We start from the raw sequence: 1153433 nt of genomic DNA, 5'->3' as shown, positions 1-1153433 counted from the left end.
TATCTCGCGAATATGTTATTGCAATCCTTAACGGGAGCGTTTCAATAAACTGATTGAAAATAGTTTTGCATTTACCTTTTTAGTAAAAGGCGAGCTTTTAAGCCTGAGAAATCACCGCGTAAATGCACACGTTTAATTGGACATGTGTTAATATGTATGGTTACACAGTATTAAAAGACAGTGAACAACGTCAGTTACCTTTGTTCCCGCGTTTGATAAAAGGTGAGCTTTTAAGCCTGAGAAATCACCCCGTAAATGCACACGTTTAATTGCACATGTGTTAATATGTATGCTTACACAGTATTAAAAGACAGTCAAAAATTAACGTCATTTACCTTCGTTCCCGCGTGTGACTCGTGCTGTAAATCTCTTCCTTGTTTTTAGTTCACGTGATTACGTAGGAGGCGTGATGACGCGATACGTGACTCCGCCTCCTCCATTACAGTGTATGGACAAAAAATATGTTCCAGTTATGACCATTACGCTTTGAATTTCGAAATGAAACCTGCCTAACTTTTGTAAGTAAGCTGTAAGGAATGAGCCTGCCAAATTTCAGCCTTCCACCTACACGGGAAGTTGGAGAATTAGTGATGAGTCAGTCAGTGAGTGAGTGAGTGAGTCAGTCAGTCAGTGAGGACTTTGCCTTTTATTATTATAGATTAAAAGTAACCAATTGTGTTTGAAAATGTACTGAAGATAAAGGGAAAGTAGACAGTAAGGAGCTGTGCTGGTATTCCGAAGGTTGCCGGTTCGAATCCCCGTCACTGCCAAAAAAGGCCACTGCTCTGCTGGGCCCTTGAGCAAGGCCCTTAACCTGTAATTGCTCCAGGGGCGCTGTACAATGGCTGACCCTGCGCTCTGACCCCAAGGGGTATGCAAAAACTACCAAATTCCTAATACAAGAAATTGTATAAGGCGAAACAAAGAACAAAAAAAAAAAAATATTCTCAAAACATTTACTTTTTTACTACACAACACTGTGTGGCAATGCACATAGAATAGAGAGATCAAAATTGCAACCTGTTGTATTCACCCCTAAATGCTGAGAAATATGAGGGAGTTAACTGAAATATATATATATATATATATATATATATATATATATATATATATATATATATATATATATATATATATATATTGTGAGAGGTCACCCAAATACCATTAGACAGACACCAGCACTTTATAAAACACACATTTAATATCTTCAAAAAGTCCCACACAGCACACAGTGTTCCCGCACCAAACACTCCTACACAGGGGCTCCTTCAATGTCCGTGGGCCACCTCTCTTCCACCAGCCACTGGAGCTTTGTCCGGCTCCAGCTCCCGACTGTAGCTCCTTGACTGTAGGAAGGCGGCCCCTTTTATATTCACCCAGATGTGCTCCAGGTGCTTGCTGATGTTCTTCCAGCGGCACTTCCTGATGTGGCGGAAGTGATGTAGTAGCATCCGGAAGCACTCCGGGCATCCCTGGAAGGTCCTTCCTCAAACTTCCCAGGTGTGGTGGAAGTGCAGATCTTCCCGGGTCCACACTGTTTGGGGCGCCCCCTGGCAGTGGCCATGGGCCCCAATGAGTTTGAGCCTCCTTGCTCCATCCCCGTGGTCCTCTCACTAACCAGGGCAGTTGCCCCCTCGTGGCCCGGGGGATGTATAGACTGCCTCCCGGTCTTTCCAGGTTTCCTGACTGGGTCTGCCCCCCAGCCCCCTGCCACAATATATATATATATACAATATATATATATATATATATATATATATATATATATATATACAAAAAACAATATTAAATTAAAGATTGATAATAATGCAGGTAAAAAACAGACAATATCTTTGTATAATGTTAAAGTTTACCCCCCCGGATGGAATTGAAGAGTCACGTAGTATTGGGGGAGGAACGATCTTCTCAGTCTATCAGTGGAGCAGGACAGTGACAGCAGTCTGTCGCTGAAGCTGCTCTTCTGTCTGGAGATGACACTGTTTAGTGGATGCAGTGGATTTTCCATAATTGATAGGAGCCTACTGAGCGCTCGTCTCTCTGCCACAGATGTCAAACTGTCCAGCTCCATGCCAACAATAGAGCCTGCCTTCCTCACCAGTTTGCCCAGGTGTGAAGCATCTTTCTTCTTAATGCTGCCTCCCCAGCACACCACCACGTAGAAGAGGGCGCTCGCCACAACCGTCTGATAGAACATCTGCAGCATCTTATTGCAGATGTTGAAGGACGCCAGCCTTCTAAGGAAGTATAACCGGCTCTGTCCTTTCTTACACAGAGCATCAGTATTAGCAGTCCAGTCTAATTTATCATCCAGCTGCACTCCCAGGTATTTATAGGTCTGCACCATCTGCATACAGTCACCTCTGATGATCACAGGGTCCATGAGGAGTCTGGGCCTCCTAAAATCCACCACCAGCTCCTTGGTTTTGCTGGTGTTCAGGTGTAGGTGGTTTGAATCGCACCATTTAACAAACTCATTGATTAGGTCCCTATACTCCTCCTCCTGCCCACTGTTGATGCAGCCCACGATAGCAGTGTTATCAGCGAACTTTTGCACGTGGCAGGACTCCGAGTTGTATTGGAAGTCTGATGTATATAGGCTGAACAGGACCGGAGAAAGTACAGTCCCTTGTGGCGTTCCTGTGTTGCTGACCACAATGTCAGACGTGCAGTTCCCAAGACGCACATACTGAGGTCTGTCTTTAAGATAGTCCACGATCCATGCCACTAGGTATGAATCTACTCCCATCTCTGTCAGCTTGTCCCTAAGGAGCAGAGGTTGGATTGTGTTGAAGGCGCTAGAGAAGTCTAGAATCGTAATTCTTACAGCACCACTGCCTCTGTCCAAGTGGGATGAGGATTCGATGTAGCATATAGATGATGGCATCCTCCGCTCCCACCTTCTCCTGATATGCAAACTGCAGAGGGTCGAGGGCATGTTGAACCTGTGGTTTCAGGTGGTGAAGCAGCAGCCTCTCCATGGTCTTCATCACATGTGATGTCAGAGCAACAGGCCGGAAGTCATTCAGGCCACTTCTAGGATCAGGGCAGTCCTCCAATACGTTTGTGTCACTAGTTCCTCCTACTAGTCACTAGAGTCCAATCTGCAGTAAATAATTTCAAAATCTGAGGCTGCTGTACAGTGGTGCTGGCCCATTCAAGCCACTTATTGCCATTTCCTTTTTCAAGGATTAAGGCATGCCTAACATGGAGTGAACCCACTTGTGATACCTCACCATTCAGGTCAGTTTCCAAGCATCACCTTTTCTCTGCCCTGACCACATTTTCCTTTATGGTTATTGAAGACTTTTTCCTCCTATAGCATCCTAAATTTTGATCCTGAATGCTGGTCGGGTCACTTCTGGACTAGTCATATTACAAATAGCTGAACCAGCGACAGACCTATGAGGCAACTTTCAAATAATCTGGTTTATAATTCTTGTCTCTAACCAAAGACACTAGAGCTTACCATTATTTTCTTAACATAAATTAACTAAAATTGGGATTTCAAAATGAGTCCTATATTGAACAGGAAGGCAATGAGAAAAAGTGTAAAACTATATTTTTGTGGGTATTTGCCCAGCTCTCTGTTATCATCCTTGCTGTTGCATTTTGTATTAGGCAGGGTAATGAACAGAAAACAATTTGAACTACCTGAATGTAGAGCACTGCATCAGTTATACCATCAGTTATACAGATGATGTTTTCTATATCCTGAGCAGTGAGATATTGCTTTACAGATGCTAAATATTTCCATTACATTTTGTTCGAAATAGCAGCTGTAATTATGAGTCACTGTCAGTGTGAGCACAGCGGCTGACATCACGGTCTAAACAGCATGGAGCAGCTTCATACAGAAGTCTCTCCACAGAAAGATTGAACTCTCTCATTAATAAGTCTACTGGATAAAAAAAGTCGAAATAAGAGCAAGGTTGATAGAGGGGATTGCTTTGATCAATCGATTGAATCTTTAATCAGTCTTTGCCTATATGTTTCATTTCTTTTCTTTTGCTTTTTTTAAAAGCTTTCTTTAATAACGCTCCTGTGTTGATTGTTTTTACCCCTGAACAGATACTTTTTTGTGTTTGTCTTATAAGAATGAATATATTTAAACAGGGAGGGGTTTCTTGCATTCAGAAGTTGAATATCTGCATTAGGTCTCTGTTTTAATAATAATTTAGGTGGTCTCTGTTTAGGTTGTTATGTCTGGCAACAAGGCCCAGGCACAGGTGGGAAAGTCAGCTCCTGAAGTGCCACAGTGGCTACGTGATTTTGTTTCAACCATTTTTTTTAATTTGAGATCAATCCACATTGTTAATTAAACTTCTTATTTAATTCAAAGGATCTCCCTTAGCTCTTATTCTGCAGTAATAGTGGTGAGTTTCCTTCTCGGTGGAATAAGAACAGAGCTTATTGTTATCACAGCCTTATCATACACAGAAACATTTTTTTTCTTTTTGCTTTATTTAAGTTCATTAAATTCTGAGTTACAGGCTGCTGCTTTTTCTCCTCTGCACCATTTACAATGGCATGTTTATCATAAAGTAGCTTTTGTTAAGTGAAATATTTATTAAAAAATGAGGGAAATTAAACTGAGGATTAAGTTTTCACAAAACAGTTGCTGACTAAAATGTCTGATGATTCAGACTCAAAGCAGGAATAAGCTGCTTAAATAAATACAGTAAAATACTTCATTAGGAGCAAGAACCTATTTCCAATTAAGAAATTGTTCAATTGACCAATGCCACATTCTAGGAATTAATGGTGCCCACACCACAAGAATAGGACTGTAAACCATGAGGCTAACAGTTTGGTCCCCTCCACTAGCTAAAAAATATTATTTATAAAAGTCAATACTTCAGTGAATACTAAGAGTCAACATGTTGTGGCAAGCGGCTGGGGGTGGTACCCAGAAGGGACACCCAGAAGGACCGGAGGAAGGCTTACAACTCCACCAGACAATGAGGGGGCGATCGCCCTGGTGGCTTTGGGGACCATGGGAACAGAGCTTAGAAACTCAACCCTATAGGGGCCCATGGTCACTGCCAGGGGGTGCCCCAATGCCTGTGGAGGCCTGGCCCTCAGCACTTCCGCCACACCCAGAAGTGCTGGGGGGAAGAAGACCAGGGACACCCGGAGTTCTTCCGGGTGCGCAGCCGGTACTTCCGCCACACCATGAATGGGCGGTGGAAGCTCATTGGGAGACACCTGGAGCACGTCAGGGTGTGTATAAAAGGGGCCGCCTCCCTCCATTCAATGGCTGGAGTCAGGAGGAAGAAGGCAAGAAGCTCGGTGGAGAGGAGTGGAGGCGGCGAAGAGAGGCATTGTGTAAAGAGGCCAGGGGGGTATTTTCCGTACGTCGCTTAAATCATCCGAGATCAGATGCCTCATCTTGGATGAGTTAATGCCAGTGAAACTCATCCGGGATAAGTCGATTTTTCAAACGCAGCCGTGTAGTAGATTAGTCTAGCTGGATCTAATCATCCGAAATGAATGCGCGCGCCCGCGCTGATTGAAAAGCCCATATATATTGAGTCTAGAAAACATGATCAGCACGTCTTTGATAGGCTGTATTAAAATGACGAAAGAATGGGCACATTTTTTTCACACAAGCAGAGCAGGACCTTTTATTTGAAGGACATGAAGAATTTCAAGATTTAATATGCACAAGGTGTAACACTGCAAAAGCAGCCCAAATCAGAAAAGACTGCGGGCAAAAAGTGACCGACAAATTAAACGCTAAGTAGTGTGTATTGTACTTACTGAATGCAGTGTTTCATTTCCTATGTGTCAGATTAATTATTATTTAATATGTCATAATTCCAGATCAAATGTGAGCACAAGCAGAACATGGGAACAGGTTTAAGTGAAGTACAAGAATATACTTCAAACTAGTAAATATTGGTATATACTGTAACTATTTAAATAATTGTTGACATAAATAATCATATATAATATAAAAAACATTCATTTTAAAGCTAATAAGAAAGCAGACAAGCAAAAAACAGGTGGAGGTTCACACGGTCCAGACCTAACCCCTGCAGAAGAGTTGGCTATCTAGCAAAATGCCCATCGCCCTGTTTCTGAGGGCATTCCAGGGGGAAGCTCCTCCTCAGAACCAGTGGCAGGATGCAGTGGTCACTTCATTTCAGGTAAAGGATGGTCATTGCATATATTTGCCCTCAATGTGTGCCATAGGTATGTTCCATATAGCCCTCTTTTTTTGTTGGGTCAGTTGCAGGGAATGTCATATCCCTAGAACTTGTGTGTGACCAACAAGATATTGACGAAGGTCAAATATTTGATGAAGACACTGTGACTGATTATTCATCAGGAGGAGATGTACATTTTCCAAATTATGTTTGATCAAACTCCACTCTGATCAGTCCCATGTGCCCCAATCACATTTGGAAATCCTGGTAATGAGAATGTTAGGCTGATTGTGAGATTCTTTATGGAACTGTGGGTGTTTTTGCCTGTGTATTATCTACCTGCAATGAAACGCCTCTTTTATTGTCTGCACACGCAGGTGTCCAGGAAACACTATGAAAACCCGAAGGAAATATTTCAGAGCCAAACAGACTTTACGAATTGCCTGGCAAACTGCACTTTTAGATTTTGATTTTCCGCATCGCCTACAGTATATAAAAAAGTGCCGCTTGCAAAAAACCTCAAAGCAATGCATACTGTCTGTGTGGTTGTGAGAGCACATCTTCGCCGAGTTTGACTTCGAATATAAGGTGCTAATAAATCTTTGAGGTACAATATTCCCTCTCGGATAAAGCGGTATCTTTAGAAAAGAATTTCATCCGGTAGCAATAAAGGATCTTGCCGATCGTGCAAAACCCTCACTATATGAAATTCTCTTCTTATAATTTGCGCACCAATATCAATTGGTCGCTCATTCATGAACGGCGAAGTCATGACTGAATGAATTCCATGCACGGACACTGATTAAGTGTCTGAGCTAATCCTTGTTTACATTGAACAAACCTGCTCTGAGCAGGTTTAAGGATTTGGATGTGCTGCTATGACAACACATCCAGCAAGAGTTTCGAAAAACCGATAGATCCAGGATCAGGTCAAATCGTCAACAATTACATCCGGCTAAACGAGTAATCCACGTACGAAAAATACCCCCCTGAACTTTGGGGTGAAGGGGGTTGTGTGTTTCACCTATGTAAATAGTCATGTAAATAAACGTGTTATGGTGCTTAAAACGATGTCTGCCTGTCTGTGTCCGGGCTGTTCCCCACAATGTTAACATTGTAGGTTCATGCATACCTACTGCATAAAATATGTTTACTTGACTGATTTCTCATTTAAGTAAGCAAGCCTGTGCAGCCTTGGAAACACCTTCATTCAATATTTATTTTTTGCTGAATTAGAAAGGGTCTGTTTACAAAAGGAACACTGAAACTGAAACTTTTTCCAGAGCAGCATCACTGACTCCATTAAATAATTTGCTGTAGGTGAAATCTGAAAGGACTGATGGTTTGCAGGAAGGTTGCTCTAGTACAGCTTCTCTTCTACAAGCTGAGAAACACAACAAAAATCAGTAAATTTATGGCCCCATCTCAGATAAACAATTTGCAGTGCTTGCAAGCTTAAGCAGAATTGTCCAATGATAAAATGCAAATGCTTTTAAGATATATATTACATCCGTATCTGTTCATTTGCTAGCCTCGACATTTACCACAGGCATAGTACATCATAAACAAATGAGTCATACCTACTTGGAAAGAAAGAAAGCTGTAAATTTTTACATTTAACATGGCTACTGTGGTGTAAATCTCAACTACAGTCATGTGTCAAGGTGAGCTGTCTAGCTCTGATTCAGATGCCCATAGCACTATCTTTATCAAGCGTTTTACACATATAAGTGGCCTCATTCATCTTAGGCATCAAGCAAAGGGTATTAGTATTCATATATGAGTAAACTGGGTTTGGAAGATGGTGAATTATCATTCATTGCTCACTGGATGCAGAGTGCTCTAACAAAAGGCACAAAAAATCACAGTAAGTGTTTTGACAAGAGATACCTGCTGATATGAAGATATCCAATTGCTATGTAAAGCAACTTGCTATCTGCATAAAATGCAACATGTTTTTACTATACTGTAACTGAATTTGGAGAAAGCTTGTTTAATTTCAGCTCACATATCCCCCATTTTTAATCAATTAATCACTGAAGAAGTGGAAAATTATGTCTTTTTAAATGAGATTGCACTGGAATTTAAACTGCATGAATTGCAGTTCAGTTATCTGAATCATCACACTCTGGCAAATTAGAGTTATGGATGGGTGGGAGAAAGATTCTTAACCCTTGTGAAGTTTTGGGATGCCAACCAGGTTGCCCCCTTTGTTCTTGTAGCATACAAAGTAAATAGGTTCTCGATGCCCCAGAAATAAACATCGCTTGTATGGTTACAGCAATAAATGCAGTCAAAAAAGTCTAGGGAGCTCCATCCTTCTCAAATGTTCTGGTTCATTTGAGATGCCAACAATCAGGTGTGTCTCCCTTTTAAACTGGTCCTGCCGGAAGAGGCATGGTTAGTTACCCTCAGGGTCTATCTTCTCTAGGTTGAAGAAGAAGAAAGAGTTACTTAAAACTGCCAATAACTTCCAGCAGCCCCAGCATTATTACATCATTGGGCAGATTCAGAGGGCACAGGGGTTGATGGGAAGAAGGATAACTCAGTGGGTTATTCGAAAAGAGGTCAACAAAACGCCTAGAGAATCGTGATCAACTGTCAGTATTTGTTCATACACATCACTAACACGAATGGATTACAACTACAACCACCGTGTATTAGTTTATTCTGGATGTATGTGCTGTTCTGTGCTTGCCTGTATGTGCAATTTCATCTTGGTTGGATACGTCTTCGTCTGGGGAGTACTTCCAGTCATGCCAAATTTTCATGTTACAAATGGAACCTTGTACAACAAAATTTTACATTTCGTTCAGATGGCTGTTCACAGAGTTTTTTTTCATTCTAAACACCATTGTCATCTGTACGTGCTGTGCTGATCTTTAGTATTAGTCTTAATTGTTTCATTCAGTTTCGTGTATGTAATAATCATCGTTGTCTTGAAATTGGGGAGGGCTTTTGCGTACACTTTGTTCAATAATTTTTTTTTCTTCCTTATTTGTTGTATGCTTTATTTTCTGCATTATATGTTTATTCGATTTATTGAGTGCTTATAAGTGTCTCTGCATGTGATTATGTGCATGTTGGATCAAGGCTGGGTGTGTTCCTGGGGTCTCTGTAATAAAATTAACAAATCACCGTCTTTGGGTGGTGTTAATCTTGGCATCTTTGTGACCGATACGAGACGGTTAGTGGTAGGACCCTTTCTTACCTTTGTCTTTGAGGTGTCCCTCAGACGCACATCTGTACCAGAGTAGATTCCTAGCCTCATCACTGTCTGTTTGCATTTAGTACACTCTTCTTGTGTCTGTGTAACTTTTTCTCTGGGTACTCAGATTTTCTTCCCACATCTCAAACATGTATAGGATAAATTAATATGCAACTCTAAATTGGCAATGTGTGAGTGTCTTCTGCAGTAGACTGTCATTTTGTTCATGGTTGGCTCCTGCCTTGTTCCTGTTGCTGCTGTCAAATCTGATTTGTATTAAACAGGTTTAAAGAAAAATGGATGGGCACAATAATGTGCACAGAACACTTGGTGGGCAGTGGCTCAAAAGGGAAAAACTGGCACTTTAAAGAGAAGGATTTAATCCAGGAACCTGCAGTACAATGTAAAATTATATATACTCTATGTATTAACATCTCTTACTAACAAAAACAAAACAACATAATGAACCTTTTTCCTTTGTATGTTATGTCAACTATTGGGTTTTGTAGCAAAATCTTCCTTTTTGATCCTATGTTTTGACTGATTGCAATGACTTAATCTTTGTTAACAGTGATTTCTTTCATTATCTACAGAATCAGAAGGTCAGAGTGTTGTTCTTTTTTGGACTTAATCAAGCTGAGTTTGGTAAACCTTTGTTCCACAGTTGCTGTTAATATAAGCAGTACAGCACAGTTTTCAGGCAAGTGAAAGTGTTGGAGGCACTCACTGTTCTTTGGGCAGATATATGCAGAATGAAACGCTCTCACCTCTGTCCCGAATGAGCTTGAATTCTACTGCGTAAAAATCAGTCCTTCTTTTTCCCTGTCAAAGCAAGCAGACACACATTCAGTAAGAGACATGTGGTTTTATGATGCTTTGCTTGGTTACAATGCATTAGAGTCAATGGACAGAAAATGCTTTGTGTTGTTAAAACAATTATTTTATAAATCTCTGAACATTGTTATGAACTTGAGAGTGACCAAGCATGAAAATCACAAACAAAGACTCAAAATTTCCTCTGGGGGGAACTACTATCAAACCCTGGCTAGTCACACAAAAGGACAGCAAAGAATCTATATAAAAAAAACTTTTACTTTAACAAAAATACACTGATGAACAAAATATTATTTCCGATGCATGCAAAGTAACAGAAGGCAATGCACAAATCCAATATGAAATCCTAGGCAAAGTCAAAAACTAAGCCCAGATATAAAAAAAAGCACAATAATAACTAGAGAGACTCACCACATCACAAGTACATTCACAATGAACCACAAGGGACTGTAGGTTGTTCCTGCCTTTACAGGGCTGAGGACAGTTCTTTCACAGTGATAGGCAGGTGGCCCAATCTCTTGAGGGGCCATCCACAAAATACATGGAACATAATAAAAAAAGCTAAACAATTTAAAAATGAATAATCAACAACATGAACATAAACAATGTACAAAATAGACATTTGAACCCCAGCTAGGAGAGAAAACTGTTGTGGAAAAAACTTTCTTCCATTTTAAAAGGAGTCATTCACGGAGACCAGGGGCCTCCTGTATAAACAGTGCATACGCACAAAAATGTTGCATACACCCGTTTCCACATTCAACTTGCGATGTACAGTATAAAAACTGAACTTGCCGTACTGCTGCATTAAATTATTCCATTCAGGGTCGCATGTATCCTAACAAGCATCTTTCAGGAGGTAGGAAGAATACCTGGATGGAGGAGGCAAGAACAATCCCTGGACAGGACGCAAGCTCATCGCTACTGCTGTGCCACCATGCCCCCACATGTTGAATACATGCTTTAATGCATTTCAATATGAAATTTATATCAAATTGTGACAGATTAGGGCGCTCTCGCTGCCTTGAACCCTCAGACCACACGTCAGACACCAGATAAATGTCCAAAATGACTTTATTAATAATAATAATTGTGCACAAAGCACCTCCACCACCACTCTTCTTCCAATAAACAATTCTTCTTCCACACCTCCCAGCAGCTCAGTCACCCTTCCTCCCAACTCGGGTCACTGCTGGGATTTTCCAGAGTACTTTTAAAGTCTTTGATCCGGAAATGCTTCTGATCCCCCTAGTCCAGTGGTCGGCAAACCGCGGCTCGCGAGCCGCATGCGGCTCTTTAGCCACTTGAGTGCGGCTCTGCCACGAATTGATTTCAATTACGTGCGGGCGAGCGGGGTGTCAGTCGGGTTGGCGTAACGCAAGCGGGCGCGGGGTATGCAGCGCGGAGGAGGCACACGCGACTAACGCACGAGTTGAGCGAGAGTGAGCCAGTCACAGCTTGTCAGTCAGTGTGTACAGTGGTCAGTGCCTGGCATACCGAAAAGTCTCACGCGAGCGACGAGAGTACCTTAAGCGCATTAAGCTACTTGTATCTTTCAACCAGCTGCAGATCTCACAGGTATTTTTGGCATCAATTTAATAAGTTGTTCTAACTTTGTGTTGCTGCTTTTATTGTTATAAAACAAAACATGTTTTTAGGTGTCACCCATTTGACATGGCTACAAAGAAGAAGTAAAGAAAAACGGAAGACGAAAACCGTGATTTTAATGTTGAATGGACAGAATCGTTCGTGTTTATACAAAACTCAAATGGCCTTCCGACCTGCCTTATTTGTCAAGAAAAATTGGCGCATAACAAGAAATCAAATTTGGAGAGACACTTTACAACTAAACACGCGTCATTTGGCAGTAAATATCTCGCCGGTGATGCGAGGAAGAAAGCTGTTAAGGAACTTCAGAAGAGTCAACAAAAATCAAGTTCTGTATTTAATTATTGGGTGCAATCTTCCAACAATGTTAATATTGCAAGCTTTATTGTTAGTCAAGAGATTGCTAAGAGAGGCAAACCATACACAGACGTGAGTACATTAAAAGTTATTTTATAAATGCATCTGAAGAGCTATTCCGGGATTTTAAGAACAAGGCAGAAATTCTTAACAAAATTAAAGAGTTACCACTGTCTGCTAAAACAGTAAAAGATAGGACAGTCAAAATGTCTTCGAATATAACCAATCAGCAAATCGAAGATCTTAAATTGGTTTCAACTTTATCAATAGCTGTTGACGAGTCTTGTGACATAAATGACACAGCACAAGTTTCACTTTTTGTTCGATTTATTTCGTCTACGGGTCCTAAAGAAGAACTTTTAGGACTATTGCCACTGAAAGGTCAAACACGTGGCGAGGATATTGCAAAAGCTGTCATTGAATGCATGGAGAAACATCATATTCCACTCGATAAAATTGTTTCAATTTCAACAGATGGGGCAAAAAGTATGACCGGAGTGAGAAAAGGCATCATTCATCAAGAAGCACTTTGTGCTCAGACATTTCCAGAAGAAATTTGCAATGTTATGGAATTGGTGATCAAGATTGTCAACACAATTGTAGCTAAAGCTCTTTATCATCACCAATTTAAAGAATTTTTAGTTGAAATGGAGAGTGAATACGCAGATCTTCTGCTGCATAATAAGGTACGTTGGCTTTCAAGAGGAAACGTTTTAAAACGTTTTGCTTCCTTATTATTAGAAATTAAGGCATTTCTCCTTGAGAAGGGTGTTGACTATCCTGAACTAACGGACGATCAATGGATCCAAAAATTTTATTTCATGGTAGACGTTACGTCTCATCTAAATAATCTTAATCGTAAACTACAGGAGAAAGGAAACACAATTTTTTCGATGTTGGAAGAAGTCATTTAATTCGAAAACAAATTATCCCTTTTTGCTCAAGATTTTGAAAGAGAAACATTAATTCATTTTCCAAGCCTGCTGAAACATCGCCAAGAAAATAACTCGGTAATTGACATTTACTATTTCAAAACAGCAATTTTAAATATGAGGGAAGCTTTTCTACGGAGGTTTCAGGAATTCAGAAATAGCATGGCTACATTAGCCTTTTGTTAAAAAACCTCTCAGTGCTGATGTAACAGAATTTAATTTTTCTCTTTTTAATATTGACATTGGCGCTTTTGAAATGCAGTTACTGGAGTTAAAAAACAAAGAATTATGGAGCTCGAAATTTGAACGCCTTAATGCTGATCTGGAAAAATTGGAGAAAAATAAATGTGATTTTAGTTCACAGCACAAGTGGTCTGCTTTGAAAGACCTGGAGAAGGAAGACATGATAATTTTCAACACCTGGAATAGTATTCCTGACTCATATGATCAGTTAAAAAAACTAGCATTTGCTGTTCTTTCACTCTTTGGCTCTACATATTCATGTGAATAATCTTTTTCAAGCATGAACCTTATCAAAAGTACATTGAGAAATCGTCTTATTGATGAGAACCTGGAATCCTGCTTGAAATTAAAAACAACGACATACAAGCCTGACTTATCCAAACTTTCCAAGGAAATGCAAGGTCATTGTTCACATTAAATGCGTGTTTTGTCATATTTTTATTTTAATGTAAAAAATATTTTTTTGTCAATAAATAAGATTATTATTATTATGATATCTGGTTTTATTTAATGTTAGTAGCTAGTTTAAACCGACTCCTAAAAACATGATTCTTGAAAAGAAATTTGGCTCTCAAAAGAAATCTTAATCGTTGTACTGCTGATCTTTGGCTCTTTTGACTAATGAGTTTGCCGACCACTGCCCTAGTCCATGTAATTCCTAGCACTTCCGGGTCAGATCAAAACTCTTTTCTTCAGCCCAGAAGTATATAATTTCTTCCGTTTCCGCGATTGTGAATTACTTTTGGGCTATATGGAAAATATAAATCCCTGGGCCTCCCTGCAGCGTCCTCCGGTGGCCCCCATGGCATCCAGCAAGGCTGTGATGAAAGACTCCAAGTTCCATGATGCCCTGCTGGAATTCGGGGCCCTTCCATGTTGCAGGGATGGCTCCATCTGGCAGTTTGGGGGTGTTGGCCGGGATACACAGCCGGCAATCCCTCACAAAATATACAGCTTACTATTCTAAAATGTTCAGAGAGCTGTAATATGAATGTATTGTATTCTGTGTGGAGATCAGTGCCTGTGTGCTTCTGTTTATGAAAGAGAAAGCCTATTTAAGAGCATGTAGTGATTAATGACTAGGTCGGGGAACTCATGCCACTTTAGTTATGCTGGGATTTGAGAAAGTCAAGTAAATTAACCATCGATTTTAAGAAAAAATAAACTACGAGTTAAAGTGAAAATTTTGAGATTCATTGCGTCACCAAATTTTTTTTATTTTCTCTGTGCCCGAATATGCTTCCATATGACACTCTGATATTGGGCTACAACTCACCTTTTCACCTTGACTTTGATATCTGACCACTTCTTTTTTATTTTGGGCACTGTGCATCTTTCTGAACTTGAACTTTCGAGTGTCTCCACCACGCTGTATCACTCCATCACATTCCTTTTGTTACTTAAACACTGTTTAAGCCAACACATAGTATGTTTTTCCTTTCCTCCACTTTGCATTCACTGAAGTTTTTTTTTCTGTGCTTTTGTCTTTTCACAAAACTCTGAACGTAACAGGCTATTTATAGTGATTTGCATATTCAATGTGGTGTATTTTCTGGGAGAAGTTAGGGTGGGGCAGCAGATGCATGCACGTGTGTTATTGTTCACGCTGATCTGGATTTATGGAGCTTAAGTGTGTGAAAATTGGTTCTTGTGCACATTTTTGTGCATCTGAATTTTTTTGTATGTGCACACATTTCCTCCTTTGTCCATATGCCATGTTTTAGTGTGAATTCTACACATGGCGTTATACAAGAGGCCCCTGATGAGAATTCACAACAATTCTTTATTTGCACATAGATGTGTACAAACGTCTCGGTCCATGGAGTGAGCAATCAATAATATAATTCATTTGCTTTTATACTTTTCTGTTACCATTACCTCATTTAATACATCATATCATCTGACTCTTAATACGAATAGCTTTATTATTTCATCCAATCATCTAGTGCCACCAATATTTTCTGACTATTTTCAACTCTCCTATTTTCCCGAATGTTGCTTCACTAATAGGAGTGATTTGAAGATTGTGCTATTGATTTTAGTACTGCTTCATAGGAGGGGTGTTTGGGCTTTCCCATTAATTGATCCTTGCTTTCAAGAGGGGTGTTCGTTACTCATTTACCACATTCTAACCTTGGAAAATCAAGCTGCTGGTTTCTCTAAGGTGAGGCAGACCTTTTATGCTCAAGATTTAAGCCTTTTTTAGTTAACCCTTTAGTTACCTTAAGTCCTTTTCATTATATATTAATAATTCATTGTTAGGGTTGTAAAAAAATATTAAAGATTATATATTACCTAAAAATTCCATAAACCCTGGCTGAAAAATAGCAATAACCAAAATGAATATGTGGGATTTGTGCAGTGAAGTCACAGCTGTTTTCCATGTCATAACATAATACAAACTTGACCATCACACAAATAATTCATGGTATTTTTAAAAAAAAATAACAATAATTACATATTTTATATTATTTATCATACAACATGCAGTGGAACCTCGGGTCACGATCGTAATTTGTTCCAAAACTCTGGTCGTAACCCGATTTGGTCGTGACCCGAAGTAATTTCCCACATAGGATTGTATGTAAATACAATTAATCCGTTCCAGACCATACGAACTGTATGTAAATATATTTTTTTTAAAGATGTTTAAGCACAAATATAGTTAATTATACCATAGAATGCACAACGTAATAGTAAACTAAATGTAAAAACATTGAATAACACTGAGAAAACCTTGAACAACAGAGAACATTGCAAGAGTTTGCTCTATAGCGCTACGAACCACTCGCTAAAACATTTTTTTTAATGAGTTTTAAGCACAGGGAAAAAAATGAACATTTGAAAAATCCGTAATTTAATAAACAACCAAGAAAAGTAACATTGCAACAATGCACACTACAAACCGATCGCTGTAAACAGAAGTGAAGTGGAGGTTAAAATCCAATAGAAAAAAGTCTTCATGAAATACAACGAGGTTAAAACAATGCTCGAATCAGTCTCTTTAAAAACAAGCCCAGTGCATTCTTTAACTGCCTTCTCGGCCTCTCTCTCTTGCACGTGTGTGTGTGTCTCTCTCTCGCGTGCGGTTGTTTCTCTCTCGCACGCATGTGCGTGTGTCTCTCTCGAGCGTGTATGTCTAACTGTCTGTAAGTCTGTCTCTCTCTCTCTCTCTCGCGCGCGCTCTCTCTCTCTCGCGTGCTGTCTCTCTCGCGATCTCTCTCTCTCGCTAGCTGCACAGGGAATGCACAGGGAGAGACTAAACACGTGCGGAAATCATTGGCGCACACAAACCGAAAGGGAAACTAGCTTGTTCTTATACCGAGTGTGTGGTCGTGAACAGATGCAAAAGTTTGGCAAACTTTTTGGTCATAACCTGATTTGTACGTGTTCAGAGACGTTCGTGAACCGAGGTTCCACTGTACTTTATTTCCATATGAGATAGTAAACAATAGGCCACCATGTTTTCTAATGCTACTTTTTCAGTGTTCCTTACAAAAAAAGGATAGGCTCACTTGTGCTTGGAAATAAACAAGGTCCTAACAGGGGAAAGGGAACTTGGGCTAATGGTGACAAATGGGCAGGGGCCTGAGCCACTGTAGCCACCTCTTTGTGCATGTCTCTAGTTGGACAGACAGAACCGTTGTACTTATACAGTGCCTTGAGCTAGCTATTCATTACTTACTACTGCTGTATGAAATAAATGGTATTTATTTTTCTTCTGGATATAAATTTTGTATGTTAATTTAACAAACCAAGATTTTAGCAACAGGAGTACTCCTGTTAACCCCAAGTCTGGTATTGGAATCTTTGAATGACAATACACTGTGACCTCCAGGGGGCACACATCTCCCCAAACACCTGACACAACAGTCACAGCCACAAATGCAGCAACACACACATTTATTTAGATGGGGAAATGTTTCCCAAATAAATCCCCTCAGTAGCACAATATATGATACAGTACTTATCTCTCCTGCCTGCCTGCCTGCCTGCACTCCTCCTTCACCAAGCTTCATCCACCTCCTTCCGACTCTGGCTCTTCTCTGTGAGGCAGCTGGCTCCTATTTAAGCCGCACCTGGGAGCATTCCAGGTGGCTTGTTAGGGAGGTCTGGAATTACTCCCAGGTGTGGCAGAAGCCCAAAGTAGGGCTCTGCAGCTCCCGCAGCTCTCCCTGGCGGCATCCACAAAACCCAACAGAGCTAAGCCGACAAATTGCCACCTCCCCCATCCTTTAAGGAGGCGTCACATAAAGCAAGCCAGGGATTTTTAGTTTTTAGTTTCAAACGTTTCAGCTGTGTGATTTTGTTTAGTAATTTTCAGACATAAGGATAAATAAAATTTGCTATATACAGTGTATATATATATATATATATATATATATATATATGACTTAAGTCATACATGCATCTGTTCACATAATAGGACTGGCACATAGGTGCCATTGTTTACACTGCTGCTTTATACTTTCAGAGTCTTGGGTTCAACTCTCAGCTCATTCACTTTGTAGATTACATAAGTTCTGGCCATATCTGTGGGGGTTTTCCTTTGGGTACTCTAACTTTCCTCCCACATTCCAGAAACTGGATGTTAGGTTAAATCCCCTAACACACTAAATGACTTTTCCAGCGATTTTCGGTTATATACTTCAATCAAGTATTCATAACAGATCGAGGGCACTCACAGAACCAAGCATGTAGTTTGATATCAGACCAGCCAGTGACTTACCTTGACAATTTAAGTCATAGGTACAGGCTTTTGCATGTGAAATGTGATAGACAATGAGTGCTCACTTTGAAGTACAATGCACACAATGCCACTGCAAAAAAAAAGAAGGAAAGTAAATGTTTTTGATTTAATAAAAAATACCAGGACAGCATTTGTACAGCCACTGGTGCTCATGTTTCTGGCAGTCAAAAAGCAACAAGCTCACGGTACTTTAGAAATCTGAAACTGTGCTGAGCAGTTCGGATGGAGTCATGTGATTTGTGATCCCCTGCAATTCCTAGTTATGTAATTTAACAGCATCAAAGTGACATGATCAAGCAGCTACATGTGTTAAGTTCTCTTAACAAAAAAATGTATAATTTGCCACTGGCTTAACTGGCAACTCTAAAAATGAAGCATGAATGAGACTGAATGTTGATGAACAAGTTTAGTGTGATGGGCCAAGTTCTCTTTCAAGGGAATATTCTTGTTTTGCTGCTGAAATGGGCTACAGGGTCCAACGATTCAGATCTGAACTGATGGGTTTGGTGAGGGATAGGGACTTCTTTATTAGGGGCTAAGCATTTCTCTCTATTATAAAAAAAAATCTTGGAAGGCTTGGAAGGAGACGATACGTGATTTTCTCGGAGACACTTTAACGTCCCGCGAGACAAGGCAGTGAGACAAAAGGACAGCTACTGTACAGGCTTTTAAATGATCAACACGCAGCTCAACAGCAGCAGCAGCAAACCAGCAGCTGATCTGACTGCATCTCCTTAGCGTGTGTTTAGCACCCCCCTTCACAACGCGAGCGGCAGAGATGCAATGTGGCTGGTGCATAGTGTGCCCCGGGGGGAGGGGGTGGGCGAGCGAAGCCCCCTAGTAATTACAAAGAAACTAATTTCATAGGCCTTAGTCTATACTTTAATAGGTAAAGAATTAATGGACGCTTAACTAACCCAAGCTGAAGATAAACTCCAAAGGTTATGAATTTAGAGAGAAATTTCTGCAGTTGCCTTCCTAACAATATCCACTATTATTTTTTCTCTGAAAGTAAAAGCTTGATTACAATACTTTTTGTACTATATAAAAATGGATTATTTTGTTCAACAAAGCTTGTCAGCACCTTTCTGCCCTAACTTGCTTGTGTATTCATATTGCATAATTTATTTAGAGCTACTGCTACAATAGATTGACCTCTGTTTGCTACAAAATTACATTATTTTGTTTAATCACCTTGCTGCTTTTGTTTGATACCTACCTTACACGAAAAGTTAATATATATAGCCCACCACATTCTAGCATATTCGTATTGTCAAAGTTGCAATATTTCACGGCTGTGCCTGGGTCTGCTCATTAGAGCACTGTCCTGAAAACATAAACAGTTACTTATACATTCATATTGCATAGAGCATTTTCTGGTCTTACCAGCTTTTATATGAAAGGAATATTGTGATTATGTATAGAAATTTCTGTTATTATATTCTATAACTGAAATAGAATTTATTATAAGAAATTAATACTTGGTATTTTTGCATGTATTTTCACTTTTCTAAAACTATAGTGGATCCTCCGACACTACTTGTATATTTTTTTTTTTTTCAAAATGTCGAATAAATGCTTTCAATTTCAGAAATGCATAACTCATACTTCCTATTTCAAGCAAAGTAGATATGAGTTGGTGTCATGCATTTCAATCATATAACTGTAAATATACAGTTGTTACAAACTGAGCAAACAGCACTAGGTATGCTTGCCTAGTCTAAATGAAAACAAAACAAAATACCTATAATAGAAGGGGAAAAAAGCATGAAAGAATATACATACATAGAAAGAGGCAGATTCTTGGGTGGACTGCAGGCTGCTGGATGATGAAATTAAGATTTGGGAAGTGTAGTAGATTTTCTTTTAAATAATACCTAGGATCAATCTACAGTGTTTTAGATAAACAACTTTTATTCAATTTATCTGAATGAGCATGACATATGAACAGCTCAATTCATAATGGTAAATGCTGACAATTACAGATAGAGCTAAATTTACACAGGAAGATGTTTTGCATTACACATCACACCATATACTATGTAGAGATAATAAAGTTACTAAGACAGTTAAGACCAAATAGAAGTATAAGATATAGACGACACTTTAAAAGTTTTTACTAAGTTTTACATTTACAGTTTTAGTATTACACATAGGAGGTAAAAATGTTAGGTTTGAATACACAAATGTACACCTTATAAGAAGGATTTAGGAGTCGTAGTGGACACGACACTATCAACTGTGTATTCATAAGCAGTGTTCAGTAGCCATTTGTTAGGTTATACTGCATAGCCTGATGTGTAGAGTACAAGTCCAAGGAGGTTCTGTGCAAGCTCTATAACATACTGGTGAGGACTCATCTGGAGTACTATATACAGTTCAGTTTCTGGGCTCCAAAAAGGACAGAGCACCATGACTAGGCTGATTCCAGGACTACAGGGGATGAATTATGAGGAAAGATTAAAACAGCTTAGCCTTTTCAGTTGAAACAAAAGAAGACTAAAAGGAGACATGATTGAAGTGTTTAAAATTATGAAGGGAATTAGTACAGTGGATTGAGACTGTTATTTTGAAATTAGTTCATCAAGAACACGGGGACACAGTTGGAAAATTGTTAAAGGTAAATTTCACACAGACATTATGAAGTTTTTCTTTACACAGAGAACCATAGACACATGGAATAAGCTACCAAGTAGTGTGGTAGACAGTAGGACCTTAGGGACTTTCAAAACTAGACTTGTTTTTAGAAGAATTAATTGGATGGGGAAAGGTAAGTTTATTGAGCTGAATGGCCTGTTCTCATCTAGATTGTTTTAATGTTCCAGTGTTCTGAAAAAACAAGATACACACACACACACACACACACACGCACACGTACACACACACACACGCACACACACACAAACACACAAAACATAAACCCTATTGTTTTCTGGGCCTGTTTTTCAGGTAGGCTGCTGATCTGCTTACCTGCCTACTTTATTTTTCCCTTGTTTCCTACTACTCTTGAAATCAAGCATTATTGCATTTAATGTTCCAAGAATACCATTCAAGTTAAAGAACTGTACTGGGAGAAATCTAAGAAATGTTTATCTGGGGGGTGGGGGGGGGGGGGGTGGTAGAGTTTGTATACATAAGAAAAATCAGATTACATGCCAGAAAATGCCCACATACAGTAACAACTCAATATTACTTTGGTAATAGTTATCACTGATTCTAGAGTGATATGTTGCAGAGGGGTCAGCTAATTCCAAATAATTACCCTGGGCAGGGAACGTGGACCCAAGGTAATGGAGGTATTATTTTGAAAGAAAAAAAAAACTTTCTCTTCTTCCAGAATTTATAACTATGGTTTGATTGCTACTGACTACTGACTGACTTTTGTAAGCTGTGCTCATTACTGGCAGCAGCCAAGCTGACTTTAAAGCAAATACATTTTTCCAGTTCTGTGCATGTAACTGTAAAATGCATTCACACATACAGTGCTCTCTCTATGATTACATCTGTTCAGGCATGATGCAAAATGCAAGCAGTAGTAAAATAGCATATAGAACGTACGGAGCATCTGATTGATATGTGTTATGAGCCAGAAAGTTTACAGGGGCTCAAAAAGCCCACTAGAGTTGGAATAACTGTCAAACCACAGCTAGTCACACAAGGTCAACAAAGAATCTTTATAAATAGAAAGGTTTATTTTTACAAGAAGCTTGGTTAATCAAAAATAAGCACAGAAGAGCACAAGACAAAAGGCACAGAAGGCAATGCCTTCAAAATAGGAAATTTTAAATAGCAAATAAAGTCCCAATATTAAATCCAAGAATGTTCAAAAAACAGCACACAGAGGTGAAAAATCCAGTAATACACAGAATAATCAAAAGACAAACTCACTAATACCATGAGCGGATTCAGGTGGTAGGCAGGTGACCCCGCCTTTTGGAAGACCACCAACAAAACATAGAGAACATAAAATAAAATGCATAGATACATAGAAACTAAATGACCTACAATATTAACATAAACAAGGAAATCAAAAACAAACAGAAAAGACATTAAAATGGCCTTTGATCGCCAGCCAGAAATATAACAATATGGAAGAACATCATGAGAAGACTTACTTACCAACCCAGTAGAACTCTCATGAAAAGGAATAGATTTTTCTGTTTACTTATTGTTGTCTCACAGGCAACATTTGATTTTGGGTCAGTAGCACTCTCTAGAGACCAAAACTGATATACATAGTATCTGATATGGAGGTGCTGAACATGCATACTGTACTTACCTACCTAGTAAACCTGTTTGGTAAAGAAATAGATGACTTGGTGCTTATGGTAATCAATCAGAAAAAAAAACAGTGAGGAAAGCTGACAACCAACCCGCTTCTGATACATAACAATGCCCCGTTCACACTGCCTGAGATAAAGAAGTGTCTTTGTGATACTGGGGACTCCCCTATCAGAAGGGGCAAACTGTGCCAAAGACAATGAAGTCGGCCCACCTGTATGCACAAGCAGGACAGTATGTGGCACAGAAAAACATTATGAATGTTATGATGGTGTTCACAAGGATCATACTGAAAAATGAAACTTTTTGGTATTACTTGTTTTTTTCTTAATGCATCAAGTTTCAAAACATTTTGAACACCCATCATATATTTAGATTTATACACAATACATCCATATACTGTGTAGGAATTTCTTTGGAACTCCCTAGGGGGTTCTTCTGTCACCATCCTGAAATCCTGAACCCTAGATCTTTATCAAAGCACCGGACATGCCCTAAGTTGCCTGTTCCTAATAATAGGTACAAGCGTGTTACATAAATTCAGAGCTTCCCTATTGCTAGTAAACTACACGTTTTCCATTATTGCATCTTGGCTTGTGGAATCAACTTATTTGACAATAGGCACACAATACTCTGGTGTCCTTGAGAAATGTAACACTAGACCTTCCAGGCTGCACTCATTCAGTAACCTTACAAGCATGCTGTTAATAACCTACTAAGAATCTTCCCAAGGCACATTTGATAATAATGGGGCATAACAAAAATGTAAAAGATTAGTTTTACATTTAAAAAATACATTTTTAAGTGATTTGGACTTACTTTGCAGAAGTAATATAATTTGTGAAGCAAATATCAGGATCATTCAGGCACTGTTTTTTCCTGTGACACTGGATGAATATGAAAGAAGGACTTTGATGAAATAGGATAGGAGGAGGATCATTGCCTTTGAACTGTGGTGTTGGCAAAGACTTTTAAGAATACCATGGACAGCCAGGAAAACAAATAAGCAGATGCTCAGTCAAATCAAGCCTGAACTTTCAACTAAGGGGCAGTTATACAGATTGAAGCTATTATACTTTGGACACATCATGAGAAGACTTAATTTCATAAAAAATGTAATAGTTAGAAAATTTGAAGGAAAAAGAGGAAAAGGAAGATCAGAAGCAAGATGGGTTGCTTCAGTAATAACAGCAATGAACAAGCCATTTGAAAATCTAAAGAAGGCAGGACTTTCTGGAGAAAGTCTATCTATATGGTTGCTGGGAGTCGCAAATGACTTGATAGCTCTTAATCATCATCATCGATACAGTTGACAAGGGTTTGCCAAACAAAGGTTTTATCAAGATGGAACATTGCAATCCTTACATACAGAGACAGGCCCACACAGGTATTCAGAGCACAGTGCTGTGTACTTGTGGGTGTGTGTGGACTGTGCACTGTAAGCTCATTATATAGGTGCCCCTAAAGTGAATTCTCTTAGCACACCACAGACAGAAAGTATGCCAGCTAGTAGAACTCCTTGAAGCTAGCATCTTCCATGCTGATGAAACCCAACCAAGTTTCTATCAGTTTGAGGCAACTTCCTTACCTATTGTATGATCTTTCCCGAAGATCATAATAATATCAAAATCAACAAAACTTGTATTCAAGAGATAAGGGAAAGGAAAATTATTAGGAAAATGTCACTCGATTAATTGCAACTATTCTCATATTTATCTAGTCCAGCAGTACTCTGTGAATGTAACTTCTATACAAATTTAGTATAGAATAGTCTTAGTATAGTATAGTCTTGTGTCTTTCATATAAGGCCTTGATACATGAAACAATTATTCCATGTTAAACAAATGTGTGAAAATGTCAGATCTCTCTGCCCTGTTTTCTTCAATTATTTTCAAAGGCTTGCAGTCTAATGCAATCCATTTTGCAGGAAACAGCAGTATTTTATGCTTTAGATTTTATTTCTTTGATGGACATTAGTTGAATTGTGCATTCACGGACTGGCCTGCTGAAGATTTTACTGCCTAACAATTTTGTATAATAGTAGAACTATAATAATAGTAGAATTAATCAAAACAAATCCTTAACTACAGAAGATTATTAACACATACAATATAAAATTATATAACCCTCTAGGCCAGGGGTTTTCACAATTTTTTCTTACTGTAACACCTCCAGGAATTGACATATTTTGAACTACCACCATTTTCTTCCAATCTCAAATTGCTAAGTATCATATTCTTAGGAAAAATAAAAGTGAGATTTCTTAACTCCAACTACAGGGAGTTTTTTGTGTGGTTGTGTTCATTTTTCAGTTTGTGTTATGTACATTTTTAAATTATCATTAAAGTAAGAATGATAGCATGTTTTGATAGGGAATAAAAATTTGACGAACATTTCTATATTTTCAACTTGGAAAATGTATGCAGTTACATATAAACCCAGATTAAAATAAGCAAAAAAATAAATCAAGTTAAATGTAACTCCAGGTCAAAAAGGAGGAAAAAAACTCAGTTATGAAGGTTTAGGGTCTTTTCTTATTTATAGAATGATTATTGTCAATGTTGGGTTCCAGTTTTAATAACTTTAAGACAGTTATGCTTCTAACTTCAGGCTATTCCTGTATGTGTTTTAAAAGTAAGGATAAAGGTTGCCAAACACTAGCAACTCTGTCTGAAAAGCTTTCTGTTGTTGATTAATATTTATAACACTAAAATACAACGCTAGATACATGTATTTTATTATTAATACCTGTTCAGATTCGTCTGTTTTTCTTTGAATATTATTCTGCCTTAGTCTGCCAATATCTAAATGTGTTCTAAAAATGATGATTCAAAAATCGAGTTCACCAAAACTAAAAATCTAGTAACACTGGAGGAACACATGAAAGAAAGAAAGAAAGAAAGAAAGAAAGAAAGAAAGAAAGAAAGAAAGAAAGAACCTTGCTTGGTCCATAGACCCCTGTTTAAAAACTATAGCATGGGGTTTCAGTTAATGTGATTAAGTAAAATTAATCCACATGTGCTAACATGTTAACTTTGACAGCCTTTATATAAGTACTGTATATATATATATATATATATATATATATTTTTTTTTTTTTTTTTTTACAGTTCCTTTAATAAGTATCTACCCCTTAGGAGTTTTCTCATTTTATTATAGTAATCGATGACGTAAGCGTTCAACCCCATTTGAAAAGACTCACCTAACTCATCACTGGTGCAGCCAGTTGGTTTTAGAAGTTCCATACTGTAATTAGGTAAATGAAGATCAGTCGTCTGTAGTTTAAACGTTTAATTTGATTGTAGTATAAATGCATCTTATCTAGAATGCACAGTTTGTAGAGAAAGCAACTGTTGGGGACAAACAAACAAACAACACGCCAACAGCCACCACCACCATTTCAGAATTTTCCTATATGTATTTGTAGACTTCTCTAATGTCTTATCTCTTAATAATATCTTCCTATTTTGCTAATGACTAGCAAAACATGTAAGTTCATAAACCTTTCATTTTGAAAAAATGAATCAAACAATAGATGTTGGTGCCTGGTCTTTTTTGACTGGCATCAGATCATTGTGATACCTTCTGTGTAAAGGCACAATTTGAATAAAATTTTGAATAAAGAAACAAAACAATGGGCAGTCTTCTTTTTAGTGTGGGTGATGACATTCAAGACCCATCACTAAACTGGAAAATTCAGGTTGCCCATGTGAAATATACACCTTTAATGACCTCTTGGGCACAGACATCAGCAGCATGTCTGTTTGTGGAGAGAGTGTTGACCTTGTTGAGAGGTTTACTTACCTTGGCAGTGACATTCATATCTCTGGTGACTCTTCCTATGAAGTCAGTAGATGGATTGGGAGAGCATGGGGGGGTCATGAGGTTGCTGGAAAGGGGTGTGTGGTGCTCCAGATATCTATGCAAAAGGGCGAAGGTCCAAGTCTTTAGAGTCCTGGTGCTTCCTGTCTTGCTTGTGAGGGAGCATCAGTTACGGCACTCTGGCCATGTGGCGCGTTTCCCAGAGGGTGATCCAACTCGTAAGATCCTCATTGTTGGGGACCTGAGTTACTGGACCAGACCAAGAGGTTGCCCACGTAACACCTGGCTGGGGCAGATAGAGGGTCATTTCCGGAGGGTGGGACTTGATCGTGTGTCTGCCTGGGGGGTTGCAAACCGGGATCCCGAGTTGTTTGTTTTGTAGTGTAGAGGGTGCGGCAACGCACTGTACCAGTGCATGCTCCCCAACTTGACTTGACTTGGTATAGAGAACACTGCAGGGTCAATTTGTCCAGCCCCTCAGGTGGAAATGGCACTGTAGTGCCCAGCACAAAGTCATTTTCACATACTACAAAAAACAACATTTTTTAAATAATTACACTAAGCATATGATAAAAACTTGGAAAATATGAAAACAGAGATGAGGGTTGTTTTAAACATTTTAATAGTGAGTTATATTACTTAGGGAAACTTATTACTTATTCTGCCCTACTACCCCTTAAAGCAGAATCACCACTTTTCTACAATACATTTTGACTATGCAAAGGTTATATAACCTACATTTCTAGCAGTTTTCTAGCAAAATATCCATTCAGCTTATTAATTTTATTGGAAGGCTATATTTAACAATTTACAATTGAAATACTGGTAAAAAGCTCCCAGGGATCACCCTAGTGATAACTTTGTCTCATTGAAACCCAGAAACTTCAGGCCAACTTTTCCAGTAAAATAAGTCAGTATAATTTATGATTTTTATTGGAATGCTCCATTTAACAGTTTATAATCTGTATTTTTATTTTGTATTGAGAAAATACCTATGGATGATAGGGGTAAATGATTGTAAATGACTCTAGGAATATCACAATGCCAATCATGTGGCCCATCAAAACATGCAAGGTACCCACTGAATTTGCCGTTAGTCATGCTTGATGATCAAGCTAGCTCTACCAGTAAATCATATCAATATATATTGCAGTCTGTATGCCCAGGGCTGGCTGTAGCTTTTCTGCTCTCCTAGGCAAAATTGAAAATGTCATGCACAAACCAGGGAGTCTTGAGGGTAATTGCTATATATATTCTAGCAGATCCTAAAGCATAGGGTAGTTTATTTAAGCAAGTTGGAAATGGATGTCATATTGAAGTGTGGTTTGATGAAGGGGGAGATGGGTACCATTGGAGATTTCACGTGAGTCAGACATGGATGTCATATCAAAGATGGCCTTCTTTTGTGTTTCTTGTGAGTTACATGAAGAGCATTTTAGCAGGTTGGATGCATTTTTGGGGTGTTTGGTAAAAATCAGGGACTGGGCAAGTGTGAAACAGCATGTTGTAATAGACAAGATGATAAAAACAAGCAAGCCCAAGAACAGACATGGAAATTGAAGGATTAAGGTTTGAGATATGAAGAGAATAAAGAGATTGTAGTTTACAAAGTATATAAAAGAGACGTGGGATCAGTGAGAACACTGTGAATAGAAGGAAAAGGGACAGTAGTGGGTTATTGAAATGGATATGGTCCATTAAAGGGGAGGGAGGGGTGATGGTGAGGTGATGAAGTGCAGGAATCAGTATATAAGAAGTCAAGGGGATTTAAAGATTGAAAAGTAAACTATAAATGGGAGCAGGAAGGCAAAAAAAATGTAGATAGCAAGAGCAAAGACAGTAGAGGATATGAAAGGAAATTTGGAAACAGGAGAAGGAGAAACATATCTGTATAAGATAACGAATATCAGAGAAAAACAAGATCTGGAATGGGTTAATGTATTTAAGAATGGCAATGGAAATATTTTACATAATTAAATAGTAAGACTAGACAGAGTACTTTGAACAGTTGTTTGATATAGAGAATGATAGGAGGTAACATAATATACACTACTAGCATACAGACTTATCTTGCTCAACTGGAAAAATCCCACCCCAGTACTTTCAATTCAGTGGGTAACTAATGTTCAATACTAAATGAATTTAATTAAAATATAGCAGGATCTAATCAACATTTTAGAATAAGCTTCATTTTTAGGGAAAAAGATAACCTTCCTTTCTTTTTCCTTTTATAGAGTAGCATTTTGTTATTGGCTCTCCTCTCTATTTCTTTTGAGTGGGGGGTTGAATTTTGCTTTGCTTTGTTAATTGTGACTTGACTGTATGGAATGTTAAGATGTGTCACTTAAAGGTTTTCCAATGCTGTACCTGTCCTCGTGTCTTTAACCACAGAGAATTTCAGTCTCTGTATTACATTTTGCCTGAAGAAGGAGACTGAGTTGCCTCGAAAGCTTGCATATTGTAATATTTTTAGTTACCCAGTAAAAGGTGTCATTTATATTAAAAAATCAAATGGCAAAAAGTGAACTTGGTGTGCCTAAATAGACAACCCACAGCAAACAAGTTCATATCTCTAATCTAAATAAATCAAAAATCCAAAGACGCAAAAATAAACCCAGAAACCAAAAAATCAATTGTCACAATAACAAATCTGTTTGAACCCCTGAAGGATCCACTCCACCTCACAATGTAGAGGCTAAGAGCAAGACAAGACATAAGAAACACAAGAAAACATAAAAACACAATACTTATGAATTAAATAATTATACAAAACATAATCAAAGAAAAACATGATTTCACAAAAAAGTCTAAACCACAAGCATAAACAACATAAATAGGTAAATAATATTTTAAAAATAACACAACTATTACATAAACAAAAAATAAACTAGAGCCTGGCTAAACCATAACAAAAACCAGACCAGTACAATTAAGAAAGCTCATAATAGTGAATTATGGGAACTCACTAGGATATTGAAATACAGAATATACACGCTTCTTGGTAAATCTACCAGTTATGAATCACAGAGACACATAGGTTATGTTTGTTGCAGTTGCTTGGGATACTATATTAGGTGTCAGGGCTTTAAAATTGTCATTTTTCCGTACTAATTGTTTAATTAGTTAATAACATTGTCTAGTGTATTTCAGATGATGAATTGCCATAACATGGGCACATATGAATATAAACGTACATGGCAAATGCAGCATTGTTTGCTAATGCTTTTAAATGTAATGGCAAGAGGAGATGCTGCTCATATGAAAAACTAAGTACACCCCCTGGAAATTGTTGACTTTTCAGCATGTTTGAACTGACAAACATTAGATCCTAGATTGGTCTTTTCAAGAATTTATTTAACAAAAATAAACAGATGTAAAGGTCTACTGGGGAAAAGCAAGTACACCCTTTGCTTTTGTAGTTGGCTCTGCCCCTTTGGCAGAAATGACTTTGTAGAAGGGTACAACCCGGACACAGACAGGCAGACATGTTGCAGTCCATCACCACACGTTTATTTACAGTATATACAGTTCAATAAAGTGCACAAACCCAGTGCCAAAGCACCAATCTCCCCCAAAGTCCAGGCTCTCACTCTGTCTTTCTGCCTGCTCGTCAGGCCGCCTCCTCTCTCCTGCCTCCAAAACCTTGTCCACTCCTCACCCGACTCCAGTCTTGATTGCAGGGCGGCGGCTCGTTATATAGGCGGCTGATTGAGGGCCGCACCCGGCCACCTGCCACAGTACACCCCCGCTAGCTGAGACCTCCTGGGACCAGCGAACCATTCCGGGAGGATGGGAACCCCTCGGCAGCAAGCCGACACACTGTAGCCTAGGGCCCGATCCTGTCAATACAAAAGAAAAACAAGGGCGGAGGCGTTGCCCTGACGCAGCCCCTCGGCTCGTCCTCAGCTGGGCCAACGCTCTTGGCCCCGATTGGCGCCCCGATGCTCCCTTTCTCGGCTTCCCAGCCCAAGCAGTCTGTGCTCCCCGCCACGGAATCACCAGTGGGATCACGCTCTGTTTCCACCTTTCCAGCTGTGGGATTCTCCTCTGCCTCCGCAGACGACGGCCCTTTGCGGGACACGCGCACCCAGCAGCATGTCCTCGCTTATCGGAGGAACTGGCTTCCCCAAGCCGCTTCCTCCGTTTACTTTGTGACACCACAGCAGTTCGGATCTGCCCATTGTAAGAGGGCAGACCCAGCCTCGCTGGCGTCCGGAGCTTCACGGGGTCGGTCTCCCTTACCTTCCCTGCTGTGCCTCTCCGTCCAGGAGCTCCTGCAGCGCGCCGATCCTCTTCTGCCTGCAGCTCTCGATCCGGTGCCACTGCCATCCCTCCTGAGTCCAGCGTCTCCGCCCAGAGGGCACATCGCTCGGCCGGCGGCGACAGCACAAGGCGCAGCTGTTTTTGCAGCTCCTGCAATATCACCGCCAAAGAGAGAGAAGCAGCCGGCGGTGGGCTTACCTTGAGAGTAGTTCCACTCACCGACTGCTCTCTGTGGGCGCTTCCCTGCGGCCCACTCGGGTTTCTGTGAAGCACGGGATGGACATTCCCTGCTCTCGCCTCTGACCACTCATTGGCGAGAGAACAGGACACGCTGTCGAATCCCGTGCCTGTAACGAGGAGGGACTTCCTGGCGGCCATCTCGCTCTCCTCTCTCTCAGGAGAGCGTCTCTCCGGGCAGCTCCACTGCTGCTGCGGCTTCCCCAGCTGCAGCAGCTCGTTCCCGGCAGCGCCTTTTGTTGCTGCCGCGTCCGTGAGCCGCCCCTGAAATACAAAGTCCAACACTGGACCGCTAACGGTCCACGACACTGTATTCCCCTGCAGGGTTTGGTGCACGCCGCCCCTGCGGCACGTGGGTGAGCTCGCTTGCTGTGCCGGGCCTTCCACAGACAATTTCTTGAATGCAGGTCCGCACCTTGTGCCAGGTGCAGCATCCTGCCGACTACACCACTGTAGAAGGGTACAGCCCGGACACAGACAGGCAGACACGTTGCAGTCCATCACCACACGTTTATTTACAGTATATACAGTTCAATAAAGTGCACAAACCCAGTGCCAAAGCACCAATCTCCCCCAAAGTCCAGGCTCTCACTCTGTCTTTCTGCCTGCTCGTCAGGCCGCCTCCTCTCTCCTGCCTCCAAAACCTTGTCCACTCCTCACCTGACTCCAGTCTTGATTGCAGGGCAGCAGCTCGTTATATAGGCGGCTGATTGAGGGCTGCACCCGGCCACCTGCCACAACTTCTTAGAGGTATTTTGCATAACTGCCCACCAGTCTCTGATATGGACTTTGTGATATTTTTGAAAAGCATGAAAAGCAATTTCCATGGAGTGCATACTCTTTCAGATGACTCTACATTGTTTTTTTCTTAATTGACTTATTTTTGTTTTGCCTAGCTAAACAGATGTACTGTATGTTAATCTTGTCTCTGGCCACCTAGCCTTCCAGCAAAACTTGGTGGCTATGTTTTCCTTAGTTGACTATTCAACAAAAGGTGGAATCCATTTTTGCTCATTCCAACCAGCCAAAATGTATCATTTGTGGCAGCCGAGTTATTTCTGTCCATCTAAGCAACCTATCATCCCAGCTATGGGTACCTGGTTTCTGTCTGATCATCTGACCCACAGTCTAGGCTTCAACTCTCTTTTTTCTGTATAGCTAGTTGAAGATAAGCCTGCTGTTCATTTCTTCAGTCCTACTGGCTGACCCAGTTTTGACAAAAGGTTTCTTACTTTAGTCCACCTACTTTCTTTTTGTTTTCTGTGAGACAATCAACCTTCGTGGGCAGCAAATGTTTGTGCTGTCAGTGGTTCAATTCAAATAATTACACTTAAACCTTTTTGACAATTTGGGGCTGATCTTAGTTTGCTCTGTCCTATGTTCTGAAGTTGATCCTTGTGAAAGTTGAACTCAAATTAAAGTTAATTTCTCACATATCTGCCCACATGTGAATTTTGTCATGGTCTTGCTTTAATAAATCGGAATGTCTGCTAATCCATCTAATTCTGAATTACTTTCAGATGTAAATAGGTTAGCAGTATTTAAATAAATATTTAAATATGTTAGCAAAATGTCTTACTTTCAAACTTCACACTTTCTAATAATTTATAATGCATATATTATGGTTTGCTTTTTATGTCTTCTTGGATATGGGGATTGTAGGTCCAGCTAAATAATAATAATGATTAAAAGTAGCACCTCTAGTACCCTTCCAAGAGCTGATTTCAACTAATTCTAAATATGTTCTGTGTACGAAAACTCTTTATTTCATTTACTGGCCTATGGTTAACAAGATAGTTTTTCATCAGACATTTTAAATAATGGAATGTTTACAAAGCTTCCAGTTTTAAGGGGTTTTCAAATGATGAATTCTGACAAATTTTTGTATACAGGTGCTGGTCATAAAATTAGAATATCATGACAAAGTTTATTTATTTCAGTAATTCCATTCAAAAAGTGAAACTTGTATATTAGATTCATTCATTACACACAGACTGATGTATTTCAAATGTTTATTTCTTTTAATGTTGATGATTATAACTGACAACTAATGAAAGTCCCAAATTCAGTATCTCGGAAAATTAGAATATTGTGAAAAGGTTCAATATTGAAGACACCTGGTGCCACACTCTAATCAGCTAATTAACTCAAAACACCTGCAAAAGCCTTTAAATGGCCTCTCAGTCTAGTTCTGTAGGCTACACAATCATGGGGAAGACTGCTGACTTGACAGTTGTCCAAAAGACGACCATTGACACCTTGCACAAGGAGGGCAAGACACAAAAGGTCATTGCTAAAGAGGCTGGCTGTTCACAGAGCTCTGTGAATAGAGAGGCGAAGGGAAGGACAAGATGTGGTAGAAAAAAGTGTACAAGCAATAGGGATAATATACAAGGAATCTAATATACAAGTTTCACTTTTTGAATGGAATTACTGAAATAAATCAGCTTTGTCATGATATTCTAATTTTATGACCAGCACCTGTATGTTTTGCATATAAACCTATTAGCTTCTTGTGTGCACTCTTGTGTAAAAGTTTTCAAGGGTAACTGATTTATGTGTTTTAGGTCTTTTTACTCCTTAGCACTTTGGTGTCTATAATTTAAAAAAAAATCTTTAATATTACCAATCGGTACTGGCCTATTATTGAAATCCTCACTCCTCAGTAAAATATGAATGGGACTATTTGCTCTTCCCTTTCAATGCAATCAATTTCTAATTCGCTGTGCCTTACGTACTTCATCTTAATAATGAAAGAACCATTAATGTATATCTTTCGCTTTTTGTTTTCTGCAGTTTCCTTTTCATGTTGCTAATTTTCCTTTCATCTGTTTCTGTCACATATTCATAAACTCGTAAGGTTTGGTCTGACCTGGTAGCTTCCTTTTTTCAGTTTCTTTGTTATGTTTTTACTAATTTTCTGAGGAGATCTGTTAAGTTCCCTACGCAATCATAGTTTTATCTATGCATTTGTTACACTCTAGGCACACTCTTAATCTCTAAATTTTTTTATTAAAAAATTGTTAATTTTAATAAATAGCTTGCAAAGAAATCTAGAGTAACATTATTTATGATCATTAAAAATGCTGACATTATAACATACATACAATCAGTATCTAGGTGCTGTACTAATACAGTTCAATTAACATGGTTTCATCACCTGGAACATGTAATTCAGCCTGAATACTTAACAGCTGACTGGTTTCTTCACATTTTTCATAGATTTGACAGAGCAAATGGATTTGTATACTTTTAATGTAAAATGTAAAAAAGACCTTAGTGATTCTGATTAATTAAACTTTATACAGCTGTTCCAGGTATTGAAAAGGAAAACAAAATGGAAGCTGCTGTTGTTCAAAAATACAGTATATGTCATGAAATGTACATATGATGGAGAAAATACATCAAAAGAAAATGTGAAAGGTCGTCTATTAGTATTTTATTGCTTTCAGCTATAGACTTTAGACTTCCATCAGTCCCAAGAGCTTTGGGTTTATGGTAGCAGCTGTCACTTGCAAGTGGCTTTGTAATGAACACAGGAATACATTGATTGACAGGTAGAAAAGGTCTCATATGCAGAATGGAGCGGAAATATATTCCTAAAACTCTAAGAACATTAGTACTCCAGAGGTGGCATGAACTTTTTAAAAGGCAGAATGAAGCCAAAAAAAGGTGGCACAACTATGATTTATTTTAAATCCAAAACAAAAATACACCATATCAGAATTGTTATTTGTTAATGGGTAAATTATAATGGGCTCTAAAATAAATATTAATTGGATACAATTCATTTAGTGATATATTCCCTTCATTTATAGGTAAAATTGCATTTTTCATTAAATCATTAATACTATTTGCCCAATTACCTCACAGATTCCAATGACATTCTCTTAGGTTTGTTGATGATGATAAATATCCCCAGAGGAGAGCTTTGGTGAAAGTGCACAAATATATGTACTTTGTGACAGACTTGGCATTCTGTTCTGTTTAGGTTATAGTCCTACCTTATTATCCTTTCTATCATCATTTTAAAAGTTTCTTTTTTCTTGTAATGGTGTTTTGGCCTATATATATATATATATATATATATAACATTTTTCAAAGTGGCATATACAGTATGAATCATTAGAAGACAGTCCTCTTGGTGTGTGTAAATGAGGATACTTTTCCAGTATTTTGACTTATATAGACTTACATTATAACTAAAATTTAATGGAAGCTTCAGAAAGAGAAAGTCATGAATATGTAAGAAATAAGCAGACTTATGCTTCCACTGCACATTTAAATCTTCTTTAAAGAAATAATCATTTAATTTTAGACACTTGTGAGTTGATTTTATCATATTCTCAGAGACTCTAACCCCAGGTGGTAAAATGAACTTAGAATCAGTGTGTGAATATAAAAGAACAATCTTTTTTATTAAATAACTGCTGGTGTCCTTTTCAGATTTTCCTGCTTTATTGGTTGTGTATTCAAAAATTAAACACTAAATTTCAGAGTGCTTAATATGATGTTTCTGTTATTACCCTAAGCAATCCATTGTTTTAACAATCCTAAGCATCCTTTGATGTCAAGGACATCAGGTGGTTTGGAGTGATGTATAACATTAGAATAACCAATGGAGGACAGCTGAGACTACGTGTTCTTCTTTCTTATCTGATCCCTTCTGTCCTCTGCATCTTGCTCTGTTACACCCATCACCTTCATGTCCTCTCTCACCACATCCAGGACAAGTGAAACATCAATAAATAATGTATTCAAACCATCTTCATCCATTACAAAGTGGTAGAAAATCACAAGCTATTTCATGAGTATCCTGCAAATGGTAGGAGCGAAGCCCAGGTAGGACAACTGTCTTTTTCAGAACAAACTAGAGCTTAAACTGGTCAAGTTAAAAGATTTCAATTAACTTAACATATGCAGTACATTTTTGGCATGCGGAAGGAAAGTGGAGCACCTAGAGAAAACTCAGGTGAGAATGAACGCAATATGAAATCCTGAAAAAGACGTAATATATGAAACCCTGAAAAAGACGTAATACATTTTACAATCTACTGTTTTTTCACATGATACAGAAATACGGATATTCCTACATTATATAATATACATATGCTTACTCCAAAAGATTGTGCTAAACAATATAGTCAGTACCCAGTCAGGAAGGTGGTATGGGAAAGGGAAAGAGACGTGTAGATAATGCAAGGCCTTTACTATCTTGGTTATTTAAGGTAAATTCTCTTTTAATCTCATTGTGGTTTTATATAATTAAATATCCATCCATCCATTATCCAACCTACTATATCCTAACTACAGGGTCACAGGGGTCTGCTGGAGACAATCCCAGCCAACACAGGGCACAAGGCAGGAGACAAACCCCGGGCAGGGCACCAGCCCACCGCAGTAATTAAATATTATTGAGTTAATTGTGAAATTGTCATAAATATGCCATTGCAGGGCTTGCTAAATGCTAAAACTGATACTGTTTCACATGGCAAAAATGACTAATTTTGATATGCTGCAAAACACCTTGCAAAATTAACAAGAAAAAAAAAAACTCTAGCTTGCTTGTTAACATATAAGTTGGGAGAACATAAAGTAATATATCGTATAGTAACTAAATTTCTCATCCATGAGTTTTAGCATTACCATATTTTGCTATGTTTTTAATTAGATCAACATTAATGAACTGAAAATGTGAAAAAAAACTTTAAGAAGCTTTGCAGTTTAAACTGTTTGTTGGACCATGTTATAAATGGAGAGACAGGAAGCAGCAATTTTCCCACAGAGTTGCAACTTAACTTAGAAGAGAGTGACAGTAATATTGCAGTATGCCTAGCATTCCACCTTATGTGAAAGCACTTATTATGTGTTTCTAAAAGCAGGTTTGAATGGCTTTTTATAGGCTAAATGAGAGAAGTCTTTAATAGGGTTCTCTTATTTAGCCTCATCAGAGAAGGCTCTGATGATCTGAATCTAACCCTGCTCAAGTATTGTGTGGCTTAGTTAGTTATTTCTCCTGTTCCTAGCTTAATAAATCTTCTTGTTTTAAAGTCTATGAACATATTGTCCTGTCATCAGTGGCCACAAAGGCTTCTGAATGTCTTAACCCTGATTTAATGAACCAATTGCAGTCTGCATGACATCCAGGCAGGTCCATTGAGTAATGTTCTCAGTCTAATTCTATGTACATTATGCAAAATATAAGTAAACAAAAAATATATTATATGTAAATGAAAAACACAATAGGTGATATGTAGGAATGTAAATAGTCAACAATCATTGTGCTGAAAATAAACATGAATGAATAATTCCAATAAGGATCCCCAAAGAAAAACTGACATAGGTGCACCACCTTAATGCTAACAATGTGAAACAATAACTCAGCTTCAGCTGACAAGCTTCTGTCTGTATCCTCACCCTTACAAAAGTCATTATGTGCACAATGTGTAAAAAATATTTCCTTACTTAAAAATGAGAATGTAATTTACGGTGTGTTGCTAAGCTGCAAGTTTTTACAATTTATCATCAGATGCAGATCTTTCCCCCATGACCCTGAATTAGATTAAGCATGTTTGAAAATGTTATATTATTCCCAATTGGTAGGCATTCTTAGACTCACAGCACCAGGTACATTGTATAATAATATACAGTGGCAGTTTCTGCTCACTACTACAAAAACAGTTTTTTTTTTTTTACTTTATAACTTGACTTTTTAAATAAATAAATAAATTGCAAGTGAATGGAAGTTAATTAATGGGGTGGGCTAAAGAAATGTGTGCATATTTTAAAACAAATGTCAATGTCAAGGATAGATTCTTTGTGGCAGATCTGAGAAACTTGCCTATTATGTGAATTTTTAAGCCCTGCTTCCATTTTGTACTTGTCATTGTGTCTGTTCCATGGATGTGAAAATACTTTTGTGAGCTAACCCCAAAAATACCTACTTTGACCTAAAATAGTTTGTGATATGTGTAATGAGAAGGCTATGAAATAGTCAAAAAGACTTTAAAGAAAAAAGAATGGGAAAGCAGATAGAAAGCACCGATTCATAATGTTGTCATATACTATAAAAAAAGTCACACCATGACTTGCATCTCAGTTCCAAATGAGATAAATAACTTTTACATCTTATTTCTTTTTTATTATATCAAGGCTCTTATTTAACCATTTTTTGTACAATAATTTAATTGCAATAATATGCACTTTCCCTTCCAGACAGGTCAGGTCATGTCAGGTTGGGGATAATGCACTGGTACAGCACGTTCAAGACAGTAAAAAACAAACAAAAAAAGAGCTGACCATAATGGCTTTCATCAAACATTTTCACATTTTTAGAGCAGCTACTGTATCTTCTTCACTGAAAAACACTTTTAATGTGTCTCTGTTATGTTTGCTCCATTTTATAAAAATCTACCATAATGGGCATATTTATGAAAACCAAAGAAACGTACATGAATGACATGAAAGTTCAAATCTAAGGTTCAATTGTGAGTACAGAATTTTAATCAAATATTTTTAATCAATACATGATAATTTTGTGAATTTCCCTTTGGGATTAATAAAGTATCTATCTATCTATCTATCTATCTATCTATCTATCTATCTATCTATCTATCTATCTTTTACAGTTTAATACAAGTATATATTTAGAAATGAAGTTGCAACAATGGATAATTAAAAGCATGAGGAAAATGAAGGTAACTAAAGGGTTAACTAAATGCAGATTAAAGCTCAGGCACGTGAAGATTTTGTCTCATCTAGAGGAGCCACCAAGATAGTTGATAAGGTTAAAATGAAGAAGATGTGTAATGAACAGCCCTTTAACAAGCAAGGACAAACTAGTGAGAAAGCCCAAACACCCCTATTATAAAGCATTGATAAGATCAATGAGAAAACCCGTAGGACCACCCATATTAACAAAGTGATGTGTAGAATAGTGGAAAAATAAAGATGTGTATGAAATTACTGGGGGCGGCACGGTGGCGCAGTTGGTAGCGCTGCTGCCTCGCAGTTGGGAGATCTGGGGACCTGGGTTCGCTTCCCGGGTCCTCCCTGCGTGGAGTTTGCATGTTCTCCCCGTGTCTGCATGGGTTTTCTCTGGGCGCTCCGGATTCCTCCCACAGTCCAAAGACATGCAGGTTAGGTGGATTGGCGATTCTAAATTGGCCCTAGTGTGTGCCGGGTGTGTTTGTTTATGTCCTGCGGTGGGTTGGCACCCTGCCCGGGATTGGTTCCTGCCTTGTGCCCTGTGTTGGCTGGGATTGGCTCCAGCAGACCCCCGTGACCCTGTGTTCGGATTCTGCGGGTTGGAAAATGGATGGATGAAATTACTGGTGGCTGTGGTCGATTGGCTAAGATGATAGGATTCTTCATATTAAGAGTCAGATGACATGATGCATTAGATAAGTTAATGGTAGTAGGACAGTATAAAAGAGAATGAATTGTTTCATTGATTGCTCCATGGATGGAGAATCGTTCTGCATTTTCATCTGGTCTCTAAGAATGATTTATTTCAATAAAGAGCAAAGTTTTTCCCACAACATGAGCTCCATATACCACCTCTGTTTTGCATATCACACTGTTAAGGAAGCAACATCTCTCCAGTAGTAAACATTTTCCCTCAGAGTTTGCTAGTTAAGGCACATATGTTATGCAATTTGTTTACCATAGCTTTGATTGTAAGACACTCTTGGCTACTCTCAGGTTGATCATCTGAACATCTGGTTTTGTTTATCATTCTATAGTTGGATACTCAATTACCTAATGGGCAGACCACAGGCATCAAAAAAGTATGCATGAAGATTTTGAAAATGAGTCTGTCATGATTTTGGCATTCAACACAGAGTGCACTGTCTTTTCCTCCTTGAATATACAATCAGAAACAAACCATGACCAAATTTGTTGATGGAACAGTAATACTTGGATGATCAGTAACAATGACAAGATCACATATCAGAATATTCTAAAATATCTGACAAGGTGGTGTAATGATTAGTGTCTGTTTCTGAAAATCAGCAAAGCAACAAAACTCATTTTGTACTATAGAGACACAAACGTGCAGCCTGGCCACCGTCAATGGCACAGCAATGAAGAATATCAGCAGTTGCAGATAGCCCAACTTACAGATTTCTGATTAATTATGAACAAGTACACCTCCATTTTCTGAGGCAACAGAAGAAATGTGAAATAGCAAGATTCTCTTGCACTCTTATTGCAATCAATAAATTATGTTTATAAATAAATTCAGACCGCCCTAAGCAGGTCAAGAAACAATTCAAAACAACTTAAAGAAAAATTGTGTTTTTCTTCGAGGCAGCAGTTCATATCATTTTGTTCTCACTTTTTGTCAATCAACAGTACAATAATGCCTGTGTAACCCCATATATGCACAAAATATTTTATGTTAAGTAGAACAAGATTTGTTTCCTACATGTAAAACCTCCACTGGAAGAGTAACTAATGCTGTGCACCCTTTAGTCTTCACAAATTCATTAAAATTCTAATCTAGAATTGAGAACTTTACATAAATCAATTCCTGGTTATTTTTAAAACAGCTCCATTATTAACTAAAGCATAATTATCAAATATATGACCATCAGTCAAATTTCAAAAAATGAGAAAGATTTGCCTTTGTCCAAAATATGAAACAAAAACAGAACTACAGTATTCACAAAATGTACCTCTTCATAATTTAATGTGAAGTCCAATTAGCTTTAAAATGATCCAATTAACAACTGTACAGAAAAAAGCCTGGCTGTAAACATTTTTGGTATTCCTGAATTGATAATGCAGCTCCACCCGATTGCTTTTAATGAATACAGCAGGGACTGATAAGACTAGAAATGGAATAACCCGAGTTCATCATTGGCATTCTAAGGACATCACTCTCAAGCGATTTCATAAGTAAACTGACTGTTACACCGATTACAAGGAAAATTTATTTTTAATTTGCTTCCAGAGCTCCTCCAAGACAGTGCAATTCAAGTTCCTTTACCCCAGTTTCCAACAAATATTCTTGTTTGTCCACAGACTGATGGGCTAAACTAATGTATGTTTGGTGCCCAACGTACGGCATTCTCCTCACTCCAGCTACATACTATCCATCCTTCCTAACTCTAATAAAATGTCACCTACCTTCTGACAAAACTGTTTCCTCCCTCTGGAAAAATTCATCCCTTCTTTTTACTTCTACCAAAGTGCCATCCATCTGCTAACAAAACATGCCATCCAATTTCCACCATCTGACAATGCACCATCGTCCCGCCACTAAAATCTCTCTCCTCCTACCTACCTCAGATGCAAAGCATGAAAACAATGCAACTAGGGCATTTCCAAAGTGGGGAAGGCAGCCTTCATTCATTTTAATGATAAAGGAGATATACAGCCCTACCATTCAACCATTAGAACAGAGACATGCATCTACCAATCTTTACTTAATGCTATACGTTCTCTCTATGCATTTATACGGTCAGGAAGACTATCACCTTTGTATCCTGTATGCTCTCTCTTTGGAAGACCCTCATGTTGCAAAAAAAAAATGAATCCTTATGGCATTTTGCTTGCATAACAACATTATTAGTAATTTTCATTTGTATAATCTGCTTTTTGTAAATCAGAAATGATTTATAATGTTAAATGATAACATTTACATCTTTAGCATTTAAAATATTGTTTAGTTTCCTTTATCAGTCAATTAAAATCTGATAGCATATTTTATTATTTTACAACAATCGCACATTTTTTCTAAACATTTTAAAATTGTTACCATAGTTCAACAAAGAAATTGCATTTTGTAAAAGTTTTAAAACATCAATTACCAAGCACACAATGTAAACAGGTATGCTGGAGTCATACGCTTACGGCCATAAGTCCACCAAGTGGTACCACACTGTGTACCATCGCATGCGTAACGTTGCACTTACAAATGGCTATATATTGTCCAAGCAGGCAAACAGTGACAGCACTATGACTGCGGCAGATTTCTGCAAGAAGGTGGTTGACAGCTTGCTGGCAGAGTATGTTGCAGTGTCTTTGGCAAAGCGAGGAAGGCCATCACAAAGAGCAGTGCCAGACAGGCTGACTGAGCGCCACTTTCCTGCAACATACTGTATGAGGACAAAAAATACAAACCTAAATGTGTTGTGTGCAACAACAGACAATTGAAAAGGAGGCACCAGTGCAATACATATTGTAAGCAGTGCAATGTGGCAATGCATGCATTTGGCTGCTTTAAACGATATCATACTTTGCAGGACTTTGCTCTGTAACATGTACAGTATGTGAAATCATATAATATGCAGGCTCATACAACATGCAAGACAGTAACATTTGTCAAAAATAAATATTTTGTGTTGATTTGATATGTTAAACCATTGCTTTGTGTTCTTTTTTAAAAAAAGTTACATTATGGAAAAATATTTCAGCCCTGGGAGAAAAGAAACAAAAAAAAATTAGCCCTAAAAGAGTTAAGGCAGTGTCGTTTACCTTGTGTAACTAACAGGGCTGACACTTATCCCCTATTTCAAGGGCAGTGCAGGCCCCAATTAGACCGTTAAGGCATTGAGTATGAGTCTCTGTGTTATATGCTCTGTTTTACCTCTGAATTCATAATTTAAGGGTAGTTCTGCCTTTTGTAAAATTTTTTGTTCTCTTGAAATCTTCATAATGCTGTTAATATATTGACTTATTTATTATGTGTAGTCATTGTACTTTAATTTCATATTTTGGTGGTATTTTGTAGTTTTTTTTGAGGCCATGCCATCTTGTTTTGTAGTTTTTTGTGCCATTACTAAGCATGTGACACAATGTCTTTCATCATTTGTGCTGAGTATTTAAACCAGCAGCCTGCATTTGACCATTTCTGGATATACAGCATGAAGTCTACAACATTTCAGTGTCATATCTCACTATAGTTGGGGAAAGGAACATTTAGCCACAGTTGGAAACTGTTTGCTTCTGTCTTTTGACTTCTACACTTTGGCTTTGGCTACGCTTTGGTTCTGATCCTGCTAGTTTATAAACTACCCTTTTGTCTTTATCTCTCAGTCCTTGCTCAAATGTGCTTTTTTTTCAATCTTGGTCGGCTTTTTATCAACTTAGGTATTTTAATGCTTATTTAGGAACTAGTTTATATAGGTTGGTGCCTTTGCTTACTGCACAGAGTCATGGTGTAAGCAAGCTTTTGCAAATTCTGTGTAGTTGTACTATTTAGTTTCTTCATTAAGTCAGTAATAATGCGTGTTGGAGTTTACAGAACATGTCCTCATCTTTATTTTGTCAAATTTTTGCTGGTAACATCCAAACAACTCAATTGGATTTTTGAGGGTCGTAAATCTTTTTGTTATTTTCTGTTTATTTTTGTGCCAGCTAAGACCTGACACTTTCTGTTTGGAGACAAGTGCCTTCATTCTGCAGACCAACCCATCATCAGTGTTTTCAGCATTCCGATTTTGCGTAAATCCTACTTGCAGCATGTGGTGTTAGGCATTCTGTCCCCAGTACAAAACAGCTTTGACGTCTTATACATATACTACTTGGAACTGATTAGTTTTTTAGTTAGAACCCTAAAGATCTGGCTCATTAATGAACTGTATATGCCCCTCATAATATTAAAAATACTTTTAAACACTGATACGTTGCCCTTATTGACTATTGACTCAAGTGCCTTGAGCATGGGAAAGGCACTATATAAATAAAATGTATTATTATTATTATTATTATTTGCTTTTTGACATGGCAATAAAATATGAAAGATGGAGCAGAACAGCAATAAGGAAAATCACATATTTCAGTAACTGTTAAAAGCTACATAGACTAAACCTCTCTTGCTCAGTAAAATAGTGAGAATCACCAGTCTATTGCCAAAGTAAATCACACTAAATCAGACCTATTTAGATTACTTACATAGATAATCATAACAAGCGAAGAGTCTGCAAGGTTATGTCTTTTATACATTTTACCTTCTTTTTTTCAACAGTTGTTAATGCATTTTTTAGAAGCCTACTGTGGAGTAATTCATACAGAGATAATGTTTGTGTTAACTATGCTGTGCTTGAACTCCTCGATTGAATGTTGAGACTTTTGAAAGCTGTACCTAGGCTGTCAATATTATTTCCAATTATACTGTATTGTGATCTTCTAATTTATTTCAATGTTTACAACTGATATTATGTTTTTCCTGATATAGTGAGATTTCATTGTAATTTAGTCTGCTTTAAAACACATTGTAATTCATTTGAACTGTTATTGAAGTTAGACTAGTGTTAAAATGAATGTCATTTGTAAATACTACCATAACATGCTGTAACAAGCAAATAAAAATATACTAAAACAAAACAGAAACATAATAACTGTAACATTAAAGACACAATCATGATCTAAAATCAACAGGAAAATAAATTGTTTTCATTTTTTATATAAGTGGACTTATAGTATAAGTTACAAAACTTATTTCGGTGTGACTCAGCTAAGTAAATATATTTTAGAATAATGAATTTATGAAACCCTCAATTTATTTTTTTCTTTACTTGTAGTACCCTAACACACAACATGAAATACATTATTTAGTTTAGCTGAAACCCATAAATAAAAGAAAACAATCTACTTACACTAGCATGAACTTTTTAAAAAAAAATCACCAGAATAAATATTCCTGCTACAGGAGCCCTAAGTCATTTGGCACATGGGCGTAAAGAAATTTACATCAGCTTGCTAGTATTGCAGGATTGTTAATTATACACAGAAAAGGAATGGTATAGTTAACTACTGAATAAATTAAAGAGATGGGCAGGAAAGACATGCACGATGTACAGCTATTTACATATCTTATTTAATGTTACAAACAAGATTTGATAAACTAAAATAATTTTAGGACAAAGGTCATTGAAATAATTGGAGTTATACATATAAAAGTGTTTAAACTCGTTATTTATCTTACTTTGACTCTTCATTGTTTGTCAGACACATGGAATTTATAATACTGAGCACAGATATATGATAAAAATTGTAATTTAAGTGAGAAAAACCTATTTTGTGTGTTGAAGACAGGAACATGAGGGTCCTTATCTTTTAAATTGTATAGATAATGGTATAGAAAATTGACATCATACCATTTCTATCTATAATAGGATGTGCTGCCTAAAATAAATAAAAGAAATTGGTTCTTTGTTAAAGACTGATGGTTGTTGTAATCGTCAGTGTCAGCCATGGGTGCTCTGTATTAGCACAGATACCACTAGAAAATGATAAAATAATGACCAATATTTTTTATTGGCAGGGCTGGAAATACAGTGAGGTTTTGTTCACCTAATATGTAGTATGCATGAGCCTTAGAGAGCTTTAAAAAAACATAATTGATTGACATGAGGCTGTTTTAATGGTTTTTAAGAGTGTGCTGAGACTCCAGGTGTTTTCTTGAATAAGGCTGTATCAAAGCTTTTTTCAAAGTTCTATTTTTTTACTTTTACAGTAAAGTTATATTAATGTAATTGTTCATTTTTCATCTTTTCATTTTTCATTTTTGACTGTCACCAACTCATTTAATGGATGTTTTTTCTGTCTTATCTTTATTTGTAACATTTTGTAGTCTTGTATTACTGAATATTTAAAAAATGTTTTTATTGTTTTGCATTCTCACACCATTGCTTGATGTTTTAATCATACAAGATCTATGTTCTCACTTATGCTTACTTGTGTTTATCCTTGTTGTGCAAAATCACTTCAGTGTTTAAGAATATTTTTATTATAAGTTTCTAATATTTTACTACAAGCAATTCTGTAAATGTGATTGAAAAGGACAAGTCAGGAGATGGAGAGAAGAAAATAACCAAGTCACTGAATATCCCTTGGAGCCCAGTTAAGCTGGAAAGAGTTTGGCACACCTATAAATCTGCCTAAGAGCAGCAGGTCTCCCACATAAACTGAGCGATCATGCAAGAAGCTGACTAGTAAGGAGGGGCTACCAAGGGACCTATGACATTTCTGAAGTAGTTACAAGCTATAGTTGATAAGATTGGAGGGACTGTAAAGGCAGCAGCGGTTGCTCAGGTGCTTCACCAGCTGTAGATTTACAGTGCATCCAGAAAGTATTCACAGCGCATCACTTTTTCCACATTTTGTTATGTTACAGCCTTATTCCAAAATGGATTAAATTCATTTTTTTCCTCAGAATTCTACACACAACCCCCCATAATGACAACGTGAAAAAAGTTTACTTGAGGTTTTTGCAAATTTATTAAAAATAAAAAAACTGAGAAATCACATGTACATAAGTATTCACAGCCTTTGCTCAATACTTTATCGATGCCAACCTGGTGGTTAGTTGGCTTCGATGGTGGGGGAGGATGCCGGTCAGGCCTGGTAGGCCCAAACGTGTTGTGAGGGTCTGCTGGAAACGTCTGGCAGAGTCACCTGTCAGAAGTAGTTTCAACTCCCACCTCCGGCAGAACTTCGACCACATCCCGAGGGAGGTGAGGGACATTGAGTCCGAATGGAGCATGTTCCGTGCCTCTATTGTTGAGGTGGCTGACCGGAGCTGTGGCCGTAAGGTGGTCGGTGCCTGTCGTGGCGGCAATCCCTGAACATATTGGTGGACACCAGCGGTGAGGGATGCTGTCAAGCTGAAGGAGTCCTACAGGACCCTTTTGTCCTGTGGGACTCTGGAGGCAGCTGATAGGTACCGGCAGGCAAAGTGGAATGCGGCTTCGGTGGTTGCTGAGGCAAAAACTTGGGTGTGGGAGGAGTTTGGGGAGCCATGGATAATGACTTTCAGATGGTTTGAGGAGATTCTAATCCACCATCCGGCGTCTCAGGAGGAGGAAGCAGTGCAATGTCAACACTGTATATAGTGGGGATGGTGCGCTGCTGACCTCGACTCGGGACGTTGTGGGTTGGTGGGGGGAGTACTTCGAAGACCTCCTCAATCCCACTAACATGCCTTCCAATGAGGAAGCAGAACCTGGGGACTCGGAGGTGGGCTCCCCAATCTCTGGAACTGAGGTCACCGAGGTGGTCAAAAAACTCCTTGGTGGCAGGGCCCCGGGGTGGATAAGATACGCTCGGAGTTCCTCAAGGCTCTGGACGTTGTAGGACTGTCTTGGTTGACATGCCTCTGCAACATCGCATTGACATCAGGGACAGTGCCTCTGGATTGGCAGACTGGGGTGGTGGTCCCCCTCTTTAAGAAGGGGGACCAGAGGGTGTGTTCCAACTACAGAGGGATCACACTCCTCAGCCTCCCTGGAAAAGTCTATTCGGCGGTCCTGGAGAGGAGGGTCCGTCGGATGGTCGAACCTTGGATTCAGGAGGAGCAGTATGGTTTTCGTCCTGGTTGCAGAACAGTGGACCAGCTCTACACCCTTAGCAGATTCCTGGAGGGTGCATGGGAGTTTGCCCAACCAGTCTACATATGTTTTGTGGAATTGGAAAAGGCATTCACCTGTGTCCCTTGGGGAATCCTGTGGGGGGTACTCTGAGAGTGTGGGGTACCGGACCCCCTGATAAGGGCTGTTCGGTCCCTGTACAACCGGTGTCAGAGCTTGGTCCGCATTGCTGGCAGTAAGTTGAACCCATTTCCAGTGAGAGTTGGACTGCACCAGGGCTGCCCTTTGTTACCGATTCTGTTACTTTATGGACAGAATTTCTAGGTGCAGCCAGGGTGTTAAAGGGGGTCCGGTTTGGTGGACTCAGGATTGGGTCACTGCTTTTTGCAGATGATGTTGTCCTGTTTGCTTCATCAGGCCGTGATCTTCAGCTCTCTCTGGATCGGTTTGCAGCGTGAAGTGTGAAGTGGCTGGGATGGGAATCAGCACTTTCAAATCCAAGACCATGGTCCTCAGCCGGAAAAGGGTGGCGTGCCCTCTCAGGGTTGGGAGCGAGATCCTGCTCCAAGAGGAGGAGTTCAAGTATTTAGGGATCTTGTTCACGAGTGAGGGAAGAATGGGGCGTGAGATCGACAGGCGGATTGGTGCGGCATCCGTAGTGATGCGGGCTCTGTATCAGTCTGTTGTGGTGAAAAAGGAGCTGAGCCGAAAAGCAAAGCTCTCAATTTACCAGTCGATCTATATTCCTACCCTCACCTATGGTCATGAGCTATGGGTAGTGACCGAAAGAACGAGATCGCGAATACAAATGGCTGAAATGAGTTTCCCTTAAAGATAGAGTGAGAAGCTCAGTCATCCGGGAGTGGCTCAGAGTAGAACCGCTGCTCCTCCGCATCGAGAGGAGTTAGATGAGGTGGCTCGGGCATCTGATCAAGATGCCTCCTGGATGCCTCCCTGGTGAGGTGTTTCGGGCACGTCTAACAGGAGGAGGCCCCAGGGAAGACCCAGACACGCTGGAGGGACTATGTCTGTCAGCTGGCCTGGGAATGCCTTGGGATTCCCCTGGAAGAGCTAGAAGAAGTGGCCGGGGAGAGGGAAGTCTGGGTATCTCTGCTGAAGCTGCTGCTCCCGCGACCCAATATCAGATAAGCGGAAGAGGATGGATGGATGGATGGGTGGATGGATGGATGTGTATGAACATTTTCATATGGCTAAATATTCGAAATTTTGGAATTAATAAGGATTATTTATGAACACTTTGAAATCATTTCTTTTTTTTTTTGTTCACCACCTTCTGACTCACCAGTATGAGAAAACCCCCCCATATGACCTACTGTCCAACTCATCTTCATGTCTTGGTATGCATGATGTAAAGATTTTTGAGGTTTCCCCCCAATTTTTGGCACTCCAGACACAGAAAACCTACATTTTTAGACCACATTTTGTGCAGGAAATCACACCCTTATGATAAAGAGTAAATCAATAGGTGTCTTGACAAAAGTGATCAGAAGAACTTAAAGACCCTAGGGGTCTACGCCCTAATGAGACATGACGCATCAAAGTTGCTCCTTTTTACCAAACATTGAAAAAATGGGAATCGGTAATATAGACAATATGGAATGCTGTTTTACATTATTCTAAGGTTGTTGATCATGATTATAATATTTTTGATTTTTTTTTTAGCAGTGGTCCTAGCCCTCTAAGAGAAAAAGTAAAAAAAGACAAATTTCAAACATAAGCATGTGAGATATCGTTTTAGACTATTTCAAGGTTAGTAATTATGAATATGATGTTATTTTTGATTTTAAAAATTTACTAGGAATCTAGAAACTCTATAGACCTTTATCAGTGGGTGAAGAATTTCACATTTTTCCTGCAATTTAGACTTTAAACATTTAAACTGAAGTGCACATTTTAATATTTCAGATATATGAGACAACTATACTTATTTGTTATGTACTTCTACCTCATGAACTGAAGCATTACATTTCTTATGAACACCCCGACATAGGGTGGACTACACTAATTTAGACCTTTTCATTGTTTAAACGCCTGGCAGAGAAGGAACTGTTGTTTGAATTTATGTCACATTGTAATTTTCTCTCTATTATATGTCCAGTGTGGAATATGACCCGGACACAGACAGGCAGACACGTTAAAATTACCCCACACACGTTTATTGTGGTCTTCCATTACAACAATGATGCTCTCACAAACCCCAATACCCCACAGTTCTGGTCAACACAATGCCTTCAGACCGCCTCCTTCTCTCCTCCAGAGACCTCGTCCACTCTTCTCTCCCGACTCAAGTCATCCTCTGAAGGGAGGCAACCCCTTTATATAAGCACCCGGATGTGCTCCAGGTGTGTTCCTGGCAATCTCCCACCGACACGCCCCAGTGTGGCGGAAGTGCTGGCTGTATCCCCGGAAGCACTCCGGGTGTCCCTGCTAGTCTTCCCCCCAGCACTTCCGGGTGTGGCGGAAGTGCTGAGGTCCAGGGTCCTCCAGGTATTGGGGTGCCCCCTGGCGGTGACCACGGGCCCCTACAGGGTCGAGCTTCCCAGCTCTGCACCCGTGGCCCCCAGGGCGGTCGCCCCCTCGTGGTCTGGAGGAGGCACAAGCCCTCCTCCAGTCTTCTTGGGCGTCCCAGCTGGGTACCACCCCCATCCAGGTACCACACCAGATGTTCCCCCACCAATATCCTAATATATGATGTAGTTATGGTTGATCTTACATTTTGTCTGAGTGGCTGAGACAGCATGACATGATACGGTTGTATATACTGTATATACAGATATATATGAACATTTGAAAACACATCAGATCTCAACGGGAAAAAAAATCATACTTGATATCTATACTGATATGGACTGTGTAATGTGTTAGGAACGAAAGGATGCCACATCGTTTGATGGAAATGAAAAATTTTCAACCTACAAAGGGCTGAATTCAAAGACACCACGAACATCAAAGTGAAAAAATTATTTCGGCAGGCTAGTCCATTTTGGCGAAATTTCATTGCAGCAACTCAAAATCGTACTCAGTAGTTTATATGGGCCCCCATGTGCTTGTATGCATGCCTGACAATGTCGGCATGCTCCTGATTAGACAACAGATGGTGTCTGGGGGATCTCCTCCCAGATCTGGACCAGGACATTACTGAGCTCCTGGACAGTCTGAGGTGCAACCTGGCGGCATCGCATAGACTGAAACATAATGTCCCAGAGGTGTTCTTTTGAATTAGGTCAGGTGAGCTTGGCAGCCAGTCAATGGTATCAATTCCTTCATCCTCCAGGAACTGCCTGCATACTCTTGCCACATGAGGCCGGGCATTGTCGTGCACCAGGAGGAACTCAGAACCCACTGCACCAGGATAGGGTCTGACAATAGGTCCAAGGATTTCATCCCGATACCTAATGGCAGTCAAGGTGCCGTTGTCTAGCCTGTAGAGGTCTGTGCATCCCTCCATAGATATGCCTCCCCAGACCTTCAGTGACCCACCACCAAACCGGTCATGGTGAACGATGTTACAGGCAGCATAACGTTCTCCATGGCTTCTCCAAGTCCTTTCACGTTTGTCTCTCATCTGTGAAAAGCACAGGGCACCAGTGGTGGACATGCCAATTCTGGTATTCTATGGCAAATGCCAATCGATCTCCATGGTGCTGGGCAGTGAGCACAGGGCCCACTAGAGGATGTCGGGCCCTCAGGCCACCCAAATGAAGTCTGTTTCTGATTGTTTGTTCAGAGACATTCACACCAGTAGCCTGCTGGAGGTCATTTTGTAGGGCATTTTGTTCCTCCTTCCCCAAAGGAGCAGATACTGGTCCTGCTGATGGGTTAAGGACCTTATATGGCCCTGTCCAGCTTTCCTAGAGTAACTGCCTGTCTCCTGGAATCTCCTCCATGCCCTTGAGACTGTGCTGGGAGACAAAGCAAACCTTCTGGCAATGGCACGTATTGATGTGTCATCCTGGAGAAGCTGGACTACCTGTGCAACCTCTGTAGGGTCCAGGTATTGCCTCATGCTACCATTAGTGACACTAACTGTAGCCAAATGCAAAACTCCTCCCCCCGTCTCAAAATAAACTTTTTGAGTAGTGAGTTGCTCTTATTGTTACTATTATACAATAAAAACATACATTTTATTTGAGTCTGTAACAGCCGGTGTAAATGTATGGTACTTGTAAAGGTTAGCGTTTTTTTTATTCAGTTTTATTCTCTCAGTCGTGTTCATGCTCGCCCTCATCTCACACTGCTGTTTTCAAATAAAGACATGCTATAACAGAGGTGAACTCAGATCGGAGAAAGAGAACAGAAGCACCCCCCACCCCCCACAAGAAACGTCTACTCACATATAAGTACAACGCAGCTGCACCAGGCGTAAAGGCGAAAGACGGCACCGTTTGGATGCACCAAGTAGTTGGGCGTTATCCTGCCAGTAAGTCTGCCCCACACCTGCTCGCCAACATATTGTGCAAAGTCCAGTTTCTGATTATATTTTGTGACGGTCTTTATATAAGAAACATTTATATGTTACTTATATAAAAGCCAGATCGAATGTTATTTACCTTGATTTATTTACTTATCTTCCTATAGCGTAAAGTCACAAGTAGACTGCAGAGCTTCCTCTGTTTGATTGACAAGGGCATGCCTACAAATTACATGTGTAATGCCATGAAAAATGCCTTCTGACACTTTAGTACGCGATCAATGGTATAAGAATGCAGTTAGACTTCTTTTTTGGGCACATACACAGTCCAGATCTAAACACTAGCTTGGAGAGTCTCTCGCATACTGAAGAGTCTATAGCTGCAGGTGGAAGGTGTCGGACTTTTGCAGTCACTGCACTTTGTATATAAAAGTCAGATTGAATGTTATTTACCTTGATTTATTTACTTATCTTCCTTCAGTGTAAAGTCACAAGTAAACTGCAGAGCTTCCTGTGTTTGATCGCCACGGGCATGCTGACACAGTACATGTGTACTGAAGTGACTTCAGCTGCAGGTGGAAGCTCCTGTTGCACTCTACGCAACTGTGTTTGATTTTATTTAGGAAAAGATCCCAGTCGCCCCACATAAGAAAGACTTTCTGAGACTAAGGTCATAAAGCTTATGAAACTGTTTTTGGACAAAGGCAGAATCATAAAGACAGTTGCGTGGAGCATCCACCTTCACCTCTGTTATAGCACATCTTTACTTTGAAAAATAACAGTGTCAGATCGGGGCGAGCGTGAACACGACTGAGAGAATAAAACTGAATTAAAAAAAACACTAACCTTTACAAGTACCATACATTTACACCGGCTGTTACAGACTCAAATCAAATGTATGTTTTTATTGAATAAAAGCACATTTGTTCTGTTATATTTGTACCTTTTCTTAAAGTGCTTATTTGATATTTCGACTTCAGTCTTCACACATTATACACTTCACATCTACATTTTGTCGTTAGTACTAAAACATGGAAAAGTATGTGTTCTTGCATTTCCTGTCATCCTACACTTACATAGATCTTTGTAGACACGGAACACACGTGAAATGCATGTGTTCCAAAAAACAATATATTTTTTTAGCCTATATAGCTCTAGGTACTACTTCACTCCCTGATAAACCAGACTTGAACTGGGAGAGGTTTTTGCACTTTCTGCGGTGGTGGGAGAATGGGACAGTAGGCTGCTTGGGCTTATCGATACATTTACAAGACAAAAGATGCTGACTGAGAGGTACGAGCAGATTTAAGGTTGGCTGGATGTTCAAGTTTTTTCGTATGCGTTGGTAATTCTAGTGTTAACAAACCCCCTTCGCTACTTAACTGACCAGATCAATATCCCAGAAGTTTCATTGACTTGAAGTTGTACTCTGATTAAAAAGTGTTCCTTTAGTTTTTTTTGAGCAGTATATATACATAGTAACTGGTGGTAGTGAGCAATTGTGGGGTGCCCGCCCTGGTAACCCTGTTTAATCATTTGAAACAAAAAAAGCAAAATGGTGCGCGATGGCACAAAGAAAAAGATGGCAATCAAACTCAGCCACAACAGAGTTCTTCATCTGTACAGGTGTTGCTAGGATCCAGATCGAGAGCAAGATGCCATGTTCTGGTACAGTCTCATTTTAAGGCGTCCTCACAGGAAGGGGCGGGGCTTGCTTTCAGCATTACAGTTGGGGCCCTCTGAGATGTGGAAAAAGATGATGATACCATTAGTGACAGCACTCCATCTTGTCCTGGAGTGGTATTGCTTACTTCATTTGAGCCTGAAAGATAATCCCTAACTGCATATGCATGACTTTATATTGCAGCGGTCCGGTGCGGCTAAGGATTCACATTGTCAAGAAGATGGTGATTTATTTATTTTTATGGTGGAGATTCCAGGGACACACCCAGCCTTGGCCCGACCTGCACACACTCACAAACAGACAACAACAAAACAAACTGGTTATCAAACAACAAATAATGAATGTAATGAAAACAAATGAAATAAATGAAAACAACAATATCACCCCTTTTTCCCATACGGCTATATTACATTAAATACACAAAGCACAAACAAAACACACACAGCAAAGTCCTTGAAAAACAGCAAAGGATGAAATGAAATGATGAAGGTAGATAGTCCATAGATCTGCATGTTGAATGGGAATGTAAAGACAATCCTACTGGTAGTTCTTGAAATGGTGAAGACAGGTGGACGGATTCAGGAGTGCTCCTTTTCTTGCAGGATGGCCATGAATCCACTTACAGTCCTCATTTACACAGTAAGACAGCAGACAATCCAAACCCCAAGAACGAAGCAATCCAGGACAAAACGACTAAGTACAGGTACTAAAAGGCAGACAGACAGGAACTTGGAACACAGATTACAAAAAACACCTCTCTCTTGTATGGTCACCGACCCCTTTTTAAAAGCCGCGCTGATCTCCTTTGACCTCAATAGCCCCTGCACCCTTGACAGAAGACCAATCAGAGCCACTGCAGGAACTGCTGGGAGTTGCAGTTTTAACTTCTAGTAGCACTGCTACAATATGTATATATAATCTTAACCCCACGGTATTGAAATCAAATATGAACTCAAGGTAGGAGTCCCCTAGTTGATGCAAACTAGCTCTTATCAGACAAATTATGGTAATGAGCAACATTCCGGGCAAAACAGAGGTTTTGTTTTTGTCATTAGCAGAGGGTTATTCACAGACATTGTTTGATCTTTCAACATAATTACTAAATTCACTTCCTTCTGATTTAAAAAAAATGTATCCATCTCAGGGTTGCCAGAAGCCAGTGCCTATCTCAGCAGTTCTGACGCAGGATCCAGCAATGTACAGTTTCACAGAGGCAGTGCCCAGTACTGGGGACTCTGACCCAGGGCTCCAAAGCTGTGAGGGAGCAGTACTCACTACACCGTACAGTGTGTACAAAAATATATTACAATCCAGAGGCAGAAGAGCAAATGATAGCACACTTACCAATTCCCTTTGGGTTGCTTAAAATTCTTTCAGTGTTTTGTGGCACTCTGCTTGTAGTAAGATTTCACCTGAACTGCCTAGTAGTTACTTCAAGATTAAAAAAAAAAAAATTGTATTGGTTAAGCTTCCGTTCTGCAGAAGAAGGAAGAGGGAAGGCATTAAACTGCAGTGCCAACCCCTGGTTCAGTTGGTTATTACCAACACCTGAGCCCTTAAGCTGTCTGTTGTTGAGGTTTCCCTTTCACTTTTTATTTTTATTTAGCACTAAATTGCATTATAATTGCAAATGATATTACATTTTAAGGTATTTTAGCTTTATTCTTAAAAATATTTATGTTTATATGTTTTGATAAATGTAACACTGTACAGTAGTCCTCTTAAGAAACTGAATGTTTGTTTTGTGTGTTACAGCCATGGTATTGGTGTAAAATCACTGAACTATGAATAGTGCTAGTTAGAATAGTTGTCAGATACAGCTGTAAAGTGGAGTAAAAACACATTAATCTGATCAGTATAATAAATCCTACAATAACGAAATTAAGCTTTCCTGTAATAGTTTTCTTAGCTGTGTATCTGAGTGAGTAGAACTAGATGGGAGTTTTAGTGTTAATCAAAAAAATAACTTTCAGAAATCCTTGTGTGTGATAGCTTAATTTCAGACTTTCTTTCTATTCCTTTGCATACAAACAAACTTCCTCTTATTTGCTTATACACTAACCAGAATACCTGACTAAACTGTGAATTTGTCTCTTTTTTTCCCTTTGACTTCTCTTTCACTCCACAGTACCACCTCAGTTGGTAGGATGTGACCAAGTTTACCATGATGAGAACAGCTAAGGGATTTGCTCTAAATAGAAATGCATAGACCGTTGCAATGACAAAAATCTGTATTCTTTACTTTAAATATAATGCAGATTAAGTGTCTCTTAACAAATTGAATGCTGGAGTCTTGAACAAGATCTAACAATTGAAGTGAAAGAGAAGGAGGGAACAAAAGTAAAGATTCACAGTTTTCAACTTATGATATATTCTTCTTTTTTTTTTAGTTCTTGATCTCTGATATTATTTAACTTCGGATGCATGTGCCATGACTATTCCACTACAAGTGACTGGGAATGCAAGGTCTAGGTTGTCAATTCCAGTTAATGTTTACAGAATAATAAGTAAAAATGTGAAGGTCCCCAAGGTACTGCTTTCAATTACACTTATTCACCATATCTTCAGTTCTCTGAACTAAAGTGTGCAAAAGTAACTCCTAACCAGCTTCCGCCTGTGCGCTCTTATTGATGAACTGATTAGAAATTTAGAGCAGGCACTTACTCTCTTAATAATTTTAATCACTTTTTTGGTATTCTCTTAAAACCCGTTATCTCCCACTGTCCTATTTGTAGGACAGCGACATATATGCCTATATCTGTCGCAACGAAGCAACCACGTGATCCGGGGTACATTCACAGCAGACTTGAGGTTGTGCGTCACAACACTTCCGCGAAAGCGGCCATGTGCCATATAGCGTGTGGGCGACAGGTTGTGCTTTGTGTCTTTGGAGGCAGCTTCTGATGTTCCCTACCTGTGACGGCGAGTCTGGACATTTTGTGCTAGTTTGCTGGGACGGAGAGATTGACGCAATGTAAGTAAACTATCTAACTCTCCGTATTGCTAACTTGTATTCTAATCGCACTTACATAGACGTTATTCTGCGACATTTTCCACTGTCCTGTGAATAGGACATTGGGATGATCGCATGCCTATATCTAAAGCGCACCTTATTTATCTTTTTTTGCGTAGCAAGACATGGCAAAAAGGTGCATCACCCTAGATGAAGTGTCACAGCTTCTGGAAGACTGCGAGGAAAAATACTCGAAAGCTACTGTCTGTGTGCTACCGCCAAATACCAGTCAATTGTCAGACGAAGATGAAGGGGATGAGGACGTTGCCAATGCAGGAAATGTAACTGTTGCTGATGTTCCGGGAGAGCTAGAAGTCGAAATGGTTGGAGAAGACATGGAAGACGACACATTGTTTGAAAATGAGGGGGATGACGCTGAAACGGAAGAGAATCAACCATCAACAAGTTCTGCACCTCCAGCGAAACGGCCAAGGAAGAAGAAATGTCCTGCGCCGTCCTGGACAAAGCAGAAGAAGCCAGTCTTCCCAAAGACATCTGCTCTGAATGGACAGGCCGCCGGTGTTGCAGAAAATAATCTGAGACAAACTTTAGCCCAACATAATCCTGTGCAACTCTTTGAGGAGTTCTTTTCGCCAGAGATATATGACCTAATCTGTAAAGAAACAGTTCGCTATTCAACGGATTTTAGGAATGATCATGAATTTCATACATCAACTGAAGAAGTGAAGGTCTTCCTTGGGATTTTGATTATAACTGGATATCATAAAGTCCCGTCAGAAGCAGACTATTGGAGTGATGCAGAAGATCTTGTCGTACCTATTGTCAAGAATGCTATGTCCCGAAACCGATTTCAGAAATTGAAAAGTTATATTCATTTTGTGGACAATTCTACTGCAGACAGCAACATAGGTGACTGATCATTCAAGGTGAAGCCGTTGTTTGAACTCTTGAATGAGAATTTCTGTAAATTTGGCTATTTTACACCCAATATCAGCATTGATGAGATGATCGTGAAATATTATGGGAGAAACAGCCTGAAACAATTTATAAAGGGAAAGCCGATCAGATTTGGGTATAAATATTGGGCCATTTGCTCCAGCGAAGGATACTGTTACACCTTCACATTGTATTGTGGAAAGGAAACAACTGCAACAGATGTGCCACTTGGTTCTCGCGTTGTCTTGAATGCTGTACAACATATTGCTGATCCAAGCAGCTATGCTCTGTATTTTGATAACTTTTTTACAAACATGGATCTGCTCGGGCGGCACGGTGGCGCAGTGGTAGCGCTGCTGCCTCGCAGTTAGGAGACCCGGGTTCGCGTCCCGGGTCCACCCTGCGTGGAGTTTGCATGTTCTCCCCGTGTCTGCGTGGGTTTCCTCCGGGCGCTCCGGTTTCCTCCCACAGTCCAAAGACATGCAGGTTAGGTGGATTGGCATTTCTAAATTGGCCCTAGTGTGTGCTTGGTGTGTTTGTGTGTGCCCTGTGGTGGGTTGGCACCCTGCCCGGGATTGTTTCCTGCCTTGTGCCCTGTGTTGGCTGGGATTGGCTCCAGCAGACCCCCGTGACCCTGTGTTCGGATTCAGCAGGTTAGAAAATGGATGGATGGATGGATGGATCTGCTCTCTCAACTGGCAGATAGAGGATTTCGAGCAACCGCTACCATTAGAGAAAACAGGATCAATAGAACATATCCAATGAAGTCATCAAAAGAGATGAAAAAATCAGATCGTGGTGCCAGTGAGTACGTCTATGACAGAACATCAGAGGTACTTCTCGTGCGTTGGCACGACAATAACATTGTAACAGTTGCCACTAATCATGACTCTATTGAGCCGCTTCATGATGTCAAGCGACGTGTAAAAGGCCAGAAAGAAAAGAGCACGGTGAAAATGCCTAATTTGATATATAATTACAATGCGTACATGGGCGGTGTTGACCATCATGACTGGCTTGTTTCAAAATACTGTGTTTCTATACGTGGAAAGAAATGGTACTGGCCCCTGTTTACTCGCTGCATTGACATGGCAATAGTGAATGCGTGGATTCTGCACAAAAGTATCCATGGGGGAAATGCCATATCATTGAAGGATTTCAGACGAGCAATTGCCATAGTTTATTTGAAGACCACTGTCCAACGCAAGCATGCAGGAAGACCCAGGGTGCCCAGACTACCAACAGGAGCTGACATGATGTGATACGATGGCGTGGGACATTTTTTGATGCAGAGGGATAAACAGCGTCGCTGTCAGCGTGAAGGATGCAAAGGCAAGCCTAAAACATATTGCAACAAGTGCAATACAACACTTTGCCGTACTTGCTTTCAGCCATTTCATGATAAGTAGTGTTGGCATTTGGACTATGATTCCTCTTATGTTTGGTAACTTTCTTGTAAGGACATAATTGTGAGCAATAAATGTATATGTTCTCATATTGTACATAGAGCTTCTGTTATGTGAAGTCATCCCAGTGTCCTATTTAGAGGACAGGCTGTATCTACATAAGTAAACAAAAAGAAACATGATTACATGGTTTTTCTGTTCCAGGGACTCCAAATGACAATAACTTTACAACGGAAACAAAAAAATTTAAAAAAAATTAATTTGGGAGATAACATTTGCTTTACATAAAAACATTCAGCTCCTTCAGTTTCTCCTGATAGCTCATACCATGCTGTCCTAAATTAAAACAGTTCTCTGGAATTCTTTAGTACTGTTATACCCATCTTGTCTTAAGGGGAGAAAAACTGTGTTCAGCTTTCAAGTGCACTGTATAAACATTTACATAAATTCCCTTAATTTGCATGCCACATATATATAACCTAACATTTTCTTAGCTAATTTAACCACTTCATTACACTGCCTGCTTGGCAGTGAAGTGTTGATTAAAACACTCAAATCCTCTCTCTAAGGTTGAGTCTCATTTCTTGGAGCAAGAACCAAACTGTATTACACTGCATTTATAATTATTTCTCTGAAAAAGCAAGACAAAGTTTTGGTTTAGTTTAATAACTATATCATTTTTTTTTAAATTATAATTAAAGATTGTGTTTTATAAAAGTTACTGATAATGAAAATTCTTTAAGTAAATTTTAACATTACATTATGAATTCTCTAAATTCTTAAAAAGTAACAAAATAATTTTGTAGGTGTGTATGATGATGTATATGATTTGAGGTGCCACCTATAGTTTGGCATCTGCTACTTTAAACTGTGTCTTATTTTTTTAGTTTATAATAAGGTGCCTGATAAAGTACAGTAATGAGCTGCACAGCATGCTTCATATTTAGAGCTCATTGACTAAGGCAATTGCACATTAATTATAAAAATGGGTTTACATGATTAACTTAAAGTCACGCGTTTATTCACCTTTCTGCTAAGTGCCTACTTTGTTCCTGTTGAGTAGCTCGCATGGCATCTTGCCACGAGGGCACTAGATTCAGCACTGTGGTCAAAGATTAAAAAATGACAGTGCAGCCAATTACAATGAATTATTTTTCTAAGCATCAACCATTTTAATGCACTCTTTTCTAAGGATTAAGAGACAGCATTTTATTATGGATGCTGCTTTTTCTGTACTTTAGGTGGTGATTTTATATTTTAATTTTACTTTGTATAGTTTGTAAGTCTCAAAATCTTCTGAAATGTCTGCTATTAGGCTTGTTTTTTTTCTTCTTTTTTATTTGTTCCCTTGTTTGAGTGCCTCATTTCCTTTATCTTGCACTAATGTTGCTTATAATTAGTAATTGATCTGTCTATCCCATTTCATTTGATGCAGTCCCTATTTAATTTATACCGTACATGTATGCCTTGAATTGGTTTTGGTACATGGAGCAGAGAACAGATCAGTTGAAAATGGTGTGATTTGGTACCTCTACTATAACATGTTTTCAGCTCATGAGAAGACACAACCTGACAGTCATCACTGGACAGTAGCCCTTGCAAACAGCGCGTGGTGATAAATATCAAAATGGTTTTATTCTCCTATTTCTTTTTTTTGTTTTTTGACAAATTTCCTGGTAATTAAGTAACAAATCACAATATTAGGCTAACATTCTTGATAACAGTATTCTACACCAATTTCATATTTCTAAATTCAACCAATGATTACTAGATCATCTAGAGTTATGCAGTAATATGCAAAATAAAATTAATCGTATTTCTGTTTTGCTAAAAACAAGCAAATGTTATTCTGCCCTTCTATACTATTTTTCAATATTCTGCATCAATAGTTCACAACATCACAACATTCTTACACTTTTGTTGCAATGTATACAATTATTTTGTACTTATTTCTCATTTTAAGCAGAAACAAATGTCTGGTCTTGAAAAGTAGAGCACAGCAGCTCAGAAGAGACTGAAGCTTTAATCGAATATTTACTTCTACACCTAAAGGCTTACCAGGCATACAGGAGCTGTCATCTTTTCTTGTATTTGATCAGCATTTCAATGGGATCTGTACTCAAGTGCACAAAGACATCAGTTCCAGCTCCTAAAGCCTCATGTGCAGATCAGCTATCTGTACTGTAGAGATTTACTGGACTAAACACAGCTCTGGTCTGCAGATCCAATTCCCCAGTGCTACCGCCCTTTTTCCATTACATCAGGTAACGACTCTACTCTGAAATGTCACAAACATAATAATCAAAGAGTGACCTGCCTTTTAGATGTTACATCAATGCACACAAGAAGAACTACATTAAAAATAAATAAAAATAAATGTAAGTGCATTGATATGAAGTAGGATTTTATATATTTATATATATTTTCTAAATAAAGTTGAAATAAACTGGTTACATTATGCTATATTCTCTTCAATTTCTGTTTCTTTATTTGGCCTTTTAAGTAATGCGATATTATCCATAAAATCATACACATCTTTGTTGAGTATGCTCTGTAAATCTGCTGCTGTTTTTTTATGTTGGATATTATATGCTGTTTTCGCATCACAACAAAACACACAGGTGAGATCAGAAATAGGCTAATTTTCTATAAATACACTGCTCAGGATAGGCAGGTTTGAAAATGGATGGCTGGATGGATGGTTTGGCTAGAAATTCTTATTTTAATCTTCTTGTATCAAACATGCCATGCTTCCATTGGATAGTTTCTTATTCTGACTATTACTCTTAATGCTATACTGCTTTTGGAGAGATGACTAATGATGCAAGCTTCTTCTTCTACTATTCTGTGTGTCTTTTTGATAATGTCGGAATAAGTTAACTTGCTTTTGTGTGATTTTGAAAATACCATATTAATATTTATCTTTTTTTGTGCTTCAGGAAGAATGGCATTCATGACACTAAAACAAATTTTACCATTGTCATAAATGCCCTTTCCAATCTAAACAGTCACGTTGCAGATGTTTATTGTTTCAGCTTTATGCATAGGGAGGGGAAATCTATATTTTTTTGGCTGATTGGTGGTAGAACAGGAATGTCATAGTCTTTTTTTTCTGGGTATTCCAGACTTTCTTCCACATTCCAAACATGTGTATGGCAGCTTAATTGACAACTTTTAAATACCCTTGTATAAGTATGATTGTGCCTTGCAATGAACATTAGAATAATCTAGACGAGAATAGGCCATTTAGCCCAACAAAGCTTGTCAGTCCTATCTACTTAATTCTTCTAAAATACCACGAAGTCTGGGTTTTAAAATCCATCCTAAAGTCCTACTGTTTACCACACTACTTGGTAGCTTATTCCAAGTGTCTATGGTTCTCTGTGTAAGGAAAAACCTCCTAATATTTGTACGAAATGTGCCCTTGACAAGTTGCCAACTGTGTCCCCGTTTTTTGATGAACTAAATTTAAAGTAACAGTCTCGATCCACTGTAGCTCTGGAATCAGTATAGTTGCTTTTCTCTGGACTTTTTTCAGTGCTGCTATGTCACTTTTTGTTACTATAAATGAACTATTAACTGTTCAGGGTTAGCCCTTGTCTTCTGTCCCCCAATAACTGAAATTATCAGGTTCAGAAAATTGCCTAACCTCTGACTGATGTCACTAAGTTCCTGTATCGCTAGATTGGGAATATTCTACACAGGTTTAGGAAAAAAATTTTGTATATGTCTTAAATAGCTTTGAATCTAAATTGTTCATTGGATGTAAAACTACAACACCAGATGGGAAATCATTGCACTATGAAAAATCTGTTGTTATATCCTATATCACATTATTTGCGTAGTGTTGTTTTACTGAAATAGAAGAATCTCAGTCAACCATCTATAACTCAATGGTGAGACAATGTTTTATTTTATGACAAATTGGAAAAATCTCGTTTTATTTACAAAAATCTCTTCAGATTTCTTTTAGAATCTGGCAAGAATTCAGTAATTTTGGGGCCTGTGCTGAACACGTTTCTTTCATTTGTTGTTTTATTCTATATCAAGAACAACTTCAGATAGTGCTTTCTTGTCATATATCTCCATTTGCTGGCTGGGAGTTTAGTGTTGCATTTCATGAATTTGCAGTTTTGCTTTTTTTAACTTAATTGTGTTTTGCTATTGTTTCTATATTCCTTAAAGTAAAAAAATAAAATTGGTAATAGTAGCAGTAGTATTAGTAGTAGTAGTATTGTCGCACGTACAAGTACAGTTAAATTCTTACTTGCATGTCCAAACAACATGCAATATGTTGCCATTCTCCAGCTCCATCTTAATAAAGGATGTATTGAAATACATAACTACATCTTATTAATATAGAGCTTGCCCAATGTACTTCACAACTCATGTTTCTATGATCTCCTATTGTAAAATTGATTTCAAAAACTCCAATATATTTGTACACACACTAATACATAGTTTTGTCATGACTCAGTGTTCTTGCAAACATAAACATATTCCCTATTTAGAGTTTAAATAGTAAGGAGGTATTATTTCAGGTTTTTCTATTTTTTTTTAAACTGGTACAGGATTGATTAGTGTAGTGTAGGGTGTATGATCACTCTGTTAATTAATTTTCAGCTTTAACTTTGTCAGTGCTTGTAATTAATTAAAACAACCATTAAGATGCTCCTGTCAAGGGATGGCAAGTTCAGTGTAGGTTGAGTAAGGAATCTGTGTCTCACTTTCCAGCTAGAGCACCAGAAATATGAAGAGATCTGTATAATTTATGAACAAGGCTCATACATTGCTTACTTTCAGAATTAACCCAGGCACACTTGTTGAAATGACAATAATAAACAAATAAACAAAAGTCTACAATTTTTTATAACATGAGAATAACAGAAGATGGATATATCCAAGTATATCTAAATATATATGTATATAGACATATATGTAGATGAAAGACAATAATAATAATAATGTTTTATTTATGTAACACCTTTCATACACTCAAGGACACTTTACAATTCAATAAACAAATTAACAAGACAGTAGAAATTACATACAAGAAAATTAATAATACTCAATGAAAAGATGTGTTTTTAACAGAAGTTTGAAATTAATAATAGATTTTTCCTTGTGAAGGCTGAGAGGAAGATCATTCCAAATTTTAGGGGCTATCACACTGAAGGCTCTGTCACCCATAGTTACTAACCTGTATTTACATACAGTAAGTAAGTTAGCATCCGATGATCTTACTGTACGAGCAGGAGTGTAAGGAAGCAGCAGCTCAGACAGATAATGAGGGGCTAAACCATGAAGTGCTTTAAAGGTGAGAAGAATAATTTTATATTTCATTCTTGAAGAAAACTGGTAACCAATGCAAATCATAGAGGACAGGAGTGATGTGAGCAGATTTTTTAGTGTTTGTAAGTAAACGAGCAGCAGAATTCTGAACATACTGTAATCTATTCATATCTTTAGTCAGGAGGCTATAAAACAATGCATTGCAATAGTCCAGATGGGTAGTGATGAAAACATGAATGAATGTTTCAGTATCTTTCACACTGAGGAAAGAATGCAGATGAGCAATGTTACACAGATTAAAAAAAGCTGTCTGTACTATTCAGCTAATGTGTGGTTGAAAAGTAAGAAGCTGATCAAAGATGACACCCAAATTATGGACTGATGCTGAGGGTTCAACCAGGATAATAAACTCAACAAAAACATAAACTTATGAAAGCTTAGCTGAACTTTTCACTCCCATAGAAAAAGGCACACAACTTTATAGATTCTACCTCTTGGCTTAAATAGATCTTTTTTCTCTCTTATAGAAAAAGGCACCTACCTTATGTATTCTGATCTTTCATTTCATGTGTTCAAGATGAATAGGTTCTTCAGCTAGTTGCATCTGTGGTTTTCATTTGCTTACAGCTAGTCTCTGTGCTGGCTTACCACCACCATAGCCCACATTGAGTTTCTGTGTATGTACGTATGTGCATGTGGGATGCTGTTCTACACTTTCTTACTGGATTTTGATGAAATCTATAATACTTATGAAACTTATCTTTCACAAGGTTATTACCTTTCAGTTACAGAAACGCAGAGATACCATAATACTGTATAGTAGCTAGCTTTGTCCTATCTATTAAAATTATTTTTTCTTAGAATCAAAGTAGGTGTAGTTATGATTGGGTTGGCCTTCTCCAGAAGCACACTTTCTTTCTTTCTTAAGGATATGTTCTCCTTCTTCACCTTGTTGCACATACTGGTTGCAGGGCCATACTGCAGTTTCTTTTTGAGGGTTTTACATGCACAGTATGTCTTCTTCAGCTTGGAGACTTGCTATCTTAGCAAGGTTTGGACTAATGGCATCCTGGTCCTACTCCTGTTACAGATGATATTCAATTTTCAGTCCAGTACAATTCCCTGGTTACACTTTTGGAGTAGAAGGGATTGCTGTGCTATACAAAGAACAAATTAAAAAGTGTATAAAATACACAGTTAAAAGTAGAAACATAAATACATTACCTGAAACTATGTTTGTGAGCAACTGCCTTCTGTTTCTAGGTATCCAAGATTGACACCATGTCATGATATCATGAAGTGTGGTCATGTGTTGGAGTGGGTTTGTTCATGTGATGGACAGGCAACACCAGCATGATGTTATATGGTCTATGGAGTAATTTTGAGTACACTATATAAACACCTAGAAGTATGCTAAGATTGCCAGGTTTTCTAATCTATTAGAGGAACCATAATCTACTCTTTTAAAATGTAATTACCTCAAAAACAGTTCTTCCATCTGTGTTTTTGCACTTTTTTTGTATTTTCAGCACATTTTGTTGTTCAGCGCTCATTTCATTTTTCTTTATCTGTTTCCTTATTTATTATTTTTTTGTTTAAGGTTGCTGCCCTTTCAGTTATTTTCAGAACTCTGTTGTTTTAAGTCAACACAGAATATTATCAGTATTGAGCTGCCTTTTCTTCAGGGCATATATAACACTTGCTGCCTTAGGAAGGCAAATAATATTATTAAAGACTTTAGCCATCTTGTTATGCCACTTTTCTCACTCCTTTTTTTTGGCAAACAGTACATGGCCATTGGCACTCACACCAACAGATTCAGAGAAAGTTTCTACCCATAAATCATAAGGTTACTGAACAAACAGTCCTTCGAACAAATATTGCAATGTAACAAACAGTGTGTATATATATAATACTTGCAAATACTCTAGATACAGTGTATATTGTGTATGAATGTGTATATACATCCCTACGTTGATGGATTGAAGGCAGTAGTCCAGATGTCCACATGACCATCATATCAAATTCTTTCATGTGAAGCCATAAGGACAGATTTAGATCATTTATGTTAGATAGAATGCCCAGTGGGGGCTGGGTGGTCTCATTGCCTTGCAACCCCTGCAGATATTCTTCTTGTTCCCCCGGCCCATCTAGAGGTTTTCTTTTTATGATTTTTTTTCTGTCCTCCCGGCCATCTGACCTTACTTTATTCTTTGTTACTTAGTATTGTCTAATCTTATTTTTGTTTCATATAAACTTTTCTTTCTTCATCTTGTAAAGCACTTTGAGCTACACCATTTGTATGAAAATGTGCCATATAAATAAATGTTGTTGTTGACTAAAGTAGATAGGTGCTGTGAAGGAAATTATTTTTTATGTATTTTTCTATATTTTCAATATAGAAAAATATATATGGTCTGTCTGGGGAGTTGCCAACCAGGACCCCAAGATGTTTCATCATGTGGTGGGTGCAGCAACGTATTGTAACAGTGTATGTTCCCCAACCTGACCTGACTTGTTGTATCAATGTTATATATATTGTATTGTGTTGTATTAGGAATTTGTCATTTTTTGTCAAATAAATAAATATATATATATATATATATATATATATATATATATATATATATATATATATCTCGAACCCTTTGCAGAGTGACTTCAGAACATTTACTTAAAAGAAATCCATAACAGTGCCATTGCGAACTATGTTAGAATCAGGGGTTGAAGGACGCTCCTGTGAGCTTTACATAATTCTTTCTGTTTTCTGTTTTCAGTGTACTTACATAGCCTTTGTGGGCTTTTTGCACCCCATACTCCTTTCTATATTGTATATTCCTTTTATTTGCAAAAATATATATATATATAAACCTAATGTCTTTTTTTTTATAACTATTTTTTCCTTTTTTATATGATAATGGCACACAGAGAATTTGGAAACATTTTAGAACATTTGATGGAAGTCCTGCCAACAACATATTAATTTAGAATATTCTTCTTTTGGTGGTCATAAATGATCTATATTTCTTATAAATGATCTATATTTCTTATAAATAAAGTTATGATTCTGTGCTGGTTTATTTTTGTATTGCAATCTTCATTTAGCACAGACTCAGATTGCATGCACATGTTTATGAATTGTACTACATTTACATATACTGTATATAGTTACATTTAAATACACACTCAGTAAACAACATTGACAGCATGAACTGAAATATTTCCAGTTGACAATGCACAAAAGGGAAAACAAATTCCAATTAACTCATTCCAGGTGAAAGAAATAAACCTCTAGGTGATCTACTATTAGTTATATTAATTCAAATTCACAGGCAAAAGTCACAGTTCTGATGTCCTTCTTCCTGCCATAAACTGTCTGGGCATTTTACAATACAAAACAGTGCATTCATTCATTTTATTGTTAATCCTAAAACTCCTAGTGTCTCTAATGTCACTTCTCACAGGCAGGAGTAATAGCTTGGCAATATAGCAGTTGCACAACGTGTCACTGCAGGATACTGGGAAAAGAAATAAATTAGAAGAGAGTGAGTAAAAGTTTGCAAAGATTGTCAAGGTTTTATTATTTAGCAAATGACTATTAGAAGATGTGCAGTATGAACAGGCAATCAGCCATTTCAATTTTTTCAATTTTTAGCCTGGATTTAATCATGGAGATCAATGGGGCCTCTCTTATACAAGTAGGCAGATCATTTCAAAGCTTTGGGATCATATAGCTGAAGGTTTGACCTCCCACAGTAGTTTTACTTACTCTTGGAGCCATTCAAATATTAGTACCCCTAAGATTGTAACATATGCACTTGTATGTATGCATTGATAACTTTTGTAAAGCAAATAGGACACCTTTGAAGCTTCATGTGAAATGTGAAAGAATTTGAAATCAACACTAAAATGAATTGGAAGACTTGTGAAGACTTAAGAACAGGAATGATATGATTGCATTTCCTAGTTATAGGAATGATCCTTACAACAGAGAATTGTGTTTTGAATTAACTGAAAGCTACAAAGTACTGTACTAGGAATCTTCTTCTTCTTCTTTCAGCTGCTCCCGTTAGGGGTCGCCACAGCGGATCATCTTCTTCCATATCTTTCTGTCCTCTGCATCTTGTTCTGTTACATCCATCACCTGCATGTCCTTTCTCACCGCATCCCTAAACCTTCTCTTGGGCCTTCCTCTTTTTCTCTTCTCTGGCAGCTCTATCCTTAGCATTCTTCTCCCAATATACTCAGCATCTCTCCTCTGCACATGTTCAAACCAAAGCAATCTTGCCTCTCTCACTTTGTCTCCCAACTGTCCAACTTGAGCTGACCCTCTAATGTACTCATTTCTAATCCTGTCCATCCTTGTCACCCCCAATGCAAATCTTAGCATCTTTAAGGGCGGTTGCAAATGAAATCGGATTTAAATAAGGTCAATAAGCCCCCACCACGGCGCTGCACTCTCGGCGTGTTGATAAAGGAACATCCCGGGGGCAAAACTTCAGTAAGTGGGAGCGTCTCGCCCGGTAACATCCAGGTTTGAATTTGAACAATAAATCAGTGCCAAACCATCATAAAGTAAATCTGGTAGGAGTTGTCTCATTCAGTAACACAAAGATGTTTGGCTTTACTCTGAAAAGTATCTACCAAGCAAAACAAATAATTTTTTCAGTAATTAATTTAGTTAAGAAATCTTTTTTCCCTTAAATATCTAATATTTAAGAGGTCAAAAGCTTCCAGATTTTAGAATGTTGGTAATGTATCATTTAAATTAAAATTCTCATGCTTCGGAGAACACTTGGATTTACAAATCTTCTATATGTGCTGTGTACGCAAAAGCAACATATTTATTATAACCTCACAATGCCCCTCTGATTGAATCTTCACTGAATGTAACTGAGGTTCTGAATAATCCAAGTAATTTTATGAGTGAAAGCACAGGCAAAATAATTCATTTCAAGTAATGCAGTGTTATAATAGAATACCTGTGATACATAGCTGTGCCATTGCAGAATCTTAACACATCAAACAGTTTGTGCACACAACAGACAGTTAATAGACAATCAGCAGTATCGACAATTTCACAATAGTGAAACTCAAAACTCTCAAAAAATAGTTTTTGGGGTTTTCAAAGCTTTGATGGAATGCAAAACAAGGAATATTACTCTTTAATGTCTCTTTGGACTTCTGTGTTGATAACCTATTCAAAAATTACCTGTAGCAAATACATTTAGTATTGTATACGTTTGATTAAACAGAATAATGTCAGCATGCAGTGTCTGATATCACTGAATGTTTGTTAAATTTGAATACGGTATCTGTAAAACGGTGTCTGTGTGAAATCAACAGAAAGTTTGTTAAACACAAAATATTACATTTTGAAGCATAACACCATGTTTATGTGAATAAATGTCAAATCTCATTATGCACATGTTAGATATCAAGCATTCCAAAGAAAAAATTAGTAATCTACTCTGAAGGTGAATCATTTTGCTCCTCTTCCATGCTTACTGTCAGTTGATTTTTTATGTTATTTGCTAGCATGTTTGCTTCAGATTTCAACTCCACCCCTCATTCACTAACACTGGAATAATGTTATTAGAAATACTATTTGAACGTAGCATCTTCCATTAAGGATTCTTGCTCTACTTTTATGTTTCCTTGCTTCTTTGGAGCATTCTGCAATACATAATAAAGCACTTTTTTTTTTTTACTTTTACTTTGTGAACATCTGACATAGTTTGTTTTGCCACGTGATATCTCTAAAATGCAATGGATACTCCTGATTAAAATATTTAATCACTTCTTAGTCTTTTTCCTTGTTTTGTCCATGGTTTATTAATTAAAAAATGTAAAACAGGTAGCACAAATTTCCTTTACCATATAATTATGTTTGTGCTAGACATGCTCAATGTTTGCCGCTAGACTGATAAAGAACATAAAGTACTTACTGACATACTGGCTAGACTATTACAAAAAACTGCTGAAGTAATGATATATTTTCTTCTTCTTCTTCTTCCTTGTTCTCTAATTCTTAAAACTTGCAGCACCAGGCTTATGCGAGACTCATGTCCTCATGTACTTTTCTAATCTATCCTCTGGCATTCTCATTACCTGTCTAAACATTTGAACTGCTGCTCCTCAACAACCCTTACCATTGGTATTTCGACCTCTGCCTGAACCTTTAATTCTACCAGCTGTCTCTCTTTGTCTTCCCAATGACTTTTCTGAGGTACCGAATCTAACTGGCTATCATTCTGCACCTACTACTATGCATCATCATCTAGCTTTCTGCAGCATACAGCAATGGTGGTCTGTAGACCATCTTATATAGCAACATTTTAGCTTTTGTAGAAACCTCCCTCTTTCCTACCACCATCTGATTTGTACAATAGAAAATCTTATGTGCCTTGCTGATCTTACTGGTGATTTTCTACTCTGCCATTCTAATATATGCTGCATTACAGTACCAAGTTATTTGTACACTGCCTTTCCTCCAAATTCCTGTCTCCACACTGTATCCTTATCTCTTCTACTCCCTCCTTTCCATTGGCTACCAGCAAAACCTTACTTTATCTACATTAGCAATTATCTCTCTCCTTTCCAGCTGCTGTTTCCTCATCATTATACACTGCTATAATTTCCTTTAGCTTTATGCCATCACGACTATATCAACTCACATGCCAGACAGAAAATAACCAGGGAGAACTAACATATGAGGCACTTTTGTCTGTTAAATCCAAAATCCATTAAATTGGAGTCTATTAAATCAAGGATTTGCTTTACCTAGACTGATGTCAAAAGAAATACTCTATACTATTAAAATACCGTACATACTACAAAGAGGTATCTTTTACAAAGCTGTATTTTATTTGTCAGTGTTACCTAAATAAAGCAAACCATACTGATTTTTTTTACCTAGTCATCAATCTATTTTCAAACAAGATTATTCTAATTCATATCTGTCCAAAATACACAGCCTTATATAAGTCAAAGGGCTAGAGTGGCTATCTCTGGTGTCTTATAACTCAAGTCATAGGTTCAAATCCTGTCCTTGAGGGTCTTAGTCCTCTGCAATTCTGTATTGCAATAATTTAATGACTATTTAAGATCCATTCCTAAAATCAACTGATGGTTTTCCTGTTTCAAATTAAATTGTAGATTAATTTGTCCATTTTCTCTTTAAGTCTATAACAAAGTAATCAGGTGACTGTGTTATGTCACATAGTACAGACTCACCAAATTTAAATGCCACCTTCGAAAACCATTTTATTCTCATTTATAAGGTGTCATGCTCAGCTAAAAGCTACCTGATTGTAACAGAGTTTTGAAGATGACACGTTTGCACTACATATTATAAATTGTTGCATAGTGTTACATTGTGTTTTCCATATTTTTGTAGTATTAGAACATTAAAACAATTTTGATGAGGACAAGCCACTCAGTTCAACAAAGCCAGACAATTCTATCTACCTAAAAAAAAAATAACAATAACATCGAGTCAAGTTTTGAAAGTCCAATTATCTCCAACACAACTTGATCATTTATACCATGTGTCTGTGGTTCTCTGTGTAATGAAAAATGTTGTTATGTTTGTGCAAAATTTACCTTTAACAAATTTCCGTCTGTGGCCCAATGTTCTTGCTGAAGAACTTGTTATAAAGTAACAGCTGGGATCCAATATACTAATTCCTTTAATAATTCTAAAAACCTCATACATGTTAATCTTTATCTGCTTAAACTGAAAAGATTTAAATCCTCCCTTTCACAAAGTGTGTACCTCACAGTCCTGGAATCAGTCTAGACTTTTTATAGGACTGCTATGTCTATTTTGCACCTATCTATACACTGCACTTTGAATTCATACTTCTTTTACTCTGATGCCTAGCTGCTCATGTTGTTCCTTATTTAAAAACTTTTGGAAATTCAGTATATATTTTTTTGTTGTGCCCTCAAATATTATTGAAATACAATCAACCCATCTGAACTCATGTGACTGTTTACTAATAATTCTACTCCTGCTCAGTGGCTAAGTCTTTTCCTTAATAATTACTTTCATTAATTTACCCATGATGTATGTTAAACTCACAGACTTATAGGTATTTGGATCAGTCTGATAACTGTTTTTATATAATGGGACAGTATTTGCTAACTTCAGTGATTTTCAAAAAATAAATATCAGTTGTTTATATACGCACTCAATAACCTCCTTAAGCACTCTGTTATAGATATTATCTGGTCCTAGTGATTTTTTTAAATCAAGCCATTTTAGTCCAAGCAGCACTTCTGCCTCTACAGTTTTCAAATCACTACTTCCTTGATAGTCTGATACTTTGCACATGTAAACTTATGACAAGTACAAGTTCACAGCATTGAGGGTGATGGAGCAAGGAAGTTGAAGGAACCTTATCAGAAACGGGTGAAGTTAAGAGTGGTGTCCCACAGGGATCAGTGCTAGCGTCAATGCTATTTTTAATATATATGAAGGATTTTGATGGGAAATAAACAACAAGCTGGTTAAGTTTACAGAAAATACCAAACTAATTGCATTTGCAGATAATCTAGAAAAACAGGTTTGGGCAGATTTGTGGTAAATGAAATTTAATGTAAATAAATGTAATGAATTATATTTAGGAAGAAAAAATGTAAGATTTGAATACACAATGGGAGGACTGAAAATCGAAAGTATGCCTTATGAGAAGGATTTAAGAATTCTAGTGGACTCATCACTATCAACTTCAAAGCAGTGTATTCAAGCCATTAAGAAGACTAACAGAATGTTCATTTATATAGCATGATGTGTAGAATACAAGTCCAAGGAGCTTTATAAAACACCAGTGAGGCCTCATCTGGAGTACATTTTTGGTCTCAAGGCACCAAAAAAGACATACAAGTGCTAGAAGAGTCTAGAGAGTGACAAGGCTTATTCCAGGACTGCAGGGGAGGAGTTAAGAAGAAAGATTAGAACAGCTGAGCCTTTCAGTTTAAGTTAAAGGAGATTAAGAGATAACATGATTGAAGAGTTCAAAACTATGAAAGGAACTAGTACAGTGGAGCAAGACTGTTACTTTAAAATGAGTTCAACTGGAGCAAGACTGTTACTTTAAAATGAGTTCAACAAGAACATGGGGACACAGTTGGAAAGTTGTTATGGGTAAATTTCACATAAACGTTATGTCACTTTTTTTCACACGGAGAGCCATAGACACATGGAATAAGTTATCAAGTAGTTTGGTAGACAGTAGGACTTTAGGGACCATCAAAACTCGATTTGATGTTAATTTGGAGAAATTAAGTGGATAGGACCGATGAGCTTTATTGCGCTGAATGGCCTGATCTTGTATAAATCTTTCTAAAGTTCTGATGTTCTAATTCCCTGGTTTAGTCTTTCCATATTTTAATTAAGTGTGTTTGTTGTATAGTGGGTCCGCTGCTCAAAAAGAGTGGCTGTTTTAATAAATAAATAATGACACACTCGTGCTGAGCGGTGGAGTAGGTGTGAGCGATCTGCTGGGAAGATGCCCGGTCTTGGGGTTGGTACGATGCAGTAAGCCATCCATGCATTGTCTTGCCGGCAAGTGAAGGCAGTCTGATTGCCTTATTATCAGCCCAGGGCGGTAATTAGACAATCTCACCTGCAACAGCTCCCCAGCCTATAAAGGGGAGTGCAAGATCAAAAAAAATGACAAATGGAACAAAAGAGAGCGGCGTTTAAAGGACAGAGAGAGAAGCAGGAGCAGCAGCAAGCCGGTGCATAGTGTGAAAGCAAGTGGGCGGGAATGGTGCCCCAAGAGGTAGTGCATGGCCAGCACTCAGGAGAGGGCATGAGGATCACTCCTGCTGAGCAGCCAGGAGCAGAGGTGATCATTATGCTCAGCAGGATCCTCTTGCCAAGTGGAGCCTGTGACTGGCAGGAGTGGGAGGATGGCGTGCTTTCGCCAGGAGGAGCCTGGATTGGCAGTGGTGGGTGCGGGAGCAGTGTCCGGTGGCTCTCCGTGGAACGCCATGGATCGGTCCCATTATGGAAGAGGGAGCAAAGTGGCTAACCCATACCGTCAGTGCTCTTGATATACTTTCACCTTCTACTTGACCATTCTTTAACTTCTAAAACACTGAAAAAATCTCTTTGCGTTGGTTCTTTCTGTCTACCTTCCTTTTAGATTTATTAGCATGCTTTTTAACTACTGTTCTCATATGTACTATGGTTAGCAGTATTGGAAAGACTGTATATTTTGCAACAGAAATCTCAGATTTGTTATTTGCCATTATTACTTTTTACTGACAGAACAAGAATGAAATAGTAAACCCATACTGCAAATGCTATCTACTAAATAAGACAGAATTTACTGATTATATGATACTTCACAATTTAAAATTTAAGGCAAATTTAATACTGCTTTTTATATTATAAGCGAAGTCCATTTTATTTGCACAATTATTACAACAAAGTAATTTTTCATAAAAAAAACAGCAAAACAGTATTTCCTCTTGTCCCAATAATCATGATTCAGGAGTTCTGCTGAATAGCCAGTTAGATTGCTCGTTTATGTCAATTGATTTACTCAATTGTCGTCATACTCTGGTAGCAGAACAGAGCTCAAAAAGCATTACTGCAGACCAGGGGCATTTTGGGTATATCATGGGGCAGAATAGGTGGTCAATCAAATTTAAATTCAGATGTTCTTGCTGAGCTCTGGAGGTTCACCAAAGCTAGACCCTGTTGCTTATTTCTGGGTTTCTCAAGATATGGTTTGATTCTGCTGATCGTATTGATCAGATTGAGGATACATGTTTGTTTGGCTCACCCTTCAGAAAAAGTGCAGACTGCTGAACTTCCCTTGTGTTTACACTGCTCAACAGTTTTCAGCGTGTTTCATAAATCTGCGAATATTTAACACCTGCTCGAGATAATCTTTTTATTTTAAAAAATTTGTTGAATTTGAATGCTACTTTGAATTCTTTGTTGTAAATGTATACATCCAGTGATTTTTATTTACATATGTGACCTTCATTTTCTCAGACTTTTTATAAGGATCTATTTATGTAATACTTTTCTAGGTTTAAAAAAAGGGAGACTCACAGCAGAACAGATAGGAGCCAGAGAGAGCCGGTCAATCCATTATGCAACATCACCTGAGGGACATCATTTATAAAAGTGAAGGGGCGTGCATTATGGTCACTGAGGGGCACCATTTATGTAACTTAAGCGTCGAGTCCCCCGAACCTCGAAGTTTAATAATACTGAGTGCATGCTATAGACACCAAGTCATTCTGTTTATATAATTAAAACAATTAACTTTACAGAAAATGGTGGAATGTCTCGATATCATTGTTGCTAGTAGGCAGAAATTGAAATTGCCATTGAAATCAGCATTCCACAGTCAGCTTTATCAACTATTTGCTGAAAGATGCGCAATGTTCCAGTTTTATTATAATCAAAACCCTTTTATAATGAATTATTTTTTCAGTCCTGAGCACTTCATTCAAAAGAAATTTGAACCATATTTGAATTTAAAATGATTTACAGATAACTTTATTATGGATGCCTTATTCTGTACATTTATTTTATTAATTCACTTAGTCCAATAGACTGAATCCAGCACCCTTCAGGGCACACTTTTACATTGGGCCAGTTTAGAAAAGCTAATAGCCTAATAGGCAGCAACACTAAGCACTGTGCCACCATGCTGCCCTCTTTTCAATTTATAGTACCCTGTATAGTATTATTACTGTATGTAAAATTTAAAAAATAAATTATACAAATAATAAATCTATTTACTGTTTTATCCCACTCAAGTATAATGGAATAGTATTGGCATTTTTTTGACATAGAGAGTCATTTCCAGCTACGTATTGATACTCATATGTAGGGATATTTCAACGTATGTGTCAAATAAATTGATCTTCTGTAAAGTGAGTTTGCACAGTTTACATTGCACTGACAAGAAATATCTATCATCTTGAACAAAAATGATATATTTAATATTGTTTGAGAATAAAAGAACTCTGAGCTGAAAGTGCTATGCTATGTTCAGTAAATATTTTTGACAGTTTATTGTAAAAGAATACAAACCAAGTACTACATACACTGAGTAATTTCAAATATGGTAGGAACCAATTGGCTGGTAGGAATTCAAGAAATGCATTTTTAACTTTAAAAAGTATTGTCTAAAATATGAAAGATAAAAAGTGTTTCTTTTATACAGTATCAACTGTTAGGTCATTTTCATTAACATAAACAGGACAAATAACTGACAACTAGCACAATAAATTGTATCATAGAAAACACACCATTCTATTGTACATATCTTTGATTTTTGCTGAAGACACTTCACAGGCTCATTATGTTTGTGTTTCTTCCACCATCCCACAGATGTGCATGTAAGATGCATTCTCTGTATCCATTTTTCAACAATCTTTTCCAGATGTGGCTCTTCTAGAGCTGATGTCTATCCCTGCACCTTAAGGTTAAAGGCAGGAAGCAACCATAGGCAGGGCAAGTGCACCTTTGTGGGTGTGTGAATGTGCCTGCTATGAACTGCGTAGATTTCCTCCTTTTGCCAAATGATGTTGTATTAATCCCTGGCACTTCCTAACCATAAAGAGCATAGGGAGCCGTAAAGTGGTTGAATGTTGTTACTCCACAGAACATGAAGGATTAAATATCTCTGTAACAGAAAATGAGGCCTAAAACAGTTTCATACACTCGTACAGGACAAATTAATCCACATATACAATGGGGTGAACTAATGCAGGCCTTGACCAGCCTTGGATTCAAACCTACCCCATAAAGCTGCAACAGCAGTTCTGAGCCACCACCTTGTCCACGGTAAAACTTCTGTACTAAATCTTAATCTTAATATACAAGTTTAGTGCTGGTTTGGATTTTGTCACTTGGGTACAAAGCTTTTGTTTAGGGTTCCATATCAAAGCAATTGGTCTTGTAAAATAACTCCAATAATATGCCAACACAAAATTTGATCTACAGAACACATTATTTTAATAGTAAGTCTCATATAAATCCAAGTACTAATTAGTAAACTTAATTCACAATATGGTATTAGGACCACCTGGGTTTGCTATAAATGCGCCTGAGCCTTTTCACTCCACATATTAAGATTTTACCTTTATATATTCAGATGTTAACTTTATATATTCAATACAGTTGCATGTTTTGGAAACCCATTATACATCTCTCTGTTTTTACTGGTCAGGGTAGCAGAAATCTGTGCCTATTCTAATGAAACAATACTAGTGATGATTTGTCCTAAAGTTTTATAGTAAAACAAAATACCAAAGATTGTAAGACAGGCTTGCAAAGAAATTGTAACTTGCAGCACCTATTTTAAAAACTGTGATAAATAATTCAATTGCCATTTATTGTACATAATTCCTAACCTTCAAGCATACGTTCCTATATAGTGCGTACACTTAATATGTGGGGTTGCTTAACAGTCAAAAGCTTTACATGTGCACCTTTTAGTATGTCCACTAGATGTAAGTGTTGGCATTTACAGAAGTCTGCCCACTGGTGGCCTGTTTTGCCATATTTTGTTGGTCTTTGCCTTGTGCCTGATGCAGTTGGGATTGGCCCGAAGGTTCGAGTGCCCATGTAATAAAAAAGCATGCTCAGATAACAGATGTGGCTGTTTGGCTGACATTGTTTCAGACCACCTAATTGCTTATGTATTATGATTGGCTTTAGTTTTTTTTTTTGTATTCATTCTTTTTAAAACTAAAAATAGCTCAGTTTCCAATAGAAATTTTTGGGGTATTTTTATACAGTAGTTCATTTCAGGGAGAGCAAAAATCTGTCTTAATTATGAGCAAAAATGTGACTTAATTCAGTATTCCTAGAAATTCATTCTGGAAGGAACCCAGTTACACTGACTAGTGTAGGAAGTGATGATGATGAAAGTTTGGGTTGTGCATCTTACTAGAGTTTAGAACAATTCTATACATCCATTCATCCATCCATTATCCAACCCGCTGTATCCTAACACAATGATCACATTATTGAAATTATCTCAAATTTTATGTGTTAAACAAAATCTGTTTTAGGAAGCATTCTATGGTAGCTCTTTAATAAAGTCAAACATGATGTGTTTTTGCTATTGTCTTTATTATTTTGTACTGTGTATCTGGTAATCTTATGAGGTGTAACATTGCTTATGCAAAATGTACATTATTATTATTATTATTATTGTATATGATAAAATGAAAAATATTATACATACTGTACATACTATAGCATAAAAATGCTTGTTTATAAAATCAATGCCTGATATTCCTCACAGTACTTCTCATCATACACTGCTGTGTATGAGTTTCTGTAATGAAAGTTGTGTGCTCCTTTTTTGTGTTTTGGTAGGTTCCTTTTTTAAGCATTGGACTATTACACATTACAAATTTCCAAAATACACTTATTTGAGAATAATTAATGGTGTGCTTCACATGGATTGTGTTTCATTTATTCTTGCAGCACTGGCAGGGTAGTTGTTTTGGGGGTATGAGATATACAGTATGGCAAATGCATTGAACTACTTACTGTTGCCTGCATTCTGTAATTCCATTTGGAACAAGTTTGGTCAGATTTTGAAGCTAATTTTTAAAGTAAGGTGACGGAAACCTATTAGAAGTGGATAGTTAAAATGCTTGTATTAAATGGCCTAAGTCAGTTTATTCATTTGAATTCAGAATGAGATTATTCTTGTTTCAGTGTGTTGTTGTTTTGTTTTCCTGGACATAAACATCCTTGAGGTAACATGTTTTGTCTGATGTAAACATACTGCTGCAAGTTGTCCATTGAATCCACTAGAGTGCTATTAAGTTGTTTCAAAGGTAACTAATCTTATGAACGCTGCACATTAAACTCATCAGCCCATTAAGCACAAATTGTAATACTCCAAACATCTGTGTTATTATTTTAGTTCTGGCAAAGTAATGTGAATGCTAAATAAAGCAACCATATGAACATAGCTGTTATTTGGTTACATGTATACATTTGAATCCATGACAGATAAACAAATAAGGAAGCAAATTAACTTCTGTTCACTAAATTAAGCTTTGGCTTAACTGTTAAACAATGTTTGTTCTAATCCTTCCATCCATCCATTTGAGATCCCACTACTGTGGTGTAGTGCATTAGGGTCTATGGTGGTGTGTGATTTTTAAATTAAAACAGTGTGGCTTAGGATTGAAGTGTGTGGGTACGTACCAGTGTAAAGCCGTGCATCCATATATATTTTGAAGACAGAATTTTCTAATTGTGCTTAACTTGGTGAGCGAGAGAAATGGCACTTTAGGGATGAGTTGCTCCTGTTGACCCTTGAGGGAACAGGAGCGCCCATTTGGCTTTAATGTTTGTCATACGGACACAGGTGTATGCTGGTGGGATGACAGAGGTGGCTTTGTGCATCCCAGCGGTGACCAGCTGAGGTGGCTGGGCTGAAAGTCGTTTAGTGGATTACTGTGCTCGATGGTATCTCATCTTACCTGATGGTTGAGATGTGGGGAGACAGGAGAGAGTGAAGCACTGAGGCACACAAGAGAAGAGAAGGAAAGAACCTGATTTTAATTATTTGTTTTTAGTCTTGATTTCTACCTATTTATTTACGGAAAAATATATTTGTTTTTTTCTTCCTCAAATAAGCACTGATTTTATGGACTATTTATTGGATTATTTATTTGCTTGTTTATTTAATGATTGAACTGCACTGCACTTTATTTATTTGGGCACTGCCTGCTTTGATTGGAATACATCTGCTTAAAGCATATTTTGCACCAATTTGTTGTTGTTTGTGTCCTCAATGCACTAGTCCATCCTTGGTTTCAAGATTATCAATGTCCCGGGAACAGGAAGATGCAAGGGTGCAGACCTACTGGGGCATCATAACTGTGATAAAGTGTCAGGATGGCAAGGGGTTGCCTGGGTTAAGGGATCCACCAGGATGGCAATGGGCAGGTTCCTTACAATGAAACTACACAAGACGGCAGCACACTGGCATTGAGTGGGAATGTTTAATTGTCTGTGTGGCAGGACAAGGGCTTGCAGTAGATGCTAAAATCTGGATGGTTGAGGGAATCAGAATAAAAGGGAGAATTTTAATACTTTTGGAGGCAGCCTGTTATACTCAACCTAGGATACAGGATAGCATTTTATTGCTCATGTGTCTGGGTTTTTTGTCAGTTTTTGTCAGGCATGCCACAAGCTCAGTCACCTCTTGGACTGGAACCTATGGTCTTGTGTTTCTGAGCTCTTTTGCAGAACAGAAAAAAAACAAAAAATCTAGTTCTCAGGAGCACTTTTTCATTGTGGCTGTTGAAGTCAATGCATTGGTCGTGTATCTCCCTCCTTAAGTCTACTAAATTACTTCTCTACAGAACAGTGATTTAACAGTATGCTGACATGTTAAAAGGAGGTATCTGTACAGACAAACTGAGTTTTGTTCAGTTTTTCCAATGTAAACCAAAATCCATTGGCATTACAGATTGTGTATAGTCTATCTATCTAGTAGTTTAGGAGTTTTATTCTAATGTATACATTTACTTAAGACTTTTTAGTGGTAGTATGAAGTTATTCTCTTTGGTTATGCATGTCAAAAATGGCACAAAACAAATAGTGCAAATGTTCTTTTGAGACTGAATGCTTTACAAATGTAGATATAATAGAAGGTGCTTTAGCAGAAACAATAAAATAACAGTAATATTTTTACATGTAAACAAAGGAAATTGTCATATCCACAAAATGATTGCATTCAGAGAATGTAAAAGATGCAGCTGTTATTATTAAGTACACCCACAACTTCTGTATGTGTAGAGAAAGGTTTTAATTTGGAATTTCAAAGAGGTTTACTATCTGTGGAGTCTTTATAATAAGCCTAATTAAAATATCTTTAATTATAAACTTAGTTTAAGAAACATTGTCAGTGGTCAAAGAATGTATTTTTGTGGATCAAAAAAAAGAAAAAGACCTGAAACAAGCAGGATTCAAACAGGTAAACAGTTTTATTATTAGATAACTTTAAACCAAAAACATAAACCATACTCCTACCTTCTTATCTTCATGACAGATAATAAACAGTAGATGTATTAGGATGTACTCAAGAATCTTCCAAGTAGCACAGGGGAGCCTATCTGCCTTTGGTGCTTAGGTTCAAATCCCAATCTTTTTATACCATGTATAGACTTTGCATGTTCTCCATGTGCCTTTTTTGTAATTACTCTACTTTCCTCTTACTTTGCAAAGTCATGCTTGCTTCTTTGATAAGCACCTTTAAATTATGAATGAGAGTAATTGTGTGAATGTGCCATGAGATGAACTGGTTGTACCAGATCTTCCACAGCTACATCAACATTCCCAAAGACCCTCCTCACTCCATATTCCCAGAACATTTTACAGACGCTATACATAACACCTACCTTACCTCCCATAGTTAGTTTTTTATTTGGTTGTGAAATTAGCAAAGTATTATAAAACCGAATATTCAGTAGCATGTACTATTCTCAGAACATCCATCCATTATCCACACTGCTATATCCTAACTACAGGGTCACGGGGGTCTGCTGGAGCCAATCCCAGCCAACACAGGGCGCAAGGCAGGAAACAAACCCCGGGCAGGGCACCAGCCCACTGCAGGGCACACGCACACCCACACACCAAGCACACACTACGGACAATTTAGAATTGCCAATGCACCTAACCTGCATGTCTTTGGACTGTGGGAGGAAACCCACGCAGACACGGGGAGAACATGCAAACTCCACGCAGGGAGGACCTGGGAGGCAAACCCAGGTCCCCAGGTCTCCCAACTGCGAGGCAGCAGTGCTACCCACTGCGCCACCGTGCCGCCCATTCTCAGAACAGTAAGAATTAAATCTGCTGAATTTATGCAACTAGCATCACAAAAAGCAGGATCCTAGTATATGTAAATAAAATGAGCTGCATCATTTCCATCCGAGCACAGCAGTCTTGCCTGAAATATGATCTGCAAATGTAAGGGAAAAAATCACTCTAAGCTAGCAGAAACAGACTGGCCTACTTATTCATTACATGCTCATCAGATTGTATTGCCAGAGCTGGAATTGGAAGGCTACAAGGGCAGGAAAGAAAGCACAACCAGGAGATGAGATAGAGAAAAGGGGCCAGTGGTTAAAAACTAGGTTGTCAAAAATATAGATTCATGAAAGCCCAAACACGAATACCAAAAATCAAAGTAAAAAAACACAAAAAAAGTCAGAACTCGCTATTAGTGAAACCTTTAAGTGAAAAATCTAAAAGATTGGAAGCTGTTGATAGCACACCACCACCACCTGAAATATTTTTTGTTTTATGATTTCATATGTTGTTACTTCTGTGTGTCACATGATATTGATATGAGACAAAAGCAATATGTAGCAAAACACATAATGGTGGCCCTAAAACACAAACAAAACCATGATAAAAATATCCACATCAACGTCAAAATCTTAACACCAATATGCCTTATGCAAAGCCAAGACTGAAGACCCCCAGTCAAAGTTCCTGGCTCAGTTGTTTTCAATAGATAGCAGTGTCTGTCCCCTTATTCTCTTTTGTGCCAATCCACAACTTGCAATTCATTCCATATTTTGGTGCATACCTCACCAAATGTACTGTATGTGTATGGGAATTATTGTCCACAATAATCATCTGGCCAGGTTCTTGCTGTTGGCTGCTTTGCTGTCCATGCTTCAAAGCAAATAAGGAAATCTTTTTAACAGAACAACAAAATCTTGAAGTCAGGTGCTGGCGGATATGGACTAAAAAAAATTCTCTCAACCAACATTTAAATCTTTTGAAAAAAACAAAAACACTGCTGATCTGTGCATGTAGTGCAAGGACCTGATGATACTACTTGCATTTTAATAGCCACAACAATGTTGTATGCTGAGTCCAGTCTGATAGATAGTTCAACATATTGCCATCTGTTGACCTGTCAGTGCAATATATGTATACAATTATATACTACAGTCATATGAAAAAGTTTGGGAACCCCTCTCAGCCTGCATAATAATTTAGTCTACTTTCAACAAAAAAGATAACAGTTCTATGTCTTTCATTTCCTAGGAACATCTGAGTACTGGGGTGTTTTCTGAACAAAGATTTTTAGTGAATCAGTATTTAGTTGTATGAAATTAAATCAAATGTGAAAAACTGGCTGTGCAAAAATTTGGGCCCCTTGTAATTTTGCTGATTTGAATGCATGTAACTGCTCAATAGTGATTACTTGCAACACCAAATTGGTTGGATTAGCTCATTAAGTCTTGAACTTCATAGACAGGTGTGTCCAATCATGAGAAAATGTATTTAAGGTGGTCAATTGCAAGTTGTGCTTCCCTTTGACTCTCCTCTGAAGAGTGACAGCATGGGATCCTCAAAGCAACTCTCAAAAGATCTGAAAACAAAGATTGTTCAGTATCATGGTTTAGGGCAGCATTTCTCAACCTTTAAGTATTTCATAACAGTTTTAATCGTGCCCCCCTAACGTTTTTCTGAAAGGAGCCCACTAATACCAATTTGTTCTTTTTAATTAATGATATATAATAGATGTATATTTTATTATAACTATCCATCCATCCATTTTCCAACCCGCTGAATCCGAACACAGGGTCACGGGGGTCTGCCGGAGCCAATCCCAGCCAACACAGGGCACAAGGCAGGGAACCAATCCTGGGCAGGGTGCCAACCCACCGCAGGACACACACAAACACACCCACACACCAAGCATACACTAGGGCCAATTTAGAATCGCCAATCCACCTAACCTGCATGTCTTTGGACTGTGGGAGGAAACCGGAGCGCCCGGAGGAAACCCACGCAGACACGGGGAGAACATGCAAACTCCACGCAGGGCGGACCCGGGAAGCGAACCCGGGTCCCCAGATCTCCCAACTGCGAGGCAGCAGCGCTACCCACTGCGCCACCGTGCCGCCCACTTTATTATAACTACTTAACTTTTAATTTTTTAAGTTAATTTGTTTCACATCTTCGCGCCCCCCTTTTTGTTACTTCGCGCCCCCCTAGGGGGGCCCGCCCTACAGTTTGAGAACCACTGGTTTAGGGGAAGGCTACAAAAAGCTATCCCAGAGGTTTAAACTGTCAGTTTCAACTGTAAGGAATGTAATCAGGAAATGGAAGGCCACAGGCACAGTTGCTGTTAAACCCAGGTCTGGCAGGCCAAGAAAAATACAGGAGCGACATATGCGCATGATTGTGAGAATGGTTACAGACAACCCACAGATCACCTCCAAAGACCTGCAAGAACATCTTGCTGCAGATGGTGTATCTGTACATCGTTCTACAATTCAGCGCAATTTGCACAAAGAACGTCTGTATGGCAGGATGATGAGAAAGAAGCCCTTTCTGCACTCACGCCACAAACAGAGTCACTTGTTGTATGCAAATACTCATTTAGACAAGCCAGATTCATTTTGGAACAAAGTGCTTTGGACTGATGAGACAAAAATTGAGTTATTTGTCATAACAAAAAGCGCTTTGCATGGCGGAAGAAGAACACCGCATTCCAAGAAAAACACCTGCTACCTACTGTCAAATTTGGTGGAGATTCCATCATGCTGTGGGGCTGTGTGGCTAGTTCAAGGACTGGGGCCCTTGTTAAAGTTGAGGATCGGATGAATTCAACCCAATATCAACAAATTCTTAAGGATAATGTTCAAGCATCAGTCACAAAGTTGAAGTTACGCAGGGGTTGGATATTCCAACAAGACAATGACCCAAAACACAGTTTGAAATCTCCAAAGGCATTCATGCAGAGGGAGAAGTACAATGTTCTGGAATGGCCATCACAGCCCCTGACTTGAATATCATCGAAAATCTATAGGATGATTTGAAGCAGGGTGCCCATGCTCGGCAGCCATCAAATTTGACTGAACTGGAGAAATTTTGTATGGAAGAATGGTCAAAAATACCTCCATCCAGAATCCAGACAGTCATCAAAGGCTATAGGAGGCATCTAGAGGCTGTTATATTAGCAAAAGGAGGCCCAACTAAGTATTGATGTAATATCTCTGTTGGGGTGACCAAATTTATGTACCTGTCTAATTTTGTTATGATGCATGTTGCATATTGTCTATTAATCCAATAAACTTAATGTCACTACTGAAACGCTACTGTTTCCATAAGGCATGTTATATATTAAAAGGAATTTGCTACTTTGAAAGCTCAGCCAATGATCAACAAAAATCCAAAGAATTAAGAGGGGTTTGCAAACTTTTTCATATGACTGTATATATAATAGTTATATATAGGAACACATATAGTATTTTATATTTTGACTGGCTGTTCAATATCCTTACCACTTGTTTTAATTTTGTTTTATGTTATTTTATTGTTTTATTATTAAGTATTAATAATTATATGGATTTAATTTTGGTTAAAAATGATCTGCCCACTCCAACAAATCATTTTGAATGGGAAATTCTCCTCAACGGTATCTCTGGGCTTGGTAGTAACAAACTGGATTTTACTTTGTATTGTTTCTGTCTTGGCTAATTATTCTTAAAATAGGTTCTTGCATATGTTTGTTTGTTTAGGGCCATTTTCATTTTCTATTTTTACAGAACTGGGGAGTATTTTCCGTTCATCGCTTAAATCATCCGAGATCAGATGTCTCATCTTGGATGAGTTAATGGCAGTGAAACTCATCCAGATACGTCGGTTTTTCAAACGCAGCCATGTAGTAGATTAGTTTAGCTGGATCTAATCATCTGAGATGAATGCGCCCGCCCGCGCTGATTGAAAAGCCCATATATATTGAGTCTAGACAAAATGATCAGTGAGTCTTTGATAGGCTGTAACAAAATGACGAAAGAATGGACGCATTTTTTTTTCTCACACAAGTGGAGCAAGCCCTTTTATTCGAAGGACATGAAGAATTTCAAGATTTAATATGCACAAGGGGTAACACTGCAAAAGCAGCCCAAACCAGAAAAGACGGCTGGCAAAAAGTGGCCGACAAATTAAACGCTAAGTAGTGTGCATTGTACTTACTGAAAGCAGCGTTTCATTTCCTATGTGTCAGATTAATTATTATTTAATATGTCATAATTCCAGATCAAATATGAGCACAAGGAGAACATGGGAACAGGTTAAAGTGAAGTACAAGAATATACTTCAAACTGGTAAATATTGGTATATAACTATTTAAAGAATTGTTGACATAAATAATCATATATAATATAAAAAACATTAATTTTAAAGCTAATAAGAAAGCAGACAAGCAAAAAACAGGTGGAGGTCCACGCAGTCCAGACCTAACCCCTGCAGAAGAGTTGGCTCTTCATCAAAATGCCCATTGCCCTGTTTCTGAGAGCATTCCAGGGGGAAGCTCCTTCTCAGAACCAGTGGCAGGATGCAGTGGTCACTTCATTTCAGGTAAAGGATGGTCATTGCATATATTTGTCCTCCATGTGTGCCACAGGTATATTCCATAAAGCCCTCTTTTTTTTGTTGGGTCAGTTGCAGAGAATGTCATATCCCTAGAACTTGTGTCTGACCTACGAGATATTGACGAAGGTCAAATACTTGATGAGACACACTGTGTCTGATTATTCATCAGGAGGAGAGGTACATTTTCCAAATAATGTTTGATAAAACTCCACTCTGATCAGTCCCATGTGCCCCAATCACATTTGGAAATCCGGGGTAATGAGAATGTTAGGCTGATTGTGAGCTTCTTCATGGAACTGTGGGTGTTTTTGCCTGTGTATTACCTACCTGCAATGGCATGAAATTCCTCTTTTATTGTCTGCACACGCAGGTGTCCAGGAAACACTATAAAAACCTGAAGGAAATATTTCAGTGCCAAACAGACTTTACAAATTGCCTGGCAAACTGCACTTTTAGATAAATGTTCTGCATCACCTACAGTATATAAAAAAGTGGCGCATGCAAAAAACCTCAAAGCAATGCATACTGTCTGTGTGGTTGTGAGAGCCCGACTTCGCCGAGTTTGACTTCGAATATAAGGTGCTAATAAATCTTTGAGGTACAATATTCCCCCCTGGCTAAAGCGGTATCTTTCGAAAAGAATTTCCTCCGGGAGCAATAAAGGATCTTGCCAATCACGCAAACCCCTCTCTATATGAAATTCTCTTCGTATAATTTGCGCACCAATATCAATTGGTCGCTCATTCATGAACGGCAAAGCCATGACTGAATGAATTCCACGCACCGTCACTGATTACGTGTGTGAGCTAATCCTTGTTTACGTAGAACAAACCTGCTCTGAGCAGGTTTGAGGATTAGGATGTGTTGCTATGACAACACTTCTAGCAAGAGTTTCGAAAAACCGACAGATCCAGGATCAGGCCAAATCGTCAACAATTACATCTGGCTAAGCGAGTAATCCACGTACGAAAAATACCCCCCTGTAGTGCATGTATTGTTTACATTAGACAGTCATGCATGTTTATCTATGCAGGAATCAGAGGATAAAAGAAAACTTTGTGGATGTGACCATAAATTATGAGTAATTTTACTCAATTTCTTTCAGGCTAGTGCAAGGGCCTGTTTATATGCTGTTTGTGTGACAGTCAGTGTTAAAATGACTCAGCAGTATGTTTTATGTTAACTTAGATCCCTAGAGAAAATTTTGAAGAGAAGGAGAAAACTGACATGTACGATTAATGTAGTTCTGTTTCTAATTCTGTAGTTGCTTTTCAGAGGACCTGAGTGTGATGCTGTTTAGGGATGTTACAAGAACCGATACTTTGGTACCAATCTGACACCAAAATTCCCAAAATGTAACAGTGCCAGCTTTTTTTTAACAGTATAGGTAGTTCCAAGTAGGTACTGTACTCATACATGACTACAAGTAACAAATTACATTGGAATGCACAATAATATGTAATAAAAACATGAGTTAAAAACTATACAGTATATAAAATTACTCACAGTGATGATGATACAGCTGGCATCCCATCATGCAAAAGAGCCAGCTGCAGGGGACCCAGAAATACTGTATGCCAGATCTGGAAACGAGCTTCAACTAGTGTCCTAAGGATACTGAGCTGCCTAAAACAGCGTTGTAAAGGAGCTGAAAATCCATTGGCACTCAGCGCTAGTGCTGCAGTTTTAACAGAAGTCAAAAAGAAAACCAGCAAAAGGCATATCTAAAAATGCTTTGTGTTCATTGCATTTCACTATGCAATTATGGCAGTTGTGCATATTATTACAAAAAACACACACGGAAGCATTTGGTATTATCACTTTTACTTTATTATTTTATTAATATATGTATTTATTTCATTTTATTTTACTTTCTTGTAGGTTCTAAGTGTTGTAAGACTCATTTGTCTTACATTCATTCACATTTGCCATTTATCTGTTCATATGCTTATATGTCTCTGTTTTCAAAACACCCTATATGTACTGTAAAAGGTTTTTTAAAAATCGGCAGTTGTATTTGTACCATATACTAAAAACACAATTCCTGTTTTTTACAGGTTAATCATTGCTGTCAACAAAATGTCAGTATATCAATGAAATTAGCATCTTAAAATTGATCAAGTCTTGTAGGTGAAGATATAGCCAATCAAAAGTGTGAGGATATTATTTCTTTAAAGCAACGTCTACTTTGAACTGATTAGCTCTTTATTAAATCAGGTTATAATATAAAAGGATCTTGTTGTAGCAGACAGCCAATTAAATCATACAAGTAAGGTGATCATGAAGTATACTACATTAATTCAGTTTATTCAGTATAATAGGCTTTCAAAAAAGAGTGGAAATTCCTACTGTATGGATTTATGTCTGCTGAAAATTAGTTTTAAACTGAATATTATACAACCAATTGTATTAAGGTGGTTCCACAAGTTCAAGCAATAAAAAAATCTAATCCTTGTCCACACATTCAACTTAATAAAAAATGAATAAATAAATAACTATAGGCCTATGCACATACATATAATGAGTTAATGAACTGACCCAAAATAAGATATATACTGACATACAAGTCACATTTATTATGTAATTGTTTGCCAAATGATTTGCAAATGTTAATTTTTCACTTAACTTGTATCATTTTGGGTTCCCTTGTACAGTATGTCTTAGAGTTAAACTTAGAGTCAATGTTAATTTACTAGCATTCTAGTGGTGATTTAGGGAATGTATTGGACACAAGTGCAAGTTAGTATCTTTGCTAAACATAACTTTTGCAACTTTTAAATCTTCTATTATTATCCAAGGTTTAAACTCTACTCTCTAGTGACAATAAAGTTATAGACAGCATTTACAGATTTCTGGTATTTGGTACAGATTTGACCAACCTATCTCAAATTGCACCTCAAAGGCAACACTGAGAATGGAACTTCTTCATTTGAATCACAGATAATGGGTGGAATTCAGCCATGAGCAACATACACTCATCGTTAATTTGAGAAAAGCATGGGATAATATTTAATCCATATTTCCAAAATATACATGTATATTCAGGGCAAAATTGTAATTGTGAATGATGTCATCATGCAAGTGCCTTGACGGGACATATGATATAGGAATACACACACTGAAGTCAGTCTTTCATTTACAACAAATTCAAAAATCCTCTAATACTATTTTTCAGCACAACATCAAATAGGATAATGCTTTGTCTTTAAAATACAATTTGCAATATGTTATATTACACTATTCCTTTGCTGACTTATCCTACTTAGTTGAAATAACTTATTGGGAGAAGAACATTTTATTCTGTATTTTAAATCAGAAAACTTCAAATTTCTCAGTGAGGACTGGTCCGAAACTATTTCAGAATTTGGAAAGTCAAGCAAAATGACAAATTTTATGGACTAAAAAGATTACAATATGCCAATAGTTAGCCATTAAAAGGTGTCATTTTGCTTGACTTCTTACAACATTCATAATGTCTAACATGGTACAACACCCTAGTACTACAGAATTTGGAAATAATACTGTTCTACAATAAATAAACATTATGCTGTACTTTTTTGGTTGTTTTATCATATAGGAGGGACTACTATATATTGGGCTTTTTGTTCACATAGCTCCCCAGGATATGAGAGAGAGCTAGAAAGGATTAAAATTCAGGTCACACAAAAGATGTACAAAAAAAAGCTGTGTTACCCTAGCCAAGAAAATCAGCAGAACGCGCAGGAGTTCACTGCTCTCTGCAAGCTTGTCCATTATACTGTCAGTGTCAAGTCCATCAAGAATCTCCCTCTCTACTGACATGAGCATAAAGGCCTTAAGGAGGTCCTGTGTATCAGAGGTATGCTTCCTGTTCTTCACAGTCTTCAGTGTGTAGAGGCTTCGTTCACAGTCCACTTGCGTCACAGATAAGGTCAGCAGAAACTTGTAACCTAAGCCAATGACATAGTAGGCATCAGTCAACAGGTTGTAATGTAATGGCAGTATATGGCTCAGATTCTGATTTCTGATCATCATTTCCAGGGTCACATCAGATTCCTGAGAGTTCCTTCACTTTTAATCCTCCAATTCGGTAGGCATTCCCAATTCGTTGTAGATTACAAACTGATCACAGTGAGGTTGGCTTTTTTGTGTTGTTGTGGAGGGAACCTCAATTCTGAGTATAAAATCAAATAACTCACTACTACAATTAATGCTCTTTAATTTAATAATAGCACTATTTGTTGTTGAATTTGTTGATTTTGAAAGACAGCAAATTCCCAAGAGTTTCATGCATGAGCTTACATCTGGATTCTATCGTTATCTTAAATGGCAGGTTGTGCTCTACAGTAAAAGATGTAAACTATGCTATGGCCACCTTTTCTTTCAGAATTTCCTGTTACTGTGTTGTTAAGAAACATTACATTAGAGTCAGCCATTAGAAACATGTTGAAATGTCTGTATAGCCCTCTCATTCATCTGAGAAGTACACCTGCATGTTGCCTACTTGTACAAATTTATTTAGTAACTATTTTATAGGTAGATACATATATATATATATATATATATATATATATATATGTATGTATATAGCGTTACCTGGCAGGTAACCACCCATACAATCAGATTGTGATTCAGACTACGAATGCCATGAATGTAATTACCCTGATCTACATACTGTCAAATAAACGAACCACACGCTGTAGCGCAATGTTAGGGGCTTCGCCTCTGATGCTCTGAATGGTTCGAGGTTCGATTCCCGAGAGGGGATGCAGTGAGTGTGTACGCCTGATGAGCCCAGAATTAGGGCGAAACACGTGTCGCGTACTCTTTGCATTATTTGACAGTAAAACTATTTCAACCATTCTATGATCTGCTTCTTGCAACTGAAAAGAGGGCACCGTGGCGGATGTTAGCCGACTTGCTGACCAACCACAAGCGTTACCTGGCAGGTAACCACCCATACAATCAGATTGTGATTCAGACTACGAATGCCATGAATATATATATATATATATATATATATATATATATATATATATATATATATATATATATATATATATATATATATATACAGTATATATATGTATATACATATGTATATGTATGTATGCTGTATATATAAAGAAAATAATTGAGAGGAAGGGGGATTACTGGGAAAGTGGGAATCACTTGCAGGAGTCTAGGAGAAGATAGTTATTTTAGAGAGATTCCTGGAACTTCCAGGAGATGTCAGATCTGTATTTGACATTGAAATAAATCTGTTGTTTTTCTGTACGTTTCAACATTTAAACTTCTCCTTACCATTTTCTCTCCATCGCCTATCTTGAGTAGGTACCAGTCTTAGGGGCACCAAGGCATATCCAAGCTCCCCTCCCACTTTTTGATCTCAAATATTTTTATGGATGTGCTCTGTTTCTCTGTTATACTTACCTTCCTGAACCCCCTCTCCCCAACTTGGCCAATACATCATGTAAAAGTAATTACACATCACGAGGAGGAAGCAGATAGCAACAACACAGAGTACTGCCAGTGATTTTGTTACAATATATATTTTTTTTTAATTAAAGAGGCAGATTTCGCAGAGGGAATATCATCAGTCAATGTGGTCTAAGGGCACTAATACCCATGAGCTGGCTCTGGCTCTGTGTGAAGAGTAAAGCTCTTTTAATATAGAAAATTTATGAATTAGAAAAAGATAATATACAATTAAAATCCTGCATTTAAGCAGGAAAGAAATAAGGAAAATCTTACTATCAGTGTAGTAAAAGTGATAGAACATTGAAAGGATTAAGAGGTTAATAACAGTGTAGTATTTAAGATTTTAGGTAGCCACAACTTCATGGGGTCATTTAGCTGGGCTAAGTCCCCTAAGTATCATGTTGAGCATGCCTCATGCTGTTGGGTATTCTGTTACGTGTTGCATTTTTTGGACCTAATCACATCATACTCCTCCTTGTATTTCAGATGCACCCCACCTTACTATTTTTGTATGGGGCCAGGGCTTTTTTTAAAGTAAGCAAGGAGGAAAATCATGCATTGAATTACCTAGTGAAGAACAATAAAATAAAGGGAATTAATATATTTCATTTTTTTAAGAACAAATGAAAAGTTTAGTGTATAGTTTTGATGTTATTATTAGTTACATTTTAACATTATGTCTCTTTATTTTTTGTTCTCTATTTATTTAGGTGGTTTGGTTTGAAATGTGAATGGCACGGTGGCACAATGGTAGCTTTGCTGCCTTGCAGTAAGGAGACCAGGGTTTGCGTCCTGGGTCCTCTCTGCATGGAGTCTGCATATTCTCAATGAGTCTGCATGAGATTCCATGGTGCTCCAGTTTCCTCGCTGTCCAGAGACATGCAGGTTAGGTAGACTTCTTTTTTTTTTTTGTATAGCGCTCATCATTGATTCTAGTCACAGACTCCTCTGAACAATTCTCAGTTAAAATATAAGTACAGATTATACTAATTACTAAATACAAAACTGATACACATCTAGATACTGATTTGTTAAAACACATGGAGAACAAGGTAGAAATGGATTAAACAAAAACGGAAACCTAACAATATCTGTCCATTAATTAACTGATGATTTATGGCCAGTGACAATGGTCAGAGCACAAGCTCTATATTACACCTATTGTGAGAGATGTTATATTAGATCTAAAGGACACCTGCAAAGATATCTCCACTAAACTCTGATGGAATACAGAATTAAAGAAACTGGCAATATCTTTCAATGTACACTTTCCCGAACCAGCAGCCAAGTGATTTCTTAATTAGGGACACTGACTCTGTGTCTTTTTACTGAAGATTAATGGTTAAATGTATGTTGACTTGTATTTTTCTATTTCTTATTATGCAATATAAAAATTTCTAAGCATTTTTTGTCTCTTTTTTTGGCACTGAGGTAAATCTACTCGATATGTGTCACAAATTACTTCATTCCAAATATAAATATAAAATATGGTTTTCATATTTTTTATAGCACATAATTGCTTTTTCATGTCTGTAACTGTCTGATGCATGTAAAATTTATTTTGTAACATTTCCCACTGTACGAAGTTCATGAGGTGGTCCAGGTAAGCAATTTTGTTCCATTCTCTGACTCCAAGAAGCACACTACAGCCACATTTAGTCTTAGTCTTGGTCCACTGCTAGGGCACAGCTCTGTGCACACTGCAATAGCAGTAAACATGAAAGTTAATCTTGGTACCGTAAACATGTACTTAGACCAGATCAGCATGGGATCATTCTCAGGCGATAGCACACTGCAGCTGACCCAGACAGACATTACAGGAGCCTTTATGTTGTGATCCTGCAACTGTTCTGCTATTGTTTTGTTTATTGTTTTTACTCCATTTTTTTAAGCAGAAGAGAGTTTACCCATCGCCAACACTTCAAAGAAGAAAAACTATGTAAGTGTGAAAAGGGAGAATTATATAAACAAAGTTATGAAAAGACAGACAATATTACTGTGTAACTATTGTGCTTAATGGAAGTTAAATTACCTTTCAATGTCTGTTGCAATAAATAGTAGTGGTAAAGAATACCATTCTGATGATCATGTATGCCAGTAGTCTGTTATGCTGTAGTGATAGGCACCATTTTATCTAAGTGCTTGACTTGATTTGTTCTGCCTCCTAAAAAGTCTTTTTTGGAGCACAGGTAAGCAAAAGAGCTCTCTTTAAAAGGTAACACAGTATATTTTAGCATAATGGGAAATTATTGTTTTTAAATAACAAAAAAAAAACAACCTTCAATTTCAGCCTATGTTGCTCTTGATGGTATGATCCTCCACTATTACAGTATATGTACATAAAGCACTGGACTTCCCTACCCTATATGACATGAAAACAAATACCCTCGGACTGCAGCACATATTGTCTATGCAAACATCACAAGACAACTTTGTGAGCAAGTCCCTGTTTAGGAAACTGATGAGCAGCACAAAGGCCATCTTCCATAGAATCAGTGCTATTTGATTGATGTTGCTAAGGTAACCAAATGTGCGATGTATGCCATGCAAAGCAGGCAGTTTGCTTTCCAAAGGCATGTCACATACTGAATATACTTTCAGTTCTCCTATAATTCACATTCAGTTGAGGCTCCCCATCAGTTCACCCTGTGTCTTTGTCAAACTGGACAATATAATGTAGTTTTCTTGTCATGAATAGAATTTGATTGTTTTCTTCCTGTTGCTTCTCAAGCCATTATAACATTGCTGGCAGTGGATGAAAGGCAATAAAGTGTAATTTAAATAAAAAAACATAAAATGTAATGAAACATCAGTTGTGCATTTCACTGGGAAAATGGTAAGATATTTGCTGACCAGCTTACCATTCACAGTTCCAATGACATGCACAGGCAAATGGCCCTTGAGAGGTCATGGTTCTTTTATCTAAGGTGACTTTCAGTTTCTAGCAACAACACATTTTATGATCATTTTCAATGAATCAAAGTAGTGCCCTATAGAAATGACATTAAGTATCACATCAGGCTGCCAATAGGCGTGAAAAATGATTCTTGTTTCAGCCTGAATTTTCTGGAAGCCAAAAATATGACACATGCACATGCTGCTTTCAGTATTTATTTATGGATTTTTCTGATTTAGTGAGAGCATGTTAGAAAGAAACAGTTTTTGTACTAATATATACTGTATGTGGGAATGAATTCCACTTTAAATTAGAGCAAACTGTGCCAAAAGTTCCAAACATATTATGTTTTCCTTTAACAAATACTTCCCTAATGAGCAATGTTTAAAATGACAAATCAAATCAAAATAAACACAGAAAGAAAAATGCAGCCTCGCGGTGCAGTTGTTTGTGTACTTGCCACCCTTCCAAAACCCAATGCTGACGCCCTAATCTTAAAAAAAAGAAAAACTGCTTTCACGCTTATTGTCTCAATTCACCCCATGAAAGTAAGCGGTCAACTTGCTGGGGCCAAGTCTATAAACCCTAAATGGATTACCGAAGCTGCACTTGGTATTTCTGCCTTCCAACATGCCAATTCCTACTTTAAGATAGAGAGAGAAAGAATGAGAGAGAGACTTCATTTACATAGGAACATAATTTTGACAAACAAGCAGAGAGCAGTCAGTCTATAAAGCTAGTATAGCTATAAGTTGCCTCATTATCCTGGATTCAGTCCTAAGTGCACTCCTACTTAATTCATATCAGTGTCCCTGAGAATGTAATTCATTGTTTAATCAAAAGAATTCTTCAGGCTCAATTTTATTTATGCTTTTAAATATTTTGAACACCGGGATTAGGTCCTCACACAGCATTCTCTATCCGTTTAGTCCTAAATGCACTTGATTGCTTTAAATTCTGTGAGTCCCATGTAGGATATCCTTCAAAACAGCTGTACAAGTTCTGAAAGGAAGCATAATATTGCATAACACATGGCCTGGACCCCATGTCCCCTTCTAACTCTAGTCCCCAGGGAGGTATTATTTCTAGGCCACCCATTAAGCTAATCTTCTTTCATCAGTTTGATTCCTGATTTAAATTATGGACACTGCCAAACCCATCTCCTGTGCCATGTCAGTCCTATTACTGCTAAGCCTCTGCAAGATCCTTGTCGCCTAGACAGTCAACTTCTATAAATAAAATATAGCTATGAATTTGCTTTCCTGGAAGCTCAGTGCAACACTTTACAAAGCCGAAATGTGTTTAATATTATAATAATTACATATATTTATTATTGTATACCTAACATGAAAACCAAACATTGAAAGGATAGGGGAGGTAGCAGACAGACCAAGGAGTGGAAAGAAAGAATTCATCACAATTCTAAAAGCATCAAAAAATACCACATAGATTATTGGCAGTTACTTTTTTTTAATAAGGAAAAAAAAAATTAACCTTGTTTCTTTGCAATGACATTATTGCCTTATGATATGCAAGGTGTCATGGCACAGTCCACTGAGAGGATTATTTTTTGAAATGAAAGACCTGGACACCAAGCTCACTTTATTATTTTCTATTTTTATCTATAATTCTATATTATATGCTCCTGACCCCAGGAGCCCTTTCATAAGAATTTAATACAAAGTAACCTTGGAACATTGTCAAAAAGCAACTCTCACTCTTCTCCATCTTCTGAAGCAATTAATACCTGTCAAGAACACTACCAGATACTCTTATGTTGCAGTTTGTAACCGCCTTCAGTGGTAAACAGGAAAAAAAAGAAACTCAGTGACTACAATCCTTGAATGTATGACACTGGGTAAGTTAATTTTGCAGCAAGCTATACTCCAAATCCAAGGTAAATCAAAAAAAAATAACAATAAAATTAGTATTGCAAACAACTCTGAGCTGGGGTCGTGCAACTTGAGACCATGAACAGTTCATTGAATACAAAAATGCAGATGAACATTTTTTATCTTATGTTTGTAGTACTAGGGTGTTGTACTGTGTTAGCCATTATGAATGTAGTGAGAACTCAAGCAAAATGACATCTTCTATTGGCTAACTTATTTTTAGTTAGCCAATAAATGGTGTCATTTTGCTTGACTTCTCATTATGATCTTATTTCTTTAACTGTAAGTACAATTTCAAATTACCTTTCCACAATAAATTTGTTTTTAATATGCACATTTGTAAAACAAAGGAACAGAGGATGGTATTTACACATGGAAAAATGAAATGGAGGCCAGTTACCCAACTGTTTGGCTGTTGATCCTATATCCATTCATGATCACCTGATGAATACTTAACAACTGAAAAATATTTTATTTTTAGTATAGAATTAACTTTCTGCTATTTTGTTTTCATTGCTAAAATAAATAACTAATATTGTGTGATAGGAAGATGTGATTAAAAAAAACTTCACAGTATCAGGACAGCAGTTGATGAAAGGCAGAGCAAATTACAGAATGGTTTAAGGATTCAAAGTTGCACTACAGAAAAAAAAAATTACTCCCAACCTGTGAAGATGATTTTTTTTCAGATTTCGATGTAAAACCAATATAAACTGTAAAATACAGCAATCACATTTTCTTTTCTCTTGTACAAGTCAGGTTTTTATTTTAAAAATAACTATTGTTTATGTGTGGAAATGTCAGCTAGTCGAAAAAAAAAGGAACATATTTTGCCTGAATGTGTAAAAAAAGTAAAAGGGCAAAAATACATTTAAGATATCAGCATCTTAACAGGTATATTTTATTTTATTTTTAAGCTGATTTTCAAACTAAACTCTTTATTCTCGGTACATATTTGGAATTTTGCATCTTCATGATTAAATTACTTCTGAATACAACTTAATTGTCATCCTTTTCCTTCAGATGTGTTTCACAGAAATACAAATTGAAGTCCAAATTAAAAATGGCTGAACAGTGAACCATAACCGGTTGAAACTTTCAGTTTTTGATGTCATAGCATATGCAACTGCTACCCATTTAGATGCTGTCAGTCTAGACATGTCCTGTGCTAAACAAAAAAAAAATGTGCAGCATTTAATAAAAAATGTAATGCATTCTACAGTCACTATACACTAATGCACTGGCCTAAAACATCATTGCGTATTTGATAAATGTCAACAGTATTTGAGATTGTGAATTATATTCACATTTATTTTATGCTTGAATGTGAATAATATATGCATAATATGTGTGACATCTGCAACATTATTTTTGTAATACAGATATACAGTACTGTATTTAGATAATGATCTGTATATTTGCTGCTCAAAAAAATTAAGGAAACACTTAATCATCACAGTCTAGCACCAAGTCACTTAAGCTTCAGGGATATCCATGTGTCCATTTAGGAAGCATAAGTGATTATGAATCAACTTCACCAGCTTTGGTGCAAATGAAAGTGACACTGGGTGCTCTGGAGAGGCAACAGCAAGACAACCCCCGAAAAGGGAATGGGTTTGCAGGTGGTAGCTATAGACAATTGCTCTCTCCTTATCCACCCTGACTGATTCTTCTCTAGTTTTGCATTTGCTAGTGTCCTTGTCACTATTGGTAACATGAGGTGGTACCTACAGCAGACTCAGGTTGCATAGGTAGTCCAGCTCCTCCGGGATGGCACATCCATACATGCTCTCGCAAGAAGGTTTGCTGTGTCTCCCAGCACAGTCTCAAGAGTATGGAGGAGATACCAGGAGATGGGCCTTTACACAAGGAGAGATGGACATGGCTGTAGAAGGGCATCAACCCAGCAGCAGGACCGGTATCTGCTCCTTTGTGTGAGGAGGAATAGGAGGGGCACTCCCAGAGCACTATACAATAACCTCCAGGTGACTACTGGTGTGCAGTGTGGGCAGAAACAGACTCCATGAACGTGACATGAGTGCCCAACATCTTCTAGTAGGACCTGTCCTCACAACCCATCACTGTGCAGCTCGATTGGCATTCACCAGAGAATACCACAATTGGTAGCTCTGCTATAGGCGCCCAGTTCTCTTCACAGATGAGAACAAGTTCACACTGAGCACATGTGACAGATATGAAGGAGTCTGGAGATGCCATGGTGAACATTAATGCAGCTTGCAACATCATCCAGCATGACCGGTTTGGTGGTAGGTCAGTGATGGTCTGGGGATGCATATTTTTGGCGGGTTGCACAGACCTCCACATGCTAAGCAATGGTACCTTGACTGCTAATGAAATCCTCAAAGCTATTGCCAGACTTTATCATTTTGCAATGGGCCCTGGGTTCCTCCTGGTGCAGAACAATGCCCAGCCTCATGTGGCTATAGTGTGCATGCATTTCCTGGATGACGAAGGCATTAATGCCACGGACTGGCTCTCACATGCCCCACCTCTCTTTGTGTAATGGTCCATATCCTGGTATCTCCTCCATGCTCTTGAGACTGTGCTGGGAAATGCAGCAAACCTTCTTGCTACTTCACATATGGATCTGCCATCCCAGAGGAGCTGGACTGTCTGTGCAACCTGAATCTGCTCAAGGTACCACCTCATGTTACCAATAGTGGCAAGGATACTAGCAAATGCAAAACTAGAGAAGAATCAGTCAGGAAGGATGAGGAGAGAGCAATTGTCTGTGGCTACCACCTGCAAACTCATTTCTTTTTTGGGGGTTGTCTTGCTGTTGCCTCTCCAGTGTACCTGTTGTCACTTACATTTGCACCAAAGTAGGTGAAGTTGATTCACAATCGCTTATGCTTCCTAACTGGACAGACTGATATTCCTGAAGTTTAATTGACTTGGTGTTAGACTGTGATGATTAAGTATTCCCTTAATTTCTTGAGTAGTCTACTTTTATTTTATAAGACAACATTTCTGAATTTGTTTTAATATGCCCTAACAATGTGACAATGAACAAATCTCTTCACCTGCCTCTGCTCCAATTTAAAAACAAAAGAAGGGTAACCAATTGTATCTCAAATGCTGCAAGTTGCCTTGGAAAAAGACATAAGCCAAACAAATAGATATAAGCAAATGAGACTTAAACACATTATTTTTTCAATTTTTTTTTATTAAATTGATGCTCAGAATAGAGGGAGGCTGAGAAATAGATAAGGCTCCTGTAAAAAGCAAAGTTGGCTATTGAAAATTGAGATTTATTTTTTTAATGGTACCAGTTTGCTAAGTACCCTGAATTATTTCAAAAAGATATATTAATTCTTTAATGACAAAAATAACATAATAGCACATTTTATTTCTATTGCACCTTTTCCATTCTCAAAACACTAATGACTTGACAGCACCCAACTACCTCATCTACTTCGCTACACTCCTTGAATTTCAGCATTTCTTGGATCTTTCTTGGCTGAAAAGGCACAAGCTCAAATTATCCTATGAATTTGTCTATATGTGTACTCATTATGTAATTAGCAATTTGTAAAATTTATATTTGTATTTTACCTGAGTACATGTCACAGCACTCTGTGCCTGCATTCAGTGCAGAGTGCAATGAAAGAATAAACTGAGTTGAATTGAGTTTCCTCTTTGCATCTTTGTACGTTTCTAATTGCCAGCATGTCTATGAAATTTGGCAGAAGTTTGGGCAAAGCTTTGTCTTTGCATTCAAAAAAGACAGTGTGTTTTCAGACCAGTGACTTAATGGTAGTAGTTATTATGAGAAAATATTTGCACTAGAAAACATGTTTTTATATGATTTTAAAATCCTAACATTGGCTGGAATTAAGTGGGGAGTTTAATGGCCATAGTGTTATATACTTCATTTAAAACATAATGGATTTAGTTTTTGTCATTTGTTATTTTTTTGCAAGAATTATTGTTTTACTTCTATAATACTTTGAAGATGTCATTTTGGCACCATTTTCTTTTCCGCGGCTTCTACATGTGACATCACAGGGCAGTTCCTATGTAAGATGGCGTGCTGATCCAAATATCCAAGCTTTGGGACAGAGACTACACATTAGCCAATTTTCTTTGTGATGTATTTATTCTGGACTTAGAATGGCTTTTGTATTTTTGACAGACATTTTTAATTAGGACTTTTTAGATTTTTTGACTGCTGGGTCACAGTTCCACGTGTTCATTTTTTTTACATTTTTTTCCCAAAACACAAAGCATATTACATTTCCTGGTGAAATAAACTTTTAACCAACTGTTTGGACAGCTTATTCTTTCAGCAAGGCACAAAACATACAGCTTGATGGTGAAAAGAGAGAAAAGGAAACAAAATATTAACTGGAAGTGTGTACATGTCTCTTTAAAAGTGTAGAAAGTAATAATTCTGAATAATTTATTTTATGATTTCACCATGCAAATTTGTGGTTTCAAATGGCTCCTGTCTCCTTTTAAACTGTCTGGTCTTTGAGCATTCCTTTATTTAGTATTGCATTATGTATCAGGCTGTGTTTTCATGCATTAGAGTGTGTCTAATAAATTGTTTTTATAATTACTAAGCGGATTAAGGATTAAGTAAATTGATGGATGTAACCACTGTGTCCATTGTTTTTCTATTGAGAGCATACTTAAATCTGATTTTACTTAAATATGAACCTAAAAAGGCTTGTGAGTATGATTTTTATTATCTGACGCTGGTTTATGATGAGCTATTAATTCAATAGTTCTATAAGTGCACTAATCTAAAAGTGATAAAAATTAAAACAAAGAAGGTAAATATTACTATATATGTACATCACACAAGTAATAAAGAATAAACTTATTATTATTGAGATTATTGATACTATGAGCGAGTTAGTTGCACAAAATAAGATCCATTCAAGGAATGATTTACGTTTTAAGCTAAGAAGAGCTCTCCACAAGTGAAAAGTCCTAAAGGGTCTCAATGACCTTTCATGTTCCAAGTGCTCTTATATTCTGTTTCAAGGAATTGCTTATTTAATATTCATTCATTTAGTCCACTTAAAACTGTGGGCACTTTATCATTTTCTTTTGGAAATGATAACATATGAAACATTAGCATCCCCTCCTAATCAATTATCTATTATTGGCAATTAGAATGATACATTTGTGAACAATACCACAATCTTTAAATTTGTATTTTTTCTATTAAATAGCAATAACATGGTGTTTACCTTTGGAAAAAAAAATCTATTTATAGGAGTATTTCTACTATATACATTTTCCATTATCTTTGTAAATGATCTAATGTGTTTTTTTTACTTGAGTGCAGTGAAAACACTGTTTAAAAATCTCTATCGCTGGAAAATAATTATTCAATACCACATGCATGATTTACTTTAATTCCCATGCCAGTTTTTGCTTATATTATTCATTTAGACATTTCTGACTCTTAGTTACCCAATGGAAATTAGCTTGGCAAGGTTTTCTGTCAGCAGCAATGGCCTCATTTGCAAATATGAACATACATTTGATATCAGGGTAATATTTATTAAAGAAAAACATGACATTAAAATTTAAATGTATAAGCAGCCATGGGATAGTAATTCACTATATGCAGAAGAATGTGTTTTTACACCACTTTCCCCCCAGTGTGCTATACTGTACCAGTTGTGAAAGCCTGACCCTTTGAAATAGTCTGATGACAAAAGGAAAGACAGAGAACAACTGCTCAGGTGTAATTAGCAACAGACCAGAACACGTGCGTGTCTTTTGACAATGAAACTAATGGCAAGACAGATTTCTCAACATACTATTATTTACTATTTAAAATCAAAGGGCAAAATCATTATTGCAGTCGGACTTGAAATTCAAGGAGTCTTTACTTGAGTACAATTATTCAACTGGAGCCAGAGAATCCAGTCAAGACCAGAATACTACTAATTGTAAACTCAAATGCCTGAACCTAAATCACTTAACTACACTTATTCACAGGACAAATTAATAATTTTAGAAAATGGGCTACTGGTACTGTGATGGAATTTCTAAATGAGGCTTTGTGATAATGTGAACCATGGTTGCTTTTGGGGGTTGGTTTTTAGCAACCCATTATCTGCCCATGGAGATTCCAAAATGGCAGTGAGATGTACTTAAAAATTAAACTGAAAAAAAATAAAGTCTCTCTCAGCTATGTAAACATGCAAATTTCAGACAGTGTCTGGGCCATTATTTGAACCAGTGATCCTGAAAATTCAAGGCTGTACTATCACAGATGGATGCCAGTTGTTTCTTTAACACGTATACGTTGACAATACCAGAGGCACAGATGGGGGCTGTTTAAAACTGCTTTTTCAACTGACTTTTAAACTAATTCTTTAGAGGAAGGCAGATACAGGGAGAAAAGTTACCTGGCAGTGCAGTTACAATCAGCACCTTAAAAATTTTGAAATCTCAACTCGAGAATATTTTAGAAATATTAAGTAAATAGGAACTGGCAAGCTATGTAACATAAATTATTTGTTCTTATCAAAACTTTTTTATTCTGAAGTATAGCAGTCAATTGATATTTACTGTGTACGGTGTCTTTTATGCTTAATACAGTGACTGTTGTTTACACTTACATGAATATTTTGTTTTCTTGAACTGATTTTCAGTTTTCATTCACATAAAGCAGTAAAATTTAATGTGAGATTATTTGCTTGATTTCTTGGTCATAATGGGCAATTCATGAGTTAGGCATTTTTTAAATTTAATTTTGTTCATTGCTTGAATGGCTGTCTGGAAAAAAGGTGATTTGTATAGTGTATTAAATTAGGATTTGATTAATAAGAAAATTTTAAAGAGCATACTATATATAAAGACAGCAGCACTAATACACTACACTGGTAAAGATAACAAACAAATGAGCTTCCTGCTTAGAATTTTATTCACTGTGATTGTTTGTACTATATATATATCTCATTTTAATTCTCTGTTTCTTTTTTGCAACCACGCCATTTGGGCAGTTTAAAGGCATACCAGACAGAGTTCTAAGTCAGCAGCATTCTCCTGTCCACCCAGCAACATAATTATAGACCCAGGGAGATTTTTAAAGGTTGTAATCCCTCCAGATTATTTATATAAACCTGGAAATGTTATTCATTCATGTAACCAACTCTGTGGTACAGTATATCTAGCTTTTTTATAAGGATATAAGGATCTCAGTCAAATGTTAAGACTTAAATTGCTATGTACTTTACCACTTCCAATTAATGACACAATAACCACAATGATCTAAACAGAAATATTAAGAGTTGATGGAGACATTATATTCCAGTATATGAAGTGAGTTTCTCCTCACAAAAGTTGCAGTATTCATTCAATCAACAAAAACATGTATAACCCACTTGACTTAAATATACATGCACGGTTGGATGCCCAGCAAATCTTAAAAATCTTCTTTATAGTTTTGAACTGCCCTATTGTGAAAATATTTCAGAAACTCAGTCTTTATGGCCTCAGGGACAAAAAACTAATAATGATTGGCCCTTACTTTAGATGAAACACACCAATAAACCACTCCTTGAAATTTCTTGGAAACAGTTTGACCCATTCCTTTGCCAGAGCGCTTCCTCGGGTTGAGACAGAGAGGCTATGCAATTGTGCTTTGGCAGTGTACTGCAAGTCCTACATCAACTAGTTACTATGGCTGTAGTTAATGTTTTAAGTGGCTCTGTTACCCTGGATAATGCATCAGGAACCATGTTTCCACAACTGTTCTGATATTGCACCTCAAAAAAAAAAAACAGCCTTAGCCATAACACATACCTGGTTAACCAACAGGTTGTCTATCGGCAATTAACAGTCCATGTCAGAGCATAGCAGTCAGTGATTACTGATTAAATAGTATTCCCACTAGGCTGTGTTACCACTTTTCCACCATTCATACAACTGCAAAACTTTCCTTTTTTAATGTGCAATAATTCTTTTCAGGATTAACAATGACCTTGAATTATAAGTGATTATGTTTCTTCCCTACCTTTGCACTCGGTTACAATCTACAGTCGTATCTAGTCAGTCACTGTTTATTATAGCTCCTTGCTGTTTCATACCTTGCATTTGAGCTCTTCCTTGTGGTTATTCAGTAATCCAACTGATCAGGACTGCCATAGTTCATTCTGAGAAATACAGCTACATACAGCACAGCTAAAAAAAAAACAAACAGTACTACATATGCACACTTTCACAAGTGATTCAAGTGATTAGTTTAAGAGCTTTTTGAAGAAAAACCATATCAACAACACTTTGTCCCTTTAACATGTCCACTTTGCATGCCTTCACAGAATCCATTGTAAGCTCATTTCTGTTTTTACTATGCTACCCAAGGGCCCATTTGTGTGTTGTCTGTTATATTGTATAGTACAGTAAGAAGCCAGCATTACATGTTAAGAATGAGTTGGTGGGAATGATGAGCACAATAGGAATGTGTTAAGGACCTGAGTTAGGTTTTCAGTAATAGGAACATTAGATCAAGTCAGATTGTTTAATCAGTGCATGGCCAACATTTAACAGCCACAGTGTGATTGAGGTAGAGTCTGATGGTATTCAAAGAAGGCAAAGGCAATATCTTCAGTATGAAGGTCATTAATTTGGATACATGCTCTCAACATGCAGTTAAACATGGACCAATATGGCAGAATATATATTAACTAGGAATAAACAAATTAGCCAACCTGTACATACCATAGAACTAAATGTGATCCTCCACAAGATGTGTCTGTTTTAGTAATTTAATTCAAGGAATACCAATAAATATAATACCAATCTCAGTTTGTTGTACCATTTTTAAATGAAACAGTCATTTATTTGGAAATAAAAAGAATATTTTGTTTAACGACTAAATTGTAACCACAAATTCTGATCTTTGAATTAGTGTACCAAATTGTAAAGTGTGCTAAAGAAACTTTTACAATCATAAGTTAAATCTAATTATTAGTTGTTGCATCGATATGCAAAGCACATTTATCTCTCTTCTAAATGAGAGACTTTCACATCATCATTTAATTAAATTTGTTCTGCTCCTGTCCTTCCCAATAAGTTCATTGATTAAAACTACAACAGTGTGACATCTAGATTAAAACAGAGCAATCATACTTTAGAATTCATTGATGTTGTGAGGAACTCCAGTCTTGTTCTTAAAAGACACTATAGAAGACACTATAATACAAAGGATTTGTAATGGTCCAACTCTTTTTCAGAATCTAGTAAGAATTTATTAATGGTGTTGTAAAACAAATAAGATGCAACCTTGTTTAACCTGTTTTTACATTTCACTCTAAATGAGATTCTACAGCAGAATGTTGATTAATTGAATGTCAATTATCTGAAATTTGAACTATCCAAGCCACTGCACAGTCCCCACTGAAAAACAATATCTACTTTTAGTACACTTTATTTGTTAAGCTGAGGTAATACCATGGCCATTTAATGCATTTGTTTCCGATTATTTTTTCTAAGGTACTTACAATATAGCTAGTGATGAGAAAAACAGCTAGGTTTCATTTCACATACAGTTTAGTAAAGGTGCTCCTAAAAATTGTTTTGCATTCTTTTGGCTACTCTGAAATGTAAAACTCACATGTTTTTTTGCAGGATGTATTATGTTGCTTCAGGTGAAGAACAAAGAACATTGCTCCTTAAGGGTTATTCTGCAGCCTGGCTCTCCAATGCCACCCATATTTTCACATCTCCTTCCATACAGCTCCATGCATTCTCATCTGCCTCACACACTACTTGCCAGCATATTCACACTTCTACTTCTGCCTCACACCAGTCCTTTTGGATCAAAGGTAACACCATCTGCACTCACATTCCACAACTCCATAAGCTAAACTAAAATACAATAGTAATAAACATGCAGGTAACATGTTAGTTTAGGTATTGCAAAGATATGTCTATTACTCATTTACTCTTATGTATAAAGACCTTAACAAAGGCTTCTTTTGGTCTTTATAACAACATAAAGTAGATAGGTTATTCATCTCTGTGCAGTGTGACATATTGACATGATGGTAAAATTACTTGTAAATATGAAGGATTCACAAGTCTTATTACTAAATACAGTATCTTCTTATATAATACGCTACCATTGCTGTCCATTTGTCTGTTCAGGATTTTAAATCACCTGTAGTTCACAAACCGTTTGACCTATTGATCTGAAATTTGGTACACATATACTACGTGACGTCTACTATCCGCTTTCTGGATGATGATTGACTTCCAAGGTTATTCCTCTTTTTATTTTTATTTTATTTTATTGTAGAATCAACTCTCGGCAGCAGCCGGCAGGGCGGCAAATGTGTATGGGCGCCGTTCTCATCCCTACCACCTTCGCCGTCACTTCCCATACCTCTTCATATGTTAAATCATTCTTGAGGCAGATTGAAGACTTAAGTGCCAGCTTAAGTGAAAAATTAAGGAAAACATACTGTGGCAGGTGGCCGGGTGCGTCCCTCAATCAGCCGCCTATATAACGAGCCGCCGCCCTACAATCAAGGCTGGAGTCGGGTGAGGAGATGGACGAGGTCAGAGGAGGCGGCAAGGAGAGGCCCTGAGTGTTTGTGAGAAGAAAGTGGCTGTTGGAAGCCTGGACTTTGGGAGTCGGTGGGGGTTTGTTGTGTGGTGCACTTAAGACTGTTGTATATAGTAGTACTGTGTAAATAAACGTGTGGTGATGGACTGCAACGTGTCTGCCTGTCTGTGTCCGGGAGCACCCTTTCACAGTGGCGTAGTCACGCAGGATGCTCCACCTGGGTCGAGGTGGGGACCTGTATTGTTGGAAAGTTTTGTGAAAGGCCTGGCACAGCAGGCAAACTCACCCATGTGCCGCAGGGGCGGCGTGCACCCAACCCCGCATGTACCAGGAGTGTCGCGGACCATGGGAGGTCCGCTGTTGGACTTTTTTGTGTTTCAGGGGCAGCTCAGGAGCGCGGCGGCAGCTAGGAGAGCTGCCAGGAAGGAGATGCTGCAGCCGCAGAGCTGCCCAGAACCTCACCCTCAAGTGTGCAATGAGGGCGAGGAGGCCGCAGACCGAAGGTCCCTCCTCGTAGCAGGCACGGGATTGGGCAGCGTGTCCTGTCCTCCCGCCAACGATTGGTCAGAGGCGGGAGCTGGGAATGTCCGTCTCGTGCCAAGAAGAAACCCGAGTGGGCTGCAGGGAAGAGCCCACGGAGAGCAGTCGGCGAGTGACGCCGCCCGGAAGGTAAGCACACCGCCGACTGTCTCTTCCTCTTTGGCAGCGATACTGCAGGAGCTGCAGCATGCGATCCAGCGCATGCTATTGCTGCCGGCCAAGCGATGTGCCCTCCGGGCGGAGACGCAGGTGTCAGGAGGGATGGCAGTGGCATGCGAGCGAGAGCCGCAGAGGCAGGAGGATCGACGCACTGCAGGAGCTCCTGGACGGAGAGGCACAGCGGGGAAGGTAAGGGAGACCGACCCCGTTAAGCTCCGGACGCCAGCGAGGCTGGGTCTGCCCTCTTACAATGGGCAGATCCAAACCGCTGTGGTGTCCCAAAATAGGAGGAGGAAGCGGCTTGGGGAAGCCAGTTCCTCCGACAGGGGAGGACACGCTGCTGGGTGCACGTGTTCCTCAAAGGGCCGTCCTCTGCGGAGGCAGAGAAGAATCCCGCAGCTGGAGAGGTGGAAACAGAGCGTGATCCCACTGGTGATTCCATGGCGGGGAGCACGGACTGCTCGGGCTGGGAAGCCGAGAAAGGGAGCATCGGGGCGTCGATCGGGGCCGAGAGCGTTGGCCCAGCTGAGGACGAGCCGAGGGGCTGCGTCAGGGCAACGCCTCCGCCCTTGTTTTTCTTTTCTGTTGACAGGATCGGGCCCTAGGCTACAGTGTGTCGGCTTGCCGCCGAGGGGTTCCCGTCCTCCCGGAATGGTTCGCTGGTCCCAGGAGGTCTCAGCTAGCGGGGGTGTACTGTGGCAGGTGGCCGGGTGCGGCCCTCAATCAGCCGCCTATATAACGAGCCGCCGCCCTACAATCAAGGCTGGAGTCGGGTGAGGAGATGGACGAGGTCAGAGGAGGCGGCAAGGAGAGGCCCTGAGTGTTTGTGAGAAGAAAGTGGCTGTTGGAAGCCTGGACTTTGGGAGTCGGTGGGGGTTTGTTGTGTGGTGCACTTAAGACTGTTGTATATAGTAGTACTGTGTAAATAAACGTGTGGTGATGGACTGCAACGTGTCTGCCTGTCTGTGTCCGGGAGCACCATTTCACAATACTAAGTAATTGCAACACAAATGTTGACTTAATCAGTTTTAACGCAAAAAGATGCAGGCGAAAGAAGAGACGAAGCGGGCCACTAGGGTATAGAAAAGAAGAGATGCTCAGGAAGCAGCAAGCGCATCAACCTCTGAGCAAATGAATGCTAAACATACAGAGAAAGAGGATGAAAACTATGAATGCTCAAGTCAAATGTATTCACTGCACGTTATCCTGCATTGCACCGTTACTGGTGTAATATAAGTAGAAATGTGCCTCAGTTAAGCCACCTCAGACGACTCCAAAGTGAAGTTCTGTTAGTAGGTCACATTGCAGAGATGAATAAAAACTTTACTGATGCTTTGTGTTATGAAGACCTAAAGAAGTGTTGGTTAAGGTCGTGTTACATAAAAGTAATAAGTAATAGATTAGTTTTTGCAGTACCTAAACTAAAGGGTGACCAACTTGCATGCAATAGTAAGTTACAGGCCAGATTACACTTTGTTCTGCATAAACAAGATATTCTCATGCATGTTTGATTATCCAGACTATTTGATTAACCAAACCAACCTTGGTCCCAATTCGTTAGGATAACCAATGTTCTGTATTTCAAACTGTATTCACACTACCCACTGAATTGGAGAGTGGAAGATTTTTGATCTATTATGAAACATACTTTTTAGAATGTAGTATGTATTGTATACTTGGTTGAACTGAGTCTCAATTACTGAAATGAAAAATTAACTGAAAAACAAAATATGACATATGACAATAACTAGTCTCCATGACATATACTGTAGTACTGTCTTCTCCTTTGCTAGCATAAATTATTCCTTAAAAAAAAAATCAAGCAAACTTTTATTATTTGAAACAATCACCAGTTTCAATGGGACAAAATGAGGTTGTCCTTAAGTCTCAAAATCTCAAACAAGTTTTGTGAAAATAAAACCAAATTCCCCTAAAATGAACACAATGACTTCAATAGTAGCAACCAAAAGATGCTCTAATGATATGATTTCCCTTCCTTAATGACTCAATATTATGAGTGCTTACTGGCTCCTATTAAATTAGTTCATAGCTACTGTATTATGCAGCATACACTTACATTTACAAACAAAGCAAGCATATTTTAGCAATGATTAGATGGAAAATAGTTAATTTACTATCCTTATGGTCTATATGAGCTCTTTTCTGGCAGGAACTGGAAGCAAGTGGCTAATCTACATAATGGACTGGCCATTCCATCCTTCTGTGGTGCACTTGCTGCTGCCATTACTGATATTGGTGTTGTTATTACTGATTAATAATGATTACAATATGATGCTATGTGTACGGCACATGTCCTTTAAATAAAAAGGTAACAGTAGATAGATTAGATAGATAGATAGATAGATAGATAGGTAGACACTGTATTAATCCCAAGGGGAAATTAATATACTCCAGCAGCAGCGTACTGATAAAGAACAATATTAAATTAAAGAGTGATAAAAAATGCTAGTAAAAAAGACAATAACTTTGTATAATGTTAATGTTTACCCCCCCGGGTGAAATTGAAGAGTCGCATAAAGTGGGGGAGGAACGATATCCTCAGTCTGTCAGTGGAGCAGGACAGTGACAGCAGTCTGTCGCTGAAGCTGCTCCTCTGTCTGGAGATGATACTGTTCAGTGGATGCAGTGGATTCTCCATGATTGATAGTAGCCTGCTCAGTGCCCGTTGTTCTGCCACGGATGTCAAACTGTCCAGCTCCATGCCTGCAATAGAGCCTGCCTTCCTCACCAGTTTGTTCAGGTGTGAGGTGTCCTTCTTCTTTATGCTGCCTCCCCAGCACACCACTGCGTAGAAGAGGGCACTCGCCACAACCGTCTGATAGAACATCTGCAGCATCTTACTGCAGATGTTGAAGGACGCCAGCCTTCTAAGGAAGTATAGTCGGCTCTGTCCTCTCTTGCACAGAGCATCAGTATTGGCAGTCCAGTCCAATTTATCATCCAGCTGCACTCCCAGGTATTTATAGGTCTGTACCCTCTGAACACAGTCACCTCTGATGATCACGGGATCCAAGAGGGGCCTGGGTCTCCTAAAATCCACCACCAGCTTCTTGGTTTTGCTGGTGTTCAGGTGTAGGTGGTTTGAGTCGCACCATTTAATAAAGTCCTTGATTAGGTCCCTATACTCCTCCTCTTGCCCACTCCTGATGCAGCCCATGATAGCAGTGTCGTCAGCGAACTTTTGCACGTGGCAGGACTCCGAGTTATATTGGAAGTCCGATGTATATAGGCTGAACAGGACCGGAGAAAGTACAGTCCCCTGTGGCACTCCTGTGTTGTTCACCACAATGTCAGACCTGCAGTTCCTGAGACGCACATACTGAGGTCTGTCTGTAAGATAGGTCACGATCCATGCCACCAGGTATGAATCTACTCCCATCTCTGTCGGCTTGTCCCTAAGGAGCAGAGGTTGGATGGTGTTGAAGGCGCTAGAGAAGTCCAAAAACATAATTCTTACTGCACCACTGCCTCTGTCCAAGTGGGAGAGGGATCGGTGTAGCATGTAGATGATGGCATCCTCCGCTCCCACCTTCTCCTGGTATGCGAACTGCAGAGGGTCGAGGGCGTGGCAGACCTGTGGCCTCAGGTGGTGAAGCATCAGCCGCTCCATGGTCTTCATCACATGTGACGTCAGAGTGACAGGCCGTAAGTCATTCAGGTCACTAGGACGTGATACCTTTGGGACTGGGGTGATGCAAGATGTTTTCCAAAGCCTCGGGACTCTCCCCTGTTCCAGGCTCAGGTTGAAGATGTGCTGCAGAGGACTCCCCAGCTCCAACGCACAGGCCTTCAGCAGTCATGGCGATACTCCATCTGGACCCGCTGCTTTGCTGGCATGAAGTCTCCTCAGCTCTCTGCTTACCTGGGCTACTGTAATTATGGGTGGGGGGAAACTCTCTCCTATGCTGGTGTCAGCAGAAGGATGGGTGGAGGGTGCAGTACTCCGAGGTGAGAGTGGGTTAGGGTGGTCAAACCTGTTAAAGAAGTTGTTCATCTGGTTTGCTCTCTCCACGTCTCTCTCGATGGTGGTACCCCGCTTCGAGCTGCAGCCAGTGATGATCTTCATCCCATCCCACACTTCCTTCATGCTGTTATTCTGCAACTTCTGCTCCAGCTTTCTCCTGTACTGCTCCTTCGCCGCTCTGAACTGGACTCGGAGTTCCTTCTGCACGCGCTTGAGCTCATGCTGATCACCTCCTTTAAAAGCCCTTTTCTTCTGGTTCAAAAGGCCCTTAATGTCACTTGTAATCCGTGGCTTGTTGTTAGCATAGCAGCGTACTGTTCTTACTGGAACTACAATGTCAGTAAGTACATAACAAAGGCAAGAAAGAAAAACACCATCAATATCACACTCACAAAACAAATTAAGAACAAAGATGCAGGGGTGACAGCAGAATCATCATGATTGTGACAGTGAATGACAGGGTGATAGAGAAGAAGAAAAGGATAAAGAGAAATAAGTACCATTTTCCATTCTTCTGCCCATTTCTTTTCCATCACAACAGGATGGGTCTGTGCCCAAATTAAAAAAATATATTGTACTGTACACTTACACCAAAACAGGAATAATGCCATGTTGCACGTGAAGCACAACAGTACTGTGCAGAAATGCCACATTGATGCTTAAAACTGTAAGTTAAGGGTATTAAATTAATTAATTAACTGATTCTATGTATTATTAGATAATGTTGGGCACATGAGAGTTGTGTTTAAAGACTGTTTTCCTATATTTAAACTTGAGTGCTTCCTAATATATCAAGTTAAAGCTGATCCAGAAAGTTATTTAAAGTTTTCACAACTGCGTCCAGTAAAGCTTAAATATGTTTCACAGTAGAAAACTCATTGAGTTAGTAAGTAATCTAATCTAATCTGACATAGGACAGTTATAAGCATATGCACTTTTTATGTGGTCAATGTGTAGCATAATTTCTTCCACCTAGCAACTTCACTGTCTCAGTATTCAAAGCACACTTAACTTTTTCTTGTATTTTACACAGTTGCCTCTGCTTCCATTTAAAGTGCAGGCCAAAGCCTTTTACTTACCTCCTTCAGCATTCAATCTACATGTATCATTAACAGTTTTGCTGCTTTCCTGCAGAAATTGGAAATTATGAATATTGTATTTAAGATTTTCTGTGACATAACCAGTCAAATGATATGTTTTCCACACTACAGGTTTTGTGCCCCTGTGTAATATATTTTATTTTGAATTAGTTATGACACTTTTCTTTTTCATGGGCTTGAATTCTCATGCTGATTCTTCAAAATAAGTACTTTACTTTCACCCAAAACACAAACCCAGCCCAATAAATTAATGAAACTCTAAAATATACATACCTCTAGCAGTCTGGGTTTCTGTTATTGCTAGCCTTAGTCATAAATAATAATAGTTTTAAGATGACTAAATCCTTAAGCAATTCACTACAACAAGGCATGATACTTAAAGGTTTTTGTCCTAATTCAGTTACTGTACATACTCGCGTATAATTTGGGTCTTGAAACCTGAAAAATCGATCATAAAATCTAGGGATGCACCGATACCGAAATGGGTATCTGGTATCGGCCTCAATACCACATTTTCTAAAGTACTCGTACTCGTTTAATGTCCTCCGATACCGGGGACCGATACCACGGTCTGAGAAATGTCTATGTTTGAGCGGCGTGTAAGGGGTTAATCACAGGCGCCGAGTGCCCGCCCCCAGGCCCCGGCTGCAGCTCAGAGCGGGGAGAAGGCAAGGTGAGGCGAGACATGTCAGCTGTGTGGAACTATTTCAAAGTGAATGAAGACGACAAAACAAAGGCGGACTGCAAATTGTGCTCAGCGAAATTGTCCAGAGGAGGCTCAAAAGGTAGCGCATTTAACACAAGTAATTTAATCAAGCACCTAAAATCCCAACACGACAACGAGTACAAAGAGTTTACCCACGCTTCTAAACCAACACAACCCACGCTGCAGCAAACTCTTGCAAGACGAGAGAAAATGTCCAGAGACAATCCACGTGCTGTGAAAATAACACAGGCAATTATCGAGTACATTGCATTGAGTGACCAGCCACTCTCGGAGGTAGAAAATGTGGGATTCCTGCGTCTCCTCCATGTTCTGGAGCCCAGATATGATATCCCAAGCCGCCGCTACATGACTGACATGGAGCTGCCTAAACTACACGACTCCGTGAAAAAACATATCCACAGCCTACTGCAAGCCTCCTCTGCGTTTAGTTTCACCACGGATATTTGGACAAGCAGTGTTAGCCCCGTGTCGCTAATTAGCCTAACCTCCCAGTGGATAGACGAGAGTTTCTTGTTTTTTTTGTTAAATTATATGACTAAAGCTGTTACCTGTAAATTTAAATCATGTTTTTATTAAGTACTCGGTATCGGCAAGTACTCAGTATCGGCGAGTACTGAAATGCAAGTACTCGTACTCGTACTCGTTTTCCAAAAAAGTGGTATCGGTGCATCCCTAATAAAATCAGAGCCCAACTTATATGTCCATTCAAAAATACGATTAATTTTTTTTTTTGTTTTACTTCTTCTTGCTTTCTCCAGTCTCGCACCAGTTTGTCAGACACATCGAATTTTGTTGCAGCAGCACAGTCTTTCGCCACTTCAATGACTTTTAATTTAAAACCAGCTTCATATTTTCTTCTGATCGAACACTTCATCATAGATAAGGGATGCTCTTACTATAAAGGTGTATGAGGGTGTGAGATTCAAAAAACACAAAACAGTGCAAACGTCACTTCGGAATCGTTAGGGTCTTACCGTGTGGTCACGTAGGCACAATGCATAGGAAAAAAAAGGCAGTGTGCTCTGTAGTTACTCTCTCAGGTGGGCGTTAACATCTCATAATCTCTTGGACCAATAGCGTGAGGGCGCCAACCCACTGCAGAATACTGGAAATTATACGGTAAAATCAAGCCCAGACTTATCTGTGGGAGAACTTAAACACGAGTATATACAGTAATTTAAAAAAGTGCATTTTCATTTAAATAAATAAAGACCTTAAAGACCTTTGCAAGATCTCCTCTGTCTTGATGGCTCTGAGGCTAGGGATCAGCACTGGCAATTGGAAGGTTGTCGGTTCAAATCCCATAAATGCCAAAAGGGACTCTGCTCTGTTGGGCCCTTGAGCAAAGCCCTTAACCTGCAATTGCTGAGAGCTTTGAGTAGTGAGAAAAGCACTATATAAATGCAAAGAATTATTATTATTATGTCTCCTGACAACGAGTAAGGGATTAGTAATCCTTATAACACAAATTAATGCTCCTTTTGCCCTGGTTAATTTTTAAATGAGCAGGTGTTCTTTTATGGATACTGATTTGTCATAATTCTTTTAACTAATTTCCCTACATGCTTACGTTACGCCATTTCCCTCTACTCATCTTCCTCCTGTTGTATCTCTCAGATTGGTTTTGTGGTTATTTTGAATTCAATTACCAATTACAATTTCCCTATATGCAAGCAAGGAAGAAATGCAATCTGCTCATTACATATTTAATACAAAAATATGCAGACTGTTTCTTTTGGATCTAATAAATATATCTTATCTAGTTAGGAAGAGCACTTTGGTACTGTGCATGTAACAATTTTATGTGGCACTGTTGGAAGATAAATTTTAATTTGCACTACCCATAGCCATAAAAGTTTGCTAGGTGAGGTTTAGGTCTGAAGATATCGTTAACTCTTCTTCCTATTAATTTCATCATGAAATCACAAAACAAGTGTTTAAATGACACAAAAAAAGATATGTAAAAATGACAAAGAGCAGAATGCACAATCAGCCATAATACAACAAAAGCTCCAGCTGCTTTCAGAATCATTTGATGGCTTGATAATTTCATAATAGCAATGCAATCTCAAACATTAATATATCATTAGATTAACATATTATCTGATGAAAATGTCAGTATATGAAATAAGTTTTATAGTGGAAGATGGAATAAGTTATTTTGATAGCACCATTTAAAAACTAATAATCATTTGAAGAATGAAAACATAAATTACCATAATAGATGACAATATTTTGTAACTGATCAAACAAAGTGCTTTGTATTAAAGTATTTTGTAATAGCTGATGTCCCTTTTTGACGTGTTTAAGTATGCACAAAATATATGTTGTTCGATTTCAATTTTTTAATCTGTTGGCTAAAATGAATCAAGCATCTTCACTTAATATAAATAGTAAAAATTAAAGGCTTTTTGTAGTGATGTCTACATAAAAAAAGACAAACATAACAGCTGGGAACACTGGAATTTCAAAAGGGTGATTAAATTATTAATTTGCTTTTTTATCATAACCTTTTCTTTTCCTTTTTCAATCTAATCTGTTTTCAGTCCATACAACATTTCCCAGCTCAGTGGGACTTTGGATGTTTCCATACAACAAGAACACCAAAGGCAAGGTCATCAAAAAAAAAAAGAAAAACTTTTAAAGGTGATTTCACACTGCATCCATAGTTTACACATAAGAATGCATCATACTGGATTAGGTATTATCTATTTGGAAAGAAAATATAATGTATCCAGACAATAATTATGGTAAACAATCTCTACAGCATATGTTGATTCGATTAAAAACTAGATGCTAATGTTCAAGGGGCAACATGAAGCAGAATGCAAGATATGCTCCAGTGAATCTTTTGTACAGATGAGTGAACATCACAGAAGCTTCCACAGACACAAACTGAGGGAGGAATAATAGTTTTAGACAATCCTTCAGAATTCCACTTGCCTAAATTAGATATGGATATCTAATGACACGGGGGATTACAAATCAGAGCCGTTTTAGAACTAAAAAGAATGTGAAATGCCACATGATATGTTTCACGTGTACATATACCTGCCACAGACAGGACAGACACAAATTAGCTTTCATCTAGCCATCGATCACTCAGCTTCTGCATTATTTAAGAATTTCTGACATGAGCAGATGTTATGAGAAGTGAACAGCTCTAATAAAGATGGCTCAGTACCCGCCACTGAGAATATTTTACCTCTTTTTGTCCCTAACCCTTTACATTGATGCTTGTTAGCTACAGTTACAGAGATCTGTGCAAAATTTTACATAATATTTAATATTATTGTCATATCTGCAGTTATTAAAACATTCACTTTGATAAACTAAATTTAAATTTTATCTATCTCATCCTCTGAAACCACCCTTCCTGGGTAAAGGGACTATTGTAATAATATTTTAATTTTTCAATTAATAAATACAATATTAAGGAGCATTGGCAGCTGCAGGCTGTATAACTAGTTACTGTATTTTTTTAAAATTTTTTGAAACAATCCTTCTTTCAGTTGTACAGTATGACTAGTTTCATAGTATTGGAAGCCTTAGAATGTTATATCATGATTCGATAAACATCAATATTACTAAAGGACAGTGGTCTTTCTGGCATTTTTCTATATTTGGCCACAGTTCTCTAATGTAAACATTAACTATCCTAACTAATAGCATCTATCCACCTTTTGTTGTTTACTAGTGAAATGTGCAAGTTTAAGCACCTTTCATATATAAAATAAAATCAATCAAATATAATAGGATTCTGGTTCCTGGTCTTCCTCTATTGCAAAGGTGACATAGATGCAGGATAAATAATTAAATGCTGCAAATGTAGCTGCCTTGGCAGAGAACTTTTTAAATCTTTGTCATGCATAACTGTTGTGATGCAAAATAAGCCATGTAGATGCTGCTCAACTAAATCTATCGCCTATGAACTGCCTAAGCTGGAACATCTGAAGTTTAGAACTGAACACCTTTGATGTGAAAAAAGACACAAAAAAAAGGAAAAAGACACAATAACATGGAAAGAACACCCAGACAGCACCTTCTTAACATATGGGCACAATGGGCACCGGCTGGAGGCCCCAGAAGCATAGAGGCCCATGATGTTTCTGATGCCTATCTTTCTGTTTTGCTATCAAAACAGGAGCTTCAAGTGCACTACTTTGCCTGGCAGCCTAAAGAAGGCCCCGAGATTACACACACTGCACAACTTGAGCTGCAGCCTGTATATCCGGTAGCAACACTAACCACAGTGTGGCCAGGTGTTTGCCGGTCTGCTTGAGGCCAACAAACAATTGGAAAAATTATTTTCTACATATGTACCTGTTCTTTCCTCCCCAAGATTGTGTATCTTTGAAACAGGAGCATCATACTGTTGGCTTCTTTTCCACAAACTGGAAGGAGAACACTAAAGCTGCCTTGGTTGGGGTGTCCTAAGCACTTAGTAAAAATAAAGATTCAGCATAATATCTTAATAACAGAGTATTTCTGATATTGCACTCGTTTCTGTTTTTCACATTACTGTGAGAACCTTTAGGACAGCAAATGTTACTGAACTTCTTTTACCTCTTTGCTAGTGTGTGTTGTATAACCTCAATTGGGAAATGCTTTAACTGGAAGTACAAATACATGAAAAAAGGCAGGTGGTCTTTTTTAACATGAATGATGACCTTCAAGCACCATTGTTAAACTGGAAAGTTATGTTTGCACATGTGCACATGCTGCCAAGTATATAGAGAACACTGTAGGGCAGGGGTGGGCAAAGTCATTCCTGGAGGGCCGCAGTGGCTACGGGTTTTTGTTCCAACCCAGTTGCTTAATTAGAAAACAATCCTTTCCAATAATTACATTTCATGGCTTATTAGTGCTTTAACTCTGCTATGTCAAGTCATTCTCATATCCTAGATTTTTTTTCCATTCTAAGGATATCATCCAGATACTTTGAAGTGTAAAATGGATGGGTAATTCTCAATCCTTCACTTTTTTCTCTTCTCTTTCCTTCCAAGTACAGTATTTAATTAAACCAAATAGTGCATGATAAATACACACAAGTGTAAAGGGTAACAAGCAAAATGGATAACTGCTGGTTTCTTTTGTCATTTGCATCTTATTGCTAATAAGGAGCAATTAAAAACAGAGAATGCAGCTGTTTAAGACTTAAATAAGCAATAAGGGTTCAAAATCTTAATGAGGGAGACAACTAAAATGAAGCAGAAGTGTTTCTAGAGCAATAAGTGCTTCTTATTAAGCAATTGGGTTAGAACAAAAACCTGCAGCCACTGCGGCCCTCCAGGAATGACTTTGCCCACCACTGCTGTAGGGCCAATTGGTCCAACATTATCACCCAGAAAAAGGCTTGAAGTACCCAGCACAATACCACATACCACAAGAAACAATATTTTTCTAGATAAGTACTTACATTGTGCATATGATAGAAATGTTTTAAAATTGCTTACAAAGACAAAGCTGGTAGTTGATATAACCATTTTTAAGAATGCAGTATTACTATAACTATTCTGCATAACATCTGGTGGTGTTGAGCCTCACTGGCTCTTAATTCAGAGAAGCCACTGCAAATGGATACTACTATAAAGCATCACTAGGGTGTTAACACCCTCCTCCAAGTATGGAGATCAGTATGGAAGGTGTTATACTTCAAGAAATGTCACGTTAAGGTGAAAAGTTAGAACAGAAACTGTTGCAGGCAACAATTCATTTTTTCATAGCTGAGTTCCATCACTTTCACTGTGATCCCTGCATATCGTGTTAAACTACATCAGATTCAATGTACTTCAGCTTTAACCTTCTCTAGGTCTAAAGACAATAGTCGTAACATAACATAATACTGACACATCCACTTAATCCATTCAGGGTCATTGGGGGCTGGAGAGTATCCTGGCAGTGCTGGAAGCAAGGTAGGAACCAGCCCTATACCGGGTGCCAGTCAATCATGGAGCTCATTCATATACAATTCCATGTTCACACTCACAAAGTACCATTTTAGACTCGCCAGTCAACCTAACATGAACATCTTTGGAAATGTGAGAGGAAAGTTGGTCGATCAGAATGTATTAAGTTCCTGACAGTCTTTCAGTCCCTTTTTTTGTTTGTTTTTTCTGTCCTCCCTGGCCATCGGACCTTATTTTTATTCTATGTTAATTAGTGTTCCCTAATTTTAACTCTTATTTATTTTGTGCTTTTTCTCTTTCTTCATCATGTAAAGCACTTTGAGCTACATTGTTTGTATGAAAATGTGCTATATAAATAAATGTTGTTGATCCAGTAATATCATAGTTTTCTTATGGACCAAGAAATCTTTCATTATAAAGTTCTAGTGTGAAGGAAAGAAAGTTTACAAAGCTAAAATAGAAAACAATATGAAATATGTCTGGAATGGACTGGGCATAATTGCTGGATTCAGACAATCCAGGACCCAGGTGCTAGAAGGGGATGTGGACAAAGTTAATGCCCCGAAACATTTTTAAAAGATTTTTCCCTACCATCTTCCTCCAATGACCAGTACCCCCATACCATCCCTATTACATCGACAAATCCTACCATGTCAACTGGAATGGACATTGATGAAAACATCAGTATGGGTTATCCATAACTGAAGAGCAAGTGAGGAGACAACTGAGGAAGTTAAACACAGGAAAAGCCACAGGACCAGATGGGATCAATCCTCAAATTCTTATGGCCTGAATGGTGCGCTCATTCAAATACTTGGAGGTCCATATCAATGACAGGTTGGTCAGGTCCCATAACACAGAGGAGCTATATTAGAAATGGCACAGCAGGCTCATTTTCCTTAGGAGACTATTTTCCTTCAATGTGGGTAGTGACATCCTTCACATCTTCTGCAACTTTGTGATGGCCAGTGCGATTTTCTACGCTGTGTTGTGCTAGGCTGGTAACTTCTCTTCAAGAGAAGCCATTGAAACAAAAGGTGATTAGGAAGGCATACTCAGTTATGGGACACACTCTGAAACAAAAAGTAACAAAAGAGAGAATGAAAACAAAACTAAGTATCATTATGAACAATACTGCTCATCCTCTTTCTTACACACTAACACTGAGGATTTTCAATAATGAATTATTCAGAAGTGTGTTAGGAATCACTGCTGGGGCTCCATTATACCAACAGCAATATACCTGAATAATGTGACTGTAAGTACCAATTTTGAAGTTTTCTTTTTTTCCAGACATTCTAGTGTGTGTTCAGATCATAGTGTGGGTGTGTGTTTATTTATTTAATGAGCTTCCAGACAACTGAATACAATCACACTTACAGCCAATATACAGTCTTTTACGTTCTCTTTCCATCTCTCTTTTTTCTCCTTCTCTCCTCCAAAAGCATAACCCACTGCCTTCTGACTCTCACTCAGTCCAAATGAAGCAGCTGGCTTTTTTTTAAAGCCCAACATGGGAATTGCTTTTGGTCTCTTGTCCCAGTCACATGGAGCACTTCCAGATCAGGTGGAAACTAGGGCAGTCCTCCCCTGACAGCTCCCTCTGGCAGACCCCAAAGACCCTAACAGGGTTACGTTTCCAGTCCCCATTTTCCATGCAACCCTGCAGGTATCCAAATTGGGTTTAGCTCTGAGGAACACTGCCACCTACTATGTAGGGGAATGACCTGCTCCTGGTGAGTCCATTTTCCTGGTCCTTCCATTATGTCCTCTTGGCCGGGTATGAAAACTTCTTTTATCCTATCCAGGATGCCTGTCCTTCCCCTGGGGCACCCACAATATACAATGTAACCTTAAAATTAATAAAATCGGCAATGATTACATCAGCTGGTCATTTCTATCTATAATATTTTCCTTATCAAGATTTAACAGCTCACATGTTGTAGACAGAAAACTAATTTTTATGCCATTTATAACAGTATTGGATTTGGGGAACAGATGAATATCATTTGGGACAGAAGAGTGATAAATAAAGTGGTGGCTAAGGATTGTCTTTCAGAGATATAGCAAAATAAATCTAACCACTAGAGAGTTTTGTAAAATTCCCACAACACCTCGGCTGCAATTCTAATTATCTAGGAAAAAGTCTGTTACTAGAATAAAATGTCTAATATACGATGTGGTTTCCCACTATATTTGTGACTGTTGGGGCATATTTCATTTATCTGTGGATCACAGGTGCACAGTAACATCTTTTAGATTTAATATTTATGTTTAGCTTTAACCATTCCATTAGCATTCATACTACTGAATACATATGGCTAAGCTGAGCTAGTGAAATGGTGTTTCCCCACTGCCTTAATAGACTAAAAGAGTGAACATTGACAAACAATGCTATGCACAATAAAAAGAACACAAAAGACTTTATTCTTTGAATGCAGTCTTCAATAGATATACACAGAAGTGTCACATAGTTTTGAAAAGAATAAAAAGCATGTCATTTAGAACTTGTATCGATCAACTGCATTTCTTTTAAAATTCCATTTTATAACAGTTATTATTGTTAAAGGGAAAAATACTGAAATTTATTGTAACATATAAAAAAATAACACATTAATGTAATTTTATTGTATTAGTATACCTGTATATTTTTTAAAGGTTTGTTTGTTTTCAATTGACTCCTACAAGGTGTTAATGTTTTCCTTATAATGTATACTTTTTCTGTTGAATGACAGCTACAATGTGCCTTCCTCCTTGAGGTCCATGTCATGAGATTATTGAAGAGCTGTTGCAGAAAATTGCCTTAAAGCTCTTTAAAAAGAGCAGGGCTGTATCATGATGCACTGTGCGGAAAGATTTGGTGAACTGTGCACAGTAATCTGGTCATGGTCTGCATGGTTTAGGGTCAGCTTCACTCAGTGTAAATTCGGGATTATGTCTGTACCGCAGTCTCAGAGGATCAGTCACTGCTCAGAAATTTGTGACACTTTCCTTTGAAATGCCCTCAAGAATCACTAGTCAAAAGATTAAGGTTATTAAGCCACGGCCCTGCTGTTGTCCCTGAAAGGCTTTTTTTTCCCACAGACAGCAAAACAGAGGTTCCTAATAGTACAGCAGTTTTAGTCCCAATAATATTTATAACTATAAAGTTGTGGTACAACAAGAAACATTTGGACATGTCCTAGGAAGTACAATATTTCTCACACAAACTATTTATTTATTTATCTGTATTACCAGAATACTTTTCTAAGTTTTCCAATTGAATGAAATCTCAACCTAAAAAACACAAGCACCACTCTCTTATTCAAGCTATCACATGGATACATATGCTTCTGTCTGTTTTCTCTTCTTTTAAATCTCCTTTCACATTCTGCATTCCATTTCTTTCTTTACCTACTTTTGCGTCTGTGAACAGTCATTTTGTGATCTCGATTTCACCAATTTCCTTATACATTTTTTTCTACTTTTTTCATTTAATTTAAAGGCTTTATAATGCTTCACAATGCATAAAGATTGCTATCATTTTTTCATCTAAAAAGACTTTACATACACAATAAGGTTACTTGCATGCTGCACCCCTACAGAAACAGAAACATTTATAGCTCTGTTAAAAAGAATTTGGCATTTCTATAAACTGAAGAATTAAGGAAATTTGACCAGAAAGTTAAATATATAACTGAAGGGTGAATTTGTGAGGAGCAGAAATGAGTGGTGAAAATTGCTCATCAAGGTCTACTGTGTTGATTAGGAATTGTTTTTGTTGCCTCAAGTTTATTAAACTTAGAGTAATGCAGACTGTAGACTCACATTCAAGGAGAGAAGCCAGAATTATGAGAACAGAGAAATTAATTTAAATTTTTGAACAAAATTCATACTTTGGCAAATGTTCATATAACACCTTAATTTTCTCATTTTTAGATTAGATTAGATAAGATGAAGAATATTAATTGCATGGGGAAATTCAGATACATACAGCAGCAGAAACATGAAGAAGAAAGATACAGACTCACAGGACAAATAATACAGCCAATCAATCAATCAATAAGTAAACAAACAAATAAATAAATACATTTAATGAGTGCATCGGGTGGAAGCATTGAATTGCCTGATAGTAGTGGACAGAAAACACCCCCAGAGGTGTAACTTAGCTCTCTGTGGCGGAATGACCCTGTGGCTAAATGTGCTTCAAGAGAGTGCCTACTGAAGGGCATAGTGGGGATTTTTCATGATGGCATCCAATTTTGCCATCTTTCTTTTTTCCACAACAGATTCCAGCGTGTCCAGCATTTGCCCTGTGATGGCACATGTTTTCCTGATAAGTTTGTTCAGGCATTGTACTTCTTTTGTGCTGAAGTTGTTTCCCCAGGAGACTGCAGCTCAGAATACCACATTGGCTACTATGGACTGGTAGACCATTTCCAGCAGTTTGCTGCACACATTAAAAGACCTGAGTCTCCTTAGCAAGTGCAGTCTGCTCTTCATATACAGCACCACTGTGTTGTCAGACCAGTCCAGTTTGTTGGTTATGTGAACCCCAAGGTACTTGTAGTTCTGCACCACTTCCACATCCTTCTCTTGGATGCTGACTGGTGTCAGTAGCTACTTGGCATGCCAGAACTCCACCACCAACCAGGCCCGGTCTTAGGTATTATGGGGCCCTAGGCGAAATGGGGGTCCAGGGGCCCCCTGGAAGCTCTGTGAAATGCATGAAAATTAGACCAAGGAGTCGATCCGGGGCCCCCCGGACGCCAGGGCCCTAGGCGGTCGCCTACTTCTCCTATGCCTAAGGCCGGGCCTGATTGGGACAAATAATGCTGTAGTATATTTAAGTATATATGACAATTGCTCACTCTTACAATTTGTTTTGCGGGCCCTAAGCTATAGCTTGTGTAGCTTATACGTAAATCCTGCACTGCCACCAACTGTTTTGTCTTGCTGTGTTTTCCCTGCACCACAACACAAAGTCCTCCACATTCTTCCTGTACTCTGAGCTAGTGCTGAAAATGGATTTTAAAGGAATTAGTAGACAATTTTCCATTGCTTTCTTGGGTGCACACAAGACAGACGTACTGGCTCATCCATTAAGGTTAGCAAATTTGAGTTATGGTCATTTTCCTCAATGATCAGGGTGATAGTTCAAGACCATATTTTTTAAATATATGGATGTGCCATCAAGAGTGTCTTTGGATTGTGATTGATACAGCCTGTAAAAGAAACCACAAAGATGGGAAAGCATGGTTGGGGTCTGTGAAGCCTTTGCCACATACCACACATACCCCTTACCCTGGGGCATCTAGCAGTCATATCAAAGATAAAACAGGGTGAATGAGAAAGACACAGTCAAGATGTTACAAAAACAGACAGGTTGTTATTAAATACAGGTAAAATCTAAAAAAAATCAAATTATCAAAAGTCGAAGAAAGTGAAAACGTCTTTCAAGCAAGTCCATCCAAGTACAGGTGCATGAATGAAGATGATAAAATTGGAAAAAAAAATCCAAATCAGACAAAAACACAATAATCCCAGCCCTTTTAACTTCTACTTTTTCCCACATTGTTCAAGGGAATAATGGCCTTCTTAAAAAAAAACACTCCTCCTAACCTTACTCAGGCGACTCAGGAGTATGTCGGTGCACTCTCTATTAATGCCAGACAAAGACAATCTCTTATGTCTGTCTTCCCATTTAAGTACTCCCCTTCAGTATCCCCTTCCTCCAATCCCGACAGACACCTAAACCAGCTCCCTGCAATTACTTTGTGCGCATTCAGTTAGGTTGTTCTATGTGCTGTAATCTGGAAGGAACTCAATTAATCTGTGCCTACGGCCCCAGACACTCCAACTTTGACTACTCTCCAGTAAGTAATCTCAGTTTATACCTTTTATCTCTCTTGGGCCCAAGAGAGCTCTTAAGGCTTAGATAAATGTGTTGTTTTTTTTCCTATGCAGCTCGGTACCTGGGATGCCTCCTCTTGTCCAGTGAAGGACAACTCGAGTAGCACACCAGTAGACAACCCCCATCCTCCACAAAACTGTCATGGACTCACACACCCGTGGCATTACCCCATCAGTTCCTTCATACAAGCTCTCATCAGCACCACTTTCAAATGCTCAAGTAAAGCACCCCACTCATAACTATTTAAATGAAAGCAAAAGGCTATAAATAATTGCATTAACTCAGGTGTCATAGTCACTATTGCATGACTTACCACTGAAAAGTGGGAGTGAATAATCATACAGTTCTTTTTTCCATTATACTAGATGTGGGAAGTCTTCTACCGCCCCTGGTGGCTGCTGGAGTCCTGTTAAAGAGATTCAAATATGAGAGTAACAATGGTCAGAATGGTTGTGGTACAGTTGAGGGCCACATTTTTCCTCCAGGCCATCCACCAGAACTATAAAGGAAGCAGACTAACTTGTGACCTTTTTTGTCCTTTTCTGAAATACACCCCATTCCTTTTTGGTTAATTTGGTGGGCTTGAGATGATGTTCATGACATTGACATGTGTTATCAGACTGAAGGATGCAGATCCTCCATACCTAGGAGAGTCCCACCCAGTTCCACAAACATAGCCATCAATTAGTTAAATAAAATAATTTTATTTTGGTTGAGATTTGGGAAGTCTGATGTTACATTTCAGTCAAAGGCTGAAACTCTTGTCTGTAACTGTTTAAAAAGTGTAAAAGTGGACTAGGAGCAATATTTGGTTGTATAATAATTTTTAATAATACAAATCTAAAAAGAAAGAACAGGGAAATCTTGGATGATGGTAAAATTAATGTACCAGAGAAGCAGGGGGTCACATCTTTACTGATCTATAGCCATAAACATTTAAGCCCATTAGATTGCACAGGATTTGATTCAATGCTGGATCTTAAATATTATTAAAGCCTTTCTGGAGAAAATGAAGGATGAGTGGACTAAAAGATGACCTTCATTCCACTCCTTAAGGACATATTCAAAATTTCACTCCTTCAAATACTTAATCACATAGATGTTTGAGAACTGGACGAAGTAATAGTGCTGTATACTTTTAAGACCCTCCAAATTAAGTACTGTATAAAGGCATTGGTGCGGTTGATGAGGAATCACAAAGGAAGTAAAAGTAATGGTGTAAATGTATTATGAACAAGTACAGAAACTTAGAGATAATGAAAAAGTGTTAATGGTGTCTGTTTTTAAGATAACTAACAGGAGGATGCCAAGTACTTATCTATATGCATATTCTTATTGTACTGTGGCAGATTATGGCACCCTTACAATGATGATCTGGATGCAGAATCATGACCAGATGTGTCAGAATGTTGTGTTTATTAAATCAAATCCATAGAAAGGGTATACAGAAATGGGAAAACACAAATTGTACAGTAAAAGTGAAGTCAGATAAGATCTTTCTGTCACAATTTGGCTCAGGTTAGGCCCATGGCTCATTCAGAACTTGTGGTGTATTGTCTGTAATCAATGTTTCATCTCTAATTGCTGCACTCTGTTGATATGGATCTATGGATAATAATGTGGATCAATTATAGACAGTTGTAAATGTTTGTATATGCTTTAATTACTTTAACGCAGTTACTGTCATGTCTTCAACTATGCGGACATCCTGTACATTCAATCAAACATTGCTGTATACATTTGGTACTTTCTGATGAAAGATAGGAGAAAGGAATTAGTTTAAAGAGTGTTATTACAAAATAAATACATGTCAAAAGGTTCGAATTGTTTGGGTATACAGTGCCTTTAGAAAGTGTTCAGATCCTTTCATTTTGTTAAATTGCAGCCTTTTGTTACAATTCTCAATACAGTACTAAATACTCTAAAGTGAAGGCGTCTGACTACTAATAAAAGGTGCTGTAGGTATATTTGGATATGTTATCCACAAACCGGTGTTAATTAAAAAAAAATTCTATATATTTGACTAAACTATTAATGACACTCCTATAACACATATTAGGACACATTCATTTTTAAGGCTGATGCTTTCAATATATTCACTGCTCTCAGACCTGGCAAGTGTAAGTACAAAGAAATTTTACCCTGTCATACGTGAGCAAGCTGGGAACATCAGCATGGCACTATGAAGGTAAAGACACAAGGGCTGCTGCCTGGAGAAACTTGATTAATAACAGCCTCTCTACTTTCTCCTACAGTCCAGAAGATGACACCCACTAACGTCACTTCCAGCTTTGTCATGAAAAACCCACTTCTTCCATCTGCTTCTACAACTGTGATGCCTGAATTTGGCATTCACATACGTACAGGAGAAAGAAGAGCACAGAGCTTCAGAAGCCTAAGCTGAGAGGCACTAAAGAACACATACCATTTGCAGTAACTGGATTGATATTTTCATTTTCTTTTCCCCAATCTTTTGTTTTGAATAAACAGGGAACTGGCAAGTCTCCAACATTTTATTCTCTCTCTGCCAGAGGGAGGAAGATCTTTGCCCAGTATTCAGTCTTGGCTGGCCTATGGGTGAAGCACTGCTGGGACTGGAAGTCTGACTTGCAGAGCTCGATGTGATCACAAACATTCAACCTATGGGGAAAACTGGCCCGTTGGCTAAAGCTGGGGGAGGACACAGTCAAGAAAATGATTGAAATCATTTCATAAACTTCTTCTCCCACATACAATACAATTTATTTTTGTATAGCCCAAAACCACACAAGAAGTGCCACAGTGGGCTTTAACAGGCCCTGCCTCTTGACATCCCCCAGAAGGTTCTGACACCTCCACCTTGACCTCTACGGTGTGAGAAAATCAATTGATACATGGACCAGGAGGCTCAACGGAAAGATACATCCTTGCCCCGGCCCTGTTGTTAGGTGTGGAGAACTCAGCTATATTTTACCTAACTGCCCATGGACTCAGTTAAGAAGGTACCATGCAGCAAATGCATTTAACCCTGTCACACTTCTTTTTACAGGAGCAGTAAAAGTCAATCAAACCTGGCTCACCACTATAATAGGCTCCGGCAGCAATGTGTCCATCATTGTCTGTCACTATGTCCTGCCACAGCAATGTGATAGAAAAAAAGACCAGTCTTACCTGTGTCCATGGGGAAACTCAGGTGTTCAGGGCAGAGCTCTGCCTGGTCAACATCCAGAACTAGACACACAGCATGCAGGTGGCTGTTCTTCATTCTGTATGTTATGATCCTGGGGTGTGATGGGTCACAAAGCAAAAGCAAAAAGAAGTCACTACCCCTTGGAAAAACTACGCCTAAAACCCTGGTTGCAGATGATTTGAAGTTGTCTGTGGATGCTCCCATGCCACACATTCCCATGAGGCAGCTGTTCAAGGGGCCCAAGTCTCACCCAGAACCAAAAATACAAGCTAACCATAATCACCTTCTCCATAGGAACAGTCAGACTTCTTTGATTGCCCATGATATTATTACTGACCCCGTGGCTTTTGCTTAAGAATTGTCCTATTACTCCTTGGAAGCGAAGAAAGCTGATGTGGAACTCGGGATAAAATGGCTGCTCATAATGGGTATTATCAAGGAGTGTAATAGTCCCTGGTTCATATCAACAGTATTGGTCCCAAAGTTGGATGGAAGTTAAAGATTTTACAATAACTTATCCTGGCTGAACCAGGTCTCTTGCTTTGATGCCTAATCTGTGCCACAAGTAGAGGATCTGCTAGAGAGGCTGTGTGGTACAGACTGTTTGACCACCCTAGACATGACCAAGAGGAATTGGTAGATTCACTTGAAGGATACAGCTGAAGATAAAACCGTGTTTCTCAACCCTAGTAGACACTGACAGTACTGTGTAACACAGGGCCCCAGAGACCATATGCTTCCAGGATGCTAAGGCCCTATCATGCCTATAGTGCTGCATACCGTGATGACATAGTCATCCTTTCCAAATGCTGGGAAAAGCATGTATGCCAAATACTCACACTGGTGTCCACCCTTCACGAAGTTGGCCTTCATTTTAGCCACAAAAATTGTTATTTCAGTCTTTTGGAGGCCAAATATTTAGGCATCCTGGTTGACCATTGCATTTCAGACCACCATGTTCTATGGTTAGATAGATAGATAGATAGATAGATAGATAGATAGATAGATAGATAGATAGATAGATAGATAGATAGATAGATAGATAGATAGATAGATAGATAGATAGATAGATACTGCCATACAGAACTGACCTCAGCCAAGAACAAAAAGCAGGTCCAAGCCTTCCTAGGAATACTGAGGTATTATCACAGATTTGTGTCCTTTATCTCCAAAAGAGCTATATTTTAATGAAATTAACACAGAAACACCCCTCCCCCCCCACAATGGCAGTATGGACTCCTGAAGCTGATTCCACATTTCATTACATTAAGCAGGTCCTCTGATTCACACCAGTGTTGATCTCCCCTAATTTCTCTCTTCCCTTCATTCTCCCAACCAGACCTGGGTATTGTATGACCCGCGATCTGGTTCTGTCTGGCCTATGGAAGGTGATGCAATATTAAAGGCCACTAAAGAACTCTGGATGCAGGAAAAAGTGACTGAGATTAGCCCAGCCCAAAAACTCATATTTTTATATTGTATTATTTACCAAGAAGTGGTATGTAATCAGTGCTGAAAACTAATCATGACATTTATGTTATAATAAATACTGTAAATTTTGTCAGGACTTGGTCATTAAATCACAAATAGTTTGTTACACTGTTGGAGTAGCATGAGATCGATCACACTGATCTGGGCTACCACACAGCTGTCAGGTGACTAAGCATTTGCTGTTGATGTGACTACACTTATGAATGAAGTGAATACAAAATTGCAAGGCAAAGGTTTTTTTTGCACAGGATATGCACAGCCTAGTCAAGGTCTTCATGAGGAAGTTGCTGTTCTACAATTCGCTCAAAAAGGAGAATTTCCCATACTTGAGAAGACTACCTCAGAGAATGCTTGTCCTCTTTAGCTTAACATACATATGGGAATAGACATTCTCAGTAATGAAATTCAACAAATCCAGGAACAGATCTTCTCTCAGTGATGACCATCTATCTGCTGTGCTGCGAATAGCAACATCAGGAATTACACCTGACTTCAGTGCACTAGCTGAAGCTCAACAAAAACTTGATTCTTCCCACTAAGTTGTCAAAGGTACAACGACAGTAAAATACTCTATCAGTGATTAATGCAGTAAAATGTATTTGTTTTTTTATTTTACACAATCAGGAATTGTAGATTGTGTTAGAAAGCAAATCAAACAAAATCTGTGAATATATGGTCTATACTAATTTTATTATGGTGAAAAAAAGAATTAAAACATGTTTACCGCAATGTAACAGTTGACAAAATGTGTTTGGCCTTCCTCAACATGCTGGCTTTCTCATGTTGCCCCCACATAAAAAACAGTTACCCACCCCTGCTCTAAACTGATGCCTCAGATGCTGGCCTGGGAGTGGTACAAAATCAAGTTGTTGAAGGTAATGAACACCTCATTATGTACCTAAGCTGGAAACTGTTAGGCCAGGAGAGGAGGTACACGGCAAAGGAGAGAGATCCCCTGGCCATCAAGTTGGCCAATACTCAATTGAGGTGTTACCTTTTGGGGCCAGAATAGAACTTATTGATAGATCATGCACTCCTCTAGTGGATAGCCACATATAAGGAGTCTAACCTCTACATCACCTGATGGTATACTGTACTTCCAACCCTACCGCTTATGTGTGGTCCAAAGTAGGGGTGCTCTCCACTTTAATGCCGATGCCCTCTCCTGGATCCACAACATCATGGTTGGTTCCACTCAAACCAATTGGGCTTGAGCTTCTCAGGGGAATCAATGTAGTACTATGGAGGTAAGGACACAGGTGCCAGTGCCAGGGGAAACACATTTGCTAACAGCCAATATTCTGATAAGAACCAGATAAAGAAGACCAATGTGCTATGCAGATGAAGCCTGAGCTGAGCTGTTTTCCATCAGTATATTCCATTTTAAAGTACATCCATTATTTATATTTTACAAATTGTATATTCTGAATTGTTTTTATGTTACACATGCTTAGATGATGATATTTTAAGACACAGTAATTAAAAATTCAACTACAGTTTTGAAGCAATAGGAGTAAGTTATATTCATATAAATCAGAAAACATGTTGACTCTTTAGTGCAATGTTCAGAAATATCGTACCATGAATTATATTGATTTTGCTGGCATTAATATTCTATGTTATGGATTAATGACTTATGTAAATCAAAAATCTCAGTTGACCCTTAATTGCTAGAATATAAAAATGAATTGCAAAAAAGGACATAACCTTTGTCCTTGACTTTGTTTGTAACCCTTTTACATGGTGAGAAATGTATCATTCTTAGTAATCATTTTAAATAATTTTTATTTCCCAAATGTCTGCAAAGGAACTCTAACCTTCACTTAGATGTCTCCTAAAAGTGGAATAAAACTTACATCATTTCTATATTTTTTTTGCTAATTTAGACCCTATCAAGCTGTTGGCAATAGTTGTAAAGAAGGATTGCATTATTTTACACAGTGTTATACTTTGTGTATTGTTTATTTAACCACCTGTGAAAAAGAGAATTAACTAAAAGGTGACATTAATTATTTGCTGTCCGATCAAACTACAGTTCATGTTTTATTTAGTTAACAGCTTAGGAAGTGTAGTAATTTTTCTTTGTAGAAATGACAGTAATATTATCTGTTTGCAACTTAATAACACTACCACTCACTTACTGCACATAAGAAGAAGTATGTAGGCAGGAAGCCAGACACTAATAACCACTAAGGTGTAAAAAACACCCCATTAAGCCAAATATATTGTAATAGAGGAGTCAACTTGTTGCATCAATTGGTGCTCAAACTGTCTTGAACTAAGAAAGAGTAACTACAGCTTCCCAGGCTAAAGCAATGTTTCTTCAGCTCAGCAGGCTAATTTTCTTGAACTTGTGCATCATTTCAAAGCTGATCAGCACAAGGCAAAACAAAGTCTAGGAAAAGCATGACCTTGTGGGGTTAAGACATGAGTCTATAGCAATATTTTATTAAGAGACTTTTTCTAATTTATCGTCTTATAATTTTATATATTATAAGCAGCTGCATCTGCATTGACTTGAATTGATATTGCTAAAATACAGGGTTTCTTTAGTGGCCTTTAATATTGTTTATAATTATTTTATAGTTCAAGTACATAAAACCTATATATTCTTTTTAACTCTATTATTAAAAATATATATATCTATATATGATTCTTATATATGTATATATGAATCTGATTGACTAACTGAATGACAAGAAGTTCTTGGTTATTTGTAGACACCCTATGGAAAAAGCGGTTTTCATGAATAGATTCATCTGATTGCCTTGATTCCCAGAAGAATCCAACCTCACTGAAATGTAAGTTACTTGTGAACAAATTATATTGATGTTTTCAAATTTAATAGCTGGAAATGGCCATCTTACTTTCACTCTATGCTGGATTCAGAAGAGAGCAGATGGTAGCATGTCCATTTACAAGTCAGCACAATCACAAATCGACTATTGCCTGTATCATTTTATTTCTTATTTATGTGTTTCATATACACAACAATAGTCATCCCTCACCTTTCACAGATTAGCCCAAAAAAATTTCTCACCATTTCATGCACTGTGGAAAGCATAGCATGGATGTAAGAAATACATGGAGATTGCTGCAGGACTTGCTACTATAAAACATGGCATAAAACACTTGCGATCGATATTCAATAATGATATAAGGATTATTAAGAATTATTTAAAGTTATGCTGTGAATTACAGATCTCTGCTGGCATTAGAGCCTAAAGAGAGAATTGTCTCCATGTAGTCCCTCATCTCTAACATATTCTCATCAGCTAAATTGCAATAAATTTGCTTTTTTGATAATGGCCCATCCACTGATGGTGTTTTTCATTGTTCCTTAATATTTTTCTTATGGTCTGTCTACACTCCACACCATAGAAAATGTAATGCTGAGTGTTGATTGGTATTAGAGCAGAGTTCTCAAACTCTGGTCCTAAAGGGCCGCAGTGGCTGCAGGTTTTCATTCAAACCCTTTTCCTAGTTAGTGACCTGTTTTTGCTGCTAATTAACTTCTTTTGAAATAATTGTAACTGACCTGCTCTTGAAGACTCAGACCCCTTGTTTCTTTGTCTGTAATTAGCTGCCAAACAATAGTGAGATACAAAATGAGCAAAAACATGACCAGCAAACTGTGTCCATCATACAACATCTGAAAATAAAGAAAGTTGAAGGTTTCAGGAATATTGATCTGCTCCTGTCCACAAAACATTTTAACAGTTCTCTTAGAAAAGAGAAAATCAACAATTTCAGAAATGTATGTTATTCCACAATGAAAGCAGCAATGATACATGGAATTAAAGAATAGGATTAATTAACACCCTGCAGTGGGCTGGTGTCCTGCCCAGGGTTTGTTCCTGCCTTGCGCCCTGTGTTGGCTGGGATTGGCTCCAGCAGACCCCTGTGACCCTGTAGTTAGGATATAGTAGGTTGGATAATGGATGGATGGATTGATTAATTAACAACAAGACTCAGCACCTAATTAAGGAACTGGATGGAGTGAAATTGGTTGGAGTTTGAGTCCTTGACTTAGTTGGTCTTCTGTTGACTCACTTCACATTTCATTTCTGTTTGGGTGCTGTTTAAAGAAAGAAATGAAGCAGTTAATGGAAGAATGAAGAAATTCAGTGAAAAATCTTAAACAAGTCAATTAAAATTAATTCAAAAGAAGTTAATTATCAGCAAAAACAGGTCACTAATTAAGAAAAGCATTAGAATGAAAATCTGTAGCCACTGCAGCCCTCTGGGACCAGAGTTAGAGAACCTGTATTAGAACATGAAATTAATCTTGACATGAACATGCTGGTATTGTGTCAGTAAACACATACAGAAAGCTAGTAGAGTACTGAAACTTTAAAAATTGCAAGACTTTGATTTGACAAAAAATGTAATAGTGTCTAATCAGTTTGTGTCATATTTATGGCCACTTGTACTGAGTACAATGCCATTCATAACAGTATGCTTAACCAAGATGCCTTCACTATTCTGAGGCACAAATCTCACTCTAAAAGGTAATTTATAAAACAATAACATATAGCAACAATAGGGATAAAGTAGCCTGATATTAAGTATGGGGCTCACACATGTGCTCAATTCAAGTGTAAGTGAGCCTGCAAATTAAAAGACCAGGAATGCCATAACTTTGGCAGAGAACATGAAACTTTTGCATGTGATAAAAGCAGGACATACTTTTATACCTGTAGGCTATAAAGATAGCATAATTGAGTCAATGGTTCACTACACTTATAAGAAGGAAAAAGAAATTTGATAAAGTTCTGCTGTTGGTGTACCAAGTGCTTCAAAGGTTGTGTTTCAAGTGCTTGATAAGGCTCTACTGAAAATGGAAACAGCCCTCAACATCCATCCATCCATCCATTTTCCAACCCGCTGAATCCAAACACAGGGTCACGGGGGTCTGCTGGAGCCAATCCCAGCCAACACAGGGCACAAGGCAGGAACCAATCCCGGGCAGGGTGCCAACCCACCGCAGGACACACACAAACACACCCACACACCAAGCACACACCAGGGCCAATTTAGAATCGCCAATCCACCTAACCTGCATGTCTTTGGACTGTGGGAGGAAACCGGAGAGCCCGGAGGAAACCCATGCAGACACGGGGAGAACATGCAAACTCCATGCAGGGAGGACCCGGGAAGTGAACCCAGGTGCCCTCAACATTTGGATTAACAATCTAACAAGAAAATAAATTGGTAGCAAAAATGACATGAATCCCCTAGCCTCTTTTCCAAACCTATTTAATCCTGAAAGCTATGATAAGAAGCAAAGCAATTTGGTACAATGGATGAAAAAATCCTAGATGGGACACCCTGTTCGTGGAAAGCTAATTTCTAACTTACAATTCACTTAATGTACAGTTTTTGTGAAGTGAAAGAAGCTGTAATGTCCAGAGAAAACCCTCACAGATTACAGGTTAGATATCAGGTTGATTTTTAAGGACAGTTAAAAAATGACTTTTTACATAAAATAATTAATAAAATAAAATACTTAATCAGTAATAAAATTAATTGCACTTTTCATTCCAATAGATTTTATATCACAAACATTAACTGTGCTTTTATGAATCCCATACCAAATGGCATTTAACAGAGACATATGCATTGCATGGTGCACTGCAAGTGTTAATATGAGGTCTACATGGATTACTTAGATTTCAACTCATCTTAGATGGATAGCATGTCAGCTAATAAAATATAACTTGATAGCTATACCCTTCACAATTCCATACTTTGTGGTGTTTTTTTATTTATTCACAAGACTATAAGAAACCTACAGGTTGTTTAACTGGTATATTTCCACATGTTAGCCTATTTATATTGATAAGAGGTGGGTTACGAACACCCCACACATTTTACTACCAACATTTTCAACATACCCTTGAATTAAAATGTAGTTTCTTTATTTACCCTATTCAGTGATTACTCAGATCCTAATGATGAGACTGAAGTCTTGAAACGTGTTGGAGGCCATTGGTCATTTTAACCAGTAAGAGCTGACTTTTGTCCTGAACTTCAGCTTTCCTACTCTGAATCATGGCCTTTCATTTGACATTGTGGACTGTGTCCACTTGGGACTCCACATACCTGTTATTTTCAATGTGTTATTTTTTTCAACATTGATATACACCAGGTTTTGTACTCAATATTTTGGTTACTTTTTACGTGTATATTTAAGGAGGTGTTCTCTTTATTTCAGTTTGTGCTATAATTAATTTTGCAGAGTTTACTTACTTTTGTGTTTCATGTTTTTGGTTACTTTTTACTTGTATATTTTCAGTTTTTTCTTTTGTTATTATTTCTTGTTTTATTTGCTATATTTTCTGTAAACAAGTGTCCTCTTTATTTCGATATGTGCTGTGATTATTTACTTCCTATCTTCAATTTACTATTTTTTTTGTTCAATTAGGTTTCTATTTATGATTTGCTATTTGTTCTCTGACATTTTTGTCTATGAGATGAATTTGTTGTTACTTTTTGTATTTGTACTGTTTTTCTTTTTTATAAATTTGTTTTTTTTCCTTTTAATACTCTTGGAAATTTTAGTGATTTTTTTTCAAATTCTTGTACCAGATATGTGTTTATTTGTTCTTCCGTTGATTTTTGCTTTGTGGGTCCTGAGATCAACATTTTGTGGGTTTGTGTAGACAGTGTTTATTATATAGTAGCAGATATTTGGTTAGGTGCAATAACTTTTAGAGTGGTCTGTTGTGCCACACTGATAGTTTGAAAGACATGAGCCCTTCTATGTTCTTTCAGTGTTTTTGCACCCCTTTCACCAGCAGATGGCACATGGGAGGCCAGTAATAGGAATGTGCTTCTTCTTCTTTTGGCTGCTCCCGTTAAGGGTCGCCACAGCGGATCATCTTCTTCCATATCTTTCTGTCCTCTGCATCTTGTTCTGTTACACCCATCACCTGCTTGTCCTGTCTCACCATATCCATAAACCTTCTCTTAGGCCTTCCTGTTTTTCTCTTGCCTGGCAGCTCTATCCTTAGCATCCTTCTCCCAATATACTCAGCATCTCTCCTCTGCACATCTCCAAATCAATGCAATCTCACCTCTCTGTCTCCAACCATCCAACTTGAGCTGACCCTCTAATGTACTCATTTCTAATCCTATCCATCCTCATTACACCCAGTGCAAATCGTAGCATCTTTAACTCTGCTACTTCCAGCTCTGTCTCCTGCTTTCTGGTCAGTGCCTCCATCTCCAACCCATATAACATAGCTGGTCTCACTACCGTCCTGTAGACCTTCCATTTCACTCTTGCTGATACCCATCTGTCACAAATTACTCCTGACACTCTTCTCCACCCATTCCACCCTGCCTGCACTCTCTTTTTCACTTCTCTTCCACAATTCCCATTACTCTGTACTGTTCATCCCAAGCATTTAAACTCATCCACCTTTGCCAACTCTATTCCCTGCATCCTCACCATTCCACTGACCTCCCTCTCATTTACACAAATATATTCTGTCTTGTTCCTACTGACCTTCATTCCTTTCCTCTCTAGAGCATATCTCCACCTCTCCAGGGTCTCCTCAACCTGTTCCTTACTATTGCTACAGATCACAATGTCATCAGCAAACATCATAGTCTACGGGGACTCCTGTCTAATCTCGTCTGTCAACCTGTCCATCACCATTGCAAATAAGAAAGGGTTCAGAGTTGATCCCTGATGTAATCCCACCTCCACCTTGAATGCATCTGTCACTCCTACCACAGACCTCACCACAGTCACACTTTCTTCGTACATATCCTGTACAACTCTCACATACTTCTCTGCCACTCCCGACTTCCTCATAAAATACCACAACTCCCCCACAACTTGGGGCACTCTGTCATATGCTTTCTCCAGGTCCACAAAGACACAATGCAACTCCTTCTGGCCTTCTCTATACTTTTCCATCAACACCCTCAGAGCAAACATCGCATCTGTGGTGCTCTTTCTTGGCATGAAACCATACTGCTGCTCACTAATCATCACCTCACTTCTTAACCTAGCTTCCACTACTCTTTCCCATAACTTCATGCTGTGGCTCATCAATTTTATCCCCCTGTAGTTACTACAGTCCTGCACATCCCCCCTATTCTTAAATATCAGCACCGGTACACTTTCTCCTAAACACCTCCATGCTTTCACAGGTATGTCATCTGGACCAACGGCTTTTCCATTCTTCATCCTCTTCATAGCTGTCCTTACTTCCTCCTTGCTAATCTGTTGCACTTCTTGATTCACTAGTTCCACATCATCCAACTTCTTCTCTCTCTCGTTCTCTTCATTCATCAGCCACTCAAAGTACTCTTTCCATCTGCTCAACACACTCTCCTCACTTGTGAATACGTTTCCATCTTTATCCTTTATCACCCTAACCTGCTGCACATCTTTCCCAGCTCGCTCCCTCTGTCTAGCCAATCGGTACAGGTCCTTTTCTCCCTCCTTAGTGTCCAACTTCTCATACAACTCATCATACACCTTTTCTTTAGCCTTCGCCACCTCTCTCTTCACCTTGCGCCTTATCTCCTTGTATTCTTGTCTATTTTCTGCATCTCTCTGACTATCCCACTTCTTCTTTGCCATCCTCTTACTCTGTATACTCTCCTGTACTTTCCCATTCCACCACCAGGTTTCCTTTTCCTCCTTCCTCTGTGCAGATGTCATGCCAAGCACCCCTCTTGCTGTCACCCTTACTACATCTACTGTAGTTTTCCACAACTGTCTGGTAATTCTTCACTACCACCCAGTGCCTGTCTCACCTTCTCCCTAAACTCAACCTTGCAGTCTTCCTTTTTCAACTTCCACCATTTGATCCTTGGCTCTGCCCTTACTCTCTTCCTCTTCTTGATCTCCGACGTCATTCTACAGACCACCATCCTGTGCTGCTTAACTACACTTTCCACTGCCACAACTTAGCAGTCTTCAATCTCCTTCAGATTGATTCTTCTGCATATGATGTAATCTACCTGTGTACATCTTCCTCCACTCTTGTACATAACCCTATGTTCCTCCCTCTTCTTAAAATACTTATTCACCACAACCATGTCCATCCTTTTGGCAAAATCCACTATCATTTGACCTTCTTCATTCCTCTCCTTGACACCATACCTACCCATCATCTCCTCGTCTCCTCTGTTCCCTTCACCAATATGTCCATTGAAATCCGCTCCAATCACTACTTTCTGTCCCTTGGGTACACTGTTCATCACTTCATCCAACTCACTCCAAAAATCTTCTTTCTCATCCATTGCACACACAACTTGCGGTGCATATGCACTAACAACATTCATCATCACACCTCCAATTTCCAGCTTCACAATCATTACTCTGTCTGACACTCTTTTCACCTCCAAAACACTCTTGACATACTGTTCCTTCAGAATAACCCCTACTCCATTTCTCCTCCTATCCACACCATGATAGAACAATTTGAATCTACCTCTGATCCACCTGGCCTTACTCCCCTTCCATTTAGTCTCTTGCACGCGCAATATATCAACATATCGGCTAACTCTCTCCCCTTACCAGTCATACGGACAACATTCAAAGTTCCTACCTCCTCTCCTCCTGCCTCCGGACACGTCTCCCCCTCTTCTTCTCCTTCGGCCAACAGTAGCCCAATTTCCGCCAGCACCCTGTTGGCTAACAGTACTGGGTGGCGGTCGTTGTTAACCCAGGGCTCAACCGATCCGGTATGGAAATTTGTATTTTTGTCTGCATATTGATTTGGCAAAATTTTACACCGCATGCCCTTCCTGATGTAACACCCCCCCCCCCCCCCCCCCCCATTTATCCGGGCTTGGAACCAGCATGAAGAAACACACTGGTTTGTGCATCCCCGGTGGCTGGGTTTGCATCCCCTGTGGCTGTGTTCATTTATGTCATTTTGGACACATGCGCAAAGAGCTGTAACGTGCACTCCAGATGCACACATGCCAAATCCAATCACTGAAGATGACTTAGTTAGTGCATGGATTATTGTGACCAAATTGAACTGACCAAATACCGACGGAGTTCCATAGAGGGCGAGTTGGTATTTTGACCTGTTTCTGTTCTTTTCTTTCTTTCCCGTTGTGGTGTTTTTAATGCTTTATGCATATTTATATGCACACAATTTACATATTCTAGTATATTAGGAACAATACATGCCCAAAATCTTTTTCATATTGTCTCTGCAATTCAAAATTAAATATCTTTCATAAGAAAGGTATTGTATACAGAGAATAAGCATTTGGTGCTGTAATCCAGTTTACTATGATCTATCGTAACAGTCACAAGAAGTCAATAGATGGTGATATTTGTCACTTTTTGATCTGCTTAAGCCAAAGTCACATTACACAACTTTTTGGTATGTCAGATTTTCAAACTGCAGTCGCTGATTTCATTGCTGCACAAGGTCAAATTACATGACTGAAAGTCACAGCAAATGTCACATTTACCTTCCAGTGCAGTCGTGCTGGCCCCTTTTTCTAACAGCTAACAGTGCGCTGCCTGACAGATCTGGCATTATACTCATGCTGTATGAAGTTGTAGCGAGTTTAGCATCAGTCTTTTTTTCATTTGTTATGATACTGTATGTAAAACGCAACACAGCATGCAGTGGAACTTCTCTTCTGTTTGTGAGGTTTAAAACACATGTGTTCATTATTCCTCATCACTATATTCTATGCATTTTACTTTTGGATGAGTTTTCGTTGGTTTTCAGCTCTACAGCACACAGAGCCTGCCATCTGACTAAAGGAAAATATCTATATATATAATTCACTAAGCCAGAAGACAAGTAGCCACCCATGGAAAGCACGCCGGAAGGGGCGTGGATTCACTAAGCCGCCGACATGACCATTGGATACGATGACAACTCGCAGAGCCACGCCCACCAACTCGGATGCGATGCCTCGGAAAACACGGCGTCATTTGTGTTCGTCTGTCCTACAGTACACATGCACCTCTGAGCCACGTTGACTTTTCGGTTACGACGCACGACCGCGTGCATCATAGCAAACTGTTTTACACGCTACATACAGCAATTCGCACCCGCGACAAACATGCGTCTTCTTAGATGGTGCTGCAGGAACATGGAAGACGTTTCCCCGCCCACCAACACTCCGTTTTTCCCGGCCCGCGTCTACCCTCGCTCTCTAGGCATTCACACTGCCTGTTCATGTGCCCGGATGCAAAAACTCACAGACCACCTAGTTAGTCCCTTTCGTCTGTGCTAGGAGTCCACATGCACCTCTGAGCCACGTTGACTTTTCATTATTCATTTCGGTTACGACACCCGACCACGTCCACCATCGAAAACCATGGGAAACGAACAATGAAGCCCCGCCCAGAAACTCTACCCCTCCGCCAACTCGAACAGCTCATCAAACACATACTCACTTTGGTCTGTGCTGCTGTCCAAATCCAGCTGTGAGCCACGTTGACTGTTCTTTTGCCCTCCATGGCTACGGCTTCAAATGTATTTCATGGAAACAACACTTCTTTCAATGTCATAGAAATTCCTGCATCAGGTAACTGTTTGTTTTTATCAGTCGGGTTTTTTTGGAAAAACGTCATTGACGAAACCGTTGCTCTCAAACTTCGCAACATGGCTGTTGGCTTTGTTTGCCAACATTGGGATAACGTCGGCGAGATGGTCACAAACTGCAACTACTCACCACACAAGGACGCCCTGTCTCTCGAGGCATTCACACTGCTGGAAGACAACCATGGGATACGCAGAAAATAGCCATGTCAGTCAACGCAGATCAGACACCCAGGCAAACAACACTGAATAATCAATAGCTGCAACTACTTTGCCCACCCCCACTCCTCACTTGAGTCGGTTTCTTCTGTGTTCAGCAGTGTTTACCAAACTCGGTCCTGGTGAACCCCTGTGGCTGCAGGGTTTTGTTCCAACCAGATTCCTAATCATTAATGCCAGTGAAACTCATCCGGGATAAGTCGGTTTTTCAAACGCAGCCGTGTAGCAGATTAGTCTAGCAAGATGTAATAATCCGAGATGAATGCGCGCCCTCGCGCTGAGTGAAAAGCCAAAATATATTGAGTCTAGAAAACATGATCAGCAAGTCTTTGATAGGCTGCAACAAAATGATGAAAGAACGGGTGCATTTTTTCACACAAGCTGGGTGGGTGGGTGTTAGTTAGTTAATTAGTTACTCGAAGGATTTCAAGATTTAATATACACAAGCGGTAACACTATAAAAGCGGTCCAAACCAGAAAAGACGGCTGGCAAAAAGTGGCCGACAAATTAAACGCGTGTGCATTGTACTTACTGAAAGCAGCGTTACGGATTTTGCAAATGTTCATTTTTTTCCCTCTGCTTAAAAAACATTAAAAAAGCGGTGTGATTATGCGGCGTATACTATGCCGCGAGTTGGTATGCAGCGTGTAAAACAGTTTGTTTGTCGCTGATAATTTGCCTTTTACTTTAAGACAAAGGCAATTTCCTGTTAGATTTGCCTTTGCGATAACAATAAGGCACAGGGATACGCTCGCACTGATTACGTCCCTGCCCTTTGTACACCCACCCCCCGGTACTACCATGGTTGAGTGACTTGGTGGATTATATATAGAAAAGCAGCCAAAACCGCAAACATCAATGAAAAGTCTACGTGACTCACAAGTGCATGTGGACTGTACAAAGAGCAAAACGACTCAGGTGACGAGTTGGGGGTGGGCACATGAAATGTTACTTTTCTTGGCGATTTATTACATTACCGATTTTTCAAATGTTAATTTTCTCCCTGTGCTTAAAAATCATTAAAAAAGCGGCCTGATTATGCGGCGTATGGTACGCCGCGGGTTGGCTAGTCAAATATATTTGCTTTTGTCGTAGCAAGTCACAGACTAGTTCGAGTGAGTTACAGGGCATGTCATATTACATGTCCAGCTTCATGGGAGTGCACCATCAGCATGCTAAGATTATGTAAATGAATGGCTATGGCTGAAAATCACTGGAAAAGCCGTGTAATGTGATATGGGCTTTAGTTGATAAAACATACGTAAAGAATGAATTTTGAATGGTCCAGTAATATGCATTATTTTATCTTTAAACATGTAAAAGCTAATTGTTTGTGCATTGATTACAGTTTTCTGTTTTAAAAGTTTCATTTTCAGTGGGCATGAAGTGTGGAGAGCTGTACTGCCAGGATGATATATGGGGTATACTAGTGAAGAGCGAAACACAGTTGAAGCCTTTTACATGGACCTGAACAATTCAAATATATTCATACATTAAAAAGAGTCTATTTCAGTGTCACTATAATGAATGTAAAAAGGAATTTATTTCATTTCACATGCTGGTTTCTGGTTCAGATGAAAGGCATACAGCTCTACCAGAACAGAATGCACGGGCTCCAGTGTTGCTTCATATAAATAGAATTTATTTTAAATGATAAATCAATACAAAAAGCAAATCAAAATGCTTGTTATTTTTTCGAGATTTTAATTTTTGTTTTTTAAATAATCTCTGTTTACATCAGTGAAAGGGGCTGATTGATTGGACATTTCACTGAGGTAGATAATCACACATTCATACAGCATCTACTGCTCAGTCTCTCCACAGTGTACCTGTGAAGCAGATACATGCACATTAGCTCACCTTGAAGGACTTTCTGCATACAGTGTACTGGGATATCTCCTACAAAATCTCTTACCCTACAAATGTGCAAGGGGGAATAGTGCAAGATACACACATAAATATGCTTTTTTAAACTGCTTTTTTGCCAGCTATTTGAATTACCAGATCTTTTTTGTAGTTGGAAGGAAGTAGTTGAAAGTATACCTTACAGTGTACCACAACACTATCCAAATGTGAGGCTGGCTATGAATTCTCAAGTGGTTGCTACTGAGAAAATATCTTTATTCCTCTGGCACTTTCTAAAAATAAGTTTGTTTCTGGTCAAGAATACTATGTTCATTTAAGACGAGCTGTCCATTAGACCTTGGTTGAAGGCAGCAATTTGTGATGATTTTCAGCTAACAGATTACAATTCATGATATTCTTGAAACTAAAATTATTTTTATATTTAAAAGTATACATAAGGCACAGTAACTAAAATTAAAACTATCCATCCATCCATTATCCAACCTGCTATATCCTAACTACAAGGTCACGGGGGTCTGCTGGAGCCAATCCCAGCGAACACAGGGCGCAAGGCAGGAAACAAAACCTGGGCAGGGCACCAGCCCACCACAGGTCACGCACACACACACACACTAGGGACAATTTAGAATCACCAATGCACCTAACCTGCATGTCTTTGGACTGTGGGAGGAAACCAGAGCACCCAGAGGAAACCCACACAGACACGGGGAGAACATGCAAACTCCACACAGGGTGGACCCGGGAAGCGAACCCAGGTCTCCTTATTGTGAGGCAGCAGCGCTACCCACTGCGCCACTAAAACTAAAAGCATTTAATATATATGAGAAATTAATTCATAATAATACAAACTGTAATGTTTAATGTATGTCTTCCCTGACATAGTTGTTGTATTAACTATATACCTTGTAACCTAAATGAAGATAATATGGCAAAAGTGCAACACACTAATGGCCATTTCTTTAAATGTCTTAAGGAAATTAAAACTGGAAATGTGGTGTCATGTAATTTAGTGAGCTATTTTTTGTTTAAAAAGTCCTATAATATATATTTTTTTCATTTGGTTTAAGAAAAAAAGAAAGCAAATTAAACACATATACTGCATTCAAAAATTATACATTGATAGATTGAAAACAAGTATATGCAGCCAAGAGGGCATGAATATATTCTTAAACTTGCTTCCTTTTCCTTTATGATATATACTGTAAATAAAAAGACATATTGTAGATGAAGGCTGGTCAGCTTTAAAAATCATCTTAAGCAATTACCTTCTGCAAAGTGATACTTCCCAAAGGATACAGCCTATTATCATGGCCTTAAGGCAATAGGACTGGAATGTGCCTTATTAGATTAAAGCTCTTCTTATTAATTGCTGTAGGCTGTCAAAAACATATATCCAGGCTTATCAGTCAAATTACAATAAGCTTTAAATTACACAGTGACTTCAAAAAATCAAATCAAATCAAATCAAATCAAATGTATTTGCCACATACAAATTATAGGTATAGTATAATATGTAGTGAAATGCTTGCTCATCTCCAATAAGTGCCTTTATATTAAATATAAAATGACAATAACAAAAACACACGACTTTATAAATATCAAAATTCATTAACATAATTATAAATATGTGATACATAATAAATAATAACTAAATAAACAACTTAATAATTTATAAAACTTAATGTTAGAGAGTTTAAAATAGGGCATCATGTAATTCTAGATACTTTCCTTATTTAGGATGCGCAAGGACTGTAAAAAAAAGCACCAGTTCCTCTGAACTGGACTTTAGGCAGCGGTAGCATTAACCAGACGCAGCACAGCAACGAGGCTGTTGGTGGGATAACTGGTGTTATGGATAATTTTCTTTTCCCTGCTCCAACTTTGCTTGGTGTAGATGTCCTGGATATTTGAGGTTGTCTAAATTGCTAACAAGATTTTGGTAGTGTAAATCATACTAAGGTTGTATCTCCTGATGTGCAGGTACCTCTTGAAGATCCAATTCTTCATGGAACGCCTCATGATTACTGAAGATATGTACTGTCTAGGCCTTACTAAATGAATATAGACTCCCCCGTCTTACATTTCAGTTGTATATGCTTTACAGATGCATTTACATCCTATACATCTTACACAGACACTCTTTTACTCTTTTGATGGCAAGCAGCATAAGGATAGTAGCAATCAGTACAAAAATCAAAGGGGTGGCAGCGTTAAGATGTGACGTACACAAAATCAAAGAGTGGCAACATTAAGAAGTGGCATGTGCAAAATATGAAGGGGTGGCAGCATTAAGAAATGACTTATAAAATGCAAAGAATAGGATTCTTAACAATTGATCAGTTTAATATTATTGTTGATGCATTTACTGTCATGCTATGTGAGATTTAAAACCTTACTTTTGTTAGGTGATAGTTAAATTACTTTTTATTGATATTCTTGCAACACCATTTATTTGTTACTTTGATGCCTTTTCATTTTGCGTCAATCCTTCCTTAGCCACAGTCATAATGTTTACTGTTGAAACACTTGTTGGTGGTCATGTGACTGAGGAATCAGGTGACTTGTTATATCACAAGTCACATGTTATGTTTTTCTGTGTGTTTTTTTTTTTACTAAGAATTATCTTTCTTAGTGGCATTTAGGGGTAACTAACCCAAGATAGCAAATGGATCCTTGAGTCTGATTTTTTCACATCTATTGTTGAATCTCTGCAAAATGGGAAAGGTGACTACTTTAAGTGATTTGAGATTGCTTTATGGAGGAGTTATGAATACATTGTGAGTCTCAGATTATGGCAATTTTAAAGATACCAGTTAACGCATAAAACTACAACTGAATTTAAATTAATTTTCATCTAGCAACTGCCATTTTTATATTTTGTAAACTAGTTTTGATGAGGGTGAATACATACTGTAGCAAGCATCATTAATAGTGAGGAATACCACTGTTCAATACAGTCTTTTTCACAATTTTATACACATCTTGTCCATGATTTTTTATCAGGGGATCGACACAATTAGGTTCTGATATTTTCTTTTGTATACTAGAATATGAAGCTCCTCTTTAATATCTCAAATTGCTGAAAAGAAATATTGTTAATGCTATCATGTTGTAATACACTAGAAAATCCATCTTTGGCAAGATAGTCCAATTCTGTCGCGGATATGCTGGTTTCTGCAATGCATTACAGAATTCTAATATTCTGCTTGGTAGGTTTACACAAAATAAACAACTTATTCTTACTGCGAATAACACCCATGCTACCATCTACTGAGTACTTTGATTTTGAGGTATTAACTTTTCTTCTTACACTCTGTTATATAACAGTGGCCAAAATACTGATTTTAGAGAACACAGATGCTAATAGGCCCTTCATTGTCAATTCATGCTGGCCAAATTATTACTTAATTTAATTTATGAAGTTGTTGATGCTAATTAAAAATACAGAGTCAGAATCTAACACAAGTGCTATACAAAAAAATGAAAACTTTTAGACAAAAAAATAATGTAATTAAAATAATAAAATATACGTCTTCTTTCAGCTGTTCCCGTTAGGGGTTGCCACAGCGGATTATATTCTTCCATACCTTTTTGTCATCTTCATCTTGTTCTGTTACACCCATCACCTGCATGTCCTCTCTCACCACATCCATAAACCTTCTCTTAGGCATTCCTCTTTTTCTCTTGCCTGGCAGCTCTATCCTTAGCATCCTTCTCCCAATATACTCAGCATCTCTCCTCTGCACATATCCAAACCAGCGCAATCTCGCCTCTCTGACTTTGTCTCCCAACCGTCCAACTTGAGCTGACCCTCTAATGTACTCATTTCTAATCTTGTCCATCCTTGTCACACCCAGTGCAAATCTTAACATCTTTAACTCTGCCACCTCCACCTCTGTCTCTTGCTTTCTCATTAGTGCCACCATCTCCAAACCATATAACATAGCTGGTCTCACTACCGTCCTGTAGACGTTCCCTTTCACTCTTGCTGATACCTGTCTGTTACAAATCACTCCTGACACTCTTCCCTACCCATTCCACCCTGCCTGCACTCTCTTTTTCACCTCTCTTCCACAATCCCCATTACTCTGTACTGTTGATCCCAAGTATTTAAACTCATCCACCTCCGCCAACTCTACTCCTTGCATCCTCACCATTCCACTGACCTCCCTCTCACTTACACACATGTACTCTGTCTTGTTCCTACTGACATTCATTCCTCTCCTCTCTACAGCATATCTCCACCTCTCCAGATTCTCCTCAACCTGCTCCCTGCTATCGCTACAGATCACAATTTCATCAGCAAACATCATAGTCCATGGGGACTCCTGTCTAATCTTGTCTGTCAACCTGTCCATCACCATTGCAAATAAGAAAGGGCTCAGTGCCGATACCTGATGTAATCCCACCTCCACCTTGAATGCATCCGTCACTCCTACCGCAGACCTCACCACGGTTACACTTCCCTCGTACATATCCTGAACAACTCTTACATACTTCTTTACTACTCCTGACTTCCTCATACAATACCACAACTCCTCTTGAGGCACCCTGTCATATGCTTTCTCCAGGTCCACAAAGATGCAATGCAACTCCTTCTGGCCTTCTCTATACTTCTCCATCAGCACCCTCAGAGCAAACATCACATCTGTGGTGCTCTTTCTTGGCATGAAACCATACTGCTGCTCAATAATCATCACCTCACTTCTTAACCTAGCTTCCACTACTCTTTCCCATAACTTCATGCTGTGGTTCATCAATTTTATCCCCCTGTAGTTACTACAGTACTGCACATCCCCCTTATTCTTAAATATTGGCACCAGTACACTTCTTCTCCACTCCTCAGGCATCCTCTCATTTTCCAAGATTCCATTAAGCAATCTGGTTAAAAACTCCACTGTCATCTCTCCTAAACACCTCCATGCTTCCACAGGTATGCCATCTGGACCAACGGCTTTTCCATCCTTCATCCTCTTCATAGCTGTCCTTACTTCCTCCTTGCTAATCCGTTGCACTTCTTGATTCACTATTTCCACATCATCCAACTTCTTCTCTTTCTCGTTCTCTTCATTTATCAGCCTCTCAAAGTACTCTTTCCATCTGCTCAACATACTCTCCTCGCTTGTGAGTATGTTTCCATCTTTATCCTTTATCACCCTAACCTGCTGAACATCTTTCCCAGCTCGGCCCCTCTGTCTAGCCAATCGGTACAGGTCCTTTTCTCCCTCCTTAGTGTCCAACCTCTCATACAACTCATCATACGCCTTTTCTTTAGCCTTCGCCACCTCTCTCTTCACCTTGCGCCTTATCTCCTTGTACACTTGTCTACTTTTTGCATCTCTCTGACTATCCCACTTCTTCTTTGCCATCCTCTTCCTCTGTATACTCTCCTGTACTTCCCCATTCCACCACCAGGTTTCCTTTTCCTCCTTCCTCTGTCCAGATGTCACGTCAAACACCCATCTTGCTGTCACCCTTACTACATCTGCTGTAGTTTCCCAAATGTCTGGTAACTCTTCACTACCACCCAGTACCTGTCTCACCTTCTCCCTAAACTCAACCTTGCAGTCTTCCTTTTTCAACTTCCACCATTTGATCCTTGGCTCTGCCCTCACTCTCTACCTCTTCTTGATCTCCAACGTCATCCTACAGACCACCATCCTATGCTGCTTAACTACACTTCAATCTCTTTCAGATTGACTCTTCTGCATAGGATGTAATCTACCTGTGTGCAATTTCCTCCACTCTTGTACGTAAATCTATGTTCCTCCTCTTCATCATCGCACCTCCAATTTCCAGCTTCATAATCTTTACTCTGTCTGACACTCTTTTCACCTCCAAAACACTCTTGACATACTGTTCCTTCAGAATAACCCCTACTCCATTTCTCCTCCTATCCACACCATAATAGAACAATTTGAATCCACCTCCGATCCACCTGGCCTTACTCCCCTTCCATTTAGTCTCTTGCACGCACAATATATCAACTTTCCTTCTCTCCATCATATCTGCTAACTCTCTCCCCTTACCAGTCATACTGCCAACATTCAAAGTTCCTACCCTCAGTTCCACTCTCTTTACCTTCCTCCTCTCCTCCTGCCTCCGGACACGTCTCCCCCCTCTTCTTCTCCTTCTTTTTCGGCCAACAGTAGTCCAATTTCCACCAGCATCCTTTTGGCTAACAGTACTGGGTGGCAGTCGCTGTTAACTCGGGGCTCAACCGATCCAGTATGGAAATTTGTATTGTTGTCCACATATTGATTTGGCAAAATTTACAACGCATGCCCTTCCTGACGTAACCCTCCCTATTTATCCGGGCTTGGGACCAGCATGAAGAAACGCACTGGTTTGTGTATCCCCTGTGGCTGGGTTCGAAATATACATAGATTAAATATAGTTTTTCTTTAATAATAATAAAACTACGGAAAAACATTAAAAAGTGTTTCCTGACAGATCCCACTATTCTTGGTCAGCTACACTCTGAAATTGAGCATAATGCAGGCAGATAATGGTGGCTGAAACATAATACCACAAATGTCTAATTGTTCTTTTGCTGGTGACAACACTTCCTATCCAAGATATGTTAAAGACCCCAAGAAGAGGACTTCTGAGTCAATTCAGTTTTCAGTTTGCCACATAAACATCAAGCTTCTAACTAGATTTTCCAATGTGTACATGTTTCTCATTGACTCCGAGCTAACTGAATATATTTGATAAATATAAATTGTCAGCAGAAAATGCTAAGCTTCAAAAATGACGAAACACACAAGATCAGGACTGCTACTGAAACGTTAAGAATAAACAGCGTATATGGGTATATTGAGGTTTAAAGCCACTTTGTACAGACCAGTCATGCTGCATATTTTTTGAAGTTAACATAGTTAGGCCAATAATCTTTTCACTGAGCCCCAGGGATTCAGAAGGTACAGAATATCTTGCTAAATTTGTTCTTGTGAGGCAAGGTTTGCAAGTATGCTTGAGAGAACCATTCAAATTAAATAATACAGTTTAGTTGTTGTCAAAACATTTGTCTGCTACTCTTATTTCTCATTGGTGCCTTCCTTCTAAAATACTGGACTACTTTGTCTAGTGAGTCATTAAACCTTATTAGAAATGCCAGGACTTCATAACTTTAAGATGTATAAATAAAGTACAGAGAGTATAAAATACTGGCATACTGTATGTGTTCTCTAGTAAAATAATAAGCCTCTTAGCTGGTATTCATTAAGAAATTCTAAAAATAAACAAGTTGGAGTATCTGACAGTGCTGCATCTTTGTATAAACCACTGAGACATCATGCTACAGGGCAAGTTTTGAAAGCTTACATAAGTTTTGGAAGCTCTTGGTGAACACTCCTTCAGCTTTGTATTGTCAGATTTATGCAGTTCTATACTTAATACCCTTTTTTCGGAAACACGTATGAGATCCCACATTTTTTGATTTGTGTTCATAAGCTGACATTCTCACACTCTATCTTCGAAGCTGAGATTTATTTTACCTCCTGTGAAATCTTTCCTTGGCCATTTTTTGTAATTACCATTTATTTACCACTGTACCTATATTTGTATTGGCTTTCTTTGAAATATTATTCTTAGCTATTTATCAAAGTATTTTTGATCACACTCCTTTTTATAAGCATGCTGAGGATTAAAGATCACAGATTGATTTTTTTTAACAATTTATTGTAACTATGGCTCTCTAAAATTGTCTTATTTATTTTCTGAATATACATCATGCACAGAAAAGGAATAATGATAAAACCTGCCTGATGTCTAGCCTTTGACAAAAAGAGTAGAGTCACAAATACCGGGTTAATTGTTAATTTATATGCAGTATTATGGGTTTAGATTATAAGAAAAATTTTGCCAAAATAAAGGTTCTGCTCTCTATTTTTTATCACCATGAATGTTACATATGATACTATCATTTACTACTATTTAGTAAGATTTGCTTACTACTTAGTAGTTACTATGTATTTGTTAAATTAATAACTCCTATTAAAAGACAAATACAAACCAAGTTAAAAATACTGTTGATACTTCTAAATTTTTTTCACTTCCTCGAGGTCATAATTTTTTTTATGAATTATCACATACAGCAAGCAGAACTTTCACATTTTGACCACATGTTCTTTTGTTTTTATCATTAAAAAAATGCAACTTGACATCGATTGATTGGTAATATAATTTTGCAAAATAGTGGTGTTTGAATGATGTTCAGCAGATGTTGCTGCTCTTTTTATTGCTACCATCATGGTGGTTATGACTTTGTTTTTTGATCACTTTCCCATAAACACATGGCCATAGGTCACTTTTGCTTTATGTTACTGATGTTTAATGAAGTTCAATGTTACTTGATCAATAACACAATACTTACTCTTGACTGTGAATTCTGAAAATGGATGTATTGTGTTCTCTTGGTCTTCATTACCTAATCACCTTCTGTGATGTGCTTGACACTCAGCACAAATTGTTGCTCCTCCTTACAATTATGGTGATCTATGTCATGTTCATTGATCAGTAAACACAATGCTCACACTTGATTATGAATTCTGAACATGTGTGTACCATGTTCTGGGTTATTATTAATAGATGGCTTGAAGGGACCATGCTTTTATTGAAATGAACCTGCCCAATGAACTGCCCATCTGTAAATTGGCCACCATGTGGCTGCAACCTAAAATGTTTTAATTTCTACAAGAAGTTATATGCTGGATTACTTCTTGCTTTTCTGTGTGAACACTATGGAAAAAAATGAACTACGTATCCAAGCAGTTCCAGGAGTGTTGCTCTATTGGAGAACAGAGGAGGACACAGTGGCTGCTGGGAAGAAGATTAGGCCTGCAAGCCCTTTGAAGAGGGATCCAATTAAACAAGCTGAGGTCTGATGTACAACGTCTAAATTCGTCGTCTTGTCTTTTCGTCACTGTCACAACCATTTGGATTACTGTTTATTGTCGTAAATTACAGTTGCTGTCTGGATGTATGGTCTGTCTTGTGCCTGCCAGTGTGAATATTGACTGGATTGGTCTCATCTTTGTTAGAGGGAGTGCTCCAATCACAGGATTTCTCTCTCTCTCTCTCATCTATCATTATCTGTTGCTGCTATATTTGGACTGTTTTATGGACTTTTTCATTAGTATTTATCATTCCGGTTCATTGTTCTTGAGTTGTGTTATTATTTGTTATCACTGTAGGGGAGAAATGTGGGATAATTGTTTATTTGTTGTTTGTATTTCTATTTCATTTAATATATTGCTTTATTATTGATTTAATCTGCTGTTTCAACTATGCCACTGTGAGTGAAAGTGTGCTAGTCAGGACAAGGATGGTTGCGTTCCTGGGGTCCACACTGGAAAAAAAAAATCACTGTCCCTTCAACAGTATAAATCCTAGCATGAAAGCTAGTGTTATTCTTTTTCAGTCTTCATAACTTATTTGCATTCTGTGATGTTATTGATGCTCAGCAGATGTGGCTTGTCTTCTTTTTTCTTTCTGCCATGTCACTTTCTCAAACACTTTTCCATTAATAAACACATGGTTTTCAGGTCACTTTGCCAAGGTTGCTGCTACCTAAAATTTTTTGAAATTCCAGGAGAGATCAGGCCATAAGCTTTCGGTTAAGACCAAGGTCAAGGTTCTAGCCCTAGAAGTCAGAACTCTTTAGTTTTTGTATTAAAATACAACAGTATCATTACTGTATTGTTCAAAAAATCATTAAATCATAGAGATTATAACATGCAGACTTAACTTCCTCCATATTGGTTTGGTCTGTGCTAAACTGTAGATCTCATGTGAAGATATGCAGTGGATTCAGAAAATATTCTGACCCCTTTGATTTATTTTTATTTTTAAATTTTATTAATTTTATTGTAATCATTCCATACAAATAGATCAATTTTTACTAAAAGATAGGATTGAAAACAAGTCGCCCCCCACCCCTGAGAGAGAGAGCATGGCCAACAGATTAAAATTTAAAACTTGTAAACATACTTAAATTGATGAGTTTAATATGGCATTAGAGATAAATGGAGAAGGAAAAGAAATGTGGAGATAATTGCTGCCTCAGTGCATTACGAGCTTATTCTAAGATATTATTGATTAGATCCTGCCAGGTTTTGAAAACATTCTGTACAGATCCTCTAACTGAATATCTGATTTTTTCCAATTTCAAATAGTATAAAACTTTGGTTTCCCATTGACTTAAAAGAGGAGAGTTAGGATTCTTCCAGTTTAGCAAAATAAGTCTGCGTGCCAATAGTGTAGTGAATGCAATTACAGTTTGTTTGTCCTTCTCCACTTTAAACCCATCTGGAAGAACACCAAACACAGCTGTTAATGGATTAGGAGGGATTGTGACACCAAGGCTGTCTGAAAGGCACTTAAAAATTTTGGTCCAAAATGATGTTAATTTGGTGTAGGCCCAAAACATGTGACCCAGTGAGGTTTGGACTTGATTGCAGCGTTCGCAGGTTGGATCTTGCCCTGGAAACATTTTGGACAGTTTTAGGCAAGACAGATGCGCTCGATATATAATTTTGAGTTGAATAATTGTATGCTTTGCGCATATGGAGCTCGAGTGAAGTCTCTGCATTGCTATTTTCCACTCCTTTTCTGATATATTGATTAAGAGATCTTTTTCCCATTGTCCTCTTGGATCTTTAAAAGGGAGGGACTGCAAGATAATTTTATATAGTACAGAGATGGTGTCTAAGTTCTTGAAATTGAGCAATGGAGGAGGGTGCAAGATGAGGAAAATCGGGCAGGTTCTCTTTAACAAGTTTCTAATTTGAATATAGTGAAAGAATTGTGTGGCTGGAAAGTTAAATTTGGAGTGTAATTGTTCATAGGATGCAAAGATGTTGTCTATATAAAGATCTCTAAGCAATTTAATCCCAAATCTTTTCCAGATATTAAAAACTGCATATGTTTGCGAGGGTTGAAAGAGGTGGTTCTCTTGCAGAGGTGCCACAGATGAAAGATTCTCCATCTTAAAATGCTTTCTACATTGGTTCCATATTCTGAGTGAGTGAAGCACAATTGGGTTATTAGTATATTGCCGATAACTTGCATTTATTGGGGCACAAAGCAGGGAATATAAAGAAGTACTGCAGGATTTTACTTCTATTGCGGACCAAGCCTGTGTATGTCATCTATTTGTGTCCAGGTTTGTATAGCTTGAATGTTTGCTGCAAAGTAATAAAACTGAAAGTTGGGTAGAGCCATGCCACCTTCTGCACACTTTATTGTGTTGTAGATTTAATCTTGAATGGATCCATTTGCCATTTTTTCCTATCATTCTACACTCAATAACCCACAAAGGCGAAGTGAAGCATATTTTCATAAATGTTTGTAAACCTATTAAAAATTAAAAAACAAAATCTCTCACTTCTATTAGTATTCAGACTTTTTTATGGCTCTCTATATTGTGATCAGGTGCATCCTGGTTGCTTTAATTATTCTTGAAATGTTTCTACAAATTGATTGAGTCCACCCATAGGAAGTTATAATGATTGGATTGAATTGATTGGTTTAGAAAGGCACCCACCTTTGCATATAAGGTCCTACAATTAATACTGTATGTCATGACAAAAATTAAGCCATGAATTTCTAGGAAAGCTCTGTAGGCTCCCACAATCAAATTTTAGTGAGACAAAGATCAGGGCAAGGTTAAAACTATTTATAAAGCTTTGAGTGTTCCCGGGTGTACAATGGCCTCAATAATTCCAAAATGGAATAAGTTTACATCCACATGAGTGACCAGGTAAGAAGGAATTTGGTCAGTGAGGTCTGCAAGAACCCAATAGTAACCATAAAAGAGCTTCAGAAGTCCTCTGCTGTAATGAGAATGATGACCACATCAGCAGCACTCCATCACTCAGGCATTTATGACAAGGTTTATAGAAGGAAGACAATCTTGAGTAACAGCCATTTGATGGCATTTAAACAACTCTCATAGCATAAGAAATAAAGATTATTTTGTCTGGTGAGACACAAACTGAAGTCTTTGGGCAGATCTCCAAGTACTATGTCTGGCGAAGACCAGGCACTCTTTATCACCTTCCTTAACAATCCCTATGGTGGTGTGCTTCTCAGTGGCAGAGACAGGGAGACTGATCAGAATTGGCCAGAAAAATGAAAACAGACAAATACAGAGAATTCCTTGAAGGAAACCTGCTCCAGAGTGTACACATCCTCAGACTGGCATGACACCTTTCAGCACTCTGACTGCCCTTGAGTTGCCCGGCCAACACTTAAACCTCACAGAACTTCTGTGGAGTGACCTGAAAATGGCAGTTTACAGATGCTGTCCCACATAATCTAATAGAGCTTGAGAGGATTTGCCATGAAGAATGGGATATGTGGCACTCCTTAAGAAGACTTGAAGCAGTAATTGCTGCCAAAGAGGCTTCTTCAAAGTACTGAGTTAAGGGTCTGAATACTTAAATCATGAGATTTCAGTTTTTGACTTTTAATTAATTTTCAAACCTTTCTGGAAATATGTTTTCACTTTGTCATTATGGGTCATTGAGTGTAGATTGATTGGTACAAATGGCAAATTTATTCATTTAAATTAAATCCACAACATTGTGGAATACTGGGTCTGTGGGGAAGCAGTGAGTGGTCCATTTTTATCTATATATATAAAAATGGAATGGGTGGGTCGTCGGGTGGGCCTTTTTTTCATTCCGTCGTTTTTTCGACGTTTTGAAAATGTAGAATGATTATTTGATTTTTTTGTTTTTATTTGATCGTGTCTATGTAGCCGCCGTCGTAATAAAGTATCGCTAAAATCGTCATTTATCGTAATTTATTTTTGACGTATAACGTCGCTGTCGTCGAGGTCAGTGATACCACTGCAAAAAATCTGCTTACGGTTGAAAGACACGCCCTACTCACTGGACAGTTAAAAACACCAATCAAATTAACGATGACATCAAGTATTACCCAATCAAAAGTAGGAAAGGAGGCATCTTCATAAAATGCGTGTGGGATGATTTGCATGAGACGCTGCTTTAAAAAAAAAATTATAAAAAAAATACGGGATAAATCCCGTCCAGTATTGATTCAAAACGGGACGCGCAATTTCATTCTCAAACGCGGCACGATTCCGTATTTTAAAGGACGGGTGGCAACCCTACAGTGCCAGGTAACCACCCATACAATCACATTGTGATTCAGACTAGGAATGCAATGAATGTAATTACCCCGATCTACATACAAGGCGAAAGTCTTGCAACATTCAAAGATGATGGTTTGGGATAAGTACACCATACAACATAAAAGAGCTTATGAAGCCTTGAACCGAAAAAAGCAACATCTCAGAGATCGTAAAAAAAAATAGGAGCTAATGTCGTTTTACTCGCTGTAGATTTTAGTCAAACATTACCAGTTATTTCACGAGGGAGACCAGCACATCAACTCAACGCGTGTTTAAAATCCATGCTTCTCCCACGCTCGGTTATATGTCGCGTGTTCTCGGGTAGGTGCACCAAAAAATGTATACATTTAAGCATGTAATGGGCAAACAAAAAATGAGGTATACCCGAAGGCACAGCAGTAGTACTTAATGTAACTTTACTTCTTAAATGTTAATGTTTTACTGTTTAATAATTTATACGCTTCTTATATGTTGTTCAAATTCTTTTATCAAAATACCACTGACAGCGCAATGCACGATAACATCGAGTGAATACACCATACGCATCCGCCCACGGCTGCCCTGCTGTGCGCAGATAGGACTTGATTGTACAATAAAATAAAATAAAGATAAAAAGACTAAAACAATCATCACCCATAAAGCGGATAGTAGACGTGACGTACTATATGTGTACCACATTTCAAGTGTATAGGTGCAACGGTTTGCGAGCTACAGGTCATTTAAAATCCTGGACAGACACACAAATTGCCACGGTAGCAAATTACAGAAGAAGATTTTACTGTTTAATAATTTATATTTATATGAAATGTGCTTCTTATATATTACTTCATATTCTCATATGATAATGATGTTAATGTTTATATTGATTTCTGTGTTATTAAAACTGCATGTATTTGTGTATATGTATATATATATATATATACGAGCTGTATATACCCGGCGCTGCCCGGGGCAGAAGTAACCTAATCGGTCAAACACTTACATATATACCAAAGTAAACCTAATCGGTTAAACAGCTTCATATATACAGAAGCGAACCTAATTGGTCAAACAGTTATGAATGTGCAGAATGATTTTACAAACATTATGCGTGTTAACAATCATTAAAAAGAAAAGATTGAGGAACTGTTCTTCTATATGTGATGAAGCCACTAATAAGACAGATTTTTTTCAGGACCCAGCTGTTTCATAACTAAACTACTGCCACCCCAAAGTAATGCCTAATAGTGGTTTTTGGGGTAGCTGTGGAATAAAAAGGGTGTTTTTTAGTCAGTAAGAATCTGACAGTACCCTTCAGTACGGGCTGAAGGGTGCCTATGTAAGGTTTTACATCCTTCCCGTATGGAAAAAAAAACATACTAAACTTTTTTTTCATCATTACAGATAATCTCAGTCAAATCGAAGTACGCATTCTCAATTTATTTTTATCTAATTTTTACTTTTTCACAAAGCCATCCCATGCCAATTTGTATGAATAAACTTTTGCTAGAGAGTTACCAAAAGTTTATTCATGCACATATTTTAATACGGATAATCTATCTCTAATCAAGGTTCTCATTTTCATTCTAATTTAAAATAATAATAGATACTCATTTTTTTCTTCTGTTTTAGAAAAACCAATCTATGCCACCTACGTCTTCGTCAAGTCAGCTTCATCCAGCTTCATCACATATAGAAGAAGAGTTCCTCAATCTTTTCTTTTTAATGATTGTTAACACGCATAATCTTTGTAAAATTATTCTGCACATGCATAACTGTTTGACCAATTAGGTTCGCTTCTGTATATATGAAGCTGTTTCATCGATTAGGTTTGCTTTTGTATTTATGTAACTGTTTGACCAATTAGGTTTGCTTATGTATATAGATTAGCTGTTTGTCCGATTAGGTTCGCTTCTGTATATATGAAGCTGTTTAACCGATTAGGTTTACTTTGGTATATATGTAAGTGTTTGACCGATTAGGTTACTTCTGCCCCGGGCAACGCCGGGTATATACAGCTCGTTTTAAATAAATAATCATGCTCCAAAAATGTGCAGGCTCCAATTGGGCATGAGTACGTTCTGCTCTGCTGTTAATTGAGGTGCTGGCTGACCATGCCTCAGGCAGAGGAGGACTGATCAGTCAGGTGCTTCAATACCAATGTGGAGGACGCGGCTGCTTCTCACATCTGCATCCAGTTAGGTTGCTGATGTATAAGAACAGCCTGCAGGGCAGAGAATGGGGAGATAGAAAAATAGACTGGCCAGAGACAGAAAAGGAAGAGAAAAGATGCAGGACAGAATGGATATTAAGAGAGACTGCACTGAGAGGGAGCCACTTGAGTGAGCCCGGCTGAGTGAGCCTCAGAGCAGCAGGAGCTTAAGGCTGAGGAAGGGGCACTCCTACTGACTGATCACCATGGAGTAGGAGTAGCCCAAAATGCAGTGTCTCCTCCAAATGCAGAGGAACAGATGGCAGGAAATGTGCGTGTTTGGCAAGGTGCCTCAGCATTGTGAAGGGCCCGGCAATGGGGACCCGAGCCTGGATATGAATGTTTACTGCACCTGTTGGTTGGGCACCTCCTTCATTGCCAGATTCTGTAAGGGGTTAAGCTAAGCAGACACCAGCTTGGAGAAGGCAGCATTGGGATTCATACATTTTAAAGAACTGTTTCTCTGATTTGCTCTAACCTCATTTTTATTGGAATATATCTATCTATTATATAAAAAAATTTGGGGTCGAGATGTGATCATCTCGGGGAGACACTTTGAAGTCCTGTGAGATTTCTTGCATGTCACGCCCTACTTACAAACAATTTCTCTGAGACACTTTAACGTCCCACGAGACAAGAAAGAGAGACAAAAGGACAGGTGCTGTACAGGCTTTTAAATGATCGACGAGCAGTGCGACATGCAGATCACACAGCTTGGTAGCAGCTAGCCTCTCCTTAGTGTACGTTCAGCCCCCCTCCTTCACAATGCGAGTGGCAGAGACGCGAAGTGGCTAGAGTGAAGCGCACCCCCGGGGGTGATGGTTGTGGGGTGGGCAAGGGAAGCAAATAGGGGATACAGCCCCCTAGTTTATTTAATGTCTTTTTAACCCCACATAGACATGGACAGTTTTTATGGAGTAATTATTTATTTATGGAAGAATACTGCATTATTTATTTGAACACTGGTTTTTGTTAGTTTTGTTAATAAAAACACTGTTTTGTCTTTATACATACCTCTTGCTGTATGCATGTGTCATCATCTGCCTGGCTCATTTCTTTTACAGTATTGATTGTGATGGGTTCAAGAGGCTCCAGAATGCACCAGGGAGCATGGAGCCTACCCACATTCTCAAAAACATAATGAAGTGTGCAGAAACTGAGGGGTTTGAATACTTTCTGAATCCACTGTACTGATTGTTAACTTACTTGGCAAAACATTTTGTTAAATGTCCATTACCTGTTCAATCTAAAACTTAAAAGTTCTCCATACAAATGTTTATGGAGTGTGCTGACTGTAAGTACGGGTTTGGTTTTGTTAACTCTGTAATTTTATCTATGCATCTAGTCATTTTCTGTACTTTTTTTTTATTCTTCCAGAATCGTAAGGGCTGAAGCCTATACCAACCTCAGATTAGGACTTGGACGTATGAACTATGAGGAAAGACTGAACAGCCTTTTTGGTTAAAAAAAACATAGAATAAGAGGTGACCTGACTGAACTGTGTAAATTGTGGAAGGAATTAATATAGTGATTCCCAGGTGTTCTTCATTAAGAACATAGGAACAGGGTTGGAAACTTGTTAAACATTGAAAGTAAAATAGCTTTGGTAAATTATATTATATTAATTACAAAATCTGATCTGTGTCTTCTCACTGAAACCTGGTTTAGTAAATCTGACACTAGCTGAGGTGTCACCAGATGGATACACATTCTTTCATAAATCTGGTCAAGGAGATGGCCTTGAAATAATTATTAAAATGCAAATTCCTTCTAAAAATGTAGGTGACTTCACATCCTTTGAGGCACTCATTTTAAATATTAAAACAGATTTGAGTACAATTGTAGTGCTAGTCTACAGACCACCATGGCCATATTCATTGTTCATGACTGAATTTGGCAACCTTCTATATGATTTAGCTATAAATTATGATAGTCTAGTGTTGATGAGAGATTGTAATATACAGATTGATGTGGAAACTGTCACTTTAGCAAATACTGTATTTTACTTATTTGTTAAATTCAGTAGTATTTTGTCAGATTGTCAAACGTCCAACTCATAATCATAACCACAAATTAGATTTACTTATAACTCACAGTTTACATTTGCATTTATTTTCTTGGCAGATGCTTTTATCCAAAGTGATAAACAAAAGAGGTGAACATAATTTAGCAGCATTAGGCTATGACCTATTTATTCAGCAAGTGCAGTAGGACAGGTACGAGAAGTAGATTGCCATGAGTAAAAAGATTTAATAACTAATAAATTTACAAACAGATTAATAATTGATAAAGCAATTATTAAACTTACCGTAACAACAAATCAAATACCAATATGAAAGATCACAAGGAAAAGTTTTTTTTTCAATCAATTAAACAGAAATTCACAGAACAGATGGGTATTCAATTGCTTCTTATGTACATCGACGGAGTCAGCAGTTCAGATGAAGGTGGGCACCATGTTCCACCACCTAGGAACTACACAAGAAAAGACATTGAGACTTGATACCATGCAGAGGTGGTATCTCCAGATGCTCTTCCTTGGCAGACCTAAGTTGGCAAGAAGGAACACAGCACCTCACTGGTGTCTCCATAGATCACAGATGCTGACCCACTGATATTGATTGCAATTAATTTGTGCTGCCACAGGGAGCAAATGGAGTGACCTGAAGGCAGGAGTGACATATACCTGTCTAGGCTGGTTTAATAGCAGTTGCAGTAGTCCAGACGTGATAAGACCAAAGCCTGCAGCAGAAGTTGTGCAGCATATTCCATCAGATAAGGTCTGATCTTGTAGATGTTGTACAGCGTGATCCAGTATGAACAAGAAAAAGTATAAATATGGTCAGAAAAAGATAGCTTGCTCATTAGTCACCACCCTAAGTTTGCATACTGACTTGGCAGATGTTAGCAACAGTGATACAAGCTGTACAGAGATGAGGGAGTTGAACAGACTGGCTGACCAGGATCACAAGAAGCATGGTTTTTGCCAGGTCGAGCTGTTGATGGTGGTCTTTCATCTAGGCTGAGATATCAGTAAGACATGCAGAAACTCTGGCTGATGTTGTTTTGTCTATAGGAGGGAATGACAGGTACAGCTGTGTATCATTAGGAGAACCGATGAGATTGGATGATGGAGCCCAGCGAGGTGGTGGGTGTTAATGATGTGTGTAATTGCAGAGATGAGTGAGGGGGAGATAGCCTGAAGGAAATGTGAAGGGATACGGGCAAGTGGACAGGTAGTGGAGTGGTTGGAGAGGAGGTCGGAAACATCAGTGGCAGAGAGTATAATGATTGTGGAAAATGTTGAGTGATGCTTTGGAGGATACATGATGGGTGGCAGTGAGTTTGAGAATTGACTGCTGATAGCATCCACCCTATCCTGAAAAAGATGTCAAAGTCATCAGCAGACAAGGAGTTTGGGGGAGGAGGTGGAGGAGGGTTAAGTTGGGACATGAAAGTGGAGAACAGAGAGTTCTCTGTGTTAGTGGAGCTATTAATTATTATCTGAGAGAACCTTACCACCATTGATGGTGGCAGAAGATAAGGATGCAAAATGGGATTGGTACTTATCCAGGTCTGCCTGAGCCTTTGACTTTCTCAATTTCCTTTTGGCTGTCCTGAGCTCAGTCTGTTGACTACAGAGTGCTTCAGAACGCCAGGGACAAAAGGCTACAGTGGGGGGAGGAGAAGAGTGAGGGAAGCAGCAGAGAACTGAATGAAAAAATGGTCAGATGTGATTGAGAAGAAGTGGCATTAGTGGGAGTGCAGTCGCATGAGAGAATGAAGTCAAGCACATTGCCAGCCTTGTGAGTCAGTGGGGTGTGGAGCTTTGCGATGTTGATGAAGGAAAGAAGAACAAGAAAGTCAGCAGCAGGAGGCCTGTGCATGTGGATGTTCAGGTTCCCAAGAATCAGAAGTCTGAATCAGAATTAGAAGTTTGAATTAGAGAATTAGAAGTGGGCTGCCATCATCTGGGAAGGAAGAGAGCAGTCCATCCAGCTCATGAAGGAAGTTCAGAATTTAAATATTACTCCATTAAATTAATTTATTTCTGATAATTACTTAATTATGTTTGATTTGGTTCTGTCCTTACCAATACACTCCCAGATTAAAATAATGACAGTGTGACATCTAGATTGTAATTCTGCTTCAAAATGTATAGATACTTTGAGTAAATCAAGTGTAATCCTAGAAAACTATTTAGATCAGCTAACACCAAATTATAATATTACCTTGAGAGATGCTGTAAAAGCAGTGGCTCCCCTTAAAACAAAAACGATCAAAGCACATAGAAACTCACTTTGGTTTAATGAGAGCACTCAAGCTCTTAAATTACAGTGTTGAAAACTGGAGCGTAAATGGAGAACAACAAAGCTGCAGATCTTTCAAATTGGACTGATAGAAAATGTTAATAAATATAAAAAGCTCTCTTTAAAGCTCACTTAGATTACTATTCTAAAATAATAGATAACAACAATAATACTTCTGTACTGTTTACAACAATGACTAATTAAACAAATGGTAATTCATATCTACAGTGCAAAATACCAACAGACATTAGCAACTCAGACTTTATGTGCTTCTTTAATGATAAAATTAAAAATGCAAGATCACAGATCTCAGCATCACAGTGCAAACTGCATACTAGCTTGGCAAACTGTCTCTCACCATACATTCAGCACTTTAGAAATTTCAGGAAGTCTTAACATTAATTTCTAATATGAAGCCTACTACTTGCTCCCTAGATCCAATGCTAACAGAACTAGTAAAAAGCACAATGAATGTTCTTGCAGCACCTATTCTTAGAATTATCAATAGCTCACTATTGCATCTTGCAATACCTGAGGTACTAAAAGTGTCAGTCATCAAACTATTACTTAATAAGTCAGACCTAGACCCACATATGCTTAATAATTATAGACCCATATCAAATTTACTCTTTTTGTCTAAAATACTTGAAAAAGTAGTCGCTAATCAGCTTCAGTCACTCCTTACACATCACAATTTATTTGTGAAATTCCAGTTCAAACAAAACCTCCTATGATGGAAAACAATTTTGGACGGCGTTTTCCCTTGCCCGGACGCGGGTCACCGGGGCCCCACTCTGGAGCCAGGCCTGGAGGTGGGGCTCGATGGCGAGCGCCTGGTGGCCGGGCCTGCACCCATGGGGCTCGGCCGGGCACAGCCCGAAGAGGCAACGTGGGTCCCCCTTCCCATGGGCTCACCACCTATGGGAGGGGCCAAGGAGGTCGGGTGCAGTGTGAGTTGGGTGGTGGCCGAAGGCGGGGACCTTGGCGGTCCGATCCTCGGCTACAGAAGCTGGCTCTTGGGACGTGGAATGTCACCTCTCTGAAGGGGAAGGAGCCTGAGCTAGTGCGCGAAGTTGAGAGGTTCTGGCTAGATATAGTCGGACTCACCTCGACGCACAGCTTGGACTCTGGAACCAATCTCCTTGAGAGGGGCTGGACTCTCTACCACTCTGGAGTTGCCCCCGGTGAGAGGCGCCGAGCAGGTGTGGGTATACTTATTGCCCCCCGACTTGGAGCCTGTACATTGGGGTTTACCCCGGTGGACGAGAGGGTAGCCGCCCTTCGCCTTCGGGTGGGGGGACGGGTCCTAACTGTTGTTTGTGTGTATGCACCGAACTGCAGTTCAGAGTACCCACCCTTTTTGGAGTCCCTGGATGGGGTGCTAGAGGGCATACCTTCTGGGGACTCCCTCGTTCTGCTGGGAGACTTCAATGCTCACGTGGGCAATGACAGTGAGACCTGGAAGGGCGTGGAGGAATGGCCCCCCCGATCTGAACCCGAGCGGTGTTTTGTTATTGGACTTCTGTGCTCGTCACGGATTGTCCATAACGAACACCATGTTCAAGCATAGGGGTGTTCATATGTGCACTTGGCACCAGGACACCCTAGGCCTCAGTTCGATGATCGACTTTGTGGTCGTGTCGTCGGACTTGCGGCCACATGTCTTGGACACTTGGGTGAAGAGAGGGGCGGAGCTGTCAACTGATCACCACCTGGTGGTGAGTTGGCTTCAATGGTGGGGGAGGATGCCGGTCAGGCGTGGTAGGCCCAAATGTGTTGTGAGGGTCTGCTGGGAACGTCTGGCAGAGCTCCCTGTCAGAAGTAGCTTCAACTCCCACCTCCGGCAGAACTTCGACCACATCCCGAGGGAGGTGGGGGACATTGAGTCCGAATGGGCCATGTTCCGTGCCTCTATTGTTGAGGCAGCTGACCGGAGCTGTGGCCGTAAGGTGGTCAGTGCCTGTCGTGGCGGCAATCCCCGAACCCGTTGGTGGACACCGGCGGTGAAGGATGCCGTCAAGCTGAAGAAGGAGTCCTACAGGACCCTTTTGTCCTGTGGGACCCTGGAGGCAGCTGATAGGTACCGGCAGGCCAAGCGGAATGTGGCTTTGGTGGTTGCTGAGGCAAAAACTCGGGTGTGGGAGGAGTTTGGGGAGGCCATGGAGAACGACTTTCGGACGGCTTCGAAGAGATTCTGGTCCACCATCCGGCGTCTCAGGAAGGGGAAGCAGTGCAGTGTCAACACTGTATATGGTGGGGATGGTGCGCGGCTGACCTCGACTCGGGACGTTGTGGGTCGGTGGGGGGAGTACTTCGAAGACCTCCTCAATCCCATTAACATGCCTTCCAATGAGGAAGCAGAGCCTGGGGACTCAGAGGTGGGCTCCCCCATCTCTGGGACTGAGGTCACCGAGGTGGTCAAAAAACTCCTTGGTGGCAGGGCCCCGGGGGTGGATGAGATACGCCCGGAGTTCCTCAAGGCTCTGGATGTTGTAGGACTGTCTTGGTTGACACGCCTCTGCAACATCGCATGGACATCAGGGACAGTGCCTCTGGATTGGCAGACCGGGGTGGTAGTCCCCCTCTTTAAGAAGGGGGATCGGAGGGTGTGTTCCAACTACAGAGGGATCACACTCCTCAGCCTCCCTGGAAAAGTCTATTCAGGGGTCCTGGAGAGGAGGGTCCGTCGGATAGTCGAGCCTCGGATTCAGGAGGAACAGTGTGGTTTTCGTCCTGGTCGCGGAACAGTGGACCAGCTCTATACCCTTAGCAGGGTCCTGGAGGGTGCATGGGAGTTTGCCCAACCAGTCTACATGTGTTTTGTGGACTTGGAAAAGGCATTCGACCGTGTCCCTCGGGGAATCCTGTGGGGGGTACTCCGAGAGTATGGGGTACCGGCCCCCCTGATAAGGGCTGTTCGGTCCCTGTATGATCGGTGCCAGAGCCTGGTCCGCATTGCCGGCAGTAAGTCGAATCTGTTTCCAGTGAGAATTGGACTCCGCCAGGGCTGCCCTTTGTCACCGATTCTGTTCATAACTTTTATGGACAGAATTTCTAGGCGCAGCCAGGGCGTTGAGGGGGTCCAGTTTGGTGGGCTCAGGATTGGGTCACTGCTTTTTGCAGATGATGTTGTCCTGTTTGCTTCATCAGGCCGTGATCTTCAGCTCTCTCTGGATCGGTTCGCAGCCGAGTGTGAAGCGGCTGGGATGAGAATCAGCACCTCCAAATCCGAGACCATGGTCCTCAGCCGGAAAAGGGTGGAGTGCCCTCTCAGGGTTGGTAGCGAGATCCTGCCCCAAGTGGAGGAGTTCAAGTATCTCGGGGTCTTGTTCACGAGTGAGGGAAGAATGGAGTGTGAGATCGACAGGCGGATCGGTGCGGCATCCGCAGTAATGCGGGCTCTGCATCGGTCTGTCGTGGTGAAAAAGGAGCTGAGCCATAAGGCAAAGCTCTCAATTTACAAGTCGATCTATGTTCCTACCCTCACCTATGGTCATGAACTATGGGTAGTGACCGAAAGAACGAAATCGCGAATACAAGCGGCTGAAATGAGTTTCCTCCGCAGGGTGTCTGGGCTTTCCCTTAAAGATAGGGTGAGAAGCTCAGTCATCCGGGAGGGGCTCAGAGTAGAGCCGCTGCTCCTCCGCATCGAGAGGAGTCAGATGAGGTGGTTCAGGCATCTGATCAGGATGCCTCCTGGACGCCTCCCTGGTGAGGTGTTCCGGGCACGTCTAACCGGGAGGAGGCCCCGGGGAAGACCCAGGACACGTTGGAGGGACTATGTATCTCGACTGGCCTGGGAACGCCTTGGGATTCTCCCGGAAGAGCTAGAAGAAGTGGCCGGGGAGAGGGAAGTCTGAGTATCTCTGCTCAAGCTGCTGCCCCCGCGACCCGACCTCGGATAAGCGGGAGACAATGGATGGATGGATGAATTCCAGTTTGGCTTCCGCACTGGTTATAGTACAGAAACGGTAATCATGGGTGTTGTTAACAACATTCCAATATCCTATGGTTAAGGATCTCCACTGTAATTATGTTGTTAGACCTAAGCACAGTGTTTGACACCTTTGACCATTCTATTTTACTACACAGGCTGGAAAATGACATTGAGCTCACAGGCAATGTCCTTGCTTGGTTTAGTTCTTATTTATCAAATCGATTCCAGTTCGTACAGAAATGTGCTGACAGTACTCCATCATTATATACAGTAGTGAGATATGGTTTCCCACAAGGCTCAGTACTGGGACCTTTGCTGTTTTCACTTTACATGCTTACCCTGGGAAGTATTAGCAAACATAATGTTAATTTTCACTCGTACGCAGATAGAAATCAGTTATACCTTTCTTTTAGACCAAATGCCATTTCCCTGGTATTGCCCTTAATTGGATGTGTTAGTGAATTAAAAGAGTGGATGGATGAGAACTACGTATCTTTAAACACTGATAAAACAGAGATGTTAATTATAGGAGGGAAAGATGCTGATCGCAACAATATTTTGTCATCATTTAACTCAGTTGGACTCACCACTAATTTTACTGAATCAGCCTGCAATCTAGGTATTATCTTTGACTCTAGCATGTCATTTAAATCACACATTAAAAAAATGCCCAAAATATGTTCTTCCACCTTAAAACTGTTGGGAAATTAAGGAGTTTTCTAAATATGCAGGATATTGAGAAATTAATTCATGCATTTATTTCTAGTAGGATTGACTACTGCAATGCGGTGTTCACTGAAGGTTCAAATTTTTCTTTATACAACTTTCAGTTTATTCAGAATGATGCCACAAGAATTATTACAAGAACAAGAAAATATAAACACATAACTTCAATTCTTAAATCCTTACACTGGTTCCAGGTTAAGTTTAGGGCAGATTTCAAAAATCATTGCTAAAATGATATTGGAAAAGGGATTTTTATTTCTGATCCAATCCAGATGTTAAATTCAGGGATAGTTTTAGTAGAATCCTTAGTTTACATACATGGCTTCAATCTAAGTGTAGCTCACAAAATGTAAAAGTTATTTTCAATTTTAACCTCTTTTGGTAACATGTAGAATTGTTCTACATGATGGTGTGCATCTGAAAATGTATGAGGCTTGTATTTTAACATCAAGCATTTCTTCTTCTTTTCCATCAAACATTCGCTTTACTTAGCCCAGCTGAATTTACTAGTGAAACCTACTTGCTTCTCATTTTCCATAACTTCTGTGGACACAGTGTTCAACAGCTACCTCCATTGCCACAGCAAAATTTTCGTCTCTACTAATATTAGACGTTGAATTTTTACCCTAAGACAAAAGATTTCCTGAAGTATATTTGGATAATTTAATAAGTGCACCCCACCCCCGTCATTGCCTTTCAAACTCATGTTGCCAATACAGTGACTTAGCTTAGTATGGCATATTTCAATGTAAGATCACTCACAACTATGACTCTTTTGTAAGTGACCTTACTTTAGACAATTGTCTGGACTTCATTGGTCATGAATGTCCAGCATGAGTTGTGCAATCCAAACATTAAAAAATTGTTTACGCAGTAAGAAAAGGGATAAGATGTGGGGATACTGCTGCAATACTGTAAGAGATGACACAAACAAACACAACGATGCTACTGTGGGAGCTTTTCCTCATTTGAGGGTTTGGAAGTAACCAAACCAGCAGTCAGTGCTTGTAGTAATTTTTTATTGCCCCGCTGAAACAAATTTGTTTTTATATCTTTCTGATTTGCCATCAGTTATTATCACAAGATATAACAGCATCCATTTAATTTACACCTTAACAACAAGGATGATGTAAACGCCATAGAGTTTATTAATCTAATGAATTCTATCAATTTTACCCAAATCACAAACATGGCCAAAGGTAACACACAGTTATGTCATAGGGAAATAAAACAGTTGTGTAGTCTGGAGTGAATATGACCATGACTGGCCATCATTATGTATTTTTTTAACGTAATGACACAAAAAGAAGAAGAAAATACAGCACGTTGACAAGAGGTGTGCTTAATTTCAGTATTAGCTATAAACATGTTAGAGCTATTAATGGTGTTGGAAATGCCATTCGATCTTTCTTTCTCTGTAAATGTTCTTGTTGACAATTTTAAAAATATGTTGAAAACGACATTAGATTTTGTAGCACCAGAAAAGATAAAACACAAAATAGTTTTTCGTACGATGCCTTGGAAAAATTATATTACCCACAAACTAAAGAAAGAACAAACACATAAAGCAGAATAAAAATAGTGAAAAACAAAATTATAGGTCTATACTAACATCCTCAAGGAGGATAAAAGAGCCCTTAGTAAAGAAAGACATGCCTGTTTATCTAAAAATTTTGCTTACTATGGAACAATTCAAGGATATTATTTTCTACTATTAATAACTTGATTAAACAATTTCAGCAATTGATTGGCAAAACCAAGGCGCTACACAAAAATGTGAAGAATTTGCATTATACTGTACTTTCATAATACTGTATAAGATCTGGCATTGTGCAGACTTTAAATGTACAAGATCTAGATAGTCCTTCAAAGCCACCTAGGAATAATATGAACTTTTTTCAAAATAAATAGGAACATACTTAAAAATGTGGTCTTACAAGTTAAGTTCTCTGCTTGCTGTCTTAAAATTGTTCAAACAAAGTACTTCACGAATGTCTTTAATTATTTATCAGACAGTATCGTCAATATTGGAAATTGTTCTTTCTAAACTGAATCTTTTGCAGATGCACTGAAAATGGCTGTAGGAAAAAAAAAGTCTAAAAGTATAGTCCAATAGCTCTTTATATATTAATTATTGACCAATAATCATCCTCCCTCTTCTATGTAAAATACTTCAGAAGGTGATTTTTAAACAACTTAATGATGTTTTAAATGAAAACTATATTCTGTAAAATATTATTCTGGCTTTTGTATAATAAATAGCACTGAAACCACTTTAGTAAAGGTGATTAATGACCTTAGACTTAGTAGTGACAGAAACAATATATTGTTCCTTTGGACCACGTCCATAATAGTGCTGCATTCGATACAAATGTCCACATCATCTTAAAACATGGGTTGGTCTTTCTGATAATGTACTTAAACATATCTAACAGGTAGAAAGTTTTTTGTAAAATTAGGTGATCATGCACAGTAAAAAATTAAATATCTGTAATGTGAAGTTCCACTGGGGCTGATCTTTGATCCTCTCTTGTTTTCTTTGTACCTTCTTCCTCTCATTAGAATTATTTGTGAGCACAGTGTCAATTTGCATAGCTACGCAATTGATACTCAGCTATATATCTCAGTATCGCCTGATGATTCAAATGCTCCACATCCTTTGATTAGTCGTATAAGTAGCTTTACAAAGTGTATGTCATTTTTTTATTAAATGAGGACAAAAGTCACATTTACTTTTGGACTCCAGAATTCAGAAGTAGTTGTTAAACTCAAAGTTTGGCCAGGTAATCCTGCATACCAAATCAAGGTCCAAAATGTATATGTTATGATTGATTCTGACCTTAGTTTTTCATCTAACATAAGCAATGTTATATATACTGTATACACATAAAAATGCCTGTTTCCAAATTAGGATAACAGCTGAAGTCCCACCACTTTTATCTTTGTGTTATTCAGAAAAATGGATTATGGATTTGTTAGCAGTAGTCTCGATTACTGTAATGCTCATTGCTTTACCTAAGAAATATATTTATAGACTGCACCAATAAAAAAACAGAAAAAAAATACAGCAGCAAGAATTTTGACCAGAACCTAAAAAAGAGATCATATAACTTCTGTGTTGGTCTGTTGGATTAAGAATTGATTTTAAGATCCTTCTTCTTGTTTTTATATTTTTATACAGACTAGCACCTGCATTTAACACAGAATGCATTTGCAAGTACACCCCAGGCCATGCTCTTAGATCATCTGATGCCAATTTACTGTATATATTACAAAAAGGTAATCAAAAGATGTCTGGAAAAGCAGATTATGGTCACTTTGCAGCAAAACTGTAAAATAACATTCTTAAAAATATTAGAGAATTGTCTCTTGATATTATTTCGTAGAAAATCAAAACATTTATGTTTACTCATGCTTTTAATTGTTTTGATTATGTTTTTAAGTTTTTATATTGTTTTGATTTGCATTTAATTGGTTTTTCCTATGTTTTAATTATGTTTGTTCTCTTTGTTTTGTATGTCTTTTAATATATTTTTTCTTTATTATTTTTTCCTTCTATTTTTACTAAGATTGAGTTTATTTAAAATTTTTTCTGTTTATTATTTTCTTAAGATTCCATTGTTTTTATTTCTTTCTTATATGTAGGGATGCTGTTTGATATAAAAATTGAATCATGCAATTAAAATTTTTAATCAAACTTTTACATATTTTCTTTATTCATTATAATTTTTATAAAGCAGAAATAACTAAGTGATTACTTTCTGATACAAAACAGTAATCACTTGCCTGGCATATTAAATTATTCCGTTTAGTTTATTGAAAAGTAACAGCAACATTTGAATAATCAGTGAAACACTCAGTGTTTCAGTCAACAGTTCAATGTAAGCTTTTTTATTTTGAGCCACATCACAATGCAAATTAATCTAGCACTTTGATTGGTTCCATCAATAATACTGTCTTTAAAAATGATATGATAGTAAACCTTTATTGATTTTATGACTATTAGATTCAGTAGTGATGAGCAAACACCCGTAGTTTGTTTGACCATGAGTTTGGTGAGATCATGGAAATGTTCAGAAACTTTGGCAAAGTCCACAAAACACATTGAAGTCAAGAAATCTTTCATTAATATTGTTTAATAGGGTCTCACCATGATTTGAGGAGGAGGGGTGGCAAGAGATCTTTAAGGTTTGTTTTGAGATTGTAGCTGAGCACATGATTAATTTTGCATGCAAATTAGCCATGCACTGCTAATCTGTGATATCGATAATGCTCATGGATCAGTGTTATATATATATTCAGTGGGAGTACTCATTATGGCCAGCTAGTGTAACCCTCAATTGAGAATACTGCAAATTTTATTATGTAGATTTTTTCATCTTATTTTTATGCATATGGGATGGAATTCTGGCTGGATTGCTAATTATTTTGTGACATCAGGCATACATCAAGCAGATTGGAAACAATTTTACAGTATGCATGTGTGAAAGTTCTATGCATGGCTGCTACAGTTCTGTGATATCATTCTGGTCTTGCAAAGCATCATGGGGCATTGGGACAAATATGTTTGCCTAAGCTAGCTGGCAACATAGGTTTCCAGAGAAATACTTGGGCAACAAAGTCCCAGTCAAACACAGCATATTCACCGTGAAAAATGCTCTGCCAAATTTCTTCAATCAACACTATTCATGAGTGAGAGAAGAAGGGAGTGAGAGATTGACAGGTGGATCAGACTGTGGAAGTCACAGTGAAGAGTTGATAAACAAAGATCTTGATTTACAAGTCAATCTATGTCCCTGTCCTCACCTATGGGCATAAGCTTTGCGTAGTGACTGAAAGAACTAGACTGCATATGCAAGCAGCAGAATTGAGGTTCCTTCACAGGGTGTCTGACCTCGGGTGGAGGGCTGATACTTGACTCATCCATGCTGGGTTTTAACTACACACTATACACAGACATTTTTCTTACTATGCCACTGCATACCCAAAGTGGGGAATTTCAAGTAGAGGCTGGTTATGTGTGTGCCAGAATGGTGAATTTAGTGCTGAATATAACAGAGCGGGTCATCAATGCACAAGGGTGACATGGAAAAATATCTGAAGTGCATACAGTATGTTTATTATGTTCACTTTGTTACTTTTGGTTAATGGCTCTGGCACTCCAACTTTTTCCTATCTTTCTTCTTAAAGTCAGTAACAGCAGTGTTGCAGAAAATACTTAGTAGATAAAGAAGTGTTTTGAGCCATTGTTATATATGAAATCCAAGCATGGGCATCCTTTATTTACATCAACAGTTAGAGCCCCCATGTGCTTTGTTTAATGCAACGTGGCACACTGAAGAAATCTAACAGAAAGCTTCCTTAAATCACCTATATTCATATAATGACTACAAAGCATTTCAATCACACCAATGAGCATACAGATAAATGGTATTGTCCAAAAACACCCCATTTCCATTATGTATTGTGTAAAGTCCCAAAATAGTTAATTATTAAGAGTCATGGGTATATGCCTGGTTAAAAGAAATTAGACTTCTTGTATGTAAATATTATCAGAGAAAAAAATATTAGTTAAATATTATATATGACCTCATTTTCAAATTTAAACATACTGGTACATCTCTGTACAAATCAAGTCAGAATGTCCTATTTTAACAGGCAAGCAGTTTCATGCATTTTTTTCTTACAAGCGTGCACAACTCTTCTTGCATTAACAGAATGTCATTTTCTCTGCTGTAGCAATGTTAGGAAGTAACATTGAAACATTCCAACATTGACTACTAAAAGCTGTCACCTACTGACTAGTAGAATATCCATTTGGTGATTGAATAAGCCACAAGAAATATAACTGTGTTTTAGTTGCTGACCATGCATGCATGTTTTGCATTACAGTCTGCGCAGAGGCTTTATGTGGTAAGTATAACAAACCCTTAAAGAGGGAATGAGGAGTGCAAACATTCTGGATGAACCCAAATTAGAGCCATTGTTACTCTGCATTGAAAAGAGCCAATTGAGCTGGTGTGGGCTTCTGATTATGATGCCTTCTGGATGCCTCTTTGGGGAGGTTTTCAGGCATGTTCAACTGGAAGGAGACCTCAAGGCAAACCCAGAACATGCTGGAGAAATTATATCACTCAGGTAGTTCAGGATCACCTCAGTATCCCCCCTGGAGGAGTTGGCAAGGAAAAGGGATGTCTGGGCATCTTCGCTTAGTTTACTGCCCCTGCGACTCAGACCCAGATAAGTGGCAGAAAATAGATGGATGGTTGGTTCAATGGGAAAATTCTTTTTTATTAACTCTGATGTCTTATAATGGATTTCACCTTCTCTTTGTGGTTTGAGCAGTCTATATTTAATTTAGGTCATTTACTGTCATTTTGAATTACCATCCATTTTTACTTCTTTTACTGTGGCATAGCAACAAAACAAATGCACAACCTATGAGAAATTTGCTGTGATCATGCCCTGCCCATATCAACCAACCAGGACTCATATTTTTCTTTTAAAAAGTTTTAGTCAGGTTTGATGGGGTAGGTTTGTAATTGTAAGGATCAAAGTGGAGTTGGGTGTGTACTGGATATCAGATTGCTGTGTGTTTCTGTATTGTGAAAATATGCACTTTTCCTGTTATTAGGCATATTTTTTTCTCACATAGGCTAAGGTCCCTGTAAGGTGGTTCTCCAAGCAGCCCCTGATTAAGTGGAGTTTGTATGCTGTCCTTGTATTTGTCTAGAATTTCTGTAGTTTCTCCAGTTTTCATCCCCATGTATGTTAATTGGCATCCCTAAATTGTCTGGTGCATTTGACTTGTGCGTGATGTTTCCCTCTTAAGTTCTATTTGCATTGGCCATAAGTAGGTTAAGAAAATGAATAGTTAGATGGACAATAATTAATATACCTTTTATTTCTTGTCAATTTTTAAAAGTTAGTCTCATCAACTTACTGCTGAGCTCTTTAAAGATCTTTCCTCCCATCTACTTTCTGAACAAATTTAATTCAGGTCTGGAGTTGTTAATTAACTTAAATTCACATGTTTAAAAGTGGAAATTAATTAATAATTTCACTTGTACTGCTTGCTGTGAAAGAGTTTTCATTAAAATCTAAACCTGCCTGAAGTGGTTTATTATTCCTTTCTTGCCAACATGCTAAAACATTTATTAGCACAGTCATGTCATGGCACTTAGATGCTGGCTGTGTTCTGGATTCAGTGTTCTCTCCAGTAACCTAGGTTGAAAATCCTTTCTGATTTTTCTTTCCAATGGAAGTTTCTTAAAAAAATTAAAACTGTTTTGTGTGGGCTTAAACAATACCCTTTTATCAAATAGGTTTTTTTTTTTTTAATTTTCGAGCTTGCCTACCATCAAATTAGTTGGTCAATGGCATTTAAGGAAAATCAAGAGGATGATATTTATAGGGTATCCTGCCTTAGTTAGTAAGCTTTACAGCTTCTGCCACTTTATGAGATACATTGTTGAAGGTGGACTGGCAAGTGTATATGCCATATGCCGCATTATTTTGCTCTTTGTTTTCGTCTAACCTGAAAATGATGTATTGAACACAAGACATTAACAGTTTATTTAACCAAGATTTTTTTTTACTTGGTTACCTTGCCAACTAACCATAACCATTTACTAAAATTAGAGTAAGTTTATTAATGTTTAATCTTCTAGTGTAACACCTGAAAATGAAACAGGTATTCTTGATTCAGTCCTCACAGGTTTTCACTGACATGGTAACGGACAGTGTTTCCAATGCAATTATCTGTTAATTGGATTTTAACAAGTTTCCAGATTCCTTAAAAACCATAGTAGTTAAACCACTTTTTAACAAAAATAACAAAAAAAAAAAAGAAAATCTAAACATATTACACAAGTTTTAGGCTATGTCCTCACTACTACACTTTCATCTTAAAATGGTGTTTTTAAACAAAAATGATCTCCAGCCACACTATTGTTTTCATATTATTTATGAATATAACAATAAATCCACAATAAAACAACTGAAAACACATATGATATAAATGTTTGCCTACACCAGACATGCACGCATTTGTGGAACCAGGAAGAGAAAGTGTCCTTCTTGAAGGGGTGCTTATGACGATCAGTAAATTAGTTGCTTTATGTGCATATATTCAGCATTCGGGCTTTGTCAAACAGAGTTCAGATGCATGCATGTAAGCAACAAAACAAGTGCTGTAGAAAACAACAATTCTATGTCAGCCATGTTGGAATACGGTTTTCTTTTGTGAATGGCAACCAATCATGGAATGAGATGCCGTAATGAGCAGGATCCAATCAGGGAAGGGCCTCGTAATAAGCACAAACCTATCAGAGTGCGATTAGAGTCTGCATTTTCAAAACTATTTTTTTTTCATCCATCCCCACTGCAATGCTGAGCCAGCTTTTTCAAAAATGTACACCTCTGGACAGTGTTTACAAAAGTCTCTGTTTTCAGGGTAGTGTGGAAGAAAGGTGATAATGGAGACTAATGTCTGTGTTTTTAAACAAAAATGTAGTAGTTGGACGTAGCATTAGCATTTTTACACTGGCTGCCCATGTTCTATAGTATTTACAATATTTTAAAATAGTAATTATCGTATGCAAGACTAAACAATTTTGCACCTTGTCATATTTGGGAGAGACTTTTCTTTTACATTCCTAATCATAATCCTAGCTGCTTTTACACTGGTTTGCTCAAAATTTCAAGAGTGAAGCATTACAACCCAGTGAGCTTTTGTTTTTCTCTAAGTTCCTGTCCATTTGACAATAGTATTGGTTTATTAAGCTGGAAATTTATTTTCTCCTTTTTCAGTCATAAAATATCTTTATAAATAATTCTTCTTTCTTTTTTACTTTCTTTTTTATAACTATGTTCAGTTAGCTATTATTACTGTAAAACGCTTGTGTATGAAAAACATACATTATGAATAGATTTTGTAGATTATTGGCAGAAATAATAAAATTATTAACATGTTCTTACTTTATTATGCAAATGCAATCTTATTAGGTGATTTAGTGTGGCCATTCAGAAGAATTTAGGCCTATACTTAACTTCTAAAATGTAAAATGTAAAATCTAAAATGCCGGCCGACCCTTTTTCAACAACCTATCGTGTCATTGCCATCCCTTAGTGACACATAAATCGTTATTATTAAAAAGATGGAAATACAGCAAAATATCACAAAGCTGTTTAGAACTTCAGTGATTTAAAACCAAGCCTTTTGTCTTTAATTTGATCTTTTCAAATTTCATTTAAAAAAAAAGTTATACTCTTTAAGTAAAAAATGAAACTACAAACTTTAAAAGGCTGGTTGTGTTTTAAATTATTTTTTAAATGTATGTATTCATTTATTTTTGTTCTGAATCACATATGTTTGTTTGAGCCTGAATTTTTTACTTTATAATCTGAGATAAGAATACCACTAAGTATACTGAAGATTAGTTTTTCAAATTTTAGATGTCTATCAGAACACAATCAATGGTCCAGAAAATTGTTTGTAATCATAATTTAATGTTTCAAAACAAGATTCTGATGCTTGATCAGTATTCTGCCTAGTTGTTGTCTGTGTGGAGTTTAAGAATTATTCCTTCTATTACTCCAGATTTCCTTCCAAAACATCAAAGATATGCAGGCTTGGTAAATTGGGGAATGAAATGTGTTTGAGTGTGTGATTTTGCATATGAATGTGCCCTATCATAGACCAGTGATGATTTGGGGGCTCTGGCCTCTTTTGGCTTAGATTATTCTACATAGGTTTGAGAATGTTGTGTTTTTAACTTAAGATTCTGATCCTGATACTTACAAAGTCTGTCTTTTCACCTTAAATATAAGGTATTATAATGAGCACAAATCTAAACTAGTTAGTGTGAGACTTGCCTTCTTCAAGTCACTAGTTGTTGAATTTACCATTTAGCAAATTTTAAGAAAGCTTTCAGCAAATTATTTTCCATTAAATATGTCACAAACATATTTTTTTTTCATCCTTAATTATTTTAACCATATTCTTGAAAAGCTTATCCATCCACAAGTGAACACTCACTTAGTGTAGAACTGTCATGAAATAATTAGTAAGGATGATGACTCTTCCAACATCCTGGGAATAAATTCATCACTGAATTAGTAGCAGTATGAGCTGGCATTCCATCATTTCAATGACAACTTCAGCACTGGCTGCAGGGAAGCCTATAAAACTAGTTCAGCTAAAGCTACAAAACGAGAGATAAAATCAGCAAAAATCCAATGGGCCAGTGCTGGCAATATTGCATTGGAAATGCTGTGGCAATAATGCAACTAAAGCAATTTTATTAACCCTTTCTTCTACATTCTGTAGTAGTATTTATGTATTTTTACCTCACATGTCATATGTCTAATGTTGCTCACAACTTTTTTCCTAACAAACTAACCAAGGTCTAATATCTTCTATAATAATTAATCTTTCCTCCTTTGCCTTTTTTCCCCACAGTGAAACCATTTGATCTCTAACCAGCAGTGCTCTTAAAATACCTAGGCATCTTTCACATAGATTTTAAGATTATGTCAAATACCTTATAGTCAGACAAAGGAAATGGATATTTATCCTAACCTGGTACAATTTTTTTTCTGTTTGACTTCTTCATTAAGAACTAATGGTCAGCCCCGTCTTTCTTAATATTAATAAAATGTACCATACCATTTTATTTATGTTCTTCTTCTGCTTATATCTTGTTCTCTATCTTCTTCTCTCTATTTAATCTTTTTTGTTTCCTATCAAAGTTTCTGCCATTCCTATGTCTTCCTCTACTGTCTCCTGGCCAATCTGTTGTGCCTCACTTTGTTCTTCTTTTTTTCAGATTTCTCTTTTTATGAAGTCTTTTCTATCATATTCTTTGGTGCCTGATCTGGACCCAGCTCTACACCATACCTTCTGTTTGGAGCCCATATGCTGCGGTAGGCCTGGAAACTTAGTGTGCCTTAAATACTAGTGCAAATTGTATGCATTGTTCATATTTTGTTTTTTTGTCTAAATTATGTAGAGGTCTCACCTATCAGACTTGATTATTAGACAAAAGAAACAAAATCATACTTTTTATTTCATAGAAACATTAAAAACAAAGCATTTCAGAACATGAAAATTCCAAGAAACCTGGCTTCATATTGACTGCAGCAGGCTCCCATTTCAGATTAGAATCAAGTTGCAGGTTATATTTAGACAACTTAATTCAATGACATGTCTCTAGATCCTTTTTTAGATCATATTCACCGTATTCACAGCCTCTTCATATGATTTGAATTATGTTCCCACACAGACTTTCTCCTTAAGACGTCCATAATTCTCCAAGCCTATCAGAGTAGGATATTTCCTTCAGTCCTGGGATTTTTATAGAGTGGTTACCAGCATTGTACATAATTCCTCCAGATGTGGCCTCACTAGTGTATTATACAGTTTAAGCATAACATTTGATTTATATTGAACCATTTTTACTATATACTGTATAACAATATATAATAACATTCTGTTTGCCTTTTTATTTGCTTATGCACATTGACTTGATTAGTTGTTGTTTTGTTAATGAATAGCCATATGTCTGGTTTTCTTGTATTTATAATTAATGTTCCTTTTTACTACATGTAGCACTTTATCCTTGTTTACATTAAATTGAATTTTCCAACTGTTCACCGAGTTCTGACAATTGTCCAGGTGTGGTGAGATGAGTACGGGGGGTGTTTTAATGCTTTCATTTATTAATGATTTTAGTGAGTTTTAGCACAACTTGTCAGTTTAATTTGCACTGGATCAAGATGCAAACTAAATATGACAATATTACAATTTAAGCAGCAGCAGCTCAGTAATGAATGGGCGCTAGCTGGGATTCAAGACAGATTAAAAGGGGTGGGTTAGTGCAGAGAAAAAAGAAGTTTTGTTCGGAGAAATATTTTTTTCATTCGAAAGAAATGAGAGGAAGCAATCGCTTTTGGGAGAGGGTCTCAGAGCGAAAGAGAGAGAGCAGGATAGGCAGCACTATCCATGCTGATAAGTTAAAGAGAGCAAGGCCGAGGGCAGTTGTGGAGATTCTGTTGCATGGATATAATCGAGTTTGCTGAGCAAATGCGATGGAGTGAGGCCACAAGAGCTTGCTGTAGGTGGAAGAATCAAGAAGTAGCAGCATCCATGCGAATGGGTAAGGCTCCCTGCAGAGCTGTGGGGACAGGCTGATGTGGCAACTTCAGGAACTACAGGATGAGGTGACAGTACAGGTCTGTGTGGTGGACCCGAGTGCAGATGGCTACTTTGTTGAGATTCTCAATGTCTTGAAAAGGAGAAAGTGAGAAAGTGATTGGGAAGAGTTTACCGATTGACCTTGCTGATTTTAAATATATTTATTGGATTATCCAATTAGTCTTTTTATTTTACTGCTATCTTGCACCTGTTTGAACACTTTTGCTTTAATAAACTCTGCTATTCTTCTAAAGAAAGACACTTGCTTGTCTGCTTATCACCCTGGTCCATCTCGGTCATGACTATCGATGTCCCTGAATGATAGGTTGTGCCCATGGCTGTTGTAATGGGTTTTACTGCCCCAACATTATTTACTATCTTTCTGATTTTGATGCCCTGTGGAAAATGCAGAAAATTCACTAACTATATCAGAATTAATGTTATCAAAATAACAATAACAAGCACAGATCCCCGAGGGACTTCACTGATAACCTCACCTTGAACAAAGCATTCTTATCTTATCCATTCTGTTATTCTGCTGATTAAACAGTTTGGAATTTAGGATTCTACATTTACCCTGATGCATCTAACTTCAAAATTAATCTAATGTATCAAACGCTTTATGAAAGTAAATTATGTTGCATACTTTGCTCTTGTCTATTACTCCAATTTCCTGTTCAAAAACGTCTAACAGATGATTCTCTCATGAATCTGTGATAGTTGTTGTTTAGTATATTATGCTCATGAGTTTTTTAATTATTTTCTAATTCTGGTTTCCTCAGTCTTACATACATAAAAGAAAGGCTTATTAGTCTATAATTACTGCATTCTATTTTCCCTCTCTTGTTGCGGATTGGAATCACATTGACAACTTTCCAATCATCTAGCGTTTCTCAGATTCTCAGAAGTAACTGCCAGACAATCTTTACTATAGGTTATAAAGAAAAGCCAAGCAAAATGACACCTTTTATTGGCTAACTAAAAAGATTACAATATGCAAGCTTTCGAGGCAACTCAGGCCCCTTCTTCAGGCAAGATGTAATCATCTTGCCTGAAGAAGGGGCCTGAGTTGCCTTGAAAGCTTGCATATTGTAATCTTTTTAGTTAGCCAATAAAAGGTGTCATTTTGCTTGGCTTTTCTCTACATTCATAATGGCTAACACGGTACAACACCCTAGTACTACTATAGGTTATAAATAATATCTTTCATTTCTTTCAGTACTTCTAATAAAATCACAACAGACATGGGGATTTTTGTTTGTTTTCAATACACCTGACACACTCTCCAAATCTTTAAATATGTGTTTATTTTTGCTTTTGCCTGAGGCATTCCATTCATTTCTCCTTTTTAAGAAATATTTAAGTGAAATATAAATTTAGTTTTTATGTTTTCTTAATGACTAGTACTTGGGAAATTGTTAGGTGTTTGATCAACCAGAATCAGTCAAGTACTATGAGTAAAAACTTAAATGAAAGGCTTGATGAACACAAGAGGTAAGTATGGTGTGTTTACCCTTCAGGTTAATTAATTTGTTTAAATTCAGTTTATTCTCCTTTAGCAGTCTTTATCAAACACTGGCTCAGATTTTCAAATATAGAAACATAAAAGAATATAACTGTAAATTTAAATTTATATGCACAGAAATCTTTTAAGGTCACCTTTATATAATACAAGGTAAAAGTACCTTAGATGTATTTTAACAGAGTGATTGACCAGGTGATAGGAGGAAAAAGGGAGCCTGCAACATACATGTTTAGAGGAACATGCTAAGGTTAAAAATGTCGCATTATCAGGTGTGATCTAAACTAAAACAACTGAAGCAGGGCTATTCAAATTGTGGCCCATGGGCCATATGCGTCCCACAAGCAACACTCCAAGTGGTCCATGCTGTGTTCCTGCCAGGGCTCCAGACTGCAACTAAAATGGTCTCAAATGCAACCAAAAATAGGCTTTGGTGATTACCATTTATACTTAGTTTGCCAGTTTGCGAATGAAATCATTGAAACTTTAAACTAAATATATTGTAACAGATGCAAAAGGCCATTTTTTTTTTTATTGTTAAGCTGATGCGCTGTTAACATATGTGTCGGTATGGGCTCCCTTTGCATATCCCTGAGCTGCATTAAGGCTAGTTTATATGTGGCGCTGGGTGTGAGGAAGTTGCACAGAAACAGACATCAGTCTTGGAGACACGCTTTGGAAAATATTTCTAAGTACACGCCGCTTCTGATGGGTCGGCTGTGAATTCCAAATGGTCAATTTCAGTGAGATGCTGGTTACGCTTGGGCTAGAATAATGAACGAGGGGCTGAATATGATGCAACCGTTCATCAAAACAAAAGGTAGGCATGTAAAACATTTGAAATTCATCTACCCTTCATATAGGTCCCGTTATAAATTTATCTGTGCCCTACGGAATTCTGTTGTCCATTCTGATTTGGCACAGCACACGAAGGTGTGATTGTCACCAATCTCCTCATGCATCTTTGCATGCCGTTTCCCTTTTGATATAACGCATACCCCATCCAAAATGTCGGCCTGTCCATCAGTAAACATGAATGAGCAGTCACCTGCCCGCTTTCTGCATTTTAAGGTTGAAGGTGTATTACAGTCGTTTTACCAGGGTGCTTTGTAATTAATGGTGGACAATAAACTTTGTTAAAATGGTATCAAAAATGCCAGTTTGTTAGTTGTTACTTCAGTCGTTTTGGCATGTGCATTGTATGTCCTGTTACCAATAAATTCTTCAATGGGAGCTATTCAACAAAGAAACATGGAAAATAAGATTTAGTAAAAATAATAATAGTAATAATTATAATTAATAATTCATTTCTTGACATCCAAGAACTCTATTACAAAGATGTTTTAAAGACATATCATTAAAATAAATGTACCAGTCTACTTTCATGCTATACATGGTGCCTTGCTCTTACAAATTTACTCAGGTAGTTTATTGCTGGGGTTGGGGTAAACAATTTTAACAGCAAAGGCGTTGTTGTGGAACTCAGAATTAACCTCTGTCATATGAGTGATTAAAACCTTGTGAATGAAATAGGTTAAGTTCTATGAAAAAAAAAAAAACCTTGCCTGTCATGACCACCACCCATTTAAACTGGGGGAGGATCTCATATTTCAAAACGGAAACAATGTTATTGCTAATACTGTGCACTTTTATGATTTTATACACATTGAGATGTGCCTGTTTCAGATGTGAGCAAAATATTTACTTTTTTATTTCAAAAGTAAAAAAAAGGTATTGCTACTACTTCTGATTCTGTTCAGTTTTAGCTTTTTTGTTGTTTTTTATATACATTTGTGATGTGCCTGTGTCAGATGTGACCAAATGTAAAAGGGAAACAATGAATAAACATTACTTGTTTACTTGGCCCAACTGAAATTGTAATTGAAGAGCCCTGAATTACAGAGATGTCACACATCATGATGCCCCTGATTGTGTAGACAGAAAACAACATTTTGCTAAACAAAATGGGTCATTTCTGGTGTGCATTTGGAATCATCCTGAGAGGATTTAATTTTAGTATGTATTTACAGTAACAAGGCTATCTATTGGGTTTAGTGCTGCTGTAGTGTACACTTAAGCTCTGTACTAATAATAATTATAATAATTAATTACATTTATATAGAGCTTTTCTCACTATTGAAATGCTTTACATAGACAGAGGGGAATCACTGTAACCACCACCAATGTAGCACCCACCTGGATGATGTGACAGCAGCCATTATTTTCCCAGAATGTTCAACACAAATTAGGTATTTGTTGGTGAAGGGCTGAAAGAAATAGTCAATTAGAGACAGGGGATTACTAGGGGACCAGAATGAACAAGGTCATGATGAGCAATTTAGCTAGGACATCAGGATAAACCCTACATTTTTCGAAAGATGCCCAGGGATCTTTAATGACCACAGAGAGTCGGAACCTTGATTTTACATCTCATCCAATGACAGTGTCATATTTACAGCACAATGTCCCCGTTACTGCATTGGGGCATTAGGTTACAAAAACAGACCACAGGTTAAGCTCCCACTTGTGGTCTGTCCAATACCTCTTCTAGCAGCAACCCTAGCTTTTCCTAGATGTCTTCCATCCAAATATGCTGAGGTTCAGGCAGATCACCTGTTCTGAAGCACAGGTGGTGAGGCTGCAGATTCTAGCAAAGACAGTAGGTGATTATATGCCCAGGACCCACACTTGTAGCACTTGGTGACTGGAGGAAATTTTCCTTTGGACATGCCACAACATTCTCTTCATGATGCAGTGCTTCAGGCCAGTTTAGACTTGGCGGCAGTTGTTTTCTTCTTTCCTCCCCTCAGTCTCTGTCCAAGGTGGTTGGGTTTCTTTCCATGATACCAATTAACTACTCCTTGGTTTTACACATCTGGCGTCACACCAACCTTGCAAGAGAGTTGCAAGCCATACCATTAACTAAAAAATCATACATGACAATTTCAATGATAAACTCCTTGTAATTCTCATCCAGTTTGAGCCACCAGGGTACCTTCCCCCACAGTTCTAAGGCTTAAGCTCACACCATATGTATGCTTTTTTGCCCGCACATCCTGGGTGATGCTGTAGTACGCGAGTATTTGCTTCTTTAAAGTTTCATATTCAGCAGCAGGTGCAGCATCCATATCATAATACATTTTTTGAGGTTCACCTGAGAGGAAGGTTTAGGCCAGCTACATGGTCTATTCATAAAGCAGCAAGTAAGTCTGAATATATTCGTTTTTTTGGAGAAGTATGAGAGGGGCCCAAAGTGCACTCTCAGTGTATAGCCACTTCTGCTTTACTCCGCATCTCACCTTCTGCAAAGCTGGTCTGTTGGTTTGCAAACTGCATTTGTGGTTTAGACAGCTTTTGCACAACAGTCATTAGGTCCTCTTGGTCCATTATCTTTCCCAGGAAATCCTGCCAACTATGCCACTGTTGTAAAGAAGAGACAAAATGATCAAAAGAAGAGTTGGGGTACCATGGCTGACCCCGCTTAATGTCCAAACTTTAGTTGTAATGAAAGGAAGAAAAATCAGGTTATGACATCATGTTGACATAAACAGGTTTTAACTCTTCAAAGAAATTCTCTTTTCTCAAGTGTTTGGTGAGGTCAAAAATCTCCTGATCAGGTGACCTTAAATAGGGAGGCAGACACAGAAGGGGTGGAGCTTTTGTCTAGTTGAGAGGAAGTGATATAATTTTTCCTGTGGATTTTGCACCTCCACTCTAGGTACAAATGTAAATTGAGGTAAAGACAGAGTTACATTTAAATCCTTCCCTGTAACATCAGATGTCCCAAACACCCAGTGTTGGACTATATACTGTATATACAGTATATATGGAAATATATATATACAATACAATACATAAAATATTGTGACCATTCTCGCTGCACTTCATCCCCCAGTGCAGGTCTGTTTAAACAGTATTCTAATGCAAAAGAAACATAACCTCAGAATAACAAATGTCAGTTCATTTGCTGCCATACTGTATAAAGCTCTCATCACACATTTCTGTGAGTCTTTAAAGCCAGTTCACTTATCTCTTGTCTTGTTCTGTCTATTGTCCGGTCCAGACTGCATTTGTACCCTGCTTTGCATTGTAGCTCCTGCTGTGCCTCTTTACAGTTGAGTCCTCTCGAAGAAGAAACCTATGGGATAACTAGGAAGTTATCCCCTTTGCTTTGCGTTTGACTTAAGGCTCCTATATTGAATAAAGCTCAAGTACTGTTCCTGCAAGTGCCAAAATAAAACTTTTATTTGCTCAGTCTTCTCCTGCCTGTCTTTTGTTCAACTCAGCAGCCCAGATGCAAGTCATTAGTGTGGTAACGAATCAGTCATATTTAACCCTGTGTCATAGAAAAAAATATGTGATGCATGCATAATTAAATATCAATCAATTCAAATTGTCCTACTTTGGATTACCATATACTATATATTAAACAATTACTTATTCTTCAGTATTGGCAATGCTGATATTAAAGGTGATGTACGTTTGTTTCATGCTGCAATCCTTCTAAGTACTCTGTGAGTGTTTTTGTGGGTGTTCTCCATGTATTAATTTTTTCGCAATGTGTATTGTATAGAATGTGTGCTGTAGCACAGATATTGTAAAAAATCTTAAGATATGTTATATACCTTTTGGTAATGCTTAGATTGTTAACATTATTAGAATAAACTATGCATATAATAGCTAAGAAGTTTCACCATTAACAGGAACTTAGCAACTTTTTTTATTTCACCACCTCTTTCACCACTTCTTTGCAGTTCTAGTAACATGCAACTATCCAAAGTTTTATAAAGTAATTGGCTCTATCTATGCATATACCATTTTTCTTTTACTTCTACACTTACTGATTATAAGTAAATCAGTACTTATAATTAAGGATTTCATAATTATGGCACCTTGTTTAATGAAGGAACTATATAAAATTATAGTTATATATAGGATATAACTATATATTTATTTATAGGATATAACATTTAAACTATAGATCTACTGGTTAATGTTACTCAACACAAAGAATGAGTATACTAATACAATATTCAATTTCCAATTCAATATTTTCCTGCCACTGTTATGACCATTTCAAATTCTTTTCATAAGCCCCAAAGTGAATAATATTTACAATAATATTGCAGTTTGTCTTGCAGTAATAGTCATTTTTATATCATATAATGTAGTGTTTCAAAGAATGTGTGATAAGGATGGATGACTTAATGTAGTGTTTCCAACTGTGGTTCATGAATTTGATAAAAGGTATATAATGTCTATATTCTTTTTCAGTACTCTGCTCGGTTAAATGTGAACGAATGCATAATAGCAAATCCTCAATTACTGACGCGAAGCTGTTAACACCTGACTATGCTGTCCAACAAAATGGCAAGCCAAATTAATATTTCTCAGAATTTCAAAATGTACACATAACGGCTTAGTACACATAAATGTCAGGCTACAACAGGGATATCTGCAGATTAGTTACATTTATTTCAGAACTTCTTCTGTTGTTCACTGCAACACAACTTAGACCTGAGGATCATCCCATACTAGTACTGTAATATGCATTCTGGTCTTGATACAGTGCTAGTATACAACTATCTTAGGTATATAGAAACTGACCGCTTGGGTCTAAAGCATCACTCATGCACCATTCTCAAAGGATAAACTAAGCTCACAGTTAAAACAACCACAGAATAGACAAGTGGCTAGAAAATAGAACAACCAAAAATGTGTGAATTTTACTTGTCAGAACATTCAACAATATTATGTAGTGCTGAAATTATGACCTTCACCACAAAAGTGCTAAGTCTGTTTCAGCAGGACTACTGTGCTAATGCAGTTCTTCAGACTTCAGTTGACCAAAAGACTTTACCAAATGTGATTCACCAAATAAATATCATTGTTCAGAGGTTTAAAATATGAAATAATAAATGCCAGGCCACAACAGGAATAGTCGTGAACTAGTTAAACTTAGCCCTGATCTCTTTCTCTTGTTTACTGAAATAACACTTACACCTGCTGATGCCATAATAAGCAGCCTGTTCATGATATGGTCCTAGTACAGTACTGTCTCAGGCACAGCGCACTCGATCCGTATGGTCACAGCCATAAGAAGCAACTGCAAAATGAAGATTCCTGCTGTGAAAATCCTATTTAAAATGGCAACATGATGATGTAATTGATATTACAATTAAAATATTGATCATTAAATTTAAAAAAAAATGTGCAAAATTGAATCAGAAGTTGTAAAAAACAAATATCACATGAGTACAGGAACCTGTAGAAAGTGTTAGGGTGCCAGCCAGGTGGCCACTTGTAATAGTAGTGAACAACAAAACAAGAGCTTGAGGGTGCAAACTACAACATAAAATAACCTTTGTGACTTTTCAAGGTAATGGCTCTGGAGTACAGGTAAGTATGATACATGTGGGTTCAAATGAGATGCCCTCCTCAGAGTTTATCAGGCCTTAATAGCTGTTCAGGTGGAAGGGTTGGAGTTAATTGCCCTGAATGGGTGTCATGTCGATGCAGAGGGAGAGAAAAAGGAAAAAGCTCCAAGTGGAGGCTCCCCCTCTTGCCCCGGTGGTGTATTCAATACCTTGGCTAACCTCTGATGGTGTCCCTCAGATGCACATGCATGACAAAAGCAATACAGAGCTCTATCAGTTTGGGTTAAAATGTAATTCATACTAACAGAAGAACCAGATACAAAAATAGGGCCAGTTGACAAGAGAAGAGGGGAAATCAAAAACTCTAGATAGCAGCAAATAATATGCTGAAAAACTGACATCTACATTGCGATTGTGTTATACCAAAGAAAGAAGGAAGAAAAAGAGAAAAAGAAAGAGTAGCTTCTTCTTCTTCTTCCGGCTGCTCCCATTAGGGGTTGCCACAGCGGATCATCTTCTTCCATATCTTTCTGTCCTCTGCATCTTGTTCTGTTACACCCATCACCTGCATGTCCTCTCTCACCACATCCATAAACCTTCTCTTAGGCCTACTTATTTTTGTCTTACCTGGCAGCTCTATCCTTAGCATCCTTCTCCCAATATACTCAGCATCTCTCCCCTGCACATGTCCAAACCAGTGCAATCTCGCCTCTCTTACTTTGTCTCCCAACCATCCAACTTGAGCTGACCCTCTAATGTACTCATTTCTAATCCTATCCATCCTTGTCACACCCAATGCAAATCTTAGCATCTTTAACTCTGCTACCTCCAGCTCTCCTGCTTTCTGGTCAGTGTCACCGTCTCCAACCCATATAACATAGCTGGTCTCACTACCACATTCCACCCTGCCTGCTCTCTCTTTTTCATCTCTCTTCCACAATCCCCATTACTCTTTACTGTTGATCCCAAGTATTTAAACTCATTCACCTTCACCAACTCTACTCCTTGCATCCTCACCATTCCACTGACCTCCCTCTCATTTACACACATGTATTCTGTTTTGTTCCTACTAACCTTCATTCCTCTCCTCTCTAGAGCATATCTCCACCTCTCTAGGGTCTCCTCAACCTGCTCCCTACTATTGCTACAGATCACAATGTCTTCAGCAAACATCATAGTCCACGGGTACTCCTGTCTAATCTTGTCTGTCAACCTGTCCATCACCATTGCAAAAAAGAAAGGGCTCAGAGCTGATCCCTGATGTAATCCCACCTCCACCTTGAATGCATCCATCACTCCTACCGCAGACCTCACCACGGTCACACTTCCCTCGTACATATCCTGTACAACTCTTAAATACTTCTCTGCCACTCCCGACTTCCTCATACAATACCACAACTCCTCTTGAGGCACCTTGTCATATGCTTTCTCCGGGTCCACAAAGACGCAATGCAACTCCTTCTGGCCTTCTCTATACTCCTCCATCAACACCCTCAGAGCAAACATCGCATCTGTGGTGCTCTTTCTTGGCATGAAACCATACTGCTGCTCACTAACCATTACCTCACTTCTTAACCTAGCTTTCAATACTCTTTCCCATAACTTCATGCTATGGCTCATTCGTTTTATCCCCCTGTAGTTACTACAGTCCTGCACATCCCTCTTATTCTTAAAAATCGGCACCAGTACACCTCTTCTCCACTCCTCAGGTATCCTCTCACTTTCCAAGATTCCATTAAACAATCTGGTTAAATTCTCCACTGCCATCTCTCCTAAACACCTCCATGCTTCCACAGGTATGTCATCTGGGCCAACGGCTTTTCCATTCTTCATCCTCTTCATAGCTGTCCTTACTTCCTCCTTGCTAATCCGTTGCACTTCCTGATTCACTATTTCCATATCATCCAACCTCTTCTCTCTCTTGTTCTCTTCATTCATCAGCCTCTCAAAGTACTCTTTCCATCTGCTCAACACACTCTCCTTGTTTGTGCATCTTTATCCTTTATCACCCTAACCTGATGCACATCTTTCCCAGCTCGGCCCCTCTGTCTAGCCAATCGGTACAGGTCCTTTTCTCCTTCCTTAGTGTCCAACCTCTCATACAACTCATCATACGCCATTTCTTTAGCCTTCGCCACCTCTCTCTTCACTTTGTGCCTTATCTCCTTGTACTCTTGTCTACTTTCTGCATCTCTCTGACTATCCCACTTCTTCTTTGCCATCCTCTTACTCTTTATACTCTCCTGTATTTCCTCATTCCACCACCAGGTTTCCTTTTCCTCCTTCCTCTGTCCAGATGTCACGCCCAGCACCCTTCTTGCTGTCACCCTTACTACATCTGCTGTAGTTTCCCAACTGTCTGGTACTTTCCTCACTACCACCCAATGCCTGTCTCACCTTCTCCCTAAACTCAACCTTGCAGTCTTCCTTTTTCAACTTCCACCATTTGATCCTTGGCTCTGCCTTCACTTTCTTCCTCTTCTTGATCTCCAACGTCATCTACACTGCTTAACTACACTTTCCCCTGCCACCACTTTGCAGTCTTCAATCTCCTTCAAATTGACTCTTTTGCATAGGATATAATCTACCTGTGTGCTTCTTCCTCCACTCTTGTACACAACCCTATGTTCCTCCCTCTTCTTAAAATGCATATTCACCACAGCCATGTCCATCCTTTTGGCAAAATCCACTATCCTCTGACCTTCTTCATTCCTCTCCTTGACACCATACCTACCCATCACCTTCTAGTCTCCTCTGTTCCCTTCACCAACATGTCCACTGAAATTCACTCCAATCACCACTTTCTGTCCCTTGGGTATACTGTTCATTACTTCATCCAACTCAATCAAAAAATCTTCTTTCTCATCCATCGCACACCCAATTTAACACTAACAACATTCATCATCACACCTCCAATTTCCAGCTTCATAATCATTACTCTGTCTGACACTCTTTTCACCTCCAAAACACTCTTGACATACTGTTCCTTCAGAATAACCTCTACTCCATTTCTCCTCCTATCCACACCATGATAGAACAATTTGAATCCACCTCCGATCCACCTGGCCTTAATCCCCTTTCATTTAGTCTCTTGCACGCACAATATATCAACCTTCCTTCTCTCCATCATATCAGCTATCTCTCTCCCCTTACCAGTCATACTGCCAACATTCAAAGATCCTACCCTCAGTTCCACTCTCTTTACCTTCCTCCTCTCCTCCTGCATCCGGACACATCTCCCCACTCTTCTTCTTCGGCCAACAGTAGCCCAATTTCCGACAGCACCCTATTGGCTAACAGTACTGGTGGCAGTCGTTGTTAACCCGGGGCTTGACCGATCCGGTATGGAACTTTGTATTGTTGTCCGCATATTGATTTGGCAAAATTTTACACCGGATGCCCTTCCTGACATAACCCCCCCCCACCCCATTTATCCGGGCTTGAGACCGGCATGAAGAAACACACTGGTTTGTGCCTCTCCTGTGGCTGGGTTAGGAGCTAATGAGAAAATGTAATAAATCCAGGGAATCTTGCAAAAAGGTCAAAAAGTGTTCACTGTGCCAGCTTTACCTGTAAATTACAGGTAAATGCAAAGATGAATATCTCCTGTAAAACTAGTAATAATGGTACATCCTGCACAAATCACTCTTTGCTGGTTAATCTGTTACCAAAGCGTAAAGGAATACAAAAGCTAAAACATTTCAACATTTTTAAACTATGTTATCACAAGCCAATGATATAAAGCTATATCACTATGAAAAAAGCCCCTTCACTGTCATTTTATTAATAATTCTGAAATATCTTTTTTTTTGGTAAAATAAGTAAACAAGAATTATTCATTTTTGAAGATACCTACTGTATATTAACAAATATTTTTAGTGCAAATTCTAACTTACTGTATATACAAAATGGGGTTACAGACATCGGTAATAATGAAACAAGATCTGAACCCAGGGTGTGCCTTTATTAAAGGTAACACACATTACTTAGTAATGTAGGAATTTATAACAACAGCATCTGGTAATGCACAATAGATTCACAAACTAGAGCCTCCTAGTAATAATTAAAAGCAATTAATTAATAAAGATACAGTAGACATGTGTTCTGAATTTCAGACTTTTCTGGCATTTTTACCATGTACTATATGATCATTCATTTTGTCGGGCTTAGGATTAAAGATGGCCAAAGAAGACACATTTACATTTTAAATAATTTCAAAATGCCAGCAGCTGCAGTTCACATGCCACTAAAACCTCCAGTTGGCTATTTGCATTTATTGCTTTTGATTTGATGTCAGGTGTTAGTCAATAAGATAAGTTTAAAATGTTCCTAAAAGTTGTCACAGTTTGTCAGTTTCTATTTGAATAGTGATTCTTGGAAGTACTGATCTGAGGCTTAGACATTTATTAGAGTGTTTATTTGTCCTGCAAGTACTGTATATTGGTTCCAGACTTTTTTTTTTAACACTTGTGCAAAGTTTCTTTCCTTCGAGTAATTCAGCAACAACTTTGCACAAATAGCTTTAGGCTTCTTCTGTTGGTTATGTTTGGAAAACTGGTCCTAGAACAAGGTAATGTTCAGTCAAGTAATGTGTACATAGTAGAATGAAGTTTTTACTTGCATGTCTCCTCAAAACAATTGACAAAATTATAGTAGAAAATGAAAAAATTATTTAAAAAGCGCACTTAGCTTGCAACATGTTCTGTATAATTTACTAATACATGCTAAACAAGCCAAACATGCTAATAAATATGCAATATTCTGTTGATTGACTGTTCAGTACCACTATGACTTGTGGGTAGAAACCCCAACTGAATCTACTGGGACTGTTTACCAGCAGGAAGGAGTGGAGGAGTGAGAAAAGTGACTGTGCAGGATGGCTGAGATCTTTGATTATAATGTTTGCCTTACTAAGTGAGCGCTGTACATGCCCAGGACAGACGGCAGCTGGTTGACAGAAATGTTGTGGGCCAACTTCACCTCCTTCTGCAAAGCTTTATGTTCTTGATCTGAGATTAAAGAAATAAATTAATTTAAAAAAAGAAAAAAAGTTGTTGTTTTTTGGACAAGAGCCTCTTCACAAAAAATAGAACAATTCTCCCCTTAAGCCAGGCTTAAACTAAAAAAGCCACATGGAATTTCTGTGTGGGCTGACTAACTGTAAACCAAATGTAGGAGTCATGTTCAATGCTATTTTGGCGACAGGTGCACAATTATATGAAAAAGCAAGGAAATCATCTTCATGTGCCATAGTTTTTTTTTTTAAACTTGATAAACTTTTTTTTTATTAATGTTAAGATTTGCCCTCTGGCTTGTTACTATAAGTTACTTTTTAATGGATTTTTAAATTGAGGATATGCTGCTGTCATCACTGACCTGAGCTTCGGCTTGTCTCAATTGTCTTGCTGAGAAACTATGAAATTGAGAGATGTCACATGGTGAGCACTAATGATCTGAAGGCTACCTTACGACCACAACAGCTGCGAATGTAACAGACTTTGAGGGATGTAAAAATGGATATATTAACTATTCCTGTACTCAGCTGGTAACACTGCCATCACTACCACCAAAGGAGCTATCTGACACCATATTGGAGGAACACCTCGGGCAAAGATCTGGAGCAAGGAGAAACATAACATGGAAACGATTCAAAAATGGGCAGCCTCGATGACTTCTTAAATTGACAGGCACATGTCATGGTGGTATTGTGGGATTTTGGGTATATTTTGGGAGGGGGTCTGGAGACTTATGTGAATAAGATATATTAAAAAATCAAGCACTTTTTGACTAAAATTGAAATGTGCAATCCAGACTTTAAAATGCAGCTTGAATTCATCCACGTTGGTGGGGTTGCATCATCTTATTGGTACTTATTTTTAAACTCGGCAACAGAAATGATTCACTCAGTTGAGAACACTCTATAAAGATGAAATATTCTGAAAGCTAATGTCTTCAATCAGGCAACTCGAGAAAGAACAGACTTCAAAACCTCATGTTCCTTTTATAGACTCAGAAAGTTGGATCTGCTGTATTCAAATGTTAATGCCTTTAAATGTAAACTTGTGGTACAGCTGGACTGGTCTCACCATTGTACAGCAACCTACAAACCTGTTATTGACAGCAGCAGCTCATCATTATCCAAGCCAGAAGTTCTCATGTATGCTTTAGAGGTTGTTGTTTGTTTACTATAAACCCTGCATCAAATTGCTATATAATTCCAGTAAACCTAAGGATGTTGTCTTGCAACATTATTCATTCTAAGAAAACCCAGTCAGTTGCTGAGAGCTGTTGTATGCTGTTTGGCACTGACAAGTGACTGCTGCAGCTTCTTTCACATAAAGGATTATAATAAATCAGGTAGGTTTCCAGGTTTTCTTACATTTTTTGGAGACCTAAACACTGTATTGGTATGACTTTTTTGCTGCTTGCTGTAGATTAAGTTGGTTGGGCAGCACTCATAGTGTTTTGGCATTTTTTCCATGATTTGGTTTATCTGTAGTTTTGTTACTCATGATACTCTGATGCACTCCATAGGGGCATATTCAAAATAGGCAGGCCCCTAAATTGACCTTGCAGTATCTGATGGTCAAAAGAAATTTCTGTTTGTTCTACAAAAGATTTTATGCATTTACACCTTTTGGCTGCAGACCTTCAGTGACAGACCCTCTGTGGCTGCTCCAGCAATGCAACCCTGTGACTTCATTTGGGTGCCTGTGGCCAGAGAAGAGGAGGGCCTTTGGATATGGCTATCTTGAAAATGTGCAATACAGTGGGTCCCCAGGAGTAAAATACTAAAATATTGTTTTAGAAGACAAATGTATGCGTGCATGGATAGGCAGATATGGCTGCCAAGCATTTAAAAAAAAAAAAGTTTTGTGAATGAATAAAGTCAAATTTCATAATTATTTAATGTACAACTTTAATAACAAATGATAGTTTACTACTTTTACATTTGTACTGTTGCAGAACACTCCTTAAAGCTAGTTAAATGGAGCGTGTGTTTAACCAGCTAACATTTACAAGTACTCTCATGTTTTATTTACTGTAATGAAAACCGAGATGAAAAAACTGAGACATAAATCGTTGGCAGTTAAGTCAAATAATGGGATTGTTTATTTAATAATGATAAAATCTCACATTTTTCTGTAGTTACCATCTAAGGAAAGTGCCTATAAAATAGCAAATGCACCTTGGCACTAGATACAGCTGCTGTTGCACTGTCCCCAGTCATGTAACATGGCTAAGACCTCTGGTTATCCTTCCCATTGTCACACTCTCTCCTTACAATCCACCAAAAGCTCTTCCAATCTTTTGCATGGAGCTGCTGCCGTATATATTCTCTCCTCTGAAAGTATCTGCCTGCATTCTTGAATCTTTGTGTTGTTGTAGAATATATCATGAACCTTCCCAGGACTTGTTTTACATAGCACTTGGTGTACCTGTTTGACAGACTGCTGTCAAACAGGTATGCAGCCCAAATGAAGGTTCAAGGCAATTAGATGGCTGCTACAATACTATAATATTTCAGATTTGATATCTAAAAATATTCTTAATGTTAAACATACTGTGATATTTTCCATGAGACAATGCCAGGGTCATGCGGCTTTAGCAGCCACAGTAGGTGCAACCAGCATGTGTGTGTGTGTGTGTATATATATATATATATATATATATATATATATATATATATATATATATATATATACAGTGCATCCGGAAAGTGTTTGCAGCGCATCACTTTTTCCACATTTTGTTATGTTACAGCTTTATTCCAAAATGGATTAAATTCATTTTTTCCTCAGAATTCTACACACAACACCCCATAATGACAATGTGAAAAAAGTTTACTTGAGGTTTTTGCAAATTTATTAAAAATAAAAAAATTGAGAAAGCATATGTACATAAGTATTCACAGCCTTTGCCATGAAGCTCAAAATTGAGCTCAGGTGTATCCTGTTTCCCCTGATCATCCTTGAGATGTTTCTGCACCTTAATTGGAGTCCACCTGTGGTAAATTCAGTTGATTGGCCCTGATTTGGAAAGGCACACACCTGTCTATATAAGATCCCTCAGTTGACAGTTCATGTCAGAGCACAAACCAAGCATGAAGTCAAAGGAATTGTCTGTAGACCTCCGAGACAGGATTGTCTCGAGGCACAAATCTGGGAAAGGTTACAGAAAAATTTCTTCTGCTTTGAAGGTCCCAATGAGCACAGTGGCCTCCATCATCCGTAAGTGGGAGAAGTTCGAAACCACCAGGACACTTCCTAGAGCTGGCCGGCCATCTAAACTGAGCGATCGGGGGAGAAGGGCCTTAGTCAGGGAGGTGACCAAGAACCCGATGGCCACTCTGTCAGAGCTCCAGAGGTCCTCTGTGGAGAGAGGAGAACCTTCCAGAAGGACAACCATCTCTGCAGGAATCCACCAATCAGGCCTGTATGGTAGAGTGGCCAGATGGAAGCCACTCCTTAGTAAAAGGCACATGGCAGCCGGCCTGGAGTTTGCCAAAAGGCACCTGAAGGACTCTCAGGCCATGAGAAAGAAAATTCTCTGGTCTGATGAAACAAAGATTGAACTCTTTGGTGTGAATGCCAGGCGTCACGTTTGGAGGAAACCAGGCACCGCTCATCACCAGGCCAAAACCATCCCTACAGTGAAGCATGGTGGTGGCAGCATCATGCTGTGGGGATGTTTGTCAGTGGCAGAAACTGGGAGACTAGTCAGGATAAAGGGAAAGATGACTGCAGCAATGTACAGAGACATCCTGGATGAAAACCTGCTCCAGAGCGCTCTTGACCTCAGACTGGGGCGACGGTTCATCTTTCAGCAGGACAACGACCCTAAGCACACAGCCAAGATATCAAAGGAGTGGCTTCAGGGCAACTCTGTGAATGTCCTTGAGTGGTCCAGCCAGAGCCCAGACTTAAATCTGATTGAACATCTCTGGAGAGATCTTAAAATGGCTGTGCACCAACGCTTCTCATCCAACCTGATGGAGCTTGAGAGGTGCTGCAAAGAGGAATGGGCGAAATTGGCCAAGGATAGGTGTGCCAAGCTTGTGGCATCATATTCAAAAAGACTTGAGGCTGTAATTGCTGCCAAAGGTGCATCGACAAAATATTGAGCAAAGGCTGTGAATACTTATGTACTGATTGCTCAGTTTTTTTATTTTTAATAAATTTGCAAAAACCTCAAGTAAACTTTTTTCACGTTGTCATTATGGGGTGTTGTGTGTAGAATTCTGAGGAAAAAAATTAATCCATTTAGGAATAAGGCTGTAACAACAAAATGTGGAAAAAGTGATGCGCTGTGAATACTTTCTGGATGCACTGTATATATATAATATTTTGTTGCAGCATTTGCCAATCATTGCTTAAGTATGTATTGCAAAAATATCAAGTTGCCAAAATAAACAAAGAAGGTTTTAAAGTGTGACAGTAATATTGTTAAACAAGAGAGTTAGATTTTAGCTCGTTAAACACATACACAATATAACTAGTTTTACAGACATTTCTGCTATGGTACAAATATATAAATAATAAACTATATTTTTATATGGAAGTCATACATTCATTCATTTATTTTATTAGGCTTCTTTATTAAAATGTAGCTACATTTATTTTATTTATGGGCTCAGCATCCCTACCTGCTTTTACATGCACACATCACCCTGTGCCAAGATTCCCTACTTCACACCTCTAGCCACAAACCCCTGACGGATACCACAAAGTCAAGGGTCTGCTACTGGAGGTCTGCAGCCAGACTCTATTACATTTTTCAGGCTAGCATGAAGGACTGATACAGGTATGCTTATTTTTAAGTCTCGCTGTCTCAGCGACCATCCAATGTCTCAGTAGCAAACTCATTTGTACCAGCTGAATCATACGTTGATAGTGTCAGGAATGGAGGAAAGATTCAGAGAATAGTGCAAACTGTAGTTAGCAGGGCATGATGCCGATTTATATTATATGAAGCCACTGGCGGACATCAACATAAAAACAAAGGCAGTTTTAAGGACTCCTCTGATTACTGATCATTGGATTAGGCCATATGAATTGCTTCTGCTTAATGAATATGAATTGAGTGGAATTGCTGGAAAACAATATTAAATATGCATAAATCAATTCACATTTTGCTGACTAAAAAGTACATTCCAGCAAAGATCACAACCTATCTGCCTCAGGATCATAATAAGATATACCACCCACTGGTTATTTGCTTTGTTGACAGTCAATATTAGGCAGTTATAATACTAGCTACTGTAGACATGATGACATGATTGCAGCCTTGAATAAAACAAAAAAAAAATCTTTCTTGCTTAAAGCCTTCAGATAATTAAGATTGCCTGTAGTCAGAATGATTTGATGAAAGGGTCGCATATCTGTTTTAAACTTTGCTTAAGAGGTACGTTTTCCGTCATTCTGTACTGTAAGACGCTATGATTGATTGGCAGAGTGCAGACATGCCCTGTCATAGATGTCTCAATGAAATGTTCGCTCCCAGATACCTGTAATGAAAATATATCGTTGACTTAGATGTTCTGCTTACCAGTTTCTTTTGAAATGCAAAGTGAATGTATTACTTTTCTTTCTCAACACATACTCATTTTCCTACAAAATGTATTTATTTATTTAACCAAAGTGATAAATTAACTACTCTACCTTTTTTCTACACTGATTTAATTATAAATTTAAAAAGTTATCTTTCTGGTTTGAATCTTACTTCTTGTGAGATTGCTTTCACATACTTATAATTATTTAAAGTAGTAATCAGCATAATTATATGATTTACATTTTTTCATGCATTTATTGTTTAAACATACAATACATTTAAATTAGAAGCACTAGAGTAACATACAGTGGCATTTTAAATTATGCCCTTCACTTTAGTAGCTCATCTACAGTTTCAGACTTTATTTCTGCTTAAAGCACCATGCATTAGTGATACAGTGGCTAAGACATTGGACCCCAGGATTATCAGTTCAGTTCCCACTGTGTGACCCTAAGAAAGTCATTTCACCTACCTGTGCTCATATTGAAAAGAGGAATCATAACAATTTTAATATACTGTATGCAGATCTTACATGTCACCTTTATTAAAAGTGTGTGCCAATCATACAATAATAATAATAATAATAATAATAATCGTTGTAATTACTCTAATCTGAAAATATGGTATTAAATCAGTGACTTTTTGACTTGTATCCTCCTTACAATTACAAAGTAACCTGAAATGCTTAGGCATTACAAGGTCTTTATCTTTTAAAATATGGTCAGGCATAAACACTGGAAAGTACAAGTCAAAAGCAAGAATGCTAAAAGGGCAGTCTGTGGAGCCACAATATTTAGTTAGCAATCTGGCATGTTCCTTTAGCTGTGTGAACAGAAAGCAGGTGACAGGCAGGACAGCAGCGGCAATGTATTGTTGTACAGGACAGCTTCAAAGAACTGTGGTATCTAATAACTGCCGGTTGGCTGGAGGCCCACAAACTGTACAGAAAAATGGAACACACAATGGCCATTGCTTCATACCCCGAGAAACTGAGCAGAAACAAAAATCATGAGAAAGAGGAAAGAGAAGGAACAGTCTTCAACAACAGTGGTGATCTCAAGGCATTTTTAAGAAAACAGATTATTTCATATTTTTCTCACAAAAATAAATTGGAAACCAAGAAGGCATCTGAGCTAATCAGCAACATTACCAAAATAGATCTAGAATATGCCAGGTATCCAAATGAGGCACTTTATAGGAGAAAACTATGATAAGCCAAGTACAGTGGTTCTAAATAATGCAAATTAAGAGGCAGCCACTTGGCTTGTCACGGACATTTGGAAAAAAAAATGTTAAAGAAATAAAGTTTTCATTTACCTGTTTTAGTGCCACTACACAGATTAAAAAAGACAGTAGTACAAAGTATTAGCGGCGGTTTGAATGCCGGGATGCTCAAAGGGCTGCAGGGAGGCCTACAGGTACTCCGAGAACAAGCCGTGAGGCTCAAACTTGATGACGCCAAGGCAGTCAAGGCCTTGAGGCCTGAGGCTGTTTTTTAAGCATGCTCACAGTTTCTGTTTTCAGTTTTACACGTGTGGCAAAGCATAGAAGTGAAAGCGGGAGAAAGTAAAACAGTACTCACTCAGGCTGAACGGGGAGCCCGAAATTCACCAAGACAGAAGGGTACGTGCATGAGAGAGCAGGAACATTTAAATAGGGTGGACTGTACCTGAACAGGTGTTGTTGAATGGTGCATGTCCCGACTTGACTGTTTATTGGAAGTCCGCGGGAAACTTAAAGGTGGATTGGATGGTCAAATGACTTGTGATATAAAACCAGGGTCCGAACTCCGGAGGTTGTCTTTTGACCAGATCTTCAAGCTTTAATGTAGATCTTTGCTACTACGTTCTGTCTTTTGTGTATATAGTAGGAGCTTAGTTTTTCATTTTGTTTGGATAATTTTTTTTTCAGTCTGTCCTTCGGGATGCATTTTGTAGCTGAACGAAGGAGGTGTTTTTATTTTTTTGGGTTCTTTTCTTCACTTTTGATTTGGAAACCAATGTAAATATTATAAGTAACATCTGCACTGATTGTTCTTTTTGGAAATGTCTTTGCATTGGTGTTTGTAAATATTTTTTTGCAAGATATTTGTTTGTAAAATAGTATGGACACTGCTGGAATAAAACAGATTCCTGTTTTTGAATAGTCTTTTTCAGTTTGAGTCTCTGTTACTCCATACCCTGGTTGCTTAGTGTCGTCTACTGACACTCCAAGTTGGGAATTGTACAACAAGGTCCTTACCCCCGGGGTGTCACAAAGACATGTTTTTCAATGAGAATATAACCTGTTGAAAATGAAATGGAACGGCTTATCTTCAAACAACATCATCATTTCTATGAACACGGAGAGAAGACCTTAGCTCTACAAATCCACAAACAGAAAGTCCGCAATGCAATAACAGTAATTACCAACATAGGCGGAGATAAAGTAATTGACCGTAATAACAGAACCCACACATTTAGAGAATACTATTGTCCTTATATTGTACTCAGTTTAAAGAAAATAAGACACAATCTAGTGAGTTGTTTGATTTATTACAGATACCACCACTAAATATTATCAGTGCAGTGGAACTAGGTAAACCTCTGAAACTCTCAGAATTACTAGATGCTATAACCTCAGTTCAAAGTGGAAAAGCAGCAGGCCCTGATGGCTACCCAGTGAAAGTTTATAAAAATATGTTCAAATAAGTTAGTTACACTATCTGCTAAACATTAATTACCATCATTACCACCAAAAATAAAGACTTACTACAATATGCATCACACAGACCTATCTCACTTCTGAATAATGACATTAGGATATTCTCCAAAGTTCTAGCCAGAAGGATTGAGAAAGTGCTTCCTTCTATTATATCACAAGACCAAGCCTGACATTTATTTAAGGCAATATATTCACCCATTAAATCTAACACCCCAGAGATCTTATTATCTTTAGATGCTGAAAAAGCTTTTGATATAGTTTGAATGGGACTCCCTATTCACCACAAATTTGGGTTTGGCCCAAACATACAATATGTGCATTGATCAAACTACGCTATTCTAGTCAAAGTGGTACTCGACAACCATCACTATCACCAGTGCTCTTTACAATCGCCATTGAGCCATTGTCTGTTTACTTTTGAAATGCATCAGAGATAAAGGTGATTTTCAGAGACGGACTTGAACAGAAAATATCACTATATGCAGATGATATGGTACTATATATATCTGACCCACAAAATTCCATGTCCTGAAAACACTAGCACATTTTGAAAAAATATCTGGACTCAAAATCAATTTGAATAAAAGTGTGCTTTTTCCAGTGAACTCTATAGCACAATATTAGACTGGATACCTTCACATTTATCATAGCAGATCAGTATAAACACCTAGGGGTAAATATGAACAAATAAATATATAGCTTTTTTTCCATAAAATTTTGCTGTCTGTATGGAAAAAAATAAGGAAGATGTGACTAGATGGTCCACCCTCCATCTCACATTAGCAGGAAGAATCAACAGTTAAGATGAACATCCTTTCCAAGCTTCTTTTTCTATTTCAAAGCATCTTCATTTACATTAACAAAACTGTTTATAATCATAACATAATTTACAGTATTTAGAATTTGAAACACCCACGCATCCAAAGGGCGACTCTACAACAACCTAAAGCAGAAGGAGACATGGCACTACTTAACTTTCAATCTTATTTACTGGGAGACAAATATATAGGCCATAAACACCTTGGGCCTCATGCATAACGCCATGCGTAGAATTCACACTAAAACATGGAGTAAGGACAAGAGCGGGAATGTGCATACGCACAAAAAAATCCAAATGCATAAATCTGTGTGAATGCCAACTTCCACGTTCTTCCACTTCATAAATCCCGGTCAGCGTGAAAAGTAACGCATGTGCACATGCCTGTCGCCACTCCCAAACTCCTCCCAGAATTACGCATCTTTGAATATGCAAATCAATATAAATAGCCCTTAAGCTCAGCGTTCTGTGAAAAGGCAATGTCAAAAGCACGGGGGAAAATAGAAGAATTTCAGCGAATACCAAGTGGAGGAAGGAAAAGCATACTATTTGTTGGTTTAAACAGTGGTATAAACAACAAAAGGAAGTTGATCAAGTGACATAGAGTGTCGGAGAAACTCGAAATCTCAAGTTCACAAAGTCGCACAGTGCCCAAAGCCCACCGTCTGAATGTCATATGAAAGCTTATTAGGGTACAGAGAAAAGAAAAAAAAATAGGGACACAGTGAGAAAAAAGCTCGAAATGTCAATTTTAATCTCGAAATTTCCATTTTAATCATGTAGTTTATTTTGTCATTAAAGTAGATCATCGTAAACTTCATCTTTAAATCGTTTAATTTACCAGTTTCTCAAATACCATCGTAACTAAATTAGCACATTAAATGCTTTGTTTTGTATATGTTCTTCTATGTGCTCTATGTGTGTAAATCACTACATGTTTCTTAAATGGGCATTCTCTTCCTCCAACAGGACACAGAATCCATTACATTCGTGATATTACAGCTCTCTGAATAATTAAAATACTGAAATGTACACTTGATATCATTTTCATGATGATAGGAATTAAAGCATGTATTAAACATGGGAACACGGTGGCACAGTGATAGCGACAAGCTGGCACCCTGTCCAGAGATTGTTCCTGCCTCACACAAGATGCTTGCTGCACCATGCGTGACCTTCGATGAAATAATTTATTGCAGCAGTACTGTCTCTTTCAAACGTACTAACCAATTCCTGTCCTTCCTTTTCTTTCTCCAAGTAACCAATCACCACACAATCACCTCTGTAATAGACGTTAAGCTATCTGTAAGCTTAGAACGCTGATTCTTCAAAACTTTTAAGGAACATTGAAATGTCTTCTTAGTACATGTTTAATTATTCTAGCCATCTATCCTTCCAGTGTGGCACCAGCCCCAGCAAGAATACAGCGCAAGGCAGTAACAATCCCTGAACTAGCTAGCATTGCGACACCGTGTCCTTGCATGTTTAATTATTAACAATATAGATTATTTAAATGATGTTAACATTTTATCTGTATAATGTAATAAACATATTTTGCTGCATTTCATCTTAAAAATGATATTGTCATCATATGTAAATATGTGCTTTATAAAGTGGCTCAGGTTGTGCAATATTAGATAGATAGATAGATAGATAGATAGATAGATAGATAGATAGATAGATAGATAGATAGATAGATAGATAGATAGATAGATAGATAGATAGATAGATAGATACTTTATTAATCCCAAGGGAAAATTCACTTATTCACTATTATAACTGTATCACAAGTTTACAGTGAGGTAATTGTACTAATAAGTACAAACAGTTCTACAAGGAGCACTTGATGGACTGATTGAGTGCGTTTAGAACTCTTGGGATTAAACTTAATGAACTGCAAGGTCCATACAGGAAAGGCTCTGAAGCATTTGCCGTATGATAGCAGTTCAAATAGGCAGCATGGCTGAGGCAGTGTATGCTTGATGCTGTATACTGATAATTCATTTTCCGATCAGCTGCTGTAGAGCTGTGATTCCACACTCAGATACAGTGATATAAATACTCTGAGTGGTGCAGTGATAGTAATATGGAAAAAGATGATCCACTGTGGCAACCCCTAACGGGAGCAGCTGAAAGAAGAAGAAGAAGGTGCAGTGAGAGTAACAGTGCTAAAACAGCTATGGTATTTGGAATAGTTTGGCCATTCCATGGACAATTATATTGTTACAAGTTAATTACAATCAGATGCCTTAAACTAATAAACAATATGCGGTTAATTTCAGTGTATTTGATAAAGCCGTATCAGGGATGTGGATGTAAAAAAGAAAGGGAAACCACACAGGAACAAAAGCACTGCTTCAATGCTGGGTGCCACCAGTTTGCAGAACCAAGTAGAGAACTTGTGTACGCTATGGTTTGAGCTGAAAATATGTGTGGTTTTTTTCCAAGTTTAGGTTTTATACATCACAATTTGAGCATGGAAACGGGAGTATGCAACATTTTTGTGCGCACTCACCGTTTATACATGAGGCCCCTGGACATTAACACAAATCGATGAATATGCACAAATCTAGTCTGTAACAGAATTAAAATCTTGCAGTATTTCCTTATATTACCTTCTTCGTACCCCAGTATATACAAACTATCATCAATGTACTAATAATTCAATTGCCCGTCATTCACTCAGAATATAGAACCAATGTAGGAATTACTTTAAGACAGAGAAGTTTTTATCTGTTACACCTCTACATGACAACCACCTTTTTCTACCTTTTCAAACATACACAGCATTTAATGTTTGTAAAATATCCAGGATTAAGATACTTAACAGATTTGTACATATATATGTCTTTACATCCTATGAACAATTAAGCTTCAAATTTAACTACTCATCAGCACAATTTTTCTACTACTTTCAAATTAGAAACTTTGCTAAATGGAACCTGCCCAATTTTCCTCACCTCCCACCTATTTCTATTCCATAACAAATATTGATCAGTCTTGAAGACTCAGATAGCATCTCTACAATATATAGAAACATTTTAAAGTCCCTTCCTTTCAAAGATCCCAAGATATGGTGGGGAAAAGACCTTTCACTTAATATTACAGAAAAGAGAGTGGAAGGCAGCCATACATAAGGATACACTCTAGCTCCATATGCACAAAACGTTCAACTTAAAATCTTTTATCGAGTGCATTTATCTCATATAAAATTGTCCAAAATGTATCCAGGGTAAGATTCAACCTGTAAATGTTGTAATTTGCTCCAGCCTCAGTGGGCCACATGTTTTGGGCGTGCATGAAATTAACATAATTTTGAACAAGCCCTGATGTCACAATCGCTCCTAACCTATTAACAGCTGTGTTTGGTGTACTCCCAGATGGGCTTAAAGTGGTGAAGGACAAACAATTTATAATTGCCTTTACTTCACTACCAGCAAGTAGACTTATCTTGCTCAACTGGAGGAATCCCACCCTACCTCTTTTACATCAGTGGGTAACTGATGTCTTATACTATTTGAAACTGGAAAAAAATGAAGTCCTCTACTTAGAGAATCTGTTCAGAACTTTTAAAAAATATGCCAGGATCTAATCAATAACATTTTATAATAAGCTTCTATATCCTTCCTTACTGCTTTTAAAGATTTACTCTGGTCATTGGCTGTCCTCTCTATCCCTTGGGTGAGGGTTGAATTTTGTTTTGTTAAGTTTGACTTGATTATACAGAATATTATTAGCTTCAAATTAAAATCAATAAAACTATTTAAAAAAAACCCAAAAACGATTCATTTTAAAAACAATGTTTCCACTTTGCTTGTGTTTTGAGGTATGCGATATACTCTGGACAATCTTTGGGGAAACAGCAGCCCTTGTTGTTGAAGTACTGAAATTTACCGTATGCGAGGATTTGACAGTCTACATAGTTCAAAGTATAGTGAATCTGAATTTCTGTAGAGCAGAGTACTGGAATCTACACATATGAATGCACAGTATAGGACCTCAGCTTGATCACTGGGTGTGATGGTATCTGTGTGATGTTTGTTCTTGTGCGGTCAAGGCAATCTAAGTAGGTGTGAAAACCTATTAGAAACTCATCTTACACCAAAACAAGGATGTAAATGTATGGGGAGGAGGAAACCCAAATAAAAAATCGGTACATCCTTAAATAATGCATATTACCTTCTGTATAAACAAGATATTAGAACAACTTTGGTTTTACTTTTATGAACAGAATGGTCTTCTTGTGCTTGTCAAACATTTTTTTATGCTTAGGCAGATGCTCCACTCTCAACAAACTAGACAATGTATGTATGTATCTGTTTATTCAGTGTTACCCCTTGTGCATATTAAATCTTGAAATTCTTCATGTCCTTTGAATAAAAGGTCCTGCTCCGCTTGTGTGAAAAAAAATGCTCCCATTCTTTTGTCATTTTGTTACAGCCTATCAAAGACTTGCTGATCATGTTTTCTAGACTCAATATATAAGGGCTTTCCAATCAGCACGGGCGCGCGCATTCATCTCGGATGATTAGATCCAGCTAGACTAATCTACTACACGGCTGTGTTTGAAAAACCGACTTATCCCAGATGAGTTTCACCGGCATTAACTCATCCAAGATGAGGCATCTGATCTCGGATGATTTAAGTGACGTACGGAAAATACCCCCCTGGACTGCTCCAAAAAATAACAGAGATGGTTGGAGTTTAATTAATGAATGAATTTCTGATCAGTCAGAAATGCCACTCAAATTTGTAAAGAATGGCCACACTGTTTTTTTGTATTTGCTATACATGTCTTCTCAGGCCATTATTAAAGAAAAGTTGATATCAGTAGCAAACAAGAAAGAGGAATTGTTATCATAAGAAAGAAGAGCAATGACAGTTATCATTCTCCATCTCAGCACTACCAACAAAAAAATATTCTTTGCGAAGTATCACAAATGATTAAGGACTTTAATCAACTCAACGTTTTCCATGATAACAAAGGATGATAACAGAAAAGTAATTCAAGTGATACCTGATAAAAAATATTTTGATGGATGAGCTGTGATTTTTGACAATACTAGTAGGTGATTTTAAAATCAAATGAGGCGTGATAAATGACTGCTTTGTTTCCCCAAGCTGTATGCATGATCAGCTCTTTACTGTACCAGTAAATAAAGGCACTTGTGATTTAAGTCCCTGGTGTATTTTTTAATTACTTTTTATTAAATCTGACCCAGCTGCCAGCTCCAATGCAATCATGGGACACTTGTTGTTAAACCTTCCACAGTTTGTAATTGGGAACTGCTGGTGTGAAAGACAACCATGTATTATATCACACAATACATTAGAATCCAGTGCCATTGTTGCCAGATGATCTTGTTATACGATTGAGCTGTTGGATCTTTCATGCAGAACAAAGCAATAAAGTAAATGGAGGAAAAAAATGAATCACAAACTTCCTACTAATTTTTAACCAAAACTAAAGGCACTGTACAGTGAGATGCATTCTTCAATGAGACACTATTTTTTATCAATTGTGAGAAGTATGCAATAAGTATAAGAAAAATACTTTAATGCACATTTGCATTGTGTTACTTTCTGATCCTTGTGACTATATTCCAGATAAATTTTTCTTTCTTCTTAGAACTTTTTGTGTCCATTATACTAGATAACTAGGCTTCAGAAAATAATTCAGCCTTGTTTCCGGCTATTTCCCTCTTTAAAAGACTTTCTTTTTCAAAGTGATAAGCACAACTGGTAACATAACCAGCTCAAATAACTGTTTCTCTATTATAATAAAAAAAGTCTTGGGAAACAAGACACGACTTTCAGAGAGACTTTTTGGAATGAAGTCCCGTGAGACGGAGACATTTAACATGAGGTTCTTTCAAGTCATGCCATACTTACAACCTTTGGAAGCAAGTCCCACGAGACGGTGACTTTTGCCATTAGATTCTTTCAAGTAACATCCTACATACAACCATTTCCAAACCACGATCATCTAACCTCAGTCGTGTGAATACTTTAGTCAGACACACTTCCTGTGCTCTCAGCTCTTAGTAGTGTGAATGCTTTTGGCAGACACACTTCCTGCGCTCTCATCTCTTATACATTTTATCAATAATTTTATATGTTCTAGATGATACGTCAACAACTAAGTGAAGAAGAAAGAGCATGGACAAACATTCAAAAAAGTCGGTTTATTTATTAGAGAGAAAGAAACGATATTCACTCACAGGCAGTTATACATTGTCCAATCACAGAATCAAAATTCAATGCGATCTTCAAGTTAATTCCAAATATTGTTTTTACTAAAGTTTTAAAGTAAATGTGAAAATAATGCATATGTAACAATTCCCATGAAAATAACAATCTCTTTAAATTGTATATCTGGTTAACCAAACTCGGGGGTGGGCGAGCAAAGCGAGCAGGGGGCAGAGCCCCCTAGTTATATCAATAACAAATCTGAATGTGACCAGTAGGGCAACGCTTTTATTTGAGGTCACCTTTTCAGAGTGTTTTTTACCCAGTTTTCTCCATGATCTTGGACTTGAGTAACTGCTTCATTTTCATGCCGCTAGTGCTTGTGGTCTTGGGCAAACCATACCTTTTTATCTCATGGCCTTTCTTCACAATGTGCTTGTGTTCGTACAGAGTTTGGTGGTAGCAACAATCACAGAAGCCACCCACCAGTCCACTCAAGGTGCTCACACAGACCAACTCTCCAACCTTTTTCACTGTCTCAAGCTCTAATTGCCCTCAGCCTCCTTGGTGTTGAGGGATGTACAAATGCTTGGCGGCTGCTTTCGGATGTAGAATGCCTTGAATTGCAAGGAGCTTTGTGGTCTTTTGGTTCTTGTTTTTTTTAACTCCAAAGAAAACCCATAAGATGATACTAAAGCTGTATAGGTTGACCAGTACAGCCAGATTGTTGTGTGAGCTGAGCTCTGTGTTGAGGGCAAGTCGCACTCAACGATAGTGCTCCTTGGTGGTCCTGGACTTTTACCAGCATCTGCTTGATGCATCACTCTCATCAATACCAAGGTACTTGTACACCTTGTCTGGTTCCAGGTTCTTGATGGCCTCCATCTGGAGTTGCTATAAGCTTGCTTCTGTTAATAGTCACTTTGGCACACTTGAGGCGAAACTCCATTCACATGTCATCACTGAACCGTTTGACCAAGGATGGTTACTTGTGTAGTTCAGTGTTGCTTTGTGCATAGTTTCACACTGTGCATGTGCAGTAATTCACTAATTTGTTGGCCTGTCTTGATTTTGTACCCCACTTTTTCGGCTGAAAATGCCATTGAGTGGAATCATGGCAGTGTAAAAAATGGGAGACAGAGAGTCACCTTGGAAAATTTCACACTTGATGTGTATCTTGTCTGACTAGACGATCCTGCCATTGTAGGACAAGTTCATCTTGGTTTGCCATGTTCTCATTATGCTCTCTAAGAACCAAGAGTGATGACCATACTGATTTGCTCGAACTTCAAGCCCAGCAGTTGTTTGGAAGAGTATCAAAGGCCTTCTTGTGGTCTGTCAATGCCAGGCTAAGATACTTCTTCCTTGTCTTGGCAACACTGATCAACATCTTGTTGATGAGGAGCTGGTCCTTGCATCCTTGGCTTGCTCGACAGCAACCTTTCTGTTCCTCCATGAGCATATTATTATTTTAATTATTAATTTTTTATCATTTATTTTTTGCTGGTTACTGGATTTTCTTACCTATTTATTTGGATTTATCTTTGAGGATTATGTACTGGGACATGGTTGTTTTAGATGGCCTTTTAGGCAAATCCTTATTTTGCTCTTTTGAGCATTTTGCACTGGTTTTTATTTGTTTTGTTACAGAAGTGTTTCCTTTATAAACATTCTGAATTGTCCTTCTATTTACATGCCAGGAGATATGGGATATTTGGGATATTTCTTTATTTTTTAAATGTGGGCCTAACTAGGTCATAGCTGGCCAGTAGTTGTTTGGAGCAAGCTAGAACAGGAGTGCCTCATCTATGCTGGCCAGCCTTTTAAGGTTTTTTTTGGATCTTTACCCAATCCTGATGAATATGTTATGTTCACCTGCTTTGATCCAATTACACTTTCCAAAATCTTTTCCTCTGGTTATGTGATGTCATCAGTGTGAGCTCTCCCATGTATTCAATGAGTGTAACTGATAGAATGTAAGAATGCTGTATTTCAAATCACTAAAATATTTTATTTTAAGTTATGTTTGGTTTATGTGTCAGTAATTACATGACTTTTGGAGAATGTGCATTTGGTATTTTAAAGTTTTCAACAATTTTATATTAACTTATATTAACTCTTTGAGGGCTGAATATTTTTTCCAAAAAATAGTTTATGAAAAGCAATGGTTTCACACAGAAATCAACATAAAATGTCTGTTGCTGAATGCTGTGGCAGCCAGTTTGACAACAATGTGCGGCAAGGCTTGCTGCCAAGCTGACTTCACGTGGCTGAGGCAGCAGTGATCACAGTTTCTACCACTTGTTAAGTGGCACTCCTCCCTGGTGAACATTGCCATAGGCATATTAGCTACATGAACCCATTCAGCACCATGATTAGCTGGGAACCAGTCAACTGAACCTGGAACCTCACATTCGTTTTCGATCACTTGCATCAAAATCAGAGTCTGACAAGTCATAGTCCAGTTCAGAGATAATAGGCCAAACGTCGCCCCTGCAGTAGTTTGCTTTATGCATTCACTTTGATCAATGCCATTTTTGCTGTTGTTTGCACCTTGCTACTTACACAAGAGCAGGAAATCTCGATCAAATCAATAAAGCTATCCTTCCTTCTAGCAACGAGAGTCCAGCTAAAACATAACAGTTGGTTTTGTCACAGTTTACAGTCGATTACCATCGTCAACTCCTCCTTTTGACAAAAGTCGACATCAGCCCTGAAAGAGTTAATGTGCATATTCAATAGCCTTTCCACTTGTTTTAAAACAGGAAAAGTATGAACAAGATGGGACATTTTCTTTACTTGTGCTTTTATTTAATACCATCTGAAGTGTGTTTTATGTTTTATGCTGTATCATTATGTTGAGTGGAGAATGAGAGTTTACATTGTTAATACTATATGGAAACTGGCATTGAGTTATATATTGTATCCAGTATTCATTGAATACACCTGAAACAAGGACATGTGCCTACAGTTCATTTACTTGTGCTTTTGTTTGTTAACATTTCAACCTAAGTGTTAATAAAAATTTACAGACAGTGGGGTTGAGTGCTGGAGCTTCCATCTTCATGAAGAAGAAGTACAAGTTGCACAATACAGCCCAAATTGAACCACAATGAAGAGTCAAAGCCAGAGTGCAGTGAACACAGAGGTAAAACATGTACAGTGAACATTGGTTACAGTAGCATCTGTGTTATTGTGAACTGATGAAGAGTACAGGGAAATTTTTACTTGCATGTCTAGCCAATATACTACACACTGCCACTCTTCAATGCCATGAATGACAAGAATGAAGTCATTTCTTCCTCTTATTAATTCCTCAACTGAAATCTCCAAACCGAGCTACTATAGCACAATGGAAAATGTCCTGTAATGTTTAAAACGATAGGGAAATAAACTTGCATTATAAAAAATTCCATCTATGGTAATGTTTCCTCACCTAGCGCTTTTTATAGCTATCATTGAACAGTATCAGCAACCGCTAATAACCACATCATCACTTCCCATAATACCATTTACTAAACTTTTTCCTGTTCTTACTTTCTCTTCTTTCATTAGCAAGGAATATTTGAATGATTGCTAGATGAAGTACGTCAATAATTTTTATTGGTTCCTTGAATTGTACTGAGTGTTGGGATACCAGAGGGCGTACAGCTCCCTAAACAACCGTCACAACAGACAGAGGCACAAGTCCCAGCACAATGGAGGCTTTACTTCAGTGGGGTAGGCTTTTTCCAAGAGCTAAACTTAAAAGAAGTGGTGAGGCGGCCTTCTGCTGTTATGCACCTAAAATCTGAAATAGCTTGCCAATAGGAATTCGCCAGGCTAATACAGTGGAGCACTTTAAAAAACTGCTAAAACCCATTTTTTTTAACATGGCTTTCTCATAGCTTCATTTTAGTTTAACTTTGATATTCTGTATATGCATTTAATCATCATTATCCTTCTTGGTGGTTCTGAAATCTGTACTAACCCCTACTTTCTCTGCTGCTCTTTTTCCAGATTTCTGTGGTGGCAATCTGCGCCACCATCACCCGATCAAAGCACTGTGCTGTCCCTACATTGATGGATTGAAGGCCAGAGGTCCACATGACCATCATTGCCTAATTCTTCCACGTGAAGCTTGAAAACCATGAGGACTGATTGAGGTCATTTATGTTTGGTAGAATGGCTAGAGGGGACTGGGCGGTCTTGTGACCTGGAACTCCTGCAGATTTAGTTTTTTTTTCTCCAGCCATCTGGAGTTTTTTTTGTTTTTTCTGTCCTCCCTGGCCATCAGACCTGACTTTTATTCTATATTAATTAGTATTGCCTCATTTTATTTTTATTTTTTGTCTTTTTTCTCTTTCTTTATCCTGTAAAGCACTTTGAGCTACATCTTTTGTATGAAAATATGCTATATAAATAAATGTTGTTGTTGTTCCCCTGCTCCCCACCTTATAAAACACAGTACCAATCACAGTTCAACACAGTCCTGTTCTCTGTCTTTCCATCTCCACTCCTCCTTGCAAGCTTCGTCCTCTTCCTCCACTCTGGCTCCCTGAGTAGTGGTGACTGGCACTTGGAAGCACTTCAGCTGTCCAAAGACCTCCTTCAGGTAGCACTTCCAGGTGTGGCAGAACTGTTACCAAACAGGGCTCAGCAAACATCCAGGCACCCCTTGGCAGTGGCCACGGGCCCCAGCAGGGTTGAGCTTCCATGCTCCAAACCCGTGGCCCCGCTGTAAGCCATTGAGGCTGCCCTCTACCATACCAGGGGAGATAATGTCCTGGACAAGCTCTCTGCCCTGGTCCTTCCATTGTTGAGGTGTCCTGGCTGTGTAAGGGCCCCGGCCGTCCGCCATAGTGTTTTAAACTGAAATGCTAAAATCAATAGCAAAAAATAAATATATAAAATGAAAAAAAGTATTGGCTTATGCATTGAAATGTTGCTAAAACACACCTGCAATGTTGTTTCAGTATTATCTGCAGTCGATTAAGAAAGTATTCAGACCCTTTAACTTTTTCACATTTTCCCTCGTTAACTTTAGAATGACAAAGTAAAAACAGGATCTTTGCAAATGTTTTAAAAATAAAAAACTTAAATATCACATGAACATAGAATATTACTTTGCACATGTGCTATTGTTTTCCTCACAATGACATTTGATACTTAAGTATGGTCAGATTCACTGATGACCCCATTCTTGTGAGGCCTGTTACCATGATTGTCTGTACTGGAGCTCACTAACCAAACTCACTACATAATTTAGCATACATAACCTGAAACTAAATGTAAATAAAAGAAAATGAATGGCGGAGGAATTTAAACAAGAAAAAAGGAAATTATTGCTTAACTGTCTGTGAAACTTTGTGTCACAGAATTTTGACTGAAAAACTGCAGATGCATCATATTGCAGAAAAATTTGTGCCACGTCTTTTGACAGATGACCATAAAGCGAACCGTGTTGCAGTCAGTCAGGAGTTGTTAGATCATTGAAATGCTGCTGAAAAGTTTCTGAAACATGTCATAACAGGCAATGAAATGTGGGTTTACAGTCCCTATGGATTTTTTTTTCTTCCCAAACTTGAAATCCATGCTGAAAGGTCACCAATTTCAATTGACAGAAATTTCACCAGAGGACCTACGCAACTTTCCACAAAACTAGTTCTAGGACATATTCCAGAAACGTGAAAATACATTGAAATTGACATTTAAGCATTACATGGCTGTTCTGCATGATGTTGGTCTGACGTGGCTTTTATTTTGTGTATGATGTGACTTGTCTGTTTAGTGTAATGCATAATATAAGTTGAAGGCATGTATAAGTACTTTAATGTATGATACATATTAAGGTGGCCTTGCTCCACCAACACTGGAGCTCCCTGCCTGTGAAGTACATAAGCACTTAAGAAACAAATTGATATATTTTATGTTATGAATGCAATCATTTCCATTTTATTACTCACTATATCCTAACTACAGGGTCACGGGCATCTGCTGGAGCCAGTCCCAGCCAACACAGGGCGCAAGGCAGGAAACAATCCCCGGGCAGGGCACCAGCCCACTGCAGGGCGCACACACACAGACACACCAAGCACACACTAGGGACAATTTAGAATCGCCAATGCACCTAACCTGCATGTCTTTGGACTGTGGGAGGAAACCGGAGCACCCGGAGGAAACCCACGCAGACACGGGGAGAACATGCAAACTCCACGCAGGGAGGACCCAGGAAGCGAACCCAGGTCTCCTAACTGCGAGGCAGCAGCGCAACCCACTGCGCCACTGTGCCACCACTCTGGGAATTACCATTTACCAAATTTACTATTATTATCTTTTTATCTTGGTTATATTTAAATGCAGAAGAACAACTGTTTTTTCAATAACATAACTATAATGTTTTGTAAACATTATTTACTTAATACAGATAGACACACAAACATACCACTATTACATTAAAATTGTTTTATTTCAAGGGAAACATTCATGCCAGGATTTTAAAAAATAAACATATAATCTGAAGCAGTAAAGACTGTGTAGAAAGGGATTTGTTATGTTAATTTGCATACACTGAGAATAAAATTAAGATGATTTGATTTCTCCAGTACGTCTGCAGCTTTAATTTGTAAGTTTTATAAATCTTGCATTATACCTAAGGGCATTCTAGGTTATTGAGTATATTCAAAAGTAAAACTTGTATTTGTTTTAAGAAATTATTTCCCTCCCAACATCTCAGATTGAAGGTTATTTGCTTTGATTTGGCTACATGCTGTAAAGCTTGCAGCTGTGTCACTGTACAATTCTGTTGTAAATAATTTATCAAAAGGTGTTGAATTCAAAAACAAACAGAAACACACAGTTTCAAGGAGGTAACATTCACAAATCTCTGAGTGTTGCTTATGCACATAAATGAGAACTAGTCTGTCTGGAGAGTTGCCATTGAATCTTGTTATTCAGTAAGATCAATTCTTGGAACAGACATTCTGAATCCAATAGCCCAGCTAACCATTTTCCTTGTTTAAACCTTAATATGATTTGCTGCTCAGAGATGCAAACACATCACGTTTTGATTTCAGAGGTCAACATGTCCAAATATTGGCGACCTTCAGTGCCAAGCTGCACAGCTGATTGAAACTCTTTTACATCAGAAAGGGCATTTGTTATAAACATTGAATGTTAAAAGCATTCAAAGATTTCATAGGTTATGGTTAGATTGACACTGTAGGATTGTAGATTTGGGATGCTTGGATTTATTTAAATGTAACTAGCTTAGCAAAATATCAATGTGTCATTATTGGCCTTGCAAAATATCTTTTCCATTTAATTAGTAATTATAAGAAAATGTTAACATACATTATTTGACTGCAGTTCAGAATTAGACAATTTAATCTAATCATAGGTCAAAGAGCATTTCAGACAGTGCTATAAGTAATTTTTCTTTTAATATTGAATAAACATTGCAGAATTTTGCAAAACTGCACAAACACTGGATATATCTCAGTTACCACATAGAAAAAGAAAAGTACTTATTTAAAAATAAATGTTTAAAATATTCAAATTAAGTTTTATCAATATTATATTCAAATTATTATCATGTAGTTTCTTACATATTACATGTTATGTTTGTAGATTAAAATATACTTACCTTCATCTTGACAGGTCTTGTATTTTTCAAGGAATAAATGCTGTCTGGCAAAATAAATTATTTTATCTCAGAGCCTTTTTTAATTACCTAAACCTTACATGCACACACCTCACAATGGGCGAGCAAAGACAAAACATGCAAACGTTAGAGAAAAATGGAACTTACATTAGCATAACTTTTAATACTCTTAACTTCTTGAATCTCACAGTAGTTAAGGTGCAAATTATGCAGTATTTGATCAAGGCAAATGTCTCTTGTCCAACAGTGAAAACAGGAATATAGCAGGGACGAGGTTCTTGTCTTTTCAGTTTCCTTGAATCTTCAGTAATGTGCAAGCAGTATGGTTTGAAGGGAAAGTTGAATAGTTGGACAACTTGATCAGCTCCAACAAGAGAAAAATCACATGCTTACTCACTATGATAGTAAATTATATGACTGTCAAACTGTATATACAGTGGTGTGAAAAACTATTTGCCCCCTTCCTGATTTCTTATTCTTTTGCATGTTTGTCACACAAAATGTTTCTGATCATCAAACACATTTAACCATTAGTCAAATATAACAAAAGTAAACACAAAATGCAGTTTTTAAATGATGGTTTTTATTATTTAGGGAGAAAAAAAATCCAAACCTACATGGCCCTGTGTGAAAAAGTAATTGCCCCCTTGTTAAAAAATAACCTAACTGTGGTGTATCACACCTGAGTTCAATTTCCGTAGCCACCCCCAGGCCTGATTACTGCCACACATGTTTCAATCAAGAAATCACTTAAATAGGAGCTGCCTGACACAGAGAAGTAGACCAAAAGCACCTCAAAAGCTAGACATCATGCCAAGATCCAAAGAAATTCAGGAACAAATGAGAACAGAAGTAATTGAGATCTATCAGTCTGGTAAAGGTTATAAAGCCATTTCTAAAGCTTTGGGACTCCAGCGAACCACAGTGAGAGCCATTATCCACAAATGGCAAAAACATGGAACAGTGGTGAACCTTCCCAGGAGTGGCCGGCCGACCAAAATTACCCCAAGAGTGCAGAGACGACTCATCCGAGAGGTCACAAAAGACCCCAGGACAACGTCTAAAGAACTGCAGGCCTCACTTGCCTCAATTAAGGTCAGTGTTCACGACTCCACCATAAGAAAGAGACTGGGCAAAAACGGCCTGCATGGCAGATTTCCAAGACGCAAAGCACTGTTAAGCAAAAAGAACATTAGGGGTCGTCTCAATTTTGCTAAGAAACATCTCAATGATTGCCAAGACTTTTGGGAAAATACCTTGTGGACTGATGAGACAAAAGTTGAACTTTTTGGAAGGCAAATGTCCCGTTACATCTGGCGTAAAAGGAACACAGCATTTCAGAAAAAGAACATCATACCAACAGTAAAATATGGTGGTGGTAGTGTGATGGTCTGGGGTTGTTTTGCTGCTTCAGGACCTGGAAGGCTTGCTGTGATAGATGGAACCATGAATTCTACTGTCTACCAAAAAATCCTGAAGGAGAATGTCCGGCCATCTGTTCGTCAACTCAAGCTGAAGTGATCTTGGGTGCTGCAACAGGACAATGACCCAAAACACACCAGCAAATCCACCTCTGAATGGCTGAAGAAAAACAAAATGAAGACTTTGGAGTGGCCTAGTCAAAGTCCTGACCTGAATCCAATTGAGATGCTATGGCATGACCTTAAAAAGGCGGTTCATGCTAGAAAACCCTCAAATAAAGCTGAATTACAGCAATTTTGCAAAGATGAGTGGGCCAAAATTCCTCCAGAGCGCTGTAAAAGACTCATTGCAAGTTATCGCAAACGCTTGATTGCAGTTATAGCTGCTAAGGGTGGCCCAACCAGTTATTACGTTCAGGGGGCAATTACTTTTTCACACAGGGCCATGTAGGTTTGGATTTTTTTTTCTCCCTAAATAATAAAAACCACCATTTACAAACTGCATTTTGTGTTTACTTGTGTTATATTTGACTAATGGTTAAATGTGTTTGATGATCAGAAACATTTTGTGTGACAAACATGCAAAAGAATAAGAAATCAGGAAGGGGGCAAATAGTTTTTCACACCACTGTAACTGCAGTCCTGCAAAAAATAATTGAACAAATGATACCATTGCTTTCAGCACTCATCCACGTTCTACTTGTCTATTTCTAACTAGAAACTTCTAATGTATAAAATAATCTTGTGCCTGACATTTAAATCTTTTTTTCATAATTTGTCTGTCTTATAGCTGAAAAATGATTCTATTAAGCATGTACACATTCTCAATGCAAGTGAAAATTCTTCTATATGTGCATGTAAACACAAGCAAAATCTCTAAATATAGCAGAAAAAGCAGGCCTCATACCATTTTAAAGCATAAATCACAGTCCAATTTTAATTAATAATTAACCTTGGATGTTAGGTAGAGCTGGGGAAGACAAGAGAGAACTGGATGAGTGAGGATGAACAAGAGAAACAGAATGAAAGCAGTCTGGTCATAGAACTAACAGAACAATTGGTGAATAAATCAGGAAGAAAGGCCACAGAGAAGAGAAGTAGGAAAGCAGAGTAAAAAATAGATAGACAGTATCAATGGGAAGTAGTAGTAAAAGACAAGTAATAGAAACAACAAGAACTTTAAAATAACAAGTAAAACTCAGCAATAAATAAATGTCCATTAAAAAGTTCAAAGTTCTAAAATGTCCTCCTTTGGATTGAGTCCGTGGGTTCTTTAAAATTCAGTCACCTAGCCCACTTGCTGGTTCAGTCCCCACCACCATGGCTCATCCCACTACTACCACCAAATGTAAGGGTGTAGGTTGGCTCTGTGCTTCTGTTGTGTCCAGGAGCCTCGTGAACCCGCCACCATCTTTAACGTAACTGAGATGAACCAGCCAGATGAAGACACATACATTCCAAACCAAGGGGCGGGTGCAAAAAGTATGCTGTGCTTTTATTACAAATCCAACAGTAAATAATAAATAAAAGCTAGTGTCAGTAGAGGTTAAACTCCAATAAATATTGTTAAAAACAAGGTAAACCATGGCAGGAATCTTCTTATTAAAATGACAGTCCCTAGTGCTTCTCTTTAATGCTGATGCCTCTCTGGCTTATCCTATTTGGATCTCACAGCACAGAGAGACATCTTCCAACAGGCACAGACAACCTTCAGTCCTCCTTGTGTCCCTGCAACCCATCCCATGGCAATTCACGGGACACCACTCCTCTGACTCCCGCTACCATCGTTGGCCTTGCAGGGGAGTCCTACGGAGCAATACGTTGCTCCTGCTTCCATGCTCAACAGGAACAACACTCAGCTCCCTCGAGCGCTGGCCACACACTACTTCCCCTGGGGCTCCACTCCCGTCCGCCTGCTTCCTGCTTATCACAACAGCTCTCGCTCGCTCCTGACCTTCTCTTCCTTCTTTTAACCTCTGCTCTCTCAAAACTCTCCTTTCCTTTCATGTGAAGGCTCCTTTTCTCTGCTGCCTAATTGGGTGCAGGTGCATGGAGCAGTTTCTTCTGTGACCCCATTGAAGCACCAGACTGATCCACCCTCCTATGCACATGTGTGTGGCGCGATCTGCCTGCACCTGAATTAAACACGGATCGAAATGCACTCCTGCACCTGATTGGTCCTGCAACTTTACAGAGATGTGATTATTTATTTTAAAAGTTGCTCTGTGCCACGGACCACTCATTACACATTGCCAGCTCTCTTTTGTGCATCTTTTTCTTATTACACCTTGCAATGTAATACAGATGAGTATGTGTGTGTGTGTTTGTACGGATGTACATTTCATTATAGTGGCTACCTATAAAAGATCACAACACCTTTTGAATAGTGTCTGAATATTGAATTTTAAATATAAAACAGCAAAAGACAAGTTTCTTGAGCAACTGTGATTTGGTGAGTGGGTTTTATTTTCTGCTTTTGTTTATTAAAAATGTTTTTTGCAAATGCCCTTTGGTTTTGGTTGCCATGTGTATTTGGCCTAGCTCACTTTCTTTGTAAACTTCTTGTCACTCACATTTTCCTATACACTCAGCAGTTGAGCAACATTATACTAAGGAGGCAGAACAATGAATGCTCAGATGGGCAACAGGAGGGCTGTATTCCAAATTATCACCTCCTCACTAAGTCCTGAGGCTGGTGGAGTATTGTATCTAACAATCAGTATGAAGTGAAAAAAAACAAAGATTGTGCTTAGACCTTATTACAAGAACAAGTACACACACATTTGTTTTATTTTGCTTTGTTTCAGTTCACTTTTATTAAATAAATTACTACAGTACAAACTGGTTTTTTCTTGATTTCTAATTATTAGTACAGTGTGAATTTCCCCTTGGGATTAATAAAGTATCTATCTATCTATCTATCTATCTATCTATCTATCTATCTATCTATCTATCTATCTTGCAAGTCAATCAATTGAAAATACAAATCAATCAATTATTTCAAAATTACATTAAAACCTCACATCCCCATGACAAGAATATGAAAAAGAGAGGGGAAAACTAAAAAAAAAAGTAATGAATCAGAAAAACTAAAATGACTTCAAAATTTGCTACAATTATATGTTGTTACAGATTTCAAGCTGAAGATGGCCCTGATAAAAGGCTGCTGTTTAATGAACAACTTTTCCAATTTTCAGAATTGAGTAAATGTAATCTTCTCAAACTTATGGTCATTTAAAACATTTCTGTTGATTGAGGTTGTGATCGGGGCTCTCGAGAGACTGAGCGAGGAGTCTGAGTGTCTGGGCATGCGAGTGTCCAGGGTAAGAACCAAGATTCAGGCCTTTAATGACCTCTTAGGCACAGCCATCAGCAGTGTTTCTATCTGTGGAGAGAGAGTGTCAACCTTGTCGAGAGGTTTACTTACCTTGGCAGTGACATTCATGTCTCTTGTGACTCTTCCTATGAAGTCAATAGATGGATTGGGAGAGCATGAGGGGTCATGAGGTTGCTGGGAAGGGGTGTGTGGCACTCCCAATATCTATACAAAAGGACAAAGGTCCAAGTCTTTAGAGTCCTGGGGGCTCATGTATAAATGGTGTGTATGTGTTACCGACCTCAGGCCTAGGGGAACCTGGGCCAGGTACAAGCCACTGTTGCTACAGGGTGTAGCCACAGCAATATGGTGTAAAACATAAAAGAAACAGACAGCAGTCCCAAGTCTCAGACCATACTTCTCTGTTCTCTTCTACCTTTATTCTCCTTTTCCCAGAAATATATATATGCTTCAATTTCTGCATAGATGAACATGGTAATCAGTGAAAACAATGGTGCAAACCAATTTACTCTGTATAACAAATAGTGTAAACACATTTACTTTGAGTACTTGATTAGAAACCAATGTCCCCAGAACTCGTTAATAATTTTCCAAGGAAGCAGACAGTTCTGGATCTACACATTGTGTGTAGATAAGATACTACATCAAAGCAGTCTGACTATTCAAAGCAGGTGACTCTTTAGCAAGACAGGTAAATATTTGTGTCCTGTAGATAGCCATCAGCAATAACCTGTAGCAGAATTTTTCAGAAATTCTGCCTTTTCTTTAAAACACTGGTTTATAGCCCATTACACTCTCCCCTATTTTTTTTTTTGAGATGTCTCCTGACATCTTGCTCCAAAGGCTCGGCCTTTAGTTCAGTGTCTATTGTGTTTCAACCATAATAATCAAATTCTGGGTATGCTGGATACATTATGGTGGGGCTTGGTAACAGATACCTAGGATTCTGTATAACTGCATGGACACCAGGATTCCAAGGCTGGTATGATGGCTGCCCCAGTCTGTGGTATGTGAATACTTCTCTGGGTCTGACAGTGCGAGTCGATCTTCTTAAAGTGTCCCCTTCTCTGTCACTCTGGTGTTCTGTTGCTAGGTATTCTTGACCATTTGTGGCTTCCACTGCTTCATCAATATTCTCCACCTGGGGTTCAACACTGGTCTCCATTTCCAGTCCTAATTCCCTTGATGTTCCTTGCAAAGGATTTCTGTCAGTTTCTCGTGGTTCTCGTGGTTCAGGGTAGTCCTCTTGGGCCTTGGCTCTGAGCCTGGAGCGTGACTCAGATTCTATGACCTCAGATCTGACATGTGCAGGAAAGCATGGCAAGCGACGGGGGCCATATGAGGTTTCTGCTTCCTCATCGGAGTGATCAGATGCTGAGTCTGGTGTCTCACTATTTGTTTTTGCTGGTCTTTGCATTTTCCTTTTCACTGTGTTCAATTTAGTGTCTTTTTCAAGAGGTAAGTCATTGACAGGGAGCAGGAGGTTGCGGTGTAGTATCCGGGGTGTTCTGCTACCAACTTCTGGCTGTACCTTGTACACTGGGCTGTCTTTAATTCTCTCCACAATACGACATACCTCTTTTTCCCAGTAGTCACGGAGTTTTCCTGAGCCTCCTCTCTCAGATAGGTTTCTGACTAAGACTCTGTCACCTGGTTGAAGAATAGCGCCCCTCACTGTACGGTCATAATACTGCTTACCCTTGGCCGATGCTTTCCGACTGTTATCTGCAGCAATCTGGTAAGCTTCTTTCATCTTGGTTGCCCATTTTTGCACAAAGTCCTGGCTGTCTGTTTCCTCATTGTCAGTTGTAAGATTAAACAACAAATCGATAGGTAATCTTGGAGTTCTGCCATACAAGAGGAAAAATGGTGAATAGCCAGTTGATTCGTGTCTTGTACAATTATATGCATGCACAATTTGTGGTAGGTAATCTTTCCACTTTGACTTTTTCTCTTCTTCCAAGGTTCGGAGCATCTGAAGCAGAGTTCGATTTAATCGTTCTACTGGATTCCCCTGTGGATGATAGGGGGTGGTGCGGGAGTGAGTTATTCCAGATAGTTGTTGGAGCCTCTGAAATAAGTTATTTTCAAACTCACGCCCCTGGTCATGGTGCAGCTTTGCAGGGTAGCCAAAACGAGGGATAAAGTCTTGGAAAATCTTCTCAGCTGCGGTTTTTCCAGATTTGTTTTTGGTGGCATATGCTTGTGCAAAGCGAGTGAAGTGATCCATCAGAACCAGAACATATTCATAACCTCCTTTACTTGGCTCAAGATGCAGAAAGTCCACAGACAGCAGTTCAAAAGGTTCGCTTGTAGTAATAGAGCCCATAGGTGCTCTGTCTGGGTTACTAGGGTGCTTCTGCTTGATGCAGATGCATTGTTGAATTACATAATCTTCAATCTCTTGCTGCATGTAAGGCCAATAAAACCTTTCTCTGGCCAGATGAATCACCTTGTCAGATCCGATATGTCCCATATCATCATGGAGGCTTTTAAGGACAACTGGTTTCAGCTTATGTGGCAAGACAAGTTGCTTTCTTTTTCCTACTTGCCTGTACAGTACTCCCTTGTCAATGGTGAGTTTGTTCCATTCATGTATCAGTCTCTTTGTTTCAGTTCCCATTTGTTCCTTGTCCTTCTTATTTGGACCCCATCCTCTGCTTTTGAGGTTAATCACTTCACTGATGGTAGCATCTTCTTGCTGTGCAACCCTAATATCATTTGGTGTGATTGTATCAGCACTTCCTGGCAACACATCGTTCTCCATTGAGGTGAACTGTAGAGCAGCCACCCATGGCACTTCTTTATCTTTAGCTGCTTTGTCCCCCTGCCAGACAGCTGAGACGACTTCTGGAGATATTGTTTCCTTATACTCAGTGATAGTGGCCTGTAAATCCACAGGGAAGCGGGACAGTGTATCAGCATCTGTATTTGCTTTCCCAGGGCGGTATTTGATGTCAAAGTTAAAGTCTGCTAATTCTCCAACCCAGCGATGACCCACTGCATTCAATTTTGCTGTACTCAGAACATATGTCAGAGGGTTATTGTCAGTATATACAGTGAAGGTGGGTGCATAATATAGATAGTCTCTAAATTTTTCACAGATTGCCCACTTCAGGGCCAAAAATTCTAACTTGCCAGAGTGGAGATGGTAATTTCTTTCAGCTGGGGTGAGTGTTCTCGATCCGTAGCCAATTACACGTAGTTTACCATCCTGCTGTTGGTAAAGTACTGCTCCTAGTCCTTCGTTTGATGCATCAGTGTGCAAAACAAAGGGCAATTCAAAATTTGGAAAAGCCAGTATGGGTGGAGTGGTGAGTATATCCACAAATTTAGAAATGACTGTACGATGTTCATTAGTCCATTGAACTGGTGTCCTTGAAGGTAGCTGTACATTGGATTTTATCCTCCCTCTTACTGTAGTCAACAAGCTAGATTTTCCAGTATTTCCAATAGTTCCATTTAAAAGTTCAAACAAAGGTTTTGCCAACCTGGAAAAGTCCTGTATGAAGGAGCGGTAATAACTAAGGAAGCCCAGCAATGATCTGACTTCTCCAACTGTTGTGGGTTCCTTTTCCACTAATTGTCGGACTGCTTCCAAATCCTTAGGGTCAATCTGTACCCCCTCTTCTGACACTAGACGACCTACGTACCGGATTTGTTGTCTGAATAACTCGCATTTCTCTGGTCGTAATTTTATTCCGTGCTCTCTCATTCGACACAGTACCCGTCTCAAGTCTTCCACATGGTCATGAAATGTTTTGGAAAAGCAAAGTACATCATCCAAATATGGAGTGCAACATTCATCTCTCAATTGTTCCAGTACCCCTTCCATGCATCTTTGAAATGCTGCAGGAGCGTTGCTCAAGCCAAAAGGAATGCGTACCCACTCATATAGCCCCCATGGGGTACTGAAAGCAGTGACAGATCTTGAGTCCTCATCCATGAAACCTTGATGATATGCACTTCCTTGATCCAGGATTGAAAACCATGAGTAGCCCCCAAGGTTATCCAGTAGGTCTTGAATGCGTGGCAGGGGGTGTCTGTCAGGGATGGTTTTACGGTTTAGCTCTCTAAAGTCCACACAAAGACGTAAACTTAAGTCCTTTTTCCTGACACAGACAACTGGAGAAGAGTAAGCCGAAGCGGACTTCTTTATCCAACCATTGTCCAAAAGGTTCTGGATGTATTCTTTCACCTCTTTGTATAAGGGCTTTGGAATAGCATTGTACCTTTTCTGCACAGGAGTATCATCTTTCAAGTGGATTTTTAGCTTCAAATCTGGAATGCAACCAATTTCACCATCTTCACATGAAAATACATCTGATTCTTCATATAACATGTACTTGACTACCTCTTGTTCTTCCTCTTTTAAGTGGGACAAATCTACTGGTGGGTTCCATTTCTCCCTAGCAGTAACCTTGTATTTGTTGCTTCCCTGATTAACTCTACTGTACTCTGGGTGTGCAGCATTGACTTGGCCATCAACTAGCTGGCTGAGTATTACTGGGTCAGATGGTGGGGGAAGGACTGGCCAGATATCAATAATTTCTTCTAGAGTGCCTAATAATGTTCCACTAGGAAGGTAGATATCATGTAAGGTGTAATTTTGGAGAGGTATGGTAATTAGTTTTGAAGTACCAGTTGGATTGTCAACAATGGCAGGGAGTAGTTCAATGCCCTCTGGGCAATGATTCTCTGCTAGTGGCTCAAAAGTCATTGTGCCTCGTCTAGGCAAAGCCCTAATTTTACATCTCACTTGACATATTTGACATGCTGGGATAACCAGCCCCTTTTTGCCCATCCTTACTGTAATACCTGGTGATATTGCTTCCCCAGGTTTTACTCCTACTGCAGAGATGATATTATCTGCTGTGTCACCTTTCAGGTTTAATGCCTCACTCAGCAGTGCGCTAAGACTGGTGGTATCAGTCTGGTCACAGTTCTCTCGGATCAGTTCCTCTATAACATTGAAGCCTAACAGTGGACAGTTAACATGACTTTGACTTACTAACAAAGGAACATCAATGGCTACCTGCCCATGCCTGGAGCTCAGTATCTGAAGTGACACCTCAATCCATCCTTCAAATGGAATCTCAGTGCCATTTGCTGCAGTAATACAGAGTGCACTTCCTGTTAATAAACTCTCAAGTGACTGAATCTTAACATCAGGCAATGTCTTCCTTACCCACTCTCTCCCTACTATGCTAACCTGTGCTCCTGTGTCTAACAGCATTTGTGTTTGAATTCCATTGATTACACACGTGACCATGCAGCGACTCCCAATTAGTTGGGCAGCACGTTTTTCTTTAGGGGGCAGTAGATATGTGTTTTGCATTGTGGGAGCCTCAATCTGGGGGGAACTGTTACTCCTGTTGGTCACTGGTTGTCCCCTCTCCAGTGACCTTCCCCAGTTTCCCGATTCCCATCTCTTAGTACAGCCAACAGCTCTGTGTCCCATCAAACCACAGCGAAAGCAGTGAGTACACCATTCTTTTCCCTGCTGGGCACATTCTTGACATCTTCTTTTAGGACTATCTCTTGAGACCTGAGTGTTTAATTGTGGCAGTGCACAGACATCTGTCCGAGTACTGTTACCAGTATGCTTTGTGATCTTTTCAAAATTTTTTTTTAGCATAGACACTTGAGCTGCCAGCTGCTCAAGGGTAGTATTATGAGCTTGATGTCCACAAAGAACTTTCAAATTATCATTATCGTTATGGTTCACAATCTTGTCAAATTGTTTTGCTAGTTCGGACACTCGAGCAGTTAACTGCTTTATAGCTTCACTGTCAACTTGCATTCTATCGCTTGCTTGACTCAGTTCAGTCTGATCAGCCTGTGAACTGTCCTTTTGTTGTACTGAATTTACAGAGACTGACCTATGTTCACTCGGAGTGTGAAGACGCTTTATTCTCTCTGCTTCCTCCTTGGTAGATTTAGTTATCTTCTCTACAATTATATCATCAGTCACCTTCAAGTCAGTAAGAAATGGTTTTATGTCTTGTCTGATGTTGTTATTTTTTTCATTGAACCCTTGATAAAGGGTATGAAGAAATATGCCCTGAACTAATTTTCTGTCATAACTGAATTCAGCTCCATGCTGCTCTGATGCCTGCAGCACGCGTTGTCGAAGATCCATTATCCTATATACAAAATGTTCGGGTGTTTCCCTATCTTGTTGCTTTGTGTAGCTCAGTTCCTGAAACAGTTCTGTGCTGCTTTTATCCCTAATGTGTAACCTAAGAAATCGTTTGAGCTCATCTAATGTGAGATCATCTCTACTCATAAGAAACTTTTTGAAGATACCAGGTTTAACTACTTTTAGCACAGACTTAACAACTTCAAACTCAGTAAATCCCTCATGTAACCCTACATCTATTTGTTTGCAAAGGTTACTGTATGACATTTCAGAGCCCCCATCATAGATTTGCCCACCATGGACTTTGAACTCCCTACGAGGCAGAAAAGTAGCAATATCAGTGAGTCTTACCACTTGATCTGAAGTCATGTAAGGAAGACATCCTTTCTCCAAGTCCATAGAGTTCCTCCTAAAATTTCGGCCAAAATGTTTAGCTCGGCTCAAATGAATATCTTGATCCGGCCCTGCAGTGGTAATACCTGTACAATCCATACTCCTAGCAGGGTTGAAATCCTTTTTGGTTAGGAGTTGTGAAATCATATCCTGGAAATGAAGTAAGTGTGACATGCCTTCGTCCTCGAAATTTCTCAACTTTTCACTCTTAATATAATCAAAAAGGAAATAATAAAGTTCTTGTTCACCTAGTTGTGAGAGTTCTACAGTTTCATCTCCTCCTTCATCTCCTATACTTGCAGCCAGAATGCTGAGTTGATTGTAATCCAGCAATATTAATTTCTTATGGATATCCCAGATCAGCATCTTGCGTGGTCCGGATGTTGCCATCTCTCTTCTGTACCTGAAGCTGGGCTCTCTGGATGACTCAATTACAGGAGTCGTCCCTGAAGTTTCACAACAGGAATTACCAGGTGTAGTGATGACTGTCTCCATGACAGGGTGCTGATCCCGGACGAGCCCCCAATTGTTACCGACCTCAGGCCTAGGGGAACCTGGGCCAGGTACAAGCCACTGTTGCTACAGGGTGTAGCCACAGCAATATGGTGTAAAACATAAAAGAAACAGACAGCAGTCCCAAGTCTCAGACCATACTTCTCTGTTCTCTTCTACCTTTATTCTCCTTTTCCCAGAAATATATATATGCTTCAATTTCTGCATAGATGAACATGGTAATCAGTGAAAACAATGGTGCAAACCAATTTACTCTGTATAACAAATAGTGTAAACACATTTACTTTGAGTACTTGATTAGAAACCAATGTCCCCAGAACTCGTTAATTTTCCAAGGAAGCAGACAGTTCTGTATCTACACATTGTGTGTAGATAAGATACTACATCAAAGCAGTCTGACTATTCAAAGCAGGTGACTCTTTAGCAAGACAGGTAAATATTTGTGTCCTGTAGATAGCCATCAGCAATAACCTGTAGCAGAATTTTTCAGAAATTCTGCCTTTTCTTTAAAACACTGGTTTATAGCCCATTACATATGCACAGAAATGTTGCATACGAACATTTCCATGCTCAAATCGCGATGTATAAAACCTAAACTTGGCGTAAAGCCACGCACATTTCCACGGTACCTCATACCCTGGCGTACGCAAATTCTCCACTCGGTTTTGCAGACTGGCAGCACCCAGTATCAAAACAGTGCTACTGTTCCTGTGTGGCTACCCTTTCATTCTTAGATCCACATTCCTGACGCGGCTTTATAAATACACTGAAGCTAACTGCATATTGTTTATTAGTGTAATGCATCTGATTGTAATTAACCTGTAACCATATAATGGTCCAGGGAATAGCCATAGTATTCCAAATACCATAACTGCTTTAGCGTTGTTACTCTCACTGCACCTTCTTTTTCTTCTTTCAGCTGCTCCCGTTAAGGGTTGCCACAGCGGATCATCTTTTACCATATTACTCTCACTGCACCACTCAGAATATTTATATCACTGTATCTGAGTTTGGAATCACAGCAGCAGCTGATCGGAAAGAGAATTATTGGTATACAGCATCAAGCACACGCTGCCTCAGCCACGGCAAAATGCTTCAGAGCTTTTCCTGTACGGACCTCGCGGTTCAGAAACAGTTTCATCCCAAGAACTTTAAACGCACTCAATCAGTCCATCAAGTGCTCCTTGTAGAACTGATTGTACTTGTAAGTACAATTACCTCACTGTAAACTTGCACTACAGTTATAATATTGCACAACCTGCGCCACTTTATAAAATGCGTATTTACATATGATGACAATATCATTTTTAGATGAAATGCAGCAAAATATGTTGATTATATTATACAGATAAAACTTTAACTTCATTTAAATAATCTAAATTGTTAATAATTAAACATGTGAGGACATGGTGCCGCAGCACTAGCTAGTTCATGGATTGTTCCTACCTCGTGCTGTATTCTTGCTGGGCTGGCGCGACACTGGAAGGATAGATGGATAGAATAATTAAACACGTACTGCGAAGATATTTCAATGTTCCTTAAACGTTTTGAAGAATCGTCGTTCTAAACTTACAGATGGCTTAACGTCTGTTACAAAGCTGATTGTGTGGTGATTGGGTATTTGGAGAAAGAAAAGGAAGGACTGGAATTGGAGGTTTGTACGTTTGAAAGAGACAGTACTGCTGCAATAAATTATTTCATCGAAGGTCGCGCATGGCGCAGCAAGCATCTTGCATGAGACATGAACAATCACTGCGCCACCATGTTCCCATGTTTTATAACATGCTTTCATTCCTGTCATCATGAAAAACATATCACGTATACATCTCAGTATTTTAATTATTCAGAAAGCTGTAATATTGCAAATGTAATGGATTCTGTGTCCTGTCGGAGGAAGAGAAAGCCCAGAAGCATGTAGTGATTCACACCCATAGAGCACATAGAAGATCAAATACAAAACAAAGCATTTAACGTGCTACTTTAGTTACAATGGTATTTGAAAAACTACTAAATTAAACAATTTTAAGGTGAACTTTATGATGTTCTACTTTAATGACAAAATAAACTACGTGATTAAAGTGGAAATTCCGAGATTAAAGTTGACATTTCAAGCTTTTTTCCCACTATGTGCCTATTTTTTTTCTCTGTACCCTAATAAGCTTTCATATGACACTCAGACGGTGGGCTACGACTTGCCTTTTCACGGCAACTTTGATATGTGACAACTTCTTTTTTTATTTCGGGCACTGTGCAACTTTGTGAACTTGAACTTTCGAGTTTCTCCAACACTATATGTCACTCGATCAACTTCCTTTTGTTGATTATATCACTGTTAAAACCAACGAATAGTAAGTTTTTCCTTGCCTCCACTTGGTATTCACTGAAATTCTCCTATTTTCCCCCATGCTTTTCCCATTGTCTTTTCACAGAACACTGAGCTTAAGGGCTATTTATATTGATTTGCATATTCAAAGAGGCGTAATTCTGGGTGGAGATGGGGTGGGGCAGCAGGGGCATGCATGTGCGTTACTTTTCATGCTGATCGGGATTTATGTAGCGGAAGAACGTGGAAGTTGGCGAATGCACAGATTTATGCATCTGGATTTTTCTGTGTGTACGCACATTCCCGCTTTTGTGCTTATGCCATGTTATAACGTGAGTTCTACACACGGCGTCATACAGTACATGAGGCTCCTGGTGATTCCTGTCTTGCTATATGGTTGCAAGACATGGACGCTATCCATTGACCTGAGTTGAAGACTGGACTCCTTTGGTACTGTGTCTCTCCAGAAAATCTTTGGGTACTGTTGGTTTGATTTTTTTGTGAAATGAGCAGTTAATCATGGAGTTTCAAATTAGGCACATTACCTGCATTGTGAGGGAGCATCTATGGCCATGTGGCAAGATTCCTCGAGGGTGATCCAGCTCACTGTTGGGGACCCGAGTGGCTGGACCAGGCCAAGGTAACGCTCACGTTAACCCCTGGCTACAGCAGAGGCATGGTCATTTCCGGAGGGTGGGACTGGACTGTGTGTCTGCCTGGGGGGTTGCCAACCGGGATCCCGAGTTATTTCGTTGTGTAGTGGGTGCAGCAACACACTGTACCAGTGCATACTCCCCAACTTGACTTGACTTGTACTCTGATAGACAGGTTAGAATTCCTCTAATTATGTTGAATGTAATAGCAAGCTAACTGAGCTGTAAAGGTTGCCACACTTAAGTAGATCTCATCAGGTTCATTCAAAGAATGAGCATGTGCAAGGAAACATCAGTTTCCTTATTTACAGGTTATCCTGGGAAAAGTGCAGTGCAAAGTCTGAAGAAAAAGCAAATAAAAAAAGATATTAAAAGACTATGCTTAACAAAGAGGGCATAACCATGCTGTTAGAGAAAAATGTATAGGTAACAGTAGTTAAGTATTTTGATTTGCAGTGTACATTGAAATATATAAAGAATTCATTTTAGAAAGAGGATTATTGAGATGCTCAAATAAACAAATAATGTACCGGAAGAATGTTGATGTAATACACAAAATATACTAAGAGATGACTAAGAGATTGGCAGATGTCCTGTAAACAACAAAATTGGACAGTTGTTACATACACAAAAATTTCAAGGCTGAGGGCTAAATCTAAAGGATATGAGAAAAACAATAGAACAGACTATAAGCCAATGACCCAACCAGAGTAAATATGTGAATTGATTGACACTGTTATATAAATTCAATTGCTCATAAAACAGAGCTGTACCCTTAATATTTTGATCATTCTGTAACAGACTGCTGTGATGAATGCTCCCTCTTTATGAAGAGATATTAAAGGCACATAGAACAATTTTCTTCTTGTCTGGTTTCTTATAGAAAGAGGTTTTAATTCAAACACAAGATTTCTTTCTTTTATATATATCTCCAAATTTAATTTCTTCCACAACACTCAAGTTCAATAGCCTTTTTTTCGCATTTCAAACAAATTTTTAATATCATTTAAATTCCTCTCCAAGTTTTCCATCATTAACCATTTGCCATAATTATGTTGTTCTCAATTGAAACTTTACCGTGTCCATTAAGCAGTGTCCAGTATGTCAACAAAAGTAATTTTTTAAAGATGGCTATTAATGGTAACTCTGTCACTCTTAATCATAGACATTGCAGTCTAAGAATATAATCAGAACGTGTGGCTGGAGAAGGTGCTCACATAAAGATTTCAGTGATAGATAGGGTTTAATTCTGGGCACATTTCATACACAGTGGAGAGAAAGGTTTGCTGTTTCTCACACAGACTAAAGAAAAATGCACTTATGACAGGGTTGAGTTTCATACTCTATTGGATCACCTAAGATGTTTCTCAGTGATGTCTACATAAAGAAATATTGTGGGGTGCTGCTTACTTGATTCTTTAAGTTTTTGATTCACTATTTAGACAAAATAATTCTGCTGGATTAATACCTTGGAGAATTTTGTAGAACTGGATTTAGATATTCTTTTTCAAAACTAGGCCAGAAGTGCACTTGGTTTCTCTCTAAAGGGCCCCACTCATTCTCGTCGCCTGAAATGCAATTGTTTGAATAATCTCCAAAGCCATTGGACTGTAGTGTCAGATGAGCTCTACCAAAGACCTGTTGAAAGTCTAAATAAATTACATTTTATGCTTTTTCTAACAACTTCTGTTTACTATTAACAAAAAATACAACAAATTTGTTTTTGCAAGATCTTCATATTATAAAATCAAACTGGCTATTACTTTCATAAAAGCAGTATTTTAATTTACCTTTCATAAATTACATAATTTTATAAAGAATAGATGAAAAGGATAGTAGTCTGCAGTTATGGGAATCTAATGGCAAATTTCCAGTTACCATTCATTTCTCCAGTCTGAAGTAATTGCAAGAATATGTTTACAAAATGAATACAATCCCATCATACCTGGGGGATTTGTTAGTGTTGAGTGCACTAAGTGCTTGAAGCAAATCAGGTACTTATATGTTAAAATCATTAAATGTAGAATGTGTTTTTGTTTCTGCCTGATGGATTAAGTTCTTCTTTCAAAAATTACCTCAGTAAAATATTATTTACAGTAGATTATTGGTTCTTTGCTGTTTATTTTTAAATGATTATTCATTGTGTATATTTGAGGCATTATAAATTCTCTATTACTGCTTTTTTCTGGAGAACTTGTGAAACCAATTTTAATGTGTATTTTATCTTTATTAGCAGTCTCTGGTATTTCTCTTGGTATAAATGTTTTTTGCTCTTTTAATTTTTGCTGTAGATTGGTATTTATGGTGTTTGTTCATAATAATGTCTTTGTTATTAATTTGGCACATTTCTTTTATGTTTTCATTTGATGTGTTTTTGAAATGATGTTCATTTTTGTACATAGATCAGTGAAGCTTACAGTTTTATTTTTGGTGCACATTTTTGAATTTCCAAAGTTGATTTTAAACTTAACGCATTAATGATCATTTTGTCTAACACACTTATCACTACTGTTTCTATTTTTCTCTGTTAATAGTTAAACCATTTAAAACAAGTATACATGTTGCAACATATTATCTGGCAACTTAGTTAACTACTTTTAAAGTTGGAGAATTTTAATTTTTGTTTTGTTTATTTACTTTGTTAAAGAGACAGATGTCACATTTTTATTTAAGCATTTTTGTAATGATAAGAACAATAATGTAGTTATATTAAAAATAATAACAGTAATATTAAAAAGTAACATTGACTACAGATTACAGTCATTATATGTATTAGCTGAGTACATAAAATACATTTTTAGTAGCATTTTATATCATTATAACTCAGTCCAAATAGGCATGTGGACACTGAAATAGTGTCCATAGATGGCTGATTCCAATTCAAGTGATGTAAAAATTGCATCAGTTGCTGTCCTACTGTTAGTTATTGGATGTGGAAGGTCTAGGCTAATTGTGGATGATGTATGTTAAACATAAGTTTCTTGGAAGAAGTACCCAATATACAAGCCCATCCATCCATCCATCCATTTTCCAACCCGCTGAATCCGAACACAGGGTCACGGGGGTCTGCCGGAGCCAATCCCAGCCAACACAGGGCACAAGGCAGGAACCAATCCCGGGCAGGGTGCCAACCCACCGCAGGACACACACAAACACCCCCACACACCAAGCACACACTAGGGCCAATTTAGAATCGCCAATCCACCTAACCTGCATGTCTTTGGACTGTGGGAGGAAACCGGAGCGCCCGGAGGAAACCCACGCAGACACGGGGAGAACATGCAAACTCCACGCAGGGAGGACCCGGGAAGCGAACCCAGGTCCCCAGGTCTCCCAACTGCAAGGCAGCAGCGCTACCCACTGCGCCTAAAGCTAAAATTGATGCCTGCATTGGTGTTGGCCATTATACATGACAGATCAGGTCATTGTACTGCTTCTCTAATAACTTTTTACTGTTATTGCAATATTGATTCATATTCTGCAAACAATGCATCTTGTGTGGTTGTTTTTAGTAGAATGTAAATAATGAGTACATGTTAATTCATTTTATACATACAAGCTTACAAAGACATGCTTATGGAGCTCTTTGCCTCTTTCATTTATTTTTAGATAAGTTACTTTTGTTTTCTTTGTTTACATTGTCACTTTTACTATTACAAAGATTATATAACTTACGTGGTATGACATCAAGTAGGTCTGTGGTTTGTTTGCATAAGCTGCTGAAGCCTGGTTACATGTGTAACTCTGCTGCCTATGATAATTATAATACATTTTATTTATATAGCACCTTTCTCATGTTTAAGGCACTTTAAACAAAATGATACAAATAGTTTCTGCTATCAGAACAATAAACAAATAAACAGGATATACAAAAGCATTAAATAGTATAAAAGAGAGAATAAACCAGAGTATAATGCTAAATTCAATACTAAATGAAATGCCTGAACAAATCACATAATCTATACATATATAAAATACAACATATGTCTGTCTGTCTGTCTGTCTGTCTGTCTGTATTTCTGTCCACTCTTCATGAGAGAATTACTTAATGGATTTAGATCGGGTTTATTTTTATAATTTGCTTGAACATTCCGGTTGATTTTGCAACTTCTCTCATCTCGCTAAGTATCATAGTTCATGTGCAGGAGTGATTTATTCGGGCTAATCCGAGACAGAGGCTGTGGGCTGAGGGGAGGGGAAAGGGTGATATCAGGAATAGGGAGCCGGGCGGGGCTCCTCACTCACACACCAGTCTCTGTTCGAGTCAGTCTACCTGTCGCCACGTTTTAGGGAGTACCTTGCCTCCGCATAGCTAGCGAACCCTGTTTGTTTTTTTGATTTTTAAAGTTTGTCCTGTTTCACTACTACATGGGTGGAGCCACAAGGGACAGCTAGTTTATGATATAACACACACACAAATTATCCTGAGCATCTGGACAGAGAAGTAAACTGAAAAAAGGGGCAGAGAGTTAGGTTAAAAGCCTTCCTAAACACATGAGTTTTAAGGTCTTTTTAAAAGAATGAATGGAGTCAGCTGGTCTACATAACTTAGATAGGTCATTCCAAAGTCTGGGCACCAGACAGCTGAAAGGTCTGTCACCCAGAGAGTGTGAACATGAGCATAGTGATGGAGAAGGTCACTGATGTAGTCCACTGTATGGCCATTTAAAGCTTTGTAGGTTATTAATAGAATTTTATACTTAATCCTGTAAAACACAGGGAGTTAGTGAAGATGAAGCAGGATGGGTATGATGTGTGTGCTGTTGCTAGTTCATGTAAGGATTCTTGCAGCAGAGTTAACTGGAGATTAACTGGAGATGTGATATAAGATTTGAAGGGGCACCAGCCAGTAGGGAGTTACAATAATCAATGTGGGATGTGATAAAAGCATGGACAAGTTTCTCAGCATTAGAAAAGGAGAGGAAAACGTGAATACAGGATATGTTATGGAGGTGGAATTAAGAAAGTTTCTTAATGTGGTTTATGTGAGCGGAATAAGAAAGGGAGGAATCAAAAATGACATAAAAGTTCCTTGAATTAGAAGAAAGTCTAATGAGATCACCATCAAGAGTGACTGAAGAGGAACTCATTTTCTTATGTTATGCTTTACTGCCAATTTGCAGGAGTTCAGTTTTGTTGCAATGTAATTTTAAAGAATTATGCTCCATCCAGGTTTTAATTTCACTGAGGTAAGTTGTGAGCTGAGAAAGAGCTGATAAAGTTTCATTTTTAACATTGAAATATCATCTGCATAAAAATGATACCCAGTCCAAAGCCACGAACAGTATGGCCAAGGGGAAGCATATAAATACAGAAGAGCAGAGGGCCGAATCCTTGAGGAACTCCTTGAGTGATTGGCGCTGACAAACTTTTGCCTATCAATCAGATAGGACTTAAACCACTAGAGGGTAGTGACAGGGACATCCAGAATGTTCTTCACTCTTGACAGTAGAATGTCTTGTCTGACAATGTCAAAAGCTGCATTTAGGTCTAACAGAATATGCTGCCATAATGATCAAAGTGGAGCATATGATATTATTTATCTTGACTTTCAGAAAGCATTTGATAAGGTGCCACATGAGAGGTTGGGTATCAAGCTAAAAGAAGTGGGAGTTCAGGGTGAATTTTTTTAGATGGGTGAAGAACTGGCTCAGACACAGGAAGCAGAGGGTGATGGTGCGAGGAACCTCATCAGAATTGACTGATGTTAAGAGTGGTATTCCACAGGGGTCAGTGCTGGGGTCGCTGCTATTTTTAAATATATATATAAATGATTTAGATAGGATATAAGTAACAAGCTGGTTAAGTTTGCTGATGATACCAAGATAGGGGGATTAGCAGATAATTTGAAATCCGTTATATCATTAGAGAATAATAATGATATAATAATAATATAAAATAAGATGCTGCAGATGTTCTATCAGACGGTTGTGGCGAGCGCCCTCTTCTACGCGGTGGTGTGCTGGGGAGGCAGCATTAAGAAGAAGTACGCCTCACGCCTGGACAAACTGGTGAGGAAGGCAGGCTCTATTGTAGGCATGGAGCTGGACAGTTTGACATCTGTGGCAGACCGATGGGTGCTCAGCAGGCTCCTATCAATTATGGAGAATCCACTGCATCCACTAAACAGTGTCATCTCCAGACAGAGGAGGAGCAGCTTCAGCAACAGACTGCTGTCACTGTCCTGCTGCATTGACAGACTGAGGAGATCGTTCCTCCCCCAAACTATGCGACTCTTCAATTCCACCCACGGGTAAACGTTAACATTATTCAAAGTTATTGTCTGTTTTTACCTGCATTTTTATTACTCTTTAATTTAATATTGTTTTTTGTATCAGTATGCTGCTGCTGGAGTATGTGAATTTCCCCTTGGGATTAATAAAGTATATCTATCTATCTATCTAGAAGGACTTGGATAACATACAGGCTTGGCCAGATTTGTGGCAGATGAAATTTAATGTCTGTAAATGTAAAGTATTACACATAGGAAGTAAAAATGATAGGACTGAATACACAATGGGTGGTCTGAAAATTGAGAATACACCTTATGAGAAGGATTTAGGAGTCATAGTGGACTCTAAGCTATCAACTTCCCGATAGTGTTCAGAAGACATTAAGAAGGCAAACAGAATGTTAGGTTATATACGTAGCACAGTGTGTAGAGTACAATTCCAAGGAGGTTATTCTCAAGCTTTTTAATGCATTGGTGAAGCCTAACCTGGAGTACTGTGTGCAGTTTGGTTTCCAAGCTACAAAAAAGACATAGCAGCACTAAAAAAGGTTCAGAGAAGAGCAACTAGTCTCATTCCAGGGCTACAGAGAGAAATTTGTGAATTTCCCCTTGGGTTTAATAAAGTATCTATCTATCTATCTATCTATCTATCTATCTATCTATCTATCTATCTATCTATCTATCTATCTATCTATCTATCTATCTATCTATCTATCTATCTATCTATCTATCTATCTATCTATCTATCTATCTATCTATCTATCTACAGGGGGTGAATCATAAGGATAGATCGAAAGTGCTGAGCCTTTTCAGTTTAAGCAAAAGAAGATTAAGAGGTGACATGATTGAAGTTTTTTAGATTATAAAGGGAATTAGTACAGTGGATCGAGACTGTTATTTTAAAATGAGTTCATCAAGAACACGGGGACACAGTTGAAAACTTGTTAAGTGTAAATTTCGCACAAACATTAGGATGTTTTTCTTTACACAAAGAACAATAGACATTTGGAATAAGCTACCAAGTAGTGTGGTAGACAGTAAGACTTTAGGGAATTTTAAAATTATGTTTTTTTGGAAGAAATAAGTAGGTAGGACTGGCGAGCTTTGTTGGGCTTAATGGCCTGTTCTCGTCTAGATTGTTCTAATATTCTAATAAGCAAATCATTAGTTATCCGAGGCAGAGCTGTGCTCTGAAACCAGACTGAAAGGGTTCCATCAGATTATTAGAAGTTAAGTAATTGGTGAGTTGGGAGACTACAACACATTCCAGAACTTTTGACAGAAATGATAAGTGAGAGATAGGCTGAAAATTGTTAAGACTGTCCGCATGAAGACCAGACTGTTTTAACATTGGGGTTATAGAACCTATTTTAAAAGTGGCTGGCACAGAGCCAGTGTCAATGGATGTATTTATTATTGTTGTAAATTCAATTGGGAATTTGTTTTGCCCTCAGTGATCAATTATTTATTGAGAATAAGATATGATACATTGTAATGTAAAAACTGGAATGCATATACAGTATATAAAATTATAGATAAGTCTAAGAAAAACAAATTACGAACTATGTTTGAAAAATCATAAACTTAAGAATATTAGATGTTACAGAGGTCATAAACACCATCTCCCCAATTCCCTCCAAGACTCCATGGCCCTAACCCCAAAATGCCCACTCACCTGTGACAGCAAACCACCAATTATCCAGAGCATGTAAATCATAATAGAAACAACAACAACAACAAAAACCTTAAACACAGCACAACTGGCTTTTGATTTTCTTAGTGATAGTCTCCTACTTTCTAATACTATTTTTTGATGCCCCATTAATTCTCAAAGCTGAGCCTACTAAAAGCATCAAATTATAAAATGAAAACCTCCAGTGTTTAAAGGATACAGTATCTTTATCTCTCCAATAACACACTAGTAGAAATTTTAAAGCGAAGAAGCAACAGAAATAACCCGTTTGTGCAGCTGAGATATTGATAAAAGATAAATGTAGAAATCTAGTAAAATCAGTAATTGTGGTGATGCAGGTATCTGAATATCCAGAATGGAGTTAAGGGCCCTGGCAACAAGATTCCACAATTTCGCCACCATGGGGCATTCCCAAAAATTATGCATATAGGTGCCAAGCACTTTAGATGGCAGAAATGACAGCCTGGGAAATCAGCCTTACCCATACAAAATGCTTATATTGTGTGATATACGTACAATGAACAATTCTAATTTGCACATACTGATAATCTGGATTTCTAGAGGAGGCTTTTATACTGTCAAAAATAGTATCCCAACAAATCTCTGCAGCAGACAACAAATCCCATTGCCAGACTTTTTGAATAGCTAATGGATTAGCCCAGTAGCAGCTATCTGACAATTAAAAAAGAAAAGTATACAAGCTGAAATAACCTCTCTGCGGGTAAATTTGAAACAGAAAATTAATGAACAATTTAGGTTATGCAAAATGTAAGATATATTACTGAAAATTAGCCTGCACTTTTAATTAGTTTTTCAGTTAAAGAAAAATGTGTACAGCATTCTCTATTCAAGATAGCACTTGATAGCACAAACTTCCTTGAACAAGTATTGCAGATTTCAATGCAAACGGACATGAAATTGACAATAGGAGTTTTTCACAATGTATGCAATTCGCCTGAAAAGACAAAGTCTAAGGATGTGTTTATTAATACTAATGTAGATGTTGTACCTGAAATGAACAACAATTCAAGATGTCTCTTGCCCACCAAATGATTCTGACTCTCCGGAAAGACTTTTTAATCATTAGGTTTGTCTTTCAGCCAATGGTGTAAATGGGTTTGACCATTAATTAAACTAATAGTTTTGTAATAATTTCTCATTGGCTCATATTATACAGAAATGAAATAACTACGAGATATTAACTCTATAGAAACCAATCATAGGACCATTAACTTTGTAAAGCCGCATTTGGTTGGTTAGACAGACTCCTTTGGGCCTAATGATAAAACTCCCATGATTGGCATACCTGAACCAAAGAACTGTAAATTTTAATGGTTTAAGTGTATAGAGCTGGCAGGCTGAAACAACCACAGAAGCACACCATTTTCTTCTTGGTTGTTCTAATATTGTCCATAACTTTCTAAAGTGCTATAAATCTATAGACAATGAAGATATATTACTTTTTTATGGTGGCGTACTTGGTCAAAAGACAAGATGGGATTGCCTCCTACTAACAAGCAAACCTTCTAGTGGGCTTCTGTTGAGCTGCTAAGTTCTTTGCAATGGGGCTAAGATACAGTATCTGCCACATTATCCTGCCCAGCTTAGGTTCTACTGTAGTTCTCCTCAAAGGTTTACTTTCACCAAGAATGCTGTTAACTGGAGTTTTCTCACACAACTCCTTTATCCACTGGACATATCTTTTATTAGTTGAAAACTCTTGTTAACATGACTTACATTACATTTCAGCAAAAGACACTGATCTCTGTATATGAAATAAACATTACTACATTATATTATATTGTGAATTTTAGTCTTAAGAATGCTCTTATTGAAGAACACTAAATACAAACAAGTGAAACTGAATTGAACTGCACTGTTTATTAACTTTAGCATTTATCAGTATGATTTTTTCATTTTTGTTAGCTGTTCCCAGCCTGTATTGCCCTGAGATTTATCATTGAATTATTCCATATTGCACTTTATCTTGCCGCTTTGAATTAAATTCATGTTTGCTTTGTAAAGTGCCTTATGAAGGTGTAAAGGGCACCTTATAAAATAGAGATTGATTGATTGTCATACTCAATCTGGTTTACTGATATCACTAATTGCTTCGTCTTTTTCCAAGGCACTTTCTGTTTTTTTTTTTTTTTTTGGTACGTTACCTGTGATGTATATATATTTTTTTTCATTTAAGCTCTTTGTGAAATCATGCAAGGCTGCTGGAAAGACTAGTATTGTCTTATATAAGCACAAGTCTTCATTTTAAAAGAATGAAAACACTTGTGATTATTTGCAAATCTTTATTACTTTGAAAGCTTAATCCTGGCAAATTTATCCATGTGAACTCTTTATTCTAATTTCTGATTTTGAACTCATAGTGGGTTATAAGCCTTTTGTATTTGTGTATGAAGAAGACACCAAACTTACTAATGCCAATGAATGAATGGAGTAGCCCTTTAGAATAGTCTACATACAGTAGAACAATCACAAGTAAGCAGATGAGGACAGTGTCCTTTAGCTTATAAGAAGCAATAGCTGCATGCATAATACCTGGAGTAGGGCCATCTAAAAGAGACAAAAAAGACAACTGAGGAGAAAAATCGTTAACCGAACTTTCTTTATTAAAGTAAATCCTTGCAAATGTGGCTTATACCTGAAAGTGGGTTCTGCATCCTTGTTCATCTCTAATCAAGTCTTCTACTGCTTAACTTTTTATAGGTATTTTTAGATATGTGAGTAGAGATTTGGCCAAATGTGTTGGGGATGAGAAACTGAATTAATATTTGCTTTTAAAAAGGATGAAATAAGCTGCTTTAAAAGACTCTGAACAGAACCTCAAAGGCAGCACTTACAGGAAGTCTCACAAATGATTGTTGACAATGAATATATGCGACAAATAGCATCAGACCTTGTAGTATATTGTAGTACTAATGGACAGCAGAAACTATGACCTGTGGCCAAAATTGGGACTTTTCTTTCTTGTGCACAAGTCTTAAAAAAATCAATGAATCTTGAAGAGTGAAGAGAATATATGCCAGTAGGGTTTAGAAATTATGATCTGCTTTTTTGAGTACTGTATTCGAAATTCAGCGAATGGCACAGAATAGAAACAATTTGTGCATTCCATAATAATCCATATAAAAATATTTTTTTTATTTATTTTGTTTTTGTAAATTATGGCACAGCTGGCCATACTGGGATAATGTCTGTGATTTTGCTGACTGGTTTTAAAATGAAATTTAGTTTTTGAGTAATCTTGCTTATACTATGAGTTGGTCTGCTTCTTTTTTTTGGCATTGTTAATTTTATGTGCATCACATGTTGTCTACAATTTAGCTTACATAATGTAAGCAGCTTTGTATTGTTTCCTACTAGGTGCCAATTGCATGTGTGAGAATAGTAAATATGGTACAAGATATCAGTGAGTGTTCCTAAACTGGCAACATAAAAATGATATAAAAAAATTAGAATTACTTCCAAAAGGGATTAGAAATACACATATACAGTATATAAGCAACTTAAAGTCACATCACCCAATAGGCCTTCATGTAACTGATTTTTTAATTTTACATCTACATAGAAGCAATTTCAGTTCTGCCTACCATAATAAAATTATACCCTGCATGTAAAATGTGCATTGCTTCCCACAGGACTTGGTACAAACATACCCCTAAATACTCCTTCAATTAAACAAAACATTTTCCAAAAACCACACCATATGTTCCAATCTTCTGACTAATGAAATCCACAAAGTTTAGTTACTTAATGACTTGTGTGTTTGTTGTGCATGTCAGCCTAATTTGTCCTTAGACAATATGCTATCAAACAAACAAGTGTACCTTTGTTATTGTAATGACTAATTGTTAAATTGCCATTTTTTAGCATCTTTCTAGCATTGGTGATACTCTTTTTCATGGCAGAAGTGTTGCTGCTTAATATTGAAACAAATCTCAAAAAGACTCAGAATTATATCCCATGCCACAAGTTCAAATGCAAGTCTATAAAATGAGGCAATTAAAGTTTCCAATATACCATAAGAGAATGTAAAGAGAACCAGCTACAACAAAGCAGTAATGACTGTGAAAAGTGAAAGACCTTTTACCACAGGATAGGTTATTAAAGAATGTCTTTCAGTGGCTGCTCGTGTGTACAGTATATGCCCTGATAAGGATGCTATGTACAAACATGTGGCTGGTATTTCAGAAATGGCTGTAAAACGTGAAGACTCAAAATGATAGCTTGTCCGCATTTTGTTGAGCTTTCCAATTGAACCAATTTACCAAATTAATCAAGTTTACGACTGACACATAATTTATGTGTCACTTAACTCAATGTACATTTTGATAATACCTTAATATATATTTTCTCAGTATATATGTTGTATTTGATAAGACGTGCTTTAAAAGAAATTAAGGATTATGACAAGCACATGAATAGACTAGAGAGACAGAACCATTAGAATTGTCGACATAATCCATCAGTCAATCTTGCAAATTAAATTTGGGCCACTAGGCCAGAAGCCTTTCATACAGCTAAACACAACTCTCTTGTTGAGGGGTCAAATGTGGTAGTTCATATAGACTTTAAAGATGAGTGTTTTCTGTTTTAGTTCAAAGTGAGTCTTAATTGTTTGCAGCAGCCAAAACACATGGATTTATGGTAATAAGAACATGTATAAATTCTGTAGAGATAACTTGTAACATAACTGTCTCAAACCCATCTAATTCAGTTCATGCTTGTATCCGGCCAAAAGTTATCCCAACATCAGTGTAGTACTCAACACCAGACCACTGCAGGACCCACTCACACACATCTACAAGGATGTGTAATGGGAATATCTTGGGAGAGGTGGGTGGGAAACCAAAATAACTGGAGATACACCAATGTTATGTGGGGAGAGGTGTAAACTCCACACAGACAGTGATTGCATGTAGAACTGAAGCCAGAATGGCCTCTCAAAATGGCAGCAGCACAAGCCATAGTACTCACCAAATTTAAGTAGTCCCAAGCAGGTTGTAGGCAAAAGGCTCTGAAATCTTAAACTTAAATCTACACATGATACAAACTCTCTATTAACCATCCCAGTGCATTCATCATGATTTCTGGGGACTTACCTTGTTTCACTTTCACTTTCCTCCACACTCAACACTTTTTACCAGTTTGTGGACTGCATGACTAGAGAAAACAGGACCTTGGACTTGTTACATGCCAATATTAAAGAGGCATTTAAGTCTGTTGACTTGCTTTGCCACCTTTAGGCTGATTGGACCATAATTTGGTACAGCTCATACCCGTATATAAACCCATTGTCCAGAGGTTGCCAGGCCCCACAAGGACCGTGCAGGCCAATGAGGCTCTGAATGATGCATTTAAAAACAATAATTGGGATATGCTTTGTGAGTCGCACAACCAGTATATTGAGAAACTGAGCCACTGTTTCACAGACTACATCAGGTTTTGTGTGGATAACACAGTCACCACAAAGGCAGTGCACTGTTTTCCAACAAAAAGCCATAAATAAAAAAAAAACTGAAAGTCCTCCTGAATATGAAGAAGAAAGCCTTCAGGTCTGCAGATAAGGATAAAATCAAGCGGATGAAGTCGGGACTGAAGTAACGGCTTCATGAGGAGAAAGCCCACTACAGAGACAAACTTGAACATAAGTTACAACAAAACAACATGAACTTGTGTGTAACGGGATAAGGACTATCACTGGTTACAAGTAGGTTGTTAAACATTCTGATGAAAGGAGCAAGAACAGAGCTAATGAACTGAACCACCTCTTCAACAGGTTTGACTCCAGCCCTCCCCCAACACTGCTAGCCTCTGTGAGCAAGCTGAAGAGGTTTCAGATCTGTACCCTGCATGGCCTTTCCCTACAACGACATTACTCCTATGGGCTCCACTCCTTGGATGGTGTGTCTCTGCTGTTCAAGTGAGGAAAGAGCTGGGAAAACTCTGCATAAACTGCTCTGTGGGGTCCTTCAGCACCTATTCTCCCTTTCCCTGAATTTGCAGAAGGTTCCTCTGCTGTGTTGTCCTGTGTCGTCCCAGTGCCAAAGAAAAGACATTCCAGTTATCCGAAGGACTTCAGACCAGTTACTTACTTCATACATCATAAGGATCTTTGAGAGGCTGGTCCTAAAACAGTTACATCTCCTGGTTACAGAGCATCTGGATCCTTTTCAGTTTGCCTATCAAGCACATATAGGTGTGGAGGATGCTCTCATCTAGATGCTCCACAGTGCCTACTCTCACTTGAACAAAGCTGGTACCATAATAATGTTAACTGCAATGTTCTTTCCAGTGACTTTAACACCAAGGGTTTGAATAAGCTCCCACAATCTCTTGGATCACAGATTACCTGACCAACAGACAGCAGTTTGTGAGGCTGAGGAATGATGTGTCAGAAATGGTGGTGTATAAAACTGGAGCACTTCAGGGAACTGTCCTGTCTCTCTTCTTGGTTGTCCTCTACAGTACAGACTTCCAGCACAATACTAGTGCTTGCCATGTACAGAAATTTCATATGATTCATGCATCATAGGCTACATTAATTATGGGGAAGAGTCAGTGTACAGAAAGGTCGTGGAGGACTGTGTCTTGTGGTGCAGGGACAACAATCTGAAACTCAACATCAGCAAGAGAAAAGAACTGGTGGTGGACTTCTGGCATGCTAAGATGCTCCTGACACCAGTCACCATACAGGAGGAGCACATGGAAGTGGTGCCGAGCTACAAGAATCTAGGGTTTCACATAAACAACAAACTGGAGTGGTCTGACAACAGAGTGGTGCTGTACAAGATGGGCCATAGCAGACTGCACTTGCTAAGGAGACTCAGGTCTTTTGATGTGTGCAGCAAGCTGCTGGAAATGATCTACCAGTCCATAACTAGTCAGTGTGCTGTTCTACACTGCTTCATCACAGGGCGAACCCTGGACACACTGGAAGTTGTGGAAAATAATATGATGGCAAAATTGGATGCCATCATGAGAAATCCCTTCTGCTCCCTCCAGGAGGTGCTCACATGAAGCACGTTTAGCCACAGGCTCATTCCACCACGGTGTGCTAACAAGTGCCTCTGCGGGTCTTTTCTGCCCCCTGCTATCGGGCAATTCAATACTTCTACCCAATGTACTTGTTAAATCTATCTATCTATCTATCTATCTATCTATCTATCTATCTATCTATCTATCTATCTATCTATCTATCTATCTATCTATCTATCTATCTATCTATCTATCTATCTATCTATCTATCTATCTATCTATCTATCTATCTATCTATCTATCTATCTATCTAATTGGATGCATTATCTGTCCTTTGAGTCTATAGTCTTGTTTTGTATGTTTTTGCTGCTGTATGCATTTGAATGTACCCATTGGTATTAATAAAGTTTATGTAATTTAATCTAATGTAATTGAATGAAAAGGCTAGTGCCATTCTGCTCTATCTACTGGTCTATTTTTTTGTTTTCACAATTAATTTTTACAACTCTCTAACAGAGAAAAGTCCTCCACTTACCACTTGAAATGAATTCCAAAGTATAAAAGTACATGCCATTCCCACTGCTGCTTAATTCACTTCAGATTGAATAAATTGTACTCATGTATTGATTTGTTGACTGTACCTGCATGCTGCAGTTTTCTGGGTCACAGAAGGCTTGAACTGATGCTAGATGAAGCAAGTAATTAACAAATGCACACACAAACATATGCTAAGGACATGTTTTCATTCACCTCTAATTTGCCTAAATTAATGGATGTCTTGGCACTTAAGAGATATTTTTTATTCTCTTATGTAAGAATTGTATTGTAAAAAAAAACAAATGATGTAGGTGAACGTTGCATTTAAAAGACTAATAGAATCTTACCAGTTACCATGATTTACTGAAGCTTATTGTATGTGTGGAGCTAAGGACTTCAATATACTACATAACTTACAGCACAAGAAACAGAATAAGTGATGATAGTCAAAATGTTTTGATTATATTCTAAAGGTATGCTTGAAAGGAGCTGGAGTCCATATCAGTTTATAAAGGTACACGGTGCTGTATATCACTTATAGCAATATAATCTGTGTGGATGTTTGACTGAAATGAGATCAGGTTAACATTGACACTAAAATTAACATTTATCTGCATTCCTCCTTTTCTCCATTTTCAACCAGTGCATGGTCAATGGCATTTCCCAACAGCAATGGCAGTAACTATGCCTGAATGGTCCAGTCCATTGCACAGAATATATTAAATGAGTGACACATGCAAGTTTAGTGCAATTTTGAGTCACCAAACAAAATGAGGGAAAAAAAATCTCCATATAGTACTTCAGTGGCTGTATTGTCAACTTGTGCTTGACTTAAAATGGCTTTCTCTAAGGTGATTGTTGGCATATGTACAGAGTAAAGTGAAATTTGTACCTGCATGGGCTAATCGACATGCAACATCATGTTTCTGACACACTAACAATGAGAACTTTCAGTCAGTGAATCATTCAGCAGAAGTGTGTCAAGAAACACTACTGGGGCTCCTTTATACCAACAGAAATACGCTTGTATAATGCCTCACTGTGACAGTAATAGCCGAGTCAGAAGCTTTCTTTCTTTTTAATTTTCCTGCTTTTTAGTCATTCTGTTGTGTGTTCAGTCCATAGTGTGGGTGTGTGTGAATTTATTTATTTATCTACCTTTTTATGTGTTGATTTATTTATTGAGCTTTTGGGTGCAATTTAAGTTGTTCAAGCACCTTCATGTGTTACTAAATTCTAGAGCTACTGGACTGGCAGAAAAAATTACACTGAGAGTGCCATTTGTGTGCTGACATCAGTCTTTCCTGAATATGATTTCTTGAATAAGATTTATTTTTTCTGCAGTGTTTCATTCTAAAATTTGCCTTTTGGGTGCCAAGTCAGAAGTGTTCTTCTTTTTTGTAATTCTTGTATGTATCAGAGGGTTTTTGTTGTTTGTTTTTGTATCCCTGTTGGGACAAATAAGGTTCATTTAACAGTTTGTTTGATTAATCATTCATTCATTCAGTCAGTCAGTATGTGTGTCTATCTATCTATCTATTCACGATCCATTGGTGTCATGCTTTGTGAGCAAAACTACCTTAACTCAAAACTTTTGCCTTCCTTATCTGAAAGAATTATCTTACTTAAACACTTGGCTGAAAAATCTCACAACTTGTTTGTCACAGAAATGTATGTTTCAATAATGGGGATATCATAACCACTAGAGTTGGGGGTGGGGGCAGTGGGTTAACACAGTATTGTAATAATTTTTATAGCAAGATATCCTCAATAGCAGTGAGGAAAAGTATAATTTCCAATTGGTTAGACAGTTACCTTAACAAATTACCTTCATTTTGACCACACTCTGCCTCCTGTCTGTCACCTGGACTTTCTTCTGGTTCTTTTTTTACTATCCCAACTTTACACATGGTTAAAGAAAAAAAAAAACAGGCACGTGGAATTCAACTCTGCCTCTTGAACAGTTGAAATGCCTCTAAACTTAAAATCATTTCCTGAACATGTTTAAAATGACATTGCAGTGACCAGCCCCACTTACCTGAAGTATCTAATTCTGATTATTAACGTTATGTTCCTTGTCTGAAGAGCTTGAAATGCTATGTAGTATCAGCAACAATTTATTTCTGCAGATAGCATTTTAATTATTAATTGTAGATTAGTTACAACAGAAAGGTAGAGAACAGATAACAGGTGGAAGTACTTATTCTCATTTTGAGATAGTTTCCATTTGCTTTAGGAGATATTCTGACTTGAATTTTATAGCTTATTTGCCTTTAAGAATTAATGTTTTAGCCGAGTGTATTTATTATTTTGTTTCCTGGAAAAAAGTACATATTTTTACTGTTATTTTGTTTTTGATCTACAATGCCATCTTTTTTATTTCACAGGTGCTGCATTTTAGTAGGTTCTGTTGTTAGGATGCTATTCCCAGTTGCCAGATGGGCGCAGCTTTGTCTGCCACAACATCTGAAATCACAGATACAACACTTCAAATACCAGCATGACACTTTGTTCATCTTTCATGATTTGAATAACAAACAATTCAAGCAATTCCTTTGACTTCGATCCTGGTTATTGTTTTTATTTTAGATATTAGAGTTGTCCTTTTGGTATTCAGCATTTTGTTTGCCCTTGACTTTGTTTCCGGTCCACTGTCCACTTCATACGTTGCTCAATTTGCTGCCAGTACATCTATATTTACACTGGAAGTTCTTTTGTGTAGTAATGCGAACCTGAATACCAGGAAAAAATTAGGAGTTGTTAAGTTGAATACTTTTGAAATCACTAGTGTAAAGGACAGAGGCATGAATTTGTTGAAACGGAAACAAATATAGTTAACATGTGTGGAAAGAAAAGAAGGCCAAGGGCACGTGACAGAAGTAAGGACTGGTCTACACATACAGTATGTTAGTGATAGAATGACATATGTTTGGATTAAGAACACAAAATTAGTACTCGATCATGGCTGAGGATACACCATAAAGACACATTTCCACAGCATTTAATTTAAAACTAGAAATGCATTGGTGACTTGCCAATGTTATAAAATAGAAATATACTTATATTTTATACATAATGTCTAACCTAATTTTGCGTGAATTGTGCAAACTTCCAAAACTAATATAGGTGAACCTATACAGCTCCTAGGCTGTCTATATGTTGTGTTTTTTGCATAATGGTTTACAAGGCAGAGTACAGTTGTAGTACATGACAGAAGAAGATGCATTTGATAAATGCTAGCCAATTGTTTAGGAAAGTTAACATGAACACAGATTTAACTCAGATACGGCAAACATATAATTGTGCAGCAAAATATTCATTGTTTAAACTAAAACAAATCTGAATTCACCATCTTAATATAGGAAAAACCACTATGTACCAAAACAAAGCTACATTTGATATCTTATGGAATTTATATTCTGCTGCAGAAAGATTTGAGGCTTTGCTTTCTTCTAAAGTTCTACAGTGGAGAACTCCATGGACATGGCATCTGACCTGATCTACAAAGCCTTCTGGCTATCTCAGTCTTCACCTCTGATCTTTTCCATTCTCTATCAAAGTTTCAATCTCCTTCTGTGCTTTACCTTAACATGAAGGATGTGTTTTTTGTTAACACAAAAAAAGAGAAGCTCAGAGGCATAAAGAGTGTCAGATATGACAAGCAGAGGGATGTGTAACTCTCTAACGGCACAAAAATGCTTAATTCCTTTTTGTTAAAGAAATTTTCTATACTCTGTTTTGACGCATTGGATAATCTAGACAAAATTGCCTTCTTTTAATTACGTAATGCCCTAATAAGGACCATTAATTTTATTTATTACTTGTAATCTATCTATCTATCTATCTATCTATCTATCTATCTATCTATCTATCTATCTATCTATCTATCTATCTATCTATCTATCTATCTATCTATCTATCTATCTATCTATCTATCTATCTATCTATCTATCTTCAGTTTTTCAGATATAATTTCCATAGGTTCAATAAACACAGTTAACACTGTTGAGGAATTATTAGTCACAGTTCTGGTAAGAGACAGAAATGTAATGAATAGTGAATGACATATTGCGAATCCCAGTGCTGCAAGGATATAAAAATGGTAAAAACTTTAAAAAATCCACGAACATTAAATAAAATTATAAGCATCTCTTTAACAAAAAAATCAAAATAGATAAACATGTAGTCATGTTTTATGTGGAAAAGATCTGTTAAATCATTGTATTTTCTAAAATATAGGGAATGTTTTGTGACAGAAATATGCAGAACACTGTGCCCTTTTAACATGTACTGTATTATGGACATGCGCACATTGAGCTCTCATTAGGTATCCTAGAAGAGGGTGTACATTAAAAATGATTTTCAGTTTCATTGTTTTGGCTTGATGACATCATTAAATAATAGCTTTCCATTCTCAGCACCAATCTGGAGATTATTTAGTGTACATCATTTATTAAAATAAGTATAAACATCAAAACACCAAATATCTTCCCCCCTCCCCACCCAAACTATTGCAATAATATCATAAGAAATTTTGTTTGTATCCCATAGTTGTAGATCTCTTAAGTCTCAAAGCATTTAACATCTTTAAATCATTTTCATAAAATAAAACATCAACCAATATAGAACATTAAATATAAAGCAGGCCTTCCCATTGATCGGTGGTATTAATTTGACCAAATATATACAAAAAGCAAAAAACTGCACCTTACGTGAAGGCTTTCTGCTGTGTAGTGTCAGGACAGTCCTCCCGAAACCTCGTAATAAGAAATGGTTCACCTGAAGAATCAAAACGTCTCACTCAAGAAGAAATTGTGTAACTTTTTTAATGAAATTTCTTTTAAACTTGTGCATCAATTTCAAACAGTAAAGAGTGTGCACTCCATTTTTTTCACAATGTGGTCAAAATTAGTTTTTGTCATTATTTTTATTATATATATATGTTTACCATTTACACAGAATCGTTGAGCACTGTATACTATCAGCCTATTGGAATGCAGGGGTGTAAATGAGAAGCAGAAATGGTAGTGCACCTGTCCAATTTTGCCTGACGTAAAAATATTTTTTAAATAGTTTTTTTTCCTGTACATGATAAAAATAGGTTTAATCAAACAGTGAGGTGCATGACTACCAGGCATGCTTATCAACACACCCCACAAGGACAAGCACGGACAAGAAAAGCCCATGTTCTGGTTTTAGTTTTTCTCTTTTTTTGTTGATAAAAATTATTAGAAAAATTTGTTTCATACAAAAACTATTTTCATAGAAATCTTGCATTTCCACAAATAAACATAAAAATTAAAAAAGAATAATAAAGAATAAAATGTAAAGGAAAAGGAGGGGTGGAGTGTATTATAAGAAACTGGTGATTGCATACATGTGTATTTAAGTGCAGGAAAAAAAAAGATAATAAAATAACGGAATAAATAAATCATTAAATAAATATCAAAACAAACAGATAAATAAATAAATAAATATGTGCCTCCTGTTAAATCTAAGTATGAGGTGAACAAGCCTCTGCCCACATTTGGCCAGAACTGCACAGGAATGGGACCAGAAGGTCAGGGCGACCAGAGCTGCTCAGCTTCTGTGCATCAGGATTGAGGAATAAACAGTAGATCTTTGGACCAACCTTAAAGACGCGCAGTGGGCAACCAACCAGCTGCTCGAACTTCCATTTCTTTGCTCACAACAAACAGGAAGTTGCACAAAGCTGTGTATAGTCAGCCAAACAGAGTCAGCTTTTGTCTCTGTGTTAGACGTAATGCACGTATTTACTACTGTTATTAATATTATTATTATTAAAATGGAGACTTAGGGATTTACTAATCCCCAACTCTGTACAAACACTGCTGTTATTGCCTTGGGTGTAATCAACCAATTTTTTGGGTAGGACAAAGAATTGACACTTACATTATTCCTGTGCATCATAGCTTGTAATTGAGTCCTACATGTGCACTTTGTGACACCAGAGAACAAGCATGGAATGGTTAGTGGCTTCATCTTTGATTTAAACTATAGAAAATATATTTTCACATATGTAAAAAGAATAAATTAAAAAAGAAACTGATAAGAAAAGCAACCTTCTCCTTTCACAATCTGTCCCAATGTGTTACATGTATTCTGTTTGCTCATTTAACAGCGCTTCATAATAATTGTTCACTGGGGAAACATATTTGTAACCCATTTGAGACCACTTGTCACAGAATCACATGGAAACATTCAAGGGAAGGATAGTTCGGCCCAAGAGATACATGGCATACCCGCACATCTGTATTCATCTTTAGTAGATGTTCACTTTTAAGTGTTTATTCTTCTTTCCTTTCCTTTTTTATCCTTTTGGGGATTGCACATCTCCCATTTTGTTTGCTGTATACAGTTGTCTTGTAGTTTTCTGATGGATGAGGTAACTCATTTGATTTTGCTCAGGTTGCATATTTCCACAGGAAACATTTTCTGGCAAACTGTTTTGAACAAGGATGACAGTTTGTGCTCAGGGCAGCTTCCTCTTCTCCTCCTACCAGTTCTATGCCATAGTCTCCTTGCCCGGCAATCTTCTGTCGTTAAATGTGTGCATGTTGATGACTTCTTCTGTTTTTACCATGACAGGAGCCTGGGGCTTGTGTTTGAGACGGCGCTGACACTTCAGAGACACCCTGAGCTCATCCACCATGGCACTACAGAAGGACCTCTGCGGAAGAAAAGAAAGGTTTGAAAAGAATCCCCTGAAAACAAACTGAGGATGCACTGCGGGCCACTGCAAGAGCTTACTGGCACAAGTTTTCATGCCTAGAAGCATTTCTGTATGTGGCTTCCCATCTCCCAGATTTCTCTGTGACAAAGCAGAACATAATAATGAAACTGTTTTCTACAGTGGATTTCACTTTGTTACCCAAATGTCTCATCTGCCAAACAGCATGGCTTGTTCATTGATGCATATTACATTCTCACAGACTCAAATCCCATGTATCTGCATGCCTAATTAAGCTTCTTCTATTTCCTAAAAGCTAAACTGGCATTTGCAAATCCTGCCTTAAACGGTTGTGGTTTAAGCAGCTATTCTAGAGGTTCACGGTGCTTACAACTCTTTATCTTGCAGAGTATATTTCACATTTTGAAATGTAATCTCACTGTCGATGTTTGGGAAGCTAATACAACTCCACACATTTAAAATTCAAAGCTTTGTTAGGAAAAAAAAGACCTAAAACAAAATGTTATGATGATGAATACCGATTTCCAAAAATGAATGGATTCTGATTACAGTCCAAGGAGATTTGATTTCATAACAAGGCCTATGCGCCAAAGATAAAGCTTGCTGTCAGAGATACCACACACTTTGATACTGAGCTGAAAACCTCCCGTTCTGTGTTTATTTAGGGAGATTAGAAACACAGCGTACAGGAGATTTCATATGGCCGCTTATATCCCCACCTGTGAAATTTGGCAATGCACTTGGTCAAATCACTTGCATATTAAGTCATTTGTGTTCAAAAGTGGCATGCATGGCACCCCTTGCCAAGTTTTGGGATTGAATGAAAGAGTCTATGGAATATGAAATATTTATAGTTATTAACTATTTGTGATTTATGCTCAGAGTCTCTCAGGGGATTCAGGAGAATTTAGCAAGTCCTGAAATCTCCTCTTGGATGCAAATCTGGCAAGATGTATTACTAGTGCTATCAGAGATGACCAACTTAAATGCTACCCTAATGTAAAAATAGTAAAGATTTGTTTCCCAATCATTCTCTAGACAGATATTTTTTAAATAGTATATTGATAACTGATGTCATAAAAGTTCAAATTAGATGCCATAATGGGCTGGATGGCTCTTGCCTTCAGGTCTGTGCTGGTGGGATAGTCACTTATCAATATAAAAATAGATAGTTGAACTAATAAGTCAAGAATGGTGTATTAAGTGGCTATGTTCAATGAGTTTATGAACTCATCCAATACAAAAAAGATTCTCTCTGTGCTGTATCAAATGAACACAGCAACCAGCCCAGGCTGGGACACCAGTTAATTGCTGGTCATATTGGAATACCAGTTAGCTGTAAATTTATTTAAAAGAGAACTATATATGCTGGCATTATTATAAACACCATTTTCCAAGAACTTGGCCACATTTTGTTTAGACATATCACAATCTGACTTTCTTGAAACCTGCTTAATCTTATGTTTGCTGGAGCACAAGGCAGGAACGACCCCTGTGTGGGGTACCAGTCCAATGCAGGACTTGCTTTTGTATATCAATGGGGTATAGTTTGTGTTGACAATTAAACTAGCATAATTTGGGAATACTCAAGGAAAACTGGAGCACCCTGAGGGAAAACCCTATAGAAGAAGACAACGCGGATACGACATGGCCGATGATGCAGGATATTAACCAAGGATCAAAGAGGCAGTAGTGCTAATCACTGTGCTATCATGCATCCTACTAATTACATTACAGTTATTTAAAAATAACTAGTCTTTGGTTGAGTTTTTTCTGTTATTTCCAGAATGATGTAGAGGTAGTAAACTAACTTCTCTAGGTTTTAAATAAAATGTCTAAACTGAATTATTGGTGTAAATGACTTTGATCAAACTGCAAATGGATGATTTGCACCCATGCTTCTCCATTGTCATCAGAGGATGTTAATTAGATAAGAAATTGTACAAGGTAGTAAATATCAAATCTGTGCTTCAAGCCCAGTTGCTTTGTTAATGACAAACTGACTCAAAAACTTCATTCATGCATTTTCTAAAAGCCATCAGTTTTGGCTTCAAATACATGCCTCAGTAATTGGTCGAGATTTCTAAAACCCTTTCTGTGAAGAATGCTTCCTGGTTTCTGCCTTAAATGTACTGCCCTTATGTGTGTCATTAATGTTAGCTAGTAATGTCTGTGTACCTTTTTTTTTCTAAATGATTGTATGTCTTATCAGGTTATATGTATACGTTCAGTACTGAATTATTAAGAATTTTGTTTATTAGAAAATGTCCATCCATTTAAACATGCTTTTATCTGATGCAGGGTCATGGAGATCTGAATTCTACCTTAACAGCAGTGGGCACAAGGCTAGTACCAGTGCTTGACAAGCTGCCAGTCATTTACAGATATCCCTCATGTACACACAGATAGTCAATCAACCTGGGACAGTTCAGTGCCACAAATAAAACCTAACACATGTCTCTTTGTAAATCAAGTGTGTGCCTAGATCATTGTAGAAATGAAGATAAAGGCCAAAATCCACAAAAATTAGTCAAGCTGGGAATCACACCCAGGGACCTGGAGATGTGATACAATGCTAAAAATTATTCCACTATGAAGAGCAATATCAAGCGTCATTTTTTAATGGCAAAAGTTTGCTCAGACTGATTCTGAAGTAGAAGATTTTGGGTATGTTTTGGGTGTGTTCAAGCACCTTCATGTGTTACTAAATTCTAGAGCTACTGGACTGTCTGAAAGAATGATATTGAGAGCATCATTTGTGTGCTGATGTCAATCTTTCCTGAATATGATTTCTTGAATAAGATTTATTTTTTTCTGCAGTGCTTCATTCTAATATTTGCCTTTTGGGTGACATGTCAGAAGGTGACGAGAGGGGGATTGTTGTTGTTTGTTTTTGTATCCCTGTTGGGACAAATAAGGTTCATTTAACAGTTTGTTTGATTGTTAGATAGATAGACAGACTGAATGATCAAGCAATCTATCTATCTATCTATCTATCTATCTATCTATCTATCTATCTATCTATCTATCTATCTATCTATCTATCTATCTATCTATCTATCTATTCAAGTAAATTAACATGTACCATTTTTTAAATTTGCTGACATTTAATTTGTACAATGTTGAACATGTAAGAGGAAAAATGTCTGTGAAGATTCTTAGTCATCCAGGTGAAATTATCTGATAGTTGAGTCATGGCACCTGGACTTTGTTCTTGTTAGGTAGATATGTTTCACTGCTCATCCAAGCAGCTTCTTCAGTCTGAGGAATGTTGTTAAAGACCACAAATATATCCACTTCAAACCCACTAACACATTGAGACAGAGACTCATCCACACCAAAGACCGGAAACCAAAACAGAAGAAGAGCATATGCTGTTCAATGCAGCGAAGAGTGCCCTGAACTGTACATTGGAGAGACCAAACAACCGCTACACAGGAGGATGGCCCAGCACAGAAGAAGTAACACCTCAGGGCCGGAATCAGCTGTGTACCTCCATTTGAAGGACAAAGGACACTCACTTGAGGACATTAACGTCCAGATATTGGATAGAGAAGACAAGTGGTTTGAGAGAGGGGTGAGGAACGCTTTGCATGTGCAAATCAACAACCCCTCACTCAACAGAGATGGAGGCCTTAGACATAACCTGTCTTCAATTTATCATGCTGCCCTTTCATCCATCCCCAGGAAAATCAGGCCCAATTCACACCAGGTGGACCACTCTTAACGACCCACTTATAGGGGTAGGAGGGGCTATTAAAAGGTGTGACTGTTACATCTACCCACACCTTCCCCTTCCTTTGTTTTACTGAAATAGCCTATTCAGGGCAGGTGTGAAGTTAAACTAACCTGGAGGATAAATTTGTGGTCTTTAACAACATTCCTTAGACTGAAGAATCTGCTTGGATGAGCAGTGAAACGTATCTACCTAACAAGAATGAAGTCCAGTTGTCATGACTCAACTACCAGATGTAAGAGGAAAGTGAGTAAAGATGTTAAACAATACCCAAACGAAGAAAAAAGAAATGGTAGCAGCAAAAGATACAAAATGGCTTAGTTAATTCATGCTCAAACTGCGGATGGTTCACACTAAAAAAGTGCAAAGCATGCAAGTTGGCGTTCAAAAGTTTAATCTGGGTGCAAAAAAAAAAAAAGAGTAAAATAAATCCATCGTAGTTTAGAGATAATGTACTTGGTAAAGAGACTCAACAAGAGAACTATAAAGTAAGATTAGCATCTAAAGTTTTAATCTGAGAATATGTTAATAAATGAAATCCAGTGTACAGGGTCACTGTCAGCTATACAGACTAAATTATACTGGATGACAACTCTCCTTACCACTGGGAGGTGAGTTTGAGGAGCACCTGCTGGAAATTTCTAAAGCACTTTCCTGACAAGGGAAGTGGTGATAATACAAATAGGGCATTTATTTAATTTGGTGAAAGACAAGCATATTTACACCAAAAACAGGGAGTCTTGAATGATGTATTGGCCTGCTAATGCACAAATAGGAGACCCTTATTGGTATTTGGATAGGGTTCTTGCTGGAGCTTGGATGAATCTGATTGTCTTTATCCATATTAAAAGAAATATTATAGATATTGGAAAACTGCCCAGTTTTGCAAGGCAATTTACCAGCTCAGATAAAACATGAGATCAGAAGATCTAACAATATATACCTGCATATAAATAGGGTGTTGTAGTAAAATCCAACTGGCTGAAGTTTAGAGATGGGGATGATAGTGCATTAATAGATATACATTAATAGATATAAGTAATTTTAAAAGATAGGGAAGTCCAAAAAAGTGGGTAAATGGCCATTCACACAAAATTCAAACATAAGTCCACTTTGAAAGGCAAACATCATATCTAATACTGTACATTCGGGATTGAACTGAAAGCTGCAAGAACAGGGGCAGGAAGGTGTGTAAAAGACCTCCCAGTACAAGTAATATACAGCTGCATAAGAAAATAAAAATAACAAAAAAAAAAAAAAAGAAGAAGATCTGATATTCTAATAGTGGGAGACTATACAGTATGCCTAATATAAAGAGGGAGACCCTGCAAATACTGAAGCACAGCAACAAAGGGTTTATAGGTGTAATCAATGAATGTTTGTAACCCATGGTGTCAAAACACCAATTACCAAAAGGCCTGAGTAGTATTAACTCATGGTAATAATGACAGTAGAATTCAGTGTACAGATGTGACTAAACCCTAGTAATTAAGTGATCATAAAGATACATTTTTTTGTTTTGGCAGGAGTTTGTACAAAAGCTAAACTTGACAAAATTTCAAAGAAACTAACTTGATTGAATGCTTAGGTATGAAGGTGTTCAATGACCAGTGAATGTTTATATATTACAGGACATGGTCGCTTCAAGATTGGGTTCTATTTCAGTATCACTCCACAATACAGTAAGACAGGAGATAACCTTGGACAGAGTGCCATATTGTCACTGGTCACAACTACTTTGACCCATACTCAGTCATTCATACAGGTCCCCTTTAAAGCTGATGGTTAGCCTAACATGCTCATGTTGAAGTTATGGGAAATGAACTAGAGCACCAGGAGAAAAATCTATGCAGTCATGGAAAGAAAGTACAAATTCCAATTAGACCACAGTCAGGTCACCATTCAGATGCTTTTTTTTTTTTAGCTATGCCACAGTGTGGCTCCTAAAGTTGAAAAAAACATCAGGAAGTATAAAACTACTTAGTGGGTGAATGTAAAAAAATGTAATGAAAAGCAGGAGTGTAACTAAACAAATTCCAGTGCTAACTATAGGGCTTACATGCACACAACAACAATAGTTTAAAAGGAGAAATACCAAGAGGCAAAATCCTGTAGCCTTCTTTAATACTTTTATGTCTCTGGATTAGAATGGAGGGCACAGTGAAAGATATTGTCATATGTGTGACCTCATTATATACTTTATGCTTAGATTACCTAGACTTACAAGCTGATACCTTTATCATTTTGTATTTCTCAAGTATTTTATTTCTTAAAAGCTATAGTTCTTTTAATCAACACTATGAGTGGTGTATTACTGAGAATATAACTTTTTTAATTTGTAAAAAAATGCAGAAAACTGGAGGAAATTAATGTATAATGCATGTTCATAATATGCGCACAGAAGGAGTCATAAATTCTAAACGGAAAACAGCTGGGCTCCCTTCTTTAAAGAATATTAATATGACTGAGCACAAGTCTGCCGTGGGGGTCATATTTTCAATGCCGTGTGTCAGGCAAATGGACATTTTGACTTTATTCACCTTGAAACTGCAAGCAGATTGATAGTTGACATAAAAGAGTAGTCCACCTTTTTAAAAATCCAATAGATATACTGTGCATGGCATCAACATTTCAAAAGTGAAGTGCATCAAAAAAACCTGTGTTCTTCATGTAAACTGAATTTTATGAATGCTAATTCAAGGAAAGAGTAGCATGTAGAAGCCATCATTAGCATTGTTTTCCGGGGTTTAACTCCATATCTTGTCTTTGTCTTTTCACAGTTTGGCTGTTCTCCTCGTTTCTATCAGAGTTTGTCTCCAGGTACTTTGGTTTTCCTCTCATGTTCCCAAAGATGTACTGATTAGATTAATTCACACAGAAAAATACAGACACATGGAAGGAGTTGCCAGGTAGTATAGTAGTACTTTGGGGACCTTTAAAACTTGAGATGATGTTATTTTAGTGAAATTAAGTGCATAGGATTAATGGGCATTGTTGGGCTGAATGGCCAGTTCTCATTAAAATGGTTTTAATGTTCTGTAGTTTTAATTACTTTTTCTAAATTATCCGTGTGTGTGTGTGTGAAAGGGCCATGTGCTGGACTGGCTTTCTATTCATGGCTGGTTATTCCCTTGAAATTATTGTTGACATCTGTTTTGGGTTCCAGCACCCAAAACCCTTAATTGGATTAAGTAGTTATGTGATGTTAGTTCAATACTGGTGGCACAACATTGCAGTGCACTCAAAGCAAAGCTTGAGCATTCGGGTTTCAACTTACATCAGAAACACATGAAGGTGAAGTACATCAGTGACTGTTAAAAGTTCACGTATGAGTGTGGTGTCCTCTGCAATAGATTGGTAGTTTGTTTGTGTATTGTGCCCAGTGCTGTGAAGATAGGCTCCAGACTCTTAACCACAAGTTGGATCAAGCAGGCTTGAAAATATTTTATGATATCAATCCAAGATAAGTTGTTGGCACAGTGGGTTTAAACCCCAGATTCTGCACTCTTGATTGGTCCTACATCCCAAAAACATGCACTTGAGGTATATTGGTACTCTTAGCTGACTATGAATAAGAGAGCAGAGCATATGTGTGAGTGTCCCTTGTGACAGCTTGCCATCCCATCCAGCATTTGTTTCTGCATTGTGTCCAGTGTTGTTGGGACAGGGCTTCTGTCTTCCACTGATATTGTGTTGGAATAAGTGGTTTTGTAAAATGAATGTTTGAATAAATGTAAGACAAAACATTATCTTATTTAGTTATAACTTGTAATAAAAATAATTGGCCATATTAACAAAATTACTTAGAATCCTACACTTATATAAGATTGGGATTTTAATTACAGCATGCAGTAGTTAGTCCTATTTTTATTTCTTTTAAATTATGTACTCTGGGGTGTGTATGCAGTGCTTAATTTGTAAATGATGAGGTGCCAGAGCACACAGTGACTCCTCCATAGTGGTATGGAGGTGACGACAACAGTAATTTGGGTACCAGAGCCCAGCCTTTTTAATGTCGAATTATGCTATCAGTCTAATAAATACATAAAATCAGCACTGTTTACACCTATACTTAAGATTACAAGATATTCAAGTGAAATACTAAGTTGTTTCACTGTCCACACTCTTTGCCACACACTCGTATTTGAGTGTTTGCACTCCTAAATGTCTTCTGAAGCGTCTTCATCTCTATTGCCTTGCTCACACTCCTTTTGTCTTTCAGCCTTCATGTCAGCATCCACATCCACATCCACTACTTGAGAACCAGCTTTTTTTTCTCCACTTCAATGACCTGATAATTTATTTTGATTTGCGCATCTTCTAGTGTTGGCGCAATTTCATCCAGTCAAAAAACAGATGGATGCAGAGCTCAATAGGCTACTTATATAGACCAAATAATGTGTGTGATGAACTTGTTCATTTAAACATTGCAATAAATTAAAAAAATATATTTTATGTAGAATTTGATGTTCCAGAAAATGAGAGGAGGTCCCGGCATGCAGAAGTACCTTAGCTAAGCTTCAGCGCAAATTAAGCACAGCATGTACTCTAATTTATAAAAATAGCAAAATATGTGATGTAATTTAACAGTGTATTAAGCATTTAATTATTTCGCTTTTGGCTTTTTACTAAAGTGAAATAATTTCACACATTGTCTTAAACTGATAATCTGAACGACGGACCAGTACAATATAAGGGTAAGAGGACTGCAGCTGACATTCCTTGGGCTGAAGGAGCTATTGGTGGGGTGGCATTGCATAAGAGTGGCTTGTGAACACCTGAAGAGTATTCATCGTAATCAATAGTGCGGCCACACCCCAATATGTCTTATTGGTTATTATGTGCTGAAGAGGGCTCCTCCCCAATTATTCCACACCCATATTTTATACTAGCCATGTAAGCCCATGGTGTAAAAAGCCCGGGTTCCTAGAAACTATTGAAATTGTCAGAAAATAAAACAAAATGTAGAGATGTCAGGTAATTGAAAGGAACTACTCAGGGCATCACCTGTCCTAGGAGGATTCGATTTGCTAATGTGCTCGCATCGCTTGTGTATTAGCGGCAGGAGGAAAAGTAAAAGGGATACCGTTTTGCTGATGTTAGTGGTTAAGCGACTTTGTCTTTCTTCTGAGGTTCCGTTTTGCTGATGTGATGGCCTCGCTTGTGTTATTAGCGGCTAAGTGAGTTGTCTGTTTCCTTGGAGGCGGAGCCCTTACCCCGACTCCACCTCTCACTTTTGGGCCGGACAGACACACACACTTCCACGCATAGACATTTATATATAAGATTCCATCAACTCTTTTGCTTTGAAATGTACCTGCGTCCATGAATGCAAGTCTCATGTAGAGAGGGAGCTTCACAATCATAAGAAAAATTAAGTATTGAAAGTTCAGGTGCATTCCCAATCATATTTGAATGCAACATTACAAGTTCAACACACCATTATAGCATTATTCAATTAAATATTTATTACTCAGTATACAAAGAAAATGTAGTGAAAAAAGGATCCTTTCAATGCAATGATTACTCATCCTCATTGTAAGTAACCTGCAGAATTTTTTTTTATTGCTACTTTACATATTTATTGACTTTTGCCTTCCTTTCATGGTATCATTGCACAAACAGATAGTCAGCCTAAGTGGTAAGGTTACATAGTGCTTTTCATTATCCACATCTTCTGTTGTAGACATTATCTGAGGCCTTGTTAAAATTTCTCAAACTAGTAATGACAGTAATTTTGTGGCTTATAGCAGATGTCATGGGTCAATTTTTTCTGCCATCCTCTATGACAAATCAATCCAACTTCCTTTCATCTTTTCTGAAGTTCACTCGAAGCGTTAGAAAGGCCCAGCCCTGAGCTTTGCTTCTAATCAGTTTTTTTTTATTCTTTATGTCTCTTCCCTGGGGTTCTTGATTGATGCAGAGCAAAAAACTGTCAATCCCACAGTTTGCAACTACTGGAGAGGCACAAAATAACTCTCCAATGAATACATCAGCAAGGGAAAATATATTTCTAGTCTTCTGGAATTAAGTGCATGATCACACATAAAAATAGCCATAATATGCTATGTTTAGAGCTCACTAGCTCAGACAGAAATGGTGCTATGCTTCACCACATGATTATGGCTAAAATGACATTGTTTATCTCTTGAGGGTTAGAGTTAAAGAAAGTATGGGTGAGTGCCAAATTGGCTGGCCTTTACCGCATACAGACAGAAAAGAACCAGCAGGGAACTTTGGTGACTGGCAAGGTGTCCACTAAACCTTGGCACATTATGTATAGGATCCTCAGGGTGTAAACTGGCACTGTCAGATAATGGGGGATTGAAGCAGCTTACTTGTAATCTTTCTTTCTGTGCCAGAGCAGACGCGATCATTCAAGAAACACTTGAACAGGACAGTGCAAATAGGTTAAAAAAAGAACCTATCCTGGTTTTCAACATTTTAGAGAGATGAATAACATTTTCTATTTAGTTTAGGCTTGGCTCCTCCTGCTAATCTTTGCAAAATCTCTGGCTTAATGTTTTAAATATTTTGGACAGGTTACTTTTGGTCAGCATTATATACAATATTAATTAGCATTACCTTTCAGGTGCATTTATTTTTCTGCCGACAATGTGAAGGAGGCAGGATCCACCAATGGATGGAATGCTAATCCATTTATGGAATGCTAATCCATTTTAGGGCATACTTAAATACTGTATGCACCCACACTCCGTCTAACATTTTGATAGGCCAATTACATCCATCCATCCATTTTCCAACCCGCTGAATCCTAACTACAGGGTCACGGGGGTCTGCTGGAGCCAATCCCAGCCAACACAGGGCACAAGGCAGGAACCAATCCTGGCCAATTACATATTATGTATATTTTTGGGATGTAGGAAACCAATGCAAAAATGCATATATTATGTATATGCAAATTTATATTACTCTAAACAAAACACCCTGATATTAATCTGCATTGATGTTAAAGTTTGCTAATTTACACCTTTTTATTATACTGAATATGGCTATGATTAATACACATACTCACAACTTAATTAATTAATGGGTAATTGAATGAAACGTATATGAAAAACAGTGTGGCACAATGATTGTTAAACACCTTTGATCTTTTTAGAAGATGTGCATAAGCTGCTAGCGTTTTTCATCAAGACACAGTACAAGTTGCAGTGAAAAGCTACAAAGAATGGAATGGAAAAGGAATCTAGTCACTAATATCTTTATTGCAAGAATATCATAAAGAACAACTGTATCATTATGCTCTTTAGAGAATTCAAAATACATATGAACTTATTCATTATAAAAGTTTAAACACAGAGAAACAACATATGTAATTTGTCAACATATACAACAGAATTGGTAATCATGAATGCAGACTTCAGGTAACCTGAAAAATGCTGAGAAGACACTTGATGAACTGAATGACATGGGTGAATAAATAATATCATAAGATTAACTACTTTATACCTCTCAGATGTGACTTGGTAAGGCAAGTGCTTAATTGAGAGGACCATTGTGAAAGAAAAGATGACATTTTTGTCTGTTTGGATCTTAAAATGCCACATTGGTCTGCATTCAGGAGTGTGTAAAGTTGAAATGATTTTACATTAGAATACACTGCTAAAAAGGATCAATTCAGAAGGAGAAAAACAAAAAGGGTGGCAATTCATGGCTTCAACGTCACAGTTTCCATCCACATATTATTTTAATTAATTTGCCTTATCATGGTGTTACACTGTTTAAATTAAAATAATACCATTTGTGAAAACAAAAAGGAAAAAGATTTTTTAAACAACTCATAAATAAATTATATTTTCCATCATATTTTGTTCTTTAAAATGGGAAAATAATTATTATTTTGTTTCCATTATAAGCAATATTAGCTGTTATCCATAAAAGAAACCACTCCAGGGGGTTTGGCAAGAGCTTTCTTACTGCACGGCTGGTTGGTTCGTAGTTCCTTCATTTTACATTATTGTACAATGATGCACCCATCTGTGCCATAAGAACTTTCTTGCTGAACATACTGTCATGGTTTATTTATTATTACATTCATGAATTAATTAGATTTGAGTACAGATAGTTATTTTTGTTATGACCTTAAGATTAAATGCAATTCTTCTGTAAAGGTAGGCTCAAATCACATTTCTTCTTTATTTAGAAAAAGTAATCAGGCACGGTATAAATGGTGACATTTTCTTGAACCTCAAATGATTACAACGTAAATGTTGGCAGGATTTTATTTTCCTTATCCTTGCAGAAACTGCTGTACAGTTGCATTCTTTCTGACCTTGGTGGCTGGTATAACTGAATGGGCTCTTCATGTCTTATGTACTCTTGTGTTTTTTTCTGCCCTGCCTTTTCTCAATCATGAATCTATGCTTCTTTGCCCCCAATTTCTTAAGTTTATTTCTAATTTTTAAGTTTATTTCTATTTCATATCTTCTAATTCCTATCCCTTGAACTCGCCAAATACTCTTGACGAGTCTCTTTGATAGTAAAATGCTTGAAATACTCTGATGCACTGACAGGCCCCTGCTGCTTCTCTGTGTTGTTCCTACTACTCTGGCCACTCTTTTCTTGTAGTGAATTCATCTTGCTGTAGGCGCCATCTCTGCAGTATCCTTTGAAGTTCCTGACATTTTGCTTGTTTTTAAGTCACATTAGCCACCACTCATTGTGCTCTAACATTTAAGAAGTTTTCTCAAATATATAAATTCTCAATGTAAAATGTAGTTCACAAACTAAAGGTTTGTGTTTCAAAATTTCTTGTGCAAGTATGCATTTATTTTTTGGCAAGGTTATTGAGCCAATCTGTTTTCTCCTGCATCTTCTGTGGAATTGCACTTGGTGTTGTTAGCCAGTACAATTTAGCGGAATAACAAGATCTCCTATCTCATGTAAACACATACACTACTAAATTTGAAATAAAAACAAAAGCCATGCATTTTCTGGAATAAGATATTTTGTAACACTGAGATCTGTAGTCTTGAGGGAGGATTATAAAACATCACAGTAAAGTGAATGGCAGCAAATGGGAATTAAACAAGCGACTTGCAGAACACTGTGAGACCATCAATCAGCTACCACTTAAGGTACACATTCTTTAGAGCTTTAGTTTGAAAATGAGCAAAGTATCCTTTTTAAAACCCTATTCTCTTAAAAAAAAGCTCTGCATTTTCCAATCCACCAGGGTAACCTTCTAGCCTGCTTATCCCATAAAAACCTGTCTGACAACTGAGATCTTCTAATCACTGCTTTGTGACTATTCCAAATGCTTGTTATCTTTGTGACTCCAGCTTTATTTTATTTGAATCTCTCCTTAGGTCACTATATGAGGCTTCACCATTCAAAGCTTTTCAAAGTGAGGCTGAATCTTCCATCTGTCTCTTTTGTATTTAAAACAACTGTTTGTACATGTAAACATTTTTTTGACTTTACTATCCTGTCAACTGTTACTATCAGTTGACATTTTGTATACAGTAAATTGATTAATATTTCAGCTTGACTATAGAATCTTTGCAAATGTACTTAAAATCTCACAATACTTCCTCTTTATTTACATTGTTCCTCTACTGTGCTTATTCCAGATGAACTATTACAATCACTACTGTTAACAAACAAATTGTATAGGTTTGCTTTTTAAGTGCCTTGTGGTGCTTGCTTTGAATGTTTAACCATTCAATCCTAAATTGGATAAATGGGTTCAGAAAATTGATGGATACAAAGATGATTTGCATCAATTTAAAAAATACATACCTGAATAATCAGTAACCTAATTCACCAAGTGGCCACTTTTTTAGGTAAACTTTCAGCTGAAATTCATATAGCCTGCTCCTTCAAAAAACCAATGATGTGGCTGTGACTCAATATAAATAACATGCACCCATGATTAAGAGGTTTATGGAACGACTTTGACCACAGTATGATTGATGATACTAGTCGAGATTAATTTAGCATCTCAGAAACAGGAGCACTCTTAGGGTTTCCTGCACAACAGTTTCTAGAGTTTACAGAGAGATGGTGAGATAAACAGAAGACATCCAGTGAGCAGCTGATCCTGGGGGTTGAAAACACCTCGTTAATGACAATGATCAGTGGAGAATGACTAGACATGTTCAATAACAGTAACATGGTGTTATCAATAAATGCAAAACGTGTTCAAGAAAATGGGCTACAGCAGCAGAAGACCACGTTGGGTTCCACTGCTATCATCTAAGAAGAGGAAGATGAGGCTATAGTGGACACATAATCACCAAAATCGGACCATTACAAATTGGAAAAATGTCATCTGATTTGACTAGTCTCATTTTTTTCTGAAACATGATAACATCAGAATTTGGCATAAACAGCATGAATCAGTGTACCTATCTTGTCTAGTATCAGTGATGCGGGATGGTGGTGGTAGTGTGATGGTGTTGGGGAATGTTATCTTGGCACACATTCGGCCTTCTAATACCATCTGGGCGTCATCTGTGTGCTCCTACATACCTAAACATTTTTGTTGACCACGTGCACCCCTTTACGGCCATGGTCCATTACTATTCCAATGGATTTTCCACATCATGTCAGACTAGCTCCACGAACATGACAGTGACTTGAGTGGCAATGAGAATGAATGGATGTTAATAGCATTGATATTTGGCCACAGACCATACATCACTGATTTAGCATACAATAAAATGTCTAAATAATCCAGAACCTACTTGAATACATTCTCCTGCAAGTAAAAGGAGTCCTACCAAGTACAAAGTGTCAATATCTAAGAAAGTGGCCACTGAGTGTATACCTTATGTTTTCATTTTTCTTTTTTGCCATGGTCAATTTTCATATTGCCAGAATAGTTCACCACCTATTTTTAATCCAAAACTTTTTATCCATTGTTTGAAGAAAAATATCTTTCTTTCAGGGAAAAATTTAACAGTTATTCTGTATGTTAGCAATATGTTGTACGCTTGTAAAGTGATGAAAACTTGATAAATGTAATGTGAAATGCCAAAAGATATTGCAGGGTAACCATTGCAAAAACGAGGCATTTCAAAACACAACCCAATAAACAGTATATAAAACACTGTGATTTCTGCATGAAAATCTTTTAAATCTGATAGATTCATGTTTTTTTTCTGTAGGGTCTGCAAGTGTGAATTTGCCAGTGAGCCAGTATCCCACTTATGTCTGGCTCACCGTACAGAGTTAAGTGTTCTTTAAGATCAGTCCTAACGTGTTGAAAGTTTTTTATGTGGAAATTTGTGAATATTATAGTCTGTACTGAAAAGATGTGTGTATAAAACCAACCACAAGAGGGAATGGTCAGTGTTGAAATATTAATCATACTTGATATGACAAATATGTTAAATGTGTTAAAATGGTTCCATTCACTTTTGGTTGTTTGTTTATTTTTAGTACTTTTAACAGTATGCAGTAACTTTGGCTTTTGCTAAAATGCACAGAAAATAATTCAGTACATTTTTATATAGAAAAATGATTGTGCTCATTTGAATAATTGATGGGCTATAATGTGTTAAAATGCCCCCATTTTCTTAAGGTTATCCTGTTATTTATATTTAACATTGAAACTTTGACTTTTACTAAAATGCACAGAACATAATTCAACAAATTTCCATTTAGTTTTTGTATCATTAATGGTGCAAAGTCTAATGTTGCAGAGGCATATCTGGCAATTATTCAGAAAATATGGGTAATCCTATTACACTATGTCTCAAAAATGTCAAAATTCAAGTATGTACAGTAAATAGGACTTATGGCCAAAATCAAGGTAGTATCCCATAACTTAATTAAAAGGCCCAATATTTCAGCAATTCTGTCTGACTCTCCGTAACCATTCCAAATGATGAAGGCTGCTGTTTTAAAGATAAGCAAGTTACATTTATTACTAATTACTAATATGGGTATTTAAGTAATATCATTAGAAATCTATAAACAGCAAATTGGGTGAGATGTAAAAAATGTAGCGTGGTAAAATTCTTTCGATTGTACAAAATCTGTCTTTGTTTTAATATTAGAAATAAAATGAGTTTTTCCTTCATTTTGTTACTTATTGCTCATCATATTACAGTATATAAGGAATTACTGCAGCTTTTAATACAAATGGAAGCAATTATAAAATGCAAATTGCTGAATATTTACTGTTAAACATGACAAAGACTACAAAGGACTGTTTAATACCACATCTCTCATCTTGCTACTTTGAGTAACACTGTATAAAAATAGGTCCCATTGTTCTAAAGGAATCTGACAAATAAGGAGCAAACCAATGAATTCACTGTTGCTGTAATGTCTATTAGAAGAATATTTTAATTTTTTTAGGAAGATGGACCTTGGAATCTTGTAATTTGTGTTTTGGCAAACCTTTATCAGATTGTCAGTGTAAAACTACTCCATTAAGTTTTTACAGAATCTTTTTTTTTGTTGATTAGAAATTTGAACTGTGGACTATTAATAGTTACAATTAGTTTCTCAGCATACTTTAAACACTTGTCTAATTTCAATTTTATAATAGATTTCTACAGTTTGCACCAAAAGTATCAAACTTGGATCCTGAAGGTCTGTAGTGGCTGAAAGTTTTCATTCCAGATACAATTTTAATTGACTTGCTTTGTAGGATTCAGAATCCTTTTTTTTCTGTTGTTCAAAAAGAGCAGCCAAACAATATTGAGATGGGAGGTGAGTTAATTTATTACCTGCCAACTTGATCTCAATTGTGCCTATGTGTCCAACATACAATAGCTGTTTTAATAATATATTTGAAAAGAAAAAGTGGAAGGCAGAGAAGTATTTATCAGTTCTGTCCACAAAAGTTTTTGATGCTGTTCTCAGATTAAAACAATCTGGTATAGCGGAATGAGAGCAGTAACAAGCCATATCTTTAAATAAGATGTTTCATGAATAATATGATTTGGCTACAAATCAAGAAACTGGTTGAGGTGAAAAGTATGGCCATGAGTTAGCTGATTTGCTTTATTGCCAATTATTGTTTGGTTTCTGATTATGGAAAAATGAAAAGGTTTTGATACTTAAAAAACAAGGCAATTAAAATGAAGGCAGAAGAATCATGTTCCATTGCAGGGGTAATATATTGCTAATGAAAAAGTGGCTGGAATGAAAACCTGTAGCCCCTGAGGTCTCCTGAGATAACAGTATGACCCCTGGTTTAAACCTTCACAGTCAGTTCTATCTATTGAAGACTGCCAGCAGTCTGACATGCATGTCAGTTAAAAACAGCTTCAGATTTGGCCCCATACTCTGCATATCTTAAAAAAAGATTCTAGGCACTTGAGACTTTTTTCCTTTCATTAATAGTGTGTGATTACTTGTACTGTATATGTCATAGTAAATTTTAATACAGTAAACAAACTGCAGGCTCATATATTGTATGGAGCTGGGCTTTCCCAACTCTGTGCTCTTGTGAGTCATTTCATTTTAATTACTGTTAGGCAGCATGGTGATGCACTAATTCATGCTGTTGTTTCACAGATGTATGGACCTGGAATCAGTTCACAGCCTGGGCAGTTTGTGTGGAGTGTGCATGCTCTCCTTATGTTCGTGTGAGTTTTCATTAAGTACAATGATTTCTGCTCTTATCCCAAAGATCTGCTTCTTGTATTAGCTGTACATTCATACTGGCCAAGTGAGTGCGTGCTGCAAGTGTACTGGCGACCCATCCAAGGTTATTTTCTGCCTTGCACCTGAATAAAGCTATGCCTCATTGGAACCCTTTATTACATAATGTGTGTTTGGACAATGGATGTATTTTAAATGAAAGAAATCACAGCCTTTTTATGCAAGACTCTCTATTTACAAATACTATCCTAAACCTTATTGAAACTGAAATATTATTATTGAATATAGCACAGGCCTGACAGAAGGCTCAGCTATCATACTGAAGTATTTATATATAAATTTGTAAATATGTACATACAAACATTTTATAAATTAAATGTGGACTCTAAAGCTGTGTAATATAAGTAAAAAATGAAATATAAGCCAGATAAGAACACTAGGCTCAGTTTCAAATGCCGATGCTCTTACCATAAATGTGTGGAAATGAAGTCAAAACATTTTGTAGGTATTCATGGAGAAGCAGTAATTTCCAAAGAGGTTAAAAATCAGAGCACACGTTTTGATTTATTTTTATGTTCAGAAAGCAACTGCTTTACATTTCTGCGGGATTTGCATCTAAACTCAGCTTGATACACTTCATACAGCCAAGTAAAAGGCTTGATGGACGAATCAAATTGTAAAGAATAAGAAGTACTTGGAGGGAATATTGTCTCCATTTTGAAGACTAAGTGTTCTAATTTCTGCTATATTTTCCCACAGTTTTGACCGTTTAATATATTGATGCTCTCTCATTTCTGGACAACAGAAAAGTAGGCACAGAGTATAAAGGTATCTGCCTGAAGCAGAGTCCATTTAGGAATGTCTTTCTTGGTCAGCTTGTTATCAAAACATAATCTAACAAAGCAACATACAGTACAAATATAAACAGATTTTGTTTTCCAAGTGGCCTTTTAGAAAGTAGCCATTAATGGCAAATAACCACTAACTAAAGACATGATAAGTCCAAATTCAGCATTTGATTAAGACATACAATTATTAAAGCTGTAACATCAAAAATGTAAACACAAAAGCGTTGTGGCTGTAACAGGAAATTAAATTACATGGCATTTACGTTTGTATCCTTATGGATCCACAAGTATGTCTTAAAATCTGTACTTTTAGTCTTCTTCAACATAAGAGCATCTTTTACATCTCTTAGACAGCTCTTCATTAGTGCCTCATACTATTGCAGGGAGCATGGTAACAGTGCAGTAAGAGGCTCTAAAAATAAAGTTAAAGAACAGTTTGACCTTTCACTTCAATGTGCAGTACGATTGATCAGCATGTAAACAAACCGGAGACAAATGCTAGCATGTTGCTTCTTGCAATTACTGTTCATTAGAGGGGAATACTGGTTTATGGGGTTGGAACCGACAAGAAGAAATCTGAAAAGAAGCATTGATTAGCTGGCAATGCGCTCACATTTAAACAGAGAAGGGCCAGTTTTTGTCAATTAAAGTATTTCAATTTAATTATAAACTTGTCTTTTCCCGCAGGTAGTTTTGTTTTGTTTGTATGTTTTTCCTCATTACCACGGATAGTTTGACAGCAAAATAAAATGTCTGGTTTTCTTAAGGAAAGGTGTCTTTGTTAATTTATAATCATGGAAAGGAAATTATTTGTAAAACATACTCCCATTTTAATTAGTAAAATGTCAGCAGCTAATATGGAAAATTCAGCTCTTAAGCATCTCACCATACTGGTGCTTTATGTAAAGGCTAAGAACCTTTTTATGCATACAGTGGTCTTGAAGCTTCCAAACAACAGAGACCCTCCCTCATTTTATAGAGTGTATTCCTATAGTCTTTACAAATGACATCTGCTTCACCCCTTGAGAGCATCACTTTATAAAATGCAGGACTTGTTAATAATATTTACAAAGAAACAATGTGAGGCAACTCAGAAGTGTAAGCACTACTGTCTGCCTTTGCTTCCCTTATCTCTGCTTTTCTAAATTAGATACAGAGTTAGAACATTGAGTTTAATCTTACTTTTACAACATATATTTTAGTAATAACTTTAGTATTACCATAATCTCATCAGTTCCGAAGCAAACTAATAACAATTTTTGTTTCTAATTCCTAATTTTCTTAACATAAAAAACAAAATACTTAGCTGCCAATTATGACCTTTCTTTAACTCCTTTAATAAGACTGGAGTGAAAGATTTAGTTATCCATCTGCTCCACAAGGCTTATTCTCATCTGGACAAAGCTGGCAGTACTGTGATGATCATGCTTTTTGATTTCTCCAGTGTCTTCAATACCACCCAACCATCCCTCTTAATGGGTAACCTCAGAGATATGCAGGTGGATGAGCTTATGGTTTCCTAGGTAGTGGACTATCAGTTGGGCAGACTGCAGTGTCTGAGACTGAAGGACTGGGTCTCTGATACAGATTTAAGCACCACAAGGAACAGTCCTGTCTCCTTTTCTCTTCACTCTGTGCACCTCCAACTATAAATATAACAGCAGGTCATGTCACTTGCAGAAATTCTCAGATGATTCTGCACTTGTGGGGTGTAATGATAAAGAGGATCAGACAGAACATAGGAGTCAGGCAGAGAACTTTGTTTCTTGGTACAAAGAGAATTGTCTGAATGTTAACATCAGCAAAACCAAGGAACTGGTTATCACTACACTAAAGAGTCTCTATGTCTGGTCACTATTCAAGGAGTGGATGTAGAGGTGGTAATGATAGGCTGGACTGATCTCCAAACACAGAGAAACTATATAAGAAAGAGCAGAGCAGGCTCTTAGGAGACTATATTCCTTTAATGTAGGAAGTGAGATCCTTCAAATCTTCTAGAACTCTGTGATGGCCAGTTCATTTTTCTATGTTGTGGTGTGCTGGGCTGGTAACCTCACTTCAAGAGAGGCCCACCAAATCAACAAACTAAGGGCAGGCTCAGTTATAGAATGCACTTTAGACCCCTTGGAGGTAGTAACAAAGGGAAGAGTTAAAACAAAACTGAGTGCCATTATAAACAATGTTGCACATTCTCTCTCTCTGACACAACCATACTGAGTATGCCAGTTCCAATGTCTTACTCTTGTTCCTTCTACTAAATATAATGTAATAATAAAAGAAATTAAGCTGATTTTAATAATCAACTCCTCAGAAGCAAAATAATATTTTAATTTAAACTATTATCTGAAAGTGTAACTGTTAACTACTGACCAATTTCTTTTATATTTTGTACACTGTTTGATTGCTTTTAACTAAAATTATTCTGATTGAAACTTTGGATTTGGATTTTTAAAACACTTACTGAGGCATTCTGGTTGACCAGATCTTGTTTCATATATGTTATTGGTAGTAAAAAATATATACTTTAGTAAGTTTAAGATACCCCACCCACCCTGCTCACCACAGAAAGCTATTAAATATTAAAACATAATTTCCATCTTTACAAAACAAACTCTTGTTGATTTATGTGATAGAAAGCATTTTTGTAAAATGAGTGTTATTTTGGAAATTATTGTAGTAGTCAAAAATTCCTTGCTGTTAAATTTTAGTATATCAGTATGTGACTCATAATGGTGATATAGTGCATTATCAGTATGGAAAACTACAGTGCTTAGTATTTTTACTTTATCATACCTCTTATGAGTGTGAATAATGGAAAGATGTGAAACTTGCAATGGTTAATAGTGGGTCTTTGATTTTTCTGAAGACCACTGATATATATATATATATATATATATATATATATATATATATATATATATAAAATAAGATTGGTTTATTATTAACATTTATTAACATTTTATCTGACACTATTAAAAATGGGTTAGGATATCAATGCAGGTCCTTCCATATGCAGTCCATATACCAACAATATAAAGTACTGAAACTGGTTATAAAAGCAGATGCTGAGATCATTAAAATGGATTCACCTGTTTCCTAAACCCACCATTATAGTGTTGTGGGAGTATCTGAGACTATTTAGAGAACATCAGGTGCAAAGCAGTAAAAAGGCTTAGACAGAATGCAAATTCATCACTGCACACACTTAGCACACATCTGCACTCACTCTACAGGGTCATTTTAGAGTCATTAATCAGCCTAACAAAACTAACTGATCTTTGGGATATGGACAAATGTTGAATTATGAACAAAATTATAAAGATACTGTATTTTCAAATATATACATGGGTGAAAATAAAAAAAAAATCAATGCAATTTCGGAATAAGGTGACCATGATTTTATGGCTTATACGTGTGTGTTTGTTTAAATGTATTAGGTTTTAGTACAATCCAGATATTAAAAAATGCTTTTTTACCTTTTCAAGCTGTGCATTTTGTTTGGATTTATACAAGAATTCTCCCACTGCCACAAACACTGATAGCACAAGGCCAGCTGCCAGAACGATAAAGATCCCGCCAATGTTCTGAACGCCCAAAGCACTGGCTTCTTTACTTTCTTCTTCAGGGCAGCCATTTCCTCTCCACCATTTCTCTTTCATCATATGAAGTTTTCCCTCTTCTTGTAGTTGCAATATGGCTATAGTGATTTTGTCCCGGTAAGGAGAACCTGCAATTTGAAATCATAATAAATGCAAATGAGCAAAATGCATGGCTAAAGATTTTTGCAGAAATTATGAAAAATCAAAGAAAAAGTGTTAAAATGTCACATGCTTGAACAAAAAAAAAAAAAACAGTAATTACCGCATGGGTATTTGGGTCTTAAATAAATAAACATATTTAACAATCCCTCTTGTCTATATTATACGGCAGGGGTGAGAAGACACTGGAATACAGTTCTATAAACACAGCAAATGTTTAAAGTAGAATTTCACACCTTATTTTCTCACCAAATCAATAGCTACAGCCAAATATGACCCTTCACATAAAAATGAAAAGCCTTCTGTTTGTGAATCATACATTTTGCCTGATGATAGTTCTGATTTTTAGCATTAGCATTTCCGAATATGCAACCTAGGCATTTCATGTTCTGTTTCTTTATATTTGTAGTTATTGTTTACTAAAAAAAATCAACTTGTTTTTTGGTTTTAAGATCTTATTAAAAGTTACAAAAATGTTCATAATGATTTGTACTGATTTCTTCATTTACATTAACCAGGCCTCAGAGGTGTAGACTTTTGATACTCACTACATACACAACTTGCAAGTTTTAACACATGCACATCATCAACATGATAAATCAGTCATCAGTAATACCTGGCACTTGGTTTATAGTGTTTTGCATAGAGACAGAAATACTTTTGCGATTTAAAACTCACTGAAGAATTTACAGATACCAAGGTTGTATACTACAGAAATTACAAAGAATTTACACAAAAGAGTAACCATTTCAAAGATCATACAATAGTACAGGGAACAATATGAGCCTGACCTTTGTGAAAAAAGCTTCAGATACAGATGATCTCAGAGGAGTGGCATTACAAAGAAATCGACAATTTACAGGTTTTCTGTTTGGCTTGCAGTCTAGGATCAGATTTATCCTATTTGTTTCTTTTTCTAATGTGACAAATTGTTAATTACAGTCATGTGATAATTCTGTTCATTGCATGGCAGAAAGAGAGAAGTAGAGACCAGGAAAAAGACTAGGCATGTAATTCAGGAAACAAAGCAGATTAAATTCATTGGGGTGGGTAGTGGTGGGAAAAGGGGGTGGGGGGCTGGTGGTAGTGGATTTTGTGTCACTGAAATACTGGTGATAAACACAGTGCCAGTTTGGAAAATGTCTTTCAGAGCAGATTTCTGCATCTTTTGGCAACATTTCCTGGTTGAAATTCTCAAGTTACCCATTTAAAAATGCATATGCCTACAATGAATTAAGACACAATATGCTTATTTTTAATATTTCTTTCCATCGACATATTTTAATTGTCTTCTAAGGTTCACTGGAGTCAAAATTCACTTCACAACCGTATAAAATAAAAAGCACACTCAAATACACATAACGACTTTGATAAGTTGGCATTGTAAATCATTTAAGCAAAAATTAAATGCACAATTGAGTATAATTTTATAGTTTGTAAATTTAAATGATAAAATGATTGGGTTAATGTAACAAAGACTGTTAGCAGTCTATCAAATTGTAAATACTCTTTTTTTTTCCATTTTAGCATTAAACTCAGTATGACTCCAATCATCATTAACTGAACACTTGAGCTTCTGTGCTATATGTGTTTATATTTGTGATGATTAGGATAGTGATACAATGATAAATTCATTTTTAATCTATTTGTTAGTATTTGATTTAATGAGTTGATTCTTATTTCAGCTAATCTGCAATATTTGTTAATTTAAGTGGTATATATCTAATTTTAATTTATCCATACACATCAATGCCACATTAGATTGCTTATCACAAACAAATATCATACAGATGAAAATCCTTCTCACATACCATTCAAATCATGCTTGTTTTGCTTACTTATAAAGTACAACGTTTATTAAAGTATTATACACTTTATATTACAGTACATTCTGAACCTGTCATTCCAGTGCTGGTGACTTCAACTCATTGATTCAGGAAAAGATGCAAAGCTGAAACCTGCTGTGCAGGGGATGCCAGACTACCACAGGTCAAATTTACTCATCTATGGTTAATTTATATCAACTTAGCCAAATGCCTTTACATATAAAATTCCCAATGGAAACACACACAAGATAAAATGGAAAATAATGAAAGGCCGTACTTAATCAGTTCATGTAAATAATCACAATTATAAGAACAATTCCCTGCTACAGCCTATGTAATAAAGTATTATTTTCTTAGCTTTTGCAAGAATTCAATTATTTCATTCTTTATTGTTTTACTTATAATGTAAATTACACAATGTGTATTGTTTTCCTTATATTAAATTACACATCATTGGCTTAGGAAAGAATGTAATTTCTTTTTTGTTTTATTTAGGCATTGTGTGCTGCCGGCTTTCTAATTAATTCCACAGATAAAATGGATGCAGAGGTATTTAAAACTGCCAAAGGCTGCTGCCTTTCTCAGTCTTTTTGGTCCATTTTAAAAATATTGTAATAAACAGCAGCAATCCTAATCGATAAATAAAGAATCTTCTTGGCAGAAAGGAAAATTCACCTCTTGTTTAGTAAAGACCCATAGGGCACATTTTGATGAAGGCTGACAAAGATAAGGTTCTATCTCTTTCCAACAAGTGCACAGTAACATAATTAACCTTTGATAGTATCAAGAAAGTCCTTTTCCTAGAGATTGTTAATCCAATTTCAATGTTTTATTTTTATGTTTTTTTAACCAAATCTGATAATATTGAGATCGAATCAATCAAATATAATGCAAATAAAACTCTGAGAAATATTTGTCATTGAAACAATATTACTTAGTATATATTATTTCAACTACTTGCTAAACGTATTAATTGATAAATGATGTACACATCTAGAAAAGTCCATGCACTCAATTTTCTCAGCCTTGCATGTTCATACCGAGGGGAAACAGCAAATAAGTAAGACATCTCGTTTTTAAATTAAGAGCAAAGTGAATACATGTGACAAGATACAAAGCATCTACAATTCGAAACACTGGCTGTAATCTCTATGATCAAAGGAAAGTAATAGCAACAGAATCCCTAATGTGATCATTTTACTGCAGCACAGAAATACAAATGAGATTGAATCTCTCAACACACAGCATTCTGTTTATTTAGGAGGGCCTAAATTGCTGTATGCTGCTTGTTAATACTTGCCCATCCCTTTTATACTGGCTAAATCCAGTTTAAGGTTGCTTGGCCAAGGAATCATTATGAGAATCCCTACCTGAATGGAGCACCATTCTGCCTTTTTATATTCTGTCTACAACTAACATTCATTTGATTATAAACACAAAAAAGTAAGTTTGTTTAACTGAAGCGTATCACACATGCAGAAAAGAACCTTGACATTGTAAGCAAGGTTTTCTAAAGGTTTATTCTTAAAAAAAATCCTTAGATGTTTAGATTCTGTATACACAAACAAAGCTGTATTTAGCTAAGCTTAGCATCTGCAGTCTTTATTTAAAAAAGATGGCATTTTAAAGTGAGATAAGCAGATTCTGTTTATACAGATGAAGAGCCTTTTCAACATTTCCAACAATACTAGGAGGATTTTTATTTGGGTTATCAAATGCTATCCAATGTTAAATTTAATTCCATGTGGGATTATAATATGCTATAGCTAACACTGACCTCCTCAAAATTTTGCTAGAAAAGTGGGCTTCATTCACCTACCTAGCCAGCTCCTTCTGGGAATAAGGGTGCCTTCATTTAACATCACACTCCTTTGTTTTGGGTAACAAATAACATGATGTGTGCTTCATTTTTTTTGTGAAAATAAAGAGTGTCAAAATCATCAAAGAGAGTGGGCTTTATACATGCTGAAGACATAATAGAAAAAGCGGGAGTGAAATAGAATGGGAACGGATTGCTAAGTTACAGCAGGAATTTAATTAACCTGGATTTAAGCGTAACTGTATAATTCACTTTTAACAAGGGAATCTATTGATTCTGTTCCTTGAATTTTATATGCTTTAATAAAAATTAACATCACTAATAAGTTTTGATTATTATGTTTCACATGTGTCTACCCATTCAAATACTAGAGGTTTCAAAAATGAGAAAAAAGACAGCATCTTAAGACCCCAGTGCATTATAGAGAAAAGCATTTGGTAAATCTACCATCTTGATAAATTTCAACATTGGCTTTTATTACTGCTATGGTTCATTACTTTATTATATCCCTTTTTAATAAAAATATTTTCTTTTCCAGTAGTGCATAACAAATAAATGTATGTTATAAAGGCTCTGAGAAAAAAAGATGAGACTAAGGCATAACTGGATCTTACAGTGAGGCAAATATTGCATTGAATATATGCTACCAAAATATCACACATTTGCATCTCGTTTTCAGTGTATGTGATGTAATATAATCTTTTTTAAAATTTGCAGTAACAGTGTAGAAGCATAAGGACCTGTAATGGGCAGCACCCCCTGTATATGCTGGCCCATTAATAGAGTAGGCAGCTGAAATGCTGCCTTGGATACCATTGAGCCGTTAAGAACAGATAAAAAATGAAGAGCACAGGGACACAAGGTGATGGCACTTGGCCCTTTTTTAGTACTGTAAATGTTGTGTTTCTGGATGGGGTTTAATGGTGTCTAATGGACAGATGCTTACTGAGGATGGAGTTGAAAAGAGAATGGCTCTGGGACAGGCTCTGCCCCTCAAAACCTTGAATTAAAAATATTGACAAGCAAAACAATGGATGGATGTTGAATGTTAGATTAGCTTCAAACAGCCACACAGTTAAAAAAGGTATGTCTGTACAAAATTTACTTCTGGCTGTTGTTTATTTTTATGCAGTTAACCGCCTATTAAATGCTGTAAAAATGTTGTACTCTACAAGTTTTTTTCCTGTGTTGCAGCTGATGCTGCCAAATTTGTTATTGATCCCACCACCATCATCATATAGAAATAAGAAGATCAAAACATATACGATTAAAATGATATACACATTAAATAAAAAAATGCAGTTTTCTGCAATGTATAAAAAATATTGGAATTAAGTACAATGACTATACAGTATTTCATTGTCTACAAGATTGCAGAGATGAAACATGCTCCAATATTTGAAACAGAATCACAAACAAATCATAACACAAAATACAGACAAAGCAATTACGGTATAAATGCCTAGCGTAGACAAAACTGTCAGAAACTGCAGCTGAGATCATTAGTTCATATTTTGTTTTCTTTATCCCTAATAAATGAATGCAATATTTGTCATTACCTTTAACCTTTTTGCTTGTGGAGTAGATTAACTGAATTAAGGATGAATGGGCTCTTTAACCTATTTTGCTATCACTTTAGCACTTTATATTGCTGTCTTGTAAGGAGTAACTGTCACTGTCTATGAAGGTCATCTGAGGGGGCAGAGAAAATTAGCCTTTCAAGTCTAAATTTTGCATGGAGAATCTCCTTTAATGTGAGGTGAACAATTTTAAAGCAAAATCCTCAGAAGCCTGAGACGTTTCGTCTTTAGCTGCTTTATATTGCAGAGGTGAAAAATAAAAGCAACAGTGGACTGCTCTCCCTGAAGAGTTTAAACCTTCTCAGAAATCAGAATACTGAATTCATTGTGCATGTCCCCAGAAATAGCATTTATACTCTAATAGGTATTTCTAGATTATAGGCTGCTTTGTGACCATATTGTCTGAAAATGTAAGGGCATAAAAGTTTTGACCACTTGAAACACACTCATGTATGTAGGTGGTGAATGAAAATGGAGAAGCAATGCTTTGTGAGATGCAGCGCTTGCTTTAGACAAAGAGGAACAGGGTTTATTGACCTTTATTAGCTACTTTAAATTAGCAATAAAGGAGTAGTACAGGTACATGGAGTGTTTTCTGTTAAAAGTATTTTTGAAAGGAAAAAATTGGTCATTACTGTATTAAATATTAATGGAAAAATCAACATAACGGCATTTTTGTATGTGCTACTGAATTTATCAAATAGTGAAAAAAGAATGATTACAGCATCTCATGTTCTATCATGCTTGTTAGCAAACTGAAGTTAATCAAGGAGACACTTCCTTCCAGAAATTTCACTAAAAATGGTAGCTCAGAGGCAGTGTCCAAAAACATTGTAAAGACTGGTGGGCAGACACAAGCTAATTCTCTGCAAAAGTGTTTAAAAAAGAAATATGTTTGGTTTGTATCCCAAATATTATGCATTTTGAAGAACAGAAACTGTTAAGGTGCTATATGTTTATATATTAATAACATTAACATATTCACATGGCATAGAGAAAATATTTAGGTATTTACAACTTGTATGGAGTCACACCATCAGGAAATTTGTCATTCAGGCACCAAGCAATGGCACCAAACTTGTATCTCCCTTAATGTACAGTATGACAGAATATGCTCTTTTAAAAGCATATGGAGACTAATATACAATGTAAAAAAGACTGAACACCCAACATTTCCTAATCAAGCAGAACCTGAGATACAAATGTTGAGTCAAGCTGAAAATGAAAAAGCAAGGCAAAGGCCAAGAGATGTGAAATGTAATATAGAGAAATAACAGCACCTATCTACTTTATTCTGTCTATCTTGTTTTCTTGTCTTTCTTTTTTCCTAATAATTTCCTTCTATTTTTTTTTTAGACAAGCGTGTCCAAGTTTTGTTATTTATGTACTTATTTTCACTTTTGCAACAACAGGCACAAAGAAAAAATACCCTCTAACGTTCCGTCTTTTGGCAACAAAGTGACAGGCAGCTACTCTCAGTCAGCTAGGGGCACAAAATACTCGCAATCTAATAGAACAAACTCCTCCTGCCAACATCAGAGGAGCAAATCAGTTGTATTTGAAAGAGGTTAGGAATGAGGAAAACATAAACATCACAGGTCAAGTTTTAACAAAGATACATGAAATGAGACGGACGAGGACATGGGAAGAACTAGACAGAGTATGTTGATTACATGGAGCTAATTTCCTGAAAAGGACTAATATTTAAGAGATTCCTGGTAGATAAGCAGACTATTGTAATTAATATCAAATGAATTTTCATTACATTCAAGTTCATTGTTGACTCTCATTTTGGCTAGACCAACAGATGATAAGTATCATATTGAGTATTCCTAATTAAGAACAAAAAGCACTCCAAATACAATAAAAAACAAAACAAAACTGGAGACCCTAGACAAACTTGTAAGTGTTAGCTCAGACCTCAAAATCGTATTGGTGTTACAGTACTGTACTACATCCTATTTTCTAAAAGTCTCCAGATATAAATAGTAGAAATAATAGGATTACACTCTATATTTTGCTGCCCAAGTCTCCCAGCTTCTTGTTGCACAAGCGATTTCAAACAGTCATCCTTTCTTGTAAGCATAAAATTGTCTATTGAGGAAATATTTTTTGGATAACCAATTCATTTTGGTGAAGAGCATTGGTTGGGCTGTCTGGTGAAATATAATGTGTTAACCTGATTCGGTTACACTATGCTCCATGTCCTGGGAAATCATAATTTCTGTCTTTTGGTTATTTTGGTGCGTGTGCTTATTTATGAAAGTATAATTTACAAAAATATTGTTTAATGATTGATAAAGAAAAACTGGCAACAGTGTCTCACTGTCATTAAGGACAAAGAAACATGTTAAGTAACTTAAAAACTGCTACTGCCAGATACATTTATTGGGAAGAGTCAGCTTCACTGAGCTTAGTTATTTACTGTACACATATTCAAGTCATCTGCAGACAAATGTTCATTAGTGTAGTGTAGCTGCAGGAGATAGTGTTGGATATTAACCACAACCAACTGTCAGTTCTGCAGGCTTATAGCTGAAATGTAGATTACTTTTGCCATGCCAAAGAAAAGAAAGAGGGGCAATGTCACGTCACCTAGAGAGATTTGACAATCAGAACCTGACAAATGGACCTTGACTAAAGATCCTTAGAAGAATGGCTGGCTGAACTTTCTTAGTGGGGTTCACAACAACAAATAGGTATGTGCTGTTTAGTGTTCTCATGTTGTGTCAGAACAATATTTATGTCCCTGAATCGGGAAAGAAGAGGATTTCCTGTCACTGGGCAGCAGCGACTCGCCATAAACATTCTTAGTGTGTATCTTTTAGAAGGAAAGAGATGCCTGTAAATATTGACAGGAAAAGTAATTAACTTACTGTGCCTCTTTTTAGATATGGTTTGGGACACAAAGAAATAAATCAAAGGATAATTTTAGTCTTTGATTTACCTGGTACAACTGTCTTATTGGGGTGGCATATGAAAGCATTGAATAGCACTGCTGTCTCACAGGATGAGCATACTAAGTTTGAAACCTAGCTCAGAATCTAAATACAGTGCATAATGTGAATACTGTATTCTGTGTACACCTTTCTCCAGGTATTCCAGTTTTCCTCTCTTGTTCCGAACGTGTGTTTATCTTAGATGAAGTGACTTCTTTAATTGAATCTGTATTAGTGAGTTTGGGTGTGTGCACTGTAATGAACCAGGAATATGTCCAGTATTATTCAGTGCTTTGTGTCCATTGTTACCGAGATAAGGACCATCTTCATGCAAACCTATTCCGAGTGAAAAGGTTGGAAAATTAGTGGATAGACCTTGTTTATTTAACTTTGTCAAACAGTGTATGGTGTATACCATAGATTCCATTCCTTAACAGTTACACAGAAGAAGATGAATCCATACCCGGCACATTTGGAAGACAAAGGAGAATTTTCAATAAAGTCTACCTTTAACTATGTTAGGTTTGGAAGAGCACATCAGTGTTGTGATTGGATTTTTTTTTCTTTATGATCCAGAGAAGAACAAGCAAAGTTTTCACAAAACAGCTAATGCACTCCATCTATGAAAATATTAATTTGTGAACAGCAAAACCAGTCATGAACCAGCAGGCTACATACATCACAGCAAGTGTCTGATTCAGAAAATAAGCAATTTATCTAAATAAATACATTTTTAAATTTAAAAAATAATAACCATGTACTGTATTAGCTGTAGACGAGACAATTCTTTAAGGGCTAAAGCCCTACAGAATGACAAAAAAAAAATAGAAAAAAAAAAAAAACAAATAGCAAGACTAAACAAGATTATTGCAATGCATACATGGATCCTTAAAAATCTGGTGCTGTTCTGTTGATTAGCTGCATATACATTGTGATTTCAGTGTAAACTATTGCTTGTTTAGTCAAGCTGTAATATACAATAATTAGTATATAAATCCTCTCTGCATTTTCTAAATAGATTATATAAATTTTAATTTACACATTGATATGATAGCAGTTTTCTACTGTCAGTCACAATTAACGATACATATCCAAGGTTAATATTAACCATCACTGAAAAAGGTATCCAGAGAATTCCCCTGCATATTTTGTACAATGACAGATGACAAAATGTTGATTTAATAAATCAGTAATCACGGGATATAACCATTAGTGAGGAAAAAGAATTGCCTTTTTATTTAACTGATTGAGGAACAGGTTCTATTTAAAATAGTTCAGAGTACAAGAATTCTTTTTTTTTTTTGGTAAAAAATGATTTGAAATGAAGTCTTGTGATAATACATCCTTAGCTGGTTTACATCTAGCTAACTCTGGTTAATTTGATTCAAAGTATCAATTTTAAAATAAAGTTGTGTCTTTATGTCAAATGGTATTTTTTGCATAAATAATAGTATGCATTAAAAAATCACTTCACAAGTTCCTCTTCTGCCTTGAATTTAAAAAGTTTTCTTTTTTACTGCATTTTGAACAATAAAATGTTTTTATTAATTTGGAGTGGTTATAAGGTTAATTAAAAAAAACAGATCAATTTTCTTCCAGTTATTTTGAGCATTATACAGTGTCACCAGGCAAAACAAACACATTTCTTTAAAGACGTTTGACTTAGATGGAAAGGGGCAGAAGCATCTTCTTAATTGTAAATAATTGGGGTAACACCTACACCAGGTGGTAGTATGCCTTGTTATTGTGTTATCCTAAAAGTTCATCCTCCAAGAGCATAAGGAAAATTAGCTTCATTATTCCATAATGACTCTAGAGACCAGCCAACCAAGCTCGTGAGGCATTGGAGAACTGGCAGAAGGTCAGTGAATTTCTTCAGGTCTGCCAGGTACCAGTGAATATATCCCACCTAGGACTATGTGGAGCATTCTTAAAATGTCAGAAATTAAGTATTCTAGAAAATTCATCATACTTTTCAGTTGCATACTAGTACCAGGAAGATATTCTCAGGGTGGGGTAATAGTGAAAGTTTCAATCTGAGGCCATTGAATATAGTGTAGTGATATAGTGGAAGGCTCGGTGTGTGGGAGGAAGAAGAGAAGCTTTGAAAGTCAGAAAGCAACTCCACCTGAATGACAGATGCAAAGGTTGATTGGATTTAATTATATCTACAAGTATAAATTATAAAAGAATAAATATTTTTGGAAGATTTATATTTTCATTTTAAATATATCCTGCTTTAGAAGCACATAAATATGAAGTTCAGAGTTTTTCTAAAATAATGTAACCATGTTTTTGAATATGCAAATCTGTCAATTAAAAAAAACTGTATATGAACACACCACTATAAAATATTTCGGATCACACCTACCAGTCAAAAAATATACTATAATAGAACATAGCATTCTTCAACCTGGTTAATTCAATTCAGGGTCGCAGGAGCTGAAGCCTGCTCAGCTGCTCTAACTGCAAGGCAGAAAACATAACTAAGTAAAAAAAATGAATTTAAACATGTGATATTTCCACATTTATTAAATACCCCTCTAGTCTGAATTGCTAAAGGGAGATTTGCCTGTTTGGAGTGATTGAAATGAAGAAGTGGGAATATGGCTCATAGGGTGATAAAAGTTAGCATTAAGGTAAAATAACGGTGTTAGGAGTGGAGATCTTAGTTAGCCTGAATGTTCAACTGACATATATTGACCTGAATGCTAAATGCTGCCAGAAAGAAATGTAGTCCATATTGGCATGCCTCTGTTTGATGTATGACTACTTCACGGTTATCTTGTTTGTTCTATGTAGTTAAATACATTACCTCAGTCATAGGTAATATCTTTGCCATTGCATGCCAAGTTTGAAAGGTGAGGCCAATCCATGAACTTTGCCAGGATGTGAAAAATATCATGCAACAAAACAGTCACAAAGCAACAAATCTCATCATTACTCAGATCACAAGTAACTTCAATGCGACAACTACTGCCAGAATTACAGCAACATGCTGGAGAAAATGTCTCTGTCTCTGTATAATGTTTTAACCTATGGCCACATTAAGTCAAACAAAAAGAGAACTCTGAAACAAACAATAGTATCATCCAGTTGAAGAGGGGAAGTATTTTTTAAAAAGTTGTTTTGACTTTAAATGATGCTAAAGAAAAGTGTAAAATTAGGAAGTGCACAAATCTCTAATGTAATCTATCTATGTAAATGAATATTCAAAATTATAACATTTAAATGTTATAAACGTTATAACATTTACTTTTTTGTTCTACATGAAACATTTGAACCTAAAGATCTGACATAATAATATCAAAGTTCATTCCATGGACATCTCAATTTACCTTAGACATTAAATTTCTTATGTATTTAATTATTGCTGTAAAGTGATGTTGTAACATTAATATTTAACCACTTTGTTTCATCTACTAGGGGGCTTTGTATCCTGCTCGCTTCTCTCGCCTACACCTGGGTGGGTGCTACGTGCTAGCCACTTCGCAGATCTGCAGCTCGTGTATGTGAAAGCAGATGTACAATTTAAACAGATTGTTATTTTCATGGTAGTTGTCACATATGCATAACAGAACTAACTATTTTACATTACAGCGAGTAATTAACCATAGTAAAAAAAATACTATAACGTAATAATTTGAAAGAAAATTATGTTTCATGTTGCATTAAAGGAATTCATTGCATTATATGTTTTCGTTCTGTTTGGCTTTGAAATTAACATGCAAATACTTTTTAAACTTACACTTTTACTGTAAAACTTCAGTAAAAACAATTTTTTGAATTAACTTTTCATCAATATCTCATTCAATTTTGATTCCGTGTTTGGACTTACATTGTGACAACGCAACATATAACTGCCTGTGAGTAAATATCATTTCTCTCTCTCTAATAAATAAACTGACTTTTTTGAATGTTTGTCCCTGTGATTTGTTAATTGTCATAGCAAAAGCTATTCTAACGGGAAACTGTAAACATTTTAATACGAATGGCATATCAAGATCTCCTTTGGTGTCTAATATTAATTAGCAGAAGATGTACTACATAAGCTTTCTAGTCGCCTGTTAAAATTTTACATGTCAGAATTGTTCGACCAATTTTGAATACAACTAATCTTGTCCTATTTCATAGCCCGTCACTCAGACAAAAATTACGCAATAATTCTTTCAACAGTAATTCGGCTGGTGGAAGACTGGACGATGTTAACGGTTGTAAATATTCTACGGGATATTGTAAGTTGATGTTTTCATCTTCTGTACCATCACCACCAACTGTTTCAACTGTATTGATACGCATTTAATCAATTTGCTATGTAACCACGTTAATTCGTTTGACTTCATTGTTTCTTGATGCTAGGATTGCCTTTGTACTAATTTCTTCTGTTGATAACCCTTCGGAATGAAATTCTTCAATAAGATTTGGACATAATACGTCTTCTTTTGTTGGGAACTTAAAGTGAGGAAAACATAAAAATTTATAAGAGCTGAGAGTGCAGGAACTGTGTCTGACAAAAGCATTCACACGAATGAGAGGTGAGAGGACCGTGGGCGTGGTTGAAAATGGTTGAGAGGAGGGTCTTAAAAAAATCTCTTGCCAATAGTCTTGTCTCAAGATTTTCTTTTATAATAGAGAGATGTAATTTAGTGGGGCTCCTCCAGATATTTCACTTCATTTTACTTCACAAATGCTCAGTTAGACTGATGTTTGATCATCAATAGAAATAGAATATAGCCTTGTGATGCTAATTCACAAGCAGCTACAGTGACAATGTGAAAAGATTAATGTGAAAAGTTTATATATTTAGATATCCTAAGAAACAATGCATGTTAAAACGTTAAGAACAAAAACAACATAATTAGATCATCATCAACAGCTTGCACTGTTAACAAATACAATCAGCACTGTGAATCAATGGATTTGAGAGGTTTTAGCTTGATCTAATGTCATAAATCTGCCAGAAGTAGCATTAAGAAGAAAAGCCAATATTTTTATATCCCTCCAGCATCCAGGTTCTTAGTTTACTATAACTTCTCCTTCTTCATATTTGCTGGAAGGAATTGAACTTAAACTGGCCTTCAGCTCCTGAGGGGTTGAAATGTTTAACACGTTATTAGGTTCTTCTCTTTTATCATTAGCTCTTAGATGGCTGAGTGAAGCTCAGGAGTTTCTTTGCAAAGTTGTGTCAACCTCTGTAGACAGCCTACATCAGTGGCCTGTTAAAGACTGCAGGACCATTGAAACTAGGATGTTTTTGCATGAGTGCCTTTTCTTAATACAATTATGGGACTGTCATTTGTGAAATCCCTATTAACAAAAGAAGCATATTGAATTCCCACCACCATATCATTCTCAAAATTTTAGTCTTCCTCCAAACCGCATCCATACATGATTTGCTGCTGCCAGGTAATATGGAGTGGACATAAAAAGATAAAGAAGCCAACCAATGTAGAACATTTTAAGAGAAAAAGGAAAAAGAAACTTTTTTTGTGAAACTACTGTACCTAGTTTTAAGGTGTACATTTTAAACAAATTTACACAAGAAGGAAAACAAATACACAGCCATTGTCACAGAAACAAAACCTGCCTATTCCAGTTCAAGGTTGTCAAGACCCTTAGCCTATACTGGCAACATTGGGCATAGTGGTTGAACAAATCCAAGGCAGAATGCTAGCCCATTTCTCAAAATGGCCTCATACAGGTTTACACAATTGTTATTGTCAAATGTATAGAGTACAGCAAAAGTCTTACTGGCAGGTGCTAATCAACATGCAACATGTTGCCACTCTCCAGTTCCATGATTAGTTCACTGCTATATGCATTAGTATATGTGTGACATTAATTTCTGAAACTACACAATCTGAGTGTCCTGCCGTTTGTTTGATTTTACACAAGTACACCACATTCACGCAGGTATACACTACATTTTATGTTGCTGTCCCATATCTAGTGCAAATGTGTGTTATTTTATATGATTATGTATTACAGATTGTCACGAGAACTTTTGACATTTTCAATGCCTTGAATGCATATGTTCAATGCCAGTTTAGTTAAGATGGAGGGAATTAAACCTATGCTGTGTGTCCTCAAATTTTATAATCAAACCTTTGAAAGCTAGGATGATGTTTCTGATTGGTGTGACACAGAGCTTCTAGATAAAAGAGCTTGTAAAGAATTACATTTCCTGTACAGGGGCAATATACTCTTTGTTATCTAATTAAATCAAAACACAGCAAATCTCATGTGCTGCAAAATGCTGGCAAATGCACATTGCTGATCAGAGAGTGACGTAAAATATGATGTAGTGTACATTTGTATGAAAACAGTGTGCATACACAGTTGGCAGGCAGTGCAGAGAGGGTTTTGGAAGTCTCCTCCAATGTCAAAAATCCAGTAAATTCACAAATAATCAGGACATCTTTGTAGTATTAAAACTGTTGTGTTGTTGGGATTCCTTGCATCTCTCTCATATTATTGGCTAATTGGTGCTTATTTTAAAACAGTTATATCCAATAGCATTCTGTCAAGATTTACAAATAATTGCAATACTAGTTGTAGCCTTGATTTTATTCTTATCACTACCTATAATTAATTATCCCTCTGCTATCTGGCTCTCTAAATATAATAAATGGCTAAAGTCTCAGACGTCCAGGTCACATATCTTATTCATTTGTGAAACCATTTTTGTATGGAGACATATATACATGTTTCTCTGATTGTTTTCATGTCTAATTTATTTGAAGTTGCAGACAATATACAAAAATAATAAATCACATAAAACAAAAGAGTGAAAATGTAATGGTTTACAGCAGTAAAACAGAAATACTAAATGCTCTTCTTTAAAAAATTTATTAGTGCTTTTGATACCCTTTACACAATATTTTTATGCTGTTTTTTGACTTTGTTTATGCCAAGCAATGTTTATTCTGCCATATTTTGTTTTGATTCAATATGATATACTATAAGTGTTATATTAAATAATGAATGGTTGTAATTAAAGAGCTCCCATTAACTAATCATTAAAGCAACACAACATTATTCCTGTGCACTTGGGTTTGCTCCTGGTGTTGTGGCTTCCTGTCATATCCCACAACAAGCATAGTAACTTTAGTGGAGACTCCAGATTGGCCGGGTATGAATGAGCTGTATGGGTGACTGTGCCTTGCAAGAGGCTGCTATCACGTGTAGAGATGGTTGCTAGCTAAGTCCGCATTTGCTTTTAGAAGAGTGTCTCCAGTTATCTTAAACACAATCACTTCCTTGAAGGTGCTCCAAGCAAGAATAATGGCCTTGAATGAGATTAACTTTAGGCAAGATACACTCAGAGCAGAAGAGACTAACAACAAATTATTAAACAAGTAAAGCAGACAAAAAGCCTTCCAAATGTGGCTGATTATGTACATATTTTTTTTATATTTTCTAGACTGGGCAGATGATGTACTTATCCACCAAAAACACACCAAATGGAAAGCTCATATTCAGGTTACATAACCTTTCTCTTAAAAATATTGTCTGCAATGCTTCCCCATCTCACATAACATTAATTTTGAAAACCCTTCATAATCCAGTTCAAGGTTATGGGATACAGAATCCAGTCCCAGGCCATATGCAAGGCAAGAACCAAGCACTGGTGAAGGTACTTGTTCATCACAGATCCATCATGTGCACACCCCACACAGGGTTAATTTAAAGCTGCAAATCAACCTATTCTGCATTTCTTGATGTAGGCTTGGAGAACCTGGAATACCAACAGGAAAATTCAGACAATCATGGAGAGAATGTGCAGAGGTCACAGAAACAACACAAGTGTGCAGGACTCTGACACAAAGGACACTGGACCCATTATGCAACAATGCTGACCACTATGTTGCTTCCTAACTTACATATTCAAACTGTACATGCTCATTTTCACTTCATGCAAGGCCATATTTTCTGGACAATCCAAAGTTTGCTTATGCCTTATCAAATTCAAAATCCCTGGTAGCCTCTGTTTGTATTAAAAGATATTCTAATATTCTGATATTCTCCTGGATTACCTGATGACTGCAATACATCAGGACCATAAGAGTATTTTTAATTGATTACCTGCTAACCCTTTTAACTGAGGAAGTTTATTCCTATAGAAATCATACCTGGCAGACTTACTCGACAGGTCTATGTCAAATATTTCTAACAACCATCTGTAGAGATGTGATGCTGCGTGATTCATTAAACCATAAGCCAAAACCTGGCATTACCCACTCTTAATAAAACATTATTTCTGAAGTGGCATCAGGATCAAGCAGATTTTCCTTTATAGCTGAAGACCATTGTGACTTCTGGATTCATACTTGTATATGACACGCACAGCAGTGCAATCTTGACAACATTCAAAACAGGATACCTACCAAAAATTATATCATGATGAGGGGCCTCATCACATTTGATATTGAGAAGGATGTGCTGTTTGTCAGGGACGTTTAGCTTGTCTAACATCATGTCAAGAAAATTCTGTTATCTGTGATACAATCTTTTGTTCTTGACTTGCTTGGTGTAATTTTCTGATCAGACAATACTTGACCAAACACAACTTTCATTTCTCTAGAATGCAGGTGAGATGTTAACATCTTTCCCATCTCCAACACAGCATGTGTGAGACATTCTGTGAGATCTGCCACAACTGCTTCATAACCTATTGGACCACTGTCTACTTGGAGGAGCAGATAAGCAGTGCTTGGCTGGATGTTTCCCAAGTCAGTATTTGGTACCTGCATGCCTTTACACTGACATACAAAAAAAATACCTGCTTTGTCAAGAACAGGCATTTGACTTAATCTTAATGAGTCCCATGTGCAACCCAGTTTTTCATCAATAATTGGTTGCTTATTTACTTAATTTTACTTATTTAAAATTATTTTTATTCATCTTTTGCTTATTTTTCATGCTAATGTTTTTTGAACTGGACCAGTTTCTGTGTGCAACTAAAATGTTATACTTCTAAAATGTTATACAACTACTTTAACCAAATTAAGAAAAAGGACATTTTTTTTGTTTTTACGAAATGTGATTGTAGAATACTTACAATATAAAGTTCCATTTCTAAACATAAATCTGTATAAAATGTAATTTTTTTTATTAAAAAGTACCTACCAGAGTATGTAAAACTCTACTAAACACGCTATTCCGAGTACATTACAGTACAGCCATGATCCACCGGAGATCAATATTCTTTAGGTCTATCTTGACCTTCATCAGGTTTTAAGAAATAACCAAAATAAAGGTGTCCACGATGTCTATAAATAATATATACAGTATACCTGATATGTTGCTGCTTAGTTTGCCGAGCTCACTCTAACCAGCTCTATATGTGTATGGTTCAGAGTGGGCATTATATTGCGATATCATATGAATACCGAATTTGTCTTTCATATGTGTTTTTAACTATTCAACTAAAAACTAATGCCTGTCCCACTATGTGTCTTATAATATAAAGGATTGCTCATTTGTTTGAATAAAAGGAAGAAAATAAATCTGACATGTTTTAATTAGTCGCAATTTAAAAAAAGGTAGTCTTGTATACTGCTGTTAGGAGTAGGATAGTATGTCTTTATAAAGAAGCGTGCTTACGGTTTTGGCATTATTAGTGATTACAGGTGACCTCATCAACTAAAGCAGCACAAAATAAAAGGATGCACTGCTTTGTGTGCACTGTTAACGCTGTCTCCAATAAAACCTTGCTCCACTTGCGTATAGAATATGCGTGTATAATCATCAATAAAGGAGACTGTCTTCAGTGAAAAGGAAAAACTTCTAGGGAACTGCTGAGCCTCCAAGAATCTCAATTTGCACTGACACTGCTTTTGATAGGCCCCCCATTGTCAAACATGCTGTGCTCACAAGCTGTGATTTTGCTCCATCACATGTACAGTAATAAGAAGCAAACCCATATTGAAATTATTTGCATATGGTGCTATATTTTGTAATATTTCTTGCCGCTTGCTGAAGATAAGTCGTATACAAATATCACTAAAATTCTTTTCTTTGACTAGAAGAATGGCGAGAGTAAATAACATTCACTTTACAATTTTTTTTGTATTTATATTTCAGATTGCATTCTGTATTTTTAAAATAATTTCTCAGAACCTGCTTTTTCAATTGCAGGTAATGTGGATGCAAAGCATGAGATAAAACATAAATGCCATTTTTTAATGGAACATCGGAACTCTGAATTTCAGATTCATGTACACACCCTTAATGACATCAGCAATAAGATAAGAAACAGTAAAGAGGTACTAATCAACCTAACCTGCACTTCTTTTGGGTAGGAAAGGAAAAAGAGTCCATGCAGTGACAGATGTGATACTCAGACATGGAGAGACTTAGAAAATCGCAAACAGAGAGAGGCTAGTCTGACTTTCTAGTCCAGTGTCTTAAAGCTATGAAGTAGTAACTCTCACCATTCCACTGCTTTTAAAAATATTTTAGCTACATTTTTTTTGGACTTACTTCCTGAAAATATAACTAAATTGGGAGCCCTGTGAGCTACATCGTTATCAGTGGTCTGAGACAATTTCTTCACATTTAAAACATGTGAGTACTTACAGAAACAATATTTCATCTTTCGTTAGATATTATACTGGAGGATCCTTTCTAGAGGCTCATCAATTTTACGAAGGATTTTTTTAGCATCCTTTATTGTCATATTTACTTTATGGTATATTTATTTTACCCCAAATAAGTATAAAATAGATATTTTTTTTCTTTTCCATTTTGCGCATATTTGTATTCCATGAAATACACAATGGCACCCTTCCAAAATGCCTTAAAGGGCAACACTGACAGATATTTTTGAAAAGGTTAATGGTGTGATGGCCTGTTATTTCATTCATTAGTATGGAGGATTAGGTCCATGTCCTCCAGCTGGACAATATGATGACAAGTGGTGATTTTAGTACTGCATCACTTGTTTCCTTCATGTTATGGTATTCTGGTGTCTTGGGAGATGCTGCCTAGTTAAACTGTTTATCCTTTATGTATGGTATTTTTGCAGCCTAAAAGACACCACAGCAGCTTCCAAAAGATTCAATTCGTGAGTTTCTGATAGATTTTCTAATTACTTGATGGGAAATGCAAATCTCATGTAGCTTTTCGCTAGGGACTGTAAGTACATTGTATAAACTTATTGGTATTATGTGTTTTATATTTTTCTTTTCTGTCTTTTTACTCACTTTAACTTATAACTTACTGCCTTCAGTTATGCCAGAAATATTGCAGCTAGTGGTAGTCTGCATAAATTAAAAAAAAATGCAACTTAAGTGATATTTCAATTCACTGTGTTGCTATAGACTTTCTATTTTTGCATCATTTCTGCTATTGATTGGTATGTATTTCTTTTGGCTCATTGGCAGTAATTCTTTTTGAATACACTACATGCTTGGAGTTTGCTATGGGTAGACACTGTTTTCTAGGAATGCTTAATGTATTTAGCACTAGTAATCTTTCATGTTATGATCATACGTGTCATTATTTAGAGAAATAATACATTGAATTTTAAACTAAACACACTGAGATTCAGAGTCTCTATTTCTGCTTTGCTTTTTAGGTTTTGAAACAGCAGCATTAACAAAAGTAAGTTGTGGAGCACTAAAGTTTCCTATACTCCACTGACACAAAACAAAATTCCCCAGAGTTAAGAAATTTATGAAATTTGTGAAAACAAAACAAAAAGTGACATAGTGATTATGATAGCTCTTTTTGTTAATTAATGGTCTTAATACTTTTTCAGTTTAGGCTAAAGCAGGGCTTTTGATTGACATGGAATCTTTAACTCTATAATGATTAATCAGCATGATGTAAAGATAAAAACATTCTACAGTATATACTTACAGGTGTAGAACCTTGATCTCAGTCTTAATCATTATTATGACCAGGTATGTTCTGGAAATTCAAAACATCCATATTACTAACCGAAGGTTGTAAACCAGATGGGCGCAGGGTGCAGGGCTCACCGGATGTACGGAAACCCCAAAGGTCCATGCTGTGACAACGCGTGCGCCTACAACGCGCTTGCGAATGGAGTCACGGCTCAAACCAACTGTGACAATGCGCGCGCCAACAACGTGCTTGCGAAAGGAGTCACGGCTCAAACCAATGGTCCATGCTGTGACAATGCGCACGCCTACAACGCGCTTGCGAAAGGAGTCACGGCTCATACCAACTGTGACAACGCGCACGCCTACAACGTGCTTGCGAAAGGAGTCGCGGCTCAAACCAAAGAAAACACAGAAACGAGACTACAACCTGTGATCTACATCTGAGGTAAAGCATGCACGCCAGGTTGTACGGCCGCCCGGACGCGACCGCCCACACCACGGCATATACCCTCCATGATATGTCTTCACGCGGCGGCTTCCCACTGAGGCGCATATTGCGCTGTGGCGCTCGCCCCACAGTCAGACGCAGCGGCCTCCCAGAGTCAGTAGGTGGCCCCCAAACAACACAACCTGTTCAAGCGGTCGGTGTCAGCGAAGGCAACAGACTCACGTCTCCACAAAATGAAACCGCTTTAGTACAGATATGCCTATTGGATTATATGACATGTCCCCAGACGCACCCGCCCTCCATGATATGTCATCCATCCACATATCGGATGGAACAGAAACTGATTGCCATTCTAGGATTTCTGATTCGCTAGCGAATCGTGGGGTTTACTTGTTTTACATAGTGGAAAGCATAGTACATACAGTATGTGTTCATAATTGATAATCAAGTGTAAATTCTTAAAGTTGTAATCAATGGCAGTAGACTTTACTATTGTTTATATCAAGCCTTTGTGGCATTTTATTTTAGGACTGTAGGTACGCGTGTTTTACTAGTATTTAGACAACAATATTTAAAGATCCAGGCAAAATTTGACCTTCTCCTGCAATGATGCCAATAAACACAATAGTATGTGACATGCCAGGCGTTCCCAAGCCAACTAACACACAGTAGGTCTTTTGTGATAACCGCTCCAAGGTAGGCATCTGGGCCATTCTTGTTACATATTTAAAATATATCTACTGGCTGCTAAAGAAAAGCGGCAGTTCTTCTTCAAGATCACCACATTATTGATCTCTTTAAGCTTGGATGGAGAATTCATTCTGCAACTAAAACTTGTGACCATAGTGAAAATGTTGATTGTCCAGTAAATTAAATTAAAATATTTATTCAAGGATTTATCTGCCAGTTCACCAGCACAGTGCAGGACAATTTATGTAGAACTGTGGCTGCTTCACTGGTCCATTGCTAAGTCTCACAATTGCTTCTACTACCACCTTAACCTTAAATGCCTCTTTTGTTACACTTGGCTGCAAACTGCTTTGTCTGAAGATAATAGAAATAAAATACTAAGGAGCTTAGATTACATAGTCTTCAAGTCTTGACTGTGCATCAATACCCTGTCCATGAAAATTATGGACAGGAGAGAAGGACTTCCATGCCAGCTTTAAATGGATTTAATTTAATCAAAACCTAATGAACACTTGGTGTGTAAATACAAGTACCAAATGGCACATAGCAGCGTCACATGAATCCCGCACTTATACAACACAGGCTACATCATTCTATGGAGTACATGGTGATAATTCTTCTGAGAATCCAAAATATAGGTACACTATGACAATCAAACAAATGATACTTCAAGGATGGAATTCACATGTGCTGCATGTAGAGCACTCAGTGAAGTTAGCATTCAAAAATAATTTTGCTGTTAGCCAGAGAGACCATCCTGACATAGGCTTACTATTTAAGTTTATGAGTATGATACCTGAAAAGGCTAAGACTCATTATTTATAAGTAAATAATTTGAAGATTATATAAATCAAATATAAAATATTTGCATAACAGTTCATATTGATGAACAAAATCAATTTATTTTTGTTTATTTTTTAATTACTCATACTTTACACAGCTCATAATAATATGAAGATTATAAAAATCAAATATTCAATATTTATGTAACTGATCATATTTCAATGAACAAAATCAATTTATTTTTGTTAATTTTTCATTACTCATGTTTTACACAGCTTCAGAACAGATTTATGTATCGATGCTACAGAATACAGTCCTTAAGCTTTCTGAACTGTCTAATCTTTAAAATGGATAAAAAGTAATCTCAAAGAAACCAGTTTATTTTTTCATCAATTATGTGGGTTGTAAAAAGGAATCTAAAAGTGGGTGTAGTGGTAATTATTAAAATTATTATTATTTTTTACAAATATGGAGTTGTTTACACTGTTTGCTATGAAACTAATAGTAAGTCACTCTTGTCTACAGTATACATACATATACATTTATTTACATAAATATTACTTTGTAAATATTTATGACACCATTAAATAAGAAACCATGTAATAGTAATCATAAGATTTAAAACAAAAGCCCTCAATGCCACTTTTTCTTAAAAATATACTATTTCCAAGCTTAGATTTCACTCAACCACTTCATTATGATAAATGCCATTTTCTGCCGTCACATTTCCTTTACTCCCAAACTAACATTTGACAAATGTAGAGCAAGGACATGAAATCTTGATTTCATGGGTTTTTGCGCAAGATTCTTTCTGATTCAGTGTTTATGATTTATCATCATTTGAGAGATAAAGTAATTGGACAGTAGATGCTATGCTAAATATATAAAAAAATAGAACTGCACCTTTACATTCACAAACCTTTGCCATGATACTAAACTGCAATATGCTATACACTGGAAAAAGCAATGATTTCTGAAGACATACTGTATGATTTTACCCAGAATTAAATTTTGAAAATGCTAGTAAATGTTGAAAACTATTGTGTGGAAACATATTATTATAAACTTTTTTATTTATATTTACATAAGCAAAAGGTTCCATGTTATTTAATAAGAACAGGCATATATGAACAACACATTAAGATGTTAAATATAATATAGTAAAGGCATGGAGCTCTATGTCTTAAGTTTTATCTGCATCTACAGTTTTATAAAAACAACTGTGGCTGTTATTTAAATGCTCTAAAGCACTTTTTAAAATGTATTTACATCATTCATTTCATAATGACTACATATTTTTTCTGTTTGTTTTGCAATATTACAAAGATTTATGATATAAATTTTAACAACTTTTTCCTACACGCTTTTTTTTTTTTTAGAAGCAGGAAAATGCACAGAGCATTGCAACACTACTGTCTCATTATAGACTACACATTCCAGTGGTTCTCAACATTATTTAGAAACCCCTGAGACACAAATAATTTCACTCATATCAAAGTTAATAAAAGGAAATATAATGAATATATTAAATCAATCAAAGACTCAACTAGCATTCCAAATTACGTTTTATAAACCTGAAAATGAAGAGCCTTATCAGAAACCAAGCAGAGGTAACGTACTGTTTTAAATCATAGTATTAGTTAACGCTATAATGTGGTGCTCTGTAACATTTAGATGCTGTTTTGAATAAAAACATTGCAATTCATTTTTTTTTATTTTGAACATATTTAAATTGTCTTATTTGATTGCCATTTTTGGAGCTCTTGGAGGTCATAATGCTGTTCTGTCTGTGGCATGTAATGTTATCAGAGCCTCCACTATAAAATGATGGCCCTAGCATTAGCAGAATGCAAAAACCAGAACTACAACAGTATTTAGTGTGTTAGATAAAAATAAAATTCAGTTAGTGTTAGAAATGTTTCAGATTAAACCTATAAATTATGAGTATTTTCCTTGCTCTTTCAGAGTTTTCATGTTCTGGTTATTTTTCTTGTTTTATTGGTTTCAACCAATACCTGTTCCTCGTTATGGCTTTGCCCGCTCCTTTTGGTGCTTCATCTGGTGGTCTTTTTTCCTCCTCACAACAATAGTATTGTTCTTTTCTCATGTAGCCCATAACAGTTAGATACAGAGAATTGTAATAATAGTTTATCTTTGTGTTATTGAATTATTTATCAAGAACATTGTATTGATGACAAAAGTAATTCTGTTGTATTTAAAATTTGTTTCCTTAATGGTACCCTAATACTGATTATCAGGAATAAGCAGTGCAAACACAGATTTTAAACACAGAAAACAGTGACAGCTAGAGGGGAGCAATTACTTGACTGCCATTTTAACTTTTTTGCTCATTAAGAAATGAGCAGACAAGTGAATATAGCACTGATTTAATTTCTCCATTTTAGTATTCTGTGTTGCCAGCACTGGGATATAATTTAAGGAGAAAACTCTTTGGAAAAGCTGAATCAAAAGAAAATGTTAAAGGAAACTTAAACATTTCAGGTTTGGCTACAAAATGACAAATATGTCAAAACTTCTTAGAATAAGAGATTAAAAATGACTGCTCTCTAAACAATAATTAAGAGTAACAGTGATGCACTAATTGTAAAATTGGTTGGGATAAAAACCTGAAGTCACAGGAATCCTGGGTATGACGTTAAACTGCAGCCACCCGGCAAACGATCCTTCAATTTGCAGGGAAAACTTGGGGGTTGGTGGCAGGATTGGTACTCCAGCCACCGTAAAAAAAAAATTCACACAACTCTGAAACCACAGACAGGACTCCAATATGCTCTCCTCAGGATTAGGAAGGCTGTTCGCGTTATGAAAGGGCCGGGGAAAAGCCCTCGGGAGCTTCATTCCCTGAAGAGTCAAAACCGCCGGAGAGCCGAAAGGGTCAGGCCTGTTGGGGATTGGAACTGGTGTGGTGCTGAAGCTTCTCCTACTGCAAGACAGCACTCAGGACCCAATTTGAGGTGGCCCCTCCAGGTAGTAGCGTGAAACGACTTGTCTCTCTGGCATGACAATCATCTTCTTCTGTTGTCAGAGGAGCTTCTAATTTGTGCATTTCAGTGGTGGCACTTTCTAAGATGTGCAGACCTGGGACTGGCCAGATCTTATTGGTCTGATGACTGTTGCTACTCTGAAGATCCAGCTAAGGTGACTGGACAGCCTGTCTGCCTGTTGGGTTGCCAACCCATGTGGTGTGTGTGGTAACACACTGTATCAGTGCATGCTCCCTAACCTGACCTGACAGGAATCCCCAGGGCCAATTTTAGTAACTGCTGCTGTAACCTGTATTTTTAAATATGTGGCAAACTATTAAGTTTTGAATAATGCAATCTGTATGTGTTTTAGAAATGTAATCATTTGTTATTTTTGGTAAGCTGAAATGTAAAAAAATCGAGGCTGTGCTCTAGAAAATATGAGAGACTTTTTCTGTAAATTTCTAAGCAAATGTTTTTAAATGAAAATTTCACACTAGTGTTGCAAGCAATACAAACAATTTTTATTTTCATAAGACACAAGACAGTGAAAATCGAAGGGCCCTGATGCCTGCAAATCGAGAGACATAAAAAATAACATATACAATACAAATGTATGAATGTTTGAAAAAAGTAAAACAAAAATGTGTAAATTAAATTAAGGCATAACTGGCAAAAACAGAAACATATGTAAAGATATGAATACAATATGTATAGATATGTATGGGGCTAGAGCACCATGTATATTAAAAAATAATGCATACCAAGATACACAACATGTAACAAATCAAAGAAATTTACATGGAAATTTTACAGAAGTGAAAGAACTAAAACCTAGAATTGTTGAGCAACCTCATGACAGCAAGAAGAAAAACTTGAATTACAAAAGTGCAATGAAAACTGTTTAAAGTGTTGGATAGTGTGGAAACACAAGCAGAGAAGCACACACAGTACACAACAACAGCAAATGTGTGAAAAACTAAGCAAACAAAACATGTGCAGCATGTGTCTCAAAGCAGAAGAAAGCACAATGATGGCAAGAGAGTTTACAATACTTTAGTGCTATAACATTTTGTTTTATGTTAGTGTAAGAGTAAAGTGAAATCAACAGTCACTTTTACTATATTTATTAAGAATTAAGAACCTCTGTCACCTGATAAAGACATGTCTTGTCCTTAAATAATGAAGATTAAATTGTTTATTTTAAATGCAGTTAATCAAGTGGCTTATTGAAAAATTGCATATTACCGAATTGCTACATACAGTATAGAGAAATTAGTAAAGATAATAGAATGAGTAGTATTGGTACTACTTTGAACAAATGATGGTGTCAACTTGCCATTTATTTTGTGTTAAACTATATATCCATTATATATCCATTTATCCATTTTTGCTTTGTGCCTTCCCCCACCATAACCTATCATCTGTGTTTGGGCGAAGGCTTTAGATTCGTCAAATATTTTGATCTCCAGTTTTTGACGGATCTCAACGTTTTAGGGTCCCCCAATACCGAAAGCATCGATATCTCAATGATGGATGTGTGTCTGTCTCTGTGTGGGTGTGTCTGTGTGTCACTGTTTCTTGAGGACAGTCTAGAGCTAAAATGGCTGGATGGAAAAATACCAAACTTGAAACTTCAGCCTGTTATGAGATGCCAATGTGATGTTTAGTTTTTGAGCCAAATCATGCAAGAGAAAGAGGCACTCTAGAGGAACTCTCAAATACCGTAATTCTGCAATTAATTATGAATTCTTATTAATTGCTATTGTAATGATCAATTTTATGATCAGAAAGATCAGCCTCAGAGCAGTAAATAATCACTAAAATGTTATAGATTAGTTTGGGTAACTTGGTTCCTAGTGCACAAAGTCTACTGATGCTCACGTCCAAAATTTTTTTTAACTCTTTTTATCCAAGGAAAAGACTTAAACCTACAGAAGCAGAAATTGGTGCAAAGCATGAAAAATATTAAATAGGGCAACAGTTTATTTCAGTGCACAAATCTTCTATAATACACTTTTCACAATAATGTTAGTTTTGTTACTTTTTCTGTTCTACTAATGTTTCTACTACTTTTGTCTCTGCAGTTGGATATATTGAGTATTTTCTGTCTGTGCACACACACAACCATGCACATGTGATAAACATGTCTTTAAGGCAGTGAGAAGATATTCAAGTTGAAATGCTTGGAGGCTTGCAGATCATACATATTATGCATTGTACGATGGGACGTTACCCAATATCTAAATTTGGATAAAACTGGACATAAATAACAGATGCATCACAAATGAGAAACATGGACTTGATTGATTGATTGATTGATTGGCTGTGTTATTTACCTGTGAGTCTGCATCTGTGTTTTTATGTTTCTGCTGCTGTATGTATGTCAATTTTCCCATGGGATTAATAAAGTTTATCTAATCTAATCACTCAATGCTACTGCAAAAATGCTTAATGTCTGTGTGTTATTTTTCATACATGGTTGTATTTTATTAATATTCTGTGCAGACAACTTGATAACTAGAGGGCATTTCTCATGGTGGGCTTACTTCTCTGGACATAATATGAAAGACACATACCTCTTGCTGTTGTTTTAATGTAATTCCACAACTTTCATCATTGGATGGCACCATGGAATACAAGTAACATGACACTTAAGAAAACTAATTTCATGTTGGGAAGTGTGGGCATAAATATGTAACAACTATTGTAAGACACAAAATTTTTTATTGCACTATTTAGCCCAGGAATAGCTTGAAGTGACATGCAGAGATCTTTTGGTGAGCAGCAGTTCAAAAGTGGAGAACGGGCAGAGTTTGTTACATTATATTTACTTATTTGGCGGATGCCTTTATCCAAGGTGACTTGCAATATTTCACATACAACTGGTTTCACTTCTTTTGTTTTTCCAATTGGAGCGCAGCCAGACCAAATGACTGGACACTGTGAAATTAGGATAACACACATGCATGAACAGGCACAGCTGGGTTCTCAACTAGAAAAAAAAATTAGCAGGGGGTACTGGAATTTTCATGGGATTGGAGAGATGATGTGTGATTGCAATACAAATTACAATATAAATAAAGCCCTACAGCAATTTCAATTCACAACATATATGCCTGAGAGTTCAAAACCAACAGGCATGAACAAACAGAACTTCATCCTGCACAATGAGGCCCCACAGGTTTACACTATAAGAAACCAAATGCAGGTTGCATTGATCAGACTCACGTAAGGTGGAACCAGTAAGTGCATGAGCTCAGACATCCAGCAAACCAACACACAGTGCTGAATTTGCAGCTGTATGTAACAGAAGATCATAAAATAAAACAAAATAAAAACACATAAAAAATATCAAAAATGTCTCTTCTCTAGCTCAGCCTACCACTGTATGCAGCTGATGAGTCAACTAAAATAATGCCATTAATGCTCTGTCAGCTTAATATTTACTTATACATACTGTATATATACAGTATGCATACTTCATCTTGGATAAAGTAAAACTGCATCAAAACTGATGCATGATAGTGCTTGGTTAAAACACACACATATAATGACTGCTGTTATATCACTGACCCATAGTCCTCAGCAATGGTGAAGCTGTTAAAATTATAATACAAAAAGGTGACATTAAACATATGCTGGCCAATATGGCAATAATAATGCACATGTCACAAACATAATGATACAAGGCAATTGTCAGTTTTCCAAATTATGCCAATAAAGTATGCATGTAACACTGAGTGAAGGACCCCATCCTGAACAGAGCACTAGACCATCACCTAGTATACACACTTATACTGGACTGATTTAGAGTCACTAATCAACCTAATCTGCATATTTTTTGGACATGGCTAAGTCACTTCAACAGATTTGTTGGTTCTAATCTGAGCTGTTTAGAGTTTGCACTTCTTTCTGTGGGTTTTCTCTAGTTCCACCATTCAAAACACTTGCTAGAAAACCTGACTGGAAACTTTAAACTGTCTCTTTGTGAATTGTGAATAATGGTGTTGTTTTACCCCAATCCCAATTTGATTATGGTAACAATGAATACTCATCTATATCTGAACGCGTCCCTAATAAGTTAATGTGGATGGAAGTGACAATGAAGTGAAGCCTTTAACCCAGGCAAGGTCGTGCATATGACATAATTAAGGGTTTCTGTACTTGACCTTCATACTTAGAAGTTTAGGTTTATTGCATTTCTGCATTATTCTTATTTCTCTATTGTAGATGTGCATGTAGACTATTTGTATTGAGGAGGTCACAGGGTACTTCAAAAGTCAATATTTTAATGTGGAAAATGTAAAAGAGTGTAGTCACTTCTTACAATAGCAAAATCTAACGATATAACCAAAGAGCAACTCAAACACAAATAATCAATTTAATATTACCTGACATCTATTTTCTAAGCCTTTCAATATAACCCTGCTTATGAAGAAGCTGACAAAGCAAACCACTTCCATACAAGCAAATTACTCCTTTTATTCATAGAAAAGGTCTCTAGTCTACAAAACATTATTTACTTTTATGGACAGACTACTCTGCAAACAGGTGATGCAAGCACAAATATGCATACACTTGGTTTGTCTCATTGCTCTCTTCTCCAGCTTGTGGATGGAAGAGAAATTACAATGCAACTTAAGAATAGAGAATAGGCCAATGCCAAATCCCAGGGAGATACAAGGTCTGGTGCTAATAGTTCATTTGAACTAGAGGCTAATGTGACCCCTTACGGCTCGTTTATACTTCACGCTCAGAACGCGTACACGTCCGCATAATGGCTGCCACACATTCTCAGCGTTCATTTGATGCATCCTCTGAGTAGGTCCTCAAAAATTAACGAGACGCGTGCGCGAGTTGCAGTACCAGCAAAAAGTCGGGGGGCACAGTGTGCTAAAAGTCGGAATGTGATGTCAGAGTCTCTGTTTACTATCTACATGTGACAGAAAGCCGCTTTGCGGATCCTACGAGATCGGTGTGCGCGCTTCGATGTTTGATGAATGGTTCGATGTGGTGAAGCAAAATGCCGACATATGGATGTATTCATGGTGCTTTTATATTCAAGCGTCGCATATTCCCAATCGTAATGACATGATACATTTTAAAAGTCTCACATACCATCTTCTGTGCCGTCTTTTTTTCTAGGGCTTCCATCCGGTCCTGACAGTAGCGGATCGCCAGCTATAGATTGCCACATCGAGCACATTAAATGTATGATATTCTAACTCTCAGCACATTTAGAATCCTTAGATTTATACTTGATATCACTTTCATGATGAAATGCATTAAAGTATGTATGTTACATGTTACAGATAAATCGGAAATTTTGTTTAAATAATGAATACTGTTAATAACTACACACATGGGGGTTACATGGTGGCGGAGCGTTAGCGCTGCTGTCTTGCAGGGAGTCACATCGCTGATATTCCCTGCCTGGAGTTTACATGTTTTCCTGCTGGGTTTCCTCAGTGTGCTCCGGTTTCCTTCCAAAGATATGCAGATTTGGTTACACTAAAATTATGCTAGTGTATGTGAGTGCTTGTATTCACCTTGCGATGAGCTGATGCCTTGTCCAGGGATTGTTTCTGCCTCGTGCCCAATGCTAGCTGAAATGGACAAATCCCTGGACTGATCGATTTAATCATTAAACATCCTTTTCAGAGATATTGCGGTAAAGTGTCCTCGGAATTTAATGGGTGTTCCAGGCAATTCACAACACAACAAAGCCGAACCTGTTCTCACCATGATAATATCTCGCACTGCCAGCTGGTGGATTCCTCCAGATTTACGCAAAGTACGCACGCAAGAATAAACACTACAACGCTTGCGTAGCATGAGTGTCCGCTGCAGCATGCGTCACGTCGCGTGAAGTATAAATCCGGCCTTAAGCTCTGTGTAGCAGCACTGAGGAAAGATGGGGAGGTCAACAACTACATCAGGAAATTATTCTGGGCTACAAGTCTGGTGTTAGAGCTGTGAGAGTTGCCAGACTAATCTTTATGGAATACCAAGACCCAGGTACAAACAAATTGTAAGTGGAGATCTGAGCTAAATGTTGATCAAGTCATTAGTAACCTGAAGCACCAGGAAATGGTGGGAAGACCACAAAGCAGGGAGAATGAGTTATAAATGGAGAACAGCTCAAGCGATATAGTCTTCAACGATAAGAAAAGATTGGAAAGATCTGGTTATCTCAGAGGTAGTCAGGATGGAAGAAGAACTCATTTGAAATCAAAGAAGTAAGGCAGCAAAAACAGGAGGCTGGACAACATGGGAGGGGTAGTCAACAGGGAACTGAGCTGGAAAGATATATGTCAAATGCACCTATGCAGTGCCCCAAACATAACACCCCAGCATGTATGCTATTCAGCTGCAAGGTGGTGCTGGCACAATTCTTTACAGATGGGAGCAGAGATCCTGGTAGTAGGCAGATGAGAAGCAAACAGACCTCACCATTCACACCACCAGCAGTTAATCCCCTTTATTAGGCAAGGGGGGATTTACTGGCAATAGAAGGAAGTCAGTTCTGACACCAGGAAGTACTGGAGCTGGAACATGAAAGTGGACACTGATTGGTAGCTCCAGTTTTCGAAGAAGATTACTATGACCTCTATCCAGCTAAATATTGTGCTGTGGTCTACACACACAAAAACAGCCATTTTCCGTGTTCCTTGGGAGGTTTGAGCAGAGGAAGCCCATGAGAGCAAGAGGGAAGTACACATGTTTGAAGGAATAGTGTACTGGAGTAGGACAGAGGATGGTCATCTACCCGTAGAAGTAGGATGTTGAGACTTTGTGGAATCATCTGTAAAATGTCTATTAAGAAGCATTGGAGTAAAGGGGCCAAGCTGAAAAGATGGGCAGTGTCTGGCTATGGCTAACTTGGAAAGACATCACACAGGGGAGGAAAGGATCCTAGGAAAATAAAGCCAATTGCTTGAGGTTATCTTCAACGACAGGAATACTCCAAAGTTCAAGATGAACTCTTAGCACAGGTCTGTTTTTACCCATGCAATGTTGGATTTCTGGTATCTGTATTACTAAGTGATGTTCGACAAATTAACAGGAGCTTTGTCATTGTTCTAGTGATGTACTGTACATGATGATAGGATGTGTTTTTTTAATTCGTTTTCTAGTAACACATTCTTACTGTGTTCAGGTTCTTAAAGTCACTTTAAAATTTTAGTATTTCGCACAGATGTGTCCTTCATCCAAAGTGCAATGCCATATCTGACATTTGAGAAGATGTAATTTTAATTGAAATCATTTCAAAAGGATGAACATATTGCCCAAGATTTATCAATACAAACAGAGTTAGCAAACTGTAATATACATAAAGGCAGCTATTGAAACAGAATGAAAATGATCTGGTTAAAGTATCAAGGCAACTAATGCAGTTCACTCAAGAGGTATTCACTACTTGTTTTTCAAAATCAATGTTTAAGCTGGGATTTAAGGCAAAAGTTTACAACATTTTGTTAGAGAAAAGCCAAGCAAAATGACACCTTTTATTGGCTAACTAGAAAGATTACAATATGCAAGCTTTCGAGGCAACTCAGGCCCCTTCTTCAGGCAAGATGTAATGATTACATCTTGCCTGAAGAAGGGGCCTGAGTTGCCTCGAAAGCTTGCATATTGTAATCTTTCTAGTTAGCCAATAAAAGGTGTCATTTTGCTTGGCTTTTCTCTACATTCATAATGGCTAACACGGTACAACACCCTAGTACTACAACATTTTGTTATAATGTCTTACTATTTAATTTGAACATATAATTTACCATACCTGCTCTTTTATAGTTCCACGTAATTTATTGACATAAATAATTACATTTCCCAATGTGCATTTTTATAATTTTATACAACACCAGAGCAGCTTTATATTTGTTATGAAAAGTGAAAAATTATGTGTACATAGTAAAGTATACAGAAATGAGGACATTCATCTGAAAACTCTTGGGTAGGGAATTTAGCTTGATAATAGAACATTGATTGTACTGTGCATTAGATATGCTGGTAGTAGTACTAGGGTGTTGTACCATGTTAGCCATTATGAATGTAGAGAAAAGTCAAGCAAAATGACACCTTTTATTGGCTAACTAAAAAGATTACAATATGCAAGCTTTCGACCCAACTCTTGCCTGAAAAAGGGGCTTGAGTTGCCTCGAAAGCTTCCATATTGTAATCTTTTTAGTTAGCCAATAAAAGGTCTCATTTTGCTTGACTTTTCTCTATATGCTGATAGGAAAGAGTTCTGGGATGCCCAGGTCATTTATGGTTCTTTGCCCTTACATACTGCATATAGAAAAGTTTGGAGGGTATAACTCACTTTAAGGTCCTACAGAGAAATAGGGAGAGAGATAAATACTTCAGAAAAATTAAAAATCTCCTTTCGCAAGCGATAGGACAAGCTTTATTTTAACTTCTAAACTGAACCAATTAATAAAGAGGAATGGTTCTCCACTACTATTTGTCTTGTGTTTCCAGCATCCAATGACATCTGTAGTCTACACAGATGAAAACCCAGTGCTTAAAGATGTGGGATGGCAACAATGCTGGGCACATGGTATCCAAAATGATTGCAGAATAACATATACCACCTTAGAAATGGCTGAACCATCCACTACAAGAGACAGAGGCTACATTGTGGTGCAAACAGCAAGTGTTCTCTTACAGCTAGTCTCAATAACTATGAATTGTAAGATAGGGGCATATGATAATGAAGCAGGCCATATATTTGTTGCAGGTAACAGAACAAAGAGGAGGACCTGGATACTGATATAAGGAATTAAAAAGCAGAAGAGGGTTTTTGTTTTACAGAGTAGGAGGATTAAGAAATTTCTAGCAGAAGATTTTGCATGGGCTGCTCACTAAAGGATCCATACTGAGGTGAGTAAAGTATTTTGGGAAGCACATATGGCAGATGTATGAAGTGCTAAGCGATAAGCAGTGGGAGTCTGCCAAATTATTTGCTGTAATGTTGAGGTAAAAGTACAATTTTTTTTTTTTTTAAATGAGTGTGATTTTGAATTTTTTTGTGAACTTTAAAATAAGAACATTGATTTAACTAGGGATTCTAAATAAATTTATAGATTGCATTTGTAGAATGAAATCTGTAGGATTTCTGCCCCTAGGTTTCAGAACCAGAGAACTGTTTGACATTTTTACATGAAAAAAAAATGATAGTCTTATACTGGTTCATGATACACACATGGTCTGCTTTAACGTTACAGACATTATATTATTCCTCAGAGTTCTAATGAGGTGAACTGAAAGAATATTTCAGTATTTACTGGATTTCAGCACTTGTTTGTTCACTTTAGATCTTTTTCTCTAAATCCCATCCACAAACAGTTCCGTCTGGCATTTCCAATCCTCCTTTTATAGCTTTAAGCAATGGCACAGACTCGGAATACCAACTGTTTTTAATTCCATTTTGATCATCTTATAAAGCACACATGTCTCCTCAAATGAGACTAATTAATATCTTAGTGCATACATGCTACCTGCACGTGGTACATTACAAAACTAATTGAACCATAAATCATGCTCTAAGACAGAGGACAGTCTGCCTTGGAGGTCTCCAGGGAATATCTCTATGTATGTATGTGTATGGTTCTATGATGTTAAAGATACATTACCTTTATATTGGCTTAGGTTCCCATAATCCAAAATCTAATAATGGGGAAATTCACATTGAACATATTACATAAAATAGGCTAAATCTGAGGTCAATCCAATACAGACTGAATAGAATGTCACTGTTGACATTAACAATCAAAATGGTTCATTTCATGTTTTCCATAGTATCCACTTTAGATCTGGCCCAGGCTGGATAGTTCTGTTTAGAGACTTTTAAAGTTCTTCTTTTTCACACATAATAAACATAATTTTGCATGGATATCTTTATGTTTACCCTGCTATATGATTGTGGCCCATGCTGGGGGAAATCCTCTGTATCAATAAGCATAAAAAAGTGAGACTAAAAACACCAAGTGAAAAAAGTAGAACAGCAAATTAACGCAGTCACTGGGGTCGAACAAACCAGTGTGGTCTTAGTGCTGGCCCCTAGCCCTGGTAAACTGGGAAGGGTTGCATCAGGAAGGGCATCTGACATAAAATCTGTGAGAAATCAAACATGAGGATGAGAAACAGAATGTTCATACCAGATTGGTAAAAGACAGGGATAGATTGAGACAGATGATCTGCTATGGCGACTCCTAAATTGGAGCAGCTGAAACCAAGTAGAAGAAGCAAATTCCTCCAAAAATGCAGTCAAGAAACACACATAGAAAAAAGTGCTAAAATAGAATAATGCAGAAAATATACTAGCACATAACACACACATTACTTAGAAACATATGTAATATAGACACTATTTGACTTATCCAAAACCACAAAAAATTGTCAACTTGTTTCTTTTATATGACAAATGATTGCCATAACATCACTATCAAGTTCATATTCTGTTGCATGTGCAAGAATGACGGAGCGACATGATGATCCAACAAGCAATGGTGATGTCAAAATAATGCCAATCTGAACATAGATATAAAATACAAACAAAAATCATAGCACACCTAGCACAAACATAATATTAGTTCCCACTCCTATATTAGTTACACTTGGTCCTGCGTATTTGTAAAACCTTACATTGGTGTTTTTGGTGCTTCAGTAAAGTAGAATACTGTAAAAAAAGGAGATGGGGGAGTGAGGTGATATTCTTCATGTTATATTCTTATATTCATCAATACAACTGTTTCTTATTGTATCAATAAAATCAAACTTGTCCAACTTCCAAATTTTATATATTGTATAACATTAGAACTATGCTCTACAAATTTAATAGCCTAAAATTATCACAAATTAACTAGACAAATCTGAAGCATATCTAAAAAAAGCCTAGACATGGGTAATGAAAACAGGTGGAGGAATTAAAGACTAAAATCACTATATATGGCAGCTCTATATGCACATGTCACGGTCCAGTATTTAAATGCTCCACTGTTAATGGAATTCACATGAAATATTTCCATTACCCTTGCCAAGATAAAGAACGAATGTCATCAATTATACTGTCATCGAGTGTGTTTATATGCAGACACTAAACAGGGATAAGGTTAGTAACCCAGTTAGGGCAGAATTGTTTACATGCACGAGTACTCTTAAGGAGTCCTTCCTTGGCAAAACTCTCCCATTAAACATCATCAATGACAACTATGAATTTGAAAGCAAGCGTGGAGCCTGCATCATCCAAGCAGCATGGGGAATGTTTCTTTTAAAACTAAATTAGTTACATTACTCATTAGATACAAAAAAGTAACTAAATGTACGATATAGTTACTTATTACAAAATGTAATGCAATACAAAAAGTCTGTTACGTTTGTGTTACTTTTTCTTCTTTTATATGAAAAAGTGCACATTTGACTGGCCATCATTTGTTACTAAATCCTAAGGCCATTTATGAACCTTCATGAAAGATGACCAGAAATACCGTCAAACGCGATCATTTTCCTGTTTTATAAATACATTTTGTCCTTCATGTGCTGTAAAGTAAATCATATTCTGCCCCTTTTTACATTGACCTGAGCCACCAGTAATTTGCAGGATGAACACTAGTCACTGTGTTACCCGATCACACTGTTTCAACATATATTTAGCAAATATCTGGATGAAAGCTAAACTTCCTTTTTTATTCAAAAAGATGCCTCTTACAATGCCACATAATTAAAATGTATCCTTATTATTATTATTACTACAACTAGTAAAATACCCATTTAGTAAAGTTGGCACATTGGTAGAATAAGAAGAGAATGGAAGTAAAAAAAATAGAAAAGTGAATCTATATCTAATTGTTATATTAGGGTTGCAAAGTGTACCATTTCTATTAAAGTCAGTATCGTCTGATAGAGCAGAAATTGTGCCTATGTTATTGGAAGTGTCAAGTGACAATTTCTGTACAGTATTTATAATTTTTATTGCTTCATATATTACTGATTGAGGTTGTATAAAACTAAATCTGCAGTCTTTAGTATAGACAGTAAAGATTCTTTGTACTGTGTTCTTTCTCCATTAGCTGGATGTAATGTACCTACATGATGGTAAATCGCACCATTAATCCTAAAACAATACGACAAAAACCAGGCGGATGTGCAATTCGGGCATTCAGAGATGCAAATACTAAGGAGCTGTTGACTGATCTAATGTTTTCCATAAAATATTTGGAATATATGTGGGGTCTGGTCATTTGTAGTTGCTAACTTTTAATTTCCTCTTTCTTTGTGCTTCTTGCTGTCTCTACTCATTTGACATTCTAGCTCGACTTTCTTTTGGTCATTCTGCCCTTTTGTTTTTAAACTTCTTTCTCATGTTTTGCTCGCTCATCAATTAAAGGAGAATTCATTTCAGGTTGTATTATTTCCTGATGGGGTTAATTCAAAGTAACTACTATTTAAAAGATATTCTTCTGGAATCCAGATGACATGAATGACGTTGATACATGTAAATGCTGCGATATTACATCTTGGCAAAAAGGACACTGGACAGTTTAGTATGTTATGCTGAGATATGGATGGACACAATACGTTTTGTTGTTTTATATATAGAAAGATTATTATTAAGTGTTTTTACCAATTGCAGGCTCCTGACAAATGTCATCTCCTTTATGGAAATTTACAAAGATTATAGGTGAATGACAGTAGCTAGTTGACTTTGGACTGTTAGACTTTCAACAAGGACCCAAGACTCCAAGAGATGTGTTTTCTCTAAAGCTCATCTAGACAATCAAACATATTAGAGCATCTGATGTACTTTTGCTTAAAAACATCTGCTCATCTACTTATCTATTCATTCATTTGCTAACTTTCTGAATAAAAGGCCACAGGAAAGTGCACTATAGGCAACAACAAGTGAATTATACTAACCAACCTTAGATGGAATGCCAATACATCACAGGTCAAACATAAGCAGAAATCCAAACTCAGTCACCAATGAGCGATTATAAACATTCAGCACCATCTAATGAAATGTTATGCTACATGAACAACAAGAACATGCTTCTTATTCAGAAATAATTTTTAATGAAATCCCAAAGCTACCACTGCCCAAAAGATTCAAAGTTGTTATACAGCCAGCTGTTAACCTCAGAGTTATAACATTAGTTATTCACGTTAGATAGTATATTAGACACTGGTGCTGTATTTTATTTAACACATTGTATGTCTCGTTTATATAAATTAAAATTATGTAATTTACATTGTTTTCTAAAATTTAAGTTTAATGAAATTTGTGCTTACTGGGTATAACATAGACAAATCTTTAATGAATGGCTGCAAGTATTTTCTGATTAAATGGCTTTACAAATAGCTAATGTCATTTTGATGCCAACATGCCTTTTCATTGCTACTAACAATGATTAATGGAGAAAGTTCAAAAGTCAGACATGCAACATACCCATGGGAGTGCCAACTCCATACGCCTTGGAATCTATTAGGCCTCCAATCTGCGTCAGGTTACAGTTCCGCTGTGTAACAAACTCAATGGTCGTTGACTCCATTAAAAAGGCATAATCAGAGGTGAGTACACGCTGGATCCCTTCTTCATTGTTTTTGACAAGCACAGAATGTCTTCTGCTGCTCATAAATTCCCACATCTTATCATAAGTTGAAATTTTAGATTTCTGGAGAAAATGAAAAATGATGATGATTACAGTTGGATACAGTTGTAGAAGAAAACTGAATGTTTTTTTTAATATCTATTGCACAATAAACTGCACATTTTAAATAAGATGGCTAAATCAGTTTCCTTATAATAATCTTTCAAAGAAACAAAAAAGAAAGAAAATTATAAAATAACAAAAACAGATTTAAAATATTAATACATTAGGTGATATGCAACATAAGAGCAAAGCCTGTTTTTATCAGTTTATTACTTTGAGTAAATATGTAACAGCTGATCTTGTTTATTCATGAATGTGTAGTTAGTATCAATCTATAAACATACCATATTTGGTTCTCTTGGGTTTGCTTTTCTAGCACAAATCAACTGATGTTTTTTATTATTATTTATGTTATTTGAACTGCACAACAAAGCTCAATTATAATATGGTTTATCATTCCTCCATTTTCAAATCTGCTTAATCCAAGTACAGGGTTACATGGGACTTTAGCCCATCATGACAGCACTACGGAACAAGATAGGGACCAAGCATGGAAATACACCAATACTGCCACATTGTTCTCTATATAACATACCGTACTGTACTAACTATTTAAAACATTATTAATGAAAACAAAATTACTGAGAAGTAATATACAAAAGCAACTATGGCAGGACCATCATTTGTAACAATGCACTTTCAATGTTTTCCACTTAACACTAGAACTAGCAAAGCCTATGAAAAAACTCGTAAACCTGGCCCACCTTAAATCCCTTCGCACGTCTCTGTCAGCGTCTTTTATCATGTAAATATGTCGATCAAAACAAGCAGCCTGAAGACGCTGATGGAGAGGTGCGAAGGGATTTAAGGTGGGCTGGGTTTGCAAGTTTTTTAGTAGGCTTTGGTAATTCTAGTGTTAATTCTGATCAACCACTGCATTGAAAGCAATAAAATACACAACCGTAATGGTGGCAGCTCATGACTGTTTTAGACAGAAGGGTATGCTAATACAGTATGTTAAGGGTTGGAATCTGTTAAACCTTTGGAAAAGGTTTGTCAAGCAGTAGCCTTAAAAACAAGTCTAGTCTATGATTTTAGTTATTCAGTTTTAAAGCATGTAACCACATCAGCTATGCTTCTGGGCACACATTTATAATTATCAAATAAATAATCCAATTATTTCTTTCTTTTTTTTTTTAAGAATCTTTATTTCCCTTTGGAGAATAGGTAAGATGTCTTCATCTGTTCAATGGGCAATGACCCTCCTTTAGTGAAAAGGCAAGAGTACAGTTTCTGTCAAACTGTTCTCATCATTGTCAGTTTTTCCTGATATTATTGTGTGCATCTTGATATCAACCTCAAATCTTAGACAGGAGGAAGCATACTGTAATGATCAATAGAGAAATAAAAGATCTAACAAAAAAGTGTTGGTAACATTACTTATTCATTACCATGAGTATTATCTATTTTTTAATCCACCCTGACACATTATACAAATGAATGGAGTTGAGCCTTAACTACTATCAGCTGATTATATACCACACCAAACCAGAAAAAGTTGGGATGATATGAAAAGTGCAAAATAAAATAAACAAATAAATAAATAGTGATTCCTAAATTTACTTTGACTTTTATCTCATTGAAGACAGTACGAACCCAAGATATTTCATGCTTTGTCTTGTCAACTGCATTTCATTTGCTAATATACATCCATTCCTATATTACAGGCATGCAACACATTCCAAAAAAGTTGGGACAGGAGGCAAATTAGGGCCAGTAATGAGGTAAACAAATTAAATAATGATGTGATTTCAAACAGGTGATGTCAACAGGTGATTATAATCATCACTTGGTACAAAAGCAGTATCCATGAAGGGCTGAGTCTGTGAGGAGAAAAGATGGGCAGAGGATCTCCAGTTTGTCAACAAATGCATGAGAAAACAAAAGAAAGATTGGAAGGGATTTGCATATTTCTCCCTCTACAGGGCATAACATCATTAAACAATTCAAGGAATCTGGAGGAATTTCAGTGTGTAAAGGGCAAAAGCGCAAGCCTAAGCTGAACATACGTGATCTCTGATCCCTCATACAGCTCTGCATCAAGAACAGTCACTCATCAATAGCTGATACAACCCAATGAGCAAGGGATTACTTTAGCAAACCTTTGCCAAGCACTGCAATATGTAGTTACATTCACAAATGCCAGTTAAAACTTTACTGTGCAAAAAAGGCACCTTATGTTAACCATGTTCAGAAGCAGTGTTGACTTCTCTGGGCTTGGAGGCATCTGGGATGGAGCATCACATAGTGGAAACATGCGGTCAGACGAATCACTACTGGAAGAAATGGATGCCGTGTGCTCCGGACCAAAGACGAAAAGAACCATCCAGAGTGTTATCAGCAACAAGTCTAAATGCCAGGGACTGTCATGGTATGGGGTTGTATCATTGCCCTTGGCAAAGGTAATTTATACTTTTGTGGTGGCAGCATTAATGTAGTAAAGTAGATTGAGAATTTAGAGCAACATATGCTCCCTTCAAGATGACATCTTTTCCAGGGGCATCTACGCATTTTTCAAGAAGACAATGCAAAAACCACATTTTGGACAGATTACAAACGCATAGCTGCGGAAGAAGAGGGTACAGCTACTTGACTGGCCTGCCTGTAGTCCTGACGTGTCCCTAAGAGAGAATGTGTGGAGAATTTTGAAATGAAAAATGCAACAATGATGACCCAGTACTGTTGTACACCTTAAGACATATTTGCAAGAAGAATGGGACAAAATAACACGTGAAATGATTCATTGCTTAGTATCCTCAGTGCCAAAACGTCTTTTAAGTGTTGTGAGAAGGAATGGCGACATTACAAAGTGGTAAATGCTTTACCATCCCAACTTTTTTGTATGCTTTATAGGCCTGAAATGCATGAATGGATGTATATTAACAAATGAAATGAAGTTGACAAGACAACACGAAATACCTTGGGTTCATCAAAATAAACTCAAATAAAAAGTAAGAACCACTGCTTTATTTTTTATTTCCATACCATCCCAGCTTTTTTTTGATTTGGGGTTGTAGTATAAAAGACCAAATCCATCAGCATTTTGATCTGCTGAACACTACCTGAGGGCATGGTTAATTTTTATTGACACCTAACAATATAAGTTGAATGCTGACTGTACTGACTCAGAAGAAAGCAGTGAGAATAATTTAATTAAAAGAATTAGAAGATGAGATATAATCAGAAAGTCAAGCTGATCAAAGTCTAACCGATTGTGGTCAAGTTCAAAACACTGATCAAAAATCAAATACCTTAACACCAGAAGCAATTTTGTTAACCAGTTTTCTTTTTAGTCGTACACCAACATTGTTTTTTTTAAATTATTATTTTAATCTCAGACACCCTGGAAATGCATGCATTGTTTATTTATACCATTGATCCAATAATGTCACACATTCCCGGATTATTCTGAGTTCATTGCCATAGCAATTGTTAATGTTAACATCTCAAAATGGTGGTGCCAGTAACTAAAGAAAATGGCATTACAGCATAATGGTTGAATTATTCAATTATTATTATTATTATTATTATTATTATTATTATTATTATTATTATTATTATTATTATTATTATTATTATTATTATTATTATTAAGTCATTCAGGATTGCTTCTAGATACATTAAAAACAAAGTCCAGAATTTAAAAATTCAGGTATTAAAATTCCTATATAGACACCTACTTTGCTCATAACACTTCCAAAAATCCCATAAGGATTTCCTGAAAAACACCAATCATAACTGCTGCTTTTTGGAAACAGCTGTGGCTATCAAAGGGGACCAAAGTGGTGCTATAGCCGAACTGTTTAAGTTTGGGAAACTCAAGTCAACATACCGCGCAGTGTAAGTTTATCATATTTAAATGATCAGCCATCCCTCAAATGCATTGAGCAGCATTACACATGACAACCATGCCAGGTTTTAAGCAGAAGGGTCTCATTCATTTCTGTTTCTGAAATTTTTGAGTATCGACACCTATGTTGCCTGTAATTTTTTTTTTTAACTACCGAGCAAATGTGAACAACATATGTGCAGATTCCAAATGGATTTATTCATTCTGAGTGGTGGTCTGGTCCCCTGTGAAGCATCACAAAGCTGTGACACACAATCGGCTACCGAGTAAGATGGGGTTAGGGGAGACAGCTTTCCCCGTGAAGCACCACAAGGCCAGGACACATGATCAACAACTGGGGTTAGGGGTTGGCAGTGAATGCCACAAAGTATCATAACTCGATCGACTTTCAGAGGAGTGAGGGAGGAGTCCAAATGAAGTACCACAATGCAGGACAGATGTTGCACGGTGTTTGGCAGAGCAAAACAATAACTGCCTGCATGGCAGTTCAAAAGTGCTATGCAGCATCGGTCAAATAAAATATAGGCCCACTCCAAGGACTTCATTTATAAAACTTTGCTTAGAACTGAGCTTGAAAATATATATATATGCCAAAAAAAAGTACAATGCATAGTCTAAAAAAATCTCATTTATAAAATCTGTCAAATGCACATTTCTACACAATTCATCTTTTAAAACAATCATCTTGTAAATGGGGCGGCACGGTGGCACAGTGGGTAGCGCTGCTGCCTCGCAGTTGGGAGACCTGGGGACCTGGGTTCACATCCCAGTTCCTCCCTGCGTGGAGTTTGCATGTTCTCCCCATGTCTGCGTGGGTTTCCTCCGGGCGCTTCGGTTTCCTCCCACAGTCCAAAGACATGCAGGTTAGGTGGATTGGCGATTCTAAATTGGCTCTAGTGTGTGCTTGGTGTGTGGGTGTGTTTGTGTGTGTCCTGCGGTGGGTTGGCACCCTGCCCAGGATTGGTTCCTGCCTTGTGCCCTGTGTTGGCTGGGATTGGCTCCAGCAGACCCCGTGACCCTGTGTTCGGATTCAGCAGGTTGGAAAATGGATGGATGGATCTTGTAAATGTGTGTATGTTAACGTGCCTCAAAACTCATATTGACATTGCAAATGACTTGTGCATTAATGGAGAGTTGCTGCTTACATTTACAAGATGAACAAAAGTACCTTCATTCTAAATAGGTGCCCTTTTTGCAGTACGAGTAGTGTAAATTGCTCCAATTATGTTGGAAAAACTGGACACTCCTGCAAATTGTCTTTTTATGTTTTATGTATGTACACCTACACCATACGAACATGTAGCACCACATTAATAGATTAATGGCTTCAAACACAATGAAGGTTGGCTGAGTTATTCCTGACATGTCAGCCAGTTTTCTGAGAAGTGACAACAGGTAGCTGATATAAACTGAGGAAAAACCAAAATGAATTCTTCCGTGTAAATAAGCACTGGCTCTCTTAAAAGGGAACTACAATAGTATCTGTACATTATAATAATAATCACTTTTGAGGTTTAATGTTTGTCACGTCAAAGCACATTATAATTATGGCTCGATGATATGAAGTATTATATGCATAAGCTGTCATTTAGCTGGTTTGGCTATATTTTCCTACTTGATCATGTGTGTCCCCAATATTATCTTGCTATCTATAGGGAAATATTACAGAATCTGAAAATATCTGAAATATTTCTGGTTCCAGGCATTTCAGATTTGGGATACTCAAACTGTAATATAAAAATGCAGTTCTTGAATTCTTCCCTTTACTATAAAAATAAGACTATTTTGATCCGTCCGGCGTCTCAGGAGGGGGAAGCAGTGTCAACACTGTATATGGTGGTGATGGTGCGCTGCTGACCTCGACTTGGGACGTTGTGGGTCGGTGGGGGGAGTACTTCAAAGACCTCCTCAATCCCAATAACATGCCTTCCAATGAGGAAGCAGAGCCTGGGGACTCGGAGCTGGGCTTCCCCATCTCTGGGACTGAGGTCACCGAGGTGGTCAAAAAACTCCTTGGTGGCAGGGCCCCGGGGGTGGATGAGATACGCCCGGAGTTCCTCAAGTCTCTGGATGTTGTAGGGCTGTCTTGGTTGACACGTCTCTACAACATCGCATGGACATCAGGGACAGTGCCTCTGGATTGGCAGACCGGGGTGGTGGTCCCCCTCTTTAAGAAGGGGGACCGGAGGGTGTGTTCCAACTACAGAGGGATCACACTCCTCAGCCTCCCTGGAAAAGTCTATTCAGGGGTTCTGGAGAGGAGGGTCCGTCGGATAGTCGAACCTCGGATTCAGGAGGAACAGTGTGGTTTTCGTCCTGGTCGCGGAACAGTGGACCAGCTCTACACCCTTAGTAGAGTCCTGGTAGGGTGCATGGGAGTTCGCCCAACCAGTCTACATGTGTTTTGTGGACTTGGAAAAGGCGTTCGACCGTGTTCCTCGGGGGATCCTGTGGGGGGTGCTCCGGGAGTATGGAGTACCGGACCCCCTGATAAGGGCGGTTCGGTCCCTGTACAACCGGTGTCAGAGCTTGGTCCGCTTTGCCGGCAGTAAGTCGAACCCATTTCCAGTGAGAGTTGGACTCCGCCAGGGCTGCCCTTTGTCACCAATTCTGTTCATAACTTTTATGGACAGAATTTCTAGGCGCAGCCAGGGTGTTGAGGGGGTCCAGTTTGGTGGACTCAGGATTGGGTCACTGCTTTTTGCAGATGATGTTGTCCTGTTTGCTTCATCAGGCCGTGATCTTCAGCTCTCTCTGGATCGGTTCGCAGCTGAGTGTGAAGCGGCTGGGATGGGAATCAGCACCTCCAAATCCGAGACCATGGTCCTCAGCCGGAGAAGGGTGGAGTGCCCTCTCAGGGTTGGGAGCGAGATCCTGCCTCAAGTGGAGGAGTTCAAGTATCTCGGGGTCTTGTTCACGAGTGAGGGAAGAATGGAGCGTGAGATCGACAGGCGGATCGGTGCGGCATCCGCAGTTTTGCAGGCTCTGCATCGGTCTGTCGTGGTGAAAAAGGAGCTGAGCCATAAGGCAAAGCTCTCAATTTACCGGTCGATCTATGTTCCTACCCTCACCTATGGTCATGAGCTATGGGTAGTGACCGAAAGAACGAGATCGCGATTACAAGCAGCTGAAATGAGTTTCCTCCGCAGGGTGTCTGGGCTCTCCCTTAAAGATAGGGTGAGAAGCTCAGTCATCCGGGAGGGGCTCAGAGTAGAGCCGCTGCTCCTCCGCATCGAGAGGAGTCAGATGAGGTGGCTCGGGCATCTGATCAGGATGCCTCCTGGATGCCTCCCTGGTGAGGAGGCCCCGGGGAAGACCCAGGACACGCTGGAGGGACTATGTCTCCCGGCTGGCCTGGGAACGCCTCGGGATTCTCCCGGAAGAGCTAGAAGAAGTGGCAGAGGAGAGGGAAGTCTGGGCATCTCTGCTCAAGCTGCTGCCCCCGCGACCCGACCTCGGATAAGTGGAAGAGAATGGATGGATGGATGGATGGATGGATGATCCGTTAATGAAAACATCACTTATATATTCATAGATTACACTTAATTATGCCATTTTTAATTGTATGCAAACAGGAACAGTACAAATAAGTTTGCTTGTGCTAACTAATCAGTTTTTTTAATTGTGTAAGTGCTTTTATATATAGAAAGTATGTCAACCAGTGACCAACTCACACAAATGTGCAAAACAATCCGTACAGCTGCAGTTTTAAGAGTAATTATTTTATTGAAAATTTCAGAAACTGAAAGCAATACCTACTGTAATCTGAGAGCTAAGTAAATAATATGTTCCGAGAAAACTTTTTATTGTATACTTACAGGTGTTTTTGAGTAAGAATCTAGTGTATTATCTTGTAGTATTTTATCATCTCCAAGAATTACAGACCCGTTAAAATAGTGGGAAAATATGTTTTAAGGAGTAAAAGCATTTCACAGAATAAAGTGCTCAAGCATTTTACGAGGTTTTACTGAGAATAAGGCTGAGATTACTAAGAAACATTGCCTGGGGGCCTCAAAAAACATTTCTCGCATCAAATTTTCTGTGATCTTCGCTGTATTATTACCTGAAAATTCGCCAAGCATCAGAACAGGTAGTCTATTCAATTCAGTCCTTCCCGTCCTCCTGTCAGAAATGTCAATCAAGCACTGATCTCTGTCACAGAAATAAGTACTGAAGCACATCATTATCTACAGATCAATGCAAGTCCAACATTCATTCTCTTTAACACTAGAATTACCAGAGCCTACAAGAAAACTCATAAATCCGGCCCACCTTAAATCTGTTTGCACCTCTCAGCGTCTTTTGTCCTGTAAATGTGCCGATAAAGACAAGCAGCAAGCAGCCTGCTATTCCATTCCCCACCACCGCAGAACATGCACAAAGTTCTCCCAGCTCATGCCTTAATTGATTATCTGGGAGTGAAGTGCTGGAGTTTTAGAGTGGAAATAATAGATTGTTATTTGGAACACATGCATTTCATGTGTGTTCCGTTCCTACAGTAATCTGTGTAAACACATTGTTAAAACAGAAACTTTTTCATATTTTAGTAGTAAATGTTACAAAATGTAGGCATACACTATATAATGTGTGAAGCCTGAAGTCCAAAGATCAAATAAACACTTTCACAAAAGGTTCAAGTACGATACAACAGCTTCCGTGGTGTAGCGGTAAGACTTGCTGACTTGTAATCAAGAGTCCCTGGTTTGATTCCGACTGCCTCCTATATATGCCGTTTTCAGTAGTGAGCTGCTCTTATTGTTAAAATTATACAGTACACACATACATATGGTTTGTGTCTGTAACAGCCACTGTACATTTATAGGACTTGTAAAAGTTACCGCTTTTTTTCACTTTTATTCTCTCAGTCACGATCAAGATGAATACTGCCGCTACCCCCCCAATCAGGGATCTGACACTGTTACTTTTTATCTGAAACTGGGAATAACTGTAGATGTGAGTGATGTTTTGAGGCAATGGAACTGGACATTCTCTGATCTGGATGGATAAAAGACATAGGTATATATGATATTTGGAATAACTCATTTTATGACCTGTATAGTACATTTCGGAAAACATTGTGGCACGGATGCAACATTATTCATATTATTCATATTCATTCGCATAACATCTTGCGGTAGTAATCACTGCCCGCGTGTTTTGCGTGTTTTTTATTTTTTCCCGATCTTGCCAGTCCCCACATGTTGCTGTTTCTTTTGTACTCCAGGACATGCAGAGGAAAGAATGGTACAGAGAGATCAGTTCAGCGCTATATGCAATCATCAGATTCAAATGTTAAACAGTTTACACACACGCAAGAACCGTCCTTCCTACATTTACGACATGTGTACTTGTTGCAATGCGCACACTTCTCTCTGTGCTGTGGTTTCTATTACACACCTGAAATAAAGAGACAATATATGTGACATTTTGAAGAAATCAGTTTATGACCTGAATAGTACCAATCAGAAAACATCATCGCGCTAATGCAATATTATTTGAAAACGAACAGCGTCAGATCGGGTGTGAATTTATGCTGGCACTGTTACTTAGAGTCAGATCTGGAGGGGGCAGGGTTAGGTGTGTGTGGCGGGGGGTCAGTGAAAAAACGCGCGGTCAGTGATTACTACCGCAAGATGTTATGCAAATGAATATGAATAATATGAATAATGTTGCATCCGTGCCACAATGTTTTCCTGAAATGTACTATACAGGTCATAAAATGAGTTATTACAAATATCATATATACAGTGCATCCGGAAAGTATTCACAGCGCATCATTTTTTCCACCTTTTGTTATGTTACAGCCTTATTCCAAAATGGATTAAATTAATTTTTTTCCTCAGAATTCTGTACACAACACCCCATAATGACAACATGAAAAAAGTTTACTTGAGGTTTTTGCAAATTTATTAAAAATAAAAAAACTGAGAAATCACATGTACATAAGTATTCACAGCCTTTGCTCAATACTTTGTCGATGCACCTTTGGCAGCAATTACAGCCTCAAGTCTTTTTGAATATGATGCCACAAGCTTGGCACACCTCTCCTTGGCCAGTTTCGCCCATTCCTCTTTGCAGCACCTGTCAAGCACCATCAGGTTGGATGGGAAGCGTTGGTGCACAGCCATTTTAAGATCTCTCCAGAGATGTTCAATCGGATTCAAGTCTGGGCTCTGGCTGGGCCACTCAAGGACATTCACAGAGTTGTCCTGAAGCCACTCCTTTGATATCTTGGCTGTGTGCTTAGGATCGTTGTCCTGCTGAAAGATGAACCGTCGCCCCAGTCTGAGGTCAAGAGCGCTCTGGAGCAGGTTTTCATCCAGGATGTCTCTGTACATTGCTGCAGTCATCTTTCCCTTTATCCTGACTAGTCTCCCAGTTCCTGCCGCTGAAAAACATCCCCACAGCATGATGCTGCCACCACCATGCTTCACTGTAGGGATGGTATTGGCCTGGTGATGAGCGGTGCCTGGTTTCCTCCAAACGTGACGCCTGGCATTCACACCAAAGAGTTCAATCTTTGTCTCATCAGACCAGAGAATTTTCTTTCTCATGGTCTGAGAGTCCTTCAGGTGCCTTTTGGCAAACTCCAGGCGGGCTGCCATGTGCCTTTTACTAAGGAGTGGCTTCTGTCTGGCCGCTCTACCATACAGGCCTGATTTGTGGATAGCTGCAGAGATGGTTGTCCTTCTGGAAGGTTCTCCTCTCTCCACAGAGGACCTCTGGAGCTCTGACAGAGTGACCATCGGGTTCTTGGTCACCTCCCTGACTAAGGCCCTTCTCCCCCAGTCGCTCAGTTTAGATGGCCAGCCAGCTGTAGGAAGAGTCCTGGTGGTTTCGAACTTCTTCCACTTACAGATGATGGAGGCCACTGTGCTCATTGAGACCTTCAAAGCAGCAGAAATTTTTCTGTAACCTTCCCCAGATTTGTGCCTCGAGACAATCCTGTCTCGGAGGTCTACAGACAATTCCTTTGACTTCATGCTTGGTTTGTGCTCTGACATGAACTGTCAACTGTGGGACCTTATACAGGCAGGTGTGTGCCTTTCCAAATCATGTCCAATCAACTGAATTTACCACAGGTGGACTCCAATTAAGATGCAGAAACATCTCAAGGATGATCAGGGGAAACAGGATACACCTGAGCTCAAATTTGAGCTTCATGGCAAAGGCTGTGAATACTTATGTACATGTGCTTTCTCAGTTGTTTTATTTTTAATAAATTTGCAAAAACCTCAAGTAAACTTTTTTCACGTTGTCATTATGGGGTGTTGTGTGTAGAATTCTGAGGAAAAAAATGAATTTAATCCATTTTGGAATAAGGCTGAAAATTGTGAAAATAGCTTGATTCTTATCAGAATATGAACAAAGTATCACGCAGAGGTGCCTTATTTAACAATAATATAAATGATTATATTACAGCTTTTTTTGTCTTGTTGGCTTCGTTCGGAGTTGTATAGCTTGCAACCTCTCTAAGTATAAACGATCGCTACTAAAGCTCCACAAATGATGATGATGATGTCCCGAAACATCATCACTTACCAGTGTACACATCTACACATGATACTTTGCGAGGCTACAAACTTGGTCATGGGGCCTCATTTATAAAGTTTGTGTACACAAAAAGAGGTTCAAAAAAAAAAAAGAAAAAGAAAAAACGTAGTGGGAACATACGTATATTTATGGCAACTCTGTCCCCTCCATACACAATATTTTGGAGAAACTGGGAAATGACTGCACCCTTGATGAAGCTGGGAAATGCAGCTAAACCAGCAAAAAGATGACTCACATGCATGATAATTCACATCACTGAGCCGTTGTTTTAATGTACATTGACATGACAAACATATTACACCTCAAAAATAAAGAATATGATATAGAGGCAGTATTTTAGTTCCCTTTAAAGAGGGCCAATGCTACATATTTGCACTGAAGAATTTTTTTCTTGTTTTTCATCAGTTTATATCTGTTACCTGCAGTCACTTCTAAGGGAAGCGGCCAACAGTTCTGGAATAATCATCCAAGCTTCACTCCATCTTGCTTGCTGTGCTAGAAGCCATTAACCAACCAACAAGGCACTATATTCAGATTTTGTGTGGTGTGGGCACACATACATAAAATACACCATGTTTTTGCCAGCATAAAAAGGCAATTTGCAGCAGAGTTTGGTCTTTTAAAGTAATCACTTTACTGTACTCATATTGTAGTAAGGGCGCCTAACAAAAATGAAGCTGCTTTTGTTAACCATGAGCAGTGACATTTCATTAATGCACAAGTCAAGATGTGACTGGCAAAAATCATGTCTCAGTGACCTGGGCCAACCAGTGATTCATTTATTTTGAGGCAAAGTAGCTTTGACAGATGTGATGTGGTACTGTACGTGGCAGCTGGCTTGTTAGTAAGGTAACTGGTTGAACTCTCAATTATTCATATGGCCTGTACAATCTATTGTAACAGCAATCATTTCATTACATGTGCTAGGTAATAGTGTCTACCTGCTCAGGTGCTCTACACTTCTCATAGAGACCCACAGTACAGAGAAGAGGCGCTATAATGCCAAGCATGATCATGCGCTCACAGTTGCGATGCACAGCCAGATACTCTTGAATTCAGGTGGCAGGGTCTTGATGTGTCAGGAAGGAGAGGCTGCTCCTCCAGGCAATGAAGTTCTACAGTATCATGATTGCATATGTATGAGGTTGATTAGCATGCTCCATATATGGACATTTCAATGTGGCATTCGAGGCATCCTTATGTATGTATATTTAAAAGGTGATTGTGATTTATAAGTGGTAAATTATGTAGAAATCTGAATGCACCATGTTTTATAAATCAATAGCAAATAAGAGACCTCAGATTCAGGAGTGAAACAGAGCTGGGGCAAAATATATTTTTACGACGCTGAAGCCATGTTTAAAATCTGTTATTAATACACCTGCTAATGAAAAAGCAGAGCACTAAAATATGGAATTAAATCATAACAAAACCAACCAAATGGCAAAATTTTTTTACTGTGATTTGGTAATTGAAAAAGAAATAAAGCCCCAGGGTGGGTGGGGTGGCTGAAAGATTATTCCGGAAAAAAAAATGCTGAGATGGCGTGTACACAAGTCTTTTTTTAAAATAGCTGTTTTGTTGTTCAAAAATATTAAAAACTATTTTACAATGTGTGTAATCGCAAGCTGCGGCTCAATACTTGACATCTGTCTTGGACACATTTGGTACGTTTTTAAGGTTTTATTTTCTGGTGATGCCCCATTAACTTTTATTGTAAAGAGCTAGTGAGGGCAAGATATTTTTTAAAATCTATAGAAAATGTCTAACTTTAGAACACACAGTTTTGCATGCCAAATGCTTATATACCATGTTTGTGAAAAAATAACTTTGACTTGAAAAATACAGAACTTATCCTTTAATCCCTTTTACAATAAGTAAATCTGATCAGAATCCTTTCACATCTTTTTATACTTTAAACAATTTCTCTGCCAACATTTCTTTGCTTCGGCAAAAGCAATTAGTTTAGATGGGGCTTAGGAGTAAACTGATCATTCAGGTTGTCTGTTTTCCATTTCTACTAAATCTACGACACTGGAACTTCATAAATGCTCCAAATTATGGAAATGGTGTCCTGTCTACCAGAATAATATAACTTCTGGCTCACAAATCTGCATGGTCTTTGTACATTCTCTATATGTCTGTGTGGGTTTATCTTCGGGTATTGAACTATTTCTGCTACATTCCCAACACAGCATTTTAGGTTCAGTGGCGGTTCTAAGCAGGCCCTGTATTAGTGCGTGTGTGTCCAAAGTTCCTTGCAAGTACTTTTGGCCTCAGATCTCTGAAAACATTTTGGCATTACCATCTTTTCAAGTAAAGCCTCAATTATAAACTGAAAAAAATATTGAATTAAAAAAATCAAAAACAAAGCAATACAGGAAAGATAATTTAAGAGAGCACACAAAGCAACACAAGACACAAGTCTCCAAAAGGGCAATAAAACAGGCTTTTTGGTTAGTCTGTTAGCCTAGGTGTATCGAAAAATGTGTGTTTTGTGGTGTGCAAAGTTGTATGCTGCGAGTAAGGTAGTTCAGTGCACATTAGGTAGCATTCAAACTTTGACTACAAAGAGAAGACCTTAATGAGACAATTAATGATTAAACAATCATTCAGAGAAAAGAATTCTGATTTTGTGGGTTTTAATTTGAATTTTGGCTTTATTCTAGTAACATGTTGAAATATATATTAACTACTGTATAACAAATCCTACTTATGTACTTGTATATCCATTGAATCTGTTCTTAACAAAGGTCCTTTAAAAACTTACATTGATATCATTATTTTCAGATTGAGTATGGCTACTAATACTTGTTGTTTAATATTCGCCGATACTAATAACATTGTGAATTTCCCTTTGGGATTAATAAAGTATCTATCTATCTATCTATCTATCTATCTATCTATCTATCTATCTATCTATCTATCTATCTATCTATCTATCTATCTAGTGAGGGTGGAAGATAGTATTTCTTTATGTCCATCAACTGTTAACTTCACTTTGAACATCAAATACCAGATTCATAATTTGGATTAAAATAATTCAAACTTGAACAAATAAGTCAAAGTAAGGTACATTACATAGATTAGATTACAAAACCATTTTTAAAATGGCTCAGATATCATAGAAAAAAATTAAAAATCACATTCAATTAATGTATGTAAACTAAACCAACATTATTTCAAGTCTTTCAGCATGGATATAATACTACAACACAGTATTAACAGGAATTTGGCTAAACATAACAAGAACATTTTTCTTAATGGTATGTCATTTTTTAAGATACAGTAGCTAGCTCAGTGGTGTAAAGGTATCCTGGTCAAATGTCATTGGGGAACACCTGCCACTGGATAGATCTGCAACTCTTTTGGGAAGATAAGTGGAGGATTCCTTTTGATGAGCAGAAGCATCTCTGCATGTTCAGCTGTAAGCTTATTTCTGGTTTCATTAACAATATGACAGTGCACTTAATAATCTCTCACTCTCTGCACTACTGCAAGGGACTGAAATGTATTTTTTGACATATGAGACAAAGTGAGGAACCAGTACTGACCAATATTTAAGTGGTTTGTCTGAACGAGAAACTGTAGTCTCTGCCAGCTATATTTCTAGCTATATGGCAGCAGTTACGGGAACACAGCGCATTGATGCAGCCGCTTGTTCATCTAGGATCTCATTAAACATACACTTCAACCTACTACTCGGCTGGACCTTCTGGGGACTTTTGGCAGGTTGTACTGCATAATCCTGTCCAGCTGCCTCAAGGCCACACAGTTCCTGCAGTTCCAGCAACATCTCTTTGGCCTCCCTTGCTGCATTGATATTTGAAAAGAACTGAACCTTGTATCTATAACAGGAAACATTTTTTATATGCATGCCAGTTTTATTTGACAGTTTTTGATACTTAATGATATTTTATTTAAGCAACTGAAGTAATTGTTCCAAAATGCTACAAATTTATTTTAAGAAATTTTGACGATTAAGGATTTTTTTTAATTAGCCATCCTAGAGAAGTACTTAATAATAACTTCTTGAATTTAATTTAGACAGACATGTTCAGGATACAAATCTATGCAATTCTACTGCTAACACATGCAGTTTCAAAAGAATATCTATCTATCTATAGGAGAGAAAGAGATATACTCCATTGAACACATTGTTAATAGTAAGTATATGGAACATAATATAATGGCTTTGGATAGAAATATGTGACCTTTTTTAGACAAAAGCAAAGATAGCATTACTCCAGTAAAATAATCAATGCAGAGTCGTCAATATTGATGCAGACACATATACTGTACCAATAAAACCAATATGTAAGTTTTATGTTCAGTGCTTGTTTGCAGTGTTAAAGTAAATAACAAAACTCTACACCAATAATGCTTCACATTATGAAACAATGATGAAGCACAGCACAGACTTCTATTCAGTCACGTTCAGAAAACAGATGCATCTGATACCTTGTTTTGCAAAGTAACACACACTTCATGTCTATAAAAACACATTTACATGTAATATGTTCCACCAAAATTAGTATGTATATTAGGTGATCCTTGAGAGTTTCATTTCATTGATTAAAACACAGTGGCAACCGGGTGTTTATTGTGTCCAAAACAAACTCTTCAATTGAAAAGAGCTTAGAAGGTAATGAAACACTTCCAAGTTAATAAAACAGATGAAAAATATGTAGTGTTGTTTAAATAGTGAAGTTTATTATAATTTTTCTGATTTTAAGTAAGTCATCTTAGCATTTACCGTTTAGTCTCCCCATTAAAAATAGGGTATGTGACCTAGAGAAAGCAAACAGTGGCACGTCCACATGTGGTGCATCTAAGTGTAGTGCATCACATAACCTATTAAATGTGGATACCTTGGATCAAGTAGAGTAGCAATGCTGAATGTCCTAAGCGGGAGTACGCTAAGGCAGAATGCTTAAATTTCCCAACCATTTTACGGCCAGTCTGTCACAGCATCTGCAACATTTTTCTATGCAAAAATGCCTTCTGTTACGGTCAGCTGGAGTGTATAAGCAACACAGAAAAAGCTTGTGACTCCAGCATCATCAATACCGTCTATTATATTTTTGTCATTGTCGTGGACCACAATGTCCACAAAACTTTTTGGAATGGCCCAAGTGCCAAACAGTTTTTGAAATGCATCTTGTATAACGTGACTTGTAACTGAAGCCTCGAAACTGCTTTGCAAGCAGCATAACCCGCTGGAGAACGAAATCCTCATCCATCCACTGTGCAGTTAATTTGGTGATAGACATTGGACAAACAGTGCTGCTCCAAATTCCATTGGCAAAGCAGATATCTGTTATGTTGTGCATTAAGCTGCCAACATGATTTTTTTTACAAACTTGTGCATCTCTGTGGTATGGGCATGGCTTGGAATGTTGTACTTGGATTCCAACACATTGAGGTGGAGAAGACATCCCATGTTATCAACAATCAACAGTGGTTGATCATCAAGACCAAAATACTGGGCAAGTGCTACTGTTATTTTTACTGCACGTGGGTTATTGTTTGACATTTATTCTGGCCCTGCTAGAGTCTGCTGCAGAGTTGGCTGATGCTGTTTGCTGCTAGATGCAGTTTCGCCATGCTCATTCTTATATTTAGTTTAACAGTTTACAGTCTGCTAGGCTTTGGTTTTCAATATTAAATATAAAAGAACTTCCACATCACAGATATTTTGTGTTCTCCTTTTTTTTGCTCCTTAAGGTTCACACCATCACAAGTGAGTGTTAATAATATTGGTTATTGGCATTGTGGCATTTTTACAAGTAGGAGTATAAGTACATGAGCTCTGTATCAGATGAAAATCCAATATCAATATTGGTATCGTTGCATCCCTACTTAAAAGTAAATAAAACCTTGTTCCTTGGGACTCTAACTTGTCATACGAAACACAACAATTACAAAATGATTTGATATGCCTACAAATACAGGTTTTTGGGCTCCCTGCAAAAATTTGCAGCAGAAAATGGTGGAGCTTGGAGCACTGCAACAACACACGGAGTTGCAGCAGTATCTCAGTCTGTAATTGTGATCAAGGAGCTGTACATTCTCTATGTAGCATACCTTATCATCTGCCCTGGATTTCTCAACTAGAGCAATATATTATTTAATCTTCAATCCAGTATTTTTGACTCAGAAAGAAAAAAAAATAGGGTTTATAATTTTGTTCCTAGAGGCAAAGCTACAGTATGTGAATGGGTGAGAGCTGTTAATGATATAAACAGTTTAATCAGTTTCATCCAGGAGTTCTAAGTTATCTTTGATAAAAGGAAAATCTATTGCAAATAAAAGGTTTTTAAATCTTAAGAGGGCACAAAAAGTCAAATGGAGAATATAGGGTGACTTTTAAAACACAGGCTGAGACTTGGGCTGGACTGATTCTAATCTGATCTTGCCATTTAGGAATGACATGCCTGACAAGCTAAAGAATGACATGGTGGGCCACAATATCTGACTTACTTTGAAATTAAATGCTCAGCAACAAAAGGGCAAAACAGGCTGTAGAAACCAAACTGGACTTCCACTTGAATACACAGGACTACACACACCCATGCAGATTGGACACATTTGTAATTAGTTTGAAAGAATGAAAGAGAAGAATTTGGAAGGATCTATGTTTTTGTTATGGACACTCTGGCCAGATGATTAATCAATGCCTGGGGTTGCAGGGAAACAAATGGTTTTACCCTATGTGGGTGTTCTTTGGGTGAGGGTGAGTAGTTTTTACAACCCCAAACTTCTAATAGGCTTTTAATTCCAAACGATATGGTTTAAAAATTTGTGATACAAACACTAGTGGAGCAGTAAACAATTTTATTAGCTCCTTCCTTATCAAACAATTACAAATACCCTCCTTTCTCACTGAATAAAAATCAGTATACCATCCATTGATAGTGCCTTAGTCAATAAGGTATTTATCAAAAACATCATTCCTTCACAAGGAATTTAGGAACTGGACTATACTGAATGAAAATATTCTTTTTAGTCATTGTTGCAGCAGAGTTCTAAAGGTTACGAAATTTACTGAAAAGATTTACATATACATTGCCTTCATAAAGGCAATTCCCCTGGTATATTACCTCTTGACTTTTCAGATATGTTTAATAAAGAAACATCATTAGAATTGTTACCACACTGACATTATGACTGTTCCATCAATCTTGTACTTGGTATGACCCGGTCTAAGGGGAGGTTGTTTTCATTGACTAGTCTTGAAGCAAAGGCATTAGATGAGAACATTAGAAACAATCTAATAAAAATGTTTTTCATATCCATACAACAATCCATGTATAAGTTACTGGGAACTAAAAAATACCTTGATAACTTTGTCCCTCCTGAATCAGGTAAATGTTTCCACAATATTTACCAAACTTGATCTAGTGAGTACAATACATACTGATTTGTGCCAGAGAGAGCCATGAACAGAACACATCATTTAACACAGTGTCTGCACACTATGACTACCTAGTAATGCCCTCAGGTTTTTCCAACAGACCTGCTGTTTTTCAATAATTTATAAATATTTTTCATGACATATTGTTGGTACTGACCTAAATAGATGACATCCCTATTTTTTCACCAGACCACAAGACATATGTCAAGTAAGTAAGGAAGGCCCTGTTTTATCTAAGAAATAAACCCAAATTTCACCAGATTTCTGTACCATTTTCGAGCTACCAAATTTCTTATTTTTGTCTCTGCATGGATTTAGCCAAGGTTCAAGCTATAATTCAGTAAAACAAGCCCAAGGCTTTGTACGATTTTCCAGCAACTACCTTCATTTTATCCATAACTTTATTACTGGTATCACTCCAATTACTCACAAAAAGAGTTTTTGTAAAAAGTTTGTTTAGACTCCTTAGTCATAAAATGCTTCTTTCAGCCTTAAAACTCTTTTCAGCACTGTACCAATCCTTTACCTTGTTGATAGTTCCCTTCCCTTTAACCTGGAAGTTGGTGCATCTATTGTTGGGACTGGTGCAGTATTATCAAATGCCTCTACTTCTCTAAGAAGATCTGCTCAGCTGAGCAAATTATGATGTGGGAAGTGGGAAATGGAAATTGGTTAGCCATATTGGCACACAAGGAGTGGAGGCCCTAGTTACAGGGTATGGAATAGCCATTTATTATCTATATAGATCACAAAAATTGTGTTATCTAAAACACTGTCAAGCAATTAAATGCATGTCAGGCTAGGTAGATGTTTTTCTTTAGCTGCTTTGGCTTTGTGGTTTTATAAAGATACAGAAATATACCTCAAAGCAGACGCACTCTGTACCCAGTTCATTGTCACTTACATTGAGCAAGAGCAAAAGAATATAATTCCCACAAAAAACGTTAGTTGCTGCTATTGAAAATAAGGAGCCTATTGACATTAAAGAAATGGAAAACATGACATAGTGTTTTTTTACTTCTGTTGTTCTATTCCTTTAAGCTAGTAAGCCTTTGTGCCACTTAGACTACACAGCAGAGGGTAATCTCTACACTTATGTCCCAGTAGGAAATGTTTAGCAGAACTGCCTCTGTTGGTCCCTGTTGGCACTGCATAACTAGTTTCACAGTCCCAGGGGATCCTTCTCTCTGTACTAAGTATCACAGTTCCTCTTATCTTTTTTGGAAACCATTTGTTGTTGATTGCTGTCCTGGTGGCATTTTACCGGCTTTATGTTAGTTATCCATGGCTCCTTTTCTTCCCAAGTGTTCTTTGGAGAATTTCCATTCATGGCTCCTTTTGTTTTTGCAATTTTTTCTACCTCTTGTCTTCTCACCTTCTCTTTTTCGCTGACATGTTCTTCACCTGAAGTATTTGTTTCTTTAGCTCTATTTTGACAATGGTGGGCCTTTCACCTGTCCTGTGCTAGTCTAGTGTTATATTTTCCCATGCAGCCCCTTACCAGCAATGTTGCCCATTAAAAATGTATAAATAATACACAATTACTGCACTGTCTCTATTCAGACAGCGACTAGGTTCAGTAATAATAATAATAATAATTCATTACATTTATATAGCGCTTTTCTCAGTACTCAAAGTATTTTATTGTCAATTTACTTGTGAAAAAAATTTGGTTAATTTATATTCAAGTACATGGCTAAAAGATGTAAATGGATTTTTAAAATAATATAATGACTGAATAATATGAAGCTGAAGAAACTGGACATTTAGCATACCTCACATCATTTTGAATGCACCACAAATGACTACTATGGATACTATGACTACATTTCAAGCAGAGTAAATATATGTAATTGAATAAAAAACACAAACAGTTTACAGAGAAAGTAGGGTTTCTTTTAATACTAAATGCTGTATGTGTATAATAACCAAAAAGAAAATAAAGAAAGAAATAAAATGCTTTTCCTCCCCTCATTGCATTTCTATTTTCTTTCTGCTCATCCCTTTCCTGGCAGGAGTACCTTTCTTGTATATTCCATTTGTGTTCTATGGTCCATGAAAACTGCTGTTACAAAGAAAATAGCTTCGTCTGAGCAGGTTTTATAGTTTTGTGCTTATGCTATTAAAATGAAGTCGACTGATCATTTCTTGTTTTAAAAGCCTTAGACGTACTCACAAAACAATCTGCGGTGCCCTGTTTGAAATGCTTAAAAACACTGAAGCTGTAAGTACTTTTACATCTTGCTCATAACTGATTTACTGTAAGTGAAATATGTGTAAGGCACTGAATTATTCATTACAATCACGATTGAAAAGGTACAAAAATGATAAGTTAGATTATTTTGTAGTAAAGGAAAATATAAAATGTGAGAATAGCATGTGAATCTTGAAGAGCCAAGTTAATATGTTTTTCTCAAACAAAGAACTGTGAGAAAAAACGTGAGAGACTTCAAAGACAAACTGTTACTTCTCTGTGCATGTGGAGCTCCAATACCAAAGCACCCACTATATTATGTTTAAAACAGAATTCAAGAAACAACAATAGTCACAGATGACTTTAGTTGCTAACATATACTTCACCTAAGCTATTTTTACACACACTGATCAAATTAACAAAGGAATGTGTAAGGCATTTAATAACAGAAACTAAATTCTAACCTGTTTCATACTGGATTATCTTTAAATAAAGAACATTGATTTTTTTGCATTTTTTGATTGCAAGCTGGGAAAGAAGGAAAACACAGCATTTTTTCAAATTGTAGATATATATTTTATATTTTTAAATCTAGTGGCTTTTATTAAAGATTTCATTTTACTCCATGTCTGATAGAGAAGGAACTGATTTCACTTTTGGTGTGTTTAGCGAATAACAAAATACTCAGCAACTGAAACCTTGTTTTCTTGTATTCTTTAATAAAATACTACAACATAAAATACCATAATTATTAACTGTATGCTTAAGGATTCAATTAAGTGAATGCAGTAAATATTGTTTTTTATTGCGTTCTTTAAATGTTACAGAAAATGCTTATGTTTTCTCATAGTCACTGTAATTTTGGCTTAATAGCATGTTGTTGTGGTAACAAAATGAAACAAGAACTAAAAAGGCGTAACAGTCTAAAATAGTATGATATTTCTTTGTTGTATGTGCCCCTGAATCTAAGTAGCAGTTACCCTAATTGCCTACATGATCAATCAAAGCTGCATCTCTATTTACTCATTCTTAAGCTCTCTAAAAATTGCTAATGTAGCTTAAGTAACGCATAAGCTCAGGCATAGAATCTCAGAGGAACGTTGCTTTAAATCTTTATTAAGAAAAACCCAAATAATGGTTTATTCAGGACCAGCTGCTTGGCGATAAGCTATCTGGCCTTTAAACCTATCTTGAAGTATGTTTGTTGCTGAGCTTGTTGTGCAAAGAACCCAGTAACACCATTTTCACGTCATGAAGATGCTCCCCTTTAAAATGTAATTGACTGCAGAAGTTAACTCACTGTATATGCTGAACTCATATAGACTGGCACAGTAGTTAGCACTGTTGTCACAAAGCTCCAGGACACTTAAAAACATTCTGCCTGTGTATGTATATTATATTTTCTCTCTGGGTATATGCGCAAGTTAGGCTGATTAGCAAAAAAAAAAAAAAAACTAAACTTTGCAGGTGAAATTACTTTATCTGAATTAAATAAAAAAGAAATAAAATGTATGAAAGCAAAAATAAGTACAATTTGTTCATTCATGCATTTGCTGAGCTTATTCAGTCTAATTTAATATCACAAGTAGAACATCCCAGCTGCATTCAACACATGACAGGAATAAGCTCTGGACAGAGCACCAATCCATTGCAGGACACACATTTGGTCAGTTTAGAATCCCCAATAAAACATGCATGCCATACCATTTTTCAACCCCACTTAATCCTGAGTAGTGTTGTGGAGGGCTGGAGTCTATCCCAGCAAGCATAGGGCACAAGGCAGGAACAATCCCTGGACAGGATGCTAGTCTGTTACCGGGTAAAAACACTCACACTCACTTAAACACACACTTGGCGTTACCAGTCCAACTAACCTATATGTCTTTGGACTGTAGGAGGAAACTCGAGCACCTGGAGGACACTCACACAGACATGGAGGAAAACATGCAAATTTGAACCTTGGTTTCCTTGCTGAGGCAACAATGCTACCACTGCACCACTGTGCTGTTCTTCAAACTAACATGTTTTAAAAAATAGATTTTTTCACATGATGCTCCTCTGTGTAACTGGCTGCCGGTTGTACATACTAGAAAGTCAGCTCTTTCAGTCTGTACAGTCATTACAACATTTTTCTGTATAGGGATTACTTCTCTAGATACCCAAAAATGTCTTTAGCCACAAAGTTGTACTGTCTGTTTGCAGCTTTTGCACTGTACCTGTAATCCGGGACACATTTTTCCACTTAAATGTTAGATATATGTACTGTGCTAGCCTATATCCTATGCTGCCAAAACAGATTATTTGTGGCCTGTTTTAAAATTCAGAGAGTTGCTGGCTGTTTAAGTGACTCAAGGCCAGACCATACAGCTTTTCTCTGTGTAGATGCTGTGTGTCTCAGATTATGTAAAGTGTCCACCTGGATCCCAACACTACTTACATAGATGTTCATATTCTTTCGTTATGGTGAAATGATTTTCTGTCCTGGTACTGCCACGGAAACACCCCAGCCACATGAATGTTGTGGTAATTTTGTGCAAGTGACAAATCTCTGATGTATTCTTTGACACAATAAAGGTGTCAGTTTTTGTGGGTAGCTTCCCAATAGAATTTAGAATTTTTTAGGATTCTACCCATATACACAAAAGAAAGTTAATTTCATGGTTGTTTCTTCTTGTGTGGTATAACAGCAGTTTCCTTTGCTTGGCTTGAGCAGGAAATTTATTTTCCAGACTACACTGTTTGATTTGAAATTTTATATATATGACATTAATGACACTGTGAATTATTTGTAGATCCATCCATCCATCTATTATCCAACCCGCTATATCCTAAGTACACGGTCACGGGGGTCTGCTGGATCCAATCCCAGCCAACACAGGGCGCAAGGCAGGAACAAATCCAGGGCAGAGCGCCAGCCCACCGCAGGGCACACATACACACACCAAGCACACACTAGGGACAATTTAGGATCACCAATGCACCTAACCTGCATGTCTTTGGACTGTGGGAGGAAACCAGAGCACCCAGAGGAAACTTATATGTAGATAAATAAAGTTACTTAATCATGATTGAAATGATTTGTTATTTTAAATTAACATAAAAATTACCTAACTAGTAACTATTTCAATCTAACTTACGATCAAACTTTCTCTTTTAAAAGTTAATAAGTTAATAATGCTGAATAAAAATGCAGCTCATGGTATTTCTTAAGAGAGGACTCTGGTGCATTCCAAAAGATTCAATGACAATACGGCAAATGCTGATGTGTATGCAATAAAGTTCTGAGGGATTTTGTGAAAGGAGGAATGATGAAATACAAATAGCATTACTAATAGATTATGTCATGGTACCATGGAGGTAAAAACTGGCCTATTCTGTTGCTTTACTGGAAATGCACTTAACTGAAAGCTGTATGGCAATAAACCTAGCAAACGTGTCCTGAGCTGCATTCCTCCTGTGAAAATTCCTCCTAATCCTACAGAGCTGGGCTATTAACTTCTAATACATCTCCTACTGGTATCAGGGACATTCAGCTTTCAAATTTAGTAGAAGCCTCCTGCAGTTTGAGACTGATGTGCACATCATTTAAATGCTTCTCCAGCAACCTTTCACAGGGTTGTGCTCTGTTTGATATACTTTAGTGTTTCCTACACATGTGAAGGTTTTCCAGTAATGGGGGATCATGCTGTTGTAGGATCACTATGCGGAATGCCAGTAAATCGATTAACAGTTCGTTTGATACCACCCAAGCATATGATACAGCTTCCCTTTTATGAGGCCTGTGTGTATCTTATGAAATTACTGTGTTTCTAAAGCAGTCACTATTGTATGCTGCAAGTGGGTTATTTAAGTATACAATAGTTTTGATTATTTTTGGACATTTGGCAAAGCATATTTATAGTATACTTATGACACACAGATAAAGCAGCACTTGTTCAATATGAGGAATTAATGAGGATAGCTATTTACTGTATTCATTTAAGGAATCAGAAAAAGTGTAAAATAAATTGGACCATGTAGATAATATCTTTATGTATCATTCTGTAAAAAGATATAAAAATGTTTTTCTATTAAAAATTATACAAAACTATTATGAAATAGTCAGGACTACTGAACCTTGCTACTATCATTACTTCCATCTCTAAATAATCTAGTTGCAAACTATAATTCTTTTTTGACATTTCTGGTCAACCATCATTTTTGCTGCAGAAAAAAAAACTAATGATCATGTGCTTTACAGGGAATAATGCTTTCTAAAACTACTTTAAGAAAAGTATATACTGTTGCACTGGCACAATGGAAGACAGCTTAAGGACTTTAATAACTGTGATAACCTGCCAGATCAGGGGTTGGTGCTTTTTCTAATGCTCTCTCTCTTCTACTGCAGACTAGCCAACTGAAATCTACACCACTGACGTAACTTTCGATTCCGGTTTCCCTTGGCATTTGAAGTGTCATCTTTTGCCTACATGTAGTTCAATTCTTGTCCTCTTATTTTGTTTTTGACATGTTGCCAACTTGTTTCAAGTATATTGAGTTACTGTGGTGGCAACTCCAAATCTTTATAGTACTCTGTCTCTTGCTTATTTTACAACATACAGTATTTTTCTTTGCCAATTACTCACTTTATATAGTAAAAGCAAATGTCTACACATATAGACAGAGTAACAAATTACAAATAAAAGGCCATTGTCTTTATATAAGATTACATTACTTAATTACTAATAAATATCTACTCTATATATATAAAATCCTACCTAAAAGTGCAACGATTTTATGGAACGTTTTTATGTCACTTTTTTGTCACGCTTTAAATCGGGCTTATTTTAGAACCTACATACAGTATATATATTTGGTATCATTCTTTTCAGAATTTATCGAACTTTAATGTGATGTTGTTAGATTTTCAGATTCTTATTACGTTTTTAAATTACCCTAGGTTCTTGTCTATAAGCCGGACTCATGTATAAGCCGGAGACCAAAAATCATACGATTTTTTAAAATAAAATCGTATCATAGATAAGCCGGACTCATGGATAAGCCGAACGTACTATAACCTATAACTAATAGAAGGGAGGGAGGTCAGTGGTCTCACTCTCACCCATTTAATTTCTTTAAGGGGGGAGAGAGTGTGAGATATTGGCGTCTCTCTCACTCCCCGCATGGCGCGGTTGGAGCGGCCAGAGCGCGTTCTTTCTGCTCTGGGCGTAGCCGAGTCAACACGCGCGCGTAGCGGTCATTTAAATTGTGATTTTATATGTAAGCATATTTAAATATATATCGCGGATTTTTTGCTGGTTCGCGGATTTCTGCGGACAATGGGTCTTTTAATTTCTGGTACATGCTTCCTCAGTTGGTTTGCCCAGTTGATTTCATACAAGGGACGCTATTGGCAAGATGGCTGAGAAGCTATCCAGGTTACTTTTCTCTGTCTCTCTTGCGCTGACTATCTGTGATCCTGACGTATGGGGATTGAGCAGGGGGGCTGTTTGCACACCTAGACGATATGGACGCTCGTCTAAAAATGCTGAAAGATTATCTTCACGTTGCTATCTTTTGTAAAGCTGATTCCTGAAAAGACATGCTGCACGGTGCTTCGCATACTTAAAAGCTCGAAGGGCACGTATTGATTTTTGACTGAAAAACAAACTCTGTCTCTCTCCCTCTTCCTGCTCCTGACGGAGGGGGTGTGAGCTGCTGCCTTCAACAGCTTTGTGCCGCGGTGCTTCGCATACTTAAAAGCCAAACAGACATATTGATTTGTTTGCTTCACTCCTTTGAAGAGGAAGATATGTTTGCATTCTTTTAATTGTGAGACGGAACTGTCATCTCTGTCTTGTCATGGAGCACAGTTTAAACTTTTGAAAAAGAGACAAATGTTTGTTTGCAGTGTTTGAATAACGTTCCTGTCTCTCTACAACCTCCTGTGTTTCTGCGCAAATCTGTGACCCAAGCATGACAATATAAAAATAACCATATAAACAATGGTTTCTACTTCGCGGGTGGCTCTGGAACGCAACCCCCGCGATGGATGTATAAGCCGGACTTATGTATAAGCCGATATTCTATTTTTTCATTTTCACAACTTTTTTCCTTAGATAAGCCGCGGCTTATAGACAAGAACTTAGGGTATAAACTAAAATATCAAGAAAGTCGTGGTTTTTAGTATCAAGTAAGTCGTGTTTTTTATTTTTGATCGAGTACGCTTTCTTTCACTGGAACAAACTATTAAAAAAAAACCTATTCATAACACCAATGTTTATAGGTGATTTAGTTAGCTGAAGGTCGAGTTGCGATGACCCACTGCATACCACTTTAGTTTTCACGTGATTTTTCCTGTTATTTAAATGAGTCATTGTTTAAAAAAAGTTTTTTTTTATCTATAAGAATGTCAGTTAAAATGAATGGATCATTTATTTAGTCTCTTATAAATACTCATCGAGCATAGTGTACCTCAGTTTAATGGGAATACTCCAATCGGTAAGAGAGTAAATATTTTATTCTCATTTCATGATTTTTACTCCATTAAATAATAATTCATTTTTATTTTACATATTTATAGAATTTCGTGATTTTGACTCCAATAAATAATAATTTTTCTTTTGTACATTTACACATTTTACTAATATTCTGTCCGCAACTAGGGGTTGGGCACCGAAGGCACTAGGGGAGCTTGCCCCCTAGTTACACTATAAGGTAAATAAAAGATTGTTGAAACAGTTAATTAAACCCTATAAGCACAATGGGAATATTAGCTTGTTATGGGCAGTAAGGTATAAGCCAAATTCTAGGCAGTTTAGCCATTTCATTGTCTAATTTGTATGTCTAGCTTTGTTAGCTTACTTGTTTTACCCTGTTTCTACTCAAGTATATTGCACAGAATTTGCTGAACTAAGTCTGTTAGGTCCACAATTTATAATACGGCCTGTTTTCAATTGTCTTGTTTCTCATTTAGTTACGATTTAAGCGGACTGTATTTGAACAGTTTGGACATTATATTTGTATTTGTACTTCGACATTTGAATTGTTGGCACTCCAGTATGGCTATTTTGAAGACAGCTCCTTTAGATTCAGAGAAGAGTGTGAAAATTGACAGGAGTGTTACTTGATCAACATGGAAATTATTTTCCTAAAATACCTCATTTTGGCTACTAACAAAACCATGACTTTATGTCCATTTAGTCAGGATCTATTTCTTTCACTGCCTGCTTAAATTTTATTAAGCATCCTGTTAATATATCATTAATGAACTCCACTTTTCATCCTAAACCTATTAAACTTTTCACTCTCCCTTAATCTCTTCATATTAAACTTATGTTTTTTCCTAATCTTTATTTATCTTGTCTTTCAGAAATCATACAGTGTGATTTGGATTGTTACTTTCTTCACTTTATTGCTTCCCATGAAATGCTTCCCTTTACTGGCTGTGGGAGTGAGACTTTATCTTCATTTCAGTTTTCTCAATTAATTGTGTTTCACTTCCATTCTTCAGATTGTTCAGCCCTATTTCTGTTATGCTCTTGTGCTTTCTTTTGTCATTGGCTACTATTCCCCCAACTCCGTCTACATTTTGGAGTTCACTAAAGTTGCTTTTGCACTCTGTACTAATATAAATTCTGTTCATATTTTCCATTAATTCAACATCAAAACTGACTGGCTATTACATCTCCATCTCCCTCTCTTAAGATACTGTCATCCTTCACCCACAGAGATCTCTCTCTATTTCATTTATTTTTTTCTTCATATTTTCTTCTTCACTCTCCTTGTATTTATTATCTGCTGCAGAAGATGGTTTCTGTCTGTATATATCCACTCCTTAGTCAAGATTAGGCACATCTTAAGATCACTACTGACAACAGAATAAACATTCAGTGCAGTGTTAATTTCATATAATTAATATACTCAATGAACAGCATATATTAACAAGTGCAGTACACTTAAAAATAAAACACATAACCTGCAGCAGAATAACAAAAACACAACTGAAAAGCACAATGCAATCATGTTAGGCCAAAGATGTAAGATGCAATGAAATTGGAAGTGTAGTCTTCCATACTCTTACACAGAAACATTCAGAATGAAATACTTCTCTCAAGTGACTGAAACATAAGCAAAATAATCCTAGTGTTTTTGTCCTAGACTATGAACTCATTCCTCCCCTATAAAAAGAAGATACTCTTGATCCTCTTTGACTTGCCTCATTCTAATACTAATGTTCTCTGCTCTTCTCCACTACCTCACTCCTCTTCTCTCAATGCCAAGTTGACACCTCTTTACATCATTCTACTTTCTTAGCTGTTTCACAATGCAATGTCTGTGACATTCTTTGCTTTTCTAGACCACCTGATTAATGGACCACACATCTTGGACCATCTAATCCGATTGTGCTGATATTTCTCAATCCCACAATCTTTTATTACTGTTTATAATGACTTCTTAAGCTTGAAAGGGTCCCTTTTTCTCACTTACCCCTTTTCTTTGATGGAATCTTTCATTTATTGTACTTTCTTAATATAGTATTGGCATAAAACACATGTTGTAATGTTTATTATGTAGTAAACACTTTGTAATAGCAATCTGTATGAATGGTGCAATATGAAATACTAATTGAATTAGTAATTATTATTTAATAAGATGCCATAATCTCTATAGGTTCTTATTTAACCCCTCTACTGAGTACATTATTGGTTAAATTTGGGTTCCTATGCATTTGTTTTGCTCTGCTAAATCTTATTTTACATTATTGTACAATGCTGTCTGAAAAGGTGGCTTTGAAAAGCTGTGACTGAAAAGAATCCATACAATGTGTGTTTCAGGAAGAAGAACATAACTATGAAGAAGTGTACAGAGCAGTACTGTGCAAGAGAAAAATACAGAATGGGACAAAGCTGTCAAACTACCCTCACAATTCAAAGAGTAACTTACCAATGTTTAAACATGTTTCTAGAGTTGCACTACTTTACTTGGATTTGGATAAACTTATTGTGAGTGTTAACTTTACATTATTGAACTTTATATATGGACCAGAACTACCACAGCACAAACACACGTTTTTTTGATTTTCTAGTCCTGCTTGCCCATTTTAGGGTTGTGGGTAGCTGGTATCTATTCTGGAAGTACTGAGTACAAGAAGGAAGCTAAACTTGAAAGGGCATCAAATCATCTCTCAGCTGAGTCGCACATGTAGAAGAAGTAAGAATTTAACTGGGTTAATTAATGATCAGTTTTGCCTTTAGCAATGCCACTAATTAATTAAATAATTTAGCAAGGCCCTACTTTATTTTCCTTCCCTTCATTGTAGGAGACGGTCACCGACCTTTACAAAATAACTGAAGCACACTTGTTTTAACAACAGAACAATACAATTTATTGATAAAAACAAAGATTATAGAAATATGATAATTGCATAGAGAGTATATCAACATAGAAGGCAGGACACAAGGCAGACCAGACAGTCAAACATATAACATAGAAGAGGCAGGCAGTTTATTTCTGTTTAGAGTTCTGATTTATCTTGGCACAGATAAACAGTTTTATGATGCCAAGTCTTTAAGGATAATGTCTGAGGTTGTTGCTCCAGGATCAAGTAGAGGATTCTTCTCGTGTTGGGGTGAACTTGTTCTTGTTGCAGCGTGGTCCTTTGCTTATGGTATTCTATGCTTTTCTCAGGCTCTTTGCGGTGTTGTCTTTAATTTCATAGGGAAAAGCATGACTCTTTCTAGCAAAAGAGATTAGATGCTGATGTACATTTCTTGAAGTAATGGCTGTTTCTCAGTCATCTCAGACTTGGCTTAATGACTGGTACAGAGCTTGGCATGACAGAGTGGATCTCAGCTTTCATGTCCACAAAGACAGAGAGTGGCTCATCAGCTTTTAGGTTTAGAGAAGAGTGAGTTTCAGAGAGTAAAAGAGGTAATTTCAAAGACTTCCCGCAGCTTTCCACCCCAAATAGATATGAGTGCAGCTAGTTTTTGAGGGAAGGTGTATTCTCTGGTGATTGGAGTTAAGTCACTCCCAGTTAGAGAATTAGTGTCTTCTCATAGGTACGTTATTTTGTCCATCAATCAATAGTCACTCTTTAAATTACAGCTCTTTGTTTGGACATGGATGTCCATTTGACACCTTCTGATCTGAAAGTGGCCTGTGAAAATATCTCAGTTCAACTCTGATTTACTCCTTTGCTATTACATGAAGCACAAACTGATCTTGGTTTGGACAGCAGTTCAGCCACTTACTTGGGAATGTATGTAAGGGTTTGGTGAAGATGGACTTCTGCATCTTTGTTAAATCTGCTGACCGTAACCGGCCTTGTGTGTCACAAAAAAACACCTAGCAGAATAAGCAATTCCCACTTAATTATACATTCATATGGGAATATTGTGTGGACACAGATTGCACCTGGCCTGGGAATCAAACTAGAACCCTAGAGCATGTATTCCATGTCTGTTTTTACAATAAGACTGGTCATCAAATATTTCATAGAAGAAGAAAAATAATAAATTAAAATATGGTATACTGTAATTACAATTCTAAATAATTCTTTATTTTAAAAATAATTCACAAACAGCATTATATCATCTTTTCATCTTAATTCACAATAAATTTAGTATTCAATGAATATATTTAAACAATGTATTTTTAAATTTTGCTTAGCATGTAAAATTTATATATTTTTCCACAGTAATCGTAAAAGTAAGAGTTGCAGTTTCACTTTTAGTTTGGAGATTGCCATGACTGGTTACAGCATTTTAGAAAGCTTTCTAGTGATACACAAATGTCTAGCATATGCCTGCTGTAATCTTTAAGTGATAACTGAAAAATATAAGACTATTTTGATAATTAATGGACCAACTGTGGTTAAAAAAAAATCTTGATCTATATTATGTGTCTTACAATCAAATAGGCTTCAATAACAAAATATCACATAAACAACCAAGAAAATATACACAATATTTAGCTGGATAGACAATTAATGTCACTCAAAAAATACAACTGCTGAATAGAAAGGGAGTTATAAAAATTTACTGAAGAAGAGTTACCCATTTCTGTTTATTTATTGAAGATACAGTGTCACGTATGGAATTAAAATTATGGTGGGGCATATGGTGATGCAGTTAGAAGTAGAGCCATCATGCAAAGTCATGCAGAGGATGTGAAACTGTGAGTGAGAGAAAGAGGTGATCAAACACTTAAACAGCAACACTTACGAATACAAGAACTATTCCACTACTTAAATACTTCAACTTGGATACATGGCTGCCGGCAGTTGAGAAAGGATCTTAACTTGGATCCACTGCCAGAGCTTGGAGAAAGTGAGTGAAAATCATGTTAATTCTGACCTCGAGTGAATGGTGTAAAGCAAAACTGGTGTTGTGAATGTGAATGCAGGCCATAGATGCAGGGATTAATACAGTATCTATCTATCTATCTATCTATCTATCTATCTATCTATCTATCTATCTATCTATCTATCTATCTATCTATCTATCTATCTATCTATCTATCTATCTATCTATCTATCTATCTATCTATCTATCTATCTATCTATCTATCTATCTATCTATCTATCTATCCATTTGTGTCACATCGAAGGAGTTGTTTAAGACTGGAGCAGTGATGTTGGAAACCAATGGATGAAGTAGATAGCCTCCAGGAAACCATGTGTGAGGAAGCAAGGGACAGACATAGCACTTCACACTGCACTAAGCTACTAGAACCAACAATGAATATATTATATTAATAATGTCATACAAAAATATTATAAATTTATATATATATATATATATATATATATATATATATATATATATATATATATATATATATATATATATATATATATATATATATATATATATATAAATGGAATCCTTTAAATTGCTTCACAAAATAATCAACCAAAGGAATGCTTGAAAGGGTTCTAGCATTCAAGCCCCAATTTATTAATACTGCTTATTTAATTTTTATATAACAGCACCGTCTGCTGTGGGATGAGAAACTGTGCTTGACTGTTCACTACTTGTAAACATGCAATTTCATATCATCTATATGCTGACGACTGCCAAATTTATTTTTCCCTTAAGCCAACTGACTCCACCAAACCTCTCCTCGACTGCCTATCTGACATTAAGGATTGGCTGGCTGTAAATTTCCTTCACCTGAATGATTCAAAAACCGAGGTCATTGTTTTTAGTCCCGACTACAAACAGATTCCATCTTTTGGCCTCGACTCTCTTCCCACTCCAGTAACTTCGTCTGTCTTTAATCTCGGAATCAAAATGGATTCGTTCCTGAAAATGGATGCTCAAGTCAACAGCACAGTAAAATCCTGTTTTTTCCAGCTCAGGCATATCGCCAAACTCAAGCCTATTCTGTCTAACCATCTCCTGGAATCAGTAATCCATGCATTTATTACGTCCCGGCTTGATTACTCTAATTCCTGCCTTTATGGTATCAGCAAAGCCACTCTTTCTAGACTACAACTGGTTCAAAATGCGGCTGCAAGGCTTCTAACAGGGAGTGGCAGAGGCCAACATATCACTCCAATTTTAAAAACCTTACATTGGCTGCCGGTTAGATTCAGAATCGATTTTAAGATACTCCTCCTAACTTATAAGGCATTAAATGGTCTAGCCCCCGCCTATTTGAGTGTTTTGCTCCATCGATACAATCCCCCTCGCGTTCTTAGATCCGCAGATCAGCTGCTTCTAAACGTTCCCAAGGCACGTTTCAAAGCTCGTGGTGAAAGGGCTTTCTCCGTCGGTGCACCCAGGCTCTGGAACTCCCTACCCTTAGTGGTTAGGCAAGCCACTTCAGTTGCCACATTCAAATTATGCTTAAAAACGCACTTCTTCACATTGGCTTTTAATTCTTAACTTGTTTCATTTTCTACTTGTTTTTCACTATTTTCTCTATTTTATTTGGTCCTCTGACCTGTTTTTAGTTTCTTAGTTCAAATTCTCTCTTAATGTTTGCTTTTAATATTTTGTTTTTAGTCCTATTTGTTTTAACTGTACAGCGCTTTGGTCGGTTGTAATGCTGTGTTTTTAAGCGCTCAACAAATAAATATGGTATGGTATGGTATGGTACTACTTGCAAATAGTGTTGTTTGATTTTACATGGAAAAAAAAATCTTATGGAACCTGGTAAATTACAGTTTAATAATTTAAAACAAAATCAGAAAATATGGTGAATATAATTTTAGGAATTTTTAACCTTGTTAAAATGTTTAAATCCATTATCTTTTTTTTTACCTTATAAGGATTATTTTTTCATATACAGTCAAATATTGTCACATTTCTTGACCAAAGTCAAAATACGTATCTGAATCTGGGTGTTTTTTGTCCTTGTAATTTTCTTCTGTCTTTGAGTTTCTTTAATACCTGAACATATAACTCTACCAAGGAAATCACTAATGATGCTGTGCTCAGTTTGCCTACAGTAAAATGTATCACCTTAGAATTTGCATGCCATGACGTGTAAATACTCTTCATGATGTCAAAGAGGTTATGTTCAAGCATTGTAACACACTGGTTAGTCCTCATCTGGAGTACTGTGTGTGGTTTTGGTTTACAGGATACAAAAAAGATATAGAATTGCTAGAAGAAGTCCACAGAAGAGCAACTAGGCTGATACCATGAGTGCAGGGCATGAGTTAGGAGGAAAGATTAAAACAGCTGAGCCTTTTCAGTTTAAGCAAAAGGAGATTAACAGGTGACATGATTGAAGTGTTATTATTATTATTGAAGTGTTATTAAATTATGAAAGGAATTGGTACAGTGGATCAAGACTGTTACTTTAAGAACACAGGGACACAGTTGGAAATTTGTTAAGTGTAAATTTCACACCAACATTATGAAGTTTTTCTTCACACTGAAAACCCTAGACACATGAAATAATGTACCAAGTAGTGGTGTAGACAGTAGTATTTTAGGGACCTTCAAAACAAGACTTGATGTTATTTTGGAAGAATTAAGTGGAGCTGAATGACCTGTTCTCGTGTATGTTGTAATAACCTTTTAATGTGCATGCTTGTTTGTTTCTTCCATAAATCTGTAATTTTGTTTATTTATTTAGGGAGGCCAAATTTGTCTCTGAAAGAAGTATAACTAGATCTTGAGAAGAATAAAAGAACAAGGTTGAGCTCCAAGATTTTGTGTTTTAAATAGCCTTCTATGACAGACTTGAACCCCAGTCACAACAGAATGTTGTACAATATAATCTGTTATGTTCATAATTCACAATATCAGTCCAGATAGCTGTAGAAGGTGTCAGCTAGAGAGAAGCTTCCATGAAAACATAACCCATTTTGTAAGTTGAGAAACATATTTTTGATAAAGCAATGCCAAAATCATACTGAAAGTTCAAAAATAGCACCAGTGTGCAGTAAGTACATGGCACACTAAACTCAAACTCAGTGTACCCATCACCTGACACTTCACATATACAGTAAGTGATGCATTGCTGCTGGGGTGTTTTTCTGTATGCATGCCTTATTTACTGCTTCATTTGAACTTTTTTTCTGAGTATAGTTCTTGATCTTTTCAAAAACAACAATTTATTTCTTGTATAGCCAAAATATCACACAAGGAATACCTCAGTGCGGCTTCAACAGGCCCAGTTTTTTTGACAGCACCTCAGTCTTGACTCCCAAAGAAGACAAGAAAAAACAACAAAAAAAAAAATCTTAGGGAACAAAGTGGAGTACATCTTGGGAAAAGCAATTTAGAGACAGACTCCCTTCCAGGTAGGTTGACCATGCAATAGGGGGTCAAAAAATGGGAGAAATACACTACACAAAACAGAACACAAGTAATCCTTTTCACAGAGCTAGTTGGCCAATCTGTCATTGCCACCTCAGAAATATATTACAACAGTACAAACTATGTTGTTCTTGCACAGTGCTTCTCACCAAGTGTAGGTGCAGACTAACTACACTAACCCAGTTTCTAAGTTTCTTTGTAACTTGTTTTTTTAGACCAAAGAGTGAGGTGGACTTAGTTAATTCTGAAAGCCAACTGATGGTGTACACTGCATCTTATGCTGTAGCATTAAGCTTTGTTATGTAAATAATAAGGGATCTGAGTTTAAAAAATATTATAAAGCAAATAAACAAAACCTCTCCTTCTTGAAGCTGACACAATTCTTTTCCAGTGCCTATGAAATGTGAATTTTACATAATTTGTATGTAAACACAGTTCAGTTCTCATAAAGCAAACAACCTGTGAAAAATTCTTGATGTGTGATAATGCATATTAATAAAGGGCAGTGATACAAATGTGCTTGCCATCTTTGTATTGACTGATTTTTTTCCTTCAGTCACAAACATTACATTAAAAAAGTCTGGGTATTTTGAGATATAGATTTCAACCTTTCCTAGTAGTTGTGCCAGATGTAGTCTGCTGAAAAGAACCTTGGTCAATTAAACACTACACTAATTACTGTTTGCACTGCCTTCTAGAATTGCAACTTAAGTATGTTATAATGTAAAATGCAGAGAGTACAGTGAGATTCTTCCCTACTTGTCTGATATCACAAGCACTCTGATGTATCTATATAAATTTAATCAATATTGAGGTATTCTATATATTGCTCTCTTTGGCATTTTATAAACTAAAAAGACCTGAGTTCTCCTTTAGTACTGTAGCTCTTGTCTAGTAAGTGCACAAACGTATCTTAGTACAGCAGCCACAGCAGTCTTTATAGGAAAGAATGATAACAACAGACCTTAAGGAAAGAATTAAAAATAATAGACTGTTTAATTAAGATTGGATTCAAATTACTATAGAAGTAAGAATTGCTTGAAAAAAAAACTAAATAGAGATGGTAAGCCAGGTCTGGTTACTTGGTGACAATCCATGCCTAAATGACAATGCTGGCTTTGAATCAAAGTAACAGAGTCTTAATTGCTTTATTAAAGCACCAGAATTTTTTATTCGTGCAAACAAGGTATGAAAATGTAAGAAGCATTTTTACGTGGTTTGCTAATGCTTCCAGAAATAAGTTAAGTCATGAGTATATATTTTTGATGTGGCAATCTAAATTCAGGTTACTCACAACTCTTCCTGTGAATCATACAGCACTGTGAATGATTTGGGACATCATGTTCATTTATTTTCTCAAAATACAGTTCTTTGCCTGCTCTGTTGTGGTTTTATAAAAGTTTTGAACACTGGGGAATATTAATGCAAGGGTGTTTTGTATTCATAACTTAAAGTAAATATAATTCTATTGTTTTTTGAGTATGCCACATCACCAATTTGTGCCTGTTTTGTTAAGACATGCTGCACTGCTGCTAGGAATATTATAACACCGGAAGGCACAATTTGCCATCTGAAATTACAGCTCCAAAAACTAAACAACTTCATTGTGTTCTCTTGGTTGTGAATGTCTTTTGATTATCATCTTAAAGCAAGTCACCTTTTGACGCAATTAACAGCTGTGCATCTTTTTTGGTAGAAGTAAATCTTTCACTCATGGACTTCTAACTATTCTTTCCTTTTGACATCCTTCACAGTTTAGTAGTTCGGTTTTTGCAACAGTTTCTGTGATTTCTGGTATCAACCCTCACAGATCATCGCTGGACAAAATGACTGCAAAATGTGTAGGGTGGCTTCTCAAATAAGTCATGTAACATTAATAACAGAAATATGGTGTATAGTACTGTGTATTTTCACTGTCACAGCATCAGTCTCTTTTTAAATATTCTAACATCTAAGACATAACTGGAAATAAGGTGCCTGGACTCACTGTAGATATTCACTGTTTTGGAACTGTTCAAGGATGCAAGATGTTAAGTAAAAAGAGGAATCTTGATAACTTGCCATAAGCAGCCTTGATGCAATGACAAAAATGTAGCCCAACAGACAACCTACAGTACAAAGAAAGATCTGATCACTTTCAATATTATTGTACAATGCTTGTTGTATTGGGTTACAAAATGTATGGATTACTCCATTGAGTATTTGAGCCCAAGACATCGGTCGTAAATGCTATATCAACATTACAGGAATATTACAGCTACACTTTTCTCCAAAATTTGTTTGGCATTGCAGATCAATTTCACATTAACAGAAGGAACCACAAAAAAGGTGGAGACAATGGCTCAGTTTCTGGCTGTGGCTGGAAGATATCTGGGGAGGCACTACAGTATTCATTTGTGTGTTGATACAGAAATTAAACTATACAAAAGTACATGTTAATGCACCATTTTTTTAGTATTATTTTGAACATTTCTGTTTATGGCAAAATGTGTACTGTTAGGATCCTGTACCAGGATATATGTGCTGAATAAACTAGTGGTCTGTACTGTGAATGAAGAAGATGAACCACCTATGCATCTCTTGTCATTGGCTACATTATTAAGTGTGTATACTGCAACAGAAATATGAATAACCGTAACCATCTTTTTAACAGGGATCATTGGGAAGGTGATGTACTTTTTATTTACAATTTCACATATCATTAACTATAGATAAATTGCCATCAGTAGTAAACAAACATCAGGGCCCAAACTGCAACACCCAACATTCTCTGTTAAATATGTACATATACATATTTTCATACATATACTGTATACTGATAGATAGTGCTGTCAGTTAATCAGTTGTATCAGAAGTACTATTTGTACGTTTATTTTACTAATTTATTCTTTAACCAGGAGCTAATATTATCTTTTCACTCGATTACATTATTCTTGAACATGCTATATACAATTGCCAATGAGTAAAACATTCTTGCCGTTATTAACAACAACAACAACATTTATTTCCCTGGACAGGGCACTTTCTATTGCAGGGGAACACATTCACACACATGCACGCACTCACTTGGGCCAATTTAGCATCATCAATCCACCTAACCTCAAAGTGCTTTAAAAAAAGTCAAGGAAATAGTCACAAAAAAAGAAAAACAAATTAAATTAAGTAAAAAAAAAGAATACATAACACAAATAAATCAATATGGGCTTACATACAGTAACATAAATATATAAATAGTAGAAAAGTGAATTTCCAAAATATCCATCCATCCATCATCCAACCCGCTATATCCTAACTACAGGGTCATGGGGTCTGCTGGAGCCAATCCCAGCCAACACAGGGCGCAAGGCAGGAAACAATCCCCGGGCAGGGCGCCAGCCCACCGCAGGGCAATTTCAAAAATATTCTATTGTAAATCTCTGAAGATAAATACGATGATAAGGTTAGATGGCCAGGAGGATGGAGAAAACAAGACAAACTCCAGATAAGCAGATAAGATGTAAAGGAAAAAAAAACACAAAGTCTGTAGAGATTACAAGGCCAAAAGACCTATAAATATTTTTTCTCCTGTAGGGCATTCTGTAAAATGGTAGCTTCAATTACAATTTAATGTAAAACTTGAACCATTACAAAGCTTTGTAGGATTTAAATTAAAAGCAATATACAATTTGAAACGGTGCTAGCATATGGAAAAAAATGATAGAAAGTCAATTAAAATGATAGCAAATGATAAATATAAGCTTGCAATGTTCACTGTTTATGAATCACATTAAGGTAGCAAGCCAACTAGATTCCACTTCAGATTTTTTTACTCTGTTCACTGCTGAATTTCTTTCAGGTTTATAAGTAGTCACATGTTCACTTGGGGTGTGTGGGAATCCAGTATTATAGTATTATTATTATTATTATTATTATTATATTTCATTTGTTTATATCATTCACTCAAGCTTCTTTGCTTCTGTATTTTTCTGTATTTTTTTTTTTTGTTAATATGATTTTATGCCGAAAGCCATAGGCAAATAATAAAGTTCTAACCCTGAATTGTATTTACTTGAACTTATTACAAATAGGAATGTTGTTTACAGGCTGCAAATTTATGTGGCTCATTCAATGAATTGAACATTTTTAAATCTACGGTTGTTTTGTCCCTTTAAATGTATTGTAGTGACCTTTGCACAGAGCCACAGTGGCAGGCACCTGGACTCAAACTTTATAGCGCATTTGCTAACCACCATACTTTAGCTTCGTATGATCACACTCCATGCCAAATATCTTGTGTTATTTTCTTGTTCACTCATCAGTCCACTCAGTTGGCCAGAGGCACTCTTCATGTGCCCCTCCAATTCCTTGTGCTAGTGGCCTAAATTTATATAAACTGGAAGGCTACAAACAGCCAACTTGCACTGTGTCTGTCCAGGCTTCATCTCATCAAAGGATTAGTGTAGTTTACTAGAAACAGCATTATTATTGACAATAATTACTAAATTTCTGTTTTCTGTTGTAGATTTTGTTTTTATCCTTAAAAATTAATATATCAAAATTTTCTTTTTAATGGATACCTACTGTCCTAGATGTACAATCTTGCCAAATTAAGCTTTTTAATTAAACAGGAAAAATGTTTTTTGTGATAAGGCAGTGAGCTTTGCCTTTTATATATACTTTTAGTCATGCATGTGTGCATAAGTGACAGTTGAAGGGATCTAGTGACTGTAATTATACCACCACATCAGGAGTTGGCGTTGAGTTTCAATGCCTTTCTCTTTTCCTCCCTCTGCAGACTGGATGATTGACAGCTAGGATATTGCTGACATCACTTCCAATGTCCGTTCACTTTGATCTTTACCGTTTTTTTTTTTGCATTGCAATTCAAGCATACAGGGTACCGGGTTGGACCCCACATTTTTTTCATTGTCTTGTCATTCTCTTACTATACATATACATATATACATGCACACATACAGGTCAAATCACTTCATAGCAAATACCGCAGTAATGAAATTTTCAGAAAAATGAATACTTTTTGTGGGCCCCGAAAAATGTTAATATATCATGTTTAATGGATTTTGTTTTAACAATGTAAATTTCAGTACAATTAATGTTTTATTCAATCAAAAATGAACACTGGAAATAATAATGAGATAATAAATCTTAAATACTTAATGCTGTGTTTATGAGTTTCATTGAGTCTCAAGGACTCTGCAGCATGCTGTCTCTTTTTTGTTAGACCAAAAGAAAGTGACAGTCTGTTGCAAAATTTCCGGTCTTGGGCAGTCTCAGAGAGGCTTGGCCAGAGTGTAGGTGTGACATCATACAGATACAGCCGAATTCTGAATAAAAGTTACATGTAAATCTCATTTTCTAATAAAATATTTTTTGCAGTTTAAAAAGTGCTGTTTGTTTATACATATATTGCAAAGCTTGGGTCACTGAGTTGTGCAAGAGACAGGAAAGTACGTCCAGGTTTCCAAGGAAAATACAGATACTTTATTACTGTATAGAGAAGGCAGGTACAGTCTTGAGACTTCATTCAAATTAGGATCTGTTAAGTCAATCGTCCTGTTTTAGCCCCCATCTTCAGAATAGAAAAACACCAGTGGCTTGGAAACACCACTGAGGCAGACCAGGAGGTTGCGAGAAAGAGAAGGTCACAGTCTGGTGTTAAATGTTGTAAACACTGTGCAAAAAGCATGTTATGCAGTAAGCCTATCCTGTAGAGGACAACCAATTACTTTGCCCTTGGTTTACTGTTTACCAGATGCAGTAGAGCAGCTACGGAGATGTCCTTGTGCCGCTGCCATTAGACATGGTGAATCACTGACGACCCCAGTAACAATAATATACATATTTTTCCCATATTTGTTATAACAAAATTTCCATTATTACAAAATATTTTTATGGTCCCATGAATTTTGTTACATTGGGATTCCCCCCTATATACTGTATATGTTATGCAAAAATGAGATCACAGAAATACTGTATATATAGCTTTTCACACAATCATTTTTGATAAAAGATCAATTTATGTGTATTGTATTGCTGTTCTGTTCACTTAATAAATAGATTGCAGTTAGGGTTACAATTTTTAGTTTTAAATATTATCAGACTACTACCAAAGTCTATCATGAGCAGAATGCATGTAAACAATATAATTAATTCATATTAATTAATTTTAAACTGTAATGTTAAATTAACCATGAGGCGTAGTAGAAGAGGAGCTGTATGTGCTGTGGGTATTCCATATTTAGGCTGTGAGCTTCAACAACAATGTTACTTGGACTGCTTTCAAATCAGAGTGCTTTAAATATACATTTAACTGAGTAGTGATTTCTATTATTTAGACTGGAACTGTCGAACATTCTGTGATTTCCGTTGGGAATGGCTAGTTTGCTTTATGATGATTCAAAAAATTGTAACAATTTTAAAGTCATGCCCAACACTTAAAAAATGTTTTGTTCTAATAATTCATTAAAATTATTGACTCTATTTTCAGGAGGTCTGAAGTGTAATTCCTACAAGAAAACAATAAGACTAAATTTAGGGAAGGTTACACCACGCCTTCCATATCTTTCACTTCAATAAACAAAATGAAAGCTTGTAACAGAACATTCTTCTATCCAAGACCTCACATCCTTGTTGTTATTCATACTGTTCATGTCATGCTTTTGCTTTAAGAAAGGCAAATTTGTAACCCTCTTTTAATGATCATCAAGCAGCAAAATACAATGCAAAGCATATCATTTGAAATATCAATTAATTAAAGGAAAACAGAACAAGAAAACTACTTGGTCCCCCTGCTGGTTTACAACAATATATCAGGTAATGTACAGCTCTGTGCACATGTATGTGGATGAGCTGAATTTTTTGTAACAATTACACAGTGTAGGAGACAAGCTCAAGACCAAATTGCCATGGCAACCAAGCTGTCAGCAGCAAACACTTGGGCTTGTTAATTAATCATGTGTACTGGAGTAAAGCAATAAGCCATTGGTGTTTCAGGAAAATCACTGCCAGGGATTACAAATGCTTTAAGCAGAAGGCAACGTGAAGTATAATAAATCATACATCCCAATCAATTCAACTTTTTTGTATAAACTATTTTGAGTACCATATTTAGAAAATCTTTGTTGCAATGAAGAAATAATCAAAATACTAAAATTTGAAAGATGGTTAAACATTTTTCAATCTGAACAAAGCAGAGAGCAGAGCTATTAGCTATTTTAAGTGAAGTATGCATTTATGAGAGTATTAATGAGTAAAGAGTGATGAGTAATAAAGCAGACAGTACCACAAATGCAAAGAAATGTGCCAAGAATTAAATAGCCTTATGGTAAGTTGCAAACTACAACATCTAACTGCTGTTTGCTTTTTAATCCACCCTGACCTGACCATGCAAAAAAAAAAAAAAAAAAAAATCTCCAAGGATTCTTGACACCTATTAACTTAATGTGCTAAAAGTTAAGAAAAGTATGACTAAGCATGTTATCACTTAATTTATTAAGTGTCTGAATTAATTTGATTAAGCCAATGGAAGTCATTAAATGTCCAATATTATAATTCCTCATTAAAACCTCTACTTACACTGCTAATAAAAATGACAGATTTTAACTTATGCTTAAATAGAAAGGTGAGTTTTGGTCCAATGAACTGACATACTGCATATTTCTCTGTGAACTTCTGCTGCTTGTATGGTCTCATTAAAGATGAGAATGCAAAAAAAAAAACACACAGTAAGTGAGAGGTAAAGACAGCTGCCTAAACACATATATTACTTTTCAGCTAGCAAGACCATTACCAAGAGCTAGTAGGGAAAAAGTGATATATCTGATGGGCTTTTATACAAAAAATTTTACAGCATTCTGCATGTAATTCAAAACAGTATTTAACAAGATCAGAACATCATTAAAATAAGCTATAATACTTAACAGCTTGATTCAAAATATATAACAGCTACATAACCGCACTCTGTACAAGTTATGTGTAAATATCAAGTTCTTTCTTTCTAACTCAGCTACAGCCTCTACTGTATATGAAATAAAAAAGTAATTTATAAAAATGAAATGAGCAGAAACTGCAAGAATGAACACTTCTAATCTTAACAGTTTAAAGCACACCGCAAAATACTAATCACAAGATCAGTCATCTAAAACACTTGTGCAGGTAATCAAAGTGTTCAGACTAAAATGCTATATTTCATCCAGTTTCCTAGAGATTTGTGAATGCTGCTTTGCAAAAAATGTAACATAAGCAAAATAATGTTTTTGAGTATGCTCTACTGGTTAAATGTTGCTACCAGTATGTTGACTTTTGTCAGAACTGCTGAGATGCCCAGGTTGCAAAATAAGCAGAAATAAAAACTACATTACGCCATTGTTTTACTACACCACAGGAAAAAGATTTAAGATGAATTATTCATATTATAATGCCTCTCTCTTGTAGTAAGTAACGAAGGAAAAAAACATACAAAAACACAGAAATATTCAGTCTTCACAATATATTATTATATTGTATATAAGGCACAGAAATGTTAAAGGATCCATACTGTAATGTATTATTATTATTATTACTGTACATAATGGCTCACATTCTTCTGAAATACAAATCACAAATATGAAAGTGACCAGAAAGGCTACAGACAGTATTAATCACAGAAAGTATAAAAGGAGGCTATTGAATGAAGAATTTGGTTTTACACCTTGTGGAAGTAGGCAAACAAAATGCAAGTAAAATTAAGGGAAAAAAACAGTGAAAAGGGAACAGGAAGATCAAGATTAAAAGAATATTCTGTAGCAAAAGGGAAAGTAAATGCTTAAAGGGCAAATATGTAAGTGCTACACTTTTAATATGGATAAGCAATGCATAAAGATACATAATAAAGAAAAAATGTGCAATATACATGTGTAATACACAAATTATGCCTTCTTTTATAATGAATGTAATCCTTCTTTTTTGTTTTATGACACATTCTGAACAGTGCCTGTAAACTCACTAATCAGTTATAACGAAATACAGTTTAACTGACAGGCTTTAGTTGCATACTGTTTTTCTCTTTAATAAGTTAGCATTGAAGTGAACAGATTTACAGACTTATTACCAGTTGGCATGATGGTGTAGTGCTAACTGCTGTGTATGTTGGATCTAGCATTTCAGGATCAAATCCCATATTTGGTTGTTGTCTTTCTGGGGTCTGCATGATCTGTGTGGGCTTTTGCTGTGGGTACTCTGGTTTTTGTTTTTTATCCATGGGACGCACACATTAAATTAACTGGCAATTACAAACTGACCATGTATGAGTATGTGCAGGACAGGACACCAGCACATTTCAGGGTCCACTCTCTCACAAACACAAACACACATGGATATACAGTACACAGGGCCGGGCTCTAGCCTTTTTGCTGTAAGCAAAACTGTAAAAGGCACCCCCAAACTCTCCCCACCAACTCATAAGATTGCTGAGATATATATGAATCATAAGGATATGCATATAACTATTGTTATGTACAGTATGTGGTTTATCTATAGTATATTATAAAAACCACACAACTGACTGCTACATTTTATAATAGATTTTTTTCTGTAATTTGATTAATTTCAGAAATTATTTACATTAATACTAAAACAGAATAACAACAATAATCATAGTAATATAAAACTGGCTTAATATGCATAGGTAGTAAATATGCAATTCAAGAACTGCCAAAGTTGTATGAGTTTGCTGACCAGTTCTGCAAAAAAAAGAACCTCAGCCTTGGTGTAAAGTTGTTCCTTATGAGGTGCAGTTAAATACTGTGAGGATTCATAGCAGGCAGATAAATGGCCCTTTAAAGCTGCTTATAGTGTCAATACATTGTGCTTGCAAAATATTAAAGAAAAATACATGTATCTAAAATCTGCCAACCCAACGTTAAGATGTGGATGGAAAATAAGATATAGAACAAACTTGCTGCATGTCAAACAGTATTAACACAAAAGAAAATGTTTGAACTTGCACCTGAAGAAAATAAAGCTAGGACATTCGGCATAAAGGACATACATTGTACCCTGGAATTGGAAGACCACCTGTAAAAGTGCTCATGTTAGGTGACGTGGTCAACACATAAAGTTGAATGACAGCAAGCCATCTGAGAATTTGTAGCTTAAACAATATATATTTACTTATGCCTACATTAATATGTGTGACAATTGGATGGCTTCACATTAAAAAAAAAGTGTGAATTCACTGGTGGTGGATCACAAAGACCACATTCAGAGTAAGAAATGAAAAGCGACCAAGTTTAACATGAGACTAAAGAAAGAAGGACATTTTGCATAAAAAGAAACTCTAAGAAACAGGGTGGGATTTGGAAGACCACATGTAAAGGGCTTGTGTATAGGTCATAGACATTAAGATCAAAGATTGGTAGTATGCAAAAATAACATAAAATTATATAACAGGGTTAATGAGAGTCCGCCAGGTGTACAGACTTAGAGTGCCCATAAGTCAGGATCTGTATTATTAAAAAAATGATACCCTCTAAATTTTGTTACCCTAGACGACCACCTACTTTGCTTAAATGGTAAAACTGGCCCTGCACATGCACACACACACACACACACACACACTCACACTGGGATAAATTTAGAGTTGCCAATTAACCTAACATGGACAATTTGAGGATATTGGGAAGAAATCCATGCGGTCATGGAGAGATGTGCACACTTAAGACATTCACACAGACATCATTGGACAAGATTCAAACCCAAGTCATTGGATGCATTATGTTTTGGTTTATGTTGTACTTTTTAATTATTGTACAGTTTGCTTAGCTCATAATTGAAAGTGTACTTAATAAGAAGAAATTTATTTAATTGAATGTTATGTTAAAAACGTATTAGTGAAACATGGCCATACTCTGACAAACTGTTAACGTTCTTAAAAAATGGAGAAATGACAGTAGTCTAAAATAAATATATACTGAACAGAGAGACAAAAAGGAAACCAAAAATGTTTATTTATTACATTTGTGTCCAACATTCATGATTACTGTGTATTAACCGAAAATCAATTAATTACATTTCAAATATATTGATAAAAAATAAGAAGTTAAAGTTTATATTTATAAGATATTTCTGCTACTGACCTATTCACAGCACACATTCGAGGGATAACAACAGATGTTTTGCCATTGGTCAATTATTGAACTTAACTTCAAGTAAATACAAGATATTTAGAGTTATTTAACCAAGAATGTTACACCACTAAAATCCTGATTCTGGTAATTTCATAATTTTGTGCCTTCTATATTTTTATAACCCTTTTGGTTAAAAATATGGAAATTTCTGTTATCTGTTTTCAGTAACTTATTATAATTGCATCATAAAGATGCATTTGCTATAAGAATTTAGTATTTATGTTATTATGCAAGTGACCTTTACTGGTGGGTTTGTTGCAGTTAATGGATTCATTACAAGAAATGTTACAGCATAGCAGATAGACATCAAAAGAGCAGTTGGAAGTGACATTTTGTTACTGAGAGTTTTTTATTAAGATTATACTCTATAATTCCATCTCTGTAAATAAGTCATTTGAGTAATACTCTGTAAACATCTATTACCAAAGCCCACTTAATCCAATTCTGGGTGTGAGGGCTGGAGCCTATTCCAATAGGCAGGAAGTAATGCTTCAATGGGGGACAGGTCCATCTAAGAGCACACTTACACAGAGAACCAAACCCTCTCAAGCCATTTGCAATGTGAATAGAAAAAGTGAGGTACTAGTCCTAGCTAATTCACTTTCATCATGCTTCATAATACTGTCTAATTTAATGAACTAGAACCCTTCAGCAATGCAAAGAATGTGTTTAACACAAGTACCAATAAGTGTATTTTATCATGAATGTTTACATTTTTATAAAAGATCTGTTAGAAAACTGGTAAACTGGAATACTTACAAAAAATTATCCAGCCTGGGCAGCATGCTACCTTACATTGGTGAGGCGCTAAAGTTTTTATGTTAATTTCATCTTCTACAATCCGAAGACATGCTATTATTCTTAACCGCTGATTATAAGTGAGTGAACATCTGCTCACTGTGTTGCAATGTTCAGTGTTAGTGACTTAGACTCTATGTTGCTGAAATTGATTGAGCAAGTTTGAAAATATATACAATGAGTATCAAAATAAAGGTTGTGTAATATTGTTGCACTTCAAGAAGTGAGATGTAAGATGCAAGACTTGTATAACTAACAGTGATGGAAGTTAAATCAGACATATATTTTGTACTGTCTTACAGTCTGAAAAAAACATTGATTCTCCTGCATAATGAATACTCTATTTCAGAGTGCTATTTTTACTTTTTTTATTTATTTATTTGGCTTCTTCACAACAGATGGGAACACAATGCACAAATCATGAAAACAGCAGTGTATAACAAACTCATCTTGAAGAAGCACCACTTTCTGATTCAAAACAGGAAAGCAATGATAATTTAATAGCAAGACAGATGCTTCACTTTCAGGGAGTATTTTTTACAGACATAGATAATGCCAATAAATGAATCCCAGAGACCAATGTTATATACAGACAGACAAAAACATGCTTTAAGTTGATGTAAGTAATTTTTCCGTGGACGTAAAAGCAGAATGAGACTAGAGAATTGCAAGCAGCTTCAGATTTATTTAGAATCATTACTGTATAACCAATAAGATTACAAGATACATGAAAAGTAAACTGTTTTAATAGCTAGAAATACTGTATAATTTGTAAACTTCATAGGGGAAACAGAATGGTTCATTGGATAGGGATGCTGTTCCATAGCTCCTGTAGACTGTGTTTAAATATCACTCTTGTTTAGAGTTTGCACATTCTCCATGTATTTATATGGATTGTTCTCTGTGTACCCAAGTTGTCTTCCTACATAGCAAAGGTATGGCTGTTAGGTTAATTTCAGTCTAAATTGGCTCTGCATGGGTGTTAGTTTGGTGTATGCATGACTGCACTGTGTGATGGGGCTGGATCTTATCTTGAACTAAATGTTTTTGGGACAGGTGCTGGCTCCTTCACAACTATAATTTCGGGTTTGAAAATTGATTGATGGATAGGCACAAGAATTTAGAACAAAGTTTAAATAATCAACAATAGATAAGCAGTAGGGAGATTATCTAATAAAATAGGTGTCTAGCCAAAACCTATACAGAAAGAAAGCCTGGATACTCAAAGTTACTTCTCAAAAACACTTTAAACGCTGTTCTCTTATGTCTTCTTAAAACAAACAAAAACAAAATCTAAAAATTTAATTTCTGAGGAGGCATAAAAACATTAATGTTGAAAAACTCAAAAATGAAAATTGAGGAGACAAACCTAGTCTGACTTTGCAATTGAGTTTGAAGAGCAGGTAATGGAATGAAAAAAAATATACAAGAGTTACAACAGGCAGTAATATAAAAGGTATAGTTGTACATGCTGCAGTTTTATTGTTTTTAAAGGTTATATACTGATTCAAAGGTTTTGGACTCCACTTAGATTTCAACTTTCCACTGCTTGTCTTCATGAATTTTATGGACTGGATAACAAGGCAGAACCAAGGTCTGGGGGGTGTGCCATTTGAGAACCGAAAGGTTGCATCTCTTGGTCATCAGACAATGACCTCCAGCTCACTCTGAAGTATCCATCCATCCATCCATCCATTGTCTCCCGCTTATCCGAGGTCGGGTCGCGGGGGCAGCAGCTTGAGCAGAGATGCCCAGACTTCCCTCTCCCCGGCCACTTCTTCTAGCTCTTACGGGAGAATCCCAAGGCGTTCCCAGGCCAGTCGAGAGACATAGTCCCTCCAGCGTGTCCTGGGTCTTCCCTGGGGCCTCCTCCCGGTTAGATGTGCCCGGAACACCTCACCAGGGAGGCGTCCAGGAGGCATCCTGATCAGATGCCCGAGCCACCTCATCTGACTCCTCTCGATGCGGAGGAGTAGCGGCTCTACTCTGAGCCCCTCCTGGATGACTGAGCTTCTCACCCTATCTTTAAGGGAAAGCCCAGACACCCTGCGGAGGAAACTCATTTCAGCCGCTTGTATTCGCGATCTCGTTCTTTCGGTCACTACCCATAGCTCATGACCATAGGTGAGAGTAGGAACATAGATCGACTGGTAAATTGAGAGCTTCGCCTTGCGGCTCAGCTCCTTTTTCACCACGACAGACCGATGCAGCGCCCGCATTACTGCGGATGCCGCACCGATCCGCCTGTCGATCTCACGTTCCATTCTTCCCTCACTCGTGAACAAGACCCCGAGATACTTGAACTCCTCCACTTGGGGCAGGATCTCGCTACCAACCCTGAGAGGGCACTCCACCCTTTTCCGGCTGAGGACCATGGTCTCGGATTTGGAGGTGCTGATTCTCATCCCAGCCGCTTCACACTCGGCTGCGAACCGATCCAGAGAGAGCTGAAGATCACGGCCTGATGAAGCAAACAGGACAACATCATCTGCAAAAAGCAGTGACCCAATCCTGAGCCCACCAAACCGGACCCCCTCAATGCCCTGGCTGCGCCTAGAAATTCTGTCCATAAAAGTTATGAACAGAATCGGTGACAAAGGGCAGCCCTGGCGGAGTCCAACTCTCACTGGAAACGGGTTCGACTTACTGCCGGCAATGCGGACCAAGCTCTGGCACCGATCGTACAGGGACCGAATAGCCCTTATCAGGGGGTCCGGTACCCCATACTCTTGGAGTACCCCCCACAGGATTCCCCAAGGGACACGGTTGAATGCCTTTTCCAAGTCCACAAAACTCATGTAGACTGGTTGGGCAAACTCCCATGCACCCTCCAGGACCCTGCTAAGGATGTAGAGCTGGTCCACTGTTCCGCGACCAGGACGAAAACCACACTGTTCCTCCTGAATCCGAGGCTCGACTATCCGACGGACCCTCCTCTCCAGGACCTCTGAATAGACTTTTCCAGGGAGGCTGAGGAGTGTGATCCCTCTGTAGTTGGAACACACCCTCCGATCCCCCTTCTTAAAGAGGGGGACCACCACCCCGGTCTGCCAATCCAGAGGCACTGTCCCTGATGTCCATGCGATGTTGCAGAGGCGTGTCAACCAAGACAGCCCTACAACATCCAGAGCCTTGAGGAACTCCGGGCATATCTCATCCACCCCTGGGGCCCTGCCACCAAGAAGTTTTTTAACCACCTCGGTGACCTCAGTCCCAGAGATGGGGGAGCCCACCTCTGAGTCCCCAGGCTCTGCTTCCTCATTGGAAGGCATGTTAATGGGATTGAGGAGGTCTTCGAAGTACTCCCCCCACCGACCCACAATGTCCCGAGTCGAGGTCAGCAGCGCACCATCCCCACCATATACAGTGTTGACACTGCACTGCTTCCCCTTCCTGAGACGCCGGATGGTGGACCAGAATCTCCTCGAAGCCGTCCGAAAGTCGTTCTCCATAGCCTCCCAAAACTCCTCCCACGCCCGAGTTTTTGCCTCAGCAACCACCAAAGCCGCATTCCGCTTGGCCTGCCGGTACCTATCAGCTGCCTCCAGGGTCCCACAGGACAAAAGGGTCCTGTAGGACTCCTTCTTCAGCTTGACGGCATCCTTCACCGCCGGTGTCCACCAACGGGTTCGGGGATTGCCGCCACGACAGGCACCGACCACCTTACGGCCACAGCTCCGGTCAGCTGCCTCAACAATAGAGGCACGGAACATGGCCCATTCGGACTCAATGTCCCCCACCTCCCTCGGGATGTGGTCGAAGTTCTGCCGGAGGTGGGAGTTGAAGCTTCTTCTGACAGGGGGCTCTGCCAGACGTTCCCAGCAGACCCTCACAACACGTTTGGGCCTACCACGCCTGACCGGCATCCTCCCCCACCATCGAAGCCAACTCACCACCAGGTGGTGATCAATTGACAGCTCCACCCCTCTCTTCACCTGAGTGTCCAAGACATGTAGCCGCAAGTCCGACGACACGACCACAAAGTCGATCATCGAACTGAGGCCTAGGGTGTCCTGGTGCCAAGTGCACATATGAACACCCCTATGCTTGAACATGGTGTTCGTTATGGACAATCCATGACGAGCACAGAAGTCCAATAACAAAACACCGCTCGGGTTCAGATCGGGGGGGCCATTCCTCCCAATCACGCCCTTCCAGGTCTCACTGTCATTGCCCACATGAGCATTGAAGTCTCCCAGCAGAACGAGGGAGTCCCCAGAAGGTATGCCCTCTAGCACCCCCTCCAGGGACTCCAAAAAGGGTGGGTACTCCGAACTGCTGCTCGGTGCATACGCACAAACAACAGTTAGGACCCGTCCCCCCACCCGAAGGCGAAGGGAGGCTACCCTCTCGTCCACCGGGGTAAACCCCAATGTACAGGCTCCAAGTCGGGGGGCAATAAGTATACCCACACCCGCTCGGCGCCTCTCACCGGGGGCAACTCCAGAGTGATAGAGAGTCCAGCCCCTCTCAAGGAGATTGGTTCTAGAGTCCAAGCTGTGCGTCGAGGTGAGTCCGACTATATCTAGCCGGAACCTCTCAACTTCGCGCACTAACTCAGGCTCCTTCCCCTTCAGAGAGGTGACATTCCACGTCCCAAGAGTCAGCTTCTGTAGCCGAGGATCGGACCGCTAAGGTCCCCGCCTTCGGCCACCACCCAACTCACACTGCACCGGACCTCCTTGGCCCCTCCCATAGGTGGTGAGCCCATGGGAAGGGGGACCCACGTTGCCTCTTCGGGCTGTGCCCGGCCGAGCCCCATGGGTGCAGGCCCGGCCACCAGGCGCTCGCCATCGAGCCCCACCTCCAGGCCTGGCTCCAGAGTGGGGCCCGGTGACCCGCGTCCGGGCAAGGGAAAATGCCGTCCAAAATTGTTTTCCATCATAGGAGGTTTGTATAACCGCTCTTTGTCTCATCCCTCACCTAGGACCAGTTTGCCTTGGGTGGCCCTACCAGGGGCATAAAGCCCCGGACAACAGAGCTCCTAGGATCATTGGGACACGCAAACCCCTCCACCATGATAAGGTGGCGGTTAAAGGAGGGGTTAGTAGTTAACAGCTAAGAGTGATGGTACTGTGATTAGAATTAGTACCTCCAAATCTTAAGTTAAGGTACTTTACCAGGAAATAGGTGTTTTGTTCTCTTCAAGTAAGGGCCTGAACAGCTGCTCCAGGGTCTAGATTCTAAGTGAAGACTAAAGCAACTGTGAGATAGTCCACATAATCTGGGAAGATGTGTCTATTTTCTCAGACAGCGATCTACGTCTTTGGATAAAACTTCTGATTTACTACTCAGACTATATCCCCAAATCTGAGTAGTGACCTCTGTGTAGCGACTACAAGAATGGGGTGACCAAGTACAAATGGAGTACAAATAGGGTTTTTAGACTCTGTTAAAGAGCGTGTTTAGCAGAATGTGAGGACCTAGTAAGCAAATGCTTTTCTGGATGCAGCTGGTTTAAATAAGCTTGCATGGTAACTGGATTCTTTGAAGACTTGCTCATTATTTGAAACACTTCTTAGCACCATTAAATTGTTAAATCTATCATATTTTTAGTTTTCATTCATCACTACAAACTATTTTATCATTTTGACACACAAAGTAGGAAACAACCCTGGAAAGGCCATCAATGTATTGTAGAACACTAGTTAATTTACACGTTATATTAATAAGTATGCCATTGGGATGTGGAATGTAATTGAGAAGAGCTAAAGAAATAAGGTAGGATGATTTCTGGATGGTTGTTTTCAAAGCAGGGGATCAAGTTAATGCTATCAGTAAAGAAATTACTCTCCAAAAGAATTTCAATTATAGGTATACAGTAAGCTGCTCTCATTATTACTGATGTACAATTTTCTGATGCAGTAAAAGCCTTTTACAATTCCTATGGAATCAAATGAAATTCTTCCATAAAAATAAAACAAACTAATATAGTGACCCCTTACTTATATGTTATTCTGCATTGACAATTGCTGCATATTCATGTACTGACACTATTCTCACCTTTATAAGGTGAGAATAGTGTCAGTACAGGTAAGGACTTTATCATTATTAAAATAAAAATGTTGTTTTGAAATATGGTTTATTTTAGGAAGACGATTTTTGTAGGATCTTTGTAGATGACTGACTCACTTACTCATGTTAGCTGGCTGCTGACCAAAATTTCATCAGGTTTTGTAAAGAACTAAACTGGCATAGCAAATTAAGTCAATTGCCTTCTCTTTGATAAAGCAACTGTTAGGGGACAGTATATTTCATTACGATGTGCAGAAGAGTGGTCCCTCTACATTTCTTTCGAGGGGCTTCTTAATCAGAGTGTAACTACCTTTTAAGTTAACTTAATGTTTCAATATTTCTGTAGTTATATTTGAAGCTTCTTTCCTTGCTCCAACTACTACAGCCACACACTATACCTGTTCAATAATACTTTTTAATTAAGCATTTATGATTACAGATTAGTGGATGGTCATTATCTTACTTTTGCCTTAGTTTATTTTGCATTTTTGACTATAAAGTTTAATGTGATGTAACATGTGATGACAGAGAGTATGGTGCAAATAACTTCTTATAGGTACTGTGTAACTAGAAGTTTCCTCACAACTCCAGAGACCTAAATTTGATTCCCCACTTAATACTCTAATTATGGCCCTTCTCTGGAGACATCAGTTCCCTTACACTTTATGAAAAGCTGCATGTTTTTATAAACAGTTACTCTAAATTTGCCAGACATCAGTGAGCACAGCTATGTGGCCTATGATGACTGCTCCTGTTCAGGGTTGGTTCCCCCAGGGTCCTATGCCAACCTGGGAAAAGCAAGTTGAGTGAATGTATGGATGGACATTTTTATTTGTATTTGCAGTGATTTACTGTCATCATTGAAAGAGAGAAAAAAAACAATGAAGCGTATTAAGTGACATAATTAATAAAGAGACATCCACACAAGTGATTACAGTGAGTATCTTTGCACAGAAGTAGGGGTAACTTGGGACCACCAAGATGCAAGTTCTACCATTGTGTTGATACTACAACAGCGGCACAAACCCAAAATAGACAGTGGGGCACCTAGCCGGAAATGTTCAGAATGCCCCAGGGATGCTGAGAGATACCTTAGGATATTCTGGGGATACTTGAGAATCTACCAGAGAGTAATGAGTCTTGTAAGACTAATAAGACTAATAATTATAATTTTTCAAAGGTCTGAGTGACCCATTCCCTGAAGAACTACATATTTTTCCAGGACTACAAGAAGACCATAGGTCACTAGATGAAGTTTCTCCTGTTGTTCTTGTAGCCAATAAGTACTGCCTGACAATGAAATCGACCCCACAAATAGGTTTACAAACCATCTCAAAAATAACTTAAACTGAGTCTAGGGCTTAATGGCTGGTAGTAGGAGAAACCAAAGAGAGAGATAAAAAAAATATATAGAGAGAAATAGTAAGGAAGACAAAGCATTTGCAGTACTTGGAAGGTGCCTAATTGAAACAGCCACTCCACGTAACAGTATGTAGAGTTTTCTTTTTTCTGTTTTGTTTGTACTGTTTAATACTTGGTGTTCCCTTTGATACAACGACACCAAGAAGTAACTCCACTCTGTAAGGTCAAAAGCAAGCAGGAACACATCACTTTCAGTAACATAACCCATGGCAAGTAAAACAAGAAACTCTGAAAGAGAGTTTGGTTTATGAAGAATGGAAAAAAATAAACCTAGAATGTGCCCAAAATATAGTGCTTGCTGTAAAGAAAAAGAAAAAAGAAGCTTTCTCTGAAAACCAAAACATTGTCTACTGCAGGATTTTATTCTATATCAAGGACTGGTTAATGTTCTTCTAAGCTTAAGTAGAGCCCCATTCTAATAACCGGACAAAGGAGATAATTTGATTGTGATTCCACTTGCTTCTTCCATCCCAGAAGACACACTATGTTTATTATACTGTATATAACTGAAAGCATACTGAATACTACATAAAGAACATTACCTTAATATTACGTGTCTATATAAATATTTTTTTTTTTTCTTGTGGCTTCTCTCAGAGTCAGGCGGCATCCTAATGATGATGAATCAGCCCTACATGAACATTTGTGCATGTTGAGCATGAGTATGCACAGCCAGAGTTTGTGTTAAGCACCCTTTGTTACCGAGTCTGTAAGGTCAGCGCCTCTGCACTGAATAGATTGAGAGAATAAATGGGCTTTACTGTTGTACTGTATTGCTATAATCTAGCAATAACAAATAGATAAATATGTACCTGAATAGTTTCTTTAAAACCACTATGTGTCCCACAATTTTTACAAACACAAGAAATACTTTTTATTGTTTTCTTCTTATTAATTATATTACTTTAGAAAAATTATTTACTGTCACATTTATGTTTATAAAACAAGAAGTGTTCATTGTGATCACTCTTATAAACAACATAGTAATACCTTCTGTAGCAGTATCTTTTTATATCTCTGCTATTGAAAAAAATGCTTTCTAAGTTTTCATTCATTAATTTAATCATTTTCCAGGAAATATTCACAAATTGCTATAAAGTGATTTCATGTAATACGAATATTATATTTATTTCTGCAAGAAGAAGAAAATAAAAAGAATACTTCATCAATCAAAAGATATTTACATTGCAAATTATATTTTGAATTGTACCATTTTTAATTAGTATAAAATAAACAAATGTTATATTTATTATACTGTCTATTTCCTTTATATTGTTGCATAACTTTGAATACTGAGCAGCAGCTGGTGCAACTTGATGAGAAATATGTGCAGCAAAGTAATAATCACAATATTGCAATTGTAACAAAAATAAATAAATAAAAAGTGCAAATCTTTTTAAAGCAAGGCAGTAGATTCCCACATGTATGTCTTAATAAAATATTTTATACACAGTCTTATCATTAAGGAGCAGTGAATCAAACCTCTGTGCACCTATATGCTCAGTGGCTATGAATACGATGAGGACAACTGGGAACAACTCTACTTAAATAAGATTTACTGACTAATGATATACTTAATACAGTATGTATCATGTGTAAATTATGTAGAAAGGAAGTAATTATAATTAAAAAGGTACACTCATTTATTAGCAGTCTTCACTTAACAGCTTTAGAGCAATACCCCACCCAAAAGTGATATTTTTTATATGCTTCTTACTCCATGTACTTTGTAGTGATGGAAAGGAAAAAAAAAATCTCATATTTTCATGCAGAATGGAGGGGAAGAAATGTATGACATAACAGAAGTCAATAGTAATTAGTGCTGTACAATGCCAAATGATAGGAAAAACATCAAAAAACAATCTCATGATACTCATGACACATCTCTTATCCAGTTGAGTGCTAAAATGTGCAAAATAAATGCTTTTTTTGCTAAAATATTGTTAAGCACTTACTTCTGGAACTATCAGCATGCACATAAACAGTAAATGTATAGACTCATTGGGAGGACTTTTGGAGTTGAATACAGGACTCCTGACCAATGAACGATGGGGAAGGGTGGGGCTGGGTAAACAACATATTAAAAAATATATATAGCTTTTGAGTGAAGTATTACTTTAAACAAAGATTACAATTTAATCTAAAATATTTTACTAAAGGAACTCATAATCCTCTGATTAAGAAGTTTGATGCAATGAAAAAAAGTCAGACATCATGCAGTGTTTAGTTTTTACCAAGAGCATGCACATAAAAACCAAAACAATGTAGGTGTGTATAATAATTCATGATGGTCTGTATGGCCACGTTGCCGAAATGGGGCAATTCTTATAACTATACAGCTTTCTCATAATTTATTTCATCAGATTATAGATATTTTTAATGTGTTGAAAAATTAGGCAGCCAGTTTATAACGTCTCCATGTCTGTTGCATTCAAATGGCATGTTCTGTTGTAAAAATAATCCACAAATTTAATGTAATGTTAAGCTTCATTACAGTCATCAGATGTTAGCTTCATTTAGACCTAATGGGACATCATGAAAGAATCATTCAAATTGTAGATATTAAAATATGCAATAATGCTTTCAGGGGACCTAAAGTAGCCCGCTCATCTTATCAACAGAGATATATTATGAATAAATTTATGTGCAGACACATACACACAAATACATATTTGCATGCATGTCTCATGTAAATTAATTTCAATCTACTACTAAAAAATAATGCCACTCTTCCAGAAATTGCAGCCCTCTGTTTACTGAGTCACATAGCAAAATTACCATTTCAAATATGGTCTTTGTATTTCACTGACACTTACATGGGCTGCCAAATTTCTTTGATCATTCAAATGTCAAATATTTACAAGAATAGATAATAGAGTAATGGCCTTTTGGACGGCATGGTGACCCAGTAATAAGGACTGCTGCCTCATTGTACCTGAGACCTGGGTTTGATTCCAGGTTGCTTTACTGTTGCTAAGGACGTGCAAGTTTCTCTCTTTGCTGGAAAGACTTTTGTTATTTCCCAAAATATGCTTGTTAGGGTAATTGGTGACCCTAGATCTGCCCTAAAGGAATGAGAGTGAATGCACCAGGTGCCCAGTTCTGGAACACTGGCCGTTAGTAACTTAAGCCAATGAGACAAGATATGACTCCATGTCAGAAGGGATGCCTAATTTGATAATGAAGTTGCTGATCTTGTCAACTGAGAAATCATTTGGGGATGTCAAACTACATGACTGTGTGATGACTTTGTAGTACAATTTAACATTTCAAAAATATTGTGAGCTCACATCTTTTTCTGACAGCCAATAAAGTTCTGCCTGATGGAGCTGGCTCCTGTGCAAAGGATTTGCAGGTATGGTGAGCTCAGCTGCAATCTTAGCATTTTTTTTTCATTCTGTCGTGGTACATAAAATGTGCAACATCAGATACATGAACTTATCTTCTGTTTGCACAGTCCAAAACACTTGAGTCCCATTTATTGTACTTCTGGGTGAGCAGTCATTGGTTTTAAGTTCTCCCACAAACACAGGCCCCGTTTGATTTTGTTGAGGTGAGTCAGAGACTAGTTGGACTGAGTTGCTAGGAATGCTATACTAAACAACTGGCTCTCTCAGGAGTGTACCACAACTTCCCTCTTCTCACTAGGATTATGTAAATGAAGTATCCAGCTGAAAAACGCTAGAAAGGTCACATAATGCGACATGGCCTTTTGTAATCATGGATAAAGGTGATTCAAAAACTAGATATTGGAGTTTGGTATATTTTGACTTATGAGTGCAACTATGGTTGCTATTTGCTATTTAAGAGCAAGTTGGTTACCCATTTGCTCTCAGAACAGCCTTAAGGAAGCCACAGGGCTGTTACCTCTATGGTGTTCAAAACCTGCAGTGAATTAGATGAAGGTCACTCTAGTTGAAATTAAATGTTCAGTTGGTGTGAGATCAGGTAACTGTAAAGAACGCTGAATAATAAAACTACCGTTATGTTTGTAGCACTATTTGAAGAATTCACAATCCGTGGGGATTAAGCATTATCCTGCTGAAGAACACCATTTACAAATGATTAGACTGCTGTTTTGAAGAGCTGCATCTAATTAGCAATGATCTCCCAATATTCTGTTGCATTCAAGATAAATGCTACTCTGCATGTTACAGGAGAGCCAGTGTTTACCATGAAAACACACAAACCACTTTTACATCACAATTCATAGCCCGCATTTGTTCATAGACTCAAGAGATTTTCAGCATTTCTTGGTCCAGAATCAGCCTGAATCAATAAAAATCAGGAAAATGTAGTTAAAGCAATACTTTTTTCCAGTTCTATAGTATGCAGGGTCCCTTGGCTAATTGTAAGCACAGAATATTGCTAGCAGGCAAGGATCTAACATATTTCAGTCTTTAACTGACAAACGTCATCCATTACAAAATAAGGCATTTGTTGAATTCTTACACCTTTTAGGGCACCACTCGTATAACCAGTTGTTAGATATAGCCAATCTGTTACTCTGCCCAAAACATACCAGCCTATGTCAGCCCCCTCAATTAACAATTTGTCTGGTGGTCTCTATTCAACATACTTCATGCCTCAACATCTATTGTCCATTACAGTAGTGTATGCAAGGCCACTTAAATCTGTAGTCGTCGACATCTAGTGGTACCAGCTTACCCTTTTAAATAGAAATGTTTGCTGATGTGGTTTCATGCAGTCACCTACTGCATGGTCAGTAAAATAGTTTGGGTAGGTGTACTTATTAAAGTGGACACAACACACAGCGTATATTAGTGGCATTCTGTTTTATTTGAAGTTACTTCGTAGACTGTAAGCTGCACAAAAAATGCTTCATACTTTTTACAAAAGCTATTCTTAAACTGTACAATGGAGTCTCCTTTGAATGCCTGCAATTGCTCTTAATTTTTAATTTAGGTTTTCATTGAATACCCAGTTATAAGCCCTATTTAGAAAGTGTGCTTTGTTAGATATCAGAATTCTTCAATGAATCACTGCAATGCTCATCACAAATCTAATTATGTCCACAAAACAATTAGGTAAATGGTATTATGTTTACTGAAAATTAAATAAAAACTTAACATTTTTATGTATGACAATGCTCGCCCATCCAAGTGTCATAGGAGATAATCACCAGCAGTTTGAAATGAAGATAGAAATTTTAATAGGGAGCCATAAAGAGGTCATATTATAATAAAATAAAAAAACTAACTACAAAGCAATGTACAATAAGTGACTATCCCCTGTAACAAAGGCGCTATCTAGGCGCCTGACCCGACACAGATGAACACAGAGGCACGTATAAACACACAAGACTTTTATTTTATCTTCACTCGTGGGCGCACGTCTTCCCCGTGTCCCACAGGCAATACACAGTCCCTTAAGCACTCAACACACCAACAATACAATCTTCTCTTCCTTTACCACCACTCCTCCTCAAGCTTTGTCTCCTTCCTCCCAACTCTGGCTCTTTGAGTGGTGGTGGCTGGCCCTTTTTATATCCCACCCGGAAGCGTTCCAGGTGCTTGACCACCTGGTCCTAATTGCCCTTCCGGGTGGGGCTGAAGATACGTCCAGCTGGGCTGCAGACTCCATGCAGCTCCCCCTAGAGGCCATCTGAGCCACCAACCAGGCTGTGGAGGACTCCATCTCCCATGGAGCCATGCGACAGGCTGGGGAATCACCGTCCGCCAGGGAGGCTGCCACCAAGCGTCCTGAGGGAGGTATTGAGCTGCCCATGGCTGCTCCCCTGGAACAGATGCAGAAGGGGCATCCCTGCCGGGCATGGGACCCGGCTGTCCACCACACCCCATATTATTTAATTATATGGAACATGTTAAACTAACTAGTGTAACTTATAATAACTAAGAGAAGTATAATAAATGGTTGGTGCCTCTAGAGATCTGTTTAGATCCAATCTTAATTTAGAGCTTCCCTTGAAACAGGCAATGAGCATTATCCTAAAATCAAATGATTTATGAAAGCAAAGGAGGTTAATACTACAAATACAAAAAATTGACCTTGTAGTCAGGCATTGCAAAGTTCACTGTTCTAATAAGGCTGCCTAATGCAAGTGTCCATCAACTGTGAGTGACATGTCTACAAACTACAATCTTACATAGCTAATGTCTGGTAATTTGTGTGCTATCACACCCATTGACAAATCAATTTGCACATACTACATGAAACTAGGTGTTAAGATTTTTTCAAAAGTTGACTGAATTTTCTAATTGGATGGGTTTAAAGTAGGATTCATCTTTAATTAATTTACTCATTTATTCATCCATTTTGTGGACTCTCTTATTCTGATGCGGTGTCACAGGGGACCACACCCTATGGGTATGTCACAGTAAAGGTAAACAATAAACTCTTATTAGTTTTTAATGTGGGAGAAAATCTACATTTTGTTAGAAAAAAAAGTACAAATTTCACATAGTAAAGGACTGGTAAAGGGCCAAAATGCTACAGCAATACTATTCTTTTTAAGTTTAATTTAGAAAATGTACAAAAATAGTGCATTGTAACTCCCTTGTGTAACATTATTGTTAAACCCTGCACACAGCATATTGGAGTGGAATATTATTCAACCTATATTTGTATGAATTATATTATACTATGATGTGGTTAATGTGATTTATATGTTTTCTGCATTGAGAAAAAGTGTTTAAATCCTTTATTTCACTGACAAAAAGGTTCTTTGTCAAAAAGGGCTCAAAACCAATATTTCATGGCTATTTCTTGCAATTATTAAAGAGAAAGTGGACAAGAGCTGAATTCAATAAATTAAAGCTTATAAAGTAATATAAGGTAATAACAGAATGATGTAAACTTAGACTGCACTTAGAGGGTTAATATGTACCTCCAGTCATAAACATACAAGGTTATTACATTTTTGGAAATAATTATATCATCTAAATCACCTTATTGATCATTCACTAAAAGACAAGCCTGAAGACAAAAAAAACACTATATGTTGAATTTGTACAAGTTAATTTTTATATCTGTCATGAAAATACAATCAGGTTGTATTATTACAAAATTCAAGATTGCTTATACAATTCAGTTTAAATATCAGAGAGCAAGTCTTTTTTGAATCTATGAAAGTTCAATCAAACCTTTTGGAACTGAAGCTTAACTAAAGCATTGTAGCATAAATATAACTTACATCCTATCCTTACTTAGGAGCAATGGTGCATGGTCTCTTATGCTATTGCAATGCTTAGTCTGGAGTTATTCAAATTTTCCTGTAGTTTTTAAACTGCAACTACATCAAAACTAAAGCATGCAGAAGCCTCAAATTGCATCACCAAGTTTTATAAATCAGATTATTTTTTGGCATATGTTTTCCTGTTTTATGGCTTACATATATTGATATGCTTGAATCCATGCAAAGATTTATAAATGAGACCCCTGGTCTTTAAGCTTAGACTCCAAGAGTGAGAAAGGACAAGGACTCAACTAGCAGTTATATAGTGCAGCCACACATTTTCCGGAGATGACTGCGAGTGGTTTGGTAAAGAATGAATGGTGAACAGGTGGACAGACCTTACAGACAGAGGGCTAAACATACACTCTGGGTTGGCTGTGCACTGATACAGAGTACTAGCAGTCTTTGAGGTATACTGGCAATGTTTTGTAGCTTACCGGCATGCCTGACGGTCTGATCTCTGATGAATTTTATGTATCTGTTCTTGGTCAAATTTCCAAAGGGGACAAACTCCCCTAAACAACCCCCAAGGTCTTCAATCAAGCTGAAGTACATACAGTATCGGCACTCGGAATTCAAGGGAAACAAAAGCTCTGCAATCTAATAAAAGTATATTTAGGCGCTTGAAATTTCAAGAGGGAACAGCTCTATTAAAATTCATACTTAAATGGAGACCACTAGCACTTGTGTATCTCCAATTCAGGCACGGCCTATACTGTATCACTATGACCACTGTGGCAGCTAGGTTTTTGTCTATTTATTGTGCTGATGAATTATGCTTTCTCCTTACTAAATCTTTGTTGTGTTTATTCTTTGTACAATAATTTAATATTGATAAGGGGCCTGTGGTCTAACATTTTATTTTTGGTTGGAGGGACATACGGTGGTGAACCCATCACAATACAGTATATCAATGTGTCTGCACATGTAGTCAAGTTTTGATCTGTTTTTAAAGGTGTGAAATGTTCATAATATGTTTAATGATTTAATATAGATTTTGAATGTAAAGAAACTATTGATTTTCTTGGTCTTTCTCTCAAAACCTAACATGCACTGCTGATAACATACTGTAGACTAAAGACAACAAAAAACTTAATCTCAGCAGTATGAAAGAATTTGTTAATCCCATGAAAAATCAAAGCACACTTTACTACATACTTCATCAAAACACAACATTGATGCTTAGCATTGTTCTGCTGTTCATATGTGTAACTAGAATAATGGTATAAGTGATGTTATGCATACTTGCAATATTAATACAAGAGGATGGTTATCAAAGTGCATTCCTGTCTTTATTCAACTTATTTTTCAATTCTATTCATTATATTATTCAATTCTATTTATTTTCATTATGCACATGAGTGTGATGTACAATAATTACAAATATAGCATAGTTGGAAAATGCACCAAAGAAAATTTTTATAATGTTGAAGAATAAAGTTAAAAACATGATGTAATATAATGCAATATATCAATATTAACAGGACACACACTTACACACACTGTATGTATTTACATATGTATACCAATGGCGGAGTGGTGGCTCTGAGGCTAGGGATCTGCACTGGCAATTGGAAGGTTGCCAGTTCGACTCCCGTAAATGCCAATAGGGACTCTGCTCTGTTGGGCCCTTGAGCAAGGCCCTTAACCTGCAATTGCTGAGCACTTTGAGTAGTGAGAAAAGCGCTATATAAATGCAAAGAATTATTATTATTATTATCTATATATATAATTCACTAAGGCAAGACAACTATGGAAAGCACGCCGGAAGGGGGCGTGGTTTCACTAAGCTGCCCACAAGTAAGACACCCATGGCGCACGCAGGATGGAGCCACGCCCACCAACTCTAAGCCCATTGGATACGACGACAACTCACAGAGCCACGCCCACCAACTCGGACGCGACGCCTCCGAAAACATGCCGTCATTTCTGTTTGTCTGTGCCACAGTGCACATGCAGCTCTGAGCCACGTTGACTTTTCATTAGTCAACCTCAGTGGAACCTTGGTTCACACAGAGGCAGCACAAGAGAGAGACAGAGGCACACACAGGCAGCCCGAAAGAGAGCCACGCACACACAGGCAGCACGACAGAGTCACACAAACACAGGCAGCGCGACAGACAGACCCGCGCAATCCTTTAAAACTGAGGTTAAAACACAATGAAGGAAGCAGTCTTTAAAAACAAATAAACCCTGTGCCTCTTTTTCATTAGCGTCTCACCTGCTTCACCACCCTGCAACAGTCGAGACGCTTTCTCAGCAGCTGACCTTCTCTGTGCCTGACTCCACTACTGTCAGTCGCCTGATTAAAAATGGTGAACTCCTGCAATGTTACTATCTTGCTTGGCTTTTAAATAAAGTTCGGATTTGTTGAAATGTTCCTTTTTTCCCCCCTGTGCTTAAAACTCATTTTAAAAAAAAGTGTTTATACAACTGCTGCAATGTTACAGAGAGAGAGAGAGGGCTCGTGTGCTTCTGAGAGACAGAGGGGGAGGGGGCTGGGGAGGCTTGCGTGCTGCTGAGAGAGAGAGGGGGGGGGGGCTGGGGAGGCTCGCTGCTGAGAGAGGGGGAGGGGGCTCGTGTGCTGCTGAGAGAGAGAAAGGGAGGGGGGGCTAGGGAGGCTCGTGTGCTGCTGAGAGAGAGAGAGAGAGAGGGGGGGGGGGGGCTGGGGAGGCTTGCGTGCTGCTGAGAGAGAGAGGGAGAGGTGGGGGGGGGCTGGGAAGTAACTTTCACCAGCGTGGCCTCCATCGTCACAGACGATCCCGCTTTCAGTCACAGACAATTGTATGTTGCTCTCTCCAGAGGTCCATCTTTTCATTCACTCACACTGGTATCCACAAACCCACCCCATTTGGACAACTGTGTTGTTCAGCAAGTGTTCACCCATCAATACATAATTATGCGGCGTATGTTACGCCCCGGGTTGGCTAGTTATTATTATTACACATACTGTATATACATACACAGTGGTGCAGCTGTGTTGTTTCTTTCAAATTCCATATTTCAGCTTTCATAAGTTAGCCACATTCATAAAATGGATCACTCCCTAGGCAATAATGAAACCTAAATTCAATAAAAGATATCTGAAAACTGGTCCAGAAGTTTCATGACACATTCATTCTAAGGTATTCTAATGCATTCTAAGGTAGACCAAGTGCCACCATGGACACGAAGAAGAGGAAAAAAGCAATAGAAATCCAGTTAATACAAAAAATTAAAAAGAATTATGAAAAAGTAATACGAGCAGTCATCAGCGGCAGCCCTAACAGCAGTATGCTATTCTAATATAATTGTTCTACAGCCTTGATTTAAATGCTGATTCGAATAGTATGTCTCTAATATTAGTAGACAGCAATGAATACTCAAAGCTTTAATTATATATCTAAAAAATCAATAAAAAGAAAATGGACTAACTCAATATCCAGAGCTGTTTCCTGCCTTCAACAATGTTTATAAAAAAAAAAAAATTAATGAGGGCATTTGTTCAAGCATGTTCTAAAATAACATTAGTCCCTAATCTACCAGTCAGCCATTTTTTGTTCTTTCAATACTGTAGTGCACTGGGATGTTTGCCAGTGCTGACACAGCTGATTTTGACTCATTTCATTGGTCTTTTAGGTAGCTTGCTATCTTTAGAAGGGCCACTTGCTTTGGTCATATCGGAATGATGATCATGCAACTATCGCAGCCATTAACCTTTTATACTTTCCCCTTCCACTGTTACTGAAGCTGATGATTTGAATATGGCATGGCAGCTCATATTGTTGTCAACTCAGTTTTGATGTCAGCTACTACTGAGTCAGTTCAGTTACATTTTTGAAACAGGGAGCTAATCATGGTGGTTTTTTTAAGTCGTTTATCAACACAATGTTACTGGTCCTTTACTAGGTACACTCAAGCACACTCTGTTTCTCATATCTTGACAACTTAAGCAAACTACCAATATGCCTTTTTACTGAGGAAAACATCCAGATAAATGAATGTATGACCACTAACAACTCTACATAAGCTTTATAGTAGCCAAAACAACTCCTATTGGTTGCAAGGAGGCAGCACTCTCCATTGATCCACCTGCTTTAGTAAACCACTCCATTTAAATGACATTTAGTTGAAAGTACAATAACACCTGCAGCAACTCGGGAATGACTACCTGGGACTACGGCGGTAAGTACATGAATGGCCTCCAAGATAAAAGATGAGATTCTGAAAAATAGGACATTACTCGTGTCAAGTTGGTTTGAAGCCAAAGATTCCATCTTATACATAATGTGACTAAAGTGTAAATTGCAGGATTTCTGAAGGTAAGATTACAGACATTGTAATATCTTGAAAGCTGCAGTGTGCAGATTTGGCATCAATTTCATTTTGGGAAGCAAAGATAGAGAGCTTAACCTCAGTTAGTAAGGGGCAGAGGACAAATGCCCAGTGATACAGTTGTAAATCTTCAAGGTTTAGTTCTGCTGCATCTCTAAATCAGATAAAAAGAATTCAATTGAATATTAAATGATCTATTCGTACAGGCTTTCAAATGCGATAAGTGATCTGCCACTGACCCAAAGCCTTACTGGAGAAGAGACTGTCACCAAAAAGAAATGTAAAATTAAAAATATTTTATTTATATATATATATATATATATCCTGTATAAAACAGCAAGGCATTTGTCATCTTTGGAAACCGCAGTGGTTCAAGTGACAGTTTGCTATTGCTTCTCTGTGAATTATGAGTGCTACAGTTTAATGTTCCTTAATTTGCAGAAAGTATGTATTACCAATGATTTTTAAATGTCTTTCTTTTAACCTGCCTAAGCCAATAGCTGTTCATTGCCTCATATGTACAGTATGTATGTATTTCCTACAGGGATGCATTTGGGTTACTTTTAGTGCAGTCATTTTTTTCTTTACCATCAATCATTTAATTGTTTCATTACTAATTTACTGTCAACAAATCTTTATTTTTCAGAAAAAGGGTCACTTTAATATTCATCCAACAATACAGGCATGAGAATGCACACACTTCACACACCACTATTAGGTAGCAATAATAACCACTTTGTCACTGTGCTGTCCCCATACCTTGAAAAAAAACAACAATGAAAATACTGGTGTGCCTATATTGTTTTACCTACAACATCCATTGATAGGAAACACAGCATTTCTAACAAGTTGCACTGAAAGGGGTTGTGTTTTTGCTTTTGCATTTTTTCCTCAAGTTTCCACTTATATACTGTATAATTAATATATTCAGACAGTTTGAGCTATGCTCTTTGAATTCAAAAGCCAATTTATGCCACACGTGGTCAGTTAACATTATTAAAAGAAAGTTATTAAAAAAAATGCCCCAGTCATACTGAATACAACATTTTCACCATTGAAACCAACGTATTTTACCTCTCTAAAGTTTATTGAAAGACAGTATAATATCTGAAAATGATACACCACGTTTTCTGAATTTATGCACTGTGATAGCAATTTATTTTAATGAGACATTTTTATGTACTGTATGTTATATATTTATTTTGTAAATTATAATAATGTAAGCTACTTATCCATTAAACATTTTTTTTCTCAGGATGTTTAGTTCGCTTAAGGTTGTTTGTAAATGTCTATTTCTTTTTTCATAATTCTTCCATTATACATAAAAATATGCAAAAATACAGTTGTCATAATAGAACAGATCCAGGCATTGGGAGTAATTTCTCGACCAGCTCACTGAATGTAGTTTTTATGCTTTCCTCTCATTTGTGTCAATGCTTTAAGGGTGACCAACTTTTCTGATTTCTTACTATGATATACAATAGGACAATTCACAAAATACACCCTTTAATAGACTAGTGTTATATCCAGAATTGGTTTTAAGTTTGTAATCCAGATTACTAATATAATATCAGCTCTTCATATCCCTGTAAATTCAGAAAATGATATTATTATTATTGTAATAATAATAACTGTAATTAAACAGAAAAAATCAACAATCTTATTGCAGTGTCAGCTAATCAGGAAAGTTTTAAGGCCTATGTGCTTGACCTATAAATGTAATTTTGGAAAATTCTTATACATGGTTAAAATTATTAATGGCTTCATATTAAAAATAATAATACATTTTATTTACATAGCACATTTCTCATGCTTAATGCACTTGTTTGTTGTCCAAGAATTAAAGGGGAATATTTCTGCATGTCTTAGTTAAAACTAAAAACACTGTTAAGAATAAATAGAAAAGTAGAGATAAGTAAGAGATAAACAGTCATCTCATTTGGATGGCATTTTTTTACTTAGCAAAGATCTACCAAAAGGAATTGCACTTCCACATTAGTTGGTCAACAACCAAAACATCTGCACAGTCTCCAGGCTAAACTACTTTCTTGGTATTTAAGGCCAAATCCACAAAAGAACTAATCACAGTATTGGGAGGTGAAGCGTTCATTGCTTTATCACTATAACACCAAGAAACAAGGTTTTAACTAGTAGCCAAAACTTCTGCCACAAAATAAGAAGCATGGAATTATAGAAGTTATGGATGTAGACCTGGAGAAAAACAAACTTAGAATGTTTAAATTTACCCATTAATCAAGTTTTTAATGTGTAAATGAAGTTTAAATTTATTGCATAGAATTAATTTAATTCTTATATTGAAAAGAGTAACAGAAGTATAAAACTATACTGTATATGATGGTTATCCTGATTTCACAGAAAAGTAAATAGACAATCAAAGCAGATACAAGTGTGGCAAAACTGTCCTAGCAAAGCTGCCTAGCTACCTGCAGACTACTCTGAAAATAAATGTTCTCTAATCTACATTGATTTGAAACGACTCAAAGCAGCCTGACTACTGTACTCTCAAAAGTGTGTAAATGTTAGGTAGATGTTTGCCAAGCTAAAAAAAAAAAACAAAAAAAAAACAAAAAGCAGTGCAGTCCATTTGAGAAAGGAGAGTCAGCAAATGTTCTTTTTAACTAGTGAATGTCTTGCTTCGCTTCACTTGTAAATGTTTAATCTTATAAGTAAGGCATAGATTTTTGAGTATTCTGCAAAAGCAGATTTCGCAACAGACTAACAAAAACACCCTTGGGGTATGTACTTGTTCACAACCTTTTTACCTTAAACTTTGAATTTATTGTGTCATTTGGCAGCACAGTTGAGCAAATTTTCCTTTAGTTCATAGAACTTGTGGAAAAGTAGCATGAATAAATAGTTTTGGAAAATGGGTGTCCAAGTGATAAAAACATTTACTGATTACAATTTCTTAATGTACTACTTTGCTAAATTTTATGTGATAAACTGCTTCTAAGGCAAATATGAAATATTAATTAGGTAACAATATATTAACTGTGAGCAACCAATGTTTTACCATCTTGTAATTGACTGCATTAGAATAAATTGACCATGAAATAAAAACACTTAATATTGTCCAACACATTTTCTTTATAAGTCCGGTGATATGATGCAGAGTCAAAGCCTATTACTAGTAAGCTATGACTTAGTAAAAAATATTGTATTTTCATAGCACAAAAGGTTAATGAACAAGGTGATTAAAAGAAAGTGTAGTAAACATATTCAATTAAAATACAACAGAATATGATATGAACAACAAATATAACAAAAGAAAGTAATTATAAATAATTTGTTAGGATAAATCCTGGTGCCAGAGAGTGATGACATGTTGCATGTTGATTGAATTATGCAAGTAAGAATTTCACTGTACTTTGTAAATGTGAAAATAATGACCCTAATAACCTAGAAATCAGAAGCCACATTAAGATCAGTTTAAGGCAACTGAAATAAATTCATTAAAAAATTGAGAATAGCAAGAAATTGCTCTTGACAATAAAGTATTAATGACATTGAAACTGAGAACATGAGCCAAATATTGGGGTGTGCAGTTAAACCCATCTACAAATTTGAGTGTAATATGACTCTTTCACGTTCAGTACATACTGTATGAGGGCCCTGCAGCTGAGTTTAAAACACATTGCAGTCCCAGAAATAAACATTATGGTAATCTCGCCTAGAAGTAATAAAAGAATGGATTAGGCATTCAGCATCCTTTTGGGGCAGAAAAGGGCACAGTCATGCAATTTTCATCAAGTGAAAAGCAATCCTTTAACAAGGGCATTTATATAAGCTTTAAAGGACAAGGTTGTCTCAAAAGAAAATTCCACCCCCAATTACAGTACGTCCACTATGAGAAGCCTAAATATCAAAAATGCCAACAAACAAGTCAGTAAGTTACTAACTGCCATTTAAAATTAACTCTGTTCAGGATTTTCTTCATTTAATATCAGTCTTTAACTGGCGAATACAAAACAAACAGGCATTTTACTTTTAACAAATGAATCCTTTGTGGCATAAATAAAACGATGTAAATATGTTTGTCATCAAGATACTAATGAGCATTCTGTCCCAACTGTTTGATAATGACACCCAACCAAACAAGGTAAATATTAAATAACACAGGATCAATCATTAAATGCTGAGAACTGGAAAAACGCTGACTGCCATATGATGCTTCCTGTTATTTACCTTAATGCTGTATATAAAATATATTTAATGCAATCTAATCCATTCTTGACAGTATCAAAAGCCAGAATAAATAAAGGCAAAACAAAACAGCAGCTAAAAGTAAGCCATTGACAGCTTTAACTAGCGCAATTTTGGCACTATACTTGGAATAAAAGCCAGAATAAAATGTCTCAAAAAACCTTTGATCTTGAATTTTCAATTCTAAAGAGAACAATATTATTATGTTTGACAGATTTTTAAAGTCTACTCATGTCTATAAAAAATCAACGTGATGTATAGGGAATGGGAATTAGGAGAGTGCATTCTTTGAAACAGAATAAGTCTTCATATAAGAAATAAATGTACATTTTATTTTGAAAAAGATCAAATAAAGCCCATTGATATACATGAGGGAGAAGTGGTTGAGAAGAATGCGTCCATTCCACAGAGGCAGTGACTGGGCACATGTCTGAATCCAGTTGCCTGGACTTCTGTGCATGACTACATTGAGCAATATGCTGAACTAGAGCATGTTATCAAAGGTGTTACTTAAAACAGAGTAAACACAACATTAAAGTCAACATGTCTGCTTAAGCATGCTGCGTAGTACAATCTGTCTGATGTGAATTAAAACTTCTTATGTGAAAATTTGTGTTTCCCTTTGAAAACAGTAAAAACTTCAGTGTTATTTTTACAAATTGCAACTTGTAAATTATTTATTGTCATTGCCTTTTTAATGATGTTTGCTTTGTTTAGAGTAGAACTAAACAAAGTTTGTTTAATCCAACTATTGTATTTCCTTTTTACTGAAAATTATAAAGAAAATTATAATCAATGAATGTGTACTGGAGGAGTCTTCAAGTATTCATCACATAATCGTGAATGTTGAAACAAATTTAGAATTTCCAATCAACCTCACATACACATCCATGAGATGTGAAATGAAACTGTAATGCTTGGTAAAAAACACACATACTAGAAAGCATGGTTAACCGGAAAATAAAATTCAATATATAATATATCAGCAAACCACATATTTGTATCAATCAAAACTAACTAAGATATGTCCATATTTTGAAATATATGGTATATTAAAATATACAAACATGTTTCTACTTGGTACTAGAGCTGCAAGAAAACAATGTCAATGCAGATTGCATGACTATCTGTACTTATTATTATCTGTACTGTTATTTCTTGGCTTTCCAAAAATGAGTTTTGTAATGACATGCTAATATTCTCAATTTCTATCAACATACTGATGATGTTTATATATTTGTAAATTACAACTCTTCCAATGTTAAAAGGGAATTGATAGCATAAAATATTCTAAATATATTAAAAGGTGTCATTTTGCTTGGCTTTTCTCTACATTCATTCTGGTCAGAATGCTTCCACAATTTTACACTTTAAGCATCCATCATTTCATCCAAAATTTGCCAAGGTTTAAATACAGAGGTTTGTGCTTCATCCCTTTTTTCAATTCCATAGTTTTTTTTCATATTTCTTTTCATATGCATACTGCCTTCATTTCATTGGTGAACATTTGACATTTTTATCCATATTATGTTTAACTGTGTAGTGAAAAGTCAAGCAAAATGACACCTTTTATTGGCGAACTAAAAAGATTACAATATGCAAGCTTTCGAGGCAACTCAGACCCCTTCTTCAAGCAAGATGTAATACAGAAACTGGAGTTCCCTGTGTTTATATATACACTAGGACAAATAACAACATTGGTAAATCTTTAAGTGAGAAATCTTAAAAGTAAAAAATTAATAGACCTCTTCAGGCTAAGATTCATTTAACAAGAGAGAAGAACAATGTATGGTCAAGATCTTTGGATAAGATAACTGTCCAGCAAAGTCTTTTGAAGTTTCTGATGAGTTTTTCAATACAATGTGGGTCTGTAGTCAGGTTGCCTGTGTCAGTCTGAGAGATGCAAACAATCCTCATACCTGGCCATAAAACTCTTGTCTCTATTTAAACCATGTTGTAATGTATTAAATTTTAGCATGAGTTTAACTTCCCATTCTTTTCTCTCTTGCTGTGTTTTGAAGTTGCCCATAAGCACTGTGACTTTAAAGTCCCTCTCACAGTGTCCATGGCTGTTGAAGTGGGCCGCTACAGGAACATCTGTGTTGCCACGTTTAATGTGGAACCTGTGTAAATTCATTCTCTGGCGGAGTGTTTGTCCAGTTTCTCCCACATAGAGTGCAGTGTCAGGACATTTCATGCAGAGAATTAGGTAGACCACATTAGATGATCTGCAGGAAAATGATCCCTTTATGTGATGTTCAAGTCGGCAGTGTACTATAACTATATGGTCTGTATTATAAATGTGAGCACACGTTTCACATCTTTTCTGTAGACAGGGAGATGTGCCATTTTCTGTTGGTTCACTTAGGGAGCTTCGGACAATTAGTTGCTGCAGATTTGCTGGTTGTCTGTATGCCGGGAGGGGAGGTTCAGGAAATATATTTTTCAGTGTTTGGTCATTGTTTAGCATTGGCTGAAGTTCTTTTATAATTTTTCGAAGTGCTTCAAGATGTGGGTTGTAGGTGACAACAAGGGGGATGTGGTTCTTATTGTCTTTGTTTTTATATTCCAGAAGAATCTTTAACTGTGAAAAGGCTTCTGATGTGTTTGACAGAGAGAGGGGCTAGTCAAGAAACTGCAGGAGGCAGAATCCAGGGCACAGTATGCAGATATTTGCAGAATCAGCTTAAACACTGGAAACATCATTGGTTGTCGTGAGAAGTTATTCTGAAGTAGCCACGGTAAAGAAGTGTTTAATAGGAGTCGATAATGTACACACTGATGTTCTTGATTTATGTAAATGACTTAGATAAACTCCTGACAATAAACTGCATTAAGCAGATTCAAAAATGTATGGGTTAATTTTCACATGTCATTGAAGTGAATTAGCAGTTACCTTATAGTTACACATTTACACATTATTTTAATTAAACTAGTGGGATACTGATTCACACAACTAGCATCATCAGAACTGACAGAAAGGTTCTCTGCATTGAACGTACAGCTGCTTTTGCAATCATTTTTTAAGATGTTGTGGCAAGGTGTCCTGGGAATGAAATGGATGTTTTTCTGGACGAGCTTACTTTATCCTTTATTTTAGCAGTGCTGTCTCTGTCAAATGTACCAACCCCCAATTCCTGTCCTTCTGTTTTGTTTATCCACGTAACCAATCACAACACAATAAACATCTTTGTATTCACTACTACTACACAACCGTGCCCCCATGTTTAATACATGCTTTAATGCATTTCATCATGAAAATGATATCAAGTATACATCCTAACATTCTAACAGCACACAGCTCCAAGAGGATAGCTCTTGGAAATCTAAATAAACTTAGAAGACTCATAATCACCTGTAAATACAAGCTCTGCTGAACTGAATTCCTTTATTGTCACTGTATGGTACAATGAGATTCAATATGCAGCTCCTTCATAAAATATTTTTCCTATAAAATGATAATAATAATAATAATGTAGATGCTGATGGCTTTCCTGAGACAGTCTGTACTATAAATGTCCTGTAGGACTGGAAGCTGTATCTTCTGCTGTAAGCTGTAATTCCCTGTGCTCTCCACACAACCTGTGCAACTGTGACACCACACACAAATATAATAAATAGGTTAAAATACTCTCTTTGGTGCACTGAGAGTAACAACTCTAAAGCAGCTACGGTATTTGGAATGGTTTGGCGCACCATTATATTGTTACAGAATGATTACAATCAAGTGCCTTAAATTTGAAAACAATATACAATTAATTACGGTGTATTTGATAAAGCCCACATCATGGATGTGAATCTAAAAAGGAAAGACCACAGAAAGAGTAGCACTGCTTTGACATTGGACGCCACCAGTTTGCAAATTCGAGCAGTAAAGTGCGTACATATGGTGTGAGGCTGCGGTGAAAATGTGCATGGCATACGTACTGTTTATATATGAGGCCCTAGGTCTTATAAGCAGCTAAACAGCTGGTTAACCACTGTACCAATGTGCTATCCCAAACTACCGTTGGTTTGAGAAAATTATTTGTAAAATCTGTAGTAAAATTCAAAAATATACAAAATGTTTTGATATAAAAGGTTTTAAAATCATGATATTGATTTAAATATGCATCTGCATGTCTTAGATTACTCAGAAAAACAATTTTGAATTTCTGTCAAACTATTACTACTATTACTGTATATACTGATTAAATTCACATTAATCAAAGTTCTATTAAATGCAACATGTGCAGTGGATGCTTATTACTGGAATCTTTGATTCTTAGTTGGACACAGGGAAATCACTCTGCAGATATAAATTTGGAGGAAAATCAAAAACATTTCCCTTAAACATAAGCCCTTTTAACTATGTGCCACAGCAAAAAAAAAAAAATCTGAATCACTCTTAATGGACTGACTATAAGATGGACACTCATCAGCAAGACATTCACAATATGAAAAAAATATTTCAACACTCAGAACCAAGAGATAAACACCCAAGATCCCCAAGAGTCATAAATTAAGTAATCTCTCCAGTTTATTTTTGTTTATTTGTCAGTGATGTCTAAGCTTTTATCGCTTCTTTTGTGACACTGCACATTGTGCCTACACAATGTATGTACAATCCCTATAAAAAAAAAAAAATTCACCACCCTTGGAAGTTTTCACATTTCCACCTTGATAAAAGGATGTGTTTCTGTGCCCGTCTTTGTGTCCATCTGGTTGCTACGTCTCTGCCATCTAAAAAGATGGCACACCACAAACATTTTTAGTAATAAAGGGCATTGTATTTGTCATTCCAATAGACAGCGCATCACAGACATTAACACTTCTTTTACTAATTCCATACCAAATGGCATATAACAGAGACATATGCATTGCATGGTGCACTGCAAATGTTATCATGTTGATTACTTAGATTTCAACCCGCCTTAAATGGGTAACATAGGTAGTTTTTATTATACAGCAATAAATCACAGTGGATTTGTTTTATTGATGCTGATCAACAGAAAAAGACTCCTTAAAAGTAAAACAGATCCCTGCAAACAGGTCTAAATTAATTATAAATATAAAACAGAAAACAGTTGATTGCATTAGTATTCATTTCCTTACGTGTGACACACCTAAATCATCACTGATGCAGTCATCTGGTTTTGGAATTCACATAATTAATTAAAGGAAATCACCTGTCTGTAGTGAAGAGGTTTCAACCTATTGTAGTATAATATGACCCTGTATCAGGAAATGAACACTATATATGTGTGTGTACATGCTATATCATGAAAATCCAAAATGTTTCAACGAGAAAAACACTCATCACCTCAAGAACAGCAATTTAATTTCATTTTTACTCTTTTATCTTTGACTTTTTACCTACTTGTAGTTACTTGCTCACAATACCTGCTTAACACTTTGGTTTTGGTCACCTCAGTTTATTTGGTGTTTTCTGACCCAGCCTGCGACTACTTTTTTGGCTAACCCCCTGTACTGTGCTTCAGTTGTTACCATAAGCATAATGTACAGCAACTTCCACAAACATGATATCTAGAGGTTTACCTGCCCAAATTTTTATCAAGTAAAGTTTTACGATCATTCATCTGTCTTGCCTAAAACAAGTTTCCTTGATACTGATGTTCTATAAATTGCTTTACATTTGAAAACATCTGCCAATACTGTACGAAAATAAGCTGAAATGATCTGATGAAGAGACATTAATGACACTTGAGCCAGATCCTATGTTGGTTGAGACTTGAGTTGATGTGAGATTGCTAACAGAGTTATCAAAATGTCATCCCCCTGAATTGTCTTTGGATAACTTTTTGAGTACTTTGTATTTATAGCAGATATATTTTAACAAGTATTTACCAAAAATATTTACACTTGAGGGTTCCATAACTAGGGTATGACTTTAATGTATATAGTTCTCATTTCTCCTGAAGAGATTCATTTGAGGCATACTTTGTTTAATAGAAATGAGTGAACAGAGACCTTACAGCTCTGAAATAGGCACAATTATATTTGCTAAAGCAAATCTTTATAGACTGCCCTGAATCAGATCAAACCTATCACATAAAGATTGAATGATATTCTGTTTTTGGATAAAAAAAAATCACTTTCAGTGGCAGCAACCAGCAGGAGTACATCTTGTAGTTAACAATCACTATGTCTAGAACAAGTGAATTTCGCAAACCCTGTAGAAACTGATTTCTTTCCTGTCTCATAATTTCAGCACCATTCTTTTTTTTTTAATTTGAGCCGCAAGAGCAAAGTGGGATTATAATAAATCTAATTAAAATAACTTAACCATAAATTAATTTTCCAAAGTGTATTTTTCCATTGCACATTTTTCCACATGTAACTAAGATTATATTACAAATACAGGGTACTATAGTGTTAAGCAGTAGCTTGCTTTGGACCATGAAAACAGCCATCTGAAAAACACAGATAAGTCTATGCAAAGCAACTGCATTTAACATTTCAACAGCTCATCTTGAGCAAGTAAAATGTTTTAAAAATGAAAAAGGTAATAGATATTGAGCTAAACATTAAAGTAAGTCAGAAGTAAAGTTAATAATATTCAATGATACATTTATCTATAAACTGACAAAATGCTCACAAAGTTGTTTAGGCATATTAATTTACATAAGGATTTTCAGCATAAAATTTATTCCTGTACATCTTACAAATGCTGGTCTGTGTATTTTCTTCACAAACCTTTTTTTTTGCATTACTTTCCCACAAAGGGGGAAAGAAAATCCCCTAGGAAATTGTGTATGAGCTTTCGATAGAACATCTTCCATGAATAAAATAGGCTAAATACAACTTTTCAGGAAAATACGGCTTTCCTTTCTGATGGGTAAGCCACCAAGCATTTTATTAAGCAGAAGGAAATATACAATAATTGCACACTATATGGGAAACTATGTAATTAATGGGAACAAATGTCCTCTTTGCAACCAACCGGTTATTGTGCACTGAAATACACCATGGATTGACATTTAGAAAGCTAATCATTCAAATATGTCCATATTCCAAACCTTATATTGATATTTAGTTTTCAGAAAATTAAAACTAGGGATTAAAAAAAAAGTTTTATGTTTTAAAGAGCAAAATATCACATTACCTTAACCTGCTGTGGGATCAGGTAGTGTTATTGTTTAGCACTGCTGCATTATGAGTCCAGGATTCAAATCTTGCATCTGGAAGTTGTGCATTTAGTTTCAAAAAAATCTAACCATCTATTTTCTAACTCATTTATTTATCTATGTAGGTCTGAGCATCAGGTAGCAGCGACAGTACATTTCTAGGCATACTCATGCACTCATCCACACTTCACAGTGGGCCACTTACACTAACACATGTCTTTGGGATGTGAGAAGAAACCTGGAGTACACGTTGGGGGGGGGGGGGGGGGGGGACAAATATTCCACACAGGCAGTTCCTGGGTTTTTAGTTTTTATCCAAAAGGGGGATTCTGTGAGACACCAGTGCCTCAGTAATTGCTAAATATTGTTTATATAAATTAATTTTTACACAGTTTTTTATATGGTATCAAAAACTCCATTCAACTGATATTTCTTTAAATTTGTAGTATATGAGAAGCTGCATAATTCTGTACACTGGTTTTTCCACATACTTGCCTGTGAAATATGTAAGAGAATCATACAGTATTTGCTGATAGAGCTGTTTAATGCAGCGAAGTACTGCAAAAATGCATTGATTACCTGGGTGTGTAATTCAGAGAGAGAATGGAGAAGACCCCAGAGCTACTGCACCCATGGATACAGCAGTACAATGTAATACAGTTCAATAACAGGAACAATTAACTCTGTTACATCAATGCATGAAAGAGTACAGAATGAGCCACTGTTCAACTAATGTCACTACTGTATTCAGAAAAATACCATTTGAAAAAAAGAGCAAACAGAGCCTGGCACCTCCTGTGCAGTAACAGATGGGCAAAAGTCAGTCAGGCCTCCTCAGTCAATATATCTGAATCCCTTTTAGCATTTAAAAAAATAATAAAGAAAGCTTTTTGTTTTAAAACTCACTTCAGATGATTTGTAACTATTGTACACAATGGAATCACCATACAGCGTTCCAGGTGCCTCATTTATTAAACTTTGTGTGGATTTGAGCGTGAAAATATGCACAAACCAAAAAACAGGAAAATGCATACACCAAAAAAAAAACAAAAAATATAGATTTCCACCTTGAAACAACTATATATGGATCACGCTAATAAACCTCATACATATATAATGAACAGAGTTACCTGTAAAGTTTGATAGTGGAGACAACTGAAAAGAGAGGAAGAAAGCATAACTTTGATGATTGCAAAATAGAAATTCTCGTCTATGAAACAGAGGTGGGCAGAGGACTTTAATTTTTTAGTTTAAGTGTGGGTGTCTCTAACGAGTGAAAATATGCAGATTGGCAACAAGTTACTGCTGGTATAAATGGTGATGTAAATGCCATGAGCTCTACCGACCATACCATAATGGGGGAGAAAAAAAATTACAGTGAGATCTCAAGGTGCATGCGAATAAACTGATTGTCCAGCACAGGCAAAGTATGAGTGGAACAAGAGGAGGAAAAAAGACATCCACTCTCTCTGAGTTCAATCTGTCAATAGCATCCTGGATCTCAGTTAGGAGATACAGATATGGCAAATGTGACAGCTGTGGGGAAATCATGTTAAAAAAACAAAATAAAACAAAAAAACACACACACACAGAGCCTTTCAACAACCATGCTAGTGCATTAGACACATTTGTCAGACCTTTAATGAAAATCTTTATTATGACAAAGGCAGTTACGGCTGTTGATGAATAAGTCAGTTTGACTACAGTGAGGTTGGTCCCAGCAGAGTCTGGCCACGTCCTCACAGCAGGAAGGGCAGCTGCCTCAGTAGATGGGTAGGGAGTGAGGTCACCTGGAATTTCAACGAATTCAGGGGGTGGAAGGTTATGCAGACCTTCTTTGAATGGTAGAGAAACATCCCACCTGATGCATCCAGATACCTGCACCTGCTTCCAGCACAGTGGGCATCATGGAGCTCAAACCTGGTTGAGATATTCAAGAACTGTTGGCTAGTTCCTCCTGGTATGTCCCTGTTACCAGAAAGCCAACTGTTGTCAAAACTTGAATATGAACAGATATAGCTGGGTTTCAGTCACTCTCTCTTTCTAATACCAGACCCAGCACAAAGTTCCAAGAGAATGGCTCTTGGGAGTCTAAATTGGCTCAGAAGTCAGTCATTATAATGGGCAAGCTCACTCCCTCTGTATATGACCTTTTACATAGTCCTCAAGCAGTGCCAAAAAATGAGCTATGAATAGGCTGTAATGAATGAAATTTATAGCTTTCTGTACACATGCAGTGAATGACACCTGTATTTTTACTTAATACAATTATTGTTAACAAGTGATTGTACTGGTTTCTAATCTTGAGAAGTGACAACAGGTAGCTTATATAAATTGACGAAAAAACAAAAAGCTTTTCAATGCAAATATGCAGCCCTCATAAAAGGAAAGGAAAAACAGAGTCTTTACATCATATTGATGACTTTTGAAGTTTAATGTGTTTGTTGTGTCAAGGCGCATTATAATAACAGCTCAGTAATATTAATTATTATATCTGTGAGCTGTCATTTACCTGACTTGGCTGCATTTCCTTACTTGATCCAGGGTGTTGTCATGTCCCAGGCTCTCAGAGTTGGTGTTCCCTCATCAAATTTTGTTTTATAAATCCCGATGTTTGCGTGGGAAGTTGCGTATGCACATTTCAAGCCTCTTTTTGTACATACGCAAGCTTTATAGATTAGACCTCAGTACCCAAATTTTAATGCTTTGTTGAGTTCATTAGTATCAGGAAGAGATTTCTGAACAATTATTAATGTAGTGAGAAGTCAAGCAAAATGACACCTTTTATTAGCTAACTAAAAAGACTACAATATGCAAGCTTTCGAGGCAACTCAGGCACCTGCTACATGGCTAACACGGTACAGAAACTGAGCTTGAAAAACTGCAAGCCCAAAATTTTTATTATGTTTTGGAGATGTTGTCCTTTTTGATAACAATTTCACTTTAACTCTAGCTCAACTGGCATAGAGAGGAAAGAGAGGAAGAAAGCATAACACTACAATAATATCATCCTTTTCTTTAAAAATTATTTCCCTGAAGACAAGATTGGGCCAAGGAAGAGCCAGCATGAGGAATATTCTATGCAATTGTTAGACAGTATTTCTTCAAACAGAGAACTTTAGAGGCATATAAACTTCCATTTTTAAATTAGATTATTATTATAATGAATAGTTGAAATTAACACCTCCATCATTTCAGATCACACTTCACATTAGGAATTGATGAACTATGTTCATTTTGTCATTTTTTAAAAATAATCTTACTCATAGTGGTTCTTTCAAGAACACATTGTTTTCGATTAACACCTTTCTGACATAAACCCTGAAAAAGCATCTGCCTGAAAAAGCACCTGTCAGTTAGCAAAACATGTGGTAGTCAGTAATAACTTGTCTCTTTGTTTGCTCTGAGTTGACTTTTGTATTGCAGCTGCCTCCCAACCACTCCCCACCCTCCTTCATCATGTTGTCCTTTGGGAAGCGCATTTTGGCCATTAGTTTCACACATTTGAAATGTAACTGTCAACCTTAAACCCAAGGAAATAATGTGCATTCTCCCTGACAAATGAATTCTGAGTACTGTACATTCTACATTGCTCAGTGAAATAAGAGACCCTTCTTATGCACATAAACAGATAAAATATTTCTACTTTTCAGAACCTTATCTGTAAATGGACAAGGATGAGTTGTGTTTCTCTTTGGGTGCTCCTACTTTGGGTCACAAGCAGGTGGTCAGTCACCTAACCGGCATGTCTTTGGACAGTGGGGGGAAACTCACACAGACAGAACATACATACATACATTCCACACAGGAAGGACACAGGATGTGAACCCTGGTCTCCTTACTGTGAGGCAGCAGCACTACCACTCAGCCAACATGTTTTCCAGAGGCCAGAATGCAATTACAGAAATCCATTGTAGTTCATTGGACACTTGTGAAAGCTAGAAGGTAATTTTATATGTATGATGCATGTACAGTATGTTTTGATCTGCATAGCAATAATTTTTATATTCTGCCAAGCAAGGGTTATACTGTCGGAAAAACCCTGTAGTGCTGTTGAAGATGTGTGATTTATTTTCAAAGTTTACCATTATTTGCTTTTACTGAAAATTTGAAATAGCACATTAAAATCTTTACGTATTATGTATGAACATTGTACAAAATTATTGAGATAACTGAACATACTTGAACAGAACAATTGGTGCTAAACTCTGAAATGTTTCATAACTCTGTTTTCTGCGACTGCGTGTAAGATATCTTCCTTTAATAAAGTAATAATAAAGAAAAACACCTTATTAGTAATCACCGAATGTTGCAATATACTTTATACATCAACAACAACAACATTTATTTATATAGCAGATTTTCATACAAACAATGTAGCTCAAAGTGCTTTACATGATGAAGAAAGAGAAAAAAGACAAAACAAATAATTAAAATTAGGGAACACTAATTAACATAGAATAAAAGTAAGGTCCGATGGCCAAGGAGGACAGAAAAAACAAAAAAAAAAAACTCCAGACAGCTGGAGAAAAAAAATCAAATCTGCAGGGGTTCCAGGCCACGAGACCGCCCAGCCCCCTCTAGGCATTCTATCTAACATGTGAGGAGATACCTAGCTAGAAAGTGGTTGCAGGGGTGAGGGGCAAACGTGATGGCACAAGGAAGGACTAGGTACCACCAAAGACATCCTGGCAAGAGAAGGAGCATTTGGTCCACTTGGTGGCCATATGGTCTCTATGTGTTTTGTAAGCCACTACAGTCCAATAAGTAGGGTTACCTACAAGGCAGAAACAGTAACAGTGCAGCAGTCTAGGCATGTAACAATGGTGATGTGCAGTAAGGTGGGAGCTGAGCTGGGTGAGGGAGATAACTCAGCTGATGTCACCAGAAAGCACTCTGCTGGCAGTGCTCAGAAGCAGTGCCTTGGTGCGTGTGGATAACAGTTGTTTTACTGGTCATGGCGTAGAAAAGGGTGCTGCTTCTAAGGAAGTAGATGTATGCAGCCTACTACTGCTGTCCACATGTGTAAATCCATGACAAAATAGGGTGGAAACATGTCAGGGGTACAGGAGATCTAGCTATGGGCAGGGAGACCTGAACCTTTTCTTGAGACCAGGCAGAAAACCGCCTCCAGGCCATTGGAGGGCACAGTGCCCAATAATATCAAAGAATAAATGAGACCATGTTCTTTTTTGGGCAGCACGGTGGCGCAGTGGGTAGCGCTGCTGCCTCGCAGTTGGGAGACCTGGGGACCCGGGTTCGCTTCCCGGGTCCTTCCTGCGTGGAGTTTGCATGTTCTCCCCGTGTCTGCGTGGGTTTCCTCCCACAGTCCAAAGACATGCAGGTTAGGTGGATTGGCGATTCTAAATTGTCCCTAGTGTGTGCTTGGTGTGTGGGTGTGTTTGTGTGTGTCCTGCGGTGGGTTGGCACCCTGCCCTGGATTGGTTCCCTGCCTTGTGCCCTGTGTTGGCTGGGATTGGCTCCAGCGGACCCCCGTGACCCTGTGTTCGAATTCAGCGGGTTGGAAAATGGTTGGATGGATGGATGTTCTTTTTTAAAACTGAGCAGGCAACATGTAGGATACTTGAAAGACCTGGCCCTTAAAAATAGTGAGTCCACAAGAAGGAATTTTGAGCTTGTGTATCAGGAGCAAAGCCACACTTGCTCATGAATGTGATTCCAGGTCTCAGCCCTCCAATGGAGTTAATGCTACCCCACACACAGAAACGTACTTAGTGAACAGTAGGAAATTTATTTAAGGGCAAATGCTGGTCAGGTGGGAGAGAGAATGAGAAAAAGAGTCAGATAGAAGAGAGAAGGAAACAATCTATTCTGCAGCATTTTGTTATGCATATTTATATATTTAACAAACTGTGATCATACGGGGATCATACTTGTGAAGGTGACCTGATAGAAGTAGCATCAATTTATGTACTTTCTTTTTGTTTTATATGTAGCTCCTTGTGTTTTTCCCTCTCTATATAAAGTACAAGGTGGGTCATGAAAAAGTGGCCCGCCTCCACCGAGATGACTGCATTACGTGGTGAAGAGAAAAATGATCAAATTTGGTACTCACATTTACAGAAGATGATGAAAGTGATCTCCTTGTGTGTCAATACATCTCTACAAACAGGTGACACGACCGCAGCCGCCTATCGGCAGCAGTCAAGACTGGAGTCACCTCGGTGGAGGTGGGCCACTTTTTCATGGGCCAACCTGTATTTTGATGCAGTATTTACGCTGGACATTTATGGTAGGCAATTTATGTTTCTGAAGTCATATGCCTTCCTAGCAAAGCAACTTACAACTATTTAGTTTTATTTAATTTTACAACTTACCTCAGAAATATTCATATCTTATAGCTAAAATAGAGGCAGGCAAAAAGCTCATGAATGAGAAACGCTTGAGAGATTAAGCACCATCTATGAAGTGGAGAAAGAGAACACTAAGAGAATGAAATAAGACACAAAATGACAACAAAGGGGAGAATCAAATGAATGAAGTAACATTCTCACCCATCCTCGCCACTCCCTCTACTTGAAGGAACTATAAATGGTGTTTAATTAAAGAACTAAAGAGTGACTTGTATTTTTAAAGGTTCTGTTTTTGTGCTGTGTTGGAGTCACTGAGCTATCACAGACACTTGTTTCTTTCATTTAGTTTAGCAGTAAATGTAGATATTTTATATGGAATTCAGTATGTATCTAATTTATGACAAATGCTTACATATATTTATACTATTTAGACACTGCAAAACTGGCATTAGCAACACTTTGTGCACCAAATAACTGACTTGGGACAATAAATTACATATATGATCACTTGTTGTCGCCACAAACAGTGAAAAATAATTACTAGATTTAGTCTGCAGGAGATTTGCTTACCCCTGCTTTTAGTGGTTCATTGTCACATCATTATTAACAAATATTCTTACTAATTTTTGTCTTATCTCATCTCATTCTTAAACTGCTTAATTAGGCATCAACTTTATGAAGGAAATGTTATTCTATAATTCAAAATATGTTAACTTAATTTTTTTTTTTTTTTTATTATCATCATACCTATATTTCTTTTTTCTGTCTGCAACAGAATAACTCAGCTCCCAGCAGGTCTATTTCATTCAAATTTGGTACAATTATTCGTCAAGGAAATTTGTCAAGAAAAGCTCCCATTTACAGGCACTGTCAAAGTATGCGACTTCAATTACTAATTAATTTACTGTTTTATATTTACCTTGAGAGGAGCTGTATATAGTTTGCTGTAGTACACTTCCGATAGCCTCACCTGATGGCAATACAGAACTCCAATACAAGTTATTGAAATGCTAGCAGAGTCACATGTGGGAGTTTGCTGTCATGTTAGCAGCTTGCACAAACCTCTGCAACACTAACTTATTTCTTATGCTACTTGAAGTTGTGCCAAGTAAGTTAAGTGATCTATATAACCATAAAAGCAAAAAATACAAGCAAGGAAATATGAGTAAGTTAACATACCTAGAAATTATGTGTGACTCTGTAAGCTGTTAAGCATACAGTGAATAAGAGTGAACACAGTAGTTATATAACACTAAAAACAACATCATAGCTAGAATATCTACAGATTATAATGCTTCAGTATTTCACTGTCATTAGAATTTTCCTGGCAAGGCACCAAATGACCTTGCTTCCATTAAGATAATTTTGCAGCCAATGATTATAATTGGAGACTCCAAAAAATTTTTAACACTCTATCAGATACTATACTTTTTGAATGATTTTATGTTTAAGAAATATAACGTGTAACTAGCGATTAAACCTTCCACAACTATCAACTAAACAATACAAAGACACGAGTGCAGCAATTAGAACAATTAATTTATTAAAATGGCCACCTTTTTCAGCCACAGATCCCACTTTACCACAATATCTCATCTCTGCATTTTATGATCATTGAACATAATTTTTTTTATCTTGTCATTTTGGATGAATTGCCTCCAATTACCACTTCAGACCTGATGAAATGCTTGTCAAATGTGTTCATTGCACAGTAAAATTAAATATACCATTTTTATCCTGACCTGTAATGTCTTATAATGTCATTTTTGATTATAACAAAACACACTGCTTTCATTATATCCTGTCCATTTCCAATGGTATTAGTTAGGCTACAGCCAGCAGATATACATGTAGGGTAGTTATCCATTAACTGTGACTTCATTTGGTGTATTCAAGATAAGCAAGATACAGTACTTTCTTTTAGCAGGTCAATGGAAGAAATCAGAGATGCTAAAATGGGTCGTGGGAGATGTTTGGGAATGAACAAAAAAACAAGGTGTTGAGAGCATCCATATTACTAACCAAGAATGGTAAACTGGAAGGCATGGACACAGGTACACGGCGATGGATGCAGGAGACAGTGCGCAGGTGCCTACAGCGCGCGTCTCATAAACTGCAAGCGAAATCTGATCCACCACGAACGAAAGAGTCATGGCTCAAAAACGAAAGAGCTCAACTAACGAAGGAGTCATGGCTCAAAAACGAAAGAGCTCAACTAACGGCACACAGAAAAGAGGATTCTGCACTGCACCCCAGAGTCAAACGGAAGACACTACGGAGTCCGCAAAGGTCCACAAAGATAGTACGGAAGGCGCAAGAAAGTACGAAAGGCGCAGGCGCCTACAACGCGCTTCTGAACTAAATGTCCACACTACACAGCATGGTCCGGGTAATAAGAATAAACGAACTCTCCGTATTAAACGTTCGGCATCCTCACACGTCCAAACCATATAGCATATGTGAATCACATTACAGTGATGCATTATTAACAATACAACCACAGAAAACGCTCCGTATTAACAGTAAGTGCAATTATCCATATTACTAACGGTAGACAACGGATAACTAATGGAGTCACGGTCACAGCTCCAAAACGATCCAGCTCAACTAAAGGAGCTACAAAAACGAGCCCACATGGATAAAATCATTAAACGTGGGCACCTACAACGCGCGTCTGAAACCGCGGAAGCAAAACTGTCTCGGCTCCAAAACCAAATAGCTCGTCTAACGGAGCTACAAAAACAAGCCCGCATGGACAAATACAATGAACATAGACACCTAAAACGCTCATCTGAAACTGCGGAGGCAAAGCAGGCACGGGTTCAAAATGAAGGACCACAACTGACGGAGATACACAAACGAGCCCGCCTGGATAAAATGAATGAACGCAGGCGCCTACAACGCACGTCTGAAATGCCGCAAGCAAAGCAGGCACGGCTCCAAAAAGAAAGAGCTCAACTAACAGGGCTACAAAAACGAGCCCGCCTGGATAAAAACAATGAACGCAGACGCCTACAACGCGCTTCTCAAACAACGCAACCAAAGGAGTCATGGCTCCAAAACAAAACATCTCAACTGACGGACATACAGAAACGAGCCCGCCTGAATACAATTAATGAACGCAGGCGCCTACAACGCGCCTCTCAAACAGCAGAGGCAATAGATAAACGGCAAAGAAAGGAACGACACACAGCCGCTAAACAATTCCGCCAATTAGCTGACAATGCATTCTGTAATGAGTCCACTATTAATGAACATTCATTAGGATTAATGAATATCATTTGCTGTCATTGTCATTCACTTAACTTCCCTGAAGAAACAACTGGCAATACAACTAATGAGTTTACATGTTGTTGTCAAAAGGGTCAGGTTAGACTGCCTCCTTTAGATTACTTTCCTGAATATCTACGGAAGCTTCTAACTAACAATGTACTTGAAAGTAAAAACTTTATGGACTGCATTGGATCCTACAATAGTTCATTTGCTTTTGCATCTACCGGGGTAAATATCAGGCCACCAGCTGGCAATGGCCCATACTGCTTTTGCGTATGTGGACAAATATTACATCAGATTGGAACAGTGCACCCTGAACCAAATCACGAATGCAAATATGCACAAATCTACGTGTTAGATCCAAATGTCGCAATCTATCAATGAATGAACCTTCCTGAAAACAAGCAATACACAGAGCTGATAACGAGAACTTTATGTAGCCTTCTCAAGAGTTCGGCGTTCATCTGACATTAAAGTTAAAGTTGTAGATACTCCATACCAAGGAAAACTCATTCAAGGACAACACACCATCTTTACTACAAATGTTGTGTATAAAGAAATATTCCAATAAATCTTTCTAATGTGCCATGCTATGGGTTCTTCACTTCCTTTGTTCATCATCTACACCTTTACACTCCAATATATCTCATACATACATCAATGTATTTCGGGTTACCCAACACCGGGGGTTGGCGAGCAAAGCGAGCAGGGGGCGGAGCCCTCTAGTAAAAAGAGAGAAGCAGAACTATGCCTTATGAGAAACATGCAAATGTGTCACATATCATATCAGAAATCACCTCAAAAGTGAAAAGTGATGATTCATATTAACCCTTTGAATACTGATTACTGGCAGTTAAGAATTAATACTTGTACACACACAACATGAAAAAGAGCAGTAGCACATTTATACGTCTAATATTTGCAGCAATTTCTAATTTTTTTCAAGTACTAATCCATTCGTGTAATATCTAACCCATGTAGATCAGGGTTATGTGGCATTAGTTTCTCTAACATTAAATAATGAAATGTAATTATACAAAGTAACAAAAATTGCTGAGTTTTATAACTTGATCTCTAATATTAATCCTCAGTACATCTATACAGATAGAGCCAGCAATGTTTAAATTCTGAAAAGCATTTACCAGATCTTACTAACCATATTTGCAAATAATTATTCACTCAACTGTTGTCATATTAACCTGAACTAATGACTAGGAAAAATAATTGAGGTGCAGTAACATTGTTATTGACCCAATAGTCAATGAAGAATACTTCAATGTGCTGGGCCTGAAAAGAGTTGAACATTTTAACTGAAATTATGATATAAAAAGTAAATCTGCTTATGTGATAAATTGGGTGGATCATTAGCATCTTTAAAAAAAATGCCTGACTAAAAATAAAATAAGGCAACACAGTATATAGTAGATGTCAAAATTAGTGAAAAAGGAAGAATTTTCTAAAATAAATCTTTTTCTTGACGAGTGAAATCTGCAGCAGATGTAATTTTCACTGCAAACTACAATCACAGTCTGCCAATATCCAGCTGCTAAATATAAAATGAATTTTCTTACATGTTGTTTTCCTTGAACATTAATATAAAATAAAAGGGAGTTTATTTAGAAAATCTGTATGTTTATTTATTTTTTGTATAAGCTTTAAACAAACAATCAAAATAGATATTAGAACAACAAAGGCATTTTTTATTAGAAATACTCAAAATTAGAAACTGCACAGCCAAAAAAAGACACAGCATGATGTAAGACAGGATAAGTAAGTGGTAGGCTTTTAATAATCACTTTCTAAAGGTTTAGTTAAATAATATACCAAACAGTTTGTAATTTTAAGTTATTTATAGCCCTATACTTAAACATTTTAAGTCCATTTTGACATCAGAGTTTAATGATTTGAACAGCTTTGAGTTTGGAAATAAAGTTTGCTCAGGCCCACCACAGTAAACCCTTGAAGTCAATTGTTTCTAGATATCAAAATTGAACTGGAGAATCTGTTTCATTTATGCAGAATAAATGCTCTTTTCTGATAGATCAATAACAAATCTGCTATGGTAAGCCATACTATGACATTAGTAGCCTATAAAAATTATAGCCTTAAGGGTCACTGTTATAGCAAGGAAAGGTGTCACAAGCAGAGTTTTTACATAAGTAAATGCACACTAAGGGCTCAACTATGTTTTAGAACTAAGCTGGGTTTAAATGTGTTGCACTGTTTAAAGTATATTACAAATGATAAGAATGACATTATTTTATAGAATTTCAAATAAATTCTAAATGTGTTAAGTAAACAAAGTAAGCTAACATGATATACTGTACTTGAGAATGAAAACACCTAATAAATAAATACAAAAATATTAAAATATGTCACTGTACTTAGTGTTTTTCAGTAATATGAATTCCATATTCACTCTTTTACTATGAACTTAAATGCATTTCGATTAACAATTATAATAAATAAAATGTGACAGTAATACATGCAAACCCAAACAGATAACTTGGCAGTATTCATTATAATTCTTAGTATTCAAGTGCATCACTGAATCTCTTTCTTATATGCCTAACACAGTGCACCTAGGACACCAAGTAACCTCAGGGTATGAATCTGCATGCATTTAATAAAACAGGCACTGCTACAGTAATGGAGCTTGACATATATTCTTGCAGACAAACACTAATAAATGTTGCAAATGCATCCACCAAACCATCTGAAGTTCTTTTATGAGCATTTATCTCAGTCACCTTTCTTAGTTTTAGTTATGGTTTTCTCTGGCAGATTATAAAGGCAGATTTTATTTGCTGAGAGGCAGGAAAGCCAGGGTGACACAAAAATGGCCCGAGGGAAAGAGCAGTTTACAAAATGGAGTTGACTTTATCAGAAAGGTTATACTATTTTTTTTAGCTCTTGAAGCAGAACAAATACTCTGTTTTTCTATCATGGTCAATGCATTTAGGATGTAATCACAGACAGATTTATTTATATGGTATAATAATAAATCTAGAGTACATCCATGCAGCACATCTTAGACAGTAATTGTTTTTGCACAAAGCATTTACACTAGGTTCTGTTTCCTTTGCTTATAGTATATTGAATGAAATTATCACCTTTATGTCATGATGTGGCAAGACTCTAGGTTCTGATAGGAAGATTAAATGAAGGGATGGTTTTATATGTGCAGGCTCTGAAAGTATATAAAATAGTGACTCTGTGGGCACATGATTTACATGTTAGGTTTCCTTCATTAAAATGTCTATCCATTATAAATATCTTGTTTATCATAACTAGGAATTTAGACTCAGTAGGTTAAATACTGCATTTGTTTAGACATTACATGTAGTTTAGAGCAGTGCAGTGGTCCAATAGTTAGCACTCACAGATCCAGCACCCTGGGTGTGAATCTTTTACCAAGTCTTTCTCCCTGTGGAACTGATACATCCTCTTATCTCTGCATGGTTATTTTTCATGTACTCTTGCTTTCTTCCCACATCCCAAAAACATGCTTGTTATTATAATTCGAAATTCTAATTGGCTTCTTTTAGGTGAGTGCATGAATAGGATTTGTGACTATCTGGCAGTCAGTCCAGGACTGGTTCTTGGCCTGTGTTTCATGTTGCCAGAATATGTAGTGTGACGCTGAATTGCACTAATCAGATTTGAGAATGTTATGCTATGTATCAGTGTTAGTGTTAATGTTACATTAGATCAGTCTTTCCCAATCTTTTTTCTGTGCTATCACATTTTATGTAACCAAAAACATCCAAAGGCACACCACTATTTTACTAACCACAAACACATAATATCTCATACACATGCTTAACTAACAGAAGGGATGGGACTACTGGAGAAGCCAGTAACAAAACAGCCCCAAGATCAGCGTTCACAGACACAGCAACTTAGTGAGCACATTGGAGACATATCCCATCTGCTTCATCCCTTTGCCCACCCTTCTTTGCATCAGAAGCAACTTGTACACCTGAGAGGTGCTCATTTGAGATTATATACCCGATGAGATGAACTCTAGCAGAAAGGAGATGTGTCCAAAGTGCTCTAAGTGCTGTGTCTGCAACATAGTGATTGCAGAGCTGATTTTACGCCAGCTTCTCCAGGTAGTCCTGTCCTCCTCAGACATGTCTCAACCACCTGCAGAACTTGTCCCACATACGTTCAGATCCAGGTGCTCTACACTATTATCTGCATGGTATATCTGGGTGACTCCCACAGTGCACCACTGTGCCATGGCATACTGGTCTAAAAACACTGCCTTAGATAAATGTTGCAATGACTACCATGATAAAAGATATGTCATTGTGTTGGCCGTCAAAATATTTGTAGGAAGTTAACAGTATTACCACAATATCTACTGTAAACTGCAGTAGTCACCTCAAAGTTTATAGAGAATATAATGTGATGGAAAATTTTAACTTTTACAAGACTAAGTCAAAAAGACCAGGAGATAAAGTGGTTTAAAAGGATGCAGGAAAAATATGTGGTCAGAGGTAGCCAAGGTTTAGCTACTGAAGTTGGATCTAAATTTGCATCAGGACCGAAACTGCAAAACAAAATCAGTGGTTAAAGGGCAGGCTATTATAAAAATACCAGAAATAGCAGGAGAATTCCCTAATCAAAGCTTTTAGCACACAAGCCAAGATTGGCTATATATGTATTACTCAAAAGCTTAGATTTTGAACCATGATCATCACCATCCTTTAATGATTAACAGATATGATGCAATGTCCTGTAAAATGATTGGCAACGGCCAGTGAAACCACGAGACAAAATTGTGGCACCCATTATAAAAGGTAATAAATAAAAGAAAAATTAAATTTTGAATTAATGAATGAACAATATACTTTACAAAAATGTTTGTCAGTACAAACAGAATTTTACCTCTTTAATACAAGAGAAACAGAGCAACTCATTTACAACTCAGGTTATCTTTATTAAGTAATGCCACCGTTATTGTGACTAAAAATGTTAGCACTACAAATACATAAAAAGGACACTTGGTATTTTATAGAAGAGATTGTTATAATGACAGTTCTTACTTAATTTTTGTGACCTTCCTTTCATGATTTTTCTGAGTTTTATTTAACCCATTTAGGGTTTTGAATCATGGATAATACAGTATGTATTTTAACACAGTTTCTCACTTAACCATTTATTTAAAGTTGTTAAAATAATTTTTTTGATTTTGCTTTAGTTGTCTTACCATTTATTACTGTGTTGTCTAGGAAACACAATGGAAGTGCACAAAGTACTGTGTGTTGTCTGTCTCCAAGACTGCAGATAAATTACAATAATTGCATAGTAAAGTTCTTGTTTTTGTGACTTAGTGGTCATAAATTAATTGCCTCATTTATTCGACTTTGATTTTTGCTTCATTTTTAAAGTCTGACGACAGATCTTATGATTTTATGATTTCAGTTTTGCCTTAACTATATCTCTTCTCCTGATCCTTATCCCTAGTCACAAATATATTTTCCCATTTTAGCAGTACAGAGATTAACAGTTTAAAATAAAATCAGACAACAAAAAGAAATAAGTAACACTTCAGAGGAACAGGAAAGCTGTTTTAAGCCAACATGGACATAAAATGGAATTCTATAAAGCATTACCACAATTAATGGTGGCAGTGTTTGAAAAATTAAAGTACTTAATATTCTACTGAAAAACACTATTTTAAACATCAATCACAGTGTAAATATTTTTTTTTGTGATTATTCAATAACGTTTTGTGTTTAACCAAAATGTGGTGTGCACAGAAAGACGCAATCTTTGCAACTTTCCCTCTTATTTTAGTTCTTGTGAAAACTAATTGTTGTGCTGCTAGTTGAGATTTTAACTCTTACTTTTCTTCTTTAAAATTCACTTTTAGCAGGAAAGCCTGCATCATATCATTTGTAATTTTTAAATGTCCTCTTATGTTTCCTTTATTGCAGAGGCATTAGCATTGCAGTCAAGAAAACACAAAAAATAAGCACACTCCCATTCCTTGAAGTATTGATGGATTTTCAGTACCTTTGTCTTGTTTGGTTTATATATATGTCTTTAAAAGTTCTGCTCATGGTACTTGTAATTCAAAATGACCACACATCAAATGCCTGTGGCTGTATTCAAGTATTCACTGCTTTTTACATTGTGAATAGTACCGCTAGCAGTTAAGAGAAGGTGCTAGAGTTTCCTGCAACTCTATGTGAAAAAGCAAAACTTGCAAATTACTGTATATATATATATACTGTATATATATTATATATATAATATATATTATGTATTATATATGCAAAATTAAGAAGCTATCAAGGATATTTTCAGGAGGTGAAAACGGAGTAAATACAGATTTTGTTTTATTCATAAATTTACTGCCTTTTCTAAGATTAAGTAGTGTCAGAAGTGTAACAGCTGAAGATTGAACTGGCAGGCTTTCTCAAAGAAAGGAATTACAGTTTGGAACAGATTATGGATTTTTGCCAGCATCTTAGCACACTCAGTATGTCACTACAAGGGAAAAGCCATTACTAGTTTTAGCAAATGGATAAAATCAGTGCCTTCAAGAAAAATCTCAAACTGTAGACTAAGCATGTATTTCCATTGGCACATTAGATATACTACAAAGTGTCTGTCATGAACTATAAAACCTGAAAACTTTTGATTGTTTACTAATAAAAAAGTGATTTCACATTTGTATATATTGTTCAAGCAGCCTTGTGAATATTTGCCAGAGAAGAGGATGAAAGAAGAAGTAGAAGAAGAAGAGTGGGTATGAGACCCATTCAAAGTCAGTGGGGATGCAGTGGCCTTACCAACTGAAAATAAAGCATGACTAGTTGAATCTTTATGTGATGAAAGTCTTCATAGAAATTCCAGAAATTAAACTCCCTCAGTTGTGGTGCTGTGTTGCAGATGATAATATTCTTGACAGCATGGTGTATACAGCAGAAACCATCTCTAGATTGCGAGCCAGCCCAGCAAGTCTTGCACAGGGCAAAGTAGGTCAAACCACTACTGTAAATCCACTGAGATATGGTGAAAATATGCATACTCCATGCAGAACGCATTGTGGCAGGGAACCAAATCTGAACCCTTATCACTATGACGTAGGAATGCTAGCTCAGCACCACTGCACCACACCCTTTTAGAATATCTGTACTAAATGACATGATTAAAAGTAAATGTGTAAATGCTGGCTTAGTTCATGTTCACTGATTGCATATTATGAAAAAGCATGTGCAGTACTATCGGCTTCATACAGTATTTGAGAAATAGCCCAGATTTTTTTGTGAAATAATTATTTTTTATGCTGAGTAGATTTAGAATCAGACACACTAGACTTGCTTAGAGCAGCATTCATTAAAAAATTTACATTTGATTGATAATTGAATAAACTATTGATGTTGTGCATGTAGCTCATTTATCTGAATTGCACACTGTTCCTTTTTCTCAACTGTGAATGGTTTGTTATGAAAGGCTAAAAATGAAAAATAATGAGTGAGAAATGATGAGTCATGTGTGATGAGTGAAAGTAAGTAGTGAGAAGTGATGCATATAAGGTGAGTAGAAATGAGCCAAAAGTGATGCTTTATGTTTACTGAGTGAGATGAAGACAGTATAGTTACTTGAATGGTAATGGACAGGAGAAGAAACATAGTCAGAAGCCAAGTTCAAAGCCAAAAGTTAAAGTTAAACCCAAACCCAAAGTACCTAATAACCAGAGTTCATTTCAAAACTGGGAAGACAACATGCAAACATTATTTGCATTCTAACACAGATTTATCCGCAGTCTCAAATGCTCAGGAAATGCATGCAGCAACCCTTTATATGGACACTTTGGTGACATCAACCATGTCACTCATCCCAGGGAATGCAAGGTACTATCATTACGGAAACTCATGCTCTGTAATGCTGGTGCCTTAAACAAAACAAAGATGGCTTGTGGCATGAAACTTAAACTTTTAATCTTTTTGAAAATGCCAGAACCCCTAAATAAATGCATACTTTGTTTATTTTCTTTTAAGGAAACTCACAAAAATGTAATGAAAACTACTGATCATAACATTATGAACGAGAAGTGAGTAGTAATGTGTGAGAAAAGATGCATAATGATTAAAAAGGAATGAGTGACAGATGACAAATGATACATGACACAAATTAATACTGATTGATGTTGGGAGGAACATTTTAAAACAGACACTGTGCACTGATTTTTTGTTGTGTGTGTCTGAGGACGGTAGAGGAAGGAAGTTGTACTTTTTTTAGCTTTATGGATTTTTTTCCCTTGGAACAGAATGAATGTATTGTTGTATTGTGTAACTGTATCTTTGACTCAACCATGTATTATTAAATGTGTGTTGTTACCTTAAATAATGTTTAAAAATAATCATTACAGTTATGCATTACCAAATCTGCCTCTATGCTGAATACATAGTGTGAAGTACACATTTACCTCTTTAATACTCAACTTAATATAATAACAGCAAGAAAATGAAACATACTGAAATATAGTCAGTCAGTCATTTTCTGTCCTGCTTAGTCTTGAACAGAGTAGCTTGGAGCCTATCCCAGCTACCCAGGTTACTTACAGGGCAAACAAGTCCAAGTCTACCTACACTTCAAGACTAAAGGATCTAAGCATTCAGCTAAAAGTCAGTGCATTAAACTTTCAGACTATTTTGACAGCTGCAAGTGAAATCATCAGCAAAACTACCTCCATCATATTATATGTAATGAGTTACTGTACATATCTGTTTAACTTGCTACTGTAATTTTATATAATGTAATTATTATAATTTTGTCATCAACAAATAAATGTTACAACTAAAAGCTACAGCATTCTTATATCTGATTACTTATTGTACTTTATGTGCAATACCTGACATTCTACCAATACTACTGATTTACATTGTATGAAGAAGGGGACTGGAAAATGAAACATGTACGCCTACAGATGGCTATGCTTTGTTCATGATACTACAATACAGTATCAAAAAAAGAGAGAAATTTAATTTCTTCCTATTAAACACGGTCTTTTTTTCATTTACCTGACATTATAGTGTTGCTTTTGGGAAAGCCATGCACAGTGCAACTTTTTTCCATTACTGGAGTGTCAAACCTTTCTGTGCAATTTACAGTGGAACTGTTTAAAGTAGATATCAATTCAAAAGCAAATGAATGAATAATATTATTATTAACTAATTAATTTTCTCTCATTCAAGTCTGAGGCAGAAGTTTCTGGTATTAGCTGTCCCCTGGGAGTGCTACTGTTTCTTCCAGTTTCACAAAGTAAGTTAATCAGTTTCTGTTCAACCTTAAGGCAGTAGCTGGGAGAAGGTTTGGATTTTATTTATGACTGTTAGGAAGCGAGTACATTTTTGGGAAAATTAAGCTTGACAGTTGCCAAACCCTTCTGAACTTGATGTTGTGGGCAGGCCTAGAAGGAGTTTTTTGTTCTATTTTTAAACTGCTTAGCCATATTCCTTTGGCATAACAAAAATAAATAAAGAAAAAATCTTGAACCACATTTCATGTCTGGTTATTTCTTTTGAGATGTGATCTTTCTTATGTAGCTATTTTTACTTCAGCATTAATGCATATGCGGGTTTTAATTTTTTTTTGTCTAATTAAATATACTGGACTACGCTTTGAGACTAGATTTTGAAATTTCTGAATGATTCAATTAAGCATGTTTAATAATTACTCATGAAAAATTATGTGAAACTTTGTATTTTAAAAATTGTGGGGATTTTAAATAAGAGAAGATTGTCAGAAGGAATTTTTCCATTGCTGAACATAAAAAGCATGTTAATCTGAAGAGTCATATTAGGGTTTTTTTTCTTATTTACTTTTGTCTTTAATGGTGTGAAAAATATAAACTGAATGGTAGACAAGTCATTTTTTGCAATAAACAAATTTACAATTTTCTACAGAAAAAGATATAATAACGTAATACATTGCATTGAATATTCAAGAAGTATTGTACATAGAAACATTTTAAAAATACATATATTTTGGATTTTTTTCTAAATGTCTTTCTTTGGTTATCTACAAAATAGATGCCTGTGTGTAACAAATATATTATTATTAAAATTACAGTTTTTTTAATTAAAGAATATGCATTCAAATTATGGGACCTACAGTGACTGTAAACTAAGAAGACCTCTGTGATGAAAGCAATACTTTGGCTGAATTGGTATTATACGCTATTCTTCGTTTCTAGAATTTACTTACATTATTTCACAATAGAGGAATTTAGCTAATGTTAGTGTTTAGTCTGTTACACTATGAATCAGTTTATGTTTCCAGCAAGACTGTTGCAAATAGCAGATTACAGTTCAATACGTCTAATTTTCAATGGCATTGGGATCTAGAGGAATTCTGAAGCTAATTTTTAATCTTTTATGTGGATACTGAGGTAAATCAAATGCATAAACTCACAGTGATCATGTCTGATGGAGCTTATTTTTCATCCTGAATCCAATATGACTAAACCATTCTTGTTGTGAAGAAAAATACATAGTAAAGCACTTTAAAATGTTAACCTGCTGCCCATGCGGAAATGCAAATCAGTTTTTGTTGGCTGATAATTCACAATAAGTTACATTGCCTGCAGTGATATAATGGAATGCTGTTATAATTTGACAGGTGCATTACCAGATGATGGGGCTGACTTCTTATTTTGTTTATAAACATATCATGTACATACCTGTATTATTCAAGATCTTAATTATGTATACTGGTACCTTTGAAGTTCTGAAGTATAAATGGTTACATTTTTTAAAAAATTTCTTAAAGAAACTTTTTACTTACAATATGCAGTTTACTTAAGCTGTATTTTCTTTGAGTAATTTTTAAATAATGGAAAACCGACTGGTGTCACACCCAAATGACCATGAACTATACAAGATGACAGGCATTATTGTATAAAGGGAACAAATGTTAGTCTCTGTTAACCATTTCAAAGCACAAAGGAATATAATTCAAACTAATTAAGTAACAAGGTGCAACTCATGATAGTTCACATCCATGACAAATTTCAGGAGGATAAACATTAGGGAGAAACCTAAAAATTAGCAAGTTAAAAAAATGGAGCATAAATAAAAAAAGAATTACAGTTACAGTACTGTGTACAGCATCAATGTGTTAGGTGCAGAAGCATCCTTTAAAAAATATTAACATATATAGCAGTGGTTTTCGGGCATGAGCTAAACTTTAACATTTAAACCTTGTTTAAATGAATACAAGGTTGCATGGATGACAGCCCATCTTGGCAGCCTTGTAGGGTCTAATCATTCACTCACCAAACTGAGTCAACTTAGAGACACCAATTTTCCTAACCTGTGTGCAAATTACGATGTGCATACTTTGCTTTCCATAAAAAAGTACTGAAAACAGTATGACTAGAGGGATGAGCAAAATAAGTCATCAACAGGCAAAAGGCATTACCAAAAAGGCAAAACATGAAGTTAACAAACGTGTTGTCAAATATATCTGTAGCTGGGACTATAATTAAACTGTTGCTTTCTTCCGGTTTAAGCCTGATTTACAGAAAAACAACAATGTAAAGCAAATAAAAATTATTTTTACTGAATAGCTTTCAGTTTGCAGACACAAAATGAAGATTATACAATTTATAGACAGGCACAGTAGCAGAAAATACAATATAAATCATGTGCTAAAAATCAAAACTAATAATACAAATCTTGTCTTGACAATGTGGCATTGGAAAACTACTGTAGTATAATTTCAGTTTATAGCAAACAGCACTCATTCCCAAGAGTCCCAAATGCTATTAAAATCTGAAAGAGGACAGAATGCTTCATCAAGAGCCATCTTGCTTCCAAGAGTCAGTTACTTTCTGTTTGCTCCAAGTAAGACAGCTAATCGATTTATTGAATTTCTTCTGTCCTATGAGTAATTATATCAAATTATTAGAGATTATATAGAGTATTTTTTTCTCTGATGTAAAAACACATTCACTTCATATATTTTATGACCTAAGCATTCCTGATAGAAATCTTAATATTTTTATTAAATGTAGTGGTTTTTATTCTTACTGTAAGTTTGCTCTTTAAGAAGGAAAGTAACAGAAAATACATATAAATAAAAAAGATGCTGGTCTAGAGTCTAGTTAATAAATTATTCTGTCTTTGTGGAGGAATGTATTGCAAAATGATGGCAATTAGTATAATTTTCTTTTTCTTCTTGTGGTAAAGCTCTTAAAATCTCAGCCATCATTAGCGTTATTCACAGGTATCATTGTGAACGTTAATATTTTTGTTTGACAGTTTATACCTTTATTAACTATTATACAAGGGCTTGAAAAAAACTTTTGCAGTTGTGTCTAAAAATATATTTTAATCATTGCTGTTCACCTGGGAGAACAACATGCAATGCCAAATTCAATATTTTGTTGTTGAAAACTGCTTAAAGCCAATGTTTGGCTATGTACAGTGCAATAGTTTTCAATAAAAGTAAACAAATATATTGCATCTGCTAAGCCAGGCTCATTACGCAAATCACTGAAGGAATGAAACCATAGTAGTTTTCTTTATATTACTTATATAAGAGAATCAGACGAAATACTATTATCGGAAGCATTACCTAAAAAGCCAATGAGGCAGTAAAAAAAACGAACAGACAAGCTGTAATTAACATGTCCAATGTAACACTGCCAAAGTAATTTGTGGTTGTTGGCAAAGCTGAGGATGGCAACACTGAGGCACGAGACATGATCTAAATGGGTCACCTGTCCATCACAGGTACCACTCAAACAGACACCAATAATTCATATAGTGACAGTTCAGAGTTGCCAAAGAGAAGAGTCCCTGGTGACAAAATAGGTAAGAAAGGTATGGCCCACATAAAGGCATATGTTGATCACCAGCAGGTGTCCTGAATAATTGTGGTTGATTCTGTAGTTGTACTTGTTTTCTAGCTATATCAAGTATACTGTAAAATATACAGTTGATGTTTAATTCTTTCCATATAATACCATAGAATCTTTATTATTTCTTTCATCCTGCTTTGATTATTAAATGTGAAGGATGCAAATGTGTGCTGCAAACACAGAACATATTAAAAATGAATTAGACAATTCAATCCTGATTTACTTGCAACTCGTGTTGGTGAAAATTTGCCAAAGTGTTTGTCAAATACCTTGATCACCAAATATTTTCGTGGAAGTTTGCTATGCAGCTGGTTTATGTGAACATTTTTTTTCCAAGCACCCCATGATGCTTTGCAAGGCCAGCGTGACATCACAGAGTTGTAGCAGCCGTGCACACACCTTTCACACATGATCACTGTTAGAATGTTGACTACATGACTATTGATGTGCCTCACTCACACAAGGAAAAATCAAAATGCCGTTTCTGCTACTAAGATAAACCTAAACTATCCAATGAAGCGCTTGACAGTCCTGTGCGATATTTCTCCCTGTGTTTAGCCACACTCGTTTCTTGAAGTTGCACAGCTCTTCAGTTGCTTAACTGGGTTGTCAGTGAACTTAAAAATGTAACCCAAAGCCACAAAGGTTGAGAAACACTGCCAGATTTCCATCCTATGTGCAGTTAAATAAATACTAAAAACTTGCAGTATTAGGAGTACTGCCACCAGATATATACAGTTAGGTTCATAAATATTTGGACAGTGACACAGCATTAATTCTAAGAGTTTAATAGAAATATAGTATGAGGCATTCAGGAATGACAAACATTTTTATACATTGTCCCCCATTTCCAGGAGCTCAAAAGTATTTGGGCAATTGACTGACAAGTTGTTCCATAGCCAGATGTAACCATATCCCTCATTATGTCATTATCTATTAAGCAGGTGGAAGGTTTGGAGTTGAGTCCAAGTGTGGAATTTGCATTTTGGAGATCTCACTGTGAATTCTCAATATGAGTTCCAAAGAGATGTCCATGCAAATAAAAACAGGTCATCAATAGGCAGACAAAACACAACAAACACTTCTGAGAGATAGCAGAAACATCAGAAGTGGTCAAATCAACCATCTGGTACATTTTGAAAGAGAAGGAACACAATGGTGAGCTCAGCAACACCAGAAGGCCTGGACATCCACGAAAGACAACTATGTTAGATGATTGCAGAATTCTTTACTTGGTGAAGAAAAAACAAGTTACAACATTTAGCCAAACCAAGAAGATTCTCTAGGAGATAGGTCTATCGTTGCCAAAGAATCAGGTACAGAGGGTTTACTACAAGGTGCAAACCATTGCTAATCCTCAAGCACAGCAAGGACAGTTTAGACTTTGCAAGAAAATATTTTTTAAAAACCAGTTCAGTTTTGGAATATTTTTCTTTGGACAATTGAAATTAAGATCAAATGTACAAGAAGGATGGATAGAGAAGAGAAGTGAAGGAACAGCCCATAATCTGTTGCATACCACATCATCTGTGAAACAAGGTGGAGGAAGACTTATGGCATGGGCATGTGTGACTATCAATGGAAGTGGGTCACTGGTGTTTATTGATGATATGACTGCTGAAAAAAGTTGCAGGATGATTCCTGAAGTATACAGTGCTATACTATCTACTCAGATGCAGACAAATGCTACAAAACTTATAGGACAATGCTTCACAGTACAGAAGGACAATGAGCCAAAACATACTGTAACAATAAACCAAATGCTTTTCAAGGCAAAGAAGTGGAATATTCTTCAATCAACTGATTTCAACCCAATTGAACAAACATTTCAGTTGCTGAAGGCAAAACTAAAGGCAGAAAGTCTAACAAACAAGCAGCACCTGAAGACCACTGCAGTAAAAGGCTGGCAAAGCATTAGTAGGGTGGAAAACCAGCACTTGGAGAAGGCCATGGGTTCCAGACTTCAGGCAGTCATTTACTGCAAAGGATTGTCAACCAAGTATTGAAAGTGATCATTATATTCATGATTATGTTACTTTGTCCAAATGCTTTTGAGCTCCTGAAAATGGAGGGTCCATGTACAGTATAAAAATGTCTATGTTTTCTAAATGGCTCAAGTAATTTTTTTGTTAAATGCCTGTAAATAAAACTGCAAGTCTACACTTCAACCACAACTTGATTGCTTCATTTCAAACCCATTGTGGTGGCACACATAGCCAAAATTAAGAAAGTCATATCACTGTTCAAATACTTGTGGACCTAAATGTAATTCTCATTCTTGCAGCACTACATGGCTAATTAGGCATGCAAATTTACAAAACATTTACAAAAAATTTACATAATTTGCAAATTCCATAAGCAACAATCTCAAATCAAGCCTTAAAGGAGCCCTTACCCACCCCCTCCACTCAACAGAAAAAAAATGCTCTGAAATAATAAAACAATTTAAACGATTTATTGCTGCTTACAAGGTGTTTCTTTCTTCTTGGTGGGGACACAAAAAAAATGTTCTGGTGTGCTCAGAGCCGCAACCTCAAACAATGGAACAAGCCAGCCTCAGACCACTGCTTTGTTGCAATGTGTGCCACAAGATTGGAACTCTGTGAGCACAATGATCTATATTTTATCTACTTACTACTAGTTTGTGGCTGTTTGTTGCATTTTTTTTGTGGTATTCATTCTGTCTGCATCTTTAGTTGTTTGAAGCACGGTTGAGCAGTGCTGAGCACTGCAACCTTACAGCTCTAATCACATATCAGGCCACAATGGTCGGTCTAGCTTAGTTGGTAGATTACTCCTTAGCACTCAGGGATATTTAAAAGACCGCTGCACAATTTTGATCCACTTAAATCTAGTTCAGTTCCCCATTGACTTCAATGCATTGTGCAAAGTCTGATGAAGTTTGAGAATATTTGAACTGAAGTGAATTCACCAGGGTTCACTCATCACTACTTACAACACACTAAAGATCAGTTACTTGTGGCTCACTGGACCATCACAACTCCTCTATCCTGTTTCCAAAATTCTAAAAAAACTACATAACCCCCATAAGCTTTTAAAATAGTAAAATTTTACATATAAGAAGATTAGGCTATGATGACATTACACAGGAGCTACAGTAACTGTATAGCTATCAAAACACAATTTTGCATCTGTTCTGTAGCTTGTAGTAAACTGTAAATAAAATACAGTATATACTCGCGGATAAGTTCTCTCGCGGATAAAGCAGGACTTGATTTTACTGTATAACTTCTGGTATTTTATAATGTAGGTCATAAAAGTAAAATGTGGAAAACTCATGCTATTGGTACAAAGGATTATGATATGCTAACGCCCACCTAAGAGAGTAACCACAGAGCACACTGCCTTTTTTTTCTATGTGGGTGTGGTAATGCGCCGTATCAGCATGTGCTCCTAACCTCTCTCTCACTCTCTATTGTGCCTATGTGACCATGCGGTAATACCCAAACTATTGCGAAGCAACATTTGCACTGATTTGTGTTTTTTGTATCTCACACCTTCATACACCTTTATCGTAAGAGCATCCCTTATCTACGATGGAGCATTCGATCAGGAGAAAATATGAAGCTGGTTTTAAATGAAATATCATTGAAGCAGCAAAAGAAATTGGTAACTGCACTGCTGCAACAAAATTCGATGCGTCTGAGAAACTGATGCGAGATTGAAGGAGGCAGGAAGATGTAAAAACCAAAAAATAAATAAAATTTAAGGATCGCATTTTTGAACGGGCGTATAAATCGGGGTCTGATTTTATGATAGATTTTTCAGGTTTCAAGACCCGACTTATATGTGAGTATATACGGTAGTTTAAAGTTCACCCTCATGTTAAATCGACTTTCCTATTTGCAGAAATTGTGAAATCTCCATATATTTCACTTGCATTCAAAGCATTGCCCCAACATAAACCTACTGTTACCATTAACAAATAAATAAAAACATTGAACTAGAGCAAGTATTGACATTATTATATAATATAAATAAAATAATATGTAAATATAAATTATTATTACATGACTTATATATTTTGTATAAAGATCTTTTTCATTTTTATTTTTTTTCAGGAAGTTAAAATTGATATTAAAAGTCAAGATGTAAATGACAAGTACTGTTTCTCTCTACTTGAGTGCTTTATCCCTTGCAAACTGTGGTCCAAGGTATCAAAGTGTGTGTTTGGGTTAGTAATATGCAACATGATAAAATAACCTCTTTATTTAAGGAGCACGCACATTTAATTACTGAACCAGCCCAGTACAGTGCTAGTTTACACTAAAAGTAGGTGTACTCTCAAAAACACATTAACTTTCTTAGAGCAGGCCACCCATCAGAAACTGTAATTAAATAAACAAATATTGGATTGCGTAAAAAAAAAAAAAAAATCAGAATTTTAACCAATAACATACTCTATAAATAACATTACATGATATAAATAACATTATATGATTTGCTGCTGCAAAGTATTGATCTGCAGTTTGTTACAGCAATTTATGTAGAGAAATTGCACACACAGTATATTTGCTGCTCATATGGATATGCATAGTGTATAACAGACAGTGTCTAACATGTTTTGTACTATTTAAAAAAAGAGCAATTTTAAAGAGCCTAATTTAGTTGATGAATCATATTCTTGGTGTTTTAGTTCTAGTGTCCCATGCAGACATCTCAAATACATACCAGGACAATTTAGAGTCACTAATCAACCAATCTTCCACATTATTTGGATGTAGGAGGACACCAGAGTACCTAAAGAAAACTCACAAAAACTAGAGCAGAATGGGCAAGCTTCTATTTGAAAGTGTTGGGCCTAGAAACTCATCTAGGTCCCAACACTCTCCACTGTGCTGCCTCTTATTGTATTAATTGACTACTATAGTACATGTGTTACTGTGAAGCTTGAAAATGTTACTAATACTTTTATTTGCCTGTCTTCGGGTTTAACCAAAGTCAGTTTTATAAACAGTTTTCCATACTACAGGTTCTGAAAACAATCGGCTGTTTAAATCACATGTAATTAATATTCCAGTATACTACAAAAAGGTAGCTTGCACATTAAACAAGATTATGGTGAAACTTTAATTGCATTATTCTTACAAAGTAATTTGTTATAGTCCCCCCATTCTAACAAAGGTATATTTGACAACATTCAAAATTAAACAGTCAGGTGAAAAGGAGCTATTAAAATGCTGAAGTAGGTAAAATCAAGTACAACTTAAACAATACACAATGGGTAAGCAATACACGTCCAGTTTTTTGTTTTAAAATAGTAAAAATCATTAACTTGACTTTGTACACTTTGGTCTCTACAAAAGATATCAGCCTTGGTTGACATGTTTTGCAAAAGAGGTAGCAAATGAAGACAGATTGAACAAAAACTACTGTTAGTGAGGAATGAAAAGGTCTTACTTTATTATGTGTTTCTAGTGAGCCTTTCTGGTAAAACCAACACTTATCACAGACGACTCTTTCTCTCAAGGTTCATTTTTATTCTGTCACAATGCAATATTTTTTTTTTCCAGAAGCCCTTTATGTCATCTGCACTCAGTTTTGATTGCTGTTATCTGTTTTCTGTGTATGGCTGTAAATGGTATTGATCTGAATGATTCTTCAACTGTTTACTTTGTTCAAAATGCATAATCCAAATATACAGTTTTTGTTCTCATGACGGTGGCACAGTGGCGCAGTGTTAGAGCTGCTGCCTCGCAGTTAGGAGACATGGATTTCTTTCCTGGGTCCACCCTGTGTGGAGTTTCCATGTTCTCACTGTGTCTGCGTGGGTTTCCTCCGGGTGCTCATGTTTCCTCCCATAGTCCAAAGACATGCAAGTTAGGTGCACTGGCGATCCTAAATTGTCCCTAATGTGTGCTTGGTGTGTGGGTGTGTGTGTGTGCCCGGTGGTGGGTTGGTACCCTGCCTGGGGTTTGTTTCCTACCTTGCGCCCTATGTTGGCTGGGATTGGCTCCAGCAGACCCCTGTGACCCTGTAGTTAGGATATAATGGGTTGGATAATGGATGGATGGATGTTCTCATGACACAGTTGCATCAATTTAATAAAAATACAGATATTTTAATAAGTCCATCTATTTTTTAAACAGGTTTTTTCATTCAGTGTCATTGGGAACAGGCAGCAACAAATGTTAGTTGAGAACTCATTCAGCATATATGAATTATAATTAATAGGTAAATTATGTTATGATTTCAGTACAAGCTTTATGCTTAATAATAATAAACATTTTAATAATTATATAAAATAACATACTATACAGTGTGTATATTTTGTCACACAAATTAATAAACATCTATCTATCTATCTATCTATCTATCTATCTATCTATCTATCTATCTATCTATCTATCTATCTATCTATCTATCTATCAAATTTTGCCTAATTTATAGAATTCATCCTTTTTTTTTATGAGAATATAAGAATGAAATACTTTTACATTTCTCTCACTTTTATTTAGTAAATAGGACCACATTGCATGCATATGTAGATGAGTTGTGCATTCTGGTAGGTGTTTTTAATGTTTAACCTAGCTGTAGGCTGATTGGCTGTAGCTTGTCTGTTACTCAGTACAAGTTAGACTGAGGCAAGGACAGAAACTGATTTCAACCACAGAGTCAACATTGGCTGAATGAATTTTGCTTACAGACCCAATTTCAACACACCTTTCAAAATACCTGGTTGAAAGACAATAAAAAACCCACTGATTTCACTTAGTAACTACTGTTGTGTGATATTTCTTTAAACTAAGCAATAAGAAGTACTACACCCATATGCTTACTGAATTAAACAAATCATAAAAATTAACTGTAGCAAATTTATTACATTTTACTTCTATGTAAATGGAAGTTTGTTGAATGGATAAATAATTCTCTGTTGAATTATGTTCAGATTCTGATTCTGTGATGTTCAAAATGTACAGAAAAGTTGATGTTAGCATGGTGTCTGTATGTGTGTCTGTAGAAACCTAAAATATTTACAATTAAAACTTCAGAAAAAAATTGACCTATGTTTTTTTAAAAAAAGTTGCACTGTGTTTGTGTTGTTACTGGCTTTAAGCCTATTTTGGTCCACAACTTATTTTTGTGTTGTTTAGAATGGTTTGACCTATGTCAAATAATAACTGCCATAGAAATTGTTTAATTTAACTGGGATTTTAGCAGTCTACTCTGTTTAGTCATATGATCAGCTTTATTGATTTGCAAAATTGTTGTATTTTTTGAGATACATAGTTTACTTAAATATATATGAACGGAAACATGGAGGCAAATGCAAGTGTGCACATGCGTATACACTCATACACTTTAAGGAATTTATAAGTGAAGATAGCTAATAACTTGTTTGCCATATCACAGCACATGTAGTAGATAAAAAGAAAGAAATGAACACACATAAACACACAATTAGATCTGTAAAGGTTGTTGTGGACACAAGTATTAAGCTATCACTAGTCTCATAGGGCCATTCGTGATTTTTTTTTTGGGAATACACGTCTGCAGACGACACATTAAAAAGTGTCTAGACAATAGCTGCAAAATCCTGTGCTGAAAAGGCTACACCCACAGGACTTCTTCCTAAAACACCCATTCAAAATATCTCCAGTCCATGTGTTTTGAATCACTGCTGAGGTTTCAAGGAGAGAGCAAAAGATACTGAACAAAAGACTTGATACTGAGAGAAAATAAAAAGCTAAAATTGCTGTTATCGATTCAGGAGCTCAGTAGCACAAGCTAACTGAAGCTAAATAATTAAGTGCTGAGACAATGGAGACAGACAGACACACACACAAACAGATCACCACAACTAATGGGCTCCACACATTGAGAAGTACCTATGTCTGCTACAATATGTTTTTGTCATTTAACTTATTGCATCACTATATGACATAACAACAGCAAATAGAGTTTACATAAGCATTGTGATCTATGGATATACAACATGTTTAAATGCAGCGGCTATTTTCTCATGGCATGTTTGCATTTCTAAATATAGAGCAATTTTAAATTTCTTCAGTTATTCATTTAGATGTGCAGAAAGGAGGTTGTGCAGCCTCATCTGTGTATCTGCTAGTGCTGTAAAGCAGATTTGTTGATTCAAGTGTTTTGAAATCGGTATCTCCTGTGGCATTTCTTTATCATCTCTCTTAACAGCAGAACGTTTGACAGAATGTGAAACACTGTTTACTTCAAATACATATTTTGTAGTTCATATTTTCATTAATATAGCTGCCAGTTCTTTCAAGGTTACATTGATTCCTACACTATTGTTGCAACTCTGGACAACAGAGAGCACACACAGCACTTGTGACAAAATATTGTTTACGTTTACTATTGGTCCATTGATGCAATTGAACGTCAATGTATAATCTGATGTTAGAGATATTTTCCCCTTGACTATGTTTATTTTTAAAATATGCAGTGTGTTCTCTGCACACACAACACACATGTATATGTTTAAAAGTTTTTTAAGAGACTTTTCGACTGTAGATGGTTCATTCCAATCAGAAGCTTGCTGTCTGTTGGACGAGGTTCATGACAACACCTCTGGTCTTTGCAGTACAAAATCACCTCCCCTACTATGACACTGAGTGAATTGTCTAATTGTTCCAACCTAGTTTTAAGCAAAATTCACTTATGGCTGTCCCGAGACTAAAGCACCCCTGTACCAATCTCTCCATTTGTGCAGCTTGTTCACTTCTTCTACTTCAATGTGTTTAGTTCAAAATTAAACATTACTGAAGTTGTTCGTTCATTCAATTTGTTGTTCATTTCACCCTACATTTATTTGTGTTCATAATACATATAAGTTAATGTACTTAATTGTATATTATTGTACAACACAATCGATTGTATTATATTGTAAAATATTCCATTTAATGCTTTTCTGAAAAGTGAAATTTACATGGGAGTACTGTATGGACAATTCTGTACTAACTTTTTACATGTGCACACCACTCAACCCATGATGGTATATTTACTATGTATGAAAAATTTCATTTCCGACTCATTGTGAGGCAGTGAGGACTTCAGAATGTCCTCTAAAGCTACTAGAGTTGTGTACTTGTAATGCTTTTTGTTCAGTGTCATTCTGTTTAGGGTTGTCTCCATGTGTTCTGTCATGTTTTCTTTGTGATCAGAAGGGCTTCCTTCTGTGACTCTCTTTCCTTTGACAATGTAAAGCCATGCTGTGAGGCTGACTGGCAACCCTAAACGTACTTTTTGTGACTGTGTGAGTAATTCTGCGATGCACTATTATCATAGCCAGGGTTGGTTTTTGCTATGTATTTATTTCTGCTTTCATTTTATTACAAAATAATAAAGAGGGCTTTTTAGATCAGGGGCTGCTCTGATAAAATCTCTTATGTTAACCCTTGTCAGGGTATATAAAATAATATTTCTGAAACTATTTTTAGTATGTTACAAGTAGAATATAAAATAAAGATTCACAGCTTAGTAATCAGATCATGTTAGAGATGTGTAAGGTAAAGACCTTGCCAGTAAAATCCATCTTGTAACACCAACTCTTCAACATCTTTGATTAAAGCCAGATGCTTGATCAAAGGACCCTCCATTCAGTCCCCAGGGGAAAACATTAAGTATGATTTGGGTGATTTTTTTTATCATTTAATAGAGATGAAAATATTTTATATACATTAATTTTTAATTTATAAATGGTTTTAATAGATCAATACATAAACTTACTTTCAGAAGTGGAAGACTGAAACTTTTAAGCATATTTTTTTCTTAAGTTATTTTAATTTTCTCCCATTTTCTTCTTACTTTCATTGCCATTTCTGTAATATTATGGTTATTAAGAAAGTACCATTTACATTCAGATATTATTGTCATTATCTTGTATTAATATTTATTTATTTTTGATTTTCTTTTACAATTCAATGGGCACTTCCATTTTAACTTTACCTACAATGACTTATTGTCAGGCTGCATAGTGCATATTTTTGCTGGAATGCTTGTACTATAGAGGAAGGCAGCAAGCATAGCAAAGTGTCCAAAATTTCACCATTTAAAGGACAGCTTTTGTCAGAGATTAGTTCTGAAAAGTATAAAGAAAGAAAGCAAGTAGGGAAAGAAAAATCTGTTTTTGACTTGTGTTCCATTTTATGAATTTGATTTTAGTTCTGTCCTAGTAATGTGAAAAAATATAAATAATGATTTAAGAGTAGCCTGAAAGTTGTATGGACTACTCCTTATAAATATATGTTTTTTTGATATAATTAAAAAACAAACAACAATTTTGTTAATAATAGTAAGATGCTCAAACATTTTGACTGTTAATATTATGGTTCTGTATAACAAAACCTAAAATTTAACAATCTATGCAGTCTAAAAATGTCTATATAAGAAACTAAAATGTTTAGCAAACAAAAGACCATTAAAGATAGACATTGGCTTCTTGCATATTGTTTGAAAAACAAAATAGCAGCCAATGGTTTAATAGATCCATATTCAAGAACCCTTGAATTGTGAATTCAATGTGTCTTGTGCGTGGTCTTTTAATAACATTTTTACTTATATTATTTTATCCAAGGTGAATTAATAGATATTGATACAGTGCAATTATTTACACATATTTTTACAAAAGAAGCCAAGATAATTTAAATGATTTGTTCAGGGTCAAATGGTGAATCAGCATTGTTTTAAAGTTCAACGCTTTAGACACTTTGTTTACAACATTGACCAGAACGACCTGGGAGAGCACTGTGTTACCCTATTTTAGAATATTCCTGCATTTAAAACACTTGCTGCCGCCTTATATTTAAATATTATTTCATAACCTGCTGTAAAAGCTAACATTTAAACTGATATATTTATTCCAGTGAATGTGTCAACCTGCCCAGAGTAATGTATACAACAGAGCAAAGATTTTATATATAAATGTACATATAAAACAGAAAAGGTAAGTGTGGTCTTTCTCTAGGTGTCAAAATCAGACTGAGAACATTTTAATTCTTACTTTAGAGAATTTACATAGGAGTAAAAGGAAATTCATTTTTGTTTTTTATTTTTTCATATATGACAATATTGTCAAAGTCACCATCAAACCAAAATTTATCAACATTATAAATACCATTATTAAAAAGACATATGCTTTGAGAACATTTCCAATACTTTGGCATTTATGAGCAGAATGCATTAACTTTATCTTTGGTTTTTCTTTATTTGTATGAATCCTAAAACTTAGATTGTTAAAATTTTAAAGTATAAACCTGTCATGGGTCATTTATTTCTCCACCATGAAACTGGGGTGGAAAGCATAAGAACTCCATTTTGTGTCAATGAGAGGACCAAAATGTGTGGGATAAACTTGTTGCAGTATTTCTTACATGTGACAAAAATAGGTATGCCTAGAAGTAACAGTTCAATTTTCATGAAAACGTGCAACAAGTGATATATGAAGAAGAAATGATTCCAAAAGCAATGCTAAATAAGGATTGGGTCAAATCGGGGCTGGAAAAATAATTTCAAAGTACCAGGATAAGTTTTTGGTGATACAAGTGATAATGCATCATGCCATTGAGTTCTGGAGGAGACCTTCATGATCAGAGAAAAACAGGCTATCTGGTATTCAATTGACTGTGTCAGGCTTTTGAAAAGGAGGCCAAGTTTACATGAAAATATATGATACTTCTACATTATGGAATTCCAGCAGCAGTGAAAACACAACACAGTGCAGGGAGAGCACTTCAATTCTTATACATTTTTTACTGCGCATTGCTTCATTGATTTTTCATCTCTGTTTTTTTCAGAACACACTAAGGTCCCTAAGCAGTAGGGCATACTATGGATTACTCCAGCTATATAGTAAACCCTCCTAATCCAATTTAGAGATACAGAGAGTGGATATGTTTGAGTAAGAGCAGCGTGGAGAAAAGAGACCCAAAAGCGTTGGAGAGAAAAAAATGCAGATAGGAGATTATGAAAGCAGTGGAATTCAAAAGGCTCAAAAAAAAAAAAACGGTGCGATACACATGCAGAGAAAGCTAAAGAATATGAAAACAGTAAAATTCGAAAGTATCAAAAAAAAAGATAGTAAAGATCACATTAGCACTAACAAAGAGAAATTATTACTCGAAAAAAGGGAAAATAATCATCACAGACCAGGTGTAATTGAAAAAATAGCAGGACAAACCAAGGTCAGAAATAAAAGACAAAGAGTAGAAAATGTAAGTAAAACGTCATAAAGAGGTTCAAAAACGAGGGGGCGAAACAGATGCAGAGCTGGTTAGAGAAAATGAAAACAGTGGAATTCAAAAGACACAAAAAAAAATGTAGGTGCGATACACATGCAGATCAAGTTGCAGAATATAAAAACAGAAAAATTCAAAAGTATCAAAAAAAAGATAGTAAAGATTGCATTAGTGCTAACAAAGAGAAATTATTACTTGGTGAAATAACGGAAAGACGAATAGTGATCGAATATATGGACATAGATGATATGTCAGAAGCATGGAAATATTGTAAGGCTTTGAAGTTTAAGTCAGAGACTTGTAGATCGTCTAATCTGTGTTTCCATCAGGGAAAAGTAGTGTTTCTACACAATGAGGAGGTGTATCTGCAAGAATTAAAAGATTTGATGTTTGGGGAAAGTGAAATCCACAGTCAGACAATCAGTCATTTCACAACCTGCTATACCCGAACACAGGGTCATGGGGATCTGCTGGAACTAATCCCAGCCAACAAACGGTGCAAGGAGAGAACAAACCCCGGGCAGGGCACCAGCCCACCGCAGAATCCACAAACACTACAGGCAAAATATACGAGTCTACAATAATATTTTCGCCTTCACATCATTCAATGCTCAAAACGTAGATTTACACAATAATGGACCATACGCTATGAGAATCTGTGTTCCAGCAGCAATTAGTTTAATTTCGAAGAAACCACAATTCGGTCAGGTGTATATTTATGATCACGGAGAAGTGATGCAAATTTTAATACGCAAAAAGAATGGTAATGTAGTATATATTCCGCGAATAACATTAGATACGAAAGGAGACCTTGATATGCCATTCGTATTAAAATGTTTACAGTTTCCCATGAGAATAGCTTTTGCTATGACAATTAACAAATCTCAGGGACATTTGAAAAAGTCAGATTATTTATTAAAGAAAAAGAAACAATATTCACTCACGGGCAGTTATACATTGTGTTGTCATGATGTAAGTCCAAAAACAGAATCAAAATTCAATGTGATCTTGAAGAAAAGGTAATTCCAAATATTGTTTTTACTGACACAATTGAAACAATTCCAAAGAAAAAAACAAGCTTTTAAAATTGTATATCCGATTAACCAAACATGGGGGTTGGCAAGCGAAGTGAGCAGGGGGCAGAGCCCCCTAGTTTTACAAATGTGAATCTTGACAAGTTTGCTGACTTACTAAAACCAAACACTCTCTCCTCCGACTTACTCCGACCGAAGACTCACTTGTCGACTTATTCCAACTGAAATGGACAAACCCTTCACTCTCATTATTAATATTGTATTATCCTCTCAACCTCAAGATGAAGCAAACAAAAGAGAGCAATTCTGCTTTTACAAAAAACAAAAAGGAAAGGGACAAAAAAAATGAAGGGGCATTATTGAAATACCTCAGTCGTGAAGAAACTACCGTTACTGCACGTGAAGAAATTTATGAATCAATTGCAATTAAATTGTAATTGTAAGTAATTATTAAAAATGTAGTTAAAATTTCACTTATTTTCATTTTTTGCATGACTATGGGGCTCCGCCCCCTGCGCGCTTCGCTTGCCCACCCCCGGGTTTGGTTTACCGGATATACAATTTAAAGAGATTGTTATTTTCATGGGAATTGTTACATATGCATTATTTTCAGTTTTACTTTAAAATTTTTGTAAAAACAATACTTGTCCTTTATTTCCAGCCTCGGGCGTGGTTCCATCTCTTTCTCGCAGGACGTGTAACGCTGCTCGCGTTGTGAAGGGGGTGCGGCTGAGCACATGCTAAGGAGATGCCATTGGATCATCTGCTGTCTTTCTGCTGCTGGCTAGCTGCCTGCACTGCTTGTCTCGCTGCCCAATCATTTCAAAGCCTGTACTGCAGCTGTTCTTTTCCCACTTCGTGTCTCTGTTGCCGCGTTGTGAAAGTTGGGGGGGGGGGGGGGTATTGGGTGGTTTGATAGGGTGGCTGAACGCACGCTAAGGAGAAGCAGTCAGATCATCTGCTGACTTTATGCTGCTGGCGAGCTGTGTGTTTTGCTTGTCGCTTGTTGTTGTTTTAAGAGCTGGGAGCACATGAAGAGTGTCTGCCAAAAGCAATCCAACAACTGCTAGGTTAGATGTCTGTGGACTTGTTTTAAATGATGTCTCACTGCCTTGTCTTGCGTGACGTTGTAAAAACAATACTTGTCCTTTATTTCCGGCCCTGGGTGTGGTTAAATCTCTTTCTCGCAGGACGTATACTGCTACTTGCGCTGTGAAGGGGGGGCAGCTGAACGCATGTGAAAGAGATGCCGTTGGTTCATCTACTGTCTTTCTGCTGCTTCTGTTGCTCTGTCTGTCGATCATTATAAAGCCTGTACAGCAGCTGTCCTTTTACCACTTCGTGTCTCTGCCGCTCGCGTTGTGAAGGGGGGTTAGGGTGGCTGAAAGCAAGCAAGGAGAAGCAGTCGGATCATCTGCTGGCTTTCTGCTGCTGGCGAGCTGTGTGTTTTGCTTGTCGCTTGTCATTGTTTTAAGAGCTGGAAGCAAGTTAAAGTGTCTCTCGCGGGACTTCAAATTGTCTTCCGAGAAGATCACGTCTCGTCTCTCTAGTCTCCCTCCCAAAGATTTTTTTTTATAATAGAGATACGTATTATGTTTTGTTTTGTAAGTTGGCTCGAAATTCAAAGACTGCCCTGGGCGACAAAAACTCTAACTACGCCACTGGAACTATTTGAACTGTTTCAAACAGAAGAAAGATGTGCTTTCTGCTGGCATTAAGTAAGAAATAATATAGTATAAAGAATTGTTAAAATTGAGGGGGAAGACTTTCGTCTCTCTGATTTTGAAACCTGGTAAAGGCATTGAACAGCTTGATGAAAACTAAGTTGACATGGCAATATAAAGATTTGATATATGTGTGTGAATAATTCCACTGAATGTAATGTACACTGAAGTATAAACAGATGCATTTTTTTCTCATGTAATTCCCAGCAGCTCTGAAATGTAGATGTATCCATATAAAGGAGACATTCATATGTCTTTGACATGTGTATGTTCAGCATTTACATGATCTTACTGCATGTAATGCAGTATCCATATCAACACTAAGTAAACAAAAGTGGACATCTTAGGCCTAACAAGCACTTTCAGTAAATGAAAATGTGTGATCAGGAATATATTGCAAAGGAATATATTGCAAATCTTAATTTAGCAATAGGTTTTGGGAGGAAAGGACCAGGTACAAGTGAAAACAGTGCAGTGGACGGGAGCAGATAGATTATCTGTGAGAATGGGATTTAAAATACAGTTATACACACAGCTATAATGTGCATACAACACATACTCACCCTGGAGCTGCACTGGCATGCACTCCTGTTCTGTACCTTTACCTTCATTTCTTGCTTGTGCTGCACAACCTAAATCAAGAGGTATCTCCTGTGTAATTGTTCCAGCCAAGCTTGATGTCAGTATGAATATTTTTAAATTAAATTTAAACCAGATTATATTTGCAGTTGGCTCTTGGTGTGTTTTTATTAAATTGTTAGACACTAAAAAAACTGACAGATGTCACAGCTGGAGTTGTAGTTATGCTTATTAAAGCACTTGAGTTTCAAATGCTAGTGTCAGAATCAGAACAATAAGAGAATAGTGACTCTGAGTCTACTAAAAATACAGTGAATTCTTCACTTTCTGCACACTTTACTGCATTGTAGATTTAATTTTAAATGGATAAATGTGTTGTTTTTTCCCATTTTCCCATCAACCCATACTCAATCTATAATGACAAAGTGAAAACATGTTTTTTGAAAGATTTTCAAATTTATTAAAAATCAAAGACTAAAACCTCCTACTTAGATTCTTACTTCAGTACTTTGTAGAAGCCCCTTTTACGCAATTGCACCTTTGAATCTTCTTGTGTACATCTCTACAAACTTTGCCCACCATGATTTTGCCAGTTTACCCCATTCTTCCTGGCAGATCGTCTCAAGCTCCTTTAAAATGGATAGGAAACATCTTTAAACTGCCATCTTCAGGCAAATTTATCAATTTTAAGTTACATCTACAACACAATAAAGTGTGCAGAATATGAACAATTTCTGAATCCACTGTAGCTGAATCTACTCCTACTCCACAGTCCTGGTAGGAATTTTATTCTAAAAAATTACTTTTGCAGAATGAATAAAAGCAAACTTTTCTGCTTCAAAAAGGTGAGAAATTTTCCCATTCAACGTTAAATGTGCATTTTACACACATTAGAAACTATGAGAAACCATCATTATTTAAAATGTAATCATAAATTGTGATGACTGATTTTTCCTGTGTGTGCAAACTTCCCCGACATTAATATTAACTTTCCTAACTAATTATACCTGTACCTTTTTTTCTAATGATTAGTGAAATGTAAAGGTTCACACATTATTCACGTCACAAACAAATCAGTCAAACATGGGGATGCTGGTGTCTCGACTGACATCAGATCATTGTGATAACATCTGACAAAATAAAGCAATATGGATTTAAACATTTTATAAAATGGATTTCCTCACAAGCACCATCTACCCTGGAAAATGTATTGGCTATGAATTATCTAACAGCAACTTCTTATGTTTAGAATCAATTGTCTTTGAGTTGTAAAAGGAGAAGCCACAATAATATATAAAGAACACACAGATGAACATGTACTGCAGAACTTGAACAATTGACGTAGGGGATGTTTTGTAGCAGTGCTAACAATCTTGTGGCCATGTATTTGCTGGACAGGACAACTCTAGCACACATTTAAAAAAACAATTCTGTACATATCTCCTCCTTCAGAACCAGGATTCTGTGCTTCTTTGATAGAACTTTATTTGTCCCCAGAAGGAAATTTGGATTTTTACAAAAGTTCTTTAAATAAATAGATAGATAGATAGATAGATAGATAGATAGATAGATAGATAGATAGATAGATAGATAGATAGATAGATAGATAGATAGATAGATAGATAGATAGATAGATAGATAGATAGATAGATAGATAGATAGATAGATAGATAGATAGATAGACACACTGTGGTATGAAAACACACCAGAATGACGGTGTTAGTATGTCAGAGAGAGAATGTGAAACATTGTTCAAAAAGACATTCAGTTTCGTTATAGATTATCTCCTTTGCAACTGCCCCCTGGGGGTCCAGAGTATGTCCTATAACTGAGCCTTTCCTTTTAATTAGTTATTATAATTGGTTAGGTAGCCCTATTAATTTGAAAGAGGAGCATCATATTGCTGGGTGTGACTTCTTCTCCACAAGAAAAGACTTCCTTGGTGGCCTCATCAAATTTAGCACCATCAGGCAGTCCTCAGTGGTGGGTGAAGATCATCATTCTGTCCCATCACATTCTGATCAGGTCAATGTCTTTGAAACATTCCTGATATTGATCTGCTATCTTCTTTCACATTACTTATGGTTACCTGTAATGAAGCAACTGGTAGTAGGCTTTTCATAGCCTTGACTGGGAAAAGCTCAAACTAGAAGGGCAAAGCCCAATTTAAAAAAATAGGTAGTCCCTAATTAAAGGTCGAGAATAAGGGTCACTGCACATATGCACATACCCATGTAATGGTAAACCTAGAACACTGCAGGGCCTCCAGAGCTAGCCCCTCAGCTGGAAATTGGCTTTTAGCATGACGGCAAGTTCATATACTACAAAAAGCAATATCTTCAAGTTAAGTAATTACAATGAGAAAAATGAGGGAAAGTTGAAAAAATGCTTAAGAAGCAAACATTAGGGCAGTTATAAACATTGTGTAAATACAGCAAGTTAAATTACTGAGGAAAGCCTATTACTTATTTTTTTACAAAATCTGCTTGGGCTGTACCCTTAATGCAGAAATAACCGTTGGTGTCAACAGAACTTCAGGAACCCGGAGAGAATCACGTGGCAAGATCTTAAGACAAATAAATGCAACTTGTAAACAATATGCCAAGCAGAAAACATTTCAATTTTATTCTGGACAAAAAGAATGTTGTTAACTAATATAAAACCCACATAAACTAAAAAGCCATTAGCAGATGCAATAGAAGTGTACATTCTAAATGCTTTTTGTCTTGTAAAGAATGTCAATGAAAATGATGAGGACATAATGGTCTTTTAGATGGGTGGGAGTAGTAGAGTGTTGTACCGTGTTAGCCATAGATTGATACAGGAGAAAGTAGGGTGAAATGACACCTTTTATTGGCTAACTAAATAGATGACAAATGCAAGCTCTCAAGGCAGCTAAGGCCCCTTTATCAGGCAAGATGTAAACATTTGCCTTGAAAGGAACTATTCATGAATATTTACAGTATTTGTAGCTTTACTCTAGTTTCAGATTATTTACATTTTAGAAATCTTAAGCATCACATTGTTAATTCATTTATGTCCTCACTTTTCTAATTTGATAATAATATTTAATTTTACACATCAAGACTGTATACATTTATCAGTAGGCATCCTGAAATACTACATTAAATACTCTATGTATGTACATATCAAACCCAACATATATTAGGAACAGCAAAACCTCCCATAAAAATAAAACTGCCCGGTCTTTCATTAGCTACATTGTTAAACTTGTAAAGCCTACATTTTAGCCTATTCTTCACCTTTGTCTCTTTTGTAATATTTTGTTTGAATAGTGGAAAAGTGTGCAGTCTCATTAGAAAAGCAGAGAGGTATCATGAGAACAACAGTGTCCTCAACCCCCCCAACCCACTTTTACAGGTGCTAGGAATCTGTCAGAATGGTTAATGGAAATCAACCATTTATAGATGTTTTATTCCGGCTCATGATTGTTGGTGTATTAGCCCAGCAGATTATTACTCAAAAGAGATCAATAGAACCTCAATTACCTTATAATGAAGAGATTGTATTTGTTCTTTGGATTCAATAGACACAATATATTACACGTGCCTTTACACCACAACTAAGATGAATAGGTACTCATTTAACGACACCGTAAACACAGGAATGTAACAACATTAGGATCTTAAAGCTTTGTGTTATGTCAGCAGCAAATAATCAAAGCAGATTGGCTGCACCCACTGTTTTTTTTTTTAATTCCAGACATTCTTGTTGTGTTGTTTGCTGGCACAATGGATTGTAAGCAACAGCAAAGATGGTGTTAAAAATGGACCAGGAGATGGGTGCCTTTAATAGAAACTGGAATAATTTTTTTTTTCTTGAATTGCTATCAAAAACAAAATCCAAAGTCCTAAACCATTAAGGAAAGTCTTAACAGGAATTGGCTGCATTGGTTGCCAAAATTATGAGAATATAACCAGAACTAAAAGACTGAATGGAGAAGAGGGAAACTGTGAATTGTAAAGCAGAACACCTATCACTATAAGCTTAAGACTAAAACTATTCAAGGTTTAAATGAATAAACTTACACAGAGAGCTGAAGCATTACACTTAGTTTTATAGTGGACCCTTTGTGATATGTTGCAATGGTGCAGTGTGTTTTAGCAACTCACCAACAAAATGGGACTCTAAAATGGTAGTGTGAAACACTTAAGATTAAATTACAAAAATAATGTTCTCTGAAACTAAAGAATTAATTCAAAACACATTCACTGTCACAGTCTTTGAAAACAGAGCTTTAAGTAACATTCACAAAAATGAACAGAACCCCCAATAATAAGCCAATAATACAGGCGTAATAATACATTTCACTTAGCCCTTATTATAATGTGCATAGATATGATAAATATATTACACCTCAAAAGTGATGAAGATGATGTATAGACTGTATTTTATTTAATTTTATATTAAGCGGAAGGCCTAAGCGAAGGTTTATGGATGTGGTGAGAGAGGACATGCAGGTGATGGGTGTAACAGAGCAAGATGCAGAGGACAGGAAGATATGGAAGAAGATGATCCGCTGTGGCGACCGCTAACGGGAGCAGCTGAAAGAAGAAAAAGAAGAAGAAGAGGTAAAGTAACTTTGGCAGATGTCACCATATTGTACATGGTGGCTGGCTTATTGGTGAGGTAACTGGCTGAACTCTCAATGTTTCATATGGCATTTACCATTCATTGTTATGGCAATCATGTCATTACATGTGCCAGGTGATAGTGGCTACCCACTCAGATTATAGCGCCTTGTGCCTTTCCCAGACCCCCAGAGCACAGAGGCGATATAATGCCATGCATGATCTTGTGCTCTCAGTTATGGAACATAGCCAGATGCTCTTGTATGCATATAGCAGGGTCTCAATGCATCATATGGGACGCTGCTATGCCAGCCAATAATGTTCTGCAGCATTGTGATTGCATATGTATAAGGCTGATTAGAATGCTCCCTTATATGGATTTTTCAGGGCAGTGTTTCATTTAATTTCATGTCATTTTCACTATCAAATCCACACAAAGTTTGATAAATGAGGCCCCAGGTCATTGTTGGAAAGGAATTTGCACTTCAGGTTGGATTATCTGGAGGCTCGAAAAAGCCCTGGAGTCAGTGCACTGGAGTGGCACCCTAGTCCAGAGTTTGTTGCTACCTTTTATTTGATGCTATTGGGAAAGGTTCAGGCTTCTCAGAGCACTAATCTGGATGAATTACATTCAAGCCAATAATGTATGGATAGATGTTGGTAGGCTTTACAGTTAAACTGTTCTTTAAAAAGTGCAATTTCCTATGGCCAGTAGTGAACCTGGGTAAATTTTGGGAATGTGACACTGCCAGTTGCTGAGAGTTATTCATGACACAATTCAAATCTTTAATATTTTCTACATAAAATTCTTTTTTTTCATGGCTGTTTAGAAGTGTCCTGCATAATATAAGACTTCTTCCCTTGAAGTCTAAAATTAATAGAACGGAGTAAAAATTTTGTTTTCTTTAGTAATTAGCTATGGATGATGTTTACATTATTGTTTTTTTTTAACTAGAGGCATTAGATCAAGCTGCTTTTATGAGCAGTGAATGCATTATTTAACCAATTAAAATGAAAAATGATCTTTGGCAAGTCTAAGAAGTGATAATCACAACTGTTAAAGGCATTTAGATTTTTTGCATTTGAAAGTCATCAGTGGAATAGCTAGTACATCAGTGAAAACAATTATATTTTTCTAAGAATCATTGATCTGCTGGAGATAAAAACATGTTAATGGAGACAAAATGAAAACGTAAAGCTTCATCTAGTAAAGTGAAATATGTTCATTAGGTTATCAATAAAAATCTTTATTCTGTGTAATTTTTTAATACTACACTTTTGTCAAGGTAGCATGGTGTTGCAGTGGATCACACTGCTGCCTCCCAGGTATGGTACTGTGGGGTCAATTGTGTTTCCAGTCATTGTCCACATGGAGTCTGCATTTTTGCCTCCTGTCTACATGGGTTTTCCTCTTTTATATTCTATATCTACAAAGATGTGCAGAATAGAATAACTGCCATTCTATCCTTTGCATTGAGTGGTGCTTGGATAAGATCCAATGCCCCCATGATCCTAAATTGGTTTAAGACAGTTTGGGAATGCATTTACAGGATTTATATATCTATTTCTAATGGAGAACAAAGGAAAGCCAGGTGTTTAAACTAAGAGCTATGTATGCAAATCTTGAACAATATACTATATACTGTATATATTTAAAATCCGCTTTCAAAATTCTCCTCATTACTAAAGTTTGATTTTAGATCCTGAAAGCATAAAAAAACCTATCTTGTTGTTTTTTGACTCTACCAGCTTTTTCTTCTGTTTTGTATAGACAGTGCATTTTTGCTCTTCATGCACTCTGAAGTGAGCTGCTTTCTAAAAAAATTATACTGACCATGAAAATGATAAATTAAATACATATTGATTATATTTAACTTTTTACTATTTTTTGTATGCAGTCATTGAATTGTTCATTAGGTTCTGAAAATCTTAAAGAAATCAAGAAGAACTAAAAATGACTGACAGAATAGTCTCATGCATATTCATATCAATGCTAAAAACAGCAGCTGGACATAAGAGGAATTTAATTTCCATCGCAATCATTTATAAAACAGGATTAATATGGAGATATGGCCTTATAGAACATTCAAGAGTCTTATCATTGTTACTAAATGCAATATTGGTTAATCATGAGGCAGACAGGTCAATAATTGGGCTTACATGCAGAAAATATTTTTTCATTTTAACAGCAGGGTGATGTACCCTGTTAGCCATTATGGTGGCAATGAGAAGTGAAGCAAAATGACACCTTTTATTGGCTATCTAAGCAGATTACAATATGCAAGCTTTCGAGGCAGTTCAGGCCCCTTCTTCATTTTGCTTCACTTCTCATTGCATTTTAACATTAATATGGCCTTAGCACATATGCATTATATGCTACTTATACTTCCTTTTGTGTGCCAGCATTGATACTCATAATAACTTCAATATTTGCCTTTTGGCGGTTTAATGCTTCTAATCCCAGGGAACCATCTATTCATTTTCTGGTCCCATTTATATAGAGCATAGGTATGGGGAGCTGGAACCTATACTGGCAGCAATTTCATAGAAGTACCAACCATATCACACAGCACACATTTGCTCACTCACATTTCCATGGACTTTAGGTAGAAACCTTAATGCTTATAGGAGAACTATTTAAACAGGGTGAGAAGATGCAAACACTATGCCACCTCAAATTAAAGATGGGTTCAGTCTCTGTCCAGGAATGTAATGTTATAATAAAATTGAAAAAGGACATGCTTGTTCTGCACTAAGCAGATCACAATTTTGACTAAGGCTCCAGTAACTGGCTGTGATAAGATCGGTATCAGGGTTGTGTGATGTTTTTTTAAAGTACAAAAAGCCACACTAGTAATATTGCCTTATTGCTTAAGTATGTTGTATAGTTTTTATACCCTGAGTATATATTTCTTGTGGCTGTTTTCCTTTGGAGGCATTCATTTAAAATGGACACCCTGTACAGTATGTAGATAATATGTAACAACAAAGAAATGAAATTGCATGAAAATGAAAGCAACATTAATTCCATAATATTTTTTTCACACTTACTAATGGAGTTCAAAATAGGTCATGTTCTGTTCTATCCAGTAGCTATTTAATTATACACTATAACATCTTATGACTGTTGATCTGTCAAATAGCTGGTAGTGATTATGTTTGACAGGATTTCTTTGCAATTAGGGGGTGGGTAGGCTTTCGTTATTACATATCACTTAGCATTGTGGTTATTTTTCAAATAGTTTTTTTTTTGTAAAATTACATCAATACACGTCGGCACAATTTCATATGTATTTTTTCTCTTTGTTCATATTGTATATGTGTTTATTTTATTGCTACAACCTAACTGAACTGTACTTGATTATGTATTTTGAAATATTTATACACATGTTGCCATTAAAGTAAAAAGACACAGTAACATATTACTGTCTGAATTATTTCCTTTTGAAAGATGCCATAAATGTGTTCACACACAAATAAATTAAAATGTTTTCTTTTTTTCTGTTCTGTATTCAGTTCTGACCTTGAAACAAAGCTCTGCACTGTACCATTTTAGGATTATTTAGCTGAATGTTTCAATTGATTTGCATACACTCATTTATTTCTGTGACAGTACAGGCATTCTAGCCAAACAATTTATATTCTTTAACTTCATACAAAAAAGGTTTAAAACTCTAATAACCCTAATTTCTAATTTTGTCAATCAAGATAATAACGAGAACCTTATTTCCCTTTAAACAAATTGATTTTAAGAGTTCTTCTGAAAAAGAAAAAAAAAATAAAGCCCAAAACCAACGCAAGTTAAGGTATATTTTGACTCTAAATTGTCCAGGTTTGACTATGGTTCTGTATTGCTCTGAAAATTAAATAAATCAGGCTCAATAAATTGATATATTGTGAAGATATTTTACAATTAATATCAATTTAAGCTGGCAATTAAAAATTCATTACCTAAAATATCAAAATGTAATATTTTGGCAATATTTGACTTAAACTGAACATTGTGACTTCAGTTTCTGACTGAACCACAAGAAAACGTTTTAAGATAAAAAATGTTAAGAATTGACTGGAAGGAGTAAGACATGTGACCTTTTTACTCAGGATTGGGTCCTCCTGTGACCTAACCATAAGCCACCACTTAATGAGATGTGGCACCCACAGAGGCTGAACTCCTTAACTTCCACTGGAAAACTCACCAATGATGACTTTCTGGACTGTTGTGGTTGCCTAGCATGGAATGCTGTGATCTGACATAGGGTCACTTTCCATTTTGAATGTCATGATTTTTCTTGAGGCTTATGAATGGACATAGAAATGTAAATATCATTTACAAATGGCACAGGGCCAAAGCAGAAGTAGTAAGGAGCATCATTGCCTATGACTTTCTATGACTTACAGACAACTGTATTGTTTGTTAGGGGATGTTTGAGCATTCAATAGGACATGAAGGAGATTGTGTCACCCATTGATTGCTTACTTACAATATATAGAATCATCACCATTTCTTGGCCAGCAGTGTCACAGAACCTTTTTGCAACAGATTACATCTGAGTCACTCTGAGATGCTGTCCACTGCTGCATGAACGTTTACACTTAATGTGCCTTTGTATGCTTCATTATTATTTATTTTTTTGCAGGTGCTGCATCTGCAAAGCATGCAGTGCTCATGACCCATGCACTGATACTCCTTTACAAAAACATGAAAAATGGCATGAATAAAGAGAACCCGCATCCTAACCACTTCTCCAGCCATCTGTTCCGCTACGTGCTTTTCTTGTCCTGTGGTGCAAAAGACATGAACTTAGTGTCATCTGTGAGTGGCAATGTGAGTATATTCATGTTTCAGAAATGAAGTTACTGAATGTATTAAATACTACATTGTAGTGAATTTATAAGTTTTTCCTCCTCATTGTATTTTTATTTGGCAAACACTTTCATTAACAACAGCTTAAAAAGTATCCTCCTAAGTGAAAAATGATACACAGCAAAATTTTAAAACAAATCATAAAAACCCACACTACTGTCTCTCTGAAAGCTTCATTACAAACTGCTTGTTTGAGTGTGTTAGGGCCACTATTCAGCACCTTTATGATGTCAGGCCAAGAGTTTAACCCAATAATAATTACCCCCAAGTGTAGCCTCATTTAGCACATCAAGATGTTCATACGGGCCGGCTTTGGAATCATATCTTAGTCATCTGTCTGTTGTTCAGATTGTACATACTGCTGGCTCACTCTCCCAAATATGTGACATAAACCATTGCATAGAATTAAAAAAAAATCTTATTTGCTGTTTCAGGAGCCTTCTAAAGTGGAAAAGGACATGACGTGTGTGACTATGCTGATAAAAGGGTCATAAACAAACAGAAAACAGTACTGGCGGCGCCACGCAGGCTGCGGCTGCACGGGCTCATGATAAAAACACATTCTTTATAGTGATTTAATGTCACTCAACATGGAAATTCAGACATATACTCGTCTAAACCTTCTGTCATTGGGTACGGAACAGGATAAAGGACTAGTAAATCCAAATACCATGGTTCTACTGAAAGAATTTGGACTGCTGCGGACGAGCGGTGAGGCCAGTCTAGCACCCATATTATCTACCTGTGCTATCCGCGCCTCGAGAACAAGACGGCGGCGGTGTATGCGTAAACAAAAGCGAGGTGTCTGCGGTGGGCTCAGCGTTAAAGCTAAAGCTAATCCATGCAGAACGCCACTACCATCGATCTTGGTGGCAAATATCCGCTCACTGGAGAATAAATTGGACTACATTCGGTTGGATTTAACATCGAAGCGGGAGATTAAGGATTGCTGTGCTTTTGTCTTTACGGAGTCCTGGCTCACCGACTCCACAACCAACACTGCTATTAGCCTGGAGGGGCTAACGATTCATCAGGCAGACAGGAGCAGCAGTCTCAGCGGCAAAACACGGGGCGGAGGTATCATCATCTACATAAACAACAGATGGTGTGTTGACTCAAAAATAATCCACACATGTTGCTCTCCGGACACTGAGTTTTTGGTAGTTAAATGCCGGCCTTTTTATTTGCCACGGGAATTTTCCGTTGTACTTATAGTAGCTGTTTATATTCCCCCTGACGCTGACACCAAGGCAGCCATTGACACACTCTGCCACTGTATCAACGATTTGCAAACCACACATCCAGAGGGAGTAGTCATCGTTGCTGGGGATTTTAACCAGGCAAACATGAAGAGAGGTTTACCCCGTTTTTACCAACATGTGGATTTTGCAACTCGAGGAACCAATATATTGGATCATGTCTACACCAACATTAAAGGAGCATTCAAAGCATCCCCACGTCCCCATCTTGGCTCATCAGACCACATCTCTATTATGCTAATCCCAGCATATAGACCTGTGCTCATCAGATCAAAACCATCACTCAAACAGGTGAGAGTTTGGCCAGAAGAAGCCATGAATGCACTACAGGATTGTTTTGAGTGCACTGACTGGTCTGTGTTCAGTGAGGCAGCGACCACAGATCAAAGGATAGACATAAATGAATATGCAGAGGCTGTGTTTGGCTACATAAACAAGTGCATGGAGGATGTCTGCGTCACCAAAAACATCATTGTCAGGGCAAATGATAAACCGTGGGTGACTGCTGAGGTGCGAGTTTTGCTGAAAGAGAGAAACTGTGCTTTTAAATCTGGAGATATAGCTGCCCTTAGAACAGCAAGAGCCAACCTAAATAAAGCTATTAGAAGAGCTAAAAGGGCTCATGGAAAGAAAATAGAGAGTCATTTTCAAGATCACAGGAACAGCAGAAGATTGTGGCAGGGGATTAAATCTGTGACAGATTACAAAACAGTTTCTTACCCCTGTGATGATAGCTTCAACTTCCTGAATGACCTAAATAAGTACTTTGGACGGTTTGAAGCATTGAATGATACATCACCAGTGAAGGCCACCCCTCATCCTGATGAGAAGGCACTGTGTCTGGAACCGGATGATGTTCTACGGACTTTGAGGAGAATTAATCCAAGGAAAGCTGCGGGACCAGACCAGATACCAGGTTGTGTACTCAAAGGATGTGCGGAGCAGCTGACACATGTCCTTACGGATATATTTAACATCTCTCTGTGTCAAGCTGTTGTGCCATCTTGCTTTAAAACCTCAGAAATCATCCCAGTTCCGAAAAAACCCATAGTCACAACCATGAATGACTATCGCCCTGTAGCCTTAACATCAATAGTGATGAAATGTTTCGAGAGGCTGATCAAGGACCACATTACTTCTGTCCTACCCTCCTCTTTTGACCCACTCCAATTCGCCTACCGCTCCAACCGTGCCACAGAGGATGCCATATCTATTGCACTCCATTTTTCATTGGAACATCTGGAGAATAGAGACGCTATGGTCCGCATGTTGTTTGTTGATTTTAGTTCGGCTTTTAATACCATCATCCCTCAGAATTTGATCAGCAAACTGGGCCCATTGGGACTGGGCATACCTCTGCAAAACTGGATATTGGACTTTCTAATGGATAGGCCACAGTACGTACGGGTAGGAAAGAATAAATCAGATACCATCTCCTTGAGCACAGGTTCTCCACAGGGGTGTGTTCTAAGTCCCCTCCTCTTCACGCTCATGACCCACGATTGTTGTGCCAAGTTCAGCACAAACCAAATTATTAAGTATGCGGACGACACAACAGTGGTGGGTCTCATTCGAGGTGACGGGGAAGGGGATTACAGAGAGGAGGTGAAGTCATTTGTGGAATGGTGTGATAAAAACAATCTGATACTGAATGTCGAAAAAACAAAAGAACTGGTGATCGACTTCAGGAAGAAACAGCTGATACACATCCCGGTCTACATTAAGAACACTGCTGTGGAAATTGTGCAGTCTATTAAGTTCCTGGGAGTAAATGTGACGAACAACCTCACCTGGTCCCTGCACACCTCCTCCGTCATCAAGAAAGCTCACCAGCGCTTGATCTTTCTGCGGAGGCTAAAGAGGGCCCATCTCAGTAAGTCAGTCCTCACCACTTTTTACAGAGGGACCATAGAGAGCGTGCTAACCAGCAGCAGCTCTCTGTGGCAGGAGAGCTGCAGCGCTTCGGACTGGAAAGCACTGAGGAAAGTGGTGAGGGCTGCGGAGAGGATCATTGGAGCCCCGTTGCCTAATGTACAAGATTTGGCAAAACAACGCTGTCTGGCCAGAGCTGTGCGGATTTCTAGAGACCCTACTTATCCTGCCTCTGAACTCTTTTCCCTCATGCCCTCAAGCAGAAGGTACCGCAGCCTGAAATGTAGAACTACCAGGTTTAAAAACAGTTTTTTTCCTACTGCCGTTCGTCTTTTAAATGAAGCATTTTAGTATTTTATTGTAGGCTGATTTTAACTATGTGTTTTTATTAATGTCTTGTGCATCGTATTTTCGTTCTGCAGCACATCTTGGATGTTCTGCTAAATGACAAATAAAATTGAATTGATTGAATTGATTGGTTGATTGATTGATTGAATTGAAAAGTACTGTTTGTTTTCCTCATTTAGTTGATTCACTGTCTTCATGCTTCTCTCTCCTTTGTCACAGGAATGGCTTTGTCTTTGCTGAATAATTGCGGTATTTAGTTTATGATCAACACTATTCAAAAACAATCAAACCAATTTAAACTAGCCATCTAAAAATGGTAAAATGCATAGTTATACAGTGTTCATCCAACTTTATAATTCACTCACCCATCCGGTTGTTAGGAGTTAGTGACTGTTTTGGCAACTCTGGTACACTCATGCTAGCAAAAAGGGGTATTCTTAGAGTCACTATTAACCTAACACGCACATCTTTAGGATGTGAGAGGAAAATCCATGCAGGGTTGGGAAGAATGTACAAATTCCAAACATGAAGAGGCCAAGATTTAAACCTAGGAGTTTGGGGCAGTGAAGCAATAAAGGTAACCATATATTAAACTGGATTTCAAATTTTAATTTTAAATATATTATAAGCATAATATAATCATAGAATTTTATTTTATGCAAAAAGTGTGGTGCATGTTAAATTTATGCTATACATTTTTATTAGTGTGATATAAACATTACATATGTTACACAATGCAATTTACAGATGACGCAATCAAACCCTCACAAACCTATGAGTGAATTGTAATGTATGAATCAATGAATGAATGACTGAATGAATGAATGAATGCTTCCCCATTAATTAAGACTCTTCACAGAGATTAGCACTTGTGTAGTTGTTCAGTGATTTCAATCAAAAGCTTTTAAGAAACACATTCATAAATTTAATTTTGCAGTCACTTAGGCTGCCACTACAATGACTTTCAGTCCCTTAATGATAAGTGTTTTCACAGAACTTTAGTTCCTAGCATTTCTGACTAACAGTCTCATTGTTAGACAGAAAATAATAGTAATAGATAAACAGCAAGAGCTAGCACACTAATTTATTAGGTATAATTTAAGTATAATGAGAAATATGTCACAGGACAAAGTTTTGTGTTCACAGTATACTAAAAGGAGATGCAAAAGCATTATCAAAACTACAAAAAAAAAGTAATCCACAAATATAATGCAAATTAACCAAGGCTGATAAAAACAGCTATCTCCTAATTTATCAAAATGTTTTCAAAGCCTAGAAAAAATGCGTAGCAAAACATTGAACCTGAAAGCTCAAAATACAATTTAAATGTGAATAAAAAAACTGGGAAGGAATAACAGCTTCAAATTTCCTTAAAGCTTGGTAAAAGATATATTTGTTTAATTTATAAATAAATAAAAACTAAAAGGCCTTAAGCTAAATACAAATTTGCAAACTATCCACTTCACAGACAACCAGGCAGCAACGGCACAGCGGAATTTCATCAAAATAAATATATTTTCACAGGGTGATTGCCTGATTCAGGCATGTCAGTGCAACTTTATACCCAGTGGTAAAATGAAGGTTTCTCTTGTTTGCGAAACCTACATTCTCAAGGGGAGATAAACAGAAAAGAAACATTCTGAAAAAAATAAAACAAAACAGATACACCCCTTGGCTAATCACTAGCTTAATCACTTTTAAAACATCACTTACTCCTTGGATATCTTGCTGTTATTCCCAGGTCCTGATTTTTTATGTATTGTACATGTAGAAAATAGAAAAGGAGTGTAACAAGTTTGTCTTAACTACATCTCAGTGTATAGTTTACTTTGGCTTTTACATGCTGCTCTTTCTGAGTCTACTGACATAGTGGTTAAGGCATGGCAGAACATTAGGCTTTATAAAAATTTAGAGAGTTGGAAGAACCACATAAAATCAATGAAGACTGATCCACGCTGCTGGCTCATTTCCTTTACAAGGTACACAGAGTGGCTGTGATGGTGTGTAGTTCTTTTTAAAAAATAGTGCATGAGTTAATGTTGTGGATGGTTTATACAGTATCACTGAGAAGTACAGTAAAAGATTATGTATTTTCCAGCAAGGAAAAGTGTAGTGAAGGCAATGGAGATTGAAAACCAGAAAGTCTAATTTTACTGATTTTTAAGCAAATCAGGTAATCAGTTCCTGACAAACTCTGGTGACTCTGAGGTTAGGGATCTACACCGGCAATTTGAAGGTTGCCGGTTCGAATCCTATAAATGCCAGAAGTGACTCTACTCCATTGTGCCCTTGAGTAAGGACCTTAACCTGCAAATGCTTCATCCTGGGTATGATGTTAATCTGCATACATCCCTGCAAATTTGTCCTCCAATTTTCATGGAAAACTTGGGTTTTGGTGGCAGGATTGACACTTCAGCCACTATAAAAATTCTCATACTGTTTCAGTGTGGTGCTGAGGTGTCATCCATTGCATGGCTCCACTCGAGTCCCAATCCAGATGGTTTGTCGTGTGGTAGGTGTGGTGACGTGCTGTAAAATCAGCGCATGTTCCCAGCCTCTCTCCTCTTTTAACTCTAACGGATGCTCTGAGTGACACAACTCAAGACACAGGCAATTTATACCAACCTTCCACAAACCTTTCTAAAACAATTACACTCGGTGAGGGAAAGAAAAATATTACAAAGCATAACAAGATTGGTTTACTAAAAGGCAGCCTGTATTAAAGGAGTTAGGAAAAAGATAAATGAAAATGCGGGGTGGAATGTACACATCTTTCAAGTTCTGTGAAGTGGGAGCAAGTGTGGCTTATATCTTTTTGTCTCAAAAATCAAAAACAACCTAATAGATAATAATATTTTGGAAAATTTTCAATATTGCTTTAGAAACTGGTGTGCTTTATACACTACATGCTGTAGTTTTACTACCATTGTCATGCATGTGTGTGTCTCTCCACCACAGTTATAGAGAAAAGCCAAGCAAAATGACACCTTTTATTGACTAACTAAAAAGATTACAATATGCAAGCTTTCGAGGCAACTCAGGCCCTTTCTTCAGGCAAAACGTAAGAAGGGGCCTGAGTTGCCTCGAAAGCTTGCTTATTGTAATCTTTTTAGTTAGCCAATAAAAGGTGTCATTTTGCTTGGCTCTTTTCTACATTCATAATGGCTAACACGGTACAACACCCTAGCACCACAGTTATGATAGTTCAGCCCAGACGATGCATAGCTCAACCCATAATGCCCAAAAAAGGCTTCCACCTTGGATGCCATAAAAACGGGCGATCCCTGGAAGGACGCTTTCATTCTGGACCAGGACCTGAAGCCTTACTTGTTGAGTGCCAGGGGCAATAACCTTTTTTATTTTCTTCAACATTAATTAAATAGGTTTGCCTAGTTGGCACTATTTCTCTGGCATCTTCGGTCTGTTCATTTGGTCACATCATACTTGGTTAATCTTTCCCAGTAATTTGTTGTTAAGATCATGTTGATATATGATACAAGTATGATAAATCATTTACTTAGCGCCTTGAGAGACCTAATATGTGGAAAACATTTCAAAACTCAATTATTGCTTCCTAATTTATAATCATACAGTTCACATACTATGCATTTAAATTAGTATAAGAAATATAATAGTGAAGAAGATTTATGATTATGAAGATGGAAGAGCTACCTGAAAGCACAGGCATAATATTTACATTTTGTTCCATTAGGATAGCAATGCAAAAGGCAATGAAGTTTTTAGAACAAATCCATAAGTCTGTTATATCAATCATTTCCAAAGACAAACTGCTAACAGATTATTTAGTTTATATCAAGCAGCAAAACAAATACTGTAGGTGGTCAATTTATAAATAAATGGCATACTTTCTTTTGTTTTACATTTTGCTTATATTTTAATAGGCACTGTTATATTGTGTACATGAACTGCTTTTTTTCATTGCTGTTGATAACCACTTTTTCTTTGGCACTTTCTTAATGTGAATAATAATTCTGGTGTGTAGCAGTTGTGACATAAGTCAAATAAACTTCAAATGCCAGATGTGTAAGTAGAAGTAAAGGTATTGCATTTACAGCCACTACAGTTTTAATTTTGAGCAGAGCTTGTTTATATAAGGTAGGAATTGATATTTTGACACCAACACTTAACATTTGATTATTTAGACTAATGAATAAGTAAAGAGCAGTAGCTGTCTTCCTTGCAGTAGCTGCCTCTTGTGAGATTTTAACAGACTACAGTATATATCTGATTCTGACAGCACTTTTCTCATAAGCTTTTGATCCAATGGACATCAAGAAGACATTTTAATTAAGGCCTTAGCATGTTTGTTTTAGTTTAAAGTATATATTTTTTAAATGTTACAGGGACAAAATTAATCTTTTAAAAAATTAGGCTGTCATAATTTGGAATGAAGGTCTGTAATAATTTTCTTCAATATCTGAATTTCCAAAGATATTTTAGGTTACTTTTATTGTGAAGGGAGTGCTAGCACAAAGCTTTTCCAGTAAGATATAACATAGCTTTTAGCAGGGCTAAGTTTCAAAAAGTTATTCTAGAACCAAAACACATGAATGATATAAATCGCAAGGTCAGAATTCAAAAGTCATAAAAACAACACCAAAATTAAATTAACCAGATTAAACCTAAATTGAATTTTCACAGAACCTGATTATGGAGAGTTACAAATATACAAAGAATACCCCACCTAGTATGGGGTTACTGGGGCCTCAGTCTGGAACTAGGCCGGGGAGGGGGTGCTGCTAGCAAGGGACGGCAGCTGAAGGCAGAGGTCCTGGTGGAATGAAACCCAGACACATAAACTGACTCTAGGCGTGTGGAATGTCACCTATCCTGGAAGGAAGAAACCAGAGTTGGTGAGAGAGCCAGTGTGTTACCAGCTAGATATAGTTTGGCTCATGTCTACCTACTTGCTGAATTTTATAGCTCTCAAAAGAGGTAGGACTGTTCTTTACTCTGAAACTGCCCAGAGGAAAAAGCATCAGATGGGAGTGGACTTCTTATTGAGTCCCTGCCTGGTCAATGCCATATTGTAGTTTGTCCCAGAGAGAGACCTGCCCACTGTGCTGCTGAAGGTCACTCAGGGGAGATCTTGGACTATCATATGTGTCTTCTTGGAGTCCCTGGAAGTGATACAGGAAAAGGTCCCAGCTGGGACTCCATAGTTCTGCTGGGCAATTTCAATGTCCATGTGGATGATGACGAAGACACCTGGGGCCTCATGAATAACGCCATGCATAGAATTTGCACTATAACATTACGTAAGCACAAAAGCTATCCTTCCAGTGTCGCGCCAGCCACAGCATGAATACAGCACAAGGCAGGAACAAACTGTGAACAAAGCTCAAGCTCGCTAGCTGCAGCACTGTGTGGTTAAAGTTTTATATGTATAATATAATAAACACATTTTGCTGCATTTCATCTTAAAAATGATATCGTCATCATATGTAAATATGCGCTTTATAAAGTGGCTCAGGTTGTGCAATATTATAACTGTATCATAAGTACAATTACCTCACGGTAACTTGCAAGTACAAACAGTTCTACAAGGAGCACTTGATGGACTGATTGAGTGTGTGTATAGTTCTTGGGAAGAAACTGTTTGTGAACTGCGAGGTCCGAACAGGAAAGGCTCTGAAGCATTGGTCGGATGAGAGCAGTTCAAATAGTGAATGGCTGAGGCAGCAAGTGCTTGATGCTATACAGTGTATACCGATAATTCTCTTTTCAATCGCTGTAGATCTGTGATTCACACTCAGATACAGTGATATAAATACTCCGAGTGGTGCAGTGAGAGTAATATGGAAAAAGATGATCCGCTGTGGCAGCCCCTAATGGTAGCAGCTGACAGAAGAAGAAGAAGGTGCAGTGAGAGTAACAACGCTAAAGCAGTTATGGTATTTAGAATAGTTTGACCATACTGTGGACCATTATATTGTTACAGGTTAATTACAATCAGATGCATTAAACTTATAAACAATATGTGGTTAATTTCAGTGTATTTATAAAGCCGCGTCAGGGATGTGGATCTAAAAAAGAAAGGGTAAGCACACAGGAACAGTAGCACTGCTTTGACACTGGGTGCCGCCAGTCTGCAAAACCAAGCAGAGAACTTGCATACGACAGGGTATGAGCTACCGTGGAAATGTGCGTGGCTTTACACTAAGTTCAGGTTTTATATATCGCGATTGGGAAGTGAAAACGTTCTTATGCAACATTTCTGTGCGTACGCACCGTTTATACGTGAGGCCCCTGGAGAGGTGTGATTGGGAGGAATGGCCTTCCTGGTCTAAACCCAGATAGTGTGTTGTTATTGGACTTCTGTGTTAGACATGGTTTAGCTCATATGTGTTTTTGGTACAGAGCACCTTTGGCTAAATATCTATGATCGATTTTATAATAATATCATTAGATTTGCGAATGTGTGTTCTGGACACTTGGGTTAAGAGGGGCACGGCTATCAACTGATCACCACCTGATGGTGAGTTGGGTCAAATGGTGGGTGAGGTGTCTGGACAGACCTGGAAAGTACATGTCAGTAGTGAGGGTGGACTGGGAAAGTCTGAGGGAGGCCCCTATCCAGATAACTTTCAACTCCCAGCTCCAAAAGAGCTCTTCTTACATCCAGGAGGAGGCTGGGAACACAGAGTCTAAATGGACCTTGTTTAAAATCTCAACTGTGGAAATCGCTGCCAAGTGCTATGGACTGAAGGTTTTACGTGCCTCTAATGGTGGACACCACAGGTGTGGGATGCCATCAAGCCATGTATAGTTAGTACAATCGCAAAGCGTTAGACAGGTACCAACAAGCCAAAAGGACTGTGGCCTTGGTGGTCAGGGAAGTAAAAACTCGGGTGTGGTAGGAGTTCATGGAGACCATCGAAAGTAACTATCATTTGGGCTCCAAGAGGTTCTGGCAAACCACCAGGCAGCTCAGAAGGGGAAGGCAGGGCTTCATCCAGGCTATTCGCAGCAAGAGTGGAAACATTTTGATCCAGACTGGGGATGTAGTCTGACGATGAAAGGATTACCTTGAGGAGCTATAAACTATAAACCTAGTATGAAGATGCGGGGATCTTCATGGTTCTTCATGGTTCTCAGTAAGAAAAAGGTGGACTGTCCTCTCCAAGTGGGAGGAGAGTTACTGCCTCAAGTGAAGAATTTTAAGTATCTTGGTGTCTGGCTCACAAGTGAGTCAAAAAGGGATGGTGAGATCGACAAACAGATGATGATAGTGAGCGCAGTTGTCTGATCACTTTACCAATATGTACAGTAGTGGAGAAGAAGGAGCTGAACAAGAAGGCAAAGCTCTCGATTTACCAGTCGATCTATGACCTTATCCTCACCTATGGTCATGAACTTTGGGTAATGACTGAAAGGATGAGATTGCAATTACAAGTGGATAAAAAAAGCATTCTCTGAAGAGTGACAGGGCTCTCTCTTAGAGAAGCATACTGTAGATATCAGAGAGCGGTTCAGAGTAGTGCCGCTGATCCTCCGTATCAAGATTTGCCAAATAAGGTGGTTTGGGTATCTGATACGGATACCTCCTGGATGCCCCCCTGTGGAGGATTATATGCACGAACAGCTGGAAAGATACCCCAGGGGAGGCCCTGGACTCACTGGGATAATTATATCTCCCACAAGGCCTGGGAATGTGTTGGGACTCCAAATCACGAGTTGCCTAGTGTGGTTGGTTAAAGGGACATATGGGCCTCACAGTTAAGACTGTTGCCCATGCAAACACAGTTTCAGATAAGTAGAGGAAAATAAAGTGAACCAAAATTAATTCATTCAAAAAATATCCCTTTCTTACTTTCTAACTACGGCTGTCAAAATAACCACCATCAACCAGTAATGGTGTCACTTCCAGATTATAGGCATTCAGACAATTGAGTAGCCATGCAGTTCATCAAAATACCTTTATTAAAACACAAACAACAATATCAGTAATGTAAACAACATGAAAAGACTTCAACTGCTTGCTATACCATAGCTATTTGTTAAGGTCTTAAAAACAAATATGTGACTAATTGATTAACTATAGTGTTGTGATAAGTCTTATTAAAAGCAATCAAAATGCTTATAAAGATCTTGTTACATAGTAGTAGCTGACTAATAGAGTCACCTGTGCAGCCATTATTTTAGAGTAATATTTATTAAACTGTGAAATCAGTCATAATTCCTTGTATCAACTGTAGCTACTGGAAAAGGCATCAGTCAATGAAGAGTCTGAATTTGATGCAATACTGATTACATCTTTTGTCGGACTCGTCTGAGCTCACTCAAACCAGAAAGTAAAGGTTCTGCTGTCTGTCATGATAGTTACTAAATGTATCTGTTGTCTGCTGCATGCAGCGTTGCATTCGTTACTGTGCATATAGTTAAAACAAAGCGCACAAAGAAGAAAATTAAACTTTGGATGCAAAGAATTGAAAACAACATTTTTGATTAACTGACCAATCAAATGAGAATTGAAGATTACATTTTTAACCAAAAACAACGTATTGTGATCAATCATTACAAAATGTCACTAGTAAAATTTGAAGACTAATTTTCTAAAAGTCTGAATTCAGAAGGTTTTTTATGGATTCTGGATCCATTTAATCTTAATGAAAAAGTAAATAATGATCTGTCTACAAATGAAGAAAATATGTTGTCTGATCTTACCTCATGTTATATTAAAAAAATTGAGGACTAGTTTACTTCTTGATACATTTTATGTAAAATATCTTAGTGAATGTGGATTTTTAATTAAGCATTTAGATTCTTACTCCAGTTTGCTTCTACATGCTTGGGTGAAAATAGATTTTTGACTGTCACTGCAACGAGAACAAATGATGACATCTACTGTACATTAAGGCAATCTTTAACAAACCTTACACCAATGATGATTTGAGTCATACAATGGCACCACAAACATGAAAAAGGTTTTATTTAATACATCTTTCATTAATATATACTGTATATATTTTTTTTTATTAAAATGGTTTTCACATAACTATTTTGAAATTCTGTTTTTTCCTTTTTTTTTTTTACATTTTCATAGGGAATCTGCAGATGAAACTTTTCTTGTAAGAGGGTCCACAGTTGTAAAAGTTAAAAAAAACATTGTTTTTAAAGTGTGGGCAAATTAACTAAATAAATAATAAATAGCAATAATTCAAAAACTAGATGCATCTCTGTCTACTGTAAAAGAAGGACATTTCTCTGGCATGAATTATGCCTATAAGTCAAAGATTGATTTAATTTTTTTTAACATAGAAATCACAGTATAATGCCAGTGAACTATTATGAAATTAAATGAACAGTGAAAAGCAGAAGTGTGACACAAAATTATGAAAAATCAGGCTTACAAGATAAACAAAATGTATCATTATAGGTAGATTAATGTAGTTTATTTTGATAGTTATATACTGTTTTACTTTATATGCTTATTTTTTATATTTGCTTTGTGTTACTTGTGCCTTTGTCTATCTGTACAGTTGTAATGTAAGTAATTTCCTTTGGGATTAATAAAGTATTCTGATTCTTATTGTAAACAGTGGTCTTATATGTTCCACAGTCAACTTCTTCTTCATAGCTGATAGAATTGTTTTCAGTCTTATAAAACAAAACTGCATATACTTCAGTTAATTTTCTAGGCAGATTATAGACTCCCAAAAACTAATCTGGAGAATCTCTTCCCTTTTGCAGATGGATTGGGTTGTTATAGTAGATCTTTAACTTGTAACACTTCACAGTCCCACTTTAAAGCATACAGTAAATATAGCATGCAATCCAGAACTTGTACCAAATTCTAAAAAAGTGACTAGATGGCATTTCACTGAAAATTATCTATACAGTACTCTTACCCAAAAACATCCTTCTGTGCTTATTGAACTACCAAATACTTCTCTAGATTTGTTAACCTTCTGAATCGATTTTTTTTCAGTAAAGGGTAACAGGAGTTTATACTGACCGCATCAAGTTTATGAAAGAAATCAACAAAAAAAAGATTGCCCATTAATTCCAAAAACAAATTCAACCACCAACCCCACATTTGCACTGGGGCAATTTACAGAAACAAGATAATCTATCCTGCAGGTCTTTAGGATGATGGAAACAATCCTGTCTCCTTTTCTCTTTACACCTCAGACTATAAATACAACACCAGCCCATGTCAGTTGCAGAAATTCTCAGATGATTCTACATTTATGGGATGTATTGATAAAGTGTATGAAACAAAGTATAGAAGTCAGGTGCGGAGAACTTTGTTTCTTGGAGGATTGTCTGCATCTTAACATCAGCAAAACCAACTATCTGGTTATTGACTTTTCCCACACCAAGCAGTCTCTATATCCAGTCACTATTCAGGTTGTGGTGGTCCACTCCTACAAATACTTGGGGTTCCTCATCAATGCCAGGTTGTAATGGTCTCAGAACATAGAGAAACTACAGTATATAAGAAAGGGCAGAGCAGGCAGTTTTTTCTGAGTAGTAGTGTGAGTAGTGACATTCTTCACATCTTTTACATCTCTGTGATGGCTTGTGGAACTTTCTACACTGTGGTGTGCTCTGCTGGTAACATTACTTCATGAAAAGCCCACCAAATCAAAAAAGCCAATTAAAAGGGCAGGCTGAGTTAGGAGACACACTCTGGACCCCTGGAGATAATAGCAAAGGAAAGAATTAAAACAAAACTGAGTGCCATTATGAGCAATGCACCACATCCCCTCTCTGACACAGTAACACTGAATACCAACAAATTATTCAGCAGAAGTGTGTCAGGAAACACTACTGGGTCACCTTTATACCAATATATTATATATTATATAAGGCCTTCTTTTTAAATTTTCCTTCTTTGTAGTTATTCTGGGGTGTGTTCAGACCATATTGCGGGTGTGTATGTTGATTTGTCTATCTATTTATCCATTTTATGTAATTATTTAATTATTAAGAGCTTCTGTAAAAAGCCAACTTTCCCCCTAGTACAAATAAAGTTCTATGATGGAGAAAATTCAGAAAAATATTACAAGAAAACACACAGAAAGTGCACAAGACATGGTTTGAGCCCAGGACTGCAGCTGTGAAACCACTCTCAATGGATTTATTTTTTTTAAATTCCAGCTATGCATGGACCTAATTTTAAACAGCTGTACTAAAATGTAACAGTGGAAACCCATTAAAAATGACCATTATAGGATTTTAAATACAGATGGTAAATTGGAAATTTGGGAACCTTAAAACTAGCCTGAATAACTTCATTTATTTTGCTAATACAAAAGAGATCAGATATATTGGTTGCACTTTTTTGTTTCAGTTCTATTGAACTGAAACAAAATTGAGTTAGTTTCAAACACAATAGGAAAAGAAAAGAAGCAAATTAACATTATTTGAAGATGGTGACAAAATTTTTGATCTAGTCGCATTGGTTCATCCCCTTATAATTTAAACAGTCACATAGACATTAAAGATTGGAGAAGTTATTAGTAAAAGAGAGCAATGAAGTGGAAGTGAACTTTCTGTTTTTGAATGAAAATTAAAATGTTATCATACTGAAGCAAAATGAGAATTCAAATTAGTTTTTTGACTGACTGCATTGCTTCATATCTGCCAACGCACAGGCAAGGATAGAAAATGTGTTGGAAAAAAACACCAGCAAGTGTTTCATTTTATCAGTATTAACTACATAGGTTTCATTTACACCTTCGGAATTTAGTCAGACTAGGTATGATGTATTTATATTTTTTCATTTTATAAAATCTAGCCAATATTACTGACATTCTGTAGCATAACAAGCACATATTTTGATACCACAGAAACAGAATAATATTTAATAAGAAGGTTTGCTGTACCTGCTACCTTAAGTCACGCAGAAGGGTGTCAGCACTAATCTTAACCATACAGTGATATCTTTCAGGAAACATTGCAATAATATATATATATATATATATATATATATATATATATATATATATATATATATATATATATATATATATATATATATATATATATATATATATATATATATATATATATATATATATATATATACTGTATATATATATATATATATGCAGCACGGTGGCACAGTGGGTAGCACTGCTGCCTCGCAGTTGGGAGACCTGGGGACCTGGGTTCGCTTCCCGGGTCCTCCCTGCGTGGAGTTTGCATGTTCTCCCCGTGTCTGCGTGGGTTTCCTCTGGGCGCTCTGGTTTCCTCCCACAGTCCAAAGACATGCAGGTTAGGTGGATTGGCGATTCTAAATTGGCCCTAGTGTGTATATGTGTGTGTCCTGCGGTGGGTTGGCACCCTGCCCGGGATTGTTTCCTGCCTTGTGCCCTGTGTTGGCTGGGATTGGCTCCAGCAGACCCCCGTGACCCTGTATTCGGATTCAGCGGGTTGGAAAATGGATGGATGGATATATATTTATTTATGTGAATATGTGTACAGTATTTATGCTATAACCAGAGTTGCAAAAGTAATTCAAAATAATAATGCCATCTTCACTTTTTTAGATGTTAGATATGGTGATCTTAGTCCTACTGATAGAACCATTTTTGTAACAATAGCTTATCTCTGTAAATTTTCTAACTTTAATTTGGATACATTCAAATTGTATTTGTTTGTACCTGTGGTGCTGGATTTTCTCTGTTCCTAAAAGTGTAATTTGCACAAGTGTATATGATCCTAGCTGAGTGCAGCATAATTTGATGATTCTTGCTACTTGTTTCAGGTCCTTATATTCACATAATTTTGGCCTTGACCTCTACTGGAAGGAGTAGGGATAACACAGGATAGTGAGAAGCCTGTCCTTCTTGATATAGACCAGTGCATGTACAGTCATCAGTTAAGGATGTATTATTGGTTGGAGCTACGTGGATATACAGTAATGGTACTTTTACAGTGTCTCACAAAATCTTATCACATAAGCTTTTTGGATTTCTGTGGAATGTTGAAAGATTATAAAAAAGAAGGAGCTAGAAAAAATTTGAATTACACTTTGACGTATTTAACACCCCTCCTAGTAAATATGGGCATCTATTTATGAAAGTACTTTTACATAGTGTAGATAATTGAACATATATTATTAATATGATTCAATGACCTTCCTTCTACGTATGAAAAAATACATTACATGTATTTTCCCTTATGTGAGGTCTGTTCGCTGACTACTGCAAATTACACAACAGGAAATGGTTTGCACTTTAATTAACTACTGACACCTTTAGTTTAGTAGTTCTTGAGAGGACATCATTTTGTCCATTTCAAGACATTATAAACCATTGATGACACAAGCATCAGAGTGACACAGATGACAGTTTTGGAAGTGAGGTGATTGTAAATGCTATTATAAAGAATGGTTGGACAAATGTGAATATTCCTCTTAATGGTGGGAGGATTTTAAACAAATTTTCTACCACATAATTCCATGTCTTTTTTAATATATTGTGACATACAGAGCCATATTTGAGATTTCTCAAAGGGATGTTAATTTGAAATTAAGACAGTTTGCCTATCTGTGGCAGAGTGTGGACATGTCTGTAGATGATAACCTTGATGTCCACTGGATGACCAAAGGTAGGGTGCTCTGACAAGTGGGAGACTGAATGAAGGAAGCTCTTCTCATGTAAAATCTTCCTCTTGGGAGATTTCTGCTGCACTGATAGCAGGATATGACATCCTAAACATTTTTATGATGACCCTTATCCTAATCATGATTCACATGACCTAATTCAATGAGATATTTAAAAGGCTGGTTCCTACCAATACATACTGAGCTTTAATTCAAGTGGCTGAAGTAAGCAAATAACCCTCTGGCAGGAAGCATTCATGACTCTACAAGGAATCGTAAGGTTTTAGTTGTTCTGTTTTGCTCCCACTAATCCCCTTGTGATTAGAAAGTGGCCTGTTTTTGAGGGTTTACTATTAATGAACATTTGCAATCTCTAGTTATGGGTATTGAATTTTTAAATTATTTATAATTAAAATGTGTAATACTTCATTTAAAAATATTCACTTATTAAGAAAGAAACAAATTATATTAAAAGTACTGTATACATGAATATCTTTTGTTTACTCAAAATTTTACAATTATGCACAAAAACATGGCATAACTAATTAAAATGCTACAAAATATGCAAATGTTAAAAAAGAAGACTTCAGATCCAAAGCTGTCATTCTCTTTCAATATAAGCTCATGAAACAAATAACCAAGCAGAATATTTAAAAAGATCCTATATACCCAGCCACATAACCAGAAATATTGTATGGTGTAATCATCAGCATTGATGGCAGTAGATAACACAAAAGACACTTCAACAGACTATTTTTTAATAATTATAACTGTCATACATTTATTCACTTTGAATTTGATTACAATATTCTTTAAAGTCTGTTTACTGGAATTCATCTTTTTGAAATGTTAAATTCTTTCCACATCATTTCCTGATGCAAATATGAATGTCATGAGTATTGTAGCTTATCATTGTACTATTTTAGTGTCAGTTTTTGACTGCAGCACTAGAAGCTCTTTTATTCACACAACAAAACAGAAAAGGCTTATTTTATACTTTGGAAAACAAAGTCAACCATTTTATATTGCATGTTTCTTACTGCTATAATAAATAAAGATTAAATTACTTTTATATTATTAATATTATTAATTGGACATGAAATATAATTTTCTTTTATTTTGACAATGATCTTAGCAGCTAATTTAAACATGAAAGAAATGATGTATGGCATGCAAAAGAAAGCAAAATACTACATGAGATGTAGCAGCATTTCCAATTTTACAGCATACTGCACAGCAATTTTTATTTATTCCATTCATCCATTTATAATATGTGTAATACAGCTTCACAGCCAGGCCAGACAGCACTAGGTATATGGAAGGATCCAGTCCTGAAGAGGACATTAGTGCGCATTCTCATGCATACTTGTACACACTTACATTGGGTCAATTGAGAGCGGACATTTAACTAGAATACTCAGGAAAAATCAAGAACAACATGTAAAATTCACTCTTGGCAAGGGCTGAAACCTAGTCTGCCTGAGCTGTGAGATATCGATGCTCATCGTTTTGCTTCTGTGTCTCCCAATTTAAATACAATGAAGGGATTAATAACAATGGACATTGGCTATCATGGGGCACATGCACGTTATGAAAGAAGAAAGCTTCTCAGATAGAACTGAATAAAAGCTAAACTGGTTAAACGATTCATTTCATTAACCATCTTCATTCGTTTGTTGATTATACATTTCTAATCCACACTATAGATAGTAGACAGGTATCAAAATAATGTACATGTATTTGGTATCTTTAAAGTAGGAAATTATCTGTTATGAAAAACACCACTCATGTTCAAAATGTGCAGTGGGGCCTGAATTATACTCATATATTACAAAACCAGCTGTTCCCCGCAGCTCTGCCCACATAGTTGTGAAACAGGACAAACTTTAAGAATCAATAAATAAAATGTAATTCTGGCCAAGCAGAAGGTACGTTATGCTCCAACATCAAACGTTTGCACTGTGTCTGATCATGCTCAGCTCTGACGGGAGAACTCGCCCGTGATATCTCTGGCAATCAGTAACTACCCTCTAAAACACACGTAGCTCTGATCTCTCTCTCTCAAAAACATCAAATGTTACTCCTTAACAATCTATAGATGATAATGTCTGCTGAACAAACAGGTATCGCTAGCTAAGCGGAGACGAGGTACGTTCCAACATGTGACCGACTTGAACAGAGTCTGGCGTGTGAATGAGGAAGGCCCTGCCCCCCTTGACCCGCAGCCACTCTCTTGGATTTGCGCAAATAAATCGGTACTGCAAGTGAACTATGATACTTAGCGCGATGAGAGAAGTCACAAAATCAACTGGAATGTTCAAGCAAAATTATAGGAAAAAAACAGATCTAAATCCGTTAAGTAGTTCTCTTGTGAAAAGCAGACAGACATACAGACATTGGATTTTATATACATATATAGATATAGTCATATGTTATCCACCAAGACTTGGTAATATTTGAAATTGACCATCCTATGATCATATGCAAAAGGCATCAGATATACAGGTACACTTATAAAAAGAATTTTTATAAAAAATAAAAAAAATTTAAGAACTGTAGTTCTTAAATAGCTCTTTAGGTGTTGTTCTTCATGGAACCATTGCTTGAGAAAGAATTTCATATCATGATGGGTTCTTTGCATATGAAATTGATTTTCTGGGCTTAGAAAATGTTCATAATATGTGGACAAAACAAAGCAGACATTTTTAATATATAGCAGGCTACACTGCAGAATACTAACAGATCAAGAAAACATAGCCTGTGTTATTGCACATGTACTTAAAACCATGAACTTATTGGGATTTCATAAATTTATTATTACCTATCCATAGTTATTTACCAGATATAGAAGCAAAGAAATACAAATTAAAATTACATAAGAATAATAATGAATAAATAACATACAAAAAATAAGTAATACACAGTTACATAAGATAAAAGTGCAAACCCATTGGAAGTTGCACCAGCAGATTCAGACAGTTTCAACTCATAAGTTTTAAGGTTACTGAACAACTAGTCATAATCAAAGATACTATATATGTGCTTGTATATAAAAATGTATATAGTGTATATTAATTTATGTTTTATGCTTTTGTGTATGCAAATGTGTCTGTCTTTTTTGGCATTGCATCACTGTTCCTGTTCTGAGGAGACATGCATAAAAGAATTTAATTTTCAAACATGTTTAATGTTCGAAAGTTTTCTGAAGTAGTTTTTCATCCTCATTCATCCTCGGGGAAGATACCAATAATGAACTAGCAAAGCATCTGAGGCTGGAGGAAAGTGAACAGTCCGAGTAAGAACAATACAACTTCAAAGTATCTTACACTTAAATATACTGGCAGAGTTTTGTGGTGGTAGCTGTAATTTTGAATTTGATGGTAGGGAAAAATAAAAATAAGGAGAGTTCAGGAACTTACTTAATCTATACTTTGTGACTTTAAAATAAACTGTGTTATGGTGACTGAACAATTACCGAGAAATATGCAATAGTTTAACATTGAAACACAATTTGCCAACAGATATGTTTTGATTACTGAACCCCAAGGAACAGAGAATAGTAGCTACTCTGTGTAATTTATCAAAATGAAATCATGAGCAGCCATGGCAGGAAGGTTTTGTGTGGTTGAAATATAGCATTTATGTTGTGAGGTAGACACAGAATGCTAAAATGCAAAAAGATACCATTTTCTGTTCAGTTTAAGATGAACAAACAGCATGGTTTAAAATTTCTACACAGGAGTAACTGAGATAGGATCATAGTAATTAGTCACTTTCAACACAGAGTGTTTTCTCACAGTAATGCCAGCTTTTATTTATTTCTTTAGTCTACTAACATTTAACATGGAAAATAGTCTGTTAAAGCAGCTGTTGGATGATGAGTAACTTAGACAGGAATCATATTCACATTTGAAGATTTAGAAAATGATGATTTTTCCAAGCTGTCCTGACACATTTCTGACAACAACTTTAATCATGTAAATATACGCAGAGGGAAAGAAAAAATGACAACCCATTCCTCACTTGGGAACAAGCCAGCCTGTCACTCAAACAAGTTCCAAGCTACTTGTTCGTTCGGAACATATTTACATAAGCAGGAAAAAGAGAATTTCAATGTAAATTAAAGTACTGTAGGAATGCAATAAAATTACCTTGAGCTAAAAATGAGAAAACAAGATGAACAAGAGAACACTTGGTGAGATACTGTATATGGAATGTGTGCTGATTCTTGAATACATTTTTCTAGTTTCAAAGGGTAGCTTTTTACATCATGAGGCAGATGTTTATTTATTGTATTTGAAAGCACAAAATTAACCCATTATTTTGAGAATTTCTTGATTTGGTTAAGTAGTGTGCTCTGGTATCCTGGCCAAGGTTAGTTTCTGCCTTGCACTGACTGATTTCCTGAGTGTACTTTTTCTATTACAAGCTAGCTAGCTGTGTGTCAGAGCCTATACCAACAGCTTCAAGAATGAGACAGGCATCAACTTTGGACAGGCCATTAATTCATCTATCTCAGAGCACATTTACACACATACCTTCTCTTTCAGTCACACACAAGTTTAGAATTGACAATGAACATTGCATGCATGTTTCCGGGATTTTGGAGAATAGTGAAGTTAGAGAACAGCCTTGTGTATATGGGGTGAAAGTAGAAACTCTCCACCAGAAACTGACTTGGTCTGAGGAGCTGTAAGGCAGCCACAGTGGTGTCCAGGTTTTAAAAAAAGAAGCTAATTATAACACCAGTGCTCTGTTTTGTGTCTCCTTGTTTGTACCACAGTTTAAATGACACTGCAATCAGAGTGTATGAGGATCTCTGTCATAGAAACAAATGAGAAACTGACCTTGTTTCCTTCTCCTGCTATTCCACTGGGGCCCATTTTTTTCTGAGGAGCACATATGAAGTCAAAAGGGCATAATGATGCTTGGTTGCTGGGGATGAGTGTGAGGCCTTTATCATACAAGTGGGTCTTCACAAATCAAATATAATCAAACATATTACACACTTATATATTCTAGATTTTTATTGCTGGCCATTTGTCTAAGTATTAAGCATAAAAACAACAAATACATGGGTTTAAGGGTGCAAGCAATCATGAACATTTTGTTGACAAAGAATAAGAACTTCTAGTCTTTATATATACTAAATTATTTTATGGATGGAGGAGCCACTCTGGATTTCTGAAATTACTCATAAATAAATTCATGTGTATCTTGCTTTCTAATCTAATATCTGTCTAACATCTCAGTATTATATCAACTGGTTCTGAACAACTCTCTCAAAATGATATTCTTTGCGGTGTTGCTATCTTCTGATCCACTAGATCACATAATTTCGTTGTTCCTTTGTCTTCAATTTCGTTGTTCCTTTGTAAAAGTGACAATGACAATAAAGATCTATCTATAATAAATTACATAATTGCTAAAAAAAATAATACGCACGACAAGATAATATTTCTATACATTTCTTTATATAAAACATGCAACAATATTAAAAATCAGAGATTTCTAAAGCACAGAATTAGACAGAAACTATAAGCTTCTCATTTTCAAATCATGTGTCAAGGGAAATGAGCAAAATATAACGCCATTTCTGGGATCTAATTAGATGTAATTATATTAGCTATTAAGCCAGATATTTGGTAGTAGCAGTTCTTTAATAATTCAGCACTATTGTAGCAGGTCTAGAGGGATGTTAACAAAGTTAAAAGCTTGAAAAAGTACTAATACAGACTTCATCATTATTAAATATAGAGTATTTTGGATATAAACATACACAAGAAAAATATGGGGAATGGTACACTATTTAAAATCAAATTTTACTCCATATTTTTCTTATATGGTGCATTCAGTATGTACAGATTCATAAAGGTTTACCTGAATATTATAACCTTGGGCACTACCTCTGCCACAGCCCTAAAGTTAACATCTTTAAAATGCTGCCTACTCATATTTTAGATAGCCATCTATATATAAAAAGAAAGAGCTGCATATATTATTTTTTTTATTTTTATACCATGTTTCCAAATGATGAACTGATGAATGACGATAACACTTTTGAATGGATTAAAAACAAACTGATGAAGTGATGGTAGTACTAATTTAGTTAATAAATGCAATACTACTTTATGTAGTACTAGCAAAATACCCGCGCTTCGCAGCGGAGAAGTAGTGTGTTAAAGAGGTTATGAAAAAAAAAAGGAAACATTTTAAAAATAACGTAACATGATTGTCAATGTAATTGTGTTGTCATTGTTATGAGTGTTGCTGTCTTTTATATATATAATATACACACACACACACACACACATAAACATACATATACATATATATACATATCGACATATACACATATCTACATATATATATACATATACACATCCACATATATATACATATATATATATATATACACACATACATAAACACACACATATACATACACACACACACACATATATATATATACATATATATATATACATATATATATATATATATACATATATATATATATATATATATATATATATATATATATATATATATATATATATATATATACACACACAGACACATATATATACATAAATATTTACACATCTACATATATATACACATATATATACATATCTACATATATATATATATATATATATATATATATATATATATATATATATATATATATATATATACACATACATAGATAGATTGACACATATATATATATATATACATATCTACATATATATATATGTAATTGTGTTGTCATTGTTATGAGTGTTGCTGTCATATATATATATATATATATATATATATATATATATATATATAGCAAAATACCCGCGCTTCGCAGTGAAGAAGTAGTGTGTTAAAGAGGTTATGTAACTATATATATACATAAACATATATACATATATATACATATCTACATATACACATCCACATATACATATATATATACATATACAAATTTACATATCTACATATATATATATATATATATAGATATAAATATAGACATACATACATACATTCACATATATATATATATATATATCCATCCATCCATCCATCCATTGTCTCCCGCTTATCCGAGGTCGGGTCGCGGGGGCAGCAGCTTGAGCAGAGATGCCCAGACTTCCCTCTCCCCGGCCACTTCTTCTAGCTCTTCCGGGAAAATCCCAAGGCGTTCCCAGGCCAGTCGAGAGACATAGTCCCTCCAGCGTGTCCTGGGTCTTCCCCGGGGCCTCCTCCCGGTTAGACGTGCCCGGAACACCTCACCAGGGAGGCGTCCAGGAGGCATCCTGATCAGATGCCCGAGCCACCTCATCTGACTCCTCTCGATGCGGAGGAGCAGCGGCTCTACTCTGAGCCCCTCCCGGATGACTGAGCTTTTCACCCTATCTTTAAGGGAAAGCCCAGACACCCTGCGGAGGAAACTCATTTCAGCCGCTTGTATTCGCGATCTCGTTCTTTCGGTCACTACCCATAGCTCATGACCATAGGTGAGGGTAGGAACATAGATCGACCGGTAAATTGAGAGCTTCGCCTTGCGGCTCAGCTCCTTTTTCACCACAACAGACCGATGCAGCGCCCGCATTACTGCGGATGCCGCACCGATCCGCCTGTCGATCTCACGCTCCATTCTTCCCTCACTCGTGAACAAGACCCCGAGATACTTGAACTCCTCCACTTGGGGCAGGATCTCGCTACCAACCCTGAGAGGGCACTCCACCCTTTTCCGGCTAAGGAGCATGGTCTCGGATTTGGAGGTGCTGATTCTCATCCCAGCCGCTTCACACTCGGCTGCGAACCGATCCAGAGAGAGCTGAAGATCACGGCCTAATGAAGCAAACAGGACAACATCATCTGCAAAAAGTAGTGACCCAATCCTGAGCCCACCAAACCGGACCCTCTCAACGCCCTGGCTGCGCCTAGAAATTCTGTCCATAAAAGTTATGAACAGAATCGGTGACAAAGGGCAGCCCTGGCGGAGTCCAACTCTCACTGGAAATGGGTTCGACTTACTGCCGGCAATGCGGACCAAGCTCTGGCACCGATCGTACAGGGACTGAACAGCCCTTATCAGGGGGGCCGGTACCCCATACTCTCGGAGTACCCCCCACAGGATTCCCCGAGGGACACAGTCGAATGCCTTTTCCAAGTCCACAAAACACATGTAGACTGGTTGGGCAAACTCCCATGCACCCTCCAGGACCCTGCTAAGGGTATAGAGCTGGTCCACTGTTCCGCGACCAGGACGAAAACCACACTGTTCCTCCTGAATCCGAGGCTCGACTATCCGACGGACCCTCCTCTCCAGGACCCCTGAATAGACTTTTCCCCTCCTTTAACCGTCACCTTATCGTGGTGGAGGGGTTTGCGTGTCCCAATGATCCTAGGAGCTCTGTTGTCCGGGGCTTTATGCCCCTGGTAGGGCCACCCAAGGCAAACTGGTCCTAGGTGAGGGATGAGACAAAGAGTGGTTAAACAAACCTCCTATGAAGAAAAACAATTTTGGATGGCGTTTTCCCTTGCCCGGACGCGGGTCACCGGGGCCCCACTCTGGAGCCAGGCCTGGAGGTGGGGCTCGATGGCGAGCGCCTGGTGGCCGGGCCTGCACCCATGGGGCTCGGCCGGACACAGCCCGAAAAGGCAACGTGGGTCCCCCTTCCCATGGGCTCACCACCTATGGGAGGGGCCAAGGAGGTCGGGTGCAGTGTGAGTTGGGTGGTGGCCAAAGGCGGGGACCTTGGCGGTCCGATCCTCGGCTACAGAAACTGGCTCTTGGGACGTGGAATGTCACCTCTCTGAAGGGGAAGGAGCCTGAGCTAGTGCGCGAAGTTGAGAGGTTCCGGCTAGATATAGTCGGACTCACCTCGACGCACAGCTTGGACTCTGGAACCAATCTCCTTGAGAGGGGCTGGACTCTGTACCACTCTGGAGTTGCCCCCGGTGAGAGGCGCCGAGCAGGTGTGGGTATACTTATTGCCCCCCAACTTGGAGCCTGTACATTGGGGTTTACCCCGGTGGACGAGAGGGTAGCCTCCCTTCGCCTTCGGGTGGGGGGACGGGTCCTAACTGTTGTTTGTGCGTATGCACCGAACAGCAGTTCAGAGTACCCACCCTTTTTGGAGTCCCTGGAGGGGGTGCTAGAGGGCATACCTTCTGGGGACTCCCTCGTTCTGCTGGGAGACTTCAATGCTCACGTGGGCAATGACAGTGAGACCTGGAAGGGCGTGATTGGGAGGAATGGCCCCCCCAATCTGAACCCGAGCGGTGTTTTGTTATTGGACTTCTGTGCTCGTCACGGATTGTCCATAACGAACACCATGTTCAAGCATAGGGGTGTTCATATGTGCACTTGGCACCAGGACACCCTAGGCCTCAGTTCGATGATCGACTTTGTGCTCGTGTCGTTGGACTTGCTGCCACATGTCTTGGACACTCGGGTGAAGAGAGGGGCGGAGCTGTCAACTGATCACCACCTGGTGGTGAGTTGGCTTCGATGGTGGGGGAGGATGCCGGTCAGGCATGGTAGGCCCAAACGTGTTGTGAGGGTCTGCTGGGAACATCTGGCAGAGCCCCCTGTCAGAAGTAGCTTCAACTCCCACCTCCGGCAGAACTTCGACCACATCCCGAGGGAGGTGGGGGACATTGAGTCCGAATGGGCCATGTTCCGTGCCTCTATTGTTGAGGCAGCTGACCGGAGCTGTGGCCGTAAGGTGGTCGGTGCCTGTCGTGGCGGCAATCCCCGAACCCATTGGTGGACACCGGCGGTGAAGGATGCCGTCAATCTGAAGAAGGAGTCCTACAGGACCCTTTTGTCCTGTGGGACCCCGGAGGCAGCTGATAGGTACCGGCAGGCCAAGCGGAATGCGGCTTTGGTGGTTGCTGAGGCAAAAACTCGGGCGTGGGAGGAGTTTGGGGAGGCCATGGAGAACGACTTTCGGACGGCTTCGAGGAGATTCTGGTCCACCATCCGGCGTCTCAGGAAGGGGAAGCAGTGCAGTGTCAACACTGTATATGGTGGGGATGGTGCGCTGCTGACCTTGACTCGGGACATTGTGGGTCGGTGGGGGGAATACTTCGAAGACCTCCTCAATCCCATTAACATGCCTTCCAATGAGGAAGCAGAGCCTGGGGACTCAGAGGTGGGCTCCCCCATCTCTGGGACTGAGGTCACCGAGGTGGTCAAAAAACTCCTTGGTGGCAGGGCCCCGGGGGTGGATGAGATACGCCCGGAGTTCCTCAAGGCTCTGGATGTTGTAGGACTGTCTTGGCTGACACGCCTCTGCAACATCGCATGGACATCAGGGACAGTGCCTCTGGATTGGCAGACCGGGGTGGTGGTCCCCCTCTTTAAGAAGGGGGATCGGAGGGTGTGTTCCAACTACAGAGGGATCACACTCCTCAGCCTCCCTGGAAAAGTCTATATATATATATATATATATATATATATATATATATATATATATATATATATATATATACACATATGTACTTATTGGCTCCTGTATTTAGGATATAGCGGGTTGGATAATGGATGGACGGACATTTGTATGCATAGCCCTATTTGCCCGTTTTCGTTTTTTTTTCTTTCTTCAGTAATATTTCAGTAAACCCGGAGCTTGTCAGTTCAAATCCTGGTACTGACACCACTGTGTGACCCTGAGGAAGTCACTTCACCTGCCTGTGCTGCAAAAAACAAAAGTAATGTAACAAATTGTACCTCAGATGTTGCAAGTTGCTGGAATAAAGGCATAAGTAAAATAGATAAATATGTATTATACACATAGGAACTATTCATTTATTTTCAGTTAAGTCATCTGCAGCAAACTTTTATAAATGAGGGTGTCTCATTTTTTCTTCTTCATTGACGTTTTCTCTTGGAGAGCTTTTTTCATTTCATTGAAAATTAAAGCAGCAGCTGCCAAAATATGTAGCTTTCTTATTAATTTTTCAACATTGTGTAAAATAAATTTATAAAGTAACATAAAAGGTTTAAATACTGGTTATCCTTTTACACTAAAATATTACTAAAGAGATACAAAAAAAGTAAAATGGATATGTTCTTTTACTTTAAGGAGATTAAATATTACTGAAGAAAGAAAAAAAAAAAATTAAACAGCCAAATGGGGCTATGCATACGAACTTAAAAGGTTTAAAAAAAACAGAAATATATATTTTATTTTTACTTGCTTAACTTGTGGAGGGTGTATCCTGTAGCAAAGCCCTTACTTTTTTCGTGAAAGCCCGTTTCAGTCAATAAGTCTTAAAAAAAGGTGTAAAGATATTGACAATAAGCTAAGCAAACCCAGGAAAACGTGGAATCGTTTAAATCAAGTATCATTACATCTTCCTTTCTTAAAGAGAAGTAAGGCAGTACTTATAAGCTTACATATTTATATATAGATATACATACATATATATATATATATATATATATATCTACTGTATATCCGAAGCCGTGCAAGCACACTCTTGAGAATGCAACATATAGTTGTACAGAAGAAAAGCAATCTTGCCTCAAATGAATGGCAACCTTTTGTAGGTCTATGAACTTAATTTAAACTTTAGGTTTACACGGTGCTTTCTTTCCGAAGTACCTGCACTCATGAAAATGTCTGTATGTGTCAGTCGGTCAAATCCACGCGCTTCGCACCGGCGAAGTACCGCTTTTAAATTTTTATTAAGAAGAAAAGAAAGCCTTTATAAATTGAGGGAAAATATACTAATAACAGTTTGTTAAGGATCTGTTTTTTTGTGAAGCTGCCTTTACTCGAGTGATCACTTCGACCTGACTTGGTGGCCAACTATAAGCGTTACCTGGTAGGTAACCACCCATACAATCAGATTGTGAATCAGACTACGAATGCCGTGAATGTAATTACCCCGATCTACATGTTGTCAAATAAACGAACCACACGCCGTGGCGTGGAATGTAATTACCCTGATCTACATGTTGTCAAATAAACGAACCACACGCCGTGGCGCAATTTTAGGGGCTTTGCCTGTAGCGCTGACGTCCAAGGTTCGATTCCCGTAAGGGAGTGAAGTGAGTGGCTGGTTACCTACCAGGTAACGCTTATGGTTGGCCAGCAACTGAGGTAACATCAGCCACGGTGCCTTCAGTTGTGAGAAGCAGATCATAGAATGGTTGAAAATAGTTTACTGTCAAATAATGCAAAGAGTACGCGACACGTCTTTCCCCCTTATTCTTGGCTCATCAGGAGTACACACTCACTGCACTTGCTTACGGTAATCGAACCTCGGACGTCAGCGCTAGAGGGGCTTAGCAGCGGTGAAGTACTGCTTTTAAATTTTAATTAAGAACAAAAGAAAACCTCAGAGGTTCGATTCCCGTAAGGGAGTGAAGTGAGTGGCTGGTTACCTACCAGGTAACGCTTATGGTTGGCCATCAAGTGACGTAACATCAGCCACGGTGCCTTCAGTTGTGAGAAGCAGATCATAGAATGATTGAAAATAGTTTTGCATTTACCTTTTTAGTAAAAGGCGAGCTTTTAAGCCTGAGAAATCACCCCGTAAATGCACACGTTTAATTGCACATGTGTTAATATGTATGCTTACACAGTATTAAAAGACACTCAAAAATTAACGTCATTTACCTTCGTTCCCGCGTTTGACTCGTGCTGTAAATCTCTTCCTTGTTTTTAGTTCACGTGATTACGTAGGAGGCGTGATGATGCAATACGTGACTCCGCCTCCTCCATTAGAGTATATGGACAAAAAACATGTTCCAGTTATGACCATTACGCTTTGAATTTCGAAATGAAACCTGCCTAACTTTTGTAAGTAAGCTGTAAGGAATGAGCCTGCCAAATTTCAGCCTTCCACCTACACGGGAAGTTCGAGAATTAGCGATGAGTCAGTCAGTCAGTCAGTCAGTCAGTCAGTCAGTGAGTCAGTGAGGGCTTTGCCTTTTATTAATATGTATAGATACCTATAATCAATACCATTCCATACCATCTTCTAAGCCTGCTTATTCCTGATTTAAGTTGTAGGGGGCTGGAGCCTATTCCAGCAAGTATGGGGCACAAAGGAGGAACAAACCCTGGACCAGGCACCAGTCTTTTGCATGCAAACTGGCACACATAGGCTGATTTAGCATGCATTTAACCTGCATGTCCTTGGACTGTGTGAGGAAACCAGAGCACCCAAGGGAAACAGATGCAGACAAAGGAAGAACAAGCAAACTCAGGGCATGAATCCTGGTCTCCTTACTGCAAGGCAGTAACACTCCTGACACTGTGCCACTTAGGTGAATGAATACTGAATAAAAAAAAAAAAAACTTAATTGCAGTATGTATAGAAATTTGGACAGTATAATATAAAAATTAAATAACATGGTAGTATTTGATTAATCTACATAGACTGCGCCAGGTTTTTTTTTTTATTTGTCTGTGTGAAACTGTATAATTGAGACTGATGACTTTTTCAGATTTACACTTTTATAAGTGACACAAAAGCTTTTAAAATTACATATCAAGCAAAAGTTAGAAAATATATAGAGTGACTGAAGCAAATGTTGGATATTACTTTTTACCCAAAATGTGCATTAGATGTCAAAGTCATAACTTGCTAACACTTACTATATCTTTATAACCAGTACCTGTCCCAGTTTTCTAGCTTGGCTGTACCCTCTTTCTGTAGGATAAAAAAGTTGTTAGTTTAATATACTCACTGAATATTTCCAACAGGAAAATGTATCTTTTAAGGTGGTTTGAATTTACACTGTTTGCCATTCGGCTTTTCTATTTTCAGAGAAACTGACATGTTGCTTGGATGCCAAGAGTGCCTCATGCAGGCCTGGGGCACATAAGTTTCAGATTAACTTTTTTGATAGATAAGTGTTGTATTTTCACCATAGTTATGAATTAAACAAATGTTATTAATTCACTGTCAATGCACAGCTGTCTATGTGATTTTTGGCATTTAGCATATGTCTCATAGTTTTATTAATTTTTAAAACCACAATAGCATTTTATTTAAATGTCTTCTTTAAAAACATATTATTTGTAGAGACTATATAACATATTGAAATTAACTGGGTTTAAAAAAATTCAAAACATTTTTACAAAATACAATTTTTCAAATCTAGACTGATCCTAAAAATCTAATTCCAAAGTGCTTAGCTATCATGAAGTTTCAGAAACACTGAAGATGGGAGCCAGGTGTAGATTGTTTACCATACAATTAAATAATTTAGTTTCTTTAGAGGTAACTAATGTGATACAGTAAGATTAGATGTTGTCCCTATCAAGACTTAAAAAAGTTATACCAGTCCAGTAGCTTCTTTTTGTATAAACAAAATTATTAAACAAAAAAAAAAAAACATTAAAGAAAAATGTGAACAGATGATCTAACCTCCACTTTACATTAGCAGGGAGAATCAATACTGTCAAGATGAACATCCTTCCCATGCTTCTTTTTCTATTTCAGAGTATCCCCATATACATTAACAAATTGTTCTTTAAGAAATTAGATTCAATTATAACCTAATTTATTTCGAATTCAAAACATTCATGCATCTAAAGGGTGACTCTACAATAACCTAAAGCATAACTTTCAATTTTATAACTGGGCGACAAACACTATAAAGACCCTGAAGCCTCATTTATAACGCAGTGTGTATAATTCACACTAAAAAATGGGGTATGGACAAAAGGGGAAATGTGTGTACGCACGAAAAAATACAGATGCATAAATCTGTGGGTATACCAAGTTCCACACACTTCCCCTTTACAAATCCCAATGAATGTGAAATTTAATGCACATGCATGCACCTACAGCCCCATCCAGACTTCTCCCAGAATTTTGCATTTTTTAATATGCAAATCAATATAAAAATCACCTTCCATTCAGTGTTTGCTTAAAAAACAATGGAAAAAGCATTTTTTTGCAAAGTGGAGACAAGGAAAAATGTACTATTTGTTGGCTTACGCAGTGGTATAAGAAACAAAAGCATGGTGGAGACACATAAAAGTTCAAGTTCAGAAAGTAACACTAGTGCCTGAAAGAAAAATGAAGTGGTCAGATATCACAGTCAATGAGAAAAGGCAAGTCGCAGCCCACCATCTATTTATTCTGTTTCAGACAATATTTCAAAAACTTCCCCCCGTGCTATGGTCAACCACTGATGATGCTGCTGTGCCAAGTATGTCTTCACTGGCTGCACCCACACCACTGCCTTGGAAGCCACTGGGAGGTCATCTGGCAGTGTGCAGATGGGCTGTTCAGGAGTCACAAAATGCAGTAGTGGATGCTGTAAGAGACGTGGCCAGTGAACTAAAGAATATAAGGACTGTACTATATAATATTGACCACAAATGAAATTAATTGGTTAAAAAATACATGCTGCATGTTATTATCTGTTTTTACATTCTGCTAATTACATTCAAACGAAGTTGCAATGCTGTCCGCTTTGGCTGATCATTTGGTGGGTCAGGGTCAAGGTCAGATTCATCATAATTTATCTCTTTGGTACATATTTGCACACTAAGGCACAGTTTCTGTGCACTATAGAGCAGCACATTAATAGAGTGGAAATGCTTTCTATTTAAAGTAGCAAATTCATTCTCTGAAGGTGCTTTTAAAGCGTAGCAATGGCACCAAGTGCCACAATGGACTGATTCTCTGCTCTTTACTTTGAGGTGACTTGCTATCCTTAAAAGGACTGCTTGCCTTTTGCCGCACTAGTTGGAAAAAGCACCTGCGACTATGCGAAGATGCCATTTTTATAGGTGTTACAGCTATATATGATGTAATGTCAGCTCATTCTTTTGGTGATTCATCCCTGGCTGATGTAACTTGTCTGGAATTGTTGCAATTTCAATGTGCGTGCAGTTGACTGCTCTGATTACATTTGGAAAACTGGGTGTTGCTGCAAATTGCACTTTTATTTTTGACAGGTCATCCAGAGTGTAAGGAAATCTTATATATATATATAGAAGAAAAGCGGATAATAACTCCTATAGAGCTGACATGGCGCCACTCAGTGATGATTGTGAAATACATGATCGGTCAGCACGTGCATGTTGAAAAGCTCCTGCAGCTAAAAACCTGAGAGTTGTCTGAACTTGCAAAAGAGCAGGTAGAGCTCAATTCCTCAAAGTCTGCCTCTGTAAAGCCAGCACTAGTTCAGCACACAGCTCCAAGAGGATAGCTGTTGTAAATCGATTTAGAAGCCAGTCATCATCATATGTAAAAATGTGCTCTCTTTTAATTTTTTCATTTGCAATGTCTTCTAACAACACTAAAACAGCCATGGTATTTTGGCCATTCCGTGCACAAATATATTGTTACAGAGTGATTATAATCAAGTGAATTAAATTTGTAAATGATATGCAATTAATTTCAGTGTATTTGATAAAACCATTATCTTGAATCTAAAAAAGTTTAGTAGACTACAGAAATAGTAACACTGCTTTGACGCTGAGTGCCGCCAGTTTGCAAAACCGAGCAGAAAAGTGAATACATGAGGGGGGACCCTGCCATGAAAATATGCATGGCTTTACACCAAGTTTTAATAATAATAATAATAATAATAAATTTTATTTATATTGCACTTTATATTTTAGCAATCCCAAAGTGCTACAGAGTAAAAATAGAATAAAAAATAAAAAAAAACAGAAGGATCTATAAAATACATTAACAAAATGACTTTCTAAAAAGATGAGTTTTTAGGTTTCGCTTAAAGGCCTCGGTCGACTGTGGGGCTCCCAGGTAATCAGGGAGGGCATTCCACAGTCTCGGCGCCACAGATGAAAATGCCCTGTCACCCATGCTGCTGAGCTTAGTTCTGGGGACTTGAAGTGTGTTAGTGTGTACAGAGCGGAGGAAGCATAAGGAGGTATGAGGGGTAAGGAGTTCCTGTAGATAAAGAGGGGCATGTCCATAAATGCACTGATGGGTAAGAAGGGAGACCTTATACTCTATTCTGAATGAAACAGGGAGCCAGTGAAGGGTTTTCAGAATGGGGGTAATGTGATCATGCTTTCGCACCCTCATCAGGATCCTGGCAGCGCTGTTCTGAATATACTGGAGTCTCTGGATACTCTTACCAGGAATCCCAATGAGGAGCGCATTACAATAATCCAGCCTGGAAGAGACAAAGGCATGGACGAGCTTCTCTGCATCTGCCAGGGTGAGTAATGGGCGGAGTTTGGCGATGTTCTTGAGATGGTAAAAAGATGACTTACAGAGATATTTGATGTGGGTGTCAAAAGTAAGTTGGGAGTCCATTCTAACACCCAAATTAGTAACAGATGCGGAAAGAGGAATATTTTGGCCAGAGAAAGTAATACTGGTGATGGTAGAAGAGCGGAGATGATGTGATGTACCAACTAAGATGGCTTCTGCTTTGGATCTATTCAACTGAAGAAAATTGAGCCTCATCCATGCCTCTATCTCCTCCAGGCAGGTAATCAATGTAGATGTTGGCAGAGGAGCAGTAGAGGAGGTGGGAGTAGTCCTGAGGTAAAGCTGAGTGTCATCGGCATAGCAATAGAACGATAAACCATGTCTGCCAATGACAGTTCCAAGGGGGAGCATGTAGATAGTAAAAAGGATAGGGCCCAGCACAGAGCCCTGTGGAACACCACAGGTGACATTGTGGGTGTGGGACTTTGCGCTGCCAAGGGCGACATGCTCAGTTCTGCCAGTCAAGTATGATGTAAACCAATTTAGAACATTTCCTGAGAGTCCAATAGTGTATTGCAGGCGGTGAAGAAGGATGTTATGGTCTATTGTGTCAAAAGCAGCTGTCAGGTCAAGGAGGATAAGTAGTGAAGGTGAACCAGTATCTGCCGTCATCAGAAGATCATTGGTGACCCTGACCAGGGCTGTTTCGGTGCTATGGCCAGGGCGAAAACCAGACTGAAACTTTTCAAACAGGTTATTCAGTTTGAGATGATCATGAAGTTGTGCTGCAACTATTTGCTTTTATACATCTCAAAGTGAGCGTGGAAACGGGCAAACGCAACATTTTTGTGCGTACACACTATTTATATGTGAGGCCTCTATACATTGACACAAACTGATGAATATACACAAGTATGTTCTGCAATAGAAATAAAATATTATGGTACTACTTTACATGCACTGCTTTGTGCTGCAATAAATATAAATTATCGTCAATACACTAATAATCCAATTTTTTATCAGTCACTCAGAAATAGAACCAATGCATGAAGCACTGTAAGACAGAGAAGTATTTATCTGTTGCACCTCTACATGATAATCACCATTATCTACCCCTCAAACCTACACAGTATTTAATGTTTGATCATGTCTTTGCATGTTATGAACAATTACGCTTCAATTTTAACTTCCCATTAACACAATGTTTCCATTACTTTCAAATCAGAAACTTTGCTAAAAGGAACCTACTCAGTATTCCAGTGGCAGTACTGATCAGTCTTGAAGACTCAGACAGCATCTCAATAATATATAAACTAAAAATATTTCAAAGTCTCTTCCTTTCAAAGATCCCAGGGTATAATGGGAAAAAAGATCTTTCACTTAATATTTCAGAAAAGGAGTGGAAGGCAGCCATGCATAGAATACACTCTAGCTCCATATGTGCAAAGCATTCATTCATTCAACTTGAAATGTTTTATTGAGCACATTTATCTTGTTTAAAATTGTCCAAAATTTATCCTGGCCAAGATTCAACCTGTGAAATTTTCTAATTAAGCTCCAGCCTCACTTGGCTACATGTTTGGGAGTGTCCCCAAGCCCAATCACAAAGCATTAACGTCATAATCACTCCTAATCCATTGACAGCTGGACTTAAAGTGAAGAAAGACAAATTGATTGTAATCAACTATACTGCACTACTAGCATGTAGAATTACTTTGGAAGAATCACAGCCCACCTGTTATAAGTCAGTGGGTAAATGATGTTCTATACTATTGCACTTGGAAAAAAATAAATTCTCACTAAGAAGATCTGTTCAAAACGTTTTTAAAATATGGCAAGATCTATTTAATCAAATCTAATAAGAAGTATTTATATTGAGGAAAAGGATATTCTCCTTTCATTGTTGTTTGTAAAGATTTGCTCATGCTGTTGGCTCTCCTCTCTTTCTCTCGGGTGCGGGTTGAATGCCGGTTTGTTAAGTTTGACTTCATTGTATGGAATATTGTTTTCTTCAAGTAAAATAAAAAACAAAAAAATAAATAAAAAGACTTAAGTATGTTTTGTAAATTGTGCTAATTCTTGTGTAAAGAATCATTGGAAATAAGACATAATATAAAATGCAGAGAACACATAAAAAAGCATTAGATAAGTTGGTCAAAAAATTCAAAATGTGAACCAGCCTATAAGTACCTACCTCTATATTGAAGCCAAAACACATTTTGCCATTGGCCAAACTGAGCAGCTTTCTAGTTGGTCTAAAACGGTGGATAAACCTCATAACTGCTCTACTTATAGGTCCTGCCTGAACTGCTTTACCTTTTTTCAGCTCATATATATGCAAATTACTATGGGAATATTCTTCTTCTTTCAGGTTCTCCCATTAGGGGTTGCCAGAGCAGATCATCTTTTCCCATCTCTTCCTGTCCTCTGTATCTTGCTCTGTTACACCCATCACATGCATGTCCTCTCTCACCACATCCATAAACCTTCTCTTAGGCCTTCCTTTTTTCCTCTTGCCTGACAGCCCTGTCCTTGGCATCCTTTTCCCAATATACTCAGCATGTCTCCTCTGCACATGTGCAAACCAAAGCAATCTCGCCTCTCTAGCTTTGAATCCAAACCGTCTAATTTGAGCTGACCCTCTAATGTACTTATTTCTAATCCTGTCCATCATCATCACACCCAATGAAAATCTTAGCATCTTTAACTCTGCCACCTCCAGTTCTTTGGTCAGTGCTACCATCTCCAACCAATATAACATAGCTGGCCTCACTACCATCCTGTAGACCTTCCCTTTCACTCTTGCTGATATCCGTCTGACACATATTACTCCTGACACTCATCTCCACCCATTCCACCCTGCCTGCACTCTCTTTTTCACCTCTCTTCCACAATTCCCTTTACTCTGTAATGTTGATCCCAAGTATTTAAACTCCTCCACCTTTGCCAACTCTACTCCCTGCATCCTCATCATTCCACTGAACTCCCTCTCATTTACACACATGCATTCTGTCTTATTCCTACTGATCTTCATTCCTGTCTTCTCTAGAGGTTATCTGCACCTCTCCAGGGTTTCCTCAACCTGCTCCCTACTCTTGTTACAGATCACAATGTCATCAGCAAACATCATAGTCCACAGGGACTGCTATCTAATCTCATCTGTTAACTTGTCACCATTGCAAATAAGAAAGGGCTCAGAGCTGATCCCTGATGTAATCCCACCTCCACATTGAATGCATCTGTCACTTCTACCGCAGACCTCACCACTGTCACACTTCCTTCGTACATACCCCGCACAACTCTTACATACTTCTCTGCCACTCCCGACTTCCTCATACAATATCACAACTCCTCTCACTTCCTTCGTACATACCCCACACAACTCTTACATACTTCTCTGCCACTCCCGGCTTCCTCATACAATATCACAACTCCTCTCAAGGCATCCTGTCATATGCTTTCTCCAGGTCCACAAAGATGCAATGCAACTCCTTCTGGCCTTCACTATACTTCTCCATCAATACTCTCAGAGCAAACATTGCATCTGTGGTGCTCTTTCCTAGCATGAAATCATACTGCTGCTCACTAATCATCACCTCCCTTCTTAACCTAGCTTACACTATCTTTTCCATAACTTCATGCTGTGTCTCATCAATTTTATCCCCCTGTAGTTACTACAGCTCTGCACATTCCCTTATTCTTAGAAATCAGTACCAGTACACTTCTCCACTCCTCACGCATACTCTCACTTTCCAAGATTGCATTGAACAATCTGGTTAAAAACTCCACTTCCATCTCTCCTAAACACCTCCATGATTCCACAGGTATGTCATCTGGACCAATGGCCTTTCCATTCTTCATCCTCTTCATATCTCACAGGTGGCGCAGTGTTAGTGCTGCTGCTTTGCAGTAAGGAGACTATGGAAGATTGTGGGTTTGCTTCTCGGTTCCTCCCTGTGTGGATAGCACTTTGAGTACTGAGAAAAGCACTATATAAATGTAATGAATTATTATTATAGCTGTCCTTACTTTCTCCTTGCTAATACGTTGCACTTCCTGATTCACTATCTACATCATCCAACCTTCTCTCTCTCATTCTCTTCATTCATCGGCTTCTGAAAGTACTCTTTTCATCTACTCAACACACCCTCCTCACTTGTGAGTATGTTTCTATCTTTATCTTTTATAATTCTAACTTGCTGAACATCTTTCCCAGGTTGGTCCATCTGTCTAGCAAGTTGGTACAGAACCTTTTCTCCCTCTATAGTGTTCAACCTCTCATACAAATCATGTGCCTTTTCTTTAGCCTTCACCACCTCTCTCTTCACCTTACGCCTTATCTCCTTGTACTCTTGTCTACTTTCTGTATCTCTCAGACTATCCCACTTTTTATTCACCAACTTCTTCCGCTGTATACTCTCCTGTACTTCCTCATTCCACCACCAGGTTTACTTTTTCTCCTTTCTTTATCCAGATGTCACGCCAAGCATCCTTCTTGCTGTCACCCTTACTCCTTCTGCTGTAGTTGCCCAGCTATCTGGTAACTCTTCAAATTACTAAGGGAATAATGTTAAATAATGCACATTATCTCAAGTATTAGGCAAAATTATCTCAAGTATTAGGCAAAAAGGTAATCCATAAATTATACACTGTATTTACTGTAGGGCACCAACTTATATTTCCAATTTTCCCTTCAGATTTGAGCATAGTCCAGTCCAGTTGAATGACTTTTCAGTTTCGCACGATAATGATGAAACTCAGTTATTGATGTGTCAAGCCCATCCTTCAGGTAGCAGAAAATAGCTATATAATAGGTAACTTTCTGTTGAAATGAGATTTGATTTCAGTTATAGCATCAATATTTGGCTCTGTGTAAACAACTGTAGAGCATGTATTGGTTGACTTATGCTCATCTTTTAATTTCTTCTTAAAGGAGGTCCTGTTTGGATTCCTATCCATTAACATGATATCTTCATGTATGTAGTTAAGTCCATGCATTGCAGAAGAATAAACTAAACGTCTACTTCAATCTGTGACCTGTGGAGAACTGGTGTATTTTTGACAATGTACTGCACCCTGTGTTTTTTTTTCTCTTTTTTTTTGTTCTCCAGGGACATAATTGCATTTAAAAAAATATTTGATAACTTCATTTGGTTAGAAATTTCTGTTGGAAAAAGATATGCATTTTGCACTTCAAGGCCACTATCCTGTAATAAAAGGCATACTAGTTGTAAAGAAATCCTCCCCATTTCATTTGCAGTTGCAAATAATTCAATTTCTTTCTTTGCTTTGAAGCTGACTTACTATTTCTTTTTGCTTCTATTGCTTTTGCTTCTCCTTGACCCTGCTCCATTCCTATCCTATCTCCTTGTCAATCCCATTCTTCTTTTGTAGGCATTTCAACATGTGACAGAAAAATATCTGTGCAGTAAGGCCACTCAGTTACTGAGTGCTGGGCTCTGCTCTGCTGAAAAAATATCTGCTCATACCAATCACAGTAAACATCAAGCCCTCATCATAAATGATTAATGAATATTCAGGTTGTGCACAAAACAAACAAACGTACTGTATGATGCAGTAAGTTGCCATGATTCCTGTCATGAAATGTATACCAGGCAGCATTCAAATGTCAGCGGTTTTCTACTGTGTATTAATTTACTTCAAGTCTGTTTACCATTTAGATTTTATGTTTTCCTTTGTTTTCTCGAAATGCATATTTAGTAAAGAGGTGACCACAATGTTCAAAAATCAATGTATTATATTGCACAAACCTCAAGTGGGATTAACGTTAGATTCATAAATTAATCCTTAATCCTGTGAAATTATTTATTATTGTACATTGCATATGTTTCTTTAAAGAAGTATTTTTCAACTGTGTGTTGCCTTTAAATAACATAATTTGTTATTTGTCTTTTGATAAAAGATTTATTATTAGTCATCATGGCATCCCTTGTTTATACTCAAGCCACAATTCATAACATCCAGTTGAATTTGAGGGACCAGATCAACTGGTGATCTTAGCTACAGATTGTTCAACAGCACTGTGGCTGTCATAAGTCAAGTAAATGAAATACATACATTTATTTTTTTAATTCCTAAGAATTTGCAATCAAATACAAGTTAGATGCCTCTAAGACAATGCAAAATTTTTGTCATGAGATTTGTAAACAACCCTGCTATGTTAAAGTCTGTTATAGCTAGCTAAGTTTTTTTTAAGAAGACAAGATAAATCTATACAGAACCTTTGAAAAGAGGAGATTGATTGAACAAAAATATGACATTTTCCAACATTATTTTTTCTAACTTAGCTTTAAACTTCTGATTAGTATCAGTAATTTTATAGTTAATATAGAAATATGAAAAATATGTTTAATTTAGTCCTGGAATTACCGCTAAGATATTCAGACTAACAACAACAATGTTATCAATTAATTGGAAAATGTATGTGCTGAAATTGTTTTATCTAAGTACAAATGATAAGCTTAAACAACCTGATGATCTCATTCTCTATTATACAACTGATTTTGCCCATGTGCAGAAGTGATTTTTTTTTCTTAAATAATGTAAGCTGCTTACAGTATATAACTGTCTAAGTAATTAAGACCTGTACATTTTTAATCTCTACTTTGTAGAAAGTGTGACTTTCAATTTAAAAAGTGTTTTAGAATTTTCATTTAAAATAAGATATTAAACAGGCTTTTAAAAGGTATGTGTGAACACAATGAAAACAATTGTCATATTTAAACTGTGAATGTAATGCATTTAAATGTTAAAATTAGTGATTGTGTAGTTCTAAAAATAAGAAGATGAATTAAATAATAAAACTGAATTAAACAAAGAATGAATGAAACTACGGAACTCCAAAATTGAGCAATGAATGTCTATCAAAAGCAATAGTAAGAGTGAACAGCACAGCAGGGCCAATAACAGTGCAATAAGTACAAAAGAGTCAGTTTGAAAAGAATCCAGTACAGGAACAGCAGATCTAGAGTGCAAGAGAGAAAAATAATCTCTCATCTGACACTATTTTGTAAAAACAATGGATTTGTGAAAGTAAGCGAGTAAAAGCATAGTTATTTTTTTAAGATATCATTTAATTTTTTTCTCTATTGTAGAATATATCCAACTATACATTCATTTTAAGACCAGCTCTATATGGACTAGGGCCTTCCTATCTCAGCAGCATCAGGCACAAAGCATGAAGTAACAATATACAAGGCAGAAATCCATTCCAACACATATTCAGGCACACAGCCAAAGTCACCTACTGTATAAAGAGCAAACACAGAATCACCAGTTAACCTAACAGACACCACTACTGGATACATAAGAGACATGCAGAGAAGTTGCCAACTCCACACAGACAGTGTGCAGGTCACGATTTTAATCCAAACTGAGTGAGCAGCAGGACTAACCACTGCCCCACAAGTAGCAAAGTTTAAAGTTATAGAAAGTTAATAAGTTTATAGTTAACACAAATAAGTTTATAGTTTATAGAAATTAGATAAATCTTCGGAATAAGTGAACGCTATTAATTAAATATAAAAAAAAAACAACTACTAAATGTTTCAAACACATGACTGTTTATATTAGGTCAGTCCTTGCATTTTTCTGATTTTCCTAGTGACTTTTAAAACACAATTTTATAGGAAAGTGTATTCTTTTGAACTGAAATGGTCAATTGATTGATGATAAACAATGCATCCTGAACTCTGCAAGGTATGGTTACCAAAACAGGAACAACAACTCTATCCTCATATTCATAATCATAATCTCTAGCCTTTATTAGAATCTAATAATGTGCCATGAGGACAAATATATATGTTTTTCATTTTGACATCATCTAATAATTAGCCATTTATCAACACTAGATAGAAGTCACCTTGCACAGTACATCCATTCTCTAATGCTGAATTTTAAAAATAAGCAGTTTTTGATTACAAATTTAAGAGTAAGAATACTCAAAAAGGGAAAACCATTTCAAGTGACTGTAGTTTAAAACATTTTGTAGCAAATACTGCAATTGATGAATGAATACTTAAAATACACTCACCATGAATAAGGAGTACATTGGGTAAGGTGATTAAAGAAGATTAAGTTCTGTATTTTACATTCTTGTTTATCATGGCCCTGGAAAGTGGCAAGATGTTGCATGTTGGTTGGACAAGTCAGATTTTCACTGTACTTTGTACATTTGATGATACTACTACTTCTGCTATTATGTGTTCCTGTGACATCCACAGGCTATAGACTAATAAAGCACAATAATGGGAGTTTCTTATTTCCTAGGCACCCAATAATGCATATTTCAAAAATACTAAAGGCCTAATTTCTTTTTCATTAAAATGAAAACTAGTACTATTATAAGGTTACATGCCCTACACAATTCAAAATTACAGAACAGAAAGGATTTATTAAAGTATACACTTGTGTAACTTCTCATACATAGCACAGACATTATATAATGTTGTCAGTCTTCAAATTAACTGCCCTGTTTAACTCACCTTATATCTCTCCTTGGTTTCCCATTTTAATGTGCACTGAACATGTGCTTTGTGGGCATATTTCTTCCTACTTTTTGTATTTTATGCTCTATTTCAGTAGTAATAGTTCTACTTATTTTTGGGTAAGAGCAGGAAACAACCTTTGTTGTTTAATTATTTCAATTAGTTTATCCATTCATCAATCCTGTTAGCCAGCCTTTTCCTTAATCCATTTAGTCCAACAGAAGGTAACAGAAAAATAACTACATCCAGTACCAGACAACAATTGACCATCAATGGTTGCATTGGCATAAAGGGCAAATTTCATGCCACCATGTAACCTAATGGAAAATAGGTGGACAACTGGAATATTCTGAGAAAAACTCACACAGCCCTAGGAGGTAACTACATCTGCACAAAGTCCTAGTCCTCAGAGCAGTAAGGCAGCCACACATTACCCTACCCCCTAACTGGATTATACTTTATGTACTTTATAATTGGACTATATTTGTTTGTATGTACAAATTTAATGTCTTGTGCCTATAAGAAAATATAAATGATTCATTGAAACAGAATCATTTAATAAATCAATCAGTCAGCTTCAGGTTGATATAGTGCATAACTTTTTTGCTGCATAAATAATAGCACATAATGGTGTGAATTAGTACAAAGTATATGTACTATATTGTCAGAGGGGGACATTTTTTTGTGCACTGGGTGGTTCCATTAGGCACCCATTGTTGGGACTGGGGGGTGAGAAGTTAAAAGGCTGTCTGCAGGATGTAGGTATTTGTAGTATTGCAAAGGAGTCACTTTGGCTGGTTTCTGTTGGGAAACGAGTGTCAGGTGAACAAAGTGCATCCGTGGACAGCTGAACGATTAAGTGTTGGGATAACACAGTGTGCAAACTGGACTCTGCACTACTAAAGGTTGTATCCTCCAAACCTTGTTTTTTGTGGACTTTTAGAGTGTGGACTGTGTGCTTTCCTTTCTAAAAAAGGAATTTTGTTCCTGATATTGTTAGAGTTTATGTTCATTTATCTTTTTAATATACTTATTATTGTCTGGTGTAATACAAGATACTGTTGCTTTTCCTGAAATTATTGTGGTGTCTTTCATTGTGTGTTTACTCACCGCCCAATTTAAAGAAACCTGTGTGCTATTATTGGTAAATTTCAGGAGTTCCCAGTCTCTTAATAAAACTGGGTGGCGTAGTCGGATATTTTAATGGTGACAAAGTTAGATTACCTGTAAGTGTGACCAGACACCTGTCACAATATATTCATATTAAAAACTATAACACTGTAAAAAAGTAATTGCTTTCACTAGCTAGTTTTATAATAAATATATAGTGCATGTTTTATAACATGACTATAAAAAGAATGACATGTTAAGACATGAATAGAATAACATATAACAGAAACATCCATACTCACCAATTAAGGGCAGGAATATTTAAAGGCTACTTGAGATGAAACCTACCGGGCAACCTTAATTAGAGATTCCTCATATTTCTGATGGAATTACATCCACATGAAAAACAAACAGCCCTTTAATCTTATGAACCTTTCATGTATAAAGACTCAGTATTCTTTTCTTACCTTTGAGGAATGTTCAAACAAATCTGTGCATCTTAAACCTTTTTTCTAACCACTTAATGTAAACATGAATAGATGTGATGTTCTCAATGCACCCCCCAACTAAGAAATTAAAATGATCATTGCTGTTTAAAATTTTAAAGAGCTACGTTCTCAATATTCCAAAATGACCTATAAAAGACTTGAAACATAAAAAGCTAAAAATGATGAATAAAATTAATTTCAAAAAAGATTACTGTAAATACGAAGATGTGCAATTTATATAAGAGGGCATTAGAAGAAGGCCCTATGTCAGCAAGTATTCCTGTTAAATTTTCATTTTTTTTTCTTTTTGAATTTAACATTAGTGGCTTATTACCAATTATTTATCATATCACAGGAAACTAGAGAACCCAGAGCAAACCCAAATGGACCTACTGAGAACAGGCAAACTCCACACTGACTTTTTCTGTGCCATGTTGGATTTTATTACAATTAAAAAAAAAAAAGAAAATTGTGTTTTGTTCAGTGGTGGCACAGTAGTTAGCAGTGCTGCTTGATAAGTCTGGAGTCATTGGTTTGACATCAGGCCCTTCACAGTGTGGAATTTACAGATTTTTCCCTTTGTCTGTGTGAATTTTTCTCTGGGTATAGTGGTTCTCTTCCCATATTCTTAAAACATATCTGTTATAATATACAGTGGAAGTATGACAGCCCAAGAAGTATGAGACCTTGTGTACATCGTTGCACTGGGTCTCTTTCACAATGTATCAGATTACGTAACCAGGTTTGGGGATGACGGATTTATTTTTTTCAAGTTTTCATTTCAAACAGCATTTCAAATAGCATGCCCTAATCAGTGAATATGCAAATAAGTAATTTATTTAAAATGAAACAAATAAAAGCAGTAAATGTGACTCTAATAATGAGAAGAAGAAAAGTGCTATCTCCAGCAAAAAATGCCAAATGACATGAATGAAGAAGGAGGAGAGGCTAAAGTATATATATCACACTGCCATGTTTAAATCTTTAAGGAAAGCTGAGCTTAGCAGTCTGAGTCCTTGACCTACTGGCAAAGCTGAAGAATAGCATACAGTCTGTAAAACAGCAAAGTAATGTCATCCTTGATGTGACAAAATTACTTTTCTTCATAAAATTTCCTCAGCTGCATTGAAATCAATGGGATTGGGCAATGGTTGCTGTCACATCATAGTCAATGTTATTTTGAGTTTTGACAGAGATGTATGAATCATTTTAATGTCAACTCTCACATGCAATATTTTTACTGGAATACCTTGGCAGCGCTAAAATTTTTGTAAGTATTGTTTCTGCCTCCATCACCCTTGCTGCTAAGATTGTCCCTAGTGCCTTGATACAAAAATGAACAGAGTAAGTGGCTTATAAAATGGAACGGAAAATTGAGAAAGGTAAATGGTTAGTTCTCTTTGTGAGAAGGAAAAAATATCCTCAAACCTGCTTAATTTAAGTCAATGTGATGGGGGCTGGGGAACATGTAAAGTCTGCTCAGACACTGGCGAGGGACACTCCATTTTGACCTTCCAATAGAAATTTGGGTGGAACATAAAAACTGACCAGTGACCAGTCTGGGAATTTAATGTACGCATGTCCCTGGTGCTGTGAGCCAGAATCACAATGGCTACTTCCTGTGCAGCCTTAACATTTACAGTAATTACATTAATACCATACTTTTATATATGTGCTTAATTATAGATATGGACACTGTTACTAATAATCTTATGAGGGATTTTATACCATGCCTCAATAGTATTGGTTTGCAGCAATTTATAAATTTTCCTAGTCATTCTAAAGGCCATATTCTCAATCTTATTTGTTGCTGTGGTGTTACTCCTTATAATTGTACAGTATCTGAACTGCTGACATCTGATCACAAACCGGTGTCTTTTAATGTCGACTTAATATTATCTAAATCAAATCTATTTCATTTCGCACTATTAAGAATATTGATTTAATTGCCTTCCCCAATGGAGACAATTTATTTACCCCAGATGAACTAGTTTCCTGCTATAACGATGGACTATGCAGCCCTTTAGATAATCTTGCTCCTTTGAAAATCTGGACTGTCTCTTTCATCCACTCTGCCCCCGGTTCACCCCAGAAGTCTGCCAACTTAAAGCTAAGGGCCGACATTTGGATCGCCTTTATAATAAGACGGGTTTTGTTGTCCATAAGAATATATTTGATGAATACATATGTGACTATAAGGGTGCTTTGTCTGCACAAAACTACATACTACGCAACACTATGGCCATCTGACAATCTTCCACCTCAATTTTACGGCACTGATCAATGTAACTAATGACCCTTTTTAATATGAAGATTGGAATTATCCACCAGCAGCTGACTTCTTTTGGAAATTCTGTACATGGAACATTTTATGATCCCCCGTCATCTTTTCTTAGTAGTTTTAAACTCCTGACTGTGGAAGAAATATATAGTATTATTACAAAATCCAAGTCCTCTCCCTGTTGGCTGGATCTAGTTCCTATTTATTTGGTTAAATTCTGTTTATCTTCTCATTCCTCTTTAATATATAACATCATATATTCTTCCCTTATCTCTGGTCTTGTTCCTTTATCTTTGAAAACGGCTGTAATAACTCCAATTCTCAAGAAATCTGGTGCAGATCCCTACAATCTAAATAATTATCGTTCAATCTCAAATTTACCTTTCCTTTCAAAACCACTTGAAAAAATTGTTGCTGTGCAGGTTCACTCTTACTTTACTGACAATCATTTGTTTGATCAACTTCAGTCTGGCTTTTGTCCATTTCACAGTACAGAGACAGCCCTGGTCAAAATCACTAATGATCTGCTTTTGGCAGCTGACTCTGGGCTGTTAACCATACTTGTGCTCTCATGATATTCTCCTTCAGAGATTAAAATTGATTGGTATTATTGGCACTCCACATGCCTGGTGTAAATCTTATCTCTTGGATTGTATACAATTTGTACAGCTAAAAAACTTCAGATCACAAGTTTGCCCAGTTGTCAGTGGGGTTCCCGAGGGCTCTGTCTTGGGCCGCCTTCTATCTATTATTTATCTTCTGCCTCTTGCTCATATCTTTAGGAAATTTGATATTTATTTTCACTATTACTGCATACTGACAACACCCAGTCCTATCTGTCTACTAAGCCTAATTCCGCTCTTCCACCTGTCTGCTAATTTTCTTAAATTAAACAGTGATATAACAGAGGGTCTTTTGGTAGGAACTAAATCTGTTTTGGACAAATGTGATATATGTGACTATTGATAATTCTCTAATCTCTTCATCCTCCCAGGTTAAGAGCTTAGGTGTTATTCTTGACACTACCTTAAAATGTGAGGCACATATTAATATTATTATTTGGTCTGCATATTTCCATGTATGTAGTATCACCAGTTTACGACCATCTCTTTCAGCTACCAGCACTGCTATTCAGGTTCATGCTCTGGCTACATCTCATATTGATTATTGTAATTCCAGCCTTTCTGGTCTTCCTCACAAACTCCTTTACAAACTTCAGTTGGTGCAGAATGCTGCAACTTGTATTATTACCAGAACCCCTTCCACTGAACACATTACACCAATCCTTCAGCAGCTTCACTGGCTCCCTATTAAATAACACATTGATTTTAAGATTCTGTTTATTACTTACAAGACCCTCCATAATTTGGTATCTCCTTTTCTTTCTGATCTTCTTCCTATCTCCGCTCCTTCCCGTAACCTTAGATCTTCTTCCTCTATCAGTCTTATTATACCTCCTTCTCACTTGACTTCCATGGGGTTTAGAGCTTTCAGTCGAGCGGCCCCTCGTCTCTGGAACTCACTCCTACAAGATATTCGTAATATCGACTCTGTTCCTACCTTTAAAACACATCTTTTTAAGCTGGATTATTCTATTTGAAATACATTTTAGTTGATAAATTTTAATTAATTTTTATCATTGTATTTATTCTGATTTTATTGTACTGTAATATACAATTAATTTTATATTGTGACTGTTGTTATTAATGTGTTCTGTAAGGTGTCCTTGTGTGCCTTGAAAGGTGCCTATAAATGAAATATATTATTATTAAATGTGTTCATAATAATTTAGAATGCTTTGAAATCACTTCAGTTTTTTTTTTTTTTGTCTAGCACCTCTTGACTCACAGGTACAAGAAAACCTCCATATATGATATACTGTTTGACTTGTCTTGATGTTTAGTTAGGTAAGATGTCAAGCTTTTTGTGATTCCCTGCCATTTTTGGATCTCTAGAACCAAAAAAACTTAATTTTTTGGACCATATTCTCAATTACACCCCTATGATAAATAAATATGATAAATCAATACGTGTCTTCAGCAGAAATTAGGAGAAGGACTTGAAGTTGTACATGCCACATCAACAGACCCCAGGGGGTCAAATCCAATGTAGTATTAACTAAAAGTTCAAAGTTTACATGAAAGTATAGCCAAAAATGTCATGCACTAAGGAATTATATACTGTATGTTTTATGTAACAAACAATTCATTCATAATTATGTTGTGCTTAATGTGCATAACTACCATATTAACCCCTGTGGTATTAACGCCAAGCATGACTTGATCTTAGGATTCTATGAAATTTTGGTTAAACTCAAGTCAGTTTCAGGGTGACATGTAATTATACGCTGTAATGGACAATGAGCATGGGCAGGCATCCCTCCCGGGATTTGCCCCAGTTCCTTAACTGGCCAGGAGGCCAATACAGAGGAGAGATCAGGGAAGGCTCCATTTCAAAGCTGTATGCTCCACCGAGCAGCCAATCATCCATGGGCTTTGGTACACATTTGGTCGCTTGCAGGGAATGCTGGGAATTGTAGTCCACTAGCGCAGCCCTGTTGGAGTCCATAGATGCTGCAGGGAGTTACACTCCCTACTTTTTGGGATTTTGTGACAGTACAGGTCATCTCCATGCTATCGGGTGCCTTTTGAACCCGCCACCATCGATAACGTTTCTGAGGGATGAGCCAGATAATCAGGATACTCACATAAAACAAGGGGAAGATGTAAAGTGCTCAGTGCTTTTATTAAAAAAGTCCAAAAAACTGTTCAAAAAGTGCAGTACTTAGGTAAATAAATAATACATAAAACTTATAGGTTAAAATCAATCCATAAATCATCTCTTGAAAATGAGGTGAACACACAGGCAGGAAACTGTCCTTAAAACCATGAGCCCTGGTGCATTCCTTATATACTTGATGTCTCCTTGAATTAACCCAATACAGGCTCCTGCAGCCAAGGAGGCACATATCCAACAGTACAGACAGCCTTCATTGCTGCTCCTAGGCACAGGCCCCTTATAACCCTCTCTGGCTCCAGGAGGGGCACCCCATCGAGCTTCTGACTCCTGTTGTCAGGCCTGCACCCCTGTGGTCCATGTCATCACCCGTAGGATGCCTCTCTCAGCCTTTTACTCCTCTGCAGCCACGCTGCCTCTCTCCAGCAAGTCACTACAACTGAGCAGCACTTCAGCCACTCCAGCTCCTAAGTCACTCAGCTGGGGTGGCCACCAGCCCCCAAACGCTGTTTACACGTTCTCTGAGGAGCTTCCACCCAGCTGTCTGCCTTCTCTCTTGTCTGCTCACATTGTCTCTCTCTCTCTGTCCAGCCTTTGTTCTCCTTCCTTTAACCTCTGCCTTTTCTTCCAATTGGTCTTATTCTTTTTTCCTCCTTTTCTTGTGCGAGCTCATTCTTATAAGGCTCTGTGGGTACAGTGTCTCAATCGTGCACCACAGGAATCCATTGCAGCAATTGAGAAAGACCACACCGTCACATGCAGGTGTGTCTCACCCCAATTAACCTCGGAAACCTTTCCAGGATTGACCCACAGGATAGGTTACAGCCACCAAAACTCTGAGATGGATTAGGTAACTTTTAAAATGTTTTGAATTAAATATATTATAGTACTAAACTACATACTATCGCAAGACAGGTGGTTAGTTATTTTCACTGCATATTATTATTTTTATTAAATGCAATACATCAGTGATATTATATAGAATCTCTTAGAGCAAATGTTTTGCGTATTAAGAATGTAATGAAAAATACTGAATCATTACACAAAGACTTTTAGTTTTTTGTATTTAGTTTAAATAATCTACAAAATAAAATACTCCATATATTAAAGAAAGATTTTTCAATGTTTTTGTTTGTGTCAGAATTCTACGAGAAGAGACCTGTCATGTTAAAATTTTGCTTCAGGCATTGGCTATTTGCATTTAGAACTTAAATACTGCTCATCTGCCCTCACTTTTCTAGGAAGATGTTTTTCTGTCTCTCGTGCATTGATTAATGTACAACCTGAAATGTAAGACACCTGTATTTTAAAATTAAACCTGATTATTATTAGTTCTTAAATCTTTTCAATCTCTTAAGAATCCTAAACAGAAATTGTGTTGATTGCCTTACTTTGAGAATAAAGAGTGGTCCACTTCTTTCATTACAAAATGAATCACAAGCCATCATTGATTTTGGCATTCCCCTGACAAAAGGAATGGACATTGAGGACTGTTAGCCTTTTTGGGTTGTCATCACAATATACAGATGTGATCACTGAACCAAAACAGCAAAATGTAGGCTCCTATCACCCTGAACCATTACCAACTGACAGCTCTTGCAAATTGTGCTGATGTCCTTTAAGAATTGACTTTAAAGTGCTTTTATTGGACTGAGACCAGTCATCCCAAAGCAGAACTTCTATTTACAGAAGTTATTTCATCTGTGATTAAACAAGGAAAGTCTAAGAAATAGGCAGCAATCTGAATGAGATATCAGTGCATCCTTTAAGAGAGTGTCACGTAAAGTAGAAAGCTGCACACTTAATATGCATTTTAAACTTCTAGTTAAATGAACATTAATGCTTTCTTTTTATCATTGTTTTGGATGTGGACATTATTTGAAATCTGTATGATATCCATAAAAAAAGATCTACAGAGCTATCATCGTTCACAGTATTATTATAATGTTCCCATGACCCTCAAATGAATAAAGCAACGTCTATGATGGATGGATAGGTTGTTGGACAATATGGTTGCATTTATTCTTTCCTTGAAATACAACTGTAAGTACAAAGTAAAACATACTCATTAAACTATTGAGAGACTGGTATCCAATAAATGCCTAGCATGAACAATAAGCAGGAAAAAAATAACATAATTTTACATTTTACATAGGACTATATGAGTCCCCTTGTGTTAGACCACCTAGACCCATTGCAGTTTGCCTATCAGACAAAGATTCGAATGGAGGATGCAATTACCTATCTGATCCACAAGTCTTATTTTCACCTGAACAAAGCTTGCAGTACTATGAAGATTATGTTTTTCTAGCCATTCCTGGGGCATAAAGCATAGTTACGAAAGTGTACAAAAAGCATGGGGCCAAAGAAAGCATTAAAGGATGCACCAATGAAGAAATTAGTGAAAATAACCATAGAACTGAAAAAAGAAATCTTCAAAAACACGAAGACGGTATTCATGTGGTTAATCTGGCACACCAATATGGCAAAGCAACATCAACAATATGTACCGTTCATAAAGAGAAAGATAGATTCAAGAGTGCTGATGTGGCAAAAGGTGTTAAAGTGTTAACGAAAAAAAGACCTAAAGCAATCAATGATGTAGAAAAGTAGTTGCTAGTAGGGATAAACCAGAAATAGTTAGCAGGTAATAGCATATCTGTGGTGATCATATGTGAAGAAGAAAGGGAGTTGTATGCTGATCTCATTCAGAAAACCCCTGGAATGAGTGATTCAGAAGCAGAAACATTTAAAGCGAGCAGGGGATGATTTGAGGAGTTTAAAAAAAGAAGTGGTATTCACAGTGTCATAAGGCATGGTAAAGCCGCAAGCTCAGATAAAGCAGCTGCTGAGAGACACATCAAGGAGTTCATTGAGAGTAAGATTTGCCTGCCACTACATACAATGTATGTTTATCAACAGTTCTGGGTTATGGAATGGATTAATTATATTTACATTATTTCTTATGGAAAAATTCGATTCGGAATACGAGCATGTCTGTTCATGAGTCACTTTCTGGAACGGATTAATCTCATGAACCGAGGTTCCACTGTAATAGAAAAAGTAATTGTATTATTCTTTCTGGTGATAGTTTCATTCTAAGGTGGATTCACTTGGACATCAGATTACTGACAATTAAGGTCACTATTGAACAATTCAACTATTTAAATCTACCCAACAACACTAAACAGAACTGAGTGGATCAGATAATGGATGGACAGATATTTAAATCTGGCAAACTTATTGCAATTTATGTTTGCCCCAAAGCATTGTGATGCACCTTTACTTTTGGTTTCTGCCCTCTTTAATCTTTCCCCTTCACTCATCACTTAATCCTAGTCACTTCCAAACACTATTAACTACATAAATTTTAATACAGTATTTACTTTGCTGTCAACACTTTCATCATATTATTTTGTAGTGCATTTGGTCTGCACTGTCTTTTCCCATCATCTGAATGCTGTTTGGCTCAATTCACTTTGTCATATTTTAACTTCTAAAGTTTATACTTTAATCGGTTAAATCACACATTCATCATTCTTTTTTGCCAGTATAATACATTTTCAAATGTGTTTGGTCTGTTATGTCAAATCTAAACTAGCCAGTGACTATTTTATAAAATTATTTTATCAGGAACAGACAAAAATGTCTTTGACAATACATCTAAAGTATACATAAGTTGTGCAAATCAGCATCATGACGTCACATGAAGGAGTCCCTATTCATCATATAGTATAAAAAATGAAATTGTTGAATCTCTTTCTTTATTTTACATCACAGAAATTTAGATTCCTGACACTATTAATAGATCCTTATTCTCATTTAATGCTTGCCATTGATATAAATCCAAAACCCAACAGTTTTTTATTATATTCCCAACAGAATGCATAACAGTGCACCTTGTTTTATCACTATATTTTAAGTTCTTCTTACAGAAACACCATAATTATTTTTATTACTGTAATTCTCTCCAATAGCCCTCAATAATAAGTCTTAATAACCCTCTATGCATAAATCAAAGCAAATATGTGGTGAATCTTACTCTCCTGTATCTAATCATTCTTTACACCTGTGTACTGTAAGCACACCTTCCAGAGCTGCTAAGAAATAAATTTCTAATTTAATAATGAAACTAATAGAATGCAAGAAAATCAAATGGTAAAATGTGCCACATCAAGGTTTCCCAATGTTGGTAAATAAAATGTCCCATAATCTCATTGGCAATAATAAAGTTTTTCTTACATTCGCAAGAGTGCTCTGCCATATAAACACATCATATATGAGATACCTCTTTTGCAGTTCAAATTATTGAACTGTTTCTTGTAAAGGTGGGGTTAAGAGGAGAACACCCATTAGGAAACATTCTGGTCACAATTAAGCATTAAACACAGCAATTTCAATCAAAACTTTGAGCAAGTGATCATCTCTACAATGAAAATCTCATTGAATGGGATAAATCAGCACAAACTGATCAATATTCCACTTTACCCCTTCCTTTTTAAAGAAAGAGCTTTCTGTGTAATACTGTTTACTTATTTAGTAATTGTAGTATAAATGTTCAGAATGTTAACATATCATACTATACCAGGTAAAATTCAAATGTATCCATTTTTAATAGATAAGAGAGAATTGCAAAAAAAAAACATTCTTTTGCTCAGCCATAACGGAGTATTGAAGAGTTATTCATTTAAGTCATTTCAAACTAAAATGCTTGGCTGCTAAAACTTTCCATTACAAAATCATGGCCTTAAAAATCTCATCCACTTATAAAAAGAACAAAAATTGATCCAATTACATAACAATCAGGCACTTACAGATCTTGTTTGCTTAGAAAGTGCCAGCATATTTAACAGCCCTAACTTCAAGCACCAGTTCACAATAAAGCAATTGAGTGTTTTGAAACATTTGGCAGCCCTTCAAAATAGCACCGTGAAAAGCAAAGTAAATAAACAATACATAAATAAATAAAGAACTCTTTTTTTTTTTTAAAGAAAAGCATAAATGCCACCTACCTTAAAGAAAGTCATGGTTGCTCCATCTTCTACTACACCATACTCTATTTTAGTCTGCTTTGCCAAATCATCTGCAGAATCTATGGGAGACTCCATACGTTCCACTGTTAGAAAGGCGGCAAGATTAGCAGTATAGGATGAAATGATGATCAGAGTGAAAAACCACCAGATACCCCCAACAATCCTGGTAGAAAGAGCTTTGGGCATGAGCTCAGAACCTAGCAGAAAGGAGGACAGGGTATAAACCAGCTGTTGCATACAACATTATTAGCCATTAATGTATTGCGGAGTAACAACCTTGAGAAGGAAAGGCCCAGACAATGCAAACACAAAGAAAGATAGAAAAGATACTAAAGTGAAATCAATTTCACAGTATACTATAAGAATGATTTCAGACAAAAGTCTAATTTTGTCTTTGTCACAGGAAAAGAATACATTCAGCAGAGCCAAAATGAAAAGCACTGCATTTTTGCATTAGGTTTCTGTTGATTCTGATCCAGTATTTTCCCTCTTAATAAATGTTTTATATACACATAATATGTTAAGTTCATAAAAACAAGACAATTTTATATTTATTTATCCTTTGGGGTGACATTCATTGCTGTGATCAGTAACTATAACATTGAACAGTCAGTAACAGATTTCTGAAGGAGATGAGAGTCTTTTTTTAGTCACCACAAAAACAACATTCAGGTAACTTGTTTGTTTTCAATAAAATAATAATAATAATACATTTTACTTAGCCATCTAAGGGGGTGGGCATAGGGACAATGCCAAACCCAGTTCTAGAACAATGCTATACAAAAGTTGTGATGGTAAAACTGAATTTAAAAATCAATGCCAGATGCATTTTAGTCTATATCTTGCTATATGTTACTAAGGCTATCTTCAGACTGCAGCTAAAAACTATTAAATCCTTATATTTAGCACATATCTGATTTTTTTTTTGATTGACTTTTCAAATTAAATCAAATCTGATAGGACTGCATTTAGATATCTTTCCTGACAGACGTACCCTAATAGTCAACCACGAGCATGCCGTCACCTACACGCTAACCTCAAATTATTTACAGTGCAAGATGTTTCTGAGAATTCGTAAACTCATGATGGAAATAAAAAAAGGAAAAAAAAAAATAAAAATTGTAGCAGTTGCATTGAGTGGAATCTTCAGTGCCAGATTTGTACATAAACTCCTGTGGACTGGCAGGATCAAGATGTGGAGGGATTTGATGCAAAACATTGGTTGGAAAATTTCAGAATATTAACAGGAATGTTTGAATATTTATGCCAACATCAGTCTGCAAGACTATCTTGGAAAAAAAATACTGACTTGAGGCACACTATTTCAGAAAACGTAGACATAATGGTGTATTGGCAGACAACACACAAGAGTACCACAAACAGTTGAACCAGCAAGACACCAACTTTTTAATTTGACAATTCTCTAAAAGGATTGAATTTGGATCGTGTGAGGGAAAAAAATCAGGGCTGAATTGCAGTATGAATGAATGTTTAAAAAGCAGGTCTGTTCTTAATCCACCAGCATAATGGATAGTTTAGGGAGATGGTGACACCAAAATTGTAATATTACAGCAGGTACAAAAACCATAAACATACAAAATTAATTTAGATTTTAAAATAAACTCACAAGCCTAAAGTAATCACAAACTTCAATTAAATTGAAGCATAATGATTACCTTTAAACATTTACTTGGACTTCTATTTACTTTGAACTTGTCACTGTATGCAAGAACAAACAAATCACCTTTTAACTGATGCATGACATCACAGTGACTAGTGAGAGACTGATTATGGAGAACTTTTGGGCATGCCAAGAGTTAATGTGATCAGTGTAATCAATAAGTGGAGAACAATGGAGAACGATATTTCCCACGTTTAGCACATGTTCTAATATAAACCCATCTGTAATGTGCATAGAATCAGCCTTTACCAGTGCATTCAAAGCCTAGAGTTGCAGTCCTGTTTTATACCTGTCGCAGAACTATTCATTCAGTCATTTTAGATACTTGTGCAGGGACTTCACTTTAACTCTCCTCTCTATCACTGTCTGCATGCAGTTTGCACATACTGTACTCTCATGTGGTTTGTCTGTGTTGACATCTACTTTCTAGACTAGTTGGTTTTCACATGCATCCCAAAGACATACATGATACATATTCTGTATTATATCTATATATATAAAATTCTTTTTGCATTTGAAATGGAAATTACGTATGAGTGTTTGAAACGGAAATTACGTATGACCACAGAGGAACAGGAAAAACATTCTTAATAAACCTGATTCTTGCCAAGAGTGCGAATGGTGACATAGCTCTGGCTGCGTCATCGGGAATCGCTTTTACATTATTAGATGGAGGCCGTGCAGCACATTCGGCATTGCAATTACCATTAAACCTCACTCACGACGAAAATACAATTTGCAACATACGCAAGGGCTCAGGAAAGGCAAAAGTCTTGCAACATTCAAAGATAATAATTTGGGATGAGTGCACCATGGCACATAAAAGAGCTTATGAAGCCTTGAACCGAACAATACAAGATCTCAGAGATCCTACCAAAATAATGAGAAGTACTGTTGTTTTACTCGCAGGAGATTTTTGTCAAACATTACCAGTTATTCCACAAGGGACACCACCAGATGAACTCAATGCGTGTTTAAAATCCATACTTCTCCCACAGTCAGTTATATGTCACATGTTCTCGGGTAGATACACCAAAAAATGTATACATTTATGCACGTAATGGGCAAACAAAAAATGTAGTATACCCGAAAGCACTGAAGTAGTACTCAACGTATCTTTACTTCTTAAATGTTAATGTTTTACTGTTTAATCATTTATACGCTTCTTATATGTTGTTCAAATTCTTTTATGAAAATACCAGTAATGGCACACTGCACGATAATGTGCAGTGAATACACTTGACTTGAGCATTCATAGTATTCATCCTCTTTCTCTGTACGTTTAGAATTCGTCTGCTCAGAGATTGATGTGCTTGCTGCTTCCTGAACAGCTCTTCTTTACTCCACCCTAGCGGCCCGCTGCTTCTCTTTTGTCGGCATCTTTTCGTGTTAAAACTGATTAAGTTAGTTTTTGTGTTGCAATTACTTAGTATGTTTTCTTTAACATTTCACTTAATCTGGCACTTAAGTCTTCAATCTGTCTCAAGAATGATTAGCGAAGGTGGTAGGGAATGAGAACCTGCTGCGCGCTGCAGAAAGTTGATTCTACAATAAAATAAAATAAAAATAAAAAGAGTGATAAAATCGTCACCCCGAAAACGGGTAGTAGACGTCACGTAGTATACAGTATGTGTACCAAATTTCAAGTCAATAGGTTTGGGAGCTACAGGTGATTTAAAATCCTGGACAGACAAACGAACAGCCACGGTAGCGTATTATAGAAGAAGATTTTACTGTTTAATAATTTTTATTGGGGCGGCACGGTGGCGCAGTGGGTAGCACTGCTGCCTCGCAGTTGGAAGACCTGGGGACCCGGGTTCGCTTCCCGGGTCCTCCCTGCGTGGAGTTTGCATGTTCTCCCCGTGTCTGCGTGGGTTTCCTCCGGGCGCTCCGGTTTCCTCCCACAGTCCAAAGACATGCTGGTTAGGTGGATTGGCGATTCTAAATTGGCCCTAGTGTATGCATGGTGTGTGGGTGTGTTTGTGTGTGTCCTGCGGTGGGTTGGCACCCTGCCCGGGATTTGTTCCTGCCTTGTGCCCTGTGTTGGCTGGGATTGGCTCCAGCAGACCCCCGTGACCCTGTGTTCGGATTCAGCGGGTTGGAAAATGGATGGATGGATAATTTTTATTTATCTGCAATGTGCTTCTTATATATTACTTCATATTCTTGTATGATAAAGATGTTAATAATGTTGTTTATATTGATTTCTATGTTATTGTAAATGCTCTTTATTTGTTGAAAAATAAAACTGGCAATTAACAAACTTATTTTATAAATACTACATTTTATTTTTTTCCCTTGCACTCAGTGAGCGAAGCCACTGGGTAATCAGCTAGTATATATATATATTTTCACAGGTGGCTGGGAGTGGTACCCGGCCGGGATGCCCCAGAGGACCGGAGGGGGGCTTACTCCTCCCCCAGACTATGTGGGAGTGACTGCCCTGGTGGCTATGAGGACCACAGGTACAGAGCTTTGAAGCTCAGCCCTACAGGGGCCCGCGCTACAGAGCCACACCCGGAAGTGCTGGGGGGAAGAGGATCAGGGACACCTGGAGTGCCTTTGGATGCGCAGCCGGCACTTATGCCACACTGGGGAGTGCCGGGTGGAAGATTGTCGGGAGGCACCTGGAGCACATCCGGGTGGTTATAAAAGGGGCTGCCTCCCTCCATTCAAGAGGTGGATTCAGGAGGTCGAGAGGACGAGGTCTTGGAGGAGAGGCAAGGAGGCGGCCTGAAGAGAAAGAGGCATTGTGTTGAAGGCCTGGACTTCTGGGGAGTTTTCGGGGTTTGTGTGCACAATTGTAAATAATAGACTGGTAAATAAAAGTGTGGTGGTGCTTAACACAATGTCTGCCTGTCTGTGTCCGGGCCATATTCCACAATATATATATATATATATATATATATATATATATATATATATATATATATATATATATATAAAATTATTGCCATGCATGCATTTAGTTTGAGTATAGACCACTAAGAGTTTTATTAATATACTTGGCATATTTTGGTTTAGGAATTATGACAATTGAAAAAGTATACATAAGACTAATATTCTCTGTACAATAAATTGAATAAAACTGTCATTCAATTTCAGTAATATGCATTTGAAGAAATACAATTTTGTTCCAAATACCTATTTTTTTTTCTCTTATAGGGTTCTTCAGTACATACTGATGTATCAACCTATTTCTTTCCCACAATTCAGAATTTAACAGAGTTGATGATCCCAAAAGCACTGAGCACATGGAAAAAAACAACCTGCATGTAGTGCCAGTTCTTTGCTGAGCACATTCATACATAGGTTCATACTTACTCTGAACAATTAACTTGACCTATATATCTTTGGGAAGAGAAAAAAGTAAAATGGGGGAAAGAAAAAAAAACAAGCCCTACACGTGAGAAGAACCTGCAAACTCCATACAGACTTACAGTTATGAAGCAGCACTAAGAATTAAACACTGTGCTTCCTTATGTAGTGAGATGTAAAATATCCCCTATGAAACGACTACTTATGAAACACATATCTCAGATAGGGTGGAATTTATGTAATATTTATATTGTGTATGGCACATGCGTATGGGCATCGTTCTCATCCCTACCACCTTTGCCGTCACTTCCCCAACCTCTTCATATCTTAAATCGTTCTTGAGGCAGATTGAAATGAACACTTAAGTGCCAACTTAAGTGAAAAATTAAGAAAAATGTACTAAATAATTGAAACACAAAAACGGACTTAATCAGTTTTAATGTGAAAAGATGCCGGCAGAAGAAGAGAAGAAGCAGGCCGCTAGGGTGGAGGAAAAAAGAGCTGCTCAGGAAGCAGCAAGCTCATCAACTTCTGAGCAAACGAATGCTAAACGCACAGAGAAAGAGGATGAAAACTATGAGTCAAGTGTATCCACTGCACGTTATTGTGCAGTACACCGTTACTGGTTTCTAATATGTGTGTCTATATATATATATAAGAGCTCCACCTCTGAGGAAACAGAAAACTCGCTTAGCCACTAATAAAACAAGCGGGGACAACACGTCAGCAAAACGAAACCTCAGAAGAAAGACAAAATCACTTAGTAGCTAACATCAGCAAAACGGTATCCCTTTTACTTTTCCTCCCGCCGCTAATACACAGTTGAGCCGAGCACGTCAGCAAAGCAAAATCTCCGAAGAAAGACAAAGTCACTTAGCCACTAACATTGGCAAAACGGTATCCCTTTTACTTTTGATGCAACCACATCGGCAAAACAAATCCTCCTAGGAGAGAGATGCCCAGAGTGGTTCCTTTCAATTACCTGACATCTCTACATTTCAGTTATTTTCTGATGATTTCAAAAGTTTCTAGGACCCGGGCTTACACAGCTAGTACATACAGTATATGTATGTATACAGGGTGAGTCAAAATTATATATATATGTACGTATACAGGGTGAGTCAAAATTATGTTAACATTTGATTTTGTGAACAATTTATTCACAAAACATGCTTCATATATGCAAGATGATTTACAGGAATGTCTCAACCTGTCCACCATCATGGTCAACACATGTACCATATGTGGCACATAAATTGCCCACAAAAATTGTATACAGTAATCCCTCGCTATATCGCGCTTCGCCTTTCGCGGCTTCACTCTATCACGGATTTTATATGTAAGCATATTTAAATATATATCGCGGATTTTTTGCTGGTTCGTGGATTTCTGCGGACAATGGGTCTTTTAATTTCTGGTACATGCTTCCTCAGTTGGTTTGCCCAGTTGATTTCATACAAGGGACGCTATTGGCAGATGGCTGAGAAGCTACCCAACTTACTTTTCTCTCTCTCTCTCTCTCTTGCGCTGACTTTCTCTGATCCTGACGTAGGGGGATTGAGCAGGGGGGCTGTTCGCACACCTAGACGATACGGACGCTCGTCTAAAAATGCTGAAAGATTATCTTCACGCTGCTACCTTCTGTGCAGCTGCTTCCTAAAGCAACATGCTGCACGGTGCTTCGCATACTTAAAAGCTCGAAGGGCACGTATTGATTTTTGCTTGTTTGTTTTTCTCTGTCTATCTCTATATCTCTCTCTCTCTCTCTCCCTGCTCCTGACTGAGGGGGTGTGAGCTGCCGCCTTCAACAGCTTTGTGCCGCGGTGCTTCGCATACTTAAAAGCCAAACAGCCCTATTGATTTGTTTGCTTTTCTCTATCTCTCTGACATGATCTGCTCCTGACGCGCACTCCTTTGAAGAGGAAGATATAGTTTGCATTCTTTTAATTGTGAGACGGAACTGTCATCTCTGTCTTGTCATGGAGCACAGTTTAAACTTTTGAAAAAGAGACAAATGTTTGTTTGCAGTGTTTGAATAACGTTCCTGTCTCTCTACAACCTCCTGTGTTTCTGCGCAAATCTGTGACCCAAGCATGACAATATAAAAATAATCATATAAACATATGGTTTCTACTTCGCAGATTTTCTTATTTCGCGGGTGGCTCTGGAACGCAACCCCCGCGATGGAGGAGGGATTACTGTATAAGTATATACATAGCAGTACCATTAGTGTTAACATATTTTTCACTCACCCTGTATATATATATATGCACCTATGGTAGCAGCATTCTTGGACCAGTGTACTTGGAATTGTAGTCCCATGGGGCAGCCCTGTAGGGTTCAATGGGTCCTGCCAGGGAGTGCTGAAGGAAATGGCTGTTCCTACTTTATGAGACTTTTTCCAGATCCAGAAGTGCTGCCTGGGTGAAATGTGGCAGCACCAGAAGTACTCCTGGGTCTGGTATAAAGCAGGCCACACTGCCTCATCCAGGTGAGTTGGAGTTGGTAGGTAGAGGACAAGGCTTGTCTTAAGGAGAGTGGAGGTTTGGTATTATATTGTGGTTACTCATGTGCTGGAAGGATGAACTTGTGAAAAGGTACTTTTATATAATATAATTTCACTGGATTTGAGCTCTTTTCTGTGTGTATGTGTATGTGTGTTTATAGATATTTATGTATAGTTTTATATTTATATTTTATAAATAGTCCATCCATTCATTATCCAACCCGCTATAGCCTATCTACAGAGTCACAGGGGTCTGCTGGAGCCAATCCCAGCCAACACAGGGCGCAAGGCAGGAAACAAACCCTGGGCAGGGCACCAGCCCACTGCAGGGCACACACACACACACACCAAGCACAAACTAGGGACAATTTAGGATCGCCAATGCACCTAACCTGCCTGTCTTTGGACTGTGGAAGGAAACTGGAGCACCCGGAGGAGACATGGGGAGAACATGCAAACTCCACACAGGGAGGACTCGGGAAGTGAACCCAGGTCTCCTAACTGCGAGGCAGCAGTACTACCGCTGTGCCACTGTGCCGCCCTTTATAAATAGTGTTTTTTTTCATATTTGTGCATAAAAATACATCTGGATTTCTTCTTTTTGCTCACATGAAAACTTTCACATGGCTTCATGGGCTCCATAGTGTGTGACATCAGATAAATGAAAGGGCTGGTCCTAAAACACGTATCATCTCTTAAAGATGTTCATAAATGCATACTTTAACATGTACCCAGCCTGATAACCACATTCAGTATTGCTCCTAAACTGTTTAGGCAGTGTTGACCTATTTTACAGCTGGAAACTACTTGAAATTCATGTTGTTTAAACCCCTGGGTGAAGTATTTATTTATTTATTGGTAAAGGGAAAACCTGAAATCCATGTTCATATTATAGGCACTAAATGTCAAAAGAAACATGCAGGCGTGGTCTGTGATTATTTTATGCCCCAGCCACCTGCATCTCCTGAAGTCTCTCCTAGAGTAGTAGTGAATCAGAATCATGCCAGAAAGTGCATATGCATAATCTATATTAATATCTGTTGTCATGTTCAAGGGCTAGTGGTCACATGTCTGGTGCTCTCCAGCTATTAATCTGCATCGTATCTTAAAATAAAAATTAATTGAAATCATCATTTATTACCTGACCTCTGAATTATCTTTATTTCCTCCCAACATTTTCTTCCATTCTATATTACACAGTTTATTATTACTGAGAAAAAGATGATTTACAAATTTTTTAATAGTTTGAGGCAAGTTGACATTCAAGACTTACCTCCTTTGTATACAAAAATAACAAAGATGGAAAAAGATTTTGATTATTAGGCACAAATCTAAGACTTTGCCTGTAAATTTTCCAGTATCAAGTTCACATAGTAAGTCAGCATTGCATATTTCTCAGAGGTAGCTGGAGTTGACTGCTCATGACTCATTTGAACAGTGAGTTCTCCAGTGTATTAGGGAATGGACTGTAATTTGATAAAAAAAAGTAACAAATTGGCAAATTTCCATAATTTATTAATTTATATGTTATTGACTGAAGGTAGTCATATAACAGTATAGTCTCATTTACATAAAAAAAACTTTATTGAAAATCAGGTTAGCAAAAGTAGTTAGTAAGTTTACAACTGAACATGCAGAAAAATAAAGGTTGATATATGTGCAAGAGGCTGGATGCTAATTAAAAGAGGGTCCCAATTAAAAAAGGAAAACTGCATGTTGAAATCTGGCATATTCTTCCTTGAAGCAACATGTAATATGGAGTGTGGGAAAAGAAGTTTTTCCAAATGAGTAAAGGTTAAAAAAAATGTAGTCATCTCTCAAGCAGCTCTTGGCATCACAACAACAGTACAGACTGAATTTCCCCACAATCCATCTTACCAACTGTTGGTCAAGAAGAACACTTGGACATGACAGCCAACTCCCGTTCCAGACTGCTGCCTAGAATGCTGTAAGGAAAAAGAGAAATATACCTTGCTCCTTTGGCTTCCGTAGCCCTGTTAGCCATACAGTTAGACAAGACTGAACAATAACAAAGTTACCCAGGATGCTCAGCAGTTGACTGCTCTTTGTAAAGCAGCACAGTGCGACAACACTGACTGGGAAAGAGAGAACAGTGGGAATTTTTGATACAAGGGTCACAATTACCACAAGTTCATATCTTACCCATGTACCAGTTAGACGGTACCACCTAGGCCGTTGAAACTGAGCCTGGTTGGGGCTGACTGTCATGTACCCAAGGTAACGTCATGTGCAACACGACATCCCACAGTTTTCTGGGGGCTAGCAAGCTGTGGACAGGGGGGCCTCTTTACAGTGTAGTCTTATGCAATGACAAAACATGCCAAAGAAGCAGTATTCTTACTTAGCCAGACCTGCAGAATTAAATGCTTGCCACAAATTCATCTTAAAGCATATTAAAGCATGAATCCCTGCCTAAATAGAAAGCCATTTCTCTTTCATAGTGCCAGTGAAGTAAAACAATCAATTGAAATTTTATTCTTTAAAATGCGAGTTTACGTTCTTTTCTAGAGTTATATTTTGTGAGAACCGTGCTTCAGCCTACAGAATGAATACTTATATTCCCTTTATATTACTTTAAGGATAGAATTATAGTTATTTTTCATTTTTTAGATTCTACTGTCCAGGCAGCTTTACATTATAAATATTTCTTTCAATTAAATTATTTAGAAAATATATAATACATTAAGCCATATTTTATTTATATGGATGAGTCAGTTTTTAAGAAATATAGTAGTAAAGTTCTATATTAATAAAAGAGCTATTCTCCAATTTCCCTCCTAGGAAATGGTTGCCCTTTAAAAACTACTTTTTTGTTCTTTATAATGATCAATTTCACATCTAAAGTATGTTACATAACATTACTGCATTGCTGAAAGATACTGCATACAAAAAACTGACATAAAATAAGCACGAGAACTAGTAAGTTAAGTCATAAAGTAAGCTATCTGCTTACCATTCGTTTTCACAATTTTTACTGAATTAATCATTCACATTTAAATTTTTCTCAAATGAGAAAAGAAAAATTGGGTTTTATGAGTACCCAAAGAGCCCAGAAAAAATCATAATACATTGCAGTTAGCAGTAGTGATGTACCTGAAACTGCAGCTTTTTTTGAAGGGTCGAGTTTTTAGCCAAAAAAAAAACCAAAAAATACCAAAGATGATTGGAGATACAAGCGTAAAAAGATATAGTTTTTACATTTAAAAAACTGCAGGCTGAGAAACAGGATACTGTTCCTTTTTGTTAACGGAATACTTACCTTTACCACCAAAAACGGTTAAATAACTAAATGACATTACATGCATGATCAAAAAATACCCTAACCTAATATTTTTTTTATATCATGTATGAGATGCTACCTTGCTATTAAGGTTTCTCACTGTTATGCAAAATAAATAAACAAAGAAATAAAAATAAAGAACCATTATTGTCTACATGCACAGAGGCACCCATGCAAGCATTATGCGCCCGATAGAGCAGTTACCCCCAGCAAAAAAGTGGGACATGTGCCCAAAGGGAGGAGCAAGCTGAATCGTGTACCTTGCTGCATGAGAGCTCCAACTCCAAACCAGAAACTATTTAGCAAGGTAAAATTGTTTTCCACCACATCTGAGTCAGGGTTGCATGGGTGTGGGTTATACCACTCGTAGGGGCTAAACCTGTGGTAATTGACAAAGAAGAATGTGATTTAAACAAAAAAAAAATAAATAAAAAACAGCATCTCAAATATAGCTTATTGTCCTGTGAAAACATAATGGGTTATTATTACTCCCTGAATCTCAAAAGTGACCTGCTAACATTTTTCCGTGAAACAAAGATCTCTAATTACTCTACTTAAAGTACATTTATTAATTTTATACAGCAAATAAAGGACAAAATTATCACAAGCCAAAAAATATTCATAAGCATAACATAACTTATTATTGTAAATAAAATGCAAAACTTTTGAAAGACTTTTGAAAGAAATGTTAGAGTAATCCCAATAAAGCAGAGAAAGAAACTGTTTTGAAAACACGATTGTATTTCATTTAGAAAAAATCTTAATTGAGTAATTAAGAGATGGATATAGGAAGTTGGTGCACATTCCTGTCATGTAAAAATTTGCTGTGAAAAAGAAAAGAAAGACATCATGAAGATCAGTGAAAATATAACAGCAACACAATGTCAACAGAAGTCAGTATAAACAAGTAAGCATAATATGCATACATAGGCTTACCCTGCAAACCAAGATAATTAACAATATTTAAGTATTAAAAAAGTATGGTCTTGGGGGAAAATAATCTTGAGAAATGAATGGCTTGGTTGTATAAGTGCAAATACCCCTTGTGACAGGAATTATAACAGAGTTCTATTTTAACAAATTACATCCAGCAATTTATCATTACGTAATGTAAAATGAAGCACTGAAACTATAATTTCCCCAAATAAAATAATCTTATCCTTTAAAATTTCATTAAAAGATATTTGGTTTCATAGTGTAGATATAACAATAGTCAGTAAAGAGATAATAAAAAGATCTCCACAGGTGTTGTTACAGGTCAGAAAATAGATGTAAAATGTTTTAAATATATAATGGAACACTATAAAGAATAAAAAGAAGTAAACAGTAACCTTTAGGGAACAGATGGAATTTATGGCAGCACCTGTACACTCCCTGCATATTATAACTAACTAATGTATTCTACACATGTCTCAGCAGTGGAGTAATGTCAGCCATTTCTCACAAAACAGGACATTTAAGCTTGTATAACTGTTTCACAAAAACACATTCTATTTCCCCAAAACATGTGGGAAAATGTCTTATGATCTATTGAGACCAAAGTAGATGATTCTACCCTCAATTCCAAAAGATATGTGTAGCACAAAGCTGACACAATTTATCACCAAAAGAGCTCAGTTCCAACTGTGAAGCATGGCAGTGATGGCTTCATTCAATGGGGGTGCCTCTCCTCAGTGGGGAGAGGCACTGATCAGGACCAAGGGAAAAATTAACAGCTTCAAATATCAAGATAATTCTCATGCCTTCTTAAGTTAAAAAAGGGATTTCACTTTTCATCACAAAAATGACCTGAGCCACACAGCCATCCCTACCAAACAGAAAATGTGGTAAATCACATGCACATGGCTGAACATAAGAGAAACCTTTGCATAATAACTGAGCTTGAAATATTCAGAAAGGAGGAGTGGGATTAAATTGCAAAGTCCATGTGTGCTACATGGATGGAGACCTACAGTATCTAACCACACCTACTACTGTATTTCAAGAAAAGTGTTCAACAAATTATAGTTTATGGATATAATAAACTTATACAACCAAGATACTGAAAGTGTTCTTTGTATCTTTGTGTAAAATATTTTTCCTAAAATTTCACTTCAGTATTGTGGATAATAAGATTTTGAAGTTGAAGACCAGTTAGACATAATTTCTGTTGTTACATCAACAAAAGCTGAAATTTCAAAAAGGTGTGTAGACGTATTATTTACTGTATATACCATCAAGGTTCTTTCAACACAAGGAGATCGAACATATCAGCCTGAAACAGGACACCACTAAATATACTGTACATACTGTATAGCCGATTTGTTCTGATCACTGGCAAAAGAAATAGCATTACAAAATATAATATATATTAGCATAATATTTTAAATAATAATAATACTAAGAAGAACAATATTTTAAACATTAAAATCAACAGTGATAAATAATTTAAAAAATTCTTTGTTAGAATCATTGAAGCCTCTCTGTTCTCAAGAATATTAAAACAAAATAATGCAAACAAAGGCTTTCAAAACCTATAGATAGATAGATAGATAGATAGATAGATAGATAGATAGATAGATAGATAGATAGATAGATAGATAGATAGATCTCAAAAAATTTTCCTGAAAACGCTTGTCATCCTGTAAAACATTCAACGCTCAAACACTCTTTTTAATTACTCTAGCATAAACATTATGGTGTCCCTGTCTTTAAAGCATGCACTTTATGAGCAAAGAGAGTTTTCATTTATTTCACTAAACTAAGACTGACATTACATTAGTAAAGGTTGATTGGATTACAATTAAATATCATGACCTGATTTCTTGCGTGCTGGAGTGGTAGGATCTGGACATTTCTGAAAGCATCCAGCTTCTTGAAATTTCAAGAGGAGCCTTTTTGCTTTAATTAATAAATATGAAGAGTGCTACTTTTCTTTCATTCAGTCTAAAGGCTCTGATTGCCTTTGATCAACACCTGATCGTGATTCCACATTAAGATCATTAATGTAATTTCCTGTTTACAGTAACCTTGCAGGAAAATCATTCACCTTGTGCCCCTGGATTATTAAGTATTATAAAAGAAAGACAACATTCAAACATTTTTAACACAGCTGTATGGGGGATTTGTCTTTCAAATCTTTTGTGAACTTGTGAAACAAAATAGGGTAATGCATACAAAAAAGATTCCATTGTACAGAGTATTATGGAATGAGTTTTTTTTTGAAGGTAACATGCTGAGTGCTTAGCTGTCAGTTTAATCTGGAAGGAATAACCTTTTTTATCAGGGGTCTTTAGAGCTGCTGATGCAATAGGCTGCACAAGGTCAATATCAAGATGACTTGTAACAGAATCAGCAATCAAACCACTGCAGATGTGAATTGACTGCAAAATTTGAAAGTTGGGATTGTTCTGCTTCCAAATGAATGTCGATTTTCATGATACCTTTGGAACTTAGGTGACCGCCAAATGCCAATGCAATAAGGTTTAAATGTCATTTACTCAAGATGAGCCCTTGCAGGATCCACAGGTAAATGCAGCACATCAAGGGAATTATATTAGACATGCTATTTTCTAAAGGTTTCTTAAATCTGCTTAAACATTTTTAATATGGGATGATTATAAATTGTAACACATCACAATATAGTACTGCAGAATGTAGTAAAAGACTATGTACATTATATAATGTTTAAAACTCAATTTCTTCATGCAGTTATATGTCCTCATTTAAAATTCATGGTTGTTCTGGGATGCAAATGTAATTAACTGTTGTCCAGCACAAGAGGTTGGACATAATGATGTCTTTGCTTTAAAGAAAAGGGCATGATATGAGATAAACACGAGTCCATATAGTAGGTGTTAGATATACAGTAAACTAAGCAAAAATACTTAATGAACAATATGACATTCAATGGTATTTTCAATAGACAATCAAACTTTAGATATAATGGTGCCTTAAAAAAGTACTTGGTCACTCTTTTTTCCACACTTTGTTATCTCACATTTTAATTTGAACCAGGATGAAGTAATATTTTTTTCCTGAATTACCTACAAAATATGAGCACTACTTTAAACCAAATGGGAAATGTCAATATCTATCAATAATTACTATTTGAATCACTGACTAATTGACAGCAGTTCATGAAGCTACCAGAAACCTTAAAGATTATTTCAATTCATTAGAAATTTTGGGTTTTTATACATTCTTTTATTTTCAACGTGACACTAATCTTTAAATAGTTTTTTTTAATGCAGATGCATAATGATGCAGATCTTTACTAACTGCAGAGATATGTGTCCAGCTGGGTGGTCAGCAACACAAGATCCCTTCCAAGGACTTTCCTAGCTTTCTTCCTGTTCACCCTATATAAGTCAGACTTTAAAAGTAATTCTGTGATATATTACCTTCAGATGTTCTCAGATCAATCTGCAATCATGGAGTGTATAACTGGTAAACAGGGAGAGAAATATGAATGCCTGGTGTAGACACTTTCTTGACTGATGAAGGCTGGTTCAACTACAGCTCACCATTAATAAAACCAGAGAGATGGTGCTAGACTTCAGGAATAGCAAGGCTATAGATGTTCAGGTGGTTCAAGTATATAGGTATACTAGTTGTGTTTCCCGGCTTGGCCCGAGAGGTTTCGTAAGACAATGGACCTCAGTTTACAATGCTGTCAGCTAATTGAGTGTATTCGAAGTAGTATGTAGCTATGTACTTTCCTGTATACAATATTTGTAATTTCTTTTTCAAAAGGACTATTATTATTGGCAGGCATTGTAGTGCAGTGGTTGTTGCTTTGGAACTAGGACTTCAAATCCTGAGGTTGTGGGTTTAAATCCTGGTACTGATACTGTGTAACTGTGAGCAAATCACTTCATCTGCCTGTTCTTCAATTGGAAAAAACAAAAGAAATGTAACCTATTGTATGTCAAATGTAGTAAGTTGGCTTGGATTATGGCATTAGTCAAATAAAAAGTAATAATAATATTAAAAGGTTAGTAGATCTTCTTACTTTTGAATATGCTTTATCCAGTTGACAATAAGGAAAACATTCCTGCATTAGATCAGTTCCTGCTTTTCCTAGGGATTTAGCTTTTGTTGGTGGTCAGTGTAAAAAACAATTTTACAGGAAAATGTATTCTTATCAATTGAAAGGGGTAATTATTATGAATAATATGAAATTTCACTATAGATTATTACCATTATTAGATGTTTACGATTTTCATTGGTATACGTTGTTCATTGAAGTATTTTCTTTTGTGTTTTTTGTTATAGGTAGCCCCTCTTTGAAGTCTGCAGATGCAAATGTATAAGTAACGAATTTCTGGAGAGCAGAGAGGATGGGAAGTCCCTGTTCAAATTAAGCAGACGCATATGTAACTGTAAATGATTTCAGAGGTGGGGTGGAGGTCTACTTTCAAAGTATGTAGATGTGAATGTGTATTACATAGGATAGGAAAAATTCTACCACTTCACAACATGGATCTAGTCCATACATGTAAGTTGCCTTACAACTACTACAGAACCAACCAAGGCTCTGAATGAGTTTCTGAAGACAATCCTGTAATTAAAGAAGATATCCATGGATCTAAAACCTCCATGACGTTCTTGAAAAATGACATTTATGGGAGAATGGCAACTAAAGTCCTGCCTGAAATAAACACCATATTTCTGCATGTAGAATGCTTGCAAAATGTCAGCTAGAGGATACTAAAGATGTGTGGGGCTAGGTTTTGATGTCTGATGGGAGTAAAGTAGAACATTTTTTGCATAAATTATATGCTGATTTCCTGGTACAAAACACAAAACTTTGGACATCATACCGGTCACTCAATTATTATAAACAAAGGGCAGTGGTGGCATCAATAAAGTAGTAATCCAGCAGTGTGAATGCTTAAAAGTAACATTTAAGGGTTTTTTTCATCTTGACAATTTAGTTTATATTTTTCATTTTTTGGGAAGAACTATGGGGAAGAAGAATGCATGAGCCAAAAATAAAATAAGGCCAAATGCATGAAAGTCCTAGGCTGTGAACCTCTTAAGTATGAAAAAAGAAAATGAGAGGTAAACAATTTTTCAAGGCAATGTATCTGGTTAAATCAGCACTTCAGGCTGCACATAGTAGTGAATGCAATGGTGGTCCTAAGTAACCACAGGTGGCACAGTGGTAGTGCTGCTGCTTTGCAGTAAGGAGACAGTGGAAGATTGTGGGTTCGGTTCCTCCCTGTGTGGATAGCGCTTTGAGTACTGAGAAAAGCACTATATAAATGTAATGAATTATTATTAAAAACTGTGGCTTTTTGGATTTCTCTTAGCGCAGTCAGTTTGCGTATATTTCTTTTTGTTCTGTAGTTGGAGAAAATGTGATATTCAGACATAACATATACAGTGTAATAATAACCTTCTGAAGAATTCTGCTACAATTTTGTGAAATATGATTATGTATAAATTTAAAGCAACAGTAGAATGTGCATTTTAATATGATATTACTGCATATAATAATATTACAGTGTAGCTTTTACTAATAAGGTTTTAAAGTAATATGTAGGCACACTTTTCGGAGGATATGTTTCAAAATAACAAGAATTATGTAAGTAGTTGTATCTCAACTGAAATTACTTTTTCCCTGTCAAGGCAGTAAAACTGCTTGGATATTTATCTTTATTCTCTTAGGTACTGCAAATCAATCCTGATTGTCAGCCTGGAAAGTTAATACAATTTTAGTAAAAAAAAATGGTGTTTGAAATGCAATTTGTTACTTCAGTAATAGATTTAAACAAATTAGGTACTTCTATGTTTTCCTTAACAAAAAGAATTATGTACAGTTCTGACAACCTTTATTTCCATTAATAGCATTAGATCAGCTTTGAGAAGCAAAGTTTCTTCTGATGCTATAAGTCATGTTCTTACTATTTATGCTTTTGCAATATTAGCCTAACCAATAGAATATCAACACTCCTTGACTCTGCTAGTTAAAGCATAATAGAAGAAAACTGAAACTGAAAATAATCAATTAGAGCACTTGATTAGGCCGACATAATCAATGCACTGCAGTTTGGATTTAAGTACCATTCTTTCCCCAGAGATACTGTTGGAACATGTAAGTGTGCATTCAACTTGTTGCTTGCAGTCATATCAATAACCACAAATTCCTTAGCTGATTGGATTTAACATATTTTGATTACAAAAATATAAGGTTTAAAATAAGGTTTTTATTTAAAGAAGCATATTTTGTAATGTTTTAGAATAGGGACTATATAACTTCATCTATCAGTTACTAACTGCTATATAAAAAGTACCTTGAAAAGGTTTTGATGAACAGGTGAACTGCAGCAAGCTATTAAAGCCCCTGTTCTAAAGTGCTGTTCAAGTACCATCCTAAATATCAGTTATATGTCACAGTGTGATATAATTGAGACCAGTAAATGTTGTTTTTTTCCATCATTTTAATTGGTAAGGGAAGTAAGAAAATGTGTTCTTTGAATGATGTCTGATTTGAAATATCATAAGAGCAAAATGCTTTGGTTTTAAAAAGATATATTGTAATCAAGATTAAAACATCATTTGCTTTGTCTTTTAAAAAATAATTACTGTTATCCAATAAATGAGACTGTTACTGAGAAATGCATTGATAATTTAAAAATATGTTTTAAATATAGCATTTTCTCATGTATAATCTACAACAGAACTAACCACTTTGTACTGTTTTTAGATAAACACTTTTTTACAGTTTTATGATCCAACCAGAGACTGTAATTTTAAATGGATAATAATCTCCAGTACAGCTATGCCTAAATGTGGGAGAATAATGTTCATGCAGAGAAGCATTAGGCAATATACATGTACTTAAAATATAATGTAACAAGCATCTTGGTACAGTTATGATAATGCCGAACATTTTGACTGTCATTTTTTCAAAAAATAATATGCATTTTTACTGCAATGATTTGTATTCAAATGATTATTACACCACTTCTAAAGTAGTATGCAGTGTATTCATATTAGCTACGAGAGGCCACTACTGTTGCCACATGTGAACTGAAGAGTATACACAAATGAGTTTTAGATAATAAAAACTGTAGATTTGTCACACGAAAAGCATGAGGCAGAGACTAAAAAATGAAAGTACAAAATAAACAATTGGATACGAAACACTGTTGCCCCTCTCAGCCTTCCTGTACAAGTAGGTCCATTTATTTAGTGAAGTGACTGGTCCATTTCCCACCTCAGTACTACAATAAACACTAATCTCTCTCTCACTCTCTATTTCTCTTTGTCTCTCTGTCTTGTTAGTTAAATGTTTGTCCGTACTCACCTCTCGACTCCATATGGAAAGAGACTTTGGCAATGAGGCAGCTTTAAACTCTGTTCTGGGACCATTACCATGGTCAGTAGTGGCTTTCCAAATATACCAGCTATTAGAAGCTATTATAATTGGAAGTTCTTTTGCCTAGAACTTCATGTAATAGCCCTTGTTCTTTCTGCACCCACGAGCCTCACATTGTCATTAAAGTTTAAGGCCTGCAAAGCAGTTATCCTAATGCTTGGCTCATCAGAGGGCAATTACTGTCCAATAATTACCCATTTGCAAACTGTGAGTGCTAATGTTGACCAGAAGATGTAGACATGTCTCTCATTTCATCCTTGGCACCAGCCTTTCATAAAGGTCCTGACAACTCTACCAATTCCTGGGCTGTCTGTGGTCAGTGCCTTGGGAAAACTAAAACAAAACCCTCTATTTTTATCATCTCTCAGGATGGTTAGAACACCTGTACAAACTGGCTTCTCTTAGCACTACTCACTTCCAGGCTTGGCAGGATCACACATGTTATTCCTGCTAGTGTCTTTATCTCTCTTCTGATACCTATGCTCAAGTATGGCCCTGTACTTTTCAGCCTCAGTGTAATATCAATCCCATTTCTTAATGTGCTACCTATCACTGTACTTATATATGTGTGTATGTTTATTATATATTTTCTCATGCATGAGTGCTGAGGGAGTGTGTTGGGGCTCTGTGTAAGATGCAATGAGTGCGGGTTGAGTGTGCATCGCTCTTCTTCTTCCAGCTTGAGAGAGGAGCAGGAGTCCTACGAAGACCTGTGACGTCACTACCAGAAGCATTGGGCCTATATAAACACCGTGAGAGATGAAAGTTGCTGTTCACTTTCAAACCCACAAATGTTGGAAGAAGAATAGCCCACAGAAGTGCTGAATACTTGATTGAAACACAGTCAACATTTTGATTTAACTTTTTGTTTAGCCTTTTTCATTTCATTTCGTTATTTGCCTTGTCTTGTTCCATTTCTCCTGCTGTATATATATATATATATATATTTATATATGTATATTTGTTATATATGTATGTGTATACTTTTTATATGTTTGGATAGAGAGACAGGTAGCAAGAAGATGAATGAACAACAAAGTCACTCAAGATATATAAAGGGGTTCACAGAATCCACTAAGGAAGGGCACTGTAGTATGAGGTGAATTAATGAGTTAATGATGAAAAGTTGGTTTGTGTGTAGGATCTGTTTAAAGACAGATAAACTAAATGACTGGAATTTTACTTTCTTTTCTGATGCCAGGCCTTCCTGATATAGTCATACTTTCTGATTAATTATTAATGTTTAGTAGAGCAGTACAGTGGCAAGATGATTAGTGTGGCTGCCTCATCGATTCAGCTTCCTGGGGTTTAGTCCTGTGCATAGTTGCGATCTGTTTGGAATTCACACACTCTTCTTATGTCTTAGTGGAGTTTCCTCTAGAAATGGTGGTGCAGTGTTAGAGCTGCTACCTTGCAGTAAGGAAACCAGGGTTCTCATTCCAGGTCCTCCCTGGGTGGAGTTTAGATGTGGGTTCTCCCTATGTCTGTGTGGGTTTCATCTGGGTGCTCTGGCTTCCTCCCACAGTCCAAAGACATGCAGGTTAGGTGAACACTAAATTGTTCCTATTGTGTGGTTGGTGTGTGTTCACCCTGCAATGGACTAGAATTTTGTCCAGGGAATTGTTCCTGCCTTGTGCCCTGTGCTAGCTGGGATGGGCTTCAGCACCCCCTGTGACTCTGTTCAGGAATGAGTGGGTTACAAAATGATGAATTTCAGTGCAAAAAACCTGTTGTTTAGGTTTAATGATGACTTTAAATTGGCACTGTGTGTGTGTGTGTAGGCCCTGGGGTAGACTTACACCCTGACTAGAGTTGTTTTCTGCCATGCGCATTATGTAGTCTGTGATAGACCCTGGTCCACCACCATCCTGAACAGGATCAAGTGTTTGCAAATAGTGTGTGTTAGTTAATATTTAATCACATGAATAAGATATTCAAATCTATTTAAAAAGAAACATGAAAAACGTCAGTGGTATGTATATGGTTGTATACTGTATTTTTATGTACATTTTACATTATGCTTTTGTTCTTCCTATGTGTCTTTGTTTTTAACTGTACTTTACTTGCAAATGTGTACAATGGCCAAAGGTTACTAAAATAAGTAAATTATAAACAAATTAATTGAACTGTTATTTGGAATATTTTGGTCTATAGGGCAAGCCATCTTAATATATAGCAAAGGATTAAACTATTGGATATAAAGAACAATATTTTTTGTGTTGTATTTAGTGTTCACACTGTTTAGTAAGATTATTTAAGATATTTTGGATTCACCTGGCCTATTACATATAATCGTCACACCATGTACTAGCCATCCCATCACAGTTTTACACAAACAATATATATAGAGATCATGTATAAACATTAAGTGTATTTAGTTGTGATGTAGTGACTGGAATTCCACATGATTTCAAAAATCTAAAGTAGTTCTAAAATCCTTGGATTGAGTTCTGGCCTTTGGCCAGGCATTGATAATCCCTGCATGTATTCCCAATGCAGTATTTGAAGAAGTGTATTTATGTGGCTTATTTGTATTTTGGTTAGCTTCTACTCTTTTCCCCATTCAAGCTACTTACACAAAATTAGACTCCTGCAGTAAACCATCCTCTGCACTGGGTGAATGAGGTGACACTTCTTATAGCTAAACATAAAACAGTCTGACAATAAATGTGCACCACTAGAAAGCTTTTGCTTTGAGGAATTAATTACTGTACACCTTCTAGCTAAACACAAAGCAAAAGTGATTGCTGTCATTGGTTAGGTCATGTACACTTTAGTCCTATGCATGTCTAAGGGCACAAGGAATGAATTGATTTACAGTCTAAGAAACAAAGGCATGATTTTCTTTCTGCATATACAGTGTGCTTGGTGTAATTTGTAAGAGAATCTATGATTCTGTCAGTTATATATTAATCAGTTGTTTCCATTATCAGTCTAGCTGCTATGTGCATGGCAAAAGGGTAGAGTGGCATGCAGATCTCAGAGCAGTTGTGCCCTGAACGATAATTAATAATCATAAGCATAAAGCTCCTATAATGTTATGAGCCAAGTTATTTCTTTTAACCATGCAGTTACTTACCTGTCTCTTTCAAAATTCAAAATATGCATCTAGCATCTATTTTTTCCTTTTTGATATATAAAGATAAATTGATGTACAGTCTTACATATTTCAAACACTATTATCAAAAAGCTATATTAGAGATAATAAACCAATATGCTGCAGAACACTGGCTCAGGTTAACTCAATTTCTGCACAGTGATATACAGTACAGTACAGTGGGACATTTTAGAATACATGACAAATACATGAGAGACCATATAAAACAGCAACAGATTGTTAGAAACAGAAAGAGCTAAAGCATCTTGTTCACACTGAAAAGCAGAGAGAGGCTTTATTCAGCATTTTGGTAGGATACTTTACCTGCTGCTTAATCCAAGTATGAGCACTTATCTGGAAAATTATTAATTAGATTTAAGAAAAGAGAAAGGCTTTAAAATTGAAAGGGAATGAACAAGGATCATGCAAACATAAATAAGTGAAAATACATGCAAGACACACAAAGTGACAGATAAGATTGTCTTAACAGTTTTATTAGTCTTGACTTTCAAACATTCAGGTTCTGATTTTGAATGGTTGGGTGGTAATTAAAAGAAAAAAAAGACTAATTTGTGGAAATCTATCGCTACAGTTTCTATGACCTGGCACAGAGGGTAGTGGGGTGACCCACGTGTAAAAGATTTAAAAACCAATATGCCAGAAATTAAATGCTCCACTAGAGCATCACAAATCAATTGGTTTACTCAATGTCCAATATTATAATTACTGCAAAGAGAAACTGACTGAGAATTTCCTTTTTTCATTTTCAAAATAAAATTTTCTGTAGCAAAATTCTGCTTTCTTTTGTGATCTCATATTCTGGACATCATTTTGACAGCTAAGAACATGCATTTCTCTTACTTTTAGGTTTTTATGGTTAATAATATTTTTTAATTTATATCCATCACTAGTGTTTTTTATAAGTAAAACTACTTGAGCGATCAAGAGCATCAGGAGACAAATGAGGAATTTGCCTAGTCCTAGACATACATAGAACTGGGACTTTTAGCAGCAGACCTTCTCTTATTTTATTCCATTAAAGGAATTTAAAGCTTTCACCTTAAATATTTATTGATTCTATTTTAGCCTGTCATACCAGACTAATGTAAATCTGAACAGGCAATGTAACATCAATTTTTGGTATAGCATGCCACTGCAGCCCAGCTGAAGTGCAGGGCTTGCAGGTTGTAAACAAATGAAAGGGTAAAATAATAAACTAACAAAAAAGGGAAGGGGAAATATTTCTTAACTTACCCAACATGTTCTTAAACAGTTTACAAACAGATGGGTGCATATTCTGAACCAACTTAGATGACAGTTGCAGCTTTTCCTCTTTGGTATAATCATATTGCCAGTAACATCGGAATAATTACCTTAACTCTAGAACTCTCAGGCTTCAAATGCACTGGTTTTGGTGGCCTGAAAGTTCCAGGGTTAATAAAATAGCACTGTTTCTTTGATTAAGGGGTTTTTCACCATGCTTCAAATGCTAGCCCCAGTTATTCATTGCGTAGCAAGAGTTAAGAAAGCTCCAGAGGGTGGATTTTGCTGCCACATCACAGAGCCAATGCTTAATTGAATACCAATGAATAAAATAACAGGCTGAGAAATGAATTCTTGATGCCTCTATTGGCCTCCACAAAACTCCATTGCTCACCACCCCTATCATAATAAAACAGTAATGGCTCTCATCAGCTCTGCAATCAACAGCAAATAAAAGAACACCAACACAGCCCTATGAGTAAGGGTCATTCGTGCTATCTGTGGGCCCAAATGGATGCACAAAAATGTAAAAATGCAAAACTAAAGTTCCAGACTAGATTATATTCTAATGGATTAAAAGCTTTGTTTAAATATTACTTTAATGAGTTTAGTTTTTTTTTTTTTTTACTGTGACAGTCAATGCTAGGTGAATACAATATAAACTCAGTTATATATAGTGAACACTTTGATAAAGTTTATTATGTTAAAGCTTTAATTTAATTGTTAATCTTTACATTATTAGTTTAAAAACTATATATATATATGAGAATTTGAATATAGAACAAATGATTCTGCTTTATTAGATCAAAAGTCACATTGGTTCACTTTATTTCTGCAGGCCTCATGATAATGACACTCGCTGTATTAAACTTGTGTCCCAAGCACTGCCATATCATAAATGAAGATGTTTATCTTCAACATTTTCTAGCAGAGTATGTAGTGCACACATACAATAGGTCAATGAAAACTGCTTTAAAAAGAAACAAACTGTAAATTTGACACTGAAAATCACATTGAAAGATTATATTACATAATTGTTTCTCTAACATATTGAATACAAATATATTCCATTTAATCAGTGCATGCCTATCAGCACCCATAAGTGTCATATAAATCCTAATAACTTTGTTTCTTCATTATAAAATATCAATAAAATTTTTGAGTTGTGTTTACTAAGGCAGAAAAAATTATCTTTGTAATTTCAACATTTTATCAGGGCAATTTAAACTTGAGCAGCATCTACATACAAATTTATAGAACAAAGCCAAAGGTAACTTATTTAAGTATGAAATTTGAGTTTTGTTTTTTGGTTATGCAGTTTTTGGAGAATGTAAACCTCTGTTGCAGAACTTTTCCTTGTGTATTGAAATGGTTGAAAGTGGCATGACTTTGGGGCAACTTCAAAATGAAGTAATGAGGAAAAGAAGTTTGCAAATTGGAAGAGTATTCCAATTATGAAATATTCTGATTTCTTCTTCTAGACAAATTTGTCTGACCAAGTTATAATCTGCTGTAGATGGAGAGGGCAGCAAGGTGGTGCAGTGCATAGTTCTACCCTCTCAAGGCATCCTAAATTTTAATCCAAAGCCTAATTATTGTCCATTTTGGGTTACCATGAGTAAATAAATAAATAACTTTAAAAAAAAAAATGAATAAATAAATGTAACCAAAAATTAGATATCAGAAATTCAGAAATAACTATGGCTGGCAAGTAAAGTTCACCGGTGTGTTTTGTCTTATAAAGTACTATGGTTTGTTTAGGTATAAATTTGGATTTTGCCATATTTTACTCCAGGTCAGTGTGGTAAAAAGAAGTGTCCTCATCACTATATAATTAAAAATAGTGCAAATGAATTTTAAGGACACCACAGAAGTTCAAATCTGTAAATCAGTTCTATTAGCAGTGACAATGTATACCTGCTTCCTAAAAGAGACATCTGAGAGAGAAACACAATAACTGTTTTGTGGTTTTTAATGTGGAATTGTCAATATTTAACATTTTTTAAATTTAACTGCATAATATACAGTTTTTTTTAACACTAACTCTGTAATTCACTTTACAGAGTCAGTTATTAACAACGCTATACATTGTGCATGTGTGTCTTTTAAAATAAAGTTATTTCACTTTAACAGGAATAATAAGTTTCTATTCCACAACAATATAAATAATGCCTAGAAATATATGCAATGCTTTCTGAATTTCAGGACATGTCCACCTCATAACAATGTATTAATAGTCTGTGGTGTTAAAATTATGCAAATAACTCACTCACAAAAGTGTTTTTCTAAAGATAATGACTATTTACTTCATCTAGTATTCAGGAAAAAAATGATATCTCGATTGCTGGATGTAGTTTTTTGAGATGGCTAGTAAATATTTGTCCAATACATGATGCTCTAGTCTAAGATGCAGATTATCACCAACAAATAAACCATACTATATCTAATTTATGTATGCTACAGAACGTCCATTTAGCTGGAATGAAAGTGGTACAATGAAATGCAGTTACAATTATAATATATGCACCTGTTTCATACTTCATTGCCTCTAATGCCTTTTTGTCCACATACTGTTGATATAAATAATTAAATTTTGATAGATGTGTATGCCCCTTCAGTCCTCACAGATCAAATTCATCATTGACCCTGCTGGCTTTGTAGTTTTGTATGTTCAGCACATCACCCAGAACTCATTCCACCACTTGCTATTGTTAATACAGAAACTGCAAAATCTAATAGGATATTTTTTATCCCTTAGTTTTTAAAAAAGTCATTCTGCTTATTTAAAAAAATATATTTGTCCAATCTAATGTATGTACATTTATGGAGAACTACAAAAAACACAATCTCATCAGCTATAAAAGCTAATGTAATTTTCTATAGTAATCCAAATGATTTTTAATTATCCTAAATGATTGCTGTAGCTACTCATATAAGTATGCTTCTTTTTTAAACAGCAAATACAACAAGCCTTTATTCAAACAATGTGAAACAAGAAAATTAATAAAAGTAGAGCAATAGTATTTTCCCGTTAGGAAAAAATGGAACCATAGGCTTTTAAGAAAAGCCTTTCTTCTCTGGAATATCAATCATATAATTATTTACAGCCAATATTTTATCATTAGCATGAGGGTAAGTTTAAAAAAAATCAAGTTTCTGTTTCTGAAATCATTGTTACTTTTTAAAGGTGGGGTGAGGTTTACACAGAAGCTGACATTTAATTTCCACATGACAACAGTCTTTTTGACAGCAGATTAGATTCACATTGAACATCACAGCAAAACAGTTATCCATTTTTGAGTGCATAATAATTCATTGTTGCCCTTCACTGTACATTAAATGTCACCCTTTCTAGTGACAAGAATATAAAATTGTTTGCAATAAATTCAGAAGCAGGGTTCTCGGCCATTAAAAAAGGCAGGAGTACATTTAACTTAAGTCTGTTTAAATTTCAACATTCAAATCGTCTTTGGTCTGCATACGTAATAGCTCATGACAAATAATTTACTTTTTCATACAATGACTTACCAAAGAGTAAGGAAAAATAATTAAATCTGCCTGTTTCATGGTCACATTGTTGTGATTGTTTTCTCTAGAAATATGTAATTGAAAAATAAACAAAAAGACTTTACAAGCCTCTAAAATTACATTATCCCATAGTCAGGAAACATGTAGTGTTTAAAAAAAATAATAAGTCATAGTTTGTACTATTAGGTTACACTCTTTGCTAATCCACTTTGCAGGCCTTCCAAGGCTGCTTTTAGTTCTGTTCATTGAAGTCACAGTGTTATTTATTAAATATATTAATTTATGTTTGTTTCAAAACAAACAATAAGAGTGGTAATGAGATTATAATTTTTAAAGTTTAGCCGAATATAAAATGCATGCATCCATTAAGGCAGGCAAAGAAAACACTACTGTGTTATTTTACAATTCTCACCAACATCTTTTAAAAATTATGCCTGTATGTCTTTTAAACAAGTGGAGTTAAATGTTGGACAATAATAAACAATAGTGATTAGGTTTTTAATACTTAGTATAAACAGCAGTGTAATCAACAAGGTGGCCAATTCTGGACTTTAAATGACAATCGCTAATAACCATTATTCCCCTCTGCTGGACGTCTTTGATAGTACAGTACACTCTTCACCCAGCTAAACACTATGGTTACTGAGATACTGATGTTGTATACTTAATCTTCTAATCTCCTTGTACTTATAAAGATTTCAGTCTTGCAGGGTTTTTTTTTTTTTTGAAAAGCTATAAATTAATCTCTCAATGAGGTATAAAGAAGATTTACACTGGTTTTCTTAGACTAACCTTTCCCAATTTCAGCTATTTCTGGTAGCGGTAAAATTTGTAAAAACTACATAAGGAACAGAAAACCGTGACACTTTATTTTTGAAAGGACAGCCAACTAATTTAACTGCATTTGAAGCAAGGTGAAAAATAAAGAAGAAAATCAAACTTTTCTTTTTTGGAATTAGGAAATATAAACGAGATGCCTTGGCTTTATTGCTTGATGTGATTAACTGCTTCCTCTGTGCTTCTGTGACTGTTTCTACACACAGTCTCTAATATGACTAATTTAATGCCTCTCTTCAGATGTTTTCTGTTACTCCACATTATCTTTTTCCAGAGCTGCGTGTGCAGTGAGACGATGTAATGTGTAAAATTCAGTTAACTGCTTCAATTATTCTTCGAGACAGGATTCATCCCTTATGTTGTGTCAGCCTGCACAGCAGGGGACATTTTGAAAGAAGCTTGGAGAAACTATTTTTTTTGACTAGCACAAACTGTTTTCTATCCTGTTTTTATAGGGAAGAAAACAGTGGAATTTCTGAAATGAACACTTGGTAGAAATTTTCCTACAGACTTTGGAACAATGAAAACTGACTCTTTGTAAAGCAAAGCTTTTCATGGTTGAATGCATTTTTATGGACAGAATACTAAGGGAAATTTGTGGTGCTGTAAATTTTTAAGTGTGTGTATGTGCATCTACTTTACGTATAATAGGCAGCTTCTACACCATAAAAACAAAATGCAACATCTTTAAAATTATTTTGGGTTTAAGATCTAGTAAACATGAATGCTAATATATACATAAAACTACAGTGCATGAATGGAGTTATTTTGTATTTATTTAAATGTTCACACTTTTAAATTAATATCATTCTTTTGTAGACTGTTATTTTTTACTTTAAATTTTTGAATATGATATTGTTCCCCCATCAACTCAAACATTTATATCTTCATTTGTAAATTCTTCATTATTTCTCTTTCATTATCAATAACCTATGCTGTTATTTAAAATTTAATTTGACGGCCTATAAATATCTAGATTTCCTTCACAAAATCTGAGCTGCTTTAGATACATTATGAACATTTTTCTGTAAATCCTGCTTTTTTATACAAAGAAAGTAATGCTTCTTCCCCACAATGTTCACAATTTGTACAGTACATCTATTTATTTCTTTGTTTTGTATCTTTGCTTTTACAAACAGTACTTACTGCCAAAGCTGAGTATAAAGAAAGGTCTTTATTATTACTCTGTAAAAGTGGGGAAAGCATTTCTTTGCAGACTTAGCATCATTTTTACAATAATGCAAATCTTATAAGGTATGAATATGTTTTTGTTTTGGAGTACAACTTAATTTCCTGCAATTTTTAGTTAATTCAAAATATAAGTATTTTCGATATTTACAGTTTTTGTGATATTTTAATGTTTTTGTTAATTTTTATGTATTATTTTTGGTAATACTTGTATAGACATACTGTATATGATATTTTTATTAGGATCATTTTATATTTAATAACATATTCTGGAGCTGTGTGTTTTTCTGAATAACCTTTTTTATTTTTACTGTACTTTGTGACACTTAACAGAAAAGTTCCTTAATATAGCTTGTCATGTTAAAAAATTGTAACCATCAAAGATGGAAAGAATCAAAATCAGCACAGTGTTATTTATTTCAAATGGGAGTCCGCCTAAATGTGATAAATCATGTAAAAGTGGTAAAAACAGCTATGTATTTCATTGGTGGTCTTATGTCATGGAGAGCAGCTGTGATTTAGAGGTGGTTCAGCATGAGTTTCTTCCACACTATAATAGTCTATTTAACATCAGTTAAAAAAAATAAATAGATAAAACAAACAAAAAAGATACAATATACAAAACACACACACACACACACATACAATAAGTCACACTCTATTGTTTTTTTTCAAACCTTGAACAGGGCCGTAAACACCTACATAAGTAGGCTTCCATTTAATAGATTTTCCCTAAAAGGGAACTATATCCCTCAAAAAACAAGATATTTGTGCAGATAAGCCATACTGCAGCCAACATCACTTATTTCTTCACTACTAAGATAAAACCAAAACATTTTTTCCCCCAACAACTCAAAATATTCATTAGACAGTCGCTAAAAGAATCACTAAAGCTGACATGTTACCTGGCTATGACAAACAGCACACAACTGACACCCAAGTAAGCCAGCAGAATATACATCCAGATATCAGGGGAGAGTGGATTCAGGAAGGAGAAAACACCAGGGTTTGTACCATTGGGCTTGCGGTACAAAATACTTATTCCCAGCGTCATGAATGGTTTGGAGAAGTCAATAACCTTCTCCCGCACATAGGTGATAGCCAGAGGAGCAACTGCCAGATCAGCTTTCTGTCAAAAGAAAAATAAAGAGAAGAAAAATAGACTTTAAATAACAGTGAAGGACTGGACAAAGCAATCAAATTAAAACAACAGGCCTTTAAACATGATAAGGTCTGTCCTGTAGCTGTTCAGTTTGAATTTAAAGCCTTTTTTGTAAAGCAGTTGATTTAGCTACTACTGTTTCAGCAGCTCTTCCTATACTCTTAATCATGTGCAAGCAGCTCCCGCAGCGAAGCACTATGGAACTGTGTGCAGTGAACCAATAAAGTGCTTCTTGAAATAAGATAGATGGCTACCAACTCAAAGTAGTACCCTTATTAAAGAAAAGCTTCATCTCGTTGAAAATCTGTCTTTTTTAGACATCAAGCATAGGCCATATACAGTATCACATAGAATCATATTATAATAAATTAGCTAGCTGGTACTCAGAGAACAAAATTGTTTAACTGCTGTCATCTGTATTTAGGCCTTTATGACAAAGCAGAACTTCATAGGGCAGAACATTACAGACAGAGCTTACTTGCCAAGTACTTTTATATTATTATATGTTATTCACTACAAATTTAATTATTGCACAAAACACAGAACAAATAAAAGCTAACATTCATTTAATTATCACCAAAATTAAATACCATTTAGTTGGTTAGGATAACATTATCTATACACATATCTCACCTTGCTTCTGTACATACAGTAATAATGTATTTTAACCCACTTACACCTTATTTCAGCACACTGAACTCCATAGCTGCTTTACTGAACCTGCTTAATTGTTTTGAGGAGCCAGGGCTAGTGAACTAAATATGTATATATTTTTTGTAGGCAATGCTTATAATATAGACCTTCTCTGACACAACAGACAAACTGTGGTATCTTCCAAGAATCCACTATCTGGGCTAATGCATTTATTCCTGTCTTGAACTCACTTCTCTCTTTAAGAGGGCTACTAAACTTCTGGTACAGTAATGCCAATAAAACACAATAGAGATTGATTAATTGAAGCCCAGTTGTCAAATTAGTACGTCTTGAAAGCATAAGGTGGTGCAGATTGCACTATGTGAACCTGAGCAGGTCACTTAACTTCCCATCACTTAATGCAGTATGCAAACACAGAGACAGCACCTCTGCAAAGCCGTGACCAACCTGTAAAGTGCTCTTTATGAATGATAAGTGAATGAATTAAAAGTGGCTTCTTTTGCCACCATGCATCAGTCACAGAATCTCTGACTGTAGCCATAGGTGATTTGAATTGTATTTTTAAACAAAAAATGAGTGTGTGCACAAGGTAACTTAATACTAAAAATGACATTATTGCAGTAGAAGATTGGTTAACACATAAAAGAATAAGAGAAGCAAGGCAGTGTAATAGGAAAGAAAATGTACAGCTCATTATGCACAATTATAATACTCCAATTTGTATAGGAGTTTAGATATCCAATTACAATTCCTAAATTGCAGGTCATACTTTACTCACTACTAAATCTGACTCTTGCAATGTTTAACATATTTATAATAGATTCATAAAGAAAATTGTTTCATTAAATTGAAACAGTATTGTATTTTCAGGCTATATAAATAAAATGTCATTCAGTCAGTCATTGTCCAACCCGCTATATCCTAATACAGGGTCACTGGGGTCTGCTGGAGCCAATCCCAGCCAACACAGGGTGCAAGGCAGGAACAAATCCCGGACAGGGCGCCAGCCCACTGCAGGGCACACACACACCAAGCACACACTAGGGACAATTTAGGATTGCCAATGCACCTAACCTACATGTCTTTGGACTGTGGGAGGAAACCAGAGCACCCGGAGGAAACCCATGCAGACATGGGGAGAACATGCAAACTCCATGCAGGGAGGACCCAGAAAGCGAACCCTGGTCTCATAACTGTGAGGCAGCAGCACTACCACTGCACCACCGTGCCGCCTTAAATAAAACACATTATTATTATTTTTAATAACAATAATAATAATAACAATACATCATATTTAAAATGACATTTAAATTTAAATTAGCACATATTCAGATTTTTAACATTCTTCCACACTTGGAATTTCAGCATAATCAATGAATTTCTGTCTGTTCAGGACTGCTACAAAGCCTTTTCTTTTCACAGCCTAGAATCACCAGCCTTTTTCTTCATGCCTTCTTGTCAGGTATAGATTGGCTTAAGTTTAGCCCACTCAACAAGGTTGTGGCCTTTTCAGCCTTCTCTCAGATTCCAGTGTAGGTAAGTAACTGTTTCCTTTGCTTGGCAGTAGAAAGAATTGAGCTGTCTTCTCCTTTTCTCTTATCTCACTTTGTAGTGCCAAACTGAGGTAACATCCTGCCTTCCTGTTCCTATTCTGACATTGCTGGTGCTTAGAAAACTTGATACATGATAAAGGCACTCCTAAGATACAAATGCTTCTAGTAAGACATCCAAATATTCGGGTAGCTTTGCTTATTCTTATTTTCCAGTCTTGAGAAAAAAAGATTTTGTTTGTAAATAAACAAATTTACTTTGAAGGATGTATCTTTCTGAAGAATTTTATAGGATTTATTAAGTAATGTTTGGAGATGCAGTAGTAAATCTGAAAACTTTTGCAGTTGCTTTGGATTAAAGCATCTGCTAAGTGAGTAAATATATAAGTAAATAAAAGGATAGTCATATGTCATTTGTACAAATGTTTACAGCAAGAACTGCCAAACAAAAGTCAAAAAAACTTGGACTGTGTCTTTTATTGGTCTTGTGATGTACAAGAATTAATTTCTGGGTAAATTATGCTATGCTATGCCTTACTCCACTGCCACACCTCTCGCTTGCAGTTGCCTGTCAACTGTAATTACTCCTGCATCATCTGAATCCATTTAGACTTATTTGCTCTCATTTTAAAAGCCAGAGAACTCATTGATTACTCATTCAAGATTCAGCTTTATTAGTTTCATATTGTTGATTTCAAGCCTCTTACTTTTGAGTTTTGGATTGTGATTTTTTTTTTGCCCTGCCTTTTTTGTTTTTTTTTTTGTTCAGATGGAAAGAACTTAAGCACACTTTAAGTGGATTTGTTCTATTATCTATAAATATTAAAAGATTACCAAGAGCAGTTCTGAATGGGGATAGCAGCTGTTGAACTGGTTTTATTCCCCTAGACAGTTTGGTTTTTCGTACTGTCACAATAATTGACTACCATGAATTGACACGTTTGTGTGCCCTGAGTGTTGGACCAGTGTTCCATCCAAGAATGGTTCCTGCTTAACGTATATAGCTGCTGATTATAATACTGTCTAACGCTGTTTTTTGTCAGTATATAAAATAAATAAAGGATATAAAAAATACACATATATACACATATATAAGGATACATTATATTGCAGATATAAATACAAAGGAGAGGGCTTTAGATATATTAAAAGGCAATTTAGTTCTTAAATTTCCTTTCACTATCGATTTAGCTATTAAATTAACATTTTTATTAAAAAAAATTTTTTTTTCAGTACACAGCATACTACAAAAGAATTAAATGCTAAATGGCCATCAGCTGTAATGTTCCATAAAGACCACACACTCAGTTGTTATATGCATGGTACAGTAGATTAGCCAAGAACGACTTTTACACTGCATTCGGTAGTGCACATGCTCAGGCATTATTTTTAAACAACACTGTTTGAATATGTAAAGAGAAGGTTTATGATGTCTTATTCTTTGACAACTGTGCATGTTTCTCTGCTCATTTATGACAAAAATGCATTTAAATAACATCAAGGGTGTGATATGAATGCTCAAATGAAAGAACAGCCAGCAACAACAATATCTTGCTAATCTTTTGCAAACATACTGAGATAGGATGAATAGATTAGTGTTTGATAATAAGGAGAACAGAAACAATGGTAGTCAAATTAATGAGGCAAGAAAATAAATTTGACAAGGAGTGTGCAGTCAGATTTAATGGCTTTTTTTTGATGAAAGAAAATGAAACCTGGATTTGACCCATACATACAACTGAATAGAATTGTTTTCATATCTTATTTTGTCTTTCTATACATATTTTTGCCGTTATTTGTATATTTGCATGTTATGTTTTCCCCTGTCCTTCAGGCATACTGAAGCAACCAAGGGAGAGGAAGACTCCTAAAATTTTGTTTTATGATTTATCTGTCAAACATCTGAAAGGTTTTATTTTTAACCATTGAGGCGAGAGAATCATTAAAGAGAAGCATACTGCTTGTCTGCATTGACAGCCTAATGGGTATGAAAACATAAAATCACACATCTGGAATATAACCCTACAGCAGTTATTACATGCCATTCAGTGCTTTAAGTATTAAGTGCACACTTACAAGACTTGCTTTTAAGTGTTTCAAGTCATTCAATAACTCATTGTCAGACATTACTTAAATTTACTTTAACACTGAAAGCCAATATTTTCTGTAGTACTTCCATACTATGCAATAGTTGTGAAAAAGGGCAAACAAATTGTAAACTTAATTAATAATGCAGGCACATGTACCAAACATTTTTTATCATTCTTCACTTTAAATTATTTTTGACTCAATGATTATAATTTTGTATTATTTTCACACTATAGCTACATTTTTCCACTCCTGGCATATCTCTTGTTCTTACAGTGTCTGTGCCACAAAGTACACAAAAAGGAAAAAAAACAGAGAGAGAGAAAGAGAGAAATGTTTCAATAGAAATGCAGTAATGAAAATATTCACAACATTTTTCTGATTTGAATGTATGTTTCTCAACTTTTATTGTTGTTCTCAATATTACGTAACAACAAAGTATAATTGATTTATTAACCTGGGTGATTTTCTCAAAAACTCCTGTTTCCTCCTAAACATCAAACAAAACATATTGTGATGGTGCAGGTTGGCTCCATGCTCCCACTTGACTTTTTGTAAACCTGCATTGCCTGTAACATAACCAAGGGATGAGCCTGGCAAACGAGGACACACATTTATGGCAAAGGGTGGGTGTAAAAATGTGCTCAGTGCTTTTATTAAAAAAAAAGTCAAACCAATAGTGATCCAAATAAATAGTGCATTGCAAAATCTTCAATAAATAAATAATCCATAAAACTCAGTGAACATGTGTGTGGATGTTAAAAATAATCCTAAAGATTATCCATTAAAAACAAGGCTAAAATCCTAAGGCAAGGAACAGTCCTTTAATATCATGTCCCGAGTGCATCACTTGAACCCTGGCCTCTCCTCACTTTATCTTGATCGGACCTTTCAGAATGAAGAGACGCCTGCTGACAGATATAGCCGTCTTTCTCCAGGTTTTGGTTCATGCTACTGAATTGCTCCCAGTAGGGTATCCCATCCAAATCTCATATAACAAAGGCTTGGGTCCCTGAGGCCATCCATAGCCCTAACAGTGCTCCCCATCTGAGCCTTCCCAACTCCAACATCCTTCTCGGACTTCGGACGCGGAAGTGAGCCACGTGTCACTCCCCACTCAACCAAAACACTCAGAGGGAATGACTTTCTTCAGCCCCAAGTGTTGGTCACACCCTCTCCCAAGGACTCTCCGTCTGGCTGCCTCCCCCTCTGTGTCTCTTTCTGGCCCACCTGCATTCCTGCCTTCATCTCTTTATCTTTTAAACTCTGTTCTTTCTTTCCTTTCATTGTCTTTGCTTCCAATTTTGCCATGCCAGCTCCCCCTTATATGCCTCTGTGGGCGCAGCGCCTCAATCATGAACTGTGTTAAGCCAATTTCGCAAGGAAGACAGACCACACCCTCACATGCGAGTGTGCTCCATCTCAATCACCCCATCAACCTCCCATAGCCATGCAAGCACACACACCCACAGAGACTGAGGTGGCTATTTAATTATTTATTTAAAAACAGACCTCTACTGTTTTGCCACAGACCCACTACTCACACACATGTTAAGCTGATGGCCAACTCAAAAATGGGCTGGTGTAAATGAGTGTGGATGTGGGAATGAGGATTCCCTGAATGTGGCAATAACAATTGCACTGGATCAGTATTCCATCCTGATTTAAGTCCTTCCTTTTATATCAGAATGTCAGGATTTAGGTTCCCATCAACCCCATTATAGATAAAATGCAGTCAGAAAAGGGAAACTTACACAAGCTCACCTTTCGTTTACAGGATCATGGATTATGTTTTTTATCAGAATATTTGGGCAATGATTCTCAGTGTAGAAAGAATAGTGCATTTCTGTAATCCATGGAGTTTCACAAACACCTTTTTTGAAATTATTGTTGCATTATACCCAATAGCATGCATCTGATATACATACTGTATGTATGTTTGTTGTTTAAGCAAAACAAATTAACGTTAAATGAAACAATTTGTTGTAAATGGAATTACACCATTATGACTGTTTTAATTGTTACATTATATATATATCATCACAGAGAATCTCTGATTTCCTCGATTGGTGTAACTATGTTTTTTTCTGAGAACCCAAGACAGAGAGATACTAGCATGCACTGTATGGGGCTGAGTTCCTTGTGGTGTGGTAAATTTAAAAGGGAAGTTCAAGTGCAAGGAATTGCCTTGTAGGGGTTATGGAGTTTAACTTTGTTTTTGTGCTGTTTCTGATATTTTTTTCCAATTAATTGCAATTCATTTTATTTGTTTTTTGGCTTTTCTTCAGTCTTTATTCTTTTTATTGTGAGCTGAAATGTCATACATAGATAACAGCATCAGACTCTCCCCTTAATGATGCCAGGCAGTGCATCAGTTGTCATTGCCACATTTTATAGAGTTTCTATAAGTAGAAAAATATGACTTTGGTTGCATTTTGAGGCCACAAAAGACCTTTTGAATTTACTATTTTTTTGTTTGATTTATTAAAAAAAAGGATCTGTGACCCTTGGATTTATTAGGAGCTTCCTGAAAATGGTTCAGATATTTTGTGTTGCTTTCAATCCTGCATCCCAGTCGTGCCATGCCAAATGTCACTATCCAGAAAATAGCTCAGAACTTTACTTTTTGCTACTAAAATGTAGCCTTCTCATTCCAGCTATTAGCTGTCTTTGGATGTTCCTCCTCTTAGAATGCTGGGCATGTCACAAAGAGTTGTTTCCTGGTCTGTTAAACCAGATGTTCCACATCAAACAGTAGCTGTACTGCTTCTGAGATGTCCCTCCAGTCATTATCACATTGAGAAGCAGGTATTCTGTACTTGAGACTTGTACTTGAAACCACACAAAATGTACAAAATGAAAACCAGATAAAAAAATTAAAATGATCAAAAGATCAACAATCTTATAAAAACTGTAAATGACAAAAAGTGCACAGCTAAACTAGATAAGGACATATCAGGAAACAGTGGCAATCTGGTGGTTTAAATAGAACTCTTCAAGGCTTTAAGTGAATACTGGTGGAAATGAGGACTAGACCAATCAAAACAATCACAGTAAATGTAAATGGAAAACAAGGAAGTGAAGAAAATGTATATAATTTACAAAAAATGAAAAATAGTAGAAAACAAAACCAGAAATTTAACAAGTATATCATCTAGCCAAAATGAAGTATCTGTAATTATTGCATTTCAGCCACCCAGCTAAAGAGGGGCAGCTATGTTTCTGTCCTGCTACGCAGCTTTTACAGTTGTGATTTCTTGTTTCTGTACCAGGATTTCTCTGACCCAGAGTTCTACATCTTCACATTTCAAGTGGTATTTGTGTTTGGAACCAATTTCCTGTAAACGTCTCTTGCTTTCTTTCTTTGCTACAATATCTGTTTTGAATTAAATACCTATAATGTTATACTCAAAATTACAATTTATAATATACAGTACCTGTCTTTATATTATCTAACTGAAACATAAGTGGCAGGGCTGAATCTTGTGAAAGTGGTTGACGTGGAATTCACATTTTAAGAAGATGAAATAAGTTTGACAATGACAGGGAAGAAGAATGAAAACTAGGGTAGACAAGGGGCTCCACTTGTCATGATCTCCATGCCATTTCATTTTCTTATTATTTCATGCATGGTTAACACATAACTTCAGTCACAAGAATTTTTTTAAGGTTGCCATTGCAGTGAATAGATCAAGCTGCTATATCATGGCTTTAACTCTCTTTTCTCCAACAATTGGTTAAACCTATTGACTGATCATGTTGAAAATGAAAAAAATACTTTAAAGCCATCAGACACCTATATAGAAAGACACAAATGAATCCTATGAAAAGTGGGCAAGGTGCCATAAAACAGATGAGAAAAAAGAAAGCTATAGTACTAACATAATTATATTAGGCTGACAGCTTTCCTAAGGCAACTTATAAAAATATGATTTACTATAATTGTTTGCTTAGATTCTTTTACAAATTAAGCACTTGTAGGTCAAATAGCTAACAGAGGGTCACACTATTCCAGCTGAAATTCTCACAATATTCACACATTGCTGTTAACAATTTTAAACAAGGAGGATTTTCTGTTTACACTATTTCGAAAAAATTGGACAGGCCACAATATAAATATATTTATATTACCCCTGTGCTCACAATGTAATATACTTGCTTTCATATTAACCACCAGGCTACTACACCTCCCAGAAAAAAAACACTACCAGGGCTTACATTATAGCTTTTAGCCATAAAGAGTGTCATGCATGTGTGATGGGGATCACCTTCCAGACTTAACTGAGGTAAGCGATACCCATCCAGGTTGAGACGGGGGCACTGTTGCTAACGGTATTGTCTTTATTTTCAACAGTTCAGAGAAGACACCCAGTGTGGGTTCTCAGCCCCAACCATGACCTTCAGAGCAAGCCCCACCCCTTGCAGTCAGGACACCATAAAAGGAGACAGCCCAGAACATGGCGTCTCATTAACAATTTGGAGTCGATAAGGCAATCTCCCGTGTGAGACCCAATCAATACCATTTTGGCTGATTTTCGGGTCAGAGTTCTTTTCTTTATGCCATTGCACACAGTTTTGCTTTTTATTCTCTGTAAATTAAACAGGGTTATCATCTACTTCTCATCTTAATGTTAGTACTCTATAATGATTTTTGATTTTGGGAATATTGTCTTAGTGGTCTTAAAGTATGTGACTATCACAGAATTGCCAATTTTCTTCTTTTAATTTTATAAGGACTGATTTTATATCCTGTGCAATACTTTACATAGTCTCCACACTGTGACATTCACCAGGATGATTTTCCACCAGTTTGTTTTGTTTAGTGCTTGATGAGGTGTACTGACCAAAACTGGCATTTCAAAAACATTGTCAGGATTCCAACATGTTTAACATATATGCAACTATAATCAGTAGAAATGGTCCAATTCAAAGTAACCCACCTAAAAATGAGGTATTAGATACAACCTCTAAGATAATGAGAATGAATGCCCTTCTATAGCTTATATCCCAGATGCTCATTAGCAACAATAAGTCATAAGGCAAGGTCTTAAGGAAATAATGAAAAATTATACCATGGGTATAAATAAAGAGTCATGTAATGATAGAGAAACGTGCAGAAAACCAAGCAGGTAATATAGCTAATCCAGCAAACAATAACACAAATCTCAATAAACCAAGAAGCTAGCTTTTCACAGTGAAGACAAGCTTCTTTTTTTTCTGACAGGAACAATATTTGCTCCAAATGAAGCAAATGAGGTTTGTGAAAACTGATAAGCATCCATTTCTAAGCAGAACAGGAATTAAGATAATTATAAATTGCTCAAGATGCTAATTTATTCACTCAGTCAGGGCACTAGTTCCTTTGTAATATTCAGGTGTAAGACATAATTTCTGCTGAAAAATGTGTCAACTTAAAAAACTATCTAAAAAATGGTATAGTTTCCAGAAAATGTCTGATTCAACACTGAAATGAAATCATGATCTCTTAGGATTGATTAAAAGAAAAAAAAGACAACAATGAGTGAATGGAATATTTTGTCTTACAAAATGTGTCTCAAGCAGCAACATGATATGATTAAAAAACACTAATTCCTATAAATAATGTGCGGCCTATAGGGTACACCTATTGTTTCAACAAAGTTTCAAAGTGAAGCTACAGAAGATTAACTAAACAAAACATTTCTCATATACTGTATATTCTCCCATGTCCCTAGTCTCTTATACAGAGAGAATACATAATTATTATTATGCAATGCACCATTAGGCAATACTTGAATTGGGTACAGCCAACACCAATATAATCATATTAGAACTATATTCTTTCATTCCTTTTTTACTTCATGGTAAATGATAATTGATGATCTATGAATGAGACTGTCACAAATGCCAAAATAACAAACTGGGAATCATTTTGGAACTGTATATGCATAGCGATTATGGGTCATTTTTATTAAACCAGTCTCAAAAACAAATTTCTGCTCAGATTTTGCTGTCCATTTTTTCCCAATGTGTCCTGTGGGTTGGGTTGTTTAAATCAGGAATCTCCAAAATAAGTAAATGTTTTAGGTAATCAATATAAAACTAATAACTACATTCTAAATGCATTGTGCTAATAAATCCAGATTTAGTAACCCCCTCTATTCTCCTTGGAACCATTTGTTTTTCTGTATTACATATTCACATCTCTGTGATGCTGGTGGCAACACTGCCCAGTTATACTAGCCTGGCCATCACCTGAGGGATTTTTAACTTATTGTCACTTAAAGGCACTATAGTACTGACAATCACTTCATGTTATTGAGTCTTTCTAGGCCATATTTCTTCTACCTGGTTTTGGTTTGGATTTGTTTGCATTTATTGACTTTGTTCTTATAGATACTTTGCTATATATTTGCTTAGTGATTCTGCCAGTACTTAGTTAAAGCTTGAAAAGAAATGTGCCTTAGCAAATTCAGTTCCATTGGTCATATAGAGGGTGTCCCAAAATTCACGCAAGAAGTAATTTTGATAGAGAACACAGGTTTTTAATTAAAAATTGTAAATTTTTAATTGATTCATAAAGTATACAGTATAGGGTTATGTATGGAATAGTATATCGGGTAAATGGCCTCCACGGCTTTGCTGGCACATACACACTCTTTTGTTGAAATTTTCCAAGACTGTTTTGCATAAATGTGGCTGAATTTCGTTGATACAGCGCTCAATTTCCTCCTTCAAGGCGTGGGTGGTCGTGGGCTTGATGGCATAAACCTTAGACTTCAAAAAACCCCAAAGAAAAAAGTCTCAACAATCACTCGTGGATTTTCTGAACCCCAAATGCAACAATTTTTACGATTAATGAAGCCATCAAGATGAAAATGAGCCTTATCGCTGAAGATGATTTTGTTCGAAAAATCGGCATTCACTTGTTATTGTTCCAAAATCCATTCAAGGAACTCTCTTCGCTGTGCGTGGTCAGTAGGCTTCAGTTTTTGACTCAATTGAACTTTGTAAGCATGAAGATGCAAATCTTTTGTGAGAATACGCTGTAGAGAGCTTCTGGAAATGTTCAATTCTTGACCACGGTGCCGAATTGATGTTCCTGGACTCTCAGCAACACTCTCACGAACTGCTTCGATGTTTTGTGTTTGAACGACTTGTTGAAGGACGGCCAGAGTGTCTAAGATCACTAACTGATCCAGTCTCCCTGAATTTTTTAATTAATCTCTTCACAGTTGATGAAGTTAAATCACTGTTCCGACCATATTTTGTACAAAAATTGCGAACTGTAGCTGCCAAACCATCATTATTTTTAAAATATTGCTCAACAATGAAAACGCGTTGTTCTTTCGTGTAGCACTCCATTTTTAATAATCCTGAACTGTGAGTTGTCACGCTGTCTTTTTGTTTCGTTGGCAACACTTTACCGCACAAATGGTGCCAAATTCAAATCTTGCGTGAATTTTGGGACACCCTCTATACATAAGTTACAGCTAAACAAAAGTTTAAATAAAGCTAAAAATTTGGTCTGCAGTAAAAATACACTTTAAACTTCTCTTGTAACCTGCTGTTGAAATGAACTAAAATATACATCAAGCTGTGTAAATTATTCAATCATATGTGGTACACAAGCTCTACATTAATTTAATCACAAACTATTTATAAATAAAGATCTTAATTCATCTGTATTTCTTTGATAAACTTTGATAAATTTGATAAATCTTCCTGTTGTATTGATATGCATTACAAATTTTAAACAAATTAACTTCCTTGTTTTTTGTCTGCATGAAAATCTTCATAATGTCAGACTATTCTAAGTGGAGTATACATTTTAATAGCTGGCAATTTTGAATTTTAGATCATATTTAGAGACTGATTTACAAGGAATACCTAAAAAGCAAATTCAAAGACAATGCCAGAGGTTTCAACACAAGGACAGGCAACAAGTGGATCGTTTTAGTGAACCAGCTATGGGAAACATAGCTCAAGACAGAGAATGGTTGAATTGCCAGGTAACTTATTTTATGCTAAAGTCTATTAAAAACAGAAATGAAGTGAAAGATATTTGTTACCTCTCACAAAAACTGGGATCAAATGTAATACTGACATTCTTTTTATGATAAAGATGAATCTTTCTTAGATGGGGAATTTGCATTCTGTAGAAGAAGCCACTTAGACTAATACAGTATGAAGCTTCTTTTCTACCCTTACGTTTAAGCCTGAAACTTAGACAACAGTCAGCATGTCCAAAAAATCATCCATCAAAAATATCAAATAAAAAAATCTGAGCTTCACTTGGGTAGGCATGTTGCATAGCATTACCATTCTGGATCAGCTATCATTAAACATGACCTAATTTGGATTGGTCAAATCATGCTTATGGTACATGTGATACAACCTTTCAATAAAAATTTTATAGGACTAGATAAAGGTAAAGACAAAATGTTCCTATAGAATCTAAAATACTGATAAGACGCTGGAAATCACTGTAGGATGTGCATATCAGAATCATTTAATGGTCGATATTTAGACTAACTGAAGGAGGAAGGTCCAATAAAGTACAGCAAAATGCAAGAAAGTCCCCCATTTACAGCATCAACTGAGCACAAAGAGCAGCCACATAAGGAAAGATTGAATATTAAAAAATCAACTTAACACTATACCCATGTGTGGACAGATGTTTGTGGTAATAAAACACTTTACTATGATTACAAAATTGTAGTCCTTGCTTCAAAATAATACTATTCATTTATATTGCTGTGGTCCAAATAGATCATACTCATTTTAGAAGAAAAGGCAGGCAGTGTGGCATAGTGGTTAAGACTTTGGACTTCAAACCCTTAAGTTGTTGGATCCAATTCCACTACTGACACTGTGTGATCATGAGAAAATCGCTTCATATGCCTGTGCTTCATTTGAAAAAAACAAAAAAAATGTAACTAATCTTATCACAAATGTTGTATGTCACCTAGGGTAAAGGCATCAATCCAACAATAAGTAAACAAAATGAAGTTTTGAAAAAGATTAAAACAAGACTAGAAAGAGATCTCATAATACATACCATGCTTTTCAAACTTCCCAATTTAGAATCCTTTTACCTCAGTTTTATCTCATGTCTGTTTTTTGTCTAAAGCTACTTCTCCAATGGAATTTTAAAAGAAACATCTGTGACAAAGTTGATTGTTAAATGAAACTTAAACGAGAATCTCTGTTAAGTCTCATGAGCCATCAATGATGAACCTTTGAACAGTAAAACTTTCTTATGGGGAGGGTAAGAATGGTAATATTAATAAAATGCAAATACTATTAATGGAAAAAAACAATACAGTAAGATGAATTTATCAGATTCATAGATTGTACTACGTTACTAAAGACAGTTTTGAAACACAGGATTTATTATTAATACACTACAATTATATCCATTACAAAGATACTGTAATTGTCAGGATACAGGTCATTATTCTCTATTTTTGCCCTTTTTATTTATTTACCAGTGACATATTTGTTGTTACCATTGTGTGTGCCAGTTTCTTTTGGATTCCAAGATGAATCTGTTTAGTGACTTCAATTTTTTATTTCCTTGTTTAAACTTAGTAGTCGATTTCTTAGTGTTTCACCTAAGCCAGTTGAACTGCTATTTGATATTGACCTAAAACGTGCTCCCCGCCTTTCTGTTAGAAAACTTCTGAACTAAACCGTTAGACTGAACTAGATTTGACAATTATATTCTGAACTATTATAACATGATTATTTTGATGAATAAGGTTAATGAACATAACACTACTGTATCACAACTTCAATCCCTATGTCTAATTATCCTGTGAGAGTGTGTGTGCATGTGTGTGTGGAAACATGTTCTCCCAGTGATCACTTGATTTTTGCCAGTTTAATCCTGTTTCCTGACACAATCCAAAAGCATCTTTATTAGGTTGGCTGGCAGCTCTAAATATGAGAAAATGTGGGTGTTTATGAATGTGGCCAGCAATGGACTGGCACACTATCTGATTCCTAACTTTTAAGTAAAGCTGTTACCAGAAGAGACTCTAGTTTCTTGCAACAGAACAAATGCATTTAGAAAACAGATGCACAGAATTAATAACAATTAAGCACCGTAGTTTACTTTCCTCTCCTGCATCACTACCTGGTAACTTATGTATATTCTTCATCCATCCATCCATTTTCCAACCCACTGAATCCGAACACAGGGTCACGGGGGTCTGCTGGAGCCAATCCCAGCCAACACAGGGCACAAGGCAGGGAACCAATCCTGGGCAGGGTGCCAACCCACCGCAGGACACACACAAACACACCCACACACCAAGCACACACTAGGGCCAATTTAGAATCGCCAATCCACCTAACCTGCATGTCTTTGGACTGTGGGAGGAAACCGGAGCGCCCGGAGGAAACCCACGCAGACACGGGGAGAACATGCAAACTCCACGCAGGGAGGACCCGGGAAGCGAACCCAGATCCCCAGGTCTCCCAACTGCGAGGCAGCAGCGTTACCCACTGCGCCACCGTGCCGCTATATTCTTCATGTTTATGGAAAAATAAAAATTCTTTTCTGCTTTTGTCTAAATATTCTGCACACAATCACTACTGTGTTATTATTATTAAAAGGAACTGAAAAATTTGCTTACTTAGTATAAAATCATACCATTCAAAGAGTTATTATTAAATTACCATTATAATTTTTATTTGGTTATGGTAAGTAATCTGGTAATTAAATTTTTTTTCTAACTTCATTTTATAAGGCAGTACTGAGCTACTGTGACACGCTGACACATTTGAACATGTCTCCTATTAATCTAAAGTGGATTGGCAGTGTAATAGGCAACCTGTAAAATCATGAAAGAAATGTATTGTTAAATATGCCCTGGCAAATTAAATAGTCGTTTAAGTGGCCAGCACACTAAATTAAAGCTTCAAAACTCTGATCTACTCTGAAAATCAAAATCTACTGTGTAAATGATACTTTTATTAAAATAATATGTAACACAGCTTTGCAGATATCTCCCTCTCTCCTGGAGAAATGGAAAATTGGGATCAGTCTAATGATAGTCATATCGTCCTGAATCCCAACCCACAGAATGCTGCAACAACGGTGGTAAAGGAGACTGAGATGTGTGCAGCTATTATGGAACTCTACTCAACACAGTCTTCCAAAGTTAATTTTCTAGATATGTAATATTCAGAAATAGGATTATCCTGCTATGTACTGCTTACATATCTGCTTTGTTCTTCTGATTATATTTCTGCTAAATACTCAAACTAAGAACATACAGAATAAATTAGTGTCCATTTGGAAGTTGAGTGTTAATGTATAATACAGTACTGCAGTTTTATCATCAGCACTAGTCTATGATGGCTTAGAAATACAACACTTTTATATACTTTTATCTAGATAATTTCAAGAAGTCACAATTGCTAAAGCACACACATAGGTGAACTTCAATAGAAAAAGCTTTCATAGTTTTGAACTCTTTCATATTCAACATTTCCTTAACAAATCCAGAAAAGATAAAGTTAAGTTTAATTTACGGGCAAACAAAAATTGAATACAAATATGACATGCACCTTTTACTTTTTCAAGACCTCAGCTAAAACTAGTCCTATTGTGAGAAAAAAATTACTTAATCAACATATTTTCACCCTTTGCCTCTAACCACAAATAACAAAACCTACAATATAATTGCCCACATAAATGATAATCCTTAGAGTTCTCCACAGTGAGGTTCTACATCTCTATGTGTCTTCCAGAAACAGAGCACAAATGTGCGACTAATGTCAGGTATAAAATAAACAGCTGACTTACTGGCAAAAACCATGAAAAAAACTTTTCTGTAGAAATTGTTTTTATTAAATATCTGGATTATTTTTAAAACACTTTCTTAAAATTTAATTAAGCATTAATGGGACACTGTGAGCTTTAGTTTACTTCTGATATTGCACATTCAAGACAAAGAAATTCCAACTTTTTTTAAATCAGTTGTCACTCTTTTAATAAATTGGGATCTTCATTCCAGAGTGCCAAACGCGACACACTGTTACCACACTCCATACAACGCTGAAAAGATTTACTAGCCAAAATACCCTCACAAAATCCAGTGCCTTCAAAATTTCTGATAGTATCTTATCCAACCCTACTGAGTTTCCACTATGGAGCTTCTTAACATCCAATGTTAACTCGACCACAGAAATTGATCCAGTTCCAATCAAGACTTTTGGAACTGCCTGCTATGAGTAGGGAGTATTTGCCATGGTTTGACAAATTCTTAAAGTGCCACTTCTTTCTCTTGACAGTATCACAGTCTTACAGCATCACCTGTTTATGTCAATATCTGCCCATAATAACTGACAATAGACTGGATAATATCCTATCTTTTCTGAGTAATCAAATGGTTAATGAGAGGTTCTAAGGCTATTTGAACTTCATTGTCAATGGCCCAACCAAAGCCCACCAACACATGAACATTCCCTCTTTCTCTGCCATTACCTCTCAGTCAAACCTTGATAATCTTCAAATATTGCACAGAAGGTCTCATTCTTCTACTTGACAGCAACCCTTACTGATGGTGTCAACTAATGTGTTCTAAGATTGCTGCCATGAAAGGAGACATTAACCATAAAGCCCCAGTTCCTTGAAGCTGTGTCCACTACTGCATAGATTCTATACAGACTGTATGCACTTGGATCAAGGTTCTAAGGAGAGGGTGCCAGACAAAGGAAAATCTATTAATGATTTCCAACACTGTCTAAATTAAGTAAAAGAAAGAACTGCATGGACCAGGGACCCTGGAGCAGATCTAAGAGTGGCAATCACTGGCAAGCTCTTGGTGACCTGGTGTCACACATTGCCCAGCTGAGTTTAGTCAAAAATGTTATTTTCGGGCCACCATTTGTGCTCACCACACACAACGTGAAGGGTAAGGGTTGGGTGCAATGACATTTGGGTGACAGACAAAAGAGGGATGGATCTAGTTATACTAATCGTTGCCAATTAAAAACAGGTACATTTGGCAACTAAGTTAACTGATTCTTAGAATGTAGAAGGATTTCACATTTTTTAGTTACTTCATGAAAACTCAGTTATTACAGTTTTGTTTTTAAAAAAAATTGTAACAATGATCAATCATTTTCAAAAATACTAGTGATAAAAATATGCAATTATATGAGCCTTTACAGTGTCATGTAATTAGGATTTTGGTGGCTGAGTACCTTTCAAAAACAGCAGAGTCCAATTTAAGTGATGTAAAAATGGCTGCAATTGATGTGTGTTAGTCTGTGAGTAACATTTTTCAAGATATACCTAAAACAGTAGTACACAATTACCATCAAAAACAAAAACTCACTGTTAATACTTCATTACGAAAGAAGAAAAAGTGAAATAAGTTACCCATCTAGCTATTAATATTAGTTAAAACCCTGTAATTCATTAGAATGATTTAAATAACTAGGATCTTGGGAAGCAATTGATTTTCATGCAATGGGAAAACCAAATGTGAAACTTATCTGTAAGGTTTTAGTTCCAATCTGAATATACACAAAAGCAAAAGTGACTCTTCTGATATGGATAACCCTTAATCCAAGCTCAGTCTGTTGTATGTCTTACCGCTAAGTAACACTTTGAGCACAGTGCCAGCTGTAATTCTGCCCTGTGCGGCAGAATCACCCACTTCGTGCACCATAGAAAATGTATACTACAGCTCAGTCCTTGTTGCTCCGATCTTCTATTCACAGATCAAATGAATCCTAAGTTTATATTAACTAGAGAAGCTGCACCTTTTCCATGTAATTGATAAGTTCAATCACCGTTTATGTGCAAGTTGATTACAACATTTCTTTACCATATTAACCTGTAGATAATATTAGTTCAGTAAGTTCAGTCTAAGGGCTCATTTATGCTTCACGCTCAGAACGAGTACGTGCCCGCATCATGGCTGACACGCGTTCCTAGCGTTCATTTGATGCGTCCTCTGAGCAGGTCCTCAGAAATTAACACGACGCATGCGCGAGTTGCAGTACCAGCAAAAAGTCGGGGGGCGCAGTGTGCTAAAAGTTGGAATGTGATGTCAGAGTCTCTGGTTACTATCTACATGTGACAGAAAGCCGCTTTGAGGATCCTACGAGATCGGTGTGCGTGCTTCGATGTTTGATGAATGGTTCGAAGTAGTGAAGCAAAATGCCGACATACAGATGCATTCGTGGTGCTTTTATATTCAAGCGTTGCATATTCCCGATCGTAATGACACGATACATTTTAAAAGTCTCACATACCGTCTTCTGTGCCATCTTTTTTTCTAGGGCTTCCTCCGGTACTGACAGCAGTGGTAAACAGCAATAGATTGCCACACTGAGCACATTAAATGTATGATATTCCAACTCTCAGCACATTTATAATCCTTAGATTTATACTTGATATCACTTTCATGATGAAATGCATTGAAGTATGATGTTACATTTTATAGATAAATCGGTAATTTCGTTTAACCCCTTCACCGCCCTCTGCCGGATATATCCGGCACCGTTGTTTTAATGCTAACGCCATACTGCCGGAATTATCCGGCACATTTGCCTGTGGTTATATGAATGCCTGGCAAGTAGTATAACTGACGGTTTGGCGTGGGTATTATTACTACGTTGTATTTCGACAAGTCTGTGGTTGTTTTGGCCGGTCATGTGACGTGATTCGCATGTAACAGCTGTGAATATGGCGAAACGTAAACTGACTTCAAGTGAGGCTTTGCAGGCGATTTTGGACAGTTCTGATCATGATTGTAGCAGTTCTGAAGAAGATTTTAGTGACAGTGATGAGCAGCAACGTGCGCTGCATGATATTGTGAATGAAGACGCATCGGATGACGGCGCTGAGTGGGTGTATCCCCAGCATCTCAGCTGGGCTGCTGCCCGTGGTGAACTACCTTTTCTGCATTCGTTTGAGGGAACGTGTGGCTTTATTGTTGATGTAAACAATTACACTGCTGAGCAGTTTTATTAGCTGTTTGTGTCACCTGATTTGATTAGACATTTTGTTCATCAGACAAATCTGTATGCAGCACAGTTTATTGAGAAAAATCCCAATTTACCTCCACATTCCCGTGTTCGTGCTTGGTTTGACACTGATGAAAACGAAATGAAAAAATTCATTGGGATTTTGATGTTGATGGGAATAATCAGAAAACCAGATATTGAGATGTACTGGTCTACAGATCCTATGTATGCAACACCTATTTTTGCAGCTGTCATGACACGTAACCGATTCTCTTTGCTGCTGAAATTCTTTCATTTGAATGACAACAGAAACGAGCCAGATAAGAAAGATCCAAACCGTGACCACTTGTTCAAGCTACGTCCTTTGATTGATCATTTATTTGAAGCATTTCAGTTGCCCTACATGCCAGCACCGTCAGTTGCAGTTGATGAAAGTTTATTGTCGTGGAAGGGCCGCTTACAGTTTCGACAGTATCTACCATTGAAAAGGGCACGGTTTGGTATCAAGATGTTTTGCTTAGCTGAGAATTCAGGTTACATTTATAGATTTCGTGTATACACTGGCAACTTGCACAACATTTAGTGGTCAATACTGCTTGAATAAATGTAAAAAATGTAAAAAAAAATGTAAAAAAGTAAAAAAACAAAAATTGTTCAGATTTCACCTGGCGTGGGGAATATTTAGGGAGTTGGCGGTTAAAGGGTTAAATAATGAATACTGTTAATAATTACACACATGGGGGTGACACGGTGGCGGAGTGTTAGCGTTGCTGTCTTGCAGGGAGTCACTTCACTGATATTCCCTGCCTGGAGTTTACACGTTTTCCTGCTGGGTTTCCACACTGTACTCCGGTTTCCTTCCAAAGATATGCAGATTTGGTTACACTGAAATGATGCCAGCGTGTGTGTGTGTGTGTGCTTGTATTCACCTTGCAATGAGCTGGTGCCTCGTCCAAGGGATTGTTTCAGCCTTGTGCCCAATGCTAGCTGAAACGGACAAATCCCTGGACTGATGGATTTAATCATTAAACATCCTTTTTGGAGATATTGCAGTAAGGTGTCATCGGATTTTAATGGGTGTTCCAGGCAATTCACAACACAGAAGTCGAACCTGTTCTCCCCGTGATAATATCTCCCACTGCCACCTGGTGGATTCCTCCAGATTTACGTAAAGTAAGCGTGCAAGTATAAACAGTACAATGGTTGCGTAGCAGGAGCGTCCGCTGCAGCATGCATCGCGTGAAGTATAAATCCGGCCTAATACATATGCTTACATTGAGAAATTGCTTTACTCTTCTATTCATTTCCAGAAAAGTGCCTTTTTGTACTCATGTTTTATGTGTTTTATTTAATTTTAATATGTCATTTACAAATTTCACAAATTTACTAACTATACTGAAATCAACGTCATAAATATAAATCCGAAAATGTAGGATATTCCCAAGACTAACTCTACTGATGACCTCACTCCATGTGGAGTATTCCCCTCTTACCTGTACTCTGCCTTCTCAGAAAGGGCACAGAGAAGGAAACTGACCAAGAGAAACATGTAATCAGACAGAGGTCAAAACTGGGTGATTGAGTCAAAAAAAGTATAGAACACAAGACGGGAATCAGAAACCAAAAAAAACAAAAGCACAAAGCTTTTGGGTGATCTAAAATAAATAGATAACAAGGAAAAAGGCATAGTGTGATACAGCATGTTAGAGGTTTGTGACACAGGAAGTTTAAAAATAAAATCAGTGACTCAGACTCAGTGGGTATTGGAGCATATGGCAGTGAAGCTGAGCGTTCCTGACATGAATGATGGGGAGACTGACTAAATAACATTTGCATGTGAAAGAACAATGATTTGACCAAGTTGCTTCATTGACAATTCATGGGTGTAATTAAGGAACCTGCACCCAAGATAATATAAAAGGGGCCTAAGATAGTTAAAGGAGAGCTCAAAAGAAGATATGGTCAAGAAAGGCAGAATCGGGAGTATGAGCCACCACAGTGGTGAGGACGTCAATAAAAGGAACTGCACTCCAGAGGTGGATCATCCCCCATTGAACACTATGGTAGAGTAGGGAATGACTGGGTGGACTCCTAGGGATCCTGCAGACGCTGATGAGGGTCCATGGAAGACAGAGGTTCTGTGCTGAGAGTACTGACAGATGCCAAAGGATGGTAGTTGGAACAAGAGCAGGAAAGAGGGACCATGGCTACTGGTGTCTCCGTCTGATTATGAAAGCCAAAGGATGAGCTGTGGAGATGGAGGGAGAAAGACGCACTGGGCTGGTAGTAAAGAACAAGAAAAAGAAAACTAATGTCTACATGGTTTGATTCTTAGATTTAAATGGTTAAAGAATGTATGATGGTTTTAATCTCCACGATAGCACTGATATTATCAAGAATATTTTATTTATTTATTTAACTTGCATTTTACTTTGTTTTCGGAATGCTGTTTTGTTTGAAAATAAAAGGCACTGCACATTGTTGCAGCCACTATTGTTTGTATGTGTCCTCATTGCCCAGTCAGTCTCAGTTTTATGGTATAACTTAAAGGCAACAAGGGCACTACACGCAGAGCTTTGTGTTTTAAAACTTGGATACCATGGCATCATTTTGGATGACCTTTAAACCGCTCAGCAATTCAGATGTCAACAGCACCATGTATTCCCCCTGAATGGTAGGATATTCCCATGGATGCGGGAGACACAAATCACATAAAATAGTGGGTCTCATTGGGAACCAGGATAGTTTTGTGGTAAACAAAAATAACTACCACACCATACTCTTTGTCTCTTGTCAGTTAACCAGCATGACCCAGTTTAGGAGGTTACCTCTAATGCCTACAGTTTCTAGTTTCAAAATTAATCTTCGGTGTGGGACTGTACCAAAGGCTTTTTGAAATTCTAAGCAAATTATGTCATATGCTTAGTTTATGTCAACTACTCCAGTTGCTTGTTCAAAAAAATATCAAAACTTTGTTTGGCAGGACCTTCCTCTCATAAATCCATTCTGGCTGTTATTCAGTATTTTATGTAGGTAATTTTCTAACTTATTTCTTATTATCCCCTCAGGGATAAATAAAGTCTAAGTTATGCCTAATTCTATAAGTTTGCATGGTACAAAAGTAAGATTTGTTGGTCTATAATTACCAGGATCCATTTTGCCTCCCTTCTTGGAGACTGGAGTCACATTTGCAACTTTCTAGTCCACAGGTACTTCTCCTTTCTCAAGTGACTGCTCAAATATGTCTAATAAGGGTTTATAAATGACATCTTTAATTTCTTTCAATACAAATGATAACATCCCATACAAGAGTTTTAATAGTTTTCAACGTATCAAGAGCTTAAACCACATCTGACACTTCTAACTCTTCTCTTTTAAAATCTAGAAACTCTGAGCATGTTTTTTTACTTCTGCACAGGGAACTCCATTTGTTTCTTCCTTTACAAATACTTGGGTGAAATATTTATTCAGTTTGTTTGCTATCATCTTCTCATTTTGAATTTTCTCCTTTTACATCCCTGAAGTTTTCCTAAATTTTCTTTCTCTGAGGTTTTCCTAAATTTTCTTATATCATCTTTTTACTGGAGTAGTACTCAAAAAAATTGCTAGCTGCTTGTTTTGACTTCACTAATACTAACTTGGTTTCTCTTTTAACCCTTTGAATGCTTTTTTTGATCTCTTGCTGTAGTCTTCAGTATTCAGTCGGAATTATTTGGGTGTCATTTAATTTTCTTGTATCTTTTCAGTTTTACTTTTTCATAATGCCCTTGTTTCTCCATTTCAGATATTTATTAGTCATGTTTTTATAGGTTTAGGAATAAACTTATTTTAATAATCTGTATATATAATTCCTGCGGTGGGTTGGCACCCTGCCCGGGATTGGTTCCTGCCTGATGCCCTATGTTGGCTGGGATTGGCTCCAGCAGACCCCCGTGACCCTGTGTTCGGATTCAGCGGGTTGGAAAATGGATGGATGGATGTATATATAATTCACTAAGCCGACAGGGCAAGCAAGACAACCATGGGATACGCATGACATAGCCACTCCCGCCAACTCACAGAGACCTGCCCACCAATGCTAAGACCATGGGATACGATTACAACTCACAGAACCACGCCCGCCGACAACTCACAGAGCCACGCCCACCAACTCTAAGAATTCACTAAGTCCATGGCAAGCAAGACGCACGCAACACAGAGCCATGCCTGCCAACTCACAGAGCCCCGCCCACCAACACTTCGAGCGAGAGCATTTGCCAAGAATGTTTTCATTAATCAGGAAGGAAAGTTGAAGGTTCAAAAATGATCACATACCGTCATAGTACCGACCATAAACAATGACGACTGGTGATCCGGGGGCGTTATTCCCATGACCCGCTGGGCAGCCGACCGGGTAACCAAAGTCTTTGGGTTCCGGGGGGAGTATGGTTGCAAAGCTGAAACTTAAAGGAATTGATGGAAGGGCACCACCAGGTGTCCAGCCCCGTCCCTCGCTCTGGGAGGTGGAGGCACGACGGCGGTCCTCCAGTTTTCAGTCACGGACAATTGTATGTTGCCCTCTCCAGAGTTCCATCTTTTCATTCACCTACAGTCGTATCCTCAAACCCACCCCATTTGGACAACTGTGTCGTTCAGGAAGTGTTCACCCATCAATACATAATTATGCGGCGTAGCATTAAATGCCAAGCGAAGAGACAATAACACAACCATTTTTTCTAGAGCAATAACATGTATGAAGCAAGTTGTTAGTTTTTTTTATGAAGAAAGTCATACCTGGTGGAAATGAAGCTTTATTTTTAATGAAGGCACAGATAGAAAACATACAGTATGAATTTACTGCAAATAAATTAATTCAATTAAAAATAGTATCATGAATTAATTTTTTTTTTTAGTTTATTCCTGTAAGTGTCATGGGGAACCAATAATAGATTGTTTTGCAGTGTCAGAGGAATGTAAGCCTACAGTTAAAGAATGATTCCCAAGTCTGGAACTGAGGCAGATCTCCAAGAAGCCTTCACATTTTGTTTTGCCATTACATTGTCTTGTGTAATAAAAAGTGGGTGTTACTTTATTTCATACTGTAGGGCTCAGGATCACATTATTTTGGCCAGTGCATAATCTACCTTTAAGAATCCATTCCATTTAGTACAATTTAATCTGATTCCAGCAACATATAAAACTGTAGTCATACATTCTTCTCCATTACTGAATGACTGAATGAACTTTAAATGCTCATTATAAAGTAATCTTACTTAATATTTGTGGAATTAATTCAGATGAACAAATAGGGAAAATATAAGCTTCCTCAAATATCACAGAGGTCAATACTTATGAAGAAAATAATGTCCAGTAACACGCAGGTGCACTAATCAGTTTGCAATAAAAGGACTGTGTACTACTCATAAATGATTATTATTTGCCTTAACAATAAGCAAAAAACACAACACAGACTAACTAAAAAAGCTATCAATCTGAAACAGAGAGGGAGAGAGAAAAATAGCAAACAAGCCACAAGCACATAGCAAGCTGAACTGCCTCTCACCCAAGCATGAAGATTTTCCCAGATGCTGTCCCAAGGGATGTAAACTCACTAAATAATGAAGCCAAACTACAAAGGCCTGCCTCTAAAATAAGTGTGTGATAAACTAAGAAGAAATTGGCTGGCATGTCCCCAGTGAAGTTCCTTTCTCTAGGTCAAAAAAAACCACCTGCATCCCTTACATAAAATCAGACTAAAAAAAAAAAAAGGACACACAAAAATCAAAATTGGTTTCACTGTGTATAACACTTGCTTACACCCTTATTCATTCAATTATAAAAATTAAGGTGTAAGTGAAAAACTGAGTGTGAGAGGAATTTGTGTGGCCTCAGAGAGCTGCAGGTAAAGCCTTCAGTGATCATGAAAGCTTAAACAGGGCGCTGTTCAAGACCTCAAATATGGCTTTTGTTGACAGGTGAAAGGAACTCCTTTCTTAGAAGAAACCGTGTGAAAATATTTATTAGGTTGATATGTGCAGTTGGGGTCACTTGCTACAGATTGACACCTAACCTTCTTACAAATGGAGAAGTTTCACAATGGTCATTCTATGTAATTGGAAAAGGTCAAACATAAATCAATTAAAACTCTTAATACAGTATTACTAAAGTGTTTTCAGTTCAACTGTAGCTACCATTTACAAAAGGGAAAGGGAGAATAGTTATACTCACTGAGAGATCACATTCTGAAGCCTTCTCTGCAACATCTAGTTTGGTATATTTAAAAAAAAGACCTTAAAATGTTCAAAGATCAGATTCAGAAGGAGAAACATGGATTTGATTATTCATGTTTGACAGATATTTCAAAGGTTGTAAAACTTTGCCAATCCTGTGTACATACTGTATGTTTGGTATTACCACATAAAGTAAAAAGGACTAAGTAAGTTTTGTCTCAAACAAGCAAAGAAAAACCATGACATGGAGAAAAAAAATATAAATCATCCAACTGAATGATATCAATATATATGTATGCACTGAAAAAATATGCAACAAAATAAATTAAGCACTGTAGTAGCCAGACCAAAACAGAGTATAAAAAATATAAATTTAATACATACAGTATATACTTAATGGCAAGCAGACATGCTGAAATTTGTGCTTCACACTTTACACTAGGAGGTGGAGCAGTGGAGGTGCTGATGCCCATCAGTAAGGGCACCATTATTCGTAGCTCATATCATCCCTGCATTGAGTTTGTTTGTTGTCCTCCTGTCTGCTTGGGTTTCTGTTTTCTAGTTTCCTCCCATAGTCCAAAGCCAAGTAGATTAGTTGGATAGGCAATACTAAATTTGCCCTAGTGGGTGATTGGGATGTGTGTTCTCCCTTGGATGGACTGACACCCTGTCCCGGGTTTGCCGACCCCCATGACCCTGTTCAGGAGTAAGAGGATTAGAAAATGACTGATTGACTTTAGGCTGTCAATGCTAAATTGAACTTCTTAAGAAATTAAAAAATGAGTTTCTGGGTGCAGAACTAGAAGAATGAGCCCCTCGTTTTGTGAGTTACACGTAGATCCGCCATCTCACAAATTTGCAGCAGTTGCCTACTGATAACATTATTTATCAAGCTATACCAGTAACCCACGGATACACAAGTGCTTTTTTGGTTGATAGCAGAAAACTCACCTTATTTAACTTATGGACAAACCTATGCACCGGTTATCTCTCAAAATGTAAATACTTTCCTATACAAAATACTGAATGTTTCAAAACCAGTCTCAAACCATTCAGTTCACATTTAATGTTTTATGTTGTTTTGGTTATGATTTATGAGTTTAATGACAACATTTTCAGAAAGTTTGCAGACCCTGTGCAGTGGCACTCTAATTTGTGATCAGGTGCATCCTTCTTACTTTAATTATCCTGGGAAATGTGCCTAGATCTTGGTTGGTATCCACCTGTAGCAAAGCAAAATTTCTTAAGTCAGTATGCGATTAATAAAGTATCTATCTATCTATCTATCTATCTATCTATCTATCTATCTATCTATCTATCTATCTATCTATCTATCTATCTATCTATCTATCTATCTATCTATCTATCTATCTATCTATCTATCTATCTATCTATCTATCTATCTATCTATCTATCTTGGGGTGGCAATTGATGATAAGCTATCATATTCTGAATTAATTTCAATTGTCAGAAACTCATGCAGATTCACTCTGTATAACATAATTAGACCTTATCTGACTAAGTATGCAAAACAACTTGTGGTCCAGGCTTTGGTCTTATCAAATCTGGATTCCTGCAACTCATTACTAGCAGGAGGTCCATGTGCAATCAAGTCACTGCAGATGGTCCAAAATGCAGCTGTCTGTCTTATCTTCAGCCAACATACAGTAAATCAGCTAATGTCACTTCTCACTTCAGGTTTGTATATTGGCTCCCTGTAGCGCACACATCTAGTTTAAATTAATGATCTTCCCTACAGAGTAGTTAATGTGTCAGCACCTGTGTATATGGAGACATTGGTGAGGTGCTATGTTCCTTCTCATCCACTCAGGTCTGCCGGTGAACAAGATCTGGTGATGCCAACTCTCTGTGGTATCAAATCTCAATCCAGACTCTATTGATATGTAGCTCGTAGTTGGTGGAACAACCTGCCCACTTCCATCCAAACTGCTGACTTCCTCAGCATGTTCAGCAAGTGTCTGAAAACCATATTGTTCTTTGAATATTTGTCAATCATTTTTTTTATCTGTTATATTGTTATTGTTATACCTGTTTTTATCTGTTAATTTCTTAACTGGTCATTTTTTGTTATGCTAACTTTATAGCTTTTCACTTGTGGTGATGAACTTTTGCAACCTATCCTGCAACACAAGTGTCGGCTGAGCAAATAAATGTAAATGTAATATTTCATATTATTTATGTGAGAAAATATACAAGGTTTTGGATTCTGTAGAGAAATTATGTATATGTATGTCTGTATGCTGCTGATCTTTAATGTGTTTTGAGAACATGTTAAGGAAAATTGAATATTGCATTTTGGGTCAAAATAATAAAAATTATCTATTTATGTCAATACTGTCCAGCCCTATTGTTTATTCTGATATTACTTTTCTGACATCAGGTGAGAAACAGCAGAATGGGGAACTCATGGGGAAGAAATGAATCACGAAAAAGCAAAACTTGCTTATGGTAGTTCATTTGCAATGTTTACTTAAAACATATTATTTGTTTACAGATTGTGAGGGATGGCCGGCCGAATATTCTGGTCCACACCTCCAGGCCGCTAGATGGAGTCCTCCCAGCAGCATGGAAAGTCCCCAAATTCCAGCAGGGCATTATGGACGGTGTAGTTTTTATAAACAACCCTGCTGGATACCATGGGGACCACCAGGAGCCGCTGTAGGGAGGCTTACAGAGTGCTACGTGCCCTATAACCCGGAAGTGCGTCATGATCACATGACCAGAAGAAACAACGTGCTTGCGGGTTGAAGAAAAGGACTTTTAATCTGACCCGGAAGTTATAAGGAATCATGGACTGTAGGATTGGAACCACTTCCGGGTCGGGGAATATATAAGGACCATGGGAAAGCCCAGACGTTGAGCTGAGTTGGGAGGCAGGGTGGCTAAGCGTCTGGGAGTGGAGGATTGAGTATTGTTTATTGTATTGATTATTGTTTATTAGAGTAGTGTGGAGTAGTGGTGTTTGTGCACATTTATTATTATAATAAACCATTATTTGGACTTTATCTGGTGTCTGACGTCTGGTCTGAGGGTTCAAGGGGTCACGGAGACCTTAATCTGTCACAAGATATAAACAGACTTTGCTTTGAATTTCTTTTTTGTTTGTTGTGTGGTGATTTGACAATTCTGACATAAAATCTTAAACTGGTGCAGTTTGAGATTTTACAAAAACAGTGGACAAGACATCAGTCCATCGTATGGTTCATTGATGCATTCACAAACACTCACAATTGAGAATTGTCGGAGAACACATACGTTACAGTAAACATTATTTTTCATATGTTTTCTTGTTTGGACCTCGTCTGGGAATGATTTTAATTTATTTTAATTTTCCCATTTATTATTTATGTGCCGCAAATCGCAGGTCTCCTGATTGCTGTCTGTAATGTCACCAAAACTTCAAGTATAAAAATGGCTACAGTGCAAGTCAAGACAACAATCTTTTGTGTCAGATAGTTTCAGTTCTAAGTAGGCTAAATACTAAGTTTTGATCTACTTTTTGAATTTGATTTTGTTTGCCCCTGTGCTTTGGTCACTTGTGGTATTTTTGACCTCTCACTTTAGACCTTTTTAAGGCACTAGCTAAGACTCTGGTTCACATTAATATCTCCTGGTCCTTCATCATTCACAATAATTCTAGAGACTCTGTCTCAACACAGCATTATTAGTCTGAACACATAATGCCAGAGGTTAAACTTTTTTTTTGTTTCCCTTGGGATCCAATTTGCATTTTTATAAAGTTAGCTTTCAAGTGCAAACAGATCTATAGACTCCCAGAGAGAGAGAGAGAGAGAGAGACAGGTTAGGAGCACACGCTGATACACCGCAATGCCGCACCCACCACACAACAAACCATCTCAGGATCCCAGAATAGGACCCGAGTGCAGCCATGCAACGGGTGACACCTCAGCACCACGCTAGTTCAGATGGAGTGGAACCAGTGTGAGGTTTTATATGGTGGCTGGACAGACTCCCAGGGTATATCAAAAATGTACTTAGTGATTTGGATATTGTATAGGAAGAAGTTTTGCTTGGGTTAAAAAAGCTGAAATCAAACAAGTCATTGGGACCAGATAACAATTATCCTAGAGTGCTCAAGGAGGTTAGTGAATACATACTGTATATAAACCCTTCAAACATGAAAGGCAAGGGATCAGACTAAAAGAAGTAGAAATTCAAAGTGTATTGTTTAGTAAGGTGCAGAGTTGCATTAAACACTGGAATTAAAGTGTTATGATCTGATGATCTTTTTTTGAAATAAGCAATATTAAAAATTGTGCCCTCAGGGTTATATGCTTGAGCAAACTCAATATGTGAAGCATCAAACAAAATCAGTAGAACTTACCCAAAAGAGGTGGGTCATAAAATCTAAATAAAAGTAGCACTCACAAATGGTTTTGTTTTATAATTCACAAACTAGAATAGCAATTGCCATGTGACATTAGCCTTAATTTTATTATGTCCATGTCACTGCAGAGGCACGCCCCCTGACAATGACAGTGCCATAGCAACAATGCCATAAACAGCATCCTTGTTTATACCTACTGTGGTAACCTTCGATTCAGAAGGACAGTACATTACAGTGGCTGGGAAAGTGAATGGAACTAAATCAATATTGGCTAACATACAGCATCTCTTTAAATTCTACTATGAATACTCTTGAGATCATAGTGTCAGGAGTAATTTTGCAATAGATCATCTCCTACTATAGCTATAATGTCTAAGATGTCCATTATATTTGCACATTATATCAAGGAGAATATGTTGCATGACCCATGGAGGTTTCTTTACCCATATTTAAAACAACACTTTTTTCTTTTCTTCAGTACATCCTGTCTATTTACAAATCCATGACAACCTGCTTACTTCTATTAAGTCTTATCAATATGATACCACTATTATTTCAGACCATGTTGTTCTTGTCTTGAAGCTTAGAATTTTAACCAGCACTATTCCAATGTGCAACTAGTGACCCAGCCCTTTATTATTAGCAGATAAACAATTTCAACATTAATTGATTTTTTTTTTATTTTGTTAAAAATAATGATCCTCCAGAGATTTCAGGTAGAATGCTTTGGAGAATACTTAAGGCATACTTAAGGGAATAAATAATTTCTTAAGCTTCATGGAAAAATAAATTACAAAACAGAAAGCCATCAGAATTAATTACTTGTGTCTGTAAAATTGATGATGATATGCAAAATCTCCCACAACTAGGCTGTATAATATAAACAAGAACTGCACACAGAATTAATCTTTTTGACTGCAACAGAAACAGAGCAACTCATACTTAAGGCACACTCTTATTATAAGCATAAGACAAGGCTAATAAGTTTCTGGACCAGTAACTTCATAAAAAGGAGTAGAATTTAAATCCCTGAACATTAAAGAGTAATAATGTATAATGTTATACACATCAAAAAGTACTGAAAGTGAGGGAGGCTCTTAACAAGGAAATTTTTAAACTAGAACAAACATTATAACATAAGAACAATCTAGATGAGAACAGGCCATCAGGACCAAAAACACTCACAAGACCTATTAATTTACTTATTCTAAAATAACATCAAGCCTAGTTTTTAAAGTCTCTAAAGTTCTACTGTCTACCACACTACTTGGTAGCTTATTCAATTTAAATTTATTACATAAACTTAAAATGTCACAGCTTGATGTACGCAGTATAGTCCAATGTTAGGTATACTTAAGTAAGCTAAATAAGAAAGCCTTCTACCCAAAACATGATGTCAGGGGTCAATCACAGTCTTTCCAAAAAATAAATCTACTACAATATGTATCTTACAGACCACCTTCATTACTAACCAAGGATGTTAAGATTTTGGTGAACCAAGAAAGTAGAGGTCTGCATTTCCATGGGACCCAATGCAATTACTTGCAACTAAGGACTATTATTGTGGGTGGGAATGGGCAGTCGACACCTGTGTGTGGGTGGGAGCTAGAGTCAGGGAATTAAAATTAAATTTAGAACAGAACATACGTTCATTCTATATTGTGACCACCAGGGGGTGCAAGGCTCCCCAAACACTCACGGATTAAGCATCATACGGGAATTTCCCCAACTCTTCATTTTCTGTGTTTTGATTTCTTCACAAGACATACATATTACTCAAAAAAATTAAAGGAACACTTTAAATCAGAGTATAACATCAAGTCAATGAAACTTCTAGGATATTGATCTGGTCAGTTAAGTAGCAGAGGGGGTTGTTAATCAGTTTCCGCTGCTTTGGTGTTAATGAAATTAACAACAGGTGCACTAGAGGAGAAATAATGAGACGACGCCCAAAACAGGAATGGTTTAACAGGTGAAGTCCACTGACATTTTTCCCTCCTCATCTTTTCTGACTGTTTTTCACTAGTTTGGCATTTGGCTACAGTCAGTGTCACTACTGGTAGAATGAGGCGATACCTGGACCCTACTGAGGTTGCACACGTAGTCCACCTTCTCCAGGATGGCACATCAATATGTGCCATTGCCAGAAGGTTTGCTACGTCTCCCAGCACAGTCTCAAGGACATGGAGGAGATTCCAGGAGACAGGCAGTTACTCTTGGAGAGTTGGACAGGGCCGTATAAGGTCCTTAACCCATCAGCAGGACCGGTATCTGCTGCTTTGGGCAAGGAAGAACAGGATGAGCACTGCCAGAGTACTGCCATAGAATACCAGAATTGGCAGGTCCACCACTGGTGCTGTGCTTTTCACAGATGAGAGCAGGTTCACCCTGAGTACATGTGGAATAGGTGAAAGGATCTGGAGAAGCAGTGGAGAACATTATGTTGCCTGTAACATCATTCAGCATGACTGGTTTGGTAGTGGGTCAGTGATGGGCTGCGGAGGCATATCCATGGAGGGACGCACAGACCTCTGCAGGCTAGACAACAGCACCTTGACTGCCATTAGGCATCGGGACGAAATCCTTGGACCCATTGTCAGACCCTATGCTGGTGCAGTGGGTCCTGTGCTCCTCCTGGTGCATGACAATGCCCGGCCTCATGTGGCGAGAGTATGCAGGCAGTTCCTGGAGGATGAAGGAATTGATACCATTTACTGGCCCCCACTCTCGCCTGACCTAAATCCAACATAACACCTTTGGGACATTATGTTTCAGTCCATCCAATGCCACCAGGTTGCACCTCAGACTGTCCAGGAGCTCAGTGATGCCTTGGTCCAGATCTGAGAGAAGGTCCCCCAGGACAACATCTGTCATCTCATTAGAAGCATGCCCCGACGTTGTCAGGCATGCATACAAGCACGTGGGGGCCATACAAACTACTGAGTACGATTTTGAGTTGCTGCAATGAAATTTCAGCAAAATGGACTAGCCTGTTGCATCAAGGCTGTGTGCAGCCTTCTCAAGTTTGCAGAGCCCGGATACAGCCTTACAGTGGTGGAAAAAGCATTAAAAAGAAGAGACTACAAGCAATGTCTAAAGTAAAAAAAAGGTTTCTAAGATGCAAAAATCATGACATACTCTAATGCAATAATAAAGTTCTATGTAGCATTTCAACACTTTACCACTCTCTTTCACCACAGATGACTCAAGGCAGTTTTTTAAAAAGGAACCTTCATCAAGAATTTCAGATAAAGAACAGAACTCATCTATTAGCAAAGTACATTCCTCATCAATCTATGCAATAAATGGTGTAGTTCAACTAAGAATTATACTACAAACACTTATCTTGACTGAGATTAACTAAAATGTGCACAGGCCAAAACATTACTTGTGAACAATATTCTCTGTTACCTACGTCTGTTAGTAATGTGTTTAGAAACTGCTAACAGACTCAGCCTATACTTTGGAAAATCTTCTCCTGCCTGTCAGAAAGTATTGAAACCACACTTACTCCTGATCTAGTTAGTATTCTGAATATGACCACATGGGATAATACTGCCTACTAAAAAATCTGTACTTGTTGCTTTATCTTATTCGGTTGTCTAAATTCTAATCCACCCTCCATAACAGAGTGGAAAAAGTATGTGCTATTATATATAAAGTTAAAAAGAACAACAATTTTTTCATTCAGGAGCTGTCTAAAGCTCCTGGAGAATTTGCCTTTGTCTTTGTTCACCTTTCAGATTCTTTACTATGTATGAGTGTCAGCTACATATTCAGTTATCCAATTTCATAGCACTTCAGATTTTTTTGGGATGGTATTGAAGGTGATTTTGATATGAACTATTACTTATTATATAGTCAATTATTTTGTATCATAATTGTTAAAATGTGATCTTATCAAATTAAGACATGAGAAATATGTTACCATTACCACATATAATCTGGAAAAATGATATTCACTGTCATTCATATGATGATGGCACTCAGCTGTATTAATCAAGTTTATATGAAAATGGATGGATGGGGGGGGGGGTCCTCTAAAACAAATAAATATTAAAAATATAGTTATCATTTAGTCATGCAACATCGCATGGACATCAGGGACAGTGCCTCTGGATTGGCAGACCGGGGTGGTGGTCCCCCTCTTTAAGAAGGGGGACCGGAGGGTGTGTTCCAACTACAGAGGGATCACACTCCTCAGCCTCCCTGGAAAAGTCTAGTCGGGGGTTTTGGAGAGGAGGGTCCGTCAGATAGTTGAACCTCGGATTCAGGAGGAACAGTGTGGTTTTTGTCTTGGTCGCGGAACAGTGGACAAGCTCTACACCCTAAGCAGAGTCCTGGAGGGTGCATGGGAGTTTGCCCAACCAGTCTACATGTGTTTTGTGGACTTGGAAAAGCCGTTCAGCCGTGTCCCTCGGGGAATCCTGTGGGGGGTGCTCTGGGAGTATGGGGTATCGGACCCCTGATAAGGGCTGTTCGGTCCCTGCACAACCGGTGTCACAGCTTGGTCCGCATTGCCAGCAGTAAGTCGAAACCGTTTCCAGTGAGAGTTGGACTCCGCCAGGGCTGCCATTTGTCACCGATTCTGTTCATAACTTTTATGGACAGAATTTCTAGGCGCAGCCAGGGTGTTGAGGGGGTCCGGTTTGGTGGACTCAGGATTGGGTCACTGCTTTTTGCAGATGATGTTGTCCTGTTTGCTTCATCAGGCCGTGATCTTCAGCTCTCTCAGGATTGGTTCGCAGCTGAGTGTGAAGCGGCTGGGATGGGAATCAGCACCTCCAAATCCGAGACCATGGTCCTCAGCCAGAAAAGGGTGGAGTGCCCTCTCAGGGTTGGGAGCGAGATCCTGCCTCAAGTGGAGGAGTTCAAGTATCTCGGGGTCTTGTTCACGAGTGAGGGAAGAATGGAGTGTGAGATCGACAGGCGGTCCGCATTGATGCAAGCTCTGCATCGGTCTGTCGTGGTGAAAAAGCTCTCAATTTACCAGTCGATCTATGTTCCTACCCTCACCTATGGTCATGAGTTATGGGTGGTGACCGAAAGAATGAGATCGCGAATACAAGCGGCTGAAATGAGTTTCCTCCGCAGGGTGTCTGGGCTCTCCCTTAAAGATAGGGTGAGAAGCTCAGTCATCCGGGAGGGGCTCAGAGTAGAGGTGGCTCGGGCATCTGATCAGGATGCCTCCTGGACGCCTCCCTGGTGAGGTGTTCCGGGCACGTCCAACCGGGAGGAGGCCCCGGGGAAGACCCAGGACACGCTGGAGGGACTATGTCTCACGGCTGGCCTGGGAACGCCTTGGGATTCTCCCCGAAGAGCTAGAAGAAGTGGCTAGAGAGAGGGAAGTCTGGGCATCTCTGCTCAAGCTGCTGCCCCCGCGACCCGACCTCGGATAAGCGGAAGAGGATGGATGGATGGATAGTTATCAATTACTCAGTACCAATTACTGAGTTTGCAATGAAATGTTGTAGCAGTGTTCTGTAAGCTCTTTATGTGCAGGACTGAAATATGGCTGTCAATAAGTGTTTTACTGGCATGATGAGATCAGTGTATGGCATCAGATTAGGCAGGGATACATGTTTGACTGGTAGTAGTGAACAGTGTGTGTGTGGCAGCTGAGAACAGCTTAAAACAGCTGTGTTATTTTTCCAGTTTGTATCAGTTTGATTTGATATACTTGTTATTCCCCAAGGGAAAATTATCTTTTCACAGGACCTTTGGAGGTCTGAGCACAGGGTCAGGCTATGTAATTTTCAGGTTAAATGCCTTACTCAAGGGCCCACAGAGTAGGATCCCTTCTGGCAGTAATGAAATTTGAACTGGCAACCATTTGGAGGCACTTCCTGTGACCCATAAAATGTTAATGCAAAATTGTCTGTCTCATTAGGCTCTTAGACTGTAATGTTGCTTTATACTGTTCTTTAATAACAAAACTGTTATTGGGACTCAATTCCAAGCAGCCACCAGGACTACAGAGGGTTGGATGGAAGATCATTGTCCACTGTAAAGGATGTTAGTGTTCAGAGATGGAGAGGAGCTGCTGTGGTCTTTGATACATAGTACCTGAGTGCATATATGGCTTTTCCACAAGATGCCTGTGAGGTTTTTGTTTGCCGACTGCCTATCAGTGAATAATGTGATTCATCTACTTAAAATATTGTGACTCCTGAGGTCCAGACACTGAAATGATTTTTGGGCTGTCTGCAGGCTATCTAACATGTTGGAGATGGCTGGGACAGCAACATAAAATATGGGCTAATCAGCAGGGCTGAAGAGGCTGGACAGCACAAACTTATTTAGAAGTACTTTAGAGGCATCTCTCTGCTGATGAAATCTATTGGCATAGGTGTGTGACTGCTGGCAGGCCTTGGATAGGATCTTGACTTTGGAGCGGCTCAGAGAAAGTAAAAATGGGAACGTGAAAGGGGAAAGTGTGGCAGATGGTGTTACCACTGAAACCAGTTGAGCTGTGTGAGGCAGACCCATTGGTGTGCATGCAGGCACAGGGTGAAGCAGCCAGGTGCTGTAGAATAGCAGAGTGGCATTATAGAGTGGAAGAGCAAGAAGACAGAGAATTCATCTGTAAAGAAAGCAACTAATGCCACGGTTGCTAGAGTTCTAATGCTAATGATCTGTTCGCTTACACCGACAGGTCGAAAATATATTAATATTGTAACTGCTAACATTCTTTATATTAAATTAATTGTACATTCCGTAATACCAGAGTAAAATATCAGTTTACACCCAACAGGACCCCATGATTACCACAGAGTTTTTCTCATACTGGTTAGGCATTCTTTAAATGAGTAGTACTTCTGCAAACAGTAAGACAATAATGACAACTCTCATCTTAAGGAGCTGAACATTTAATTTGGTCAGGTCAACCTAAAATGTATTTGTTAATGTAGAGGAAGGTGATTTTATTACATTTTATTTCTCTGCTTTACAGGCAATATTTTACGATATTTAAAACTGTATGCTTTAATTGTAAGAGCACATTTCTTTCTTTAACTGTTCTTTAAAGTATCTTGTGTAAACACAGAAAGAGGAAGTGCAAGTAGGGACAGAAGGGAGAATGTTAAACTAGCAAAGATGAAACTCAGCAGTGTAAAAGGGCAGTCTAGCAAGATGCAAGTTAAAAAAACTTTAAACTGGTCAATTTAGGAACTTTCCTCATGCCCAAATGCAAAATTCTCGAACCATCGGTTATGTTGATGTATACACACCTTGTGTACATGTACTGATATAGTCTATCAAAATGACACTGGTCAGAAAGGGGTGTTCACATTGGCCCAGACAAACTTTAAAAAGTCATCAGCTTAAAGTGAAAGTATCAATTTTCTACTGAGTTAAAGAGAAGAAGCCACACACATCTGGGGGTGCAGGCCAGCATTGTCTATTACAGCTTCTGACATGTTCCAGGTTGTATTAATTGATTTTATTTTGCCTTCACTTTATGGCAGATTATGAATTTGTAAGAATATCAAATCTATGACTGAATAAAAGTTTATTGCCCGCTCTCCTTGCTTGCATTAAGCATTTGCTCTATCCTCTAGCCTGAGATATAAATGAATAAAGAGGAGATGTCCTTTAATAGTGAAGTGAAGTGAAGAACAGCAGCAGTCATCTGGATCCGTAGAACAATTATCTTTAGCATTGATTTACTATTTGGTCATCACATTGCAACATTTCTAAAATCTTCTGCCTTCTTCAACTCTAAAATATTGGTAAATTAAAACAGTTTATAAATATGTCATATACCATTAAGCAAGTTGATTTATTAGTCTCAGGTAGAATTTACTATGACAAAAATGATGATGTTGTTTAAATCATTCTTTTACTGTTGCATAACACATTCAAAACATGGAAGCAAGTATCATAACTAAAAGAAAGAAATTATTGTATAATTCCATTTCTTAAATTGCTACATTGAATTTCTAAATTCTGACCCGATTTTACTTATAAACCTGTAAATGGCTTAGCCCCACCTGCCAAATGTAACTTATAATCTCTATATTATTGTACATTGTAACTTAAAACCTACATTTTAGAGTCCATATTGTAATAAGAAGATGCACGCCTGCTTAAAATTCCAAGACTAAATGCAACCACTACAGGAAGTGGAGTCTTCACCCTACTATGGCACTTATAAAAGACTTTTGGTCTCAGCATTTAAATAAAACTGAACCAAGTTGAAGCCTCACCCTATAGTGTACACTGACATTTCATGGTAGTGGAAAACTTTATGTATTCACACATTTTTGATGCATCAAGTAGCACAGAGCACGGTTACCAAGAAAAATGCTTCCAATGATGGCCAGAAGGTGACAAAGTGGTCTATTAGCATGACACTGTTGACAATTTTATGCCACTAAACTCAGAATTTGGCAGAATTAGTACTAGAAATTATATTTATATATATATATTGTGGCGAGTGGCTGGGGGTGGTACCCAGCCGGGACGCCCAGGAGGACGGGAAGAGGGACTACACCTCCTCCGGACCATGAGAGGGCAGCCACCCTGGATGATATGGGGCCCGTGATCACTGCCAGGGGGCACCTGGATGCCTGAAGAGCCCTGGACCTCAGCGCTTCCACCACACCCGGAAGTTCTGGGGGGACAAAGACCAGGGACACCCAGAGTGCTTCCGGGTGCGCAGCCAGTACTTCCGCCACACTGGGGAGTGCCGGCGAAAGCTAACCGGGAGGCACCTGGAGCACGTCCGGGTGGGGATAAAAGGGGCCGCCTCCCTTCATTCGACGTGCAGAGGACAAAGTCTTGGTGGAGAGGAGTGGAGGCAGCCTGAAGTAAGCAGAGGTATTGTGTGAGGGCCTGGGGGAGTTTTGGGGTTGTGTGTGCACTTTATTGTATATAGTAGTTTGTAAATAAACGTGTTGAGGGTGAACTAACGATGTCCGCCTATCTGTGTCCAGGCTGCTTTCCACTATATATATATATATATATATATATACTGTATATAAATTATAGTTTCAGGGTAAAGTAATATTACAAAGACAATTTATTAATACTGATCTAATAAAATAAGAAAATAAAGTAACTATGATGCACTTAACTAGGAACAGTTTTGTCTGTTAAGGGTCTTTTCATACATGAATCCTGAAATTAAAATTGCATTCTGTCTTGGCTGTCCAGAAATGTTTAAGTAATGTTTGCCTAATCTGTTGCATGTAACTTTTATTTCAACATTTATGATAAATGAAGCCACAGACCTCCATGGACAGCACAATGAACATCCCAATGGGTAATGCCTAGCACTTCTGTAAAGTAAGAACATTATGTTTTTCCACCTGGTGTCTGGGCTTCATTATCACATGTTTCCTAAATTTAATTTCTGGACATTTATCTCCATTTTGCCACAGTCAACAGTTCAACTGATCTCTTAATTCTTAAGTTTAAAGCAGCTTAGTTTATATAAACAGAGTATTTTGTTCATACTGTGAGGCTTTATATAATAATGTATTAACCTTACATTGCATAACATTGACAACTTACATGGTCCATAAGTTCCTTAACCATGCCATTCCACTGTCCACTTGAATCTTCTTGTGCGCCATACTTTCCATCCTCCACAAGCCGAATCTCATATGTAAAACCGAGAATATTGGCCAGCTCCTTTAACAGGTCAATACAGTAGCCTTCAAACCGATCATTCCCATACAGTGGTTTATCAGACTTCTTAAACATCACATATGGCTCTTCCTGCAAGAAACAAGAAAAAGTTTCTTTTAATGACTGCACTTCAATAACAACAGTGTTCACTGTTTAATTTACGGGATGGTACAGTGAGTGCTATAGCCACAGAGGTTCTAAGATGTTCACTTGATTTTCAGCTCATTTATTTGTCTATATTGAGTTAGCATTTTCTATGGCTGAATATTGTGCAGATATTGATTGTAATATAGAAAATAAATATATTATGTCTGCACATAAAAATACAGTAATAATTGTATTCAAGTGTTGCTTTTCTGGTGTAATGGAGGCACAGTAATAAGGGATTTTCCTAGGGTATTTTAGATTTGATCAACAGAGAACAGATGTGCAAATTGGGCATTTTAGAGTTATTAAAATGGCCATGCAGGGGTGAGAGCAGGTGTGTGTATGAGTGCACTCTGTGATGGACTGGCTTCTAGTCCAAAGTTGAAACCTTTCTAGCAAGCACTGCTGTGGCTTCCAGTAACCCTACAACTCAACAAACATATCTCAGGAATGAATGCAGTATATTTATATTTGTTCTTAGGATCTTTAAGAAAATATCACAGAGACATTGGAGTGATGACAGGCTAGAATAAGAACTTGTGCAGTCTCTAAGCTTTCCCAAATAAGAAGCTAACTATTGAGACAGTGTGCATTTTTATAGACTTACAAATTGGGTACTGCTCTTCCTTTATTTAAATTTTTTCCACAGCATAAGTAACAGGTATGTACTTGGAAACACTTGATTTTGTAATCATCCAAAATACACCACTTTGAAACATTTTATGCTGTTTAGAAAGCAAACATTATAACAAAAAATATAATTCTCAGTACAGGCTAAAAATCAGTTGTGTTAAACAAGATGGTGACAGTGCCGGTAGCATTGCCACTTTTCTCTTTTGGGCTCTGGTTTACGTTTTGGCTGTAATGCCTTGTGCTTCATTCTCACATGCTCTAGAAGGATTGAGTCATATGAAATGCTTTTAAAGTGATGTTGTATGATGGATAAATATTCCATAAGTAACTGGTGGATTTATATTGTCTTTAAGATTATTCATGACTTTCAGATGTTGCTACTAAATTTTGCAATAATTCCCTTGTAAATAAATTTATACTAAGGCTCTTCTAAAAATCAATTGATACGTCTGTTAATGTCAGTATGTGGCTGTCTATGACATGCAAAATATTTAGTATTTTGCATATTTGCTTTTATCAGCAAACTGGAGCAATTATGTGCAAGGAACCAACCCTGGTTAAGACAATAGTCAATCAACGGGCAACACATAGTCCAAGCAGTGAGTTCACAAGCTCAGAATGTCCTGGGGAGCATTCTATTACTTATGTTGATGTCTATCTACAAGAATCTCGCAGAAAAATGCTTGTTTGAGAAGAGCCATTTACGTCATAAAACATGTAGCAATTATGCAGTATTGTCTTGTGATAGTTTCCTTAAACTCTTAATAAATCTGCCACCTTGCTTTCTATCCATTGGCATAATGAGATGGTACTGTCATCCATCTTGAGTTTCAATGCAGAGATATGATGAAGAGCACATAAACAGTGAAGTAAAATTAGTTGGATTCTGTAAATGTCCTGTCAATTTTGATTCAAATGTTCAAGTGCAGGTCACATTCAAGTTGCACATGTCTGCACTGGATTTATTGCCACATGCAAAGGCAGTCTAAATCCAAACTGAAAAGCTTTGATTCCATGTGCTAGTTTTTTATTTTTTATTTTTTGCAAAAAAGACAGATCTGTATAACACATATAATTTGGCCACTGGTAAGAAATTAATAATCAACCAATAAACCCTGGGACCTACTGTTTAGGATGTCAGCCACTAAACCACATTATCTACAAGAAGTAAAGTTGAAAGGTGAGATGGCTTCCCAATTAGTGCACATTACATCATTGAAGGAATGCATGTTCAATAATTTTCAAGAAAGAAATTCAGGTTCCAAAAACTTATTTGTAGCTTTTCCTGCAAAACCTGAACAGGTTCCATAAAGTTATTAAGTCATTCGGATATTTTTTTCCAAAATATTCTCTTCAACCTCCCTGTTTTTTCACTCAGTCACATATACTGCACATTACATACCTTTACTTTTGCATGCCTTGCAGCATTGGCATGCTGTTTTCTTACTTTCCACTTTCATATGCCAACCTCAAAGACACCAGTTTCTGAAAGGAATTAAGTTAAACAATTGCTGACCAGTATAAAAACTGTTTTTGTAGTAGTATTACTGAGAATTGCCAGCCTTAGATAATTGATAAGGTCATCAAGCTAAATATTAATTGGCAGGCTTAATTTAACAATTTTCAGTTTGGTTCTTTAAACTGAAAAGTTCAACAGGAAGGTCAGTTTGTCACACACTCACTTTAAATGAATTCTTTATAAGTGCTCTCATCACTTTCTTCATTCTAACATTCAACACAGCTGCATGATGCCTCCAATTCACATTTTGCACCTGCATTATAGGGATTCAGATGGCCTTGTCCAATAGCCAGGTTATTATCCTTATGCCAAAGGAGTGTTCTGCCAGTTTTGCAAGAATCAAAAGCTTGTAAATTTTCCTCAACTTTTAACGTTCCCTGTAAATCATCAAATTAAAATGTTTCATCTGGAAACATGGATGGTGAAAGTCACTATAAAGGACAATTACAGCTGATTTGGTTATGAATTTTAACCATCTGTCTTTTTCCCATTTTGCTGCCTCAGTTCAGAGTTGCCGAGTTATGAATGTCAACAGAAATTAAAATTGAAAAAAAAATGTAATACTCATTTTTTCCAACAGTCGATTGAAATTCATTTGTGGATCTTAATTGATCAGAAATCCTTTATGACAATAAAGCATTTGCTGCTACAAAAATGCAAGCAATACACATAGAAAACATGCACAAAGATTTGATGAAATCTTTGTTTAATTAGCTGCATGGCTAGAGAAATATAGAGAAAAAGTGACCAAATTAATTGAGGTCCTTGTACATATTAATAGCCTAAGGTTTTGGATTATGCATTAGAATTGGAAAGTTTCTAAAAGCAAAAAATAAAAAAAGCTCCACTTTAGAAGTAATTCAGTTTAAGGAAGTAGCTCCAGCTCTGTTGCCATTGCCAGTGAATAATGACTTTATCTTTATATAAGATATTGGTACAAGGAAATGTCTGCAAAGATTATCATGATTGGATTTCTAATTATATTACACAGTCATTTCAATGAGACTTCAATCTAATATTATACAATATCTCACCAATTGAACAAATGTTTATTTCTTAAAGCATTTTTAATAACATTAATAAATGTATATTTTAGTGGTTTCTTATTTTATAAGTAATTATTTCATTATTTGTTCAGTTCTACAATCAGAATAGTTCAGGATGTGGACAGGAATAAACATGTTTTAGGATTCTTCATAATATGGGATTTGTACTTCCACTGATGCACAATGTAATTGAAACTTTGATCGAAAAAATAGTATTTAGACACTGGCTATAGTTTGGCTTCAGTTTGGGGAGTGAACTATGAAATTCTTAAGCTATATCCATTGTAACAGTTTGCAAGACAGGTAGCGGGCTTAATGCAAGCATACAATAGGCAAAGGTAACTGCAAAGCCCTCTGCAAGTGCCAGAATGAGTAAATAGTCACCAGCATTAGTAATAACCTGTATCTTAAAAAGGTCACATAGATGTCATTAACTATTTGGACAATAGGTCATGAGAATGAGAAGAAGGCTGGGATATTTTACCATTATGTGGTTGCAAATTGTGGGAAGCAAGCAACATGAAAACCACCAAAGATACTTTTCCCTTTAAGCTTAAATTGGACCTCAGTGGTGAAGGGACACAAAAGGGGTGCTCTAGGGAGATGACTCTGATAATTTGAAGGGTGCTCCTGACCAAAAAGTAATTCTAGTAATTGTACCAGAAGTAATTCCAAGTTGGGCTATAAGGGCTGCTCCCTGTCAGTAAGCTTGGAGTTGGTAGGTGATTTAGGGCAATGTCTAGACTGGCAGGGAGGCAGTACAGACAGAAAAAAAAGGAAAGAGTTGAAATTAGATAATTTTGATATTCATTACTTAATATGAAGTCTGGCATATGTATTATCATAATCTTTTAAAAACTGGCTTCAAGATTTAGCAACAACCATCACTCTCCTCCCAAAATAGCCTGCTTATGCTCTACTGCTTCACCATTGATCAGTGGTGTATGGGTATGCTGACTCTTTTACAATATTATGAAATGATGCTCAAAAGAAAGTGTTGATGTAATGCTGTTATTTGCTTCGACACTTCCTGCATTTTCACTTGCTTAACTTGTGGATATCCTTTCAAGAACTGCAAACATGGTGAATTTCCTAATTTAAAAATTCAGCTTTAAAAGCAGTAATGATGATGTTGTTACTATCACAATTGGTCCATTACAATCATTGCTGTTCCTTCTAAGACAATACTGGAAGAAGGTTGCAGGCTGCCAATTGAATAGCCTTATTATAACAAAGTAGTGTGCATTTCATTGATGTTAACCAATAATCTTCTTTGGACAGGACTTAGAATTGATACCTTGAACTAAAAAAAAATGTTCTTTTTCCTTGTTTAAATAAAATTTATACCTGTGCTTCCCAATACTTCATTTTGCTATGCATAAAGATGTTGTGGGTGTTACTTATATTTTCATATGAAAGAGACAATGAATCTGAGATTCTGACTCAAATATGTTGTTGTTTGTGCATATTTGGCTGAAACGTCAGTGACAAAGACATCTTAATTTGCTACTGTGTAAGTGAGTTCAGCACTCTGGGGGAAGGACATCATCAATAAATGCAACTGTTTTAATACTATTATAACAGATAAATGGTCCCGCATGAACTCCTTATTTAGATATGGGGGCTAAAAAGGTAAACATCTTCTGCAGTTTAATTACTAAATACAACTGGAAATATAAGTTTGTAAGTTTAGTGGGACAGACAGACAGACAGACAGACAGACAGACAGACAGACAGACAGACAGACAGATAGATAGATAGATAGATAGATAGATAGATAGATAGATAGATAGATAGATAGATAGATAGATAGATAGATAGATAGATAGATAGATAGATTTCCCCAGGGGAAATTTGGCTAATATTACTACTAAGCAATGGACAAATGTGTTATGTGCTGATGACTCATGAAGTTCTCAAAAGCAGAAGGAACTGAACAGTGCACATACTTATTTCTGTACTGATCTACCAAGCAGTGGAGAAAAATAGTATGGATTTCATTAAAAGTACTGCTTATATAAAAGAAAGCTATAGGTCTCTGCTTCTCCAGCTTGAGGTCTTCTTTATAATTGCTATTTCTTCAAGATATATCCATGAAATTAGATTAGATAAACTTTATTATTATTATCACATGCATACGGCAACAGAAACATAAAAAACAAGGTTAAGAATATAGCCAATCAATTGATAAGTAAATAAAAAAAATAAGTAAATACATATTTTGCAGAAATTTCAAAATGAAATTAATGAGTACATCAGGAGGAAGCTTTGAATCTCTTGACAGCAGTGGGTTTCTTTTTAGCACACCATGGTGGAATGAGCCTGTTGATAAAAATGCTCCAAGAGAGAGATGGTGGGGATTTTTCACGATGGCATCCAAGTTTGCCACCATCCTTTTTTTCACAACAGCTAAAAATGTGCCAGGGTTTGCTCTGTGGTGGATCAGGTTTTGTTGATAAGTTGATTCAGTCACTGTGCATCTTTTGAGCTCAATTTGCTTAACCAGGGGCCTAATGTATAAACTGTGTGTACGCCCATTTCCACGCTTACATCACGATGTATAAAAACTAAACTTGGCGTAAAACCACGCACGTTTTCACACCAGGTCAATCCTTTGCATATGCAAGTTCTCCGCTCAGTTTTGCAAACTGGCGGCACCCAGTGTCAAAGCAGTGTTACTGCTTCTGTGTGGTTTCCCTTTATTTTTTAGATTTACATCCCTGACGCACCTTTATCGAATACACTGAAATTAACCATATATCATTTATTAGTTTAAGGCATCTGATTGTAATCAACCTGTAACAATATAATAGTGCACAGAATGGCCAAACTATTCCAAATACTATACCTGCTTTAGTGTTGTCACGGTCAGTGCACCACACAGAGTATTAACCTACTGTATCTGAGTGTGGAATCACAGCTCTGCAGCAGCTGATTGGAAAGCTTTACCGCAGATTGTGTCAAGAGCGGGAGAAATATCGGGATATAGCTTCTAGCAGATGCTGCGTCAGCCATGCACACAGTCTATTTGAAATTCTCCCATTTGGCAAACGCTTCAGAGCCTTTCCTGTACAGACCTCGCGGTTCAGAAACAATTTCATCCCAAGAGCTCTAAACGCACTCAATCAGTCCATCAAATGCTCCTGGTAGAACTGTTTGTACTGATAAGTACAATTACCTCACTGTAAACTTGCATTACAGTTGTAATATTGCACATCCACTTATGCTTTTATATTGTATATTTTTCATTGCTTTTTTTATCATATTATTACTATTATTCTGCAGCATGCTGGCGCATTGCCCAGGATTTGTTCCTGCCTTGTGCCCTGTGTTGGCTGGGATTGGCTCCAGCAGACCCCTGTGACCCTGTGTTAGGATATAGAGGGTTGGATAATGGATGGATGGATTATTATTATTGTTGCTGTTGTTATTTTACCATTTTATAGGAAAATAAGTTTATGGAGGATTTGTATATTGAATCTCATTGTACCATACAATAACAATAAAGGAAATTCAATTGAGAGCGCGTATTTACAAATTATGATGACTGGTCAATTTAGATTTCCAGGCGCTATCTTTGTGGAGCTCTTGGTATAATTTTAAAGATGAAAGCCATTAAAGTATATATATTACATTATACAGATACATTTTAAACTTCATTTAAATAATGTATATTATTAATGATTAAATATGCGAGGACTCGGTAGGCGCAGCTTGAGCGATGAGTTGGCGCCCTGTTCAGGGATTGTTCCTGCCTTGCACTGTATGCTTGCTGGGGCTGGTGCGACCCTGGATGGATAGATTGATGGAATAATTAAACATGTACTACGAAGATATTTCAATGTTCCTTAAAAGTTTTGAAGAATCGGCATTCTAAGCTTACAGATGGCTTGACATTTATTAAAGAGCTGATTGTTTGGCGATTGGTTATTTGGAGAAAAAAAAGGAAGGACAGGAATCGGGGGTTAGTACGTTTGAAAGAGAGTACTGCTGCAATAAATTATTTTATTGAGGGTCATGCACGGTGCAGCAAGCATCTTGCGGGAGGCAGGAACAATCTCTGGAAGGGGCGCCAGCTCGTCATTACCACTGCACCAACGTGCCTCAATGTTTTATACATGCTTTAATTTCTATCATCATGAAAATGATATCAAGTATACATCTTAGTATTTAAATTGTTCAGAGAGCTGTAACATCATGAATGTAATGTATTCTGTGTCCTGTCGGCGTAAGAGAAAGCCCATTTAAGAAGCACGTATTGATTCACATACGTAAGAGTACATAGAATACGAAGCATTTAACATGCTACATTAGTCACAATGGTATTTGAGAAACTATTAAATTAAACGATTTTAAGATGAAGTTTATGACGTTCTACTTTAATGACAAAATAAACAATGTGATTAAAGTGGAAATTTCAACCTTTTTTTCACACTGTGTCCCAGTTTCTATCTTTTCTCTGTACCCTAATACACTTCCATATGACAGTCAGACGGTGGGCTACGAGTTGCCTTTTCAAGGCGACTTTGATATCTGACCACTTCTTATTTATTTCGGCACTGTGCGACTTTCTGAACTTGAACTTTCGAGTTTCTTTGACCACTCTGTCACATTGATCAACTTCCTTTTGTTGTTTATATCACTGCTTAAACCATCAAATAGTATGCTTTTCCTTGCCTCTACTTGGTATTCACTGTAGTACTAGGGTGTTGTACCGTGTTAGCCATTATGAATGTAGAGAAAAGCCAAGCAAAATGACACCTTTTATTGGCTAACTAGAAAGATTACAATATGCAAGCTTTCGAGGCAACTCAGGCCCCTTCTTCAGGCAAGATGTAATACAGAAACTTCAGTTTGCATAGATAGATAGATAGATAGATAGATAGATAGATAGATAGATAGATAGATAGATAGATAGATAGATAGATAGATAGATAGATAGATAGATAGATAGATAGATAGATAGATAGATAGATAGATAGATAGATAGATAGATAGATAGATAGATAGATAGATACTTTATTAATCCCAATGGCATATTGTAATCTTTCTAGTTAGCCAATAAAAGGTGTCATTTTCCTTGGTATTCACTGAAATTCTTCTTTTTCCCTGTGCTTTTGCCATTATCTTTTCACAGAACACAAAACATAAGGGGCTATTTATGTTGATTTGCATATTCAAAGAGGTATAACTCTGGGAGGAGTTGGGGTGGAGCGACAGGCATGTGAACAACCGTTAATTTTCACAATGACTGGGATTTATGGAGCGGAAGAATGTGGAAGTTGGCATACACACAGATTTATGCATCTGGATTGTTTTGTGTGTACGCACATTTCCGCTTTTGTCTGTACACCATGTTTTAGTGTGAATTCTATGCACGCCGTTATGCATGAGGCCCCAGGAGACTGCTGTGCAAAACAACAATTTACACTTTATAATTGAAATTAGGAAAGCTAAACCACATTTAGTCATGGTAAATGATACTAAAATATTTTTTGGTTTGGAACTGTAACATGTAATTGCAAATTTTCCTGATGATACTGCATTTTGAGTTAAAATTAAATTCAACTTAAAAGAATCAATCTATCTAAACAGAAATATTAATCAATTACGATATATATTCGTGGATAAGTTGGGACTTGATTTTACACTATAATTTCTGGTATTTTATAATGTCGGTCGTATAAGTCGAATGCGGAAAACTCACGGTATTGGTCCAAGAGATTATGATATGCTAATGCCCACCTGAGAGAGTAAGAGAGTAACCACGGAGCACACAGCCTTTTTTTCTATGTGGGTGCGGCAATGCGCTGTATCAGCGCATGCTCCTAATCTCTCTCTCTCTATTATTCCCGAATATACAAACTATTCTGAAGCAATGTTTGCACTGATTTGTGTTTTTTGTATCTCACACCTTCATACACCTTTATCGTAAGAGCATCCCTTATCGACGATGGAGCGTTTGATCAGAAGAAAATATGAAGCTGGTTTTAAGTTAAACATCGTTGAAGTAGCAACAGAAATTGGTAACTGTGCTGCTGCAAGAAAATTCCAGGCGTTTGAGAAACTGATGCAAGATCTGAGGCAAGAAGATGTAAAAAAAAAAATTTAAGTGTCGCATTTTTGAACGGGCATATATGTTCGGGTCTGATTTTATGATCGATTTTTCGGGTTTCAAGACCCGACTAATACGTTAGCATATTCGGTAATTTAATTAAGCCATTTCATTAAAGTTTCAGTGTTCTTGAGTTTGGAACCACTGTGTGCAAGATATAAATATGACCTGACCTAACTAAGGGGGGTAATCCACAGCAGATTTCACTCACTCACATACCCACACTAAACAAGGTTGGACCATTTCAGCGCTGCCAGTTAATCCACAGTAAATTGCATGTCACCCTACATAAATTGTGACCAGACTAGTTTTGGCCAAGCTATCAACAGCAGAGCTAATCTCTGTGCCCCCATATCACTCTGAAGCAGGCATAATAAAAAAAAATACATATGAGAAAAATGTACACTTAGAAAAAATGCTTCAGATAATAAGTGAATAACGATTTTTAACAGTAAATTATTATTTAAATAATACACAGATAACATTTTTGTAATTACAATTATGCAGAAGAAATATTAGATTCCAAAATTGAGATGTATACATTACACGCCAAAAAAATTCTGAGCATGCAGGATCATTCACATGCTAATCAATTGTGAGTGCATTAGCCAGCCAGAGGGCTGAACACATGTCCATGATGCATGTGAAATAATTATAAAGAAGACAGCAACCACAGCCTGAACCAGAATATATGGTGTCTAAAATGCACTGATGGACAAAAAGAGAATGACTTTAAAAAAAAAAAACACATGGTGCATTTATTCTGAAATCTGACTGATGTTTTAGGTTGAGCCTTTCAAATATATAGTTAGTTCATGTTATAAAACCTTGCACTTCACATGCTGTGTTTTGGTCTAAACAGAGGAGGAATGGATAATTTGTGGTTCTAGGTTATATTTAGTCATACTTGCATAGCCGTAAGCTTTGTATTTGCAAAATGTACTTATTATGCAAAATTTATGATAATCCTTTCATGCCTAGCTTTTTGTTACTTTTTAAAAATCAAATTCAACCAGACTTGGTATGGATATGAAGAAACTCAAATCTAAAAAGCTGTCTTATGTGCCTACATGTGATGTGTTTTTTTTTTGGCTTTGTTTTGTTTCCCTTTTAAATTTAATCCACTTGCTATAGATGAGTTACTCATATCTCACAAGCGCTTCCTCAGCTGACAATGACTGGTTTGCTCTGAAGGAGACAAGGCACTGGATGATGTTCTGTGCCCCCACATCTTACAGCAAAACTCCTCCTGGGTATTGTTTAAGCATACTGTCATGGCTGTTTCTGGAAGTTCAAAACAAAGCTTACCGTATGTCTCTAATACTCTCTTTTTGACATCCTTCAGAATAATTTAAAAGGTAACAATTCAACATATGAATAAGAGAAATTATTAGTCACAACTCTAAATGAATTTAAAAAGTAGCTATTGTGCTAGCATTGAACACTACCATCATATCATTTATTGTCAATTCTCACATTGTTTTTAATTGTAACTTAGGAAATTTACATTTAAATTTTGTTGTTATTTTGATCATGACCTACTTTTTAGATCAAGAAAGAAATGACAAAGCTCCGCAGAAGCTCATTCTTGTCAATTGATCCTCATTCACATTTTTAAAGACACATTATTCCTGCTATAGCTATAAGGCTCAATGTTCTCCACAGTGAATTTATTTTGTAACAACAGACTATAAATTACTTCTAGGTTTAGTTCTACATGGCATAATATTTCAGAGAGCACAGCAGTTAGATACAGAGTTAGAGAACAAATGAAATGTGCAGAATAAAGGTGATATATGTATAATGAGGAAAATGTAAATAATCAACAATAATTTACGCAACATTAGCAAAACACTATATATAGACAACAAATGAAATTTAGAAAAGGAATATGGTTTGGGTTTATGAATAACAAATATTGAAAAACTTTAAAGCTGAAATTGTCAATATTTATAAGCATCAAGAAAGGTTTCAACTATGTTTTAATAGCAACATTCATTTTTAAGACGAATACTTAAAATATTGTTGACAAAGTAGAAAAAATAATTGAAATGTTCACTGTTGTGAGAAACTTAAAAAAAAAAAAAATAAAAAAAAAAATATAAATATATACATAAATATATAAATAAATATATACATATATATATATACATACATATATACATACATATATATATATATATATACAGTATACATATATTTATTGAAGGATAAAGTAAAAAACTGTGCACTTAGGCCTATAAACTCTATACTATTAACTCTACACTAATCTCATGTAACACTGTGTACCCTGAGTTAATACAGGATGAAAAAATAAAACTTGATTAGAAAGCCAATTTAGCAAACAGTTCATTTGGACATCTTGAAAATCTTGCAGACCATTAAATAGTTTAATTTTGCAGTGTTCTTAATAGGAGAAATTCCCTAAATTGAACTGAACTGAACTTTGTCTGTGCTAGAACATACATTTAAAATTACATAACAATAATATTCTGATCTGAATAAGATGTAGCAGTGTATACCTTACTAAAATATTATTTAGCTATAGTAATGTGATTCTGAAAACCAATATACAAAAAAATGTAATATTTCTTGCAGAAATATAGCATGACCTTTAATAGTGTGAAGACTAGAATCAAGGAAGAATGCCAAGGAGGCCAAAATATGAAAAACAGAAGCATTCATTATAAGAAAATAAACAGAACTGAGGGATGATTTTATAAGATGTTAAATTCAAAAATAAACAAAGCTAAACAATAACCCTACTGCCTTTCTTGCCCTTCTTGTACAGGTCTTGTATGCTACACACAGCACCCTCTGTAATGTCTGGGACAAGGACACATTTTTCCTTGATTTAGCCCTCTGCTCCACAGTTTAAAATTACAAATCAAACAATTCAGACGTGATTAAAAGTGCACATTGCGCACTTTAATGTAAGGGTATTTGAATACATTTCAAGGCACCAATATGTTTGGGACAAAGCAAAAGGGGAGTTCATTTCTACATGGTATGCAAATACCCTTAATTTAAAGTCTGCAATGTGCACTTTAATCACATCTAAATTGTTTGATTTGTAATTTTAAAATGTGGAGAAGAGGGGTAAATTAAGAAAAAATGTGTCTTTGTCCCAAACATTATGGAGGGCACTATAAGAGGTGGGGTATCTTACACAGTTGCCCACCTCTTCAGTGAGGCAATTAAGCAGTCATTTTTAAATTCCTATCTCTTTCCCTCTTCAGATTTTGGAATATGATGGCAACCATAATATCAAAAATTAAAAATAAAGAGGCTACTATTGTCAAAATACTTGAACTTCATAACCTTAAAGAAAAACCCTTACCCAATTAAATAAAGAATTTCACGTTTCTGACTTTGATTGTTCTCCAGTTTGAGCCTTAGTTAACTCTCTTTATGAAAGCTTGACTGACCTTTCTTATGCCAACCAATATAACAACAAACCATACTGTCAGTCACAATTTATGCAATTATAACTGGATAATAAGATAAAATACAAACATTAAACACATTTAACATTGCAACTTCAGATTTGTTTTTTTTAATATATCTAATTTCCTGTACATCCTTATAATTTCCTTAGGCCCCCATATAATTTACATAAAAATAAATACATTAAAAATGTGTTGAGCCAAACTAGTCAAGTCCAAGGAAACAATGTAAATTATTCATTCTTCCAAATAAGCCTGGCTAGGTAGGAACAAAAATTTCCACTTAGTATGAAATGGGGTGTCTATAAAAGTGTTTGCAATAATCTATCTGTATTTATCAGTCATTAGTCAATAATGAGTATTATAATTCACTTAGTGCCTCTGGGATTATATCATTTCCACTTTAATACATTTACTTTTAAATTCTCTTTTTAATGCCTGCAATGGTTAGGCTCAGAGATTGCTGAAGGCAAAACAGATAGCAATGTATCACAAGCCAGGAATTCGTCCTTTGAAAAATGAGAATGACAAGGGTGATTTACCTTTGCCTAAGCCTTAAACTGTAACAAATGACTTTCAGTCTGTCAGTCTGTTTTCTGTTTATCTCTTGTAAAGCATACAGTTTATAATATATTCTTTGAGAAAGCAGTAACACTTTCTTGAAAGTGTTCTACATTTAGCGTAAGCATTTATATGGACATTTGCATCTTTATTTCAACAGGTGTAACAAATACAGGGAACATACAGTAATCTATAAGGTAGCTGTGAGGTTTAACTGCTAGTTATGGGCATTTACGGTCTGCAATATGCTTTTTTTCATATTGTACTGTTTGCCTGGCCATTGCAGGGATCCAAGATAGCTGCGAGGTTTTGAAATCACAGAGAGCTGATTATGTAATGCTGGGGATGGCCATGTGTATCAGCAGGTCATGATGCCCATTTTCCATGAATGAAGGCCTGGAACCATACTATACTTTTTGAGGACTTGTTGTTCTGCTTTTCCTTGTTTAGTGTGTCAGCATTGTGTTTGGTTTTCTTATTTTTGCCAGCTCTTTTGGGAACACTTAAATGTTATGCAGGTACTCACATCTTTCCAAATAGAAACATAATCAAGCAAATCCTTGTGGATTTATCTGTACAGCCTTCACGCTTAGTTCTTTTAGCTCTTAATTTTTAGCAGTAGGGCATGTTAGTTCTTATCATGAGCAGTTCTTTCAATTTGTATCTCTATTGCTGCTAAAATTCTAGGTGACTCATGTGCACATTCTCTGTCTACTGAACATTTTTTTTTACTTTTGTGATAGTAACAATTAAATGATATAACGTTTGAATTATTTAGTCAACAAAGATTAACATAAATTAACACACAAAACTTAATCATCCCCAAAATGAATTACAGTGTTAATCTAGTGCACTAAAGCAGGAGTAAATCATTAGAGAGTAGCTTGAATGGCCTGTATTTACTGTGTAAGTAGAATTCAGCCCTTTACAGAATTAGTAATCAGTCAAGTATTTTGTATTGTCTGCTCATGTGGGATTAAACTGAAATTAACTATAAAATTTTTCTCATTGTTACTGTATGTTTTGTGATTCACTCGGTCAATGCAAAGAACTGCACTTTTCTTTGTTTTAAGGGCAATGATATTCTTAAGTGATACATATGTCCTAATCCATCTGTAGATGTCACATTCTGTTTTAAACTTATCACTAATATTTTTTCTCTTCTGAATGGTTAGTTTGGTTGTACTCTAAAAACCTTACAAATTATACTTTATGTTCAGTCTTTTTTGAGCTCTTAAATAATATATTTGTTAAGTTAAATTGGTTTTCTGATTACTTTAAAGTAACCAATTAGTAATTAATTTTCAAAATGAAAATTATATGTTTTTCAAATGATCAAATAAAATTTGCTCTTCTTTTACCTCATTAACCATATACAGTATGAATAGACAAATATAGTCACATTTAACATAAACTCTTAAATACATCAAGGACTTTTGGGACCATCCATCCTCTTCAGCTTATCCGAGGTCGGGTCGCAGGGGCAGCAGCTTGAGCAGAGATGCCCAGACTTCCCTCTCCCTGGCCACTTCTACTAGCTCTTCTGGGGTAATCCCAAGGTGTTCCCAGGCCAGCCGAGAGACATAGTCCCTCCAGCATGTCCTGGGTTTTCCCCGGGATCTCCACCCAATTAGATGTGCCCAGAACACCTCACCAGGTAGGCATCAAGGAAGTATCCTGATCAGATGCCCGAGCCACCTCATCTGACTCCTCTCGATGTGGAACACCAGCGGCTCTACTCTGAGTTCCTCCCGGATGACCGAGCTTCTCATCCTATCTTTAAGGGAAAGCCCTGACACCCTGCGGAGGAAACTCATTTCAGCTGCTTGTATTCTCGATCTTGTTCTTTCGGTCACTACCCACAGCTCATGACCAAAGGTGAGGGTAGGAAAATAGATCGACCTGTAAATTGGGAGCTTTGCCTTTCGGCTCAGCTCCATTTTCTCCACGTCAGACCAATGCAGAGCCCGCATCACTGCGGACACCGCAACAATCTGCCTGTCAATCTCCTGCTCCATTCTTCCCTTACTTGTGAACAAGACCCCGAGATATCTGAACTCCTCCACTTGGGGCAGGATCTCGCTCCCAACCATAAGGGGGTACTCCACCCTTTTCCGGCTGAGGACCATGGTCTCGGATTTGGAGGTGCTGATTCCCATCCCAACGGCTTCACACTCGGCTGCAAACCGGTCCAGTGAGAGGTGAAGATCACGGCCTGATAAAGCAAACAGGACAACATCATCTGCAAAAAGCAGTGACCCAATCCTGAGCCTACCAAACCGGACCCCCTCAACGCATTTCTTTTCAATAATTACATTTCTAACATGGATTATGGCAGTTAATGACCTATAATTTATTTATGTTTGTTATGTTTCATTACAAAATTATGCTGAAAACAAATTTGTAAAGGTGTTTTACTGACACATGATATATCTAACTACACAAACATTTGGAAATGGCATACATATATTCAGTCTATTTTACTTCATCGGTTTTTGTACCTAAGCCCTTTTTGTGATTATCACTTTTTTTTTTTTTTCTCTAATCTTTCCTTACTACTTCACTGGTATTGTATATGCCAAAGCTTAATAAATCTTATCCCTTCATTTTAAATTAGCTATTTTTATATATGTAAAATACTTTAGTCAGATCATCTTTTAAGTGACCTTTGATAACCAGATGGAATTTGTATGAAATTAAACTTAAGACATTTATGTAATTTATGCCCTCAATTTTTTTGTTAACATTCCACCTTCAGGCTGTAATTTTAGTTTAGTTAAATGGATTCAGTCAATCTATCACCTTGGCCTATCACTCTAGTCCTTGGGTGCAGAGTACCTGATTGAAAACTAACTAATTTTTGCAACTGAAATCTGTACAGATATGCTTTTTTAATAAAAGGCAAAATTTTGTTTTGTGAAAATGAGAAACAAAATACAACCCATATATTCTTAATAACATATAATAATATATTCTTCTGCTTTTTTCTTTATTATTTAAATAGTCATCATGTATGTTTTACATATCTTTTTGATTTTGTTTTTCCAGTTATCATTATTTGAGCAATGTATCAAACTTTGAATATTCTGGATGGTGTATCCTACATGTTTTGGGAGACAATGACACCAGCCCATGTCTGCCTATTTCAATTTTAATTAACAAACAGTTTAAGCCTGGCATGCAATAGCACTCCTGAACAATGCCAAAAAGCATCAGGGACAATAAAGAACAACTCAATGCCATCCAGCAACATTGGTCAGCAATGTAGGCTCTGCCAGAATACGTGTGACACATGTATCTCCAATATCTGAAAAACATTTAAAGCAATTTGACTAAGGGAAGGAAAACCCCATTAGAACACCAAAGGCATGTTGACTGTGGGATTCAAGAAACTTTAACAAGCTGGATGAAGTTTATGATGATGACTTTTGGCCTGAAATAAAATAGAATGAAAGAACACAAATTGGGGGTTGGGGGGGTGGGGGGGGGGGGGGTAAACGTTAACATTATTCAAAGTTATTGTCTGTTTTTTTACCTGCATTTTTATTACTCTTTTAATTTAATATAGCTTTTTGTATCAGTATGCTGCTGCTGGAGTTTGCGAATTTCCCTTTGGGATTAATAAAGTATCTATCTATCTATCTATCTATCTATCTATCTATCTATCTATCTATCTATCTATCTATCTATCTATCTATCTATCTATCTATCTATCTATCTATCTATCTATCTATCTATCTATCTATCTATCTATCTATTATTCCGCCAGACCTAATGACCAGCCTAAAATGAATGGTAGGGGCCTTGTGCTGCCTAAGAAACTTAAAAACAGCCTGATCAAATATAAGTCAACTAGCAAAATACCCGCGCTTCGCAGCGGAGAAGTAGTGTGTTAAAGAGGTTATGAAAAAGTAAAGGAAACATTTTAAAAATAACGTAACATGATTGTCAATGTAATTGTGTTGTCATTGTTATGAGTGTTGCTGTCATATATATATATACATATACACATATACACACATATACAGATATATTATATATACATATACACATATATTTTTTATATATATATTTTATATATATATATATATATATATATATATATATATACACATACATACATACATATACACACATAGATGCACTTACAATAACATAGAAATCAATATAAACAACATTAACATCATTATCATATGAGAATATGAAGTAATATATAAGAAGCACATTTCATATAAATATAAATTATTAAACAGTAAAATCTTCTTGTATAATTTGCTACCGTGGCTTTTCGTTGGTCTGTCCGGGATTTTAAATCACATGTAGCTTGCAAACCGTTTCACGTATTGACTTGAAATGTGGTACACATATAATACGTCACGTCTGCTATCCGCTTTATGGGTGATGAATGTATTACTCTTTTTATGTTTATTTTATTTTAGAATCAACTCCTATCTGCGCACACCAGGGCGGCCGTGGGCAGATGCGTATGGTGTATTCACTCCATGTTATCGTGCATTGCGCTGTCACTGGTATTTTGATAAAAGAATTTGAACAATATATAAGAAGCGTATAAATTATTAAACAGTAAAACATTAACATTTAAGAAGTAAAGTTACATTGAGTACTACTGCAGTGCCTTCGGGTATACCTCATTTTTTCTTTGCCCATTACATGCTTAAATGTATACATTTTTTGGTGTACCTACCCGAGAACACGCGACATATAACCGACCGTGGGAGAAGCATGGATTTTAAACACGCGTTGAGTTCATCTGCTGGTCTCCCTCGTGGAATAACTGGTAATGTTTGACTAAAATCTACAGCGAGTAAAACGACATTACCTCCTTTTTTTTTTTTTACGATCTCTGAGATCTTGCTTTTTTCGGTTCAAGGCTTCATAAGCTCTTTTATGTTCAATGTTGTACTTAATAAGTACTAATTATCCCAAACCATCATCTTTGAATGTTGCAAGACTTTCGCCTTGTATGTAGATCGGGGTAATTACATTCATTGCATTCCTAGTCTGAATCACAATCTGATTGTATGGGTGGTTACCTGGCACTGTAGGGTTGCCACCCGTCCTTTAAAATACGGAATCGTGCCGCGTTTGAGAATGAAATTGCGCGTCCCGTTTTGAATCAATACTGGACGGGATTTATCCCGTATTTTTTTTATAATTTTTTTTTTAAAGCAGCGTCTCATGCAAATCATCCCACACGCATTTTATGAAGATGCCTCCTTTCCTACTTTTGATTGGGTAATACTTGATGTCATCGTTAGTTTGATTGGTGTTTTTAACTGTCCAGTGAGGAGGGCGTGTCTTTTAAGTACAGTCTGCAAAGTGTTGGCACTGAGATGTTGCGTCAGCGCCATAGTTGAAGCCCCTAACGTTGCGGTCAGCAAGTCGGCTAACATCCGCCATGTGCCGTCTTTCAGTTGCGAGAAGCAGATCATAGAATGGTTGAAACTGTTGCCCCTAACGTTGCGCCACGGCGTGTGCTTCGTTTATACCTCGTGTCTTCTCATTAAACTTTTATCTCGCGAATATGTTATTGCAATCCGCAGCGGGAGCGTTTCTATAAACTTAATTTAAACTTACGTTTTACACCGTGCTTTGTTTCCCTTATGAACATGCTTGTATGCTTAACTCGCTCCGTTCTCAATTGTTTAATTAATTTTTTGCTCTTCGCTGTTTGCGGCTGTTCCTCCATTTCCCCCTACTTCGTTCTTTTATCTCGCGAATATGTTATTGCAATCCTTAACAGGAGCGTTTCAATAAACTGATTGAAAATAGTTTTGCATTTACCTTTTTAGTAAAAGGCGAGCTTTTAAGCCTGAGAAATCACCCCGTAAATGCACACGTTTAATTGGACATGTGTTAATATGTATGGTTACACAGTATTAAAAGACAGTGAACAACGTTAGTTACCTTTCTTCCCGTGTTTGATAAAAGGTGAGCTTTTAAGCCTCAGAAATCACCCCGTAAATGCACACGTTTAATTGCACATGTGTTAATATGTATGCTCACACAGTATTAAAAGACAGTCAAAAATTAACGTCATTTACCTTCGTTCCCGCGTGTGACTCGTGCTGTAAATGTCTTCCTTGTTTTTAGTTCACGTGATTACGTAGGAGGCGTGATGACGCGATACGTGACTCCGCCTCCTCCATTACAGTGTATGGACAAAAAATATGTTCCAGTTATGACCATTACGCTTTGAATTTCGAAATGAAACCTGGCTAACTTTTGTAAGTAAGCTGTAAGGAATGAGCCTGCCAAATTTCAGCCTTCCACCTACACGGGAAGTTGGAGAATTAGTGATGAGTGAGTCAGTCAGTCAGTGAGGGCTTTGCCTTTTATTATTATAGATATCCTATAGAACTCTAAATGCTTGACTGTTTAAGGTTAGAAACAGTATTTTTATTAATCACTGTGATCACACAGCACCAAGCCTAGATGATAAGAATAAATTATATGAAAATCTTGCAGACACCCTCAATAAAATCAGGAAAGGGGACATAATCATATTAATTGGAGATTTCAATATGAAAATTGGTGGGAATACACCAACCTAGAAAAAGTGATAGGTACACCCAGACCTGGAGAAAGGAATAATGATTGAGAGCTTATAATTGAGATCTGTCCAGAATAAAAGCTAGTTATTTGAAGCACTATCTTTCCTCACAAAGAAATCTATTTTATCTCATCATATGAATATCTCCAGACTGGAAAATGTTCAGCCAGGTAGATTACATTGCTATTAGTAGAAAATAGAAATGGTTACCTTTGGGCATCCAAAATAAAAGATGGGCTGAAAACTCCAAACTCCAACATCTAAGAGATCTGCATGCATTTCAGGAGAACATCAATAATGCCGTTGAAAGCATCAAATGAAAACTAGAGATTTAAAATGGTCTGAAAAAATAGAACACAATCGTTGAGACATTGTGCTCAACTATGAAAATGTCTGGTTGAAAGTAGAAACAGCAAAATGGATTTCAAACAAAACTAGCCAAGAAATCACGAAGAGAAAAGAGATTATAAATACATCTCCTGAAAGATGTATACATGTCTTATGGTTGCGTTGCCCAGAAGTTACCTCCTTAAACCCAGACACTGAGAGTCATAAAGATGGATTGGGCAATGTGGACACACACATACACAGAGAGCAAAGACAGGTGTTTAGTGCTTTGATTTTCACTCAAAGTATTCAAAAAGTGCAGTATTTTTTCAATAAACAAATAAATACTGAGTTTTAGTGGAGGTTAGAATCAACAAGAAATAAATAATTCCAAACAGGTTAAAATCCATAGGTTAAAACAGGTCAGAATCCACAAGGAAAAAAAACAATCACAAGCCACAGAGTATCCCTCTAAAACACAGTCTCTATGCAACATCCTCAAGCAATCACATTCAACCTTATTAACTGGCTTGTGTCCCCACCACTATTCGACAGCATTCGGCAGGATCCCTGTGAGCCATGCTCCCTGTTCCCACCAGTATTCCTCTGTATGTTTTGGGAGTTTTCCCAGATTGGTTTCATCACTTCTGCTTATTACTCCTAGGGTGTCATTCCCAACTGCATGCTTCCTCTCTGCTGCAACTGTTCCACCAAAGTCCTTCCTTTTCATTATTTCTCTTTATTCTCCAGACTATATTTTTTCATTTCTTACTATTTATCCTACTCAGGTTCTTTTATACTACTGTAGGCATAGATAACTTACATATGATCTCTGGCACACTAATGAGGAAACCGTCTGGGCTGACCGCTCAGCATGTAAATGTGTGATCAGCCAATTTCCTCATTAACACCCTGGAGCCACCCTGCCATGCTCCCACGCACACCTACGCCCATAGTCCCACCCAGGCCTGAGCACAATGTTTTTAAATGAAAACATGCAGGGTCATGGACCTCTAACGTGCATCACCACAACCAGCTGATACAGAATTTCAGAAACTACAATACAACTTGCAAGAAGAAATAAAAGGAGGTGGGCTGGAATCCTTCCCACTAAAGTGGAGAAAGCTACATGCTCTACTAGGAAACTGTATAGCATTATGAAATTCTAGCAAGAACATGAGACTAAGAAATAAAAAAAGAAAACTATTGACAACTGTCAATCAACAAATATAAAGGTGGGAGGAACATTTCAAAGCACTTTTCAGTGTATCAACTCAGCTCAATCCAGTAGATGACTCAGAAATGATGATATATAGAAACGATACAAAACCTTTTAAGACTAAGCAAAGTGAAACAAGTTATCAAAAGTCTAATATCCAACAGAGCAGCAGTGCCTGACAATATATTTCCTGAGATAAAAACGAGCACAACTTCAATCGCACTGCTGTTTCACACTATTAGCTTAGACATGGATATAAGGTAAAGTACCAAAAAAACAGAAAGAGGGCAAAATAGTTAAACTGACAAAAAGGTGACTTCAGCATTTGAAGAAACTGGCACAAAATTGTACTACTCAGTCTAATTAATAAAATGCTAGCACTAATATTACACGCGAGAATGGCTGAAATCATTGAACCAAGACTGAAGAGGTCAAGTCACATAGTGACTGTATCAACATGCTCAGGATTACTACTGATCAGTCAGGAGATAGGCACTATACTTAGTAACTGCAGATTTTAAGCATGCCTTCCATAGTTTAAGCCATTTTTTCCTATGGCAAATTTTAAGAGATGTAATAATTCTAACCAAAATCATTGATATGATGCAAGAATTACACAGTGAAGCATCTAACAGGGAAAATCACTAATGCAAAAATTCTAATGAAATCAGAATATTCTCTGGTTTTAAACAAGGATGCCCTTGCCATATTGTTTAGCATTGCCCTAGATCAGGTTATGAAAAAATTGCAATGTGACGAATTTTACGATAAAATGGGATGTTTTTAATTACCTGACTGACTTGGAATACACAGACACACACCTCAATATCTAAATCAAAACAACAAACTAGCTAGAACAGCAGAGCTAATAGGACTAAATATCAGTATAAACAAGACAAAATGAATAAACATGGAGAGAAAATACCAATAAAAGTTAAACAACTGGACAATGAGTTCTGCTACCTGGGAGGCATCATTACTAGATATTGGTATGTGTATTCAGACAACAAACATCATATTTTTAAAGCCAAACGTTTTGGTATACATAAAGTTTAGAGCTCAACTTAAATCACATTAAAAATAAAATATGCATATTCAACAGTTAAATCAGTACTGTTGTACAACTGCAAGACATAAAAGACAACAGGCATAATCCAGGGATTACATATAAAACTTATTTTAGATTCCATATTAAAACTTAGATTCCATACTAAAATTTTCTTACACTAGAAAGGCAAAAACAATGTACACAGATTTATACCGTATACGCTAGGTCCCATGTAAAGTTCCTTTATAAATCTCAAATCATCTTACAACTCCGAGCTTGTGCACATGCTTTTAGCCATTCCCCAACAGCTCTCTACAGAAACCATATGGCATAACAAATGGCTTTTAAAAATATTAATAATCTAATCACCATATAAATGTGTCCACATTCTTGAGTGGGGTCCATGGGAGAAGAGACAAAATGAAAAATCAATGACTATAAACCTGAGGTATTACTGACTTAAATGGAAACTGCAAAACATTCGTAAAGCTGGTATCTTCATGGGAATCACAAATAAAAGAAAAAAACAAGACTGAGAGCAGCTAAGTATAGAGAGCAAAGAAATATATAGTTTTTCCAAGTTTCACTACAAATACAAGTAAGTTTCTTTACATTTGACATACAACAAAAACATTCAAATGTCGTTGAATTGCCATTGCACTGATGTCCTATGGGACAGGATTTTGGACATCTGTGCGTTTATCTTCACCTATCTCAGGTGGCAAAGGCAGTTTATGTTTGTGTGCTATGTTGTGCAATACTGTACAAGTTATTACAATGTTGCAAACATTTGTGGGGCTATACAGCCGTGTGGCTGGCTACGCAATGAATCAGTTTTCAGAGATTGCAATGCATTTTTGTCTCATGATGATGACTGGATTATAAACCAATTCAGACTTTCTCTTGGAGTTATGTGCTGTATTACATTACAGAGAGCTGTTCCAATACAGGTTTTAACACCCATAGGGTATTTGTAGACAGGCACTTTTCAGCATGAACTGCCTGATCAGCCAGGAATCTAGCAGTAATTGCTGAGCCATATCATGCCATCTGTATGGTATAATGGTGTAATCAGCGTTTGAAATGAAATTAAATAACTGCCAGTGTACTCCCTTTTGTGTCTGCATCTTCTTACACTTTGTAATACATTAAAAAACACATATAGATGCATCTAGTATCTGCTGCAAAAGCAAGGAAGTGCTCGCACTTCAAGCCTTGGCTATAATTAAGGTATAATAACAGTATAGGAAGCAGATTTCAGGGTCATGCTGTAACTGATGGCAATGCTGCCATTGCCATGTATGTCGTACAGCACACAGCACACCCTTTTTTTAGACAAATTAGCAAGTAATGCCTAATGCACAGACTTAATGTTATTACCAACATCGAAGACAGCTGTATCGAGAGAACATGTCAGTTAAATGTGATATAAACAGTTCAAGAACATTGTAATACGACTATGTGTTATTGAAATGTGCAATAAAATGAGATTTTCTTTTAAATTCATGTTCCTGCTTCCTGGAGTTGATAAAATGCCAACACCAAAAAAGCCCGCATAGAACTTGTGAGTGCTTGAAACTATTCGTAACTTTAAGACAATTTTCACAAATTTCTTTTTTATAATTCCCAGCTTTTGCAAAATGAATGGCTTATTTGTTTCCAAGCATAATAAAGTTTGATACATGAGACCCTTGGTCTTTGTCAATAAATTTCTGTGACAATAATGCATATACACTGGGGAATCAGAACAACTGATGAAGAACTGTGGAAACTGACCGATCACACTCTTTTTAAGAAAAAATAACATCCAGAAAATGGAATTAGATTTGTCATGTCTTGAGAAGGGAGAGATCCAAAACTGTAAGGATGTCACTGGAATGGTAAATGCAGGGTAGGACATCCAAAAGTCAACCTGGGGAAAATCCACATTACATGATGCCAAACAAGCCTTCTAGTCATGGGCAAAAATCAAAGTCTCACCCCAGATACAGCTGAAATGAGGCAATTTGTTGAAGCCCTATGATGTAGTTTTAGGAAGCTATTGTCAGATTAATTAATTCTACATTTTATTTCCTGACATCTTCCAGGAGCTTTCTACTACCTGTCTTAGGGCATCTACTTGGATTTCATGTGTCCTAGCTCCACTTCACACCCTGGAAGTTCTTTACAATACTTTGATTATAACTGTTTTTCATTTTTGAGATTTGTAAATGCAATTAATTGTTTAATCACTGTAGCAGTTTTGCTACCTATTAGTTAATTCATATTCACTTAATTTTGTTCCAGTATTTCTTTTCAAATTTTGGTTTCTTCCAAACACTGTTGCCAAGTATCATTATAACTGTTTCTATGTACAGTATTTATTTTGCTGTTTTGCTTTATATCAATATTTGTGTTTTTTTTAATAATAATTTGCCTGTTCATTTTCTTCATTATATGTGGTGGTTTCCTTGTTATATAATTAGGTTATATATGTTTGGGGACTCATTATTTTTTGTAATATCTTTCATTATATGTATATATTTATATTTATATTGATATAGAATTGACATTTATTTTGTTTACTGATATAATTTTTCATTTACTGTGGAGACAGTTTTCTTTGTTATTATTCTACTATTTTCTTATTTTTACTTACTGTTTATTTTATTTTTGCTTGCTCTTTCCTAATGTTTTTTTGTATATACTGTTTACTATTCCTACAGTATCCTTCTTTCAGATATATAGGGTTTTGTTTTATTTACCACGTGCTATAATTTCCTTCATCCATATATTTTTATAGTCAGATATTTTTGGTGTTTGTGATTTCCCCTGTGTATAACCTGAGGAATCATAACATACTGTTTCTGAATTCAGTTCATTTCAGTTGGTTGGAGTTCAGGACACAGCCTCTCAGCAGCACTGGGTATACAGTAGAAGGAAACCCTGAATAGGTGCCAAACTACAGCAAGACTTATTCATGAAAATGAAAAATGAACCAAATTACTGACTTAGTCAGCCTAACATGCACGCCTTTGGGTTAAGGCATGGCAAACCATAGTATCCAGTCAAAACATTGAAGCAGAAAATGGACAAATGTTTTTTACCCAAAGCAAAAATTGGTTGAATGAGGGATATCAATTCTGAACAATGGGTAACTATGTTACTAGATATGGAGGAATATTTTAGACAAAATTAAATAAATATGCAAATGAGTAAAAGTACTGTCATATTTACAGTTGACACTGCAGATGCAGGCTCCTAATGATTCATTTGTAGTTTATGGAATTAAAGTAGCCGCTTTGTAATTCAGGACAACTTTTTCTTGCACTTGTAGTCAACTTCTATAGTGACAACTTTGAGCATGCGCATTAGCCTCAGGATTCCCATTGATTGTCAATCAAAGCACATATGTCCACTCTGTGTATGATTCACCAATGAAAAAACAGTATTCACTAGAACCTGCCCACTCAGCTTTAATGGGTGAAAGTGACAGTTTTTAACTTAAGCCATATTTCATGCTGAGATTGAAGGAATATTATGGAATAAATAAATAAGCAAATATATAAACAAATAAGCTATAAAATACATGTATTAATTTATGCTCATATTTCATGCTATTTTCCTTTATTTATAGTCACATTTCATGGTGCTTTATTTATTTGCATATTTATTTATTTAATTAATTTTGTATGAAATATTCATCCATAGCTCTGTATAGGAATCCTTTTATTTAATTAGGACTCGCTAGAATCCATACACTCATAGAATGATAATTACTCCTCAAGAAGTATGTATTATAATAAAGTTAAATAGGATGGCTCTGTTATTTCTTTCACCTGATCTATGTCATTTTGTTATGGTGAGGTTTTAGGAATGCTAGACTCAGTTATGTGCTCTTAAGATTTTATGTTATTTTGTTTTTTCTATACTTTTGTTCCTTTACAGATACTGTTGATAACATTTGAATTTAAAAATGTAATCATATTACAGAAATCACAGATCAGATAATTCTACAATGGCTAAAAGGAGCTTTATAGAAATTGGTAAGCGTAGACACTAAAAGTGATCAAATGAGAATCAATTAAATATTTACAGTGACAGTTATAAAAACATAAATGAGACAATGGTATATTTGCAATTAAGTCAACACAGTCCAGAAATAAACTGTGAAAAATAATTAGTTGTCATCTTGAGAATTAACAGTAATGAAAAATGACATTTTCACTTAAAAAATAACATAAACCCCAATTAAACCCAAATTATATAAAAATTGAGTATCCTCATTTATGTGCAGAAAATGTTGGATAAGTGCTCCAAAATAATTTTGTTGCACATCTAAAAAAATAAAATACCTTGCATAGAAGGCCAAAAATCAATTTTTGCCATGAAAAAGTAAAATGTGTAAACAAAAAAGTGAGTCCTCCATTAGAAATAAGTTTCATATTTAATTAGAGTTAAAAAAATACACCAACCAAATTATTGCCATTCACACATGTTAAAAAAACAGTAATTCAGTGTCTCTTGGCAAGATAATAAATTTTACTTTTACAAAGTGAAAAACCCAAGATACACAAGTCTACTCAATTGTGAGAATTGAAGTTTAAAATATCTCCAAGCTATACATAAAACATAGGTAGATTTGTCACTTTGTTGCTTAGGGATATATTCAGCTTGCAGCACTTTGTTACAATTTCCAAACATAATTTGTGAGAGAAAGGATGGTTGACAGGGATATTGGGGACAGAAAAGGAGTGGACAGGATGGGACAGGGATTTAGAAGGTTGAGGAAGAGAGAGAAAAAGCTTTACTGGCAGTGACAATGCAGGATGGAGGGCAGACTGAAGTGTGGCATAGGTGGAAGGAGACTATTTCTCCAGGAGTATAGACAGCAGTTGATCCAGCGTTTGCCTAAATGTCTGTCTGGAATGTGAGAAAGAGAGAGCAATGCCTCCTGTCTAGCAGAGAACAATTAATTGTCCAATCTCAGGAATGGTGTCATGTTCCCTTTTGAAGAGTGAGGTCCAGGATAACAAATCAGACACAAATTATGAGGCCGTAGCACACATTTCTGGGAGAAAAAGGGGGACTATACCCTTTCAAATAAGGCAGAATGTGAACTGCCTAACAGAATTTGTCCTTAAGATGTATAAATGCCCTGAGGTCCAAGGTCAGCTTGAGAATTTATAAACAGATTCCTTTAACTCAGATGTGAATCTAAGATTAGGCTAGGAGTGACCCCAGATGTGAGTCGAAGCTGCCTGGAGTCACACTTTAAGTTCTTCCTCTTATTTATCCCTACTTGTAATTAATAGCAGTTGTAATAGTAAATATTTAATTAGTCTCACAAGGTCAAATGCGAGTCTCAACTGAGAATACAAATCAAGGGACAATTCACTAAAAACTTTGCATTGCTGCTGAAAAGGCTCCTCCCATAGGGTTTCTTCTAAAAAAAACTGCCCCCATTTCCTCCAGTCTGTGCACTTCGAGAGATCAGGGTTGCAGTGTTCCATTTCTACTTATGTATTAGACCACTACATAAAATAACTACAATGAAGCAGAAAAGTGAAATTAAACAAAAGACTAGGCACAGAGAATAAAGGAAGCTAAAATAGCTGTTATGAATTCAGGAGCTCAGTATAATTTTATTTTAGGGAAAGGTTTGCAACAGGTTATCTTTTTTTTTAAACACATGCAGTGTGCTCTCTGTACATGCAACACAAATTTACATTTATAATAGGGGTATTTTTAGTAGACTTTTTAGCTGTAGTCAGTGTATTGTAATCAGAATCTTGCTCTCTGTCAGACCAGGTTAGCAAGCTCAATAACAAGAATTTATTTCTTCTAGCCCACAATCTCAAAAGGAATCCCTCAATAGGCTTTAACAGGCCCTGTATTTGACAGCCCCCAAGCCTTGACTCCCTAAGAAGGCAAGAAAAAACACCCAAAAAATCCCTTATAGGGAAAAAATAGAAGAAAGGCAATTCAGAGACAGACAGACAGACAGACAGACAGACAGACAGACAGACAGACAGACAGACAGACAGACAGATAGATAGATAGATAGATAGATAGATAGATAGATAGATAGACAGTGTAAGATGGACACTGTATAGTGCCCGACCCGACATAGACTGGACACGGAAGGCACGTGTAAAACAAATAAAACTATTTATTTTCCTTCCCTTGTGGGCGCACATCTTCCCTGTGACCCACAGGCAATACACAGTCCCAAAACACAGCACAAAAGTAATGCAAAAGCACTTTCTCTTCCTCCTTGGCACCACCGCTCCTCCCAAGCAACCTTGTCCTCCTCCACCTGACTCTGGCTGCTGAGTGGTGGTCGCTGGCTCCTTTTATAGTTCACCCGGAAGTGCTCCAGTTTTTTGATCACCGAGTTCCGGCTGCACTTCCAGGTGTGATGTATACGCTACTCACATGGGCTCAGGAGTCCCAAACACAGCATCCCCTGGTGGTGCCTGCAGAACCCAAAAGGGCTGCACCCAACTCTAATTCCCAGGGAGCCCTATGGGAAACCAAGGCACTGCTCTTGGGGGGGGCGACCATCTAGCGTCCAGGGGGAGGTATTGCAGTGTCCAGGGCTGCTCCCCCGAATATAGTGTGCAGGGGCGTCCCGGCTGGGCATGGATGCCAGCTGGCCTGCCTAGATAGATAGATAGATAGATAGATAGATAGATAGATAGATAGATAGATAGATAGATAGATAGATAGATAGATAGATAGATAGATAGATAGATAGATAGATAGATAGATAGATAGATAGATAGATAGATAGATAGATAGATAGATATTTATTTGTCCCAAGGATGTAGAGAAAAGCCAAGCAAAATGACACCTTTTATTGGCTAACTAAAAAGATTACAATATGCAAGCTTTCGAGGCAACTCAGGCCTCTTCTTCGGGCAAGATTTGTCCCAAGGATGAAATTTACCTTCACTATTCTGCCACTTGGGCAAGGTTTAATGGATGAAAAAATGAAAAGGAAGTAGGAAAGGTTAAAACAAATCAAATAAGACAGAAGGATAAAGGTGTCAACTAAAAACTGTCAAACGATTTACAGCAAATCACACGTTTAGTCTTTTAGAATTTATCCACATACTTGCATGCAGAAGAACACATGCTATCCACTCACCCTTGCAATAGATTGTGGAATGGTAGCAACGTTGTGGGTGGCACCCACATAAACCAAAATGGCAATATAGAAGATCAACAGTAAAATTTGCAGCCAAAGCCAATGGTAGGTATCAGTCAACAACAAACACTCTTTATTTTAAGCTTTCTTTATAACTACATATAGCTTGTGTAGCTGACTAACAGATATTCAGATACCTCAAAATCATGCAGTATATAAAATTTGTTAATTTTGCAAGACAGTAAATTCAAAAGATTTTAACGTGCTAGCCAACCTCTGAATTCTATTATTATTATTAATTTCATCTTTATCTGAAAGGGCAGGTTGTGCTCTACAATAAAAGATGTCAATGACACATCTGCTCATGTTGCTTTTTCTTTCAAGCTTTCCTGTTGCTATGTTGTTAACAATCATATTGAAATGTCCTTACAGCCCTCCCTGCTCCTTGCCTCCATACATGATGCGCTCCCTGAAGACAGTACTAAATAATCATGCATTCCACAACATTGTACCGCAGTTTAATATAATGCAGTAACAGATTAAAACTGAAAAATAGCATATCACAATTATTGTTTTTTTACATTTTTGTTAGTAATTATTTTCAAAAGAAAGTGGAGTTAATTTGGTTTTATTCATATGAAAGATTTACCTGCAAATTGATTATGCATACGAATTTATTTTAAGTACATGTTGGGACGTGTACTGTATATGAACATAAGAAAAGTAAAATGAGATAGAGGGGATTTCTAGACGATTGGGAATAGCTTGTGGGAGTCCAAGAGAACACACTGATTTTTGGGAGACTCCTAATACTTTTGGGATGTCTAATTACCTAAAATTGATGCCATCGCAGATTTAAAGCTACCTGTGATTTTGCTGAAATAAAGGGCTTTCCTCTATTTTTTTCACTCTCGTTCAGCTTCTCTTGGCCATTTTCTCTTTTTCATCTGTCCTTTCAATCCATTAGCCTACACTTCTTCTGTATCTGGTAATGTTCTGTGATGTGTTCAAAAAAATTTTGGTACGCAGGCAAAACCAGTTGAAAGACAGGCTAGCCAAAAGGATTTCTTTGGTCCTCCCGATGGCCAGTCTGTGTCTACAGCAGATAAGTTGTATTTGATATTCACTGGCCTATTCAACTAGCTTGAAAGATACAGAATAATAACACAGTCTAACCTCAGTTCAAACATTATGCAATCATCCCACAATGCTGGAGGCAAACATCAAGCTGCTGCTAGCCTACAGTGGTGCCTTTTTGTTTCTTTACATTTGCATATATTTTCTGAAATAGTATATACTTTTTGTTCAAACATTTCTTTAACTAGCTATCAAGCATAGTTCAACACAATATTAATACCTGTTCACACAGCAAAATCTGTCTGTTTTAGCAAATAACAATATGTAGTTGTATAATATAAATTAAAATCCATATTTAATGAGGAAAACACATCTAAAGCTACAGTTATCAGACCAAGCTCTGGGTTAGAAACATACTAGCTTAGAGAGTTTGCTTCAATTGTGGATCCATGGGTGACACTACTCCTTTCTGTAGCATAATGCTGAAAGTGCTGACTTTGTTGCTGTATTTCTGTATAGGCTTGTGTCTTTATAGAATGTTTTTAAGTTAATGGTACAAATGGCCAGATAAGACACAAGTCATTAGAGATATGGGTAGCACCGTGTAGGTAATAAGTAAAGATTTTTCTGAAAATGCAAGCAACCAGCCAATAGTAATAAATAAAAATGCTTTTACAGACTGTGGTACCCGGATGGGGGTGGTACCCAGCCAGGACACCCTATAAGACCGGAGGAGGGCTTGTGCCTCCTCCAGACCTCGAGACGGCGAGGAAAGCTCGACCCTGTAGGGGACTGTGGTCACCGCCAGGGGGCACCCCAATACCAGTAGGACCCTGGACCTCAGCTCTTCCGCCACACCCGGAAGTGCTGGAGGGAAGAAATGAGGGGACACCCGGAGTGCTTCCGGGGATTCAGCCGGCACTTCCGCCACACTGGGGAGTGTCGGTGGGAGATTGCTGGGGACACACCTGGAGCACATCCGGGTGCTTATTTAAAGGGGCCGCCTCCCTTCAGAGGGGGACTTGAGTCGGGTGGAAGAAGGACAAGGTCTCTGGAGGAGAGAAGGAGGCGGTCAGAAGACAGAGAGAGAGAAGGCATTGTGATTGGCCTGGACTGTGGGGTATTGGGGGCTTGTGAGTAATAATTGTAATATGGAAACCCTGAATAAATGTGTGTGGGGTGATTATAACGTGTCTGCCTGTCTGTGTCCGGGTCATATTCCACAAGAGACAAAACAGTAATGAAACTTTTGAAAAAACTGTAATCAGAATCTTTCAGATAATTTTCAGGTATCTGTGACAATTTAAATTTCCACTAACCATGTTTTTCATCAGTGGATAAATGTATTTTATTTTAAAAGACAGGCAATAGATTCATGTGTTGTTTAAAATAAAGTGTTAACAATATTTTCTATAACAACAGATCATCAACTGGAAGAGCCGCCAAGAATCGCAATCAGTGAAGAAGGTATGCATTAAGAGGAAATTATTAATTTCTGATCTTACATTTCAGAATGGTTTACCATTGAAATGTTCAGACATAATGGTTAATATGTTTGAACATATCATATGAACTGTTGCATGGTGGGTAAGGCATTAGACCTTACACCGCACAGTTTGTAGTTCAGGCCCTCTCTGTGACTTACTGTGTTACCCTTAATACATCAGTTAACCTGTGTTGACACTATGAAAAGAAGGGAATAAATTGTTCTATACTTGTAAGGTGTCCTGGAATATGGCTCCCTATAGAAAGGTGTTATGTAAGATAAAATGTTTCCTTGCAGACTGTATTTTTTTAGTTACTAACAAATACTTTATTCATTAACATTGACGTTACCAGATACCACTGAAGTACTGTAAGCTTTTGAAAAATAAATGTGTCAACAGTCATTTATCACTGAAAAGCTAATTGTATTTTTTGAGAGCTTTATCTAATCTAAAATAATTGAGAGAGTTATTAGAAATAACCTTCTGGAATTTCAAGTTTCTTCCCACTTAAACTTCATTTGAAATGTCCTTATAGGCCACTACGTGTTTATAATCATTTTAAGATATTACTTAAGCACTGAAAAATGCTACATGGAATAAGGGAAGAAATGGAAATGGCATTGCATCAGCACTACTTGGTATTGTGTGCCCATAGAGCAAAATGCGCAGAAAGAAAGAAACAAAAACCAATGAAGTTTGTGAGTTTCTCAGTGGCAATAGACTTTTAGGTTCAGAAATTAAAGATTTACATACTTTATTGAGCACTCTTGAAACACTGGAAGTAGCTGGTCCTTAAAAGGACCTTTGGTGCCTTTGTAGTCAAACCCACTGTACGAGAACATGTTGTTTTTGTTTGTTTTGGACTGCTTTTCATCTAAATAGCTTGTTTTATTTGATTCATACAAGACTTATTTTTGTCCAGTTGCTAATTCAATGAGGCAGAAACATTGTTCAGCCTGTTCTGCCATTGTCTATTCTGCTAGGCAAATACCCAGGTAACGCTCCTTTCTTTTGTCTGTGCATCTGCCCACAACTAAGCCGACGACATCTGTCTCTTTCTTGCTTCTCATTTGTCTGCACATATATCTACTCTATATATATAAAATCCTGAGCCTAAAAGTGCAACGATTTTATGTGACATATTATGTTACACTTTAAATCGGCCTTATTTTAAAACCTACATATATGTTTGGTATCATTCTTTTCAGAATTTATTGAACTTTAATGTGATGTTGTTAGATTTTCAGATGCTTATTCTGTTTTTAAATTATAAACTAAAAAATATCAAGAACTCACCTCCCCCGAGACGAGACTTAACCAAGAATGCCAAGAGATTTAACCATACCTGGGACTGGAAATAAAAGACAAAGAGTAGGACAGCTGCTGTACAGGCTTTTAAATGTTTGAAGTGCTGCGCGAGATGCAGATCATGCGGCACAGCAGCAGCAGCAAGCCAGCAGCTGATCGAGCAAAGAGGAGGTAAAAAAAAAAACTATTTGTTTCCCATTGTATCACCGTTTAAGAGGGGGTTTCGGAGGATTGACCGCATCTCCTTGGGGTACTTCAGCCCCCCTCTTTACAACATGAACGGCATATATATATACAGTGTTTCTTTGTCAGATAGATAGATAGATAGATAGATAGATAGATAGATAGATAGATAGATAGATAGATAGATAGATAGATAGATAGATAGATAGATAGATAGATAGATAGATAGATAGATAGATAGATAGATAGATAGATAGATAGATAGATAGATAGTACATTACCCTTGAAACTAAAGACTCCTATAATTTATTTACTTTCTTCTTACAGAGAAGCTTCACTCTTCTGTAATTAATTGGTAATGAATTAGACTGCTAATGGATAACTTGCACAAATTTGTCTTCCTGGATGTCCTCGGTCAGTTAAGATGTTACTAGGATGTAGATTATTGCATTTTATTGGAAAAGTCTTCTTTGGAAATAAAGACTAAAAGATAAAATCAAGTATTGACTAGTACTAGCTTGAAAGTAGGAATGAAACCATTAAATAGTAAAATGTAAAGTAGAGGATGCTTAAAAACAAAACTGACGTGAATGTGTATTTTCTATGGAAAAATAACAAATTAAATAAAATATTAAAATATTTTTTCCATGTCAAATGGTGTGTTAAATGTTATAAGTGGATGGATACTAAGGTGGAACCCAAACTTAACGTTTGCACAGCTATGAGATCCCCAATCCACAAGAATCTCAATGACCTGCCAGGAACACCACTCCTGATGGTCTCCAGTTTAGACATTCTAAAATGGTGACAGTTAATGCCAATAAGTGACAAAGGTAAAATGATGTAGCTAAAGCATCAGCTTTACCCCTTTACTAAGATTTGCAACAGTTACCATCTGCCGGTCATATTAAATAGAGTACTCCTTCCTAGAATTTTTTTTAATGTTTCTCTCAATTTTCTATACAGTACCTATTTAAATTTAAAATTAAAAACTGATTTTCACAAGATTTTGCATGTGCTTTGCCATTGGTCCAACTGAAAATATAGGCTATATGTCGTATTGGGGAGTGGGGTTATAAAAGGTCAGTGGAACTCAAAAACCTAGCTCCAATGCAGGGACAGCAAATCCAGTCAGGCAGGAGGAACGCAGTGGGGATGAGAGGAGGACAACTTTAGCATGCACAAAATTTTGTATCAGCCAAAGTGCGATCTTATCAATGACCACAGATACCTCCAGCACTTTCTTCTCAACTAATCTGGACAGGAATTCCATTCTCACTGGGTTATAGCTTTTGTCTAAACGTCTGACTATTTCTGTCATTGTGGGTTATGTTGAGTTTCCAAAAGACAGGTTATAACCAGGCAACTTTAACTGGTTTATATGTAATATATTGAAATACTGATAAGATTGTCTTTACTTTGCATTCTGTGTGCTGGGGAAAGATGGGTGCTCCACACCATAAGAATGATATGCAGAAATAAAAAGATTATACAGTACATACTGTGCTGTAAAGAAAGGTTGCTTGAACACAGAAATGAGCAAGCATTGAAGAAGCACTTTTTCACCAATTATATCTGTTTAGGAAGACTTTACTTGTTGCTGAGTTCACAGAACTGTTACAGGTTATAAGAAAAGCAGAGAGACAGAAAAGCAAGACTAAAGGTTGAGTAAGACGCTCTTTCATCCTTGCATACAGTTTTAGTCAACAAATTCACTCATTGTGTACTATGTTAATGAACCTACCTAAAATTACCTGTAATGTTTTGTTGATGTAGAAAACCATACTTCAATGCGATCAAGTGATAAAAACATTTTTAAATTGATAATTAAGCATGCCCTCTTGATCCATACATGCATGTTTTTTCGCTTGCACCTGCTACTCTTGCAATATGCTTAAGCACTATATTGGAATGAATGGGTTGAGAAAATGAATACATTCATATACTAAAGAAGATATACTGCATCCTCTTTTTTCTTCTTCTACTAGATACAGCAAGCCTACAATTTTCAATTAAAGATCAACAGCAGTTCATATCATACTGTGCTGCTTGTGCTTGCCTGATGTTCTATATGCAATATACAGGCAAACCACATTGACAAAATAAATGGATAGAATCTTTACAGTTACTTCATCTGCAATGTTTAGCCAATTCAATATAGCTCTGAGAATTCTTAAATGTAAGGCTAGAGCAGGGATTTCATGAATCAAGCTTGCACTACAGAATGCTGCAAAAGTATTGAATAAGGTACTGAAGGGCTCATAAATTAGTCCTTTGATGGTAACAAGAAGAGTAATCTACCTGACCATGGCTTTGTTTCTTCTGTTTTCCAATACTATCCCTCATATCAAACATGTTTTCCACTTTGCATTCAACAGAGCTGCTCTTGCTGAAAAGAATGCATCCTCTGGATCTTGAAACTAGTCATTAAAAGCAACCTTTTCTTTCTCATCACTCAAAAATCAATGATTCTTCCTGAGCCAAAGGAAATAATATTCACTGAGTGTTTAGTTCTAGCTAAGCAAAGGGATGCTGAAGCCATATTCTCTGATGACAGCTTGTAGTGGGATTTTTGATGAGAGGAGAAAATACTAGTTGACGACCGTCCACGCCTCTTTTCTTTGTAGTATTGTGGCTTAGGCTTTTATCTATTCAACAAGTCTCACAATGAATTAACAAAACACAGCAATGCTCCCAGAGGAATGGATTGAGAGAAAAAAATGGTTCTAAGTGTAGAAAAAGAATGCCTTTTCACCTTCACAATATTGTTAGGCTTTCTCTGGATTATTCTGTTCTTTAGTATGGATGTCACTTGATACCCCATGTTTGCTTCAAAAATAATGCACACTAGGATAATTTTATTAACACTGTTATCAATCAATCAAATTTCCAGCTGCTAAATTAAACAACATCATACAGTATATGTGTGTACATGTTCATAGGTATATTTTACTAATGCATCTATTTTCTGAATATCTTGCTGTAATGCAGGGGAACTGGAGCCTATCCCAGCCTTGGATGGAATGCCAGTCATTGTTAAGACTGTATGTCTGAATCCTGAAGTATTAAAAAAAACACACTTTATTCTAATATAAACTATTTATATTAAAGAACTGTAAAAGTAAAGAAAAATATATTTTGTAAAAAAAAAAAAAAAAACATTGATCCCATTAAACATTTCAGACATGTGGTTTTAGTTCTTCTTTATAGTATGATGTGTGAATACAATTACAGACTATTTCCTCTTTGTGCACAAGCCCATCAAATATAGTTCATTGAAAATACCTACATGATAAAAAATTTATGACAAACCTGAATCTATCATTTATTCATTTAAAGTCCTTAGCTTTGATCCCCAGCATTTTTTTCATGTGTCATTTTCCCTTTCATCCTTAGCCAGCCAACTGTGAGTCTTCATGAGCACTGGCTATTACAGCAGGGTCACCAAATGAACTTGTGTACTATCATTAAGTCAATGAAACTACAAGGGACTGATCTAAAAAGAGTTTGTTGTAAATAGCATGCTTCTTTTATAAACTAGTCTCATCCATTTATTTAAAAAAAAAAACTCTGCAAGGAGAGTGTTGTAATTATATAGCTTGAAAATCGACATATTTGTTTTCTTGCTTTAATTTAGCATCCAGTTACTTCAGTAAGAAGGTTATCAGAGATTGGGCTAGTTCTTAAAATAGATGTTTGAATTGTGAAACATAAATATGAATTCTTAAGAAAAAAATCAAATCAAGTACACTACCCAGAATCACATTAATAATGTTAAAAGGGAAAAATTATGAGATCTTAAGAAATTTCAAAAAACATATAGCTTTGTTTTAGCGCTCTACTCATCTTATCATTAAACAGACAATGGTCAGTAATAGTATAGGTATATTTGATTAAGAGGATTTGACAGTTAACAACACTACATATTTGTAAAAATCTGATTAATCAAGAAAATATACCACTCAGCTCATAATTACATTCAAACTCTTGTTTCAAAGTTTAATTAATCAGCTCAAGTGTGAAATTAAAATCTTTGTTAATTTTTTGTTAAGTAAATCTTTTGACACTATCTGTAAATCATGCAGCATATTATTATATTCACGATATTCCATGAAGCAAATTATCACACAGATAGTTTTTGTCGATTAAAATACATTAATTTTGTCTTGTTGGTGAATGATGGGATGCATTTTCATTAGCTAAAAAAATATTTATAAGACTTTAGTTGCTGAAAACGGGCAATCAAATACAGTACTAACACAACACTAAAACATTTTGTGAGGGAAACATTTTTTTTTATTTTGGAAAATGCTGTAATTGCTTATGGAATAAATGCTGAGTTTCATGTATTGTAAATTTCACCCAGAGTTGTTGCCAATCTGGCATGAAAGGGGCTATCCATTGTCCGTTGTCTATACCATTGTCCATACTAAAGCACTTAACATTCAATCACTTTGGACCAATTTAGTTTCTAGTCTTCCAAACTATTTGGAATGTTGGTGGTAATAAGATAAAATGAAACTGAAGAAGACAATATTCAGCTACGCAGAAAGGTGTGTGCATAGTAAAAGTTTAATGCTCATTTATATAAAGAGCAGGTTTACTGATAGTGTTTCAGCTTTTTGTTAGCATATGATCATTTTGATAATGAAAGTTTCAATGCAAACCATCTCAATTGGTGCAGACAACTTTTAAATATTTATGGGAATTTGATTAGCTTTTTACAAACTTCAATGAATATCTGAAGAATATATAATATATATATATATATATATATATATATATATATATATATATATATATATATATATTCATTTATATTTACATATTGATTGATTGACTATTTGATAGTCTATTATTTGTCCTGTGAGTTTGTATCTTTGTTTTTATGTTTCTGCTGTTGTATGCATCACCCCTTGGGATTAATAAAGTTGATCTAATCTAATGTAATCTAATCTCATGACCAAAAAGGGATATGCCTGGCAAGACAACATTCAGACTTACCCAAGAAACTGTGTAAAAGTGGTAAGTAAAGTTAGAGGTGGGAATGTCAGAGAAAAATGAAAGAAAACAAATAACAGATCATTGATTAAAACAGTAACAATGATATCAGTGGGCTGGCTTGCTCAAATATTACCTCTTAAAATATTAACGTGGAAGATTAAACAACCAAAAAAGAACAAGTTTTTATATCTTCTCACAGTAAACATAGAAACATATAGTAATCCAGTGTAACAGTTATGGCTGCGAGATATTACAGCCTCTTCAAGTAGTAACCTGCTATTGACAGGTACAATCCTCAAATGGATTGACAGACCAGTACAAGAGAAATCAAACACAGTCACATTCACACAAGATCACCTTAGATGTGCCAGGAAGTTTAAAAATTAGACCTCTAGGAGTAGAAAACAAATGGTTAGGGTCAAGACGTTTAATCAAAAATCTCCTTTTTTACACTCTGCACTCCTATAAACTAACTATACAATAAGCACTACCCTATAAGAACTCCACTAACTAAAGTCTTACTTGTTATTTTGCATTCCAAAATATACAAACAATATATACAGCTAATAAGAAATACAGGTATACTGTATTCAAACAAAAGTGCTTTTCATCATCTTTATCAGCATTAGATGGAAATCAATATTCTGTTTTCCTTTGTAAAAATAGAACTAAATTATCCAGCATAATTATCTTGGCTGGTGCCTATCAAAGAAGTACAAAGAAAAGAAGAACTCTGCTTTCTAAAGTAGTGCCCTAAGTCATTAGCAGACACATTGGGTTCTTCAAGTGCTATATCTAATGGTACTGTGACAACAACAACTCAATGAACGAAAACAGATGCAATACACTAGTAAATGAGAGGGCCATTAAAACTGAGACCTTAAGAAATGTGTATTTGAACAACCAAGTGGAGAGACACTAATTATGGTGAATTCAACCCAAATAATTAAATTCACATAGCTTTCTCATACCATGTTGCTTTGTTTTGCTTTATTCAAATATATTGTTCATTAAATAGGTTCATCTGTTCCAATAAAAATGAGTATTAAATTTGATATTTTAAGAAAATGGAATCTACAATACTTACCAAAATGGTCGATACAATCAGGGACCGGTTCGACAGTGAGTCTGTGATGTTGGCTGTTTTTCCTTTTTGATTTTCGGTCATATTTAATCCACTCACTGGGTCCCAGGTTCCTATCTAAAAATAAAATAAGTATAAACAAATGTGACATGAAGAGAATTTCTTCCAGCCTCACTGATTAAATACATTTGGATTTCTAAATTGCTTTTTTATGCTAGACAAATAAATGTCAGCTTGCAAACTAGTGATGAGCCTTTATTCAGAAATAACATCTAAAAAATCCAAAATAATTATGTAAAGTATTTCAAACCCCAGTGGAATTACCATATTAATAATGTTTCTTGCTAGAGCTCGTATACTGGTAAGAATTCTAAGGCAACCTCAATGAAATTCCAAGAATTAAATAATTGATATTAAATAACATTGTTAACAAAATAGCAAAGTCAAGGTGATATTAGTCACAAGCTCCTAAAAGATGTGTGAGGAAACTCTTGGAAGTTTGAACAAAGACATTGATCAAGGATTATCATAATACATTCCACAGCTCCAAAAGCAAGTCTTTGTCAGGATCACGCTTCATGTATTTGTACAATTTGCTACATATTCTGTCAATGCTTGAAAACTGATAAAATCTGTCAAAAAATTATTTTTAAAATTTTGAGCTGATGAAAAATATCTCTTGCACAGTAGAATTTACAAAGTAGACAACATAATAATTTTACAATTATTATAAATCATTTTTTGGTTCCAGAATAAGATTTTGTACTGTAAATGCATCATGAACATTTTCTACTGGAAGGTCAATACGGATCATAATGATTATATTTTAGACAGTTAAATAACCATTGTAAGCATAACATTGTTTCCAGCACAAACTGCCTCAGTGTCATTCTAAACTAATTAACATTTTGTAATTATACTGCTCTTTCTTTATGCCTCTTTTCTATAATTGATTAGAGAAGAGTGGCCCCGATTTTGTTTTGCTTTATAAAAACTTACAAGTGAGTTTGTGGGCTTGGTGGTCTTGTAGTTAAAAAAAGAAAAGATATTTAACGTAGAAAAGAAGCTTGTAATTACAATGCAAATTAGTTTATGAATCTCATCAAGACAGACTGCACGCTCAGATAATTTGCAAGAATAAACTCTTTGCACAAAACGAAATACTTGGGCCGCCTTTAGGAATGCTTAAATCGTACTTCATAATTGCATGTCAACTCTTTAATTCAGCCTTCATATACCTAAAGGGTTCTTGCCAAGTTATTTATTAAACTGTAAATTATTCATAGGGGTAGAAATATGCACACCAGCTCTGTGGGGTCACTCTGTGTCATACAGCATCAATAGCTCAGGCTGCAGTGAGAAGACTTCCATCAGAGCACATGTGCTTTTACATAAACATTCCACTCTTCAAGTGAACACCACAGGCGTCTCAAGTACCTTTTCGAGGCCCTCCTCCTTTAGGCTGATCACGTCTAAATCAAAATCTGTCCTCAAGCCGTTGGTTTTGTTGAAAGTGATCCGGCCTGTTAAGCCTTCCCAGTGGGCCTAAGGTGAAGAAATAAATAGTTTTCATAAGTAAGGAGCAGAAACTGAGCAAATTAATTTCTGGCAAAATGGAAAAATTAATTATTCATTATGATTAAATTATTTACCTTCAAGCTATTGGCTGAACCTTCGCTTTTTTATATATATAATCTGCTTGGCTTGGCATTAGTGATGTTAAAGGGAATAAGTTAATTAAACTAGCTGTCTGAATCCTGCTTTTCCATTAACTTTTTCCTTTAAGGCCACTTGTTTTCGTTAGAATAAGCAATAAACAACATATTCATCTTATTATGCATACGACACACATAATAAAATTACTAACTTGATGCCTTGTTTCTGTCTTAATATCTAAATCTTGTAATTTAAATAAAGGTCTTGGTCTTTCACAGTCTTCACTCATAAATTGGCTTATGAGCTTACTTTCATGTAAATCAATAATATTGGCATGTATGTTTTGCTGCTTGTGTAATTTTAAAATATGCCTTGACGCACTTGTAGGAACACTTTCTTGTTAGTCATACTTGAAGGCGGCTTAACAAAGCTGCAGTACAAACCAAGCAGCTAAGGATTACAAACTGCTGCAGTCCATACAAAAAATTAAAGTAAGAACAATTAATGTGGGAAATCCACTAAAAATAAAAATCTATAAACCTGCAGACATAATTATTTATAGTTTGAATAGAAATTATTTACAGTATGTATGCCCAGAATAATGGAACATTAAAATGAAAGAAAACTGAAAAGAAGACAAAAACAAGGGTTTGTGATGTATGCTGGTAAAGATTACTCCAATATGCATATGGTTCTACCAAACAATTTTGTCCTATAATTAACAAGATCTGCAACCAGAATAAATGCTAATTTTCATTAAGAAAAGAGTAGCTGTACCTGCAAATGCTTTAAATACATGTGACCTATTCCTTCCCCATGTCTGAATTAGTGGGTTTTAACATTGCTTTGGCATCAGTTTGATAGTAAGTTGACAAGAATCTTTCTGTTCTGACAGAATCAAAAAGCGAATTGTTGTATTGCAGGGATAAATAAACATAAATCTCAGAGAGCGGTAGCTGGCCATTTAAATAAAACCCACCTAAAAACTAAAGTGATACATTGTTTAACTATTGCAATGTTAAATATATGGGGCAGATAGTTTATAGAAAATGTGCAGAATATGCAAAGAAATAAAAATAAAGTGTCATTCAGCTATTATCCACTGTGCATAATTTTCATTTCCATCTGAGGTTAATGTAATAGTCTGAAACACATTTAGTATTTTTTTAAATAAAAGTGCATCAGAAAGGCATGCAGCTCACCAAACAAGTAAACCCCAGATTTTCAATGGTGCTGATCACTCTGAGAACACAACAGGAAATGGAACTTTGTTCAGTCTATTGTGTTTGCACATCATGTGGGATAATTACAGCATGTTTAAAATAAAATGTGGTGATTTTTGAAAGGTTTCCTCTTTGTATCCTCTGCCAATTTGGCAACAATGAAAATGGAGACAAACCTTATTAGAATGACACAGAAAAAAAATACCAAGAATGGAACACTGCAAACCTTACAACTCTTCAAGTAACGCTGGCCAAAGACTGAAGCTATAAACATTTTCTCAGTGGAGGCAGCACAGTGGTTATCATAATAGGCAAATGCACTTTGATTGACTTGCAGTATATTCACAGACAATTTACTTTGCAGAGTTTGCATATTCTACTTGTAGCTCACCTTTGGGTAGTCAAGTTTTCTCCCACATCCCAAAGATGTGTATGTGAAAGAAATATTCCATGCAATTTATTATCTGTTACTTACACTGTGTTGTTTGTAGTGATAGCAAGAAAAAATGTTTTCTTAGGGAACAGAGATCACAATGTATATAATACAAAAGGCTTTAATGATTGTAGGCAAGGGACAAATACTGAACATTCTCAAGCAATCTTAAAACAACAATGAAAAATAAAATCTCAGGTTACTTGTGTGTCCATATGTCAGTCATCCCGTCATATGCTCACAGTGTCCAAAATGCATGCATTTGCTAAATATATTGCTAAATGAATGATCCCAGAAAATAAGAGTAGTGCTTGAATGTGAAAATCATTCATCAAGGTATTGAGCTAATGAACTAAAGAGGGGACTCTTGACCATTGAATGAGGTAGAGGATCTGATTTTCAATTCCAAAGCTTGATCTCATTCTTTTAGTCTCTACCCAGACCTTGAGACAGGTGAGGATGGAAATGTATACTGTCCCATACACCAACAAGAAACAGCCATGGACAGTGCACCAGTCCATCCCAGAGCCCACTTATGCACACACCCACACTTACACTGAACTAGCATAGGTGCTATTTTTTCTAACTTGTGTGTCTTTGTAGATGTTGAAGGAAAACATTGGAAGAGAACCTATGCAGATACTGACTCCAATCAAATTAATGACATTATAAATAATATAGTATATCTCCCCAACACTGCGGATCCTCTCAAGCCCCAGTACTCCGTTATAAACAAATTAAATTCTTTCACCAGGATAGATTAACCTGATTTACATAAAATAATTTCTCAACTGAGACCCTCCACCTGTGTCCTTGACCCAATACCAACAAGTTTTTTCAAAGAAGTATTGGGCATGCTAATTGATAGTATTCTTGACATTGTAAACTCGTCATTAGATACGGGGGTCTTCCCAGACTGTCTTAAGACTGCTGTAGTTAAACCCCTACTCAAGAAAAATAATCTTGACCCCTCTGTTTTTGAAAATTTTAGACCCATTTCTAACCTGCCTTTCTTAAGTAAAGTTTTAGAGAAGACAGTCATTATGCAGCTAAATGACCACCTCAATAAACATGCTATTCTTGATAAATTTCAGTCAGGTTTTAGAACAAATCACAGTACAGAAACTGCACTCGTTAAAGTAGTGAATGACTTGCGGGTAAATGCAGACAGAGGCCATTTATCTGTTCTCATCCTCTTAGATCTGAGTGCCGCATTTGACACCATTGATCAAAATATTCTTAGAAATCGCCTTAGTCAATGGGTGGGCCTCTCTGGCAGTGTCTTAAATTGGTTTGAATCCTACCTGGCAGGTAGAAAATTCTTTGTTAGTTGTGGTAATTACAACTCAAAGACACATGATATTCTATATGGTGTTCCACAAGACTCTATCCTGTTCTTTTTGATCTACATGCTTCCGTTAGGTCAGATTATCAAAGGGCATAACGTTAGTTACCACAGCTATGCTGACGACATGCAGCTGAATTTATCAATAGCGCCTGATGACCCTGACTCTGTTGTTTCACTAACACAATGTCTTACTTGTGTTTCTAAATGGATGAATAGTAATTTTCTCAAGCTAAATAAAGAGAAAACAGAAATTTTAGTGATTGGCAATAATGGATATAATGAGGTTATTAGAAACAAACTTGATGCATTAGGATTAAAAGTCAAGGCAGAGGTAGAGAATTTAGGGGTAACTGTTGACTGTAACCTGAATTTTAAATTGCATATTAATCAGATCACTAGGACAGCATTTTTTCACTTAAGAAACATAGCAAAAGTTAGACGTCTTATATCATAGAAAGATGCTGAGAAATTAGTTCACGCTTTTATTTTCAGTCGACTAGATTACTGTAACGCACTCCTCTAGGACTACCAAAAAAGACATAAATCATTTGCAGCTAGTGCAGAATGCAGTTGCTAGAATCCTAACTAGGAAAAGAAAATCCGAGCGCATTTCTCCAGTTTTGATGTGACTACACTGATTATCTGTATCATTCAGAATTGACTTTAAAATTCTGCTTATTGTTTACAAAGTCTTAAATAATCTCACTCCATCTTATATATCGGAATGTCTGACACCTTATATTCCAAATCGTAACCTTAGATCCTCAAATGAGTGTCTGCTTAGAATTCCAAGAGCTAAACTTAAAAGAAGTGGTGAGGCGGCCTTCTGCTGTTACGCACCTAAAATCTGGAATAGCCTGCCAATAGGAATTCACCAGAATAATACAGTGGAGCACTTTAAAAAACTGCTAAAAACACATTACTTTAATATAGCTTCCTCATAACTTCAATTTAATTTAATCCTGATGCTCTGTATATTCAATTAATTATCATAACTATTCATGGTGGCTCTAAAATCCATACTAACCCCTACTCTCTCTTCTGTTTCTTTTCCCGGTTTTCTGTGGTGGAGACCTGCGCCACCACCACCTAATCAAAGCACCATGATGTTCCTACATTGATGGATTAAAAGCCAGAATTCTACATGACCATCATCATCAAGTCCTTCCATGAGAACCCTAAATACAAAGAGGACTGTTCATTTATGTGAGGTAGAATGCCCAGAGGGGGCTGGGTGGTCTCATGGTCTGGAACCCCTGCAGATTTTATTTTTTTTCTCCAGCCATCTGGAGTTTTTTTGTTTTTTCTGTCCTCCCTGGCCATTGAACCTTACTCTTATTCTATGTTAATTAGTGTTGTCTTATTTTAATTCTTACTTTGTCTTTTTTTCTCTTTTCTTCATCATGTAAAGCACAGGTGTCGAACTCCGGTCCTTGAGGGCCGTAGTGGCTGCATGTTTTCATTCTAACCATCTTCTTCATTAGTGAGCCGTTTTTACTGCTAATTAACTTCTTTTGCTTTAGTTTTACTTAACTTGACTCAGACCCCTTAATTGTCTCTTTTTCCTTAATTAGTAGCCAAACAATAATGAGACATCAAACAAGCCGCCATATGACAGAAAAAACAGAAAAATCAACAGATTTGGAAATGTCTGCTGTGGGAGAATGAGAGCAGCAACAAGCCATTGAATTAAATAATGGGTTTAATTAACAGCAAGAATCTGCTTCTCATTAAGAGACTGGTTGGAGTGAAATTGGTTGGAGTTTGAAATCCCAGTTTAGCTGGTCATCTGTTGGCTCATTTCAAGTCACATTTCTATTTGGCTGCCATTTAATGAAGAAACAAATCAATTCAGATGACTGAATCCTTACAAGACAGTGCTATTGAAATGAAGGGAAAATGAGTTAATTAGCAGTGAAAACTGGTCACTGATTAGGAAAAGGGTTAGATTGTAAACCTGTAGCCACTGCGGCCCTCCAGGCCTGGAGTTCGACACCCCTGATGTAAAACACTTTGAGCTACATTACTTGTATGAAAATGTACTATATAAATAAATGTTGTTGTTATTGCACCTGCAGCATTCCAAAAAAAGTGCAGATGAGGCTAACTGGTGAATATAACCATAACAGAAAACATGAGCATATTTCACAAATGAGATGATAATTTTCAGTCCATCAAGCCGGCATTGTTGGCAAATAACTAAGTTGTCCCAATATCTGATTGTAAAACTTTTAAAAATTGTTACTGGTTCCACTTCATCATCATGATTTATGGTGTACTGTACTGTATATGTTTCAGTAAATATCAATTTTAGATGTTAACTTTTTATTTAAACCAAATCCTACTTTGCTGGGTGACTACAGAAGAGCAGTAGCTTATTCTAGTACTTCACACTGCGGGGCTAGATGTATAAATATTTTGCATTAACATTCAATATTTCTGCATTTATATTTAGGGTAGTGACAAACCAATTGTAATTGTAAAACATTGGGCACATAGAATTGATTGGAAAAGAAAATAATCCATAATTATTTTGAAGATGACACTGTCATACTGATCTGATTTGCTTTCAGTGCTGTGCTTCTAGCCTCAATACATCAGAGGATCAAAGACCCCCACATGTCAACAAGTACCAGACATCAGACCTTTAAAGTGTGAGGAATCAAGATTTAATATTATTAGCTCTGCGGGCATAGAAGCACAATGCACAGAAGCACACTGCTTTAATGTGAAAGAATCCTCTGCACTCAAGTGCTCCTAGTTCAAGTCTCAGCAGAGGACATCATTCAAGATGTGAATTCTAAGAGCTTTCGCTTATCCAGTGCAGTAACCAAACAATTCATTTCACCAGCAAAGGAAAGCACAGGGCAACACAACCTGCACTGTGAATCTAACCTTGAATGCAGCGACGTGCAGCTTAGTGCACCTCTGGAACATTATTTAGTTATACTACTGGCCATCAGATGCAGAAGGTTGACTTATTTTTGGAATTTTTTTATTAACCTTATACAGCCTATAGATATTACACATATAAACCTTTAATTTTGCGTTCTCACAGCTATGAAAACTAACTTATATAAGGATAACACCAACACCAGTTGCTTTATCTAATAAGTGTTATGCTATTTTATTGGTACCTACCCTAAACAGTTTAGAACATGCTTTAAAGATTAAGTTAAACACAGAGGACCATAACAACTTCAGAAATAAGATTCTTGCCTATAATCAATGGTGACTTTCACAGTCACCATACTGTATTTTATTATTATAATCAATACATATTTGTATTATTTTTCTCTGAAAATTTAAGAAAAAAACTAATAAAGGAAGAGTCATAATATTTAAGGGTATACGACTGTGGTCCGAATTTTACCTTGGTTAATACATTGCAGATAATTTCAGTAAAATATTGCTTTCTATGCACTGATGTATGAAATGATTTTAAACACAGAACATTTTCAATATGGTGACAATTTTTCAAAATATTTTTTTCTGAAATGAGTGCTTTTCATATCCAAAAATAACTAAAATTACCATGTGACGACCTCCAGGCTGCTGTATCCATTTCCCTTCTGTAGCAAAAGAGAACTTAAACATTAAGCAGAGCTGTAAACCTCTCTGCTCTGTGGGACCCTGCCATTTGGCAAGATAATGAGAGGCTAATTTGGGACCTACATGAATTTTACAGTTGGAGCATGCGATTCTGTTCATGGAGGTACTATGACATTGTTTGCCTAAGTTAAATGCACTCTCCTTTGTCCTTGTGTGTGTGTGTGTGTATACACTGTTTGTAAGGGGTATAATATCTCAGACAGTATCCTCACAATGAGTTACATGTGTTCCATTTGAATTTCAGTAGAAATATAGAGTTCTGACCAATCCTCTAATATAGGGAAAGTCTGCAAATATGTGTTAATTAGTATTATATTAGGCTTTATTTTTGTCCCGTGGGCACAATCTATGCATCTGGTTGGATCATCTATGCTGAATTACCTTCACTTATTATTTTCACCTTGTGCTGAACTAAAATACTTCTCTGTGTACAAATGAATTTCTTTGATCAAAATGTAAAGAATATTTTATTAGTAGATATATTCTTTTACAGGTAAGCACGTTCAAGACACTGATAAGCAATTCTTTACATAGGCCTAAACGAAAATGATCAACTTTGACTGGGGACATGCCAATTTATGAAAACAGGAAAGATGTTTCTTATTTCAGATATCATGAAATAAAATCCATGTTGCTATTAAACCCCCTTAATTTAGTTCTGGATACTTATTCCAAGTGTGGGGTTTAAGTAAGGAACAGGTGAACATTGCTTATCATACTGCAATAGCCTTGTACCTTTCATTTGAGTTCTGATTGTCAATGTGCCTTTTTTATTTGTCCATGAAAGCAACTGATAACAACTTATTCAACAAAACTGTTAATTTGCTAGAAAATTATCTTTTCCAGGTTCACCATGCCAACCTTCATGCTAACGTTTGACAAGACACATGGTGAATATAAACCTGTAATTGTCACAAACTAAGGGTCCCAAGCACTGAAGAGTTCCAAAGCACTTCAAATAATGCCCACTTCTGAGGGGGATAACACTGTCAAATCCCTTCTAGTCATAAGGGGAAGAACAGAACCAATACAGATTCCAAAACCAAGGTCAAAAAGCATAGCAGGAAGTCAAAATATCAGAGATCCAATAAATTCACAAAATCACAATAAACAAAAGCTCATTCACCAACTCCATAGCATATTCAGAATGAATGGCCAGCAACTGTTTTAGAATCTCAAGATTTATGGGGCAGAGGGCAGTTCCTGGCACTGATTGGCAGGTGGGACCACCCACAAAACACATGGAACATAACACAGGCAGCTTACGTATATAAACAAAATCATAGAATAATAGACATAATCAAAAAGAGTAACAGTTACATAATCAACATAAATCAAAGTACCAAAATTGAGCAAACGAGATGTAAAACATGAGCTATGACACTTGTATTGTAGCCTTAACAATGGTCCCTGCTGCAGTGATCAAACTTATCTCATCTTAGCCTCTCTAAATGAAATAATTTATTCTTCTTTAAGGTTCTGGCTAATTTCAGGATTGGGGATTATTATCCTGCTGTAATAGTCCTGTATTTTTATAGAAACATTTTTACTACTAATCAGTAACTTGGTGTCTTGCTTTTGTGTCTGTTGTTGACAAAAGCAAATCATGATGTCTTGTATATATTTAGCATATTTAATGAAAATTTCACTGTAAAGAAACATTTTTTTTGCTACTTATTAACTTGCTGTCCACTGCAAATCCCCAAAATAATCCTCATCAGCAACTCAAGTAGAGTGAGTGATCAGCACTGCCTAGAGGTAGTTGCATGACATGATATATTTCAGAATTCTTTACTTGCTTGTTGCTGCTCTAATTAGGAAATGTCCGCCGTACATCCATTAGTAATGACATCAGTTCTACCACCACTGATAAGGCTCTTGCATTAGTACAGATGTATAGTGATTTATATAACAGCATCTACTGCCAAATAATGGAATTGCAAACATTCTCAAATCCATTTAATCCAATTCAGGGTAATGGAGGGTTGGAGTCTTTCCAGCCATCATTGGATGTAAGACTGGAAACAAACTTAGACAGTATGCCAGGCCATTGTAGGGCACGTACACATGCATGTCAATACCTGGGTAAACAGCTTGGTCCCAATCTCATATTTTAAAGGCATGTAGATTTAGCTGATTGGCAGTTTGAAATTGGCCTTTATGAGTGATTGCCTGTATATGAGGGTACCTTGTGATGGACTAGCGTCACACATAGGTTTGGTTTCTAACTTAAGCCTGATTCTGATGGAATAAACTCCAACATCTTATAACTTTGCATTATGAATTAAAAAAAAAATTAAAGGGTTGTGACATGTAGGGGTGCACCTACACTCCAAATACCCAGACACAACTAAACTACACAGTCAGGGGTTCAAGGAAAAATTCAAACAAAATACTTTCTACATGTTTTTATCACCTGATAAACCAGTCACAATTACATTTCTTTCCTTTCCTTTTTCACCTTCACTCCTCTACAAGCAAACGTTGTCCACCTTCTCCCGACTTTTGCAGAGTGACTGCTTTTCAACACGAACCCTGGAGTACTTCCAGGGAAACAGGACTGCCACATGGAAGCAATTCCGGGTTCTGTGGAGCCTGTCTGTAATAGGGGAGCCTGATCCCAGCAACTCCACCTAGTGGCACCCGACAATCCCAACAGGAGTGCCCAGCAAAACTACAACTCTCATGCACACCCGTGGGTGCCCAAATGGGAGTCAGGCCAGTGGGGCACTGCTACCTGGTGTATTGGGGGAACACAAAACTTCGAGAGGCAGTTGCCCTCTGTCCTTCCCTTATAATGGCCCCCTGACTGGGAAAGGTACCACTAACCACCCGGGATGTCCGGCCATCCTTTTCCTCCCTTTATCATGGCTTCCTGGCTAGGTAAGGAACCATCACCACAGCCAGGGTGCCAGTCAACATATGTTATCTATGACAGGGTGTATTGTGAAACATATCATATTGTGAGTTTCAGGTATATCTTCCTAAGCAATGCATTAAATGTATGAACAATAACTATAGAAGTACACAATAAAATTAAAAGAAAAGCAAGGCTATGGCACAGAAGGAAAATCACATTTGGAGATTTCAATCATGCATGAAAGATGACAGCATTCAAAAATATATCTTTTATGTCATAAAAAATTGAATTCTCATTACAAACACACATTTAGCCTGTAACAGAGTGTCAGAGATACTTCTTCATCTCTTACTGTTTGCATTTCATTTTCCATACATTTTAGTAACAAACTTGATCCAAATATATTACTGGTGTGTATTTTTTAAAGAGATATAAAGACTGCACATTTTAGAGAAGCAAATATTGAACAGTCATAGATAGATAGATAGATAGATAGATAGATAGATAGATAGATAGATAGATAGATAGATAGATAGATAGATAGATAGATAGATAGATAGATAGATAGATAGATAGATACTTTATTAATCCCAATGGGAAATTCACAAAGATAAAAACACAAGTGGAATATTTTAGTATACCTCTTTAATCAGACTCATGAAGCGGATTCCAAAGCGCCAGGGCTTATGACGATTGCACTGTAGAGAGCTAACAGTGATTTGTTGAGACTGCTGGACGGCCACTGCTACCACATGCACCGCATCGTACATTAATGCAGCATCAGTCTAGAATTAAAAACAAAAAAAAAGTAAACAAGGTAAGTGAAGAGAGGGATCAGAAAAAGACAAAAATGACAGCTCACTGTTAATTTAAAAAACATATCCTTCTGGAGTCTAAGTTCCAATTAGTATGGACATAATTGCAAAACAATGACTTGTTTGCTGTGTTAAAAGGATACTTAAGGGGGCCATAGAAATCATTGCTCTACAGGCGATATTCATTACAAAAGCTTCTCACAGATGTTATACAGAAAGTCTGACTGTAAGGGCAATAAAGAAAACCTTACACCAATTATGAGTTTAAAGATATGCAAAACTCTCACCCTACTTCCTAGAAATAATTCCTACCAGCGCTATACAGTATATTATTTATCCTGCTCTCCATCAACTTAGATAACCTATAAACAAGCCAAAAATGAAGTTAAACACTTTCAGGCAAGTACTTGACACAACATTGAATTTAGCATTTTGATTTTCATTCTAATAAATAAATGTATTTTTTTATTGGATGATAATAAGCAATTTCAGTCATCATTTCTTCAGTCAAAGCAAAAAAAAAGAGTATGGTTCAAGTTTTAACACACAATTTAATCGATTATCATTCAGGTTACTGACACTTCAGAGAATCTGCTATTTAAAAAAAGGTTGAGTTAGCAAAGAAAAGATTGAATTATAAAACGCCATTCATTTTTAAAGAGACTGTCATATTTCACGTCTTCTCAATAAAATGACAATAGTCATAAAATATTAACTGTTCAACTAAAATGAATTCAGATGATTATAGAAAAGAAGTATAAGATCAAAAAATGGTGATGTGCCAATATACATCTTCAATTAAATAACTCTGACTGTTATAAAAGATATCCTTAGCTTTAAGGCATTTTCTTCTTCTTGATTTATGTAACAGACACCCAGGTCCAAACTAATAGCCTGAGATACATTTAGATAGGTATTACAAGTTTTATTTTTAGGGAGCAGTCACCAAAATTTTTTATTTTTAATTCATAATGTTAAGAGAAACATTGTTACAGTCCTGGGTGTTGCTTGTATGGTCGTGATGCCTGCCTTCTAAACTCAGTAAGGTACCTTCTGCTTTCGTTCGTTCTCCTCTCCTATTCTGACATTCTCTGAGGGACCTGCAGCTTACTGAATGACGACATCTCTCTCTGACACAGTTTATGACCCTAAGCCTTACATACACATAAAAATCCTCTACCTGAAGGTGCACCTGTTTCTGAAAGAGCAGCAGGCAATCCACACACTCCCAAAGTGAAAAAAAAAAACTGCCATATAAATGTCTAGGTGGGTGAGGGCCATTACAATCTATTACTACCAGCTCAGAGCAGCTGGTGCTCTACACTAATTAAAATGTATCTGACAGTCAAACAATTAAATATATTAAAGATTTTAAGAGAACACGCTCCGCTGCTGCAATTCTGATATTAAAAATGTATTAAAAGACATCACCATGTGAATATAACTGTGCAAAATGTTTGGAACAACTCTAAAAAGATGTGTCCCAGAAGATATCAGTTTTATTATTTTATAATATCTTTTGACACCAGCCATGGCACTATACCACAAAATATAGCTGTTAAAATTGCATGTCTGCCCTTGAAATGCATTTCATGTTTTAGATGAAAGAAAGGTTGAACAGCTGCTTCTTTTAGCTCCACATATTTTTGAAGGCCCCCAATGGCCTTTGTTCTTTCTTCCTTAATAAACTTTTTACAAACACATTCCTGAGTATTACACAAGTATATTTCTCTGAAGATGAGCTAAAAGATTTATAACTTATCACCCATCTACTTTCGGGTCCTATGGTTTCATTATAAGGTGGTCAGATGTAAGACTGGAATAAAACTTAGATTGGATGCCACTCAGTACAGGGTGCACATACTCTGTCATTCTAGGCCAAACCACCCTTTGCCATAACCTGCACATCCTGATAATGAGGGAGAAAACTGGAGCACCAGTAGTATAACATTTTTAAACCAAGGTAATCCAATTCAGAGTCCAAGGAGCCACATACTATCCAGACAAAACTGTGTACAAGGTAAGGATCAACCATAAATGGGGAACCAGCCCTAAAATGCACACTGTATCTTTGAGGAGTAAATCAACAAAGTCAAAAGGAGATTTCAATTCAGGACCTTTGATTCAAGAGGCAGCAGCACTAACCACTGTTCAACCATGTTGCTACACTAACACTTGTTATCCATCCATTATCCAACCTGCTATATCCTAACTACAGGGTCATGGGGGTCTGCTGGAGCCAATCCCAGCCAATATGAAATAAAAATATATAGCTGTGTCTTCACATTGCAGAATTTTTCCCTACTGAACTGATGATAGTACACTTTTTCAGTCATCAATATTATATTATAACACAGTAAGTGTAAGCTTAAATTTTCTGTTGCTCTGTTACAACTGTTTTACAGGTATGGTATAGTATACCATGTAGAATCTATATCCATCCATCCATTATCCAACCCGCTATATCCTAACTAAAGGGTCACGGAGGTCTGCTGGAGCCAATCCCAGCCAACACAGGGCACAAGGCAGGAAACAAACCCTGAGCAGGGCACCAGTCCACCGCAGGGCGCACACACACGCACACCAAGCACATACTAGGGACAATTTAGAATCGCCAATGCACCTAACCTGCATGTCTTTGGACTGTGGGAGGAAACCCACACAGACACGGGGAGAACATGCAAATTCCATGCAGGGAGGACCCGGGAAGAGAACCCGAGTCGCCTGACTGCGAGGCAGCAGCACTACCCGCTGCGCCACTGTGGAGCCCTAGAATCTATATATAATACAAATTTGACTCACTGACTTACTCACTCACTCTTTTCCTGTTTAGCTAGAAAGCTGAAATTTGGTAGTATGGTACATCTATGGCAGAAGGTATGCATCAAGATATATCAATATTTATGGCTAAGAACCACTCCCCCAAAACCAAAAAAAATAAATACCTCAAAATATCAAAAATGCTATGACAGATTTGATTGTAATTTGGTGACATTGTAGGAAAAGAAAACTAGCTCACAAGTATTTTTTTTATTTGTTGATATTTTTCATTAACTATGCTTTAATGAGGTAAACATTCTAACATACTGCATCATCCAATTCACCGAAACACTGATAGCAATCAAACAGAGAAATGGGGTGTGCTGGGTTATGCAAATGAAGGCCATCTACAGAAGTGAAAGGAACAAAGCTCGGTGTAGCTTGAAGAACACACATTTGGCAAGTATTTGCCAGGCACTGTGGCTGTGAGCATAGTCAATTTCACAAAGCACTGATCCAGTAAGAAAGATATTTAATATATATATATATTAACCCCCCTCTCCCTAATCTTATCTGCACCCTTGTACAAATGCAGAGATTGGGATTACAATATCCATCTGCCATTGAAAGAGAGGGAAGTTCTTAATGGATCTTGGTATTCTGCCTAAAGAGACTCAATGGGGCAGCAGGATTTCTTTTATTATTTATGGGATACTTTGTATTCTCTTGTGATTGTTGATATCAAAACACCCTTCTTGAGTCTTTGTGCCCCTTTCCAATTATTCTTTGTGTAGAGTGACTATATAATTCATACATTGATTTACTTAATTCAATTCAACTAATATTATTTAATTAAAAGGTAAAAAGGGCAAAAAATAAGATGGTTTCAACAGTGAAATCTCATGGATCTGTTTAATAAGTGAAATCAAAGTGTATTCTTTCAGACAGGGCTCATCCACTACTTTCTCAGTTTCAGTTGTTTCCATCAGAGCATATATTCAAAGTTCCAGGGATAGAAAGCAACCCATTCCAGCTGCTATTAATCTTCTAAATAAGTTCAATTTTAATAAACACTCACAGTCTTAAATCATAGGATGACCAGTTAGCTTCTGCATCAATCATCAGTTAAGTCTAAATGTTACATTAATCTTTATTTGTAATATGCTTGATCTAATGTTTCAACATTAGTGTCATGTTCACTGCTATATTGAATTATTGCGTACCAAGTTTATGTTTGAGTGCTATGTTCTTTGTGATGCACTGTTAACATTATGTCATTGTCTTGCTGAAAAACCTGCTGACAAACCAAATTTCCTTCTTGGGACAATACAATTGAATTAAATTAAATTAAACTGAGCTGAATTTAATTGAATTCAGGATGTAGGAAGGAAATAAACCAGGAAAGATTCAATATATACACTACTGGCCAAAGGTTTAGAACTCCCCTATTTTTCATGTTTTTATTAAAATTTAAGCAGTTCAAGTCTAGTCAATAACCTGAAATGGTACAGAGCTAAGCAGCAATTTGCCAGAGGTTAAAAAAATATTAGGTTACCATAAACTGAAAAACAGTACTTTTCAGGGTTCTACAAAATTTTTTTTTTCAGGGAACAAGTAATTGGTTAACAGCTTACAGCTTTTTTGCAGAGATGGAAGTTAATTAAGCCTTGAAAGTTGATGCAAACAATTTATTGATATTGGATTAGTGAATGATCAGTAGTGTAAATAAATCTTTGTCATTTAGTGCTACAGTTATAGGCAGAGACACCACACGTCAGATACAAACTCTTGAGAGGATAATGAATTTGGAGCTTCTTGAATTAAAGTATCTGCTTCACGCATTACTTCAGGCCAGCTTTTTCTTGTACTTCTATCTGCCATGGACGTGTCACAACTTTGAGAATGTGTTTTCCTTGCCTAGCGAATCTCGTAGTCAGAGGCATGTACAAAGATCTACCTATGTGCAGCCCCTCCACCAATGATTCAACAATTAAAAAACACAGTACTTATATAAGCCCACTCTCTCAACTTTGACAGGTGAAAATGATAGCTTTAATTTCAAGCCATATTTCATGCTATGCACTGTGTCACTGCAATAAATGTATGAAGAAAAAATTAAATACATACATAAAGAAAATATTAAACAAAACATATTCCATGACACATTTAAGTATTTATGCTCAAATACCATTGTGTTTCTTCTTATTGCATTTATTTGTGGATTTCTTTGTTTTGTTGGAAATATTCCTTCATCGTTACAAACCTGCCACTAGCATTTGCAAATTGAAATATAGTATTTGATGCATTTTGAATCTTTTACATATTACAAACTTTTACATATAATTTCATCACAAAGACTTTGTTTTATACTTTCATATATTTTAATAACCATCATGTAATGTGCATGTTAAGATAATATTCAATATCATTATCGAAAGTAAACTAAAATTGTCCAGTAACAAATGACATCTAATAGTTTTAATTAAACTGGCCAATTTCAAGTTTTCTTCCATAGAATGTCATGATGTACTAAAAGCTTATTACTTTACTTTGCAATCAACTTTAGTTTAATAACAAGTTACAGCAGGAGGTGCCCAGGCCTCTAGTAGATGCAAGGCAGGAATCAAGCCACATACTGTACCCACTCTGGCTTAGGGTCAAAATCCGCCTAAGCTACGTGTCCTAGAAATTCTATATGAACAGTGATAGGATTATAAGTATAACCCAAGATTCTGACATGGTGAAGTTCCAAAGCTAGCCACTATACTGCAACTTGTATTTATCAGTTAATTGTCTTTTTAGCTATGTGACCATACACTTAAACTTGAACATGAACATTGATAATATATTAATGTGAACTTAATGCTCATGTAATATGCACTTATACTATATAGCATATGATATATTTACTGCCTTTTTGTTGTTTGCTGATCCTGTCAATGTCATCCAGCCCTCAAATTTCCACACTTCTATTTTTGCAGGATATGTTTGAACCTTATAAACACTGAAAATATATTCATGATGATAGATAGAAAGATGCTGTCATCAGGTTACACTGCCCAGCATTGAATCCATTGTAGAATACCCAGGAGGGGGTAGACAGCAAGTTGTCCTAGGTCTCTGGGTCTGTAACTGCTTCTGATTGTGTGTTAACTGTTTCTATTAAAATTGACTGTGGACCCTTTAGACATTTATTTTCTCAAGGGATCCTGTTACTTGAGATTTTGTTATCCTCCCCTCCAATGTCAACTGGCCATAATTCAATAATGAATTAATGAAAAGATAGTGCTGGGATCCATTTTTATCAAAAAGTTTCAAACTATTGTGTGTCTGTATGTATTCATTGTGTAATTAGTAAAGTTTGCATATATATATACAGTACTGTGCAAAAGTTTTAGGCAGGTGTGAAAAAAATGCTGTAAACAAAGAATGCTGTCAAAAATGGAAGTGCTAATCATTTATTTTCATCAGTCAACAAAATGCAGTGAATGAACAAAAGAGAAATCTAAATCAAATCAATATTTGGTGTGACCACCCTTTGCCTTCAAAACAGCATCAATTCTTCTAGGTACACTTGCACACAGTTTTTGAAGGAACTTGGCTGGTAGGTTGTTCCAAACATCTTGGAGAACTAACCACAGATCTTCTGTGGATGTAGGCTTCCTCACATCCTTCTGTCTCTTCATGTAATCCCAGACACACTCGATGTTGATATCAGGGCTCTGTGGGGGCCATACCATCACTTCCAGGACTTCTTGTTCTTCTTTACGCTGAAGATAGTTCTTAATGACTTTGGCTGTTTGTTTGGGGTCATTGTCCTGCTGCAGAATAAATTTGGGGCCAATCATACACCTCCCAGATGGTATTGCATGATGGATAAGTATCTGCCTGTATTTCTCAGCATTGAGAACACCATTAATCCTGACCAAATCTCCAACTCCATTTGCAGAAATGCAGCTGATGGCACTCCTGGACATTTTCCGATTTCAAAGGGTAATAAGCTTGATGTGTTTTTCATCTGCTGCACTAAGTTTCCTTGGCCGACCACTGCGTCTACGATCCTCAACGTTGCCCGTTTCTTTGTTCTTCTTCAAAAGAGCTTGAACAGCACATCTTGAAACCCCAGTCTGCTTTGAAATCTTTGTCTGGGAGAGACCTATATAAGGCAGTATAACTACCTTGTGTCTTGTTGCTGTGCTCAATCTTGCCATGACATGAAACTGTCTTCCACAACCTCACCTTGGTAGCAGAGTTTGGCTGTTCCTCACCCAGTTTTAAGCCTCCTACACAGCTGTTTCTGTTTCAGTTAATGACTGTGTTTCAACCTACGTGTGACATTGATGATCATTAGCACCTGTTTGGTATAATTGGTTGATCATACACCTGACTATAATCCTACAAAATCCCTGACTTTGTGCAAGTGTACCTATAAGAATGGATGCTGGTTTGAAGGCAAAAGGTAGTAACACCAAATATTGATTTGATTTAGATTTTTCTTTTGTTCGCTCACTTTGCATTTTGTAAATTGATAACAATGAACAATCATTTATATTTCTGAAAGCATTCTTTGTTTTTAGCATTTTTTCCACACCTGCCTAAAACTTTTGCACAGTACTGTATATATATATATATATATATATATATATATATATATATGTATATATATATATACTGTATATATACAACTGCTCAAAAAAATTAAAGGAATACTTTTTAATCAGAGTATAGCATCAAGCCAATGAAACTCCTAGGATATTGATCTGGTCAGTTAAGTAGCAGAGGGAGTTGTTAATCAGTTTCAGCTGCTTTGGTGTTAATGAAATTAACAACAGGTGCACTGAGGGGCAACAATGAGATGACCCCCAAAACAGAAATGGTTTAACTGGTGGACATTTCTCCCTCCTCATCTTTTCGGACTATTTTTTCACTAGTTTTGCATTAGGCTATGGTCAGTGTCACAACTAGTAGCACGAGGCCATACCTGGACCCTACAGAGGTTGCACAGGTAGTCCAACTTCTCCAAGATGGCACATCACTATGTGTCATTGTCAGAAGGTTTGCTGCTTCTCCCAGCATAGTCTCAAGTGCATGGAGGATATTCCAGGAGATAGGCAGTTACTGTAGGAGAGCTGGACAGGGCCGTAGAAGGTCCTTAACCCATCAGCAGGACTGGTACCTGCTCCTTTGGGCAAGGAGGAACAGGATGAGCACTGCCAGAGCCCTACAAAATGACCTCCAGGAGGCCACTGGTGTGAATGTCTCTGACCAAACAATCAGAAACAGACTTCATGAGGGTGGTCTGAGGGCCCAATGTCCCGTAGTGGTCTGTGTGCTCACTGCCCGGCACCATTGAGCTCAATTGGCATTTGCCATAGAATACCAGAATTGGCAGGTCCACCACCGGTGCTCTGTGCTTTTCACAGATGAGAGCAGGTTCACCCTGAGCACATGTGACAGACGTGAAAGGGCCTGGAGAAGTCGTAGAGAATGTTATGCTGTGTGTAACATCGTTCAGCATGACCGGTTTTGGTGGTGGGTCAGTGATGGCCTGGGGAGGCATATCCATGGAGGGATTCACAGACCTCTACAGGCTAGACAACGGCACCTTGACTGCCATTAGGTATTGGGATGAAATCCTGGGACTCATTGTCAGACCTTATTCTGGTGCAGTGGGTCCTGGGTTCCTCCTAGTGCATGACAATGCCTGGCATCATGTGGCAAGAGTATGCAGGCAGTAACTGGAGGATGAAGGAATTGTTACCATTGACTGGACCCCAGACTGACCTAAATCCAATAGAACACCTCTAGGACATTATGTCTCAGTCCACTGACACCGCCAGGTTGCACCTCAGACTATCCAGGAGCTCAGTGATGCCCTGGTCCATATCTGGGAGGAGATCCCCCAGGACACCATCCATCATCTCATAAGCAGCATGCCGCAACCCACGACATTGTCGGGCATGCATACAAACATGTGGGGGCCATACCATCTACTTAGTATGATTTTGAGTTGCTGCAATGAAATTTCGGTAAAATGGACTAGCCTGCCACATCATATTATCTGTAGTACAGTAATCCCTCCTCCATCGCGGGGGTTGCGTTCCAGAGCCACCCGCGAAATAAGAAAATCCGCGAAGTAGAAACCATATGTTTATATGGTTATTTTTATATTGTCATGCTTGGGTCACAGATTTGCGCAGAAACACAGGAGGTTGTAGAGAGACAGGAACGTTATTCAAACACTGCAAACAAACATTTGTCTCTTTTTCAAAAGTTTAAACTGTGCTCCATGACAAGACAGAGATGACAGTTCCGTCTCACAATTAAAAGAATGCAAACATATCTTCCTCTTCAAAGGAGTGCGCATCAGGAGCAGATAATGTCAGAGAGATAGAGAAAAGCAAACAAATCAATAGGGCTGTTTGGCTTTTAAGTATACGAAGCACCGCGGCACAAAGCTGTTGAAGGTGGGAGCTCACACCCCCTCCATCAGGAGCAGAGAAAGAGAGAGAGAGAGAGATAGAGAGAGACAGAGAAAAACAAACAATCGAAAATCAATACATGCCCTTCGTGCTTTTAAGTATGCGAAGCAGCGTGCAGCATGTCGCTTCACGAAGCAGCTGCACAGAAGGTAGCAACGTGAAGATAATCTTTCAGCATTTTTAGACGAGCGTCCGTATCGTCTAGGTGTGCGAACAGACCCCCTGCTCAATCCCCCTACGTCAGGATCAGAGAAAGTCAGCACAAGAGAGAGAGAGAGAAAAGTAAGTTGGGTAGCTTCTCAGCCATCTGCCAATAGCGTCCCTTGTATGAAATCAACTGGGCAAACCAACTGAGGAAGCATGTACAAGAAATTAAAAGACCCATTGTCCGCAGAAATCCGCGAACCAGCAAAAAATCTGCGATATATATTTAAATATGCTTACATATAAAATCCGCGATAGAGTGAAGCCGTGAAAGGCGAAGCGCGATACAGCGAGGGATTACTGTAATTAAAAGAATAAAATAAATAATAATGCTTCTGTTTGGATTTTCCTCAGCAACCTTTCTGAGTTTCTTTTCTGCTCAGGTTTGTGTGTGTGATTATGCCTGTTAACAATTGGCACCTCTTCTAAAAAGACTGCTTCCTGTCTTGCACCCAGGGCAGGTGGGATGACTACTGGCTTCCTGTGACCTTAAAGTGCATGAAGGAATAAATATATTCCTGTAATTGTGTGTAATCAATGACACAATTCAAGTATTAAATCCTGAAACAAGTAATCACAGTTTTGAATATTCCCTCATACCTAATAATTCATAATATTGGGAGAATGTGTAAACTCCACACACTACCTGATAAGGCTAGGAATCAACCCTCCAAGCCACATTCCACACAAGTCAAACATCTCTACTAAGTAACATGTTTAACATGAAATGTAAAAACGTAATGTTGGGTCATCATGTTGTTTGAATAATCTTGGTTGTGTGGGTCACATTTTGGTAAACTTAATTCAGCATACTGAATCAGGACCCAATTTACTTTACCAAATATGGATCTTTTTTTACATCCATATATTGAGAATTCACAGTGACTTTATATTTGAAGAATTGACTCCAAATATATCAAATTTCAATTTACATGTTCATGATTGACTTCACAGTATATGTTCAGATGTTAACACAGACAGATTAGATAGATAGATAGATAGATAGATAGATAGATAGATAGATAGATAGATAGATAGATAGATAGATAGATAGATAGATAGATAGATAGATAGATAGATAGATAGATAGATAGATAGATAGGTGTATCAGTATATACAAATGAATAAAGAATATATAGTGTGTTCCAAAAACCCAAATATATCAAATTTCAATTTACATGTTCATGATTGACTTCACAGTATACAGGGTATGTTCAGATGTTAACACAGACAGATTAGATAGATAGATAGATAGATAGATAGATAGATAGATAGATAGATAGATAGATAGATAGATAGATAGATAGATAGATAGATAGGTAGGTGTATCAGTATATACAAATGAATAAAGAATATATAGTGTGTTCCAAAAACCTGCTTAATCCAATTCAGGGTTGCATTGGACTGTGTCTTATTATACACTCGAGCCTTACACATAAACTATATACTGTATACTTACAAGTACTTGAAAGACAGAATCTTATAGTGTATACTACCAAAACAAATAAATTCCTTAAGTAAGTTAGAACTGCTGCATAAGAGTTTATATTCTGTCTTCTTCTCAGACATTTTGTTTCAATTAGAGAGAGATATACTTAGGTGTGATTACACATACTGAGCAATCATAATTGCATCAAGCCATTTGGAGTAAACTGCTGCTCATTTAATCAGAATGGTTTTGTTCCAGGGAAAGAAAATGGTTGGTTTTCTGCTAATCGGAGGGGAGACAACACAAGAAAATACTACATGCTCATAGAAAACACAGTAATAAGAATATTTCACTGTGAAACTAAGATGTCTTATTTTATATTAAGGAGACACCAGTTATTTGCATGAGTACTGCTGTTGTAGACATTTGCTTTTTCTATAAAATGCTCTTTGTTCTACTGTTATTATAGTAGGATCTGGTTTATTTTTCCCACTCTTATGTATGTTACAGAATAAATGCTTTCAAAAGAATTCCTGTGTCTTGTGCTTTGCCGAAACATATTTGAATGGGTTGGCCCCTTTCAAAACTAGAATAAGCATGCATAGGCAAAAGTAACCTGTTCCCAAAACTTTGAATTTAACAACCTGTTTCCAAAAGTAGTAATTTATACATCTAAACAGAAATAAAATCATTTCACATTGAGTATGCTATGGTTTAAAGCGAAGTAGTGAAACTCAAAGAAATACATTAAAGACAAAGGAAAGAGTGAAGATGCTTTCAAGGATGTTCAAGAGAAAGGTGAGAGCACCAGAGAGCAGAGATAGAGATAGAAATAGAGAGAAAGCCTGTCAGTTTGCCTGCCTCAGTAAATGTGCCGTGAGTCATGCTTACACAATATTAAGAGCCTGCCATTCATTCTGCATCCAGGGAAGAATGTTGTTAATCACTTGTACAAAAACACAGTTCTGTCTGTCATCTGAGAGAAGGGAAATGGCATCCAAAAGCTTATGTGATAGCGGGGATAGGGCAGAGTGTTTAAAAATGATACTTTGAGAAAAAGAGAGGGATTCACAGACATTGGTCCAACACACCATATAGGGTAAGTCAGAAGAGAATTATATTTGCTGAGAATTACCTTCTCATTCCATTAACAACATGCTTGAGTGATGCAACTAATGCAATGCCACAGAGGCTGAGTATCTAAAATGTAATGTTAGCATTATTCAAAGACACTTCAGATTTTTCCGCACTGCATGTGGATATATTTAGTATTTTACAATCCTCACTAGCTCTTGTAATACACCATCATGGACTCAACCACAGCCCAATAATCAGAAACATTGCTGTCACATAGTCAACCACAGATACTTGTAAGCCTTGCAAAATGCCTACAAGCTACTGAGAGCCCTATCATGCTTACTAGGTGAAGATCAAGCCACATGCAGAAGCAGAAGAGTTTTGCTTGATACTGTAAGAAATCATTTTATTGGTCTGCTTAAGTAAAGCTAAGATAAGTAGCAAAGCAGTGCTTTGTTGCTACAAATCGATAGCCTCTTTGAATTACAAGCACCTTCAATAATAATAAATGACAAAAGCACATAATGGAGTTCTTTGACTTGAAACAGTAAACCATTGCCTACTTAGCTTTTTTTTTTCTTCTTGCTCTTACATCTGGGTTAATTTACAGTGTCTATGAAACCGCTAGACATTGCATTGTTTGAAAACAAACATTGGGATTTTTTTTATGGATTTAAATTACTCATACACAGATACACACCAAAATACTGTCATAACTTCAAATAGCTTTAAAAGAATTGCTGAAAAAAATCAAAGAATAATTTGGATATTCATCTGTTATTTAAATTTCCTTTAGAGTGGCCATTTTAAAACATTCATAATTAATGAAAAAAGAGAGTATATTTTTTATATAAGCAATAGGGCTTAATAACTAAACCATTCTTGCTTTATGTTTTTATAAATTGTATTTTCAGAGTCAGATATCTTCATTACACTAGATAAAGCAGGACAGAATTAGTGTAAATATTTAACTCCTAGCTTTTTGTAAAACTGCTGAAAAGTTGCAATCTTACCTAAATACATGCAGGATTGTGGTAAGCGTATAGTCATAATAAGAACTTTAGAAAAAACTATATACTTCAATAAAGGGAAATAATGCATAGCAGCAATTTCAACAATGTAAAAAAGATTACACACTTCTTACATATTTGGAAGACACCTTCTCCCAAAGCAACTTATAAGGATAGGCTATGTTGCAACTGGTTTTTTTCTCTTTTATATCAGAGCACAGACTGGTTGAGTGAGTTTCTTAGGGCTGGTCTGGTGTGGAGACTGAGTAGGTGACCTTGTAGAACTGATGCCACTGCCCTAACCATTATGGCACTTATAGAACATATTGTTCACTATCAATAAATGCTTCATAAACTTTGAAATTAACGATTTCCCTATAAAGAGCGTTTCACTTACTGTGTATGTGTGCCTTGCACACTAACAATGCACCAAGCAGATATTTGCCTCTTTCTTATCCATAATTGCACTAGTCCTCACTTCTCATCTCAAACTGGAGACACTTACACTAGCACTACATGGTCTTCTGGTGTTTAACTTCAAATCACATTTAATTTTTGAATGGAGCTTTACAGCCATGAATTCTCTTCTGGATTATTTCTGGACAACCAGTCCACCATACAGCAGAATTACACACCATGGCCCAATTTAGAGTCCCCTGATCTATAATCTATAATAATAATAATATACATAGATCTATATTTACATATAGTTGTAAATAAATTGGAAACATCAGGTAGATATTAGAAATTGTATCTAAAAATACAACACTTTAATTAGAAAGCTGCATGCAAATTTGAACAAGGGCTGCATGGAATGAGTAGACACAAATAATTCTTTACTATCATTATAGTGCATCTTACAAAACTACTAATTTCACAAGGGAAGTGAGGATAGACTGTTATGATTTTCAGGTGGACACAGTGGCATACTGGATATTTCTACTTCCTCACAGCTACAGAATCCTGGTTTCACTCTTATCCTTTACATGCTATTATAAAGTTTGCAAATTCTCCCATTGTGGTTTCCTTCTAGATCATATAGAGGTGTTGTCATCTGAGATAAGGAATGATCCTTTACAGAGCATGGCTGAAGTATGAAAGTTGGTCTTAAAAACCACTAGTTATGTTTATGTACTTAATATACTTCCAATTCCATCTTCTTCTAATGACCAGTATCCACATACCAACCCAACTACATTAACTCCTCCTACCACTTCAACTGGAATAGCCAATGACTAGTCCACCTCTGGTCATGAGTGTGGACTGTCCATAACTGAAGTTCAAGTAAGGAGACAACTGAGGAAGTTACAAACAGGAAAAGCTGTGGAAAAAGATGGAGTCAGTCCTTGAGTTCTTAAGGCCCGTGCTGACCAATTTTGTGGTGTCCTGTGTCACCTGTTCAGTCTGAACCTAAGGCTTCAAAAAGTGCCACTGCTGTGGAAAACATCCTGCATTGTTCCTGTTTCAAAGAAGTCAGACACCTCTTCACCCAATGGCTACAGGCCAGTGGCACTTATGTCTCACATAAATGAAGATCATTAAGAGACTGGTCTTGGACTAAATGAGCCCTCTTGTGGTAGACTACTTGGACCCAATGGAATTTGCTTACTGGAAAAAGATTAAAGTGGAAGATGCAAATATCTGTCTGTTCCATATCCATCTAGGTTGTTCTTATCTGGACAAAGCTGGTAGCATTGTAAGGATTACTGTATGTTCTTTGACTTCTCCAGTGCCTCCAATACCTTCCAGTCATCCCTGCTAAGGGGTAAACTTAGAGACATGCAGGTGGATCAGCGTATGGAGTCCTGGATAATGGACTTCCTCTCACGCAGACTGCAGTTTGTGAGACTGAAGGACTATATTTCTGATAATGATATAAGCAACCCTGTAGCACCACAAGGAACAGTCCTGTCTCCTTTTCTCTTCACTCTGTAAACCTCCCACTATAAATATAACACTTATGAGGTGTAATGATAAAGGGGGTGAGACACAGTATAGGAGTTAGGTGGACAAGTTTTTTTTTTTTTTTGTTTAAACAGAATTGTCTGCATCTTACCATTAGAGATCCAAAGAAGAATACGTGACATGGCAGAAGATATAATAATAATAATAATAATAATAATAATAATAATAATAATAATATTTTTTCAGGTTGACTTCAATTGACAAAAAGACATTTGATTAATTCCAGTGCATTCAAGGACTTATGACAAATGTAGCTATGTTTAATGTGGTAAATTGTGAGCTCACGCTATGCCGCTATCTCAAATGACTGTGTTAGCATGAGCCTTAAGCCCACTTCTAGAAATTTTCTCCATACATATTCTGAAATAGTTGTTAATACTGCATTTCTGATTTGATTGTCTCTATAACGCTGCATAACAAAATGTTGAATAGTCTTACCTTGCTTTTGTGTCAACTGGTAGAAAGCTTGCCTTGCAAAAGCCATGTTAACCTGGGGCACAAAGTAAGTATTTAACGCAGCCAGTGCAGTGTTGTAATCTGCCAGCCCACCGGTATCTTCTAAAGTAGAAAATAATGGACATCATGCACATCCAGACCCGCATGATGCAAAACTAATTCCCATCTCCACTGTCTTGTCATTTCCTATAAAGTATCTGTTAAAATGAGTCCTTTGCCATCTGCAAACAACTCAAAATTCTGCTAGCCATCTTGTCCAGTGTAATCCCAACGTGGTGGGTACAATGTAGCTGTTGAATTTTGGTGCAGATGTTTCCATCTCGAACAATAATTAAACTCACTTTTCAAAGTGAAATAGTCCTTAGGCTTGCCCAAGCTCAAGACTGTCGAATTGAATCAATGGAGGGACACCAGTTCATATGTGAACACAATGCTTCTTTTATAATAAGGTGTTAATAAACAACTTAAGACATTTAATGAATTATTATTATTATTATTATTTGTTTTATTTTAAAAATACGATCACAACCACCCCATCTCTCAACCCACACTTTGGGAACCACTAATCTATCTATACAGCAAATTTAGAAAGTGTTCAGACCACCTTCATATTCTGCACACTTTATAGATTCAATTCTAAATGAATTCATTTGCCAAGTTTTTCTATCAATCTACACTCAATAACCCATACTGACAAAGTGAAATGTTTTCAGAAAGATCAAAAAATCAAAAACTGAAATCACTCATTTGTTTAAGTATTCAGATTATTTGCTGTAGCACTGCAAATTGTGGTCAGGTACATCCTGTTTGCTTTAATCATTCTTGAGATGTGTCTAGAAGCAAACTGGAATCCACCTGTGGCAATGGAATTGATTGGACATAGTTTAGAAAGGCACACACATTTGTATATAAGGTCCCACAATTCATACTGCATATCCGGACAAAAAACAAGCCATGAAGTACAGGGATGTCTCTGTAGACTGTTGTGATTAAACTGTGGTGAGACATACTTCATAGCAAGGATATAAACCAATTTCTAAAGTTTTGAGTGTTCCTAGAAGCACAACGGTCTCAATAATTTGAAATGGAAGAGTTTTGAAACCATCAGGTGGAACTCTACCTAAAGTTGGCCAGTCAGCCAAACTGTATAACCAGGCAAAAAGGACCTTGGTCAGGGAGTTTACCAAGAACCCCATGGTCACTTTAACAGTACTTCATAAGTCCTCTGCAGAAATGGGAGACCCTGTCGAAAAGATAATCATGTCACCAGGACTCCATCAATCAGGCAGTTATGTTAGAGAGCATGAGGAAAAAGACTCAGTAGTCTGATGAGACAAAAATTGAACTCTTTGGGAAGACCTCCAGGCACTGTGTTTGGTTAAGAGCCAGACACTGCCCATCACCTGCCTAAGGCCATTACTATAGTGAAGCATGGTGGTTGCAGCATCATACTATGGGGTGTTTCATAGTGGCAGAGCCAGGAAGACTGGTTAGAATTGAGGGAAGGATGAATGCTGCCTAATACAGAGAGGCACTTGAAGAAAATCTGCTCCAGAGTTCATACAACCTCAAACTGGGGCAGAAGCTGACCTTTCAGCACAACAATGACTGGAAGCATAAAGCCAACAAAATGCAAGTGGCTTTAGGACAAGTCTCTGAGTATCCTTGAGTGGCTCTGCCAAAATCCAGACCAAAACCCCATAGAATATCTGTGGTGAGACCAGATTTTCTATCTTGTGTTACAGAAAGAAATGAAAGTGTACAACACAAATGTTTCAGCAATATAGAAAATACACATTACTTGAACATCTGCACAAACTTGCATCTAGCTATTATTTAAAAATTTGGAAGACCACATTTCATTACAAGGACACCATGAAAACAAAGTATCTTACCATAGCAGAAAACTCTTTAAATAAGGCTATACTAACAATATGAGGGAATTGTATTGCACATTCCTAATGGACTCTGATCAGGCATAAAACCAATGTAGGATAATCCATTAACTGGAATAACTGCCCAGATAAATCTATTTCTCTATCTATTTTAGAATCCTACTTATTCCAATATTATTGGGAGCTGCACCGTATCCCAATAGCTTTAACTAAAACCAGGAATCAAGACAGGATGGGGTCAAACCCAATGCTTTGCAAGGTCATTCATGCTTACGCTTATATTCACTCATTCAAAGCTAGTTTAAATTTAGCTGTGAATTAAGGATGAAACCAGAATACCTGGTCAAACCCACACAAATGAGTTTAGTGTCTAAATAAAAAAATAAAACAACAAGAAGAATCCATCAATCCATTCAATTATCAAACCTGTTCATCTAAGTTCAGGGCACACTCAAATAAACAACCAGATACTGTCATTACTAGGCTAGTAATAAAAAAAAAACATGTTTTGGGAGATGTGGCAGGAGATGAGGGAAGCCAGAAGAAAAAACCCATACAGCCATGGGAACCACTTACAACTCCACACAGACAATGATAGGGCAAGGATTCCAATGCAGGTGCCTGGAGCAGAGTTGGAGTTTTATGTTTAAAATAAAATGATGCCTGCTGCAACTTCTCTCTCCAAAGATACATCCATGCCAGATACAAATGACTCTATTAACATTAATTAAGCAGTGACAAATAACACCTTGCTAGTTAATGTGATTAAAGAAGAGCAGGTCTGCAGACAGTGCAACGTTTCTGGCTAATGCAGTCTCATACTTTGGTGCAAGGACAACAGAAGTGGCAGGTTACAAAGCAATGATCAGAGGAGGCCAAATTAGAATGAAGTCAGATGCTGAATAGGATGTGAGTGGTGTGAGTCTGTTCTCTTGCTGTTTATCACATTTAAGCTTGATGCCCCCAGAGTAGAAATGTGATCAGATATTTCTTTTCAGCAGAGAAGCCCTAATGCTGGATCTATAGTAATTTGTTTTATTTCCTACAGATTTCTGCATGGCCATAGGCAAACTAACTAGTGTTGACAAATTGTTTGAATGCACTGTTATGAGGAATGAGTATTCTGTGCTGATTTTCCTTTGCATTAAACTTTATCTTAAATGTTGATTGTTTTCCCAAAATAGGAAGAAGGCTTATTTTAAAATCAATATTATCTCTGAAAGCTCTCTTGTAATCTGTAATAACTAAATAACTGACATGCCAGCAGCACAAAGCAATGACGACCTAACATTGGCTAGATATCTTACTTTTTTTGGCAAAGTAGTGAACCAATATGCATTGGCTCCTTAGGCTGTCATTGGGCCAATGTCATTTGAAATTTATTTATTTATTTAAACACTTTTCATAACAGCAACAGCATATGTGTTAAATATGTTATTATTTTATATCATCTCATTATATATTTTATAATATATGTATCAAAATTATATTTTGTGATCTACCCATCCATACATTGAACCTGCTTAGTCCAATCTCAGGGAACTAGAACTCATCTTGGCAGAATTAGACGCAAGGCAGGAAACAGCCATGGATAGCACAAGCTCACACATAAGTCAACAATTGCTCTTTCCTGGCCAATTTACAGGCATAATTAACCCTATGAACACTTTTTGGGAATTCAGGGGAAATAACTCTCATAGACATAGGGGGACAATATGCAAGCTGCACACAGAAATTTGAATACAAGCTCCTGTGGCTGAAGGGCAGCACGGTTGAACACTGCATCACTGTGAAGGTCATATTTTGTGATGGGATTCTTAATTGAATTTCATTATAATGACTATCTCATATGCACTGGATTGGCATACATGGTTCTTTCTGACCTTTTGCCTAGTATTGCCAGTGTTGACTCTGACTACCTGTGACCCTAAATTTAATTCAATGGGCTTCAAAATGCTATGTTATGAACTATATAGAGGATATTTATATACATAATAACATGCTCTAATAATTACTACTCATAATTACAAATATCTCAGCAGCAATCAGGTGGTCAGATGACTTTGCAGAGCCATTATTGTTCTGTGTTTCAATGTGCACTATTATAAACATCAGTCAAAATTAAATATAGAAGATACCTTGACAAATTATTATTTTGTAAACAGTGTTATTAAAGTAATACCTCTTGAACTTAAAAAGGTTATTAGCTTTTAGGAAATTAAAAAAAAACATACATTTGTTGCATACCACTAATCATAGACTAGGTAACATTCGTCTCCTAGATAAAGCGATACTGTATACTTATTTTGCTCTGATTAGCTATTTACCTACATTCAAATATTCACTGCTGCTTATTTTAAAAAAAGGATAACAAGGAAAGAACAAAACATGGCATTAAATAATATGAAATTCCTACTTGCTTAAACTTTTCTACTAGTTATCAGTGTGTAGCAAGTGGTTGCTACGGAAAGAAGACGTCATTAGAGGGACGCAGGACCAGAGAAACACCAACTGAGGACCATTTTCATTCCTCCATACTTTTAGCAAAAAAAAACCAAAAAAACATTTAACAGTTAGGACAGCTGGTACTTCAACCTAGTAAAGTGGGCAGTTTACCTAGGTGATAGAAGCATTCTTTGGATTTTTATAGTGGCGTCTCTGATCTTGGAAACACAGATAAATGACTAGGAAAAAATCCATGGCTAGCTAAATATGCAAATGTCAGTAGATAGGTTGGATGAAAGACTCACCTGGTAGAGTGGGAAGACAGCCTGAATGTTGTTATGAGCGCCTGATTTAATTTCTCAGATAGGAAAGTGGGTGAACCTCACCACTAGGTAACAACAGCAAAACCCAAGAACCAATTACAGTATAGCAGGCAGGCTTTATTTGCATTCTGTTTGTTTTGCACTTTGTTTTCATCTGCAATGACTCCCTTTATTTAGTTTAGTAATAGTTTTAAAATATTTTTGGAATTTTTATTATTTTATTCTGGTATACAAGGTTTATCCGGAAAGTATCTAGCCATGTAATATGAAAAATAGATACATTTACTGAAGAAGATTACAAGAAACATTGTATATAGAACAATGATGCCTCAGTCACCTTGAACCTCACACTGTTCTCCCAGCGTCTCTTCCACTGTTCAAGACACTCTGCAAAAATCCTTTGTTGGAATCGCCTTCAGCTGCCATCATATTTTCCTGAATTGCATCAACAGTCCGAAATCTCTTACTTTTCAAAGATGATTTTAGTTTTGGGAAAAGCCAGAAGTTACAGGGCGCCAAATCTGGGCTGTTGTGGGGCTGAGTCACCTGGGAGATTTGATGCTTAGGATAGACTCACAATGTCAGTCGCCGATCTTTGTTGATTGCAGCCCATACATGTTCAACATTCTAAGGTGTTCTGCTTGTTACAGGCCTTCCAGAATATGGATAATTTTCAACAGATTCTTGGCCATCTTTGATGTGTTAATTCCACCGTTTTATTTGTGCTGCACTCATTGCATCATCCCAGAAAACCTTCTCAATAATCCGAACAGTTTCCGCAGACGAATGTACAGGGTTGATGCAAAATTTGATGCAGATTCGTTACTCTATTCACTCAGTTATTTTTAACCTGACTGCCACACGGAACATCTGCTCACTCAATGACATCTACCGCCCCTGCTGACTAGTCCAGTAAAGTCATCATTGTTCATGCATGCACATTCCAGTCCACTCTCCTTGGCTACCAGGTTACATTGATGCTTCACAAACCATTCTCGTTATATTAACAACAACTGGACTTTTCCAGACAAACCTCGTAAACTGTCTTAAAGAAAGGTACTTTGTTACAGAAGGAAGTGTGCTAATGGTGTACTTTTCACTTAAAGTATATAACTATTTTGTGATATCATTTCCCCTAGTCCCTCTTGTTTATGTATTATGTAGTAGTCAGAAGATGGAGCAGGGGAAATAAAACGGGGAAGCTCAGAGAAACCTATTACTCAAAATGTTGCATATGGTTTATCTGTGGAACAGCCATCTTATGAGTTTCTCTAGAATGATTTACTTACTCATATCTGCATTCCGGTCTGGCCTTGTGTAGCTAACTGCACTTTGCAGAACAATAAACTATATTATAGCCTGACAACTTTTCCATATGGAGGTCTGGTGCGAGGAGGTCAAGTTGAAAGCATTGATGTTTCAGTGAGTGCATCTGGATGACAGGCACTCAACAATTGTAGACAACTACAAAGTAAACGGCAAAAGAAACTTCAAATTCAACTATAGTTTATTTGAACATGTTCAATATATCTCATCATTATGACATTTCAACTGTAAGGCTTATGCAGTGCAGGTATGTTGCTCTGCACCACTGTGCTTTGGAAGAATAATACATTTCTTAAAATAAAACCAAGTCAAACTGCAAATGTATGTCAATTCCTGCCCAAGCTGTCATATTTTGATCAAGTGTGGTGTAGACAGCATTAATGGAGTAACACAGAATAGAAGCACTTTTCACAACTAAGCCTGAAAGCGTTTTCACACTTTGTTGAAGCAGCACCATATTCAAAAGCATTTCTGAAATTACCCATCAGAAATTCCTACTAGGAATGTGGCTTTTTTTCAGATAAATGGGTAGAGAGCTAAAGACTAAGTGATGTGCTCTGCTTGAACGCCAACAGGAAGCCTCTGCCAAAAGACGTCCCCATTCTATTGGTATTGGCATGCTGTTAAAGACTTATGCACTCATTACTTAAACTGAACAACCACCCTGCACTGAAGGAATATTAATTACACTTAAATACAAAAAGTGCTCTGAGTTGCTCATATAATTTGCTTCTATATAGTTAAATAAAACTTGCCCCAGGAAATATTTCTAATTTGTTTATTTTATAATTACTTCTCTACTATGAGCAGCATTCAGACTACAACCTGGAAATAACACAAGATGGTACCAAGAGCATATCGGTCTTACTATTGTCTGTGGCTGATACTGCCTTGTTCACAAATGTAGAGAGGGAAAGAAAGAAAGAGAGCAGTTTAAAATGCATGAAATATAAGACATATTCTCCAATATGTAACACATTGCAAGGGGGTGAGAGATAAGGATTAAACTATCACTTTGTGGTTTTCAGTCAGATTCTTTAATCACTATACCCCAGTGTCATTTTTGTTTTTTAATATTAGTAGCCTGCAGCTGGCTCTACATAACTGACAGAAATTGTGTTGAAAAAATTAACATAAAGACTCAGCAGGAGACAATAAGCAAAAAAAAACAAAACAAAACACTAGAAAAGTATAAGCAGCTTAGACCATGGTTGTGCAAGGTGTAAAGATAATTCACATAGAAACATCTGGTCCCACAACTTTTCATGTGTGTAACTTCTTCGGAGGTGGACTCATCACTGGCCATTCCAGTTGTCATGGTAAGAGTGAATGATATAGCTAGGATGGTATGGGGAGATTGGCAATTGGAAGAAGGTGGCAGTGGGAGTGGAAATCTATTAAAAATGTTCGCTTTGCCCACATTCCCATCTAGCACTTGATCCCAGGATTGCTTGAGTTCAGTATTTATTCTCAGTCCTTCCCAGATATCTTTCATGTTATTCTGAGTGAATTTATTTTCTTTTTATATATATATATATATTTTATTGATTTTATTGTAATCATTCCATACAAATAGATCAATTTTTACAAAAAATAGGATTGAAAACAAATCAACCCCCACCCCTATTTTGTAGTCTTAACTGGAAGTGAGACAGCTTTAACCTTAATTTCCAATTTTCCCAGGAGTTATTGCCATGCAGCCTATTGTTACGTTGGTAATTATAATTATGAGGATTAAAAGGATAGATTTGATATAGCTTGCTCTCTTTGTCTCCCCCCCCCCTTATCCCCCCCATTTTGCCTCCCCACGTGAGGCTGGACCCCACTTCACAAAGTCCCAGTCCTCTGACATTCCTAGAGACAGAGCACGTCCAAAACAAAACAAGCCCCCTAGCAGTGGCATTTGTGGATTAAAAATAGAGATATCTATTGCCGATAAAGTCTAAATATTATAAGGTTAAAATATAATCTTCAACAGTCTTGCAATATTAAGATAATAAACGCAGGGAATGGTGTTAAAAAGTGGCCCTGGATAAGCATAGTAAATCCTAATGCAATAATAACAATAACAATAAACCAAGGGTATGATGTTAAATAGTCTCCTTTAGAATAGTGAAAAGAAAGAAAAGAAAAATGTTACTACTTTAATTTCTTTCACACATACGAGTATAATTGTAATTAAGGCATAACAGAAAGTGGCCGAGAAGAGAAAAGGATGTATAATTATGGTACCAGTATCATTGCAAGTGGACCAGACAGCAGGTAATATCTTCTTGCCATACCATGACAGTTTGTGACTAACGATCGTATTTCAAAAAAGTGTCGTGATCAGCTTTCTTAACTCCTTTTCTGCTTCCTCCGTAGTGGTGAAAATGTAATATTTGTCTTGAATATGCACTTTCAGTTTGGCAGGATACAAGAGGCTGTATCTGATATCGGTTTTCCGTAACCGCTGTTTAATGTTGTAAAAAGTGGCACATTTAGCAGCTGTTGAGGGTGAGAAATCAGGGAAAATATGAATGTGGTTATTTTTAAATATAATCTCTTGTTTCTGTCTGAGAAGTGACATTACATTAAACTTAGATTGCAATCTCTCGAAGCACACAAGAAGAGTCCTAGGTTTGGAGGTATTTGATTCACATATGCGATAAGCCGCTGCTATCTTGGTGTCTGATTTAAAGTCCTCTCCAATTATTTTGAGAATAGTTCAGCTATGAATTTCACTGGGTTTGGACTTTCATGATTCTCAGGTAGACCTTCGATTCTAATATTATTCCTTCTGCATCCATCGTCCAGAGCAGCAAGTCTGTCTCCGAGTTTTTTGCATTTGGAATTCGCAGCTGTTGCATTTCCATCTGCGGTAGATGCCAAATATTCGGCTGTTTCAATTCGAGTCGTGAATGTCTGCTTAACGACTTTCAGCTGATCGGCAAATTCTCTCAGTTTAGATGCATTTTCCTGAATGGGTTCCTCAATTTTTCCCAGCATACCTTTAAAGGCTGCATCAAAGTGATTATATACACGTTTTTCCAAGTTTTTATTATCCTGCCGCAGCTCCTGCATTTCCAGCAGCAGCTTCTCGTTTGTCTTCTTGCTTGTCTTGAGCTAGCCATTTATTTCTTTCTTTATATTTTTCTGAATGTCTTTCTTGAGCTCATTTATGGCCGTGGCCATTGTTGCGATCATTACCTTCAGTTCAGACAGATCGTTTTGGCTTTCGTGATCCACAGGTGAAGTGGCAAGCCCTATTACAGTCGATGCTTCCGGCTCGTGAGGAGTAGATTAAAGCGCAGACCGCAAGGCCATTTCCAGTTTCAAGTGATCTTCTGGAATCGGTGAGCTATCGTGACCTGCATCACTTGCATATTCACTCCCATTTTCGCTCTCGACAGGTGACGATGCAGCGAAGCAGGGTCCTGGGGAGTCTGTGCTTTCGCCTGTCTGTTCCAGGTCAGTCTCTGAAAGGCCGTACCTTGCACTTGGACTTAATGCCTGTCTAGACTTGGATGTAGCTTTAGATTTCTTTTCCGTTTCTTTCTGACCCCCTTTTCTTGTTGCTCATGTTTACATGCTGTAGTAGAAACTCCTCGGGTTGGGTAAATACAGGATACCTTGGGATAGTAAGAAATAAGAGAAAAAATAAAGCCACTGCTAAGGGAGCTCCACTTCAGATGTCCATCTCCCGTAATGGATGAGACCAAACTCCTCTTATTTTGTATTTTAGCTTTGTAAACTTTCTTTCCTTCACTTTTTTAGTGCTCACTGTGTCCTTCAGAAATTCTTTGTCACTGGGTTTGAATCTTTTCTTTTTCTCATTTAGGAGACATTTTAGCTTCTTAGAAGTCCAGCGCCTGTTGTTTGGAATGAAACACACTGTCCTTGAGGATACCACAGTGTGGACAAAAAACTTAATATAGTCAGTGATGCAGTGACTGAGTCCCTTAATATCATCCCCATGTGACTTGCACATCATTTCCCAGTCTATCATTTAGAAGCCTTCATTCAGAGCCATTTCAGTCTCCAGGCTCAACTTCCTCACTATTCTGTCTAATAGGCTTGTAGCTGGGAATAAGATGAATATACAATTTAACAATTGTGGTCAGATCTGCCCAGACTTGCCAGTGGTTTACAGTTAAAAGCATCTTTGACATTTGAATATAGCCGGTCCAGTATTTACAGACTAAACAATATTCAGATGTGTAGAAACACTAAGGGCCACAAAAGGAGTTTTAGCCTGTTTTTTTCTGAAGCCAAACATGGGCTGGTCTGACTGTAGTTGTTAAGGAATTTTTAAGGTGTTTGGCCCCAAAGTGACCCAATGAGAAAAAAGAAAAGGAGTGGGTTTAAAGCTACCTCTGGCCAGAGGTTCTATTAGTCTAGAATTGGAAGAAGACCTGAAGCAAAGATTCAAAAATGTGAAGTGTGTAATTTATCAATATGAAGTGGAGCCGCACCACCTAACAGACAGATATTCTAAAAGTCCAAGATGACAACTGACTTTTTTATAATTATTTAATATTATTTTTCTTAAATATGTTAAAAAAAGAAAAGAAATGGACTGTGGAGCTTTGAAGAAATATCAGAAGAACACTTCCCATTTATAATATACATAAACAAACTTGATTTTATACAATGCCTTTCCTTGTGAAAACTTGTCCAATCCACCTCACAGGTATAGAATAAAACGTAATTGCTGATGGGTGGAAACCACTTAATATTGTCTTTAATTTCTACTTTACCAAGCAAAAGAAAAAGAAAAAAAGGAAAAACAGCATCCACATGTAGTGTGAATCATTACATAAATATTAGTGAATTACCTTGTAAGTTTAGTTCTCCTGAATTTTCCCTCATAATTAAATAACAGTATCTTAAGTTGTAACAAATATTGACATAAATTGGAGGTTTAATATATTCATTTGTACTGTACTATGACAGGGCCAATCACAACTAAGTTTTGGGAGAACTTTGTTACTTCCCCTCTTCCATTTTAACATCTCTATCCATCAAAAATATTCCCTGAGCAAAGCTGAGTTCTTCGTAGAGATATAATTAATTTTTCTGGTAAATGAAATTCAAAGTGAGTCAGACAGTTTACTTAAAAAGCTCCTAACAGCTTTAGGTATCATGTGGATCTGGGATGTCATGCATTTTGTTTTCTTCGATTACCATCCACATCAATTGTCACCATTGCGGCAAAACAGAGTAAAGGGAGTAAAGGATCCAAACTCTCTTTAGGGGTGTGAGATCCCATGAGAACATTAAAAATTACAATTCCTTTTCAGCCATGCATCTTTCTGCATGGCAGGTAGATTGCAAGCGATGCAGTCTCCAGGAGTGTGAAAATTGGGTTAAATGTGAGCATAAATGAAGATACACATGACAAATGAATGCTGCTGTCATGTGGAAGCTAAGAGAAAATTGAAGTACAGATTGTTGCAAGGACGTAAGGCTGTAGACCCACATTTTCTCTGTTACCTCTATGTTTAAATTGTTTTAGAATAAGTCAAGTCTTCACTTGTACCTGATACATTCACAGGATGACAATACAAAGAAGGGAAAAACAGTGGCAATGTTCAGTCAGACCCTACTACATTTGCCTAGAAGCAAATAATGTCCTTGGAACTCCAATAGTGGCGTATTAAAAATATAGAACTTTTAGGTAATTGTGAGGAACCCCCCAGACACACCCCTTAATAATGGCAAAGACCTGTTAACCTTGCTTAATAATTTTTATTTAGCATCAAGGGAAAATCTATGTTTTCATTAAATTTGTCCATCATTAAACACCAGGCAATTGCCTCCTCTGTCTTGTCCTTATGCTAGCCTTGAATTTACATCCATTTAGTTCCTAATGCAATAGATCAGTTCTAGGATGGATAGATAGATAGATAGATAGATAGATAGATAGATAGATAGATAGATAGATAGATAGATAGATAGATAGATAGATAGATAGATAGATAGATAGATAGATAGATAGATAGATAGATAGATAGATAGATAGATAGATAGAGAATTCAAGTTTAAGGATTTTTATTCCTCGTGGTAATATATTCAAAGAATAAGGATGTGTAAGTCAGTACATATAATGTACAGAGAAAACAACAGGATGTATATTAAACATTATGCTCAAGCCTTGCTAAACTGCACTCTTTTGTGTATTTTTGGCAGTAAGAAGGAATCAGAGCTTAGTCTGGCCTGCAGGAGGCGAAGCAGCTGCCACTGAACCTGCTAAGCTCTTCTACTTATTCTTGTCCTTCAACTCTCCTATACCTGTCATGTTTTTCTCTCAAGCGACTGTGAAATTCTTGCACGCCACATCCATCTGAGCCATGCTGACTAGTGTGTGTAGCTCTCCTAATTTAATAGGTGGTAAAGTGTAATTCTTATAAGGTCAGGCCAGCCAGGGTAAAATGAATGCAGTGCTGCATTCTCTCAAACTGCTTGGCAAGGGCCAAATGCCTCATCATCAACTTCTATCTCCTGATGGGAAAGCCATCACCATTATGTGACAGAAAATTACAGAAGGGATCATACTCTTCCATCATGCAATCAATCGACCACCACTGTCAGAACACCTCATTGTACCCATCAGCAGAGTCACATGGAGAGCAAAACTCCTTTCTGAGTAGCTCAAGTCCATCCTCCCTTGCACAGACTATACTTCTCTTTTACTGACTTACTTTCACAGGACTGTTTTATGAAGAATCCTAAAAGGTGCACTTTTTATCTTGTTTTTCCTTTGGCTAAGCAAAGCTGACATATTTAACTTTGTCAATACGACAGCTATCACATTAAGTGGACTCCTATAAAGGAGGATGAAGTGGATAACTGGCAGGACCTGAAACCAAAATGAATGAGGAAAAAAATAACCACATGGGTCTTTTTTCTTAGAAAGGCTTGTCAGAAATTTCAAATCTTTAGCTACAGCTTTGAGGAAAGTGTGTTAGAAAAAAGCAGGATCCCAAGATAAGGCAATAGCAGAATTTTTCTAATGTAGTTACCTGTTTTTGACTAAGTGGTCAAATTAAAATGCAAAATAACATAAAGGATCCTTAGTCTAATTGCCGAGTTTTGTTTAAATTTTTGATATACTGAATGCAGGAATTGCCAGCAAGTCTTGGCATTCTTCCTCTGTTCAAATGGATATATTCTCCTGAAAACCAATCCTTCCTCCTGCAGGGTATTTTGCATCCTATGAAGCAGGATTTGCCATTACCAGAAAAAAAAACATTCTTAATTCAGACCTCTGCCTACAGACATGCTGATCCAAAGACACTACTTGAGGCAGGCTTCTGTTAGAAAACAGATAATCAATGCACCCTTGATCCTCTACCCACTACTGTTGCTTTATAAGATAACTACCATTCCAACTAAGGCTTATAGTTCTTTTTTATTTATGCTACTTGATTTTCATTTTTTTTTTTAGTTTTACTTTTCTGTTTTTCACTTTCATCTTTTTAATCTGCATTGTTTATATTAATAGTACTGGATTCTGTTCTTTTTTCTTATCAGTTTTAGTTTGGCGTATAACTGAAATAATAATCGCAAAGGGAAATAATGTATTAGTGCATCTATTTTCTCAAGGAAACACATCTGCGTCTCAGCCTCTCTTTGAAAGTGTTACAGTTACGACCGTAAGACATTAAGAGCAACTGACAGATACACTAATATACATTTTAACAACATGTCCATTTCTCCCTGTAAACTTCTCATAAAAGACAATTATGTCAAGGAATGAAATTAAAGCTAAATGGTTTAAAAGCTGCTTCTCCCCTACATCAGCTAATAAAATATATTACCCCTGAAACCATTTTGCTTTAATTCACAGTTGTTCTCACATCCCACACCCAATTTTGCAGCAAGAGATTTAATAAATCTCCCTGACCGGAATTAAATTTTACTGTTTTATGAACTGTTAAATTGCATTGTATGCTTATTAAAGCGACTGTTCTTCCTCTCTTGGACATGCATTTCTGTTGACCGTGTAGTTAAGTTAAACCTGGATTGGCCGTTTACTTGTCTTTTTACATCTGAAGGTTTGTGTGTCTCAAATTAGATATACGTATTGCAGGATACAAAACTTGAACAAATACAATTTTTAGCCATCAGAAATAGTGGGAAGTAAACTCCAATTCAGAAGCTGGAAAAGTTCACAAACGCAAAGTTATAAATAATTCAGATAAACATAGAATGAGCAATTCATTTATCGTCAGCATCCAGCTCACAAAGTTAGATATGGGTAGGCAGATAACGAATGGTTCTTTAAACACACAGTAAATCTAGCATGCAGACAAGAGACTCAGACAGCTCACAGTCGGTGCAACAATATGTTGTCCTGACAGGAAGACATTATAATATTTGTTTGTGTCACTGTGACAAGATTTATGCTATTTGTTGCAACACAAGCTAAAGAACTTAATTGTATTTTTGGAATAACTGTCTTTTGGGAGAAAAACCTAGCAGTAAGACATGCAGAAAAAAATTCTGAAAGTCAATCTCATCTGTTTTATTTTTGCTGCCTCTTCATGAGGTTAGATTGGTCAGATGAAAAATGACATTAAGGTTGGAGCCAAGGCTGGGAAAAGCTCCACTATTTTTTCTTTTGATTATGATTTTGTGCAAAACAACCAGAAGGTTAATTAGTCTTCCACATGGAATATATTGACACAAAAATATACATTCTGCAAAAAATGACAACACTTGGCTTGCATAAACAGTTCAGTATCCTTTTGCTGGACCAGAGAGAAAGTGTGTATTATGTAACAACTACACAGTGTTGAGTACCCCACTACCCAACTGACTGAATTTCACAGGAATAGACAATTGGAGAGAAAAGCTTTGCAACTAGAACTCATCCAACAAACACATAAATACTAATTATTTACATTAATCCTGCTTCTCCCATGGTACATGGCACTACATGCAAATGGGCCCCAGGCTAGCAGTGCTACGGTACTTTAATAAAACAGAAGCAGTAGAAAGGATGCATATATTATATTCTTGTTTCTAACAATGTTCAGGGAATATCTTGCACATAGTTGAATTATGCCTGAATGATTTTTTTTTTTTTCTGAAGCAGAGTATGTTTGACATTAGGCAAAGCAAGTTGCCCTTATATATCTTTTTTTTTTGCTCATTTGCATATGAGGCCAGCACATTTATTGGCAGTAACAAAGACTGGTTTAATTCAGAGATGTTGATAAACAGAACCAGCTTATTAACAAACTTTATAATCATTAAATACAGACATCTTTTATTTATATACATCGTTTTTGTGTTGCTCCTAGTGCAACTTGGCTACAGTACTATGTAGCTGTATTAAGCTATTTTGGTTAATACACTTGAGTACCTTCTAATTAGGCAAAACAGGTTTGGAGGGATCTCTGTTCCCTCAACACATGACTTCTACTTTCTAATATAAAAAAGTGAAAAGAATATACATATTCCCGCAGGAGACACACTTTACTGCCCTAAATATCTGTTCTAAAACTAACAGCTTGGTGTATTTTAAGAGACTGTGGTAATGCAGGAACATTTATTGAAACATTCCTATTTTGATTTCTTCATCCAATGTGCCAAAGATAACCTTATTAATCTAAAAGTACAACCATTTTCTACTTCCAAGCAAGATCCTGGAGTCCCCAAATGATTTCAGACTGGTTCCAGACAGGGGAGAACTGAGATTTGCTTTTGACCTTACTTGCATAAGGTCAGGAGTATAAGTTTACTGCTGTGATTAGCAATTCCTCTGCCTTCTTCACCAGAACCAGGGATTATCATACAAATGGAGTTTTCATCAGATTGTTTCTAAAGCAGCCATTGTCGCCACAAATCATAACTCAAAAGCAGTTAAATGCTTTTATTCTTATTTCTTCAGTGCTTTGAGTTATAATGAGCAACAGAAGAAAGATCCTTGCAATGCCTTTCTAGTTGCCTGAAAGGCCTTATTTTGACTCACTGTCTCTTGTTTTCTTTCATCCCTTCCTAATATTAATATAATCTTTCAGTTTAGGCATTCAAGATGCTGTAACAAAGCCATTCAGGTAAGTCTACTATTATTGTTATAGCATTCTCATACCTGCCTAGTCCAATTTATGGGGTGGCAGGCAGTAACAGACATGAGGAAGATAAGCTGCCTGTGACAAATCCCACTCATGCACCCATTCACATATACTCACACAGAATAGGCAATTAAATTAACCTGCACATCTTTAGGGATGCATAGGGAAACTTGAAGAACTTATTGAAAAACATGCGCAAACATTGAAAGATCATTCCCATTAGACACATGCCACAGTCATGTGCCCAGGATATATACCTTCTTTGGTCCACCCACATTATTATTGCATCTGTAATTATTAATACAGAAAAACCTTACACTGCCTCTTAATCCAGTGTACTTACTCAATAATTACTCAGTAGTCTACTGCATAGTTAATGAGCATTATTACTGTGTATTTACTGGATAAGTTGAGTAAACGTATAAATAAGTAGGTAGTTTCCAAGCTGCACAGTTACAGTACAAATGGTGCTTATTTTTCCTAGAGCCAAGGTTAAAAGAGGTGGTGAGGCGGCCTTTCGCTGTTATGTACCTAAAATCTAGAATACGCTACCCACGGAAATTTGCCAAGCTAACTCTGTGGAACATTAAAAAAAAACAGCTAAAAACGCATTATTTTAATATGACTTTTTCATAGCCATATTCTAGTTGGCATAGAATTAGCATATTCTTCAGGGATCTTAAATCTGTACTAATATCCATTATTCTCTGTTGTTTTCTCCGGTTCTTCTGTGGTGGCAATCTGTGACACCACCACCTGATCTATGTACCATGCAGCCCTCTGAGATAATGGAATGAAGGCGGATCTCAGCTGTTCACGAGACCAACTCCATCAAAGCCCATCATGTCAATCACGAATTGTACGAGGTTTGAATTAGGAATAATTATGTTAGGTAGAATCCCCAGTGGAGGCTGGCAGGAATATTGGCCTTGGAACTCCTGCAGATTTTTTTCTCCCGTCCTCCTGGCCATCTGACATTTTTGTGTTGCTATTTATTCTTTAAAATTATTGGTTGTTTTTACTTGTTTTTTCTTCTTGTAACTTTCTTTTTGTCATCTTGTAAAGCACTTTGGGCTACATTTCTGCATGAAAAAGTGCTATATAAATAAATGTTGTTGTTGTGATAATCAGTATGCACTGGTCTGCACTCCATTACATGGCTGATATAATTACACTTATATTCATTCATCCTAGAACAATTTAGAATATGTGTATGTCTTTTTAACATTTAATACATTTTTATTTTTCATTTCAAAGTGATCTTTTCAATAACTTCACCATGTAAGAAAACAGCAAACTTTTAAAGAGAGGAAGGTCCTTAGAACTCTCACAGAAATTTAATATTTACAGCAACTGTCTGCGTAAAACTACATAGCAACTAAAAACTGTTTTCAGGTCTAGATTGAAACTCCTGATCATTTTAATCTTATTCTTTTTTTTTCAGTATAATTAAGTTCTTCTATAAATTTTGATGGAAGGAGTTAACATGTTGTCAAGCAAAGAATCTGTGCTATGGCTCAAACCTTTTTTATGAAGAAACCAGATTTTGTTTTATTCACTTGATATTTAATATAAATATAATTTATATTCTGCGGTAGGCTGGCGCCCTGCCCAGGGTTTGTTTCCTGCCTTGCCCCCGTGTTGGCTGGGATTGGCTCCAGCAGACCTCCGTGACCCTGTGTTCGGATTCAGCGGGTTGGAAAATGGATGGATGGATAATTAAGTTCTTCTATAAATTTTGATGGAAGGAGTTAACATGTTGTCAAGCAAAGAATCTGTGGTATGGCTCAAACCTTTTTTATGAAGAAACCAGATTTTTTTTTATTCACTTGATATTTAATATAAATATAATTTATATTCTGCGGTAGGCTGGCGCCCTGCCCAGGGTTTGTTTCCCTGCCTCGCCCCCTGTGTTGGCTGGGATTGGCTCCAGCAGACCCCTGTGACCCTGTAGTTAGGATATAGTGGGTTGGATAATGGATAGATGGATGGATAATTTATATTGTATTATAACATCAAGCCATTTTCTAAACTCACTTTGTCCACATGGTCATAGGAAACCAGAGCATATCCCAGCAACAATGTCACCAGGCCGAGTATCAGTCATGAATGGAATTCTATTCCATAACAGGCAACATTCATAGGTATCCCCAAATTCACTCCCACACTCATTAACCTAGCATGTACATTTCAGGGACAAAAGAAGAAACCAGATTTTACTTGAGATAAAAAAACAAATTTAAAAACACAAATATGTGAGCATAAACAAACTCCAGGCAGACATTTGCCATGAACAGAACTGAATCCAAGTCCTGTGAGAGACCAGCACTAATCACTGCCCCACCATATGGATTCTTGTCATAGTTTCTTATTGTATGCTCTTGAATGTATTTAGCTACAGCCACTGTAGCTTCTTCTGCCTGGGTAAACTAATTTGCAAACATTGGGGAAGACACTAAGGGTAAGGTTTTGAAGTCTAGATATTTAAAGCCTGTTCTGCTCACTTTTAAGGAGGGAGCAAGAAATGAGCTTTGGAAAGCTCCTAAGGAACTGAAGATGTTCTGTTGAGGTGGCTAAATCCCAGAAGATATGGCCACTTTTAGTCATATGGACCTTAAGGATTACAATATGTGAAGTGACAGACCAAATGGTCCTCTCAAGAAACAGAACTCTGTCTAAGAGACTCTTCTAGGTTACTTACCCCATAACAAACCTACTTTGCTGATTAAAGCCTGACATTATTTAAAAAGCCAGCTGGGCATCTGCTTGATTAAGAGAGTCAAATGGAGAAAAGAAAAACAATATACCTTAAAAATATCCAGCATGACTGAGATGAGAGATCGACAACAGAGTGTTGCACATTGTCTTGCTATATATAACAAAAATAAATGAAAATAGTCTGTCCATTGTGTTAATTGTTCTGCTTCTCTGGACTGGGGCAATTAACAAACAATTTTTTTATGAAGTTCACTTTGCTGCCTATATTTTTTACATTCTGCAGTTTCTTCTAGTTTAAGGTGAATTATGGGCGGCACGGTGGTGCAGTGGGTATAGCGCTGCTGACTCGCAGTTCGGAGACCTGGGTTCGCTTCCCGGGTCCTCCCTGCATGGAGTTTGCATGTTCTACCTGTGTCTGCATGGGTTTCCTCTGAGTACTCCAGTTTCCTCCCACAGTCCAAAGATGTGCAGGTTAGGTGCATTGGCAATTCTAAATAACCCCTAGTTTTTGTGTGTGTGTGTCCTGCGGTGGGCTGGCGCCCTGCCTGGGGTTTGATTCCGGCCTCCAGCAGACCCCCGTGACCCTGTAGTTAGGATATAGAGGGTTGGATAATGGATGGATGGATTAATGTGAATTATCCTCTGAAGTACCAATTGAATAAAATATTGTTTTATACTACAAAAGAGAAATTAAACTATTTAAATGTTCAAAGATGCAAAATTAATAAAATCATATGAAAAACCATGACAGTAAAAAAAATAACTATCAGATGCATTTCTAATTAAAAGCTCAATTATGAATGCAGACACATGCTTTAATTTTAAAGAGCTTCTTTTTTAATGAACCATTTGAAATAAAATAGTTGCCAGCAATTAAACATTCAGAGTCCAAGAACAGCCAGTCAAGCGTGGTAACCTGGCTGACAGATTCAGAACACATTTCTCCCAGGAACAATGATGAGCACACCTCAGTTTTAATTATCTTATACACATCTTAAACTATGCTCCATTTTGATTTGTTTTATATTGTAAAAAACACACTTAGCATAAACACTAACGCCTTCTAAGAATAAGGCATTAATAATAAAATGAAATAGATGGCATTAGGCATCTCAGTCTTTACTTGGAAAAAACACTGAAAGACATCTGAGTATAAAAAATAGTTTGTTTGTTGGGATGCTAAGATGGACTGTTATGTATTTGGCAGTGTGCTCAGTGAAACAGTGTGTTAGGAAGCAAAATCTATGGTTACTATTTTCCCCATTCCTGTTTATTATATACTGGCTACCTCAGGATTCATGCTGAAGCAACCTTTCGATATCTCATTTAAATGTCTTATGTAATTCAGTTGACTATTTTATCATTACATATGCAGTTACATTTTGTCTAATTTTTTGCTATATTCACCCGAAGCTGGCTTCAACATTATGTGATGTAAGACAGTCTTTGCTTTTTAACTTTTTATGAATATGTGACCCACCATTAAAGTAATATATTGACTGAAGCACCAAGAACAATGTTTGTCAATATTCTTCATTATCTTCATTGATACTTTTCTTCTAGCCAAAAGCAAATGCAAGTCAACCATTTTCTCTCTTTCCCTCTGTCTCTCTGTGGTTTGTTTCTTGTTTGATTATATGCCCCTTTGTTTTATGTAACTTGACACCATATAGTAGTTCTTAGAAGTCTTTTGCTTCAAATCTATTTAATTTCTCTCAAAAGACTTCCACCTTATAAAATGCATCTTTACTTGAATTTCTTATTCAGGCTAGAATGAAATTGAAACCACTTGCATGGTATGTTCATGTCCAAGTGAGCATTTCAAATATACTTGTATATAACCTGTGGTGTCCTTTCTTCCTTAAAGCTCATGTCTCTAAACTACAGCATACTGCTATTCTCTGTTCTGATGAGTTAATAATCTTTTTTTAAAGCTCCATGTTTATGTACTTATTTACGTGAACTTATCATTTCAATGCTGGGCATGTTTTTGAGCCACCATTTAATTTGAATATGTATATTTTGACTTTGAAAGGAAACGGGACTTTCTTGAGGAAACTTTTGCAAAAACAGCAAAATCGCTTGTGGTACAGAAGGGCTGTTTGATTTCCACCATGACACAAGCAGCAGAAACTTAATCTCCTTTTTTGTACATTTTTTAATTGGACTTTTTCTCTACATTAAGTACTTAATATGTTTTTTAAGCTCAGCTGTAAACAGTAATCAGCCACAAATCTGTGAGATATCTAATCACAAAAGAATAGAAAGAGGTCTCATCAGAAAAAAAACCAAACACTGTTTAGTTTGTCAGATTCATTATTTCCAAAAGAGATAGTTGTCATGTCTGAAAAATGCAATGGCAATTTGAATGTAACAAAGAAGAAACAAATTAAAATAAATAAAAAAAGAAGATAGTAGTTCAAAAGTTAATAATAATGTGCAATCCATGCTGCCTCATTTAATGGGACACCAGTTCTTCTGTACATGCATTTCCTAAATCCAATCCATAATCCAATCCTGCAATGAATAATAGGCAGAAACTCACTAGATGTATGCTATTTACGTATTATTTTCCAAAAAAATCAATAATACTATATTCCTTGATTAGCAACATTTGTGTAATATACCATACTTAAAGTTCTTCTTTGATTTTATGTCAATAGAAATTAAAACTTTACTCGTTATATCTTCGATATACCCAGGGCACATTATTTTTGAAATGTAGATGTGAGTGACTTGCTTGTTATTGTTCATCACAGATCTTTGTTGACTAAGCAGTGTGTACACTTTTATCATCCTTATTACTACACCTTAATTATACTACCTGGCGGGTGAGGCTAAAATACAACAAGATATTCTTCAGTCTGCACTGTACAGGACAAGTATAACCTTCATTTTGAGTAATAAATCCCATCTATCTTATCAGCCAATCATACTCAATGCCATTATCACATTCTAAAAGGCCATGTCTAATATTTAGAAGTATGATATTTGCCATATTAACACTGATTGAATTTTAAGCAACCTAATTTGGTCAAAACCAAATTAAAAATGACTTCTTTTTTCTATTCATAACAGCATTAACACCCTTCACTTTAGATCGAGATGATGAACTGTCAGCTCAGTGACAGTACAGAGCTGCAGTACATCATAGACCAGTAATCAGATATATTTTGTCAGGTGATTAAATTTATTTTATTGATTGGAATCAACACTGAAAAATAGATAAAGAAAATCACCTGATTGTGATGCGGGCAACTGAGAAAGAAGCCCTTAGCATTGTTTTTCCTATATGCTAGTTGGAATTGAATAAATAAATAAATAAGAATTTAAAGAAAAAAATAGTAAATTGGCAAATTTGGCATTTTAAATAATCTTTAGTGAATACAGATTAGATGCAAATTTAGGATATGCGTTCATAATATATGCCATTTATTTCTAGATCCTAAAGGAATATTTACATTCTGAGAAAATAAATAATATTATAGCAACAGGAATCTGACTATAGACAAAATACAAAAATAACTAACATGTTTTCCTTCAAATACTGAAAATGATGCATTAAAATTATATTACTGTGTCATTTAACTCAGTGTGTTAGTCCCCATAACACATTGTAATACCCAACAAACTGCAGCTACTCTTCTATATTCTGAACATACTATATCCATGAAAAGGCAGAAATCAATAGTAGACAGGGCACCAGTCCATCATGCAGACACACACACCCCAACTAGGCCAATTCAGAATTACCAGTTAATCTAAATGCCATTGTGATGCCCTGTACCCTCCACATGCTTTGTAACTATTCCCAGGTCAAACAAGGGAACCAAGCACTCTTAAAAAAAGAAAAAATGAATCAAACAAACCAATGTCCAATTCACCATGTTTATCCCCACTCTCATAAGCTCTAAGGGATAAAACAAGAGTATGCACACCCGTTCTTCACCTTGTTCAGGTAACTCAGGAGTACTGCGGTGCACCTCTCACCAAGAGATTTACTCAATGCCAGTCACAAAGACTAACCATCCAATTCTGACATCTATCCTCCCCTCTCACATCAGAGACCTTGTCTAGCTCCTTCCAGTCATCTAATGCACCTTCACATAGGTTGCTCAATGAGCCACGACCCACAATGAAGCCTTAAAAAATGTGCGCACAAATGTAAATCACAGACACTCTTAACACAGACCACTCTCCAATAAGTAGCCTCTTCTCTCTAATTCTCTGGCCCTCATAACTCACACTGAAACATCTTTGGTAATTGTTCTATTTCTTGCAGCTTGGTACCTTGCACTAGTATGCCGCCTCCCAACCAGGCATGGTTGACCTTTGTTGCGCTCCATGATCCAACATCACTCTGCCTTGGATATGTGCATCCCACTCACAACTGCTTCACCATTCACACAACTGAAGCTTGCATAGCACCACCCTTTAAGGTAAGTGCCACCTTTGTAGCTATTTAATGGAAACCAGAAATCTACAAATAGTTACACTCACTTGCATTAAACACAAGCAGACAAACACCATCACCATAGTGTAATTTACCACAGTCATTAGGATGCAATGATACTGTAGTACCTATAGAACACATCCAGAGACTGAGCTGGGTATAGAACCCATGTCCATGGACCTGCAAGGGTGTAGTATTACGTGTCATATTCTATAGCCTAATTAGTATGTTTTCATATTATTTCTGTGCATTTCTGTCCTTTATTTTGTTTATTTATTTCATTTTATTTTTATTTGTGATAGCTGTAATTGCTATGTGACGCAGAGATGCATTGTCACATGAGATTGTGACATGGTGGTGACCAGTTTTACTCATAGATACCTGAAAGTGTTAGATTATCAGGTATTTTTGGATTACTGGAAAAAGAGTAGTACCATGTTAACATACTTTTTCCTTTCTAAGTTTTGTGATTCTCACAAGTGTATATTGCACTTTACTCTTTAAAGTTTTTAAAGTTATTTTTATTTTAACAGCACACTTTTTACAGCACTGAGGTATTTATTTTAGTGCTCAGTAGGAGCTAGTTCGATGAGGCTGGTTCAGACTTTTAGTTTCATAATGTCAGACAATTGAAGTAAGCCCTTTTGACTTTTATCATAAGACCTTTGCTTTTATCTCCTTCTCCAGACTAGTGCTTAGGAGCTGGTATTAGTTTTGAAAACCACATGCTATTTTCTTTCTTTAGTCTCCCCATCACTGGTAATATTCTTGGTGACCTAATGGCATTTTTCATTTTGTGCAACTCCTAATGAAAACAGCAAGAATAATAATATTGTATTCTAGACAACAAGTTGCAAGCACCACAAAAACAGAAAACGTTTTACAGTGTTGGACACCTTATTGCCAGCAAATATGCAACAAGAATTTGGCAGTTTATTTAGTCTAAACCAATAAGACATATGGGTTTTTGCTATTACAAAGCTGAGCTGTTTCACTTTTGGTCATTTATCACATGTTCCTAAATGAAGAATCTCAAAAAAATAAATTGGGCTGGTAGAGTTTCAGTAGAATTTCTCTCAAGGGAAGTCATGGCTGATAATTGTCACTAAAAACTGGGGCAAATGAGCAACACAGTACTTGAGTAAAGCCATGGTATTATTTTAACATTTTATTTAAATCTTTTTGTCTTAGAAGACTGGGGCCCTTATTGTGAAATTCCCAGTAATAATGAGTCTGTCAGGAAAAATGGCACTGTCCTTAAGGGGTGCTTGACCTTACGGTCACTGCTCAGTTGGAGGCCCTGCCATGCCCTGTTGTAAAACAACTACAGTAAATTAAAGAGTAGCAAGTGCTTGGTGTAATGTCCCATGTCTTCAGCCATGGGCACAATCTTCAGTTCCGAGACAATGGATAGTCATGACCAAAATGGATCAGGGAGGGTGAGGAGTCATGCAAGACTTTCTGATCAGAATATATGCAGAGGTTTAGTAACAATAAGAACTTAATTGATGAAAAACTTCAAACAGTGCATTCAGTATATTAATAAATAATTTGATAGATAAATGTTCTTTAAAATTAAAAATAATGGCTAAATACTTTTAAAAATCACAGTTCTCCTGCATAGTTCTATTCCCTCCTCAAAACATCCTTATTAATCCACACATGCAGCCTGCTGCAGGCATGAACTGCCAACTCAGCCGGTAACCAAAAAACCTTGTTCTAGATGCCGCCAGGCAGTGGATCTGCCTCTGTGCCCATGGCCTCTTTGTCTTTATCTGCTCCCTTGTTCAACAGACATAAACTTCACCATGCACCAGAACCTCCATTTGGCCATTGGTCCTGCTTCCTTTAAATTGCTCAACAGAGACAATGCTGCCTGCCCCATATTCCCACTTCGGAACACTTTTCATTCCAAAAGCCAAAATGAGTGATCTCTTTCTTTCTTTCTTTCTTTCTTTCTTTCTTTCTTTCTTTCTTTCTTTCTTTCTTTCTTTCTTTCTTTCTTTCTTTCTTTCTTTCTTTCTTTCTTTCTTTCTTTCTTTCTTTCTTTCTTTCTTTCTTTCGTACTCTTTATTAAATTAACTAAATACTGGTGATCACGCCAGTTCCTGAACAAGCTGCTCATCCACTGTTATGCCACTGGACCTTCCTAAAAACTTGTTAAAAGCAATAATAAATTAAGCAATTAAAATATCACATCTCACCACTTTTGGAAAATACTAGAAAATTAAAAACACAGAAATACTAAAGATAAGTTTAAAAGGTCACACCTAATGAGAAGGTAATTGTTGTTTCCGCACAATTGCAATGGGCAGGTGTGGTAATTAAGGAACAGCAAATACAGGACAAAGATATTGGTGAGGTATAACTCTGTGGTTTTGCTTTTCTGTTTCCAGGCACCTTTGACTCACAACCTCTTCATTTAAGTGATGACCAAGCACAGAAGGCATGCCAGACAACAAGATGAAATCAGTACCCCATCATGAAACCAAATCTGAGAGAAGCATAATGCATATTGGGCCTCAAAGTCTCATCTGTCCTAAATAAGAACTCGCAATCCATTTTATTTATTAGTCAGTGAATGAACAATGGACAAAATTGTGCAGCATAGTGGGGTACAATGTTAGTACTCCATTGAAGATTCCACAGAGCTACAGCTTTCTTTCCTCACTTCCAGGATGGGCAGTAACAGGTGGTAGTACTTAAGACCATCTTTCCAGCAGCAAGGTCTTCAAGAAGAAAACTGTCATTAACTGCACTCCTTGCTTACCATTTTAAATGTATAAAAAATCAAAATATTTTGTAAAGAGGTGAGTATTCTGTGTACTTCACTTGCATGTAAAACAGCACCATGTTACCACAGAACCTCAACAACCAGCCCAGAGAACACATAGTACACATTCAATATTTAAGGCTTTGAAGTTAAGCAGCACAGCCTACGAGCATACTTGGAATTTCTTGCCTTTCTGTGCAAAGAATGAAAAGAATGCTCAACGTTGAATGAGGATAAAAGTGTGATTCTTCCTTGGACATGCTAGATCATAATTGAATTACTATTCAATTTTAATTACATGTATTGATTTGTTTTCTTTTTTCTTCTTCTCAGTGGTTTATACTGTTTGTAGTTCTTTTTGTATAGTTTATCAATTATAGTCACTATACAAAATAGGTATGTATTATTGTTTTAATTTTTTATATGCATGTTTCTTGAAATTAAAAAAAAACACATAATATAGTGTTTTAAGGTTTATACAGTAGCTCTGTAAAGATTGATATGTATACAATCACATTGGGAATTATTACATATAATAATTTTCAGATGCGTCACATATTGGTGATAAATCAGACTGTAAGAAACAATTTGTGTGTTACTGAAAACATTAACAAGTAGTCTATTGATGCATTTTATACTATCAGTAGAATAATTAAAAAATGCATATTTATGTTTTGTTGTAGGGTGGGTGTACTTATGAGAGGAATGCATTCATTTAGACTTTTCACATTGACTCATCTTTGTTTATTATTCACTCTGCTAAAAGCAATTCACACCTTCTAGGCTGTGCTGTTCAAGTTGTGAAATGTCTAATCTATAATTTACATAATAAGTGCTTTAAATGAGAAAACTCTCCTTTGGAATGCAGCTAATCCATCTAGGAGCTGATTGACCGATTGGGATCCATGATCTTCTGTACCCTAAGTCCTGTCTGCCAAGTCTCTATGCCTTTAGCATCTTTAACATCAGTCTGTCCAGCTGTGTATTCTTTGTGCAAGCAATCAAAGCCATTGCTGCAGCTGCTTTGAGGCTGAATGGGAAGTTTAGGGTCAAATCTCAAACAGCCCAAAAATGAATCTCCAAATTACTAATATTATCCTTAGATATGCATTTATTAAAAAAATGTGATTGCATTTATTATAATTAATACCATAACTATAACATATGCAATCAAGATGATTATTTCGCAAATATATTTACTGTACTTGTATATTTCACTTAAAATTACTGAACTAAACAGCACAATGCTGTACTATGAAAGTGTTACACTATTTTAATGACCAAATGTTTATTGATGTAGAATTATTTCACAACATGCAGATGTCTATTAATTACATTACTGTGAATAAGTTCCTGTTTCATAAATAGCTACACATTTCAATTGAGCTATAAAATGTCATTTGTAATATAATATCGCCATCTGCTCAGGACTAATAAACGAAAATGAATGGTGCATACATTAAGACTTCTATGAGAAAAATCTTTTTTGCTGTTCTCTTAGGATGATACAGACGTTAGCTCTAGGGATCTCAGTTAAATATTGTATATATATACAGTTTGAACCTTCTCCCTGTGTTAATGCAGAGTCCTCAAGCAACCATGTATATCCCAATAAAATATTCTACATACTATTTGGACTCTCTGCATTGGCCTGACATGATATGATGGTGTTAAAAGTGTGCTCCAAAATGGACTGGCACCCAGTTTATAATTAGCTCCTGCTTTAGGTCATATAAGAATGTGCTCCGACTTTGAAGGCCCAAAATTGAACAAACTAAGTTCCAAAAAAAAAAGAATAGAAAAATAAGTGTTTGTCATATGCAGTTCTCTGCCATTCAGTTCACTTTAGGTTTCTGCTTTCTGTTTGATACTGTAACAGTGCTGAAAAGCTGCATCAGGCAGGTATCAATCATAGCACAGGCTGGTATTCCATCACCAGCTGCAGGGGCGCTAATAAAAATAACAAGCCTTCAATGTTCAAAAAGGATTCCATCTAGTGCGGTAAATGCAAGTACTCCTTTTATGAGGGGCATACAGACCGATTTAGCAAAGTGTTGAGTGCTGTGGAAATCTGCAATGGACTTACCTGACTCTTCTAAGGAGTTGCTGAAGAGTCTCAGGGCTGAGATCTGAGATCTGGAGTGCCACTTGTAGCATCGGTACAGGAAGAAAGACAGTTGAGAAACTGCTACCTTTGCAGCTCCACCAACACATCACAGTTTGCTAAGATCTATTGGCCTGGGTGCACAGATGCTGGCAGAACCTCTAGCTCATAGAGCTGGGAAAAATTGTGGCAGATTGAGTTGCTGCTGTCCCCAGATGAGCTATGTCAAGCAGGGTCAGTATGATAACTCTGTAACCAAAGGAGTAGGCAGATCGCAGAGGTGTTACAGAACACCAGTGGAGGGTGAGTCTCAAGCTGACATCTGAACCTTGAATGATGTCTGTAGTGTCAATTCAGTGATTGAAAACAGCACAGCGCCCAGCACATCTGCAGCTCCAGACAAGAAGCTTTGTCAGCTCAATTGTAATAGACAGATCACGGCTTAGAAGTGCAATGTTTAACAACTCTGCTGCACTTCATGACAGCACAACACTCAACATCACTGCTGTGCCACCAGAAGAAACAAACACCACCCCACCATTTCAAAGTGTTGCGTACCATTTCAAGAAGTTGGAAGTGGTCACTGGTGACAATGACTTTGAAGGGAAGGCTATGTGATGGTGGTGACAAGTTGCATCAGCCAGGGATGAGTCAACCATAGTATGAGCCAGCATTCCATAACCAATGGCAGGGCTGCCAATAAAAATGGCAAGCCTGCAATATCCAAACAGAATTCCATCTAATATGCGAAAGATGAGCAGTCCTTTTACATGGATAACGAGTCACCTTAAAGAGCCATGTAAATAAAAGAGAATCCAGGCTGGCACTACTGTTGAGATTAACTATGGCTCCCTGTGGTTAAGTAATTTAAAAACTGGCTATCAAACTCCAATGGATGGATTTCTTTTTCTTTCAAAAAGAACACTGTTCTAAACTGTGGAAGCATATCATTGGCCTCAGGCCCCATTATTAAATTAACACTTACATAAACAAGAGTGGATTTAATTTGGTAGAGGTGCATGATGCAAACTACAAATCATTGATGGTGAGGCAGATAACGCAGTCAACATAGCATTTGAAAAAACTATCATATAATAAAAGAAGCAAAATGTATTTTGGAGATGTATAGATTTACCTGTGTCCCATTGTCTATTATTGAAGTGTGTTAATGTGCTCAGTCTTGCTCTCTTCTCAGTTTTATGCATATTTAAATATATAAGTGTATTGTGGCGTACGGCTGGGAACCCTGCAAGGCCGGGATGCCTCTAAGCTGGAAGGACTGGGGCAGGGAGCATATTCAGAGCATTACACCGGGTGTTACAGACTCAAATCAAATGTATGTTTTTAATATATTATAGTGATAATAATAGCAGCTCACTACTCAAAATGAGGAAAGCCCAGGCTCGAACCCGCAACCTTTTGCTTATGGGGCCGCAGCTTTTACTTCTACAACAGGCAAATAGATATGTCAACTCTCTGTCAATTGATATTTGAGCTTCGGTTTTTACTCATTGACAGCAACATGTAAATTGAATAATTTCTTTTTCTTTGGTTATATCTATAATAATAAAAGGCAAAGCCCTCACTGACTGACTGACTGACTGATATATGAGCATTGGAGTATGACTTACTGTGTATTGTGTCAGACCCACACCCTCATTTAGCTCCCGCGTTGCACCTGACTCTGATGGGATAGGCTCATCCCCACATCCTGAAATGGGTTAAGAAAATGAATAGATGTTCCAGGCTCAGGGCAGGCTGATTAATTAGCCACGAACTAACCAAGGTGTTTCCCCACATGTAGTGCTGAATTATTTTTTCCCCCCTTTCACTCTTGACAACTATAATAGCTGTACCACAACAATCTAATTAGGACATAAGCTGGTCAATTTTATGCCAACCTGTATGATCTCCTGTAAATCTCCTTTCTTATAAAGTATGTTGGTATTGAGTGTAATGATCAAGGGAAGTGGTCATTAGTTAAGTATGCACATTATAAGTAGTTTTGGGATATGCTGTACCATAAAAGTATAAATTATATCACTGCAATGCAGAAAGTGTAAGAACTTTTAAGCTTTCTTAAAACCATGTTCCACTAGGAGTTAAAATACTTTCTCTTTAGCATCCAAGACAAGATTTCTCATGTGTGAAACAAGGACTCTGTAGATTGAAGCGCAGCATATTTTGGCCATGTGCCAAAAATAACTTCCCTCTCATTTTGTGCTTTCTTTGGTTCTATTTAGGCTGAATGTTCAATTAAGCAACTATTGTCCCCAGTTTGACAGTTATCGATCAATCGATCGATCGGATAGATAGATAGATAGATAGATAGATAGATAGATAGATAGATAGATAGATAGATAGATAGATAGATAGATAGATAGATAGATAGTCGATTAATCAATTTTTTGAATAACTTCAGGGTCTCAAATAACCTTAGCAGCAACAGGCCATTGCAGGAAAAAACAATCCATAGCTAAACAAACTCTTTCACAAGCTGCCAGTTAATCTTTGGATGGTGGAACAAAATCAGCAAAAGATCACGCAAACTTCATAAAGGACACACTATATGCTGCAGGGTCACAATGCTGACGTCTGTCTAACTCACCGATTTACAAATAAGGCACGCATTAACTATTTTGTTTGCCATGCAAAAAAGAACTGTAAAATTTTAAACTGCTCTCTTGAATATTATCTTTCATGTCCATATATATTTATTTAATGGGAGATTGCTAAAGGGATTGGAAAAAATATAAAGTTAAAGTTTTCAGGAATAAATGTTTCAAAATGTAACAAACTCAAAATCTGATACCATTTGATGGAACTCGCATGGCATGCATGTCTAAAGAGGACACTTTTAATTTTTGTTCAAAAGTCCGAATCTTCTAAATTTAATTTGAGTAACAATACCTGCACAAATAATAAAACTTAACATGATGTACTTTTACACATTTCGTGTAGAAGCATATATTAAAAGATGTAGTACATATAAACAATATATTTGTTTGCTGCATGTACAAAATGTGAATTACCAACTAAACTTCATGTACTAAAACACTGATGATTTTTTGTTGTTACTGATAGTAAATATTACATGTAGCTAAAGTTTCAAATTTATTTATATTAGGGTTACACAAAGGAATTTCTGACATTGTGAACCATGTAACCTGTCAGGTTTTCTAGACACTGCAATTAAAATACTTAATTTTCCTAGATTTTTCTTTAAATGGAATGGCATGGTGGTAGAGTGGTTAGTAGTGCTGCCTTATGGTTGCATGAAAGTGGGTTTTATTCATATACACTGTATATATATATATATATATATATATATATATATATATATATATATATATATATATATATATATATATATATATATACACACACACCATATACAGTATATTATATTGTGGTCTAATGCCTTCTCTCTTCCTCTCTCTGCACAACAGAACACTTGCAGCCTCTCCGCTGCTGAAGTTACTTTTCTTGTCCACACTCCTGGAACCGCCCCTTTCTACCGAGTGATTATATAATTGGGAATTTGCCATCCTGTTCTCAGTTCTGTTCTGAACTCATGTCTAGAAAGACACTTTCACAAATTATTGCACTCGTCATTATTGTGCATTCCTTCAAATTATATGGAGTCAGTGAGGTGGTACACCAACTCTTTCATTTTGTTGTGTCTCCTTTTTACTATATATATACTAGGGGGCTTCGCCCCCTGCTCGCTTTGCTTGCCAACCCCCGTATTTGGTTTTTCAGATATACACTTTTAAGATTCTTTTTTCTTTGAATTGTTGCTATTTCATTAGTTTCACTTTTATTTCAGAACTTCTGTAAAAACAATATTTGTAATCTTGCGAGGCCCAATATGCTGAATCTTTTTAATGAGGTCAGGATAGGTTTCTCTGTTTGGAATTTCAGCATAGACAAAACGATCTACATCATCAGCAGTTAATAATTTTTTTTTTACAAAGTAACAAAGTAAGTAGAGTTCTGCATTGGACTCCTGTCTGTAAAGTTGTGCTATTTTCCTCTCACAGTTCCAAAAGTACATGGGTTTACCAAGGTGATACCCCAGCTTTTGTCTAGGTTTTTGTACAAAGGCTAGACAGAACGTTTTTGACTGCTGGGGTAAATTTAGGTTTTTAAATAAGCAGACAGATAAATATATATACATTAACAAAGTAACCAATAAATGCATGTGCGGTAAACTCCGTTTTTGAAATTCTCAAGATTCTTTATTTGTCACATGCATAGTTATACAGGACAACACGCAGTGAAATGCATCCTGATCCGCTTATCAAAAACTGCAAAGTTAGAAGAATATCAGTTAGATTAACAAAAAGTCATAGATCGAAAGATAACAGTATAGTAGAACATAATAAATAAGTAAAATGATGTGAATAAAGTAGAATTAAGTGTTAAGGTGCAATAGTGTTGCAATTATTGTGCAAAACCAAAGTTAGACTGGTGCATAGTTAAATGAGGCAGTTTGTTTGTTTGCGCTACTATGATCTTTACTTTTTTATATTTTCTAATTTTCCTACTTTCATATCCTTTAACTTTCTCCGCATGTGTATAGCGCCAACATTTTTTTTTTTTTGAGCCTTTCTAATTTCCCTGGTTTCATAGTCTCTAACCTGCTCTGCATGTGTTTAGCGCCAACGTTTGTAAACATCTCTATGAAGTTCTACTTTGTCATTTTACTCACTGTCATTTATTTAAGAGCCGGATTGGACGTGCTTTTTTTTCAATTCCACTTGTTCCGGGCTGATAATTACTTGCCTTATTTTCTGAATTTGCACCTCGATTATTCTTTTTTGCTCTTTTTTCTGTCCAACGCATTTGAGTCTCTTTTCTCCATGCTTCTTTGTTTAATCGTCAATGTTTCATTTCTACCCTATTCATTTCATTTCTACCGTATTGACCTTATACATTTTATATGCACTGAGAGCCCTGGAGCTGTGTGTGCTGCATGACTGCCTTTACACTACTGATTTGTTTTTTTTTTTTGATATTGCTTGTAAGTAGGGTGTGTCTTGCAAGACTCTCGTTCTATGTTCCCGTGAGACGCACCGTGGCAGGTCTCTTTCGTCTCGCGGTTCTTTAAATTATCTTCCGAGAAAAATCACGTATCGTAGACTATCAGGACAGGGGACAGGATTTCTTTTTATAATAGAGATTATATATACACTAGGGGGCTTTACTCGCTTTGCTCGCCCACCTCCAAACCCCTTTCTCCGGGGGTGCGATTCATGCTCGCCATTTTGCGTCTTTGCTGCTCGCATTGTGAAGGGGGGGGGGGCTGAACTCACGCTAAGGAGATGCGGGTGAATCAGCTGCTGGCTTGCAGCTGCTGCCACTGAGCTGCACAATGATAATTTAAAAGCCTGTACAGCAGCTGCTGTTACCAAGCTGTGTGTTCTGCATGTTGCACTGCGCAATGATCATTTAAAAGCCTGTACAGTAGCTGTCCTTTCGTCTCACTTCCTTGTCTCCCGGGACATTAAAGTTTCTCCGAGAAATTGTTTGTAAGTAGGGCGTGACGTGCAAGTAATCTCGCGGAACTTCAAAGTGTCTTTCCGAGATTATCATGTCTTGACCCAAAATTTTTTTATATAATACATATAGATAGATAGATAGATAGATAGATAGATAGATAGATAGATAGATAGATAGATAGATAGATAGATAGATAGATAGATAGATAGATAGATAGATAGATAGATAGATAGATAGATAGATAGATAGATAGATTCATGATTTCACAAAGAAAAACAAACATAAATGTGTGAGAGACTATTTGAAGACCATTGTTGTCTTTATGAGCTGTGACACCCCTTCTGCATATGTTCTGGGGGAGCAGCTATGGACATCTCACTACCTCCTCCGGGACGCTTGGTGGCAGCCTCCCTGGCTGACGATTGTGCCTCAGTTTCCCGCAGGGTTTCCTGGGAGATGGAGTTCTCCACAACCCTGTGGGGAGCTGGGGTGGCCGCCAGGGGGTGCTGCATGGAGCCAGGAACCCACCTGGACATCTCTGCAGCCCCACCCGGAAGTGCAATTAGCCACAGGTGATCAAGCACCTGGAGCACTTCCAGGTGGGCTATAAAAAGGGCCAGCATCCACCACTCATTAGCCAGAATCAAGAGGAAGAGGACAAGGTTGCCTGGGTGGAGTGCCAAGGTGGGAGAAGAGAAAGGATTGTTCTTGTGTGGAAAGAGTGCTTTTGGGACTGTATATTGCCTGTGGGTCACGGGGAAGACGTGCGCCCACAGGTGAAGAAGAAAATAAAAAGTCCTTGTCTTATACGTGCCTCTGTGTCCTTCTGTGCCAGGTCGGGCTCCTGTATAGCGCCTTTTCTACAGAGCATTTAACTATATAGTATTATATTGTTATATTAGTAGAAAAAGCCCAACAATCTATTATTACAGAAAACCATCATGTCTTAAGAGATGTAGGCAGCAAGAATATCTTAAAGAACACTGATATATCTTTCCTATTTGAATAATTTGGTATTATATTTCAAGGTGTTTCATCAAAAGATTAATAATATTTTAAATGATGGCTATACTCAAGAAAGATAGTTTAGAACATTGTTTTACATAGCTATTTTAAAAGTTGCTTTTCTTTACTGCATTGCATTTTTTAAGGCTTTGAATTAAATAAAACATAATATATTTACTGCTGATATAGTGTATATTTATTTGTTGTCAGACCATTGCATAACTGTAAGCCTGACATTTATAAACATTCCTACTTTAGAGTCATACTAGTGTGTCTTGCACTATGAAAGTGTGGCAACCCTCCAGCTAGGGATGCAGAATGAATTTACATGATTAATAGACTAGTACTATTATATGTGACTATACTCATTTCTTCAGGACTCAACTGCTAGGTTGTGCACTTGCTGCTGAATGAGAAATTAACCCACTTTGAATATGCGATTAGTGCACAGTGCCACAGTTTCCTGACAAATTAGGCTATATCTGACAGCTAATAATGAAATAAGAAATGCATTGATTATATTTGCCCTCAGAAATGCCATAAAATATAACACCCTTTAAATATACATTTTCTTCATCACTTTCATTAAAGCAAAATGTTATTTTTAATACAAAAAATACATCAATCTCCTGTACAACATGCTTGAACTCTTTCTTTATGATAATCAATTATTTTGTTTTTTTTTTTTTTTCCAAAAATCAGCCACAAAGCCATTTATGCATGCCTTAGTGCACTTCAGAGTCATGGAGATACACAGCAAATCTTACGAGCATGTGAAGAAACACAAAAAGTAACAATGTTTTGGATGGAACTCCATATAAGGGCACACACACAGTGGGGGGCCTCTTTGAAGAGTTACACCTTGCCTGATGAATGGGTCTTAGCTGCCTTGAAAGCTTGCATTTGTAATCTATTTAGTTAGCCAATAAAAGGTGTCATTTCACCCTATATTCTCCTGTACCCATACAAAAGGAATACAGTCTCCTAAGAAAAAAATGAGTCTTCATTGCAGCTTCTTACATAGTTCCTCTGTATTACTAGACCCGTCTAGCCTGTCATTAATGTGCACTTCCAAGTATGTGTAACAGTGCACCACCTCCACATCCAATCCCCTGAGTACTGACTAGGTACAAAGAATCTTTGGTTCAATAACCAGTTCCTTAGTTTTGCTGATGTTAAGTTGTAGACAATTCTTGCTGGTCCAAGAAACAGAGTTTTCCATCTGACTCCTATACTCTGTCACATCCCCTTTATCAATATACCCCAAAAGTGCAGAATCATCTGAAAATTTCTGCAAGTGACAAGACATAGTGTTATATTTATTGTCTGAAGTGTACAGAGTGAAGACAAAAGGAGACAGGACTATTTCTTGTGGTGCTCCAGTGCATTAGAGACACAGTCCTGGAGTCTCACAAACTATTTTTTGCCATACAGCTAGTCCATTTTTCAGGACACCATTGGCTTATCCACCTGCATGTCTCTGAGCTTACTCCTTAACAGTGTGGGCTGGATGGTACTGAAGGCATTTTAGAAATAAAAAGAACACTGTCAGGAGCCTTAGCGACAGACTGAATAAGTAAGGAGGATACCAGAATGTTCATCAGCACATGCCTTAAGTGATTATTCAATCCAGTCCTGTGGCTTTTCCTGTGTGTTAACTCCTCATTTGTCAGTGCTTAAAATGTTGCTTATAAAATTAATGTGTACGTAATTTTGGTTTGAAACTTTGTGAATTCAAATGGTTTTAATAACTGCATCATTATTCTTGACTCTGTTTTAAAAGCATGAATCCAGTTAGCCAAATTAAATGTCTTTATTAATTTAATAAAATGAACAGTCCAGAAGCCTTTAAAATTCATAAGTGCAGAGATCACAACAATATGCAACAATGATACATCAGTTTATATTATTCAATAGCCTTGCTATGTTTTAAATTAACTTCACCTAATTCATATTATAGTTAATTCATTTATTTCAGATAAATACAAAACAGGATTATTCTATTATATTTTGATTAGTTTGAGGATTTCGATTTTTTTATTTGTGAAAATAGTTAATTGCATTTTGATAACAGATTTATGAGCACAGTGCTTAATTTTCCTGTTAATTTACAAAATGAAGGGTTCCATCGGTAAATTGCAGAAAAATAGCAATTCATACAATGTCTTTTGATTGATTTTATTAGCTTAATGAAATGTGTCTACTTCTTAAGCCTATTTATTCAGAATGTGTTTCATTCACATTAAGTTTGATGAAGATGAATACTAGAACTTTTATATTCCTACAGTATGTAGTTTCAAGGTAAGACTTACAAAGGTAGGAAAGAGAGATGACAGGATAAACGAGTAAATAAAGAGCTTATTGGTGCCTAAAACCTTGGGGTATGATTCATAGGTTTGTTAAAAGTGCAGCCTACTGATTATTGACAATGGGCACTGCAAATTGAAACTTTATCCAATGGCAGGTTCTTTGCTAGTCTCTGGAATTAGGTTACTTGGAAGACAGTCTGGCTCTACATTCAGGTAACTACGGGTAAGCGAATTTTTTTGCCAATGGTTGATAATGATTAGAAACTCTGTATGATGAAATGCTCAGTGCTATAATATACAGGTTGAAGTCACAAGGAGGAAAGTAACGCAGCATGCATGGTGATGCGTTTGGTTATCTTTATCGTTTACTCCAAACTTCACCCGAACCTCTGATTTTACTATGATTTTGGAAGGTTCTCAGTATCTCAACAGACTATCAGTCGCTACTTGCTCTCTTTGCAGCTATGCTACATTGAATTCTTTCACAAATTTAATTGCTTTTAACACCTCTTAAAGTAAGTAGAAAAATTCTATACCATCGTCTGACACCAAATGACTGTTAGACATGCTTTATCTTTTGAAATTGGAAAAATGAAAATGATTCAATGGAGGTCAGCTGATTTTATAATTGTACTTTCAAATCGGGGAGCAGTCTTAGATGTTTCATTTCTGTTCAGTTACTATTAAGTAGGCAGGAAATTATTTCCAGACTGGTCTGATTTAACACCAGGGAAAACACTGAAATCATAAAATCCCTCCCAAACTTAGGAACCAAATAATATTTAAATTATATATGTATTATGTAATTACAAGAACAAAAGAAATACAGAAATAATAATATCAAAACAGAAAACAAAGCAACTAATGTAAATATATGAATGAAGGATACAAATAAACACAAAGAAAATTCTAAATAAAGTCAAAAAGGATGTCTAAAGCATAAGCATTAAATACAGAAGTAGAAGCATAAATCCAAAGCGAAATCATTTTTTATCAGCACAGCATAGAAAATCATACTGTCCATCACAGAAAGACAAAATTAAAGTTAAAAACCAGAAAACTCAAAAGAGTGTAGACTAGTAACTTAAGCACAACACTGAGATATGAGGGCCAGCTTCAAATGCCACAGAAAAGAGATGCAACGCCAATAAATATTTCCTGAGTGTTGCTCTAAAGGTTGTAGCACCTGAAGGCCATAAACCAAGTAGCCACCTTAGCATTATGTTTACTCCCTTAAACAAAACCCAAAAACATTGACATTTTTTCAACAAGAAAAAATACTAAGTGTAATAGAAACACGTAAATACAAAAATGTCAACATAAATACATTAGGAAAGGTATGTCTAGTGTCCACTGCTGATGTAGATTTAGTGCACATCCTTCATGTGATGTATTTAGAAAGAGTCACCAACGCACAGCACAAAATCATAATTGGGGCAGTAGAAGTGTGATTTATTCTGCACGTTTCTTATATTTTTTCTGTTGCTTGCACATGAGAGGGTAGAATCTCAGTGCCTGATTCACATAATGGACACTACCTATTGTGTTATTGTAGGTTACCACAGCACAGGGCTTAGTGATTTCCACATTTCCCCCAACACAGACATTGACAGTTGCTGCATTGTGATCAGTACTGAGGAGGCAAACATCTTGCTTGTCCTACCTGATTAAAATCATTTTGCCTTTTTGCCATTTGCACCATGGTAAACCTTCAAGCCACCAAATTCATTAAGCATATCATGGTAGTTTGGTCATACAGTGCCATATGCATCAGTTCTATTGTCAATGTCTGATGACTAGTTAACATTGTCATCACTATCACCGGACTCATCTAATGGTTCATTTTCAGTTTGTTCTAAAACTGAGTTTACAGTGTTATGTTAATACGCCACTGTGTTTTTTCTGTTGATGGCTCTGCCCAACTCTTGAATATTAATGAGCTATCACAGAGTGGCAGAAGGCATAGAAAAATACATATTTTATTTTGCACTATGATGTTATTTCATCCAGAAGATGGCAGCAGAACACTGGTTAACGCTCCAAATCTCATCAAAACTGTTCATCAGCGAATTTCAGCAAAGCATTTGTCGTACATGGCTGGGGGTCAGACCCGGCCGGGACGCCTAGAAAGACTAGGTGGTGGCATATTTGTCCTCCAGCCCACGAGGGGGCAACCGTCCTGGAGCAGAAGAGGCCCATGGAAGGAGAGCAGGGAGGCTCAAGACCATTGGGGCCTCTGGTCACCGCCAGGGGGTGCCCCGAGCCTCATGGAGCCCGGGACTTATTTACTTCCGCCACACCAATGGAGAATGATCCTTCCAGGGTCACCCGGAGTGCTTCCGGGTGCTCTCCTGACGCTTCCGCCACATCAGGACGTGACGTCACCACCCCATAATGTGTTGCGAAGCCAGTGTGACATTCTCTGGAGATGTAACAGCCAACATTGATGGGACCTCCCACTGGGTATTTAAAGCTGATCATGTGCATTATAGACTCTGTGGGATGAGTTATCTGTGTTTGTAGCCAAATTTGCAGGTCGATCATCGATTTCCATGTCAACATAAGAGAAGGAGGTACATGCTCTGGGCGTGAATAATAATTAGCCAAGTGCAGATAAAAAATAAACTTTGTAGGAGCCTGATGCCCCACCCCCAAATAGAGGAGACTCTATGAAATAATAATAACGAAAGATTTATTACTATTTACAACAGATTTCTACTTTGAATTTTCTGCTTTTAAAAGACTACATATTTTTTCTGACTATTAGTCACGATTTTGGCATTTCCACTTTGTTTTGACAAACTCTATTTGACTGTGTACTTTCTTCTTTGATATCACATAGGCACAGTGGTACAGGTGTTGGCACTGCTGCCACACAGCTCAGGTCACCTTTTTGGTGAAAATAATCAGTCCAGTATAGTTGGAAGATATTTCCCTACCCCTTGGGGACACTTTAAAGATAAATGCAACATTATAATCTAGTCAAATCTATTTCTGTTAGTCCATCCCCATTGACTTTAATGCAGTTCAGCAAGTTCGTTGAATATCGTGAAGATTTCTGTGATTTTGTGGAACTCGCAGCGAAGATAACTCGGCAATGTTCACTCATATTTACATAGAATTCTGAACCTGAGATTTGCTTGGTTAAATGCTAAGGAAGTAAAAGGCCTTTCACATTTGGCTCTATAATAAAATGAAAAAAACTGGTCAGGTCAACAGGAACACAGCAAAAGGATAAAAATGGTGGCATAAAGGACAAGACTCCAACAAGAACAGACTTTGGACATGATACATATTAAAAGGAAAGCCAAAAAAATTGTATAAGTAATATAATTTCAATGAGATGTATAATCCTACTCTGCAAATAACCCAATAGGCATGTTAAAAAAGTATATATTGAATACTCTTTGACTTTCAGATTATAACATTGAACTGCAACCACTGTCATAAAAGGGTGGTTTAGAAATGTAACTGAGAAAAGTGACTTTGGCACAATTCAGATTTTTAAATATTCTTTTCTTATCACTTCAGTATTTGCTACTTGAAAGTAATTGTGCATTGAGTAATGATATTTCTTATTTAAATAATTAAAATTTTAAAACAGAGTAGCATATTCTCTTTAAACATATATATAAAATTACAATAAAACTAGACATAGTAAGAAACACTGTAGGTGCCAGGGACATAATACAGGCATCCTGACTCAGATAAAGTATGGATGCATACCCAGCCAGGAGGCCATAATGAATGGACTGGGCAAAAAGGCTTACTGGGAGCAGTTCATTTCCCCCACAAGACAGGTGGCAGTGTTGATCATGGTCATGGGTGACTTCAATGCAACCAAGGGCACTGACAGTGCTGGCTATGAGGATTATATTGGTCTCCATGGGTCTGGTGACCGTAGTTAAAGAGGCTCCATGTTTCTTGACTTTACAAAAAGGCAGGGGCTGCGAATCACGGGATCCTGGTTCCAGTGCCCTCAGCCACATTATTGGAGTTGGTACACCAATATTGGTGGTTCACTGAAGAAGATCGATAATATCCTCATGGGCAGATGCTGGAGGCTCCTACAGAACTGCAGGGAATACAGATGTGCAGTTTGTGAATTCTGACCACAGACTTGTTGTTGCTACTCTGAAGATCCAGCTTAAGTCCAGTAGGCTACCACCTACTAGTAAAATGAGCCTGGTCCTGGCCAGACTCCTAGATCAGGCTGTTTCTAAAAAGTTTGAACGCAATTTGTGTGAGGAACTTGCAAATATAGGTGCAACTGCCAATCCTAATGTGATGTGGGAGACCTTCCTTGATAAGGCTCTAAAAATTGCTGAGGGTTGTGTTGGTGTTGCCGGTGTTCCCAGAAGGAGGTATTTCATCTTGCAGGACACCCTGAATATCACTGAGAGGAGTCACAGTGCACGAGTTGATGGCAACTCCAGTCTGTACTGGGAATTGAGAAGGACAGCTACAAGGGATTTGAGGGCAGATAAAGAGGCGTTTGTTAGAGTAATCTGTCAGCAAGTGATACACCACCTGTGGTTATTACACTACACATATCCAAATTTGTTCCTTGGAGATATTGCAGTCAGGGCAGATGATGGAACAGTTCTTATAGATGATGGTGCAATTGTGACCCGTTGGGCTGATTACTTTGAGTAGCTATTTAACACTAGAATCCCTGAAGCTTACAAAAAAAGTCACAATCCCGGGCCACCCTTAATTCCTTCACACCTCCTCATCAGAGTCTTTGTTTTGCAAATGTGTTGAACAGCACAAGCAGCAAGCAGCTTGCTATCCCAACCCCCACACTGACGCAGCTCAAGTCAGACAAAAAGTTCTCCCAGTTCAAGTCTGTTTATTTGGTTGTGAGGTGCCTGGAATTGTATAGGGTAAATAATATATCATTATTTGGAACACATGCATTTCATGTGTGTTCCATGTCTACAACGATCCGGGTAATGTAGGATGACAGGTGTAACAAGGTGCTATATAAGCACCCGACCCAACACAGATTCACACTGGAGGCACGTATAAAATAAAAAGACTTTTATTTTACTTCACCTGTGGGGCACGTCTTCCCCGTAATCCCCACAGGCACAACACAGTCCCAAGTGTGAAAAAGCACCACCAAAAACACACCACACACTTTCCCTTCCTCTTTCCCTTTCTCTTCCACCACCACTACTCCTCCTCTAAGCTTTGTCCTCCTCCTCTCGACTCTGGCCAATGAGTGGTGGTTGCTGGCTCCTTTTATTAGGCAACCGGAAGTGTTCCAGGTGCTTGATTGCCGACATCCGGCTGCACTTCCAGATGTGGCGAAACTAGTGCACAAAAAGGGCTAGCAGCACCTGCTGCAGCACCCCCTGGCGGCGCCTGCAGAACCCAACAGGGCTGCACCAAACTCCAACTCCCATGAAGCCCTGCGGGAGTCCGCTGCAACCCAGGGAGGCTGCCATCTAGCGTCCAGGGGGAGATATTGGGTTTTCCATGCTTGCTCCCCTGGAACATATGCTGCAGGGGTGTCCCAGCCGGGCATGGGCCCCGGCCATCTGTCACACAGGAAATGTGAGGCAACAAAAAAAAAACAAAGCTGAACACTTTAACAAAAGATACAAGTATAACAAAACTAGTATGTTTTTATTCAAGAATATAACCGAAGAAAAAGAAATCGGGTTAGGGTACAAAGCTGACACGACCACTTGGCTGGTGCAGAGGTAAGAACTGTAGTCTCATAATCAAGAGATTGCGGTTTCGAATCCGAGTCCTTCCTACATTTACTGTTTTGAATAGTGCGCTGCTCCTATTGTTACTATTAATAGAATAAAAACATTAATTTGATTGGAGTCTGGAACAGCTGGTGAAAATTTATGGTACTTGTATAACACTGCTGTTGGTGCTGTGTAAGGTACTTGCTAGGGTCATCCTCAATAGGATCCATGATCACTTGCTCACCTTCCAGTGTCCTGAGCAGTCTGGTTTTATGCCTAAGAAGTCTACTATCAACTGTATCCTGGCACTAAGGGTTCTCATCAAGCACAAATGCAAATATCGGCAGAGTTTCTTTGCAGCCTTTGCAGATTTTTGTAAAGTGTTCGACTCAGTTGATCGAGCTGCCCTGTGGGGAATCCTGAGACTTTACAGGATTCCCTCGAAATTGCTGGATATCATAGCTGGCTTGTACACTGGTACTGTGGTGTGAGTAGAGGCAGAACCTCTAAGTTTTTCATAGTTGATTCTGGGGTTCGTCAGGGGTGTGTTCTTGCTCCTGTTCTGTTCAATGTATGCATGGACTGGGTGTGGGGCAGGGTCGTGGGGTCCAGCAGCTGTGGGGCATCTGTAGGTGAAGAGAGATTCACTGATCTTGACTTTGCCGAAAATGCTGTGATGTTTACAGAGTTAATGGAGGCTTGGGGCTCTCGAGAGACTGAGCGAGAAGTCTGAGTGTCTGGGCTGGCGAGTGTCTTGGATAAAAGCCAAGAACTAGGCCTTTAATGACCTCTTGGGCAGGGCCTTCAGCAGTGTGTATGTCTGCAGAGAGAATGTCAACATCATTGAAAGGTTTACTTACCTTGGCAGAGACATTCATGTCTCTGATGATCCTAATTATCCATCAGTAAATTCAGCAGATGGACTGAGAGAGCATAGGGAAGTCATGAGGTCACTGGAAAGGGGTGTGTTGCACTCATGATATCTCTGCAAAAGGATGAAGGTCCAAGTCTTTAGAGTCCTGGTGCTTCCTATCTTGCTATATGGTTGCGAGACATGGATGCTATCCAGTGACCAAAGACAAAGACTGATCTCCTTCGGTACCATGTCTTTTCTGAGAATCCTTGGATACCGCTGGTTTGACTTTGTGTCGAATAAGCAGTTTCTAATGGAATCCCGAATGTGGCACATTACCTGCATTGTGAGGGAGCATCACTTATGGTCCAACAGCCATATGACACGATTTCCAGAGGATGATCCGGCCTACAGGATCCTCTTTGTTGAGGACCCAAGTGGCTGGACCAGGCCAAGGGGATGCTCATGTAACACCTGGCTGCGGAAGATAGATGGCCATTTCCAGAAGGTGGGACTGGACCGCACGTCTGCCTAGCGGGCTGCCAACCGGGATACCGAGCTGATTCATTGTTTGGTGGTTGTGGCAACGTGCTGCACCAGTTCAGGCTCCCCAGCCTGACCTGAATATTGATATTTAATGTGAAATTAATAACACAGTATTACATTTATACCTTCCTTTAGGTCACATAATAAAAGAGAAATTTGAATGAAAAAAAATGTTTTTTGGAAAATCTACACAGATTTATATAAATAGGTAATGGAATTGAAACAAGCCTTGGCAAGTTTTGCAATATGGTCCTTATACTGGCAAGTGTAAACTTCTGCTTTCATTATTAGAAATTATTAGAAATTCAAGTTTAAACACAATGTTAGTAAATGTGGAACTTTTATATTTATGGTAGTCTGACTTGCAAAGAAATGTATTGTTTTCTCTCTGAAGCTGATATAAGAACCCAAGGCACAGATTAATAACATATCATAGGAGGCAATTCATTTCTGTAAAAAAAAAATGCATTTGCCCATTTCCCAAATCAAAAGCCATATAGTAAATGTAAAAAGTAATATGTACAGTATATCATATATTATGTGTATATGTATATATGCCTCGCAGTTGGGAGATCTGGGGACCTGGGTTCGCTTCCCGGGTCCTCCCTGCGTGGAGTTTGCATGTTCTCCCCATGTCTGCGTGGGTTTCCTCCGGGCGCTCCGGTTTCCTCCCACAGTCCAAAGACATGCTGGTTAGTTGGACTGGCGATTCTAAATTGGCCCTAGTGTGTGCTTGGTGTGTGGGTGTGTTTGTGCGTGTCCTGCGATGGGTTGGCACCCTGCCCAGGATAGGTTCCTGCCTTATGCCCTGTGTTGGCTGGGATTGGCTCCAGCAGACCCCCGTGACCCTGAGTTTGGATTCAGTGGGTTGGACAATGGATGGATGGATGTATATAAATACTTCAGATTAAAAACTTGGTAAACAATATGTAGCTAAGTAAATAAAATTACTGAGAGAGTATATGTGGTTTAATTATCTTCAGTTAGTAGCCTAATCAAGTCTGAGCTTCTACTCAGTATCTACGTATACCTGCACACTAGACTGCCTAGACATTTCAATCTTACTACAGTATATCTTTATTTTTTGTATAGCTGATGTATGCTGTATCATATTTTATCATTTCATATTTCATCTTCTTATAAGTATCTTTTGTGTTCTATGTTGTTCTTGTATGTTGCACCAATACTATCAAGACAAATTCCTAGTATACAATACAGTATACCTGGCCTATGAAGTGAATTCTGATTTTGATTAGGACTCTTTTCTTCTTTAAATATGTTTCTGTCCTAAAACTACAATTCACAGAGCTGCCACGTTTAATAGGCATAATTACCTAATAGCCAATTTGCTCTCTAAATAGCCGGAATTGCAAATCCATCTTGTACCCCAATACCCCTGCATCTTTGAGCTTCAATTAACAAAAAAAAGCACCAGATGACCTTGATGGCTGTAGTACAGCCTTCCGTCCACAAAATATAACACAATAAGGCACCTCTTGCACAAATGAGCCCCTTGCTATTCCCCCAAACATTTAATGGAACTCACACAGCCTTTTGCCCATTCTTATAATCTCTTTCTCTCTGACATCAGTGCTTACAAAATATTTTCTTCACATAAAAGATTTAATATTTAAGTGAATCAACTTAATTGATACGTTGTAATATCTTACATGTCCATCCATCCATCATCCAACCCACTGAATCCAAACACAGGGTCACGGGAGCCGATCCCAGCCAACACAGGGCACGAACCAATCCCAGGCAGGGTGCCAACCCACCGCAGGACACACACGGACCAATTTAGAATCGCCAATCCAGCTAACCTGCATGTCTTTGGACTGTGGGAGGAAACCAGAGTGCCCGAAGGAAACCCACGCAGACACGGGGAGAACATGCAAACTCCACGCAGGGAGGACCCGGGAAGCGAACCCAGGTCCCCAGGTCTCCCAACTGCAAGGCAGCAACACTACCCATTGAGCCACCGTGCCACCATCTTACATGTCTTCAGTGGTTAATCACTACAAGCATTACAATTTCAATAATATAAAGGTTTGATTGTTGAATTTATCAGTGAAGGTCAAAATGTTCAGTTTGGCATTTGGTTACTCTTCCTTACACCACTCCTAATTTTTCTGTGTCTTTGTAGTAGCATTGCAACAAGAACTGTACATGGTATTTCAGATGTAGTCACATTAGAGCATTATACTGTTTGAGAAAAATGTCAGGTAATTTGTATTCAACATTTTTTCCAATATAGGTTAACATTTTATTAGCCTGCTTAACTGTTTCTGCACACTGCCTGAAGGATAAAAATGTTGTATCAACATTAATTCCTAAATCTTTTTAGAGTTTACTTCTTGAAGGATAGTGTCACCTATCCCCTAATTATTTTACTTGCACTTGTTTATATTTAACAACTTATTATTTCTACCCCAGATTCCTAAAGGATGTGTTTTGATACTAAAGTAGAAGTAAAAATATACTGATACAGTGTTTTTCTGAATGTTCAGTGCAGTGTATGTTTTTGGCTTGAACTCATTCCTCTGAGAGGATGGGCAGGATACAGAAAATGGATGGTAGAAGGTGGCTGCTATGTCATACTAATTATTAGAAAAAAACAGAAAAAAGGCTCTGTAAACTGGATATAAAGTGTTTCTACTATAATGTCCTGTTTCACTCTGAAAACTGATGGCAAATTACTCAGCAAGGCCATTATCAGAGTGGATTTCATGCCACTCTAAGGTTTATTCTTTAAAAGGCTATTTGTGCTGTTTGACTGCACAAAAATCCAAGTCCTTCAGAAATCCTCTACTTAGCCCTACTTTTTTTTTTAATATCACATGCTACCGTAGCTCTTCAATATAGGAAAAAGCAAAATTTTTCCATATTTTTGTTTTCACTTTCTTTGTGTTCTAGTAATTCAAATACCTTAAAATCAGGTTAGTTAATATCATGATCAGTTATTATATAGAACGTTTGTTTTTAATGGGTTATAGCCACAAGCAATGCTGGACAGCAAAACCATATACCTTTGACACTACTCTAGAAATCTTTTGTCCTTCTGCCTATCACATGCACCAATTTTGAATATTTCCGACAAGGACTGAGGTTTTACTGTCTATATAGGACAAATGCTATTAAATAATTAAAAAAAAGATGGCAGGGGACCTCTGTTCAGAGTGTGAATAGCACCTTTCAACAATTCAGAGTGACCTAATTTGTTTAACATGGATGCAGTTCAATGACCTCAAGAGATGATAAAAATGTTCCCAAGACAAAGCATCTGTCAAGTCAGCATTATTTGTCCCTAGGTAGTTTGCCCTAACCAGGAGTTTGAAAATAAAGCACAATGTTAATCAAGCTGCTATCTACACTTGCAATGCAAAGGCAGCAACTGTGTTAAACAATAATGTAGTTTTATTTGAGTTATTACCCTACCTGCTACCCATTGTTTATTGCCCTCTCTTTTTTACTGCAGCATTACCATTCAGCTTTAATTTAGAATGAAGGTACATCATGAAAAGAATAAAATAAAATGCAGTGCATATTATCTTATTTTGTGCATTACAGTACCTAGCTTTTATATTGTGGGTCTAGCTGAGCAACAGAATCAGAATTTGCCTAATACAATGTTTGATAATAATTAAAATAGTTATCTTCATCATCACTTTTGTTATTGTGGATGTTTTGCCAACTGGATCATTTTTATTAGACAGTTCAAAATGATAATGTTGGTCAAATGTTTTTACACTACATTACATTATATTGCTTAGAGTACAGAATAAAAATGCTACACATGTACTGTGTTTGTCTCAACCTCGATCGACAAATTACAGTATCATTTATTTTAGGTGTTTGTTGCATGGATTGTGATGAAGAGTTTTTCAATCCAATTAATTAGTGAAGTGTTTGTTACTTGCTAGTCGTCTGATTAATTACAAACCTCTTGATTGGTAGCCTTTCCATTTTACTTTACTCAGCTAGGTTGATTTAAGGTGAAAAGTCCACATAGGGTAGCACACGTACAAAATACAAACTATACAATGGAAGCATTGTAAGGGCAGCAGGTTGAAGAAACTCCATTGAAGGATGCTGCATGTTGATTTTAAAGAAACATTCATACAAACAGTTGTCATTCAGTATTCATGTAACCTTCAAATCAGTTTAATGAATCTTAAATATATTTCTTCCTGTATTAATATTCTTTGCTAAAAGATTTACTTATGAACATTGATGGACTCACACATTACTCAGAATGGATCTTTTCACCTAAATAAGCTTTCAGAGGTCTTTAAGTAATGTATTGAACTAGCATATGTAAATCAGAGGTAAGCTTTATGTATTTCCTGTTCTACTTGTTCTGTTTCCTGAAAGATTCATTTAGTGTGACTAAATCTATATTACTAAACGACAGTTTAATTTATGCAAGGCGGACGCACTGAAGCGCATGTGCACTGCGCCCCAGAGTCAAACCCAGCGGCTTCCCAGAGTCAGTAGGTGGCACCCGAACAACACAACCTGTAAACTAAACTTGCTCTAATCCACTGTGCCAGCAGTCGGTGTCAGCAGAGGCAAAGGAGTCACGGCTCCAAATGTAAAGAGCTCAACGATTTGTAATACAAAACCGAGCCTGTAATTCCCAGAGTCAGTGCGTGGCGCCCAAACACCACAACCTGTAAACTACACCTGCTCTAATCCACTGTGCCAGCAGTCAGTGTGTGTAAGTTGGAGTATGCTTCCTAACAATAAACGACTTTTACCTAATGACACAGCCACAGAACAACAAAGACGAGACCGCATGGATAAAAACAATACACGGAGGCTCCTACGACGCACTTCAGACACACCAGAAGCAAAGACGTCACTTGTGACCTGTAAACGAGCCCGTATGGATAAAAACAATGAACGAAGGCACCCACACAAAGAAATCGCTTTAGTACAAATATGTTTATTTAATTCAATGAAAACTTTACCATGGCTACGACCTGTGAACTAAACCTGAGGTAAAGCGTGCACGCCAGGTTGTACATCCGCCCGAATGCAACCGCCCACACTACCGCATATACCACGTTCGTTTAGTAATGTAGCCCTCCATGCCCGGATCCGCCACCATGGTCACTTCAGCAAGCGAATCCGCCACCGTCAGCAAACGACTTCTCGCTGACGACACAGCCATAGAAAAACAAAAAAGAGACTGCATGGATAAAAACAATAAACGAAGGTGCCTACAACGCGCTTCTGAAACACCAGAACCAGATGAGTCACAGCTCCAAAAAGAAACCGCTTTAGTACAAATATGTTTATTTAATTAAATGAACTTTCCCAGGACGCACCCACCCTCCATGATATTTCATCCCTCCAAGTATCGGAGGGAACAGAAAGTGATTGCCATTCTTGGATTTGCGATTCTTTCGAGAATTGCGGGCTTGCTGGTAAATAACTAATCTCTTCTTTCATTTACTGAAGCCATCTATCTATCACTTATCGAATTCCCAAAATCGAATTTCATAGTTGCAGGATGTGGCTGCATTGGGTGTAAGATCATTGCAGATCACAGAAACAAATACTCACAGTCTCTAATGTCAGGTAAATGAAGTGCTTCTACCAACCTACTAAGCAGGAAAGCTTGAATAACTGTACAAAAAGGAACACAGACGTGCAGGCTTGACAATGACTAAGATTCTATAACAGTTTTGTCTGGGCATTGTATGTGTCAACGTTGCATGTTTCTCCTTGGACTGCTTGGGATTTTCTTGCACTGAATGAGTGAGTGTATTTCCTGCAATAGGCTGGTGGCCAGTATCTTTCTGTTTTCCATTTATTGCTGCCAGGGAAGTCTTCAGTCCCTGTGAGCCTGTACTGAATGAAGCAAGTTCAGTAGTGGATGGAATGGATGCCATTGTGTAGGTAAAACTAGATGAAACAAACATGTTCAAGAAATAAAACCATATTTGAAGAAACACCTGCTCACATGGCTGAAAAGTACTGCAAAATACCACATATTTAAAGTGCAAGGAAAAACATGAAGGGATGAAAAAATATTTACTATTGCTCCTATTTTCTCACAATTCTTTACACACTGTATATATTGTAGATATTTATGCAATTAGCGTAACAATCACATTCTGTTGACTTCAGAGCACTGCCTTGGCTGACATAGTCTAAATAGCATTGTGTGAGAAAATGGTGAGAGACACGTTTAGGACTAAGAAGACAAATTAGAACTCTGTTTTCAGTTCTGCAGAATAAACATTGCCTAAAAAAATGACCTGAATGGTTCCTAAATGTTTCTTATTCAGGACCATGGACATTTTTCTGAGTGAATGTATAGTAAATGACGACTCCTAGAAGTGTGTTTTTATTTGAACGATTAGAATGATTTGAAAGGAATGAAAAAAGGAATGAAAAATATGTAGAAATTGAACAAATATTAGCTAAAAAGAAGAGGATGGACTTTGTTGGTCTTGAAACCGCAAGTTTGAAGCCTTAGGTATCAAGCCATCTTTATTTTGTGTTCCTAAAGTACCTTGCCTGCCTAATATATCAAGATTAGGCAGGATATACAACTAATATTAAAGCATGTTCCACATAAATTATAGTGAATACTACTAAAATAGATATCCAACTGTATGGCATTATTTTTAGCTCCCTATGTTGTAACATGATGTGGACATAGTTGTTCTACTCAGAATACTGTTGCCCAATATTACATCAGTTTTGTCTTTATTATTGCATATTTGGCAATCCTCTTTAATAAAAACTATTCATTCATTACCAGAATACATTTAAAATATATCTGATACTAGATATTCCTTGCCTTGTGTGTACCTTCAGCGCTCTTCATATGCCATTCATTGGTATATAATCTGAAACTCTCTTATATGGCATTCCCTCTCTCAAGCATATTCCCATAAAGCCTGCTTCTCAGAGTCAGTCATTTCAATGCACCTTGCTTGCCTCCTGTTCATTATTTGACTAAAAAAAAGGTTGATGGGCCAGCAAATTTTTGAAAACAACTCTCAGTGTCTTTAAAGAATAGTTTAAGCTTGTATTATGTAGTTTTTCATGCGGCGTATTTTACTTTACTGATAGGATCTACTATGTCCTGATGTTTCCCTAACCAATCCCTGAGTTTTCAGGAGACAGTGTTTTGACATTTGTTTTGGGGGTGCAGAACTGTCATTGCACCTTCATCAGCATACATGAGCCCATCTGCTGAGGAAGAAAACCTAGAAATGAGGGCAGGTTTGAAATAGCAACTTGGTCTGAAGTATAGCTGTTCATGATTGGTCTTGAACCACAGGCCATTCTGTACCACTATGCCACATTGATTCATGACTTGTGGCAGGAACTGATATAAATTGATCACTCTGCTGCTACCATCTTGCTAGGAAGAGAAGACCACCTCTCTGTTGACATTTCTCCATGACGAAAACAACTCTATATTGGTAGCTATCCATTCAAAGACCATGTGGTAGCTAGACTGAAGATAAGCCAGGAGCTGCCTGTGGACGCAAGATGTATTACTACTTAGGATGTAATGGTATTTTTGGCACACTCATTTTACTTTGCTTATAATTTGGGTTTATAATCTAAAATGCATAATTAAATGTGTAGCTCCTTCTCCTGCCTGTTTCAATCCGTTTAATTGCCTGACATTACAGATAAAGAAGGGGAGGGGGGAAGAAGTGCTGCAGTACCTGACTACAGAGTGGTAAGTGTATGGAATCTGAGACATTGTATTAAGGTCTCACATAATAAAAGTATAAAGGGGAAAATAAGGTCACCTAGGACTCGATAAAAACAGTTATATAGTAAGTAGAAGACATACAAGTTCAGAATTCATTTTAATGGTTTGCACTGATATTTTTTTCAGTAGAAATAGGTAGACAAAATAACTTACTAAAAGTAACAAACATAGTGTGTTAGAGGCAGAGATTAAACTTGGATCCTTCAGGTTTACCATCCTTTACCTTCACACCTACTTAACCTTGCTTGTAACATTGTTAGCAGGCTTCACACTGACCAGAATAATAAAGAAATTTTAATTATCCAAATTCAAGAAAGTGTATCTTATAGCCTTTAAAAACCAATGTCTCACAACTTCAGATTTCCTCACAACACACTTGTGCAGCTAGTAAAATAGCATGCTTTAGCTGAGCAGGTATTTGTAAGGATCTTCATGAAAAAAGCTTTTGGTTTAAACTAGAGCATATAGAAAACACAGCAGGCATTTTTGACTAAAACCTTATTCCAGATCATCGACCAAAACCAACATCAGTCAGACAAATAAATGAATAAATAAATAAAATTACAGAGCAATTAAATTTTTCAATTAGAATCACATGTGCATAAACTATTCATTTAATGAAAGATTAGAAAGAGCTGTATCAGAGAGAAAAATGAAAAAGACAGCACTGGGCTCACAGGGGACATAAACAACTAGCAGAAATTTAATTAAGTGTTCTGTTTCAGAAGCAAGAGCAATATTTAGGCTCCCTTCTCAAATAAGTTTTTTTTATTATTATTTAATTAATTCTTGTCACACCAAGAACATGAAGAAATTGCTGCTGATTTTAAATCATTACAAAAAGAAGGGAAAGAATTAAAAATTTTTTAGTAAGCTATTTTTTCTTACTTAAAGCTTTAAAAATCCATGTACAAACTGTAATAAAAATGACTGAAATGGTATTACTATGATAAAAAAAACATTCCTAATAAAACCAGCATTTTTAATTTTTCTATATTTGCAGAGTACAAAAATGATAAGTTCCATATACTTTATGTTAGGGTCTCCAGGCATACAGTATGTTTCACCATCTGTGTAAAATTTTATCTCAGATGAAATGTGTAGTTCCTATGTCTGAAAGTGTCTTGCTTGAAAGATGGAAAGCCCAGTGATAGGGGTTACAAAGAAGAGGAGTGTGATATGGGAACAGAACTCAGCATAGAGAATGAAATGTGACTTGGGAAAAATTAAGGAAAATTTCTCCAGGATGCTAGAGGTCAAGTGATAAACAAATGTCCGTGGAGTCCAGAGGCTCTGAAAAGTGAGGAAATGATTTTGAGAAAACAATTCCTGGCCAGTAGTTGACAGCACATGCTTACTAAATATCACATTTATAATTATGATGCCCTCAAGGTAGAAATGGTGGAATGCTGAATATTTTCCTCTAGCACACTTGGTGGCAATATGCAATCTTACAGAGTGGATGTGGGTTATTGTTTTAAGAGGGAGACCTATGATACTGCTTAAAATAAGGGCCTGACCCTTTAATGGCTATTGAACATGAAGTGGGTCAGTGGTCTTTGTAGCTGCCAGAGGCTTCTCTGGCTCAGTGGCTTAGAGACTTTGCGGACTATCCAATAACCCCAGAATATTTCTGAATCTGGCATGAAAGTCCCCCAAATGAGGTAGGTTAAGTTACTTTTTTGAGTTCACATTCCTATTGTCTTAAAAAACAATGCATAGGTTGTTCAACAGAAGGCTAGTAGTAATATCACAGGAAATAAAGACATATGGAGAAAATTCATCCATTTTTACTGCAGAAAGCATTGGAGTTACACGGTAACAACGACGCCTAAGAAGACATCACAGTTATCTGTGGTTGCAAAGGAAGGGACTCTGCTTTGAGTCTTAGTGCCTAGGGGACCATAAGACAGGAAAGGGAGTGGCCCTTCAATGGAACAAAGTCCCTTTTAAAAACATTATTATAAGTGGTCAACTGAAGGTTAGAAAGAGACTGATTATCTCTAGTGTTTAGAGGGTTTTATTTTAATCATGTAAAATTATAGCTCTTTTAGCTTTTTATTTCTGACTATAAATGGTCCATTTATTAATAATAAAAGGTGTTTATTTTAATTTTGGATTATAATTGACATGGCAGGTTGAATTTCTTACTCAGGAGCTACAGTGCCCCTGAATTGAGTTACATCCTCTTTACGTTTGTGTAAATGGGGACAGAACTACTACTACCGACTGCTGAGGTAGACCTCAAATTGATGGATCAGCAGCTATTTTTTTCAATAGTGGATTTTTATTTTAGTCAATAGTGTTGGTAAAAGAAGTGGTGTGCCTCATTCAAATAGTCTTTCCAGCATGTCTAGGAGAAAACTGTGTCACAATGGTCCTGTCCTTTGGTGTTCCAGAACATCTCCCACCAGTGGTCACAACAGGTACTCCAATTTCTTGTCATATTTAGATTGTCCGAATACGACTGTGCATGCATTTGCCTTGCATAGGAACTTTTTCTACATTGCACCTGATGCTTGGCTCCTGATGAAATATTCATGTTCTCCACATATACTTGAGTGTGTCATTGGGTTTTTCATGTTGTCTGAAACATGTCCATGGACTGATTGGTAGTTTAATGTGTGCATTATATTAACCTGTGGTGTCCATTCTAAAATTAATTCGTAAAATACTTGAACAATTGTTGCTGCTATGATGGTCTCATTATGATCCTGTGCTGAAGAAAAGCAGATTCTATTAATATATGTATTGAAAGTTTGCTGTGATTCCATTTCATCCAGTAGAAAAACAACTTGTATATTTTGTTTCCAAGTTTGTGTAAAAACACAGTTTCTCCCATTATTGTATTCAGTCTTCCTGAGTTATCCTGTTAGTACTTATTATTTACAGTAAAACATTTTGGGTAGCAGAGTAGTTAGTGGGGCTGTCTCAGTGCTCCAGGGGCTTGGATTTGATTTCAGGCCTGGTCACTTTCATTGTGGAGTTTGTATATTTTTGCTCTGTGTCGATGAAGATAGTGACATGTGATTAGTGCTGTTTCCCAGTCACTTTTTGTGTAGATTCTGCATGCACTCTCTGGGTTCAACATCATTTTCTCCAGTGTCACAGTTCATTCTACCTCATTTTGTAACTGTAGTTTGTAGCACAGGGAAACCCACATCAATGAAGTATTAGAAATGCAGATGTCACACCTGTTCCAAGTTTTCTTTTCGGAAGTAGCTGGGAGTGAGTCCACCCAAGCACTCCTGAGGGGATCCAAGAAGTGGTAGAAATATGTGTCCCACTCTTGAAGGTCCAGAAAGAGATTATACCTTCTGGTCTCATAACCTCAAGACCATATAAAAAGTTTCAGTAGTAACAAATGAGTTATTACTAAATGAGTTTGCATGAGAATAATCTGCTATGAAATGTATATATATATATATAGGTTGCTGTCATTTGTAGAAGGTGCTGAAGTTGCTGTCTGTTGGTATACAGGGTGTTCATTTTTGAAAAAGTCCCCATTATTTTGGGTATAGAGAAAATAAAAAAATAACAACGAAACAACAGTAAATTAATGTCTTTCGATGATGTCTGGGAGAAGGTTGAATCATGGTGGCCTTGTTTCTTGGTTCTTCAGGAGCTATCCAGCGGTCACACAAGGTACTCTTATTTTCTTCTCAAATTTAAATTGTCCCGGTATGTGAGTGTATGCCTGAGCGGTCACACAAGGTACTCTTATTTTCTTCTCAAATTTAAATTGTCCCGGTATGTGAGTGTATGCCTGTGTTGTTTCCTACCTTGCACTTGATGCTGCTCAGATTGGTTTATGTTCCACACAACCCCATAATGTAAAGAATGTGTTCACAAAATAGATATATAGTTTTTTGTTTTTACCCAAAAGGCACCATATTGCTACAAAATAATTATCAGAACAGAATGAGTTTTATTGCAAATGAAAATAAAAAGTATGTGTTATCACTGTGGAGTAGAAGGAAAGTCAATGAACTATTAAATAGGAACTCATCTGTTTTCAGATTTACTTTAATACCATTACTTTTCTCCAGTGGGCCATTATCTTGCACAGGGTCTTAATCTACTTATTTTCTTGTGGAACATTTCCATATGTTTAGCAAAGCTATTCATATATAATGTGCAATCACCCCCTCGCATGAAATTCCAGCTACAAGAATGTCGGCCCAGCATGGAGCCTCCATTAGCACCATAACTGCCCACTGAACTTAAAAGGCTTAATGTTGTTCCATTACAGCTTATTGTACATCTCATTATTTAATTCTGAAGGCTGTGCAGCCTCATGATTAGAAGGAACGAATGGGCCGAGGGATGGTCTAAACTCGTGTTCAACATTAACCTCTGATTTGCTTGCCATGCATCTAAAAACTGTAAAAATTAGGTACTGTGTGAAAAAAAGTTCTCTCAATAATAAAGCTAGTCAATTTAGCCTGCCTCATCTGCCTAGCTTGAAGAAAAACATCCTCATGTTGTGTTAACTCTGGTGTAATCAGCAACCCTGCCACCATAAAGGAAGATATGGCAAGGGTGTGATAAATAACATGCATCTGAAAATTCTTGCAGCTGAAAATCCTCCACTGTTAAGATGAAGCTGGAAGCTGTGACAGGGTCGCAGGGTTAGATTTAGAAGACAAAAAAGAAAGATAATGCAAGATACTCTTTCCTGGGGTCTTTGTTGACATCCACAACAAAGAAATGACAGTGTTAAGAAAAGCAAAACAGCTCAGGGGGTTAGTTTTTATGACTATGGCAGGGATCTACAGTACAGTAGGTTCAATTCCCATTTCACATCACTTCTTTATCATTAGGTTTTTATGTTTATTACCATAACCAGCATGTCTGACTGCAACATGCAGTTCATTGCTTTCAGTCTGTTTACAATGGCCCTGTATGCCAATTCAAAAGAAATCTTCTCTCTTACTGAGAAGGGTCTTTCTAATATTATAATGGAGCAACACGTTTTGCTCAGGTCTTGACAAGGTACTGTATGATTAGTGAAAGCGACAGCAGTAAAGAAAAAAAAATATATACTCGTTTAATCTCCTTGCTGTTCTGTGCGATGGACTTTGTAAAGCAACCCTCCCTAGCAGGTCCTTTAACAATGTGATTGTTCCCCATTTCCCAAGCTTGTTTGTAAATTGTTTGTCCATCTACAGAAAGATTCTTTGTTGATGGTTGAATGTCACAACAAATTGGTCCATGGAGAATTACTCTAAGCTCACCATTTTAGCATTTTAGCATTGCAGCTGTTGACATGCAAAATAAAGCACATCTCTTCAATCTCATGTGCAGCATTTGGTTATTAATATGAGAAATAGCCAGCAGCCTTAAGAGACCTTTTCAAGTTAACAAAATTCTCCGACTAATTCATAATGGAAGCCATTTTAACCAGTCATTTTCAACTGAATAGCATTAATGACAATACCTCGAGGCTGTGCATTAAAATGACTTTGGTTCAAAAGCTTTTCTGTTTAGTCTAGATAATTTCATCTTCCTCTTATTATTATTATTATTGCCAAGAATAGAACTAATAATCCATCCATTAGTCCATTCATTATTTTGGACAGGCTTTAATGTCCTGCTTGGGTACTCCACACATCTATTGGGCATAAAGAAATGAGCTAAATGAAAAATTTTGTATACAAATGGGTTAATTGTAAGTTCAATCTAAATCATTAGAATTTAATAAAGTGTGGGTCAAGCAATGCAGACATTCAAAGAATAAATAAACACTAAGATATAAGAAAGAAACACATGGATAGAATATGATTCACTTTTGGTTCCATATAAAAGATAACGGGGAGGCATTCTAACTGAAGTGAAGTCTTGACCCAAAACAATCAGCCAAAGCTTCAAGCCAGATATCTGTTGCAAAACAGAGCACTTTAGAGGTGATTATCAAACAATGGTTGGCACAGTGGTCAGCACTGCTGTCTCATGGATCCAGCATCCTGTACCAAGGTGGCATCACCTTTGCCTGCAGAAAAAAGCTACACAAATTGAACATGTAAATGTTACACAGGCAATGACTAGATATGGGATATGAACCAACAGGATTCCAGGTGTATAAGATATGGGCATAGTCTCCCAATGTCTAAGTGAAAATGTTGCAAAGTACTCCAGTTTTTCTTATATAACTCCAAAGAGGTATGTGTTAGGATAGCTAGTAGTTGGCCCTCAAGTGCACTGATATTTCATCTACCACGGACTTCCTGTCTTTCTCCCTGAAATGGATTCTGAAATGGATAAAGTGGGCTTAAGAATGTTATTTTATGTGAATCATCCTAACCCTGGGGTGTGGAGGAATATTGGAATTCTCTGATGAAACCTACATGAATATGCAGAGAAAATAAAAACTATTACATAAATAAGTCCTGGCCAGAATCAAACTGAAAATAAAAATAAGTTCTATCTCCTTTTTCTATCAGTGGCTCCCATTAGGGGTTGCCACAGTGGATGATCTTTTTCCATATCTTCCTGATGTCCTCTCTCACCACATCCATAAACTTTCTCTTAGGCCATCCTCTTTTCCTCTTGCCTGGCAGCTCCATCCTTAGCATCCTTTCCCAATATACCCAGCATCTCTCCTCTGTACATGTCCAAACCAACACAATCTCACCTCTCTGACTTTGTCTCCCAACCGTCTAACCTGAGCTGACCCTCTAGTGTACTCATTCCTAATCCTATCCATCCTCGTTACACCCAATGCAAATCTTAGCATCTTTAACTCTGCCACCTCCAGCTCTGTCTCCTGTTTTCTGGTCAGTGTCACTGTCTCCAACCCATATAACATAGCTGGTCTCACTACCATCCTGTAGACTTTCCCTTACACTCTTGCTGATACCTGTCTGTCACAAATTACACCTGACACTCTTCTTCACCCATTCCACCCTGCCTGCACTCTCTTTTTCACCTTTCTTCCACAATCCCTGTTACTCTGTACTGCTGATCCCAAGTATTTAAACTCATCCACCTTCGCCAACACTACTTCCTGCATCCTCACCATTCCACTGACCTCCCTCTCATTTACACACATGTATTCTGTCTTGTTCCTACTGACCTTCATTCCTCTCCTCTCTAGAGCATATCTCCACCTCTCCAGGGTCTCCTAAACATGCTCCTTACTCTTGCTAAGTCCTATATACTTTAAATAAAAACTAATCTTGGTATTACACTTTATAGTGAACACAATTAAACTGCTTAAATCACATTTCTTCTACTACCATTCTTCTTATATCTGAATTGCAAACAGGTTATTCAGTGTTTCATAATGTTAATTCTTGGCAAGTTGTTATCACTAGTAACTTTATCTATGACTGGAGTAAAAGTATTAAATAACTGTCTGAATTGAAATTTATTTAACAAGCTGCATGCATGATGCACACCTTTGTAGTCAACAAGGTTGCAAACTACTGTCAAATGTGTAAGACATACAACCCCAAACATAATAAAAATGCTGTTTGAAAAAGAAAAAGTTTCAGGTTATAAACTAAGGTCACCTGCATGCTATGAAACAATTGTCACAAAGCAAAATATCTAAAAGGGATCCACCTGCAAAAATATGACAGGGAAAATAAAAAGCAATGAATCAAATAACTTCATATTTCTTTATCTGCATCAAATAACTTAGTGTCAAACCCTAATGAATAACCATAAGCTAGAGCAAACATCCTGTCAAGAAAGTTTGCTTTGATTAGTTAATAGGAAAACAGCAAAGACTGGCTGATCGGTACCGGCAGGTAGGAATGAGATAGCTAATGATAGAATTACTGTAATGGGTAGTGATGCACAGCATGAAAACACTCACATGAGGCTTTCTCCTCCTACCTTGAGTGCATATCCATCCACCCACTACTGTGTATATTCCTTTACTAATATCTTTAGCTATATGTTATATACAAAACTTACACAAGGAAAGAGTATTGAAAGGGGAAAAAATAATAAAAGAACAAATAGAAAACAAATCCCTACTAACCATCTCAAGATGACTATATCACATTGAATCTTTTCCAAACCAGTGGGATTTCTTCTCCTTTAGACCACCAAAAAACTAATGGCTTAAGTACCAACATACTTACTTAATCACCTCCTTCACACTCACATTTTGTTTCTCTCACTCCAAGTTCTGGCCACATTACCTGCCTGCCAAATTGAACTCTTCTCTAACTCCTTTCCTAACTGTAAATGCAATTGACAAACAGCCAAATAGCTGATTTATACCAAACTCTGAGGCTGCTTCTAGGGCAGTTACAACAACCACTTTCAAGGTCAGGAAAATCCCCAGAAAATCCTTTCCCTCAAGAGCTTCTTCTGAAGACTACAAGCAGCATCATTTATAAAGCTTGTAGACGCACAAAAAGAGGCTTAAAATGTGAGTATGAAACTTCCCACGCAAACGTCTGGATAAAGAAAACTTATGTATAATTACGGTAACACTTACTAACGCATACGCAGCTTTTTGTAGAAACTATTGAATGATGGCATATATAAACATTACATGCTGTTGCCAACATAAAAAGTCTATTTGTACCACTGTCCATTTTCCTAATGTAATCAGAGCACTATAATGCACTCATATTTCAATAAGAGCATCTAGTGAGAATGAAGCTGCTTTTGTAAACAGTAAGCAATGACATTTTATTAACATGAAAGTCATTTGTGATGCCAAGATAAGACTGACAATTGTCAGGACTGCTCTGGCATAATGCAGCATAAAAAGACATCTCCAGTTTGCAGATCAAAATCGGTGACCATAAATGTGCAATGCTTCAAAGTCAGAGTAATATCAGGCCTTTTTTTTTTTTGGGAGGTCAGCAGTACCATGTTCCATTCAACATATTTTTGCTTGTTGCTGACACCCGCGCTTAGGCCACCAAATAAAGGTTCTTAGTTTAGGGATGAGAACTTTTCTCTTGCTCTCCTGGATGCATCATGTAACTGCACTACCAGTCAATGGTGCTATTCAATAAGGGCGCTCACAAAAAGGCGAGCTTCAAAAGGGCGACCTCAATTGGGCGCGGCGAATAAAGGCAAACGCAACAAAATTATTACAGAAAATGTATTAGATAAAGGCAATGATTGAACGTATAAAAAGGCGAAAGCAAGAATATTAAAACATCCAATTAATTAATGTATGAACTTCTAACGAACTATTTCTAAAGCTCTCTATATTTCGTTGTTTTCTGCTCTTACTCATTGTTGTGTTACACTTGCAGCTATAGATTATGTGCAATGCCACATAGATATTTTATTATTATCTACTATTATTATCTATCTATTATTATCTAAATTATCTACGAACGCCTTTATTCGCCGCGCCCAATTGAGGTCGCCCTTTTGATGCTCGCCTTTTTGTGCGCGCCCTTATTGAAGGATACCCCAGTCAATGAAGGTCTGCAGGATTGTCATTGTATATTTATAAGGTCGATTAGCATGATTCATATATGATTGTTACAGAGTTGAATCAGGCAGGGTTTGAAGGATGTGCACGAAAGCACATTTATTAAGGGTAAATTGCACAGAAATATGTGTATGCCAGGTTTTATAAATCAGATTTTATTTTGGTGTACCCATTTTCCTTTTTTGGCATACATGTAGTTTCACACTTAAAATCATGTAAAGTTTTATAAATGAGGCAACAGGACTCATGATCTCTACTGGGTTATCCGTCACCCCGTTCTCTAGCACCCTAGAGTAGCTTCCTTTGTGCTGGCACCCCGTTTACTGTTCTGCTAGGGTATCCCATACAGTCATTGAGCGTAAAGAAATAAGCTGAATGAAGAAGTTGTATATAACAACAACAACAACAACATTTATTTATATAGCACATTTTCATACAAATAATGTAGCTCAAAGTGCTCCTATATAGAAGATTTAACTGTAAGTAAAATCTAAATTATGGGATTTAGTAAAGTGAAGGTCAAGCAAAGAAAGTTAAACAGAATATGAATCACTTTTGCTGCTTTACACAAGACAATGGAGAGGCATGCACATGAAAGTGAAGTCTTGATCCAGCCCACACATTCTCTTAAACAGTTTATGATGGTAGCTGCAGCTCCTTTTCCCACGATCTCTTCCTGCAATCTGTTTTACATTTGATTGTTTTGCCTTTGTTACAATTTTTTTTTAACCCATAGGATTACAGCTGTATAATACATACTGCAAATTTCTCTCTTATAGTGAAGAATATTTTGAATGAGTTGTGTAATGCTTTTTTTTTACTTTTTAACAACAAAAAAAATAAAAGGGATGTTTGCATAAATTTTGAAGAAAAGTGAAAAATAAAGTGGTCAAAACGGGAAACAATTAAGAATAATGATGAAGAATAAGTGAATGATGACAGACGCAATATGTGGGAATATAAATTAGAATTAAATGCGAATAAAACTGTCTGACAGCATGAAAATCAACTGTGAAAAACAGCAGCTGACAAGTTTTTTTTTTTCTTCTTCTCAGACTCAGTTTTTTAACAAGCATCCTTCTATCTACTGGTTTGAGGATAACCAAAGGAAAGAGATCTGAGTTGAAACGGCCAACTGGGGAATGGAACCAGGTATGAGTGGGGACAAAAAAATCTGATTTAATTGTTCATTTGGGAGGAACAGAAAGAACTCTTACTAACTCTTCAACTTGCAACAATACCCAATACCTGTCAATTCTCCTAGCCACTCATATACTTGGGTGACATTCATTTTTAACAGCCTTGCATGTTTCATATTGTGATTAATTAAAAGGATCTGTCTCTTTTCGTAGTCATATTGTTATGACCTTTCTGGCATGGTGGCACATTGTTTAACACTGGCTTCTGATGTCATGTAGCATCCTGGCTGCTGCATGTATGGTGTCTGAACTTCTTTCTCATGTCTGTGTGGGATTTTCCTTCAGATACCCCAGGTTTTCCTTTATTTGCTAAATGATGTGCATGTTGGGGCTAACTGGTGAGTCTAAACTGGCCCAGTGTGACTGAGAATGTGTGATGGACTGGTTGATGCCTTATTCCCAGTTGTAAAGATAGGCTCCAGCCTCCTGGACAGAGTGGTGGCTTTGAGAATGTTTTACTATATAAAGATTTTGATTTGTAGTTACAGTATGTCTGGTAGAGGCAGTCATCCAAAAATAGTGGAGCATCAAAAAGAACAAGACATGAGGTACTACACAGCCATCTTTCAAGCACTATATAGCCATCTTTCAAGGCTTATAAAAATGGTTACACTGCAGTTTACTAGCTATGATACACAAGGAATGAGGAATAATAACTAGTGTTTAAGTATAACAAATATCACATAACGTTTTGCTTCTTTGATAATTGATGAAAGGATCAGTAGTTTATTTTGGTTTTAATGAAGAGCTTAATAATTAAAGAGCAACAAAAAATTAAGTATATTTAAATAAAGAATGAAGGAGTTAATTAAATTTTAATTTATTCATTTGTTCACAAACCCATTAATTCCAATTAAGTGTACTGGTGAAGAAAACCTATTTTAGCAAAATGGTGCACAAGGAAGAAATTAACCATGGATGAGGTACCAGTCTATTGCAGGGAGCACTCACACACATGCATGCACATTCAATAATATCACACCATTTTAGTGTTATCTGACAGTCTGGAGAGGAGTCATAAGGAGAAAATGCAAACTCGACACTGACAAGGTCAGGGCTAGGATTTGAACACAGGTCCCTGGAGATGGGAGGCAGGTACACTAAGCATTGTGGCCCACCTCAACACTACATACTATAAATCTATTTAAATCATCAACTAATTTACTGTATTTTCCCAGTTTGTACAGTGAGTCCGTAAACTAGAAAATCCTGAATTTAAAGGCTTGAGTGCTGAGTGATGCTGCATCCTTGAAATTTCAGAAAATCAGCCAAAGGCATGGGCATTTAATTAACAATGACATTTTAACACAACAAAAAGGCAGCTTCAGGATTGAATTATCGGGTGTCTAATAGCTCACGTAAGCCTGATGTATGGGACCTATCTCTTGATAGTACTCTTCTTATCACGCTTTAATACTTAATGTAACATATCCTTTATGTGTAAAGCCAGCTAATTTTTCACTACAGGAGGACTTTTGTGGTATTTTATCACTACAATGCCCATCTATTGTAAACAGTACATTTATCAATGTAACACTAAACCAGCGGAACATCTAGAAAGCTAAGTTAATTAGAAGCAGTGTACCTCACCTAATTAGCATTGGTTCTGTTGACGATTTAAGGCTGCGGATAAGAGTATCAGCAGCAGCATCCATTTTGTAGTAGTTTTTAGGAGAAAAGATGCTTAATTCTGTCAGGCTAAATTTAATTAAAAAATAGAGGTGGATAGAGATGTTAAAGGGGGAAAGGCTTGATGACATGGAATAACTAACAGTTGTTGAAGAGAATGACCTAAAAGACAGAAAACCACAAGATTTTGATTCATTTCCCAATATTGCTATAAAGTCACCTGTGACATGTGGTTTATCCCATCCTGGAAAATGATTTATGATTGCGAGTGTGGTGGATGGCCGGGGATCTTACCCAGCCAGAGTGCCTTCACAATGGAAGGAATGTGGGAGCGGGCACAAGGCATTATCACCCTTGGATTGCTAGATTGCAACCCCCATAGATTGCGGCGATACCCCGGATTCCCACAGGGGTACTTCGTCAGGCTCTCACCTCATCCAGAAGTGCTTACGGGCCAATCCTTTGGGACATCTGAAGTACTCCTGGATGTTATATAAAAGAAGCTGGCTGACTCAATTCCATGGGCCAGATTTGGGAAGAAGAGGGAGAAGCATGATGGGAGTAGTGGAGGCAGAGAGGCAGTGAGAAAGGATAAGAAAGGGAAGAAGACTTGCTGTGTGTTTTATTTCTGTACTGTGTTTGTGGTGGTAAACAATTGGGAAGAGTTTCCCCACAAATAAAAACCTTTGTGCATTACTGGGCTTATGCCCGTGTCTGTCTGCGTCGGGTGTTGGTAGCTACAGTGCCCCATACAAGCCATAAAGGATACAATAATTTTTCTATATTTGAGTTATCTGTTTATAAGCTAATGAAATAATTCAAAAGAATTTTTTTTTGCTGATGGAAACTCTTTACATGTCTTATTGTGCTTCTCTGAAAATATCAAGTTGCACTAACAATTATCAGTAGTGTAAATCTGTAGGACTGGGTACCCGCATGGGATGATAGTAGTCCTTTGTGTGGTGTACCCTACAGCCAATACACTCAAATGCACACATTCATGCCAGAGTCATTTAGATCTGTCAGTCAATCTAATGATACCTTTTAAGAAAATTGTTACAGCAGGAGAAAACAAATGCTTACGTGCAGTGAACACTGAAACTTCACACATTTCAAGTTCCAATTCAGGACCAGCACACCAACACTGTATTTTAAGCATTCTATTACAAAATACAGTATTATGCACTTATTATCAGTCTGTTGTAAATTTACTGTGAACCTCTTCATTAAAGTAGCAATATGTTTACTGGTTCATCAAAATGTATTTTATTTTAGTTTTTCTTCTACACATCTATGTCAATACCCAGCTGCCTTACTTTTTCAAGGAGAGTTAAAAGAACTGCTGAGGGCTATAGTGGTTTCTGATAATCTTATGTTCACCCACTATAGAAGCTACAGTACAAATTATTTTCTAGCTTTACCCAACAAAATAAACATATTCTTACCTACAGCAAAATTCTCTTCTACTGAACTGATAGATTGCATTTTTACTTTACTCATGTTAAGTATAGTAAGATGAGTGCTATTAACACTAAAATCCAGGAACACATTTAAGGAAAAAAAAAACAAAACAAAAAAAATTGCCATGGTACTAACTATAAAGTTATGATTCTGGAATGAATAGGATTTGGGTAAAGAATATTCAACTACAAGTAGGTTCAAACCTACTCCCTCATCATTTAGAAAAGAACTCTCAGAATCGATGGAGTCAATTAAAACTATGAGTACTGTATCCATCCATCCATTTTCCAACCCGCTGAATCTGAACAGAGGGTCACGGGGGTCTGCTGGAGCCAATCCCAGCCAACACAGGGCACAAGGCAGGAACCAATCCCGGGAAGGGTGTGAGTACTGTATACCACTGTAAATTTATTTGTAAAGTAAATGGCTCCATCACATCTAAATTACAATTGTTTCATTGCAGGTAAAGCAGAGATCTCCATTTTTACTGCAACAAGTTTGTTCTTTCTTTCTTTCTTTCTTTCTTTCTTTCTTTCTTTCTTTCTTTCTTTCTTTCTTTCTTTCTTTCTTTCTTTCTTTCTTTCTTTCTTTCTTTTCACTTATTATCAAGCACACAATGAAAGTTTGCAGTGTTTAATGTTCTAAAATAAAAATGTAAATCCGCCAAGTTCACTTTTTTCCAAAGATGTTATAAAATAATTTTAACACAAAGCGTTATATGTCAGCTTCAATCACGGTCCCCACTGCATTATACTGGGAAAGAAATTGATTTCCTTAATGAGAACTCCTGGAGACTTCTAGGTCACAAAGGATAGCTTTACATATACTCCAAGGTGTGAGAGCTGCATAAGCTTTTCGTCACTAGTTTTTGCCAACTTTTTTCACTTCTATCAATAATTTTTACTCACACTTGTGTAATAAAATTATGTCTGAAAAACAAATTCTCTTTTAATGACGTGTCAGCAATGAAGGACATTAAGGCTTCATATGGTGCATTATATGACTGAGTTAAATGACATCAAGTTGAAATTTAAAGGTCCCTAAAGTCTTCTGTTACCTCTCTACCATACTACTTGGTAATTTATTCCATGTGCCTAAGTTTCTTTAAATGAAGAAAAACATTCTAACCTTTGAGAGAAATTTACCCTTGACAAGTCTGCAACTACAGTATGTTCCTGTGTTCTTAATAAAGAATTTATTTTAAAATAACATCAAGGATTCACTGTAATATTTCCCTTCATAATTTGAAACACTTCAACCATTTCACCTTTTTACCTCTGTTTGGTGCAGCTTCTTCATTTTTCTGTCTAGCTTGTACCTCTTTGTCCCGAAATCTAGATGTTTTCTAGCTGTGTTTTTTCTGTTTTGTAGTATGGAGACCAGAACTGCACACACTACTCCAGATGAGGCCTCAGTATTGAGTTTTATAGCTTGTACATAACTTTGCCTCATTAGTGTGGAAGTGTCTGACTGAATGTAGATAATGATAAGTTCATTAATGACTCCTAGGTCAAATTTTGCTTTACATAAATGGTGACACCCCCACTTTCCCTTGTTTTGTCTACATTTCTTCAATGATGGGTTCCCGTCTATGTTATACTCAACTCCAACTCTATTATTTATTCAGATTTCTATTATTACTATTATATCATAATTACATTTAAATTTAAAACCATATAACTTATTTTATTCTTAATAGTTTTAGCATTAAGGCAAGTACTTCTTAATGCATTACTTACTTTACTCTGGCTTTTAACAATGTACTCAAATTTTCTAAGCTCCTGTCAAAGGTCCCAATGGTTCCAGAAGGAGTTCTAATGTCCCATTCACTTATGCCCCTCTAGCCTGCATCATGATTTGAGCCATATGTTAAATCCATTAATATTTTCAGCCTTATCTAGCCTGGGTATTGTAGCATGAGTGAAAAAAATGTAAAGAATCATTGCTGAATGTAAATGCTGAAATTCATATACTCAGTTTAAGTCATTCCATCCATCAATGTTCTATGTATTGTATTATAAGGTAATGGAAGTTTGGACCCCATCTTGGCACCACTGAGTGAAAGGAAAGGGGTCAGCCCATGAGGTCAGTATACAAGACTACCATAGATGTCCAGTGTCGTCATTAGGAAACGCTTATCTGTATAATTTAATGTTCACCATTTATCCATCCATGGATGAATAGATGGACAATAAATGGAATATGCAGTATATTATACAATGGAAAATATGTAAGACTAACTTTAATTCTCAGCATTATTTGAGACAAAAAAATTCACAACCTTCAATTCTGTTCAAATAGGGTAATGGGCTGGCTGCATTCCCCAATTTTGCTTTTTATATTCATTTTTCTCCCCCAAACTGACTTTTATATCAGTTTCATTACTTATTATACTATAAAGAGATTTACTTTAATACCATATGTTTCAAGTAAATAACGTTACTATCCATATTACTAACCGAGAATGGTAAACCGGAAGGCACGGACGCAGGTACATGGCGATGGGACCAGGAGACATAGTGCGCAGGTGCCTACAGCGCGCGTCTCATAAACCGCAATCCAAGTCTGATCCACCGCGACGAAGGAGTCACGGTCCAAAAACAAAAGAGCTCAACTAACGTGAATAAGAAATGAAGCAACAACGCGCCCATAGCTAACGACTAACGACACAGCCACACAAAAAAGAGGATTCTGCGCTGCACCCCAGAGTCAAATGGAAGAGGCTACGGAGGCCCCACAGGTCCACAAAGATAGTACGGAAAGCGCGGGAAAGTACGAAAGGCGCAGGCGCCTACAACGCGCTTCTGAACTAAACGTCCACACTACACAGCATGGTCCACACGCTTCTAACACACCGCAAACATAAACATGAGATAGTACAGAAACCCCACAGATCCGGACTCCACAACATATGTGAATCACATTACTGTAATACAATATTAAGCACTTTACACATGGACAACTGTATGTAGCCCTCTCAAGAGTGTACAGAACCCTACACGTCCACACTACACAGCATAGTCAAACCCAACATAGTATGGAAGGTGCAGGCACCTACAACGCGCTTCGAAAGCACCGCAAGCAAAAACCCAAGATAGTACAGAAGCCCCAAAGATCCGGACTCCACAGCATATGTGAATCACATTACAGTAATACAATACTATAAGTACTCACAGAAAACACAAACAGAAGAGACTTCGGCGTCCCGCCCCACAGTCAAACCAGAGAATGTACGGAGTCCCCAAACGTCCACAAAACACAGCATAGTCAAACCCGAGATAGTACGGAGGGTGCATGCGCCTATACACCGCAAGCGAAGGAGCCACGGCTCAGAAACGAAAGAGCTCAACTAATGGAAATAAGTCATTTTAACAGTACGTGCGATTATCCATATTACTAACAGTAAACAACGTATAACTAATGGAGTCACGGTCACAGCTCCAAAACGAGAAACACCATTAACCCGGCCGGATTACCACAACACAGTCTTAACTGACTTTATGTGGCCTTCTCAAGAGAGTACAAAACCCTACACGTCCACACTACATAGCATAGTCAAACCCGACATAGTGCGGATGGTGCAGGTGCCTACAACACGCTTCTAAAGCACCGCAAGCAAACACCCGAGATAGTACAGAAGCCCCGAAGATCCGGAATCCACAGCATATGTGAATCACATTACAGTAATTCAACACTATAAGTACTCACAGAAAACACAAACAGAAGAGGCTTCCGCGTCCCGCCCCACAGTCAAACCAGAGAAACTACGGAGTCCCCAAACGTCCACAAAACACAGCATAGTCAAGCACGAGATAGTACGGTGCGCCTATGCACCGCAAGCGAAGGAGCCACGGCTCAGAAACGAAAGAGTTCAACTAACGGAAATAGGTAATTTTAACAGTGAGTGCAATTATCCATATTACTAACAGTAAACAACGTGTACCTAATCAACACATCCCAAGGACAGACCATGGACAGAGTCGGCCTTTACCTCTCTGAGCCTGTATTTAGACATGGACAACTTTATGTAGCCTTCTCAAGAGTTCGGCATGCATGTGACGTTAACGTCAAGATTATAATAACTCCATACCAAGGAAAACTCATCCAAGGACAACATGCCGTCTTTAAATACGAGCCCGCATGGATAAAAACAATAAACGTGGGCGCCTACAACACGCGTCTGAAACCGCGGAAGCAAAACTGTCTCGGCTCCAAAACCAAACAGCTCGACTAACGGAGCTACACAAACGAGCCCGCATGGACAAATACAATGAACATAGACGCCTACAACGCGCATCTGAAACTGCGGAAGCAAAGCAGGCACGGGTTCAAAACGAAAGACCACAACTGATGGAGATACAAGAACGAGCCTGCCTGGACAGATTCAATGAACGCAGGTGCCTACAAGGCGCGTCTGAAATGCCGCACGCAAAGCAGGCACGGCTCCAAAGCGAGAGAGCTCAACTGACGGGGCTACAAAAACGAGCCCGCCTGGATAAAATCAATGAACGCAGGCGCCTACAACGCGCTTCTCAAACAACGCAACCAGAGGAGTCACGGCTCCAAAACGAAACATCTCAACTAACGGACATACAGAAACGAGCCCGCCTGAATACAATTAATGAATGCAGGCGCCTACAACGCGCCTCACAAACAGCAGAGGCAATAGATAAATGGCAAAGAAAGGAACTACACACAGCCGCTAAACAATTCCGCCAATTAGCTGACAATGCATTCTGTAATGAGTCCACTATTAATGAACATTCATTAGGATTAATGAATATCATTTGCTGTCATTGTCATTCACTTAACATCCCTGAAGAAACAACTGGCAACACAACTAATGAGTTTACACGTTGTTGTCAAAAGGGTCAGGTTAGACTGCCTCCTTTAGATGAATATCCTGAATATCTACGGAAGCTTCTAACTAACAATGTACCCGAAAGTAAAAACTTTATGGACTGCATTAGATCCTACAATAGTTCATTTGCTTTTGCATCTACCGGGGTAAATATCATGCCACCACCTGGCAATGGCCCATACTGCTTTCGCGTATGTGGACAAATATTACATCGGATTGGAACAGTGCACCCTGAACCACATCACGAACGCAAATATGCCCAAATCTATCAACGAATAAACCTTCCTGAAAACAAGCAATGCATGGTGCTGATAATGAGAAGCGTTCATCTGACATTAAAGTTAAAGTTATAGATACTCCATACCAAGGAAAACTCATTCAAGGACAACACACCATCTTAACTACAAATGTTGTGTATAAAGAAATATTCCAATAAATCTTTCTAATGTGCCATGATATGGGTTCTTTACTTCCTTTGTTCGTCATCTACACCTTTAGACTCCAATATATCTCATACATACATCAATGTATTTCGGGTTCCCCAACACCAGGGGTTGGCGAGCGAAGCGAGCAGGGGGCAGAGCCCCCTAGTAACATCATATAAGGGTTTTGCACTGAAATGGAGGCAAAACTTACACTTTACTCATGTAGATAACCAAGTGCGTTGTTAGAAAAGTGCTTGTTTCTAGAATGCCAGAAAAGAACATTATGAAATGAACAACTGCAAGCAGTTGAACAGTAAAACACAGGGCTGTCTTGTGTCCATGTTCATTCACTTCAGAACACACTGCATTGAAAAGCATCAGCTTCCTTAACCCGATTTATAGTGTACAGTGTCAAGGGTATTTAGCAATGAGCACAGGGCAGGGATTATCCCTGGGCTGAATTTTGGGCAAGGCAGCTTGCATTTCGGTTTTATGGACAACTAGTCAGACTCGCACAAGGTTTTCTCGATAGTGTCACACATTATTTAAAGCCACTTAGTATCTTGAAACAATCTTTATGCAAATTTAATCAAGCTTTCAATGGAACCTTTGAAAGCTTTTATTTTCATAATTAGTTGAATTAAATATTATATGAATTTATAATAAAACGTCTTTACATATACAAACCATGCTTACTGGGAACAGTGTTACAAGACTGAAAATAATATTAATTTCTTTTTTTATATATTTTAACCTTTTCAGTTGTAATGTACAGTAACTAAAATAAATTATTCATGATTTTCAAACTGCATAGTCTCTATTCAAAGTTGCTGGTAACTTTCTTCTCTTAACATTTTACACTAGCCAACCCGCGCCGCATAATTATGTATTGATGGGTGAACACTTCCTGAATGACACAGTTGTCCAAATGGGGTGGGTTTGTGGATACCACTGTGAGTGAATGAAAAGATAGACCTCTGGAGAGAGCAACATACAATTGTCTGTGACTGAAAGCAGGATCGTCTGTGACGAAGAAGGCCATGCTGGTGAAAGTTACTTCGTCAGTAGGGCTAAGCGTCAGCACTTGTAGATTAAGGTGTAGCGAGTCTTCATTGTTGACGCTTAATATAGCTTGCGTACTGAGATGTTCCGGAGTCACAGTTGAGAAACACTTTTTTAATGTCTTTTAAGCACAGGGGAAAAAATGAACATGTGAAACATCCGTAATGTAATAAGCCACCAAGAAAAGTAACATTGCAACAATGCTATCTACGACTAGTCATCTCTGTAAACAGAAGTGAAAACAAAATCGAGTCCGGTGTATTCTTTAACAGCCTTGTGGCGCTGTAGTAGTGCTGCTGCTTTGCAGTAAGGAGACTGTGGAAGATTGTGGTTTCGCTTCCCGGTTCCTCCCTGTGTGGATAGCGCTTTGAATACTGAGAACACCGCTATATCAATGTAACAAAGTATTAACAAGAAATTGTCTTCGTGTAATAGTAAAAGACAAATTATCCGCGACAAACAAACTGTTTTACACGCTGCATACCAACCCGCGGCGTAGTATACGCCGCATAATCATGCCGCTTTTTAAATGTTTTTTAAGCAAAGGGAAAAAAAATGAACATTTGCAAAATCCGTAACGCTGCTTTCAGTAAGTACAATGCACACGCATTTAATTTGTCGGCCACTTTTTGCCAGCTGTGTTTTCTGGTTTGGGCTGCTTTTGCAGTGTTACCGCTTGTGCATATTAAATCTTGAAATCCTTCAAGTAACTAATTAACTAACTAACACCAACCCACCCACACACACAGCTTGTGTGAAACAAATGCGCCCGTACTTTCATAATTTTGTTGCAGCCTATAGTGGAGTCAGGCACAGAGAAGGTCAGCTGCTGAGAGAGCGTCTCGACTGTTGCAGGGCCTGCATCGGTGAAGCAGGTGAGACACTAATGAAACAGAGGCACAGGGCTTATTGGTTTTTAAAGACTGCTTCCTTCATTGTGTTTTAACCTCAATTTTAAAGGACTGTTTTAAGGATCCCATGGGATACCCCTCGCAAACTGTTTTAGACGCTGCATTCAGCAATTCACATCCGCGACAAACATGCCTCTTCTTACATGGTCCTGCTTTGGTGGGCGGGGAAACGTTTTCCGTGTTCCTGCAGAACCATCTAAGAAGATGCATGTTTGTCGCGGATGCGGTGGACGCGGGCCAGGGAATAAAGAGTGTTGGTGGGCGGGGAAACGTTTTCCGTGTTCCCGCAGGACCATCTAAGAAGACACATGTTTGTCGCGGATGCGAATTGCTGTATGTAGCGTGTAAAACAGTTTTGCGATGTTGCACGCAGTCGTGCGTCGTAACCGAAAAGTCAACGTGGCTCAGAGCTGCATGCAGACTGTAGCACAGACAAACAGAAATGACGGCGTGTTTTCTGACACGTCGCGTCCGAGTTGGTGGGTGTGGCTCTGCGAGTTTTCATCGTATCCAATGGTCTTAGAGTTGGTGGGCGTGGCTCCTTCCTGCGTGCTTTCATGGGTGTGGGCGTGGCTCCTTCCTGCGTGCTTTCATGGGTGTCGTGCCGCTCTGGCGGCAGCTTAGAGAATTATATATATAGATATCCAGAAATAAAGTTTTGAAATAATGCACAGTATATATCATGATGACTCTTAATTATAAAATTCAAAACAAAATCTGAAAACCAAGGTAATAGTCTCAAGAACAACAAAAACAATTAATTTTATTTTCTAGGAATTAAACTGTTGACACCTGCTGACATTTGAAATGGCAAGCTACTTAGCCAGTAATGTGTGATTTCTTCACTTGATGATTTGAAACTGCTATCATAAAGCCATAAATTAATCTTACAGAATCTGCTCTTCAAGCACATAATTGACAAGGTCTTTCTTGTGGCCCAAATGTAAATGTGTCCATCTGGAATAAGTAATTTCAAAAACTAGATTATTGAAAATGATTAGGTCGTTAATTCCCACAGTAATACTACAAGTGCTATTACTAGTGCAACAAATAACATTTTAACTAATAAAATTAATAATATTAAAAGTAATGTATAAATACCAGAAGTACCACTTCATTTGCTGTTAAGTGAGTAAGGAAACCTCATCTTACCCAGTTATCAGATAAACATTGCCTAGCCTAGAGTGTACCAGCTAGAATAACAGAATGTTTGTTATTATATTTCAAGTAAGAAATGCTGTGTTGCAATAAAAGATAGCTTAAAGAACCTAAACATAAACTGTAAAAGACTTCACACCAAATTTAAGAAGAATGTTTCGTGACTGCCTAAAGAACTGCTGTTTCCACTAACTTGGTAATAATCTAGCCTTAGGAAGATTCAATGTCTGATGGATATGGACAGCACAAGGCAGGGAGTGCTGGTTACTCATATCCCTGAAGCTCCACAAGCCAGCGATAGAGAATAAAAAGGAAATTTAATATGAAAACAGTCAAGAGACTTAAGTTTACTAATCATGGAAAGAAAGCAACATTCAGTGCATTTTGTGCCAATGTACTAAATAAAATATGATTCTTTCAATATTTTTGTTATTTTTATTACTCAGCACTTGGAAGCAACAAGAAATACGGTTGGAATTTTAATATAAGCTGCAAATACTTTACTATTGTCACAAGTACAAGATCTGTAGTAGATACAGAGGAGGAAAGAAAAAGAAGAAAAAAAATAAGTAAAAAGTGTTTAATGAGTGTTTAATATATAATAAAAAATATACTTTACTGTTCTGTTGTAAAAATAAATACAATTTTTGATCTTAGCTGATAAAATACTTTGGTTTTTTTACATAAACTGAACCCTTAGAAAATGAATGAATGAATAAATGAAGAAAAATAAAATTAAACATAATAAATGTAATGTACATAACAGAAAAGGTTCATTACTAATACATTCTTAAGGATAGTTCCATAGACATAATTTTATACTGTTTAAGGCATATTAATTTTGTTAGTTAATAGCAATGCATCAATTCATTTTATTATAACCTGATAGTCTGATGAGAACTGCAATTAGCCCTTACTTAAATGGGGAAAAGGAGTGAACTTGATGGTTTTGAAATTGACACTATAATTGGTGCTAGAAACACACAACTGCTTCAAAGGGTTAACCAAGAATGCTGCAAATACAGTCTGTAGATCACAAGGGTCAAAGCAGAATGGTTGTGAATTATACAAGCAAACAAACAGGCCACAACGATGTAAATCTCATGCAAATTCAATATTAGGGAGCAGAATGTCATTTCTGGATGCAGCACTAATTGGACTTTGTATAAAATGGGCTGAAGACCATATCAGATGCAGACTGTTTCAGCAAAAACAAGAATGCATATCTTTAGTGGGCACAGAAGCATCAGAACTGAGAACAGAGTGTTGAGAGATGGAAAAGTGTTGCTTGGTTGGATTAATCCAGCTTCCTTTCACATCATGATGATGGAAATATCATAATTTAGGACATGCATCATGAGTTCATGGAGCCACCCTATTGTTTTGACAGTATAGGCCATATAGGCCAGTGGTGGCAGTGTGATGGTGTAAGAAATATTTTCTGGGTGCATAACAGGGCCCCTGATACCCACTGAAGAACACCTGAACAGCAAGGTCACTTGCTTCAGGGCTCTAGTTTATCCACACTTAGATGGATACTTCTAACTTCATAATGCACAAAATCTCCAAATGGTTTTGGGAACCCTGCGGTGGGTTGGCACCCTGCCCAGGATTGGTTCCTGCCTTGTGCCCTGTGTTGGCTGGGATTGGCTCCAGCAGACCCCCGTGACCCTGTGTTCGGATTCAGCGGGTTGGAAAATGGATGGATGGATGGGTTTTGGGAACATAACATCACTGTATTTCATTGACCTGCACAGTCCCTGGATCTCAGACTTATTAAGCATCTTTGAGATTTGGTAGAAATTGTTGCTCACATCAATGGCATAATGCAATCATTTCCACATGGTGCAAGATTTCTGAACAATGTATTCTGCATTTTGTAAAGCACAAGCCTAAAAAAAAATAATCCTGTTCTGAAGACCAAAAGAGGCACAGCACACTGATACATAGATGCATCTAATAAAGTGGCCACTCAGTGTAAGATTACAATGAAAAATAGTAGTAGTAGAAATAGTAGTATCTGATCATTGATAAGTAATTTTAAGTAAATACCTGCTGTACTACAATTTATGCTAACGACATCTTAAAATTATCATGTCAGGAGTTTCCTTTCAACTAAAAACACAGAAAAAAGGATTTTTTAAAAATTACAACTGAGAGGAGTACTGTACTTAAATACAGAGCTTAATTTGGGTCTGAGCTGACCAGAGCCTAGCCCTAGTACTTCTGATTTTGAGCCATCTTTGCTCCTGAACATCTACATGCATACTGAGAAACCAAAATCTACATTAAATTTTTTGTTTTTTATTTTTTTAATGTTTAAGTAACCAGAATTGACTACACAGACTTTCTTTTAAACTTGAGAAAGTGAAAAAGTGCGTCAAAAACACTGTTGTTGGGTCAGTGTATCAGGTTCTGGTGCAACGGGTGTTGATGGTGCGGAAGCTGGGGGATGGAGACCAAAATACCACAACAAGGTTAAGGAGAGCAAAAAAACTATAATATGAGTGTGCTGCACAGAGAGTCAGCAGCAGAACAATTAAAGATTGGAAGAATTCCAGGTGAAACTCTAAATTATGATCCAAGTGTATTTGTATACAGTACTGATTTAATTTTATGCATTTACTAGGCCTATGATATAATTCAACTTTAAAAGCACTATGGCGTGGTTCCAAATTGCTATTGTTAGAACACCCCCATTTTGCTCCTATAAAGTCACTATGAGCTCCAGCACCTCATTAGTTACAAATTACAGCACTGCTTAAATATGATAATTTTTTATGTTTAATTTTTTTTTTTTTTAAGATCAAAACTGCAGTTACTGCAGCATCTCTGTGATACTGTTATCAGAATAGAATACTGCAAATCCTAGACTTACGTAAGATGCTGGTAATCTACACCAAGTATGATTGGTGGAAGTTGGGTTTTGAGAGTCAGAGTTACTGACAACACTAAAAAATCCAAGAATACACATGCTAGGAGATATTTAAGAAAATCTTTGATTTGTTGTGGCTAACATCCAAAATATCTAAAGACAAGAAAAAGAAGTGGAATAAACTGTAGATGGACTGATTGATTAACGTCTTAAGCAAAAATAAACCAAATTAAAGAAATATAAACCTATAGGATGCTTGTAGTAAAATGAAAACCAGAAACATTATGGAAATGTAGCCGGTAATTTGTAAGGTACCTGGTAATTCATGGGTGAACAAACAATTCTATATGCACTGTGGGAAAGCTAATATGAAGTTAACACACCCAGATCTTAAAGTGGCATTTCTTGTAGTAGACCAGAAAAACAACACATACATACCATTAAAAAAGCATGCTGAGGCAACACTTAAAGGATGAGGGGAAAAAAAAGCCTAGCCAAATAATTAATAAAGGTGTCGGCTCATTTCAAAGACAATAAAATAATTGCTTTCTTACAAAAAACTTAAAGGAATTGTCAGTACATCCATAAGAAGACCTAAAAGAGAGAACATGCCAGAAAGACAAATATATATTCCCAAAACAGGATTACATGGAGAGCAATATTTACATATTTATCAAACTTTGCACACTCTTCCATTAATTATTTCTTGTTGGCAGTTAATCTTTTCTTATTTAAATGAAAAGCCCAATCAACTGATTATATTTTTAATGGAGAATGATTTTCACTTTGGGACTGTTAAAAAGTATAGTGCTATTGTTTCTTATGAAGAATGAGTCTCTTGGTTTAGCCTTTAAAAAGTTACATAGTGATATATATATATATATATATATATATATATATATATATTAATAAATTTATACATTTTTGTAAATGATGTTGACTCACAGGCCCACCACTCTGGAATTCCGCCAAATTGTTGTCAGTTTGCATTTTGCACATTCTCGCCCTATGTCTGTGTTGGATTTTCTGTGGGCACTCTTGTTTTCCTTCCGCATTCCCAAGACATGGATATCAACTCCAAACTGCCATAATATGTATGAGTGTGAATACGCTGTTTAATGAATTGGCACATTGGCACCAATATGCAGACAGCAGGAGAACATGTAAACTCCAAACATGACTGTTCAGACTGGGATTCAAAGTCCTAGCCCCTGGAGATGTGAGGTGGCAATGCTAACCACTTTGCATGGATAAATATACACGATAGATAGATAGATAGATAGATAGATAGATAGATAGATAGATAGATAGATAGATAGATAGATAGATAGATAGATAGATAGATAGATAGATAGATAGATAGATAGATAGATAGATAGATAGATAGATAGATAGATAGATAGATAGAGTTGAGAGAAAAGCATGGCCAGGTAATATTTATGCATGAAAAATTATTTGCATTCTGACACTGTGTTGCCATCTTTTACTTTTAAAAGAGTCAAAATTTCTAGAGGCTTAAGACCTGCATGAAGACAGGTGCTGTGTGTACTGACTGCACAAGGTGACAGTAGTAATATTTAATATTCAAATAGGAAGATGAAGTCAAAGTCAGAAACATGCCAAAGTCAATATTAGGGAGTCACATAGATGTTTTAAGGAAGCCAAAGACATTAAACCAAAATTGAGTGAAATAAACAAAGTGAGAAAGGTCAATAGTCAGACATTTTTCCATGTGGCCTATGCCAAATCAATAAACGCTAGAGTTTTTTCTTTGAATAATCCAGAAATGTTGGATGATCAGGAAATGTACAATGTTGAACTTTACACATTTGACCTGATGATGTCATGCACACCACACTTCTTATTGACGTTACCTAATAACAGCTTTGAAACCAGACCAAAGAAAACAAACAATATGATGGAACGCATAATGGAAACAAAATGGCACCATTGAAGAATGTATTTCAGTTGCAAATTACAAAATAAATATAGCCAGTGGATTCCTTGGCTTCCAAAACCCCCAACATAATGCCTTGGTGATTTCTAAAAGTAAATAAATTGTAAAATAAATAAATTAAAAATAAATTAAAAAAAACATATCAGACGACAACATTGCTGGACTAAGTTAGCAAATGCTGCAGCAGAGATTGTGCTATCAGAAACATTTAGTTTTCTGGTGGAAAGTCACATGCTGTACTGCACAGAGTCTGCAGAAAACCAAGCAACTGTTCACATATTTGGTCAGACACACAAAGGTTTATAATGTATTGTATATTGTCATGGTTCATTCCATCTGTTCATATGACTGAAGTCAGGTACACAGGAAGGAACTGCATAGGGACAAAGAAGGGTTCCAGATCTGACAAAGTTTGTTTTTCTTTTTTACAGGGGAGGACTGGAAGCCAAAAAGAGGATTCTCCCAGAAAGATGATCTAGAGGGGGGAATGAATACTCCCCCACATAAGATACTGTCCACAACCTACATCAGTCCCAGGCAGGTAATTTCCAGGGAAGATAAAAGGTGAAATATGTCCCAATCGAGTCAATTCACTTCTGGGTGCTGCATAAACAGGAAATCTGCCTTGTTTGAGTCAGTTGCGGTAAAAAGAACAGGGAACCTTGCACTGACAACTAGGACTGAAAACCCAGACAAAGAAGAATTTACTCATTGAAAGGCTGAGACCTTGTCCTTGGTCTAAGACATTTATTTATTTTTTTTTGCTTTAGAATATATATGCTCATTCCTATAGCTCTGGACTGTAAATCATTATAATGATATATTATCCCTTTGGCATTACCTATATGTTAGCAATTTCCTAGTCCTTCTTTTCATAAGTCTCCATATTGATTCAAGCTTTCTTTTGGTGGTCTGTGCAGCGATCTGAGTCAGTCCTCTGTGGAAAATACTATTTAGAACATAAATTGCTGTTGTTGTCATTTTTGAAAGCAAACCAATAACATAATGCATTCCTGTTACAAGCTAATAATTAGTTATTTGAAATTCATATGAAAGGAATAAAACCATTCAACGCAAATATAAACATATCATTGATTAAGTCTTAATATTATACTGTAGTACTTGATGACTAAAATTACAAAGAACTAATCATTCTAATCAGTCTTGAAAGGCACTGCTCCTTTTGTTAAACTGAACAAGCGCAGATAATTAAGTGAAAACTGGGAATACCAATACCTTACTGATGTGTTGAACCAGCATTCACAACAAGAGATGCGTGGATAAAATATGGCATAGGGTAAAAAAATCTGCGATGGTAAACACAAATGTCATAGCTGTAATCCACAACAAATTCCTCTCATATTCCAAACTGACAGTTGATCAGACTACCAGTGTTTCACAATGGGGATAAGTGTTCCTACAGAATTTCAAACAAAGTGATACCATATTGAGATTAAAACTGTAAAATCATCAGAATCAAGAATGATGAAGGGGCACCAGTCAGCCTTTAGACAAAATGCCTTTTATTTTTGAACATACAGTACTTACCAAAACAAAACTAACTTCTCAAACTGCTACTGTCAATCCTGAATTAAACAGTCTATATAATAAAACATTAATGTCTGAGTGTGAGTTTCCAGTTCTGCTGTGCAATCTGATTGTTTAGTTTGGCTTTGGTCAGTTTTGCTGAGGTTGCTCAGTCAAATGCAACTGAGAAAGGAAGCGATGTGCAAGGGAGGTTGACACAAACAAGTACACCAAGGAAAGTGTAGGAATATGGGGAGAATTTGCATGAATACAAATTATGATTTCACAGCGAGTAATGGGGGTTACCATTGGTGTTAGTCAAAAAGTGGACAGAAGGTGAGCAAGGTCTAAAAAAAAGTCTGAGAAGCAGGTTTTACAGAATCACTTCTAAGAGGGGAAGTGCTGGGTAAGACAGGTTGAGACACATGAAGATTACAAAGACAGGCGTAGGATGATAGTAAGGGTACATGTAAGGCAAAGGATAAGAATTTTTTAAAAATGTATTCTGTTTCAGTATGCTAAGACAATCCAGAATGGGGCTTGCTATTACTCCAACACTTAATTGTCTCCAGTTATAACCATTTGCAGTCCTCACTAATATTACTACACTTCTCCACTTTAAGTAATGAATTTCTGTATCTTATTTTTGGCTTTTAGGTATTTTAAACTAGCCGTCCCCCACGGTTCCACCCGTGTAGTAGTGAAACAGGACAGTGAGGAGGGCCCTGCCTGGCTCCCTACTCCTGACGTCACGCTTCTCCCTTACCTCGGTCGGCAGCCTCTGCCTCATATTAGTGAGAATATATCGCTCCTGCAAGCGAACTATGATTCTTAGCACAATGAGAGAAGTCGCAAAATCAACCAGAATGTTCAAGCAAATTATAGAAAAAAACCCGATCTAAATCCGTTAAGTAGGTCTTTCGTTCGCTAGCTAAGCAGAACGAAAGGGATGCCCCAAGGCTGGCACGTGAGTTCAGGATATAGTAAATTACAGTCCTGTAACACCTCCACTGGAAGAAGTCCCATAGTAGACTGAACTGTGATTCTATAGCTGAACAATAATCTGGAAACTTTCATAGCCATAGTTCCTTCTCCAGCTTTTTTCATCACTGCTTCTTAGCTAAAACATTTGAAGGGATATGAAAATGTATAGACACATGAACAATTTCAATTATCTCCACTAACTCTTTATATTCAAAACACACAAAACAGGAGACATTATCAGAAAATACCATCTCTGACAACCCCGATTACAAAACATTTTATGCAAGCAATGGTAACAGCTAAAGTGGAAGAAGACATTGGATGCACATAATGTATGTCCATTTTGACTAGGCATCTATTACTATGAAAAACATCTGACCCAAAAATTAGGTGGTAAAATCAATTCACATGGACCATTCACATGGATTTAGACAGTCTGTGGCTGGAACATGTCTGTGTTCCAGACACTTGGTACCTGCTTCAATCTCTCTGTCCAGGTTTGGCCATCAAAAATAATTTCTAGCCTGGGCATTTATTTGTGATAAGCTGGGCTGACACTGGTGTAACTATGCCCGCATTACCTTTATAATAATAATAATAATAATAATAATAATAATAATAATAATAAATTTCATTTATATTGTGCTTTCCCCACCTTTTTAAATTACTATTGTGTCCCTTTTTTGGAATAATGACACAGGTTCCCCATTGAAAACAAGCCTGTTGTATACTTATTTCAGTGTTTTTATTGATATATGACACAAACTTAGGCCATGTTGTGGCTAACCCCTGAAAATAAACTCTTATACAATTGCCAATACTGAATCATTGCTTGTCCATTTGTGCACCTCTGCTGCTGATACCAGTGGTATGACTTCAATCATCAGCACTCTGTTCTTTTTGGATTGGAAGACGTAAATGACTTTTCATAATCTTTACCAGGCCAGTGTATGATTTCATACTTGTATGCTTGCAGTACAGTATTAGTGCCAAACTCTGAAAGCATCTGAGGGACTGTTTTCATGAATTATTATTATCTCATGATAAGGGGTCAAACAGGTTTATGGTCCTATTAAAAACAGCTTCATGTTGCTTCAACAGCTCTTGAAGTGTACTTGTCCCTGTGCCAGCCTGGTTTGTACTGCCCCATCATGCATTAAAATGTGTTAATCCATTCTCAGCCTAGTAGGTTTGGGCTTTTACCCAACACAACACAAGTGGTAATTTTTTGACAAATTGTTAATATAGTATAGCCACGTTTATAGAATCAAGTACATTAACATTCTCTCCAGTATTGGTCTTCAGATGAAGGGAACACCTCCTTTCCATGAACCAATAATTTTAAATATTCAGTCCTTCTGATTAACAGTCACATGGCATCCAGTGTCCACTTACAAAAGATTACAGAAGCATCATTATCTTGTGCTGTCAGGGTAAATGGTGCAACCCTTGCAATATTGGTTTCCATTATGACTGTGCATAGTAAACATATCCTTGACATCATTTGAGTCCATTTCATAGTTTTCACTATTGTGATTCGCGTTTTGTTTTTTCTCTGTTTATGTCTACTTCTGCCTTTCTTTTCCAAAATGTTTAAATAAAACAACAGGTGACTGGGACCTGCATATTTTTCTAATATGTCCCTTTGAGCCATTTCTGGCATTTTTGATTTCAGAAACAACATCCTGTCACATTGTGCTCTCCTCCACATTTGTAACATGCTTTCAGATGGTCCATACCCTGTAGCAACTGCTTCAAGACCAACCTGTGTACTGTTTACCGATTTGTGTGCTTTGCTGTAGCTCCATCGTTTGTTTTAAATTGCCCTTGCAGGTTATACATATCTTTATTGGTTGTCTCCCATTGCTTGTGCAATTTTTAGTTCTCCATCAAAAGTTAATTCAGACTCCACTAACAAACAATGCTCAGTGTTATCATCTTCTGTGCAATAAAGCAGCTAGTCCCACTATATTCTGTTTAACCCTGTAATTTCAATGTTGTGCAGGTTCATGAAGCACTGCCACATACTGTACTCAGTTACACTTAAATTGCACTCTTATTTCTGGGATTACATTTAAACCAATATACAACTCCACTACACTTTGTGTTAAAATAATTTTTTAATAGTTCCATAGGTTCCTCATAGGATTTAGTACCCAGTTTTTCTGGACTCAGCAAATTTCTTATTAGACGATAATTTAACTTCCTACTGAGCTCAGCAGAATCACCCATTTCTTAGCTGCCTCAGTTATCTCCTTTGCAGCAATAGAAATAAGACAACACTTCAAAATGTTCCTCCCAAGTCTGACTGTTCCTAGTCCATCAAAAGGAGTTTAGGATCCTCATTGTAGTCATGATGTAAGAAACTTTCCATTATCTATCCTTTTTCGTAACCCGCTTATCCAAAACAGGGTTACAGAGCGGCTGGAGCCTATCCCAGCAATCATCAGACACAAGGCAGGAGAACACCTGAACAGGATGCCAGTCCAAAACAGAATGAACACACAAAATTGCACACCAGAGCCAATTCAGCAACTCCAACATATCTAACCTGAAAGCCTTTGGACTATGGGAGGAAACCGGATCACCCGTAGGAAACCTATAAACTTCACATGGGAAGTAATGGGGCTGCGAACCCCAGTCTCCTTATAGTGATGCAGCAGGACTACCACTGCTCCACCATACCACCCCTATGAAATATTTTTTGTCAAATTCTGGAGTGATTTTTTTTGTTATTATTTAATATTGTTAAATATTTCCAATAAATATGGCCAAACTAATATATTTAAAATCAAGAATGACAAAGGGAAACCTACAGGACTTCAGACAACATGACATTTATTTTTGAATGTACTTCACAAAAAAAAAAAAAAAAACTAACTTCCTAAATTGATACTCTGCACATCAACCCTGAACTAGACAATATAATAATGATTAAATATAGAAGGGGTTCTGCTGTTACTGCCACTCTCAACTGTTCTAGTGACAACCCTTTACATACCTCCTAAAATATTACTACATAAACCTTAGAGACATTCCTTTCAAACAGTGTAAAATGTATATTCCTTTGCTCTGTTGCTACTTATTCATTCACTTACAGCACACCGAAGAAAACATCATTAGGTTATAATACATTCTCCCACTTCTCAGAAATCAAATGCTCCTTGAGATAAAGGATACACAAAATGGCAGTGGGCTAGATATGGTTCTCAGCATTGTGAAGAGTTCTTCTGCCCATCTGCTGTGATATGATCCATTATGGATTTTGTACAGTTTATCTGTAATATGTACTAAATGTACATGTATCAGTGTTTGTAATGTATGCACTTTCTTTCATGTGTGTGGAATGAAAATCCCTCTGCAAGGGATTTTTCCAAACGTTCTGTTTTCTCCTTTTATTAAGGTTGGACTGAATAGTGACTCTAAACTAATGAAGTGTGGGGTGTCCAATCAATTGTGCCTTGTGATGAACTGATATCTTGTCAAGGATTGGTCCCAATCTTGTGCCAGAACAGGTTCTGAATGAACAAATAAATGAATGAATGCACGTTTTTACAAAGTTGTGTCAGTATGGTGATTTCCTCCTAGCATTACCAATATCTGCAGCAAATTTAACTTGAATGCTTGCCAGGTGCACAGCAATATTTAAAAATACCTCCACTTCTAACTCCAACTATGAGGTGTAGCCTGTTTATACAGTATCATAATTATGATAACACTGCTGAGAAGAAATCAGCTTGATGTATGATTTACAACTGTCACTTCTGAGGCTGTCACAAATTTTTCTTTTGATACACATATGGACCTTGCAGCTATGGGTGGCAAGTAAATTGCAACAACATAAAAATATACAAAACAGTGTTTTTTTGTGATTAAACATGTCTTAAAACAATTTTATTTTATAAAAGAATAACAATCTGTACAATTGAGAATGAACACTTAACCATACATTATCATTCTTTAGCATTCCCACTGTTTTGTACTCAGCAGCACATTAAGGACTACAGCAATATCTCAAGTGGCTAGGTTCTGATTTCACAGCACATAAATATGAGGCTGACATCATCTTTTTAAAATATGAAAAAATGTACTTTTAAGAAAAAATATTTATAGATATTGTTTTATTATAGAATGTGAATAAGGCAAATCCTGGAGACAAATGAATACATGACTATGGAAAAACTGTTACCTGTTCATAATTATGGGAAGTCAATGCCTATTTTTTTTGTTAAATAATTTATTACATCACTGCAGATTGGCTTGTCCTTGCACTGAAGAAGTCAATCCTTGACTTTTCTGTTCTATTTTCTCCTGTTCTGTTCTCATTGCATTCCCATTGTAGCTTTTTGCCTTAAACTATTAGGCACGTTATTTAATTTAATCTTGTTAAACTTCCAAGTAATAATAGCACATCTGAATATTTCTCATCTAGACTGTTACCTCACGACAGCATACATTATAAAGGACCACTTCTCTCCTTTAAAACAATACCTGTTGCTTATATTTCTTTCCTTGACATAACTTCTGTTTTCAATATATTTGCTCACAGTAGCTTCCAGAATAAATTCAGGGAATATGCTTCCTGGATTGATTGCTTATGCATTTCGCCTTACTGTTATGTTAGTATAATTCTAGCCACATGCACCCTCTTCTCTTTACTAAAAAAGTCTATAATTTTGATAGTTTCGATCTTTCAATAATTGCTGTATAAGACATGTAAATAGAAATGAAAGCAAGGTTAGACTTTCTTTAATGCAAAACACTAGATGACAAAAAGACTGGCAACAAATCAAAAGTCAACGATAGGCTCAAAGTTATGACACACACAATTGCAAGAGAAAGCAACTAGAAACAGAGGTCTCCCCTTTATTGAAACACAGTGTAGAAAATTATTGAGTATTCAGCTCACCCTCGAATACATTAAAAGCCATTTCCATGTGAGCATACCCTAGGACCTCACATGCACACGCAGAACGTGGCCTCTAGCATCAAGAATTAACATTGCATAAAAATCCAAAATGGCAAAGAAATGATGTTAAATATAGGGGGGAACCCCAAAAAACTCAATGTCTTGCATAACTAGACATCAACATGAGTCAAGAAGCATATACTCTACATGTGCAGGATTTCTTATACCGGTCAGACAGGAGTTGCTGGACCAAAAAAAGAAAAAGTATGTCAGCATTAGAATGACAACATCTCTTAACCCATCTTTAGAGAAAAGCATTCAATGAAGTTGTTGTCCTCCACATAATAGAAATGATGAGTGTTTATCAAGAGACTTCTGTAAAGATTGAGGAGACTACATACTGTATTGCACAGATGGTAGAAATATTTTTTAACAAGAGATGAAAAAGCAACTAAAATCATAGCAAATAGAAGACTTATCCAAATGAAAATTGGTCAAGAGTACACTCGCCATACCAAAGGATGTTAAATGATATCTTCTAATAACAGAGAAATTAAAATTATTAATTTAATAGACATTTTCTTGAAAAAAAATTACACCAGTAATAAATATCTAAGGCTATCGGTTAATCCCAGTCCTGTCTCTTTCTTTATAAACTTGGCAATTTCACCCTTGTTTGTGTGGATTTTTCCTCTACAAAATCTCATTTTAAAGATATACTAATATGTGGTTTTAAATTGGCTTAGCAGGAGTGAGAGTGTGTGGATGGGTGTGTACTATGATATACTTGCACCCCAATTAATACTGATGTATACCTTGTTCGTAATTCTACCTATATATAGATTTTCAATTTTATTTCTGTAGAGTATTATTCATACTGTGACATGATGGCCTGCATATTGTCTGGAAAATCTTTTAACTTACCCCACAGTAAAATATTTTTCCTTACATTTCCTTTGATCTGTACATGCTGTCAAGTACTTTACATGGATCTCACAAGTTTTCAGTTTTTACATACTAAATATTTTGAATCACCTCTGAATGACCAATTGCAAAGAATTCCCCTGTTTCTAATTACTCTTTTAACTGAGATATTAGAACAACAGCATACAAAAATGGTGGCAATTTGTCTTTGAATGTTTGTACATTATCTGTCTAACAAGAAAGGTTGTATTTATCATTAGGGCTTTATAAGAACTTTGTGAAGGTCAAATATGCAAAATTCCCATCTATTCACCTATCCATCTTCTGAAGCCACTTTTTTCAGTACAAGGTTGCAGCAAACTGTAAACATATAAAACCATAAAATCTAGGGGGGTTGTTGTTGGTGCGCATCTTTTCATCAGATGGTAAATATTATCTATCAAAACTTTGAAGAACTGGACATCTGTTTAGAGAGATGATACAACCAAGGTCAAGATATTACAGTTCAGGAACACCCCTCCAAATGTGGCCATATTTTCTGAAACAGCCCTTATAACAACAGAAATTAAAAAGACAAATGACCTCATTGGCTGGCTGTTAAGACAGAATTTAATATGAAATTAAAATGTATCCGATAATTATGGTATCATTATTCATATATACAATAACATAATATAAGAAGGTGAGATGCAAGGTCACCAATGGGCTAATGACTGGATCAAGAAACATAACATATTTTTATAATAACTTTTAATTTTACTTTACCATTTACTTCAAGTAAGGTACATAACAAAAATGAAAATTTAAATGTATGTTCATAACAAAGACTTTTGCATGTAGCCCATCCATTTATAAAACTTGAATCATCCAAGTTAACTTAACATGCTTGTCTTTGACAATAAACTTGAATTACTTGGAGAATATCCCATACAAAACATGGGATGAATGAGTAGTTGAAACAATGACAATAGCCATGCTTGGATTTGAACTTTGTTTTATGAAGTGACTAGTAAGCCCGCGATTCGCTTGCGAATCGGAAATCCAAGAATGGCAATCAGTTTCTGTTCCGTCCGATATCTGGATGGATGACATATCATGGAGGGTGGGTGCGTCTGGGGAAATGTCATTTAACCACATAAGCATATCTGTAGTAAAGCGGTCTCGGTTTGTGGAGACGTGATTCCGTTGCCTTTCCTGACACCAACTGCTGGCAGAGTGGAGCACAGCAAGTTCAGTTTACAGGTTGTGGTATTCGTGTGCCAGCATGGACCTGTGGAGATTCCGTACATCCGGTGAGCCCTGCGCCTAGTGCGCAGTGTGGACCTCTGTAATACAACCTTCGAATCCTCTCGTTTCTTTTTTTGCTCTGTGGCGGGCAGCAGTGCACGTGCACCTCGATGTGCACAGCGCCCAGTGCCAAGCGCCCTGCGTCCATATCCGGTTTACAACCTTTGGTTAGTAAGATGGATAAGATAGCAATGCTAACTAGTGTGCCTCCATATTTATATTGCGTGTGTCCTTTCATAGAAATGTGCACTTCAGGACCAAAGGAACGAAGAATTACAGGATAATAATTTGTCTATGTCACGTTATTTTCTAACTGTCCTGTATGTCTTTGGACTGTGGGAAGAAATGCACTAGACAAGGGGAAAACATGCAAACTCCACATAGGGTGTGACCGAGGATGCAACCCTGGTCTACTTACTGCAAGGTACCAGCGCTACCACTGTTCCACCATGTCTCCCCACTACTATATAATACACACTGTAAGTAATGCATAATTAAACTTAAGAATTTTACTAAAAATTTAGGAATGTCTAGTAAACTGGACCAAGATATATTAACATACATACTACTTTTGGGAGAGAAACATTTTTAGAAAACAAGAAATCAAGAATTATAAGGTAATGAACAATATAATATTAAAGAAATATTTTCTTTTTGTTGTTCTATTTGAGCTTTGTCAGGAGACATAAGCTAGGTTTTCATTTGGACAAAACTCTGAATATAGCAAGTATGTTAGGTTTGTTTCCATTAAGCTAGCATAGGCCACACAAAAACTCAAAAGCTTCTGATATCAAATCTTAGAAATAAAGTCTTTCCCACATATTTTGTTATACTAAATAAAATTCTAGTTTATTCTGTATATTGAATGACACACATCACAAATAGTAATGGTTAACATTACTGCCTCACACATCCAGTATCATGGGTCTAAATCCAAAATCCTATCATTGATTGCAATGGTATACACATTCTCTCATTGTCTGTGTAGTTTTCTTCCAGTTACTCTGGTTTTCACCCACTTCCCAAAGAAATGCATGTTAGGCTAAATGAGGAATTCTAATGAGCCTAGTGTGAGTGTGTTTGAGTGCTTGAATGGGCTCTGTGTTGGACCAGCACAAGTCAGTCTAACCTGAATATCTTTACAGGAGAAAGTAGGGTAAAATGACACCTTTTATTGGCTAACTAAATAGATTACAAATGCAAGCTTTCGAGGCAGCTAAGGCCCCAAAGGGAGCTTGCATTTGTAATCTATTTAGTTAGCCAATAAAAGATGTAATTTTACCATACTTTCTCCTGTATAAATCTATGGCTAACACTGTACAACATTCTACTGCTCTGAATATCTTTGGGATATTCTGAGAAACACATGTCAATATGAAGAGAATACATGAGTTCCACATGGTCACTGACAGGGATGGGGATTGAACTCAGAATTCTGGAGCTGAAAAACAACAATAACACAAAAAAATGCCCATAACAATAACTGATACAGTAGCTTATTTTTATTGTAGACCTGATGTAAAATTGATGTAGACTTAATGTAAAAAAACATATGAAAAGTGTAGCAAGGATAAAGTATAATTTATTACATGTAGGTAAATTTATTGTAAATTATTAAGAGTAATAAAACACAAAGGAAAAAATTAATAGAGTGAATATCCATTTGTACTTTATTGTAATCCGCGGAGTCCAATACAAGGTCACAAGGAGCCAGAGGCTATTCCAACAACATTGAGATCAAGGCCAAAAATGGGGGCAAGAAAAATAGCTGAGGCAAGGAGGACAGTATGTAAACTCCTACTTGTACCATGACTGGCCCAGGATACGTAGCCTGAACTCTAGAGCTGTGAGGTAGAAGGGCTAATAACTTCATTATCATACCATACAAACAGAGACAATGAGCAGAGTGCACAGAGACAGTGATTGGTGAGGAAACCCAGATTCCTAAACATCTACTGTATACTGCTATGCTGTCCTCAAAAGAAACATCTATATAGAATTTACCCAAACACTGTCAACACTACTTACCACATTTGAGATCCTAGGACTCTCTACACTACACTCTAATCACATACATATTTTAAATCTTTATGGAAATAAATAAGTTGCTGTTATTTAGTCAAATGTAATATTTGCCTTGAAAGTAGCTTGCTGTAACATGAACTGAGACTGACTGAGCACTATTTTATAACATCTTTAGAACCTCTTGGAAGTTGTGCAGTAAATATATTTAGTACATTTTTGCATACATTTTTACTGGAATGACAGTTTAGTCTCAAAAGAAGATACAGAATTGTGACATACATAAAAATAAAATAATTTTGAAACTTTTTTTTAACTTATACTAGGCTTGTCAATTGCCGGATGCATTCAACCAGGATTGTGTTAAACAGGAAATGAAGTGATGCTCCAATGCATTTTTCTATATTTATGAGTGCCCAGGAATACAGTTTTAGATTTTAAGTATTCATTATGGACTGCAGAAGCTTCATTTAGGATTATGTTATTATACTGTAGGAATGGCACTCTTACACTCACAAGTTGGAAAAATCCTATCAGACTCTTTGTCTTTACACTTTCTGAAGTTCTACTGCCTTCTCCAGTCTTCAGCTGATCTTACAATGTACAACAATATTTTGGAGCATATTTGTAACACCTGGACACACAAACTAACGCATTGGTTTAGGAGTAATGTTTTATTTAACAAGGAGTTATTAGATTAGATTAGATTAACTTTATTAATTACATGGAGTAAGTCTGATGCATATAGCAGCAGAAACATAAAAAACAAGGATAAAAACTCATATGACAGTTCATACAGCCGATCAATCAATCAAACAATCAATCAATAAAAAATAAACTCATCGAAGTCCCAAAATCTTTCTATTTCATTTGCATATGGAATCAAAGGAAATGCCATCATCATTGTGGTGTAATGTAGTCAGGCATAGTTGCACAATTCCATCAACCATGCTTTGATTTGCAGCTTTGTCAGTTTAGAGTGTGCACATTTTCCCTGTGTCTACACTGTCCAAAGATCTGTATGGTAAATTACACACTAAATCTGTCCAGTGTGGCTAACAAACAACCTTTCCTTTAAATAGCACCTTTTTATAATGAAATACCATCTCAAGACACTACAAATGCAAATATTTAGTATAATTTTTGGTCACATTTGACGCACTGGTCTGTTAATCATTTTCTTCAAAGTCACACATTGAGGCTTAGCCTGCACACCCTATATCTCCTATGAATGGATCTTGGGTGATTACACTACATCCCAAATTGCCTGATGCTAAGTGGAAGAGCTTCAGATTCTTGCAACCTTGTAATGGCATAACCAGACTCAGAAAATTAACAATTCAATCATGGCATTATGTGAGCTATGTGAATTGTTCATACATACAAGTAAACTTACTCTAAGTGCTTTGGTTTAATTCCCCATTCCAAATAAAAATTGACTGTAGTCACCTAATTTTCCCAGTGTGCGTGTGTCTTGTGATAGACTAGCACCCAGTCCGTAAAAGGTTTCTGCCTACAGTACATGCTGCTGAGGCTTTAATAGGTTGAGACTTGCCTGCAACAGCAAATGGGGTGCTGTGGCGATGGGAAGGGATCGAGTAAATAATATAATAAATCATTTTGACAATAATGCAGTATTTGGAAAACAAAAGCAATAAACTGCTGTATCATAAGAAGATCAACGCTTAAAGGGCCCTTTACACACAACACAAACATTTGTGTAAATACTGCACAATGTCTTGCTTTCATTCAAGTAATTATGAGTAAAGATATTTTGTTCTTAAGTTAAAGATGCAGACTTCACATGCGTTGGTTACAATTCAAAGAGTCAAACTCGATTTATATCAGCTGCATTTCAAACATTAGCATACATCTGCAAGTGACTTTACACAGTCTGAAAATTGAGCATGCAGCTCACTATCTTAAAATAAAGGATTCACTTGGCAGCAGTGCCAAATTATTAAGGGTTTCTCACTTATCTGCAGGCTGTGTAATTTCACACTGATTAAGAGGGCATTTAAGTAAAAGAACAGTGGAGGTATTTCTATTTGAAGAAAGAAAAGCTAAAAAATTGAAGAGTGCCTAATGCCCTGTTCTCTCACTCTATTTAACAATGAAAGAAAATCATCAGATCTTGAGAAAAAAAACATAAATAGGTCAAAAATCAAGGTTTCAAATTAAAACCTTTTAATCTGAAGCATAGATTGCAGGGCCTTTAAACTATTTAGGGAAGCACTTCCAATTCCTAATATCAGATCGTGGCCCAAATAATGAATTTTAACAGCTTGGTTAATAAGCAAATCCTTCAACTGTGCACTCAGAAGACATAGAAAGAAAGGCTATTAGAAGCATAAGAGCTCCTGAAAATGTCAGAGTAGCCTCTAGATTAGCACAAATAAAATGCTTTCTAGCACAAGGCTGTATCATCAACGTTTATATTCTCACCGCCACAGCTGATAGGGTTTTAATAAGTGCCACAGCAACAAAAAAGAAACATACATATGCTTTCTTAACACTCATGTCTCAGTGAACAGAAGCAAAGGTTAAACTCTGGACTGGGTTACTTTAAACTATGCATAATTCTTGTAATAGCACAAACAAAAAAAAATATTAATCAACAAAACATGAAAAGGTTTATTCACATTGCTAGCCCAAACATATCCATTCCCAATAGGTTTGGCTATAATTCAAAATCTAGCAGAAGAGAATTTGGGACTTCCCGCAGGCTATTAGGCCTTACTGATGTACCTAAGTATGTGCAATGGATATGAGCTCCCACTTATTTCAAATATCGAAGTTTTCAGACTGTCACTAACATGATTTCTCCTGATACTGTTCAACAGCCTGCCGTGCAAGTGACAGAATTCCCCTTGATCTTACATTTAAATCAATACAAGCCTCTGGCACTGCTTAAAATCACAGAGCTTGGCATTGCACTGTGGAAAATCCTGCAGATAAATGAAGCAACAGAATGTTAAGCATAGAATCTTCTAACATAAACCAATTACAGCCTAGAATAGTACAACCCCCCCAAACACACCCTCTCCTTTTAATTATCTGAAAATGTAGCCTGCCATTGCTCTTTAAATCTAATATCAATACATATTTCATACAGTAAGCAGTCATGCAAAGAAAGACTCAGCAAACACTGAAACTGATCTCAGATTATCAATAGAATTCAGTGCAGGCATAGCTCTGTCTAAGACAATAACTCAAATCTATATAAAGAATCGATTAAAAAAAAATAATTATAAGATGTACATCTTAGTACCTCAAGTTGAATTTTCAACACACTGTAGACCCTCATCCTAATACTGCTTCCCTTGGAGACTACAGATTGACATTGGTGAAATAACCTTGGGTTTTACTGTGTCATATAAGCTCATTATATAATCTAAAGGCCGAAGCTGTGCGAAGGAAAAATAATGATGGTGTAATCTACAGGCAAGAATGAACTCCAAATTAATGTTTTGTTATGATAATGATATTTTATAAAATTAGAAGACTTCATATCTCTTAAAAAGTAAAATGGTAAGAGCTTCAAATTTTAAACCTCTAATCAGTCAGGATTTATTTATGATATGCAAATTTCTCCTTTTCTTAAAAAATACTTATTAAAATTATTTCCAAGATTTTCTATTCAGGACATTTTGTACTTGAACATTTTCTAAATTTATGTTAACATCTTGAGGGATGGCATTCTTTCATGGGGTTCCTGATTTATTGCTAATGCTCCCCAAAACCTTGGATTGAAACAAAAAGATTCTGAAAATGAACTGACAGATTGATGGATGGCGGGGTGTGAGGTCTGACGGTAGTTAAACCAGATGTCACACACCTCCAGGGACCTGGGATTGATCCTCATCCTGGTAACAATCTATGTAAGATTTGCATGTCCAATTTGGCATTAAAATTCCACATATCACATGTGCCTTTGGTTTGTAGGCATCTCCAAAATATCTTGTGGTGTGTTGGTGTGGATTTCTGTGAAAATCTGTCTGACAACTGGCCAGCTGTGAAATGGTTGCTGTCTTGAGGTAGGTATTTTCAGGATTGGTTTTACCTACCAGTAACCATGAATTTTATTAAGCATGTGCACAAAATAAACAGATGAATGGAATTAATGTTACTTAAGGCTGCTGTCAAATACCTTCAGGGACCTAGAATTGACCAACAGCATGGTCACTGTCTGTCTAGGATTGCTACATTTCTTTCATGTTCACTTGTTTCCTCTTCTCACACATGCTAAACAGGTACCTTTTAGTTTCTAGGTGTCACTGAAGTTTTCCGAAATGAGTCAGTGTGTATCCTTTTATAGAGTGCCTTGTAATGGACTGATGTACAATCCAGAGTTGGCCAGTGTTAGAGGGATAGGGTCAACTTCCCAGCAATGTAGTACTGGAAGAAACAGGTTCAAAAAGTTGGTAGGTAGATGGATGAATGGATATTTGGGGTCGAGGTGGTGGAGGGGCTGGGGTAAATGCACTCTTTAAGCAGTTAATTTCATTGCATTCATCCAGATTTATATCTAGGTGCTAGTCTGTTACAGATTGCACTCTCTCTCTCTCTCACACACATACACACACATTTTACCCAACCATCCACGTATTTGGGAGTACAGATGAAGGAGATGAGAGTAAATATTCTTCCCGGTAATTAAAAATATACATTCTTAATGTTTATTTTGTCAGGCAGTGTGGTGTACTAGTTAAGTTACTGGAATTAAGCCAGAGCATTAGCAGTTGAGGTTCTACCTCTAATTCAAATTATTTAACCTTCCTGTGCTCCAATTGTTGTAAAAATAAGTAAACAAACAATTCTAATTTTTATATTACATGTCACCTTGGCTAAAGGCATTAGCCAAACACAGTACATGGTAATATTTTTAAAAAATAAAGATAACACTGTAATGAATTTGTGCCTCATCCATGGTTAGCTTCTGCCGTGCACCTAGTGCTACCAGGATAGACACTGTCTCCTCACCAATCTTGAATTAGATAAGGACGCTAGAAAACTGAATGTTAATAACTCATGGACTCATATGTTTAATATTATGTTTAAATTGAGTGGTGCTCACACAAGACAAGGAATATTGGATTCAAAATCGAAGAGAGACTTAATTAGACAAGCACTCAATTTTGTTGCATCTAGTGCTTTGCACTGTGCTATAATGTCAGCTCAAGAATAACACTGAAATTTAGTCTGTAGGCCTGAGCATTTAATTTTATATATTTTTTTAAAACTTTCTACTATTCTGTCTCTTGGATATTCTAATTAATTTCTAGTCTAATGCATGTACTAAATTGTCCCAGTTCAGATAGGGGTACAACCATCATTAATGGAGGTTTCCAGGAATCTCAGGATAATGTTAATAATAAAGAGTCAGGGAGATTCAAGTTTGATGTTGTGGCTGCAATACTGGGTGAATGGCTTGGTTTCCTGCCGATTAATTTATATTCTCTCCCTATTAACTGTAAAACACCAAAACAATACGAATATAGGTAAACAATTACATAAAGGGGTTTCTCTGCTGGATTGTGGGGGCTGACTGTGTAGAACTATCTGAGGAGTTTCATGATAGAGTGGAGCAGATTTACAGCTCCTCTGTATTCAAAGAAACCAGTTGAGTTTTTGGGGGAGCAGACCAATTCAAGGCACAGCAAACTGGGCACAGATTGCTAGGCTTTGGTAGAGACAGAGAGAGAAGGCACTGAGAGATTTATCTTCCTAAAAATGTCCTAAAAATGCTGGGGATAGTCTACTTGGTTTGTGGTCAATGCAGCTATCACTAGCATTGAACAAAAAATAATAAATAATGGATGCATGGTGTCACACACATGCGAGTAGAAGACACCTAAAGGGCCTGAGTAAATGTAATACTACACCAGACCAGGGGGTGGCAGAGAGTGCTGACTGTCTCTCTCAGTTTCTTGCAGACCATTCCAGATCCTGGCACCTCTGATGGCGTCAGTTCCGGCTCCGGCACCTCTGTTGACGTCACTTCTGGCTCAGGTACCTCTGATGACATCACTTCCGGTTCCAGCATAGATGATATAATTTCCTTCCCCAGCCCTTAAAACCGCCATCTTAGTATTCAGTTCTGTTTTGGATTCAGTCTTGTGAACATCTCTGCTCAATTATTTAAAACTTTTTGCAGCTGGGATATAATATACCGGTGGCTGCCCCAAACCTTTATAATGTCCGGAGATTCATTCTTCTCACAATGATTTGTAAATGTGAGGTTTGTAAATGTGTGGCAGAGAAGTATGTAAGAGTTGTACAGGATATGTACGAGGGAAGTGTGACTGTGGTGAGGTCTGCGGTAGGAGTGACGGATGCATTCAAGGTGGAGGTGGGATTACATTAGGGATCGGCTCTGAGCCCTTTCTTATTTGCAACGGTGATGGACAGGTTGACAGACAAGATTAGACAGGAGTTCCCGTGGACTATGATGTTTGCTGATTGACATTGTGATCTGTAGTGATAGTAGGGAGCAGTTTGAGGAGACCTTGGAGAGGTGGAGATATGCTCTAGAGAGGAGAGGAATGAACGTCAGTAGGAACAAGACAGAATACATGTGTGTAAATGAGAGGGAGGTCAGTGGAATGGTGAGGATGAAAGGAAAGGATTTGTGACAGACAGGTATCAGCAAGAGTGAAAGGGAAGGTCTACAGGACGGTAGTGAGACCAGCTATGTTATATGGGTTGGAGACAGTGGCACTGACCAGAAAACAGGAGACAGAACTGGAGGTGGCAGAGTTAAAGATGCTAAGATTTGCATTGGGTGTGACAAGGATGGACAGGATTAGAAATTAGCACATTAGAGGGTCAGGTCAAGTTGGACGGTTGGGCGACAAAGTCAGAAAGGCGAGATCGTATTGGTTTGGATATGTGCAGAGGAGAGATGCTGAGTATATTGGCAGAAGGATGCTAAGGACAGAGCTGCCAGGCAAGAGAAAAAGAGGAAGGCCTAAGAGAAGGTTTATGGATGTGGTGAGAGTGGACATGCAGGTGATGGGTGTAACAGAAAAAGATTCAGAGGACAGAAAGATATGGAAGAATATGATCTGCTGTGGCAACCCCTAACGGGAGCAGCCGAAATAAGAAGAAGGTTTGTAAATGTGAGGTGTGATTTTGGATTTTTAATGGAAATGCACAATATGAGAACCATTGACTGTTTTTCTCAATTCAAAAAAGTAAAGTAGGTGACATTACCTGACAACAACAACCAAATCAATACGTAAGGACTAAAGGGCTGCTGAATGACTTACATTTTATTAATTACAGAACATATCAATTTATACTGTACTATTGTGGTAAAAATATGTGGTATAGGCTGTCACTATATACAGTATGTATGGTGAGCCGTGTATGTATTTTTTTTGTTTCCTAAATTCCAATGTCCTAGTGACATATGGAAAATGAAGTGATTACACTCAACTAATCTGCAAAGAACTGATGCTGCCATGGTGGGCTCTGGCTTTTTGCAATCCTGACTATGAAAAATGATTATGATTGATCAAAACATCAAGAAATTGTAACTATTCTTCTTTTTTTTCAAATATGTTTAGAAAAAGGCTGGTCAAGCAGGATGGCCTTGTGGATGCAGTGAGCAAATGTAAACCGCAAAGCTGACAGTTCAGTCTTCACATTATAAATTAAATAGCCCTGGGCAAGACACTTTACTACTAGGCAGGGCTACAAATGTATAAGGAATTTAGATAGCATAACCTTTATAAATCCTGCTTAATCCAATTCACAGTTGTGGAAGTCCCAGTAGTATCGACCACAAGATATGAAACAGCTCTGGAAAGGGTGCCAGTCCACCACAGGGTGCACTCACATACATACCTATTACCCTACACTGCATGTCTTGGGAATGTCGGAGGAAAACAAAAGTACCTGGAGGAAAACCCACACAAACATAGGGAGAATCTGGAGACTCCACAGACAATAACTGGGTGCAAGATTTGAAGCCAGCACACTGGTTCCATGAACACAGCCGGTGAATCCTTTGGGCAACATAGTTGCCCACTTAGGGCGACATTTATGAAAGATAAGGGGTTGGGGGGTTGTAGAAGTATGAAAATAATGTCAGTGGTCTGTACAGAATGGGGAACTATTCGTGTTTTTGAAGAGGTGCATGACCCAGACACTGAGAGGGACCCCTTGGCCATCAAACTATGATAATAATGAGTGGGCACCATTAATGAAAGTAAACCCAAAGGACAAGGGGTCATTGAACTCTGTTGATACTGAGTGAGTGGCGCTAACCGTTGGGTGCCGAAAAATGCTTACGCTCTGTACTCCAAGGGGTACATGCTCTGTCAAGTCCACAGTATATGCACAAATGGGTACAGTTTTTGCTATTGAAGGTACCCCACCACAGTTCGGTGAATTCTAATAATACCAACTACCCACTAGGGACAACAAGGGGCAATGTACATTAACCCGGCCTAGGGCTCCAAATGTGCATCAACTGGCACTGCCCATGAAACAAGAGTTTTTACCACTGTGCTAGCTAGCAGTTAAACATTTCATTTCAGTAAAATACAGATATGGCTGTCATCAAATATAAAGTCAATGAAATCATCTTATGCTATATGACAGAGAATCCATCACCTTTTACAAACCACTTTCACTTCTGCAGTGTTATGGGGTGGTACACCTTATAGTGGTAGTAATGGTTACCAGAATAAAAAAAATACCATAACAAGATGCCACTCCATCACTGTGGAAGCTCATATATGCCCATAATTCCTGTTAAGAATCAATCCATCAGCAAATCTTAACTGTGTAGAAGGATACCAAAACTCTAGAGGAAATTGACATGAAAATGGTGAGCTTGAAATGGCTGAAATTGAAATGGGGTCAAATAATCTGAGATGGCAGTGGCACCTCTTCTGCCAACACAATTCCCAAGACGACCACTTCATAAAAAAAAATGCTTCCCATACTGATATGGGTCCTTGTGATTACAGTATGCAGACTTATTAATTGGATACAGGAAAAAATAAGATGTTATTGGCTCTTTTTAAATAAAAAAAAACAAACTTTCAATTCACCTGATACAGTGTCATGATTATGTATTTATTATAGAATATACATTATAATACCATTTTTTTTGCTGTTGCATATATATAATATTGCGCTAATTTGATATATTGTATATTTACTGTCTATTGTACTGTATGTTAATATTGTTGTATATATCACTGTAGCACAAAGACAAATTCCTAGCAAATATGTTACAAAGTGATAAAGCTTCATACATCCATTTATGCTCTGCTCTGACTTAATCAAATTCCAGATAATAATAATAATCAAAGATTACCAATCAAAATAGTAGGGAGACGGCAGAAAAAAGATGGATGACACAGACTAAACATTGTCAATTTTCAAAAGTGTAACAATTTTGGGAATAATGGCTGGTACTGGAGTACTGCAGCCAAAGGGCAGAAGAAAGAAAGAAAGAAAGAAAGAAAGAAAGAAAGAAAGAAAGAAAGAAAGAAAGAAAGAAAGAAACTGGGTGGTCACAAAGGAGAAATAACAATAGAGTAATTTACTATGATCACCTACCATATATTAGCACATCTGTTTATGAATTAGCTTCTTTCATTTGGTAAGAAACCATTTTTAAAATTAAATATTTCATACTGCATTCAGTTTAGCATTGTGCCTGGTATTAATGAGGGAGGTGATAAGTCACACGTACTGTAGCTGTTTATCTGATTACAATTTAAATGATTTTTAAAAGAGCAATTTACAATAAGATGCACTTTTAAGCACTTGCATTTCAAATAAAGGAAACTGTTATCATGAATGTAAATATGGATAATTTAAGATAGCAGGAAATTACAAGACTACTGTTGAGTGTATGAACAGAAGATGACATCCGCATAATGTAACAGTATAACAATAATGAATACAGCTAAATTAACAGCTGCAATGCATAAATTAACCTAGCCAAAGTTTTTCTGCCACAACAACTGCTTGGTTCTGAATTGTTGTTTGTTTCAATTTATTGATACTCATCTGTCAAAAGAATCGTTAAATAAAATAAAAAGATTCTATGGATTATAGAAGAACAAATCCTCATTCTAAAATATTTCAGCCAAATTCTGTTGCACAGCTGGGTTGAACTGCATAATGATGGAAATTAGTTTTAGGGAAATGTTGGTGAACGCTGTCGCAGTGTGTTGAAGGGATATTCTATGGCAATGGATGGCAACTTATTTTAGGTAGATTATATTTACCTACTAAAGGAACAGATTGTTACTTGGGGTGCATTTCGTTTGCTACCTTAATTGTACAATCAATGTTTATGTTATATTAAACCTTTCATAAATCCACACAAACAAAGGAACAATCTGCTCACTCAACAGACAATAACTGGGTGTAACATTTGAAGACAGGAGTCTACAAGGGTACAAATGGTTGCCAACATTACAGTGTAACAAAAATAAATTAGACACATACAGGGCAAAATAACATTTCTTGACATGGTAAACAACCTACCATTGCACTGTAAGATGCAACAGAAATGGCACCCCAAAACTCCTCTGAACTAAATTTGTTTCATTGTGTGTTCACATTCATGTTTCCTTTTTTCATTATTTTCTTTTTGTTTTTTTTTATGTAAATTAGTCCAATCCAAACTGTAAACTAAATAGCCAGAATGCATGAATCAATAATATTTCAAAAATGCTGAATGGTATTCATATATTAAATTAATTAAATCCAGAATCCAAACTAATACCCAGAATGCACGATTCAGTAATATTTTAAAACTGATGAATAGTACACTTTCAATGACCGTTTAGAAGCCTGCAGCCTATGCAGCATCTGGTGCAATACAAAAAAAGTAACCTTATAGTCACAGAGCCCTCTTCCACACAAACTCCTAACCAAGTCAATGAAGAGTCACCAATTTATCCAACACACACACATCTTTTTTCAAGAGGTATAACCTCTTAAAAAGAACAAACTCCCAACAGACATTGCACAGGCTGGCACTGCAATCCAGGACTCTATAGCTATTAGACAGCTGTGCTATCCACTGCACCACCTTACCATCCTAAAAATGCCCAAGGTTTTTATATACAATATTTTCACAGAGCAAAAGTGATTTATGCAAATATTCGGAAGAAACCCCCTCAGTTTACCACCACTTTGTAAAAATGTCCAGTTCTGAAGTGGTTAAAGCATCTTTATTTTGCTTTTAAATCTACAGAACTTTAGCTGGCTTTGACAGTAATGGGACAAGATCAGCAAGACAAGTTATAGATACCTGCTACCCTTTCACTTTTCCCAAGGGACAGTTATTGCCAGTTAGAATGAGTATCACCAAAAATCTGCAATCAATCAAAAGTCAAGGAAAGCACTGTGAATGACTTTGCAATTTCTGATGCCTTTGTCACATTGAAGTACCCCATATTAGCCTTTATTCTACTTAACGCTAAGTGGTTTTTGACAAGCGGTACATTTTATTGATCTATGTAAAACCTTTTATTTCTGTTCTTAAATATTCCTCTATTGATGAAATGATTAACTTATAATTATGCTGCAGCCTAAATTTATCACTATCATATTCTTTTGATGAAAGCACCTTTCTCTAAAGATAAAATTGAAAGGTTATATAATTAATGATTTGCATTCCTCCAACCCCTACTGCACTGAAAATTCCTTATGTACTAATAACACAAAACTATTATTATCTTTCAAATCTAGCAACCAAAATCAAAGTATAAGAATCCAGCTAACAGAAGTCAGCCTGGAGAATACCTGAATCGATGCACTCTGAATCAGTGCTATCACATTTTATAACAGAAAACAGTTAGAGTTTATGATTATTAGTGACCTTGAATATACCAGAACACAAAGAAAATGCATCATTGCACATGCCAGAGTACACTGCTAAAGTGAGCGTTAAAAGACAGATTTAGGGCTCAGAACCGTCAACATGCTGCATAATCTGCTCAAGATTAAAGTATAAGAAGTAAATTAGACAGAAGGTAAAGCAATTAGCAAGGAACAAAATTATGTTAATGAAGATACTGAGCTTGTTAGGTCATTTTCATTATGCATGTTAAGCTTTGACTGGGGGCAGGATATCCCTAGAAAGATTAATAGCTGCATGGGAAAAAAAAGTACAAAATTTTCTAGAATTCATTAAATATTACACACAGCTCATACTACCTGTTTCTGTGTGACAGAAAATCATTCTGTAACTGACCCCAAAAGAATGTTGGTCATACTGTATGATTATCAAAATTACATTTTATTTTAATGGTAGATAAATAGATGGATGGATGGATAGATAGATGGATAAACGGACGGACGGACGGACGGACGGACGGACAGACAGACAGACAGACAGACAGACAGACAGACAGACAGACAGACAGACAGACAGATAGATAGATAGATAGATAGATAGATAGATAGATAGATAGATAGATAGATAGATAGATAAAAGTCTGTATGCAGTACCAATATGACCATATTATGGCAGTCTGTAACTAGCACTCATATAGACAGATCGTATTCGCATAGACAGATAAAGACACTGTAGTTATGGTTGCTACTTAGCTTTCCTGACATCCATGATTTTTGAATGAACTGAATACCTTTTTCACAGTTGACCTCAAAGGTCAATTTAGTTTTGTGCTGTATTGAAAAAATATGCTTCTTCCATAATTGCCATCACTTGGTTATTCCAGGCTGTTGCTTTCAAATAGACAGAAAAATTGTGACTGTCTATAATCAGTACTAATATGTGTAGACTGATGCACATATCCTATGGCTGTCTCTCACATTTACTCATATGCATGACCACGCTGCAAGCCTTACAGGGACTGAACTGAAAAAGATCTGGAGGCTGTACCATGTCTCACATTTCCCTCTTTAGCCAGGAAGCTGACGTCCCGGAAGAAAAGCAATAACTCCTGCCTTCTCACAATCAGGACTCAAATGATCTGTGACACACCATCTGAGTGTGTTCATTTGTGTACTATCACAGCGAAATAGCCATAGGTGTTTGTGCTGTCGACCCAGTGGAAAAAGCCTTATGATTTTCTTAAATCTCTTGCCTTGGAGACAACAAAAACAGTGTTTTTTTCTTACTGAAACTCCCAATGCTTTGATGTCTTTATTTAATTTTTTTTTTCACTTCATTCTGCACAAGATCATTTCTTAGAATTGTAAATGTCTTAATTGGGACAGAAAAAGCCATTATCCCAACTAGAATAAAGCATTGCCTTTAAGTGAGAGCATATGGCAAGTATTACACAGTTTAAGAAAAAAATAATATACTACCTGCAAATCATATATGTGTTATATTTAGCTGTAATTTAAAGTGACATACTCTGATGTCATGTATATATACTACATTATACTCATTTGTTTCAAATTGAACAATTTTATTCAATTATAGTATGCCAGACCAAGAGTGAGTTACTAACATAAACCTCACTTTGTACAGTTGGAAAAATATTTATGCGATCACAAAGAAAATTTGCAAATTCCACAAAGAAGACATAGAAGTGAAGAATGATTGTAAATGATTACTGATTGTGAATATGGTACAGTTTACAAGTCAGTTTTACAAGAAAATGCTGATAAACAGCAAGTAGACCCAACCATTGAAAAGGAGAATGTAAGTTACTGTATGCTTTTCATAATTACATGCAGTTTAACAAATTACAGAAAAGTGACTCAAGACCCTTTTCCCAAAAATGCAATACATTGGGTGCAGTTATTAGAATCTTGGCGAATGGCACACAATGAATCTTCCTCCTATTGAGAATTGGGAAACACATTTTGACTACTTAGAAAAATGTTTGTGCTTTGAATACACATTCTACTTTTTCATCTACTCTTTGTCTTTTATTTCCGGCCCCGGGCATTGTTAAATCTCTTAGCACAAAGTCTCGTCTCGTGGGACATGAAAATATCTCCCTGAAAACGTCACGTCTTGTTCCAGGCTAAAAAGTCTAGTCTCGTCCCAGGATTTTTTTATTATAATAGAGAGATATTTTCATAATTCTATACTTTACTAGCATCACATCGCCGTTTTGAAGGGTGATACTGGCTTTCACTTAGATATATTGTTGGTTGTCCTGACAGTTTTCTACATATTGAGAACTAGTGAGGGTACCTAGCGCTGCCTGGGAGGGAGGCATCAATTGTAGAAAGAAACACAATTTATATTGTCAAAGAGAATCTGTGAAAAATTTGTTCAAGATAGGTTCGGCAGTATGGATTTTCATATTGGACAAAAACAAGCATTGATACCCAGTGCTGTCTGTGGTGGGGGTACCAAGTAAACTTTGGATTGACTTTTCTGTATCCAAATGGGGAGTCTGTCCATGGTTTGGTGTAGACAGGTTATAAAGTGTAGCTTTGTATACAGGACAAACATGTACACAAACACACATTAAAAATTATATATTAAATAAATATGTAATTACAATTTAATTTAGTTTACTTTCTTCATTAAAAGAAGTCACAAAGTTTCAGTCCAATATAAAAAAGGCTAGTGCATAAAAGAGGGAATGTGTTACATAGGAAAGCTAAAGTGGTCGATTGATAGAAGAATAATTGCTGTTGTTTTTCATTACGCTACTAAAATTTCCCAAACAACAGAGAGATGACACTTGTACTAAGAAAAAAATTCCATTTTAAATCTGCTGTTAAAATAGAGCACAGCTTCAGAGGTCCATTATGGTGCCTAGGGTTTATCATTAGAAATAAAACATTGGAAAATCTATTACAAATTAATGACAACTCAGTCCAATCAGATGAATCAGACAGGCAACTGTGACATATCCAGGTTATGAACAAAATGCTGCTTATGTTCAGGAAATTAACAATTACTACTAATTTCAAGCTTGTGAAGAGAATTTTATCATTCTTCAGCTAAAATCTTCATAAGGAAAGTCCAGCACTACACTATATTAAGAACTAAAATTATTCATGTATAGTAATTGAAAATCTATCTTTGGTACAAGGGATGTGTGTGTGTGTTTGTGTGTGTACCTCAACCCTGCAAGGTTGCTTTTAAAAGGAATAAAAAAAAAAGTTAAGGTTGAGTTTGTGACATTCTATGAAATGCATATATGGTTTAGTTTATTGTCATTCTTTATAATAACACATTCTTTCTGAAAGTGTCCTAGCACTCTGCTCGTATCTTCATTTTCAATTAGTCTGTGTATATTAATGAAGCACACAACAGTCTGTGTTGAAAGTTATTAATGCTTTTGTGGAAGTTAGAGATCTACTCATTAAGTGAATGGGTCATAAAAAGATGTTGCCTTGCTTATTGCCTCATTACTATAATCACAAATGCAAACAATGGATTTTTCCCTTCTGCCTTTTTTGCAGAGCTGAAATACATTAATGTCATTTATAATAACATAATCGGAAAAAAATTCAAATGACCTTTAAACCCAACTTCAGTGTACAGACGCTAAAAAATTCACTAAATGTTCCATCTAGCCAATGTGAGTTAAGCTCCTTTCAATATACTCTGTGCACAGAGACTTTAACCAAACAAACACAGTAGAGAGATCTCAAAGGATTATTGAAACAATGGAGTACGGTTATCCTAGGAAGGATGCAAGATCAACAAAAAGGCCCAGTGGCTCATTTTAGAGGATTTCTGTGATCATTGCTCACCAAACCATAAATGGCACTATACCAGTATTCTACAAAGCACTTTTATCACCTAAACAGTTGTTTTGGCAGGTTGCCTGTTGAAGAATGGGATGCTAATTTTAGTTTTTGTCTGAACACTAACGATTTCATATTTGGCTGCATTCCCAGTGAAAGAGAGCATTAAATGAACGGATGCTGTGTTACTGCCAGCTCTATCACCCGAGCATGCTGAACCTTTGCAGCCAAAGGAAAAAAATAATCTAGTGTTAAAAATTGTTTTTCTTGCCTATTATATGACCAACAAGAGTAAGAAAATTCTTAATAATGGTGTAATAATTGAAAAGGTGTGAGAAGACTTGCAGATGTTCACTGATAAAATAAGTATTTTGCACAGGAAACAAAATATTATCTTGCCATTTATAAACAGACAATGTTAAAATCACACATCTGAGTTATTTACCCATCCTTATACACTTCTTTAGACAAATATAAACATCTACGTGTACTGGAAACTTTCAGAAAAATAAACATAAACTCTCATGAAAAAAAGAGACAGCCTTCTTCTTAAAAATGTCCTCCAGATAACCAATACATTGTACCTTGGTCTGTTCACTGTAGTCAAGCCTCCCTGGCATGACTGCCAACAGTGAAGACCATTAAACAACTTATATGCAAAAGCACAAGCAGAGAATTTCTCTCACCTGAAATATTTTAGGACAGTGGTATATTAATTTAAAGGCTAAGCAACAAACAATGTAGAGAAATGCTTTGGAGTATAGTGTTACATGAATATACTAACCCATTCTTCTTTGTTACTGCCAGGAATTAACAGAATCCTACACAGAAGCTGCCTAGTTTAAGGAAACACACTGATTTCTTTCTCCAAAGGCTGAAGACCACATCAGTAACCCAAATGCAAAATGTTGTCCATATAACCTAACACCACTATTATACCTATTAAATTCTTCAATTTACAAGCTTTACAAGTTGCAAGCTGATTTGGTAACTGCCTTGTGTGCTATGACTTAGGTAACTTATCATCAGGGACATTATTTATTCTAGTATCTAAAGCCCTCTACTGACCATTAGTAATGCTAGATTTTGGGGCGTGGGGTCTTGCATGGCTGAGTGATTCGCCAAATGAAGTAAGAGCTAAGTGAGGGTCCTAAACCTTGTCATTCTACTGATTACTCCCACTGTAGCACCAACACGGCACAATTCTCCTGAAGTCTTATTTCCCTCTTATCATATTTACTACCACTGTCTTTACTGCCTAAAAGGCATGACAGTACAATAATATAAATATATTAATCTACAGGCCAGTAGCTTATATTGAAAATATATCATTGGTGCTTTCAATGCCACAAGTTAGTTTGGTCAACCCCTTTTCTGAACAGCAGAAATCACTGGAGAGTGGCATAGGCTGTCCTGGCAATGAACTATAGGTCATAAAGGCTGTTCATCATGTGGCATGCTGTGGCAAGAACATTTGTCATGTTGATCTAGCCAGATTGTTGGCATGTTTGTTCATGGTTCAGAAAATGTAAGGAAATATTTCCTGATTTCTCACTTGAATATGGATCCTATTAGCCCTCATTTAGTTGCAGTGTCTAGTGCTGCTACAATATGTTCTTTGTGTGATATCATGATCAGAACTTTATGCAATAATCGAAATACTGTTACTAGCATATTATGGAGTTTTAGTATAACATTACTTGGTGTGTTCAATAGGTTATGGCACATCCTACCATTTTATTTGTCTTCTTAATTTTTTACCATTTTTTTATCCTTAGAACACTAAGTGAACATAAACACCAAAAAAAAACTTCTATTAGAATTATTAGTTAGGCAACAAAAGCCAAAAATAAGCAAACTCTTATCTATGGGATCATGTGGTATAGCTTTCACATGGCACTCTGTTAGTTTTTTAAGTTGTTGATATCTGATGTGGATCTTCTTTACACGTAAGTACAATGAACACAATGTAAGCACAAGAGATGAGAAATGGGGTAGACAGGCTAGTCTGTCTGATTTCTTGTGTTTGTCATACCACAAAAAGAATAGAAAAAGGAAAGAAAAGGGACAAAATTGTGGCTGAACTTCGCCATATCTAAAAAGCACTCATACTGTAATATAGCATGTTATTAAACTGCACTAGAAAGCCATTGTGGACTAGTGATATGCCACCTCCTGCAATTTGTAGTTGTTTAATCTGACATCCATTATCGTTCATTAGAAAATTGATAAAAAATTAAAAAAGAGACAAGATTGTGGCCAAACTCACTATATCTGGAATGCCTTTGTAGAGTATCAGCACTGTCAGAAAGTAAGTTTTTGGCTGTAAGAATGCTATAAGTTCATAGTGCTTTGGGAAAATGAAACTGTGATGGAAGTCATGATGGAATTGTGTAATTTGTCATCTCATGTCATACAGAGTTGTGTAATCTGACAAATTCAAGCCGCAAGATCGCCAGTTGAAGCCATCAACTGTAGTAGTAGTAGTGTAATGTGTTGCTGGCTTTATTCAAACATTTTTCCACAATATGTTTGTAGAAATTAGTATACACCAACATACAATACCTGTATGTGTGTATTTTGTACATGTGATTAACCACTTGTGGTTGTTCCCTGTCTCAGTTCCACCATAATATTTCTCCAAGATCCACTGATGGACATGTAGATCAAAGGTCTCATTTTAGCTCCCCTTTCTAACAACACTGATCTGGGATGTCCTTGAAGAGAATCTGAATGAAAACTTTGGCAACTGAATCAAACACAGCACTGCATTAGAACACTTACATGAGTAATGCCCAATCACTCACAAAATTTTTCTACTTGCAGAAATAAGAATGCTACTAACTGGCTTCAGGCCTGCACAGCCACCTGAAGTAGCAACCCTTTGCTCTATGTGATTTTTAATGAAACACCTCCTGCTGTCTGAACTAGTTACAGTAGCTCTTTTGACTGCATTTAGCTAATTTATCACTGTTCGTGGCATTTGATTTTACATGTGTGTTTTACTCTTCTTCTTCTTTTAGCTGCTCCCGTTAGGGATTGCCACAGAGGATCATCTTCTTCCATATATTTGTATAGTGTATATTCCAGGTATTGGATCCAATTTATTAAGTTGCACTACTTTCTAGTTTGAACTTGTGTTACTACTTGCATTTTGAAAATAACTCTTAGGGCGGCACGGTGGCGCAGTGGGTAGCGCTGCTGCCTCGCAGTTGGGAGACCTGGGGACCTGGGTTCGATTCCTGGGTCCTCCCTGCGTGGAGTTTGCATGTTCTCCCTGTGTCTGTGTGGGTTTCCTCCGGGCGCTCCGGTTTCCTCCCACAGTCCAAAGACATGCAGGTTAGGTGGATTGGCGATTCTAAATTGGCCCTAGTGTGTGCTTGGTGTGTGGCTGTGTTTGTGTGTGTCCTGTGGTGGGTTGGCACCCTGCCCGGGATTGGTTCCTGCCTTGTGCCCTGTGTTGGCTGGGATTGGCTCCACCAGACCCCCGTGACCCTGTGTTCGGATTCAGCGGGTTGGAAAATGAATGGATGGATGAAATAACTCTTAAGCACTTCCGTTTTACTGTGAACTGCATAATGTTTTACGCTTTGAAAAGCATTTTTATTCAAAGATCTTTAATTTTAGTTGAGTCTTGCACTCCATTTACTTTTATAAATTGTATAGCAAAAAATTATGTCTAGCCTGCTGATCTGAAAGAAGTTTATGATATCGGATTGTTATGACTGTAGGGGTATTAGTGATTGTTGGACAGTGGTATTACTTTAGTACAGTATGAGAAGTAGAAAAAACAAACCAGGGGACAGTGGGATTAATGTGCACAAACTCCTCTTTTCTGAAATATAATCCTCTAAAAACCCTCAACGAATTATGTAGGTCAAGTCAAAAGTATGTACAAGGCATGTAGAAATTAAACAGATTCATACTACAAACTTTTTTAATGTTATTTTTCATTGAGAATTGTTTTTGTTCACTTTTGAATAATTATCTTCTTGTTTTGTAAAGTTTGTTGACTAGCTGTTGGCAACACTAAAGGAGGCAGTACAATCACTCCATTCATATGAGAGCTTATGTTCTTGACTCATAGATGGGTTAAGCGAATTACAAACGGTGCATCAAAGTTTACCATTATGGAATAGCAGCCAGTTGTAACTTTTTTCAAATAATCAAACTGCTTGCTTGTTCCAGATGGCTGCTTTGCTAAGATGAAGTGTTGTCATTGTTGAGGTATTTAAAATAAACTGCATCTATACCATAATGAACAGAAAGAGATTTGTCATAAAGTCTCTGGGGTTGGTGGTCATTACAGCTTGGCTCTGCTTTTTCATCCTTTTTCATTTTTTTAACCATGTTTCAGGATGCAGAAGCTTACAGGACACTGCTACACACATACCAAACAGATCTACAGTACATAGCAAACAATTAACACCTCCTATACATTAAATTGACAGATCTGAACTCCACAGGCTTCCATTTTTTCAAAATGTGCATACCTATGAATTAATGTGGTACTGTACATCAGTGTTACTTTTGTATATTCTTCATGGATTTTGCATTATATTGGGGGTTTAAAAGTATAGAGATGGAATGAGAAACAAGAGAACACTTAAAATAATTTTTTAACTAACAAAACTGCATTCCTGACCATTCATCTCCACTTCTAACACTTCCATAGCATAATGCATTATATGAGGACATGCAAGCCTGGTCAAAAAAGCAACCTTTACTCAGGAAACCTTTGGTCATTACTGATACCATTATGGATATGATTACTCTCAGTTTTTTTCTAAAAACACCCAAAAAGAAACAAATAATTTTTAGCAAAGCCTCACTTTAGTATTGTGCTTTGCAGTGACTCTTTCTGTCATACCATATTTAATACCTTGTGTACACCCTCTAAAGTATACAGTACCTTTATTGGTACACTGTTCATTTATGGGCAGGACATATCCTTGTATGTAAAACAAATGCAGCCAAACGGTGATTCAATACAGAATTATTAAAGACTTCAGCCATCCTGCACTGTCACTTTCTCTTTCCTTTGTTGGGGAAAACAATTCAGGGCCATTAGCAGTCACACAGTTAGATTCAGGTACAGTTTTTACAATCAAGTCATGATGTGTGTGATATGCATATATTGTTGTCCAATGTTGTATGTAATCTATGGTGCATATTCATTGCCTGTTTCTGGTACTGTACTACTGTCACTAGCTGGTGGGAGAGATCAAAATAAGAATTTAATTGTGATGCATACATATGACAATACATTTGAACTTGAAACTGCAACTTTCCACCAGCTTTGATTCTCAACAGAGTGCAGCCAGCAACAGAAAAAAAGCAGCATCTTAAACACATACAATTACAACATGTCAAACAACATTGATATATATTAGCATTAAACACAAAAGCTTCTTTGATGATTTAACTGAGTGGAGAAAACATTTCTTACTGTGGTACTTGAGCATGAACGCATACATTTAACAACTTGGTATACTTGCAAGCATGATTTTTATCAAAAAAACAAAAATGAGCTTTAAGCAGCAAAGTTTCTTCTTACCGTCATAAATCCATCCAGCAAACCTGAGTCTGGTTTGGGGGGTGCTTGAAGCCGCTCCATCGACCACTTTTCAATTATTGAAGCTACTTGGGAATTTTCAGTGTTTAGGATTCGGAAACCTGTCATGTTGACACCACTGTAGCGGTATGGCTCCACATCCAGGGCAAAGAGGTCCTGCAAGAGATTTGCCAGTGTAAAAAGCAAGTTGTGTCTGTTGATTCTTAATTAAGTACTTAAAACACCCAAGAGAATGAAACTCTGTCTGAAATGTTGCAAAGAAGAGCAAGTGGGTAGATAAGCACTCTAGTGGTATGTTATCCTTTGAGTTTCCATGAATATTACATTTCCTAATGTCAGTTTGTGCATTATTTAAACTGGTCTAGCAGCACGAGAACATGTAGGTGAATAGCTTGCTTATGGCCTAATAAAAAGTGTCATATAAGAATGCAAAATAATATTAGAACTATCAAATATTTGAACATCTAGAAATGTACTTATATTCTTGCCACAAAAAGAGCAATGTGTGCAGTTCATTTTAAGACTACAAAGGAATAGAAAAGCTGGATTTGTCTTCCCTTTATTAATCTTTTGACAAATGCCTCCTGCACCTGTAAAACTATACTACAAAGTAAGAGGCATGGAAAAAATTAATCCTGGTTGGCAAGCAAAGGGTGAGGTTAAAGGTTAGCACTCATAATTAGGTTACGCCGCCAATATTAGGTCTCACATTGTTAATGTCCAATAAATATTAATTAGACATGCCACATGAGTTGAAAGATAGGGAAGGCAATAACACAATAGTGTCTTCAAATCAGGGACAAAACTGCCATCTGCATTTAAAATCCGTTTGTATGGCTTAAGAGCAGATGTACTTCTGAATTTATTGATTTTTTTTTGTTATGCTGCTGTCACTTTAGGAAGAGGAAACTCCATTTGAACAAATGTCCGCACTGCCTGATAATTTTGAATTGATTATAATCTTGTGTGTGTGTCTGCTAAACACAGATTAAGGCCTCACATAAAGGCATTTAGGGACAAACACCACATGTCTGAAGCATATACATCTTTACATTTGGATGCAGTTAAATTATATTGCTTGGTAATTTAATCGGAAAAATACAAAACATAAAAATTGATAATTTAGCAAGGAAAGTATACACTGCATTCTAAAATATGCGAATACTGTTATTTACTTACACACAGGAATTATATCCTTCTTCTAATAAAATACAATGAAGATTTACTATTTAAAAACAAAGGAGCATGTGATTTGAAAATAATTTCACTGTACTATGTCAAACAAAAAAATTCTATAATGAATAATTTATATTCATCTTACCACCTGTACAGTATGTGTCAGAAATTCACTCAGCTTTAGTGTATATTGTAATGAACAAAGCAAATAGCTAACAAAAAATGTTATACAGCGTTTGACGATTTCTGCTTGCTAATTTCTGCTTGCTAATATGTTTAAAGCATCAAGCACAAAAGAAAGTAGCTTCCCTTTAGCAGTGCAAATTTGAAAAGAGCTATTATTGGAAAGCAAATACTGTATTTTAATTTTAGTTGAAGTTTAGATAGCCTCAACTGAATTATGGAAAGTACTGACTTATGACTTAAGTAATTCCATGTAGGAAATATCTACCAGTGGGCTTCAGCTTGAGTTTTCCTATATGTAATAATAGCTCACTAAGAGTTACATTTATGTTTAGAAAATATTTTATATGCACAATTGATTTTTTTTTTATATCAGATAATCACGGGTGTAGATGTATTAGACAGCAATTGATTGGTATTGTTTGTTATGAAACATAACGAGATCTGTATATAAGAGCTAGAAAAGTTAACACATTCATTTTTGCAATTAAAGAGGCCTGTTCAACGTGTTAAAAAATTTTGTTGTATCAATTATTTTCCACTTTCTGGTTTTTGCCCAAGTCCTGTGGCAAATCTTACATAATCCTGCTAATTAGGGAGAAGAATAAAGTTACACATTTACATGGAAAATTTTACTGGCCTAAAATGGCTCTTTAGAGAAAACAAAAGTAATATGCGTGTTTTGCAAAGCCGAAGTTAATTATCAGCAAAGGGTTTTGTCTTTGAAGATTCACTGGAAAGCAAAACACCCATGTGTTATTACTGAGCCATTAGGGACACTCCACCAGTCTACTTAACTGCAGTTTGGTATGTGAGGTGGACCATTAGCCAATCTAACAAATGATAAAGTAACAGATGCTGTAGCTAAACGGGTAGCTAAAACTGTCTCCCTGTTAACACAGAAGAAAACGACGAACTGACAGGTGTCATTTGAGTTACATCAGGTAATTCATCTTATAGTCTTATGCCCTGTAGGAGAACTATTACGTCAATAACAGAGACTTTATATGACAATGAGAGGGCAATGAAAATGAGCATTTTGGAGAAAGCAGAATGTGTCTCTTTTACATGAGTATTACTGGACATCTGTAAGCAAAGACACCTAATTGGGTGTCACAATGCACTTTATTGATGAAGAGTGGAATTTACGATCATTTGCATTAACTGTGATTAAAGCTACAGAGCGTTGCTAAGCAAAGGCAAGTGTGCAGCATTTCAAGGATGTCACAAAGGATTGGAAATTGAAGACAAAGTTAACCACAATTGCCACGGACAGTTCTTGTAATAGGATGGGAGCCACATGATTACTCCCATGTGAACCTTGCATTGTGTACAATTTGCAAAGAACAGTTACTGTATCTCTGAATAGCAATGGATTTAACAGAGTTTTGGCCAAATGTCCCACAATTGTTGCAAACTTCAAGCACAGTCCATCAAATGGTTGAGAATTAAGACGACCGCAAATTGCACTTAAACAAAAAGAGGAATCACTGTTTCAAGACATGACGACCGTGTGGAATTCAGCTTTTGACATTTCTGAATTTGAGTTCCATCCAAAGCTTGAGCGTTGATGTTTTAATTTTTAAAATATTCCCACAGCAGCTAAATCAAAATCTGCAAAACATTTTTTTTTGTTTTAAAAGTTCTGCATTGAGGTATAAACTTGACACCTTGTATTTATGAGTTTGGAGTACAAGGCTCAGGACCATCCCAGCTTCATGATGGAAACTATGACTTAATCTTCACAATCTTCACCCAGTTACAGGTGAAACTGATTAATTAACGTATTGTCCACATATTTAATATTTCTATATTCATAAAAATAAAAGTAAAAATAGCTTTGACTTAAATTAAAATGTGAAAAATATAATTTGGTATTCAATATAGAACCATGCAGATATTTTGATAAATTTACACCATATATTGTAGTCATATTTGTACATGTGGTGAAAGCATGTGCTGACCATATCAGATTTTTTTTTCTAATTCTTGACAATTTAGATACTTTAGCTACTGAAGGCATTCCTTGGATATCATGTAAGATAACCACACTCCCAAAAGAAACTTAAGAAAAAATGGATACAGCTTTTTGTTTTTTTTAGGTACATTCACCTAATGCAAAACGTATCTACTGCAGTGCCATCCTTCTAACCTCATGAAACAGCTAGCCGATATTTATTTAAATCTGGCACACTTATTCTTCAAGGAAATAAAATTTTTGTTGACATATGTGATTGGGAGTGATTGGAAATAATCATTTTGTGTTATGTGCGGTAGATTATTGCTGAAAATAATTTTTTAAGTTTTATAATGTCATCATATTGTTTACATTATGGACGTTGCCATTTGGACTTTGTTGGCATGGTGTTGATATGCTCAGGTAGCCAGAAATGATGGGTTCATAACATCACTTGGTTGCAAGAATAAAGGTCATTCCTGGTCATCTGAGATACCCAAAAGGTTAATGCTATTTACTTGAAGTTGATGGGGTATACGGGATTGATACTGTGACTCTAGTTAATAGACCTAAATTAGGATCATTGTTGATTGAGTGAATATTTTTGTTCAAATGTACACCAGCTGCTTTTAGGGTGAGAATAGTTGTAATGTTACTTGCTATGTGAAATATTTACTTTTTTCCAGACAAAATTTTTATTAAATTAATGTGTAAGTGAAACAGCCTGCCAAACGAGCCATATTCATATTAAACAAAAAGTAAGGAAACACCTTTAATCATGTTGTGATACTAATTGTGTGCAAACATGTTATTTTTTCCAAAGCTGAAATTTATTATCTATATGACAATGTTACTGGATCATTGAATTATATTTTCCATGATACAATGCATTGAGTCTTGTAGACTGAAGTTTGGACTACAACAAAATAATCTGACAAATAACACTTCTTTGTCATTGATATTGCTGTCCTACAACCCACACCAGGAAAGAAGATGGGAAGATGAGAGGAGGTGATATTTCTGTAAATATATTTTTCTGCATAGGTGTATTGTTTACCCTGACATACTAGCTGTACCTGTATTCTGTATTTAAAGTAGCATTAGATGCATAATAGTGTGCATTTAGGTACTTGGGGAATATGAATAGTTAAAAGAATAGTGAGTTAAAGAATAAGAATTAATCTGTAAAAAGGCAACCTTTACACAAATAAGGTCACGTTTTCTGAGGTGAAGTACAGAATATAACTGTTCCTACTACAGTTTCAATAACATTTAATGGTCTTAAATTTATATAAAATTGCAGTAAGTGGTAGCCAATAATAGTTTATTATTGTAGAATTCCTAGCCAGAGCTGAAGGTTTAACATTTGCAATCAGTTTCTTCTCTTTAAAGTGTATGGAAAACAAAATCTGATTAGTAAAGATGAAGCAAAACCATTACCTACAAAAAAGTAGATTTGACTATAGAAAATGTGAAGTAGATAACACTAAGAGAGAAAGAAAGATTTAAGAAGAACAATACCTCTGCTGGCATATATATATATTTGAATATATTACTGTTGCTCTTAAGAATCAGAGTTATATTTACATGAAAGCTGCACCTTTTATGTGCTAATTTTTAACCAAATTCTAATAAATCTAGGGATTTATACTGTGTATAATGACAGACACATATTTATTAGTTTGTCTACAAGTATTAATTGTAAGAATGAAATAATGGTACAGAAATGTAACTTGGTGGCTTGGGAGATGCTGATAATATAACAGAACATTCCACTCAAATAATAAATTATAAACTGTTGCAGAATCGTGTAGTTATAAAGGATCTTTTCAAATCATGCAAAATAAAATGTGTGTGGGTATAATGTATATCTGCACACAGATATTTACATATACTCTACATGCAAACAGACACACCTTCATATGGTGTATGAAGGAACATAAATAAGAAAGGAAGACAAGTTAAATTATTGGATTACAGGGGTATGACTCAAGGAAAGTTAACATTATGCACATTATTTAAAAATTCATTATTTTCTGATGCATGTGTTCTTTTTCACATCAAATTAGAAAGTGTAGCATGTCATGACGAATAACCTACAATCAGTAATAAGTACATCACTCTGATTGATTCTTAAATTGGATTGTTTACATATGTATTTCTTTTTTGACCTATGTTTCAAACTTATGCATATCTGCTTGTTTCTTTTGCATTTATATATAGTACATCTCTTATATATATTTCTCTTCTGGTTCGTCCTGCTTCCACTTCAAAACCGGTCCCGCCCACACGCAGCTGACACGGCATTTCTCGATTCCTATTCGTCCTCTTCCATGTCATGCACTATACTGGCCTGCTGAGCGTAATACATCCAACAAGTACTCAAGGTGCTGCCACAACAGTAAAGTAGCTTTACCACCTTTGCGGGAGCCACCTGTGTCTTTACAACAGCTTCTTACATAGCAAACATCAGAAGCTAAAAATTATTGTGAACACATTTGAGAATACAACTCTTCTCTAGCATTTGCTTCCATGGGTGCACAGATAACTCAACCTCCTGGCCATGGACCATACTGTTTTAAAATACATGGGCAAATTTATCACCAAATCTCTCCACTATACGCTAACACTTCTACCTCTCCAGGATATGGACAGTTGTATGTTTTTGACACAGCACAAGCTACTGAAGTACGTTTACAAAATAAAGCAAACTCTGCATGCAGCGAAAATGTACTTCTCCAGCTAGATTCCATGCTCAGAACCATCAACCCCTTCGCTAAATCATACAAACACATGCATGAAATCGCTCAGTCCAATCCAACAGCATCTGTACGAATGGCTTTTAAGGAAAACCCTGGGCAGGATTTACGACAATACAATACCCCGACATGTCACACCGATGTTGCAGCGATTTTCGTCGGAGAAGATTGCGAAACGCCTGCCGAAAGGGACATTTGCATCTATCCCATTGGCAACTCCTGTAAACAGATTTCCACACTCAATATGAATTGCGATCCTATGGTTTTCCCACTTTTATTCCCTTACGGAGACATTGGCTGGCACAAAGATTTACAACACATTCCTGATAAAAGAACTGGAAAGCGAATAAGGCTTACTCAATGCCAATTTTACGCATACAGATTAGCAATGAGGAATACATTTAGTATTTTGTACTCCAGCGGTAAACTATTCCAACAGTACGTCGTAGATGCGTATGTTAAAACAGAGGGCGCACATCTCAACTATCTCAGATTACATCAACAAGATCTGCACGTGGAACAATACAAAGGACTATCAGACGCACTGCAAGCAAATGCTGAAAATAACAACGTACATGTAGGCAAAATGATCATATTACCGTCCACATTTCCAGGAAGTCCAAGATACATGCAACAAAACTATCAGGATGCCATGGCCATAGTACGTAAATTCGGAAAGCCTGATTTATTTATCACTTTCACATGTAATTCTGCTTGGCCAGAAATTCTACATGTACACTGCATCTTTCAAGAAGTATTTATTTCTTCTTGATTTCTGAATTCCTTTCTCACTGTTTTCCGTTCCTATTCTTACACCGCCATATGCTACGGCGGGCGTCGGCTAGTATATATATAAAACTGAAATATGTCAATATTTGAGATTAAGGCAAGTGAAAAACCAGGGTGAACTCTTTAGGACTGTATGGATTTTCCAGCAAGATACAGGAGGAAGTGTTTATTAGCCAGTTGTAAGAGAGTTTTGAAAATAAAACATTAAATAGAGTAAAAAGAATAATCACCACATTCTAGGATGCCAACCACTAGCAAATGCCACTATTACAGTACCAATAAGCCATTGAATGTTTGGGAAGTTGCCTGATTGAATCTGTGAAAAAGATTACTACCTGCTCCTGCATTGCTAATGCAAACAAAGACTTTCATCACAATGTGCTGTTTTCTTTGTCTCATTCGTCTATTAGTTTTTGATAATGTCTGTGCCACCTGCATAATACAGGGAAAATAACAGGGATATTTTTTTCTATCTGTTTTCTTAACTTTCTTATTCCATTACATAGCTGTTCAGCACTGAAGTGAATCTTGGTTAAACTAGGGGAAGCAACTGGTATAGAATCTCATTTTATTACAGAGTGCACTCAAAACACATGCACATTAATTGTTATAAAGTCAGTTTCAAGCTGGCATTCAACCTAAGATACACATATTTGGAATATAACAGTAAACTCAAGTACCCAAAGAAAAGCCACATGAACAATGGAAGAACATGCAAACTACACTTATGAGGTTACCTTTTGAGGTTTCTGAGTTGTGATCAGTAGCACTAATCACTGTGCTGCTCTCCCACCTGTAATTTTACTATATTGTCTAATTATTCATTTCCATTTTCTATGAATGTGTACTCTATAGCTATAAGCAATACCACTTGTTTAGACTTTTTGTAGTTGTCTTCATTATATTACCTGGCTTCCCTAGCACTGATTGAATCAAGATTGCATTGACATAATGAATTGCTTAGCCCAATCCATTTTCTTTCTTTTTAATATATTTGAACTACATTAGGTGCTGAGGTATATTCTATAATTCACTGATGCGTTTCTTTCTTTTTTGTGCATTCAGAATGCAGATTACATTTAGAAGCTGCCTGCTGTTTTCCATGTTAATGACTTTTACACTCAGCATAGTTATCTTAAACATCCTTGAAGTGCCTGGGATATCAAGACGCTCTCCATCATTTTAACCTAAACCTTAACATTTTAATCAAGTGTTTGAAAGCCAGTAATACTTTTCTGTGTGAATATTCAGAAAACCTTATGTACAGATATGGAAACAAAATTCTGTTAAAGTGTTATCTGCTGTTGCTGATGCTTTGTTTGGCTTCAATGGTAGCTTTCTATATACTATATTCTAAAAGGAAAGAAAGGATATTTTCAGTTTCATCATAGGCTTAAAAATGAAAGTATAAAATTACATGTGTAAAACTCACAGGATGCAAGGTGGTCCTAGTGACATAGCTTCACAGATTACTTTAAATTCTTTCTTTCTTTCTTTCTTTCTTTCTTTCTTTCTTTCTTTCTTTCTTTCTTTCTTTCTTTCTTTCTTTCTTTCTTTCTTTCTTTCTTTCTTTCTTTCTTTCTTTTTCTGTTCCCAGTGTATTTAATTCAGGGCTGAGGTGGCTTTAGTCTATTCTGTTGTAACCCCAAGCCTCACTATTGCTTTATTTGGATACTGTTTATTAAAATGTATTAAAATGAGGTAAAGATTTTCTTCCTAATTGCAAATATTTAATATTATGCATTTCATTACAGCATAGCATGACATTTTTAGACATGCTTAATCATATTTAGGGAAATGGAGGACTGGATGGTAGTCAGGAATCAGAGCTTGACAATCCTGCCAATTCTTATGTGACCCAAAAAACAATGTAATATTGCCCTGAGAGTGTAACTGTACCCAGTATCAGTTTAGTAAGACTCAGAACAGTATTGGGGTTATAATTCCTTATAGCTAAGAATCATGGGGACATAAGAATTGAATGAACAATATATTTCAGCTTGTCTGATTCTAGCTCCTACAACAAGAACAAACACTATGAGTGACACTAGGCAGAGTACCCTAGGAACTCTTTTAAATGTATTTTTCTGCTTCCTCCCTAAATAACAATGGACAGTCTATAGTTCCAGCCTTATACAGTACTTTTAATGTTTTTTTTTAATGTTTTTTTTTAGTTTCTAGTATACTGCTGATATATAATGTGTAGCTTATGGTTATAGGACACTTCTACGATTAAGTAAACTATTTCATTTATCATTTAAATATATTAAAATGAGTACAGGTTAAAAAAAAACAGGTTATTAATACTAACAGGCTGTGAAGGTAGGGATTTTAATGACTTCTTAAAAGGAGGAAATGTTTTGAATAAAATATATTGGTTTTAGATTGATGACAACTTGCAGTAAGTATTACAATGCAACATTTAATTCAGATAACCAATTATTAATAAAAAATAAAAAAGATTGGTGTAGTACATATCAGCCCATGCATTTTAAGAGTCTGCCTCTATGTACTGAGCATCTTGTTAAACTAAAAATAAAACGTAACATGTTAGAATATTATTTAACACAATGTTCAGTTAATCTTATATAAACATACAAAAACTGCTCATCACATTTATTTAATACATTTTTAAAAAGGATTACATACCAATGTTGTAAAAATGTAATGATAATATTCTGTCATCATCCCCATGGCTAGTGCCTAAAAAAAAAAAAAAAAGATTGATAAGCCACAGATTTTTCTAACCCCCCCCCCCCCCCCCCCCCCCACCACTGCCCAGCACGTAGCACTGTAAAACACAAAATAACATGAACAAAGCTATTTCATTAAGATTAGTCTCAAATTAACCTGAACAAATTACATTCTTGCAGTTTAAAAAGATTAAGCACTTCATTATTAGAATCCGTTAACTCCAGTGAGATTAAAAAAGCAGTGTGTAGAAAAAACCATATGGTATTCTGATACATTTTCCCCTGAATTGTGGGTACCATGTGATGAAAGTGAGCTTACAAAAGGCCATTTAAGTCAAATAGTCTGGTGTTCTTACAGATTTCAGATATTCTACCATATACAGACTACATTAAAAGGAAAGGCAATGCTTTCAGAACTAACATGAGTAACAGTATAATGTGTAACTATAATTAAAATAATACAATTATCCCAAACTACTGCAAAAGCAATTCAGACCTTAAGAACTCAGAGTGGGAGAAGCATGTAAAAGCCATTTCACTTATTGCATTATTTTAATCCCCCCATCATCAAACCATTCACCCATCTATCAGCTTTCAAAAATGCTTTGAGCATACATTTATGCATTTATAACGCAGGGCCACTACCTATACCACCCTCCGTTCATTCAATTTAAGTATTTTTTTATATTGTGCACTTCCCATTTCAGCATTTAGAGGACTATACATATTGATAATTATAGCTAAACTACCTAAATAATAAGAGACCATTCAATAAAATACAAAACCACCAGAAAAAATGGTCCTAGAAATAAAAAAAAACAACATGCATAGATACACCTACAGAGTATCAATAAACATATATATATTTTCATTCATTTACTGAACCTGCTCAATCATGATCACGGTCATGGAAAGCTAAAGCCCAGGACAGAGCCAAATCTTGGACAGGCACTCAAGCAGGTACCCCATTTCCCTCACCCATGGTAAATTTAGAGATATTATTCAGCCTAACCTGTATGTGGTAGAACCCAGGAGAAATTAGAGAAAAAGCCACATGAATATCAGAAAATATGCAAACCCCAAACAAACAGTTCAAGGCCATGATTTACAACCACTGTGGCACCATACCTCTCGACATATATATTTCTCCATGCTTCTGGTGTTAAAATAACCTACAACATGATTACGAAAATAAATGCTTAAATGAAAATAGCATTATTCATGACTTAGCCTATTTCAGCAAGGTCCATAAATAAACTGGGAGACAGCTTCTACTTTAATATACCAAGAACATCACATTAACTGAACAGAGTTTATGAAAAGGCCTTTTTACATTTGAATCTTGTGTTGTACAAATGGAGTGGAAACTGCAACAGGAGTTCTACAAATGCAATCTTGAAACCTTTTTCATTCAGGTTTATATGTTCAATGTGACATGGTTCGCAAAAATCTATTCACTTGAAGCCTATTAAAGTCAATTTTGAGTCTAGCTCAGATGTATTAAAGAAGGGGTTTTTGTATCAATTTCTAAACTAAGTAATCAAAAATACAAAAAAGGGCTGCAGAATAACATTTCCTAATGCTCAAAACATGATCAGATCTGATAAAGATATTCTCAGGAAATTGTAACCTGCATGTGAAACTTCCTAATTCATCATTTATGTATGCAGTTCGAGTTTCTCTTCATATTTGATTAGTTATATCCATTCACACTTCAAAACAGTCTATAATGTTACACTTGGTTTCAAGTAACGGAGGCCTACAGAGTTTAATTCCACTAGGTCAGGGAACTCAAGTTTAGTCCTGGACAAACACTGTGGTTTCAGGTTTTTGTTCCAACCAAATTGCTTAATTAGAAGTCAGTCCTTCTCGATAAAGAAAATTATTAAATTTTATGAGTTATAAGTGCTTTCATTCTGATATGTCAGGTTGCTATTATTTTGCAGATTTTTCTTTCCCAAGAATATCATCCAAATGATTTGTGGATCAGACCGGATTAGTCATTTTCAGTCCTTTACTGTTTTTCTCTTCCATTTCTTTCCAAATATTTTAATTAAACAGATATTTCAAGATGAGCATACCTTGGTATGAAGGGGACCAAATTAGATGGTGAGTTGCTGGTTTCTTTATCATTTGCATCTCACTGTTAGTAGCTGGTTAAGAATTGAGGAAGTACATAAAATAGTGAATGCTGCTGTTTAAGACTAATAGAGGCAATTAGTGGATTAGGAATTTTAAAAAGCAAGTTAACTAAGATAAAGCATAAAAATATTGCTTCAGCAGCAAAACTTTACTTCTAAACCAGCAGCCACTGCCACTGGCCAAGACAAAACTTGAGGATGCCTGCACTAGGCTATCACCCATACCTTATCAATGCTTCAACATCAAAAATAGATACATATTTAACCAACACCATTGAGAAATTAAAGAAAATTAGCTAGTAACAGTTTACACAATCATAACAGTCACAGAAGACCCGTTTAGTCTGGCTGTACCTCTTTGGGATGCAGATTGGACACCAGGAGAAAACCCACAGAGATGGAGGAAGAAAAGAACAAATTACATGCCAACAAATTTTGGGTTTGATCCAAGGACTCTGGAACTGTGAGGCAGCAAACACTAATCACTGGTCTCTAACATAAGTTTGTCTTATCATTTTTTTCAGAAATGCAATGTAATTTTAATAGAATTAAGAGAATATGCATCAAGAATTTCATAAGAACACAGAATATGATGCTGCTATTACTTAAAAAAGAAAATTACTGGATTTGTATGAAACTTCTTTAGAGGCAAATTTGATCTTTAAGCTGAACTTTTTAACAAGTTAAACTTGCACGTTTGTTTCTGGACAGGTGATCTGCGTGTTATTAATGATTGAATGAGTGTTATCAGTTCTTATCAGTCTCCAATGAATTGCCCAGGAGGTAATTACTGAGCTTACTAAGTACTTTAGGAGAGTCATTATAAGAAACTTAATAACTGATGAAAGTGAGTAAGTGTTTAAAGAAATAAATAGAGAGACACTGCAGTTTTCATTAGAATGCAGTAAATAATAAAATATTATAACTTTGTAGATCAGGGGTGTCGAACTCCAGGCCTGGAGAGCCGCAGTGGCTGCATGTTTTCATTCTAACCCTTTTCCTAATTATTGACCAGTTTTCATTGCTAATTAACTCATTTTCCCTTCATTTTAATAGCCCTGTTTTTATGGATTCAGTCCTCTGAATTTATTCCTTTCTTCATTAAATGAGAGCCAAACAGAAATGAGATGTGAAACAAGCCGACAGATGACCAGCTAAATTGGGATTTCAAACTCGAACCAATTTTCACTCCAACCAGTCTCTTAATGAAAAGCTGATTCTTGCTGTTAATTAAACTCGTTATTTAATTCCACAGCTTGTTGCTGCTCTCATTCTGCCACGGCAGACATTTCTAAAACTGTTGATTTTCTGTTTTTTCTAAGAACATCGTCAAAATGTTTTGGTGACCTGAGAGATCAACCTTACTGAGACTGTCACCTTTTGTTATTTTCAGATATTATGTGCTGGGCACAGGTGAGCTGGTCATGTGGCGGCTTGTTTTGTGTCTCATTATTGTTTAGCTGCTAATTAAGGAAAAAGAGACAAGTAAGGAGTCTGAGTCAAGTTAATTAAAGCTAAGGCAAAAGAAGTTAATTAGCAGCAAAAACATGTCACAAATGAAGAAGGACAGAATGAAAACCTGCAGCCACTGCGGCCCTCCAGGACCGGAGTTTGACACCTGTGTTGTAGATTAACCCAAGCCTAATCCACAGCCTTAGCCACCCATGAAAATGAAACCTATAGCATATGAAAAAGCATATTTCTAGGAAAGAAAATAAAGGTGTTTTTTTTTTAGATTTTATGGAAATAAAAATGTTTTTTCCTGTAATTCTGATTATTTTACCTCAGTGTTACCGGTATATATGCTGATTCGTCATGTATTTGTGGACTAATCCTGCCACAGTCCTAACCATAGCCACTTCAGACATTTTAGCATCTGTAAGAAAAGCGTGCTTCTGGAAAAACAAAAAACTAGGCGTTTTGTTTATATTATTTTTTAAGCAATAACTAAAAGCACATTAATTCACATTTGAACATTTAAAGAACAGGGAATCTGAGTGTACACATCACAACTATCATGACTAGTTTGACCTTTTAACAAAACATACATCAAAGGTTAATTTTGTTTAATATAAGACAGATAATCAAAAACGTAAAACAGGAAGGAATGTTAGGGCACAGGTGGGGTCAACTAAATCCGATACAGTCATGCAGTATGTGACATGAATGTGACCCAATGTTAGAATCAAATTGTCTAGATATTTACATTCCCTAACTAATTTTATGTCAGTTTTTTGGGGACCTTGTTCATATCTTTGCTTTGAAAAGATAGAATATAGTACAGATTCAGCATACCAACTGAAGGAAAGTGAAGTTGTAGTCTTAAAAACATTTAGTGCAACAGTTGCTAGCCTATACAGCCCAATTGCTGGGCATTTTCTGAAGGAAATGGTACATGTTAAGTGCAAATTGTTTGGAGAGATTCTTGTGGACAAATGTTGACATAAGTAATAAAGTCCCCGCTTGACACTCTTCTGCATCACACCCCTTTATGTCTTACCCCCCACCTGTTTTGCCCCTTTCTCATGTACACAGATTTGTATGTATATATATGGCAGTGATAAATGTGCTCAAAGGAGCAGTTACAATCTTTCATTTTCTATTTCTCTTCCTTACCTTTGTGAGTTGATAGATTTGCATATGTCTTGCACTAAAAACAATGCTGTTGATGATCATAGTAGTTTCTTAGGGCACATCTGTCTGACAAATTTGATTTTATTACATTTGCGTTTTCAGGACGTATTCAGTATAGATATCTACACACGGTCATATCAGGTTTAGATAGTTTGAAAATTTCTCTTGAACAGTTAAGCAAAACAATCAGAAATTGAGTCACTTTTAGCTGCAGTGTGAATGTAGCCCTGAAAATCAGCAACCAAATTAAGGTGAAGAACAATTTTGTTGTCAAAACGAAAAATGTTAAAAAGTCTCAAAACAAATTGCCGTAGAAGCTAGTTTTCTCAAACTAATCTTTAAGGCCTTTCCTTAGAAACAAAGTGCAGACAATTACAAAGCATGTAGCTTGCCCTTAAATAAGATGACTGCTTAAATTATGTGACGTCCACAGACACAAAACAATGTGTGTCATCATAGCAACCAAATATCACAATAGCACTGCTTGATGACATCACCAATATATAACTGAATAATGGTAAAAACAATCATGAAAAAAAAGAACAAATCAGTAAACTGTTATAATGACAATGCAATGAATATGAGCCAAAAAAGCATAATACAACAACTTGAATATAATTAAATTAGCACTAACAAATTAAGTTGTTATTTGCAGGGTTTGTAGGATTCATCAGTATAATATAGGTTAAAAAAAAACAGAAAATCATTATATGCTAGTGGAAATGGTAGCCAAGAAAAAATGTAATATGTGTAAAGTTTGTAAAAAGATAATGAATACATTAAACATTTTACTTAAATGGTAGCATATTACATTTGACAGCGTTAATTTCATATACAATGTGATAAAAAGATTGACAATAAGTAGTGTGAATCTAAGGGACTATTACCTAAATAATTGCAGTAAATTGATGAAGTGATTAACATCACTGAGGAAAGGAGAGAAACAAGGAAATTTACTTGGATGAGCAATTGTCTCTTCTTTTCAATTATCTTTAAAAAATGTGGGAAATAACTAAATTATGGAGAATTTTAGTGCAGAACAACTATAATGAGTTCATAAGTGTGCCACAAACAACTGAGTCATACTTTGAAACAAAGCTTCTAAATTTCAAACATTTTCAAGGTTTTGTTAAGTCTTTTGTATTTATAGTATATTTACAGTGCAGCTACTCATTGTGATAATGTAGTTACTATGTAGCTGCGGTAATTACATTTTTTGAGTTAACACACTATTAAGGATGGAAAAAAATGGTAAATGTGTGCTTATTTTATTCAATTTTTTATTGTTTACACTGTAACATTACACTTTGAGTACACTGCAGTTGCCCATCCATCCATCCATGTACTGAGCATTTTTCAAATAATAGGTGTGTGTTGATGATTTGGTACTAGGCACGGATTAAACCCTGAGATACCAATTCATACTAAGGAACACTTAAACCTACACTTTGCCTATTTAAAATCTTCAATAAATCTAACACGCACTAAACCTAAGATACCAAGGAAAAATTTACAAAATTTGACATGCAAGTTTCAAACCGACAGTGATTGTGCCATTAAAAAGTACCCAGAAATTGTTAAGCCACAGTACTAACCACTGTTGCACCTACAGTTCCCACTGCAATTCAGGAAAGGAAAACAAGAAAAATATTGCTAGTAATAATGTAAAGTACAGTTATGAGTAGCAGATCTGAAATAGAAATAAGTGTCCAGAAGAGGTAAATAATGTTAGTAAGAATATGCAAATGCAAGAACATGGTGGCAATATCCTTCCATCCCAGCCATCCCAAGCTGATTCCACCTGAAGCCTATTTTATCAGCATTGTGTGTAAAGTGGGAGACTGCCCTGGATACTGTCCAATCTGTTCATAAGTCACACTATCACATCCTCACAAATTTACGCACTCGCCCATATAGGATCAATCACCGATCACCAGTTGTCATAACATACATGTCTTAGGCATGTGGGAGGAAAATCGGAGGAACTGTAAGATAACCTATGCAGAACTGGGTGCAACCTCACCAGCAATAGCCTCCAGGCCAGAAATCAAACCTAGGAGCAGTGAAGCAGCAACAAGTGTACTTCCCTAAAATATTGTCTCTCCCAATTCTAGTCAATCCTTCATCTGTTTACTTAACCTGATAACTCCAATTTTTGGGTCATAAGGAACCAGCTGTTCATAAAAAAGAAAAAGCTACCTAATTGTCAACACTAATTCACTTCACTTGACAGTATGAATGGGACCACACTGCATTTAACAATATAATGAGACATATTAGACACATTAAAAATCACATCTTGATATTTTTAAAATCCGATAGATACTTGTATTATCTAAGGACAATTCTCCCATTTGAATTTAATTCATATGCTACACTATACCTGTAAACAGTGAAATTGAGCACTGCTACAGGCAAGCTCAAGGTAATAAATGTCCTCTCCCTTCTGAAAGAGTTCCTGATGATAAGAGATTTTTTAAAAGAATGTAATATATGCACTGCTTTCATAAAATACATTTAGTCCTATCAATAGTAAAAAAAATTCTCAGTACATTAATTAACAAATACTTGTAGTAACCATTAGACAGTTTTCACCCAGATATTCGGCTTTTAACATTTACACATATATTTTTTTAGCTCTAGGGTCTTTTTAGCTTGTAATTAGGCAGGTTCAAGCAGCATTTTGCATTTAAAACCAAAGAAATTCTATTACAGCAGTCTGTTCGTAATGGAGGTTTATCCTGCCCTAACAAACAAAGCTGCCCTCTCTGTTCTCCTTGGAATGCATTTGTTAAGATTATTCAGCATGCAGCCCCCACCATCCTGGATCACACTTGATTACATCCTTCACCAAAGAAGTAGTCTTCTATTTAAAAGCTTTAAAGAATAACTATGCTCCAGATATATGCCATTTTATTACAGAGAGTGCAAACACAGTCCCAGAATCGTTACCTTTCATAATCTATCTAGATGACTTTCCAATGCTAGGAACCCTTTAATGTTATAAATAATTTGTAATAGTAAAACTTTCATTGTACGAGCTCATCCCTTGGTGCTACTTGAGAAGCAGAACAAATGTGGACAGCCCACTGTATACAAAAATAAAGGCTTTATTGACAAACTGTAAAGGAGGCCTAACAGAGGGATAACACATACATAAAACAGTGAAGCATTCACTCCTTTTGCTTCACTGAGCCTAACTAAACAGATCAGTTTCCCGATCTGTCCAAAAAGTGTCTGCTTTCCCACCCTGGTTTTGCTTAATATCCTCTTGTTGTGCTTTCTCCTATAAATTCTGACAGTTTTTCCTCCCATCTGAACACAATGAACTGCCAGTTCAAACTTGTGTGGGGTATGGGCTACCCATAAAGATACATGGCCATCCTAAAGTTTATCTGCTGTGAGTTTTATTAGAGGATGTCTAGTGCTGGATTTAATATAGGGAAGTGTGACACAATCTGAAGATTTCAGAATGAGCTCTTTTTAAAAATGTCTTATGGAAGATGTTTTTGAGAGTATTAGCTACACATCTTACATTTACTACCACCTAATTAGGATATCTGAAATAAATTTGGTATTGTTTCCAGTTTTTGGAATGAAATTCTACAAAAGGAGCACTGGTCCTATTTATAATGTGTTGGTTATCCAAAGATATTTTTCTAAATGTTCTACTGGAGATTATAACAGAATACGAAAATGGATGCACAAATTATAAAACAAAAATGTCATTTTTTTGTATTAAAATTAAAATGATTCTGACTTTATTGCACTGGAGCAGAAAGCAGAATGGTAAACGACCATACATATGCAGTATATACAAACAGTTAAGTTCAAAGCATGAAGCAGGTACGTAATAATGCTGATCTTCTAAAATTCTGACATGTTCAAGAGTAGGAAAAGATCAATGCCCATGGGTCTAAAGCTACTGTCTGTTAGCTGAAGCAAGCAAAAGAAGGTAATCTTTACACCACCCTAAAGTCTTGACAGTGCAGGACGGTCTGTGAAATGATCAATAAAGCAACAGCAACTTAATCAAATGTTAAAAAATAGACACCACTCCAATCACAAAGAGCAAAAAAAAAAAAAAAAACCCAGACAGGAACAGTCTATCACACACTGTACACCCACAGGGGAGGCAGTTTAGAATTACTAATTAACTACCCACCATGTCTTTAAGGGAGTGTGGGAGGAAAACCAGAGTTTTTGGAAAAAAGCTAACAGAAACACAAAGAGAACATACAGACTTCACATGAACAACATTTGGACACTGGATCCTTGAGGCAGCAGTGCTACTCACTGCAGCCCTCTAATAAAATATCTGTCTTCTATTTTCATTTGGTTAAAAGTTGCAATAACAGCATTTAATCATAGGGCAGCCTCATAGACACTCAATCTGAAGTGTGCCTGTGTGGGTGCAAGTGACTGGACAGCTTTAAGATGAAGGCAGAAAGCAGAGTCCTTGATAGAAACCTGGTAAAACCTGCAAAGTCCATATGCACTGCATACAAACTGACACCCAAAGATGATGTGGAAACTGCACGATTTCTTCCATTGAATAGAAAACAGTACGTTCAACAAATGTTTAGCTCTAATACTTCCTCAATTGGACTGTGTTTATGAACCCAAAGAAATGGACTATTCTGAGGTATAAATAATGTTAATGATTTAGTAGATATTGCTTCTGCTTAAATTTCTAGCAGGTATAAGTTACACAATGATAGATTCATGAATATTACAACAGTTTATATCATTGAATTCCATGTAATATAAAAGTTTCCAACATCTACATTTATTAGTTTAGTTAATGGAAGATTTCACTTGGACTGAGCTGAATATTCACAATCCCTGGGCACATCCAATTGTGAAAGCAATGAGTAATCTCTGCAATTTGCACTGAAATGAAGGATCACTCTAGATAGGGGAATAAAAGAAGCTATTGTGATAAAGTGTGCTTTAGCTTGTAAACAGGTTTTAAGCAGAAAATATAATTTGACAGTTTTTAATGGACCAGGTAGAGATGTACAACAGCCAAAGCATTATCATTTGCAATAAAGAGATCAAAAATCACCACAATGATATGTATGATATGAATTAAACAATAAAGTAAGTGCTTTACTTTAGTAGTAAGAAACAAAGAAGTCAATAAAATGTCAGATATGATAGAAAGGGAAAAACACATGTTCAGGATCACAAACAGTACATGTAATCTAAAAGAAAAGGCCAACTTTAGATTTTAAGCCTAATGATGGATTAAGCCTCAACTGTGTACATAATGTACATCATCATCAAAGAAGAGGAGACAGTGGCAGCATTTGGTGTCTCACAAGGAATGTGAACAGGTATATAATGGAATTTTTGACATTATATGTAAAACAGCAAACAAATCAAAAAGCCAAAGTAGAATTAGTAACATCATTCTGCAATCAGCATACAAACAGGTTAGATAACTTACTTAGAGGTGGCACTGAGCCAGCACTGACCATTGGCTGACTGCCTTCTGGCTTGCAATTATCAAACTTAATTACATGGCCTACTTCTTACTAATTGATAACTTTTTTATCTTGAAGATTTCATTAAAACAGAAGTTTATTTAAATCCTTATCCATCATTTGTTAGCCTTAAGTCAGAATATACAAAAGTATGAAAACTTGAACAGTAGCCAAATATTGTTAAAGTCATAAGAAAATGCTGAATTCAGACTGAATTTATGAATGCTACACATACAAATTTGGAGTGCTAATTTTGACTCAAAAATTTAGTACAGGTTGCAATTTTTTTTTTTTTTTTTACAAAATAAGCTTTAGGTGGAAATTCAGAACACTTGTGGGAAATGTTAAAACTATAGCATTGATAGTATTGCTAGATTTCATGGCAGTTTGTTAGGCCTGTACTAATCCCTCTGTAATTTTACCAAATTGGACCTTGTACACTACATTGCCTCCATGGAGAACTCCTTGCTTTCGTCCTGGAAGAGGGGCTTGAAGTGGGTACTTACCAGCACTTGTCAAGTTTTTGTGTTTGGAGCCTAACGAATGTATTTACGACAGTACCAGCTCACATCACGCATATCAAATCCCTGCTGTCACTCGTCAGTCAAACACTACTGTAGCGCAGTGTTCAAAACTCCAAGGGGACTGTTGATTAAATACTACTGAATCACAGCACTCAAAACTCCAAGGAGGAATGTAAAACTCCAACAACCCCCATCCCCAAAAAACATGCAGCACAAACACTTATGTAAATCCACTTCAGACACTGTAGAAGAACTAGACAAAGGGAGCACCATTAGATTTCTGCAGTTCACCTTTCATATTAAGAACTCTTTTTGACAAATGAGTAAAATAAAAACTACCAGGTTTATTTGGTATCCTGGTAGGATTTTAATTTTATAGTTAGCACTTTCATATCAGTGATTTTGATGCTAAGCAAATCTCTCTGAATTGCTTTGTCCTCCAGTTCTTCCAGAAACCTGTTTTATAGTGTATACAGGTAATTAACAAAAAAGTTTTATCTCACTCTGAATGAGACAGCAATCTTTTATAAGGCACATACTCATACAATGTATCGTTACAAATGTGTTCCAGATGACACTGTGAGAATGCAAGCAAAGATTCATTCATTCGTTCGTTCATTCATTCATTCATTTTCAAACACATTTAGACCAGCTTAGGGTTACAGGGGGGGCCTATTCAGTCTGCATCAAGGACAAGACGAAAGCCAAGCAGAGTATCTGCCACTCACATGAAGGGACATAAAAGGAAATGCACTGTACCTGGCCACCTTACACTGAGGAAAAAAAACTTAAAGACTCCACAAACACAGTGACCAGTTCCAGATTTGAAGGTAAGCTGCAGCTGTAAGGGAGCTCCACCAACCAGGATTTGAACCTGGGGCCTCAGCTGTGAGACATTCAAATTTACCAGTAGTCTACTCCATTATACCACCTTTTTAAAACATCCATCCATCCATCCATTTTCCAACCCGCTGAATCCGAACACAGGGTCACGGGGTTCTGCTGGAGCCAATCCCAGCCAACACAGGGCACAAGGCAGGGAACCAATCCCGGGCAGGGTGCCAACCCACCGCAGTTTTTAAAACATACAATCTTGTTTATAATAGAATAGTACACATACTGTATCTTAAAATAAAGAAAGCAGAGAAGCAACTGTATTCCTTGTGTATGCTTGGAAGTTAATTTTTACAATGCAATTCTGCTAATATTTCTTGATTTGGCATGTTCTAATACATTCAATCATTCCCCATAGTCCTCTGGGTTATTTCCTATCAAAGCTTACAATTCACACACATTATTTCTAAGGGCCTTGAGCCTTGGGATCTTATTATTAGCTTTCTATGGCCACAGTCATTTATCTCAATACAATTGAGTGCGACGACAAAACTGCAAACTATAACAGTAGACAGCCTACATGAATAATATTTTCTGTTTTCATTTTGTTTCATTTATGCTGCTATACATTCAAAAATTTTATTTAATTTTCACTTTAGCCATTTCTGAACATGGTATCCATTCTACCAGATTTAACAAATAACTAATAGTATAAAAGGGGGAATATTTCATTATTTTAAGAACATGTGAATTTAATGTTATCTCTAGTACAGCAACAAATGTGTTGTAATTTATACACAGAATCACATTTATAAATCACTGCTAAGGCAAACTGCATATAATTCTACTATTTGTAAACAAGAACAAGTTTTTGCTGTGCCTGATGCAGATCAGTCCTTGCTTGTCTACAAATCTATGATCTTATGCTTGCGAGCCAAGTGTCAGACGAGAAAAACAAGTAATTTAGTCTGCTGAGCTAAAGTAATGCTCCTGCAGAAAGCAGAAAAGAAAAAAAGAGATGAGGGTCTGAATGCCATTACTAACTAGGAAACCAATTGACTAAGATTCAAAATGAGAAGCAATACTGTAACTTGTAGTCAAAAAGCAAGCAGAAAAAATCTTCAAGACTGTTTATTAATCCAAAAGTTTAGACACATGGGGTACTGTGGGGCCATTAGACATATATACAGGTGCTGGTCATAAAATTAGAATATCATGACAAAGTTGATTTATTTCAGTAATTCCATTCAAAAAGTGAAACTTGTATGTTAGATTCATTCATTACACACAGACTGATGTACTGTATTTCAAATGTTTATTTCTTTTAATGTTGATGATTATAACTGACAACTAATGAAAGTCCCAAATTCAGTATCTCGGAAAATTAGAATATCAATTAAGACCAATGCAAAAAAAGGATTTTTAGAAATGTTGGCCAACTGAAAGGTATGAACATGAAAAGTATGAGCATGTACAGCACTCAATATTTAGTTGGGGCTCCTTTGGCCTGGATTACTGCAGCAATGCGGCGTGGCATGGAGTCGATCAGTCTGTGGCACTGCTCAGGTATTATGAGAGCCCATGTTGCTCTGATAGTGGCCTTCAGCTCTTCTGAATTGTTGGGTCTGGCATATTGCATCTGCCTCTTCACAATACCCCATAGATTTTCTATGGGGTTAAGGTCAGGCGAGTTTGCTGGCCAATCAAGAACAGGGATACCATGGTCATCAAACCAGGTACTGGTAGCTTTGGCACTGTGTGCAGGTGCCAGGTCCTATTGGAAAATGAAATCTGCATCTCCATAAAGTTCGTCAGCAGCAGGAAACATGAAGTGCTCTAAAACTTCCTGGTAGACGGCTGCGTTGACCTTGGACCTCAGAAAACACAATGGACCAACACCAGCAGATGACATGGCACCCCAAACCATCACTGACTATGGAAACTTTACACTGGACCTCACGCAACATGGATTCTGTGCCTCTCCTCTCTTCCTCCAGACTCTGGGACCTTGATTTCCAAAGGAAATGCAAAATTTACTTTCATCAGAGAACATAACTTTGGACCACTCAGCAGCAGTCCAAAGGCGAGACACTTCTGATGCTGTCTCTTGTTCAAGAGTAGCTTGACACAAGGAATGCGACAGCTGAAACCCATGTCTTGCATACGTCTGTGCGTGGTGGTTCTTGAAGCACTGACTCCCACTGCAGTCCACTCTTTGTGAATCTCCCCCACATTTTTGAATGGGTTTTGTTTCACAATCCTCTCCAGGGTGCGGTTATCCCTATTGCTTGTACACTTTTTTCTACCACATCTTGTCCTTCCCTTCGCCTTTCTATTAATGTGCTCGGACACAGAGCTCTGTGAACAGCCAGCCTCTTTAGCAATGACCCTTTGTGTCTTGCCCTCCTTGTGCAAGGTGTCAATGGTCGTCTTTTGGACAACTGTTAAGTCAGCAGTCTTCCCCATGATTGTGTAGCCTACAGAACTAGACTGAGAGACCATTTAAAGGCTTTTGCAGGTGTTTTGAGTTAATAAGCTTATTAGAGTGTGGCACCAGGTGTCTTCAATATTGAACCTTTTCACAATATTCTAATTTTCCGAGATACTGAATTTGGGACTTTCATTAGTTGTCAGTTATAATCATCAAAATTAAAAGAAATAAAACATTTGAAATACATCAGTCTGTGTGTAATGAATGAATCTAATATACAAGTTTCACTTTTTGAATGGAATTACTGAAATAAATCAACTTTGTCATGATATTCTAATTTTATGACCAGCACCTGTAAATGAAAGACCTGTGTGTATGTGTTGGGTAGGGGGGTGTGTGTGTGGGGGGGAGGGGTATAGAACAGTCCGCTCTGCTCATGCTCAGCCACAGCCAATAGTTGGTACGTGCATGCACTTTAAAATTTTTTCCATGTTTGCATGCACCTCAGTTCCCACTGTGAAAAACGTGGGTGTGGGTGTGGGTGTATGGAGCTGTCCATTCTGCTCACAATCAACCACAGACACTAAAGACAGAAAAAAGGGCCAAAACCAAGAGATCAAAAAATATGTGAGTGGAAGCCAAAACAAGAAATAATAGGAGCAGAAGTCAAACAGAAGAGTACATTAAATCAGTTAAATAGTGCAGCAAGAGTTTTGAAGTAAGTTTATTATCCACAGCTCAAATAAGGAAGTGAACTCTTTGCCAACCTTGTAAGCCACTGCATTGTAACTCAGAGGTCACAACCACTGAAGATACTCCCCTAACGATGTGGGTAGGTGTCAGAATCCTAAAATGGTGGAGGTCACAAACAATAAAACGGCAGCCAATACACATCCAAATAATACACAAAATTTAAAATAAATATAGAATCCATAAAGAATCATATTCTGAAACTGCAAAAGCTCCCAAAATGGGTGTTAAGTCTCAAAATTTCATCTTGAAAAGACAGTAAAGGGATAAATAATAAAAGCCAGTTCAAAAGAGCTTATTTTTTCCCGTAACTGTTTTTAGGTTTTTTTTATTTATGTATAGTTCCTATATTTTGAAGATCAAGGAATCGATTGGTAATATTTATTTTTTGTTCTTTTACTAGTTTTAAATAAAATTCATGATCTTCCATGGCACTATTTATTCTTCTTATGAGTGTCGCCATTCTGGAATAGTTTAATTGACAGTTGATATACTGTTGCTGGACTTGAAAACCAAATACAACATTAGAGATTATTTTCATGATGGCATAAAGGTCAGCATCTTACACTACCGGGTCTTCCAAGATTTGGATTCACAAACAAATAACCATTATAAAAAATGGATAAGAAATAACCTTCAGCATCTTTCTTACAGTTAGTTTCTGAATTACTGATAATGACTACTTTTTCTGCATTTTGAATATGAAGTACGTCTTTTTTTTTTGTTTTTTTTGGCTCTGGTTACAAGTTTCTTTCTTGGCTTATAACTTTCCTCTCTGTTTTTTGATGACAATTCTACCTACACATCCTGATCTTTGTTTATCTAACTTTATCCTTCCTGATGACAAACCCAGTTTGAATTCTGATATTTCCATGCCATCTCCTGATTCTTTTCTCTCTCTCGAAAATGCGGATGCCCAGTGCAGGCACAGTAATGTAGTTAAATCAATGCAACACTTTCAAGGTTTCCTCTGTTACAATATTTTCCCCTGATTTTCTCATCCTTTTCCTCGAGATTTAGATGATCAGAGATTTATAGACTAAGTTGGGCTGAACATAATTATTTTAATGTTTTTTCTAATGTTTTTAAACTGAAATAAACCTACCATCTACCATTACCAAAGTGATGCCTTCTTTTACAAGTAATTGGTATTCATCAAATAAGAAAGCCTGACTCTCTGCCAGTTCTTAGGTTTTATTTGTTTCTGTCCTTTATCATTTCTGGACATACCTTTTAACATCACACTTTTCAATGAACCGTATATTCATGATTTGGACTGACTAATGTCACTCACTCACTCACTACCTAAAGTCAACTTTGAATGGAGATCAGTATTTCTAGTATCCTACACTACTGGATACTGAAAACATACAGTAAAACTCTGTACATAAAAGAACACAAAGTTACTGTAAACTCTAATTAAAGTAAGAGTTAAACATTCACTTAACAATAGAAATAGCATTAGTAGCATTACTTCTGTTTATAATAATTAGGAAGCAAAGTGTTCCAGGTGATAGTGCTGAATGCAACTGTAAGAACCAAAGTTCACTTTCAGGTTTGATCTCTTCCTTTATAAACTCTGTACATTCATCTTGGACTTTATGTGTTTTTTTTTCCAGAATACTTTGACACATCCTAAGGACAAACAGGATAATTTATTTATAATACTTTCCATCCTGAAGTCTAAACAACTGCTATTGAAAGACACAGATTTAGGAATGCATAGTTGAAGAGAGGCATAATAATAGCAATAATAATAATAATAATAAGAGGTTCACACATGTTGGTTTAAGGCATGAATAACAAGGGGGAGAGCTCAACGTTGTGGCCAAAAATATTGCCAAATCTTACAAGACAGCTGGCAACTGGTGATAGTATTAATTTTTCACAATTCTATCCCCAAGTGTAACTAAGTACCTATAATTACATCATCCACCCTTTCCACCTGTTATTTAATGTCATTTAGCGGACTTGGCTTACAAAAGGGGTGTGCATATAATGAATATTAAATCTGAAATCCCTGAAATAATAGTCAAACAGCTATGTAGATTCAGACAGCAAACACTTCAACTATTTGGCAGCTGCTTCAATCCCATAAGATTGTGAGGGCCTTCTTGTGCAAACAGTAATTTTTTAGAGTACGATTATTACAGTATAGCACTGAAATATACTAATATTCTCTGCTACAGTAATAAGTTCCTTCCTTCTGATAATTTTACTGCAATGACTATAAGGAGGCTGATAAGTAAAATATATATTAAAATCAACTTATTAACATTTCGTAAACTGAGAGTGCAAAAATATGTTTTTTATTTTTGTCACTTGAATTTAAACTTTATACTTTTTGCAATAAAAATATTTCTTTCTACTAAGGTGGCAGATACACTAATCAGCTGCAACATTAAACTATCTGCCTAATATTGTGTAGGTTCTCCTCGTGCCGCTAAAATAGCTCTAACCTTTTGCAGCACGTACTCCACAAGACCGCTGAAGGTGTCCTGTGGTATCACCAAGACCTTAGCAACAGATCCTTTATGTACTGTAAAGTGCATGGTGGGGCCATGGCTTTTACCTGTTTTTCCAAGAAGTCCCACAGATTCTCAATCAGGCTGAGATCGGGGGGAATTTGTTCCTCAAAATTTTCCCAAACAATTTTTGCAATGTGGCAGAGCACATTTTCCTGATGAAAGAGGCCCCTGGCATTAGGAACACCATTGCCAGGAGGGGGATACGTAGTCTGCAACAATCTTGTGGTAGGTGGCTTGTCAAAGTAATATCCATATGAATGCCAAGACCCAAGGTTTCCAAGCACAGCATCACACTGCCTCCACTGGCTTGCCTTCTTCCTGTAGAGCATCCTGCTGCTATCTCCTCTCCTGGTAAATGACACACACACACACACACACACACACACACACGTACACACACACACACACACGCACACACGCGGCCATTCAAATAATGTAAAAGAAAACATGATTCATCAGACCAGGCCACTTTTTTCAGTGCTCTATGGTCCAGTTCTGACACACCCACGGTAGGCACTCTGACCATTCTGCAGATTTGTAGCCCCATACACAAAAAACTGCAATGTATTGTGTGTTGTGACACTGTTCTCTAATGTCTGTTATTAGGTTTTTCAATAATGTTTGCTGCAATAGCTCTTCTGTGGGATCAGACCAGATGGGGTAGCCACACAGATCATTGAGCCTTGGGCATCCATGATCCTGTTGCTGGTACGCTTGTTGTTCTTCCTTGGACCACTTTAAGTAGGTCTTAACCACTGATTACTGGGAATACCACACAAGACCTGCTGCTTTGGAGATACTCTTACCCAGTATTCTAGACATAAATCGATTGCAACTAGTGCAGAATGCAACTGCTAGAATTTTAACTAGGAAAAGAAAATCCGAGCACATTTCTCCAGTTTTGATGTCACTACATTGGTTACCTGTGTCATTCAGAATTGACTTTAAAATACTGCTTATGGTTTACAAAGCCTTAAATAATCTCGCTCCCTGTTATATTTCAGAATGTCTGACACCTTACACACCAAATCATAACCTTAGATCTTCAAATGAGTGTTTACTTAGAATTCCATGAGCTAAACTTAAAAGAAGCGTTGAGGCGGCCTTCTGCTGTTATGCAACTAAAATCTGTATTGCTTGCCAATAGGAATTCGTCAGGCTAATACAGTGGAGCACTTTAAAACACTGCTGAAAACACATTACTTTAACATGGCTTTTTCATAGCTTCATTTTAGTTTAATCCTGATGCTCTGTATATTCAATTAATTATCATTATTATTCATGGTGGTTCAAAATCCGTACTAACTTTCTCTTCTGTTCTTTTTCCGGTTTTCTGTTGTGGCGATCTGCGCCACCACCACCTAATCAAAGCACCATGATGCCCCTACATTGATGGATTAAAGGCCAGAAGTCCACATGACTGTCATCATCAAGTCCTTCCATGAGAACCCCAAATACAATGAGGACTGATTGATGTCATTTATGTTAGGTAGAATGCCTAGAGGGGGCTGGGCGGTCTTATGGCCTGGAACCCCTGCAGATTTTATTTTTTTCTCCAGCCGTCTGGAGTTTTTTTGTTATTTCTGTCCTCCCTGGCCATCGGACCTTACTTTTATTCTATGTTAATTAGTGTTCCCTTATTTTAATTCTTATTTTGTCTTTTTTTCTCTTTATTCATCATGTAAAGCACTTTGATCTACATTATTTGTATGAAAATGTGCTATATAAATAAATGTTGTTGTTGTTGAAGTAGTCGTCAGAATTTGGCCTTTGTCAAAGTTGCTCAGATCCTTATGCTTGCCCATTTTTCCTGTTTCCAACACATCACCTTCAAGAACTGACTGTTCACTAGCTATCTAATATATCCGAAACCTTGACAGGTGCCATTGTATCAAGATAATCAATGTTATTCACTTTGCCTATCAGTAATTTTAATGTTGTGGCTGATTGATGTATGTACAGTATTATAATAATTTGCAGTGTTCTAATAATGATCTTCTTACATTATATAAATCATTACTGTTTTAATCAAATAAAGTCCATTAACTGAAATCATAAGATACCTAAATTTCTTGGACAAATAATTAATTAAAACTTCATTGCTAATTTATCCAAAGTAATTTGCTACTGCAAAAGAATTACACAGTCACTTAAAGCATTTTATTATTTTAAATAATACTGTATATCAAAGATTATCATTTCTGTGTCTGCAGCCCAGTAACAGTCTAAAGATTACATATGAGTATGTGGATGGCAGTTCAGAAAATATACTAAGAAAAATATTTTAAAAATTGTGGATTTACTTTTTTTGGAAGTATTTTTTTATCAAGGAAGCCAAAGTACTCCAACTACAATTAGTACAATAAACATGAAGTGTAGTACAGTAATACCTTGAAGTGATGCTTTACGCTTCTCCTTCTGTGTAAGAAAAAAATTGATTCTGATAAACTGACACAGGTCCAATTTGTTATTATTGCCATAGAGGGGATGATAATTCATTTTTATTCACACCTGTGCCTGCTTATTATATTTTGCCCATTTTTGTAAGGCTGTTTACAAAAGAGTGAAATATTAGCAGGGAAAATGTTTCCCTAAGGACAACATAGCATCCGAGAAATGCATGTCTTGACTGCATTTCATAATGAAGCTTAATTTTGAATTACTGAAACAGGAAAACAAAAAGACTACTAAAATGCAGTCAATAAACAACAGCAATAAGCATCTTTTAATGAACTAGTTACAATGTAAAGGTAATAATAACATGTATTTAGCCAAACTGAGTTATATATATTTTCACATATAAACATATAAGCCCCCTCACAAACTGAAGCCAAAGTACATGAAAGTACACATACAGTAAATTTTGTTGAGTAGGGACTCCTAGACCTTCAGGCAAAGCTGAATACAGAAATAGGAAAGCAGAAAGTCAAATTTTGAAGCAAGGTGAAAGAAGGTACTGATTTAGGGTGTAGAGTAATTCACAACCAAGCATAAGGGCTGTCAGTTGATTTTTTCTTTCAGTCTTTTGTGCATCCAGACTTGCCCAACTTCAGCATCCACATGGGAGATACATTTTGTGAAGTCACAAACACCAATTTGTTGGTGCTTTGTTAGTCATACGATAAAATAATTCCTTATTGTAGCAGTAAGTGACAAACTGATGTAGCAAATGTAGTCCCTAAAGTGTTGCCTTTTTAATATTTATTTCCTCAAACAACATACAAATCATCCACAAGTGACTCTTCCTGTTTATTTAAATCATTATTAATGCACTTTTATTGTCAGAACATTGGCGTTTAATAGTGAAAGTGAAAACAAGTGAAAACATCTTCTGATATTCTTAAGTTGGAATGGCTGGCACACCGGCCAAGATGGTTATTATTATCTTTCCCATTTGAGAAGTCTGACTAATGGAAGAACAGTGGCAGACTGCCTTCTAGGGATATATGTTCTACCCCAGAATACTGGGTGTCAGTATACATCTCCCTGTGTCCCTGTTTGGACACCCGCAGATCATTTTAGAGGTACTGTATACTTGAACCATAAGTGCTTCTGGGTTATGCTTCTGACTTGTCCGACTTTAAAAGGAGTCTTCATGGCTCAGCCATAAGAGTCAGAAGAAGATAGTTACGCAAAGCAGCCCTTGTAAGAGTAAAGAGTGTAAGAGTAAAAGGATAAACAAAGAGTACTGTGTTTATGAAGACAGGTTTGTGTGGTATATTGAAGAAAAAAAAAAAAAGTTTTCTTCGGACCAGAGACTTTGTGTTGAAGATCCGCCCTATCGTCCAGCCTGTACAACCTACAGATAACTTAGGTCAGATTTGTTAACGCTTAGTATATGCAGTTTTCATAGTATATTAAATGTGAGTGAAGGAATATTACAATTTACATAAAATTAAACAAATATACTGTATATGACAAGTGTAATTGTGCATATATTTGTAATATACTTTTATTACTATTCCTTGTCTTGTTTTTTAACTCTTATACCTCACACTGAGTCAACAGCACCTTCAATTTCATTGTTCTTTTGTAAAAGTGACATTGACAATAAAGATCTATCTATCTATCTATCTATCTATCTATCTATCTATCTATCTATCTATCTATCTATCTATCTATCTATCTATCTATCTATCTATCTATCTATCTATCTATCTATCTATCTATCTATCTATCTATCTATCTATGACACTGCCTTTTTGACAAATAAATGTAAGGACAGGATTCCCAATCCTTGATGATCAGGAAGGGTAGTTTCAAACATAAGGTAAGTGAGATTAGAGGAGTGGAAATATAAACTATACAAGAACATAAAAAATCATCCAAACTGTAATTAAACTCTTCAAAAACTTTTTTTGATTGTCCTTTACATTTTAGATACTGGAAATATGCATAAGCATAAGTGGACATGGAAGAAAATATGTGGATGACTTCAGCTAACGGGTGTTAGATGTTTCCTTCTATTTTTAATTTACTTTTGCCTTACTTGTACATTTTTCCGAACCTCTGTATTTTGCACAGGGCCAAAGGGAGTCAATGAATTTCCTGGAAAAATGGGAAAAAACTGGTAGCAAGGAAGGAATCATCCCCAGAATGGACACTATTATTTTCAACAAATACATAAAGTCATTCATACCTGTTTAATATGACAATCTGCAGAAAAAGTGAAAGGCTGGACAGACTTTATATTCGGTATATTGATGTGAAGTAATTTTTAAAAAAATGCACAGCTTGTTCTTGATCTTTATGATTAATTAATAAAAACAGGTTTAATAATAAAAAGGTATTCATCCATTAATTTCATAAGTCTCTTTGCACACTAGAGAGTTTCACTGAGCCAGCTCTTATGTCAATACCATCTGGTGCACTTTAGGAACAAGCTTTGGAATGGGTGAAACACTATTGTGAGGTAAATTCACACATAGTCACTCATACAGGGCTGGTTTAGCTTTGCCAATCAGGTTAGCAGAATATGTACTGTGATAACAAACTGAAGTATCAAAGAAGAATCAATGGAAGGTGAACTGAATTTTAATGGGATTCCTATACCCATCATACTGCCCTAAATACAAACAGCACAAAAACAAGTCTTTAATATATGAGGCTATTCAGATTTATTTCAAATGAGCTAAGTGTGGTTTTCATTTCCTTTATGTTTATTCTTCTTCACTTCACAGTAAAGGTTAGGGAAGTTTACAGGTGATTATGCAATGAGGACTGAATTTCGATCATTTTTTAAATGTTTAATTACCTATGGAAAGTGTAGGAGATAAATGGAGTTATTTCAAAAAGTTCCAACAAAATGTTAATCTTACTAAGAACTTGAAGTAATTTCATGTATACTGAATTCACTCTGAGTTCAATAATAAAAATAATAGTAACAGAACTGCTAGCTGTCATTACACATACGTTTTTTATATATATATATAAAATTGTAAATCATGATTTCAGCCTGCTATTTCAATTTTTTTTAATGTGATGTGTTATATAGACAATTGGTATCTTTGTCAGAGATCATTTTTAAAAGGTGTGAAATGAAATCACATTACAGTTGTAACTTTTTTGCAGTTATGCCTGGTCAGAATCAATCTTAAATTCTAAACATAGTTTAGAATTCCTCATGTGGAAAAAGCGAAAATGTAGCTATGCTTGTTTAAAGACATATTTGGATTGTATACAGTTGATAAATAAGGGCCAATTATGGTAAATACTTATATTAAACTATGAAACTGTAATTTGTCTGCATGAACACAACCACTAAAGTGATAATATAGTGAGCATTTTTTACAGTTTTATATGGATTTATGATTTGAATAAATGTTAGAAAATTGTTTTCATGTCCGCTTGTTATTTGTAAGAAAGTTCTTACATGAAAATGAATCTCCTACATACAAGACTTTATTTTATAAAACAACACTGCTTTTCTTGGAGAACAATTGCTTAAAAGAAATATGAACATACTTTTAGTTTCAAACCTTAAAATAGTTTTATATGCCATTTCACAATTGGCATAAAATGCTTTTAAGGAAAACACAAGCACAATCACAATTCTTTAGCTATACTTTTTGTTTCTTCTGCCGCCTCTTCTCCTCTCCTCGCAAACTCCATCTTCCTCCTCCCGACTCTGGCTCCCAAATGGAGTGAGGCAGCCTCTTTTATGATGCACCCGGATGTTCTCCAGATGCTCCCTGATGACCTTCCTGCAGCACTTCCTGGTGTGGCGGAAGTGCAGCATACCATGGCTTGTGAACCATCCAGGTGCCCCCTGGCAGAGGCCATGGGTCCCCACAAGGATGAGCTTCGTAGCTCCGTGGTTCCCATGCAATCCCGGAGGGCTGCACTCTTACGTCCTGGGAATTGCCCCTCTCCTGGTCCCCTGCTTCTCCAGGCCTCCCGGTGGGGCAAGGTCCCTGGCCATCTATCACTATATATATATATATATATATATATATATATATATATATATATATATATATATATATATATATATATATATATATATATATTTGATACATATACATTGCCCTTTGAGACATACAGTATAATCTACTCTAATAACTCAACTGATATATCAAACTAAAGGACATGGTTAATAACCAAGTGTATTTTTTGAGATGCTGATCTTGTCAGATACATACTCCCCAAGTCAGGGATATACTTTCACTCACAAATCTATAGCAATCTGCAGAGTGTAAAAGTGTTCTATCTGGCTGATCTTTAGGGATAGTTTAGGGAACTTTATTCAAGATTCTGAGGAGACTTAGGCATGTTTTATGGGTACTCTCTTGAAAAATATGTATCTCTCCTCTCATTTCCCTGAAAGCTTATGGGTGGCTATGAAAATGTGATGGATTAAACTTTACATGTGGTATGTTAGTTGATAATGCCCTAGTGTTTTAATCCATGTACGGAAAAAACAATATGACTCATTTCCCTTTTTAAATAACTACAGGTACTTCATCACTGTAAAAAAAATAAATAGGTAATACAGTGCAATGCATTTCTTAATAACTTGTTGTAAAAAGTATCCCTTTATTGAACAACACAGAAAAAAAACGTATTGCTTATAAACAAGGAGTTTAAGCCAAGAACTAGCATTGGTCATAGTAGTAGTCCATCATACCACCATTTGACACATAACCACATTCACTAACTTACATTAGGATAATTTAAAGTGGCTAAGTGTGGATACGCACAAAACAAGTAAAGGGTATGACAATCAATAAATACCTGCTTTAGTATGCCAGCTGCCATCTCATGACCACAGTCAAATATGACATGAAATTCTTTTCCTCTCTTCATTTCTTTCAGCAAAGGTTTGGCATCCTTTGTGTCTGCAGGCAGTTGCCGGATTTTCAGTCGAATGTTGTAACGGGATGGAGCCTTGATGAGCTCTTGTAAACGAATTAGACCTTTTTTGGATAAAAAAGAGACCTAATTACACAGGGAAATTGCCAAGCTACAGGTTACACATTAAGATTTAGTGTCAAACAGTTAAACTCTTTGTCTATTTTATACAAAGTCATTAACACAAATAGATAACATTCAAGTTCACATTACAGAACAATGTACACATTATATGGTTCTCAATTTACATATTAAAAATTGTATACCAGTAACAGTAAAGAAATGATAGTTTAAAAGAGGATAAACAAAATCAAAATGAAGATAATTACATCAAGTAATCGGGGGAGTTTTTTTTTCTTCAACCTAAACTGAAATTTTAGAATGATAGATCTTGATTAATCTGCCCTTGGCAGAAAGTTGTAAAGACTGGAAGCCATAATCTTCAATTAATATTTGGATAAATGCTAGCTTATCCAAGATAAAATCATATTCCTTCATGTTTAAGATGTAAATAATGCTTACTGTTTGAAAAATCAAGGCATTTAAAAAACTACTGTTGGCATTAAACTGCTAAAATATTTTTTTCTGTAAAAACTTTAATTAATTTTTGAAAACTATTATTAACAGATTTGTCCATGTAAATGCTTCTTAGATTAGTCCTAGTAATGAAGCCACAGTTTTTGTTTTACAAAAGCTGCTGAGGAAACCATTTCATTTGAATCTATTGGACTCCTTGGGCTCCATGGTGAAATACAGAAATAGGATTAGTACTAGGAGTTGTACAAATGCTGTACAATTGTGAAATTAAATGAATATCGTAATTTCCTGTAATTGAATGTATATTACATTCTGTTTCACTAATTGCTTTGTGTTTTGATTACAATGGGAATTGTTAAGCTTGGGAAATAAACCCTAAAAAAATGTTCACTTTTTTTTTTTGGATTAATTGACGGAGATAAAATTACTGATTGACATGATGATCTTCAGTAACAATACTGCCCAACTAAAATGTATCTTTTTCACACACAAAACACTATTACTGCACTATAACAATTATTTAATTGATTTATCACCTAAACTGTGATTTCCAGATATGGTAATTGTTAACATTCAAATAATACTTAATGTATTCTCAAATACTATATAAGCTACATGATGTGTGAGTAGCACCTGGAAAGAACCCTCCTGTTGAATAAATATTCCCAGAACGGCGAGAAACATTTCTGTAAAAAACATGCTAAACTGCAAATTGCTAATGATAAAATTTGTTTAAGGAGGCTCCTCTGCCTTCACACCATTATATTTTATTATTCTTGCCAGGTTGCCTGTGATGTGCTTGTGTGCTTCTGTTACTGAAACAGTGTTTGGCACACACGTCATATCAGAACAATATTAAACAACATTTGAAAAAACAATTATTGAAAACATTTCAGACACTGAAACATTATATTCAAAAATGGTCAAGCAATACAGTGATATTTTATTTAATTTAATCCAACACTGGATCAACAATGAAAGTACATTCCAGAAATCTAAGCTGCTACAATATTGTGATATTACAATCAGCATAGCATTGTTACGCTTTTTATCATCCTCTAGTCACATCTACCTGTGGTGGCCATGACTGCTGATGTGGGGAATTATGAATTATGCCTCTGTCCACCTATTGTCCACAGGACTCTCTTTCTTTCTAGATTATTTAATCACTTTACTATTTCTAGTTAAGGTACTTTTTCCTTTGTCTCTAAAGCTTTTGCTGTTTGTAATCTTGTTCAAAATCACAATTGCGGATACATCCTGGATTAAGTCTACCCAGTGTAAGTAAAAATTTGCCTTCTTTCTGTTTGCCTAACTAGCATTTTGAATTTTGCTTCCCATCCATATTTTTGAGTCCTTTGGCTCTTAACTAAACAAATCCATCTTTTAACAATGGTAATTATGGAAGCATAATGGTTGAGGAAGTACTCCTTGCTCATTTATTCTTGGATCAGATGAGGAAGGGTAAAAACACAAGAGGAAGCAAAGGAAGATGTTAGTTTCTAGTGACACAACATTTTCAACTTGAGCATTTTCTACTTCAGGAAATGGCATTTGTGTATATACTGTATGATATATAACTTTAGGATTTTGCTCCACATTGTTTAATGAACAAAAATAACTTTCAAAATTCTACATTGCTGTAAGAAATGTCCCAACTGTCTTATTATGCTGTTCATATTGTTAATGATATATTTTAAATATTAATCCCTATGTAATTTGATAATTAAGGAATAAAATATTCTTACATTATGCTAAACACCATGGTGTTAAAGCCAGAATAAGAAAAGTACCTAGAAAAAGCCCAATGTGCCCTGACCTTGACATCAGTGACAACACCCTGGGGCTTCATTACAAGGAACCTCTGTTAAGACCAATTTGCTACAATGCAGCATTTCAATATAATTGTCCACAATGAATAAAAAAAAAGCCACAGGGTAGACATACTTTCTAACACAGCAGTGAATAAACCATTCCAGGAAACAGGCACATAGTTGCTTCTGAACTGTAACGTGCTTAGATCATGCTGTGCAACATTTACACTATTTGGTTTCCAGAAAATGGTTTTATAGTTAGTGAAATAGAGAAGGGTAATGAAAAGAAGAAAATCACAAACAGTAATTTCCTCAGACTGCAATTTATTGTGTATTAATTGTATGTTGCTTCAAAGAGAGTAAATACAGTGTACAGAATACAGAACACAACGCCAAGCTAAAATGTATAACTACCACTGTGACAACAATATTCACATTCAGACAATACTGCATTTCTACAGGATTTCCAAATAAATTGAGAGAAAGCCAAACAGTCAATTATCATGATCACATTCACATTTGCCATTCTGTTACTGCCTTTTGTTTAATTCTACTAAAAGAATGTAAGCCCTTAAGCATTGCTGCACAAGGAAACACAAATAATACATATGTGTGTGTTTAAAATAAAATGAATTAAAAAGGAAAATCATAATATGCTTTTGAAAAAACACTTTTTGAAATAGGCGTGAATAAATATCAACCCCAAAATTATATCCATTAATGTCTTACAAGAATTGTTGCAGCATTGAACTTAGTTGGTATAATGCATTATCTTTCCAGTAAAGACCAGTTTTGTCTTTTGAAAAAAGGAAAAAACAATTTTACCTGTACTATTTAAGTAATAGTAACATAAGGACATTTTGCTAGTAGTATATAGCAGTGTTAAGACCTGGCACTAACAAGTGCTATATATCACTAAAAATAATCCTTAGTAGCTAAATATCAAGAATAAACCATGCTTTTCATTTTGCATGTGGATTGTAAAGTCAAAGTTTGTTTTGAAGTAGCTCAATTAAGACACTGTCAGAAAACACTAATAACAATAATTTAATGCTCATATCTGTTGCCCTGTTCTCCTGAGACCAGTACAGGCTGGTTAAATAGACTTACAGTCAATCTGCTTTTGTTTATAATCCTACTTTTAAAAGATGTTTAATAGATATAAATTGTTTTGATGAAATCTCCCTTAGGAATATTAGGAAGTAAAGTAATTGTGAATTACCAGCTGAAGTTGCACTAGGGGTTTTGCTAATAAACTGAAAGATATAAATAGACCAGCTGTTACAGAATCTTAACTTTATGGACTATTAACTGTATCTACTCATACAGGATCTGTTATTTAAAAAAAAAGATGAAAAACAACAAGATATTGTAAATAGAAAGATGCAAATAATAGACTGAACATTGACTACGTGATTCAAGAAATGGTTACATGAAAGATCAGCCAATAAAACATACAGCCGCTGAGATCCATCATCATGAATATCTGCATCATTTACTGAAGTAAGCCTACAAAGGAGCCACACAGTGTATCGTTTATACAAAAAATTAAAATAATTCTAAGACTGTGCTTGAAAGCACGTGGTGTGCCTTTTTGGATAGTATACAAAGGATGCTTTAATGGAAAGAGCAACGAAATAAGCCATTAATTCTAACATTAAATGAGCTTTTGCGCCTTCATCTTTATGCGTGGAATAAAGAAGGGTTTTTTTTTTTCTCCTCAAAGGCACTTAAAGCTTAAAATTAGGATTTAAATCATAAGGCACTGGCAGGAAAGTGCAGAGCTTGTACAATGCAAGAAATGTGTTAAGTACAAATTAATGCATTTACATTTCATATCAAATGAATCTGAACACCACTTCCATACCCGATTTGGAAAACTATGTGAACAGAGAGCACCATATGAAATTGCCTCTCTAATATATCAAGGTTAACAGAGGCCCCACTTTAGACTATTCTTCCAAGACAAATTCAATTTTTTTTCTAATTTTAAGAAAAAGTAGATATCTTTTTCCCATCGACATGGAGAGTGGATTAGGGTTCTTTAATTGGTTAAGATAGGATGAGGATTGTGCACTACAGTGTCAGATATGATGAAAGATTTTTGTAACAGAGTGTTGTACCATCTGCCATTATTTCAAATAATGCTTTCACAGGATTTGTAGCAATTGTAAATCCATAGCTATATAAGAAATAAGCAAAGGTGCATTTCGAGAATGCCTAGTAATTCAGACATGTCACAATATTGTTTACACTTTGGCTCTGGTCAATAAAATATTTTACATAATCTTGGTTGAGGCAGGTGTATGCAATTTACAGTCTTCAGTAACTTATCAAAGCTGAGTTCTATGCTTTTAAGCAAAATTCTAATTAGACAGTTCTCAAAATTACATTTAATTCATCTAGAGTTCAACTCTTTCAGATTTGTTGGTAGACTACAGAAATGCTGCAAAAATCCTAATCTTTACTAGAAAGAATAATTTTCAACCATAATAATAGAAGAATGAATTTGGGCAGCTTTCTTTTCACAGTTTTGGACTTTCACATAATAAACATAGTGTGCTACAGAAAGATTGTGTTTTTGAGACACAATTGTTCAAAGGATTCGCACCTATTGTTTACAAAGATATCTCTAAATCTTTTGATACCAGTAACTTCCTTGAATTAAGCATCATATACAGTAGGTCAAGGATGCCATTGTGACATTGTGATCTGTAGCGGACATTTTGATCAAGAGTAGGGAGCAGGTTGAGGAGACCCTGGAGAGGTGGAGATATGCTCTAGAGAGGAGAGGAATGAAGGTGAGTAGGAAGGAACAAGACAGAATACATGTGTGTAAATGAGAGGGAGGTCAGTGGAATGGTGAGGATGCAAGAAGTAGAGTTGGAGAAGGTGGATGAGTTTAAATACTTGATATCAACAGTACAGAGTAATGGGGATTGTGGAAGAGAAGTGAAAAAGAGAGTGCAGGCAGGGTGGATTGGGTGGAGAAGAGTGTCAGAAGTAGATTTGTGACAGACGGATATCAGCAAGAGTGAAAGGAAGATCTACAGGACAGTAGTGAGACCAGCTTTGTTACATGGGTTGGAGATGGTGGCTCTGACCAAAAAACAGGAGACAGAACTGGAGGTGGCAGAGTTAAAAATGCCAAGATTTTCATTGGGTGTGATGAGAATGGACAGGATTAGAAATGAGTACATTAGAGGGTCAGCTCAGGTTGGACGATTTGGAGACAAAGTCAGAGAGGTGAGGTTGCGTTGGTTTGGTCATGTGCAGAGGAGAGATGCTGAGTAAATTGGGATAAGGATGTTAAAGATAGGGCTGCCAGGCAAGAGGAAAAGAGGAAGGCCTAAGAGAAGGTTTATGGATGTGGTGAGAGAGGACATACAGGTGATGGGTGTGACAGAGCAAGATGTAGAGGACAGGAAGATATGGAAAAAGATGATCTACTGTGGCAACCCCTAACAGGAGCAGCCAAAAGAAGACGAAGAAGATAGGTCAAGGATGCCATGCGCCTTTGCAAATATAGTTTGAAGTACAATTATAATCAAAGGGGATTTCCTTTAATTGATGAATCCCTGGTAGCAAAAAGCATAAAATGAGATCCTGAAATAGCATGAAACATCTTTTGCAGTGCAGATTGCAGATTAGCCCAACAATGTACTGTATTTAGGTTGTTCTGAATGGAGCACTGGAAGTCTTTATTTAACTCAAAGTATGTCATGTATTCAACATGAAAAAAAGAAAAGGTAAATAACTATGCATTGTTCAAGTTAATTGTGTGGTGGAGTAAAGCTTAGCACTGCTGACTTGAATTTCTTAAAACCTGGTTTTAAATCCTAGTAGGTCAGTATCTTTGAGGAACTTATAATTCTTTTCTCACACACGTAGGTTTTGCTCCAGCTTACACCTAAAGATGTAAAAGCTGGGTAAATTGGTGAGTCTATTTCATCGTAGCTTGAATGAGTCTGTATGGTTAGACTGGACTTCCCACCCAGGGCTGACTTCAGTGTAGTGCTCAGTATTTCCAGAATAGGTGCTAGCTTCCTTTGACTTCAAATCAAAAAACGACTTAAGCAACATTTTCTCACAATTTTTAGTGAGATCAAAATGTCATACTTATAATTCACTGGGGTGGTGCAGTGGGTAGCGCTGCTGCCTCGCAGTTGGGAGACCTGGGGACCTGGGTTCGATTCCCGGGTCCTCCCTGCGTGGAGTTTGCATGTTCTCCCTGTGTCTGCGTGGGTTTCCTCCCACAGTCCAAAGACATGCAGGTTAGGTGGATTGGCGATTCTAAATTGGCCCTAGTGTGTGCTTGGTGTGTGGGTGTGTTTGTGTGTGTCCTGCGGTGGGTTGGCACCCTGCCCGGGATTGGTTCGTGCCCTGTGTTGGCTGGGATTGGCTCCAGCAGACCCCTGTGTTCGGATTCAGCGGGTTGGAAAATGGATGGATATAATTCACTGAGACATTAATTACACTGAAAGGAAAACCTTTAGTTATCTTGTGGTCAAGGGAAAACTTAACGTTGTCAGTTTTATTCAGATATCTTCCTCTTGATTGTTTGCAAGGTTAGACTTGACTTTAGTTAAAATCTTCTGGTACACCGCAGACAGCCATGGTTTATTCAGATTGACCATTTATGCATTGCACACAAATATTCAATAAGAAAATTTTATGGTACACATAATAGTTTTTGGAGGCAGGGAGACATTCATTTTATTTTATGAAGTCGGAATAAGTGAATTGTATGTACAAAATTATTATATGAAGCCAATATCAATAAAGGTCACATATCTTATTATTTATTTGAATGATGGCTTTGAAAAGCAACCTGTGATAATGTGCTGTATGAAGGGTATAATGTAAATTTAAAACTAATTGATGACTGATTTAGTTGCATTACATTATGAGAATTAGTGTGTTTCTGTTTATTAGTGCAAATGGGATTCTAAAACTGAATGCTGTTATTATTATTATTAGATTAAAGTAAAGTACTGAAACGGTTGTGACCATAGCCAGGAAAAAGGTCTGGTTGTGCAGATGACAGCGTCTGACTTCAAGGGCTCAACACAGGAGTAACATTGCTACACCAGCAGATCTCTAGTAGTGAGTTATTTTGCTTAATAAAAGTCAAATTCTGTAACCCTTAAACCATAAAGCTCCTTTTTGGTTCTTTTCTCTTTTTTTATTTCTGAATTTTCTAAACATTTGAAAAAGCGTTAAAAACTGTTTAAAAGCTTTAATCTCTCTTTCCTTTTTGTTTCTATCATAGTCTTCTTTTAATTTCTCTTTTTATTTTTGTTTTGTGAGCAAGATCTGTTTCTAAGACACTGCTATTATACCACCCTTGTAATTTACCGCACCAGCACACAGACAAGAAGAACACAGCCACCACAACACAAAGCTGAACAATATTGTTGCTATAAACAATATGGCTGCAGCCATAATGGCATCTGCAAAATGACAGAAAAATATTTAAAATTTAAAGTAGCAATTCTTAGTGCACAAAAATGTACATAAAGCATATACAAACTTTCTCAAACTGAAAGATAACCATAAAAGCAAAACAACTTAAGGAAAGAGCAAAGCATTTTGACCTATTAAATACAGCTCCAGCACGTTCAAACAGATTCTGAATGAATGGGATTTAACTCATTAATATAAAAGAAGAACACTTGCTAGCTGATATTTTAAAATATGTTGAATTATGTATTTGTGTGTTTGCAGAAAATCTGGTTTATCTGTCTTGCTATGGGGACTTACTCTGATGAAACAATAACTCAGCTACCATATAAATTTTCACACTGATTGCACAATTCTGCAGAGAATATATCCCTTGATGTCAATAGTCACAACACGGTCTCTTTCACGAACAGAAGCTAATTCATTTGGAAAGAATCAATTCTTCTTCTAAACATTGTCAAGTCATCCAGGACTGTTTTACAGATGGCTTTGGGCCTCAGGCAGAACTCGGAAACCTCCAGTGGTAGTTTCATAAGGTTTAAATTGGGGATATAGACAGTCTCTGTTGGATTTTCACACTTACTGTCACTAACTACAGAAACAACAGTGTGACAGATTATAGTGTCATACTCACACACTGATGAACCCAAAAGAAATGGAGCAAAGTGACAGAAGAAACAGCATCCAACTTACATCATGAGACTAATGTCTTTTTACCATATAACAGTGGTCCCCAACCTTTTTGACAGCAAGGACCACTTTATTAGATGCAAATTTTTCCATGGACTGGTCGGGAGGGGTTGGTTGGGGGGGGGGGGGGGGGGGGGGTTGGGGTAGGAGGGGCAGTTTTATACACAATTTACATAACATTTCTATTATTATTAAAGTTATTAAGCAGTTCGCATACGTTTGCAATCTGAGATTTTTCTTCTTTTTTTGCATATAACAAAGACATATGCTTTACATTTGCCAATCCAACAGATTGCACATCACAAACATTAACACTGCAATCTTTTTTTCGTGTCTGCCGTTTCTATAGGAGGGTGACAATGAGTTAAATTCCAATGGATGTTTTTCAAATGTTGACAAGCAATAAGCAAAAGGTATCACTGAAAACCACAGACAACAAAAACAGCAAAAAAAAAAAAAACAGTAGAAGGAAAGTTCGAAGAAAGAGATTTTGTTTACAATGTTTCTGTTTGGGGATCGTTGTGCAAACGTGCACATCTGAGCTGCGACCACAGATCTAACTGCTCTGTGGATGATTCGTTCAAGCATTTCAAGGTCACTTCGTTGTAATGAAAGCATCTGTTGAATGTACTTCGTAGTAACGTGATTTCTATAGACTCATGTCATATGGGGAAACTGTCGGGACCATAAAAATACTTTGTTGTAATAGTCTCTCACCTCGGTCTCTCTCCTCTCTCTGCACCGCTGCAAAGCCCCGCCTGCCAAGCGTTCTGAACAGTCTGAGTGAGTCGCCGTTGCCGGCAGTTCTCTCGCGGCCCGGCTGTCAGACGGCTGCGGACCGGTAGTGGGCCACGGACCGGGGGTTGGGGACCCCTGCCATATAACACTCTGCACAATGTTTACTGTATAACTATGAAATACAACAACCAGTTCTTTATTTAGATTGTCCAGTGAGTTGCTACATCACTAGCAGAAGCTTATGTATAAATCAGGCAACCTCATTAATGACTTGTATCACAAGGACTACAGCAGGGCTCTCCAACACATCACTCGCGAGCTACCAGTAGCTCGCAACTCTTTTCCAAGTAGCTCGCCAAAGGGTTAATGAATCCTACATAAATATGAAAACTTGATTAGTCAAATTAGGGGTGGGCGATCTTTCCAAAAAATCATATCACAATCTTTTTTAACACAAAATCACGATCCACAATATGAATTGCAATCTATCTTTTCAATGTGGCATACACTTAAGAGAATATCCGAACTCAAACTCATCAAGACCTAAGTAACACTTTATTTTAAATATCAAACAAAGTTGAATTCAATTGTTCTCTCGTTCGTTAGCTAAGCAGAGTTGAGGAACACGCCTCGAAGCTGGCGAGTAAGTGAGGAAGGCCCCTCCCCTCGGCCCACTGCGTGTTTCTCAGAGTCACGCAAATAAATTGGTATGGCAAGCGAACTATGATACATAGCGAAATGAGAGAAATCACAAAATCAACCGGAATGTTCAAGCAAATTGTAGAAAAAACCCCGATCTAAATCCGTTAAGTAGTTCTCTTGTGAAAAGCAGACAGAAATACAGACAGACAGACATTGGATTTTATATATTATATATTAGTAAACCTTCAAAATAATGTGCAGTTAAAGTCTCAACAGCATTCTCAGTATTTCTGGAGCTTAGTCGAGCCAGATAACTTATAAGAATCTTCACCAAGCAGCTCTGAAAATGTCTGCTTTGTTTGGGTCTACATACCACTGTGAGTCTGCCTTTTCTGACTTGAATGTCATAAAATCAAAGTTCAGAACAAGACTGACAGATGAACATTTAAATGACTCCATAAGAGTGAACCTAAGTGGCTACACTCCACCATACACCTCTCTTGTTGACTCCATGCAGTGCCAGTCATCTCACTAACTAAAACACATCACACATGCAACTGGCCATGTGAATACTGTTGTGAAATGAAACAGTGACATATAACAAAATGACAAATGAATAAGTAATATCTGTGTATTTGTAATTGCATTGTTTTGTTTTGACAGCATTTATGTTTTAATTCAATAGTGTGAGATACACTAGAAAATGCATACAGACATACAAAATGCACTTGCAGGTGAACTAAATATTTTTTGTGGTGTTTTAATGCAAAATGTGAGTTGTAGGCACCAACATTTTGTAAATGTTCAGGCAAAACAAGCTTATTCAGTTTGTTTGGGTTGAAATATGCTATGAGAATAAACGTTAGAAAACATGAGTAGCTCTCGGCCATTTTCATTTTGTAAAAGTAGCTCTCAGGGGAAAAAAGGTTGGAGACCCCTGGACTACAGTATTTTAGGAACACATGACTAATGATTTACTTCACAATTGGTAAGAATAGGAAACATACATTTACAAACAGCCATGACCTATCAAGACATGGACTCCACAAGACTTTTGAAGGTGTCCTGTTTTATCTGGCACCAAGACATCTGCAGCATATCATTCATATCCTGGAAGTTGCATGATGGGGCCTCCATGGTTTTTACTTGCTTTCCAGGCACACCCCAAAAATTCTCAATCAGATTGAGATTTGGGGATTTTGGGGGCCAACTCAACACCTTGTACTCTTTGTCATGTTCCTCAAACCATTCCAGAACAATTTTTGCAGTGTGGTATGGCACATTTTCCTACTGAAAGAGGCCCAACATCAGGGAACACTGTTGCCATGAAGAGGTTACGTACAATCTTGTGGTAGCTGGTATGTGTCAAAGTAATATTCATATGAATGCCAAGATCCAAGGTTTCCCAGCAGTGCATCACACTGTGTCTGCTGGCTTGCCTTCTTCTCATATTTCATCTTGCTGCATTCTCTTCCCCTGGTAAATAACACACACACACAGACACACACACACACTTAGCCATACAAATAAGGTTAAAAAAATACGTGATTCAGGCCAGCTTCTTCCATTGTTCCATGGTCCAGTTCTGACACTCACGTGCCCATTGTACGTGCTTTCAATGGTGGCCAGGAATCAGCATGGCACTCTGACTGGTCTGCGGCTATGCAGTCCCATACTCTGCAAGCTGTGATGCACTGTGTTTTCTGTCATCTTTCTCTCCTAGCTAGTATTACTTTTCAACAATTTGTGCTATAGTGGTGTCTGACCAGACAGGCTAGCCATGAACATCAGTGAGCCTTTGGTGCCCATGACCCTTTGGTGGTTCACTGGTTGTCCTTCCTTGGACCACTTTTGGTAGGCTTTAACCACTGCAGGAACACCCCATAAGAGCTGCCATTTTGGAGATGCTCTGACCCAATTGTCTATTCATTACAATCTGGCCCTTGTCAAAGTCTCTCAAGATTCTTACATTTGTCCATTTTGTCTGCTTCCAACACATTACCAACAAGAAATAACTGTTCACTTGCTGCCTAATCTATCCCACCCCTTGACAGGTTCCATTGTAACAAGATAAGTAATGTTGTTCACCTGTCAGTAGTTTTAATGTTGTCACTGATTGGTGCAAGTTGTTCAAGAGGTTAAAACTATCAAGCACTCTGCTTCTATGATATGTCTTGGAGATAACTACACTTCCCAGTTTCTGCTTCACCATTTAAATGTTCTAACTAATATCTTTTTACTTTAAAGGCAACCTACAAAGTATTTGTTTTTAATCTGACTTAAATAAATCACATCAAAAACAATAATATAAACTTTAAAAGAGGAAAAAGTACAATGTACTATTTTTTGAGAATATAATTTACGATTATCAATCACTAAAGTATGATAAAATTAAAATTAAGAACAACAAATTAAGTTAATGCCCTTTCTGTGATCATTGTCTTGGTCTTTTTTTGCCCCTTCACCTTCATTTTAAAATGCAATAACAGGTGAGGTATTTCTTTTTTTTTTAAATCCTTTACTTACAACAATGCAAATTAATATATACAACTTTGGTGAAGAAAAAACTTTGACTTGAAAAAAATACCACACTAATCCCTAAAATAAAGTTATTATGAAAAAAGCTAGAAAAAAGGAGACAATGCATTCAGGAAGGTAATCGAGGAAAACCTTTGTTTTCTTTTTCTACAACACTGTCACAGTCTCTACTGTTATTACATACTGAGGCCAGAGGTTGACATCAGCTTAACAAAACTGACTTTGACCTCATAAGCTTCTTGTTCTTCTTGCCTACTTTTCATTCATTTTATTTTTGACAACTGTTTTCTTCTTCACTATGACTATTCACAATGCTTCATATTTCTGACACTTCTTTAAATGTTACCTTCTCATTACTAGGGTGCAGTATACCAAACTTGGCTAGCTGTAACTGTCTGTATAGATATGTACGACACAAATACAGTTTTTATATTATCTTTAGCTACAACCTTTTAATATTAAAGAACTGACTTGTCATATAATTTTGTTGTTCTCTTTCACATATGTTTACCGATATCTTAGGTGATAATGTTAATGCCACCCATTAGATTATCTTCAGCACTCATTTAACTGTTATCCTGCTCTGACTCACCCTTCCGATCATTGACATGCTGGAGACTCCAGGAGGGAACCACCCTTTGTATTGATGTGGAGTACAGCATGGCAGGTAGATGCACGATTGTGTGGCGCGCCATAGAGGCTGCCGCAGTACCATTTTTGGTATCGGTACTGATCTCTGAATGCTGTTATCTTTAACGCATTTAAAACTTTAGTACCAATCTAACATTACTGCGGTCATTGAGTAAACCTGAACATGTGAGTGCACCCTTCAATAGACTAGTGTCTCTTCCAGGAAGAAGATATTAGGAGCATATGCTCAAACTTCCTCATTACCTTGTAACAAATAAAGTCGGTTTAGAATGTTTTAAATATGAACATGCAGTCTAGTGTATCAGTTTTTCAGCCACTGTGATAGGCTGCCTACTACTGTGTGCTGATGTGGTCCCTTAACCATGAAGAGCACCTTAAAGATTATAGGTTGACATTTACTTTAATAGACTGCATGAAAAATTCATTTTACTGGTCCATGTATTCTGCTTCAGAAATGTTTTTAAATACACAATAACTTGAGGTGTGTGAATTTGTATGTAACAGACTATATTTATCTAGGAGCAAATGTACGTAATGTTTACTTGAAAAAACAATAAGATAAAAAATAAATCAAACCATTAATATAGCTGCCTATTCAACTGAATGAGGTTGCTGTCAAAAGCAACAATGCATTGTAGTTCTCTTGAGGCACAGTGAAAGATTTGAGAGGTTATGCTCTTGCTGTAATGTTAACTTATTATATTCTGATATTATATTCTCACATCTCCCTAGGTGAACATCTAATGCCTAAAGCAACAGAAAGGCATTGCCTCTTGAAGATTTTCTGAGGCAGGTGTATCAGCTACTCATAAATAAACTTTATTTAATTCCTTTTTTATGTGTGCTTTTCTGATTTAGTAAGTTATGTATGTTGACTTTTTGACCAGTTTAACCATTTATCATTGTTTAGTGCATATCCTGTTCCATTTTGTTTGGATTTGTGATTGTAATTATCCCTTTTCTCATGTTTTGATTAATTCACTTGAATTACAATATTCTAAGTACTCTATGAAGCACTGTGAAATGTTCTTCACAAAATAAAGATTGGCTGATTGAAGGGAAAGTACCATAAGTGTTTTGCTGGAAGCCTCGAAGAGGAAACTATATCTCGGGAGCTCATTTGCAGTTCCAGGTTTCACTGACGCACTGCTGTTGCTCCCTGTTGCTTTGCTTGTATTTGTTACGTCTACAGTGCTGGCAATAAAAAATACACAGATCAAAGTGTAGAGATTTGTACTGGGAAAAATAACGTGACAAGGGAATGTCTGTGAGCTGGGCTTTTAACAGCAAATGGATATGACACACAGATTAATATATTTCTCATAGTACATCTGTTAAAACATCAGTTATTGGGTCATTTTCCATGTCTTCGTGCTCCATGCATTTTTAAGCGTACAGTATATCTATTTGTGTCTTCATATTTGGAAGCATAAAGATATCTGTCAATCTTTTGTTATATTAAAAGAATGTCAAACAATAAATGATGCATAGGGGACAGCTTAGTTTTCTGCTATTTAGAGTGGGATGTTAAAATTCATTATAAAAAATTTGGGCAGAAATACTCTCTCGGTGCACATTATATGCCATATGACAATAACTAAGGAATTTGTGTACGGGTGATTGGCTTACAGAGGATGATGCATAACAAACCCTGAGACTCAAGTAATTTGGTTTCAACATCACAACTGTCCTAGGAACAAATAAAAAACTAATGTAGTTTCACAGTTGTTCTGTGTCAACAAAAGTTAAAATCTGAAAAAGCAGCAGGTGCATATTTCCTTTATCTTCCAGTTTTTCATTGCAACTGCATTCATGATTGCATGTTTTCCTTCTATGCAACATCATGCATGTACAGTATTTGAACAAATACGTTTTTATTTCAGTGTCATCCATCTAAGTTTGTCTCTGTCCTTCCCAAGCAGCATTAAGACATAAACATTTCATTTTTATCTGCATTTGGCAACTTTAATATTGTTAATGTTTATTAGTTATGCTGTAGAAAGTGTTATAAAATTTTTATAATCATCTGATTGAAGGATCTCATTTATTGAGTCTTTCTTAAAGTTTATATAGCTGAAAAACACAACTTGATTTGTGTTGGAAGAAACCATGTCTGTGTATGTAGCTTAAAAGCCCAAAGGTACTGTAATTGAACTGGCAAAGATGCACACTAATAGTAACAGATGGTAATGTTTCCATCCTTAGAAAATACATAATCATAAAAAGTTTGCAACTCTATTTAAAGGCTATAAAAATGGGAATGTCTGGATTAAGGCCAAATTTGATTACCATGCTTTGTAGTAAAATGTTTTACAAAGAACAATACTAGTGATTTGTCAATCTGATGTAGATATGACAGGGTCTGTTTTAGATCTCTGTTTCACATTTTCTAAGAATTCCTTCCATTTTCAATGAAATACAAGAGGAACATGAAACACTTTAATAAGTTAATGTACAACTTGTGATGAGATAGGTTTTGTTATAAAACAGCTCTTACCTGTACTGTCATCATACACAACAGTGACCGTTTTCCATTTGAAGAAGTGCACCAAGTCCAAGATTGCCCGGCTGAGTGAAGAGAAATCAGGGTAAAGGCTGACATAGAAAGAATCCCTGTTGTCGGAGACTTGATGTTTCCATTTTGTCTGAATGTGAGGAACTCCCAGTGCATTACAGATGGACTGTACGGCGTTCGTTGAAGAACTATGTGAAGGACCGAAGATGGCTGCCACCCCCAGAGAGAGTTGATCACAGGCTGAAGAGGAGACAGAATTCTGTCAATGATGAGAGAAGAGAAAGCAAATGTGCTAGCGGGTACAATTCAGAACCATTGTTCTAATTATAATCTGCACACTTCTCTTACAATCATATTTCACTTGTGAAGTACAATTTAATTGCTTTGAAATAATGCAGCAAATTTGCAATACATATAAATTACAGCTATTAGAAGTGTGTTTCTCTTAAGAGTAAAGTCTGGCCATCAAAATTTAACTACTAAACTTTAAAACATGCTAAAAGCTTCAACAAAAACAGTAATGTAATACACTATTCTTAGAGAAAATTCATAGATTCTTTAAGTAATAGCTGTGGCATCTGAGATGAATCATATATATTGAATTGGCAAGAACACTTGTTAAAAATACAGTACATAAGCAACTGCTTGGCTACCTGTTTATGCAACATTAAGACATTTTTATTGTCAAAACAGTGTCTATCCATCCATCATATAAAACCTCTGCTTTTATTAGCAGGATCAGTAACAGCTGTCCAAGCAGCACTTGGATCAAAGCAAGGACTAACTCTAAACAAAACACAAATATGGGAGATGAAAGGTGTTCTAAAAACTACCATAGGTCTCCTCAAAATACATACAGATGTTCAGTAAATATATCATACAATTTACTTTGTACTAGTTCACTCTTTTATTTTAAGGCTCAATTTAAATATAATACTCCATTCACTCAGAAGGCATACACATACACATTCATGATGGTGTAAGAGAACCCTGGATTACATAGAACAACATAAACATACAAATTACACACTGGAGAAAACCAAGCTAGGAATTTTAACAATTACATTACACACTGTGTCACTCCTTAGTAATACAGTGATCCCCCGCTATATCACAGTTCAGCTATCGTGCCCCCGCTACATCACGGATTTATTAATACTATTATTATTACTAGGGGGCAGATCCCCCTGCTCGCTTTGATTGCCCATCCCCAGGTTTGGTTTACCGGATAAACAATTTAAAGAGATTGTTATTTTCATGGGAATTGTTACATAGACATTATTTTCATTTTTACTTTAAAACTTTTGTAAAAACAATATTTGTCCTTTAGTTCCTGCCCCGGGCGTGGTTAAATCTCTTTCTTGCGGCACTTATAACGCTGCTTGCGTTGTGAAGGGGGGATCTGAACGCACGCTAAAGAGATGCGATCGATTCAGCTGGTGTCTTGCTGATGCTGCTGGCCAGCTGTGTGCTACGCTTGTCGCGCTTTGCATCAATCACTTAAAAGCCTGTACAGCAGCTGTCCTTTTGCCACTTCGCGTGTCTGCCGCTCGCTTTGTGAAGGGGGGGAGCTGAACACACACTAAGCAGAAGTGAACAGATCAGCTACAGGCTGCTTCTACCAAGATGCCTGTTCTGCTTGTCGCTCTGCGCGTTCTGAAGGAGGAGGAGGAGGAGGAGGAGGAGGGTGAGGAGAAGGGCTTGGATCATCTGCTGGGTTTCTGCAACTGCTGCTGGCAAGCTGCGTGTTGTGCTTCTAGCCAAAAGCATTCCAACAACTGCTAGGTTAGATGTCAATGAACTTGTTTTAAATTGTTTGTAAGTAAGGCGTGTCATCAAAGTGTCTGTCTGAGATGATCCAGTCTCGATTGCTTCGCTCAAACCCCCCCTCCCCCGGGGGTGCGCTATGCTCCTGCCACTTCACATTGTGAAGGGGGGGGGAGCTGAATACATGCTAAGGAGAAGTGGACTTTGTGCTGCTTCTGCCAAGATGCTGTTCTGCTTGTTGCTCTGCGTGTCAATCATTTAAAAGCCTGTACATCAGCTGTCCTTCTGTCTCACTGCCTTGTCTTGCGTGACGTTAAAATGTTTTATAATAGAGAGATGTTACTCATATCCTTAGCCCGACATCCACATGTCATATGTGTTTACAAAGTGTGTTTTAATAAGTTTACATGTGTTTAAAGTGTGTGGGGGGGTATTTTAAGGTTTAAACTATAAAAAAAATGTTGTCTTTCTATATCGCGGATTTTCGCCTATCGTGAGTGGGTCTGGAATGTAACTTCCGCGATAAGTGGGGGATCACTGTATGCAGTGTTGGAGGTAATGAGTTAAAAGTAATGTGTGTTACGTAGTCAGATTACTCTTTAAAGTAATGGATACCCAATTCAATACTTATTTTATAGAAGTAAAAGTACCTGCGTGACTTTACCAAAAAAAAAAAAAAGATTTGCATTTCTGTGTTACTATGGAAAATGATTCCCCATGCATTCAATCCTGCATGTACTGAAGTGTAAATTTAGTTGGTCAAATTTAGGGTTTTAGGGAGACAATGACTTTTAGTAAGACTACTGGGTGTAAGGCAAGTAAAAAACATGGGCGACGGTATGCCATTCCTTTGCTGGGCTCAATTGCACTCCGAAGTAGAAAAGAGATTGCATGCAATCCAGTAACAGAAACCTACTGTTGTATTAATAATGTGTCAGTTTAGCTTTAATCCAGCCTTTTGCTATCAATATTTTGAAACAGTGTGATCTGGTGGCACAGCAGCCAGGGTTCATACTGCAGATCTTTGGGGTCCCGTAAGTGGAATAAGGGGATGGATGTGATTTATTTTTCAGCACATAATGTACTAAATGTATTTATAAAACACAAGAAAACTATCAAATTTGTTTGTGTTTTGGGTCAGTTTTATGAAAGTCTATAAATGAGTGAGGAGACAGCAACAAGTTTCTCAGTGCAAAAGTATATGCTTATCAATAACAAAAGTGTCACTGCTCAGAGTTAAATTTATAAATACCTGCTTTTATTAAAGCATTGTAGTGGGCAATAATATAAATAATTAAAACCAAATTAAAATATGTTCCTTCATCTCACAGATCTTCTTAGATGAAATTTCTAGTATTAAGTCCGTAAGCAGGTTCCCTGTCACTACATCGCTACTTCACTGACGAAATACCACCAGCGACATTACATTCACCATGATTATTCCCGCCCAGTCTTTGGAAACATATTGCAGTTCATCTCACTGGTGAACTTCTCATCTCCTCCGCTCTCTATCACTCAGCAGACTTGATATATGTCACAGAACTCGGTTTTCTCGTGCCTATCTCTGTGACCTTTTTCAGTACCGCAGAGAGGCACCAAGAGCCCGGTTCTTCTTCTCAGCCACCTCCTTCAGTACCTACAGAGTGTCAACAAAAGCCTTTGATCTCTCCTGCTCCTTACTGCAGCACAGCAGGTTTGAGCCTTCTCTCCAGAACAGGACTCCACATTACAAGGACTGGTCTCTTCTCTGTCCTATTCTCCTGGCTTTCTTCAATCTTTTTTCTTTCCTTCTCACTTTACTTAGTCAATTTATACTCCTGGTGTTGGTGTAGCTCCACTACTTGGGGCTATTAATGAGGGGCAGCTGCACTGATCTATGCATATTTAATTAACCAATTCCTTCATTAATTGCTTAGTTTCAGCAAGCCATTTTTCTACTTGCCACATATACACTCACAGATCTGAGTAACACCATGTCAATTTAAAATTGGCATGTTATATATCAGTTAACAGAACAAAATGTATGCCAGCGCTTATTGTAGAGTACATTTCTTGCTTGTAAAGTAATTCACATCATTCCTATTTATTTTTAATTTTTAAATACTTTAATACAAAATAGACTCACTATAACTCATTTAAACTATTGTAAATTAATTCATTACATTTTCTTCAGAAAGTATGTGTTAATATACATGCTACAAATATGCTTGCTAAAATATAAATGTTCTTGAAATTAATCAACAGCCTTTAGGTTTTATGTGAAAATAAAAAGTAAGTTTACACTTTACAGTACAGGAGTTAACATGGTTAACTTGTCCTACTTTCTGATCTACTCATTTCTTAAATTGTTCTGATGTTTTCAATTCAGCACCCTGACTCAACAACTTGTTCAGGTCTCCTACCACCCACAACATTTTCTGTCTTGAACAATTGCAAAATCCTTGAGTGAAGTGCCTCCTCACAGTGAGTACTATTTTCAAAGCATTTTACAAAACAAATTGAAATAATAGCATTCAAAGAAATCAAAAAATTGCATTGAAAAACACGGTATATAGTAAACAAAACCAAACTGCAAACAGAGTGTGAGCGAACATACACCAATGGAAAAAACCTTTTGTAAATTCAGAAAATTTGTTGCCATAAGTAATGTGACAATAATCAGTTTTGAAAATCAGTGAAAAAGAAGATAGAGCATTTCCATTTCTGAAGAGAGAGTGTGGGAGGCACAAAACCTATGATGGGGGATTTTTTTTTGTCAAAGCTTTTAATCATCTTCAACAAGAAATGACCAGTGGTTTGTAGGAACTGAGAGAAGGCTAAGTGACTTGGGAAAAATGCTATTGTTGAGCCAAGTGGCAGTTTGAACTCTTAGATATCCTGTGAAAATCTGTAGTTTAGTAAAATCATAAATATGCCATTAATAATTTGGGGATCCCACTAAGAATCTAAGCAAATTAAGTATACTTGTTATACTTAATTGGTCACTTGAAAATCTTTTCACGATAATTTGTCTTATGGATTCATCTGGCTTTTTGACTTTTTGAATTGTGTTTCATATTTCCAAATTGATCTCCCCAGACCTAGTGTATTATTCAGGTTGTTTGATGACCTACTACAAATAGGACTCAGACACCCATATTCTTCTTCTTCTCTTCATTTAACTATTCTCTAGATCAGTGGTTTTAAAGTTTTACTTTTTTTCGTGATCCAATATTGTCTTTTTTGTGTCTTTCAGAACCAGATTCACCACTGACAATCATCCCCTGGGGTTCCCCTTGGAGAATTGTGGCCAAAAGTCATCCCCTTGTGTGCTCCTCTTGAAGAATCGCTGATGCAGGTCTTAGTGGAGCAGTGGCATTTTCTTAACCTAATCCATTACATGACAATCTGCAAAATGTACGCAACCCTTTCACATTGATTCACGACTCTGTACAACCCAAAGAACTTATACTCTAGACATTGAAGGAAGGAAAATAGCTTTTTGTTTAATTCTGTACAAGAAAGCATTATTTATTTATTCTTTTAGGTGTTCATCATGGGCAAGTTCCAATCACTTTCACACTCCTCTGCAAGAGAATAACAATAAATGCTTATGGTATGGAACAGTCGACAGATTTGCTCCAGAGTACAAGCTATGTTTGCCTAGTACCGGAAACTAAATAGGGTGATGGTGATGATGATATTGTCTTGACGGCTTCTTTTATGTATAAAGTTAAGCCTGGTTTAAAAATTAAGCTAAATGCTATTTACTTCTTATTTTAGAATGATTAATCCATCTTTGTCAATTTTAGAGCCTGTGTGAGTTGTTAGGATAGCAATAGGGAATCAAATAAATTAACCTATGTTTCAGGGTGTGTATCCCCTACTAAATACACATGCATTGCTGAGACTACAGTAGTGTTAACAAAATAATTAAATGTAAGAGATAAATTACTTAGAGCATTAAACAGAATGGGGCAAGTAGCTCTGTTATGGAATTTAGCCCAAATAAATAAATAAACAAAAACAAAAATTCCAAAGTATCGAACAACCCACAAGGCAAATTTCAGTTTGATATTTATTAAAAGAATTGTGCATACATTTAATGGACAAATGGTCCAACCAGAGGAGGATTAAGTGTTCTTGCATCTCACGCTGCTTAGTCAAGCAAACGTAAAAACTGAGCAGTTCCACAAATTAGCTTTCCTCACCCAAAACTTAGTGCTTTTATCTTTTATATTACTTTACCCTAATATAAAAGTCTAAAAGCAAATTACTAAAATTATAAACTAAAAATTAATTTGTTCATTTACTAAAAAACCTTGTCGATCTCCAGCTGAGATAATTGTAGAGGGGCAAGTTGCACACAAAAACACAGCCATTCTCCTTTTCAAGATGGTATTTCAAATTTTAATTATACAGATTCCCAATGTAATCATTTGTATGACTGTTTTTAAAAGAAACATTCCAGCCTCTTATCCTTCTTGGCTGAAGAGTCCTTCTGTTATTCAGCGGCTGCAAACTTGTGTTCCTTTTTAGTTACTTACATCCTTGAAATGCAACCTGTATAAGTAATGGCTGCCAAAATGATGGCATTTGAAATTCCTCCTTCATTGAAAATAGAAATACACATAAAATGAAGCCGAAATGTTTTTTCATATGAGAAAATGTTCAGCTCCAATAACCTGGTGACAAAAACTTGTATGCCATTTTGAAGCATAATCTCTTTATGTAAATGATCCATGTTTTTGATAAATTAATTAAAATTTGTACATCTCTTGGTCAGATGTTCCTTCATGGGGAGCCATTATGAGTGTGTACAAGCACACTAAACATTTGTCTGATTTTCTCTAGGTATCTTTATCTATGACACCAAATATCAAACCTCTGAAAAAAGGAGCTGATGTTTCAGGGTATTCCCTTGTACTCCATAGCACATTTTTGAGTCATCAAGAAATCAGTCATTATCTAGCCTCTTTAGTTCTGAATAGGGTCAAAGGGGTCTGCTGGAGCTATCCCAGCTAGCATAGGGCATAAAGCAGGAACAAACTCTGGACAGGGTGAACACTCACACTCACACACACACACCCCTCACCAACACACAATTTTGGATCACCAATTCATCTAAACTGCAAGTCTATGGACTGTGGGAGAAAACCAGAGCACCCAGAGGAAACAGACATAGGGAGAACATGCAAAGCTCACACACGGAAGACCCAGGATGCGAACGCTGTTCTTCTTACTGTAAGGCAGCAGTGCTACCACTGCGTCACCTTCATCAAAAATGACATGAGATTTTTTGTTCCTGAAAAGCTACAGTTCTCTTTTTGTTTTGCAGCTTCTCTTATAATACTCTTTCCTTGTACAACAGGCTATTATATTGTTCCTATGACACTCTTTATCATTTTACTCATCTTTCAGTAATCTACCTGTTTCAATTTTTTTCTTATCTAATTTATTAATGTAAAAATTAAATATGTTCAGTGGCATTCTCCGCACATTTTCTGTCCCTGTTTATAAAAAGGCATTTTTATTTGATATGCATGTTACTCTAAAAATAAAAGCATCCAGTTAAAACTTCTCATAGTATTATGCAACCTTTTATGAAAGATTTTTATATATTATATAGTTATTATATATAATATAATTAAGAAGTAAAAATGGTTAAAGTATATTCTCCTAGTCATCTATGTTAGAGTATATACCTGTTATCTGTAACCTCACTGCCCTTATTGTACTCCACATATTAAACCTTACACTCCCAAAAATAATGACTCTTTCATAACACTCTATTGGGTTCTGTGGTTCCTCGTAGAACCACAGGTTGATAAAGAACCGTTTCATTCTAGGAAGGGTGTTTTGGACATGAAATTGTTTCTTTGGGCTTTGAAGAGACCCCTAATATTTGGATAAAATGGAAATCCTTAATGTATAGTAGAATACCTAGTGGGATACTAAGAGACCAAGAAAATCCGAACTTAATCTGTGTTATTGTATGCAGCAAGAATTCTTATAAAACATTGAACCCATTGGCATTTCACAAATCTGTTATCATCCAGTCATTATTTTTGATGGGACCTGTTACAGATCTAAATAAAGGTTCTTTCTGGAACCTTCGTGTAGATGGCTTTTTTGAGGACCAAAACTGATTCCCCTATGGCATCACTGTGACGAACCATGTCATCAGCTTTATTTTTAAGATTGTAAGGTCCTCTAATAGCAGGCTGCTCACTGACTGAAACTGTGTTTAATTTTTATTCCTTGACTTCAACCCAGTTTACCATCAGCAAAGGATATTAAAAAGCGTCCTTAGTGCTCTTAAAGAGCTACAGCTACACAAGGAATGACAATCCAGCACCTGGCAATTCTAATAATCAATAATTGGACAAAGCCACTGAGCTTAAGCTTTTCATTAAAAATTATGTTTACTTCTATAATAACTAATACCAGCAAATATAAGCAAAACAAAGATTCATACAACCTAGGTGAGTTAGTGTAGTCTTCATGCGGTCTCAATTGACATTTCCCAGATTGTCCAGTTCCTTAAAGATTATATCCTTAATCAAAAAGTGAAAAGAAAGATTTCTTGCCAGAGACAGAGTTCCTTGGAAAGTGTCTATAAGCTATGCATATAGCAATTTCTATTTAAATGTTCATGGCTCCTCTCAAAATGTCAGAAGGGCAAGAACACGTTTTTGGAACAAACCACCTATATACAGTATATAAATTGTGTAATGACAATTACAATTGAGTACATTGTATTACAGTAAGTAGAAGGTAATAACACCTAGCTACTATGTAATTGTACAGGTAATTACATGGAAAGTACAGCATAATTATTAAAGGCTGTTCAAAAGGCCACAAAAACAAGTTGGACAAAAATCCAAAGAGCATATGTGGTACAAACATGTTGTTCTGACTTCGAAATGACAGTCAGACAAATTTTAAAAGGAAGGACCAGGAGAAGAGACAAGGTTATATATAAAAAAACGAAGAACAAAAAACACAAAGGTCAAAACAGTCTAAATACAGAGCAAAAGTCTAATCCTAAAACATCACACACATGTACAAAAAAAGCAAATAGTTCACAAATAAATTCAATCCCAAATGGACTAGAGCTGTAAGTGGTGACCTTTATATACTCATACTAATGATGAAATCACACCATCCCAAAGCATTGTGTTGCAAACCCTCAGCATGGCAGTGAATATAACCTTAAAAAAATGATAAACTTTCAAAAAAGCTCTCCACATGGAAAACAGATTCTAAGGGTCAGAAAAGATGTATAATACAATTTTAAAGTCCTCCAAAAATGTAAATATAAATTACAACACACATGGGTTTTTATTTTCTAAAAATTTCAGTTTGTTTTGATGTATTAGCATTTTTTTTCTCCTTGTTTATATTTTTTCTACAATTCTGGTAGCAATTTATGAGAGGAGGCATAGGGGCTATAGCACGCAGTGTGCAATGAAGTGTCAGACCTTTGACTCAATCGAACGAAAACCTTTGTGACAGACTTAGCCCTTGAAAAACAAACAAACAAAAAAAAAGAACATGACTTAGGGAAAGAAGTACTTACTTTGACTCATACTTTGTTTTGCTGTAATTCTACAATCGAATGTCAGAATGAACACAGAATTTTTTTTTTAACCTTGCACTATTGTCAGCTTTATGTTACTCTAGATAGTCGCACTACATTATTTCTGTATTTGAATGTTTTCTGCACATCAGTTATTAAAACGATTAGCATTTTTAGAAACTTAAATTGTTAGTTTGGACAGATTTTTCTACCGCATCACTCTGCTTTTTGGTTAATGGTGCACTGACTACACTTTCTGATCCTGTTCCATTTCACTCTTGAACCTGAGATCCCTGATTTGCTGTTTTAAGACCATTAATCTTTCATTGGAGCAAACAATGGTTGGTTTCCTTTCTCATTAAACATAATGAGAAGTCACTGCTATTTTTCTTATTTTCCTTTTATTATTATAACAGCTTTAAAATCACAAATTTAAACTGAATTTTCAGTTTCAGGAAAGCATACTTGGCCACATCAACCAACATATGTCTTTTCGAGACTGCTGGCTTGACACGTAATTCCTAAAACTAAGAGAAAATGAAAACTTAAGCTTACATGTGGTATGTGTGTAAAAGGGGAAAATAATCACATTTACTTTATTGTAATCCTGTCTGTTATTCTTTGATTATCAGAAGCCCCAGTTTGAAAACGAATCAGTACTGGCTGCTCTACAGGCTTGATCTACTTTCCACAAGCTGTGTTTTTTTTTTTTAAACTATAACTAATGCTTCTTGCGATTTGTTTTACCACTTTGCCATTTATTTTTCATTTTTACTTAGTAGCAGATTTTTAAAGTTTATAATGAAAGTCTATGCCAAATAAAATTAAAATAATACTAGTAATACATTTTATTATTATGTATGTATAAAATACATTTATAAAGCACCTTTCCCATGCTCAAGGGGCTTACTTAAAGATCGTTAAAATGCAACATTTATTTTTTTTATTTTATTTTATTAATTCAAATAACATTCCATACAAATAACTCAAGTTTTACAAAAAAAAGGTTTGAAACAAATCAACCCTCACCCCTGAGAAAGAGAGCTAGGCCAGCAGAGTAAAACGTTAAGTTTGTAAAAATAAGTAAATAGATAAATTAATAAAAGAATAAAGATAAATGGAGTAAAAAAGGGGAGAGAACCTGCTTCCTCAATTTAAATGCTTATTCTAAAATGTTACTGATTAGATCCTTCCAGATTCTGAAAATGTTTTGTACAGATCCTCTAAGTGCAAATTTGATTTTTTCCAGTTTAAAATAGTATACAACATCAGTTACCCACTGACTTAGAATAGGAGAGTTAGGATTCTTCCAGTTGAGCAAGATAAGTCTATGTGCCAATAGTAAAGGCAATTACAGTTTGTCCTTCTCCACGTGCTCTGGGTTCCCTTCATCTAGAATAAATCTTTCGCCTTTTACAATGCAACATTTATTACCTTCAGCAACTCCTTTTGTGAAATGCAAATCTGTAGATTCACCTTGCCTCCACTTTTATAAAATACAGATGTGCACTGACCTCACATTCAAGTAATCAAAAGCAATTTTATATGGATTTCAAATATGCATTATAGACATGTAAAGTGTCCTGCTTAAACTTTTCTCTTTAATCATGTCACTTTTCATGCATAGAAAATCCTTTTATGTGGAGGAGCATTAGTGCATGAGTCATAAGTGCTCCATGTGACACACCGCAACCAAAAAAGCAAAAACAATAATACTGAATCATACAAAGGTAAACTAAATACAATAGTACATGTAGTAGCATTTAGAACTTTTAACATATGTTTAAATATATTTGAATATTTACTTATTTTTAATATGAGTATTCAAACCCTAATTTTTAGTATAATTGACAGCCCTACTGGTAATGTGCTTAAGATTAATATGAAATTCTGTGTTCTGACTCTATTTAACATCCCCAAAAATTCACCTTGTTACCCCCAAAAGAAACATCTTGAAAACCTCTTCTGTTTACTAAAGCATTTGTTTCATGTTGTATTCTTGTTCATTCTGCTGAACATGTTACAATGCCAGGTGCACAATGACAAAAACTTGAATTATTAAGTTAAAATATTAAATTGTATTGCAAAAGCTGGTAGACACTAAGATGAGCTGGATTCAGTTTCACCAAAGAGGATCAGGGAAAGTCATGCTTCATAAGTAAGGCAACTAAGCATCATGTCTTAACTGGGTCCATAAGATGAAGCTTAGCAGAGTGTTGTGGGTTTACAGTTCATAAAACTCCCATTTGATGAGAAACAAGACCTTAGAGAAAAGCTTAATTTTTTGTAGTGTATGTAACAGAGGGATTTTCATTTAAATTAACCTTACTTGTTCATTACAAAATGGTTATACATTATAACCTAAACTATCAATTGAAAATGAACAACATTTAAATGAAGCAATTCATTATCACCTTTTTTGTCAGTGGGAGAATTTTATAGCAAGTTTAATGTTGCTTCATTCTTGTTAAACTATTATTTACATTAATCTGACATTTACTGCAAACTGGTAAAATATATTTAAAGCTACCCTATTTATTGAAAAATGACAAGAACTAATGAAAAATCACATCTATATATATAAAGGAGAATTGGAATCCGAGAGACTGTGTTTGTGGAGGGTTGGAGAGTTAAGGCGAGTGTTGGAGTCACGTGATCATCTCCCCTCCCATTCACCTCATTTCACTCACTTCATTTCGCTCCGAGCTGAGCTCCGCAGCTGACGCTGTCTTGCCGTTCTTTTTCCTTAGTGTTCAGTCCTTTCTCCTTTACTGATTTACTGTTTAGTAGATGCGCTACTTACTAAATAGTATTTTTTCCTTTAGTGTTTCTACTTAGTGTTTCTTGGTATTTAGTAGACGCAGTGTGCGAAAGGAGAGTTGGGATCCGAGAGACTGTCTTTGTGTGTTAGTGGAGGAATGGAAAGTTAAGGGGTATGTGGGAGTCACGTGATCATCTCCCCTCCCATTTACCTCATTTCATTCACTTCATTTCGCTCCGAGCTGAGCTCCGCAGCTGACGCGGTCTTGCTGTTCTTGATTTGCTTTTCACATGGCCAACTATACGTTCCATGCTCAACAGTAAGCTCAGCGCACAGCTTGGTCATATTACAACCGGAGGGGCGAACTGACAACATGGTATAAAAAGAGATCCTTAACAAATAATTATTGGTATATTTTCCCTCAGTTTATTATTTAAAATTTTAAAACAGTACTTTGCCACTACGAAGCACGGGTATTTTGCTAGTTTAAATATAAAGGAAAGGATATAGTAGTAATAAATAAAGTTTGCCTTATTTTTTGCCTTTGTGTACTTGTTTGTGACTTTCAAATACATTTCTTTATTTATAAAACAATCTGTATTGGCCTTGTTCTTAAGCCAAAGGGCTTTTATTTATTACACTCTCCCTTGAGGCCCATTTTTGGTATTTCAAGTTATTTTTAAATTTTAAAAAGGCATCTTCTCATTTTGGGCATGAGTAGCCTGCTTGTGGAGTTGGGAGGTCAGGCTGCCTGGGGTGAGGTGTATTCTATTCAGGTTGGGAAGGCTTAGTGTTTCTTGTGAAGTTTCTTGAAAGCATCATATCGATTTAACTATTGGGAGTGTACTCAGGTAACAACACAACCAACATGTGAAGAAGCAGCCAAGAACAGAGCCCATGCTTATACCAGATATTTTCAATCCATGGTAAAACTACAATTGCCTTTATTAATTTAGACCAAAAATTCTTTATCAATCTACAATTCCTTTAATACCTAATATAGTCAACTAAATAAAGTTCCCCACCAACTACCCACAAAAAACATTTTATACATACAGTGGCCATTATAAAAATAAAATACAAAAAAAAAGATCAGATAATCTTGTACAATCTCTAGGAATCTCAGTGCCATTACAAGAAAATTCTTAACTGCCTTTGTTTTCCTTTCAAGGTGATATGAAAATGAAAAAATAAAAAATAATTCCCCATGTCAGTAGAGCCTTGTTTTTAACCGCTAAGATGACAAAGCCAGCAGCAGAAGGAAAGATCACATAGATTATTACTGGTAGCTATTTTTATGCTCCTACTTTATTTTGGAGAGGTAGGTTCAACTAAATTTACTCAACTTTCTCTCTCTCTCTCTTTCTGTATGACTGAGTGCTATACTGTATTAACTTGATTTAAAAATCATTTAGGACAAGTGACATGCAAAATAATGCCCATTCACCTAGGAGGGAGGGCACTATAGTATAGCCATGGGTAATAATTGACAAAGTGAAACTGAAACATATAGTGTGTAAATGAATATGTGTTATGTGATGGTGAGATGACTGAAAATATCATCAAGGATTTTTGCTCGGTGCACCTTATGCACAGTATATGTTTGAGTTTATTCATTAGAGATGTATTACATCTATTTATCCGATGTTGTCAGGATGGACTGTGACTCTGGATCATCCCTGAATTCAAAGAAACAGGTTTGAAAATGACTGAATAGAAAGTGTTAGATACTGATAACTGAACCACTCAGCCTATTTTGTCACAGTATTGTAATATACTATAATATTGTATAGAGGTTTCATTTATTGTCATTTTTCATTCATGTATCTCCACAAATTGATTATGAAATCCCAGTAAATTAAGTTTTTGTGTCACTATGATCTGCTATTTTTAAATGAACGCAGTGCATTTTTCTGAAATTTTTTGTTCTTAATGCACAATGTAAATTTCATGAAAAATCATTTGGTCTCAGATATGTTACTTATTTCTTAGAAACTTATAATAAATATAGTTTTAGACGATCTATAATACATCCACAGAGCAGAGTCGATTGTCATCTGACTGACCTACTTGTCTTTTTTCTCAGCAGGAAAACTACTTGCTTTGTTGTGTGACAAGCTCATTTCTGAACAGTGTTTTGCAATTTGTAGAAGGTAGGTATAAAAAAAAGAAGTGTGATACATTGTCCCCCAATCTACCACACAACTAGATCAAGACATAGTGCAAGTGAAACTGCCAGCACTGATGGATTGTCACATGCTATCATGCACTATCCCTCATGATAATTAGCTGAAACTGGTGGGTGATCCATCATTTCATCAAGTCTAATTGTTAAAGACAAGTGCCAGTAGCAAGACAAGTTGACTCTGCACAGTAGTTTCATCAGATGTCTTTCTGAAAAAAGAAATCCTATCCCATGTATGTTTTTAAACCTACAGTTATCTATACCTCATTATTAATTTGATTTTTTTTTGATGAGATTTACGTTTTGCAAAAATGTGTTTTTTGCTGATCAATTTCTTTAATATTGAAGCTCTACTCCAGATTTACAAAAAATACAATAGTTTTTGAATGGCCCTATATATGGCTTCATGCCTATTTTAAGATCAAACTCTATTCAGCTGTGATAAGGATGCTTGAACATTGAACAACAATAATTTTTTCCCAAATGTTAATTTGATAAGTGCATCTGATGCTGCATATTGCTGCCTATAAAAGCAACACTTGGTGCTCAGTGTGTAAATTGGGTCCAACTGCTTCAATAATTAAGAACTGTAAGTTAATTACAGCTTGAGATCAATGAAAAGAAGAGGGCAAAAATTGCTCTCCTGGCTTGGAGCTGGACCACACTAATGCAATGATGTATGCTGTGCTGGATAACTAGAAAATTACAAAACGGTGAGAAAGGCAATCACAAGCGCTCAGACTATACATAAAGGAGTTTTAAGTGTTTTTCCATCTTTATTTGTATAGCTTATCTCTTTTAATTGGGTTTGAAAGTTAATCAAATTTAGCTCTTGTGATTATCATGTTTTTGTGTGGGATTTTTTTCCTACTTGGAAAATTTGCTTTTAATGCGTGTAATCATGTGTTTTGCCTGGATGCTTTTAACGTAATGTACTCCCACAGCAAGTATTCAGTAAACCATTGTTCTGCTTATTAGAGGAATTAAAAAGAACAGAAGGTAATGGGCAGAAGAGATGGGACTAAAGTCTTAGGTATTAACACACCTTTTTGACTTTTCAATATCATAAATGAAGATGATTAATTCACAATGTGAATGAGTTCAGAATAATTAGAGAGGCATTGCATTTAAGTGTTACTTTAATACAAAAATAGCTGACACTGTTTTGACAGATTACAATTTGTAAGATACTGCAATCTTCCTTCAATAAAAAATAAAGATGTGATCTGGACTTAACAGAAAATTTCTGGCTCAACTACTTTATTTTCTTAACCACCTTAATGCAATACTATGTCACTGGGAGCCAGGGTCAATCCTACCACTAATAGGCACAATGCAGGAATCAGTCCTATATGGGGTATCAGTAGAGTGCAGTGCATGCTCACGCAGAGACCCAAAATGACATTCAAACTAAGTGTGTTTAGAGATGCTATCAGACTGAACATGCAAAACTCAGAGATGTGACAGGAAACCTGGAGAAAACCCATATTCACATTTGGAGAGCTCTCAAACTCTGCATAGACAAGTGGCCAGGCCAAGAATTGAATCTATCTGAGAGACGTTAATAACTAATGAACCACTGTATTTAACTGAACCTTTACATTAAAAACAAAATAAAAAGTATATTCAGCTGTCCAGTTAGGAAGAAATAATGTGCTTTGTAAACTTATGTAATTTAAAGTAGTCCAGCGATGAAGAGTGCAAGGCCGAAGTGGTGGCTCTGAGGTTAAGGATCTGCACTGGCAATCAGAAGGTTGCTGGTTTGAATCCTGTAAATGCCAGAAGTGATTCCACTCCATTGGGCCCTTAAGCAAAGCCCTTAATCTGCAATTGCTGCATCCTTGGTTTGACATTAACCTGCAATCCCACCCTGCAGGCAGGTCCTCCAACCTGCAGAGAGAAGCCGGAGGTTGGTGGCAGGGTTGGCACTCCAGCCACTGTAAAAAAAAAGAAAAATCTCACACTGTTCCATTCCATTAGAACTAGTGTGGTGCACTCAGATCCTAACTTGGGATCATGAAGTGGTTTGACGTGTTGTGGGTGCAACAACACACTGTTTGCTCCCAATTTCTGGCTATGAGGGGGAACATGTTACAACCGATCCATGACTTAATTGTGCTACAAACAACTGTATTTGAACATTTTTCTGGCAAACTGTACATTTAATTGTGTATATTTTATGTTGAAAAACAATATTTTTTATATATTTATTGATTCAGTATTTATTGAGATCATAACTCTCATACATACAAAACTACATGCTTTCCTCTGTTCAAAACAAAAGAAATCTTAGGTTTCAGAAAACCATATAGACAGGTGGATAGCAACAACAAATGAATAAAGATGAACAAATCTCCCCCTTTACCTTTTCCCACTTCTATGCAGGGTCAACGTGCTTGATCAATAAAAAATTTGGATAGATTCCATCATTAAGGTTCTGGCAAAGTTTTACAGCCAGGTGCCTTTCCTGACACTAATTTTCTCTATTTATCCAGGCTTGGGATCAGCATTAAGGTGGTCTGGTTTGCCAGAATAGATAGAAATATAAACAAATATGATTGCGTAAATGTTAATAGTGACAATTATAGCAGAGCTTCTACTTTGAGTGTACTCTGGAACCTCGGGTCACAAACATCTCAGACCACATAGAAATCGGGTTACGACCAAAAAGTTCGCCAAACTTTTGCATCTGTTCACGACCATACACTCGGGTGACGAACAAGCCAGTTTCCCTTCCGGTTCGTACACGCAGATGATTTCCGCACGTGTTCAGTCTCTCCCTGTGCATTCCCTGTGAAGCAAGCAAGAGAGAGAGAGTGCGAGCGAGCGAGAGAGAAAGAGAGAGAGAGAGAGAGAGAGAGGGCTGGCTGCATAAGGCCAAGAAGGCAGTTAAAGAATGCACCGGGCTTGTTTTTAAAGAGACCGATTCGAGCATTGTTTTAACCTCGTTGTATTTAATGAAGACTTTTTTCCATTGGGTTTTAACCTCCACTTCACTTCTGTTTGCAGCAATCAGTTCGTAGCGTGCATTGTTGCAATGTTACTTTTCTTGGATGTTTATGAAATTACGGATTTTTCAAATGTTCATGTTTTTCCCTGTGCTTAAAACTCATTAAAAAAAGTGTTAACAGCGTGCGGTTCGTAGCATGCATTGTTGCAATGTTACTTTTCTTGGATGTTTATTAAATTACAGATTTTTCAAATGTTCATGTTTTTCCCTGTGCTTAACCTTTTAACTGCCAACTCCCTAAATATTCCCCATGCCAGAAGAAATCTGAACAATTTTCGTTTTTTTACTTTACATTTATTCAAGCAGTATTTACCTGCTGAAATACCTGCTGAAATACCTGCTGAAATGTTTCAAATAAATGGTCAATCAAAGGACGTAGCTTGAACAAGCGGTCACGGTTTGGATCTTTCATATCTGGCTCAGATAACAGGCAGCAGTCCAGTTGAGATGCTGGGGATACACCCACTCATTGCCATCATCCAATGCGTTGTCATTCACAGTATCATGCAGCGCACGTTGCTGATCATCATTGTCGCTAAAATCTTCTTCAGAACTGCTACAATCATGATCAGAATTATTGTCCAAAATCGCCTGCAAAACCTCACTTGAAGTCAGTTTACGTTTCGCCATATTCACAGCTTTCACTTTCGAATCACATCACGTGATCGGCCAATACAAGCGCAGAGTTGTCGAAATACAACGTAGTAATAATACCCACGCCAAACTGTCAGTTATACTACGTGCCAGGCATTCACATAACCACAGGCAAATGTGCCGGATAATTCCGGCAGTAAGGCGTCAGCAATAAAGCTACGATGCCGGATATATCCGGCAGAGGGCGGTTAAGGGGTTAAAACTCATTAAAAAAAAAAAAGTGTTTACATCGAGCGGTTCGTAAGGCTATAGCGTGAATTCTTGCAATTTTACTTTTCTCTGTTCAAAGTTTTCTCAGTGTTATTCAATGTTTTTACATTTAGTTTACTATTACGCTGTGCATTCTATGGTGTAATTAACTATTTTTGTGCTTAAAAATCTTTAAAAAAATATATTTACATACAGTTCATACTGTCTGGAATGGATTAATTGTATTTACATACAATCCTATGGGGGAAATTAATTTGGGTCACATCCAAATCGGGTTACGACCAGAGTTTTGGAACGAATTACGGTCATGACCCGATGTTCCACTGTATATAACAACTGTGTGAATTACATTTTAGAAATGGGACTACCTAGAAATAGTTACTGCTGTGTAACAAGAGCTTAACAATGGCATTTTTGGTAATTTTTTTTTTTTGGTCTTAGGTCTTTCAAAGCCCCAATGACATCACTTTAGAATGGGGGCTACTGGGGTGCATCTATTTGTCATTTTTTGATGTATAACAAAGGCTTTTATATTACATGTTGTCACACATGTGCAACTAAGGATCACCATTCAAGCTCTTCCCAGATATGTAATACTACCCATGGCCAAGAGAGGGCACTGCCACTAAGAGCATTGTCATGTCCTTCCTCCACAGCCCGGAGAAAACACCCAATGAGGGCAATAGACCCTGGCAATTACGGTTTCAAGCTTTTAAAAGGACGGCCACCTTAATGGAGATGTCTTTGACCAAAGAGACAATCAAGCCTGACAATCGAGGCCATTTTGCTATGTGACAGTTGCTTTGTTGTTATTTTCACATCACCATCCGTTATTTTTGTTTTAAAGATAAGTTATTAAATGGGGAGAACCATGTTGACACCCCAAACTGCTTTTTGTTTATCAACCCTTCTTTCCTTGAATACCACAATGTCAATAAAATAACTAAAACAGTACATGCACTACGGCAGTCCTGTAAAGGCCTGGTTCTCCAGCATTTCCACACACACAAGGATGACAAAATTACTCATACAAAATATTTTATTCATATATATGACATAAAGTATCATGTGTATATGTCATACTATCATGTACTTACTGTTCAGGGTTAGTTAATTACAGTATGCTGTGCATATAACTTTGAAAAGGTTAGGATTCTTCTGTTTGTTGTCACTTCCTGTTCTCTGCATAGTAGAGATATGGAGATTAGCAACGGACAAGCTTTTATTAAATGTTTTGTCTATCATTTAGATCTGTAAAATTGTTTGTAGTTGTCTTATTGTAAACTACATACAAAGTCATCTAGTCTGTGCTGTCATAAAGCATCTTTCAGTGCTGTTGAGTGCTCCTAAATTTGATGATTTTTGCAATTCATTTATCTCTTTTCTGAATCCACTTAACTCATTTCAAGTTCATGTAAAGCCAATCATTGAAAACACTTGCTGATCCATAATATCTGTTATAATTATTCCCTGTAATTTGTGTACTGTACTTGATGTGTAGATTTTTTTTCTTTGCATTGTTGCATACAGTTTTTTTTAATTGTTTTGTACAAAATTTTAAACACTCATATCTGTTCTTAACTTTTGTATTTTTATTTCTGAGAATATTTTGGATTGTTTTGTGTTCAACATTTTTTAGTGTTCAAAAGAACTCATGAACACTTTGAGTCTGTTTATTTATTTTTTTGTATGTTTGTTTGGGGCCTCCTAACGCACAGGTATGAGAAAAACCCCACATATGATACACTGTTTGACTTATCTTGATGATGATGTCTAGTTATGTCAAGCTTTTTGGTATTCTCCCATTTTATGGCTTTGTAGGAAAAAAAAAAACATAATTTTTAGGCAATTTTTAAACCATATTGCATGCAGGAAATTACTAATAGTTATCTTCAGCAAAAATGATCAGAAGGACTTGAAGTTGAACATCCCACTTCAACTGACCACAGAAATTCACCCAATAATGAGATATGAGGAGTCAAATATACTGTTTTTTACAAAACGTCTAAGAAATTAGGATATAGGCATGATGAGTGTATTTTATGCTATTTTGAGATTGCTGATCATGAATACAATAACCTTTTTGTTATTTGATTCTTTACTCATGGACCTAGCTCTCAAAGAGCCATTCCCCAGAAGGTTAAAAATGACAAATTTCAATAAGTAGGTAGGGTATCGTTTTACACTATTTTCAAGGTCAGTGATTACGAATGTCATGCTATTTTTTTGTATTACAATGTAGAAAAGACTTTAAATGTTTAAATTGTACACATATATTAATATTTGAAATATGTGGCATGACTATTCTTGTTTATAAGGTACTTCTACCTCATGAATTAATTCTTTACATTTCTTATGAACACCGCAAATTAAGGCGGTTACTCTAATTCAGACTTTTTTTTGTTGCATGTTATTTTTGGTCATATTTATGTTTACTGGTGTTGTAGTCCTAATATTTATTGATAAGGTTTAAAATTGAAACAAAATTGATTAATATTAGTAAATTTGTGGATTCCAATGTGTATAGAAAAATGTATTTTTGATTAAGGCTTGGTAGTTGGCATAACTTCTGCGCAATTAAAATGACACAATAAATGTTATTTTAAATGATGAATCTCTATAACTTGTGCGTATAAATTAAATATTCTAAATATAGACAAAGTAAACAGTCAAGTATGGTAAACTTACCAAAAAACTGCCTAAAAATGTACAGTTCAAGAGGCATCCCAATACACACTGAGACAGTAATGACTGATTATGGTTGTAAAACCAGAAAAGGTTTAGATTTACAATGAGAAGTATTTCTGCACTGTGAGAAATTCTTTAGCTCATTGTATTAAGTGAAACCAGAAAGTAAGTAGTGTTACTAAATTAATATGCATTGTTGGTTGAAGATAAAAAATTACAAAAATTAAACATAAAAATTGTCATATCAACTTATACACAAAGAACTAAATACTAGGCATAAAAATGAAATCTCCAGCAAGTTTTTAACTTAAGCCCTGGACATGTGTGTGCGTGTGTGTGCATAGGCCCTTTAATGGACTACCATGCAGTCCATACATATTTCATACCATACATATTTCAGTTATGATATTAATTGTAGTTTTAGTTTTTATTTTATTTTATAAAATAAATTTTTATTTTTATTTAGTTCTAGTTTTCAGTGGAGTCAACAATTTTTATTTTTATTTAGTTCTTGCCTTTATATAATAATATTACAATTTTAATTTTTTTCTGTTTCAAGACCACAAATGCTGGCCTACACATATTTCAATGCATGTTATGTTTCAGTCAACAAAATACACTCACAGTTCATAATGCCGTTAAACACAGCTTGACTATCAATGAGCAAACAGATTAAGTGGCCTAATGAATATAATCAGCAAGATCAAATGTTTCAACCCAAGAAACCAGTCTGTGCAAGCATGTTGCTGTTAAGCTTTAAACAAGCACACATTTTGAGAGATTTGGTCATGTTACAACAACGTCCGTTGCACAGATAGCCACACAGTGAAAATATTCGCTTCATGAACGCCTGTTATGCAGGTGCACAGACAAGGTCGTCAACACCATGAGGGGCACCAGCAAGACTGTATGTTGATGATTTCTGCTGACAGTACCAAAGAAGTGACGTGCAGTGAGGTTCATGGATGGTGAGGCACTGACTCCTTCAGAATCAGATTTACAAATATATGAACCCAATAGAGTAGCTTATTCAGTATTCAATTGGCAGCATGCACATTGACTGCTGGTTATGTTTCATATCTCATCAGCATTCTTTACAGACACGCATGCTGTATTTTCCTTTAGTTTTAAAAGTCTTAATCTTCTATTTTAGCAGTCAGTTGGAAGAAAAAATAAAAATAATGGACCGCTGCAGTGCACTTGACTATCTGATATCGCTAACTTATTAGCGCCTAGAGCCTAAGCATAGAAGAACAGCAGCAACATGTGCGACATGTTCAGTGTGGCATGGTACTGTCTGCCTCACCTTGTGCCTTTTCACTGCGGTTTTATGTCTGATCAGCAAGACTAAATATGTCACACACATTCAATAAAGATATTAGCCAGACGGTGGAAAGTCAGGGGGTATAATAAACGTGTCTGCAAACATTACATTGGCGACACACAGAGAGACAGCAACAGACATGCGCCAATTGTATGCATCAACCCATTGTGAGAGCCAAATGTGCTCAACAGTCCTTACAAACGACGTGACTATAGTAAGCCCAAGGTACAAGATCACCGCATAGTAAATAGCACAACGTAACTGAACGTTCAGGGCGACTGAACTGGATTGAACGAAAATGCTACTGTTATTTTTTTCGTTTTTACTCAATTTTCGTTCTCGTTTTAGTTTGTTCACATATCACTATTTTTTATTTTTATTTAGTTTTAGTTTCTCTGTCTTAATTTCAGTTCTCGTTCTTGTAAAACGAAAAACAATATTTTTAGTTCTAGTTCTCGTTTTCATTATGAAAATATCACTGCTACCATGCTGTTCAGGTTTAGTTACTCCCTTGAACAATAAAACTGATTTATGCATTATTGAGGGAAGGGATTTGTGGAAGGAAGATTAAAGCATTTAGGACCATGCAACTTATGTACAAGTAGGAGGATCATTACAAGCACAAGATCATATATTACTAAGTATTGTGAAGAGGGGGGCTGAATGCACACCTAGAAGATGCAGTCGCTCCTCCAAAACCCCCTCTTAAACAGTGATACAATGGGAAACAAATACAGTTTTTACCTCCTCTTTGCTCAATTAAATGCTGGCTTGCTGCTGTGCCACGTGATCTGCATCTTGTGCAGCGCTTCGAAAATTTAAAAGGCTGTACAGCAGCTGTCCTTTTGTCTTATTGCTTTGTCTCTCTTCTCCCCCAGACATCCTCTGCTTTATTCTTTATGCTTTATTATGCTGTTTACGAACAAAGTTTATGGTTCTTGAAAACCCTGAATGAATCTGTGCAACTGTGTGACCCAAGCCTGGCAGTATACAAATTACTTTAATGCACTATGCTTTAAACAGTGACACGTTTCATGTGCTGGTGAACGGCAATGCAGATGCAAATGTTACCTAGGTAATGATTCAAGGTACTTACCGATTTTCGAAAAACCCTCATTTCAGTTCAGGACCATGGTGTCCTGAAGTCCTTTCCAGAAACACTGTGGCAGCGCAGGCAAAGAAAACCAACCCTAGGAACACAAACAGTCATACAAAACCAACTCATAGTGTCCAGTCAGGCTAACTGTGAGATGATATTAGCTCTGGTTTCTTGGCAGCTCTGGATTCCTGGGTTCTACTTTTACCCATGCACTATCTGCATAGAAATTGCATGTCCTATCCATGGGTTTTCTCTAGTTTCCTCTCACTTTGATAAGACACACCAGCTGAATCTGCTCATGTGATTAGATGAGTGTGACCAGCAATGGGATGGCTGTCAATCCAGAGCTGGTTACTGCCTTGCAACCAGTGCTAGTGGACTAGACTAACCCTCCTACCACCACACAACACTGAACTACAATAACTGTAGCAATAAAATGAATGTGTAAATAATGTCAACACAGGGTGCTTTATTGAAGCAAAGAGAGACAAGACGACTTCCAATGTAGTTTGAATTTACAAACTAAGTATGACAAAAACAAATATCAACATACAAGTACTGAGAATATATTTGATAGAGTATATGAGTAGATAGTAAAAAATGTTGTTTATAAAACAGAACATTTACATTAACAAAAATGAGATGAAGACATGCCAGTGAAGTGAATGAAAGACATACAAGTACTGAAAATATATTTGATCGAGTATATAAGGAGTAGATAGTAAAAATATAGTTTAAACAGTATAGTTTAAAACATTTACACTTTGACTTTCCATTAAAAGGCAAACAAGATGGCAGTGTGCCCCGACTACAGAAGTGCAAGCCCTGGTTACTTTAAGATAGTTTGCTAGGAAATTTTCTGGAATGGTCATACAGTCAAAGAATGTTTTCAGGCAATTACTGGGTTTCCAGACTTAATTGGTTTTATTGACAGCACACATATTAGGACTAAATCCATCCATCCATCCATTATCCAACCCGCTATATCCCAATCACAGAGTCACGGGGGTCTGCTGGAGCCAATCCCAGCCAACATAGGGTGCAAGGCAGGAAACAAACCCCGGGCAGGGCACCAGCCCACCGCAGGGCACACGCACACACACACCAAGCACACACTAGGGACAATTTAGAATCGCCAATACACCTAACCTGCATGTCTTTGGACTGTGGGAGGAAACCGGAGTACCCAGAGGAAACCCACGCAGACACGGGGAGAACATGCAAACTCCACGCAGGGAGGACCCAGGAGGTGAACCCAGGTCCCCAGGTCTCCCAACTGCGAGGCAGCAGCGCTACCCACTGCACCATTGTGCCGCCCAGGAATAAACCCTCCACTGATAAATATTAAACCAATATTTGTAGAAAATGATATCCTTCCGTAAATGTGCAAGTCATATTCTGACATTCCACTCATTATAAGAAGCAAGAATAAGAAACTTCTGACATTTAATTTAGAGATTCAGCAATATGGGCAAACTGAAATGCTAAGCTTATGGAAGAAGGTGAGTTTCAGGGCGTGTGGCTTTTAGGAGGCAGCAGGTATCCTCTATCTCCCACACATGACACAGTCATCATTCTAGGAATAAAAGAGATACTGTACAATAGGGATTAGATAAGCACAAAATAAGCAATTCAGAGGTGTGTTGGTTTAGTTAAAATGGCACTTGAAAGCTTCGAATCAGCCAGGTATTGTATGAGCCTACATCATTCTCCTAATAAAATGTCTGAATATGACTGTTGCTGTCTGGGCACACTACAAGATTCTCAGCTCAGCAGCCTTTCACTAGAGCAAAGGGACCTAAAGGAACCTGTTTATGATCATTCCCGCAATACAGAAATGAATAGAATTCATAGTTCAACTTAAGGCATGCACACAAACAAATTTTATGAATAAGTTCACTCTTCATGTCCAAAAGTATGCACTCTTGGTACTGCCCATGAACTGTTTTCCCACACTGTCTCTTCCATTTCATTCATTTTCTTATAGCAGCACTGCTCTAGTCCTACCATTTCTTTTTGCCTGATTTCAACTAATCAATCTGCAATTTCCAAGGGCATTCATTTTCTAAGCAATTTCTACCCACAGCCGCCATCTTTTTAACACAGGGTGAATACCTTTACCTCTCACTAGTAAGGTACCCTATGACTTTTCCGCTTATGCCACTAGTGCCAAAGTTACACATTCCCCATATAGCTGCATTTTTTTGTATTATTTGTGATGTTTCCATTCAACTGTGTGTTGCAAGGGTCAATAATTCAATGGTTGCACTATACTAAAATCTTTGCTTTTTTTGTGGCATTCAGATTGTGTCTTGAAATTGTGCATACAGTATATTTTCTCACACAATTTGTGCATATTTTATTTATTACAAATTTCCTATATTTAGAATACTGTCATTATTTATTTATTTACTTTGCATTGCTTCACATTGAATCCATATTATAACCAGATACTTTCATCAAAGTATGGTTTTATTTCACTGTTCTTACAAATCTTCTCCCAGGCTTTCAAGAAACTAGTAAAAGAGCTTGGTACAGAACTAAAGAGAAGAGTGTCAGTCTCTCATTGTTCGTTACAGAGAAACCACACAAAGATCTTTTGGTCAAAAGTGACAAAACTATGAGACAAAGACACACACAAAAAAACCAGACAATAAGACTCAAGAGAATTCCAAAAAATGATAATCACTAGAGAACTGGACAAATGCTTCACAAAGATGAGAAGCACAAAACTTGAAGAACGAACATCTATTTGAGCACCCTCTATCATTTGACTGTCACCTGTTTAATGATAACAAAGACAGATGAGGGTTCACCGGCTAACTGAAGGAAAAACTCTATCCCTGGTCAAATATTAATATAGTTTTCGTGCTATGGTTGTAAATAGTAAAATATGTAAATATGTAAGTGTTTACTCAGTGAAGGGTGTTATACATTACAAGAATTAATTAATTAAGTATAATTGTACAGTGCAAAAATTAGTTTAAAAAATGGGGTCATGGCTGAATGAATTTAAGCCAATAATTAATACCTGAACACGCACAAAACATTCAGGTTGTAGTTTGTTTAGACTTTCTCCAAGTAATTTATAGCAAAATTATTTTATAAAATGGGAAAGTAAGCTTAAGGAAGGCTCATCCTATTTGTAATTTTGGAAAGTGATTTTAAAAATCTTCCAGTTTCATTATTTTAAACATGTTATTCTAAGTATACTAATTTTTAATGACTTCTAGATTGTTTGCTGAATTTTCTACATGCACCAAATTCACTAAATTGATTTTAATAGTAGTTTGTGTTATTCTCTTTATTATTGAGCAATTATCTGTAACTAATGCACTGTTTTCATTTAACTTTTTTTGCTCTTTTCTGTGTAATTAAGTACTGTTAACAGTCTGGCAGAATTTATTAACAAGATACCCTGCAGCTTCTGTAATTATCAGTAATTGATATATAATTGCACATTTATTTCATGACAGTAACTACCAGGTTAACAAGAAATACAGTTATGCACAATATTTTTTCCAATACACTGCCAACAAAGCAACAAAATTACAATCAGCACTCATTCTCCAAGGGTATATCAGCTTTCTGGCTGTGGCTGTACAGTACCATATTTTTCATCTTTTTGATTTCCAATATCATATTTTTTTCATTTATAAAATGTCACACACTAGAGTGAATACAAAGACATATTCAGACCTTGCTGATAAAAACTACTGCAATATCAGCATTAGTGGCTAGTCTCTCACACTTAAAACACAGATAGAATAACCCAAATACAATAAAACAGTCATCACTGGCACAATCTTATTTTTTTCTTGTCTTCAACATTTTTATTGTCCATATATCTATCAGTTTTGTATATCTATTTGTTTCTGGACAGCGCAACAGTGTGAATTATTTTAATAAATTAACGGTTTTGATATTTGCTACATTTTTATTGTTATACAAAACTGTCAGTACATTTTCATACCTAAATGAGGTGTTACATTATTTATAGATCTCTAACCTTTCTTAATAATATTGAAAGATTAGTCCCTGAAATTTTACTAAACTGGGCATTAAACATTATTCTTATTTTCAGCCATATGTTTTACTGAATAGCTTTTACTGGTAAAAGACATTTAAATCTGTTACTTAAACACATCTCTTCTTACTGGCAAAAATATTACTTTGTTTCTATTTTTTTTTCAGTTATATACATATCTAACTTATTATTTAGGGTAGCAGGTTCGCATTCCTTTACCTCATGTCTACTTACTCAAGAAAAAAGTGGAAACAGGCTGAGCATAACATATTTAAGTATTTATAAGCAAATATATTCTTGAACTGCTCATAATGATACAAGTCTGCTGGCACACATTTACGTATCGAATTTTACAAGGTTATAGTGGAGTAATGGCTAGTATTCTCAGCTTTGGTTGATAGCATAACATTTTTCAGAGGGGGTGGTACCATTAGGCAGGTATATATGTGCCTCTTTAGAATAAGTTCTTGCCCTCTTCCTACTATTGTGGAAACTGCCTTCAGAAATTGGTGAAAAAATTGAATTGTTAGAGTAATTAATTAATTAATTAATTAACAGATGGGATATACATGTTAGAAAGGCACATTGAATTTTAAGATCTTTTTCAGCTTGTGCCCAGGAAAGACAAAAAGAGTATTCGATATTTGAAACTGATCTTCTAATCTAATTTGACATGAACAATATTGAAGGAACTATGTTGAATGATTTTTAACTGATACAGTACATGTGACAGTGGTTGTCAGTGGAATGTTAACGCAACCAGTAACAAGTTCACAACTATCTACTGTGTTTTATAACCCATTTATCCAGTTAAATGTCATTGGGAGCTACAGCCTATCCTAGCAGCATTGTGCGCACGTCAGGAACTGGAACAAAATGGTGTGCCTGTCTATTGTAAGTAGCACTTGCTGCAGGACAGAGTGGAGTCAGAGTTCAGGGGTCAGGAACAGAGCAAAGGGGGGTGTGGACAGACAAGATTGGGATTAGGATTTTCAGAGATAGACACCCATCCCATCATGCTTACCACAACGAGGTGCTTTACTCAATGTGCCCAGGCATTTCTTTGTTATAGTCTCAAAATAATCGGTTCATGAAATGCTGCATAAGCTCCAAAAAAGCCATATGAAAACAGTAGGTGCTCATGTGTCTGTTAAGTTATTAAATAATTTTTGAGTCACATTTATGAATCACTTTCTTTCTGCTGTCTTCAATTGAAATGCACATGTACTATTAACTTGTCATTGCATCATTTAAGTCCATGTTTTTTTCAACCAAGGTAACACCTAACTAATGTTACTTTATTTCACATAACTTATGGTGCTTTGATGTGCAGTTTTCTGTATGTGAAGATTTAGACTGTAAAGCATTAACACTTTTAAAATGCATTTCCACATTATTGTGTATTAATGTTGTTGCTATGGCCAAAGATTATGTACTTTGTTGCAACTAACATAAAAGTATTGAACAAATTTTGTTTTATTTATGCCTCCCTGTTTTCCGTCCCCACCCCCATATCATGACCAGCAACAGGGACCATCTTATCTATTGTACACTCTTAAAAATAAAATGGTTCCCCAGAACAATGCCATTGAGGAACCATTTTTGGTTCCCAAAAGACCCAGCCACGTGAAGGATCAAGAAAGAACCTTTTTTTTTAATTCATATCCATAACATGCTTCATAAATATTCATTAATATAATAAATTATTTGTGAAATACCTATAGGTCATGATTTTTAAAGGCCTTTCACTACATACAATAACACAGGCTAAGCTCAGGTTTTCTTAATCTGTCGGTGTCCTGCTAGGTGGCTTACAATACATTAAAAACTTCAGGTTTAATTCTAAATATTAGGAAGTTAGTTATTCAAAGCACAAAGAACCATCTTCAAATGCAAATAACCCATATGAAATGGCTCTATGAGGAACCAAACAACCCAGTAAAGAACCATACAGTGCCATTAAAGAACACTTATTTTTAAGATTGTGGGCACACTTTTACACACGTGTCCAATGGCGTACATTTGCTCACACCAGGCCAGTTTAGAGTTGTCCGTTAAAATGCATATGTTTACATTGTGGGAGGTAAATTAGAATGTCAGTTGGAAAAAAAAAAGCATGTAAACACAGAAAGTATGTGCAAACTTAACACAGATATTGACTGTGCTTGGATTCAGAGGCAGCATCAACAATCATAGCACTATACTACTCACTCACAAATAGCTGAAAAAAAATACAGGCTATCATCCATCCATTAATTTTCTGAACACACCTATTTCAGAAAAGAATTGCTAAGGAATCCATGTCTGTCCTGGCTTCCTTGAGTGCAAGGCATGGAACAATCCTATATGACATACAGTTCTATTACACCCAGACCCAAACTCACTCACACTGGACGAACGTAGAATGCCAACCAATTTTATAGTTATGACTTTGGAGTATAATGTACAGCATAAACTCCACTGGCTGGATTAGGAATCAAATCTGGACCTTTGAAGTTACGCAGCAGCAACGCAAACATTTAAATCACTGTGCCACCCCTACATAACCATAATAACAATTTTCAAATTAAAGCATAAAGCAAATAATACAAAGTCCGCTTTGATTAAATAAAACATGGCTTAAAAACATGTTTAAATTATTGTCCTTTTACCTATGTAGCAATTTTATCTTATATGACAATTTTAGTCTCACTTTTTATCTCATTTATTATGTAGAAGTGGAAACAATTATGTCCTAAAGCCATGCCTCTCATCAACCAAATATTTTTCCAGAAGCAATTAAATACCATGCAGCTATCACAAAAGGGCTTATAAAAGCTCATTTTCTTTGTTTTGTCATTTCAGATAGTTATTATTCATTTCAGATTTGCCACATTGTAAAATGATACTGTCCTCAGGTTTAACAGATTCCTGTCTTGATTCTTTCTGCCAGAAAATTCATTCAAAGCAAAAATAAATAAAATGTTGGATCTTGGCAGAGTCTTTACATAGAGATTGAAGATTATACCACTTTACCTTTTCTGGAAGCTTCAAAACTGTCATAAATGTTTATCCTTTGGATGTCATATGTTAGAGTTGTGTTTGGCAGTAGTGTCCTGTTTCTGTTGATTGTATTTAATGCAAATTTAAAGGCTAATTCCTCAGCTCCTGAAGGACCGGCCTCTATGGATTCAAAAATACCACCTGGAAAACACAGACACATAATATTTTTTCAGTTAAGCATTCAAATTTCCACATTGCTGTTAAAAACTGCAGGCAGTAGGCATATAGTATGTGGGCCAGTTCCAGTTAACATAAAGGCTACAGGGTGTAAATCAAGTCTCTCTGACCAGATCCAAAATTCCATGAAGAGTATAAAAATGCATGACTAAGGGATGATGGGTGATAAATGCACACATTCAAATAAACAGTGTCCTCCAAACATATTGAACAGCACAGCTTACAGTACATCTCAGCATGTTACATAAGCTGAAAAATAAAGAGTAAAAGTAAAGAAAAAAATAACATTTTACTGGATTCCTGCCATCTGTGAAGAGAACCAAGAGTGTTTCTGTCATGTATTCTCAGAGGAATAACAAGAAAACATAAGCCACAGTAAAACTGAAAGACTTGTCCAGCTAGTTTGTAAAGAGAGGGGGTGGTAAATGTAACAAATTGTAATACACAGATAACATTATAGACTAGCAAAGTATATGCATTGAAAAAAAATCTTAAACATAAAGGTTTACACAATTTCACTGGCGCTAAACATGAAAATCAACATTATATACAGTGTATGCTGAAGTCCTTTACACGAAAAATCAATGACACCTCTAGGGCCTCTTATAGCTACTGTCTCCTTTTCAATCTTCATTTACTGCCCCTTCTCCTCCTCAGGTGCTCTATTTAAAGAAGACAGCTGCTCACCAAACGTATTACTGTTATACAGCTTGCTTTTTCACTAAGGGTGATTTCCTAATTATATCACTGTGATGCTGCTATCCTCGGTCTGACTTGCTGAGCACAGGTCCATTTACTGCCTCCACCTCCTGCACAGACATGCCATTAAATCTGACTTATGCTTTGAATTTTTTTCAAAAAAAAACAGTCAATCAATCAGTCTTTTACAAGGACTATCAGAGGACTCTTTACAATTACAATATAATAGAACCATAAAGTAAAAGAAACATTGCAGTAAAAATTAAAGATGCATAAAGCTACAATACAGGATTAATTAAGAAACTATTGAAACATGAAACTGACAACCACTTAGAATAAAATACAATGACTCACTAAATACAAACTGGTTGATGGTTTAGGTTAGTATACGTGAAGGTACAGGTTGCAGTATTGTGGTGAAACACTGGGGACAGCAGTATTGGCAGCGTGAGCCTTTTGAAAAGGAAGAGAGAGCAGGTGGGTTTTCAAGCAAAATCTCAATGTTATGGCAGATGGCTAGAACACAGGCCTAGAAAGAGAGTCCCATGGGGAATGAGCCAAAAGGATAAACGTATGTTGAGTGTTGCACGGCTTTGGTATAATAAGAGGTGCCCATATCAGAAGGCATCAGCCATCTAAAGGGTTTAAGATTAGAATAAACAAGATTTCTTTTGGACAAGTGGCAATACTGCAGACGATTTCATTTCTGACAGGAAGGCAGCTATTATATGAAGTTATTTTTCCATCTTACACCACACCTTGCTTTATTTGCCTTCTGTCACCATCACCATGTGCAGTTTGTCCATCATCATGCTTCCCTAATAATGCTGACAGACAATTACTGGTTCTCAGAAGTTACCTGGTGTCAGTGGAAGGAAATTGCTTAATTGAGCTTTTATTCTTCATTGCCCTTGCTAGGATTCTGTTTATTAAAATTGTTTGGATTTATTTAGCTTTTACTTTACTATATGTTCTTTGTGTTTTTTGGGGGTTTTTGAATATTGTAAAATCATATTTGTGACAGTTGTTCAAATTGTTAAAATATTAAATGCCTCATCGCAGTTTTATTTTATTTCTGGTGTAGAACTGGCATTTTGCACTAAGTTTGTGTAAAATTAATAACCATGTTGCTATGCAGGACAACTGGAGGTCATGACCTGTGATGTCTCTGAATAGAAGGTATAAAAATGAGAAGTGACAGAAGCCTAAAAACTTTAAATATGTCTGTATTAATTATAGTCTTCTTGGGTTTCAGAATTTGTGTAACTGTATTATGACTATATCTTTGTTTAGTGTTTTGGCTTTGGTGGCAGATAGGAAAAATCTGTAGTTTTGACCTTTGCTCATTTTTTGACTTACATTTCATATCCCGATCTCGATTTAAAACAAATCCCTGCTTTTTCTCTCTTAAGGTATTACAGCTCTGTCATTCATTTAGACCTTTGAATAACAATTTGCCTCTGAATCTCATCTCATTTCTGTAGTCAGCTCCTATTTTTCAGCTTTGCCAGTAATTTGTTGGTGACCACAATTTTGCCTTCCATTTTAATCTTGGTTTCTGTCTCTGGATGCTGACCTCATAGCTTGATTCTCACTATATCATGACCTGCTTACTCTACAGTTTCTGGCTACCAAGTGTTTTATCATTTTTGACTGTGTTCTTACATCCAGAGGTTGAAAGAATCAACATTAAAACCTTCACTTTATTTTTGCCAACTATGACTCTCAGTCTCACAAGAGCATTTGCATATTTTTGTCTTTAAGACAATGGTTTATATTTTAGTCATTGTAAATGGTGGCTCTGAGGCTAAGGATCTGCGCTGGTATCCCGAAGGTTGCCGGTTCGAATCCCCGTCAGTGCCAAAAGAGATCCTACTCTGCTGGGCCCTTGAGCAAGGCCCTTAACCTGTAATTGCTCCAGGGGGCGCTGTACAATGGCTGACCCTGCGCTCTGACCCCAAGGGGTATGCGAAAAAACTAACAAACACTGTTGTAAGTCGCTCTGGATAACAGCGTCTGCTAAATGATGTAAATGTAAATGCCATTCACTTTTACGGAAGAGAGAGAGTTTAGATGCAGAACTACATTGGTAACCAAAAGAGTGAGTGATTAAAACCCCATCAACAACGCCAGCCCACTGAGATCATGTGACTTCTGAGAACCAGTAAATGTCTAAGGATATTGTTAGGGAAGTATGTAAGAGGTGAAATTTCCCAGAGTGAGGGTGACATAAAGTAAATGGATCCTTGCTGTTAAATCTTTCTTAGAAATTGTCTCATCCCATCCAGTGTTGGTTTCTGCCTTACATCCATTATAGATGTCTGTGATCCTTTTTCAGCAAAGGGATGAATGTATAAGGAATTATAGTCTATTTCATATCTTCATATGGGCTTATCTACTCTTTAATTAACATTCTGGCTTGCTATCAAACTGAGGCTGAGATCAGAAATACAAAAATATATCACTTTGGATTTTATCCTAGAATGAATAACCATGGCAATGTTTACTTATTGTTTCTGTTGAACTCATTCTGCTTGCTCCTTACTACTAACAATCTATAAACATTGTTAATTCTACTATTTATAACTTTTGATCTTCTTCCATCTTATTATGAAAACTAAAGTCTAATTTTTAACTTCTCAATACATGTAATTTATTCCATATCCATCTACCACTGCAGGTACTACAGGTTTCCTCACACATCCCAATGATTTAAGTTGTTAGGTTTATTTCCAACTCTAATGTCCCTGTTGTGTTAGTGTGCCAAGCTGGTGGGCCCCATCCAGGATTTGTTCCCACCTTGTGTCCAAAGCAGCTGAAACAGACACTGTGATCTCAATGTGGATAAGCAGAACAGAAAGTTGATGGAAGGAGCCTCTTACCATAAGCTAATAATGTAAATAAATTTTAAATGCCCCTTCCCCAATGTAATGTTGGTAAACGTTCTAAAAATGAATGCTGCTGTCTCTGTCATTTATAAAAACACATTGGTAGTTACATGCAATACTCCTGTTATTAGAAAGAACAAAGAATTTATTGACTAATAGTGCAGGGTGTTTTATAAAATCTTTCATTGCAAATGCTTGCATCTTACACTCTAATACTTGGCAGCTCATTTTTGGTTTAAAACAAAACATAGGTTAATATCATTACTATAATATATATTGGTTAATTATAAAACATAAGATTTACAATTGTATGGTTCAGATTATCAATTCACTCTTTTCCAGAGCCTGTTTAATGTTTTGACAAGTCATGGTTTATTTTACATTATTATGCATATGATTACCAATTGTCTAACCAGGTTTTAGAACTAAGGATTCCAGTTAGCCATTGCATTTATTAAAAGTGGTGCACCTCTAGTAAATATCAATCTTTATCCCACCTCCTACTGGGTATGGCATAGCCCCTCAACATCTAATCATGTAGTTATTTTGAAAAATGAATTGTTAAGTTCATTAAGAGTTTGTGATTGTGGTATTTCCCTACTTTGTGCAGCTTTTCCAGCCTTCCACAAGGCGAAGTAGAATCTATTTTCTTGTAGCCATGATTTTTAAGGTAAGTGTAAAGCACCACTTCTCAGTGAAGTGGGGAATCACTGCCTTGGAATGAAACATTTATAATTGATCATATTCTTACTTAATGTCCTACATTAACAAATGAAAAGCTTTATTAAATAAAACTGAGCAATTCACTAAACAAGAGGACATATTACTGTTTGCTGATGCTCTACATGAAAAATCATTCTGCAATGGTTTGTTATTCCATTTATCTCATGTGTTACATAGTGTTGAAAAGTATGCTGAAATGAAGCAAAATAGTTTTTTATGAAATAAACGGTTTTGGTAAAAATTGAAAAAAGAAACATTAAGCTGAAACTACAAAGCAATGGTGGCAGTTCCTCTTGCTTCAAAGAGGCATAAGGGCCATGGTCAGTTCAATACCAATTTGTATTTGGTGTGAGTGGGAAAGAAGGCAAAGCGGTTTTAAGTTATGCTGAATGCCTCTGATGTTCTGATTTGACTCAATGCCAGTCTTTTGTAACAGCTCTTCACAAAACCCACTAGAAATGAAATGAAAAAAAATTAGAAACCTTTAGGAAGATAAATTCAACACATATAAGTATGAAGGTTCCCACTTAAATCTATATTAATAACAAAATTAACTAAACAATTTAATAAATTAAATATTTGAGTGGAAATAAATACATTTTGGCCTATGCTTATTTTAGATGGTGCAAAAATTTGTAGTGAACATCCATGACCATGAGATTATGTAAAAAACTCAAGCCACCTTTCTTATCTGAGTTAGCTGGTACAAAATTCTCTTGTTGTAGGGTTCATAACTATAGTATATGAGATTTTTTTTCTTTCATATCAAGATCTGATAGAATGTGAGCAAGTTGCCAAGGTATTAAACAGTTGGATGGCGCTGGGAAATAATATTATAATCTCTAAATATTTAAAAGAAGGGAACATCTCCAATTAAATTAATACTTTCCTTCTCAACGAAAACACGTTTTGTAAGATGCAACAGAAAAAACATGCATATTTTCTTATTTTATTTAGAACATAGACAGCTTAGTGACTGGCTCATGAGAGCTCAGTAAATCCTGAAAGTTGGAAATAAATAATCATATAGTTTGAAGGCCACATTTACTTACATGTTGTAAATGACAGGAAAAAAGTGAAACCATAGTGAAGGTAAGGCGGCACAACACTGTACCGGGTTCCTTTGAGAAATTGGTCGATGGCTAACTTGCCTTTATTGAAACTGATGTCTAATAAAAGCAGAGGTATTTACAAGTGTTTTCAGTCTAATCTATCAGCTGTCAACTTAGTTGCAATTGTTCTGTGTGCAATACTAAGTTATTTATTACATACAATGATGCCTCTTCATTTGGTTGTATGACTCTGCCAGGAAACACATTTAAATAAATTAAAGGAAGAGGATAATATACAAGAAAGCTTTAATGCGGCAACACTTTCCTTGCATTATACCAGCCAATTCAGCCTGCTGTGGTTGATTAATAATTCATAGGCAGTGTATTTTGTATTGATTATACATTAGAATGTATGATTTATTGAAAAATGAGCCCCAGGTGTTTTTAAAAATGATTCTGAACAGCAGTCCTTACACACTTAAAACATCACTATAGTTAATTCTGTTATATACTGATAGCATTTTATTTCCTCCACACTGAAGGAATGTAATGAACAGTAGCTAAAACATAACCGTACATTTAATTATCAGTATGGAAAAAGACACAGACAGACAGACAGACAGACAGACAGACAGACAGACAGACAGACAGACAGACAGACAGACAGACAGACAGATAGATAGATAGATAGATAGATAGATAGATAGATAGATAGATAGATAGATAGATAGATAGATAGATAGCAGTTTGAACCAATTTTTAAAAGCAGCTCTGAAGATTGCTTTTATGAAGTAAAAGAAACGCTGGAATTGAGCAGAGTGTAATTTTTTACCACCCATCCATCTAGTTTCTCACTCATTGTTTTTTGTATTGAATGGTTGCAATAAACAAGAGCATAAATGGACACCATCAGGCAAATGTACAATTCAGCACTGGATGAGATGTCAGTACATCACAAGCCACTTTAGAAACATAAAGTGGCTTAACTTAAGTCCAGTAGAGAATTTAAGAGTACCCTGTGGCCATAGGTACGACACATAAACTTGATGCCGAAAGTAAATGGTCCACCCTGACTGGAGTGAGGTTTTCTTTTTGCTCCTGTTGTGTTCATAGATGTTTGACTTTACTGAAATCTGCACCAAGAAAGGAACCCTGTAAAAAAGGAGTTAATATTCTAATGAAATCCCTGTCAAATGGAGAGAAGTGCTGCCAAACTATTTCAAAAATAGAGTTTTTGATCCTCAAAGTAAGATCAAGTCATCAACAGCTATGAGAAGGAGCTGATGTTTTGACACGTTCCGCTTAGCTTTTTGAGGCTTATTTTCAAAGAGGAAAGCCAAAAACTGCAACTTCTAGAGGTCTTATCTTAGAGCTGATTCACATGTAAAGAAAACTACTTCAAATAGCTTTTTTGTGCAAAAATATCAGAAAGGTAAATAGCTTCTTTTCATTTCATCTGTAATGTTTTTAATAAATCAAAAAAAAAGAAACTTGTAAAAAAAAACACACACACACACACACACACAAAAACAAAACACTTTGTACGATAATTATAATTCACATGAAAGCATGTTGTTATTTAGAAACAAACAGGCCCAAATCATTGAACTTTTAAAGACTGTTTTCAAAGTTTGCTCCCTGTGTTTAAAAAAATATACACTCAGAAGAATAAAGGTTTCAAAGGCACAGGGGATTTCAGTTTATGTTCCTTCAGTTCCATATTCCTAAAAAAAACAAGTGAAGGCTTTAAGCGTGTTTCTGAAAGCAAATGAAAGCTTTGAGCTTACTAATAATAATTGCACTAAAACAGCCAAAGTCCATGAGAGGAAAAGCAAATATTTCAATTTAAAGAAAGGTTTTACAATTAAATATCTCCCCCACAGAATACAACTCCATCTATGAAAGTCTCCACAAAATGCAGCTTTATTATTTTGAATCTAAAAAATATAATCAACCCACCCATACAATAATAGGTCTCCAATTTTGAGATGAGTTCTGTTGCTCCCTAAAATATATATTCATTTGAGCTAACTTGATCAGGTTTCACCTTGACTGTTTAATATATTTCCAGTATTGTAGTGGAGCTCACACTTTTCACTATACTGTTAGGCCATTTACTGCTCCCACTCTGACCCTTCTGTCACGCTTGTTTAGTACAAACAGCTCACCTGAAAACTTTTCAACTTACAGTGCAATAATTGTCCTAATTGATCAAGCCCATTAACATTATATCAGCTTGGTTTCTGTGCACCCCAACAAAATGCCTTGCACCAACTAACATAGCTTTACCTAATTGAGCAAATAAAGCTCAACTGAAAATGTGTAAATAAATTATCCTTTTAATCGATAAGTACTCTATATAATGGATTTTATGCCTAACAAAGCACCTGTACAATTAATATAGAACTTTATGAGGCATTACTGAAGCTGGAGGTGAATGAGGTTGGATGAATTATATTGAAAAGCAGAAGCTCCAATGTACTTGGAGATTTCTATCCAAAATGTAAACACTAATCAAGAAAGATTTAACAGGATGGACAAGGAAAAGTACACATTTGAAGTATATATAAACTTCAACTTTCTGAGATCCTGTATAATTCAAAATGCTGCCACAAAAACACAGACTACTCAAAAATCATTGCACCAGGAGTTATTATTTTGTGCTGCAACTGCTGACATTTCAAATTGGATGGATGGATGGATAGAGTATGATAACTGACATCCAGCTGTGTATAGAATACAGATTTAGATTGCACCTATCAAGGCTATAGCCTAATAAAAGTTAATATATTATGGTTAAGCACTGAGTGTTCAGCTTTGGCAGCTAGGGTGTCTTTCAAAACATACTATTAGAGCTCTCTAGCATGGCAATACAGTAAGGTTTGATACCTACTGCATTGGGGCCTAAAGATGATAGAGCTGATCATGTTTTTCCTATGTTCAATACTAGAACACATTTTGATTCTTTTTATAGTAATGGAAAATATTAAATGAAAAAATAAAATTCAGCTGTTACACTATTTTACCTTTTATGTATTTTGTGGATTTCACTTTATGAAAATAATTTATGAAGAGAGAACAACCTTGCTACAGTTAAAATGTGTCTAAGTACATAATAGTGTACACAAAAAATATTCAATGAAAATGAATGTCCCACATTTGAAAACCATATTGTAATGTAACGTAATTATGATGTAACTACCTACATAAGAATTCTTGGCTACATTTTCATTTAGTTACTCTATTTGAAGGGTGTAGTACAAAAATACATATTCAGAAAAGACAGACAATGTGTACTTATTGTGATTGTTAGTTTTATTCCAACATTGACAATGAAAATAAGTTAAGAATGCAGTGTAATTATAAAATAACTAATAAAATCCTGGGATGCAGGGGCTTGGTGCTGCTGCCACTGATTTCTAATCCAAAGTGTGGTTGTTGTTGGTGTGTAGTCTGCACATTTTGCCATACCTGTATGTGCTTTTCTTGGAGTCCTATTCATTTCCCCCTACATTCCAAAGATGTGTTAGTTAATCAAATTTGGCGCCATGTGAGTGTCAATGTGAGTATGTGGGTTCTTTGTTCCTCACCTTAGACTGATGCTTCATCCAAGGTCAGTTCCTGCCTTTTGTCCAAAGCTCCTGGGATACACTTGTTGACCATTAATGGTTATGTAGTTTTGAGAATGGTATATTATGTAGTACAATTAATACTTCCTATCAATTTCTCAACATGCTTATTCAATTCCTAGGAATCCAGAGCCTATTACATCAGCATCATATGCAAGGAGAAAATAGAATATTTATGATCTGTAGTTAAAAGGGACGGTCATTTATTCGTGAATTTCCATGATCTTTGTTTAAAAGTACTAATAACGTTGTTATTAAAGCTAGCACTTTGAATGTTTCAAACATACACTTAAAATTTTCAGTAACTCTGTAGCTCTCTGAATAACAACAAAAAAAATGGCAGAATGATTTTCTGTGGCCGAGGATCTGGCAGCTTACTTAAACCATTCAGTTAATTTAATCGATCTATTTCATTGAATCCTTTCATTTCTTTTCCATTCTCTTGAACAGTTGGTGACTTCAATTTTGGCTGATTAATCAATATCCAAACTAATACACATGTAGGGGGTGACAGAATTGGTACATTTTTTAATTAATTGAACAATTAGACTAATTAAGTAATTGATAGCTTGCTTGGAATTAATCCAAATAATGATAGGACCCTCTGGGGCTCCTTAACACATTTACTTTGAATTATATAATTTTGTTTAGTGAATCTAATGATGTTAGCTCTGGCAAAAAGCAATGCACATAGCGATGCCTTGCAGAAAGGGTGCTCAATTAATCAAGGGGAGTCCTTGGGGGAGAAAGGGCAATTGTAAGGCATAGGTGTGGAAAGAGCCAGTGTTACACTGGTTACAGGACACTTTCAGTTACAAAGAAACAGAGGCAGCTGTTAGGTTTCAGTGCCAACTATTTATGTAATTGGATTCCTATTAACTGGCTTTATGCAAATCCTTTCTTAAAGAATAGCTCTTTAGGTAAACTCTGTAACTTATTCAGGAGCAACATAAGCCCCTGCTTTCTTACTAAGTGTATCAGGAAACATCCATATAGGATGCAATTTTCATGGTAATTCTTTTGAAATATACTGTCTAGATGAATTTATGTTGAGAAAATGGTGATTTCCTGAGTGTGTATTTCTTACATTATGGCTCCCTGAAGAAAGCTGGTTTATCCAAACAACTTACAGGTATCTGGTCTGAATCAATAGGAATAATGTGTAGTTATTTGTAGGAAGATTTTCCATGCTGGAATTACCTCCTGTATCTTTTATCAATTGGTGCTGTAAAAATGGTGTCTGCAGCTGCAAAGAATATTGGACTGAGCACAAGAATTGAAATATTTTCAAGCAAGTTCTGAGCATATGAGAGGCTGTTTTAACAGCTATTCAAAAATACAAAGTTACAATTTAATGGCAGATGGTCTGATTATTTATACAACAAAGATAGCTTTGATCAGAGCTATGTCTCCATCAAACATTCTTTTATATCATAATCTATCAGGAAGAAGCAGTGGAAAACTGACCTGCAATTTCCATTTATTTGCTTGCTAGATGATTTTATACAAAGAAATTTAAAAAAGAGGTCAACATAATTTTGTAAACATCATTCTGGGGGACTGTTTGGGAAAAACTTATTACAGGAAAGGTAGAAAATTGATCATCACAAGTGAAGAGCTCAGAAACAAAATACAAGGTAGTTACAGCTCCTTGGTTAAAAACAAAAACAAAACTAACAGCTAATATCAGTTATAAAGGAATTCACCAAGCAAGAGAGTCTTCAGTTGGTTCTTAATTAAACTCATTGAAGGAGTCACAAGGTTGAATCAAGGTGAGCAGCTCATTCCACCCACTAGGAGACATACATTTATTGAGATTTGATGCCACACAAGTGGCATCACTAGACATATTTCATCAACAGACCAAGGAAGAGCATTGGACCTAACACACAATGTATCCATATATACAGTTGCTGCGCTGTTGACAACTCATTAGGCAAGCATCAAGGATTTGAACTTAGTATGTGGCACTACAGGAAGCCAATGTAGGGATCTAAAATGAGGAGTGACATGTGCCCACCTCGGCTGGTTAGGCACCATACGTGCTGTTGCATTTTTAATCATCTGCAACAGCTTGGTGACAGATGCAGGGAACTACTAGAGAGTTGTATAAGTCCAATTTAACTAACAGTGAAATAAAACAAGTCATTTAAAGCTTTTAGCTACATCTTGTATAATGTTGTTTAGATTTGCCATATAACAACAGTTTACATTGTGTTCAGAGAATGCAAAGAGATCAACATCTTGATTATGTTCTCTGGGATCTTCCTGGAGCAGTTCCAAGGGGAACAGGACAAGGGGCATCCTTACAACATGCCCAGACAATCTCAAATGACTCCTCTTATTCCAGAGAAGCAGTGTTTCTACTCTGAGGCTTTACCAAATGTACAGTTAGGTCCATAAATATTTGGACAGAGACAACTTTTTTCTAATTTTGGTTCTGTACATTACCACAATGAATTTTAAATGAAACAACTCAGATGCAGTTGAAGTGCAGACTTTCAGCTTTAATTCAGTGGGGTGAACAAAATGATTGCATAAAAATGTGAGGCAACTAAAGCATTTTTTTTAACATAATCCCTTTATTTCAGGGGCTCAAAAGTAATTGGACAAATTAAATAACTGGAAATAAAATGTTCATTTATAATACTTGATTGAAAACCCTTTGCTGGCAATGACAGCCTGAAGTCTTGAACTCATGGACATCACCAGATGCTGGGTTTCCTCCTTTTTAATGCTCTGCCAGGCCTTTACTGCAGCGGCTTTCAGTTGCTGTTTGTTTGTGGGCCTTTCGAAGTTTAGTCTTCAACAAGTGAAATGCATGCTCAATTGGGTTAAGATCAGGTGACTGACTTGGCCATTCAAGAATTTTCCACTTCTTTGCTTTAATAAAGAAGTGTTTGTGTTAAAGAAGATTGTGTTAAAAAAAATGCTTTAGTTGCCTCACATTTTTATGCAATCATTTTGTTCACCCCACTGAATTAAAGCTGAAAGTCTGCACGTCAACTGCATCTGAGTTGTTTCATTTAAAATTCATTGTGAACCAAAATTAGAAAAAAGTTGTCTCTGTCCAAATATTTATGGACCTAACTGTATCAGCTTATTACCCTGTCATGGATTGTGAGACCAGCAGTCTTGTGAAGAAGCCTAATTTCTGCTACTTGTACTTATGATCTCATTCTCTTGGTGATTAGCTATATAGCTCATGACCATACATGAAGATATCCATCCATCCATCCATTTTCCAACCCGCTGAATCCGAACACAGGGTCACAGGGGTCAGCTGGAGCCAATCCCAGCCAACACAGGGCACAAGGCAGGGAACCAATCCTGGGCAGGGTGCCAACCCACCGCAGTACATGAAGATAGGGATGTTTATTGACCATTACACTTTTGTCCATGGACTGGTAGAGAGCCTTTAGAACAGCTGCTGCCACTCCAATTCACTTGTCAATCTCATGTTCCCTTTTTCCATCTCTTGTGAACAATATCCCAAGATGCTTGAACTCCTCAACTAAGGGCAGTTGTTCCTCCCTCACACGGAGACAGCAATCCACTCTTTTCTAAAGGAGATTCATGACCTCAGAGTTGGAGGTGCTGATCCTCAACTCTGTTTCTTCACTCTCAGTAGCAAATAGCTTGAGTGCATGCTGAAAGTCACAGTTAGATGAGGCAGAGGACAGCACAATGACTTTACCCCTAGCTTCCCAACTGCACACCCTCATATCCTCAGCTGTGCCTTCATATTCTGTGCTTAAAAACCAAAATGCGGAGTGGTAATCAGACATCACCTTGATGGACTCTGACACTCACAGTGAATAAATTCAACTTAATACTAAGCACTTGGACACAGATCTCACTACACTCATATAAAGAATGAATAACATGCAAGAATGGCCGTGTTATCCCATATACATGTAGCATCTCCCACAATATAGATCGAGGGACAAAACACATGAAGACTGGTTTATCATACTACCATGCACCCTCCAGCAACTGCAACAGGGAGAACTGGCCTGCTGCTCCAGGGCAGAATCCACATTGAATAAGCATGCTAACTACAGGTAAGCTATTCTAACAACGTCCAGTATTTTCAACATCACCAGTCAGCTGTTGTCTATCTCAGCAGGCTTACCATCATGGAGTCCTCGAACCACCATAATGAATTTGGCAACATTGATGGGATCCCCCCATCAGATATGTTCAGCAATACCTCCTGTCCTTCTTCCGATCAAAAATTTCTCCAGAAAAGGTCAGAACATCTCCATCTCTGCTTAACAGAGTCTAGGCAAGGTCACACCTCCTCCTTCTGAGGCATCAAACAGTTTGTCAGAACAGCTTTAGGCCATCCAATAATATTTTTCCTTGGATTCTCCATAATGAAAGCCTCAAGCTTTTGCTTCCACAGGTACTTGATACAGTCCTCTTAACCTGTCATTACCTCTCAACCAAGGCAGGAGATCCCACAGAGGGCATTTTCACAAACACCACCTCCTTCAGTTTGACAGCTTCCCTCACTACTTGTGTCCAACATTGGGTCGCAGGTTTGCCACCATATGATGCCCCAACTGCCTTAAGACCACAGCTTTTAGCAACCACATCCACAACTGAGGTCTTGAACAGGGTTCATTTGGATTCAATGTACCCTACCCTTCATTTGAAATTATCAGTCACTCAAATACTCATGCCTTTGGAATTTGTGAGGAAAACCAAAAAAGATTAAAAAAAGACATGCTGAGGGATAACAATGACATGGAAATGAATTCATACCTAGCTAGCTGGATCTGTGAGGCAGCACCACTAAACACTGTGTCACCATCTTGTCCATGCAACATTTATAACAGATAAATGAATTATTAGGCAGACAAATAAATTTAACATACAAATGAGTATAGTACCATCTAGAATGACCTTTACAATAAAATACAATACAATTTATTTTTGTATAGCCCAAAATCACACAAGAAGTGCCGCAATGGGTTTTACAGGCCCTGCCTCTTGACAGCCTCCCAGCCTTGACTCTCTAAGAAGACAAGGAAAACTCCCAAAAAAAAACCTTGTAGGGAAAAATGGAAGAAACCTTGGGAAAGGCAGTTCAAAAAGAGACCCCTTTCCAGGTAGGTTGGGCATTCAGTGGGTGTCAAAAAGAATGGGGGTCAATACAATACAATACCATTTGCTAACACACTGAGAGTGTATGAAATTGGGGAAAAAGATAGAGTGCAGTGGAGTTGGAATATAAAGACGCTGGGGTGAAGTGACAGGAATACATCCAGAATGACTGCTCTGTGTTTGTTATTTTAGAGGTGTTCCGCATGGCTCTAACAGTCAGGGTGTTTAGAAAAAATAGAGATTTGGTATTAACAAGATTGCAATAAACCAGTAAAGCATTAAATATGACTTTAAACTGTACATATTGTCCGTGTGTTGCATTCCCATTGCATTCAAAAATTCATACATGCTCAGACCCAGGATCACAGGAAAAAGGATGCAAGGTGGAATAAGTGCCAGTCCATTGCAAGTCACAGACTCTCTGACTTCCTCATACATTAACACTAGACACAATTCAGAACTGATAATTAACCTCATCTACACATCTTTGGGAATGTGGGAAGTAAACATGAGCATAGACAAAAAGAGAATCTAGAACAGTGGATTTATGAGATGGCAGTTCTAACCACAACTAGCATGTAACCCCTGCAATATTACTTTTAACATTTTAGTAATAGAATTATAGTGTAGCAAATGTTGCAATCATTTACAATTTTCACAAAAGAGTGAATAAAGTGAAGAATTAAATACAGTTACTGTATCTTTATTTGGCACTTCTATCGGTCTACAATCTATTTCCTTAACCTTTAATTCAATTGTGAAGCTTATCCTGACAGCAGTAAGCTGATGCCAAGAGCTTACACTAGAGCTTGAATACATGAAGTTTCTATTCAATGGTGCCTGAGCATCTCACATCAGTGCAGTTTAAGTACATTAATCAACCTGGCATCTAGCCTGTGGTAGAAGACCCAGGCAACAGTTACCCAACTTCGAGATGAACCTAAGGCCCAAGTGCTGTGGGCTGCCATCAAACACACCGGGGTTACTTCTTATAAATAAGAACAGGCAACAAATTACCTGTTTACCATAGTAATATGCTGCTGTATTCTACCACTAACATCAGCTAATGATTAAGTCTGCCTGTCAAATGCGACAGCAGAGTACGTTCAAAAGCTCTGTGTTCCAACAAGCTTGAATTAGCACATCCATGGAACCTAAACAACAAATCACTTTGCATGCAATTAGAGCATTCAGTTGTGAAACACAAAAATAAATAAATAATAATAAATCCTCTACCTCAAGAGTTTAAAAGAGAAATAACTATGAGAGGATTTGTCCCGTTCAAATTCCTTAATGCAAGTGAAAGGCCACTAAATCCTATAACAAATTCATACACCAGATATTCTTCACATGTTCTGCATGAATAGCAAATGTACCCTATATTCTGTAGTAGTAATACTATTTATTCTAAAGCTTTTTTAATAGAGGCCACTGAAACAAGTAGTAAAAGTCTATCTCAGATGTCAGATGAAACCGTGTATTTTTATAACCAGGTAATAAATAATTAAAATTATTTACTGTACATATTACAGTAGCATTCCAACAGTTGTATAGTCCATGCTGTCTCTGGTACCTTTTTTTTGTAAATATATTCATAATTATGCTTTAGAAATATAATTTGAAAGGAAACTTTTACATATTCACCACACAAGCAGTGATTAAATGAACGTTTTTCCACCCTGTCATAGAGTAGCTGTTATAATATAAAGTCTTGGTTATGACAGTCACATTAGGATTTAAGTAGACTGATGTGTGACCAAGTAGGAAAATCTGGTTCATTACACGTCCATCCACCCATATTACAGTTTTCAAGAAAGGGAATTCATACTTCTCTTAGCCCTGCCATAAATCTGGCAGCATAGTTCTATTATTTATTGGTAGCCTATAATCATTTGTGTGTGAAACATAGATGAAACAAATCAGGTCATTCAAATTGCATTCAGTAGGATGTCTGTATTTTTATAGGAATTAATAATTGGGAACAAAATGCAACACCCATACATTGCAATATTAGTATCCTTGTGATGAGCTTTACGTAGCCCTCAAGAGAAACCATACTTGCACTATGGTTTCTTTATTAGGAGAAACAAGCTCACAATAGCAGCACCTGGAATATTTATTCAAGAATACTTCCAGATCTCTGGATCTAAACTGGAACATAATTGGTAAATGTGCTTTAGCTCAGAGTTGAAATCTACTTAATTAGCTTTGAATTAGTGTCTAAACAATTATTATGTTCTTATCTCCATTGCTGCTGTACTTTTTGTTGTCTACTCACATAAAAATGAGCCATTGTTTGAAATCTTGCAACTGAGTGTTCTTGTGCATACATCCTCTAAAGAGAAGACTACTCTAAAAAAAATATGCAGTTAGTTCAAAGTTTTATTTTATTTTGTGTTCTATGTAATTTACACAAATCACAAATAGTTTGATCTCAAGTTAAAATCAAACATTTATTTTAAATTCAATATTAACTTAAGGAGTTAAAAGGAAGCATTTACATTTTTTCAACTTTCACAAATATTACTCATATACTTTAGGCATATTCTTTTTCATTAATGGCTCAGGGTAGTACCACAGCCTTGTTGTATTTGAAGCCCTACAGTAAGTGCGCATTTCAGATTGGTTGAGGAGAATGACTGAATGAGTTTTAAAGAGAGATCTGAGGTTGAAAAGGGAAATATATAAAACGTGTTATAAGTAATAGAATGTCTACAGGGAGCAATTTTCATAGAGACATGCCTTATATCAGATCAAGATGGTTAAAACCTTGCTTATGGATGGCTGCCATTGAGGGTTAATGCTGTGATTTTTAATCAGTGTCCAGAAAATTCTGTACAATAGGGAATGTCATATGATCTCCCAAGAGTACAGTGTCCATTTTAGGACATCCTCCTCCCTCCGAAAAAACTCCATCCTTCCTACTACCTTCGATAAAATATTCCTCCTCCCTGCGAGGAATCCCCAGTCACCCCTCCTCCCTCCTCCCTCCTCTCTCCTCCCTCCTCCCTCCTCCATCCGCTCTCAGTTCTCCGATGTCCGTTTTCCGCCATCCACCCTCCTATCTCCGTCATCCGCCTTCAGCTCTCCATTAAAGCCCACACTCCCCCCGCCCCCTCATCGACATTTTCGTTAATGAAGTGACGTAATACTTCAGCTCCACCTTCTTCACAAGTTCATTAACCAAATTATTTGTCAATTATATTTCACAGTAAGAATTTACAGCACGACTCAAACGTGGGAACGAAAGTAAATGACGTTAATTGTTGAGTGTCTTTTAATATTGTGTAAGCAAACATATTAACACACGTGCAATTAAACGTGTGCATTTACGGTGTGATTTTTCAGGCTTAAAAGCTCGCCTTTTATTAAAAAGGTAAATGCAAACTTTTTTCATTCTGAAGGGCACAAACCACGCAAAAATGTCGGTACACCAGATAAATAAGCGCAACATATTATCAGTTGTATTGTATGCTTACAATACATATAGAAATGTGTTAATCGTTAACTAATAGTATGGGATGGTGTTTTTCAACTCAGCTACAGATGCAGATGGAAACCAGAACTGCTTTGAAAAATACGAACGCCTTAGGACCGATCTGGAATAAGGTAGCACAGCGCCTTGATTTAAACGATTCCATGTCTTGGTGGGTTTGCGTTGCTTGTTGTCAATATCTTTACACCTGTTTTTAAGGCTTATTGACTGAAAGGGGCTTTCGTGAAAAAAGTTAGGGCTTTGCTACAGGATACACCCTCCACAAGTTAAGGAAGTTAAAAATAAAGGTATATATTTCTGTTTTATTTAAACCTTTTAAGTTTGTATGCGGGCGGCATGGTTAATGAACTTGTGAAGAAGGTGGAGCTGAAGTATTACGTCACTTCATTAACGAAAATGTCGATGAGGGGGCGGGGGGAGTGTGGGGTTTGATGGAGAGCTGAAGGCGGATGACGGAGATAGGAGGGTGGATGGCGGAAAACGGACAGCGGAGAACTGAGAGCGGATGGAGGAGGGAGGAGGGAGGAGAGAGGAGGGAGGAGGGAGGAGGGGTGACTGGGGATTCCTCACAGGGAGGAGGAATATTTTGTCGAAGGTAGTAGGAAGGATGGAGTTTTTTCGGAGGGAGGAGGATGTCCTAAAATGGACACTGTACTAGAGGATCAGGCTGTTTATTCAATGTTCTGAGATGGCAGCATAGTGGACTGCACGTGAAATATTTCAGGTATGCTACAACAGGGCAAGAGCAGGGTAAAACAGAAGCAGTCCTAGATTTATGCACTTTAAAACTGTGTGAGTGAAGGATTTGGTCTCAACTGTTAGTCCATGACAGATGTTTCAAACAACCTTTCTCTAGCAGCAGTACTTTAATTTACAGTAGTTATTTTGATTTATTTCACATGTTCTCCATTATAAAATCATGGTGAAGTTTTCTAAGACACAAAGTACAATATTTCCCAACAAAAAGAGCGATGTGAAATGACTTGCTACAAGACGATGGAGATGAAGATGAGACAAAACAGTTGTCAATCTTCATCTTCTATATCAACATCCCATTCCAATTTGCTACATGACAGTACCAGAGCATTGCACAAAATATTATATAAGCAATACTTCTGAATTGAAGGATTTAAGGAAGTTCATAATTTAACTGTGTGTGGATATAAAACAAAGAGGGTATTAGCGATCAAAAGTAGAAAATGAAGGATGAAGTGAATAAATAGTAGAAATATAAATATATCAAAAACAAGCCACATTGAACAGCTGAAAAAGATGGCATCTACAACAGATGAAAGAGTGACTTCCTTAGCAACAATTCAAAATAAATTGATAAATTCTGAAGATTGAATTAATAGAAATCATGAATAAGTTAAATTTGGAAATCCCATTAAATTCCTGAGTGAATTTTTTTGCAAAATCCTAGGGTAATCATTAAAAAAGACCACATTGTTTGCCTGGTAAACATTCTTCTTGTTAAATGTGACACATTTATGGGAAAATAAAATGTCTTCTCTTCATATAGTGTGCCAGAGAGAAGACTTTTTTTACCTTACAGCTAAATCAAGACCTTTTGTGACTTTCACATGAAAGTTGGGCTTTGTGTAAAGGTATTAACTTGAGGCTGTGTCCCATAGGCATCTGTTGTGGGTTCATGTATTCAGCTAAGCTGAGGGTCATGAATGAATGTTGCAAATTCATGTACAATCTGTCTAATAATGTGGAGAAGAATTTAAAAATACTGCTTTGAAATATTTTTAAAACACAAATAGGATCTGAACAGTGACTGACCAGAACCAGGATCAAAATTGGCATACAGAAATAAGCACTAGATACTGTACTAAAGACTAATGCTCTTAATCTCATTTACGTTTTTTGAGGTCTTAACATATAGGAAAAAGTGCCATATATTGGACATTTTATTCATATACTGTAGCTCTCTATATTGAGTAGGGGAGAGGTGCCGAAATTGATTTGATTTCATATGGGACATAAATGTATGGAAGTAGTACTGACTGAATTCTTGTTTACTCTGTGTCTAATTCATTGTAATGCAATTTGTAAAATGAATAGAATCATTTTTTTTTATTTTATGAATGATCACAGTTGCTGGTAGGCACAGTACATTTAAGAACATCACATTCCTCCAAGTTGGCCACAAAGGGGAAAGAGTTTAATTGGCTGTTCCTTAAAAGAAACACTAAATTAATTCTACCAAGCAGGTAGCTGAATATGGAGAAAGTGAGTGGAAAAAATATCAATGATTTGGCAGTACCCATGGCAGCCTCCTGTCAAAAATACACCATTTTAATAAAAAGGTTGGGTCTGCTTAGGGCTTCTATCAAATTGCTCTCCCCCTAATGCTATAACGGTAATCATCATATCAACTTTGTTCATCTTATACTGGGAATTTTCATGTAAGCTTGATGGGGCTAACATTAGTCCACAGCTTCTTGTACCTGTTGTGCAATATGTGCTAACTTTGCACTTTCTTGTGAATCATTCAAGTATACTGTATGCATGTTGATATGCTGTAAATTGTCCTGGCAAAAGACTCATTCTAAAATAATAATAACACCAGTAAGCAAGAGCTGATTCAGAAAACGAAGCATATTTTGTGTTCTATTTAAAGCGATTATCAGAACAAATACTGTAGGTTATTTCAGTTATTGATTTCACTTTTGTAGTTTTTATGTTAATATACAAAAAGCCATTAAGGCAGAAGAGGTAGTGAAGTGGATGCCTCGCAACAAGGAGACAAGAGTTCACATTCTGGGTGCTCCCTGTATGGAGTTAATGTGTCCCCATGGGTTTTCTCCATGTGCTCCGAGTTAACTCCTACAGTCCAAAGACATGCAGGTTAGGTGAACTACAGTTAAATTGGCCCTCGTGTATAGATGTGGGTGAGTGTGTTCACCCTATGTTAGACTGCATGGTGCCCTGTCGTGAGATTGTTCCTGCCTGGTGCCCCATTCTTGCTGGGGTAGACTCCTGTGCCCCTGCCCTGGATAAGTGGGTTAGGACAACTGATGGATGAAGCAGAAGGCTGATGGAATGGTTAGTGTTGTTGCTTCATAGCTCCAGGTTATTGGATTTAAGTCTAACCTGGGAAATGCAGTTAGTTTGAGTAGTGAAGTTTCTTGATTCGGATTTGGTTGGGGATAGGATTTGACTTCCATTGACCATGTATAGGGATATGTAGGCTGAGAAAATGAATGAATTTTTAATTAACAAACATAACATTTCTAAAAATAGGATAGTTTTGCAAAGCATTTTCTATGTTCAATATAGAATACAGTGGTGTGAAAAACTATTTGCCCCCTTCCTGATTTCTTATTCTTTTGCATGTTTGTCACACAAAATGTTTCTGATCATCAAACACATTTAACCATTAGTCAAATATAACACAAGTAAACACAAAATGCAGTTTTTAAATGATGGTGTTTATTATTTAGGGAGAAAAAAAATCCAAACCTACATGGCCCTGTGTGAAAAAGTAATTGCCCCCTTGTTAAAAAATAACCTAACGGTGGTGTATCACACCTGAGTTCAATTTCCGTAGCCACCCCCAGGCCTGATTACTGCCACACCTGTTTCAATCAAGAAATCACTTAAATAGGAGCTGCCTGACACAGAGAAGTAGACCAAAAGCACCTCAAAAGCTAGACATCATGCCAATATCCAAAGAAATTCAGGAACAAATGAGAACAGAAGTAATTGAGATCTATCAGTCTGGTAAAGGTTATAAAGCCATTTCTAAAGCTTTGGGACTCCAGCGAACCACAGTGAGAGCCATTATCCACAAATGGCAAAAACATGGAACAGTGGTGAACCTTCCCAGGAGTGGCCGGCCAACCAAAATTACCCCAAGAGCGCAGAGACGACTCATCCGAGAGGTCACAAAAGACCCCAGGACAACGTCTAAAGAACTGCAGGCCTCACTTGCCTCAATTAAGGTCAGTGTTCACGACTCCACCATAAGAAAGAGACTGGGCAAAAACGGCCTGCATGGCAGATTTCCAAGACGCAAACCACTGTTAAGCAAAAAGAACATTAGGGCTCGTCTCAATTTTGCTAAGAAACATCTCAATGATTGCCAAGACTTTTGGGAAAATACCTTGTGGACTGATGAGTCAAAAGTTGAACTTTTTGGAAGGCAAATGTCCCGTTACATCTGGTGTAAAAGGAACACAGCATTTCAGAAAAAGAACATCATACCAACAGTAAAATATGGTGGTGGTAGTGTGATGGTCTGGGGTTGTTTTGCTGCTTCAGGACCTGGAAGGCTTGCTGTGATAGATGGAACCATGAATTCTACTGTCTACCAAAAAATCCTGAAGGAGAATGTCCGGCCATCTGTTCGTCAACTCAAGCTGAAGCGATCTTGGGTGCTGCAACAGGACAATGACCCAAAACACACCAGCAAATCCACCTCTGAATGGCTGAAGAAAAACAAAATGAAGACTTTGGAGTGGCCTAGTCAAAGTCCTGACCTGAATCCAATTGAGATGCTATGGCATGACCTTAAAAAGGCGGTTCATGCTAGAAAACCCTCAAATAAAGCTGAATTACAACAATTTTGCAAAGATGAGTGGGCCAAAATTCCTCCAGAGCGCTGTAAAAGACTCATTGCAAGTTATCGCAAACGCTTGATTGCAGTTATTGCTGCTAAGGGTGGCCCAACCAGTTATTAGGTTCAGGGGGCAATTACTTTTTCACACAGGGCCATGTAGGTTTGGATTTTTTTTTCTCCCTAAATAATAAAAACCACCATTTACAAACTGCATTTTGTGTTTACTTGTGTTATATTTGACTAATGGTTAAATGTGTTTGATGATCAGAAACATTTTGTGTGACAAACATGCAAAAGAATAAGAAATCAGGAAGGGGGCAAATAGTTTTTCACACCACTGTATGTCTCCTATGGTTTGTTTCACTCTACAAAACAGCCTTCATGACTGATGACTTACATTTTCCATCTCCATCAAAAAATAAATAATTGAACAAACTTTATCCATATTAATAATATATGTTCACTAGACTGTAAATAGCTTACTGGGTTTTCATAACTTAAAATGTTTTTTATTATTTACAGCTAAAAATAATGCAAAGTGAAAATAAGTATTCACAAATTGGCATACAAAGAGGCTTTATATAAATGTAAAGGATTATTATTTTTATTATTTCCTTATTAAAAAGCTCTTGTAAACCAGGTGTATTTTGTACTTTTTTGTACAAACATATACCACTGGCATGCTCCTGTTCATTTTTGTGACCTTTTGCGTCATTGTTTTAAGGCTTTGTACGTCATGCTTAAAAGCATTTGCATTAAAACTGTGTATTGGGCTAGAAGTAGTTTAGGAGTATCAAAAGTGCCTGAAGAATTTCAGGAGCTCTGGCCTCACGCAACATATTTTGATAGCTATGTCAACAACGAAAAATTACAAAAATAAACAAACCACACAATGTATTCTCTTGTTGAATAGAGAAGATAATTATCCTAGTGATAAGCACTACCTGAAATTCATGCTGTTTCAATTTGTGGCTCTGTGAAGGTAACATAAATGGTATTGCTCTAAAAGCATGCTCTTAGGAACAAATAGCTACAAATGTTTTTTCTTTGTAAGACATACCTATATTGAAACAAACATCAAGAAATTTAAAATAACAATTAACATTTTGGTATAGATATGAACATGTGTGCACAGTGGCATAGCACCTCACGTTGCTGTCTCATAGCCTAATTAAAGAACAGTATGCCCTATTCCTTTGCAGCGAGGCATTTTTGCAGCATTTTATGGGAAAGCTTTCTTAAAGAGCTCTAAAATAATGTTGTCACAGAAGCTTCTGAATTTGCCATGGTAGCTATTATTACCCATAATCTGAAGTGATTATACATTGAAAGATACAAGGCTTTCTGCTAAATGTGTAATATAAAATCCTGATGGATTTGTATTATTGATATTTTCAGATAATTTTTTCCACCCCGTTATCTAAAGCCCCTTCAAGGATGCAGTGAAAATGATTCTTTAAATCAACTGATTCTTTAATTCTTTAATGTGCATTGGTTGCCTATCTGTAAAACGAATGTACCTTGTTTTGCATGTGAAAATTGAATAGATGGTGCTTAGTTACACATTTTCCAGTTCATTCCTTGTTAAATGTAATAACATAACCATTTTTTTTCTGCCATATTTAATATTGGCCGTATTTATATACAAATTAAGATCAGGAAAAAATAAGCAGTTGTCTTTGAAAAAATGCATACCTATATTCACATTCAAAACTCTCTTTTTGAGAGTTTTTCCACAGCAAGATCACAGAACGGCAGAGCTTATTCCAAACCAGGAATCAATACTTATCTGTTACAAGCTAGCTTATTAAATATTAAGATGGATATTCTTAGAACTATCCAACATCTTCATGCATGCATAAGACATCAATTTTGAATTAAGTGAAAGAAAAACAACAACAATAAATAAGCATGTCAGAACAGGAAATTTAAACCAGAACTGGCTATTTTGGCTAATGTATGCTCACCCAGTATCAGTAATAATATCCACCAATGTTCTAATGCTTTCCAGTTCAGGATTGCTGGGAGCGACCACTTATTCTGTCAGAATTAGGCACAAAACAGAAACCAAATGCCACACTTGGGCATACAATGACACAAGAGCATTTAAGAATTACCAATTATACCTGACCCACACATTTTAGAATTTGGAGAAACTGGATAACACAGAGGACAACCAGTGAAGATCCACAGTGTATAGGCAGCAACCGGTTTGGATTCCAGCAGAGGACTCCAGCCCTGTATGCCATTCAACTACAGTGCAATTGTAAAAACATTATACTTATACATTATACTGATTGAAAATAGCAGCCTTCCAGAAGGAACAATCACTTCAATTTAAATAAAGTTACACTTAAGGCATTTTAAATATACTATTTTAAAAGTCTAAATGAGATGTACAACAGTTCAAAATGTGATTTATTTCGACAAAATATGAAATGATCCCCTAATTACAGAAGAACGCATGCCTTTCCTCATTTGAAACTCATGGAATTTTTGTGGATGCTACCAAAATCCAGCCTACAGTCCATTAACAACAAACCTAATTAAATGAGGTTTAAATTACATGTAGCCAAACAACTTTCGCTTCTACTGCTCATTTTACCCTGGTGCCTCTTTCTGAAACAACTGCCCAATAATGCGTTTGTTTCAGACATTTCAATTATCTGGTTCCAAATGTTTTTAACATTACTGAGAGAATAATTAGCGCAATTAAGTGGCCCAGCAGCACACAAAATTACTGATTAGTTCAGTTTTATTATGTCTCCAGAGATAATACAATCCAAAGTTCGATTTACATAAAGAATAAACCTTCCGTGCTCATTGTGACTGTTTCAAATGTTTTCTAATTTACTAGCAGAAGTTAATTTGAATAGAGTCAGTGTTTCACAGTAACCAAATGCTTGTTCTGTTTGGTTCTAATTCTAGTTACTACATATTTACAGTTTGGCCTGTTTTAAGTGCACAAACCAAACTTAAGAACAAGGCAGATAATTGGATTATAGTTATCAATTGAACCCTCTATACGATATATTGTTTTCTATATGCACTACTGCCTAGTAGAAACCAGGTATAATTCAAATGCCGATGCTCTGTCTACAAAATTGATTATTCTAATTATCCTTTACACAGAATGTTGCATTTCTTATTATCTTTGCTTAATATGTATAACTATGCTTTGAAAATTATTTCAAACCATATTGTGTGTTAGTTTAAAAAACTCTACCTTAAGCTTAAACATTAAAGGTTTTCCCTTGCATGTTAGGAAAAATACATAAGGAATGACAATTTTTACCATGGCTTGTGAATGCATGAGCAGCTAGAAAAGTCCTTCTTGCGGCATACTATACTGTATTTCTAATCTTGGGAACATGGAAAGCATCATTGCTCTAGTTACTAATAGTCATGAGTGAATACATGATTACAGCAGTCTTCCATTTTTCAATTGACAGTAATCTTCATTTGTTGTAAAAGTATAGTTTGTTAAATAAATACAAAAGAGAAGAAACAGGAGGTAAAAATCAAAAAAGTTCCATTTCTTGTTTTTTATTCCAACAAGAATGACTATTGTTAATTAGGCTGAACATCATGATCATTTCCATCGACTTTTTTTGATGTAATGGCTTTAAAAATACATTAGGGCAAAGAGAAAACTTGCATTTATCAGGTTTATTAAATAATTATATTCATAAAGGATATGAGAGTCAAACTAGTATGCAGTCTAGAAAATACTGCAGCCCTTGAGAGCTGAAGGTGAAATTTGCTTAAGTTCCAAAGACAAACTGCACTGCTGGAAAGTTAATACACTGCAGTATTTTGAAAATGATTAAATTAAAGGAGAAAACATTTAATTATGCATCATTTTGATGAATAGACTTCTGATTTATTAAATTCAATTCATTAATGATATATGAAGTTACAGAGTCATAAGATTTTGAAGTTTGTAGTCAAAAGAAAGTAAAAGGTCCACCTTTGGAACTAAACATATTACATTTACTGTACAGAGATTACAAATGCATATGTTCTCAAATTTGCTTAATTCAATGCAAGGTTACAGAGGGCCGGACTCCAGCCATATGGGCAACAACCCTCAACAGACTGACAGTATATAATTAAATAATCATAATATATTATTAATATAATGATATTATAATATTAATCAATCCATCTTAAATTAATATTTTCTGACATATGTATTGTACATATATTTGTTTATAAGTGAAAGGAAAAAAAAGACGAATGTGTTTTTGTATATAAAATTCTAAAGACCAAGAACGCATTTGCAGGGTCACCAGGTAATGATCCTTAAAATATGGACATTTAAATTAAGCAGAAGTCACAGAAATTAATGGTACTCTTCTGCAGACAAAACTGATGGTGAGCCTTTGTTCTGCATTATGGAAAATTTCAGATTATATAGGGTAAATTGGAACGGCAGACAAAAGATAATGGGTTAGTGTTATACTATGTGTTTTTTTTTATTAAGTTTAATGTCACTGTTCTCTGTGCCCACTGTTATGGACTCATTCATACAGGCAGACCAAATATGGTACACAGGGCACAGCATCAGCATTTAGAATTGCCGAGCCAAGCACAGGACTAGATAGCCACAGGCAACTGGACAATTGAATAGTCAGCCTAAAGACAGACTACTATATTTCTGTCTTCTGTCAGTACACCATCTTATTTCCTTGTTGGGAGTATAAGAACTGTATGTAGGCATTGTGCTATTCCTGTATTTTTTGAAGGTGGGGCTGGAATCCTTCCTGCCCTTGTTTGGAACCAGAGAAACGCACCCTGCACATGGAACAACCAAAATGAAAGGATGGACCAACGGGCAACACTTTGAAGCTTCCGGGCGGAAGAGTATGTCTTCAGTCTGAGGCCGAGCAGAAGATTATGTCTTCTGTCCGGCTAAAATCCTTTCAGCGTGGCAACGAATGATGACGGACTGCACAGATCAAGAGTCCCATAAGCTTCCCGTTTGTAATGCCTCGTGAAACCGTCAATAAAGAGCTAGAATTATCCTAACTTGTCGTGTAAGCTTGTAACCGTCATTTTGCATGCTGGGTGGGATAATACCTTTTTAATTTATAATAATTTATAATTCAGGTTAATTAAAACACTGCAATATAAAAGAACACATTTCCAGAGAGCTAACAGAGAGCTAACTCCTAACAGTTAGAAGTTCCCAGTCAGGGTAAAGCCAAATAAAAATTCTGACTGCTAATAGGCATCTTTTGTAGGGGATTGTGCATCATCATTTCTTTCTCTTCCCCTCTATTCACCTTAATGGTGGTGCCAGTTCTGCATGTACCTACACTGGGCATGCATGCATCAGCAGAAAAATCCTTGAAGGGGTGGTAACACCACTGGCCACAGAATTTATTGGTAAACTGTAGCAACCAGTACATTATTTGTGTTTTGTACATGTATGCAGTATTCAAACTATGGAAAATGCGGGTGGCACGGTGGCACAGTGGTAGCGTTGCTGCCTCACAGTTAGGAGACCCGGGTTCGCTTCCCGGGTGCACCCTGCGTGGAGTTTACATGTTCTCCCCGTGTCTGCGTGGGTTTCCTCCGGACGCTCCGGTTTCCTCCCACAGTCCAAAGACATGCAGGTTAGGTGGATTGGTGATTCTAAATTGGCCCTTTGGTGTTTGTGTGTGTCCTGCGGTGGGTTGGCACCCTGCCCAGGATTGGTTCCCTGCCTTGTGCCCTGCGTTAGCTGGGATTGGCTCCAGCAGACCCCCGTGACCCTGTGTTCGGATTCAGCGGGTTGGAAAATGGATGGATGGAAAATGTAATTTAGGTGCATACAGGTAAGCAACACAACAGCCACCATGGAAAGCAACTCTTCTGTGCTATCTATTTTGGAATATGGTTTATTTCCATTAAGGGTGAGCAATGAGCAAAGAAGAAGTTGTAATAAGCAGAACTGAATTAGTGCAGGGATACATATTAAGCACACGCATGATTAGAATATGGCTTTGTTAAAATTCTACCTTTTCACTTGCCCACATTACAACACTGAGACGGAGTTTTCAAAAATATATGGGTCTAGAGAGAATTTTCAAAAAGTCTCTGTTTTTGTGATTTAAAAACACCAGGGTTGTGTGAACAAAAGGCGAAAAAGGACACTAATGTCTGAGTTTTAAATGAAAATGTAGTAATGTAGACATAGCCTTGGACTTCCATCTTCATCCCCAGGATTTGGAGTCTCTCTGTGTGCTTGGTACTGCTTCATAATTTTGCTCTGTTTTGTTTAATGATCTGAGCCATTGTACTCCCTGATTTTTTAAAGGCTTCCACCTCTATGGCCACAGTAAATCAGATCATGATTTTATTTTCTTCTAATTTATTCTACAAAAAAATTATGACAGTTTTTTAATTGTTCAGATTGTTCTCTTATAAGTATTTCCATTTGCGTTGTCACTAAAAATTCAATTAAAGGTGAAACACATTCATTAAAGATCAAGCCTCCATTAACTGGCAAAATTTAGAGAAGTCAAAACATCATACTGCAAATGACCAGGAGTACAGTACAACAGATGAAACTGGCTGTCTTTATAAGCACACAAGGCATGTTTGCTGCCATGTAGCTCACTTATGAAGCTAGCAGTGGACTCTTTTCAATGGGGCAGAGGACAGTTATATCCCATTTCTGTATTTTGCTGTCTATAGTCAAACAGTGTAGTCAATCAAGCTCCATTTTAATTAATCTTTAAGTCTCTTGCTAATGCAGGTGGAATGAAGCTACAAACCAACAGCAGACCTTTTGCAAACTGCCTTTTCATCAGAAATAGCCAGCTTTGCAAGCAACATGTTCTTACCTGTGTAACCCTTTTGTGGTATTTAAAAACTCATTGTTAGAGTACTAGAAGCAGTGGAGAAACAGACAGAGCACACTTGTTGTACACCATTTGTAAGGCATATTTATAAGTAGAATCTAAAGAATTACAATTCAGATGTGTGACTGACAAGTTGTCAGGAAAATGACCAAGAATTGTCATCATGATTGAAATTGAGCACTCTTTTTCATTAATGGGCTCAGCAGGGTTTCAAGGAAGTTTTTTTTTTTTTGCTACTTAGCTTTTGTAGCTTTCATCTTTTAAAGTATACGTTCATTACCATTTCAGTTAATTAGGCACCCTTCAATCTTTAATTTGTCTGAAGCTGAGAAAGTCACACACAGTATTATAAAAACACACACATTTTTTATATATACTACTAAAGGCACATGTTTATGATTATCTTCTTGAGATGTTAATATTTGCCTTTTGATCATTTTTTTTGACTTTTTCATTATACTATAGACAGATCACAAAGTAAAGAAAAACATTTCATTCCACTCACCATCAATTTCAGTAGCTGTGCAAAATTGTGGAATGGAACATGGTGCTCTAGACATGCTTGTTACATTAATAGAAATGTGAAGCAAGCACTCATAATCTTTAAATTGTACATCACATGTTGTAACTCTGACAATGCTATTTATTTATTTAATAATGAATGAGTGCAGTTCCTTATTTTACCTTACATTGCATCATGCAGTTTTTGCCTCATCAGTTTAATTCTAATCAGATGCATTGTGCCCTGATATTTGCACTGGTAAATGTTGGAAGCAAGACAAGACCAGGGACAGCTTAGGAATGTTTTAGGAATATCATAGTAATACATATCTCACTTACTTCATGTTAATAGCATATTATAATATTTAACAGCAAACAATTTACAAATGAATCAAAGGAAGAAAATTATTGTAATGAATTGTCCACATAATGTACAATTCTTTAAAACATGCTAGCTATTTTGAGAAAATCTATTTTGCCTTTTTTTTAAGAACATCTATTAAATAATCTGAAAGAAGTATATGAAAACTTACAAATGCAATTTTGATTACCTGTATTTTACATAAAAATTGCATTTTTCTGTTACAGGTTGCAGGCTCAGCATGAAGTTTTCATCATATGATATTAAAATAATAAGCAGTTAATTAATCCTATACATGATCCATCTAGCTGCTGTTTGGCATGAGGCGGGACCTCAGTGTGCCGATTAGAAAAAGAGGCCGACAGGTTTATTTACTCTGAAACACTTTTTCCCTCTGTGTGGCCTTAGTTAAGTATTAGCTTAAAGAACATTAATAATAATTTTACACTGCACTGCATTTATGCTTGTCTACAGGAAGTCTTGTATATAAAACTGAATTTAACTGAATATTTAATAAACAGCCCAATTTAAATTAAAAATTGCAATCTGACATAAAACTATTGTTAGTAAAAATGTCTTCTAAAACTATACACAGAGCATGCAGTTGTAAACTACTGTAACACCTACTGTATATTAGTAAAAAAACAAACTCATTAGCTTAGTTTAACAAACATTATCCTTTTAAGGTACAGACATATTTCTCATTTTATTGCAGTAGATGTTTTTGCTCCTTAATGAGTATTCTGCCGACCCTGTACAAAAAAGTGTGAGATTATTCCATCTATTAGTTTTCTCTATTTCAAAAAGATATATTATATTAAAGTACTGTATATTATAAATAATGTTATACACCTTAAATAGTAAATTTTGTGTGCAAAATTTTCAATGAAGGTTTTCAAGACTTCAGAAATGTGCAGTTTTATAATAAAAGTTTCATAAAATGCAGAAAAAATATTCTAAATATAACCATCATAAATCTTATAATGTGCCACACGGTTCCTACTCTTCAGGAAGTGCTAACTTCTTTTTCCAAATGAATCAGTCATTTGAATTTGTAAGTAAATGTACCAATACAATATTGCATTTCTGTCATTTTATAGAGGTCAAAATCACTTCATAATAGGTGATGCTGCCTTTGGAACGTGTTTAATTTGCCTTACTAGCTAATTCAAAAAATTGTGAAGAGAAAAATACTGTAAGATGGCAAAAAACTTCACACCAATTTTTTGCTCTGTGACATTTTCTCATTTTACCAGATCCATTGGCTTTGATCTTCTAGGATGGACTTGACGGTTTTGTTAATTAAGAAAATGATTCATTTTACTCTGTCATGGTTGGATTCTACAGCCTACCTTTATGTCTGCAGATCTCCAACTGCAATAATTAAAACTGAAGAAGAGTAGACTATAACTGGAAATCTATTCTTATGAAAAAATTGTGTTAGCCCATTAAAATATATCTCCTGGGGAAAATGTATAAGCACGCAGTATGTGGCCATTTTCTGTTATGTATTTTGATAAAAATATCCTCAAAAAGACAGAAACTTCTAAAATAAGTAATGCTAGCATAGTACATTAAGATTTGTTAAAAAAAAAAGATTTATTTTGAAAACAGTAGAAGTTTATATTTCCTTACATTTTTACAGTAGAATTAGTAATAAAAAATAAACCATCAGTGGCTTCTCTGAATCGACATGTAACATGGCTGATTTTAACATCAGTAGGAGAACCCCTTGATGGTTTCCAGCACTTTCAGTCCACTAGTTAATATACAGTGGATGTTTCTGGCCCATTCTGACCCAGATCACTCTTCTTTTGCTGTATACCCTTCTCCAGCCCTGATTAGCTAAATCCTGCAAATATGATAATTAACCTCCAAATTAAGACCATAAAAATATAGATACTGACAGTGATATATTTACTGTATACATTAAGATTTTGTACTCTGGGACCTGATGTAACACTGTTAATTGGTTTCAGAGACCAATCCATTAACATGTTATGAATTGTTTATCAAAGCTTCAGCCTGTGGGAAAGTCAAGAAAGACAGAGAAAGTCCATTTGGAAGAAATTTAAGATCTCAGAGCCTGTTCATTACTTTTCTCAGGAATAAACAGAAATATGTCACCACCAGTAAGTTACACTTCTTAAACTCTTCCTGAAGAGATGCAAATATCCCTAACTAAGAAGAACAAAAGCATTTAATAGAAACTGCCAAGTTACATCATGTGGAATGGGAAATATGATGAAAGCCAGACATGTTTGTCATTTCACTAGGATATGGAGAGGGTGCAAAAACTTTACCCAAGAGATTGTTCTTTGTACTATAAGAGAAGGGAATTTTCATTCTTCGAATGAAAGATAACCAAAGTTATGTCAAGAACTTTGCTGGATAAAAATAAAAACAGTAATAGAGGCAATATAGAATTGCTGGAACCAAAAAAGAAATGCATGGTTATGAATTTTAGTTCCTTGATTATCTCCTAGATGTCACAGGAAAGTCATTTTTGGGGATTTTATTACTATAAGTTTTAAGGAGGTACATGAGAATCACAAAAAATAATATATAAAAGCTTTTTTTCCCTTTTAGTACCAGTTTTTATGTATTGTCATATTAATGTAATAGCACTCAAAATGGAAAAGCATTACTATGCAGTGATATGCATCGGCAAACCCCATCTCTGTGACACCACATTCACATACTGTGAGAATAGTCCAAAAGCCCCATGTGCTGTAGATGGATGGTACTGTATATTATTGTGACTATCGTTAAAAAAATACTGTCCTACCAGCTTCACATCGTTGACCCTGAGGCAAAATAGTAAAAGGTGGACTTGTCATCAGTAAGACAAACACCTAGCATAAGATCAGCATTGCTCAGCTTGACTCAATTGTATAAATATACTGTATATTGACTGTGGGCAATATATTGCAGTAAGAGAATTGGAATCACAGAGATCTAAGACGTCTAAGAAATCTGTGTTGACATTTAATATGCAGATTTGTATGTGGGTGTGTGTTCATTTCATTCAGGGAGTCTGGGATTCCTACCTTGACCAAAGTCACCATGCCATGATCAGTAGTCACTAGTCTGCGTATGGAAACAAAGAAATATAAAAAAACACACATTGTGCATTGTAAATCACCAATACTGTATACAGTATTACTGTTATCCTAGCTCCAAAAAACCACCTGCATCATTCTATGGCCTTGCCAGGAAAATGAAATGCCAAAAGCATAACATATTCAGTCTTTAGCAATTCTGTGCAAATGTGTTCACTGTTTTCCCAACCAGGTTTGCATCTTTTTCACGATGTTTACAGCAGGAAAAGCATGCAGACTTTCCTGCAATATTAAAACTCCTTTTGAATTGTTTCAGATTTTTATTATTTTTACATTCTCACTACAATACTAACAGCATATGACAATGAACTATCTGCAGTTCCATAACAATTATGTCAGTGTCACTTTTAGATCTCCCTTAACAACTAAGAAAAATAATATGTTTGAATGGGCCAATGAAATTCAAAGGAGAAGAAAATAAATTAGCAATAACTTTGATCGCTCAATGAAGTGTGCTTGCCAAAGAGGGCATTAATAGCTGGCTGCCATACTGCATAATGGAAACTTTTTGAGCAGAGTGAATTTTTTTTTTTTTTCTAAATTAGGGTAATATCAGACATCATTTTCTCATTGTTTTTCAGAAAGCAGATTAGGTCCACTCAAATAAGATTACAGGTAAAAGTGTTGTGAAGGTTATTATTTAAGCAGTTGTGTTCTGTCCAGTGTTACCCTAAAACAGGGCCATTTTTGTATGAATTTTTCTAGCTAATCCAGTACTGTTTGATAACTTACCAGGAAAGTTTATGCAAAGGACATATCAGAACAAGTGGCTGAGCGAAGCAACTGCTAGTCAACATGCCTCACAGAAAGGCAGATTCAAAACTAACAGTAATATATATAATGCAGACTAGTTACAGATTTCTACCATCCTGAAAGGGAACTAGAGATATTGAAATATTGATGAATGGGTAGATCTGGTTGGTCTGTCCTTCAGAACACTGGTTGTCTTCTCAAATGCAAAATTAATTCAAATTAGATAAATTAGTTGATGTAAGTTCCTGAAGTGTAGATGTCAGTGTGTGTATAAGTGTGCCCTGCAGTGGACTGGTTCAATACTTGTGCCCAATATTATGAGGATAGACTATGGCTGTCTGTGACATTAGGATATATTTAGAGGAGTCAGAAAATAGTGGTTTGGATGAATAATAATAATGAATATGTCTATATAGGTGTTTTTTCTGTTACTCTGGTTTCCTTCCAATTTCCAAACTTGTGATTGCTAGGTCAATTATTGTCATGGTTTGCATGATAGTGTGGATCTGTACATGAAAATACCCTGTAATGGACTACTATTTAAAGTTAGGTTGATTCTTAGCCTTTCAAGTTAATTTCCAAAGAAACAGTCTGAATCCTGGTGCACTTGAACTGAATTAAGTCCAGAAAGAAACTGGATGGCCAGATGGATAACAAATAGAAGTATACATTTGGCTTTTATTTATCTTAGCCTACAACCCAGACTTGCCAAGGGAAACACAATATATTTTCAGAGCTAATTTCTAAATCTCAGTTTGGTGTATTGTGGTTATTTTTGACATATTGATACTGGTCCTTAAGTTATAGGTATACAATTAGGCCTTCATAAAGTATGAATTCAAATGTGGAAAATGAAGTCAATAAATATAATTCACACTCTATCTGTATAATACTTTTAAAAAATATTAGTACTTGTCACAAAATAAATCCTAACAACTAAAAGAAATTATAACTCATAAACAATGCTTTCTTTATTAAGATATATTTTACTACTTGGTGGTTTTTGAAAATGCTGTTGCCATGGGACCCACCTGATCCTGACCTTGTGGAAATGCAGATAGTCATTACTCACAATATACAGCTATGACTGTATCCTCTCATTCAAGTGGAATAGTCTGTGAAATAAATCACACTAACCTTGACAATGGCTCAGCTTTAAGTGTTAGCATGTGTCCAAATAAAGTCTACGTTGTGAAACATGTCCTTTTAATTTCCTAAACTCTAGCATCTGCAGTGTTCACGCTATGAAATATATAACACATGAATTGGCATTCAGACCCACCGCATTCTCTTCTGAAATGCAGTCTTACTTATTGTGTACATATCCATTCATTTCCTGCATCCTTTTAAATAAAGCAGTTGTTTGCTAGTTAATCTGCTGAGTTCCTGAATGTGAAATAACCTTGAATTCTGTTGTTTTTTTGTTTTCTATTCATTCAAGGCTGATCTGTAATTATGATGCAAAGTAAGATCACCAAAACATTGAAAGCAAATTGTTCATCTGGTTACTAGCTTAGAAAATCTTTGCTATCTACACATGTGCCTGAAAGGAAATGTTTACATTTTACAGTCAAAAGCTGTCATTTATTAAAAATAAGATTTTACTTTGAGTCTGTCAAATCTTCCATGAGAACTGTAGAGGATCATGGCTTTATGGTAATATGAACCACATTATTATTTTCATAGTTTGGTTGTTGGCTACCACCTGCACTCCTGTGAAGTGATGGAAAGATGAGATACAAGTATGCCTCTTTTTTATTGACGGCTAATAGTCCATTAGCAACATTTTACATTTAGTTAGACAGATTTCTAGGAAATGACAATCTGTTAATAACATTAGAAAGTGTCTACAGTGTTTCTATAATTGTAATTTATTGGGTCTTTTCCAAGGTGTTTGTATGAAACAGCTCACGTGGGACTGCATGGTAAGTGAAAGCTGGAAGGCACAGCAGGAGCTTAGCTGAACAATGAGGGTCACAGCAGAGACTGTTAGATGGAGGCTTAAAACTCATTCCACTCCCTGAGATTCCCATTTGTCTCCTTCTTCTTCAGTGAGCTGTGGAAAACAGTTGGCTGACATTGTATGGCAAGTTACTCATTCCTTTATAGAGACATATGTTTTTCTTTTCTCAAATTCTTTAATTTTTCAGGCACAAATAGAAATGGTCATCTGTCATGGGGGAGTTTATCATTTGTATTTGCTTTATGTTTCTGTGGCACTGTAAAATGTAATTTCGCACATGAAGACACAGAATAGATCGAGACAGAATACATTATTCGCTGGCATTTCTTTTTCTTGGCAGAGCCACAGTATGATGCAGGTTGTTTTTGGGGAACTGGGATAGCAGTAATGTACTGGTGATTTACAACAAAAAGTGTGTTTTTTTATTTCTTTGTTTAAGGATTTAATTGTTGTTAAAGAAAAAAGTGAAAATTAGAGAGGACGTTTTTTTCATTTTCTACATAGTTCCAAAATATTTGATTAAATACTTAAAGGGAAATGTATATAATAAAAATGCTTTCAACTGGTATAATCACCCATTTTTATTACTGCCTTAACTACTTCACAGGCAGTATTGTGTAGCAGCTAAAGTGTTGACTTTCAATTACAAGGCCATGGCTGTTAAATCTTCACCTTTGTATCACTGTGTGACCATTGCCAAGTCCTAGCTTGCCTATATGTTCCAATTGCAAAAAAAAAAAAAAAAAAAAAGCCACATGTTTAAAAACTGTACTTAATATTACATACAGTCCTACTGAATCTCTGCAAAACATTGTATATCCTGGATATGAAGGTACATGTATGCTGACTTTTATTTGAACAGATAAAAATTTCAGTTGCCAGTTAACAGATCCGTCTGGAATTTGGGTGGAAATTGTAATATGTAGAGAAAATCAAAGTTAACTCAGGGAGAATGCAAAAACCCTACACTGACATTGACTGGTCTAAGAGGTCCCTTTAAGGTGTAAAGCAGCAATCCTAACCACTATGCTACTGTGTAAATGCTAGTATTATTATGATTAACTTCATCACCTTCAAGCAGTATGATCTAATGACTAAGACAATTAAATTGAAGAAACAAGACCTTTTGAACTTATGACCCTGAAAAAGTCATTTAACCTACTGTTTCTGCGTACTAAATGTAAAAAATATAAAAGAAAATTATACTATATTTGGGCAAGGTGTTACCTAAGGAAATGAGATTTGAAACCCAGTCACTGTCAGAGTTAAATTTGCATTTTTCTCTTCTTTGGCACTGATTTTTATGAAGTTCTCTCACTTCTTCTTCTACATCCCAAACATAGGCATATTATGCTGTTTGATTTGCTATATACCTGTATTGCCTTGGGTTCCTGTGAAGTCTAATTATTTTCCTCTGATTATGATTCCTGGTGGGAATCGAAAGCTTACGTATAAAAACTATTTTAAGATACATGATTCATTTGTTCCCTTTGCGGATTTCTAGCTACTGCAGGTTATGTATGAGTAAGTGTGGGTATGTGTACAAGGGTACCTGGGATCTCTGTGCAGGGTGGGCTCCAGTCCTCATACTGCTGTACTGGAATAAGGGGGTTTGGAAAACAGATTGAGTTATATACTATTGTTGTGTACTCCTCATGCAGCTGTATTGAAAAGAGAACATTGATTATTGTTACTGGGACACCTGAATTTTAAACTTTTATTTTATGCAATAATGGAGGGTTTTCTGTTGAATAAACCTGAAAATGTTTTGCACAACCATTCCAAGGCACCATCAATAAAGCTGTAGGATCTGAACCTATATACTAGAACCCATTTTTAAATCACTTAACCACTGTGACTTACATCCAGAAGAACACTCAATTCTTACTATGAAAATAGGCTTGATAATATTAGCTGATTATACATTCACAACTGGGTTGTCTCCATATTTCTTTTGTCCATTAGTTTTAAAAAAATACATAAAAATAAGTATAGCATATAACAATTGAGCATACATTAAGGGATACAATATTTCTAATCACGTTCAAATTCAGGACAGTCTCTAACCAGTCTTAGCCTCCAGACATTGTTTTTCTTTATTCATAACTTACATTTTACCGTTATTTTGATTGAGCACAATTCTTATACATATCCCTTTAGATCTGCAATACCTGTAATTGCTCCTTTTTATAAACTTTTGTTGTGATTTTTAATTTTGTTTGCTTTCAGATGTGTTGAAAAAGTGCTTCAAATGACTTAAAATATTGATTGATTAATTATGGCAATTCACACAGTAATCAAGATATCACATAAATCTTGAGGAATATGGAGTTTGCACAACAATTTATGCAAAGAACTTAGTGTTACTTTGTATTGTCAGTGAGCAAAATTATTTTCTGCTAAATGGCGAAGATCATAATAGCTGGAGTCACTTAAATGTAAGGGTGTAGTTACATTTCCATAATTGGCAAAGGTACAGTTTCTACAACCAAAAAACTCAAAAACTGCAGTTTTATTCCTAAAGATAATAACCCATACCTTTATTAAGGTGCAGTTTTAAGTCATTGTATAATGAAACTAGATAAGATTCTGAGGGAATCATTCTCCATTTTTGTTTTACTTTATGTTCAGTCGCTACAACTAATAATTTGTCATGTGACCAGGGAAATAAGAATACTGCTTGTGGAATTTTATTGCTTGCTGCTTCTGTATAATATCTGTAAATGACCAGTAAACATTACATTCTGACATGATGTCCGATTGTTAACAGTGTTATATAAATGTAAAGAATTATTACTATTATTACCAGGTAGTGTGGTAGACAGTAGGTCTTTATGGACTTTCAAAACTAGACTTGATGTTATTTTAAAAGAAGTTAAGTGGATATGACTGGAGAGCTGTGTTGGTCTGAAAGGCCTGTTCTCGTCTAGATTGTTCTAATGTTCTAATATACAGTACAAAATGAATAGGACTACCAGCACATATTGCTGTATTTGCATGGCTGACTGAGAAGAAACAAAAGGTTTCTGTTGTTCTCAATGTGTTTGAATAATATTAGATATAGGTGTTTCGGTTTACTGTTAGCTTAAAGTAAATGTTCCTGTATGTTACATATACTGTATTATCAGCTTCATGCACATTTGTTCAGATAACCACTTTGTATTTTGGTAAATTCTAAAATAAATTATTATTATTATTATTATTATTATTATTATTTTCAATAAACTGACACTCTGTTTTGGGCTGGATCCTGCCTTGTTCTGATGGTGCTGTAATATGCTCCAGCCCATGTAACCCTGAATTGGATTAAATGAGCTTGAGGATGTCATGTTTTTGTATGGAAACTACACTTTTCTAAATGAAGTACATTTGTTAAATTATTCCATTACAGTCTTTTTGTACATTTGAAAATATCAGTAGGGATGATTATACATTTCTGTGGTTATGCATTGGCCAGAGACAGGTTGATGCACTGTACTAAAAGAAGCCCTGGCACCCTTGACTAATCATCCATTAAGAAATTCTGAAAGCTTAAATCACAAAATGTCTGTATATACAGTATTTAGCTGTTTGGCTGTCATCCAAAAATGCATGAGAATTGGTTATCATTTGATTGACTGTGAGACAGTCTGATGAGTTCTAGTTCTTTAAATTGAATTTTAATTTAATTACCTTTCCATTCATTTTCAGAAAATACATTTTAAACTATGGAGGCTTTTCAGTGAATATATTGTTGTGCTCTGTGTAGGATTGTAAGCTTCTAGCACAAAAACAGCTAAATGTAACATGTTTTTGCATTTATATCAAATCATGAATATTATTGTACAAGGAACCTTTACACCGTCATAATATTATTCTTTTAACACACTATAAAATCCAGAGTAGAATCATTGCATAGAGATGAACACTTCTGCTTCCAAGCTCTGGAGTTGAATGCCTTCCTATGTGTTGCCTATAAAAAGTGTGCATGTTTCCCATGTCTCTTTGGAATTTTCTTCAAAAACCAAAACACGTGTTAGGTTCATTTGGAACTATAAACTGTTTGTGACTTTGGCTGTCATGCACTGGATTTTTATCCCAATGACTGACATTACATTAATCTCAATTCACTGCCATTGCAATGGAGCTTTCCCAAGACTTTAAAAGCCTTTTGGGATGAAGCCTTTCCTAGCTAAATAATACTTTGCTGATCCCAAGCAGTAACTATGCTCATATATTCTGTGGCACTCAAATGTGGCAAAAAAGGGGCTAATGTGTCATAAACACACACACACACACGCACACACACACACGCACGCACACACACCACTTACCATGAATCTACCACCAGAACTTGCATGATTGACTGCCAGCAGTATGGAACCATACACTCATTACGTACAACCTTATAAATCAGTAGAAATATTTTTAACACCATACAATGCTTTTCCACTCCTTAAGTATCTGATGTTTGTATCTCATACCCCACTATCCTCTAATGGCAGCTTTAACTAAAAATATTTTCATGTGTTTATCTGCTATGCTCTGAATGGAAAAATATTTCTAATACATGCATAAAACTGAATTGCAGGTATTTATTTTGAAGTGTTACATTTTTTTCTTCGGAACCCCAATAACAGCGACTTGCCTAGATGTTCTGCTTCAGACTCAAAATGCCAATTGGGTAATATACTACAGTCATGGCTGCATCCTTAACACTTTTGAGAAAGAAGAACCTTGTCAGAAATTCATGCAAGAAATAAGCCATCTTTTTCTGATACGCTTACATCTGCATCAGATCGTGATGGGGAGATCTTTCACTTATTTCTCTAATAACCTAAAGAACACAAACTAAGAGAGATACGGCAAGTTTGAACTTCAAAGGCTAAATTAACCTTACTGCCTTTCTTGCATATATTAAAAAAAAAAACTTAGCAAATGCAGATGTTTAAATTTTCCTTTTTATATTTTTGGAAAAGCTATATTTGCTTTTTTTGCCTAATTCTGTCATCCTGAAAAAAATCAGCTTTCTTCCCATATTCTTAATGGCTCTAATTCTATCTGAAATGTGTATGCTCCATGCATAACATTGTACAGCAGCTTTAATATAAAATCTGAAGCTTTAGCATATTTTATTGCTGTAGATTTATTTTTCTCAGCCTCTGATTTCTAAACTACCTCGAGGAAATAAACCGAGCTGTGAAATGAAACCTGAAGGGACCCAAACTAAAATCCCAAAACGTACAGCAAATTAATACCATTCAGCGTCTGCAAATGTGATTTGCCTGATTTCTGATGTGCAGGCTGTACCCTATCTTAATGGGTTTCTATTTCCATCTCAGCAAAGGGTTCCATACTGCCACCTACCGGAGCGCATTACCATTTGAAAGGAAATTGGTGTGTATCTGCTAATATAGCAGAATAAATCTCTCTCAGCTCGAAAAGTGCCACTTGTCAGCTCATGCGAGTGCTTTCATGGTGCTGCTGCTACAACAGGCTCTCAGGATTAATAAAGTGGAAACTGATTTGACTCTCAACACTTTTTTATAGTGCTGCTGGAAAATAAACTGAATATCGTAATTCTTTTCTTAAAGATAATATGTAATTATTTAATGTTACCAAAGCTGCTTTATTTACTGATCTTTGTAAACTAAGCATATGTTTTCATTTTTACAGGAAGCAGTGTAATTTTGTAATCTATCACAATTTGAATCACATAAATATTGCCCCTTCATTACTAACACAGGATATACTTCAGAAATTAAAGACAAATCAATATCTTGTTCCTACTTGTGAACAAAAAGTATATAACTTTTATAAATAAGATTTCTAAAATTCAAAGCATGTGGGGCCACAGTCGCATTAACACGTCTTGAAATAAAGTGTATGATTAACAATATTTCATATTTTTCAATTATCACTTAGTTTTCCACACCTGCTTATTCCAATACATGTTTAGAGGAGTCATAGCCTTTCCCACTAGCCTCCTACACGAGGCTAGAACAAAACTTGGACGGGGAGTCAGTCTATCACAGGGCACAGTCATATATGACAGAGTGCGTATGTGTGTAAGAACATTTTAAAGATAATAGTTAACCTACGGTGTGCATCTTTGAAATGTTGTGGGCGGAAAAAATGGAGTACACAAATAAATGAGAATGAGAAAAAAGTGCAAGCACTACAAATATTGTGATCAAGCAGGGAAATTAACTCATGGCTCTGGAATATAATCAGCCTAATATAACAGCTGTAGTAGTGTTGCCTCATGCATTTGGCACACTAGGTTTGAACACTGTGCAGAGCTATTAAGTTCTTGCCATAATTGTGTGGGTTTTCTTCCAAGGCCTCCAAAGTTTTCCACATCCCAGAAGATGTGCTATTAATTCCAAGCTAGCCCTGTTTGAGTGTAGGTGTTTGCTTTAGTGCGCCTGGAGATGGCCGGAAGTCTTGTCTACAGTTGTTGCCTACGTTGAACCCAATGCTATCGAGCATATAAACTGGATTAAGCAGATTTGAGAATGCTGTGTTGTAGTATAAACCTCTAAATTTTTAACACAAAGTTGCAATTGGATAACCAGAAGTGAACTTCAAATGGTCTTTAATTTCTGCTTTTAGTAAAACATTTATATTGAAAGCCCCTCACAGGTCAAATATTGTTTTTACATGCAAATCTGGTGACCAAGGAAAGCTACAGTAATTAACATTTTTGTGTGTTGGAAACATTATAAAAAGTTGTTTTTCTTTAATAATGACTACTATCCACAATACGTTAGTTAGTATTAATATTATTTAATATTAACATTAATAAGTAGCTTGTTTAAAATGTAATATAAAAATAAAACACTGAAGAAATAAAACTATAATGACTTCTTCAGGAGCATGTTTAAGATTCGGAAATTTGAGGATGACTGGTTGAAAAAGTCTATTTTAAAATTCTACAGTCGAAAATTGTTTAGAGAGAAAAAAAAACATGAATTCAGTGCTAAGTAAGTAACTAAATATAGTCAATTGCCATATCAATATCAGGAATTTGATTTAGTGAGTCTCACACAAGTAAGACATCAGTACAATCATACAACATAATACTAACTGTAATCATAATTCTCCAACATCCCACAATAATCAACTGAAAAGAAACACACTTAGACATATTATAGACAAATGTTCTGGACTAAATGTTCAGTTCAAGCATCTCATAGCCTATGAATAAGTTTGGTTATGAAATCAAAAAGTCCTGGAGTTCAGAAATCAATCATTCAATCAATTAAATTAATTAAAATTGCAGAATCACCATGAGGCATGGTTCTAATATACTGTACAAATAAGAAGAATACATAGGGCAAGATATAAAGTAAGCAAATAAAAAATTAACAGAAATTAAAATAAAACTGCAACATCAAAGAAGACAATTTAAATAAAAATGCTAAAACATCAAGTTAAGGTATGTCAACAACTAATAAAACAATTAATAATAATTTAAGCATTTAAGGGAACGTTTCAAAAATGATAGACCTGACTGAATTCTATGGTGGGTTGAAGTGAAAGAAGTAAAGGTAGGCTTTTAGTCTTGATTTAAAAATATCAACTGAGTGTGCTTTTCTAACAAAATGGAATGCCATTTCAAAGAAAAGGTGCACAGTAGGCAAATGCTCTGCAACCAACTAATTTTTCATTAATTCTGGGAATTACCAAAAGACCAGCATTAAGAGAGTGATGAGAATGCACTGGAGTGTATGGTGTAATTAGCTCAGCTAAGTAAGGTGGTGCAAATCCATGCAAAGCCTTACACATTAAAAGAAGAACTTTAAAATCAGCTCTAGCCTGTACTGGCAACCAGTAATGAGACACTAGAATGGGTGTTATGTGCTAAATTTTTTTGTATTTATCAATATTCTATCTGCGGCATTCTGAACAAGCTGAAGACTTCTAGTAGCACAACTAGGAAGACTAGAAAAAAATGGCATTACAATAATTAAGTCTAGAAGAAACAAATGCATATATTCATGTTTTAGCATCACACAAAGACAGAGTAGATTAGTCTTTTGGAATATTACTAAGATGAAAAGATACAGTCTTGGGAATAGCTTTTATATGACACTGTAATGTGAGATCACCCCAAGGTTTGTGGTGGTCAACCTCTCAGAAATACATCAATGTTAACACTCAAGTTCTCACTACAAGAGTCAGTATTTTACCAGTCTAACAACCAATAACTGTTTTATCAGCATTTAAGAGCAAAAAGTTTACACCCAACCATTTTTTAATTTCTGACTAACATGCCTCTAAATTTAGTACTCAGGAAAGGTCATTTGTCTTTACAGGTATATCGTTAGCATAACAGTGAAAATTAACAACAAATTCACAAACAATGTCACCAAGGGGAAGCACACAGATAGAAAAAAAGCACAAGGTCTAGGACTGATCCATGGGGTACATCAAATGGTACTTCACAATTGTATTATTGTAACTTGCAAGATGAGTTTTATTTCATTCCAGATGACAATTGAGTGAGAAGATGGTGAGCAGGGTGTTGAACAAGATCTTAATGGCTTTAGATTTAGGACTGCAAAGGTAGAGTGAGTCCACAGTAGGTAGGAGAAGACCATTTTAAAACAGTCATGCTTTTAAATTATTTATTGCATTTTAATCACCTTTGGTTAACTGAAGTGTCAAAGTCTGCTGTAAAATTAATTAAAATAGAAATGATCCTGTGGAAATGTATGCACACAAAGGCAGGCCACCACAGAGGAATACTGGAGTTGGAAATGAGGCAAGTTTTTTTTAAAAGCAGTACATCTTCTTAAAAAACCTACCCCTTGCCCCCCAGAAACAAAAATATAGAGATGGTATCTAGACTGTTGTGTCTATAATATGCGTTACTGAAAGTTGCCACAAGCCAGTGGAAAAACACCTACACAACATGTACTTATAAGAGACAAAAGAATAGACCCTCCATTTTGTATTTTCACTTTATTGGTACATTATAAACAAAAACGCCATGGAAAAGGCCAACAATTGGTTACCTGGAGAGATTTACCATTATTAACAACACTGCCATGAAAACATTTTTCAAAGAACCCTTAAGGACAATAGGATCTAAGAAGAAACTAAATAATGAAATAACAGTATTGCTTTGCTTTTTTAAATAAATAAATCACAAGAATGTTTTCTTTCTTTCAAATGTTTTTGCCCTGGTTCTGTGAGAATAAATGATAGTAACTACCCTATTATAACACTCTTTGCTTCTTCTCAGTCCAGAAGAATTAGAATGTACAGAATATTCCAGTCCATGATTTTAAGTTTTGGAAAAAATATCAAGCTGACCACTCAAAGTTCAGAATAGTCTACCATCTAAGAGAGACCTCATTAAAGCAATTCTCTTTTGGAAAGGACACTCATTTTTTGATATTTCAGCTCTCAGTTTCCTGTGCTTTTGATAGCTTATAGCTAGTCTATCATTTAATTCTTCTCCTAATGCAGTATATTTCTTTATTTCTGTTAATGATCATTATTCCTAGTTGTGTGATAATTTAGCACTGCCTTTCCAAGTACTGAGATATGTGCAAGTATGCTGATTTTGTAATTCACCAATATAATAATAAGTATTGTTCAGACAATAAGTATCTGCCTGTCTCATGTTCTCCCAGCACAAGTTCAAAATGTTTTCTTGTACATATGAGAATAGAACCCAGCCAACACGCCTTTATTCCATCTCAAACTTTCATCTCAAAGTTTTGAGAATTATGACCAGTGGTGACCTTGCAAAACTTCATGCGGGAACCATATCCAGAATCAGTTGTGTAGTCAGGGAACTATGCCTCCTGAAATGTGCTTGGCATATGTCTGTGTATATTTACTGCCAATTCATTTAAAAGTGCCAGGCTTCAAGACATGCCTGTGAGAAGGATACTCTTCATTACAATTTGTGGAGACCCAGTAAACCTGGTTATTTTTTTAAGAGGCATTGCCAGATTCTCTCTTTACACTGTATAATTTCTTCCTCTTCCTATTTTTCTTACAATACTATTTTTCAGATGTATTGCCTTAACTATGTATCTCTGTTTTGTCACTTTAAATAGCCAGTTCAACTACTATGTGAACTCATGATTCATTATTTTGCCCTACAGAAGGCACATTAAGTTAATTGATGAATGAATGTATATTGTATTGATGTAAACTAGCTAACCATACTAGTTTTAGAATTGCACAGACTGGAGCCTAGAGCACAGGGTGCATGACGGAAATCACTCCTGTATGGAGCACTAGATCATTACACTAACTCATACAAGTGATCTTTAGAGTTGCAAAATAATAAAACTTGTATGTCTTTGTGTGAGAGTAAAAAGCAATATAGACAGAGGGGATGTACAAACTGTGCACAGTAAGTGATGGGACCGCAAATGTTATCTAAATTATGTACAAAACCTATTATGTTTTATTTTTAAGATGAGAAATGTTGTTGTTAAAATTGTATTTGTTCTATGTAGAGTTCTTTATAGTCTAACAAGTTTATCACATTTAGGGGCTCAAAAGTTTTCAATGTATTTTTAAAAGAAGTATATTACATATTTTATCATATTAAAATTGCTAAAAATAACATTCAATGATAGCAATTAAATGGCGAACTGTGTTTGTGTTTCATACAGATCACAATCAATTTTTTCTGTAGCTTTGAGACTCGTGCACAAGTGCAACACAAATATCTCTAATTTCGCAAAACTTTACAGCAGGTCACACATTCAGAAACAGTCAGGATTAATTTTTGAAAAGTATACATAAGGAGGCAATATTTTAATATCTTATTGCACTGCTGCAACTATTCATCAGATCAGAAGCATTTTACAAATCCAGGCTTCTCTAACATCATGGACTTTGAAGTTAATTCTGGGAAACATTCTCATGACATGATGAATCAGTTTGATATTAATGGATGAGATAAGTACTTTAGTGCTGTTTTCAACATGATCCACTCTGTAAAGATGTTGCGTTCAGCCAAGCTCATTTTTTTTTGTTTGTAACTTATTTAAGCCTCTGTCTTTGTATATGTTTCAAAAAAGACAAAAACATATATTTTTACACCTGATTTTTTAAATACAACTTAACATCTGACATATAACCCCATGGTGTTAACATTATAATACTTCTTTAAATTGACTAGGGTTCATCTTTCTATAACATTATAAACTATGTATACTTAATTGATTACAATATCATTAATGTCATTAGGTTATCAATCCATTCATTTTCTGAGTGGATTGTAGAGCCAGAGTCAATCATGAGATGCCTAGGTGCAAAGTAGAAATGACTTGAGAAGAAGCAGTCCATTACAGATTCCCTTGCAAACATGCAGAATTACTGATACTGAACAAGTAAGAAACAATTTCTTTAAGAATGAATGTTTTTAGGATATTGAAGGAACCTGGAAAGCCTGTAAAAAGCTAACTAAAAAAACAAAGCTATTCTACTTCTGATAACAATATGAATATTAATATACTACAAGTTAATTAGGTAGTTTTACTGTATATTCCTTTTTCTATCAAAGAACTACTGAATATGAATTTCAGTATCAAACTTGCCAGTATGTACACAGATTCAGATATTTGCAATTTGTCTTTCAGACACAGTAAAATAATGAATAGAATTTAGATATACTAAAGACATGGCTTACCAGTTCTTACAATAAAGTAAAATGAGCAAATCAATGACATAAATATTATCTACGTGCACACAATAGTTATTATTTTTCAACGAATAAGAAATATTTTATTTACTGATGCAGAACACCATTTAAGAGAAAGGATCAAGCTATCGGTACATTTATACATTACAGAGAGAAGCTGACAAAAGAAAAGCAGACATTTTAAGATAATCTTTAAAAATGGAAATAAACAGACATTAGAGAAACAAAAAGTAAGAACAATTGACATTTTATTAATTCTTTATTTTGTTTTCACAACAATGCTACTTTGAATACTTAAAACATTATAAAACACATGTGGCAATAGTTTTCATTTTAGAATATGTAAAAACTCTTTTGTTTATATAGCCATCTTTGCCATGGAATATTTGTGTCATGGTAATTAAAGGTAAAAATTATTAACCAAACACAATATTTAAATTATGTGCTGAAGGCAAATAATTTAAATGGTATCTGTTTAAAAATGCCCTTCCCCCATCATGTCATGATTCACGTAAGTGAGATAAAGCACTTTAAATGCATTTTCTTACTGCATAATGTTGAATAATATTGAATAACATTGAAGGTCTAGCCAGCAGAGAGTGCAGCAATGGGGACAAATCAGGAGAGTAAGAGATCTTAGCAGCACTGCTTGTAGAAGTACAAATTTAATTTTGCATTGCTTAAAAAATACTACATTTTATACTCAAAGGGGTTTTTGTTAATCATTCTGTACATTTTGTTTAATTGACTCTTTATCTTAGAAATATCAAACTATGCTTTTAAAATAAAGGTGCCAGAGTGGTTCTTCAGAACAATGCCATGGGGGAACCACTTTTGCTTCCGTAAAGACCCATCTGCATGAAGGTTCCAGAAGGAACCTTTATTTATTTAGAGGAGTAACAGACTCCATACAGTGACCTGGTAACAGATTTGTGAATTAGCAATGGCTTGTGATTTTTAAATGGACTATTGCTGCATACATCCAGTAACACAAGCTACAGTAAGTCCAGGTTTTCTTAATCTGTTACCACACTGTAGCCTGCCATATATTAAAGATTTCTGTATTTTTCTATATATTAGAAAATTCTTCAAAGCACAATGAACCTACTTCATATCTAAAGAACAGAAATAAATTGTGCTTTTTTAATTTCCTTCAATAACTGTGGTGAGATAGAAACCGTAATACCTCAATACAGCTACTTTACACGTTAAAATATGGATATGTTTTGTTAGACAAAAGCCATCAGAGAACCCAGAAATATAATTTATCCCTCAAGGAAAGTGTTTAAATGTTGCTTCTTAAAGTCTTATTTTGCTATTTTAGAAGATTGTAATAATATTGTTTTAATTTTGTTTCTTTTAAGTGGGCTTTTTCTTTTGAATATGATTAGATATTTTTTATATTTAAAAAACAGAACACAATAACAAAACACAACCCAAACAAATGAGAAGAACACATCAAAAAGCAAAAATACATTCTGAAAACAACCAATGAAACGCAGCAGTAAAACCTCACTAGACTTAGAGTTACTGTATCTGACAGGAGGGTCCCATCTAAAATTATTCTTCATATAAGTTAAAACAGCAAATTAAATTGAAAGTTTCAGCAAAACACAGGCTTTTCATGTTTACATTAGAATTAAATTCAGAAAAAAGTCAATAAAGGTCCTTTTAAAGGAAATTTATTTTTTTTCCAATTTGAGATAATATAAAACATGACTCTCTCACTGAGTTATAAGAAGCTGGATTGGATTTTGTTTCAATTGAGCAAAAAAAATCTTTGTGCAAGTAAGACATATTACAACAATTTTTCATAGTACACATTTTTCCATCTGGCATTGCCTCAAATACTGCTGTTAAGGCATTAAGAGAAACTGTACATCAAAGGCTACTAAAGAGGTGCATAATAATGTTTGTCTAAAATGGTTTATGTGTAAAACATATCCATGCATGTCACATAGTGATACAGGCCCCTAATGACATCGCTCATAGGTTGCATTTTGGCCTCGGCATGTTTTAGACGTTTTTAGATGAAATATATGTGAACGACAAACTGTTTTTAATTGAATTATGGCAGGCTTGTTGCATATTGGACTATAATGTATTTTAAGAGTGGCTGAAGCCTATTCCTCTTCTAAACTTTTAATTGAAGGTATTTTTTACTACACATTTGTTTGTTGGCAAAGATTCACCAAATATCCTGAAAAATCCTGAAACCCACTTTTGAATTCCACTTCTGCATGGAGCCTTTTTCCATTTCCATTTAGGCTCATCGCTAAGCACTATAGGTTCCTCCCATACTCAAATATAGGTGAGTTTCAGTAGGTTGACTGGTAACATTAAATTGGGTGAATGTGTATATACAATGTCCATATATATATAAAATTTACTCTTGCAAACCTATGCGGATAGGGAGTGGCTTCAAGGCTCAAAAAAGATAAGGGCAGAATCACCCCAGCAGTAACACAGTTCTTCTCCCCTTTAATCTTTAGAATACAGAAAGACGAACAGAAGGACTTTTGATATCACTTACGTAGCTACCTGAAAGTCTTATCTGTTTCACTCCAGCAGGTGTCTAAGAGATTGTTAAATCGGTGAGTGAGTTCTGAACCTGCAACTTAAAAGGATGGAGCTCCCTCAGCAGATGTTATCCAACCAATTGCAAGAGCAATCTCAAGACAGGTATCATTCTGTTTCTTTGTTGTTTGTACTATTTGTTTACAGTCTGGGCTGTTAAACATGTTTCCCAAAACATTTTACCTCATCCCCCATTTATGTATATATTTGCAAACTGGGCTCAGTATTTCATAAATAAAACTGCAAAACCATCCTTTTCTAAAACACACATTTTAAAGAAATTGAAACAAATGAGGAAAATTTTCAACAGAAGTTAAAATCACAAAAGAGACATTAGTAAACCTTCAGTAACAAGCTTTTTGTTTTGGTTTCACGAGATTCAAAAACATTCAAAGATATCTTCCATAGAGCTGCTCTCATGCATGTGGGTGGGTATATTGCCTTCAACTCAGAGAAGAAAGTCAGAGGCACCCCTGCCAGGGGAAAGACTTCATGTATAGAGAAACAAACACAAAGACTTTTGTTACTGTGAGATATGAGCCTTGTGCATTAAGGCAGTTGAACCTACCTTTACCTGACTTCACTTTGTATGCAACTGTGTTTTTTTTTAAAACAAAGTATCGCTAGAAATTAAAACCACTGCTTTCCCCATCGCGATATACAGTACATAAACTGAACATACTGTATATACTATATATATTAAAACTTTTTGAGTTTTAGGATTTCTCATTAATAATTTGTCAGTTCAAATATGTATTATTTATTTTATGTTTATCTGAGTATTTTTGTTAGCCTGGATTTCTTGGAGATGGCCCCCTGAAAAAAAATAGCTGTAGGACTTTTTCCTTTCCTTAGGACACTAGTAAGTTCACTGCAGTGAATGAGTAACAACCAGCTAAGTTTCTCCAGAGTAGCTTCTTTTTCACTGCTATTTTTTGTAGTTTTTTTATGTCTAATAAACATATGCATTTTAACTTAGTTAGACATATATTTTAAATTACTTACTAGCAACGCTACGCTTTCCACTGTTTACAATGGCTGTTATGTATACACTATCATAAACTTTTAAAAAGATTATTGTAATACAGCACAAAACACAGTTGTATAATAAAGCAGAAAGACTTAAGACTAAAGTCTTAAGACTTTCTCTGAAGTTTAATATATAATATTAAAATAAGCACGTTATTTGAAGACCAACAAAATGCATCAAAGCATTAGAGCCTAAGTCAATGAACTTCAGATTACTTATGCTTCCTGAGTTCAATTTTGAAATTTTAAACATTGCTATGTAAAAATATCTTGTAATGTCATATATGGAATAAATTAGCTATAAATAAAAAACAGGAATATATAATGGTTAATTTTATTTCATTTTTTTGAGCCTGATTTATTTCCTAAAGATTTTTTTAAACAGGTATCATTACATCCATCTAACCCATTTGACAAAAATCCCATAATGCACTTATGAGCTGGTCAGTGCCCCACGGGGAAGAAATGACATACAGTCAATAGTATATAAAATGTTACTTTCATGGATGTAATGAACTTTTATGTAGTTTTGAATAACTGTGTGACTATATATAAATAAATATATACACACACACACACACACATATATATATATATATATATATATATATATATATATATATATATATATATATATATATATATATATATATATATATACATACACACACACACACATATAGTGTACTATTAATCAGAGAATTCCATTTACATGGAATGAACCTTTAAGGAAAATTCCTCATGAATAAATCACTGCTGCTGGCTTTGCCCTGGCTATTTTTAAATGAACCATCTGCTTTTAAATTGTGGTTCTCTGGCTCTGCACGTTGCTCAATGCTACAAGGCATGGTTAACTCCTGCTTGAGCATACTGTTGTCTGATTAATATAATAAAGCTGCAGGAACCAGGTACACCAATTTATCATGATCTGCATTATTATCTGAGGCTTTTTCATATAAATAACATCTTGATATTCAGATTACAACTAGGTTATGGTCCTGGCTAAATATCCTATTATTGTTGTATATTTAGGCAATAACTTTTTCCTAGGCAACTTACAAAATTTAAGGTACCTTGGTGTAGCGTGCACTCATAAGAAGCAAAACTTTTTATAGTAATGTTTAATCCATTCTTCTCCATGCTCACTTAAAACCTGAGCTGACCGCACAGGCCACAAAGCAGATCCCACCCCAAGACCAGAAAATTTCTATAAACAGCAACACCTAGTCCATTTAGAATTTCTAATTAATATGGTATGCATGCCAGTCAGATGTGGCAGCAAATTGGGAGTATCCAAAGAAAACCCACTTAGACAGTAAGAGGGCTCCTGTCTTCTGGAGATGTGAGGCAGCAGATTGAAGCTAGCCCGATGCTGCCTATGTCTAAATAACGTTTTTTTACAAACCAATAAATAAAATGTTAATCTTCCATTATGTTCAGAATAAATGTGGATTCAGAAATCAGGTCAATGGAGAATAGAGAACTGATCTAGAGGCTGATTTAAGATAACTGTTAAAAAGTACAATAACTATGTTATTAGAAAAAAGGATCAATGACTTTGCAATCATTCTTTAATAAAGGCAGGTGTCATATGCAGCTGCCCCACAGAATGTTGAACACTTAGCATAGCAGACAATGGGAATCCAGCATTAACCTACTAAGTACATCTCCCATATTAATCAAACAGTTATTAGATAAGTCATACAGACAAGGATAGAACATTCAAAATCCACACTGGGGCAGGAATCAAACTTTTGTCCATGGAAGTGTGTCGCAGCTACATTTACCACTGCTACACCTACAGATAAATGAAGAGAATGTAACTGAGGAGAGCTCTGGTATAGAATTTTATTAATTGTATACTTAAATGCTAGAAATAATAACAAATATGCTATGTACTTGGTTTATTATCTACTTGCTCTTATATCCATTCTTACCCTATAATAACAGATGAGAGCTGGCATTTTATACATAAAGCTCCTTTGTCAGCAGGACTAAATAATCCTTGCTTGATGAAAAACACTGAATACTGGCAAATCATTGAATGTCTCTGAAGGTACTTAATAGGCTAAAATGACTTACACCTTTCATGAGAAAGGTTAACAAAACCCCGGCTAAAGTAGCGTGAAATGATCAATCATGAAGACATTACTTTATCTCTAATTATACTGAGGTCATTAGAATTTAGATAATTTGAGATTTTACAGAAGTGAAGGGCAAACAGTCATGATAGAAACTATAGGGAGAATGTCTACAGTTAGCTTCAAAGATAAGTACTGCATTATTTAGTCAAGGAAGTCATTAACATTTGGAACCTTTTGTACAGAGTGTTGCATGCTAAGATACCTACAGCATGTCTACAGATAACTAACAGCACACATAAAACAAAGATGCCTTCTGATGGGACAGGACAACTTTATCAAAAATGAATGGATAAAATTCAGCATGCTTCATGAACTGTGTTTTGAAGAGTTACTAGCAGGGTTGTTTTTGTTGTAATACAAGTCATCATTCTTTGCAGAGTTACAGTATAATTGCATGTATTTTTTTTAATTGGTTTAATGACTGTCTAAGTAATCCAATACATCAATAAAATAATTTGACATGCAGCCTAGATGTAGTATATAGTGTTTAAGAAGTGTCAACTTCATATACTTTCTAATTTTTTAAAATGTCAATGTATTTATCAAGCACATGACACTTTTTGCTTGGCTATAAATATGAACTTGTATTACATGATTATTCAGCTATTATTAAGACAGTCCCCTGGGACAGTCAAGTTACAGACTGCTAAGAAGCATACTGTACACATTCTTTTAAACACAGTTATACCATTAACTTTACACTTTCTCTGCATAACTTACTTCCATTAGATTTTGCTGAACAAAGCAATGACCTTGTCTATGCAGAAATATTTATTATTCACCTGAAAAGTTAAGACTTTCCTTTTTTTGTGTCACAAGTCCAATACATTGCACGGAAATCTCTCTCTATGTTAAATTACAGTATATAAATGCTGATTAAATAAACACATGCTCTCCATATCATATACTGCATTTAATTTATAGTCACATTTAAAAAAAGCACCTCTCTAGAAGGAAAATTTAATGTGGTAAATATATGGTAATGTTTTTAATCTAAGAGGTTAAGATCTTCAGATGTCATTTAAATGCGTTATAGAATTTAATTTTACTGCATATTTAATTATTTTTAATGTATAAATTAAATATACCTGGAAAGTTACTGTAGAGGAGTAAATTTGAAAAAAAGGAATGCTTTTTCACAGGTGCACAATACACAAATCAGAATCATCACTTGGTAATTATCAAAGACACATTCTTCATAAATAGTGGAAATATGCATCTGCATGAAGCACATAAGAGCCCAACAGTGACAGCTGAATAATAACAATGAGCCTTGTGCTGCACTAATACTTAAAGATTAAAGGAGCCTTGATCGAGTTCAGTTCTGGAGGGCTGTAGTGGTTGCAAGTTATCTTTGTGACCAAATTTGTAATCAGTGGAAAGCTTGCATCTGAAAATGAGCTTCTCACTTAATTACCCTTCCTGTTGATCTTATTCTGTATTCACAGTGTGAGTTCTCCCTTTTAAAGGTAAATTAACACTGATATTCATTCTGTTCTAGCATTTTAGCATTCTTGGGCTATATTTAGTGACTTAGAATAAGCTGCAGATCTGCTTAAAATGCATTAATTATCAACCATTCTGTACTCTAAGCCACTCCTAGGAGCAGTAGTCACATTATCTTAACAAAGTTGCATTTATACTGGAAGATATTTCAAATACAACCTAGTTAGAAATAATATTTAGGGCATAAAATGTAGATGTGTTGAGGACCGTGCACACTCTGTGACCCTCAATGGGTTGAATCTAGAACTTTCTCAATCCATTTCAGGGTTGCAAGGGCCAAAGACTGTCTCACCAGGATTGGGCAAAAGGCTGAAAACGGACCTGGGCAGAACTCTTATTCATTTTCTCTCAACATACCTAAACATGCACACACCATATTGAAACACGGTAACAATGTGGAATTGTCAATTAATACAACATAGATTTAAAAAAAAAAAAAAAAAAAAGACAGAAGTCACAGTAAGACATTATGAAGGCTTATTTCTGTTGGTATAAAGGAGCCCAAGTAGAGTTTCTTGGCACACTTTTGATGTATAATCTGTTAGCTGAAAGTCCTCAGTGTTAGTGTGTCAGAGAGAGGCTGTACGGCATTGTTCATAATAGCACTCGGTTTGATTTTAATTTTCTCTTTTGCTCCTACCTCTAGGGGGTCCAGAGTGCTTCCTATAATTGAGCTTGCCCATTTAATTAGCTTGGTGATTCGGTGGGCCTCTCTTGAAGTGATGTTACCAGTCCAGCACACCACAGCACAGAAAAGCACACTGGCCATGACAGAGTTATAGATTTGAAGGATGTCACTTTCAACATTATATGAATGTAGTCTCCTAAGGAACAACAGCCTACTCTTATAATGTAATAGTAATTTTCATAAAATGAGACTTGCAAAGCTATTCAGTTATGACCAATGTTAGGGAATAACAGAAGTAAAAAGCAAACTTATTTACAAAACTTTATTACTATTTATTTATTATTATGGATATCAGGTGAATGTGGCATTCTGATGGTAAAATATAAGGTGACCAGATTTTCAAAGTCCCAAACCCAGACACTTGTGTAACATGTATGCCCACACATAAACCCAATCATCATTTGTTTAATGCCACCTTTAACTCATCATAGGGTTCCAACCAATGCTTGAAGTGGAAACAAATAAATGGAAGTCGTCTCTGTTTTGTCTGCTTTCTTTTCCAGACTTCCTGTAACAACGTTTTGTACCACGACCACCTGTGCAGCCAAACTATAATCCTTGAATGATGCCAAATGCGGTCCACAAGACCTACTGTGTCAAACCCTCTGGGTCAAAGTCTGGAAACAATTAGGAATAATGTAATAACGTATGCCCAGTAGGGGCTGAGTGATCTCTTGGCCTTGGAACCCCTGCAGATTTTGTTTTTGTTATTTTTTTCAAGTTTTTTTTGCCCTCTGGGCCATTTGAACTTATCTTCATACTTATCTTTAGAGACTTACGGTACAATATCATATAAGGACTCTACTTTCCTACTAATTATATACAGTATATAAATTGTAGCAGTAGGGGCCGCTAGAGCTCCCTTGAACCCTTAGATACCACTCCAAACACCAGGTAAAACTCCAATTATTATTTATTTTATAATAATAGTGTGCACAAAGCACCCTCCACTCCACACTACACATACAATACTCAATAATCGATAATCAATACACTAATCCTCCTCTCCCAGACACATTGCCACCCTTCCACTCAGCTCAGCTCATTGTCTGGGATTTCCCATGGTCCTTTTATAGTCCATGACCCGGAAGTGTTTATCCCTCAGTCCATGTGACTTTCTATCACTTCCGGGTCAGGCAAAAACTTCTCTTTTTCTTCAGCCCGGAAGTATATCATTTCTTCCGTTCCAGTGAGTTGGAAATACTTCCGGGCTATACGGAAAATATAAATCCCTGGGCCTCCCTGCAGCGACTCCTGGCGGCCCTGACGTTATCCAGCAGGGCTGTGTATTAAAACTCCATAGTCCATGATGCCCTGCTGGAATTCGGGGCATCTCCACGTTGCAAGGAGGGCTCCATCTAGCGGCCTGGGGGTATTGGCCGGGATGAATGGTCGGCCATATCCCACAATATATATATATATATATATGAAAAATTGTAGATTGTAAATGTAAATGTAGTTATTGTTGTCCTAAGTTGCCCTTGTGATGCTGCTCTTAATCAAGCTTTCCCAGTCAGAAGTTTGAACACGCTATTATGTGTATATTTTATCAAGGGGAGGAGGGGGTGGTATGTGCAGTTTTAAATATTATGTGAGATGTTTATTTTGAAGTAGCAATGTTTCATTAGATGTACAGCCTGTTAAAACTGAGACATTTTGTTTTTCATAGTTACAGTATTTTTCAGGACACACAGCTTGAAATGAAGACTGTCCTTGTCACCCGGATATTTAGGCACCCTGGTAAAATATACTTACAGTGAAATAGTTAATAATTATAATATGAAGATTATGGAGATGCAACATTGGTTTAGTGTCAAGTAAATACTGAGTAAATTTTATATGCTGTGCACAACAGCTTACATGCTACAGGGTTCTTCATTCATACTCCATTCATATATTGATAACCTTTTGTTTTCCTTTGATTGCATTTTATACTTTTACTGTTAGGAAAATATCTAACTAACTTACTTGTTACAACTTAAAGCATTGGAAGTTGTAAAATGCTGATGCACTGATTCTCTTCTGCTTGTAGTCAAGCTGCTGGGAAGACTTAAAACAGAATCAACTTGGTGATGCAGAAGTGTCTGTATGTGCCCAGCTGCACTTGCAGACAGAGGATTTCAGTCCTGAGCAAGGCAAAAGCATCCAGTGATAGCAACTTCCTATCCACACATAGTCTGCTGGAGTTTCATTAACTTGTACTGAGAATCTGTTTGCCATCAGTAGTGGCTTTTCGAAGATGAAATAGAGGAAAATATAGAAATTATACAAATTACTGTAACCGTTGTGAAGGTAAAATTTAAACAGTAAATTAATTCATAGTTGAAATCGCACAGAATGTTTCTTGGTTTTAAGAAAGACGCATTTGTAAACTTACCAATGGGAGAAATTGTGGAAATTTAAAACTATGTACAGCATGATCTGTTCAATATATCACAATAAAAATGGAGTTATCTTGACAAATTTCCTTGAAGAATAAGTCTGCCACACTTCAACAAAATTGGTCCACAGGGAGATGCATTATTTCATGCAGACAGACAGAGAGACAGACATGTTTGGCTTTTGCTATAGCTCCTTCACACACTATAAAAAGATAACATATTTAATAATTCACAGTTGTTGCAACCTTCCATAACTGAACTTGCATTTTTCCAATTTAAGGGAGCTTTATCCCAAATTAGTAATATATATTTAGTGACATTTGTACTTGACCAAAATGTTGTTAGACAGATGGGTGTTCCTGACCATTTTAAATATTTTCAATCCTTTTCTGTACAAAAAAATTGGCTGGAATGAGTTACAACTTTTGGGCTTAATTCCCAAATCCTTTTACATTTCTTTCAATTACTGTTTGAGGGCACAATTCATAATCAGTGTCCATATGCCAGGGTAAATGTTTACATTTTGATAAATAAATACCAGTTTTAATGGCAGAATGCCTGGATATGACCTCTCCATCCATAAAATAAATGAGTAAAATTACCTTCCTAATGGACTAGTACATGTCCTCAGCCTTGCTGCCAAAATTCAACTTTGGGACACAGTTATTAATGCTATTGTGCAGGAAAGAATTGATAAAATATTAGAGTTTTTTGTAGGGTACAACTCACAAAAAGCATAAACCTGTTTTGTTTAGTTACAGTACTCCCTAAAACCTGCTTAAAATGGGTATTATGGGTGCCATGCACAAAGAAACTGGCGCTACCATTATCTGGTTACCAAAGTTATATAGTGTTGTTTACAGAACTTACCAAAAACAAATTTTTTCCTGGAAGTGAAGCATGCAATGTCTTATGTTAGTCCTTTTATGAAAGGAAGGAAAAAAATAATGGAGGGAAATTGAGGAAAATATATCAAACTTACTTTTTGTATTGTCGACTTTTCTTGTCTACAACAGATACTGTATGATATTTCATTTTTAAACTTTCTTTTTTATTTTTTATAAACACAGTGGCATGGTTGTGTAGTGAATAGCACTGCTACTGAACAGTTTTAGCTTTCTGAGTTGAAATCCTGTACCTGATTTTAGTCTGTGTAGAGTTTTTTATTATCCCCACAGCTTTAGGACTTGTTTTTACTCTCACATTCTTAAAGATGAACAAGTTTAATCATAACAAGTATGAGAGATATAGCAGAAACAAAGTGACACAAAGTATTACAAGGTAACTTTCTTTTAGTAACATTTAAAGATGATGTAACATTATTGTTTTCTTACTGTATATGGTTTAACTGAAAAGGCCTTGGTCTAGTTGATTTAGTGTTTATTGGGGGAAATAAATAGTCAAAATACAAAGTTTCTGGATTATTTACTTCATGGATTTCTCATTAACACAACTAAAACTTGCTCTTGTATGTAATATAACATAACTAATAACAACAAACAAAATATTTAACGACTATAATGGTTAGAATGGTGGGGGAGCACAAAGCCATATTGCCTTATAGAATTTGGAAACTGGATAGATTCCTGTTTTGGGTACTTTCTGCATGACATCTGAATGTCTTTCATGTGTTTTAATGGGTTTACTTGTGTTATCCTAACATTGAGCATGTTTGGTTGTGTGGGCAGCAATAAACTGTTTCAATGCAGGTGAGTGTGTTCTGCAGCAGACTTGTGCCACCTTTAGAATGGGTTCTTATATGCTGAGACTTCACATAATCCTGTCTTTGACTGAGCAGTTTCATCAAATGAATGAGTGGGCAGTATGCATGAGTGGGTCCAGCACCCCTTCCTTGGTTTGCTACGGGCTCAAGGCTATTGCTTCTTGAATTAGCTGTGACTCCTGAAGGGGTAGAAAAAATAGATTCAGACAATGAAATGCCAGACTGATACCCCCTTCCACTAATATGACATAAGTGAGAAGGATATTGCTGAATATATAATTTTCTTGCCTTACGCAGATTATTAATGTAGTTATCTGATCACAGAAGATTACAACAAGCAAAGATCAATTTTCAACTCTAGCTTGTCTAATGAAAATATATTCAATTCTGAGCCATACGAATAATTTTTCTGTCAGCCTTCTTCTGACTGACACTGTGAATCAGTAACAGTGTGGATACTGTACTGCATGTCTGTTTGAGGTATTCAGCTTCAGAGACAGAATGGCTGAGGTGCATTGGCAATTGGCAGTTTACAGTAATCCTATTATCTTTCACTTGGAAAGCTACTTTAATGTTACCCTTTTTACGAAGCTTCCTCTAATACTTGCCTTTTTTCTTTTGATTGAAAAGGCTAATTCTTCCATCATACCAGTTAGATAAAACATTTACAAGCATTGGCAAATCTAGACCCACAGCTAAATGCTTTGCCAAGTTATGTGAAAAGATATTAAAAGCACAAAGCAAGGATATTTATACATGTGCAGAAATAAACCACAGTTAAGGTACTCCATTGTGTTTATTTATTTTCTTTCATTCTACTAAGGGATCTGACATCCTTCTAAATATACACATAGATATGTTCTTTGAAATTAGCCTCATTTCTAGACACTTAAATACATTTTCCATCCTTGACCTTGAATTTTTTTCAATAAAGATATGATAATGTACATTTTCTGTGTGTTGTTTGCTTAATCAAACTGTGTTTATTAATCATTATGACTTAAATGAAGTTCAGAACAAATTTTAAGAGCCATTCATGTAGGAATACAGAAATATCCAGAGCGTTTGCACATACCCTATATATACACATACACATACATACATACATACATACATACATACATTATGATCACAAGGGGGCACCAGTGAGCCTGATCAAAGCCTGATTCCCAAATATAAATCAGACCTGACATGGTTCAATATTTAAATAAAAGTTCTTTTATTAATAAGGCACTACCTCCTCCCATAAGCACAGCCACAAGACATAAACACAATTAAAGCTCAGTACTCTTCTCCTCTCCCTGCTCCTACAGATGAATGTTGTCTGCCTCCTCATGACTTTGACTCAATGATCAAGGTGAGGTGGCTTCTTTTCTGTTGGACCTGGGAAGACTTCTAGTACCATAGCTTTGCAAGGCTGAAGCACTTCGGGGTCATATGGAAGCTGTACATAATATGGAGGTCTTCTGCCAGCAGCACCCTCTGGTAGTGCCCAGGGACCCCAACAGGGCTGCTCTTCAGAACCACAGATCCCACACAACCCTGAAACCAGGGACCAGGCCAGAGAAGCACTGTTACCTGTCATACTGGGGGATAAATTATCTTTGATAGACAAACTCCCAGAGTCCATCCATTAGTCTTTGTCCCTAAATGGGATTATAATTAGATATCATCCCAACTGGGATGAACCTGCATCCATGCTGTCCTTCCATTATGGCCTCACAGCTAGGCAAGCTATTGTTCTTCATCCCAGTGGAGATGTCTGTCCACCCATTATGGCATTTACTATATACTGTATGTAGTGATTTTGTGTATTCTGTACTGCTGAAAATGCTTCAAACTTGAATAATTTGAACACTTGTAATCTCAAATTTTGTTTAATAATTAAGGAAATAAGAAACTCAAAGTCCTGAAGATGTTTTACAGCACAGTAGTGCTTCCCCCATAGAATATGTCTCAGGGTCCTGAGGCGACTAGCCTCGCACTCATCCCAGTGAAACATGCAAGACAGATATCTACCAAAATGTGTCCTATTCAAAGGCACAAAGAAATATGAAGGGACACATCTTGAAAGGTTTTATTTCTCATGAGATGTTGAAGATCCAGAAATTTCTAGCGCTCTGCTACATGAAGATGAAACTGGTAACAGGAGCTTCTGCTTCTTTAGTAGAAAGTGGCTTAGTGGAAGTGCTGGACAGCCCAGTGTGGGGTATATGCTGCATGGCTTAGCCTTTCTAGGCAAACCAAGCAACATGATCTCTTCTTTACTTGATATTTAAATGTGTGTGTGTTATCTGTCCTATCATATCATGTCAATCAGTGTCTTCACATCATAACATTGGAAGACATTATCTTCTTTTAAAACTGAATTATGTGTGGCAACCTAGAGTTTGAGAAAGGCACCATATAAATAAAACAATACACACACACATATATAATTTGTATGTATAATTGATCATTATAACAGATTGACAACAAGCCGCTAAGGTTTAAATATCCTTTACCTCCATATGGGAATAAGCAGGGTTAGAAACTGAAGGAACAATTGAAAACAATTTTACATATATTGAAAAATGAATTAATGACCAGCATCCCAACCTCTATCTCTCCATTCTATTCTGTGCCCATGTTTTGATGGAGATGCCTCAGGTGTCACCCAAGGGTAGGACTAAATAGAATATCAGAATTAATTATGAACTGATTCAAAAATAGGGAGGGAGTGTTCAATGAGTCTTAAGGGGGAAGGCTTTAGCAAAAGGTTAATTGCTGAAGTGAAAAGATTTGTAGACAGTTCATTTAAGCTATATTTATGCAGAAAAAAATGTTCACAACTTATATGTTGGCTGCGGGTTTACGGGTTAATGAAAATGTAAAAATTTGCATCAATCCTTTCATTTTTCAAAATTAAATCAAGCAAACTAGTGCCTATCTTAGTGATAATGCATGCAAACCCTAAATCAGCAATGGGCAGATTATGATTCCATTCCTGCACATATAAATGTGCATTATAACATTACAGAGTTTAGAAAAGTCTATTAACTTAACTGCAAAAAACACATATAGAAAAGATTAAATGCCCACCCAATGATTGCCCAAGTATGGTAATTAAATCCAGGGCTGTGAATCTGACAAGCAGCAGCATCAACCATTGTGCCAACATGGCACCCAAAAACCTGCACACCTCACTGCAAAAACTCTCTATCCTATAACTAAACCTTGAATTTATTTGTTAGTTTCTGGGAGGTAAGAATGTTACATTGTTACCTCGATCATTCTCTCACTCTGTTCTTCCCAGATGAAGACAACTTAAAAAAATTAAGTGCAGCTCTGCACAGCTCTACTCAGTCTGTCATCAATCAGTCCATCCGCATCTCAAGAAACACACTTTTATCCTCTGTTTTAGCCCCTTATTGAGCAAGCTACTGAAGTACAGTATGTACAGCCAATAGATCTAGGCAAATGAATCAGAAACAGGTACATTTATGAAATTCTGGATTACTTTTTACACAATTTTAACCAAGTGGAAGTATAGATATATATACATAGGCACAGATTAAATCTCATTATTGAGACAAAAGACAGATCAAAAAACTAAATATAAATATAGTTACATTCAGTTATCGAGACAACTTGATTTTTAAAAGAACATATAGGAACATGACATGGAAATCTGTGCATAATCTTGTATTTTATGTCATTGTCACCTTTGGTTCACTTTTATCTCTTAAATCATTATTTAAAACCTCCCTAGCAAACAATGCAATTGTCAAATAGCAAAGAGTGGCAATTTTTTCCTAGTTTTCAATGCCCTTATATGAACCTTTTCTTCCATGATGCACAATTCAAGATGTAAAGGCTGTGAGAACTCTTTCTGCCATCTGAATACATGACCTTCAACCTGCAGGATGCTTACCTTTACCTACCAACATGGTCTGAGCCATAACTGTTTCTTCATTAATCACTTGGTGACAATGTATGTCCTTCTGGCTAAGGCACTGGATATGTATAGCTAAAGGCTGCTGGTTACAGTAAAAACCACACACTGTATGAACCTAAACAAGCCACTTAACCTTTCAGTGCTTGCAAAAGTGGAAATACAAAAGTAGTTGTGCTATGCTGACTATTTTTAATTTCCATTTATTTTCATTTTACTAACGAGTATGTGGATTTTTTTCACTTATGCTATTGGTGCTGAAAAAAAATTCAACCCCAATGTTACCAAATTATAAAAGTATACAACAAATTAAAGGGGGTTACTCTTAATTTGTCCAAAATTTTAGCACTTGAGGGAATAAATGAACACTTATGAAAGGCTGCCATGTCAGCCGTTCACAGCAATATGCTGTAAAGGGAAAAAAATTAATTCAGATGACAGGGTTGATGTGTGCCATGTGACAAAAGAGGCCCACATCGAGCATCCGAAAAATTGAGAAAAACTCTGAGAGTTCCTTTGCAAATTGGTTTATGCTACATGTTCATATGATACTTAATCATTGTGTAAGTGTTCAGTTCTGTTTGAATCACTTGGTATACAACGTTCTGTTCCTCTGTGTCCAAAGGGTGCCTAACTTCTTGGCTTCAACAACCACCTCCTGGAGGCAACCTCATATTTAAAAGATGGTCTGCCAAACCTGTTCAATATGTGTCAACTGCCTTCTGAAGAGAATGTTACTAACCCTCAAAGGTACTCTTCTTCCCTCACCTTACTTGGACACCTTTCCAAGGAAACTTACATAAAAATAGGGTATAGTGTCCTCTTTGGATGATATCCCAGTATCACTGCCAAGGTCATAAAAAGTGGACATGACCAGTGCATACACTGTCAAGGTGGCTCCACAAAACCTTCAAATTGAGTAACAGATCAGCAAATGAAGGATAGATGAATAAACACATATAAGACCCTATCTGTTGTAGGGAATGTGACTATTGACAAGATTTGACGGGGATTGGGCAATTTTGTTCTGCAGGATCACACATCTCTCTGTTTTGCTCTCAGTTTAGAAAACATTGACTTGGAGGAAGATCCCCCATCTCTGCCCACTAAGTCATCCCCACCAGGTTATTCACTATTTAAAAGGACCCTGAAAAGTGCAGGCTGTGTCCTAACAGTGTCTTTTCCCAAAGATAGTATTCGTTATCATTGTTTCATTGAATTCCTCAACAGGGTTTGCACACCCTATTAATTATCTGGAAGTTAAACAAGGTAAATCCTTTAGAAACCAAAGTTTTGTTTGCAATGTCATTGTGTTTTATTTATACTGCTTATTGATATTTTCTAGAATCATAAGAATCACAGTTATCATTTTATTTAACACACATTTTCTCCTAGTTGTTTGCTTCTTTTAGGTTAATAAATGTTAACACAATTCTAAATTATATGAAGTAAGAAATTCAAGTTTTTCTTTTCAAAGTAAATGAAAAAATACTGTAATATTAGAAATTGATTTGCTTGTGAACTTAAACCTTAGCTGCAAAGAAATAACTGTCGACATAACCTTTCAGCATCTACTGTAAAATCCATCCATCCATCCATCCATCCATCCATCCTCTTCTGCTTATCCGAGGTTGGGTCACGGGGGCAGCAGCTTGAGCAGAGATGCCCAGACTTCCCTCTCTCCAGCCACTTCTTCTTGCTCTTCCGGGAGAATCCCAAGGTGTTCCCAGGCCAGCCATGAGACATAGTCCCTCCAGCGTGTCCTGGGTCTTCCCCGGGGCCTCCTCCCGGTTAGATGTGCCTGATCAGATGCCCGAGCCACCTCATCTGACTCCTCTCGATGAGGAGGAGCAGCGGCTCTACTCTGAGCCCCTCCCAGATGACTGAGCTTCTCACCCTATCTTTAAGGGAGAGCCCAGACACCCTGCGGAGGAAACTCATTTCAGCCGCTTGTATTCGCGATCTCGTTCTTTCGGTCACTACCCATAGCTCATGGCCATAGGTGAGGGTAGGAATGTAGATTGACTGGTAAATTGAGAGCTTTGCCTTACGGCTCAGCTCCTTTTTCACCACGACAGACCAATGCAGAGCTCGCATCACTGTGGACGCCGCACCGATCCGCCTGTCGATCTCCCGCTTCATTCTTCCCTCACTCGTGGACAAGACCCCGAGATACTTGAACTCCTCCACTTGAGGCAGGATCTCACTCCCAACCCTGAGAGGACATTCCACCCTTTTCCGGCTGAGGACCATGGTCTCGGATTTGGAGGTGCTGATTCCCATCCCAGCCGCTTCACACTCAGCTGTGAACTGATCTAGAGAGAGCTGAAGATCACGGCCTGATGAAGCAAACAGGACAACATCATCTGCAAAAAGCAGTGACCCAATCCTGAGTCCACCAAACCGGACCCCCTCAACACCCTGGCTGCGCCTTGAAATTCTGTCCATAAAAGTTATGAACAGAATTGGTGACAAAGGGCAGCCCTGATGGAGTCCAACTGTCACTGTAAACGGGTTCGACTTACTGCCGGCAAAGCGGACCAAGCTCTGACACCGGTTGTAAAGGGACCGAACAACCCTTATCAGGGGGTCCCCATACTCCCAGAGCACCCCCCACAGGATTCCCCGAGGGACACGGTCGAACGCCTTTTCCAAGTCCACAAAACACATGTAGACTGGTTGGGCGAACTCCCATGCACCCTCCAGGACTCCGCTAAGGGTGTAGAGCTGGTCCACTGTTCCGCGACCAGGACGAAAACCACACTGTTCCTCCTGAATCCGAGGTTTGACTATCTGACGGACCCTCCTCTCCAAAACCCCCAAATAGACTTTTCCAGGGAGGCTGAGGAGTGTGATCCCTATGTAGTTGGAACACACCCTCCGGTCCCCCTTCTTAAAGAGGGGGACCACCACCCCGGTCTGCCAATCCAGAGGCACTGTCCCTGATGTCCATGCGATGTTGCAGAGACATGTCAACCAAGACAGCCCTACAACATCCAGAGCCTTGAGGAACTCCGGGAGTATCTCATCCACCCCCGGGGCCCTGCCACCAAGGAGTTTTTTGATCACCTCGGTGACCTCAGTCCCAGAGAGCCCACCTCCGAGTCCCCAGGCTCTACTTCCTCATTGGAAGGCATGTTAGTGGGATTGAGGAGGTCTTTGAAGTACTCCCCCCACTGATCCACAACATCCTGAGTCGAGGTCAGCAGCGCACCATTCCCACCATACACAGTGTTGACACTGCACTGCTTCCCACTCCTGAGACGCCAGACGGTGGACCAGAATCTCCTTGAAGCCATCCGAAAGTCGTTCTCCATGGCCTCCCCAAACTCTTCCCATGCCCAAGTTTTTGCCTCAGCAACCACTGAAGCCGCATTCCTCTTGGCCTGCCGGTACCTATTAGCTGCCTCCAGAGTCCCAAAGGACAAAAGGGACCGGTAGGACTCCTTCTTCAGCTTGACAGCATCCCTCACCGCCGCTGTCCACCAACGGGTTCGGGGATTGCCGCCACGACAGGCACCGACCACCTTACGGCCACAGCTCCGGTAAGCCGCCTCAATGATAGAGGCACGGAACATGGCCCATTCGGACTCAATGTCCCCCACCTCCCTCAGGATGTGGTCGAAGTTCTGCCGAAGGTGGGAGTTGAAGCTACTTCTGACAGGGGGCTCGGCCAGACATTCCCAGCAGACCCTCACAACACGTTTGGGCCTACCAGGCCTGACCAGCATCCTCCCCCACCATCGAAAGCCAACTCACCACCAGGTGGTGATCAGTTGACAGCTCTACCCCTCTTTTCACCCGTGTGTCCAAGACATGTGGACGACACGACCACAAAGTCGATCATCGAACTGAGGTCTAGGGTGTCCTGGTGCCAAGTGCACATATGAACACCCCTATGCTTGAACATGGTGTTCGTTATGAACAATCTGTGATGAGCACAGAAGGTCTACTGTGAAATTCTGTATAAAAATATCCATGAGCATATTCATCTCCTTTTAAACTTGTATTCAAATATGCATAAGATAAGGAAGGATATCAATATGATAAAAGAACACAACAGAATCCTATCCTGTTTGAAGTCTGTATTGGTCAACTTAGCATTAACACAAGTACAGGCTACAAGGCTACAAAAACGACAGGATTGTGTTTAGTTATGGATCAAAAAATCCAGTAATCTTACAAAGAGGTTGAGTGTGACAAGTGTAATTTGTCTTCAAAATATTTGGAAATCCTAACAGAAAATCAGTTCTGTAAACTCTGCTAAGACTCTGCAGAATGGTAGAATGAAATGGGAAGGTTCTGATGTAAATTCACAGTGTAAGCTTGAAGCATTCTATCACCACAACATAAGTCCCAAACTTATTAAGAAACATGGTTCATTCATTTGCGGCTATAATCTAATCATATTTTATGAGTTTTATTGGCAAGGTGACAGAACTAGCTTTGATCAGGAAAGCATCACCTTTGCAGAACATGTCCTCTCAAAGAACATATTGAAGATGAATTTTCAAATGATGTGAATAGCCACAATGAAATAAGAACGGTACATCTGAATATTGATAAACCAAGCAACTTGGAACCTTAGCCATTTCAAGCTACTGATATTCCATATTACAATCCCAGCATACTGGGTATCATTAAAAATTCATTATATCACACCGACACTAGTTAAGTGTTAAATCACATTGCAGGGGCATGCCCGAGTGTCACCATTTGTAAGTACGCTGTATCTGCTGTGTGACTGCTTCATTAATATGAATTGCATCTATCAAAAAATTCATTGTGTGCTGCAGACACTGCAAGAATCTTTTTAAAAACTACCTGTAATAAACTGCCTAAAAATTGCATATTTTTTTGCAGCAATCAATGTAAATCCAGCAGTCAAGCAGAAAATGGTGTAACTGCCTATTTTTCAAATGAAATGAGTCTGGAAAGCAGGGATCCTTTTTTGTAAAGACAGGCATCTTGTACAGGTAATACTAAAACTCTAATATGTGGAGATTAAGCAAGTGTGTTACTGTTCCTTTTGCATGTTAACTACTGTATAACGCTACAGTGTACCTCACTGGAAATATTTTAGTGGCATACTGGTTAAAGATGTTGATTCACGAATCTAGGGATAAAAGATCAATATGAGCCTTCTGTGTAAAAGCTGGACATTCTCCATTGCATCCACATGGGTTGTTATCTGGCACATTGCCTTGTCAAATAAGTGTTCATTCAGTTAATGTGTAACACAAACTGTCCCTTTGTGCAATGCCTTATGCACTACATAGGATTAGTGTGCTTTATATATAAATAAAACATTTTGTTGAGAATATATTTTACTGTTAGAGTAAATTCTTTTCACCTGGCATAGTCTTTTTGAGACTCCATCCTAAATTGCCATTATGACAATATTTTCTTTTGAAATGTTTTATAAAAGGAGTCATAGTTTAACAGAACATTTTCTTATGTTCTTACATTTACATTTCAGTTTCTTTTAAGCACAGTCGCCCAGTGTTTAGTGACGTTGTCTCCCAGCTCCAGGAGATTAGATTGGAATCCCAGCTCAGCCACTGCCTCTGTAGAGTTTACAAATTCTCCCCTCATCTACATGGAGTTTTCTCTGCACACTCAGGTTTTTCTTGTAAATCCCAAATTTGTGCCTGTTAGGTTAATTAGACACTTTGAATTGTTCCAATAATGTGTGGGTGTGGGTGTGTGTGTATGTGTGAAAAGTACCCTACAATGGCCTTGTGAGCCATCCAGGCTTATGTCTCGCACTATGTCTGATGCAGCCACAATAAACTTTATCCCTCCTTGACCATATAATGGAGTGACCGGGTCTGAAACTATATACCTTAATGACTTTTGTTTACAGTATGTTGTCTGTGAAAATGTACCAGTTTTTCTCTTTTATTAAAAAGAACTGATTAATTGTCACAGACCTGTTTAAGAGTTTCACGCTATCTGTTATAAAAGAGATCAATTGAAGATGAGCCCCCTCATATGAATGAACAGCTCCCCTATACATTAAGTATTTATATGGATGCCATTAAGTCCCATTTTAACAGAGCATTCTTGAAATGCAAAGCAAAAATACAGAGCATCAAAAAGAGTCATTATCCTATGACAGTGTTTGCCAAAATCAAGCCTGGATTTGCCTCACAAAGTAGCTCTGGGTGCATGAGTACCTACCCAAGTCCAATCAAGTGTATGTAACAGAATTTCAAAATGCTGTTCACCAGCTGTCTGCATCTAACATAAGGGTATTTCAGCATCTCTGCATTTAAAAATGTAGATTCCAGATGGGCTGAGCTAGTAAGAACTTATCCTTAAAGAAATAAGTAATTTCTGACAAAGATGTATCTAATAAATGTTGAGTCAATAGGTATAAATGCATGTAGAATTTTATTTTATTTTTTTAGTACTTAGAAGTACCAGATTAATTGATTTTACACTATCACAATATATTTATATGGTCATCAAATCACAGCTAAATGCATAAAAAGGAGAAAAATGCCCAAGGGAGTAAGGTATGAGATAACTTTAACTGTTCTTTCATCCTAAGTGTCCATCTGACCATCTTCAAATAATGCTATGGCCCTATAACCTTTACTGCAGAATTCAGTCTTCTTCTTCTACTTTTTTTTTAATAATGTAGTGGCCAACTGGTCACATACATACTGGACAGGACTAGCTACCTGAAGTGATGACAATCTTTTCATACATGCCTTGTTGTTCACATAGTTCTAGAAGTCTTTTCAGTGATCAAGAGACCTCACAGACTTGATGCTATAGGCAAAAAAAAGAGTACGTAAAGGGAGACTGTGTGCTAAAGGAAGGATTATATGGCTAATGAAGGAGGTGTACATATGTTTGTTATATGCAAAAATGAGAAGGATAAGGGGAAGATAGTTGTAATATGTCACATTTTTTTTATTTTTAGAGGTGTTTCCTCATGGCCCTAAAAGTGGAGAAGATTCACTTGTGTGTGTTGGGGTTAAGAAACTGGCTTTGTGGGTGAAACAATAAATACACCTTTTGTTGGTGGCCAAATTGATAAACCTCAGTATAAGCCTCTGTCTCCCATTTTGTTTGTTATTTCAATAATTTAGGAGAAAATACTGTTTTAATTGGAAATATGCAAGTTAACACAAGTAAAAATATTGTAGTATATTTTTGCTATTATACAAATTATTTAAACAGCAACATTTGTATAACCAATAATCCCACACCTGCCAAGAATTTATTAAAAATGTAGTAACTGTACTGCAATGTTTTGGTTGCTAGGTATATAATTGTCCTTAAATGTTAAGATAATCTTTAAAGCAACAAAATGAGTGACTATACAGATTGGAGTTTTTCAGTAGATGCAAACTGCTCTAATTACACTGTGTTTTTTCGTCTTTAGAAGTGGATTTAGTCCATTCATGTGGAAAGAAGTGTTAATGAAGGTTAATTAAAGAATAATAGAACTTCAAAATAATGCCTCCTTTTCAACAACTTTTTCTTTGGAAGATTAGTTAAATGAAGTTGAATATTCAGTGTTATTGTCTGAAGTACTGTAACCATAGTCTTGTCTTTTAGAAGATTAGGTTGCTAGATGTAAAAACAAACCAGTAATGGATTCACTGTATTGGCCGCCTTTCTTCTTTCAAAGCTATTCTCATTTCATTTCAGAATAAATTGAAAATTAATGGAAACATTAAAGCATTTAACCAAATGAGGTTAAATTTCCAATTTCAAAATTAAATTAAATTGTTGATATGCTGCTGCTAATAGTTTGTCAATATAAACACAACTGTGAACAAAACTGCTACAAGCTAACTCATCGGTGAATTAATTAAACTAAGAATGGCAAACAGTGAAAATCATGCTTTTTTAATACATTTACTTTACATGACTGTACTTGTGTGTGGGTATAGAAATGCAGAATTTTTATGTATATTAGATTGTTTCATGCTGCATGATTCTTGCTGTTTTATATACTGAGACATTTGACAAATTGGAATCCAAGAAAGGAATGCCTCAGTCCCAAAGTTCGTTATTCAGATTCTGGTTTGGTGTGTGACTACATAAAGTTTTACGCATTCACCCTGTGTCTACCTGCTGTATTTTTTTTGTGGGTAATCTGTTTTTCTTTGGCTCTAATCTGGCCTTGTGTAAGTGTGGACTGGTGTATTTTGTACTGAAACCTGTTAGATAAACTCCAGCCCACTGCAACATCTTTTTGGAGCATATAAATTGAGATTATAAATTAATATATCACTCAGACCAGATTTGTCCAGGGTTTGTGAGAATTATGAAGCTGATTGTTTGAAGTTAGTTACATGTCTAAGGAGTAAGCAGTATTTCCACTGCCATTTGGGTAAGGATTAGTCCATAAATAAGGGCAGGAGGAGGAAGTTTAAAGAAATAACCAAGCAATTGGGCCAAAATAAAGTGAACCCACAATCATAAAATTGTTATTTCGGCTTGATTTTCCTACTTTGTTTAAGTAATTTAGTAAAACGATCAATGCCTAGCTCTACGGCCCATTATGCTTGACGGAAATAATACAAAAAATGCTAATCAATCCTAAATACACTTTGCTCAGCAGCTATTTACAGTAAATACAGTCTTCAAATACATTTCTATTTTATAGGTACCTATAGTGCATAACCATCTCATTAAACAGATAATGCACAGACAAGGTATTTATCATCACCAGATGAGCTCAGAAATTATCTAAATCTGTTACGAAAAAAAAAAATATATATATACAAAATCTGATGAAATTACTGACCAAAAATGAACAACAACAGCAAGTTGTATTACATTTTGTATCCATACCATTTACTTATTTGTCTATTTTCATGGCTGTTGTGATGTGATATTTTGCATACAAGTTGATAAATATTTTGTATGTCTTTATTTGTAGCTTAGACAAAGCAATGTAATATTAATGTTACATTAGTGAGAAGCATTCATGTTTACAACCCCACCCCCCACCCCCCCAGGACTAAGTCAGGAAAGTGAATTTTACGATGGGGGGGTTTGTGCCTTAAACAAGTTTGATAATTGTTTCTCTGAAGTCTCTCAACCCCCATAGGAAAGCTAGGCTGCCTAACTGCCAAGCTTTACCTTAACATATGGTTTTCGGGGCAGGTGTTAAGATGTTCTTTGCCCCATTGGTCTGAAGTATGGCTGTTTGGAACTGGCTTGTATCAGAAGCTTTTAAGTACTATGACGTCCTATTGGCTCTAGGGGTTGGACAGAACATCTGTAAATTTGCTTACTCCCTCACTCTCTCTCCCTCTTACTAACATCTGATGAAGGAGCATCTCACACCATGAACTGACAAGGACAACACAATGAAGAGCACAGCTCGGCAGCCATATTGAGACAGGCATGCAGCCTGTTCTGAAGAAAGCTGACCACCAATGATGCCTTAACTAGAGACATTTTAAGTAAGTAACAAGTCTGTGTGCCACCTGAAACTACACATCATCATTTTATCAGGTTGTATGGTTGCCAATATTCAAATGTACTTTGCATATTGTTATTATTTTTGAATATTACCAATAATACATTGTTTAAATTGTAACAACTCCTGCTTGTCTTTTACTACACCTAATTGCCTGAGGTTATAAATGTAGAAGGGAAGGTGGGGAGAAGTTATATACTATACTACCTTATAAACAGTGGTAAGTCTGTGAGATTTGGGGTATTATGACAAAGGCTACATATTAATAATACAAAAGGGGAAAGTAGAGTAAAATATTGCTCTACCAAGACAAAACAATGGCCCACCAGCTCCATATGCTAACTTGCACTATGTAAATCAAATGTTCACTCACCCATATAAGATGGAAGCTTAAAGCTTCTTCCATTTGAGTATGAAACAGAAGTAATTTTATTCTTAGTCAGATAGGTAAAATTAAAACAAGTTGTTTCAAGACCCTCTTCCTTGTCTTTTTGAACACAATCCATATATGTCGTAGTTGTCCATCAAAATTTTGATTTCTCTCTGTATTCAGAACCTAGTCTGTCTCTAACCGCTTTAGTCATTTTCCATTATGACCATTATGTTCCATTAGCAGTAGTAATAGACTACTAATTAAGAAAGTGGCTGGAAGTAAACCTACAACCACTGTTGGACAACCATGTTTGAGATCCATCTAGTTAGGAGCTTATGCAATGCATGCTAACATCAGTGTGCTTCACTGTGAACTCCTTAATGAATATTTCAACTTCATATTCAAATGATACACATCATCGTGTTCCCTACTTGCAGATGTCTTTTAATGGCAACATACATTGCCCACTGTTTCTTTTGAAAGACCAGCAAGTTGAGCAGTCTTTATCACTGCATTTCATGCTAAATGTGAACCAAACCAATAGCCCACTTTGAAACTTATTGAGATATTTTCTTTGAGCCATGGTAACCAAGACAAGGAGATGGGTATGCGGGTATTTTACAGATGATCTTAAGTGAGGCAGGAGATAATTGTTAAATTATGTCTTCAATATATTTTCAATTCTTATTCTATGCAAATGCTTCCTTTATTTTGCCAGTTAATTTTAATGCTTAGTTAATTTCTATGCTTTAACTCTAAATAGAAATATATAACATATGCTAAATTAATTGAAAATATGGAAATATTTTATAAAATACTTTGTATCTCCAAACCATAAGAAAAGGAAATTCATGAACGCCTATCCCAATCTAGTCCAAAATTATTTTAAATTAGATCCTAATTTTAACATCATTGTCTGGGACAGAAATGAGAAAATTACTGATTTCATTTTGTTTCTTTTCTACCTTTTATTCCTATGAATCATTACAAAGTATTGCTTTAAGCTTGCTGAAAGCTTTTTTGTATAACCTGAATATATTTTTCAATCTGATTTAGGTCTTTTAACAGTTGAGTAAAGCATCACTGTGTTTTTCAATTATATTATAAATTAATAAAGAAAAAAATAAGGTTTTAGTGCCTCTCCGAGATATCAGAAATTGCTGCCAGATGTTTTTGCAAATGTAATGTAGCTTTGTTTAGCTCAAAGATTTTTTTAGAATAGGTACATATTAAACAATGTGCTATAGTATTGAATCCAGAGTTGTTTTAATTTTTTGTTTTCCTTAAATTAAGGTATTCATCCCAACTCACCTCCAAGTACATTGATGGGTCACCTTATGTTGGAACACAAACCATGTCTAGCACAAAACTCCAATAACAAAAGACCGCTTAAGTTTAGATCAGGGAGGCCGATCCTCCCAATCACGCCACTCCTGATGTCTCCATCATTACCCACATGGGCATTGAAGTTGCGTAGCAGAATTATGGAGCCCCCAGCTGGGACCCTTTCTGGGATCCCCTCTGGACACTACAAGAAGGCCTGATACTTCAAACTGACATATGGTGTATAAGCACATATGATAGTCAAGAGTTCCTCCCCACCACAACCTTCAGCTGCACAGAGGCAGATCTCATTCTCTGGGACAATCTCCAACATGGCATTAATCAGGCAGGAGCTCAATAAGAAGCCCACTTCCACCAGATGCCTTTCCCTTCAGGAAACTCCAGCATAAAGGAGAACCCAGCTTCTTTCGAAGAGTTTGGTTCCAGAACCAAGCAAGTGGGTGGACATGAATTCAACTATACCTAGATGGTAGCACTCAACCTCACCCACCAACTGTGGTTCATCCCCCCACACACAAAAGAAATGACATTCCATGCACCCCAAATCTATTTGTGTGTATGACCAGTCTGCCAAGGCCTCTGTCTTCAAATGTTGCCAAGTTCACATTGCACCTGGCCCCTATTCCTGCTGCAGGTGGTGGGTTCACAGGAAGTTAGTCTGATGTCATGATTTAGGATTTAGGGCTGTGCCTGACTGGGCCCCATGGCAGGCCTGGCCACCAGGTGCTCATCTGTGGATGTTCCCCCCAGACCTGGTTCTAATAGGAGGTCCTGGTAACCCCATAATGGGTGGGGTACTCTTTTTAAATTTGAGGATTTGCATCATTAGGGGCTGTGAATCGCTCTCTGTCCGACACCTCACCTGGGACAAATTTGGTTTGGGAGGCCGTACCAACAGCTTCTGCTCCAGAAAGCGCACACAAACCTTTCCATCACAATAATGTGTCGATTCCCAGAAAGATATATGAGGTGAGAGACAAAAATAACCGGATTGGTAAAAAAAAAATATTTATTGATGAATTATAGCATTCTAAACATTGTCACCTTCTACATACTCCCCCTCCTGATCTCTGTGCTGCTCCATACGTATCTTCCATTGATTTTCGGGAACAAGTAAAAATCACAGGGAGCTAAATCAGGCGAATAGGGAAGATGATCTAGGAGAGGAATGTTTTGTTAGTCAAAAACTGCTTTACAGAAAAAGCATTGTGCACTGGAGCGTTGTCTTGGTGAAGCACCCACCCCCCCCCTTGACCTGGGTGTTGAATGTCTTCCACATTTTCTTGTCCTTCCTTGAAACGTTTGTGCCAGTCAGTTTTGAGACAAACTGTTATCACTGTACACTGTTTTTATCATTTCATAAGTTTCTGTGGCAGTTTTGTTCAATTTCACAAGAACTTTAATGTTGATTCGCTGTTCGATTTTTTCACCCGACATTATAGCGGCAACTCGTGTAGCGATTGTTGTTCAAATACTCGCTGTGCTATTCACAGGATATACCTAGCCAGTCGGCAGTTTGAGAGGACGTGTAGGAGGGGATATAGTTCTATGATTCACGTTCGGCCGATCTCAGACAGTTTTCCAGGAAAGCCCCAAGCCCAGTCTGGTCATTTTTGTGTCTCACCTCATGTACATGTATGCATATATATATATAGAGAAGGTCTGTGATACGGTTTGCATATTTGCAGTTGGAGATCCACAAAGGGAGAAAAAACGAATCACGTATCATAAAATAGTTTTATTCCTGAGCTTTCAACCCCTATCAGGGGTCTTCATCAGAGGATAATGCTTAGACTTACAAGAATCAAAGGCAATATATAGCAACACATTCAGGGGGAGGTGGGTGGAGGTGACTAAGTCCGTATGATCAAAAGGGGGGGGGGGGGTTTATCGTTAAATTAAAGTGCATATGTCCTTCTTAAGTTGGCATATGCTGGGTTTATGTCCAAGTGTCTGTTGATGGCATTTTCATCTGATAGCCAAGACTCGGCCAACTCTCTGGCGCTTTTTGTACTGGCCTTAAATTTTACTTTCACGTTGTCCCAGTTGAATGTGTGTCCTGTCGATTTAGTATGTGCATATATCAAAGATAGTGCGTCCTTTCTTCTGACAGCGTTGCGATATTCCTGTACACGTGTTGAAATTCTTTTTGACGTTTGTCCTATGTATACAGCTGAGCAAGAATTGCATGGAATCCTATAAACTGCGTTTAGTGTTTCGGCTGTCGATTTCTTGTTTTTAGCATTAAACAGGACCATGCGCAGATTGTTGGTGGGTTTATGTGCTATTTTGATGCCCCACTTGGTCAGGGTGCGTGCCGTGCCTTCTGACACATTATGGTGGTATGGGAGTGAATGCCAGGTGGGGTGGGGGTTCTGATGTACGTCGCTTGTATGCTGATTCCTTTGGCGCCTGCTGTGTAGACTCCGATTAATGAATGATTTTGAGTATCCGTTCGAGGTGAAAAGTTGAAACAGATAGCGTCTCTCATTAATTTTTGTTTCCTTGGTATTACAATGCGTGTGGACTCGTTTAAATAGGGTTTTCACGCAGCTCCGTTTATGAGATACCGGGTGATTGCTGGCGAAGTGTAGAATCTTGTGTATATATATACACAAACACACACACATTCTGGCCACTTTATTAGGTACACCTGTTCAACTGCTGGTTTACGCAAATATCCAATCAGCCAGTCACATGGTGCATTTGGACATGTAGACATTGTCAAGACAACCTGCTCAAGATCTGAGATGATAGAAAGGCAACAGTAATTCAAATAACCACTCATTACTGGTAGGAAGAAGAGCAGCTCTGAACACACAACATGTCAAACCTTGAAGCAGATGGGCTACAACAGCAGAAGTCAACACCAGGTGCCACTCCTGCCAGCTAATAACAGGCAACTGAGGCTACAACTCACACAGGCTCATCGAAATTGGACAATAGAGAATTGGAAAACATTGCCTAGTCTAATGACCAGGCTTGATTTCTGCTGAGACATTCGGATGGTAGGGTCAAAATTTGGCATTAACATCAAGAAACAATGGAGCCATCCTGCCTTCTATCAATGGTTCAGGCTGTAATGGTGTGGGGGATGTTTTCTTGACACACTTTGGGCCCCTTAGTACAAACTGAGCATAGTTTAAATGCTACAGTGTACCTGAGTATTGTTGATGACCATGCCCATCCTTTTTTGACCGCAGTACACCCATTTTTTCATGACTACTTCCAGCAGGACAACACTCTATGTCAAAAAGCTCAGATCATCTCAAACTGGTTTGTGGAACATGGCATTGAGTTCACTGTACTCAAATGGACTCTACAGTCACCAAATCTCAATCCAACAGAGCATCTTTGGGATGTGGTGGAACAGAAATTCGCATTATGGATGTGTAGCCAATGAATCTGCAGCAACTGTGTAATGCTATCATGTCAATATGGACCAAAATCCCTGATGAATGTTTAAGGCACCTTATTGAATCTGTGCAACAAAGAACTGCCGCAGTTCCAGGTGTACATAATAAAGTGGCCGGTGATTGTATTGTATATTCAGTGTCTATTATGTTACTATATTTGGTAGTATGACTAGCTCTTCAGTAAACCTATGACTTGTGGATAGAAACTATCCTTAAATCTAGTGGTGCAAGTGCTAATGGTCATGTATTGCTTGTCATAAGGAAGTGGGGAAAACACAACTGTACAGGATGGCATAGGTGTTTGGTAACATTGTTTGTCTTTCAAAGGGAGCAATTATTGTATATGTTCTGAAGAAAATGCAGTTGCTCTTTAAAAGCAGTGCCAATTTACAACTACCAGATAACCTAACCTGTGCATGTTTGGGATGGGATACAAACAAATGTATTTAGTGACAAACCAATAAGATCACGGGGTAAACTCTGTCAGGATTATGCCTGGGGTAAGACCTGGTGCAGTGAGGCAGAAACTCTAACCACTGGGTTACTTATTTTGTTGTAATCAATTACAATAAAACAATTGCTTTTTATTTGTAATTTAACTGGATGTGCACTAAAATGTAATACCCAGCAGTATAAATGTCATAAACCTCGTACAGCTGTTCTGATCAAGCAATATTAATAGTTTTCAAAATGACTTTTTTGCCCACTCCTTCTCACCCCCTACATTACACCATTCTTTAATCACACTGAATAATGGCAAATTTCAAAGCGAATGATTAAAAGAACATAATTAGAGGCATAAATAAATAAAAGCAGCATCTGCCACATTCAATTTTGACCACAGAAAAGCAGAACATAGATAAGTTATTTTTTTAATGCCATTTATGTTGGCATTTTAAATTATGGTTAATGGCTAGAGGGAAAGATGTTTTAAGCAAAAAAATATATGAAGATGTATAAAGAACATGCAGAAACAATTAAAAGTAGAACAGCGCAAAATAGAGTTTCTTTTTTTAATAATCATAAAGAATAGTATAGTTCTATACTTGAGGAAAAAGCCTCTCAGAAAATGATGCTAAATATTCCAGATTAATGCAGCACAGAGGTTTTATTTGTTCTTTAGCCTGATCTCTTTTTCTTTTATATACTTGGCTGCCAAATGTGGAACTAATTGGATTATTTGGCTTACATGAAGAAAAGGAGTCAAATCATTTTACTGCTGCTTCTTGAGGCATGGGTAGTAAACAAAAGTACTGGTGTTAGACGCGACACAATAAAATATCAGCCTTCAACTGACACACAAGAAGTGGTCAACATCCACCGTACAGATGGACATTTAATATTTAAATAACAAAAAAAAAAAAACTTGTGTGCAAAGAAATAATCAATCCATAAAAAAGCTTGCCCGCATTGGTACTTAGGAATTATTTGGGAGTGTCAGCAATTGTTAAAAATTCTATAATAAATTTAAGTAAAGTAAAATCTTACATACTGTAGATCATTTTAGTCAGCAATATAAAACTTTGACTATTTTATATATCCAAAACTAATAATGACACTGTTTTATACATCCAAAGTTAAGAGACAGAAAGTTAAAGAATGTTTTTTCCAGCAGAGACATTGATATGCAGCTTTGCCATCTCCGATTTTTGTCCTCTGACATGATTATGACATCCAGTGTTGGCTTGATGTTATTTTATTTAATTACACAGAAGAACAATGAAATGCCAAGAAATAACAAGCTTAAAAAAAGGTTATGAACTGAGAAGAACATACAAAACTGGATTTACAAGAAGCTGCTTGTTTTTTGCCTGTGTTTCAGATGATTTGTGTTATACTAATTTCATTTTCAAGATCTCCATTATCCTTCAAAAACACACACATATGTAATGTATATTTAATAAAACACTACTGTTTATGTGTCTATGTGTGTCTGGATCCTCCGAGCAATTTGTGTTGGTCTGACTAGTCAATTTCACTTCAGATGTTCAGTCCCACAAAATCAAGTCGGGATGCAGGCAAGAGAGGGTGACACACATGAGGATACCAAGGACAGGCATCGGAGGAACACTGAGAGTCACCGTCAAACATGGGAGGCATTCACAAAAATACTAAAGATGTTTTCACAGTGGGTAATAGGAGCCCATCTAACATTGATGGTATTCAGAAAGCAGACAGGAGGCAAGCAACATGCTTCAAAATGACAAAGTCAGAGAAGCAAGCTTTATAGGAACATTACTGAAAGAGGAAGTGCAAGCCGAGATATGTTGAAACACATCACAGACACCCCAGAACAAAACCCATCCCATACCATTTAATTCCTGCGTAGCATCTGCTTTTGTGGAGCTTGCACATTTCAAACTTCAGTTAAAAATTAATGACAATGAGTATTGGGGTATTTCTTTCAGGAATTAAATTAAGAAAAATTGGGACAAAGTGAAGTTTTTCTTCATTATAGTAGATAATGAGAATTTCTCAGTCCTTTATATTAATAAGCACCAGAGGCAGATGAAATCCCCAAAGCCTAAAACACACTAAAATAATATACAATTAAATAAAATTACTATGAGATTCACAACTTCTGAAACCATACAATGATAAGTTTACATCTTTATTGCTATGTCTGCCTTTTATTTTGCACTTGCTCGTAAAAAATCATTTTAGATTCCACTTTACAAAAAGTGTAACTTTCAATCAGGTAAAATCATTATATTGTTTTGACCAGTTAAAGTTTAAAGATATTCCTTTTCCAAGTATCTCCATTGTCTACACAACATGTTGACAATAACACAGGGCACTACAGGGTAATGTGCACATCTGTCATGTGATATCCTTTGATTATAAATAATGTTGGTTAATTTGTGATCTCCTTAAGCAGTCATTCTCAATCTGTGGGGGGCATTCCCTCCCACGAGACTGTCAATCATATGCTGCCTAAGGCAGACGTTTACTCTGAACAAGAAAAACAACAATGGAAAATTCAGAAATATACGCATTCAGGTGGAATTAGAGTTTAAACAAGACAAATAGTTTATAGAAGACTAGAAACAGAGCAGGAAATAAATTATTCATGAGGAGTGGACTAACTCTAGATGGCATATGTCAAGAATTGGGAAACCCATTTTGGCAAATTGGAACTTTTATTGTGCTTAAGGTTTTTTTTTTTGGATAATGAGATTTTTATATTTTTTAAATGCCTAATTTTCAAGCTTTGTTTTTATCCATACAGTAGGTTTGACTTACATTTCTTTGAAAAAGATGTGCACATTCTTTTACATTTTACGGACATCTCATTGCCATTTCAGAGGCCATTATGAGCAAATAATGGAATTGCTATGGAATCTTGCCTGACTCGTATCCTGAAGACCCACTAACATAAATTAGAGTGCAGTTTAGGAGTCCTTTAGTCCAAGATACAGATTTGATCAGTGAACAAGCAAAGTTAAGTTAAACTTGATTTTAATAATCTGCTCATAGATAATTTGTCTCAACTCGCTTTTCGTCTTAATGTTTTGGTTCTAGTAAAATAACTTAATTTTGGTGAACTACTTTTTATATTTCTTGTATGGCTACAATTACAGTTAAACACTCTGCCTTGAAAAGCAACTCACGTTAATAAAAGGCTTCCTTCTGTTTTTGATTTTATTTTCAGTCTTCGGATCTTTTAAGTTTGGATTTTACTCTCATAAGAAAGATGCATGCATCCCCTTGTTAGCTAGCATCATAGCAGTTGCAAGAAAGAAGATTATTTGGGACTGTTTGTGGAAAAGACAGGCAGTGGGTGTTTGAGCAATGGAGCCTTTTAGGCTTTGTGTTTTATGTAACTGGAAAAATAGGATGAGGTCAAGAAATGGGGTAAAGTCATAATTATTTGCATACTTTATGATGCCTTTAATTTGTATACACAATATTGTCTAGTCTAAGAGAGCAAATAACCAATACATTTGAAAAAGTAAGAGAAAGAGTTGGCAATTGGCCAAGTGACACCACTAGTTTCTAGACTAATGACAATTCCAGTACAATACACAGGAAGGACTACTGTATGCAAAAGAGAAAAGATTAAAGGAGGTCAGGCTATGATTCCCAGTACAGTTATTGTGTCATCAATGATTACTGGTATCAAACCTTGTTCTTCCATCTACTTCCATGGACAGGGAGTCCATGATTAGGGGCAGAGGGACTCAGGGACTGTAGAGATCACAAGAGGCCTTGCTACTTTTATGGTGTCCCTGGATGCAACTTCCAAAAGGAAGCAAGGGAATAAACAATTTCTGACCTTTAAAGTGGCCACTTTCTACTTAAGCTTAATTAAGTTTAAAGGTTATAAGGAAAAAGACAAAAGCTCTTATAAAGGCAGGAAGGGTGGGCAAACTCTGAAAGTTCAGAGACAAAAGATCATTTGGTAAGCAAATAGAATCTTTTGGCATGTTTGGATTGGCATAGGTACAATTTATTTAAGGATGGTTCCTGCCTGATTTTCAAAGTGCCTATAATGGGCATTTGTCTGTAACAAAGAAAGCAAGATAGAAAAAGGATGGATGGACTACTCAGAATAAGTTAAAAGAACATGAAGAAGGCTAAATTACACATGTGACAAATACCATTGTTATTAAATATTTTATACATCCTCCCTTACATAAAAGTAACTTTTGAATTATTTAAGCCTATATTTTGTACATTATATCAGTACTCAGGAATCTGTTTTACAGTAAAGATAACATAGTACAGTGAAAAAAGGAATGTAAGATATTTAAAAAATAAATGATTTACTTACATAAAAGTACAAAAATAAAACATTTACATGTAAAGAATTAAAAAGTCACCCAAAAGTAAATTAAATTTGCTTCATTAATCAATAATAGTTGGTAGAGATGAAGCTAGGACTGGCTAAAGCAAATCTACTGATTGGGAGGTCCCTTGTCTGTAGTTCATTGTCACAAGACAGCGAATAACCATGACTTTAATTATGCATCTTGTGGATGATTTACTAGATTGTCTATGTTGCTTCCATCCATCCATTATCCAACCCACTATATCCTAACTACAGGGTCACAGGGGTCTGCTGGAGCCAATCCCAGCCAACACAGGGAGCAGGACAGGAAACAAACCCTGGGCAGGCCGCCAGCCCACCATAGGGCACTCACACGCACACACACACACACTAGGGATAATTTAGAATCATCAATGCACCTAACCTCCATGTCTTTGAACTGTGGGAGGAAACCGGAGTACCCGGAGGAAACCCACGCGGTCACGGGAAGAATATGCAAACTCCAGGCAGGGAGGACCCGGGAAGTGAACCTGGGTCTCCTAACTGCAGCACTACCCACTGTGCCACCGTGCCGCCCTTCTATGTTGCATGTTATTTGTTTACCAGCCACCTCTACCCATCTAAAATCACCTGTGCTCCATGCACAGCACGTTAAGCGTCTCCAGATTTATTTATGAAATGTGCAATGCCCTGTCATTTTGTTTTTATATGGGTTACTTTGGAAACTTTTCAGAAATATTGGGAGAAATTGTCTTGTTAGTCATTTTAGTTTCAGATTGTGCATTGAAAGCCTTCGGTTTCCTCTAATAAGATGAAAAGCAAGGAAGATACTGAGCACACATTAGAGCAAAAGGCAGGTGCTGTATTATTTGTACTTTTCTTCTTTGACAGAAGCATAAAATTATCTTAATGCAAAATCTGAGAAAATCAGGGGTACATTTTATGTTAAATCAAGGTTTCAAGATAGTATACTAGGTGACTACTTAATTAAGGCTAACTTCACCTCAATTCTAATAATATTTGCACACTTCACAATGATCCCCCTTCCTTTGGTTAAACATGACTGACAACTCTATAGATAGTAATACACCCCACAGATTAAGAGTAAATTCTTTAGAAGATCAAAAATTAACATACTTTTGTTATAAAGCAAAGCACTTCACTTGACAGATGCACTCTTTTGCCTGAAGTACATTAAGTTATTATCAATGTGCAGAGCTCAGAATATTGATGTGTCTGACAGATTTAAATTGTTAGAACTGTCAATTAAAAACTATGGTGACTGTTTATAAGGATTTCACAATGAACTGTTAAAAATATATGAAACATGCAAAATAATGTTTTAAGACTACTTCAAACCTGACTCATGAAAAAGTCGCAATTAAAAGCATATGACCACAAATCTGAGTAAAAAAGCTGTCAAATTAGTCAAGTTTAGAGTTGTGAGGAAAGCAAGCAGATGTTATAAAGGCAAAAAAAAAAACTACATGACATCACTATATGCTGGAAATGATAGACTAATACATTTGAAAAAGAACTTGAATCAAGAGTTTATACTTCTATGACGCAGAAAAAATGTGTACTAATATATACATATTTTTGTGTCCACTTATATTTCTTCTTAGGGTTAGTTGAATAGTTCACACAGTGTATATCTAGTCCTGACTTTATTTACATACAATTTCCTTAAAACCTAGCAATTAAATAAAAAAATCACTTTTTTATTTGATTATGTTTTGAAATGAAGGAAGTACAGATATACCACAGTGTGCATGTTATCTAGAACTGACAAACCTGCTGATATTAACACTAGTAATCTGCATCTTATTTCCTGTCTTACAGATGAACAGTAATAGACACAGCTTTATTTCACCACTTGTGATTATGCAAAAGGATGGCTAAATACAAAATGGCAGTTTATTTTTATTTATTTATTTTATTTTTTAACTACTGTAGCTACATTCAATTCCAAAATAACAAAAACTAATTGCCACTTTTGACAGAAGGTCACTAAGTTTGCTCAAATCCAGATTTAAATGTCAAAACAGGTTTATCAAACTTAAAGCAATTTATTCAGAAGTAAACAATTGAGAGTCCTAAAAATAACAGTAATATAAATTAACAAGAATTTTTAATTTACATAGTTGATTTCAATGTAATATAGGTCTTTTTTATGTGTTTTATACTTAAATCTGTGATTTGGTAAGTGTGATGAAGGCCTACTCAACCTCTTGCCAACCAGCCCATTGTGCCTTCTGGTTCTGACCTGTTCTCAGGAATTTCTTGAGTGTAGTTTGATGTAGTTAATCCACTTGTCTAGTGAATCCACTAAAACTTCGGACTGGTTCAAGTGCTGCCTTTCTGAGAAATCCTTTGGTGTCTCCTGGTCTAAATCCTTTGTCTTCTCTGCAGAAATTCTCCACAAGTGTGCGTCAAGAATCAGTGTTGAGGCCACTTATCTCTTCACTCTACATTTACTCCCTAGACAATATTATTTCTTCTCTATGCTGAGGATGCACAGGTCCTCCTCTCATTTTCCTCTTATAACCCACTGGGTTCAGCCCAGATCTCCAGCTGTCTCTCTGCCATCTCATTGTTGTCTAATATTTCTATAGCTGGAACACATTTGCTAAAATGCTTGTTTAGGGTCACATAATGAGTCACTGGTGGGGACTAAACTACAAGCCACAGTTTGGATGCTTAACAGCAACAATAATTTACTTCTTGTATAGCCCAGAATAATACAAGGAATGTCTCAATGGGCTTTAACGTTTGGAAGAAATCTTGGTAAAGGCAGTTCAGAAAGAGAACCCCTTCCAAGTAGGTTAGGCATGCAATGGGTGTTAAAAAACAGGGTAAATACAATACAATACACAATACAGCAGACAAGAAATCCTCTTCACAGAGTTAGATGGCCAATCTATCATTGCAACCTCAGGAATACAATACAACAGTACAAACTACAAGGATAAATGCACAATTAGATTACAGTATAGCACTATCACATATGAGGATATATATTTGTTCAAATACATCAAAACAAGGTAGAAATGAATTAATATAAATGAAAAACAACAAAATCTATCCAGCAGCTATTGTAGAACCACTGATTATAGAAAAGGAATCAGACAAGCCAGACACTTAAAAGAAAGGGCATTGCTATAATTCCTGTTCAATATATCTACTTTCAAAAATATTCTTCTAATGGTTTATTTATTTATTTATTCAAAATCAATATTATTGAAGTTAAATTAAAGTTGGGTTTGGCTATCAAGTTATTACATTTTGAGTAATAAACAGCCAGCAGCATCAGGTACAAGTCAGGACAAAACTCTGAAAAGGCCCAGTCTTACACAGAAGTAAAAACAAGAGTACCTGGAGAAAAACCCATGCAAACATGAAAAGAATATGTGTAGTAACTTCCTTGTAGACAGCAACCAGTCTTGGAATACTATAGCTGGAATGTCACTATGCATGCCTCCACAAATGGAATACTGTTATTCTAATATTGACCTTATATGGTGAATATAGATTTATGTTGAAAAACCTATAACATGGCTAATAAATGGGCCAACAATCTGTTTTGTAAATATTGCACAAAGGCAGGAGTGACATAGTAATTAATACTGCTGCTTCACAGATCCAGCGTCTTAGGGTTGAATTTCATGCTTGGTCCCTGCCTGTGAGGAGTCTGTTGGTGCTCCCTTTGCATGTATGTCACTTTGTTTTGAGCACTTTGCTTTTTTCTCCCAACATCCCAAAGATGTGCAGTATCTGGTTATCTGCTTTAAACATCATAGAAGTTGCTCATAAACACTAATTGTAATAAGATTATCCAAGGCAGCAAGTTTGAGGGAAAATGTCTAGAGTGGCTTCCCATTCAGAGTTGTCTACTGACAAGTACCCAATGCTGCTAGGATAGGAAGCAGCCTCCCATGATTCTGCATTGGAACTTTGAAAATGCTAGGCTGCGTGTTAAAGTAAAATAAAAAATAAAAGTATTCTACATTGTCTTTAGCTGTTGTGTACTTTATTGATGTACACAGCACACAAAAAAGAAATTTCATATTTTCAGGAAGTATTTTCTGCTCTTAGTTCATTGTAGCTTTCCTCTTCTGACATTTGCAGGTGCAGGGTAGTACCAATGGATATACTTGATGTGACCTGGTCTCTTGATTGAAGGCTGGTTTGTGTCTTTTATTGAATTCTGGGTTTAGTTCATTTCTAGTTTATTAGTTTCTGTACTTTCTTGGTGGATTCAAAAGGACTCTGCAGTATGTCCTTTGCTTTCCAATAAAAATACGCAAAATTTAAGAGATTTTGTTGGCATTAAAGAATCTGAATCAGTTTGAACAGTTCATAAAAGTGGATTAATTTCTCCCAGAACCAATGCAGGTTTAAATTAGCTTTTTTTTTTCCTACACTATCAGTCACAATTGTGTTTGTTCATTGCAAATCACCTTATTTTGAAAAATTATTTTGTTAAAAAAGTATTACACAAGCACGCTAGATAATAAATATACTTCTGTGTATGAAAAGATAACAAATAATAATGTGCATATTAGTGAATTTGATTAATTTCACATCTGGGTACAGTCATTGGAGAATAAATATTGAAACCAACCAAAGAGTTCATTTAAAAGCAGAATATAGTCTCTACTTAAAATACCAGCCACAAGGGCAAATCTGTAGCTACTAGGGCACTACTGGAACAAGACTGGGTACCCTTGACCTGGGAAATGCAAAATAATTAGTAAAAGAATAGTTAGTTAAACTGTGAGTTTGATAAAACACCCAAATAGTGGCAGAAAATGAACCCAAATCAAAAACGAACTTTTAAGCATTGAATTGAAAAACAAATGACTTTATCAGATTCCTCAGTGTTGAAAACCTCTATAACAATATGCATCTCAAAACTACAACCATAAAATAATCTGTCAATAGTTTACAGAAAGTCCCAGGGTCCTGATAGCATAACAATTTTCAACCCTGCTCAATTTAGATTTGTACACAGGGCCCACCCACACATATAGGGTGTGCCAACTAACACAACACACACACATCTTGGGAAAGGTAATGAAAAATTGGCAGGCATGTAGAAAAAAGCCAGACAGACCCAAGAAGAAAATTAGAACTCCACACAGAAAGTGACGAGGCAGAGGATTCAAAGCAATGGCGCTGGAGCTGTCAGGCAACAGTGCTGACCACCGTTCACTGCAGTATTATATCAGTAGTGAAGCAAATATAAAGGTATTGAAACTAAATATGTAATCCTGCCAGCATGTACATCAGTAAAATTCTGTTAACGGACAGATGTAAGATGAAAGTGCTAATCCATTTAAATTATTCTTAAAAAAATCAACATGTACATTGAATTTATATATATATATATATATATATATATATATATATATATATATATATACTGTATGTATATATATATATCTGGATTCAAATGGTTTATGATGGGTTACTGTAATCTATAAAGAATCATTTACTGCTTGTTTTAAATAGATGTTAAAGTATGTAAGCATAATCCTTTATATACAAGCACTTTGTATTGCTGGCAAGTTCTATGGAAAGAGCTTCAGAGTGGTGAATGAATTAAAATGACCTTTACAAAGAAACAAGATCACATGATGTGATAGTGTGGAAATTCAATTGCCTTTTTTTAATTTTATCAAACACACAAATACTTATAGTAGATGAAATGCTTAGCAGCCAGTCTTTTGTGTGAATGATGGGCAAGTTGAAAGATGCAACATTACCTCTTGGCTGTCTAATACAGTTTTCTTCAACTTTATGGTTCACATCTCCAGTTCAAAGCCAGCTACTTTATAAGCAACAGTGCACGGTAGAAATGAGATGCTGCCTAGCACTTTGACTGTACAGGGAAAATGATTTGAATGATTAAAAAAAATGAATCTACATAAATATAACTATTACAGAGAGCCTGCCTAGATTCCCTGCTGACAGAATAATTGGACTAAAGGGGATTTCCATGTTATTAAAGCATGCAGCAGTGTTCCTGGAAACATGATGTAAAACATTAAAAATTGTGCAAGTTGCATATTAATAATTCAGAATTGTTCTTTGAAATAACAACAGTCAAGACTACTTCCATTGAATGCCTAAAATTGTCCATTTTAATATTTGATATTTGGCTTTTGCCAAAGTCTATTGGTCAACAATAACATTAGTAAAAAATAATAATATCTGTATATTTCAAAGCATGCAGCAAGAAAATATAAAAGAATTTTTGCGTCCAGCTATGAAATGACATCCAGTTTAAGGTTGCCTGGTAGCTAATGCTTCTGACCCAAAGTAAGTAAAGAAAAAAGATGTATGGATAATAAATATTTTGATTAATGATTATTGCCATTTTTGTGTCGTTTCTCTTAGATTATGAAAATGCCACAAAGCTTTCCTATTTTCGTTCTGTCTTTCAAAATGTCAATCTTTTTCTACAGAATTTTTTTTTGTTGTTTTAAAGGGCAGGAGGTGGCTGTGAGCTTATTGGTAAGGTTACGAAATTTGGATTACCAAAGCATTTTCCTTTATTATTAACATCAAAATTGCAGGATGATATATTGAAAAATGTCTAGCAGCCCTGGATTTAGCCCGCAGCCTCTCTTGTTATCATTCTCTTCAATTTAGTTGAAGAGATAATTCAGATTTCAGATGAAAAAAATGAAGAGGGAATGATTGCTCTTGAAGGTTTCTGCCAACATTTTCCTGATCACTGGTTTTCAGCCAGATGTCTAGAAATCCCAGGAATTTCCCTAGAGAATGCCACTGTTTTAAAGTTTTTAAACACAAAAATAAAATTTTTTGCATTCACTGCGCAAAAGAGCACAAATGCAGTTTTATATTATTGTAACTTTACAAATGTGTTTTCCATAGTGGGCTTCATTCCAAAGCATACAGGTGTTGATGTGCCTTTAAAACTGTCAAAATTACTTAGTGTATTGTGGATCACACAGTCAGTCATTGCAGGGTGGATTACAAGCCAACGGTTACAACAACTCCACAGTTATGTGTGACCTATGTGTGATATTTAAATACTGTATAGCAATATCAACATTTTGTTATCCCTCCCAATGTTTTCATATGCTAACATAATGCAGTGCCTTACTGAGGCATTTTTGGCCTGATGATGACACTTCCTTTTAGGCACCCTGGGCATCACATTTTTCACCTCAAACCTATTTTATATTAATTGACCATCTTAATCTATAGTACAGAGTATTTTAACTTAGAATATTAGATATTCAGGATTTTTGTGTTGTGAACAAACAAAACATTTTAAATGCAGTAGAAAATCCATTTAAGTCAATCAGGGGGTTGTCAAAACTGTCCCAAAAGACAGGATGACATTAAAAATGTGTAGCAATTGTACAGAAATATGATATTTAGAAAAAAAATTTTTGTAAAGTTAGGTCACTTTACTAAAACCCTTCACATTTCTGAACTGCGAATATGCAGTTTAGGATATTTTTCATAGGCTATGGACAAACAAAACACCCTAAATAAAGAGTAAAATCTATTAAAATATGTGCTGGGTCAAAACTGACCCAAAAGACACAGCAGTGTTCAAAATGTATAGCAGTTGTACAAAAATGTAATGTTTTATATTTTTTTTTTGTAAAATTAGGGCACTTTGATGAAAGCCTTCCCATATCTGAGCTAAAAAGGAAACTTTCAATATGTTTTTATAGATGGTGAATCAACAAACTATTGTAAATGCAGAGGAAAAATCCAGTAAAGTTAATGGTGGATCAAAACTGACCTGAAAGACATGAAAACTTTTTGGATTTTTTAAAAGTTAGATTAATTTACAAAAAGCCCTCACATTTCTGAGCTGAAAGATGACTTTTAAGATGTTTTCATGAGTCGTGAACAAACATACAGCACTAAGATACATGTAGTAGAAAATCCATCAATGATGCGTCAAAACAAACTCTAAAAGACATGGCAACGTAACAGTTTTTTTTAAAGCTTTACATATAATGGGATGGGTAAATTCCTTTACTGCAGGAAAATTTACAAAGTTTCATCCTGAACAGATAAAATTCAGGGTGCGTTTACTTATTTTAAAAATAAACATGGGTCATATTTGACATCGTAAGAGTTTCAGCTTGTACCTGTGATAATCGAATTTTAACTATAGGGTGCTTCACACTGAAAAAAAATCAAATTGTAGTCAGCTATTAACTGAACAGTACATTCTCAGGCTTATTTAATGAAATTCACTATAGATCTGCAGGGGTTACTCCAACAGCTTTGGCCATGAGGTTGGAAGCAGCCCTGGATAGGCTGCTAGTCCATCACACAGCCCATACTTACACCAACACACAATTTAGAGCTGACAATTAAATCTGCACATATTTGAGAATGTGGGAGAAAAAAAACCCACAGGCATGAGGAGAATCTACAAGCTTAATACAGACAGTACCAAGATGTGAAATTCAAAACCAGAAATAGTACTGAATGACAATAACTGCTCATATTATGCATACCTCCTTTCAGAGTGGAGCTGAAAATCACAAACTCTTGCAGCTTCCCCACTCCAAGAACACCCTTTCATTTATTTTGTAAGCTCTGAAAGAAAACTAGACTCTTCATGTAGAGCTCAGCATTGTACATCACAATTGTTTTACAAAATGCTGTTTCCTCTCTGCTTAAAACGATCAAAACTATCTTTAAATTTTCATGACATGTTTCCACTCTACCTGTGTAAATTTTAAAGTTACTGTACGAGATGCACTTTTTCTTTAAGAAATTAGTGATCATGAAAGTTCAAAGTACTTTATTGCCTTTCAGATATACTTGACATTACTGTGGCTCACCTACAGTCAATGAATTGCCTATAGTGGTGGGTATATTTAACAAAATTGTGAAACACTAAATTGGAAAGGTTTAGTAGGTAATATCTAATATTGGGTGTGGGTGTCTGGACACTCCAACAAATCTGATTGCAAAATTCAATTCCTGATTGTGACTTTTTTTTCTTTACGAAAGAGGAATTAAAAAAAGCATTTCAATGACAACAAAGAAAATAAGGTTCCAAGAGAGCAATGTTTAATGCCTGTATACTTATGAGGCATACCCTGAATGAATTCAAAGAAGGGAAGTATTTTCAACAATACAAATGATATTTTCACTGTGTCTAAGGGTGGCCATTGTGCCATTGGTGGTAATCAAAAAGCAAACAGAAGGTAAGCAAGGTGTTTCAAAATGACAGACTCTGAGATGCAGGCTTCATGGAAATGTGATCAAGACATGGAGCACCAGGCAACAGAGGTTGAGACAAAAAAGGATACAGAGGAACAACATAGGAAGAATCCTGTGGTAATCATGGGGTGAGAGATATCAAATATTTCTAAATTTATTCTATTACCGCTAGTTTTATATAATAAGAGGACAAGAGTGTCCATAACCTGTGTACAGATGTCTCCAAATAACTACAAAATGACCTGCTTTGAAAAGCTGTCTATTTTTTTAATTTCATTTAATACTGCTTTCTTAACATAATAATTGAGGTTGTAGTAGTTATTTTCATGGACTATTCTTAAACATCTGATTTAAAACTGTTTTCCTTTTCTACATACATGAAAAGGATTTTTTTTCGTGCTTTCATGACTATACTGAAATGCTCTGGATTTTGAAATGTATCATCTTATACTGTGAGTGAGCATCACAAAGTTCAGAGAACAGCAGTATGTGACTCAGCAAGGTCCAAATAACTAGACATCATGACTCCAGTGTTGGCAGAACTCAACAAACGGCCTGTAAAGTGCTATCCTGATTTAAAAATTGTCCCTCTGGTGCCTAAAGCTCCTGATAATTTTCTCTCTTTGTCTTTTGATGAATTATTGTATAATCATGCCATACTACAAAATCCCAACTCTTACATTAGGATTTCCTAAATCAAAATCTAAAAGTTTTTTGTAATTTTTTTTTTTGTTTGATAATTTGAAATATTTCTTCAAAGCTCTTTTAAAAATAAAATGCTTTACAGATCTTTTAAATTCTATTTGAAGACACCATTGTTTTAAACAGCTTTTAAATAAAGACTTTAAAGAGTATGATGTTTCTGTAATATTTCCTTGTGATCTTGAAAACACTGTAAATTTTGTTTTTATTATTTTTAGTAAATCCACTGCTGTACTATAAAAGTCACAATAATGATAAACATCATTGATCTCTGATTAAAACATCTGTAGCCACAATGTCTCTCTAGAGGCTGGCCTGCATAGCACTCAACTCAATCTCATCGTCTGGGTGGCCCTGCCTTACACCACAATCTAATTATAAGAACATCAACTGATTCTTTGCCCTCCCTGTCACCTACAATATTAGGTTTGCCTGCAACAACTTTCAGTTTCATCATTCTCCTTCTCCTTCTCCAGCTACTCTTCCATTAATTATACCTGAGCATATTAGCAGGAGCTAATTGCTCTCTGATTACATGTGCATCTCTGCTATGAGGCAGTTAATAAAAGTAATGTATACAGTGAAACATGGGCCTGCTCCTGCTAAATGACACTCTCCAAAGCCCTGGGACAATATCAGAGCATAAAATACAAGACCGGGTGGATAAATGAAATGAAAGCTAAGCCATACAAAGCCACAGTATGGGGTGAAGAGCCTAGTGAAAGAATTTGTTAGAAAAATACAAATGGAACATACCGTATCTATTACAGTATTGACCCATCTATTGTATATTGTGCCTATCTATCTGCTGCTTACAAACAAGACATATTATATAGCCTAGGTTATAGATAAATTACTTCCATACACTTATATACATTCTAAAAGTAGGCTCTGGGTCCCTTTGGACCCTATGGTTGGATTTTGGGGATTCAGTAAATTGGTGGATAAATCAATAAAAATGTTAACTGAAAAGCTGATTGTTTTTTAGCCTATAATATTGGATGTTGTTAAGTTGATTGGAGTGTATAGGAACTTTCCAGGTGAAATCAATGACTTCCTAATTAACTGGGATACAAATGTGAAGAGACACAAGAGAGAGGTTATGCTGTTATATTAGCAAAGGGAGGTTGTGCAAAGTATTAAATGCAGGGATGCCAACAATTGTGGCACATGTGTTTTTGTTAAAAATATTTATTTCTTGATGAGGGGCTTTGTTTTTCTTTGACTGAACTTGTTTCAATTAAAAGTCAGATGTTTCTAATTTTTTCAGCAGTAATTTTTTTTTCTTCTCACCCTTTTTACTAATTTTTACAATAATAGTGGAGGGCACTGTATATATAGTAATGGATGGCATGCAGTGACTTTTGTCTATACCAGGTTGGACTCCCTTTCCTTATCTACCTGGGAGGCCCCAGTGGCAAGTAGGCAAGAAGAGTTGCAGGGTTGTTCCCTGCCTTAGAGAGGAAGCTGGCAGAAGATGCCAGCATATGCTGGCATTCCAGCTAGGTTGAACCGGGAAACAATACCCGGCTGGGAGGCCAGTATGATGAAAGAAAAGAGGAAGAAAACCAGTCAGGTTTACATGCTCCCCGAACATGCTAGGTAGCAGCATCCCTGGGCAGCACTACCAGTACAGATACCCACAAGGCATGCTGGGAACTGTAGTCCCATGGGACAGCCCTTGTTGGGTTTCATGGGTGCTGCCAGGGGTAGCTGCAGGGATCTGTGATCCCTGCTTTGTTGAGGGTTCCACGTGTCCTGGAAGTGCTTCCTACTGGTCATGTCACAGCACCAGAAGTACTCCTGGGTCTAAGATAAAAGGAGCCACTTTGCCTTATCTAGGTAAGTTGGGGTCAAACAGAAGAAGAACGACACTTGCCCGGAGAGGTGTAGAGTCAGAGAGAGAGAAAGATGAGAATAGTAAAGAGAAGAAGCCTGTTTTGAGGTATTTACTGTAACAAACCTTGTATTTGCACTTGAGACTTGTGTCTGTATGATTGTGTCTGGGGTGCTGCAACCCACCTTGCATATATCACAGCAATTGTGAGTCAAATTCACATGCTTTGGAGCAAATGAAAGAGATAGCAATTGTGGCCACCACCTTCAAAACCATTACCTTTTCGGGGGTTGTCTTGCTGTTGCCTCTCCAGTGTACCTATTGTCACTTTCATTTGCACCAAAGCAGATGGATCTGATTCACAATAGTTTATTCTTCCTTACTGGATAGATTAATATCCTGGAAACTTAAATGTCTTAGTGTTAGACGGTGAGGTTTAAATGTTTGATATAGTACAGTGTATGGAATACACATAATTACATATTATACACATACTTCCTGATGTCTCTTTTACTACCTGGCCCAGTGTAGCCTTCCAATAATCTTTATACTGAATTCAATTCCTTCAGTGGCAAAGGTAGCAATGAGCACAAAACAGTAACCAACAACAGATAGAATAATAGTCAGTTGCAGAGCACACTCATATTTGCACATTCAGCCAGTTTAGAAAAACTAATAACCTAGCTGAATTCCTTTGGACTGAAATTAAACTGGGGCACCAAAGAAAAACCAAAGGAGGATCTTTGCAGATGTAGGAACAGAGAAAGCTGCTGTTTGAAATTAAGCTGGGTCTGTGAGTTTGTAATGCTGACTATTGACTGACATGCTGCTACAGATATAGCCTTGGTCTGTCAGTTTGTATGGTACTATTTGAAAATGTTATATAAATTTTGGTAATATTTCTTAATTGAGTTTCAGAAACATTTGTCATGTTGTGTCTTGTAAATGGTCTATTATATAATATTTTAGTGGGTGTTTAAGTACATGTTATTATTTGGATCAGACTATACTATGGGATTCAATCTCATGCCTGGCCAGTGTATTTTAGGTGTCTACAGATTCTCTGCATTTCATTTTTCCCCGAAGTATTCTCATTGTTCTCCCATGTACCAAGGATGTGTGCTCAGTATTTTGCCATTTTTAATGCAAACGGGTGCATGAGTGGGCCCTGTGATATTCTAGTGCACCATCTAGATAGCTTCATGCCTTGCTCTTGATGCTGCTGAGATTAACTCTGGCTTGTACACATTGTTGAATTGGAATAAGCAGGTTATAACTGTTATGTTCAGTTATAAGTGTGCATAAAGCAATTCTGTTAAATTTATTTTAATCTAGTGCATTTAAAAAAGTGTTACTTTTTCTTTTTTTTTTTACTCAAAACAATTGATTGTCAACAAAATGATATACAGTAATTAGCAACCCTTAAAATAATTATTGTGATTTGTGAACACCATTATCATCAAATAAGTATATTTATGCCCTGTATTGTTTCGCACACCTTCATCTTTTTTAATGTTATCTAAAACAATGTAACTTTACAATCAATTAACGCATTGCATGAAAAAAAAAACAATTCAACCACTTCAATATGAAGTGTTGCACAATTTGCATAACACATGAACAGATAAATACATAAAAATTTAAAACTGTATAACATGCATATTTTCTTGCTCTGTCTAAAAGATTTTAAACATTCTTTATTTTGTTGCAACATGAACAATGTCTATGTTTATAAACCACAAAAAAGTTAGATTATTTTTTACCAATGATGGAGATGAAGCTTGGTTGAGATATTCCTGACCTTTCGTCCCATTCCCTTAGAAGATAGGTAGCCTATATGAACTGATCAAAAATCAAAAAAGCTATTCTGTGCAAACACGCAACACTGGCCCTGTTAAAAGGGAGCTACAATTGAGTCTATACATCATATTCACCACTTTTGAGGTTTAATGCATTTATCACATCAATGCACATTATAATATTGGCTTGTGATATGAATTACTATGCACATATGTCTACTTAGCTGGTCTGCCTGTATTTTCCTACTTGATGAATAGTGACATTTCCCAGTTTCTCAGAAATATTTCATATTTATAGGTCAGAGTTGTTGTAAATATACACAAGTTTTCTTTTATGAAGTTTTGTGCAGAAAATTGCATATGCACATTTTGGGATTCTTTTTGCTTTATAAATCTGAACCCTGGTCACAATAATCCTCAACACTGTGTTAAGCAACAGCAATGACGTTTCAATAGATTATATTGAAATGACATCTAACAATCAGATCTCTTCTAAGTAATAATAAATTCATTCCCTTATGTCTGTTTTCAGATTTACTGTAAGTCAGTGTGCAGAAAACGTTTTCTTAATGACCACTACAATGTGGTTTTCATTGTTATGTCACTAGCTATGATTACTGGGTAAAGGAAAATCTAAAATAAATGAAAGGTAGTTATGAATAAAATAATTTGATAAGGGAAAATCTAAAATGAATTAAATGTTGTTATGAATAAAATAATATAAAGCAAATATATTCTTGAACTGCACTTGTTTGTGAATGTGGCCCATATTGTAACATTCAGTAGTATCTCACATCACAATGGTAATCAACACTAAACTCTGAAAGCTACCATACACTTTCTATGATACCTTACAGTATCTATATAATCTGTTTACACTGATGAGTTTGTCTTTCAGCTTTATCTTGTATGTGGTGGACTGGATAAGCACATTTGCTTTTTATAGTAAAGTGTTCCATATTGGAGGTGGTGAGCACCACCTTTTTCAAAATTTGTCCTTATAATCTTATTCTGTAATGAGTGTCATTTAGGCAGGACAGACAATTCCAAAATGCAGTCATTCCCTTTATAGCAGCTGTTTTTAGTTTGAGGCCTGATCACACTCTTGTTTTTGAACAATTCTAACTCATTATAGTATTACAACTTCCAAACATGTTTACTCCATGACTGGGCTGTAGAGGGCTAAAGACTATCCTGGCAGTATTGGAACCAGTGCAAATAAACCTTGAATGGAATGCCATGTTACATGCCATACCATAAAGGCTTAATGCTCAGTGGCTCATGCATCCGTGCAGGACCAAGAAGAGACTGTTGAGCTGATTTATGCATATAGTTCACAAGCCAAAAAAGGACACTAGGTATTTTAGCACTTTGAAATGCACCTGCTCTATATATCTAGAAAAACAAAATTTTAAAAACAGTCTGCCCTCTGAATTAATAAAGCTATCTCTACGTTTGCCTTCCTACACAGCTTTCCAGTATCTACCTGTCCTGCTGTCTTTCTACATCTGAAGATGAGTCAGGCTGAAAAAAGGCAAATCTAATTGCTTCCACAGGGAGACTGGTTTCATTCTAACACCAGGAGAAGCTCAATGTTGAAAATCTAAACCGAATCAAGTAGAATCAAAATAATAGCCCACTGAAGGGAAATGGATAGGCAATTACAGTAGGTAATTAAGTAATGATGCACTTTTGGTAAATTACATAGCATCTCCTTTTATTTTTTGCAAAAATTACTGTTTCAATTAAATGTAATTTATCCATTATTTTCATTTAAACAGATTTTTAAGTGTTTAAAATCAATCAAAAATGTCCAATTTACCAAAACCATTTTTAATACAAAATAAAAGAAAAAAGAAAACTCTTTTGAAACTTATTTCTTATTTTAGAAATATTAATTCTATCATTATGTAAATGGTGTTTAACTTTCCTTATGGAGCTTACCTGTTTGTATTATGTTTATGTACATCAAAGGCTTTATTATCTCTCCATTCATTTATTATACTGATGTTTACAAAAAAAAAAAAAAGCATTCGCTAAAGGATTGAACACTGGCAGTTTGGGGATACATGGAAAATAATTCATGAAAGACATGGGTGGTAGTAATAAAAATACTCAAGTGGTGGGGCTCAATCATACCGATATAAAACAAATAATTATGGCTGTAATGTGAGTGTAATACAACGTGGAATTTAGCCAATGCTTCTGAACAAAAATAAGCCATTATAATTTATACTTTATATACTGTGTATACCATTTTCAGAACGTTCATCTCTGCTGAGGATTTCCAGCTACTACCCATTTTCTGAATCTGTGACCTAATCCACACTGACCCAGATAAATCTGAAGATGCCATTTCAGTGTGGAAGGAATACAAAAAAGATGCATTTACTAAACAATATATATATTCAAAGTGTGTAAATTTAAAAAAACACAGCAGTGGGGATGGAGAAAATTGAACTTTTTGAAAACACTGACACATAATTATCATTTGGTCAGGCACTGACTTTAGTTTGCTCTGATAATTCCTTTTTTTATCTCATCTTTACTGGCAGAATTGGCCATTCCTAAATTCTTTGCATCAACCAAGTATTACTGCACTTTGAAATGCTTGAATATTTGGTAGCATTCATTTTAGCAGGAATCATGGTCTATGTTTTCCAAGTCTTTGGCAACCATACTCATTTGTAACTTTTAAAGGCACTTGTACATTATCATCTGTCCATTTTGTTTTTTTCTCATTCTATCAGCATTGCAGTTTATGCTGAATCATTGAGTTTTTGTCCCTATTTTTTTGATGTGACACCTTGTCTCTAAATAATAACTCTGGTGACAAAGCAAATTTTCTTCTTGGGAGATAACAACAATCTGAATTGAACTAAACTGAAAAAATGCTTGAAAATCAGCATGGGTCTCAATTGAGCATAAAATGCAAGCCTATTAACCAGCTACACGGAAAATGTTTTTAATAAACAACCAAACAGCCTTCAACTCATGATTAAAGTACATTCTCTGACCCTGTGCTTCCTCGTCTTGTGTCAGCAGCGTATGTCATAGCCGTTGCTGAACAGACCTACTACCCAGGAGACATGTCCTTTATATCATCCTGGGAGGTGATCAGAGTCGTGGTTACATATGTTTCAGTTTTTGAACCAGGATTTCTTCCACTGTGCTGTCGACTCCCTAAGCACCAGTCAGAAAACTAAGGTACTCAGATGTAGAACTCCTGCTCAGAATTCTAGCTGCATTACTCATACAGTTGAATCCATCTTTGCTTTCTTGCCTTCTGTTTTCTGCCTTTCTCATTTCATCCATATGCAAGGCACTGTCAGTCTTTCATTTCAGAACCACTATGAAGAGTCCCCTTTCTGACCTTCTTTTATCCTCTCACCCGCTCTGACTGGCATTCTAACATCTACTTGATCCCAAAATTATTCTTATAATGTTTCTTGTATTGTTTTTGCTGTTTTGAATTGTTTCAAGTAGTGAAAAAATATGTTTTTCATGATTTCAGCACTCTCTTTAAACAAGGAATATAAGAGTGTAATGGTTTTGCATCTGTCTTTGATTGCCTCAGCACTTTTTCTTGTTTGTTCCTCTTGTATTCACATAATCCAAATGTCAGTGTGTAAGATAAATATCGATTGATTTCACCTCAGCAAAATGTAAACTGTAAAAGGAAGTGATTTTTGAAAAATGGAACCCCAATGTGGTTGCCTTTAACTAGACCAGACAAACCCATAAAATCAATGACAAGGTGTATTTCTCAAATCTGCAATCCAGATTAAAATACATGTCCATCTTAAATTGAGTAGAGTGTTCTTGTCTAACGAAAAGAAATCAAATGTACAATATTAATTGTAAAAGTCATCTGATTTTAATAAATAGATTCCGGGCAGAAAAAGTCTTAACAGGTTGCATTGTGAAAAATTGCCACTATAGCCTCAGGTAGAAAAACTATATTATGCAATATGAAGCATACAGCAAGTGTAATAAAGAAAAAGGTTTGATTTAATTTACATATTTATATAAAAATGGTGAGCTTTAGTGAATACCCCTTCTTGTGAGTTAGCATTATAATTAAGCCTCAGAGGTGCAGTAGGATTTTATGTACATTTGAGAACAAATCCTTTTAACAGGGCAATTAGACATTGCAACCTTGAATTTCATTTTCACTGGTGAAATGTAGCAAGCTGTCTAACTTATATTGCTTTATTACGTACAACAGAAATTACATGGTAACTAATAACCTGGTATTGGTGATATATACAATTGAATAGATTTATCAATTTCTTGCTTATGATAACACTAAGTATACATTTTGCCAATGCAGAGATGGTAGTCAAAACAAAAATCATACTTTAAAATTCCAAACATCCTAGGAAAAGAACAAAGCTTTGTGCATAACTTGTGTTATGTATTAGAAACACAAAAAATGATTAGACTATCCATCCATCCATCCATTTTCCAACCCGCTGAATCTGAACACAGGGTCACGGGGGTCTGCTGGAGCCAATCCCAGCCAACACAGAGCACAAGGCAGGAACCAATCCCGGGCAGGGTGCCAACCCACCGCAGTGATTAGATTATCAAATTCTTGAAATGTAAATTGTTTTAGAATGAAAACAGTTCAGAAATTGATTTAGTGTTATGGTAGGAAAACATAACACAATCCCACAGAGCAGCATTACAAGCAGACATTTGCTTTAGCCACTCTGATGATACAATTCTAAATTAAACCTATAAGTGAGCCCCCTGTTAAGCTGGGCTCCTTGTTTAGTATGATTTTTTTGTATTTTTTTTACACAAATTTGCACATTTTCATCTTGCTGATAAATCACATGTTGATTTTCAACCGTATAATTTGAGTTGCACTACTTCTTCATAAAGTATTTCTCTAAAGCAGCCAATTTCTGGTGAGCAGCCACCAGCATAAAAGATAAGACAATAATTAGGACCTGTCATTCACGATGGCAACCATTCATTTCAAGTGACCTGTCTTTCACTGAAAACAGGCCACAACTGAGCAGAATAAATACACTTCTGTGATCTCAAAAACATTACACATATCCACTGTTAAATATTAATTCATTTGGGAGAGACTAATAAACAAGGAGGCACCAGTAAAGAGACCCAGGAGAAAAAAAATCACCAGGAGTAAAATAAGGCTTGTTTAAACTGTATGATTAATTACGTAAATGGGACAGGGTCAGCATTGCCACTGCGTAGCAACAGGCAACACAGCCTACTGAAAGGAGTGTAATTATAGGAGGTGTCACAAATGAATGTCTGTTATGTTTGCTGCAAGATAGATATGAAAAGACTTAAAAACCTGTCCATTTTACAATATTTCAGAAGTATTTTAAATAATCTCAAAATGACTTCCATTGCATTTTAAAATATCTGTACTTTGAGAATAGATCAGCACTACTGTATCTGTACACAAATGATCTTCCAATATCTTACAATACATCTGTGATACCTTACAATGCACCGGAAATTTCTGATATTTATTTTATACAAGAAGGAATTTTAAAGTCCCTCAAAATATATTTGAGACATCTCAAAATCAATTGCCAAGATCTTAAGCAAGAAGTTATTAGTGTTTATTTTTGGCTGCCATACTTGATAACTGTGTGTGTGGATTTTAGTACTATCATGCATTGTCTAATTTTGCTAGACAATGCTGTTTTGCTGAAGAAGGTTTCATTTCAGAGAATCAGTGAAGCTGCTTGTTCAGAAGTTCTTTTCAGCCAATCAATATCCATTTCTATCTGTCTCATTCTGCAAATCACAGATGCTATTTTAACTGACACTTTTTCAGCAAATTGAATTAAATGAATAGATGAATCAATTGAAGGAATTATCTAGGTTCTACTAAATCGATTAATTTGATTTACTAAAATTATAAGTTCAAAAAGAACAAACTGTTCATGAACTACACATTTCTGTAAGTAGTAGTGGCATTAGCATGGAGCTTATTTCACTGTTGCCAAGAACCAGTGTTGATAAAAAATAATCCAGGTGTGGGTCTAGATTGTGATAGTTTTGTGTGAATATGAAGTCTTACCTAGACCTTGTGGTATTGACCAGAGTGGTGCAGTTAAGATAAATAACACAAGGCAACAGCACTGCTAAGAAAAACTAAAAACAGTGACAGATATCTGTTTTTGATCTAGTAAAAGGTTGGATGTGACATATTTTAGTCACAAGCAAATAGTCTGAGAAATCTGACTCTATGTGATATTTCTAAAGCCACTCCATAGCTTAACATGTGTTTATGCAGAAGTGTATAGCCCTTTTACCTTTATTAGACTAACTTTATGTAGATATTCCATTAGGAATAGAGCCTGACTTCCAACATCACATGACCCTCTCCAATTTGCCTATCTCCTGAATTATTCCATTAAGGATGCTATATTATCTAATCTTCATCTGGCCCTGTCAAATCTGGATAAAGACACTTATGTTGGAATGTTGTTTACAGACGTCAGTTAAGCGCTCAACACCATCATCATTCCTCAAAAGCTCAAAGGGAAGTTGAGTCTGCTAGGCTACAACACATCCCTGTGCAAATGGACTCTGGACATCTTGATAGAGAGACCTCAGACAGTCTATATCAGAAACACAATCTCCAGCCCCATCATGCTGAGCACTGGCACCCCCAGTGCTGTGTCCTCAGCCCACTTCTTTTCACTCTGCTGACCCATGACTATGCAGCTGCATACAGCTCTAACATCATCATTATGTTTGTTGACAACACAATGGTGGTGGGTCTCGTCAGCATAAGGAATGAGTCAGTTTACATAATTGAGATACAATGATTGGTGGACTGGTGCAAGCACAACAATCTGTGTCTTAACATTGATAAGACAAAAGAGATGATTGTTGACTTCACAACAACCCATGCTGTCCACTCCCAGCTGCACATCAAAGGCTCTCTGGTGTAATTGTTCAACAGCATCTAAATCCTTGGTAGTATATTGTTGACACTGAATGTTAAGAAATAAATTATTTTATCCATCCATCTATTCCCTGAAACGTCTTACCTCAATTTAGTATTGTGAGGTAGAAACCAAACATAAAAGGCATATCAGTCAATTGCAGAAAATATAATCCCTATTTCCTTCAATCACAATAAATCATCTATGTCCCAAGACAGCAGATTAAAAAATGATATAGCAACAGCCACATATAAAACACAGAATATACCTCAAGAAATCTGCAGACTCAGGAAAATACTTTTCCACATACGTGCAACACGCTGGTGTACGGGATGACCCTGCAATCCCTGCAAGGCAGCATGAAATCCAGATCCAAAGATGCTCCCCATCAGAATTTCACAGAAATACAGTATACAAAATAGGCTAAACAAACAGAGAGAAACTGTTGTGTTTCGTCACATGACTTCACAGGCAACAGACGGGTGGGTGTGATAATACTTAAAATCTCCAAAAGTTACAAACTATACCAAAGATGATATCTATCAGTAATCCCTCCTCCATCGCGGGGGTTGCGTTCCAGAGCCACCCGCGAAATAAGAAAATCCGCGAAGTAGAAACCATATGTTTATATGGTTATTTTTATATTGTCATGCTTGGGTCACAGATTTGCGCAGAAACACAGGAGGTTGTAGAGGGACAGGAGCTTTATTCAAACACTGCAAACAAACATTTGTCTCTTTTTCAAAAGTTTAAACTGTGCTCCATGACAAGACAGAGATGACAGTTCCGTCTCACAATTAAAAGAATGCAAACATATCTTCCTTTTCAAAGGAGTGCGCGTCAGGAGAGAGAGAGAGAGAGAGAGAACAAAGCAAGCAGTCAAAAATCAATAGGGCTGTTTGGCTTTTAAGTATGCGAAGCACCGCCGGTACAAAGCTGTTGAAGGCGGCAGCTCACACCCCCTCCATCAGGTGCAGGGAGAGAGAGAGAGAGAGAGAGCCAGAGAAAAACAAAGTCAAAAATCAATACGTGCCCTTTGAGCTTTTAAGTATGCAAAGCACCGTACAGCATGTCGCTTCAGGAAGCAGCTGCACACAGAAGGTAGCAACGTGAAGATAATCTTTCAGCATTTTTAGACGAGTGTCCCTATCGTCTAGGTGTGCGAACAGCCCCCCTGCTCACACCCCCCTACGTCAGCGCAAGAGAGAAAGAGAGAAAGTAAGTTGGGTAGCTTCTCAACCATCTGCCAATAGCGTCCCTTGTATGAAATCAACTGGGCAAACCAACTGAGGAAGCATGTACCAGAAATTAAAAGACCCATTGTCCTCAGAAATCCGCGAACCAGCAAAAAATCCGTGATATATATTTAAATATGCTTACATATAAAATCCGCGATAGAGTGAAGCCGCGAAAGGTGAAGCGCGATATAGCGAGGGATCACTGTATATTTAAAAAAAAATCAACAGAAGAGTGAGATGGTAAAATGCTTCCAGTGTCATTAACAAAGCAAATCAGAGCTTGACAGATATGGCATTTTTCTCTTAATAATAATTCATTACATTTATATAGCGCTTTTCTCAGTACTCAAAGGGCTATACACACAGGGAGGAACCGAACCCCCAATCTTCCACAGTCTCCTTACTGCAAAGCAGCAGCACTACCACTACGCCACTTGTCCTCTCTGTCCACCTCCTTTTGTTGCAGATGACTACACATTTTAATAAACATGTACCAAATGATCTGCCAAACCCAGACACTGGTATAAAAAACAATTTGCAGTATTTGAACACAAATCTACTATATATAATAATAAAATGTTAAGGTCACTTTGTATGTCCGGTCACTACGAGCAATCTAATTGGTCAGATTGGTTTTGGAGACAGAATTGAAAGAGGATGTGCGAGTCTGAGACACATGAGAAGGAGTCACCACATAGGAGGCATGTTGAGAGTTACATTCAAAGATGGGAAGTATAAAAACGGACAGGGGGCAAGCAAAGCACCTTAAAAATGAGGAGAGAGTCTGAGAAGCAGGCTCAATAGGAATGCACCTGGCAGAGGAAATGCTGGTCAAGACAGTTTGAGATACATGAAGATACAGAGGAAAGGTGTTGAGGGTACATGTAGGATGAGAGACATCAAGTATTTTTTAAATTTATTCTATCAGGTAACATGGCTAATAAGTAAATAATATCACTGAAGTCCCGAAATGATTAACTGTCAATATTCTAATGCATATTGAGATATAAGACTGAGGTACACACCAAACAGCAGTTAAGCCCAACAATGGGTTCATTAATAATAACAAAACGTCCCTGCGTATCTCATGAAGCTTAACATCCTTGAACACACATTTCTGTTGTTGTGGCCCACAAAAAGTGCTTTATAAAATAACACACTTGACGCAGTTGTCCTCATGCTGTTACCCTGTTGTAAAGCACAGCCCATTTGTGAGACTGATTTTCACACCGTCATGCCCTCTCTTTGCGATCCGCTAAAGACCAGAAGCTATCTTCAGCATGATGCTTCTTTTAATTCTCTCCTCCATAAATTGCTGCCTGTATTCTTGGAACTTTCCCAAGCTTGTAGAATGTAAAGAGAGCCTCCAGGAAACATGTGGAATGCGGCGCTCCACATTTCTCTGTGACAGGTTGCTGTCAATCAGGCATGCAGCCTATCCTTCTTTAGGGCAATCTGCCGGCCATAATACTATGTTTACGCCACAGTAACTTTTCCCAAAATTGCAAAAAAAGGCCATGCACAGTATAGGTTTAATTTAATTTGGTCTCTGAAAAAATGTTTACTTGTATGGTTTCTGACGTCAGCAGAAAGACAAACCAGTTCAGGGTGGGGAGAGCAATAAAAGTTTTGCTCTTCCAGTGAACATAATCTCAAATCACTTTTAATCCAATCCAGAGGCATCAGGTGAAAAGCGAGAGCCAACAATGGACAGGTAAGTAGTCCATCACAGGGCCAACCCAGGGCCCAGCCACACACATCCTCGCACACAGGGACAATTTAGAATCAATAGTTATCCAAACAAGAACATCTTTGAGGTGTGGGAGAATAACTGGATTACCTGGAAAAAACGCAACGTAGACACAAAGGAAGCTTGTGAATTCCACCCAGGATACTAGACAATTGAGGCAGCAGTGCTAACCACTAAACCACTGTGCTGACCCCAGACATTAGATGACCAGCAATAGTATGCTCCCATAAATTTCACAGAGTGTTTATCACTTGGTGGAGTCATGAATATTGGCATTAGTTAAACTGAGAGAAGCGTGCACATCTCTCTTAACGTTCAAGAGTATTTTAGACTTTCATGCTGAGTTTATGCTTTGCTCTATCAGCCATTTTGAAAGGATGGAAGATACATTTACTGCAGTTTTAAATCTGCCTTTGTGGAGCTATATATCACAGTGAACTTAGGTAGCACTAAAAATGATTAGAAATGATGTTCTAACTATTTCCATAAGAAACAATGAATGTGTTTTAAAGAGGCTGCCTTGATGTTTTTTTTTGATTGGGGCATTAGGTGCCCACAGAGTTGGTGCAGTAAGAACTTTATTATAATGATGAGTTCCAAATTTGGTGAAGTCTTTAAATGGCAGTTCTGGACAATTGAGATTGAGTTAATATGAATGGGGGTGGCACGGTGGTGCAGTGGGTAGCGCTGCTGCCTCGCAGTTTGGAGATCCGGGTTCACGTGGAGTTTGCATGTTCTCCCCGTGTCTGTGTGGGTTTCCTCCAGGTACTCCAGCTTCCTCCCACAGTCCAAAGACATGCAGGTTAGGTGCTTTGATGATTCTAAATTGTGCTTGGTGTGTGTGTGTGTGTGTGTGTGCATTACCTGCGGTGGACTGGCACCCTGCCCAGGGTTTGTTTCCTGCCTTGCACCCTGTGTTGGCTGGGATTGGCTCCAGCAGACCCCCATGACCCTGTAGTTAGAATATAGCGGGTTGGATAATGGATGGATGGATAAAATGAATGGCTTTCAATTCTTTACTATGGTACATTGCATGTTTATTTGTTTATATTACAAAGATTAAATATTAAAAGCTTGGTGTTTTTGACAATAAGATCTTATCATACTAAAAGTCAAAAGTATACAAATTTACAGAAAGGCTAAGGAAAAATGAAAGATTTAAATGGTTATTATTTGTTGCAATATTTTTAGTAACTGCTCATTTCACTTTGACACCCACACTTTTCAAAAGGGTCTCCCTAGGTACATTAAATTTGTGGAATCCCCTTTGTTCCAAAATCTCAGTTTAACTTAAAGTCTCACATTTTCTCTGTTGCATTCTGAAACTGAAATTCCATTGGATTTTTCTGTGTCCTCAATGTGCCTTTTCATTTGCCTCACCAATGTACTGTTCTATTGATTTTACAGAGTGTATCTGCTCTTACACACATGCAAGGCCATCTTTCATCTTGTGCTGTAATACTGCTTACTTTGTAAAACTCTTTCTGACATCTGGATGGAAATCCATATGTTAACGCTGGACTTTACTTTTTTTTTTTTTTTGCATTTTTTTCCATTTTGTTCCAGCGGTGTATCTGATACAATCTGCAAATTAAAATTCAGTCTGGACAATATGGGCTAACCCTGTAAGTGCAGGGTCAGCCATTATGTTTTAGAATAAAATCAGGGACCAATGGAGACTAGTGATAGAGCTATTAACATGACTGTTGCTGGACAAAATGAAATCTTAGGCAAGTGGATGACATATCTTCACTTTCTACCATCTGATAAAATATATTTCATTACCCATATCTACTAAAGTAACTTTTTAGCTCTGGACTTTGATTTAACTATCATTAATTAACACAAGACCCTGGTCATCTGGCTTAGTTACATTAATTCATTTTATTAACACATTTTATTAAAGTCTTATAATTTGCCTTTTTTAGCCATCAGGAGATTTATGTACTAAATCCAAGAACAGGTATAATTAAACCTTATGATCTTGTCTTGGCCACCTCAGACAATGTTCTTGTTTTTTGATAATCTCTGCTTCCTTCTTATTAAAAGTATTAAAATGGAAACTTTAGTAATACATTGAGCTAGTTTTAATACACAAGAGTATCTTTCATTTCTATATACAGCTTCTACTTTATTTCATAATGTACACAATCAAGAGAGCAAAATGGCTGATCATCCAAAAACGAATATTACCTAAGATTGTCATTTACCTGCAAAACGTATTAAAATCAGTATCAGTATTGTCTTAAGTAGATGTTCTGTGGCAAAATCAAGTCGGCTTTATTGGAAACATATGAATAAAATATATAAAGCACTGTATACACTCCATACAATATACTGAAATGAAAAAAGGTTTGACTGACTAACTGTCCACTGTGACCGCACAGCGGTTTAGCTCCAGTCTGTTCACTGACTGTATGCAGTTTGCCTGTTCTTCACAAAGATTCTCAAAGGGTAGTTTAGTTCCCTTACACATGTATACGATTCAGACTTCTGGAGACACTAAGCTTTTCTGGTATAAGCGAGTGTGACTATATGCTAGAGCATGTCTTGCAATGGATTGTTGGTCGATTCATTCACAAACCTACAATGGAAAAAAGCAACTTTAGATAACTAATAGATTTAAGGTTGATTAGAGTGATGACCTGTTAATGAGTTAGATTCTGGAAGACAAGATTGCTGGTTTAATCGCCCTCTTTGATTTGCTGTGTGACCGAGTCTCTTAGCTATTAGTGTTGTAGTTGTAACATTTGCAACAGTGCCTGAAGTGGAAACATACAAGAGCCAGTCCTCTTCATTCAAGCATGAAATATTAATTGAGCACGAACAGATACATACATTTGAAATTGAGGGGGGCTGGGTGGGAGTTGCAGCTCAAAAATATTCATGATGTGTGCTGGTACACTACAAAACCCTAACAGAATGCAACAAGGAACACCATTACGCAGCCACAGAAAAATGTAGTTAAAAAATACTGGTGTGTACTGCCCCAGTTCAATCACCACATATACAGTATATTTAAACATTTGTGCTTTTTAAGTGTCTTGAAATGGTGTTCACAACTTACACAAAGTTGTGTTTTTTATTGATTCTGAGTGAAATTAGGTATTTGTCCTTCTGTATTATAATGTTAAGGACATAAGGTTGTGCAGTGGTCAGCACTACTGCCACGCAGCTCCAGAAAACAGTAGTAGAATATCAGCCTGATCACCATCCATAAATAGCTTACACAGCCACCTCATGTCAGCACGAGTACTCATTATTCCTCCCACGTCACAGAGGCATTCAAATTAAGTTAATGTGTGACTCCAAACAGGCCCAGTATATGTAATTGACTGGGGATGGTTCCTACACTGTGCTGTCAAGATGGGTTTTATCTTCCCTCAAGTTTGAACTGAGTGAAGCAGGTTTACAAAATAAATGAACAGTATTATGTTTTTTTCTACCTTTTATTAATACCTATAGCTTCACATTTTTTCAGACATCTTTATGTTTTACAATTTTTACAATTAAAATAGTATAAAATACAATGTGACAGTCTAATATAAAATTTACCATTTCATTCTCACTGTCTCTCTTTCACTCCTGCCATGCAAAATCTCTCCAAGGCATTCCTGGTGTCTTAGCCTTCAAAAGCCCATTTGTTGCTGTCTCCACAGAGCACCATGGAGAGATCCATACACTGGCAGGCAAAAGGTGCTGGCATATAGAGTCAATGCATCAGAAAAAAGAATATTTATAATGTGGGAAAGTGTTAGGGAATGGCGCAACACACTGTAAATCGTGCCTGGTGGTTATGGAGCTTTAGTATCAGTTTGGAAGATGATTAACAGTATTTTCCTTCCTAACAAACATCTTTGTATTCACCGCTTATTTCATATCACCTTCTTTCACAAGGCTCATCAATATTATATTCGAGGGTAAATCAAAAGTAAAGGCAATATGAAAATTTTGCAGCAAATGCAACAGACAAAAGTTGACCTAATACATCATGTTTAGAATGGCTTAGGGGAAGTTCAAGCACACACACTGTAGCACTCTGCTGTTAGTCTAGTTGAAGCTAATGTCAAATAAACATGAACGCTCTGCTGCGGAATTGTACTATTGTTGAATCGCGCAAGTTAGTGAGAATCCTTTGGGCAGAGGAAGTGAAAACCTGCTGAAATTCACCAAAATATTTTGGCTCAGTATGGAAGTGGAAACTGCATGACTTAACAAAAAGTTTATGAATGGGTAGAAAGGATTAAAGTGGAAACAGCAAGTGTAACAGGCAAAGCTCAATCTGGTCTACCATCAACCTCGCACACACAAGTCCTCTTCAACATGGCAAATGCCTTCATCAAAGAACATTTGGATATAAGCTATGTATCTGCACATGCCTTAGTGCACAATAACTTGGGATATCATAAAGTTTGTGCAAGATTAGTACTCAAACAGTTTACTGATCTGCACAAGATAACATCTTTTGGTGAATTTCAGCAGGTTTCACTCCCTCTGTCTAATGAAATCGCACTATGGCATGTTGTTCAACAATGGTTCAATCCCGCAGCGAAGAGTTCATGTTAATTTGACCTTGGTTTCAGCTAGACAGGGCAGAGTGCTATGCTGCGTGTGTTCAAACTACCCATAAGTCAGCTGCATTTGTCAGCTTGTAACCATTGCAGTTATTGCATACCTTTCAAATTGCATCTACTTTTTGATTTACCCATATAACTTTACCTTATCGATCGTCGTTTTACCTCCTAGTAGAGCTCCCTCCTACATGAGTGAGTATAGGTGTACATGAGTGTGCACAACATTAAACTGGTGCTCTGTTCATGGTTGGTTCCAGCCTTGTGTCTATTGCTTCTAGAATGCTTGCCCCCAAAGACCCTATATTGAAATAAGCTGTTTCGGAAATTTAATGCAAGGAGAAATTTAGAATAAAAATCAACATTGATTTAGACAGAACTAAACTAAAACATTTTCAATAGTATTTTGCTCAAGATTATTTTTCCATTTTCAAATCAACAAAAGATGCTGTGGTTGTGGCTGATATGAATAAGTTAACATGTACTTTTTAGTAAAGTTTAGAACTTTTGAAAAAGACTGCAATAATACATTGCTTTAATTTACTTTATTAAAACTATAGGAATGAACAGTCATTGATTAATCATATATTTTTAAAAGTCACAGCCACAGTAGCTAGAAGGCTCTATATACCCTAATTGTTTAAATTGATTTTTATTAGATTTTGGAATTGCTTTGTGCAGAAGGCATTCAGCCCTTAGGGATAGTAATTATGGGGCTCAGATGGGTGCTTCTCTATATTAAACATGGAAGTCCCTGAGAGACAGCTATGGAGTGAAAAAGGGTGCATAGCTGTCATGTTATCTATTAATACTGAGAGGACCTGAAGTAGTGGGCATTCAAGACTTACTGTCAAAAAGAGGTTACCAACTGAACCACTCCATCTGTAGTGAGAAGAGCCATGCTAGTGACAGAGAACAATCCTTTTAATTTTTTGTTAATATGCAAAGGACTCTTCCAAACAAAATTTAAGTTCCATGACTGGGTGACATGCTCTCTGCATTTAAAAATTCACCATATATTATAAAGGCAGTTCAGGACAGGGTTTGCATGTCCGAATGAACCATCAGGTTAAGAAAAGAGAAGGAGTACTGTGTAGGACAACTGAATGGTGAGTCTATGTTTTACACACAACTAAATTGCTGGCTGATGTGGATATCACTGACACTGAAGTCAAAAGAAAATAACATCAAGCAATAATATTGTATTTAGTGAGCAACACTAATCAATAAAGCAGTGATTAGAATCAGATCATGTTTGTTCTTATTACATGACCACTTGTAAGTTACTGATTGTTTAGAAATTTTAAAGAGTAAAAAAAGAATGCACAAAGTGCATACTCTGGCTTCCATTGTTCAGATTTGTATGTATAGGAAAGCTGATAATGGTGGGAATTTTTCATTTTACCAGACATTCTGAATGAGAAGTCTGTGCAACTTAGCTCTTTTAAGCCTTATTACTTTCAGAAGCAGCTTTATGTCAATGGTCAGATTCACTTATGTTGCCATGTTAATCCAAGGGAAGTAAACAGCATATGCTGATTGTGATCACCTCCTATGTTAGTAAATACCACCAATAAATACAAGTTACCTGAAAGTACTTCCAACAGTTTGTTATTTCCTTGCAGCATTTCTGTATAAAACACGTGGATCATACAGTAGTTAAAGATCCTGAGGGAGACCATGAGCTTGGATACACACATACTCTGAATAGTAGTGATGAACAAAACAGCAGAGTTTTGTTTCTCATACAGTTTCACGAAATTACCCCTAGAAAATTCATTTATGGAATTGTTTAAAGTATTTTGTAGTCAAAGCAAGGACTGTTGCTTCCTACATCGAAATTGGTGTATCCTTCCTTAGCCCACTCCCAACACTGTCCCGACCTTCCACGATCCCTTCTTTGCAGTTCTACATGCTCTCAAATGCCTCATGCACCTCTGAATGCACTGCACTTTCATGCCTGGTTATGCCCTGCACTATTACAAAAAGTGTAAGGAGCCTTACAATAAATTATAAATTCTGTTTACATTAAGAGCTCAAACACAAATCTGGGAGGCCTTTATAGGTTTATACGGTCATTACTCTCACGTGTACAGAATATAGTGAAATTCTTACTTACATGTGCTAATCAACATGCAACACATTGCCACTCTCCGGTGCCATGATTAGTGAGCATAACAACCTTATGTCTAGAATTGAAATACAAGAAAAATTCCATTACAATGAATATCTTTACAACGAAATTTTCATTACAACGAAATATTTTTATGGTCCCAACAGTTTCCCCATATGACACGAGTCTATAGAAATGTACTACGAAGTACATTCAGCAGATACTTTCATTACAACGAAGTGCCCAAAAGACCTTGAAATGCTTTAATGAATCATCCACAAAGCAGTTAGTTCTGTGGTTGCAGCTCAGTTATGTGCAACGATCCCCAAACAAAAACATTGTAAAAGAAAATTAATTTCTTCAAACTTTCTTCGTACTGTTTTTTGTTTAATTTTTTGTTTTCGGTGGTTTTCAGTGATACCTTTTGCTTATTGCTCATCAACATTTGAAAAACATCCATTGGAATTTAACTCATTGTCACCCTCCTATAGAAATGGCAGGCAAGAAAAAACAGTAACAGTTCATATTAGAGAAAAATAAACTTTCAATTTTTGCAGCTCTCGATTACGGCAAAAAGAAAAAAGACGTCGACATTTTTGAAAAACTGAGTAAAAAAAGAAGAAAAATTTCGGGTTGCAAATGTATGCGAACTGCTGCATTTGAAGACGTCAAAAAAAAACGTTTATATGTGGTTAAGTGATGCTCATTCAAGAAACATTCCTATTAATGCAGCACTCCTTTAAGAAAATGTGAGGTTTCTAAACTCTCTTGGGACCTCCCCCAACTGGACAACATGCCGAAAAGCGTCCCGAAGTGCGATCACTGTGTCTGTGGAAGACTGTGTATCCATTGCCGGAGCAACAGCAGGCTCACAGCTCTGCTGTAGCTCTTCACCGAAGTAAACAGAAAGGATCTCGATGGGTGATGCAAGGCAAATTGTAAATGCAGGGAGCAGGATTACTTGGCCACTAACCTAGTCACAACACTGTCTGACTGCTGTGTCTGTTTATAGGAGAGTGGCAGATCCTGCTACAATAAATAACCATACTGTTCCCTTTTCAAGCTGAATAAAGCTGGTTTTGCTAGATTACTGAGACTAAGCCTCGTGTTTTGGGGTGCAAGACAGGGACTTATAGCACAACCCTAATCTTTTAGGATTTGCTTCTGTGGCGCTTCACTGCACCGCTGTGACCCTGCTGTTGCCCTGCCCCGGCAACAAACAAACAATCTAACACTGGCGCTGTAATCGTGCTTCGGGTCGCACTTCAGCGTGATGTTCCTGGTGGGTGGGGGGATCCCAAAAGAGTTCAGAAACCTCACAATATGAAGAAGAAGAAAAGGATGATTCGGCTTCTGATCAAAACTGTGCTGCTCACAACATGCTTCCGCATTTAGATGATGTTCGAGTTGAATTCCTCCCACCCAATTGCACAGCAGTGCTTCAGCCATTGGATTTGGGCATCATTCACACCCTGAAAGTGTATAATCGCAAGGAAATGCTGAGAAAAATTCTCATCAGCATAACTTGTAGACAGGAGAAGATTAAAATTGACGCGAAAGAAGCTATTGAAATGATTGCAAACGCCTGGACGCAAGTTAAAGAAAGCACTATAGTAACAAATACAGAATCTCATTACAACAAAATTTTTTAGGTCCCTGGCAGTTCGTTGTAACGGAATTTTACCTGTATTGTATTTGGTGGCATATTGTGTCAGTGGGCCGAGCAATGTATAGTATTGCAATAAGAAGCACCCCAAGCCCCAACTACCAATCAACAGCAAAAATAAGTTATATATAATTATGTAGTGGTTAGTGCATCTGATTGCTCCCTATATGGAGTTTGTATGTTCCTATCTTGTCTGCATGTCTTTTTTTCAGGGTATTCCCATTTTTTTTCCGCACCCTCAATCATATTTATGTATATACAGGAATTAGAAAATCATTTAATAAAAGGTGAAACTTGATGAGCCTCCCTTTACTTGTTAGTGTTGTAATCGAATGCCTTCAGTGACACTGCCTAGTGTTTTAGGACTATAATTATTTTGCTCATAATTAATCTGTAGTTGAATTTTATGACATAGAGAAAATTAATAGGAATATTTTGGGATACAAGAAATAAATGGAGTTAAATTAAAAATAAAATTTATTTTTAATGTACATTGTGTCATTGAATATCTGAATGCAAGATCTAAGCATACATGTCATATTAAAACTGTCAAAATTATTCTAAGCAAAATAATAAGCCAATGAATAAGCAAAACTTCAATCTATGAAGCTGAAGGCTGAAATTCAATATTTTAGCATACAGTTAGCATAATCAGTCAATAAAAAGTTTTAAGAACCTAAAAATTGTTACAACATTTAGAATACTAATAATCTGTAAAAATACGCAGTTTGGTTCTATTCCGGACACAAAACTGTGGTGTGTATTATTTTTTTATTCTGCATAGTGGGTGGACTCATTCTGCACATTATCATTTAAAATACAGAAAACTGCTAAATGGAATCCACTCCTTAGTGTTTTTGCTCATTTGAAAGCGGCATTTTGAAAAACCAGATGGTGACCTTACCCCAGTATTTTTTCTAAAGTGATTTTTATTAAGCTTAAACAAGTGTGATTGCTGCTAATTTCTTGTAGCGGACAGAATGTAAATGAAGTGATCTACTATTCTAGGGCACTCTGCCTGACCATATGGAATATGTTGTGAATGCCAGGGCTGCCTGAATAATAAATGCCCAAAGTAGTTGAGGAACAACCCCCACCATCACTGCTACCAGACACCTCTCTAGCAATAGGAATAGATCTTTTTTTTTTTAGATGCTTGCAGTGTCACTAAAACAAATCTTCTTTGTTTTGTTACTTTTATCTTTTCAGTTGACCCACCCCTTTATTTATTTGCTTCTTGGTTATCAGCATGCCAAAGTTTGCTTACTGTTTTTGACTAAGTGATAACAATCACTGGTGAGCTTAAAAGTGATGAGACTTTTTTCTTCTTTATGGTTTTATTTTATTCTATTATTTTTTATCATTCTTGTGGACCAGCAGATTACACATCTTTATCCCTCAGGGTTTATCTGCAAACTCCCTAGTGAAGTACTGTTATCCTAAACACATGTCAACTTCCAAATGTTCTCTTATCAGTCATCTGAGACAGTCAGGGAAAGAGGCTGATAATAGTTACTTTAGAATCCCTTTTCTTCCAAAATGCCTTAAGGAAATGCTTCCTTTAAAATGATCAGGGCAAAGGTTATTTGCTCTGCTTATCAAGGAAGGAGTGCCTACTATGTGTAAGAAATGCAGTGAAACAAGTCCCACATAGCAGTATAACAATCAAGCATGGACATTGATCACTTCAGCGATATGGGGTAACCTGCACAATAAGCCACCTACAGTAGGCGATGGGAAAATTTTAGTAAAAAGCTTCTGAGGTGTCTGGCCATACAGACACTATTACGGATTAAAAAAGACTGCCAGCAAAGCACTTACACTGAGTTTTTAAAAGATTTCCTTATTTTATTCATAAGTCTTTTACTGTGATATTATAAGTAATCGCCCTTCCTGCTTAGGAAAGATCATCAGCTTCAGGACATTCTCTCTTTTATTTTCCTTTGACATAAAAATTTTTCATTGTAATATTTCTTCAAGGTAGAAGTAAAAAAAAGTCTCCCTGCCAAATCCATCACCGCCTTACCTATAAGGCCGTTATCTTGAATTGAACGATAAAGGTCAGCATTAATTCCTTGGGCAAAGCACTTAATGTGAACAATATCCATTATGAATAGTTGTTGGGAGAGGGGCACCAGACTCAGCTTGGACTTCACTTTTGTTATAATTAGCCAGGAAGCCAAGGGTATGAGTCTGTTGAAATGATGAATAAGCATAAAAGATTAAAGGTTTGCTGGGTCTACTTGTTCTTTATTCTGCCGCATCCAAGTTCTACTATCCAAAAATAAAGGGTCTTTATTACAGTTCATCATTTCCTTTTTCTCTTTCAGAGTAAATGAAAAGAACCGAGTTGATACAGCGTGCCAGTTTCATTCTGACAGGAAAATTACATCCACATTCTACTAGCAAGAAATTACAGATCCCTTGTTGCATTTTGTAATTTCCTCTCTGCATTGAATGAATTTCTACTAACAAGTTGCAGATGTTAAATCCATACTACCCATTTTACATGTTTTACACAAAAGAAATGCATATTAGATGTTCCAAAATATGGTTTACCACTGATCTGCCTGATTTCATATAAAAAAATAAAGGGCAAGTCAGATGTAAAACAAGGCTGTTTGGTTTCTTTGGTTGAAGAAAATATAATAATCATAGACATACCGGAGGTGTCAATATGAAAATAAGGCGTCTGCAAAATTGTTGATGATTTTTCAGGTGCAAGCAATGTGAGATTGTTTAACCAAAGTATTTTCTTCCTTTCCCATGTTCTCTATGCTTTTTGTATCACTCTTTCTATACATACAGTATATCCCCCACTTTTGAAACATTGTCTACTATTAAAGGCAATACATAAAATAAAGATCAGATGTATTTTCTGTAAGTCTGGAGTTTGCTTTTTAGCTGCTATCTGAACTTCAAATGCCCACTTGCTCCAGATGAAGCATTTAAAGCTCACAGGTAACTTTACTGGTTAATTTAAAATTACACTGAATAGGGAGAATCATTACCATTAGCTACAGTTGAGGGGGTTAAGAATTAATCATGGCCAGGGGACAAAGGATCAAACGCAAGCAGTATAGGGGAAATCAGTCACACCCAGGAGTGATACCTAACTCTGACTGAGAAAAAGATTCTGGGACAAGTAATTCATTTTCAAATGCTGCAGTCATTTTCACATTTTCCCATCTGCACTCTGCTTGAGAGAGATTGTCATTACTTTTCACTCCTGACATGTTTTTCAATGAGTTGGTCCTGATGTTTTAAGATGTCTTGTGGCAAACTTGATGCGATTAACCGTTGAAAAGAGATTATTACTTAATTTTAATGGCAGGGAATTAGAAAAAAGAAGGATTATCCTAATGTATTGTGTATGCAATATAGGCATCTTGCTATGAGACGGAAGGCCTATCTACAAATGGCTTTCTAGAAGAACTTGAACAGGTTGTTTAACATCAGTAAAATACACCCCGTTTCTCCTGTACAGTTCATGATGAATGTGCAGGAAATTGTACATGAGTTTGACTTGTCAAGGGTTGGATACAGCCCTGCATCTAGTGCTGAAAACAACAATATTTATTTTTATAGTACATTTTCATACAAAGAATGTAGCTCAAAGTGCTGACAGCATATATACCATTTTCTCACAACTTTGAACTACATAAGTAAATTGAAAAATGAAAGGATGGATAGACGGATGAATGGGTGGATGGTTATTTAAATCAGATTTGAATTTGAATGAAACAGGTTATTCATTACAGTGGTGGCTGGGACAGAAAGTACACACATTTAGAACAGGAACAGGAGCCCTTTCAGTGAAAGAGAACAAGAAGTACCATGGCATGCCTATTTTGTAGACTTAAGCCCTGAATGTGTAGAGGGTATGCTTGAAAGGCATTCTTCAGCAGCACCAGAATGAGGGAGAGATGAAAGTGAACAGGAAGGAACACACCTCCTCCATAATGCTACAGAGCAGGTATAGGGGAATCATGGGATTCTGCTTACTACAAATAAAGGAGTGAACCCCAAGAGCAAATATGTATAGCTCCAAACATTAACAAGAAAATAATGTAATATAGATGAGCAATTTGTAAATCATAGAAGGGACTGATTACATTGCAACATTGGTCAATGATAAGGTGGTTACACCACAGCATATCTGTTGCTCCTCTTATTTTTTAGCCAAGAAGGCAATGACCTGACAGGAAAAGACCAAGTCCACATTAAACCCATGTTCATTACCACTGTTTCCTGACTGCAAAATATTTAAAACCATTGTGGGAGCAGCTTCATGTGTTAAGTGACCTGAAGATGTGTATAAGACTCACTGGAGTAATAGGAAGCACAACATTTTACTTCTTGGTTTAACAGCAACTTTCACTTGCCCTCTGTCAATAAACAGGGAATCCATGACCACAAATATGGATCTCAAACTTTTTGACTACAGTTTGATGTCTCTTTTTACTAAAAGATTTAAAGCAAAACAAAAAAAAAAGCGGCTATGCAAGAGCAATTAGTTTAAATGTTCTTGAAAACAAAAACGATAACTTAGAAAAGACAGTTTTGGACATAACTGGAAGTCCCTAAAGTACTGTCAGTATTCATCTCTTAAAATCATTGACACAACAAATTGGAGCAATCATTAAAAAAATAATAACTGCTGTAACAGAAGGCAACTGCGCTCTTGTATAAAATGCTGAACATTTGTTCACAAAGCAAGCACATTATAATTTCTTTGATTTTCTGCTTAACATGAAACGGTTTCAAGGGTTACTTTGAAATTTCATATTGTAAGCGAGATGCATATATCAAGGCCTGTTATGCTTGATTGACAGCCACTTTCTAGGTTATCTGAATTGAATTTGCTCACACAATGGGTAAAGCTTGTAGAATTTTATATTCCTTTGATAACCTTAGCTTTTGTCCCCTTGTGGTTTTTGTAAGTTGCCAAGACATTTCCATCTTCTGTTTGCCTCTTGCTGCTTCTCTGGAGTGTCAATGTTTAAGTTTCTTTCACTCTTTCTGGGAATCATTATCAGCATAGGTGGTGTTTTATCTTGTATTGTTAAGTCACAGGCCAATTCTATTGACCAATAAAAACAAAGATGCTGAGAAAGCAATCAAACTTAGTATGTGGGGTGTATCTGGTTCTGAATGCTGAAAGTAGTTTTATATATACTTTTCAAATGTTTTTGGTATCATAATACTGTATCTAAAGCTACAATGATCTAAGCTAAGCGTAATGTCAATAATCTATCAAAATGGTCAGTCTTAAAAAGGCAAAAGGGTAGGTAGAAGAAAAACATGACTATGTTGGAAAGGCAGGCAGAAAGATGACAGAATGCAGAGAATCTCAATGGCAGAGTACAGGTCCCTTGTAATGGACCCGAGGAGGTGAGTAGGGCACACTCGGCAGAATAAGGTGAACAACACAAGTGCAATTAGGATGAGGCCCTGAATTTAGAGATCCATTAGAGTGGGTTCAAAGTTGCTAGTTAGGCAGTGGTACTGATTCATTTTTTGCACTACAAGCGTGGAGATCACTTTGCCTTTTTAGGGGTTTACATAGGGCTCTTTCTTGCTAGTGGCCAGAAGAAAGCTCCAAAAACCAAAGGCAAGCAACTTACAGTAGGTGTAGACCTTGTTAGAGACTTTCTATTTAAATGTGTGATAGAGATCAGCTTGCTTTGAATTCTGGGGTCACTAGGGGGCACTTTGGTTCATGGTGCAGGTGTTTTATAGGGCAGCTCTTACCCAAATGATACCGTGTACGAGAACCCCAGCAATAGTTTAAAAGCCCATTCCCAGACATTGAACTTAGACCAAGTCCAAGAGAGAGACAAACGGGGAGAAATGTTGTGGTTAAAGGAAATTATTGGATTCCCTACATTTTTAAGAAAATCACAAAATATTGATTTGCCAACTTATTCATTTTCTAAAGTGGCATACTTATACACTGGGTAATGGGAACAAAGTTAAAGTTGTAATAACATTTTAGTTATTTGAACACCTCTCAGTATTGTTGTAAAACAAATGAGAGAAGTTTTTTTTATCCATTACCATCATCCCGAGGAATGCCATATGAACTGACAAATCATAAGGGACAAATAACTTGTCTTACCAAATCTGATAATTGATACAAAACATAAACAGAAGAAAAGCATTTCTGACAAAAAACAAAATTAATGGAAGTAGTTTACATCTGCAACCACTATGGGGACATTAATTGCTATCACAGCTCATGTCAAAAGTTTGTTGTCAGAAGTCAGATACTGTACATATAAAAGAAAGAACCTCATATACACAGTGAAATGTGGAAGTAAAGCATTAGAGGATGAGTTTGGTGTTTTTCAGGTCAAAGTTATTTCTTTACAATCATTGTGTTCAAAGTGAACCTTTTTTATATAAATTTTAAATACTTAGTCTGATCTTGAATGCTTAAAATGGAGGTAAAGGGCCACATCTCTACAGTTCTGTTTCTTTAATAGTTATTTACTGAACTATATCCTTTAATGTTGTGGATCTGTATTGCTGTCACTTGGCCATCATGAACACTTTCATAAATGTAATGTTCTCACCAAAATCCTGGTTATTTCTGTCAGAAAGCTGAAGTTGGTTAGTAGTGAACCTTAAAACATGGCAATGATTCTAAACACACCTCAGAAGAATCAAAGAAATGGTTTACTGAAAACGAAATCATCATTTTTGCCATATCTTCCTTAATCTTTAGATTAAAACCCTTGAGAGCTTATTCTCTGAACTGAAGCAGAGAGAAAATAAATATTGACTTTAGAAGATCGAGGATCGATGTTTTCCTCAAACCTATTAAGCATTATTGGAATACACTTTGTGCTATTATTTATGCCAGAGGAGCTTATGATATGCATTGGACAGAGGGAGTCCTATAATTTTGATATCTACTATATTTTTTCTGAAAAAATATTTTTACTCATTCAAAAAATTTATTTTGAAAGAGTTGTTTTAGAAAACCAACCTGCCATTTTCCTATTTCTGAGCATATAATACATCCATCCATCCATCCATCCATTTTCCAACCCGCTGAATCCGAACACAGGGTCACGGGGGTCTGCTGGAGCCAATCCCAGCCAACACAGGGCACAAGGCAGGAAACAGCCTGTTCTATATCAGTCACTGCAAGAGAATAATATTATATGTTTTATAATAGTGATTGAACTGTCACACCATCTACCTGCTTAATTTGAGTTAAAGGGAGTGTCAGGCTAGAGTCCATCACAGCAGCTTTTGACATAATCCAGGAACCAACCATAAAAAGGATTCCTAACCATGTAAATCACCAGGCATACACATTGAATGGGACAACTTATAATTGCTGCTGTGGGCTGGCGCCCTGCCCGGGGTTTGTTTCCTGCCTTGCGCCCTGTGTTGGCTGGGATTGGCTCCAGCAGACCCCCATGACCCTGTAGTTAGGATATAGCGGGTTGGATAATGGATGGATATCAGAGTAACTTATAATTGCCTATTATCATACTCATCTTTGAAATGTGAGAAGAAAACCAGAATATGCAGAAGAAAGTTGTGAAGTTGCCAGTGTGCCAGCTGTGACTGAAATAACTGGCACTAATTATGATATGTTAATATAGTTTAGTAGTCCTAATCAAACTTTAAATAACTTGTTTCAAAGTAAGGTTGGTACTCTTATAAACAAATATTCATTGATTAGCTGGATTTAAACTACTGTACCTGTGCTAAATTATTGTAAAGTGTTTGAGATAAAAAAAAGTTTGTGTTGTATCGCTAGCTGTTACATGAATAGTAGGGAGCACTTCTTCATAATGTTTTTTGCTTGAAAATGATAATGTTAACTCTTAACATTTCACTACAACAAATAGAAAAGGGTAAGTCTGTCAATGTTTGGGCATACTCTAAGTATTGTATTATACCCTAACTAAGTATTGTTAGCTTTGCTATTCTTTTTTTTATTGACTGCTGCGTAAGGGAAAACTAAAGGCAGTTATCACCTAGTCTTTATGCAGAAAATTTGACATGCAAACCACACTGAAAAAAAGAAAAAGAGGTGTATAGCATTCTGTTTGCCCTTTACCAACCCCCTCCACCTAGCAAAATCTTAGTCAAAGTATAGTAGTGTCCACTGACATTACTAAGGTTGTTGCAGCACTACGATTAACATCTCCCTTTCCAGCACCTATGTATGGTGCACTCATGTCTTTCAGTTTTAACAGGTGTTTATCTTTATCTCATTTCTATTATTCAGACAAGAACAACAATAACAGCAAATACATTTATTTATATAGCACATTTTCATACAACTGCGGTGGGCTGGCACCTTGCCTGGGGTTTGTTTCCTGCCTTGTGCCCTGTGTTGGCTGGGATTGGCTCCAGCAGACCCCCGTGACCCTGTTGTTAGCATATAGCAGGTTGGATAATGGATGGATGGATTTTCATACAACAATGTAGATCAAAGTGCTTTACAAGATGACAAAGAGAAAGTTACAAGAAAAGAAAAACCTTAAGATTAGGCAATAATATTAAAGAATTAAATAACAAGCAAAAATGTAAGGTCAGATGGCCTGGAGGACAGAAAAACAAACAAAAAATCCCTCCTGTTAGACTGGAGAAAAAAACAAAATCTCACAGGGGTTCTAAGGCCAAAATACCACCTAGCCTCCACTGGGCACATGTTCCTAAATCAGTCCTCTTAGGTTTCATACTTCACATTATAGGATTTGATGAAGTTGGTCTCATGGACAGCTAAGACACCTGCCTTCATTTCAGGGTGCTACAAGGTGCCTAGATCAGGTGATGGTGTCGCAGATTGCCACCACAGAAAAACTGGGAAAAACAGCAGAGAATAGTGGGGATTAGTACAGATTGTGGATCCCATGAAGAATATGATAATTCTCTCCCCATACAGTCTATAAGGAATACAACAAAATGTAGCCATGAAAAAGCCAAATTAAAATATTAGGTTTTTAGCAGTTTTAAAATGTTCCACAGTTTTAGCCTGGTGAATTTCTATTGGTAAGGCATTTCGGATTTTAGGTGCATAACAGCAAAAGGCCACCTCATCACTTCTTACAAGCGTGGCTCTTGGAATTATAAGCATATCTTCATTTGAGAATCTAAGGCTACGATTAGGAGTGTAGGGGAACATAGGATGGAGGATGATTATTTAAGGCTTTATAAACCATTAGTAGTATTTTAAAGTCAATTCCGAATGACATTGGTAACCAATTTAACAATGCTAAAACTGGTGAGATGTGCTCAGGTTTTCTTTTCCTAGTCAAGATTCTGGCTGTTGCATTCTGCACTAATTGCAAACAATTGATGTCTTTCTTAGGTAGTCCTGTTAGGAGTGCATCACAGTAACCTAGACGACTAACAACAAAAGTGTGAATCAACTTTTCAGTATCTTGAAAAGTTATAAGAGGTCTAACTTTTGGTATTAATGCAGTCCTAGTAATCTGGTTCATATGCAATTTAAAGTTCAGGTCAGACTAATGATTACCCCTAAACTCTTTACCTCCGTCTTGACTTTTAAACCTAAGGGATCAAGTTTATTTCTAATACCTTTGCTATATCCATGTTTGCCAATCACTAAGATTTCTGGTTTTTCCTTATTTAGTTTGAGAACGTTATTACTCATGATTCCTAACCAAAATACAAGTAAGAGAGCCAAGGGCATTAGGACCATCAAGCACTGTAAATAAATACAGCTGTGTGTCATCTGCATAGCTGTGGTAGCTCAACTTGAGCTTTGAGGTAATCTCACCTAATGGAAGCATGTAGATTGAAAAAAGCAGCGGACCAGGAATATATCCTTGTGGTACACATTATACAATATCATGGATCTCCAAAGCACAATTACTACAACTAACAATGAATTTTCTACCTATTATATAAGACTAAAACCAATTTAAGACAAAGCCAGAGAGGGCCACCCACTGTCTAAGATGAAGAAATACTGAATATTATTACATTGATATTTTCTCAGAACAGATATCAAAGGGTTTACTGAGTTTTAGAAATAAGATGTTCAAATCTGTTTTATGATATAAATGACTTAACCCCACACCTTAAATGAAAATGAAGACAGAAATCACTTGGCCCATGAATATCATACCAACTGATGGAGACATGCTAAGACAAGACACCAACTCGTGGTTAATCAATTCTGTTTACATTGTGTCTACCTGCCTGTGTCACCCTTGCAGCACTACTGAATATTGACTGAAATGTGAAAAATAACAGTACCCAACAGCATTGCAGAAGTTGGTATAATTGAAATAAAATTTTTTTCTTTCTAATATCCAACATAATAGTGTTTGTTACAATTGCAAAAGAGGGCATAATCCAAAAAAAAAAAATTTAATCTTAACAATTTTCTAGGTATTTATTATAAAGGGGATTTTGTTAGATTTATTTCAAAGATTAAGATTGCAAAAATTCAAGCAAATGAGAGACATATCTGTGGGGAGATAATGAGCTGATCATTATAATGAACTGAAAAAATAATCTGAATGGTACATGTAGAAGTTTAACATTAAAATTAGCATTTTGGAAACCTCATGAGTTTTCTGCCTACCATCCTGATCTTTGCATTGTCTAGGAGGTGCTGAATTTCCACAAAAAATTTTGGTGCCCATGATCTATCAACACATTCACATCTGGCCTATGAATACGTGTAATAAAACAGTTACATACTGTATGTAACCCATAGTGAAGAAGAACACTCACAAACCAAGATACTTTTTCAATTGTAAAAGTAGACACAATCTGTATTAATACTTAAAATATCAGATGACTATAAATTTCACACTGTCATGGCTTTCAGTGAATAACATACTGTACTTCAAACAGCATTGCTTATAGAGGGCAATCTACATTAAGAACTGATTTCTGTTGATGGACAGTTTCCTTGATAGAGCAAATTAACATTTCAGAAGTCACAGAAGAAATACGATAATATATTCAAACTCAACAAAAATACAGAAAAAAGAATGATTTTAAAAAGTATAAATCTATTGAACAATTTTTTGTAGCAACATATTACAGAGTAAAGTAATAGTTCAAGTTCATCTAATTTTTGATACTTTGTATAGTGAGAACATCAGAATCTTTACCAAGAATGGAAAATTTTAGTATAGTATTATCAGTGTTGCTTCAATGATATGACCAATAAACAGCTATATAGAGACCATAACATTACTGAATAAAATTAATTTCTTGAAAGATGCACAACATTTTGCATTTCTCAAGGACCAGTTTAGAATAATTCAAATTGAAACTGAAAATCAAGGGTTAGTTGTAGCTAAAGAAATAACCTGTTTGGATCAAGAGCAGAAAAATCATCAAAACTAGCATAACATAACTTATTGTGAGAGAAGAATAATTCAGAGTAATATTTTCATTTACTAAAGAGAAAGGTCAATGAGTTGTGCTAGAAACTTTTTCTTTTTCAATGTATTTTTACTCTTTTTTCATACGCACCAAATAAAAATCCGGCCATGCTTTAAGCATTGATTTAATCTTATTAGCCAAAAGTAACAAGCATTATTGCTTTTAGTGAAACTGCTGAACATTCAGTTTACATTAGTTCACAGGCATAAAGGACATTGCAGGATGCAGAGAATGTGCCATAATGGGGTGGTGTGTGAATGCAGGAATCCTTTTCCCGTGTGTTTATTAATTGCTGGAATGGAACCTACTTCTCCTCACAAGTGATTTTCTTCTGTTTCTTTTAAATAAAGAGAGATTCCTGCCACAGGTTCTAAAGGGGACAGAAAATGAATCAGTATCTGCTTCAAGGATGAAGTACTGATAAGATTGGCCATGTGGGAGCCTTGTTTTGTGTCTGTTCAGTGATGGGCATTTGTGGGATGGCATTGGTCACAGCTGACAGCTGAAGCAGGACTTGACAGCTGAAGTAGGCCGTAATTAAGTGAAGGACTGCTATATTCTCCCATTGTGGTCTTGTCCTGATGTTGGCTATAATATGCTGCATTTTAAAAAGGTATGAAACATATGTTTTAAAACAATTGTACATCTGTTAACACTTTAAAATACTGACCCATAGCTACTATACATGGAATAAGTTATTAAGTAATATATAGTAAAGTAAACTGAAGACCTTTAAAGGAACGGTCCACCAAAAATTTATTTCTTTTTTTTAATTTTCACTTACCCTGTATACTTTTTAGTGAGACTGAGAAAAAATTTTTAGCTCATATTTTCATGCGCAACAAGAGAAAACAATTTATGATGCAATGGAATGTAATGGTGACCAGTTTTGTCCAACATGAAACAATATGAAAAACATCTAAAAAAAATGAATGTAACTACTGTCACATAATCCACATGTCCATTATCCATTTGAATGCTCAAAAAGTCCAAAATATGTGCATTTTTCTTTTGGAAAACTAGGATAAACAGGGAAGGCATTATTCCCAAAATACCGTGTTTGAACTGAAGACAGGACTCTTGATCAATGAATGAGGGAACCAGGCAGATCTTCAATTCATACACACAGTAGTGTCGAAATGTTTTTCCAGTTTATCTTCTATGCCGAATTTTCCAGAAGTAAGGAGTAATATTATTTTAGCAAAAAATGTATATATTTTGCACATTTTCCAGCATTTGAATAGATAACGGATGTGGATTATACAGCACAATTTACGTGATAATTTTTTTTCTTTTTTCAATTGCTGTTTTTTTACATTATTTGCCATGGTTTTGCATTGGTCACCACTGGTTTCTATTTTATCTTCTTCTTCTTCTTCTTCTTTCGGCTGCTCCCGTTAGGGGTTGCCACAGCGTATCATCTTCTTCCATATCTTTCTGTCCTCTGTATCTTGTTCTGTTACACCCATCACCTGCATGTCCTCTCTCACCACATCCATAAACCTTTGCTTAGGCCTTCCTCTTTTCCTCTTCCCTGGCAGCTCTATCCTTAGCATCTTTCTCCCAATACACCCAGCTTCTCTCCTCTGCACATATCCAAACCAACGCAATCTCGCCTCTCTGACTTTGTCTCCCAACCGTCCAACTTGAGTTGACCCTCTAATGTACTCATTTCTAATCCTATCCATCCTCGTCACACCCAGTGCAAATCTTAGACATCTTTAACTCTGACTGGTTTCTATTTTATCATAAACGTTTTTCTTTCCATTGTGCATGAAAACTTGATTAAAAAATTTTCTTGGCTATCACTAAAAACTACAAGGTATAAATAACATATTAAAAAAATTTTGGTTTGAGTATTCCTTAAAATCTAAGCATGATATATTTTGGAAAGGATAGGTGATGAACTATGATGGGCCAAGTTGGGCCAAGCTGCTTTTTCTCATGCTTTTCTGTTCTTCCATCTATCCATCCATGCTAATAGACCACTTGATTTAATCCATGTGAGTACAATGAAAAACAATCCTGGACAAGATATAGGCCTAGCAAATAAATTTTTGAAAAATGAAAAATATTTACGATTTTGATTGATATGTTATTACTGCTCTACCACCAAAGGACAAATAAAATTAAACATCTGGTCATTTCCTCCATGTCCTACAAACTATTTCATTCAAATACACTGTCAAGGAGTGCACAAACAGGAAACAGTCCAAGATTTAATGGACCTGCTCACACACAAATACAGAGCACATTAACAGTCACCAATCAAATTAGCACGCACAATATAAACTAGCATTAGAAAAGACATGTACAACTCCACAATAAAAAATGACTAGACTCATGAAACAGTGAGGTACCAGCAACTAACCTCTGGTCCAATTTGGTGGAAAGTAACAAGCAAGGATGCCATGAATAAATAAAACAAATGTTTCTGTCTGATCATACACCTAATGCTTGTTTATGATTTAGGATTAATTTATTAATATTCTTTATCTTTTAGAGATCACAAAGCGTTCATTAATATAATTGTTGTAAACAACATATTGGCTGCAGGTTCATAATTCTGAAATGGATACTTCCATGTATAAGCAGTACAGCTTCATAGAAATGGCTTTCTGATTCCATATATACTCCAAAAATACAAGTAGTGTCATCTGGGATATAAATACAAAGCCTTTATCCGAAACATTGTTTAATTTAATGACTAATTAATGTTATAAAAAGCTTCACTTGTCAACAAAAAAAGAAAGACAAATACATTTTGTCATGTAACTGAATTAAATTGTAGAAAGTGGTACACTGAAGAAGTGATTAATTTAATTATAGCGATGCATCAAAATTAGTTGCTCTCAAAGACAAAACACACACCCTAACCAGTCTAGCTTTGTATAGTATATTACATTTCTTCAGACACTTGCACATGAGGAAGATATTGCAGCATCTATTAAGATGGCAATCTCACCAATATACACATAATTACAATGTGAAACAGAGAAGACCCAATAATCATCGACATATCAGCAAGTACCAGCGGGGTACAACACTACTTACCCACTATAGAATGTTGTCTAATTCAATTTTAATTATATAATGCGTTATTTGAAAGATGTAAAAAACACTACAAAACAATTAAATATTACTATTGGAATAAGCCCAGAAGTTTTACAGAAAGAAGTGTTAAAAATTATACTCCTATCCTCTCAAAATGCCAATGCTAGCAGTTCTCATTTTAGGAGAGCACTTTTGCATTTCATGTCAGAACATGCTGAGGATTTGTTTCTTTCTTTTTTTTTCTGGTCACTCAATTTTTCAAATTGTGTGAGGTGGGAATTACAGTTATGTCCAGTGGAGTGTGCATTCACAAGATTTTTCTTTTCACTCAAGTATTTTACAGATGAACGCTTTCATATGCTCTTCAGGGCAAAGTCAGTCACCGTGAAGCAATCAGTAAGTCAAAAGCCCTGTGCACCCTACTTTTGATACCCTGCTCCTGTGGCTATGACTTGTGACATCTCAATTCTTCATTTACTTAGAAGTATTTCAAGATATGAGCTCCTATTTGTCTTTTTTAGTTTTAAAGACGCAGTAAATAGAAAAAGGACAAGTAATTAACTTTATTATAGTCATCAAGTATAACACTTTCAATGTTTATGTCAAGAAGGCCTTGCCTTTTCTAGTACCTACTTCAATATTTTTAAAGCCCAATTTTTGCTTCCTTATGCACAGCTTTGCTTTCAAACCACAGACTTGAAATTTGGCACACAGGTACTTTTAAGTCAGGTTTTTGGCAAGAAATACTACAGTGTGATCTATGAACACTGTGACAGCAAGAACAGCACCACTCAGATTAGAAATGGAAATGTTATGGAATGCACGTTTGCCTTTCAAGTAGGGAATCTGGGTTTTATTCTAGTCATATTAAACTTTTTTTTTTTTAATCAAACATTTCCTTCACTGGGCGGCACGGTGGCGCAGTGGGTAGCGCTGCTGCCTCACAGTTGGGAGACCTGGGGACCTGGGTTCGCTTCCCGGGTCCTCCCTGTGTGGAGTTTGCATGTTCTCCCCGTGTCTGCGTGGGTTTCCTCCGGGTGCTCCGGTTTCCTCCCACAGTCCAAAGACATGCAGGTTAGGTGGATTGGCGATTCTAAATTGGCCCTAGTGTGTGCTTGGTATGTGGGTGTGTTTGTGTGTGTCCTGTGGTGGGTTGTCGCCCTGCCCTGGATTGGTTCCTGCCTTGTGCCCTGTGTTGGCTGGGATTGGCTCCAGCAGACCCCCGTGACCCTGTGTTTGGATTCAGCGGGTTGGAAAATGGATGGATGGATTTCCTTCACTATTTTGTCATGGGGGCGGCACGGTGGCGCAGTGGGTAGCGCTGCTGCCTCGCAGTTGGGAGACCTGGGGACCCGGGTTCGTTTCCCGGGTCCTCCCTGCGTGGAGTTTGCATGTTCTCCCCATGTCTGCGTGGGTTTCCTCTGGGCACTCCGGTTTCCTCCCACAGTCCAAAGACATGCAGGTTAGGTGGATTGGCGATTCTAAATTGGCCCTAGTGTGTGCTTGGTGTGTGGGTGTGTTTGTGTGTGTCCTGCGGTGGGTTGGCACCCTGCCCGGGATTGGTTCCTGCCTTGTGCCCTGTGTTGGCTGGGATTGGCTCCAACGGACCCCCGTGACCCTGTGTTCGGATTCAGCGGGTTGGAAAATGGATGGATGGATGGATTTTGTCATGGCCCCCAAGAACACAGGGTGGGCTACTTTCTCATGGGCTACTGTATTTCGCTTGCTCAGACAAGTATGATTAAATTTGAAATCGAATTAAAAACTGTGTTGGTGGCCCCCCTCTGTTCCCAAAATATGCTTTCACATGAGGCACAATAAAATGAAAGCCTACGTGCCTCTGTTTACCTAGCTATAAAGTTTTTGAAATCTTGTCTACAAGATAAGCTTGCTAATCCACTTGCACACCATTCAAAATAAAAACACGGCTACAAGTACAAAATTAATCTCCCACTCCATTTCCAGACTCTCCAACATATCATGCCATACTACATCCCTGCCAGTAATTGTTCAATTCCTTTTCTGACTCATTCTCATCTAGACTGATCTAATGTTCAAAATAATTTCGAACCTTCTAATTTTCATTTCCCTTTGGATACCTACACCTTCACAGAATGTACATTAAAAAATATGGGTAACATACCTTTATGAGACATAACTATGTAAGTCATTTATTTTTTTTAATTGAGGCAATTGGTTTGAGTGGATATGTATTTCAATTAAAATTGTTTATAGTAAATCCTGTACTCGTTCTCAGCATTTATACAGAGCATAACTGCCCAAACAGATGCTCCCTGCTCCTTGTTCCCACACTGCCATGTGCAGTGTCTCCCCTACTGCCACTTTTACCTTCTCTCTACTTCTGAGATGTAGTTTGCACTTCTGACTATCCTGGCCCATTTCAATGGTGCCCTAACCCCTAGCAAACCCTTGTTAGCATGAAAAATCTAAAAGAAAATAAATGTTATTACATATAGGCTGGAGAATTAAAATAACTTCCAGCACACCTTTGACCTTCAAAAATATATACCACAGCAAAATAAGACTACAGTACAGTATTATAAGCACATAATTAGGATAGAAATCACCTATTCATCCCCTGCATAAGCTCTGTCCTGTTCAGAGTCACAATCTAGAGCCTGACAGCATTATCTGGATCTGAATGACAGGCACAAAAGACCCATTTAGAACTGCCAATTAGTTTAACACACTAGTCTTTGACTTGTAAAAAGAAAGCAAAGAGCATCAATCATTTAAAAACTTGCTCTGAATATGGGTGACAGTCCTGCAAAGAGCATACTCCTGTGCATACCTTTGAATTAAAAGGGAACACCCATATTTGTCTACACTTTAATAATGAAAAAAACTCTTTCATGAAGGCACTAGAAAAGAGAGGGCTGGTGACATCACTAGTCTAGAAACAAACCCACAGTTTTTTTTTCTTTTCAAACTTCCTACATGAATAAGTATTTTTCACTATGCAAACATAAAAATAATCATAATTTTTAAACTAATATATTATATGTGATTTTGAAATGTGAGAGAAAATCTAGAATAACCATAGAAAAACACGGACACTGACCAGCCTGGAATCTGATCATAGTTCCCCAAGTCTATGAGGCACCACCCAGTTGCAAAGTATTGTCTAGGATTTAGCAACTTTGTAAGTTCCACAGAAAATAGATTTAATACAATAAGAATTAAAACTGATAAATGTCATAGTAAACTTTGGAACATTTCAACATAGAGTCGATTGTTTCAGTAGTTATGAAAAGCCATACAAAAAATTAAGTGTTTTGGAATCATCAAAATCTAATTTACCTGGTTTAGATGGGTTATTGGAATATATTACAAAATAGGAATAATGTAACTTGAGAAGCTGGCAAGTGACACAATAATTATACTTTTACAGTTAAAGCACACTCATGCACACACTGCAAAAACCAAAATAAAGATTGAATTAAAGGGGAAAAAAAGGAATACAATAGGAATTCAGAAATCCTGGTAACAGATTTTCAGTCACTTCTCCTTATTCTCTAACTTGGAAATAGATTTGTGTGTTTCAGTAGATTTATTAGGGATTTATGTTGGTAGATAAGAATTTCACTGTACACACGACAATACCACTGATACTACTACTACTAAATTATTGAACTTTATGTTGAAATTTTAAGATAAGAAGACTAAAATAAAAAATTAAAAAATGATCAGAAAACTTCAAACCTAGAGAAATAGAGTATAAAATGAAAGCAGATCAATAGCTACCCTACAAAATATCATAAAACATGGATACATAACTACGTATGTAGTTTTTCCCATTTTGTTTTTTATTTATTTTTTGGAGAGAGTGGTTGATTTCTTCATGTTTCTTTTTCAAGATGGCCAGCACAAAAGAAACATTGAGCAGATTATTATTTTGAAAAAACATGGAAAAATAAATTCAGATATAGAAATTCTGCCAAGAAATTGCATTAGTAAAGAGTGAAGTCAAGAACTGCACTTACTAGACCTTAACAAATTCAAATAAAAAGAATTAACTTTTGATGAGTGAAAATATGAAGGATGACCACATAGCTCATTGTCACATTCTGTCACAATTAAATATGTATGCGGAAATTGGAATTAACATGCACTGTTCAGCCACAACATTAAAACTACTGACAGGTGAAATGAATAACATTGATTATCTTGTTACAATGGCACATGTCAAGGGGTGGGATATATTAGGCAGCTAGTGATGAGTAATTTCTTGAAGGTGATGTGTTGTAAGTAGGAAAAATGGGCACATGTAAGGATCTTGAGTTACTTTCACATGGGCCAAATTGTGATGGCTGAGACCACTGAGTCAGAGCAAAGGCAGGTCTTGTGGTGTGTTTCCAGTATGCAGTGGTTTATACCTACTAAACGTGGTTCAAGGAAGGACAACTGGTGAATTGAAGACATGGTCACGTATTCCCAAGACTCATTATTGGGGAACAAAGTCTAGCCTTTCTGGTCCAATTCAACAGAACAGCTGAAACTGCTGAAAAACACAGAGTGTATTGCAGAGAGCCACGTAGAGGGCTGTGTAGCCACAGACTGGTCAGAATGCCCACAATGCCCCCTGTCCAATGCTGAAAGCATTCAACAATGGGCACATGGGTGTCAAAACTGGACCGTGGACTAATTTAAGAAGGTGGCCTGGTCAATGAACCATGTTTTCTTTTAGATCATGTACAGGGCCTTTGTGTGTTGTTTACCTTGGGAAGAGATGACAGTAGGATACATTATAGGATGAAGACAAACCGGTGGAGGCATTGTGACACTCTGGGCAAAGTTCCCCAGAGTAACCCACAGCCACCACATAATTTTGCTTATCACTCACAGGAGTAGAATTTGGCATGATATTTAAATGCCACAAACCATGACAAGATATGATACGATTAGATAGATAGATAGATAGATAGATAGATAGATAGATAGATAGATAGATAGATAGATAGATAGATAGATAGATAGATAGATAGATAGATAGATAGATAGATAGATAGATAGATAGATAGATAGATAGATAGATACTCTAGGAGAGCTGGACAAGGCCATAGAAGGTCCTTAACCCATCAGCAGTACTGGTATCTGCTCCTTTGGGCAAGGAGGAAGAGGATCAGCACTGCCAGAGCCCTACAAAATTACCTCCAGCAGGCAACTGTTGTGAATGTCTCTGACCGAACAATCAGAAACAGATTTCATCAGGATGGCTTGAGGGCCCGACGTCCTCTAGTGAGCCCTGTGCTCACTGCCCGGCACTGTGGATCCGTGGAGCCTGATTGGCATATGCCAAAGAATACCAGAATTAGCAATTCCGCCACTGGCACCCTGTGCTTTTCACAGATGAGAGCAGGTTCACCCTGCTATGCTGCCTGTAACATCATTCAGCATGACCGGTTTGGTGGTGGGCCAGTGATGGTCTGGGAAGGCATATCCATGGAGGGATGCATAGACCTCTACAGGCTAGAAAACAGCACCTTGACTGCCATTAGGTATCGGGATGAAATCCTTGGACCCATTGTCAGACCCTATTCTGTTGCAGTGGGTCCTGGGTTCATCCTGGTGCATGACAATGCCCAGCCTCATGTGGCGATTGTATGCAGGCAGTTGATACCAATTGATACCATTGACTGGCTCCCATGCTCGCCTGACCTAAATCCCATAGAACACCTCTTTGACATTATGACATTATTTCAATTCAGCCCTCTGTAGGATGATAATTTTCATTTCCATCAAATGATATGGCATCCTTTCATTCCTAACACATTAGCCAGTCCATATCAGTATGGATATCCAGCATGATTTTTTTTCCCATTAAGATCTGATGTGTTTTCTAAGTGTTCCTTTAATTTTTTTGAACAGTTTATATCATTTTTGGTGGCTGCCTGCTTGATTTTAATAAGATTGTCCACATTTACATGATACTTACATGGCAAGACCTGGTGTATCCAAAAACAAAATCATTTAGTGTGAAGGCAGCCTAGCACAATAAATCTATGGGTATAACAGTAAAATGTGGAGAATATTTAATTTCATTATTAACTTTATCACCAGGGAATGGTGAATGCATTTCAAATCATACTTCAGGATATGCAAAACACTGAGTTGTATTCAAATCACAAAGATCAAAAAGTCAAAAAATCTCCTAGATTTTGTTCCATCTAATTTAGGAATTTGCAGAGTTCAAGACTGGGACAGAAGGATGAGAATGCAATATATTAAGAAAGTTTATTTATCCAGCTCAACACCAAATCACCTAAGGTATTGATTTAATCTTTGATACTCAAGGTCTTTCCTGTCAAATTCCATTTTCATGCTGAAATTAGATAACTCCTCTAAATATATGATGAAAAAAATGTGTTGCTGAAGTTGCCTTAGGGGCCAAATGACCTCTGAAAATGTAATTTTAATAAGCTTCCCTACATCCTCTGAACACTACAAAACAATTTAAATGATAGGGTTTGAACAGACAGGGAAAATAAAGCACATAGAGCATTGTATTTATTGAATTTATTGTTTAGAATGGTTTGGGATATATAGTATATTTCTTCTATTTATAAAATACAAAACACTAGCCTGTTTTGTTTACCAGAGGAATATCCGTTTATGAATGAACAAGAGTTATTTTTTAAGTTCTATTGATTTCTAGAACATTCCAAGTTCAGTAATGCTCCACATTTCCAGTAACTGAGCAAGCTGGGGCCATATTTGATCATGTGAAAAATAAGAGAAAAAGAGAAACAAGAAGTGTTAGGGTCCCAAAGGACAAACCCTTTTTATTGCTATTATAGCAGTTGATGAAAAAATGTGTCATCTTGATCTTACTCATCCACATAAATCATATTAACATCAATCTTACATACAGCAATTGTAAATATTACTGATCCATTTATGCAAAGCAACATACAGCTTAAGTGACTTGCTCAAGATTAAATAATAAGCTCAGGAAGAAGCGACCTTAAGTGAAATTCTTACTTGCATGAGCTAGCCAACATGTCACCAGTCATGGATAGATAGATAGATAGATAGATAGATAGATAGATAGATAGATAGATAGATAGATAGATAGATAGATAGATAGATAGATAGATAGATAGATAGATAGATAGATAGATAGATAGATAGATAGATAGATAGATAGATAGATAGATAGATAGATAGATAGATAGCTGAGGGGAAATTAATTTGCCCTAGCAACACAGACATTCTATAAAACTAAATGCAAGTGAACACACAAACTTCACTCTACATTAAATATGCTGAGTCCCCAAAGAATACTGACTTCAGAGTTAGAAAAGTCAATTTTAACTGAAGTCCCATAAAATACTTATTGTTATCTGCATTAATTGTACTATAGCTTCCAAACTATAGTGACAGTTCATCATTCATCCTACTACTATAAAATAAACATTATAAATTAATATGTGATAAAATTAGTATATCAATATTTAAGTAGGATGATATAATAATTGGAGTAAAGAAGACATTGGCACATCAAGACAAATGGATTGCTTGTTAAAAAAATAGCTGCAAAATATTATTTTCCAGCAACTCATATACTGAATCAACCTTCTCCATTACAATTTTACAAGAGCTAGGAATCATCCATCCATCTATCAGTTTTCCCAATATATTATCTCCCTTTCAACACTGGAGTACACAATAGGAACAAACCCTTTTCTGTCATACAACCACCCAAAGCAGAGCAGCTTACAGTTGTCAGTGAACCTACAGTAATATACACATCGAATTATGAGTGTACAATCTGTAATCGGACTGCGAAAGCAAATAAACTGATATATTTTTACTGGCTAGCTGTATATCCTCTTCATTCCTGCTGCATATTCCAGATATAAGAGCACAAATATTTCCACAGAGGATCAGCAGGTAATCCTTCTTAAATTCACTTATCAAGTTTACTTTCCTGTAAGTATCTTTAGAGTCCTCTGCAAAAATGGTAGAAATAGAAAACATCAAATGCAATAAAGAGAGTAAGCAGTTTTGTTGGTGCTCATTTTTAAATGGACTAATTTGTAAATAGTGTGAGTAAGAAGTCAAAGGATTTTTTTCCTTTATTTCACTCTGAGTTGCAAGTTCTCCCTGTGGAACGTCATCTGTTTGAATTGATTGAGCAGTGGAATGGCCCTGGTGAAACTGAAAAACAATACTATTGATATCGAACCACAATTTGATGCTGAAATGGTGCAGTTTGAATTTTTCCATGTCACTGTAATGTTTTTTATTCTTGAATACTGTATATTCCTATTGCGACAAGTACAGTGGGATTACACTGCTCTCTGTGCCAGGTAAGGTCCTTGCTAAGGTCATCCTCAATAGGATCCATTATCACTTACTCACCTATCAGTGATGGGAGCAGTATGATTTTACGTTTAAGAAGTCTACCATCGACTGCATCCTAGCACTGAAAGTTCTCATGGAGCGCAAATGCGAATATTGTGTTTCTTTGCAGCCTTTATCGATTTTCATAGTGTTTGACTCTGTTGATCGAGCTGCCCTGTGGGACATCCTGAGACTTCACGGGATCCTCTCAAGGTTGCTGGATATCATGGCTAGCCCGTACACTGGTACTGTGAGTGCTGTGGAGAGTACAAGCAGAACCTCTGTGTTTTTCCCAGTTGATTCTGGGGTTCGTCAGGGGTGTGTTCTGCTCCTACTCTGTTCATTGCTTGTATGGACTGGGTGTTGGACAAGGTTGTGGGGTCCAGTGGCTGTAGGACATTTGTTGGTGAAGAAAGATTTACTGATCTTGACTTTGCTGATGATGCTGTGATCTTCACGAAGTCAATGGAGGCTCTGACTGCGGCTCTTGAGAGACTTAGAAAGTAGTCTGTGTGTCTGGGCTTGCGGGTGTCCTGGATAAAAACAAAGATCCAGGCCTTTAATGACCAACCATCAGCAGTGTGTCGACTTTGTTGAGAGGTTCTACCTTTGCTCCCCAGCTTGACCTGACCAGACTGTATATTTACCTTCTGTCTTACATTTGTTAATATACAGTATAGACTAACTATGATAAGCTGGTAATTAGCAGGAACTCCCATGGCAGACATCCAAAACACAGAGAGACACATGTACATAATGGAGTAGGGCTACAGGGGATGCCTAGGGTCTGTATGCCTTCTACATGTGCCATTTCCTCAGATGGGCAATGGATAATAGTTAGTTAGTTATTCATTCCTCATTCCAATCAGAACATACGGTCTTCACTGTAAGTTTCCATCTCTCTCTCTATCTTGGTCAGTCTGCTTTGCTTCTACACAGGATAGACTAATGGTCTTGAGTTTTGACTGTAGGATTCTTCTCTATGTCAGGGCTGGTCTTCTTTTTTTCCAGGGGTTACTATTTGTCTGCTCCGTGCTCAGGGTGTACTTGATCCACTTTATTGTCCTTGTTTGGATGATATTAACAATGGGATGCTGCTGGGGTCTCTGCCAGAACTCTTGGTTGTAAATCTGCTCTGGCTACCTAATGCACAGAATCTGTCGTAGGCAGGTATTAATTAATTAATTTATTTTATTTATATAGCACATTTTCATACAAATAATGTAGCTCAAAGTGTGGAAGACTTGCAGCTTGTGGTCAAGGTGCTTGATACATATCCAGGTCTCTGCCCTATACATTAGTATGGACTTAACATTTGTGTAAAATACCCCCGACTTGGTATGAATACTAAGGATCTTATTCCTCCACAGTGTTTTCAGGAAAATAAAAGCAAGGCATGCTTTAGTGATTTTTCTAACTATATTGCCCAAGTATGTGAAGCAATCAACATCTTCAACAGCCTGTCCACTGATGATGAATGATGTTTTCTAGGTGTGGTTCACTTGCAGGCTCTTGGTGTTCTTGATGTTCTTGATGTTGACCTCCAGTCCTATGGCCCAGGTAATGGATAATGGCACAGTCAAAAGAAACAGAGTTGCAACTTAGAGGAAGTATGTCATGCTCCCAAAGAACTCTAAAAGACATGCAGCCCAGCAAGCAACATGAATACTTGTGACTGAGAGAGGAATTGAAAAAGGGGTGCAGGATCTCCACATGGTTACTAACTGGGCAAGCTGGGGCTAAGCTTCCAATTTTTGGTTTATGTCAAGGGAAGACGCCAATATTTTGCTGTCATCTTCTAATGGATAAATGGCCCCCATTAAGAATATGAAAGACAGATCTAACTCTTCATAGGAATGAGAAACTGAACAACTGCAGTGGAGATACAGTGCTTTAAAATGTCAGGAGTCCTGGGACACAAGGAACTGGTAGTTAGAGGTACAGTGTAGTGTTGCTAAAGCAAAAGTAGGATCTCCAGAGATTCTAGAAGTAGTTCAAGACCCACTGAATACGTGCTAGAAGCCAACTAGTGGTGCGAGGTGAACTGGAGCAAAAGCACAACTGATAGGAAGAGGATATAGTGAAATACAACAGTAAAGGAGTGAGGCAAGTGAAGCAGTGGGCAAGTGCATAAGTCAGCCTACCCAAAGTGTTTTGCATCAGACTGCAAGAAACTGTTGGTTTGATATTTTTGTTAATTTCACACCTGATGTTCTCCACTTGTTCATCACTAGGTTGTGTAATTTCACCAATAAGCGCACAATTTTTTTTTACCTTTTTGCCTCACATGGTGCATTGATTTTTCCAGGATGGCCTCTTTCTATCGCATTAGGTTTATGAAATTTAATTTGGTTCAACAAACATGTTCAAAATGTAGCAGTACTGGTAATTATAGTATATTATCTAAACAGAACAGATGTAACAACTAAGCCAGGGGACTAGCTTTTTGTAAATTATGAAGATCTATTTGGACATTTTACACTAGTATTACGGAAAATATGAAAATGAAACTTAAACATCCTTTCCTCCATTTTCTAAACCACACTCTTCGTTATGTCATCAGTGGTAGCTGAAATGAACTGGAAGAAGAATGATGGTCATTTACATGGCAGAGGTCAACCTTAGATAGGATGCCAGTCCAACACATTTCCTTATTCATTCATATCAGACTAATTTATAATTATCCATCAGCCTCTTCTATGAGATGTGTTAGAAAATCTTTAAAATAGCTGAAGAAAAGCTTTAAATATAGTAAGAACATATGTGCTCCAAATAGATAATAACACAGCCTAGGTGCAGAACCCAGTACCCTGGAGCTATAAGGCAGCATCGTTAATCACCGTACCAAAAAAGCCCAAAATTAGTTAAATTATTTTGATCAACCAAGACTCGAGGGAGGGTACAGCTCCCCCTAGCTAAGCTATGCCAGCTGGCCTTTAAATACAGTGCAGTCAGTTTGCTTCTACTCAAAGACAACAGAACTCTTGGGACAGAATAAAAAATGACTGCATTTGAGCATTCTGTTAGCAAAGTCAATTGATTTAGAGACTATCATCTTGAATTCCACTTACGTTTTATATCTTAAGCATTTAAATTGCTCATTTCTAATAGTTTTTATGATAAAAAGGCATTTAGGAAAAGCCTTGATATCCTAAGATCCAAGATTAATCGGAGTGACAAGATTATTATTTTGTTAACGTGAGATGCCACCATAAATTGCTTGAGATAAGCCTGCTTAATTTTCTTTTATGGTGCTCAACTGTAAGAAATTCCAAAACTTCAAATTTCCCCTCTCACTATGCCCAGAGCCCACATATTTCAAGCACAATTCTTAGCAGAAAAGAGTCTCACTCAGATTGATATGATAATGTTACCATTGTTAAGAAGTTAAATAAATGAAAGTGTCTTATCCAAATGCGTTTGTCTTTTTTCCCCTTTTCTTAAATATAAGAGCTTAAAATAGTCAAGATAATTCCACTGAGGTTTTCTCTTACTAAGTTAACTGAACCAAGCAGAAATGAAAGAATCTGATGAGGAATTATGTTTAAGATCCCAGCCATTCTATAAATAACACACTACCTAAATGTATTTATAGAGTGTTTCCAATTCTGCACCTAAAAGTGTATAATCTTGTGCTATCAGAAATGAGACAAGCAACACAGTGAAATGCACATAAAATACATATGATATTTGAATCTGAATGTGCATTAGATATCACATATTACAGTGATAAAAAGAGCCAGATTATACATTTTCTGCAATGAAGGCATTCTTTTGAAACTATGGAGAAATGTGTTATTAATTAAATACATTTTGGACATTTGTTTATTAATGCTTAAATTTCTAATTGACATTAAATCAAATGCACAAGCTATCAAAAATGAGTTCAGTTTGGTTAATCTTGAAGCAAAGAAATACAGATGTATATAATATGAAGTCACTTAGCTGCAAAATATTGAAAAGGCCTTTCTTTACAACTAAACATAATTGGCAAGTTTTGTAGTGTAAAATTTTGTATACAAGTTGATAAATATTTTGTATATCTTTATTTTTAAGTCAGACAAAGTAAATGTAATATTAGTGTTTTAATTCATTGATGAGAACAGCAATGCCAAACAACCCCAATCCAAACTCCCCCAATCTTTAGGAAAGACGCAGGATGTGGATTGCAGGTTTTATTTATTGCAGGTTAGGGGGATGTGCCTCAAACCAGTATGGCAAGTGATTCTCTGCAGTACAGGAAGGCCACCTGGCTGGAAAGCTTGAAGTCAACAAATGATTTTGAGGGCAGTGTGAAAGACATTGTGTGCCTTCATTGGTCTAAACTCATTCTGTACCACAACATCCTTTTGGCCTTAGGATTTGGACAGAACATGTATAAATTTGGTTGTTTTACCCCTCCCTCTCTGTCGCTTGCTTGCTTGCTCTCTCACACACCATGGCCAAAAGAAGACCACACTGAGATTCAGAACTCGGCAACCATGTTGAGATAGGCATGCGGCCTGCCTTGAAGAAAGCTGACTAAAATGATGACTTAACTAGACATTTAAGGTCTGTGTGCCACCTGAAACTATCAGCATTTATCAGGTTGTATGGTTGCCAATGTTCACATGTACCTTGCTTATTGTTATTGTTTTAATAATATATTACCAATAATACATTATTTAATGTTGTAACTTAACTCTTGCTTGTCTTTTACTCTTTGTAATTGCCTGAGATAATAGATTTAGAAAGGAAGGTGGGGAGAAGTTATAAACCACAATACCTTATAAACTGTGGTATGTGTATTAGATTTGTTGAATTCTAAAGAATACAAAAGGGGAAAGTAGAGTAATATAGAACTCTACCAAGACAAAACAGCAAATAAAAACTAAGTCTTATTAACTAAATCATTAAACTAGGCCTATCAGTTGTACAGCTTACAAAAACATGATTTCAATGCTAAAATGAAGAATCTGATGCAACATTAATTGATAGAACCTGACATGCATTAGGTCTATTCTGTTTAATTAGAGTATGTACAGGAGTATCTTCTATTTGTTAAACAGGAGCTGAGATTCCCAATAATCAATAAAGCAAAATGCCTTAAATAATATGTCTCTTAATGATCAAGCCTTATTAAATAAATTACAGTACAACTAAGCATTCCCTATATAGACAGATTCTTCAGGTATTTTCATATTAGACACATTGGGAGGTGGTGCCAACAAGGGATTGCTTTCCAAGAAAGTGAAAATGGAGTTAGCAGGGTATAACGTATTCATTATCAAGTCATACTGCTTTGGATTTACTGGGATGCTTGAACTCAGCAAGGAGGAAACCAAACCAAGTAATCATGGCAACAGATTTTGTGAATTCATGATCCTCTGCAATAGAATCATTAATTTTGGCAGATTGAATCACAATGTGAGTACCTGCAGTATTGAAATCTTAATATACTCTGATATGTGTGTCTCTATCTCCTTAAGGTGTAATATGTGTTAAAAGATTAAATAACAGTTTCAATAGTATTTGTCCCACTGTGATTATCTTTTCCATCTTGAATTGCCCCAGCTACTCCCATTCTTGCCTAGACTTCTTTGCTCTTGTATATCTAAGTAATGTCTTTGCTGTTCTCTCTCATTCAAGGCCCAATACCTGTCTCCATCTCCCTCTACATTTTCTCATCTTGATGTTTTTCTTGTTTCTTCCTCACTATAGTCAGACTAGGTTCCTACTGCCCATGAATACCGCATGACATGTCTCTGCATTGCAGAAGCCATATTTCAACCTTCATTTTTCTTCAGCTTTCTCTCTACCTTTGCTGTTTTTGAGCCCATTTGTTTTATTCTAACTTATTAAATATATATCTGTTAGCCACACCTTTGGTGTTAACCTCAACACAATACGGGAACATATTTTTAATAATCACCTTACGAATGCATATGCTGGATGTCTATTTGTTATACTTCTTTTTGAATTCATTTCATCTTTAGGTATGGCTAAATGCGGAATGCATTTGGACCACATGAAGACATCAAAGGATGTGTACTAACCCTTCTATCAGTATGCAATCTGGTTATTTTAATGTTGAACAATATAATTTGTAATCTCAAGATATTATGTATGCCTGACTGCTTTTTAATAACTGAAGATTACCAAACTACGCTGCAGTATTTTATTGTATGCACTCATATAGTATGCTGATGACACACACTTTTTATCATTTAAATCAATTCTTCAGACACCAGAAGTATAGGCAAGCTTACCATATGCATTAATGATGTAAGTGTTTTAATTAAAACAGTTCTTATAAAAAAAGGATAATCTCACATTTATGCTGAGTTCTGTTCTTCCTCTTCAACCAATGTGGGTGTTATACTTTACAGTAAGTGATACTGTGGGTTTTGGTTGCATTCTATCTGCTGTTACCATCTGCCCTACCCATTTTGTCGAATAAAGGCGTCCTTCATCAAATGCATTTCTGAATTTCTTTCTTGAACAGCCCTCTTACCAAAATTATAAACAGAAGATAAATTCAAAATGCAGCCAGTATACTGTTGAATGGGATAAAATCCACAGCTCACATTACATATTCACTGACTTTTAACCAGGTATAATAACATCATTCTAGGACTGCGTTTAAGATGAGATGATCAATCATTTTAATGTTTCACTGACTACTGTTCTTTAGAGAGGATGTATATTTTCAAGTATCTTAGGCAGGGGCTAAGGCAACAGGGTTTTAAAAACAAGGTTGTAGATTTAATCCTTGCCTTAGATTTACAGTATAACCTTAAGCAAGTCACCTAGCCTGGCTGTGTTACAATTGTAAAACATGTACATAAACAAATATAGCTGATCGTGTAATGGACCTTTAATAGAAGTCAGCCAAATACATATTTATAATAGTAAGAAGTATCAATTGTCAGTTCTTTAAGACTTTGTGCATTATAAAAAAGCTGCATGCATCCTAAACCACTATAAATATTTTTGTATTCTGCAGCTGTGATTAACAGTTATTTCTCTATCAAAACTTTCCATCTGAATTTTTATCCAAGTTTAAGCATGATACCAGGGACGATCTGCATGACATTGAGAGTTTTATTTTAACTACCATCTGTGCTTTTGGTCATCAAACTGTCACTTACAATTCTTTGGTTTGCTTTCAGTTCAGAAATGAAGGAAAAACCTGACAATGAAAACCCCAATAAGCAAAAACGTATCTTGCAATAGACTGGCTTAATTAATAAAACAAGTACACCTATTTTAAATTAATAGCTTTATGCAATTAAAATTATTGCTGTAAAATCATATTTGGCTTCATGAAAAGAATCTTAAAGTGTTTCACAGCAGATTGAGTATTCTCCAAGCTGCAAAAAACGATGCTTAGATTTACCTGTTAAATGGTTTCAGCTGTAGACAATAAAATGAATAAGATAACAATTACTACACATACAGTGCAAACAGGAAGTTTTTCGCATCTTAAAATACACAAGCGGAATGCATTCAAAACTACCGTAAAGACGTTTGGTTCAAAAGAGTGCCAATAAAGTTTATTTGCATGAGTTAACACTTTTTTTTGTTTTGTCAAACCCACTACAGCCGTACAACTCTTTCATTTTTAAGGTCTCAGACACCCCTCTTAGGGCAATACGCCAGTCAGTGCTACATCAGACTAGACATTTCAACATATATAAATACAACATTAAACTTTGAAGCTCCTTCTCTTTTTCATCATAGAAGTATAGCATATTCCCAGAGCTGAGAGCTGTAAAAGAACAAATTGAGTTGAATTCTTTATCACATTCATTTCAGGACAGGCAAGTCCCACTGATTACTCCATGGTAGAGAGCTGTACTCCTCTGGGACTCCACATAAAAGCATGCAGTACGACTGGCTGTGATGCAGACAAAGATTAGAAGTGGCCAAAAAGATGACAAATAATATGTCAGACTCTCTAGCAGGTACATGCATTTTGTTTCTATTTTGAAAGTTTTTCTGTAATTTGTTTCTGTAAAACGTATTTGTAGTAATTACCTCCATTTTTTGCTTGTTGTTTCTGTGCTGTGTTGTTACCTCATGTTTGCCATCTATACATGCCTTAGACGTGACCTATATACAAGCCAGAGTTGTATTACAGACTTTCTCTTTATCTATAAAATAAAGGAATGTCTCTCTCCAAAATTTATTAAAAAGAAACACTTTCTAAAGAATTACAAGATTCTTACTGAGCAATCAAGACTACAGTTGGTGGTTAGCTACTTTTAATGAACATTCACCTGACCATTGGATTCTTATTTGTCCCTCGACCTAAACTTTCTGTTTACTGTTTTCAAGTCTCTGCTAAACAAGAAAAGTCACTAGTGGTTTGTTCTTTTTCACTGGTACAGTATAGTGTACTTGTTGGTCACACAGTAGAGGAATTGTTATTTGAGGAACAAGTGGCTGGGAATGTGAGAGGACTAAATAAATTTATGTATTTATGTATAGAATGCCTATATAGTCTAAGAAAACAACAGTTCAATCAATTTGGGTTACCATGTTTGAATGCATGACCAACTTGATGATTTACTCAAACAGGAGGAAGCCAAAACTGGAATAAAAAAAACAAAATTCCAAAAATTAATACAAAAATTGAAGCTTAAATACTTTGGTAAAGGAAGAAATTAAATGAATTTGATGGTTGCAACAATTTAATAGTTAAATTAAGCAAACAAACTAAATAAACTAACAGCAAAAGCTTACAGCAGTAAACTAAAAAAATTAAAATATCAAAAATTTATTATGAAACAAAAAGATTTACAAGTAAATGAAAATCTGTATTTAAATTAGGAAAAAAACAAGCAATTCAAAACATCTTAAAAAATGAAATCCTAAGATAAAGGCAAAGAGGAAATAAAGGGATCAAACTCCAGAAATTTTAAAACAGATAGAAAATATTTGAAAACAGGCAACATGTAACAACAAAAAGTAAAGCAAACAACTAATCCTTCAGTACTTTTCCAAAATAGTAATCTATGACAGGTTAAAGATCGAATGAGAGTAAGGAAGGGTCAAACGCCATAGCAGACAATGTTTTGGAGAAGTGGCTGGATTCTGTCCTTAAACCTTCTGTGTTGGTGGCTTATAATAAAGTATCAACAGCATTTGAGGAACTTATCACACATATCTTAATTTGGAGTGTGCCACTCCATAGGGTAAATTGCCTTTGTCCACAAACATATTTTTGAGCAGATACAGACTTGAACTATATTATAAAATGTGTTTAGCCCCTTTTTACTGTGAATTTGGGGTTCCTAATCACAATACGTTTCAAAAAATAAATAAAAAATGCCACTAGAGCGAGAAAATGTCAAACCTCAGTTAGTCCCAAAAACGTGCAAACATAGAAACTTTTGAATTAAATGATTTATTAACACATAATAGTGAAATTCTGAAGAGCAAAAGGCATAGCAGGGAATGCCTAGGAAGACAAAGGCAATCCATAGCAAAAAAGTCCCAATACACATATCCAAAATACGAAGTCAAACACATACAATTACAAATCCAGTAAATTCACAAAAGCACAGAATAATTGCAATAGAAACTCAACAACGGCAACATATTTAATGAATTACAAGGAACAGTGGGGTTTCCACAGCATTTATAGGGCTGAGGGCAGCCCTTTGACAGTGATGGGCAGGTGAATCTGCCCCTGGGGGTACCACCCACAAAATACATGGCACATAGAAAAAGATACATAAATATATAGCAACTAAGTGATCAACAATGTTAGCATAAAAAATTAAAGAAAAAAACACACAAAAGAGAAATTTAAACCATAGAAAATTCATTTTTCTCATGGACGTAGCCATGCTTTACAGCAGCAGCTTCAGGACACAAAGCTTCACATGACTTCTACATCACAAGATTAACAATAGCTGCCAGTACTATAAACCATATGACGGGACACATAGAAAGGAAAGTACAAAACTGTGGAGCCCATTAATGAAAAATGCTACACAATATCATCTTACAAAATAACTATAAAAACAAAAGACCAAATAAAACAATATAAAAATATCCCAAAATTACAACCCAAGAAAACAAAACAAATATTAATGTGATTATAACACTTTATCCTTGTCAAAGTTTAACCAAATCAAAGAAACAAAGATATAAATAATGGAAAACTGCTATATGGCACTTGCTTGCCTGATAAACCCAATGGCTCAGGAGACAACACAAGCTTCCTGCTGATGTTAACCTTAAGGGAAATAACCACACCTCCCTCTAATTCGCTCACACATATACAAAACATATGGTAGGAACACTGACTTCTTTTTACATGAATGAAAAATACAACTTCCATTAGGTGTGATGTTAGTGCTGCTAGTGGCATTTCTCATACATGGGATTAAATAACAGCTCTCAGATTTACAGGTGCTATACACAGTGGATTCACAAACAATGTTATTGTAACTAGCCAGGGTAAAGAAGAACATGTTTAGTCTAGCGGATAGTGTAGCTATTATTGATGGACAACAACTAGTTTCAGTGCAATCCTGGTCTAAGACCCCCATAGGGCTCTATGTGACTTCCTTAACAGAGAGTTGATCTAACTATTAACAATGCAGCATGCAAACACCCAGTACTTTACAGCTGAGCAGTATTACCCTCTCTTACATTCCTCGCTCAGAAACTCAATCGTTTCATTAAGTGTGGGGGTCCTTCTTGGTCATTTCAGCACTTTGCCTTCACAGATCACCTGGGCGCTAAACCCAGAGCACCCTGATGGTAGATCAGCTCCTGTTTTCACATATGAAACACAAATATACTGTAGGATTCCAGGAGCAAAAAAGGTGAATCAAAGCTCTGTAGGAGAAGACATACTCTTTATGGGTCAAAGTTTTTGCAGTAGGGTGGGTGAAGTGAAAAAAATTAATCCCATGCAGATCTTTGCTGCATGGCATTGCCAGATGTACTTTAATGAACATCCAAATTGACCCTATGTGAGTATGAATATGTGTGTAAGTTGACCTAATGATGTACTAACTCTCTGTTCAGGACTGATTCCTGCATTTTGCAAAATCCTACTAGTACACCCTTCTCTTCACTCTACATTGGATAAAGCAGATTTGAAAATATCATATTATAAATAATTTTTTTATTATACAAACACTCAAACTTTACTATTACAAGTAATTCAAAGACACCTGAATTGAGGGATTCAAAGTGATGGAGTACATTTTAAATTAAATTCTTAAAATTTGGTTGTTTGAACAAGGCCATATATTTTAATGGCTGCATTCTGAATATTTTTCAGAGATACTCACTTGTTAGTAGAAACTATTAACATGTTTTTTATTGCTCAAACTGTGGAAAGCCTACAACAAATGTAAAAACACCATACACATCCATTCTGAAGCCCGTTATACTATTCAAGGCGACCAATTGCATGCAATGTTGAGTCACGCCGTTTCCAATGTCTTGTACTGTTGGTGCTGTTTTTCAGCTGGACTGACATTCTTCTGACAACTCAAAATCCTTTTGTAAAAAGTGCAGAATCCATTGTCGTCAACAATACAAAAAACATCTTAGGCATCCTTAGTATTTTAATGCCATGTTGTAAAGATAATGAATGGCATATCAGCTTTATCTTGTGGTCTTTATTGCCATCTAGTGGATAAAACATAATAATACATTCTAGACAACTTCACTCGCTTGATGGCGACTTTTGTCGACACCCACCTTCTATCCTTTGTGTTGAATTTAATGGGCTTGAAAGTATTATGATGACACAATTATATATTAACAAATGCCACTTCCAAGCACTCATTGCATCAAGGAATATCTTGATTAATCTATTTCAAATTAGTAAAGGAAAACCTGAAGAAATATAAGCAAGCATTTGGCTACAGTATTGGATCTACAATAACGGTGTATGAAAATTAAGTATTTTAATTAATGAAAGAAAGTTTGTATGCATCACCACAGTTGTAAATTAATATTTTGTAGATGTCAGGATCATACTTCCCAAAACATATGGTTTTCCAACATCTGGGAAAATAAAGATTCTCAGGTTTGTAGTTATCTATAATATATCTTTATGTTTTCTGCCATCATGATATAAACAAACAACAAAATTCTAGCAGATATATAAAAAGCTGCGAAAAAGATACAATTGTAACAGACAAGCTTAAACATAAGTAATATAATTAATATTTTGCGTTAACTAGTAATTTCTTTACAATATGCTGAGTAATGTACATTTTAACTGTCACTGTGATAAACTGTAGTTTTTATACATTTGGAATCATTCTTTACATGATGTTATTTTGCCACCATTATGAAAGAGTTGTTGGTTATAACACCACCATTTTCCTGCACCCATGTATCTTTATGGTTGCTACACCAGTTTTCTGTCACATGACATACAGATCATGTAATTTCACCATTTGTGAGTAAGGCTGAAAATAGGCAAGTTAGTGTTATGATGTTTGATACATTTGCTTAATTTATAATTTTGATATGATTATTTAGTTTTGGTGCACTGCTTTGACGATTCTTTGGTTCTGACCCCAGTGAGAAATTCAACCATGGTTCTGTCACACCTTTCTTATAATATTCATCTCCAGGGTCTTTAATTTCCAGGTATTTAAAATCCTCAAAGGAACTGATAAAGTAAATCCAGCAGCAGTCTTTGAGTTTAAAGGTGAATCACATACTCGAGGACACCAGTGGAAATTAAGGGAAAGTGAATTTAACACTTAAGCCAGGAAGGACAAAGAGTTGTGGGAGTCTAGAACTACCAAGACATGTAGATGAAGCAGAAACCTTGACAACCTTTAAGAAGAATCTGGAGGAGATAGGTGGGCATGAGATATGTAGGCTATTAGCTAAACAAACAACTTGATGGCCTAAATGGTCTCCTCTTATTTGTCAGATTTCAAATGTATCTTATTATGCTCTTAAACATTACCATGAATACAAACTACCAACACCATGTTTGTGACATTCATCTTGCTCATGTAGTTAGGCTTTAAGCACTTATGATACATACAGTATAATATAATCCCAAAAGCACAAACTCCTAAACACACCCATATGGGGAGAAAACTTACAAGCATTGACAAGTCAAAAGATTTAAGGGCAAAATAGTGATATATTGTATCTAAACACAATCTAATACAAACATGGACTGTTTTCTTTTAATGGATTCATGCACTGTTCCAAAAGGAAAAAGTCTAATCAAATGGATTTATTTCTGTGTTCATGTAGTATATCAGTCACCCTGCCTGTTCAGAATAACATCATCAGAATCAAGTTAGGCTACATCAACTTGTTCAAAGCCACCTCTGATACTACGAGTGCACTTCTCTTTCATATCTTCACAAGCAAGCTTGAGTTTTCTCATTACCATGACAACAAATAAAAGCTAAGCATTGTTCCTTCAACTTGTTGGCATAAGACTAAGTGTCTAAACTCAGTACATTTTCCAGTGATAACAAACAGTGGAATTGCAAACTGCCTATGTTCAAATTAGATGTGAACTCCTAAAAGAAAAAAATCAGTAAATTCTGCAACATATAAAAAGAATCTATATTACAACAGATGATTTATTTTTGATGCATTTCAGACATCAGTTTTCTTTTATTTTGTGAGCACTACAAATTGAAGGCAGTGAAATAAAAAATTCCAAACACTATGAAACGAAGAACTACCGGCACATTCAGGATGTGGCCCTTAACAAATAAAGCAAACTTTTGTTTTTAATAACCCTTTTTTGGGTGAAAAATAAGTGAACTGCTTATCATTCAGAATAATACATAATTTTATTTCATCCAAAACTATGGTAATGCTTAATATTATATGGTGGAACAAATGTAGTTAACAATCACAATTAATGAATACCATGACGTCGTACAATACACTGATAAGAAGAAGCAACAGAGCAAAGCAAAAATCAATCATGGATGGTATTTTAGTCCACAAAAGATAATGCTGAGGTACAACCTCTTTTAATTTGTAAATTAGAGAGACCAAACTACCTGAAAAGAATGAAGGGATCCTCCACAAATGGCTTGCTGGCATTCTCTGCTGGACTCAAACTGGGAGCCCAGATGCTGTAAAACTGGAAAGTTGCCTAAAAGTAGGCACCATATAGTCCACTAATAGGTTAGAACACTGGAAATGGGGGAACCTAATATAAATTAGATATTTGTGATGCTCATAAAGTAAAGATAACAATATTGCAAAATTCTAATCCCCGTAGCCAGCATAATAAAGCTAAAGTAATGAGTATTATTAATAGCCTCGAGTCTACAGGATATTAGTATTCTGTAAATAAGAATGTGTCTTGAAAAACAAATCCAGCAGCTTGTATTCCATTTGTTACTGGAATAAAAATCCTTACTGAACTATTAATCACTTTCAACTCACACAATAGGAATAACCAACGGGTTGGATTTTTGAATGTGAACACTGAAATAACATTCATTAAAAAGGCTGAATAAAAGCTTTCTGGTAGCAGAAATGTGCACCACTAGAGGAGATCACAGGGAAAAAAACCTTGAGCTCTAATTTAAAAATGTACCTGCGATGGTTCCTATAGATAGTGGTGCTTTGGGATATTGATTAAACTTGCTGTGTCACTTATCCACGAAGATCTGTAAGGTTTTTTTATCTTTAAGCTATGAAGTATATGACATTTATTTCCTTTCAGTATTATTTTAGATTGGCTTAAATACCTTCCAGGGTTGCCTATTAGAAATAAAGTACAAAAGATCCCTACCATTGCTCTTTTATTAAAAAAAATGTGTTTATTCAAATCAGTCATTCTGTTGGAAAAACAGTCAAATTGATAAATAGCAATATTCTGTCTGTGCATGCTAGGTAAATGGGAAAAGACTTTCCTTTGAGTTTGGATACAGACAAATGAACAGTCAACACAATTTCATTCCAAAAGCCAGACTGATTACATTTGAAAAAAAACAAAACAAAACAATGCCAATTAAAGCAATTTCAGTTATTGGTTTTGAAAAGAAGTGATTCAGAACACAAACATTTTACCTATTTCAGGATACATATATTTTATATATATATATATATATATATATATATATATATATATATATATATATATATATATACATACATACACACACAGACAGAGGGAAACAGAGGTATTTTTTTAAATTGTTTTTCATAAATACTTGATGATAAAAAACAAATGTCATAACCTACATTAAAAATTTAAATGTCTAAATCTTTAGAAATGACACACTGACACGTTTTGCGTTTCTGAGAGGCTGTTCATCTGACTTCCAGTACAAGTTAATTAAAATAATTCTATTTTGTAGTTGTTCGCATTTATCCATCGATCAGCTGCCTGTAAGGAAAGTAGGTCAAGCGTTTCGCTAAGTTTATAAGTTGCCATTTCCAAGCAAGCCTGTCTGTCTAAGGATGTTTTTAATCAGCATAGTGATGTGTTGATGTGAAAAGCGCAGTGGACTGCAACTCCCAATCATTACCAATGATAGAAACTGAGCACCTCATTATTACCGATGAGAAACTGATCATTCTTTAACATAATGATAAATTCATATATCAGTTTAAAATGACATATATTCAGATGAAAATGTCTTTTTTTTTCCTGCATGGGCATTCGTTTATAATACTGGAAGTCACTAATTTTAGCAAAACAAGACTGACCTTTGTTTTTTTTTTCTAATCTGCAAAATTTTGGGGGAATGAGATCTGATAAGGAAGCAATTAGCCTTTCCAGACGGTACCAGATGATCTTAGATAGATAGATAGATAGATAGATAGATAGATAGATAGATAGATAGATAGATAGATAGATAGATAGATAGATAGATAGATAGATAGATAGATAGATAGATAGATAGATAGATAGATACTTTATTAATCCCAATGGGAAATTCACATTCTTCAGCAGCAGCATACTGATACAATAAATAATATTAAATTAAAGAATGATAATAATACAGGTGAAAAAAACAGACAATAACTATGTATAATGTTAAATATTAACGTTTACCCCCCCTGGTGGAATTAAAGAGTCGCATAGTTTGGGGGAGGAACGATCTCCTCAATCTGTCTGTGGAGCAGGACAGTGACAGCAGTCTGTCGCTGAAGCTGCTCTTCTGTCTGGAGATGACATTATTTAGTGGATGCAGTGGATTCTCCATAATTGATAGGAGCCTGCTGAGCGCCCTTCGCTCTGCCACAGATGTTAAACTGTCCAGCTCCATGCCAACAATAGAGCCTGCCTTCCTCACCAGTTTGTCCAGGCGTGAGGCGTCTTTCCTCTTAATGCTGCCTCCCCAGCACACCACTGCGTAGAAGAGGGCGCTCGCCACAACTGTTTGATAGAACATCTGCAGCATCTTATTGCAGATGTTGAAGGAATCTTGTTGTTAATATAAATTTATTTTTTTATATCTGTATCTATTGCCTCCATATACATCAGTAGGTTAAAATAAACATTTTTCTCTTCCTAAGGAATCGGAAACATCATCTGGAAGGACAATTTACAAAAAGTTATGACAATTATTTTTCATGAGGTGAAATTCATTAGTTGTCATTATAATGAAGAACAAAGATAATGATTGTATTTGCCTTCATATATTTTGAGGGAGTATGCCTGGATAAACCATTACCGTTAAAATGCCTGAATGCTTGTTCAAGATTTCATATAATCTTTAAATAATTTAACAAAAGAATAGTACAATAGCTGACGTAAGGAATTAAGGAAGATGTTGATTTCATGCTTATACGTGCTGTATATAATATTATGGAGGATATCTAAAATACTTCAGGGACTGCATTATCTTTCTGGTAATACGGGAATTCAGTCACAGTACGCACATTCAGACAATCGAAGCATAAGCAACATTTCTGGCACATATAATTTCTACCATGCTATCCTTAAACTACCAAGCACTTAACAATAAAAAATCCACATAAAATATGTAGCATATGTCATAGTTGCTTTAAGAAGAATATATTCACATCAGGGCAATTATAGTATCAAATGCAGGAAATTCACTGTTGAGCACACAAAATAAAAGTGCTTGCATATATTTTCCAGTGTAAATGATAACATTATGCCAGGTTGAAAAAGATGTCAAGTTAAATGTTATCTTTAAATTAAACCCCATTCAGAAAAAGAACAAGAGTGGCCCAGTCTCACTCTAAATGAGCCCCAGTTTTTTTATCAATATTTATTAATAGGTCTTGCCTAATATCCAGGGCAAAGACATAATCTTTCGATATAGATTTCCAAATAATTAAATAACATATAAATACTGGTTTATGATGAGCTAATAAAGAAACGATAGAATTAACCACATTGCAAAACATATACAGTAGTTGTGCACCAAGCTTCTTTCAGATAATACATCAATATTCTTCAATTCTTTAGATGTACCAGTGCCTAGATTTATCTTTATAAACAAAGGAAGCTTAAAATAAATTAATTACTTGTAAACAGTATGTGCAAAAGGATGACTGACACCTATATAGTAAATATACAGGGTGAAAACAGAGAATAATCCTCCAAAAATTAAAAAATAAAAAAAAAATCAGAGAAGCCATTAAGTATTAAATTACTTGAATATTTTCAGTATAAATGTATCATGTACTGCAACAACACAGCAGGTTTAACTTAAAATAACTGTCAGAGAAGAAAATGTAAGACAATGTTATCATCTAACTATTATTGCTGGGTTAAATAGAGACAATGATGTTTATGTACAGACAATGCAATCACTGAAGGATGTCTTGTCTATAGATTTAAGAATAAAAGTCATCCAACCTCATTTTGAATAAGCTCCAATTGCTTACCTTTTTTGTGCAACTTAGATCAAAGAGTAGGAACCAGGTGTCCAAAAAGGAAGAAACACCAGCATACCTGAGGACTGTGTGTGAGTTTCCCTCATTCAGCTGCTGTTCATATACATCTTATTCCTGCTGTAGACTACAGAATTCACATTTGACAATTACCTTATTCATCCAAGACCACCACTCACATTCTGACTTTAAGTTTTGATGTGCAACCCAGTAGCTTACCTACATGCACTGCTAATATGGTGCTCTAAGCAGCTTCTTTTTTGAGTCTATGTATCTGTGTAGCAGTGAAATTTTCTTTTGATGATGCCACATTAAAACTCCTTTATTTTTTTAACTGTACACTAATATTTGCTGTCTTTAATATTTTAAAGAATTGTATTGTTTAGTTAACATACTGTGTTTAGATGATTTAATATCTAAAAAGATTTAACATTGTGAAGTCCTGTGCTCCATTAGCATTGTTAGATAAATATTTACTTATAAAATATTTAAACATTTAGCTTTTGTATTCACGTTGCTAGCATTTAATTGATTGCTATAGTTTCCTTCTTACCTTCTGCTTTTTATGTGATTAATTTAATCATATCAGATTGGGAGACAAAGTTAGATAGGCGAGATTGCATTGGTTTGGACATGTGCAAAGGAGAGATGCTGGGTATATTGGGAGAAGGATGCTAAGGATAGAGCTGCCAGGCAAGAGGAAGGCCTAAGCGAAGGTTTATGGATGTGGTGAGAGAGGAAATGCAGGTGATGGGTGTAACAGAGCAAGATGCAGAAGACAGAAAGATATGGGAGAAGATGATCTGCTCTGGCAACCCCTAACGGGAGCAGCCGAAAGAAGAAGAAGATCAGATGAAGAATGAAAGATCTATCACTACTCAGATATTTGTCAACTCAGAAGTACCGGTATATTTAAGGTGTATTAGTATTTTTATTTCTATTTTTACTAGTCCACTGGTTATGGCAGTGTCACAGTAAAAGGGCTTAAAGTAGTTATGCAGTCATACAATGTGGTATGTTGTACTATACTTGCATATTAGATAACTTAGAATTAGACACATAAATAACTTACAATGTTCTTAAAAAGTGTTTTACTGAAAGCACTGTAATAATGTAAAACTGAGTTTTCAAGTGTTAACATTCAAGTAGAAACAACTTGCAAGACTGTAATAGAGAATCTGAAAGTTAATGTGTAGACATTAGATTTTAATAAGTAGAAGATCTAGTTAGCACAAACTGCTGCCGCTGAGGTCTTTGCTATGGATTAATATTAGACTGCCATATTATAAAATCTATAAGACATTGAGCCAATGGATGTTTTCTTCTGGACGACGTTGACACCGGCAAGGTAAACAGTTTGAGTTTCATGTGGATCAGGAAGCAAGCGTAATCAAAACAAGCAGAGACTGTAACAGAGAATTCAAACTGAATCTAGCAACTAAAATAATGGGGAAACAAACTCACAGTCAGAATGAAAATCAAAGTCAAAGCCAAAGAAACTTGAAAAGTAGTGCACACAAAAGTATTTTGATATCCACAAAGTTAAGTACTAGAATCACCTGACAGGAAACTGTTTATATTTTAATGCTGATATCATAATCAGGTGCAACTTTTAGGGGCTAATCTTTAGCAATGCTTTAGATTTGCATAGTAATAAAGCCACAAAATAATTATGCCCACAAAAAAGCAAAATGGTTTGTGGTAGTAATGAAAAGAATTATGCAAATAAGTTTCTTATAAATAACACGAGTATGCCCACAGATTCCTGGTGATAAATAACATATCTGAAAAGCCCTATCATTACTACAAAAATATATTCTATTAAAAAAAAAAATTTAAATCAAAACAAATTCATAATGTACACTACCTAGTGTCAGGCCTGGAAAGGTGGTAAAAATTATTGACCAAAATAGTGCCTGAAGCTCTAGTCTTCACACAAGTTGACTACAGATTAAAGTTTTGATTATGATGTAGCACCTCCCCTTGTCTCAACTGATGCTTATTTTGAGAGGTTCATCAGCATTTAATACAAATGCAACTAAAAGCAATATACCTCCTATATTAAAGTTTTTTTCTTATTCATTAACTGATTTTGGGGAGTGTGTGTGCTGTTAAAGATATTTAGCTCCAAGTGAACCATTTATCACTGAACAGAACAGAGACCCAAACTTGTAGAGTATAATACAGTATACTGTATATTGAGCAAACCTTGTTTTGTTGATATCTTACACACACCCTAACTAAACATATTGCCTCCTTTCTGTGAAATTTAGTCATTCTCCTCAGAAAAGCTGGATATACTGTATCTAGTTCTTTCCATCTTCCATTGTTTTTAATATGAGGCTTTAACATTTAGTGACCTACTTCTGTTCTTTGGAAATAAGAGCTGAACACTGTGTTTCATCCACCTACTACCTCTTTCATAACATTCAGAAGCATCTCTTTTTCTGCTCATCTTTAAAATTACTAATGTTACTGTTAGCCATACAGACCTCAGTTTGGGAAGTAATAAAACCAATAAAATTGCCTAGCATCTACTGTAATGTTCCCATGTGACAATTCTAAGTCACCAAGCATCCATCTGACTTGATCTAGCCATCTCAACAAGTGAACTGCAAACATCCTTAAAACTGGATTATTTAATGTGGTCATTTAGCCCCTCTCCATTGAGGCTAGTAGGTTATGACTTTCCAAAAACCTTTGTTACCTCATGTAGAACATGTCCTACATACCTTGAACCTAATAAAATGATGTTAGCAATAATTTGTAGCAAAACCTCCTGTTAGTTTTGTGAGGCTTACACCATGAAAAGGCCAGATAAAAACCATTGGCTGTGGGCTAATAAACAAGCAATGGAGTCTGCACATTCTTTTTTAAAGTGCCCCACACTAAAATTTTTGTCTATAAGTAATAATAAATACCATTCCTTTACTGTATACCCCAAATATTATAGTAAAACATAATAAAGCATATGAGCCCACGTTCCCCAAAATGATGGGCTCATGTTTTTCATCTTCTACAAAGAATCACATAACATTCTCAAATCCATTTAAGTAACCATTGGGCAAAGGGCAGGAACTTACTCTGCAGATGCCATTCCATCATGGGACCATTCATATCCATACAGCCATACTCAAACTTACACGGGGTCAGTTCAGAATCACTAGTTAACTTTACTTGCAGATCTTTAAAATTTAGGAGGAAAACTGGAGTACCTATTGAAAATCCCCAAAGATACAAAGAGAGAATGTGCAAATGATACACAGAAAGCTGCCATATGTGGGATTCAAACCCAAGACACTATAGGGGCACTGTTGCTTCACTGATTGAAAGAACTAATCTGAAAAAGGGGTATTTTGAGAATGCAGAAGACACTAAAGAAGAGACTAGTTCTGACATGCCAAGCATAAATAAATGTAACATCTAGGAGAGGCAAGAAGAGGCTCATTCAAAGCACTTCAAATGACGATACTTCTGTGATTGCGAAATTACTATAAGAAAGGAACAGTAATGGTGTCTAAAGTGGTGCAGTGATGAGAAAGCAGCTGAGGGTGTAAGGTGCAAAGAAGGTTATTTAAGCTAGAATTCATATAGAGAAATAAGGACAGTAAGGCCAAATTGTAGGTAAAAGGTTATAATAATGACTGAATTTAACTGAAGAGAATGTGATGGACAGGGTAACTATTTTTAAACATTTCTGGTACCTAAACAGGGAAAGATAAAAAAATAATCTTTTTCTCTGCTACTTTTTCATTTTTCAATAAGAGAGCTCCTTCATAGCCCTTCATAGATTGACATAAAGTTCAGCTTCATCTCAATACTAAGAAATGGCTGAAAAATTACAATACTTTGTAATTGGAATATTCTATTTTTTCATAACATACAATAAAATTACCAAAAAGGTAAAAAAAAAAAGATTCAGTTTAATTTAAAAAAACAAATAAACATAATTTAATTAAAACAAATGTATAACAGACATACTGTTTATTACCCCGAATCTCTTTCTTAGAAATCTCCAGTAAGGTTTTGGGGATCTCCTTGATTTTACAATGCCCACTACAATAATGACTCTGTGGGAATGATTGCACAACATAGAGTCACCCCATCCTAGCATCAATGCCTCTAGGCAGGATTACTGAAAATAATAAGAAAAAAAAACTTTTGTGGTGTGATATTTATGTTGTAAGGTTTACTGTACAACAATCATAACAATGCTTTATACTTGTTACGATTCAGTTAAAAAAAAATGGAGTGGAGGGATAGATAATGCTTGGAGCTCAAGACTAGATTACATACAATTCCCTTTTGGATTCTATCCAATTTATAATATTTTGAATAAGCCGATTTTTTTATTCTTGGTTTTTTTTTTTTTTTTACCATTTCTTTGGTTACTTTTTGTGACAATATCATAAACTGCCATTTTGGAATGAGTTGCTATGATGCCACATAAGAACATAAAAAAACTGACAGACAAAAGAAGACCATTCAGTTCATTAAGCCCATCTATGTAGCTAATAGCTAAACTGTCCCGATAGCTCCTCCAGATTCTTCTTAAAGATTGTCAAGGTTTCTTGCTTCAACTACATGTCTTGGTAGTTTGTTTCAGGTTCTCACAGCTCCTTATATTAAAAGGTCCTTCCTGGCTTCAGTCCTAAAATGCACCTACCCTTAGTTCCCACTGGTGTCATCAAGTACATGATTCATCATTTGGTTGAAAGAATTCAGCTGGACTTATTTTATCAATACTTTTGAGAATTTTGAAGAGCTGGATCCAACCCCCAACCAGTCTCACCTGCTGCTAGACTACACAGGTTTAATTCTCTGACATGTCATTAAGTCCATTGAAGCATCTGGTTGCTCTCCTCTGTTTAGCTTCAAGAGCCGCTATGTCTTTCTTGTAGCGTGGTGACCAGAACTACACTCAGTACTCCAGATGCAGTGTCATTAATACACATCCCTTGATTTATATTCGGCAGTTTTTACAAAGAAATATTTTTTTTGCCTTTTAAATCCAAATATTACATGTCATTGGGGTAGGGGATGTGAGTGTCATCTCAGGAACATTTATGGACATAACATTAAAAATGACTTTTTTTCCCATTATCAGTGGTTATTTTGCATGTTTAATGCATAGAACCTTGATATAGTTGGCTCCTCTTCTTATTTGGCTTTCAAGCCTCTCCTTTTGCTGACTTAAAATTATATTGCTTATTTGATGTTTCAAAAGTGGAAATGGTCCCAACAATATAGCCAAAAATGGCAGTTGCTAATACAAATGAAATACTGCTAATTTAAAATAAGCAAGTAAGAACAGGCAAGGCCAGTTAAAATGAATATGATGTCCCTAGGCTACCTGAGCTAAATTTGCTTCAAATGAAAAATTTGTCTCTTTAAAATAATTTTACAAAAAAATATTACATTGGAACCAAATCACTGGTGTCCTGTGTCAATCCTGTTCCCCCATGTGTTACATGGTTAGTTTTACATGATGTATTACTCTAGTGGGAGTTAGGGTTCTCTTGAAGTGTGCTGTTATTTGTAATATATGACTTTATATTAGTATGGCCTCCCCTGGAGATGAGAGTGCATTTATATAAGTATATAATATTGAACAATGTGGGGTGTTCCCTTGAAGTTACATGCAATGTGATACACTGACATTTGTTCAAAGGGGGTGGCGTGGCTAAGCCTTGGCCCTCCACAAGTCATGGAACTCCTAGGCTTGTGCCTACATGGCCTTAGCCTAGAGCCAGTCCTGAGAGTAGGGATCCCATAAGTCCTTCCTTGTTCCTAATTCCATCTTCCTTTTGGAGGAAGTATTCAAAGAGATAGGGGAGTACTGTAAACATTTGTATGTACTTGGAATGGCATTTAATCTAGAACGATGCTATACAACGTAAATCCTGCTTACGTCTGAACAATGAGAATGGCATTTTGTGTGGGAAACCTCCATAGGAAAAAGGAGATTTTTTGTCTCTTTTCATTTCAGATCATTTTCATTTGCATTCAAATGGGCTGTAAAATTAAAGAATTTTATTTTAATTACCTATTCGACTATGCTTTGTCTTGAGTGGCTTCTTACCAAGGGTTACTTTCCATCTAATGGAACTAGCGAGCTCAGAAATTAAATGAATGAATGTTTGGCCTTGTTATTTAAAATCCTTCACGAGTGTCTATCTCTAGGTCACGCACAAACAGCACCTAAGAAAACACTTCATTATTCATGTCTTGTTGGTTCAAGCAACTTCAAGTTAATGGAAAGTTTTCATTCCTCTACCCAAACATGCACTGCATACAGTATTAGATACTGCATTAATGCTAGTACAGCTGGACAGAGGACATTTATTTAGCAGTTTGGTACATCAATATTTTTGTTAATATGTTTAATCTCCATTTTCTCATATAAATCCGTATTTATTATTACATTTGTGAATTTGAGTATAAAATGACTGCCCATGTAAAATATTCCCATATACAGAACTACATGAGGATAAGAATTAGAAATTGCAAATTGCACCTTTCTGGTAAGTTAACAGTCCAGAAAACATGCATTATAGTTATTGAGGATAAGAATTAGAAATTGCAAATTGCACCTTTCTGGTAAGTTAACAGTCCAGAAAACATGCATTATAGTTATTCTTTTACAGCCCTAAAACTACCAAGAAATAACTTTTTATTTTAAAATATATTTAGAGAAGAGAGTGTTTTGCACTGTGATTGCATAAAAGTCATGCTTGGTTTTTTGACGAATTACATAATTTCCTGGCTCGTGTCATTCTCATCTTTGCAATTGCAAAAGCATATCTGTGCATGCAGGGGTCATTTCACTAAAATTAAATAAAGGCTAATGCTTTAATGTTAGAATGCCTTTTATTTCAGCAAATACATGGATCATAGACATGATCCTTACTTTAAGCACGAAAACAAGAAATCAGAAGCAGCAGGAGACTGGAAAGTAATTATAAATGACATGAAAACTTATAAATGCCTGTTCTTCACAAATAACTTGAAATGTGTTCAATTAAAACATTTCAGCTGTAGTATGCTTTAATACCAAATCCATGGTTGCTTTTACAATCACTCTTGGTTTTTAACTAGGGAAGACTCTACAATTTATGTGGGTCACTCATTGGCAAATGGTGCCCTCATGCCTGGCTACTGCTACCTCTATTGAAAAATCCAGAGAAGGTGAATGTGAAATAAAAAATGTGTGGCATTGCAAAACATATATGGGTTCATAACTGACCACCTGCAATAACTTGACACTTTAACTATATTTACCCATCTGGGAGAGCTGAATTTAAATTACAAGAGGCTAAGTGTTTAGATGTCTGTGTGAGTAGACTGGCAACTCTATATGGTCAAAATACAGTGAGTGTCTCCTAAGGTGTGTGGTTTCTGTCAGAATAGACTTCTGTATCAGTGAACCTGAACTGAATAAACAAGCTGGAGGGACGGAGAGGAGGGATAGACAGTGGCGGACCGTCAGGGCCTGCAAGGCCTTCTCTGCTGGCCTAAAAAAATCTGAATCACAAACTGATGTTAATTATATTTTGTCCATGAATACTTATTAAATAATTCCAAATAGTCTGTCCGCTTCCTTTCATAGCTTTTCCGATGGTTGTGCTGCTTCCAGACATGTATTTTCGTATTAAAGCATTTAACCAATCACATTTCAGCCATCATTTGTTTCCAGGCAGGGTCAAAGTCAATGAAGTCTGCCCGGAGGCCTTCACAATCCGTTCTGCAGGCCCTCTAACACAAAATAAATGTCGATTAAACTGTTGCTTCAACCAATCAGATTTTGAGTTGGTGTTACTAGGGCCCTCTAGCAGGCGTACGGCAATGTCACCGTATTCAGACCCATTGATTGGATAGGATGGTGTAAGTATGTCATGGATGATTACGGCAACGTCACCGTATTCAGACCCGTTGATTGGATAGGATGGTGTAAGTATGCCATGGATGATTACGGCAAATTCACTGTATTCAGACCCGTTGATTGGATGGGATGGTGTAAGTATGACATGGATGATTTTGCAGGAATATTTCCCACTGATCTCCTTGACTTCCTTCATCAGAAAAATGGGGCATGGAGCATGGGGCAGCTATACACATTGGTATATTTGGCGGTGACCATTCCCGTGTCCACTGCTTCTGTCGAGCTTCTATTGTCTATTCAATAAAAGCATTTATTGTGGCTACAGGAGTTATCTATCTGCAATGCAACAGCTCTTTATACTGTATTTCTGCATATTAAGATGGTTTTTATAACCATAAATTAGTTTTTGAGGGGCGGGTTGATTCAGACGGAGCACTACTGAAGGCCTAGGTGTGAAATGCATGCATGGGGATAGATAATGCTTTGAGCTCAAGACTAGATTACATACGATTCCCTTTTGGATTCTATCCAACTTATAATATTTTGAATAAGCTGATTTTTTTATTCATCTGATGTTTTTTTGTGATATGTATGATATGGATTTTATTTACAATTATGCTCAGGACATATCTCCTTCATTATAAATAATATAATGAAGACACTATACACTATAACACTGTAAATACAAACTGCCTTTAAATTGAGATTTTATGTGTATTAAAGGATCATGGGACGACTGAATTTAATTAAAAACAGTATTTCAGGGTAAAATTTAATGGATCTTGAAAGTATGTTTTTTATTCGTAGTTCACTCTCAGCAATGTTAGGATATGTTTAGATTTATTGCATTCATGCTGGCTGTCCTAAAGCTTACAGAATAAATTAATATTATTATTCTTGGGTTTATTTAGTTTCAGAGGAAACCTACCGCCTTCACTTGCCTTGCCTTGTTATCACAGTGAAAGGAATGAATCCTTGTGGCAATTAAATGAAAATTATTATTATTAAATGAATAAACAAAAGTCATAGATGAACACAAGGAGAACACAAAGTACCACATCAAATAGATCAGAAACAGAACTCCTGTTCTATAGGCTTGATGATGCAGAGCTGAAGACCTTGCCTGTCTTCAGGGGTGGCTTGTCTATTTGCCCCTGTCTACCTTACTGTTAAAAGTACCCTTTTTTCATCTGACATCTCTCATTTACTCTGTCAACCCCAAATTCATTTCATCTTGTCAGCTGTATCATTAGCTGTGAAGAAGGTTTAAATCCCATCTCTGGGTCACTTTTGTTCAAGGTCCAGAATCAATTCTGTGGTCACGGCTGGCCCTAATTTTGCTATGTGGATGGTTTAAATCCCATCTCTGGGTCACTTTTGTTCAAGATCCAGAATCAATTCTGTGGTCACGGCTGTCCCTAATCTTTCTATGCAGACAAAAGGCAATTTACTCTAGTGGTCCCTGATGCCCCTGCACTCTCTGAGCCTTTAGCTGCACTTAAAGACAAAACCTCACTGATAGTCTCTCATTATTTTAGTCATTCATGCCAGATAATATGAGAGATGCCCATACAGTCTCAGTTTAAAATCCAGACTGAAGGCCTAATTCTTTAGTCTAGAATATCCTGACTAGAGCTGCTGATTAGCTGTGAATACTGCATTTCAGTTTGTTAGTCATTTGTACAGAAATATAAGCACCATGAAAATTTTTAAACAATTCTAATCCTACCCTAATTTCTTTGTTTCAGAATTTGGATGTGGCACTTGGTGTCACTGCCAGGCTGCTTTCCTGCATATGGAAAAGTCATCTTGCATAAAGGAGTGTTGGAATCATTGGATGGAAAGATTTTCTCATTAGACTGGATGGCCATCACAGACTCCACTATAGAAAACCTTTAGACTGCCAGCTGGCCAAGGTCTCCGGGACTATGAGTTTATTTTTGATATCCTTTTTTACAATTTTAATCTACTCCATTGAAAACTGACTGTAGTTCAGTTGATTAATGGACAGACATTGTTAGTTTCCATTTATGTTTAATCAGTTTCTACCTTGTTCTTTATGTATTTTAAGCAAATCTGAATTTATATGTGTACCAATGCTATATTTAGTAATTAGTATAATCTGTAATTGTATTTTAACTGAATACTACTTACAGAGTGCCTTAAAAAAATAAGTTGTATTGTATTGCATTTTCAGGGACGGCCCAGTTCCATATGCTCCCAATTTACAACCTAGTGCCCACTAGCAGATGAATAGGTAAGTAAAGACAGCCTACTGTTATGTAGTATCAAAATAGGAAGGTCAAAGTCAAGGAAACTGTCAAAACTCACAACAATCATCAGGTTTTTAAACAGCTATTTTAAAAAAAAGTAAATCAGATAAAGAAACCAAAAAAGATTAACAAGGAAATATATTAGCATGAAAGGCAAGAAACAACAGAAATTATGATCCAAAAACAAAATAGTTAATTTGCTAATGAATAAATCAGAAATGGAACAAATGCAAAAAAAAATCTGATACTGAAAACAAGCAGGCCAAGTCTAAACATAAAAATATAAATATCCTAAACAATAAGTCTATAAGACTTAAGAAAAGCTTAACAATAGAGAGAGAGAGAGAGAGAGAGAGACAGAGTTTGTTTTTCAGTCAAAAATCAATACGTGCCCTTCGAGCTTTTACGTATGCGAAGCACTGTGCAGCATGTCGTTTCAGGAAGCAGCTGCACAAAAGATAGCAACGTGAAGATAATCTTTCAGCATTTTTAGACGAGCGTCCGTATCGTCTAGGTGTGCGAACAGCCCCCCTGCTCAATCCCCATACGTCAGGATCACAGATAGTCAGCGCAAGAGAGAGAGAAAAGTAAGCAATCTAGCTTCTCAGCCATCTGCCAATAGCGTCCCTTGTATGAAATCAACTGGGCAAACCAACTGAGGAAGCATGTACCAGAAATTAAAAGACCCATTGTCCGCAGAAATCCGCGAACCAGCAAAAAATCCGCGATATATATTTAAATATGCTTACATATAAAATCCGCGATGGAGTGAAGCCGCGAAAGGCGAAGCGCGATATAGCGAGGGATCACTGTAATCAGGGCCGGATTTATATGAAAAGAGGCCCTAGGCTATTCCACTTATGAGGCCCTTTCACCTTCCATTTTTAAGTTTGTAAATTACATGAGAGATAATAAAATTTTGCTAACAATTTGAATGTAGGCCCCTCTTGATCTTGAGGCCCTAGGCTGAAGCCTAGTTAGCCTATAGGAAAATCCGGCCCTGACTGTAATAGAAAAAAAGATTTGAAAAGGGAGACTAAAAGTAAGCCAATAATACAACAGTATGTTTATTAATGCTATAGCATATCTGTATCAGGTAGTAGATTTAAATAGACCTCTCTGGTAACTGCAGCGCCAATGGTCACGTTGGCTAAGCATCTTAAAACATAACTAGGGCTCTACTCCTACCAACACAAAACATTAGACAACGGTAAGAATAAGAAGCTAAGGAGAAAAAATATTAAAAAAAATATAAAAAGAGGAAATACTGCTGTAATAATAACACCTCATTATTCAGCCTACACTCATACTACAATGGAGCTTAGCCTAAGCTTTCTCAGCAGGTGTCTATTTGTTTCCATATTAGCCTGGAGGTCTTACAACCACTTGCTTGCCTTCTTTGGCCTATCTCTCTCTCTTAACAAAAGGTCATGTATTCCTGGCAGCTGCTAGTTTAACTGCCTTTTTGTATCTTTGGCAAATATTGAAGGTTTTCACCCAGTTTTTTTTCCAGTGCCCCTAAATTCCAGAACATTTAACACCCAGAAAGGGCTTACCACTTAGTAATCCTTACAGTCCCATATTAGTATATGTATATCACCTCTTCTGTGACCCATGGGACACTCTCTTTCTCTCTCTCCTCCTGATGTAATGACTGCACAGAGTAGCAGGCATTTTGAATTGAGACCAACTCAGAAGATGAATTGTAAAAAAAATGAACTGGCCAAAGTCAAAACTGGAAAGACAATATCTACTAAACATAGCCCAGTAGTGAAACAAGAATTGTAAGTAGGGAATTGTAGTAAGAAAGTCAGAAACCACAGTAGTAAAAAGACTCAAAATGTTACACGTAAATCTTAGTTGAGGGGAAGAAAAGCATTCAAAACCAGAGATTCTTTTAAATGTTCAAGGAATAACTTTAGGTTTTAGGTTGACAAATTTAGATAATTAATGCTCCATGCTGTCGGCTTATAAATTGTTGTGAGAGTGATGTCTTCTGGCACAACCACCGTTAGCCATCAGCTGACAGCCCTGGAACACATCTCTGGGCACAGGTGCTCAAAATAGCAGAACCCATAACAAAAACAAGATGGTGATGCTGGACATGTATTTAATTTTTAACCCAATTAGAACTGTGTTTGATTTTAAGAACAATGTAATGGCCAGTTTCCTTGACTTCTAAAACCCCCAAAAGTAATGTCTCCATTATTTTCAGAGTTCAAGGGTAAACTGCAAAAAATAAAAAATAAACTTCAGATCATAACACCTTGGAACTTTCTGCAGTTATTTTTTAATAGTAAATCAGATTAAAAAACATGGTAGATGAAGATTAGAATTCCTGACACCTGCTTGTTCACCTGCCCTCTTGTGACTTGGGTGAATATTGCAGGTTTTCACTGAGTTCACATCTTTTCTTTTTTGTGGTGCTCCAACATTCCAGATTATTCAACGTCCAGAAAGGGCTTATGATTCCTGATAACCATTATATTTCAATACTGGTGTGAACAGAACCTTTCTTTTGGCCCATGGGACCCCCATCTCCGTCTTTCTCTTCCCTGTGTACCAGCTGCACAGATCAACAGTTATCAACTGATCAACTGAGATGCAATCAGAAAATGGATTATAAAAAAAAAAATCATAGTCAAGTTCAAAACCAGAAATTCTTTTAAAAGTTCAAACAATGACATTAGATTTTAGGCTGAATGCACAGACATGGACAATGAATGCGTTGTATTACCAAAGGTGTCACCTGCTATGACTTCAATGAGCCATCACCTGGTAACCTATGAATACATCTCAAGTACAGGCACTCAAAATAACAATGCCCATGCCAAAAACAAGATGGCTATAAAGGTATACATACTTAATTTTCAACACCATTAAGAACATTTCTAATTTAAAAAAAAACAATGTGTTGACCAAATTCCTTGACATCTGAATTCCCCCAAAAAGTCTTCATTATTTTCAGAGGCCAAAAAGAAACTGTAAAAAATAAAAAAATAAATGCCAAATCATGACACCCTGGAGGCTTCTTGCTGTACTTTTTCCAGGCTAGTGCTTCTGCCACCCGCAGTACCCTCTTGCCAGCCGGACGCCACTTCATGTCAGGTTTACTTGGTATTCTATTTCAGCGCAAAACTAAATTCTTAAGTGTTCCACATAAAAGACAAATCAAAACACACAAAGCAGAGAGAGAAAGACAACACCTAAATGGTCAGCCTCACCTTTAAGCTGACAACTTGCTAATGGATTTGCAGTATCTCATGGCAAAGGAGTTTGGTGTCCCTTTTTAATGACTTTCAGCTGGCCTATTGTCTGAGATAATTTGCCAAGCACTACAGGACTAGGAGGCCATAGATCATATCAGTTGTTCAGCCCAGATCGTACATTAGGAAAGTCTGTTGAATTAGACACAGTAGAGGAGTCTAACTATAAAAAATTACTCATGCCAGCTTCTACATTCTGTGTTGGTATGATACAAAATATCTGAGAAGTGGCTTTGTATTTCTCTTCAATTTATTCTTTACAAATACTAAGTCTGATTTGATTGTCCTAGAAAACAATAGTGATGTGTCTTTGTAATCTCATAATCCAAAGGATGTCTTTTACAATGAATCAGGGTGTCAAAGGCCAAAAGTGCCCTCTGGAATCTTTTAAATCTTTTAGCAGAACAAAAAAGTATTAAGGGAAAAGGTGATTTGAAAGACACTGTAAAGAGAAATGTATCCATCTTCTCAACCCATTACTGGAATTTCATGGAGCCAGGGCCTGTTGAGGCAGCAAGGTGGGAACCAATCCCAGAATAAAATGTCAGTCTATCACAGGGTACAACAGAATACAAATCCATATACACTCACACCAGTTTGGAGTAGCTGAGCGATCTAATACAAATATCTTTGACAAATGAGAGGAAACTTGATTAGTCAGATAAAAGAAGGCAGGCACAGAGAGCAGATACAGCTTGACACAGGGCTAGGGATAAAACTCCGGTTTTTGAGCTTTAAGACAGCTACATTTTTCCAAAACTCAATGTGTTAATTGAGCTGTTTTTAAAGAGTAAGTTAGGAGAAAGCAGATGAGTGGCACCATGGATAATTTTAAAGCCCTGGGTTTAAATCTCAGCCTTGACACACTCTACGCAGAATGTGCACACTGATGATAGGTTATAGCTCTGCTTTTATAGTGGGGTCAGAGAGATGGTCCCAGCAGTGGATCATTGACTGTTGTTGGGGTTTTTATGATGAGCATTGGTCTTCTTACAGTTCTTCTGGTTTTGGAGATTTTTCATTTCTGTTATTGGTTTGTTGATTTGGATTTCATATTGGGGCTTTTTTACCTTGACAAATCTTTTTTTATATATTTTTAGCCTTTTTGCTATTTTTGTTCTTTTTGATTTGTTGCTTGAGCAAATTCTTCAATTTATAAAGATTCAAGTTTTAGGTTTGAACTTGTCTCATCTTGCCATAGGGTCCACTAGAAGGTTATTTTAGTATATTTTAAACATTTTAAGTACTTTTTAAACTTTAACACTAAAATCCCTGAAGCCTACGAAAAAACTTGTAATCCCGGCCCATCTTAAATCCCTTCACACCTCTCCATCAGCATCTTCTGTGTTGTAAATGCGTTGATCAGCACAAGCAGCAAGCAGCCTGCTGTCCCATCCCCCACCTTGACGGAGCTCAGCTCACGCCAGGGCTCCTTATCTGTGTGTGAGGTTCAGATCTATTTGTTGTACCAGCAATCAAAAATACGATGTCCTGTGACCGCTATCAGACTGGACAGACAGCTTCTTCACAACACTTTCGCTGGCTAATAGACTGCTGCACTCTGCTTGGCACCATAAAGTAAAAGTAAAATGTGACTTCCACCTGCAGCTAAATTCACTTCAGTATGCAAGTAATTCACCACGCTGCTGTTTAGATCTGGCAGTGCCATGATGACGGTGTATGCTCCGTGTCAAAACGTGGAGCACCCAGTCTCAAACCCGGTACCTTTGAGTTGTAAATCAGCAGTTCTTACCTCTACACCATTCAAGAATAGACATCAGCTTGACATTTGAGCTTGGGTTTTTAACTCATTGACAGCAACATGTAAATCAATTTTTTTTTACTTTGGTTATATTCTGAAATAAAAGTGCACGTGTTTATTTGATATTTGGACTAAAGTCTTCACACATTATACACTTCACGTCATTATTAATATAACATCAAAAATGTTTCTGCTTTATGTATGTGTTCAGCATTTGCCTCTCATTTCCTTTCATCCTACACTTACCCAGATCTTTGTAGTTGCGGAACACACATGAAATGCATATATTCCAAATAATGATATACTGTATTATTTACCCTATGCAACTCTAGGAACCTCACATGCAGATAAGGCGCCTTGGCTTGAGCTGGGAGAACATTTTGACCAAGCTGAGCTATGTCAAGGGGAGGATGAGATAGCAGGCTGCTTGTGTCGATCAACACAATTACAATACATAAGATGCTGATGGAGAGGTGCGAAGGGATTTAAGGTGGGCCGGGATTACGAGTTTTTGATAAAAGCCAGTTCCCATTTTAAAGCTTGTGCAAGATGAAGCCAGCCCAGTATTACTTTCCAGGAAAAGACTCTAGTGGGCTGGTGGTTGCATACATCCTGCTGCTTGACTGTTGCCTTCCTTCTGCTATGAATGTCCTGATTTACAAAGGTTTAAATATTACTACAGAAATCATAAAGCAGCATTGTATGACTTTTGAAAATGCAATCTAGTTAAAAAGGAGACAACCCACTAAACTAAATCAGCTCGGTGATTTGCTTGAAAGGAACAATAAATAGTGGACAAATGTTGCTTTTTGGTGGTGGGATATAAGGCTTAAAAAGAATTCAGTAAACTGAGTGAGAACTTTCTTAGTTTTTTTCTCCCTTGTGTATGTACATGTTCAGCAAACGCACATTCGCTGAGTATTAATGAAAAACTTCATCCTTGATTACGGCTGTATTGGAGCTAATAGCAGGGACTGCCCATTTCATCCTACAATTAAAAGTGTCTGAGTGAAAGAAAATGCAGGAGATTGATTTCCACAGAAAGAATGGCTGGAAAAAATGTACACGACAGGAGGTTTAGTCTTGAAGAATATGTATTCATTTGACAAGTACATCATAATTCGATCAGTTAAGAAGTGCTTCCCTTTTAAGGTAATTTGTCTCCTAGATTGATCCTGATATTTTCTTTTCTTTGGGGATCTCTATTGTTTGCACTGTCTCTACAAACTGTTACTGCATATATTTTGGCAGATCTCTGTGACAGCCAATCTTAAGAAACTATGGTGTGCCACAGGAGGTTTGACACACACTGCATCATGTAGCCACATTTCAGCTCTTCTATTGTTTGCACTTTGGCTTTCCTGTAGGTGAAGGACTGAACTTTAAATGCTCACATCTAAAGCTTTAGGAGCTGAGATAGGTAGCTGGTTCTTCTTTTCTTTTGTGCCCCAGTTTAATGTATTCACTGCCATGCTGTTGTTTTTATGATTATGTTTTTGTGTAATGTAACATGAAACTGTAAAGTGGAAGTATAAGTTTAAGGCGAAAAATGAGTCTGTCTATAAAATGTGCTCATTTAAGTTCATGGGTTTATATTATTAGAATCTGCATCATTATCTGTACACACATTACAAAACCATATAATCCAGTTTAAGTTTGTCAGGACCAATCTTGACAGCATCAGACAAAAGGCAAAGTCCAACCCTGAATGACTTACGAGTCCATTAAAGGGTATACTTACTCATACAGGGCAAATTTAGGGTCACCTTTTAACCTAACGCACATCTTTATGATGTGGGGAGAAAAACCAGAGTAAACCTAGGAGAACAAAGAAAAAAAATATATGGACTAATAGAGACTGTGGAAAACTGCGGTGGGTTGGCACCCTGCCCAGGATTGGTTCCTGCCTTGTGCCCTGTGTTGGCTGGGATTGGCTCCAGCAGACCCCCGTGACCCTGTGTTCGGATTCAGTGGGTTGGAAAATGGATGGATGGTTGGAGACTGTGGAAAAGTCCACATAGACAGTAACCAGACTGGGAGTCAAGGCCATATCAATGTAAATGTGAGGTTATTCTGATTTTGTTTTACCTGTTAGCAATCACTAATACTGGGCATTGATTTCATTATTGTGATGTGCTGTTCTTTTCAAGTTTAACCATTACAACATAAGAGAAAACAATTAGTGATGGTGGGATCCAGTCATTAAATAAATGGCTACCTTAGTTGCAACACGCCACAGATAAGTTCATTATTGCATTGTGAAAACATGCTGTTAGTTTGTTATAACGATAATGATGTTTTCTCTTAATGCTTCCATTTACATCACACATTTGTAAAATAGCCAGAGTGGACACACTTAATATATACTGTATCTGTTATTACAAGCCAATTTTAAGCAGTTTTGTTCTCTGCAGAATACATAGCTAGATATTTTATTTGAGGCCTGAAACATTATAAAATGAAGTTTCCTCAAGCTTCTATTTATAGAAATCACTTAAGTCAGCATCCTTACAATCCAAGCGCAATAAATGAATAGCAAAATGATGACTGTTGATGGATTTTTGTACCAAGTCATGCATTTCCAGTGTTATTAACTGTGTGAAACAACGTGCTCACTGGACTTTGTACTTTACTGAATGTTTCTGTGATGGTATACACATTTACTTTTAATGGCAAGCATGCACAAAAGTCCAAACAGTGGGCTGAAAGGTAAGTATCTATATGTTCCATTCACCATCTCTAAAAGCAGCTACAGAGGTAGAGCTTGGGATCTGCATTATAAATGAACTAATTTCTCTTAAAATAAGTGAAGAAAACAAGTTTTACTTATCAGATTTTAATGTGTACATTTCAGATTTACTCATTTTTTACACCACATAAAGGATATATATTTTATGTGAAAATAAAACAGTATGTGTTCCGCAAGAAATGTAATTACCAGACATGGTGTGATTTAAGGGATTAATGTCACATGGATTTATTGTACTTTCCATATACCTGACAAGCTCTAAAATTGGGAACATTAGTAAAATTATATTTATGTAGTAATTTAGCTCTTTTAGAACATTAAAACAATCTAGACAAGAACAGGCCATTCAGCCCAACAAAGCTCACCAATCCTGTGCACTTAATTCTTTCAAAATGACATCAATTTTAGTTTTAAAAGTCCTACTGTCTACCACATTACTTGGTAGCTTATTCTATGTGTCTATGGTTATTTGTGTAAATAAAAACTTCCTAAAATCTGTGTGAAATTTACCGTTAACAAGTTTCAAATTTTGTCTCTGTGATCTTGATGAACTCATTTTAAAATAACAGTCTCAAACCACCATACTAATTCCCTTTATAATTTTAAACACTTCAATCATGTCTCCTCTTGATCTTCTTTTGCATAAACAGAAAAAGCCAGGCTCATTTAATTTTTCCTCATAACTCATTCCATGTAGCCCTGGAATCAACCTAGTCGATTTTCTTTGGACTTTTTCTAGCACTGTTATGTCCTTTTTGTAGCCTGGAGACCAAAATTGCACACAGTACTTCATATGAGGCCTCGGCAGTGCATTAGAAAACTTGTGCATAATCTCCTTGGGTTTGTACTCCATACATTGTGCAATATAACCTAACATTCTGTTTGTTTTCTTGGCAGTGTCTGAACACTGTCTGGCAGTTGATAGTGTTGAGTTCACTACGACTCCTAAATCCTTCTTAAGAGGTACACTTTCAATTTTCAGATCTCCCACTGTGTATTTAAGCCTAACATTTTTATTTTCTATGTGTAATATTTTCCATTTACTTACATTACATTTCATCTGCCACAAATCTGCCCAAGCTTTAGAGAAACAGCTATGGGTTTATAGGATCATTATTACAAAAAGTACAGTAAAAGTTTTACTTTCTTGCGCTAATCAACATACAACAGGTTGCCACTCCCCAGCAGCATGATTGGCAAGTATAACAGCCTTGCCTCAGAACCTCTGACTTCCTTAAATTGCTACCTTAACTCAAATGGACTGTACTTGGGTTTTCTAAAATCTTTTTTGCCTTTCTGTAAATTACATAACTTAAGTAACAACATCAAAGTAAGAACTGGCACTCTAGCCACCGTAAAAAACCTCACACTGTCCCATTCCATCTGAACTAGTGTAGTGCTGTGGTGTCACCTGTCGCATGGTTGCATTTGGGTCCTTAACTGGGATCCTGAGCTGGTTTGTCATGTGGTGAGTATGGCAATGCGCTGTATCAACAAGTGCTCCTAACCTCTTTCTCAAAAGATACAGGAGAAATACAAAATTCCAAAAGCTTCTGCAGCAACCAAGGACTATATTTTTCATATAAACTATATCAGCATCCACAAATCTTAAACATAAAACCCACAAGCAAAATCAGAAATGTCAGAAACCAAAAATACCCAATGAAGAGGTCAAAAAGACCACACAACATAACATAATTGACAAAGAAGATGAAAGAAAAGCACAGACCAAAAAGAAAAGAAAACACCACTCCAACCTCAGTCAAACTTTATAGGAATTAACACCAACACCAGAGGTCTGTTACTGAATTAGGGGTCTAATCTATCACCACATTTAAATGCAATAAAATTATTATCGGGGAAAAAAAAAGAAAATCTTAATATGAACCAAGACACCAAACAAATTATTCTCAATTAACAAACCATTAAGCAGGCTAAATTAGGACATTCCCAGGAAATTAGTGAAATTAATATACAAACAAAAAAAGATACAAAATTCTCAGATATATCCCACAAAAGACCAAGGTAAGAACTATGCACTCCTTAATCTTACACAGTATACTGCATTACTGTACATATACTCCACATAGCTAATTCACCTCTTTGACTTGTTCTGCATTCAATGTGTTACAAAGTAGAATCTTTATGTGTTTAATTGGGATTAAGTCGACAAAAAAAATACTGTATTTATTGATCAAATTTAATCAATTTATTTAACTTACTATCAAACTGAAAATTTTATTGCAAATAAAAAAGTTACATAAAAATCCAGTTATTTCATACTTCACTTAAAATGTTTGACATGAATTTCTGGAAGTCTCAGATAGACAAAAGATCATGCAAAACAAATCCCAGATAAATGTATCAAAAAGAACCAACCACAATTCACTGAAAATTCTTAGAAGCACATTAAAACAAATAGATGCAATAGAACTGTATAACACTTAGAATACTGAAAAACTGAGAATCTGGGTAAAGAGATTACCAAACCTGACAGATTGCCTCTAGTTCAAGACTAATGACACATTTCAGTCTGAGAATGTCATCCCTACCATAAAGCCTAAACAGATGACGTCTGCATGAGCTATGCAGCCTGAAGACGAATATTGCGACAGGATAATGATCCACTTTTTAGTAAAAATTATTCATCAATTAAATTATTTTTGTTCACTTAGTGGATATGTAAAGGAAGCAAAACAAAAACAAAGGTTTAAGGGTAAAATTCATGTTTGACTAATAATATTTGCTGATCATAGTGGCAGAAAGTGCTGACCTGTTACATGTTACTTAGACATGCAATTAAGCATTTCACTACACTATGTACTTGTGATAATAAACATGATCTTTAACTAAAGAATTTGGTGTGATATGGGGGAGGGGGCAGCAAGGTGGCAATGTTGCATCACAGATATTATGTATTTAATTAAATAGGCACAGAGGAAAATAGCAACCAAAAGATGAAAACAGTAAATGTGAGCCAAGCCTAAATTGATAACCAAAAGTATGTCCTATTTTTTAACAAATGCAAGACTCATAATCAAAAAAATTGAAGTCAGAAAACAAAGTAAGAATTTTTTGTACTAGAAAATCTAACAAAAGTACATACTGTACCAAGAATTAAATCTTTTGTTTGTTTTTATCCAAACTTGGATAACAGGAACTTAGTAGAGCTGACTGTTATACCATTTGACCCAATAACATTACAGGTTGCGACTTATCCCATGGTGGCAGCCAACTTTAGCAACAGTATGCAAAATTTCTAGGAAATGGCATCTCCCTTGCAAAACAAAATGGCGTTGGAAACGACAAGCCAAAACCAACATTTCCAAATATTAACCTCACATGAAATTAAAGTAGCAAAATTAATTCTACTTGTTCAAATCCACTAATGGGAAAAAAGAAAATTTGAAAAAGAGACATAACAAAGACTGTGATGGATGGGCACCATGTCCAGTGTTTGTTACTGTGTTGTGCCCTTTGCTGGCTAGGATAGGTTTTAGCACCCCCCGTGACCCTTTTCAGGTCTAAGTATGCTAGAAAATGACTGACAGACATAATAAAGACAGAAAAAATAAATATAAACCTCAGTCATGAAAACCGTTCTTGAATTATGGCTTTGAATCCCTGCCTTATAACTATCTTCATGAAGGATCCAAGCTCTTTTCTCGTTTGTGTGGGGTTTCCTATTTGTACTTTGCTTTTCCTCCCATAACCAAAAAACATGAAAATTGGCATAATGATGAGTTTAAGCTGTTCAGTAAGTGAAGGTGTTTGCAGGATATGGAGGGCAGGAAGATGGTGTTGTTACCTCACAGCTCCAAAGATGTGTTTAAATCCCAACCCTATCACTCCCTGTGGGTGACTTGCCCAAAATCAATCTCTACCTTCCACTCAGAGTTCCCAGGACTGGTAAGTTCCATTTTTTGCTCATAAATTGGACTAAGTAGATCTGGAAATGAAATGGTGGTAGGCATTCAGGATTTCACAGCTCTTAAGTAATAATGAGACATGATGTCTAAAATTGTGCTGTCAACAGTGTGGACAAGCATTTGGATGAGAAAAACACTCATAAGACATTATACAAAGCAAACAATATTATAAAACAAGTCCATCTCAGATGATGGAAGTAATAATGATAATAATAAAAATAACTGTAAAATAAATTAGGGAGAACTTATGAAGTAGGCAAGGTCAGTTTTCACAGCCAGTCAGACTATAATACTGTGAAATACATTACAGCCAGATTCAAAGAAGTAGATGCTGGAGTAGTGGTTCAAAAATGCAAAACAGGTAAGGTTGGCCCTCAGTCAGGAAAATTACAAGTGATTTACTAATATAGAAAAGAAAATGACACACTAGGAACTGCTATCAGACAATTAAATTTTTGCAAGCATTTTAGGCAGTCAGAGAGATGCAATGGGTAAAGCGTCGGCTTTGAACTTCAAAGTTTTAGTGTTCCATTCCTGCATGGAGCATGACCAAGAAGAAGTCTCTTAAGCTGCCTATACTGTACTCCAAATATAAAAAAAAATGTACTGTAAGCAAATGCACCAAATCCTGACTATGTATTTTGTCTTGTATAACAGTAAGCAAAACATAATAAAAATATCAACTTATATGTTTTCAGTTTTAGGATGTGACAAATTTATTGTACAACTCAGTGTATAACAATTATTTTACACTGATGCCTATTTTTTGCTGAATGTTGTAGTATATTCCAAAGTGTAAGGCTATAATCATTAGTATTTATACTCAAATGCTGCTATATTGTACAATCAGTTTTTCAGAAGCATCCTAAAAGCTTTTCGTGTAGCCCAATCACTTGCACTTTTTGAGAGCTTCCAAGGTGAAATTTTGCAATTTGTGTGTGTAAATATTTGTACTACTGCCACTTTTTTTAGCAATGAACTTAGATAATATAATTTCAAAAACCATAAGGCATGTACCACTCTATTTTAGTATTTGTGGGATATTTTAACTTTCAACTTTCACAAGGCAACAATCTTCTCCACCCTTTATATTACATATCAAGTTATCATTGCACATTCCAGCTATGTTAATCACTAAGCCCATCTAAAACACATTAGATACTGCTTTATTACCGCATAAAAGAAATTGCTACCACTCTGATCTTTATCAAACCTATTTTTATAATGAAGCTTTAAAGAGCTACATAATGTTTTTCCTCTGCTTTACTATTAGTTGATATGCATGACAAGTAGGTGACACTTGGTCCCTTCTTTTAGACTCACAACCTCAAAGCTTGCCATTGACTTTGAGTTCACACTTTGAATACTATCAGCCATTAACTGATCATATTCCCATGGCGTGCTCTGTATGTATTCCAGGAATACACCAGCTTCTGTATATTCATTTATTAACTGCTCAGATATGTTTTATCTATTCATAATACAATTGACTGTTCCTTAATTTTTTTTTTTAATTCTAACAACATTGAATAAGTTTGGTCACTTGGTGATAAAGGTTGTATAAGAAAAGTCTGGAAAGCACAGCTCAAATTGCATATTTTAATAAATTTAACTGAAAACAAGTTCATTCAATATCTGTATGGTAAGATTACATCTAACATATTTATGCATATTTTAATGCAAAACTCATATTTATTTCTGAATATAGCAGATTTAAATAAACATTTAAATGTGCAATGTTCAAAAAGAGGCAATGTACAGTAAGTACAATAAGAGACACAAAGAAGCACCACAGCCTAATTAAGGAAACCTAAGGTCCTGAAACATTCTTGAAGACTGACAATTTTCTAAACACACAACCACATTCAGTGTAGTGTCCAAGATTAAGAATTCTGATTTCAAACGACTTCAGTGTATACTGTAGGCTGTGAGTAGTGAACCACATTGTGTTATTGACTCAGCAATTTTCCTTTTGACTTTATTAACAGTTTTGTGTCTCAGTTTTGCTGATAGTACGTCTTTTAAATAACAACTTCTGGATGTTATCCTTTTGACACCATTTACAGTTTAGCACTTTGGTTTTGGCAGTAGTTTGTCTGATTTTTGGTATCAATCCTTGCTGCAGTTTTCTAATCAAACATACATCTCCTGGTTGGGTTAACTCCTTTTTAAAGGCTAGCCACATTTCCTCTTCCTATGAGACAGTTCTGCAGGGTCTGCTGAAATTATAAAGATAAGCGTGTGGTGTCAATACTATGATCCAGCAAATTAGAGACTGACATGACACATATTTTGGGTGTTACAACGTCATTTTCTTTCACTATTTGTTTTGGAAGCCTTTCATGGTTATTGCCATATTATTTTTAGAACTCACGGCCTCATTGCTACCTCATGACTGATAGTATCAGACTGTGTGACATAAAAGGGTTATAGACTATTTAGATATGGCGCTTATGCCTTTAATCCTTTTTTTCGATCAATGACACATACAAATCAAACAATTTGTTAACATACTGTACTTAGCAGAAGCTCTAGTCATTTTTTTTCATATACCTGTTAGGTTTTTTGAGTTTTACTTGTTTTTGGCCCCTGGTTTTGATGAATGATATAGCACTTATCGGTTCTGACTGTTGCCTTTTAGTAATAATATGCCTTTGTATGTCCCTTCTGCTAAAATATAATTTTCTGGTCTATTATTTTTCACAAATATTAAGCACACATCCAAAGTAGTATTTCTCACTTACCAACCTGTATTTCAATGAAGAAAGGCAAAACTTTAAATGTCAAGGGTTATCCACTACATAATGCTGACTCAAATGGACCACATCTAAATGCAGCCTTAAAATACTGACATACTTAAATATATAAAGATCGCCTTTGTTACATATGTTACCCTCTAAACCTCCTTAAGGTACTATTTAGTATTAGCTGATTATAAATACCATCTACAAAACAGAAAGCTTGTAACCCACCCTTGAAAAGAGACAAGCTTGCCTTAATATTATTGACTGATGAACTGCTTCATTAAGAACAGATTAGAAAAAAAATCTCAAATCAAAAGTCTTCTTTGCATTTTTTGGAATTGATTTGATAAAATAAGCTATATGTACATCTCTCTGTTATACAAGAAAATCAGGTATAACATGTCAAGGACAATGTACAGCATGAAATCGGCAGCAGAAAAGAAAATGAGCTGCAGCAGAACAATATTAATGACTGCAGTACTAAATGGCGGTTGTCAGAAGAAGTCCAATTTGGTCCATCGACACACTGAAAATAGGATGTCACAAAATCAATGGCACAATATTTTTGATTCTAGGATGACTTTTTACCTAAAAAAGAATGCAGGAAAAACAGTAATTGGTTACACTACATGCTGTCGACGTTGAATCCCACTCTTTTAAAATTACCTTGTGACATTAAACCTATGATCTCCAGAGATAGGCATTAGGGTATATCACAGTCTTTGTGAAGCTCGATATAAAATGATAGCAGGATTGATAATATAAACACATTAATGAGGGAGAGATACATGTTGAAAATAAAAGGACTTCATCAGCTTTGATTTGTTAGTGACCTTCAATAGGATCTCTTAACAACAGCGCCAATTACTAATTTCTAGACCAGGAACTGGAGATGGGCAGTATCTGTAAAGCCAAAAGGATACATTAATTAAAGATCTCAAGTATGTGAATGTGTGTGCTCTCGAGTCATGCCTGCTTTAATCCGTTTCTACAGTAATTTCAATTTTAAAGGGCCTGACATTGTTTGAAAGTACCTTACCTATTCCAGTCCTTCAGTGCTTTCAGCTAGCCACTCTTTCTCATTAAAACATGGGATATCACTGTGCCATCACAGGCCCTTTTAACAGTTTTTGTTTTTTTCATTTGGAAACTTTTTTTGAAAGAACCCAAAAACAAAATTTAGTGCTTAAGTATGAGTATACTGCACTGTAAACTGGACATCATGTTTCCATTTAAATCACCCTCGTTCTCATATATAGTGCCTTGGTAAAGTTCATTTAAAATATACTTATTCGTGGTGTGCATTTGTTAAGATTTTTCAGATTATTAGCTTCAAGGCTGATTTTAGTTTTCTAGCATTAGATGATTTTTTTAGTGGCAGCAGTGGGTTTGTAGCAATAGTGTAAATGCATATTTGAATTTACATGCAGTTGATCACCTTCTGCTAGGAGTCACACAACACTTGTGCGGCAATGATTGCCTGCTGATTGTAGCGAGGAGCACTTAAACAGTGATTATTGCATAAGAACGTCTGAAAACATGGTATCTGCTATTTTATTCAGTGATTAGCCTATCGTATTGTTAGCTGTTTTTTGAAGGATTCTGCTATGTAACTAACACTGTAACAATATGCTAGTGTCCACTAGTATTGCAATAACTGAAAGAGTACATAGCCCTCCATTTACTGTTTTTTTTTAGCTTTCTCAGTCCTTTTCCAAACACATAATTAAATAAGAGTTGTCAGTGTGTTTGTTTTACTTCTGTATTAATCCTTTTTTTCTGGACTTTCCATCCTTTAAGAAACTAAACTTCCTTGTAGTAGGCATTGTCATATAGAAAAGACATAAATCTAGAAATAATACAGAACCACTATTATACTGAAATATTTTAATTAGTAGAAGGTATAACACGACAACTTATATATACATAATGATTGCACAATCCATTGTTTTACCTGGTTTAGTTTAAAACTAAAAACAAGAATCAGTATAATAATTTTAATGTTCCTAACAGGTTTGCAATTCTCGTATAAAATATGTACAATACTGACAATGATATTTAAGCAACAATGAAACAATTGTAACATACTAAACTTAAGTAACCAACACAGTGCCTGTCTGTAAATCCAAACCAATCTTTTTAAAGCAATGTATTTATTTTAACCAATTCTGCAAATACTGTATATCCAGGAAGATCAATCTAAACCAATGTATATTCACCTATATACAGTATCTGAGTCAATTTAGAGAATACCAAACATTTTTCTCTAAAGGTCACTCAATAATTTTGGTCTAATAATAATCCATAAACTAACACTATAAATGCTCTAATTAAATTACAGAGAACTTTGCCAGAAACAGTCATAGTGGGACCCACTCCTGAACCAGATGTGGGACTGAGTGTTCCCTGGTTAGAGCCTGGTAGCTGAGTTTAGCTCAAACTGAAAAAGATGCATGGACCAGCAATGTAGGCTTACAACCCACAAGACAAAAGTTGAGTGTCAGGTACAATAAGCAAAAGTGCAACTTACTAAGGCATAATAGACTTTGGCAATAGAAGTCAGTTCTTGGGAAGTGGAACATAACTTTTTTGATAGCAAAGGAGTTGGAACTCATGTGACTGGTTGGAAAATACTGGTTAGACAAAGTTAGACTCACCTCTCCTTCTTAATCAAGAGTGGTCTTTCTCCTAATTTGGTGTTTGCCCCTGGTCAGTTGTGGGGATACTCTCAAGGTGCTGCGCTCTCAACACTGAGTGCTGTGCAGCTTGACTTTGTGAATGGGAGAGTCACCTCAATACAGCTTTGAGTTGCAGAGAGGAAGATTTTGACTCTTGTTTAAAAGTACACATTGAACAACTATTCCGAATATTTGGCCTTTTAGAGACATTAGATTGTGTTATTTATGATTTTGGCTCTTTTGAATTATATTTGGCACATTTATGTGCTGATATCATTTTTTTGATATTGTACAGCACCATTTTCGATCAAAACTGCACTGTGTGTAAAGTAATTTTAATATCCATTTGTATGGCTGCAGCCATTCTCTTCATAAATACAATGCTCTCCACCACCCAAATGATTGCTGGCATCTCAAAGTGTGGCATTATTAAACAATTACTATATAAGATGGTGGAGGTGTAACAAAGGCAACAATGCATTTTTATTTTCTTTCTCAAATAATACAGTATATTATTTGGATAAAGGATTTAAATTTTTGGTAAAGACCTTTTTTCATAATTTTTCCTGACATCTTATTTTTGGATTTTGTTTTCGTATTGAGGATTGTTGTTTTGTCTCTTCTAACTACATTGACACTTGCCTGTCCTTTGAATCCTCATGAGTCTATTCCCATTAATAAATTATTTATTTGCTAGTCCTAATTTCTCAATTATTATTTTGCCTTTTTCAAGGAGTTCATAACAAATTTGGTACTCGGGCAGGTACCATGTATTGACTGTGTATTTCTATTAGGAGACAATGGCAATGGAGGAGATACTTGGAGGGGAGTTATTAGCTGCCTGATAGCCATGAATTTTTCATAAGAATTACCAAATTTGAACACAAGGATGGTCATAAGAATGCCTGGTACCAGACTTTGGAGCAGTGTCCTAGTATTTGATGCCATTTCATTTAGTCACTTGGGTAATGAGAGGTGCCAAGTTGTCATCTGATTACCACCTGGTGGTAAATTGGCTTAGATTGATGTAGCCCTTGCAGGACAGAGCTGGAAGTCCCAAATTGGTAGTGCAAGTTTCCTGGGAATGACTAGCAAATGCTTATGTTCAGATTAACTGCGACTCTCTTCTCCAGAAGAGTTTCTTTTACACCTTGGTAGACGTCAGGGGCATGCAGTATGAACTGACCACATTCAAAAACTTAGTAACACAGACAACTGCAAGGAGTGGTTACCCTTTACTGTGACAACCCAAGAACTAACTGGTGGACAACAGTGGTAATTTAAAAAATGTCCATACAATGTTAGCAAGAGGAAGAGGGTTGCTAAATATGACTGAGTGGCACTGGCATGCCTAAAAGGTGACAGTTAAGCCAGTGGATAAAGTAAAGACACGTGTGTAGATGGTGAAATGTTTGGACAAGGAGAGTGATCTTTAGACAATTTTGAAGAAGCTATGTCAAACTATTTGATGACTGAGAAAGGGCAGACTAAACATTACCCAGGCTGTCCCCAGTAAGCATGGAGAAGCATTGAATTTAACTAAAGATATTATTGAGAATTGGAAGGAGCTCTAATATTCCAGAAAAATAATGCGGATGCAATCTTGACTGTGAAACAATGGACCAAATCTTCATGTTTGTACAGGCATTTGAGGACTTATGTACTTGGTGAATTGGGAAAAAATTACTGTTAGACTATATTTTGCAGCATCTTCAGCAATGTTCTGCAAGAGTGTAGAATTCTGGGGCAGCTGCTGTGCACCATTTGGTTTATATTTGCAGAGCAAGAGTTGCATTTGGCTTATTTCCTACAGGTAAGTACTAAGCAGCTATCACAAGCAGAGGACTTCAAGAAACATGGAGTCATATGTACAGGTAATGGTTGAGGTGATTGTGAGATTGACCAGCAATTTTATGAAAGCTGAATTGGTCTGTGGTGATGAAACAGGAGCTACAGTAACTCTCAATTGACAAAGCATTGAATTGCCAATATGAATACAAGTCTGTCCTCACCTATGGTCATGAGCTCTAAGTAATGAGTGAATGAATGAAATCACATGCACATGTGGCCAAAATGAGGTGCCTGGGGGATTGTCGAATTCACTCTCAATTGCAGGGTGAGGTGTTCAGCAATACTTGATAACCTTGGAGTAGAATCACTGCTTCTCTGGATAGAGAGGAACCAGGTATTTTGGGTATATAGTTAGTACTAATAGTAGAAGTAGTACAGATAGTATTGTCATGTGTAGTCTGATCCCCAGTATGCCCAATGAAAGGTGTACTAGGCATAGCCTATGTTGAGAAGACTCAGTAGTAGACCCAGGACATGCTGTGGGGGAATGTATTTCTCAGCTGTTCCCAGAGCATCTAGTTACTTCCCAAGAAAGACTGGAGGAATTTACTAGGGGAACAAAGGCCATGCCAACACAACTAACACCAGAAAACGCAGGACAGAATAATGATAATAATGAGTATTGAGCTTACAGCATTAATTTTAAAATAAGTGACACTGGATACAGTAATGGAACATACATTTCTGTTCTGTTAATCAGAATACAAATGAAGATATATATATTTTTTTAATAATCTCATTGACTAATCAATGATTGTCTTTATTGAAGAGTAGAATTTTTCTTTTGTGCACCTGAATGAAACTTAAATCTGTAATGTACATATCTGATTATTTTACACTAAAATGTATGGTTCTAACCCTATAGCTAATTGCAGCTGTGTAAGGTCGTGGAAAAGAACAAAGAATATTAAATTCTTTTCTACAGGTTACTAAGTATAATACTTCCACTTGTTTTACCCAGAAATTTACAACATTTAAAAATGATAATTATTATTATTTCAATATTGCAAAGTCAAATCCAAGCAGTGCTAAAATCTGAAGGTAACACGGACAGCAGAGCAAAACCTAATTTTTTTTTTTCCCAGAGTCCAAGCTTCTGAATAGGCTTCCTTTAAAAAAAAATCTATCATATCATGATACAGTGATTCAATTAATAATGAAATTAAAACAAGAAATAACTTGAAACCTCTGAATTTCCCAACTCACATTTATAAATCCCACAATTGTTTAATTAAAATCGAATTTGTTATTGTGTTCCCAAAATAATTTCCCTGGACTATTTGTCTATTTGAGTGGTGCTTTTGTATGACAAGCGAAAAAATGGCAAATCTTCTTTTTCGACATCTTAGGCAAGATTTTTTACAGAGTGTTTCTGAAGGCATAAATATTATAGTTTCTATTTCTTTAAATCACACTGAGTGAAATAGGGATACTTTAAGTAGCTTAGCAATAATTTCAATACATTTACTTTGAATATGCTGGAAATAGTCCAAAACAGTGTAATTCCCATAATATCATCAGACCCAGACACTGATAATTCAGATTGGCAGTAGTATAGCAAATAAAGTCAACTAACTAAAATATTTGAATTAATTTTCTGAGTATTTTGAAGTTGGAAAAAGCTATGTGAAAAGCTATGCTAAAGGAGAAGCTCAGTAAATACACTGTTGGGTAATAAAACTGCACTATTTTATTCTCCTTTTCATAGTTCTAATATTGTAACTGTCCATTTATAACCCAATTCAATACATTTACAGTAATTAAGGAATAATTAGAAAGAAAGCATGCTTTTGAGGAAACATCATTTATTGAACCTGCAGGAAAGTACGTATCCTCTACATAAAATATTGGACAGATTTTAGCAAAATCATAAATTTAAAAAAACTGACATGTAACCTTTTTGTCACTTTAAGCTACAGTAAATTGTTAGATTAGAAATATAATAATAAATAAATGCTTTTAAAATTGAACATACACTGAACTGTTTTATGTTAAGTAACTGAAACCAATGTAAATCAAACAAGTGTTAGCTGAGTTGCTCGATTATCTAAACAGACACGAACACTTTACTGTACATAATATTACTTTTAAATTTTTAAATCTGTTTTATGTTAACTACTTAAATACATGCCTGATTGAAATCAGTTTAAAAAGGCACATAATGGAATCTAATAACTGCATAACCTATTTTTACATGAAATAATGCTTTTATAAGAGTAAGGCTCATCAGGAGAACTGTGGCTATGGACAGCTTAAATTGCTATCAATCAAAATAAGATAGGTGCTTATCCATGAATTATATAAAAAAGGCACTTCCATGTTTTATTAAAATGATAAAAAATGAAGATGAATTAAAAAAAAAACACCCACACTGAAATTATTCATTTCAGGTCTGCACTGGTTATGATTGCTTAGCTATACAAAGAGCTGTTTTTTGTGCTTCTATTGTACTTAACTTTTCCATCTTCTGCTAGGATTTATTTTAAAAGTCTGAAGAATCTGCAAGAATGAAAAATCAATTAAAATTTCCTAGCCTATCCCTTGTTACAGTTTAAGTACTAGATAGCATAATTATATGGCCCTATGTTAGATGATTTTAAACAAAGCAACTCACAAATCAACATGATATCTCTGTTTCTGTGTTCTGATCCAAGGTAGGTGAAATGAGTTCCTCAGGGTAACCTAATGAACCCATGGAGGGAATGAAAGCAGCAGCCTCATGGATTACAGGCCAGTACCTTAGCTTAACCTTACCTTAGCTGCTGGGCTGAACTGCCAATAGTATACCTATCATTTTTTTAAACAGCTTGCAAAATAATTCCTTTTAAACTGCCTTTTCTCTGCTCTCTTGAAAGTAATTATTGTTTATTCATTAACTTCATCATTTAATCAATCTTTTGCTGACCCTTTACTTTGTCTATGTCGCTTCTATTTAGTTTAAGTACAATATGACAGTGATACTATAGCAACTGAAACTTAAAATGGATATTAGCTTAAAGTATTTAAGATTATATTACTGAAATTAGTTTTTGCAATAAATAGCATACACAAAAAATGTATTAGACAACACAAAAAATATTGACTAAATATATGTTCAAAAAATAAGGAAATATGAGTAATTCCAGATATGTGCTAAAGTATAAAGTATTTTTCATATAGTAACCAAGGATGTATATGAATGATAAAAGCATTAAATGATTCACAGTATAGTAAGGAAAAAAGGACTATTTTTAAGTTTTCAGCTATTTACAATTTCATTAACATTTTTGAGAAAACAAGACAAGAGTCAAGGCCACCCTTCATTACACTTCCCCAGTACATACATTTTTTAGCGTCAATTATCTATTTATTATAATGTAGTACTATGTGTCCTTTAGATAGATAGATAGATAGATAGATAGATAGATAGATAGATAGATAGATAGATAGATAGATAGATAGATAGATAGATAGATAGATAGATAGATAGATAGATAGATAGATAGATAGATAGATAGATACTTTATTAATCCCAAGGGGAAATTCACACATTTGCAGGTGTCCCAGCCGCAGGTAATGGAATGCAATATATACATTGTCACACACGCGTGATTAGGGGACAAATAAAGGGCCTGAATAGATGTAATTCCACACCAGACCAGGGGGTGGCGAAGTGCACTGATTGTCTCTTTCAATTCCTTGCAGACCATTCTCAGGAAATCCCGCCTGATTCTGGGACAACCAACGATGTCACTTCCAGTCACGGTCCTGATGGCATCACAGCCTCTGTGGGCATTTAAAAGCCACCATCTTAAGACAATAGTCAGTTCTGTTTTGGACTCAGAAGTGTGAACATTTCTGTTCTGTTTAATCAATTTTGCAGCCGGGAAATATATGGGTGGCTGCCCCAAACCTTCCCGATGTCTCTTGGTCAGTCTTGTTACAACATATACATATACATTGTCATACATGGCTGGGGGTCAGACCCGGCCGGGACGCCTGGAAGGACGGAGTTGTGGCATATTTGTCCTCCGGGCCATGAGGGGGCAACCGCCCTGGAGTAGAAGAGGCCCACGGAAGGAGAGCAGGGAGGCTCAAGACCGTTGGGGCCTCTGGTCACCGCCAGGGGGCGCCCCGAGCCTCATGGAGCCCGGGACTTATTTACTTCCACCACACATATGGAGGACGATCCTTCCAGGGTCACCCGGAGTGCTTCCGCCACACCAGGACATGACGTCAGGTAGAACAGCTGGAGCTCATCCGGGTGAGGATAAGAGGGGCCGCCTCCCTCCAATCAATGAGCTGGAGTCGGGAGCAGTAGCAGGACAAAGCTCCTAGAGAGAGAGTGCAGGTGGCCCAGGGACAAGGAGAGAGAAGGCCCAGGAGAAGGGAGACTGGGGCTAGAGGCACTGTGTTGTTGTGCGAGACTGTGTGTTGTGTTAACTGGAAGAAAATAAAGAAGCAGTTTGATAAAGATGTGGTCTGTGACTGGTGGTGTCCGGGCAAATATCACAACATATACATACATATACATACGTATATATACATATATAACTTATTAATGCCCAATTACTACTCCTTCCACCTTCACCGTTTCCAACGAAAATATAAAAGTGCAGAAACCGTCCCTCGTACATACATATATACATATATATAAATATATATATACTGTATATATAACTATAAATATGTAAATATATATGCGCGCATACACACACACACACACAGTATGTTTTAGTGCCACTGTTACTCTCCTAATTCCAGCTTCCTCCAAATAAGGAGGCAGAGGGCCTTTAAGGAACATTTTAAACCCCCCAGGAAGCCCTTTCATGTCAGCCCTCTTCCTACAGAAGATCATGCAAAGACTACACTTCCCAAGAGCCACTGTGAGAAGATCATTTACTGTAGCTAGTATTTCTACTTATCATCTTGGAGGCATTTGCATTGTTTTATACTTTACAATCAAGAATGAACAAACTGATGAGGCATCCCATCCAGGTAGTAACTTTCCATTTGTGATATGTCCTCTCAGGCAGATTAGACCGCTGTCCTTCTTACTATTACATGTAATAAATCATGTTGGTAAATAAACAATTGCTGATTGGACACAGGCAGTTTAAGTACCTTTGGGGCCACAACTTAGGACAGTAGTAGGGATGGTGTATTATAGTTAAAAACAATAAGGTACAGATTCTTTCTTTTTTGAAAATACAGCATAAAACAAAAAAAGTTCTCAATTAAAAATAAAATCAATCAGTATGAAGTAGCAACTGTGTATCTGCCTGTAAATGAAAAAAATAAAAGTTATTAATAATACACTAATTTGTAAAGATGCTAATGTGCCAGAATAAAATTAGGATGACATGTTGACAAAGTGAGTTGCAGGTTCAGTCCAGCTGGAAGTGACTTATTCTCTGCGTGTTCGCATGGGTTTCCTCCAGGGACTCCGGTTTCCTCTCATAGTCAAAGGGCATGGTGTCATGTTGATTAATGAGTCAAAACCGGCGTGCTCTGGGGGTGTGTTCTATCCAGCACTGGTCCCTGTCTTGTGCCTGTGACAATAAGAGGGTACAGAAATGAGTGAATGGATAGAAAACGTGGAATACTGCATCCATCAAGCATGGATTAAAAATGTCAAGGAGTGTCTTTTAACGGTAAAGTTCAAAGTGAAGGGTTTGTATGCACTTTGTACTTTACAACCATTGAAAATGTTTAAAAACCTAGAATACCTAGAATCAGCACCCAACTTGGAAGCTACTGTATGTTGTTTGGCAAATGACATGTTCAACATTATGATTTGGGACTGTTCCTCATTTACTGTATACAGGGAATAAAAAAATCTTTGCCTACTTTTCAAACAGTATTGCAGCAACTATTAATTAGGACTGGAGTATTACAGGATGGAATAATATTGCATAGTGATAAATCTGTTCTGGTACTTTAAAGTATGTTGCTCGTTCATTGTCTTATTCAATTGGAAAAATCCCAATCAGTCCATTGCAACAGTGGCAAAAGGATGTCTTATTCTATTTACAAATAGACAAAAATTAATCTTCCATTCCAGTAGCTGTCCACAGCTTGTTTAGAATTTGAAATGTGCTAGTCTTCTGTTAACCCTTTAGATGATTCAGTCCCTTTCACTGATAACTGCACATTGAGTTATTTCATTGCTCTGCCTATGGACTGGAGATGATATTGAAGCTGTATTTGAAGTTCAAATATTGTATGACTTATTGCATGCTCCATGTTCTGGAGAATATCTATTGTATGACATGGATATATGTATGAGTGGGAAAAAATATCAAGTTGAAAATACAAACCAAAACAGAGGTATTTGTTTGTTTATTTATATGAAATGAAAGACACTCTTTGACCAAATAGATTTGGCCACTCTAATGCTGTTCCCTCATATTTTCAGCATAAGTTATTCTATAACAAGAAAATTGATTCTTTTCATTGAATCTGACTGAAAAACAACTTGCATTTAAAGTATTTGAGGTATAAATTCAACAAGACATCAATACACCCCATGTACTAGTGGGTTAGAATTCAATAGTCTTTCTGATAAAAAAATATGATTGATACCAACCAACAAAAACTTATAAATGCATTAGATGTGGGTATTTTTTTCATTGAACTGATTTTAAAGATGTGGAGCACTTTTATAATATCCCCAAGCTCTAATAATGTTATGGTGGGCAGAGTTGTTAAAAAGAATGAGTTTTATTAGAAAAATAGGGACAAGAAAAAACAAAGGGAGATGAATTAAAACAAGAAATAAAAACACAGAGAAAAAATGACAAATATTTACAAGTATTTCTTACAAACCTAAGTATTTCTATGCCTTTCTGTAAGACTGTCATACCCCTATTGAATAAATGAGAAGGCTCTCCCAGTAACACACCTCAAATATTTTTTTTGGCTGATGCTCCCTTTTCCCTCTCACTCTCAACATTTTGTCAACTTTCCAGTCAAGCTCATAGCAACAAAAGTCTTCAAGAACCCAAAATCATGGCAGCTTTAAACCCCTTTACATCCTGGGGTCACTTCTCACCATATCTGAGAATCACCTCCAGGGTCTCGGATAGATCTATACATGCAACAGGGAGAGCAGATCAGAGCTATCTCTTGAAACTCCTAGCATCTGTGCACCCCAAGCCTTTAGTATGCTTTGCAACATTAAGCATTCATGACATTTCTGAAGCTGTCTTCCATCCCACTGGAATGGCATGACTCCAACTCACTTCCTTTCTGCCTATTTGCCCTCTAGTATTTTGGTTAAGTCCTGGAGGCTTTAGAAGGCACTTCTTCAGCTGTTTGCTATTCCAGAGGAATGGCATGTCTTCAACTGATTCCATCTTCAGCCTATTTGCCTTCTACCATTTTGGTGGGGCAATTAAGTTTCATCCCAGATTGCCAATTTAGTGCTGATGACCTTGTGGTCTTGTTTTTTACATCTCTGGGCAATTACAAAAGTTGAAAAATTTATAATGACCTGTAGCTGCATCTGACTTTTTGTGCTGGCATGGTCCCAAATGTTGCCAATGGCAGTACTTATTCTTTTATTATTAATATTGCTGCATATACCCATTCCTGCCTGCAATTTCCACCTTGACTAGGTCTCCCTCTACAATGAATACAAGAAGAAATCTGAAAGCCATAATGAGAGTGCTTTAAATGTAATAGGAGCGATATTCCTCAGACAGCAGTTTCATTTTTTATGTGTATAATGCTTAAAAAGTGTATTAAAAATCAAGCAAATGATTAATATTTTTAATACTGTGGCAATTTTGCAAATGAAATAAATTTTCAGGTTTAAAGTAGGTATTCTTCCAATAAGCTATGATTAAAACTATGTTTCACATTATAGCAGTGTAGCAGGGTTTGATTGAAACTATTTGTACATTACAGTGTTGTTATGTAATTTTATCTTTAAATAAGAGGATGGAATTATCATCAATATGAACTCTTGCTAACATGTAATTATCGCATATAATAAAATATCAGAAGGCCACTTCATTGTTCTGGGCTATTTCAGGTGTTAAGAGTACTGTACTTTATTTTAAATTCCACCCATGCATAATACTGCTTTTCAGCCCCTGCTGCCTCTAAATGATCTGTAGGAATTGCTTTGTAATGTACAGTCTTTCCCCACATTTTTTCTAAACCCATAATATTCTGTAAATGCTTGCATTAGCAACTCAATTCTTTGCTTTTCTCTATTAACTGAATATTGTAGGTTAGACAATTTGTTAATGTTATTTAAGAGTACCCTATAAAGCCATTTCACCCTTCAGAAATACATAAAGTAATTCCTCAGAGGAGTTAATAAAAGGCTTGTTTAAATATTTCAAAAGTAACACTTTAATTAAAGTCTTAACTGTCTGTTATCCACTGTGTTTTCTGGTTTTGATAGTTGTATGCAAATAACTGATTTCAATCAATATGCCTAGTCCATATGGAAAATGGCCAACACACCTACTTTTAGCAGACAGCACTTATTCTTAAGATACATCTCACAGAAATTTGTCAAAAAGCACTGGGTACCACAATGTGGATAAGATTGTGTCATGGGCCTGACCAATAGATAGATATAATGTTAACGTTTACCCCCCCAGGTGGAATTGAAGAGTCGCATAGTTTGGGGGAGGAACGATCTTCTCAGTCTGTCAGTGGAGCAGGACAATGACAGCAGTCTGTCGCTGAAGCTGCTCAATGATGTGGATGGCAGAGATAAAAAGACGTGATTAGATCATTTGCTTAACAATGTTATTTGTATTCTTTAACTGTTGGCCTGGCCTGTCATCTAGTAATGGCTCTTGACATTCACTCATTGCCTCCGGAGTGGTCTCTGCTGTCCTAAAATTTGATCAAGATGATTATGAAATAGATAAATAATAAATAAATGCATTTTTTGCAATCTAATTAATGTCTACACCATGGGTTTTCACAGTTCTACACAAATTCTTTGCTTCACTCAGTACAGTATATTCAAATTCAAGTTTATGGAGAGTTGGAGCCAAAGCTGAATTGGATCCAGTCTATTTCTGGGTAAATTCACACATACATACACAGACTTGCTTATACTAGGTCAATAATAATAATAAATTACCGGGGGGTAAACGTTAACATTATTCAAAGGTATTGTCTGTTTTTTTACCTGCATTTTTATCACTCTTTAATTTAATATTGTTTTTTGTATCAGTATGCTGCTGCAGGAGTATATGAATTTCCCCTTGGGATTAATAAAGTATCTATCTATCTATCTATCTATCTATCTATCTATCTATCTATCTATCTATCTATCTATCTATCTATCTATCTATCTATCTATCTATCTATCTATCTATCTATCTATCTATAAGCATGTCTTTGAAATATGGGAAGCACCAAGAGTGAACGAACACCAAAGAAAAAAGAATGCAGAAAATTAAACTAGTATTTGGTCACAAGGTTGCCCATTTTTACTATTACCATTATTGCTTACTGCAATAATATTAAAAGTAACAGTAGTAGTAGTAGTAGGATAGTACTGCATGATTATCCCATTCTCTCCCTACTCTATACATTCATTTACCTCACAGCTCATATACTCATGCGTGGACTAACTTGCTCCACTACAAGATCAATGCTGTACTAGTCAAGCCCAAATCACAACTCAATGCCTGCAACCAATGGAGTTTTTCTACCTTGGAACACCAAATTTCTCATCTTTTGTATGTGTTTATTTTCATACTTGCTATGTGCAACTCTGTAACACCAAATTCAACTCCTAAAGAGTTATGTATCAGTGGATGGATAGGAACCTATTTTGAAAGAGTAACTAGATCAACATTCTTTATTATCTTTTTTGACAAGAGAAGAAAACAATGCAATGTCAGATATGTCTATGAAAATGTTCTGTCTTGTTTTAGCAGTCACAACAAACACAGCTCTCTTGGTAATTCTATATATAAAAATGTATTGGTCCAAGTTATATACTCGATAGAATACAAATTCTCATGTATCACATGAATTTAGTGAGGATAGCCTATGCACTAACAAGCTGCCAGTGTCATCATTTGAATTTTGCACACTATATGCTGTTAGCAAGAGTAATGCTTTTGTGTCTTTGTGATTCATTTTTGCAAGGACCTTAAATGGTACACACATCCTTGATGGCAAGTGCAAATAAAGCAAAACAACTTAAATGCAGTTATACATCTTCACAGGATCAAGCAGAATTAAAGTAGTTCTTCTAAAAGAGTCTGAAGTAACAGGACTCAGGGGACATATTCTTGAGTTAGTTATCTTACAGTAAAATGCTTTAACCTCACTAAAGGTTACAAATCATATTGCAAATGAAACAACTGTTGTTCTTTTATTTTTGCTTAAGGCATTTGGTATGATCGGTTATATCAAGGCTACGAAGTTGTACATTACTTTTAGTTTTATTAATTCTGATGAGAATTATATAGAGACAGTCAAGTAAGTAAGAACAACTGGGAATGACTGTATGAATAATTAATTTTAGGAGGGCATTTTTTGCATTTACTTTTTACTTAGTATTTGTGAAATTATGCCAAAAACTGAGAAATAAAACAAACAATCACTAGGCTCATGAACTGTTAAGAGCCTTAGAGGAATGCAATCTACAGCCTAAAAATCTTGCATTAAGATCTCCAATGGCAGTATGAGGTAAGGCCGCAGAAAAATGCCAAAAAAGCATGGTACATGTAATATCCTGAGGCACAAGGTGATGGTTATACAATGTGAACACTTCACAATAAGTATGCAGGTGGAAGAAGGCTGCAGCAGTTATTCTGAACTTTATACCAGTGATTTCAGATGTCTTTCTACTAAGAAAAATATTCAGACTGTACAATGTGTGCCAGCCTCCCTCACTTAAATTTTTTTCTCAAACTGGTGTCCTCCCTTTAAGGAAGACATATGTGGCATTAAACCTAGAGGTGACTGACTCAATATACGACCTTCCTTGTATTCAGTGATCATCAGCATTTGCACTAAAGATTTTCTGAATGCTTGGCTGACAAAAGATCTGAATCCTGGAATATACATTTGATTCATTTCTTGAATGCTTTAAGAACATTATGTAATGCTACATTCTTAAACCTACTTAATCTATTTGAGGGTCTTGGGTGATACTGGAACCCAATGAGAAAGAATTGGATACAATGCATGAACCAACCTTGGACACTGTGCAAGTCCATAACAGGGCCCACTTATGAGAACACCCAAACTCATACAAGCTTAATTTCAGGTTCTTATTTAACTTAAAATGTATGGTTGATGTCTGTTTGGAGGAAGTTAGTTAAAGTATAGTTAAAAAATCAGTACATTCATTATATGTATATATTACTGTATTTATATGTCTACATTATATGGTGTTTTTGGATATATTCGTTTTTGTGTTTTGTGATTGTGTTTTTCTTGTGCTTTTGTTTCATGTAATTGTGTGTTTTCATTTTTCTTTATTTGTAGCAACAAGACACCTTACTCTTGGATCAAAGTTTTTTTTGTAGTTGCATCAACTGATGATTTTGCAAAAATGTTATGATCCATTCTGCTCATATGGATAGGAGGAGGATGGGAAAGGTGATTTGAAAATAAATTCTGTACTGAAATTTTGTATCCAATCAGAATATCTACAAACAACATGAAAAATGCAGTTTGGAGAAAAGTGTGGTTTGGTTCTCTGGGAATTGCAAACCAGTATGCAAAATGTGTCATGGCAATCAAAGGAGGTCCCGTTTATGCTCCACTATTTGCTGAAGACTGACATTTTACTCTGGTATTATGGAATATACAATAAATTAGGTATGTACAATGTATGTGACTATCTCAAGTGGTCAAACCACATCATTTACAAATATACAATCATCAGATCATCATAACATCCACCTTTGAATATGCAATAACCAAACCTTATATTTCTGACTAGCATCTCTCAGAGAAGTTTTATAAGACCTACACACTAAGATGCTGTTTACACAATTCTAAAATCGTTATTTCATCATGTGTATTAAGGTAGTTGAATGCTATGAATCAATTCACCAATGTGACACAGACTAGTGCTACAGCTCTAGTTAGGTATCAGCAAATATTGTAGAATCATGTCATTTCAAAGGTAAAGTGCTCTTCCCCTGTGATGAAACACTGTTACTATCAAAAATCACTATAGGGTGGTCCAGATCGTATTTCTTTTTGCTATCCACTGTCACGCTCTTCGGTATCACTGAAACCAAGGAAAGCACTAACTCCTCCATTTGATTCACTTCCTATGAAAGGCTTCCCCAGGCAGGCTGCTACCACTTGAGAATGTAGCTACACCCATCCTGTAAAACCGTTACATATTGCCACCTTTCTGCAAAGACTGATGACTGACCATTGCTATGATAATTTCTTACAAACCCAGCAATGTGTGATTTCATACACCATCACGTTTTGAAAATGTATTTTAAGGGATCCCTCACAATTCTTATTTGAGAATTTCAGGGATTCAAAGAATAATTAAGGGGTCCCAGACCCTACTCGACACACAATTGTTATGACATGTAGCACTGAAAAAATGTATTTCTCTGCCTCTGTCTTCCAACATTTAAAAGTGATTATGAGTGTTCTGAATTATGGAGATTTAAGCTTCATCTTTATTACCTTCCTAGTATGTGTACAGTAATCCCTCCTCCATCGCGGGGGTTGCGTTCCAGAGCCACCCGCGAAATAAGAAAATCCGCGAAGTAGAAACCATATGTTTATATGGTTATTTTTATATTGTCATGCTTGGGTCACAGATTTGCGCAGAAACACAGGAGGTTGTAAAGAGACAGGAACGTTATTCAAACACTGCAAACAAACATTTGTCTCTTTTTCAAAAGTTTAAACTGTGCTCCATGACAAGACAGAGATGACAGTTCCGTCTCACAATTAAAAGAATGCAAACATATCTTCCTCTTCAAAGGAGTGCGTGTCAGGAGCAGTGACTGTCACAGAGATAGAGAGAAAAGCAAACAAATCAATAGGGCTGTTTGGCTTAAGTATGCGAAGCACCGCGGCACAAAACTGTTGAAGGCGGCAGCTCACACCCCCTCCGTCAGGAGCAGACAAAGAGAGAGAGAGAGAGAGAGAGAGACAGAGTTTGTTTTTCAAGCACAAATCAATATGTGCCCTTCGAGCTTTTAAGTATGCGAAGCACCGTGCAGCATGTCGTTTCAGGAAGCAGCTGCACAAAAGATAGAAACGTGAAGATAATCTTTCAGCATTTTTAGACGAGCGTCCGTATCATCTAGGTGTGCGAACAGCCCCCCTGCTCAATCCCCCTACGTCAGGATCAGAGAAAGTCAGCGCAAGAGAAAGAGAAAAGTAAGCTGGGTAGCTTCTCAGCCATCTGCCAATAGCGTCCCTTGTATGAAATCAACTGGGCAAACCAAATGAGGAAGCATGTACCAGAAATTAAAAGACCCATTGTCCGCAGAAACCCGCGAAGCAGCGAAAAATCCGTGATATATATTTAAATATGCTTACATATAAAATCCGCGATGGAGTGAAGCCGCGAAAGGCGAAGCGCGATATAGCGAGGGATTACTGTATTTAACAAACTCATTTTTATTTTTATTGCAATTGATGTTTACCACATCACTTGCTTGTTTTTTTCTGTAGGCACCAACAGACATGACAGTCCTTTACTAGGGACATGGCTTTAGAAGTCACATGGCATTATATTGCAGATGTCATGGTATAAAAGCCATTGTCAAAGAAAGAAGCAGTCAAGATTGTAAACCACCTCTAAAAATTTGTATTCAGAGTTTTTGTTAGTAATTCATGGCTTTCTCATCATCTGCTTTGTTTTTTTTTTTTACTTTGAATTTAGCTTATTGTTTTTCTTTTGTCATCCTACATTATGACCTCCTCGCTAGTATGGTCCTTTAATAGGTTTTTTTGACTGAAGTTTTCTCCCGGTCCTTTCCAAATCACGTCTTTGTGGACTGCCAAACAGATTCATCTGCCTGTTATTTCATTGAACTAGAAGGCTGTTGAAAAGTGACAGAAGGACAAAAAAGTTTCTTGGCTCCACTCAAAGCAAACAGAAAGTTCAGCTTTTATTATTATCATTATTTTAAACACAGTTATTCTGTGTATTTCTGAGATATCACTCTTAACATAGTTTTTAGGATTATGTATACCAGAGAGTGAAGGAAGGTTGTAACTAAAATAAAAATTATTTTTCCCACATCTAATGAATGCTATCACTTAGTTGTATCATTATTTTAAATAGTGCTTTCAATAGCCTGTTCAAGCTACAGCAAGAACCATTACTTCAAAACAAATTGAGAATTGTGTTATTAATTTTTAAATTTATATCTTGTTTTATTTGCAATGTTCTGACATCAAGACCAGAATTGTGTCCTGTCTTGTATCTCATACTGCCAAGCTGGGCCCCATACATAAATGTAATACATTATGTTTCACAAAACTGGTAACAAATAAATAGATCAGCATGAGTATATAACATTGACTTTTCCAAGAAACCTTCACTATTTCACTTTGAATTTTACCATTCATCCATCTATTTACTGAACCATTTTAATCAAATCTCTGAGTCATGCAGAGCCAAGGGCAGAGAAGGATCAGGTTTAAGGCAGGCACTAACCAGAGCTATAGTTTCAGTCCATCGCCGGAATCACACACTCACAATCCTCATGCTGGGCCAATTTAGATTTGTCAATTTACCCAATATAGTCATTTTTTGGATATTGGAAGAAAACTAAAGGAACCTGAGAAAACCTGAAGTGGACATGTGGAAGACAGGCAACTCCATAAAGATGGTGACCAATTAATCTAGTGCTGGGGACAGCAGCAATAATCTCTTCACTTCACAAACTGTTTACTGTGTATCTGATACTGTGTATAATGGAAATTCTTCTTACAGATTTGCAATTTATTAACATTTACTAAATAATTATAAAACTATACTATAACAAAATACATTTATATACTTAGTTTTCATTAGCACTCTTGTGATAGACCTTTATTAACACAGTGTTTTAAAAGAAATGTAACTGCTTCATATAGAAATTCCTTTTTAAGTACAGACACACAGACAGACAGACAGACAGACTTCCATTGAAAACTTGGATTCAAGCTCCATAGTAGTAAATTAATACAATGCAATAAATACAATCAATTGTCTTTACATTAAAACAAAGTACAGTGTTGTTTTAATAAATTACCTATTACATTCCAAAGGATTAAAGAAAGTACTAAAAAAATCATAAACAGTACTCATGAAAGAACAACCCATATTTTTATGTAGCAGAGTTACTTCGCTTTCAATTTCAAGACTGACATCAAAGAAACATTATGACACACCCTAAAGAAGTAAGTCCACAGGATCAGCGTCTTACAATTAAATAATGCTTGCCAGAAGTGATGCATTAAACTGTTCCACAGAAATAGCTTGAAGGCTACGGCGACATTGTTTAGTAGCATTACTTTATACTAACTGCATGCAGATACTATTTAATTTAGGGACACCACTGATAATCCAAGAAAGAGATGATGACAGAAAAGAAGATAGAAAATAGATAATTCTGGGCATACTTCAAGAGGTTTAAGAGTCAGAGAGTCAGAATTTGACAAGGTTTAAAGACTGATGCTAACATCAGACATATAGAAGGCAAAATTTAAAGGTTAGGAGAACATAGCCAGACATCATGCATAATTTTGTTGAAGCCACAACAAGAGACTGTCTTTTTTGCCATTGCCTGGAATAATTTAGAGAACAAGGCTTACAAGAATAAATCTTTAGTCATAAACCCCTTACTCTTTTATTCTACATCTTAACACTGCAATTCCATTGCTACTTTTGTGAGACACTTGTAATTATTGATTTGCAGTTCAAATAGTGCCATGCATTTAACAAAAAGTATAAGTTTTTCTTAAATCAGAAATGAGGAGACCCTGGAAAATGTGGTCACTTCATGGTGCTTTCAATCTGGTTTGACTCTGGGTGTGGTGCCTGCTGTATGGGATTTAAGAAAAATGACAATTGAGAGGATACAATTCAGTCACTCAAACTTGCTTGAGTAATTTGCCTGCTCAGCATGTGTATGTGTGGGTTTCCTTTGGGGCCTTCAAATTCCTCCTAGATTCCTTAAAACATGCTGTTAAGTTGGGTGACAGCGCTAAATTTACCTAGTGAGGGTAAACGCATGCATGTACCGTCTAGGGCTGGTTCCCTCTCATATTTGTTACTGCTTAGATAAGCTGTTGGGTTTTAAACAGAAAAACAACAGGTTAGAAAATGAATGAATGCTAATTTAGAAATACTTAAAATAAAATTGTACTGTTATAAGATAGCAAGTCTACCATACTGTTCTTCCAGCTTTAATTCATTCCTCCATCATTTTTTAAACTACTTAATCCAGTTACAGGATTGCAGGTGCCAAAACCTATTTTGCCAGTAATGGGTGTAGAGCAGAAAACAAATTGGGAAGGGTGTAAGTTTTAATAACAACTTAAGACAACATTCATTATCTCAGCTTTTATCTCTTTTTCCCTATACCAGAAGCACAAGTCATAAGGCAAGAATCAACTGTTGATACTGTAATTATCAGGTCATCAAAAAGCACATCCTCACACTCACTTACATCAGGTCAATTTAGACTAGCCAACTGACTTAGTATGCATGTGTTTAAAAGACTAAAGGAAGCAGGAGGAACTGGAGAAAATAGACAGCAGACAGGTATGGAGACTCAACCTAAGTGCCTTGAAACAAGAAGCAGTGCCAATTAAACTATACTTATAAGATATAACCAATCTTACTGCTTATTTTATAAAATCTTGTAGCACTAAATCATAGCTAAAGTTGTTTGAACACTAAACAGGACATAAACTTAAAGCTGATTTATAAATTATGGATTATTGTTACTGTATAATTATCAGAAGTCTTTACTCAAGATAATGTATAAAATCAGGATAAATTGAAACTGTTTAAACACGCTTTTCACAAACAGAAACACAGGAAATATCAAGTTGCTTGTCCAACAGGTCAGGTTAGCTCAGCTTATCTTAGTTGTGAAGAATAAAGTAGCCACAATACACTGAACTAAAGGCAACAACTGGAAAAAGAAATTAGGCAAAATGTTCAACAAAATGAATGAATATTATAAGTGTTTAACTCTTATCAAGCCACTTTTGCCTATGAGCATAGACAGATCTTTAATTGTAAAAACTGATTTAAGAACCTGATTTTTAACCTGATTTTTTATATCCGCGTAACCACAATGAAGCAGTGCCAACTTCCTTCAATAACATTTCTTTTGAAACTGACTATTAACAGTTTATTCAACATCAGAAAAATGTCAACAAAAAGACAATCACTAAAATATTCACTTGGAATTCTGCTCATTTTGGTTGATTAAAGTACTTATTATGAAAAAAAATGATGCAGAGATTAGTGCTGCTGAATCACAGCTCCCAAACACTGGATCCAAATAACAACTTCACGCATTCTCCCTATGTGTCCGAGGGTTTTTTCTTTTACTCCGAATTATTTTTCTGCATCCTAAACATATACTGTATGTTTTAGGTTAACGCTAAACTGTAAATCAGTGTATGATCCCTATGATGGCACTTCAAGTTTCAGTTCTTGTTCTGTCCTTTTCAAAGCAGTTCCAGCTTCCCCATGCCTCCATGAACCAGACTACCTGGTTTAGGAAACGGAAGGATGCTGAAAGAAATAATCTAACATAATTAACATGCCCCTTACATAGTATTCTAACTTTTGCTAATTTATTTTAAGACAAATTAAATACATCTAACTATTACTAAGCAAGTGAGTAAATTAGATAAGCACATGCCAAATGACATGAAATAAAGAATTCAAATTCTCTGGTCCAGAAATAGCATAGAGTAAGTCCAGCAAGGACAGATTTCAGTTTGCAGAGACATGGAAATATTCTTTGTGCTTTAGCATGTAGCTCTTTAGAAAGCAACATTATGTTTTGTGTAGAGCATGTCAAGCTTTTCCATGGTCAGCGGATAAATATATACACCACTGTGATGAGCATTACCTAGGGCGAAAATATATGTCGACTTTGTTCAGCTCTGACATTTGAGCAGAGAAACTGTGTTTTGACAGACTTTTGTAGGAGTGATACATGAACGCAGTTGCCTTAACATGTATAATAAAGCTGTATAATTTATTAAATGCACTTTGAAAGTGAGATGAAACATTATTGGTAGCTAATTTATTTTTTATTATTATTATTACTACCATTAGTATTCTAATTATTGTTCTTTGAATTTTTCTCTCATATAATTAATTTAAACTTAGTTACACTTCACACCAGCCTATATTCAATGTGACAATCTGAAGATGAACCCCATTTCAGATATTAGTAAACACATTCTTGTACTTCTCCATGAATTTATCACATCTGTTCCTCTCATGCTCATCGATGAAAATGCAAACCGCCTGGCTAAAATATTAAACCAAAACAAATAAATACATCCTAATTTCCATTTACAAAACAAAGCTTATTTCAAAGTGGGCCACTCATTTAATTATTCAGCAGGACGTTTGCAAAAAAATACTTTGATGCTTTGAGATTTCCAGTTACGTTTAGTCTTGAAACTTTACCAACTGTGTGGTGATAAATGAAGGATATGGCCTTTGGCTGTTGAGAACACATTTAAGGGACCTGGCATGTTGAATACTTTTATACACAGGAGTGAAATAAAATATTGTATGCTGTGTGTTATACGTTAACGCCTATGGTGGAATAAAATATTGCATAGTTATTTATATAGCAAGAATTAAAATATCTGACCAAAAATGGAGACTCTCCATCATTTTAACCATCATCATTACACTGTTTATTCGAAAGACTTCAGACGCTTTTTTATTACGTGTGTTTATATATATTTTTAAAATGTTTTTTTTTCCATTTGTGTTTGTGAGTATATTATATATAAAATAAAAGATCGATATACAATACTATATAATATGTATGTTCAAATATATGTATGTATAGTAAATATTATACACACGTGCACATGCACACCACATTTATGTATGAGGCATTTATGCTTTGGGCGACAGGTATTAAAATACAACCAATGAAAAGCTGGGTATATGCCACTATAAACACTGTGCTTTTAATCTGTTTTTTCCAAACGTTTATGTCGGTATGAATATATTAGAATTTTACTCAGTAAATATCGTTATTGTTTCTGTCCAGTTTGCTACAATACAGGTAACTATTACTTAATCTTATCGCTATGCATTCTCAACGGTGTTCATAAAATGTAATTAGTTCAAAGCTTCTGCATAAATTCCACCTGAATTGAACAGGCTGTAAAATGTAAGTTCGACTACTACGTGTGATTGAAATCGCTATAGAGAAAGAAGAGCCAGAATATATGAATAATAATTCGTAAAGCAAAAATTAATGCGTGACATAGCGACACACTTCCACAACCGTGAAACGATCGAAAAATATGTGTAAATATTTAAAGGATTAAAAATGTTTTTATGTTGCCAACAAACCAACAAGTGATATATGAAAAAAATGACGGTTTCAATATTAAATACGTTTAGATAAGAAGTCTATTCATGAATGAAACTGTTTACATTTTATGTTATAATTCCGCATCAGGCTGTTTCGGAATCACCGGCTCGTTCATTTAAGAGTTGAGCAGCAGCCTATCCCCAAATTACGTCCAGCGCTCGATGGGGGCTGGGGGAAGCTTCAGAGTGAGTATCGTGTAGATGTCTGAGGTTTGCAATAAACTTCGTCAACCGCGATCGGGAGTTATCAGGCTCTCCGAGGGACTGAGACAGACACACACACACACTTGCTCACAGGGGACTGCCCCGCGTAGTAGCCTGGGCCTGGCTACGAGAATGAATGTGTAGTTGTGAGCAAAAGGTTTCATCGACAGGCGCTCCAGCCCGTTGCCATAGTGGCAGCTGATTGCGGATGCGGTCTGCTTTTTAAGCAGGGCCTCCAGAAGCTATTACTGTCAGTACGTGTAGGTGACACCCGCACAGTAGACGCTGTCTTCCAACTGAGGCATAAAGGAAGGGCGAGAAAGCACGAGTGAATCACCGGCATCGCAGCCACAAAAACCTATTAGGTGATAGAGACATAACCCGCTGTACACAATCGCACATGTCCTTACTCCAGACATTTTGTGTTAAACGTGTTTCAGGCGTTCCAACACAAAGCATTTTGCCCATCCTTCAAGCTATTTGCCGGGTCCATGTTAAAAAAAAAAACAAAAGAAAAAACGTGTGCGCAAAAATGTGCAGTGAGGCGAGGGCTCTGGTGTTTAAACTGAATGCTAGACACCACGTACTTAAAACAATTTATTCCTTAGCATGGTTGCTATTGGCAACGGGCAGAAAACTACATACTGAAAAAGGGTCTGAAAAAAAATAGAGTTCGGAAAATTCAGTGAAAATGAGCCTTGCTTTGTCGCCATTCTTTTAGTAACTGTGCATTTCATAGCTATGACTGGTTTTGTGTCGTCTTTTTCTTAGATTTTTCCATAATATTTATGTTGGTAAGGGGTGCATTTCCTTTGTTGACATGGGTCACCCACAAGAGCATCGCCCGACAAAAGGAACAAACCGACTGAAGTCTTTAAAACACACCTGCTGCTTGCCTGAAACTTGGCACCGTTCACAAAAGAAACCAAGAATTGTATGAAAGCAACATATTTCAAACCATTAAACAAGTCATTTTAAAATGTATATTCTCTCTTTATATATAAAACACATGAAAGCTTGTCGTTAAATCACAATTTCTCCTTCATGTTTAAGAAACCGTTGCGTTTGTTCACAGTATGACTCACAGTAAACGCATGAAATGATTCATTAACCATCCCCCCACACTGTAATCTTCCAAAACTCTGCTACCACAATCTTTTCTCACCATCTGATTGCCTGCCATTCATATTATTTTACTGAAAAGTATAATCAGTAAGTTCTTGGACTGCCAATGTTTGTTTCTGGCCGTGTACATACCCGAGGTACACATTACTCTGGTGTGCTAAAAGTTTTGGGCAGGCACACGCGAGTTCTACTTCTTTCCAACTCTTCCAAATGTGCCTATATGTCAAAAACATGCGTTTCAGCATACTAGAAACCAACAGCCTAATTACTTTGGTATACCTAGAATAGCAAGAGCAACCAGAATAAAATGTAAGACGGATGTGATTTTTAAATTTAATAAAATTAATTAGGAACCTCCACAGAGCCGTGCTTCCCCTCGCGTTGTTTTTTAAGAACTAGGCTCTTCTGGTCTACAGTCGGACAACTTTCGGGTGCAAACCTTCATGGGGCGTTTAAAGAAGCCGCTGCAATCTAGACAGTGCTGTCATTAAAAAGAAAAGGGCATGAACGGGGTCAATGGATACAAGTAAACTGTGAAGAACAGCCTAGTGATGGCGTCCAAAAGAAATGAGATGTAAGGTTACTGCTATTCTTCCATACAATTTCGAACAGCAGCACAATTACAAAGTAATGGAAATGCAATTAAAAATACCTTACCAAATCGTAAAACGTGCGGCATGCTTTGTGAATATCCCACACATAGCAATAGCAGCAGGAGAAGCCCAGCGGTGCACCTGAAGATCAGTTTAGTTAGAACTGGGGAGATAATCTTCATGTTGTTTCTGTAATGCACAGCGTTTATTCCCCCTCTGTTGTTAGATTCCCCGGAATACTTCTATTGACGTTTTGCAGGGTGATGGCCCTCAGTGAGGATCACGGCATGGTCACTTAAAGAAGAAAGCAAACGCTTCCCAAATCCATTAGCAATCCCTGCATGTTCTTCTCTCACTGCGCCAAGAAGCAACCTTCCGATGCAAGGAATGGTGGGACATCCATGTTAGGCTGTGCAAATCCCGCAGAAATCCATACACGAGTAGCCTGCAACGAAAAGACAATCGGTATGTATCCAGGCAGGCGACTCTGATGATTAAAGGGAAACGGGAAGCAATTCGCAAGCTCTATAAGCAGCGGTGTACTAGGCTATCCTTCTACTGCACTGCTGCACAGCTTCTGACGTGGAGCCAAGATTAGGCTGAGGAAAAACGATAGCTTATTACAGTACTGCTGACCAGATATACTTCCCGATTTTCTATGTGCCATTCAAATGATCCTACATCTTTCCCTGCCTCTTGTGATGGAGCTGAGGGTTTCGTTCATTTACGTTTTCATGTGCTTTGTCTCTATCATTAGACGTCCCTACCGGTGGGAATATAGTATGCTTCAGTGCAGAAATCAATGCATGCATTTTAATACACGGTTTGCGAGGTCGAAATCACTTAGCCTTGGTGTTGAGAAGGGGGCACATCAAGCGATTTCAGGAGGAATTCCCAATTTAAGGCTTAGGAATAGATATTTGCTTCCCAAAAATAGACAACAGACTGCCGGTTCTTTCGTTATAAAAGCAATATTGTTTGCGTGTTAGACTAGCCACCTTAAACTTTCATTTATTTATTTATTCAATAAAACATGGGCACGTGTAGGAAGTTTTTCATATGCGATATTTCAAAATATTAAGTCAACGAGTTAGCGGATTTCTTTGAAGAGTTTAAATCTTTATTTAGATTCAATAAATGTTTTGTCATTGCACAACACAAGGTGTTCATGTTAGACATTAGGTTATAATTATTTGTTTTCCTTCAAAATGACTGTGTCTGTTCTTTAGTAATACTAGTGTTTCTAAAAGTAGAAGCTAAAGCATTAAAGTTTTTAGTTTATCATGTGTCTAGCTGAATTACATGGGTTTTCATTTTGTACATAGCGCGTAGCTAATTTACATTCCCGACAGATATCTACTCATTTATTTGTCAAAAAATCAAGTTAGCAGTAAATATACCCTTGATTGTGCCAGTGAATGATGCTTATATATGCCATAGATGTGGGTGAGAATGCTTGTCAATGCGGGTTAGCGAATGCCGGTGTAAAGCCGAATTCTAGCGGGTACGCGCACGCGCACTGGTATCTGTGTGAGTGAACAAGTGTATTTGTGCTGCTCGCCTGCGAGTGCTTGTGTGGGTGTGAGGGACTTTAGATTTCTCTTTGTGCAAGCATCGGGAGATTAAACGGCTTAGCTCCTAAGATAGTTTATACCTCGGTGCAGAAGTTAGACTTTTATATGGAAAGCTGATTTATGAAAGGCAACACATTCAGCTTTTACATGAAACTGAATGCCTAGGTACAACGAGAAGATTGACAGACGACAGAAAAGTTTAAATGCCATGCTATAGACGTGTCAAAATCTTTAAAATGTAACCGCCTTAACCAATAGTATATAGTGATAACATGAAGCTGAAAAGAACACCTAGCGGTTTGAAAATGTCAAACACCTAGGATTCCATGGCTGACAGTCTTCTCCAAATTAGAATCTGAACACATTAATGGATGGCACTCTTCATTCCTTTGCAGTTAAAAGTGTAAGGCTCAACTGCTATTAATTAAGTGCTTGTGTAAAGTCCGGGTAGACTGGTGTGCGACAAGTCTATGTTCTTGGCCTGGTCACTGTCAATTTAGAATTTGCACGTTTTCGCTGTGGTTTCCGGATAGTCTCGTTTACCATCACCACATCTCAAAATAAAATGTGCATATCGAATGACAACCCTGGACTCTTAACTGCCACAGTATTAATGAACGCGCATGTGTGAACGTTTCAATACGCTGGTATCCCGTCCAGGATTAGTTCAAGCCTTGCGCCCAAAGATATCGAGATTTACTTCCAGTATCCCTTCGATCCTCTGCTGGATTTATTAATTGGTGGACCTGTATATATGTGTGTATAATGTGTATACAGTACATTTGTTTCTATATCTGTTGCACGTGTCATCCAAGATTAATCATTTATCTTCTAAAAAAGGCATTTCGTGGTTAGCATCTACTGCTGTATAGACTAACCGTCAACCCAAACACTTCAAAATCCATTTAGTATTGATGTAGAAACTCTGTGCTAAATAAAGTAATGAGATGTCCTTAAAACTTTCGTTGTTTCAGAGGGTCCTTTTTTGCCTTAACTGCGGGGCACACTGTAGAGAACGTGGGCAGCATTGCTTCAGTACCACGGACAGCACCTATATGTTGGCCATTATTTTTATGATTTCTTGTTTTTAGTACCTGTATACACTCTCATAAATATTTTAATCTCAAAAGGACCTACTCATTATACTGTAGTTTGTATTCGTTTTTTTCTCTTATATGCAGATCATATTTTTATGTGGCATTTCAGGTCTTCAATTGAGTCTTTAATCTTGATGTGTTCTGATAATCAAAGAAACCCCCAGCTCCAATGTGGAATATTAATGTCACAAAGGGTATCCTTGTTAAAATGCATTATACATGCTTCATTCACGCTGGTATCACAGTCTAAAATGTCACAATGTATCATACAAGAAAAATTCCAAACTATATCGGTATGCCTAGAAGTAGGCAAATCTCTACCTTCCAATCAATAGCTCAGGGTAAACATTTCCCGTTTCAATGAATAATGCATGTATTGTAGTGCAGTGCAAGAAAGATGATTTTTTCATTTTTATTTAAAAGTTATGAGCTGTTATATTATGGCACATAATGTTTTAATTTACATAGCTTTCGTTAAACTATCCTTATGTGCTGTACTTACCAGTTCCAAATTTATAATACAAATACGTTTAAAACAATTTAAGTCAACGAGTCATAAATAAAGACTTTTTTGATCATATCTTTTAAAATATGGGTGGGAAAGATGCTGCTCCTGCACGTGAATTCCTTTCTGGTGTTTGTGCTCTCCTGTTTATTTTCTCAAGTCACTAAACTGGTATTTTAGCAAGCACAGCCTTATTATAGAGTAAATTGATCGAAGATGCTTTTTAGCCAAATCATAGATATTAAAAGCTAGACTGAATGACGTTTACCTTTATTTAAATAAAATTTCAAGCTTAGGTTACTTTTTAAAGGATTGTCTATTTATGTTGTATTAACGATATATATCAGCTTTCAGTTTAAAACTCAGAGTGTTTGAAAAATGAGAGCTTCGTATGATTGCCTGTGTACGAAGGAAACGGAGAAACGGCAAAGAGTGCTTAAGAGATGGTACATACATTTTCATTGTCACTTTAAACGCTTTTTAAGAGTATCTGAAAGTGTGTTATAAATGGAAAGCATTAACCACTCAGCAACTGCCTCTCTGGGGCCAACTTTTAAGGGTTTGTTTTAAATATGAAAATATAACTGAAACGTGTATATGAGGACGATGAAAAAAATCAGACAGTTTAGGCAGCATCACCCAATTTCAATATTCCATGCAACTCTACACAGCCAAATGAAATGGAACTCATTTTTATATGTTTCAGAAAATATAATGGATATTAAACTCTACCACCAACCCCCACCCTCGGCCCCGAAAGAGAATGAAAGTAAACATATTTAAACCATCATATTGAAGTCACATAACGACACCAAATGCCTTTTAAATTCTAACAATAAGAAATGCATTAGCTCAGAAGCAGAAAGTAGAAGAGACATGCATTTTAAATGGGGGTCAAATGAAGAAGCAGGAGGTCACATTTCTCCACGGTTTATTAACTAACAACTGCAACCTTTTAGACGTCTGCACATTGCCACCAAATCACGTACCGTCACCATTCCCATTATACTATACAAAAGGGGGACTCTTTATTATTTATATAATTGAATCGCTCAATATGCCTGTCTTTATTTATATTTTCTTTTATTTTAATTCGAACTGAAATAGTCTTATATAGGTTCGAGAGCAGCCCGAGGGAATGGTAAGGGAATGCACGTACAGTGTGTAGATGAAAAGTAGTGGTAGTTACATTATGAGAAAAAACTCTGCATCTTAGAAATCTCTACAGTGTAACGTGTAAGAAAGCGGCCCAGAATCAATACCTTTAGAATCAAAAATGAGAAAAAGTTATGCTTAACGATATAGTAGTTAATGCTAAATTGTTTAGTAAGAAAATGCAAAAACCTTAAGGTGTTTCTTACCTTTGTATATAGCGAAGCAAAATCAGCTGCCGGAGTGTTAGAAGAACCACAGAAAGTAGTTCATTTGTTCCAATAGCTGAGAGAAATCAGTCCTGTAGCAACTGTAAGCTCGCTGTGTTCGGGCTACGGACAAGACACGCCTCCTGCCGGTCAAGAAGCTCGCTGCTTAAAGATACAGCTTGGTTTAGAAAGAAGAGATTGGAAGTGTTTTCAAATAATTATCTACTGATTTAATGCAAAGAGCATTAACATCTAAAAGAAATAAAGCGATAAAAGGTATTTGCCACCGTGTGATTTGCATTTGTTGTGCACATTCTTTGAAACGAAAACACAACTGAATGTTAATTGCGATCAAGTTTTTAAATGGAATTACCCGCTTATATGTCAATTCTTAGACATTCTGTTTAAGAATAGTGAACGCAATTGTCTTTTGAAGCTGAAAAAAAAAGTGTTAAAGGAAATGAAGGGTTTGAGAACGGGGGAGGGCGGAGGAAAGGGGAAGGCGAGGGGAGAGCTGTAATTAAACACTACACAGCCCTCTGTGCACTGATGCTCAAATGCTGAGAGACAATATTGAGTTCATTTCTTTACATCCACACCTGGAAACACAACAATGGGCAAACAATCCGTCTTCACAGTGTGCTTTGACTTTCCTAATTTATTAATCTATTAGGATTTTTAGAGGGGTAACTAGAAGGCACAGAGAATTTAATTAATGCGTGTGCTTCAAGTTATTTGTATAACAAAGCTAATTCCAAAATACGTTTTTACCTTACGCTGCCGGGTCCGTTACACACAAAGGTTCCAACTTTAACTTAATGGACCCAGATCTATGATATATATTGCTGTTATATATCTGTGCAGAACGCAATGTGTTCATATTAACAGTCGTTACGTGCAGTAATGTTTCAGCGCGAACACCACATTATGAAAAGGTTTTGCCTAATTGCATCAATAGGAAAGGTGAACCCCAGATGTTGTGGTTAGTTAATCTGATCTATCGGTAAAGTGACTCCGCACGGATTATACCTGTTCAGTCTTTTTTCCCCCCCGAAAACTGTAAACGTCTATATAGTTTCCTTTAATCTAAGGAAGAGATCTTTATTAAAGTGTTTCGGTGCAGGATTCATGGAGGTGGAATTTGTGAATCACCGTATAGGGCTTTCATGGAATTTACTCACAGACTGACAAGAAAAAAAAAAACAAAACTGAATGACGGCTGTCACCTTTACTAAGCAAGTTAGATGATCGTTCCCTTTTAAATATGTAAAATACTACATTTCAGAGCTCAGCGTTGTAGGAATGTCGCGCTTGTGATTCATCATGAAAGGGCTCTTTTTTGTGAGCTCTACTACGGTTAAATGAAACAAACATCTATTTGTGATTAGTAAATAAATAGTCAATGAGTCCAGTGTGGGTCAGGAACAAGAGAGTATAGATGCGCCACTGAGCCCCTGCAATTGTTGGTATGACTTGCAGACAAATTGGCTCGGACTGCATTCTTTAATTACAGTCAGTCTTCCATGTCTAACAGAAAATTAATTATTCACCTCATCTGCCTGTGGAAGTAATACCCGTAGCCTGTGGAGAAAAAGTTGTTTTAAACCAGATGTATGCCTAACAAACACAGGAGCACAACAGGATAGGTGCGTTTATATTTGTGTACACATCGCAGTGTGAAGAAATGGTTTAAAAATTGGTCTGTTTTCTGAAAAAAAGTATATCATTACATGTGTATATCACAATTGAATACCACAGTCGGTGAACCATGGAGGTTTCTAAAGTTTTTATACTGTGTATTAAGATAATACGCCCTTAATGAAGCAAACACTAAGGGAAAAGCCCCCCCTAACGGGCAGTTGTTTATACCATTCTATAAGTATAGCCTACAAGATGGATACGTGTCTGCCTGAGACACAAAGAATCATTAATTGTTCATTTATTTTTACTATACGCTTATTTTTCCACTTTCACATATATATATGAAACAGTGGAAAACAGTGTCTTGAGCTTTTGTGTGTTTACAGAAAATGTCACACATTTCGTTAAAATCTTTTGACTCTATAAACACTTTGCTTCTGTCCACGTTAGAGAATTTTATATTAATAAGAAATAAAATATATTTTGCTGATAGATAGATAGATAGATAGATAGATAGATAGATAGATAGATAGATAGATAGATAGATAGATAGATAGATAGATAGATAGATAGATAGATAGATAGATAGATAGATAGATAGATAGGTCAATCTTTATTTACAGATGAATTTACAGATCTGTCTATCAGATAGATATATCACCGTGTTGAGTGTTTTTTATACAGGCAATGCAGTTGTTTAATCGTTTTGTTTGAATTTTCTTTGTTTAAGAGAATGTCTTATCAGACCACAGGCAGACTAAACCGTTAAGAAATGGGAAAAACAGTCATTCACAACATGTTTCAAAGGTCATTAATCCTTATTTGCCAGAGGTATGGTCTTGGAAAGAACCCCATATTGTGCAGGCTGCTACTGTCTTCAGAGTCCATTTCTTTATCTCTTATGTGAGCTGCTTATATTCAGTGCATATCTTATATGCCTTCTAAATAAAAAAATGATTTAACTATGTACATGGCAAGAGCCTTGAATAAAGCAATATATTAATCACATTCTTAGATGTTCTATCTTGTAGAAATGTTGGCATACATGGGAAGCTATAGTCAGGTAAACTTGCAACTTAATAGAGTAAGTCTGATTGCATAAATAGTTTTATTACATTTTACTGACACAACAGAAAAAGTGTCACTATATTTGGTGTGCATTAAAAGAGGGTCTAAATGAAAAAAATAACTTTTTAACTTTAGCACTATTTTGATTACAGTCAGTATCCCTATTGAGGTATAATTATAAGTACTAAAATGTCTGACTCATTTTGTGTGACATTCAGCACTATGAGGTGAATGTTGCAGATATTTTCTAATTATTGCTGTCATTGCTCTTTTAATGTGTACTATAAAAACATGGAGGATGGAGTCTATAACAAACTGGCTAACTCAGTGTTTTACAGATGTAAGAACTATGTAGATATTAAAAGCATTTCTTGTGATACAGGTGTTCAAATTAAGCAAAGCAATGGCTAATACACATAAATGGTAGTTTTTCTATGTGCACAAAAACATGAATGGAATACAGGTCAGCATATGCAGCAACACTAGTCCAGCTGCCACTTCTTACTTTGTAATACAGCTTTCTCACCATAGAAAGCTGAAACATGCTAATTACAAATGGGCAAAGAATTACTGAATATTTAATACATTGCACTGTTTTGCATATACCCTTTCAGTTTTGAATTATTGCATAAATTTGAAGCCTGCACATGCACCACTGTCATGCTACTGTAAACTTGAATTCTTTGAGAAAATGAAACATTATGTGTTGATTTAATTGATTTCCTGGTGGATATTTGTTTCCAGTTCTTTAGAAAATTAAAATCTTTATTGCATAATCAGAGACAATAAATGAGCAGAATGTTAATATTCTCAGATTCCTGTAGTATTTTGCAGATGCGAACACTGTAGAATGCACTTGACCGGTTCATGTTGCTGTTTACTACACTAAGCACAGATGGTTCTATTATTTTCTTTATTATGCAACAAAAAAGGCACCGTGACAACACAATGACAACTCAAAAAGTACTACAGTGAAAGTTAGTCTGGATGAACCAAGTGGTGTTTTTTAGATGAAAAAACAATTTAATTTAAAAAAAGTTGCACTGCAAGTTATTTTGATCTTCTCAGATGCCTATGGATACCAAGGAATCAAACTGCATGTTTTAGTTTATTGCTGAAAAAAATCACCTTCGTCTGACATGCACTCTCGTGGGCAGTCATTTCATATTGTACACTTAAAAGGTCAAAGAAGTGGACAACCATGAACTCTCAGGTGCTTTGCATTTTACATACCCATATGAGGAATATAAGTAAACTGTTCTGCTTCTCATTAAAATGTTAAACAAAAAGAAAATACAATAACAGATGTCTGTTAGTCTTTGAAAAAAGCTGGCGGCAAATGTATTAAAAAAAAAAAGAAATGAGGAAGTTACAAGGCAGCTTCATTGCTTAGGCCTTCATGATGAATACAAAAACAATGAACAACATCTGCAAATGTTGTGTAACAGCATTTATGTCTTTAGTCTTTATTTGTGCTATTTTGCCATTAAGTGTATGCATAATAAGAAAGTAAAGGCTTCTGAAGTGGCATTTATATTCAGTAAATAAAGTAATCTGTTTAAAGTAGTATGCTAACTAATCACATTATATTTGATTTAATCTGATAAAGTTCTATTACACTGTGTAAATTTCAACTCTTCTTCCAAATTCATAGTATACATTGTAACTAATCTGTGACAGCTTTCCTGAGAATATTTTTTATTAACACTTTTATGTTTCCATATAATCACTATTTTTTAGATGTTTTTGAAAAAGTTTCTTTGTTCATAGTTTGCCATTATTTTATTACACAATTGCATCAAACCATTTCAGATGTAAATTAAGTTCATTACATTGCTTTTGTGTAGTAACAATAAACTCCCTAGTCCTGGTGACTTGCGTAAGAATTTCTCCAAATTATATACATGCACTAAAGCAAGTGGCAAATAGGGATCAAACCCTGTAATCCATCAGTATTATTTTATTAAAAATTGTGGTTCCATAACAAAATATCCTAATCATACATTTGGTGTTATTTTCCCCGAGATTACTGGCAGCATAAGGTGAAAAAAGAAAACAATGAAAAATAATTATGTATCTGCAATATATGTTTTTTTCTTTCCTGTATTAAAATAAATGTCCATTCTGAAGTGTGCAGTGTAAAAATACATTGAATTACTATGATTATTAAGAACAACAGAAGAAAATCAATAATTATAATAATCGAATAGTGATAAAATGCTACTAGAATAGTCTCCAGCTTCCTAGGACTTAAAAAACAGAATTATGCCAATTTAGCAATAAATTGTACAACTAACATCAACAATAATACTAATATTAGATTGCAATATCCCAGTTGTAATCAGAGCACTTTGGCACAACTAGGTGTCAAAAATATCTTTATGAACTGCCAGGTAAAGCAAGTGCTACATAAGTGATCCTCTCCTCAGAACTGCCCACATACAATAAGACCTAAGTAACCTGGTTAGTTCTCAGTAAAAAACAACCAGCATAAGCTGTGAAAAAGGAAAGAAAAAAATGATAATAATAATAACAACTCCCTATTGCCTCATAGGACCCAGGGTCTTTTGTGATGCCTGTAAACATGTAGATGGAGATCGTGAGTGGGTGTGGAAACATATAAGACAGTATCTTGTGATGAAATGTCTTTCATTCCGATTGTAATGTTATGTTGGAATTTCACAATGTGGTTTTGTTTTTTACTTTGCTTGTATATTCTTTCTTCCGTTTTTCTTATATTGTTGTGTTCTAGCTTTACTTTGTTTAATTTTCTCATTATTAACTATATTCTTTTAGTTTTTTGTTAATTATCTAAATGATATAAGTGAACTGTTTCTTTTTTTAAATTTTGACTTTTGTGTTTCATTTGTTTGTTTGCTATTTTTAAGTATTTTTTTAAATTTCACATCTTTTTTTTATGTCTGCTTTGTGTCTTTCTTGTTTTCCTTTTTTCTTTGGTATTTTGATTCTTGTTTATTTTTAAAAAATGTATTTCTTGTTTTGAGCTCTTTCCTCATTTGTAAAACTTTTTCATTTAATTTATAATTTAAATACTTAAAATTTTTGTGTGGCCTGGTTTGATATTTTTTCTTACTACTTTGGTAATATTCAGAATGCAGGCCTGGTTAATTTGGGATAATCTACAGCTGTCCATGACCATGTCATGGACTAAAAGTGTTGGGAAAACAGAGGGATATTTGATACTAATTGCCCTCCATACTTCTTATCTAGTCAGAAAAAATATCTATTGGTCACTAAATGGGGCATATAAGAATTAAAGATATTTAGCAAATGCCCTTTACATTTATATAGTACAATAAAATACCGTCCTTTCAAAACTCCATTTAGAGAACCCTTCTAAAATGGATATATAGATATAAGTTAAACAAATAGAACTTAGATGGAATTAGAAAACAATCTGTGCATCATTTTCACTTCATAAGTTAATACATGTTATGAGCTTTTCCAGGATTTCATTCAAGAAATTTAAGTTGGAGCCCACAAGTGCATACCAGAAACACCTAGTTAGTGTGTTTTTCGGTTCAGTAAATGGATGTTATCAGTATTTATTACTTGTATATTAATTATCTAGTAAATCCTTTTTATGAGTTATGTAGTGAGTTATAGAAAGAGTCTTTATTGTCCTCCTACTTGCATCCTGGAGCACAACATATTCAGTTCACAAGTAACATAAATTAAACTCATAACCTTCTACTTCACGAGAAACATTCCTTTCTTTTCTATCTTTTCCAAAGCTGTTAGAGTTAGTCCTTAAGAATATTTTTGATGATGTATGGCTTTCTAAGAGCAATACAAAAATTAAAGCACTGTAAAAACCCATTTTATTTCACATGGCATGTTTCCATAGCATAACTGTTAAGTTATCTTTAAACAGAAGGGAAATTCCATTCTAGTGCTCAAGATGGACTAAACTGCCTGTCAAAAATATTTCAGAGTTTTCTGAGTTCACATAAATATACTTTTCTTAAATACGCTTCTTAAAAAAAGATTAAGTTTAGGGCTGGAATATGCTTTATTGTGTATTTCCCTACAAGCATTAACAAACAATAACATTTATACTTTTATAAATGCATAATGATTCTTAATGAACAAGAAAGTTTATGTTAAATTCCTGATATGCACTTCCTGTAGGCTTTTCTGTCAGTCTAAAGACACTTTCCTTTGGGGTGACAATCACTGACAACATTCTGTTATTATTTAACTACAATTTTAATTTTTCCTGTGCTTTATACATTTTTCTGTTAATTTCCTTTAGTGTTAACTTATGTTTTACAGGTCAAAGAATACAGTAATTACATTTATTTATGAATTTGAAGTATTTTATTATGTTTAAGATGAGAAACATTTTACTCTCAACTGGTGTACTTTTGTTATGGGTGCCGTCATTTTGTGCTCTTTTTCATCTTGGTTGCTAGGCAGTTGGTAGGTGAAATCAATAGGAACTGTGTAATTCAAGACATCACAGGGTCACGGGTATAAAGGTCTGTATCGGACACTTCCTGGTTTGTCCAACTTTTCTGGATATAGTGACTACTCTTTCCAGCTGAATCTCTTTTGTTTTCTGACAATCGACTTTCAGGTCTCTTCTATGATGTTAATTTTTTAGACAGGACAAAGTATTGGCTTCATTAATTTGGCTTTCACCTGTGCTTTATTTAGACTACATTTCATTTCCTGGTTCTTCTGTGGTATCAGACCACATCCATTTAGTGGATGGATAACAAACAGATTAGCTAGCGGAATGAGGAGGCACTGTTATTTTTGGCAGTTCAGTTTATTAAAGTTGTATACAGAAGTGTAGTAAGTGAGCCATGAGATTTTTTTTTTCCCGGAACTGCAATATTCTTTAGCAAGTTATTATTTATACAACTTTATTAAGTTATGTTAATAGCACCTTAAGCATATAAGGCTGATGAACCCATCTTTTCCTATTTGAATTTTTGCAAGCCCTCCTTTAGTCTCTATACCCAGTCTGCATGTTGAGATAGAATCTACAAGTTTCCAGTACCATATATACAGTATTTGTCCTATTTCCTCTTGTAGCTAAAGGGTTGTACATATTATTAAAATAGATTGTATTCAGTGCTTAGTAACATTACTTGTTTAATCAAATCAAATAAATATTTGAATTACAAAAGAGAATCATGATAAATTATGTTTCTGAACTAAAAAATCAAGCTCTTACTGAATTGTTTTAAATAGATTTTTCAACATTCTACTGCACAATGATCCCATCAGAAGAAAAAAAAACCAAAAGGCTGAATTTAGGGAGGTTAGGATATAGTAGTTAGACAATTAGTGTCAGCACTAAGGGGACATTCAAAGCATTTGTCAAATCCAAACCAGAATCAATTCACAAAAAGGACAAAAGCCAAAATACAAAAACAGAAACGACAATTCAGAAATGCAAAGTCAGGACAAAACAAGATATGTCCAACGCTGATTGATTTGGAAGTCCATTTAGCTTCTACTACCTTATGCCTTTCCTTAGCAAACATACTTCCTTGTGGGCATCAGCAGATTTTAGGACTTTCCTATCACATCATCTGCAATGCCTGCCATTGCTATCAACAATATGGTGGTGTCCTTGGAAAATAATGGCACCATTGCCAGTACCCATTAAATGCAATAGCAATGTGATAATGTCAAAAACGTTAACAATAAAAATTATGACTAACATGTAAAGCAATTCAAACAAACAACAGGACTCTTGATCTTGACACATTGTTGGCTCAAATTTTTTCAGTTTCCACCTGTGTTTTTGAGCATTTTTTTTTAATTTGAAAAAAAAATTTGGCAATGAATTAACTATTGTATGTCTTTGAGAATTTGAAAACCTGGATTTGGTATAAAACAAAAGTTCTGCTCATCACTAAACACTAGCAAGAAAATAAGAGGTAATATTAATTATTTTATTTGAAATATTGGTGCTGTGTCAAGGAATTGCTCCTGCCTTGCTTCCTATGCTTGTTGGAAGTCTCAAACGTCCTTGAACACTACCCTGGATAAGCAGGCAAGCTGCATAAAATGTATAAACTCAAAAAATGACTCATGAATATTCTGTAAACCAAACCCTAAAATGTTTAGATCTGTCAAAAACTGGAGATCAAAATTTTTGACTAAATTAAAGCTTTTGCTCCTCCCACACAGATGATGGGTTATGGTAGAAATGCACATAAGGCTAAAGTTAACACTACACCTTGAATACTTAATATAAAATTGGTAAATTATTATTATTAAAATACATCAATGAGAAGGCATTTTAGATTGGTATTAGCTACCTGTGTATGTTTCATTATTTACTTAAAAATACAGTTTATTAGTTAAATAATATAGTTAGAAATATAGTTTATTTTTCCATAAGTTTCTCATGACCTTTTCAGCAGAGGAGTTGTAATTATTGTTTGTTAATTTGCCACTTATTTTTTATAGTGTACAGTACAGTATTTGATCCCTCATTGTATGTTATGTTTTTATTATCTGTAATTTAAATCATAATTGTTTCCAATTGTTACAATACATTCTGTTTATCAAGTCTTATTACCTTAATGAGAGATGCCTTTAGTTCCTTGAAATGCTTTGGCTGGCTGTTTCATCCGTGTTAGTGTTGTTGAATTGACACTTGACATATAACGAGAAAACTTTATTTATTTAATTTTTTATTCTGACCTTGCAGACATGTTCTTATTTATCTTTATTACCCTCTTTCTGGATATCACTTTCTCAGTGTATGGACTCACTGCTACTTTTGAAGTATTTATATATTTTTTCTATATTATATTTATGATTGTTTTTAAAGATTCTAAGTTGATAATAGTGTATGTTCTCTTTGCAGAAGTTTACCGTTGTTTACATTTTCAGTTTTATTTCCCATTTCTTTGTTCAATTTTATACTTGTCCATGGTTTTTATACATTTTTCTTTCTGATTTGTAATTAACACTAAGGGGCTCCGCCCCTGCTCACTTCGCTAGCTCACCCCCAGGTTTGGTTTACTGGATATACAATTTAAAGAGATTGTTATTTTCATGGGAATTGTTACATATGCATTAATTTCACTTTTATTTTAAAACTTTTGTAAAAGCAACACTTGTCCTTTACTTCCAGCCCCGGACGTTAAATCTCTTTCTCGCATGATGTATAATGCTGCCGTGCTGTGAAAGGGGGCCTGCTGAACGCAAGCTAAAGAGATGCCGTTCGTTCAGCTGCTGTCTTTCTGCTGCTGCTGCTGGCGAGTTGCGTGTTCTGTTTGTCGCGCTGCACGTTGATCATTTAAAAGCCTGTACAGCAGCTGTCCTTTTGCCATTTTGCATCTATGCCGCTCGCATTGTGGAAAAGGTGGGCTGGGGGGACTGAACGCACACTAAGGAGAAACAGTCAGATCATCTGCTGGCGAGCTGCGTGTTCTGCTTGTCGTTGCTTTACGAGCTGGGAGCACATGAAGTGTGTCTGCCAAAAGCATTCCAACAACTGCTAGGTTAGATGTCTGTGAACTTGTTTTAAATGTTGTCTCACTGCCTTGTCTCGCATGACATTAAAGTGTCTCTCCCGGGACGTCAAATTGTCTTCTGAAAAGATCACGTCTCGCCTCCCTAGTCTCCCTCCCAAGATTTTTTTTTATAATAGAGAGACATATTTACTTGTTCGTCCATTAGCTCCCTGCTCTTTCTGTTTATTGACACAGAACAAAACCATTAAGCAGACCAAAGCCCAGGAAAAAACAGTATTGTTTTCAGAGAACGGGGCAGCTTGTTATCCACTGTTCTGCTTGAGCTCTCCAATTTAAAACTTGTCATGAGCTTTTTGTTAAACCAGTTCATAGATACTTCTCTTTCCTTGTATCATTTTATAGCAACAGTCCAGTTACAATTTCTAAAGTCCAATGTCAGACAACATACTGGTTCCTATGATGAGTCTAAAAACTGCCCTAGTAACCAGGAAGTAAAGGTTTCTGTGACAGCAAATAAATACCGATGTCCCTGTGCAGAAAATGTATAGGAGAGCATTGTTGCATTGCATAATTCATACTTGATACACAATGCATATTTTTTACAATAAGTGCTATGAATTATGTAATATAATAAAAGAGATGATTTTCGTGTATTCGTGACATTTCTACATGTCCCAAATGATAAAATGATTTATAATATAGATACATTGTAAGAAATTTATATTTGAATATTTTCCCATTGCACATATGAGTATTAAATTGTCATATTATCTTTGCATCAAAAAAATATTAAAGAACATTCACATTTCATCTGTCATTAAAACACTACACCATGTTATGCCCCTTATGCCAATGTTTACTAGATGCCAAACTTTTTACCAATTGAACGTCTAAAGTAAATAATTGCCCTCTTTCTGATGATAACATCAATATTTGTCTTAACATCTACCTTAATATTTATTGTTCACAACATATTACTTCAATTAAAACTCTCACACCTAACTTAGTGCAAACTTTTCAGTAAGAAACTTGGATCCAGTGGGTCATCTGTCCTATGGTGTGTTTTTAGAATACATCCTTCACAATAAGCTTTGTTTAATTTTGTTTTTACTAGTCAAATAGGTGATTGAGATTAGCAAATGCATTCTCACTGCTTTTTCACAGGGTGAGGTGTACTTGGCTGAAACTGCTAGGTGTAACCATAATGATGTAATGTTCCGTTCACAGCTCTGGTAGGTCTGACTCAAAATGTCACATTACTGAGATCAATCAATTTGTTCTCTCTCTGACATAAGTAAACTGTGAGACAGGCTATATGCATTTGAAAACTGATCTGTGATCCAATCTTTGTCCATTTTCAATTTATTTTCCATCTCACTGAAATGACTGGCAGGTACAGCGAGTTGGCTGCATAGTAGCTAAGAAATAACAGTCGCCTCTTCCTCTCCATCATTAAAGTCTGATGAGCACAAAGAGCATTGTGAATTTATTTCTGACTCGCTCATTCCATCGACTGGCTTTTCCTGCATAGGCTCCGTTTCTGCTAAACAAGTCAGTGGTATTAGGCATGTTCAGTTCACTGAACTTATCTACAACACAATCAAATTCCATACAGAGTCCTCAAAAGTGCCTGGCCAGTGTATAAGGTTGGTCAGACAAAAAAGTGTCATCTCATTTTCCAGATTAAATTTCTATACAAGATTCAACCAAGAGAAAGCTAGCAATAAAAGTTTGATGTGTCCCACACAAAAAGTGCACAAAATATGACTATTTAGTGGCATTGTGTTAAAGATGTTTATTGCTTTACAGCTCTGAACACCACTGCTATTATGTTCTAGCGAGGGTCTCTTCCTTGGCTCAAGTATGTTTTTTGTTTATTTAATATTTTTGTTGTCTTTTGAATATTACTTTGTTTATTTTGTAAATAAGTATGATAAGCCAAGTTCAGTGGCTGTGAAAATAAAGAAAATATAAACAGCCGCTCAGCTTATCACGGGCATGGGTAAAAATTTTGGAGAAATAGTTTTAATTTACCTGTTTTAGCACCGCCTTCCCAGATTAATACGGTAACGGCACAAAGTTTCACCTCCATTTGGGCAAAAGGTTGCTCAAAGGACTCCAAGTAGGCCTACAGGCACTATGAGAGCAAGCTGTGGGGCTCTAACTAGCCGACACCGAGACACGCGTCTAATGCCATCTTTCGAGCGCGCTCACGGTTTCTGGCGGCCGAATGTGGAGGCACGCGCCTTTAACCACTGCAGGATAGAATGAAAAATGGTATATTTAAATTCAGAGAAACAGGTCAGAAAGGATAGAGAGGTCGGTTTCACAGTAGCCAACAAATGAAATTCATACATGTGGTAGAGAATGGTATAAAAGTGAGTGAAAGTACACAACACTTACTAACCAGAGGTTAACCGAGTAGCCACTCACGTCATCAAAACAGACGAGCACGAGAGCGGGAAGGTTTAAATAGAGCGGACTGCACCTGAGCAGGTGTTGACGTCCAGTGCACATCCCGAAGTGACGGTTTATTGGGAGACCGCGAGTAAAGTAAATGGGGATTGGATAGGCAAAAGGGCTCACAGTATAAAACCATGGTCCGAACGCCAGGGGTCGTCATTAGACAAGGTCTTCGGGTGTAACTATAAATCTGTGCTACTGATTTGCTTAATTTACTAGTAAACATATGAGAGTTATTTTCTGGAAAAAAAAAGAAAATGAACATTAAAGTAATAAAATGAAAATGCAGTCTCTCTTTTGCAATTTCATTTTCAAAGTCTGTGCAAAAAGAATGATGCAAAAATTTAAATCAAAATGAAATAACCCCATTTGCAATTTCATTTTCAAAGTTAATGCACAAGAATACTGCAAAATATTAATGAAAATGGAAAAAAAACATTTGTAATTTCACATTCAAAGTCCACATGCAAAAATGCTGCAAACATTTTTATTTTTATTTTAATTTTTGCAACATTCTTGCATGCAGACTTTGAAAATGAAATTGCAAAAGAGAAATTGTATTTTCTTTTTCAAATTTTCATTTTCCATCCATCCATCCATTTTCCAACCCGCTGAATCCAAACACAGGGTCACGGGGGTCTGCTGGAGCCAATCCCAGCCAACACAGGGCACAAGGCAGGGAACCAATCCCGGGCAGGGTGCCAACCCACCGCAGGACACACACAAACACACCCACACACCAAGCACACACTAGGGCCAATTTAGAATCGCCAATCCACCTAACCTGCATGTCTTTGGACTGTGGGAGGAAACCAGAGTGCCCGGAGGAAACCCACGCAGACACGGGGAGAACATGCAAACTCCACGCAGGGAGGGCCCGGGAAGTAATCTCCCAACTGCGAGGCAGCAGCGCTACCCACTGCGCCACCGTGCCGCCCTTGCCATATTATGCTTTTTATTAATATGTAATTTATTAATTACTTTGCCATTTTGTGTAATGTTGATATTGCATGTTTTAGTTTGAGTTATTCAACTTGTCTCCTTAAGTTCAGTCCAAGGAGATGACGTGACCTGGTAATGCATTTAGGGAATTGTCCTAGCTGAATAAAAGGAGAAGCTTCAGTTTCTTCTAATGTTTCAGCATTGTATTTTGATTTTAATTTCCAGTCTTGTGCTTTTGGTTTTGATCTGGGGATTTCTTGGATTTTGACCCTACTTGTATCAAAGATACTGACTTTCTTAAGTGTATATTGGATGGTTTTGTTTCTTCTTCTCTGTTGTGCTTGTTGTACTCCTTTACTTTAATTCTTGAAATACAGTATATTATTTAATTACAAAGAAACTTTGCTCTGTTATTGTGGTTCTGAGGTTTGACTCTGATCCTCCTAACTTTCCAAAAAAATATTTTCAGGTACTTTTGACTTTCTAAAGTCAGTTTCCTATTTTGAATCTTTTCAGTTGGGACTTGGATGCCCTGGGTGTGAGTAATCCAGTGGGACCATTCCTAAAAATAAGGCAAGATTGGCCTTTGTGTGTGTGTGTGTTTTGGTGGCTTCTTCTGATGTAACTTATTTGTTCAAAACACAGTATTTTCAGACATTTTGATACAAGTACAGTAAGACATTCTTACAGCCTGTCAGAACATTTTCTTTATTTGTACAAATTCAAAGATCAGTGTACAAAATCAAAAATAAAATCATAGTTGAAATATTCAACCTTGAAGATTGCGTGCATATGTTTGATATTTAACATTTTTAACCTTTTGGGAGTGGCTCTCTGACCATCACTAAAGAATTGAATATCAAAAGTATTATCATAGTCATGATCAGCATTCTCAAGATAGAATAAAACATCTCTGCATATGCCAATTATATCGCTCCCTATTAGGGGGCGAATCTTTGTGTCAGGTGATGAAGCATGCACAACTTCAAGTTCTTCTGATCATTTTTGCTGATGACACCTATTGGTTTACACTTTATCATAAGTGTTATTTCCTGCAAAACATATGGTCCAAAATGAACTAAAAATTAGGGGTTTGGAGTCTGGAGTGCCAAATATAGGGAGAAACACACCAAGAAGTTCAATGCATTGCATAACTTGACATCATGACACGTCGTACAGTATATAATATGTGGGGGTTTTCTTCTACCAGTGAATCAGGATGCACAAGACAAAAAATCTGAAGTGATTTCACAGTGTCGATAACTAATTCTTATGAACACAATAATATGGTAATAGTTAAAATGTATAATAGTTTATTTTACATTGCCTCTGACCTGCTCTAATAGTCTGAAAAAGATGCTTGGTAGTGGTGATAATCCATTTGGGTATGGATTTGGACCACTGTTCCTTAAATGGATACTGATGTGAGATGTGTATACTGTAACTGGAGCCCTACACCTACAGTTTAATGAATTATGAAAAACTGCTTATGTGTTAATTGCCTAATAATATTAAAAATATTGTAAAATAATCTGTCATTATTTCTAATCTGTATCTACAATCAAATCACATGCCAAGGAAGATGTCAGTTTGATTGTTTAGTGTAAAGTATGAGTTGAATTGCTGATTGACATCACGTGCAGATTTGGTCTTGGATGCTGTATGGATAGTCTCTCACTCTTCACAAACCTCTGCTTGATAATGCTGGCTCAGAAAATAAGGAAGGTGACGGATGTTATTTGATAATTTTCTGTTTTGGAACAGGTGAGAATTTATGGAAGCATAGTTATGAATTTCAGGACATACTATAATCCATGTGAAGAAAAGAGGCAGAAACATTGAAAATGTGTGTCTTGCACCAAGAGAATCATTCAGATTTTCAAAAAACAGGAGCTTAAATGATAAAAAAAACAAATGTTGGTTAGAGAGAAGTTGGATATACTGTAAAGGTCTTTTTTTAAGGAAATCTCTGTCTTTACAAAGAAGGTTAGAATAGCCAACAAGAGAAATTCACTTTTTTTCCAAGAGAGTGCTACTTCTAAGGTGATGATTGGACCAGAGTTATAATCTCAAGAAGTACTAACAGAATATGCTGGGGATTTGCCACATTGTCAAAGCTACAATTTATGCTTGTGGCAGTATCAGCGTGTAGTCAGTGACTATGATTCCTATGTTTTATTAACAGTTGTAGGCTTTCACACAAATGGCAAAGTATAAAGGAAAATATTCTGACTGTCATCTAAGACTGCTTAAAGCCATTTTCCCATTTATATTTAGATTTCTCCTTCTCCAGTGGAATATTACTGCCCATTAGGTGCTCACTTTTAAAGAGAAAGCTTCTGAATCATGAAACATAGCATCCCTGGTTGAACCTTTACACACGTTTAAATGATTGTGGGTTAACTAACTTCAGGCTGTGCTCCCTTTTTTACAAAAAAAAACAAAAACTTGAAACAGTACACATGATTGCAAAAGGATTTATAGAAATGTTAATTTCTTAAAGAATAACCCATACATTTTACCAAGAAGTACAGATAATTGCAAATATGGAATTCTGTTTAGAGCTGCACACTAATAAATGAAGAGACAAATGCATTAGAAGTTTTCTGCCAGAGGATAGAATTGGGCAAGCAGTTTAGAAACAAAGAAAAACTAGGAGATAAAAATGTTAAACAAAACACAAGTGAGGCTCATAAGCAGAAGGATAGAAGAGTTGTGTGACAGAACTCAATATGCTAACCAAAATCGAAGTCTCAAAAATAGCTAGAAGTCCACAAAACTGTAGAATCAGAATAACTGCTCACTAATGTTTTTTTAGAATAAGCACAGAATTAAACAAGGATATACACATGGCAATTTACCAGGATGTCTACTATCAATGAGCTGTCATTGTAGCCAATAATCAAAATGGCAATGCCTACTAAAAAATGAGATAGTGTCACAGTAAGATAAAGATATGAGGAAAAATAACTAGTCCAAAAGCAAAATGAATATAAAAATGAAAGTCAAACTAAGTTCTAGATGGTCTAAAGAAATAAAAGATCAAAATAGAAAAACAAATTAAGTCCATTCATAACAAGAAGAGCCCATATCACCTTATGTTATTGCCCTAAGTGGTCTGCCCATTGCAACAATTTTGTGTTCCAGTAAAATGAGACAGGACCCAAACATTCTCAGGATTGTTAAAAAAAAACAAAAAAAAAAAACAATTAAAAAAACTTACAGCAATTCCTTTTAGTCTCTTTCAAAATAGTAACCTTGAGATGAAATACACTTGTCCTAGCATTTCTCTCATTCTTGAAAATATTTCCTGTACTTTTGTTACCACGTCTAGAGCCTTCTGTGTGTTTTTTTCCTGAATCTCTAAGACAGTAGCACACCTCCCTTCAAACTCAATTTTAATTTTGGAGAACAAAAATAAGTCACAGGGAGTAAGATGTGGAAAATTGGGGAGGCTGGGATGGTACAAAGGAACAACAACATTGTCTTTGGTCAAAATCTCTAAGACTGACAACTTGGTTTGTTCAGGTGGTATGTCATAATGCACTACGTTTCCGGATGTTGTTTCCAGATGCTTTCCCAAAGATGCCTCAGCATCTCAATGTAATGTCACTGATTAACAGTTTGTCATCAGAGAAGAAAATCTTTATGAACAAGTCCGTCAATGTTGAAAAACATGATCTTCATTATCTCTTGCAAATCTGCATGGTTGCTTGGTGAAAAAAAATCTAGTCTAAGAACAACCAAGAAGCCATACACAGAAAATAAGTATTGTAGATAATTGTATTAACCCCCACAAAAAGACAAATTCAAAAACAGGCAAGTGGTTGTAACAGGACCTAGGACAATAGGACCATAGGATCCTAGCCCATACCTAGCATTCTCCAATATACCACAGTCCAGCTCCATATCATAGATATTATTTAATATTAAGTGTATCAATATTGGTCAGAAGTTAGATCTCTTTTTTTTTTGCCTTTCTGTGGAATGGTAAGAGACCTTCCATTAAGTACTCCACTTTGATTCGTGCTAAACCTGAGGGTGGTGTGCCTCTGTCAGACCTAGAGGTATATCATTGTGCATTTATCCTTCGACCAGTATATATCCTCCCACACATCTACTGTCCATGTTTCCTATTGAACCCAACATGGTGTCCCCTAGATTCCTCTCGGCTCGTTCCTTCACTGCCTTTAAATTAAAGTCACGCCACCCCACTTTAAGTCTTTGTCTTATATCCTCTGCATATTTGACAGAAAGTTGAGAAACATCTTGGTGCATCTTTAGTTTGGCACAGGGATACCCCTGTCTTCTGATCTTTGTATTGGTGGCAGGGCCTTCTCTTTTTAGCAATGGGTTGATCGAGGCATTTTGATGCTTGGTGACATTTATAATGACTTTGGACTCTGAATGTTCCAGTTACTCAGATCCAAGTTTTCTATTTCTCCTCCTTCTTCTTTTTTCTATCATCAAATCAGATCAGTCCTTAGAGCAGATTGTGTCCCAATACCCTCTGTACTCTCTTGTTACACTCTTTATACATTTTCCTGCTTATTATCTCCAAACTTTAAACCAGTATCATCCCTATATGTAAGCCCTCCACCTTTATTTTCAATCTGGCAGCATGACCTTCTTTCTTTTCTCCCCATCTCATGGAAAGCTGTCCTTAACAATAGCGATTTGTACATCACCTGTACCTCACCCCTTGTATCCTTGACTAGCTGTGTTACCTGTCTAAGATGGGTTGAAATCTAAATAATTAACATAGACCTCAGCATTAACATTCAATACTGTACATACATGTATGTCTCTGTTATATGCCATATGGTATGGAATTCGTAAAAGCAATGTTAATGTTTATGATGTGCTCTCTATTGGAATGACAAATGCAATACCTTTTATTACTAAAAATATAAGTGATGTGCTATCATTTGGAATGAAAAGAGATATAATAATTGAATAGACATGCAAAAAGACACACAGACACATATCCTTTTATTAAGGTGGATGTTATGCATTTGGCTGCTGATCCCATCTGTCTCTTCTGTTTTAGAACTGTCCTGTAGTTTCTGCTTTTTGGATGAATGTTTGTGATTACCTGTTAAGTATTTTCACTGTTAATATTCCCTTTTTGCCTCATATATTTCTTCTCTTGGATTTCTCCTCTCTTACCTTAACTTCTGTCCCACAGATTTACTCTGTCTAGTTTCACCATCTCTACTGAACTAATGCTAGCCTTTTGCTGGAATTTTCCTGACTCATTCCCTGTAAACTTCTCTTTCTTTAATCTAATCTTACTTGAACTTCTGGCAGAGCAGATCAATGGATCATCTGACTCCAGTATAGAGATGTGGTAAGCTGCTGTGCATTTGGTTTGGAGTTGGATGAACGGGGGTCCACACCATGTCACAAATCTTAATCCTTAATTGTTCTCCTCTCTCTCCTCAGTTGCTTGCTGTGTCTGGCTTACTTCTTCCACCAGTCTACACGGGCATCAGTAAAATTTTAATCCAATATAGACCACTTTTGCAGGGAATTTTTTTAGGGTGCTGTGTACGAGTGTGCAGAGAGTTATTGTTGGTCACTGTCATTACAATTTCTTTTTCAGTGATTGCAGGTTGTTGTTTCCTGCCTATTGAACTTAAAATAAAAAAAATTGATCACAACAAATATATATGAAAAGTAGACATGTTTACAGTAAATCCTTTGCAATACAGGGCTAATCGTTTAGATGGTACACAATACATTGTACAGATACTGAATATTGGAAGATGTTTTGAAATATGCCATGATGCACAGACCATGAATCAAACTGAGTTGAACTTCACTCATTGTGATCAAAACATGACATACTTCTGCTTAAAAAATGCCTGTCACATCCACTTACATTATTATTACGTCCTGTTACACTCTTCCGGGATGCTAGTTAGTGTTTATTTTTATTAGTTTTCATTTCTTGAAAGTTTTAGCCACATTAAATGAGTTTAATGTTTGACTATAAAGGGTAATGATGCAGTTCATAAATCTGAAAACTTGGATTTTGGGAAAAAATCACTAAGAGACAATGGCAGTCAACTGATTCATTGATTTTATTAGTTAATGCCATTTGTTTTCATACAATCCACACAATTAAAACACACCACATATTCATCCAGACCCAACATTTTGCATTTTAACATATCTAATCTATATGTAATTAATTTTCTAAACCCACTATTTCATTTTCTGTAACAATAAAAAAAGTATTCTTTATCATTTTCCTAAATAAAACAATTGTGTTATGTACCAAAATGTACTGTAGACTACTGTAGCTTTTTAGTAGAGAGACATAAAGTCATTTAGAAAAGTTTGACAGCTCAACACTTAATTATTCTTTGTTACAGAAATGTCAATACAAGTAGCTAAGAAGAAGGCAAGAAGTAAAAAGCTGTATTGTTTAGCATGTGGTCCAAAAATGAAAAGAAAAGGTTCATAAACTCCTGCGACTAGTAGAAAAAATACCACATTTGAAAACCATTAACGATCTTATTTAACTTTCATGCTGACTACTTGTTACTAAAAATGCCTTTATTTTATTTCCACATTCCATTTCTATATTGAAAAAAGCACAAATTAATAGTATAACAACTAAAGCACTTTGGAACTGACATAGGATCACACAGTGTGACAATGCTGGAGATTTCTTTATTTCTTTTATTTGGCAAAATGAATTGCAGTTTAATAAAAAAAAATCTGCAACAGCATGCCTTTTGGTTTATAAAGTTGCTGGGCTGAAATATAATGTTGAGAATTGCTATATATTAAAATCGATTGGTGATGTTACTCTTCATCCATTCTTCTTCTTCCTTCTTTCTATGCCTTTAAAATGTTGGGACCTTCATCAATTCATTCGTAATTTTTCTTAACCAGCTTTCTCCTTTGCTGGGTTGCAGGGAGCAACATGCTATCCAAGAAGTGTCAGGTGCAAGGCAGGAAACAACCCTGGACCAATTTAGAGTTATCACTTAATTCAGACAACTTTAGGTGGTGAATGAAATCCAGAGTAAACAAAATTTATCATTGTGAACATAGGAAAATGCTTGAAAACTACACATACAGTAAAATTCCAGGAAATCAAACTATGGTCACTGTGAGAAAACAACTCAAATCTATGTGCCACTGTGCCACCCCTCTCCATTTTCCATTTTCATTACCCACTTTCAGAGTTGCAGACAAGGACACTGGCTCATGCATAGACTAGACTGGTTGATAGCTACATTTTTACAATGATAAGTTTTAACATCATTTAATACTAATTTTCAAGTATCTCACCTGTAGCACCCTATTTACCTTGATAGTGGATGACTAGCGGTAGAATAATTTTCTTTCACTTGTGTGCTCTATAAATTGCTGTATGTTTGCTTCTTTAGAAGTGTTCTGTGTAAGCGTTCATTTCTTTTATTTGGCAGTTCCTCTTTACATGCTAGACATGCCACGTTCAGTTCAGACTTTTGTATGTGCTTCATCCACTCTAAAAATGTACAATGAGAACAAAAATTACCTCCTACTGAACTCTTGAAAAGCTTTCTATTGCTGAAGGCATGGCACACAACAATGAAATGATTCTCCCTTTTTGAAATGAGTACAGAGGACATCTCACGGAGAGCATAAAAAGAATTTTTACCATCAAGTCCATTTCAAATATAATACATTTTAGTTTTCTTTTTCTTTTATTTGCATTTTCCTGTCTGGTGTTGCTCTGTTGGTTATTGTTTAAAATCTTAGTAGGACGTAAAAAAAAAAGGAAAAAACTTTTTGAATATATATATATTTTTAATTTCACTGTGGTATGTCTGCTGTTTCCCACCTAAAGGACTGTTCAGTACCTTTTGATGATTTTAAGGTTGTTATTTCAATGCCCATTTACACAATGAGTGCATAAGCCACTTTATATTAATACTTTCACTCAACCCTCTGTATCTGCTTCTTTGTAATGTGTTTTAATGCTGTACCTTTAATACATTGAAACAATCCAGTATCCATTTTTAGACTCTCACCTATTTGCTTAAATAAATCCAGGTGGTGAGTTTTTTTTTTGGCCAAGCCCTATACACACTCACCGGCTAATTTATTAGGTACACTCTGCTTATACGTGGTTGGAACCCTTTTTTCCTTCAGAACTTCTGTAATTCTTTGTGGCATAGATTCAACAAGGTGCTGGAAACATTCCTCATTGATTTTGTTCCTTATTGACAAGATAACATCACGCATTTGCTGCAAATATGTTGGCTGTACATCCATGATGCAACACTCCCGCTCCATCACATCTCAAAGGTGCACTATTGGATTGAGATCTGGTGGCTGTGGGGGCCATTTGAGTACAGTGAACTCAATGTTATGTTCAAAAAAACAATCTGAGATGATTTGCGCTTTGTGACATGGCATCCATATCCTTCTGGAAGTAGCCATCAGAAGATAGGTACACTGTGATCATAAAGGGATGGACATGGTCAACAACAATACTTGGGTAGGATGTGGCATTTAAACGATACTAAATTGGTACTAAGGGCCCAAAATGTGCCAAGAAAACATCCTGCCACATCGATACACCTCCACCACCAGCCTGAACCATTGATATAAGGAAGGACGGATCCATGCTTTGCTTTCATGTTATTGATGCCAAATTCTGACCCTATCATCTGAATATCATAGCAGAAATTGAGATTCATCAAACCAGGCAATGTTTTTCCAATCTTCTATTGTCCAGTCTTGGTGACCCTGTATGAATTGTAGCCTCAGTTACCTGTTCTTAGCTGACAGAAGTGGCATCCAGTGTGGTCTCCTGCTGCTGTAGGCCATCTGCTTCAAGGTTTGATGTGTTGTGCATTCAGAGATGCTCTTCTGGATATCCTAGTTGAAACAAGTGGTTATTTGAGTTACTGTTGCCTTTCTGTCAGCTTGAACCAGTCTCCTCTGACATTTATCATTAACAAGACATTTTTGCCCAGAGAACTGCCACTCTCTTTTTCAGACCATTCTGTGTAAACTCTAGAGAAGGATGTATGTGAAAATCAGCAGTTTCTGAAATACTCAGACCAGCCTGTCTGGCACCAACAATCATGCCACATCCGAAGACCCAACCCCCAGAAAGGGGAGCTTAAAGTGTTATTAAAGCATGTTATCTTAGCTTCTTCAGAAGCCCCTATGGTCATAAAATATAAATCTGGAATGCTTTTTAATAATATAAAAGTATGTCACACTCAGAAAATTATTAAACTGTATGATAAAGTGCTACCCATTTTTCAGTTTTTTTTAATAACGTTTAATTTTAGTCCCATTAATGGTCCTATGCTCTGTACTCATTCAAAGACAACATAATAAAAAATAATTAAAAGAAAATCGAATTAAGAGCATATTAACAGAACAATCATGAGCTAAAACAGTGATTCCCACAATCATGCTATGGACACAGAAAAAATTAATTATTTTAGGGGCTTCAAAATTGATGAAGAAATATCACAGGAGTGAGTTTGCCTGATATCAGTAGAGGAGAAGGAAAAATTAGGATTCCTGTGGTATTTAGGAAACTATTAGAGGTGATGAATATGGGTTTTCATAAATTAAGTGTTTAGAAATTGTGATAGATGGCAGGGGATCTTTCGCGGATGGGATTCCCTTTTGAAGAGAAGACCGGGGGAATGGACATGCTACCAGCAGTACCTCTCCTGGAACATGAGAGGGCAGCCCTCTTGGTTTACATTGAGGCCACAGAATTGGAGCTCAGAAGCTCAACCCGGTGTGGGTCCGTGGCCACTACCAGGGGGCGCCTGGACAGCTCCAGAGTCTGGGCATGCAGCACTTCTGCCACACCCGGAAGTGCTGCCAGAAGAGGAGCGGAGATCCTATGCAGCACTTCTGCCACACCCGGAAGTGCTGCCGGATATCAATCGGGAGACACCTGGAGCACCTGGAGCCTCACTCTATTTGGGTGGCCAGAGTCAGCTGGAAGGTGGACGAAGCTTAGAAGGAAAGGAGTAGAGACGACAGAAGAAAAGGAATTGAGTTAGTGTGGCTGTTTGGTGCACTGTGTTGTGTGCAGGATTTAAAGACGAATAAACGTGAGTGTTTTTGGACATTCCGAGTCCGTGTCTGTCTGTGTCCAGGGCTAATCTTCTACATGGCATCCCAGATGGGACTGCCTGCCTGTTAAAGGGCAGGGGACCCATTACAAAATTATTTTGTGGACAACCCGAAAGCAGCAGTTTCCCAGGCTTGCACTGTCGTCGAAAACGTCTGGGTCGGCATAGCCTTCCTGGACGGATTACCTTGCCTAACCCTAACCCTATTCATGCCTTCTGGAAGGGAACTGTCGGGACTGTGCTTCTCTAGCCAAAGCACACCAACCCGTGGAGCGATAATGAGTCGGTGGCAGAGGGAAACAACGACAAAGAATGGCGGTCGCCGCTTCTCAGAGGATGGACGCAGAAGGATGAGCGCCTGGACTCCTATCCTAGCTCAAGTCTCTAGACAGAGGAGGGGAGCTGCAAGGATCGCATGACCCTCCGTGGAGCGGGCAAGGGATTGGACTGCGTGTGTGGTGTCCCCGCCACTGATTGGTTGCAGGCGGGGCTCACAAACATCCATCCTAAGCCTCATGAGGTCCCAACTGAGCCAATGGAGAGGCTCTGCGGCTCCCAGCCGGAAAATAAGGAAGACCAATTCGCGAGTCCACCTCCGGCTGGTTCTGAGAAATTTAGTGCGGCTGTATCTAGGCTGGAGGAGAACCTTCCACCTATACAGTCCAGTCGCTTGTACAGGCTTTAGGTACCCTCCGGAAGATGATTGAGCAGCTGAAGGAGAAGGCAGGCATACCCCTGAAGGAGATCCAGGAATGGCTGCAGTGGTGCAATGCTGGATTCTCCAGCCAAAGGAATGCCGCGGTGCAGGTGAGTGTTGCCTGTACTGTGCATGATAAAGGAGGGCTGAGCGAAGGGGTTCCGGTGTTGTATCGTTTTGGTAACCAAGTAGCCACGCCTCCAACAGTGGATGCAGCCATGAGTGCTGACTGTGCTGGGGGAGCGGTAACGTCAAGAGCACATGCAAGACGTCTGCTGCTGAGTGCCAATTGTCAAAGCACCCAGCTCCATGAGCCAATGACAGCCTCACGCGTCTCTACAGGGGCGCAGGCGGCCTGGGGTCTCTTTTTCTCCCATAGGTAGACCCAGACCGTCGAGGCACCCCAGATTAAAAGGAAGAGAAACAGGAAGAAAAAAGCCAGGGCTTCCGACAGTGAGAGACGGGGGGCAGTGTTCTCCCGTGCGTCTAAAGGCCGGTCTACATACGAGCGGAGAGAGGCATGGAACCTAGCTGATGTAACGACAGCACGAAGGTACCCACACTGATTATATGTTCTGAGGGCACGGACACAGGCAGGGGGACACCGGTGTTATAAGTGCCACGGTTTTGATCACCTGTGGAGACGTTGTCCATATTGTAATACGTAGGGTGCCAGGGAATGGCATCTGCACAATGTCTCCCCACCCTTTTACTGCTTTTCTATTACAGGACAAAGCCATGAACGACAGCATGCTGGCACCCCACCGTGGAATGGACCAGCCCTAGTGGGGCGGGCTGCTTTGCACTATGTGCCTCAGCTGGGGGAGGGCAAGTGTGATAGACGGCTGCATAGTCTGGATGCCTGGGACGTGGAAGGACCAGGAGAGTGCCAATACCTCCCCCGGGAAGTGAGAGGGCTGCCGCCCTGGGGTGCAGGGGAGCCACAAGATCAGAGCTGGGATGCTCCACCCTGTTAGGGCACATTGCCACCACCAGGGTGCACCCGAATGTTCCAGGAAACATGGACTTCAACACTTCCACCACAATAGGAAGTGCTGCCAAACAAAAAGACAGATACACCTTGGGTGCTTCCGGGTGCTCATGCAGCACTTCCGCCACACCCGGAGGTGCTACAGAAAGTTCGTCAGGAAGCACCTGGAGCACATCCGGGTATTGTATAAAAGGTGCCACCTCACTCCATTCCAGAAGCCAGAATTGCAAGGTAGTGTGATGGAGCTTTACGAGAGAGGAGTAGAGGCGGCCTGAAGAGAAGAAAAAGAACTGTGAATGACCTGTGCATTGTGCTGTGTGTTTGTATAGAGCACAATAAACGTGTATGTTTTTGGAACTTGCTGTCTTGGTGTCTGTTTGCGGTCGAGGCCAGGTTTCACAAGTTATAAATGAAACGGGGCCAATAGGAAAAGTGTAGACTTCGGTTCAGTAATTTTTTTACCTTTATGCCCTGTTATTTTATGAACAGAATTTAAAGATTTTGCCATAAATGTTATAAATCAAGCCAACAAGTAAGGAAGTCACTCAAATTTCAAAAATGGAAAATAAAAAATAATATTACCAGTTTGCTCTAATTCATTAAAAAACAGAATATTAATCTTTTTATCTTTTAGTCTGATAATCAGCACCTCCAAATCCGAGACCATGGTCCTCAGCCGGAAAAGGGTGGAGTGCCCTCTCAGGGTTGGTAGCGAGATCCTGCCCCAAGTGGAGGAGTTCAAGTATCTCGGGGTCTTGTTCACGAGTGAGGGAAGAATGGAGCGTGAGATCGACAGGCGGATCGGTGCGGTGTCCGCAGTGATGCGGGCTCTGCATCGGTCTGTCGTGGTGAAAAAGGAGCTGAGCCGCAAGGCAAAGCTCTCAATTTACCAGTCGATCTATGTTCCTACCCTCACCTATGGTCATGAGCTATGGGTAGTGACCGAAAGAACGAGATCGCGAATACAAGCGGCTGAAATGAGTTTCCTCCGCAGGGTGTCTGGGCTTTCCCTTAAAGATAGGGTGAGAAGCTCAGTCATTCGGGAGGGGCTCAGAGTAGAGCCGCTGCTCCTCCGCATCGAGAGGAGTCAGATGAGGTGGCTCAGGCATCTGATCAGGATGCCTCCTGGACGCCTCCCTGGTGAGGTGTTCCGGGCACGTCCAACCGGGAGGAGGCCCCGGGGAAGACCCAGGACACGCTGGAGGGACTATGTCTCTCGACTGGCCTGGGAACGCCTTGGGATTCTCCCGGAAGAGCTAGAAGAAGTGGCCGGGGAGAGGGAAGTCTGGGCATCTCTGCTCAAGCTGCTGCCCCCGCGACCCGACCTCGGATAAGCGGGAGACAATGGATGGATGGATGGATCTTTTAGTCTGAGAGATACAATACAATCATATAATTCCACAGTATTTGAAAGAAGTGTGGATTAGGTTGATTGATGACTTTAAATTGGCCCAGCATGAGTGTGCCTTGATATTGATTAGTTTACCACCCCGGCTTGCTCTGCACCACGTTTCAGATTTTTTTTTTTTGTCTGTTGTACTTATATTGGTTTGTTTTTATATTTTTTTCACAGTTCTGTTTTTGTTTTATTACCTTCATTACTTTTTGTCTGCGTGTATGCTTATATCACGTATTTCCAGGTCATTTTTGGTTTTTGTTACACTTTTGCCTCACATTTTTGGCAGCTCATGAAGCAATTGACACAATCTTATAAAAGAAAGAGGGTAAGATTTGTAATTTGTCTGAAATGTAAAATAACAAAAGAAAATAAAAGTAAAGACTATTCTATTTCTGTCTATTATATAATACAACACTATGGTCTACACATGTGTGTCCAGTCCATATGAGAAATCTAATTGGTCAGTTAGGCTTTAGTGTGACTGATCAATTTAACTTTGACGTGATCAAAAGAGGCTGTGCAAGTGTGAGACACAAGAGGTGGTGTAAAGGTGTAGGAGGCACACTGAGAGTCACCTTCAAAGACATGTAGTATAAAAGCAGACAGGAGTCAAGCAAGGACCTTTGAAATGACAGAGTCTAGGAGGCAGGCCTTACGGGAATGCACCTGAGAGAGAGAGAGAGCAACAGATTATTCTATTACCTGTCTTTGACATGTAATGTGCCTACAGGCTAGGTAGAAATAAATCCAATTTAAGAATTACAGATTCTTTGACTTTACCAAATTTTGATTTAAATTTTTTTGTTTTGCCCTATTGTGGCTTAATCTTAGATTGTGTGAAACTTTATTGTTTTGTTGTGTTGATCTGCTGTCAAAATTGCTTTCTATTAAGGTGGAATGATGGCCCCTGAGGGTAAGGATCTGTGCTGGTATCCAGAAGGCTGCTGGTTCAAATCCACGCTACTGTTGGGCCCTTGAGCAAGGCATTTAATCTGAAATTGCTTCAGGGGTGATGTATAAAGGCTGACCCTGCACTCTGACCCCAAGGGATACATGAAAACTAACAAATTCCTAATACAAGAAATTGTATAAAGTGAAATAAAGAACAAAAAATATATATTTTGTTTCGAAAAATCACAATCAAACTGCCAGAAGGTATATTTTTTGATAGTTAATTGATAAATACCTAAAAATGGCATTCTCTTGCGGTACCTAATTGCCTTAATGTGTAGCCTCTGGTAAATGCAATGCTTCAGATCACTTCAAAACTGCTGATGATGAGTTTAAGAGCAATATTCAAAATTATACTCTTGTCCGCTATACTTCATAAAAGACAAACTCACTATTAGTGTGCATGAGTGCTCTTTACTACTCTTTAAATCACTGGTAAGATAGCTAGTGCACCTACTTATTTATTGGACCATTCCTAAGCGATCGAAAAGAGCAGTGTATTAGATAGATAGATAGATAGATAGATAGATAGATAGATAGATAGATAGATAGATAGATAGATAGATAGATAGATAGATAGATAGATAGATAGATAGATAGATAGATAGATAGATAGATAGATAGATAGATAGATAGATTTTTAGTAAGGGAAAATTTGACTAAGAGAAAGGATGTGCAATCAATAACAAACAGAAAGAATAATCAAGATGACAGCTTTATTGCCTTGTTAAAAGTGAAATACTGAAATTCACATTTTTACAAAAATCCAAAGTTAAACAAGCACAAGGTTATAATGGATATAATAAAATAAAAAAAAACATAACATTTTAAACCATTTTGCCAAAGCATATCATCACAGCAACATACACCAGCCAGGAACCACTGCTGTCCATTACAGGGCCCAATGACTCACACACTGGACAATTTACAACAACTTGTTAACATGTCTTTGGGATGTGAAAAAATACAAGGAAATTAGGCAAAACACAGGCAATCTAATCTAATCTAATGTTATCCCTGGAAGTACCTGCTAATCCAGGCAGCACTGTGTTTAGTGTTGCACTTTCACAGCCATAGAGACTACATGTTCTTTATGTCCCCACCTAACTTTTATCACATTAGTTCAATCTGTCCTTATTATAAGTGATTACCCCATTAAGACCACGTAATGTAGCATTACAAGGCAATTTATAAACCAAAAATGAAAATCAAATTAAACATAATTGTTTTATCAAAACTTAAACAGCTTTACAGAATTTTCTACTAAACTGTCAGAAAACACCAAGCTAGAAAATTTTCATTTTCATTTCAAAATAAGATAGAAAACAGAGTTATATAATCGCATTACAACCAAGCTAAAGCATGTCTTCACAAATTTTAGAAAATAGCAATTATTGTCACTATCACATTTATTAATCTATCCCCTAGACACTGATAATAAGTATAAAGTTCCATCAGGAAATCCTTCTCCTTTGAATCAAGAGCACTCACATGGCACATACATTTACAAGAAAGTGCCAATACTGTTTTTTTGTAAAACTGATTTTGCTGGAATAAGCCTTTAGCTTTCCTTCAAAGGTAAGGTCAGTGTCAACCTTAAACTGCTTTTTATGCAGCAAAACCCTCAAGTTCCCTTCCTAGATGCTGCAAATGGGGAGGAACATACATAGTTAGCATGAGCAGTGTTTAGGAAATACACATCCTCTCCAAATTTGAAATCAATGTTTCACCCTTTTCTGAATATGTGAATATTTAATCATAACTGTCTAAGTGTGTCTTGTATTTTAACAATCAATTTGTTCTTTTAACAGGATAAGTGATAATCTCTGCACTGCAGAGCGTCTCGGTAACCCTCATGCTCAAATAGTACTTCTAATAGATTATCACAGACACTTCCAGAAAACTGGAAGTGAACGAGAAAATCTTATCCAGAGCATGTTACCTATCAATTGAAAAAGGTATGTGCAGAGTGCGAGTTAATATGAAGAGGGTAAAACAAATCTCTAGGCATTTGCAGAGCAATATTGTACAAAGAAAGCCTGGCTGCCCTTAGTGCAATAGAACCAGATTAGGTTTTAGCACATATGCAAGATTTCTGATTCATTTAACATAATAGCATTTAGTGTAGAGTCAGCTATGGATGCGTTCAACCAATGCATAATTCAGCTAATACTGATTATTAAAGTCTAAAGAAATGATTGCACATAGCTTGGTGAAACATATAGCCTTTGAATTAGTTGTCAACTGGTCAACTGAGCCTTTCATCAGAAGTTGCATTGGCACACACTGCCTTCCATGGCCATTTTTCCAGTGATTCGTCTGCATGTTGTGGCTTTTAAAACTCTTTGCCATTCCACTTGCTGTCAAGTATTTGAAAATATTTTGCCTACCATGCCTCTTTTCCCTACAACATTTTGAGAAAGCCTCCCCCATCTCCTAATCAGCCTTGTAAATATTTCACAGATAGAACTAATATGCATATAAATTTGCTTCCCGTGAAAGCATCAATGAACTTATGCATGACAACTAGTGTGAAGTTGTTCCTAGATCCAAGTGCTTTATATGTCAAATTGTGGATCATAGTCACACAAAGTCTAGCAAATGTTTGATATTTAGCATATTTGAAGCAGTACTCTCTAATAGATGAAAGAGATGTAATATATTTAATAACTTCCTGGCAATATTGTTATGTATACGGTGTAGCAACAGAAACAGATCAGAGATGGAACACTTTCAAACAAAACAATGAAACTAAAATTTAATTTAATTTAATTATAATATGTCCAGGTTAAAGAACCACAGAGGAAAGTGAATGTTGGATTGTGCATGGTGCTATGGAATAGTGCTGTAATACAGTATGTCCTGAAACACAATCATCCCAGACATGCTTGCCATCAAGGAAGATGGTTATTGTATAAAACAAATACACAACCATTGTAAAACAAAGCTTCTGATAGCAGTGTGTGTTGTATCGGGAATACTGCCTTCTGGCTCAGCTCCTTCTTCACCACTACTGTACTTAATACCTCGATTCATCTGTCAATCTCACCATCCCTTTTCCCTTCACTCCTGAACAAGACCCTGAGATATTTAAGCTCCTTCACTTGACTCACCTCCCATCTCCCAAAAAATCCACCTTTTTCCTACTGAGGAACATGGACACAGATTTTGGAGGTGCTGATCCTCATGTCTGACGCTTCACACTAAACCACAAACTGTTCCAGTGCATGCTGGAGTTCACAGCTCTATGAAGCCAACAGGACTGCATTGTCTGCAAAAAGTTGTGCAATGTAAATGCCTGTAAATTGCACAGCATCTTTTAAAAATCATCTTGGTTCAACTGTTCAAATCTGGTGGATTTTTTAATTCAATTTTTTTAACAGCAAGAGCACCATATTTATATTTTTCTCAGCTTCTCTGTGTTTAAAATTATGTTAATGAAATATTACCCGAAAAAAACACCTTGTGTCATCTTGTGATTTTGGGAGCTGTATGTTTTTTAATCATTTGTTTTAGCTGTTACTGATAGAAATCAGGCCAACATATAAAATAAACTGCACTGCACAAAAGAAATAGTTGTGTAGCATCATGTTACTCATGTGTTTCATATGGAACTGGTGATCTGAACTTTTGCTTCTAAAATCCTATACTCAAATAATGATAAAAGCCCAATACAAAAGATTGTGCCTTATTATAGAATTTCATTGTAAACGATGCTACTGGAGTGAGTCATGTATGCAATCATTACTAAAGAGAATTTAAATTATGCTTTCATAACAAAATCTGATTTTTCACAAAACCTGTACCATTTCAGGTCTATGCAAAAACACCCCTCTGCCGCACCATCAATGACCTCTAGTGGCAAATAAGTTATTTCTAAAGTACACCGGAATTGAGGTTAATGTAATTCCCAACTTTAGAATACAGCTTCTGGAGAAGCAACAATTAGGGCTACTACTAACATTGTTTCAAGAATATCAAGTTTAAATTTTAAACTTCAGCTCATCTACCAATAGCCCCCTTTTTGTTTCCTTGTTCCCTTTGCTGCTTTGTCCCAAATTATTAGAAAATGTTTTGTAGCGTGAATATAATAAGAATGTCATTTAAAGTGTTGAGTACTATAAATATCTGCATATCTGTTAAGCCGTTTGACAGTTTTGAAAGGCTTTGAATGTTATGCCATCTTTTTAAGATTTTATGAATTTTACATGAAGACTGCATGCAGGGGTGGTCATCTAAAGCATCACATTTATATTTTGCAGGTTCAGGTTTGAAAATCTGAAATAGTTTTAATGCCAGGCTTAATTCAGGATAAGCCACTATGCTGTATATATTCACTTCTGTGTACTTTGCTATATTGTAATAGTCATGTTTTTCTTACAAGATTGATAAAAATAAAAAGGTAAAAGATCCTTCAAGCATATAACGCATTCTTCACTTTTAGTTCAGACAGTCAGTGTGGATTTGGTGTAAGGAGAATACTGAAGATTTATATCAGTGCTGCTCTGAATACCCTTCATGACAAAGGATGAATGGTTTAGATTCTTCTTTTTATGATGTTTACCAGAATATCAAGTTGTTAAAACTGAATTTAAAGCGAAGTGTCTACTGTTACCTACTTCTATAATATATAAAGAAATAAGTCAGGAATTTGTTATATCCTTTCTCATAAATTAACTGTTTTCCTACATACTATCATAATTTAAAATGCGATCTGTGTTGTCTTATAAGAAAACTGCATTTTTAGATTTTCCCTGAAGCGTTTCAATGTACTATTCTGATGATATGGCTGTAAGAGGATGTTAACATGATACTTAAAAATTTTACTGTTTTATTTACAAAACCCTGCCTAACATTTTACTAGACAGATCGAACTTTATTTGTTCCCAGGGGGAAATTTGGCAATTTTTACTTTTATCTATTATCTATTTTACTATTACTTTTATCAAGCATGTCTAGTGATACTGCAGCTCATTTTTAAGAAACTTGCTTTTCCACTGCTTCATAAAAAAGTAAAAAAGTAAAAATATGCAAGATAATTTAGGACATCTCAATGCTTAAGAATCTGTTTACAGTATTTGAAAGTAGAAAGCATTCTGGGATTGATTTAACACAATTTCGAATAATGTAGTTAACATAACTAGGACTATTACAGTATACTGTAGGTCAATTAATAATTCAAATTTGCATTTTTAACGGAAAAGTCAATGGAATTGCTATTAAAATTAACAAAACTAAATTAATTGTTAATTAATTGAAATGTATGAACAGTATTCAAAAATTAAACAATTACTACAGGAGCAGTTCCTACTGAAATTAAATGAAAGATCAATTAAATCTTATTAAACTGAAAAGGGACATTGAGAAAGAAAAAAGGGTTCCATGTTTTGGTATATTTGTTGTATATTTTTATAATTAACTCTGTAGAAGTGTATACAGTCCTCTATTGGGCTTTGCCGGCCTTGGAGATAAGTCAAAATAAAAGAAAAAACTGCTTCCTAGCTAACCCATTTGAAAAGCTCTACACGTCTTACGTTTCTGTTAAGACAATGCGTGAAAATATTTTTTGGGTCACTGTAAGCTCCCCATTGCCAGGAAGATTATTTTTCAACATGTTACATTCTGATCAGTATATGAAATTTACAGTTTAAATAAATATTGTTTGGAAACAAACATGTAAGAATGACAGTGTAATAATCCCAAATATGTACTTTAAAGGAGGTCACAGTTTTCAGAAAATCGACATCCACTTCATTTATTTCTATCTAAAATGTCTTTTGTGCTCTGATGGCAGACATTAACTGAGGTTGTCTCTACACTGATGTAGAGAAGATTGAAGCCTGAAACATTTGTATTTTTCCTATAGTATTCAGATATTTTACTTTTTTTTTTAATAAAAAAGAAACGTCAATGAAAGAAAAAAAAAATGAAATGTCTAAAAAACCAGCACTGTATACATTAAGTAAAACTAAGTGACAGAGTTGGGCATCTCACCAAGTCAAGTGTTGAACATTCCATTAGAGACATATTTATTTTTAAAACAAATTATACAATTTAAGTGTAAAACCTATAGACAGTAAATATTGCTATCTGATGACAAGGTGCAAAGTAAAGTATTCTCAGTATGAAGATCACTGTAAAGATGAATGTTTGAAGATGTAGCAATTTAAATTAGGACCATTTGAAGGGTGCTAAAAATATTTCCAGACATCCGTAGCCTGTGTTGAAGCAAACAGGGATGGCATGAAAAAATGACATTCTTTTGAAAGACAATGGTATTCAATAGCTAACAAATCTGCACATGTTAGAACAGTATGACATGAGCTGGTGTGTGAAAACACTCTACTTTGTGACATATATCTTCTATATCTCATAATTTCACAGATTCCAGTGAAAAGGGCAATGATACAGTGAGTTGCCTAGTGATAAAACCCAAAAGGTAAGATATGTATACTTCCTTTACTATGGCTGAAGCAAGTGTAACTTCAGTAAATTCAACTACTATACCACAGTCAGAACTAACATCTGCCACTGTAGATGCAAAAATAAACAATATGATAAACTGAGCTTTAAACCCAAATGAAAAAGGCCAATATTCCAAATTGTTTGCATGTCTGTATTAAAATATATCAAGAATGAAATTAGAAAGTGATGTACGTTTTTGACAAAATAGACGTCCAGAATTAGAGAATTATCAAAAACTTTACAATAGCAGCATGTGAATATATTGAGTAACAATGCTTATTATTCTTCTAGAGGTCTGTCCATAAACACCTATTGTTAAATTAAATAACTGGCTCAAAGGTCACAAGTACTTTTTGATAAGAACGACATCTACTCTAGACACTGGCAGAGGCAAGTACAATATATGACAAACTTATTTTGTAAATGTTGGACGAGAGAGTATCTGCCTGAAATGCAAGAAAGGCAAAAATGGTCTAAAAAAACAGAGAAAGCTTTGTATTGGTGACATTGTACTTGCACTTACACTGGATGATTTCTGTATTAGAGGACAGGAAATTCAAACATTCAAAGACAATACATGTCACGCAAGACAGATTAAAATGAAAACATGCACTAATGTACCTTTAACACTTGTTGCCAAATTTTGATATGGAAGAATAAAGGTCATAGTTATAAACAAAGGACAGAAGTACTTTTTCAATTCTGACAGATGTATGTTCAAAAGGGCTCTTGTACAGGCAGTGTGGTGTAGTGTTTAAGACTTTGGACCTAAAACCCTGAGGATGTGGGATCAAATCCTGGTACTGACACTGTGACCATGAACAAGTCACTTCACCTATCAGTGCTGTGTCACCCACATGTGCCCGCATCATTACTAGAACCCCCTCTATTCACCATATCACTCCCGTCTTGCAGCAGCTTCACTGGCTTCCAGTTAAGTTCTGCATTGAATTAAAAATTCTTCTGTTAACTTTTAAGGCTATCCACAATCTTGCCCCACCATATCTGTCCGACCTCCTCCATGTTGCCATTCCCTCCCGTATGCTTAGATCCTTTTCCTCCATCCACTTGACTGTCCCCATTGTCCGTTTTACCACCATGGGGAGCAGAGCATACAGTTGCTCTGCTCCCCAGGTCTGGAACTCATTACTTTCCGAGCTTAGAAACATTGATTCATTCTTACTTTTCAAATCTAAACTTAAAACTCATTTGTTTAAGACTGCTTTTTCTCTTTGACTACAATTGCTCTGTCTGATTTTAAATTTTGCATTTTAATTTTGTTTATAATGTGTGTTTTATTTACTGTTCAAAGTCCTTGAGTGTTTAGAAAGGTGCCTATGAATAATACAATGTATTATTATTATTATTTATAAGGAACAGTTTAAGGGCTCTGGTAATGGTTGTTCTCTACTGCTCCAGTGTTTGGCACTCTGTGATAACGTCTTTTCTTCTCCTCAATCCGCAGACCAGAAGATTAATGGCCTTTCCATCACTTATGTCACTTCAATATCCGTCTGAAAGGACCTGCCTGTTCCTGCTAGAAAACATCATAACCAGAAGGACCATCATATTGGATAGTCAGAACCAGACTGCTGTCTGAAAAGATGTTTTTCTTCAATGCTATTTACTCATGTTTTTTTTTGTTGAGATTTCAATATACAGGATTTTGCCTATGGGCAAATTATTATTGTTTTCTTATCAAGACAAAATAATATATAATTTGAAATTATGAATATATTTTAATAGAACAAGCATAGTAATTGTTCAATGAAAGGAAATATGAAAGCTATTATAAATTTGTATGAGAATATTGAACAACCAGCACTAAGATCTTTCTAGAGAATGAGGTCATCCATTTGCCTGTACCAATTTAATGGAAAGAAAGAGTATATGTAATACAGTCAAAACTATATGTCCATGAGTCCAAATTATAAAACTAGCTATGTAAGCCTGTGCTGTAAAAAGCCTAGAAACTATTGAAATTATCACAAAAAAAACTGAAATGTAGAGACGTCAGGTAATTGAAAGGAAGTACAGTGGGCATCTCTCTCCTAGGAGGATTAGTTTTGCCGATGTGTTCGTATTGGTTGTTTATTAGCGGCGGGAGGAAAAGTAAAAGGATACCGTTTTGCCGATGTTAGTGGCTAAGTGACTTTGCCTTTCTTCTGAGGTTTCATTTTGCTGATGTGCTGCTTGTGTTATTAGTGGCTAAGCAAGTTTTCTGTTACCTCGGAGGTGGAGCCCTTACCCCGACTCCACCTCTCACTTCCGGGCCAGACAGACACACACACTTCCACGCGTTGACGTTTATATATAAGATTATAATACAATTTTTATTGATGAAAGTTAAATGCTTTAGTTATGTTTAAGTTACATTTAAAAAGAGTTCTCCTTTTCAAACTCCATCACTGGCAAAGATTCACAATCTCGCAATGAAGCAGGATGACCAATCTTTGACTTCTTAAGCTAATAAATTTGCACATGCCATATTTAAAGAGAAGACTTTTTATTCTGAAACTAAGCAAATTTGTTTTAGAAATATATTACTGAAGACCACTAACTGCAACAAAGTCACTCCAGGTATTATAGGAACTTAAATAAACCATGTTCCATGATCTCTGTAAGTCCAGTAAGAGATCACACCACAACGAGGTCAAAGTATTGGTAAACAGGAAGAAGGGTGAAAGGTGGTGTAGTAGTAAAATGTTGGGCTTTGAAATTACACTTGTACCTAAAAAGGTGTTACAGGTGCCTTCAAACTTTTAAAGTTTCACCTAGCAAATGCTTTCTAAGGTTTTAGAAGTACATCATGGGAGCTGTTCTTCCATTAAGTATTTGTGCGCTCTTTTTCACATTAATATTACATAAAAGGCTGAAACAAAAGGTGAAGCTTGGCTACAATAACAACAAAATGAATGATTAGCCACTACAGTGTAATACTCCAAATTTTCCTAAATAGACTTCTTCCAATACCAAGCATACAGTAACTCGTAAGATACTGTACTACACACCTAGAGTAAGGCACTTTAACAAAATCAGAGTGTATACAGAGAGGGAAACACTAAAAGTCACTTCCAGTGTTACATTAAAAACAGTACATTTGATATTAGTATAACTTCTGTGTTGTATGTTTTAGTATATATTGACTTGATTTCAAAAGCGCACCCAGTTACACCATAATCTGAAACTGTTTCTTAGTATTTGCCATTTCCTATTTGCATTATTTTCAATTTGATTAAATTACCACTTAACATTTTGGCCCTTAGTTTAAAAGCTGGATGATTACATTAATCAATTTATTAATTTAGTCTATTTATTTGTATATCCCACTCTGTTTTAAAGTAGAAAAAAGACTAAGAGATTAACTAATGATATTAGTCAAGCAATTTCAAAGAATGATTTTTCTTTTGTGCTGCAATGCCTATATTTCCTTTACTCAGTGGTCAGTTCAGGAGTAGTGGAACAGTGAAATTCCCTTAGAAAAGAAAAAAAAAAACAAGACTGCATGTGAAAGCCTAGATAAGCACCACAAGGGAGAAGGAAACATGCATTCTATAATTATTGCAGTGACAAGTGTGGAAAAAGAAGATAGAGATGGAGTACAGAGAAACACAATTATTACTGCAGTGGATGTTACCAAAGGTGTCAACAGGTGTCAAATAAATAATAATTAAAATTTACATTCCATTGTCAATTATGGGATTGTAATTTAATTATGATATTTTAAAAAAGAGACACCACCTTTGCAATATTAATTTGTGAGTCTTAAATTACAGTGGAAAGAAAAGTGAGCTTCATTGATTATAATATGGACACTAGCATCAAGCATAATCAGATGGTAAAGATAGCAACATTGATTTCCTGGTCAATACCTATTCTTTATTTACAGTAGAAGCCTTAAAGGACTATGCCTACAACAACAAAAGCACCATAATTTATGGTTTCTCATCCTCATCTAAATGATTTAAAATAGCAATTTATGTTGATGGGCGGCATGGTGGCAGAGCAGTAGCGCTGCTGCCTCGCAGTAAGAAGGCCAGGGTTTTGCGTCCCAAGTCCTCCCTGCCCGGAGTTGGCATGTTTTCCCTGTGTCTGCATGGGTTTCCTCCTGTTGCTCCAGTTTTCTCCCACTGTGCAAAGACATGCAGGATTGATGAATTGGCGACACTAAATTGGCCCAAGTGTGTGTGGTGTGTGGATGTGTGTGTCTTTACCCTGCAATGGACTGGCACCTTGTCCTGTGTTTGTTCTTTCCTTGCTAGCTCGGATAGGCTCCAGTGCTCACGACCCTGGTCTGGATTAAATCTGTTAGAAAATGGCATGATGGCTTTTCTGTAATAATACTACCTTTAATGTACACAAATGCTTGCTTGTCAGTGTCTAAAAAAACATGCAATTTGTTGTAACGACAAGTAGCATCCATAGTAGGCATTTTTAAAAGCTTTCACTGTTTGTGACCACTTACCTACTGGAACTAACAAACCTGAATGTAGATGGTAAGTGGTTTGCAACGCATTGTCATTGATATATTGATGATTACTATATGATAGCGTGGAGTAGGGAGACATGGGTTAATGTTCTGGGTCCTTCCTGCATGGAGTTTGCATGTTCTTCCCTTGTTTGGGTTTCTTCTGGGTGCTCTGGTTTCCTTCCACTATCCAAAAACTTGTAAGTTAGGTGAACTGGTGATTTTAAATTTGCCCTAGTGTGTGTTTGGTATATGTGTGTGCTTGTGCGTGTGTGCGTGTGTGTGTGTGTGTGTTCATCCAGTAATGGACTGGCACTCTGTTCAGGGTTTGTTCTTGCCTTACGCCCTATGCTTGCTGAGAAGGTCTCCAACGGCTCTGGTCTGCATTAAGTGGGTTAGAAAATGACAGAACACATTATTATAAAATTAATGGCAGTGTGGTGGCACTCCTGCCTTACAGCTCCAGGATTCTAGATCTGATACACAGCTTGATCACTACTTTAGTGGATTTTTCATGTTCTCCATGTATTTATGCTAATTTTCCTCCACTATCTTCGAATATGTGGAGGTGGCATTGAAGAGGGACTCAAAAATTGGCCTATAATGGGACAGTGTGAGTGTTTGAATAAGTATGTCTTCTGTAATGGACTGACAACTATCTCGCTTTGGTTCTTACCTTGTACGTGATGCTGCTTAGACAGGCTTCTGGTCCATATTACCCTGAAGTTAAACCAAGTAAGTCCTGTAAATAAACGTATGGATAAGTACAACTTGACTTTTTTATTGTTCATATATAGTATAGAGTTCTCCTTGAATTTATGTTCCATACCTTTGTACCAAATATTTGCTGGCTTACTTATTCTGTAACTAAATTGGTATGATTTGTCGTTAATGCCACATGAAACTCAATATGTAACAGAAACATATTACCAGGAATCTTAGTCTAGTGATCATAGTACTTACTTGAGGATAGATTAGAGAGAACAGGGCCAAGAAAGCAGCCAAAATCAAATGTTTGATGAGCAATATAAAAGCAATGGACTCAAATATCCAACAGTGAGCCTTGACGAGAGAAATGAAGAAAATGGAGGCCATGCTTTTTGAAACCTGTCTCTAAGCAGAACATCATTTCTGAGAATGACATACAAAAGAAAAAATACTTTTGCTTAGGTGTTCCATGATAGATTAATCCATGCAAGTAAATTAATATTTATTTTAAAGTGTGTCTCATTCAGAAAGTCGTGAATTAATTCACAGCTTTTGTATGACAGCTTCAGCAATGCTGTATTTATAGGTTTTGACCTCCTGGTACGTAAAGCGGAATGGAGGTTATGGCTAAGGATCTGTGCTGGTATCTTTAAGGTTGCTGGTTCAAAGGAAGGAATCCTAGGAAGTTGAACAATGACCTTAACCTGAAAATTCCTATAAGGGTGCTGTACAATGGCTGACCCTGCACTTGGACTCACAAAGGTCATGTGAAAAAGGCAATTTCCCCTTAGGGATTAACAAAGTATATTTTACATTAATATTTTTCTAATAAATAATTATTTAAAAATCCTGTTTATGTGCAGACTGTTAATGACTGCAAACTATATGTGTGTGGCTTTGCGTAATATAAAATTGCAAGTTGTTAAATCTCTAAAGGGCAGATTATGTGAGTACCGGCATACTGTCCTCATGATACACATTTGTTATTAATTTGCCTTGGCTAGGGATTTTAAGCAAAGCTGAATATTTGGGAGTCACTGTCAGGCATTGACTCTTCAGTACCTTAGCAAAAATGATCTGTAAAATTGGTAATTTTACCATTTCCAGTTGTACCATTTACCTACTGAACACATAAAAACTAGGCATGCTTCTTTTATATTGTGATGACCATTGTTTGTGGTAACTCCATTAATGCAGTCATGTACCCCACCTAAATATATGTACTTTAAATCTTGCCTGCCCCTCTCAATATCAAGTTCTTCTCAAGTTGATAACACAGACATGCTTCCCTTCAGTTTTGTAAGCCTGAAAATGTGATTTGTAAAGCTCCTTTCCATACTCTGTGTTAAAAGTTATCAAGCATATATGCAGGCTTTCTAGCATTTTCTGGAGCAGACATTAAGTTCATATGTTAAAATACTACAGAAACGATTAAAGGAGATAGAGCCAGATGTGATAGACACCTACTGTGTTTGCTATATTAATTTTTCTCTGGTTTCCTCCCACATTCCAAAGAGGTGCATGTTAGCTTATCTAGTCAGGCTAAATCTGGCAACTATGAACATAGATGAGTTTTCTACATCACACATTTGATTTATTACATTTGGTTCCTGCCCTAAGCCTGATTCTGCCAGCATAGCCTTCTACCCCCCATTACCCTTAATTTTGATTAATCATGTTTAAAATTAGTGGATATTTGTTTGTATTTTTGTTTAGTAACTTGTTCTGGTTGGTTTATGAAAGGTGGTAAAATTTTTATAAATGTAAATGTACAAGGACTATTGCAAAAGTGGGCAAAGAGTTTATGAAGATTAAACGCACATAGATCATATGCATTTTATGTCATACTGCTTTGTGTGCCATTTTTTCTCATATCTGATAAATTTATTATTACATAAAACTTCTTCTTCCTTCTGCTGCTCCCGTTAGGCGTTGTCACAGCAGATCATCTTGTTCCATATCGTCCTGTCTTCTCCATCTTGTTCTGTTACACCCACCACCTGCACGTCCTCTCTCACCACATCCATAAACCTTCTCTTAGGCCTTCCTCTTTTCCTCTTACCTGGCAGCTCTATCCTTAGCACAGTTCCCCCAATTTCATTTCTCATTACTCATTTCTAGTCCTATCCATCCTTGTCACACCCAATGCAAATCTTAGCATCTTTAACTCTGCTACCTTCAGCTCGGTCTCCTGCTTTCTGGTCAGTGCCACCGTCTCCAACCCATATAACATAGCTGGTCTCACTACCGTCCTGTAGACCTTCCCTTTCACTCTTGCTGATACCCGTCTGTCACAAATCACTCCTGACACTCTTCTCCACCCGTTCCACCCTGCCTGTACTCTCTTTTTCACCTCTTCCACAATCCCCATTACTCTGTACTGTTGATCCCAAGTATTTAAACTCATCCACTTTTGCCAACTCTACTCCTTGCATCCTCAGCATTCCACTGACCTCCCTCTCATTTACACACATGTATTCTGTCTTGTTCCTACTGATCTTCATTCCTCTCCTCTCTAGTGCATACAGTATCTCCACCTCTCCAGGGTCCCTCAACCTGCTCCCTACTCTCGCTACAGATCACAAGGTCATCAGCAAACATCATAGTCCACGGGGACTCCTGTCTAATCTCATCTGTCAACATGTCCATCACCATTGTAAATAAGAAACGACTCAGAGCCGATCCCTGATGTAATCCCACCTCCACGTTGAATGCATTCTAATAAAACTGAGGAACTGTAAACTGAGTCATTGCAAAACATTTCAATATATATGTGTAAGTAGTACTAGGGTGTTGTACCATGTTAACCATTATGAATGTAGTGAGCAGTCAAGTACAATGACACCTTTTATTGGCTAACTAGAAAGATTACAATATGCAAGCTTTCGAGGCAACTCAGGCCCCTTCTTCAAAAGCGTGCATATTGTAATCTTTCTAGTTAGCCAATAAAAGTTGTCATTGTACTTGACTTCTCACTATAATGTGTAAGGTAATTTCAATTTTTTCCTAATATTGCAATTTTGCAAAAAAATTTTAAAGAATTAAAATAAATTAATGAATTAAAATAAAATTATATTCACAATAATGGTATGATGCATATGTGTTATATTTCCAAATTAGTAGGAGAAACAAAAGAAACATGCCATGCACAACCCGTGAAAGGGTCACCTGCCAAGTCAGCTTTGAGTAATGTGTTCAAAATTCACTCTGTTAGCCATTTTGTAATAATGTACACGCAGAGGTTTTTTTTTCTAATTTGTGTTTCTCGAATATACCTGCCAGGCTTTGTGAAGTTCCATAAAGGCCTTTAAATCTTACAAATAATTAAGCAATTTTGAACTTTGGCTTTAATTCATCTGTCAGATTAATCAATATTTAATTTACAAAGAGACCTTTAACAGCATACATCATCACAAGGCACTTCACAAAGTGCACAAGAGTAAACATTACAATACAAATACAAAAACTGAACAGTACAAGAAAATAAACACAAATAACAACATACCACTATTGGCAACTTGGTATTATGTCTGATAAAGTTCAACAGCAAGTTTCAAAGGGAGCTTTACAAATCAAATGTAGTTACACTGTAAAAATACAAAGCAGTTAATGAATCAATATTTTATTTTTAGAATTTTCAAAGATATAGCCATTCAACTTTGTGTAGTATAGAGTGTGGCAGTGGCAGTATAATTTTTTGAAAAGTAGAAATGTTCCAACTTATAAATGAAGGCATATTACTTAAATAAATAAGGGAGAATAGTTTAAATATTACAGCAAGACTAATGGAAAGAAAATCCTCAAACGTGTGTGTGAATTGGCCTTTGCCAAGAGATGAGTAATTTGATTTGGAGCAGGCAGAAGGTCAGCATCTGAAGATCTCAAATGTCTAACATGTTTATACAGCCAAAGCAGTAAGGACTGACTTTGTGGTGTGTCTGGAGCTAACAAGTATATAAATCAGTAGCAGAATTGTGAAAACATTTTGATATCAGAAAGGAGGTCAGTGTAGACAAGCTAAGTGAGGGGTAAGGTGGTCATAGTGTTTGGTTTGAGTCAAGTCTCTGACAGTAGAGTTTGCAACCTGTTTGTATGGTACACAGGAAAACTAATAATTGCAGAAGCCCAACCAAGAAGTGATAAAAAATAATGAAACATCAAATTTAGAGAGGCATGTTTGAACTCTGAAAGAGTTTAATAGATAATAAAATGAAGTTTTTGCCTACACCAGAGATGTTGGATGCAAAGGTCAGGTTAATGTCAAATTGAACTTGAAGGCGGTATGCAGAGTGCCATGATATCTTTTCTTTAAGAACTAAGGTTTAGCAAGAAGGTTACAAGTTCTTAGTTATTTCACCAATACGTCTCAAGATTACAGTGTGTCACACATCTCTGGAAAGACATGAAAACTGTCCAATGACACTCTCTGTTCAATGTGACAGAGCCTGAGAGGATTTGCAGGGAACAATGGCAGAAAATCCTCAGATAAAGTTGTATGAACCTTGTTAGGTCATATCCAAGAAGACTCCAGCTGCTTCAGCAATCTACTATGTAAAGGCCTGTCGCTCTGACATCACATGTGATGAAGACCATGGAGCAGCTGCTGCTTCACCACCTGAGGCCACAGGTCCACCACGCCCTAGACCCTCTGCAGTTCGCATACCAGGAGAAGGTGGGAGTGGAGGATGCCATCATCTACATGCTACACCGATCCCTCTCCAACTTGGACAGAGGCAGTGGTGCTGTAAGAATTATGTTTCTAGACTTCTCTAGCACCTTCAGCACCATCCAACCTCTGCTCCTTAGGGACAAGCTGACAGAGATAGGAGTAGATTCATACCTGGTGGCATGGATCGTGGACTATCTTACAGACAAACCTCAATATGTGCGTCTCGGGAACTGCAGGTCTGACATTGTGGTCAGCAACACAGGAGCGCCGCAGGGGACTGTACTTTCTCCGGTCCTGTTCAGCCTATATACATTGTACTTTCAATACAACTTGAAGTCCTGCCACGTGCAAAAGTTCGCTGAAGACACTGCTATCGTGGGCTGCATCAAGAGTGGGCAGGAGGAGGAGTATAGGAACCTAATCAAGGACTTTGTTAAATGGTGCGACTCAAACCACCTACACCTGAACACCAGCAAAACCAAGGAGCTGGTGGTGGATTTTAGGAGGACCAGGCCCCTCCTGGACCCTGTGATCATCAGAAGTGACTGTGTGCAGAGGTTGCAGACCTATAAATACCTGGGAGTGCAGCTGGATGATAAATTGGATTGGACTGCCAATACTGATGCTATGTGCAACAGAGGGCAGAGCCGACTGTACTTCCTTAGAAGGCTGGCATCCTTCAACATCTGCAATAAGATGCTGCAGATGTTCTATCAGCCGGTTGTGGCGAGTGCCCTCTTCTACGCAGTGGTGTGCCGGGGAGGCAGCATAAAGAAGAAGGACGCCTCAGCCTGGACAAACTGGTGAGGAAGGCAAGCTCTATTGTAGGCATGGAGCTGGACAGTTTGACATCTGTGGCAGAGCGATGGGCGCTCAGCAGGCTCCTGTCAATCATGGAGAATCCACTGCATCCACTAAACAGTATCATCTCCACCCTAATTTCACCTTGTCATTCTGGGGTATTGAGAGTTGCCAGATGAGGGAAAAATTCCATTTAAATGATTAAAAATTCCATTTAAATGATTTTTGCATGAGACTGCAAGATAACAAAATGTGTAAAATGGGTCTGAATACTTTCTGAAGGCACTGTATGTAAGGAATATGCGAGGAAGAAGACATTAAACCACTGAAAATAGTTAAGTAAACAAATCTTTATTTTGACTTTACACTAAGAACCATATATTTTCGATGCACTTTACAGCTTATGTGGATCATTAACAAAATGACTAGCCCTTCAGAGTCCCGGATTCAAAACCCTGTCTAGCCACTGTCTGTGAAGGGTTTGCACATTCTCCCTGTTTCTGATACTGTAGTTGCTTTCTACATTGTAACAATGGACACGTTAGATTGACAAGCAAATCCAAAACTGACCTTGCATGAGTGACTGTGGATGTGCAAGTAAACTGTGCCCTGTGATGGTCTGGCTCCACTGTTGGAGAAATTGGAATTAGAAATATAGATTCAGAAAATGCTTCAAAGTTTCTGTTTATGCACAAAAAATGCTTAATAGGTAATGATATTTTACTGCTCAGTTTGGATTCCATTTGTCTTTTATCCAAGGTCTGCCACACAATCTTGAACTACCTGTTTGTAGTACAGTGCTATTTACACTGATGTGAGCTGCAAGACAAAATCTCAGTTTATGCACTGTTTTAGTTATTTGTTCAAAATACAGGCAATTTGTAACAAATGCACTGCAGTGTAAATGACAAGGAAAAGCTGCTGCTGTCTGCTGAAAGCCTCCAGGCACTGTAGCTCTCTCTAAGGACCTTTCAATATACCAGTAAAATGAGCTGACGCCTGGCTTATCGGTGGAAGTTTGGCCACCGGTCATTGAGAAACTGCAGCTATATTTCAGTTTTATTTTTTTGTTTAAATGGAATTATTTATTGCACAGACATGTGCAACATGGTGTCTTAGATGACTATTTAATTTGTGAGGTGCCTCTTTATCTGTGTTTTCCTGTATTATGCAAGATCATGTCATAATACATTGTGGCCTTCTATATATGCCACAATGAATAATAAACTAGTTTATACTAAGATCCTAAGAAATATTAGTATTAATATCTTGATTTAAACACTGTACCTCAATTTGTCTTTTCAAATTGAAAAATATTTTTCCCATTTTAATGATCTTCCTTGTTTTCTATACTACTTACAATATAATATTCCCTGTATTAGTGCCTATTAGGTTAATAAAATGCTCCTATTCAGATATTTTTCATGTATTTAATTGTATAATTTACATAAAAATTATAATTAAGTATATTCACATTTTACAAATCGAAGAAAAATTAGAACAGCACTTATTTATGAATGACTTTCAGCTGTCCTTTGTAGATCAGCTGTTTTGCTATTACTTAGCCAGACAAATGAAAATAAGAAACCCAGAAGGGAGAATGTAGCAAGCACACATTACAATGCAAATGGTAAAGGATTACACAAAAAGCAGAGAATATTAATGGTAATTTTTCTCTCTTGAGCTTGGAACAGGTATGTGAACTCACAACTTTTTTGCTTACATTCATGTTTATGGGCATCCAATGATCTCTGAATTTGAGCCTTCATAACTTTGAGAAAGATTCAGAAACATCACATCTAAATGCAATTTCATACAGCAGTAGAAGGTGAGGCACGGTGGTACAACTCATTGTGACCACTGCCACTGAGTATGTATGTTTCTCCTGTAATTTTTTTTACATACTCTGGTTTTCCAAAGATATGTGTTAAGTTTTCTGGCAAGTCTAAATTGATCTTTTAAGAGTGAGTAAGAGGATAAATGCTCTGCAAGTCACCCTGTAAGTGAATGTGCCCTGCAATGTGCTGCCTGCCATCGAGGGCTGGTTTGTGTCATGTCTCGGATACTGTCATCATAGTCAAAGGGTCATTTTGATCATAAAATTGGATTAATGGGGTGCAGCAGATAGGTAAAGTAGATAAGTATAAACTTAAAGATACATTCATGTCATGTATGGGTAATCATTCTCTATCTCTGCTAAATTATATAACAAAATTTAAAAGAATCAAATGAAATTGCTTTTAAAACTGATAATATATTGAAGACTGGAAATAAGCCTCCCCACACCCTGCAATCATGAAATGGAGAACATGGTTATAAAATGAAAGAATGAACTGAGGGAGTGTTTTGGTGTGGGATGAGAAAGGAGTAACAGCAAGTTATTATTTTTGTCTTTTCCCCACTGTCTCATTCTATAATTTATAGGTTATTTCATTGAATGCAAGGCCTAGCAATGACAGATGTGAAATTGGTGATAAAAATAAAATTTAAAACATTTCACTTTTTTCATCTAATATCAGGAGGTGTTTCCTAGAAGGCTCAAATTCTTATCAATCAATATATTTTGTGCATTAAAGGTCTCAATTACAAGCTTATAAAATAAAAAAGGGCTCTCACTTCTCACCAAGATAATATTTTTACAGGAGACCCACTTAGGTAAGATTCAGTTTCGGCCAAAAAGAGACTGGGCTGGACTGGTGTTTTTAATTCTATACCGAATGAAAAAATTCCATTTGTAGACACTGGCATAGTATCTAAATGTGTTGGTGGAGAACCTGTACAAATTTAAATTAATTATGGTAAATATGGATGACAGAGAATCTATTCTTCAGTGTTCAACTTTAGTGGCCTGGTGTATCTCAAAGAGTAAACTATTTATATAAACAAAAGGCAACATCACAAGATTTTTATGCTTCACTCACTGAATTTTTTATTTTTTTTAATTGATGTTATTTGACGAAAATAACATTATATATGATCAAGTCTATGTGTACTGCATGTACAAGGGGATGCTCTGAAATAGAAAAAGAAGCTTACAAAGGATGTTCATCTTGACATTATTCATTCTCCCTACTAATGTAAGATGAAGTGTAGCCATCCATTCACATCTTGTTTTATTTTTCCATGCTGATAGCAAACTTTTGTTGAAAAAGATCTTTATATTTACTTATGATGTTTACTGGACGGCACAGTGGCGCAGTGGGTAGTGTTGCTGCCTCGCCGTTAGAAGACCCAGGTTCGCTTCCCGGGTCCTCCCTGCGTGGAGTTTGCATGTTTTCCCTGTGTCTGCGTGGGTTTCCTCCAGGTACTCTGGTTTCCTCCCACAGTCCAAAGACATGCAAGTTAGGTGCATTGGTGATTCTAAATTCTCCCTAGTGTGTGCTTGGTGTGTGGGTGTGTGTGCGCGCCCACTGGTGCCCTGCCTGGGGTTTGTTTCCTGCCTTGTGCCCTGTGTTGGCTGGGATTGGCTCCAGCAGACCCCCGTGACCCTGTAGTTAGGATATAGAGGGTTGGATAATGGATGGATGGATGGATGTTTACCCTAAATATTCAAACTTATCTGCCAAAACAAATGGGTAAATGTCTAGTCTAATATTGTGTGCTAGAGAATCCACTGGAATTTTCTCAAATTAATGAAATTCTGCTAGTGCATTAAGGACTACTGCTAAGGAATTGTGTGTGTCTGATATATACCGTACCATATCATCTGCATACAGTGATATTTTCTATATAAGTCCTTCTCTGGTAATCCCCTTTATCTCTGATGCATTTTGAAAGTAAACAGCCAATGGCTCAATGGCAATTGCAAAAAGCAATGGTGAGAGGGGGCATCCTTTTCGACTACCACATTCTAGTCTGAAGTAGTCTGAAATAATGTTATTACAGACAGAGGCACTCTATGAATATTGACAAAACCAAACTTAGAAGATTACGATTAGGAATGTAAGGGACCATACACTTCAAAATATAAAATTGTGTTAGATTGATCAGAGTCTTATATACTGTACTTGCAGTATGTTTCTTATCATAAAAGAAAAAGCTGGAATAAATTAGTAAAATAATTACTTGGACTAAATCAGTAACCCAAGGATAAGAAAAGTGAAGAGCCAGTTCATCTTGGTGAACAACTGCCCCCTGAAGCTTTTTGGGAAACTCATGAATATCAATCCATGTATATATTTTTCGCTATTGGGTTTTCTTTCTGACAGAAGCTAGTAGTGAAGCTTATAGACAACTTAAGCCCCTTACATCGAGGACTGCTACCCTTGAAAGTTACATTATTTCACCAGTTAAACTTCAATAAAATAAATCCAAAAGAAAAGGTGATGGGGTTTAAATGAGGCAAGAATAAAGACGTGGTCCTGATTACCATTGTTTACAAACTAAAAATGACAGATGAATATATTTATTATGATCAAGAAAAGAGGCTGCTGGTCCCGAGACAGTTAAACGTTCCAGGTGCCACAAGAAGGAATGATCCATTTGTAGAGGTCTGTTATTGAAGGTGTTTTAACCTTCTTCATCACTGTATAGTAGAGAGTTATGTGCAACATTTCTAAAATTACAGAGTGTAGTCTCCTCACTGTGGAATTAATGCTGATTCATAGAGCTCTAAAGATCTTATCTGACCCATCTCACTCTGCCCATCTTTCGTTTGTCTGTCTAGTGAATAGCAGACTTTTATTATGGGTCAGAAATACAGATTTCAAAGCCGTATATACCTACTGCACTAATTTAATGTTTGTTTGCATTTTTGTTAAACTGTTTCTTTGTGGGATTTTGGGGAATGCTGAGAGCTGTTTTTTTATATTGTATGTTCGGATTGATGTTTTAATTGGAGCAGCAACGGAATTTCATGCATCAGCCATTGTTATGGCAGGAAAGTTAAGAAAAGTAAGTAAGCAAACTATCATTCATTTTAAATTAATTTTCTTTAACTCTGGCAGGGCTGTTTCACTAGAGATAGCTGTCAAAAGCATATTGAGCTGACAAAGAAGAAAAATCCCTCATGCACAAAGTTTTTCTATGAAAACTTAGATGAAACTATAGTAATATCTGTGGATTTGTGGTATTAAATCCAAATGTCAAGCTTGGCACAACAAAGTATTGAAGCAGGATCACATGGCCACCTCACTAACGTGTAAGGAATTGGGGTGAAAGCCAACTTGCTAACACCTATGACAGCCTCAATGACAAGTATAGCTGTATAAATACAGTATATTCATGTTTACAAGCAGCTAACTAAATGAGCCAGATTTGTTAAATGGTCTCTATATGCTTGTCAGTGCTGCTATCTAATAACACCATATGATAGCAGTCATGAGATTTTTAATAGGGATTAAAAGGCCATGGTCTATCTGGTTCAGAAGCTTTAATTTGAGAATGTGACAGCTCAAATACAGCATCAAAATTAGTTGGTGGACAGAGAGTCCACTCCAAGAAATACAAAAGGATACTGTCATCTGTTATATATAATCCACGAGAGCAGACAGAATCATTTCTTTTGTTGTATGTTGAGCATTCTAAGTATTTTCCTCCAAGATTCAAGTACATTCATTCACATAAAGAATAAAAACTATTAAACATTTTCTCTTTATTGTAAGTTATTAATTCATTAGGCATATAATACTATTAAGATTTTATAACTATATTTGTAAAATATATACCATTAAGCCTATAAGCGTAGGAAGTTTCTCATAAGTTATCATGAAAGGAAGCCCAGAATGGGTTGCACACTCAGTAATTATTTTTACATTTCCTTCCTTAAAATGGGGAAGATGCTGGAAGACATTTGACATCCCTTCTGCCCTATCTTCTCAAAACTGCCCCCTTCTGCCGGAAATTGATGTTCATTGCTGTACTTGCTTTCAAGGAGTTAGATTTGCTCATAGAAGCCCTGAGGACGAGTAGCTCATGAATATTATTTCTTTTTCCCATTTTGACTTTGTTTTTTATCTGAAAATATTCAATAATAAAAAGGGCTTCCAGCAGGACCTCAACCCTTTACCTATTTTTCATTTGTTCAGTACACACACACACACACACACACACACACACACACACACATATATATGTGTGGTTTCTGAACTCTTTTGGGAATCCCCCCATTGTTGTGTCTGTGGAAGACTGCTTGTCTGTCGCAAGGCAACCGCAGGTTTGCAGTGCCGAAGCATAGCACCATGGAAACAAATACGAACTGATTGAGATCGCACTATAAGCTCCTGTCGCTAATGGGTGATTCAAGGAACATTATAATTGTAGGGAATGGTATAACTTGGCCACTGACCTGGCCCCAAGTTCGCCCGTTTGCTGTGTCTGTGTATAGGAGAGTGGTAGATTCCGCTACAATAAATAACCGTGCTGTTCCTGTTTCAAGTTGAATAAAGCTGGTGTTGCTAAAAGACTGAGACTCCGCCTCAATTTTGGGGTGCAAGACAGCGACTCATGCATCACAATACATTTATATATGAGGGATGGTCGACATCCTAACCAGGCCGGGATGCATTCAAGATGGAAGGACAGGGGGAGACATCATGTACAAGACATTGTCTCCCCAGAATATTAGATGGCAGCCCCCCTGGGTTACAGCAGCTCCATGGCTCCCCATAGGGCATCATGGGAGTTGGATTTTATTGGCACAGCCCTGTTGAGTTTTGTGGGTGCCACCAGATTGTGCTATATATTTATATAGAAGCGAAGGTCTGTGATACGGTTTGCATATTTGTAGCTAGAACCCCACAAAGGGATGAGATGAGTCACATATCTTAAAACAGTCATCATCAGAGGAATATGATTAAACATACAGGAATCAAAGGCAATATATAGCCAATGAGGAGAAGTAGGTGGGTGTAAGGTGGGGGGGGGGGGGTAATAAAGTGGGGTTTAGGGGAGTTGGCTATAAAGTCTTTTTTAATATGTAGAGGTTCTTCCTTTCAAGACTCATCAACAGACACTTGGACATGAACCCAGCATATGCAGGTTATGTATGCTTAATCATTTTCCTCTGATGAAGACTCCTGGTAGGGGTTAAAAACTTAGGAAAAAAAATCCCTTTGTGGATTTCTAGCTAAATGATTTCAGAAAGTATTTAGACCCATTCACTTTCTACACAGTTTATTGTGTTGTAGTTTTAATTTTAAATGAATAAATTTGACATTTTTTCTCATCAATTTACACTCAATAATGCATGACAAAGTGAAAACATGCTCTTAGAAAGGTTTGGAAATTTTTAAAAATCAAAAACTGAAATTATTCATATAAGTATTCAGACCCTTAATTCAGTACTTTGAAGAAGCCCCTATGGCAGAGATTATGGCTTTAAGTTTTCTTGGGTAAGTCTCTACAAGTGTTGCACACCTGGATTTAGGAAGTTTATCTTCTTCTGCCTAACAGATCCTCCCCAGGGAAGTGTCTGTAAATGGCCATCTTTCTTCAGGTCTCTCTGTGATGCCCCGTGCAGTAGCACCTCTGAGCATACTTAAACTCCGGGCATCTGTACCATACTCGAACAGACCAGTGGTGAAAAAACAAAGGAATAATTTCCAAAAAAAAAATACTTTTGATTTACAGTTCATGAAAATAATATTTCTGGTGTCATGTACTTAAAGCAAATGAACACAGCTCTCTGCAATAACATGGGATACAAGTATTAATAACAATGAACAAAAATTAGCAATAGTGATTATGTACAGTATGTGTAGGAGCTGATGTATAGGTGATGAACAAATAAACAAAAATAAACAAGAAAACAATACTTCTTCCTCCTCTTTCCATAAAACAAAAATCAAGAGGACAGAAAAAAGTTCATCAAAAGATTAAGTGAAAAATGGCACAACTACAAAACTATACAAAAAAATTATTGGAAACTTTATATACACAAATGCGCCTTAAAGATCACTACTTGATTGTTCAGCTACCTTCCTCATTCTTCAGCAGCAGACAATGAAAAGATGACCCCTGTTAAGCGACTCACAGTTTTATATACTGGGCATGTTCAACTGCCCAATCACTAACAATGGCCCCATATATCCTAATCAATATTTCCATCGTGACATTCCACATCCCAACAGACTCGATCTAGACGGAAATCTCTCTATTTTTCAGCGGCATGCGTGTGACCATCAGAATACAACACATGCACATACCTCTACTAGCTTCATGCAACTTTCTGAATTTCCACTTTTACATTTGCTCCAGGACTTAAACTCTTTTATGGCTCTTCTGCATGACAGACTGACATGCGTCCTTTTTCCAGCTGATGACACTTTATGCGACATTCGTGGACTACTTTGGATTGCATTTTAGCACAAAGTAATGTCAGGTTGTCAACACACTGGCACTTGAGGATTCAAATGGACAACAGGCCCTCTCACCCAAATTGAACTACAACCAGTGTCTCCAACATTGGCGTGCCTCCAACAGTTTTGTCCCAAAGCCTCTACACTTACCCTGCAGGTTAGCGTACCTCATATAACTGACTATAAAAAAGAAAAAAGGGCTATAATTAGTCATGTTCACTGTTCAACGCAGTCTTGTCGTACAGCCTATCACACTCTTCACAGATACTCTATGGGGTTTAAGACAGGGTTTGGCTGGGCCACTCAAAGGCAGTCAGAGACTTGTCCTGAAACCACTCCAGTGTTGACTTGGCTTTATGCTATGGGTTCATTGTCATGCTGAAAGGTGAACCATTGGCCCAATCTAAAGTCACCTGCACTCTAGAGCAAGTTTTCTTGGAGGACTTCTCTCTATTTGGCAGCAATACACCTCCCTTGAGAAGCACCCTCATAGCATGGTGCTGCTATCATCATGCTTCACTGTAGCGATGGTATTAGGCAGACAATGAACAGTGCCTGATCTTCATCGGACATAGTGCTTGGAGTTCTGACAAACAGTTAATTTTATGTCTCATCAGACCAGAAATTATTTTTCCTTATGTTCCGAGTCCTTTATTTTGCCATTTGGCAAGAGTGGCTTCCGTCTAGCCATTCAACAATAAATGCACAATTATACAGAATGCTGCTGAGATGGTTGTCCCTGCTCATCAAAGAATCTCTGAATCTCTGTTAGAGTAACCATTGGGTTCTTGGTCACTTCCCTGACCAAGGCCCTTTTTCAGTGGTTTACTCAGGTTGGCCAGATAGCCAACTCTAGGAAGAGTACTGCTTTTTACACACTTCTTCCATCTCACAAGTATTGCGGCCACTGTGCTCCTGGGAACACTCAAAGCTTTGGAAATGATGTTATACCCTTGCCTGATGTATGCCTCACCATAGTTTCATCAGGGAGGTGTACAGAAGGTTCTTAGGAGTTCATCATTTGGTGTTTGCCTTGTCATGGAGTGTGAATTGTGAGATTTTACAAGCAAAGCTGTGTGCCTTTCTGAACATTGTCCAATCAATTCATTTTGTCACAAGTGGATTCCAATCAAGTTTGAGACATATCTGAAGGATAATTAAAGCAAACAGGATGTACCTGACCACAATTTGGATGTTATGAATACTTGTATAAATGAGATATTTGTGATTTTTTTATAACTTTGCAATTCTTTCTGAAAACATGTTTTCACTTTGTCATTATGGGTTTATGACAGTAAATTATTTGTCAAAAAAACTGAAAAGGTTACCCATTTTAAAATGGAACCTACAACTCAAGAAATAGTGCGCAAAATGAAGTGGTCTGAATACTTTCTGAATCCACTGTGACATTAGGACAACTAAGGATGAACAGGCTTCGCCTCTAGAAATACGTCTCAATTGCAAAACAGGGATCTGACATCTAAATTTGGCCTCACCCCAAACACTAGAAACAGGCTTTTGCCTACACAGCCACAAAAAAGGAAAACTCCAAAAAGGGGAAGAGGAAACCATAAAAACCTCTGGCCCTAAATAACAATGTTCTTTAAAAATACCAAAGATTTTTTTATAAAAATATTTTTAAAAAAGGCAAGAATGCAGCAAAAGGCAAAAATGAATGCTTTAAAAAATACTCAAAAAATAAACAAATCCACAGTCCGGTGATCAAAATCCAAAAACGAAAGCAAAGAAGTCAAAAGGAGAAATTTTTAGAAAGTACTTCATGAACATCAATGTAGACGTATGCCACTCAGCCCAATATAAACGCTGAGGATGTTCCCTCGGCTGAGACACCCACAGAGCACAACGCACATGTAAGAAAAGTCTAGTAAGTGCATAATTAACATAATAGAAGAAAAGAGAACTGAACAAAACAATATGCAATTAATTAAATGGCAACTGCTTGCTGGGATGGTCTCCAGCTTCCCCACAACCCTGCTTAGTGGGTGTGGAAATGGATGGATGGATGGACGGACAGAACAAAAAACATAATCAACAATACATTATACATACAAAATAATATTTAAAATACAGCAGAAAGATTGTTAAAAAGAATATTGATTTGAGCCAGCAATAAGGACCTGGAGGAACCACAACACTTATGCAACCTTATTTTTCTAAAAATGAAAGAGGCTCTCCCTTAGCCCAACAGAGTAGAACATGTTTTAATTTGGTTGTTCTAGAACTATACACTGTGTTTCAAATGTGGTCACACTAGTACATTATACAACCTGAGGATAATGTCCTTTATCCCTTGATTTATATTCAATAGTCTGGAGACAGAGCTGGAGGTGGCAGAGTTAAAGATGTTAAGATTTGCACTGGGTGTGATGAGGATAGACAGGATTAGAAATGAGTACATTAGAGGGTCAGCTCAAGTTGGATGGTTGGGAGACAAAGTAAGAGAGGCGAGATTGCACTGGTTTGGACATGTGCAGGGGAGAGATGCTGAGTATATTGGGAGAAGGATGCTAAGGATAGAGCTGCCAGGTAAGACAAAAATAAGTAGGCCTAAGAGAAGGTTTATGGATGTGGTGAGAGAGGACATGCAGGTGATGGATGTAACAGAACAAGATTCAGAGGACAGAAAGATGTGGAAAAAGATGATCCACTGTGGCAATTCCTAACGGGAGCAGCCAAAAGAAGAAGTCTTTACAATATAAACTAACATTTTACTTGCACAATTTCTAGATGATGTTAATTTGTGTCAACCTAAACCTATAAAATCTTTTTCAGAATTGGCTTCCTACAGATCAATGTCAACTAACTTGTAATTAATATTCCTTTTACTTGTGTAGCATGTTTTATTTTCCCACAATATGATTCATTTTCTCAGTGTTCAACAGTTCTAATGAATTAAAGGATCTTTTCAACATTTTTTTTGCTGTCTCTTCGGTATTTGCTATCATCCAATTTGGGTGTCATTTGCGAATTTCAAAGGTCTTATACCTACATCAGAATTAAATGCTTCTAATGTAAGTTAGAAAAGATTAAAAAAAATGACAGACCTCTATAGGCTTCTGCCAATGAAATCACCCAATGTATGTTATGATTTGAAAATTCCTAAATCTTATTTTTTTTTTTTTTTTTTTTTTATAATTTTTTGATTATTACTTACATGTATCTTATTTTTCTGACTTCATTGCACGGTTGTGGCCATATTGCTTTTAGCAAGATGGTTATGGTGGTGTGATAAATAAATATTTTCATGAAAAACTGCCTAATAATTTCATTTAGGAAAAGAAAGTCTTAGTTAAATTACAACTTGTTTCTGATCTCTTTGGACCAATGATTTTTGCCTTGTGCTTTTGGTTTTGTTCATTGGGTTTGTTTACTTCCTGGCTCACATCATTATCTGTTTTTCAATTATCCATTTGATTTTGCTCCTTTAACATTTGTGCTAATTTTGTCAATTTTTTGTGCATTCTGTGTTCTTTGTCTAGAGGCCACTAACCGACTTAAAATCCAGTCTCCTGTGTTACTGTTGATGCTAGTAGCTTCCAGTTTAAAAGTTAACATTTGATGTGAAACTGTGGCTGTGTTAACACTACTATCTTTTGTTTAAAAATACAGATGTTTGTCTTTTGTCCACGCTACCCTGGCATTCTTCTTCTTCTTCTTCTTTCGGCTGCTCCCGTTAATGCTGCCACATCAGCTCATCTTCTTTCATATCTTTCTGTCCTCTGCATCTTGTTCTGTTACACCCATCACCTGCATGTCCTCTCTAACCACATCCATAAACCTTCTCTTAGGCCTTCCTCTTTTCCTCTTCCCTGGCAGCTCTATCCTTAGCATCCTTCTCCCAATATAATCAGCATCTCTCTTCTGCACATGTCCAAACCAACGCAATCTTGCCTCTCTGACTTTGTCTCCCAACCGTCCAACTTGAGCCGACCCTTTAATGTGCTCATTTCTAATCCTATCCATCCTCGTCACACCCAATGCAAATCTTAGCATCTTTAACTGTGCTACCTCCAGCTCTGTCTCCTGGTTTCTGGTCAGTGCCACCGTCTCCAGCCCATATACCATAGCTGGTCTCACTACCATCCTGTAGACCTTCCCTTTCACTCTTGCTGATACTCGTCTGTCACAAATCACTCTCTTTTTCACCTCTCTTCCACAATCCCCATTACTCTGTACTGTTGATCCCAAGTATTTAAACTCATCCACATTCGCCAACTCTACTCCCTGCATCCTCAGCATTCCACTGACCTCCCTCTCATTTACACACATGTATTCTGTCTTGTTCCTTCTGACCTTCATTCCTCTCCTCTCTAGAGAATATCTCCACCTCTCCAGGGTCTCCTCAACCTGCTCCCTACTATCACTACAAATCACAGTGTCCTCAGCAAACATCATGGTCCACGGGGACTCCTGTCTAATCTTGTCTGTCAACCTGTCCATCACCATTGCAAATAAGAAAGGGCTCAGAGCTGATGTAATGCCACTTCCATCTTGAATGCATCCATCACTCCTACCGCAGACCTCACCACTGTCACACTTCCCTCGTACATATCCTGTACAACTCTTACATACTTCTCTGCCACTCCTGACTTCCTCATACAATACCGCAACTCCTCTCGAGGCACCCTGTCATATGATTTCTCCAGGTCCACAAAGACGCAATGCAACTCCTTCTGGCCTTCTCTATACTTCTCCATCAACACCCTCAGAGCAAACATCGCATCTGTGGTGCTTTTGGCATGAAACCATACTGCTGCTCACTAATCATCACTTCACTTCTTAACCTAGCTTCCACTATTCTTTCCCATAACTTCATGCTGTGGCTCATCAATTTTATCCCCCTGTAGTTACTACATTCCTGCACATCCCCCTTATTCTTAAATATCGGCACCAGTACACTTCTCCACTCCTCAGGCATCCTCTCACTTTCCAAGATTCCATTAAGCAATCTGGTCAAAAACTCCACTGCCATCTCTCCTAAACACCTCCATGCTTCCACAGGTATGTCATCTGGACCAATGGCTTTTCCATTCTTCATCCTCTTCATAGCTGACCTTACTTCCTCCTTGGTTATCCATTGCACATCCTGATTCACTATCTCCACATCATACATCCTCCTCTCTCTCTCATTCTCTTTATTCATAAGCCTCTCAAAGTACTCTTTCCATCTGCTAAACACACTCTCTTCGCTTGTGAGTACGTTTCCATCTTTATCCTTTATTACCCTAACCTGCTGCACATCTTTCCCAGCTCAGTCCCTCTGTCTAGCCAATCGGTACAGGTCCTTTTCTCCCTCCTTAGTGTCCAACATCTCATACAACTCATCATACACCTTTTCTTTAGCCTTCGCCACCTCTCTCTGCACCTTGCGCCTTATCTCCTTGTACTCTTGTCTAATTTTTGCATCTCTCTGACTATCCCATTTCTTCTTCGCCAATCTCTTCCTCTGTATACTCTCCTGTACTTCCCCATTCTACCATCAGGTTTCCTTTTCCTCCTTCCTCTGTGCAGATGTCATGCCAAGCACCCTTCTTGCTTTCTCCCTTAATACTTCTGCTGTAGTTGCCCAGCTGTCTGGTAACTCTTCATTGACACCCAGTGCCTGTCTTACTCCTCCCTAAAGTCAACCTTGCAGTCTTCCTTTTTCAACTTCCACCATTTGATCCTTGGCTCTGCCCTCACTCTCCTCCTCTTCTTGATCTCTAGTGTCATCCTACTGTGGGGAACAGCCTGGGCACAGACAGGTAGACATCATTTTGTACCCAACACACGTTTATTTACAAGTTCTATTTACAAAGTTTAGTGCTCCACAACCCACAGACTCCCCAAAGTCCAGGCCAAACCACTATGCCTCACTCTTCAGGCCGCCTCCGTGTCTCCTCCTGAGACCTTGTCCAACTGCTCTCTCAACTCCAGCCTCCTTGTGAAGGGAGGCAGCCCCTTTTATTAGCACCCGGATGTGCTCCAGGTGTGTTCCGGCAATCTCCCACGAACACGCCCCAGTGTGGCGGAAGTGCTGGTTGCGTACCCGGAAGCACTCCGGGTGCTCCCACTCGTCTTCCCCCAGCACTTCCGGGTGTGGCGGAAGTACTGGGGTCCCGGAACCTTCAGGTATGGGGCGGTGACCACGGGTCCCTACAGGGCTGAGCTTCCAAGCTCTGTACCCGTGGCCCCCAAAACAACCAGGGCGGTCGCCCCCTCGTGGTCTGGAGGAGGCGCAAGTCCTCCTCTGCTCTTCCTGGGCGTCCCGGTTGGGCTTGGTCCCCAGCCGCGTGCCACACTACAGACTACCATCCTATGATGTCTAACTACACTTTCTTCTGCCACCACTTTGTAGTCTTTAATCTCCTTCAGATTGACTCTTCTCTATAGGATATAATCTACCTGTGTGCATCTTCCTCCACTCTTGTATGTCACCCTATGTTCCTCCCTATTCTCAAAATATGTATTCACTACAGCCATAACCATCTTTTTTGCAAAATCCACTATCACCTGACCTTCTTCATTCCTCTTCTTGACATCATATCTACATAAACATGAATCCTGTTTGGAAGCTCAAATGTTTTTAACCTTTGCATAAACATTTCCTCAAAAGCCTTTATTTTCCCGTGGGGACAAATCAATTACAATCTATTTGTGGAAATGTGTACGGATACACAATAAATCTGTACTGGACAGCAGTCCCAAATTTCATTTGTCATAGTTAAATATACCAAAACAATTATGAACCAACATGAGTGACTATAGTTAAAAATTTGAATGAATATTGTTAAGGCCACCTTCAAAGTCCTTCTGCGGAATTCAAAACAGCTGTTTTGGTGGACAAAAAGTAAGTAGTTCCTTCAAATGAGTTAATTTCTCTAAATCTCTAGATAGGTACTTTTGTCTTGGAGAGTGGAGCCAACAACTTTATATATTTCTCTCATTTAAAGTCAAAAATTGAGAAATTCCTGGACAACCACTGGCACCAGTGAAGCTGGAAATCTTAAATGGGTTTGAACCTGGGTTCTGGTGTAGTGCTGCCCTTCTGTAAGTCCTCTTCCTCTGTATACTCTCCTGTACTTCCCCATTCCACCACTAGGTTTCCTTTTCCTCTTTCTTCTGTCCAGATGTCACGCCAAGCACCCTTCTTGCTGTCACCCTTAATACATCTGCTGTAGTTTCCCAGCTGTCTGGTAATTTTTCACTACCACCCAGTGTCTGTCTCACCTTCTCCCTAAACTCAACCTTGCAGTCTTCCTTTTTCAAATTCCACCATTTGATTCTTGGCTCTGCCCTCACTCTCCTCCTCTTCTTGATCTCCAACGTCATCCTACAGACCACCATCCTATGCTGCTTAACCACACTTTCTCCTGCCACTACTTAGCAGTCTTCAATCTCCTTCAGATTGACTCTTCTGCAAAGGATGTAATCTACCTGTAACTCCCAAAAATGGAGACTTTTGAAAACATTTTCCAGGGCCATGTATTTGTGAAAATGGCAGTTCAGTGTCGCAGTGTAGATGGTGAAAATGTTGAGTTTTAAAAACACAGACTCATTGTGCTCTGATTAGTTTGTTCTTATTACATGGCACTTCCCTGGTTGGATCGTGCTTATTACAATGTTTCATTCTCTAAATGGCCACCCTTCATTGAAGAAGACTATATTCCAACATAATGGACACATAAGAGTGGCTTTCCTTGGAGCTTCTGGTGTTACTTACCGATATTACTCTAGAGGCAGATAACTATCCATTTGCTACAGTTCTGTGTTTTTGAATTTGAATTTTTGAATACAGTTCTGAATTTTCTCCCGATGTGCACATGCCCACTGTTGACAAATGTCTACCTCATATGAATTTTCTGTCATTTTAGTGAAGATGGAGATACTTTTGTAAACAATGTAAAAACACTAGTGTGGACATAGCTTGTATCAAGGGCTTTTTATTTAATCATAATGTTACCCCAAAATATTTTCTTAAAATTTAGTACCATATAAATTGACTTCAGGAATACTGCTCATATAGACTATTTATGAGAAGCCTTTCAGCCTGGCGAATAATGTTTCACTTCACATTTTGTAAGATTTTAAGTACATTGTAATTAGATTGACAATACCAGCACATTATGTGGGATTTATTGAAACACAGTACCATAAACAGCCAGCTTTTATATTTAAAAATTAATTAAAATGAATACCCCTACAAATTACATACATACTCTATATCCTCCAACCTAATTAATCATATTCAGGGCACTGTTGAGCAGAAGCCGTCTTGACAGAACTAGAAACAAGCTGCAAACAGCTATGGACAAGGTACCACTCTAAGAAAGAACCCACTTACACACAGACTGACCTAATGCGCAAGCCATTGGGTATGCATGGAGTAAAATTAGAGTACCCAGAAGAAAACCCATGCAGTTTCGGACAGGACATATAGATTAAACACAGACAACAAACCCAGGACACCCAGAGGTACGAGCAGCAACACTAACCACTGCAGCACTGTTCCATACCTTTAATAAATTAGAAAGTGTAATATACAAAAAAGTAAACACATAAAATCTTAAACAGGCTAAAAATGCCTTTTTAAATCAAAGATGGCTTATAATGTTTGTGAGTAACTTGTACTTGGTTTTGTAACTGTGTACCAGTCAAAAAAATGCATTTTATCCTTGCATCAATTTTTCCCTGTGGTTTAATTTAATTTATACCAAACCAGAGAATGTAGACATGCAAATGATATTCAAATGATTAATATCCAACTGATAATGTGAATTGACTGGCATTAATATATTCTATAGAGTGCACACAAAATCTTTTTTTAAATCTTATAAATCTATATTTCTCTAACTTGTGACAGCTGTTAGTTATTTTCTATTTAAGACAGCAAATTAACAAATGAATATGTTCTAAAGCATCCTATACTATAAAAAATGTATATGGTTCACAATATTAATTTTAGGCATCCCTATAATCTGGTGCAGATTGTAAATACTATTCACAATAGATTTATCTAGTGAATGCAGCTTTATACAAAGCAATGTCCGTTAGTGTTTAGGAATAAAAGATCCTATTCAAATTAATCTCTCTCCAGGAAATCACATCATCTGAGAATTATGTCTTTGTCAAAGTCGGCAGAGTTTGAAGTTTACATGGTAAAAGATGTCACTGAAAAGAATAAGTAAACAATTACTAATTTAGTACTCCAATTACCAGAGATGCAATTGACAACGATTACTCCAAGGATTTCGAGACACACAATCTGCATGCTCATGGCTTTGAAATCCAGTAAGCAGTATGGAGAGACTGCCAGTGCAACATTTTAAAAAGTATGAAAGAGAAGAGTAGTCATTTCGGTCAGACTGAGAAACTATTTTTTTACTCTAAGGTATGGTGGATGGGCGGGATGCCTTTGTAATTGAAGGACTGGGGGAGAGAACATCCACAGGGTATTATCTCCCCCAGAGCGCTAGATGGCAGCCCCCCTGGGTTGCAGTGGTACCTCGGTTTCCCACAGGGCTCCATGGGAGCTGGAGTTAACTACGACCCTATTGGGTTCCGTGGGTGCTGCCAGGTGATGCTATAAGGACTAAGGAGCCCTACTTTCTTGGGCTTCCGCCTCACCTGGAAGTACTTCCGAATCACGCTAATGGGACACCGGAAGTACTCCCAGGTGCAGGATAAAAGGAGGCTGTTGCCGCTGCTTTAGGAGCCAGAGTCGGGAGGTGGAGGGCGAAGCTTGATGGGGAGGTGGAGGAGTGGAGACGGACTGAGAAAGAGAGATAGAGTAAGAGAAGGGAGAAAAGAAAGTGCTGTATTGTGCTATTTATTGTGCTTGGAACTGTGCTTGCTGCGTGGGGAACGAAAGAAAAGCATTTCCCGCTGCAAAATAAAAGGTGTGTGTTGTGCTGAACTTGTGTCCACGTGTCAGATTTGGGGAGCTGATGGCCACAAAGGGTAAATTAATCAGAGAACATTTTACCTAATAAAACAAATAATTTAGTAGGGCTGATTAAAAAAAAAATTCAGTCAGTCAGTCATTTTCCAACCCACTATATCCTAACACAGGGTCACGGGTGTCCGCTGGAGCCAATCCCAGCCAACACAGAGCCCAAGTCAGAAACAAATCCCAGGCAGGGCACACATACACCCACACACCAAGCACACACTAGGGACAATTTAGGATTGCCAATACACCTAACCTGCATGTCTTTGGACTGTGGAAGGAAACCGGAACACCCAGAGAAAACCTATGCAGACACGGGGAGAACATGCAAACTCCATGCAGGGAGGACCCGGGAAGCGAACCCGGGTCTCCTTACTGCGAGGCAGCAGCATATAAAATAAATTTATGGGAAAAGTTGGTAAGCAGAAATGTATTATTGACTTTTGACCATTTTGAGTATTTAGTTATATAGGAAATTGTTTTGTGTATTTTTCTTTTTTTTGTTCTCTAATTTTTCACAATGCTCTTTTTTTTCTTTTTTTTTAAATTCAGATTTTAAATATTACATTGAGTAAGTCTTACGCAGAAAATAAAATAAGCAGAGTCGATTGGAAATCCCATTGTTCTTGTCAGGGACTTCAGCTAGTGCTATTACTGCTTTATTAGTTTCAGTTTTATTCTAAATTACCGATCACCTTTGTAAAAATGTGCTTACGGTTATCTATATATAGATTGTTATGAAGCAACAACAAAAATAGAGGCCATAGGTAATTTGCTTCAGTCGTGTAGACATTTAGCAGTTTTTCATTAAGATCTAATAATCAAATTGTAAACTACATGTGAATTAAACCTTAACTGAGATGTTTATTTCAGCGAGGTATTATATCATTGAATCAGTTTAATATACTATAGCAGAATCCAATTCAGCTTATACATTAAAATTGATGTTCTGCTGAATTGTGGTTCAACAGACTTCACAGAGATCCTAGCAAGCATTTGCTTTTTTTCACTTTTTTTTCCTTTACAGTGGCAACTTTTTTTATAAAGACAAAATAGACAATAAGTGGTAGATTTTTTTTTGGTTATAATCTTCTTCTTCTTCTTCTTCTTTCGAATGCTCCCATTAGGGGTTGCCACAGTGGATCGTATTGTTGTCCACATATTGATTTCGCAAAATTTTACACTGGATGCCCTTCCTGACGTAACCCTCCGCATTTATCCGGGCTTGGGACCAGCACGAAGAAATACACTGGTTTGTGCATCCAAATAACTAAAATGTAACCAGGCCTTATTACCATGTACGCACAGTGTAAGGAACATATACAGTATACTGTATAAGACATGACCATCAGTGTGGTTCTCTCTTCCACTAATATCACCTTATTGGTACCAGGGCCCTTGGCAATACTTTGTCAGTCTATGAGACATTTTAAAAAGTTAAGAAAATAAATAAATAAAATGTGTTAAGATGTTCCATTTAAGAAAAAATGTTCTGTTTATATAAAAGTTGTTCCTACAATTTTAAGAAAATATTGTTAAATCCAAGCTCAGAAAGATTTGAGCTTAAATAAAGAAGGCAGCAAAGCTACGTCTCACAATCTGGTGAAACTGGTCAGAGAGGTGGAAGCTGCTTTGAGAGTGCAAGCCTCATTTAATACAACTGTAGGTAAACGGATTACCATGACTAGACAGCCCAGAACTAATGGGAAAATAAACTATGATTAACATTACAGTATCTAAGAGGGAAGACATTTGTGGCTATGCCATGTCTGTGTGAGTCCACTGATAGTTAGAGGTACCATTTACTGTACATTTCTTCAGACCAGCATCAGAAACCCAATTTCTATAATTAATGGGGCCAGAAAGGTAGCTTCTCAAGAATCAGTGGAGTGACACTACATGAGAAAATTAACTAGTTGTAAGGAACAACAAGCAGATTTTACAGCAAAGGAGATGGCACTCAACCATTTAACAGAAGTTTCTCTTGAAATGAGGATATAACGTCACCTGGCATCATTTCAGACTTCAGCATTTCTGAGGTAATTCCCAATTCAAATCATGTCACATCCTTTGTAATACGTCAACATTATGTTTTGCCAATCACCTGAAATAGTTATGAAATTACAAAGAAAATGGAAACTAGGCTCCAAAGTAGGGCTAGGGTTAGGATTACCTAGCCAGTGAGTTCACTGTACAAAGGGCAGGAGTAGGAAGTGTCCTTAGGTTATCGCTCAAACTGCTGTTTTCCAAATGAGACTTTAGAAGAGCAAGTAAGTTGTTATCATTTTAAGTATATTATGGAGTGGAGTGTCTCTTAAAAACATCTCTCTAAATCCTAGTCTTCCTTTTCTCATTTAAAAAATAGTTAAACCAGAAAGATGAGATGAAAACAGCAGTGTGATTGTAGGTTCAAACAAGAATATTCTAAATAAGGCAATAAGCCAACTGTTGATTGTTTTTTAATCCTGACTAGGATCTAGACTTTCTTTTAATAACATTGCGAGTGTAAAAGTGTCAGATGTTTCCATATAAAATACATTTGTCAGACAAAATCAGTAAAAGCTGAAGTAGGGCCTGACTGACTGAAGATAAATTCTGAAACAAATTATACTGTTTCGATATTCCTTGACGAATTTCAGAATGGAGAGGCATTTTGGAACATAAGGCCAGAAATACCATTTATACCTAAGTCATGCAAGACAATTTCCACAACCACTCAGATAAATCTGTTCCCATGGAAACTAAAGGCAAAAAGTTATGCTGGAAATCTAGCAAACCAAATGAACTATGATTATGGTTTTTTTCCTCTGGACTGGTATCCAGGGGTTACTGGCAGGTTGCATCAAGGATACCTTACTCTCTGTATACAACTGGCAGATAATATATACTGTACATATCATATAGTCATGAATAAATAAATAATGAGTGGAGTGCCTAATTATATTGAAAGGTAGAGTCATTTTGATCTGTTATTTTGAATTACTTAGCATCAGAGGAAATAAGAATGCATTTTATGCATGCTTAGACAGTCTCAAATAGATAGATGTGTGGCCAAGTAATGCAAGTTATCAGCACCAACACACACCACCCACCCAACATAGTTACATAGATAATTATGTTTAGAACTTGAGGAATTCCCATATGTGTCAAATACGACTAACTTTTTATCCATGTGATTAGTAATATACAACAAAAAAGAGGACTGATAGGAATTCTTAAATGAATAATACATTGTCAATCAATACCGGAAATATAGTAGCTAGTATCCTAGTGAGGTATTAAAGATACCATTAAAATACCAAGTAAATTGGTCACTTTTTTAAGAGGCATCCTGAAATTCAGTCTGGATTGGATGCCTAATAAAAGTTGAGTTGGCTATAAACCCTCCATGTGTTCATCTACACAAACACAAACAAATGGAAGGTCACTTAACTGTGGTCAAAACAGGCATAATAAACACTAAGTTCATCTGGGAAGAGAATGTGAATGTAATTGGATTAGGTGTTAAGAGTGTAAATCTGTAAACCCTGGCAAAATATGCTGAGCCTCCAGTTAATCTCAATACTGACGTTTGGCAACTTTAACTACTTTCCTCAGCTCAAGGCTGCACTTTTTTGTATGTATCTGCATCATGTATCTAAAATGCATTGCTGCAAGCTGTCAGTATGTTTTGGATATCACTAGTGATCCAGTTTCTTACTATACAAATTGTTCTTTTAGGCACAGTCATCCATGTATTTGTTGAATCCAGACAAAATGGTAGCATATTGGACTCTCTAAACATGTTCCAATTTACAAATTAAAAAAGAGTTTTGTACTTTTTTCCTCTTCTTTACTCCACCTATTGAGCACTTTTCTTACCATTTCCTTCCTCTATAGTCTCAAGTTTAAGTTTATTGTCATGTATATAGTAATGAAATTATTATATGCATGTGCCTGCGGTGGGCTGGTGCCCTGCCCGGGGTTTGTTTCCTGCCTTGTGCCCTGTGTTGGCTGGGATTGGCTCCAGCAGACCCCCGTGACCCTGTAGTTAGGATATAGCGAGTTGGATAATGGATGGATGGATGGATATGCATGTGCCTCTCAAACTGGTGACATTGATACAATGATAGCATCAGAAATAAAGATGATTGCACCATCACACATTAAATACTCTCCATCTATATATACAGCGCATCCGGAAAGTATTCACAGCACATCACTTTTTCCACATTTTGTTATGTTACAGCCTTGTTCCAAAATGGATTAAATTCATTTTTTTCCTCAGAATTCTACACACAACACCCCATAATGACAACGTGAAAAAAGTTTACTTGAGGTATTTGCAAATTTATTAAAAATCAAAAAACTTAGAAATCACATGTACATAAGTATTCACAGCCTTTGCTCAATACTTTGTCGAATGCACCTTTGGCAGCAATTACAGCCTCAAGTCTTGTTGAATATGATGCCACAAGCTTGGCACACCTATCCTTGGCCAGTTTCGCCCATTCCTCTTTGCAGCACCTCTCAAGCTCCATCAGGTTGGATGGGAAGCATCGGTGCACAGCCATTTTAAGATCTCTCCAGAGATGTTCAATCGGATTCAAGTCTGGGCTCTGGCTGGGCCACTCAAGGACATTCACAGAGTTGTCCTGAAGCCACTCCTTTGATATCTTGGCTGTGTGCTTAGGGTCATTGTCCTGCTGAATGATGAACCGTCGCCCTAGTCTGAGGTCAAGAGCGCTCTGGAGCAGGTTTTCATCCAGGATGTCTCTGTACATTGCTGCAGTCATCTTTCCCTTTATCCTGACTAGTCCCCCAGTTCCTACCGCTGAAAAACATCCCTACAGCATGATGCTGCCACCAGCATGCTTCACTGTAGGGATGGTACTGGCCTGGTGATGAGTGGTGGCTGGTTTCCTCCAAACGTGACGCCTGGCATTCACACCAAAGAGTTCAATCTTTGTCTCATCAGACCAGAGAATTTTTTTTCTCATGGTCTGAGAGTCCTTCAGGTGCCTTTTGGCAAACTCCAGGTGGGCAGCCATGTGCCTTTTACTAAGGAGTGGCTTCCATCTGGCCACTTTACCATACAGGCCTGTTTGGTGGATTGCTGCAGAGATGGTTGTCCTTCTGTAAGGTTCTCCTCTCTCCACAGAGGACCTCTGGAGCTCTGACAGAGTGACAATCGGGTTCTTGGTCACCTCCCTGACTAAGGCCCTTCTCCCTCGATCGCTCAGTTTAGATGGCCGGCCAGCTCTAGGAAGAGTCCTGGTGGTTTTCGAACGTCTTCCACGTACAGATGATGGAGGCCACTGTGCTCATTGGGACCTTCAAAGCAGCAGAAATTTTTCTGTAACCTTCCCCAGATTTGTGCCTCGTGACAATCCTGTCTCGGAGGTCTACAGACAATTCCTTTGACTTCATGCTTGGTTTGTGCTGAACTGTCAACTGTGGGACCTTATATAGACAGGTGTGTGCCTTTCCAAATCATGTCCAATCAACTGAATTTACCACAGGTGGACTCCAATTAAGCTGCAGAAACATCTCAAGGATGATCAGGGGAAACAGGATACACCTGAGCTCAATTTCGAGCTTCATGGCAAAGGCTGTGAATACTTATGTACATGTGCTTTCTCAATCTTTTTATTTTTAATAAATTTGCAAAAATCTCAAGTAAACTTTTTTCATATTGTCATATGGGGTGTTGTGTGTAGAATTCTGAGGAAAAAAATTAATTTAATCCATTTTGGAATAAGGCTGTAACATAACAAAATGTGGAAAAAGTGATGCGCTGTGAATACTTTCCGGATGCACTGTATATTAATGAACACTTTTGTTAATATGAGCATCTGTTGACTGGACTTATGATCTGTAGACAAAAATGATTTTGATGATGCAAGTACAAATTGTTCTACACTATTTGCCAGAGTGAAAGATGGAGAAAAGTGACTAGGCAAAATGGCCGAGGTATTTGATAATACAGTCTTCCATTCTAAGGCCAGGTGTGTTTTTGTCAGTTCTGAACAGAAGGCAAGCATGCTAGTAATAATTCATCACCTTCTGCAGGATTTTCTGCGCTGAACGAAGCTGTGCCTTACCTGGATTTCATGCAGCTAGCAACCATAAAAGAAACATGGCAGAAAGGGTGTGTGAGGCCTCTGAAAGAACTAACAAGCAGACCAGGACCTTCACACTGACCTGCCCAGAAGAGTCTCACCTTAAATCAACCAGTCCCCAACAACTACCCGCTGGCTTTGACCTATACAGGCCCAAAGATTCATTTCTAAATAACCTCTTCAAAATATAATTCAAAAATGTCTTACATGGGAGAACACCATCAATCTCTGATGTGTAGAGACAAATTAAAAATATCTTTATAAATAAAAACTTTATTTAACAAAAAGTAAAACAAGGAAATCAGCTTAAAAGCATTTGCCTAAAAAACAATCTGATGAACAATTCCCAAAACACTATCAAAAATCAAAATCCAATGAACAGGTGAGAAAATCCAGAAAGCACCAAGACAACAACTATCAATACTTACTTTAAAATTTAAAATCCACTATAACCTCAGTGCTCGACTGCTGGGTCTTGCTTCTGACTGGGAATAGAAATTTATAAGGAGGATCCAACAGCAGTGATGTCAGTGTGGCCCCTGCCTCCTGGGACTCCACCCACAAAATCCAGAAAATGGCAATATGTTTATATGTAACAACTCAGCTGTGCACCTGTAGAAGTTGGTGAGCACATTTAGTCACATCTCAATTTTTCCAAGACTTGTATTGCAGTAATCACATTGGCAGGCCTTCTTAATTATAGAGTGCTGTGCCCACTTCATTACTTATGATCACTAAAAGAAGTTTAAACCCGCTGACTCTCCCCATTGCATCTTCTCCAATGTAGATGTGTGGTCTACCCCTATCTCCTTTGTTTTGCTGACATTCCTGGTTGTAATTTGGAACCAGCAGTACTGAAAGATGATTTACATGTGTGTGGTGAGAACAGGGTACTGGGCAGTATGCACTTTGTACCAGGGTGTCCCAGTGATTCAGAGTATTAGCACTTCTTGTGCAGTGGATGACACAGTCACATACAGATAGGTTGTAAAAGAAAAATACACTATATAATCTCCTTCAGGATATAAATATTCATGTTGAACCAGTGGTCCATTTTATGGAAAGGAGGATGCTCCTTTGAACAGTTAGCCTGACTCATTTTGACCATGTGTTGAATAAAAAAATATTGAAGGATCATGGGAATAGTGCTAATTACCAAAGCCTCTCTCAGATGGTAGGGGCATGTGGTATACAGCAATGATCACAGTAGCAAAGATGGCCCTTTGCTTTAGTTTGAGAAGTAAATGACCACGTGGATAGCCACAAAAAAGCTTGCATGATTAAATAAAATAAGACATTCAACAAGTAAACACCGCCCCTGAAGATGCCCTTGACTGGAGCAAGTGGAGAGTCACATGGCAAAGAGCAGACTGCACAAGCATGTTGCATAGTTCATGTTGGCTTATTGAAAGATGTAGACAGTAATCAGAAAAAGTGGTTAATGTCATTGGAAGGTACAACTTGTTTAAAAGCTTCCTCGAGAAAGGATCATGTTAAAAAAATTTTTTGTTTATATATTTCATTTCACCTATTATAAGTGTGCCTTCACAGGAACCAAAATAAAGGGGACACAAGAAGGGACACAATCTGAAGCCATAAGTCAAAAATACATATGTACTTCCTCCATATTTCTGATGTCACTGACCAGAAGAAAAATTCTTAAAACATCCTAGCTGGTTCCACAACAAAAGGACATGCTATAAAATGTTCACTAGTCTAATGACCATCTGGATTAAGGGACATGATTTTGTCACAGAGAAAAATACTTCAGAACACAAGTTATTAGGTAGTAAATGAACACAAAACATGCATTGTATGTGTTTCTCTTCCCAAACATTTAAAAAAATATATCAATCCTGTTTCTTCTTCTTCTTCTTTTTTTGGCTGCTCCCATTAGGGTTTCCACAGTGGATCATCTTGTTCCATATCTTCCTGTCTTCTGCATCTTGCTCTGTTACACCCATCACCTGCATGTCCTCTCTCACCACATCCATAAACCTTCTCTTAGGCCTTCCTCTATTTCTCTTGCCTGGCAGCTCTATCCTTAGCACCCTTCCCCCAATATAATCAGCATCTCTACTCCGCACATGTCCAAACCAACTCAATCTCGACTCTCTGAATTTGTCTCCCAACCTTCCAACCTGAGCTCACCCTCTAATGTACTAATTTCTAATCCTGTCCATCCTCATCACACCCAAAGCAAATCTTGGAATCTTTAACTCTGCCACCTCCAGCTCTGTCTCCTGCTTTCTGGTCAGTGCCACCGTCTCCAACCCATGTAACATAGCTGGTCTCACTACCGTCCTGTAGACCTTCTCTTTCACTCTTGCTGATACCCGTCTGTCACAAATTACTCCTGACACTCTTCTCCACCCATTCCGCCCTGCCTGCACTCTCTTTTTCACTTCTCTTCCACAATCCCCACTACTCTGTACTATTGATCCCAAGTATTTAAATGCATCCACCTTTGCCAGCTCTACTCCCTGCATCCTCACCATTCCCAGCATTGACCTTCCTCTCATTCACACACATGTATTCTGTCTTGTTCCTAAAGTTCTTCATTCCTCTCATCTCAGGAGCATATCTTCACCTCTCCAGGGTCTTCTCAACCTGCTCCCTATTCAAATTACAGATCACAATGTCATCAGCAAACATCATAGTTCAGGGAGACTCCTGTCTAATCTCATCTGTCAACCTGTCCATCACAATTTCAAATAAGAAAGGGTTTAGAGCCAATCTGTGATATAATCCCACCTCCACGTTGAATGAATCCATCACTCCTGTCACACACATCACCACTGTCAAACTTCCCACATACATATCCTGTACAACTCTTACCTACTTCTCTGCCACTCCCGACTTCCTCATACAATACCACAACTCCTCTTGAGGCACCCTGTCATATGCTTTCTCCAGGTCCACAAAGACACAATGCAACTCCTTCTTGCCTCCTCTATACTTCTCCATCAACACCCTCAGAGCAAACATTGCATTTCATTGTGCTCTTTCTTGGAATGAAACCATACTGCTGCTCACTAATCATCACCTTCCTCCCCTCCTTCCCTTCCACTACTCTTTCCCATAACTTCACGCTGGGGCTCGTCAATTTTATCCCCCTGTAGGCACTACAGCTCTGCACATCCCCCTTATTCTTAAAAATCAGTACCAGTACACATCTTCTCGACTCCTCAAGCATCCTCTCACCTTCCAAGATTCCATTAAACAATCTGGTTAAAAATTCCATCTCCATGGTTCTACAGGTATGTCCTCTGGACAAATGGCCTTTGCATTCTTCATCCTCTTCATAGCTGTCCTTACTTCCTGTTTGCTAATCCATTGCACTTCCTGATTCACTATCTCCACATCATCCAACCTTCTCTCTCTCATTCTCTTTATTAATCTACCTCTCAAAGTACTCTTTACATCTTCTCAACACACCCTCCTCGCTTGTGAGTATGTTTCCATCTTTATCTTTTAACAACCTTTAACTGCTGCACATCTTTCCCAGCTCGGTCCCACTGTCTAGCCAATTGGTACAGGTCCTTTTCTCTCTCCTTAGTGTCCAACCTCTCATACAACTCATCATACACCTTTTCTTTAGCCTTCACCACCTCTCTCTTCATCTTGCGCCTTATCTCCTTGTACTCTTGTCTACTTTTTGCATCTCTCTGACTATCCCACTTCTTCTTCGCCAATCTCTTCCTCTGTATACTCTCCTGTACTTCTCCATTCCACCACCAGGTTTCCTTTTCCTCCTTCCTCTGTGCAGATGTCACGCCAAGCACCCTTCTTGCTTTCTCCCTTACTACTTCTGCTGTAGTTGCTCAGCTGTCTGGTAATTCCTCATTGACACCCAATGCCTGTCTTACTCCTCCCTAAACTCAACCTTGCAGTCTTCCTTTTTCAACTTCCACCATTTGATCCTTGGCTCTGCCCTCACTCTCCTCCTCTTCTTGATCTCTAGTGTCATCCTACAGACTACCATCCTATGATGTCTAACTACACTTTCTTCTGCCACCACTTTGTAGTCTTTAATCTCCTTCAGATTGACTCTTCTCTATAGGATATAATCTTCCTGTGTGCATCTTCCTCCACTCTTGTATGTCATCCTATGTTCCTCCCTATTCTCAAAATATGTATTCACCACAGCCATGGCCATCCTTTTTGCAAAATCCACTATCACCTGACCTTCTTCATTCCTCTTCTTGACATCATATCTACATAAATATGAATCCTGTTTGGAAGCTCAAATGTTTTTAACCTTTGCATAAACATTTCCTGAAAAGTCTTTATTTTCCCGTGGGGACAAATCAATTACAATCTATTTGTGGAAATGTGTACAGATACAAAATAAATCTGTACTGGACAGCAGTCCCAAATTTCATTTGTTATAGTTAAATATACCAAAACAATTATGAACCAACATGAGTGACTATACTTAAAAATTTGAATGAATATTGTTAAGGCCACCTTCAAAGTCCTTCTGTGGGGTTCAAAACAGCTGTTTTGGTGGACAAAAAGTAAGCAGTTCCTTCAAATGAGTTAATTTCTCCAACTCTCTAGTTAGGTACTTTTGTCTTGGAGAGTGGAGCCAACAACTTTATATATTTCTCTCATTTAAAGTCAAAAATTGAGAAATTCTTGGACAACCACTGGCACCAGTGAAGCTGGAAATCTTAAATGGGGTTTGAATCTGGGTTCTGGTGTAGTGCTGCCCTTCTGTAAGTCACTCGTGTAAATAAGGTAATGTAAGAGTTTTTGGTGTAGAGTAGCTTTTCATGCTGACTGTCTCAGAGGGTTAAGAAGTCAAAAAATATGTTTACATTTTTCTGTTTAATCAATTAGAATTCTTACTGTAAAAAAGTGCCTCTTCATGCAGAATCATTGAAGCCTAGGCTTTTAGACACATTTTTTGTAACCTCTTCTTTATATTTGTAATTCATGTCAGTTAATTTTACTGTTGTTTTGCTCAGCAACACTGATGTACCAATCTGAAGAGTCTCTTAAGAAGCTGCCAGTTTCCAGGCAGCAGGATGTTAGTACTTTGTAAAATAAGAGTACCTAAATCAGTTAGCGTTGTGGATTGGGATATTGTTTTTGTGGCAGAGGGTTTGTTTAATTACATTGTGTAATTGCATTACTGAATTAATGGTTACTTGGTTGTGTTGTTGGCTATTGATTAAGTAATTTGTTTAATTGTTTTCCATTTTATTTATGCATTCCCCATGTCTATTTAGCTGATTGGCATGGGACAGTTCATTTAGCATGGGCAGCAAAAACACACTTAAGGATTCCATTTGTAGTGACAATCTGCAAGGACAGCACCAAACAGCCCATAATTTTGTGGCAGAGGATGTCCCTGTCATTTTTGAAAGTGAGGGAAGTAAGAGCTGTTTAGAAAGGAGGAGACGCCAAAGGATCTTTAAACAATCATTCATTTCAGTTTAAAGCTCAGTGGAGACACATCATTTAATCAGGAATTTATGTAACGTTCTTCAGTAAACATTGAAGTAGGCAAACAAGGTTCTGTTTAAGCAGATGTCAAGGGAACTTTTTGTTATATATTTTATTTTTTTTTTCTGTAATCATGACCTCAAGATGTTATTTTTCACACTCAAGATGCATCATCGCACAAGAGGCTAAGGTTCACATTTGCTTTTCCTGTTATGAGCATTAAAGACTTAGCTGTTATACATGCTTCATAGTGTTTAGCAGCCACTGACAATTGTGAAATAATGTTTTATATATTAAAAAGCTTTCATTATAGTTTCTGTTTGACCAAGGCTACATTATAGTTCAATGATTAGCACTGCTGTTTAATAGCTCCAGGAGAGTGGGTTCAAATCCCAATGTTTTTGATGTCCACATGGAATTTGCAAGTCTTCTCTGTTAGTTTTGCTTTAAGTTACTTTTATATCTAAAAGTTGCTTATTGACTACACGTATGTGCCCTGGGATGGGCTCGAAGTCTGTCTGAATGCACAGGAGAATATAAACAGTATGTACACTCATGGGCCACTTTATTAGGTACACCTTGCTAGTACCAGATTGGACTCCCTTTTGCTGTCGGAACTGCTTTTATTCATTGTGGCATAGATTCAACAAGGTGCTGGAAACATTCCTCAGGGATTTTGGTCCACATTGACATGATAGCATCATGTAATTGCTGCAGATTTGTCAGCTGCACGTCTATGATGTGACTGTCCCAAAGGTGCTCTATTGGATTGAGATCTGGTGACTGTGGAGGCCATTTAAGTACAGTGAATTCATTGGCATGTTCAAGAAACCAGTTTGAGATGATGTGAGCTTTGTGACATTGCGGTTTATCATGCTGGAAGTAGCCTTTAGAAGATGGGTAGCCTGTGGTCATAAAGGGATGGACATGGTCAGTAACAATACTCAAGTAGGCTGTGGCATTTAAACAATGCTCAGCTGGTATTAAAGGGCATAAAGTGTGCCAAGAAAATATCACCCACACCATTACACCACCACCACCAGCCTGAACCTTTGCATTCAAGGCAGGACGGATCCATGCTTCATGCTGTTGACGCCAATTTCTGACCCTACCCAACAGACCAGGCAACATTTTTCTAATTTTCTATTTTCCAATTTTGGTGAGCCGGTGTGAATTGTAGCCTCAGTTGCCTGTTCTTAGTTGACAGGAGTGGCATTCAGTGAGGTCTCATGCTGCTATAGTCCATCTGCTTCAATGTTTGACATGTTGCGCATTTAGAGATGCTCTTTTGCATACTTCAGTTGTAACAAGTGGTAATTTGAGTTACTGTTGCCTTTCTGTCAGCTCTTACCAATCTGACCATTCTTCTCTGACCTCTAGCATCAACAAAGCATTTTTGCCCAGATAATTGCTGCTTACTGGATATTTTCGCTTTATCAGACCTTAAAGATGGATATGCATGAAAATCCCTGGGATCAGTAGTTTCTGAAATAGTCAGACCAGCCTGTCTGGCACCAACATCCATGCCACGTTCAAAGTCACTTAAATCACCTTTCTTCCAATTTCTGATGCTCGGTTTGAACTTCAGAAGTTCTTCTTGACAATGTCTACATGCCTAAATACATTGTCTTACTACTAAGTGATTGGCCGATTACATATTTGCATTAACAAGCAGTTGAACAGGTGTACTCAATAAAGTGGCCAGTGAGCGTATAACATGTATCCTAAACATGCCCTTCAAAAAGTAGCATGTGATTACTCTCCGTGTACAGCATATACACTTTACCCTTTACAGACACATTTGGAGAAACTAAAAAGAAAATGCAGAATGAAATATCTACCGTGGGAAAATACATTAAAACAATTATTTCTGAATTTATATACTATATATATATATATATATATATATATTGTAACAGATAGAGGCGTGGTCCACCTCTTCAACCCTCAGGTACCACTCTGAACACCAGATGAAAGTGTAATCACTATTTATTTTATTATTACACTGTGCACAAAGCACCCTCCACTCCACACTCATAAATCACTATTCTCTCTCAATAAACCAATCCTCCTCGCCCAGACACTTCGCCACCCTACCTCCCAGCTCAGCTCAGTGTCTGGGCTTTCCCACAGTCCTTTTATATCCCCTGACCCGGAAGTGGTTCCTGGCCAAACCCACAAGTCCTTATTCCCTCCGGGTCAGGGTAAACAGTCCTTTCTTCAGCCCGGGAGCATGTCGTTTCTTCCTGTCACGTGATGATGACGCACTCCCGGGTTATAGGGCACATAAGAGCCCGCTAGCCCCCCTACAGCGACTCGCGGTGGCCCCCAAGGTATCCAGCAGGGCTGTGTACAAACACTACATAGTCCATGAGGCCCTGCTGGAACTCGGGGCACGATCATGCTGTCGGGAGAGCTCCTCCTGGCGGCCTGGGGGTGAGGGCCGGAGTAAAATGCCGGCAATCCACCACAATATATATATTGTGGCAAAGGCACTATATAAGCGTCGTCCTGACACAGACTGACAGCAGAGGCACTTATAAATGAACAAAAAGATTTATTTTCTTCACCTGTGGGGCACAACAAATTCCCCAAAAACACCAAAGAAAAGAAAAACCACACCACAAAACACTCTTCTTTCTCCTCCACTCCTCCAAGGCAACTTTGTCTCTGGCACCCGGAGTGGTGACTTTCGGCCTCTTTTATAGCCCACCCGGAAGTGCTGCAGGTGCTTGTTGACCTATTTCCGGCTGCACCTCCAGGTGTGGCTGCGTTCCTGCCCAGTTAGGCTGTGCAGCTTCCCTTGGCAGTGACCATGGAGCCCAACAGGAATGAGCTCCGGTGTTCCAAACTATTGGCCCCGATGCAACCCAGGGAGGCTACCAACAAGTGTTCCGGGGGATGTAGTGTGCATCCCATGACTGCTCCCCGGGATCCAGTGTCAAAAGGGCATCCCAACCAGGCATGGGTCCCGGCCATCTGCCACAATATATATATATATATAGTGAGCTGCTGAGCTGATCGCACCACCAGAGAATACAGACGCTGCTGGGAAAACCCTTGAAAAACGTTGACAGACTACCTTGGAATTGATTGTTTTGCTTCTCCTTCTCTCTCTCAGACTTTTCCTGCTCCTGACACATACTCCTTTGAAGAAGAAGATACTGTACCTGTGCTTACTTTTAATTGAGAAACAGAAGTGTCAACTCTATCCTGTCATGGAGCACGTTTAAAACCTTTTAAAGAGACAAATGATTGTTTGCAGTGTTTGAATAAAATTCCAGTCTCTTCAACCTCCTCTGTTTTCTATGCAATTCTGTGACCCAAGTATGACAAGTGGTACCAGGAGTGGTCGCACAGATGGATGCCGAGGACATATTTCAAATCGCTCAGAATGTTCCGCTACCTCACAATCCAGAGGATGATCCGATCCCCCAACAGAATGTTCTATCTATCTATCTATCTATCTATCTATCTATCTATCTATCTATCTATCTATCTATCTATCTATCTATCTATCTATCTATCTATCTATCTATCTATCTATCTATCTATCTATCTATCTACTTTCCTTGCGAAATGTACCTCATGATAAGCTCGGCAATTATTATTTCTTGAAGGAGCAATTTCTTTTGCGTAAGACCACAACCTTTTTTGTCTAAAGGTTTTGCACTTTATGACTGGAAACTGAATATGGACGGTCCCATCCGGGCGCAAATACAAGATTTGATTCATAAAGTACATTGCTGGTTTGAGGGGGACGAGATGGAGCGAGTCGTAGAAAAGTTTGTCATGAACATAGTACTGGCCGGGATACCTGCACTTCTCCGAGATGAGTTTCTTTGTCATAATATTGAATCACTGACGATTGTGTCTCAACGTTTAGAAGGTTCTCAGACCGCTTGAAGAAAAAGTGGTGGATTTGGTGCCCCGTATGCTGTGTTACAACCTCTGAGAGACCGCCCAGGGCATTCTCATCACCTTGACTGTAGACCTGAACATCAACAAACTTCAGGACCTGATCATCGGATGTCATAGGGAAGGCCTTCGGGGAACACAGTTATTAATGAGATGCTCGTTCCTGGAGACGCGGGAGGCGGCCGAGGCCGTGGACGTCGCCAGGGATATTTCGGCAGTGGTGCTGAACGAAGATGTTTCCGGTATCATTAACCCGGTCACTTGGCAAAGGAATGTCGCCTGTCTCCAGCTCAATCAATGGAAATTGGTTTGGCGGAGGTTTGTTGCTCGCGTATTCCCGATTCATCTAAAAAAAAAATGGCTTATTGATATCGGTGAAGTTGGGGGGCTGCGAGATATCAGTGTTGTTGGACTCGGGCAGTGACCTTAGTGTTGTCAGACGGGACTGTCTTGACGACGGATGCCTTAGTAACACTGAGACTGTAAAGATACGTTGTGTACATGGAGATGTTAAAGACTATCAGACATTACTTCTTCCTTTAACTTATAAGGGTCGTCACTTTAAAGTTTGGTCTGCTGTTTCGTGCTCCTGCCCCTGGCCATTACTGATAGGCAGAAGAAATGCCCTTTTTCCTAGACTAATTGCTGAATGTCGCGCACCGGTCATTGAGTCACCTGTTGAACTTAGTGGGGGGGAAGAAGAAGGAGAACTAGTGGCGGTCGGGGATAATCGTGAGCCCCAATTAAACATTGAACCAGAACCCCAATTAAATATTGAACCTGATCTCTCCAGCGAGACTGAGGGAGACACCCCCCACAATTTCCCAGAGTGGCAGGGAGGCCATTCTAAATCCTCCCAGATTGCAAATGCCTCCGAACTCAAACCGAGTACTAGCGAACAGTCGGATTTTGTGCGCTTTCAGCATACTGATGGCTCATTAGAATATGCATTTAAACAGGCTTGCACTGCTAGTGACTCCTATTACCAAGAGCGTGATACCGGGGGCTTGAAAACTCCACAATTTCTAGAAAAAGACGGTTGTCTTTTCAGAGTGATTTCAGACCATTTAATGGGGGAATTTATTGAACAACTAGTTGTACCTAAAGTGCATAGGGAAATTCTTTTGCAGCTGGCCACTCTCACATCTTGGGAGGGCACCTGGGGGCTGATAAGACCAGAGATCGTTTATCAAAACGATTTTGTTGGCTGAATATGGGAAAAGATGTTGAACGGTTCTGTACTTCATGTCCTGACTGTCAGATCGTCTCTGCTTATAAGCGTCCTCGGGCTCCCCTTTGCCCTATGCCTATTTTGGAAGTCCCCTTTCAGAGGGTGGGATTAGATATTGTAGGCCCTTTGCCTAAGACTAAAAGTGGGTATCAATATATGCTGGTATTGGTTGACTATGCAACACAATATCCAGAGGTGGCTGTTTTGAAAAAGGCCAACTCCTCTGCTGTAGCCAAAGCTCTGTGTGGGATTTTTACTCGTATTGGCATCCCTAGAGAAATTTTACATCCTGGGACTCTGTCCTGCCTTTTGTTATGTTCGCAGTGCGAGAATCACCGCAAGCGTCCACTGGCTTGAGTCCGTTCGAGCTGTTATTTGACAGGTGCCTGAGAGGCATCTTGGATGTTGTATGGGAGGAATGGATAGGAAACGAGTCAACAGCTCTTGGGCCGAGCACAGGTCTTGGAGGTGTAGCTGCCAGCCGGGTAAGGGGTCGGCCATTACAACTCCATGGGCAGGGGCTTACTTCGTCCACAGTTGAGAAAAGTGGAAGAGATGCTTGCTTACCCCCGGCCTAAAACGCAGAAACAGGTACGCGCTTTTCTGGGGCTTGCGGGTTATTATAGAAGATTCATCCCTGATTTTGCAAATAGGGCTGCCACTCTTTCAGAGCTTACTAAAGGAAGGAAAAACCGCCCTATTTTATGGACAGAAATTTGCGAACATTCCTTTTCAGATTTGAAAACCGCTTTGTCTTCTTATCCAGTTTTGCGGAATCCCGATTTCACTAAGGATTTTGTACTACAGACGGACGCAAGTGCATTCGGTGTAGGCGCCGTCCTGTCCCAGGTTTTTGATGGAGAAGAGCATCCTATCACATACTTGAGTAGGAAATTGCTCCCCAGGGAACGCAATTATTCAACTATTGAGAAAGAATGTTTGGCAATTAAATGGGCTGTAGAAGTGCTTCGTTATTACTTATGGGGACCAAATTAGTAACTGATCATGCTCCACTTCAATGGTTATACAGTCAAAAAGATACAAACTCTCGTCTCATGAGATGGTTCTTGGACTTACAACCTTACAGTTTTACAGTCAGGCATCGACCTGGCTCTGAGCATGTCAATGCTGATGTCCTGTCACGTCTGTTTGAACCTGGTCTGGAGAGTCGCTTGATTCACGAAAACGTGAATAAAGCTGAGGGAGTGGGTGTGAGCTGCGGGGCTGATCGCACCTCCAGAGAATACAGACGCTGCTGGGAAAACCCCTGAAAAACATTGACAGACTACCTTCACATTCCTCCTTACCTTTCTGGTGGCTCTGTCGTGTAATATGCCTCTCGCGCAGTACTCCACTTACTTAAAAAGCTTGTACGGGCTTCTGTCAGTTTGGAATTGATTGTTTTGCTTCTCCTTCTCTCTCTCAGACTTTTCCTGCTCCTGACACATACTCCTTCGAAGAAGAAGATACCTGTGCTTACTTTTAATTGAGAAACGGAAGTGTCAACTCTATCCTGTCAAGGAGCATGTTTAAAACCTTTTAAAGAGACAAATGTTTGTTTGCAGTGTTTGAATAAAATTCCAGTCTCTTCAACCTCCTCTGTTTTCTGTGCAATTCTGTGACCCAAGCGTGACAAGATATATATATATATATATATATACTATATATATATATATATATATATATATATATATATATATATATATATATATATATATATATATATATATATATATATATATCCATCCATCCATCCATTTTCCAACCCGCTGAATCCAAACAGGGTCACGGGGGTCTGCTGGAGCCAATCCCAGCCAACACAGGGCACAAGGCAGGGAACCAATCCTGGGCAGGGTGCCAACCCACCGCAGGACACACACAAACACACCCACACACCAAGCACACACTAGGGCCAATTTAGACTCACCAGTCCACCTAACCTGCACGTCTTTGGACTGTGGGAGGAAACCCACGCAGACACGGGGAGAACATGCAAACTCCACGCAGGGAGGACCCGGGAATCGAACCCAGGTCCCCAGATCTCCCAACTGCGAGGCAGCAGCGCTACCCACTGCGCCACCGTGCCGCCCTATATATATATATATATAATATATATAATTACAGCATTTCTAAATAAATCAAAAATAATAATAATAAAAAAAAGAATTATGAACCTACAACTGTTCGCCACTACTCACATGTTGCTATTAACATTCCATGTAGATTTCACATTTCAGAAGGGGTAGGATAACTTAGTTGGCTTAGGTCATCCAAATTTTGACTTCGTCTGTTATAAATGACAAAGGATCCTGCAAAAGTTTATTTTCTCCAGGAGCACTGTTAATTGGCCATACGTCTATTTAGGTGTGGCAGCAGAAGGTTTAGACAGGGGTGGAGCTGTGAAAAACAGGCCAAGGACAAAGAATGCACTCCAGGAAAACATTTAATTTTAAGTTAGATAAATTTTTATTTGAACTATATAAAACAAACTTTCAACTTGATATGTGTGGAAAAACATATTTAAGTGTGGCCTAATTATATTATACCCAGTGGCCTTCTTTTTTTGGAAATGGCTTAAACCACCACAAGCCTCCCTGTGGTGCCATCCCTGTCTCAGGTGTTGTATCATTTAGGATTTTATATTATTGTTTATTTATATTCATCATTGAGATTCACAATATTTGAGAATATGAACAACGACTGCCCCTACAAATTCCCTCTAAGAAGAAATTTCATATTTCTTTTAACATTTACATTTGGAGAATGGTAGCACTTCCAAGACTGGATTAAGATCACCACATTCCATGGTCTTTTAACAGAGGGGGTGCAAATGCAGTGCTTTTAAAAATGTGATTGTCTCACCTCCTAAGTATTCTCATTTACTTTGTTCACAGATCTGCTTTATATTATTTTTTCCCAGGGAGGCTAAATTATTTTAGTTCACTTACATAGATAGTTCAATTACATTTATTGCTCCAAGTATTTTTTCTTTGACCAAAATTTTTCAGCAATCTTTGTTTTTTATGATTAAATTATATTTTATATATACAGGGATCAAAATTAAGTTTGCAACTTCACTAGCCAATGGGCTCGTTTCCTTTTGAAATTTACTGGCTCTACAGTAAATTTACCAGTCCTGTGGATTTCTCTTTTTATAATGTTTCAGTTAAGTTTCATGAAAAAGGATCTATAAAACAGACCCTAGTTTTAAACTTGTATCACATAATGAACAATAATTGAGCAACTGCACTTATACATTTGTTGTACAGTACATGCACATACTTACTGTATGCAGAGAGAAAGGTAATGTCATAGAATTACCAGTAAACAAACATTTCAAAATGTGCATGTCATATCCATTTCAAAATTAGTGTTTAATACTAAATATTGTCATTAGCCATCTGAGCAAATATAATTTCCTCTTACTTAGTATCATCTGGTGATAGTTCCTTTTGATAACTGTCCACCTCTGGTCATTGTAGCCAAAGTCCTCATACCACAAATCAACTGACCTACGTCAAACGTATTGATTGTTTCATTAGACAAATAAACACACATTAAATCACTGAGATTCACACTTGTTAAATTTGCTCTCTAGCTGGCTTTGACTACCTTCATAACAAAGAAGCCCCTTTCAGATTCTGCTGAGCTAGTAGTCATGGCTGAAATTAGGTCAATTAATGTCAGAATTTTTCTGTGACAATTCTGTGTCATCTGATTATGTTGTTGCCAAGAAAATTCATTTACTTTTGAAGTTGTACAGATTTATTTTAAACTAAATCCATTCAGCAGCCAAAGAATCCACCTCAATGCCTGCATTCAACAAAACATCTTTATAATGATGTTGTAAGATGGAAACAAGATTGATCATTTCTAAACAGTGAACCGCCAGTTTTTGGAAGCCGCAAATCCAAGCAAGCAATGTGTGTTGCTTCCAAGATGCCAGAGTTCATATCATTAATTCTACTACTGGTGAATTCCAAAAGCAAATATATCAGTCTAAGGCAGTGTTTCCCACAGATGTAAAGATAAGATTACCCTAGGTCAGGGTTATTCAATTACAAATTCAGTTGGGCCAGATTTTCAAACCAAGAAATTTAGCTGGGCCAGATATTTTCTTCAGCCGGTAAGCAGCAGGTAATGACAAATTTTAAACCAACACAAATGAATGCATTGAAAAACAAGTAATGTTTATTGATCATTTCTCTTTTAAATCTGCTCACATCTGACACAGGGACATCAAAAAATGCATTACAAATACTAAAAAAGCTAAACTGAACAGAATCTGAGGTAGTAGCAATACTTTTTTTTCCTCTTTTGAAATAAAAAAAATAAACATTTTGGTCATATCTGACATAGGGCACATCTCAAAGTGCATAAAAACAAAATAGTGCACAGTATAACACAATAACATTTGTTTCCCTTTTGAAAAAAAAAAATATTTTGGTCATATAATATTAATTCTTTATATTTACATGACGTTTTTCTCACTACTTGAAACACTTTGCACCCCACGCGGGAGAAGAACCCACAATCTTCTTAATGTGAAGCAGTCGCACTACAATTGCACAACTATATAAGAATATAAAAAAACTATTCGTGCTATCAAAGCTATAAGAGCACAGACACATAACAAGTGATAACAGTAAGTAAATCATATGAATACATCTACGACACACAGAGGGAACATTGGTTTGTTTTAAATCACCACATGTGTGATGATATTGTGACGTGTGTCGCTACTACATGGGCTGTGGGGGGTGGAGTCTTGGGGGAAGCACTCTGTGAGGGCTCAGGGCACCTCCCTAGTAGAGAGCTGAGTGACAGGATCAGGGTGAGAGGGGAGCAAATTCTAAAAGAGCAGGAAGAAATTCCCCCAGAGAAGCGGCTCCTTCAACAGGTTGTCAAAGTATCATAGATTACTACCACCACTTCTAGACAAACAACAGCACGGTGCATTGTGGGTTGAATGTTGCTAGGCTATGCAGAGTATTGCATTCATGGTCTGTACTACTGTAGGAATTTCTGAAGGCTTGCATAATGTGTTTTTCTTGTAGGCCACCATTTGATAGATAGAGACAGAACCTTTGAAAGGTGTTCCCAAGGAAGTTGCTTGAAGTTGTTCAGAAATGCAAGCAACACATTTAGGTGATGATGTGCATGCCTTATACTCGCAGTAGATTCTTGCAATAGCAAAGAAAATGGTTTTAGCATTAAAAGAATCTCCAGTAAGAAGTACAGACATTTTACAATTTTTGGACACTTCAGCAGGTGACCCAGTATTTTAGCTTTCTGTTGTTTCTTGCCAGAGCCAACCTTGTTGGAAACAACCCGGATTATATCTTTGCAATACACACTTTAGTACTTGGCAATAACAATTATTGCCAAATATATATGAAAAATCCACTTGGTACCTCATACTCTCTGGGGCTTGTGGACTTTCATGCCAAGGGATGTAAAACAGCTCTTCAGTCTGCCTCATACTTCAGGTGAGTTGAGAACAAAGAAAAATACTCATTTCAGCTACAGAGGTCAGTTTTCTGATGCTAACCTTACTTGTAAGTGCTAAACAATGTGCTGTCCAGTGTACTGATTACAAAGCAAGTTGTCGAGATTTCATTCTGCTAGCAAGTCCAGAGCTTTTACCCATCATGACGGTGGCTCCATCTGAACCAAGAGCAATGCACTTGCTATAGAAATTGTCAATGCTGAGTTGTAATATTTCAGGTACAGTGGACTAAGTGGTGTGACTTATACTTTCAGCATTCATTGTTGCCTTTTTCACAGAAAAAAAATAAACAACAGCGCTGCCCTCTTTGCAACTATGCAGGTACACTAGCACTGTTTCACTAACAAAAGCATCAGTGCTGCGGTCAGAGAGCACTGAACACAACAGATTGTCTCTGAACATGATACGGTGCTTGTTGTGAATTGTTTCAGCAATATGGTACAGGAATTTAGCACATATAATTCGCTGGAGTAAAGTTGCCCAAGCTGTATCCCTAAACTATTACAGTTTTATTTCCCAGACTAAAATCAGTGAATGGATGCTGATGGCTAACTTAAAAGCTACTTTAAATAACTGTTCCATTCTCTAAGCATTACCTTCTCACATCTTTGTCATTTTTTGTAAAGCAGCAGCTGATTTGCCACTTGAAGCAACATGCATTGGTGAAATTTGGTGGTTTCATGTTCCACTAGTTTTGTGTATATGAAATTGTTCAAGCCTTTGATGAATGTCTCAGAGCAGTCAGACACAAAGATCTATTATATTTGTGCCTGTGTTGCACGACTCTGCAAATTCGTGACTCTAAAAAGAGTACTTTAATCCTGAACCAAGTCCTGAATTTCTGCTGCTTCTTGTATTTTAGCCACACAAACTCATAACACCAAGCCCAGTCAAAAGTCCATTTTTGCTTTGATCGATCATACTCCCACAGTCGCTTACATTTGTCTTCACTCCAAGCCGGTTAAGGAGAAGTAGGTTTATTTGCTGAACTGCTCATACCATGATTTAAACAGACAATAAATCTATCCATGATTATCTCTTTTCAGTGTCCTGAGCTTTTTGTGGAACTTCAAGCAAATAAGGATTTCAGCATTCAGTCCTTCAGTCCTTATGAAACCTATCAATGCAGATTTAAAAAAAAAAAAAGTGAAGTTGGTTTTCTGGTGGTAGTCTCATAGCAAATCGATTTCCATTGATCTCCCACAGAATGTATGGGTATCTGCTACAGGACCAGCATAAATTTCAATTATATATATAAAAAGGTTGGAATTTATGCCAACATATACACACACAATCTGGAGCTGAGCCTAGGGTTATCTGCCTCACATTTCTAAGTATCAGAAACAAAATTTGAAGGCAGAAGTGAGCTTCTGGACTTAGTACCTTGTTGCTGAAAAGGTAAGGTTTAAATGTGTTAAATAGGAGTTTATTGTTCCCAGTTCTTGTGCTTTAATCCTAGATTTACTAGAAGCCAAATGAAGTGAAGCGAACGAGACGTGATCATCTAACAGAGACACTTTAATGTCACGCAAGACTAGACATTACAATCTTAGGAAGGAAGAACCATGAGACAGTGACTTTTTCATGTCACGCCCTACTTTCAAACAATTTAAAACAAATTCACAGACATCTGACCTAGCAGGAATGCTTTTGGCAGACACACTTCATGTGCTCCCAGCTCTTAAAACAATGACAAGCGACAAGCAAAACACGCAGCTCGCCAGCAGATGAGCCAACCACATCTTCTTAGTGTGCGTTCAACCCCCCCTCCTCCCCTTCACAATGCGAGTGGCAGAGACGCGAAGTGACAAAAGGACAGCTGCTGTACAGGCTTTTAAATGATCGTAACGCAGTGCGACAAGCAGAACACGCAGCTCACCAGCAGCAGCAACAAGACAACAGCTGGTCTGACCGCATCTCCTTAGCATGCGTTCAGCTCCCCCCCCCCACCTTCACAATGCGAGCAGCATTATACGTCCCGCGACAGAGAGATTTAACCACACCCGGGGCTGGAAATAAAGGACAAATATTGTTTTTACAAAAGTTTTAAAGTAAAACTGAAAATAATGTATATGTAACAATTCCCATGAAAATAACAATCTCTTTAAATTGTATATCCAGTAAACCAAACCCGGGGTTGGGCAAGCGAAGCGAGCAGGGGGTGGAGCACCCTAGTAATCCTTAAAACAGTAACAGAAAGTCTCAAAAACCAGTAACTCCAAAGAAGCAATAATCAAAAAGAGAACTCACCTAACCACTAAGCACATTCAATAAACAGTGATTGGCTGCATTTCCCATAAGCCTTTACAGGACTGGAAGCAGTCCCTCAGTGATGATGAACAGATAGTCCTGCCAGTTGGGGAACTACCCACAAAATACATGGAACATCATAGAACAAATCTAAGCACCAAGAAACTAAACAATAAATAAAACTGACATAAAATACCTAATGAAACAAATAATAAAAATAAATAAGTAACAATATTAACATACAGGTTTGTAATAAATCAAAAACAAACAAAAAAGACATTTAAACATAAGCCAGGGGAGAAACTCTAACTAAACATTATATACATACTTAAATATACATAAGTTAGCTTATTGCCTTATATATCATATTTCCTAGATTTTCATTAGCATCTATACATTACACCAGAAATTTGTGTAATAATAAGAATAAAAGAGTTGTGTAAGAAGTTTCGAGGATTCAGTCATATGATGGAAAAAAGCCCAATTCTACTCAGTTCATATACATTTTTCCTTCTGGACTTTTTTTTTCTCAGTAAAAACTTGACACTAAATGAAGATGATGAACCATTGCAAGTACACAGTTCGTGGAGATAGATTTAATTGCAAATTTGCCAGAGCTTCATTATGTACTTTCTACAAAGGCCAAAATATGTCATATATGAACAGCTTAATTGTAAAACATCTTATCTATATTATGCTAATCATGAAAATTCTAAGTAGGTCAGCTGGACCACAGCACATATTTGCCCAACCTGCTTTTTAAATCCCAACTCTCATCTTGGAATTGTCTGGTGGTATAGTGCATTATGAGTAGGGATGGGAATTGATAAGATTTTCACGATTCCGATTCCATTTTCGATTCTGTTTAACAATTCGATTCTTTATCGATTCTCCTATCGATTCTTATTTTTAAAAAAGGAGAACACACAGGTCGATTAACTTAGAACTTTGTTTTATATCTTATCTTTGAACAAGATAGAAATTTAGGAGTAGCATGACCTTACAAACCCAACAGTGAGATCTTAAGAGATCCACAGCCTATGGCTCCTCGATGGGGTGCCACAGTGTCCCCAGAAAAAAATGTGTAAATGTAAAATAATAATAAAATAAATATTCTTCTGTAGCAATAACAAAGTATAATATAAATTATTCTGTGGCAATTACACAAGAATGTCCAGTAACATTTACACTCTCCTTTTTAAAAGTATATATGAGCTGAGCACTCAAAAATAAAACTACATCAGCCAGCAACAAATACAATCAACTCAAGTCCAATGGAACTGTGCACAGTGCAATTCTGCAACCATCAACTATTTTGACAGCTACATCCATGTTGGCCGCATTATCAACAGTGGCTGCCACAACCTTGTCTTTGATACCCTACTCCTCCAAGATCTCATCAGTCTCCTCTGCTACAGCTGTCCCTGTCTGTGCCTGGTACACTGGTTTGGTTTTGAGGCCTTTTTCTTGAGCCTGGCCATTCCTGACATAATGCAGCGTTACTGTGAGGTAATGATCTTGACTAAAACTTGCCCATCCATCTGCAGTGACGGCTGCCTTCAACACAAGTTTCAGCTCAGAAATGGAAACGGATGAAACATCTGGTAAGAGGAGAACACGCAAATTTGACATTCCCTGACTTAGCCTACAATTAAACACATTCACTTACCGAAAATCGGGGGCATCTACTGTGGAAAATGGGTGCAAGCCTTTTACCACAAACTTAGTCACTGCTCGGTGACATTCGTCTATCCTGGCCTGTGTCATTTTACTTTTCCCCGCCTCTGTGAAAGAAGAAGCTACCGGTAGACTGCAGCGAGAACTGCCAGCATCTGAGACAGCCAGACTCTGTCTGTCTCTCTCGTCATGGTCATCTAAATGCAATGCACAGTAATAGCAGGCTTGCAATAAGGCAAATCGCGCTAACATAATATGCAATGTTAGTTGATTAGTTACCTGCCGTATTAACTGGAGAGGACCTGCAAACGTTACCGCTCCTGCTGGGTTGAGATTCACTAGTCCGGAGCGGATCAAAAACACAACATTCATTTAAGGTTATCGCGTGTTTTGTGTGCAAATGCTTTTGCATATTCGTAGTGTTTCCTCCCTTTGATGAAATATCTACTTTGCAAGTATTGCAAGTTGCCCTGTTGTCATCCTTTCTCGTAAAGTATAACCAAACTTTTGAGCATTTGTGCCGCTTAGGCACCATGTTTCCTGCTGGGTAAATGACGCTACGCAACACGGTGACGTCATTCGAGGCGACTGGAATCGATAGGGGAATCGTTTGCAAAAATGGCAAACAATTCCAAGGAATTGAAACAGTGGGAACCGGTTCTCAACAAGAACCGGTTTTCGATTCCCATCCCTAATTATGAGTAACCACAAAAAATGTGCATGTTTTCAAGAAACTGAAACAGATACCATTTTCTAGAAGTACTGTTATCCTAAATGATATTCAGAGACCCAAAGTGTATGCCATGTCAAAACAAAATTCCAAGAATATCACCAGTACCAAAATGCTAGTACTTTGAATAGAAATTGGGAAATGGTAAGCTTTAAATCTTTAACTAGAATACTTAAAACTATAAGTTTAAGACTAATACTATTCAAGGCTTAAATTTGTAATCTCAGACAGAGAGCTATGCATTGCACTTAGTTTTATAGCAGAGCCTGTGTGATATGACATGTAGTGCCCTGGTCAGCTTTCCTTAGAAACTGCACAGTTTGTCCTAGAAACTTACCTATAAAATGCTGAGACTAACATGGTGGTGTGATGCACTTAAAAATACTAATATCTTTCTCAAACTAAACAATTAATCCAAAACACACATATGGCCATGTTTCTTGAAAATAAAGCTTTAAGAATATTCACAACAAATGAAAAAAAATATATCTAAGATAAACTACATTTTTTCAACGATCTTTCCAGGGTTAACAAACTCTATGTCTGTACAAATTGTATTTACAATGGGTCCTTAAAAATGATATTTCAATACATCTCTGTATTATAAAAAAAAACTTGGGACGAGATGTGATCTTTTGAAGAGAGACAGAGAGACACTTTCACGTCCCGTGACACGGGCAAATCACGTCATACTTACAACCTTTAGAAACAAGTCCCATGATACACATGCAGAGCAGGTTAGAGATAATGGAAGTAGGAAAATTTGAAAGTCTCAAGAAAATTAGAATAAAGATCACATTAGCGCAAACAAATAGAAAATATTACTCGGTGAAGTAACGGAACAGCGAAAAGAGATCAAATAGTGTTTGAGGATGTCTGGAGGAGAAGAGAGACAAGGCAGTGACTTTAAAAAGTTCGAAACACCGCACGAAATGCAGATCACGCGCTACGGGAACAGCTGCAATAACAACTGTTATTTGTTTCCCATTGTATCACCATTTAAGAGGGGTTTCAGAGGAGCGAACACGTCTCCTTGAGGGGGGGTTCATCCCCCCTCTCCACAATGGCGCCTAGCCATAGGGTAAAGATCGCATTAGTGCAAAGAAACAAAAAATATTACATGGTGAAATAACGGGACAGCGAAAAGAGATTGAATAGTGTTTCAGGATGTCTGGGGGAGAAGACAGACAAAGCAGTGACTTTAAAATGTTCGATGCGCTGCACGAAATGCAGATCACGCCGCACAGGAGCAGCAGCAAGTCAGCAGCTGATCAGCCAAAAAAGAGGTAAAAAAACAACTGTTATTTGAGTCCCATTGTATCACAGTTAAAGAGGGGTTTTGCAGGAGCAAGCGTGTCTCCTTGGGGTGCATTCAGCCTCCCTTTTCACAACGGCGCGTAGCGCTGGCAGTGTGTGGGGGAAGGGGTAGGCATGCAAAGTGCAGCAGCAGCAATCTAGTAGCTGATTGAGCAAAGAGGAGGTAAAAAAAAAGGAATTTGTTTCTCATTGTGTCACCGCTTAACAGGGGTTTCGGAGGAGGTCTCCTTGAGGTGCTCTTAGCGCCCTCTTCACAACGCTGCATAGCACTAGGTGGGGGGGGGGGGGGGGGAGTTGGCAAGCGAAGCGAGCAGGGGGCAAACCCCCTAGTAATATACAAAACAAAAATTACATTGGTATAATATTTAGCTGTTGTTTCAGAATTTTCCACTCTTCTGTTTTTTCCTAATTTATACAAACCTTTTTTGAAAGTAAACTTTGCTAAGTTCATGTTGTGTGGGAGGTGGGCGAAATGGACCTGCAAAATAATAGAGTGGCAGGGAAAAACATATAAGTTTATAGTGAGGTTCAGAAGGATTGTCAGGAGCCAGAAAAATAAATAAATCTCTAATAACTGTTAAGCAAATTCAAGATGAAGTCAAAATATTGTTATCAAATGAAAATGTAATTAAAACAAAACTGGAAAAAGTGATCATATTAACAGAGAAAGGTACTACAGGTAGTGGTGTGTGTGTAAGTGCATACAGGCAGGCTGAAATGCATACCAGAGACAAGATGTGTGTATAGCAGACACAAACACAGAAATACACAGAAAGAGGAGGAAGATGAATCTGTCTGATTCAGCCTTAGTACAATAAGATAACACACAGCTTGCTTTCCTTTACTTATACTGAGGCAAACATGCTCACTATAGAGATCCAGCTTCCTTAAAAACATCATGTCACCTTGCATTTGCCTGAGGGAAAAAGTCTGACTTACCCATCCATCCATCCATTTTCCAACCTGCTATATCCTAACTACAAGGGTCACGGGGGTCTGCTGGAGCCAATCCCAGCCAACACAGGGCACAAGGCAGGAACCAATCCCGGGCAGGGTGCCAACCCACAGCAGGACACACACAAACACACCCACACACCAAGCACACACTAGGGACAATTTAGAATTGCCAATCCACCTAACCTGCATGTCTTTGGACTGTGGGAGGAAACCGGAGCGCCCGGAGGAAACCCACGCAGACACGGGGAGAACATGCAAACTCCACGCAGGGAGGACCCGGGAAGCGAACCCGGATCTCCTAACTGCGAGGCAGCAGCACTACCACTGCGCCACCATGCCACCCGAGTCTGACTTATTACTCTTTTAATATAATGAAAGTATCAGGTTTTCTAAAGGGCTAAAAAAAAAGCATTGTGAGTTTGCTATACAGCTTAAATGATAAATAATAATAATACATTTTATTTATTTGTAGGCACCTTTCTAAACACTCAAGGATACCGAACAATAGATAAAACACACATTATAAACAAAACTAAAACTAAATTTCACCTGGAATAGTAAATTAACAAAATAAGCTTTTATCTTTACTTAATAACTTACTATGGGCTTGTATTAATTGAAGCATCTGCAAATGGTAAGTTCAAGCTCCAGCCTACTGAACAGGTTCAATTTTAAAGACATTAATACCACTAAAGAATTAGCTTGTTTGAACTGTTAGTACAAGCCCTCAAAAAGAAATACTGCATGTCAGTAGATACTATATATACTGAGGAATGGATGAATCCAAACTTTTGAAACTCAGGAATATACCTAAGATGTATAGCCATTTTAAATGCATTTCAGCAATAACACTTCCTGTAAATTGTGAACATTTTGGAATTAAAAAGCTAGTGCATCTTCTGTGGTTGCACATTCAAAGGTGTTTGATATACCAGAGAGATGTATAACTTAAGAATATCCTTGTGAGACTTGCACAGACCAGCCACGCCTTTGTGTTATGACACCCTGCGGTTGACTTCAGGAAAACAAAACTTAAGCTGTGAGTGTAGAAAGTGAAACAAAATCCCATTTCACATGGCCAGCAGCAGGTCAGATAGATAGATAAATAGATAGATAGATTTGTTCCAAAGGGGAAATTAAAACTTTGCAGAATTTTTGGAGAAAAAAATAATATTATATATACATGTATATATATATATATATATATATATATATATATAATAATTTAAGTAAAAGTCCATGGTGAAGTTGTTCTTGAAGTGCATAAGGTTGTTTCATTACAGTGTGGGATGAAAAGCATGCAGGTGAAATATTTTTCCTATGTTTATTTGATGAACTTTTGCCTAATTTTAAAGATTAAAGGCATTTACTAAAGCTTTTTCATTTTAATACAGAAGTGGTTAAGACATTTAAAAAGCATGCCAAATAATTAAATGCCAGGCTTGCGGACATAAGGTGTACAACACATTTCACACTGTATCATTTCTAATCCATTATCACCCACTAATGGGCATGGGTGAAAATGCAATTAACACATTAGTCATAAATGGAATGAAACACAAACCAAATGTATGCTTTTTTCTTTGTTTTTGCTGTTCACACACATTTTAAAAAGAACATTTGATTTTCTTTTTTCTATCCAGCTCAAGTATCAAATGAAAGTGTCAATGAAAAAAAGCTCCTTAGTAATACACTGAAAAACAGAATTATTTTGTCAGTTAATACCTCAGAATTTTGCATGTGGTGCTTCTGTAGATTAGGTAAATTAAGCTGGAGAGAAGGGTCAATGTGTCTTCAGCAACATACTGTCTCCCACTGAATAAAAGCAATGCTCAGATTCTCTTAGCTTTGTTTTTTTTTTTTTTTAATGTGGCGTGGGAACTCACTACTCTTTTAAAAATAAATGACGATAAGAAATGTTAAAATACCCAAGTTGTACTCACATAAACAAATACATATATTTATGTATATTTATTATATATATATATATATATTATGCACTAACCTTGTAGAACAATAATGCAGTAAAGTACATCTTCTCTAATCAACAGTTCTTGGCAATATGTTAAAGTGTTGTTTGACCTGATGCAAACAGCAGCTCTTTTAGAACTCGCCAACGCATACATAACATATGCCTTTTTACTGCCAATTAAACCGCCTTGCTTGTTGTAGGTATGTTTTTATAGGATCTTCACAATTGCAATGTTTGCATAAAAAAAATAAATCAGAAATATTTAGTCAATCAGTCTCTCCAAATATATAAAGATATGAAAATTCAAAGTTTCATTCATTACATAATGAAAATATTTTAATCAGTTGTACCAGAAAGTATGGATGTGCTGGCTTCCCAGCTCAGTTGGTAGGTGGTCCCTTCCCAGTCGTGATTCCAGAATAATGGAAAGACAGTGGAAGGCTGTCTGTCAGGGACATACTGTACGTTGCCCTAATACATGGGGGTGGTAGCATCACTCTGGCCATACTCCTGTTTGGACACCTGCAAAACTACATGAGAAATGACATCTTGACAGGGTGACCTATTGGAGTCCTATGGAGGCACCAGAGGTAGCATCTGGAAGGAGGCCCTCATGTTATCCTTGAGCTCAGTCTGAAGTACCTGTAAGCTACACCTCTGATTTGCTGGAAGGACTTCTGGGTATGGCCTTACAAGGAGTCATCCTGTCTCAGTCAGATGAGTGCGAGTTGGGAACAGAGTAGAGCAACAATAATTTGGAAACAGTGGAGGAGCAAAAGGTATAAAGGAATGTGTGGACAGTGCAGTGTAGACTTTGGAATTCAATCCCTGAGGTTGTGGGTTCAAACCAAACCAAGGGCTAATATTAATAACAGGAAATGTAGTGTTATGGTTAAGGCTTTGGACCTAGAACTTCAAAGCTTAAAGTTTTGAGATCAAACCTTGCTACTGACACTCTGTGACCATGAGCAAGTCACTTCTCCTGCACGTGCCCCAATTCAAAAAACAAAAAAAAATGTAGCCAATTGTATCTAAAATATTGCAAGTCACCTTGGATAAAGGCATCATCCAAACAATAATAATAGTTGTATTGTGAAGAAGGAACATGACAAAGTGTATTACATGTGAATAAAAGATTGTTTGAAATCAGTTTACCACAAATGTGTATCACGCTGTATCTTACAGTGTATCTATTTAAAATATTCCACCATCTTTTTTCTGAATTCACTGATTGGAATTGGAATATACCCTGTGTGGAGCACAAAATCATTGCAGAGCACATTCAGGCACTCTATAAATTTGGGAAAGCAAATAAACCTCTCCTTCCAGGCAACACAATTTGATTGGCAGTTAAAGTACCCATCCATCCATCCATCCATCAATTTTTAGGTGAATTTGCACATATTGTAAAAAGCACCTGTTGTGATCCCATGCCTTTCTTTTGTCCACAACTCACTCCTAGTTGACCAATTTTATTGAAAATGAACCCACTTATTCTTCAAGGAAAATTGTCAGGGAAGAAAAATTTTCATTGCGATCTCTTGAATACAGTGTGCTGTGCAAAGTTCTGAAATTTCATAATTGAAAAGTATTGGCAAATTTACGAATTTGTCCAACTTAAAAGAGAGGAACACTTTGTGCACCTTCAAATATGGATAATTTTACTGTTTCAAATTTACCTTGAGAGAAGTCACTTCAGTTAATATATTTTATATGTTTCACTCATCTGACAGCTAACCCAAATGGCAGAACAGATCCCAAATACAAGTTAGTCAAATGCTGGGATAGGTAGATGTGCTTGAATGCCAGCTCACTTTACTTGATGTAAATTAACTGTAAAAAAAAAAAGCAAATGTCACTTATCTAGAAACCAGTAATGGCGTACTGCACGATAACGTGCAGTGAATACACTTGACTTGAGCATTCATAGTTTTCAGACTCTTTTTCTGTATGTTTAGCATTCGTTTGCTCAGAGGTTGATGTGCTTGCTGCTTCCTGAGCAGCTCTTCTTTTCTCCACCCTAGCAACCCACTTCTTCTCTTCTTCCATCGGCATCTTTTCGCATTAAAACTGCTTAAGTCATTGTTTGTGTTGCAATTACTTAAGCTGGCACTTAAGTCTTCAATCTGCCTCAAGACTGATTTAAGATATTAGGAGGTAGGGGAAGTGACGGTGAAGGTGGTAGGGAATGAGAATGGCGCCCGAATGCATGCACCACATGGCCGCCCTGCTGGCCGCTTCCAAGAGTTGATTCTACAATAAAATAAAATAAAAATAAAAACAGGAATAAACTTGGAGGTCAATCATCACCCCGAAAGCAGATAGTAGACGTCACGTAGTATATGTGGACCAAATTTCAGGTCAATAGATCAAACGGTTTGCAAGCTACAGAGTGATTTAAAATCCTGGACACACAAAAGAACAGCCACAGTAGTGTATTATATAAGAAGATGAATGTGAGGAGAAAGGAATTGTGCAAGTGTCACTCTGTAAGCACAGAGTAAACAAATAAGCACTTAGTATTTATATTACTCTAAAAAGAACCTTACCATCGCTTTTTCTGCACATTGGAGGAATTAAATATTTTTCTCAGACTGTCATTTATCAGCAAAACTCCAGACCTTCTCTTCATCATGGTTCGAAGTAGCCAACAATTTTATCCTAAAATTGCATTTCTTTAATAAAGACTTCTTTTATTAAAAAAGAATGTAATTAAAGATTTTTTATTAAGACTTTATTGAAAGATTTTAACTCTTTAGGTACTTCTTTCAAAATGTCATGCTTGAGAAATTAGAACTATACTACATCATAGACCCTTCACAGGCAACAGCTAATAATAGCATGTCTTTAAATTATTTGAATTTGAATCTGCACTCTGTAAAAGCTACTGAGCCACCACAAGTCTACTGAGGTAAATTATTAATTACGTGATATTGTAATGTGCCTGTCAATTTGTATTGCTGTTATGTTTGAATGTATGACAAAAATATTTAAAAAACAAAAATGTTGCTCTTTGAAGTAACTAAAAAATGAAAAATACTCCAACTTTTAAATCAGCTCAATAAGTCTCAGAAGGTTCCTGAATGTTACATTGTGTGTATATTTTCTAACTTGTTCTTACATTGCTTTGTCAGATAAAGGATCACCGGAAGCCAGAAGGATTAGGCAGTAGCCTGTATGGGAAGCCTGTCCATTGCAGGGCACACTTATTCCCATCCATACATACATATATTCATGCTAGGCCAATTTAAAGTCACAGAATAAAGACTGATTGCAAAATGTGGATTTGGAGAACACTATTCAAGGCATACTTCTCTTAAATGCAATATAACCTGAGTCTAAATTCCCTTTAACTTATTTGTAACAGAGTGATATTATATGCCCACTTCACTATATCCAGATCCATCTGTCATGGCACTGTAGGAGTTTTAAGTTGTCATTTGCTCTCTTTTGCTTTATTCATTTTAGGTAGGACTTACCACTTGCTGGCAGATTCTCAGTCCATTTATGCCACACTGTTTCTTAGTATACCTCCTTTCTTAACTCAACAGTAGAAAAATTGCCTCAAGGACTGGGCCACTTTCTAGCAAGTAAACATTTGTCAATATTATCTATGTGTTAGCTTTAATGTAGAAAGCTTTTTAAAGACACCAGAGTATGCAGAGTGAATTATTATCTGACCTTAGCTTTCATGAATAACCCATATAAAGTAGCACAAGGAAAATAAAATGCCATAATTTAAACACCGATGAACTTGATCAATCTGTAGTTAATGAGCACTGTATCAAATGCAGCAATCAGAAAACAGTTCACATGGGAATTACAATAATAAATAAACATTTACATTGTATAAATGAAGCTGATGTAATCAGATTTCCCAAGTACAGTTTTAAAGCATGCTCCTTTTTAAAGTGCACAGATGATTGTAACACTTTTCTTATCTTCATTTTTTTTGATGTATGAAATGCTTATACAAATGCTAGCTGATGTATACTGACATGAAACTCACTTCGTAATAGTACACCACTTTATTACATTTGTTCAAATGTAAAACATAAATAAATAATTGAAGATGCTTACATACAGTACATGAAACAAGCTCAGCATATGTGAAAAGCATGTAAAGTCTTTTGGCCTGGAGAAAAATCTTTGAACTAATTTCAGTGTTCCCTTTGCTCCTGACCAGGAAGCATAACGCTCATTGTGATCCCACAGATGGATTAAGTGAGTTCAGTATATGTACAGTATGTATGATACATGTGCCCCTCCATCTATTTTCTTAGCACATTTAATTAACTTAACCCAGTTGATTGTCTCAGCCTATCAAGTTTGCAAGAGCCATCAACTAATATTGAGCTAGTCCTTTGCAGGGCACATGGGAAGTATTACCTGTTAATATACTTCACTTCACTTTGATGTTCTTCTCCTAGTTAGACTCACAGTGGCAACATGCCATGTTGGACAGACCAGGGGCTTCATGTATAAACGGAGCGTATGCACAAAAATGTTGCATACGCCTGTTTCCACGCTCACATCGCGATGTATAAAAACTAAACTTGGCATTAAGCCATGCACATTTTCATGCCACATCAATCCCTTCCGTATGCAAGTTCTTCACTCGGTTTTGCAAACTGGTGGCACCCAGCATCAAACCAGTTCTACTGTTCCTGTGTGGTTTCCATTTATTTATTTGAATCACATCCCTGACGTGGCTTTATCAAATACACAGACATTAACCGCATATCATTTTTTTAGTTTAAGGCATCTGATTGTAATCAACCTGCAACAATATAATGATGCAAGGAATGGCCAAACTTTTCCAGATACCATAGCTGCTTTAGCGTTGTTACTCTCAGTACATCAGCATTTTGACCAATTTTATTTGAGTGGGGAATCACAGCTATACAGCAACTGATCAGAAAGCTCTACGGCAGATTGTGTCAAGAGCGGAGAAAACAATCAGGGTACAACATCTAGCACACACTGCCTCAGCCATGTGCACAGTCTATTTGAACTTCTCCCATTCGGCAAACGCTTCAGAGCCTTTTCTGCATGAACCTCGCAGTTCATAAACAGTTTCATCCCAAGAGCTCTAAACGCACTCAATCAGTCCATCAAGTGCTCCTGGTAGAAGTGTTTGTACTTTTAAGTACAATTGCTTCACTGTAAACTTGCATTACAGTTGTAATATTGCACTTATGCTTTCATATTGTATATTTTTCATTGTTTTTTATAATATTATTATTGTTATTTCACCATTTTATAAGAAAAGTAGGGGGCTTACCCCCTGCTCGCTTTGCTCGCCAATCCCCCTGGCCAATGTGTCTCTGCCACTCGCATTGTGAAGAGGGGGGCTGAATGCACCCCAAGGAGACGCAGTAGCTGGTCCGAAACCCTCTCTTAAACAATGATACAATGGGAAACAAAAACAGTTTTTCTTTACCACCTCTTTGCTCAATCACATGCTGGTTTGCTGCTGCTGCCATGCCGCGTGATCTGCATCTCACACAGCGTTTTGAACATTTAAAAGCCTGTACAACAGCTGTCTTTGTCATTCTACTCTTTGTCTTTTATTTACGGCCCCGAGCGTGGTTAAATCTCTTGGCACAAAGTCTCGTGGGATGTAAGTTCTTGATATTTTAGTTTATGATTTAAAAATGGAATAAGAATCTGAAAATCTAACATCATCACATTAAAGTTCAATAAATTCTGAAAAGATTGATACCAAACATATAAATGTATGTTTTAAAATAAGCCCAATTTACAGTGTGACAAAAAAATCGTTGCACAAAATTGCACTTTTAGGCTTAGGATTTTATATATATAGAGTAGATACGTTTATGGAGGATTTGCATATTGAATTTCAATGTACCATACAATAACAAGAAGAGAGCGCATATTTACAGATGATGACAACTTCTAAGTCGAAGTCGAAGGCGCTATCTTCTTGGAGCTCTAGATATAAATTTTAAGATGAAATGCAGTAAAGTATATATATAACATTGTATAGATACATTTTAACTTCATTTAAAAAATGTATACTGTTATTAATTAAATGTCTGGACATGGAAGACAGCGGTAGTGATATATTGCTTGCTGGGACTTTATACTTGGAGAAAGAAAAGGAAGGACAGGAACTGGGGGTTAGTACGTTTGAAAAAGACAGTACTGCTGCAATAAATTATTTCATCGAGGTTCGAATGTGGCGCAGCAAGCACCTTGTGGGAGGCAGGAAAAATCTCTGGACAAGGCACCAGTTAATCACTACCTCTGCGCCACTGTGGCCTTATGTTTAATAACATGCTTTAATTCATTTCATCATGAAAATGATATCAAGCATACATCTTAGTATTAAAATTGTTGAGAGAGCTGTAATATCCTGAATGTAATGTATTCTGTCCTGTCGGCGTAAGAGAATAATAAGAAGCAAGTAGTGATTCACACACATAGAGTACATAGAACACGAAGCATTTAACATGCTACTTTAGTTATGGTGGGATTTGAGAAATTAGTAAATCAAAAGATTTTAAGATGAAGTTTATGATGTTCTACCTTAATGACAAAATAAACTACATGATTAAAGTGTGAATTTCGAGATTAAAGTTCACATTTCGCGCTTTTTTTCTACTGTGTTCCTTTTTTTTTCTTTTCTCTATACCCTAATAAGATTCCATATGACACTCAGAGGGTGGGCTATGACTCGCCTTTTCACAGGGACTTTGATATCTGACCACTTTTTTTTTATTTCGGACACTGTGCAACTTTCTGATCTTGAATTTTCGATCAGCTTCATTTTGTTGTTTATACAACTGCTTAAACCATCAAATAGTATGTTTTTCATTACCTCAACTTGGCATTCGCTTAAGTGCCATTGTATTTTCACAGAACGCTGTACTTAAGGGAACATTTATATTGATTTGCATATTCAAAGAGGCGTAATTCTGGGAGGAGATGGGGTGGGGCGGCAGGTGCATGCACGAGTGTTACATTTCACACAGACCAGGATTTATGCAGCGGAAGTGCATGGAAGTTGGCTTACACACGGTTTTGTGCATCTGATTTTTTTTTGTGCGTATGCACATTTTGACTTTTGTCCATATGCAATGTTTTATTGCGAATTCTATGCACAGCGTTATGCATGAGGCCCCAGGTCTTTCTATCATCAGGAACAGTCTCTAGATCCTACTGAAGCATTATCAGGCCTGTCAAGACAAACAATATGTCCAGAATTTCCTTGGTCTTCTCCTAATAAGTTGTGCTTGATAATACTGAGGGAGCCCAGCAACTCTGCACAGGGCAGCAGCTTGAACGTATTATTTCTGTTAATGCTTGTATCAATGAGAATGGGACACAAAATGACTAAAAAATAAAGAGCTTTTCCCCAAGAACGTAACTCTTACTTAATTGTCATGCTTTATTACAAATCTGCAACTGCTACATGGATTTGTTGGTAAATCTCAAGATCAACTCTGCCCTTAACAATGAATAAGATGGAACAGGGCACCTCCTCACACAAGCAAGTCTTTTTTATAGAAAGTAACTATAATGTCAGTTCTTGAAGTGCCAATTCTTATTCTAGCCACATCACACTCAGTTATGAACCATTCCAGTCCACCCCCTAGATCAAACAACAACATTACAATTATAACGTAATACAATAGACTACAGGGTAAGACCCATACAAAACCATGAAATTCCAGACACCCTAAAATATGTTAAAATGTGATGTTAAAAGTGGTGTCCCTTGAGGATCAGTGCTAGGGCCACTGTTCTTTTTAATATACATTAATGATGTGGACAAGAATATAATCAATAAGATGGTTAAATTTGCAGAAGATAGCAAATTAAGTAGAAAGACAGATAACATAGAATCAGCTAAATTTTTACAGAAAGATTTGCATAGCATACAGACTTGGGTAGATTTGTGGCAGATGATATTTAATGTAAATGTAAAGTATTAACAAGTAGTTAACATGTGGAAATCTGAAATTTGAAAGTATGCCTCATAAGAAGGACCTAGAAGCCGTGGTGGACTCATCAGTATCTACTGTACATCAGGACAATGTACAGAAGCAATCAAAAAGACTAATAGGATGTTAGGTTATATAACATGATTTGTGAAGTTTCAACTCCTTCTTTTCTGTTTAGGCAAGCATTAGGACAGTTAATCCCAATTGTTGCTTTAAAATAAATTCTGCATCAGGAACACAGGGACATTGCTGGAAACTTTTTAAGGACTTATATACATATACTGTATGTCTAGTATTCCTTTCATTAAAGGATAATGTACTTCAGGCCTGGAAGTTTCTAGCGTGAAAAGAGGAGCTGTCAGTACCCTTGCACAGGCACAAATCACATACCGAAAGAGAGAGAAAGAAAGTAAAAAAGTGTATTGAAATGAAAAAAAAAGACAGACATAGATAAGCAGGATTTAAACAGACCAGAATCGTGATAAGGGTATCTGTAATTGAAACTGAGAAAAAAGAGGGTAAAAACTGAGAAAGCAGGATAGAAACTGACATCTGTTGAGTGTGGCATTGTTTAAAAAAAAAAAGCCGAACACTTGGAAGTAAAGTAGCAGTTAAATGAATAAATGCCGCATTACTAAATAAAGTAAGTGAGGCTAGTATGCGTGCTATGGAAATAAAGTGCTTTTTTTAAACAGACAGATAGAGGGCAATAAAAAAACAAAAAACAGGTTTGTATAAAGTTAAGGTCTATTCTTGGTTGAATAAAATTACATCAGTTTTTTTTAATGTAATTTTAAAAGACAACTTTACTTACTGTGTACAGAGGCTGTTTTTTTCCCCAGCCAATTTATGAATAGTGAACTGAGAAGAAGAAACTGTGAACAAAGAGGACTGATTTTGGAAGATATATTTTCTCTTTGTTGATATGGGGATCCACATAAGTGGACCTGTTATAATAATCTAAACAGGGATAGAGAATTGTAATACTAAACGTGACTTTTATTTTGATCCTACACTTTGTTTTTGAATATAACTGGATTGGTACTGAGAGGAAAAGGAGATATTTGTTAGACACATTTGTGGAACAATATGGCTTTATGAACTCTTATGTACATTTATTGAATGCTTTGTTTAAATAGTTGCTATATAATAAATATTTTTTTTCTTAAATTGTATTAACAAATTTGTTGGTAATTACAAGTCAGTTGTGTACGTGTCTGTTATTTTAGTCAAACTAAATATATTAGTGGAATCCCAGCGAAGAATAACATCAACATTGGACATTAAGAACAACACCCTAAAATTGAAAGGAATGTTGCACTTTATTGCATTATTCTGTGGCACTGCATATAGATTGATACCTCCTGTTACTGTGAACAATAAGCTTTAAATAGAACCTTTATATGGTGAAAATTACCGAAAAGGCACAATGTTCTCAATGTAGTACAATGTTCTCCATGAACTTTACAGCACAATCCTAGGTAGGCTATGAGACCTACTTACCGTCAGGTTGGCCACCAACCTACTATTCTGAGGTGCAATTTCTTAACCTGTCTAAAAACAAGAGTTCAGTAGGATTTTTTTTTTTTTACTGCTAAACTGATATCTCTTCAGTAATTATTCTTTTTTTTGACCTAGGCTTGGATCAGCAGTCAGTAGAGCAGCTCTACACATACTTATTGCCCCAAAACATTTTCACTATGCATATCAAAGTGCTTTGTATGTAAGAAAAGTATCAAGAGAGGCTCTGATCAAATTTCCTTTGGTGGAAATTATGCTTTTGATACGGCATTTCATTTATTTTTTTTCACTTTTCCACTTGATATCAAAACTTACTGTGAAGATTTTTGGCCTGAAGTTAAAATAGGCTTGCATTTACTGTATAAATTACAAAGAGTGACCTTTTTGATTACTATATCTGCCTTTTATGTCATTGTGTAATATATACATTTCGGTGCTTCATATTTTTACCTTTAATATTTATATGTCCAACTAGGCATTTCAGTCTATTAGACACAAACGTGAAATGCTATAATTAAAGTGAGGTTTTACTCGTACAATCATGTTTGTTTCCAGCTACTGTTTAACTAACTAGCTCCGTAGGAAGCTCTGTAGGATCTATACTGGTTTTGACCACATTTAAACAATATTTTTTATTAAAAATAAAAGTAAATAATTTAAAATGTATTCCTAGAAAAATCTCACTGTACATTTGGTGATCATGCAGGAATATACTGAACTTTTAAAATTGAAATGAATAGTAAAAATACTAAAGGGCAGAGGAGATTGACTTCTCAGTATTATATTAGACTTTCATGCCCAAATCGTATCACTTCTTAAACATATATGTGAAAACAGACACCTACTGGTAAGATTTTAGAATATCATCAAGAAAACGACTGACTGAAATCATACTCTTTCAAAAGAACTTTTTGAGCTGATAAGCAAAATGTTCACTCCTCACAATAATGGTCTCATTGATGCACTGTGCTGCATTCAAATACTGGACCCAGGAGTTATCCTAGGAAAAACAAACCAAAAACATTGATTTTTTTTCAATGTTAAAATATTATTATGTGCAACAGAAACATGTAAATACCAAAACATCAACATACAGTAGAAAGGTTATTCCTCATAGTCTAAATGGGTATAGAATTATCATATTCTTCAGGGATCCACATCTGTACTAATCTCTACTATTCTCTGCTATCTTTTCCGGTTCTTCTGTGGTGGCAATCTGCACCACCACCACCTGATCAAGACATCATGAAGCCCCCTGAAACAATGGAATGAAGGCAGGTGTCTCAGCTTTCCATGAGACCAACTTCATCATGTGAATCATGAAAACATAGAGGACTGATTTAGAAACTTTTATATTAAGTAGAATGCCGAGTGGGGACTGGTTATATGACCTTACCTTGTTGTGTTTTTACTTATTCTTTGATATTATTGCCTAATCTTAATTGTTTTCCTTTTCTTGTAACTTTTTCTTTGTTATCTTGTAAACTACTTTGAGCTACACTTCTGGATGAAAATGTGCTATATAAATAAATGTTGTTGCTGTTGTTGTTCACTACTGCACTGATATAGTATAAGTCCTTTGTGTGATATGCTTTGAAACCGTCACCAACACATAGCCCAATGTTACAATCAAGATCATAGAAGCATGTTTCTTTAAGCACTCTTCTTATAATATTTTTTCTGTTGCTGGCAAATGAGAGGGTAGAATGTCATTACCTGATCTATGTGATTAATGCTGACCATTGTGTTAATTTAGGCTAATATAGTTCAAGACATAGTGGCTTCCACATTTCTCCTGACACAAACATTGACAGTTGCCACATTGTGAACAGTGCTTAGTGGGCTAATGCCTTGCTTGTCCTTGCACTTGACTGCATTTTTTTTTTTGCGTTTTTGTCACACAGCTACTGTCACCCCATGCTAAAATTTAATGTGACCAAATTCACCAGGCAATGACTGATGACCAGTTTACATCAGTTCATCACAGTTGCTCGGTTCATGCAGTGATTCAGTTTTAGTTCAGCTCTACAACTGCCTTTACGGCTTTTCATTTGCCATTGTGTTTTTAGTTGAAGTCTCAGCCACACTCATGAATATTAATGAGTTACCTTAGAGTGGATTATTCAGGCTTAAAAATGTAAAGTGGTTCATTACATATTACCCCAAATGTGACTAGAGGTTAACTGTAATTACATTGAATTCCAAACCTGAGTCACACTCAGGGTCACCCATATGAAAATGTTCTATAAAAATTATAATATGTTTTATATAAATCAAAGGAGTTCAGTACAGTATATGGCTGCTCATGTTCATCATACACAATAGTTACTAAACACATGTAGTATTAAACATACATGCATTGTGCAAGTGATACATACTGTATATTAATGTAAAATAGTGGATTAAATGAAGAAAATATGAGTGGGACATGTACAGTATGTGACACAGCTTAATATTTAGTTTAATTTACCATCAAGTCATTTTCTCAATAACTAAAAATAAGTAAACATTTAAGTCTATTCTTAACAACTGAAGTGTATATGCATTTTAAAGTAATATTTTACATGTAATAAATATGCACTTAAAAGTGAAAAAATAACAGTTAATCAGTTTCAGATGCTACCATTTATTATTGTAAAATACAAAATATAAGTTTATGCAGGTCATATAAAATTCCCTTTCCCATTGTAATCCATCTGTGTTAGATCTGGGTTTATGAAAAGAAATACAATACTTCATGAATTAAAAAAATACAGTATTTGCTCTTTATGGGAAAACAACTTTGAAGTGTATCCATTCAGTAACTACAAAAGCAGCAGTTAGCTGGAAAAAAAATGCTTTTTGGAATACTTCTCATTATATGTGTGATATCTTCTGCCTAAATTTAGTTTTACTTTACCACCATTCATTTTAACCCAAAACTGTTACTTTGCATATTTTCCATTATTATGTTTCCACACACACACACATACACACACGAGTATGCAATATAAAACGACTGCAAATGGCAGAAACTAACTTTACAGTTTCTTTGATCATGTTATGTATGAGTTGGGATTTTCTTTTGTTTCTGTGACTCTTCATCTTGGCACAAACAATAAAGCTTTCATTTTGACATTGCAAGTTTATGTTACTTTATTTAAACCTGGTGGCTTTTCTATCAGAAACTAGCTGCTATAAATCCAGCAAAACAATACAGCCCTGACTTGCTGATAAGCATGAATTGTGATCTGAGGTGGTGCATGGGCACTCGATGTTCAAGCAGTGTGGCAGTCTGCATAAAGAACGGGTACGGTGACCATAAGTTGGATGTCTAGAAGGTTTAAAACCTCATCTTGGAGTTTTCTACTAACAAGATCCCAAAAAAACAGGTAAGTGGTTAATTGAAATTTCTGTTTTGGTTAATGTAATAGTAATGAATGCTAACCATTCTGCTCAACAGTGTAGTGTCTCGTTGTGTGTAAGTAATTATTACATAAACACTGTTTGACATTAGCTTAGAGGTTGGATATGCCTGCTCTGTTACAACTGTAATGACTAATTTGTCATGTTTTTCTATCTATACATTTCTCTATCTGTACTGTACGAAATGAAGACTTTTATTATTAGACTACATGTTAAAATTTAAGGGCTTTTAAAGTACTGTGGAGTTATATATTTAAAGAGCAGTTCAGGTGTTCTGATGGGTGAATACTGGGCCCTTTTTCTTAAGTGCCAGTTTCCAATGATACGTTTAAAATGTGCATGTTTTCATATGTTTTTATAAGTGGCCAAAATCTTGCAAGAAATAAACCATGTCCTATAGGAAAAGTGTATAACAAACATAAAATATATACTACTTATACTATAAAATTCAATGTGGCAATACTAATTTAGCATTCTGGCCATATAAAATCCTTGCTGTATTTTTCCATATGTGTAATGCCAAGGATGTTAACATATTTTTTGGGTGCTTTTCTTTGGGTACTCTAGTGTCCCCCCCATACCCCCCACATATACAAAACACTAAAGACTATGTATTTATTGACTTTATAATAGCTGCAGTGTGACTGAATGTGGGAGTTGGTGTGTGTGTGAACCTTGACATGCTATCAAAACCTGTTTCCAACTTGTTAGGATTGGTTTTGGCTTCCTGAGTTTAAAACTGTTAGGTATGTATATTTAAACCAGTCAGTCAAAGTGTCTTTCAAATTCATTATATATTCTTGTGTTTAAGTCTCTTTCTTTAGCCTCTTTTCATTTTGTCCCCTAACTGGCTTTAGCTTGTTTTGGTGGTAACCTTTTACCTGGTTTTGTTTACATCATATCCTGCTCCTTTATTGCTTAATATAGTCTGACTGGCTTATTGATCTTTATTTGAGTCAGCCAAATCAATCCTAAGCCTTGGCTTAAACTTGGTAAATTTTGACAGGATTTGTCCATATTAAAAACATGAATATATTACAGTATGTGCAGCACAGCAACATAACATTCAGAATGGTACCTTCATTCAGAATGATACTTTATACGGTATGCATGGCATGTGTGTGTATTCCCACCTCTAAACGAAAGGGTAGAGCATTTTTTTCTTAGGACAGTAAGTTCCTTTAATGTGGGTAGTGACATCCTTCACGTTTTCTACTACTCTGTGATGGCCAGTGCAGTCTTCTACGGTGTGGTGTGCTGGGCCGGTAACATCACTTCAAGGGAAGTCTACTGAACCAACAAGTTAATAAAGAAGGGCAGGATCAGCCGGGACCTCACGCTGCAGCATCTACACTAGCCTACAGCAAAAGTGGAAGAAAAACTGTGAGTGAGGCAGGTAATGAGAATTTGCCAATCTTAGGCAGGATATTGGAACCGAGTACAGCCTCTTTATCCATGTTGTCAGCTACTACCAACAATCCCTGTGAGTCAACAGAATAAACTCCAACAGGATATGTAACACTGCTTTCAGAGCATGGAGAAGATGGAAACAAGCTATCAGTGCTGAAGGTGTTGATTACCACACTCTAGATAAAAATAAATGATGCAAAGGAGGATATACACAAGGGAATAGACAGAATTGACATCAGAATGGACAACAGAATAGACAAGTTGCTACAGGATATAAAAGACCAGGATGGTATGTTTAAGCAGTAACTTTAATGTAAACTTAAAAAAAATCTAGCAAGAACTAATGAAAAAATACAACAAAATGTAAGCAAAACTTAAAATATGAGTGCACTGTGAGAAATTAAGCAAATGTTTACAACTCGTATTGAAGAAGCTGAACAATTGACATCTGCCGCTAACAAAAAGCAACTGCTGTAGAATCCGAATGCAAAGTGCTCGGTGATAAACTAGCTACATTAGAAAACAAATAGAGAAGGAACATCAGAATCAAAGGTTTCCCTGAAAAACGTTAAAGTCCAAAACCAGTGAAATTCATAACTATTTATTTTCTAAAATAATTGGAGAGAACTTTAAATCAGACACTGATATCTCAGCAGGTTACCATATACAGAACATAGCTCAAATGCCTCAAAATTGACAAGCCTGATTGTCCGATTTGACAAAGTATAGGCTAAACAAAATTTGATGTTGATTCCCAGACAGAAAAATTACATCAAATTTGAAAATAACCACATTCATGTCTTCCCAGGTTTCTCTCTTTCAACAGCTGTCAAACGAGCTCCATTCTACAGCATTAAACAGTGCTTATACAAAGCTGAAATCAGATACAGCCTCTTGTTTCCAGGTAAATTGAGAGTTATTGTTGATGGCCAATTCTGTATCTTTAGTTCTCCTGTGAAAATAGAAAAACAGCTAAAAAGACAGATCCTGATATCGTCTAAAATATGAACCTGAGTCATATTGTGTCCTAGTAATGCAAAGAAGATTCTGCTTGCAACTTGGCCTATTTGTAAAGTAATGTTTACCGTAACTATATATTTATATATTCTATTTCCTTTTTGGCCATTTTTTTCATTTATTTTACTGAAAATTATTTTTATGAAATTTATGTATATTTTAGTAACCATTAAGTAACTAGTAGTTTAAAGTGGCATTAGATTTAAAAATTTCTGCCCTGTTTTTGTTTCCTAGAGGGGACTGTTTAACATCATACCCTAGGTTTATTGTATTCGGACCATACTATCATAAGATATCTCAATTTTAATCCTTACTACACTGATGCTGGGGGTTTGTTTTGTTTTGGACGTGAAGGTGAGCTGAGACTGAGAGAAAATAATTTCTTTTTTTTTTTTTTTTACCCCAACAACTTAAAGTGCCAACATAATAATAGGCTTCTTACCAATAATAGCTGGCAATAATATGATAAAAATGTTAAAGCTATTTTATGAAGTCATACACTTCTTTTATTACAAAATGTCCTCAAATGTTCAGGAGCAGTGTCTCTCTGATCAAACAGTGAACTTTGTATGCTAAAATGTCAAAGGTCTCAATTACAATCTAAACAGAAAAAAATTATTTTCTTACCTAACAGGGCTAAATGCCAAGTTAGTATTTTTTACAGGAGACTCGCTTAATAAGTAAGGACCAGTTACAATGCAAAGAGATTGGATTGACCAAATCTTTCACTCCAGTTATACACAGAAAACTAGAGGTGTGGGAATCTTAATACATAAATCAATCTCATTTGCAGTTTCACACATTTATTTAAATCTAAAGTCATTTTGATAAATGTCTGTGTATCTAATGTAGATGATAGAGATTTCATCCAAAATGTATTTGCATCTATTCTTAGTAGGAACACTCATAAAATGATAATGGTCGGAGACTTTTAATTGTGTTTTAAATCCATATATGGATAGCTCTTCAACTACAGTGGTTATAACGTCAAATATTGCAAAAACAATCACACAGTTTGTAATGGGTCATAACTTATCAGACTCATGGAGATTTTTAAATCCAAACTCAAAAGCATATTCCTTCTTTTCATCAGTACATCATAGTTACTCAATAATTTATTATTTCTTCATAGATAATAATGTATTGCCAGTTATCAAATCTTGTAAGTATGATGCTATTGTTATCTCCGATGATGCCCCTCTGATCATGGAGCTTAAATTACTATGCCCTACACACTTATTTTGTAGCTTGTGTCTTAACCCCCTGTCATTAGCTGATGGGAACTTTACAGAATTCACCTCCAAACAAATTGATATTTGCAATAAGAATTTAACCTCTTGACAACAAAAGAATTGGAAAAGCTCATCTTCAAATTGCAACATCATTACTAAGAATAAGGAAAGAAGGCTAGTAAAATCTTAGCTCAACAAAACCACAAGCAGGAAGCTCACAATGCAACAACAGAAATTACCAAAACAGATGGAGATAAAATTATTGACCATAAAAAGATAACCCACACATTTAGAGAGTATTACTTATACTTTACTCAGTTTAAAGAAGAAAAGACATAATCTAATGAATTGTTTGATACATTACAAATACTACAGCTTTATACTCATAGTGCAGAGGAACTGGACAAACCACTGACACTCTCAGAATTACTGGACCCTATAAACTCACTCCAAAGTGGAAAGCAGCAGACCCTGATGGCTACCCAGTGGAGTTTTATAAAAAAAATTTCAAATAAGATAACTCCATTATTATTATCAACATTTATAGAAGCAAGAGGCAACATTCCACCTCAAACTTTTAGCCAAGCATTAATTACCATCTTACAAAAGAAAAAAGATGTGTATCATACAGACCATTTTCTCATCTGAATAATGATGTTAAGGTAATATCTAAAGATGTAGACATAAGGATTGAGAAAGTACTTCCTTCAGTAATATCACAAGACCTAACCGGATTTATTAAAGGCAGACACTTAGTTTTAAATCTTTGACATTTGCTTACATAATAAACTCACCCATAAAATCTAACACACCCAGGGGGTATTTTCCGTACATCGCTTAAATCATCCGAGATCAGACGCCTCATCTTGAATGAGTTAATGCCGGTGAAACTCATCTGGGATAAGTCGGTTTTTCAAACGCAGCCGTGTAGTAGATTAGTCTAGCTGGATTTAATCATCCAAGATGAATGCGCGCGCCCGCGCTGATTGAAAAGCCCATATATATTGAATCTAGAAAACATGATCAGCAAGTCTTTGATAGGCTGCAACAAAATGACGAAAGAACGGACGCGTTTTTTCATACGAGCGGAGCAGGACCTTTTATTCGAAGGATATGAAGAATTTCAAGATTAATATGCACAAGGTGTAACACTGCAAAAGCAGCCCAAACCAGAAAAGACAGCCGTCAAAAAGTGGCCGAAAAATTAAACGCCTAAGTAGTGTGCATTGTACTTACTGAATGCAGCGTTTAATTTCCTATGTGTCAGATTAATTATTATTTAATATGTCATAATTCCAGATCAAATGTGAGCACAAGGAGAACATGGGAACAGGTTAAAGTGAAGTACAAGAATATACTTCAAACTGGTAAATAGTATATAACTATTTAAAGAATTGTTGACATAAAGAATCGTATATAATATAAACATTAATTTTAAAGCTAATAAGATGGCAGACAAGCAAAAAACAGGTGGAGGTCCACACGGTCCAGACTTAACCCCTGCAGAAGGGTTGGCTCTCCAACAAAATGCCCATCGCCCTGTTTCTGAGGGCATTCCAGGGGGAAGCTCCTCCTCAGAACCAGTGGCAGGATGCAGTGGCCACTTCATTTCAGGTAAAGGATGGTCATTGCATATATTTGTCCTCAATGTGTGCCATAGGTTTGTTCCATATAGCCCTCTTTTTTGTTGGGTCAGCTGCAGGGAATGTCATATCCCTAGAACTTGTGTCTGACCAACGAGATATTGGTGAAGGTCAAATATTTGATGAAGACACTGTGTCTGATTATTCATTAGGAGGAGAGGTACATTTTCCAAATAATGTTTGATCAAACTCAACTGTGATCAGTCCTATGTGCCCCAATCACATTTGGAAATCCTGGGTAATGAGAATGTTAGGGTGATTGTGAGATTCTTCATGGAACTCTTGGTGTTTTTACCTGTGCATTGCCTACCTGCAATGGCTTAAAACGCCTCTTTTATTGTCTGTATACGCAGGTGTCCAGGAAACACCATGAAAACCTGAAGGAAATATTTCAGAGCCAAACAGACTTTACGAATTGCCTGGCAAGCTGCACTTTTAGATTAATTTTCTGCATCGCCTACAGTATATAAAAAAAGCCCTGCTTGCAAAAAATCTCAAAGCAATGCATACTGTCTGTGTGGTTGTGAGAGCCCAACGTCACTTAGTTTGACTTCGAATATAAGGTGGTAATAAATTTTTGAGGTACAATATTCCCCCTCGGCTAAAGCGGTATCTTTCGAAAAGAATTTCCTCTGGGAGCAATAAAGGATCTTGCCAATCACGCAAAACCCTCTCTATATGAAATTCTCTTCTTATAATTTGCGCACCGATATCAATTGGTTGCTCATTCATGAACGGTGAAGCCATGACTGAATGAATTCCACGCATGGACACTGATTAAGTGTGTGAGCTAATCCTTGTTTACATCGAACAAACCTGCTCCGAGCAGGTTTGAGGATTTGGATGTGTTGCTATGACAACACTTCTAGCAAGAGTTTCGAAAAACCGACAGATCCAGGATTAGGCCAAATCGTCAACAATTACATCCGGCTAAACGAGTACGAAAAATGCCGCCCAGAGATATTATCTTTGGATGCAGAAAAAGCATTTGACATTTTTAAATGGAACTAACAAAATACCACATTGTACAAATTTGGGTTTGGTCCAAACAGATGTGCATGGATAAAACTACTTTATACCAGTCCTGAAGCCTCTGTTTGTTTTAACAACATTATTTCAAACTACTTCAAAGTAGAATGGGGTACTTAACAAGGATGCCCCCTATCGCCGTTGCTTTTTGCTATTGTCAATGAGTCATTGGCGATTCACTTTTGAAATGCTTCAGAGATAGAGCGGATTACCAGAGAATGACTTGAACAGAAAATATCACTACATGCAGATGATATGCTATTGCATACAGGTATATCAGACCTAAAACCTCCTTACCAGTAGTCCTTAATGCACGAGCATAATTTCAAAAGATAAAAAAGTGTGCTTTTTTCAGTAAACTCTGTAGCACACAATCTTAGACTGCAGATCTACTCATTTATTTTAGCAGATCAGTTTAAATACCTAGAGGTGAATATCACAATTAAATATAAAGATCTGTTTCAAAAAAACTTTGCTATCAGCATGGAAAAAACTAAACAAGGTTTGAACATCTATCGTCCATCTCACATAAGCAGGGAGAATCAATACCCTCAACATGAACATCCTTCCCAATGTTTTTTTTTCAATTTCAGAGCATCCCAATATACATTAACAATTCGTTCTTTAAAAAATTAGACTCAGTCATAATGTTTATTTGAAATTCAAGACTTCCACGCAACCAAAGGGCAACTCTACAAGGACTTACTTGTCAGAGGGGGACATTTTTTTGTGCACTGGGTGTTTCCATTAGGCACCCATTGTTGGGACTGGTGGGGTGAGAAATTAAAAGGCTGTCTGCAGGATGTAGGTATTTGCCGTATTGCAAAGGAGTCACTTTGGCTGGTTGAGATTACAAACAATACCAAATTGTGATAACAGAACTGCTCCTTCCTTGGAGGATGTCTGTATTTACCTGAAATTAACATGTTTGACAATATTGGTTTCTAATCAGCAGATCTGTACTCATTAATGGTTGGTAACAATACATTTTGTTAACTTGTGTTTTTATTAATTGTTAAACCCAGGAAATTTAGATGTGCCATTGATTAAGCTGATTGTCCAGGACTGACAATGGCAGGAACTAAAGGAGATTTAAACTCCTGGGCAGCAGAAGGCAGAGAGGAACGGTCCACTGAGAATGCTGCCAAGACACTCGGACAGAGCACAGGGACTCGTAGACAGACGAGGGTAACTGGCTGGCATGACGTGAGGCACAAGGACGACAACACTTACTTCCAGGGAGGAAGAGACAGCTCTACAAGGAGATGCCAGTTGTGGGTCCAGCGAGAGAGGGAAGCTGCAAGAAAGGACCAAGCATAGCTGACAAACGAGAAATGAGGCGTGCCTAGGTCACAGCAACACAAGGAGCACAGAGTGGAAAAAAAGAAACGACGAAGAGACGCTGACAGGGATTCAACGATTTGACACAACTTCTGTTGGGAAATGAGTGTCCAGTGAACAGACTGCATCCGGGGACAGTTGAACAATTAAGTGTTGTGGTAACACAGTGCGCAAAGTGGACTCTGAACCACTAAATGTTGTATCCTCCAATTCTTGTTTTTAACGGACTTTTAGAGTGTGGACTGTGTGTTTTCCATTTAAAAAAAGGAAATTCGTTCCTGATATGTTTAGATATTGTTATGTTCGTTTATCTTTTTAATGTACTTTATATTGTCTTGTGTAATAGAACTTACTGTTGCTTTGTTCTGAAATAACTGTGGTGTCTTTCATTGTGTGTTTACTCACCACCCAATTTAAAGAAACCTGTGTGCTATTATCAGTAAATTTCAAGAGTTCCCAGTCTCTTAATAAAACTGGGTGGCGTAGTCGGATATTTTAATGGTGACTAAGTTAGATTACCTGTAAGTGTGACCAGACACCTGTTACATACTGTATAGCAGAAGGGAGCATGGCACTACCTAACTTTCAATTTTATTATTGAGCAGCTAATATACAAGCTACAAGGACCTGCAAATTGACACCAATTGGTGAACATTTACAAATCTAGTCTTCAATAGAAATACAATCTTGCTGTACTTTATCTGTTGCACCTCTACACGATAATCACCATTTCTGCCTCCTCAGACCTACACAGTATCTAATATTTGAAAAATGTCTAGAATTAAAACATTTACAGAACTTATAAAGATAATGTCTTTGCATCTTATGAACAATTACGCTACAAATTTTACTCCCCATCAACAGTTTTTCTACTACTTTTAAATCAGAAACTTTGCTAAAAGGAACCTGTCCAATTTTCCACATCTCCCACCCATTTCTATTCCAGAAGAAATATTGATCAGTCTTGAAGACTCTGACAGCATCTCAATAATATATAAAAAACATTCTTTTCCTTTAAAAGGTCCTAGGGTATGGTGTGGAAAGGATCTTTCACTTAACATCTCATGCATAGAATACACTCTAGCTTCGTATGCACAAAGCATTCAATCAATCAACTTAAAATATTTTATCAATCACATTTATTTCATTTAAAATTATCCAAAATGTATCCAGGCCAAGATTCAACCTGTGAATGTTGCAATCGAGCTCCAGCTTCACTGGGCTACATGTTTTGGGAGTGCACCAAATTAACATTATTCTGGACAAAAATCTTTGCATTTGTGTCACAATCACATCTAACCCATTAACAGCCATGTTTAGTGTACCCCCAGATGGGCTTAATGTGGAGAAAGACACATTCTAATTGCTTGTACCAAACTACTAGCATATAGACTTATCTTGTTTAGCTGGAAGAAGAAGAAGAAGAAGCCCACCTGTTATAAGTCACTAGATAACTGATGTTCTATACTGTTTGAAATTGGAAAGAAAATCTAATTATTGCTTAGAGGATCTGTTTAAAACTTTTTAAAAAAACAGCAAGAACTACTTAATAAAATTTTAGAGTAACCATCGGGGAAAAGGATATTCTTCTTTCTTTGTTGTCTTTAAAGTTTTGCTCTTGCTCTCTTTATTTGCAGGTGGGGGTTGAATTCTGGTTTGTTAAGTTCAACTGGATTGTACAGGTCTGTAATCTTATCTTCTTTGTTGTATAAATTAGACTTGATTCAATGGAATGTTATCCATCCATTATCCAACCCGCTGTATCCTAACTACAGGGTCACGGGGGTCTGCTGGAGCCAATCCCAGCCAACATAGGGCACAAGGCAGGAAACAAACCCTGGGCAGGGCGCCAGCTCACCGCAGGGCACACACACACGCACCCACACACCAAGCACACATTAGGGACAATTTAGGATCGCCAATGCACCTAACCTGAATGTCTCTGGACTGTGGGAGGAAACCAGAGCACCCGGAGGAAACCCACGCAGACACGGGGAGAACATGCAAACTCCACGCATGGGAGTGGAATGTTCTTTTCTTCAAATAAAATTAATAATAATTTAAAAAAAAAACAAATTCAAAGCAGTCCTGTTAAAGCTACAACAGGATGCAGTATGAAACACCTACTTATAAACTTGGTGTGCACCTGATTACAACAAGAGGTTAAAAGGTTTTGTCAAACTTAGTGTAAGGGTGAGCAAAGTGGCTACTTTTAAGTGAAACAAACTAAATCTACCCTGCTGGCAAAACATGTCAGTCCCTATTTTACTGGTTTCCCCACTGTGGAAGACGCGCACTCCCAGTTGTTCTTTTAAAAACAGCAGGACACACCTGAACTACTTGGGAGTAAATTCCCAGTGGAGATTATTTTCCTCCTGCGGTAATAACCAGCATCAAACAGCTCCACAAGAGATTTTCCATTTGTCACAGTTCCTTTTGGAAACAAGAGTAGTTGAAAGAGCTTGAGGGGTAAGGTTACAGGCAGATAAATAAAGTGAAAGTTATTGATGTGGATTTAATTTTGTCTCTGCACATGTTTGTTTAGCAATCAGTTTATCTATAGCAAAAAGAAACTTACAAGACTATAGATCTGACAATCAATATTTTGCAGAGGGTATCCTTTACAGAATGTCTAGAATGAGAAGAAATATGGGAGGAATAGACATACCTGCTGTGAAAATCTTATTCTTTTATTCATGATGCAAGCAAGTGAACCAGTGAAGAGCTTTCTATTCCATATCCTTATGACATTCCTGCTTTGTATATGCTAGCAGTCCTCAAGCCTTCATGCTGTTAACCTAAAACCCTTCTTTGACCCAAAGGTAATGTTGTTTTTCTTTTCCTTTTCTTGGAAAGTGAGGGAAAAAAAACCAAAAAAAGCAATTGTTGTCTGGAGATATATTGTTATGTGTTATTTAAGTGTCTCCATCAATGAACCCGCCAATCTGTACTATAAGAAAAGAAAATTCCCTTGAATAATGGCTTCCCAGGGGCTTACTGATAGATTAGACATTTGCTTTGACAAAATTTCTCACACCATTGTTTTGGTGAGTCCTTCATATCTGTAGAATTATAGCAAAATTAGATTTTAATCTCACCTAAATGTGGTTCAGTATGTAATAGCACTGTAATATTACAGAGACTTTCCACAGCCCGCAGCTTCATCATCAGTATGACAGATATCTTAAAGCATTTTCTCCTTTCAATGAAGGCGAACGCAGTTCAAGCAGAAAGGAACATGAAAAAAGTGGCATTTCCCTAGAGAGGCAATGGTAAAAATATAGCATGATGTTTTTAACATTCATGTCAATACAATAAAGAGATATAAATACATGGTGAGTGGTGGGTAATTGTGCTAGAATGATGACCAGCTCTACATATTTATTTTTTGCATGGTGCGTTTATCACCCACTTCATGGCAGATATACAGAAATCAAGGGTTCAGTGTATTTAGGCATAGCCATGAAAAACAGAGCTATTCCTTACTGCAGATGCTGTGTCATGTGTGTTTCTCCCATATGTAGCTGTGGCCATATCTGAGGAAATGATGATGCATGGATTGGTTTAGGATTTTCTGTTCCAAGACCATATCACACATCCTGCAATGTAAACCAAAAACTACAAAGATAATGTAACATTAGATTAGATTAGATAAACTTTATTAATCTCATGGGTAAAATACAATAAAGGTGCAGATAATACAGTGACTTTTTACCACAACCATATGGAAATATAGCATTAAATATATTTAACATATTTTGCTATTACATAATTAATTTCTTTTTCATATGTGAAAAGAAATATATAAGAAGCAGATTGCCATAGTAATAAAAATATTCAACATGGATTCCATGCTATTCATTACCTAAATAATGTTATTTACTTGCTAATTACAGCAAAAGAAGTTTAGAGTGTGATAAATGTTGGACACTCAAAAATATAGTCATAGTTTGTCTTCTCTTATGCAAAAAGTCATTTTAATCTTTTAAAGCAAAACACTCCACCCTGCTATAAAATGCTGGCAAAACATTTTTCAAGCTTCACTCCTCTACCACATGAGAGTGCTTAACACCACTTCTGGAGGGCTGGGGTGATTACAGCTCTTTGTCGCCACCAGTTCAGTGTTGTAAATAAATCTATTTTTCAGTAAATTCCAGTTTTTCACAACATGTAAATTAAAACAGACTCCTGCATATTAATTACCATGGTCCTGACCTGGATTAAGCAGGCTTAACAGACAGAGAGATAAATGGACTCCTGAGAATTATTATCTATAACAAAAAGTACAAGTCACCCATTGCAGTGTCTATGACTGCAAAAGGCCAGTTACTTAAATAAGGATTTTAGTTAGAAGCAGAACTGGAATCCGATAGTTACAATGAAACAAGATCACAAAAATACAGTAGTTGAATTTATAGTGAATGCTAAAGAGAAATGGCTGCTTTGATGTTGTTTCCACCTGCATGCTCTTCAAAAAGCAAGGCCATAAATAACACAGAGTAAAATCTTAACAAGAAAGATTGAACATTTTACTAAATCTGTTCTTAAATTATTAATATATATATATATATCCATCGATCCATTTTCCAACCCACTGAATCCAAACACAGGGTCACGGGGGTCTGCTGGAGCCAATCCCAGCCAACACAGGGCGGAAGGCAGAGAACCAATCCCAGGCAGGACGCCAACCCACCACAGTACACACACACACACACCCACACACCAAGCACACACTAGGGCCAATTTAGAATCGCCAATCGACCTAACCTGCATGTCTTTGGACTGTGGGAGGAAACCGGAGCACTCAGAGGAAACCCACGTAGACACGGGGAGAACATGCAAACCCCACGCAGGGAGGACCCAGGAAGCAAACCCAGGTTTCCTAACTGCGAGGCAGCAGCACTACCACTGCGCCACCGTGCCGCCCAATATATATATATATATATATATATATATATATATATATATATATATATATATATATATATATATATATATATATATACAGTATACATATATATATATATATAATTTATAAAAATTATATAAATCATGTTGTTAATTTTAAATTGGCTCAATCAACATAAAAATTGCCAGTTAGCAGTTTGTTTAATTTGATTACAAGTTCAATTAACAGCAGGAATTCTTCGCAAATGGCTATTTTACTAGTCTGGCGGTTAGTGGGCTCAGCAGATCATAAAAGTGAACTTTATAAAATGACTGCAGTAGTGTCTTACATTGTATATCACTGTTTCAATTTATTAGTGTTCTGAACCATCTAACTTAATTACATGAGTGAAGTTAGCACTTGTTTTCTGTTCGTACATCTTCTTATGAACATTCTCCTCGCCTACCATACTCCTTTCACGTTTCACTACAGGTTGAGTTTAATTGGATTGCTTGAGGGATGAGATTGCTTGTGGTCCCATAATCTACAGCAATTAATTTAAACCACTTTGCAGTGAGATGTCTTCACTTTCACATTAAAGAGTCTTTTGATGTTGATTAGTGTCAAATAAAAAACTCACACTAGTTAATCCATCAGTGCACAGTTCAGGTATGTACTGTGACAGATTGAGGCGCTCTCGTCCTCTTGAACCCTCGGACAATATGTCAGACACCAGGTAAAAGTCCAAAAGTTTGACTTTTTATTAATAAACAGTGCACAAAACACCCTCCTCTCCACAATACTCATTAACCAATAACCAATAAACAATAATCAATAATACACATTCCACCACTCCCAGGCGCGTTACCATCTTTCCACCTAGCTCAGCTCCACATCTGGGATCTCCCACAGTCCTCTTATAGTCCTTGACCCGGAAGTGTTTCGCTCTCTCTGTCCACTTGACTAGGAACACTTCCGGGTCAGATAAAAATCCTTTTTCTTCACCCCAGAAGTACGTCATCCCTCCTGTCGCTATGACTAAGACGTACTTCCAGGTTATAGGGCATGTAATAGTCCTTGGGTCTCTCTGCAGCGTACTCTAGGGGCCCCTGTGGTATCCAGCAGGTC

The 1153433-nt window shown here is 36.9% G+C and overlaps 1 protein-coding gene across 2 annotated transcripts; it reads right to left on the bottom strand.

Annotated features, from left to right (window-relative positions):
* Window positions 1-250933: 250933 nt before the first annotated feature.
* On the bottom strand, window positions 250934-1032920 carry grik2 (glutamate receptor, ionotropic, kainate 2). 2 transcript variants are annotated; one of them, XM_028797642.2, is made up of 17 exons: window positions 1032641-1032920; window positions 1028168-1028548; window positions 822063-822230; window positions 791744-792001; window positions 776057-776238; window positions 751449-751502; window positions 741918-742091; window positions 614752-614895; window positions 604416-604523; window positions 602982-603095; window positions 562952-563158; window positions 523336-523559; window positions 504410-504528; window positions 493323-493540; window positions 313140-313365; window positions 274484-274734; window positions 250934-252815 (listed from the first exon to the last, which is right to left on the bottom strand). In XM_028797642.2, the coding sequence occupies exons 2-17, from the start codon at window positions 1028283-1028285 to the stop codon at window positions 252651-252653; spliced, it is 2730 nt and encodes a 909-aa protein (XP_028653475.1). In that variant the 5' UTR covers window positions 1028286-1028548; window positions 1032641-1032920; the 3' UTR covers window positions 250934-252650. The 2 variants fall into 2 exon arrangements, with proteins under 2 accessions (XP_028653475.1, XP_051780065.1); XM_051924105.1 differs by lacking the exon at window positions 1028168-1028548 and having other exon boundaries at window positions 791744-792020; window positions 1032641-1032714.
* Between the last annotated feature and the right edge of the window lie 120513 nt (window positions 1032921-1153433).

The sequence above is a fragment of the Erpetoichthys calabaricus genome, chromosome 3 (genome assembly GCF_900747795.2).
Source record: "Erpetoichthys calabaricus chromosome 3, fErpCal1.3, whole genome shotgun sequence".
In the NCBI taxonomy this organism is placed as follows: domain Eukaryota; kingdom Metazoa; phylum Chordata; class Cladistia; order Polypteriformes; family Polypteridae; genus Erpetoichthys; species Erpetoichthys calabaricus.
The sequence above is the reverse complement of the archived record's forward strand: the minus strand, read 5'-3'. Positions and strand labels throughout refer to the sequence as shown.

Excerpts from the sequence above, each read along its gene's own strand:
- grik2 (XM_028797642.2), bottom strand. The coding sequence starts at position 1,028,285 with ATGAAGATTATCTCCCCAGTTCTAACTAAACTGATCTTCAGGTGCACC. Across the intron at positions 792,002-822,062 it reads TTTTGAAGCTTCCAGAAAAG|CCTGTGATCAACTCTCTCTG; the intron begins GTAAAGTGGTAT and ends TCTCCTCTTCAG. Across the intron at positions 504,529-523,335 it reads GTGCTGTTTGTCATAGCCAG|GTTTAGCCCCTACGAGTGGT; the intron begins GTAACATGTCAG and ends CAATTACCACAG.